At 42.9% G+C, this 1,153,433-nt stretch overlaps 7 protein-coding genes and 2 pseudogenes across 15 annotated transcripts; 3 read left to right on the top strand and 6 right to left on the bottom strand.

Moving 5' to 3' along the window:
- Positions 1-4,393: 4,393 nt before the first annotated feature.
- PCARE (photoreceptor cilium actin regulator) lies at positions 4,394-14,606 on the bottom strand. The gene is made up of 2 exons (XM_053589602.1): positions 10,924-14,606; positions 4,394-5,013 (listed from the first exon to the last, which is right to left on the bottom strand). Exons 1-2 carry the CDS (start codon positions 14,604-14,606, stop codon positions 4,815-4,817), a joined length of 3,882 nt encoding a protein of 1,293 aa, XP_053445577.1. The 3' UTR covers positions 4,394-4,814.
- Positions 14,607-31,879: 17,273 nt separating this feature from the next.
- On the top strand, positions 31,880-111,250 carry CLIP4 (CAP-Gly domain containing linker protein family member 4). Of its 8 annotated transcripts, none has more exons than XM_053588730.1 (16): positions 31,880-32,132; positions 58,496-58,643; positions 67,396-67,535; positions 68,297-68,390; positions 69,496-69,657; positions 71,449-71,567; positions 75,608-75,844; positions 79,990-80,125; positions 82,637-82,780; positions 86,563-86,652; positions 87,697-87,840; positions 90,510-90,644; positions 94,057-94,180; positions 97,528-97,592; positions 104,030-104,102; positions 110,893-111,250. In XM_053588730.1, exons 2-16 carry the CDS (start codon positions 58,511-58,513, stop codon positions 111,212-111,214), a joined length of 2,118 nt encoding a protein of 705 aa, XP_053444705.1. In that variant the 5' UTR covers positions 31,880-32,132; positions 58,496-58,510; the 3' UTR covers positions 111,215-111,250. The 8 variants fall into 8 exon arrangements, with proteins under 8 accessions (XP_053444705.1, XP_053444702.1, XP_053444706.1 ...); XM_053588727.1 differs by lacking the exon at positions 31,880-32,132 and adding an exon at positions 45,841-46,062; XM_053588731.1 differs by lacking the exon at positions 31,880-32,132 and adding an exon at positions 46,234-46,309.
- A 10,724-nt stretch (positions 111,251-121,974) lies between these two features.
- Positions 121,975-161,620, bottom strand: LOC128584640 (ALK tyrosine kinase receptor). The gene is made up of 13 exons (XM_053589709.1): positions 161,523-161,620; positions 160,854-161,006; positions 159,566-159,670; positions 157,369-157,555; positions 156,753-156,843; positions 156,582-156,646; positions 154,543-154,672; positions 147,292-147,389; positions 145,027-145,119; positions 142,639-142,740; positions 127,252-127,386; positions 126,494-126,584; positions 121,975-123,117 (listed from the first exon to the last, which is right to left on the bottom strand). The coding sequence occupies exons 1-13, from the start codon at positions 161,587-161,589 to the stop codon at positions 122,401-122,403; spliced, it is 2,034 nt and encodes a 677-aa protein (XP_053445684.1). The 5' UTR covers positions 161,590-161,620; the 3' UTR covers positions 121,975-122,400.
- A 998-nt stretch (positions 161,621-162,618) lies between these two features.
- On the bottom strand, positions 162,619-217,659 carry LOC128584279 (ALK tyrosine kinase receptor-like). The gene is made up of 9 exons (XM_053589322.1): positions 217,494-217,659; positions 200,528-200,622; positions 200,247-200,375; positions 181,679-181,841; positions 172,561-172,711; positions 166,595-166,726; positions 165,859-166,003; positions 162,836-162,938; positions 162,619-162,679 (listed from the first exon to the last, which is right to left on the bottom strand). The coding sequence occupies exons 1-9, from the start codon at positions 217,655-217,657 to the stop codon at positions 162,619-162,621; spliced, it is 1,143 nt and encodes a 380-aa protein (XP_053445297.1). The 5' UTR covers positions 217,658-217,659.
- Positions 217,660-232,278: 14,619 nt separating this feature from the next.
- On the bottom strand, positions 232,279-868,072 carry LOC128584280 (ALK tyrosine kinase receptor-like). The gene is made up of 9 exons (XM_053589323.1): positions 867,407-868,072; positions 638,884-639,009; positions 619,039-619,203; positions 458,592-458,793; positions 297,651-297,778; positions 242,349-242,480; positions 237,733-237,864; positions 235,786-235,881; positions 232,279-232,373 (listed from the first exon to the last, which is right to left on the bottom strand). The coding sequence occupies exons 1-9, from the start codon at positions 868,059-868,061 to the stop codon at positions 232,279-232,281; spliced, it is 1,731 nt and encodes a 576-aa protein (XP_053445298.1). The 5' UTR covers positions 868,062-868,072.
- On the bottom strand, positions 308,409-310,398 carry LOC128583350 (ATP-binding cassette sub-family F member 2-like; annotated as a pseudogene).
- On the bottom strand, positions 468,214-468,426 carry LOC128584641 (60S ribosomal protein L38-like). The gene has a single exon (XM_053589710.1). The coding sequence runs from the start codon at positions 468,424-468,426 to the stop codon at positions 468,214-468,216; it is 213 nt and encodes a 70-aa protein (XP_053445685.1).
- LOC128584642 (small ubiquitin-related modifier 2-like) lies at positions 777,377-777,710 on the top strand (annotated as a pseudogene).
- Positions 868,073-1,099,651: 231,579 nt separating the features above from the next.
- Positions 1,099,652-1,114,218, top strand: YPEL5 (yippee like 5). Of its 2 annotated transcripts, none has more exons than XM_053587607.1 (3): positions 1,099,652-1,099,961; positions 1,110,805-1,110,969; positions 1,113,290-1,114,218. In XM_053587607.1, exons 2-3 carry the CDS (start codon positions 1,110,829-1,110,831, stop codon positions 1,113,512-1,113,514), a joined length of 366 nt encoding a protein of 121 aa, XP_053443582.1. In that variant the 5' UTR covers positions 1,099,652-1,099,961; positions 1,110,805-1,110,828; the 3' UTR covers positions 1,113,515-1,114,218. The 2 variants fall into 2 exon arrangements, with proteins under 2 accessions (XP_053443582.1, XP_053443583.1); XM_053587608.1 differs by having other exon boundaries at positions 1,099,807-1,099,955.
- The last annotated feature ends 39,215 nt before the right edge of the window (positions 1,114,219-1,153,433 follow it).

The raw sequence follows: 1,153,433 nt of genomic DNA on the forward strand, positions 1-1,153,433 counted from the left end.
AATTCTTGCTGAGTTTGACAGCTCTTTTAAACTTTCTCCAAGGATCAGAGTGCAGCTCTGCACTGAGAGGAAGATGATACAGGCTTCTTCATCAGAATCTGAAAGTGCAGAGGTGGCAGAGAGGACCTTAAAAACCAAAATGGCCAATGGCATTGAGCTTGGTTCCCCAGGATGATGCAAAAAGCTGGCTTAGAAAAGACAGGTTTGCTCACATCTTGCAGGTGGTAGGATAAGTCGGCTGGAGTTACTATCACTGCTTTACAGACCAAGGGCCATTGTCCAGAGAAGCCAGGTCACACAGCCAGGAAATGGAGGTGTCAGGGGACACAGGTTCTGGATCCTTATTTCAGTCATCAGGAACATAACAAACTCTGGCTCTCCAGGGTGAATGACACTTTTCCACATCCCTCCTTTCTTTCTCATCTTCCTCCTCCTCTTCTCCTTTTCTTTTTATTTCTTGCTCCAATTTAGGGCTGTCAGGTTTAGAGCTCTCCCTCCAGCCAGTTTGGCTCAGGCACTGGGCTCCAAGGGTGTTTGCATTACAGTGTCCAGCCCCGGCGACTGGCTCGCTCCTCCTCATCTGCCACAGTGGGAAGCCCGGACTTGGAATTCCTGTGGCCTTCACCACTGGGCAATGGAATGGCTATACCAGCTCGCTGTCCCTGCTGCCTGGGCTTGGTGGCAGCTGGGGCCTCTTACTGTATGACGTTTAGGGACCTATGGCTCAGGAGCCTCCTACCGCCGCCCAATGCAGGGTCCACAGACCATCAGTGAAGTTACTTTCTGAAGTCCATAAGCGTAATCAAGTCAGCAGGGTCCAGGGGCCTCCATAAAATTGAATTAGAGTGCCGAGGGAATGAGTGGTTCGCTCCTCTTCTCCTGCCATGCATCTTTAATTACATTTCATAAAAACGTCTGGCTGGATGGATGGGACTTTATTTAAACTTCAGGTAGGCACAGGGAGTAAACGATAGTGCAGTATAACATGTTCTGTTAATAAAGGCTCAGAACACATTTACTTTATGGCAGTTCAACTGAATCTTTGATGTGGGGCTACTTAAAAATATATTGCCTTTGAAAAGATTTCCTTTGAAAGATGGAGCGAGCGCTTAGCAGCCTGTGAGCCGTCAACCAGATGATCAATTGACAAACATGTCAGCACTTATAATTCACTGTACTGGCTCCCCGGATACATGCAAAACACTGGTTTATTTTAGGAAAAAGAATATAGTTTTCAAAATCTCTTTCATTCATGTTGTAGGGTTTATGAGGTAAGTCTTGTCAGACATAAACTCTCCACAGTGAAAAGAAAAGTCTTTTGGGTAGCCTGCAGGGCCTACCAACATGGACTATTTTAGGTTCTGAACTGGGTGTACGATGTGAGGAAGGAAAATAGATACTGCTTACAGTAAACGAAGGCCCAGGCCGCGGAGGGAGGTTGTATTTTATCTCGAAGATTGTATTTATACTTTGCAAAAAGCTATCACTGTCCTGCCAGAATATTATATCTTCTCTTTTTTCTCCGTGAATTCTTTTTGATATGGAACCAGAAAATTGTGGTTTTCCCCTGGGGCAGAACTGTTTGCTATGTCCATGATGTGTTGGGCTCCGTACCTCCCCCCTGCACAGCTCTGCGGGCCTCGCTGGGTATGAAGGATGAAGGCTGAACCCTCCAGAAAGGAGCTGGCCCAAGTAGGAATATGGTTATGATGCACACTCCTTAAATCGATCTGTAGTGAACTCTTCCTTGACCATTCACCCAGTATTCCTCCTTGCTTCCTAACTGTCTGAAGAGAAAGTGCCAAGTTGCGAGTCCTTGATGAATTGGGTGTATTAGCTCAATAAAACAAAAACATCAACTAAGAGAAACGGTCCTCACTTCTCCCTTGAGCAGAGGAAGTAGATTTGGCTAGACAAGCATAATTCTCAGGTGGGTGGAGTTGGCCTTCCCTTCCTGGTCACCAGCAATGTGCTAAGGCAGAGCCAGAGATGTGGGTTTATAGAAAGACCTGGTCTCTAGGAGGTGTAAAACTGAGCTGATGCCACAAAACTGGTTCATTGTGGTGCATTTGACTTCTTTAGTACAAAGTCTAATTCACATGTAATTTGAGCTAAGTCTGCTGGTGGTTTTGGTAGCCAAAAAACACATCTTTGGCTTACCTGCTCCTGTGCCAACTCAGCACTGCTTCACCTTTGACCTCACCAGCCCCCACTCCCAGCCCCTTGGCCTTGGCAACTCTTCTTCATCTGCCCCAGTGGGAAGCTTGGACTTGGAATTCCTATGGCCCTCACCATTGGTGAATTTAATGGCTATACCAGCTCACTGTCCCTGCTGCCTGGGCCTGGTTGGCAGCTGGGGCCTCTCACTATATTACATGTGGGGACCTATGGCTGGAGCCTAGCCCGGTCCTGGCACATGCAAGTGCTCAGTGACTAAGGAGCATCACAGGTGGCAGGAACCCTGGAGCCCCAACCCCCCTCTGCTCCCTCCGATGCAGGCAGGGTGCTTGCTGCCGCTCACCAGTCTAGCTTGGGGGAGAGGGCAACCTCCAGTCCCAGAGAGCCTTCTGCTGTGTGCGCATGGAGGGCGGCAGTAGCTCCTTCCAGACCTTTACTTGCATTCTCTGTAATGCTGACCCCCTCTGTGTGTCATCGACAGCCTGGCTCCTAGCTGCCCCCTCTAGCTTGCATTGCCACTGTGGGCACTCGGCTTCTAGCTCCACCCTTGGCTGGGCCATGATTTCTGATATGAGGCCCTTTAGGGAGAGGTCTGAGCTGGTAGCCCAGCCCTACATCCGCTCTCTGCGGGTCTGGGTCCACTTTCTATTCTGGTTCCAGTAACCAGGCTCTGTTGTTCCTGTGACTACACCTCACACGGAACTCGAGTTCCACCTACTGTGTGTCCCTGTCCAGGCTCCCTGCAGCTTGAGTTCAGCCTTGTTTCTCCAGACCTCTGGGAACCCAGCCTCTAAACTCTAGCCCAGGGCAGGGTCCACTCTCTAAACCAGTCCTGCCTGAAGCCACTTCCCCGTGGGCTGGGTCTACCACAACATGGGCTTCCTGCTCACTCGGCCCTGCACCTGGCTTACTCAGGGCTCATCTGCTGGTGACCCAGGCTGCCTGCTGAGCCCTGTAGGTAGAATGCCCAGATCTCTGCCCAGAAAGTTTCCTGAATCTGGTTCATTCTCACACACTTAACTCAGCCCCTGCCCCGCCTGAGTAGCTGGACTTCCTGCCATTGCCAGCAGCCCAGGTGGTTCCTGAGTGTCCACCAGCAGTGGGTGTGGCTCGGCCCCAGAACTGCCCAGCCTGGCTGTTGTCTGAGAACTGCTCTGAGACAAGGGCAGAGACACCAGCAAGCGTGAGCACATCGCGGGGCGTGTGCAGACGTTTCCCAAGAGTGGTGGGTGTGGCACCTCTTGGTAGTATAGTCAGCGTTCTTTGGGTGCCTCTGAATAACACTGGGAAGGTTGAGGTGGGATTCATTTACTCCAAGTCACAACCTCTCTCTGAGACAGGCAGCAGAACTCCCTAGGACCCAGTTTAACAAGTTTTAGAGCCCACGATCTATCTCAACAAGAAAGGATTTGAGGTCTATAATTTTCCCAAACTTAAAAAGTCAGCTTTGCAACAGATCTAGAGATTTGTCCCTTGGCTGGACCCTGTGCGTGAGAATTCTTATCTTTTGACAACTCACTGAATCAGCATTAAATCACCCAATCACTTCAAAATCTCATCTAAATAGAAAGCACACCACAGCCTTCCAAGACCTGCATATCTAGCTCATTGGCGAAAGCAGGTTTTGGCATTAATGACCCTTCCTTACTAGAATTTCCACTCCAGCACAGGTTCTGCAGATGACCTGGGAATAACACTGGCCAAGAATCCTCCACGGGGGGATTGGCATTTGAGTGTGTGTGCCCCACCCACGGGTTGTGGAGAATAGGCCTTCTTGTTAGGGAGGCTTGGTTGTACCCACTCAGCCAGGAAGCATGTGGAAGTGAGGGACGGAGACAGCATTTGCTGTGTACTTAGGCCAGAGGTAGCATGGTTGCCACCGTGAGTCCACAGCTTCAAGTTTATAACACTTGAATGGCACTCCCAAGGGAGAAGAGGACAGAGGGTGGATGAGACAGTATGTTTTAATCCCACCTAAGTCTTCTCATCTTGGAAACAATTAGCTTCTAAACAAGACTCTTAATGGGGCCTTCAGGGTTGTGCCACTAGATAAATCTTAAAAAGCAAAATTTTCCAAACATTCATATGACCATATATACTTTAGGCAGGTGGGGTGATGGGATAATCTTGAGAGAGAAATGCAACAAAAAGAGCAGAGATTCTAGTGCCAGACACATCTGTACAAAATTTTTTTCTATTTTCTTCTTAGCTGTATGATCTCAGGCAAGACACTTGGGGATCCGCCTCCCCACATCTTTGGTTTTCACATTTGCAAAACTGGAGAATGCTGTCTACTTCATTGTGAGGCTTGAATGACTTCATGGAGTTAACCCAGGTAAAACTCCTGGCTATCAGGCATGCAATAATACCCCCCCTCCCAAATTAAGGCCAGCCCTTGAAGGATTGGAGTATCATTGTGGGGTCTAAAGTTCTGTTTAACCTTTGAACCCCAAGGCAAAGCAGGATCTGGGACTGAAAATTTAGCAGACTCGCTGGGTAGTGCACCTCCAGGGCTATCCAGGACACCTCAGTAGTAGTTTGGTTTGCCCATCATCTGTGGGGCAGGCTGGATACCTGGCTGTCACTCTTTGCCTGTGGCATGACTGATGTCAGTGTGATTCTGCTGGCCAGTCCCGTCAGGCCACCTCCTTCTGCTGGGGCTGTGCTTCTGGCTGGGATTTCTCCTGGGCGTGGCCTCCTCGGGGCTCCCGTTGCATTCCATGGCCCAGCACGCAGAGCTCTGGGGGAGGTGCACGCCTGCTGCTGCCCTGCAGTTCTGGGGCACAGGGGTTGCTCCAAGGCTCTGTGTCCTTCCCGAGGCTCTCCTCACTGCTACTGCCAAGAGAAAGGACAAGGGCACATCAAACACTGCCTCTCTGCTGTCCCTTCTGGCCTCTCCATGCTCCTTCTCTCCATCTCCCCGCTCCCACACACAGCTGGTCACCCTCGGTGCCAAGCCTCTGCCTCTCTGTGTCAGGTTTGTCTGTGTGGGGTTCCTGGCTGGTGCCTGCCTGTGGGCACCGTGAGAGCTCAGGACAGGCTGAGTCCTGACCTTTCCCCTGATGCCCTGCTGCTTTGAACAGAGCAACTCCTTCAGGAGCTCTGTGAGGCTGGGCCTTTACTTTGTTTTTATTTTTAAAGCACTTTTTGTTTAATAAAGGGCTAGGCTTAGCTACTTGAATTAACAATAACAACAAAAGGGAAAAAGCTTTGAGCAGCTGCCTTTTCTGGAATAGAGTAAAATGGGGACTTCTGACCCAGCCCAGGCCAGGCATTCATCTAGAAGAGAGCGTCCCAGCTGCTGAGAGACAGCCAAGAGGGGATTTGAATGGGGAGTGCCCTGCCTGAGCCTCAGCCTGCCTGAGCCCTGTTGGGAGTGTGGAATGGAGGGGGTCACAGCACAGAGCAGGCCTAGGCCAGCAGGGGCCAGCTCAGAAAGTCACACTGGCTATGGGCAGGGAGCCTGGGGGTACTGGTGGAGGGTGGAGTCTGGCTGCCTGAGTTCAAGTCCTGGCTCTTCTGCTTGCTAGCTGTGTCCCCCGTAACATGTTAGTTAGCCCCTCTGAGTCTCCGTTTCCTTCTTTATGAAAAGGAAATAATAATAGTTCCCATCTCATTGGGCACTCATGGGATGGGATATTCCCAACTCAATATTGGATGAACGTGTATAACTCTTGGCATGCTGACCAGCACAGGTAAGCACTCAGTGAACAGTAGCTGTCACTACCGTGCAGCACTATAGAATTAATAGGAAATCACTCTGGGAAAGGACTCCAGGGACCACCCTATCACACTATGGTGGGCTCTGGAGGCTCAGAGAGCGGCCAAGATGGGACCCCAGGCCCCCCACATGCACAGACCACCAGAAGGCCCTTCCCTCTGCCCATGAACTTTATTACATGGTATGTTCAGTGCTGTGTAGTCAAGTTGATGTGGGATGCCAACCAGTGGAGGACAAGTTTGTGGGATGTGGGATGCCAACCAGTGGAGGACAAGTTTGTGTTTGGTTCTGAACAAGACCAAGGTGCTGGGAGTGGGGGAGAGGACAGGTGGGGCAGGTGCTAGGGCAGGCCAGGAGGAGCCCCCTCACTGTGCCTCAGAGCAGTTTCATCGTGTCAGCCTCTGACCCCATCACAGCTCCCTGTAGGCGTTCAGCGGGCCCAGTGGGTCACAGTTCCCACCTCCTTTCTTCTCCCTGAGTCCCTCCTGAAGCAGGGGTCTCATGTACAGGATGCCTTTCACCCACCAACCGACCTTTGGCCTCTTCCTGGCAGGAAAGGAAGGGGGCCACGCTCAGAGGCAAGGCTGTGGCACACAGCTCTGCGGAGGCTGACACTGTGGCCTGGCACACCATTTGCTCTAGAACTATATCTTCCCTAACTCCAGACAGGATCCATATGTGCGTGAGGCCTGGGCTAAGGGCTTGCTTTCTTGGTTGTTAACACAGGGCTGTGGGTCTGCCTCTTCCCAGAACTGCTGGGGAGGCAGGCTGGCCCCCCCTTCCCCACTGCCCTGCTGGTCACTGAGTGGCCTGACCTGGAAGGCTGAGTGGAGGCTGCAGAGCTCCTGCCCAGGCAGTCAAGGCCAGGCAAAGAAAGTGCTGCATTTAGGGGAGAAAGACCCTTCTTGAGTGCATACAGGTCCCCGACATCCTGAGACCCAGAGACTGGCACCTTCACTAGTGGAGTCAACATATAAATAACAGCTGAAGCTTGGTCACTGAGCTTCCTGGGCAAGCCTCCAGGGACTGTTCCCAACCCCCAGGGCCCCAAGATAGGGAGCATATAAACATCATCCTTTTTTCTAAAAAAGAGGGCTCATGCCTAGCACAGGGTGACTGGCAGGGTGTTCAGGCTGAGGGTAGCCTGTTTACCCTGCAAGCTGCATCCACAGCAAGATGTGTGGTGTGCCTGTGTCCCCGCAAGTCCCTGCTTGGGGAAATAGCCTGTTCTGGGCTGTCCTTGGCTCCCTGGCAGTGGCCTGTTGCACTATCTTGTGAAAATCATGCCCAGACCTTGCCCTTCGTCGTTCCTTGCCCTTTATGGAGCAGCAAAGGCTTGGTGTCCTTAGAGCAGGCACACTTCTGCTCCCTTGTGCAAACTTTGCACCTGGGGTGTGTGTGTGAAGCTGGGGAATGAGCATTCCCCATCATGTGCTCACAGTTTGTAATGGCTTAGAGGTCTGTGGTCATAGTAAGAGGCAGGGGAGTGGAGGCATAGTAAGAGGCAAATCATTATGGGACCTTCCACATGACCTTGGGAAGGCTTCTGCTTAAGTATCCTCCTCTCTCTTTTAAGCCACAAGTACCTCCTCCCATCCTGCCCCAAGTACTGAGATTCAGGATATAAAACAACCTTTTAGGCTGCCCTGTTCCAGGGAGAAGCCTGAGAGAAGGGCATTATTTTCTTCTTGAACAATTTTATGTTACTTTATTATTGCTCCTGCTGTTTTAAAACGTTAGTGTTTTTAATTAATGCCATTTTATCGTCCTTGTTCTCTCAAGCTCCTCTCCTGAAGGGCACAGTTTTAGAAATCTAATAACTGAATAAGTGGTTAGAGTGAGGAATAATGTATTAACATTTATAGAGGTTCTTAGATGAAAACCACTGTGCTGTAGGAAGCTCATTTTAGATTTAAGAAAAGAGGAACGTTACATTAAGATTCTTGCAAAATAATCAATATTTCATTTCTTTCAAGCCGTGGGGGAAGTTTATCTAACTATAATAATGCACAACTTTCCTGAGATAATATCTTTATTTAAAATTGACTGCTAACATAGCGAGACCTTCTCTCCACAAAAAAAATACAAAAATTAGCCAGGTGTGGTGGTGTGTGCTTTTAGTCCCAGCTGCTTGGAAGGCTGAGGTGGGAGGATTGCTTGATCCCAGGAGTTTGAAGTTGCAGTGAGCTATGATCAGGCCACTGTACTGTAGCCCAAGCGATACTGCAAGACCATGTCTCAAAAATAAGATAAAATAAATTAACAAAAAATTGACTGTTGAAAACTCTGTAAAAAATTACCATGTGTACCTGGCAAAATTACCATGATGCATATTGAAGTTTGTAATATGCATCGTTCTGGCAGAATTTAACCGGTGATTTACACAATTGTGGGCAATACAAAGATGGGGGGACTGGTGGTGACTGTCTGATCTGATATTAAGACACATTGACAACTACAAAAATCAGTAGTAAACAATCTGAACAAGAAACCAAGAAAGTAATCCCATTTACAATAGCTACAAATAAAATGAAATACTGAAGAAGAAATCTAACCAAAGAGGTGAAAAATCTCTATAATGAAATCTATAAAACATTGATGAAAGGAGTTGAAAAAGACACAAAAAGATGGGAACATAGTCCATGCTCGTGGATCAGAAGAATCAATATTGTTAAAATGTCCATACTATCCAAGGCAATCTACCGATTCAATGCGATCCCCATCAAAATACCAATGACATTCTTCAGAAAAATAGAAAAAGTAATCCCCAAATTTATATGGAACCACAAAAGACTGAGAATAGTCAAAGCCACCCTGAGCAAAAAGAACAAAACTGGAGGAATCACATTACCCGACTGCAACTTATATTACAGAGTTGTAGTAACCAAAGCGGTTCAGTCCTGACATAAACATAAACACATAGACCAGTGGAACAGCTAGAGAGCCCCCAATAAATCCACATATCTATCATGAAATTATCTTTGACAAAGGTGCCAAGAACATAGAGTGGTAAAAGGGAAGGGTCTTCAATAAATGTTGCTAGGAAAACTGGATATCCATATGTAAAGGATTGAAACTAGACTTTTATCTCCTGCTATATACAAAAGTTAAATCAAAATGGATTAAAGACTTAAATCTAAGACCTGAAACTATGAAACTACTGAAAGAAAACGTTGAAGAAATGCTTTAGGACATTTGTCTGGATAAGGATTTCTTGAGTAATATCAAAAGCATAGGAAACCAAAACAAAATTGGACAATTGGGATCTCACTAAGCTAAATACCTTCTGCACAGGAAAGGAAACAATCAACAAAGTGAAGACATGACCCACAGAACGGGAGAAAATATTTGCAAACTGCCTGTCTGACAAGGGATAAATAGCTAGAACAGATTAGGAGTTCCCACCAACGCGACAGAAAAAGCTCAGATAATTCGATTAAACAATAGGCAAAGGATCTGAATAGGCATTTTTCAAAAGAAGACATACAAATGGCCAACCAGTCTCTGAAAAAATGCTCAACATGATTAGTCGTCAAAGAAATGCAAATCAAAACTGTAATGAGATGCCAGTTCATCCCAGTTAAAATGGCTTTTATCAAAAAGACAGGCCATAATGAATGCTGGCGAGGATGTGGAGAAAGGTTAACCCTTGTACCTTGTTGGTGGAAATCTAAATTAGTGCAATAACTGTGGAGAGCAGTATGGAGGCTCCTCAAAAAATCGAAAAATATTGATCTAGCAATCACACTGCTGGGAGTATAACTAAAGGATGGGCATTCAGGATGTGGAAAAGATATCTGCACTCATCTGTGTTATTGCAGCCATACTCATGATAGCCAAGATATGGAATCAAACTAAGTGTCCACTGGTGGATGAATGGATGAGGAAACTGTGGGACACATACACAATGGAATATTACACATGTACAGCTACCAAAAAAGAATGAAACCTTATCATTTGAAACAACATGGATGGAACTGGAGAACATTATGTTAAATAAGACAAACACTGAAAGACAAATCTTGCATATTCTCACTCATATGTGGGAACTAAATATTAAAAACAAATAGATCTCATGGAGACAGATAGTCCAATGATGATTCCTGGAGGCTGGGAAGGGTAGCAGTGGTGGTGGTGGTGGGGAGGGGATGGAGAGGGGGATGGTTAATGGGTGCAAAAATGTAGTTAGATAGAACAAATAATATGTGACAGGACAAGAAAGTGACCATAATCAACAATAAATCTGGGTATACTTTATAAAAAATAAAAGAGTAGAATGTTCCTAATACAAAGAAATGAGAAATGCATGGGGTAATGGACGCCCTGAGTACCCTGACTTGTTTAATTTCCATTGGATGCTTGTATTAAAATGACACATGTACCCTGTAAAGGTATACAACTGTTATGTACCCATAATACAGAAAAATAAAAAAATTAAAAAATCTAGATAATTAACATAAAAAGACGCGTCAATAAGAGTTCTTCTCCCATAGGCCTCAGATTTACCCACCAGGCCACAATTCCAGAAGAGGCCTGTTTCCCTGTGTATTCATTTTTATTTGGGTTCTCAACAAGTTTTGAGTGTTTGAAAGGGGCCCTGGGAGCACACAGTTTGAGAACCTTCCACCTGGGTGCTGGTCCACTGTAGTGAACCACAAACAACAGAAGCCAGGCTGCTGGTCCCAGACAGGGCGACAGCCGGCCAACCACATGGGGCAAGTTGGTCCATCTCAGTTTCCCCAGCTGTAAAATAGGGAGCGGGTGGAGTTGCACCGACTTGATTGTTTTGGGCTTTATTTCTAATACAGCAGAGCCTCTTTTCAATTAAAACCTTCCCCAGAAACCCAAAGCGTGAGGTAGCAGGTAGAGCACTCTGACTCAGGTGGGAGGGGGCTGGAGCCCCCCACACCTCTCTGTCCCCCCTGCCTCTTCTCTTACAGCAGAGTTTGAGCCCTAAGGGCCACTTGCTTTGCTTGTCCCTATGCCAAGCGATAAAAGGGCAGTGGCCCCCGGATACTTCTTACCTGCTTTGGCTGAGCTGGGAGTCACAAGAAGCATTAGTAGAGCTGGAGGCAGGCAGTGGCGGTCTGGGACCCGGCCGACGGTCAGAAGCTGTCCTCCTGACGAAGGGCAGAGGGTTCAGGGCACACAGAGCCACTCTCCTCTGTGAATTCACCCTCAGCCTAGGCCCTGAGCTGCTCCTCCAGCATCCTGCTGGGCTCCTGAGAGGGCCTCCAGCCTCTGGTGGGGTCAGCGGCTGGGCTGTTGAGAGTGGCAATTTAGCTTCAAACAGAGAGGAGGCTGCTGGGCAGAATATGGAACATGTATTCCCAGAAACTTGGGCAGTGTCAGCTTGACTGTCTTCAGAGTCTCTTGTTTCCTTGTGCCCCTGAGACAGGGACACTGGGGATGACGGGGTGGGAAGAGAGGAAGGGGAGCTTGCTTCTGGGCACTGGGTGGCAGGGCTGGCGGCCTTGTGCTGGCGTTGTGGGGAAGCTCGCTTCTTCCCTGCTGGAGGGCTTAGCACCCTGGGGCTCACTGGCAGGCTGGGGGCTCCAGGGCTGAGTGGGGGGCTAGGGGACCCCTGCACAGTGGGGGGACTAGGTTGGGCAGCAGGTCTGTGAGAGGAGGGCAGGCTCGGGGGTGTCTTGTCTGCTGGAGGCACCCAGTGTGCCCTTGTGGGAGAGGCCTTCCTGGCCGTCGGGGAGCTTCTCTCTCGGCTCTGCCTTGGGGCCTCTGGAGAACGCAGCCCTTGTGTTGGTCTGGCCAGGCTGGGATCTGAGGTCCTGTTCTGCCAAGATGTGTGGCTGGAGTGGTGCCAGGGCACTGCCCTCCTGGGCTGCTGGTCGAGGCTTGGGGCCTTCTCCACTTGTCCCTGGCCCTGAGTGCTGCCCTCCACCTCTGGGTTTTGGCTGGTGGCTGGTGGGTGGCTCGGGTCCAAGGCAGGCTTTCTGGGATCTGAGCTGCTCTTGCTGATTGCTGGCCCTATGCTGCAGGACCTGGAGGGGCTGGCAGTGCCCTTGCTGGGCAGCAAGTCCACAGGGCTCATGGAGGCTCTCAGCTTTGGAGAAGCCCATGTTCTCCTCCTGGCAGTGCCCGCTCCCCCCAGCCCTGGTACTGGGGTCCCTTCAGGGGAGCTCTCTGCTGACTTACTGCTCTCTGGGGACTCCAGAGATGTGAATGATTTGTCCATCATAACTTCCAGAGGTGGTGGAGGGAGGTGCTCTGGGTCCCCCTCCATTTTACAGGTGATGTCTGCACTCTTGGGTGCTTCTGCTGTAAGCACGGGGGGAAAGATAGGTGCTAAGGGCCTCCAGCCCGTGCCCACTCTGGGAGGTTCTCTGCCAAGTGCTGGGGAAATCTGGGGCTTAGGATACAGAGGGGCAAGCCCCCTGTAAATAGGAAATCTGGGTGGCATGATGGGGACCCCCCACCTCCTAGGGCAGGGGCTTGACCCAGAGTTCTTGGAATCCCCCAGTGTCCTCACACTCTCAGTGGGACTGAAAGTTTCAATAAGTTTCTTGACTGATGTTCTTGTGGGACAGCCCCTGTCTGGGACCCTGGGAGCCTCGAAGTCCTCATCTGATTGGGTGGCATTGGGAAGTTTCTCAGCTTTCCCCGGCCAAGGCTGTTCACCTTCAGGGTGAGGATTACATTTCTGCAAAATGCTTTTGTCCTGACTGGGCAAAATGCTGAAGTTCTTGGTGAGAGATGCCCTGAGCTTGCTAGTGGTGCTGCTTGGCCCGACCTTAGAGCTGTTGGGCCACAGAGCTCTGGGCTGCAGCGTCTGCTCCCGGCTCCGCCCCTGCCCTTTGGCACCCAGGGCATAAAATGCCTCTAGCCTCTGACTCAGGTCCCTCTGGACACTCCTAAGCTCCTGGAGGGTGGGGTCCTCTACCTGTCTCTGAATACAGGACTCGGACTGGGACCTCTTCTGCTTTTCAGGGGCCCGCCTGCCACCACTGACTGTGTTAGGCCTTAGAGGGACTACTGGCCTTCCCTCCTCCTCCTCAGCCCAGTCTTGGTGTGAAGAGGGCACAGGAACAAACTTGATCCTTTCACTGATGGCTTCCTTCATCTTCAGAATCATTTCCCGGGCCTGGGGGCTCTTAAGCCTCCTGGGGCGGGACTGAAGTGGGCTTTCCCGGTCAGCAGGTGAAGACTGTGGCCTGGAATGTGGCCCTTTTTGCTGCCACGCACACAGATTCAGACCGCTAATTTCGTCGTCCTCCTCCTCGGAGCTGCTGTCTTCAGCTTCACTAAGGGATGCAGCATGCATCAACCTGGAGCTTGTAGAAAGATGTGCTTTTGCAGGCACCCCAGTCCTGGAGGAATCACTCAGAGTGCTTTTACCTGGCTCCGGAGGCCCAGGGGTGACATTCCCTGGGGCTGGGTGGGAGGGGCTTGGGCCCCTTGCTTCCCCCTGTGCTGCTGGCTGCACCTTTGCCAGAGGAGGCCTTGAGAGTGGGCAGTCCTGGGGCCTGTCTGAACCCAACCAGGACGGACCATGCTGCCAGGCCTGTCCTGATGGCTTGGTCTCCACAGAGGGGGGAGTCACTGGCTTCCATTCTGCAGGCTCTGGCACACAGTCCCAGCTGTTTTGCTTGGCTAGCTTGTCCACGGACTGCAGGGACTCATTGTCAGCACCAATGCCACTGTCTTCAGAGCACAAGGGTGGACCCTGCACCCCAGGGTCACTGTGGCTGCTTGCCAGGCTCTCTAGCTGCCCAAGAGCCCTCAGGAGGCGTTCGTCCACACTCCTCTTCAAGCTCAGCTTGTTTTCCAAGTGGCTTGCAGCGGAGTGGAGGTAGCTGCTGGAGCCCTCCAGGCAGTTGCCAGTGAGCGCTGCCACCGTGCCATTGAGCACTTGCAGCTTGCCGACTGTGTACTGCAGCAGCTGTTGCAGGAGGTCTGGCTGCTCCCAGGGCTCTCCTTTCCTCGAAGGCCAAGCCAGATCCTCCCTCACCTCCTGGAGCAGTACTTCTCCATTCTTGGAGATTTCTCCCAGCAGCTGGCTGACCTCCTCAGAGCACAGCAGCAGGAAGCTGACCATGGGCTGCAGCAGCTCCCGTGTCTGGGTGGCCTGACGCATGATGCACAGAATTGCTTCATATTTGGAGAGGCTGGAGTGTAGATAGGCATAAGCACGCTGGTGGGCCTGTACCAGGGGCTCAGGGAAATCCACTTTGCCTTCAGACTCCAAAGCTGGGAGGGGGGTTTGGCAGCAATGGCACTGTTTGCCCGATCTGTGGCATTCTGGCTTCCTTTCCCATTTGGAAGTCTCCTCTCTCTCTTCCCCAGAACAGGCTGCCCCCTGGGAGTGGTGGGAGCCCCGTGTCTTCAATGGAACACCCTTAGCCGCGCGGCTGTGTGATTTGTTCAGCTGGGAGGGAGAGGTTTTGTTTTCTGGGCTCCTTCCTTCCACATCTTTCCTTTTGCACGAAGCGGGATCTCCCATGAGCTGACAAAGGCCTTTAGCCTTGGTCTGGCTCCTCCTGGAACCTGGGTGCTCCCCTGTTGGCTCCCGTCCCTGGTGCATGGAAACCTCAGTGTCATAGCAGGAGGAGTTTTTAACTAGCAAAGGGATGGAACCTCTTTCACTGGCCCCCTGCCGTCCAGGCAGAATTGCCTTGGGCTTTTTCAAAAACTGCATGCCACTCTTTGCAACGCTGTTTACAATGTCACTGTGTGACGGTGTACACCCCATGACTTCAGCCTGCAGTCAACTTCCACCCCCGACCTTCACAATTTTCAAGAGAATTATATTTGAAATAGGAACAAAAGGCAATCTTACTAGTCCATCCAGGCAGGTTTCAGACCAGAATCCTTCGAAGCCCATGGTCCTGCGTCCTGCACTAGGCCCCGGCTTGCCCTTCCTGGGCCCTGCTGTGAAGAGGGTGTAGTATTGGTCGTCCTGTTGTCATCTAAGTTTTGAACTCTCTGCAGTTAGTGAGCAGCGGGATGATTCTGAGGGCCTCAGTCTTGTGGATTATAGGCTGCGTTTCACTCGTGTCCTGACAGATGTGGATGGCAAGCAGAGCTTAAGCCTATTAGGTTAATCATGCCCCAGCCAGTCAGCACTCGCAGTGTGTTCTAATATAGAAGTTCTCAGCATTTACTATCTTGGGAAGCGGATTATTTTTGCACGTGCTTATGCTTTTAATTCTGTTCAGACGCCTGCCATATGAAACCTACAGAAATGAGCCATAATTGCGAAAGGCTCTGGCAGAGACGCATGTGTCGAGGAGAAGCGCGCGCTTGCTGATTACAGACCCTGGGAGAGAAGCGACCTTCACGGTTTAATAAGGGCAAACTGGCTGAGTGTGCTCCAATCTGCTGTTATCCAGAAGACCCCCAAACACACAGTAGACAGACATTGAAGGAGTGCATTGTTGTCTGTGCGGCTTATAAAACGCCCCCCCAACTTGACTCTAGTGATGGAGACTCTGAATAAGCCGGTGAATGAAGAAGGCAGGTCACTTTCCTTTGCACTAGAAAATGGAGTTATACAGCAGGCAAGCCATCTTCTCTGGCTTTGGGGGAGGGGAGAAGGGAGAAGCAGAAAAAGTCACTGCCCTTTAGAGCCAAAGGCCAGTCACGATGGCCCACAGGGACGCGGGTAGGCAATACTCTTGTGGGAAGTGGCTTTTTAGTAAACCTTTTTTTATAAGAAAACAAGCTAACACTGGGCTGTGGAGAGCCATTTGATCATTAAGAAGAGAATTCAAGGGGAAAAGGCATGTTTTTCTTCCATCTCTCCACTTAAGCTGAGCATGCCTATGGCCAAGGGCAGCAGCCCCCCACTTTCAAACTGCTTTCATTTTAAGATTAATGTGAGGATACCAACAACTTGGTTACAATGTTTGCATTTGTTAGGTAGAATCCCTCTTGTAGTGTGTCCCCCACCTGAAAGGTGTGTCATATACATTGTGTCCAGTAAGTGGGAGCACACCACCCCCCTCCTTCCTGCCCCCTCCCCTGGCCTGAATTGAAGTGAGTTTTACTCTTATGTGTGTGTGTATTAGATCGTCTACTGGGTTCACTTTAGCATTGAGTATGGTGGACACTTGCTTTTCCATTCTTGTGATACTTTACTAAGAAGAATGTGTTTCAACTCCACCCAGGTTAACATACACACACAAAAAGATGGAGTCAAACTGCTTTTAAACTTTACTTTCTGTCGGTGAAGTCTAGCAAGAGCTTGGGGGAGAAAGACTTAAATCCCAACCCTGTCTCCTTTTAGTTGGGGGAACTTATGAAAGGTTTTTATCTTCCGTGAACAGAGCTCAGCACTGAAATGGAGACAATGATACTGGCTTCATGGAGCTGTTATGGGAATGAAGTCAATAAATGCTTGGCAAGTGCTCGATCTAGTGCCTGACGGAGTAGGTACTAAAAAAAAAAAAAAAAAAAAGAAAAAGAAAAGAAAATAGAGTTCCTTACCCTTTGCCCTGAAGCTAGGCCACCTACAATAATAAAAGTCCTAAGAAAACTCACTGGCTATTAAGGACCAGGCTCCAGTCCTTTCCTGAATGATCTGGAGATAACTTGGAGCCCCCGACCCTGCTGTGCTCGGCACACTGCCGCCTCAGGACTCTGCTAAGGCCTCGTTGTGTTGTTTCTCTGCAGTACACAATGATTCCCACTGTCTGGAGGAGGAAGGGCGGGGCTGGGGGGGTGGGGGAGGGGAGACTTTTATTTAACCATTTCCTATTTTTTTTTTTGTAGAGACAGAGTCTCACTGTACCGCCCTCGGGTAGAGTGCCGTGGCGTCACACGGCTCACAGCAACCTCTAACTCTTGGGCTTACGGGATTCTCTTGCCTCAGCCTCCCGACCATTTCCTATTTTTGGACGTCTAGATTGTTGCCAATTTTGAATTTTCCAAATAGAAAAAAATATTGCTTGGAGCACATCTGAACATCTCCTGAAGTTGCTGAGTTTGGCATTGATATTCTGGCTTTACAGTCTTTGTTTTCTCTTACTAAGCCCTGTACAAAGCATGAAAATAACACTGTGGGTATCAGGAGGTCTCAGGAACAGAAAGGACTTAGGTCAGCATCCTGTGCTAGCTGGAGACTGGCCACTGGAGCTGGGTGCAGAGCCTCATGCCTATTACAGTCCAGTGCCCCAGAGTGCATCGTTAATGAAGTTTGCTGGTTATGTTTATTTGAAGCAGAACTCAGGGGAAACATGAAGCTGAATTAGTGCCTGGGGTGACCTGCACTGGGCATCAAGATGTCTCATTTGTCACAGTGGCTGGCTGGCCCGTAAACAAGGGCATCGTGTGGGGAGACTCTTCTTTCCCCTTTGAGTCTTCATTTAACAGCATCTCATTCTGAAAGACGCTTTATGTAAATGCTTCTCCTCTCAGGATTTGGGTCCCTGCTTGACTCATTTTGTGAAAAACTTTGATCTCAGTGGCTAAAATTATTCCCAAACCAATGATCAAAATCAAAGTATTTGCTTGGAGGATCTGATGTCAGATAGCTCTGTACTTTGTAGACTGCTTTCCTTGATTATTCCAAATAATTTAGGAAGCTCTTTACTCCCTGTCATTCATTTTTCATTAAGACCAACTTTTGTTTTTTTCCCCTTTTTAAGTTGGGGGTGCTTCAAATGCAAAAGAAAAGAAAAAAAAATTATTTTCTATGGGAATGTAAAAAATGGCACAACTACTTTAGGAAACTGACACTTAAACAGGTACACTATGACCTGTCAATTTCACTCCTAAGAATTTACCCAAGAATATTGAATGCAGAGGTTTGCAAAGAGACTGGTATAAGAATATTTATGGTAGCTTTATTCATAATAGCCTCAAATTGTAAACAATCTAAATGTTTATCAATAGGAAAATAGATACATTTTATGTAATTGTACAATGGACTATTATCCAGAAATAAGAGGAAAGAATTTTATAACAGCATGGATAAATTTGAAAATTATTCTGATGAATGAAAGAAGGCAGGTATTATACGTGTATGAAGTTTAAGAACAGGAAAAATTAATCCATAGTTATAGAACTCAGAAAAATTGTTGTTTCTGGGAAGAGCTATTGACTGGTTATGGACATGAAAGAATTTCTTAGGGTACTGGAAATTTTCTACATCTTGACCTGGGTGGTGGTTATATGAAATTCCTTGAGCTGTACAATTAAGCTGTACATTTTATGTATGTTAAACATGCACGTACATCTCTTACTAAAGTTCACTATTCTATGCTTTGTGTTATGCTTAAAAGAATCCTAGCTGTAATGCTCTTGGTCTTAGGAGTGTCTCTGTATTAGTTGTTTATTGTTGCATCAAAAACTACCCCCAAATTTAGCAGCTTACAATAATAAACATTCTCTCTTGACCTCTGGTCAAGAATTTCAGAGCAACTCAAAAAAGGGTCTCTCATTAGGTTGCACTCAACGTGTCAGCCAGGGTTGCTGTCATCTGAAGGCTTGACTGGGGTTGAATGATTTTACCAAGGGCAGCTCATCCACGTGACTGTGGACAGAAAGCCTCAATTCCCGCTGGATGTCGGCAGGAGGCCTCAGTTACTCTTCGTGTGGACCTCTCTTGCTTACGTGTCCTTACAACATGGCAACTGGCATCCCCCAGAGTGGGCGATCTGAGAGAAAGCAAGGAGGAAGCTACTGTGCCTAAATTTCAGAAGTCACCTTTACTTTTTCCACATTCTATTCTTTAGAAGCCAGTTTCTAAGGGAAGTCCAAACCCAAGGAGAGAAAAATTAGGCTCTATCTTCAAAAGGTCGCTAAAATAAACAAACAAATAAATAGATTGGGGCATATTGAAGCTCAAATTATGATATACAAACCCAAATTGTGTATAGCAAACATTAGTTTATAAGGTACTAGTCCTTGCCTTTTAGCATGTTAGATACGTTTCATGGTTCTGAACTACTTGATTGGCAACTACTTCTAATGTGGCATCAATTTTGAGCCAAGAATTTAAACAATCTGAGAAATGTCTTCTCTCTCAATTCTTTCAGCATCACAGGTAGACTCTCCTGAACTTTAAAAACTGAGAAAAAGTTTCTACTAGTCAAGGCCTAGCCTACATAGGTCCTTCAGATCTAAAGGAATGCTCTTTGTGACATGATTCCCTGGTCCAGATGTGGGATGAACTGGTAATAGCAAGAAAACCAAGGAACTACTATGGTGAGCTGGTAGGGAAAGGGAGTTGATGTTCATGTGCCAGGCACTAATGTTAAACATGTCACACATCTTTTCAGAAGTTGGCTTTCCCTGCGTTGCTTTGGAGAATCATCAGCCATCATTCATGAAAAATTGATCTAGCTATTGCTACATACCTTAGAGCAGTGGTTTTCAACCTTCCTAATGCCATGCCCCTTTAATACAGTCCCTCATGTTGTGGTGACCCCCAACCATAAAATTATTTTCGTTGCTAATAGCAACAGTTTCTACTGTCTCAGAGCAACTCAAAAAAGGGTCTCTAATGAGGCTGCACTCAAAGTGTCAGCCAGGGTTGCTGTCATTTGAAGGCTTGACTGGGGTTGGATGATTTAGGGTAGCTCACCCATGTGACTGTGGATAGAAAGTCTCAATTCCTGTTGGATGTCTGCAGGAGGCCTCAATTACTCTCTGTGTGGACCTCTCTTGCTTGAGTGTCCTTACAACACTAGTTGTAGCTTCATTGCTAGTAGCAATGAAAATAATTTTATGGTTGGGGGGCACCACAACATGAGGAACTGTATTAAAGGGTCATGGCATTAGGAAGATTGAGAACCACTGTCTTAGAGTGATCCATCCAGAGCTTTTCATGTGATTAGCAATTCTATCAGAAACCAACAGGTGACATTTAGGTGTCTGCTGTAAGTGGCTTCTAATTTGGCAATCATATTAAAAAATACCTGATTGTTTTTATTGATGCTTAGCATGCAGGCTGTGTGAATTAGTCATCACATGGGCACCCTGTATTTTGAGGTTGACTACTTAACACTTTGAGGTAAATTTCATGTATCTATCTATGTAGCTTATATTTGGAATCGAAGTATCATAAACATATTAATATCTCAAATTTGGAAAAAGTTCATGTATTTTTTTTTTGCAAGATAGTAAGAGATTTATTAAAATAGATTCAAATCTACCTATAACTTAGGTATTATTTTCAGGACAGGATAACTGTTACAATAGCCCCCTAATTTCAGTGACTTAACACAGAAAGAGTTATTATTCCTCACACAATGCCAATGTAGAAGTTCCTAGTTGGGGTACTCTCTTCCAAGTGGTGACTCAGGGATCCAAGCCCTTTCATTTTGAAGCATCAACATCTTCAACACATGACCTCTAAGGCAGAAAGGGGAGAGAGTAGAGAGAAGGCAGACTGTTTGCCCAGTTGGCAATCATCATTTCTGCTTGTATTCTAATGGCTAGGACTTGTCACATGATCCTACTTAGATGCAAAAGAAACAGGAAATGCAATCCAGACAGATGTTTTCCAGCAGTATCCCTATACTATAAAAGGGGAGTCCCAATTCTGGGAGTCAAGTAGCCTTCTCTGCAACACTCATGTTTCTAGATGAGTTTCAAGTTAACTTTTTCAAGTTAAGATAATTTGCTCAAGAAATACCAGGGTTTTGAATCTTGGTCCCTCTGATTCCCAAAGTCTGTGCTATTCCTACTATTTTTCCTTCTTGATAAGATACCTGTTTCAAGCTTCACTTGGAGTTGGACGTTTAACCGTACTGTGCTTTTCAGTGATGTGCACAGATTCTGGCCTTGTCATGAGAAGGGCCATAAGAATCCATGAGAAGCAATTACAGATTTGCTCTGCAGCCCAGAGAAGTCCTCCAGGTTGTCATTCCAAACCTTCTTTGCCTCTGAATAGTCCTTTTGGATTGATGACTTGGTTGAATGATCATGGGGTTCAATTTTGTCCCTGGATGGGAAATTTCAGATACACTTAGCTCTAATTCTAGATCCACAGGAAGTCCCAAGCTCTGCCACCTCTGACCTCGGCTTGGGCTTCTGGGTCTCTGGCCCTCAGCCGGCCCACCTCCAGGACTCTGCCTTGCCAGAGTGATGGTGGGGCCAGAGAATCGGACATGTAATGTGATTTCATATTGACTATGGATCAAAATTTCTATTATAATAAAACAGGGAATGTATTTCTATCTCCAGGGATATTTTAAAGTAAGAGAGATTGATTTCAGCAAAAAGTTTTGCATTTCATAAAAATGGTTGAATTTCACAAGCATTATTGTTTTTACTTTTGCTTATTCCTTTCCACTTTTCTTCTATGCATACTGTGTTATCTGTTGTACATAGTTGCTAGTCATAATGTATATACCATGGTATTATTCTTGTTCACTTCACACATTATAAACATTTTCTATGTTAAATTGTTTCACAGCACTTAAGAAGAAAAGCACAATGTGTATAATCAAGTCAACAACTTCTAACTTCAACAGGAAGATTAATAGCAAAGAGTTTATAGGGATAAATTGAAGGATGAGGAATGAATTTGCTAACTCTTCTTCCCCAGGCTTTTCTCCCAGGGAGAAGTTGTCATTCACAGAAATGTGTAACCCAGAGGCACGGGGGTGGGAGGGATGAAGATGGGGGAAATCAAATGTATAGGACTCATTTGAGAAGCCAATGTCTGTGGCACAGACAAACAATTTGAAAGAGGTCAAACTAGGACTTAAACCTCTGGCTGACTCCAAGGCTCTAGCTCTTTCTGCTATGACAACTTCAAAATGAGGGGGTAGAAATACCTTTTTTTTTTGAGACAGAGTCTCATTCTGCTGCCCATGCTAGAGTGCCCTGAGATAGCTCACAGCAGCCTCATACTCCTGGGTTCAAGTGATCCCCTTCCTCAGTGTCCTGAGTACGGGGGGCCACAACACCCAGCTCGTTTTTTCTATTTTTAGTAGAGATGGGGGTCTTGTTCTTGCTCAGGCTGTTCTGTATCACCTGAGCTCAAGCAATCCTCCTGCCTCAGCCTCCTAAACTGCTAGGATTATAAGTGTGAGCCATCATACCTGGCCTAGACATCTGGGGTAGAAATATCTTCAATGATTTTCAAATTCTAAGGAGTCTTAGGTAGGGCAATGGCCAATGACCCCCACTTTTATCTGTTTACTATATTGGGCTTTCTGTGAAATGCATTGTAAGACATTTAGCAGGGATCTATCACAGCCTAGAGCATGCCTGACTCAGAGCTTTTAGTCACTGCACCATTTAATAGGTGGTTCCCAAGGTCCTTCCTCCCTCCAACACACTCATAGTCAAGAATGTAGTTCTTCAGTGGTTTGACACTGATAGGAAACATGGAATTGCTCCTTCAGAGCAATAATGTAAAAGCGTGATTTCCTAAGGTCTGATTTCCATTCTTAACTCACTAGTGAGTATTAGAGGAGCTCAAATCTAAAACTTTGTTACGAACATAGAATTCTTTTTTCCCTTCCTTATTGGTCCAGATTTATTGTTCTGGTTTCAGTGAAATAATCTAGATGCTAATCAGATTAAACAATACCTTTGTGCTCATCCAATTTTCTTACTGCAGTTTTCCATCAGATTATTAAAACTTAAAAGTTTTTGCTGTTTTTTCTTAACGTAATAACAATTCATGTACTAGGAAAGTCAGACCATTTTTAAAAAGTAAAATGTGAATAATCTTATTGACTCAGAGATGATGATGATGATGGTGTTTGCATTTATTGAGTGGGCCAGGTTCTGTTATAAATACCTTCTGTATCTTGTCTAATTGTGAAACTAAGCACCCACAGATGACATTTAGCATCATTAGACAAGATCCCAAACCAGGAAGAGAGGAAAGGGCAAACCAGAAACTAAATGAAGTTTAGTTTTTCTAGCACCTGGTTGCTGAGGTGGTTGTAAGGAAGACTCTGATCTAGAAAGTTCCTGACTCTATTGGTTGAATGGAGTCTCTTTCTTCCTTCCTGCTCTGTGTTTTACTCCACAAACCTGAGACATATCCCTAGACCTTTGTCCCTACACCCCCCACCCCCCCAGGTGTCTCTCACACATAACAGAAAATTGTCACATCCCTTTGGAACTTAGCTCCAGTGTGAGGATAGAAGGAGCGTGGGAAGGAGCACTGGCTTGGAGTAAGAATGTGGAGCCCAGGGGAGGGACTGATTGAGAATTCTTGCTTAACTTGTTAGATCACTGCTCAGCGGCATGTTATCAGAAGGACCTATGGAAAAACTGTGTCAATGTCTATATACACTGTGGGATGGTTTGCTAATTCCCTGTAGGGAAATAACAGAAAATTCTAATTTCTTGAATTTGAACCAATGTACCCTGGGCTTTGGAAAATGATGGCTCCTAGTTGTACAAACTTCTCGAAATAGACTCTTCATTCCTGTATCGAATGAGTTTCACAATTTCCCAGGGTTAACCATGCAATAAGAGAGAAGCTAGCTAAGGGTCTTTCTTTGACAACTCAGTGCATTTTCCCCTAGATTTAGCTACTATGACTTTTTCTGAGAGTTCCACAAAGATGCCCTTGGATGGAAGGCTGGATAGCAGACTCATTTGTCCTTCACGTATATCCCTAGAACGATTTACCTGTGCTGAATGCGGGGTGGGACGTCAACATCCACTGACATAGTCCTCATTGCTGAGAAACTTCATTCGTGCTTGCTCACAACTATTTTGAATACATCCCATTTATAGATTTAGAATTACCAAGACAAAAATACCCCCTCCCAATCCTCAACAAGTATTTATAAGAGTGTTTAAGGGAGATAAATTACCCAAAACTGACTCTGAAGAATATCCTTGGGAAGTGATTATCAAAATACTTTGACCTTATGAGAGGAGCATGCGTGTGGACTGGACTAATTTCCTTTTGGCATTTATTCAGAGCACAAAGTTGATCTCTGATTTACAACATTTTAAATGGACGACTAATAGGCATACCAAGAATGAACAAGCCTCTGACCTGTTGTATATCAAATGACTTTTTGTTTGCTGTTCTGATATTAAATGAAAATAAATAGAAGGGGACCAATATTGAGAACTCATTGAAACCATGTTTAAAAATATTTGTATGAGCCTTTTAATTTTTTTTAATTGGCAGCATTAGTGAGGGTAATGGACGTGCGTATTAAAGTAAAGTTTGGTGAGTTTGTATACACACATACACACACGTACGCATACGCACCTCCATGAAACCATCACCACAATCAAGACAATAAATGCATCTACCACCCCCAACGTTCCCTCATGCCGCGTTTTAGTTCCTGCCTGCTACCTCCTCTCATCCAACCTCTAATTTTGTTGATCTCCTTTCTGTCCTATCAGCTAGTTTTTATTGTCTAGAATATTATATAGATGAAATCATACAGTATTTAGTTTTTTGGTATAGCTTCTTTCCCTGAACACACGTATACCAAGAGTCTTTCATGTTGTCATATGTATTAATAATTCACACCTTTGTATAGCTGAGCAGTATTTCCACATAGCACTTTTGATTAATAGTCTGAAACTTCTCTTAAGACAGTATGCCCAACTCTGAGCCAAGCTAAAATGAAGCACTCGGCTTACCTCTAGTGCAGACTAGCAACTTTGAAATCCTGCACTGTGGATATGAGAGTTAGATGTAAACATTGTTTTCTTTACTTTTGCTTATATGATGCTATGTAGAACTTTAGCAATAATGGATAGAATTACAAATATCATCTTTACTTTCAAAATTAGCCAAAGGGAGACATAAAATCTGAGCTAATCTCAAATATCATAATAAAAATATACATTTTTACAAGATCTTACTTAATTCAATTTGTGTGTTTTGAATTGAAAAGATTAGTCATCGAAATTTTGTTTCTTTTTCTAATAAAAATAGCGTTCAACATCTTTTTTAGATAATTTGGTGTAGAAACTTCACAAATGCAAGGAATGGAAGATTGGGTCGTTTAACACAAGTAAACAAATTTAGGAAATTTCTGAGAGAATCAGTACTAATAGAGAGAGGATGAGTTAGTGAGTATGATTTAGATATTATCTTTTAGGAATAGCATTTTAAATTATAGCAGGAATATGTTGAAACAGAAACTTGTATATGAATGTTCACAGCAGCACTGTTCCCAGTAGAGATGGAAACAGATTCATCAACTGAAAAACAGATAATAGAATTTGGTAATTTATACAATGGAATATTAGTCAGCATAAAAAGGAATCAAGTAGTGATATGTGCTACAACATGGATGAGCCCTGAAAACATTATACTGTGCACAGGGAGCTAGACGCAACAGTCATATATTGTATGATTTCACTGGTATAAAATATCTAGAATGGGCAAATCTGTGGACAGAAAGCAAGTGGGTGGTTATTAGGGACTGGGTGAAAGGAAAATTGGAGTGATGGGTACAGGGCTTCCTTTTGTGGTGATGAAAATATTCTGAAACTAGGTAGTGATGATGGTTGTTCACCATTGTGAGTATATTAAATAAATGCCACAGAATCGTATATTTTAAAATGGTTAAAATGATAAATTTTATGTGATGTGTACCTTTCCACAATGAAAAAGAATAGGCCATGCAAAAATTTAGAAGACATGGGCGGGGCGCAGTGGCTCCTGCCTGTAATCCTAGCACTCTGGGAGGCCAAGGCAGGTGGATCACTTGAGCTCAGGAATTCAAGACCAGTCTGAACAAGAGTGAGACCCATCTATACTAAAAATAGGAAAACTAGCCAGGAGTTGTGGCAGGCACCTATAGTCCCAGCTACTTGGGAGGCTGAGGCAGGAGGACTGCTTCAGCCCAAGAGTTTGAGGTTGTTGTGAGCTATGATGCCATGGCACTCTACTGAGGGTGACAGAGTAAAACTGGGTCTCTCAAAAAAAAAAAAAAAGTTTGGAAGACACAGATTAGCTCAAAGGAAAACAAAATGAATTTTTTTTTGTCTCAATAAAGACAGAATCTTGCTGTATCTATCATCTGTAACCTAGTTTTTTGCTTAATACAAGATATATCTTATATATTGATAATTCATATCATTGGATATTCTGCATGGCATTTATTTTTTTTTGGCATTTTGAATGGTTATAATATTTCACTGAATTGAGAAAAAGTTTCTTTGGCCAGACTGTTTATTAAACATTTAGGTTATATCTATTATAAATAGTACTGAAATAGGTAAATCCTTACCTACATTTGTGATTATTTTCTCAGGACAGATTCTGGGATGTGGAATTGCTTAGCTAAATAACATAAATATTATTAAAAAATTGACTTTATTTTTCAAAACAGTTCTACATTTACAAAAAAACATTGAGCATTGGCTTCCCTTATACTTCCCCCTCCCTAGTTCCCCTATTATTAATATCTCACATTCTATGATACATTGGTTATAATTAATGCAACAATATCGACACACAATTTTTAACTGAAGTCCCTCCTTTACTCAGATTACCTTAGTTTTTACCTAATGTCCTTTTTTTTGTTCTTGGATCTTGTCCGGGCTACCCTATCACATTTAGCTGTTATGTCTCCGAGGGCTCCCCTTGGATGTAACAGCTTGTTAGAGCCCCTTTTGTTGACGACCTTGACGCTGCTGAGGAGTCCTGGTCAGAATCCTATAGAATGCCCCTCAGTGGGAATATGTCTGATGTTTTTCTCATGACTGGTTTGGGGTCATGGGCTTTTGGGAGGAAGATGACAGAGTTGAAATGCCATTTTTATCACATCATGTCCTGGGCACATACTGTCAACCTGATTGATGACTTGGGGTTGACCTTGATCACCAGGCTATAGCATCTGCCAGGGTGCTCTAGAGTGAAGTTACTCCCCATGCCCCTTTCCACACTGCAATATTTGGAAGCAAGTCAGGGTGTGAGCCACACATAAGGAGTGGGGAGTTATACTCACATACTTCCCTTCAATAAAAGCATTTTTAAGACTTGCTACAGACTATGACATTGCTCTTCAGAAAGATTACACCAGTTTACACTTCCCAGCAGCAGTCTGAAAAGGTATCTATTTTATTAACGTCCAAGCCTGCTGGAATTGTACATTATCCTTCAGAACAATCTTTGCTTATTTGAAAGAGGAAAAATGGCGTTTTATTTAAATTTGCATACACTGTTTCATTAGTGACTTTGTATGTTTAAAAAATACATAGGTTCTATCATCCATTTGCATATTTTCTTTCAGGGATTATCCCTGTATATCCCTTTGTTCATTTAAAAAATTAGGATGTTTATTAATTTTCAGGACATTAACATTTTGTCTGGTCACACGTGTTACTAGTACTTTTTTACATTTTTTCTTTTGCCTTTCTAATCTGTTTATGATATTGTGGTTTAGGGTTTTTGTTGCCATCAGTTTTCCCATTATACTTTCTATCTTTGCTGTCATATTTAGAAAGACTGACTTTGTATTTTGCAAAATACCCTGATAAATTTTTATTTATTTAATGAAGGTATAATTGACAAATAAAAATGGTGTGTATTTATGGTGAACAATGTGATATTTTGATACATGCAGACATTGTGGAATCATTTACAAGCCAGTTAGCATATCCATTACTTCACATTCTTACCGTTTTTTTTGTGGTGAGAACTTGAAGATCTAATCTACCGTCAGCAGTTTTAAAGTATACAAATCATTACTGTTTATGGCTGTCTTCCCTCTCTGACTTCACATCTTTGTCCCTCTGTGTTGGTCTGTGTCCTGTTTCCCTCTTCATGTAAGGACACCAGTGCCATTGATTTAGGGCCCACCCCCAATAAGCTCATTTAACTTTCTTTCTTTTCTTTTCTTTTTTTTTGAGACAGAGTCTCACTATGTCACCCTGGGTAGAGTGCCGTGGCGTCACAGCTCACAGCAACTTCAAACTCCTGGGCTCAAGCTATTCTCTCCCAAGTAGCTGGACTACAGACACCCACCAAAACGCCCTGCTATTTTTTGGTTGCAGTTGTTGTTTGGCAGGCCCAGGCTGGATTCTAACTCGCCAGCTCTGGTATATGTGGCTGGTGCCCTAGCCGCTGAGCTACAGGTGCTGAGCCTCATTTAACTTTAAAGACTCTGTGTCCAAATACAGACACAGTCTGAAGTACTGAGGGTTAGGACTTCCACACGTGGATCTTGTGATGATATAACACAGGCCGTAATGCCATTCTTTGGTAGTTTACATAGCCAAACGAGCAGGTGGGGGTGAGAAGGAGGCTCTTGGGGTGCCAAAAATGATGCATTTCAAGTAGCTACTTCCCCAAAATGTTTTGAGAACAACCTCTTTTACAATTTTCCTATGAGCCAATTTCAGTCATGAGATAAAATTAGTGGAATTACTGTTGGTTGTAACTCTCAAGGTAACACGGTGAGCAGAACTAAGCCGACCGCCCTGCGGCAGAATGGATGTAGAAATGTCGCCGGACTTCAGATGTCCTCATTGTACCTTGGGTACCTTTCCTCGTGGCCATGGGAGCCAATGTTTTGCGGAGAAGCTGCTGGATGAGAAACACAAAGCAAAGTCAGTAAAGTCAAAGGCAGCATGTAGGTGTGACAGGAGCTGTCCCCAGAGAAGGGGAGGGAGCTGACAGAAGAGCCGGGGATGGGGCGGATGTGAAAGCCGTGGGGTCAGTGGGTGAGTGGGCGGGGCTGTCTGTGCTCGACTTCTGACCTCAAGGCCTCATGTGAAGGGCCTGAGGAGAAGGGGTGCTTGTAGCATCCCTCCTGGCCATATCCTGACTTTGGGGAGAGAGCAAGCCAGTAAGCCTTGGGGAGAAATGTTTCGTGTCATCTTGGTGTGGCAGAGTAGGCAGAGTCTCCTGACACAAAAGGATTGGGGCCTGCTGCCCTCATCTCCCACAGATCTGTGGCACAGGAGGGCATCCGTGATGTCCTGACGGCTTCTGTGTGCGGTACAATGTGGTGGAGAAAGAGAGCATCAGTGGGTCCACCCAGGGGAGGCATGAGAGTCAGGTGAGGGTCTCTGGGTGGAGAGAACTAATGATAACCCCCTGCGGCCCATGGACCACCCAGATCCCCTTGCACAGAAGCACCTGACCTCTGCAATGCCCAGAGCCAGACAGGACAAATTAAGACCAAAAAATGGACTCCTTAAAGCCTTGGAAGCTTTAATTCAATTCTAGGGAAGGGGGGTGGAACAAGGCAGAGAGTTTTAAACTAAATTGTGACTGAATTATAAATCTGAATTGACTAAGGAATGACCAAACTTGAATGCGTTTATCTGAAAGTGACTGGATTAAATTTTCTCTGCTTTGAGGCAGAATGGAGGCTCAAGGCAGAAATTACACTCAATTATAAAAGAATAGAGAAAATTACGTTTTTGCACACTCAAGTCAGTGACTGTGAAATTTGGAGTGGCTCCAATAATTACAGGCAGTCAAGTGTCAGTACAATCTCAAGAACAGACTGAGGGATCATTATGTGCTGTTCTTCCAAGTTATTACCTGATCTGACGCTGTAGCTCAAAAGGTCAACACAGTGCCTCGTCATCAGAAACCATGATGAAACCTGTTCAAATTGCAGTTCGAAATGTTCTCTTGATAGCAGAAAGCAGAGCCAAGGCTTGTGAAGTGGAAAAAGTAATTTTTCAGAGTTCTGAGGAGGCCTAGCCCAGATTATAACCCTATGACCAAAAGGGGGAAAACACGAAACTACAGGTTGTGCTGGGCATCTTCTGCCTGCCCCCTGCAGACCCACTCTGCAGACCCTCCCAGGCTCCTCCATGTCCTCGAGGATGGCATCGCTGGGGCTCCTCCACTCTCTGACTCCAGGGGAAGGGAGTCAGAAAGCTGGGGTATAGAGTCCCCCGGGCTCTCTGCCAGTTCCCCAGGGGATGGGTGCAGCCCTCTCTGGAAGACCACAGCTCCCATCAGACAACTTTTCTCACTCAGCTACTCTCTCTGGCCACCCCCCTCCCCAAATCACTCTCTCTCTTTGCTTTCAGGCTGGGCTAATAACATGCTGTGAATGCTGCCCAGGAGCGTTGCCTTTCCCTTGGGGGTCTCCTTAAAACTTTACCCACATCCTTGAAAATCATGCCTTTGTGCAACTCTTCCCTAATTACCTACTGAATCTGCTGTGGGGTTCTCGGCTGATGCCTTGGGATAGCTACAGAAAGTTATGTGGTATCTACTTGGACACGGGGAGGTGGATCCTGCTGACATATTTTTGTTGCACAGCCGAGTCAGAAGCCCCAGGTGAGACAGACTCACGACTCCTCTTGCCACGCTTGCTTGTTCTAGGACAAGTCCCGGGTCTCGTGCATGACTCCGGATGCATTTCGAGATCTTGCATCTCTTTTCATTACAAACGTAGCTATTGCTACAGATATTAAAAAAAAAAATCAATAGAAAATTCTGGACACTAAGAGGTTGGTTATTCTTTTTAGAGAGAGTAGTAAACATTTCTAGGTTAAGGATGTCTCTTAGGTAGGCAAGGGAGAAAGTACTTTTACAGGCAGCTGTGTTTTTTCAATAGAAACTGTGTTCTCCTTTGCTCCTAGTCAATGGTTTCCTGCTTGAAGAAAATTCCAGAAGCCCTGAGGCCTCCCTCACTGTGACATGCTGAACAGATCAATGCCTCCTCCATTTCTTCAGTGTTTCTTACGCTGTAACCCACCACTTTTCATATTTAAACAGATGCATGATTCTGATAACAGGAGTTTTCTTTTTCTTTTTGGAAGGAGCAGCTTCCTCCTAGACATAACAGTAATAGTTGGGTGAAAAAGCCTTGCAATTTATTAAGAGCTGGGATCGTGTACCCTGTTATGTGTATCAAACTCATTTTTACAGTATAAAGGGTCAAAAAGTGCCACCACTAAAATGAATGAAGTTAGACTTTGTCTTTCCCAAAGACTGGGACAAACTGAGAAGCTCTGAGCCTGGCATTGGACTGTGGTTCTTTCCTTGAGCTCAAAGTGATGGCTGATCTGTTTGCAGAAGAGAAACCCCAAAAGACTCAGCCATTTGTTACTGCCCTGCTCGTTCTGTTCCTAAGAGTGCATCAGTTTGAAGGGTACAACTTCAAAACACACTGGGCCCACGTGTCTCTAACTAGTCAAAAAAACCCCAGCAGCCCAATGTGAGGTGGTATGGCAATTTGGGCAAAGAGAGGAATGGTTCTGCCCTCTGAAGCTGGTAGCCACTGTCAGGTCTGGCCTCTTGGGGGACTGTTGTACTGGTTCTTTGGCTCTTTTCTTGGCTGTATCACAAGCAGGTGGTTGCAATGGAGTGATTAGAGATAGGAAGCAATCCACACTTATGGCTTTTATTGCAGAAAAGAAGGAAGCTATACAAAGCAAAAGTACGTTGCAGAGAGAGGAACGGTCAGTCTCCGTGAGTGGAGAAAGACGTTAAGGACTCCCAGGTGGTTTCCTTTTATTGGCCTGGTCCAGGAGAGGATTTACAGGTGTGGGGATGTTACCAGTCCCCACCCGTGATTGTTCCCCGGTTTCTGCACCCCTAGGAACTGCCTCCTGGCCTGTATCTGCCACCTGCAGGTTTGGTCCCTGCCTCACACAACCACTCACAAAGGAGCTTGGACAGCTGCAGCCTCCTCAGTTCTTACATTCTGGACTCCATGACCTGACGTTTATGTCTCACAGATTCCATGACATGAATGAAGCTTGCGTCTTAGAGAGATACCCAATTCTGGAAACAGTCTTTCCTTAGCCCATCGGAAGAAGTTGGACAAAGCTTCAGGATAACCTACATGGAAGGAGACCACGACTGGGATACAGGGTGACCAACGTACCTAGGAACATGACGGTGACTTTGAGAGAGTCTCTTCAAATTTCCTGGACTAAAACAAACACACAAACAGAACCCCCCAAACTCCGGGGGCTGCTTCTTCACTGTGAAGGGAGGGTCCGGGCCCCATTCAAGGCCCTTCTCCCTCTGCTGTTGCTGCTGGCAGCCTAAGAGGCAGGTCCAGTGTTATAATTAATAGGCTCTGGCCCTTTATGTCTGGTCTCCATAGCACCCCAGGCAGTGTCATTGTTATGTGTCTGTTGCCTGGAGGGACGCTGGCTGATGTCCTCAGAGGAGGACTCCAACCACCCAAAGGACGCAAGCCAAAGCCTGCCACCACCACCCTGGCTTTCTGTAATTGGATCGGCATACAGGCCCCAGGGAGCCCATTATGAAAACAACTATTTCCATACCCTCCCAACCAACAGACTAAACAATTTGCACTCTTGCTGAGGAGACCCGTGAGGGGTGGAAAAATATTTTTCTGGGTGACAGCGAGAAGACAGTCACATGATTTGGGTAAGTCTTGCTATACCATGAATCTCCTCTCTACCCAGCCCTCTGATGAAATTTATTTCTAAGGCAGAAATGAGTATCTTGAACAAAGAATAATATTATTTTAGACAAATGAACACAGGTTTCAGTATTTGGACATATACTGTGAAGCAATTTAGACATATTTTACAAAAATGCAATCTTTTGTATAAAATGGCATGCTAAAAAAGTCTGTTTAGTGCTATAAACTTGGGGTATTAAAAATGTTCCATAATCCACTCTTCCCCTACCTTTTTGCAGTCAATGAACAGGTACTGATACATTATTATTAACAGAAGCCCATCGTTCACCTTAGGGTTCATTCTTTGTGTTGTGTATTACATGGGTTTTGACAAATGTGTAATGACACCGTTACAGTGTCATACAGAATAGTTACACTGTCCTAAAAATCCTCTGTGCTCCCGTGTTCATTCTTCCTGCCCTCTTCCCCGGTCCCCGGCCACCACTGATCATTTTACCATCTCTATAAGTTTGCCTTTTCCAGAATGTCATACAGTTGGAATCATATAGTATATAGGCTTTAAAAATATGCACTCTAAGTTCCTCCGTATCTTTTTGTGGCGTGATAGCTCATTGCTGTTCATTGCTAAATAATATTCCACTGTTTATCCATTCACTGATCAAAAAATGTCTTGGTTGTTTCCAATTTTTGATAATTATGAATAAAGTTACTACAAACATTCATGTGCAGGAGCTTGTGTGGACCTAAGTTTTCATATCACTTGGGTAAATGCTTACGAGTGCGTTTGTTGGACCCTGTGGTAAGACTATGTTTAGCTTTATAAGAAACCGTCCAACTGTGTTCCACAGTGAACGTACCGTTCTGTGTTCCTGCTGGTCCACATCCTCAGCAGCCTTCCGTGTGGTCAGCATTTAGCATTTTAGCCATTCTAATAAGTGTGTAGTGGCATTTCATTGTTGTTTTAGTTTGTGATTCCCTAGTGATAGATGATGTTTAGCATCTTTTCAGGTGTTTATTAGCTTTGTGTTTATCATCTTTGGTGTTCAGACATTTTTGCCTATTAGAAACATTGGGTTGTCTTATTGTTACATTTTAATAGTTCTTTACGTATTTTGGATCACAGTCCTTTACTGCTAGGTGGGTGTTTTGCCACGTTTTTTTCCCAGTCTGTAGCTTACCTTTTCATCATCTTAACAGGGTCTTTCACAGAGTAGAAGTTTCAAATTTTAATGAAGTCCAGCTTGTCAATTTCATCTTTCATGAGTTTTACACCATTGGTGTTGTAACTAAAAAGTCATCAGCAAACCCCAAATTACCTAGATTTTCTCCTATGTTCTCTTCTAGGAGTTTTATAGTTTTGAACTTCATATTTATGTTTATGATCCATTTTGAGTTAATTTTTGTAAAAGGTATAAGATCTGTGTTTGGATTTACTTTTTTGCATGAGGTAGTCCACTTGGTCCAGCACCGTTTGTTAAAAGACTATCCTTTTTCTTTTTCCTATTAAATTGTCTGGGCTCCTTTGTCAAAGACCAGTTGGCTGTATTTGTGTGGGTATATTTCTGGACTCTCTCTTCTAATTTTTTGACTTCTTTGTCTATTCTTTTTGCCAATTCCACGGTCTTGATTCCTGTAGATTTATCGTAAATCTTTAAGCCTGTAGGATCAATCTTCTGAGTTTATTCTTCTTTAATATTGTATTGGTTATTCTGGGTCTTTTGCTTTTCCATATACACTTCAAAATCAGTTTGTCAGCAGCCACAAAATAATTTGCTGGAATTTTTATTGGGATTGCACTGGATTTACAGATCATCTTGGGAAGAGCTGACATCTTAACAATACTGAGTCTTTCTATCCACAAACACAAGGTATGTCTTCATTTAGATTTCCTTTCATTTCTTTCGTCGGAATTTTGTAGTATTCCTCCTATAGATCTTGTACACATTTTGTTAGATTTACACATAACTCTTTCTCTTTTTTTGGTGCTGATGTAAATGATGTTGTGTTTTAATTTCAAATTCCAATTGTTCATCGCTGATATATAGGAAAACAATAGACTTTGTATACCAGTCCAGTTTTTAAATGCCTTCTTTGTCTTTTTCCTCTCTTTGTTTTCTTCTGTCTCTTGAAAGAGAGGAACTTAGCATTTAGAGAAAGATATTAAACTAAACATTTTTTAAGTTCAGAGACTTTACTTGTAGGTTCATAGAAAATTGAGCAGATAGTGGAGAATCCCTATAGGCCCCCTCAGTTTCTCCTACTATTCATGTCTTGCAGTAATGTGATGCATTTGTTGCAAATTCGGAATTTAAACTTGAGCAAGCAGGTATCGAATGCTTATAGGCATACACAAGAAATGTTTCTAGCACTCATGGAGTTTTCAGTCTTACTGGGAAGAAAAGACAAAGTTCTTTCATATGAGCCACTAACAGAAAACTGTACAATTGGGTTTTAAAATGTGTCCTGCTCAGCAATGGGGAGAAATCAGTGTAGTTTATAGTTGTTAGGGTGCTATTCACAGAGTGAGAGGTAGGACAGCCCTGGAAGGCTTTGGGGTTTGGAGAGGTGTGGGTGGGTCACAGGCAAGGTCTGGCAGAAGGAAGGGCATGTGCAGGGTTAGAGGGGCCAGCGTGGTAAAAGGAGGGTCTCTATGGCGTCACACTGTGCAGAGGTGGGAAGTGACCTTGAAAAGCAAGCAGGACGGGCCCCGAATGGTGTGTGAGCAATCAGAACTTGACCAGGTGTTTGGAGTTGAATTCCCAAGCAGATCCTTTTAGGACAGTTGGTTTTTGGCTTCACATCTACGTCTGTCTCCAGGCAGGTATTCTGCACTATTTGCTTCTTTGAGTCAAAACTAAAGGCTCATGCCAGGGAATGTTTCTGAAGAGAAGCACTGCCTTTCTGGGAAAAAGTTACCAAATGGGGCCATGGCTTCTTCATTTTCCGCAAGACTAGAGTTTCGTGTGTACACATCAGGAAGAAAAATAACCAGCTTAGGAGGTCATAAATAGCAACAGAGCCCCCACTGGGAAGTTGCCCTGCATTCTTGAGGCCCCCTGGCCTGGGTTGAACTCTCTCTCTTTGAAGAGATTAGTCATTTCTGGTGGGCAGGAGAACCCTATGGGGTCTCTCCGAAGGGAGGAAAACAAGGAGGGAGCTGAACAAATCCTGTTGCTTTAATCTCTTCTCTCTACTAGGGGCAGAGCAAGGAGGGCATTAAATGCCCGATTTTTTTTTTTTCCTTGATCTTAGTTAACTTGTCTCAAGAGGCCCCTCTAGATTCACACATATTTGCTTATTCAGGTCATCAATAATGAGACTGCAGGGCCCCAAGAAAGTTTTGTTAGTGAAAGGACATGTTCATATTCACAGCTTTGGGTCACATCTTCCCCACAAACCTCACTACCCTTCATCCCCTTCCCTACACATCCATCCCACTCTTGTCCCTCAGTCCCACTCTAGCTCAAGGGCCTGTCGACTGCAAGGGCAGCCACAAACTTCATCTCTCTGGCTGGAGACCTTCTCAGAGTGATGGCTCCAAACATGGGGGCATCTCAGATCCATTCTTTTCCCTTGAAAAGTCCCATTCATTTTTCCTCCAACACATCTTTTCCTTTTGACTCCAACCCTACCCTGCCTCCCAGCGCCCTGGCACCTTACCTCTAACTCCCCCAGATGATCTGCATCAAGTCTGGACTCCAGCCTGGATCTTGAGGTGTCCCTCTCAGAACTCGCAAGCCTGTCCCGTGCATTGCTTCTCCTTCTGGCTCACTGTTGCTCATGTTTACCCCTCTGCCTGGCATATTTTCTTCCCTCCTCCTCTAAAGAACACTGTATGTTCTGCCCTCTCTATGTGGGGTTGCCATTTTGAGCAAATGGAAATATTGGCTAATAGGTTAAATTTTAATTTTAGATGGACAACAATTTTTTTGAAAAAATTTGGGACATACCTACTGAAAATTACTTGTTTATATGAAATTTAAACTTAATTGGGCAAACTATATTTTATCTGTCAATGGTACATCAATGCAGCCTTTTTTGTAATGATCTAATTTTCTCTGATCTCTTTTTAGTCCCTACAACACCTATTTTAGTGTTTAGTTCAGCGTTAATCTTGTGCTATTTTGTACTTATTAATTCTCCATCCAGTATTAACAGTTATTGAGCAATTATTCAGTATCAGGCACTGTGCTAAGTTCCTTTCATATAACAGCTCATCAAATTTTTATGAGGAACATGATAAAGTAAGTGCTATAATAGATACCCATGTTATAAATGAGGAAGCCAATTCTTTGACAGTTTATTTGTTTAAGGTCACAAAGCTAATTAAGAACTTGAATTTTGATCTGTCTGTAGGGTGACCCACCTGTTTCAGTTTTCCTGGCATGTTTTGTTTTTAAAACTGGGAGTCCTCCATTCCAGGAAGCCCCTCAGTCCCGGGCAAAGCCGATATGTCTGACTTTAAAACCTGGGATTCAATCTTACTTCTTAGATTAAGGCCCTAAGAACAGGGACATATCTAATGGTATTTACTGATACTAAGAAATATGTACACTTAGTGATTGGCAAGTGGAGAGTGGGAGTTGCCCTCACAGACCACACCGTTTTTCTTGTGCCTGTTTAGATGATAGAAACTGAGGACTCTATAGACCAGTGTCTTTGGTCAGATGCAGCTGAGACCTATGCAGGGCCAGCGGCCTTTGCAATAGAGGCACAATGTTTTCACGTTACTGGATATGGCTTGCAAAGATGCTGACCTATTGCTACCAGCAATAATGCCTCTAAACTGCTGACGATGCAGCTCCCTAGTAGGTGTGTGTTGTCTCACTTGACAAGCTGAACCTTGAGAGACTCCCTACTGTGAAGTCTGAGTCAGGGTGAGGCTGGAGAAACAGAAGCCAGGGTGCTAGGAAGAGCAGGGTACCTAGGGTGGGCAGCCCCCTCAGAAGGGGTGTGGCTGTTGTTCTTTGCTGGGACTGTGCTGTTGTCTAATGGGCACATATCCAAAAGAGTATATCTTCCTACATTATTATGTGATAACCAAGTGGTTAAAATGATGATTGTGGGCGTCATTGTGATGCTGAACATGTTTAATGAGGTGTGATGGGAAAGGCAGAAACAATAGATTTCCATCCCCCAAGGGCGTCTGTATAACTTGTCCTAACTTCATTTTGAATGCATGTAGTTATCGAACGCACATTAAATATAAAAACTAAGTGGTTTGTGGTGAAGTCATTTATAAAAATCGTTCGCTATTTAAAAACAACCTATCTAAGATGAATTGATAAAGGCTAAGCTCTCAAGGCAATTTTGTTTTCAGCTGCTAAATTTCACTTCAAAATGCTTGAATTTTTAAATATGGTTTCATTGTTCTTTATTTTTTCTTTATTAAGAGCACGAGGAGAGGCAGGAGTGTTCATGTTGGACAGAGCTAGTGGGTTGCTCAAGCTTTCCCTCTGTAGGAACTCTTGCAGACTCTTCCTCATCCTCACAGGAGAGCCTCTCAGCCTTAGTGTGACATCCGAGCATCCCTCGTCTAGCTCCCGCCTTTCTAGCCCGTCTCCTACCGGTGTCTTACCCAGCTCTGCTCCAGCTACACTGCAATGGGCTGTTTGTATTCCCCAACATTTGTTTGTTGGAACCTAATCCCCAATGTGGGGGTCTTAGAGGTGGGGCCTTTGGGATTAGTGCCTTTAGGAAAGAACCCAGAGAATTCCCTTTCGCTTTTCCCCATATGAGGCCACAACAAGAAAGGACTGTCTATGAACAAGGAACAAGGCCCTCACCAGACACTGAATCTGCCAGCACCTTGATCTTGGCCTTTTGAGAATCTGGAACTGTGAGAAATAAATTTCTGTTGTAAGTCACTCAGGCTCTGGTGTTCTGTGGGAGTAGCCTGAATGGGCTAAGAAATAGGCTTTTCCACGTGTATTACCATCTGCTAAATACACTTTGAGCTTTTCTGCCTTCAAGCCTTTTAAATTTTAAAGTATTATGGTTAAGAGTTTTTTTTTGTAGAGACAGAGTCTCACTGTACTGCCCTTGGTAGAGTGCCGTGGCGTCACATGGCTCACAGCAACCTCTAACTCTTGGGCTTAAGCGATCCTCTTGCCTCAGCCTCCCAAGCAGCTGGGACTATAGGCGCGCGCCACAACGCCCGGCTATTTTTCTGTTGCAGTTTGGCCGGGGCTGGGTTTGAACCCGCCACCCTCGGCATATGGGGCCAGCGCCCTACTCACTGAGCCACAGGCGCCGCCCAAGAGTTTAATCCTTAGATCTAGACTGCCTGGGTTCAAAATCTGGTTCTGCTATTACTGTGTGATCTTGGGCAAGCTGCTTAACTGCTCAGTGACTTAATTTCTCCACCTGGAAAAGTGAAACTAAAATGACATTTATCTTATAGGAGTCAAGAACGAGAGTAATTGGAACAATGCACAGCATATACTAAAGGCTCAGTAAATGCTAGCTCTGTGTTTACATAGCTAGATCTATTATCCTCCCCACATGGTCAAAATATGCCTTTTCCTTGAAGGTCTTCCTGACCACCCCATCCTGCAATGGGCTCCCCATTTGGGGCAATCCTGAGTACCAGCGCTGTGTCTTTGGCAGGGGATTGGTTTTCTTCTCACATCCTTGTGACTTCTGATCACAGCAATTTTTTGAGTGCTCACTTAGAGTCAGGCTTGTGCTCTGTATACAACACTTGGAGGCCAGTATCCTTCATCTCACTTTACAGAGAAGCAGACTGAGGCTCAGGAAGGGTAACTGACTTGCTAGTGTATAGGTAGAGCCAGAGAGGGGCGATTCTGGGGCTCCCATCCAGGTTGCCCATGATTGCAACTGTGACACTCTCCCTATTTTACTGGAAAACAGGGAGTGAGTCTTACAGGGCTCCAGCAACTTCCTGAGGATTTGATGGACCAGTGTGCAAACGGTTGCCTATCAAAGTGCCCTTCAGTGCTTCATAGTTGTGATTATCTTGGTGACGTTAAAGATACTGCATAATATATTTTGATGGGCTTTGACAAGATAGACTATAATTTATTCCTTTTTGTGTTGAACTCCTTGTGAATCTAGAAAAGCAATTCCCATTTATTTTTACCTTATGTGTCCCCTGCTGTTTCAAATATGGTTGGATGAGGAACGTCAGAAGCTATCTTATTATCAAGGCTGCTTTTTTCACAAAGGGGACTTTCTCATGACTCAGTACCAGCTAATTGGTCTGTCAAAGGCATTCTTTGATTAGGTGAGTCACTTGATTCATTGTTGACAAAGTGCCAGCTGCCTTCTACCCACTCTGTGCCAGCTCCTGCGGGTCTGACATTTTTTTCCACCCCTAATCAAGATGTTATTAAAGCTGCAGACATTGTATAGCCAAGTGGCATGAAACTTGGATTCATTCTGTCATCAGCTGCTGAAAGACAACTCAGTGGAGCTTTAGTGATATATGAGTGCGTCACATCTTTGAGTGATTTCTAAATTCCATGGGTATAATAGTCTTGTCTTTACTGAGATGAAATCATTTTTTCTAAGGTGGGGTCTTGCTGCCCCTCTAGCCTTGTTGCCCAGGCTAGAGTACAGTGGCTGGTTACAGGCATGGGCATAGCCTCTAACTCCTATTGATTCTGCCTCAGCCTCTCCAGGAGCTGGGACTATAGGTGTGTGCCATGACGTCTGGTTCTGAGAATGAAATCTTAAAGAACTTGGCCTATGTAATCAACAAACATTTTATCAGTGAATTTGTAATATGTGCCAGATAAGGTTCTATGTACTTGGAATATGGCAGTGGTAGACTAAAATTCCTGCCCTCTTCAAGCTTCTTTTTGTATTGTGGAAAATATACAAATTTTGCAGAAGAAGAAAGAATCATATACAGCATTTCCCCTTTATCTATAGAGGATATGTTCTAAGACCCCTACTGGATGCCTGAACCTATATATACTATTTTTTTTTTTAAATGCAAGCATACTTATGATAAAGTGTAATTTATAAATTAGGCACAGTAAGAGACTAACAACAATATCTGGTAATAAAATAGACCAATTATAACCATCACCATGACAGTTCAATGGTCAGTCTGATCACCACGTTGACTAAGCGACTCACAGGCAGGGAGAATGTACAGCACGGAGCCTCGGAAAAAAGGGAGATTGACATCCTGGCTGGGACCCAGCATGACAGCTAGAGACTTCATCACAATACTTAGATTAATGTGCAATTTAAAACTGATGAAGTATTTATTTCTGGAATTTTCCATTTACTATTTTTAGACCAAGGTTGGTAGTGGGTGATAGAAATTACAGAAAGTGAAACTGAGGATGGGGGAGGCACTATTGATCATTCAGCTTTAAAAATGATCAATATTTTAGCATTCTTTTTTCATCTATCTCCCCACCACACATATTTTTAAGAAAGCACTTTAAAGCGAATCCCAGACATCAAATATTTTTCAGACATACCACAGCATGAATCTCTGACAAGAATTTTTTTTTTTTTTTGTAGAGACAGAGTTTCACTTTATGGCCCTCGGTAGAGTGCCGTGGCGTCACACAGCTCACAGCAACCTCCAACTCCTGGGCTTAGGCGATTCTCCTGCCTCAGCCTCCCGAGTAGCTGGGACTACAGGCGCCCGCCACAACCCCCGGCTATTTTTTTTTTTTTGTTGCAGTTTGGCCGGGGCTGGGTTTGAACCCACCACCCTCGGTATATGGGGCCGGCGCCCTACTCACTGAGCCACAGGCGCCACCCAAGAATTTTTAATAAAAACATAATCATAATGTCATTCTCCTAATAAAATTAATAAAAAATTCTTGATACCATTTAATATCCAGCCAAAGGTAAATTTCCCCTAAGAATATTTTCGCATTTGTTTGAAGCCAGATCCAAACAGGGTTTCTGCACAAACACAAATGTTTGTTGACCTCACGTCTCTTTTGATCTGTCACAGTTCCCCCCATCTATTTTTTGGTTGTTGAAATTGGGTTACCTGTTCTGTGGGAGTTTCCATCTTTTGGATTTGGCTGATTGCAGCTTTGTCGTGCTTTTTTATGAACTTTTTTATGTCTTACATTTTCTATAACATGATGTTTATATCTAGAGAGGCTTGGTCAGAGTCATTTTCAATTGTGGAGGGGTGGATTATTGAACTAACCTCCCTATGGAGACTGGCTTGATGCTGTTTTTTTGTGTGCCAGAGTTTCCTGGAGGTGTCCTGGTGGGCAAAATTTGGGTGGCAAGTGTAAAAAAAACTTAGTTCTTGTGCCAGAGTGGCATTTTGATTATGATGTCATGGAATATTCCCTTTGTTCCTCCTTAAAAGTGGTTGTGTCACGTGGTATCTGGGTGTGGCCCCTCTTGGAGGCCTAGGGAGCAGTGCCTTCAAACATGCTGGGTTTGAAAAATTTGTTAGTGTCTTCTTAGGGAGTAAGGCTAACAAAAGAAAGAGTAAACTTACAGGATAGCATAAATCTAAATTAGACCAATTGGGTGAGACTATCTGAAGGGTCTTGAGGGTTTGTTTTGCAAAATATATCCAGGTGGTTTGAATGTGCACCAGGAATTGAGGACCAAAGATTCAGATACTAAGGCTTGAATGGAATGTGCCACCAGGAATTGAGGACCAAAGATTCAGATACTAAGGCTTGAATGGTTCAGCTGAACATTGTGGTCCATTTCAGCAGGTGGAAGAAGAGGAGATAGGTCCAAGGGGGCAAGTCCAAGTTGAAACAGTAGGAAGTCAGAAGTTCCTGGGGCCTCCAGCAGCTCTTGGTTATAAGGATTCCCATAGTACTGACGTGTATCCTCAATTAAGGATGTCTTACACTTTTTAAAGAATGAGGACAGGTATTTCGGTTTAGAATACCCAGAAATATGAGAGAAAGAAAGGAATAAACACAAGAGGAGCATTTCTACTTATGACACGGTGAATGTTACGGGGAAGGGTTCCCTTCTGAAGGTTTCATAGTTGAGGTAGGCTGTACACTGTAGAGCGGATGTTTAGGCGGTCAGATATATGTCTGGAGTGCAGGGCTGGAGATAGGACTTTGTGAATCATGAATATAAAGATGATATTTAAAGCAATAGAATGGATAAGAACACCTCGTGAATGAGAGACTGACTTCCTGGAGGCTCCCTGAAGAAGCTGTTTATGGAACTCCTGTAAGGGTTTCTCTGAAGTATACATAGGAGGTTTCTGAGTCTTAAAACAACCTGATCATTTCTTTCACTAAATGCTACCAGATTGCTCTACATACAGAATGAATTTACCTGCTCAAATTTCCATCAGCAGTGCACGAGGATTCCCATTTCCCCGTATGTTTGTCAATATTTGGGATAATCTTTCTTTTTTTAAAATTTCAGATTAATATGAGGGTACATACGACTAGGTTACAATGTTTGCATTTGTTAGATAAAGTCCCTGCTGAACCTGTGTCTTGCACCCAGGAGGAAGTAGGCCACATGCTCTCACGTTGTGCCTATTAGGTGGGAGCACTCCAATCCCCTTCCCTCCTCTCTCTTCCTCCCAACTTGAATTGAGGTTTTCTCTGGTGTAGGCATGTATTAGATCATCTCCTGGCTTCATCCTAGTATTGATATATTGGATATTTCCTTTTCCATTCTTGTGATACTTTGCTAAGAACAATGTGTTTCAATTCCATCCAGGTTAAAACAAAAGATGTAAAGTCTCCATCTTTTTTGTGGCTGAATAGTATTCCATGAACCATTAACCACAGTTCATTAATCCATTCATGGGTTGATGGGCACTTAGGGATTACCTTTCTGATTTCTGCCACACTGATGGATAAAGCAGTGGTTGGGGCTCCCTCTCAAGAGCTGATTGAGCACACTTCTTCCCACTTCTTGTTCAGTCAACTCACACAGGTAGCTTGAAATCAGGGGTGGAATATTTGTACCATGGAAGTTGGCAAACACTAAAAATTCAGACTTTTCCTTCCCTAGAGAACTGGATTTAAAACACACACCAGCACTCTAGCGGCTACGGGTGGTACTGCACTGTTTATATTTCCATCTCCGATTACCAGTGAGGGGCGGGGCTTCTCTTCCATCCTAGCTTGCCCTTCTGTTTTCCCTTCTGTGAACTGCCTAGTCCTATGCTTTTCTCATTTTTATATTGGCTTTCAAAATATTTCATATTGGCTTCTTTGTGTTGGTTTGCAAAAAAATCCTTGTAAATTTTAGACATTAATCCCCAGTTGCTTTTGAACCTACCATGCATCTTTTTTCAATTTGCCAGCTGTCTGTTAACTTTCTTTTTTTTTTTTTTGTAGAGACAGAGTCTCACTTTATCACCCTCGGTAGAGTGCCGTGGCATCACACAGCTCACAGCAACCTCTAACTCTTGGACTTAGGCGATTCTCTTGCCTCAGCCTCCCGAGCAGCTGGGACTACAGGCGCCCGCCACAACGCCCGGCTATTTTTTTTTTTGTTGCAGTTTGGCCGGGGCTGGGCTTGAACCCACCACCCTCGGCATATGGGGCCGGCGCCCTACTCACTGAGCCACAGGCGCCGCCCCTTAACTTTCTCTTCAATTAAGAATACCTAGAAAAATTTTAACTGGGACACGGTCAAATCCCCGACTCTTTTGCTTCAAGGCTTTTGCTTTTGCAGTTTTGTTTTATGAAATAAATTCCTACCCCACATTCATAGAGATAGTCCCCTACATCTTCTGTCTTTTTTTTTTTTTTAATTGTTGGGGATTCATTGAGGGTACAATAGACCAGGTTACATCTTCTATCTTCATGTGCAGGCCATTCATTTATCTAGAGTTCACCTTTGCATGTGGTGGACACAGGACACTCAATGTTATTTTTTCCTCAGAAACTAAGCCAGTTTCCCCAAAGCCAGCTTCTTAAGAATTTATATTTTTTTCTCATTGATTTGTGGTACTACCATTAGGTAAATTTACACATCAGCTGCTTCTGAGTTCTGCATTCTGTTTCATTGCTCTGCTTGGTCCTATACCAGCACCACACTATTTTTAATGACTATATGGTAACCACATAATATATGGCAGGGCAAGTCTACTGTTTGAAATGTTATTTTTCCTTATATGTTTTGTATGTTCAATGAGGTCCCTAAAAATTTAGTTTCTGCTGGAATTTTGGTTGGTATAACATTGACTTTGGAGGTTGACATTTTTACAATGTGAAGTCACCTATTCATGGCATATCTCTTCATTTATTCAGTCTTCTTTTATGTTTTTCGGTAGAGTTTTAAAATTTTCTCCATAAAATTCTTACAAGTTGTTAGGTTAATTCCTGGATACTATGCTTTAGAGTTTATTAAACTTTATCACTATTGTGAATGGTCTCTTATAGTCTCTTGTATTTCCTACTGGCTGACTGTTGATGTAGACAAAACTATTGATTTTTAGAAATTGATCTTGTACTTGGCAACTTTGCGGAACTACTATTACTTCTAAGAGTCTGTTGATTCTGTTGAGTTTTCTGTGCTGATGATCATATCCTCTGTTAAGGGCTCTGCCCAGTGGTCTAATCTTTTGCATGTAACCACTTCTGCTAGTTGAACTCCAATCTGATGCCCCAATTCTGACAGCTGGGTGTCTTTCATGGTCTTAAGGCCTTTGTCGCTTTCTACACCCACAATGTGAAAACAACATATGTAGGTAATGCAAAAAAGTGGGTCAACATAGGCATTCAGATCAGAAAGACGTAGGTTTGAATCTTATTTCTGCCCCTGGGTACCCGTGGTAAGTTACTGCCTCCTGGAGTCTGTTTCTTCATTTGTAAAGTGAAAACGAGTATGATTCGCTAAGTAAACTGCCTTATGGCAGTCAGTTGGTAATGCCCTTCTCCATATGGTAATGTTGACCACAGTTGCATGGTCACCTCCTGGCACTCGTGTTGACTGCCACATCATTCAGGAGCCTTGTGTCTTCAGATGTAATTGAATCTCAACAGCCACAGCTGGTCCATGTTTCCATGTGTCTCCCCACCCCAATGGATAGTTCCAGTTCCAAATTCTGGGCCTGTATCATTGTCTGGTCTCTGTCTCGTATGCCACATGTGGTTTTCCAGGAAGCGTGACTTCAGTGCGTGCTTACATTCTTGAGGATGGTCTAGTAGGGAGTAATTTCACTTTTTAAAACAAAGGCAACTAGGTGACTATGAGACTATCTTGCTCTCGCTGATGGCTTGGTAGTCGTGGGAATTTGTATATGTACTGCGTGGTGTTTGGGTGTAGCAGAAAAAGCCAGTGGTCCGGCTGGTTCTAACAGAGACCTTTGTTATAGCTAAGAACAACTCAGCTAGCCACACCTTGTCACTTAATAAGAGTAATATCTCAGAGGGATAATTTGAGTCAGCAATAAAAGTGAGCTGTATACCTGTGGAAACCTCACTAATAGTTCCTTCTGTTACCCTTAGATCTTTACAAGTGTTTGTGATTTAATGACAACAGACCTCATTTACAGGTGCTTAAAGCCAACCTAGGGCAAACTGCATTCCTTCTTTTAACCAGTTAAGGAGGTAGGCAGGTCAGACTAGAAGAGATTGTGATAAAAGCTGGGGAAGGGAGGTGGAGTCCTCATGGGGAGGAGGAAGCATCCAAATCACATATTATCCCTGAGAAGGCACAAAGGTGCTGAGCCTGCAGGGACAGAGAAACTGGCAGCTGACCAGGGACGTGGGATGGCCATGGTATTTAAATATTGCATAAATATCGTGGGCTTTAGTTGACAATGTGCCCCACCGGATCCAAAAATGTGATGTGACGGCTGCACACAACTATTTCTGTATTTCGAGCTTTGTTAACACAAGCATAGGATGTAGAAAAGAGGTGGCAGTCTCTCCTCTCTGCACTTGACAGCCACCCATTCATTCCTGAGAATCACACTTACACAAGAGCTCTAGAGAAGCTGGAATGTGTCCTAAAGAGTCCCCCCAAAGGCTGGTGAGTCATATTGTACTGTGTCATTTAAGAAGCAGCCTCGAGGGACAAACGTGCGTGTCCTGGATACCTTAAATTGGAGTCATACTTGGTCTGAGAGTCCCCAGGGCAGAAACAGAATCCCATAAGGAGGAGATGCAGGGAGTGGGATTTTAGCTCCACTGGTAGAATGAAATTTTCCAAAGGCTGTCAAAGATAAAATGGCTGCCTTTGAAGTTGGTGAATTTCTTACTACAGGTTTAAACTACAGGTGAGTTTATTACAACGGTCGCTTGGTGGCAGGACGTTGTAAGGAGGATTCAAGCACCTGGAATGGGGTCTTTTTCTAGTTCCTAGAATCACAGATTCTTTGCTCCTGCAGGTGCTGGCAGACATTCACTCAACGTGTTCCTGCCGGCGCCGCGAGAGGTGAGCACGGAGTCCACTGCAGCGGCCCGTGCAGGCCTCAGAGTTGCTCCGTGGTGTGACACCACTGACTCCGGGCTCCAATACCTCGGTCCTGTTCTCACCAAGAGAACTCATCAAGTGTCAGGTGACAGAGAGCCAGGATGTCAGAGTTCACGTCTGCTAGTGTCCTAGTTTCACCATGTTCCGCTGTTGGATTCTTGGGAGATGGAGAGGGGGAAAGAAGAGATGGGGGAGGAGGGAGCCAAGTTGTAGGGGAGGAGAACTGGACAGCTCACTCCTCCTCTCTGCTTTTGCTGACACTTTTGGTTGCGCAATTGCTGAACTGGGGGATAGCACTGTCAAAGCCTTCGCGACAGGACTTGCACTCAGGTAGTTGACTTTAGGATCTGTACTCTGGGCCATGCACGGCCAGACAGGAGGAGCTAGTCCGGCATGCTAGACGGAGCAGACTGGGCCAGCCACGGCCAGTCCACGGTTTTGACGAGGTGGGTACGCCCAGCCTGTCAGGGGCTGTGCAGGTGGTCCTCAACCATTGCCCGGGGCCAGGAGGGCTTTCCCTGAGAACCGGCCTCGCCTCGGCTGCGAAGGGGATGTCCTCGCGGCGCCTTCGCGCTGCAGTACCCGAGAAGCGCCCTCCGACTGGGCTCGGGTCCAGGCCGCCGCGGCTCCGGGCGCAGGCGCGCGCTCCTCGTCCCCCGCCTCGTCCCCGACTCCCCGGCGCGTGCGCGGGGCCGAGGCCGAGGCCTGCGCGCAACCCGGGCTCCTGCACTGCGCGCGCGCACCGACCTCGCGTGGGGCCCGGCTCCGGTGCGCGCGGCGCGGAAGCGGCAGGCGGGAGGGGCCCCGGCCAGGTCGGCGGCGGCGCGGCGGCGAGAGGCTCCGCTGCTGCCCTCGGAGACAGCGCCAGCTGGGGAGCGCGCCGCTCGGCCTTTTCCGCCCGGAGAGGACCGGAGGAGGCAGGTGGGGCGGGGGCGCGCGGGTCCCCCGGGCCCGGCGGCGGTGTTGGGGCCTAAGGGACAGTTGGCGGTTCGGGAGGGCCGCGCGGAGGCGCCGGGGGCTCTGGAATCCCCCGGGTGCTGGTGTCGCCAGCCGCGGGGAGGCCTCCCGAGAGCGGCACGGCCCCCACGGTGGGGATGTGGCTCCCCGGTTTCCGTTGCTGACGGACGGTCTGACTTTTGGATGAGATGCCACGAGGTGTGCGGGACCGGCAGGACGCGGCGGCAGAGCTGCTTCCGCTGCAGGTGCCCTGGGGTCCCGCCCGCCCGCGATGCTGCGCTGCGCGCTGCGCCCTGGCGGTGGTGGTTTCTCTGCCACCTGCCTCTTCACCTTTCTCATTAAGTCTCCCCTAGTTTGTTACTTTGTTGAGAAACCTCTTCCCAGTGGGTGTTCGACGCTAAACCAAATGACCGTCCTTCCTGTCCTTTGCTACCCCGAGACTCCCTGATTCTGTATTATCCACGTGGGAAGGGAAGTTGAGCACCTGAATGGAGACCAGTCCGAAACAGTGCCGGGTTAGGATCAGGTCCGTGGGCTTGTAATCTAGCGTTCTTTGAATGACAGTCAGGTGGTTCACTTCTGCTGGACACTAATGACAGTCAGGTGGTTCACTTCTGCTGGACACTGTGTAGGCCACATGGATTCGAACGCTGTTGACACAGTGTTTTCACTTGTATTTTACGGGATAACAACTTACTGTATGTTCCAAGGTAGGCTGGGTCTTCACAATTTAAAGTAAACCATGTACATGGCAGAAGATCAGCGGGGCGGGACACGTAGCAACTGTAGAGGGAAAGCAGAGAGTTGAAAATGACAGAACTCCAACTTTTTACATTTTCGTGTTCCAGAACCGTCTTATTTTGCTATCGTAAATATGATGCATTTTTAAAATGCTTCCATTTGATATGGGCCACCTGGACGGTAAGACTGAATCTGGAAATGCATAGAATGTGTTTATTTCTATTTTGTAGGATATTTAGCACACGGTTTACTATTTGTAGGATTTATTTCAGACATTTTGGATTTACTGGATACAATATTAACCAGCAATGCCTTTAAAAAAGTGGTATTTTGTATGTTGTCTTTTTATTGTAACAACTTGTAACAACTCCAGGTTGAAACATGTTTGAAACTAGTGGTCTTTAGGTTATAAAATCAGCTCCACTCTTTCACTCTGTATAAATCTTCAAACATCTGGCTTTGTTCCCTTGTTAATTATCTTTAATTAACTGTGCTGCTTATGGGCTTACTGTAGTGTGTTAGCTTTTGTTTCTTGTTTCACACATCTGTATGTTATTATCTGGAGAATGAGCTGTGCAGTTCTCCTTTAGTGCTATTCAGTAGAATTTTCTGAGACTGGAGAAGTGTTTGTTTTGCATTGTACAACCTGGTAGCACTAGCCACTTACAGCTTTTGAGAGCTTGAGTGGGGCTGGAGCAAGGGAAGAACTGATTTTGGTTTTTTTTTTTTGAGACAGAGTCTTACTCAGTTGCCCAGGCTAGAGTGCAATGGTGTTAGCCTAGTTCACAGCAACCTCACACTCCTGGGTTCAAGTGATCCTTCTTCAGCCTCCTAAGTAGGCTACAGGCCTACAGGCACTCTCCCTGTCACCGGGCTAATTTTTCTATTTTTAGTAGAGCTGGGTCTTGCTGTTGCTCAGGCTGGTCTTGAACTCCTGAGCTCCAGTGATGTTCCTGTCTTGGCCTCCCACAGTGCTAGAATTACAGGTTTGAGTCATGGTGCCTGGGCTAAGAATTGCATTTTTAATTTAGTCACATGCAGCTAATAGCTCCCTGGTCAGACATCACAGCTTTATATAATTAGTCCCCAAGAGGCCTTCAATGACCCTCTTGAGTCTGTATAGGACCCTGCTCTCCTTAGTAAAGGCACTTATTACTATTGTACAATAGTTGTGACTTGCTTCTAGAAATCCACCCCTAGGCTGCACTCTAATGAGGGCAAAGGCATATCTGATTTCTCTCTCTCTCTCTCTGTGTTTTGTTTTGCCTTTGCTATGCACAGCTTAGGATTTAGTAAGTAACATTCAATATTTGTTGGATGCATAAATGAACTTCTTGAGGGCAGTTATCTTTTTATATCCTCTCTAGGGCCTCCCACTAAGTGTCCAATACAGTAAATACCTATTTAGTGATTGAACAGATGTTATATAGGTAGCAAATTAAAAGATCATTGGAGATACACTTTAAATGCTTATTTGGTTATGTTACTTCATTTGGAATATAAAAATGAGACTCATGACAGAGCACTACAGGAAGAATGAAAGTGTGTCATGATTCCAGCTAATGTGGACACAGCTTGGGTCTCCTAGCTGTGCTCTTAGGGTCTCAGCTGCTGCTCTTGAATCCTATCTCAGATAAATCCAAAGGGTTCTTTAGGCCTCAGTGAAGCTCTGAACCACTCTGAAGACATCAGCGAACAGCCCCCCTTACTGCTTCTCTGTGTTAAGGCAAGGACAAGAGATCCTTGAAAAACCATGAGATACAGAAGCCATGTTCCAACACACTTTTGCTCAGAGCTAACTTTGGGGTGGTAGAGTAGGATGGAATTTCTATTTAAATCAAAGTTTGGGGAATTTGATTTCAGCTGTTGTTAAGTATCATGGGCATCTGTTCTGTACATAATTAGGACTGACTTTTTAGGTTAGGGTTACTTTATATAATCAGTTATCACCTGTTAGACACAGTAGGATTTGGAATAAAAGTTTTTACTCAACTCAGACAATACCTCTACATTTGATCAAGATTCTTAGTGTCATTGGTTTTCATATCTAGAAATTGCTTTTAAGGAATGATTCTGAGACCGTATGTAAATTTGTAGAGGTGTATGGTTTTCTTTGGTGGGATAAATGATAGAATATTTGATTTTTCATGAAGGAAAGGAAATGGGAGAAGAGAAAAATGCAGTGAAGACTCAAAATGCAGCGTTCACTACGTTGATGGGGTGGTGTGCTAGCTTCTCTGGACTTGAAGTATAATAACGAAGTTGGTTACATCTTGTTGTGTGAATGATCTTTCCACCTTGGGTCTAGGATTTGAATGTTTGTTAAATATGTGTAAGACACTGTTCTAGCTCCTGTGGGAAATGGTAGTTGGGTAAGATACAGTTTTTAATCTTTAACTCTTGATAGTGTATGAGGAAATCAAAGATGCTCTGGGGATCACTTAAAAAAATTTTTTTTTAACCTACCCTTTAGGTGTAGGGTTAGCCCCCCCGACCCAAAGGGAGGTCACTTTGTGGTTCCCTTATTTTTTTTATTGTTAAATCATAGCTGTGTACATTAGTGCAATCAAGGGGTACACTGTGCAGGTTTCATATACAATCTGAAACATTCCCATCAAACTGTTCAACGCAGCCTTCATGGTATTTTCCTAGTTATTGTATGTAGACATTTGTATTCTGCCTTTAGTAAGTTTCGCCTGTACCCATTCCAAGATGCACCGTAGGTGTGCACCACCCATCACCCTCCCTCTACCCGAGCCTCCCCACTCCCTTTCCCTTCCTTGGCCCCCTCCCCATAGTTTTGTGCCATAGTTGGGCTATAGCATTCATGTGAAAGCCACAATTTAGCTTCATAGTAGGGCTGAGTACATTGGATACTTTTTCTTCCATTCCTGAGATACTTTGCTAAGAAGAATATGTTCCAGCTCCATCTATGTAAACATGAAAGAGGTAAAATCTCCATCTTTCTTTAAGGCTGCGTAATATTCCATGGTATACATGTACCACAATTTGCTAGTCCATTGTGGGTCTATGGGCACTTGGGCTTCTTCCATGACTTAGCAATTATGAATTGGGCTGCAATAAACATTCTGGTACAGATGTCTTTGTTATATTGTGACTTTTGGTCTTCTGGGTATAAACCTAGTAAAGGAATTATAGGATCGAATGGCAGGTCTATTTTTAGGTCTCTAAGTATTCTCCAAACATCCTTCCAGAAGGAACGTATTAGTGTGCATTCCCACCAGCAGTGTAGAAGTGTGCCCTTTCCCCCACATCCATGCCAACATCACTGGTTTTGGAATTTTGTTATGTGGGCTACTCTTACTGGGGTTAGGTGATATCTCAAAGTAATTTTGATTTGCATTTCTCTGATGATTAAGGATGATGAGCTTTTTTTCATGTGTTTGTAGATCGTGTGTCTGTCTTCTTTAGAGAAGTTTCTCTTCAAGTCCCTTGCCCAACCTGAGATGGGATCACGTGTTCTTTTCTTGCTAATACATTTGAGTTCTATGTGGATTCTGGTTATTAGACCTTTATTGGAGGTATAACCTGCAAATATTTTCTCCCATTCTGAGGGCTGTCTGCTTGCTTTACTTACTATGTTCTTGGCTGTGCAGAAGCTTTTTAGTTTTGATACTGCTTCAATTGCCTGGGGAGTCCTCCTCATAAAATATGGCTGATTTCTTCTAGAGTTTTCCCTGCACTTTCTTCAAGTATTTTTATAGTTTCATGTCTTAAGTTTAAATCTTTTATCCAGTGAGAGTCTATCTTAGTTAATGGTGAAAGGTGTGGGTCCAGTTTCAATCTTCTACAGGTTGCCAGCCAGTTTACCTAGCACCATTTGTTAAATAGGGAATCTTTTCCCCACTGAATGTTTTTAATTGGCTTGTCAAAGATCAAATAATGGTAAGTAGCTGGATTCATCTCTTGGTTTTCTATTCTGTTCCAGACATCTACTTCTCTGTTTTTGTGCTAATGCCATGCTGTTTTGATCACTATCGATTTATAGTACAGACTCAGGTCTGGTAGCGTGATTCCTCCTGCTCTGTTTTTATTGCTGAGTAATGTTTTGGCTATTCGAAGTTTTTTCTGATTCCATATAAAATGAAGTATTATTTTCTCAAGATCTTTAAAATATGACAATGGAGCTTTAATAGGAATTGCATTAAAATTATATATTGCTTTGGGTAGTATAGACATTTTAACAATGTTGATTCTTCCCAGCCATGAGCATGGTATGTTTTTCCGTTTGTTAACATCTTCAGCTATTTCTTTTCTTAAAGTTTCATAGTTCTCTTTGTAGAGATCTTTCACGTCCTTTGTTAGGTATACTCCCAAATATTTCATCTTCTTTGGCACTACTGTGCTAAAGGAATAGAGTCCTTGACTGTTTGTTCGGCTTGGTTATTGTTGGTATATATAAAGGCTACAGATTTATGGGTGTTGATTTTGTAGCCTGAGACATTGCTGTATTCCTTGATCCCTTCTAAAAGTTTTGTAGTAGAATCCCTGGTGTTTTCCAGATATACAATCATGTCATCTGCAAAGAATGAAAGTTTGATCTCTTCTGACCCTATGTGGATACCCTTGATCGCCTTTTCTTCCCTAATTGCAATGGCTAAAACTTCCATTACAATGTTAAAGAGCAATGGAGACAATGGGCAACCTTGCCTGGTTCCTGATCTAAGTGGAAATGATTTCAGTTTAACTCCATTGAATATGATAGTGGCTGTGGGTTTGCTGTAGATGGCCTCTATCAGTTTAAGAAATGTCCCTTCTATACCAATTTTCTTAAGTGTTCTGATCATGAAGCGATGCTGGATATTATCAAAAGCTTTTTCTGCATCAATTGAAAGAATCATATGGTCCTTATTTTTTAGTTTATGTGCTGAATTACATTTATAGATTTACATAGATTGAACCAGCCTTGAGACCCTGGGATAAATCCCACTTGGTCATGGTGTATAATTTTTTTGATGTATTGTTGGATTCTGTTTGTTAAGATATTATTGAGTATTTTAGCATCAATATTCATTAGTGATATTAGTCTATAATTTTCTTTTCTTGTTGGGTCTTTCCCTGGTTTGGGGATCAAGATGATGTTTGCTTCGTAGAATGTGTTGGGTTATATTCCTTCTTTTTCTATATTTTGGAAGAGGTTTGGTAATATAGGTACTAGTTCTTCTTCAAAGGTTTGGTAGAATTCTGACGTGAAGCCATCTGGTCCCGGGCTTTTCTTTTTAGGGAGGTTTTGTATGGTTGATGCTATTTCAGAACTTGATATTGGCCTGTTCAACATTTCCACTTGATTCTGGTTAAGTCTTGGAAGGTGACATACTTCCAAGAATTGGTCAATTTCCTTCAGATTCTCATATTTCTGAGAATAAAGTTTCTTGTAATATTCATTAAGGATTTTTTGAATTTCTGAGGAGTCAGTTGTTATTTTGTCTTTGTTGTTTCTGATTGATGAGATTAGAGATTTTACTCTTTTTTTCCTGGTTAGGTTAGCCAAAGGTTTATCTATTTTATTGAGCTTTTCAAAAAACCAACTTTTTGGTTTATTGATCTGTTGTATAATTCTTTTGTTTTCAATTTCATTTAATTCTGCTCTAATTTTGGTTATTTCTTTTCTTCTACTGGGTTTGGGGTTGGAATGTTCTTCCTTTTCCAGTTGCTTGAGATGTCCTATGAAGTTGTTAACTTTCCCTCTTTCCGTTCTCTTGAGGAAGGCTTGCAGTGCTATAAATTTCCCTCTTAGGAAATTTGCGGTATCTCAGAGGTTCTGATAATTCGTGTCTTCATTGTTGTTTTGTTCCCAAAATTTGGCAATTTCCTTCTTAATCTCATCTCTGACCCAGCTATCATTCAGCATAAGGATATTTAACTTCCATGTTTTTGTATAAGTATGCAGATCCCTGTTGTTACTGAGTTCAAATTTTATTCCATTGTGGTCCAAGAAGATGCAAGGAATAATTTCTGTTCCTTTAAATTTACTGAGGTTAGACTTGTGAGCTAAGATGTGATCGATTTGGAGTATGTTCCGTGGGCTGATGAGAAGTATGTGTATTCAGTTTTTTTGGGATGAAATGTTCTGTAGATGTCTGCTAAATCCAAATGTTAGGTGGCTAGGTTTAAATCTAAAATTTGTTTGCTCAGCTTCTTATTGGAGGATCGATCCAATACTGCCAAAGGAGTGTTGAAATCTCTGACTATAATGGAGCTGGAGGAAATCGAGTTGTTCATGTCTGTTAGTGTTTCTCTTATAAATTGAGGTGCATTCTGCTTGGGTGCATAAGTATTAATAATTGAAATCTCATCATATTGAGTATTACCCTTAACAAATATGAAGTGAACTTTTTTTTTTTATTAAATCATAGCTGTGTATGAAGTGACCATTCTTATCCTTCCTTACTTTTGTTGGTTTAAAGCCTATTGTGTCTGAAAATAGAATTGCAACACCTGCTTTTTCCTGATTACCATTTGCCTGAAATATGGATGACCATCCTTTCACCCTGAGTCTATATTTATCTTTTAAGGTAAGATGTGACTCTTGTGTGCAGCAAATATCTGGCCTGAATTTTTGTATCTGGTCAGCTAACCAGTGCCTCTTTAGAGGACAGTTTAAGCCATTCACATTAATGGAGAATATTGATAAGTCTGGTAGAATTTTGGGTATCGAGTTTTTCGAACGTCCAGTGCACATTATTAATCCTTTCACCACTGTGGAAGTTGGAGTTTGATCAAAAGTTTCTGAGTGAGTTTACTTTTGTGGTAGAGGATTGGGCTGGTCATTATGGAGGATAGGTCTGAGAATATCCAGAAGAGCTGGTTTGGTTATGGAAAATTTCTTCAACATATGAATGTCATTAAATTTAATTTCTCCATCATAAATGAAACTCAGTTTAGCTGGATACAGGATCCAGGGTTGAAAGTTATTTTGCTTTAGGAGATTAAAAGTCGATGACCATCCTCTTCTGGCTTGAAAGGTTTCAGCAGAGAGATCTGCAGTCATTCTAATGTTCTTCCCTTTGTAGGTAATGGATTTCTTACGTCTGGCTGCTTTCAGAATTTTCTCCTTCATATTAACTTTAATGAAGTTAATTATGATATGCCTGGTGTATGTCTTATTTGGATTGAGTCGTGCTGGGGTTCTGAAACTGTCTGCTATCTGAATTTCAGAATCTCTTGGCATGTCTGGAAAATTCTCTTTCATAATTTTATGGAGAAAGGCCTTTGTGCCTTGTGAGGCCACTTCATCACTTTCAGGGATTCCAATGAGACAGATATTAGCCTTCTTCGAATTATGCCAGAGCTCTCTGAGAGAATGATACCTTTTTGTTCTCCATTTCTCTTCCTCTTTGACAGTTTGGGAGAGTTCAAAGGCTTTGTCTTCAATGTCAGAAATCCTTTCTTCTGGTTGCTCCACTCTGTTACTGAGAGATTCTACTGCATATTTCTGATCTTTGAGGGCTGCAAATTCTTGTTTCAGTGTGTCAAAATCTTTGGTGGTTTTGTCTTTAAATTTGTTAAATTATTGAGACAACTTTTGAATTTCTCATTCCGGCTTTTGAATTGCTCCTCAAATTTTTAATTCCAAATTTTCCTCCATTCTATTAATCTTGTTTGCAATCCAAATTCTGAATTCGATTTCTAACATCTCAGCCAGCTGTTTATGAATGGGATCTTCAGTTACATCTGCCATATCTTTCTTTGGGTGGGTGGGGGTTGATCTATTCTGGTTATTCACGTTACCAGAGTTTTTCCGCTGATTCCGCCCCATATTGTTTTACACCATTTCATTTTTCCCCTGGAGCTTTGTCCAGGACCCATACAGTGCTATGGCCTGAGAAACTGGGGACCTGTTTGGTGTGGTGGGGCTAAGTGGTTCTGTCTTGTTTTCAGCTGGTCTCTGTCTGACCCTAGTGAAATAGTTACTCTGGGTTGAAGTCTCAGCTGTGGAGAAATACCAGCAATTAAGTCACCTCGCCCCCCCACCCCCCGAGGCAACAATTGGAAAAGGAAAATCAAACCTTCCTACAACCGCACACCCAGGGCACCACTTGAATAGTCTTCAGGCGATTGTCTCAGTTCAAAAGGTCCAAATCAATTGTCTCACTCAGCACCTGTCTCAGGTGGGAGAGTTTAAAAGGTTTCTGGCAACTGGATCGCAGGGGTCTGGTGACAACTCAGATATCCACTGTGTGGTTCCTTTTAATTGACTCAGAAAGATAGCCATTTTATCACTTTGCTGAAGAATTAACATTATAAAAACCATCTGAATCCCAGAGTGTGATGTTAGTCTGATTAGCTTTCCTAAAACAGCTTTAATGATGCCATTCCCTTAAAAAAAAAAAAATAGTAGTTACCCAGTGCCCATGGAATTAAGTGGCTTGGTCTTTTAAGAACTCAGCAGTAGCCAGAACCAACCATTACGTCTTCACCTGTATTTTCCTAGCTGTACCCGAACTTTCAGCCTGCTGTTCCTTTAACATGCTCCCCTTTGAAATTTCTACCTCAGTCTCTGCCTGTCCATCTTTCAGGGTGATACCTTCATCACTCATGTGATACCTTCATCACTGCAGCCTTGATGATTTTTAGAGTGTTCCATAGCAAATGTTCCTGGTACTTAGGTTGGGGAACATATTCCATTTTGTGTCATTATTTATAGTTATTAGTGATATTTTATTCACCCTGGTAGATTATTAGCTACTTCACAAGCATGGATCATCTGTTTCTCTGAAACATCTAGAATAGTACCTTTTATATAGTGGCTTCTTAATAGACAATTTTAAAGTTTTATTTATGTTCCTTAATGTAAAAAGATGCCTCAAACCCTTTGTAGAATATTTACCCAAGTTTACTACCAAGAAAGTACAGGCCAGCAAGTAGAAATCCTGGATTAGGGAGGAACTACAGTGTAGAAGGAGGGCTGTCTTTGTGGTATGCTGAACTGTTGGGAATTGATAGTATTTGAGGAAGATTATCACCAGCTCCTTGACCTTGTCATTTTACTATGTGTGTGGCAATGTTAATGTCAAAATGATTCAAATATTGGGTGGCAAGTAATTTTAGCATCCAAGAAAATTTGAATGCCTGTAGGATAGAAACAACTGGAGTAGATTATTTAATGTGTAAGTCATGTCACTATAAATGTAAACTTTTTGAGAAAAAAGAAAACATCCCACTCTTTATCAATTACATGAATATTTAGAAAATATACGTATCAAGTTAAAAAGAAATCAGTTTGGAAAAGTGACTTTATTTCTCGGAGTGGGGCAGTGACGGTAAAGACAAGTTAGATATAGAATTGGTTAACCCAGTATAAACAGAGCACACATTGAGTACCATCTAACAGAGCATTATCTACTACTAAGTTAAGCTGTAAATTAATGACTAGTTTTTACTTCATTATTCCTGCTGCAGTAGTCTAAAATCATTTTATCTGGTTTTATAATATGATTTTCTGCTTATATATAAAACAGAGGGTTTCAATCTCAGATTTTAAAGATCTGATGCAAAAGAAATTGGAAGGTTTTTAGCTTCACAGTTCAGTTTTACTTAGCAAGCATTTTCTGTGCTTTCTACATAATTTCTGAGCTGTAGGCTGGGGGGGTGTAGCACAAGTCTAATTTAGAGCAAATTTATTCTAAACACATTTTCTAGGAAAAAGAGGTCATAAAAGCCGCATGGTTTAAAAGGCACGGCCTTTCATCTGCAGCTAGGATAAAATAGACCCTTGCAGATTGTTAAGTGTACAATCTCAGTAAGCTCTTAAATTTGTAAGAGTAACGCAGTTAATTTTTGTTAAGTTTTCTTGGATATCAGAAAATAATAGAAACATTTTCAGCTGGATTATTTTCATATGAACTCATGGCATGAGTTGTTGGATGACAAATGATGTAAACTGTGTCAGCATTGTGCCAAGTTGAAGATCCCCGTACAAGGGATAACCGGCCATGAGGAAGAGGACATCACCCATTTAGATTAGGTCATCTATTATTGGGAAGTAAATGTTTAAACTTAATGTTTTATTCCTCCTGAGTTTTGTCTAGAAAGATTACATGTGCTACTTATGGTAAGAGGCAGTGTAAAGCATGTTTTCTTTTTAAAAACACCAGTTTGCTAAAAGGATTTTTTTTTTTCCTTTTGCAAACGAGATCCTTGAAGGTTAAAGTTGAAAATGTCAGTAGTTTGGACATTAAAGAACATTAATATTTTTTGTGATCGAGACAATGGTTCTAAGTTGCATACACATATAACATAGAAGCACCTTTTCTCTTTCTGACTCCAGGTGGCTTTCTAGAAGATGACCGTAGAGGACCTGCCAGATTTTCCAGTAGAAGGAAATCCTTTGTTTGGAAGATACCCATTTTTATTTTCAGGTTCTGATACCCCTGTTATCTTTTCCATTTCTGCAGCTCCAATGCCTTCAGACTGTGGTACGTTAAGTAGCTGTACTGATTTTCTATGAACGGGCAACTTAACTTCTGTATCACGCCCTTTTTTCACTCACAAGTTTTCCTAAAATTATTTTTTATGGTCTTTATAAATTTGCTGAAGTTTTCCTTTTTCAGAAATACAATTGCTTATTGCTTTTTCTGCTTCTTAAGCTAAATGCTTTATTTCTGCTGTCAGCATTTTTATTATGTTAAAAATGTTCATTTTAAGAACCATGATGGATTTAGAGGATTTTAATTTTAGAATGCAGGTTAGGTATCTGGCATGCTTCTGCTATCCAAGTATTTATTTTGGTTAAATATATTGATTTGCTAAAAAAGTCATGTACTTAGGGGAAGAGACCCTTCCCTGGAATGTGGAATGAGATTAGTGAATATTTAAATTGGTCCATTTAAATCTTCTGTATAAAATGGTAATTTAAAAGCATTCTACTTTTCATCTGTTTAGACTTATTTCCCCCGATAGTTGATAAGTGAATAAAAGGAAACCAGGAGGAAATTTGAGAGGATGTTACATTTCCAATTTGAAGTTTTCCAAGTAAAATATTTTCACTATTTTAGGTTGTCTTTGGAGGTAGAGATAATATAGTTTTTAAATATTAGTAGATAAAGTTATTAGATTGGATATGACTAAAAAGAGAAATTCCTATTCTAGTACGGTAATTCCTCATCTTCAAGTATCCCCCCTTTTTTTGTATTCAGATCCTATAGCAGTCATCAGAAGTATTACATAAAATCTGTACCTTGATCCTAGGAGTTATTTGCAGCTTTCATAAAAATAGACTGGGTTTATTTTCAGATGTAACAAAATCAGTGATGCAGGGGAAGCCTTGAACTAAACACACGGTCCCTTGCTTGCTACACTTGTCTCATTCTTTCTTGAATTATAATTGTCTTTTTTTCCTTCCTAGACCTTGGCTCTTTGAGATGGAGTAGCAATCATTTTTTTTTTTTTTTTGGTCTCATAAGGGTGAATATAGTCATTTGTTGGTAATAGTTGCTCAATGTCTGTTGAATAAATACATTGAATGAAAGGTGATATTGGAGATTGATTCCTTTGTGTAAGTGAAATTAAACACCTGTCTTCCTCTGTGGACCTGTATCAGCTTTGCCTACTCTTTTCAGAGTCTCTGATGGATACACCATTCAGCTTCTTGCGTATGTTCAATCATGGGAAACTAATGGGATAGTCAATTTATTGCTAAAAAGCTTTAGTTGTGGTAAAATTATTAACTCAAAATTTGTCTTTCTGAAGCTTTAGCCAACTGATACTAGTTTGATATGTGGAAGGAAGCCTTCAAATATTTCAAGATAAATTGAACATTTTAAATTAATCTCCACTTCTTTAGACTATACATTTTTGACCCTTCACCAGCTAATATTGATTCAACAAACATATATTTATTCAACAAACATTGATTGAGCAACTGTTAGTAACAAATGACTATATTAGCCTGGAAGAGAAAAGAAAAAAAGATTGCTACTGTATCACAATAAGTTACGATCTAGGAAAGGCTTTCTGGACCTTTGCATCCTAGGTGTTTTCTTAGTGTGCCGTGATTGGTCTCCTCGTAAAAAATGGCACCATAATGGCATTTATTAAGCAAGTATTTACTGAGAGCCTCTTGTGTGCCAGGTGCTGTCCTGGATGCTGGGCTATCATGATGACCAAGACAGACCTTCCCATAGGGAGGACAAACAAACTGAAGGGCAGACAAAACAAAAACAGGTTACAGTGAATTCAGTGGAGACTGGCAGGGCAGTCATCTGGAGAATCATGAGAAGAGCCTGGGAAGAAGTGTTCTAGGAGGAAAAACAAACCATCAAAGGCAGAGTTGGGGGGAAACCTTGATCCGTCCTAAGAATTAATGGGAGGGCTTAGTGGGGAGACACAAAGTGAATGAGGGAAAGAACGGGAGGAGGTGAAGCTGGAGAGCAAGGCAGGGGCCAGATCACATAGGGTCACTGAGGCTTTGAGATTGAAACCGAAACCCAGAACCAGACCAATCCACACAGAGCAGCGGCAGGCAACTCAGTGTGGACTCTCGAGGTGGTTACCCCTGTAAGACTGTCTACTGTCGTCGCTCAAAGATTTTTGGACTCCTTTCCTTTGAAATGGCTTCAGTGTCAGTTCACACAAAACACAATTACATGTATTATAAATACCATAGTATTTTATTATTACTTTTGCTCAGATGAATCATCTGTTAAATTTAAATAATCACTTAAAAATCTTATTTACCTGTGTATTGCCATTTCTAGTGTTCGTCATTCCATTACGAAGACCCAGATTTTCATGGGACGCCATTTTCCTTCTGCCTAAAGGACTTCCTGTCTCATTTTCCTGTCTCATTACTCATTTCTTACTCATTCACTCATTCATTACTTACTCTCTTCCTGTCTCATTCTGCTGTTTTATGTCTGAAAATGTCTTTATTTCACCTTCTTTTTTTGAAAAATGTTATTTGCTGAGTTTAGAATTTTGGGGTGGGTAATTTTCTTTCCGTCCCATGAAGATGTTGCCTTACCCTCCTCCCACTTACATTGTTTCTGGTGAGGAGTTGGCTGTCATTTTTGTTTTTCTGTATCTGATGTGTCTTCTTTCCTTCCGGGGTACTGTTAAGATTTACCTCTTTATTATTGGTTTTGAGCAATTTCACTGTGATCAACTTAGATATAATTTTCTATAGGTTCTTGGGGTGATCTGTGGTTTTTAGTTTTCATCAAGTTTGGGAAATCATTTCAGATATTTTTTCTGTTCCTCCCCCTTTCCAGAGATTCCAGGTAACGTGTATGTCAGACCACTTGAAGTTGAAGTTGTCCTACGGCTCACTGATGCTTTTTTCCATGTTTTACAAACTCTTCTTTCTGTGCTTCATTTTGAATAGTTTCTATTGCTGTTTTCAAATTCATTCATCTTTTCTTCTGTAGTGTCTAATTAATTAGCTGCCGATCTCATCCAGTGCACATTCCATTTTATTCAGATGGTGTTTTCATCTTTAAAGTCTGATTTGGGTATTTTTGATGTCCATGTCTCTAATCAACCTTTGAACATTTGGAATATAATTATAATGACTGCCTTAATGTCCTTTTTATTAATTATAATATGTGTATCAGCTCTAGGTCTGTTTTAATGTGTTGTTCTCCTGGTTATGAGTCATGTGCCTCTTTCTGGTATGGCTGGTAATATTTAATTGGATTATAGACATTGTGAATTTTACCTTGTTGGGTGCTGGATATTCTTGCATTTATGTAAACATTCTTGAAGTTTGTTCTGGGATACAGAAACATGGAACTTTGATCTTTTGAGGTCTTTATCAATTTAATTCAATGCCCTGTAATTTTTATTCTGCTTCATTTTGAGCTAGCAGCCTCCCAGATCTATCAGTTTTTTCCATTAGAGTTGTGACAATTCTTACCCAGTCCAATGGTCTGATCTTAAAGTAATCAGAAATCTGTACGTGTCAGCATCTTTTCTGTAAATCTTCTTATAATTTTATATCATAGCTGCTTATAAAAGCTTTCAGGAAAACCATCAGAGTAAAATAACAACTTTCTAAAGATGACAAATGACTTAAAATGGCCATAGTTAAAGATATGATGACAGTTCATTATGATGCAATTGACAAGGAAATTTGGTTATTTCTGTGGCAACATTTCAGGATAATAACTGGAATTATGACTGATAACATACTGGAACATATTAGATTTTTAGGAACTCTATATAATAATTACTGAAACATTTATGCTGATAATATTCATACAGAAATAAAGAAGGTTCAGCATCACCTTTGATGATGCTTCCCATGCAATTTAACATATTCAATTTTCTTGATTAGTTTCACTTTTATTGGACAATGTTTCCCACACAAGTAGCATAATTAGTTTAACATCTCTGATGTTAATCTGGGGTTAGTCTGAGGTCAGGAAGACTTCATCCAGAATTCGATTTGGGGGAAGTTTGTCAAAACTCTTGAAAGATTAAATATGTTTGCTTAAATAGGATCAGAGGTTATTTAGCTATCCATTTTACCAAAGTGACAATCAGAGATTTCAAAGGCAAATTACAGAAAGCCATATAGTTTTTAAAAAGACCAAAAAAAACCTTGGCTCTTTAATAGAGAAGTGTAGGTAATCAAAGGCCTGGCAAAGACAACATGAAATACAGGTATAGCATGCACATTTGGGAATATTGGAAGTTATCTTGACAAAATACAGAATCTTTACTTCCTATGCAGACCACTCAAAAGTTATAGAAAAACCTTTAACAGTCACCCATCAAAAGCAGACCAAAAACTCACAGAAAAATTTGTCATTTTAACACAAAGGAGCTCAAATGCCAGTTTTGCATCACTTTGATATTACTGATAATAAATTCATTCAACTTTAACTAGCTTAACCATGCAAAATTCTCTCTCCCTCTCCCTTTTAGCAACTTTAGCCATTTAGCTTTTGTCCTTTATTTTTTTTTTCTCAGCAAAAAAAAAAACTACATCTTCATACCTCATACTTTATCTTGACTATGATACTAGCATTCTGTAGACTGGCAAATCTATTGATACACTGTAATTTCTAGAAGCATGTTTCTGTATAGAATAGTATTTCAGTGTAGGATAGGACATGTTTACTAACAAATCCAAATATCTTTTGTTCCTTTGTCCAAAAGTAGATAAACTGATGTTTAGCAATTAATGTTTTAGTATTTATCTTATATTAAATTTATCTTATGGACTTACATCAATTTAATTCCCTTGTTTTTAGCAACCATGCTTGGATTGATTACTCATGAAAATTTCATGAGACATTAAATAGCTAATGATCACCTTATTATTATTATTATTTTTTTTTTGCTCAGGAATTTTGTAATAGAGATAGCATGAGCTATTTATTTGTAATTCAGTTGTTTTTAACATGAACTCATTTGACTTAGTCTCTAGGCAGAATGAAAGTTGTATGTCTGTATTATATTTAATGCTGACAACTTTTAAAAAACTAAACCAACAATATGTTTTTGTTTATAAATATTGTTCAAGTCACAGGAACTTGAAAAGCATTTGGTTTAGTTCCTATTTTTGTAAATTTTAGGAATAGTTAATTTACATAACTTGCTTTTACTTATGTCTATCGAACATACTTAAATGTACATAAATATACAAATGTAGAGATCTGATAGCTTTTATTTCAAAGTTTTAGCTGTGTTTCAAGTACAGTAATACAGAGCTTACTAGTTAATGAAAGAGGATGGATCCAAATTGTGCCTCTGGCATATGAAACAAGTCAAGGTTACCTACCTGCCAGATGGCCAAAGCTTTTCACTAAAGATTTTCCATTTGCATGCTGTAAGGACTCTTTTAGAGAAGGTAATTTTGAATCATTTTTGTTTTTAGAAGCTTCTGCATGCAAATCAAGAATACATTCCATTGTCTCTGAGAGGTTTAGGATCCTCTTCAAGGTCACTCCATAAAGTCAGAGTGAAGATTCCCCAAAGTGGTCACTGCAGTTCCAAATTATCCTTTGTAGAAGCCACAAAATCCTGACCCACAGTTGGTTTTGGACCATGTGGAACCCTTCTTTGATTAGATTCTTTAAGAGGTCTTAACTATAGTGGGGTCCAATTTTTAACAGCTATTCTGAAACAGAGGGAATCCCATGTTTATCTCCCACCCCACTTTAAACAGTATAGGGTTACCTAGTGAGAATCTTCAACAAAGGTTGCTCAACAAAATTGGAGAGCTCAACACACTGGAAATGGAGCTTGGATACCAAAGATAACACCAGAGGTTGGGCGAGAAAGCATTGAGGACAGTGGGCTCTGTGGGTACCAAGACCTGGTTACTCACTGGCCTCAGGGCTCATCAGGGGTCTTCTGATCCCACTTCTGACACCAAAACATCAAAAATCAGAAAGTTTTTCTTGATATAAATATTTTATTGTGTGAGGAGCAATAAAACTGCAAACAAGGAGACCTGAAGACCAAAAGTAGTAAGAAACTTGTCTTTTTTTTTTTTATAGTCCTATCCTTCATTTGTTTTTTTCCTTTTTTTTTGTTAATTGTTGGGGATTCATTGAGGGTACAAAGATCCAGGTTACACTAATTGCATTGGTCAAGCAAAGTCCCTCTTGTAAATGTGTTCCTCCCCCAAGAGGTATGCCAAACACCATGACCCTCCACCCTCCCTCCTCCTCTCTCTCTCCTCCCTCATTCCCCCACCCCATGTACTAGCATCAGTTGTCTTCATATCAAAATTGAGTACATTGGATTCTTGCTTCTCCATTCTTGTGATGCTTTACTAAGGAGAATGTGTTCCACCTCCATCCAAGTTAGTACAAAAGATGTATAGTCTCCATCTTTTTTAGTGGCTGAATAGTATTCCATGGTGTACATATACCACAGCTTGTTAATCCATTCCTGGATTAGTGGGCATTTAGGCTGTTTCCACATTTTGGCAATAGTAAATTGAGCTGCCTTAAACAGTCTAGTGCTAATGTCCTTATGATAAAAGGATTTTTTTTCTTCTGGGTAGATGCCCAGTAATGGGATTGTAGGATCAAATAGGAGGTCTAGTTTGAGTTTTTTGAGGATTCTGCATACTTCCTTCCAAAAAAGTTGTGTTAGTTTATAGTTCCATCAGCAGTGTAAAAGTGTTTCCTTCTCTCCACATCTACGCCAACATCTACAGCTTTGAGACTTTGTGATGTGGGCCATTCTCACTGGGGTTAGGTGATGTCTAAGGGTGGTTTTGATTTGCATTTCTCTAAAAATTAGGGATGATGAGCATTTTTTCATATGTTAGGCATTTGTCTTCTTTAGAGAAGGTTCTATTCATCTTTCTTGCTCATTGATATGAGGGATTGTTGGCTCTTTTCATGATGCTTAGTTTTGAGTTCTCTGTAGATCCTAGTTATCAATCTCTTGTCTGATTCATAATATGCAAATATCTTTTCCCATTCTGATGACTATTTGCTTTGGTTGTTGTCTCCTTAGCTGTACAAAAGCTATTCAGTTTAATTAAGTCCCATTTGTTTATTTTTGCTGCTGTTGCAATTGCCACCGAAGTCTACTTCATAAAGTCTTTCCCCAGGTCAATACCTTCAAGTATTGACCTACTTTCTTCAAGGATTTTTATTGTTTCATGTCTTAGATTTAGATCTTTTATCCATCTTGAATCAATTTGGTTTCCTCGTATGAGTGGCAAAAGGTGTGGGTCCAGTTTCAGTCTTTTACACGTGGTTATCCAGTTTTCTCAGAACCACTTACTGAATAGGGATTCTTTCCCCCAGAGTATGTTCTTGTTTGGTTTTCAAAGATCAGGTGGCTATAAGATGTTAGCTTCATCTCATGGTTTTCTATTTGGTTCCAGGTGTCTGTGTCTCTATTTTTGTGCCAATACCATGCTGTCTTACAAATGAGATCATGGTAATGTTTATATAGCGTGAACCAGGAAGATCATGTAGTTTAATTATTAGGTGCATTTTTTTTTTTTGGTCTACTTTCTCCCTCCAGTTTAGTCCTTGTGATTTTCTCCTACTGGATTGCTGTTCTACTTTTGCACATACCCTCGGTTCTGTGCCTCTCCTTTCATGTTTTAGTTATATTGATTCTAAAAGTAAGAATTGTGTATATATAATATAATTTTGGAAAATATGTAAAAATGCAAAGAAGAAAATTAAAAAATAATGTTCCACTACTAGTATACGCTATTATAGTCTGCTTGATAGTGAGTAATGATAGCAGGTAGTATAGTAGAAGAAAGACAACTTTGGAGACAGACTTGGTTGTCTATCCAGATTTGTCACTTATTAGCTGTGTGATTTTTGAGCTAAAGTCTATTTATTGATTCTGAGCTTTTGTTTCCTCATATGCAACATGAGAGTGATACTTCCCAAGTAAGGTGCTTGTGAGGATTTTGTAAGGTGTTAGTTAAATTATAAAAGCTTGGCAAAAGTTAATTCTCTAATATTTACCTTATTGGACACTTTTGCTTTTTAAAAATTCCCTACTTTTTTGATTGTTCAAGACAGTAGAATCTGATTTTTTTTTCCTTTTGAAATGTTTTTTTTTCCCCCTACACAAACCCATTATCTTTTATCCTCTAGTTATGGAATGATACTAAGTTTTCTCTAAATCTAAGGAAAGAAAGAATTTTTAGGAAAGATTTAGATCATGTGTTCAATTTTATTTAGGATTCCATATTTTTACAAAGACATGGGTAAAAAGTGGTGTTTACTTACTATATAGGAAAATATAGGAAAAAATATAGGAAAAAATTAGGAAAATACAGAGAGGTAAGGAGGATCATTTAAAATTAATAAGTATTTAGTACACTTAATATTTTGTCATATTCTTTTTATGTACATTTTAATTATAGATGTGAATCTGCTGTTCATAACATTTGTGTGTTGAATGGCAAAAATATTGACAAAATTTGACAAATGTTCTGTGCCTTACGAATAATAGTTGAAAAATTTAGGGTTTGAGATCTGTATAACTCTCGTTTGGTTTCTTCTGAAATAAAATGTGGTGTAATACATGGCATTATTATGTTACAACACGTGCCTCATACTTTTTGATGATTCTGACTTTGGTTTTGAGCATTGCTCAGGATGAGCCTACCTTTACCAGCATCTAAAGATATTTGTATCGTTTGAACCTTGGCCTTATTGTTTATTATTTGCAACTCATTTATTTGAAACTTTTAACAAATTTAATTTATACCTTTTTTATTTAAAACAGAATTTTCTTTCTTTGATCCCAATGATGCATCATGCCAGGAAATTCTGTTTGATCCAAAAACTTCGGTCTCAGAATTATTTGCCATTTTAAGACAGTGGGTTCCTCAGGTCCAGCAAAACATTGACCTTATTGGAAATGAGGTAAGTAATTCTTGAATTTTAAGTTTTGCATCATTAGTATTGTTAATAGTGTAGTTTTCTTTTTCCATCCGTATATAAGGATGATGATGAAGGATAAATCCTTTAGGTTCTGATATTTATTTTTATTTGTATTCCCAGGTTCTGCATGGGGCAGTGAATTGGTGGTATACTTTCTCCTTCATGTTTTTTTACACCTGGAGATCTGACAGTATAGACTCTTGGTGGGAGCAGGGAGAGGCATTTTCTTCTTTTACAAATTAAGTCTGCAAATTTTTATGCATTTCATGATTTTTTTTTTTTTTCATTTCATGATTTGATTATCCTCACGGTCTATCTGCACTTGTGGGTAGTTTGGTAAAGATCTAGGCTTACATATAATTTTTTTTTAATTTTTGATTTTTTGAGGGAGGATACCTTGACCAACATATCGTCATGTTGTAGGAAGAAAGTGCTTATCTGTTTTTCAAATATCATTACACCTATTAGGAAGAAAATTCTGCTCGTGTTTGAGAGGAACACATTCGGAGTGCCAGATTACTTTGGAATAATCTTGAAGAAGTTTTTCTAGTTTGATAATGAGTTCCAATTTCATTATTGTTGAGTACAGGTTTAACATTTCCTCTCAAGGGAAGGCAGTTCTATACCTTCTGCTGAGAACTAATTTAGATAAGATAGACTAAGTTGACTCCCGAGCTTTGGGTTCAAAGTAATTGTTATTTCAGAAGTTTGGTTGTTAACCATATTTTTCTTGGCTTCTTTAGATTCTTGGGAGAGGTTGCAACGTGAATGATAGAGATGGATTAACAGACATGACCCTGTTACACTACACCTGCAAGTCTGGAGCCCACGGTATTGGTAAGTATGTGGTAAATCTCTTAATTGCTTAGATCATCTATTATACGTATGCTTCTTCTTATATAATCAATGTTTATGGTGATTGAAGTCCCTAGCTGCTGATAATATTGCCTGAAGATGTGAGGATTCAGTTAGGTCTTTCCAAAACCCTCGTTCCCTTTTCTCTGGGTTGTGTTATACCCTCTTGGTCCCTCTTAACTTTCCTGGAATAGGCTTCATGTCTGATTGCTTAGTAGGTAAGAGAGACTGATAAACACCCTAAAATCTTTCTGAAGGTTTGCAGTGAGGTCAGTCTTCCAGGTATCCTAAACCCCATAGATCCCATTCTTTTGGCTTCTTTAAGGTCTATTCCTATAAACATAAAATATTTACGTATTTTCCAAAATTGTTTTTATCTTGTGCTTTGCAGTTTTATAAACCTGACTCTCGTTTAACTACAGGTTGTGATCAGCTCTCCCTGTTTCAATAGGCTGATACAGTGTTTCTTAAACTATTGATGGTGAAAGACTTTCCCCACCCTTTTTTTTTTTTTTTTTTTGGCAATCATGGGCTAATAATTTTGTAAAATAAAATAAAAATGAACTTGTAATACAAGAATGAAATAAATACATAAAACATAAGCCCAAATATTTTTCAGAAGGCATGGAGTTACATTTCAATTAATATAATCAGGAGGAAAAAAGGGGGAGAATGTTACAGAGAGTATAAACAGATTATAGTTTGGGACAGGGTTGGGCCCACAGAATTCACTTGGAGTAACACTGATGTGGTACATTGTATATATTGGTGGCTTCATGGTATTTCATTATATGGATGTCTCCATTTATTGAATTGATCTCTCATTATTGTACTTCAGGTTATTTTGGAATTATATTCATAATAAACAGTACACTGATGAACATCTTTACAGATAAGTGTTTATCTGTATCCCTGAGTATGATTGTTTTATTAGAATAAATTCCTGAAAGTGAAAAGTTTGAAGTATAAGTGTATAGTTAGTATGTTTTTCGTTTTGGCTTTTAGAATGAGGTGGTATGTAGCCATCCATTGGAATTCAATATTTTTACTGAAAGTAAATAATTAAGATTTTTTTTTTTTTTTTTAGGTGATATTGAGACCGCTGTAAAATTTGCAACACAACTTATTGATCTGGGAGCAGATGTTAGTTTGCGGAGTCGCTGGACAAATATGAATGCTTTGCATTATGCTGCTTATTTTGATGTCCCAGAACTTATAAGAGTAATATTGAAAACATCAAAACCAAAAGGCAAGTATTATAAGATCACCATTAGATGTTATTAATTGAACACTTTAGTGGCATAAAAATTATAATTCAAGGAGATTTGTCCTAATAATCTATCTTATTTCATATGGCCTATTACTCCCATTTTTTTTTAGATGGTTTAAACTTTGTTTATTGAAGGTTAATTACTCTTCTTTCAAAAAAAGTCATTATATAAAAAGATACAAAATATAGAAATGTTCCCAGGGTTTTTACATGTTTAAAGGTTCTCCACTGTAACATGGATTTTATGTGTAATTAATTCTACATGCTTTCTGATGCATTGTCTTGTTACAGTATCCAGAAATAGAGCAATAAAGTCTTCTGCAGTAGGCATTGAAATAATTAAGACTTTATTTTAGATGGCTTTTGGTTCTGAAATTCTTTGATTCAACTTAAAGGATAATATTTCAGGGTTTTTTTTATTCCTGTCTTGATGGTGATATCCTAAAATTGAAGATCAGAATGTCTAATTCACAGTTGTGGTATTTTAACTTTTTCCCTGGTCCTTCTTTTTTGGGGGTCATTTTTTTTTTTGGAGAAAAATATGAGAGCAAGTGAATAGTATTACCTTAAATTAAAGCGAGCGTATGCTGTTTTCCCCATTGTAGAAGACATGTTTTAGAAATTCAATAGGTAAATTTCTCAGAATGTTCATTTCTAACTTCTGATGTGTATAATTGTCTATTTTCTCTTTAATATTATAACTTTTCACTTTCTGAATGATATTGAGAAGAAAACTTCCGTCAAGAATACTGTCTTTTTCTAATTTAAGAGAGTTTGGCCTAAGCATGTTTGGATTATTTGAAGTTATTGGTAGGGTGTGTGGAGGAGGGTAGGATTTGCAGAGCCAGAGGAAATCAAGCCTTTGAAAATATTCAAAATGGGATTGCTAAATCTGGAGGATTTCCTGTTTTTTAAGTATAATGAAACGATTTATTTAAAGTTACTAAAATGTCCTTAGAATTGGAAGATTCCTTTTCTTATTATGAAACCCAAATTCATTTGTTAATGGAATATGACGAATTCATATTCATGTAAGTATTTGCATGTTTAAGTAGATTTTAACTGATTTAAAAATTTTGCATTGTTTTACCTACCAGAGGTTAGCAGTCTTCTTCTGTATAAGGGCTACCAGATGGTACATGTTTTAGACTTTTGGGGCCCTATTATCTCTGTTGACACTACAGTGGTAGCATGTAAATGAATGAGTCTGCCTGTGTTCCAATAAAACTTTTATAAAAACAGATAGTGGGTTGGATTTGCCCCTGGGTCGTAGTTTGCTTATCCCTTACCTCAACCCTACTACTGTGCCTTACCATGGTTGTCATGGCAAATATTTAATGAGAGATTATGGTGAGCTAGTTACTTTTACAAATATGTATCATTGCCACTAATTGTTTAAAAATATGGTATAGTTTGTTTTAGTTGGTAAACCCAGGGTAATATCACTTCATTTTGTGATGGATTTTATTGTACTAAGAAAATAAATTATTTTAACTAGATTTTATTCTGTTGGTCTTCATGGTGGGTTGATTTAGGTCTTAGAAATGCTGACAAGTGATGGACAAATGCTGACATCCATTTTGTGATGGATTTTATTGTACTAAGAAAATAAATTATTTTAACTAGATTTTGTTCTATTGGTCTTTATGGTGGGTTGATTTAGGTCTTAGAAATGCTGACAAGTCCCTTCCTTCCCCTAAAAAACCTGTTTCCTTTTAAGTTATAATAGCTAAATTTAAAATTTTAATTAATACATTTGTTTAATTGCAGATGTGGATGCCACTTGTAGTGACTTTAATTTTGGAACAGCTCTGCATATTGCAGCCTACAACTTGTGTGCAGGTTCGGTGAAATGCCTGTTGGAACAGGGAGCTAATCCTGCCTTTAGGGTAAGAGGTTAAATTAAAAGTGAAAAGTACTCAAATAATTTAAAAGTCTCATATTATCTTCCAGTAGAGCATTGACTCTGTATACCGTTATTAGTAGAACTCTTATATGAGCAAGGGATTTATATTTCTGTGTCACCTATAAAGACCAGTGATGATAATCTTAAATAAATTTAAGACGTAACACTGAGTTTCAATCCTCTTACATTGATAAGTTTTACAAAACTTACTTACGTTCAGGAAAGTAATCCTCCTTAAAGTGTCATAATCTTTGAATTTAAGTATCTTTCATTTAGGCTTTTGATCTATTTATGAAAAGTTATTACTTAAATATCAATGCATATATTTTTTATATTAAATCATATATTAAATTTCTCTGAAAATAAAATTCATTCCACAAAGTTAGAACAAATGCACATTGAAGAATGGAGTAAATCTTTTAAAATAAGTGTTTGAAGGAAAAGTGTGTTTTTTCATTGTAATAATGTCACACAGTATACAATTTCATAATCTTCAAATCCTTTGGTATTTTATTGTTTTCTCAGTTTTCATTTCCCTTACAGTATAATAATAACGATGGCTTGCTCTGGGAGGGCTTCTTAATGGGTCTGTACCTTCCCTTGAAGGGTTGGGCCTGGGCTGAGCGTGCAGCATTTGAAAATGCCCCCGTCTTGCTCCGTCTTTTCTATCCTCCCTCTCCTCCCAACTTCTTTGCCATTTTTCTTTCTGTTTAGCCTAGTTGATTAGTCTCCAACTGTTAATTTTCTCCCTACATCCTATCCTTTCGACCAGCATTTATTGACCACTGGTAGAATGCAACAATAAAGTCGATAAAGTTCTGTCCTCACAAGAAATATTATCTAGGGAGGCAAAGCCAGCCGTCGCTTGTACTGTTTGTGCTAAGTTCAGTGCGACACCTTGGAGCAGGGGATGGCACAGAGTGCCTGGGTACCTCTTTGGGGAGGGGCCTCTCCCAAAGGCTTCAGAGAGGGGACGTCTAGATGGAGTGTTTAAACACAGGCAGGAATTCACCACCTCCTACAGAGAGGTGAGAAAAGCCTTTTAGGCAGAGAGCATAGCATGCAGGAAGGCTAGGAGATGGTGATTCAGTCTGGCCCGTGAAGAGAACACATGTTTGCTTTTGCTAATAGAACTGTGGGCAAAGCTCTGTAAGTGAGGACAATGTTTTGCATTCAGTTAGATGCCATGGGGTGTGTCATTGAGCTAAATTACCAATTCAGGCCAGAAAATTAATAGATTGCCATATTTTGAAAGTTACTTGAAAAGCAGCCACCATAGGTTCGGCAGTGGCCATACTTGGACAGCTACCACACAGGGGAAGATGGAATTCTCTGGGTAATTATGAATGAGCCTCTTATGTCAGGAGGGTACCATCACTGGTCTTTTATTATCTATACTACTATTTAGTTTTCTAGGTTTTTTTGGTTTGCTTGTTTTTGGTGCTGTGACCCAGATTTGAACTGATATTTAGTTCTCTTCACAGAAGTTTTGATTGTTAAATTTTACGGGAATTACTGGAAGTATATGACTAGCCATAAAAACTGAGGACATAACAGAAGTCCAAAGTAAAATATTGATTGTAAATACACTTTACAATTTATCAATCCAGGTGTTTTTTTTTTATTTATTCTTTTTATTAAATCATAGCTGTGTTCATTAATGCGATCATGGAGCACCATACACTGGTTTTATAAACGATTTGACATATTTTCATCACACTGGTTAAAATAGCCTTCCTGGCATTTTCTTAGTTATTGTGTTAAGACATTTATATTCTACATTTACTAAGTTTCACATGTACCCTTGTAAGATGCACCTCAGGTGTAATCCCACCAATCACCCTCCCTCCGCCCATCCTCCCCCCTCCATCCCCTCCCTCTCCCCTTTCCCCCTATTCTTAGGTTATAACTGGGTTATAGCTTTCATATGAAAGCCATACATTAGTTTCATAGTAGGGCTGAGTACATTGGATACTTTTTCTTCCATTCTTCATATACTTTACTAAGAAGAATATGTTCCAGCTCCATCCATGTAAACATGAAAGAGGTGAAGTCTCCATCTTTCTTTAAGGCTGCATAATATTCCATGGTGTACATATACCACAATTTATTAATCCATTTGTGGATCACTGGGCACTTGGGCTTTTTCCATGACTTAGCAGTTATGAATTAGGCTGCAATAAACATTCTGGTACAAATATATTTATTATAATGTGATTTTTGGTCTTCTGGGTATATACCTAGTACAGGGATTATAGGATTAAATGGCAGATCCATTTTTAGATCTCTAAGTGTTCTCAAAACATCTTTACAAAAGGAATGTATTAATTTGCATTCCCACCAGCAGTGTAGAAGTGTACCCTTTTCTCCACATCCACACCAACATCTCTGGTCTTGGGATTTTGTGATATGGGCTAATCTTACTGGAGTTAGATGATATCTCAAAGTAGTTTTGATTTGCATTTCTCTGATGATTAAAGATGATGAGCATTTTTTCGTATGTCTGTAGGCCGTGCACCTGTCTTCTTCAGAGAAGTTTCTCTTCAAGTCCTTTGCCCATCCTGCGATGGGATCACTTGTTCTTTTCTTGCTTATACGTTTGAGTTCTCTGTGGATTCTGGTTATTAAACCTTTGTCGGAGACATAACCTGCAATCCAGGTGGTTTTTATAAAAAATTTTTTTCCTAGGAGTACACATTAGTCCAATACTGCATCTTTATTATATTTTGCATTTTTTCTTGAAATCTGGTATTAAAAGAGTCTGTGACCATCCCATAAATCTGATAACATGTCTTCCTACCACATTTTTACTTCAGACCAAACTGACTTGAATCTAAAACAAAAAATGTGAGGCAGTTGCCCACTCAGTGTGTTCCAGAAGCCGCCTTCTTTTATCCATGTGGGTCACTTGAAGATTATCAGCAGTGTACAAGGAAAAGGAAAAATGTTTCTCAGCTAACAGAAGACTCCTCAGTTGGCATATTAAAAGATTATGATCTGGACTCTTTCTTGGTCTAAGGTTTTTGGTTGGGGAGCATAAGAAGACATAATTTATATGATAGGGCTTCACATATATAAACACCATGCAAGTGACAGTGAGATTATAAGTGGCCATTTATAATTACAGGATAAATCCCAGGATAGTCTTGTTTTTATAGTGAGAACAGAGCTCTTTTCTTCATTATCATCCCGGAAACTGTAGTTTCTATTTATTTTCTTTTTTTTTTTTTTTTTTTTGTGGTTTTTGGCCGGGTCTGGGTCTGAACCCGCCACCTCCGGCATATGGGACCAGCGCCCCACTCCTTGAGCCACAGGCGCCTTTTTAGGAGATGAGATCTCATTCTGCTGGCCAGGCCAGTGTACAGTGGCACGGTCTTATCCCATTGCAGCCTTGGACTCCTGGGCTTCAGCTATCTTCCTACTCAGCCTCCTGAGTACAGGCATGCTACCACATTGGGCTACATAGTTTCTTTGTCTAAAGTCTTGAGTTCCCATGAGTGGGCAGGAGAGATTACAGTGCCAGCGTGGCGACAATGGAACAGTTGGGTGTGGGATTGGAAGGCCAGTCAGTCCTGTGACTTCTGTTGAACAGACTTTCTTCTCTATACCAGGTGTTCTCCCCTGGGGAGTGCTCCTGGTCAGTGAGGCCTTCCCTCATGAGCCTATATAAGGAGCTCCCCCTGCAGCCACCTCTGTCCCTGCTTTCTCTTCCCTTTCCCCACCTTTTCCTCCCACTCTCCAGGCCAATTTTTTATATTTGTTATTTATTATACCATATAATTGTTTTATTTTTTTAAGGTTTGTATCTGCCACCAGAGTGTGAGCTCTTTGAGAGCAGGGCATTTTAGTCTTCACCGTGGTGTCTTCACCTAGGATGGTGCCTGGCCTGCTGTAGGAAGTAGTTTTTGAATAAATACACCATGAATGAATTTAGTTTCAAATTCCTCCAACGAAAATTTTATGCGACTGTCTGGTGCTGTAAGTATATAAGAGTTGGAAATTTTCTCTCGCATTTGTTTGTAGAATGACAAAGGGCAGATCCCTGCTGATGTCGTCCCAGACCCAGTAGATATGCCGTTGGAAATGGCTGACGCCGCGGCAACTGCCAAGGAAATCAAGCAGATGCTACTAGATGCCGCACCTCTGTCCTGCAGCAGCTCAAAGGCCATGCTTGCAAACTGTGAGCACGTGACTGGCAAGGCGATGCTGACGTCTCTCGGCCTGAAGTTGGGGGATCGTGTTGTGATCGCAGGACAGAAGGTATAGTTAGTAACTGCAATCTGTAAAGCTGTGTCCGAGGTGCTTGTGGTGGTGTCCTGCGTTCAGGGTGCATGCAGTATGGTCAGAGTTTTGTAAAAAAGGTTTGACACATAGGTGAAAGATACTTAATAGAAAATGTGAAACTTAGATGCAAAGTTACTAGAAGGTCTGATTTAAGAATAATAAAGACCTTTAATTTGAGTAAAAACGAGTGTGGTGGAACCTTTGAGTGGGTTTTGAGTTGTGAGCTGAGAAATGGTCTAGCCTGGAGGATCCTCCTCACGGCCCCCCGCCATTCTCAGCAAGTGATTTTCCCTCTGCTGCTACTCCTCAGGAGTGGTGAATGGGAGACCCCGCCGTTCATGGGGGTTTTTGTCTTTGAGACCGCATGATAGGGAAACCCTATGTAAACTGGTAGCGTATTTATGTGGAAAGAGGTCTGCTTCCACTCCTGCCATCCCACTGAAAATTCTCCAGACACCTCTTTTTCTCTAAGCTTCAGTTGCTACTTAGCAGCCACTTGTTACCGTTTTCTTTTGTTGCCGTCGTCTTTTTTTTTGATATCTTATATAGAAGGTGTTTTTTTTTTCCTTCCTGTTCTTAATGTTGAAATTAATGGGGAGCTTGGTATGGAGAATGGAGCAGAGGATCCTGCTTGTATACTGAATTCCCAGTGTGGTTACATCTCAGTACTTGGGTGGTCTTCTGGGGAGGGTGATGCAAGTTTCTGAGAAACCGCTGGAATTTAGAGGTTTAATTTATTGAGGAACTTGCTTCAAAACAGAAACAAAGCTGCAAAGTATCATGTTAAGAATGGCATTTACCAACTTGCAACAGAATGCATTTATAGCATATTGGTTAGTTTTTCATTGTCTTGTCTGCGGAGCTAAAATATCAAGAAATTATGATGCATATCTTTTTTAAACTTAGGGTTAGAAAGTATTTGAACCTAATAAAGACATGATAGTCCTTATTGTGTCTGAGAATGGACTTAAGAGTTCTGTTGTTTTATTTTACTTTTAATTTTGGAGAACTTTAAATTATATAAAAGTAGAAGTACATATAATGAATATACTTACATTAATCAACTAGGTTTGATTTTATCAATTTATGGCCAGTCTTGGTCTGCTTACGTTTTCTCTCGGTCTATTGCTTGTCTTTTCATTATCTTAAGAGTATCATTCAAAGAGCCAAAGTTTTGAATGGGGTCTTTGAAATTGATGAAGTCCACTGTGGATTATGTGTTCAGTACCATATCTAAGAAATAATCTATGTTCATCCAGAAGTTTATACTTCAGGTTTTATATTTAGTTTTATACAGCATAGATTGAGTTTTTTCTTTCCTTTTTTTTTTTTTTTGGCTTATGGTTATAGATTTGTTCCAGCATCAGTTTTTGAAAAGACTATTCTTTCCCTACTGAGTTGCCCTTGTACCTTTCTGATAATTGGCTGTATATATGGGCACATTTCTCTATTACACTCTGCTCCTTTGATCTAAAAGATGTTCTCCAATATTGTCATGATTATTATTGGTTTTATAGTGAGTCTTGCAATCAGATAATGTTAGGCCTTCAATTTTTTTTCCCCCCAAAATTGTTTTGACCATTCTAGTTCCCATCCCTTTCTATGCACATTTTAGAATCACCTTTTTTTTTTTTTTTATTACAAGTCCTTCTGGGATTTGATTAGAGTTGAATTTATAGATCAGGGTTAAGGAGGTTCAACATCTTAAAAATACCAAGTCTTTACATTCACAAGCAGTGTATCTGTTTATAGAGGTCTTGGGTTTATTTCATTAGGGATTTGTAGTTTTCAGTATGTGGATATTGTACTTTTTGTTAGGTTTTATGCCTATGTTTTTTGTGATTTTTGGCACTGTTGTCATTGGTAGTGTTTTTAAAAAATTTTAGACAATTTTCCAATTGCTAGTGTATAGAAATGAAGCTTTTTAAAAATATTGACTACGTATTCTGTAAGCTTGCTAAATTTATTGGTTCTACTGGCCTTTTTATTTTGTGGATTCTTTGGGATATGCTATGCAAACAATCATCTTGTCTGTGAGGAGAGTAAGTTTTTGTTCTGTCTTTCCAATAGATACATTTCATTTATTTTTCTTCTCTATTTTGTTGCCTAAGACCTTCAGTAGAACAATGATAGGAGTGAAAGATCAGGTAATGTCTTTGCCTTAGTCCCAATTTTAGGGGGAAGGCACTCAGAGTTTTCATCATTAAGTATGGTCATCGTTAGCTGTAGATTTTGTGTAGATCCCCTCTGTCAAGTTGAGAAAGTTCCTATCCCTAATTTTCTGAGAGTTTTTAAAAAAGTTATTGTTATAATGAAAGGATGTTAAAATTTTCTGAAGGCTTTTTCTCCATTGGTTGAAATAACCAGTCTTCCCCCCAGCCTTAATCTGTTGATATGATGAATTACAATGATTGATGCTCAAATGTTGAACTGGTCTTACATTCCCGTGATAAGCCTCACTTGGTCATGATGTGTTATCCTTTCTGTTCATTGCAGGATTTGATGGTTTTCATTCTGTGGAAGATCCTTGTGTTTGTGTTCTTGATAGATATTGGTCTACACAGTTTTCTTTTTTTTTTTTTGTAGAGACAGAGTCTCACTTTATGGCCCTCGGTAGAGTGCCGTGGCCTCACACAGCTCACAGCAACCTCCAACTCCTGGGCTTAAGTGATTCTGTTACCTCAACCTCCCAAGTAGCTGGGACCACAGGTGCCTGCCACAACGCCCGGCTATTTTTTGGTTGCAGTTTGGCCCGGGCCGGGTCTGAACCCGCCACCCTCGGTATATGGGGCCGGTGCCCTACCGACTGAGCCACAGGCGCCGCCCTACACAGTTTTCTTATAATGTCTTTGATTGACTTTGGTGGCAAGTTAATGCTGCCTTTGTAAAATGAGTTAGGAATTGATCTTTCCACTTTTTTATTCTAGAGGAGTTTATATAGAATTAATGTTTTTTTTTTTTTTTTTCCTGAATTTATTTGGTAGAATTCACTAGTGGGGCCATCTAGTTTTGGGGTTTTTGTTTTGTTTTTTTCTTTTCTTTTTTAGGTTTTTAACTACAAATTCAATTTAGGTATGAGCTTTGGCAGTTTTTGTCTTTCAAAGAATTGGAGCATTTCATCCCATTTGTCAACTTTACAGGCAGAGACTTGTTCATAGTATCTTCTTACTATCTTTTAAAATGACTCAGGGTCTCTAATAATGTCTATTTTTCTTTTGTGATGTTTGTAATTTGTCTTCCCTCTCTCCCCTCTTGTTCTCCAGCTAGAAGTTTATTAATCTTTATCCTTCCAAAAAACCTGTTCTCAGTTTCATTGATTTTCTCTATTGTTTTAATGTTCACAATTTTTTGGAAGGCAGCCATGCTCACCGTTATACCAAACACCACTCAACACAATTTCTTAATTATTTCTTTTATTTTACTTCATTTTCCAGTTTCTTAAAGTGGAAATTTAGATCATTGATTTAAGACCTTTTTAAATATAAATTTCATGCTATGACTGTTCTACAAGTTTTGATATATTATCATTTTCACTTAGTTCAAATTATTTTCTAATTTCCCTTAAGACTTTCCCCCTTTCATCTATGGGTTATTTAACAGTATATTGTTTAATTTCCAAATACTTGGCAATCTCCATATACTTTTATGTTAGTGATTTCTGCTTTAATTCCATTATGGTCTGAGAACATATTTTGTATGATTCTTTGGCAGAGTGTTTGATAAGTATCAGGTAGGTCAACTTGTTTGATAGCTGGTTTTAAACTGATTTTCTACCTACTTGATTTTTTACCTATTTGATTACTAAGGGAGGTACATTGAAGTCTCCCAGCTCTAATGTAGATTTGTCTATTTCTCTTTTCCATTGTATTGTTTTTTACTTCATGTATTGTGGACCTCAGCTTTTGGGTGCATACACATTTAGGATTCCTAGGTCTTCTTGGTGAACTGACTCTTTTATTATTATTGAATGTCCCTTTTTATCTTTGGTAATGTCCCTTATCTAAAGTTTACTTACAGAGACTGAATTTTTAAAAATTTCCACGATAAAGGAAATTTGTAAGAGTAGACTCATGGAATTATTAGTAATACTAAGAATTTATTTTGATTTATATTTTCCTTAGGTTGGGACGTTAAGATTTTGTGGAACAACTGAATTTGCAAATGGGCAGTGGGCTGGCATTGAATTGGATGAACCAGAAGGAAAAAACAATGGAAGTGTTGGAAAAGTCCAGTATTTTAAATGTGCCCCCAAATATGGTAAGGTTGATATTATTTAACCTAGTAGGAATTAATTAAAAATAAGCTTTACTCTTTTACAGTCTTTACAGAAAACTTTTCTCCTGGTTACTGAGGTAATAAGTGAGGGCTGTGTGGATTTGGGGAGGACTTTTTAAAGACAGGAAATAGTTATGGCCTGTTTACACTGATGGGAATCATACAAGAAAGGGAGAAATTGATTATGGAAGAGAGAAAGAAGACAATTACAGGAAGAATGTTCTTAAGTTAAGAGGGAAATGGGAGTCAGTATAAGGATTAGTACAATGGTATTAGATCAGACACAGAGCAGAGAGGTAGTGGGAAGGTGAGGTAATTGCATTATTTTTTCAGAAAATAGGAAGTGAGGTCGTTAGTGGATCTTAGAAGAGGGCAGGATGGTTGGCGATTTGAGGAGAGAGAAGGTATGAAGTAGTCCTCTATGAGAGCAAGAGTCTGAGTAGTGAGGGAAACATAGCAGACAGCCTGGCGGTGCTGGGGACGGACCGAGATGTGTGGTCCTGGACTCGGAGCGAGACCAGGGTACACAGGTGCTGTCAGGTGTCCGTCTTCAGTCTGTTCAACTGGTTGGGGACAGGCACTGAGTAAGTCAAGAGTTTGGGTTAGATTTTTTTCTGGAACATACTGGAGAAGGAACGAGGCAAAGGAATTGAGGATGTATGCAAGGGAGTGATCAGAGCAGAGGACTGCGGAGTCTCAGCTAGTTAGGGAGGAAGGGGAGGACAAGAGGTGGAAGAGGGGCGGGGAGAAAGTGGTAGGGATTTGCAGTTCCTGAGGAGGTGGAGGAGCTGAATGTGGGGGCTGGAGCAGGGACTTGGTGTGGCAGGAGACCACAGGTGCTCCGGTGGGAATTCTGGAGTAGCGAGGAGGTCCCCATCAGCCTGCTGAGCTGAGCAGGGATGGAGGGGAAGCACTTACACAGAGCTGGCATCCAGGGTGTGAGGCGGCTGTCCGGGTAGGCGGTGAAGTCGCGCTGAGTGCAGATGGGAGGCACAGGAGGAGTGAAGGAGGCACAGGCAGGGAGCCAGCTAGCAGCAGACTTGTTCACTGAATGAGCCAGTAGCAGAGTAGCAGGGACTCCAACCTAGTAGGTGGCTTCCAAAAGGGGAGGTGGTGCGTAGAGCAGTCTGGTGCTGTATGTTCAGACAGCCTGGCTCTCTCTCACTCTGCTTCTCTCTCCCTCCTCTCTCAGAATTAAATGTTCTGAAAATGCCTGTGATGGCAAAAACAAACAAAAGGACCACTTCACCCTCTGGCAGCTAGTGTTAGGGGGTGGCGTGGGGCACACGGCAGCCACTGCCGGAGAGTGCTCCAGGGAAGCGGCATCTTCAGGACAGAGCCAGCTTTCAGCTCCCAGAGAAAGGCAGAGAGGCACTCAGACAGAGCAGGGGTGGGACTGATGTGAGACCATGCGTTTCCAAGGCCATGCTACAAAGGTTTGGGGAGGGTTGGGTTATTGGGTCAGGCTAGTGGATTCAGGGGAACAGTTTACAGGAGTCTTGGCGTCTGGTAGTGACTGGGATTGTCTTGACGGTCATTTGGGGAAGTGTTTTGCCTTGCAGTTCGTCTCTTGGGTGGATTTTAGCCAGGGGACAGTGATGATGGTGATGATATAGCGTGATGCTCTCATCAGTGAAGTATGAGCTGTGCGCTGGCCTTGATCCTTGCCCTGCACAGCTCCCTGAAATCCTCCCTGTGGTGGCTGAGGGAAGGCCTCTGTGATTGGGGAAATACAGAGTCTGCAGGTCATGAAGAACTTGACTCTAACGTCTGGGCATACTTATTTATACTGACTGTTTTATGGCCTGAATGAACTCCTTCTGAATGGAGCTTTCTACGCCCGGCTGCTGTAGATCATTGTCTCCGCCGCTGCACACCATCCCTCCCCAGTGCACTGCGTTGTTTCTGACCTGCAAGGACTGAGGCCTCAACTTTTAGGGGAGATTCTGTTTTACAGTCAGAAAGATTTGTTATGCCCCTACTATGTGTAAGGTGCTGTATTTAGGTACAGTGAGGGAAGGCAGGGTTGAGTAATGTTTGAATTTTGTCTTTAAAAGGTGCATAGTCTGTGGCAGAGATAAGACATAGATGGGAAAACTATAACGTGGGAGAAACTTAAGTTCCAGAGGAGGTAACAGGTGACACAGAAAAATAAGATTTCATATCTCAGTTTTACTTGCCGATGGCTCAGAAATAATACACAACTACTATTACCTTTACTCGTTTCTCTTTTCCCCCAAATTTCTCTTGATACCTGATTGGACATCTTTTACGTGGTTCTTAAATTACTGGCGTGTTGTCAGTCTTGGCAGCTTCACTGTGAGCTCTTTGAGGGAAAGTACTTTTGTCTAATTTTTTTTTTTCTCCCTTTCACTGCAAGACATGTAGGCACCAAAAAAGAACTTCAAATTTTTTGTTATTAAGACGTTTCCTTGCCTCTTTGAGATGCTTTTAATTGTTTAACACTAACTAAAATTCTACATTCTTCTTCAGGTATTTTTGCACCTCTTTCAAAGATAAGTAAAGCAAAAGACCGAAGAAAGAATGTAGTGCATACTCCTTCTACAAAAGCTGCCGCACCTCTCCTTAGATCCCAGAAAATTGATGTAGCTCGTGTAACGTCAAAAGTAAATACTGGTAGGTCAAACGGAAAGTTAGCTGCCTTCTTCGGCATTTTCACTTTATTTGTGAAATTTCTAATGTTTACGTTGCTAGCAAGCTGTGGAACTTGGATTTAATAAAACCTGCATCTTATGTGTTTTTATTTATTTATTTTTGACTTTCATTTTTTTTTTTTTTTAATTAAATCATAGCTGTGTCCCTTAGTGCAACCAAGGGCTACAATGTGCTGGTTTCATACGCAATCTGAAACATTTTCATCAAACTGTTTACTATAGCCTTCATGGCATTTTCTCAGTTATTGTATGAAGACATTTGTATTCTGCATTTAGTTAAGTTTTGCCTGTACCCATTCTAAGATGCACCGTAGGTGTAAACTACTCTGAGATATCACCTAACTCCAGTAAGATTAACCCACATAACAAAATCCCAAAACCAGAGATGCTGGCGTGGATGTAGAGAAAAGGGCACACTTCTACACGGCTGGTGGGAATGCAAACTAATACGTTCCTTCTGGAAGGATGTTTGGAGAACACTTAGAGGTCTAAAAATAGACCTGCCATTCGATCCTATAATTCCTCTACTAGGTTTATACCCAGAAGACCAAAACTCACAATATAACAAAGACATGTGTACCAGAATGTTTATTGCAGCTCAGTTCATAATTGCTAAATCTATGTGTCTTTAAACCTTAGTCCTGATTAATGATTTCTGCTCCTCACAAGGGAATTTCAGATTCGTGCCCACCTCTTCTTTCCTATTATCTCTGTCTTCATCACCCCATCATCTGATCTCAAAGCTAGCGTTTATACCTCCTTCAAATCTTTTATGAAACACAACCAGCTTTATGTTCCTTATTCAAGGGTGTTCACGGACTTCTTTATTAGAGAAAGTCCTGACTCTTTGAACCTGGTGGCCAGAGTCCTCTTTCTGTATTTGATGTGGGCTCATAATGCTCCCACTGTGGACTGTGGTTTGTTAGCTCTCTTCCCTGTCTTTCCCCTACTTTTCCCTCACTGCTCCCTTCATAGCCCGTCGCGTGCTCTTTATCTGGGTACAGTAACTTCTGTGTTTTGGGGGCCTCACCCTTCTTCCCCTCCTCATGCAGATTCTGGGTCTCCATGAGAACGTCCCTGATGAATCCAGCTCTCTTTACTTTGTAGGTGCTTTTTTATCCATTGCACAGTTGTTCATTGTTATCTTGGGTTTTGTCTTGTGATTGCTTTATAATGCAGATCTTTTATTCTTTCAGCAAAACTTTTAAGTTTTAAATGGACCGTGAGAGTAGTTTGTAATTTTGTATTCACATGAGTACTTGTTAGTTCATCAATAGCTGAAGCAGGAGGGTTTCTACCAGGATGAAAAGATTTCGTCCAAGAATTTGGCTGGCTTTTCTGTTCTGTTCCGTTGGGCTATTTGAATACCCTGTGTCCATGCTGCACCCCCTAATTATTACAGTTTTAAGAAGTAAATCTTGATATCCAGTAGAGGAAAGCTTCCTACCTTCTTCTTGGTGATTGTCTTATCTATTTCGGGCCTTTATAAATCATACTTCCATATAAATTTAAAATGAGCTCTTAAGTTTATTTAAAAAAAAATCTGTTGCGATATTACGTGGCGTTTCATTTAAACCTTAAATCAATTTGGAAAGAACTGACATCTTTATAATAGTCTGTATTTTATGAGCTTAGAATATCTTTCTGTTTGATTAGGTACTTAAAATATATCCTAATAAGATTGGATAATATTTTCCATAGGTATTTTATACTTGTTTCATTAGATCTATTCCTACTTCATACTTTTTGATGCTGTTGTAGATGGTTTGCCTTTAAGCTAAAACTCAGAAGTACACCATGGGTGTAACAGGAAGCTCCAAGAGCAGCCCCCTCTGTCTCTAGTCTAGGGAGCAGAACAGGGGTCTCCTGTTAGACAGGTCATGGAAGAAATCCCCTGTTTTCTTTCTTGCTTGCTTCCCCCCCTCGGTTCTCTCCCCCTCCAGACCTCAGCAGTCTTTCACCTCAGACACTTAGGACCCCAAGGAAGGAAACCCTCATCTCTGACCAGAGGAACCGTGGTCCCAAGAACCACAGATGGAATCCCCCTTGGTTTTTCTCATTTTCTCACTGTGTTGCCCTAGAGGTGGAATCATTCTGAGGAGATTGTGTGATACAGCAGGGAAACTAAAGCCTAGGAATTCTACTCTGAATACCAGGAAGGGTTTTTTTGAGCCTAGAGTGTTAGGGAGCTAACACTGGAGAGGGGTTCTAAAAAGTGACCTCAGAAGGCTGGATGTAAATTCCTAGGCCTGCTCCAAGTTATGCACGTCTGGATCTGACCAGCAGCCTTGGTCTCCTTGGCAGATCACTGCTCAGGTCCCAGACTGACTCCTGGGTAGCAGGACGTGTGAGATGGATCTGAGCAGCCCTGCCAAGGTGGTGGGAATGAACTGACCTTCGGGTCACAGTGCACAGAAGGTGGGCAAGAACTTCCAGCCTGAACCTACATGGGTGTCAACAAACAACAAGCAAAACAGTCAATATGCTCCCTCTGACTTAAACAAGACCCAGAATACCATAGTCAAAATGTATAGGTTACAATCCAGAATTATTCAAAATATGAAAAATCAGGAAAATCTCCACATCTTGCAAGGAAAAAGATAAGCATGGCAGCTGTAAGATAACACAGATGTTACAGTGAACACATAAAGACTTTAAAGACTACATTATAACCATGTTCCAGGAATTAAGGGTGAAGACTCTTGAAACAAATGAAAGAAAGTTTCAACAGAGAAGTAGAATATATGAAAAAGAACCAAATGATACACACGTGTGTATACACACACACATTAGTACAAGTAAAACTTTGGTAATCAGAGACTGGTGAATTGCATCAACGTCAGTGCCCTGGCTGGGATGTTTTACTGTGCTTTTGTAGGATGTTACCTTTCGAGGAAGCTGGGCAAAGTGCACAAGGGATCTCCTTGTATTGTCTTTTTATAACTTTATAAGAATCTCTAGTTATCTCAATAAAATAAAAAGATCCCAATGGATATTTTAGAACAGAGGAATAACTGAAAAATAAGAAATCCACTCTGCAGGTTCCTTCATCAAATCTAACCCAGCCCTTCCAGTTCCTGCAGGGCTAGCTCAGACTCTCAGACCTGGACTTTTGTAATAAATTCTGATGGGTCCTTGCTTCCGGCCTCTCTTCCTTCGGTTTCCTTCTTGCTGTCAGGAGAATGTTATTTAACTCAAGCTCTGCTCATACCAGTCCTCTTTTCAAAGCTCAGCAGAGGCTTGTCCTTTACAGTAGAGTTCCAGGTCCTTAAGCCAGGCGCTGCTGCCCACTGAGGTTTTATGGAGACCTGTCTAGTCCTACTTCTCCTACATCCCAGAAGTGCTCTGCTCCCACCAAGCTACTCAACCATTCCCTGTACCTTTCTTTAGGATTTTCTTTTTGTCCAACCAGAGTTCCAACCTTCAGTTCTTCCTGACCACACCGCCAGTATTCTCTGGAGGGAATTTGACCTAATCTTCAATCCCTAGTGGATTATTATCTAGGCTAAAAATATATTTTAGTGATATTTTGGGAAATTGGTATTTCAAGATGGGTTGGGAATTAATTCTTTCTTTTTTCTTTAAATAATGAAATATCGGTCTCTGCTGTCTATGAATTTATCATCCAACATGTTTTCACAAGTGGATATGATTTAGATAATAAGGGATACATACACTTTAAAAATATATAGTTTTAATTGTTAATCAGAATTCTTGCTGAAAGTGTTTATTTCTGTGTCTCAGGATTAGTGACATCAAAAAAAGATAGTGCTTCTGAATCAACACTTTCATTGCCTCCTGGTGAAGAATTGAAATCTGCAACAGAGAAAGATGGTAATATAATTTATAACTTCTGTTTCTCAAATTTTAATTTCTTTCTTTTCTTTTCTTTTTTCGTTTCTTGGAGTCAGAATCTCAGTCGCCCTAGGGTTGAGTGGCGTGGCATCACAGCTCACAGCAACCTCAAACTCTTGGGCTCACACGATCCTCTTGCCCCAGCCTTCTGAGCGGCTAGGACTACAGGTGCCCACCACACCTGGCTTGTTTTTCTGTTTTTTAGTAGAGATGGGGGTCTCACTTTGCTTTGGCTAGTTTTGAGCCCCTGAGCTCGGGCAATCCACCTGCCTCGGCCTCCCAGAGTGCTAGGATTACAGGAATGAGCCACTGTGCCTGGCCTTGAATTTTAATTTCTAATAGAACTTAAAAATAATACAGTAGAAAAACAGTATATTGGGGGGTTAAGTTTTAAAGTTGATAAAAATTACCCTTGAAAATCCATTAAGCAACGCATAATGCAACATATACTTTTTTGTGTATAAAATTCTATACTGTGATTCTTACGTCGTAAACAAGAGAACTGCTGGACTGGATTAAAAGGGAACAAAGGGAAATGCCATAAAACAAATGGCATAAAACAGAAATGTCGCAAGTTTCCTTTCGCTACCGAATCATTAGGTGAACACAGCATATGCATGCCTGCTAACCTTCTGGATTAACTCCAGACTTAATGTGAAACCTTTGTTACCTTAAGACATACTAATAGCAGTTTTTGTTTTTTTATGTAAATCAGCTGGGACTCTATTATGTCATCTGAGGCGAGAGGTGAATGATAATGATGGTTAGGGTGACACTTGCTCTATAAGATAAGATTGTGGTCTTAAAGTGTGAATCCTTAAAATACTACCGCTTGTGGTAGGAAATCTTTTATGTATAAACTACCACGTATTTGGATGCACTAAGACATTTAATTTGAGGCTGGATAATATGTACCTGAGGATGCTGCATGGAGAGTCTCAGAAAGATCTGCAGGGAGAGCTTCCTGCTGGCTTGCTCCTGGTGACCACACTTTGACATGTTCTTCTCCGTTCCCCGTTGCAGTTACCCTGCTCGGATCTGTCAGCACCTCCTCTTCTCTGTCTTCCCTGGAACACAAACACAGCAACGCCAAGAAACCGAATGCAAGCGGCAATAGCAAGAAGACAGTGAGCAAAAGCTCTTCTCTGTCACCCAGAGCCAGTGCTGGTATCTATGGCTTTTTCAACCAGGCTTTCTTGGTGTTTTTAATCTTGGTTTGTTTGTAAGTAGATTTGCTCTTTTTACATGTGTAGAAGGAACCCTTTACTTCAGTCAGATTGAACTGCTTTACGCTCTGTCCTGTCTCTCCCTGAGGTCTCTTCCTTTTGCTCCCAGTGTTTATAGATACAAGACTTTGCGTTTATGTTCATTCCATGTAGTCTCAGTCATCGTGTCCCCTCTGAATTGGGTTTCTTGCACCTTGCGTATTAGCTTTTTTCCCACATGCTTCTGTGTCCCCTTTATATTTAAAAAGCACATCCTCTGGGGAGGCGCCTGTGGCTCAAAGGAGTAGGGCACTGGCGCCAGGTGCCGGAGGTGGCGGGTTCAAACCCAGCCCCAGCCAAAAAAAAAAAAAAAAGCACATCCTCCGTTTTGATTCAAGTGATTGTTTAAAACCACGTAGAAGGTCAGAGGGTCCCCTACTGGAGGACAGGGCCTGCCTGTTGTGAGACGGCTTTAACTAACGGTGGGCCCTGAATAATGCCATTCGGTTTACGTTTCTTCAGTTAGGTGTAAGGATTCGTAGAATTCTTTGTCAGATTTCTTTTTGAAATCAACAGAGATTATGTCTATTGCAGTTCAGTTCACATATTGACCTATTTGGTCAACTTGTCCAGAAAAAAATTGAAGCTATCTTGGCATACATGGTTCTTAATGAGCATCATAATAATTACTAGATTCTTTTTTCTAATACTTCCAAAACTTGTACAGAGCTAATATTTTATTATAGAAAATGTTCATGACAGGATTTTTCCCTTTTGAAATACTTTCTTTACTGGATAGCAAAAACCCCCCAAATCCTCAACAGTAACATTGACATGATAAACATTAAAGTTTGGGCCCTCAAATTGGGAAACGTGGAAGTTCTGCTGACGTAATTATTCTCTGAATACCCCCACCCCATCCCAACCAACTTTCCTTTACGGTGTGAGGAGCAGAGGTGAAATCTTGGCCTCATTCACATGTCAAGGTCCCTTTCATTTGGCATTTGCACTTTTGACATGGACTTCATTTTAAAATTTATATGTGGGTATGGAATTACCTTTCATACCAAGTAGTTCTACTGTGCCTGTACATTTACCTTTTTTTAAAAAAAAAATAAATTTGAGAGTTATGTAGGCTTAAACAATAGTGAAGATGGAGAGTTTTTAGCGTGAGAAAGAGGAGCTTTCTCACGGGGGAGGGGACAGAGAATGGGAGATACCCAGAGAAGCAGAGAAAGCCTCATGGGGAACCCCAGGGGCATCTCCTACATGAGTAGCTATTTCGCTTTTCCTGCAGATTTGCATTTGAGGGAGATGTGGACTGCAGAGAACGGACAGTAGGAAAGTTAGGTTGAAGAATAAGAGGACGAAGAGGAGGCAGAAAGGATTTGGGGGGTGGTAAAGGCGAAGGGCAAGTCTGCTGTGGGCCTCAGCCTCACTGCATCCCATGGCTGAACTTACCGTCTGTGGTCTGTTGTCTGCAGGCAACCTGGGGGCAGGCCTGATACTGCAGGTCTGGGGGTCTGGGTTTTCATGGGGGTGTGCCACTTACTGGCTGTGGACCCTGTGCCCTCGTTAATCCCTGAGTTTGTTATTTATTGTTAAAATTGTTGCGAAAAGCACTTTGTAAACTATAGGATATTGGCCATTATGAGGGCCTAGGGCTCCCTGGTGTAGCGCTGTATGCAGACCCTCCTTTTCCATGGGTTTATATCCTTTCTTTTGTCAGCATATTTTTTGTTTCCACTTTGTTTCACAGTATGACTTATCCTCCATCCCACGCACTAGGGTTCCCTAAGCTTTCCTGGACTTCCAGCTGTTCACATCTCCGTTTATGCACTGATGGAGTCTCAAGGGCCCACCTTTTCTCTTTCAGCTGTTGTATTTGAATAGCTCTCTAAACAGTATTTCTCTAGGACTTTTTATGTTTAATAGCGGGCATTTCAGTGTTTACTTCTTAATCAAGTTGAGAGGGGAGGGGTTTTGTTCTTACTAAGGAAATCCATTTGGGGTAATTGGAACATCAGAGCAATTTTACGTTTAGATTACGTTCCTTTTTGTATTACAGTGAATATGGGTAAACTACTATACTTCTAGCATTTTACTGGAATAGGAGTTGGCACACTATGACCCATGGGCCAGATCTGACCTGCCACCTATTTTTCTAAAATCTTATTAGAACACATCCATGCAATATTTTTCTACATACTGTTTATATTTGCTTGCATGCTACACCAGCGGAGTTGAATAGTTGCGACAGAGATGGTACGGCTTGCAAAGGCTAAAATATTTATTATCTAGCTCTTTACAGGCACAGTTTGCTGACCCCTGTTCTCATAGAGAGTGCACCATGCAGTCCCGGTAGAGTTGCTACTGCACTAAGAATCAGGTGTCCTGAATCAGGTGTCCCATGGCAATAATCTCCTCAGGAAAACCTTTCCTTTGGGTAGTTTGACCTCACTATATGTAGACGACATATAATGAAAAGCATTAAATTTCGAAATCTCCAGCTAGCTAGACTAGTTAGAGTCCATAATGAACTTTTGGCTAATGTGCTTTTTGCGTTCCCCCCCTTCGTTTTCTCTTCTCTTTCTTGCCTTGCTCCTTTCTGCACATCAACCACTTTAACAGGTTTGAATTCCTCAGCACCATCTGTAGCAAATAATACCCGTTGTGAAGGAGAACTCCAGCTTGGAGACCGGGTGTTGGTGGTAGGCCAGAGAATTGGTACTATTAAGTTCTTTGGGACAACAAACTTTGCTCCAGGTAACTCATCTGTGTATTGTTTGCTCCATTTGAATTCTTTAGAATATAAAATTTTTTAAATTTTACATGTAAATAAAATCTAACTACAGAGAATTCTTCAGTAGTTCTTTTAGCTGGTAGTTGCAGCACAGAAAATGTAAAGAATGATCAAAACTCAGCCTGTTTTTTCACTATGTTGGCTATTATCTGTCTATAAATTTTCCTTGTCAACTTTATTTTAAATTGCCTAATGTTAAAATTAACTGTAACTCTCTAATTTTACTAAATCTCACTGATTGCCAAGTGTGCTTACAGGAAAAACATATTAGGATCACAGTTTTGCTAAGGATAATCTTTAAAATGTGCAGTTAGTAAATTAATGGTACAGCTTTTATCAGAGTGAAGAGCAGGCAAAAGGGCTCAGTGGAAACTGAGAAAGCTTTTTGAAACCCTGGAACGTTAAAAAGATATGTTTGTATATTTATATATTCATTCCAATCTATACTTAATATTGTGATTCCAAAAGTAAAGATTAGTTTCTTTTGCATTCTCAGTGATCGTAATTTTAAATAGAAGCCAGTTGAGTGAAACCATGTTTTTATGTTTTAAATAGCAATATGCTATTTTAACACAGGGTGGCATTGCAGCATTTTAGGAAAAGGTTATCTAGTACATTGATTAAAAAAAAAAAGTTTGTAGCATTCTGTCAAGAACACTGAGAGTCTGCAGTTTTGTCCTGTTCGTATGCTAACAAGTTAGCTTGCCATGGTTTCACAGATTCTGTGGGAGGCATGAGTGCTGAGTGAGACCCCAGGGACGTTAGTCCTCACAGCAATAGCAGTGGTCCGAGTATGAGCGTTTTCGTGAACTTTCCTTGAGTCCTGATTCCCATCAGCTGAAAAAGAAAGGGCTGGGTGACACCTGCATGCCTGGTGGTTTATGTTCAGGAGAGGAACTCTGGGCTTAAAGAATGCGAACCTTTGTAATGAACTCACTGTCCAGCATGGCTTCCTTTTGCCTTGGAGGGAGACTGTCTGTGGTCCAAGGCTGTTCCCTACACAGACATCCATGAAAAGATAGTCTGGAACAAAGACAGTCACTGCTTCTGCCTCTAAGACATGGAGAAACTTGAGAGAGCTGTAGAGATCTGAAATAGACATCTATTTCGTTAATACCCGTTTTAATTGTAAGCCAATTAAGGAGTTTGAGATGGGTTATATGTCTTATAATCCATGACCCTCTTAGGTCTCCTGGTAGTAATTGAGATTAGTTGGGATGCACTTAATGTAATTCTCAAATAAAAACTTAAGAATCTCACAGGTAGATTACTTTTTTTGCAATTACTCTATAATCAGAGAGTTCCCTTTTTTCTGATTATATTAAATTCGGTTAGAGTGGTTTGATTCTTTGAATATAATTCATCATTTTAGGTTGACTTTTAATTTATAGCATTTAGCAATTGTAGTGTTTAGCAATTTAGGAAGTAATAAGCAAACAGAAAACTCGGGAGCTTGGAGTTAAAGTTGTTCTGTCTTGTAAGGAAGTGGTGGCACGTATTTCTTTTGATATTAGAGTTTACTTCAGTCATTTCTATGGAACAGTGGTATTTTCTAGATCATGGAGATCTAGACCTGGGAGAGGTGATGTTTAGCCTCTTCAGCATTTTTATCTGTGCCACCTTGGAAGGAAAATTAACATTTAAATAGGACAATAGCCATCCCACACAACTGCCAACGTGCAGTCACTGGTTACCGTTCATCCTAATGTATTTCTGTTGTATGTTACGCATTTTTAAGAGTCCTATGGTAAACGTGGAGCAATTACATGGTAAATTAAAATGAGAAAATGCAAAAATTATATAGGAAAACATCAAAGACAGGAAGTGAAACTTGAAAAATTATAGCTGTGGCACTCAGAGGAATAAAAATGGCAACCAGACTAACCTGGGTTAGGACATTCAGAGACTTAGTGACCCGTTTTCAGACCATTGGCCTGGCTTACCTGTAGGTTTGCAGGCATTCTTTGCATTGCATAGTAGAACTAAGTGAAGAGAGCAAATACAGTTACTGCTGAACTCTTCTTTTAAACCACAAATGAATGGACTATTAGATACTTTATACTGGTCTCAAGGCATCCTCAGTTTGATTACCCCCTTTTTAGGAGTGTGTGTCCATTTACATTATATTGAGTTGGACCACAATAAAAGCGACCTTGCTACTTTAATTTTAGAGTCTCTAGAAAAGGAAATCCCATCATTTTCATCAGAGTAGGTCTTTTTTAATACTAAAAGTCCTCTTTAAAATTCTTATTAGTTGGCTCGGCACCTGTAGCACAGTGGTTACTGTGCCAGCCACGTACACTAAGGCTGGTGGGTTAGCAACGATGACAACTGCAACAACAAAAAAATAGCCGGGCGCCTGTAGTCCCAGCTACTTGGGAGGCTGAGGCAAGAGAATCGCTTAAGCCCAAGAGTTGGAGGTTGCTGTGAGCTGTGACACCACAGCACTCAACTGAAGGAGACATAGACTCTGTCTCAAAAAAAAAAAAAGAAAAAATTCGTATTAGTTAATCTAAGCCTTCTTGTTTAAGCATAAAAAATGATTTTTCTTTTTTATCTTGGGGAGAAAAAACAAAGCAGAGGCCAGGTGTGGTGGCTTATGCCTATAATCCTAGCTTTCTGGGAGGCTGAAATGGGTAGATTGCCTGAGCTCACAGGTTCAAGACCAGCCTGAGCAAGAGCAAGACCCCCGTCTCTAGAAAATAGCCAAGCATTGTGGCAGGTGCCTATATTCCCAGCTACTTGGGAGGCTGAAGCAAGAGAATGGCTTGAGCCGAAGAGTTAGAGGTTGCTGTGAGCTACGATGCCACGATACTCTCTACCCAGGGTGACAAAGTGAGACTCTGTCTCAAAAAAAAAAAAAAAAAGCAGAGTCATTATGATGGCTAAGGGTATTTTCTATATAGTTTTTTCCCTCTAATTATCTGATAACTGTTTGTGCTATCCTCATATTGGGAGAATAAAATAAAAATATTGTACCTTCATTTTATGATTTATACATTTTGCTATTATGTTGCATTTCTCTCACTGAAACACACTATGTTACTGAGTCAAGGATGGACAGTTTCTTATTCCTTGCAGCTTTTAGATATGTTTAGTCATACATTGCATAATAGCTAGTTGTCCCATATATGCTTTTGTATTTTATTTTCCTCAATGTACTACTCTGCAGTTGTGCTTGTAAAAGAGTTTTCCTGTTAATTTTCAAATTTTATTTTCTAATTTCATCATTTCAAAGCTTAAGGATTATGATGATTTTTCCATCATTTTGGTCATTTGCGAAAATGTTACATTATCTAGACATTGGGTTTATATAGTAGCATGACGATTTTGCATAATGTGCAAAGCTTTTAAAATACAATGTTCATGTTCTAGGATATTGGTATGGTATAGAGCTTGAAAAACCCCATGGCAAGAATGATGGTTCGGTTGGAGGCGTGCAGTATTTTAGTTGCTCTCCAAGATATGGAATATTCGCTCCCCCATCCAGGGTGCAAAGGTGAGAAAATGGAATTTATGTTTACTCACAAGAACTTCTTATAATTTGCAGTGGTTCATAGAGACCCTGATTTTTTTTTTTTTTTTTATTAAAGACATGCCCTGTCTGTAGCTTACATTGACTTTCAACGGGTTAACCAGCCACCTTCTTCAGAGAGAAGGCTCATGGAAAGCTAAATTTGCTTTGCTGAGGATTTGCAATTTTGAAAACCTCCTTTATTCCTCATTTGCAAACCCTATGAGTATGTGTAGGCTATTAGAAGTGGCATTTGCAGCTAAGAACAGTGAGAGCAGCAAGCTTAATCTGTCATGCAAACAAAAGTAAAAATGCTCTCTGATTGCTTCAGTCACATCCTAACTACATTAAATTTCCTGCCAGCAGGCACCCCATTCATCCTCTTACAAACCTAATGGAACCAAAATGGCTTTTTCCTCTGATTTCTTTTAGTTTTCAAAAATAGATAGGCAGTAGATCTTTGGGGGAAGTGAAGCTTCAAGGATTTTTATGTAATATACCTCCTCATTGCTTCTTGAGATAGTACACTTTCATATCGCCTTATCTGGTTTTAAAAAATAACTTGAGCAGAAACAAGTCCTTATGAAATTCCAGGTGCCATTAGGTGAAATGGCTTCGGGTATGTGCTGAAAGAAGTGGCTTGGTTTGCTTTTCAGTGGATGGGAAGTGGGATACTAACCTTTACTTAAGAGATAACATGTAATCATTTTCATGAGACTAGGACTGCGAGTGCAGTCTGGGAACCTCCTGTCGCCGTCCCTTATAGCTGAACTGTTGTGACTCCCTCCTGGCCAAAATGAGGTTTTATATCCATTTATTCCTTGGTTTATTTTCTACTTTGAAAAAAATCACGTCTTTTTATTCATTTCCTTCTTTAATGTGCTTGATGTATTTTTTTCTTATTTATGGATAGTATAGCATTTAACAAACAGAGCTCTGTAGCATACAAAGTATCTTCACTTAAACATTGTTTCAACTGATCTCAGTAAGTGTTTCATCAAGTAAGCTGCAAAGGAACAACTACCATTAGTAAGTGGTAGGCTCTGTGCGTGTACTGGAAATTCATATCCCATTAATTCCCCCAGATCTAGTGAGCTGAAAGTTATTGGATGATTCCCATTTTACAGTGAAGAAAGAAGTTTCAAGAGTAACTTTCAATAAGTAACTTAGCTAAAGTCATATGGCTGGTTAATGGGGGAGCCGGACTCCGCCCACGTGTGTTATTTTGTTGTTAGTGTTTTTTCCTAAGCCATTGCTTTTAGACAGATTGCTCTTTCTTGTAGTCATTTTATAGACGAAGATACAGAGGGAAAAGCTGTGTGTAGTGTTCCTTTGCGTCGAGCACTGTTTTCAGGGCTCTCCACGTCGTAGCCCCTTTACTCTCTGCAGCAACCCTGTGGTCATCTCTCTCCACAGATGTGGAAAGTGAGACGCAGGGAGGTGAAGTGCCCTGTGCTCCCAGGTAGTCTAGTACCAGAGAGTGTGCTCGTCACTGTAACCCTATGGTGGTTAGGAGAGCCCCAGCGACGCTTTCCAGGACACATATCCCATAATGACAGATTTGGGAGTGGAATCCGTGCTGAGTCACCAGTCCCTGTGTTCTCACACTACTTTGGGCGTATCTTCATCAGCACATTGCCACAGTCTCTTAGAAGTTTTGTCTCCGAGTCACAAGGACTGGAGTTCTTCTTTTCACATTTGGTTACACAGAAGCACCATGCTGAAATGTTGATGAAATGTGATTTCTAGTTCAGTGCTTTTTAATGCTGTAACAGCCTTTTCTCCTCCTTTATATTGTGAAGCCACTGTTCCTTCCCCGGTTTCATTTTTTTCCTCACTTTGTTCATGTATTTTGCTCACCTTCTATTTCGGTTATCTTTAAGATGGTGCATTGAAAAGCAGCCCCCTCTTCTTTAGAGGAAGAGGGCTCATTGAAGGAGCTGCTGTCTTGATCCAGCTGTTTTCCTGCCATCTTCTGTTTCATTCATCATCATCAAATACTATTAAGTATCTTTTAGCACTTGTGCTGTGCTAGGCATTCTGTAAGCAAATAAAACAGACATGGTCTCTGATTTTGAGGAGTCTCTCGTCTAAACCAGCTTTGGAGCTCTTTAAAGATACTGCTCATCTTCGAGGTGGGAAGTATTTTAAACTGGGGACTGCCTGAGGACAGTCTGACTCAGGTGGTGCCTGCTAGCCCAAAATCTTTGCACCTGTTATTTTCTCTGTTTGGATGGCTTTGAGACCCTCACCTGCTATATCACCCACCTGTCACTTAGTTAAGACTTTTTTTCTTAGTATATAAACTTTAAGAAAACCGACTGCCCAAGTGATCTTCACTAGCATTTCCTTAGTTCTTACCACTTTTACTAATGAACTGATTAGTTTTAGACTTAAGTGCCTCTCAGCTACCTGTCACCAATTCATTCAAGCATCTGTTATGTTTGTCACATTATGTATGCTCATCAGTCTCTCATAGCTTGTTCTGTGTTGTGTATTAATTAAAAACGATGCATGTGAGTTGCAGGATACAATTGCAGATATCACAACAGTTGCAGGATTGTTTGATGGTAATAAAACATGCTGGAGAAAATGATCGACAAATGGCAAGACCTGCAGATTTAGGTCAGTCGACAGTTGAAAGAAAATGAGGCTGTCAGGATAGGACTTTTTTTTTTTTTTTGGTTTTTTGGCCGGGGCTAGGTTTGAACCTGCCACCTCTGGCATATGGGACCGGCGCCCTACTCCTTGAGCCACAGGCGCCACCCAGGGTAGGACTTTTAAAATAAAGAATGATTTAAATATCAGTCAATGATGAGAAACCCACTGGGAAAGTGACCTTTATGATTGTGCTTAGAGTCAAATAAAAAGAAGCCTTACAGTTTTGTTAGAAAAATCCACATACACAAACTCAACCAATATCTCTTTTCTTTTAGTTTAAGAATTTGTAATTTTTTTTTTTGCAGTTTTAACCTAACATTTGTTAAGTTTAATATAAAAAACTTATTTTCCTATGTTTTAGTTTTAACTTAGAAGATAATGTTCCAAAGGCATAGAGTCAGGTCCATAGTTTAAGTGAATTCACTTTAAGCTGGCCTTTTCCATCCTAATTATCCTTGGATACTGAGGACCCCTTCTATTTCATTATTGCCTCTTTCCCATGAATATTGAGATTCAAGCTCGTTCTTATCTCATAATGGGTGCTCAGTAAATTTAGTTAAATAAATAAGATAACAGGTAACAATTTGTTTGAGAGCCTTACTTAAGAGCCAGTTTTAAATCTGGAGATGAGCTACTTCTAATGAGGTGTACTTTGTTTCTTTTATTCATAGATTAACAGATTCCCTGGATACTCTTTCAGAAATTTCTTCAAATAAACAGAATCACTCTTATCCGGGTAAGATTACACAGTTTTGTGTTACTAATAATTATTTCCTTTCTTTTTCCTTTAGTGACAGTTTTTATTGTGAAGTAGATATGTAAATAAAAGTGTAGATAAAATGTATTTGTATAGTTTACGTAAACGTAGAGTAAACGTGTGTTGCCCACCCCGTAGCTGAAGATGATCACCTGTACTGTAGGGCCCCTGTCCACCCCACACCCTCATCCAACTCCTCCATATCCTTAGGCATATGGGTCTTGAGTTTTATGTTAATTATTCCCTTGATTTTGTTTATATTTTAAAAATCCATTTATAGATATGTCAATAACTAATATATGTTTAGTTCTGATTGTTGTTTTCTACTTTGTTATTTAGCATTCCATTGAAATATATCATTCACTGTATAATTGACAGTCCTTTGGGTTATATCCTGTTTTTGATATTATAAACTATGCTGTTCTGCACATGTGCAGAAGCTTCTCTAGGACTGTCAGATGTAGGGTACGCATATTCTCAACCTTCTTAGGTAATGCTAAACTATCTTGCCCACCCCCCCGGAGTGGGTCAGCATCTTGGTTCCTCCTCACCTCCCTAACACTAGTCTTGTTTGATTTAGAAATCTGTGCCCGTCTGATGGGTTTAAATGGTGTCACATTATGGTTGTAAATTGCATTTTCTAGGTTATAAATGAGGTTGAGTCTGTTTTCATGTTTATGGGCCATACACATTTCTTTTTTCATGAAGTGTCTATTTAAAGTCTTTTGCTCATTTTTTTCTTAAGTATTTTTGTCTTTCTCTTGTTAATTTGTAGGCTACTTTATGTATTGGAGGTACTAATATTTTTTCAGGTTTCTGTGTTGCAAATATCTTGCCCAGGTTTTGACTTGTTTTTTATCTTTTTATTTGTTTACATGTATTTTTATATCTTTAGATGAGCAGAAGTCTTTATTTTTGTGTAGTCAAAATAGTAAACCATATTATGGCTTGACTTTTTTTGTCTTAAATTTTTTCCTCATCAAGGCATTTTCCTAGCTTGTTATTTCCTAAAAGGTTTATTTACATTTTTTATTTCACATTTTTCAGTTTACCTGGAATTTATTTTGTATATAATTAGTATCGAATTTCATTCTTCCTCCATATGGATAAGCATCTATCAAGAGTGATCTGTATGATACCAGTCCTTAAATACCTGCTGAGGTTAATTTTATGACCTATGAGTTTTCACCATTCTAATAGGTATGCTGTTTCAACGTGAAATTCCCTAATATTTTAATTTGGAATTCCCTAAAGATGTAGATATTGTATTAGTTTGCTGGGGAGGCCATAACAGAGTACCACTGACGGGCTAGTTGAAACAACATTAATTTATTTTCTCACAATTCTGGAGGCTAGAAGTTTGAGATCCAAGTGCTGGCAGGCTTGGTTTCTTCTAAGGCTTGTGTCCTTGGCTTATGGATGGCCATGTTTGGTGTCTTCACATGGCCTTTTCCACGTGTGTGTGTGTCCCAGGATCTTCTTACCGAAGTACTAGTCATATTGGATTAGAGCCACCCGGGTGACCTCGTTTTGCCTCTTTAAAGCGCTGCCTCCAGATATGATTACATTCTGGGGTACTAGGGACTTAGGACTTTAACATAAGCATTCTGAGGGCACAGAATTCCCTCGGATGTTGAGTATCTTGTCATATGTTTATTTGGCATGCTTTTTTGTATTTTCAAAATTGTACATACTTCATGGGTGCCTGAGATATTTTGATACATATGTACAGTGTGTAATGATAAAAGTCAGTGTTATTGGGATATCCGTCCTTTCGAGCACTTTCTTTGTGTTGGGATTATTATAATTCTTCTAGCCATTTTGAAATATACAATAAATTATTAACTATAATTTCCCTACTGTACTATTAGCATGAATACTAGAACTTATTTCTTCTGTCTCAGTGTATTTTTGTCCCCATTAACCAACCTCTTTTCACATCCTCCTCCCGCTGCCCCACTCTGCGCCTCTGTTAACTACCACTCTACTCTCCACCTCCCTGAGATCCACTTTTTTAGCTCCCGTGTATGAGTGAGAACATGCAATATTTATCTTTCTGTGCCTGGCTTATTTCACTTAATGTAATGACTTCTGGTTCCATCTGGTTGCTGTAAATAACAAGATTTCATTCTGTTTTTATGGGTAAATAGTATTCCATTGTGCCTACATACACCATATGTTCTTGACCTTCATCTGTTGATGGACACTAGTTTGATGCCATGTTTTGGCTCCCGTGAATAGTGCTGCGGTAAACATGGGAGTACAGATAGATCTCTTTAATACACTGATTTCCTTTCATTTGGTTATATACACAACAGTGGGATTATTGGATCATATGGTAGTTCTATTTTTAGTTTTTTGAGGAATTGCCATACTTTTTTCCATAATGGCTGTACTATTTTATATTCCTGCCAACAAAGTACAGCAATGTCCCATCCACAGTGTACTATATCTTCTTCATTGAGATGCCTGTTCACGTCTTTTGGTCATCTTTAAATTGCTTGTTGTTTTCTTACTGTTGAGTTATTTGTATACACGTATTTAGAATACCAGATGTGTATCAGATATATTTTACAAATATTTTTTTCTCAGTATGTGGCTTATCTTTTCATTCTGTGAACACTGTCTTTCACAGAGCTGGAGTTTTTTGTTTTTTGTTTTTTGTTTGCAGTTTTTGGCCAGTTTGAACCCACCACCTCCAGCATATGGGGCCGGCACCCTACCCCTTTGAGCCACAGGTGCCTCCTGAGCTGGAGTTTTTAATTTTAATGAAATCTAAAGTTATCACTTTTTTTCTTTCATAATTTTTGCTTAAAAAGTTATGACCAAACCCAAGATCACGCTGGTTTTTCTCCTATGTTATCTTCTAGGAGTTTTATAGTTTTGTCTCTTATATTTGGGTCTATAATCCATTTTGAGTTAATTCGAAAGGTGTTAAGGTCTATACGCAGACTTTTGTTTTGCATGTGAATGTCTGTTTCGGTAGTATTTCCTGGAAACACCATCCACTGAATTGTCTTTGCTCATTTGTCAAAGACCATCTGACTATATTTGCATGTCTATTTCTGGACTCTGTGTTTTATTCCCTTGATTTATTTGTCTAATCTTTTGCCCATGCTACACTGTTAAGATCACTGTAGCTTTACAGTCATTCTTCCAGTTGCATCAGCCAGTCCTCTGATTTTGATATTCTCCTTTTATGTTGTATTGCTTATTCTGGGCCTTTGCTTGTTCATATAAACTCAACAATCAGTACCAACAAAATAACTCGGTAGGATTTCATTGAATGTATGTATCAAGTTGCAAAGAACAGACATCTTAGTATTGAGTCTTTTAAATTTATGGACATAAAATATCTCTCTACTTATTTTTATCTTCTTTGATTTCTTTCAGCTTTTTATAGTTTTCCTCATATAGACTTTGTACATGTTTTGTTAATTTATACCTGTATATTTAATTTTTTGACATTAATGTAAATGGTATTGCTTTTATAATAATTCCTTTTACCTTATATCAGCTTTCTTTTGGTTAAGTATTTACCTAAAGTATTTTTCTCTACCCCTCATTGATTTGTAGCCTTTCTGTGTCCCTATGCTTTTAGAATATTTTCTACCTAGAACATAATTAGTTTTACTTTTTAAAAAATATTGTCTGATAGTCTGTGTTTTTTTAACCCATTTGCATTTATTGTAATGACTGATTTATCACCAATATTTATGCCATATTACTTTATTTCTATTCAGAATTTTTTTTTTGCATTTAAATATTTTTTCTTTCTTGACTTTATTCTGGTTATATTCCTACATTGCCCTATGCTTGTTTTAAATATTTTACTTAAAAGTAGAGGGGATAAATGAACTCCATAAACTCTAGGAATATGCTTCCTATTAATTACCATAGACAATTTAACATACATACTTAGCAGAGTCTAAAGTTTACCATTTTTACCCTTTCCCAAGTAATAGAAAATCCTTAGAAACTGAGTTGTCCAGTTTCTATTTTATTTCCTCTGTAAATTTGTCATTATTATAATGGTTTTATATAATGTTTAATTTCCTCCCATTTTACCAGTATCTTTACTAATCCTCAGTATCTCTACTGGGGATCATTTTGTTTTCACCTCACATATATTCCTTACAATTTCTTTTAGAAAGTATCGATTGGAGGCTCAGTGCCTCATGTATGTGGCTGGCGCCTCAGTTCTAAGGCGCCAGCCACATACACCTGAGCTGGTGGGTTCGAGTCCAGCCCAGGCCTGCCAATCAACAATGATGGCTGCAACCAAAAAAAAAAAAAAAAAAAATAGCCGGGCATTGTGGCAGGCACCCGTAGTCCTCCAGCTACTTGGGAGGCAGAGGTAGGAGAATTGCTTGAGCCCAGGAATTGAAGGTTGCTGTGAGCTGCTCTACCTAGGGCGACAGCTTGAGGCTCTGTCTCAAAAAAAAAAAAAAAAAAAGAAAGTGTCTATTGGTAGCCAACTCTGTCAGTTTTTGTCTTTTCTAATCATAGTTTATTGGTACAGAATTTTCGGTTGAAAGGAATTTTCTCCCTGGGCATTTGGCAATATCATTCTGCTGTTTTCTGCCTTCTGTCATTGAGGAGAGGTCAGCCAGTCTAACTAATCCATATTGTTATAGGGGATTTACCTTTACCTTTTCTCCTTGGATGCTTTTGAAGATGTTTCTTCATATTGTGCTGTTTCACTATGCCATGTCCAGCTGGAGATTTCTTTTTGTTTATTCTGTTTGGTATCATGGATCTTTCTGGATCTGGGAACTGGTGTCTTTGATCAGTTCTGTAAAACAAAAATTCATGGTATTTCACAATTTTTCTCCTCTGTTCTCTTGATCGTCTCCTGCTGAGCCTCTGTGTGGTGGTGTTTTGGACTTCCTCACTCTTTTAAGTGCCTCTCTCCTATTTTTCACAGCTCACACTCTGGACTGTATTCTGGATCTCTTTAGACCTGTCTTTCTATTTCCCGATTCTCTCTTTGGTTGCTTAATCTAGACAAAGTGATTTTAATTATACAAATTTCCTTTTTTTTTTATTTTGAAAATCTACTTGATTGTTACCTACCATAGCTTATTCTTCCCCATATTTTCAAGTTTTTCTTCTTTGTCTTTAAACATTTAAAATTTTATTATCTGTCATTTCATGTTAAATAATTGAGCATCTAAAGTGAATTTTGTGAGTCTGATTCTGCCATCTGTTTCTGTTGAGCCTGACTTGTGCTGCCTTCTTCCCTTGTGAATTTTATAACTTGTTATTGTAAGATGCTTGTTTGACTCAGAATTTTATAGATGAGCGCTTTATGAGGCCCAGGTTGACACCTATTGACTTCTGGCAGTTGCCTGGAGGCACTGCTAACTGGTGACTAATTTATATTCGTTGCAGTTTTTTTTATATTACACAGATAACATGGATTTGACTCTTGGTCATAAATTCTGAGGGGAGAGAATTTTGCCATCTGACTGTTAAGCCACTTCCCTTTGTCTTCATCTGAACGGTGTTTCATTCTGTTTCTCTTTTCACCTTGCACTGAGAGTGCACTGTCGGGGACCCTCCCTGTACCCACGAGTCTGTGGTGGGGATCCCTGGTTGGCTGGCCCTGGCTTTACTTCCTTCCTCGTCTCCTTGGTCTCCTGGACAGCCAGCAAGATGGAGGCCCACGCTTTCCAAATTCAGTGGAAACTGGTGGTATCAGATGGTAGATTACTTTGGTGCTTGGTGACCTCTAAAGGTTTCTCTTTTTTGTTTTTTAGCATCTTTGAAATTGTGCCTTTTGTGTCAGCTCAATAGTATTTTTTAAAAGTTCTAGTTGTTTTAAATCAGAGTTGTTTCAATCAAGAGATTCATTCAGCACATCTGGTCTGCCGTAACCGCCAGAACCGGAAATCTTACTCCTTTTAAAAACCATCTTTCAGAAATTTTACCTTTTGTGAAGTCTTCTTGTTTTCATTCTGTTATCTGGATATGCCAACGGTCGTAGGCTCTCACGTTTACTGTTGTTCAGTGTTTTATAAACGGGGTATCTTTAATGACAGTGTGTTAAAACCATTTCATGCTTTTCATTTTTCAAGTGATTATCAAGATGATAACATTTGTTAGTAAAGCTTATCAGCTTTATCAACGTTTGGTTCAGTTTTATTTTATTTTCAAGAAATCTTATAATAAAAACCTCCAAAAAGTAATACCATGCTCTTAATTTATTCCTACATTTGCATACTTTGTTCTGAAAGGTAAAGGTAAAAATTTGTCAAGAAATCTCAGCCGCGGTTATATCCTGCTTTCTTTTGGTAAAGAAACACTTGATACAATAGAACATCTATAGAAGAAATGGCGAACGATAAATGTTCATCAGGACTAAAAATTTGTTGAGTTATCTTTCCTCTTCTAACCTTAACTTTTGTATTCAGGCTTCAGGAGAAGTTTCAGCACAACTTCCGCATCTTCCCAAAAAGAGATTAACAGAAGAAATGCTTTTGCCAAGTGAGTATTAAGAAGATTTAGAAAAACACCTTTCAAGATGAACATGATGGGATTCTGTGAAGGAAGAAAAATGAAATTCGTATCTTTTATAATACATTGCCTGGTAGAATTTTAACACTTGGGAGAGAAGGTGTGATGAGTGGATTGAGAAGAGCTCTTCCTCCCTCCTTTGCAAGCTCGATTAAAAATGTCACCAGTGACTAAAAATAGTACACCGCATTTATTTTTCTCTCCAGAGGCTAGTGTTGCTAATAAAAGTTGGAGGACTTTATATTTTGTGTTTTCATTGAGTAGGGTGGATTCATGTTAAACTCTGTTACCTTAAACTATCTGAGATTGGGTTTAATATAATAGTATCAGCAATACATGAAAGAAATGTAAGGTCCATTTGCATAAAGGAATCTTACAATTATTTTTAAAAGTGCTCCCATTCCCTCTTATAGACTGTATTGCTCAAAAAGCTTTGTATCTTTGTAGAGGGAATTACCCTTTGTTTTTTTTTTCCCCCATTTATTTTTACCTCTCCTAGACCATCTTCACTGCCCCTAATAGTTTTGTGAAACTTTTTGAAATTTTTTTTACTTTTAGAGGAATATAAGGCTCTTTTAGATTGATTGTATTGAGAGTTTTTTTTTTTTTTAATACTGCCAGTCAATCTAGCCAGAACACCCTGGGGTAAAAAAGCATAGCTGAGTAGGAGCAGGGAACTGCATATATTTGCTTTTAAGTAGCAGGTGGGTAGAAGCTGCTAGAAATTAGAGCCCAAGGGCGAGTATTTGCTGTCCAGCTGAGCATGGGCAGGTAATCTAGTCTGGCATGAAACTGTAAGAAGGCTTCAGCAAGCTCTGAAATTTCCCGTGAGAACCCCGGCTTTTCCCCAGGGACTGCTGCAGGAGTATCCAACTGCGGCCCGTGGCTGGCTATTAATGCTTATCTGTGGTGGAAGATATTATGAACATTATGCACGGATGTTTTTTGGTTCATCAGTGTGTTTATGTGTAGCCCAAGACCATGCTTAGGTAATGTTCACAGCCAGCCTCAGGCAGTGAATGGATGGATACGAGTCGGGTAGGGTTCTTTTTTTTTTTTCCTCCTCAAAACCATCACCAAGTTTGAGAATTTTGAAATTGATCTCCTCCAGTGAGTAGCTGAAAGAGTTTAAGGGCAGTCACTTTATACCCCAGTACATTGAAGATATTCAGGGGTTCTTAGGTAGAATGGCAGATATTGCTAAGGAGAAACTACCAGAATATAGAGGATTCTGAAGAGGGAGAGAGATCAAAATCAGTGTCAAGACTCCGGTGAGTGGAAGCATATGATTCAGAGAAACAGGAAGGAGAAGAAAAATCTGAACCGTGGGAATCCCACAGCAGGTGTGGGGATGTGGAAGATGGTCTGTTGGCTGGAGGAGGAAACGTCAGCACTTACTTATTTTTTTTTCCATGAAAATAAAAAAGTTAAGCTTTACTGATATTTATACTATACTAATGTAAGATTGACACTGGCACCTTTTTCTTTTTAAAAACAATAAATAAATATATTTTATTGAGGACATATAATTGATTTTTAACATTATACATTTATATGTGACCAAAATATTTGGTGATCACTATTCTCAGGAACAAAAGAAAGACTTTGAGGTGCCTGGCAGGTGCTAGGATACCTGTCCCTGTTCTTAGGGGCAGCGATGGGGCACTGACTGGGTGAACCCCCTCTGCTGTGGGGACAGAATTGACCCTGTGCTGTGCTGTCGCTAATCTGGAAGCATGGTGTATCCTGAAGACTGTGTGTTGAGCAAGTGAGTTTCTTGAGCTTTACCAAACACTGTACCTACCATTTTCTGACTTATTTATATGGAGATAAATGATACTTCCAGAAGAAACATGGAAAACATAGTCAAAGATGATGAAAATTCCTGGGGAGATGAAAGACCTGGGGGCAAAGGTCATGTTTGCCCATGTGAATGAAAGAGAAGTAGGGATAGGGTAGGAACACCCACCATATCATTTTTGGGACAGGACAGGAGTCTTCTAGATAAGTGTTGACTTGGTAGCAATTAATGCATTTCATTCACGGGGGAAAAAAGCCAGAATGGGGGCTTGAAGCAGTTCTCCGTGTCATCTGAATTCTATGAAAGTCCAATGCCAAGAATGGGAGCAGTTCAATGAGCTTGAGATTTTTAACAGGCACTGCAAAGGCCTGATGGGCGTAAGGCGCCCGTGCTCTCTCACACTGTGCGCATCCGGCTGTGAGCTACCTCTCATCCCCACGTTACCACCTTCCTTCAGGTCCTCTCACGAGCATCTCTGCTGATCCAAATAGTGAATTTACTGTGTAAACATTGGAAAAGCTTTCAAAGCCTTAGTTGCGTCCCGTCTGTAGATGGAGGCCATTGGCACGCTCTGGTCAGTCTAAATTTGAATGCCTTGAGGCAGAACCCACGTAATCCAGTTTGCCACAGGCTCCCTCTTTTCACATCAGATGTTGCATTTTCTGCCTGTCTCTGAGTCCCTGACTCAGGGTGAGGTCCAGAAACTATGCACAGCACAGGTGGCTTCTCCTGATGTACTCCCATGGTAGCACTGTCACGAGGCCCTGCCCTTCTCTAAACTCTGTGCTTTTCAAAAACGTACATAGCATAGCAGGTATATTTTGTTCACACTACAACCTCTGCTTTCCCTCTCTGTCTGCTTTTCTCTCCAGTTAGCTCAAGTGTCACTTCCCCGCCGCGGTGTCTTCCCTGACACCTTGGGAGAGGAGAGATTTCTTCCCTCCGTTGTGCCCATTCTGCACCTTGCACTGCCCTCTTATAGTATTTACAGCACTTTACTGATTACTGTGTACAGATTCTGAGGACCCAGCCCTTGCCTGCTGTCTCATAGGTGGCCGCGAGATGTTTTGAATGAGTAAAGGTCGTTTTCGAGCACGCCGTGGTTCCGCAGTTCTCAGTGTTCTGTGCTTTCGAGCTTTGATGTAACTTGAACCAAGTTAATCTCTCTTACTAGCAAGTGTTTATCCAAACCATTAATTTCTGGCTTAGATGTTGAATTCATTTATTATTACCTCCTCCTTTCTTTAAAAACCGTTTTGATTGTGAAATGTTGATTGTGCAATATTTAAAAAATTAAGAAAAACTAAGCACAGGTAAAGATCATCTGTAATTTTGTTACCTAGATGCCATTACTGCTGTTAGCAGTTTGGTGTCTGCTTTTGGCATGTGACCCGTACGTCTGAATTTTTACACAAAGTTGGACCAATCGTATTCTATCATGCCCTTTCGGAAGCTTTTCCTCTTACTGTGTCACGTGTATCTTCCCCCATTCTTTAATAGCTTTCCTCAGCATGACTTTCATGATGTTTTTAAAGACTACTAGGATATGGAAACATTTTTATGGCACAATAATAAATGAAAAAAGCCATAATTTAGTAATAGATGCCGCACTTTTAAACATGTATCTGGCTTTCCCCCTCCCTTACTCTTTGCCCCCAAGTCCTCCCCATCTCTCTACATTTGTGAGATCAGATAAATATCCAGCTTTGTTTTCTTCAGTTGTTTTTTTCTTCCCCCCAATGTATATGTTAGCTCTTTAATCCATTTGGAACTTTTTTGATAAATTATTTTCTCTCAAACAGATTTTTACAACATCACTAATTCTGCATTCACTCCTTTCCCATTGCTTTGAAGTTTTACTTTTTATCACATATAAAATAATATTTGTATTTTTCATTTTTCCTAAACTTTTAATGACATCTCTGGGTCATTTAAAAGTAAATTCTTGGCCAGGCGTGGTGGCTCACACCTATAATCCTAGTGCTCTATCTAGGAAGCCAAAGGGGGTGGATTGCTTGAGCGCAGAAGTTTGAGACCAGTCTGAGCAAGAGCATCTCTACTGAAAAATAGAAAATAAGGCTGGGCACAGTGGCTCATGCCTGTAATCCTAGCACTTGGGAGGCTGAGGCAGGTGGATTGCCTAAGCTAACAGGTTTGAGACCAGCCTGAGCCAGAGTGAGACCTCGTCTCTAAAATATAGCTGGACATTGTGGTGGGCGCCTGTGGTCCCAGCTACTTAGGAGGCTGAGGCAAGAGGATCACTTGAGCCAGGAGTTTGAGGTTGCTGTGAGCTATGATGCCATGTCACCCTACCGAGGGTGACAAAGTAAGACTCTGTCTCAATAAATAAATAATATAAAAAATAGAAAATAGAAAAAGTGAGGCAAGAGTATTGGTCGGGCCCAGGAGTTTGAGATTGCTGTGAGCTATGATGCCATAGTATTCTACAACAGAATAAAACTCTCTCTCAAAAAACATAAAATAAATAAATAAAAAAGTAAATTCTTGTGCCAGAGCCACATTGTTTTAAGTATTGTAACTTTATAATTTACGATAATGGTAGTGCTTTTATTTTTTAGCCTTTTCTTTATTACTGATGCCCATCATGGGTGTGATTGAGAGCTTGGTCTTTGTGATTGGACAGCCTTGGGTCTGAGCGTTGTCTCTGCTCTTTCCATCTCTCTGACCTCGGGCACATAGCTTTATTTTTGTGAGCCTCAGATTCCTCTTCTGTTATAAGAAGGTCATAATCCCTCCTTCACTGATTTGGGTGGGGTTGAGTGACAAAACGTGTGTGAAGTGTTAGGCACATAATAAGTGCTCAGGAAATGATAGATATTGTCATTATTTATATGAAAATCACAGTAGTTTTGTCAGGTTGCAGAAAATATCCATTGGGGTAAATTTGAGAATTTGTATACCTATATTCCTGTCTAGGAACAGAGCTCTTTCATTATTTTGCATGTTCTTCAGTAAATATTTATAGTTTTTCTTATAAGTATTACATATTTCTTTGTGAAATGTATTGCATTTGTGCCTCTGACCTGTAAATAATTATTTAAAAACATTTTTTATTTGGAACTCTATCTCTGGCTCGGCACCTGTAGCACAATGTTTACAGCTGGCAGGTTCGAACCTCCTCCTGGCCAGCTAAACAACAATGACAAATGCAACAAAAAATAGCCAGGCATTGTGGTGGGCACCTATAGTCCCAGCTGCTTGGAAGGCTGAGGCAAGAGAATCGCTTAAGCCCAAGAGTTTGAGGTTGCTGTGAGTTGTGATGGCACAGCACTCTACCGAGGGTGACATAGGAAGACTCTGTCTCAAGAAAAAGAAAAAAAAGAACTCTATCACTTTGCAAATGTGGATTAGAATAAATTTCTGGGTCTCAGTTTTCCTATCCATGAAATTAGAGTCCTCTCTTTTTCTTATAGGGTGGTTAGTAGGAGCAAATGGGACATGTGTGTATATTAAAAATACAGAAAGTAAAATGTAAAATAAGTAGGCCTAAGATTCTGTTCATAGTAAGACTGCACGCAGTTTTGGTAACACGTTGAAGGGTTCCTTTGGCAGAGAGGTGGCATGGGATGGAGGGTGGAAGACTCCACCTAGCATTGGTCATTTCTGGATAGCCTTTATGGAAGGTCTGAGGACAAGAAGATGCTGGTATTGTTTCTACTGTGGGTGGATAGCAGGGTGAGATCCTTCCAGTTGGCAGTGGAAGGATCTGTGACAGCTCTGTGACAGGCCTGAGGCTTTGGACGAGTTTATTGGTGAGTCTCAAGCTGTTTTATCATGATGTCAGGTTGGTGGTAGGAGCTAGGAGGTGTCTCTTGCACATTACAAGTAATTATATGTTGTAGGGAAAAGGAAAGGAATTCTGCTCAAGGCAATGCAGACTCTTACATGTTAGTGGCGGGGAAGGTGCTAAATTTTTTAAGTGTAACTCGAGTTCATACATAGGAGACATATATATTATATGTATTTGTATATATATATATATAAAATACACTCACATGCGTATATATACATGCACACACACACATATAAATCTATTTTCCAAAGTTGCGGATTGACAATTTTTTAAATTTGCTTTCCCTTGGAGAAATATTTTAAAAATAAACATTTTAATTTACCACAGCAAAATACCAGCTTCTTTTCTTTTTACCTCATTTGATAACACTGATAGCAAATAGGTATATGTTTTCTGATTACTATTAATATTTTACTGAAAGCATATATATTTATGTATATATATTACAATATTTATTTATATATATTCATAAATTGCAAGCAAAATCTTAAATCCAGATTAGGTATAGTATTAAAATAACCAAAACCTTTTTTAATGTTAAAAGTACAATTGACTCTTCAACAACACAGGGGTTAAAAGTGCCAACCCTCCACCCCCATACAGTCAAAACTCCACATGTAACTTTTGATTCCCCCAAACTTAACTACTAATAGCCTGTTGACTGTAAGTCTTACTGGTAATTTGGACAGCTAATTAACACATATATTGTATGTTAAATGTATTACATACTGTTTGATTGTAACACTGTAAGCTAGAGAAAAGAAAACGTTAATTAAGAAAATCATAAGAGAAAATTTACCATTCATTAAACGGAAGTGGATCACATGAAGTCTTCATCCTCATCTTCGTTTTGAGGAGGTTGAGGAGGAAAAGGAAGAGGAGAAATTGGCCTTGTTGTCCCAGGGGTGGCAGATACAGAAGAAAATCCACAGATAAGTGGCCCTGTACAGTTCAAACCTGTATTAAGGGTGAACTATATTTTCTGATAACTGCTGTTTAAAATTAAAAAAAAAAGTTGTGACCATGAAGTATTTTCTTATGGGAATTAAAATAATGAATTCTGCATTTAGCAGGGGGAATGAATATAATAAATTGCATTATGTGGCTTTCACACTGAAGAGTTTTTCTCCTTCCCTCCTGAACAGATCGAAAGCTGCTTTGCGTCGCAGCTGGAGCAGCACTCCCACGGCAGGTGGCTCTGAAGGGGGCGTGAGGCTGCACGAGGGGTCCCAGGTCCTGCTCACGAGCTCTAATGAGATGGGTACTGTTAGGTATGTGGGCCCCACTGACTTTGCCTCAGGTATCTGGCTTGGACTTGAGCTCCGAAGCGCCAAGGGGAGAAATGATGGAGCAGTGGGTGATAAACGCTATTTCACCTGCAAGCCAAACCACGGAGTGTTAGTTAGACCAAGCAGGGTGACCTACCGGGGAATTAATGGGTCAAAGCTTGTGGATGAGAATTGCTGAGTTGAACTCCTAAAATACTGAATAAGCTCAAATATACACACACATACACATGAGGTTTTAATAAAGAGTCCATGGCAAATGGTTTACCTAGCCATTATTTAAATTTTAAAAATAAAGTTATCTTGATAAAAACCATTGCAACAGTTCAGAAAGAGTCCCTTAAAAAGCCACAAGTATGAACTCTGTGGAATCATAATTCTTTTAAAACAATTTCAAAATAAATACTTTAATTTTTTTGGCCGGGGCTGGGTCTGAACCCTCCACCTCCGGCATATGGGGCTGGCGCCCTACTCCTTTGAGCCACAGGCACCGCCCATAAATACTTTTTAAAGCTTTAAGTCCCAAGAGAATTCTGGGGCTCAGGAAAAAATGTGCCATTAGGTGACCAACGGATGCATTACTTAACTTGCTATGTTTCATTTTTGCTCATAATACTGGATTTTTCTTAGTGCCATAATTGTGATGGTTTTCACTAGCTTTGGTTAACATACAATGTTCACATGACCTTCTCTGTCAAGCAGTTTTGGAGGTTTTCTTTCTGTGCTTTGTAACTAATAAGTACAATGAGAATACACGTAGTGTGTTTTTTATATTTTTTGGTAATTTTTTTGCCTGTTTAGAAACACCTCATCTAACGGACACGTTAGAACTTTAGAGCCAGGAGGGGTCTCGGTGCCTCTCAAGCGCTGCCTGTCTCCTGTTGCCAATAGTGAAAGGGAAGTCTGTCTCACCCAGGCTCACTAACTGGTTGGTGAACACAGCTCTGTAGGAGCACGTGGGTCTACTGAGTTATGGCTGAGTGTTCTTTCCTCTGTATCAAGTGTGTAATCTCTGATTTTTCTTCTGCTGCTCCATGATTAAGGTTTATGAATTGAAGTCATAATTAGAATTTTTGCACAAAGTTATTTAACTTCCTTATTGGATATATTTGTGACACACGTGAAGCACTTTTAAGACATGATGCACTTTTTTTATTTGTGGAGAATTTGCCATCCTTTCCTCTTGCAATATGAAACATGTTTTGAAAAATGTATTTAACAGAAGAAAGCAGATTAAGGTTTGTCAGGAAGGATATATTTGTTATTCATTTAAATGTTTATGATTTCTGGATTTTTCTGTCTTGTTACTCATCAGACTGGTGTGTTTGCTGTGTTTGCTGTTTTTCCATTTCCATTTGTTGCAGAGTCCAGCCTGTTATACAGCTCTAGGATCACATCATGTTTTCATTTTCCTTCCTGAGCACATGTTAAACTAAGCTTCAGATTAGAGTTATGTAATAATGTAAAATGTCTGTATTGTGGATGTGTATTGAAGTCTTGTCCAGTATGTGTAAAGATTTATCTTTTATTGTAAATATTTAGACTTTAAACTACCACAGAAATATTGGAGCAGACATAAAAAAAAAAAAAGAAATATTGGAGCAGTTTGCTTTATAAGATTAAAAGTATCCTTCGGACTGGAGCTCGTTTTGTGCTTAGAAATAATATGTTGAACTATTTTGCAATATACTATTTTAAATCTAAATTCTGTCACTTTGCTGCCTTTTAAAAATAGTGTGGGTGTTTCAAATATCGCTAGAGCTATTTTCCTAAAATACATTTGCAAAATAAGGCTGCTATATATTATTTTTATTGATTGAAGAAAATAAATGTACTGCAATTCAAAAGTAAACTTATTTTATTATACAGATTATTTGGTTAGAACTCTATTTATACTTTAACCTTACAGAAATCCATTATTGCACCAAACTTGGATATCCATAATTTGTCCTGTTAAATATAGAACACTGTAAGTTAGAAACAAGAGTGCCCATACTGAATTTATTTTTGAAGTCAAAGAACCAATTGTTCTCTTCGTATTTAGGATTATTTGATCCATATAATGTGTATGTTTATGTATACTATGGACATACAAATGAAGTGTTTTTGTTTTGCTTATTAAATGCCATTTAAAGTTCACTTTTTGAGCATTAATAAAAAGGGAATCTGTTTGTTTTTGGAATGATATCTTGTCTTTTACCCCATCTGCGACTCTCCTTTTCTTGGTAACCCAGGGTACATATGCTTTGGATTTTTTCCCCCTCATAGTAATAATAGCTTGGATTTGTCCTATCCCTAGAAAAAGTCTTAAAAATGTATCATAAGTTTTATCCAACAAGTAAAGTTGTGCGTTTAGACACACTCCTACTAGTATTCTTTTGATGAATAGAGTCATTTAAGAAAAGAATGTGAAGTGGGGCGTGGTGGCTCATACCTGTACTCCTAGCACCCTGGGAGGCTGAAGCCAGTGGATTGCCTGAGCTCAGGAGTTTGAGACCAGCCTGAGCAAAAGGAGACCTTGTCTCTACTAAAAATAGAAAAGAGAAAAAAAAAATAACAACAAACAAAACTAGCTGGTCATCGTGGTGGGCACCTATAGTCCCAGCTACTCTGGAGGCTGAGGCAAGAGTATGTCTTGAGCCCAGGAGTTTGAGGTTGTTGTGAGCGGTGATGACACCACTGCACTCTACCCAGGGCACAGAGTGAGACCCTGTCTGGAAAAAGAAAAGAATGTATTTCTCCGGTTCCAAATCACTTAGCTTTCTCTTTAAAAGTTTTTTCATTTTCTTATTTAGGGTAGGATGGAACTCTTTAGATTAAAAAAAAAAAATACAAAATATTACCTACCTTTTACTAAAAGACTTTGTTTTTATATTGTGGGCAATTTGGGGGGGATATTTTAAATTGTGAAAAATGTTCAGATGCAGGTTTTTATTGAATATGAGTGGTGACATTGTAATCTTGGTATGGGTCCCTGGCACCCTCCTCCCAGAGCTTCTACCCCTTCCTCTCTGGTGTTTTATTTTCTCTAGCCTTTGGTCATGCTACGTTTTTGCTTAGTGTTTCTCTCTGTCACCAGATTGAGGGGTGGGTTTCTGACTGCATATCCCCAACTCCTAAATAATACTTGGCACCTAGTACATGTTGGTTGAGTGAATGAGGCCATAAAAGCCACAGGTTATTGAAACATAGATACTATCTAGCTAGCTTAGGGTAGGTGGCCTTGAGAGAACAGAACAGGTCAAGTCCACTAGATAGGGAAAGGAGGAGGAGGAGGACTGGAATGCCGGACCCCATCTTCCCCTTGATGGGTGATGGGGAAGAGTTAAGGTGTCAAGGGGCACAGGATTCGGGCACTCGGGGAAGGTATGATGGGGCCAAAGTTCCCTTTCTGTGTTGCCTGGGGCTAACTTTGAATGCCTGTTTTTAATATGATGACAATTTGGAGAACATGGTAATTTGTGTTGTCTAATATAGTGAGAATATACTGGATCCTACCCAGGTGACTATTTTTATTTCAGAGTTTTATTAAGGCTATTTATTTAGAATGTGTAATAATATTATTTAAACTGTGTTGACCAATGGCTAGAAACCTAATGTGCTAAAAATCAATCTTAACTAAGAAATAGATCTAGTAGTTTTAACTGGATATTCACTGGATATTTGTTATTTAAATGATTGAGTCAGAGACATATAATATGTACCGTGTATGGTAAGCCACACCACACTGTAAGCAAATAGAATTTTTAATTTTTCTTCATGCTCTTTGCTTTACTATACTTGTTTATAATACAATACAATAGCTAATACAAAATTCGTGATAATTTTTAATAATTGCTTAGTAATACCCCTAGGTACATGGGCCCATAGTGTCACATAAGCTGTTGGATATACAGCAGATTTCCTAATGATCCTTGTAAAAAGGGTGAACAGAGTACAATGTCTTTGCTTAGGCAAAAAGATTTTATCTACCAAGATTTTTGCTAATGCTCTTTTTTACAGGATGAAAAAAGAAGTATAAATAGGGTGGACAAGCACCTGTTACTGACAGGAACACAGTTTTACCATGTATGGTAGAAATGAAACTTTCTGGTTTACAGCTCTAAGAACAGCTTGAGGGGAAGGGGAATCTTCTGTTCTCTTGTTAGAATGTCCTCCAAGGAATAGATTTTCGTATTATGAATCAGCAGCAATTTCACATTGATTATATCTTTCAGACAGAGAAATGCGGTGGTCATGGTGGGCTGAGGAGGCAGCAGGGTGAAGATATTTCAGGTGTTTAAACCGAGGCTGTTAGCTTAGACTATAACCTGTTCCCAGGGATCACTGGGGCCCATTTTAAACATGCTCATAAATCTGGTATAAGTTCAGCTCTAAAATCCTAATGAACCCCAACATGTGAGTTTATGCTGCTGTATTTACACATGCGCGCGCGCACACAGATCTCTTTGTCAGGAGGCGTTTGGTCTCAGGATTGGATAGTCAGAGTTTTTTTTCAATTGATTAAATAAGATGAAATAGGGAGTTTCAGAGATCTGTACCCTGTACTGGACCTAAATTGTAGGCATTTCTAAAGCATAGGAGTATCCAAATGCTGTGTCTTCCTTGACCTGTGTCAATCGTACAGAGGTTCTTCCAATTCCAGCCTTAATAGCGCCCTTTACTTGAAGTAGGCTTCGGCAAATTACTGAAGATTGAACTAATTACTACTTTTCACATATCAAATCAAATTAGGCTGACATGAAATGAATCATGTTAAAATTATACGTATAGCTATAAGCCGTTTAAAAAAACTTTTTTTTCCTCTCATCAGCTTACAACTCAGTCAACAGCGGTAATGACTTTGGCTGCCCCGACAGCCTCTTGTTCTGAAGGACAGGTGTTTCTGTCTAATGTCTTTGGAAAAATATCCTAAAATGGATTTTTAAATGAATTTCAGCAGTCATAAAATGTCTCACCTTGATGGTAGGGAAAGTGGATTTTGCATTATAGACATCACAGAGCATCACAGAAGAGTAAAGAAATGACAGTCACCTTCGCTGAACATGCTAATAAAAATGGGTTACTAGTAAGAATTCCAATAGATTATAGATATCAGTTTAAAATAGTATGATTTTTTTCAAATGGTCTTTTCTCTTTCTTGAAAGGAATAGAGCCTAGGGAATTAAGAAATAGCATGAGCTGCTTGAGGCCTCAGTTCACACTCCCTGGTGGGTGACAGAGGAAAATCCAGTGTAACGTAAAAGTCTTAACACAGTAATCAAGTAAATGAGGCGAAAGCTATATTAATTAGTTTGATGTAAGCACTCCAAATTGTATAAAATATCAACACATCGTACCCCACATATGCATAAATGTGTTCATGATCTATGTGTGTGTGACTTCATTAAAAACAGAATCCAGTATAATGCTCAGCTTTTGCTTCTTATCCTTTATAGAATATTACCAGCTGCTTCCTGGTACATACATGAGGAAAAATAATTTCTGCCTTCAGAATTTATTTCTCCTGAGAACTCTGAAATACTATATGAATAGTAAGTACTTTGAGAATAATGCAAAAAATATTTAAATCGTTTTTTTTTTTTTCTCTCGACCATTAGATGCAGTAAAATGTAGGCAGTTAGCCTATGGGCTTCCCAGTTTTGTCTTAGAGGGATGTTTGAATTGGCTGTCTTTTTGGATTTCCTGTTTCCAGATATACTATAAAGCTTTATTATTCACAGCATGTTTCCAAAAATTGCCATCTGATGGCAGTGGGGAACTCTGTAAACCTGAAGAGAGGGATTCTGCCTGTCTCCTATGGTAATTGGGAGAGAAGACTCCTGTTCTTCAGGAATTCCCTGCCCTAAGGGCACTTGGGTGCGCTCGTGGAGGAATGCCCGCGTCCACGGACACCTGGTCCCCAGTGTAAACACCCGGCTCACTCCGGGCTTCGCTACCTCATTAGGGAACGGGCACTGAAATGTACAAACGGACCACCGGCGGCAGGCACATCAGAGACACCGCCACATACGGGGTGTGGTAATAGATAACTTTTATGATTTGACTTTGCTAAACAAGGCTGCGATTACAGCAAATGAGAGAGAAGTAAGTGGTGTGACGCTGAAGGCACGGAGGTCATTCAACAGACCTGGCTCTCCCGGTCCTGTTGGCTTCGCTTTGTTCAGGAAGCCACCTCGACAGGATAAACCTCGTTTTGCTATGGTAAGGATTTTGTGATTTGTTAAGGGGATCTTTGAATAAACAGAGGACTGATAACTAAATGTTCCGGTCTACTTATGTATAAAGATGACATACACTTGGTCTCAGAGTTGAGGTCACGCGCGCCCACACACACCCCCCGTCATGTTGCACTCATTATGGGCTGGGTGTTGGGACTTACCTCACACAGGTGAAGTTTTACAGAATCACACGCTCCAGGGGTGGAAGGGGCCTTTGAGACAAACCTTTATTTGTTTCAATGACAAGATGCGAGTTTCAGGCACTGGAGTCACTTAGTGATGACTACAGTCTGGTCACTTAGTAATTGCAGTCTGGTCCGAGGTCTCTTCCCTCCTGCGCACTCCACTTGCTGTTTATCATCCAAGATGATATAATCATCTGAAATTTTATTAATCACATGCTATCCATCTGTACCCTCTCTTAAGACGTAGATATTCTAGGGAGAATTGCTACCCTATTTGCTAAGGCTTAGCTAAGTGAGTGAGTTTAGTAAGACTGCTGTCAACTGGCATCAGCTGAAATGAGCCATTAGTGATGGAGGGGTGTGGTGGGGGTGATTGCTCACAAGAAGGCAGCAGGCCTTAGGAGATTGTGTGGGGGAGCCCGGGGACATGTTGAGAAGGGGGATGTGAGAAATGGGTGTACAAAGGCATTAACATCTAGCTTTGGTATTTGCAGTTTTTCTGAGGTTAGACTGGTAATGCCGTCTTTACCTGTAAGGATAACATACTTTACACTCACCGAAGGCTGAAGACAGGAGGTGGTGGCTGTAGTTTGTGGTTGTAGTTCATGTAACCCCCCCAATTGTTCATAAGAGTCTGTTCTTACCAAGCTTTTCGTATGTTCTAGAGTTGTTAAGCTAGATCTAAAAACAGCCTTGTGCTTGCGTAGAACATTAAAAATTAAATGCACCTACTCAGGATACTAAATGAAAATAGATTTTTTTTTTTTTTTTGAGACAGAGTCTCACTTTGTTGCCCTTGGTAGAGTGCCATGGCATCACAGCTCACAGCAACTTCAAGCTCTTGAGCTCAGGTGATCCTCTTGCCTCAGTTTTTCTATTTTTAGTAGAGATGAGGTCTTGCTTTTGCTCAGGCTGGTCTCAAACTCCTGAGCTCAAGCAATCCACCCTTTTCGGCCTCCCAGAGTGCTGGGATTATAGGTGTGAGCCATGGTGCCCGGCTGAAAATAGATTCTTAATAGAAGCCTTACTTGTTTTTTCTCGGTAATTCTTTTCATTTTAGGGCATTGTGTTGAGGATTATAGAATGCTGGTTTTGTTTTGTACATTCACACAGGATGCCATCTGCTGTGGTGAAATTTGCAAAGTCCATATGTGTGTTCTTTAGGGACCCATTTGAACATCATTAGCTAAAGACAGATTGACAACATACTTCATACAATTTTACGAATTTTAACCCGGGAAGTCTGTTATTTAGAGTAGTTTGAATTCGTTTGCATCTTAGTTTTAGGTTTGCCACCCTATATGAATTTTAATCCTGCTACTGCAAGTGAAAATCTATTGAAATAGCCTGATGACTAGGATTTCAGAGTGGTGTGCCTGTGAACTTGGATGCAAAGGCCCCACAGTATAAAGTTAATCTGCAGTTACATAATGTTTAACAGCTACGGGGCTTGTCAAGTACTATATGGAGATGCCAAAATGTTTTAAAAAGAGACCTACTCAAATTGATCAAATGGCTTCTTTTTTGTGATGTTTGTTTTTAAAACTTGGAACTTAGTTCTAAGTGTGGGAGAGCATCTCGGAGGGCTTGGTTCTGGTAAGGTTCTCGCTCCCATCATTAAAATTACAGTTGGAGGAGTAAGTTCTGGTGTTCTGTTGCCCAGGAGGGTGACTGTAGTTAACAGTATTGTATATTTCAAAATAGCTAAAAGAGAATATTTTGAATACACTACCCTGATTTAATTTTTACACAATGCGTGCATATATGGGAACATCACACTGAACCCTATAGATATGGGCAGTTATGATGTGTCAATAAAAACAGAACAACAGCAAAAAATAATTGGCAGATAAAGTACAACATGATACATATGGAAGGACCAAGAGAGGGGGACGTGGGTGTGTATGAGAACTAGCTCTGCGTGGGAGGGCAGGACGTGTGGACTCTGCCTCACACCCGGAATGTCTGTGCACTTGGGGACGGCTGAGGAGTAAGGGGGTGCTGGTGCCTTCACTCAGTTTATGACCTCCCTGAGTGGTGGCGAGGAAGGGAAGTTACTATTCTTTTACACAGATGGTACCAGAAACATTTTAAGAAACGAGAAAATGGTATTAAATTTGTAATACTCAAGTCATGTTGGACTTCTGCAGTTATAAGAGGTGCTCGGCGTGATTTGTATTCACCTTTGTTGTCAGCATATATTATTACTATTTTAATACAGTTTTTCCCTTTTTTAAAACACGTATACATTTTTTGTTACGCTCTGTATAAGGAGACAGGGAGGTACCAACAGTCCAGATAACCCAAGAGGAGAGAGTTAGGACTCAGATCCTGGCTGGTGGAAGAGGACCCAGTCTTTGAACTACTGAGTAGAGAATACTCTTGGAAAAATGTTTATTACTGCTATTTTGAATTGCTATAATTTTGAGGTAACACATGTTAACAAACTGGTCATTTCTTTGCCAGTTTCCCAATGGAAGAGTTCGGAAAGAGTGGGCTTCTTTATAGGCATGGAATATAAATAATTATACCAGCTATGGTTTAATTAACATGGCTTCTGCAGACTTTAATTTGTGCTTTTTCATGTTCTAGGTGGAACTTTCTATCATAGTTAATAAATGTATTCAAGTCCACAATGTCTGTGTGATTTGCTGTAACCATACGCTAGAGTGATGTTCAAGGGGACCGTAGTCCAGATTCATATTTCCATACCTCACAGTTACACCAAGTTAAATGAAACATCTTGAGGTCATCACATCTCAGTGGAGTTGTTTATTAGTTTATCCATGTGTACAGGCTTTTAAGACTTGACTATTTACATGAAAATTGATACCAATAAAGACAATTAGAGAAAATCGATAAATCAATCTCAGTGTTAGAAAGGCACAACCTGAAAATGTAATGGATTTGTAGTTTTTAAGAATAGAAAGGAATGAGATGTCCCCTACCCCCATTTATAACAATTACGAGTTGGCTAATTAAGCACATAGCTCACTCGCTGCTTAATTGGTTACTGGTTTTACAAATAGAAAATGAAATTGTTTTTCTCAGCTGTTGACAGCGCCTCTGTCATCCTTTAGGAGAGTGTTTCCCAAGATGAGATTCTTTTAGCCCCTTCTGGTGGTGAGTTTGAATGATATTTGTATGATTAGACTACTTTTGTGCCTGGCATGAACCACAACTTTACTGATATAGTCATTTAGAGATGAGTTAATTGATATTTCATCTTTGTCGATGTCTGTGAAAATATTTTTCGCAGTTAAGCAGATAAGGAAAAGTAGTCCCCAGAGTATCCATTCTTCTACAGATGTACAACACTACCAACTCTAGGTCAAGGCCACTGCCTTTGGAACAATGAACAGCCGTCTAATATTGGTTTAGAGCGTCATGGCTTTGCCACATTCAGAGTGATACTTTTGATGTAGGTAAAACTCGAGAAGGCGGGGGAAAAGGCATAAATAGATATACATGTATATGTATGTATAAGGCTAGATATAAATACACAGAGTCTGGGAATGTTTAGAAAGTATCAGGTAATAAAATTTGCTTTCCTCTCAAAGAGATGCTTTGGCACGGTTGCCACCAGGAAAAAGACTGGGCATGGGAGTAGAGGAGAAGCAGGAAGAAAGAATGGAGTGAAAACGGACATTATTGCATAAGTGTGTAAAACTTAACAGATTCTCAATTCATTTTCATGGAAATGAATTTCATCTGTGGAAACCAAGTTCAAAACTCCCACTGTGACATGTCAGTGTCAACCTCAACTCTCCAACTGTTCCTTAATTCCTTTCCTCATTGCCACCCAGAGAAAAACATTCATTGTTTTAATGTACACTTGATGTCTGTACAAATGCTATTCAGCACACTTGTGTTCCCAGCATACGGACCAGACGATTAAGGGAGAGAAAAGTAGGCTAGCAGTGGAAGGAAAGATGGGGCATTAGGGCCCCTCCTTAGCCCTGCGGGAGGGCCTCTTTCCCCTAAGAGCCAGTCCATTGCTTCAGGGAGAAACTTCAATCTGGTAGACGTCACCAATAGAACTACAGAAGGTTTTGGTCTGTGATGTAGTGACACCTTTGCCCACAGATGGACATGTCCCTACGCTTCCATGTATCATGGCTGCTTAACATTTCTGTTTTTAAATGATCAGAGTTTAATTAGCGGAAAGCCTTAAAATAAGTAATTTAAATTTTGAATTTTAAATCCAGTAGGAAACCTCACACTCAGTTTTTCACTTTTCGTAGGAGGATTTTCTTAAGGCATGAGGTATATCAGTTGGATGTTTGAATCTCCACATCTATACTGGTATTTTTATTATACTCAGAGCACTTGGAATGTATGCATTTCATTTAGATGAATATATACACATTTTTTTTCTCTATACTACTGGAACTATTCACAACTTTTATTTTTTTTTAACCATCAGTGATGAATCAGCACTATTAAAAGCATCTAACCATCATCTACAGCGACATTTCAGTTCGTTGTCTACGATTTATTTTTTTCGAGTAAAGAATGTCTTTCCCCATGCTGAATCATTACGGGTAACTCCTTTATTTTTGTTCCCTCTCCCCTCCAATGAATGGCTCATGTCCACATCAACAAGGCCAGGAAACATCTATGACTCCCAACTATGAAACGCAGAAGCAGCTAATTTTGACTACATTGAAGCAGAGCACACACAATTTGAAAGCAGCTTAAGGAAGTATACAACAGCCATGCATAAAAACCTTCTGCAACCACATCTGGGCCTCATTCATCTTTCGTTTTTTATGATATTTTCTCTTTTTGAAAGAATAGGATGAATCCATGCTCAAAACCTTTCTAAAGCATTTTGAAAATACAGCTTGTCCTGTGGCACTTCAACACAAGTTGGCACAAGATGAAAAATGACATTTGGTCTCTGATTTGCCAGGGAGCCCATCCTCTCGCTCCTCCTGGAGAGTGAGCGCGCCACGCACTCAGGGCCCGGGCTGGGCCACACTCTTCTTGCTTTTCAGAATGGCGTCCTCGTAGTGACCAGTTCCAGGGGCAGTGGTGGCCTCCAACGGTAAGCCTTGTTGCTGGTAGCCGTAGTTGACATTCCCACAGGGGAAGTGACGGAGCCTGAACAGCGGCACGTCCTTCATGCTGGCGGTCAGCGCCGATGGCTCCAGGAGCAGAGAGGCCGAGGCCCCGGGGAGCCGACCAGGCGCGACACTGGGCGGGACCGCACAGCTGCCCTCGCGCCCCAGGTTTCCCCTCTCATGTGGCTCCTTCTTTGCCAGAGGGTTGTTCTTTTTGGCAGGTTTCTCTGTAAACCAGGAGCCGTAAGTTGGGTTCCACAAGCTGGTGGGTTTGTTTCTGGATCCGTGCACCTTGTGCAGCTCCGAGGGCGGGTTGGGCTGGCAGAAGGCCATGTTGACGCACCCCCCGTCCGCGGCCGGCGCCCCGGCCCCCCGCGCGGACACCTCTGCGGCCGGGGGTCTCCTCCCAGCTTTGCCGGAGGCAGCGGCGGGCGGAGGCGGCGGCGCGGCTGGACCTGGACGGCGCTCCGCGTCCCCGCGCTTGGCCTGCTGCGGGGAGACCAGCAGAGGAGGGATCCCCGCGGGGTCCTGGGGCCGCGTGGGCACTTTCTCCTCCTCTTCTATGAGTGGACCGTACTCCACCGGCAAAGCCGTGTTGATCACGTCTGGGTCCTACGGCAGGAGAAATGAAGCGATTAAAGACTCTGGATCACAGAGGGAAAACTGGCATTTTGAAATGAACGATCTGCCATTTATATTTCCTCCTTTGCTGGCAAAGTAATAAATTTCTCTTCTTCTCAAAAACCACTTGTTCTCGTTTTCCTTTTTTGTTGTTGTTGTTTTTCCTGATAAGCCCTTGAGAACAAGTACTGAACTTTTGGAAACAGATTTTGGGGTCCCCGAGTGGGCTCGTGGGCCTCCCAGTGGAATAGCATCTGGGGAGCAGCGGCCAGAGCCCGGAGGCTGCCCTGGAAGGAGCGGCTGCTTTTCGGGGGTGACAGAGTATGGGCTGGTCCCAGCAGCTGCCGGGGCATAGTTCAGCTCCAGGGAACTCCCATCTCTGTCGCCATGAAGAGGACGAAGCTCTCTGAAACCTGAACCGAGTTGAGGAAAAGGAAATGAGTTTGGAAAGGGTCAGGACACCAGACCATTTTTGATGCAGTTCCTGGGGTGCACACCGAGACTGGGATTCCACCCATATGGGGGGGGGGTTCAGACCTTCCCATTGGTTTTGTTTTGAGGCACCTTTTTGGTTGGAAGTCTCAAGGTTGAATGGAACTCGGGAACCTGGTCTGAATTTGGAGCTCACTTGCCCTTCCTTCCTGGACTAGGAGGACCAGGCCACTGTTTGGGGGGAGTTTACCTTCCAGCCCTGTAGGGCTTTGGGGCACACAGTCTGAGGTGCCATTTGGGATGGGATTTGTCCTCTTTGGATTCCCATCTGTTTGATAGGCCCTGACATTTTGTGTTGAGAATTCTCTGCGTTATTTGTGTGTGTTATCTGTGGGTTCTGCTCCAGCATAGAAAAGTTCCATCTTAAAATCCCTTGGGAAGAATTCTGTCTGAATGGTCAACTTAACAGCTTCCAACCTATGTCTAAGGAGAAGGGTTTTATTGTAATCCAAATATGTGCTGGATGGTGAAGAAAAGTCGCTGTTAAAGGAAACCCTGAAGTGCGACTTGAACTTGGAGACTATCCTGAGGCTAGAGTTCCAGAGTAACATCTATTGAAATCGGGGGAAAAAAACAAAACAAAACAAAACTTTGGATCATAGGTAAAAAATGTTGAATCTGGAAGATACTTTAGAGATGATCTCATCTATGTTTTACAGATGAGGAAACCGTTCAATATTTATTGAGAATATATTTACTTACAGGCCCTGGGGCACAAAAAAATGAATGGGAGTCATCCTTGGAGGACAAGCCCTGGGCTGGCAGTGTGCAGGTGCAGGGAAGGGTGCTGGGAAGCACCATTGCCTGTGATGGGAGTGGGATCAGGAGAGGCTTTGCAAAGGAGACTTTAGGCCAAATTTTACAGATTACTGGATTTTTAAAAAAACCTGAAAATTATCTTTTTTTATTATTCCAATCTATTCCCAATAAAATCTTTCCAACATAAAAAAAAAAAGTTGATGTGTTTGACTTTAGGTGTTTGGTGGGGGGGAAGGCACTTGTTGGCTTGTGGGGTTTATCTGCTGTTCTCCTCCTAGCTGCCTCCCGTTTCCATCATATTCGGTGACCCTTGATGAGAACCTTTCTGTGTTAAATCATCACATGTGCAGATCTCACCATGCAGAGGTTCTTTAGTTGGGATGTGAGGGGCCTTTTGTGCTACCCAGAAAATGCTGAAGTGCTACAAGGAAAGCCATTTATGGAAACAACTGCACCAGACCTTTTTTTTTTTTTTTGTAGTTATCAATTGTATGCATACAAAAGCAGAAGCAGTTGCCAGAGGTTTAAGAAAAATTAAAGAAGAAAACGTAAATTTGGTGAAATTTAATTCATTAATATTTTATGCAAATTGGGGAAACCTCTATTACTTGAGATTAGCATAAAAGCACATTAGTATTCATCAGTAAAAGTGTTTAAAAATAAAAAATAACTACCTTCTGACTTCTAAAAATTCTTCACTTCCCTCCCTATTTGTTATTAATTTCTGTAATGAGTCATTTAAAATATGCTGTGTGAAACTGCCCATTTTAAAGAGGAATATTATATACTTAGGGAAAAGTACTCTACAGAAGTACTATAAATATATACATATTTAAGTTGATGTTTTCCATTCACATTACAACATAATAACCTAAAATGTCATTAAACAAAATTCTCTTAAAGAAACCCCAACAACTTGATGAGTGAATCTGCCTAAAGTGCCACTTCTATCTATCTTAGCTGAAAGGCTTATGAGGATGGAATAGCAGGACCAGGAAATGCCTGTAGTTTGGGAACTCTGTTTATCTTTTGTCACCGTTAAGAGGAAGGCATTTAAAGAGGCAGTGGGTCATTGCTTGAATCTTGTAAAATATTCTCAGAATGAGCTACCCTGGCAGAACAAGAGGCGAGAGAGAGGGAAAGAAAGCAGAGAAGAGAAGAGAGGAGGTGACCTGAAAGAACAGAGTCCCTGAGCAGGGAGCTGGTGGTGCAGGTGGAAAGGCCAGCCTGGAGGAGGAAGAGGAACGAGGGGGAAGGTGATGAGAATGGCTGTAGGTGCAGCAAAGTTGGTATCAGGGACAGGGAGGAAGCTGAGGGCATTCTCACTTTCTACAAGGTAGAAGGTATAGTCATCTGAAAATCAGGGAAAGAAGTAACAATTTAGTCATTATTGTAGGAAATGGGAGAGGGCTCTGTGTAGGGATCCACAGGATTGCTGAAAAATGATGTCATCTGTCAAATGGGGATATTTTATGTTCCTCTATAGGGATAAAATGGAATACAATAAAGTGCTTCGTGTAGTGTAAATGCTACACAAATGCTATGGATGACGTTAGAACATCTCCAGATTACTTTGAATCTTCATTCTCTTAATCTCCCTAAGCACATAATTTAACAATTATATGTTGCTCATTATCTCACAGGTGGTTATTTCTCCAGCCAAGCTATAAAATATTTGAGAGCCAATGTGTTCCATACTTCTCTGAGGGTTTAATTTTGTTTAAGAGAACATTAGGAGCCCATTAGGGACTTGGTCAATACTTGTGAATGGAATTGATTCCCTGATACGACTGAAATCTAGCATTGCGTCACGTGTTGGTGAAGAACATGGATGTTATTAGTATTTATTTTAAAAGATGGAAAAACTAAGACATCAGTCCTTCCATTTTATAGATATCAAATAAATAATAATAATTATTAAAAATAATAAAAATAAATAATAGCATTTATTTTAAAAGATGGAAAACTAAGACATCAGTCCTTCCATTTTATAGATAATTAATATTAATTCTTATAACTATTATTTTCTGAATGGTTTAATTTATCTCATATTTGACATTTTTAAGGCTTTTCCATATAGAATATATGTTGGGCAAGGGGAGAAAAATATGTGTACCTGGGTACAGTATTCAATTCTCTCCAAAATTATGGCAAAATTGGGTCTGTCTTCAGGCTGATGTTGCCAGCACTGAGTCATTATCCTGTATCTAAAATAATAAGCACATTAATTAAAACCAAGAGAAGCACAGGATGAAAAATACATTTCTCCCAGCATTTTTCTAAATGGGGCCAGAGTTGGCACAAATACAAAATCTCTGAGGGTGGCACCTCATCTAGGTCCAGTGTGTTTGGTGTATGCTGCCCCCTTCTGATGGACCAAGGGATAGCCCCTGGGTACCAACACTCCCTGACACATACATCCTGGAGTTCCAAATTCAAGCCACTTCTGGGACAGAATATTCTGATTCTGCTTCCCATATACTTTGCTTGTGGGAAGGAGATGAGGGAAGCCACACAGAGAAGAAGAAAGCCCAGGAAATCTTTAAAGGAGACTCAGACATATGGTGTGGGGCAGCAGGGGTTGAGTCTGGGACACAGATTCCTCGGAGGGGCTTGAAAGCTATGGACCTGGTGAGTCCCTGGCCTTGATCTTGACAGTGTATTTCTTTGTCTGTGTTGGTATTATTGCTTTTGAAGGGCTGGAAGACCGACCTATCTCGCTGAAGTCACAGATACATCTCCTATCTTGGGGTACACTGAATGAGGACAACCATCTACTCTCTCATCTTAAAGAAGCATATGTGTCTCCAGATAATTTTTGGAAAGAAAAACTGTGCTTAGTAACCACTAGAAATGTTCCTAAAAGAGTCATACACAGGCCCAGGGCAGTTCTTAGGTGGGTCCATCCGTCCTCCACTGGTGACGAACTCCAGAACTTCCTGGTTGCTTTTGCTAGGGTATGGCATATATCCAAGGGAAAATATTTCCCATAGCAGCACTCCAAAGGACCTGGGCACAGGACAGAAGACAGGGACATGGATATGGACACACACTCACAGATGCACACATAGATGTAAAATTTTAATCTTTTTTTCATTATAACTTTTTCCATGATATTCTTAAGATACAGAAAGATAAAAAGAGAAAGAATCACATGTGGTGCTCCATTAAAAGACAACCACTGTTATTTTTTGTTTCAGTCAAGTATCTGTGCTTAGATTTTTTTTACTTAGTTGCAATTATATTCAATGTGTAATTTTGAACCTTCATATTTTTGCACATTTCATTATAAACATTTTCCATGCTAATACAATTTATAAATAGAATTTGAAAAGGCTATATAAAACATTCCATTGAGTAGTGATGCCATAATTTGTCTTATCATTTCCACATTGATTTCAATTTTCAAAATATTTAAAATACTATGAACATCTCTATGCAGTTTTAAAAGGAGAATTTTCTCAGGATAAGTCATCTGAATTACTAGATGAGGATACTCTAGTACAATGTAGGATAATTCTAGTAAAATAACTAGATCAAAAGAATATGAACCTTGAAAAATTATCAATATATATTGTTGATTTGATTTCCAACATGTTCCTCTGATCATCTTGCAACATTGTGCAAGAGTACAGTACACACCCTCACCAGCACTGAGTATTCTTATTAATAATGACAACTTTTGCTGATTTTAAGGCAAAACGGTGGAATATTCTAAATTATGATTATTGACTTGAATTACGTTTATGTTTATTGACATTCAAAATGGTTCAATGTTTTCCTAAGTATTTATTTATTAATTCACTTCATTTTTCCCTCTTCTGAATAATCTATCTTGTGCCCATTTTGATCCACTGGGACAAATTGTTTTGATATTTATCAATTTTCTTTTTGATTTGTAGATATTCTTTATGGAAAGAGATGTTAACCTTTTTATCAAAAATTAGAATACTTCTGTTAGTTGCTATCTAATTTTATTTTTTAGCACGCCACAAGTTTTAATTTTTTTAATTTTTTTAACTTTTTTATTTTGTTATTATTAAATCACAGCTGTGTACATTAATGCAATCATGGGGCAGCATACACTGGTTTTATAGACCGTTTGACACATTTTCATCACACTGGTTAACATAGCCTTCCTGGCATTTTCTTAGTTATTGTGCTAAGACATCCATACTTTACATTTACTAAGTTTCACATGTACCCTTGTAAGATGCACTGTAGGTGTAATCCCACCAATCACCTTCCCTCCACCCACCCCTTCACCCCCTTCCTCCTATTCTTAGGTTAGAACTGGGTTATAGCTTTCATATGAAAGCCATACATTAGTTTCATAGTAGGGCTGAGTACATTGGATACTTTTTCTTCCATTCTTCAGATACTTTACTAAGAAGAATATGTTCTAGCTCCATCCATGTAAACATGAAAGAGGTAAAGTTTCCATCTTTCTTTAAGGCTGCATAATATTCCATGATGTACATATACCACAATTTATTAATCCATTCGTGGATCGATGGGCACTTGGGCTTTTTCCATGACTTAGCAATTATGAATTGGGCTGCAATAAACATTCTGGTACAAATATCTTTGTTATGATGTGATTTTTGGTCTTCTGGGTATATACCTAGTAAAGGAATTATAGGATTGAATGGCAGATCTATTTTTAGATCTCTAAGTGTTCTCCAAACATCTTTCCAAAAGGAATGTATTAATTTGCATTCCCACCAGCAGTGTAGAAGTGTTCCCTTTTCTCCACATCCACGCTAACATCTCTGGTCTTGGGATTTTGTGATATGGGCTAATCTTACTGGAGTTAGATGATATCTCAAAATAGTTTTGATGTGCATTTCTCTGATGATTAAGGATGATGAGCATTTTTTCATATGTCTGTAGGTCGTGTGCCTGTCTTCTTCAGAGAAGTTTCTCTTCAAGTCCCTTGCCCAGCCTGCGATGGGATCACTTGTTCTTTTCTTGCTTATACGTTTGAGTTCTCTGTGGATTCTGGTCATTAAACCTTTGTCGGAGATATAACCTGCAAATATCTTCTCCCATTCTGAGGGCTGTTTGCTTGCTTTACTTACTATGTTCTTGGCTGTGCAGAAGCTTTTTAGTTTAATCAGGTCCCAGTAGTGTATTTTTGAAGCTGCTTCAATTGCCCAGGGGGTCCTCCTCACAAAATACTCGTCCAGATTGATTTTTTCAAGGGTGTTCCCTGCACTCTCTTCTAGTATTTTTATAGTTTCATGTTTTAAGTTTAAATCTTTAATCCAGTGAGATTCTATCTTAGTTAATGGTGAAAGGTGTGGGTCAAGTTTCAGTTTTCTACAGGTTGCCAGCCAGTTCACCCAGCACCCTTGGTTAAATAGGGAATTTTTTCCCCACTGAATGTTTTTAATTGGCTTGTCAAAGATCAAATAACGGTAAGTAGCTGGATTCATCTCTTGGTTCTCTATTCTGTTCCAGACATCTACTTCTCTGTGTTTGTGCCAGTACCATGCTGTTTTGATCACTATAGATTTATAGTATAGTCTGAGGTCTGGTAGTGTGATTCCTCCTGCTTTGTTTTTATTTCTGAGTAATGTCTTGGCTATTCGAGGTTTTTTTCTGATTCCATATAAAATGAAGTATTATTTTTTCAAGATCTTTAAAGTATGATAGTGGAGCTTTACTAGGGATTGCATTAAAATTGTATATTGCTTTGGGTAGTATGGACATTTTAACAATGTTGATTCTTCCCAGCCATGAGCACGGTATGTTTTTCCATTTGTTAACATTTTCAGCTATTTCTTTTCTTAGAGTTTCATAGTTCTCTTTATAGAGATCTTTCACGTCTTTTGTTAGATAAACTCCCAAATATTTCATCTTCTTTGGCACTACTGTGAATGGAATAGAGTCCTTAACTGTTTTTTCAATTTGTCTATTGTTGGTATATATAAAGGCTACCGTTTATGAATGTTGATTTTGTAACCTGAGATGCTGCTGTATTCCTTGATCACATCTAAGAGTTTTATAGTAGAATCCCTGGTGTTTTCCAGATAGACAATCATATCATCTGCAAAGAGGGAAAGTTTGATCTCTTCTGACCCTATATGGATACCCTTGATCGCCTTTTCTTCCCTAATTGCGATGGCTAAAACTTCCATTACAATGTTAAAGAGGAGTGGAGACAATGGGCAGCCTTGTTTGGTTCCTGATCTGAGTGGAAATTATTTCAATTTGACTCCATTCAATACAATATTGGCTGTGGGTTTGCTGTAGATGGCCTCTATCAGTTTATGAAATGTCCCTTGTATACCAATTTTCTTAGGTGTTCTGATCATGAAGGGATGCTGGATATTATCAAGAACTTTTTCTGCATCAATTGAGAGAATCATATGGTCTTTGTTTTTTAATTTGTTTATGTGCTGAATTATACTTATAGATTTATGTATATTGAACCAGCCTTGAGACCCTGGGATAAAACCAACTTGGTCATGATGTATAACTTGTTTGATGTGTTGCTGGATTCTGTTTGTTAGGATCTTGTTGAATATTTTTGCATCTATATCCATTAGTGATATTGGCCTATAATTTTCTTTCCTTGTTGGGTCTTTTCCTGGTTTGGGGATCAGGGTGATGTTTGCTTCATAGAACATGTTGGGTAGTCTTCCTTCTTTTTCTACATTTTGGAATGGGTTGAGCCATATAGGTACTAGTTCCTCTTTAAAGGTTTGGTAGAATTCTGATATGAAGCCATCTGGTCCCGGGCTTTTCTTTTTAGGGAGATTTTGTATGGTTGATGCTATTTCAGAACTTGATATAGGCGTGTTCAACATTTCACTTGATTCTGGCTAAGACTTGGAAGGTGACGTGCTTCCAAGTATTGGTCAATTTCCTTCAGATTTTCATATTTCTGAAAATAAAGTTTTGTGTAATATTCATTAAGGATTTTTTGAATTTCTGAGGAGTCTGTTGTTATTTCGTCTTTGTCGTTTCTGACTGATGAGATTAGAGATTTTACTCTTTTTTTTCCTGATTAGGTTAGCCAAAGGTTTATCTATTTTATTGACCTTTTCAAAATACCAACTTTTTGATTAATTGATCTGTTGTATAATTCTTTTGTTTTCAATTTCATTTAATTCTGCTCTAATTTTGGTTATTTCTTTTCTTCTACTGGGTTTGGGGTTGGAAAGTTCTTCCTTTTCCAGTTGCTTGAGATGTCCCATTAAGTTGTTCACTTCCCCTCTTTCCATTCTCTTGAGGAAGGCTTGCAGTGCTATAAATTTCCCTGTTAGGACTGCCTTTGTGGTATCCCAGAGGTTCTGATCATTCATGTCTTCATTGTCATTTTGTTCCCAAAATTTGGCAATTTCCTTCTTAGTCTCATGTCTGACACAGCTATCATTCAGCATAAGGTGATTTAACTTCCATGTTTTTGTATGAGTATGCAAATTCCTGTTGTTACTGAGTTCAACTTTTATTCCATGGTGGTCCGAGAAGATGCAAGGAATAAGTTCTATTCCTTTAAATTTACTGAGGTTAGACTTGTGACCTAAGATGTGATCGATTTTGGAGTATGTTCTGTGGGCTGATGAGAAGTATGTGTATTCAGTTTTGTTGGGATGAAATTTCTGTAGATGTCTGCTAAATCCAAATGTCAGATGGCTAGTTTTAAATCTAAAATTTCTTTGGTCAGCTTCTTATTGGAGGATCTATCCAACATTGCAAAGGAATGTTGAAATCTCTGACTATTATGGAGCTGGAGGAAATCAAGTTGCTCATGTCTGTTAGTTTCTCTTATAAATTGAGGTGCATTCTGGTTGGGTGCATAAATATTAATAATTGAAATCTCATCATATTGAGTATTACCCTTAACAAATATGAAGTGACCATTCTTGTCCTTCCTTACTTTTGTTGGTTTAAAGCCTATTGTATCTGCAAATAGAATTGCAACACCTGCTTTTTTCTGATTACCATTTGCCTGAAATATGGACGACCATCCTTTCACCCTGAGTCTATATTTATCTTTTAAGTTAAGATGTGACTCTTTTATGCAGCAAATATCTGGTCTCAGTTTTTGTATCTGGTCAGCTAACCTGTGCCTCTTTAGAGGACAGTTTAAGCCACTCACATTAATGGAGAATATTGGGAAATCTGGTAAAATTTTGGGTATCAAGTTTTTTGAAAGTCCAGTGGACATTTTTAAGTCTTTTGCCACTGTGGAAGTTGGAGTTTGATCAAAAGTTTCTAAGTGAGTTTACTTTTGTGGTAGAGGATTGGGCTGGTCATTATGGAGGATAGGTCTGAGAATATCCTGAAGAGCTGGTTTGGTTATGGCAAATTTCTTCTACATATGAATGTCATTAAAGTATTTAATTTCTCCATCATAAATAAAACTCAGTTTAGCTGCATGCAGGATCTGGGGTTGAAAGTTATTTTGCTTTAGGAGATTAAAAGTCGATGACCACCCTCTTCTGGCTTGAAAAGTTTCAGCAGAGAGATCTGCAGTCACTCTAATGTTCTTCCCTTTGTAGGTAATGGATTTCTTATGTCTGGCTGCTTTCAGAATTTTCTCCTTCATATTAACTTTAATGAAGTTAATTATGATATGCCTGCAGGATGTCTTATTTGAATTGGGTCATGCTGGGGTTCTGAAACTATCTGCTCTCTGAATTTCAGAATCTCTTTGCATGTCTGGAAAATTCTCTTTCATAATTTCATGGAGAAGAGTCTCTGTGCCTTGCGAGGCCACTTCATCCCTTTCAGGGATTCCAAGGAGGCAGATATTAGCCTTCTTCGAATTATCCCAGAGCTCTCTGAGAGAATAATTCAATTATGCTCTTCATTTCTCTTCCCCTTTGAGAGTTTGGGAGTGTTCAAAAGCTTTATCTTCAATGTCAGAAATCCTTTCTTCTGCTTGCTCCACTCTGTTACTGAGGGATTCTACTATAATTTTCCGATCTTTGAGGCTGCAAATTCTTGCTTCATTGCATCAAAATCTTTGGTGGTTTTGTATTTAAATTCGTTAAATTCTTGAGACAACTTTTGAATTTCTCCTCGAATTTCTAATTCTGACTTTTGAATTGCTCCTAAAATTTCTAATTCTAAAATTTTCCTCCATTCTATTAACCTTGTTTGCAATCCAAATTCTGAATTCGATTTCTGATATCTTGGCCAGCTGTTTATGAAGGGGATCTTCAGTTAAATCTGCCACATCTTTCCTTGGGGGTGGTGATCTATTCTGGTTATTCATGTTACCAGAGTTTTTCCACTGATTCTGCCCCATGATTTTTTTACACCATTTGATTTTTCCCCTAGAGCTTTGTCGAGGACCCGTACAGTGCTATGGCCTGAGAAACTAGGGACCTGTTTGGTGTGGTGGGGGCTAAGTGGTTCTGTCTTGTTTTCAGCTGGTCTCTGTCCGACCCCAGTGAAATAGTTACTCTGGGTTGAAGTCTCAGCTGTGGAGAAATACTAGCAATTAAGTCACCCTTCCCCCCACAGGCAACAATTGAAAAAGGAAAATCAAACCTTCCTACAACCACACACCAAGGGTACCACTTGAATAGTCCTTGGGTGATTGGCTTAGTTCAAAAGGTTCAAATCAATTGTCTCAGTCAGCACCTGTCTCAGGTGGGAGAGTTTAAAAGGTCTCTGGCAACTGGATCGCAGGGGACTGATGACAGCTCAGATATGACTTGCTCCGTTGCTCCGTGAAGTCAGGAGGACCCACCCAGCAAATAGATTAGTCTGTGAAGGTTGATGCCTCCTTCCCCACCTTGCACCTCTGTCACACCCAGTCACTGATTGCCCCGCAGGGCTGTGACCCAGGTGCCTCTAGTGAACTGATACTCCGGGGGTTTGCACCTGCCTGAATCACAAGGAAATCTGTATCTGCTCAGCCAGGCCACTGTGCTCTGCCTCTATCCAGCAGGGGGAGGTGAGGTCTGACAACCTCGGCCACTTGATGGAGGCTGGGGGGTGTTCACTCAGTTCCAGCCCAGCCCCTGATTGATGTTACTGACAGAACAGAATAGAACAACTTTGCGGGAATTTGTTTCTGTCCCTGCTAAATTACCGCTGAAGAGAAGCTGTTTTGAGCCTGTGCCTCAGGCCCTGTCTTTGCTCCTGCAGGTTTGTATTCAGTTAGTTGTCAGTTCTAACCTCCTGCCTTCCTTTGTCTGTAGGCTGATGATCCTGCGAGGGTCAGGTGCATTTTAGCCTCAGTAAAGCCGTCCTCTGAGTCAGCCCCGCCCTGGGAAATTCCCAGCTTTCCTGGGAAATTCCCGGGACTTTATCTAGTCCCCGAACTCCACCCAGGCCGGTACCACCTCAGGCAAACCCTTTACTCACAGGGCCTGCGTTTTGGTCCCAGATCTGTTCTGCGGTGGTTGCCACCCAAGTAGATGCCTGGCCTCCTCTGGTTGCCCAGGGAGACAGGGGGTGTGGCTTTGGAATATCTGGGATTGAGCCCTATTGTTGCCAAAAACGGTTGCTGCTCTGTGCCTCAGGGCACCGCCGCTCCGGTGTGGTTCCCTCTAAGCCGACTGTCCTCTCCTCACTCCTGTGCTGCAGAATCAGCACTGACCAGCTGCAGTCTAGGCCCTGTCAATGCCCCTTGAGAAATCACCCAAGAATCTGGACTCCTGGCAGACAGGCCTCCAGACCTCAGAGTGAGAGTGGAGGGGAGTACTGGGAGCTCAAAATTGCAGGTAGAAAATATGTACAGTTTTATGCCTGGCAGGAGAACGCTGTGGCACCCTAGTAGGGGAGGTAGGTCCAGTTTTTAGAGGGTCTCTCCTGTGGAGTATAGTGGGAGGACCTTTGAACTCTGCTCGTTTGTTTGTGGGACACTCCGAGCCGTTCTCATGGAGGAGGGAACTCCCATCTGCTTGGTGATGGATTTTGTACCTTTTGTTTGTATCCTTGGGGTCGCAGTTCGCCTCAGCGGGGTTGATGTGCATTCTTCAACCTTCTCTTTTGGTGCAGCTCTAATCCACCAGGTTACTTGCTAAATTTCTATCCTTTAACTCTCCTACTGGACAGGAGCCTCTGTGGAAAGCTGGCTTCAGTCAGCCATCTTGTCTCTGCCCTCCACAAGTTTTTATTTTTAAGTAGTCAGATCTATTTTTTTTTTTTTTTTGAGACAGAGTTTCATTTTGTTGCCCTTGGTAGAGTGCTGTGGCATCACAGCTCACAGCATTTTCAAACTCTTGGGCTTACGTGATTCTCTTGCCTCAGCCTCCCAAGTAGTTGGGATTACAGGCGCCTGCCACAGTGCCCAGCTATTTTTTGGTTGTAGTTGTCATTGTCATTTGTCAGGCTTGGGCTGGGTTCAAACCTGCCAGCTCTGGTGCATGTGGCTGGTGCCCCAGCCACTGAGCCATAGACACTGAGCCCAGGCAGATCTATTTTTTAAAAAATTTTGTTATTTCCTCCATTTATTTTATAGTGTACAATCCTTCCCTTTATCAAAGATTAGATATATATTGCTGTTTCTTCTAGTTGTGTTTTTTATTTTCTCAAATCCAGTTAGAATTTAACTTGGTATATGGTATGAGGTAAGAATCTAAATTGATTTGTTTTTCTGAACCACTACTCTTTCCTATTCAGAAAATAATTCTCCCTTTATCTATTGACTTGTGATTACAGCCAGAAACTGTTTCAGGGCTGTCTATTCATCTGTCTGTTTGCCAGTTGCATTGATATAATTCTGTTTTACTTTTTTTGCATTGGTTTTACTATCTGATAGGGAAGTTTTCTCTTATTTCTCTCTGTTTAAAAATGTTTAATTTCTCATTTGTAATTTGTTTTAAATGAACTTTAAGATGATTTTTTATCATTTTCCAAAATAATCTTCTTTGATAGTTTGATTAAATTTTAAGCCCTTAATTTAATTATTAGCTTTTTGATAAGAAAAATCCTATCTTTGTCTTAGTATCTGGTTGTATTAACAGTTTTCTGATGTTAATAAATATTTACCACAAAAATTGTAGAGAACTATAGCTCCTCCATATTCTAAGAGACATGAAGTACTTTTATTGTCATCATCTTGGTGAAATTTCAAAGCCTTTGTAAAAAGAATGGGCAAGGATATTTTCCATACTTTTCAGGTGAGAAGGTTGAAGCAGAGGTTATTATACAACTAACCTGAGACAGACTAGAACATGTTATTAGATCTCTTGATTCTACTACCTACAAGTTGCCTGGCACATATATTTTTCCTCTCTGGTGGTCATTCTGCCCTCCAGGGCAAAACAAAACAGTCAAACAATCAGGAAACTGGTAGCAAGACCAGCATTACAGCTGAATGTTTTCTGCTTGTCAATAGATAAATATACATCATATATCCTTTGAGAGAACTAGAATGTAGATTGCAAGTGACCACTTATTTACTTAGTTTAGCGTTACAGGAACAAGAAGTAATATTGGTTATAGAACTATGATAATTCCAAGTAAGTAGAGTTGTCATATTTGCAAATAACAATACATGACATCCAATTACATTTGAATTCTAGGTAAATAACAAATGCTTTTTTAAGTGAAGGGTATCCCAAATATTGTATGGGCCATACTTAAACTAAAAATCTATTTGCTATACATATGAAATTCAGCTTTAAGTGGCCATTTGAATTTAATCTAGAAACTCTACAGATAAGGAAAATCCATATGTTGCATGCTAGATGGTTATTTAATCACCCATAAGCCTGCCCTCAATAGGAACAAGGCACAAAGCTTTACATCAATGCATTCAAGAGTAAATACAAATGAATACTAAAAAAAGGCACTCTTTCTCTCTAGGTATTAGACTTGCTCTGTTTGAAATTATAGCAATAGCACAAGTTATTACTGATTAAACTATTTTAAATATTTGAATCAATGATGAAAACACTTTTAAGATCATGAACTGTGCTGTATCCATCTTTAAAAGCTAAGTTTTAATTTCCTTTAATTATAACCTGAAGGTAGGAGATTGTCTCTAGGCATAGTAGAGGGTGATGGTAGGGTGTGATCTTAGGAAAAATGGGAGCCAGAAATTACTGTACTATCCTTAAATGACCAGCCAGCAGGTTGGTTCCATGGTCTTTGGCAATTCCCTGAGGTTCAGGTTCACGTATTGGATGCCCACTCATCATCACCACTGGCCTGTTTTAACAGGCAGCTCAAACTTAACATTGTCCAGGCAGACCTCTCTCTGCATCCAAACCATCTCCTTTTCTTTTTTTCAGCTCAGTGGCACCTCCACTCCCCCATTTGCTCAAGCCCCCAATTTGGGAGTCTCCTTTGATTCTACCTTCTCGCACACCTGCCCACGCCCTCCCCAGCCAGCAGCCAGCGGTCCTGTGACTCTGCTTTCCGGGTAGACCTTGACTCTGACCACTTTGCTTGCCTCTGCTGCCACCGCCAAGCCACGCCCCTCTCACCTTCACTTACCCACCTTTAGTCTATTTCTATCAGCAGCCAGAGGATTTTAATAAAACAAAGATCACATCATCTGCCTGCTTCGCATCCTTCCCTGGCACCCACTGTGTTAGCACAAAATCCACATTCCCTCATGTGAGTCCTAAGGCCCTCCTCGCCCTCACCAGGCCAGATGCTTCCACCCCAACCACCACTGGCTCCCTCAGCTCGGGCCTGAAGACTTGTTTTCACTCCTCACCAATCCTCAACAAGCCAGGCTTGTTCCAGTCTCAGGCTCTATGTGCCCAGATCCTCCCATGCTGTGCTGGTCTTTCAAGTATTGGAGTCACCTCCTCCAGGGAGCCTTCCCCCACTACCTTTGCTGGAACAGCTTCTGCTTCAGCTTTGGTGTCTTGGCACTTATCAGTAATCTGAAGTCACATAATTGATTTGCTTAAGCACCTTGTTTCTGAAACAGTCTAAACATGGAGTAAAAGTAATCGTAATAGATATCCATATGTGTCTGAGTGTTAATATTTTGTCTTTTGTGTGTGTCAGTTCTCCCTTTCTTTTTGAAGAAATAAAACATAGACCGGTAAGTCCCTCCCAGCCCTCCTTCCTCTCTCCCTCCCCTCCACTGAAGTTGGAATGGATCCTTCCCTGTATGTTATCACACTTTAAAGCAATGTGTAAAAGCACAAACAATAAAGACTTTATATTACAGACTCATTTTTTGTTTTGTAAAATTATACATAAATGATATCCTACTCCTTTTTGCAGCTTGCTTCCCCCCCACTAAACATTGTTTTGAGATTTATCCATGTTGATTTCTGTAGCTTTTCCTTGACCCTGCTGAATGGGTTTCCTACACATAAGTTTATTTTTCCACTGTTTGTTTTTCCATCCCCTACTTGAGGGATAGTTAGGTTGTTTTTGCTTTTTCTGTGCTATAAACAATGTTGCTGATGAACATCCTTGCCCAAGTCTATTTGTGGTAACCTCTCTTTAATGTAGACACTTAAAATAGAATTTTGGGTCACACAATATGCACGCATTCAGGGCAATCACTTAATTACTTAAAGTATTCTGTCTCTGGATAGGTAGGGTGCTGGTGCTCTCACTTTGGTGCACATCAGAATCATCTGGCTGGCTTGTTAAATTAAAGCACAGACTGCTGGGCCCAACCGCGAGCGTTTCTGTTTCATTAGGCCTGGAGGTGGGGGCTGAGAATTTGCCTTTCCACCCAGTTCCCAGGCGGATGCTGCTCATCTATGGACCACACTTGGAGAACCCCCGGGCTAGGTAAGCCAAATCTTGCTGGCTTGCAAACAACAAAGACTCCTTATCCAACAAGAGTCAGAAAGGGGTTGTGAGCCGCTGTGGCTGTGCTGTCTTATAACATTATCTCAACGTCAGGCTTTTAGAACGTGGAGAATGTTCATTCATTGTCTTCCTGTGTTTCCTATCCCGCTGATAAGATATTTGATGCCTTTTGGATTCTCTGTTTTTTGGCCACTTTTCTTTCACTTTTAATTATTATATTTTTTCCTTTGGGAGCTTCCATAATCCTTATCACCATTGCTCTGAAATCTCATGATGATATGCTCTGGTGGGGCTCTTTTTATCCATGGTGCTTGGCACTTGGGGATTGCTTCTTTCTGGAAATTTACCTCCTGTCCTGGGAAGTCCTGAGTTATTTCTTTGATCTTTCTGGTAATCCTATTTTGTTAGCTATTTGCATCTATTGGTCCGATCCTCTTAATTTTCTTATCTTTTCTTTGTATGTATCCCATCTCTCTATAGTTATTTTACTATCTAGAATTATTTAGCTCCATATTCCAAACTTTGTTATGTTTACAGTTCTGTTATATTTTTGTAGAAAATAAACGATATATTTTTAGAACAGTTCAAAGTTTGAAGACATTGTAAATAGAGTGAGTTCCCCATTACATGGGAACATTAGTATGATACATTTGTTACAATGAATGAACCATGATTAAGGCATTTTTGACTAAAACTCATACTCTAGTCAGATTTCCTTAGTTTTTACTGAATCTCCTTTTTCTCTTCCAGAATTATGTTATGTTTAGTTGTCATGTTTCCTTAGCTCCCTTTAGTGGTGAGCCTTTAGTGGAAACTTTTCAGACATTCCTTGTTCTTTATGACTTTGACAGGTTTGAGGGGTACTGGTCAGAGATTTTTTTTCCTTTCTTTTTTTTTTTTTTTTTGAGACAGAGCCTCAAGCTGTTGCCCTGGGTAGAGTGCAGTGGTGTCACAGCTCACAGCAACCTCCAACTCCTAGGCTTAAATGATTCTCTTGCCTCAGCCTCCCAAGTAGCTGGGACTACAGGCGCCCGCCACAGCGCCCAGCTATTTTTTTGGTTGTGGTTGTCATTGTTATTTGGCAGGCCCCAGACTGGATTCGAACCTGCCAGCTCTGGTGTATGTGGCTGGCACCTTAGCCACTTGAGCTTCAGGTGCCGAGCCCTGGTCAGAGATTTTATAAAACATCCCTCAACTGGGATTTGTCTGGGCTTTTTTCATGATTAGATGGGGTCATGAGGCTTGAGGAGGAAGAGCACAGAGGTCAAGTGCCATTTTCATCACACCAGACCAAGGGTGCACACTGTCAGCATGACTTAGCCCTGTTGACATTGACCTCTCCTGGCTGAGGCTGTGAGGTCTCCCCACTGTGAGGTTTCTCTTTCCCTCTCCCTCTGCCCCTGGGCCCTTTGGAAGGGTGATGCTACCTGTAGCCCACATGGGCTTCAAGTATCCTTAGTGTTACTATCATATTTCTGTTTCCGTGAGTATTTCCCTCTGTTTTTAAGTAACCTTTTATGCTCTGTTTATGGTTGCAGTATGTTTTCTTATCTTCCTGAGGATATGATAGTTTTTAAAAAAAGTTTTCTTCAGTTTTCTACATTTTTCTTCTCCCAATTCCTTTTTAAAAGTTCGTTTTCCTCAGATTAGAATCTTTCCTCACATGTTGATTCTTGGCTGTCTGTCCATATTTTAATTCCGGGACATGAAGAATTAAGAAGCTGTTGGAAAGTTCTTTTTTTGAGACAAGAATCTCATTTTGTTGCCCTCGGTAGAGTGCCATGGTGTCATAGCTCCCAGCAACTTCAAACTCTTGGGCTCAAGTGATGCTCCTGCCTCAGCCTCCCAAGTAGCTGGGACTACAGGTGCCTGCCACCATGCCTGAGTTTTTCTGTTTTTTTATTTATTTTTTTATTGTTGGGGATTCATTGAGGGTACATTAAACCAGGTTTCACTGATTGCACTTGTTAGGCAAAGTCCCTCTTGCAATTGTGTCTTGCCCCCAAAGAGTTTTTCTGTTTTTAGTAGAGATGGGGTCTTGCTTTTGTTCAGGGTGGTCTCAAACTCCTGAGCTCCAGCGATCCACCCACCTTGACCTATCACACTGGTAGGATTACAAGTGTAAGTCAGTGCACCTGGTCCACTGGAAAGTTCTAGGTGAGTAACGCTCATTAGCTGCTGGGCACCTGCTTGGCTGTTTCACTGGGCATGTTAGTCTTCAGGGACTGCTGTGAAAAATCACCACACAGTTGGTGGCTTAAAGCCATGCCAGTTCATTCTCTCGCAGTCCTGAAAGTCGGACACTGAGAGCTGATAGCACTGGGCAGAAGTCAGGGAGTCAGCAGGGCTGTGCTGCCTCTGGGCCTGGGGGCAGGGTCTGTGTCTGGCTACGTCCACTTGCTGGTGGCTGCTGCAGCTCCTTGACCTGGGGCTGCCATCATCCTGTCTCTGCTGCTGGCCACACTGTCTCCTCCTCTTCTGTGTGGTGGCATTTAAGGATCACCCAGATAATCCAGGATGACTATGCCACCCTCAGACCCTCTGCAAAACCCTTTCTTCTAGTAAGGTAACAATTCCAGGGTTCTGGGATTAGTCCCCGACACTTTGGGTGGGCATTACCCCGCCTGCTGTACTAGGTGGCCCCATTGTTTGTGCTGTTTCTGGAGTTTTCTCTTTGCTCTGCCTGGCTGCCATGTGCTTGGTGCTGAGGGGACAAAGGCTGCCATATACCCTCACATGTGCAGGCTTTGAAGAAAATATTCCTGTTGATGGTAGAGCACCTCACCCGTGGTGAGATCTGAGGCCCCAAGACAGAGAGAGACCAGTGGAATCTCTCCAGAGAGGGAACTTGAATCTTGTGTTGGTGTAGAAGATGGTCAGCAAGCCTCAAGGGGTGGGAGGCAGCTTCTTAAATGGACCTCTCTCATTTTCCTGTTTGCTGCACCCTTACTCTGCATTCCTGGGCCTTTTTGGGGCTCTCAGGCAGAGGGAACCAGTCCGCTTCTGGACCCAAACTGTTGATTTAGAGAATGACTTTCTAGTCTCTTCAGTAAGGCACCACCAGTCCCTGAACTTTCAGTTTACAAAATGTCATCATTGTCGTCTTTGTAGGGTTTAATGTGATTAAAGAGCCTCCCTTTATTCATGTGTGTGCGTGCGTGTGTGTGTGTGTGTGTGTGTGTGTGCGCGCGTGCTTTGCAAGGGAGCATAAATTCAATCTGCCATTTAAAATTACACATGGCTCTCAGCATGTGATCCCCCAGCCAGCAATGTCAACATCACTTGGAAACTTGTTAGCAATGCAGATTCTCAGCCCAATCCCAGACCTTCTGAATTGTGAAGTCCCAGGGTGCAGTCTAGTAATCTGCATTTCATCAAGCCCTTCTGAGGATTCCAATATACACCAAGTTGCAAGAACCACTGTCCTGGGATGTATTAATTCTTCTCTTCCTCCCTACTAACCCAGGGTCTCTGTGCTGAGATTATGGAATCACTTGAGCCCAGAGCACTGCCTTTAGGCCACAGTCACCCCTGGTGGAGGGTAGCAGAAAGACTCACCAGGTGTCTGTTTTAGAAGTGAATATTCCTTCCATGAAGGCCTCTGGGGGCATCCACTTCACTGGCAGCATTGCACAGCCCCCCTTCCGGTAGTAGCTCGCTCTGTGGGGAACAAGAAGAAAACCCATCTTGGATCCAAAGATAGCACTAGGTGACAACTCTGCCGGTGAACTTGCCGGTGAACTTGAGAAAGTGGCAACAATATAGTCTACCCATTAAAGGATTGAAATTAAGGAGGGGTTCTCCGTGGTTCAGGAGGAGAGCAATGGTGCGCAGATCATTTAGTTAAGAATTGTGGTGTCTGGGCGGCGCCTGTGGCTCAAAGGGTTAGGGCACTGGCCTCATATGCCAGAGGTGATGGGTTCAAACCCAGCCCCGAATAAAAAAAAAAAAAAAAAAGAAGAATTGTGGTGTCATTTAATAGGAGACTAAATAGCCCACAAGAGCATGGAAGAAAAGATCTATGCAATGATGAGGATACCTGCTAGCAGATGTTTAGATTTCCCTGTTGGGCTTTGTTTATTATAACTCACAAGGAATAACATTACCCCATCCTATAAGCACAGAGTGTTTCTGATGATCTTCAGTAACGCAAGATCTACAATGGCAGAGCTAAGAGCAGGGCTTGTGTCATATTCCTTCTAGATCCTTTGTGGCATTCACATGGCGTTTAGTTCAATATAGCCCTGCAATGAATAATCTAGACAGCTGTCTAGAAGCTGCCTCCCATCACATACCTGGACAAAAGAACCAGAGAGCTGGGAGCTAAGTTGGCTTAAAAGGTAGGTGAATTAATTTATTAGTTTTTATTAGTAATGTCATTGATGCAACTCACTAAAAAAACCAATAAATTAACTCATCTACCTTTTAAACCAGTCGCATGCCCAGCCTGGTGTGCTCCTGCCTGGGTGTGTAATGGGAGGCAGCTTCCTGCCAGCTGCTTACATTAATTACTTCAACAAACATGTGCTGAAGGTTTAGTATGTATCAAGTACTCTGCCATGTGCTTGCTGAGGACATAAATAAGGCATGGTCTCTCTCCCAAGGATACTGGTTAGTGAGAAAAATGGATATATATGCAATTGCAGTAAGAGCAACACATATAATAATGCAGGGATAGTCATGGACCAAGCAGCACATGTAGAGAACTGAGGCATTGTCCTCCAGGTAGGGGTCCGGTGCAGGGAAGCTGGGGGGGCTGAGTGGCCACAAAGCTCTCCCGGAAGAACAGTCCCAACCCACACAGTTGTGCAGTTAGGTTGGGAACTGTGGGAATGTGGTAACTTAAGGTGGCTGAAGCCTAGAGTAGGGGGCTGTTAGAACTGAAGCCTGTTGGAAGTGAAGGCAGTTAACAAGAGAGCTGGTTGGGTCCGGCTGCGGTGTTTATATTTGGAACAGGAGGTAGTCCTGGGGGATTCTGAGAAAGGAGGGGAAGGAGTGCTGAGACTCCAGGGAGCAGAGACGGGAAAGTGGAACCTGCTCTCACTGATGGACAGCAGTGTGGCGGGTGGCTCCAGAGAGGGCTGTGCTAACTCAGCCTTCCACACGCTGCTCCCCCTGCTGATGGGATGCTGACCCTCGGGAGAGGGAGAGTTACCAGTTCCCACCAAGGCCTTCAGGACTGTCTGGATCAATCGCCTTTATTTTCCAAAGAGTTAAAGCTCTGGATAACATCCCTCCTCACTCTACCTGTGAGTTAGGGAAGGGGTATTTAGTGACTGGTTCAGCTTGTGTAGCAAGTCAGTGTTGTTAATAATTAGGGGGAAAAAAGGATTCAGGAGTTGGGAAGAGTGAGCTAAAGTTCGATAATAGTAGTACTAGTTTTTAAAATTGAAAAAAATTATTACTTTTTAAATGTAGCATTGAGAATATGACAGGGTAAAATAAAATGAAGCTGAGCTAAGTACCTGAAAGTTCTGAACTACACTTCCAGTCTCCTGGTAGGAGTGAAACAACCATAAGCTGGGCCCAGCACCCTGTTAGTTGTGGGTGCTGGTGTCTGGGGTGACAGGTGCTATGGCCACCTAGAATTCCTGAGTATTGGGAAGAGGGATTGAGGAAGTTAAATAAAATTCACTTTAAAGTTTTTTCCTTGTCAAGTATCTGAGTTATTCTGTGTCTCAAAACATGGCAGGATTAGAGAGTTGGAACCAGGAAGACAACCTAAGCAAGAACTTGGTGGCAATTATCAGGCAGCCTGATTCTAGATTTAGAACTTCAGGTGTGGGCACTCATCACAGTTTCCCACATACTGAAAAGGAGATTCATGAACTCTGGGGTGGCGAGTTGACAAGGTACCAGAAGGTGTTGGAAGGTACAAGCAGCTGCATCCCATTGTTGGTAGTGAGGTGTGAGCGGGAGGACACAGGCCTGCCAGTCTTTCCTCACCTGTAGATATCTCGGGCCATTCCAAAGTCTCCAATCTTGGCCACTCTTCCAGGGCCAGGACAGGTCAAGAGGCAGTTCCTGGCAGCAATGTCCCTGGGAAGAAAAAAAATGGATATTGTTAATGCCATTGACCTGAACCAGAAGGTTTAAGTTGAATTTTTAGGGGTGGTGGGAAATGGCTCCATAAAACCATAAAGTCAGAACACACATGACATCAAAAAGAAGAAAAATAGTTGGATATACAGCCATTAATTCTCAAGAGAAATATGGCAAAGTAGACCTGGAACAATATTTATGGCTCCAGAAAGGTTTTTATGCTGATAGTACGGAATGATTGTTTTAAAAAGTGATCTTGAATTTAAGGGCAAGAAAGTAAATATAATATCATAGAACACACAAAGAGTTGATAAAATGACACCTCATTTTTGAAGCGACAATAAACTATGTCCCAAGGAAAGAGATTTAATAAAAAAGTGGGAGCCCGTGGATCTGATGAAGGAGTTGCACTCTGAATTCAGGAACTGCATGTGTGTGGAATCCTGTGAACACGAGGACAGACATGGTGGGGTCGGGGCAGAGAGCATTAAAGGTGATTCTGTCGTGGGTGTGCACCATAGGCGTCTGAGAAGATTCAAAGTATGCCAGAGGACAAGCTTTGATTGAGATGGAGAATTTCTGCCAGATGTTTCCTTTTGTGTAAAACAGATCGTCTGAAACATTCTTCATTTGGTCTTCAACAATTTAATTTCTTAAAAAAGATAAAAGATCAACAGACTGTTACTCTGGGAGCTAATTCTGACCTTTGGTACTATGTACAGATAAGGAAGTGACAGGACCCTTGAGAGACTGCCATCCTGTTGTCACCTGTAACAACAGAACACTGACTACAGTCATAACGTACTGTGACTCTAGCAAAGCAGATTTCAGAAGCTCAGAGGAAAGGTGGATATGATCCCTCAGTCAGAGAGTCTGTGTGCTGCGGCGATCAGCATGAGGTGGAGACAAAAAGCAGAAAAGATCTCAATGAAAAGTGAAGTCCAGAGGTGTCCAGACTTCAAGGACATGGACCAAAGATGGGACGCTGGCTCTCACCACGGATGATAAGAGCACAACCTTGTCTCAGCTGAGCAATGGCAAGGCTCAGAGGCGAGATTTATGGGAAGTTCTGGGTCCAGTGAAAAGGACAAGAATAGGAATGACCCAGTCTTTGAAGCTGGACCCAACTCCTCTTTTGCTTCTTTATTTCTATCAAGCAGGGTGATCCACAAGTTGGAAGTTTAGAATCAAGAGGATGAACTGAAAAGCAATAAGCTATTGAGAGAGACTTTATTGTGGGGACTTGGGCAAGTGCACTTCCTAGTCTTTGGTTTCCCGTTTTCAGTGGGGAGAAAGCAGAGCTTGTTACATACATACTTTCCTATTTCTAAGCTCAGTCAGCATCTCTAATCTTCTGCTTTGTGCTTACATATCCCAAATATATTATGAATATGCCTCAAACTCTTTGAAGACGTGGGTTAATAAATCACTGTGAGTTCACCAGGTCATTATTTACTAACCTAGAAGCCAATCAGTACAGAAGGGCTTTGCAAAGAGCCTAACAATCTGTTTTGCTTTTCGGATTTCAGAATCAAGCTGTCAGCTGAGAAAGTCACCAACACTCACCAGGAAAGAAATGTGTGACCTGTGACGTTTGCAGTATCGAGTGTGGACAGTCCAAACAGCATTGACACATAAGGGTTATTATAGTCAAAGAAATGAAGTAAAGCTCTAAAGAAAATAGTCATTACACCTTCACTTCGGAGTATTTTAGAAAATATTAACATAATCAACAACATTTATTGTGCTCCCACTCTATGCCAGGGACTCAAGTGTGAATAAAACTGAGTCCTTGCCTTCTGGTTACGTATTGACAAAAATGTAATTCTTTTAACTTCCCTGAAGGAGCCCAATTTTCTAGATGGAGGGGGACCTTAAAGTGATAATAGGACTTGAAAATTCAACATACAGGCAGGAGACCTCACAGGAGGTTAAGAGTAATTTACAGCCCTCCAGTACTGGCCTGGGTATTTTACAACATCCATTTTACCAATGTGGCCAGTGAAGCCCGGATCGAGCACGTTACCACCTCAAAAACAAACAGAGCTGAGTGATTCCAACGGACTCTGGAGAGAGACTTGGTATTCCACTCTGAAGGGGGAAGGTGGGGCCTTGAGATGTGCAGGAAGCACACAGATGGCAGGGGAAGGCTAGGTCTCTCTGACTCACCGGTGGATGAAGTGGTTTTCCTCTAAATACTGACAGCCGCAGGCAATGTCCCGAGCCACGTGCAGAAGGTCCAGCATGGCCAGGGAGGAGGGCTGACTCTGTGGGGAGACAGAAGTGTCTATTGAGCAGAAGCTCACGGTGGGGGGTGGGGGGGAAGATCGGAAACACTGGCTTCAAGTGCTCTCAAGGGGTCTCAGCCCAATTGTGCATTAGAAACACCTGAAGCCCGGGACCGACCCCCCCCGCCCCAGACCAGGATTCCTCTGGGTGGGTGCAGCATTCGTAAGGTCGGGCTTCCCAGGGTAGAGCGGATGTGCAGCCAGAGCCTGGAACCCACGAGGGGCGGATGTCCTTTCCTCTTAACTTACTCTGCACCACATCCTACCCCAATTTTCAACATGAGACTACCCCATACTATAAACAAGCCTGTGAGGAAATCAAGGGGGAAAATGTTCAAATTTTTCCAAAAATGTTTCTTAATTTTTAAAATATTTCTTCAAGAAGCACTAAAGTGGATTGAGAAAGAAAAGCTCTGGGAATGGGGAATGTTGGGAAATTAAGAGCCATCTCAGGCTTTTCTGCGAGAAGTCTCTTTCGTGCAAAAGGAGATGTCGCTGCCAGCTCTGGGGCACATCCTGTCTTGGCTTCTTGGACCGTGAAGCCTTTTATGAAGGTGACATCCCAGCTTGGCCCCTCTTTAATTCCAAAGTCCCTGAGTGTGCAGCAGCTCATCCGCGTGCAGTGTCCTTGTCACTGTGGTGGTGTTCCGTGTTCATTTCAGTGTCCCCAAGTCAAGTCTGCAGTCCCAGAGTCAGAGATCTCACTTTCCCACGGAGTCCAGTGCCATGCTGGGCACAGTCTGGGTGTTCAGTGAGTACTGGGTGGGTTGATTATAGCTCAGGGCTACAATTTACCTAGAGGGGCAAGATTCTGATACCTTCCCAAGAAAGCACAGTGGGCAGCCAATCCCCTCCTGGGCTGGGGCCGATCGTTTAGACCTGAAGACAGGTGTGTAGGCTGTTGACTCTTGAGCTCATGGGCAAAGTCCCTACAAGAAACCCATGCTCTTGGGTTTTGCTCTTCCTTCTGAGAAACTCAGACCCTTTACCCTGTCTCATTGTATCCTCAAGGGCAGAGAGAAGCCTGGGCTATTTAGTCCTGAAGGGCCCACAGGGGGGTCCCCCAGCCTGCAATGTAGCCAGGGTCTGGGGGGAGGCTTAGCCTGCTAGGGTTGTCTCTGCTATGCATCTGGGTCTCCCAGAACTCCTTGGAGCAATGGGTGTGGGTCTCGAGGAGGCAGAGGGGAACCTTGCTTCTCAGGGCTGTGCTCCAGATCTGGGGGAGACAGTGGAGTGTGAAGTACCCTGTCAATGCCTTATGATTAGTAGAGCAAGGCTGCGCACATGATCCGCGATGGTGCAGCAGGCTGTAAGGTGGCTGGGGAAAAGGGGATATCCACATGAAAGAGGACATGGCTGAGTGTGTAGAGAGGTTAAGTGACTCCCCACAGTTCACACAGCTATTAAGGGTAGAGCCTAAGCTGCCCAGACCTGAGCTTTAAGGATCTGAGTTGGGGATGTGTGTGTGGCAGGATTCAAGGAGTTAAAATTGAGTGTGTTAGGAGAGGGTGCCTGGGGTGGGCGGTGGACACATGAACACAGAGCCCAGTGCTCCTGTGGATGCTGGCAATGGCACGTGGGGATGGAGACAGCATACTTCACCATGAGTCCAGTGGGCTTCACCCTGCTTGTCCCTCCCTGGCCATGTGACCTGGGCTAATGGCTCAGCCTCTCTCTTAGCCAGTTTCATCTGTGGAAGTGGTGTGATGCCGTCGGCTGCACTGGCTTGTTAGGAGGACCCACACAAAGGGGCCCAGAGGAAAGGCTTCCCAAAGGCACCTGCTAGTCTCCATAGGGTCATGGCCTGGGAGACCCCCACGGCCCCTGTGTTTGATTTCTCCAGAGGCCTTGCTAGGGTCCAAAGTGGGAGAGACAGCCCCATCTCCTGGGAGAAAGAAGAGCTGTGTTTCTGAGGAAAATACTCATCCATTTTGCTATTGTATTAGAAATATTTTTTCTCTCTTCAGGAAAATGCTTTCTGTTTCTACCCAAGGAGGGCCGGGTCCAGACGGTGGTAGATGGAGCCTTGAGGAAGATTATCTTCCTGCCAGGCTCTTTGTGTCTTATAAGGCCCAGCACTCGGGATGTGAGGACTATGGGTGTCTCACTGCCCAGGAGCCTGGAGCTACATGGTGTGTGTGTGTGTGTGTGTGTGGTGTGTGTGTGATGTGTGTGGTATGTATATGTGTGTATATGTGTGTGTGGTGCATGTGTGATGTGTGTTGTGTGTGTTGTGTGTATGTGTGTGATGTGATGTGTGATGTGTGTGTGTGGTATGTGTGTGATGTGTGTGTTTGTGATGTGTGTGTGTGTGATTGATGTGTGATGTGTGTGTTTGTGATGTGTGTGGTATGTGTGTGATGTGATGTGTGTGTTGTATGTTTGTGTCTGGTGTGTGTGGTGCATGTTGTGTGTGTGTGGTGTGTGTGTGTTGTGTGTGGTATGTGTGTGATGTGATGTGTGTGTGGTGTGTGTTGTGTGTTTGGGTCTGGTGTGTGTGTTGCATGTTGTGTGTATGTGTGTGGTGCATGTGTGATGTGTGTATGTGTGTGATGCGACGTGTGTGGTATGTGTGTGATGTGTGTGTGTGTGTTGTGTGTTGTGTGTGATGTGATGTGTGATGTGTGTGTTTGTGATGTGTGTGGTATGTGTGTGATGTGATGTGTGTGTTGTATGTTTGTGTCTGGTGTGTGTGGTGCATGTTGTGTGTGTGTGGTGTGTGTGTGTTGTGTGTGGTATGTGTGTGATGTGATATGTGTGTGTTGTGTGTTGTGTGTTTGGGTCTGGTGTGTGTGGTGCATGTTGTGTGTATGTGTGTGGTGCATGTGTGATGTGTGTGTGTTGTGTGTATGTGTGTGATGCGACGTGTGTGGTATGTGTGTGATGTGTGTGTGTTGTGTGTTGTGTGTGATGTGATGTGTGATGTGTGTGTTTGTGATGTGTGTGGTACGTGTGTGATATGATGTGTGTGTTGTGTGTTTATGTCTGGTGTGTGTGGTGCATGTTGTGTGTGTGTGTGTGGTGTGTGATGTGGGGTGTGTGCGTGGGTGGAAGGAGGTGTGGACGGTTGTGGTGAAATGGACAGTGTACCCAGTGACATTGTATCCATCCCGGGCAGAGATGGAGAGGGAATGGAGTTTTCATCCCTGACCTGCCACTGGATGGCACTTTCCTGGCAACCAGGCATTTTTCATACAGTCGTGGTTATGAGCATGTGCTGAGGGTTTGCGGGATGCAACTGACAGGTCAGACCGGCGTGGAAATCCCTGGGCCAAGTAGCTCTCTCCCTGCCCGCGTGCTCCCAGTCTCTCTGCGCGCCGGTGTGGGCTGAGGGGCAGCCCGCAGTGGCGCTGCAAGTTGTTTGAGCCCAGAGTTCCTGGGCACTGATGTTCCTTTCAGGGACACTGTTAGGCCAGTATTCCACTTTTACAGGTGAGGAAACATAAATGACTTTGTTCTCATAACTTCTGAGGAGCTATTCCTAAAGAATATATACTGAAAAAAAAGATAATAATATCAATAGCTCTCCTTTTCTTAACCTTTTGACAGCGAACAACGCCTATAGGTGTTCAAACAAGATGCTTGGCTGGTGCCAAGGACACCTGTAGGCATGTTTCATTTCTGAGTGCTCCGCAGTCAAAGGGGTAAGTAGCTGGAAGAAAGGACAGGAATTGTTCTACCACATGAAAACAGAATAGGATATGTGTTAATATTGATGCATGCACCGGTGAGAAGGAGGGATGTAAGGAAAAAGCACAGAATGCAGATAGAGAACAAAATATAAAAAAGCAGCAAAAACCCACTTTGAAAAGAAGTGAATGTTTAGAAGTGAATGCTTCTGGGCATCATATTTCTTGCACCTTCAGCTGTTCCTTTGCACCGGATGCCCCCTTTTGCTTTTGGAGCCACACTGCTATTATAAAAGTCACAGCCAAAGATGCAAACCTGATCATGAATCCAAATCAGAGGTTCTCACCCCTGAGGACCTCTAGGATCCAGAATGCCACCTGTACATCCAACATCTTCTATAGAACCATTAGCTGGAGGGATTACGGTGTCCCAACTAGTCATAGACACTATTGTGATTAAAGCCCTACCAGAGGGCCTCAAACTGCGGCCCGCGGGCCACATGAGGCGGTGTGATTGTATTTCTTCCCGTTTTGTTTTTTCACTTCAAAATAAGATATGTGCAGTGTGCATAGGAATTTGTTCATAGTTTTTTTTTTTAAACTATAGTCTGGCCCTCCAACGGTCTGAGGGACAGTGAATTGGCCCCCTGTTTAAAAAGTTGGAGGACGCCTGCTATACCTGTATAGATTACTGACTTCCTCATGGCTCTTGGCATTACTGACTGAATCAATGGATACTAGAGACAGGGATCACCTACACTTGGCATGTAGTAAGCCCTCCATAAACATATGCTGAATAAACATTGGGTCTGCAAAATTTTTTCAACATTAAAATGGGACCTTTGTTTTTGAAGAGGTGGGGGTCCTGGATCAAGTAATGTTTTCATCTGTACCTGTTTGTGTGACAGACATGGCTTCCAGGGGCGCCCTCCTGTCCCTGCATTGACTTCATGTCTGTGCACTTGTAACCTGAGGCAGAGCCCTTTGTACCACCTCTGAGAGGGTTTGATGCTGATGTGAGGCCTGGGGAACGGCGGGGCCTCCGGCTGGTGGGAAGGGAGGACAGATGCCTTGCCTGATGGTGCACCCCCAGTCTAGTGCCTGTACACGGTAGGTCATCAGGGGACCCCTGAAAATCTCAGGGGGATTGGAACCTGTGACTCAGGTGGAATTGAGACATTTGACCTGGAGGCATCTGGGCCCGCTCCCTCTTTAGTGTACCTATTTTTCCCTCCCTGGTGTCCCTTGGTGAATTCTTTCTTTATTCTATGTAGGATTTGATGGTCTTAGTCTCCTCTGTCCACTTGAAATCACATCTTTCTCACAGTTTACCAAATCCTCATCTTACTAAGATGAATTTTGTGGCCCTGAGAATTCATGCGGGAAGCCCAGCACATCCTCTAATCCCCCCAGGGAGACTGTTGGCACAAACACACCAGTATGGGGTTGCTCTGGAGGGCCACAGTTGGTGCTGGGCATCTCAGAAAGGACGTCCCAGCTCGGCTGGAATGGGTGGAGTGTGGGGAGCTGAGAAGCATCATGGGGCGGCTACCTGGATGACGGTCAGGAAGCCTTGGTGCCTGGTTGGCAGGGAGAGCCATGCCAAGGAAAAGCACGGTCAACAATTGGAAGGGCGTATTTGGTGGGCGGAATCCTGAGCCTGAGAAGTGGCTCTCCTGAGGGCAGGTGCCCTCCCTGTTGTGGGTGCTCCTTGGGCAGCGCCTGCTGGCAGAGATCAGAACTGCTCTGACCCTCCTGAGGACGGTGCCCTGGTGGTGGGAGGTAATAAGAAATACAACCATTTCCTTGCGTGCTTTGTTCCTTGCACTGATGTTTAAATCATCTTTCATCATCAAAGGGAGGAGAGGCCCTGCTCCTTCCTCCTACCCTTCCCACCTGTAAAGTCTTTGAACTTTCCAAGTGATGGGTTTCCAGGCTTCCTTTGTGGGAGGCTCTGTCCTCTGCACACACAGTACTTTCTTCCTTAAGTGTCAGGAAGAGCCAGTGGGAAAACCAGAGCCATACCTCTTTCCAAAGTGTGATGCCATGTGTGCGCTGTTTGACCTCTACCAGCAGCGCTGCTAAGAATCTCAGGGCACAAGGTCTAAAGACTCTGCCCTCCTGAGGGACGGTGGTGGTGGGCAAACCAGTGAAGCTGATGCCTGGCTCCTGGCAGAGACACTTGGAGACCAGGCGGTATTGGCTCTCAAGGACCCAACCACCTCCACACTTCACAGCTTCCCAGAGAGGACCACTGAGCAAATAGTGGGCTGGAGAGGGCACTAAGTCAGTAGGCCTGAGTGCTGTCCTCTAGAACTGGCTCTTCCATTTACTTGCCAAGTGGCATGACCTTTCTGGACTACAGTTTTCTCAGCCATAGAATGGGGGTGGGGGGGCGTGAGATCTGCCCTGTCTGCTTCATAGGGTGGTACTGAGCAATGTGAGCTCTGGGGAGGGTGATATGTGGAGTGAGGGTTCGGATGAGATGGCGTTAGTCTCCCCCCCACCTCCTTGCAGGTGTGCACAGGCACACACTCATCTTTTCAAAGGGTAAGACAGGATTCTTCTTAGATGTCAAATGGGTCAGCCAGGGCCTTGTAGAAACAATATGAGGGCTCATAAGGCAAAGGTATTTTACATTGACCTGACTAAGGGTGGAGATTGGATCAGCCGTGACCTTTCTGGGTTTCTGCCCCCACTCCAAGTCCCTGTGGGTGGTGTGATCAGGCTGGGCTTTCTGTAGCAAGTGGCAGCGAGTCTCTCTCTGCTTTCCCGGAGGCAGGAAGGTGCCACCGCTGTCACGTGTAAATCTCTTCCCTGTGGCCCCGAGGTCCCCGGCAGTCCAGCAGCTCCTGGAGAAAGCCTGGATCCTAAATCTGGGTCCTGCATAGCCGTAGATCCAGTCCTGAGCAGCACCAGCTGGACTGCAGAGGCAGGCAGGGGTTGCCCAGCAGCTGCTTTATGATGCAGAACCACCTTTGAGATCTGTTTCTCTCACTTGTGCAGATTCTGAGGTTAAGGGGGTGACTGCCCTAAACCATATAGCCAAGCAGGGGATGGAACTCAGGCTTCCTGGGTCCAGCCTAGCTTTCTTCACCCAGGCTTTATACCCCAACCAGAACATGTGGGCAGCACCTTTCCTAATATTTCAGCATTTTACTTTTATAAAGGTCAGAATGCCCAGGTGCTACTGTCCCTGTTTAAGACACGAGGATAATGGGTTCAGAGTAAGTGGCTGAGGAGCGACCTGCTCCAGGTCAGTTTGCTGAGTTAGCAACACAGCTGGTTGCAACACAGAGCAGATTGCATGGACCTTGCACAAGCTCTTTGGGGCTGGGGCTCAGCTGTCATCTACCCTGTCCATTCTGTCCCAGTCAGTCCGCTATAGCCAAGCCCTAGGGCCGCCTCCCTTGGTCCTGCTGAGAATGCTGCTCCCCAGGCTGCCCGGTCTTGCTCCTTCCTTCCCTAGGCACAACCTCTGGGGCAAAGACTGTCCCACTCACCGGGCGCGGGCGGGTCTCTCGCAGGAAGGACTTGAGGTCTCCGCCCGCCATGAGCTCAAGCAGGATGAACCGGGGCAGGGCCTGCAGGCTCACCCCGATGCAGCGCACGATGTTCTGGTGATTGAATTTGCTGCGGAGCAGAGGAGGATGCAACCAAGTTAACAGAGCTGAGTCTGGGCAAATCTTAAGAGGGGGAAGCAGGATACAAAGTTACATTTTCAGCAGCCACAACCTGTAAATGCACTCTGTAAATGCCATTCTGTAAGTAGGTGTGCGGGTCCCAGGAGGACTCTGTGCAGAATTTCCCTGCCAAGCAGGTGGAAGAACCTGGCACAGGCGCTGGGGTGGGAGAGTGCGTGTGGGGACAGGAGAGACATGGACACATGGACTGGGCAACAGAATTCAGGGCTGAGCACTCCAGGAAGGCCTCGGGAGGGACAGCGTAAGCCATGCTGGTGACAGTGTGTGGGAAAGAGCCAGGAGGACAGGTGGCTTCATGGTTCCTGCAGTCTCCTGTGGATTCCCCAGGGGAGGGAGTAAGTTGGGGCAAGAGGCCCTGAGATTTGGGTTTTATTGTTAACGTGATCCCATTAGGGTCCACAGGGCAGCAGGCCAGGAAACTCCAGGTGTGCGTGCACACACACACACACACACACACACAGGTGCGCGCGCGAGTTAATAATTAGTTGTTATCCAGTAGTGAGATTGAGTGACTTGAGTTTTCTTCTATAAAATCTCACACTTGCCAAGTCTTATTTAATTATCATGTATTACCTGTATAATCAGAAAATGAACATTTTTAATTTTTTAATTTTTATTTTTTTGAGACAGGGTCTGCTCTGTCACCCAGGCTGGAGTACAGTGGTGTGATTGTAGCTCACTGCAACCTCAGATGATTGTAGCTCACTGCAACCTCAGATTCCTGGGCTGAGTGGTCCCTCTGCCTCAGCCTCCTGAGCAGGTAGGACTACAGATATGTGCTGTCATTCCCAGCTAATTAATTTTTGTTTTGTTTTGTGGAGATGGGGGTCTTGCTATATATTTATTACATAGGCTGCTTTCAAACTCTTGACCTCAAGTAATCCTCCCACCTATATTTTAAAATGGATTCAGCTTGTTAATTTAAATATTGAAGTTTTTAATATTTAAAATATTATCCGGATTTTAAATTTCCGGATTTTTTATTTCCGCCAGTCCTAGCTTGCAGATCTAGTGGGGACTGCAAATTTAAAAATCCGGAAATTTAAAATCCCTCCCAAACTGTTGGGATTATAGGCAAGAGCCACTGTTCTCAGTCAATAAACGTTATTTTTAAAGCAATGCATTGACCCCACCATACATTCTCCTGTGGCTTTAGACCCCACAGGCAGGTCACTCGTGCCTATTCCACCAAGAGGACACTCTAGGCTGCCCCCACCTGTCAGCCTGTCAGGATGCGCAGAGACTTCCTAAGGCAACCAGGGGCCATGACCTCCCTCGATCCCCTACCCAGATCTCAAGGTCAGACAACTGCCCCTCCTTAAGAGGATCTGCTGTCAGAGCAGATGCCCTCAGGAGCCTCAGGCTCTGAGTTTCCCACTTCAATCCAGACACACAAGTTAAAGGGTGCAGGCCAGCTGAGACTCAGCCCTGCCAACATGGACCCAGGGATGGGTGGCCTCACATGGGGGGTGCAGTCCCCACTAGATCTGCAAGCTAGGACTGGCGGAAACCAGCATGCTCTATTTCTTAAGAAAACTGTCAAAAACTAGCATGCTTAACTTTTTAAGCAAAAGTGAGGGGACCAGAACTGATGAATGACCACAGGGACATTGTCGTAGGCAGTGACACAGTAGAATTATCACAAGGGTTTTTTTCTGAGACAACGGTCATGAATTATTCCTCTCTGGTAAAAGTGTCAAGAGTGTTCAGGAGCCTCCTATGGGGGAGGCAGGGACATGCAGGGGCCAGTGCCATTTTCCTTGGAGACATCTGTCTGTTAGAGAAGTTGTCTCCCTGTCGGTTGTGGCGGTGGGGTGTGTGTGTCCCTGTGGCTTTACCTGATGATCAGGGCTTCCATGAGGAAATCCAGCTCGTCCTGTTCTGAGCACACCTCTGGCAGTGTCTGGGCACAGAAGGGGAGAGTGGGGAGGGAGGAAGGCTGTGAGCTGAGAGCTGCAGCCCACAGGGGCCGCAGGCCCAGGTCAGGCTTAGAGGGAGCTGCCTCCTACCTTTACAGCCACTTGCAGGGGGCTTGGGTCATTGGGCATTCCAGATACCTGGCCTTCATACACCTCTCCAAATGCGCCATGGCCCAGACCCCTGTGCAAAGAAGAAAAGACGGGCAGAGTGAAACAGGCCACTGTAAAGAGGCCACCTGTGCCCCTGAGCCAGGGGTCACATTTGGTGGACAAAGACAAGAGGCAGGAGTAACAGCCTTTGTCTGCTTTGCAATGCAATCCCCGGCCTCCATGCTTTGTCTGAAAACTGGTAAGAGAGGTTTCAACCAGGGATTTATGACAATGGTCAAATGTTTATTCATTCAATCGACAGCTATTGACTATGATATGTGTCAGGGACACAGAGGTGTGCCCCGGGAGGCGCCCACTCCTTGCGGAGGGACAGAGCACTGGCAGACACTTGCTGTGGGGTGTTGGTGGTGAGTGATGAGGGATGCCAGGCTGCCCTGGGTGCTCAGAGGAGGGTACTTTGCCCCTCCTGAAGGGAGTGGGCTGGATGGCTTGAGGGGGGACCCCCTATTGGATTTTTTGGAGAGCTCTGGTTCTTGGTGTTTTCCTTGCTTTGTGTAAACTCCATGGACATCTAGGACAGTAGCAAGGCCCTCACCGAAGGAGAGCGATGTTTTTCCGTGGCACCTCCTTGAGGTCACTGATGGACGAGGTCTTGCCGGCGAAGCAGTAGTTGGGGTTGTAGTCGGTCATGATGGTCGATGTGCGTAGCTTGCTCAGCTTGTACTCAGGGCTCTGTAGCTCCATCTGCATGGCCTGCAGCTCCTGGTGCTTCCGGCGGTACACTGCACACAGGTGGGCAGCTGCGCTGTGGCTGGACCATGTGGTCTGGCCCTAGAAGGCCAGCATAGACCACCTCCACCCGGAAGCCTCCCTGGATCCCCATTCTCCATCTCCTCCCCTGAGCTCTAAACCTTTCCATTGTACTTAGTAACACTAGCCCATGAGTATAGATGTGAAAGTGTATTTTTAATTGAAATATCATTTAAAGTGAACCTAAAGCTTAAGATTATAAAAGGAAAAGATTTCATTGTATCAAAAAGGGCAGTCACGTTAGTTTGAGGCCTTCCAGAATCAGACTCAAGATGGGATTAGACATGCCAGGATTTTATTAGTGGAATTCTTGGGAGAGAAAATGTGGAGGGAGCCAGGAGAGGCTGGGGAACCATCAAACTGTGTCATAGGCCTGACCCTCTGTGAAGGAAGGAGGGAGGGAAGGTTGGGTAGCAGCTCCCTAGATGCCATGCAGCCTAGGGAAGGCTCTGCAGCACCCTTGGGAAGTTCTGAGCTAAAGTTGGCCAATTCCTCTCAGAGGAGCCCCATGTCTCCCAGGAACCAGCCTGTCTTAGTATTTCTGCAATGCTCAGTCACTGAGTACGGCAGCCTCAATACAAATGCAGCAATGAGGTCCTGGTTGATCATTTTCTGTGGTTGGAGAACTGCCAAATAGGAGAAAAATCTCTAAGTTGGTATCTCAGGACTTGTGTCAGTGATGCTGACCGGGTCGCCTGACCACTTGGGACCTCAGTTTCCTTCTCTGTAGATGGGCGTGGTAACCCCTGTCCTGATTCCCTAAGCCCTCTTTCCCCACCTGCCAGGGTTGTCATAATGAAATGAGTTCACCAACATAAAATGGTTTTGAAAAATCTTGAAGCGCTTTACCAGTGTGGGTCACCATTCTCAAGTTACTCCTTCACGGGAGGATGTCTGTAAGGCCAGCTTCATGGGAGGCCAAGGAAATTGCCATTTGTGAGTCAGGTGTAGTGGCGCAAGCCTGTAGTCCCAGCTACTTGGGAGGCTGAGGCAAAAGGATTGCTCAAGCCCAAGAGTTTGAGGTTGCTGTGAGCTAGGATACCATGGCACTCTACCCAGGGGAACAGAGTGAGACTCTGTCTCAAAAAAAAAAAAAAAAAAATTTGCCTTTTGGGTGGGTGCTGTGTGAAGCCTTGTCACTTCTGGATGGTGCAAGTAAGTCAGCCACTGTCCTCCCCCTCCCCCCTCTGTGAAATGTGTCAGCCTGATGATCACAAGGTTACTTGGACATTTAATAAACTGAGATGTGTAAATTGCCAGGCATGTAGTAAGCACGAAACAAGCGTTTGCGCCTACAGTCCTGTTCATGGTAAGGATGTCATGTACAGGGACACACACATGCTGCCCTCTCCTGCCACCTGCGGGTCCCCCCTCCTCTACCAGCGCTGGCCTGCAAGGGCTCCAAGGGGACCTGCCCTTTCCCCTTTTCTTGCCACTGCCCATCCGTTCTGGGCATCTAAAGGGCCAGCAATAGGAGCAAGGCTGGACTATGCCGAGCCCTTTGTAACCTGTGGGTCAAGTCACTTTGGCTCACGGGCTGAATGGAAACACCCAGAAACCAGCTTTTCATCCTCTCTGCCTAGAAAAGGGACATCTGGAGAAGATGGGGACTTGAGCATTGCATAGGGAGTGAACCAGGAGCTGTGCCCACAAACCCGCATGAGGGCGGGTGTGAAGTCTGAAGGCAGGTGTGAGCTTTAGCCACTGTGTTGACTACTGCAGAGTCCTTCCCATCCTCAGCAGCCAGGAAAACACAAGGGGCCGAAGTCCAGAATTGGGGCTTCCTCTAGGGGACAGCAGCTGCTTTGCTGGGGGGAGGGTTGGGAGTTTCTATCTGGCTGTGTCCCACCCTAATCACCACCCCACCCAATTCCAGGGACCCTTAGGACAGAGCGACAACTTGGTATCCACAGCACAGCCTGAGACACTCCTCAGACCGGCCTTCTTGCCCTGTGGGAGCCCCGGGGGTCTGGTGTACTCACCGATCATGATGCCGGAGAAGGCAAGGACCAGGGCAGCCACAAGGGCAGAGGTCACGACGGAGAGGACCAGGGAGAGCGGCAGGTGGGGCTCTGGGGTAGGTGACACTGGAAGACAGGTCCCCACGGGCACTGACAACCACGCAGCTTCTCTTCTGAGCTGGCCCTAGTCAGAAATAACCTCCCCAGCTGGGACAAAAGCCTGCTGTTCCTTCCTCTCTCGGGGCGCTTTGTCATCCCTGCCTTTTCAGGGGACCATGGGCAGGACACAGACTCATCCAAGTTTTACAGGCTTTCAACAGCAGCTTTTGGGTGGAGGGAGGGAAGGTTTAACAGGGTTGAATACACAATTCTGGGTGTTAGTCCCGAATGTCAACTGTCCTCCTCTAGGGAGAAGGTGGGAAAGCAGACACAAAGAGATTTGGGGCCTCACATGGTTCAGCACTTGGTATCGCTGGACAGGGGTGTGTGACACCTTTTACCCCCTCTGAGGCTGCTGCTTCCCTGTGGCCCAGGGCACTGTGCCCGGAGCATGCAGGGACGGTGTCCTGGGCCTGTGGGCAGGTCCACACAGAAGCACTGTGTTGGGTACTGGACACTACATTTCTTTTTTTGTAGAGACAGAGTCTCACTTTATGGCCCTCGGTAGAGTGCCGTGGCCTCACACAGCTCACAGCAACCTTCAACTCCTGGGCTTAAGCGATTCTCTTGCCTCAGCCTCCCGAGTAGCTGGGACTATAGGCGCCCGCCACAACACCCGGCTATGGACACTACATTTCAAAAGGGCCCTGACAACTGGGACACATGCAGAAGAGGGACAGTGGGGTGGGGAGGACAAACAAAATGTATCTTGTGTGAACCGCTCAGAACAAACGGGGGTTATTTCACGTGAGAAAATGTAAAGGAGGAGGGAGGCACCGTCTGCAAACTGCACTTCAAAGGCTGTCATGAACAAGGGCACCTACGAGAGGAAAGGGACAGAGCGCCCTGCGGGCAGTGAGGTCCCTGTCACCGATGGTGTTCAAGTGGACATGGGATGGCCTCTTGGTGGGGATGCCAGAGGGCTCCTGCCCTGGGTTAGAGACAGGACAGGGGGAATTTTCAGGCCCCTTCAGGAGCTGTGGCCCACCATCCATACACTAGTGGTCAGAGCATCTGTGCTGTGGCAGGTGGGAGAGGGACAGGAAGTTTACAAAAAACTTGAATCCAAGGTGTCGTGGAACCCCAGAAACCAGCTGTAGCCATGGGCCAAAGCTCAGGCTCTGGGCCGTCCCTGCCCCCATCCCCTTACCAATGCAGGAGACACCGTCTTCAGCTAACACCGTCCCATGGTCACAGAAGCAGATGACCTTGTGGCTCTCGGGGTCCATGTGACATTCGTCTACCTCACAGTGACTGCAGTTTAGGTAATGCTTAATGTTCACTTCCCCGTGGCCCTCCATCACTGTTGACAAGGAGGGAGGGTAAGTCTGGGGTGGAGCCTGTGAAGACCGCCTTGCACCTCGTTCTCAGCCTAGTGGGGCCCGGCAGAATGACTGTGCTCTCTCTCCAGCTGGTGCCTATGGTTTCTCTGGTTCTTGTTCCTAGGTCCCACTGCCACTGGAGCCTCTGGTGAGGAGCCTGGACAGAGGATGTGGGGTGCCCACCGAGGTCTGCATTTTGTGTGTACCTTGGAGAGTACACACAAAATGTACCCTTGAGTGACCCTTCAGTTGGCTGGTTCAGGCATGCCAGCTATGACTGTGCCATTTTCTAGGACGAGCCTTCTTGGCAGTCAGTATCCCACCTCCATGTCAGTATTAAACCACATGAACTGACTTACGGAAAACTGGGTGAGGTAAGCCATTGGAAGACCTGCCCACAAGGGACCCATAATTATGCCTTTGTATTCTGGACAGGTGTGAGCAGCCCTGAGGTTTTAGCTTAAGGAGGTTTGTTCTGCTACCTGGCAGAGGAGTACCTTTCAAAGCCGGGGTGTACAAGATGCCCAGTGGACTGATGAAGGAAACCCCATCCTCCCCGTCCATTTCAGGGTCATTGTTGGAGGCTGCGTTGCCGCCTGTGGCAAACCAGAGAGCAGTTTAACACAGAGAAGTGGGTGCCAACATCTCAACACACATGCGCATCAGCGGGGCGTGCAGCTCTGGCCAAAGCCAGGGGGTCACTAGGGGCCTTGGGTTGGGCATTGGAGAGGGAAGGGAGGCTCAGGGCACAGTAGCTACACTTGGGGCTTGGTATGTGGACACTTTCCCCCCCGACCTGGTCCAGACCAACTCCTAGGCGGGGGAGTCTTTGTCATTCTGCTAGGCCCCACTAGGAAAGCAGTCAATGTGAGTGAGAGTCCAGAAAGTTCTGGTCTCCCCAAGCTGGGATACACCCTTGGTGCCTCTTCTAGGACCTGTCAGGACAGTAGCACTGAGGAGCTGGCCCATCCCATGGGGTGAGAGTTGGGGCTTTGGAGATGAGCCCCTGTGCCCTGAGGCTCCTGTCCCTCCTTTCACCTGGGGCTGAATGATCGCTGGGCTCCCTGCCTCGGGCTCCTCCTCCCACCCAGGACTTGGGAAGGATGAGCGTGTGGTTAACCCAAGCATCTGACACACAGCGTTAAAGCAAAACACAGACACGAACATCACAGCAGGGCATGCAGTGTCCTAGTCTGGGGGGCGGGGGATTCCTCTCCCAGCCTCTCAGCATCAGAAGGCTCTTCTGATTGTGCTCAGAGGCCCAGAGGAAGCAGCTGGGGGCAGTTCCCAGCAGCATGGGAAGTGGAGGGCTGGGGCCGGGAGTGGGGTGTGGAGCTCGTGAAACCACAAACTGGTCCCTTCAGGAGCTGGCTTGGCCAGGCCATCCAGAGGGAGGCTGGGGGAGACCGGCCTCTGAGGGTGCCATGCCAGCGAGTCTCTATGGGTGGCTCAGAGAATGGTCTGGAAAGCCCAAGCCTCTTTGGCATGGGCTTTGAGGGACATCAAGAGTCCTATGGGCTCTTGATGCTGCTTCTAAGGGAGCCTCGAGGCAGGATGCTGGCTCAAAAGCCAACACCCTGCCTCTGGCTGGTCTCAGTGGGGAGGGAAGCGTGCAGTCACAGTCCACACAGGGTCAGGGGAGGGCAGGGGCTGGCTGGGAAGGGGCAGGAAAGTGGGGTGCCTAGGACTAAGGGGGAGGGAGCGACACCTTGAACACGAATCATCTTTACCTATGTATCCTCCGCCTCCTCCACCGGAGGAGCACCCCCCGCCACCCCCTCCGAAACCCCCTCTGGTCTCCCACCCCCACTTCTTCATGGCCTGGGGGCAGGAATGTCCTCCGGTGGCACCCTCCAGCAAAGATTTTCCAGCCCAGAGCAAGGAAGTGTTATCATTCCAGCCACCTCCACCACCTGTGGGGGAGATGAGGAAGGGGTGTGTGAGGACCTGGCAGGGTGAGCTTTGTGCTTTGACAGAGGAGGCAGGACCTGGGGCTGTGAGGGATGCTCTCGTCAGCCCTAGCTCCTGGGGACCATCTGCAGTGGGGTCTAGGGGCTTCAGAGTCCACAGCTGGAGATCAGGAGTGGGCCATTTGCCCAGCTACAGCCCCGTGGGTCCGGGTGACAGCATGGCCATCCCTGCTTCCTGCCCAACTTCTCCGGCTCCAAAGCAGAGCTTGGGCTTGGTTAGGGACAGGGTGGGGCAAGGTGGTGGACAAACAGCATCCCAACTCAACTCCTTCCTCTGTCTTCCCTCTGTGCTGGCCAACCCCCAAGTTACAGGCTCAGAATGGAGAAGTGCGGGGCCTTCATTTCATGAATTGCTTCTCACCCTAACAAGAACTGGGACTCACCAGCCTTTGTGCAGTCAACCCCCCTGCAGAAGCCACTGTGCTGAGGTTTCTTTGGGGAATCCTGGACTAGACACAGAGCCCGGGGGGGAGTTATGGTTCGCTGTCTGTGAATACTGGGCAAGCGCTTCTCCATTCTGAGCCCGTAACTTGGGGATAATAAAGCCCACCTGGTGGAGTTTGATGCGCGGGTCAGAGGAGATAGTGAGTGTGTGAAATGCTCCACAAACTGCCAAATGTGGGGACTGTTAGGGGCTTGAGAGGCAGAACATGCATGTCCAGATGGCTTCATGGCTCAGCCTGTGTGGGGCTGCTCCAGGGCCGGGGCTGAGGCCCGAGGTTAGGAGCAGGAGCCCTGAGAGAGGGGCAGGTGCCACCCTGGCAAAAAAGGCAGCTTAGGTGCTGTGCTTCCCAGTGACGGGGCTGCTATAACTCTGGGGACATCTACAGACGTTGAACGTGGCAACAGGCTGACCACAATTCATCTTTCCTGCTGGTCTTCAAGATCTCAACACGTCCTCCCACCCCAAACGACTCCACACGCTGACATTTCAGCAGCATCTACAGCCATCCCTCAGCGTCCATGGGGATCGGCTCCAGGACCGAGGACACCAAACCATGGAGAAAAAATGGTGTAGAATTTGCATATAGCCTCTGCAAGCCCCCCAATGTGCTTCGTCATCTTGGCAATGCCGTGTAAATAGCTGTTATACTGTATTGTTCAGGAAAAAATAACGGGGGAAAAAGTCGGTTCATGTCCCATACTGATAAAACTGTCCATTATTTTTTTCCCCTAATAGTTTTGATCCTTGGTTGTTTGAACTCACAGGTGGGGCTCCACTGACACAGAGGACTCCGGGAGACCCTGTCCAGCACAGCATAGAGACCAGTTAGAAGGAGCAGAAACAGCAGCCTGTGGGGTTGCCAGAACCATAAAGGTTAATGGCCTGGAAGGGTTTCTAGAAGAACTTGTGGCCTGGGAGGGGCAAGAGAGGGTCCTGTAGGTGGAGAAAGCCAGATTTCAAAAATGAAGCTGAGGTCAGAAACTGGCTTGGGTCTAGAACAGGGCCAAGCGGAGCTGTGTTGAGGCCCTCAGGCAGGTTGTGGGGACTTTGTCAGCTGTGGAACCGCAGGGCTGGGGTGTTGTACTCAATTTCACATGACCGGCCTCCCATCTGCTGCCAGACAGGGGTGTGGGCCTGATGAGGCTGTACATGTCCCATAGCAGAGGGAAAAGTCCCCTGCACTGTGTTAGGGACCTGATATATTCCCTGGTGCTGGGCAGGACTGGGAGCAGAGTAAATGCAAAATAAAAAATTCAGGCTAAGAATAGCCCTGCTCTCACCCTATTCAGCCCCTAGCTGAGAAGCTTTCTGAATCCCACCAGCATCTTGGAGCCTTCAAGTAAATGTGTGGAGAACAATGGACATCAAAATCCAAATTAATCCAAAGTGCTTAAAGAAAGTAGATTGAGTCCCAGCTATGTGTTGAAAAGCATTCACCAGACCTCTGTGAGCCCCTCTTGTGTGAAACAGGAACGGCATCTGCCTGGGGGCCCTTACTGAGAGTACCAAGTGCTTCTTGGTTTGTTAGTTGCAGGGTGAATATTGGGGTAATGCGCGGTGGGCCTGATGACTATTTCTACCTGTTTATCTCTAGCTGTCTCTGTTGAAGAGAAAGGTTGAGCATTTGTTTTAATTAATTTCAAATTGTAAACGCCTTCAAAGGAGGATCTTTTTGTGTAGGGAAAAGGAATTGCGTTTGCTCCTTTAGAGATGGCTGACTTTATTTATTTATTTATATATATATTTTTAATTTTGTTTTTCAAATTTTTTTCTTTTATTTTTTAAATGAAATAATAACAGTGTACGTTAATGCATTTAAGGCATCCAGTGTACTCAGTACTATTATGAGACGGCTGACTTTAGAGGAATCCGAGAATTCACGTCTGCCCACATCTGTCCCGCTGCTGTGCTGCTGGCTCTTGCTAGCCCGGGATGACGACAGCCCCATTATGGAGATTCAAGGAGGCGTCCCAGCAAGTGTATGTGCGGGGCTGGCAGCCTTGGGCCTAGGGATGTGCACCACAGAGGCCTGGGGACCCTGACTGCACCTAGATTCCTTTTGTCAGCTCACACCCTAAGTGGGGGCCCCATCTCCCCCTGGAGGAAGGAGGTGCCCCAGGGGGAGGCTCTAGTAATTGCATTTTGGGAAAACCCTGGAGGGTCAGCTGGCCTACCCAAGGCTGCTCCCTGCTGCATTTTCTCAGTGATCAACCAATCCCAGGTGGACAGGGTGACCTGCAGGCCTCTAGGGTGCTGCCTGCCCTCTCTCCCTTGATGGTGGCATCAATATCCAGGGCTCCCAGCACATTGGGTACCAGTGACAAACACACTGTCAAGTGAATATTGGCAATGGGTCAAGCTGAAGCCCACCCCACCCCTTGGAGGTGTTCTGAGAAGGGCAGGGCTTGGGTGCCTTACCTGCGGCTCCGGAGTTGCCATTGAGCCCGAGAACGGAGGAGTTATTCTCTAGTCTTTCTGGGTGGAATGTGTCTGTCTTGGCCCCGTAGGCCCTGCCACCGCCCCCAGCTGCAATGATCAAGGGCACGGGCACGCCATCCTTCATCTGGCAGGGCAGACATTCGGAAACTGAGAAAGCGAGCCACAATTCTAACCCCAGAGACTCCAAGCCCTGGTTTAAATGTCTGAACCTCACCCAGCATTTGCTGGGCATTGGGGTGACCTGGTGACCTCTTCGTGGTCTAAGGTGTCTTGAGGGCTCTGGACTCATGGTACAATGACCATCAGCTCCTCACCCACTCCTGTATAAGCCAAGTTTCAATTAGGGAGGCAAAGCCACTGGCCCTGACCCCTGCAAGTTCCAGATTGAGCTCTCAGCCCCATTGTCCCCATGGGAGGACCTAGCAGGAGGCCTTTGCTATTAGTTTCTGGCCTGGCTGCAATGATGTCAGGAGAGTTCACCTCAGCACAGATAGCTGGTCCGGGAGGGCACAGTGGGGCCCTCTGGAACTCTAAAGTGGGTGACAAAGGTGAAAATTGGGCTGGTGAGTCAGCAAGAGCTGAGCCTGCCCTCCCTTGGGCAGACAGGTTCCATACCACTCTGGGCCTCAATTTGCTCATCTTTACATGGGAAATCAGAGCAGCCCAGAGGTTTCTAGCCCAGGATTGCACAGAAATCACTGCCCTTGGGACTTACCTTAAACACGTAGGTGGCTCCGCCCCCACCGCCGCCACCTCCTGCCCACTCATGCACGCTCCTGTTCACGCGGATTTCTGCCTCTATCACGTTGTTCTCGCCAACGCAGACTTTCTGGATTAACTGATTTGTCTGTAGAAATAAAAAGCTCACTAGGTCTGTGTCCAAACCAAGGTTCTCCACTTCCCAACAGACTCTATGCTTCAAGAGAGACTCTGTCTTTCAAAAAACTTATAGTTGAGTCGGGAAGGTGAAAAATATTTACAAATAACTGTCCCTCTGGGCAGTCTCAGGGAAGGACCACAAGGATAGCTCAGATACAAAAATGCTCTAAGAAGATGGGGGAGAGAAAGGGAGCCTTTATTGCTGAATGGTGATCAGGGAAGGCTGCCCGCAGGACGTAGCTTTTAGTAGGGCCTTGAAGGATGAGAAAACTTTTTGGCACAGAGAGTAGGGGGAAGTTAGGTCATTCCAGGTGGAGAGAGCAGCATTACCCAGGGGTAAATAGTTATTGGAGTTTGGGGAAAAGCCCAAGCATCTCTTTGGCTCAGAGAAGTTTTAGGACAGAGAGATTGTCCAGGAGGACCTGTTCGAATCCTGTAGACTCTGAAGATAGGATGACAAAGGTCATATGTAGTGAGATCGGGCTGGAGGTCCTGTAAATTAGGGCAGGTAGAGGGACCGAAACTGAGCGGTCAGATCGTGGCTGGAGGTAAACACAGGAGACGCTGAGGGGGCTTGAGAAGTTGCGGTTCTGAGGCATCAGGGGAAGAGAAAAAAGCAACAGTAAGCCAGACCCAGATTTTATTCCTAGTTCCTCTTTGGGAAAATCAGTTCTCTGGTTTGGACATTTTGTTCTGTCTTTCTTCCCAATTAATGACCCAGTTCTTGCCTCTAGAAAGCCTGTCACAATCCTGACTAGAGCTCTTGTCTGTCATGTAGGACAGGGAGTGAACTCTGCAGTTGGGCAGTCTGGGCTCAGAGCCCACCTGGGCGACTGTGGCGGAGGCACTTGGTGGGGAGCAGGAATGGTCGCCCGCTGTGCTACTTCCTTAGGGGAGCGCAAGCAAGTGTGGTAGTGTGTCACACATGTTAGGGACTGAAGGAATGGCTGCTGTTATTATTTGATTTAGATTCACTTCTACTCCTGGTGGGGGCTCCCCTGAGAGCCCCTGGGATTGTGCGGGAAATTTCTGTAACACACAAGCCCGGAATTGCAGAATAAAAAGGGCAATGCTTAAAAAATAGCCACCCCTGCTTGGCAGCCACCATGACACATATAGATGAATCCTCCAAACATCAGCCTGACCTCAGAGGAAAATGACTTTTCTTTCCTTTAATAGAAAAAAAGCCAATAAACCATCACATTTCCATTGAATGCTGCTGGGTAATCAGCCAGTGGACACGGCAATTCATCGTGAGCTACTCCGTAGGCTAAAGCACTCAGGGGTGCCAGCAACGAGTACTAGAGAAATTTCCAGATAAATAGTGGAGATGCAGTTTGTTGTATGGCATTTTGGATTTAATGACGGAAATAATTTGATACATTTTAGAGTGAATTTAGTGTGAGTAGAAGGCTCTGAGTTGCTATTGTGTAAGCTAATATTTCTTGTGTGTGTGCAGTGCTGTCCTGGGCTGCGGGAGACTCTGCTAAGTGTCACCCTGGCCAGGCATGAGCTACAAGGGCACACTGGGGCCAGGGTCAGGGGAGGAAGTGTGGACTGGCAGCTGGGCAGAGGACATGACAGCAGGCCCAGTCTGGGTTCTCGATGGCTCTGCGATGTTGGGAGAGGCACCTCCCCTCCCTAGACTTGCCTCCTTGTCTGTAAATCAAAGGGCTGCCCAGTCTGAGCCAGTGGTGCTAAGAAGGTCCAGCCCGCAGATTCTGCTCCCTTTCCTCCTTCCCTCTGGTGGGCAGCAGTGGGATCTCTAACCCTGGGGATGTTCTCTTCCCTGAACAGAACCTGGAGATGGCCAGGGTGGGGAGGAGGGGGGCGGGGCTTGAAGACGGCCTTTTCTGTAACTAGAGCCTGGACCCACACCCATCCCCTGCAGCCTTCTTTGGGGGCAGGTGGTGTCTTCTTTTCATCGGTGGGGGTGAGGACTAGCCCAGTCTCAGTTTGCACCTTGTCGGAGCCAGCGGCACTGTTTGGCAGAATTGCTGCACTTGGCTTCCAGGACTCCGTACCCTCCGGAGTCCCCTCCTGCCTCCCTGGGGCGTCTCTCCTTCAGCCCTTTCTGCTGACTTCTTTCTCTTTTCCTGACCTCTAAATGACTGGGCCCTTGGACCTCTCATGCAGGGGTGGGGAACCTGCGGCCTTCTGATTTCAGGATTGTTCTTTTTTAAGCACCAAAAGAAGTAAGAGAAGCTTCATTGTTCTCTGCTGTACCCCTTTTCATAAAATAATTTGTTTTGTAAAATTTGGATTCAATCAAAAGGCTGCACTCAAGGTTCCAGAGACATATGGCCCAAAGGCCATAGGTTCCCCAGCCCTGCTCAGAGCCAATCTCATCCTGTCTCAATTTTATGCTAATTTTTCACCTATTTATATCTCTACCCTGGACTTCTCCCCTGAATCCTGGCAGTATATTTCCTGCTCTCCTGTCTCCATTTGGCCGTCTACCAGGCCTCAACAACTCAGTGTGTCTGACACTGAACTCTGGATCCTGCCCCAAATCTGCTTTCTCTGCAGCATCCCCTAGCTCAGGTGATAGCTGCTCTTTTCTTCCAAGGGATCAGGTGCAATTTTCAGACTCATCCTTGACTCTTTTCTTTTTCCCAATTTCTCACCTGATCTGGCAGGAAATTCCTTTAGAATTTTCCTTCAAAGTATGCCCAGAATTCAACTACTTCCACCATTCCCATGGTGACCAACCTGGTCTGAGCCCCCGTCCAGCCCTCTTACCTCTGACCTCATCTCTCACTGACCTTCCCTGTCACTCCCTCTGCTCCTTCCAGGCTGTTCCTTGAGTGTATGAGGAAGGAGAATGAACCAGAGTGAGAATGGTGGGGAGCGAGGGAACAAGACACACAAGGGATGTACGCAAGGGATAAAGATGGGATCAGGAGAGCCAGAACAGCTAAGACTGCAGCCAACACTCAACTGTGGGTCTGGCTTTATTTATATAGTGTCTCAAACAAGGTTGCTTAATGATGTAAATCTTAAATGGAGCAAAGATTAACTTTAGGGAGAAAAAGCTGTGTGCTTGCTGGCATGATAAAAAGGAAAGCATGCAGGGGCTATGTGACTTTTGGCAGAGGAGAAGTGCTGGGGGTCGTTCCCTGAATGTCTGCCCAGGCTGGGGGTGTGTGGGGGCCCTGCCACCTCACAGCCTGTACTCCACAGTATGGGCACACGCCCACCTCAGGGGCTTGGCCTTTGGGGGGGGTCACTGTTTTCCCCTTCTCCCTCTTGAGTCTAAGTTCCTTGAGAGCAAAAAACTTTCTTTTGTTCACTGCTATATCCCAAGTTCCTGTAATAGTGACCAGCGATAGTAAGTACTCAATAAATATTTGTTGAACAAATTTGAAGAGATTGAGAGAGGTCTGGGTTGTGGACTGGCCCTTCACATTTGTCTTGCAGGCAATGATGGTGGGACTTAACATTTAGAGCAGTGAAGACCAGTGATTTTGCTCCCTAGGGGCACTTGGAAATATCTGAAGGCATTTTGATTGTCATCACTTTTGGTATGCCACTGGCATGAAGTAGGCAGAGGACACGGATACTGCTAAACACTCCACAAGACACAGGACAGCCCCCTACTCCAGCCCCAAGCACAAACAATTATCTGTTCTGAAAAGCCAGTAATGGCACTGTCGAGGAATCCTGATTTAGACTCAGGCCACCAAGTGAGGTCTGGAAGGAACAGGAGAAGCAAAGGCTGAGGGGTGTGTGTGTGTGTGTGTTGGTCGGGGAGCGGGTTTCTGGCAGCCAGAGCCCATTCCAGGTACCAGGAGCCGGGTGTGGCCGGGCACCTCTGAAGACTGACTTCCTCTGCAGACATGCAGCTGAATCAGCAAAGCTGCCAAATCCTGCAGTTTAATTCTTAAGAGTCCATTTCATTCTCTTGAGGCTCATCTCTAGACACAACTTTTTTTTCTGCCTAGGGAGAAGTGGAAATGAAAGGAGGCAAACTGAAAACAATCTTTCTTTTTCTCTTTCCTAATGATGCCCCGTGGAGCTTGGTTGGAAGACCAATGACTTTCCCTGCAAGCTCATGCTATGCCCAGCCCGACCAGCAGAGGGGGCTGCGCACCGTCCCTGGCTGAGAAACCCCTCCTCCTGCCAGTTGGGAATTCCGGCCCATCCCTGAAGTTTGAGACCAAGTCGGTTGATTAATAAAAATGATAAAGTGCAGCAACTCTAAGGAACAAGTAGATTACAATTGAATTAAAAAAAAGACGCGGTCCCGTGAAAAGACATAACTGATTACAATCCAATCAAGTAAAAGTCCCTTGTAGAAGTCAATGCAATCTTTCTGCTTAGATGAAAGAATTACATTAGCACTCAATAAATTCCTGTGAAAATTACAGCCGCCTGTAATTTAATGACTTAATATATTATATCAGCGGAAAGTTCTGACTATAGTTGCTAAATAAAAGTTGGAGTGGAGACGTTTCTCACGTAAGAGGTTGCATTTGCTCACTTGTCCTGTTGCTTCGACTTTGCTCAGTACGAGTGGGCCGTGTTACTTGCTCCCTCAGCTCCCGACCCAGGGCCTGGCTCGTAGGAGTGCTGACTTTATTTTGCCAAATTGAACTGCTTCCTTGGTAGCCCCTCTTCCCACATCTGTCCAGGCTGCCGTGGAGCAATTTTGTGGAGAAGGAGCCCTGGTCCTGGGTGTGAGAACACAGCTCCCATCCTTGGCCTGGGACCCTGCTCTGAGCAGCAGCCAAGCTTCAGGCGAGGGTGGGCTATGGCCCACTAGGAGACGGCCGCCCTGCAGGGTGCTGAGTTCCTGCTGGGACAGCCAGCATTGCCTGGCCCTGCCTGGCCCCAACGCAGGCAAGAAGCAAAGGACTAACTCTTCACTGTCTCACTGTCCAGATCACGCTGGGCTTTCTCAGCTCCTACTGTGGGACTTTTCCCTCTTTGGCAGTGGACCCTCCTGTGGGGTCAGAAACAGAATGACAGGCTGTTGTTGGGGCTGTAGAAGCTTGTCCAGTGATGGGGCTATCGGTGGAAAAAGGGAAAAGGCCGTAGGAACCAAGGCTTGAGCAAGTGTAGGATAGCCAAAACACGAGCCCAGAGTCTCTGCTCTGGGTTGCCTTGTGAGTGGCTTTGAATTCTTTGATCTCTGTTTTCTTTATCTGTAAAATGGGGGAAGGGAGTACGTGGTTGTCTAGTTCTGAGTCTATGCTTTGAATATATGTATATATATATATTGAAACTAATATATATATTTTAGTTTCAATCCCCCAAATAATAAATAATATATAAATACATTCTTTTTGTAACAGTTTTAGACATTATTGATAAAGCACCGCCTCCCCAGACATAACCCATATCTTTTAGAACTTTTTCCATACATTTGTATATGTGCACACACACACTGATATATAAAGCTATAAGTCTGTGATTTTTCAGCTGAACAAGAAATGTTTACCCTGGGATATTCCTGCTTCTAAGGACAGCAGCACTCTGCCCAGAATGATCAGGAAGTGGTCTGCAGCTCACTCTTCTGTTGAGAAGAGTAATTATTCACCCATTCAAATAAGACCCAGTTGTTGGTTTTAAGGGTCATTCATGAAAACCACAGCTCAGCCTTGGTCCTTGTGGGAACGTGAAACCCTACTAGCCACCATCACCTGCTTTCTTAAGCACACAAATGACCCTGAAAAAGGAGGGGCATTCTCAGGGAGAACAAGGCCTGTCCAGAAGAAGGTATTGGGTATTGGTGCCTCCAAGAAGCCTCTACTGGGCCTCGAGGAATGTGGATGAGAAATCCCCGCTCTGGGCACTTACACTGGGACAGGCGTCCTCCCCTTGCTGCCCAACCAGGATGTACAGCGTGTCATCCTTCTCCAGGTTGAAGAGGCCCAGCACAGACACACCATGGGACCGCATCATGGTGTTCTTCCCGCCTTTCCCGCCAGCGGCACCGTAGCCAGAGATGCTGCAAAGAGAGAGAAAAAGCACGTTGTCTCCTGCCACCAGCCAAGACTGAACCTTCCCTGCCAACCCAGCAGCTCCCAGTGGGCCAGGCACATCACCGTCATGGTGGGAGGCCAGCAGGGTGTTCCTCTTCCCGCTGTTGGGAGAGGGCGGTCAAGTTTAGAGAGACACAGGGAGTCGCCTCTGTCACAGAGCTAGGAAGGTGAGGACAGTGGGGAATGCTAGAGAGAAAGAGAGGGAAGGGGAGGAGGGGTGAGATGGGGGCGAGCAAGCGAGACAGTGTTAATGACTAATGTGCTAGGGTGACGGTTTCCCGAGCACCTGGGATTACCCCATTATGGCTTTCTCTCCTCATCCCAGGTTAAAGAACTCATGTGACCTCAGACAAGTAACTTCACTTTCCTGTTCCACATCTGTCCAGTGGGGATCACAAGAGAACTTGCCTCCCAGCCCACACATGTCATGACGAGTAAAGGAAGGAGACATGTAATCTTAGCCCGTGGTTGGCCTATAAGGAGCGCTCAGTAAGAATCATTATCATTAGTGATGACAGTAGCAGTCATGGGCGTGGTACAAAGTTTGAAAGTCTCCCCACAGGGTCTAGACACAAGGAGTTTCCTCCTGGAATGACTGAGGAGAGCAGTGTCTATGAGCACAGACTGTTTATTCCTGTCCCACAGCAACAAAGTGTGTGCCAACAACAAACAACCCATCGTGATGAAAATAAAAACAGAGCGTGGGGTGTGAGATCCCTTCTGCCGCCTCTTAGGTTGTTTCCATGAAGTCGAGCATGGATGGGGAAAAAAAGAACTCTCTTCTGAACCGTAGCAGAAGAGTGGTATATCTTGAAGACAGCGCACCAGCTAACAAATGCCTCCCCAGAGACCGCCGGGGGAGGTAACTAGGGAGGATTGCCAAGTTCCCATTCAGGTCCACAGTCCTCTGCGAAAAACTAAGAAGAGAAGCAAGGACATTGTGTCCCTGTGCACACAGCCTCTTCTCTGCCTACCGTTCTAGGAGTGCCCCACGTTCTGAGCAGGAGAGGGGCCCAGGGCTGTCTCCAGGGGCGAAGGTCAGGCTGTTTGCTAACGTGGTAGGTGAGGGACTGAGGTCTCTGTGGAATCTGCAGATGCAGAATTTGGGGCCCATGCTTGGGCACTGAAGGGAGCTCGTGGGGTGTCAGGAATGGCCTGAGGTTGTGTGCACCAGGGACAGCTCTGGGGCCTTGAAGGTCTCAAAAAGAAACTGGGAAGACAGTCTTCCTTATAAAGAGAAGTCCCATCGTAGAGTGGCCAAGTTGGGGAGACAAAGTGTAGGGCTCTGGGGTCCCTGATCAGGTCCCCCGTTTCCTGCCCATGTGCCTTCTGGGAGTCCCAAGCCCCTTCCCTAGTGAGAGAAGAATCATGCCTTCTTTTCCAAACCACATAGTAGTTCAGCAAAAGGAGAAGATGGGTCCAAGCCCTGAGCAAGCAGCAATCTCAGCACAAAGTAAAGGTCTCAGGTGCTCAGGGCTGCAGCAGGTGGTTGTGGGTTGTGGGGGGTGGTTGTCTACTCTGACAAGTAGAAAGAGGCAGGAGAAAGAGTCAGGGCTTGCGTGATACCTCTGACTGCAGCAGGTGGCAGGGCAGGAAGCCGGGGCCTGCCACCTGCTGGGTAGGGACCTAGGGGCTGATTGCCCAGCATCCTCCAGTGTGCCAGGCAAGATGTGTGTCACATACATACGGCATCCCCAATGGCCATAAACAGCAGGTGAATCTTATTGGACAGACGGGAAAACTGAGGCGCAGAGGGATTAAATAGCTCCTCTCAGGCCACATAGCTGGTCAGTGGTGGACTCTGGCCCAAACCCACACACTCCCCCTTGTGGAGGCTATTTCCCGTCCGACGTGCTTCTGGAACACAGCAAGGGTGGTCTGAGAAGCTGTGGGGTCTCCTGCTGCCTTTGGATCCTCAGCTAAGCATTCCCTTCCGATCTCCTAGAGATAGGCAAGGTGGAAGAGATAACTAAAAGGCCAAGAAAAGGAAGGCGAGAGGAAGTAGAATCATTTAGCTCAGAGAATGGAAGCCCAGTTAGGGCAGTGGGGTGGTGGCTTCCAGAGACTCTGCAGTCTGGGTACAGCAATGCAGATGGGTCCCAACTCTGTCCTGCTCACTGCTGCAGGTTTCTGGGGCTTGGTCAGGCTGCATGAAAGAGTCATTTCAACCTGAAGATGTGATTTGCTCAGCAAACTCCTGCCCGAGGTGAAATCCTGGTCCTGCCCACTCCTGCTGTGGCTGAGAGGTAAACTTCACTCTGCTCGGTCCTTTTGACCTCATTTGCATGGCCATTTGCATCAATCTGCATGCATTATGAATCATTCTGAACTCTTCCATGTGTTCAGATTTAGTCAAATTGTTGTATTTTAGAAATTATTTGTTCCTGCCCCGTTTTTCCCCCCCTAAGCCTTCTTTGCTGTTTCTCCTACCCGCCCTGCCAGTCACATCTGTGTCCTGACCTACTTGTTGGTGGTGGTTGAGAAGGAAAGTGGCCTGAGTTCTGAGTCCTAGACTGGTTCTCGTCCTTGCTCTGCTGGTTGTGTGACCCGAGGCAACTTGGTCACCTTCTCAGAGCATCAGCTTTCACTACTGAGGAAGAAAAGGACAACAAGGACCCCTGCCCTCCTGGGCATAAAAGTGGTTTGAAAAGCTTGCAAACTGATGTGAAGCACAAGATAGGCCTCTGGGCTGGGTCAGCTCGACAGAGTCCACAGTGGACAGAAGAGCCTGGAGCCAGGTGTCAGCAGGTGGCTTGTGTTCTCCTTGGTGGTGGCCTGTGCCCCACATTTCCAACCTGGAGAAAGGCTAGCTTAAAGTTGTGGGGACAGGCAGCTGCCTGCCTGGACTAATTGTGGGGGTCCCAGGATAGACCGGCTCCCTTGTCAGCCCCCACGATGAGAGCTTTGCTTCTTTTGAAGTTTTCAGCTGCTACTGTAAGGCTGATCTCCTTGAGGGGGGGATGTGCCACAATAGAAAAAGCAAGGGCTTGAGTGCAGACAGGCCTGGACCAAATCCCGAACTCTGCCCCTCAGAGGTAGGTAGGACCAGGGCGAGGCTGGTGAGGTGCCTCCTTCCCAGGGGCTGAGCCTGCACCCAGGTGGCCCCGAGATCTGGTGCCTCTTCCAGTCCTTTGCCCAAGGTGCTGGGCTTGCCTCTGCTTGGCCACTAGCTGTGTGACCTCGGGTAGGTTACTTATCCTCTCTGAGCCCAGTTTCCTCATCTATAAAAAGGAGAACAAAACACCTACCTTGAAAGGTTGTCTGAGAATTAAATGAGATAATTCTTATCACGGACCTAATTCGGTGCCAGAGCGTAGCTGGTGAGTGACAAACGGTAGCTGATGGCGGGGTGCACCCCTGCGGGTGAGCCTGTCCTCTTCTTTCCCAGGGGTGACTTCTGGGAGTCAGGAGGAGGCAAGCAAATGAGAATAAGGACCAGATAGGTAGACAAGAGGGTAGCCAAGGGGACCAGCTTTGGCCAGCACCCACCTCTGCACAGATCCACCCTGGATCCTGTGAATCACATCACACAGACTCGTGTCAATAATAACCTCAGACTCAGTCTCTGAAGCTTTCCCTGGATCCCTTGTCAACAATTTATTTTTGATAGTTGACAAACGACGAGAAATTAATATACCTGCCACTCAAGTGGGGAAAATGACTCACAGTGATCCAATTTACTGGAAATTACAAGATACTGCTCTCGACAAGTTGATGCTGTAATTTTTTTGTTTTTCCTCATCTAAATCCATGTCCCCTGGTCAGAATGGATGTTTATTGAGTTTGTGTTTTGTATTATTGACTGTGAGCTATTGTTACCTGGTATAATTGAGTGGAGAACTTTTTCTAAATAAAGAATTAGCAGCAAATCAAGTGGCCACCTGCTGGAACCTGAAATGAGCGCCCAGCTGGTGTACAGCACATTGGCTGTGTCCACAGCCACCTGGGAGGGGACACTGCAGGGGAGTGGACCCTACTTGGAGAAGCAGAAGCTCCTCATTTCTCTCCTGTGTTGCCCCCCCGAGAGCAGGAGAACTGTGCTCTGCTCTGGGCTCTGCCTAACTCCCAGTGGGACCCTGGGCAAGTCCCTTCCTGTCTCTACTGGTTCTGTTTCCTCATCTGTGAATTCAGGATGGCAAGGACAACCCTGACCATCCGACAGGGTCATTGTGAGAACACGTGAGATGCATTAGTGTGGACAGGGCTTGGTCAGTAGGAAATTTCTGATCTGGCGTATAATGGTATTATAAGCCAGAGGGCTGACACCCCTGGGGTCAGTGATGAAGGGCCTAATTACTTAGGCACGTGCCCCTTGGTGGGGTAGTCTCAGGTTTCATTCCTGTTGCACCAGTGAGCAGCTTCACTGTCCACTTCTTCCCTCTGCACCTTCCTGACCTGGGCAGCACCTCTGAGCTGGAAGGGACCTCAGGTACCTCTCTACACACCCTCCCTCTGCAGATAGAGCCTCTGGAGAGAAGGGAAGATAACTTTTAAGGTCACAGCAGGCACCACCATGACTTTGTATTGGTGGCAAAAGTTGGATCCACACTTGGTTCTTTCTTCAGCCCATCCATCTTTGCCTGGTGTCTCCACCTCTGACTTTCCCTGCTCTGTGCCCTTCACAGCAAGCGCTGTCTGCATGGTTGCTTTGGCAATTAATCATGCCTCTGACGTCTCTCCCAGTATTGACTGAACTTGATTGGCATTGTGCACTGTATTGAATTTATCTGCCTTGTGATCTTTCCAGAGACTGTGAGGCTGCAGAGTCTCAGTCCCCTCTACCAGTCCTGCAGCATCTACTCAGTGTCTGCCACAGACTAGGGCTCTCTGATTCAGCGCTCGGCACACAGTTGGGCCCCATGGCTCAGTGCCTGGCACGGAGTAGGGCTCTCTGATTCAGCACTCGGCACACAGTCGGGCCCCATGGCTCAGTGCCTGGCACGGAGTAGGGCTCTCTGATTCAGCGCTCAGCACACAGCAGGGCCCCAGGGTTCAGTGCCCGGCATACAGTAGGGGCGCTGTGGCTGTTTGTGGGTTGAGTTGAATGATGGTGTCACCCGGCTTCACATGCTGGTCCCTGGGGCCAGGTGGGGAAATGAGTGTCTTTGATGCAGACCATCAGGAACAGCTGTGGCCCAGGTCAGCTGGTTCCAGTGGGGATCCAGGGCCTTTTGTATATTATGTCTGAAGAGCAAGCGAGCCATGGGAGAACTACCACCAGGAGCTGTGGGCCATGTTTGTCAAATGTTTTCATACATGGTCTCGGTGTGGCGGAGCAGGTGTGGGGAGGCTGCGGGCTGGGAAGGAGGTTTAGCCCCAGAGAGGTGCAGGGAGAGAGAGGGATGAAGAGGTGAGGTGACACGGTCCATTCGAGAAGCCTGTCACAGGTACTCTCGCTAAGGCCTCCCCCAGTGCTTGGGGCTGGGCTCTGTCCCTGTCTGCCTCTGTTTTATAACTCTGAGGATGTCTCTCATCCCCTCCATTCCTGAGGGGATGTCCCATCCCTCAGCATGACTCTCACAATCTGTGCTCTTCTCTTGGCATGACAGTGGCTTCGCACCTTCCCTCCACTCCAGCCACCCCACTCTCATTATGGTCACTCAGAGCACAGCCCCCAAAGCCCCTTGTCAGGTTCCTGTCACCTCACCTTTCCTTTTCAGCCAGGTGCTATAGAAGAGCCACTGCATCTCACTGCCTGGCTGCCTCAGCCCCCAGCCGGGGTGCTAAGGTTGTCACAGGTCACACTGGCCCCACCTCCCACCTACCTCCTGCCAGCCCCTCCCTTCCCCTCCGTCCATCTTCCTCCTGCCCTGGGTGAGCCCTTTCCACTCTGGCCTGGGTGACGGGATAGCCTGCCTCTCTCCCACTCTCACGCTGTCAGCAGAGTGAGCTGGAGACATTTGGGGTGATGCTCCAGTTCCCAGCCCTCGGCCCCCACAGGCTGGCCGGGACTTGAGCAGCACCGACTTCCTGTGCCTACAGCAGGCACTGCATGGCTGCTCCCTCCTCCATGCAGGCCCTCTTGGCTTCTCTGTAGATGACTCTTGTCACCTTCAGACTGAGCCCAGGTGCCTGTCTCCTGGTGGATGTGGCTCATGACTCAGGCTGGTGCAGGGCCCTTCTGGCAGCAGCACCTGCGTCAGCCTCCACATCAGCCTCCATGCCACAGCCTCCACTGGCTGCAGCCCCCCTGGGGCAGGAGTCGGGTACTAATCTCCTTATACCCTTGGTGTCAGGCACAGCATCCTAAGAGGTGCTTAACATGTTTCCTTGAGATTTGCAAAGCGGGAGGGCACAAGTCCAGACACCAAGACACACGGATTCAGACATAGTGACTGTGTCATCCCACACTGTTTTGACAGACGGAAGTGGCAAATCAAGGACAGGGCAAGCTGGGGATGGAGGGAGAGATGAGGTCAGAGCGGACCAGAGCCCCAAACCAGCCACTGTCTTCTCCTTCCTGGCAGTAGGGGAAGGAGGGCAGGGTGGGAGATGGCCCAGGACGAACGGCCAGTTCAGAGTGGGGGTGCTTTCAACTTTACACGTCCTCGAGGAGGCCCAGGCAATGATGGTCCCACCTTGGCTTAAAGTAGGTGCCCCAATAGTGTTATTCCCCTCTTCCTTTCACCTCCCTGACCAGCAGGCAGAGAGGTCAGTAGGAGCGTCTGAGACCCAGGGCTCAGGCAGCGGCCATATGCGCTGGCAGGCAGGCGCATGGCCTCAGGCAGGTGCTCCACCTTCTGTTTCCAAACACCTTTTTTCATGTCTTCCATCATGTCCCCTGTTTTTCTCACCAGATAAACTATACTTAATAAGTAATAATAATTAGTATGGAGAAAAAGTCTCCCAGAAAAAGGAAGACTTGGTTTTGATTCTTCCATTCTGATATGTCCTATCTTGGGCCAAATCAAAATGTCCCTTCTACTAATTTGGACATTTCAAAAATGTCCTGCTTCAATAGAAAAATGGTTCCTTCTGCATACTTCTAATGAGGAACTTGCTGGGCAGTGCTGGGGCCACGAGCTAGTCTCAATATTTCAAAGAGATCAGTGGAAACAGCTCTCTGATTTGGGCTGGGAGTCTATCAATGCGATGTGGCAATACTGTGGTGTTTCACGCAGATCGGAAACTTGACTAGACTTAGATAGGGTTGTGATTAATAATAAATGGGAAAATGAATGAATTATTATTTAATAAGTGTAGTTCTTCTGGCAGGCCCAGTCTTTAAAAACAGAAAAAAAGTCCTTGGAGAAAGAAAAGTCATCTGCCTGCGGGACAGATCTGTTCTTGGAAATCCTGCCTGGCTGCTGCCCGCAGCCTGATGGTGCCATTGCTGCAGCTGATTCTCTGCCCACGGGCCAGGGAGCACCTGCCACTTGCAGACATCATGCTGGGCACTTGCATGCTAACTCACAACCAGCTGAGTTGGTGTTGACAACTCCTTGCCTCTCACTGATGGGGAAAGAGAGTCTCGAGTGATTATTAGGAACCACCTGTGTGAATTGGCTGGTAGGTCTGATCCAAGAGGAACCTCCTCCTCCCAGCGAAGCATCTCCTGTTTGTCCCCCTCTGTGGCCAGACTGGCTTTGCAGTTTCCATGGGCAGGAGCAGGACCATGGGCTCTACTGGGGGCTTACCATGGGGGTCCCTGCACACCTCACAGCTCCTCTGCTTCCTTCTTGGTTTTTGTATGTGGGATGGGCTCAGCAGGAAGCAGAGGTCTGGCTTGCTCTGTGTAGAGAGCCCAGAGGTGGCTGGATATTGAAGGGACACTTCCTGGTGGTGTACAGGCCCTGGGGCCACTAATTTGATTACAGCCAAACCTTGTTAGAGCTTTCCTGCCTCCAGTGCTGTTTAAAAAGCACTTAGGACTCTCCTCAACACATCTACCCCAAGAGCCCAGGGATGAGGCTACCACAGGATACATTAAACTCACCAGGGGAAACAGGCAACCTGAGAAGCCCTTTCCTTCCCGGGAGCTGAGGATGTGACGGATGTCGGGGGCTGTGGAGCTCAATTCCTACCCACGTCCAGCCTTGGGGGCATTTGCAGCATCAGTACTGCCAGGGCTCCGGTGTGGGCACCTGCACCGGGGCAGCCCTCAGCAGCCTCGAGTTGGTGGCTGCTTCTGCCTGGTGTGACCATGGGGAGGCTCGTGACTCTCTGAGTCCCAGGGTCCTCATTTGTAAAATGAGGCCTTGCCTGGTCATGGATAGAGCTCTTGTGAGGGTCTGATCAAAGGCAGTTGTTCCAAAAGACTAATGTCGACATTACTTGTGAACTTGTTAGAAATGACAGTTCCTGGACTACACTTGAGCCGCACAGAATCAGACACTTCTGATCAGGCGATCCTGAGTGGGGTCTTGCCCTCTGGGTTTTAACCAGTCCTTCAGTCTGCCCCCTTAGCTTCACTTAGTGCCATGGCCTTGAAGTGGCCAAGTGGAGTCAGGCCTGCCCCCAGCCTGGCCTTGCTCCAGTGGATATTGGGGGGTTGGGGATGAATGTTCCAGAACAACTCGCTCTTCTTTCCAACAGGGAAACGAGGCTCAAAAAAAGACCATAAGCCTTCCTGTGTGTCATACTTCTGTTTCCCAAACATTTTATATGTTCTGTCTCATTGGAAGAGCATCAAGTAACATTCAAAGTACAGTGCATCATAATTATCATTATTAATAATTGTTCTGGGGCTACTTCATGCATGCATAGCATCTCCATGAACACCCTATGAACTAGAGAACAAGAGATACACATTCCTTGGTTGCTGTATTTTACTATCCCAAATCTCCCCATCTCTAGCCCTTGTACCCCACCATGGGCTGAAGTCTATGGCCTTTAATCCTGGGGTACCCGCAGGCATGCACCCACAGGCAGGGCTCCAGTCCTCTTCAGGAGGGTGGGGTGTGCCCCCCGGCCTCCCCCTCCTCCATACGCACCTGTAGGTGTCGGTGGCTGGCACTTTCCAGATCTGGATGCCCTTCAGTGGGCCCTCGCTCCCCACCACCACACTCAGGTTGGAGTTCTGATAGGCGTTGTTGCACTGGGCCTGGGTGGGGCCATAGGGCCCACTGGCACCGCACGTGGTGAACAGCCAGTGAACTGTGGCACAGAGGAGATGCAGTCACTCATTCAGCCGGTCCCTCCCTCCTCCAGAAGCCTCCTGGGGCTGCCTCTGGGATGTCTGCCCCATGGCCCCAAACCTACGTTTCAAGATGGCAATGAGGTCAGGGCTAGAAATGCCAGTCAGTCATTCAAACTGCAAGCTTCTGTTGAAAGCCTACTAGATCCTAGACCCTGGGTCAGATACTAGGGTAGAGACAAAGCTGAGGCAGATAGGGCCCCAGCCTTACAAGAGACCAAAAGAGAAGCAGCCAAACACAATACAGGGCATTAGGAGAGTTCCAAGGAGAGGGAGAGGGCCCCTTCCAGTTGGGACAGGCTTGGGGAGTCTCTTACTGCGTCTAGCATAGTGCTGGGCAAACAATAAGTGCTCAGTCAGTGCTATTGGGACTGCATCTAACGTACTCTCCTTTGGCATCTGCATCTGGGAACCTCTTAGCTCAGAGAAGACAGAAGGAGTGAATTGGATGCAGAGTCAGCCCTATGACCCCACCTGGTCCAGGGCCCAAGACACATTCCTCTCCTTTCCCTAGTCTCTCACCTACTTCCTGGGGCTCTGTGTCCTCACCCAGTGTTCTTAGGTGACCTTCTGGGGGTCTGAGTCACGGGAGCGCTCAGCACAGACCCTTCCCCACCCCTTCCTGTCTGTGAACCATTTCCTTCCAATTTTTCTCTCTTTGAGCCAGGCCAGACCTTAGGGAGTTCTCAGATCTCACACTGGCCAGAATTCTAACATTTTTACAACCTGTTAAAACTTTAAAGGACGTGTTCTTGATAAATGAATTTTACTTAAAATACGCAAATCTCATAAGACTGCAGAAATTCTTTTTCTTTAAAGAGAGACTGAGTTGAATTCTATAGAAGATGATGGAAAAATTAATTTGGTTGTACATAGTTTTTGTTCACTAAAACATTAAAGTGAAAAAAATTTTAAAGACTTTGAACTAATTCAGTGATGTAAATGTGAAAGTTTAGTTTGAGTTGCCAAGATAAACAGTAGCTGGAGATTACACTGGGCAGGCTGGACAACCTGCCCACTGGGCCAGTTGTGGTGGGTTTTGGTCACACTGCCCTGCCCTGAGGTTGGGAGACGGAAGTACCAGTTGGGGCTTTACTACATGATCTGCTCAATGCTGAGTGCTTAGCACTTTTCTGGGGCTTCTTTTTATTTTTTTTCCAAATAAAGATGTTGATTTCTATTTGGTTTCTGATGGGTCATTTCAAGGACTGGAAGGTAATAACAATGGCCTATTGTTGGTCTTCTGATGTGTTTGTATTATTAAGGGTGTGGACACGTTCACGCAAAGGACTCTGAAGAAGGCATTTTTAAGCAGAGCTTGGTTGGTGTCTTGGCTTTTACTTCCTCCAGTGCCCAAAATATACAGGGTGGCCATAGAGTTCGTGTGTAATTTAGCTACACTATTTAAGTTGCACATGAACTTTATGGGCCCCCTGTATATGTGGACTGTGCCCGAGGGGTGATGTTGAAAGAACATGGGCTTTGGTTTTAAGTATTTCAAATTGTGTATAAAACCAGCACACTATACCCCATAAATGCATTATTGTACACAGCTATGATTTAATAATAAAAAAATAAAAAAAAAGAAGATACTAAAATTACCAACAGACATAAAAAAATAAAATAAAATTTCTAAAAAAAAAAACGAAAATATGGGCTTTGGAGTCAGCAAAAACAGCTGGGTTTGGGGGCAGCCTCATCTCTGATCCACTGGGGCACTTTGATCTAGTTTCTCTGCCTGTGAGAGAGGCTGGGCTGGCACGTTAAAGGAAGCAAGGCAGTGTGAAAGTTCAGTGTAAAGCCCTCGACTCTAAAGGTTAGGGTGCATCTGAGACTCCTGTCTGTAGTCAAGGCTGGTGCTCACCCAGACAGCAGGGTGACAGCTGGGCATGTGGCGGGGGTAAGAGTGGGGGTGGGATTTTGATTTCTGTGACTGTGGATTCTGCATCAGCAGCACCTGGGAATTTAAACTCAGTGGGTTGGAGATGAGGATGTGGGCAGCAGGAAAAGCTCAGGAAGGGAGTTGGAAAGCCTAGTCCTCTCCAGCCTGTTCTGCAGACCCAATCTGTGCCTATAGCAAGAGCCTGGGGGTGGGGCGGCCTCATCAATTGGAGGCAGAAGCATGGTGGATGGTTTAGTCAGCTCAACAATGGAAATGAAAGAATCCCTCTCTGTCCATATATATGTATGTACATAATTTATGTGGATATATATTTTTTCCTTAAGAGCAGTGGTTCTCAACCTGTGGATTGTGACCCCTTTGTAACAATGAAAATACATCCTGCATATCAGATATTTACATTATATTTACGATTCATAACAGTAGCAAAATTACAGTTATGAAGTAGCAATGAAAATAATTTTATGGTTGGGGGTCACCACACATGAGGAATTGTATTAAGGGTCACGGCATTAGGAGGCATTAGGAAGGTTGAGAACCACTGCTCAAGAGTGTGCTGGGGAAGAGAGCTGAAGACATGGGCTTGGCACCCTACTGGGGGCCTCCCCTTCAGTGGAGCCCAATTCTAACTTCAGCCTAGGTTAACATTGTCCTGAAGGTTCTGAAATGTTCCCAAGATGTTGGGCTATCACCATTATTAACCTAAAAATTGAGACCAGTTAACATTTTTTTTCCATATCCGTGCTTTCTTTTCTCTTATCCTTCCTTGTCACAGTTGTGCTTTAACTACACTGTTTGGGCAGATGGTCGTTATGACGACCCTCTCTCCTGTTTAACCCTTCCTAAGTCATAAGTCTGTACGTATTTATGTTTCTTGTTCATATCAGTCCTATCTTGACATCTCTCTCATCACTTTTGTTGTCTAGCACTTGTTTTAAGGTAAATTACTTAAAACAATGAAAGAGCTCATAAGAGAAGAATTCCTTGAATTCATGGATGCCAATAATATATTTTTCCTTAGAATATGGTAAATAATCTACTCCATTTTCTTCTGATATAAAGTGTTGCTGTCAAAACGGACATTAATATTCTAATATTCCTTCTTAATAAATCACTTGCTGCTTTGGTTAGGTGCTCAAAGTATTTTTTTCTTTTTCTTTGAAGTCCAGCAATTTTACCAGAATTAGCTTTGCACTGCTTCGTTCTGAGTCAGCATCCTTAGCTATTCAGTGTATTTAAAGAGTAGTTTCTATAAGGATATTTCCCTTGAGTTGCAGCTTGAGCGTTTTGCTTGGTTCCCATTCTTCGGTTTTCGTCTTCAGATACTCCTATTATTATTCTTCAGATACTCCTATTATTTCATCTTCAGCTCTCCCTTGCCTCTCTTTGATGTAGGTCATCTTTTTGATTTTTAAAAATGTTCTCTTTTTGGGCAGCACCTGTGGCTCAAAGGAGTAGGGTGCCGGCTACATATACTGGAGGTGCTGGGTTCAAACCCAGCCCTGGCCAAAAAAAAAAAAAAACACACACACACACACACACAAATTCCTCTTTTCACCTCTATTCTTGCAAGGTATTAACTGTTGTGTTTATTAACTCTTTGTTTCTTTTAGTCTAATCTTCCTTTCTGAAAATATTTTTTCTTTTATTTTAAATTCTTTTCTGAGTTCTACCACTGAACTTTTGAGCTCTGCTTATACTGGCTTACATTATTACATCACGTACATTGTGGTCTCTGCTCATTTGGAAACAGAAGGTAACAATTACGACCTGTCCTGTAGGCTCATCTTCAGGCATGCTTTCATTCTTTTCAGGGGCGTTATTCTGCCCTTCGTGCCCTTTATTTTAATTGTAATTTTGTATGGGGTTTGAACTTGACACTCTTCTATTACGCATTTCTATAAGAAATTAGTTTTCCTGAATTTTTAGGGTGCGGGAGTTTTTAAACTTCACAGGGGTCCCTCAACTTTTTTCTTTTCCCTGTAGTGTTAAAAAATATTGCAGTTTGCTTTCTGAGGTTTCTGGCTCTATTTCTTTCTTTTTAGCTGGACATTCATTCATTCATCCACTCATTTATAGACTCTATTACCCCTTCCCTACTCAGCACTGATTTCACTGCCACAAGTTTCTTCTCAGTGGGGACCCTTTCCGGAAAGAAGCCTTGGTGGGCGTGTTGGTCCACCCTTCAGAGATGGCCAAGGGCCGCAGGCACTCACACACTGCTGGGTGGGCAGAGCCTCTTCGGGTTTCAGCAGTGTTCTCAGATTGGCTTTCTATAATTTCCAGGGTGCTCTGTTGGCTACTTTGGAGTTCTGTTCTCAGGCTCGTAAGGCAGCCTGTCCTTTCTCTGTGCAGGTGTTGAGACTACACAGGTCTCCTGGCTGCTGACCCTCTGTCTTCACTCGCTCATGTTGGGATGTGAAGGGAAGGCCTTATCGTCACATTTTGTTGTAAATGTTGTCCATGGGTTTTCAGTTTTGACATATGGCTTTTTTGTTTCTTATGCAGGGATTCAGCAATGACTAAAAAAAAAAATCTATGCTGTTACTACAATCACTGCCATCTTCCCAGAATCCTTGAAAAAAATTGTAATGTAGGAATAATTGGAGCTCATTTGCTATGGTTAGCTCCTTTTTACCGTCTGGTCAGAGCCCTCACCTACATTCTTATTCTCGTAACTGCAGGGTTTTCAGGTTATACCTCAGGGACCTTTCCCATGACCATGGCCAAGAACCTGCCATTACATCATGTCCTGCCTGTTTTTGATATAGCTCTCTAAGTATAATTTAACCTTTTCCTGATAGTGCTTCCCAGACTTAGTGAGTTGTTTGGGGCTACTTGACCCTTCATGAAATGGCCCCAGGTATGCATATTTCACTCTGGCTCCCTTCTCTCTCTGCCGTGTCTCTCTCTATGCTTAGGACTGCAGCTCGACCTCTACGCCTGGCCTTAGTTTGTGTCCAGTGCCAGGTGAGAGGTTTGAGTGGCCCTGCCCCTCTCTCTGTCAGGCTGAAGGGCAGTCAGCTGAAGGGAGCCTTAATGACACCGTTTTGGAATATATTTATATTTTGGGTGGTTCTGTTTGGTGGATGGTGGGAGGTGCTGGAAATCTAACCACAGACCAAAGGATGTTACTATATTCTGAATGAACAGTGTTGGGAATAGTTAGGCCTTCCGTTAACATGTATTTAATTAGTACATCTATGTAGCACCTTCACCCTCCCCTAAGCTTAGCTGCTTATAATTTTCATAGGGAAGGAGGAAAAATTGTTACTTTTACATCATAAGATATGTGATCACGCAGAAAAGTTAATCAACTAGTCAGTGATTACGGAGTAAGCCTGAGGCTAAGTGAGGAGGGGCACAGGGCCTGGGCTCTTTCTATAAGATAAACTTTTCAGTTGCCGAATTTTCCATGTTGTTCTTCTACTTTGTTTCTCGGACTGAATTAATTTGCATGCATGTGTATGCGTGTACACACGATCGGCCATGCGCATACAGGCACCACATGCTTGCACACACACCTGTGCATGCGTCTCTGTGTGCACACACACACACACACACATGCACAGACAGGTTTTCATTCAGGCCAAGCTTCTGGTTATTTCTCTCTGATGATGAGAAGTAATGACGACAGTTATAACATCGCCCCTGCCTTTTACCCAATGCGTTCACACACGTGATCTCCTTTATACTTTTTCATCTTTGTTCCCTTTGCTGCACACACAGTTCCTCTAGGCAGGCGACTAATGATGCTGGAGTGTTCCAGGAACAAAGACCAGAGGCCCGTGTCCCTTCCTACAGGGAGGTTTCTCGGTGAGGAACCTCCGAGTGAGCTAGCTCCCATCCATGGGGCAGCAAGGGAGGACCGCTGAGATAAAAGCTGCTTTCAGGACTGAATTACCCTAAACAGTTCTGACATCCAGAAATCTGCAGGAGGTTTTAATGGCTCCTGCGATGGCTGCTGTGCTGAGTCCTCTGCCACCCCCTGTTCCCCAAGGGAAAGTCAGCAACACGTGGGAGAAGAGAAAGGTCACAGGGCAAACACTATCCTGAAAGCAGAGCTGTAAAAATTAAGTTAAGGGAGGCCTTGGGGCTAATTTGGTTATTTCCAAGTTGGTTTCAGGCCAGAGTTATGCTAATAAAGTATTTGATATTGAGACGGGTGCTGTGGACTCTCACTCATCTGTGGGCTACATTTAATGAACTTAGGTTTGAGGCTCAAGTTGGGAGAGGTGGTGTTTCAAATGCAAGATCTGCCATGCTCAGGTCTGAAGAGTCCTGGGCTTCTGCCCTGTCTGCTGTTGTCTGCAGACCTGGAGAAGATTTGATCTAGTATGTCAACATAGGAGTTATGTTATTAGGATTCACTACCTCTGGTTAGAAGGTCCACTGGCCTCTAAGAGAGAGGAAAAAGGTGGGAAGCCATAGCCCCTCGGTGCTTTATTCTCAGTGATCCTGGCTTAGTGTTTGTTCTAACTCATGATGAGCTACAACAACACAATAATCCTTACAAGACCCTCGAGATTGTAATAGCTCTGACAGATGGGCAGGCGGAGGTGCAGGTTGCCCAACAGGCCAGGGATTTGGAGCTTGAAGGAGGTTCCAAATGCTGAGTCTGGATCTCAGACCCTCCAGAATGAATTGGGGAACTGAGATTCATGAGAGGGTGGACAATCTAATGTCAAGGGCAGAAGGGAAAGCAGTAGGAACCATTAGGATTAAATGGTGGATCAAGAAGAGAAAGCAAAGCATGGAAGACTAGGGGGCTAGAGAAAAGAGAACGGATGTTCTCTTACTCTTGCCTGCAATGCAGTCATGGCAGCTGGAGACACAGCAGCCATTTTGTAACCTGAGAGAAAAAGGCCAACAAGAGTTCAGAGCTCTTGACATTATTAGGCATGGAACTAAGGGAAGTACTCACTGTTAGGGCCACTGAGTTAACATCAGCAGTCATCTGTGAAATAACTTTTGTTATGTGACTGGACTGCTCACAGGCCTACTTCAACCTGGGACCTACTTCCACTTGAATGGAGACTCCTATAATTGAACTCTCCCACCTACCTGCAATGAAAATATTATTGACCAGAGAATCCTGTTGCTCTCCCTGAAATAGCAAATGACACCTTGGAGGGGGCCAGGTTTCCAACACTTCCTCAGACCCTGCACATGGCCGGCCTTCAGCCTGCTGTCTTTGGTGGAGAGCCAGGTACCTGAGTCATGCCCTCGGCTCATTCTGCTCTGCCAAACTGTGCTCCCCTTTCTCCACCCACTCTGCTGCGTCTCAGCACACTCATGGTCAAGGCCTTTAGAGCTTATGAGTGCTGTGGTTGTGTTGTGGAGGGCCTTGAAGGCTTCCCAGGTCATAGCAGCCTAGAGTACAAAGTAGGATCCATAGATTAGTACCCAGTGTGTTTTCCTGGTTGTGCTCTGAGGCTCACCTACGGGAACTTGAACTTTCCTCCCCTGATACCCTATCTGCCACTGTCTCTCCAGCTCCCTAATTGGCTTCCTATTTGTCATAGCACATCACTCTGAAACTAAGCTGTCTGTGCAATGGTTTGTTTTCTGCTCCCCTACGAGGTGCCAGCTCTGTGAGAGCAGGGCTTCCTCTGCTTCAATCGCTGCTGTATGTCCAGGCCCTAAAACAAAGTTCCAAAGCTTGTTGAGATCACGAAAATAATTGAGGCTCCAGAATCTTCTGGTCACATAGAAGGAGGAATGTAGTTAAGAAGCCTTTTGTTAAATGAAGACAAATCTGTGCTTAAATGAGATTTCCATTATAGTTTTAGGAGACAGAGAATAGAGGGTGTCCCAAAGGGCACCGTACATAGGGAAAATGGAAAATTGTAGCTAAATTACCTTTATTTACAAAATATTCATTACAAAATTTTACAAAGGGGTGGCCAACATGTAAAGAGTGTTTTGTAAATAAAGGTGCATTTGCTTACAATTTCCCATTTTCCCTATGTATGGCAACTTTAGGGGCTTCTTTTGGGACACTCTGTAAAGAGAAAAGACTAGGCCAGGTACCAGCCACCAAACCACTGGAGTGGCTGTGGGGAGGGGGAGTCATGCATGCGAGGGAACATATGTGGCACTTTGGGCCCTCAGGAGCTCCTGCTTTGCTGTGAGTGCTCTACGCCAGTGAACTGGGGTCCTGTGGCTACAAACGCTGCTTTTTTTTTTTTTTTTTTAGCTGGCCGGGGCCAGGTTGGAACCCCCCACCTTCGGTATATGGGGCCGGCGCCCTATCCACTGAGCCACAGGCACCGCCCATGCGGCTACAAATGCATGTTTGCCAAAAGGGCTTTTGTCTTTTACCTGGTATTGGAAGACATAGGCCCCTGGGGGCTGGTGCACACACTTACCTCCTCACTTGAGCACACAACAGCTCACACTCACACTTGGACACTCATACACATGGGTGAATGGTGGGAGTCTTGTGTTCTACTCCTTAGCAGTGTGGATATTCTACTAACCCTGTGGCTTATTGGATCCTAGAGGGTCACTAAACTGAGGGCCTCAGTTCCTAACTGGCTAGAGGTCAGTTCCTCTACACCATGGCAGCTGGCTTTTTTCAAAGCCAGCAAGGAAAGAAAGAAAGAAAGAGAGAGAGTGAAAGAGACTGTCTTCTAGAAAGACAGAAGTTACAATCTTATGACTGATGTGTGTGATCAACTTGTAGACTGAATGAGCTAGTAAGTAGGACCAACATCAGGAAGTCAGCTGAGGGGAAAGAAATAGTCTTCTTTCCCAGGGAGCTATTCTGAGGCCCAGGGAGATTTCCTGATTCCAAGTTAGGCTGCTGGAGAACTCAAAGCTCACCCCTATTTTCCTCACTTGTTAATATTAATAGTTACTTACTAAAAAATAACAATTAGATGAATAAAATTTTCTCTCCCCTCATGATGAAGTCACTGTCAATGTGCACTATAAAAACAAATCAGGTATCCCCAATTCTATCACTTGGGATAAGTTTGAAAAAATTTTCTTTCAGAAGGTTCTGGAGCCTCAATTATTTTCGTGATCTCAACAAGCTTTGAAACATGGATTTTTAGAAGGCCAGAAACTGGAATTTGCTTGGAACTTTTGCAAAACTTTTGAGGAACATATACTCAGATGCATATTTATGTGTGAAGCTCATAGGGTTTTGTGTGTACACAAAAGAGTGCACAGCTCATCAGAGGAAGTGAGCTGTAAATGCATCTAGTGTATGTAGAAGGCAACTTACAAGCAGTGAGTGAATGGCCCAACCTTTTTGATTATATATTTGACTATGTTACTTATAACATCACAACGACCTTTTATGTTAGTACATTGTTTTTCTATCTTTCAAAGCCTCGTAGGAATGACCTCATTTGTTCACCCTGGTAGCCAGCTGTGAGAAGGCTCCTACTTCATGGATGAGGACACTGGGGCCCAGAATATGTGCATCTCCTGAAGTCATGCAGTTAGACTTGGTCTCTAGCATTCTTTGCCAATCCACTTATCATCTTGCTATTCATGTTTCTGTGGAATACTGATAGGCTTGAGATCAACTCTAGGAATTCTGCCCATCAGAATCCTGCTGGTGGTGGGGTGATCTCTGGCAGGCAGAGGCCACTGCAGGTGGGCTCTAGGACCGCCCAGTGATCTCTACCTCCTGACAATCACACCTTGTGCAATGCTCTCTGAGTGTAGGCAGAGATTGTGAGCTGCTTCTAACCAACCGGATATAGCACAGAGGATGGGATGTCTTTTTCATCTTTGTGTTACAAGATTGCAATTTCTGTCTTTCTAAAAGATAGTCTCTCTACTTCTCTTTCTTTCTCTCTTTCCTCACTGGCTTTGCAAAAAGCAAGCTGCCAGTTAGGAACTGAGGCCCTCAGTTTAGTGACCCTTTAGGAACTGCCAACAACCATGTGAGCTTGGCAGTGAACCCTTCCCCAACTGAGCTTTCAGATGAGACCCCAGCCCTGACTGATACCCGGCCTGCAATTGCCTGAGTGACCAGGAGGTGGAGGATTCAGCTGAGCTTTGCCAGGTTTTCTGACCTTGCAGAAGCAGATAGAACAATGTGTGTTATTTTAAGTTACTCTGTTTATGGTCATTTGTTACGAAGCAATAAATAACTATCCAGCCACCCCAAAGCCTCTGCTCTGCTACTAGAACTTTCTTTGACCTCATTATCTTTTGTATAAGTGTCCAGCAGTGAGGGCAGTGAGCAGCTGGGCTGAGTTTGGCCCTGTGCCCTCTCTCCTCCCTGACTCAGTGATAGCCAAGGCAGTTCCACCTCTTATTTCTTTTCCTCTTTGTGGGGAAAAGGCAAGCAGGAAAGACCCACTTCGTGATCAAGAGTCAGTATTTTAACCTTTTAAACTTTTTCATCCTAGATCCTCTGTCCAGCTCTGGGTCTGGATGAATTAAAAAAGACAAAACAAAACATTTCTTTGTCCGAGACCACTGAAGCTTTGCTGCAACAAGCAGAGAGGTGAATAGGCTCTGAGAAGACGCAAGATTGTTTTACAGGCAGAAGCAGCAAGTCTGGGAGAAAATGATAAAAATGTGGTCTTCCCAAACCTCAAGTGCTTAATGTACTTGCACTGATGGAGGGGCTTTTGTGTTCTTCTAGTCTCCGAGCTAAATGATCTTAATCAAGGCACGTTGACCCCAGAGTTTCTGGATCATTTATCGTCTCCCACTTACGTAACCTTTCCCTGAAACAAATGGGAGAAAACGACATATTTTCCCAGGCTGGCCCTGAGAGAGAAAGGCAGTGGTTCCTGTCTGCTGCTCAGAAGAGTGACGGCATCTACTTCACGCTCCGTGTTTGCTGTAATTCCAGCCACTGCCCACTATTAGACTGGAGGTTCATGAGGCATTTCTGAGTCCACCAGCCCAGGCTGGTGCTGTGCTGTTTCTCCAGGGAGGCCTAGGGCTCGGGAATTCTGCCGTAACATCATTGATACCTTGTTATCTCACGGAATGCTGCATTTCTTTTCAAAAAATGATGGACAATTCAGAATAATTTGCAAAGCACCATCTAGGGCAGGATGAAACGAGAACACCTGGCCTGATTCTAGATGTGCCAGAGTTGGAAGTCTCCCTCGTGCTGGGGTAACGGTGGCCTCGTACTGAGCTCATGTGGACCAAGCCCTGGGGGATGTGTTTGTCAAGAGCAGCAGTTTGGCTGGTTCACAGCTGCAGGCCCCAAGGCACCCAGCAAAGGGTTTGACACAGAGTCAGCACCTAATAACATGCTTGTGAAATCAAACTATGTGAGTCTTTATTCCCTAGGATTGGGATTCAAGAAAAGCAACGATGTTGCCTGCCTTGAACACTGAGTTGAATCTCCTGAGTGGAAAGAGAAGAGCCAAGGTGCGTGCAGCAGGAGCCTCGGTCTCGGTGCTGGCCGGCAACCACCCACACTCGGCACAATTCTTAACAGAATTGGTTAAAGTGGGGAAGGCTTTAGAGAGAGCCGGCTTGACTAGGAACTCTGGCTCTGCGTTTGATGGGTGGGGCAATTCACGTAACATTTCTGACCCTCCGTTTCCTCAGTTCTAAAATGGAAAGGTGACAATGGCTTATGCAGCCCACTGAGTGTCAGGCACCTCTCTAAGCTCCTGACATGTATTAACACATATGATCCTTACATCAAACCTGTGAGATATAAGTAGGAGTGACCTAGACACAATTTTTGATGCGAGGAATGAAGGCACAGACAGGGGAAGGGAGGTACAGAGCTGGAATTTGGACACAGGTGGTCTGTGCTCTTAAACAAGATGCCACACTTCTTCCTCATAGCAACATCTACCTGCAGGGTGTTAGTAAGAAGTAAATGACAGAGACACTGAATGTGCTTAGGGACGAATGGGAGGAGTCAGAACATATTATGGGAGGCCCTGTGGCTTGTGGGCTTATGGGCACTCTGCCTTCAGCCCAGCCTTTGGTCACCGGGTCCCTGGGGGAGTGACATGTCTCCCTTGGTGTCAGCCACCTCTTGGGGATATTGACAGGCTCTTTAGCCTGCAGTGTCTCTTCCTCAGCAGAGACTGATTGATGTCAGGAATGAGGGTCATGGAGCGTGAGTTAGATCCATGCCACCTCTCTTCCTGGAACGCAGCATGCTTGCTCCCAGGGAAGGGAGGCACACCCAGATGACAGTGACATTCTAAGCAGGAGGGTGTGAAGCTGCTGCAGTGACTAGGAACCACAGGCCTCATTAAGGCTGGCATGTCATATGTCATCACTAGTGTGCCTGCCAGAAATAGGTGGTAACCTAAAATTAGTAACGTAAGAGAGAACCCATAGCAGGTGGTGAACCAGCCGGGCGGTCAAGCAGAGAAATATCCAGTGCCTGATGGGCTCCTAGGGTTGGATTTGTGGCCCCAGGCCTGGCACACCTTAGAGAATTGTCCCCTCCCTGCACAGGTAAATGGTCCTAACAGAAGCACCTTCCAAATGCACAGTGAAGGCACACAGAGGGCTGCCAGCAAGCCACAATTGTCATTTTTCTCACGCATGAGTGGGTACATTGCCTGCCTGGGGCACTGTCTTGAATGTTAGTAAAAGGTGCAGATGCCCTGTTTAAGCAAAACTAACATACAAAACAGGATTTTCCATAACAGAAAGAAACTTCTAGAAGACCTGTTCAATTGTGGGGCCATTGAAGGTGTATCAGAGCTTTGCCTTCCAAATATTTATCCGGCTTAGAAATTTTACTTTCTATGTGACTTTTAACAAACATGTTGTTTAGCTTTTTATAAAAGTTGTATGATTTAGGGCAGATTAATCAACCTCTCTGGACCTGAAATACTTCATTTACAAGAGGGGATAATGTAGCATCAACCAATGGGGTGACATGTGTGGACGAGCTCAACGCGGACAGGCACAGCAATGAGCAGGGTGGAGTGGCTGTTACTGCTGTGTGAAGAGGTGACACCAGTGCACAGGGCCTGTGCTGTCTGAACAATGGAACCTTAAAAGATGCCATGTGGCTCTGAGCCTGCCTTGTTGCCTTCCCAGGGCCCAAGCTCCTCATCTGTAACGAGGAGGGCAGGCTGCAGTGCCGGGCTCCTAAACTTTGTTAGTTAATCAGACTTTCCTTGAGGGCTTATTAAAAATGTGGATTCTGATCCCCGCCCCCATTCCCAGACATACAGATTCCACAGGTGTGCAGGGGCCCAGGAATCTGCACTTTTAACAAGCCGCACTGGACGGCGACTAAGATGCAGACAGTGTAAGGAAGGAACCCTGGGCCGGATCTAGTTCCTCCACCCGCTGGCGTGCTCACTGCTGCACTGGCTGAGTCTCTAGTTGTGCCCATACCTGGGCATTTCTGGGGAAAGCTGTGACACAATTAGCCCAAGAGTCTAACCTGAGGACATCCCTCCGGCCCGCCCTGACTCGTCTCCTGACCTCTCACATCTTAGGAAATTGGCATTTAGCGGGGATCTATGGCTAAAGAAAGGTCTGTCATCCTCCCTATGCTCCACCTGGCATAAGATTATCTGTAAGGCCATCATGGAAGATGCCAGGATTTCTTGGAATTGGATTAGAACATGTTATTCACTTAGGATCTGAGTGAATCCAAAGGCCAGGGCCCTGTACTACTGGAGTACTTGGCTGGGCCTGCTGGGACTGAGTGTAGCAGGCTCCAAGGAAAACAAAGACCCCCATCTCGAAGGGTTCTAAGGGAAGGGGCCGGGCCTGCCTTCCAACAATGCCGTCATCCCCAGAAGGGTGTGCTTGGAATATAATGGCTCTAGTTACAAATTCTATTAACTCTAATAGTTGTTCTGTGGTGAATGGATAATGCATTTAGCAGAAATAGACCCAATCAATTTATATGAAACTCATAAAACTTTCTCATTGGAGTTGGCATCTGTTCTTGAATCTCAGGAGCATATGTGGAAATGGACAGGCGGTCACCCTCACTTCTGGGCACATTAGCAGTGCTGCAGGTTAATTGGAGAAATGGGCCAGATAAAGCAAGGGCTCCCTTGTGACATGGCAATTCTGGACTCCCTTGGACTCCTGGAACTGGGAGTGGGAAGGGACTTAGACACTGTCTATTTCAAGCCTTGACTTTTTAAAAACAGTGGTTTCTCTGCCCTTGTCTGTGTCCGCACGAGCCCCTCTCACGATTGTTGTTACTGAAGGGTTCACTGACATGCCCAGGAGGGAAAGCCATGCAGAGGTGGAGGGTCCTCAGCCCACAGCTTGCTAGTGTAGACCAGCCTGGTCCCGTGGTGTTCTGACTCCCAGCGTGGTGCTCTTTTCAATACTCTGTGTATTTTTAATTTCTTTGTCCCCCTTTGGCATGAGATATACACTCTGAAAATGGTAGACCAAAATGTCCCCAAACTACCTGGAGACAAGGTCATGGTTTGATGCCACGGCTCCACAGTCAGGACTGTGGGATTATGTCTGAAGTTTGAGCTAATTCTTATGTTAGCTGAGCTGATCTCCTGCAGCCCTCCCTACACTGCACAGAGGGGTAAGGAAGCTGGGACAGGTCACTGGCTCTGGGGGCCTGTTGTCCTCAACCTGAGCTGTGTAGGGAAAGAGCTTGTACCACTGCACTGCTAATATTTGTCACCCAAGAGGGAGACAAAGGTGGAGAGAGAGAGAGAATGAGAGGAAGGGAGAGAGAGTGGGGAACCTGGCTCTGCAGCCCTGTGATCGCATTACACTGACCATTTTGTTAGTGTAATTGTAGCACAAAACTGACAAATGTAATTTCCCTGAACTTAATACTGGCCCCATTTTCTCTTTCTAGCTTTTTCATCTGATTAGCATGACCTGAGTCTTCTGAGAATGCCGCGTGAAGCACCTGGCTGTGCTCACCCCTGCTTGCATCGGTGGCTCAGCTCTGCTCCGTGTGCTGGGAGGTGAGGAAACCCCTAGGCCTAGGGAGTCAGGTCAAGTCCCTCATTTGTGGGCAGAGGCTGCCTTGGGGATGTGAGGAACATTTAGGGATGCTCAGAAGCTTTGTGAGTAACTATTTTCAAAAGACCCCATTGGGCTTCTGTGTTTCCAGGAGTTGCTCTAATTCCTGCCAGGAGGGGAGTGGAAATGCCACCAGCCCCCTTGTTCCAGCAGAAACTGACAGCGCTGAACTTTGGAAAGAAAATCTTATTATCTCGTCTCCTGGGTTCTTTGTCAAAGGGCTGGGAGCTGATCTGTTTACGGTCCATGCGGGGGCGTCTGTCTGGCTCTCTCATCGCTATTCTTTTCTGTTTTCAGACCTGGGAGTAGCTGAGTTGGGTGTAGGAAGGTAGACGTCAGGTTGTCATCTGGCCCCGCACCCTGCCTGCCTGCCTGCCATAGGACTCTTAAATTCTCCTACACCGTTTCCTTATCCCTAACTTGGTAACAACAGCATCTGTCTCCAGGTGTGGGGTGAGGACCAGCTGTGGACACGTCCTGGCCTGGGGTCAGGTGTGCTCACCTTTCCTTTCCCTCCCCGCCCTGGCCTGGCCCTCCCCTTCCCCACGGGCCTCCCAGGTAGAAGCTCTGAGTGTAGGTTTGCAGACATTCCCTGCTGCTCGCAGGCCACTCTCCTCCCTGGACCAGAAGCTCCCAAACAACGAGTCCAGGGTCAGTCTCGTCCCTGTTGTAGGCGCGCACAGTGCTAGGCGTGGAGGAGCCAGGCTGTTATCTCTGAGTGGCTGTGGCCCTACCCGAGGGCCTTCGTGAGTCTGCCTGGACCTTGCCTTCTCCCAGAGCCCTCCTCTGCCTTCTCTGGCTGCAGGCTCTTGCTCTGCCATCATCATTGCTCAGTTGTGACCTCCCTGTCTAGGCTGGGAACTCTTTGAGCTCCCGACCTGGGTTGTGCTTACAGCTCTGACGGCAGGACCAGCCCCAGAGGAAGGGTGTAGGGGAAAGCTGGGGCCAGGGCTCAAGATGTGGCCTGTTCTCCCCAACCAGGAGGCTGAGTCCAGGCAGCTCAATGGACATTGTTCTGTGGATGGTGGGGAAAGACGGTCTTGCCTCTAGTAAATCTCCCCAAAGAAAGCAGAGACATCCCCCCACATGCTCATAGAGATCTGTGGCCAGGTGAGACTGGAAGATCTAAGCCTTGAGGGGGAGAGAAGCCTCCCGCTGCTGGAGCACAGCAGGGATGGTTATGGGACTGGATGCAGCAGGGGGTCTCAGGAAGGCAGTGGCTCTTTATTTGGTGTCCTGAAGCCTTCTCAAGAAGCCTCGGGTATATGATGTGGCTCCTATGATGGTCTAAGGATGTATTTAGAGTTTTCAGTTGGAGCCACTCCAGAAGAGAGACGGAACGCTGACTTATAGCTACCGCCCAAGTCCTGCTCTGAGGCTGGGCTCAGAGAGGAGGGGTAAAGTCACCAGCGGGGGAGGCTTGAGTCCCAGCTGCTGTCCTCTCCAGCCTCTCAGGCAGCCCCTCGCTTCTAATTTTATTTGGAGGTGGTGGGGGAGTCACTGCTGCTTTTGAGCCACTGCATGATTTCATTAGTCTGACTGGCCACCGGGCAGGCCCTTATCGATTAGCCTTTTAGGGATAGTGGGAGTTATGTGGCAATAAACCCAGGAGTCGCACAGGATAGATGGCTGTTTCCTAAATGCTGGCTGCAGAGGAGCTGGCTGCCGACATCTGAGATCTGAGCCCGAACACCCAGCTGCCCACTGTTCAGTAGATGATTCTGGAGTCCTGGCTATGTTATCAGTGCTGGTGGGTAGTCTGGGCAGGTGGCTGTGGCTATGTTTACTTAGCGCACTAGAAGGGGAAGTCTGGCCTCTTTCCTGAATTTTTAAACTTCCTGAATTCATTTCAGGGAGGTCATAGTTGACCCAGAGCCAAGGAGTGAGTGGGGTGAATAACTGGGCTTAGGTGGCAGGGAGGTGCATGAACAGATGAGTAGGAAGCTGTGCCCTTCAGGGTAGACACTGTCATGAGCCATGAGGCTGAGTGGGAGCTAGGGAGAGCTGCAAGTTAGTAGGCCAAGCTCCCCTCTGTGCGGGGAAAGTGGAAAGATGTTTGGGGAGTCTAATTAAAGGTAAGAAGAGGAGAGAGCAGGGGGGTTGGCAGCTGGATTAGATCAACACAGGAATCAAGAAAGGCTGAGAGTTATTCCTGGGGAAGCTTTTCAGGGGACAGAAAGGAAAAAATTTCTTTGAAGACAAAGCAAAACTAACATCTAGTTAATAAGTCAATAACTGATGAATTTAGTGGCAGAAGTATAAACCTGTTTTTCTTGTACTTTGTATTAAATAAGGATTTCACATTATAAATAGAAATTAGAGATTCATCATTGGTATGTATATATATATATATATATATACACATATATAATATTATTATTATTATTTTTGAGACAGAGTCTCACTCTGTTGCTCCACGCTGTACTGCCATGACATCAGCCTAGCTCACACTAACCTCAAACTCCTGGGCTCAAACCATCCTCCTACCTCAGCCTCCCAAGTTAACTAGTACTACAGGAAACTGCCACAATGACTGGCTAATTTTTTTTCTATTTTTTAAGTAGAGATAGGGTCTTATTCTTGCTCAGGCTGGTCTTGAATTCCTAAGCTCAATGAATCTACCTGCCTCGCCTCCCAGAGTGCTGGGTTTACAGGCATGAGCCACCACTCCTGGCCAGTTGTTTGGACATAGACATATCTTTTAAAGGAAAATGAGTACAGGTAGACAGCGTGTGAACACCTGGTTCTCCAGGCTGCTGCGTCAGAAGATTCCTCACGTGCCTAGGTACCAGAGTCTGTTTGGGGAAACTCCTTGTCTTACTGGTGTGGGGTCTGGAAAGCCTTACTAAAGCTTCTCCGGGCCCAGGCTTGATAACCACCAGGAGCATACTGGGTTTGGAGATTGATCCTGAGAGATTCTCCATGACATGGAGAGTGGCTGGGGAGCTGCACCTATGGTTTCCAGGCAGGGGCTGCAGACACCTGCTTTGAAGTTGCAAGAACCCCATGAGAAGTCTCAGCCTGAGGACCGCTGAACAGAACGGCTTTTGAGGGGATTCGAGCTCTGGGGGAACTATGTTAAACCCAGAGTTTTTAAGGATTTACCCAAGATGGGGTAGCCTGCCACTGGGCAATAGATAACCTTGACCTTGGGCCCAACAGTCTTTAGGAGGAAGAGAAATCCAATGGTCAGGCTTGCTCTGTTCAGGGCATGGGCAGTGGTTCCAAGGAACTGAGTGGAGGAAGGAATACCAGCTTGGTTTTCCCATTTGGGTGGGCCCTGAGTATTCCCCAGGCCTAGAGGAAACTTGTTCCTTTGTACAAACTTCCAGGGGCTTCCTTTGCCCAGGCAATACAAGAACCAGCTTCCTTTTGGAGCCCCACAGTCAGATTGTAGGTGGTGTTTTTTTTACAGGTTCCAATTTTAGTCTTTAGACACGCATCCCCACCCCAGATCATAGCACGGATCTTTCTTCTGCCTTTTGCAACAAGACACTGCTTTGCTCAAATTTGTGGGCGGAACACTTACCTGTAGGGTCGAAGATGGGGGTCTGTCTGGGTGCATGTTCCCAGGGTGTGGGCTCCTTGTTTGGGTTTCTCTCAAACAGATTTCTTGATTTGGGTACTGCATCCTGTGGCACCTTGTCCTCCCCACTGACTGGAATAGAGAAGCCCCATGAGCTGAGTTAGGTGAGGCTCATTTCTAGAGTGAGAAATGAATCACACCGGGAAAGGTGGGAGAGACGGGAGTAGGCTAGGGAGTTTGGCAGGGTTGGAGGGGGACAGAGCGCTGGGGCAGGTGGAACTCACTGGTGAGGTAGCAGTCCAGGCTGATGGAGATATTGTCGAAAGCCACAGTGGCTCTGGATCCTTGCCCCCACCATGCGACCACCTGCAGCCAGAACCTGCACACAGCAAGAGGAATGTGTGTGAGGGACAGATGGGCATGGTGGTGTCTTAGGATTTGGTATCCAGCACCCACGTGTTGATCCCCTGGCTCAGTATGTCAGCTCTCCTAATTCTAGAGCAGAGCAAGTGGACAGCTGTCAACTTCTCTCCTACCTCTGTGATCCACAGTGCCTCCCTTTCGAAGTTTTGCTCCATAATGTAATGGCTGACACTTGGCCCCTAAGTCCAGGGTGCAGTTTGGGGTCTGGGACCAGGATTTTCTGACTACCGGAGAATACTTTTGATTTCTGGATGGCCAGGGTCTTTGGAAATGAGTAGCCTTCATATTCAGCTGGGGCGCCTCCAGTGGGGCTAAAGTATTTATGAAAATACTGAAATGTTTCTGTACCAACCAGGGTCCCCTGAGTGCTCCCCACTGCCTGTTGCTTCCGGCAATCTGGCTCCTTCCCTGCTGCCCCCGAGCTTCCCAATTACCAGCAACAAAAGGGTTAAGCCCTTGGTTAGGCACAGCTGGGTCTTGTCCAGCATCACTTGAAGTTGCCTAACTGGTTTTGAAATATAAAGTGATTTGATTATAACCCCAAGGAGTGTTTGTAACCAACACAGAGGGGTCATAAAGTATCCATTGAAATATTGTTTCTTTCTGGCTCCTTCATGGCCTTGGAGGGCCAGGTTCTTGGACTGTGGCCAGAGAAAGCTTCACAATAAGATAAACAGAAAAATAGCCTTGATTTGTTTGTTTTTTGGGAAATCATCTCCCTGGAAGGCTATCAGTCAACCAGCCCTTTCCTGTTGTAAAGTGAGAGTTTCTTAAGAAACTTCAAAACCTTTCCCACCTTCCTGAAAATCAATCTTCTGAAGACGAAATGCCCGAATCTGCTATATATAGGCACGGACAGGCCAAATTCCTCACGACGGGGTCTATGTGCCAGCAAGGAGGGCTGATGGTTGGGTGTGGAAGGAGAAGTGCCCAGTGAGAACCCCCACATTGTTTTCTGAGATGCTTGGGCAGCCTGAGGATGCCCTGCCCTTGGCCCCTGGGACTATGCCTGTGGGAGGCACCTCTCATTCAACCTTGATATGCACGTATCTGCATTTCCTCCAGGTTTTGGGCCCTACCTTAGGCCTGTGGGGGATTCTAAGAGCAATCAGACAGGAACGCTGCATTCCAGATGCCTCCTATACAGGGGAGAGAGGAGGCATGTGCCCGTTAGTGTAGAATAAGGTGGGCAGAGGTCAATGCCACGTGAAGGTGCAGGAAATGTGCAACGGAGGCTCAAAGGAAGGAGAAAGTCCACCAGGCTGGAGAGACTGGGAGGCCTTCATAGAGGAGGTGGTATTTAAGTTGGTTTGCAAGTCAAGGAAGAACTCAAAGATTTGGGCATGGGGTGGGGGAGGAGAAGAGGTCTGGAGCAGAGGAGCCGGTGGAAGGGGACATCGGTAGGATAGGCCTGTCTTGCTTGGGCGAGAGGGGCAGGGATGGGGGTAAAGATGATGAGGACATTCAGAGGCCAAAGAGTTTCATTGAAAATGGGAACCATTCCAAGTTTCTAGCAAGACAGTGGCAAAATCAAAGACCTCTTTGAGGATAATTATGATAGGATTAGTAAGCAGGGTGTGGGCCATGAGAGGAAGCAGGAGAAGGGCTGGGGAGATGATGTGAGAGGCTCTTCTGCACTCATGCCTCACGTGACTTCACCAGGTTTCTTTCTTCAGGAGCCTTGGCAAAGCTGCAGCCATAATTTCTCTGCAGAGGACACAGTTCGTAGATGAGTTCCTGGCTTGAGCCAGGTAGCCCTGGATAAAGCCCAGGCCTGGAGTTCCCAACTGAAAACTAGGGCTCTAATTCTGCTCCCTCATTAAAGCAGAGGCAATGTTTGGAAAATGCTGCTTCCAGGTGGCAAGAAAATAGGCTCTTAGAATAGAAGGCATCTTGTTCCTTGGTGAAGCATTAGGAAGGCACAGCGGCTGCACCGCAGGGGTCAGGGTTCCCAGCCTACCTTTCTCCACCCAGGCCATCATCCCCTAATCTGTCATTTGCAGGCCAAGGGGCCAGGCCTGGCCCTGATTTTGATGCCTGAGGAGTGTGAGCAAGCAAATAGCATGCATGTGCCCGAGAGGCGAGGGAAACAGACCCCCTGCTGTCCCCTAAATGTGTCCTTCCAGAGAAGCTGCACTCTCTGTACTTCCTTCCTTATTATGAGAGATCAAAGCTGTGAAGTTCTCTAACAGCCACTGGGCCTCTTAGCATGGATGGGATGATGCAAGCAGGGCTGGAATGGCTTCTAAATAGAAGAGTTTCTAAAGTGCTCTGCAAGGCGATGGCAGTGGCAGCTGCCGTATAAAGAGTTCGATTGACACTGGGAATTGCGCATATTTTGAGTCAGGAACACTCATAACAATCAGGAAGACTCGATCAGATGGCGACATGAAAACATGCTATGCTGCCTCTGTCACATCCCCACGGGCCACACTGCCAAACTCTCCCCAGGGCTCCAGACTCTGGAGGCTGTAGGACGGGAACAGGTGGGCCATGGCAGGGTGCAGGGGCAGTCTGGGGAGGAGGAGGGAGGGTGTTACAGGAATAATCTCTGTGGGTGCTGGTCAAGAGACAGGTAGGTGCCAGGGCCACCTGGATTCAGGCTTCTCTACTATGGATGGCACCTGGCCCTGAGTCTTTTCCTGACCTTGAGGTGAAAAGGAGGTGCTCCTGGCTCCATTCACCCTCTCCCTGGTAGAGATGGGCAAGACTTCCTTAAGTCTCTCAGAGCCTTTCTGGTCTAACCACTCCTTCCTGTGGAAGGCCCCCAAGGTACAAGTCATCTGTGGCCTCAGGTTCGGAGTTCTACCTCTTACCTGGCATGAACCCAGTGGCCACTCTGGGTCTGAGGGAACGTTCTGGCATGTGCCAAGCAAACATTGTGAGTCGAGAAGGCAAGGCTCCTGAAACCTTACTCTGCCAAGACTTCAGGGGCCAGGTGGGTCTCATGAACACACAGGTTATTCCATTGCCTTTGTCTCAAAGCCCCCATCCTGGTAGGGAAAGGATGCTGAGTCCTAAGGCCAGGAGAGCCTTCCCCTGCCTCTCTGTGGGCAGCCTGGTCAAAGAGAAGGAAGCGCCGGCTGCCCGGGGTCCCCCCACTCTCTCACCAGTCTGTACATGAAGAACACGGCAGGGGAGCCTCCCTCTCCTGCCCTTAGTAGGAGAGATTTTACGCCCTGCCCACTAACACTTCATACCTGCCCCGCTTTCTGTTTCTCTAAAGAAGACACTTTTGATTGCAGAGTTGTTGTTGCCTTTTCTCCTTTTTTCCAGCTGGTAGAGTCTGGAGCTTGTTGTTAAGACACACTTGGCTAGAGCTCTTGGTTGGAGGCTGGCTTTGCATAGAGAACACGTCCACCCTGATTCGTCTTGTTCAGCTCTACAGAGCGGCCTTTTGAAACTTGGCCCGGTCAAGATCTGGGAGGTGGCCATTTGGGCCGTGGGCCAGCTTTAGAGGGGCAGCACTGGAGTTGGGTGCCTCCCAGACTCCCGGGAAGATCTCTGCCTAGGAAAAGTGAACGCCACGCACGTGCGGCTAGGAAAATGCACGCTCTCACTCGGGCCGCAGACTGTTAATGGGCAGTGACTGTAACGCCTTATTTGCTGTCCTGCCAGCCTCGGGGATTGACAAACCTAATTAAGTTCACTTAATGGTTTTAAGTAGCTGACAAAAAGGTGTGCATCTGAACGTGGACTGAGGGAATAGCCACCCTTCGGAGGGAGAGAGCGGGGAAGAGTGGCTTGACTGGGTAAAGGCATCTGCCGTCTGGGCACCTGTCTCCGATTCCTCCTCGGCCGGGTAGTGGGCTCGGGAGGAGGGAGTGTTCTGCATCCCTTTTGCAGCTGGGGCTTGTCCAGGCTCCGGCTGCTTAGGAGAGAGCTGGCAGACACTGCCAAGGAAAAATACTTTCTCCAATTTCTCACTGAATAGTTGCTTTGCTTGGCAAAAGTCTCCTAAAATGGACTGTCAGAAAGCGTGGGTGGCGGTATGCATGTCTATTGGAATAATGTATGAGATAGCCCTGCCATGTCTGTCTTATTAGCTAAAGGAACTGACTTCTTTCCTGGGTGAAGTCGAGGGGCTGATGGATCGCCTGGGATTCCTGGGACCAGCCCTGGCCATATCAACCCCAACCAGGGCCAGGTCTGGCTCTAGGAATCTTTGGTCCCTACACAGTCAAGTGGGGACATTCAAGGCCGGATTTGGGGGTTGGTAGCATCCCTCCCACTTGGTCCCACTATCAAAAGTAATTGATCACCTCCTGACTTGGTTTCCCATCTGGGCAAAACGATGCCAGGAACCCTGGGAAAAAGCCAATAATCCAGCTTCCAGGGCTGCCATGGGCCCTAAAGTTCTTTCACAATGAATCAGGCTTGGTAAGGGAGCCTTTCTGGAAAGTAAGAGGGAACACAGACTTTCAAACAGGACGAGCAAGCACTCAGAATCACTCCGACCTCAATTCGAGGCTTCCGGGTACCGGCTTTCTGTGTTTGCTTTCAGGGGCTGAGAAGAAAGCATGTTGGCTCCCTCGCGTGTGCTGGCAAGTCACCAGCTGGAAAGGCCTGCTGCAGGGGGTTCCACTGCACCAGATGGAGGTCCATCTCTGGCAAGCTCCTGTCTTGCTTGCTTTCTCTCCCTCTGTGTCTCATGGACTGAGCCGGGCTGGGCCCCGGGCTTGGAGGGGAAAGGTACAGGGAGGGTCTTGCTTCCCAGAGCCCTGTCCCAGCAGGGGAGGTGCTGACTCTGGGCTGGAATGTGCTGAGTGTGTGTGTAGCGGGGAGGGGGGGGGTAGGTGGGAGGCAGACAGATAGAGAAAGAAGGGCGAGGAGGAGGGTAGGGGAGAGAGCAGGGACCTCTTGGGAACATGATTTGACTTGCCTGGTCACATCCAGAGACAGCAGCACAGGCAAGGTGAGAGCTCAGGCCTCTTGATTCTCACTTTTCCAGCTGTTCCTTTCAGAACCATCTGACTTCTTTATCTCATTTAGTCCCGTACCTGCTCCACATTTGTCCCAACAAATTCCTTGGGACAACTGGGGATGTGGAGAGCTGTCTGGAACTGGGAAGCCCCCTTCCCTTCACAGAGTCTGGGATATCTGCTCCTTTATCTCAGAACACGTGGACATTTCCTCTGCCCTCTGTCACCATGCACTGTGGCCTGGAGGGCTGAGATGACAACAGAGAGGGTAGCACTTCCATCGGTGAGAAGAACACAGAGGAGTGTGGTTCCTACCTCCCTTCTCCCTCGCAAGGAACACCTTAATGAGAAGGAATTAGCAGTGTGCTTGGTGGGGGCTGAGTTTTAAAGTAGGGTGAAAATGGGGCTATGGACTTGGCAGGACCCCAAGAGAGTCACTGAGGTGCCATCTTGGTTTAAAGAAATCGGTGTAACATGAATATTTCCACAGTGGAAGCCTTCCGTTAGCAAGAGAGAGTCTAATTTATTGTCCCTGTTTTATACTTTTATTACAAACCTGTGCTTTCTCAGCACTGATACAGATTATATATATCCCTCGCTGCCCTCGGGTAAAGAGTATTGGAGCGCCTACTGGGAGTCTGACTGACACTTGTGCCTGTGGCTAGGAGGATGGAGATGTGTAAGGCGTGCACCTTGCTCTTGAACATTTTGAACAGCCATGTAATTCCTATTATTTACTGGCCGGGGGGTTGTTGAAGTCCCCGTAACTTGTGTAGACTCTACACAAGTTGGAAGAACATTGCATTCAGGCAGCAAGAGAGAAGTTAAAAAAGACTTAGAAGAACTGAACATCTTGGAGAATGGTCAGGCTATGGACAGAAGTATCGCTTTGGAGTGGGGGGTGGGGGCCAGCAAGGCAGCTGGAAACCCAGATGTGGGACTGAGGTGGGCACACAGATGTGTGTGAGGTCTGTGTGGGGTCAGGGGTGGGAGTCATGAGCATTGATGAGGTTCCTGGGGCAGCATAGGTAAAATTGGATTCTCCCTTGTTTCAAATACCAGAAACCTAATTATCCCCTAAATTCCAGACTTTGTAACTAGGGAGAGGAGGGCTGGGAACACAGGGCTACATTTTTGGAGGCATTTAAAAGGTTAGGAAAAACATACGCATCTGTTGACTTGTAAGCCAAGCTGTGGACATTATCAAGAAAGCCTTGAGCAGGTCCAGCTATCCTGTTACTTGAAAGAGGTTCACTTCATGCCATTTTGAGAGACTGCCTCTTGAACCAGGCTCACGGGCTAGATCTGTCTCACTGCTTTGCACTCCTGATTGTGGAAACTTAGCAATCAAAAGCAACAACTTGTCCCACACATCACAGGAAATCAGTGTTAGAAATAGGGTTTAAAGCTCAGTATTGCTAATCTACTCCTTGCTTCAATGATCTGAGATATTTTCTGAGAAAGAAACGGGCCAAATCCTTCCAGAGTTATGAATGTTTGATTTGTATATATCAATGCCTGGTTGCACACTGCATGCTGAGCCACTGGTCCTATCTCTCTCCCTCTTCTTGAAGGGTGGGTGCTGCTCAGTACAGCTAGGAAAATGCAGTCTCATTCAGGTAACAGACTGTTAATGGGCAGTGAACATAATGCCTTGTTTGCCATCCTGGCAGTCTTAGAAATTGACACCTATGGTGCATCTTAGAATGGGTAGAGGTGAAACTTACTAAATGCAGAATACAAATGTCTACATACAATAACTAAGAAAATGCCATGACGGCTACGTTGAACAGTTTGATGAGAATATTTCAGATTGTATATGAAAACCAGCACATTGTACCCTTGATTGCACTAATGTACACAGCTATGATTTAACAATAAAAAAAGAAAGAAAGAAATTGACAGACCTAATACATTTCACCTAATGATTTTAAGTAGGTCAAGGCCACTTAAGTTGGCCCCTGGTTACCCTGTGCCAACAGCCATTGGAAGGCAGCAGAGGAAGGGGCTCTCTCCTAGTTGACACAACCTAGTTGCCCACTCTCGAATCCACAGAAAACAGCTGCCACTTGCCTTGATGGTCTTCTCTGACATGCCAGTGTCTTCTCCATTTCCATACAATCTAAATCCCTCCCCCCGCCCCCCAGGGGCCAGCTTACAGTAAGCCTGTTTTCTCCATGATGGGTCCCTGACTGCTCAGGTACCTGCGGTTGTTGCCCGACCTGAACGCTGGCCAGGGTCTGTTGGACCCTGCACATTACTGGTGTGGCGCCTTTTGCCTCTCAGAGCAGGTGTTTTCTGTCCTCACCAGCATGCAGGTCCTGCCATCCAACAAGGGGCTGGTACAACATCCCTTCCCACCCTCTGTGCTCAGCGAGGGCTTAATACACAGCATATGTTTGCTGACAACATGATAGTCACTTCCTGATTCCCTATTCTTCCCCCGGAGACCCAGATCTGCCATTTTATGCCAGAGACTTCCAAAAGGAGTTGCACATTAAAGTTACCTGGGGAACTTAAAAAAAAAATACAGATTCCTGGTTCCAATATGTGACCAGGATCATGATCTCTGTCTATAAAATCTAGGACTCTGAAAATGAAAGTGTTTTCTAGATAATCATTATGTTTGTCCAAGTTTATAAACCTTTGTCCAACGCTGTCCGACTAGTTTAAAGCCTCTCAAAAGTATCTTTTTTTCTCTTCTCTCTTCCTTCCTTCCCTTCCTTTCCTTCTGTTTAGTCTTTCTTTCTCTCTCTTTCTTTCTTTCTTTCTTTTTCTTTCTTTCTTTCTCTCTCTCTCTCTCTCTCTCTCTTTCTTTCTTTCTTTCTTTCTTTCTTTCTTTCTTTCTTTCTTTCTTTCTTTCTTTCTTTCATTTTGGGTTTTAGAAAGGAACGTTTCATCTGGAAGGATTTCTTCTGTAAAATGAGACTTCACTGCATTGTAAAATTTGGGGAATGAAACATTTATACCTTAGAATAGATCTGGAATTCATTTTGGTCTTGAATTATGCGACTTTGTTGAGAAGAAGCCTGATCAATGAACACTCAGAATAGTTGAATGAGAAAGTGCTATTCTCATGTGACACTCTTACAGACCCCCAGAGATGAGAGCTGTATTCTCTGGATTATTCCTTGACACATCATATCATTTTTCCCCTTGATGGCACTTCTCTCATTTGGGCACACAGCTAGACTTCATTCCCCAGCATTCTTTGCGGCAGGTGTGGCCATATGGCAGGGTTCTAGCCTGTGGAAAGGGAGAAGTAATGACTCATAGAATCTTCCTGTTTGAGATCTCCTAAGCACTTTGCCCACGGGCTGGCTGAACACAAAGGATTCCAAGGCCAGAGAATAGGGCAGACCACACAGGGTGGAAGTGGCTTGCATCCCTAACTGACCAGAAGGAAGGCCTCCTACCAACCGGCATACTCTGTTTTTATTTCATAGGAGCTGGAAATGGCCTCAAGAACTGGAGGTCCACTGTTACTCTAGGTAGCATCATCCCCCCTTATACAGCACATAGTGCATGCCTGAGCTCTCAGGTGTGTTCAATGCACCTAGTTAAGTTGATAACTGACCCATTGGTGAGGGTCAGAGTCATGGGTAAACATCACCCTCATCAGTTGGCTGCAGGACCCTGCAGGACTCTTCCCTGACAGATACGGCTTCCTTCCCCCTGCACACCCCTGTGAGTATAGTCTCTGGGATGAAAGGTGAATCTCAGCAAGGCAGGGTGTATTAAGGATGGTGGTCCAGTGCTCTGGGAGGAAGAAGCAGTTTTCCTGTGCTAGTGTCTATATACACAGGCTTCAAGCTCACTGACTCCCGGGTTTCTGTGCTGCTTTGGAGGCCTGGATCCTCATTTCACCTCTTGTTTTCTACCTGACAGCCTCCCTGATGAGGTCTTCAGGTGGCCCAGGACCAGGCTTTGTAATCAAAGTTCTCTCACACCAGCTGCCGATGGTGATAACACCCACTGCCTGCTGTCACTGAGATTCATAGAAGATTATTTTTGACCCTGACAGTACGATACTTGAAAGAGGGTGGGACTTTGAGCTAGAAAATTGTGCCGGAAATCCTGACTGTTCTGCTTCCTAATTGCATGCTCTGGGAAAAATACTCAACTACTCTGAGCCACAGTTTCTCGCCAACAAACTGAGGACACTACAGTCTGACTTAGGATGATGAGGATAATGGGCATGTATGCTTCGCTCGATGAGGATGTAATCCTTCTTCTCCTGTCCTCAGCCACAGCTCCAGGAGTCCCAGAGCACAGGCTCAAGGAAGAGCCACAGCCCTGCCAACATCCCCTCAGCCTTGCAGGCTGCCAGGGAAGCCAGGGATCTGCTGCCACCAGCCTGGTGAGAAGGCAGGGAGAAGAAAGTCAAGGGTGCACATGAAGGGTTTTGAGCCCTCTGGGGGGAAAGACCCAGTGGTTTAGTCAACATAATTTACCCTGCTTGACCTAAAATTACCCCTGAGACCACCATTTTCTCCAGTTCAAAAAATAGCCCCAGACTAAGGTCAGTAAGCACGACCAAGTCCCTGGCCCTGCAGCTCTGGGAAGGGACGCCTGTGCTGCCACAGCCCTTAGCAGTGGAGAACGCCTTTTGTCTTCTTCACCCTGTGCAGAAGGGCTGGGTTTTGCCTGAATTTATGGACTCAGGGCAGTCTGACAACTTTTGGAGGGTAGTTCAGATGTTCTTTTCCCCACTCCTCACCTCCAAATTTGGAGCCTGCATGCTACTCTGGTGGCAGTCATTGCTCTCTGCTGGGTTGGCGCGGCACGTCTGGCAGAGGATGACCCAACACTGGCAACCAGAGGGGTGCCCGCTGAGTGAGGGGCCCCAACAGCTGTGGTTTTCTTCCTGAGGCTCTTTCCCCCCAGGACTCATGATCTGTCATGTCACTATCTTGTCTCCCTGCTGGCCTTCGTGATGGGATGGCGTCCCTCAAGACCAGGGGCTGCATTTCTTGTCTAGGTGAGTACATCACCCGGGCCCCAACAGGGCAGTGAGTGTTGGTTGGTAAATGCCTGGGCAATTTTAAAGAATCTTCACAAGACCCTGGTGAAGTGGAAGGAAGGGAAGGAGGGCCACTCCAGAGGAGCCTCTACGTTTAATGGCAAGTTCATGAACATCTGAGGGTCTCAGTTCTCTCTTTTGAAAATGAGGGATAATGTCTGCCCCAGCTGTCCCCAGTGTGGGACTGAGTGGGCACCTGAGGTAGTGAAGGGGCAAAGCACTGTGGAGGGGGCACTGGGCTACCATGGGTGGGGGTACTGGGCCACCATGGGAGGGGAGACTTGGGCAGAGAGAGAGGGGCACAGGAGCAGAGTCTGTCCAGTCAGCACAGCCTGTCCAGCCGAGGCACAGCAGGCACCGGAGGTAGGGTTGGCCGGGACTGACACTTGCTCCTCCTCAAAGGCATTCCCCCTACCTGGGGAAGGATGGCTAGAGGCAAAGCAATTAGAAATGGAAACTTTCCATGGCGGAGAAGACAGGCTGGAGGGGAGGAATGGATCTAGACATGGGACCTGTTCTTGCCTGTGCTTACCTGGGGATGGAGAAGGGCTCTATACAGCATAGTGCATGACAGAGTAGTGACTTGAAACCCCACATGGGGAGGGGGCACAGTGACCTTGAAGGACAAAGGGAGATTCCAGCAGGTGGAGTGAGACAAGGAACAGGCAGGCAGGGTAGGGTGGGGAGGGCCCTTCAGCAAGGGAGGTAGTGGTGAGAAGTAAGATGATGGATTTTAGGGGGTGAATGAGCAACAGGGGGGAAAAGTACACTAAATGGAAATGAGTAGGAGATGTGAACTAAAAATAATCCCGACCCTAGATATTTTGAGTAACAATGGCTACCATTTCTCAAGATTTCTACCACATACCAAGCTCTGTGCATCATTTCCTCAGGCAGTACCTGGGAAGCAGATGAGCCTAAGGATCAAGGGAAAATGATTTAACCTCATTAGCCCTCAGATTCCTCATATAAGAAAGGGGATTAATTATAGTATCTATCCCGAGGGGCTGTTTTTAAGGATGAAGGGAGACAATGCATGTCAAATACTTGTTACAATGACTGGGCTCGCATTAAGCTCTCAACGAATGCTTGCTCTAATCATCGTCATTTCAAAGTCTGTCTTCAGTGGCTCTATGAGGAAGCCAGAATTCAGTTTACAAAAGGATGGATGAAACACAACCTTTTCCTGGGGTGATTCTAGCCCTGCAAAGTCTTGCCAGAAATCTCTGGATTTCCACTCACTGGTATTTACCACTTCTCTGCAGAGGTAAGAATAAGAATATCCCCTTATGCCTTTCTCATCACAGAAAGTTGCTACACACAGGGAGAGTCTTGTTATTGATAGCACCCTGGATAAAATGGAGGTAATTCTGTAGATGATAGAAATTGAACAAGAAAAAAAAAATCGTAGCTCTCTCGAGTTTCTGGTCTAAATACATGAAGACATAATTCTTAGTTGAACCCATCGCATTTGAAAGATGCATTGTGAAACACAGCGCTGATCGTTTAGGACAAAGGATGTAAAAGGAGCAGAAAATCTAAATATCTCCAGAGGGAACATTTTTTCTTGTTAGGCTATGTATACAGTGCATGGCTAAAAGCCTTTCTAATGATAGTGCTGGGGAATGGAGCCTACACAGGTGCGATAAGTTATGTGCTGGTACTTTATATTTGACTGTACAATTGCAGTGATTTGTGGGACACGATTTGATCCATGGTGCTTCCAAATCCATCTCACAATGAGTCGAACTTAGTACCTGCTTCTGCTCGGTAAGCACGTCAAAGCTTAGGAGGGTGTGGAAACGTTGGGTTTAATTTAATAAGAAATGTGATTATACGGAGGAAAACTAGAGGTATGTCTCTGCAAAAGATTGACAATTAGAATAGGGGGAGAGAACTTCCACTTTGAGAAGAGCTAGGATTAATCCTAGCAGAAAAGGAGTGGCCATTGAATAGGGGAGGTGTTGAAGTGAGCAGAGAGAAGGAAGAAAAATAGTGATATGAGGGGGATGTAAAGTAGTGAGATAACTTTTAAGCACACACCAAGCCAATACTTGAATTTGTGCTATCCTTCAAAATTACCTTTAGAGCATTTATCTGTATTCCAGGAGATGCTCAGCGCTGCTCTTTATAATATGGTTGTACAGTTAACATAATTTCATCGTGATGGCAGACTATTGCATTAATTCTATTACTTTGCATGTTTGTAAATGGACAGAAGGAATATCACTCCATGGATCAACACCTCCCCGTGGCAAGCCTTCGTATGCCTCCGGCATATTCGCTGAGCCTCCACAGGACTACTGCAGTAGGTGCAATCTGCCCAGAGATCTTTTCTTCCAAGAACTCAGCTTTCTCTCAATTCACAAGGACCAGGGCACACAATGAAGATAAAAGTCTTTCTTATAAAGCTATTCCGACAGGACAGTGACCAGAGACAAAGAAAGCACAGGTACCGGGCAAGTCCCTCAAGAGAATTCCTTGTCACAAGAGCAACAAATGTTTTGGTTTATCTGATGGGACACAGGTGTTGCTTTGATAGACAGAACATTTCACAGTAGTATTTATTATAAAGTGATCTGATCAGTTTTGTTAGACACAGGTTGAACAGAGGAAGCATGTTGGATGGATCCCAATAAGTGGAATTCTCAGCTCATTCAGCTGGAATTTAGAAATACAATCGATTTCCCTCATTCTGTCAATGCATATATATCGAGCACATTATATGCTAGGTGGGGTACTAGAGGTTCAGGAAGCAGTGATGAAAGGCAGACATAATCCATGCCTTGTTAGAATGTGCATTCAGAGAGTAAAAAACAGTAAAGGGTGGCAAGTTATTATAGGTATGTTTCGAGAACCACAAGACTATATTGTAGGCACGTAAATAGTTTAGGAATCTGGGGAGAATTTTTTTAAAAAGTGAAGGAAGAGTGGTATTTAGAGAGATGGAGAGTAAAGCAAGAGCATCACAGGTGGAGAGAATGGAAGGCACAGAAGCCTGGGGGTAAGAATGTAACATGGTGCAGCTGAGTGAAAAGAAGTTCAGTGTGGTTATCGGTAGAGTGAGACAGGGAGATGGGGGGGGGGTGTGTGCTAGTGGAGTTAGAGTTGAGAAGATCACATATGGGCCTAAGTAAAGGTCTCATTAAGGAGGTTGGAAGGCAGTCCAAAAATCACAGGAAGCCATGGAAGGATTTCCAAAACAGGAAAACGGTTAGTTCTATGTTTAAACACTTTATTTATGTAAAGCTCAGGAGTTCTGACTGGTGTCTAGAGCCCTGAAACTCTTTAGGGCTAACCTCCAAGCTTTCATAAAACTGCCTTAAAAATGTTGCGATGTGTGGAGGTTGGGGAATCTGGGAGCAGAGGCGATTTGGGACAATATAGAGAATAAAGTTCCTGCCACCTTCAAGGACCAGTGCTGGTGGGCTGTCCACGAGGCAGGTGCCTAAGTAGGCTCCTGAAATGTGGGCAGGTAGGGCCAGGTGCTAATGTCCACCTCAGGGGTGGGAGGAAGGGAGTTGTTTTTTCTTTGTCTTTTAATCCTTTTGTTTTTCTCTTTCTCTTAATTATTTTCTTCCTCTACCTTCTCATTTCTCCCATTTTCATATCTGGCAACCTGGGCAGCTATCGCTAAACTCACTCTGAAGGAAGAGGGAAGAAGGTCTTTCTTGCCCCCTTCTCCACGAGAGACTTCTTTGTATGAGAAGTCAACAGAGCACTGATGACAGCAAATTCATGAGAAGCCCACCTTTGTCTTAGGGCTGTTTAAGCCTGGCTATTGTTGCTAAATTGGCCATGCCAGACTCTTCTGAGGCATTAGGTGGGAAGATACTGTCATAATGTTATCATTGTTATTAGTCTTAGCATTTAGTGTGGGCCAGGCAGTTCACCAAGGGGTTGGATTCCCCAAACCTAAGAGGAGACTGACTTATCTCTGTTTTATAGAACATAACTTTACTTGGAAGATCAGTGGTTGTGATTTGTGCTATTTATTTAATAAATTATTATTAAAGGCTGGGCATAGTGGCTCATGTCTGTAATTCTAGCACTCTGGGAGGCTAAGGTTGTGGAATACTTGAGCTCAGGAGTTAAAGACCAGCCTGAGCAAGAGTGAGACCCCATCTCTACTAAAAAAATAGAAAAAGTAGCCAGGCATTGTGGCAGGCAACTGTAGTCCCAGCTACTTGGGAGGCTGAGGCAAGAAGATCACTTGAGCTCAAGAGTTTGAGGTTGCTGTGAGCTATGATACCAAGGCACTCTACCTAGGGAAGTCATTCGTGGAGAAGGGGCAGGAAATACCTTCTTCCCTCTTCATTCAGAGTGAGTTTAGCTATAGCTGCCCAGGTTGCCAGAGTGAGACTGTCTCAAAAATAATTATTACTAAGGCTACGTAACTGAGGGACTGGATATAGAAGATATGGGAGATAAAATCTATTAATACCTACTATGCATAGATTCTTTCAATAGTCATTATATTTAGTCTCATAACAGTCCTGTGAATTTGTACTGTTGTTATCCTCCTTTTACAGGTGAGGATGCTGAGGATCAGAAAGGTTAGGTAATTGGCTGAGGATACACAACAATAAGTGGCTGGGTCAGTTTTTAAACTTAGGATTATCTGATTTCTAAAGCCTGTACTCTCTCATCCAAAGTGCTTCTTTAGTTTTACGGGCCAGTCATATCTATAATCTATTGAATAGTTTGGTTTTAGCAAGTGAAAACCTCTGTGTCCCATGTTCCTGCAGTTCCTGTTGCCCTGGGTCTTGAGGCTTCTTGCATTGTCTCTAGCTGTGGGGGTGGGGGCGGGGAGCTTCCAGCATTAGAGCATCTCAGTGGCGTGAGGGATCCCTGTGAATGGAAGCACTCTTGTTCTCTGTAATTGCACACTCGTTAGGTCATGAGGCATTATCAAACCAGGCAGGCTTTTGTTTGCATCCCCACTAGACAGTTTGGTTTCAGTATCAATATTGGAAATGTCAGTCTGACAAACAGCTTTTAACAGGGAGGATGAAGGCCAAGAACAAAGTCTCTTTCAAATGAAACTCTAGAGGATGAGTGTGCACAGAGTCAACATTTTACTTGCTGAAAATTCCCCTGGAGTGGCTATGGATTGGATTTAGGAGAATTCCCCCTCTTAAAACCACACAAATTGATTTTATTCTCCCAGGAGGGTGGGCTCTTGCATCACCCTCATGTTTTCCAGCCCCAGCACGCAACCCCCACAATTCCAAAAGACTGGTTTATGGTGGGCAGTGCCTGCCCACACTTCCCCCTTTCCATATTTTAATTAAATCCATTTGTCTTGGGATCACTGAGACTTGAAATTCACAGGGGCTTTGATCTTTAACCCACACGCATCTGAAGGACTGGGGAGCTGGAGCTCAGACTGAGGGCAATGCCTTCTTCCTTTGGCAGCACAGATCGAGTTATGAGATCTTAGACATAGAATGCTATGTGAGGTTCGGGTGAAGAATTTGAAACCCTGTTTTGCACTCACAAAGTTGCATGCCAACTGGCATCATGCTCCACCTTGCTTTGAACTTTTTGCTCTCACTTTTGAAGATGGATCCATAGGATGGTAATTTGAATATGTTTTAGGAGACTGATGAAGAGGCTGCTTTGGATTGTAGGGTATTATGTCTAGCCCATAAAAGATCCCCCCTTTTATCTGTCCCCCCTTTTTAGTCTGGGACAAATCAGCACCAACTATGGAGGGTTCGGGATGATACAGCAGCGTCACAGAAGTGCTGCTGTGCCCGGGCCACCTCCATCCTGGCTGTGCTTGCTGCAGGCTGACTGCAGGTGGCAGAGTGGTGCCATCCTGGGAAGAGAAGTGCGGTTCCTGCTCCGTTTCAGAGCTACATGGAATTAACCATGATCTAGTCCAACCCTCTCAGCTTGAAGGTGAGGAAACTGAGGCCCAGAGAAGTGAAGGATCTTGTTCAAGGTCACAGTGACAGGATCCAAATGGGAACCAGGACCCATGGCCGAGGCACTCCTCTGCCATCTGCCTTCATCAACCTGCCTTTGGGACCTGACTCGATGGAGCACTGGACTCAGAACTGGGCTTGACTCTGATTTTAACCGGCTGGCCCTTCCCCTCTTTCATTCTTAGTTTCTCCCCCTTGTAAAAGATCAGAAGTAGGAAGCCATGATTAGTCCTATCCTACCAACCTCATAGGTTTTGTTGTTAATACAGAAAAAATAAAATCATAAATGGGAAATTTTTTTTTTTTTTTTTTAGAGACAGAGTCTTACTTTGTCGCCCTTGGTAGAGTGCTGTGGCATCACAGCTCACAGCTACCTCCAGCTCTTGGGCTTAGGCAACTCTCTTGCCTCAGCCTCCCAAGTAGCCGGGACTACAGGTGCCCACCACAACACCCAGCTATTTTTTGTTGCAGTTTGGCCAGGGCCAGGTTCGAACCCGCCACCCTCGGTATGTGGGGCCGGTGCCCTACTCACTGAGCCACAGGTGCCACCCTCAAATGGGAAATTCAGGCAAAAATCCATCACATAAGAGAAAATGCTACTTATATATAAAGGCTGACTATTATTTGAGAGTAATGTGAGTTGTTAAATTCTTTCTACAAATACTGGAGGCAGCCAGTCAGGCCAGACCAGAGACGTGGGAGATGAGTGTCTCTTAGCACTTTTGTCCCCTGGAGAATCTTGTGCCCCTGGTAACCTGTGGACTCTGTGTGTGTGTGTGTGTGTGTGTGTGTGCGCACACACAAGCATTCATATTGTGTGTGCACATTTGTGTGTGACCTCATCTGCAAGTGTGTCTTGTGTAGAGGTTGGTGGCTGGGGGGAAGACACGGCCCCTTCTACGCTTTGTCAGATAGAGGGAAAGGGGCTGGAGAGGATGTAGAGGCCCACCTGTCAGACACGTCCAGAAGGGGCAACACCGTCCACTGCCACAGGCTCAAGCCTTCGTTGGTGGCAACATGCCAAACTGTCCTGCTTTGTTCCTTCCCTGTTTTGTTCTCCACCAGCACCAAGGACACGTTTCCCCTCAAGACTCCACGGATAAGCCAGGACATCCGGAGCTGTGAGGGAGAGAAGAGCCAGAGAACGAGGTGTTACAGTTAAAAGGAGACGTGAGGTCCCGTTTCCAGAATTCTCAACTGAAGCCTAAAGGATTTTGCTGGAGACTCAGCTGACATCAGCCTAGCAAGAAGAGCTGGATGTCCCCTGGTTATCTCCCAAGGAGGCTTTTAATAGAGTTCAAGGATATGGGTAGGGACAACTGATGGACAGTTTTGGAGCCCTGTCTGGGTTGATGTTATCCTAAATTTCACAGGATTCTACCCTTGAAGTGATATCCAGATCCATGGGGTCTTAATGGAACTTCCTAAAGAGCAGCCAAAGATTCTTTACTCTGTGACCTTGGGCAAGTGATTTTTTTTTTTGACTCAGTTTCGTTTAGTGATTCAGGAATCATAGACTTCTATTCCTTCCCTAACGACTCTCATAATCTTATTTGAATGGTGTCATTTCACACGTCAGCTAACTGGAGCCCCTGTAATTTGATGGCAGTGAACATTGGTTGGCAAGGGCCACAGAAAAATCTGCATATCAAAATCTTTTAGTACGGTTGTCTTTTGGGATGAGGATGCCCACTTTGCTACAATTGTATGTTTTCATTGTTTTTATTAAAAGTTTCTATGTCATTGCTCCCTAGACATTTAAAAGGGACTTGTAGCTAATAATTTCTCTAAGGAAGTTCAAGAGCAGTCTTGTTCAGAGGTAATACAGACTATGAACAGGGTCTCTGGTCTTGGGGTTTGAGATGATAGACGTGGTATATTTGATAGAAACATCCACAAACTTAAAACCTGGGACAACTACATCCTATTACTGCCCCACGTATTCCTGTTCAGAGCTTGTAATAAAAAATGGCTGTTGCAGAAAAAAGGTAAAATTTGCATCAGATGTGCTACCCCCTTTTCTCTGATTCTCCTTGTTTGAATATCTGCTTGTCGGTAAGTTACCCTTCCATTGTCTCCCAGCCCCTGACTCATGGCTGCCTCACAATTTAGTTAACAAGGTTAAGTACCACGAGCTACGGCAGCCAGACTTCCTACCCTGTGGCACACAAACCCTTCACTAGCAAGGACACCCCTGGGCATTGTGTCTGATTTAATTCCGAGACCCTGGGCCTACAGGGCCTGTCTACAACTGAAGCCTCTTCACTAACACCTTTCCCATTTCGCCCTATCTGGTATACCAAATACATAGCTCCACTGAGAACTTCCAGAATAATTGAGTGAATCTGTTAATTTTTATCTGGCCCCAGTGGGTTTTCTTGTGCCATCGGGATGCCATGATTGGAAGTTCCAACCCTCCCCCTGCTAAAACTCATGCAGTTCTCCACCCAAGCCACAGCTTGCCCAGTTGGGACTGTGCTCGACACCTGGTTTCTCTCCTCTTGCTCCTTGACTGCCAATATTGCTGATTTCTACTCCTGTGAATTCAGACTGGTGAAGCTCAATGCCCTGTGTGGTTAGTGGTCCTTATTCATCCTCTGTTGATTTCCACACACATATAGCACAGGGAGCATTTCAAACTTTCCTTCAAACACTGATACTCTCACCTCTGAGTCCCCAGCTCTCTGTTCCCGCCTTACTGAGAAAGACCTGCCAGGTCAGGTCCGGTCCCCCTCAGCGCTCCTTCTCTCTTTTGTGGACCTATATTGCTCCCTCTTCCTTCCCCATCTCAGAGGAAGCTGCGTCCTTCACTGTTTTCTGTGCTCGCCCATTTAGTCCCCGTGTCCTTGCTCTTGCAAATTCCTGCCCTCTGTTCTCCAGCACCTCAGAATCTCTCTATATACCGGCTCCTCCTTTGTCTACAATTCAGGTCAAGATTCACCCATTCTGGAAAATATCCTGGATTTGATGGCTCCTCCTGCTCCCTCCAGCTCGCAGCCCTGTCTGGACTTCCATTCAGATGTTCACATTTGGACAGCGGGGAGGTGCCTGCCGCTTTGAGTTCCACGCTGTCTGTTCTGTCTGAACTCTTTCAAGCTGCCTCCTACCTCATTTCCTCATCACTCTAACAAAATAGAGCAAACATGTCCTTTATAAAGTACTCTTCAAACTCTTTCCGGAGTCTCCTGAGTGCCTCTCCCTCTCCACTTTTCTCCGTCCTGAGTCCTGCTGTATATCTCTGTCAGATTTTCCTATTTATCACGGCCATCTGCGACTCAGGACTCAGCAACCTTCAGGGGTTTCTCATTCTCTATCCAAAAAAAAATAAAAGGAAACAAGGCATTCTCATTCTTCTGTAACCTATAGAAATCAACATTTTAGTTATTCAATGAATATTTATCAAGTACCTATGCTGAGCCGCATGCATCTCTATTCTAGAATGGTCTAAGACATCTGGAATTAGAGACATCTGGATTCAAAATGAGTTCTTGTCACTTTAGTCAACTTATTTATTCATTTTGAAGCTTGGTTTCCTATTCCAGAATGGGAATCGTTTTATCTACCTTATGGGGTTATAGTGACCATTAACTGAGAAAATAAATAATGCAACAAAATGTTACACGGGCACTTCTGCTGAGGCAGAAGACTCCACATTTTAATGGGAAATGTGGGAGTACAAGGGGGCAGGACTTTCAACAGAGGGGATAAAAATGGGTCACATAATTCATAAATTCTCACCCATATTTTAGATTTAAAAAAAGTTGGTAGATGACTATGAGGAGAGAGTTTTCGGAACATGCTTTTGGCATATCATGAGGTCTACTTCTGCTAAGAAGGAGGGTGGGGGGAAGGGTAGTTCTTTATTCATCGCCAGTCAAGAGAGAGAGGTTTTATGATGCCACATTGAGTCCTTGATACTTAGCCCCTGAAGTTTGGGAGCACAGTGGGTCAGTGTCTGTCTCTGTCTGGAATATTTGGAGTTTGGACTAGGGGCTGCTTAGCTGCTATGATGGCAGAGCCAGGAGAGGGGGCAAAATGCACGGCCCACATTCCTAGTGTTTGTGGGGCAAAAATGCATGAATGTTGCACATGGGTGAGGAGAGCTGTGTGTAAGGCAGGTAATTAGACCACAGCATGGAGAAGATGCTGGTGTCTCGAGATGTCCAAGGATCGAGGAAGGAGGAGGTGACCAACTATAACAGAGGTGCACATGCCCCGGTTAAGGCATGAGATTCCTAGCCCTTGTGGAGGGCTGAGGAGAAAGGGAGATCTCCAAAGGAACCACGAAAGTGGCCCGTGTGAGCAATAGTAATCCTCAAACATTTGTTACATCCAGATCACCTACAGTCCCAGTCCTGTAAGAACTTTCTTGTTCACTTACCCTCCTCTCTCTCCCGGTGCTTCCAACCCCGAGGGGTCAGAGGTCAGCAGGATGAGAGGAGAGGAGCAGAGGCTGGGTAGGGAACAAGAGGGGTCATTGACCATCCTCCCCCTGATTTCAGGCTTTCCATCTGCAGTTGGGCCAGGTGTGATGGGGACAGAGGAGGGAAGAAACCCCTGACTTTAAAGCAAGATTCAAGCTTTGACTGGATGGGCAGGTTGATTACTAAACATGCCTGTGTTTTGTATTTTGAAGTGACTTCTGAAGTATGTGCTTAACCTTCAAGTGACAGATAAGTAGTCAGCTTGCCAGCACCTTCACCCAGCAACCCACACATGGGAGCCCAACAAACATAGGTTCCCAGACTGTCCTGCACCAATCTAGTTGCTAGATTCCCCATTGATTGGTGGGAGCCAATGAATGGGGAGTGGCTGAAACCTGGACGGTTTAGAACATAGCCAGGTGGCTGGGGAGTGGAAGGTCCTTTCCCCTCCCTGAACCCAACTCCCGAATGTGGGAGAGCACAAAGGAGCTTCACAAGGCCTTGCATTTTTCTGCTTCTGTGCTTTTTTATCCTTCAGCTTCCTCTACCTGCTTTTTCTTTATGCCCACTTAAGAAAAATGAAAACGTTTTCTTTGTTCAGGAAGTCTTTTCTTATCGCCCATCTCAGAAATGACCTCCTCCTCCTCTGAAATCTTCTAACTAAGGCTATGGAGACCACCATGGGCCCTATCCTCTTGCCCTCCATCCCCTGTGGGTGTCAAGTTTCTTCCAGGCAGAGACTGTCTTATTCATCTCAAGTTCACAGCAGCTGTCAAGGGAGGGCGCATGGTGGGAGCCAATCAACATCAGGATGAATAAAAATGTGTACACATGTCTGTAGATACTCCCCTCTCAGGGACAATAAGTCAACTTTCTATCCTGTGATGCTCTTTTGTGCTCCCTCATACTCAGGAATTGGGTTCCAGGGAAGGGGAACCCAACTTCCCAGCCTCTTGGCTATGTTCTAAACTGCCCAGTTCTCAGCTGCTCTCCAGAACTTTTCAGTTTGAAGCAGAATCTGCAAGGGGCACGGCTATGTCAGTAGGCTACAGTCCTGTCACGTCCATGCTGGGACCCTGGGCTACCTGGCTGCTGAGTGCTTTCTCCATTCTCCTGTATTATATTTTGAGTTAAGCAGGCTAAGCAAAAGAGAGAGAACTGGGCTGGCCACCAAGGCACAGTGCCAAGGCTGTGGCATGTTAGCCTCCCCAGGAGGTCCTCCAGGATCTTTCTCAGTATCTGTCCTCCAAGGAGATTATCATCTATTTACTCACCAACAGTTACTGCCCTTACTCTGTGTTGCAAATTACTCACATTTTCTCTACCCCCTGGAGAACAGCATCTAGTCAGGAAGTTAGAATTTAAATGAATAATCACAAGTGTGTAGCAAAGGGTGAAACAACTGTAGCCATGTAACAGCCAAGATATAGGACACAGTCAAAGGAAGACACTGGATGCCACACAATGAAGACCTAGGTCAGCACAGCCACTTGACCCAACTGTTCAGAGCTATGGGTAAGTATGAGAATTAGAAAAATTACTTTCGGGCGGCCCCTGTGGCTCAGTAGGTAAGGCGCCGGCCCCATATACCGAGGGTGGCGGGTTCAAACCCGGCCCCGGCTGAACTGCAACCAAAAAAAAGCTGGGTGTTGTGCCGGGCGCCTGTAGTCCCAGCTACTCGGAGGCTGAGGCAAGAGAATCGCTTAAGCCCAGGAGTTGGAGGTTGCTGTGAGCTGTGTGAGGCCACGGCACTCTACCGAGGGCCATAAACAGAGACTCTGTCTCTACAAAAAAAAAAAAAAAAAATTACTTTCCTTCTATCTCATCATGGTACCACCTATGTTTAGAGCAGGAAACTTGTATCTACAGCCACAACTCAAGCCAAGGGATGCACTGAGTGTCAACAATGTCTCTTTCTGGGCACAGGTGCAAAAAGCTTGGAATAAGATTGTGAACTGGCGGCCAGTGAAAGGCTAGCAAAATGTGGATGTTTTGATCATTTATTTACTTTTTTTCATCCCCTGAGTGTTCAGTAAGGTTCTGCATCCAGGAAGATACTCTTCTTCCTCAAGACACAAGCTGTCTTGTGCACAACAGAGCCCATGCCTTTCCCTTGGCCCACTCCTCACTGTGCCTATATCCCTAGTTTACGTCCAGGTTTGCCTCTGAGAGTCGGCGGTTTGCTAATCAGAGTATGATTAACCTCTGATAATGGTTCACCAGTATTAACGATAATCTGAGACTGGTTCATCAGTATTAATACGAACTTGCTAGAAATTTAGACTCTCTGGCCTGACCCCAGACCTCCGGAATCAGGATCTGTGTGAGAGAGCAACTCTGGGGCCTGCCCCTGTGCTCCCCCACTACCTTTCCAGAAAGCCAACATTCATCATCCAGGGACCTGCCAAACCATCCTTGGTTCCTTGTCTATTGACTCCGGCTTAACTTGGAGTTTGTGTTCCATGGCTGAGTGTGTTATTAACTGTGTGACCTCATAGCAGCCAGTTACCTCCTCTGAGCCCCTATTTTGTCACAGGAAAATTTGTGACAATAACCACACCTTCCCTACCTGCCTTAAAGCTGGTTATAAAGTATGAGGTAAAGAGCGTGGAAGCGGAGCCCATGTGATGTTGGGAATGGTGTGGAGGAAACAGTGGGTTTTGGCCTGTGCAAATTAGAAGCACCTGGAAAGCTTTCTAAACTACTGACGTCTGGGCTCCACCCCAGCAATTCTTACTTAAGTATCCTTGGGTAGGTCATGGCATTAGCAGGTTTTAAAATCTCTCCAGGTGATTCTAAAATGCAGCCTGGGTGAAGACCACTGGGGAGCTGGGGCTACTTAGTGTCTGGTGCTCACAGTGAGAGGTCCATTTTCATTTTGGACTTTGAGTAAGCGGCAATTCTTAATAACTAAAAAAATGGCTTGAACTGTGCCTACCACCATCAAGGTGTAGAGGGAGTGATTTTCTTGTGGGGGAAGTCACAACCCTCATCCCATCACCTCCAGGCAAAGGCCAAGAACAACTTCCAGAGTGAGAGACTCCTGGGCCAACGATGAGCAGGAGTGACCTTGGGATGTAAGTAGGACCAGAACTACCCTGTTGGACTTGCAAGGTTCTTACCAGTTTCTTAATTACAAGAACGGGAGGACTGATGTCAGTTCCTTCTGAGTATCCTTTATTCATTACTGTGTCTACGTGTATAGCACTCACTGTTGGGGCTCCTAGAGCAGATTACAAGCTCAGTCCCTCTTAAAGATTTCCATTTCCCTTACATGACTCACTATGAAAGTTTTGAGACAGACTGTGTTATGGTCTATTATTTCATTTCCAAGAAACACAGTTGACAGGTTCCTTTCTGATTCACCTATGCAAGTTTCAACTTGCTCAGCTTACTGGTGTTGCTGGGAGGGCTTCATTTGTTTCATGATTTTTGTGTATCTTGAAATTTTCATAATGACCCATCTAAGGTCTAGTACCTGGATCAGTTCTAGGTGCTAGGGTGACCAGCCCACTGACATCTTACGTAAATGCCCAGCTGGATCTTCACAGTCAAGCTTCTGGCACCCAAAGTGGAGAAAAAAATGCTCTTGAAATTCAATCTTAAGACTTATTTCTATCTAGCTGGCCTACAGGATATGAAATCATTTTGTTATTTATTTATTTATTTATTTATTTATTTAGAGACAGAGTCTCACTATGTTGCCATTGGTAGAGTGCTATGGCATCACAGCTCACAGCAACCTCAAACTCTTGGGCTTAAGTGATTCTCTTGCCTCAGCCTGACTACAGATGCCTGCCACAATGCCCAGCTATTTTTTGGTTGCAGTTGTCGTTGTTGTTTAGCAGGTCCAGGCCAGGCCCAAACCTGCCAGCTTATGTGTGTGTGGCCGGTGCCCTAGTCACTGAGCCGTGGGCGCTGAGCCTAATTGATTATTTATTGAATGCTATAAAGCTGCACCAGGCACTCATACATATGAGTCCACAAATTTGCCACCATGTGCTTACATTGGCTGTACTGTACAAACAGCTAGGTAACATTTCATAACCTTGGTATATCAGTGTTTCACAGCCGTGTTCATGTCAACATGTGGCAGTGACTTACTGAGTAGTGTTTATTATTGTTGTATGTTTTTGTGTGCTGTCGCAAGAATGTTGGAGCTTGAATTAGAGCGATGAACAAACATTAAATTTCTTGTTAAACTTGTTGAGAGTGGAAGTGAAATCAGGGACATGTTAGTCCAAGTTTATGGGGATAATGCCATGAGAAAAATAGCAGTGTACGATTGGATTAAATGTTTTTCTGAGGGGAGAGAAAGTGTCACTAATAGAGAGAGGTCAGCATGACTAGTAACAAGTAGAACTGAAGAAAACATTGCAGAAATTTGTTGAATTGTGCCTCAAAATCATTGGTCGACTATGAGAAGTATAGCAGACCAAGTAAGCATTGTTAGAAAAATAGGAAAATTTTAACTGAAAATCTTGGCATGAGAAAGGTGTGGCTCTTGCATCATGACACTGCACCAGCTCACACAGCACTGTCTGTGAAAGAGTTTTTACTCAGTAAACAAATAAAGTATCGGAACACCCTCCCCACTCACCTTATCAGGCCCCAGTGACTTTTTCTTTATCAAAAGATAAAATATTACAAGGAAGACAGTTTGATGACATTCAGAACAGTAAGGGTAATATAATGACAGCTCTGATGGCCATTCCAGAAAAAGAGTTCCAAAACTGCTTGGAAGGGTGGACTAGGTGCTGGTGTCAGTGCCTCGCTTCCCAGGGGAGAACTTCAACGGTGACTGTAGTGATATTCAGCAATGAGGTCTGGAGCATTTTTTCTAGGATGAGTTTGTGAACTTAATTTTCAGACTTTGTAAGCTGTCTCATTTTATACACACAGCACCCCATCATGTAGGTATTATTATACCCATTTTTCAGATGTAGAATCTGAGGTTTAGCGAGGTTAAATCAGTCACCCCTGGGACCCAAGCCCATACATGGTCGGCCTGAAATCTGCACTTATGCACTATGCTCGATGCTCTTTCTATCGTACCTGTGGAAATATATTATGATAATCCTTAAAGTTTGGGGTACACACTATGAAGATCTTCTAGGCCCTTGATGCTCAAAGTACGGTGCGTGAACCAGCAGTGTTGCCATCCCCCAGACGCTTGTTAGTGATGCAGGCTCTCAGGCCCCACACCAGCTCTCCAGAATCAATTCATATTTTGACGAGATCTCATTTTAGAAATACTTTCACATTGGAGGAATTGGGGAGATAGCGGATTATAAACTATTTACAAACGTTGTTTCTGCCAGGCAGTGAACATGTTTGTGTGAGTATGTGTGTATTCACATAAATATAGGCAATCTTATAGAAATCCTAAATTATATTTATGGGAAATAATGCTTGTTGGTGCCCATAACGATAGAATTTTTGATCCCTGTAGAAACCTCTTAGTAAATATAAGTTATAAATGGTAGCTTTTGACTAACAAACTCTTTTATATGCAGACAGAAAACGAGACAAGTGAAAAGAGACAACCCCAGCAACCGCCACCAGCAATTATATCTCTGGTTCCAGCCGGCCCTCTCACCAAGGCCTTTTTTCCCGGCCTCTCAGTGGGGCCTGATAGACTTTCCAATTATGTGGTACCAGTGTTTGTCATCTTATTAATTAAAGTCCTGTATGTAAAGCAGGAACAGCAGTGTGGCTGGCCTTAACACTATTATTTCTGTCACGGCCATTCCTCCTCCAGAGGTAATCAGGGCAATTTTATGTCGGGAATATGCTATTGCATACCTTGCGGCTGCTTCAGAACAATCCCCTCAACTAATACAAAAAAAAAAAAAAAAAAAATACCATGATAGAATTTAGGCTGAAGTGGGACCAAAAAGACTCAGTGGTATCAAATAACGTCCTTTCTGCATCCAACGGCCCCAATGTAGGAAATGCCTTGAGAGTCTGTTAGTAGAGGCAAAACTGAGGATGGATGGTCTAGACCGGTGTTTTCCAAACTTTTTTATCTCAATATATATTTGAATCTATGGTTAACTTAAGCGGCACACTTAAATATGTTGATTAAAAAAAAAGAGTAAGAAAATTAATATACTTTGTGCTTTTGAACTTCTTTCAAAAATAATTTCATTTATGATCTTTAAAAATTTTCTCTGCACACTTGAGGTCCTCTCATGGCACCCCTGTTGAAAATCACTGCTCTAGTGTATAATTCAGTTCAGCAGAAGGAGACATGTTTTAAAAGAGAAGTTCAAAGATGAAGTTGCTTGGAGGGTGAGGGGGCCCTTCCTTGGTACTCCCTACACTGTAGTCAGCAGAGACTGAGATTGGACTTGTCATTAGGGACAACCAAGTGAGCTCTACATGCAGACTAAAGCTCCTCCCCCATTGAAGGGCTGTGATTCTGGGCTTAAACTTTTCATTTTAATAAGGGTCCCCTGGTTTCAAAGTGGTATCCTATTAACTTTAGCTGATCATATTGACTCACTGGAAAATCTAGTGTTTTTTGCTCACCATCTTCTAATTCACCTGGAAAAAACGAACGCCAACTCTCTATCTAAAAATAGCCTAATGAAAAATCAACCCAACACAGCAAGAAGCTGGCCAGATGCAGATTTTTGATAACAAAAAAATAAAATGTGATGCTGGCAAGTCTTTGCAATTATGGAAGCTTAAGACATGCTGGATTCCTGGTGGTGTAGGAGACTTCAAAGACTGGGAGTTTTCCTGAAAGCACCATCTCTTGTCTCTTTCTGAGGGATTGCACTGAAGCTAGGGAACACCAGTCAAGGACGTCCATGCGCCCCCTTTCTAAAAGCATGGCAAGACAACATGAAGGTCATAAATAAAAATAATGACTCTGGGATGCCTGGCTGGTCAAGGTTATGGGGTTACAAGTATTTCTTTCCCCTTCTTTAGTCTTTTCTTTCTTTTCCAGATTTTTAACAATGAACATCTTGCCTTTTAATAACTAGATCACAAACAATGAAATTCATTTAGGGTATGTAGCTATTAAAAGCATGTTTATGAGTAATAATATTGATATAGAAAAATATAACATTAAGTAAAGAAAGACGGTACAAAGTGTTTGTCTGATGATACCAAATTTGAATAAGCCCTTTATGTATAGTGAAGCTCAAATCTACATCTATCTGTTGGGAAATAAATGTACCAATATCTTTGTGGGGGGGATAGGACATGAGGCAATTTCAATTTTCTTATTCATACTTGGCTATATTTTCCTAAAATTCTACAATGAATATATAGTACTTTTATAATCAGAAAAAACAGTATATAATATATTAAAAAAAGATAAGTGAGAGGGCCAGGTGCAGTGGCTCACCTGGGAACCTGAGGTGGGTGGATCACCTGAGTTCAGGAGTTTGAGATCAGCCTGAGCAAGAGTGAGACCCCATCTCTAGTAGAAGTAGAAAAACTAGTAGGTGTTGTGGCAGGTGCCTGTTGACCCAGCTACTTGGGAGGCTGAGGCAAGAGGATCGTTTGAACCTAAGAGTTTGAGGTTGCTGTGAGCTATGAGGCTATGGCACTCAACTCCAGGGTGACAGAGAGAGAGATTTTGTCTCAAAAAAAACAGGTATTGATGGAGGATTCTGATGTGTTTCCATTCCTTTCAGGGAGGATTATGTCCTCTCATCTGGCCTGTGGGCTTTGTGGGGTGGGAGCAGGTGTTGGTGGGAGCTGCTGAGGGAGAAGGGGGTCAACTGCTGTGGACAGAGCCTGAGAATCAGAATCAGGAGTGTTCCCAGAGCCTTGGTGTTTTCATCTGTAAAATGGAACAAATAGTACTTTCTTTAGAGATTGATTGCCTGGCTTTAATAGGATTATGGGAGCCCAGAATGTAGCTTAGCAAAAACATTTGATAAATATTAGTTCTCTTCTCCTGTATTGGAAAGCGCAGGCAGGGCACACCACGTTAGAGATAAACAGCGCACAAAACCCAGACAGAATGAAAAATGCTATATTAAAAATTTCCATCTGGCTTTTTATCTTCCAGGTTTCCTAGAGAATTATCTTTCCAGCCTTACCGGAAGAAAAAAGTGAGGCGTTCTTGAATTATATCATAGTCGTGTGATCTTGGATAAACAGCTTCCCCTGTGCCTCAGTTTCTCTGTGTGTGTGTGTGAGAAGTATCTTTATAATCCCACTGCTGGGGCCAGGATGGACTATGCGCGGAAGCCCCCACAACCGTCCTGGATGCCATGAGAAAGAGAATGGGTATGAGGCACAGGGGTGTCTGCAGAGGCCCAGAGTCCCCAGGGAGACGCTGCTCCCCACTGGGTGTTCCCCTGCACAGGTGTGTTGTAACGCTCACCACTGGAGCCATGAGGGTCTGTGATGCACATATGGCTTAAGAATGGGACCCAAGTCTGTGCCAAGTGCCCAGCAAGATCTTATTCACACCTTTGAGTCTCAACTATAATTTTCCGTATGCCTCGGTTTCATCAGGCAGCGAGAGAGGTATTCATTTTGTATGGCTCAAAGCTATTAAATGAATTATGTCCGATTGCAGTTACAATTGCTGTTGATTACTGTGGCCCATTAGCATGTACCCTGGCAGAGCCAACCATGTCCCAATAAGGGGTGACAGAATGCGGGGCTCCAGTGGCTTCCTGGCCCTACATGCTGAAGTAAAAGCTATTTTGAGGCAGAAATCTCAGGAGGACCTCACTTGTGGGATCCTTGTAACTCAATGAGGGGCCTTGTTCGCTCATATGCTGGGCTAGGGTTATGCTGACAGTTGAGGGGCTGTGTGAATTAATTAATTAATTAATGGTGAGATGGGTTGATGGGGCACATCCTGCTGGTGCTAATGCTAGCACTGTGTAGGATAACGCCGTGTATAATAGCTCTTGACCCCCTGCCCACACGTTGCTGACAGAGATGAGAAATAAGACGCACCATGTCTGAATTTAGGTAGCACCAACTTCCTCGTGACTGAGTAAGGTAAGATGAGGGATGATAATAAAAATAATTGCTATTGTTCATAAAGTAGCATAGAGACTACAAAGAGTTTTCACTTTTTTATCTGAGCCTGGTAACAGCCTCATGCAGCAAGTCAACCAGGTATTTTTATCCCTAATTAGGGGAAGTGACTTGCTGGAGATCATATGGCTCATAAGTGGAGCAGAGCTGAGGTTTACACTCGGGTGATCTAACTCAAGTCCAGTGACCTTAGAGTGTTTACAGATTTGGCTTTGGAGTTAGACAAACCTGGCTTGAATGGTGGCTCTGCAGGGTGAACTTGGGCAAGTCACTTAAGCTCCCTAAGCCCTGGTTTCTGCATCAATCAATGGGGTAACAAATCCTCCCAGTGTGTTTTGATAACGAGATAATGCAGGTGGAATGCTTAGCCCTGTGCTGGCCTTATGCTAGGGGATCGATATTTTAAAAATATGCCCTTAGTTGGCTTTATAGGTACTAAGGGTCCCTTATTGCAGCCTCAGATTAAGGGAAGGGTTTTTTCCCCCTAAGGTGCAAAAAGCTAGAGTGTTTGAGGACTCTGATTAAGAATATTGGCTTGCTTTTTAATGGACTGCAGCTGAGTGATTCATCACTGACCTGAAAGTTTTCTTAGCTTTTCTATTGAATAAACACCCCGAAAAGCCCCTAGATTCCTGCGGTCTGTCTCCGATGTGCCCACACAGCCTCTTGGAATAGCTTTTCCCTGATTTGCTAAAGTAAGTTGACCACGTGGGGCCAACATGATGAACTGACGCCACTGGGGCCCTGGTGTGAGTAGCAGTATCCCTGACACCCAGGAGTGAGACCCAGCAATTAGTCCCAATCTAAGGAGTGCCTAAGTGAAGAGACTATTCAGCTATAAAATGGGGTGGCATTCTCTTCCTGCCTCCGGAGAGGAGGAGTCCACGCTGCTGGGGTGCAGAGGACTCTGAGTTAGGCGAGAATGATGTCAGTATAATGCTTTTGAGGCTCATATCAACTCCCCCTTCACTGAGAAGCTTCTGTCTGTTCCCAGCAGAGCTGTGTGATAGGAAGGGCATGGAACTTTGAGTCCTAAGGCCTATGCCCACTCTTAGTTTATGTCATTAGCTGTGGGTCTGTGGTGCATTTCTCTCCTGCCCTGCTGAGAGGGCTACTCTCATCTCCCGCCAGCCCTGCACACCCTTCCCCTGTCTCCAGGGAGGAAGCCCAGACCACCTGCTCCTCCCTCTCAGCCCCTGCCTTGTTCAAGTTTGGGGGTGGGGAGGCAGATATAGGAGGAACTTGTGTTTTTCAAGCTATCTTATTATTATTCCCTTCACCCTCCTTTTCTCATCTTTCATAAGGGATTTTATCACTTAAAAACACAGCAGTCAGGGGTGGCGCCTGTGGCTCAAAGAAGTAGGGCACCGGCCCCATACACTGGAGGTGGCGAGTTCAAACCCAGCCCCCGCCAAAAACTGCAAAAACAAAAACAAAAAAACAAAAAACTGCACAGCAGTCAGAAACATTCCTCTCTCCCATCTTGAAAGGCCTATTTGTCTGCTGGTGTGGTTCGGGGCAAGCTTAAGTAAGCCTGATTAACACTCTGACGTTGTTGCTTCTGTGCCACACTGAGAGGGGGGAGGGAAAGGATGGGCCCTGTTTCCAGGGATGGCCAAAACATCCTGAAAACCTTACATAATCAGCCAGAGAGCAGTCTACTAAACGATTCTCCGGCCTCTAATCTTTAGGCTGGCCCACCATTAGGGACACTGTCTTGGTGGGGCTTTGAGTAGGGCACAATGGCTGGACTGCCGAGGCAGTTCTGGGGGCCAGTCTCCTCTCCCACATCCCTTTGGGCCACATTTGCTGGCTCTAATCCAGCGTGGGGTAGACCACCTGGCCCCCAAAGACACGGGGGTCTGCTGCTTCCCTTCTGCCCTATCTCAGCAGTCCACAACAGCTAATCAAAGTCAATTCTTTTTATCACTAGGGCCAACATTGGAGGGAAGGTCCCGCTGTGTCCCAGGGTCCCAGGGTGTGTGTTGTGCTCATGTGAGTCAGTACATACAGGTGGGTTGGGAGAGGCAGCCGAGCTCTAGCCAGGTAAAAAAACCCACTGGCCAGGAACTGGCCACCACAAATGACGGGGGGTCCTCTGCATTCTTGTAGCTCAAGAATGGAAAACTGGTTTCACATTTTGGAGGGAAGAGAAAATGAGGAAAGCCCAGTACTCTCCATCCCTGGTCATGTTCTGGCCTGAGAACGTGGTTTAAATTATTCTAGTCACTGGCAGGCTATTCAAATAAAATAGAATTTCAAACCACACGGGGCTTGTTGAGACATTCAGGCTGCTCGGATGTGCGAGAGGCAGGGGGAGGGCGGGATGGCCGCCACTCTGCTGTGCTCTTTATTACCAGCAGCCGCAATGCCAGACACATCTAGGGTGTGTCAAAGCCAAGGCGATGAGAGCAGGTCTGACAGCCAGCCAGCATGTGAGAGCCACCACGAGGCTCCCCTCTCTGGTGATGACTTTAATTATTTGAACTGGAGTTCAGCAAAATACAAATACAAATAAAACAAAATAAAATAGAAATGTATTGTAAGTGGCTCCCCAGTTTCCAGCAGAGAAGAGCTTGTGGCAGAGAGGAGAACCAGAAGAAAACCAACCCTGCGTGGCTCTCTCCTGTTCGTTGTTGCGTTTGTGGCTGGGTTAGGCAGAGGGCTTTAAATATATGCCCCATGTGCAACTGTGCAGAGACAGAAGAGGTGGCCCTGCAGCCGTGGTGGCCAGGGAGAACCTGCAGCGGTGGCTTCAGGAATCTGGAGGGAGGAGGTGGGAGCCGGCAGGCTTCTGGAATGTCCTAGAAGTTGGGGTGGCACAAAGGTGTGCCCTGGCTATGGCTCCATGGTGGGAGGGGGTCTGACCTGGTTCCACATGCTCTTTCAGCCCCTTCGATCTGGCCTCTTCTCTCTCCACCCCCATCCATCATTTCTAACCCCTTCTCTGACTCATCTTTCTAAACAGCAAGTTATGACATGTTATTTGGGGGCACAGATAGCAGAGGAAAGCTCTCTGCATGGGCGAATAATCAGCAAAGCACACATTTGGCCAATAGCTCTCAAGCTTCAGTGCTGCAAATCCCCGGGGATGAGGTTGAAAGTACAGAGCCCCAGGCTGCACTTAGGGATGCCAGTCAGTAGGTCCAGGGTGGGGCCCAAGGACCTGCATTTGTTGCATTTGCCAAGTGAGTGAAGTTGGAGAAACAGAGCTACCAGTTCACTCAATTCAGAGATCATGAAGGAACTTCTCTGACAATGACACTGATTCTCCTATTGGAATCCATTAATGATTGCGGGGTTTCCTACGAAGCATTTTAAGATATTCTGCAATTTCTCTAACTCCCTGAAGACCAGGACTGAGCTAAGTATAGAGAAGGTGGTCGGCATTGTCCCCAGAGCTCAGCTTGGCTGGATCCCTGTCCCTGAGCAGTTCACACTCAGAGACCTTCACCCACAGGTCCACCTGGTGTCACCTTGCTGCACCAGGGGCCCCTGAAGGTTTGGTGGAGTTTGAAAGCCCCAGGTTAACTTCACACAACTTCCAGAGCAATGCAATATCTGTTTCTCAGCAATTGGGGTTCAGCCGACCTGAGACGAGGAAATCAACTTTCTGCCTTCTGCATTTAGGATTTGAATAAAATAAATGATGGGGCTTACAAACCTGGAAAAATGCACATTTCTATTTTGGGTATTTGTTTTTCTGCTGAAAACGTTTCTCCCAACATTGGGAATTCAAAGACCCATCAGCATTCGATGAATGGTTTGAAAACCTGAATGCGAAATAATGTGAATGTGAATATAAATATACAGAATGTGGCTGTGGCTGGACTTACTCCCTTCCCTTCATCACGACTGCAGAGCCAAGTTCCGGAAAAAGGCAGGGAATAGCAGAAATAGCCCAGAGCAAAATTGACTGGAGGAAAAATAAAACAGGCCAGTAAAACAAAATACCTGTTTAAGCTATCGATCAACTCTAAGGTTATCAGAGAAATGATGAAATATTAGAATAATATCAGTTTTACCTTGACATTTCTTTTTCTGAAATTTGGCTCATATTAAATCCAGTGAAGAATGAATTTAAATGCCACATGCTAAAGGGTCCTCCTGTTCTCTTAGGTGGAGGCCAACCCTCTGTCCTCATCTAGGTTCTCTCTTAAGAGGCTTTCCTTCATAGGTAAGGAAAGGTGCTGCTCTAAGGCACCTGAGAAATAGCAGCAGTGACTGCGTAATTCCACCCTGGGCATCAGACAGCATGGTCTCTCAAACACAATTTGATTTAATTAATGTATTTATTTGTGCCCAGACTGCTTCTAAAAAGGATTTAAGGTGGCTCACGGAGATATACAAAATCAGATAAGAAAATATGAACTAGAAGAGAGTAAGATGGGGCAAATGCCACCGGATAAAATCAAATTGGGCGGGGCTGCTACTGAGCACACATCACTAAGTCCTATTTTCTTACCAGATGGAACCTCAGTTTTAATTTAACCATTCCTCTGATTAAAAAATTACTTATCTTATGCCATTCTTCCTTGTTTTATGTCTGCGAGTATTTATCTTACGAGAAACCTGAAGGGCTTGAATTTGCCTGTGTCCCTTAGCCTGGGATGCTGTCATCTGGACTTATGCTGGCCAATCCTCCCTGCGATTCCTGCCAGCCAAAGGAGGCGGAATGAATCTGGTCAGTTTCACAGTGTCCACACCTTGACAGGGAACACGTTGCTCAGTGGGTGCAAAGCTATTCTTAAAACTAAGCCAGTTAGGAAATTGTCCTGTGAGTTTCCAGAAGGAGAGACCTGGCCAGATCTAAACTATGTTGATTTTCTACTAAGTGCACAGTGCTGATGCAGGAGCTGTGCGGAGTGCAGAAGGCACAAGGCCTGGCCTGGTCTCTGGGAGTTTGGAGTCTGGTTTTTAGCTAAGGTCCTTTTCCTCTTCCCCCTCTTTCCTTCTGAATGTTTGCACATGTGTCTATCTATTGCAGTGCTTACTTATTTTTGCCAGATGCTCTTCTAAGCCCTCTACATATATTGCCTATTTATTCTTCACTCCTTTGGGGCAAGCACTTAGAGTGTCCATTTTCCAGGTGAGGAAACTGAAGCTCTGAGAGATAATTAACTGTTGGAACAAATTGTACAGCCAGTCAGTGGCGCAACCTGGCTCAGACTTGGGTGGTTGACTCCAAAGTCTGTGAGTTTAATCTTTGTACCATAATGATGTCTTAAGCACATTTCTTGGCCTCTAGACAACATGACTGTATGCTAAGGAATGTGGAGCCAGGCCCTCCATCCTCCCCACTAACGAGATAACAGCTTTAGGAACCATTTGGGTAAGTGGCTTTGGAGGTACCACACTAATGTCACTGTAATGCCATTTATGTCTTGGTGAAATTTATATAAATCAAATTTTTGATTCTCAATAGTATTTGAAATGTAAGAGCTTAATATTTTTAAAAAGGAATCTGCAGAGAGTCTTTTGTAAATTCTTGTTACTGTGCCCTATTAGGCCATGGGAAAGCTTTCTTGGATTTGCTTAAATAAGGATCCTCCTGCAAGTAGCTCAGTGCAGCCAACTGCGGGGGTTGGGGGTATCGTGGTCTGCAGGTGGGACTTTACCACATTGATGGACATGCTCTGTCTAGAAGATGGCAGAGATGGCCCTTGTGTCCTCTCCCCAGGGGAACACCAGCCCAGCCTCACAGGATGCTTCCTTAGTCTGTTTGGGTTCATCTGGAGATGATGGGAGGTGGGACAAGTCAGACAATTAGAGGAACATGGGGACTTGCCTCACATGGAGAGTTCTTCATCGGTGCGGGAAATGTGGCACTAGTCACTGTGGCGCTTTCAGCCGCGGGGACTTCAGTGGTGCTGAGCAACAGGGCATGGCCTGGGGAGAGGAAAAGAGTCATGAATGCACCAGCATCAGGAATGGAGGGTCTGAGGAGGGTTAATGGGCTGGGCACAGCTCGTGTATAGACCAGCCAGATATTTGAGGACACTGGCTTCTGGCCTATAGTGAATAAGAAAGCCTACTTGTCATCATCAGTAAAATCTGGCTCATGTGAAAAGTTATTACTCCAAACTGTGTGTGAGGTTCCGGGACAGACATCTAGGCTGCTACATCCCTGACCTTCCAAGATCACGAGCTTCAGCCTGAAGCACACTCATGTCCATGCATGGCCTTCTGATGGTTTCTGTGACCTCTCCCTTCCTCTTCTGCATTCAGAGCCCAGGTCATCCTGTGCCCCATGCCCTGCCTGGGGAGACTCACTTCTTGTGTTTGCTAAGTGCTGCTCTGCCTGAACACTTGGGAGGACAGGAGGCTTCACCCCATGTGGTGGCAGGAAGAAGAATCGTAAACCTTTAGGAACTGAGGAAGGTTTTGTACACGGCCAATGCTATGGACACAGGTACCAGTGTGAAGCTCACGACGCTTTAGCGGCCCACAGAACACTAAGCATGATTTTAGTCATTCCTCTCCTCCTAACTCTCTTAGTAAAGTCTGCTATTGATTTACTGTTGAGTCACAAATTCAGGTGAGTCCAGAGCCGAGTAGCAAGGACAGGCTGGAGATCTTAGCCAGCATGAGGAAGACTCAGGAAGCTGGGCTTACGTGACTGGGGACAGAAAAGCTCCCATGGGGGTGAGTGGGTCAAATATCTGAAGGGCTACCTTGGGGGCAAAAGGGGTGGTTCAGCCTATGGGTCCCCAGGAGACAAAAATGACCAATGAGTAGAACTTCAGGGGCAGCGGCACTTGTCTCTGGGGGGGGGGAAAACTTTGCAGTAGTTTCAAGCTGGTAAATGATGCTCGGGCTGCAATCGGGGGCAGTGAGAGCCCTGCCACTAGAGGTGTCCGGCCAGGGCTTATGGGAACTGAAGGGGGAATTAGCAACTGAGAGCAGAGATCATGTCTAGCTTTGAGCTTCACCTCTCTGCTCTCCCTAGGACAGGGCGCTCAGGATGATGCTGCAAACTGTGGAGGCCCCGAGGAGATGTTGGGGCCCCCAGGCCCTCCACACCTGGTGAGGGGCCCCTGCAGAAGTCTCTGTGGCTGCGGTGACTCAGCCTTTATGCTAGTGGGGCCGCTGTGAGAGTGTCCTGGCCCTCAGCCAACCTGCTGAGATGCAGCTGGCTCTGGAGACCGAGCGCAGAGCTGCGGGATCCTCCTTGGTCGGAGGAGGATTTTGTCTTCTCTCACACTTGTTATTCTTGTTTCTAAAAATAACCCATAGGATACGTGATCTTTTCTTGGACAGAGAGGGATTTAAGTATAAGGGTCTCTAGGCAAATGCAGGGGAGGAAAGAAGGAGAGAGACCTTCTCAGCCACTAGCTCTGTCCTGCAGAGAGGTGGGCACCAGGGTGCAGCCCAGGGCTGGGCTGTGGCTGGCCTTGCAGACCCTCTTCTGTCCCACACCCTGCCCCAGCTGGTGTCTTTGGGTCTGCAGGCAGCTTCCTAAGGTGTGGGTGGTCGTATCTTGGGTATGTGGAGGCCCTTTGCTCCTACGGGGCTGTCAAGGGGGTGGGTTCCAGCCAGGGGAAGATAGGCATTGCCAGCTCAAGTCAGGGGTTGGGGTGGAGGTGTGGGGAGGCTGAGGAGGCCGTAGGGGATCATAGGGGATGAACCAGATGGGGCCAGAGTTCAAATGGCCCAAGCCTCCCCAGGTCCCAGGTCTCTTGTCAGTCTGCTCAGACATTGGCTGGGCACCAGGTAGAAGAGAGGAGAAGGTGGTAGTACCTCGGTGTTCCTGGAACAGTGCATCCTCTAGGGTCCTGACCTGCCACTGGGGAGTGGGGGGCGAGAGTGTGCCTTGGGTCCAGCCACAGAAGCCTTCCTCAAAGTTGCAATAAAAACCAGCAGGGAGTTTACCTGTGGAGAGAGCACAGGGGCACAGTCATTTCCAGGACTGCTAGAGGCAAAATATGCCAACGTCAAGTCCAATTAGCCCAGCACGACCAAGTTATTTAATATCTTCATTAGTAACAGCTCCCTGGCTGGAATGCTTGATGTCTAATGACATGAAGGGAAGCTCCGAGCCCTCACTTGCACATATGCTGCTTTATGATCTTCTGATCTTCAGAAAATAAAATAGTAATAACAACGTTTCCACAGCCTGGGTATTGTTAGCCCAGTTTTGCATTTGACAAAGCAGAGGCTCAGCAATGTTAAGTGAGCAGACCAAGGTCACACAGCTGACAGATAACCCACGTGGACTCAGACTCAGATCATGTGCTTCTAATTTCAGATCTCTTTATATTGTCCACTGTGAGTGCGGTCCCAGGAGAAGCCTGTGTGTAACTCACTAGAATACGTTTCCAATGGAGGACGCAATGACAAGAGTTACACAGTGATGAAAGTGTGGTGATGGTGGTTGTGCTGCTGGGGGTTGGTTGTATTGCTCACGTCACCCCTGTCTGCAGAGACACATGCTGCTCAAACCTCTTTATTCCCCAACCCCCTTGCAGTTGAGGGAAGCCATATGATACACTCTAGCTAATGAAATGTGAGGGGAAGTGATATGTGTCTCATCTGGCCGGAGGCTGTGAAAGCCCTGGGGCAAATCTGCAGTCTCTTTCTCTGCTGCAGTGACCAAGGAGAATTCTTGTTCCTGAGGGTGCTGCTATGTTGATGGAGGAGACTCTGCCAGCCTGGGTCCCTGCGTGATCCTGTGTAGCGAGTTTCTGCCAAATCCCACCCCTCATTGGACAGGTGCTGTACATGTCATCTTAAGCCACTGAAATGTCTTACTCCAGCATAACCTGGCTTATCCTGATCAAATGGTTCCGCTCACTGGGGTCTCTTTATATCATCTCAGGCTCAGCAAAAGGGGCCTGTAATCCTTTCCCCTCCCCTCCATCAGACTGATCACAGGTCCCACTGAGGAGGCCTTTCTAGACTGTGTATTTCCCCACTGCCCGCAGGAGGAGAAGAGGGCTGGAGAGAGCTCACTTTCTCCATCTGGCTCTGACAATGGCTCCAGGCAAGGCTCTCAGCTTCGAGGGACTAGTGGGCCATTCCAGGCCATTCCAATAGCACCGACAGCCCCAGACTTGGCTGTGGAGAAGCCTGTGTCTCCTGTAGGAGGAAAGGCGCTTTCTACTGCATTCTACACCCTTCCTCTCTCAGCCTTCTTGGCTGACAATGAGGGCCCCAACGCTTCCTGGCTGTGACAGCACCTTCGTGAATTATTACTCATTTCCCCCTCGATTCTCTGTGCATTTCACACGGAGGCAGAATTATAAATTAAAACAGGCTGTCACTGACTTTGAGCATCTCTTCCCATTTATACCCCCCTGAAGAAATCCCTTTCCCTTAAGCCTCACATGTTCCTCTGATTAAAACTCCCAAAGCCAAGAAGAATTTTCTGTTTTATTCTTTATGCTCCCCTCAAGGGATCCCACATTCACTTCTTCTGCAGAAATCAACTGGTGGCTGGAAGTGACCTTCTCATGGAGTGCCCTTCACAAGTGAGCTTTAAAAACCAGAGCCCACTGTGGAGGATCCCAGGAGGCTTGGGCTGCAGGATGAAGGAGGAGGCAGGGCTGCCCTGGTGCTGCCAGCAGGTCATTCTCCTCACTCTTCCAGGAGATGGGGATGTGGAGAGAACGGAGCCTGATTGGTGGTGTTGGAACCACAACTGCACAGGAATCTGGACATGAGGGTTCTAGTTCTGGCCTCAGCACTCCCCACTGTGTGACCTTGGACAAATCATTTCCTTCCTTAGAGCCTCAGATCCCTCATCTCTAAAATGGGGGCAATGTTAGTATCTATCTCACCGGATTGGTTTGAGGATAAAATAAGGTGGAGAGTACTCTGCTTACAGAGCATGAAAGTACTCTGTAAACAGCTAGAATGGTGCAGATATAAAGTGGCGGTACTATTATTAATGCTCATTATTCACACCTGACTGACTTAGGGGAAGCAACTCATCACATGGGCTGAAACAGCCAGCAGGTCCCTGGCTGCCTCTCTGGAAATGCCTCCAGGGGCCGCTCGTGTGCTAACTGTGCCTCTGCCTTCCATGTGGACAGGAACAAGGAAAGCCATTGGCATTCTCCATCTCTGGGAGATGTTTGAGCTTGGCATAGGATCCAAGGTGAGCTGAAATTGGAACCCCATTTCTTTTTGGCTAATTGAATAAAGGGAGAGGAGCCAGGCAAAATGGCAAGATGGCAATTTATGTGACAATGAAAACTTTGAAGGGAGGAAGAGGCGCTGGGAGGATTTCCATTGCTATAAACTCATCAGGGCAGTATGCTTAGAAGGAAGCCACTCTCAAGGAGGCTGGTAGAATTAGGGTTAGGGGTCAGCCGAATTTGGAAAATTACTGCTAAGGCCAGTTGCCGAGCAAAAGATTGACCCATGGGGTTGGGTCTAATGGTGTCCACTCATCCTTTGATCATGCTCTTCTCTTCTCATTTGTCCCAAGTACCTGCTCAGCACTTAGCATATTGCCGAACAAAGGGTTCTGTCCTCTAACCCTTTGCCACTCAAATGGTGGTCCAGGAACCAGCTGTATCCACATCACTTGTGAAACTGTTAGCAGTATGATGTCTCAGGCCCACCCCAGCCTACTGAGTCAGAATCTGCATTTTAAACAAGCCCTCCTGGTGGTTCTCCAGCATTTGAGAAGCACTACCCTAACCAGCCCCCTTTTTGGCCTGTAGCCAGTTATTTCATTGGCTGGACGGCCAGATCGGGCTGTGTGCGGGTCAATCAATCCTGCAACATTCAGCAATTATGACACCTGATTCCACTCTAAGAGAGACAAATTGGTAGAGTCATAGAGATGTGACCTCGCAGCAGCTATGGGAGCTGCCAAGTATAAAGTCCGGGCCAAATGACTTCTTTTCCTTCTTGTGTGACAACTCTGTTAACAGTTTTGATAAATATGTGTTATACATTTTTTTGAACATATAGAGTCATGGGGAAAAGTGCTAGAAGAAATACATCAAAATATTATGGTTATCTCTGAATGTCTGAGAGGGAGGATTACGAGCAATAGTATTTTCTCTTGTGCACTTTTCTAGATTTTCCAAGTATTTTACAACCAGCATGTTTATTTTATAATAAAAAAAAACTTTAAAAACAACTGGGCTTGCCTGGTAGGAAAAGCATCCCCACAAAATAGATGAGGTGATCAAGTCTGTGGAGGGGTAGCGATCTGCCTGCAGTTCCCAGGGAGTTGTTGCCCCATGGAGAGTGAAGTGGGGACACTCAGCCCCTTTCTGAGGGGCACATGCCACTGAGGCCATTGGTCAGGACACACAGGGAACTCAGAAGACCCCCCCTCAATACATTATTGCATCGGTGGTGTCTTGCTTGGATTTGGCAGTGTTTAACTGGAAATGTAGAGGTGTCTGTGTCCGAGAGGGGAAGGAGAGTGGCCTGCTGGGGTCTGGTTTGGAGGAGGGGTGTCATGATTGGTAGAAAAGGGCAGAGGGATGCTGCCTCTACCTCAGGCCCTCCACTTAGTCCACCTGGAGGAGTTAAGGGTTGCCGAGAGATTAGTAGGGTTGCACAGGGGCATCTGATACTCTACAGGCAACCCGAGAGCATGCAGGAGACGCCTTCTAGGGAAGGTGTGGGGAGTTGGGGCTGGCCCTTTGGTGGGACGAGTTGACTAAATACAACCTAATTTTTCTCTCCAAATTTCAGTCATGGCAGGTGGTCAACTACCCTGGCCCGAGATGAGTGGTCCTGATAAGAGTTTTTAAGACCTGGACATCCCCAGCAGAGCTTCATTGTGAACACCTGCTCAGAGAAAACATTACAGGTTCCCAACTACCTGGGAAAGACAAGTGCAGTCGAGAACACTTCCCTGTGACATTGATGTTGGTTCTGGAAACCATCCGCATGAAGACAACAACAACATTAATAACAGGGCTGCTATTTGCTGAGCATTTATTATGTACTAGGAGGGGCTCTGGACATTCAGGGTCAGCTGGCATCATGTTACAGATGAAGAAACCAAGAATCAGAGAGGGAGGCCAGTGATCTTACCCCCACCCCACCCCCAAACATGGGAGCAGGGCCCTGGTCCCCCTGACTTTTCCTGGCTTTTTCATCTTGTGAGGGGGGTGGGCTGTAGCTAGGTTTAGGGCTTAACATAACCAAGTGCTGGAAACTTATTAAAAAATGAGCTTGGTCTGTAGTGGTTCTGAGTGTGGCTCTGAAGGCAGGCCACAAATCCTAGCTCAGCCTCTTACAGACCCTGTGCTTTGTCATGAGAGCAGTCACATGTGTCACTGAATGTCAGGAAGGAAGCTCACCTGTCTGGGGAGATGGGGGCAGGAGGGGGGCTGTGGGCATGAGCTGGGCAAGGAGGGGTGGAGGTGGCCCCATCTACTCACGGCATAGCTGGCCCTCGTCTTCTCCCTGGGCACAGTCCTTGTGGAAGTCACAGGCCTGCCCAAGCTGGAGGACTGTCCCGTTCCAACAAGTGAAGGAGCTTTGCAGGGCCATCTTGGAGCCTGGGGTTGTTCCTGGTGAACACACAGACACACGAAGGTCAGTTTGGGTCCAGGCACCATCTTGGTGGTAGCTAGTGCTAATCAGTGCCCCGCTCCATCCCACCCACCTCAGTGCTCAGCTGCGAGGGGAAAAGATGAACAAGGATGCACTGGGCTGTGTTTCCCAGCCTCTTGGAGCCCCACAGAGGGGTGAGCTTTTTCGAATCAGCTTCTGCTGATTCTGATGTAGAACTGTCTAGGGTAGGTGATCTCTAATATCTGAAATTCCATGGCTTGCTGGTTCACTGGCCTGCTCCCCATAGCATTGACATCAAGTCCAGAGTGATCACTTCTGGAATTCCTCTGTCTATCTAGCACTCCTGCCTATGAGGAAGGTAGGCAGTTCTTTACAGGGCCCATTTCCTAATTGGGGACACTGAGGTCAGAGAGGTTTAATGACTTGTTTGAGATCACACAGCTGGTATGTGGGATTCAGACCCAGCCTGCCAGGCTGTAAAATTGCTCTTTCCATCTCATGGAAGGTGATGGTGGAGGTGGCCTTCTCTTTCATAGAAGAGGTTCAGTTTGTCAAATGATAGCAGATAACCACCTGGCATTGTCTGACTGGCCCCCAGCCTAGCTGGGCATACTCTGCAACTCCTAGGCATTGGGAAAGTGGCTCCCTTCCTTCCAGGGTATCCTATCTGAACCCTCGAAACTGCTCTTCAAAGTCCCCTGTGATCTGGTGCGAATTGCCTGTTCTATCTCATCTCTCTTTGCCTCTCCCCAGGACCTGTGAGGACTCCTCAGGGGAGACACGTAATGTCATGGTCATGTGATAGTACACCCCATGCCCAGCTGCTGGAAACCCTGGTGACTGCCCAAGTCCAGCTCCCATACTATGCCTGTGACAGTCTTCACAGCTTCCTCCAGCACTCATTTGGCCTTGGTTCCATGAAACCTGCCTCCAGAACATGTGTGCCACATTCTCAACTTCTCCATCACATCGTTTGAGCCCCTCCTGCCCTGGCCAGTGCCTGGCCCCAAGGGACTCGTGATCATCCAAAGCCCAGCATAATAAGTTTAGACCAACATCTCAGTTGTTTAACTTGTTTTGTGACTAGGCCTTTGTGGTTTTCTGAACTAGTCACCTGTACCCCTTTCTTCCTCACAGAAAGAAAAGCATCAACTCCATCTGTCCCTGTGCCTCAAGACATCCCAAGGCCGCATTTCCCCCAAATAACTTAAAGGTTGAAAACTCACCCTTTCCCCCCTCTCCCACCCCCAATTCTAAATACAGATGACCCTTGAACAATGCAGGCTTGCATTTCATGGGTCCACTTACAAGTAGGTATTTTTTAACTGAAGGCTGAGAACAGCATTGGCAGGCTGAGGGGTCCGTGTACACAGAAGGGTGACCTTTCGTATGTGTGGGGTCTGCAGGATGGACTATGGGACATGAGTATTCACAGATTTTGGTAAACCCTGTGGGGCAGGGTCTGGAAGCCCATATACATCAAGAGACTGAGACAAAAACAGGATCAAAATACTAACAGAATGGCAGAAAGAGATACAACACTCATTTCGAGAGGCAAAAGCTCAAATTCATTTGCACCCTTAATTCTGGGTGTTAATTCTCCACTTTCACTCATGTATTCTTTTTTTTTTATTGTTGGGGATTCATTGAGGGTACACAAATATCAGGTTACACTAATTGCATTTGTCAAGCAAAGTCCCTCTTATAAATGTGTCACTCCCCCAAGAGGTGTGCCAAACACTGTGACCCCCCCACTCCCTCTCTCCTTCCCTCTCTCTGCTCTGCGTTCCCCCACCCCCCATCATGTACTAGGTCATCAATTGTCCTCATATCAAAATTGAGTACATTGGATTTTTGCTTCTCCACTCTTGTGATCCTTACTAAGAAGAACATGTTCTACCTCCATCCAAGTTAGTACAAAAGATGTATGGTCTCCATCTTTTTGAGTGGCTGAATAATATTCCATGATATATATCTACCACAGCTTGTGGATATATATCATTCCTGGATTGGTGGGCATTTAGGTGGTTTCCACATTTTGGAGATTATAAATTGAGCTGTGATAAATAGTCTAGTGCAAGTGTCCTTATGGTAAAAGGATTTTTTTTTTTCTTCTGGGTAGATGCCCAATAATAGGATAGCAGGATCAAATAGCAGGTCTAGTTTGAGGATTTTCCATACTTCCTTTCAAAAAGGTTGTATTTGTTTATAGTCCCACCAGCAGTGTAAAAGTGTTCCCTTCTCTCCACATCCATTTATGTGTTCTTGAAAACTGGGAGGTAAATTCTGGCAAAGTGGTGCTGGTCCAGCAAAGATGGCCTATCCCCAATAGTGCAGAGCGGAGGAGATGCTCTTGCCTGGGGCACTTATTTTGGGGTGCCTTGAAGGGGTTGGGGTGAGGTGTGGTGGCTTCAGGGTATGTCCCTGAGACCAAGAGCACATCAGGAGCTGCATCTGCCTGCTCACTACACTTGTAACGGGCAGGACGGAGAGCTCTGTCATTTCTACTCAGGAGGCGGAAATGGGGAAGCGCAGCAACATTGCTCATCCTCTTTGCCTCTCTTTCAGGGCACAGGGAGTTAGAATAATCAGAGGAATTCTTTGTATTTGCTTGATGATTGCCTTTTTATTTTTCTTCTTATGTCTTATCATAAGAGATTCTTAAATACACATAGGCCCTTAGTACCATCACCCCCAGCCCTGCCACAAAAAAAAAAATAAATAAAAAAAAAGCAAACTCAACCTACAAAACAAATCTAAGCTATGTGGTGTTTTATTCACACCTTATGTCCCATGGTGCGTCTTCATGAACACCAGAGTGTTACACCAATTACTTGTCACTCCCCAAATAGATCTTACAGCTTCTTTTACTTTCCTTCATTCTAAAAATATAAGTCAATTGTCTAAAGTTCAAAACCCGGGTAAAAAGAAACAAAAATAACTCCCCAAACCCCATCACCCAGAGGCTACCATTTTTAACATCTTAGGAGATTTCTTTTTAGTTTAGTTTTTTTCTGCCTACACTTTAAAAGTGTGTGTAGTTGTATCATGTGAACACAAAATTTCAAATAATTAAGGTTGTATCACAAGCTTTTCCAAGGGCTTTAAAATTATCCATAAAATACTTTTTAATGGCTACAATACTGTGTGCTATGTCCCATCATTTATTTAAACATTATTCAATGATTGGATTGCTGTTCCTTTTTATAATAACACTTTGAAGAATATCTTTGAGCATAAACCTTTGCCTGCATTTCAGATTATTTTCCTAGGATAGATTCCCAGAAGTGGAATTACGGAATACAAAGGTATAAACATTTTAAAGGCTCCTGATACATATTGCCAAATTGCTTTCTGGAAGTTAATCCAATTTATGCTCTTCACCAGCTGTGTTCACACATGCATGCCCCTCACACTACATCCTGGCTGACCCTAAGGATTATCATCATTTTTATTTTTAACTAAAGGTATCTCCCTGGTATTTTATATTGGATTTATTTGATAGTCAGAGAGGTTGATTTTTTTTTTTAATGTTATCAACTTTTATTTTTTCAGCTTTGGTTTTAGGGAATTTCCCACTTCCTCATGCCAATGTATCTATCAGTTTCTTTGTGTTTTCATATTGAGTTATATGAACTCATTAATAAGGATGTGAAACTGTTTATTACATGTTTGATCATTTTACCCAGTATTTTGTGCATATTTTCATTCTCTTTGTAATGTATGTACATAAACATTTTAAAATGTTATGTAACCCAAACATAGGCATATTTTCCTGGGTGATTTCTTCTCTTTTATCGAGGCCTAAAGAGGTTGCCCCACATGGGATCAGCTGGTAACATGCAGGTTAACCTTTGGAAGTTGGGTTGCCCTCTCCTCTGGGAGTGCCACCCACCAACTCCTCACCTTTCAGCCCTGGGTATCTAGATCTCACCACCTCATCTGGGCCATTTTCAGGGATTCTCCCCCTTCATGCTGATCCTTTCACTTACACACATTACCTCTTGAATTTAATGTGTCAGACATGCCTGTCTTTCTCACCGGCTGTAAGTGGATTGAAGTAAGTGACTTGCACTGCAAATGTCTGTCTTACCTTCAAGAGCCTACAACAATGCCTGATGTATAGACCTCCCCACCACATCTCAATATTTGGGAATTGAATTGATCCTGTGTATTATCTGAGGAAGGTATCATCATGCCTATTTTATAGTTGAGAATTCCAAGGCTCCGCGTGGTTACAAAGCTTGCTGAGGGGTTGGTGGGAACCCACAGTTTTGGACCCCCTGGTTCTCTATCCTTTGTGCTGTGTCTGTCTGTTAGGATCATCCAAGAGGCAAGAGTCCTCAGGAGTGGGCCTGGTGGGTATGGAAGGGCAAGAAGTTGGCATCCCTGCCCTTCATCTAGGAACCTCGATAAAGGAGGGGGTTCAGGAGTGGGGGCAGTACTGCTTCCACTCTGGATTCCCAGGATTTTGCCGCCCCAGACTTCTCTGACGCATAGCCCAGAGAGGCTGGCCTTTCAGCACTGCTTCCACCAGCTCCTCCCACCTCCTCCCCAGCTGGAGACTTCCAGGCTCCCTGGCACAGCCTCCTCTGTCCCGCAGGGCGCTTTGTGCTTACGAGAGATTCAATTAGATGGATGCTGGCACTCTGATCTCCGCTGCCAGCCCAAACTCAGAACTAATGAGGCACAACAAAAAACAACCGCTCTGTCTTCTTAAGTTCTCTTTTTATGGAGCACATAAATTCTAAGGAGGAAAGCGCTGTTGGTGAATGGTTTTAATCGAGGGCCTGAGTTTTTCTAAAGAGCATCCTTTCTGTGGTTATACACAATGATTGTTCTGGCCTATGGAGTGGGGTACCCCGAGGCCCTGGAGGGTCATAGCCTTGTCTCCAGAGCAGTGAAGAAGGGGCAGGGGCTTGACTGGCATAAGAGTCAGCTCCTGTTTCCTGCTGACACTTCGGATACCTTCCTCCCGTGGGTGCTGGTGATTCCTGGTAACCCAGTGTTTTTCAACCATTTTTATCTCACGGCACCCTTGAACCTATAGTTAAACTTCCATGACACAATTAAATTATGTTAATGGAGTGCCTTGAACTCCTTTCAAAAATACTTTAATTAATGATCTTTAAAAATTTTCATGGCACACCTAAGATCCCCTCACGGCACACCAGTTGAAAATCACTGTGTAGCCACTGAAATGCCCAAATGTCCTAATCAAGGAAGGTAAGGGAAGTCTGAGATGAAGCCACTCTGGGAAGAGTTGGAGCTTAGAGATCTCTCATTGGTAAGGCTCTTCTCCGTGGGAATTGACTTACCAGCTTCTGAAACAGTGGTTCCTCCCAGACTAACAATGTAAGTCAGTGGGGGTAGTAAATCGCCATCCTTCCTTGCCTTCGTGTAGCATTTCAACAGCTTATAATGTGTTTTCTTAATCCTTTGTTTGACTCTCATAAAAAACTGGCAGAATAGTGATTATTATTCCCATTCGATTAATCGGAAGACTGAGGATCTAAGAGCCTAAACAATGCACGGAGAGGTACGTCGTAAACACTGCAGCACTACAAAATGTGACCAGTGACTTACTGGGTGCTTTGCCCATGCTCTCATAGCTAGTAAACCACAGGGTAGAGGGCCCAGAACCTGGTCAGATTACCCTAGATTGAGTTCCTCTCCCACAACTCAGATTAAATTTCTTGCCAGGCGCAGGACCCTGACTGCTCCAAGAGTCACTTGGGAAGTGAGAGGTACTGCCTGTGTCCAGACTCCACCTGGACCAATGCAGTCAGTATCTGGGGGAGAGACCCTTGGCACTGGTGGTTTCTAGAAGCTCTAAAGGGCATATGATTGAGTACTGTCCCTAGAGGATGAGAGGTCTCTGGCTGAGATAGCTGTGGGTCCTTCCCTTGTACAGTGTCCCCTGCGATCTGGGGCACTAGGAGGGCTGTCCTATCTCTAGGACCCCCCCCCCCCTTCTGCCTCTGGTGTCCTGACTCTGGGGTTCTGGCAGCAGTTGTTGACAGTGCCATGTTTATGAGGTTGACTGGACACAGTCACTGCCACCTTTACTAACGCTGGTCATTGTGAATGCCGCTCCCCTGAAGTCTCTATCCGCTCGTGTGTCTTCCCTGAGCCTCTCACCCAACCAGCTGCCTCTCATCTTTGGTAATTCCTGCCTCAGTCTCCTGTCATTTGCACCCTGGAATGTCACTCCTGCGATGGCATGCCACATTTATTTGCCCACTTATCTGCTCTCTGGCTGCAGGAGAAATTAGCTCAGCTCTGCATCACAGACATGGGCCCGGTCAGCTTGTGTGAATCCCCGTTTTACACCACGGGTGACTTATTGGGTTTCACTGCTGAGAACAGTCCCTTTCCCCTAATTGTGCATTCCAAACAGAAACCCACAAACACGCCTCTCCTTCGGTTGTGTCTTGGAGATTTGATGCTGCAAAACTTACATTAACTCTCCTAACTCAAATTTCTTTTTTAAACCAATGTCAAATTTGGGGGCACTTAATGAATTTTTAATTAAGGTGATTTATGTGGCATTAAAAAAGAGGCACATCTGTACCAGCTTCCTGGCCATCTCCCACCAGCTTGCTCTTGCCTAACTGATGATACTCGTTAAAGGGGGAGCTCTGAGCGCTCCTCCAGTGAGGAGGGGCCTGCTCTGAGATTAAAGCCCAGGGCAGACAGAGCGTGGAGGGGACTGGTGTCCAGAGGACTCGGGTCAGGCCGGTGTTGGAGCTGGAGTCCAGGGGACTGGGCCAGGCTAAACCGGGAGAATCAGGTGCTCAAGGGTAAGCCAGCCCAGAGACGTGAAAATGGATGGTGACAGGATGAAAATGCAGTCAGGTACATGGGCTAACAGCTGCAGCTCCCTTGCTGACATTAATGGGGGTGTTGGAAGGCCCATGGACTGTGTATATTAAGCCTGGCAGGGACCAGTCCTGCTGAGGGCTTTGGGACTCATAAATTGTAGTGTGGCAACCTCATTAAATAACCAGCTTCATGGGCTCCTACTGAAAATGTTAAATGGTGGGGAGCAGGCCTGGCTCCGGTTGGCCACTGGCAGCTGGGTGAGGAAGTGCCATTCTGGGACTTGGAGGAACTGGCTTGGGGGTCAGCCTTGCCACTAGCCCTCTGAGCCCATGAGTGAGTCCCTTTCTCTCTGGGCCTCAGCTTCCTTGTTTGTACACTCTCTTAGTGGGCCAGCCATTCATGCTCACCAGGGCGGAGGCTATGTGCGTGAGTGGTGTGCCCACAGCCCCCACATAAGAACCATGTGGTAGCCTGACAGCCACACTGCTTCCTGGACCCAACTGCAGCCCTACAGAATATCCAGGAGGGAAGTCCAGAACCAGCAGGTGCCACAAGCTTTTTGGGTGACAACTGAGTACACCTGAGTCCGAGAACCTCTAGGGCTCAAGAAATGCACCTTTAGTTCCTTCTCATGGAAGAATCCCCAGTCCTCCATTGCCACCCACCCCCCGTGATGCTGATTCCCTCCTTGGTCTCAGGTCCTCAGAGCTCCATCCACACCCGGATTCCATTTCTGTGTTTATTCCAGTAGGCCCAAGGTCCTACTTTGCTCAGTTTGCATTGATGAGACAAAACACAAACTGAGCAAAGGTTTAGAGAAAGTACTAGTAGGTCAAACCCTTCTTCTACTAGTGTGGTGAACACTGACACACTTTACAGTTTCACCTTCTGGAAGTTGGGGATGCTATTGAACAGGGGCTTGGGGGATCAGATAAAATCATGCATATGTCAAACAATATGTGGATTCTTTGAGGACTTTGGGAGAATTGGCCATGAAGGGTGAGTGGAAAGGGCCAACATGGGGTCCCTTGATCTTGGGACAGACAGAACCTCTGGGCATCCCTCACGCCACATGGTGGAGGTAAAGCTAGACAGGGCCAGGCCCTTTCAGCAAAACAACATTGGGCATGAGCCCAAGAGTAATTTCTGACACAAGCAATAGCTATTAAACCTAATACCTGCAATGATGGCTTCTCAGCATCATTTGTCTCTGGAGTCACCTCGCCATTGGAGTTGGCTTTCTGAACCTAGTTTCATAAACATTTGCTGGTTTTAATCCCACTGCAGGCTTGGCCTGCTGAGTACAGCACACTCCACAGCTCCACCGTGACCCTTTGCATCTTCAGCTAACCACCCTGACTTGCCTTTTGTTTCAGCTTTTGGGTAACTGGGTTCTGTTGTCTAGAATCCTCTTCTCCCTCTGAACAATGCGTCCTAACTCATTCCACTCTCCACAGTTGCCTGCTCCCTCTTCTGCCAGAAAGACAAACAAGTGTCTCCCTCCAGGGTGCCCTGGAAACATTATGTACCTTTAACTGTGCACTCACCTCATTTTATGGAGTACTGATATCCGCCTTGCCAGCTTCTCCCACTAAATTCTAAATTCCTTGAGGCAGGGAGTCCGTCTCACTTACTTTATCTCCGGAAGAGTGCCTGACACATAGCAAGTGCTAATGAATGTAGTTGAAGGAGTACAAAGTAGATCACTAAGTTTAAGTAGAAGTATGTGTGAGGTGGCATTTCCCAGCATCCTGCTAGGAAATTCTAATTCCTCTGGGTTGCACGGCAGAAATTCCACCCACCTTCCCCTCTGTCCGTTTCAGTCTTGGGTGTATTAAACAGGTATTTTCAGAACTTCTACTCTGCGTCTGGCACCGGGGTGAGAGTAGTGAAGAGAGAGTAACACAAGTGACCTCATTTGTAAGGTGGGTCACCGGTGTCACCCCTGCAGAGGTGATATTTGAGCTGATATTGAAAGATGAGAGAGAATCAGCTATGTAAACAGCTCGTGGAGGAGCAGAAACCACAGGCGGGGGGTGAGGAAAATGCTCATGATTCAGAAGCAGAGCAAAGGCCAGGATGGCTCAAGAGAGTCCCCAGGGACCTGGGGAGTCAGGAGGGCTGCAGAGGGAGGCGGTGGCCCGACCAGGCAGGGCCCTGCAGGCTGGGTCAGGGACATAGATCTTACTTAAGAAGCTTAGATAAAGATTGAAAAGCTTTGCTAAGTCTTTAAAAAGATCCTTCTGAGTGATGTGGGAAGAGTTGCTTGGAGAGGGCAATGGAAGAGGGCCCACCAGCCGGCAGCCTCTGCTGTCACTGGCCACGCAATTTGTGCAGGCAGCTTGGATGAGGCTGGAGATGTGGAGAGGGAGGGAAGAGGGTGGATGTGATTGACGCCACGGAGGTGGACTGGCTGGACTAGCTGATGGCCTGAGGTGAGGGTCGCCTGAATGATGGTACTAGGGCTAGACCAGGACTGCCCACTGACATGCCTGAGCCACTGGGGGCTTATTTCACAGTTTCAATTCCTTGGACAGAGTCGGTCCCCATAGAAATTTACTGAGGACCACAGGGATTCCCGCAGGCCATCTGCAGGAAGGCAGACAGAATGTGTTTCATTTTTGCGATCGAGTTCTCCAAAAGAATTGAACGTTTTCTGATTCCTTTGTAGCCTTCACAGCCTCTTTATTTTGTCACACGATCCCTTTCCTAAGGTTTCCCTATTTGACATTTATCTTCATGGCTTTGCTGAAGAGACCCACCAATAATTTTATGTTTAATATTATAAATGACCTCTGTGTACATTTTGTCATTAATCTCCCTGAAAAGTGGTGACATTTAACCATTTTGCACCATAGCTCCCCACAAAACATGTCATTTTCTCCTCTTGTTTGTTCAGTGAACAAGAAGCGATTCCAGCCGTGCTTTGAAGAATTAATACTAATCATGAACAAATTACAGCTACAGCTGAGACCCCTACAGGGCCCAGGGTTTGGATTATGCACAGAGAAGGCTGTCTGGGATGGGAGTGCAAAGACAAGGAGGGGTCATTCAGCCTGGAGGAATAAAAACAGGAGCACCTGGTCATGGGGAGTGGCCCCTTGAATAGCCTCCAGTTGACAGGTGCATTGGGCCCTTGTGGGGATAGACAGGCGGTCATCCTCTGTCTCCCCTGGATCCCTGGAAGGGTTGGCTATTTGCTAAAGAAACAGGATAGCCACTGGGTGCTGATGCCGACATCAGCCATGATAATAATAACCTCCATCCTCACCCATTTTTTGAGTGCTTACCATGTGTAGTCCTCAGCTGAAGGCTTTCTATACATTATTTCATTCAGATCTTACAGCAACTCTATAAAGTAGTTGTTCTCTCCTTTTACTGAAGAAAACTGGGATCCAAGGATTTGTAAAATCATTCTCAAGATCATAAGGCATTAGCAGGATATCGTGTCTGTCTGACTTAGAATCCCATGCTCTTAATCAATATGTGAGCCCCACCAGAGTGGAAAAGGCCATTTAAAAAGCTCCAGGATAAGCAAGGAGGACAGTGGGCCCTTGGCCCGTGGAGTGCCGAGGAGGGTGTGCACACAGGCGGCGGCAGGGCCCAGGCCAGCACGCTGGCCTCTCGGGAACCCACAGGGAGTGGCGGACTGACGAGTGAGTCCCGGTGGGATTTTTGAGTTGGATTCTTATCTCTCAAAGGACTGGGGAGAATGTTTTTGAGGAATGCTGCACCAGCTAGGTATTAAGATAAGCTCTAGGCACAGGGGAGTAAGAAGGAAGTTACATATACCCTATCAGCATTTGTCCCTGTGGGCTAGGCAAAAACCCCTTCTATAGCAGAGGTTGTTGGGAGTAAACAAGACAATTATGGAAGCATACTTTGTAAACCACCTAGTACTGATAGATGGTTCAGATTTTATTTTTAATATTAACCACCTGAACCCCAAAGAGGCCTGCTCTCTCACCTCCTTATTTTTACTGAAATGTTAGCCTTCTCTTCTTGGCAACTTTATCTAAAATCTCTCCTATTCCCCACCCCATATCACAGACACTCCGTATTCAGGACTACACATGATAAACACTCAAAAAATGGGTGAGGAGGGAGGTCATTATTATCACGGTTGATGTCGGCATCAGTACCCAGTGGCTGTCCTGTTTCTTTAGCAAATAGTCAGCCCTTCCAGGGATCCAGTGGAGACAGGGTGACCTCCTACCTATCCCCAAGAAGGCCCTTGCTGTACTGTTTCTCCTTGCCACTCGCAGTTGGGCAATACACACTTGTTAGTTTCGTGGTTGGCCTTTCTCCCTGACATTTGGGGATTGGGGAGCTTCATGTGTGTTTTCACTGCTGAACTCTCAGTGTCTAGAACAGCGCTGAGCATGTGATGCCTGAGATCTCAATAAATGTTGTGGAAAGAATGAGTGAAAGATGCTCTTTAATAAATAATTTCGGGCAATGGATTCAGAAGAAGGACTTATGCTTTATTTATAATTTAAAATTGGTATTTCAGAGAAAAAGCATTTCACTGAAGAGGACTTCCACATGACCTCAACTCTCATGACTACATGTATACAAAGCTGGGATTTGTTCATATAAAAAGAAAATTATGCAAGAGGCTCTTAGCAGTGAACGCAGTCTTCTCTGTGTCCAAAGGCCCTGCTCAGTAGCGCCAACTCCATTCTGAGTGATGGCTGCATACTCATACCTGCAACAGGGCACTGGCTGGGCAGCTCGTGAATTTACAGCTGTGCCAGCTGCTAAGGGCCATCATGTGTGGAAGAGAGAGAGGTGGCAGATCCACGTCATGTAGTGATAGGCTGGGAAACAGTCGGAAAGTGCTTCCTTTCCAGGCGTAAACCAAGTGGGGGCTGGGAGCAGACCCCAAGCCAGCAGCATGTAGTGATGGGCCCTACTTCCAGCCAGGTACAAGGGTTTCCTTGGAGCAACTGTGAAGAGCTTCAGTGGGATTCAGTCTGATAGGCACAGTCCAGGCCAATCAGAAAAGATCAAGGTCACTTGCTTTGTCTAGGAATCAAGAGCCTCTTAGCATTTTTTAGTTTTTTTAGCATTTTTTAGTTTTTATTTCTTTTCTAAGACTCTCATGCTAAGGTCTAAACTTCTCAGAACCACAAAGTTGGGAGAAACTGAATGAAGAAAGAAAAGTGGATGATTAGGCAGGAAGGATAAATAACAACAGTAACAACGATAATATGTGATATTCATGAGTATCTGCTATGTGGCCCCCGTTTATTACCTTTCACTTGATCCCTTGAGTGAACATGGTTGAGATATACAGGATGCCTGATGTAGGATGGCTGCTACCCCCCAAAATAGAACGTGATGTTGGCGAGGATGTGGGGAAATGGGAACTCTTGTGCACGGTTGATGGGAATGTAAAACGGTACAGCTTTTAGTGATTCCTCAAAACAATTACAACTAGAATTACCATATGATTTAGCAATCCCATGATTGAGCACGTACACAAAAGAATTGAAAGCAGAGTCTTGAAGAGATGTTTGTACCTCCTGTTCATAGCAGCATTACACAATCGGTCAAAGGGGGAAGCAACCCAAGAGTCCATCGGGGGATGAATGGATAGACAAAATGCAGGCTGGACATGCAAAGGGCCACGATTTAGTCTAAAAAAGGAAAGAAATTCTGACATGTGCCCTAACATGGATGAACCTCGAAGGCATTATGCTCAGTGAAATAAGCCAGTCACGAAATGACCAGCATACGATTCCACATATAGGAAGGTAACCAGAGTAGTCAAACTCATAGAGACAGAAAGGAGATGATGGTTGTGGGAGCTGGAGAGAGGGGGGATTGGACAGTTGTCTAAGGGGTAAGGAGTTTCTGCTGGGGAAGATGGGAAGGTTCTCAGAACTGGTTGCTCAGAAGTGTTGAATATACCTAAACACTATTGAACTGTACACTTTGAAGATGGTAAATTTTACATGTATTTACCACAATTAAAAAAGGAAGATGGCTGATTATGCTGGCCTTGAAAATAAACCCTAATTAAGATCGCAGGACAGAAAGAAATCAGTGCAGCCTCCTGAGAAAAGCCTGTCTCTGGGGCTCGGTGGGGGTGCGGGCTCCTCTTCTCCTCTTTCTTCTTCAATTCTGGTGGAATATGGTGGTGTGAGGCATCAGGGAAACCTCAGATCTGACCTGATGCTGCCAGGTGCAGCAGAGCACCCTTGGACCTGGCGTCTGCCTCTCTGAGTCTCGGTCTGCTTATCTGTGAAACGATGGGGCTGGACTGGGTGAGCACTAGGTGCTCTTTCTCCTCATCACGGTGGGTCGGGGTCTTGGCCAATGACAGGGAACGGTGGAGATGAGCTTCCATGTGTAGGAGGAAGGGGCCGCGGGGATAACTGGAAGACACACTGGAAAGCTGATGGGGAGACTCCCACTCGGCTAGACTCTGCTAGGCCCTCGATCAGCTATTAAATATGAAGTACATCACGCAGAAGGCTGCTTTGGGCCCAGCAGGTCCCCAGGCACACGGGGCTCCATTTCCACTTTTATGAGTCTTTCTAAACACGCAGGGATTTCTGCCAGGTACTGTGTGGTAGAGAAGGAAATGCTACTGAACACAGTCTACAATTTCATTTAGAGACGATAGGTGAGAAAACAGACAAGATTTGATGGGACTGTGAGGACCAGTCATGCCCACTGGTGTTGGGCTGACTGGCCAGCCTGCAGGGACACAGACCTATGTGTCCTCTTAGTTCAGGAAGTGTCCAGAGAAGGAAGCGATTTTGTCATAGGATCCCTGGCAGTCTAAGGAAGAGGCATTTTAAATGGTCCTGATGTAAAGTGTTTTGAATTGCATGCTGTCCTGAATTTCCACTGATCTTTTCAATTTATAGAGCAGATGCTAAAGGCTAAGAAAAGAAGATTGGTTTTGGAGACAGATGGACCAAATATGAATCCCGACTCTGCCACTTGGTCTTGTACGAAGTGCTCAATTGCCTACAGCTTCGTATCTATTTCACAAGGTTGTTTCAGGGTTTAGAAAAACTACAGGTAAGCCTCAGTAGCCGGTATAAAGTAGGTGTTCAGTTAATAGTGGGTGATGGAGGAAACCTGGTTCCTAATCTTGAGGCTGTCCTGTGTGTTGGGGTAGATAAATGGCCAAATCGTAATAATATGGTAAGTGCTAAAATGAGCATGTTTTTGGCTGTTTTAAAACTTATCCGCAATTTTTTTTAAAAATTGTTTTGAGAGGATCATTGAGAGATGGGGAATTCTGTCTCTTCCCCTCCAGTCTGGGCAGGCTTGTGACTCCTTAGATTAAGTGTATCATGGAAGTCACCATGAGATCATAAAGGACTATGCAGCTACCACCCTGCTCATGATACATGTAGCCTTGGAGCTTGTAGCATGCATGTAGGTAGTTTGACTACCCCAAAGCTACTATGCTAGAGAGGTCAAGTGTAGACACTCTGGGGACAGTCTCAGCCAAGCCTAGCCCTCCTGCCATCTTTGCCAAGGCAGCAGACATACAAGCAAAGTCATCCTGGTCCTCATACTCTGTTGATCTGCTGGATGAATACCACTGTGTGACCTCTGCCAATGCCATGGGCTACAAAACAATTACCTGCCTGAATTCTTATTCCACAAAATTGTGAAATATGATAAAGAATGGTAGCTGTGTTAAGCTAGTATGCTCTGAAGCTCAGAAGTAGATGAGTGGGACAAATGAGTGACAGGACCAGAGCCAAGGAACATCTAGTAAAGGAAGGCTCAAGGGAGAGATGACACTTGAGTTATGCCTGGAGAAGGGACACCCAAGGAGAAAAGACAAGGGAGCTCCAGGGAAAGTGGCTGGTGCATAGCAAGTCACCTGTGTACCCACAGTGTGAGTTGAGATGAGGGTAGCGATGGGAGAGGAACGGAGCTGGAAAAATAAGCTGAAGCCACTTCACAGAAGCCTTGAATGACATACCCAAGAGTTTGAACGATGGACTTTATGTACATTATCTTACTTGGATGGTAGTTATTTTTTCCATTTTACTGAGGAGGAAACTGGGATCCAGGGATTTATAAAATCATTCCTGAGGTCATAGAGCATTGGCTCTTTTTTTTTTTTGCTATGAACAAAAATTTATTTCTCTCTATACAATTCTTTTCCTTTCTCCCATCTCCCAATACAAAACGCTGCCTAAATCAATATGCAGTGTTTATACATGTATTATCAGCAATACATCTGTATTATTCAAACATTGCTCATAGCCAAGTTTCCTAGTGCAACATGATTACATTTTCCTTCTCACAAGGCTTTTTGTTTTTCCCAGAGTTGATAATCAGTTTGCTCTTGGGTTTGATTTTTTTGCTTCTGGCTTTGCTTAGAGTTCAGTATACCTATCAGGATTTCACCCCCATACTGGCTCTTAACCGGTCTGCTGACTTTGAAGTCTGTGCTCTTAATCAGTATGCTCAACCTACCTGGGTGGAAAAGGCTGTTTAAGAAGCTCCAGGAGTAAATGAGACAGAGAAGTATGGACTGTAAACCCACAGGGGACAAAGAACATCTAAAATACTTACAGAAAGGATAGCCCTCGAGCAGGGGACAGGGCTTGGGCCACATCTTAGAGAGGAGTGACAAAGGGAGGGCGGTGCTGCTGGTGGTCAGAGAGCCATGGCAGGGGTCCAGGAGGCCTGGGTGGGGAGGAGGGGGCTGGTGAGAGGTATTTCAAAGGTGGAATTGTTAGGATGGGGCCACAGGATGATGGAGGGAGAAGTCCATGATGGCACGAGGCTTAAGTAGCTGGGCAGTAGGTACCTCTATCTGGAAAGGCAGGTGAGAGGAGCGGGGAGTTGGACACGCCCACTTATCCCTCTTGCAGGCCTCCAGGGCCTGGCAGGGCAGCTGCGATGGTGTCAGGGAGGCTCAGGAAGCAGGGTGGCATCAAGGAGTTGGGGAGTGCCGGGAGGACTCTGAAGGGGGCTCGGGGAAGCAGCCTGACGGCCCTGAGCTGAGGGAGCGTTCTTAGTACACAGGGCTCCAGAGGCGACAGCACAGAGGGCCTGCGTGCACCTGTACCCACTGCTGCAGAGGAGGGAGGTGTGGAGGAGGAAGAGACCAGGCAACCCAGGGGCTCTGGTCCCTGCTAACATAGTTCCCTCATCATGGGTGGATTCCTCCACTGCTCCCAGCATCCTGCATCCCCCAGCACCCTGCTGCCCCCACACCGGTGGTCTTTGAGGCTCTGGGAGCAGGCCAAAGGCTCTGCAGAGGACTTATGCCATAGTCCTGGCTGCCCAACCCCAGAGGCCTTCCTTAGCCTGCAATCACTGTATCCATTTAGATGTGGGTTTCTTAGTGATCCCTCCCTCACTCCCTCCATTCCCTGCCCCAAGGCCCTGCCTGGCTTCTGTGCAAAGCCTGCACCTCCCAGGAAGGAGTGATCAGTTTAAACAAGACACGTCTCATCTCCCATGACGGTGTGTGGACTCAGCCTCCCTAGCGATGCTTTGTCACATCTGGGGAGAGGCAGGCAGCCGTGTCACTGCTTTGGCCCTGCTTCCTCCCATGGCAAATGTCATGCTGGAGATGACACATAGGTTTCTCCCCCTGAGCCACAGCCCTCCTGTCCACAGCCCTCCTCCTCCCTCTAGACACAGTGAGTAGGGAGAGTGGAAGCTTCGGATTCAGCACACCCAGTTGGATCTCAGTGCAGCCACTTATGAGATGCATGACCTTGAATGTGTTTGACCTTTGAACCTTAGTTTTCCCTCTTGTAAAATGGAGACAATATCTTTCATTTTTTTGCAGGGTAATTCTAAATTAGGAGAGTAACCACAGAGAGGCTGATCCATAACCTTTACCTCTCCAGTCCTCCACCTGGGACTCAGTCTCACAGCTGGGGTGGGGGATGGGGAGGCATGTTCCCTCTGAGCTTGACTGGCAGCCACTGGCCTGCCCTGTCAGCTGAGCTTTTCTGAGAGCTTCCTCTCTCCTCCCCTCAGCACACATTTGCAGCATGCATGTAAATAGTTTGACTGTCTATACTTGACCTCTCTAGCAAAGTAGCTTTGGAGTAGTCAAACAGCATGCCTGTTGTTACATAGCTGTGGGCCTTGACTTCAGAGGACACTGCCTCTGTGCTGGTTTTCCCTCAGGGCTCTCTGTTGAGTGCTTGCCTTGCTAAAAGGGGAGTGGGCAGGTGCCAGGTGGGGAGGACACTGGCTCAGGCCACAGGGTTTAGGCAGCTCTGCAGGCTGCAGTGATAGAGCCTTTGCTTGGCCTCCCTCGATATTGCCAACCTGCTGGCAGAAGCAGCCTCCTTGCCTATTGCAGAGTCCAGGCCAAGGACTGGCACCACCAATGGGGGTAACTGGGAATCATCCAAGTCATTGACAGGGCTAGATCTGCTGGCCTGCGATGTCTTATGTTGAAAGTTGACTGTGCCAAGCAGAGCCCCTCGAGAAGGTGCTTGTGCACAGAACATCTGGGGCTAAGCAGCCTACTAACAATGGTCATGTTGATCATCTAAAACCTCCTGCTGATGGTAGATGGGAGGAGGGTGGGAGTAGGAAGGGGTAGACTTGGTGGGTGGTGAACTGGTTCGGCCCATATGAATTTTACCCAGATTCGCGGGCTGGAGACTTCTGAGAGGACAGCTCTAAACTAAGTCTCAGAGAGGAAACAGAAGTGAGGACCACCAGTGACAACCACAAAGAAGAGCCAGGGGACATGTGTGCCACCGTGCCTGTCAGCATTGTAATAAGTTTTGCCTTAGATCTTCTCAAAAGTCCACTTTACTGATGACAAAGCCATTTCTCTTCAAAAAGAATAAACAAGCTTAAGTCTTTGAAGATAATCGATGAAAAACTTAACTGTTTCTATTTTGTTCAGAAAAGGATTTTAGGTGACTTGCAATTACATAAAATCTAAATAAATGAATAAATAAATCAGAGCGACATTTTGGTCTACATGCTCCGTAAGTTTTCTACAAGGCTAAGGTAATTTTCTTTGTTTCTTCTTAGCAGCCAAAGAAGAAAGGGACACAGACGCCATCATGAGGTTTGACGTGTTCATAGGAAAATGAATGCTTTTCCTGACACTCATCTCCAAGAGAAATTTTTTCATGAATTTCCGTAAGTGCTCTAGTGACAACATCTTCATCTGCTCCTGTACAGTCAATACAAGAGTGTTTTCTTTTTTTACAAGAGTGTTTTCATCTGGTCATTTTTTTGTAGTGCTAATCTGAAACTCACATCAAATGAGGTTAGATTTTTAAAAATTGGCTGCATCAAATTGGCCAAGATTTTAAATAATACTAGTCCTAGCAGAGATGTAGTGAGTTAAGGACTTCCATGTATTGCTGATGAGAATGTGAACTGGTACAAATTTTTAAGAAAAGTTTGGCAATATGTTTTATTTTAAGAAACTTAAAAATTATATTTAGACTTTTAGAAGTTCCAGTTCTCAAAAATGTACTTGAAGACATAGAGTTATCAGATTTTTTTTTTTTTTTTTTGATACAGAGTCTCACTATGTCACCCTGGGTAGAGTGCCATGGCACCACAGCTCACAGCAACCTCAAACTCTTGGGCTTAAGTGATTCTCTTGCCTCAGCCTCCCTAGTAGGTTGCAGTTGTCATTGTTGTTTAGCTGGCCCGGGCTGGGTTTGGACCCGCCAGCCTGGGTGTATGTGGCTGGCGCTGTAACCACTGTTCTATGGGCACCGAGCCAAGTTATCAGGTATTTACATCCCCAAAGACTCATAGCAGATTATAATACTGTGACAATGAAAACAAAGAAATAAGACCAAAGACAGGGGAATGGGAATAAAAGGTGCCCATCTGTATCACACAGAGATGTTTTTGAGGAACTTTTTACTAATGTGAAAAAATTTTCATAATAAATTAACTGAAGAACGCAACCAAATCAAAAATCAACACCTCTCTGTATCTAAGACTATCGGAACAGCATAGCAAACCCCATTTATATACACAGAAAGAAAAACTAGAAGGAATATATCAGTTGGTAACCTAAGTTACCCCTGAGCTGGAGGATTATGAATGCTTTGAATTTTCTTTTTTATACCTTTGTGAATTTATGTGTTCTGTAATGGGCATATATGACTTCTACAGTCAGAAAAAAGGAAGCGAAGTTGCTCTAAAACAAGCACAAGTAAACATAAAAGAGGTAAAGGCTTCATCTTTTTTTAAGGCTGCACAGAAAAAATTAAAAAATAAAAATAAAACAAGCACAAGTGAGTCAACCCTGCTCTCTCCCTTCCTAGGCCAGAGCTTATCTCCTAGGAGCACCGATTCAGTCTGTGTTTCCGTTCACCATACTTTTCAAAGCACTGTCAAGTCCACTGTCTCATTAGTTTCTCATGGTCAATCCAGGGGGCAGACAGGGCCAGGGCTGCATCCATTTTCAGAGGGAAAGAAAAAGATCTATGAGAAGTTACCATGTCAATGGAGTCTCTGCTCTATTTCAAGAATCCACACCTCAGTCACTCCTGACCCCATCCTGAGAGCATCCTGTAGGATCAGGACTATAAAGTGAGGACAGCAGAGGGGATGGGGAGATGGACCCTACCCATAGTCAGGCCACCAAGCTGCTGGCACATTTGGGGACCATTACGTCCCCCAAATGACTATGGGGCTGGGCAAGGCTTCTGTTTGCGGTGTAGACCAGTACTTCTAACAGAGGCACTAATTGCTACTTTGTACTGCATTGAATCTCAGCATCTGCGGTGCACAGGGGTGCATGTGAAACTTAGTAAATGTAGAATATAAATGTCTTAACACAATAACTAAGAAAATGCTAGGAAGGCTATGTTAACCATTGTGATGAAAATGTGTCAAACAGTCTATAAGACCAGTGTATGGTGCCCCATGAACGCATTAATGTACACGGCTATGATTTAATAATAAAAAAGAATCTCAGCATCTGATTTCCATTGATAGCTAAATTAACAAATCAGCTAAATATGGATATTATGTCCCGTCTTATGCCAGATTTAATGTGTTCCAGGCCGAAAGAGGAGTAGCAGAAGCAGAGGAGTTTGGATTTACTGGCTCTGGGGTAAACTGTGAACTACTCACTGTATCCATTTCACTGGCTGAACTAGGAAGCAATTCCTGCGTCCATTTGCCAGAGTCTCTGCACTGCGAGGAGACACATGGAGCAGAGGCAGCTGACTGGCCAGGCAGTCCCCAGAGCTGGCCATTCACTCTGCAACTGCTTCCTGGGTCTGTGTTTCAATCAGTGGGACAATTTCCCTCATAATTTCTTGCCTTAATGGTCAGACTTGGTCTCCATCTGTTTCCCTGAGCGTACTTGTCTTCCTAGAAGCACAGTGATTCAGAATACTAAAGATCTTCATTTGCCCAGCACTTTCTTTTTTTGGAATTCAGCAACATACTTGATTTCATTTATTCCTGGCAATAACTCTATGCCATGTACTGACACTCCCATTTTATGGATGGGAAAACTGGCTCAAGGGCAGGTCAGTGGAAAGGGGTAGAGAAGACTAGAGTTGTGGTCTTCTGAGCACAAGTACGGTTCCTCCTGTAATAGTCTAAGGGTGGGTCTCTGATGCTGCTTGGGGAGAGGGACTGTGACCCCTCCTCTTGGAGTCTTGTCACCTTCCTTTGCTCACAGCCTGGCTTTCCAGGTGGCCCCTTGTGCTGGTGGAGGAGACGCAGCCCAGGCAGTTGCTTTACTCATTTCCAGGAGCACTTAGGAACACTGCTTAGGACCATTAAGATAATCATTAGGTCTAGGTGGGGTAGGTGTATGTGGGCAGGGAGTGATCCCAGCTCAGAGCTGCTGGGGTCAGCCTGCATCTGACTTTGGGCCCTTTCTGGGAGGACAGAGCAAAGATTTAGCTCCAAACTCTAGGTCTTTAAGCAAAGAATTTGTCTCCTTTCACTTCTTTTTAATTAGAGAAGAAATGGATGCATGGTGCTGTCCACTCCTAAGGTGCAGGGGCTACTTGGGCAGGGAAGTGGGAGGTAACTGGTGGGGGCTTTTATCTCCATTGCCTTTCAGACTCCAGCCTGGGGGTGGCTGCTTAGCAAAAGAGCTGCTGCAGAATGTGTGCAGAAAGAGCTATGGATAATCTTTGCACCTGTAACTGGGATTTACTCTAATGGAGTGGTTCCCAAACTTTACCATGCACCAAAGTCATGCTTCTTAAAACCCCCAGAATTTCTGATTCCATAGACCTGAGGTAGAGCCTGATAATTTGCATTTCTAATTATGCAGATTCTGTTGGCCCGGGTCAGCTGTAAGGGCTTTGCTGCAGGGGGCAGTTGTAGGGGCTTGCTATATCTCCTTGAAGCCTTGCCCCTCAATGTGATAGGGTCTGAGGAACTGGTTCTCCAGGACAAGGGGAAATTCGGGGCTCAGAGGTAACATGGTTTGAACCAATTGGGAGCAGGGGTCAAAAACATGAGTTATGGGATTCAGTCCTCATCCCAGTGAGCCTGAGTCATTCTGCCACTCTAAGCCTGACTTGGCACACTCGACCCGGCCAGATGGTCCCTCAGGGTGGTCCATCTGGGTCTGCTTGTGAGAATGAATGAACGGTGCCTGTAAAGTGCTTGCAGCTATCTGGAGAAGGCATCTTCACACAATTATCATAATAATAAATGCTTTCTGTTCATATGATGTGCTGTTGGGGCACTACAGCAACTTGGTTAGGTCCATAGGAAGCAAGGTGAGAAGGTGGCCATGGATCAATATCATTATTCTATGTTTTAAAAACCAAAGTTCAGAGATACCAACCATAAAGCTAGTTGGGCCATTTCAGTTAGCAGATGAGTATTAGGACTAGGGCAAGGCACTGGTTCTTTACAGGACAGCAATATATACTAGTGGCTCATATGGAAAGCATCAGAGCTTATGAAAAATTTTCCCACATGAAATTTAATCTTTGAAATATGGTAGAACTTCCTAGATTATCACCCTCCCTACACTGACCACCTCCTTAAGTTGACCTAATTTATATAAACCGGACATGCACCACATGTGCATATCAGTACAGTGGCCTAGTTCCTTATGTTGACCAGTTTGTCGCAGTCCCTTGGGTGTAGGCCTAGTTCCTTATGTTGAGGTCAACTTAGTTTGTCACAGTCCCTTGGGTGTAGGCCTAGTTCCTTATGTTGACCAGTTTGCTGCAGTCGCTTGGGTGTAGGCCTAATTCCTTATGTTGACCAGTTTGTTGCAGTCCCTTGGGTGTAGGCCTGGTTCCTTATGTTGAGGTCAAACTTATGGTTAACATAAGTTTGTTGCAGTCCCTTGGGTGTAGGCCTAGTTCCTTATGTTAACCAGTGAGTTGCAGTCCCTGGGGTGTAGGCCTAGTTCCTTATGTTGACCAGTTTGTTGCAGTCCCTTGGGTGTAGGCCTAGTTCCTTATGTTGACCAGTTTGTTGCAGTCCCTTGGGTGTAGGCCTATTTCCTTTTGTTGACCAGTTTGTCCCAGTCCCTTGGGCGTAGGCCTAGTTCCTTATGTTGACCAGTTTGTTGCAGTCCCTTGGGTGTAGGCCTAGTTCCTTATGTTGACCAGTTTGTTGCAGTCCCTTGGGTATAGGCCTATTTCCTTTTATTGACCAGTTTGTCCCAGTCCCTTGGGTGTAGGCCTAGTTCCTTATGTTGACCAGTTTGCTGCAGTCCCTTGGGTGTAGGCCTAATTCCTTATGTTGACCAGTTTGTCGCAGTCCCTTGGGTGTAGGCCTAAGTCCTTATGTTGACCAGTTTGTCGCAGTCCCTTGGGTGTAGGCCTAGTTCCTTATGTTGACCAGTTTGTTACAGTCCCTTGAGTGTAGGCCTAGTTCCTTATGCTGAGGTCAAAATTATGGTCAACATAAGTTTGTTGCAGTCCCTTGGGTGTAGGCCTACTTCCTTATGTTGACCAGTTTGTTGCAGTCCCTTGGGTGTAGGCCTAGTTCCTTACGTTGAGGTCAAACTTATGGTCAACATAAGTTTGTTGCAGTCCCTTGGGTGTAGGCCTAATTCCTTATGTTGACCAGTGAGTTGCAGTCCCTTGGGTGTAGGCCGAGTTCCTTATGTTGACCAGTTTGTTGCAGTCCCTTGGGTGTAGGCCTAGTTCCTTATGTTGACCAGTTTGTTGCAGTCCCTTGGGTGTAGGCCTGGTTCCTTATGTAGAGGTCAAACTTATGGTCAACATAAGTTTGTTGCAGTCCCTTGGGTGTAGGCCTGGTTCCTTACGTTGACCAGTTTGTCGCAGTCCCTTGGGTGTAGGCCTGGTTCCTTACGTTGACCAGTTTGTCGCAGTCCCTTGGGTGTAGGCCTAGTTCCTTATGTTGACCAGTTCGTTGCAGTCCCTTGGGTGTAGGCCTAATTCCTTATTTTGACCAGTTAGCTGCAGTCCCTTGGGTGTAGGCCTGGTTCCTTATGTTGACCAGTTAGTTGCAGTCCCTTGGGTGTAGGCCTAGTTCCTTAGGTTGACCAGTTAGTTGCAGTCCCTTGGGTGTAGGCCTCGTTCCTTATGTTGACCAGTTAGTTGCAGTCCCTGGTTGTAGGCCTAGTTCCTTAGGTTGACCAGTTAGTTGCAGTCCCTTGGGTGTAGGCCTGGTTTCTTATGTTGACCAGTTTGTTGCAGTCCCTTGGGTGTAGGCCTAATTCCTTATGCTGAGGTCAAAATTATGGTCAACATAAGTTTGTTGCAGTCCCTTGGGTGTAGGCCTACTTCCTTATGTTGACCAGTTTGTTGCAGTCCCTTGGGTGTAGGCCTAGTTCCTTATGTTGTGGTCAAACTTATGGTCAACATAAGTTTGTTGCAGTCCCTTGGGTGTAGGCCTAATTCCTTATGTTGACCAGTGAGTTGCAGACCCTTGGGTGTAGGCCGAGTTCCTTATGTTGACCAGTTTGTTGCAGTCCCTTGGGTGTAGGCCTACTTCCTTATGTTGACCAGTGTGTTGCAGTCCCTTGTGTGTAGGCCTACTTCCTTATGTTGACCAGTTTGTTGCAGTCCCTTGGGTGTAGGCCTACTTCCTTATGTTGACCAGTTAGCTGCAGTCCCTTGGGTGTAGGCCTACTTCCTTATGTTGACCCATTAGTTGCAGTCCCTGGGTGTAGGCCTAGTTCCTTATGTTGACCAGTTAGTTGCAGTCCCTTGGGTGTAGGCCTGATTCCTTATGTTGACCAGTTTGTTGCAGTCCCTTGGGTGTAGGCCTAGTTCCTTATTGACCAGTTTGTTGCAGTCCCTTGGGTGTAGGCCTAATTCCTTATGTTGACCAGTTTGTTGCAGTCCCTTGGGTGTAGGCCTAGTTCCTTATGTTGACCAGTTTGTTGCAGTCCCTTGAGTGTAGGCCTAATTCCTTATGTAGAGGTCAAACTTATGGTCAACATAAGTTTGTTGCAGTCCCTGGGTGTAGGCCTGGTTCCTTACGTTGACCAGTTTGTCGCAGTCCCTTGGGTGTAGGCCTGGTTCCTTATGTTGACCAGTTCGTCGCAGTCCCTTGGGTGTAGGCCTAATTCCTTATGTTGACCAGTTAGCTGCAGTCCCTTGGGTGTAGGCCTGGTTCCTTATGTTGACCAGTTAGTTACAGTCCCTTGGGTGTAGGCCTAGTTCCTTAGGTTGACCAGTTAGTTGCAGTCCCTTGGGTGTAGGCCTCGTTCCTTATGTTGACCATTTATTTGCAGTCCCTGGGTGTAGGCCTAGTTCCTTAGGTTTACCAGTTAGTTGCAGTCCCTTGGGTGTAGGCCTGGTTTCTTATGTTGACCAGTTAGCTGCAGTCCCTTGGGTGTAGGCCTGGTTCCTTATGTTGACCAGTTAGTTGCAGTCCTTTGGGTGTAGGCCTAGTTCCTTAGGTTGACCAGTTAGTTGCAGTCCCTTGGGTGTAGGCCTAGTTCCTTAGGTTGACCAGTTAGTTGCAGTCCCTTGGGTGTAGGCCTGGTTTCTTATGTTGACCACTGTGTTGCAGTCCCTTGGGTGTAGGCCTACTTCCTTATGTTGACCAGTTTGTTGGAGTCCCTTGGTGTAGGCCTAGTTCCTTATGTTGACCAGTGTGTTGCAGTCCCTTGGTGTAGGCCTAGTTCCTTATGTTGACCAGTGTGTTGCAGTCCCTTGGGTGTAGGCCTACTTCCTTATGTTGACCAGTTTGTTGCAGTCCCTTGGTGTAGGCCTAGTTCCTTATGTTGACCAGTGTGTTGCAGTCCCTTGGGTGTAGGCCTAGTTCCTTAGGTTGACCAGTTAGTTGCAGTCCCTTGGGTGTAGGCCTAGTTCCTTAGGTTGACCAGTTAGTTGCAGTCCCTTGGGTGTAGGCCTGGTTTCTTATGTTGACCACTGTGTTGCAGTCCCTTGGGTGTAGGCCTACTTCCTTATGTTGACCAGTTTGTTGCAGTCCCTTGGTGTAGGCCTAGTTCCTTATGTTGACCAGTGTGTTGCAGTCCCTTGGTGTAGGCCTAGTTCCTTATGTTGACCAGTGTGTTGCAGTCCCTTGGGTGTAGGCCTACTTCCTTATGTTGACCAGTGTGTTGCAGTCCCTTGGGTGTAGGCCTGGTTCCTTATGTTGACCAGTGTGTTGCAGTCTCTTGAGTGGTCCACTTACAGGTTCTACTGTAGTTCTTTGAGGTATGTAGTCGCTAAGAGGTTTGGTTCTTGTCAAATCACAAAGAAGCAATGAGGCAGAACTGAGGGCAGACCCCTGCCCCGCTATTTACAATTCCCATTGTGAGGACACATTCCTAATTCAGTGCTGTGCTATGATAACAGTGTTCATCGAGGACTTCCCATTCACAGGACCCAAATTCAATCAGAAGCCTTCAGTGGCCCTGACTGACTCCTGGCTCCATCACACACCTGGTCTGTAAGCTTAGACAGGTGGTTTATCCTAAGACTCAATTTCTCATCTGTATAAGAGGGTGATAAGAGAACTTTCTTTGCTGGGCCTTTGTGAAGAGCAAAGGAGTTAGTGTTCAACAAGCTCTTCATGGGACACAGAGGAAAGCTTGCTGACCGCTGGCTGCTCTATCCTCAATCTCCTCTCTTGAAATGGGTTGCAGGGCCACCCTCTCTGGGCTTAGAAAAGACATGGAGTTGGCCTTCTATGGGGCTGGCTGGGTCCTAGTTCTTGGGAGGCAGTGGGTCCCCTGGCCGGCAGTGTGGCCTGGCCACTTCATTCTTGACCTCTGTCTGACTGGTGTTCTTGACAACAGGCCACAGTGTAGGTTTTGGCCTCTGCTTCTTTTGTGGCCTCATCAGAGGAAGGTCACTTCAAACTGCTTGTTTGCGATTGCTGCCTCATGGGCTGCGATTCATGGGGCAACACTGGCTTAATAGTCCATTAGGAATCACAGTGGGGAAATCAGAGTGCATTATGCTAAGGCAGTTGGCATGGCATCTGCCAGGTAGGGGGCTGTGCCTGAAGAGAGATGTTCATCTAGACCTAAAACAGCTCCGCCTCCAGGAAGCAGAGTTCCTCCACCCCTGGACTATTTCAAACGCTCCAGTGCAAAAATCGGAGGCAGCCTGTGCCTTGGCTGATGGGCTGTCATTATTTCCAGCTCTTAAGGAGCAGCAAGCAGGTGGCATGGAGGTTGTGCAGAGTGTAGTCAGGTGACAGCTGTGGGAACAGGCTGAATGAGTAGGGGGAGGAAAGAGGCATGGTTCATACATCAACACGGATGCTCCACACTTGAGGAGGAGGAGGGAGCAGTCCAGGGGATTCGGTGAGACTGTGGGAAAGGCTACAAGCTCAACAGGTAGAACTAGCACCTGCAGGGTTCCAGTCACCACGTTTACAGTGGGGGCTGGTCAGGAGACCTGGCTGGGAAGTTCTGGCCAGGAAAGGGAGGTGTCACTGAAACAGCAACCAAGAACCCACAGAGAGTGTTAACAGAGCACTTGCTCAGTAGCAGTGCAAGTCACGTTCTGTCACCGTGTGTCACTTTGTCCTTCCATTAACCCTATGGGTAGGTATTATCATTCTGGTTTAACAAATGAAGAAATCCAGACCCAGAGAGGTTAAGTGACCTGCCCAAGGTTGCAGAGCCAATAAAGTGACTTCTGCTTCATTGCTATCTTCCGAACTGTTTTCTGCAAAAGCACTGGTTATGGGAGCTGTTTTTGGTGCTATGTGAAAAGATGATTTCATGGCAATATGTACACGAAGGTTGCATATTCTGTTTTCCTCTTGGAAAGTCACATTGTTCAGCAAAGCAGAGGCACTGAGAAGTCCTGCACTGGAGAAATTTAGGCAACATTTAAAAATCTAACATTCATTATACACATTTGAAGATAGGATGCTTTTTTTTTTTTTTAACCACAACAGTGTTGGGAAATACTGAGTTACATTATAGATTTTATTTTGAATTAATGCAGGGTTATTAAAGATAGGTGAAAAATACTTTTGTTCTTTTGGGATCTTGTATTTTCCTGGGGGTTAAGGCATATGTGGAAACTGAGGAGAGATGTATGGAACCTTAGAGGGAGGACTGACTTGTTTTCCTCCAAAGCTTCACAAAGGTGATGAAGCTTTGGTTGGACCATGACAGATCAGGAGGATTAACCTGGTAGCAACAGAGGTGAAGGCGTCCCAGGCAAAGGGACTGTCTGTGTCACTGCTGCCTTCCCTGCCCAGAGCCCCCACGTCAGGAGGCCACCTCCAGACCAGGCGACAGCCACTCCAGCCTCAAAGGATTGAGCCAGGGGCAACCAATTAACTAGGCTGGCCACAACCTGTCATTGTGTGGTCTGGCCTGAAGAGATAAGTGGGTGAAATCAGGTTTTCAGCTTGAGAGATCTGATCAAGCACATGGAAAGACTTGACACTTCAAGGGGACAGTCACAGCTGAGAAGTCTTAAAGTAAGGCGGCTGGAGAGGCCAAGGGGGGCCAGGTTGAACTGGGCGAACTCAGTGGGAGGCTGGGGACAGAGGACGAGTGGACACAGAGACCGTGGCAGGTGACTGAGTGATGCTCATCTGAGTGATGCTCAGGTGGGGCTGAGCCACGTGACGAGCAGAATGTCAGCCCTCCGACCCCAGGATATGGGGACCTTGCAGCTCCACATAGCCCTCTGCCCCTCAGCCCTGGCCACCAAGAAGCAGATCCTATCATCACCCCCGAGCTGTGGCATCTGCTGTTTCTTCTTGCAGTTGCCCCAGCATGAGGCGTAGAAAGTGACAACCATCTCAGAGCAGGTAGATGCTGTGCTCTGGGGAGGCCACTGGGCTAGAAGTCAGCCACCTGCATTCCAGTTCCAGTTGTGTGACAATTGGCCACATCACTTCACGTCTGGGCTGTGCTTTTGCCATCACTGCTCAACTGCAGATGATCAAGCTTGAGGGGAAAGGCAAACAGGGCAGCCAACCCTGTGTGGCAGCCCTTTGTAAACAGTCAGGAGCAGCATGGATCAACTACTGTCATTGGTTGTAGACACGTAGGTAAAGAGGAAAGGCGGAGATCCTTAGAAAAGCCCAGAGGGGCCCCTCAATGCCTGGGGGAGGCAAATGGGCCAATGTCCCGCTGATGAGAACCACGTCATCACGGAGGACCTGCCCCATGGAGGACACTGCCTGAGGCCCTCCATGGCCTCTCTGCCCCATGTCACCCCCCAAATGTCTCATGTCTGCCTGGTGGCTCTGGTGAATACATGACAGCAAAAGCACAGAGGACAGAATCTCAGAGTTCAAGAAACTTTTGGAGACCAGATGGCCAACCAATTTGGTACTTCCAGATCTATCTTTAATGTGGTGGCCCCAAGAAGCAAAGACCATGATGGGAGAGAGGCAGAGGAGGCCAGAGGGAGGCACTGTGGACAGCAAGGAGCAGAGCAGCAAGTGGGAAGGGGCAGGGTCCGGGGGCAGTGGATGGGCAGGGCCCTCCTGTTTACCATCCCGGTGGGCTCAGGCTTTCTGGCTATGTCTCTCATTCTCAGGATTCCTGGACTGTGCACTCCCCTCCCTCTGCTGAAAGCACGCCTGGCTTATTCTTCATTTTGCAGATGAGGAATCGGAGGTCCAGAGAGAGAAGAGGCAGAGTTCCCTGATGCTAGTAGCTGACTTGGCCCCCAGGCAGGTGACCTCTGGGTTCCCCCTGGCTCCCTCCCCTGTCTCCATGCCCACTTCCTCCACCAGGCCCTGTCTGTGTCCAGCAGAGCTGCAGGGTTGGCCCTGTGCTGCTCTGAGGGAGGATAATAAGCTTGATGCATTGGTCCTCCCCATCAATCAACCATTAATTTTTTACTTTTTGTGTATTTACATTTACAATTACCTCAATTTTCAGGGAAAAGAGAAAAATGACACAATTAAACAGAAGACTCCTCTCTGGAATTTTCTAGTCTGAGAATACAGAGCCTTCATTGCTTTGCTGTTGGGCACTGTATGAAGCCATCCTTCATCCCTGAGGGCAGAGGGCAGGGAATTGACAAAGTGGTTTCAGAGCTAAAGTCTGCTCCTTTCTGTATACCAGGGAATGGTGTTTTGCCCATTACACACTTGTGTTGAGCTGTAAATGACCCGAAGACAGTGTGCTGAGGTTTCACTACTTTCTGGTGGAGGAGGTCATGGTGGGATGAAGGGCTAAAGGAAAAATATTTACAGAACCAGATGAAATCGGTAACACTGGACCATTCTAAACCCATAAAAATGTCAATTTCATATGATTCAACATAATGCATCCAGACTCTGCTGAATTCTTCATGAACATTCCATAGGGTACACCTTAGTGCTTTCTTTTCTGCTTGATTAGGACATTGACACCCAAAGGTAGGGAGAGAAATGGATGATGCTAGTCACAGGTGAGCCATGACACTGACAAGGAGGAATTTCTGTCCCTTGGCCTTGACACCTCTCACCGACCTTCTTCGTACCTCTTCTATGACCTTCAGTGTTGTCTCATAGACCTGGCCACAAGGTCTTTCAGAATTTTATTTCTGAGTATGTGAGGGGTGATGGAAAGACTGGAGACTTGTTCTAGGAAGGCAGAATATTCCAGAGAGGCCAACCATGGCTGCTCTCTGCACAGTTCTAAAGGAATCTGCATGGTTGGGACCCCTTCCCAGGTGTGAGGGAAGGGCGGCCCCTCACAGGCTGGCTGATGACCCCCAGTGCATGGGGCCTTCCTCGAAAGCCTGCTCTCGGCTAATTAGCTTCTCTTCTTCAGAATTCAGGGTTGAGATAACACTGGTTGGCTGTGAGGGCTGAGCTGAAAGGGGTGGACTTTGGAGCCAAGGTGGCCTTCTTGCGCCATGTTCTAGCTGAGGGTGGAGACAGCACATTAGAGCCTGCAGGAGGCTCATGGTCCAGATAGAAGCTGAAGCACCATGTGCCAGAGACCATGCCTGCTCTTCTTCCTTCCTCCCTGTTACCCTACTTCTAGAGAGAAAGAATTTGTGGTTATACCTGATACGTAAGAGTGAAGGTGAGATGCTCTCACCTCTCTTGAGAAAGGTGAAGAGCACCCATGACTTTCTGGTTCCAGTGGGCAGGCCATGAAGCCCCCCAAAGTGTGATGGGAATGGGTATGACTCATGCCTGAGCAAGGGATTGGCTTGGGGACCTTTAGCAGACTCATGGGGGTTCAGCTGCTTCTCAGAGGAGCAGGACTTAACCTCTTCCCTCTGTATGGAGCCTTCATGGGTAAGATATTTCTTGATCCTGCAATACCTCTGTGAAGAAGGCATGTCCGGCAGCACAATTTCCATATTTTCATATGAGAAACAGTCACATAGCACTGGGCCTAAGACCTGGGTCCCTGTATTTCTAGTCCAGGACTGTTTCTATGTAATCTCTCTGGTTCTCAGGTTACCTTCTACTAGGGTAACTCTTGAGTTCCCAAGCCCAAGTCTCTCAGCTCATCCTGCCCTGTACTACTCCCAAACATCCTCTCTTGCTCTCTTACACACACACACACACACACACACACACACACACACACACCCTTCTTGTCCTTGAAGGCCTCTTTGATGCATACCCTTATGCCACTCTCCCACCCCTCAGCAAGGTGTGTTGCCCAGTGGGTCCTACAGTAATTGAATGGCTGCTCTCAAAGGGAAAGACTCTTAGGTACAGCTGATTCAATCTCATCTAATTAAGAGTTACTGAGCTGTCAGACATGCTGCCTTTTACATTAGGCATTAAAACCTAAAACCCGGAACTCTCCACACTCTTTCCTTCTTGAGTCATACGCAGTCCATTTCTTTATGTTTATTTAACGTTGGGAAGAGCTTACCTCCAAAGTTTGAGCTATGCCGAGTTAGGATAAGCAAGATCAGAGCTGAAATGGACCTTCAAGATTCCCTGGGTCCTATACTAGGCTCCTCAGAGTGGCATGCTGGAGCCAACCATGTGTATCTCTTCCCAATTCTACCTTCAGCGAGCTCACAGGGGTATCTAGTAACCAGCCATCATGGGAGTATTTATACCACAGGAATTGGCAAATGTCAAAATCAAGGCTGCCTTCTGTCCTACTGAGGGCCCTGGGAAATGCCACAGGAGCCTGCAGGGGAGTGTGGGTGGAGGCTGAGGGGGCAAGATAGCGGGCCCCTCAGTCCTGATGCAGCCTGGGCAACCCTCATTTTGTTTGTTCCACAGGTAATAGCTGACCTTTATTGAGGTCAAAACCCTCTGGGCCCTGAACCTAGCCAGGTTCTATGCTGATGCTTTGCAAGTATGAACTCATTTTATCTCCTTAAAATCCAAAAAGTTACCACTTTTATTAGCTGTATCATTAGCTGCCTTTTTGCAGCTGAGGAAAATGAGCCCCAGAGAGGTTAAGTAACTCACCCCAGGTCACACAGCCCGTGAGAGGGGCACCAGGACTTGAATTTAGGCAGTCTGACTCTTAACCCATATTCTTATCCTCTGTTATATTGCTTCTCCATGTCAGACCTAATTTGGAAAAAAATGTCCAGGCAAGCAAATGCTAAAAAATTAAGTAACATTTTCATGAAAATGCTCATTGAGGGACCTGAGCATTCCCTTCTACCCTTTTGCACTTAGCTGCCTCTGGTTCTGAAATTGAGTAGAAGCTACACATTCAGAGTTGGCTCAATCAATAAATAAATGTCTTTCAGCACCTTCAAGCTTATCCTGCTCCCCCTGCTTGATTTTGGGAAGGGAGCCTGAGCAGGCCCCCCTCCTCAGTGGGAAATCACTCAATCACACTGAAAAAGACACCTAAATAAATCAAGTGTGCCCTCTGGGCCCTGAACACAGCAGGACTCTGGTGCAGCTGCTGGGTACTGTTTATTCTGGGCTGCCTTGGCCAGAGGAGGAGATACCTGAGTTTAGTGAAGGTTAAAGAATCCTCCAGGTTTCTGGGTATGGACTGAAAGTAGTTGAAGTCTTTCCTATGTGCCCTGAAATTGTCCTATGTCCACAAAGAGCCCCAAGTTCTACCCGCTGGAGCTTTAATCACACTAAACTACTTACAGGTATGGCTCTCACTTCTGCCCTTAAATATTAGTTATAATCAAAGCCTCTGAGTTTTACATTCTCTGTCTCTGAAATTGGGAGAAGGAGCTACCACATGTGTTATGGTAAGTGGCATGAGATAGCTCATTTGAGTGCTTAGCACAAAGTTTGGTCCCTGACCAGGACTGAGTATGAGTCAATAATAATTAGTCATGACAATGCTGATGTTAGTTAGTTCTGGGCCCCCATCTCCTCCCCGTAGCGGGTGGTTCTCACCGTCCCCTGAACATGGAATACCTTCCACATGTCTCTGTTCCAATTCTTCCCCCTGGCAAGGCCAGGAAGACATCCATGACTCTCCCAGGGAGAAATGGGCTCTCTCTTTTACACGGCACACTATAACATTGCTTCTAACTTTTAGAAAGACCACTTTCATTATGCCTGAAATCTCAGCAGTCTCGGCAAACTTTTATGGCTGATGCCTTTGATATTCAGGGTGATACCACAGCCAGAGGTCAACTCCCATTGTGTCCTTCCAATTATAGGTGAGTGCTGTGGCAAACCCAAGGCCCCAGCCTCACCCTGCCTGGCCTACCCATAGGAATATTTTGTTCCCATGTCAACCCAGTTGGGGTTTTTTCCTGAGGTGCTCTTTCATGTCAGATCTCCCCCTTGCAGAATTTGCAGGTTGACTTAGCAGGGGTTTGGAGGACTTCCTGGAAGGGTAGGAGGAAAGAGTTATTTTCTTGTGTATGATGACCAAGGTGTTTCTCAGAAATGATACCCTCGATTTCTGAGATGTTTGCCGTTACCCCATAGTCTTGGCTCTATTTGGGGTCAAAAGTAAAATCTTAAGTACTGTGATAAACACAGAATCTGCAATATTTAATTTGGTCCACCATTTTACAGATGAGCAAATTGAGGCTACGGCAAGTAAATAACTTGACACGTTTACGTGGCACACAGTGAACACAGCACATGTGGTACACAGCAGAAAGGAGGCGTGAACCCAGAATGTCAGGCTTCGAAGCTGCAGTTCTTAACAAAGGATGAGTTTTTTAGCACCTCATGTGTCTCATGGACAATTCATACAAGGAAACTTGCAATGTGTTCAAGAAAACAGTGACTATACCAAGCTAGGTATTGCTGTTTGGAATAAGCAACGAGGTCCTTGAAAGACATTTTATCTTCTTCACTTGGAAATTTAAATTTTTGAATGATGACTAATAGGACTGATAACATTCTATATTTTTAAATAAATGTTCTGGTATTTGGTGAAAAGTGAAGATGGAGAAAACGTTACGTAACAGTAAAGATGGAGCAAATCTCACATAAATAATTGAGCCTTACACAGAATGTTAGCCATTCAGCCTACTTCTGTCTAAAGCTCTCCATCTTGTTTGTCTCCAAATAAGAACAAAATTCTCACACCTTATGGCCTCCAGGAAACAGTCCGGTTGATAGCAAATTCTCCCAAGGGTTCCAGAACAACAAGCTTTTCAATCCTAAATTTAGTCGATTGTTCACCACTTCAACCCAGATGTAGATTGACTATGCCTGCAGGTACCCACTGTTCAGGACAGCGTCTCACTCACACCTTCATAATAGAAGCCGCTGTCTCAGTGAGGGGCAGGTGTGGACACGCTACCTCCCATTTGCAATCACCTGCTCATTTCTCTGCTTCCACAGCGTCCCCCATGGTGGTACTTAATTTCCTTATACTGAGATGTCGTATCTCCTTCTTTACTGTGTTCTCGGCTCTGTGAGAACCAGCAATTCCCTGTTATGCACACTTGTAGATGATTAATAAATGTTTGGGGGATTAATAAATGGTTCCAGCAGAGGACTTTTTCAATGAAGACATGCACCATTGAGAATATTCTAGGTATATCTGGAGATTGGATGTATGACATTGTACCTATAGCAAACAATACTATATTGTGCGTTTAAAATCTTGTTAAGGAAGTAGAGCTCATGTTGAGTGTTCTTGCCACAATAAAAAACAAATTAAAAAAAGGATAGTCTAGGTATTTTCAGAAGGGTGGTCCAAACCGGAATGAATGTACAAGGATGCTTTCACCTGGCGGGTAGCAGCTGCAAAGGTACCAAGTGGGGCAAGTGTCTTCCCTGGATCAAGTCCAGGTTTGAACTGCAGCCCTTGCAGAGGGGATCATTAGCTGGCCCGGGTCTCCTTGGTACCCCTGGTTTCATACTTCCATCCTCTTTGAGCTACGTGATTTGGCTTTCAGATCGTCCCCCAGACAGAGGAGGGAGCCTGGTGGGGTTGGTGTCCAGGCCCTCTCCGTGAGGAGCTTAGTCAACTAGCTCAGAAATCCTATCCTTCTTCATGGGGTGCTTTCTTGAGACTGGGCCAAGTCATGGTATTTCATTAGGATAATAAAAGGGAGAAAGTCAGAGTCAGAATTTGAAAGTCTTTCCCATAATAAAAGCTGACTAGTAATTTATGGCTGTTCCACCTGAGGGTCACTTTGGGATCAATACATGCTCTAGTTGGACTCCCAGGGACTCAATTCATAAAGGCTCTCAACATGCCATTAGGAGCTGCCTTCCCCAGCTCACCTCCCGGAAGGCGGCCTGTGCCATCCACTTGTTCCCAGACTGATGATCTTGTGAGCAGGTGGTCTGGTTGGGAGGTCTCACTGCCTCTACCACCTCTCTCTGTTTTGAAGATGATCCTACTTGACACGGAGTTTCAGCAGCATGGCCCTTTGGTGGTGCCTATGACTTTGCAGCCTTTGTTTAAATGTCTCCTCATTGCTGTGAGGAAGGGGACTTCCATTTCCATTTCCTTCTTCCATCCAGGGCAGTGAAGTGTCTGGAGTCTGAAAGCCTTGACCAGATTCACAAGCTATGACTTTCAGCTTTCCTGGCCTCATAGGTCTCCACACCCTGGCCTTTCCCTCTCAGGGTGGTCTTCACAGCCATAAGGGAGGTTTCTGGGTTTCAAGCTCCATGTACCTGCGTGGCTCTGTTTGCTGTCTTTCTGGATAACACACTGCTGCGAGTTTGCATGCAGTCCTGTGCTTGCCAGCCGATTGCCTGCCCCCAGGTCTTGCCTCTGAGCAGCCCAAGTGCCCTTGGGGAACAGGAAGTGCAAAGAGAGCGCATTGCCCAGAGCTTCCGGCACAAGGCCCACCCGTCCACAATGGACACTTCCTCTGAAGCCATGCGTTTGCCAGTGACTCCATTTCTCAGTTTTATTTATTGGGCATCTTCCATATGCTTGGCGCTGTGGTAGGTGTGAGGTGCTGTGGGGACACAGACATGATTCATTGACTCTTATCACCAAAGAGCTGCAATCTTGGGGCAGGTCTGACAGGAGCACAAATAACTAGGAATTGCGGTGAAACATTAGTGCCGCGATGGTGGTAAAAATAAAAGCCTGCAGATGTTGAGAGGGGGAGAAGTTATGTCTAGGTTGACGAGATGAATTAATTATGCTTAATTTATGTGCTTTACAGCTGATGTTTGCATGTGAGGTTTGTTCAGAGATGAATGGTAGGAAGCCCATTTGTTGTGGGTTCTCCTAAGCATTGAGCATTTCTCTAAATCCCCCCTTTCCCTTGCCTCCTCCTCCCGCCCCTGGTCTTGGGGCCTGGAAGTGTAAGCTGCCGGGGACTCAGTGAGAGACACACAGCCTTGGAGAAGAATGGCCCTGGCTGAGGGAGGCCCCAGGGCCACGTTGTCAGAAGCCAGGCAGTGAAGTTTCCTGGATCCCCTCGTTGGGGAGGCTCTCTCGGGAGCCCTCGGGCAGCTGATGAATCCACGGGCAGATACCGAGGCTGTCTCAAATCAATACCCCTGACTGGCAAGACAGGTCCCCACGCTATTAGGACTGCTGACAGCTTTCAGATGGGGCATAAACCAATTGTTAAAGACCCCTCCGCATTATTCACCAGGGTGGGAGAATTCATTTTGGTATCCGGGAAAAACAGCCGTTTGGATAATTGCGTTCTGTTTCCCCTCGTCTCTTCTAACGCATTAGTGGGAGATAATATTCCACTCTCTAAGTCCAGAACCATCCCACAGAGCTGCTATTAAGCAGCTGTCACCTTCCTCCTCATAACCGGTTGCGTTCTTCAGCAGGAAGAACGACTCCCTGTGTGTCAGCTGCGTCACTCCTGGCATGTAGGAGGCACCTTGCTGGAGCTGGGGTGATGCATTGCAGGGGAACACTGCACCGGGAGTCAGGGGCTGTGTTCTGGTTCTGACTCAGACATACTGACTTTCCCTGTGTCAGCTTGAGTAAGTCACTTAATCCCGCTGGTGTCTGGGTTTCCTGTTCTGAGCAGTGAGAAGGCTGAGACCGGAGGTCTTTGTGGGATCTGCATGTGGGGTCTCCGTGTCAGCTCTTTTTCAGCAGAGCATGGGCTCTCCGTGACTCCTGCTGTGGGCTGGAAACTCTCAAACCGATTGGCTGTGAGAGCCTTGTATATTGCGGCCTATCCACTGCCACGGAGGAGGCTGGGGCTGGTTCTTCTTTGCTCATCATTGACCTAAGTCCTGGGAAGATTGGTTGCCCCGCCTTTCCTTTGCTTAATTGTTCCTCATAAGCCACATGGGACCTTTGACCCTACTACGAGTAATAAGAAGTGCGGGAGAGACAGGTGGAGGAAGGATGCGCAGGCACAGGAGTCAGGCAGGAAGTGGAGAATGGGCAGGACCTGGGGAAAAACTGAAGATCCTACAGATGGGAGGGGAGAAGGGGGGCTCAGCCTGGATGGGTGGGTGGCAAGGGGGAAAGAATGAAGAGAAGAGCAGGAAAGAGGGACAGACTTGGAGAAGGGGCTATTGCAGGGAGGAGAAAGGGGGCGTGTTTCCCCGGGTTTGTCCCCACAGCCCCCAGGATACTGAAGGTCACTATTGTGGGGCAGATCGTGGGTTGCTAGTCAGAGAAGGAAGGGGGAGGGAGAAGGAGGAAGCGAGGAATTTCTCAAACGTCTCGCACTTCTTTCCACAGCCTCCTGCCCTCCTGGTGTGCAAGGAGTTGGCAGCACATCAGGTGAGGCGGTGTTGAGCCTGTGAGGAGTAGAGAAACTCTCCTTAGAGGGGCATTTCCTCAATCACGAGGAAAGGAGCAGCGCTGCTGGGAGAGGCCTCCTGGAGCTGGGTGTCTCTCTGCCCTTCCAGTCTTCTGTGACTGCCGTATGATCTTTCTTCACGCCGTCACTGTGCTCTCCCATTTCCACGGCACTGTCTCCACACTCACCTCCCCTCATTAGAATCACTTCCTTATGTGTCTGTCTTACCCACTGGGCCGAGCTCTTTAAAGCCATGAAACTTGGTCTAATTGCCTCGTGTTTACATTGCCCAGCACCTCACATGATGCCAGCAAACAATGGGTGCAACCTGCCTCTCCTCCAAGAAACCCCCAAACAACCTTGAATGAAATGTGAGGCGCATGTGATTTCTCTTCCACTCGTTCCCACCTACGTGGCCGCCACCACGACCAACTCCCAACTCAGTATTGCCACCACGTGACTGCCATATTGTGTGGACAAAAGAGAAAGGGGCTTCTCTGAGAGGTCTGACCAACGTCCAGGCCTTGTTGCCTCTCTTCTCTCTCATTTCTCTCCCTTTCCTTCTTTTGCACCTGCCTCTTCTCATCCCCAGGGCTCCTGACTAGGAGAGGGTTAGCCTCAGTTTCCCTCTCATATGGTCATTGAGAACCTTTTTCTAAGAATATGGGGTCTCAGGGATCTCTTCTCTGGCAGAGCCTGGGGCGTGCACCAACGTCAGTGGTCAATGGCTCTGGGAACGTCTCTTCCCTGGGAGCACGGAATTCACATAGGCAGCCTTCTTTCTAGGGGCCTTCATTCGTTTCTTCTAGGCTTTTGCTTGGTTAACAGCAAATTCAGGGCCCTGGCCTTTTCCATGGAGTGGTGCCACTCTGACTCCCACTACCCGGCTGCGGAGAGGTCTGTCTCTTGGCTTGAAGGAGAAGGTGGAAATCATCCGGCTTCATCTCTCACACCCTCATGAAACCTTCACTTCTATCAAGACACATGTTCCAGCTATGTGAGGTTGCGGGATCACTGCTGCCTGTGAAGCTACTGAGCGGGAGTGTGTGGCTGCCTGGGCTGTAGCTGTTTAGCTGGCTTGGCCTGCAGGCAGGCTGCTCAGTCTGTTTCTGAGGGAACTGTATCTTTAAATCCTCATACACAAGTCTCAGTGATGGACTCAGTTTAAAAATCCAAACAAATAACTCTTTAATTCATCATGCCCACCTCTGAAAGCAGGATTCTTGAAAAACCGGTACAATTCGAGTCAACTATTCAGACTTGGTCTTCTCTACAGAAAAGTTATTAAATGAAGTAAGGAACCCAAAGTGCATTCTGTGTGAAAACCTGGGGGGACTATAATACCCCAGCTGAACACAGGGTTGACGCTGGCATGGTGGCGTCCCCTCCCCGCGAGAATTTTCTTTTCCTACCGTTTCAGGAGTGGGATTATGAAACTCTCCAGTGTTCTTGCTGAAATAAACCTAACCCCCTAAAAAAATCACCCGATTTCATAGTCCCTCATGATTACGGGGGAGGCAGATTCAAAATGGGAGAGATCTAGATATTTCTGAGCTAATGTTCTACATTGCATTAGAATCCTTCATGATTACAGATTAATTAAAAGGAGGCTATTCAGACAGGTGTGCCCAAAACAGCCACCACAGCTCTGTGGCAGACATCTTGTGTTTTCAGACCAGGAAGAGAGATGCTCAGCTTGGGAGGGATAATCCCCAGCATGGCCGAGAGGCACTGGCTTTGGTGGCTTCCCTGTCCCCTCCCTGGAGAAGAGGCAGGGCAGTGTGAATTGCTGCGACAACTTCTCCAAGACACAGGTCAGAGGTGGAGCTGGGGAAGGACCAGTAACCAGGTTGCTCACCGGGGGCTTCACATCACTGCTTGGAAGGGCCGAAGGCCCTGGCACACTTGTACTAAGGGGTAAAGGGGTTCTGCTAGAACCCGGCCAGTTCTTTTTGAAGGACACACCATCCTTGAAGAAAGAACCAACTATCATTGTTTACACACTCCCTGGATTTCACAGTCAAGGAAACCGAAGGCCAGCACCGGGGGCCTTGCAAAGTTCTTAGCAAAATGGGTAAGGGAGAGCTGGGCTCAGGGCATTGGTCAGAAGGCCTCCCAAGGCTGGGAGAAGCCACTCTTGTGGAGACTAAAATGTGGAACAGGGAGCAGGTGTGGGTGAAGGAGTGATGCTAAGACATCATCTATTCTCATTAATCCATCCATCCATTCATCCCTCAAACACTCAGCTCTCTTAATGAGCACTTACATTTCAGGCGTTGTGACATTATTCAAGTTGGGAGGACTCATTCTGGTGAATGGAAGCTGGGAGGAGAGAAGGAAACACAGAGCTTCAAGGAAACAAGGAGGAGAATCAGCTCTTTCGGAAGAATCATTCTCTTTCGGAGAATCAGCTCTTTCGGAAACAAGGAGGAGAATCAGCTCTTTCGGAACTGTCTACACGGTTGTTGTAGACAACCGTGTTACATAGGTTGTCTAATCTCATCCCTGTAAGGGTGACATCATACTGATTCCTATCTTACAATGAGAAAAACCAATGCCCAGAGAGGTGGAGTTAGCCAAGTGCTATTTGTGGCTCCAAAACCTTTTCACCGTAGCACACTGTCCTCAGGAAATTTATCATCTCGGTGGGCAGGAACACATTCTCATGTGGGTTGGAGGAACCAAGAGTTGCTAGACTCTCCCCAAAACATAGACTTATACTGAAAACAAAATCAATTTATAAGAGAAGTCACAAGCAGCAGATGATTTTAGGCTAGTTAGTGCCAAGGGTGTGATTTAATGATGATGTCATAGGAAGTGCTCACAAGTGCTCCTGAGGGATGAAATGAGATTTGTGAGGGTCCTTGATAAACAGACGGGACTGGGCAAGTGGAATGGCCATTCCTGGCCGGTTCCTAGGACAGATTATCGATCTGTTTGGGCCCACATGTGGGATTTAGTCAGAGGCCATGATGGAGAAGGCTGAGCAGGCGGACAGGGGCAGAGAAAGAGGGTCCGGTTTCAAGGTTTCTGAACATTATAGATTATAGGGTTCTTATGCAGGAAAAAGATATAAATGCCGCTTTCAAAAACTGACATAACAGAATCCACCTAGATCCCATCTTAAGTAGTCATCTTTTGCCAGGAGAGAATGGTATAAACAAAACGTATTTACAAAGAGTTCTACAAACCTGATCAGGGACTACAATCAATACCCCAAAAGGGTGGGTACCTGATGGGACATCTCGGAACTTAAAATAGTTTGAATTCTTTGTCGTAACTCTGGAAACTCTTCCCAGGCAGTTCTTTCAAAGGGGGCCCTGATCTCTCTCTCGTGATTGTTTAGGTGGCGGCATGGCCGGGCATCTAGGGTCAGAGGATACGATGTCACAGTAATATAGTCATCATTATGAAAATTAGGATTCAAAATGTGGTAACAGTTTGAATGTTTCCCGAGGCTTCTTTTCCCTGAGCTTGGTGGACACAGTCCGTCATCCTCCTCCACTTCTTCTGCCTTCTCTTTCACTACTTTGGGTGGGGGAGGGCAGATATTTGAAAATACAGATTTTTTTAACAGTAAGATGTTGACTTTTTGAGAGAGAAATACACCTTTGCGTTCAAAAAGCTGAGCCTCGAGTTTCTGAACTCAAGAGTTGACAGGCCCCCAAACATAGAGCTCCACAGAGTGAGGCAGAGCAGGTAAGGGTGTGGACTAGACCCACAGGCTGGCAGCAGAGAGCCAGGGAGGGAAGGGCGGAGGAGCGGGGCCCTGCCGGAGGAACAAGGCTGTGCACTCCCCACCTGGGACTTCACCTGCCGGCGCTGTGGGAAGGAGAGAAAGACCAGAAAGATTGAAGACGTGCGTGTCCTGAGTTAGGTTGGGGCTGCCTCTGTGAGACAGGGCTGTCATGTAGGGCAGCAGGAGGTTCCTACGGACAGGGCGGTGGAACCCGGAGCAGTACGGGAATGCTCTGAGCGTTTCAGCGCCTCCCTGAGAGGGGCCTGGTGGTAGCTAATAAGGTGCGGGCCGACGTGTAGAGGTCTGTGGATGGAGCCAGAGCAATCCATGTCCACACAGGCAAGGACTCCATTAGTTACACTCATGGGGCAGGCCCCCAAGCAAAGACCAACAGGGAGAGACCTCTCAGGGAGGCAGGAGTGGATGGCTCTTCCATTCCTAGCATGACACAGAAGCCTCCCCCTTTCCTCTCCTATCCCTAGGAAGAGGAAGGAGCCTGGAAAAAGGTAGAATTCTGAATTGTCTGATTCTCTATCCAAAAGGGAGCAAGAAAACCAAGTATCAGGGTTTACTTTATTTTATTATTATTTTATTAGTTTTTGTTATTGTTGCAGTTTTGGCCAGGGCTGGGTTGGAACCTGCCACCCTCAGTATATGGGACCAGCGCCCTACTCCCTGAGCCACGGGTGCCACCCTCAGAGTTCCCTTTAAATTAGTCAGCTTGAACTTGCCATGGTTGGAAATGGCTTCTTCCAAGAGCTAAGTTAGGTTGAATTTTTTTTTTTTTTTTTGTAGAGACAGAGTCTCACTTTATGGCCCTCGGTAGAGTGCCGTGGCATCACACAGCTCACAGCAACCTCCAGCTCCTGGACTTAAGTGATTCTCTTGCCTCAGCCTCCTGAGTAGCTGGGACTACAGGCGCCCGCCACAGCACCCGGCTATTTTTTTTGTTGCAGTTTGGCCGGGGCTGGGTTTGAACCGGCCACCCTAGGCATATGGGGCCGGCGCCCTACTCACTGAGCCACAGGCGCCGCCCTAGGTTGAATTTTTTATTTTTGCATATAGATTGTAAAAATCACACCCACAATATGCTGTTGAAAATTCTTCCTAATTGCCTGATTGTTCTGTGAAAGCCAGTGGGTCTGGCTTTTCTTCTTCCTGCCAGTGCTCTCTTTTTAAGCACGCCCCTATCCTCCGCTAAGCATGGGCTGGCCTCTTTCTGGAAATCCAAGCTGAGGTATAAGGTTCTACTATGCTTATTACCCCTCTAAGAATTTATCTGGATGTCATGTATTCCATTTATTTCAACTAAGGACTGTTGGCTGAGCATCTGTGCCAGGCTCTGTGCTGGATGGTGAGGATTTGGCATGATGCAACCAGCCTAGTGCAGAACAGACTCATATAGACCTTAACACCATTTTCTAATGTTTCCAAGGTTGATAAGAGGCAGGGAGAGAAGAGGCAATGGCATAGGAGGGAAAAGTTAAGACTTTGCCACTTGGTAGCTCTAGAAGCTGAACTTCTTTGGGCCTCAATCTGCTAATCTGTACAATGAAGGAGAAAGGGAGACAAAAAAATCTTTTTAGGTTCTCTCCAGATGCTACATTATATGACTCTTGTGATTTTTAACTGTGAAAAATTATATAGTCAACCAGAGCCCCAGAAGACAAGAGAAGTGACAGAATACAGTGAATGTGAGTACATTTGCTGTTTGATTCTGTTGTGATTTGCCAGGGCAGTGGCAAAGTCACAGATCACATGAGGGCACAGACACTGTCAGTCCCCTCCCTGGGTAGCCCTGGCAGTGCACAGCACCTAGGGAAGGAGTTTTAGATGGTACATAGTGCAGGGACCTTTTTGTAATTATTATTATTATTATTGCTTTGACAGGGGAGAATCTTGAATTTAAGCTATGCTACAGGGCATGTTTGTTTTTTGCCTATAATTATAAAATTGAATGCCATGTAACATGATTAAATAATACCTGAAATCATCTGAAATAGCGATATATTTGTTTATATTTTCTAGCAATTGATCTCAATTTCCCACTCAGCATTGTATTCAAAGACAGTTTCCCACAGTACACCCTTCTAACTCTGCCCATTCATTCATTCATTCAACACTATACAAAAATTCATGGAGCTTCCATTGTGTGCTGGGCTTTTAGGCCAACATGAAGGAAACAGATATGGAATGAAGGGCTCACCATGGAGCATGAGATAAAAATAACAGAGGCCCAAGTCCGGTAGGCTGTGGCATCTGGATGACCCACCTGGATCACAGGGAGCCCTACCTAAGCTTGCTGGAGCTCTGCAGACTGAACACTGAGCTCCCCCCGTATCACACCAAATGGAGTTGTCTGTGTTGTCTAATGCTGTGTGCTGGAACCAAGGGCTAGGATGGGAATCCTACATCTGACAGAAGAGCCCATCTAATGATGACAGTGTGACTTTCTATGTTTCTTTTTATCTCTGAAAAGCCCTACCCAAGATGGTGGCATCTCGTGTCAGTGGGCTTCTGATAAAGTTGTACCAGGTGATATGATGACATGGAAGTCCCAATAATGACTTTCAAAAATCCAGAAGGGTTGGGTTATTTAAAAAAGTCTCTTGCCTTGGCCCTGGAAGTTGGGTGACAGGAAACAGAGTGTTCTGTTTATTTATCTAGACACATACTAGGTAAGGAAATTCCACTTTCCTTAATCAATGCAAGCTTAGAACCTCCAAGTTCGGCATCAAAGGAAAACTCCATGGGGTGGGGCGTGGTAAGACCTCATACTCTTTTTCTCCTTCTCTTTCTCTTTCTTCCCTCTCTGCGTCCTTGTTTTTCTGATATTTGCCATTTTCTCAGAGAATCCCAGGGATCACTGCTGCTATCATTAATCTGGTCCAAAGGATGACATTTAAACCCTTTAAAACCCTGACAAAAGCCTGGACTAAACTCCTAGAGTACAACTAAGAGAAGCTGAATGTTCACCATGATTTTATTCAGACCAGGAAAAGGCACAGTGAAAAGTCTACAGCTCTCACCACGAGTGTAATAGACCACATGCTCTGCTGACACTGGAAGAGAAGAGTTTTCTCAAGGCCCTCTTTTCTAGCATCCAGTAGCCGCCCATGCAGGGACTGCAGTCCCAGCTCTAATTTAATTTCTTGACTCCCAGAGGAAAGTGCTGGACCTTCTTTTCTCCCTAGAACCTTTGGCTTGTGACTAATACCAGGAAAGATCTCAGGTGTGGGTCAGACCCCAATCTCCAACTACAGACTGTGACCTTGCCCCTGGGGCCCTCTTGAGGATCACCTTGTCCAAATGTCCCACAAACCCCCTCAATGTGTGTGTGTTGTTCTTCTAGTGAGTGATTGACCGGCACTTGGAGACAAAAGGGAAATTGGGGATGGAGGAAGGAGAGAATCAAAGAATCTTTGCCAAGAGCAAGGAGAGAAAGAGAATCAGATTTGACCTGCACACACCTGGCAGCCAGGCCCCAGGGCAGCCAGTCTGACATTTCAGCTGTCTTGTCCACAGGTCCTGGGCCTTGAGCAAGAGCACAGCAGCCCTTACTGATAATTAAGCTGCCCACAGGGATCAGACAGTCAATTTCACGGCCCAGTTTTCTTCCCCTCACCGAAGGAAAGGAATAAAGTTGAGAAGTGAGAATGAGTTAATAGATAAGCAGAAAGGCAAGACATCCAGAGTGTGGGAAGGATATACAGAGTCTGGGGGTGGGGAGTCGTAGGGGAAGGCTGTCCGTGAGATGCCAAAACAAAACAGCTGAGATGGAAAATGATCTGTCTGCATTTATTTATTTATTATCACACAGAATAAATAAATGATATGACTTTGAATGCTGTAGCTGCTTTGTCATTACATTCAGCCACAAAGAAAGGATGGAAAGACCTGGAGAAAAAGGCCACATCAGGGGAAGAATGGCAGAGAACGGGCAGGAGGATGGCCTTTGTGCATTAGTTTACACACACGCAAAGCAGAGGCGGGAGAGAGAGGGCAAGGAAGCACACGTCTGCCTGTGCACTAGGGACGAAGGAAGATCTCGATCCTGAGATGGGAAGATAAGGAGAACAGAGACCATCTCTTCTTGTCACTCTCTGCTTCTGTTCTAATCCATATCATGTAATTCTAGAAGTTTCTCACACCAGTTTTACACACTTATAAGCCCAAGTCTACAGGACAGAGGTGTTGAGTCATTCACATGCTCACCTTGACCCCTGGGGAGTGGGGTGCAGATGGCTTTCTGTCCAGTCCTCCCAGAGACAAACTGGCCCTCTCCAGGGGACAGTTCCGCTATTGTTCTCAGAGAAGGCAGCTCATCTGTTTGCCCTGCCCTGTTAAACTTACAGACAACCTAGGGTGGGAAGAAGACAGGCTGCCGTCCCTACCCTAGACTTGTCTACTCCTGTGGCATCAGGGGCTAATCAGAGCCCTTGTCCAGAGCCAGTCTTTTGATTACATTTAAATTTCACGAATGATCGAAAGATCAGCTTACTGACTGAGCCACAGGCGCCGCCCGGGTTTGCCTGTTTTCAAAACATCACTACATATCTTGCAGGTACAAACATCTGAGTGTGAGAAGCACTGGACGCAGTTTATCCTCACCCACTTGTTGGCCCTTCCCGTTTGCCCACAGCCAGCTGCCGTTAGCCATTCTGCAGGAGGAGCCGGCTCCAGAGCCCTTCTGGTTCCTCCTCCAGGGGATGTCATTAGACTTCACAGATCCCCTGAGTGACACTAAGTCACTGCTGGTACAGTTTTTTTTTTTGATGACTCAGACCAACTGTTTGTACTATGGGCTAGCTAGAGTTGCCAAGGCCATTGGACCAATAATACCATGATGGGGGGAGTTTGATTATTCCACTAGGTGCCAGGACTGTGTCAGGTGGGGCACACACTCTCCTATTTCATCCTCACATGGACCCCGAGGGAGGTACCCGTCTTTATTTCACATGTGGATCATCCAGTAGCCCCCAATGTCTCAGTTCGTATTCAAATCCATGTTTTTCTTCCCTAAATCCTTCCCTCTCTCCCCTGTCCATGCTGCCGGCCTCTTGCTTTTCTTTCTGTTGCATCTTTTTGGTCATTTTACTCCTTGTAACTTCTATTAGAGAATGCAACAGAGGGAGGAAGCAAGGTTGGAATCTTTGAATTTTATTAGCAGCTGTTTCAGGGAGATGGAGAGGGTGTGAGAGAGGTGGCAGATTCAAACTCAGGTCTAAACTGACATTTCTCTTATCACCTCTGGAATTAATTCATCTAGGTCCACGCTGCTTGTGTCCCAACCACAGATCTTAGGGAAAGGCACCAGGGGGGTTTTAGCGACCCAAATAGGAAACACCCTCCCAAGACCCTTGTTCATTACTAGTTTAAATATCAGTCTTATTAATAACTGGGGCTTAATCCTCCACATTCAAAGGGAGTCCCATTACCCCCAAACAATAATTTTTTTTTAATTACCCAGGCAGAGTGGCAATTGCATATTGAACACTGAGGATGATTTAAAGCTAATAAATACTTTTGGAAATTCCTTGAACATTTTAATGAATCAAGAGTTATGAAATATTTATAAGCAGTAACAACACCATTTATTACCATTAATAAAATAAATACATTAGTCAGAGAATGAAATTCATTACTATTTTACTACCAGACATTGATGTCAATGACTGAATATTGCTCCAAATTACTTGTAAAATAGACCAATTATTTTAGTGTGATTAATCTTTTCAATTATTTCTTTTATGTAGTAGTAATTTGAAAGTAATCTTCTTCTGGGAGTACAATGACCTCAGCACACGCATTCCTTATTTATTTATATTTAAGAGCCTTTTGTGGCTGCCCCCATTTCTGGGCAAGTTGCAATGGTCAAATATTTAAAATAGTCACCCAAGCAGGCATGATTGTTTCTAAGAACTTCACAGGACATTTTAAATGGGCTTTATTAGTGATTATGAATAAGCCATTGCAGAGTAAGGCTGTTATCTGCCAACGTCAGCTATGCACAGGTTTTCTTGGTTCCACCTGCTCCTGGCTGGCTGTTTTTCAGAAAGGCAGGGTGACAAGCATGTCAGATGACTTCCTCTGCCCCCAACTCTCCCATGGGACTGAGCAGTATTGCTCCCTTGTGTGGCACCAAGGATGCTGTGAACCCAGTCACAAAGGTAAAAAATGACTTTATCAGTGGTCAAAACATAGATTTGGGGGAATAAGAAGCAGCTTACTTCAGTTGGAATCAGAAAGCAGATCTGGGCTATCAGAGTGTCCACGGGAAATGAGGTAACCTTTCCCTCTGCCCAGTGACTAGAACAAGACCCGGATGGAAAAGCAAGAGGTGGGTGTGAATCTGTAAACGTATCCTGGAATGATCATGCAGAATTATTCAGCTGGGTTCCAGAATGAGCCTAGTCCAGGAACGTTGACCCGAGAGGACATGTATTGTGCCAGGCACTGTGCTAGGGGTTCTGCACACAATATCTGATTTTTTTTTTTTTTTTGAGACAGAGTTTTACTTGGTCACCCTTGATATAGTACCATGGCATCTTAGCTCACAGCAACCTTAAACTCTTGGGTTCAAGTGATTCTCTTGCCTCAGACTCCCAGGTAGCTGGGACTACAAGTGTCCACCACAGTGCCTGGCTACTTTTAGAGACAGGGTCTCCCTTTGGCTCAGGCTGGCCTCAAACCCATGAGCTCAGGCAATCCACCCATCTCAGCCTCCCAAGTGCTAGGATTACAGGAATAACCCACTTCGCCTGACCACAATATCTGTTTTAATTTTTCAACACACCTATAATTATGTATTTACTAATGAGAAAATGAAAACTCAGAGTTAGGAAACCACCAAGCTCAAAAAGGTGGTGAGGGATGAAACTGAGATTCCAAATTCATTCATTCTGTCTTCTCTTTCCTACATTGGAATAAGCAAACGTTTATTGAATGTTTACCACGAAAAATACATCACTCTCAGTTGCTAATTGGGATACAGAGATTAAGAAAAAGAAGACTGTCTTTGATTCTAGGAACTTAGCATCTACTGAGTGACTGATGCACGTAAATAACTCTGGAGAGAAGTAGACTGTTCTAAAATAGAAGTACACAGAAACAAGATTCTGAGTGGAGACTTCTTGGAGAAAACTGTATTTAAGCTGAGAATTGAAAAGATCTGTAGGACTTTGAAAGCTGAAGAGCCCACTGCAGGCGGCACCGAAGGGACAGAAGTCCAGGCTGGGGAGGTGTCTTTGGAGAAATGCGAGCAGACCTTAGTGGCTAGATGAAATTGTAATTTTAATGCTTTTCTTTTGGAAATAGGGAGTTAAGAAGGGGAGTGTTTTGAAAACAGGGTTCACGGTCACCTGGGGTGAAGCACAAGAGGTAAAGGAGGATATAAAGGCTGTGACTGTGATTTCTCCTTGGCTTGCTTCCAAGCAACAGACGCCACCAATGTTCAGTTGATTCAGTTGGTTGAAGTGACCACCGCAGGAAGTGGCGCCTCTCGGTTAGCAGAGCTTGTCTTTCATTACCCCCTTGGCATTAGGTCTTCAATTAACATCACAAAGCTTTGGAGGCATCAGAGGACCCAGTTTGTTTCAATGCATGGAAATTTCTCCAGGAGAAAAGGAGCAGCAGCAAGGGGACAGCTTAGTTCTCAAAAGCTTCAGGCAAGGTAAGGCCCTGAGAGGTGAGGTCGCTGATGGCATCGTTTGCAAGGCCTCCTCAGTCCCTTCTTGGTGAACCCCATGACAAGGTCAATTTCAGGACAACAATTTATTTCTACTTTTGATTAAAAAACAATGTGCAAAATCTGGGGGAGACCTTTTATGTCACTTCTGATTTGAAGAGCTGGCTAGCCTTTGCCAAGGAAGAGAGGGAAAGGTTTTTCTGGTTGCTGCTTCAGTGCTCATTCTGTGGTCTCTCTGAGACAGGGACACTGGAGGACGACAACTCTACGAATGGAGCACCTACCCGCTACCTCTGGCTCAAGTTAAATGTAAGTCAGCCTGCCCACTGGGGAGCAGTCCTGTGAAAGTGGAATAGAGATATCAAAGCCACCACATGAAAATTCAGTCTTAACACGAACAACCTTATATCAGTGTCACTAGCCGTCCAATGTGCCATCCATTGTGCCATCCGAGCACCTCATATCTCGTGTTTGTGCAGTAAATTGTGGCTGAATGGGAGGATGCCTGCGTGGACAGCTGGGTCTGCCACACAGAGAGGGTTCTGCTGGCAGCCCCGAGACAGAACGCCACTGCTCTATGTTTTACATGTACAAGCACAGACTTAGGGTCCTGCTGAGGCGCTGCTTGCTGTTGGAACAGAAAATGCCCAGTTTGGGCCAGGCTGCCAGGAGCCCATGAAGTAATCCTTCATTCTACCCAGCTGGATTTTGGAGCCTACTCCAGACACTGATTGGTTCCACATGGCTGGCCCAGGATCCAAATCTGCTTGTTCAGTGTCTCTCATTTCCTCTTGCCCCCCTTTAGCCTAAGGAGGACATCCTCCCTTGCTTCTCATTGTCTTTGGTGGAGTAGGGGAGGGGGCCAGGCTGGGAGATGCCTTTCTTTCCTTTCTTTCCTTTCTTTCCTTCCTTCCTTCCTTCCTTCCTTCCTTCCTTCCTTCCTTCCTTCCTTCCTTCCTTCCTTCCTTCCTTCCTTCCTTCTTTTTTTTTTTGTTGGCAGCATTTAGATAGCCCCATACCAAGCACTTCCAAGCCAAGACCTACCTGGACAACAACTTGCCTTGTGAACATGGTCCATATTCAGAGTCTAAGGTTTTTAACAAAGACATGCTTAATATAACTATCTTTGGCTTTTACATTTTAAGCAAGTATAGAATGATAAGACCCTAAAACCTGGAGTAAATAATAGAGCTGGAAATTAGACTGTCTCATAGTTGTTAAACCATATTTCATGAAGCTCTGTTGCCCGGGGACGTCAAGGGCTGTGGAGCAGGTAGGTAGGTTGGTAGATTATGGGCCCCTCACCCTCATTTCCTTAGGGCGGCTCTACTCCTGGATGTCTGACTTTGTTTGAACCAAGGGTTTAGCTTCTACAAAATGATTGAAGACCATAGTTCAAACCTCCTCATTCCACCTCCAGGGAGGTTAAGATATGCGCAGCTCCAGCTCTTTGTGGACTTGTGTTCCCAGCTACACAATGGGAATGGGACTGGATTTGATGTCTTGGATGTCTCCCCCTTCCTGAGCTCCAGGAGTTAGTGAGATAACTCCTCCCCGACAAGGTGAGGATTGTGACATCCTCTCTAAAGCGTGGATTGGAGATAATACATGTGAAAGTGTCTGCAGGGTAAGGGACTGAGAATACTTCTTTGGAGAAATCTGTCAGTGAGCTGAGTATGGGTCTGGCTTGGGAAACCTCAGAAGTGGTTCTTGCAGGTTTATGAAAAGAGAAGGGAACTATCGTGGCCTGCAGTAACCTGCATGCAGGCTCTCATGGGAGCCGTCCACGGCTCCTTGTTTATCCTGGGTGAGGTCCTTTGCAATGCTTTATTTTCATATTGACCATTGGGCAGTGGTCCATCTGAACTGCTTTTGGCCAGTCTGGGCAGAGAGAGGGAAATGCTGACTTGCTTTCTTAGAAACCGATTAAGAACTTGACAACCATAGGGAGGAGCCAGAAAGCATAGTGATCAGTGACTTCATGTATCACATTTTAAGCAAAATCTTTGCATCTTTGTTCATCTTCACATAGTGAGAGAGGCATGTAGTTTAAGAACTACGGGTGTTTCCTGGGATCTTTCCCAGCTGTGGCCTCTCATTGGCAGTAGCAAAGTGTGGCATCTAAGAACATGGATTCCTGAACAAGATGGGCTCCATTCCAACACGGGCTGTGTGGCTTTGGGGACATTACTTAGGTCTTTATGCATTGACTTCCCTGTCCACATGATGAGGTGATGATAATGGTAACACACACCTCACAGCATTGTTGTGAGGATTAAATAAGTTAATATGTGCACCGTGCATAGAACAGTGCCTGGTCATGGAAGTGCTTGAAGAGCCTCTGCAGTGCTGTGTGTTTTTATGAACATCTCGGAGGCACACTGATCCTTTTCAAATTCTGTTCTAGAAGATAGTCCTGTGCCCATCTGACATGCATCTTTTTGAGGCATCTCAGAACCCAGGGTCCTGGTGAGTGTCCTGCATAATTCTATTGCTCTGGGTTGTCTGCTAAGGAAAGGTTTAGTGACTGGCACAACGACAGAAGGGTTCTCTGGGAGCCCAGGCATGGGCATCTCTGGAGGCCGGTGTCTCTCTTGTCTGTGCTGAATATACAAACTGATCTTTCAGGAAAGAACCTATTCCAAGCAATTTCTACTCACAGCTACTTTCTTTTGGAAGTAGTATGGTCATAGCTGAGAGCTATAAAATCAAGAGCAGCATTTATCAATTGATTGATTAACCAATCAGCCAACATGTATTTATGCAATATTTTCTATGTGGTTAGCACCGTGCTAACTGTTCCCTGGAGAAATAAAAGAAATATAAGACAAAGTCCCTCAAGTTCAGGTTCGAAAATGACTAAGTGATTATAAAATCGCTGCTAAATTTAGATGCAGAGAGCAAAATCTTCCATGCAGAATTTCTGAAGCTGCAAATGACATTTCCTGGACCCAGGAATGAATGAGGTGGTCCAGCCTAGACTCCATATGTTATTTTTGCATGTGGGAGGCATTAAGAAGTTACCTACGTCTCATGAAAGTGCCACAAGGAAAGAGAATATTGAGGAGATTTGTCCGGCAATGTATGAAGGAGGAGTAATGGTGTCAAAGAGACTGTCTGCTGCCAAAGTTCAGGTTTGCCTTTATGAAGAATATAAGAGGAATAAAGCACATGGCTGAGAAAATGAAGTAGTCAGACAGGTCAATTCAAGAGACAGCAACAGTAGCATCTAGAAAGTGACAGAATACAGCAGTCAGTCTAGAGCTCACAGTTCTGCATTTCAGTGTAGGGATAAGAGGAATAGGAAGAATCAGGTTCTCAGTAGTAAATAAAACCTCAGCGTCTACACATTCCACTATAGCAGTAGGATACAGTGGACAAAAACACTGGCTGTGTGGTCAGATCAACTTGGGATCAAGAATGGCTCTACCTTTCACTAACTGAATGACCTTGGCAAGTTTTGAACTGTCTATAAGATTCAGTTTCCCCCTCTGAAACAGGAAGATAATGGTCCCTGATTTGTAGCACTATTGTAAAGCTTTCAATACCTAAAGGGGGTGACACTTGGCTTTTGTGCGTGATGAGCTCTCCATCTGTGTTAGCTTTCTTTCTGCTATTAGCCTACATCAACTGAACACATATTCAGTGTTACAAATTATGATAGATGTAAGAATTTAGGGAAATCAGCATGACCTCTGTCCTGATGACACTGATAGATAGCCATTGTCTCTTATATGGGAAGAATTGTCCCGCTGCTCCCTGCAAGGGTTCTCCAGATGAGGACTCCTCTCTTCAGTGGCCCAAGGAAGAGCTGTAGAGTTCTACAGTAGTGTGTGTTCTCCTTGTGCTCTGTACAGGCCTAATCATGAGAGGACCAAGTTACTATCCGAAGATAGACTAGGCCTCCCACAGACCTGTCTGCAATCTGGCCAGCATGTCTCCCACCCTGTCCACCCCGTAAGAGCTATCACGTCTCTATTTTATCTCCAATCAAAGCAATGACCCCAGAAAACATAGTCATTTGTCTACATCAAAGAGGCCTCAAGAATTCCTTCCAAATGACCCTTTCCCTTTATGTATGTGAGCGTAGTTTCAGGATGATTCTTGTGCTGCAGCACCAACTGAGATGCACCTGAATTTGGTCTACTATGGGAAGGAAGATTAGAAACTCTAAAGAAGCACTACAATCACTTTGCTATTCACTGTTCTCTGCCTTACACATAGACAGCAATCTCTCCATGTCTGTTGTTGGCCACAGGTGGTCTGAGCCAGAGAAGAAATGCAGAGAACAGCTGCTTACATTATAAAGATCATCTGTTCTTGGATCCGGGCTGTGGAGCCTCTGAAGAAAGGTAGCTGCACCTTGAGAACCTCCCTCAATCTCTGGGCTAAGACACCTTCCCTGGAGAATCAGAAGTAGACTTGTCTTGTGCCTCTTCTAAGAGGGCACCCTGTCAGCAGAAACTTTTTTTGCTCATTAGAGAAAGTTTAGGGAGGTCAACTCTATCGGTTTCATTAGGAATCAGACAATAAACATGTCTCAAGCTCTACAACAGGTTCACTACAAATGTAACACAAGCTACAGAGGAGAAGGAATTACAGGGTAAGGGAGGAAACATCTGTATAAGTGGTTGAGATCCTTGATTTGAACATGTAAAGAATTTTTTTCTGTTTTAGGTCAAGAAATTTTTGCAGGAGTATTTATGCTGAGCCTGATAGCTGCAGTTTTGTAGTCTTTTATTCCCTTTTCCTGATATTGATCAAATGAGAACATTCTAGGAACTGATACTTTCTCCCTGTCACATTCTTGTTACCTCGTTCCATTTCAACAGATGGCCCCTTTTGCATAGTACATAGATCCTTGAGATCTGTGAGGACTGGTAATGTCCAGAGACATTCACAAATCCACAAGTTCATGGGTGCAGACACAATTGTGCAAGCTCCTGGCTTGCTCACAAACCACGTGGTTTTTGTACATTGCTTCATATCACTGGCTAGCCACCTTTTCAACTTGAACTGAGGTTCAATCTATCACATTTTGGGATTTTTCTTTTTCCCACATGTAAACCAGTTTTAACTAAAACAATAACAGTAGGAACAACATCAACAAAAAAAATACATATTGTAAAATTTCTTGCAAGACCAGCAACAAATGAAGAGCCACAGCAGAACAAGGAGCCAGAGATCAGTGGGGCTCCCTGAGTCTCTTTCATGCACTACCTCCATGAGGCACAAGGTTCAAATCCAGGCCTGCATGTGTAATGGAGGATTGTGTGTTATGGGCCTTTGTAGTTCATGAATAGTCTAAATTGAGAATTTAGGTCTGGAGGTTCCCCCAGGCTACTCTTCCTGTCCACATTTCATTTTTGGACCTCTCAAACCACAGATTCCATGGCGCAGGTAGGAGTGCCCACTCCAGTGAGCTTCTGGGCAGAGGTAGGCACAGAAGGAGAGCAGGAACAATGAAAACAACTTATTCCTAAAGTTTCATATAATTCAAGTCCATCTTTTATACCCTTCACATATGGGAAATAATAAAGGGAGTTTATAATTATGACCCCAGGGTTTCTCAAGAATAAAGGAAAGATTAGCCTCATATGTCTATTGATGATTCATGTTGCCTTTCTTACCAGTCAGACTTGAGGCAATGTTTAATGAAACATACATACAAAATATGATCTTGAAAATATGAATAGAAGATTAAAAATTTGCAGTGAGAGAGGGAAATATACTTATAAAAAAACTACACAGATACTATTACTGTCATAGAGTATTGCATTTAGTCCAGAGTTTCCTGGCAGCAAAGGCAAAAAAAGAAATCAACAAATTATTCCTTGGGAGAGATATATCTTCTCCTTTTAATAAAACCTGAAATAAATTCACAACGTGGAACTTACATGAAAGGAATTCAATGACACAGTGGACTATGACCTAATGAGTTCTATAAAACAAACTAAAAATTTCAAATAAAACCATTTCCTATGTTGTCCATTTATGGTCCTATTATTAATAATAGGTTATATAAAGTCATTAAAAATACTTAGTTGTAAATTCTACCTCAGGGGGAAAAAGTAAAATAATAATCATCATTAAATATAAGGGAGGGTAATGATTGAGCCGAGATATTGATGAAACAAAAATGGCAGAATGTTAACTGTTAAAATTGGTTTAAGGGTGTATGAGAGTTCATTGCATTTACTATATACATTTGAAATTTTTCATAATAATTAAAAAAATAGTTGAAAGCATTTTGTAGCCAAGAAAGTTAAGCTAATGTGTTATCTGACAAAGAGTATATTTTATTTAGCTAAGTAGATACAATTTTTTACTGGATTTTGGAAATAGACTACCCAGGCTAGGGAAGACTTGGTATTATTCAGAATTAGTCTCTGAACAGTGCGGACTTTTCTTTGTAAATGTGCACATCTCCAACTAAGCACTGCAGGTTTTTGGCACACCTAAGACAATAAAGTTACCAAGAGAGTGGAGGGGAAAAACAAGACTCAGATACCTTCACTGCAGTTCTTCAGGGCAAAGAAGTTCACCGCAGACAAGCTTTGGTTTCCACTGGAGATGTATTCCAGGGCCACTCGGAATGGATTCTCTGGGCGGCCAATTCTTCCCTGAAGCACTGTCCAACTGGTTACAGCAGAAAGCAGAGGAGAAAAGCATAGAGAAACAGTGATGAGAATCAGGCCTAACCTGCAGAGAGGGCCATGCACCTGCAGTGACTTCAGGGCTCACATTCTTCATGAGGACCAAGAAATGAAACCCTAAGTAGCACGGAAGATGGTGAACCTGATGGCAACACACAAATATCTGTTTGCTTCTTATCCAGCTAACTCAGAGACCCAATTTTGAAATGCGTTCTAGCTACTGACATTTCCTTTGTCATATTTTTTATGGCAATTGAAGGACTTTGGACTATTTCAGTAGGTAGTCTTATAAAGAAGGAATAGATACGCTCAAGAAAACCTGGCAGTAGAGTCAAGGAAAAGTCTACAAAATGTGTATCAGTTTATCCATCATTATCTCTAGGAAGAATGCCTGGTTTTTAGAATTTTATCTGATACCAAATCTCAGAACCCTCAGGTTCACTATATAGTTACTTAAGGGAAGCTAGCAAGAGCTATTTATTTTCTGCAAGAAAATTAAAGTGCACTGAACCATGTATTTTGGGGTAAAAGGTACATAAGATTGACGTGGACTTTGCAAAAAATGCAAACAGGAGTAGACAAAAGCAGGTGAAATGGTGAGCTTGGCATCCATCTATAATCAAGGACTTTGACACTGTCACAGAATAGAGAATGAGCTAAATGAACATTTTTACACCTGCTCATGCTATTAACCTCTTGCAATAACCTCCTGTCACTGATTGGAACATCAAATTTACTTTCCAACATTGATTGAAATATATATATGTATATATACACACACACATACATACATTTTTTGAAAAGTTTGTGTGGAGAATGAAAACTACCTGGATTATGTCGTATCTTCTTTCCTCAAATACCACAATTTTATTGAGGTTTATTTGATGTATAATAAATTACATGTACCAAAAGTATATACAGTAGAACCTCTGTAAATTGACAAGGAATGGTATAACAAACCACTCAACATACGTAGGTGGTCAATGTAAGGAATTAGGCCTACCATACTGATGTGTACATGTGGTACACGTCTGGTGTATGAAAATTAGGTCAACTTAAGGAGGTAGTTAATGTAGGGAGGTGGTCAACTATGGAGATTCTTATGTAATTTGCTGAATTAAAGTCTATAAAGTAGTGGGTTTTGACTTATTTATACACCCACGAAATCATCATAATATTTCAGATATTTTTTTCTTTGAGACAAGGTCTTGCTCTGTTGCCCAGGCTAGAGTGTAGTGGTGTCATCAGAGCTCATTGCAACCTCAAACTCCTGGGTTCAAGCAATTCTCCTACTTCAACCTCCCAAGCAGCTGGATTAGAGGTGTGTGCCACCATGCCTGGCTAATTTTTCTATTTTTTGTAGAAATGGGATTTTGCTCTTGCTCAGGCTGATCTTGAACTCTTGGGCTCAAGCAATCCCCCTGCCTTGGCCTAATGCCAGGATTACAGGTGTGAGCCACCGTGCCCAGCTTCATATTTTCTTATCACTAGGTTCGGCTTAAGTATGGCAGTACAGATGGTAAAGGATTTAGTGAAAAACTAGCTTTTTCTTTAAAAATTTTTTAAAAAACAGAAAAATCATTCAAATCTTCCATGTGTAAAGTGATGCTAACTACAAAAATGTGTTTAAAAATCCAACAAGTCAGAAAAGTTGGTAAAGTAAAAGTCACTCAGAACACCATTGTCCGAGGATAATGATAGTCACCATGTCAGCGAACAACTTGTTAGCTTTAATTTTACATAAATGAGACCAGATTGCATAAGCTGCTCTGTGATTGCCCACTCAATGGTGCATCATGAGAGAATAAACATAGGTTGCATTATCATTTCAATGATTGCATTTTTAATGATTTGTGCATTGCTTCTGAGTTTTTCTCTATCCTGATCATGCTGCAGCTAACTCTGTGTACTTATCTAAATATGGCCTTAGGACAAATTCTTAGAATCAAAGTGCTTGGATGTTCAAAACTCTGAGGTATATTGTTGATTTCCTCATAGGGAATCAGGGGGCTCATGTCTGCACGTGCTTGCTAACAGAGTCCCATCAAATCTTTTCTGTCTTTGCTACCTTTGAGTGATGAGGGCCATGGCTAAAGTGCTTGATGACCTCTTTCAGAGGTGTGTATGTGGATGACAGTTTCATCTCTGTTCCTGGCAGGTATCTGGCCATGCAGTGGGTGTCTGTGGAATGAAGGAGATAGTTTTGTTCTCTACCTATGCTCTCTGTAGTTAGTAGGGATCACTGGGGCCAATTCTTCAGCCATTTAATAAAAGTGTATTGAGTTTCCTCATAATAGGTCCAGTAGAAGGGATTATTGCTATTGTAAAGTTTGTTCTCTGTTACTGCACCCAACAGGATTTCCATTCAAAATACAACCAGTGCAATTGAAGAGAAGGAGCCCTTTTGATTTAAATGTGAGACTGGGAAAGAAACAAGTGTTTGGAAAAGAAGATGTAAACACATAGTTCTTACAGAAAACAAAGGAGCAGAATGTTTCTTGTTCTTCTGAATAAAGGATCTGTTTTTGAGGAAAGAGGGTGGTGAAAGGCACGAGGATTCATATTCTTCCCAAATCATAGCTCTCTGCTCTGAGGAATGGCAGATGTTAATTTGAGGTACACAGTGGCCCTTGACAATGATTTCCATTTCTATATTGGCACTAGCCCTCTGGATAAATGTGTCAAGAGTTTTAGGAATTAGTTTCTGAGTTACCGATGCAATAACTTTTGTCTGAAATTCTCTGGCCTCCCATAGTTTACTGCCGAATCTTTAATAACTTTCAGGGTAGTTGCCCAACATGTATTTTATGTCCAGGGAAGTTGGGACTAGGAAAGGGCAAGCTTATGCCTAGGGTCAGATTTGTTCAAGAGACAGACACAAACTCAGTGAAAAACAGATCTAAGCTCTCTTCTGTCTGCCTCCATTTTCTTTGCTTGCATCCCAGTGATCATGAAACCAGTTCTTTAAGGCCCTACTTTCCTTGCTCTGTCTGGTGGCAACTCTACTTAGGTTTGCAAAGGGAAGGTTGTGTTCTGACCTGGAGCCTCCTAGAAATAGGCGTGCAGCTGTGTCCGTGTGCTGGGGATTTGTGACTGTCTCCGTGCTGGTGCCTCAATCAATCAATTTGATAGTGTGGGGTGTCCATCCGGACTTCAGGAAGCCAGAAGGACTGTATGGACAGCCTGTCACAATCCATTATCTTCCACATGTCTCTCTGGAGCGCTCAAGTTCCAGTCCTGGCTCTATCCCTCATTTGCCTGATGATTTTGAAAGGCACTTCTCTCCTAATGCCAGGGATTTTGGATATTTTCCGATTAATTACATTCTCAACCAGAGAAAATGTCTCCAACTTTATGTGAATTTCTGAACTAAACACTCTGACTGGGTGGTCAGGACATGTGTAACTTGGGGATGCATTGTGAAGAGGGGCCAGGAACTGGGAAAAGAGCAATGCAGAAAGAGAGACTGGAATGAACACATGAGCAGAGGCCGATGTGTGTTCAGAGAACAGGCGGCCCGGTCTGGTAGGAATCTAGGTTTCCCATTGGCCTTGACATGAAGGATGGTGTCTCATCTCCCCATTTCCTTTTTGCCAGGGTGGGGGAGCATCTACAAGTCTCTAGTGCCTTATGCACCATCAATACTCCAAAAGTATTTGTTGAATGAATGGACAAATGCATAAACATTATTTCTGTTAAATCAGATACAATTCTGACATTCTTGGCCAAAATTTATGTGGCAGTGGAGCTGAGTTAATCTAAAAGTTCACATCAATTCATTAATATTATTAATAGCTATTATTCATCCAGGTGGTGACAATGCCTTCCCAGTGAGGAGGAGCCTAAGGACAGGGGAGGGCTGAGGATTTCAGGAAGGACGTAGTGTCACTCCATGGCTCATCACATAGCTGTTTGTCCCCCATTTGCCAAGAACTAATCAGAAGGAATCAGAGAATTACATTACTTGAGACCTGAAGGGTACATGATTTCTCACCCTTGGTTCCTATCTGATGCATAAATGTTCTCTATAATAGAGGTCAGGCTTGAACAAAGTCAATGTGACTATTACTTACAGCAGCAACACCAATAATAATAACATAAACAATATGATTAGCAATAGTTAACATTGATCGTAGGACTAGTATATGCTCTGTTTGGAGCTGAATTTTAAAACCAGGTTAGTATGACTCCATAGTTGTTAAAACACCATCTTACACTGCCATTTAAGCTATTCAAGGTCAGAAACTGTCCTCCTAAGGCTTTGTTTCAATTTCTGGTGAACATAGCTGAGTACCTGAAGCTACAAGACGTGGCCATTCCCCTGTTCTGTAATGGTCATCAGAACCAAGTCAGTGGGAGGTGGTTAAAAACGCCTCGCTGGAACAGCTGAACTCAAGGGTTAGAGCCAGAATGACAGAAACCACAGAAACTGGATAACCCGCCAAGTCCCATCACATAGAACTCAGTCGTGTGACAATTATTATCACGCGTAACCCTGTCAGGGCTCAGGCCACATGGCTGGCATTCCCTTACATGTGCCTTTGTGAAGATTCTCTCTCGACGGGTAGCCAGACAAGGTGTGTGGTGTGAAGACTTGTGAGAAGCAAATTGCTCTTCCAGATCAATACAGGGAGAAAGAAAAAAAAAAAAAAAGGCAATTGCTCCCTCATCTCACCCACAGGAAAAAAACACATAACTTTCAAGTTTTCCTTAAAATATACTTTGTAATAATTCTGCAGCAAATATAAACCATTCAGCACAATTTTTTATCGTTGCCATTAAATCAGCCTGCATTTAAAGCATTTTTATGGAAGATAGCAGGCGGAAAAAATGCCAGATCAATGTAAATTTTTGTGTGAAGTCCTTTGGTGCCTGTTAATTTTCCGTAATAATAATTACATGTGGCATGTGGCACGGGGTCTTTTATCCAAGTAGCCTTGGCTATGTTATTCACTTGCCCTTCAGTGTCCCACAGGTTAAATGAATGTGCTCTGGGGAGGATCAGATCTGGACAGAAATGAAGTTCCAGGCTGGGTAGAAATCTTGGTTCGTCAGGTGCCTGAGGAGAAGAGCTGCCTGAGGGTTTTAGGTTCCCCTTGGTAGTGGAGGAGGGGCTGAGGCAGGGATGGGCTCCCTGGGGTTGCAGCTTGACCTGGTTGAGACCTTAGCATTGTTAGCTAGAAAGCAGGATGAGATTAGTTTCATCAGAGATGTTGTGTGGGTCCTAGGATATGAAAGTTGCCTGGCTTTCCAGGGGTAGGAGGTGAGAAGATGTTCCAAACCGTGTTTCCCTAATTCTTTTCTCATGCTTTGGAACAAAGGAAAAATGAATAGTGTTGGGCTCCTTTTCCTGACCTCTCTTTAGCCTCTTGTAATTTCCCCTCCGTCCCTCCCTCCTCTCTCTTTCTTCTTCTTTCTCTCCCTCTCTCTATCCTGTTCCTTCTTCTCTTTTCCTGTCCTTCCTTAAGAGAAGTATAAAGATGAAGAGCAGATACTTTGGAGCCAAACTTCCTGTTTTATCATTTCAATTCTCTTATCAGCTGTGTGACCTCAGGCCAGCTACCTAACCTAACCTCTCTGTGCCTGAATTTTATCATTACGTAAACTGACTCTTACAGGGGTGTTATGATGATCACATGGGTTAAGAAATGTACAGCACGTGGTTAACACTCAATGAGCACCAGCGGGTGCTGTTATCTTGCCACTGAGTTAGTATTTCTTCCCTCTCCTAAACCCAGTGTGGCTGGACCTCACAAAAAGGCACAACAGGAAACTGACCATGTGACAGGATTGCTGGGGTTTTGGGGAAGAGAATCCCAACCCCAGACATAAACGATGTCAGGACTCCTTTCCTTCCCAGATGAAGATGAAGAAACAAATGAACTAACCCAGACATTCTAAGGGGCACGGTGCCAGGCCCTTGGTGCATACTTCATTTGCATATGTGTGCCTATTTATGTTCTGCTTCATTCCAGAAAGGATTTTTTTTTTTTTTTGGTGGCAAAGAATTTTTATTTCCCTTTCAATTATATCCAACGTGATAACATACAAATTTTCTTAATGGGCCAGGCGCGGTGGATCATGCCTGTAATCCTAGCACTCTGGGAGGCCAAGTAAGGTGAATTGCTTGAGCGCAGGAGTTCAAGACCAGCCTGAGCAAGAGTGAGACCCTGTCTGTACTAAAAAGTAGAAAAACTGAGGCAAGAGGATCTCTTGAGCCCAAGAGCTTGAGGTTGCTGTGAGCTATAACAACACTGCGACACTCTACCCAGGACGACAGAGTAAGATTCTATCCCCCTAAAATTTTTTTTCTTCATAAATTCTCTTTCACAAATCTTACACGGACAATCTATAACATACACAGATCTTTTCTGATTTGTCTTAATTTTGTCTTGAATAACTGTCATTTTATTTTAGGATAAAAATTTACCATACAAAATTCTTTCTCAACATTCTTTTCTTTTTAACCTCCCTTATCAAAAAATACATCTTATATCCTTAACTTTTCTTCATCACTCTCTCTCCTACTTACTGGTTCATTTTTACCTTTTTTCACATCCAGAAAGGATTTGAGAAAGATATTTTACTTTATTTCACTTAGTTTTCACAACAAATACATGAAACAGATATAGTATCCTTATTTTATGGGTGAGAATATTGAGCTTACATAACTCGGTCGTGTAGTAAGTGCTAAGAGGCAGCACCAACCCAAGACTCTTAACCTTTAAAACTCTTATACTTTATACTATATTGCACATAGGTTTAAATTTATGCCAAATGCAAGTAATTATTTCTTTAGAAGAGCTTTATGGCTGGTTAGAGGTGAGTAGTGTTAGAAGAACAACACTTAGGAAAGGGTGCATCCTAGAAGTATTTCGGCCCTTCTCAATGTTCTGTCAAGCTGCCCTATTCCTTTCCTACTCAAGTTCTGTATCCTTACAATCTGTGTTGGAATATGCAGGCTTGAGGGAGGCAGACATCTACCGGGGTCTCTGGGTGAGATTTTTTTTTTTCTTCATTCTATATAGCAGGCCAGGAAGTAGGAGACTGAGAATCCAGCCACTCGGTCATTGGAGGAGGGGTGGGGAAGAGTAGACTGATCGTAGCCACAGGTGTAAGGAAAAATAATAGTAGAAATGTTCTTCACTGGCCTCCATGTGACCAATTTGCTTGCTGGATTAGCATAAGATTTACATTTTACATTCAGTATAAAACCCTATGCCCTCTGAATATTCAAGGCTACTTAGGATTTAAGGTTATTTAATGTTCAAGGTTACTGAGTAGTCAAGGTTACTGGGTGTTGTTTCCTGAGCGTGTAAGGTTACTAAGTGTTCAAGTTCACCGAATACTCAAGGTTACTAAAGTGTTCAAGGTTACTGAGTGGTCAAGGCTACTGAATGTTCAAGGTTACCTACTATTTAAGGTTACTAAGTGTTCAAGCTTGCTTAGCGTTTGAGGTTACTGAGCGTACAACGTTGTTGAATGTTCAAGCTTGCCAAGTGTTCGAGGTTACTGAGTGTTCAAGGTTATTGAGTATTCAAGTTTACTGAATATTCAAAGTTACTGAGTGTTTAGGATTGCCAAATGCTCAAAGTTACTGAGTATTCAAGGTTACTGGGGGTTCAAGGTTGTTTTTTAGTACTCCTGCACCTCTGTTCCCATCATTTGAGTTACCACCCACTGAGATTCAGTTATGTTTGTTCTGGTAGACTCAGAACAAGATGCCCCAAAGTGTGGCACCTTGGCATGCTGAGGACTTTGAAATGAAGGACACTGGAAGGCCTCAGAAGCAAGTTCTCTCTGGCCTTCTCCTCCCCTCCTGTCTTCCGAGTTGCAGAAACCAGAATTCCTCTTCCTCATGATAAGTCACAGAAACTGGAAGCCCCCAAAGCAAGCCATTAAACCCTGGATAGGGCACTTTCCCTCTCCCTTGAAGGCCCTTGTTTCATGGGGTCCTGTTCCCTAACCTGGGGAAAGGAATGCTGCACAGAGTGGCTGAGAACAACCTGAACAGACAGGCCTTGCTGGGTCTCCCCCTCAGTCTGTTACCCTTAAATCAGACTCTTTTGTCCAATGACATTTCTACACAGCTATCCAGTCTTCATCAAACCCAAGAATAAAAAACAGACGTTTCACCCTGGGTCTTCAGATTTTCATTTCTGAAGTCTCCCAGGTCATGTAAAACTTGGGTGAAATAAAATCGCTATGCTTTTCTCTTGTTAACCTGTCTTTTGTGATAGGACTATTGGCCATGACCCTTATAATGGGTCAGGAGAGGGATCATGCCCTTCTGCCCCTGCAGTTCCCAAGCCCATTTATGCCGGCTAATACTCATTAAGTGGATGAAACATGTGGGAGAAATCCAAATACTTTGGAAAGACTAGTAGTGGTGAAGGACTACAAATAATTGCTGTTGAATTAGATATGAATGGGCAGCAAAATTAGAACAGGAAAAAGAAAATCTTAAAAATCCAGAAGACCTTCAGATTATTTCACAAGCATGAAGTGTCATAGATGTGACTTATGTGAAAGACATTGCAGAACTCTAGTCAACAGACCACGCGGGAAGGGAAGGGCTTGGCCCCCTATCGAGAACTGGTGAGCTAGCAAGCACTTAGACCATTACAAGTTAAAATGAACTGTTGAAGGTGATGCCCAAGCAGCTATGGGTCCCAGTCTTATTGCCCAAGACACATTCTTCTTTGCTTTGGTTTATAGAAAGAAACACATAGGAGATTCATTAGCATTTTTACTTCTTTTCCAAGGAAAAGACACTGATTATCCAGGCAAAAAAAAAAAAAAAAATCAAGTGAGAGAAAACTTCTTTAATCAAGAGTGGCAACCCTAAGAATCCTAAATTTCCTCTTGCTGTCTTTTTTGCATTTTGGGTTAGGTCCCATGCAGGTCCCTTCCTGCACATCTGCTGAACCTCCCTCATGAGGGAGCTGCGGGTAGGAACTCTGCTGAATTCTGGGCAAGGGAAGCAGAACAGAGGGAGCTTAGTTGGTGCTGGCTTCCCAGAAATCACTTAGAATTACAGAAGAGACCACAGAGGGGATCCCAGCGGGGCTTCCCACTCCACACGTCTGCCAGACAATCTTTCTGGTGGGGTTGGGGGTGAATTTTCTCTGATTAGAGTGCCAGGTGACTTTCTCCCCCTTTCTTTCTCTAAGGAGGTGAAGGAGGTGTGGATCTATCTCCCCCAGTGGCCAGTGGGAATCTGGAATTTGGTTTCCTAACTCTCTCTCCCTTCCACCAATAATTTTAAGCACCATCTGTTCTTTTCAGATACAATCTTTTCTGTCAAGCCAAATCAATGCAGCGGGTTCTTTCAGTTTAGTTTATTTAGCTTTTAGATACATCATCCTCATGGCGAAGCATGAAGACAACACTGGGCCTGACATGTGGCCATTTCTGTGGGGTCTCTCCTTCAGTCCATCTAGTCCTCTTCCGGCTTGGCTCTCAGTCCTGAGCAGGGCTGGGGTTGGCTCATCCTGGGTCCCCCACCTCAGAGCTGGACTTGTAGGACTTCCCAGGCCTCCACGCTGTCCTCTGTGCCATGTTCACCTGATACCAGCAGCCTTCCTGCCCCCTGGGAGGCAGCCTCAATGCCACTTAACTATTGATTAGGTCAAACACGCAGGCCTCTGAGCCAAGCAAAATGCTGACACCCAAGCTCCGAGGCTCCACTGCAGCCATAAATCCCTGCCAAGTCAAATCCATGCACTGAAACTTTATAGGGTGGGGTGGAACTGGCCATAAACTATGTCTTATAAGCAAATTCTGGGCCTGGGATAAGCAGTCAGCCAGAAAAGCTGCAGGGCCCTAGAGAGGGCAGCAGGGACAGGCCACAGAACAGCATAGCCCCGAGAGGGTCCCCTGTGCATGTGTTGTTCCCATCCTGCTTTTGCACCAATGTGACCATTTTCAGGACTCAGAACACAATGGCCCAAAGATGTGCCTGAGTATGCTGAGGACTTTAAACTGAAGTGGAAGCGAGTTCTCTCTGACCCAATCCTGCCTTCCTATCATGCTCCCCTTTCTTCCTCAAGAAAGGGGAGACTCGGGTGATGAGTGTCAACGTTTGACAGCAAACCCCTGAGAGCTTGGACAGTGGTATGGGACAGATTCTTCCTCACACTCCTCAGGAGGTACCAGTCCTGCTGAAACCTTGATCTTGGACATCCAGCCTCTAAGACTATGAGATGATACGTTTCTGTTATGTATAAGCCCCCAGTATGTGCTACTTTGTGATGGCTGAGGGCACAGACGAATACAGGTGGATAGTTCAAAGCCATCCCTGCTCATGGAGAAATAAACTTCAAAGGTTTTTTTTGGCCGTGGCTTCCTCTTTATTTATTGGATGCTTTATAGATGCCACACAGGTCTAAAGGTTACATATTAAATAATTATTTAAAAACTGACCAGGACTGAGGCTCTGGTTCAGAGCTCCAAACCAGAAGCAAAGGAAATAGGGGCAGTGGTCTTGGGGGGTATTCCTCCAACATTACCAAAACCCAGCAAATGAGAATCCTGACTCCTTCAAGGGCCAAATCCAGGGCATGAGCCCTTGGGCTAACCCTCAGCTGCCTCTGGCTACATCACACTCAGGGTCAGGTAACCAGCAAGGGGCTGGAGGGAACAGCCAGCTGAGTCCAGACGTGGACAAATGTAACTGGAAGAAGGACAGGTGACAGACAATTATTGTCCAGCTGTAGATAACAGAGTACAGCTAAGGAGGTTGAGGGGCAAGGAGAGGCTGGGGGAGCAGTTCTGCAGCAGTGCAGGAGTGTAGTCCAGATCCTTTCCTGAGCAGCTGTCAGTCCCAGAAGGTGCTCCTGACTGGAGTCAGGGCCATTGTGGATCCTCTTGGTGAGCTGGGGCTCCTCATCTACCAGCCTGGACTTGAGGTGATCCTTGTAGGCCAGGCCACTTGTGATTGTCTGCTTCTCACAGACCTGAATTTCCTGTGCGACCTGATGAATGAGTCCGAAGTCATGGCTGACTAGCATCATACCACGTTCAAACTCATTAATAACATCTTCCAGCACATCGATGGTCTCCAGGCAATTAGTCGGCGTATCCAGGAAGAGCATGTGGGGGTTCTGCCAGGCCAGCCAGGCTAGACACACTTGGTCCTTCTGCCCATTGGACAGGTTCTGAATTGGGCTTACCTGCTGTTTTCCGGTGAGACTGTATCACCCAGTGATCTTCCTCATTTCTTCCTTCTCCTGGATCTCTCTGTAGTACTTCATCATCTGCTCCATACAAGAGACGTCTAAGTCCAGCTGCTCTTGTGAATGCTGATGGTGATGCCTATTTTGACTTGAGAGTGTTTTTGGATCATCCATCTGTGGGTAGTAGCTCTCCTGTTAACAGCTTCAGAAGAGTTGAGTTCCTTGCTCTATTTGGTCCTACCAGAGCCAATACCAATGGTCGAAGTCAAATTTCAGATTCCTGTAGATGCAAGGCCCATCCTTTGTATACTTGAAGCTCACATTTTGCACCTTAATGGCAGGTGGAGGGATCTTACCACATATAAAATGACAGTGTCTTGTTGCTCACGACCCTGTCTGTCAATCCTGATGCCATTATTTTCTGGACTAGCTTGGCACTGCCATGACCAAACCTAGCAATGTATTTCTTCATGTGCACAATCCGGGAAGCCTCTTCATCTGGTTTTCCTCCAGCCGTGTCCTCATGCACTGATGGTAATTACCTGTATAATGCTTAGTTTCTTATGCATGTGAATGATGTTGGTACAGACACCATTCAGAAAATCCTGGGAATGGGAGATGAGGACCAGGGTGTGCTTAAAAGGTTTTAGTTCTTCTTCCAACCACCACAGGCATCTAGGTCCAGGTGGTTGGTGGGCATGTGCAGCAGCAGCATAAAGGGCAGAACAAAGAGGCTCTGGCCAGGGCAACTCTCATTCTCCAGCCCCCACCGAAGTCTTTTAGTTTCTTGTGCTGCATGGCAGGTGTGAGACCCAGTCCATTTAGGATCTGCGAGACCCTCATCTCTGCCACATCCAGTTCTTCCTGGCATTCACACAGCTCCATGACCTTCTCACGCTCAGCATCCTCATGAGTGAGCCACTCAGCCTCCCTCTCTAGCATGGCCTGCTCCGTGTTGACTTCCATCACACATTGCAAGGGTATCTTGTCACTAAGGGGCATCTTGCGAGTCAGAAGGTAGACTCAATATACTTAGGGTTGGGTAGTTCACGTTTCCTGATAGCAGAGAGCAGCTTGGACTTGCCAATTCCATTTAAGCCAATGAAACTATAACGATGGCCTGAGTTTAATTTCAGTTTGGTGTCACTGAGCAGTTCTTGACCATGAAAGGTAAGTGAGAGGTTGACAATGTGGACATTGGTGCTGTTGACAGCTTGAGCAGCAAGCACCATCTCCAAGTCCTCTAGCTCCTTGGTCAGCAAATCCACCTCGGAGTCTCTCTGCCATTGGCCCCATTTTTCTCCTCTGCAACCTGTGGTTCTGTCCCTGCATCTTCATTTTCTTCATGTCCCTCTCTGGGCTGCTGTCTAACTTCGGCAGCTTCCTTCTTTTTGGCTGCCTTCTTCTTGGGCAGGTCAGAGGGCATGGTGATGAAGCTGGGGGTAGGCTACTCTGCTTTCAGGGAGCTGGGCCTCACTGTGTGGCCTCTGTCACAACAGAGCTGCTCATTCAAAGTCTTTTTATGGATTAGGGTGAATGGCATCATCTTTCCACGTGACAACCAGCCCTGGACAGACAGCTTGGGTGGGTTGCTGAGAAAACAATTCATTTCTCACAAAGCAACTCCATTTTATTCAGGGCCAGAAATCGCACAGGGCATTTTCCTACACATTCTCCTCCGCCTCCCTCCCGGATGAGCAATGTCACCATACCCCTGCGGGAGGCCCCTCTGCAGAATGATACTAGAAAGTGCTTGCTCATAACAGAGCAATCAAGGCCCATTAGATTCACCCAAGGTAGTGTTCACACCTTTAAGCTATGCTTGAGGAAACTAATAGAATTTGGAATTCTGGTTTGTCCTGTGTCTGCCATATGGGAGCATTCCAGAACACACAAACAGAACTGCAGAAGAGGTGCTGAGATTGTGCCAATGATACGTCCACCTGGGATCCAATTTCTGGGCTGGGACTGCCACCGCCAATTTTCATATGGCTCTCCAGACAGTTCAGAATTGTGACCTGGAACTCTGATGGGACGCTGAGCCCACACAGAGGCAGAGCGGCGCAGAGGAGCCCGAAAGATTTGGGCTGGGGCTGCGGTGGGCAGGATTCCCTGGGAACTGGGCCAGCTTTTCCTCCTTAACATTCAGAATCCTTTGATGCTGTTCTTGGCCCTAAAATCTAGAAGCCACAATTTTCCAGAAAGGGCAGATTCCTACTTTTTGGCTGGTTTAGTCCTTCAGGGATACATTTAATTGATAAGGACTTGGCCAACTACAAAACAGGAATAGCCCCTCTTTCTCCCATGAGATGTATACAAAATGTCTTAATAAAGGGCTTCCTGGATACCCACTGTTTTATAAGTGCCACCATAGTCACTGTTGAGCTCACAATGCAGTTTTGTTAAAAATAAACCAAGCAGAAACCTCCAAAGAGTCCATAAAAACTGGCTCCTGGGGCTGAGGCTGTAAAACCCATTTCTTTGCCCAGGCCTTTTAGTGATAGGTCATGAGAGCTGGTGTCATGGGTTTGGCATGTTTCTTACAGAGCTTAGCAGGGGAGCAGAAGCCCCTTTATCCTTCCTGACTATGGCATGCTCAAAGGTCAGGGGACCCCAGGACTGGGAAGGTGGAACCTGGCATGTGAGCTCCTGCCTCATCCGCTCTGTGGGTGGTTCCAGAGTTGTGCTGACAGCTCAGAGCAGGCTTGGAGACACCATTCAAAACAGCTCTGAGCCTTTGATTCAAGGGATGGTCTTCACTAAGGCGGGGTAACAGACACTAAGGCTCCTAACGGCCATAGAATGAGGTCAGTGTGCCAGGAGCTGCTGCAGATGGATCTGAAAGCTGGAAGCGGGTCTGTGGTCTGTAAGAGTCTCTGGCTTTGGAAACGTGCCCATGTTATCATCTGAGGAGTGATGATAAAAGTCATTATATTGGAATTAGGTAATAGTTACCATGGTGCCTGCCACTCCTGAGATACTAACTCTGTGTCAGATGCTGGGAAGGAATTAGAATTCTGTTTTATTTTCTTTCTTTTTAAGATGGGGTCTCGCTAGGTTGGCTGGACTTGAATTCTGGGGCTCCTGTGATCCTCCCGCCTCAGTCTCCAAAGTAGCTGGGACTACAGCTGCGTGCTGCTGTGCCCAGCCGGAAATTGCTCCTAGTTATCTCATTTAGTCCTCTGAAGGGCTGTAGGAGGGAGAAATTGTTGCCCTCCTTGGACAACTGAGAAAACTGAGATTCTGGGAAGTAAATTATCTTGTTCCACGTTTAGTAAGCAACAGAGCTGAGATTCCTACCCAGATATGTCAAACTCCCGAGTCTACCGCTGGGTGAGTCCCTGGGACAGCCAGGGGAACCTCAGCTTAGCACATTTGCTCCATCTGAGGGGGCTCCATGTCCCCCCCGCCACCACCACCACACACATACACTCAATCCCATCTGATTCTCACAGTCAGCCTGGGTGACAGGCACAAGAATGTCTTATCCTCTTTGTCACACAGACAGTGTGGATGAGGGGTGGAGGGCATGCTCAGAGGACTAGCCGGGAGGTGCCCAAGCTCCATCTGTGATACCTAGGCTGGCACCCTCCTAGCCAGCCCTGGAAGACCCCTGCAGGCAGGAGGTGCCTCTGAGCATGTGGCCTGGTCGCAGGGGCATCTGCCTGGGTGTGTACACACATGGAGCCTTCTCAGTGACGTCCGTCCTGTCCCACAGCCTTCCCTTGGTCGAGAGACGAGAAGGATGTGTATATGTGGGGGAGTTGGGGACAAATCTGAGCTGGGAGTCTCCTTCTTCCCTGGCATTTTCACATGGGTGAAAAATGAATCTTGGCTCTCGTAGGACGGGGATGTTGCATGACTCTCCCCATCTTACACATGAGAGAACAAGCGTGGGAAGCACCAGGAAATACAAGCCTGGGCTTTGGACAGGAAAAGAACACAGACCCTGGGATCTGGGGCCAGTATCTGGTGCCTCCTACTCAACTGAGAACAGGTCACTGGGGACTCTGGCCCTGGTCTATGGTGACTGGGCTCTGCGTATATTTGTGGGTCTGTGCTTGGGGGTGCCCAAGGGGCTGGAGCCCCATGCTTAGGTAGATCATATACCACTGAACCCTCTGGTATCAAGAGTAGCATCGAATGTGAAAGATTCTGTTGCTCATCTTCCTCTGTTATAAAAGTCTCTGGAGGATGCACATGTACTCCTGTCAGTCTGATGATATGTTACTAACATTTAGTATCTTATTTTAAAATAACTAATAAATATCAGAGCTGTGTTAGTAGTACCCAGGGAACCCCTCTGCACACCCTAGCTAGGGTCACTACCCTCTCTTTCTACATGCACCGAGTAACTCCTTTGCTGTACTGGAAGACCCACGCTGCTGAGTGACAATGACCCTTCTTAGTTCTCATTAATGGTTTTTAGTGCAGGTGATCCCTTGTGTTTCTGTGCAGGGTGCTAACGGGGGACCCAGGGGACCTTTCTCACCAAGGCTAAGGAGCCTCATTCCCTCTTGGCGGCCTCTGCCCCAGAACAGGACTTTGATCATCAGTGTATGAGCTCCTGGGTTCTGGTTCTTCCCTTTTTTGTCTGCACCTTCTTTGATGAAGCCCCATTTCCCAGCCCAAGCTCTGCCCCTTACCCAGCCCCTGCCACCCACATTTAAACCTTCTTTAAGGGACTCTGGATACAGAGTTATGCATTTCTCCCATACAAATTGCTGTCACCAGATTGACAGCACTAAAGGACGTACCAGAGATGGCTTCTTTGGCCATTCCCACAGCCAGCATCCTGCGATAGCCCCCTTCCCCACAACCTGTTACTGTGGGGTCTTCAGGGAACAGAGTGACTGCTGCTTTTCTTTCCCACTGCAGCTGTTCCTCTGTCCTCCTTCTGTCCTTGGTGTGGTGGTGGGGAGGGTTTCTTTCCAGTACTCCACACCCTCCTGAGGAAGCACCTGCCTTTCTTTTTCCCAAAGCAGCCTAGGGCTCGCTGGGGCTCAGCTGAAGGCTCCCGACCCTCCCTGGCCCTTCTGCAGACTGGTCCCCTGCATCATGTTCCCATGGAAGGATCCCCAATGTGCATTTGCCTCTTCAGAGAGTTAAACAGCTTTCAAAACAAGCCTGGTGAGAGGCACACATCCTAGACCTCTGGTTTTTGCTTCCTGTTAGGGAGTGGGAGGGCTGGGGTGGATGGGGGCATGATCTGCGAAGTCTCCACGCAAGAGGGGAGACTCCTTGGTGGGACCACATGTCAGACCTGGCTCCTTCAGACCAGGCTCACAGCTGCAGCTCCCGTGCGTGCAGGCCTCTGTGAGGAGGGGACACAGTGAGTGTTCAGACTGCCCAAGTCCTGGAGGCCACAGTGTGGAAATAATTGAAGCCTTTTAACTGAGGCGTGTAAGAGAACGATTAAAAGGGAATTGCAATTATCGAGCCCAGAGGTAAAATTTCAGAACTAGCCCATAAATCCTGGTCTGACATGAAATTTAAAACTCCCCAAAGGTCCTCAATGCCATATTAAAAGGGTTTTAATACTAAGAAGTAGAAATAATGAATGCTAATCAGGGTATTGTTTCTGGGAGCAGGGGCAGCGCTGAGGGCCGGGCTGGCAGGGAAGTGCGGTTGGCGTTTGGTTGTGTTTTACATCTCTTATTTCACAAGAGATCAGGGAAGGGAAGGGAAGGGAAGGGAAGGGACAGAGGGCATGGAGGGAAAGGCAGAGCCATTCCCCAGTGAATTCCAGCCCCAGCTCTGTGGGAAGCTCCAGGCACAAACAGCCCTTGTCTGCTACCCAGCGCTTTGGGCCAGCCTGTGCAGGGAGCGGGGTGGGCTGTGGGGTGGGGATCGCTGCGGGGAAGCCTTCCCACAAGCTTGGCAGGGCAACTTTCCTACAGGCCTGTGCCCTCTCGGTGTCTGTCCTGGTGTGAGCAGACGCTCAGGCACGAATCAGCAGCATGGCCCATAGGAAAAACACTAGATTAGTAGTCTGGAGGTCTCAGCCTACCAGCCCGCCTCTTCACGGGCCCTAGGGTTTGGGGTGAGTCTTTCTTCCTCTTCACTCATAGTTCCTCTATTTTATCAACTTTTTTCACAGGATTGTTGGAAGGATTAAATGGCAGAAAGAATAGAAGAGTACTCTAAAAATACATGTTATAATAGGTTTCTGTTGTCTTGATTTATAGCACTCACTTTCATTGTGGTCATTTTCTTCTGGCTTAAATCTATTCCTTTGACAATTATTGATTAAAAATACAGCAAGTCAACTCCTGAAGTTTCTTTCATCTCCTGGATACTAGGATGGTGGTAAAACCAGGGACTGGTCTGCCCAGTGCAGAGTATCCTGGGGCCAGTTGTCCGTGGGACATGGGCTGTGTGTCTGCAGCCCCTTAGGGTAGTATCTTCCCCCTGCATTGGGTTCACTTGTGATCATTTTGCCTCCTTCCTCCTCCCCACTCCATTATCCTCAATCCTTTCCCCACGAACTGGGATCGAACCAGACTTTCCAGCTCCTATAGGTGGTGGCTCAAAGCAGCAGATAGCCGTGAGCCCGAGTGCAGAAGTGAGGCTCTTCTGCCCCAAATCCTAACTGGCTTGGCTGTCAGAACATAAAGCCAGCCTATCCTCTGTGGTGTTACCTCAGCTTCCCGCCTCGCACTATCAGAACACCAGAATTGCTGTGAAATGAGTTAACGACCGACCTTCCAGCTCCTAGCACTGTGCCTGGAATGTGGAATGTAGCTGAACAAATGTTAGATTCCCACTGTGCCACCACATTAGGCAAGCGTTACAAACTTGGATGAGCCAAGGTCAAGGCTGGGTCCTTTGGCATATTTATTTGAGGTGCCTTCTATGCGTATCTGGATAAAGGTGTTCAATTTGCCACAGACCCACTGGTCAGAATATCAAAGAAAACATTGTCAAATGGGTTACCTGGATCAAGATATTCCGTGCCTCTGTTCCATTCCCCTGACCCACTAAGCTCATGCCCTGCTGAGGAAGGATTTAATCTATGTGAGCTTGTACTGCCTCTTGGTATCATATTCTCATTTAATGATTCCCAAAACACTTCTTTAGCAACTGTTTAGAATATTACTGGGGTTAATGTTTTTAAATTAAATTTTTTTGATTGCACTCCCAAAGGGAACAAAATCCTGAAAATATAGCGCTGAAACCCTTGCATTTAAGTCTAAAAATAAAATTGTTTATAAAAGGAGCTCGAGTCACACTAGCTTAGTGTTTTCTCTTAAAAAGAGAACATATAAATACTCAAATAGAATACTTTGCGGTATGTTTTGGGTTGATATAAAAAATGACTTTAAAAAAATAATTAACAAGACCGTTCCACAGGTGGTGAACCCATTGCATAACCCTGTTACATAAACCCGAGCAGCCAGTGTCCTGGAACTAAGGCAAGAAAGGACTAAGACATGAATTCTACCCTCAAGGAATTTTCAGTTGTAAAATCCGGAGGAGTATGAAATAAAAAGCAAATGAGCTCAAGGCCCGTCTGAGTGATTTTACTGAATTCACCAACAGTTATTGGGTAGAATGTGTGCCAGCCATCACGGTGGGCATGAGATGTGGTTGATGAGACAGTCCCTGCCCTGGAGGAAATTGTATTCAAGGGTTTTCATATTGAGGCCATCTATATTCAGACAATTCGAAGGGAAAGCCCAGCCAAGAATAGGACAGGATTAATTAATTAATTGAGGAAAAAAGAAAACTGAAGAAAGTAGGGACAGGGCAAAGACATTCCAGGTAGAATCATGGTCATCAGCACAGAAGTCCTCCTGCCTGGCTCCAGGGAGGAGGGATGAGAATTTCTTATAGGGGACGAATTTGGGATTCTATCACCTGATTGCTTTAGACTTTTAAAGTTCAAAGGCCCCGGACAAAGAGAAGAGTAATTCAAGTTTAAAGCAAGTAGATAATGTTACAAGTCAGCGAATCGGTTTGAAAATGAGACTTTCTTTTTTGACAATGTCTCTTGCGACTCTGGGGACTTTTCCTCGCTAAGCATCTGCCACCCTACGCAATAATTAGCCAGCAACATATTTTCTTTGTTGTTCATTAAAGATTAATGAGAGGCAGAGCTTAGATGGAGGTTAGATGGAGAAACCCTGATGGGGTCATTTGAACCTTTCATCTCTGTCCCTTTCGGAAACTCCGATGAGCAGCTTTTCAGTACTGGTAGCAGCAGTCTGCCATCACCCTGCAACATGTCTTGGTGGAAACTCAGACGTTTCTGGCACACTGTTTCCCACCAGCAGCTGAAAAGCCCATGTGTGGAAGGAGGCAGAACAGCCGTTTGGAGCTCTGAAGTGGGTTGTGCACGTTTCCTGCTGGGGTGACGGGCGTTTTCAGCAAAGTGTGTCTCTCCAGTTCCTAGGTACCATCAAATAGAAACACCAGGTATCAAAGCACTGCTGTGCAAACACAGCAAGTTCTCGCCAATTTGGAGGCAAGTCCTCCTTTATCTATTTATTTTGTTCTGTTAGATTTTTGCTAGTTCTTCACTCTGCAGACAGACACACTGGGAGAGGCAGAGAGGTGATAAAGGGAAAGTTTACTTAACAAAAGGGATCAAAGGAAAACTAATGGAAGCTTAAATACTTCTAGTTAAAAATAGGCAGCTGAAATAATGAAGACAGGGAAGATAAAGAAGACTCTGGAATAATTAATGCTCTTCAGGAACTTGGGAGGCCCTGGTCCTTTAAGATTAGCTCACACAAATGGATCCAGGTTGATTTAGATCTTGCTACTCAGAATGATGCCTAGGTTGGTCCACTTTCTGCTCCTGTTTCTCTTTCTTTTTTTTTTTTTTATTAAATCATAGCTGTGTACATTAATGCGATCGTGGGGTACCATGCACTGGTTTTATAGACCATTTGACACATTTTCATCACATTGGCATTTTCTTAGTTATTGTGTTAAGACATTTATATTCTACATTTACTAAGTTTCACATGTAGCCTTGTAAGATTTCATTTTCTGAGTCTGTGTTTGGTGCCTTTTAGCATCTTGTACAATGCCATGTGACCCAGAGGAGCTCAAAACCAATAATAAATGATGTTGATGATCCCAATAATCAGAGTCAGAGCTGTGATTGTATTATAAGCAAAGCACTTGAATGATTGCAGAGCCAACAAGACCCGGAGTGACATTTCTCCATCCCCATCACTGATGAGCATGACCTTGGGTTAAGTTAACCTCTACTGCTCCCCAGGGATGCAGTGCAGGGAGGGCTGGGGCATTGTCTATAACAAGGCCAAAGGAAAGCTTCTTTTCTCCAAATCTGCCACCCTGCATGTTTACCGGTCTTCCCTGGGGTCTGTGACTTCCCAAATCCCTCTTCCTCAACTCTCCATTTCCATAGGACTCCTTCAGATTTGATGTGGAACATGACCTAGAAGGCTGTGAACTGAGTTATTCCCACAACGTCAAGTTTTTTTCAATAAATGGGCTCCTCTTAGGCTCAGAGGCCTTAGCCTGGGAACCCCCAGGCCACTGAGCACAAGCTCACCTGTCACCGATGGGTCTTGTGCTCCTTTGCAGAGTGTGCGGCTGAGAGGGCACCCCATTCAGGTGCCCTTCCTAACTCAGTCAGAAAGTTAAAACAGGATTTTCAGGAAGGAACTGCCCTGAATAATGATCTGGGGAAAAGACTTCCTGCTTCCCATCATGACACATTCTGGGTTTGTCTGTGTGTCAGCTGTCCCCACCTCTTAAGTTGCACAGGAAGTCCACGCATATCACTTGCGCCCCATCCTCCATCCTGGGCAGGAAGAACTTTCCCTCACCTTGTCAGCAAACATGTCTAACTGCCTAGAATTCATAACTTTCTGGTCAGAGGCAGCTCTTTATTTTCTTAGCAGAGCACATTTTTTTTCCTGCTAGGTTCAACCATAAATACATCTGTGAATTGAATTTTTCTCTTTTGGGTGAGACGTGTGACATCCGGATGAAGGATTCAGGAGAACTGAGCCTCTAATTCCACCTTTTTGCTATTCACACCTAACATGTCCTGAGCTTTTATTAAGTGGCAGACATTGTGTTAAGTGCTTCATGGCCATTATTTCATTTACCCTTAGCCACAACCACATGAGGTGTGTCTTTTATAACAAGGAAACAGAAATTTAGGAACGTTAGGTGACTTGCTCAAGATCACGTAACTAATAACAGAAGTAGAGTTTGAACTCAGGACCCAGGCCTATCTGCCTTCAATACCACTGCTCTTAACCACTACCTTGTGTGTTCTCCTAATTCACATGGAACCAGGCAAGCCCCTTTGGGTCTCTGACAATGTGTCTGTATGCAAAACAAGGGAGGAAGTCTACGAGTCTGCTGGGTCCCTGCGGCGCTCACATGCTGCAGGTCAGTTCCCTACGTGCCCTTTGATCCTGCAGCCTTTCCTAACACACCTTCCATTCACAGCTTTCCCGGTTTCCTAACACACCTTCCATTCACAGCTTTCCCGGTGCCCTCCCTTCCTCCTGGACCTCTGACGCTTTCCCCTTGTCATGCCACAGTGGCCCAGCTGGCCATCACATCACCTGGCAAACTCCACGTTCTTCTGCCTCTCCTCTGGATGAGCATGGAGCTAGGTGGTAGTGGTGGGGGTAAGCCAAATAAAAGGCCAATTTCTGGACAGAGCAGGGGGCCCTGTGGAAACCAAGCTGGCCCCAAGACCCTTATGACTAGAGGCAGGGAAAGATACCCCAACATGGTCATAGGACACAGAGCAAGCAGGCTGGGGTGGGGCTGGGGACCTGGGAAAAGTCCTGAAGGCATAATTTCCTAGGGAAATTTCTATTTTCTAGCACCTGCCAGGAGCTCAGGATGGCAGGGGACCATGAAGGTCACCAAGCTGGAGACCAGGGTGCGAGCTTGAGGGGCTCGCAAGACACATTGCAGCCACCCTGAACCAACCTGCAAATCCTCGGCCTGTAGTGTGGGTTCCCTGGAGGGATAAGTATATATTATGGGGACTCATAAAGTATCCTTTTCTCTTTTAAAAGGGACTCATGCAATCGTCCGATTTGAGAAATATTACCTAATCCATTATATATGCACTAATGACCTTGAGCAAGCCATTTTGTCTCTCTGGACTGGTTCTTAGAAGAGTGGGGTGGGGTGGGTAGATGAGAATTTTTAGTCCTATGAATTTCAGGCTGAGAAGAGAGGCATTTAGGAGGCAGGCAGCAATCTGAGATTGCTGCCCCAGCTCACGGCCTCAAGGTCACCAGTATGGAATGGTTAGTTAGAAAACCAAATCAAGAAAAGAGCAGGACTTGCTGAGCTTTCTCCGGAATGAAATTCCCTGGGGAAGCAAACACACAAACATCTGTATCTAGAGGCTGATTTATTCCCCTGGCTTCCATATCTCAACCCATGCTTTTCTCTGAAGGAAAAGAAAACAAGGAACTTGTTTTGTTGTCATTTGCATTCTGAAGACAATGGAGATGCCATCTCATCAGTGAACAACAATGTAAGTGAAGGAGAGACACAGATGGGTGGCTTTGATAGCAGGCAGCCCAAAGAGGTAAGCTGTATTTATTCTCATGTCCTTTAAAATGCCACTTGTCCTTTGCCCCAATGTTACTCTCTGGCAAGGGTAAGAGAATAGGCCACCTTTTCCTTTATTCACCCAGTCAGAAGGGGGTATCCTCTAAGGTCATCTTTGACTTTTCTTTTTCTTCTTCTATTTCTGCAGGGAGTGTGTCCATCCTCAGAGTTGTGGAGATGCCTCTCAACTCCCCAGCTGCAGTACCTGTCTGGTGGCTCAACTGGGCCATCAGCACTGCATCTTCTCCTGCTCGGAACTGCTCCCACCTGGATACCCTCCTTTACACGGAGCCCTGTCAATCAATCAGCCCACCCCACTATCCATTATTCAACTTGTTTCCTAAGGGGAGGAAACAGTTCACAATCCCAGAGCTTCTTGGATCTCCTATAATAAGAGAAGATGCCTTTGGACCTCAAGCCTTATTATTGCCAGTATTAGCAGGGTCAGTGGCTCCCTACCAAGCCTCACCTTTGATGACCTGAGGCCATGGCCCAATATTTCTGCCCATTTGTGCTATTCTCTGCTAAGATTCTTGCCTGTGTCCTTGATTCCTAACAGGGTACCTCACCTGCCTGCCTGCTCCATTGGTGACCCCAGACCTATTTTTCTCCTTGAACTTGTGGTTCATTTGTCGGCCTCTCCATCCTATTATCCACTTCTGCCTTCCCTGGATGCCTATGCTCTGTGCGCCATGTTGGCTGCTTATCTCTTCTCTGCTTAAACTTTAAACTGGGTCAAGTTCTTCCACTTTCACTCTTTCTTGAGCCTTTGTCTCAATAATATACATCATTAAACATATCTCCAACCTGCATAATTTGTGGTTTAGGAACACTCAGAGGAGCACAGTACAACCATGTATCACTTACCAATGAGGATATGTTCTGAGACCTGTGTTGTTAGGTGATTTTGTTGTGCAAACATCCTAGAGTGCACATACGCAAATGTAGATGGCATAGCCTACTATGTACCTAGGCCATTGGGACAGCCCATTGCTCCCAGGACACACACCTGTACAGCAGGTTACTGTACTGAATACCGTAGGTAGTTGTAATACATGGTAAATATTCATGTACCTAAACATAGCTAACCATAGAAAAGTTACACCAAAAATATGGTATAAAAGAAAAAATGGTACCACTCTATAGGGCTCTTACCAGGAATGGAGCCCACAGGACTGGAAGCTGCTCTGGGAGAGGCAGTGAGTAGAGGGTGAATGTGAAGGCCTAGGACCCTGTGCTGCACTACTGCAGGCTTTATCAACTCTGTACACTTAGGCTACATTAAATTTATTACAATTTTTCTTTCTTCAATAATAAATTAACATTAGTTTACTATAACTTTTTTACGTTGTAAACTTTTAATTTTTTAAAACGTTTTGACTTTAGTAATAGCACTTAGTTTAAAAGACAAATACACTGTATAGCTATATAAAGATATTTTCATTATCTACTTATTCTAAAGCTTTTTTCTATTTTTAAAAATTTTATTTCTTTTCTTTTACTTTTTAAACTTTTTTTTTTTTAATACTAAGACATACACACATTAGCCTAGGCCTGGATCATCAATATCACTGTCTGCCATCGCTACATCTGTCCCACTTGAAAGTCTGCAGGGGCAGTACCAGGCATGGAACGGTCATCTCCTGTGATAGCAATACCTCCTTCTGGAATCTTTCCTCAAGGGCTGGTCTGAGGCTCTTCCTGAAGAGGTGTTACTCTTTTTAGGTGGTTGTCTTGGTTCGGTGATTGGCTTGGTTTGTTTCTTTTTTTCATTGTAGATTTGCTTATAAGCATATAATGCACCATGAACATTCCTGTCTAATTAATGAAAATCTTTCCGTGTTGGGCTTTGTGTTTTGAGACTTTTTACAGAGCTTGCCGAGGTCTGGAAAAACTTCTGCTACACCCTTCACTATGAATTTCCTTGGAGGTGCTTCCTCTTTTTCTTCTCTTAAGGTTTCTTTTTCTGTTGCCTGTTCTTCAGCTCTGCATTCCTATTCTAGTTCCAGCCACCCATTGGTTACTTCCTCCATGCTGCCCACATCCACACCCAGGTTTAGTTATTGGCCATCTTGACCAGAGGTGTGTTAATTTTTGCAACTCCTCATATTTGGCAAATTCTTGAAAGTCACAGATGAATGTCTGGAGTGCCCTTTTCCCAGGTGCCATCCACACACTCCTTGCTGACACCACCCGAGGCTCGAACAAGGTACTTGATGAGGTCACAGAGGTTGCATTCCTTCCAGAATTGCACCAGTGTCTTCTCAGCATCTGCTTCAGTTCCAGCAATAGCCTGGGCAGAGATCCTCCTCAGCTAGTAGATCTTAAAGCTGCTATAACTTCTTGATCCATTCATTGGATCAAAAAGGTGTTTTTTGGAGGGGAAACATCACTTTGATGTTACTATGAAAATCACCAATAAAAGGAGGATGCGTGGAGCATTATCAACAGCAAACACCATCTTGAAAGGTATGTGATTTTCCAAATGGTACTTCTCCATTGTGAGGGCACAGTGATTCAGGAGGCACCTTAGAAGAGGAGCCGGGCCATCGTGATTTCTTATTACCCCTGTAGTGCCCAGCAGTGTGTGCTTACTGACACGCTTTATGGTCCCAGGGCTCTCACCGTGCAGATCACCAGGGTTTCAATTTATAGCTCGTCTGCCATCCTCTATAGCCTGCACCACTGCCCTCAAGCCAGACCATCACCCTGTCCTTAAAAGCCTTGAAACCTGGGATTGATTTGGCCTTCTTATGGATTAAAATCCTTTCAGGCATCCGTTTCCAGAATAAGGAGGTTTCATTCATATTGAAGATTTGCTCTGGCAAGTAATTTTCCTCCATAATCAGCTTATCTAGAATTTTCAGAAATTCTTCAGCTGTCTCTGCATCAGCACTTACAGACTCACCACTCACTTTCACGTTATGTATGAATAACGATCTTGAATCATTTAAACCACCCAGAGCTAGCAGTAAATTCAACATCGTAGTCAGTTTAGCCTTTTTTTTCAACATCACAAACAAGTTTTTTGCTTTGGCCCTGAGCGTTATGGCAGCGAGAGGAGAACACTTCTGTGTTCGATCCAAGTCATTAGAAGTTTCTCCATATTTGATATAGGACCTTCTCGAATTTGTGTTAGTCTTATACCTTCAAGGAAGCAGGTCTTCTATAGCTCCTGTCACTTTATTCTTATTCCTTGAGCTCAGAGCTATGGTGGAACGGGATATGCCTGCCTAGGGAACAGTAACCATCACTAATTTTCTACCTCTGCAGTCCTGAAATCACTTTTAATTTCATTTCCAGGTCAATCCCTTGACATGGTCTCTTAGTGGCAACATTAGCAGTAGATTTTGTATGCTTAGGGGCCAGGACGAACAAAATAAGAGATTAAATCAAACACAAAAGAAAATGATGCAATCAAGAGACTTCTTGATTTGGAAAACACAAGAAGTATGAGGCCACTGCCGGGGAACATGGCGCACCCATGGCAAACTATTTTTCTTTTTTAAATAAGTAGAGTGCACTCTAATGATAAAAAGCATGGTATAGTAAATACATAGTCATTTGTTATCATTATCATATGTAATTGTATGGACTAGCCTTTTATATGGCTGTCAGTGTAGACGTGTGTACACCAGCATCACTACAACTATGTGGGTAATACATTATGCTGGGACATTAGAGAAGCTACAGCGTTACCAGTCAATAGGAAATTTCAGCTTCATTATAATCTTATGGGACCACATGATAATCTTAGGAGACCACCATCCCAAATGTGATTTGCTGTTGACTCAAACACAGTCATGTGGCATGTGACTGTTCAATACTGGAAGGGCCCCTTACTATCTTCATGTGTTAATCAAGGGGGTTAAATTGGTTGATCTCTAGGATTTCTTACAGTTCTGAAACGCTATATTTTAAACGCTATGATTTAGAAGATCACTTAGCTAAATTCTTTCATTGAGAGATGAGAAACAGACCCAGAAAGATACAGTAACTTGACAGCCCGGGGAGTACACCGGGATTAGAATTTCAGTCTCCTGAGCTCTGACTGTTGTCTCCGGGCTGCCTTGCCTTTGCTGTCCCCCTCTCCCTTCCAGTAGGCTCTAGTTTAATTCTCCTGGCCATCTGTCAGACGGTAGTTTATCTGGAATTAAGAAAGAATATAAGGGACTCTGGCTCTCACGTCATTCTTTGTAACTTGCAGTTTCAAGATGATATTGAGAATGTGCAACCCACTTACGAGAACTAACTATTTTTAAAAGACTTGAGCACATTGATTTTTTGTGTGTGGGAGTGGCACCACTAATTACAAAGAAGTCCTGTCTATTTATTAAAGTGGGCCCTTTCAGACAGTTCCTGCATGCAAACGATCCTTCACCACAATTAGGGTAAATTAGCAAGGTTTTACTGAACTAATGAGACAATGTCTGTGAGACTTGTCTTTATGTTTTCCAGGCTGTTCTGAGACAATAGTCTATAACTGAGATTCTCAAACTGCCATATTCAAGGCAAGCTGCACAAGAAGGGAGGTTTTGAGACTCCCAGTCACTCCAGAGAATGCCACCTGGATGTGTAGCTCCCGGCCCAGGAGCACACACATGTATGAATGGACATATGGGACAAGTGCACACACATACGTCTGTGCTATATGCAAATGCACCCCATGTGTGAATACATACACATAAATTACTATTTCTATTGATACTTAAGCTTCTCCTTCCCTCACTAACAGGTGACCATCCATAATGCCATATGCTGAACCTTGCCTGACTCATGAGAGATAATACAAACCAAACAAAAATAATAGCAGGCACTTTTTATTGCAAAGTTGACTTTTGCTCTATGGTGACAATTATCCTCACAAACTTTCAAAGGAAGTATTATTATCTCCATTTTGTAGAGGAAGACACTGATGCCTAAAGACCCAAGGTGTGTGGCCAGTAGGCTGAGTTGGCATTCAAATTCATTATCTTTCCACAATACTCCCAAACACATTCTTCATCCGTAATCCAGTTTCTTCCACTGAAGCTCTATTTACTTGGTATATTCTCCTCAAGATCTCTTTCTGTCCTTCCAGTAACTCAGATCACTGGTCTCTCCTTGGTTCCCAGCTTAATCCATTCGACCCTTCCGATGTCTGTCCCAGAAGCCCTGCAGGAGATAGTGAGGAAGGAGTCACCTTCAGACTTTGCAGGGCTGCCTCAGTCTATTGGGTGTGGAAGAAGAGTTTCCCCAGTCAGAACGACCGTGTTAAGGACTATGATGGTTATATGTCCACTTGACTGGGCTCAGGGATGCCCTAGATAGCTGGTAATTGTTACTTCTGGGTGTGGCTGTGAGGGTGTTTCAGAAGAGATGAACATTTGAGTCAGCAGACTGAGTAAAGATCGGCTCTCACCAGTGTGGGCAGGAATCTCCCAGTCTGCTGAGTGCCTGATTGGATAAAAAGGTAAAGGAAGAGCAAATTCTCTTGCTTCTTAAAATTGGACATCTGTCTTCTCTTGTTACTGGACACTGGAGTTCCTGGTTCTCAGGTCTCCTTCATTCTGAGACTTATCCCGGCAGCAACTCTCAATCCCACTCTGGCTGTGCTTCTCAGACCTTCGCCACAGCTGAAGTGGGAGTTACGTCATGAGTTCCCCTGGATCTCAGGCCTTAGGACCCCAACTGAGTCCTATATTTTAGGCCTTCTCAGCCTCCATAACCACGTGAACAAATTTCCGCAATAAATCTGCTTTTATGTGTCTATATATATCCTGTTGGTTCTGTTTCTCTGGAGAATCCAAAAACATGTGCCTGAAGGCTGCAGGTCAGGAAGGGTTAGAGGGTCGGATGGGCATGGAGCCATTCCTCTGGGTCTTCTGTGCCAGGTCTCTGAATGCATATATGCAAATCCAACAAGAAGCCAAGGGCTTTAGGTAATGGGATGAGGGAATAATACTCCAACTTGCAGCAGAATCGCCTCTTAACTATTTCTTCAAGTATCTTATTCATGTATTGAAATATGACTAAGTCCCCTTTTAGTCTCTGGAAATATCAGATATGGCACCCAAGGGCGAAGCTTTGAGATCTAGTTTTGAGTTTTCCAGAGTCAGTTTCCTAAGGACTTAGCATGATTCACACAAGATGTGTCTACAAAAAATATCAAGAAAAATGAGAATTTTCAGAGACCATCAGACTTTGGGGATAGGGTCAGGAAGCATCAAAATCTCACTTTGGTGGATGTCGGATACAGCTCAGGCTCCGGATACTACTCCCTGTGGCCCTGTATCTCAATTCCAAGTATGCTACAGGATGCAATGCAGTAGTCAGATACGGGTTCAAATCCTGACTGCACCTACCAATAGCTACCAGAACTTATGCCAACCTCTTGGCTGAACCAAACTTCAACTTCTCTGTTAGGTGGGATTATACTAAAGGCTTCATGATATACCACCATCATTTGCCTCATAGTACACAGTCAATGGATATTTCTGAGAAAAAGAATGAATGAACTTCTATCTTATTGATGTTTGATTAATTTTAAACATTTGGGTAGGTCAGTAAATGTTTTGGCATCATTTCTTTGCTTTGCCGATCAACTTTTGAAACATTTCTCCTTCCTTTCCTCAAAGTTAATGATCCTGTCCTTGGGATAACCCAAGAGCCAAACTTGTACTACAAAGTGATAGTCCTGCAGAAGCTACAAAGAACAAAGGTTCATAGACTGGAAAATTTTCAAATACAAGAGAAATCCTTAGGGTAGAAAGAAGACCTAAAGACCCTTTGTTCTAACCCTGTAGTTTACCAGGTAAAGCATATAACTTGCCCAAGATTACACAGCTAGTTAGTGATACAGTATGCTCATTCCAACGCAAGGCTATATCTACTGATTAAACAACTTCTAACCTGTATTCTGTGATCACTAACTGGACAATTTCCAAAGCAGAATGACATCAGAAAGAGAGACTTTCCCAAGGTTATCCCATGCTTTGTGCTTTAAGTACGTAAGGACTTAGCACTCTAAGTAGCATAGAGTGCTAAGTATGTCTGTCCCTAGTACTACAACATCACATAACAGCATGCTTTAGAAAGTGCACTTACCCTCGTGGCTGAGCTTGTAAATTGTATGCTGCAGGACACAATTGTTACATGGATTTATCCTTCATAAGTATGGTTGTAATTCTATTAGTGAAAATCAACATAAGAGATCTCCTGTTTTCCTTCCCTTACACTATACTTACAACCCAAAAGAAGCTTGCTTTTGCTGGCTGGATTTGATTAGTCATTACAAATTTTGCTTTGAGTAAGCACAGAGAGCTATATTTCCCAGTTCCATGACTTTTAAGGGCTAACTCTACTATTAAAAAATGTTCACTCAGACTAGAAAGCAGTCAACCTCTTGTATGCCTTGGTTGGCTTAGTTCCTGAGGTGTTTCAATACCTACATCTCAGCACTCCTACAGATTCTTGGGGCCAGAAAACCCAGCCCTGAGGTTAAAGTTTATATGCTCTATTCTCTTATTTTTGTAACCAAAGAGTCCAGAGAGACAGAAAAACAGTAACAGATGTTTTCATAATCTTTCTTTTAAAATTATACTACTAAGAGGTCAGTTTCTTTGCTTTGAACAGGATAGGAAAATAGAGAATAAAGGTTAAGGGGAGATAAGTTTATACTTAATAAATTGATTTGTTGATCACTCATTCATTTATATATTTATTTACCATTGAAATACTATTTTAAACAGGTGTATGATACCCAAAGCAGTGAGCTTTGCAGGTTAGAAGGTAGGATAGAAATACAAAAATGTGCACAGTCCCTGCTGTAAATCATTCTGTATGCTAGTGGGAAGACAGCCATGTATTACTCATGTGCTTGTGATAAAAGAGTTCCCAAAGAGGAGTTAACAATATGGCTTCCATGGTCCTGCGCTATGACTTGGGATGATAGGCAGAGATGAGAGGTGAGGGCCTTCCAGGTGGAGGAACAGCATGTGGGAAGGTTGGAGAGTTGGGAAAGCTTGAAGATTGGTTAAAATGTGGAAAGAAGCCACTTTCAGGAGTGGAGAGCTCACCCAGAGGATCAGTGTGGTATAAAGTGAGATAGTTCTTTGTAAAGGACCTTAACTGCTCTATGAAAGAGTTTGGTTTTCATTTGAGAGTCAATGGGAAGTTTATGAAGGTTTATCATCTGGAAAGCTATATAAATAAAGAGGTTTATAGGAAAATGTTTTAGCATTAGCAGTAATGAAGATATTTAGGGTGAGAGAATTGTGGAGAATGGAGACAGATCCAAATTGGGACGCTGCCACAGGCGTGGAGCATTGCAGGAAGAGATTTGAAGCAGTACGCTGACAGTAACCAGGAAGGTGGGAACCATATCTGAAAGGTCTCCCTGGCATCCAAATACACCAGACATTGAATTTCTAAAGAACAGTAAGTTCAGATCTTTTCCATCTTCTGGAACCAGAGATGGGCAGAAGTGAAGATATCATAAATAGAACTTACAGATACCTGAGCCCTTCAGTTGCTGCCCAGGATTGGTCAGAAAAATACCTGAGCGCCCAGAGGCATCAATTCTACCCCGAGAGAGCAGCTCCCAGGTCACTGTCATCTCTATTCAGTGGCTATTATCATTTGAGGAATGCATTCTGGCCCACAGCTGATTTTTCCTTCTAGCCTCCTCCACCTGGGGCTTCTAAAACTCAAGCCTCCTAACGAAGCTGGTTCAAAGGAGGGAAAAATCCTTTTCTGCTTAACATTCAGCAAATGGCACCAGCGAATTTCCGAAGTCAATCATCATGAATGAAGCCATTTAAGAGCGGGGCCCGCGATGCCTCTGTGCGGATGAATAACCAGGCGGAGTGAATCACGGGCAGAGGGGACTGCAGGCGACTTTCTTTCTGCTTTGTCACTCTTTATGACCCTCCTTACAGTCCCAGCGTCCTTCACGGGAGTGTCTTGCTTTGCAGAAAGAAACAGATAATAACCACAGAGAGGAGAAATGCTAGCCCCGCAGCCTGTTATTTTAAAAGTCTGGAGAAATAGAAAGTTAGGCAGACCTTGCTTTTGCTCTGCACAACTCGCCCCATCTACTTTGCAATTACCAAGCCCAGAACTGCAATGAAAGCAGCAGAATCGGGTATGAGGCCTCATTCTGTTCTCATCCCAGAACTCTTGTGAAGAGAAATGGCCCCAGGCTGCTGGTGGCTCCTGATGCCTCTGGTGTCCCCAGTTCAGCCCAGGGTGGCTATGGTAGAATATATTATTGGTTCCATCTGCCCTGGCTTCCTGAAAGGAGATTGGCTCCAATCAGCTCTCTAAGATGATGCTGTCCCTTGCTGGTTCTGGCAGCGGCAGCCCCCTCCATCCACGGGTCCACATAGCAGTGAGAACATCCAGATTGCGTGCAGGCAGGAGGCCACCTTTGTGAGCTGCTTAGCTCCAAGTGCCAATGCGAGACTGCGCCCAGTCAGCAGTGCTGGTGTGGACTTTGTGATAGGGAGGAAAAGAGCGTCTTGGTACTCATTTCAGCTCTACCCCTGAGTCGCTCACACAATGCATATCCATTCATTTGGCATGGGTTGAACACCCATCCTGTGCCAGGAAGCATGCCCTAGATGAGAACATTGAGATGAAAGAGACCTCTGAGGAATCCACTAGTAAAAGAGGTCTTTGGAAAGCCATTTGATTTCTCTGAGCTTATTTCCTTTAAACGTGCAGACATAGGCATTTTGCCTATGGCCCTTTCCCATTCCTGACAGTCTGCACTTGCTGTGATTGGCTTCTGACTCTACTAGAGATAAGCACCACATTAAGGATGTGAATTCCAGTTCACTATTTGGTGTTCAGTCTGGCTGCTTCCTCTATCCCAGAGACCAGACCGTGGGCATCAGGCATGAGAATCCTCCTGCCAGTGCTTGGTAGGCCCCCTGAGTAACTCTATGGATCATAGTCCCAGTGAGTGTAAAGGAGAGCCCTATGTTTGAACCTTCCTGCATGGCCTGTTCTGCAAATCTTAAACTCTACAGACTACCACCCACCCCAATGTCTTGAGGAAGACATTGTCTGCTAGAAATTCTAGAAAAGCAATTAGTTTTTCTTACCTCCAAGAGTGTTTAGGATTAGATTTTGCTTTTTGATTGACTCCATCCTAGATGCCCCCAGACAACTCCATTTTGGTAAAGTCTCTGTAGTGAGCCAAGCTTTACTTGGCTTTGTTCATGAGTGGAGGCCAAGGAACTTGAATCTGGAGACCAAACCAGGTGGTCTCTCAGGAGCCTGTAGATAAAGTAGGTGTGATTTCACTCCCAAAGCCTGAATCACAGAATTAAAAGGCTGAAAAAAAACTTTAATGATAGTCAAGTCCTTTTTAGAAGAACCTAAAGGTTCCCAACAAAACTGAGTGAGATCCGGTTAGATTGCTTGGGTGTCTTGACTTTCTCACTAATAGAAAACACAGTCCCCCTTGCCAGAGGGATGGCCTCAAGGATGACTGATTACAGGTTCCAAATTGATGGGGATCTACTCAATCAGAGAAAACCTCATCTCTAATCCTCTTGGGTCTCTCTAGTCCCAGACTTCTGACATAGATGATAAGGATTGCCTTGGCATTGGTGAGCTGGGTGCTTCCCAGGGTATTAGTGTAACATAATACTCTTTCTCTCCCAGTTTCTCTAAGGATAACTTTCTGAAGAAATACCAATGAAAGCATCACACAGCTCAAGCAGTTTTCATTTAGCTTTTTTTTTTTTAAGACTTGTTACGTATTCTTTATACTAAGCTTATCATATGGAAATAAGAAATGCCGATGACACCTTCTGCCAGCTGTTGTTTCTTTGTGAGTCTTCATCTAAAGAATGGAAGCAATTGGCATGACCTACTGGGTTACTGCTTCTCGAGGGGCCCGAGTCTTACTCTTCTTACAGATATTGGAAATCTTTCATCTTAAAAGCATTTTCAGGAACTGCTTCAGAAGTACTGCCTGGGTCTACAGCCACTCTAGATCTCCATCAGAACTGCACTTGCTATGTTTTTTTTTTTTTTCTTCCTTTGCATCGAATCTCAGTTCAGCCTAAGGGATCCTACATATAAGTGTCACCAGCAATGCTAGGAAAGACAGGCATGGGTGGGGACTGTACCATTTATTGTTTCAGAAAGAGAAATAGAGGACTCATTCATGCCAGAAGAAGGAGAAAAACATTTTTTTTTTTTTTTTACTGTCTTAGCAGAAGGAAAGAATACTGGCAGTCAGTCATGGAATACCTTTGATGTCTTCTAGCTATCATGGAACTAGGTTCATTTATATCTTTCATATGTCATTTCATTTAATTCTATAAGAAAAAGAAAAAGAAGGAGAAGGTGGGGAGGAAAGTGAGACATACTTGAAAGAAACTGTGACTTGTCTGTGAGCCCTTTGTCTAGTTTAAAAGATAAAACTAGAATTTGTACTAGGATTGAAATCCCAAAGTCCTTGCTCTTTCCACCACATTGTAGTAACCTAGTAGACACTAGGGGTCCTTTGGCAACTACTCGCATTGCACGGTAAATCAGTGTCCAGTGGGGGGCTGGTCAGAATGAGTGCCTGGATGGTGTCATACCCCAAGCTGCTGTCCACAGGTGGCCTCATCTTGAATCTTTAAGGAAGCAATTTGCTATTGGTAACAGAATATTCCTTAAGAAATACCTCTTCAATTTTCTCTGCTTCTTTATGATCAAGCTGGTGTTTACTGGGCAAATAATCCAAGCAATAAAACTGCCATAAACTGCAGCAGACCACGGTATTAGAATGTGTATTGTAGAGAAAAAAGGCACAGACAAGAATAATGATATCCCATTTCTCCTACTCAAGAAAGAAAAAGTAAGAATGTGTGAGTGACTCTTTAGGACACTGAGGAAGGCCTTCTTAAGGGGTTTTGGCTTAATTTATATACATGTGGGCATATACACATGCTCATAAGCATTTGACACTCATTTCAGCTTGGTACTCATTTCAGAATGACAGTGAACAAAAGGAACACAAAGAGAAGGAGGATACATTCTCCTTGTAAAATATTAAAACATTTCAGATAAATCTAGCATTTCTTTGACCAGTAGACTCCTTCCTTTCTTTTCCCATTTCTATCCCCAGAGGAGAGCATTATATTAAGTTTGGAATATATCTTTTCAAGCCTTTTCTCATGTGTCCCTCCTTCCACAGAAATATGTATTCATAGAAATTTTCACAAGCAGCATAAATTCATGTGTTACTTGGGTAATGAAAATTTAATTCTAAACAAGAAAGAGGAAGAGAGAAAGAAAAAATGAAACTTTAAAAATAAAGCTCAGTTTTGGAATGAAGCTATTGATTCAACTTTTAGAATGTCCAATAAAACAATGTATTTGTCAAAAATAGACTCAGGTATAATTGTACTGTGAATGGTGTCTCGACTTGAGTTATTTAACAATATAACATTAAATATGATCAACCTAAAATAGCCAAACTGACAAATTATGCAAAAATCAAGTAGCATAAGAGAATACTACTAAAATCTGGCACCAAAATAAACGCAAAATTCTGGACTTTTTCCAAGTTCTAGAGAGCTTAGCACTGTACTTCCTGAACTTAGTGGCTATATAATTCCCATTGATCTAATTTAATGAATTTAAGATTAAGGTTGTGCTTATATATTATGATACTATTCATGCAAAGGAACTAATTAGCAAAGTCAAGGAGGTTGCCATGTAGTTACATTAAGCAGCCCGAAAGCAAAATGCCAGAGTGGGGTGAATGTAGCTGTGTGCTCATATTCTTAGGCTTTTCATCCCTAAGAGTTCAATTATTTGTTCATTTGATTATAATTCTCTTCATTCATTCACCCAGCACGTGTGTCCCAAGCACTAAGCTAGGTGCTGGAGATGCAGTGGCAGCATGATGGAGTGGGAAGACCAGGACTTTAGAGAGAGAGGGTGAAAGAGAAAGAGAGAGAGCATTGGCTTGGGCTCTTGGGCCCAACATTTACTAATGGTAAGATTTCAGGCAAGTCAATTAACCTCTTAGGCCTCCGTTTTCTCACTTGTGGAATAGTGATAATAACCACCTTGCTATTAAGAGGATTAGAAATAAAATTCAGAAAGCACCTAGAATAGTTCCCAGCACAGAGTAAATGTAGGCAGAAATTATTATTTGGACACAGTCCCTATTTTTAAGGAGCTGACTGGAATGGGAGAGAGAAAAGTAAAAACGAACTACAGAGGGATTCCACTTTTGTAATGATAGCATGAGGTGCTCTGCAGACCTGCTCCCTAGTGAAAAAAGCTTCACTGGTTAAGTTCATTTTTAAAAACACAATCACTTAAAGTCTTTGGAAATTTCCTAAGGGAATATAGCAAATAAAAAAAAAAAACATTTTTTTCAAAAAATCTACTAAAATTCATGAAAGAGAGTGAGAATCTATAACATTTTCTCTCTTCTTTCCTTTACTAAATCAATGTGATGGCAACTCCATTTTAGGAAGGTCAAGATCAGAGGGTGCCCTCTTCCCTGAGCTCACTGTCTAGGCTACCGAGGAGGGCTAGGCCATTAGCCTTTCTCATCTTCACCAGCTACATGTGGCAGAAGCTTAATTCTAGGTGAATGTGGCCAAGAGACTGGAAATCCTTTATTCCATCCATAACTCACTCATAGCATGGAGGCTTTCTATCTCAGCCATGGAATGCTGAGAATACTGGGACCCCAATTGCCCCCACCACATCTCATTTGGAGAATGAGTTTCCAACCTAAGAGAGGCAAGTTGAGAAGAAGAAAGGCTACTAACCTTACCAGAACCCTGACCATAAAACAGGGTGCCATTCCAATGGAAGAGAGCCACAATACCCTTCCTCTAGCCTCAGAACTGTGGTTCAGAGGTTTTTCTGAGGAAGACAGGCAGGACATAAGAACAGAGATCTCCAAAATTCTTCCCAAGGGAACTGTATTTATTCGAAACAGAGTGTGGAGAAATTCAGGCCTAAGGATGCTCTCAGAAACAATGGTGATTATGGTAGTAACCAATTGAGAAGAGGTTGGTAGATTCATGAGAGAAAAAAACAAAACAACAGACCAGTTGTTTTGGTAAAGAGAACCATGAAGAGACAGCTAAGAAGAGACTCCCTGGGATAAGAAAAAACTTTAAAAACTGGCCTCAAAAACTACCCCTGCAAAAGGACTCACATTTAATTATCAGACTTTGGAGCCAATATACCCCAGAGCTTTGCCAAAAACAATATAATGGTCAGCTTACAATTAGTGGACATCAACAACTGGATGTGGTGCTATAGAGACAGACATTGAACACAGATGAGAGAAATAAATAATCAAAGAGAACCCAGTAAAAACTGCTGTCATCCTAGGATGACTGCACATGCCCAAGGATGTGCCCTCTGAAAATGACATTTAAGGCTTCCCACCGTGGAGAAAATGACTTCATTAAAACTGGCTGAGACCACTTTCACAGATACTGGAGGTCTTGATTTCAATATATCCTTTAAGAGACACAATTCAACCCATAATATCCACCCACAGACTCATCAAAGTAAAAATGCTTAAAGACAAAGACAAAGCAGCAAGCAGAAAAATGACTACTACTTTCAAAGCAACCTCAATAAGATTAACAGCTGTTTTCTCATTAGAAACAATGGGGGACAGAAGGCAGTGGAATGACATTTTCAAAGCACTGAAAGGAAAGACCTCATCAACCAAGAACCTTACATACAAACTATCTTTTAAAAATGAAGGTTAAATAAAAACATTGTACATGCAACAAACCTGGAGAGATTTGTTGCTAGCAGATCTGCCTTATGAAAAATACTAAAGGAATTCCTTTAGGCTGAAAGCAAGTAACACCAGACAGTTATTCCACACACACATATATATATATACAAATAAAAACACTAGTAAAGGTAACTAGGTAAATATAAAAGATAGTTTAAATGCATATTTCTTCTCCTTCCTTCTTTTAATGGATTTTAAAAAGGAGGTGTATAAAAGAATGTGTATATAATCGCATTATTGAGCCTGTAATATATAGAAATGTAATATATTTGATAATAATAGCATAAAGGATGTGATGGAGGCAGCACAGCTGTATTGGAGTAAGGAAGTAACATAAGAGTCATTTTAATCCACAGAAACAAATTAAGATAAATGGTAAGTAAGAAGGATACTCTAACTAACACTACAAATACATACTTGCTTCTTCCTTTTTTTCTCTCCCAGCTTATTTAAAAGACATAAAATTACATAAAGTAATAATTATAATGATGTTATTGTAAGGCTTGTAATATATATATAGTTGTAATTGTATAACAATAATAGCATTAAAAGAGCAGAATAATAGAGCTAAACCTGTATATAAGAGTAATGTTTTTATACACATATTTCACTGGAATTAAGTTACCATAAATTTGAAGTAGATTCTGGAAAGTTAAGATGTATATGGTAAGCTTTAGAACAACTAAGAAAATAACTTAAAAGAATATAAAGAATGAAATCATCAACTAAATTAAAATGTTGCTTTAGAAAATATTCACTTAAAAAAAGAAAATAGTGAGGGATTTATAAGGACAAAAAAAGACATGAGATATATAGAAAAAAGATAAAATGGCAAATATAAATCCATATATATCAATATAACATTAAATGTGAATGGACTAAATAAGCCAATAAAAAGGTAGAAATTATTGTACTGGGGCTGGGGGACAAAACCAAGATTCACCTATATGCATTTTACAGGAATTATAAATAGAAATTCTTCTTCGTGTATGTGAAATATTTTCCAGAATAAACAATATGCTAGGCCAAAAAACAAGCCCTGATAAATATAAAATAATTGAAATTATACAAATTATTTTTCCTGACCACAAAATTAGAAGTCAAAAGCAGAAAGATATTTGGAAAGCTCATAAACATGTAGAAATTAACACACTTCTAAATACCAGTGGGTTAAAGGAGAAACAGCAAAAAATATTGAAAATACTTTGAGATAAATGAAAATCAAGATACAAGATACCAAAATTTGTGGAAAGCAGCTAAAGCAGTACTTAGAGGGGAATTTGTAGCTTTAAATGTCTATATGTAAAAATGAAGAAGGATCTTAAGTCAATAACCTCACCATCCATCTTAAGACATCAGAAAAAGAAGAATAAACTAAACCTAAACCTAGAAAATGGAAATAACAGAATTAGAGTAGAAAGTAATAAAACAAAGAATAGAAAAACAAAGAAAATCAATGAAATAAAAGTTGCTTCTTTGCAAAGATCAATAAAATTGATAAGCTTTCTGCTATCTTGACCAAAAATAAAAGAGAGAAGACTCAAATCACAAAGATTGAGGATAAAAAAGGGGAAATTACTATCAAAAGTACAAATAGTAAAAGAATTAAATGGCATGCTATTAAAAAATGGTGTCTATAAATTAGATGACAGATGAAATAGACATATTCCTCAATAGGCAGAAACGACTGAAACTGACTCAAGAAGTAAAAAATCCAAATAGGTACATAACAAGTAAAAAGATTAAATCAGTAATTTTAAAACTACTTGCAAAGAAAATCTCAGGCCCAGATATTTTTGCTGGAGAATTCTATCAAACATCTAATGATACCAATTCTTCACAAACTCTTCCAAAAAATAGAAGAGAAGGGAATATTTCCCCACTCATTCTGTGAGGTATTACCCTGATACCCAAACCAGACAAAGCCATCAAAGAAAACTATAGACCAATATCTTTTAAAGATATAGACATAAATATCATCAACAAAATACTAGCAAATTCAAGCCAGCAACATATAAAAAAGGATTATACATCATGACCAAATCTTCATTGCAAGATTGTTTCAAATCCACAAATCTATTAGTATAATACACCATATTAATAGAATATAAAACAAAACCACAGGATCATCTCAGTAGACAAAGAGCATTTGATAAAATCCAATATCCTTTCCTGTTAGAACACTTAATGAACAAGTAATAGCATGGGTCTTCCTCAAGCTAATAAAGAGCATCTATAAAAATCCCCACAGCGAACATCATACTTAATTATGAAAAACCGAATGTTTTCCTCTAAGGTCCAGAATAAGACAAGGATATCCACTCTGACTACATATATTTAGCATTGTACTAGAGGGTCTAGCCAAAGAAATTAAGCAAAACAAACAAACAAACAAACAAACAAAGTCATCCAGATTGAAAGGAAGGATAATTACCTCTTTACAAACAATATAATCTTATGTATAGAAAATTCTAAGGAATTCACTAAAAATCATTATAACTAGTAAGTTGAACAAGATTGCAGAATACAAAAAAATTATGCTAATATACAGGTGGAATGTACAATCCAAAAACAAAGTTAAGCAAACAATCCTATTTATAATAGTATGAGAAAGAATAAAATAGTTAGAAATAAATTTTATGAAATAAGTGCAAAACTTAACACAGATAAGCATGGCTGTGTTCCACTAAAATTTTATTTACAAAACCAGGTGGCTGGTCTGTGAACCACAGTTTGCCAATGCATGCCCCATGCCAACTTTAAAAAACAAACAAAAAATAAAGGTACAACTAATAAGTCAATTCTAGAGATAAAATGAAATCTATAGGCATACCAGACTGTAATAGGTGCTCATTGCCAGAATACAGACAGAATTAATGAATATCACTTAATGGACGAACAAAAAGATGAATGGGGCATACATAGGCCACATATTGTGTATGACTTTTCCCTGTACATAATTTGATTTACGATTCCCCTCAGATTTGCTGACATCGTATATTTCAGGCATCTTGAATGAACTTCAGGAGGAAAACAGCCCAGCCAGCGCAGGGCTGGGACAGTCTGTCTGTCAGCATTTCAAATTGAACGCAGCTGGGCTGAGATGCAACATGAGGTTTAGCTGGCTGCGCTGCAAAGGAGAAGTTTCACTTGTATTTCAGGGATGAGAATAAGAGTTCCTAGAAACATAGTCTCTTCCACAAAAGACGGATTTGGAGATGCTAGACACAAGTAAGTATAATCTATAAGCCAGAAAACAACAGTAAGACCACTGAAAGCAAAGATAAATTGGTTCAGGTGATTTAATCAACTGATTTCTGATATAGGACACAAAGGGACCTAGCAGGTTGGAGAATCAAACCAAATGATAAATATGGGAAGATAACACACTCTCAGGCTGTATCCCTCCAGAGTCATTCATGTGTATTTAAGACTATGTCTGCGTGACATAGAAGACAACTGTGTGCAAGTCAGAACATCCAGGCAAAAGTAAGAGATGGGAGTCAATCCTCTTAACTCCCGTAGCCAGGACTGACTCTGAATTGTAACCAGAATAAAGTCATAAATAAAAATCACTGAAGTGATTTATTTTTTCCATTTTTAATGACTTACTCTAGGCACATGGGGACTGACAAAACAGGTTGGCCAAACCTTTCTTTTTGCTCAGGATTCTGTACAAACTGTCTATTTGCCCCTTGACCAAGTGCAAGTCAAGGTGTGAAGTGTATGTACCATTGCCAAGTGCAAGCAAAGCGGCAACAGTTGTTCAGGGTCATCTGTACCCCTCACGGTGGGTACAAGTAGATTTGGGGTTCCCTGAAGTTCTTGCACTCATTCTTGTGATAGAAGCTGAGTTAATCTGAGAATTCTGAAAGATCTCCCCCAAAAGGTTCTAAATCTTGGGTGTCCAACTTCTTTTTTCTCTGCTGCTCATGGAAGAATAAGAGTTGTCGTGAGCCACACATTAAATACATGAACACTAATGAAAGCTCATTGGCCAAGAAAAGGTCTGTGTATACTTTTTGTGATATATGAAACCACAGATAAGCAAAAAAGTCCTCACAAAATCAGCATGTGGCCCACATGCCACAGGTTGGACACCTGATAGGATTGAAGGCCTTCTAGGTACTAGGTACTTGGGGCACCCAGGTGAATAAGATGTGCATTTGGTCTTTATGAGCTCTTTGGCCAGTAGAGGAAAGAGTGTTCTCTTCTTTTTCCTCTTCTCCCTCCCTTCCCTTCATTTTTAAAGAAAGAGGCTTGTGGAAGGGCATTCTAGAACAAAGGGAGCATTAAGAGACCCCCCCAAATCTCTGAGACTGAGGTACAAGTGGGCTTCTCTCTGATACTTATCTCCTGGGGTTGTCAGAAGACAAGTAACCTCAGAAAGGTATAATTACTAGGTCATTCATTTGATGATTAAACGTGGTCAGTCTCCCTGCTATCCCTGACTCAAGCTGTGGCACTAACTGTGGTGCCAACTGGTTGTGCTCTGTGATTTCATTTTCTCCCCTTGAGAATTTTACTCTACACAATGGATCACCTAATGGTAAATTGTATGGAGCCTTTATGTGACTGCCTGATCTGATCCATTGATTAGTGATTCATCCAGACAGGCCCTTCAGCCTCTGTCCTTTCTCAGTAAAGTGGAGGCAAACCAGCACCAAGTAACAAGCTCAGAAATCTCAGTTCTATTTCCCGCTCTTCTCAGTTCTGGCTACAGTGCCTTGATCATTACCCTGCTCTTGGTTTCCTTATCTAAATCAGGACGGAACAATTAGTCACTAAGATCCTTCCCAGATGTTCCATCTATGATATCACATAATCAACAAAACATCTTCTTTCTAGGACTCTTAGAGAAAGTCCCTAATTATTTGCAAAGTGACCAAGTAATGCTTAACAGTTAGGGGCTGTTCTGACAATAGTGGATACATAGTAAGGACTCAGTATGTCCTATGAGTACTCTTTGACTGACTAAGCAATTGTTTCCTGCCCTTCTGGGGCCTACAGCAGTGCTTGTCAAACTCCACTGTAAATATGAGTGACCACGAAATGCAGGTTCTGATTCAGCCTGTCTGGGATGGGGCTGAAGAGTCTGTATTTCTAGCAAGCTCGCCAGGTAATACTGGTGTTGACTGTACTTTGAGTAGAAGGTTCTAAAGTGTTTTGATGAGGAAAGATGAGACAAGTATTAAGAGGCTTGATAACCTAAGACAATACCAAATTTCAATTAATTTGTGTTCTCTCCAATGGTCATCTCAAGGCCTTGCTCAAAGTGGGTGCCCAGTCAGTGCTTGCTTATTGATTGATGGACTTGACTTTTTTGCTAAAGATTAGGAGAAAATGCATCTCTTTCCCTTTAACCACCAAGTGACTTTCCCTACCTATAATATCACACTGCTGGCAATTAAGACTTTCTGGATCTCTTAAGCCAAGCTTCATGGAATATCTACAAGATATTGTAAAACTCAGTCCTTCTTTGACCTCAACTTCCTAATAGTTGGAATTAGTCGATGATCTTTTGTAAAGTAGAGGCAAAGTATGGAGAAGGAGTGGGCATGGGGTAACTGCTTTATGGAGTTTTAATAAAGAATACTTCCCATATCACTTCTCCACTTGCACCTGTGCACAAACCCCTACTGTGTTGTCCTTAGGTGGAAAGGGACTGCATACTGTTTTTAACTGAATATTTTCAAAAACTCCTAATCTCAATCTTATGTATCTATAGACACACTCCAAGGCATATTTTCCTTTAAAAAGAGGACAATTGGAGCATAACAGCCTAATAAAAATGGGCTGGGGGCTAGGGTAGGATGTTGAAGACAGCTCATTCCTTTTCTGAAAGTTGAGACAGCAGAGTTAGCCCTGAGGTCCACTCCCAACCCTGCTTTGTCTCCTGGGAATATCAGACTCATATTGATTGCTGTCTGATGAATGATTTGCATGGCTAAAATAGAAACATGTTCATCAATCCAAGCCCTAGCATGCCATAATGTGTTACTTCCTGAATATAGTGTGAATTACTTGGTGGCAATACCAGTTGCATCATAAATATTTCAGCTGCCAATGTTTGGGGATTGTTTCTTTGACCTGGCTCTAAATCAGTCAATAAGTAATAACAATGATTTGGTCTTTATTGTTTGTGGAGTGCAGACAATGGACATGATTAAAATTCATAAGATAGGTGTTTTTTTTTTTATCAAAATAACATTTCATCCACAAAAGAAAGACATTGATCAGCCCCCAACATGTATAATAACTACTTGCAATTGAGATTTGCCTTCCAATTCTAGTGGGCATTGCTGAGCTTAGGGTTGAATGATGAGGCAATTGTGCTTTTTCCCGTTAGGTCAGTGGGGAATCCATTTGCAAGGGTAAAGTCAATTTTGGATCACAGATCATTAGAACTGGAAAGAATAATAGAAATTGTCTAGCTCCAAGCTGTCATTTCATAGATAAGGAAAATGAGATCCAGAAAATTGAACTGATTTGCCCAAGGTTGAGCAATTATTTAAAATACCCAGATCTCCTGGCTGTTAGGCCAGTGACATTCAAGAATGTACCTGACCTCTATCAAGCAAAGCCCTTGAGATCTCCCAATTTAGTGGGCCATTACCATTTCTATTAATAGATTTTTTTTTGTCTTTGACCCAAAATGCAGTGAAAAGGAACTAATCAATTAATGGAAATAAATAGAATCTCTACCACCTAACATTCATTCTTTACACAAAATATATAGAGAGCCTACTGTGTACCAGGTACTCAAATGATTAAATCTTCAAGGAATCTTTGAACCCTCATCTTTGCAGAACTTCAAAGTCATTTCTCAACAGAGAGACTTCTAGGAGTCTGCAGTACCACCAAGGCTTGTCCTTCAAGAGTAATGCCTTTTGCTTCTATCGGAGGTGCTTCTGCCAGATGCCATGAACAAGATCACTGAGAACAGCATAACTTCAAGAAGTTTTTGAACATACAAGTGCAGTGCCAGATGCTTTCACATCCATGTTCTCACCTGGTTTTGGCAGCAACACAATGTAGTATTGCCCCTCCTCTGATCATTTTTTGAAAACATGAGAATAAAGAACTTGGAGAAAGTTTTATGAAGTCAATCCAAGGCCACGGTGGCGATAAAAGCTGGAGTGAAGATTTGAATCAAGATAAATTTGACTTCAAAGAAAACATAACATTCCTCTTCTATGCCAATATTATTGAGAAATGGTGTCAAGAGCAGTTAGCTAGACAGTCTGAGCAACTTGGATTCTTGAAGTAGCAATGGTGGAATCTGTTTGGCCATTAAGATTTTGTTCTCCCACTTAACCATGTGATTTTCCACCTTGCTCTTACGTATTTTTTATTTTTCTGTATAAGAAAGGCTAGGCTAAGATTTGATTTTGAGTGTAACTTTGGTCCAAGAAATGAGAGGAAGAAGCAAAGAAGGTTCAAAAAGCATAGCTGGAGAACTTGGCCTAGTAATGCAAGAAAAATGCAAGATACATACATTACAATACCATCAGTAAGACTTGAACTTCTAGAAATCTTAAAGTATTTATTGGTAAAAGTTTTGCCCCATCCTCTGAAGTGAGGAAAGCTCTGGGGGAGGGGGTGTGTGTGACAGAGAGAAGGCAGGAGCCCGTAAGACCAGGTACCCTCTGCTTCCTATGACTTCCAGTTCTCTTTGTCTAGTCCGCAGGAGACTGCTTTTATAATAACATCATCTTTCAGCTGATATGTCAGCATCAAATTATCACCTCCAAATTCCTCTACATTATTTTCATTAGCCCCTTCAGTTAATCTGATTCGACTGAAGCTATTAACTGAAATTCAGCAGAGTTCAAGAGTTCATCTTCTACTGGGCATCCTGAGGTCTTTGAGAACAGCCCCTTTCAGCAGAGGGCAATTTTGCTGCTATCATATTGATGTTTGCTCATCAGCTGATAACTCTCTATTGGACCATCAAGTTTAGCTTCTAATGGCCAAACCTTGTCTGTGATCACAATTCAATTTCCACTCCACATGGTTCCATAACATCTTGGGATTCTTTAAACCTGCTTGATTAGCCACCTTGAGGTAAGTGGCTTAGTCATTTTGAGTTTTATGAAACATCTGTACACAGTGATCATAGACCAGGCAGAGGAGACAATGGCTCTGGTATCCTTCTTCTCAAACCGTTCAGGAAGCACAGATCCCAAGATCTATGCTGACTCGGAATTCAGTGGGAGTGAGAAGGTAGTTAGGCGTGCAAAAATAGTCAAACCCATAACCAGTGCCAGGATTTGACTAGCATGGAACCCTTTAAGGGAATCAAGTGGTATTGTTTTCTCTGCTGACCATTGGCTTCTGCTCCCTATGGTGGCCCTTTATGAAGTGGAAATAACTCAGTCCATTTTAGTTCTCCTGAGCTCTCAGACACTCTTGGGGATGGGCAAACAAACACACGATACACTCTCACAACTTCTTTTCCCCTTAAGTTTCTTTTTCATTTCTCATTTTTCTCCCTCCCTTTTCTTCCTCTTCTCTGACTCCATTTTTGAAAGCCTGTGTATACCCATGGTTCTAGGGAGAATCCGTTGGCTTGAACATATGAGGAAGAAGAAAAGAGCAGCCTCTGACATTCAGAAGCTGGCCTAGCTCCCAGGCAGGCAATGTGATTCTTCTGTTAGACGTGAACACAGAACACCAAGTGCATGCGAGGCTGCTCTAGAGCATGAAAAAAGGAGACAAAGCCAGGCCACTTCTAAATACAGACACAACTACGGTAACTGTGCCACCTATGAAACACCAAACACCTTCGTCTCCCGACCAAAATGAGTTCCTCCTGGCCCTTTACCTATGCCAGCTTTGTCCTCGCTCTAGTCTTCCCTCCCAGTGGAGAAGATTTATTAAGATACCCACACACAAAATTGCCCCCACTTTTGACAGTATTCAATTTAGAGAAAAATTTTTCTTCCCTACACCCTCCCTCAAATCATCCAACCAAAGCCCACATCCTAGTATAGGTTCTTTCTAACACAGTCTCCCCAAGAGTTTATTCTTCCATGTTACAGCTAGTAAGAAATCTGATTTGTTTAACTACGAGTATATTCCTGGTGGTCCTTGGCTAGAGGGGACTTGCAAGAGGCAAAAATAACTCACATTTAAATAGCGACTTATATTTTGAAAAGCTTTTATACTATCTTATTCAATCTTCATGACAACATCAATAAGGAAGTCATGGTATTATTATACCCATTTTTTAGATTAGGAAACTGAGGATCAGTGTGGTTAAATGGATTATAGTAAGTTATCTATTAAGTATTAATTACAATGGGGTTTGAGCCAAGTATTTTGTTTCATATTCAGATTTTTTTCTTTCTTTCTTTCTTTCTTTCTTTCTTTCTTTCTTTCTTTCTTTCTTTCTTTCTTTCTTTCTTTCTTTCTTTCTTTTTTTTTCTTTTGGTGAGGGCTAGTCATAGAAGAAATAAATCCCTTAACTCAGTGGTTCTCAACCTTCCTAATGCTACATCCCTTTAATACAGTTCCTGTGCGTCGCGACCCACAGGATGAGAACTGCTGCTCTTAACTATTTGCTATTCAGTGTTCCACCAACTGGAGATTGCAGGTGAGGAGGGAGTGAAGCTGGTGGTGAGCACCAAGACAGGAAAAACCTGGAATATCTTTCAGTTTTTTTTAAATATTTTCAGGTTTTGTCAATATTTTTGACAAAACAAGTTAGTTTACTATTTTTTAAAGGCACAAGGTTTAAACATTTCAGAATAGAAGGAAAACTTAAGGAAATGTTAATGATGAAATGGAAAGCAAAGAAATTTGCAGTTATTTCCTGCCAAGTAACCTAAGGCTACATTCTCAGATCCCACCCTCACCGATCAGGGGATGTTCAGGTGGAGCTCTGATCCATTCCCCTCTGGATCAAAGAACATGAAGCAAATACCTTGGACTGACATTCTGGCTGTCTTGTTGGGGGCACTGAAGGCAAACCTGTGCTGGGGGCTGTGAAGGTCAGTAGAGTAGGTTACAAGGTCCCATAGCGCTCCCACTGATTCTGGGAGGAGGGAACTATGGACTTACCTTAAATGGAAACTCTTTCCAAGGGTTGCAGGGACCACCCAGCTTTCTGGGGTTTAAGCTATCTCCAGACTAATGCTCCCTCTGGGACTCCAAGCCAGAGTCTGGCTCCTCTCTGGGCCCAGACATGATTGCTGAGAGACCTAAGGAGAGAGGGCTGCAACCGTCTCAGAACTGCTGTTGGCTCCAGGCCATTTCTAAAACCCAACATTTACTCTGGAGTCCTTCGCTGGTCATAGAGGTACACAGGCCTTTAGGGAACTTGAAATCGAACTATGGATCAAGCTTTGGAAAGGCGCAGTCTCCTCTCACATCTGGAACTCATCTGGACCCCAGGGGCTCTAGCACTGAAACAACATGCAGCTTCTTTAAAAGGAACAGGTGACGATTGTCAAGAACTGCCTGAGCTGACAAATTATGGATTATAAAGCTATTTTTAAGTGTACAGCATAAAAGTGGGCATAAATTCCTTCTGCTTACAGCTCTTGTATGGTTATAAAAACAAACAATAATTCAGTAATTAATACAAAGTATGTATAAATGTACAAAACTGTAATATTAACACATCAGTTCAATGTGGTGGAAGGTGCCGTTTGCTGAGACAATATCTCCGCTCACAGGATAATTGGAGAACAGACTGCTCCTACTCAAGTTCTGTTATGGGTTAAATTGTGGCCTCCAAAAGGATATGTGGAAATCCTAACCCCTGGACCCTGTGAATGTGACCATGTAAAGACTCTCTGCAGATGTAATCAAGCAAGTTAAGACAAAGTTATTAGGGTGGGTCCTAATGGAACACGACTGGGGTTCTTATCAAAAAGGGAGGGGAGAGGCACAGGAAGGCAAGGCCCTGTGATGTCACAGGCAGAGAATGAGTGCTGCAGCTGCAGACCAAGAGGAGAGGAAGACTGACAGCCACCAGCAGAAGCCAGCGCCGGTGGAAGGAGGACTGGATCACGTGTCTCAGAGGGAGCAGGGCCCAGCCCCCACCTTGATGTTGGACATCTAGCCCCAAGAACAATGAGGGAATAGGCCATCCTGTTTGTGGTCCATTGTTACAATAGCCCCAGAGAACTAACCCTTATCTTTTCAGGTCGACATGTCCATATTCCATGGGTTCTTCCAGAGTTTTGCTATGCTAACTGCAGACGCTGCTCTTATCAGGGCTCCCTGTGATCACTGGACACATGACATAAACCCTGGCCACGTCCCCCTTCTGTCTTTTTTCGTGTATTATAACAATTAAAGATCCACTCTTTGAAACCAAAGTGACTGAAAACAGCTGCCCAAAGGTAGAGATGAATTTGTCTATCTTCATCTCTATCTTTTAGGTTATCATTAAAATGAAAAGATATCACTGAAATTATCATAGAGAACTCACAGACCCCTGTCCATGGACTCTGATTTGAGGAATAAAACTATCTCGATTCTGTCCATTTTTCATTCCCTCTTGCCTTTCCTGGTTCTCTGAGTCCTGCTTGGTTCTGGACCCTGGCTGGTGACCTGTGGATCAGGGGTCATTCATGGTTTTAGTAGCCAATTTTGGACTTCCCAAAGCAGTGCTGGCACACCCTGCTGGCACACCCTGCTCCCCAAACTCTATGGGCTTGTGTGTGTGAACCTCAGACCCAGCAAGAGCACACCAGATGTGCCTGGGCCCCTGTGCAAAGCAGGGAATCTCCCGGTGTACCTCACTATGGAACTCAAAGATAGAGTGTGATATTAAAACTATTTAGCACCCAATCATTCAGGGTGCCTCAGCGGGAGCCCCACCTCATGCATTTGCCTGCTGAGGCCAGTGCAACTGTCAAGTATGCTGTCTCCCTCGGTAGGGTAGGGCCTATCCTGGCTGGGGATCTGCAGGAATGGGGCAACCATGCAGGAGCCCCTGGGGTCTGACTGGCAGGTTGATGGGTACCAAGGTGCCAGGAAAACTCCCGATCAGTTCTCAGCTGGGCTTCCCGAGTCTGGGGAAGTGAGAAAGTGATAGAGCAATCACAGGGCTTGGAGACCTGGCTGTTTTTCAACTGGTCTGGAAACTTGCCAATGTTTTAATAACCACCTTATGGCAGCCATGGGGTAACAACCACAGGAGGGCCAATTATCTGCTTCCAAGGAGCTTGGAAAGGGGCTGGACATTCCTCAAGACCTGGATTTGGGTACTATGATTGTATCAAGATTAAAGAGTAACAATGTCTTTCCAAATATTGCCAGGAACAGGAAAATCCATCATTCCTCTGTGACTGGCAATGCCCCTCTGCTGTGTCCATCTGGTCCATCGTGAGAAGAGTGAGAAGTTATGGTCATAGAAAAGAAAACAACTTTTAGTTATGTTGTCTCACAGAGGCACAAATCATTTCCAAGCAAGCTTGATTAACACTAATTGAGAAGCAGATGTCCAGCTTCTTCTCTGGAACTCACTGGTTTCATCATTCAAATCTTAGCAGACAGCAGGCTCAAAGGTTCACCAAAGCACACCTCAGATCACTGATGCCAAACCTGCATCCTGCCTACGCCCCACTCTCCTCGGGCAGCCATCGTCTCCCCTTCATTATCACCCTCGTGATAATGCCACTTGACCAGCAAAATGAGTGTCTGCCAGGAGAACATACTGAATCTAAAACATTACAGTACTAGAGCTTGGGGAGTTAATTACACAAATTGCCCATCAACTCCATTGTTACTTTCTTTCCTCTGATAAATTAAAAAAATGTAGAGACTTCTATACATGAATGCAGTCCAGCCAGAAGTTTTCTTATAAATATGGATGGGAATCCTTTGTGATAGCCATTGGCTCTGAGGCCATTCGGGCGGGTGGGAAGTGCCTTGTCTGAGAGCCAGGGGACTGGGTTTCATCCCAGTTTTGCAGCAATGACCTGGTGATCTCCCTTAGCCTCTGAACCTCAGCTTCTTTCCTATAAAAATGGGGACAGCACTTTTTTCCAGGCCTAATCCGTGTTAAGATGAATAAAGTAGTAAAAATGGAAGAACGCTGGACTCTCAAGCACGTGGGAAAGATGTGTGCAGCGTGCCGTTGTACATTCCCGAAAACCTTAGTGTGGCAGGGAAACAGAGCCTGGACTGGGTGCTAGAAGATCTGGGTTTTAGTCCTCACTTCTTTGCCATGAGAACTTGAACTAGTCCCTTAAGTTTCTGGGCTTTAATTTCTTCATCTATAAAAAGATAGTTAACAAATGACTCTATATGTCCCTTCCACGGCATAGACTTCAGATTCTACTTGGACTCTACCAGTGGCTGAGGTTACTTGCCACGTGGTGGCTACAGTGTGACTAGGGTGCAGGTGGTCTGGGGGCACTTTCTGAGTGTCCTGCTCAAAGGATGACTGTGGCATAGGCCTTGAGTGACGCTGCACGTTTGAGGATGCCCTTTCCTAGCACGGTGCATTTCTAACCATCTCTTCTGACACTTCCTGCCTTTCTCCCTGCTCACCTACGCCCCATTTGTCCACTGGCTTTTCCTCCTGTCTCCCTCTCCTCCCCTTCCTGACAGCAGACCTGCTGGGAGCCTGAGCATGGTTCCCCAGAGGGGCTGGGGATGGGCCAGTCTCTCCAACTTTCCAGATCCATGGCTCACTCAGCCTTTCACAGGTTGCATGTGTGTGGATTGAGAATAACCAAAAATAAGAGCTCTTTTGGCAGTGATGAAGGTAAATGATGGTGAATCAGGAAGGAAGCAGTGAAGGAAGTTGGGCCCTATAAACACGGGAAGTTTGTATGCTCCAGGCACCCTCAAACGCACTGATCATCATGCTGTTAATATTATTTCAAGCGTTGCTGGAATGTTTCTTCTGAAGGGCATCCTGAATTTTCTCAGGTGCAATTTTATTCCTCTTTCCTCTGCTACTACCAGGCTGCTCTTGGGAGGCCCAATTTGCAGATGAAGAAACTGAGGCACAAAAGTCCTAGTATGAATTAGCATTGGTTCTACTATTTTCTCAGGTGTTACATAAAATAAACTACAATGAAGTGCCATGCAATTGCCACTGCGATGCTCACTTGGGGTGCCTAACAGTTACTGTGAGGGGCTCTGGGAGGGCAGGGGGAATGGGGGCTCCAGTTATGCCCTGTCTCCTGCCTTTCTTGTTGCTTATCTTGAGGTAGTTGGGGATTGTGGGCAGGAAGGCAAGGACACCTAAAGAATGTGGAATGATGCTGATAGGTGCAGGGCAGGCCCGTGGCCACATCTGGACAAGCCAAAGGTCATCTTGATATGAATGCCCTTCCCAGAAAGGTGGCTCTCGCTGGGCATGTTGACATGTTGGGGTCCTGTGCCAGCCCAAGACCAACTGATTTAGATGCTCTTACAGATGAAGAGATGAGATGGAACAAATGAAGAGTGGCTACCCAGGAGACAACAGAGGACAGGGCGGCCGGGACCAGGGTTGCATTATGACTTTTGGGGTCCCCCAAGGCACTTTTGCCTTCATGAGACCTTTGGTCCAAAAAACATATTAAAAATTGTATTTTACAATTGTATAATATAAAGACAATATTAATAGCATATATTAAACCATGTTATTAAACTCAAAAGTTTATTTTTTTTCTTCTGATTTTATAAGACATTAAAAAGTTTACTTGGGGCTATAAAAGTATTGTGGGCCTGCAGCAGGCCTCTTCTTTCTCATGAGCAAGTGGGCCCTGGAAGGCTCCTCTGCATCCCAGAGGAGCTACAGCGGCTGACGCTTCAGGTTCTGCCCAAGGTGGTCCATGCCGGGCTCACACAAATTCACAGGATCAGCCTTACAGCATGAGTTTGGGAGACACAGATGCATGGCTGCCTTTACAGATGGGAAGACTGTATAACAGAGCGACCAAGGTCAAGTTACTAAGGATGGAGGAGCCAGGGTTTGCACTTCACTCTGGCTCCAAAGCACACAATTTGACCCCTACTCCATGTTGTGTATTCCCCCTTGACCTACTGCCAGACAACATTTCCTCATTCCAGAGCCCTTTTTGTCTGGAACTTGCACTAGAAATACACACACACACACACACACACACATACACACATATACATATATATATCTCTTAACAAAGAAGGAAATTAATAATTAGGCAAGGGTAGACCAGCAATAGTAGGTTACAGGGAGAAAAGTCAAAAAATAAATTATACATGATGCAAAGGAAAAGATCCCACAGAGACGCACACAGGAGAAAAGAAATTACCATCCCCAAAGGATTAATGTTGGAGCAAACTGTAAGCTGCTTATATTTTCACCCCATTATCATAACTTTCAAATAACTGTCTCAAAGTATAAAAATGCAATTACGTAGGACCAGAGCATCACAGGCTAGGTGACACCGTTCCTGAGCCACTGGGGGGTTCTCTCTTACTGCTTCCCTGGGGTGTCTAAAGAGAAGTCGTAGGATTAGCAGTAAATGTGAACATTTCTCCTCTCCAGAGGCAACCTTCGATCAGGTCTCAGAGGATTTCTCAGGTCCAAGAGGCTGGGTTTGGAATTGTTTTAGCCTTGCGCGCAAGCATAACCCTTTACTAGTGTGTAACTGAGCAGCCACTTTACCTCTCCAATCCCACACTAGAAAGTTTTTAACAATTCCCAGAGTTCCCTGTTCTCAGACTTCACTGAGCCTGTTTAACCCTAGACACTCTGAGCTTGGGACACGGGGTCAAAGCTTCTTAAAAGCTGGCCTGTCAACACCAAGATCCCAAAACTGAGCTGCCACACAATGGCGGTAGATTACACTAATTTGTTTTATTTTAGTTGACATACTTGGAATTAAAGCTTTTTGAAAGCACTATGCAAATGTATGTAAATGACTGTATTTCATGCAAAATAATGTGCAAATAGTGTCCCCATGTTGGCATAGAAAAATCTGGTGGCCAAAGGCTGTTTGTAGTCTCACAAGAATCAGGAAGAATATTTTAAACTTCAGTTACTCTTCCAGATGTTTAGAAAATATATGGATATTAGGGAACCTAGACTTTCGTGTGTGGCTTATCAGCTGTGTGCTTATTAATCTCTTTCAGTCTTCATCAGGATATCTGACATCAGTTAAGCAACGTCTTTCATCCATTAATCACTCAAAAATGATGGAGCCAAGGCACCGACTCACTGGAAAAGGAGTAAGGAAAGAACCCTCCCTTAAGGTCTTCCCTGGCCATGAAGTAGCCTATTTATTAAACCACAACTGGGGCCTCAGTCTCCTGGCAATGACTCCTGGGTTGAGCTGTATTCTATTTTGAATTAAGTCCAAATGCCTGATGGAAACATTCAAGAGCCCCCAACAACCTACCCCAACTGACCTTTCTGCCAGAATCTCCCTTCCTCTCCTCATGCTCCTCTGCTCTCCCAACAACCTTGTGTAATACTTAACGTTCTTCCAGACACGGTCTCCCTTCTCCATGCCTCTGACGGTCTTTATATCCCCAACACCAAAGACATTGTGTCCTTGCCTCTGGCCTGGGTGTAGACAAATAGGAATACTGTTGACTTGATCTGCAAAAGCCAGGCAGGCCTTCACTGATTAACCCTATAATTCTACACCCTTACCCATAAATGGGTAAACTGAGGCCTGGAGAAGGGAAGGGACTTGATCAAGGTGATAGAGAAAGACAAAGAACCCAACTTCAGAGTCTTAAAACAAGTAGATCATGGTCATGACTCCCTGAGGAACATGGACCTGGGGAAAAAAAATCAGGCTGACCGGCTTCCTTGGGGTCATTGTAACCAATCAGACTTTTCACTGAACCCCCACCCTGGGTGAAAGCTAATGAGGGGACACTAAAGTTCAAGGACAAAGCCATTCCCTCCAGGGTATTATAAGATACATGCCACCAGGGTGTGCATCCAGCCTTCAGGTTAATAACAATAATAGTGCTGAGAGTAGCTTCTGTGTACTATTTAACTCAAGTCAGGCACTGCACAGCCTTCTTACATTCTTCTGACGAGAGGTTCTCAACTCTGGCTGTGCCCTAAAATCCCCTGATGAGATCTGAAACACATTCAGGCTCAGGTTCCACCCTGACCAATTCCATGGCATTTCAGGGCTGAGGTCTAGACATTGATACTTTTCATATGGCTGGAGGACCCAGGCTGCAGGGAGGAGAGGTGAGCCTCCCTTGCTGTGCCCAGAGACATTCTCTGTGTCCTCTGACCCTGCCACCAAGACATGCTCCATTAGGCTCATTCCTCATGGCACTAGAATAGCTACAACACTGAAGTGCCATTGGGCCACTTCCTCCTTCCTACTCTGGGCTGAAGCAGCGATCCTGGACTCCCGAGGGGCAGCCCTGTTACTTCTCCAGAGTGCATGTGTCATTGTGCATTAGCACAGCCCACCAGGCTTCCTGCAGACATCTCTGTGGCAGATATGGCAGCATCCGGACAGGGACAGTTCACACTAAGCCACCGCAGCATCTGGGTAGGATGGGGACGGAGCCCACACAAAACAGATCTATGATATGTGGTAGTTTTTGTCAGATTGGGAAATTATTTTGAGCAGCCTAGCAAGCAGTGGCCTTAGGAGGGGAAAAAAAATCTTATATATTTGCTATAATGTGGTCCAGGATGATTGCCCCAAATGAATGAAGTAGGCTAGAATTCGTCCTGGCTTGCTGAGCACACATAAAAGGAAAGAGAATGGAGTTAGGCCCCATCCGCCTCTCCACAGTCTGTTTCTATTAGGAGCTGACACAATTCAATAGCACCTTTGGTAAGAAGAGAGTGGCTGGGGAGAGGTGGAGGGGTGTCACCTTGAACTCAGACGGCTGCTTCAAATCTCAAGTTCAATGGTTTAGACTCTCCTGGTAGCTGCTAGCTTTGTTTCTTAACTGGAAACCCACCCACACACATCTTTGGGGCAGAGGATGTTACCACTCTCAACTTTCCTAATCTCTTTGGTGCTTGAATTTGTGTGCTTTTCAGCAAAAGTTTATTGCTTCCTGGAAAGTTGGGGAGAAAGTGATGTTGTTTTTGTTGCCGCTTCACAACTGGTGAGGTAAAAGGGTGAGCAAAAAGTGATGAAGAGCCCAAACTACTTTTTTTTTAAATGACAAAGAAGAGTAACATTTTTTAGTCTTACATTATTGTTTTCTTTATAAATTTAAGGCCAGATGCAACAATTTATGGTTTGTTATTCTTTCCTGTGGCGCTTGCTAAAAAATTTCAAAGCTATAGCATGCCGACTTTTTCTCCTTTTGTATTTTGCTGCCAGCAGACACAGTTTGAATTAAATCTCTAACAAAGAGAGAAGTCTCAGAGCCAGCTTGCATACTGAAGCTGCTGGAAACCTTTGTGATTTTCCAGGGAGCCACAGACAGTGCTGCTTCCATAGACCGCAGACTTAAATATGCCGTAATTTAGGAGGGAGGCTAGTTTGGTTTTGCTGGTAATGTGAGTTCATTTGCAATTCTCTTCTTTTCTTAATAGACTTGAAAATGAATGCTGAAATACCAAAAAGGGCGTGTATGCCTCATGTGTGTGTTAAGCCAGAGGGTGTATACTCTCTCTCCACACTCTGGGGAAGGGAAAACCTGGTCATGCATCATTTTTTACAGCTGCATTTGCACAGGTGGGGAAATAACAGTGTCCTCTTGGAACAGCAGACACAATGATATACGTGTGTGGGGGCATCTATAGAGCACAGTGAATCATGCAGCCTTGCTGTAAGTCAATCCACCGTTCCCACCAAAAGCTCCTTAGGTAAGTGGAGAGGCTGCCTTTGGATTACTCTGGAAGATGAAAAATATCCCCATATATATTCAGACCAATAAAGCAGCCATGCAGGTGAATAAAAACAAATCCTGAAAGCAGAGAGTCTCAAGGTTGGAGGAAACCTTAACGGTGTCGAGAATGGTCACCCTTCGAGCGTCCATGCATGAATCCTCTTTGGAACATCTCTGCATATTCCTGAAGTTTCTGCTTTAAACCCTTTCTCATGGGGATCTCACTGCCTCTTCCAAGGCAGCTGGCTCATCTCCACTTCTCAATGCCCAGACTGTTAAAACAAAAACAAAACCCATCCTTTTTCTCTTGTTAAAAATGGAGGGTGATTGGTGGGATTACACCTGCGGTGTATCTTACAAGGGTACATGTGAAACTTAGTAAATGTAGAATATAATTGTCTTAACACAATAACTAAGAAAATGCCAGGAAGGCTTTGTCAACCAGTGTGTTGAAAATGTGTCAAACTGTGTATAAAACCAGTGTATGGTGCCCCATGATCGCATTAATGTACACAGCTATGATTTAACAATAAAAAAAAAATCACAGCATCCACTGTTGATCCTGCTTTTACCCACATTGCACAAAGGGGATTAGCCATTTCTTTGCATGACAATCTTCTGAGATAGTTGCAGACAGCTGCCATGCCATGTCAGGCAATTCCTGTACTTGTCTATTCCTTTAGAGAACTTGTATTGAGCACCTACTATGTGCCAGAAACCCGGGACCAGGGATATGAGGTGGATATGATGTGGAATCTGCTCTTATATTTCAGAAGGAAACCAGGTACCTAATCAAGTAATCTGAGTTGCCTGTGGTGAGTGAAGGCCTAAGTATGTCCTCTGGGGCTACAGAAATTCATATTTCCTAGTGTGTGGGTGGATGAGAGGGAGCAGAGAAGGCCTCCCAAGGTGGTGGCCTTTATTTTGGACCTTGAGGAGTGTGTATTTCCTATCTTTTCTCAAAGCTGGTTGGCAATTTCATCAGTAGGAGGTTTGCATGTTGTGGTGTCTGCCCAGCCATTGTGTTGGGGTCTCCATTAATATGCAGACACAATTGTTCAGTGTTTCCACTCACAGTCCAGCCCCATCTTGCCTCCCGTGGGCTACAAACTGGGGCAGGGTAGCCCTTGGGAGGGGCCCAGGCCTTGCAGCTATTGGATGTTAGTCCCCCCTATGCCCCCCGCTCAACCCCCCCGCCACCCCCCCGGTCATCTGTCCATAGGAAATGTCTGTGCAGGGGGGCGCTTGTCTCAGAGTCCCACCTGTATTCAGAGGAGAGGATTGCCAAAGGAAATCTTAAAGATCAAGCATTTTGTCTGAAACAGGACATATTTGGAAGATGGGGCCCCATTAAACTGTGAAAACTCCTTGCTTATGTGGAATTAGAGCAAAGGTTCATAATTATCACTCTCCAGACTCCCCAGGTACCTGTGAATTGGGAATGCTGGTCTTGAAGGTCGGTTAATGGAATGGCTGCCTGCTCTTGCCGTCACGCTCAGGCAGGTGGAGAAAAACAAAGAGAAAATGCCCCATGGGAAATGGATGGCAGCAAGTAAAACCCAAAAGGTAAAGGGGAAAATACAGTCACTTTCTCTCTCCCTCTCTCCTTGACAACAGGGCTCCTGTGACCCCAAGGAAAGAATATCAACGTCACCAAACCTTCCTTCTCCTGTGCACCTTCTCTGTGGCCATGAGGAGAAGAACGAAACACATGGGATGCTGGGTTCAGAGTTGTAGGTTCAAAACCACTCAGGGTGCATGTAGGCCCTCTGAGACTCGGCCATCTTTTTTGTGAAATGGTTTTGGTAATAACTCCAATTCAGAGTTATTAGGGTGCTGCTGGTCCTGGTTGGGCTGGAGCCACATTCACTGGGGTGACACAGAGCACGGGGCTGAGCCCTTCAGGGTTCAGGGAGGTAACTCCAATAAGAGCCTTGCCCTCAGAGTTTTTGGTTGTGCAGAGCAGACAGGGCCAAGCAAACCAAATACCAGTATCAGGGGCAAGTGCGCTGAGGGCAGAGTAAGTGCTGGAAATCAGCAGTTGGAGGAGAAAAAGAAAACAGGGATAATTCTTTAAGCCTATTTTAAGTGGATAAAACTTTAAAAAGTAAGTGGAAAAAAACATGTTACAATTTTTTTAATTCATTGAAGTGGGGGAAAAAAGGCGTAATGGGAGAGGAACTTTTCTTTTTAAACATTTACAAGGAGACTGCCTGAAAATAATGAGAAGGGGGATGTGTTACCTTGAGAAAGTTTAAAAAGACAAGGGTCTGGGCAGTGTTCCTCGGGTGTGGTTCCTCAGATGGCTCACTGCCCTGATCATGGCACCTTCTCAAAATCCAGATTCCTGGGCCCTGGCCCTGACATCCTTCAGTCTCCGGGGGTGGAGTCTTGGCCTGTGCTTTGTAATTCAATGCCCAAGGTGATTGTTATGAGTGTTGAAGTGTAGAAAAACCTTGATTTGGGTGAGAACCTTTTTATCAAATAGCTTAATCACATTCTGCAGGTCTGCTGTTTGCTTGCTATAAAGAGTAAGTGGTATATTTTCTAATCTCAAGGTTTATTTTTGCATGTTATATTTCAAGCAGCCTGTCCTCATGTGCTCCAGGATGCTTTTTGGTTTCAGAAACACACACACTGGAGCAGGAACGACCTCATGCCTGCTCTGTTGCAAGTAGGCTTCCCACCTTCTCCCTGCAGTCTATGGCCCCCACTACAGCCCACCCGCTGTGCTGCAGCCTGACCAATCTCTCTGAAGCATAAAGCCATCGAAGTCATCCCGCTCCCCCACTGCCCGTGGGATGAAGAGAGACCCTTTAGCTTGGCTCTAAGGCCCTTCCACACTTTATTGCCCTCCTTCCTGCTAATCTGCCACTCATATTCTCCTACACACACTTCAAACAGCAGCCAGCCCACCCTGCTTGCTATCTTCACCTGTGTTTGCTGTCTCCAAACCTTTAGCTCATACCAAACTTTCCTCAGGCTCAACTTCCTCATCTCAACCCAGAGGCATCTTAGGAGGCTTGAGGACATCTAAGTGCTGTCTCCATAAAGGCTCTTTCCATCTTCTGGTTGTCAATGCTTGTTCCAAAACCTACAGCAAGATTTCTGTGCTGTGCCCGTGGTTCTTAACATGTGCCGTCTGGTACTGTGTTTATTTGCATATATTTGCCTTTTAACCTTGAAGTTCCTGGAGAACAAGGGCTGTATCTCCCTCAACTAACACAATGAATGGCCTCCAGAAGACGCACATAACAGGGATATCCAGTGGAGGTTTCTGCCATGATGGGTTTATTCTATAGCTGTGTCATCCTATATGGGAGTTGCCAGCTTTGAGAGTGACAATTAGGCACTTAAAGTGCAGCTAGTGCATCTGAGGAACTGAATTTAAAAATTTTATTTGATTTCAACCAATCACAATTTAAATTTAAGTAGCAGACATGGCTCCCCTATTGGGGAGCACAGAGGAAGAATATGTTTAGTGAAGGAGGTTGCACTGTGCTCAGAAAACTTCCCTGCGGGAGGCAGGCAGGCTGCATTCCTCCTGGGCCTTCCAACTCAGGGTCAAGTGCCTGGTCAGGGGAATGGCTATGTGACTGTCCCTGAGTGAGGATTCAGCCGTGCAGGCAGCCTAAGGCCTTTAAATTCCTGATCAGTAGTTTAAATTAGGGAATTTAAGAGAGCTCAAAGGCACGAAACTTGTTCCCCCCCTTCTCTTCTCCTTGTGTATGTTATCTGGCCATTTCAGAGGTTCCATTACCCTGCGCTCCTGTTTACCCAAGTGCTGCCCTTCACCCAAGCTTCCTGGGACTTTGAGCTCCCCTTTCTTTTATCTTTAAGTGCTGTGTGTCCTTGCACATTTAGTCTGTTGCTGTACTTATTAAAAGACTCCTGGGAAAACTAAAGGGGGCTGCACTGTCTTGGACTGCCAGCAGGCGTGAAGGACTGTGCACGCCTCCTCTGGCTCTCCAGCTTTTATGCTCTAAGTTTGTGTTAAAGTCTCCTGGCTTTTTCCAGCGGTGTTCCCTTGTCGGTCACTGTTCAGGTTGGGGTCCATGGAAACTCCAACACCTCCCCGCTCTCTACCCGTCTTCAGAGTTCTCCTGGTCCTTCCCCTCTGCTTCTGCCTCCTGTCTCCTGCCCCCTGCCCCCTTATTCACTGTGCACTCTAGCCATGCCTGGCTGATTTCTTTTCCTCAACAGGCCTACCTTATTCTGGCGTCAAGGGTTTGCTCTTATGTGCTTTGCCCAGAGTGCTTTTCTCTATGATCTTACTTAAGCTGTTTTATTTTCTTTTTTGTTATTGTTGTTGTTCAGGTCTCAGCTTAAATGTCATCTCCTAATAGAGGTCTTCCCTGATGTGCCATCCAAAGTAGATCTCCCTTTTTCCACTTGAACCTTCTTACATTTTCTTTATAACACTTTAACTGCTTAAAATTATTTCATTATTTCTTCATCATCTTGCTTCTCCTAATAAAAGGTAAGCCTCCTGGGTAAGGGAGTGCTTCTTGGGTAAGGGCTTTGCTCAAAAACAAAGCATAATGAAATCAGTGGGGGGAAGCATGAGAAAGATCCAGGTATTTGCAGAATCCCAAAGCATTTCCTCATAAGATGCTAATTAATTATAATGGGGGAAAATAGTGTCTTTGTTACAGAAGGAAAAACCATCAGGTGCCACCTCACCAAACACTAACCTCACCAAGTGTACGGATTAACATTACCAGTAGCAAGACATTCCGATCTCAGGCACTCCCTTGATATAAAGCTCCGAGAAGGATATATCCCTTCTGTGGTCTCCTCCCAATAATCTAGGACTGCAGTCCAATCAGGCAAAAATGTTTACCCAAATTAAATAACATTCGAGCAAATGCCTGGATGATTCTTTCCTTTTTTTTTTTTTTTATTTCAGATTAATGTGAGGGTACAAACAATTAGGTTACAATGTTTGCACTGGTCCGGTAGAGTCCCTGTTGCAGCTGTGTCCTACCTGGCTGATTCTTTCCAAAGTGTCAAGGTCATGAAAGACACACAGAGAGTAAAGAACTCTCATAGATGGGAAGAAAGGAAGCAGACATGATAATCAAAGGCCATACAGGAAACTACACTGGCTCCTGAACCAGAGAAAGGAGTGGGAAAACTGGTGAAAATCTAATAAGACCTGTAGGCTAGTTCAGAGAATTGTATCAATGTTCATTTCCTCCTCTCAGTCAATACGCTGTGCTTAGATAAGATGTTGGCATGAGGGGAGTTAGGTGATGGGTTTGTAGGAATTCTCTGCACTATTTTTTGCAACTTTTAAGTCTAAAATTATTTCAAAATAAAACTTTTTTTTCTTTTAAAGATAAGCTTCTTGAGAGCAGGGGCTTATCTGTCTTGTTCTGGAACAGCACCTACCATATAGTAGGTATGACATGAAATAATTATTTGTGAGGGAGAAAGATAAAGAGTGAAGAAAGAAGGATGGAATAAGGGAAAAGAAGAACTGATAAAGGGAAAGAGGAAGAAAAAGTGAATGGGGAGAGAGGGAAGAAGTGATGGAGGAAGCACAGAAAGAAGGACTGTGCAGTTTTGGAAAGACTTGAGGTGTCCCTTGAAAAAAAAAGGAGATGTGGAGCATGGCAGGCCTCAGAGAAAACCCCTCCGAGCAGCTGTGCCACGGACACACAAAGGCAGTGGCAGCTCACTAAGGCAGAGACTGGGGTATTTACCTGTGTGTTGCCACAGTCTAGCACCTGTGACACATTCTAGATGGTGGAATTTGATGTAATTAAAGGAGTTAATAACTTGGATTAAATGCAATGGTGGAATCATAAACACAGGCATTCCTCTCCCAAGAGAATTCTCCAGCTTTTGGTGGGCAGGTTAATAACTTTGGCTGGTAAATGGAACTGTCATAGTCTAAGGGCTGGGTCCTAAGGGCTTGTATAAGTGAGTTTCTGTAGACTGTAAAAATTGGAGCAAGATTAGTTCAGTAAAATATGACCCATCCTGGGATGACCTAAAGGACTGAATTTGTTTTCAACTGCATGATATATAAGATTATATTTGTCCTTTGGTATCCACGGAGGATTGGTTTCAGGACAGCTCATGGACACTAAAATTCTAGGATGCTCATAAAATGGCATAAAACCCACACACATTTCCCCATATACATTAAATCATCTATGGATTGCTTATAATACCTAATGCAATACAGGGTGGCCATCCCATATAAATGCTATGTAAATAGTTGTTATACTGTGTTTTCATTTGTATTACTTTTCATTGTTACATTGTTATTTATTTGTTTTAAGAATAATTTCAGTTCTTGGCTGGTTGCCTTTACAGATGCAGAATCTATATATGTAAAGGGCTGACTAGATGCACTCTGCTGTCCTTCAAATCTAAAGACCCAAGAAAGGCTCAAAATATGGGAATATTTTCTGGCAGAAAGAGTAAAACTTCATTGATGAATATCATTTTAATTCTATATGTTCCCTGTGAATTATGTGACTGGTACCTAGTTATATAGTCCCTTAGTTTTTCACAATAAAAATATCTGATGAGGTTGGGTTCATGTATCTACTTCACAGAGGAGGAAACAGGCTCAGAGAGAGAAAATCACTAGTCCTAATTTACACAGGAGTGAAGAAGTGAAGCCAGAAACTCAAACCCAGCTCTCTCTAATCTCAAGCTCTTGAAAAGGGTCCTGGACACCATCTAATCTAACGGTACAGGTCTTTGCCCTGCGTTTGTGTTGTGAGAGACACTTGCAGGTGAGAGACTGAACATGCTGAGGGAGGGTCCTGGACCTGGTCTCCTTCATCAGTGACCAGCAGGGAGCTGGTGGGAAGTGTGTGGAGAGCCCAGAGGTGTACTTAGCAGACTGGGATCCCGTCTTCAATTATTTCAGCTGTGGGATCATTCAAGGTGCTTCGCTTGGAAGAAACTGTCAAAGATATGGAAGAAACTCCCTTTCCTGTCCTGAAAGGGAGGCAGGGTGGGGTCCTAAGACTGGTCTCCTGTTGGGAGGCTCTTCTTGTCCTGTGTGCCAGGGATGGATGTGCACGTGGTTTAACTAGCTCAAATGCAGGCCCTGGAATTACATCAGTCTCCTAATCCTTTCTTTTTCTTTCTGTTCTCTCACTGCTTCTATTTCACTCTCTTTTTCTCTCTTTCTCACCCTCAGTTTTCAAATAATTGTTTTGTTAGCTCTACAGTCAAGATGATCTAATTGGCTATAGAAGGGAACAAACATAATATCCCTGGAGGGAACCTTAGCCCATATGCAAGATAGAAAAGGTCAAAACTACTTGACAGACTAAGAGAAGTAGGAGAAATGGGAATTTACAGCCTCTACTCATAACTGTAGAAACTGAAGTTCTGAGCTGTGCTCTTGGCCGGGCAATTACGTTGCAGAGGCGGCCTTTGGGTGGCTTTTGGGAAAGAGAGCTGACTCAACTCAGCTCTTCTGTCTTCAGTTTTCCCAAAGGTCCTGCATTCCTAGCATCTTGCTGGTGTGAGGATCCCAGTAATAAGTCTGAGGTCCAAGTTCTCTAGATCAAAACTGAGAGCCTCTTTTGCTTATTGGCAGCCTGATGTTGAATAAGTTACTCATCATTTCTGACATCAGCTTCCTCACCTACAAAACGGGAAAACCACTTTACAAGCACTAGGATGTAAACAACAACAATGCCCAGAAAATACCAAATGTTGGTGGAGGCTGTGGGGAAATTAGAACCCTTGTGCCTTGCTGGTGGTAACATAAAATGATGCAGCAACTGTGGAAAAACAGGTTGGCAATTCCTCAAAGAGTTAAACATGGAATTACCAAGTGGTCCAGCAATTATAGTCCTTCACTTACACTTAGGAGAATTGAAAGCAGGGGCTCAGACAAATATTCATATGCTTGTGTTCATAGCTGCCAAAAGGTCCAAATGGCCCAAGTGTCCATTGACAGATGAATGATTAAACCAGATATATGAGGTAATATTATTCAGCCTTAAAAAGGAAGGAAATTCTGACATATGCTTCCACATGGGTGAACCTTGAAGACATTATGTAAATAATGCTAAGTAAAATAAGCTAGTCACAAAAAGAATAATACTATGTGATTCCAGTGCTGTAAGGGACCTAGAATAGTAAATTCATATAGTCAGATAGTAGAATGGTAGTTGCCAGGGGCTGGAGGGAGGGGGAATGAGAGTGTGTTGCTCAACTGGTACGGCTTTAATTTTGCAAGATGAAAAAATTTGGAGATGGATGGCTGTGATGGTTGTACAACATTGTGAAGGGACTTAATGCCCCTGAACTGTACACTTAAAATGGTTAAAATGGTAGACTTTATGATATGCATATTTTTATACAATAAAAAAATGATGGGACTATTACTTGTGGGGTTATTTTGAGGACAAAATTTGCTGTCATATGCAAAAAATCCAGAAGAATTCCCACCACATACCGGTTTTCTTCTCAACACAGAACATGCAATTCACTCTGAGTTTGTCCTTGCCTTCTAGGCAGGATTGTTTAACTGAAAAGCAGCCAGTTGCATGAAGACAGGGCAGGATAATATTTCTACACTATGATGACCACACTTGAAGAAGGAAGAAATTGATATCAGGTCAGTCTGGGACCCTGCTTTCTTCACATTTGCTTAAAACAATCAGCTTCTCAAAGCAAACTGAGGGATTGCAAACTAAAATGGCCTCTTTGGAAAAAAGAATGGAGAATCCTCAAAGAACTCAAAATAGACCTTCCATTTGATCCCACAATCCCATTAACAGGCATCTATCCAGAAGGAAAAATATCGTTTTGTCATAAGGACATGTGCACTAGATTGTTTATCACAGCTCAATTTACACTTGCCAACAAGTGGAAACAACCCAAGTTCCCATCAACCCATGAATGGATTAATAAACTGTGATATATGTATACTGTGGAATACTATTCAGCCATTAAAAGAGATGGAGACTTTATATCTTTTCTATTAACCTGTATTGAGGTGGAATGCATTCTTCTTAAAGTATCACTTAGAGATCTAAAAATAGACCTGCCATTCAATCCTATAATTCCTCTACTAGGTATATACCCAGAAGACCAAAAATCACATCATAACAAAGATATTTGTACCAGAATGTTTATTGCAGCCCTATTCATAATTGCTAAGTCATGGAAAAAGCCCAAGTGCCCATTGATCCACGAATGGATTAATAAATTGTGGTATATGTACACCATGGAATATTATGCAGCCTTAAATAAAGATGGAGACTTTACCTCTTTCATGTTTACATGGATGGAGCTGGAACATATTCTTCTCAGTAAAGTATCTCAAGAATGGAAGAAAAAGTATCCAATGTACTCAGCCCTACTATGAAGCTAATTTATGGCTTTCATATGAAAGCTATAAGTCAGTTATAACCTAAGAATATGGGGAAGGGAGAGAGGAAGGGGAGGGAGGGGGGAGGATGGATGGAGGGAGGGTGATTGGTGGGATTACACCTGTGGTGCATCTTACAAGGGTACATGTGAAACTCAGTAAATGTAGAATATAAATGTCTTAACACAATAACTAAGAAAATGCCAGGAAGGCTATGTTAACCAGTGTGATGAAAATATGTCAAATGGCATATAAAACCAGTGTATGGTGCTCCATGATTGCATTAATGTACACAGCTATGATTTAATAATAAAAAAAAGATAAAAAAAAAGAATGGAGAAGCAAGAATCCAATGTACTCAATTCTAATATTAAGGCAGTAGATGAGCTAATACAAGGGGGTGGGTAGGGGAATGAGGGAGCAGGGAGGGGGAGGGGGATGGGGGTCATGGTGTATGGGACACAATTATAAGAGGGACTCTAACAAATGCAATCAGTGTAATCTAATTCTTTGTACCCTCAATGAATCCCAAACTATAAAAAAACCAGAGACTTTATATTTTTTGTATTAACCTTGATGGAATTGGAAAACATTCTCTTTAATTAAGAAAGTATCACAATGTATTCAATATTAATATGAAGCCAGTAGACAAACGAATAAATGCCCACACAAGAGAAAAACTCTATTTAATTCAAGTTGAGTGGAGGGGAGAGGGGAGGAGGGACTGGTGTGCTCCCACCTAATGGCACTATGTAAGGGTGTATGTCACACCTCCTGGGTGCAGGACACAACTACAATAGGGACCTCACCTAACAAACACAAACACTGTAACCTAATCATCTGTATCCTCACATTAGTCTGAAATAAAAAATAAAAAGCAAACAGAGTGGAAAGGGAACATGGTAAGTAAATTTCCCTTGAGTTTAAAACAGGAGGAGAAATTACTGAAGCGTGAAGGAAGTGTCCTTCCTCACCTACACAGTCCACTCAGCCAACAAGCAACTAGCTTGAGTCAAGTGTTAGAGCTGGAATCTCACGTCCCTGGCTGAATGGTGTATCTAGGTGGGGAACATCACCCGCCGTCCACCTATGCTCAGGTGACCTTCAGAAACAGGAAGAAGAGGTAAACTAGAGGGGTGTCCTTGGGGTGGGCAGGGTGAGGGTCTGTGGCTGCTGGGAAACGGCCTTTCAGGAAATAATGCCAGAGAATGTCTCTGAAAGGTTGTCTTTTGGACAGCCTGTCTAACAGAGGAAAATAAACTATCTAACAGAGAGTGAGAAAATAAACCCATAGTACACAATTGTCCCTTTGAAGAGAAAATTCACAATACAGCTATCCTTTGTTTAATTAAAACACGGATGGCTTAACTCTTTATCTCAAAGAGTTTTTCTTTTTTTTCCCAAGAGTTGTTTTCTCAGCCTTGAAGAGCCCTGAGTGGATGGTAGGAGTGCAAGCTCCCCTGCTGGACAGATGGCAAGGAGTCTGATAAAATCAGCCTCACAGAGAAAAGAAAATTAAAAAAAAAAAAAAGAATACCTGCAATAGTCTTTCAGTCATTTCTATTATCAGTCTGCTAAAGCAGAGAAAAAAAGAAAAAAGAGCCATTTTTACTCTTTAAAAACTCCGAGCCTCTTTTCCTAGGGGCCTGGCATTTTCACTCCTTCCTTAGGGTGCTCTGGCCACTCCCTCCTTCTTTCTCCCTTTTTCTTTATCTTTCTCTCCCCTTTTTTCTTTCTTGGGAAAATATACTTTGTACCCCTTTCAATCCTAAACTTTGAGAACTCTTTCTTCACACACTGTGAACATCCAGTGAATTTCCACCCTTTTGTTTTTTTTTAAGTTTTTTTTTTTTTTTTATTAAATCATAGTTGTGTACATCAATATGATCATGGGGCACCATACACTTGTTTCATAGAATATTTGACACATTTTCATCTCATTAGTTGACATAGCCCTCCTGGCATTTTCTTAGTTACTTTGCTAAGACATTTATATTCCATAAAGAGAACTATGAAACTCTAAGAAAAGAGATAGCCGAGAATGTTAATAAATGGAAAAACATACCATGCTCATGGCTGGGAATAATTAACATTGTTAAAATGTCCATACTACCCAAAGCAATATATACCTTCAATGCAATCCCTATTAAAGTTCCACTGTCATACTTTAAAGATCTTGAAAAAACAATACTCTGTTTTATATGTTATCAGAAAAAACCTCGAATAGCCAAGACATTACTCAAAAATAAAAACAAAGCAGGAGCAATTATGCTACCAGACCTCAGACTATACTACAAATCGATAGTGATCAAAAGAGCATGGTATTGGCACAAAAACAGAGAAGTAGATGTCTGGAACAGAATACAGCACCCTTTTGGTTTCTCTATGGTTTCTTCCGAATTCAACTGTCAGTGCCGGTGTGGCCTCTGCAAGGCCGGGTTTCCGTCTCAGGGAGAACTCTTCCTGCAGGGGCCCCGGCCAGGCCCTGCGTCCTACTGCTCAGCTGCCTAGGTCTGCTTGTGACTCAGTGTTTTCCTAACTGCTTTCCTCCTTCTCAGATGGTGCCTTCAAACATGATGAATTGAGCTTCTTGGGCTCAAATCACATCTTCAAACCGGTCACATCCGAGCATAAAGAAAAATAGAAGTAAAACAACAGTGATTTGTCAAGAACCCACTGTACTGTGTGTCAGAGACCATCCTGGATGTGTGATATATATTATTTCTTTCACTCCCCACAATAATGCTTTGACTTTGGTATAATTATTCCCATATCATGAATGAGGAAAACAAAGTTAGAGATGTTAGCTACCTTGTCCAAGGTTATAAAAAGAAAATCCTTCACACACTCTTCCCCTGCCCATCCTTACCTTCAGCATCTTGAAGGTACTATCAACCTTTTAGCAAGTTTAGGAGGGTCTCAGGTGTTACCCTCACCAATAGCCTTTGTGAAAGACTAGAGGTATGCTTAGCTAAAAAGAAAAAGGACAACAAATGGAGATTTGTGATGTACTTTATAAACCCATAATCATGTTTATCATGTGGCTTACATAGTGTTTTTACAATGTGTACACACACACACACACACACACACACTTAGTGTTTGTGAGTATATGTTTATTTATATTTGACAATCATTTTAGGTTCAGTTAGGTAACTTGGGACACACAGCCTAGAACAGTCATCTCTCACTTGGTCAATTTGTTTCAAAGTAAACCAGGAAAACATCTGCTCACTCATTCCTAGTTACTTAGTTTTACATGTTGTGTTGTTACATTACATAGAACTTTTTAAGCATTCTGTTAAGAGTCTGTAGTAATTTATCATCTATACCTTCCAACACCCTGGGCTACAGAGAGGCCGCTAATCATTACATCTTAAATTTCCTGTCATTCTTCTGAGGAACGTTATACCTTTACAGATACCACACCAACCCTGAAAATGCCTTCAAAACAGTCCTGGGGCTAAAAATTTCTTATTGACCTACAGAATGCATTGGAAATTTCCTATTGTTCCCTGTGGATTGAATTAGAAGATGTCAGTGGTATTTACCGCAAGCAGACCTGGGCAAAAAGTGGCTTCATTTCACAGGTGATGACTGAACAACTGAACCATAGCAGAAGCCTCCATTAAAATTGAGGTCTCCTGGTGCTGAAGAAAATTGTCAATAATAATAAAAGTTGCCACCATTATTGAGTGTTTAACGGTGTGAGGGGTTGTGCTAAATAGAAGGTACAGTGGCTGGTTAGCAGTGCCTCCCCTTTCTCATGCTCCCAGATACCTACTGCAGGTACATGACTACCCAAGAACACTTCATTCACTGGGTTGTCTCTTGTCATGCAGGGCCATTTTTTTTTTTTTTAATGGGTATAGGAATCACTTGGGAACTGTTTCAAAATAAAAGTTCCTGGGACTCAACTAGAGGTTCACTGTTAGTAGGTCTGCACTTGTATTTCAAATGATCAGTCCTTCTGATGCCGTCTAACATAGGCATCATGGGGTTATACTTCAGTAGTCACTGACTTACTAAATTCAGATTTACCCTTCATTCACTCCTTAAACATTTCACATTTTATGGGGGCAAGACATGACTGCAAGAGGGACTTTACCTAACAATTGCAATCAGTGTAACCTGGCTTATTGTACCCTCAATGAATCCCCAACAATACAAAAAAGAAAAAGAGGTTAACATAATGAAGAATCTCATTTCTATGATGCTTTCACGGTTTGAAAATCACCCTCATCAGCACCCACATTTGAAGTACATAGTGGCCATCTAAACTCCGACAGACAGGTGTGGGGGCAGATGTAGCAGAGAGCAAGGGACACCCCTCTTCTGCTCTTTCTCTCCTGCCAGTAGGACCCTGATTTGTTGAGAGGTTGGGCTGGAGATTCCTCAAAACTTGAGAGCATGAGTCCCTATCCCATCCTCAGGGGAAGATTTATAATTGGTCCAAATTAATTACTTTTGGTAATTGATTGGCTATGGATGAGCGTGTTCTAGCTAATGAGACATAAAAAGAACTGTGCTGGGGAGGATTTCCCTGCCTGAATTAAAAAACAAATTCTGGAAGTAGAGACCTCTGCTTCTTCTTTCTCACTAGAACTTACAAATGAATAATGATCTTGCGACTTGAAAACAACAAGCATAAGAATGAAAGATAACATGCTAAATAAATATGGTGGGACTGAGAGATAAAGAGGTGAGGTCCCCAACAATATTATTGAACTTTAGAAAAAAAATATCAGCAACTGCACAATGCTGAACTTGTTTTTTTTTTTTTTTAGAGACATAGTCTCACTTTATTGCCCTCGGTAGAGTGCTGTGGCATCACAGCTCACAACAATCTCCAACTCCTGGGCTTAGGTGATTCTCCTGCCTCAGCCTCCCGAGTAGCTGGGTCTACAGGTGCCCGCCACAACGCCTGGCTATTTTTTTGTTGCAGTTTGGCCAGGGCTGGGTTTGAACCCTCCACCCTCAGTATATGGGGCTGGCACCCTACCTACTGAGCCACAGGCGCCGCCTAATGCTGAACTTGTTTTTAAGTAAGAAAAATTAATCTCTTTTTGTTTGGGTCACTATAAATTGGACTTTTTCTGTTACCTTCAGCTAAAAGGTATTCCTAACTGATACAGAGGTGTTATAATTATTAAAATCCTTGTTCTGTGGCAAAAAGCCTCAGAGAAGTTAATTGCTCAAAATCTCTCAGCAAGTAAACAGTGAGTTCTTGACTTAAACTCAGATTGACTGAGAGACTCCAAATCCTGAGCCATTCACCCGGCAGCCTCACTCTACGGGGAAGACGTTTTAGTGACTGCCTTGCCAGAGGAGTGAAAGGACTTAGCAAGGGGGGTGGGGTAGGGTCTGGACTTTTTATCTCACTTTAACCCTAAGAATTCTTCCTCATCTATTTTCTAAATTGGGATTTCATGTAAGATATAATTTAAAGAAAGAGTTTTGATGCCTGAAAAAATAGTTTGAAATTAAATAGCCTTATGCTATGTTGTTTTCTTCTTATACGGAGGGCATCATAAATGCAAAGAGCACGATTCTAGATTATTCTCAGCGTGTTTGTTGTCCAGTTGACGAGACCAGGCACACACACATACAGCATGCCTCATTGTAGTGCACCTTGCTTTACTGCACTTCACAGCCATTGGGCTTTTTACAAATTGAAGATAATGTGGCTGCCCCAAATACAGCAAGTCTTTGGGGACTGTTTTTCCAACAGTATGTGCTTAGTTCTTGTCTCTGCGTCACATTATGGTAATTTTCATAATATTTCAAACTTTTTCATTATTATTATATCTGTCATCTGTGATCAGGGATCTTTGATGTCACTATTTTAATTATTTTGGGGGCACCATGACGTGCATCCATACAAGACAGTGAACTTAATCATAAATGTTGTGTGTGTTCTCATGATTCCATTGACTGGCTGTTCCCCCATCTCTCTCTGTCTCTCCACATCACTCTCCACACCTGGGGCCTCCCTGTTCCCTGAGACACAACAATACTGAAATTAGGCCAATTAATACATAACTTAACAAAGGCCTTGAAGCATTCAATGAAAGAAAGAGTAACACATTTCTCCCTTTAAATCAAAAGCTAAAAATGACTTAGATTAATGAGGAAGGCATATTAAAAGCCAAGATAGGCCAAAAGTTAGGTATTTTGTGCCAGATAGTTAGCCAAGTTGTAAATGCAAGTGAAAAGTTCTTGAAGGGAAATTAAAAGGGCTACCTCAGTGAACATGCAAATGATGAGAAAGTGAAACAGCCTTATTTCTGATATGGAGAAAGTTGTAGTGGTCTAGAAGATCAAACTAGTCACAGTATTCTCTAAAAGCAAAACCTAATCCCAAGCCCTAACTCTCTTCAATTCTAGGAAAGCTGAGAGACATGTTAAAGCCACAGAAAAAGGTTGGAAGCCTAGCAGAGGTTTTTTCATGAGATTTAAGAAAAGAAGCCATCTCTATAACATAAAAGTGCAAGGAAAAACATCAAGTGCTAATGTAGAAGCTACAGAAAATTATCCAGAAGATCAAGTTAAGATAGATGATGAAGGTGGTTACATTAAACAACAGATTTTCAACATAGATGAAACAGCTTTCTGTTGGAAGAAGATGCCATCTAGGATTTTCATAGCTAGAGAGGAGAAGTTAAAAATGCCTTGCCTCAAAGCTCCAAAGGCCAAGCTGACTACTGTTAGGGGCTAATGCAGCTGATTAAGCTGCACACACTGCTCATTTACTTTTCTGAACATCCCAAGGCCTTTCAGAATTATGCTAAGCCTATTTGGCCTGTGCTCTATGAATGCAACAACAAAGCCTCGATGACAGTACATCTATCTACAGCATGGTTTATTGAATATTTTTCAGCCCATTGTTGAGACCTACCACTCAGGAAAAAAAGAAAAAAAAAGATGCTTTCAAAATATCACTGCTTCCTGACAACATGCCTGGTCACCCAAGAGCTCTGTTTGAAGAGGTACCAGAGATGATTGCTGTTTTCATGCCTGATAGCACAACATCCATTCTACGGCCCATGGATCAAGAAGCAATTTCAACTTCCAAGTTTTATTATTTAAAAAATAAATTTTGTTAGGCTATAGCTGCCATAAATAGTGATTCCTCTGATGGATCCGGGTGGAGAACATTGAAAATATACTGAAAAATATTCACTATTCTCGATCCCATTAAGAACATTTACAATTCATGAGAGGAGACTGAAAGATTAACATCAACAAGAGTTTGGAAGGAGTGAATCCTGTCCCTCCTGGGTGACTTTGAGAGGTTATGACTTAAGTGGAGGAAGTAACTGCAGATGTGGTAGAAATGGCAAGAGAACTAGTATTACAAGTAAAGCCTGAAAATGTGTCTGAATTGCTTTAACCTCACGATCAAACTGGAACAGATGAGGACTTGTTTCCTGTGGATGGGTGAAAAAAGTGGTTTCTTAAGATGAAGATACTGTGAACATTGCATCTTCACTGTTGAAATAATAAAGGACTTTAATATCACATAAACTTAGTTGATAAAGCAGCAGCAAGGTTTGAGAGGATAGACTCTATGGGTAAAATGCGATCAAACAGATCACATGCTATAAAGAAATCTTTCATGAAAGGAAGTTACTTGATGGGGCAAATTTTATTATTGTCTTATTTTAAGGAATTGCCACTGCCACCACCCCAGCCTTCAGCAACCACCACACCAATCAATCAGCTGCCATCAACATCATACGAGAACCTCCCATCTGAAGGCTCAGATGATCATTAGCATTTTTTAGCAATAAAGTATTTTAAAATTAAGGTATGTACATTGTTTTTTAAAGTCATACGCTGTTATACACTTAAACTACAGTATGATGTGAACATAACTTTTATATGCACTAAGAAACATAAAATTTGTGTGAATATTGTGATATCTGCTTTATTGTGGTGGTCTGGAATCAAACCTGCAATATCTCTGCAGTATGCCTGTACCAAATTGAGAAGCAATTCAAGAGTTAAACTAATGCCTTTTTAAAGCAATGGCTACTTTTTGCTACAATATGTCCTTGGAAACAATATCATAAAGCAAATCATTTTAAAAATATTCCTATTTTACCCAAAGGAATTATGTCATAAAAAAGGGTTGTGCTTCTAACCAAAACTTAGAATCCAATTAATTATAAATATAGCTGATAACAAGGCACCAGAGCAAAATGTAATATCATTTGAAATAATAAAATGATGATCCAACTCCTATAAAATGGGAATAAATATATTGAACATATTATAGCACATTTGGGCTTATGGCACAATCAAATAGTCATATAACATATAAACATAAAAATCTGTACCATAAATCGGACCTAAAACTAACATGATTACAATAAGAAGCCAAAAACATGTAGTGAGTCATTTTATTTGCTTATTTTATACTTTGGATGGATTTTTACAGTATGATTAGATGCCTCCTTGTCTAACACACGTCAAATACCCAAGGAAATTAGTACTTAGGCACTCTCATGGTTTAGATTGACTGGTGCAGCAAACAGAAACATTTCAAATATTTCATCCACTTGAAATACCGTAGAAAATGATGACTGCTGTTCAGAGATCCACAATAGGATGTATGTCATTTTTCATACTGAAAAAATGTTTTAATATGAAAGCCTGCTGTTGCTTTCATTTATTCAAAGCTTTTCAAAGACTTGTACTTTGGCTTATGAAGATTAACTACTACTAAAATTGTTCTTATGTTATCAACAACTAAGAAACTGGAAATCTATATAAAACGATGGGTTTCTGCCATTGAACAACAGACAGCACAAGACTGTGATCCTTGAGGGAAGGGAAACAAATGAGATAATCCTTGTAATTTTTCCAGATTATTGCTTTGAAGCAGTTTCCAGGCTGCAAAACAGAGAGTAAAGCCAAATAGAGCACGTTGACTGTGCCAAGTCGAGGGGAGAAAGAAAGGGAGATGAGAGAGGAGAGGGAGAGGAAGAAATGGAGGGAGAGAGGCAGAGTGGGGAGAAGAGGGAGAAAAAAAGAGTGGGAGGGGCAGAGAGATAGAGGGAGAAGAGGGAGGTTATACAGAGGAGTTCCTTTGAGTCTTTGGCTGAGACTAATTCATGCATCCATGAGGGAAAACTAACCCAGGACAAGGAAAAATAGCACCATAAAGAATAGGCCAAGGCTATGAATGTTTCCCAACAAGCCAGTGTTGATAGCTGTAGTAATTCATGGGCCATTCAGTAGAATCCTCAGCAGAGTCACACTTTAATAATAGTAGGGTTAACTTAGTACCAGAATAAAGACTACTTTGATCCTGACATAGTAAAATGGAAAGCAGTATTTGTAAAGATCAAAGTGATCTAAAAGATACTTAACTGCATCCCAGCACAAAAGTCAACACTCTTTAAGGGAATATAGCAAAATCCAACCTACCAATGTAAAATCACAATGTCTTATATTCAACCAAAAGGTACCAGACATTCAAAGAAAAAGAGAATATGACCTATAATCAAGAGAAAAATAAGTCACTGGAAATAGAGCCATAAGTAACAGAGATAACAGAATTAGTAGACAATAATCTTAAAACAACTTTTATAAACCTTATAAATATGCTTAATGATGTAAAGCATGAGTCAACAAACCTTTTCTGTAGAGAGCTGGAGTAGAAACATGTAAATATTTCAGGCTTTGAAGGTCATTATTTACTCAACTCTTCTGTTGTAGCATGAGAGCAGTCATGATAATATATTGGCAGTGGACATTATTGTGTTCAAATAAAACTTTGTAGTAGCCTCCATAGTTTGTTGACCTCAATGTAAAGAAAGACATAAACATCAAGAGAGAAATGAAAGATTGAAAAAGACCCAAATGGAAATTCCTAAGATGAAAAATATACTGGATGGGACTAAAAGAAGATTAGACAATGAAGAGCAGTGGTTTATAACAAGGGACAATTTTTTAGTAGAAGAAATTTGGTAATGTCTGGACATGATTTTTATGGTTACGAATATGAGAAGGGTGCTATTGGCATCAGTGGGTAGAAAAGAAGGATGCTGCTATGCATCCTATAATTCACAGGACAGATCCCCCAACACAGCATTATCTAGCCCCAAATGTTAATAATGAGAAGGTTAATAAATATTCCTGTAGAGGAAAAGATCAGTAGACTTAAAGACAAAGCACTAGAAACTATCCAAAAATGAAGCTTAGAGAAAAAAAATCTAAAAACTAATTAATGGAACTTCTGTAACAATATCAGTCTAATCTAACATATGTATATAACTGGAGTCCCAGAATTGAGGATATTTGAAGAAACAGTAGCAGAAAGATTTTCAAATTTGTTGATCCAACACACTTAAAAAACTTCAACTTGAAGAAACATAAAGAAAATTACATTAAGAACCATCATAATCCAAATGCTTAAAACTAATGCTTTAAAAAAACCTTTAAAGTATCCAGAGAAAAATGATAAAATTATATAGAGGGGCACAAACACAAGAATGGCAGAAGACTCATTGTCAGAAATCATACAGGCCAGAGAACAATACAGCAATATCTTTAAAGTGCTGAAAGAAAAAAAAAAAGTCAACTTAGAATTCTATATTCAACAAAAGCATCTTTTTAAATGAAGAAAAATAAAGCTTTTTTGGGGGGGGTTTTGTTCAATTTATGGATCCCTTTGGGGAGAATTGACATCTTTTTTTTTTGTTAATATTATTTTTTTCATTTTTTTTAAATTAAATCATAGCTGTATACATTAATGCGATCATGGGGCACCATACACTGGTTTTATAAAAAGTTTGACACATTTTCATCACACTGGTTAACATAGCCTTCCTGGCATTTTCTTAGTTATTGTGTTCAGACATTTATATTCTATATTTACTAAGTTTCACATGTACCCTTGTAAGATGCACCGCAGGTGTAATCCCACCAGTCACTCTCCCTCTGCCCATCCTCCCCACTCCCTCTCCTCCCTTTCCCCTTCCTCATATTCTTAAGTTATAACTGGGTTATAGCTTTCATATGAAAACCATAAATTAGTTTTTTTTTCCCTATAAGAAGTTTTATTTCACCTCTTTTTTGCCTCTTGGATTGCACATAAACGCTGTAGCTGAGAATGGTATTAATATTTGATGACTATCATTTTTTTTTATTGTTGGGGATTCATTGAGGGTACAATAAGCCAGGTTACACTGATTGCAATTGTTAGGTAAAGTCCCTCTTGCAATCATGTCTTGCCCCCATAAAGTGTGACACACACCAAGGCCCCACCCACCTCCCTCCTTCACTCTTTCTGTTCCCCCCCATAACCATAATTGTCATTAATTGTCCTCATATCAAAATTGAATACATAGGATTCATGCTTCTCCATTCTTGTGATGCTTTACTAAGAATAATGTCTTCCACGTCCATCCAGGTTAATATGAAGGATGTAAAGTCTCCATTTTTTTTAATGGCTGCATAGTATTCCATGGTATACATATACCACAGCTTGTTAATCCATTCCTGGGTTGGTGGGCATTTAGGCTGTTTCCACATTTTGGCGATTGTAAATTGAGCTGCAGTAAACAGTCTAGTACAAGTGTCCTTATGATAAAAGGATTTCTTTCCTTCTGGGTAGATGCCCAGTAATGGGATTGCAGGATCAAATGGGAGGTCTAGCTTGAGTGCTTTGAGGTTTCTCCATACTTCCTTTCAGAAAGGTTGTACTAGTTTGCAGTCCCACCAGCAGTGTAAAAGTGTTCCCTTCTCTCCACATCCACGCCAGCATCTGCAGTTTTGAGATTTTGTGATGTGGGCCATTCTCACTGGGGTTAGATGATATCTCAGGGTTGTTTTGATTTGCATTTCTCTAATATATAGAGATGATGAACATTTTTTCATGTGTTTGTTAGCCATTCGTCTGTCGTCTTTAGAGAAAGTTCTATTCATGTCTCTTGCCCATTGATATATGGGATTGTTGGCTTTTTTCATGTGGATTAATTTGAGTTCTCTATAGATCCTAGTTATCAAGCTTTTGTCTGATTGAAAATATGCAAATATCCTTTACCATTGTGTAGGTTGTCTCTTTGCTTTGGTTATTGTCTCCTTAGCTGTACAGAAGCTTTTCAGTTTAATGAAGTCCCATTTGTTTATTTTTGTTGTTGTTGCAATTGCCATGGCAGTCTTCTTCATGAAGTCTTCCCCCAGGCCAATATCTTCCAGTGTTTTTCCTATGCTTTCTTGGAGGATTTTTATTGTTTCATGCCTGAAATTTAAGTCCTTTATCCATCTTGAATCAATTTTTGTGAGTGGGGAAAGGTGTGGGTCCAGTTTCAGTCTTTTACATGTAGACATCCAGTTCTCCCAACACCATTTATTGAATAGGGAGTCTTTCCCCCAAGGTAAGTTCTTGTTTGGTTTATCGAAGATTAGGTGGTTGTAAGATGTTAGTTTCATTTCTTGGTGTTCAATTCGATTCCAAGTGTCTATGTTTCTGTTTTTGTGCCACTACCATGCTGTCTTGACCACTATGGCTTTGTAGTACAGACTAAAATCTGGTATGCTGATGCCCCCAGCTTTATTTTTGTTACTAAGAACTGCCTTAGCTATACGGGGTTTTTTCCGGTTCCATACAAAACGCAGAATCATTTTTTCCAAATCTTGAAAGTACGATGTATGTACTTTGATAGGAATGGCGTTGAATAGGTAGATTGCTTTGGGAAGTATAGACATTTTAACAATGTTGATTCTTCCCATCCATGTGCTTCCATTTGTTAATATCCTCTGCTATTTCCTTTCTGAGGAGTTCGTAGTTTTCTTTATAGAGGTCCTTCACCTCCTTCGTTAGGTATATTCCTAGGTATTTCATTTTCTTTGAAACTATGGTGAAGGGAGTTGTGTCCTTCATTAGCTTCTCATCTTGACTGTTATTGGTGTATACAAAGGCTACTGACTTGTGGACATTGATTTTATATCCTGAAACATTACTGTATTTTTTGATGACTTCTAGGAGTCTTGTGGTTGAGTCTTTGGGGTTCTCTAAGTATAAGATCATGTCATCAGCAAAGAGGGAGAGTTTGACCTCCTCTGCTCCCATTTGGATTCCCTTTATTTCCTTGTCTTGCCTAATTGTATTGGCTAGAACTTCGAGCACTATGTTGAATAGTAAAGGTGACAGAGGACAACCTTGTCTGGTTCCGGTTCTAAGAGGAAAAGCTTTGAGTTTTACTCCATTCAGTAAAATATTGGCTGTGGGTTTGTCATAGATAGCTTCAATCAGTTTTAGAAATGTGCCACCTATGCCTATACTCTTCAGTGTTCTAATTAGAAAAGGATGCTGGATTTTATCAAATGCTTTTTCTGCATCTATTGAAAGGATCATGTGATCTTTATTTTTGCCTCTGTTAATATGGTGGATAACGTTTATGGACTTGCGTATGTTAAACCAGCCTTGCATCCCTGGGATGAAGCCTACTTGATCATGATGAATGACTTTTTTGATGATAATCTGTAATCTATTTGGCTAGGATTTTGTTGAGAATTTTTCCATCTATATTCATGAGTGAGATTGGTCTGAAATTCTCCTTTTTGTTTGGGTCTTTTCCTGGTTTTGGTATCAGGGTGATGTTTGCTTCATAGAATGTGTTGGGGAAGATTCCTTCTTCCTCAATTTTTTGGAATGATTTCTGCAGTACAGGAATAAGCTCTTCCTGGAAGGTTTGATAGAATTCTGGAGTGAAGCCATCTGGACCAGGGCATTTTTTAGTTGGAAGCTTTTTTATTGTTTCTTTGATCTCAGTACTTGAAATTGGTCTGTTCAGGAGGTCTATTTCTTCCTGGCTAAGTCTCGGGAGAGGGTGTGATTCCAAATATTGATCCATTTCCTTCACATTGTCAAATTTCTGGGCATAGAGTTTCTGGTAGTATTCAGAGACGATCTCTTGTATCTCTGTGGGATCAGTTGTTATTTCCCCTTTATTGTTTCTGATTGAGGTTACTAGAGATTTTACTTTTCTATTTCTAGTTAGTCTGGCCAATGGTTTATCTATTTTATTTATTTTTTCAAAAAACCAACTCCTTGTTTCATTAATTTTCTGAATGATTCTTTTGTTTTCAATTTCATTGATCTCTGATTTGATTTTGGATATTTCTTTTCTTCTACTGAGTTTAGGCTTAGATTGTTCTTCTTTTTCCAATTCCAGAAGATCTCTTGTGAGATTGTTGATGTACTCTCTTTCTGTTTTTCAAATGTAGGCATCTAAAGCGATGAATTTTCCTCTCAAAACTGCTTTTGCAGTATCCCACTGGTTTTGGTAGCTTGTGTCTTCATTGTTGTTATGCTCAAGGAAGTTAATGATTTCCTGTTTTATTTCTTCCTGCACCCATCTGTTATTCAACAGAAGATTGTTTAATTTCCATGCCTTTGGGTGGGGTTGAGCATTTTTGTTAGAGTTGAGTTCCACCTTTAGTGCCTTATGGTCTGAGAAGATACAAGGTAAAATTTCAATTCTTTTGATTCTGTTGATATTTGTTTTGTGTCCCAGGATATGATCAATTTTGGAGAATGTTCCATGGGGTGATGAGAAGAATGTATATTCTTTATCTTTGGGGTGGAGTGTTCTATATGCGTCTATCAAGCATAGTTGTTCTAGGGTCTCATTTAAATCTCTTACATCTTTGTTTAATTTCTGTTTAGAGGATCTGTCCAGCTCTGTAAGAGGAGTGTTAAAGTCCCCTGTTATGATGGTATTATCAGATATCATATTGCTCAGACTGAGTAAGGTGTGCTTCAAGAATCTGGGAGCATTTAAATTGGGTGCATAAATATTTAGAATGGAAATGTCTTCTTGTTGTAGTTTTCCCTTGACCAATATAAAGTGACCATCTTTGTCTTTTTTGACTTTAGTTGCTTTAAATCTGCATGTATCTGAAAATAAGATTGCAACTCCTCTTTTCTTTTGAATTCCATTTGCCTGAAAAATTGTCTTCTAACCCTTGACTTGGAGCTTTAATTTGTCTTTTGAAGCCAGGTGTGTTTCTTGCAGACAGCAAATGGATGGCTTGTGTTTTTTAATCCAGTCAGCCAATCTATGTCTCTTCAGTGGGGAATTCAAGCCATTAACATTTATTGAGATAATTGATAAGTGTGGTAGTATTCTATTCGTCTTATTTGGTGAGAGTCTTTTGCTTAGTTTTATCTTTTGCATCAGTGTGGAGGTTAGGTTCTGTCCTTTGATTTCTGAGTTCTTACTTTGCTGCTGATCCATTGTGGTGGTCAGTGTGCAGAACAGGTTGAAGTATTTCCTGTAGAGCTGGTCTTGTTGTGGCGAATTTCCTCAATGTTTGTATATCCATAAATGATTTGATTTCTCTGTCAATTTTTAAGCTTAGCTTAGCAGGGTACAGAATTCTAGGCTGAAAATTGTTCTGTTTAAGTAGATTAAAGGTAGATGACCATTGTCTTCTTGCTTGGAAAGTTTCATTAGAGAAGTCTGCGGTCACTCTGATGGATTTGCCCCTGTAGGTCAACTGGCGCTTACTCCTGGCAGCTTGCAGAATCTTTTCTTTTGTCTTGACTTTGAACAGGTTCATCACAATGTGTCTTGGAGAAGCTCGGTTAGAGTTGAGGTGACCTGGGGTCCGATAGCCCTCTGAAAGCAGTGTGTCAGAATCTTTGGTGATATGTGGGAAATTTTCTTTTATAATATTCTCTAGTATGGCTTCCATTCCTCTGGGGCATTCTTCTTCCCCTTCTGGAATTCCTATAACTCGTATGTTGGAACGCTTCATAAAGTCCCATAATTCTGACAGTGAACGTTCTGCTTTCTCTCTCTTCTTTTCTGCCTCTTTTACTGTCTGAGTTATCTCAAGAACTTTGTCTTCTACCTCTGAAATTCTTTCTTCTGCATGGTCTAACTTGTTGCTGATACTTTCCATTGCATCTTTAAGTTCCCTAATTGACTGTTTCAGTTCCTTCAGCTCTGCTATATCCTTTTTATATTCTTCATATCGTTCATCTCTTATTTGATTCTGTTTTTGGATTTCCTTTTGGTTATTTTCCACTTTATTAGCAATTTCCTTCATTGTTTCCATCATTTCTTTCATTGTTTTCAACATGTGTATTCTAAATTCCCTTTCTGTCATTTCTAACATTTCTTTACAGGTGGAATCATCTGCAGTAGCTACCTCATGGTCCCTTGGTGGGGTTGATCTAGACTGGTTCTTCATGTTGCCTGGAGTTTTCTGCTGGTTCTTCCTCATGAGTGATTTCTTTTATCTGTTTCCTTGCCCTAATTTTCCTTTCACTTCCTCTTGCTCTTTAAGTTCTTGTGCCTGTGGACTAAGGGTTACAGGACCAGAAGGCTGAGAAGTTTGAAGAGCAAAAAAGGGATGAAAGAAAGGAGGACCGAGTGATAAGAAAAAAAAGAAAGATAGAGAAAGGAGAGGGGGTGGGTATAAGGAATATTGACAAAAAGAAGAGAGGCACAGAAAGAGAGAGACAGGGCAATATAGGTGTACAGTAGGGTACTTTGACACAATCTTAAAAAGCCCCACCTTCTGGGGGTGCCCAGTTGGGTCGTTCCCTTGAGGTCAGCAGCTCTTTGCTAACCTGATCAGGCACAGTACCCCACCCCCACCAAGTAGAGAGGAAAGACAAAAATGCTATAAATCAAACCAAAACAAGCAAACAGAAAACTTTATGGGGATAAAATTGGGTGAAAAACCAAATGATAGCGATAGAAACACTAGCAAAAATGAAGTTCTAGTTATTAAAAAAGGCAGCAATGGGAAATTCTAATTAAACTAGAAAAATTGAGAAAGAAAAAGGGATCTGTATGGAAAAGATTGAAATTAAAAAACAAAAGAATATCAACAATGTCAAAATAAAAAAAAAAAACAACCAAACAAAGAAAAAGAAAAAAATACACAACCAAAAACAAAGCAGTTTGTATATGCTATTGAATATTGTCTGGGCAACACGTGGTCTTCTGGGGTATGAGATGTTAATCACAGTTCTGATACGACTGGAGGCTGCTGATTTCTCAAACCCCAGCAGGTAGACACCCTAAATCTCTCTTCAGCCCACTTAAAAGGCACTTTGAACTTGTAAACTTGCTGAGCAGAAGCTTTCCCAGCTTTCTCACTGGAATCACTGCTGAAGTGGCTATCCACTTACCCAGTGTCTCACTCTGCCCCTGAGGGTTAGGGCTGCAAGGCAGCTCAGACCCCACCCTTAGGCTACTTGGTTGCTGGGTTACCAGCTCCCACCCGTTTCTAGCTCTGCGACCCTGAGGCGGAGCTTGCCGGGGCAGATCACTGACAATGGTTCCGTGTGACCTACCGCCAAACACTATTAGCTCCATCTGGCTCAGCGGCTCAGACTGGGGCCCTAGACAACGGCCAAAGTTCTCCGCACTCCTGCTCAGGCCTTCCCCAAGGCAGTTCAACTCAGTACCAAGTCCAAGGACATCAAAACAGTTCACAGGTAAGGCCTTTCTGGTTTGCAGTCTCGCTGCTACTGAACTTACAGTTGTGGGCGGGTTTAGACAGATTGAACACATGCGACCACTTGCCGGTTTTCCACTGTTTTAGTCCTCCTCTTGGGGTCCAGAAGTCTCTCGCTGACTCCCTGTATCCTCATAGGAGTGATGATAGGCAGATCCCACCAGCCAGAGATGCCTGGAGTCCTATCTCCCCAGACTCACGGTGCCCAGATGCAAGGAAGCTGTTACTCGGCCGCCATCTTGCTCCGCCAGTCCATAAATTTGTTTCATAGTAGGGCTGAGTACATTGGATACTTTTTCTTCCATTCGTTTTTTTTTTTTAATTTTTTTTTATTAAATCATAGCAGTGTACATTGATATGATCATGGGGCATCATTCACTAGCTTTACAGACCATTTACCAAGTTTCACATATACCCTTGTAAGATGCACCCCAGTGTAATCCCACCAATCCCCTTCCCTCTACCCACCTCCCCCCTCCCTCCCCTCCCTTTCCCCCTTCTCCCTATTCTTAGGTTGTACCTGGGTTATAGCTTTCATGTGAAAACCCTAAATTAGTTTCATAATAGGGCTGAGTACATTGGGTACTTTTTCTTCCATTCTTGAGATACTTTACTAAGAAGAATATGTTCCAGCTCCATCCATGTAAACATGAAAGAGCTAAAGTCAGCTTTTTTTTTTTAATTAAAAAACAGTGCACATTAATGCAATCATGGGGCACCATGCACTTGTTTTATATACAATTTGAAATATTTTCATCAAACTGGTTAACATAGCCTTCCTGGCATTTTCTTAGTTATTGTGTTAAGACATTTATTTATATTCTACACTTAGTAAATATCACAAGTACCCTTGTAAGATGCACTGTAGGTGTGGTCCCACCAATTACCCTCCCTCCACCCATCATCCCCTCTCCCCTCCCCTCCCTTTCCCCTTTTGCCATATTCTTAGGTTATAATTGGTTATAGCTTTATATGAAAGCTATAAATTAGTTTCATGGTAGGGCTGAGTACATTGGATACTTTTTCTTCCATTCTTGAGCATTTGGTAAGAAGAATATATATATTTTTTTGATAAACGAAATCTTATAAGGACTTTCACATAAGAAAGGGAAGTTCTTCAGGCAGAAGAAAATGATTCAGGATGGAAAACTACATCTACATAAGAGAAGGAAGAATGTAGGGGATGGGAATCATGTTGGTAAATAAAAAGGCCATTTTTAACTCCTTAAAAATATTTGACTCTTTAAAGCAAAATGTAATGACAGTGTACTGTGGAGTTGATAACATACGTAGAATTAAAATGCATGGTAACCCATAGCACAAAAGCTGGCAGTGAGGATTGAAAATTGCTAATTTAAAGATCTTATACTATGCATACAGTAATATTATTTGAAGGTAGATTGTAAGAAGTTTAAGATGAATACTAACACCCCCCTCCAGAACATCCACCAAAATATATAGAAAAGAGAGAGAGCTAGTAAATCATAAGTAGAACTAAAATGGAATCAAACAAAAATACTCAAGTAATCTGAAGCTCTTCATGGTCCCAGGTCTCCTTGATACCGTATCAACAGATTGTTTTCTTCTTATTTAGAAAGCCATGAAAACATTAGTACAGATCTCAGAAAAGAATCTCTCAAACTTCTGTGTTGACAAATTAGTTCCCATCATCTATTATTTCTCTATGTTCAGAGAGTCATAGAAACAACACACACATACACACACAACAACACACATACACACACAACAACACACACAACACACACAACACACACACAACACACACAACACACACATACACACACAACAACACACATACACACACAACAACACACATACACACACAACACACAACACAACACACAACAACACAACACACAACAACACACACACAACATACACACAACACACACAACACAACACACACACAACAACACACACATACACACAACACACAACACACACAACACAACACACACACAACACACACAACACACACACCACACACACAACACACACAACAACACACACAACACACACAACACAACACACACAACACAACACACAACAACACACACACAACACAACACACAACATACAACAACACACACAACGCACACAACACAACACACACACAACAAAACACACATACACACACACGCACATCCCCTCAAGCTTTATCTAGAGAGTGTATTTAAATAAATACTCCCCAAAACATATGGACGATAATTTTCATACACGTATAGATGCTATTGATACTTGGTTCCTCCACTGAAGGCTGGACAGGAACCCTCCATTCTCTAGGCACAGCTATGCTCAGAAATCAAACCCCCATATCAGCACAAACAGGCTGCTCTTTCCTCTGGGCTCTAACAAAGTCATGAACAAAGCACCCTGAAACATTTTGGATGGTTCTACCTTGAGTAGGGAGCACACACCCTAATCCCTTCCCTGGGATAAAAACTGCAAAGACCTAATAATCCTGCCTCAGTGGTGGGACTGCATTCATTTGTTAATATACTTATTAACTTTGGAAATACGTTTTTCCACCTACCAAGTTCTGGCCAAAATGTAATATATACCCTAGACATAGGACCCATGTGAAGACTTTCAACTAGGGTTTTTTCCTTTGTCAGAAGCTCTGGTGCTTTTCACTCCTGTATTCCTTTCTGTCAGATAATATCCTATTTTACCACTGATCTGTGGTCCGTGGGTTCATTCTTCGAATCTCTGAGACCAAGGACCTACTAAAGAAAGAAATTCTAGTCACACTATCATAATATAAATCTATTTTAAAGTATCATTGTTTAAAGCAATTAATGTTTCTGATTAACAACTAACTTCTACCACATGGGAATCAATTTTAAGGAGCTGGGAACCATGAAACCTTTGTAAGGGACCAGAGGGCCTAGACTTCCAGGTTTGAACTCTTCGTTATAAGTAACAAGCAATTGTTGATGGTTTCTCAGTGGGGTGCTATATGACAGCGCAGGAAAAGTAAGATCTAAGAGAACAGAGGTCTTCTCCAGGAGACCACAAGGATACACATGCAGGTCCTCCCCATGGTGACTTGGCTCTTAGGAATTTGTAGACTTACTGGAACCTGGAAACTTCTGCTTCTGTAAAAGCTTATGGTTCTGTAAAAGCCAGTGCCCACTTCTCCAACTTGATTCAAACTGACCAATGAGAGAGGTACCTGTGAGCCAGAACTTTTTGACTGGAAATGAAAAAGAGAAGACCTAGCCATTAGGGGAGTGTGGCCATTTTGAATTTTTCTGTGCTGTCGCTCCACCGGTTGAAATAAAGCCCTTCCTCTATTATTCATGGTGTTTGGGTGCTTGTTCTCTCCGTTGGGTCTCATCTTCCTGCAACATTTCCATAAGGCTTATGTTTGGTGAAAATGAGGTAGAAAAATCTCTAAAGGGTTTGTTCCCAGCCTCATTGACTAAAACTAAATCAAATTATCATAAATGAATCACCCAATTGTTAACTTGGCTGGCAGACAGTTCTCTATTTGGACTATTGAAGGGACCAGACCACATATTTTGATAATTTGTGTTTATACTTGATTGGATAAGCCGTTTGTTATTATGATATTTTTAGTGGACATCTGTAATTGTGTGTGATGTGTGATTAGAATTTTTTTTTTTTGGAGAAATGACACATCTCCACTTAACTTTTTTTCTGGTGGGGCTGTTAATAATTTAATAATTTCACCCCTCCTTTCCTTCCATGTGGGCAATGTCTATTTCCCTCATACACAATAGTTGGTTCAGCATGGAGACATGACCCAAGAAGGGGCAATAATTTCCCTATATGGGGAAGAATATGTGCTGTGGGAGGGAGGGGTGATTTTTTTTCTCTGGGATTATAAGCACGGAGAGCCATTTTGACCCGAGTTCCTGGGGCCACTTTGCTAACAGAAGGAAATTCTTACTGATAATAGAAAAAACAGAAGGTAAGCAGATTGAGGAACAGAGAAAGAGTTCTGATATCAGTAACTGATCAGGTGTTTAATTAATTAAAAACTATTTATCAAGTCCTTACTATATATTTTGTACTATTGTGGGCCTTGGGAATATGGAAGTGAACAAGCCCACAAAACACTTTTATTCTGGGAAATTTTTGAGCCCCTCCATAGGGCAGAATCTGAAGCCTGTCATCAGGCCTTTTAGTTAATTAATCTTCCTTTCCCACTTAGATTAGTTGTTCTTATATTTCTGTCATTTGAAAGAGTCCAGGCATATTCTCTGTTAATTTTTGTTTAAGATGGTATGGGGACAATTTCAAAAGATGATCCTGGTTTAAGACCAGAGCTCATCCTTTTGGGGTTAAAAACACTATCAAATATAGATTAGCACTTTCTTTTTTTTAATTATTAAATCATAGCTGTGTACATTAATGTGATCATGGGGCACCATACACTGGTTTTACAAACAGTTTGACACATTTTCATCACACTGGTTAACATAGCCTTCCTGGCATCTTCTTAGTTATTGTGTTAAGACATTTACTAAGTTTCACATGTATCCTTGTAAGATGCACCGCAGGTGTAATCCCACCATCCTCCTGCCCATCCTCCCCCCTCCCTCCCCTCCCTCTTCCCCATATTCTTAGGTTATAACTGGGTTATAGCTTTCATATGAAAGCCATAAATTAGTTTCATAGTAGGGCTGAGTACTTTGGATACTTTTTCTTCCATTCTTGAGATACTTTACTAAGAAGAATATGTTCCAGCTCCATCCATGTAAACATGAAAGAGGTAAAGTCTCCATCTTTCTTTAAGGCTGCATAATATTAGCACTTTCAAAGTGTGGCTCAGCGATCCTGAGTGTTCCTGAAATCTTTTCAGGGGGTCTCCAAGGTTAAAACTATTTTCATAATAACACTAAAACATCATTTTCCTTCTCTGCACACATTCTTTCATGACTATGTATCACAGAGTTTCCCAGAGGCTACATGACTTCTAATAAGCCAGACATTAGAGAGATTTGCAAAAATGTATAACAATGCCAGTCTTCCCATTAAATTTATTTTAGTTTTGATAAATATGGTTACTTGTAATTAAATTAGGTTATTTATGTCAGTATGTTATATAATGGATTTATTATTATTTGTAAATAAATTAACAGATAAATGTTTTTTAAAATTTCCCAGTTTAATATCTAGCATGATAGAATAAATAGATATAACTCACGTATGCACAAAACTCTTTGGAATTCTCAAGAATTTTTAAGCATGTAGAGAAAACCTGAGACAAAAATTTTGAGAACTGCTGATCTGGACCAGTGCTGATCACTTGAGAAATCAATAGATACATTTTGTGGTGAAAATGAGTCATGGAGACATAGATTAAAGGAATGTCAGCTTCCTGGATTAATAAGCTCAATATAAGTTCATGATTATAATATTTTTCTCTTCTATCCTTCCAAACAAAAGTTCCTAGTTGAAACTTCATTGGCACAAAAGTAACGGCAGCAATTGCTCTGGTATTAATGGTGCAGACCAATCTGTCTTGGAAGTAGCCAGCTGTAAAGAGACTTGAGAGGGTTAAGATGACGCTGTGCAGCTTTCCTAAAGGAAGCCACTTTTATTGGCAAACTGAGTGATGGAGCAGGCACCTAGTCAACAAGATAATGCAAAGATGAGTTTTCAGATCTATCTCACCTCTGGGCCAACCTGAGGAATTAGCCAAATCAGTGGTTGCCAGCCACTCTCTTGGGCCAAATTTCTTAAATTGCACCTAGAGCTCCTAATTTGGCAGTTACTTAGAAGAACCAGAGATGCAAACAGTAATGTCCACAAAGTAAGCAGCAGGTGGTCTTCAGATATTAGTTTTTATTAGTCCAATACTTTGAGAAGTGTCCTTTTGCTTTTATTTTTAGATCTGTATTTCAACATATCCTCTCTCAGAAAGACAAAAATCACTGTCTCTGTTCATCCCCAGCATCTTTTGATAGGCATGCTCCACCTCTGTGGTTATCAAATCCCTTCTCACTCTTTCCCAATTTTGAGCTTCCTTACAGCTCTCTTCATGGTACCATCCTTTTTGTCACTGAGGTCCCCAATCTCAAATGATTGAATTCTCCTTTCCCCCTGAAAATCACCACTCTTCTTCCCCGAGCCCACATTGGTTTTCGACAAGTTGCAGATTCTTGCCAACTCTACCAGTCTTTCATTGAGACTCCACAGCCCTGAATCATCTAATGCTGACTGAATCAAGAGATCTGCCTGCCAAAAGAAAATGAAACTTTTCTGAAGAACATCATCCAGAGCTTCTGAAATTCAATAAAATATTACCAGGAATGATAGGAAACAGAGCCAGATGATCCAAAGCCAAGATAAAAACAAAAACAAACAACAAAAAAAACCCAAACCAAACCTTTATGGCTAGTATTGGAGTATCAAGCACCAACTTTAAAATAATTACATGAAGAATATATTCAAGAAAATAGTTGAAAAATAAAGAATTTCATTGCAAAGTGGAATTTACTTATAAAATAAAATAAAATGAAAATTCTAGAAGTGAAAAACACAATAATCAAAATTAATAACGCAATAGATAGGTTTTGCAATAGATTGGAAATAGCAGAACAGAAAATCAGCAAACTGTAAGGGAGGTCAATAGGAAATAACCAGCTTGAATTTTAGGGAGAAGAAAAAACAGATGAAAAATACACAAAAGAGTCCAAGAGATATGTGAGACACAATGAAAGGGTCTAAAATATACAACGTGTAATATAAAATCGTGGAATGAGTGAAAAAAAAAAGAGAAAAAGACAGAGGCAGCATTTGAGGAAATCTTAGCTGAAAAATTTTCAAAATTGACAAAAGAAATCAAACTTCTTTGTGATTCCCAAATAGAGTAAGTATAAATAAAACTATACCTATTCACATCATAATAAAGCTTCTGAAAATCAACAATAAAAAGAAAATCTTTAAAATGGCCACATTGCCACATTACCTCCAAAGAAGCACCCACACAGCTGACAACAGACTTGAACAGAAGCAACGATGGCCAAAAGAGAACAGAGTAATGCATTTGAAGTGCTGGAAGAAAATGACTGCCAGCCACGAATTGTTTACCCAGCGAAAACATTCTTTGACAATGAAAGTGAAATAAGACATTTCAGACAAAACAGGTGAAAAGATTCTTATTCTTTACTATAAGAAATGTTAAAGCAAGCTGTTGAAGCAAAAGGAGAATTTTCCCAAATGGGAACACAGTAATGCAGGAAGGAATAAAGGGCACCGGAAAGGGGAGATATCTAAATAAATTTTGGCTGATTAACATAATCATTTTGTCTTGATATATGTAAAATATTTATAACAGTAAAATACATGACAACAAAAGAACAAAAGACAGGATGGCAGCAGTAACCTTAGGTTCTTGTCTTGTTCAGGAGTGGCAAGCATACTAATTTAAAATACACTCTAATAATCTCTAGGGTAACCACTAACAGCAAAGCAAAGGAATATATAACTATATTCTTAATTGGATACATAATTAAATAGGATATACAGTTAATAGAATACATAATTGAATACTTTTAATTGTATTACTAGAATACATAATTACATACTTTTCTACAGAATATTCTAGTCCAAGATGGCTTTATCAGTGAATTCTTCCAAATACTTAAAGATGCAGTAAAGCCAATTTTCACACAAACTTTTAGCAAAAAATAGAATAACGAAGATTTTCCATTTTGTTTTATAAGGTTAGCATAACTTTGTTAACAAAATCTGAGATGGCTACAAGAAGGAAAAATTCCAAGTCATTTTCTCTTCATGAACATATATGTTAAAGTCCTAAACCAAGTATTAGCAAATCAATATTTGTTATCTATGAATCAATAATACATCACAAGTTGGGTTTATTCTAGAATATAAGGTTGTTTTAATTCTCAAAATTCAATCACTGTAATTCCACTGCCATAGCAAAAAAGAATAAGCCAGTATACCATGGTCTAGCCAGATATGGAAAAAGCGTTTTTCAGTACACAAGGAGTAGAGATTGTGGCAGAGAGTATTTTCCCCAAATAGCTACAGCTATATTTCTATTCCCTCATGTTCTTCCAGAACTTGCAGAACTCTGGGACTACCTTGTTGGGTAGAATGCAGTGGGAGTGGTGGTGAATGCCTTTCAAGGTTAGACCATAGAAGGTAATACAGTTTCCACTGAGCTCTTGCATTGGGTGCTCAACCGGGGAACCCACTGGTCATGGTGGGAGGCGGGGTGCATGCACCTGTCTGGAGAGGTTGTATGGAGAAGCTGCCAGCCAACTTCTGTGTGAGTAAACAAGCTTTCAGCTAACTCCATCTTCCTAACCACAAGTCTGTCAGCCGGAGGCCCCACCCATTGTGAAGCAGGGACAAGCCTTTCCACTATCTCCTCACGGAATCTGTGATATAGTAAAGGCTGTACTTTGCCATTGATTTGTGGATAATTTGTAAGGTCACCATAGGAAGTGACATAGAAGGAAAACTTCCTCAATATTATAAATGTTTTCTCTGAAAATCCTACAGCTATCAACATACCTAATGATGAAATATTGAATAATGATGCTCACTATCACCACTTATCATACATATTTTACTACTTTTCTTAGCCAATACAATAAGGCAAGAAAAAGAAATAAAAAGACAATATTTGGCAAAGGAAAAAATAAGACTGTCAACTTTGGAAGATAACATGATAGAATCCATAGAATCTATAAGAATCCATAAGAATCTATAAACTTTTAAAATCACTAAGTGAATTTAACACGGTTTGCGAATATATAGCCAATACTGTACACAACAACAATTGTATTTTTAGATACTAGCCATAAAAAAAAAAACCACATAGGAATCATTCTAAATAAACATGCATATTGGCAGGAACACACAGAAAACTAATAAATATTCCTGAGAGAAATGAAAGAATCTTTAAATAAATGGAAGTCTTTAACATGCTAAGGGATTAGAAGACTCACTGCTGTAAAAATGTCAATTCTCCTCAAATTAATCTGTAGGTTCAACATAATCCCAATCAAAATTTTAACAGGTCTGTATATGTGTGTGTACATGTATAAATTCATGAGATGATTCTACAATGCAGATAGAAGTTCAAAGGGCTAAGCATGGCAAAGACAATCTTGAGGAAGAACAAAGTTAGAACACTTATGGTAACAGATAGCATGACATATTACAAAGCTACATTATTCAAAACAGAGAGGTGCTGGAGCAAAGATAGACAAATACATACCTACTTAATAAAGTCCAAAAACAATATAACCACCTGATTTACAACAAAGATGCCATTGTAATACAGTGGGGAAAGGATAATCTTCTTAATACAGGGTGCTGGCTGAATGGGACCTCTCTCTGCAAAAATTAGCCTAGACCACTGTTTCAAGCCATTCACAAAAACCCATTCCAAATGAATTATAGACCTAAGTATGAAAGGAAAAAGCAATAAAGCTAGAAGATAAGATAGAAGAATAGATTTATGACATTGAAGTAAAGATTTTTTTGAACTGGACACAAAAAAGTACTAAGCATGAACAAAAAATTGGTAAGTTGGAGAAGCTTCTCATCAAAAGACAAAAAAATAAAAAGGTATGCCATAGACTGGAAAAAGGTATTTGTAATATTCACCATGCACACATCTTATAAATGACTTTTGTTCAGAACATATCAAGAACTTCCGAGATCAGTAAGAACAATACAAACAATACAACAGCAATAAAAAAATGGCAAAAGATTTGCTTAGGCCCTTCACAAAAGAAATGTCCAACAAGCATTAGAAAACATGCTCAAAATCATTATTCATCATGGAAATGCAAATGAAAATCACAATAAAATACCCCTTCCCACCCATCGGAATGACTAAACATAAACCAACATAAAACTGACACTACCAAGTTGTTGAGACTATGGCAGATATTGTCAACATAGTGCCAGAGGGAATGTAAGTTGGTAGGGTCACTTTGGCAAACTGTTTTGGAATGTTTTCTAAAGCTAACAAGACATACACTTTTATACTTGTAAGTAAATGTCCCAAAGAAATGCATACCTAATGCACCAGAAGACACATACTAGAATAACTTAATTCACTGAGTAAGCTGAGGCCTATTTATACAATGGTATATTATGCAACAATGGAAATTGAATCACTGCTGTGTACAACTACATGGAAATATCTCAGAGATGCAAAATGATACTATTCATATGCGTATTCATATAAAATTATATAAAATTTAAAAACAGGCAAATCAAATCTGGAGTGAAATTAAGTCAAATAGGGATTACTTGTAAGGCTTGTAATGACTTGGGGGACGTAGGGTGGCTTCCCACATGTTGGTGATCTTTCACGTCTTGGTCTGCCTGGTAGTTACATGAATGATTTCATTTTGTGAAAATTCATTCACTGGTGTGTGTTTTTTAGCGCATGAAACGAGTTTAAACAACGAATAAAGGAAAAACCAGCCATGTTGGCTGGGGTTGCTGATGGTGACAGGATGGCTTTCTGATTGCAAGACAGACATGTATGTCTGAGTTTTTCCAAATGCCCAAGTTGTAGGTTCTATTAAAAATCAAGTACAGATTTGTAGTTACCTTGTGTAACTAAGCCTACCGTAATAATATCTGACCATTTTTTGCCTTCGGGAAAAAAATTGTGGATTCAGGAATACATTCCCTTTCACAAGAACTGCGGCGCAGAAACTTACTGCTGAATTCATCTTTTATTCTGTTGGATTTGAGGACATTTAGTTCAGGCTGATTTTCTAGAGTAATAAAAGGGGGAGGAGTTGAGTTGGAGGAGGGGTGACTCATCAGATCCAGCAGAATGAACCAAGGCAGAAGCACTGAACTAATTACCTACTCAAAGAGCTTTGCTGGTTGGTGCCTAGCCACTGTGCCCACGCTGTCAGGGCCCAGGCTCTGATGTCACTTTGAAGAGGGATCTTAGGGGACCCCTTGAAGTTCTGGCAGAAGAAGCTGCCAGCTCCTCCGTCTAGTGCAGAGTCCCCTGCCCTGGTCCTGTGCTCCTCTCTCTCATCTCTCCCCTCACTCATCTCCCTGGAGAGGCTCTGAGCCCTCCAGCCTAATTCCTGGAGCCACACTAGGCCTGGACTCAGGACAAAGGGCTGAGAGTGGAGAAAACACCAGGGGGCAGGTCAGGGGCCCAGCAGCCAGCGTCCCATCTCTGGGATAGCCTCAGGCATTCAGGAGTTCAAAGGAGGTGGCAAAAGAAGATTTCCCTTTACTGAGTGTCTATTCCAAACTCTACGTCATCTTAGGTAGCATTGCTCTCATTTGACTGATGAGAAAATAGGATCTGAGAGTGTAGGGCCTGCCCAAGGCCACATGGTGTGCAGGTGGCAGAGTCTGTTTCTTTCCCCATCTATTCCAGAGTCTCTGCTCTGAGGGGTCCTCCACTCTTCTGTCCACACACTGCTGAGTTCCTGGCTGTCCTGGACAGCACAAGAGGGAGGCAGCTGTCACTATCCTCACTGTCCTCCTTTAGTGAGGGGCTCATCCCTGCTAGCTCATTCTAGACACTGGTGAACCCCTGGGGCCAATCTCCCTTTGGCCCTGGCCTCTGTCAAAGGTGTGGAAAATGTGGCTGGAAATTTAAGACAGCCGAGAGCACAGCTGGCTCCCACTGTGTAAAGAGTGCTGAGGCCCCAGTTAAGGCTCATTCATCTCAAGGAGCTTCATGCTTGGAAGACTCTGAGTGCCTGAAGAAAAATTGTGCAAACTGACATCACAATAAACACAGAAAGCATGTCTATAAAACCACAGACAGCCGCAAATGCCAGCAGCGACACCAAGTCCCTCAACTGCAATGAAGTGAAAGTCTTTGTCCACCTTTCCCTGCAGGGATGCTCCAGTCAGGTGGGTGGGGACAGCCAGGCAGAGAATCTGGGCTGGGGAGCAGCATGGATTGGCCAAGAGATGCCCTAGGAGCAGTTATGATGCTTTGCAAATGACGACACGGGGTCTGAGGCTCAGATCCATGGTGTTAGTTGCCAACTCTGACACTGTTGAGTCACCTCAACTCCCCATGCATGCATTCATTCATGCATCCTCCACCACCCATTCACCCGACATCCCTCCCCATGCATGCATTCATTCATCCATCCTCCACCACACATTCACCTGACATCCCTCCCCATGCATGCATTCATTCATCCATCCTCCATCCACCCATTCACCCAGCATTTATTGAGCACATTCCAGAGCTCCACACAAAGCTCTGAAGAGAAGAAAGACCGGTTTCTGTTCTGGATAATCCATAGTATAGAAGGGGAAGATAGACATCAAATAATCATAATCATTTTTAAACACCAACTTTTTTTCCATTTATAAAGATAATTTTAGAGAAGATGTATTATTGAAAAGAATAGAAAAGGTAGGAATGTGTCAAAAAGGAAATTAGAAGCACCTGTAATCCCATTCTCCAGAGACAACCATTGTACTTAGGGTATATAGTGGAGGCTCCAGGTATTCTGGGTCCGGTGTCACAGGAGAGGTAGGGAGCGGGTAAGAGCATGGAAGACACAGTCATCTAGAGGCCTGGAGGCAAGTGGATGGCAAATGAGACCCTGCACCCTGCAAAGAGCTCAGACCCCTTCCTGGAGCATTTCTTGCTGTGGTGTTACACTGCAGAAAATTGCTGTGAGATGTGTTGCTAGTCATTTGCTACTAATGACCCTTCAGGTATTGCTACCCTGCCTTTTATAGTTGGTGTACCCTGGAGCAGGCTCAACAAGGTCTCTGTGCTCCTTGTGATCACTCCCTTGAGGGCCTGCTCAGAGAGGATGGGAAGAAGCAAAGCAAAACAGGGGTGACGCCCAACCCCAAAGGAGAACGGCCATCCTCCCGTCCCATTCCTCAGGTCCTGTGTAGCTCTGTAAGTCCCGTGAAAGCAGAGTCCACACCTTCCTGTTTGTTATATCCCCAGCTTCTAGCACATTTCATTGATTCATTCATGTATTCGTTAAGTAAGCATCCGTTCAACTCTGTGTGAGTCAATACACTCTACTATGGTGAAGAAACTGCCCTGCCCTCAAGGAATTGATAATCTAGGCAGGGTGAGAGGGGCAGACTTAAGCACATAAACACACCAGTAAATGGTTAGTTATAGATAGTGATAAATGGCCAGGTGCAGTGGCTCACAACTGGAATCCTAGCACTCTGGAAGTCTGAGGCCAGTGGATCACTTGAAGTCAGGAGTTTGAGACCAACCTGAGCAACAACAAGATCCCATCTCTACTAAAAACGAGTCGAGGTGGTGGGTGCCTGTAGTCCCAGCTACTTGGGATAAGGTTGATGTGAGCTAGACTGATACCACACCACACCATTCTAGCCTAGGGCAACAGAGTGAGACTCTGTCTCAAAAAAAAAAAAAAATAGTGACAAATATTCAAAGAACAGTGACAGGGGCTATGCTTGGGAGGGATTAATTAGACTGGGAACAGTAAAGAAATAGCTAAGGAAATTACTTTTCAGTTGATTCCTAAAGGGGCTGGAACATACCCAGCACTAAATAATTCCTTACTGAATGGAAGAAAAATCAAAATCTGCCCATGGCAATGGATGTGTGTCAGGGATGAGACTGATGTGAGAAATGCTGGTGCTGCAGCTATCAGTGCTGGAGAGTTTGCAGTGCGAGAGTGACACAGTCAGGTTTGTGTTATAGAAAGGCAATGGCTACCTCTTCTGGATCTTAGAGTTTCTTTTTTATAATTTCCTGGAACAAGGCTAGATGACTCCTACAAAATCTTCTCCCATTTAGAATCCTTGTCCAGTCATCAGCTCCCTGGCCCTCAGGCCAACTTGGCAGGTGGGCAAAGCCTCCCTTGGCCTCTCTCATCCCTCTCCAACTAGGTCGCCTTGTTCCCACCCCTGCTACTCTTCTTCCAATTGTCCTGGAACAGTCCCAAGAGCCAAATCAACTTTCCTTCACAACTGCCTTCGTAGAGTGAAATCAAGGAAAGACGCCATGTCTGATACGGCTCAGTGTGACATTACTTCCCCTGTTAGCAACAAAAAGCCCTTGGGCCAAATAAATGAATGCTAATAATGAAATTCCAGCCAGACCAAGGTCACCCATGGCTTCCCACTCTTAGGGTTTCTTATGGGCCCTGTACTCTGCCTGTGGCACTAACTGCATGTTGGGAGGTGGGACTCTGCTTGCCATCTAGTGCGCAGAGGGTGCTGCAGGGTCAGGTGTAGATTGGGAACCCCTAGACTAAGGGCTGTGGTGTCCGTGGGAAGAGATGGCCCAAGAGAGAGGGTTGAGCTGAGCAGTGCAGGCTGGGTGAGTTTTGGATGTATGAACAGGAGCAGGGAGAGGCTTCCTGATGCAAAAGGTCTGAGGGGTCATAGAGACTTGAACAACCAGGAGGCCTGGAGATAACACTATTGTCAACACCTGTGGTATCACCTTCTCTCACTCCCCAGAGGTGGCATCAGACAAAAGAGAAAGGTGGTCTGTGTGGTTGAGGACACATTTACTTAAGCTTTCTGAGATTCCACATTATAACATAAACTGCAATACTTAGCTCCCCAGTTGAGGTGAGGATTAAGATTGAGACCATGAACTTGCCTAGCAGAGTCCTTGGCGTGCGTGTATTCAAGCGATGTTGACTTTCTTTTCCTTCCAGCTAAGCAAGTCAGGAAGTCCCTCTCATTAGCTCCACACCATTTAATCAGAGGAATTATATGATTTTTAAGAACCTGGAGTGGGTCTCAGATTTTGAGGGTTGTGGAGTAAAGGGATAAGCTCACCAAGGTTCCATATCTTCCTGCCTGGGACCCGGCAGTTTTGGGACACAGCTGTTTTGAGGGTGACACGTTCCAACCAACTTCCAGTTTCAGGGATGCTGTGATGGCAGGAATAGGGGGGTGTAAAGAGGTAGGTGTGTGTGGGGGGGGGTCTGTGTGGGCAAGGGCAATGAGAAATGTGGTGACTTCTGGTGTGGCTGTGGGACTTAGGGCAAATAGCTTACCTGGCCAGCACCTGACTGGCCATCAGGAAACCTGATTCAGCAATCTGAGTGCAATTTGGAAGCTGAAATCTTGGGTTCTAGCTGGAGATGCTGTGTGCTCACACGGGCAAAGAAAGAGCAGTTTCCAGCTGACAGCATGTGGATTTTAAACAAAAGAGAAAAAGGCTTTTCCCAAGTCTGAGTCCAGTGTAGGCAAGTGGTGGGAAGTGCTGCCCCTCTTGATGCCAGCTTTTCCATCCATGAAAAAGGAAGAGGGCCCCTCACCCGCAGCTCCCCCAAAAGGAAGAGGGCCCCTCACCCACAGCTCCACAGGCCTGCTGCTTTGGGCTCCAGACCCAATAGATAGATAGAAATATGAGTATCAATGTGAATATCAATAATGACAAATATGAATATGAGCACAATCACATGTGAATATAAACCTAAATAAGAATGTCGTCCGTGTATCCCTCCCCTAATCTCTGGGGGAGGACAACTTCAACCCCTGTGTATACATGACTATTACGATCCCGATTCTGTACAAAATGCTTGGCAGCCTCACAACAGCTTTCACATCTGTTGTCTCCCATGAGTGATCCAAGCCCCCTCCTGGACAGGTAGGGCAGGGGCTGCTTTTACTGTGTGTGTGTGGAAACAGAGTCGTGGATGGGAGGGACTCCTGCCTTCTTTCCATGACTCCCTACCCCTGTGTTGAACTTGAGGAGTTTTTTTTTTTGTTTGTTTTTTTCAGTTTTTGGCCAGGGCTGGGTTTGAACCCACCACCTCCGGTATATGGGGTCGGCGCCCCACTCCTTTGAGCCACAGGCGCCACCCACTTGAGGAGATTTTTAAAGTAAAGGGCTTATTCTACACTGAAGGCTCTTACGAACTAGAAATGCATCACCCACATCAGTGACACCACCACGTTATTGTGAATAGATACTCAGAGTGTGTTAACAGTCAACACGGGTCATTCAAAGGTGGGGGTGGCCTGGGACGAGGCTTTACGCAGGACCTAAGCATTTAAGCTGGGTTTGGAAGAGCAGGTAGCATTTGAAATAGGGTAAATGTGGAGGGTGGGAAGACATCTGATTTGTGAATTTGGTTACTAATAAGGCAGATCCCTAGAGAATGATTAATTTTAGAAACACTAGAAAAAAGAAATCAAGTTTCTGGTCTTGCAAAGTATAGAACCCTAGACCAAGGTGAATGCCATCTAAGAAGGCCCTGTTATGACATCTGTGTCTTCATGAGAGTATCCTGACTGGTATGAAAGAAAGGATGGCTTGGCTATGATAAGCCTGGGAGGCCTGATCACATCAGGGAGGAGGGAGTGTGTTAGAGAGAGCTCTAGGGCCCCGGACATCTTCTGTGATGTTCCCAATGAAGGCTCACTTGGCGGAGCTACACTGTCCTGGGGAAAGATCCCACCCCAGTCTTTCTAGGTGAGAAGCTGGAGGGTGCAGTAGGCTCTGAGCCCCAGGCACAGCCCCAGTGTTTCTTGGTACCCAGCTCTGTTGCCAAGATCTAGGAGGCAGCTAACAAGCCGGCCCAGGGGATGCCTGAACACACAGGCCGGAGACTCATTCTTTACCCGCTTGGTGATTTGGGAATTAATTAAATATCCCATCTTACCAAAGCTTTAGGGTGTTTTTGCTCTAGAAAGCTTCTTTTCTCTTAACTAAATTGAGGCTCATAAATGAGAAATACAGTGCATGAAATCTCTGGGTGTCACACCATAAATCTCAGGCATGTGGCTTTGCAAATCTCCTTTAGGATAAATTGTAGCAATAAAGAGTTTGCATTTTCTCCACGTATTGCTGGGTGCAGGGAGTTGAGCCTCCCGCAGTAGTGAGTAATTTGACTGAAGACCATGCGGTCACATAGGAGGACATGAGGCCGCTTGGCTGTATACCCTGGGGGTGGTTGGTCCCCTGTTCTCTGACCACCACCCAGAGGAATGGGTACTCTGTGCTCTGGCAGTAACTTTGGGAGAAGTTAGGAGGATCTGGGACGATCAGGGGGAGGAAAGGATATGTTGTGACCAAGAAAAGGGTGTGGGATTCTTGGAATCTGTTATGGGAGAATCTTTGACCTGAACTATACTAGATACATAATTAAAATTTGTTTATCTTAAGCAGCCCTTCTCATTTCTTTCAACCTATCTCTTAGTATTTTTTATTCATTCAGTTAAATACTAAACAGCAGTTTAAAAAAATGAATGAACTGGATACCTAATGTTGAGTGAGAAATACAAGTTCTAGGAGATATATAGGGTATGATAAAAACAGGAGTATGCATTGACCATGGATACAGACGGATCCAGGAAAAGTGCAAATTTTCTGGAGTAAGTCATTATTTTCAGGAGGATGATGAAGGGAGGGTGAGGCTTTAGATTTGTCTATTAAAATGGAGGGAACCAAAGTAAGTAGGGTAAGATATTAATATCTATTAATTCTAAGTGGTATAGGTGTTCACTATGTTTGTTATATTATTTTCTATCTGTCTATAATATTTCACAACTAAAAGTAAAATATTTTTAAAAGAAAAAAATTACAGTGTCTTTTTTTTGCTATTTGGAGAAGTGTGAAATGAAATCTATTCAGAGTTTGCTGAGTAGTATGGGACTGTTTATCTCTAAACTATATGGTCTCAGGTGATTGTTTATATTTCTTATCTCTGCCTTTTATTGTCCCCTTGCCGCGGGGACATGTTGGCATTTCTTGGTGTTGTCAGTCAACCTTCGCACTTACTGTACGCAGCAGCCGAGAGGGGAGGCCAGTCAGACACAGGAAGGCTGGCTCTCCTCAGCAGTATACTGGGACATGCAAAAGTGGAAATGGAGGAAGCTGAGGGCAGAGCCACCTGGGAACCTGGCTGTGGCATCTGAAGTCAACCTTTCTCAAACTGAAATGTGCCTCTGAATCTCCTAGAGACCTTGAAGATTCTGATCCACAGGTCTTGGTGACTCTGCATTTCTAGGTGATGTCATGGCTGCTGGTCTAGGAACCACGCTTTCGGTAATGAGGTTTTAAAAAAAGGAAAAGAAATGCACCAGGGTCCTGTGAGCCATCCCGCATGTCACGTGAGTGCATTCCTCCAGTGGAGCTCCTGAGTCTATGTGTGAGGACCAGCTGTTGGTGTAGTGAAGGAGAGGCCTGGTTGATCATTCTACAATAGCAGGTGAGGAAGTAGATGGTGGCGGAGGTTCAGTGGTAGCTCACCCATGCCACGAAGCCGGTAATGGCAGATCTGAATTGGCCCTTGGATTCCTGGTCTGTAGTTTAGCACTTTAACTATTTGACCACCTCATCCCTTTCCTCCTAGGGAAACAAACTCAACAGTAAGAATGCACTGAATTGTCCATATCTTTGCCCTTAAGTAATTCCTCTGCAGGCAAATCCAGATTTAAAATAGAAAAGCAATGGGGAAGGGAAGAAAATTACTTTTTAGTCTTTATCATAGAATTCCTGTAAACTGCAAGCTCCCATAGTAGACTTCACATTTAATTCCATTTTACCAAAAATCAATTTATGCATACTATTTTATCAGCACAAACGGCATAAATAAAGGCCTACCTTAACTGATTACTGTGTCTCTGCCAGACTCTGGGTCCATGTCTTTCAGGAACTTTCTAGAATTTTTGACTTTGGCAAAGTTTCTTCTCTAGACTTCAATTTGTTTCACCTAAGAGTGACATTGAACTCATTGTCACTAAGGTCTTTTCAGTTTTAATGGTTTTTGAGTCTAAAGTTTTTTTCTTTGTATACCTTAAATATGGTTTCTGGGACTCCTCTCTCCAGCTGTCATTTTTCTCTTTACATGGTTCACAGCTTTCCTGCTCAGGAAAGTGATAAGTGAAAAGAAGGACTATTGATACAGTGGTTACTTTATATTCAGGGAAGAGGGTCAGCACACTATTTAAAATCTGGCAACAGAATGACTTTCTGTTTGATTTTCAAAGGCTCTTAAGCCTCAGTCCTTCCCATAAAGAAAGAAAGTAATTAATTGTCTCATGTCTACTTTCCTTAAAAGAAAGTATGCAGTCAGTGTGGTGGAACTGTCAGGAAAGCCGATCAGGCCAATTGTGACTGTCCCTTCCTGCTTTGTGACCATAGGTCTCAAATGAAAAAAAACATAAACTGTTAGTATAACCCCCTGGGTAAATTCTGCCCAGACACTTCTCTCCCTTGAGAAGGGCCTGGTTTGAGATCAGTACTGGGAGTGCAAACTGGCAGCTCTCTTTGGGCTTGGAAAGGTATTGCTAAGGGTAAGGTTTCCCAGGCCAGGATGGGTATACTGTGTACCTCATTGATTCTGTGTGCCGTGAGTAAGGGAAGGTCATTCTACCCCTCAGGGCCATGGCCTCTGAAAAAGGAGGTGTTGTCCTGCAAGATTTTCTGGTCACTGGGTCTAGGATTCTGCATATGAGCTGGACTTGGTGTATAGGCATAAATCCCACTTCTTCAAACTGAAGGAGAACTCAGGGACAAAGGTATCTATGCCTACCTTTGAGGGAAGAGGTATCAAATCAGGGTGGGCTAGTAAGGAAGATCAGAGGTCAAAACTAACAGAGAAGCGTGGCAGCTGGTGTCTCCTGGGAAAAGTTGATGCTTTCATCTGGTGGTGTGATATGAAGCCAGGCATCCATGGCCTGGACTGCACGGGGCCTTTGCACAGAAATGAGTGTTAGTGCTGCAATGGAATGAATTATAGGTGTGTTGTACTCCACCTGATGACAGAGCAAAGCAAAGAGAAGCAAAGCAAAAAGAAAAGGTGAAAAACTCGGAGACCTGGTCTTTGGAGAAGAAAGTTCTCCAGTCTTCCATAATGACTACATGAGCTATGCAAATCCACAGTGGGAAGCTCCCCAAGAAAATTTCTGTTTCTACATGAAGGGGCCATGGGAGGGAAGGAGGTACCTGGAGAGTGCCAAGGGCAGCTTGCCTTGGATCCCAGGTTCTCTTCCCCAGGCTTTTCCTGCATAACTGTCCGGCAAGAAGGGTGAATGAGCACCTTAAGCACTAAATAGGAAACCCCGGAGGCGGGGACTTGGGAAAGACTAATGAGAATACACACTTGAAAAAGGAGTTGCAAGAGTAGTTTCTAGTTCCCAGCAAGCTGTACAACTAGATGGGTATCTCCCTCTTTTAGAGTTCTGGTTTCCTTGGGTACAAAAAAAGAGAGAATTTGTGATCTCAATAGTTTTAAATCATATCTGTAAACTAGCATCACTCAAGGACCTTTTGAAAAATAGCCATGTCCAGGCACTACCTCAGACAAATTGAATCAGAATCTCCCGGGGGGTGGGGCACAGTCTTTTTAAAGAAAATTCTACCGTGTTTCCAGGTTTGAGAACCACTCTCACTACTGAAAATGTAGTCCGTGCATCAGCGAGGGCAATTATCTCCTGCCCACCTTAGAGACCTACTGAATACGAACCTGCCATTTTAACAAGATTATCACAGGATTCAAGTGCACACCCAAGTTGGAGAAGCACCAAGACAGCTCATCTCTAAATAACATTTTACTTTTAATTGTGCAATATTTTTAACATATAGAAATGCATAGAGAATAATTTAATTAACACCCATATACCCAAGCTGGTTTCATTAGCTCATTAGTTTTTACTATTTTTGTTTTATAATGTAATGATGGTTATTTTAAGTTAAAACTCCCTGGATCCTGTGCACGTACTTCCTTTATAGATATAGTCATTATCTTGATTTTGGTCTTTCTCCAGCTCATTAATGGTTTTATATTATTATTGCACAGGTAGGTAATAATTTTCTGTTGCTGATCCATTCTTGCATTCCAGGGATAAATCATCATGGGTCACTTTGTATGTGTGCATATATTAGCGCACTACTGGATTTGGGGGCTACTGGTTTATTTGGGATTTATAGTATTAAATGATATTGATCTAAAGGGTTCCTTTATTGTCAGTTTTTGGTGTGGAAAGTATGCTGGCCATATGAAATGAGGTAGGTGGTTTTATTCTTTTTCTATTCTCTGAATTTGTTTGCAAAAGATTGAATTCATCTGTTTCTTGAAGAGTTAGAAAAATTTGCCTATAAAACCATCTGGGTCTTTTCTCTTTTGTGGGCTGTTAGAGGTGGTTCATTATTGATTCTTGATCTTTAATATCTATCAGTTTATTCTGAGTTTGTACTTCTCCTTGAGTTAATGTTGGCGATATAGCTCCTTCTAGAAAATTATACATTTCATCTGAGTTTTCAAATTTATTGACATGAAATCATTTATTCATTGAAAAAACAACTGCTTGGGTGGCACCTGTGGCTCAGTGAGTAGGGCGCCGGCCCCATATACCGAGGGTGGTGGGTTCAAACCCAGCCCCGGCCGAACTGCAACAACAACAAAAAAAAAAAAGAAAAGAAAAGAAAAGAAAAAACAACTGCATCTGTGGTTATTATTTGATTTTCCTTTTTCTCTTTTGTCTCATTTATTAGTTTTCTTCGATGAATCAGCTTTGTAAAGCACTCTCTATTACCTTTTTTAAAAAAATATTTTCTTTAAGTTTAGTTAGGTTTACATTTGCAACTTATTGAATTTAAAAACATAAATATATGTAATTCTATCAATTTGACCTTAAAGTTCACTGTAGCTGCACATTGCAAATTTTGATCAGTGTTTTCATTGCCTCTCCATTCTAAATACCTAGTAAGTGCTACTTCAATTGTCTCTTTAATCCACTAGTTACATAGAAGGGCATTTTTATGTTTCCAAACATATGTTGTTATTGTTTTTAGCTATCTTTTATTACTATTACTACTTTTAATTTAATTGCACTGTGGACAATGAATTGAATTCTCCGGCATCAGACCTGCGAAGTCTGACTCTCTTCAGATATAAAATGTGACCCATTTTTATAATTGTTCCATGTGTCTGGGCACTTACCGAGTTCATAAAAAGATGTTGCATGTTAATTTTGTTATTTGAATCTTCCTTACCCTTATTGATTATTTTTCTGTTTGATCTTCAGATTCTGATAGTGTGGGTTTATCAGCAGTTCTTTATTTTCTGTAGGCTCTTACCTTGCACATAACAAGGCTATATCACTAAGTTCGTGAAAGTTTGCTATTGCTACATCTCCTTGCTAGATTCTTCCTTTATTATTTTTTTGTGCCCCTTATCATAAGTTTTTGCTGTAAAGTTCTAGTTCGATTGATAATAATCATTTCTTTTGGCTTAATGGTACACCTTTTTCCATTTTCTTATTTTCAACCTTTTAGAATGGTTTTGTTTTAGGTATGCTTTTTGCAAGAATAGTGAATTCCATTTATCTTTTAAATTCAGTGTGTAACTTCTCTTTTTAATAGGTGAATTTAGCCAATTTATCTTTTTGTATAATTGCCAATATATTTGGGTTATTTCTATCAACTGGCATTGTAGTTTTTTAAATATTTTACTATTTTTCTTCTTCAATTTCTCCCCCGTCTTTTGTTAATCAATATATTTTCTTTTTTCTTGAAATAAAAGTAGATTTATTTTGTTATATTAAGTTAATATAAATTGTAAATTAATAATAGGTCATTGATGTATGATTCCTATACCTCCTATTATTTTCATTCGTAAGTCTTTATCTGAATTAATTAGACTGCACACTTAATTTTGTATACCCTTTGGTCATGTAATATTACTTTGTATTTGCTATGCTGTTTTCACTGCCATCACCCATAAGGAATACACATAATTCCATCTAGTGAATGTATCATAATTTACTTTTCCTATTCCTAAATATATAGTGATCCATTTTTTAATACAAAAGTTTACCAAAAAATAGTAACTTAAAACAGTTATGCTATTGTATTATGATTCCACAGGTCAAGAATTGATATAAAACACAGCAGGGTTGGATAAAGGAAGATTTGTTAATGGATACAAACACACAGTTAGAAAAAATATTTAAGAATGTCCAATAGCAGAGCAGGGTGACTACAGTTAAAAATAACGGACTGTATATTTTGAAATCACAGAAATGATAAATACTCAAGGTGATGGCTAAGCCTAAGACTTGCTCACCACACATTCTACACATGAACAACGTATCACATGTATTCCATAAACATGTACAAATATTATATGTTAATAAAAATGAATAAATAAATAACAGTGGGACAGGTTATTTCTCTTCTAAATGTATGGGGCTTCCATTGGCATTGTTAACGGAATGGGGGCCAGCTCAGATGTGTGTGAAATCAATATATTTTCTATGTCTCCTGTGTCCTTGGCTGGTTTGGAAATAAACTTATATAAAATACTTAACTTTAATTATTAATAGTTTTGAAAAAAACCTGAATTTAATTTTTGTAGTATTTCTAATATCTCCCCCAAACATAGAATTTAGCAAACTCTAAGTACCTGCTGAATACGAACTCTAGTTTTTTTTCCTGTAGTTTTAGTTTACATTTTTTCTGCACCATACATTATGTCTTATGATTGATGATTAATTGTAGTATTTAAAAGTTTACCAACACATTTTATTTATTTACATACAATTGTTTCTTATATTGCATATCTTCTCACTAGATTTGTTTTAGTATATCCTTTAATATTCTTTGGGTAAGGTCTATAAATTGTAACTCAGCCCTTACAAGTCTGAAAATGTCTTTGTTTTGACTTATGCCTTAAAGATATATTAGATGGCTATAAAATTCTACATGCATGAGTCCTTTCTTTTTATACTGCACAGGAATTATTCTACTATTTATTGGTATTTTTGTTGCTGATAACAAGTTGGATGTCTTTCTGATTATAGATAATCCCCTTTTAAAAACATTCTGTCTTTAAACATTTTTCTCTTTATTATCTTTGATAATCTAAAGTTTTGCTATAGTCTGTCTAGGAGCAGAGATATCTTAATTCTGATACATACTTGGAGTGAACTTTTTATCTAAATAATTCTGCCTTTCCTCAGCTCCGGAAAATTCTCACATTATTTTCCCAAGTATTGAGTCTCCTTCATCTCCTGCAGTCTTTTCTTCTGACATTCTTTTGCATTATGTCTAAGAGCCACTCTGTCTTCTGTGTTTCTAAATCACTTTTTCAAGAATTTAGAAAATCTCTTTTTTCTCTGTCTGCTGCATTCTCAGGTAATCATTAACCCACTAACCTAATCCATTCATTTTCCATTTGAACAATACCATTCCAGCGTTCATTGTACTGTTGAAGCTGATACACTTTAAAATTCATTTTTAATTTATTCCGATTTTATTTTCTATGACTATCTTTTTTATTTCTAATTTTTATAATTGGTTCTTTTCCATGTTGCCTGTTTTCATTTCATTTGAGTCCTCTTTTGTTTCATAACTTCTAGCTCTTTTTAAACGAAAGTTCTCCATCATGTGGCTATTTGAACATATCTCAAATGTATTCATTTAAAAGTTTATTCAGATTGCCATAACATTTCTTTTAATCTGAAGGGAATTCATATTGCAAGGATTAATTTTTGGCTTGCTTTCTTGGTATGGTTTTACGTTTTTGAGTTTTAGGCTTGAAGGCTAGGCTGCTTCTGAGCAATGTCTTCCCTTTCTCCAGCCAGGCTCACTCTTCCTGTCCCTGTCCAGCTGGTTATGTTGCCTTTCTATGCTTGCTCCTGTGTTGCCTTTCTATGCTTGCTCGTTCCTCAAGGTCAGGGCCAGATTCATTCTCTGGGCAGTTTGGCTCAGTTCTGGGTGCCAAGACATCGACTCTAGGCCAGCAGCTCACTAACAATAGGACCTTCAGTGATGTCTTTTGAGGCTCCTTTTATTGTTGGGATTGGGGGGATTTTCTTTCATGTGATCCTGGCCACAAGCATTGAGCCCAGCCCTGGCCTGTCATTTTAGCTGGTCATCCTTAGAACTGCTTTATGCCCAGGGCCGGATTCCTGCCTGTATGGATTGCTTCCCTCCCCAGAACCCAGTTGGTCTGCAGCCTGATCTGCTCATTCCTTTCCATTTCTTCCCTGGATTTGAGAAATGGAGACAAAATGCCTGTATTGTTAGGTCAGTTATGTACTTCACATGTCATCTACCCTTATGATACATCTAGAGCAGAGTAGTACAAAATGCACCATCTTGCTCAAAGTCTAGATTTGCCAGAGAGAGAGAGAGAGAGACAGAGAGAGAGAGAGAGAGAGAGAGAGAGAGAGAAGGAAGGGATGGAAGGAGGGAGGGAAGGAAGGAAAGAAAAGAAAAGAAGAGAAGAGAAAGAAAAAGAAAGCCAGCTCAGGTATAGTCATAGTCATCAGGTTAATAAAGGAGAACCTTGTGTTCTTTGGGGGATAAGGGTCAGTATATACTGTTATCTCTTACTCTTTAAAATACAAGTACCAGAAGGACAGCAACTGTGATTCTCTATCGTTTTATGCATTTCTAGGACCCAGGAGACTTATGAAACGAGTGTTTCGTAAGTGTTACAAAGAAAAGGAAATAAGCTTCTCTGGGTATTTTTGTGAACCTTTCTGATAATGTTCTTAGACTTACATTCAAACATCTACCCCCTGGACCATAACTTTATTGTTGCACATAAAGTCAGCACATTTTTAAGATCAATGACGTCTTGAAGTCAGCTATTAACTGCAAAAGTCGGAGCTGCTTAAGAGAGATATGGGCATGCCCTATTCTGGAACAAAGAAGCAACCCAGAAAAATATTCACTGATGAATATCCTACCAGTAAACTAAAGACAATAGGCAAATACCTTCAAATGGCTTTCCACAGTGTGCTTTGTTTGTCTTTCTCTTTGAATATTATTTATGAGAAATAATTTACTGATATTGTTGTTATCCAAAATTATATACCAAAGAAAATTAAAAGCACTACAGAGGAGGAAATAATGAATAGTAGCATTTAATTAAAATCAAAGTGGGTACAATCAATGCCCGTCTAATACAATAATGAGTTTAATTTATTTTTCATTTAATGAGAATACAAACAAAGCTTAAATCAACTGCCTATGGAATGAAATGACAACAACTTCAAAAATGTAAGTTTTTCTAGAATGGAGCCCTAAAAGAATAACAATGATAGAAGCAATGCCAACTGACTGCTCTGGACCTATTTTCCAAAAAAGAGAGTTGCAGAGAGCAGTTTCCTCTAGTAAGCAGGACTATGCGTTTGGAGCTTCTGGAAGGTAGAATTAATTAAAAAGCAATACTCTAACTTTCTGAACTTTAGAGTCATCAAAAAAGTAGACAAAATTGGATTTCTAAGAACTACCAGTTTGGCATCATAATCTGAAAGGGACTGAAATACACAAGTTACTATGCAGGGAAGCTTGAGCGGATACTTCTGACCAGGTCTGGGATGCACATGGGGCAGCAAGTGAGGGTGGGCAGGGGGAGAGGTGTGCAAGTTCTCCCTTCCACACCCCTAGACAGCTGTCTATGGCCATACAGCCGATGGGATGAGGTCTGCACTGGACACAGAGGTGGGACTGTTTTTCCAAGTCCCAGCTTGGACTTTGTGGAAAGGTGATTGCACCCGATTAGGCTTGAAAGAAGAAAGGGCTCTCTTGAGTTGGTTAATCCATGAAAGTGTGAAGTGATAGACAAGCTGGTATAGAGTAAAGAATGCTAGATTCAAGGTTGGAAATCCCATCTTTGTAGTTTAACCACTCTGGGACCTTGGGCAACTCAGTGGTTTTGCAGCTCCATTTTCTAATCTGAAAAAAGTAGGGTTGTTGGCAGGCATCTTGCCCTACCTCCCTCAATCTTTAAATGATGGGGAGGAAACATTTATTTAACACTGGCTACATAGGAATCACCTTACTAGGTGAGAAACACTATTTCATTTAATTTTATGCCCATTTACTGAACTAATTTTCATTACACTGAGACAGGACCAGGTTCATAGATGGGGCCAGACCTAGAACTCATGGCCTGTGTAGCTCCCCTCCCTAAAGGCTCATGCTGTCCTGCACTTGGTCTTGGAACTCAGTTCATGTTCAAAGGCATAAGGGCCCTGTCTCATTGGAATTATTTTGGTCTTCTCTGATTAGCTCATTTTCTTGGGTTGGTATTATTTATGTGTTGGACTTTTCCATAATAGTTATACACACATGCACGTGTGGGTACACACACACACGCGCAAACACCTCTCCCCCTTCTATCTGCCCTATGATTCCATAGCAGTAGGGATCACCTCACATGTAGTTCTAGGTAACCTCAGAACACTTCTCTGCACAAAGCAGGAGCTATTTATATATGCCTACGTAAATGAACAAATTATTTGCATTCTTCTAGTTTTACAGGCTCTTTTTCAGGCAACTGACAAGTTCCCATTATTTACTCCTTAGAACTCTGTCACCGTGCTCTACCAGGTGCTTCCTTCTTTTTACATAAGTAGTGTTTCATCACACCGTTGTACTCAGCAGAATTCTGGGGTCACTCCCTAACCCCCAAACTGAGACTCAAACACGGATGACTCACCAGCTTTCCTAAACGTCTAATTAATCACAACAGCACTGGAGCAGAACGGCACTGGGGCAGGGTATGCCAAGCAATTCCTCTGGCATGACTGACAGCTCTGGAGCTGCAGAGCTGGCTTAGGTTAGATAATATTGGGAGGAATCCAGGTAGGTTTCATAATTATATTTCATAAATTTCACTGAGGTTGGTTGAAAAAGCAAAGAATGGGGGGCGGGGGAAGATGTCTAGCATCCTTTTCCCTCATAATTGACTCCTGCTCTCTACTTCTCATTTGGCAATGATGATCTTTGGAGAGACCTTCAGATCATTCCATCCCAGTGGAACTCCATACCGCAGTGTATGTTCTAAGAGAGATGAGAGGATTGAAAGTGGGGCTTAGCAGAAAGTGCAGTTAGTTAAGCGCTTTTGATTGCAGCCTGGTGTTCCTCCAGCTGGGAAGGCTGTTGTCTTTGTCTAAGCTTGTTACTTTGGTTTCATGGAGCAAAGGAGAGAGTTATTACTTCATTATCCAACTCAGCACCACCAATCACTGGGGCAGTGAACAGGACCACAGGATGTAAGAAAAAAGAAAATTCTGCCAATGGAGAACCCAAAACTCATCATTGTCAGGGTTTTAAAATACTCCACTTAAAGTAGAATTAGTGATGAACAATTAACTAGAGCAGAACTATGCAAATGAATATGCAAAAGAGATGAAAAGAGACTGTGATTATTTATTTATATGTTTATGTCTCCTGTGGGCTTGTGCATTTCTTAAAATAAGGTCTGTATCTTAGTTTTTTGACTTTCTATTCCGTAGGCTTGGCATGATGACTATCAATTAATCAGTGCTCAATAATTGATTAATCGAGCTCAGTATTGTTCAAGTATAAGCTTTTCCAAATATATTATATTGATCTGATGCTTCCTACTGCTGCCCATAACAAAGCGTGACAACTATGTCATCTGGGGCACAGTAGAGTAGGTCAGAGTGGTCAACACCAGGATGAGACAAGCTGGAACTTGGATCTCAGAAGCTGATCTGGGCTGGGAGCTTTCTCAGGTACAGAGCCCAGAAATAGCCCAGGATCTGGTGCCTGTAGGCCATGGCTGTAACAGAGAGCTGGTCATACAGGTGTTCTTAAGGGAAAGCGGCTCTACAGAATAGAGAACCATGTAAACAAGAAAGCCAACAACAGGCAATGCTCATAAATTCAGGAAGGTGGGAGCTCTTTAGGGAGCAGGGACATGGCTGTTGTACCACACCTGGCTGGGACTCCAAATCCTGAGCATGGGGGCAGGCTCTTGTCTTATAGGGACCAGAGCATTTGTCTTGGATGCATGCACCATGGAATAAAGAAGAAACCTGTTTCATCCCTGGAGACAGGGTCAGCGCTGGCCAGGGAGCAAGTATGGCTTGATGCCAAGTCCCAGAACACTTGGTGCTCCTTAAAATGCCCCTGTCCAGTTAGAATTAGAGCTAAAGTTGGAGAAGGAGCTGAGTCTGTGAGCAGCAGAATCGCACGACTTTGGTCCTGGGCAGAGGATGGGCTAATGCTCAACCTATCCCAGGCATAGTCAAATGATGTGTCAATATGTCATTCAGGATCATTTAGTAGCATTGAAACAATCCGGAAGTGTCTTTGGACCACGGCAATGTGGGAGAGAAAAACATTTAAATAGTTATTATTAATATATTCATATTAATAATCAGGCCAGTTGTTCTCTTATCTAAGTTCATAGACCCCCACAATTCTATCTGGGGTCTTCTAAGGATCCATGGCCTCCAAATTAAAAACTTTGCTATAAATACTTAATAAACAATTATTTTATTTTTTAACAATATCATTCTTACTATGTGCATTTTGTGAATGGGGAGATTGAGGCTCAGAGAACTAAAGAAACATAGCCGATGTCTTATGTAGCTAGAAACATGAGTTCAGGTTTGATGTCCCTGTAGAATTAGGTTTTCTTCAGTGCCTGAAACAGGGCTAGGTCCATACTAGGTGCTCAGGGACTATTTGCTGACTGAATGAATGGGTGAACTGAATTGAATGAAAGTCAGGTCAGCGCTCTTCACACTTTCATGTACCCCATTAAAAGCAGACATTTCTCCTTCTTCGAGCAGGCAGGAGAAGGCATGTTCAGGTCTCTCATCTGCTAGACCCGACAACTTTGTTTTGATGTAAAAGTAATGCTGAATACAGATATCACGAGCAATGTTACTCTTTCACAACTGGAAAACAATTCAGCAAATTGAGCAGAGGAGCATCTCAGCAAGGAACACAAGTCCCTCTGGCTTTGCTTGGAAGCAGTTGAGCTTGTTTATGTAACAGGTTGTTACTTTAACTCAACATGTGTCCTTTTTTAACCAACAAATTAGCTAGTGCCAGCAGGAGGGGAAAGGAAAGCAGATAGTGAGTAAGGGGGCAGAGAATCCAGGTTCAAGGAGAAATACAAAGCCAGGAAAGAAAAACACGGAAGGTCTTCTCTTCCAAGCAAACCAAATGTTTCTCAGAGGCTTTTTGTAGATGCCTAATGGTCTTAACTAACCACAGTTAATTTAATTACATTAAAGGTGAATTGGATGCTGGAAATTCATTTACATAACAGCAATTCTAACGCTTATAAATTGCACAATCAATTAAACCCTTAAGAACAAATGTATAGGCTGGAAAGGAAGTATCTATGTAGTAGAATTAATCAAAAACTAATCATGGGGCAGAGACAAGATGGCTGACTAAAGCCAGCTTTCCACAGAGGCCCCCATCCAGAAGGAGAGATAAAGGACGGAAATTTAGCAAGTAACCTGGTGGACTAGAGACGCACCAAAAGAGAAGGTTGAAGAACGCACATCAACCCCGCTGAGGCGAGCTGTGACCCCAAGGATACAAACAAAAGGTTCAAAATCCATCACCAAGCGGGTGGGAGTCCCCTCCCCCATGAGAATGGCTCCAAGTGCCCCACAAACAAACGAGCAGAGATCAAAGGTCCTCCCACTCCACTCCACAGGAGAGACCCTCTAAAAACTGGACCTACCTCCCCTACTAGGGTGCCACGGTGTTCTCCTGCCAGGCATAAAACTGTGTAAAACTGTATATATTCTCTGCCTGCAACTCTGAGCTCCTAGCACTCCCCTCCACTCTCAATCGGAGGTCTGGAAGCCTGTCCCCTAGGAGTCCAGATTCTTGGGTGATTTCTCGAGGGGTGTGGACAGAGCTTCAGCTGGTCAGTGTTGACTCTATGGCAGGGGAGTGAAGAGAGGACGGTTGGTCGGTGGGCTGAGAGGGAACCAGACTGGAGCAGCAGTGCCCCGAGGCGTAGAGCAGCAGCCGCCTTTTGGCAAAAACATTGCTCACTCTCGGATATTCTGAAGCCACACCCCCTGTCCCTGGGCAACCAGAGGAGGCCAGACATATAGTCAGGTGGCAACCACCACAGAACAGATCTGGGATGGAAACGGAGGGCCCGTGAGTAAAAGGTTTGCCTGAGGTGGTACTGGCCTGGGTGGAGCACAAGGATTAGAAATGCATGCGCAGAGCTAGGAAGTTCCCAGGGCAGGGCTGACCCAGAGGACTGCTTTACTGAGCCTAACACGCACCTGGCCCTCAGGGGATCGTCAGCCTATAGACAAAGGAAGGCAGGAGGCTAGAACTGACAGCTAACCGAATACAAACCTGCAGGAGCAAAGACAGGGCCTGAGGTGCAGGCTCTGGGAACTCAAAACAGCTTCTCTTCTGCAGGGGAATTTAGCAGGGACAGAAACAAATTCCCGCAAAGTTGTTCTGTTCTGTCAGTAACAGCAATCAGGGGTGGGGCTGGAACTGAGTGAACACACCACAGCCTCCATCAAGCGCCCGAGGTTGTCAGGCCTCACCTCTCCCTGCTGGATAGAGGCAGAGAGCAGCAGCCTGACTGAGCAGATATAGATTTCCTTGTGATTCAGGCAGGTACAAACACCTGGAGTATCTGTTCACTTCAGGGAACTGGGTCAGAGCCCTGCTGAACTATCAGTGACTGGGTGTGACAGAGGTGCAAGGTGGGGAAGAAGGCATCAACCTTCACAGACTGATTTATTTGCTGGGTGGGTCCTCCTGACTCCACGGAGCACGAGAAAGCCATATCTGAGTAGTAACCAGACGTCTGCGATCCAGTTGCCAGAGACCTTTTAAACTCTCTCACCTGAGACAGGTGCTAATTGAGACAATTGATTTGGACCTTTTGAATTGAGACAATCACCTGAGGACTATTCAGGTGGTGCCCTGGGTGTGTGGTTGCAGGAAGTTTGATTTTCCTTTTCCAATTGTTGCCTGTTGGGGGCAGGGTGACTTAATTGCTGGTATTTCTCCACAGCTGAGACTTCAACCCAGAGTAACTGTTTCACTAGGGTTGGACAGAGACCAGCTGAAAACAAGACAGAACTGCTTAGCCCCACCACACCACACAGGTCCCCAGTTTCTCAGGCCATAGCACTGTATGAGTCCTCGACAAAGCTCCAAGGGAAAAATCAAACAGTGTAAAACAATCATGGGGCTGAATCAGTGGATAAACTCTGGTAACATGAATAACCAGAGTAGATCCCCCCCCCAAGGAAAGATATGGCAGATGTAACTGCAGATCCCATTCATAAACAGCTGGCTGAGATGTCAGAAATTGAATTCAGAATTTGGATTGCAAACAAGATTAATAGAATAGAGGAAAATTTGGAATTAGAAATTTGAGGAGCAATTCAAAAGTCGGAATTGGGAATTCAAGGAGAAATTCAAAAGTTTTCTCAAGAATTTAACGAATTTAAAGACAAAACTGCCAAAGATTTTGATGCACTGAAGCAAGAATTTGCAACCCTCAAAGATCTGAAAAATACAATAGAATCCCTCAGTAACAGAGTGGAGCAAGCAGAAGAAAGGATTTCTGACATTGAAGACAAAGCCTTTGAACGCTCCCAACCTCTCAAAGAGGAAGAGAAATGGAGAGCAAAAATGGATCATTCTCTCAGAGAGCTCTGGGATAATTTCAAGAAGGCTAATATCTGCCTCATTGGAATCCCTGAAAGTGATGAAGTGGCCTTGCAAGGCACAGAGGCCCTTCTCCATGAAATTATGAAAGAGAATTTTCTAGACATGCCAAGAGATCCTGATATTCAGATAGCAGACAGCTTCAGAACCCCAGCATGACTCAATCCGAATCAGATATCCCCCAGGCATATCATAATTAACTTCACTAAAGTTAATATGAAGGAGAAAATTCTGAAGGCAGCCAGACATAAGAAATCCATTACCTACAAAAGGAAGAATATTAGAATGACTTCAGATCTCTCTGCTGAAACTTTTCAAGCCAGAAGAGGGTGGGCATTGAATTTTAATCTTCTAAAGCAAAATAACTTTCAACCCCGAATCCTGTATTCAGCTAAACTGAGTTTCATTTATGATGGAGAAATTAAATACTTTAATGACATTCATATGTTGAAGAAATTTGCCATAACCAAACCAGCTCTTCAGGATATTCTCAGACCTATCCTCCATAATGACCAGCCCAATCCTCTACCACAAAAGTAAACTCACTCAGAAACTTGTGATCAAACTCCAACTTCCATAGTGGCAAAAAAATTAAAAATGTCCACTGGACTTTCAAAAAACTCAATACCCAAAATTTTACCAGATTTATCAATATTCTCCATTAATGTGAACGGCTTAAACTGTCCTCTAAAGAGGCACAGGTTAGATGACTGGATACAAAAACTCAGGCCAGATATTTGCTGCATACAAGAGTCACATCTTACCTTAAAAGATAAATATAGACTCAGAATGAAAGGATGGTCATCCATATTTCAGGCAAACGGTAATCAGAAAAAAGCAGGTGTTGCAATTCTATTTGCAGATACAATAGGCTTTAAACCAACAAAAGTAAGGAAGGATAAGAATGATCACTTCATATTTGTTAAGGGTAATACTCAATATGATGAGATCTCAATTATTAATATCTATGCACCCAACCAGAATGCACCTCAATTTATAAGAGAAACTGTAACAGACATGAGCAACTTGATTTCCTCCAGCTCCATAATAGTCAGAGATTTCAACACACCTTTGGCAGTGTTGGATTGATGCTCCTATAAGAAGCTGAGCAAAGAAATTTTAGATTTAAACCTAACCATCCAACATTTGGATTTAGCAGACATCTACAGAACATTTTATCCCAACTGAATCAAAACTGAATACACATACTTCTCATCAGCCCACAGAACATACTCCAAAATTGATCACATCTTAGGTCACAAGTCTAACCTCAGTAAATTTAAAGGAATAGAAATTATTCCTTGCATCTTCTCAGACCACCATGGAATAAAAGTTGAATTCAGTAACAACAGGAATCCGCATACTCATACAAAAACATGGAAGTTAAATAACCTTATGCTCAATGATAGCTGGGTCAGAGATGAGATTAAGAAGAAAATGGCCAATTTTTTGGAACAAAATGACAATGAAGACACAAATTATCAGAACCTCTGGGATACCGCAAAGGCAGTCCTAACAGGGAAATTTATAGCATTGCAAACCTTCCTCAAGAGAATGGAAAGAGAGGAAGTTAACAACTCAATGGGACATCTCAAGCAACTGGAAAAGGAAGAACATTCCAACCCCAAACCCAGTAGAAGAAAAGACATAACCAAAATTAGAGCAGAATTAAATGAAATTGAAAACAAAAGAATTATACAACAGGTCAATAAATCAAAAAGTTGATTTTTTGAAAAGGTCAATAAAATAGATAAACCTTTGGCTAACCTAACCAGGAAAAAAAAGAGTAAAATCTCTAATCTCATCAATCAGAAACGACAAAGATGACAGACTCCTCAGAAATTCAAAAAATCCTTAATGAATAAACTTTTTTCTTAGAAATATGAAAATCTGAAGGAAATTGACCAATACTTGTAAGCACGTCACCTTCCAAGACTTAGCCAGAATCAAGTGGAAATGTTGAACAGGCCCATATCAAATTCTGAAATAGCATCAACCATACAAAATCTCCCTAAAAAGAAAAGCCGGGACCAGATGGCTTCACATCAGAATTCTACCAAGCCTTTAAAGAGGAACTAGTACATATATTACTCAATCTGTTCCAAAACATAGAAAAACAAGGAAGACTACCCAACATGTTCTATGAAGCAAACATCACTCTGATCTCCAAACCAGGAAAAGACCCAACAAAAAAAGAAAATTATAGACCAATATCACTAATGAATATAGATGCAAAAATATTCAACAAGATCCTAACAAACAGAATCCAGCAACACATCAAACAAATTATACATCATGAACAAGTGGGTTTTATCCCAGGCTCTCAAGGCTGGTTCAATATACGTAAATCTATAAGTATAATTCAGCACATAAACAAATTAAAAAACAAAGACCATATGATTCTCTCAATTGATGCAGAAAAAGCTTTTGATAATATCCAGCATCCATTCATGATCAGAACACTTAAGAAAATTGGTATAGAAGGAACATTTCTTAAACTGATAGAGGCCATCTACAGCAAACCCACAGCCAATATTGTATTGAATAGAGTGAAATTGAAATCATTTCCACTCAGATCAGGAACCACACAAGGCTGCCCATTGTCTCCACTGCTCTTTAACATTGTAATGGAAGTTTTAGCCACCACAATTAGGGAAGAAAAGGCGATCAAGGGTATCCATACAGGGTCAGAAGAGATCAAACTTTCGCTCTTCACATGATATGATTGTATATATGGAAAACACCAGGGATTCTACTACAAAACTGTTAGAAGTGATCAAGGAATACAGCAGCATCTCAGGTTACAAAATCAACATTCAGAAATCTGTAGCCTTTATATATACCAACAATAGTCAAGCTGAAAAAACAGTTACGGACTCTATTCCATTCACAGTAGTACCAAAGAAGATGAAATATTTGGGAGTTTATCTAACAAAGGACGTGAAAGATATCTATAAAGAGAACTATGAAACTCTAAGAAAAGAAATAGCTGAAAATGTTAACAAATGGAAAAACATACCATGCTCATGGCTGGGAAGAATCAACATTGTTAAAATGTCCATACTACCCAAAGCAATATACAATTTTAATGCAATCCCTATTAAAGCTCCACTGTCATACTTTAAAGACCTTGAAAAAATACTACTTCGTTTCATATGGAATCAGAAAAAACCTCGAATAGCTACAACATTACTCAGAAATAAAAACAAAGCAGGAGGAATCATGCTACCAGACCTCAGACTATACTATAAATCGATAGTCATCAAAACAGCATGGTACTGGCACAAAAACAGAGAAGTAGATGTCTGGAACAGAATAGAGAACCAAGAGATGAATCTAACTACTCACCATTATTTGATCTTTTACAAGCCAATTAAAAACATTCAGTGGGGAAAAGATTCCCTATTTAACAAATGGTGCTGGGTAAACTGGCTGGCAACCTGTAGAAGACTGAAACTGGACTCACACCTTTCACCATTAACTAAGATAGACTCTCACTGGATTAAAGATTTAAACTTAGGACATGAAACTATAAAAATACTAGAAGAGAGTGCAGGGAAAACTCTTGAAAAAAATTGGTCTGGGCAAGTATTTTATGAGGAGGATCCCACGGGCAATTGAAGCAGCTTCAAAAATACACTACTGGGACCTGATCAAACTAAAAAGCTTCTGCACAGCCAAGAACATAGTAAGTAAAGCAAGCAAACAGCCCTCAGAATGGGAGAAGATATTTGCAGGTTATGTCTCTGACAAAGGTTTAATAACCAGAATCCATAGGTAACTCAAATGTATAAGCAAAAAAAGAACAAGTGATCCCATTGCATGCTGGGCAGGGACTTGAAGAGAAACTTCTCTGAAGAAGACAGGCACACGGCCTACAGACATGAAAAAATGCTCATCATCTTTCATCATCAGAGAAATGCAAATCAAAACTACTTTGAGATATCATCTAACTCCAGTAAGATTAGCCCATATCACAAAATCCCAGGACCAGAGATGTTGGCATGGATGTGGAGAAAAGGGAACACTTCTACACTGCTGGTGGGAATGCAAATTAATACATTCCTTTTGGAAAGATGTTTGGAGAAACTTAGAGATCTAAAAATAGATCTGCCATTCAATACTATAATTTCTCTACTAGGCATATACCCAGAAGACCAAAAATCACATCATAACAAAGATATTTGTACCAGAATGTTTATTGCAGCCCAATTCATAATTGCTAAGTCATGTAAAAAGCCCAGGTGCCCATCGATCCACAAATGGATTAATAAATTGTGGTATATGTACACCATGGAATATTATGCAGCCTTAAAGAAAGATGGAGACTTTACCTCTTTCATGTTTACATGGATGGAGCTGGAACATATTCTTCTTAGTAAAGTATCTCAAGAATAGAGGAAAAAAGTATCCAATGTACTCAGCCCTACTATGAAACTAATTTATGGCCTTCACATGAAAGGTATAACCCAGTTATAACCTAAGAATATGGGGAAGGGGGTAAGGGAAGGGAAGGAGGGGGGAGCATGGGCAGAGGGAGGGTGATTGGTGGGATTACACCTGTGGTGTATCTTACAAGGGTATATGTGAAACTTAGTAAATGTAGAATGTAAATGTCTTAACACAATAACTAAGAAAATGCCAGGAAGGCTATGTTAACCAGTGTGATGAAAATGTGTCAAACGTTCTATAAAACCAGTGTATGGTGCCCCATGATTACATTAATGTACACAGCTATGATTTAATAATTAAAAAAAAAAAAGTAGCCAGGTGTTGTGGTGGGCGCCTGTAGTCCCAGCTACTCAGGAGACTGAGGCAAGAGAATCGCCTAAGCCCAGGAGTAGGAGGTTGCTGTGAGCTGTGATGCCATAGCACTCGATTGAGGGCGATAAAGTGAGACTGTCTCTAAAGAATAAATTCAAATAAATACTCAAATAAAAAAAAACTAATCACGAAAAATATCACTGTTGGTCTGGCTCAAAGAATATGCCATTCCAAATTACAGTAATGTAGGGCCCGCATTAGTACTTAATCATTTTAATCAGCAATACTGTATTTAACGTGTTTCTATAACCTCTTCCTTCTGCACCAGAGATTCATTTACCTTTAGGCTGTGTATTCTTGACATCACTGGTTGTCAACTTTGTTGTTATTTTAACAAGCATGGACTTGAGTGTGTTTTCCATGGGAGGCATGGAGCTAGCTACTGCAGATGCATTTAGAAATAGAACAGAGTCATCCCTGCCCTTGATGAGAGAAGAGACAAGTTTGCAAGCTCTTGAAGGTTCAAATCACAGTTGCTTAAAGAGTGAGAGAAAGTCATTAGGAGTGGGAAGAGAATCAAAGCCGGAGGGCAAGACACCACATCAGGTGCTCTGGGCCCTCTTCAGTGCTGGTGCCTGGCTGTTTCTGGCATATCATGGGCACTTAGCCAAGTTTGATGATTGACTTCAGTTTGGTCCAGTAGTTCTGCCTGATAAGAACTACCTCCTGCTGTTTTGTAAAGGTTCTCAAAGACCATTGCTGAGAGCAGATGTAACATCAAAGGCGTGGCTGTGTAAGCTAGGGAGGTAACCCCAGGCTGCCCAGTTAAGCAGGTGCTGAGTGCAGATTAGATATAGGTAAGAATTCTGATTTTAAAAATCAACTTCATAGTGGAAACATTGGCATAGATCCTTGGCCAAATTTAAAAACAGATTTCTAACCAGATGGTTTGAGAGTATTTAGAGAATAAGGCACGGATTATTGAAAAACCACTGTGGGTAAACTCAGAATCAGGCATGCCAACCAATCTCGTTTTCTCTTCTGATAGGCTTGGCACTTGGCAGGTCAAGGAATACAGTAGAGAGCGTGCATCTCATTTCAGCTTCAGATGAAATCTCTCCTGCCGTCCCTTTGAGTAGTAAGATAGAGGCGGATTAGTTGGTAACAGTATTAAGTGGATTTATAGTTACTTGCGGATTAATAGCAAGGAGTACAGATTGATTTCTCTCTGTCCTCTGCCCTGTCCTGTCTAACTTTTTATCCAGCATTGGGATGAGGAGTGAAAGGCTGGCCTGTTGGATTTTCAAAGGGCTTCACCCGGCTAGTTCATGCCTGAGATTTTTGGCATCTCCATTTGCTGTGACAACTCCTGTGTTCTGGGCCCTGGTTTCTCTTTATCCCTGGTCTCCCAACCCAGCCACAGCCAAAGGCGCATACATTACATCAGGGAGTGCCAGAGAAGAGAACATCAGGTGCCCCAGAACAGAAGGAGCTGCCTTGGAAAGACAGTGGGGTTCTCATTAGGATGTTTCTAGGAGGTTCTTGCATTAGTGAGCAGTTGACCTCTAAAGCTTTCCTGCATTCTCTATTATTCTGTGAGGGAGTATCCTTCAGTGAAAAGAATATTAGTTTTCAAACAGGACTGACTTCACTCAACAACTGGGGCAGGTCTCAGTTTCCTTATGTACACAAGAGGAATAATAATTCCTACTTCACAAGATAATGGAAGGATTAAGTGACATGTTCTGTCTAGTGCACCAAACACACAGGTAGGCCCTTAAAAAAGGTTAGGTCCCGCCTGCCTTCCAGCACCCAGGTCTAGGAGACCATGTTGAACACTGGTGAGCTGGCTCCTGAGATACACCATGTAGAGGCCTTGGACCTCAGAGAGTGGCTCAGCCGCTCACAGCAAGACCATCGTTGCCAGGATGAAATGGCCCCAGCGTGGTGAGGGAGCAGGTTCTTTCTTCCCTTCTTCATCCTTGATTCTGACAAAGCCGAGGGGACACAGTGGGGGGGGGAGGGGTGCAGGAAGATGCACTGGTTTCCCCACTAACTGGTCACGGGCCCTTAGGCAGGGTGCTCTGTGACTAAAGAACTGTTCCAGCATCTTCTTATGGGCAATAAGAAGCAGAATCTCCAATGTGATGGTTGGGGAGGGTTAAATGAGATTAGTTATTAGAGGATTTCTGGATCAGAGCCTGGCACCCAGAAGATGTGGAATAAATGGGAGCCTCATTTCTATTATTATTTATAGCAGTAACAGTATCAAGATGATAGTCCCAAGCCTTGAGGTCTTCAGACCTGGTGCTAGTCCGGTCCAGGTCTCTTAAAATGCTTGGATAGAAGTTGTGGGAGAAACCTGGGATGAAAGGTGGACACTAACACTGCAGAGAGCTCAGGCAATCAGAGGGTCAATGGAAGGCCCACTAAGTTTGGGGCTCTGAGATCTTTAGAGACAGCAACCTTTCCCACACTCACAGGGGCTGTGATCATACAGTGAGGCAGTGGGTCTTAGAGGGCTGGTGGGGAAGTGACAGCTGGGCATGGCCATGACTATCCGGATGCCTGGCAGGGCAGACCCCTCTGCAGCTCCAGGTAAGCCCAACCTGGAACATAAAGGGGGTGAGCTGAACTAAGTGCTCCCTCAGGTCCTTCCCAGGCCTAGAGTCCCTGGGCTCTGGGTCTGTCTGGCCTGGAGATGGCATTACAGTGGGACTGTGTGGAGACCTCAATGTCTTTCCTCATAAGGCTGGAGTCAGGACTGAGTCACTGCCTAGAAAATTCCATGCTATTAGGAGAAGCCCAAAGCTCTTTAGAGACGTGTGTGTGTGTGTGTGTGTGTGTGTGTGTGTGTGCACATTGCATGGAGAGTCTCTCAGTTCTCAGTGGGAAGTATTTTCTTTCTTTTATGTATGTATTCATTGAATAAACATATTTTGCTCACCTGCTATAGCAGACTGTGTTTTATGATGTATTTCCCCAAGCTGCTAGCATGTTCTCTCCTCAAAAAAAAAAAAAAAAAATTCTTCTAAAACATCTGCTATAGTTTGGCACCCACAGCACAGTGGTTACGGCGCCAGTCATATACACAGAGGGTGGCGGGTTTGAACCTGGCCTGGGCCAGCTAAACAACAATGACAACTGCAACAAAAAATAGCCAGGCGTTGTGGCGGACGCCTGTAGTCCCAGCTACTTGGGTGGCTGAGGCAAGAGAATCGCCTAAGCCTGGGAGTTGGAGGTTGCTGTGAGCTGTGATGCTACAGCACTCTACTGAGGGTGACATAGTGAGACTCTGTCTCAAAAAAGTAAAAAATTAAAAAAAAAATGAAATAAACATCTAATATTTGGCATCATGAAAGGTGCAGGGTGTTTAATGCACATTAAATTCTCGGAGCTGGGTGGACTCAGGGAGCATGCTAGCTACCCCCTGCCCACCCTCAGCTCTGCTCTCTGCCTTTCTTCTGCCCGCTTTGTGCTGCAGCGGGCTAAGGCTACAGCTTGTGTCCCTGCCCGCTCACTTTCTGACTTCTGGTTGGATTTGGCCAATGGGTAGCATCATAAGAGATCAGAGGAAGGGGGGAGAGTGGTGTTGGGATGTTTATTTGTCTAGTCTCCTTCCTGTGGCATTGTAGTGTGTCCCTGAGCAAAGGACACTGTCCCCTGTAAGAAAGCCTTCTCTACAAAGCTCTTCTCTCTCTGCATTCTGGTCAGCAGGCCTTCCCTCTGCAGGGCTGGACTGGTGATAGCCCATCGTTGCTAGTCCTGGGACACTGCTCTATCCCTGCTGGTTGTTTTGCCCTGCCTAGACCTTTGCAAAGAATCCCCCTTGTCCAAATCACCCCAAATTGTCCAATTTGAACGTGCCATCTCTTTCCTCCCAGGGACGTGAGTCATACAGATCATCTATTCTAACTTCTTCATTTTGACAAAGGAGAAAACTCAGGAAGTGACTTTGCTGAAGTTACACTACTGGACAGAGCCAAGACTCAAACCTAAGAAGCCCTTGATGAATACATAGAAAATTGACCCAGATTTTTCTGTTTTCTTGTGTTCATTCATTTTCTTTTTTTTTCTCAGCCCCTGGAAAAGCCTGTCAGGAGGTTTCACAGTGTAATTAATTATGCTGGCATAGCCAATGACTGGAGCTATGATTTAGAAAGTTGACTGGAGAGGCTGATAAATAATGACATGCACATTTGAGGTTCCGTTAAGAGTATCCAGACCTACCTGAGGAAAAGAGAACAACCTCACATCCTTTTTTAAAAGAGGAAGCTTTATGTAACCCCTACTCTGAGATCCCCCCCCTTCTGCCCCCTCTTTCCCATGTCAGTTCTCTGCTCCGAAATCCACTGTAGCTACACATGTGGGAATCAAGTGAAATAACTTATCTATAGTATTAAGTATTAAGGAGTGTAACGTAATTCATAAAATGCAAAATATTATGGTTATTCAATCTGTAAATATCTGATTGTAGAATAGCATGTGCTTATACATAGCTTTTTTCTCATTGCCTATTTTATCAGATTCAAGTTTGTTAGCCAAAATCTTGAGATCCTGTAAAATCAGCTGTTCATGCTGTCCTGTTCAAAGATGCCACATTTAAGGCATTCACACCATAAAGGCTATAGATCTTTATGTTTTTTTTTTATGACAATTTTCCAGAAGATGGTAGCAGAGCGGCTTGCTCTGTTAAAATTGGTATATTATGACAATTCTACAACAGATGAAAGGAAATTGTCTTGAGCAAGAAATGTCTTTTCCTAACATGACCTTCTCCTAGCTGCACAAAAGAAGCAACTGTATGAGTTTGTGGAAGTTCTTTAACATAATTCTGGTTTTATAATCTAATCCAGGGGGTCCTCAAACTATGGCCCGTGGGCCACATGAGGCGGTGTAATAGTATTTGTTCCCGTTTTGTTTTTTTTACTTCAAAATAAGGTATGTGCAGTGTGCGTAGGAATGTGTTCATAATTTTTTTTTTTTAAAGGATAGTCCGGCCCTACAATGGTCTGAGGGACAGTGAATTGGCCCCTGGTTTAAAAAGTTTGAGGACCTCTGAAATGGCCATGCCTTAGAATAGAGAAGGCATATGTTTACCATGGGTCTGCCCGTGGAAGACCCCAGTAACCATCTGGGCCCCCTTTCTCACTAGGTTGGGTGTCCCCTGCACCATGTGCCAGGCTCTGACTGCTGACCACATGGCTGGCATGCTGGCCGACATCTGTTTGCTATGACTGCTGAACAGAATGGTTATTAAGGATTTCAAAATGGTGAGCCTATGGCACCTAGAATGGGGGGTGGTGGTTGTGTGAGGACATAAAACTTGCACCAGTGCTCTGTGGATGTTCCCATGTCTCTGGATGCCACGACCTCTGTTGGCAGCCCCCGGATCCCTCCTCACAAGCAACCTACACTGTGCCTCAATTCATTGCCCAAACACGAGCAGAGCCCTGGTGCTTGTCCAGGGAGTACCAGGGCTCCCAGGTCCACACATACCACTACTGACCTCGGCTCACCCACCTTTCTCCCTCTTAAACTCCACACAGACCTGTGCTGTTTCCCTCTGCTCATCAGTACTTGATGCCATTTGTAAATCTTTGCAAAACTCCTGATAATTCTTTCGTGTGCCTAGGTCACACATTCCTATCAACAGGGCAGATCCCTGGAAGCCAGACTCTTTTTCTTGCTTTGAGGTTGAATACTCTGTTCACGTGGGATCTCCGCAAACCAAATTGTTTTGGTCATGGAGAGGGCCTTGAAATATAAGGCACGATCATTTGTTATAACTAGTCCCTGGTCACCTTTTTCATCTGAGGCTAAGAAAATGAATATGGTCATAAAATGATTATTGGCCTCCTGGTCTAGAAGGTAAATTTAATTTTTTTCTTTCTTCTTATGTCCAGAAAACAGAAAATTCATTGAGAGCTCCTGATATCGTTATAGCACTATCACTTCTAAGTAATAATAGTATAAGTCAAAATACAATTTCTTGTGTCATTACTATTAACTACTTGAGGATTCATTTCTTCTCCCCGACCCCTCTTTTGACCAAATGCATTTCAGTAAGTGCAGATGGGAATTGAGAGGATGATAAAGAATTATGGGTTTTGGTATTTATTCCATGCTCTCCTAATATTGCAGCTATATTCCTTCCAGATGAGATGGCATTTTGACTGTGGGTATATGATTAATGTCCAAATATGGCTTGAAAAGTGGGAGGAGAGGCATGGAGTTCCATTCCCAACCCCAGCCCAGGTTGGGAAGAGAAGGAGGACAAACTTCATTAATACATCCCAAAGGTAGGGGGTCAGGGACTGACTCCAGTGATGGATTTTTTAGTGTATTTGTTTATTCAGGACAACCGAACATACAAAAAAGAAAACATGAGTGGGATCAGTGCCTGATCCTCCATTGGTATACCACTGTTAAATGCCAGGCTGTTTAGGTACGGAAACACACTTATTGATGTAAATATGCAGAAATAAAAGCAGCATGGTTTTTTTGGCTCAGCGTCTGTAGCTCAGTAGCTAGGGTGCCAGCCACATACTCGGGAGCTGGCAGGTTCAAATCCAGCCTGGGCCTGCCAAACAGCAATGACAACTACAACCAAAAAATAGCCAGGCATTGTGGTGGGCACCTATAGTCCCAGCTACTTCGGAGGCTGAGGAAAGAGAATGGCTTAAGCCCAAGAGTTGGAGGTTGCTGGGAGCCGTGACACCATAGCACTCTACCCAGGGCGACATAGTGGGATTCTGTCTTAAAAAAAAAAACAAAAAACAAAACAAACAAACAAACAAAAAAAAACCCAGCATGATTTTGAACACGACCCTTTTTAGGAAACTGAAGACTGTAGGGTCATGGTATTTGGAGGAGAAAAGGCATTTCCTTGTAGTCCTGGGTTCCTTTTCTGCAAAATGTGAGTATTTGGAATGGTTGATCTTTCTAGCTTTAAAATGTTGCACTCCTGTGACTTTGCGTCCTCAGCCTTTTCACGCCACTATCTCTGACTGTGCTCAACTATATAATGACAATCCAACTCCACATTCCCTCCACTGGTGGGACAAACAGAAGCTCATTAGCAAAAAGTTGAAGTAGCAGAAGGGCCTACTCGATGTGGGGAAATCCCTGAGGCTTTCTGTGTCCTGACCTCCCCATCTATACAACGGGAGTGCGGCTTTGAGAGACCCCTCTTTTGTCACGAGGTTTGAAATCAGGGGCTGAGGGGACCAGAGGGGCCCTCAACCTAGCTGGGCTCCACTTGCCAGGCCACCGTCTTTTGCTCATTCATCTTTGCTCATTTGCTCATTTGTCTGCCCCAAGCAGGGGACTTTTCCTAATTTGCAAGAAGGAGCTGTTTATGCTCAAAGCCACCCTGATTGAGATGAGCGTGGGATGACATTGATATCAGCCAAGGGCTTTGCCTTTTTCCTAATGAGTGTCTATTTGTCCCACCAGCAGAGAGAATGCAGAGTTGGATTGTCATCATATAGTTGAGTACAGTCAGAGATGGTGTAAAAAAGAAAAGATTTTAAGGCTCATTAGTTAAATTTATGAAGCTGGCTGGTGGCAGTTGGACTGAGACCCTTGGTGGCCCAATGACAGTCCTGAACATAGAAACAGGAGTTCTCCATTCCCAAGACATACGCTTGACCCCTGTTTGTGGCATTTGAGAATTCACAACCCAAGTACTGCTCTGGCCTCCTTCTCGGGGGTCTTCTGCTTTCAGGATGAGGGCTGGCTAGTGCTACCAACAACTGGAGTGGGGACATTTTTCTCATCCCACATCTCCCTGACGCCACCCTCTGGGAACCCCTCAAATCCCTCCAGTTTGCCTCTTAATCCAGCTTGTTCATCATAATTACTCATACTAAAGACCCCAGACTCCAGCTCTCCTCCTGTCCTTCCCCACAGTCCCTTCCGTGGAGCTCCAGTTCCCATCCCAGCCCCCATCTTCCCAGCCTCAGGTGTCTCCCCTCCGTGCCCCCGGCTTTCAGCAAGCTCTTTCCCATTGTGTTCTTGCCAGCTGAGCAAACCTTCCCCTTGCTCTCCCCACCCTTCCCAGTGGCTGTTTTTCTTGTTCACAGAGCCCTTGTCCCCACACCGTTACCCTGCTGTCACTACTGAGAACATGTCAGCATCACCCTGGGTCTCACTGTTCCTCTGAGCGTGGATGGTGCCCACTCGGGGCTCGGCACGGCTCTCTCAGTCTCCTCCCTCCCATGCAGCGGTTCTGTGACTGTGGGTTCAGACGCCAAAGTTCCTTGCTGGCCACTTGCTCCTTTCCTTCATCTCTGTCTAGCCCCCCTCTGTTCGGGAAGCGTCTTCTCCCTCACCACGAGCTCCAGTCCCCAGCTGTTCCGCATTCCCCCCGCCCCCACCCCGGCTCCCAGCATCCTGACTTCCTTGCCGTGCAGCCTGGGCCTGGTGGTGGTGTCTGTGGTCTTGCCCTGGGGAAGCGTGTCGCGCTGCCTGTGCTGACTGTCCCACCCTTCCCCGCCTGTACAAGTCTCCCATCCACTGTCTTCCTCCAGGCCACCAGGAGCTGAGCAATGCCACGTCTCAGGTCCACTGGTTTCCTTGCCCACACAGGGCTCGGATCACAGCTGGACCCGAAGCTTTCCTGGTCACCAGTTTGCTCCCTCCCACATTCTCCTCGACACGGGCTCCAAACCCCAACTTTCCTCCAGTGTGTTCTTGTCTTCCCACTCTCTGCACTTGGGCCTGCTCCCTGCTCCTCTGAGGAGACAGAGCTGTCCGCCAGGAGCCCACCTTTTTGCCCATCCACCCTGCCTTTCCCTGCCATCTCCCCCATCTTCTGGTCCTGCCCCCTGATTCACAGGGAGAAGGACGCCCCCAGCTAATCTTTCCCAGTCATTCTAGATCCTCCCAGAACAACTTTCCTTTTCTTTCACCCTTCTGCCCCTTTCTTCTCCTCCCTGGGAATCATCCTTACCATCCTGCTGTCAGTGGTGAGCGTCTCCCCCTCCACTGGCATTAACCCTTTCACACTCATTTCCACGCAGCTGATGCTCTGCCAAGGGTTTCCTGAGACCTCCTACTGCTCAAATCCAGAGGTCTCTGGTCATCCTTCCAGGAAACCCTGTGGCCCTTCTTTTTCACATCCCTCCCTGGTCTTCTCCCCCTGAGCTCTGCCTGCTCTTGCCTGGGCTGCATTCTTGGAGCACAGGCTGGAGGGTCCTCAGCACTGCTCTGGGCCCTCTTCCTCCTCCCCCGGGAGAACACAGGTCCTCCTGACAGCTGGGTCTCCATGGGAAGCTCACTGCCTCTCCCTCCTCAGGCACTCTCTGGCCATCCTCATAGCCTTTTTTCTTTCATGAAGTATTTTTATAGTAAAATATACATAACATTTACTATCCTAACCATTTTAAGCATACAGTTCGGTGCCACTAAGTTTATTCTTATTGTTGTGCAACAATCACTCTCACCCTTCCCCAGAACTTTTTTCATCTTGCAACTCTGAAAATTCAATAAGCAATAACTCCTCATTCCCCCCTTGCCCCAGCCTGAGGCAATCACCATTCTACTTTCTGTCTCTAGGAATTTGACTACTTCAGGTGTCTCTTATAAGAGAAATATACAGTATTTTTACTTTTTTGTGTCTGGTTATTTCACTTAGCGCAAGGCAGTGGTGCTCAACCTTCCTAATGCGGTGGCCCTTTAATATAGTTCCTGTGGGTTGCACCTCACAGGTTGAGAACCGCTGGTGTAATGTCTTCAGGGTTCATCCGCGTTGGAGCATGTATCAGAATTTCCTTCCTTTTCAAGGGTGAATAATGTTTCGTCGTATGTATGTACCACATTTTGTTTATCCATTCAAACCCCAGTGAGCACTATCATTTAACATATTTTTACTGAGCTTCCCTTGGCCATGTAAAAGGCACAGCTACATCCCAGAGGATAAAACTAATATTGTTTCTGCCTGTGTGAAGCTTGCTGTCTGTGTATCACCCTCCTTATTGGCTATGAGCTGTGACTCCCCTAACGTGAGCCCTTCAGGGGTACAGACCATCACTGGGTCCTTTGGTGGCCCCCAGGCCTAACTGCACAGAGCTCTGCACAGAGTTAATGCCTAGTAGAGGGGCGTAGAATGAGTGAATGAATGAACCCAACAAGCACGCCTCAATGGGTCCATTTGACAGATGCATACCTTCTCTTGAAGTCCTTCTCTAGAAGTTTAATCCCCCAGAGAGTATTTATAGTAGAAGCTACCTCCAAACACAGCATGGATCACTCCAGTTTTTATTCCTGAGAGGTTCTTGTTACTCCATAAATCTTGAGCTCCCCCAATGTAAATTGCCACTGAACAAGCAGAATGACAACACGGGCATTCTTTTCATCGAGGACCTGGTATTAAGACAGATTAACTCGGAGGGAACAGCCTGACTGGGTATCTGCCCCATCCCTCATTCTTATTGTGATTAATGAGATGGGGCACATATTTTTCTACTCTGCTTGAAAACATATTGAGTTTATGCCTCATCCTACAATGTTAAATATTGTCTTAGAATTACATTATCTCTTACACAGATGGATGGGCCCAGTGCCGTGTGTACTGCTGACAGTTTTCTTGAAGTGGAACTAGAATTGGTGAGGGAATCATTCAGCCATGATTGCAGCTGGAGAGCATGCAGAGACCTCCAGTAACAGTAGAATAAATAGGTATGCAGTGACTCTCAAAGCAAAGCATTAATGCAAAGATGCACGAGGCTGCAGACCAAGAACCAGGGCAGTAAGATGTACATGTGTCTCTATGGGGGATAACTAACCAGTAAAAATGCCATCTTGAAGAAGTTGAACTCTGCAAGAGATCATGTCTTCAGAGTTGTAATTTGAGTGCCTTAATCCTGAGTAAAGACTTGATAAATACTTTTGAAGTGAATGAATTTATATTTTTCAAACTATTTTTGTATTTACTATTTTATTTTGTTCTGAAACTAACCTTATGAGATATACAAGTAATGCATTATTATTCCCATTTTACAGGTGAATAAACTCAGATACAAGTAGTATTATAAGTCACTCAGGTTACCAGGTAAAGTAAGTGCCCAGACTTTTACTCTCTAACATGAATGAACAAGCAACTGTTAATGGAAAAATACCCAAATTGTGTAAAATATTACTATCAGCAAATAGTAACCTGGTCCATTGCATTTATATCTGGGGACTGGTCTCCCACTTCATTCATTCATCTCTCAACAAATGTTTGTTGAACAATTAATACACTCCAGATTCTAGACTTGGTTATGGGTGAAGGTTAGTGGTGACGGAGAAGGCATCTTTTTTCTCGGGGAAATCAGATCTTACAGAAGATACGGATGTGAAAAGGGATCATTGCAACCAGGTTTCCAAGAGCCAGGATAGAGACATGCAGAAGTGTGGGAGACTTACTTTGTTTGGGGAAGCTGGAAAGAAAGGCTGTGGGGAGGAGGTGATATTTCCATCAGAGGGGTTTCCTAGCGGGACACTAAGCCCTAAGGATCCCAGCGCCGGGGCATGCATAAAGACAGGGGCATAACAGCCTGCACTTACTGGGAAACCTAGGCAGAATGGCTGGGTTGTGGGTGCAGGGGGAGGAGTGACAGAGGGAAGATGGGAGAAGCCGCAGGGCTGGAGTCACAGAGCTTTCAATCAGTGAAACATGTGGAGCACTGACCAGGACGGGGGCTACATGTGATGCTGTTGATCCAGTGCATGGAATGAGATAGATAAGGTTCTTGCCTTCATGGAACTTCCTTATTTTTAATTAAAAAAAAGTTTATTATCTTTATTGCAGCTAAATTTGCAATTACCAAGTTGTGGAAACAACCTAAATGCCCACCAATCCAGGAATGGTTTAACAAGCCATGATCTATGTATACTACGGAGTACTAGTCAGCCACTAAAAAAGATGGTGACTTTACATCTTTAGTATTAACCTGGATGGAGTTGAAACACATTCTTTTTAATAAAGCACCACAAGAATGGAGAAGCAAGGATCCAACATACTCAATTCTGATATAAGGACAATTGATGCTAGTACATGGGGGGCATGGGGGAGCGGAGAGAGGGAAGGAGGAAGGGGGCAGGGGGGTTACAGTGGGTGACACACCTCTTGAGGGCAAGATCCAATTATAAGAGGGACTTTACCTAACAAACGCAAGCAGTGTAACCTGGTTCTTTGTACCCTCAATGATTCTCCAACAATAAAAAAAAAAAAAGTTTATTCCAAATTTAAAAATAGCTTATAATAAAAAGTTCTATTCTTCTGTACCTCTAATCTTACTTCCCAGAGGCAATCACTCTCGTAATTTGTTTCTAGTAATTTTGGCAGTTACTATATATATATATCATTAAATAATAGGCCCCTAATATTATGTCTTCATGTATCAATTATAAATATCTATTTACTACAACAACAAAAATTTAGCTCAAGACACTTATAGCTATTTTTTTCTCCTACTGGCAAACTTTGCACATTTCAATAATACTAGAACTCCTGTGTCCTGTTCCCTCCTTCTCCCTCCCACTGTGTAAGATTTATGATTTACAGACTTAATCCTTACTGTCGCTTCTCTTCCTCCACTTTTCCCTCTGTATGTCTACTGGGCAAAACGTCCAAGCTTTACAGAATATAATTCCAACCCTTTTTCAGTATGTAATACAGGCCCTCTGTGATCTCTAGACTTTGCCTCCATTTTTCATTTCCTGCCATTCTTCACTTCAGCTATAGTCACAGTCATACCAAAGTATACATCAGTTTATGGAATCTTTTATGCTCTTGTCCTTTTGATCATTGCCCCATAGCCTTCCACCACCTGGAATGGGCTCCCCCTGCAATTCACTGGAAAATTACATTTATTTATTTCAGCCTACATGCTACATCAAGAAATCTTTTCTGGTAGATGACACTTATGAAATAAAAAAATATATTATTGACTGCCTGTTATGTTCATGGCATGGTTTAGGTGTTGAGGCTATAGTGGTCCAAGACAGAAGGTCATGTGTTTGCATTCCAGTGACTTAATAAAAAGAACAACTATCATGAATCTACGGTGTGCCAGGATTATACTAAATAACTCACTTATTCCATATACTTCCCCCCTCATTTTGCAGATGAGGTCTTGCTCTGTTATCCATGCTGGAGTAGTGGAGTTCAGTGGCATATGCATAGCTCACTGTGACCTCCAATTCCTGGGCTCAAGAGAGTCTCCCAGCTCAGCCTGCCAAGTTGCATCACTATACCTGGCCAATTTTTAATCCTTTTTTTAGTGATGGGATCTTGCTATGTTGCCCAGGCTTGTCTTGAACTCTTGGCCTCAAGAGATCTTCTCACTTTGGCCTTCCAAAGTACTGAAATGACAGGCATGAACCACTGTGTGCCTGACCATATATGCTATTATACGTATAATCCTCAGAACTTTATGAGCTCCAGAGAAGTGAAATAGCCTTCCATGGCTCACTCCCCATAAGAGGCTGGGCTTACATTAAAACTCAATTTTGTCTCACTTCAAAGCCACTATTCTTAAACTATGCTCTCAGCATTCCCATTACTCCTTATTCACTTCTATTATTGCATTTCTCATAACATTTTGAAATAGTTTGCATCCGAAGTTCCCCAATATGAACTGTGGGAGATAAGAAAAAATTATCTGACTATTTTCTCCAGATGGTCCAGAACTAGCACCATCCTAGATGCACAGGAGAGGTTAACATGTACATTACACACCACAGATGCCTAAGGATTAATTGTCTCTTGAAATCTCAAGTTGAGAATGGCTACTTCCTAAGGGTAGAGACATCTGCCCCTTACTAGGTGCTTGATAACTTTCTCTTGAACCTGTTATTCCAATTTTTGCTATTAATACATATTCAGTCTTTGGATTGAAAAATGAGCTGCTTCCTCTGAAATATGGATACTTTCCTGCATCTCTTATGCTATTTCCCTGTCTATATTATCATATCTCTTTCTGGGATCTCTTGCAGTAGCCTCTCAGCGGAGCCAACAGCATCCTTCTCAACTGCTTCTTCTAGCCTCTGCTCTAGGAGACTCACCTGTATCAGTTTCTGTACTGGTGGCTGCAAAATGAGGAAGCAACAAGGGAAGAGACCTGCTGGATCCCAAGACACAGTCTTTTCTGGCCCATTGGGAGGACAGGGAGATTTCTAGCCTACCATTCCTTGGCCAATTCCCAGGGGAGTCTCTGGACGAAGCATGGTAGTGGTGACCTCACCTTTTGACACATTTTAAGGACAGAATTTGAGATCAGCGTTCCAACCATCATGGTGGGGCTTATCACACCTGTGAGAAAGCACTGTATCCACGCAGTGTGCTGAGCCTAGAACCCTTCACGAGCGTTCATTCTACTGAGGGGATTTAGACAATAAACTAGGAACCAAATACATTAATCATGGCTTGTTAGTAAAAGGAACTAAACAAAGACAAAGACAAGGAAAGACAGAGATCACAGTGTGCATTCCCAAGGTGGTGATTTTTTAGCTGAGCTTTAAATGATGAACAGGGGATGACAATATAGAGTCAAGAAATGGGTGGCTTTCTGCAGCAAGTGCAAAGGCCTGTGGCTGGAACCAATAGATGGGCAGCAGGTCTGGGGAGAAAGGTTATAAGTGAAGGTCAAAGAGGTGGGAAAAGCCAGGTCATACAGGGCTTTAGGCCAAAATTTGATTCTGAGACTGGTGGGAAGCCATTCAAAGGTTTTATAGTGAAGTAGCATACTGGCATAACTTGCTTTGTATTTTTAAAGTTTATACTTTTCATAGAGAATGAATTAGAAGGGAGCAGAAGAGGAAGCAGGAAGGCCAGTTAGGAGGCTATTGCTGTCTCAGGTGAGAGATCAAGGTGGCCTGTGCCAGGATGGTGGAAGAGAGGGGGTAGGAGGGAAAATATCCTTTAGAGGTGGAATTGACTGGGTTTGCTCTCACAGTGGATGTGGGGAGAAGGGTGAAAGGGGAGATGATGTAGAGTCACAGCCTCGGGCAATGCTTGAATGGGAAGAGGAAATGAGAACAGAGTGACAGGGAGAAGCAGGAGGGACCTTGAGGCTGGGCAACGAGGCTGGGCTGTACCCCGTAGCAGATGGGGACCCACTGAATGGTGCCAAGCACGTCACTTGGACAGCTGGGTGGAGGGAGGGGCAACTTTGCCTATAACACAAGGCAGCCAAGTGGCATTAGAGCATCCCCTAAAGACAGCACAGTGAGAGGATGGGGGAAATTCAAATGAAAAAGGGGGGCACATGAATTGAAAAATTATGAAGTAATTTTGGTTCAGTGTGTCAGCTAGCAGCGGCAGCGATTCACAGGGTGAAGGGACATGTATGTGGCTGCAGACATTATCATAAAACTCACACAAACACCTACAGCAATCTCCCAATTAATGAATTCTGGTTGCTACCGCTTTGTGGCCAGCTCTCCCAGAGTCAGGCCTTCCCAAGAGACATCTCTCCCTCACCTGATGACCTCACTCAAGGTGACCATGCCTAGGGCATGGCTGTCTCTCTAGATGGGCAAAGAGGCTCCTTAAGTCTCTGATGGAGACAGTGTTCTGGGAACAATGATTTCTTTTCCTGGCATATAGTTCTCAGATCAGGCATCAAAATTTGGGGCATTGGACTCTTTTTCCAATTCTGCATTCTTTCTGGTTTTCTTCCTATTATTCTGTTAAACAAGTTATAATGAATACCAGCTGCTTTTCCTACTAGAAAAAGCCAAGGAGTGTAGACTATGACCTCTGGTGGGCCGCAGCAGGAGGTGACCAGAGAATGAGATGGACTTGATGAAAGGGAGATCTGGGTGGTCTTAAGTGTAGACATGGTCAGCCCGTCAGGTGCTAATGCAGTGGGCTTTTTAGAAAATATGGGATTTGACTTTCAAAGTTGAGCAGGATTCAGAAGGGACAGATAAGACTAAAAGAATGTTTTGGGTGGGACATTGGGGAAACAGCCTGGCTTACAGCTGTGGAAGCTGCTTACAGTAGGAGGCAGATGTTTTGGTAAGGATGTGGAGAAATTGGACTCCTTGTAAACTGTTCACGGGAATGTAAAGTGATGCAGCCACTGTGGAAAGAGTAATGGCATCTCCTCAAAAAATTAAAAGCAGAATTACCATATGGTCCCACAATTCCACTTCTCAGTTTATATCCAAGAAAACTGGAAAGCAAGGTCTGGAAGAGATCTTTGCCCATGTTCATAGTAGCATTCATTATTCACAATAGCCAAAAGTTGAAAGCAATGCAGGCGTCTCTCACGAGATGAATGTTTAGACCAAAAGTGCTCTATATGTACAAAGGAATATTACTCAACATAAATAAAGGAGGAACCTTCTGACACATGTTCCAGTGTGGATAAACCTTGAGGATATTATTCTAAGCGAAATAAGTCAATCGCAAAAGGATAAATGCCAACTGATTCTGCTTATCTGAGGGCCCTGGAACAGTTAAATTCATGTAGACAGAGAGTTGAATGGTGGCTGCCTGCAGCAGGGGTGGGGGAAATGGGAAATGATTGTGTAATGGATATAGAGTTTCACTCTGAGATGATGAAAACATTTTAGAGAGGGAGGGTGGTGACGGTCTAAAAATAGGCCACAGCAATCTCAACGTAAATGTACTTAACGCTACTGGACTGTGCACTTGAAAGTGGATAAAATGATACATTTTATGTGTATTATTAAAAATTACAATTATAAAAAGAGGCAGAATGCCCCCAAATCAGTGGGGAGCAGGGATTGACTCAATTATCATTTGTGTGGCCTCAGCGCACAGGACAGCACCTTGGGCTCAGGAGGGTGCAGGGTTGGAGGGATGCAGCGTGTCCTGAACCCAGACAAATACAGACAAGCAGGAACTTCTCAGAGCAGGAGCTGGAAAGGAAGGCTGAGCTGGCTGAGTCCCGACTTAAGGACTTTCAAAGTTGAGCAGGATTCAGAGGAGACAGACAAGACTGAAAGAATGTTTGGGGTGGGACATTAGGGAAACAGCATAGCTTACAGCTGTGGAAGCTGCTTACAGTAGGAGGCAGATGTATTGAGAGGGGACCTGTAGGTCTGCTGGCCATTCTACTGCTGATTACAGCCTGATGTTTGGCTGGCTATGTGGATGGGCCCGCAGGCAGAGAATGCATTAATTGGTCAAGGAAGGGATTCATACAAATCATCATATGTTGTATTGAGCATTTAAAAATCCCACTCACGACTTAATAATACTTAATGTCTTCTGTGAGTGTGGTTAACTTGAGTCCTGAGCCTGCCCAGCCCTGAAAAACTGAAAGAAGGTCTGATCTTGGGGAAAGCACTGGGAAACAGCCACCCTGCAGGGCCTGGTTGGCTTTCTTGAGAGAGATATTCCCCCATCACTCATCAGATGTGCAGAGAAAGTACACGCAGTCCCTCTCAGATTGTTCTGGCCTCTAGCCTCAATTAACATCTATGTGTGGACGTGCATTTCCTTTCTAAATCTTGCTACCCAAAGTGGTTTTTTTTTAGAGCAGCAGCAGCAGCAGCAGCAGCAGCAGCAGCAGCAGCAGGGAACTCGTTAGAAATGGAGACTTCCAGCCACATCCCTGACCTCCTGGATCAGAACACACGTTCTACCTGGATCTCCAGGTAATTCTTACGCTCGACAAATGCCTAGAAGCTCTACGTAGGCCATCTCATTCAGTGTGCCCTAAATGTGCCCAGTCATGGGCAGCACTAGGGGGTGCATTGCTCAGGAGATGACCAGGCTCCCCTGAGAGAGATTCTGATGCCCAGGCTCCCTCCTGAGAGCTTCTGATACAACAGATATTTTTACTGTAATGGGAAAAATAAACAGGTTAGAAATGGGATGTGAGTCATGAGTGGAGGTACTCCCATCTGTGGACACAGAGAAGAGGGAGACCCAAGCCCTGCTCTAAAAATATGCTTGTTTCTAGGACAGCAACACATAGACCATTGTGCACATGGCCATGTGTGGAGGCTTCTCTGTGATGGAAGCTTCTAGAGGAAAAGGGAGTTGAATTTTTTGGAATGTTTATAAACAACCCGTAGTAAATTTGGGGTTATTTAACATTTAAATAACAATTCTGGCTTTGACCTCTTCCAACATTATAATTTCAACCTCATCTCTCACCAAAGCATCTTCAACACATCCTTGGTTTCTCCTGATACATTAAATGAAGCTCATTTTTTTAAGATGTAGCTGAGATAGAAAGGTTTAAGGAAAATAGGAGTTTCTTCAGCCATGGGGAAGGCTGTTTTAAGATCAAATTAGGTCAGTGAAAGCTTTCCGTACTCCCCTGTATTCACTCATACAATTCCTCCCAGTCTGTCCTTCTCTCATGCTTCTCAATGAAAATAAAGTCTGAAATCTGAAAGAAATGAGCCTTCTGCCTTCTAGGCAACTATCTCACTCTGGGTCCTCATGAATCTCAGGAATTTTTACCATGAATGAGTCCTCCCCCCTACTTGCTATCCAAATTATAAAGAATCAATGATACACAAATGGGAATCAACATTTCTTAACATGTCTCTCTTCTTTTATTCCAATTTATTTCTAATAGAAGGCCTTTACAACAACTCAAATAACCTTTTAGATACGCTATTTAATATAGACTTTTGGGGCATTAGAGGGCCAGAAGGAACAAAGGTCAGGTGGGGAGAGACATTTTAAAAGAAAGAGGGAGCTTTATTTACAAAGCCACTGAGAGGAAGTTTTTGAATCCAGCAACTGTGATCTGTTTCTGTGATATGTTTTTGGGATTCAACTTTACAATCAGAAGAAGAAAGACCTGGCAGATGCTTTAGTCACCACTCTCTGGCCTAGGATTTTTGGTGGTGTCATGGGTGTATTAGAAGCTGTTAGCACTGAGTCTGGGCCCTGGTGACCAGTGGAAGTGACCACATCCCCTGACATGCTCCTGGTGTCTCTTACAGGGAAGGGGAATAGGTCCCAGCAGAGAGGAAAGGCCGCTGCACTACCAGAAAGGGGATGCTGGCTCTTCTTTCACCCAGGCAATGACAAAAGGGGCTCCTTTAATTAATTCCTTCATGTGCTCTGGCAAGTATGAAATATCCCTAGTCATTGACATTCTTAAAGCCCCCTAAGAGTCCCTGGTGGTCAGGTGGTTGCTATTTTAAAGCAGAAAAATATTAGTTCAAGGAATCAATCAATGGATAAAGTCGTTGACATTCTCAAAGCCCGCTAAGAGTCCCTGGTGGTCAGGTGGTTGCTATTTTAAAGCAGAAAAATATTAGTTCAAAGAAATCAATCAATGACCTAAAATATTAGTTCAATCAATCAATCAATTTAACATCCACAATGTGTTTAGCACTGTAACAGTTGCAGTGTTGCACAAAGAAAGCATAAGACATGGCCCCAAATCTGTAGGAGGCTGTTTCTACAACGCTTATGAATAGGTGTTAGATTTCAGAAATGCCTGAGTTTGGATCTCAGTTCTATTTCTTGATTTTCCTGAACTTTAGTTTTCTTTGCTGTAAATGGAAGTACATAGATTGTTAAAAGAAAGTGTGTTCAATACGTATAATACTTGTAATCTGTTTATAGACAAAGATCAATAACTGGTAGTGAAAGAATGGTCTCTTAGAGAAAATCAGAAACATCTACACAAAATAATTTGTAAACAAAGATAGCACTGGACGTTGATAGATGCAGGAAACAAAGAGCACGGTATAACAGCTTCCAAGCATTATCTGATCAGGTGGGACACTAGAGAGTTATGTTGCAGTTGAGATAGTTTTACAGAATTAAGAACCGATTGAGTTGAAGTCTTCTTGAAAGCCTTCAAGAAATAGGGGATTCATGAATCAGGGGCCCGGGAAAACCAACTCCATCTTGTACAGCTGTCTCTGAGCTGTACAGGTCAGACTGAAGAACAGCTAAGGTGCAAATAAGTGGGCTTGCTTTGATCCTCTGCCTCTCTGTTTGCCATCTTATCTCTCCCATCACCCTTCACATTTAAACTCACTTATTTTTACAGGCACATATCACTTCCTCATCTCCTTTTCACTGATTTTACTCTCAGCTCTTTCATCTTCCCACTCTCTTCTAGGTATTTTTTTAAAAATCAACCTTACAGAGATATATCTGTAATACATATGCAGTATATGCAATAAATCACCTTCATTTAAAGCATACAAGTTGATGAATTTGAATAGCTGTTATGCCAGGAAACCACAACCACACTCAAAAGATAGAAAATTTCCATCATCTCCAAGCCCTTCTCTCCCTTCTAAAAAAGTTCTCTTGCCCATTTGCAGTCAATCCTGCTCTACTCCCCAGGCAACTACTTCCCTACTTTCTGTCATGATAGATTAGTGGATTAGTTTCCATTTTCTAGAATTATATATAAATGGAATCATGCACCATGTGGTCTTTGGGTCTGGCTTCTTTCTCTCAGTATAGTGATTTTGAGATTCATATTGTTGTATAAATAGTTCATTTATTTTTATTGTTGGATAGTGTTCCATAGCATAGATAATTTGATGGGAAATTAAGTCATTTTCAGTTTGGGACTATTTGTGAATAAGGCTGACTATTAATTTTAATGCCCAAGGTTTTGTATGGATATGTGTTTTTATTCTTTTTGTTAAATATCCAGATGAGGAGTGGAATGGCTAGGTTGTATGGCAGGCATACATCTAATTTTTAAAGAAACATCTAAATTGTTTTCCAAAATGGGTATGCCATTTTGTTCTTTTATATCCTTCTCAGCACTTGGTATAGTTAGTCTTTCTGTTTAGTAATTTTAATTTTCCTGATGACTGGTGATGTGGAACATCTTTTCATGTGTTTGATAGTCATTTATCTTCTTTTGCGTAACATCTATTAAAATCTTTAGTCCATTTCTTGATTGGGTGGGTATAAGTTCTTTGTCAGATACGTGTAGAGCAAATGTTTTCTCCCACACCGAGGCTTGGCCTTTCATTTTTAAAATGGAATCTTTTGAAGAGCAAAAGCTTTAAATTTTGATAAATTCATATGATTAACATTTTGTTTTATAGTTTATACTTTTTGTGTGCTAAGAAAACTTTGCTTACCCAAGTTTGCAAAGATTTTCTCTTATGCTTTTCTGTTAGAAATTTTATAGTTTTCAGTTTTATGTTTCCGTCCATGATTCACTGTCAGTTAATTTCCTAGACATTTTAACATACTCTCATGGCTTGAAGACCAAGCCAACATGCCAACAACTCCTAAGTATTTTTCTCTAGCCCAGTACTTTCCTCCAAACTACAGACCCTCATGTCTACCTGCATATTCACTTGGGTATATACGAGTTTCTAAAAACTCCCCATCTCCAAATAGAACTCTTTACTTTCCTCTCTACCATTGTGCCTCCTGCACATTTGTCTGTTTTAGTTAATGGCCCCATCCACCCAATTGGCCAAGCTACAAATACCTCCCTCTCTATCCCACCAGTATTCCATCCCTTGTTAATTCTGCCCACTGTACCTTGTATCTGCAAGTCCCTTCACTTCTGTCTGTACCTCACTCTCTTCCTTTCCCCTGGGGAAAGGTCTGGGGTCTTCATACTCACCCCTACCTCCAATTCACTCACAGTCCTATTCTTAAACTCTACATCAGCTTTGCTTGACTCTGAAGGTAAAGATTGGTATTCTAAATGTTCCTGATCAGTCTTCCACCTGTCCTTCCCCACCCCGCCCCCCACCCAGCTTTCCCTCCAGCTGACCCTCTCTTGTCTTTCAGGCCTCAATGTAAGTTTTTCCTGAGTTCCTCAAAAATACCACACCTCTTTCCCCTTGGGACCTTCATATGTTGTTCCCACACTCAGAAAAGATCTTGCCACTCCTGTGCTTCTTTCAGACTTGGTTGTGAATGTCCTGTCCTCAGGAAAGGCTCCCTTGAGTCCCTGGCTAGGGTCAGGGCCCCTGTGGTAGAAGCTTCTGGAAGCCTGTACTCCTCCATCATTGTGGTAATGACATGATTATATATGTCATTATAATGTAACATTCATCTTCCTCTCTAGAGTGTGAGCTTGATGAGGATAGTGACTGTTTCTGCTTGTTTCTAGATCATTTCCCTGAACATAGCAAAGGGATTCTCATTGAATTAAGTATGTCATGAATGAATGAATGAGTGAGTGAGTGAGTGAATGAAGACAGAAGGGCAATCCTGGTAGTCTGGGACCCTGCTAAGCTGGGTCTTACTCTGTTTGAGTAAGAAATATGTTTGTAGATTTTATTTTTGAATTGAGAATCAATAAATAATTTTCTTTCTCCAATCATGTAAGCATACAACCAATTATAGCAAGACTTACATTGCTGTCATCAAAATCAACCTGTAACCAGCTTTAGAAGCATATGGCAGAATAACTTCAACACAAAAGATGTAATTTTGAATTCTCTGATCACAGCAGCCTCTTGTTTAAAAGACAATTAAGTATAGGCATCTGAAGGCACAGGCGAGAGAGAAAATTTCAATCAGAGAAAGAAATTTTTATAAGCTAATTGGAAAAGAGGGAGATTTTTTCCCTTTCCTTTTGGAACTTTTTGAAATCCTATTCACCTGGCTGAGAAAGGGCAGTCCAACCTGGCTGAGTGGGGCCAAGGAAACATTGGAACTAGAGGGTCACAGGGGTCCTCAAACTATGGCCTGCAGGCCACATGAGGCAGTGTGATTGTATTTGTTCCTGTATCATTTTTTTTTTACTTCAAAATAAGATATGTGCAGTGTGCATAGGAATTTGTTCATAGTTTTGTTGTTGTTGTTGTTGTTGTTGTTTTAACTATAGCCTGGCCCTCCAAACGTCTGAGGGACAGTGAACTAGCCCCCTGTTTGAAAAATTTGAGGATGCCTGGGCTAGAGACTCCAGGGCGGGCCCAGGCCATGGAAGCCGGGGCAGGGCATGTGCACCCAGTCATTCCCACCTTGCCCTGGTCACCTCGCAGTATGCCACGTACACTTCCCCTTAGTGTTCTGCTGCTCAGTTTCACCTGTGAATGGAATAAAGCAACTCCTCTGCTAAGCGCCCCATTGGGGATTCACTAGGTCAGAGTCTTCCTCCCTGGCCCCACACCTGCTGTCAGGGTGAGGGGCTGGGTGGGAAAAAGCTCTTCTGCTTGCAATTGTCCTGCTCTGAGTTTTCCCAAATGGATACCATACATGGTAAGGCTTTGTATAGGATCTTCCCTCCCAGGTCCTAGAGATCTGAGCAGGTCCTAGCAGGTCTGAGTAGATTCTAGTGGTCCTGCTCTGAGTTTTCCCAAATGGATACCATACATGGTAAGGCTTTGTATAGGATCTTCCCTCCCAGGTCCTAGAGATCTGAGCAGGTCCTAGCAGGTCTGAGTAGATTCTAGTGGTCCTGCTCTGAGTTTTCCCAAATGGATACCATACATGGTAAGGCTTTGTATAGGATCTTCCCTCCCAGGTCCTAGAGATCTGAGCAGGTCCTAGCAGGTCTGAGTAGATTCTAGTGGTCCTGCTCTGAGTTTTCCCAAATGGATACCATACATGGTAAGGCTTTGTATAGGATCTTCCCTCCCAGGTCCTAGAGATCTGAGCAGGTCCTAGCAGGTCTGAGTAGATTCTAGTGGTCCTGCTCTGAGTTTTCCCAAATGGATACCATACATGGTAAGGCTTTGTATAGGATCTTCCCTCCCAGGTCCTAGAGATCTGAGCAGGTCCTAGCAGGTCTGAGTAGATTCTAGTGGTCCTGCTCTGAGTTTTCCCAAATGGATACCATACATGGCGAAGCTCTGCATAGGATCCTCCCTCCCAGGTCCTAGTGGAAGCTGAATGAAGAGTGCCCACTGGGTAGGAATGGAAATGCTATTTCAGGCTGGAGATGTAGAGGAGACAGTTTCTTTTCACTGTCCCCTCTCCACCTGGCATGTCACCTGACAGGGCCACCTTGAACTCCCCTGGTGGAGGGGAGGTGGAAAGGAGAGAGAGCCACCTCTTCTTATCTCTTTTGAGGAGGTCACATCATATGGTGCAGTGGTCCTTGTGGGCCCAAATCCCAGCTCTGGTCATTATTGGCTGTGTGGGTGTGGGCAGGTTCAGCCTCTTCTTCTGTAAAATGGGTATGATGTCTCCTTGCAGGACTATTGTTAAGGATTAAAGGAGTAATGATATGTCAAGGCATTTGGAGTAAGTTGGCATATATTTAGTGCCATAAAAGTGGTAGCTGTCATTGGCTGAAAGCAATGAGCTGACCTAGCAGTCGTCTCTGTTTACTCTCTTTGGTCAGCGATCCTGCTCCTTCAGGCCTGCCAGGAACCAACCCATCAGATACCCTTCCCATTATCTACTTCGACTTCCAAATCATCACAACACTACTTTCTGTTTCAATTTGGAAATATTGCTCAGTCACCAAACATGTATTAAATACCTTTCCTGTATGAGGTACTGACTTGGATTTTAGGGACACCACAATGAAAGTATGGTGTATGCTTAGATGAAATTGAGACTCTGGTGTAAAAAATGGACATAAATGTACATCGCTGGTGAGTTTCCATACAACTGGGGCTATTGCATACAGAGAGAAGGGACTTTCAGGGATAGGGATCAAGGCTAATCTCCCCAAGAAGGTGCCACCCTTACAATGCTGATAATTATACATCTCAGAGCTTTGGGATCGGCATTAGACAACCAATGTTTTATTTCTCTTGTGTACCTAATGGATCATTATATCTCTGAACATATATTAGAATAGACTGAATAGATTCAACCAGCTTTTACTGAGGCATTGTGCTAAGAGCTTTCATATACATTAAATCATTTAACCAATTCTCTGTGAGGACATCCAGATTTCTTCAGAAACCAGAGTGCCAAATAGAATAATTTTTTGATGGATGGAGTCCATTACCAGTTTAAGCCATGAGCCCAGGTGATTGAAAAGGCATTAATCAGACTATTGTCCTGGTGTTGCCACTCTCTCCGATTTTTAAACCTTCTGCTACTAATGGCGATATTATCTGACTCTCTTGATGATAAAAGAATTAGCTCATCCAATCACCACGTCATCATCTGGATTGCAGCTTTGCTTTTTCACTAGTTCCAGAAAATGGTTTAATTCTTAAACTAGAGAGTTGGCTGGCATCTTTTACTTCTTTGTCCATGCCTTGTTTTACCTCCAAAGACTTCTGGCCATATGATTTGTACTTAAACCTAGAAGTCATATGTGTGTGTGTGATGGATGATGAGAGAAAAAAAAACCTTTCTTCTCTCACCTGCCTTTGTTCCGCTCTGAGATCACCAATTCAGACTTAGTTTGTCCATCAACTTCTGAAATGTGAGCTCTTACAAGATCTCACCTAGTTCAAGGCCCCACTTGAGAGATGGAGACTACAACAGGGCTTGGGAGAGGCTGCAGGGCTCTCAGCCCCTCTGTGCAGTCCAGCAGCAGGGAATGAGTCAGAATAGTCATGAGCCTGTCTCTCTGGCACTAACCCCAGGCTCGTTTTAAATAACGCATCTAAATGTTAATGCACACTTAAGACAACAGTGTAGCTCATACTCTTCCCAAATTGATTCATTTTGCAGTGGGCCTGATGCAATTTACTAAGTATAAAAATGTCTCTGGCAATCAGGGGAACAAAGGGGCAAAGCTGGCAAGTGACAGGGATGACAAACAAAGCAAGATGATGTGAAGGCTGGGGCCAAAATTGAATTTCTTTTCAAATCAGACATTTTGGGGAATGTCAATGGCAAACAAGAAAGGCCTTCTTTGCCTACAAGACAAATGTGAGAATTCTCCATCAGGAAGAAAAGAGGCAAATTGTCTAAGAAATGGTTTTAGTGACATATGGCACCACCTCCATGATTTTTAATGGTGTCAACTCAGGTGGCTGGGGTTCAAACTGTAGGATGCAGCTGGTGAAGGAGTGAGCCAAGCTTAAGCTGAATCAGTGGGTGAAGGTTGCAGATCACAGAAGAACGGGGCCCCTGACCCCTTTGCTGGTGAGATCCCATCTGAAGAATATGGCTTTGGAAAATATGCTGTAGTGAAAACTAAAATCATTTAGCTGAAAACAGTTAAGAGACATGAAAACTGTCCTCAAAGGGATGACAAACTGCCTTATTAGGAGAAAGTAGGCTTGTGTTACCTGACTCCATAGGACAAATAGAGGATCGACCAGGAGAAGGAAAATAAGGTCAGATAATCAAGTTCGTGAACTTATTCTAGGAAAAAGTGCTACATACCAATTGCTAAACATCACCAGGGTCACCTTCAAAGTACTCCTATTGGCCATCTGGCGACTGTAGTGATATTCAGCAATGAGGTATATAGCACTTTTTCTAGGATGAGTTCACAAACTTAATTATCTGTATCTTGGGAACTCAAATTATTCTATTTGCTCAGATGCCTGAGTATTAGAAACACGGTAAGCACTCAATGCACATTGGCTATCATTGTTTACAAAGCCTTATCTTCACAAAGATCTGGCAAAGCAGGCAGGCAGGTACTACTAGTCCCTTTTCGAGGATGAAACGCCAGAGGCTTTGAATAACTATTAATAACCAAATGCTAGAGATAGTGAATAACTTTTAGAGACATTCCATAACTTTCTAAAGTAGGAGTTGGCGCTGCCTAATAACAGGATGATCTGATCTGTTTTGCAAGATGGTGGATGGCCTGTAGGGTGGAGCAGACAAGTCAAAGGCAGACGAACTTTGAAAGAGGCCCTTGCACTGGTTTGGAGTGGGGAAAAAGGGTTGAATTCAATTACTTTTAAGATTTTTTTGCTTCATGATTCTGTGATTCAAATTGTGCTAGCTGAATTATGCCTTTAACCCATAAATGGTCATGTGCAAATGTGAAACTGGAAAGGCAGCAACAGAAGTTCAAAGGTTAAGGACCATGTACACATGGTAGAACACAGGAGATGGTATTTGAATCTGAACCCTCACTTTGCCAACCACCAAATTTCCCTGCTCACTTTCCACATACAATGAATCCACTGCCACCAGTTCCCCAAATACTGAAGACCATCCTAAAGTTAGACAAGGCGGCAGAGGGTTAGTCAAGAAATTGGATAAACAAAGCAAGGATTTTCAGAAATGGAAGTCATCTGGATCTATTGAGAGGCTGAGCCAATGGATAGAGGAGGCTCCCTGGGGAAGGCAAACAGCCCACTGAGAAGAAGGCTGGAGAGCTGCAGTTGGGGGAGTGTCTCCGAGGCCTGTGGGTAAACATCCAATGGCGTGCCCATTAGAATTTCACATAGTCAGGGAGGAATTTAAGTACTGAGAGAGAAAAACAGAATCCTAGAGGGAATGTTTAACGAACGGTCGGAAAGAAGGCAATTGTAATTCATCATACATTGTTGAAAAGATGAAAAACTCAATGGGAGTCAATGTGATTAAGCGGTGAAAATTATGACAAGTGAACTAAGGGGAGGCAGGAATTGGAAAATACCACGTAGAAGTCTTGAGTGGAAGAACACAAAATATACAGGAAATAACCCAGAAAATTGGCAGAATTAAAAGGATCACAGAGGGGCGATCAGAGAGTGTGGGTTAACAGAGGCCAGCATGTGCTCAGTAATGTGAGATGGTTAGGGCCACAAATGGGGATGACACAGGCTGGGGACAGTCTTTCTGTCTGAGCTGGGGTAGAAGGAAGTCAGTTGGTGTGTATAGAATTTTGGTCAAGAGCTCTGTATAATAGATAAATTATTTGTTTAAGACCATGTTTCAAATTTTCAAAGGGTTTTTGGTCCAAGTAGGGAATTTGTTCATTTAATAAATATTTCTTGAATACATACTATGAGTCAAGTACCATGCTAGGTATTAGACAGAAAATGACAGATGATGGCCATCCCTACTCTCAGGGAGCCTAACTGGTGAGAGCAACACGTCCAGGAGAAATGTGGTCTGTTGCTGTGAGAATGCTCATAGGGAGGCAGGGCAGGTGCAGACACTGGTATAAAGGGTGGTGTGATCAGCTCTGCTCCGAGTGGGTCTGGGTATCAGGAAAGGCCTTGTGGAAGAGGAGCTAAGACAATCCTTCTAGGAGAAGCAGAAGGCTTATTCTTGATTGTCAGTGAGGTGGGGAGAGGCAGGAGGGCATGAAATAGCTTTTCCCATTTGGAGCAACTGCAGGGAGTTGGATCTGAATGAACTGCAGGTCCAAGAAGGGGTAAACTGAGCTCAAGAGCAGTGAGGCTGGATCAGGGGCTCTGAATGCCCTGCTAATGAGGGACTCGGATTAGATCCTGGGCTTGACAGGGATCCTCTGAAGGACATGAAGCAGAAGATTAGCAGCCTGCAACAGCTGCCTGTCAGTTCTATCATCAAGGTCTAGTTTGCTCCAGTTGTGGGCTTCCTAATGCCCAGGAAGAGCCACTGAGGACATCATTCTCAAGGACTTCAGGGAACATTCCACAGAATTAACCATAATCACAGAATAGCAATGAGGCTGGGCCTTGTTTGTCATACTCCTCCTGGGGAACTAAGGTTTGGGTCTAGCAGCAGGGCTGAGCTGAAGCAGCACAGCCCGCAGCTCCGTCCTCAGTCTGCCATTGTGCACCTGCTATCTGAGCTAAAGTGCCCTGCTGGGGGAGAGGGCCCCAGATCCTCAGGGAACCTGGTGCCCATGGGCAAATGGTCTGGAGAAATAGCCCTCAGCCCCTGGGCTCAGCCTGCTCTCAGCGGCCCTCGCTACACACCCACTCTTTTCTTCTTTTCTCACCACCAGGTGACTTGCCTGGTGTCAGGGAGAACACCAGTAATTTGGAAGCAGTAGAAACCCTCCCTCACTGCGCTAGGTGATGTAAGATTCTCTCAAGAGGAGACATTGCACCAAACCCGCCTGTAGACCGCAAAGCCTTTCAAATTTGAAATCCCAGGGCTGCAGTAGCTCTGAACTAAGGCTCTGAACCATGAGCGAATGCATTTATGAACAAGCAAGGCGTTCAGCTGGGCATCTGTGTGGGATACATAAACAAAGCAGGAAAGGAGAACTCAGAAGCAGGCAGGTTGTGAGAAGCAGAGGGTTATGATGAGGCTGCTGCGAGCATGAGCGGGAGCCGGTTGCTGAGCAGAGCGTGAGCCGGTTGCTGAGCAGATCATGAGATTCCCTCTCACCTGTGGCCTAGACGTTCTCCCTGCAACTCCAAGAGCTGGTGTCCCCATCCCGATTCTGCCTCTTCACTGCAGCCACATGTGGTTTCTTTTCTTTTTTTATTAATATTAAATCATAGCTGTGTACATTAATGCGATCATGGGGCACCATACATTGGTTTTATAAACAATGAGACATTTTCATCACACTGGATAACATAGCCTTCCTGGCATTTTCTTAGTTATTGTGTTAAAACATTTATAATCTACATTTACTAAGTTTCACATGTACCCTCGTAAGATGCACCGCAGGTGTAATCCCACCAATCACCCTCCCTTCGCCCATCCTCTCCTCTCCCTCCCCTCCCTCTCCCCATTCCCCATATTCTTAGGTTCTAGCTGGGTTATACCTTTCATATGAAAGCCAAAAATTAGTTTTATAGTAGGGCTGAGTACATTGGATACTTTTTCTGTGGTTTCTGAAGGTGAAGGAGACCAGCTTGGGCTGGAGCTTTAGGAGATGGGACGGCAGAGGCCAGGTTTCGGGAAGGACTCTCAGGACCTTCTGCAGTGCGGACACAGTTCTCCCGGCAGCCCGCTGTCCAGAATGGGCCTTGGGATTTTGCCCTTTATTCTGAATGGGAAGGACAGTATGTACATCATAGAAAATATACTGCTGTTCATTTATTAAGAATAATAATAACAATAATAAATAAATAGTAATTTATTCTTATCTGCTGGTACAGAGGCCCAGGGAACAGTGGTTAGGAGCACAGACTGTGCAGCTGAGCCGGCTGGGCTCAGATCCAGTCTGCTCCCTACGAGCTGTGTGACCCTGGGCACATTACTTGACGTTGCTGGGCCTCTGCTTCTGCACCAGGAAGGAGACAATCCTATTGTCCCCCCTCGCTGAAGGATGGTGGCTGTCATATGAAACGAGAAGATGCGTGCAGAGCACTTGGAACAATGCCTGGCCTTGGGGAGCAGCAACAGGGACTCTTCCTCTCTCTCCTTCTCCTCCTTTCTATTAATTATTAATAATATTACACAGAGTAAGGGGAGAGAAGGGAAGGAGGTGAGTTCCTTCCCTGGATGCCAGGTCCTAGCCAGACAGCAGCCTCATCCTTATGTCCACCCTGAGGAGTCAATGGGTCCCTATGTGACAGTGGGGAGACCCAGGCCAGTGACTGTGTGGCCAGTGCTGAGCAGGAGACCCTAAAGGCTTCTCAGAGGAGGAGATCTGCAACTGGTGCTGTCGGATGTGTGAAGGTCTCTATGGGGAGAAGGGGTTAAGGGGCATCCATGAGGAACAGCCCACCTCGGCTAATCCTCTTCCAAAGTGGGGAGGGAACAATAGGTGATGCCTAGAGCCCAGGCCTGGACTCTGGAGCCCACGGCGCTGGGTGGAAGTGACTATGCACGTGGGCCATCTGTGGGCACTTGGAGTCCTTGCTGGGGGAAGATCCTGCCCCAGAGAAAGAGACAGTGAGGAGGGTGCCTGGGCCCAGGGAGGTCTTTTGAGCATTTGTGGCAGGACATTTGCTACAAGAAGTGTTGGGACAGCAGGGCCTGTGGTTTGCTGTGTGGAGGCTGCCTTTGTGAGAAGGCCATGAGTGTTGTGGCCACACAAACCGGTAGTCACATAGATACATGTGAGGGTGTGAGCACTCCGAGGGGATGATAGGGTACAGGGAAGTGAGGATGGGACAAATCCAGAGGATCACATGGCCACAGCTCCTTACCTGTGAGGCTGGACAATTAAGTTCAAGAATTCATTCTAGAAAAAGTGCTGCCTATTTCCTTGCTGAATATCACTATGGTCATCTTTGAAGTACTCCCCTTGAGAAGCTAGTCACTGACGCCAGCCCCTAGTCCATACTTCAAAGCAACTCTGTCACTCTTTTTCTGGAGTGCCCATCAGAGCTGCCATCATATAAGGTCTGACAATTAAGTTCATGAACTCGTCCTAGAAAAAGTACTACATACCTAATATCACTATGGCCATCTTTGAAGTACTCCCCTTGGCCATCTGGTAATATATATAGCACTTTTTCTAGGGTGAGTTTGTGAACTTAGTTGTTTGACCTAGCATGTCCTTAGGCTGTCTTTTGCAGACTCATGCTCTCTGGAATGTCTTTTTCTCATTGTCCACCTGACCAAGCCTCCTCCCCTGCAAAGCCAGCTCAAGTTTTCTTCTCAGGCCACCTTGCTGGATGGCCACCAGCAGGTTCTGATGCACCTGGGACCCACTATACCTTTTCCCTATAACATATCACTGTCTATTGTTCAATTCTAAGTCTTGTTTGAACCCCTTGAAAGCAGGATGAGCCAGCAGAGTCCAACCCGTGCTGGGGACCAAATAAGACTCATAAACATTTGTTAGAATGCAGAAGTGAATGAATGAATTTCTTGACACCAGTGGTCTATCACCTAAATCCCTCCACCTGTTTTTACTCTCTCCCTCTCCACTGGGAAATACTGAGGCTCCACAAACACTTCTGAGAAGAGAAGTGACTGTTTCTATGCATTTTGACTTCTCTTTGTATACAACATATATTTTTCATTATGGGATTAGCCAAGATGTCATTCTGACAAGCCATGGGGTTACAGGTATTCACAATTCTCTCATCTTCTGGGTGTTCAGGGGTTCAATCCATCAAACACTCAGGGCAGGGTGGGAAGACGAAAGCAACCTGCTCAGAAGAGCCCTACTACATGACTTCAGCTGTCAAATCTCGAAGGTCAAAACTGGCAGAAGCTGATGGTCTTTTTCTTTTTTCTTTTTTATGCCCATCAATGAAAGCAATCGTTAGTAAAAGTTGTACCTGCCAGGAAAGGAATTGTCCTTTGTACTTAGTGGCAACCTTCACAGTTGAGGTGCACTTTGACAACTCCTTCCTCAGCTGGGGGGAGGATTATACATCTATCCCTGGGTGTGGGTGGAGGGCAGGGAGAAAAGGCTTTTCCATTTCCATCAATTGGAGACTCTTTTGTGATCTCAGACTGGGCTTTAAGTTTCACACCTAGGGTTAAGGCTTAAGAAGAGTTGTGTCATAGAACTGTTTTAAATTGATCTAACACAGAACACCTGCTATGTGCTGGGACTGTGCCAACTGTTACTTCAGGGTTTGTGGCCCACAGTTAGAGAACCAAATGTTAGGGGACTCCTCTTGAGAAGGGCTTTCCCCAACTGGACAAGGACAGCTCTTTCTTTTCTCAGAACCAGGCATGACACCAGGATTCAACTGTTTCTTAGGGAAACAACATGAGACAAGAAATAAACCTAGAAAATCTGTGTTTGCCTGAACCTCTGTCTGAGATTCAGTTTACTCATCTATAAAAGGAGGAGAATAATATGTATGGCACAGATTGTAGGAAAGATGAAGTGAGTTGATGAGTGTTAAGGTACCGGGTAAACTGAATGAGCATTATACAGATATTTACCGTGAATACTAACAATGTGGTATCTGGCTCCCGAGAACAGAAAGGAGGACTTAGACTTTGTTGTTAACCTGGGATCTAGATGAGTGTCAATATGTGACATTCTCAAATACAAATAGGGTGGATGGGTAGATGGGTGGGTGGGTGGATGGATGGATGGGTGGATGTATGGATGGGTGGGTGGTTGGGTGGATGGATTCATGGGTGGGTGGATGGATGGGTAAATGGATGGGCAGATGGATGTGTGGGTGGGTGGGTGGATGTATGATGGATGGGTGGATGGGTGGGTGATTGGAGGGATGAATGGATGGGTGGATGGATAGGTGGATAGATGGGTGGGTGGATAGATGTGTGGGTGGATGGATGGGTGAGTGGATGGATTGGATGGATATATGGATGGGTGGGTGGATGGGTGGATGGATGGATGTGTGGATGGATGTAGTGGGTGGGTGGATGGATAGATGGATGGGTGGATGGATGAATGGGTGGATGGGTGGGTGGATGAATGGGTGGGTGGGTAGATGGATGAGTGGATGGTTTGATGGATGGATGGATAGGTGAGTGGATGGACGGATGGGTGGATGGATGGATGGGTGGATGGGTGGATGGATGAATGGATGGATGGATGGATGGATGGATGGATGGGTGGGTGGATGGATGGATGTGTGGGTGGGTAGATGGATTGATGAGTAGGTGGATGGATGGGTGGGTGGGTTGATGGATTTATGGATGGATGAGTGGGTGGATGGATGGATGGACAGGTGGATAAGTGGATAGATGGATGGATGAAAGAATGTGATAGAAATTCCTTCTGACTCTAAAAGGTTTGGCTTCTCTATAGACCATTCTGATTCTTCTCAGTCCCCTGTGGCTTTGAAAGCCATGCTCCTTCTGGGGAGAGAATAACATATATGTAAAGAATATACCCATTTGTGGAGACGAGTCATGGCCTTGGCTACCCACCAGCTATCCAAGCTTAGAGGCTGCACTGACCTCCATCAGTACACACAAGTCCATCTCATGTCTTTAACTCTTTTCATCTTTTTCCTTAGGGCTCAGTAAATGATTATATTATATAAAGCTACCTGCTTATGTGATCAATCAACACAAGCTGAGATGTTAGCCTTCTTAATTTCTGATATACAGCAGAATCAATGTGGAGCTTTCTAAAGGTACAAATGTTATGCCCTACAGCAGGATGAATAAAAGCAGAATGGCTCAGGATAGCACTCAGTTGTGTGAATTATGTTAGTTGTGTGGTTCTGATAGGTACCACCGAAGCTTGAGACCTCCCATGCCAATAGCTGAAAGTCCAGTTCTTCCAGACAGGACTAGAAGTTTAGTAGTGGCTTCCATATTACTAGTCAAAGGGGTGAGGAATGTGGTACATGCAGGCACAGTGAGTGGAATTGGTGCTTTGCTGTTTATTTTGTTTTGTTTTTTCTTTTTCTGATACCAAACCCAGGAAAGAATCAACTGGCGCTTTGGAGTCCAGCTGAGAGGACATATGTGGTCCTGCTGAGAATGAGGTCTTCTCAGGCCCCCTCCTCCACAATCTTTGGTGGCCTGGCAGAGAGGTGGCCCTAGGCCCTTTAGAAGGACAGCAGGGAGGTGGGAGAAAGGGCATATGAGGTATTGGAATCTGCTCTGCATATTTTCTTTCTTTCTTTTTTTTTTTTTGTAGAGACAGAGTCTCACTGTACTGCCCTCCGGTAGAGTGCCGTGGCGTCACACGGCTCACAGCAACCTCTAACTCTTGGGCTTACACGATTCTCTTGCCTCAGCCTCCCGAGCAGCTGGGACTACAGGCGCCCGCCACAACGCCCGGCTATTTTTTGGTTGCAGTTTGGCCGGGGCTGGGCTTGAACCCGCCACCCTCGGCATATGGGGCCGGCACCCTACTCACTGAGCCACAGGCGCCGCCCTCGCATATTTTCTAATTAAAACACTGGACGGCCCCATGACTACACATTTATTACCATTTTACATAGCTGAGGCTCATAGAGATTCAGAGACTCACCCGAGCTCCTGCTGTGTGTGTGTGGAGTTACCTCCAAGAGCACTTAGACCCCAGGACTCATGGCTTCGCTGTACTTGGAGAACTATGAGCTACACAATTATTCCCACACCAAGGTATCCAGGAAATAATACCCCTGACAAGCCTAGGTGTAACTTTTAAGGCTTTTAAAAATTATCTTTAAAATCTTTGAATGACTCTCTCTTTTTAGTGTAAATCACCTAGACATTAAAGCCCTTATTGTACATTTATTAGTGTGTTATTCAGACCAAGGGGAAAAAGAGAGGAGCTGACACTTTGAATGACTTTGAAAGTGAGAAAAAGCTAGGCCTGAAATTAAATCATTGTGACACTGCCACTCGAGGGCATCAATTTCAATAAATGATCACCTTTTTTTTATTCCAGATCCCTGTTTATCATGCAGGCAGGATTTGAGGAGAACTTTTGGCTGTGGAGGCTGAAAGCCACAGGCTCTGATTTCCCAAGCTGGCAAGACTTACCACATTGCCTTGGGCTGACTGAAGTTGTACCTAGCACAGCCTGGGAAAAGCAATCAGGTTTCATTTCAGAAGCAAATGCCTCATGGCCCGTCTTTCCTCATGGCCTCTACCCTGAGACCCTCTCTCTAGTCTGTTTACCAGAATATCCAAGGCTCTGTACATTAGCAGTAAGAAGTGTCTGTGGGCCGCTAAGGAATGCAGGGTGCTCTTTGCCAGACGAGGGGGCTGCTGGCATTGCAGGGACAGCAGAGGGGAGCAGTGGGCAGCCACAGTCTCCACTGCAGAAGGAAGGCAGCTGAGACTGAAAAAGGCTGCCGTGTTCTTAACTGTGCTGCCAGTGAGCGGTGGCATCAGGACTAGAACTGCACCTCCTGACGGCCACAAATCAATATCTCTTTGAGTTAAATTACTCCGGCTCATCTCCTATTAAGATTGTTACTGGTTTTAAAGTGGGGATCTTTGGTCAGAACTGCCTGCCCTAAATGAGTGTGGCAGCTGAGTGGACACAAGCTTTTCTCCACCAGGGGAGAGTTAGTTGCCGATTTTAACCTGGGGGCAGTGGGCTGGAAGATACACAGGAGGGAGCACAGGAGGGCCCTGGAGAGCCACTGTGGAGGTGAGCCCTGGCTTTGCCCCGAGCCTGCAGTTTCACCTTGATCACATCACATCACACCACATCACATCACATTACCCCTCCAGGCTTCAACCTTCCCATCAGGAAATTGATGGGGTGGGGGAGGTGGGAGGTGGAGGGAGAGAAGTATTTCAGGGTATAGGGGTTAAGGGCCTACAGAATAGTGAGGCTCTCTGCCAAGGGGAATTTAATTCTCCATCACCGTCTGGAATGAGGCTTGTTTGCACTTTGAAATGCCCCTGACAACTTATCCTGGCTCAACCCTGAGTATCACGAAATCCTTTGGATATAAAATATCTTTTCAAGTATGAGCAATTCAGATGATTGGCAACTTCTATCCCCTCAAGGCCCAATTCTTCCCTCCACACACTGTGGAGTTCTGGTCACACATAATAAAGTCCCCAGATACCTGGGGCTGAAACAGAAAGCAGTGTGGTTGTGGGGAAACAAGATTCAGGGCAGACCTCTGGAGCAGGAGAGTTTCCCCTAAGACCAAAATGCCACCAACTCTTAAGCCGAGAGGGCCCTGATTTCACCAAGCCCATTGCTGCTGGATAGCTCTTTCTGAAAGGCAGGAGAATGGCAGTGCCGTGCAGTGGGTGGGTCCTGACCTTGACCTTGTCATCCTCAGCTGTGCTGTCTTTGGCACCTATTACATAAGAGGCACTCAATCCAGGGTTGTTAAGTGAATGCACCAGTATGAACTTAAAAGGATCTAAATTTATTAAGTAGCCTCTACTATCAGGCACAATGAGAGCCATCTTCCTTATGTCATTTCTCGATTCATCAGATTAATAGGTATTATAATCATTCAGGCTGTGGGGACTTTGAGGCCACTAATTTCTAGCTAAGGTGTCCCATACCTTTTTGATACTATGGCTAGCTGGGCCAGGCTGTTTGAGCCCTGCTTTCTCAGCTTCGTTTCTTCCATGGTCATTCTGGCTGGGCAGATGAGCTCATCTGACGATCCCTTGAGAGACCCCTGCCGAAGCCAGGCTGCCTGGCAGACGCAGCGCTCACGCTCTGTGATTCGCTAGATCTCACACACTCTGCTGCTTTCCAGGCGACCTGGAAGGGAGCAGCTGCTGTGATTCCCCAAGTGCCTTCCCCCTGCCTCCCAGTGCTTCTGAGCAGGCGGCTGCTCCTGAGAGGCGGCTCGACAGCCGCACCGCGTGCTCACGACTCAGATTCTGGGGGGCCCAGTGGTGTCTGACTTGTCATTCCTCAGCCCACTCCTCTGAGTCAGGCTCTCCCCAGCCACCTTTATTATTACAACTTCCTGCCTTGTTAGTACAAACAACAAATGTTGTTTTTCAAACAGAGGTCCCCAAACCACCATCTTCTGTTATGGGAACGTGCCAGCCTAGCTTGTCATCATCACAGCATCACCGGATGTCACCGGGCCCCCGGCTGCTCTGAGCACCACGCTACTGAGGTCGTCTCTGACATGAGAGGGAGTGAGCTTTCTACGAGACAAGCTGCTGAATGCCTCAAAGCCAAAGATTCTCGACATTGCAGAGAGCAGACACATCGCAATCCTCTGTGGTCCCAAACTCTGAGCAGAACAAAGCTGATTAGGATATTAAACAACAGCCCCTGTGTTTGCATTCTACTCAGTGCACCAAACCCTTCTGTCCTTACTGCATGGACCTCGCCCGCAGAGTGTGGGTGTTTTACAGACAGGAAACTGAGGCTTGAGGGGGGATAGGACTTGCCTGAAGCCAGAGAGCCTGTTTATGGAACTTCCTTAGTAGAGCGCCTAGCTGTTTGTGTGCCTGGCACCTCCATGGTCCTAACAAATAGGAAACACTCCAAGGATGCTCGTGGATGGTGAGCTGGGACTTAAATTCAGGGCTTCCAATTCCTGGTGGAGAGATTGTTCTGCTGCCTACCATGGCCTCGCTGAGCTCTCACGGCAGGGGATGGAAGCAGTCTGAAGTCAGGCTGGGGGCTCAGACCCTCCCGCTTTGTCTGCCTGTGAGCTCGTGCAGGCTGGACGGCCTCACCGAGGCTCCTCATCCATAAAATGGGAGACAGTAACAATAAGCTCTTACACTGTGTTGCTGTGAGTATTCAGAAAGATGCCTGTGAAGCGCACAGGCGTGACTGACCAGGTCTAGAAGAGCTAACTGAAGGTGGGCAGGGGTTATTGTCACCCACAGGTAGGGACTGGGCCTTACATACCTTTGTAACTCAGGACCTAATATAGTGAGTGGCCCAGATGCATAAATGGAGGACTCAAGATGCCCACCTACCAAAAATGGAAGCCAAGATGTGACTTGGAGTAAGTCCCTTCCCCTCCTGGGCCTCTGTTCCTATACCTGTGAATTGAGGAGGCTGAATGAGGTAAATCCCATAACTCTTCCCAGCTCTAAAATGTTGCGTGTAATTCAGTGGTATTGGATGGGGGTGATTTTGCCTCTCAGAGGACATTTGGCTAACATCTGGCGACATTTTTGATTGTTACAACTGGGGGAGGGGCCGTTGGCGTGTATGTGGGCAGAGGCCTGGGGTGCTGAGACAATGCACAGGACAGCCCCCACCAAGAACTGTTCTGTCCAAAATGTCAATGGTGCTGAGGCTGAGAAACTAGCTCTATGCAAATACTCCTGCACTCAAATTTGCCAGGCAGGTGCCTTGAGTCTCACATCTCGCCAAGGCACCCAGGGCAGCAGTCCCTCCGTGGAGGATGGTTGGGGGTTGGGGACAGTCTACTGATTGACCTTTCTACCCTCCCCACACTCATCTCCGTGGAGGGGGGAGTCGGGCTCAGGCATCTTTAAATTTGGAATCACTCCTGCTCATCACTAAACTCCTCCACGGCTCTGCCAGGGCTGGGGGAGGTGCTGTCCAAGATGAACAATGTTTGGGCCTAAGACAGATGGAGGGGTAGTGTCTGGCAAAGTCATCAGTCACCATATTTGCCCGGCTTAATGTCTCTCCCTCTGGAGGGCAGAGCAATGCCTCTGGTGAAGGAAGAGACACCTTGGGAAGAGAGTGCATTGGCCAGCAGGGTAGACCTTGATGCCTGGGGCCATGGCAGCTTTGGGGGAGAAGTTCATGGCCTGCCCACACCTCCTTGTTCTCACCACCTATGGAGGGGAGATTGCCCTTGATGGTGCCAAAGTCACATGACCTTGGGCTTATTTATCTTGAGTGACCAAAGATAAATGGTCACTCAAGGTGCAAAACCCTGTGCACAGCCCTGAGGAGACACTTCCTTTCTGGCCATGCTGCTTAGGAGTACAGGGTAGACCTGGAATCTGGCGTCCAGAAAATAGGCACCACCAGGCAGGTGGTGCTGAACCTTTCATCCCACATTCACAGAGAGTCCTAGCCTGTGCTCCTGTCCTAGCCTGAGCTCCTCCTGTGGGGAGCTCTCCAGCTCTACTTCCCCCCGGGACATCAATGGTTCCTCCCCACCAGCACTGCAGGGGATCAGTGGGTCACCTGAGGGCTCAGCAGTCCCGAGCAGCACCCCCTGGTTTCTGCCATGCTGGTGGGAAAGGAACATCAAGAGCATTAAGTCAGAATAAGCAACTCCTCGTGAGGTTGTGCAAATGTCTATAGGAGTCACCACAGACCCACCCCCAGAAGAGAGGCCTTCTCATCTGAGCTCCTTGCTGGGAAGGGAGGTTGCACTGGAGGGCAGCTTGGTGCCAGGGAACAGCTCATCCCAAACAGCGGGCAGCCCAGACACCCAACACTCCTGATATCTCCTGGTGAACAGAGCAGGAGGCGCTGGGTGTCTGGAACCCTCCCAGCCAGGCCAAATTGGCATTCAGAGGTGAGAAGAGGCAATATGAGTTTAGGAATGGGGCAAGCATTCTGCCTGATGCCAAGATATTATTCTTGCTGGGTTTGCAGAGGCTTGTGGTTCTTTTATTAAATACAGGTACATTAGTAGCAGGGTGTGGGGAGGAAACTTTCGAGATATCACCAAGAAAGTCATCTAGCCTTCCTGGAAAATTAACAGGCAGGCTCTCCCTCTGTGCACTATGGACATGGAAGTTGGGGAACAGCCACCGTTCAGGTGGGACCCTCTGCAAAGGTCTTCTTAGAGATAGCTAAGTCTAAGCATAGCCAGACAACTGGAAGAATTCTCTAAACACGTCATGAAGAAGGATCCCTCACCCTTGTTGATGATATAATCAGATCTGGGGCCCTGCAAAGCCAGGGTCGTAAGATCCTATCTATGCTTATAGAATGAGAAAAGGCAGGCACAGGAATGCCCCAGTTCAAGTTTGCTTTGCAATGTTACTATTCGTAGAGTACGTGAGTATATCTAGAAAGCTTAGGAGATCTTGCTTCATGTACCATGGAAGTTCTAGAACAAAGCTCTGTTCCCGGGTCTGCTGAGCTGACTTTGGTGTAGCATCCCTGACTAATTCCACTCTGGGGTCCCATACTTTCTCATAAGGCCAGCTTAGGTGGCCAAAGTATTTGGTCCTTTCCCTTCCTGCCCAAGTTCTGCTGGTAAAACCTAGTTTCCAGCACATTAAATTACTTTAATGTTGGCCTTTTAACATTCCCTGGAGCTGTTGTCTTCTTGGCTGTGTCTGAACTTTGGGGGATGAATACTTTTAACATCCACTCATTAAGTGCCCACTCTGACAGTTGGTCCTCCGGCCTCTGGAAGGACGACTAGCTGGGGTGGGCAGGGGCACCCACAGATCAATACTCAAGACACTACCTAGGCAGTATTAGCAGTAATGGCTCAATCTGGACCTACCCATTAAAAAGGACAATTGTGAATTTGAAGTAGATGTCACAGACTCTGGAAATTTGCAGTCAAAAGTCAAATCACATCTTACAAAATCAATTCTGGACATGGGAGAGAACTTACCCGTGCTTCCCTGGAGTGGGCACCAGGAGGATCTCTCTTCCGGCCTCGTTGTGGGGCAGTAGCTGGGCAACGTACCTCCCCGAGGGCTGCAGGTGCCTGTGCACCGAGACGGCCAGGGTGCAGCGCTCGCTGCTGCTCCGCATCCAGGGGCTCAGGATGGTGTGCTTGGAGTCTGCTGAGGTGTTGAGGAGGAGGAAGGAGCCTGGAAATAGAGAGGGAAAGTAAACCTGCAGATGTGCCCAGGTAGGAGTCCCAGTGGCAGCTCTGAGGCCAGATTTAGAAACTCACAGCCTCAAAGTCAGAGACGTCATCCTCACCTCTGCTCACACCCAGCCCTCTTCCTCCTCTCTTGGGTTTTCTTTCTTTCTTTTTTTTTATTGTTGGGGATTCATTGGGGGTACAATAAGCCAGGTTACACTGATTGCATTTGTTAGGTAAAGTCCCTCTTGCAATCATGTCTTGCCCCCAGAAGGTGTGGCACACACCAAGGCCCCACCCCTCTCCCTTCTTCCCTCTCTCTGCTCCCCCCCATGACCTTAATTGTCATTAATTGTCCTCATATCAAAATTGTTTTCTTTCTAAGTAGCATGGCTTAATGCAGGTAAAGACTGGGGACAGGGATAGTCAGACTCATGTCCTAACCTCAGTTCCTTGCTTCCTAGCTCTGTGTCCTTGTGCCTCAGCCTTTTCATATGTAAAACAGGACTAGAAACAACTATTTCAAGATGCTCCTGCTCCCCTGCTTACTAGTTGGGTGATCTTGGGCAAAGAATTAACTTTCCTAGGTTCCAGTTTTCTCCTTCATAAATGTGGGTGAGAAGGGTTGGCTGAACTCAATAATTTGAGCCATTCTAGCTGTTGAGTCTATGAGTCATGTGCATTTGCAATGGTGTCCACAGAGCAAATCCTCAACCCCTCCCTCTGCTGTGCTGTGCTCGTGGGGAAGTTTTGCTCCAGGGTCAGCCAGTTCCAATGACAGTAGCACAGGCCAGTGATCTACAAGAGACCAACATTCATGGGGATTACTGTCAGCATAAAAGCACAGCACCATTTTATTGTTCCAGGCATTTCCTCCGAAGCATTAATCTCACTTGCTGCACTTCTGCACGGAGGTTTTGTACTATTAGCTGCTGCCTCTTTTGCAGTGGAAACTTATTCCAAAAAATCCGGACTTCCCTGATGGGGGCCAGCTAATGACTTCTTCAGCTACCGCTGGCAGTTCAAAGGTTTTCTTCCATAGACAACCCAAGTAACCAAATAGGGAAATGAACTAGCAGCAAAGAATGAAGCTGGTGAAAGAGGGGGTTACTGCCAGAAGCAAAGCATTTTTCAAGAAGAAGATATTGTGCCAGGAATAATTGGAGATTTGCAATATTCTCCAAATAGGGAAAAGGGACTTCTGGTTAAAATCAGCATGGGGGAAGCACAAGACTGTTTCAGCATGGCATATGGCCTGTGAAAAGTACTTTACAACCCTTAGTAAATAACCTATGTTACTCACCTATTTTATAGTGAGGAAAAATGATCCTATCAGTGAGAAATAGGAAAGGAATTAGAACCAAAGACTTACAGTTGGGAAGCCTTACGTCTAGTACACTCTGCTCGGCCTTCCTGGAGACACAGATGCAGAGTCATTTGTCCAAAGACTCCAGGTCTGAACTTTGGGAAATGAGCATCTTTAATACCCGTAAACTGAACATAGTAGTTTTGACCTATCAAGACACTCCAGGTCTACCAGGGGTGAAGAGAGGGCTGCAAGATCAGACCTCTATAATCAAAAGTAAAGGTTATAAAGTCAGCTAATGCACTTTGGGAAGCCCCAGTAAAGAGAAAGTAGGTTCAGGTGGAAGAGTCATAAAGAATAGCCGTTGATTTAGGTCTTAAAGTTAGAGAAAAAGCAAAGATATTGACAGAACAACTGCAAAAATTGAGAGGAAGAGAGGCGAAGACATGAAAGTACAAAAAATTGGCTACAGAGTGGGACACATGGAGATAAGGTTGGAAAAAGGAATTCCAGGATGATAGGGGGTAGGAGCAGACCATAAAGACCGTTGCATTCTTGGCTGAAGATTTCCAGCTTTATTTTGTGGCTAAGAAGGAGCCAGATATTTTGAGCAGGACAGTGACACCATCAGAGTGGTGCTTTAGGAAGATTTATGAGGTATGGGGAGGGGGAGTGGGATCAAATTGACCTTACCTCATCCTACTCTACCAATCCACACTAGGGCAAGGAGGTGGCTAAATGCAAGTTCAAGGTGCTTGTTATGTCACTCTTGTAAGCAAAGGCAATGTGTCCCAGGTGGACTGGGATTTCTAGTACTAGGTTGGGGTGTATCTGGTCAGGACAGACAAGGATCCTAGAAATATCTCTGGGTCTTCTGGCCTCTAAAAGGACCACTAGCCAGGGTGGCAGAGGGAGCTACAGATTAGTATCTGAGATATTATCCAAGGAATATAGGCAGTAATGGCTCAATTTGGACCTACCCATTAAAGGACAGTTATGCATTTTAAGTAGATGTCATAGACTCTGAAAATTGGCAGCCCAAAGTCAAACTACCTTGCTCTGGGGCAGGGTCTTGCCCTAGACTCGGGGAGTGTGGTCTAGGTTAGGATGAAACTAATCCCATATGCTGTGATAATTTTACATAAGACAGCAGCCTTGGTCTGAGACCTTTCTCTGATGTTTTCAAGTAGGTAGAATGTTGGGTAGAAACCATGATTTTTTCCAGCGACCGAAGGGAAGAAAGTGGGCATAGTGAAGGAAGAGTCCCCCACCTTCTCTGAAAGAGGGCATCTGGGCACTTACGCCTACACACAGACCCTCAGAAATCAAGCCGGTGTTGGGGCCAAGGACTCTTCCCGTGTCACGGCTCCTCCACCCTGGGTGTGGCAAGACATGGAAATTCTATCCACGTAATTCAGCACCTCAATAATGAGACTCTTTCAGAACTGACTGGAAGATAGATTATTTTCCTAGTTCTAATATGTGAGATGATGTTTATATGGATTTTCTTTTCTGCCACCAGACTGTCAATAAGACACTGAGCTTAAAGTATTTTCTCTCTCAATGAAACTCTATAGTTGAGAGCTATCTCTTCATCGGCAGCCTTCTTCCACTAGAAAAAGGGAAACAAATACATCTCATAAGCTCCTTGGGATATTGTCAGTATAAATCTTTTAAAGTCAGTAAGAATTTATCTCTCCTCTCCCTCTTTTCTGTTTCCTGTTTATTTTGCTCAGGATAGCTTGGGGCGAGGCAGAGGCTCCCAGGGCCCTTTCTCATTAAGAAGGATGGCCCAGCGGCACACGGGCCTTCACCCAGAGTGGCCACGGGTCGGTGGAGAAGCAGATCAAAGAGCCCTGCTCATGTGGTGCCAGCATCAAGCCTCTGCTGTCGTTGCATCGGGTAGATATGTTCAATGGTTAAAGATGAAATGGTTATTATTTTTACCTCTGCTCACCAGTATAGACCCGTGCTGCTCTCATCTCAGCCAGCAAAGCTCAAACTCCAGGCCAGAAACCAAGGGTTAGGAACCTACAGCTCAGACAGACTCTTCCGTATGTGACCAGTTATAGCACAGGCCTTAGACAAATGATTTCAACTCTTTAACTCTTAGTTCACTCAAATTTAATCAGGGCATAGCCCACCTCTACAGCCATAGTGAAGGTTAAATCAGCATCACGTGGGCAGTTCCGTGGCAGCGCTTAGCGGGCATGTAATAAATGCTCCTGCTTTGAGGGGCATCTTAGTCTGGAATTACTTTGATCTAGCACTAAACTTGGAATCAGAAGGACTGAATCTGAGCCCTAGCTCGGCTGCTACCAAGCTTCCTTTGTTTATCAAATGAAAGGATTGGATAGAGTCTCTAAGGATTCTTATAGCTCCGAACTGTCAGTAATTCTTTTTGCCTGCCTAGAATATTATTAATCTGAAGGAGCCATGTCAAGTTTCCAAGCCTCCAAGTCCTGAACTCTTCTCCTAATTCATCTCTCTGAGCGTTATACATCAACAGTTTCAATCAATTGACCAAATACTCTGTACTCTTTCCCACTAAAAAGCAAACTGTGATTTCCTGCCCTGCCTTTCTCTCTCCCAGTTTGCACAGTTACATCCCTAGGAAGGGTCCCTGGTCTTTGTTTCTGTAGATGCTACTGCTATGAGGCTGGTACCACTTGTACATATCTGGTATAGGACACAAAGCTTGCCACACTGCAGGCACTCAACGATCCTTAAAATCAAAATAATACACACATGTGGCAAGGAATCAAATAGCACAGAGCAGCTCATAATAATTAAAAAAAAAAACTATCCGTAAACTTTACCCACCCACCCTCACCCTGAGCCAATCCCCCTCCACACCGGGAGGCACATTTTTAAGGATTTCTAATTTTTTTCGGTGGCAGCTTTGTTCTAAATATTATGATCATAGCGTTATTTCTGGGTGCCACAACTCTAGACTTTTTACATTGATGGTACAATATGAAAAATGATACCAACCCTCTTCCAGTTCTTAATATTTTTATCTTGAGGTTTTTAAAAAAAAATGATTGTTTTTTTATTGCCACCTTTTTAACTTTACATGATGCATTTATTACTGGAGAGCATTGCTTTGTCTTCTCACCGTGGTGCGAGGCTATTAGTCTTCCTGACTTTCCTCATCCTTTTCTTCTTCCCAAACCATCCTCCCAAACCAGCTGTACTTTGCTTTACCTTGTCAGGTTTGAATAAGAATGATTAAGTCTTTTGTGTTTTGTTTCCAGTTTCATGCTAAGTGTTGAAAACCAATAAACAGACCTTTTATACTGATAGCTATATATTTTCTCAATGTAACACGTAGGGTTATATTTGTAATATTCTCTATAGATCCAATAATACATCCTGCTCTAAGGAGAATTTCCGGAATCAGGAACACATGAATTCTATTTCTCAACCCCTCTCTCCTATCTTTATTCTTTCACTTCGCCTTTTTGCATTGTCACTTGTGAAAATCGTGGCACAATTAAATTTTTCTCGCATTTGAATTCAGATTTTCTCACGTATTTGTTTTTCCCGAAATATTGATTTTTTTCTTGTATTTATTGTATATCTGCCCTCTTTACCATACCACTAATACTTCTATAGGCTCCTTGAAAAATCAGTCCCTTTTTCTTTTCTTTTTTTTTGGGGGAAGGGGGACAGAGTCTCACTATGTCACTCTCAGTAGAGTGCTGTAGCGTCACAGCTCACAGCAACCTCAAACTCTGGGGCTTAAGTGATTCTCTTGCCTCAGCCTCCCAAGTAGCTGGGACTACAGGCGTCTGCCACAAAACCTGGCTACTTTTTTCTTTTCAGTTGTCATTGTTGTGTAGCAGTCCTGGGCCAAGTTTGAACCCCACCAGCTTGGGTGTACATGGCCAGTGCTGTAACCACTGTGCTATGGCGTCAAGCCCAGTCCCCTTTTCTTGAGGACACTGACTTCCTCTTTTCATTTGTACCAGTTGCTTTCTGCTTCTCCTGTACACTGATTACTCTAGAATTCCTTCTCATTGGTATTTTCAGGGTCATCCCACCATCCTCAGAAACCTTTCTCAAGGAGAACTTTCTTTATGACTCCTTGAATATCTGGAATATTTTTATTTCATCATTATGTTTGGCTAATGACTTTTCTGGCTTGGAAATTTTGCCTCAGAAATTTGAAGGCCTAGCTTCAGTGTTTCCTGGCATCAGTGTTACTGAGGAGAAGTCTGATGTTGGTTTCATTTGTAATTTCTTCATATTACAGTTGATCTGGTTTTTTCCCCTTTGGAAGCTTTTAGGATCTTTCTTTTAACTCTAAAATTCTGACATTTTAATACAGTGTATGTAGGTATGGGTCTATTTAAAACTCCATCTGTGGCATTTTGCAACACATCTAGGTATGGATCTCTCCTCAGGCTGCTGGTTATTTACATGTTATTCATTCATATCTTTGATCAGCCCCTTTCATTTACATAGGAGAAACCATGGCACTGACAGGAACTATGTGTTCCCAGACAGTGCTTATTCTTTGGGGCAGAATTTGCCTGGTGGCGAGGGGCAGGGGCAGGGGCTGGCCATTTTGCAGGGGCCAGTCATTTTGCAGGGGCCCATTCCCCAACACCCACAGAAAAAGCATGCCACTCTGAGTATCAACAGCCTGTAAGCAGCCTCGAATCTTTCATTCCACTAAATCTTTCATTCCACTTGAATTTTTAGAGAAAAACTCCCCCATTTTCTCCCCTCTAGTTAAGCATCCTATTGTCTTTTGCCCTGGGAAAAATGGGATTGATATGGGGTGGGGCCACCTGGGTTAACCACAGAGAGATCCTTATTCTTTCTCCCGACTCTCAGCTTTCCTTCCAGGAGATCCCTTGCCTGTGCTCTAGCACACGGGCTCCCTCCTGCATTGGAGCCCCTACTGCACAGCCCGGGCTGTGGCCACTTTATTTCTTCCACCAACAGCTTCTGAGCCATCGCCATACTCTCAGAACCACTTGTGCCTCCCCTCCCACTCTGATATTCTGCATTTCTTCCTCTGTAGACATTCCTGTGTTTGACACAACTTTAGTGGGATCTCACTTCCGAGACAAGGAGATAACTGTGTGCTCCAGGCACCCTTCTGAGCCAGAGGCCCCTTAATCATCCACTTTGAGTGAGAACCCAAGTAAATAGAGGCATGGATGGATGGATGGCTCTCCATCTCAATCGATCAAACATAATCCTGGCATCACTGGCTAATTGGCTATGGTGCAATGAACTAGCAAATCATTTTTATAAGCTATAATCATTCAGTTGATCATGATATCACTCACGCAAGGTAGGAACAAAAGAAAAGCAGAGATTTAATGGGCTGGAGTCCGGGTAGAAGTGGTGCAACATGATGTCTGTGAGCCTCACCCAGATACAGCATCAGCGAGGAATTTTGTACCATCAGAGAAACCTCTCTGCCAGATCCCTGAATATCTTTCCGCAGAGCACCAGCCCCACAGGTGTTCATAGGTATCACGAGAAACCTCTGGCAACAAATGAGTTTGAGGACTACTGGGTGCAACAAAACCAAGCAGGCTTTTTCACTGAAGGACTTCTTAGAACCTTAACAGGACGATAAGAGTTGTAACACTTAAGGGTAGAATATAAAATGAAACATTTCCCAAACTCCTTTGTGCATAGAACCCTTTTGTCATTGGATATAAAGTTCCAAGGAACATGCTTTGGAAACCCTCCTTAAACCTATTTCTGCCGCAGAGACTATTTGCAGAAAGTAAGAAAGGAAAAGTCATGGAAAAAAAAAAAATAAAGCAGAGGGAAAATAAGGTATCTGTCCATAACCATTTACATCTATATCTGCAGCTGTACCATGTGTATATCTGTATCTCCCCCTAAATCTTCTCTGTTGACTTTCACACCATCCTCTCATCAAGACCTAAGCTCCCTGTGGCAGGTTCATGCTTCTGGAAAGCCTCCTCTGAGTGACTGCACTGTCTGTCTACCTGAGGAGACTTACAAATGCTACATTCCATATCTGACTTTGAGAATGTCAGAGCTAGAAATAAACATGGCTGTCACGTAGTTCAATAGCTTCTTGTATAGGAGAGAAAACCAAGAAGCAAAGAAGTTCAAGACTTGCCCAAGGTTACACAGCATATTAGGGGTGGATCTGGGATTAAAGTATCTGCCTGTCCACGATAGGAATCTACAGAGGTGTGTCAGTCAAAGGGCCAGTGGTTTGGCTTCCAGTTGCCTCTAAATGTCACTTTCCTTTCTCTGCACTCTCATAACTCTGAACATCAGGCCAGCAGCTGGTCTGGAACTCTTCTTACTGTCCTCAGAGGTCACAGATTAAGGCCTGGGCAGGTGGGACCCAGCCAGATGGGTCCTGTTTTGAAATCACTCCTGGGGCCTGGGATGGCCCCACAATGGCTGAGGAATATTTGAGCCTCTCCTCTGTCCATTGAGTCTTAGGGATCTGCCAAAGCAAACTGGAACCGCTGAAAGAGTCCCCTTATTTTTTATTTAAAAAATTCAAATTCTACTATCCTATGCAGCCTCAGCTCCTGTTTTAGGTTATAGAACAGAATTTTGAAATTTAGAGGAAGGAATGTGTGGGATTGTTCTCATTAGCATGCTTTGCAGAATAGTGGGATAGAAGACGTATAGAACTTCAAAGAGGTAGGGGTGCCCAGCCTTTTTTCTTCTCTACAATACATTGGAAGAAGAGGGTTGTCTTGGGCCACACGTTACAAATACAAACACTAATGGAAGCTGCTTGGCAAAAAAACAAACAAACAAAAAAAAATAGAAAGAAAGAAAAAAATGTCTGTGTATGTGCATACTTTTTGTGATATCTGACACCACAGAATAAGCAAAAAAAGTTCTCATGAAATCATCACGCAGCCTACTTCTGCAGGTTGGACAGACCTGAAAAGACTCTTGGAAATCATGTGGTCTGATTCTTTCATCTTGCAGGTGAGAAAACCCAGCTCAGCCTGGCTTCCGTATCAGGCGGCTGAGCTGTGTGGGGACCCAGTCCCTGAGGTTTTGTTCTGTTTCCCTCTCTCTTGAAGCCACATATTTAGAATTAGTTCTATTACCCTCCACCATCGAGGTTTAAATGTATTGGCTTTCTGTACCTTCCTCTGGAAGCACTTTAAAGAGAAATGGTACTAGTTTATGAGATTGAATTATTAGAAAATCAAGTATGTTCATTAAAGAAGGGAAGGGCAGTGGAGTGCGTTGATTTTTCTGGATATTACTATAAATCTTCACATATTGAGTTCAGTTGTAGCCTAGAAGTAACACATGTGCACATCTAGTGAACCTCTGTAAACCAAAAATACAAAATTACTTATCAGGTCCAAGTTAATTGAGGCAAAATTTCCCTAAAAATAAGATCTATTTGTGTGTATGTATAGCAAAACATGTGTATTTGTGTATATACATGTATGTATCAAAAGAAGAATACACATTCATACACACACCTGCATGTATGAATATATATGTCTATGTTGTTTAGAGCTCTGACTTGTTAAAAGGAATAAACCTTTTCTAGAAGAGACCCAGAGGTGTTTTTTTTCTTTTTTAAACCAACAGATTTCATTAGGAGACAGGGGAAAAGCCAATAATCTCTACATACTGTGTGTCTGTCCTGGAGGGTCAGTAGAAAAAAGATAATAAAAGGCAGAGCAAATAAATAGGAGAAAACAGAAGCTAAAGTGCTGAGAAACATTTTTTTTTTCCCTAAGAGCTCATTTTGGTAATCCTCGAGGAAAATAGAAAAGCACATGATCTGACAGGAAGGAGAAAGGGGAACCAGATGAAAATGAAACAATTGATTTAATTCAGTGAGAAATGGGAGGCAGGAGAGATGAAAGCATCTGCTGGAGGAGGAGGCGGGAAGGGCTGGAGCCCCAGGCCGAGCCGCTTTCAGTGGGACACAACCCAGCAGAGACAGAGAAGCACACAGTCAAGTTCTCCCTTTTCCATGTCGGTTCTTAGCTCTAGTAATAGGATCAGATTGGTCAAGTTTTGCTTTAAGACCCAGATGTCAGGGTATAAAAATCTTTCAGGTTATTTTTTTTTTAATCTTTTAAAAAAATTAATGCAAATCAAATAAGCATATCTGGTTCATTTCAGCTCCTTCACTGTCAACCCAGGGGGCAGAGGCTGCTTTGGTTTCTCAGCCTTCTCTTTGTCTGTGGTGAACAAGGTATAAAGGGATCTGTGGCACCGAACTTTAAACTTTACCCTATCCTTATTTTTCTTGATCTTGACAGACTTGGCATCCTTTCGCCTGGCTGTGAACAGAAAGTCCTTGATTTCCTCACTTTTCCAAGGCATGGTGACAAGGCACGTAGGAGGAAACACAGACCCCACACAGCAAGCTGCAAGAAGGGGGCAGGAAGGAAAAGCACTTCCGTGTTACTTTTTAACCTTTTGCTAAGTGGTAATAGGTTTTATTGCTTTTTCTATGCATTTCATTGATTTTTTTTTTTTTTTTTTTTTTTTTGGCCGGGGCTAGGTTTGAACCCGCCACCTCCGGCATATGGTACCAACGCCCTACTCCTTGAGCCACAGGCGCCGCCATTTCATTGATTTTTTTAAAATTAAATATTTTAAAAAGCAAGTTTTTGTCCATTTCCTTGAATAAATCTCTCAGACTCATGGAGTTCTGATGTTCACATATGGTGGCTTCCAAATACTCTGCTCCTGGAAAGAAGGTGAACCATGAGTAAACGCTAATCTCCAACCCGTGCAGCCAGGAAGCAGGAGCAGGCTGGATCTGCACTGCTGGGCACCACTTGCATGCAGGGTTGGGGGAGCTGCATGGAGCACCCCGAGACCATCCCACCAATTCCTCTTCATTTTTCAGAAGAGGCACTATGCATGCAGGATAATAAGGTATCTGGTTAAGAAGATGTCCAGCCTGAGCTTGCAAAGGTCCTGGAATGATCTGGGCTACTTCTAAGTGGTCCTTCTATTTCTTGCCTACCCTGGCCTCCACTCCTGCTTCATGACAGCAGCCAGGGCCATCTTCCTAAACATAATTAAGTTCAGCATTTCCTTGTTTTAAACTCTTCAACTGCTTCCCACTAACCATATTTTAAAATCCAAATTCTTTACTATAACATACAAGAAAGACATTAACTGTAGCAGATTTCCAAAGTTGGCTTTCTCCACTCTCTTGACCAACTTCTTTCTCTTGCCTTCTTTTGTTGAGACTGGAAGTTTTAAAAACAACTTGATTCCACCAGCTTTCCTTGGAGATAGGAGGAGCCATCTGCCAGAGCTCTGGCTGGTGAATTGTAAGCAGAATTGTGCTCATGGGCTTGGCAAATTCAGAAAATAAAAATACAGCACACCCAGTTTTAAGCAAATGTCACATAAATAATGAGTATTTTAAGTAAAAATATATCTCAAATATTGCATGGGCTATGCTCATATTAAAAAACTGTTGTTCATCTGAAACTCACATTTAACTGGGTATCTTGTGTTTTATCTGGCAACCCTATGTACTGGGGGAAATTTCCCTTCTGCTTCTTTTTTCTTCTTCTTGTCTGTAATATGGACATAATGTTTGGAGGTGTGGCAGCTGTTTTGTGACCATGAATTGAGGAGAATGTGGAATAGAAAAAAATATGTGCTAAGAAATACACATAATGTTCTTAGTAAAGTATCTCAGGAATGGAAAAAAAAATCCAATGTATTCGGTACTACTGCGAAACCAATTTATAATCACTCACACTTGCATATGAAAAATGAAAAACAACTATAGCCTAGGACGAATGAGGGAAGGGGAGAGAAGGGGAAGGAGAGGGGTGGGTTGACAGAGGGAGGGTTAGTAGGGGGAACACACCTATGGAGCACATTGCAAGTACAAGTTGGATCTATCAGGTGTAGAACACAAATGTCTTAATGCTTTAATTGGGTAAATGAGGTGAAGGCTATGTTGATTAGGAGGATGTAAGCACTATAGTTTGTACAAATAATCAACACATCAAATCCCAAAATGGCATAAATGTATTTATGATCTATGTATAAATGGCTTAATTTAAAAAAAAGAAATACACATAATGGAGTTGTTGGATATAACATGGTATTGCAGAAGATATCTACACTAGTGCTAAACTGCCCATCTAAGGTCCATATCTGGCTAAGTCACTGCGGAGAGGAGTTCTGTTGTTTTGCCCCTGATGTCCTGTGAGGGCAGGGATCTTATCCGTCTTGAATAGGCTGACTAGTACCTAACACAAAGCCAGCTACAGGGTTCCTTCAATAAACATTTGCTGAACAAACTTAAACAAGATACCGTTTAAGAAAAAAGCAAGTAATTAGCATATTTTCTTGTTCTTATATAAAATAGTGTTATTATTTAAATTGAGAAGGATATTTTTCCCTTTTGAACTAACTGGTAGCTATGGAAGGGTTATTGTTTGCAACATGAAACAAATCAATTTTTAAAATGCCTGGCAGTTTGGACTCTTAAGATTAGTGTTTTTCAAATTGTGGTTTGTAACCCATTAGTGGGCCATGAAATCAATTTAGTGGGTCGTGACCAGCATTAAATAAGAAGGAGGAGAAGGAGGAGACCAGTAGGAAGAAGAGGTAAAATGAAATTCTAAAACATCCTCATTGTAACTCTCCTTTGGGAAATAATAATGGCTTCTGATCTATATTTACGCGTGCATGTACACACATACATACACACAAACACACACACAGAGGTTTATGTGTCCTGTGTTGTGATGTAAAATGTATTTCTTACTGTGAATTACAGTAAAAACTAAACCAAACAAACAATAACAATAACAACAACAAAACACATAGAAATCCAGGCTGAAGATGAATATAGCTCATTTCAGATGTTTATATATGGAAATTACAATGGCCCAGTTCTGGTCCCTGAGACACCTCTCTTAGTCAGGTGACTTTGGGAGAAAAAGCAAAATTTGGACAGCATTTTGTGATTTATAAAACTCTCTTATACAAACAATATTACAAGGACCCCATGAAATTGATGCTGCCCCCAGTTGTAGCTATGTCTCTAATAATGGCAGCCACCAGCCACATGTAGCCAGTGAGTATTTGAAATGTGGCTGATGCCACCGAGAAACTCAATTAGTTATTTTATTTAATTTTAATTAACTTAAATTTTAAAAACTGACACTTGCTTGACTTAATTATCGGAAAAATACATTTGGAACAACTTGGATATGTGAGTCTAAGTTTTCAACTATATACAATTTTTTTTTTTTTTTTTTTTTTTTTTGCGACAAAGCCTCAAGCTGTCACCCTGGGTAGAATGCCGTGGCATCACAGCTCACACCAACCTCCAACTCCTGGGCTCAAGCAATTCTCCTGGTTCCACCTCCCAAGTAGCTGGGATTACAGGAGCCCACCACAACACCCAGCTATTTTTTGTTGCAGCCATCATTGTTGTTTGGTGGGTCTGGGCTGGATTCAAACCCGCCAGCTCAGGTGTATGTGGCTGGCACCTTAGCTGCTTGAGTCACAGGCGCCGAGCCAGCTATGTACAAATTTTATAAAATATAGATGAGATATTTCAGATGAAACTTTAGCTTCCAAATTGAAATATCCAGAGGGGCGGAGACAAGATGGCTGACTGAAGCCAGCTTTCCACAGAGGCTCCCATCCAGAAGGAGAGTTAAAGGACAGAAATTTAGCAAGTAACCTGGTGGATTAGAGCTGCACCAAGAGAGAAGGTTGAAGAACACACATCAACCCCACTGAGGCGAGCTGCGACCCCAAGGATACAAACAAAAGGTACAAATCCATCACCAAGCGGACAGGAGTCACCTCCCCCATGAGAATGGCTCAGAGTGCCCCACAAACAAATGAGCAGAGATCAAAGTTCCTCCCACTACACTCCACAGGAGAGACTCTCTAAAAACTGGACCTACCTCCCCTACTAGGGTGTCATGGCATTCTCCTGCCAGGCATAAAACAGTATAAAATGGTATATATTCTCTACCTGCAATTCTGAGCTCTGAGCACTCCCCTCCATTCAGCTGAGAGGGAACCATGCCAGAGCAGCGGTGCCCTGAGGCGCAGAGCAGCAGCTGCTTTTGGCAACAATAGGGTTCACTCTTGGATATTCCAAAGTCACACCCCCTGTCTCTCCTCCGAAGTCACACCCCCTATCTCTCTGGGCAAACAGAGGAGGCTGGGCATCTTCTCAGGTGACAACCACCATGGAACAGATCTGGGATGGAAAATCAGGCCCCATGAGTAAAGGGTTTGCCTGAGGCGGTACCGGCCTGGGTGGAACGCAGGGACTAGTAAATGCACACGCAGAGCTGGGAGATTCCCAGGGTGGGGCTGACCCAGAAGACCGCTTTACTGAGCCTAAGATGCACCCGGCCCTCAGGGGATCATCAGCCTATAAACAAAGGAAGGCAGGAGGCTGGAACTGACAGCTAAAGGTGCTGTGAATACAAACCTGCAGGAGCAAAGACAGGGCCTGAGACGCAGGTTCTGTGAACTCTAAACAGCTTCTCTTCTGCTGGGGAATTTAGCAGGGACAGAAACAAATTCCCACAAAGTTGTTCTGTTCTGTCAGTAACATCAATCAGGGGCAGGGCTGGAACGGAGTGAACACCACGCAGCCTTCATCAAGTGCCCAAGGTTGTCAGGCTGCATCTCCCCCTGCTGGATAGAGGCAGAGAGCAGCGGCCTGGCTGAGCAGACATAGATTTCCTTGTGATTCAGGTAGTTGCAAACCCCTGGAGTACCTGCTCATTGGAGGCAACTGGGTCACAGCCCCGCAGGGTTATCAGTGACTGGGTGTGACAGAGGTGCAAGGTGGGGAAGGAGGCATCAACCTTCCCAGACTAACCTATTTGCTGGATGGATCCTCCTGACTTCATGGAGCAACGGAGCAAGTCATATTGCAGTTGTCACCAAACCCCTGCGATCTAGTTGCCAGAGACCTTTTAAACTGTCCTACCTGAGACAGGTGCTGACTGAGACAATTGATTTGAATCTTTTGAACTGAGCCAATCACCCAAGGACTACCCAAGTGGTGCCCTGCGTGTGTGGTTGTAGGAAGGTTTGACTTTCCTTTTCCAATTGTTTCCTGTGGGGGGGTGGGGTGACTTAATTGCTGGTATCTCTCCACAGCTGAGACTTCAACCCAGAGTAACTGTTTCACTAGGGTCGGACAGAGACCAGCTGAAAACAAGACAGAACCACTTAGCCCCACCACACCACACAGGTCCCCAGTTTCTCAGGTGATAGCACTGTATGGGTCCTCAACAAAGCTCCAGGGGAAAATTCAAATGGTGTAAAATAATCATGGGGCAGAATCAGTGGAAAAACTCTAGTAATATGAATAACCAGAATAGATCAAACCCCCAAGAAAAGACATGGCAGATGTAACCGAAGATCCCATTCATAAACAGCTGGCCGAGATGTCAGAAATCGATGTCAGAAATTGAGATGCCAGAATTTGGATGGCAAACAAGATTAATAGAATGGAGGAAAATTTGGAATTAAAATTCGAGGAGCAATTCAAATGTCAGAAATTTGAGGAGAAATTAAAAAGTTGTGCCAAGAATTCAACGAATTTAAAGACAAAACCACCAAAGATTTTGACACACTGAAGCAAGAATTTGCAGCCCTCAAAGATCTGAAAAATATAGTAGAATCCCTCAATGGAACAAACAGAAGAAAGGATTTCCGACATTGATAACAAAGCTGTTGAACATTCACAAACACTCAAAGAGGAAGAGAAATGGAGAGCAAAAATGGATCATTCTCTCAGAGAGCTCTGGGATAATTCGGAGAAGGCTAATATCTGCCTCACTGGAATCCCTGAATGTAATGTAGTGGCTTCGCAAGGCACAGAGGCCCTTTTCCATGAAATTATAAAAGAGATTTTTCCAGACATGACAAGAGATTCTGAAATTCAGATAGCAGACAATTTCAGAACCCCAGCACAACTCAACCCGAATAAGACATCCCCCAGTCATATCATAATTAACTTTACCAAAGTTAATATGAAGGAGAAAATTCTGAAAGTAGCCAGACGTAAGAAATCCATTACCTACAAAGGGAAGACTATTAGAATAACCGCAGATCTCTCTGCTGAAACTTTTCAAGCCAGAAAAGGGTGGTCATTGACTTTTAATCTCCTAAAGCAAAATAACTTTCAACTCCAGATCCTGTATCCAGCTAAAATGAGTTTCATTTATGATGGAGAAATTAAATACTTTAATGACATTCATATGTTGAAGAAATTTGCCATAACCAAACCAGCTCTTCAGGATATTCTCAGACCTATCATTCAAAATGACCAACCCAATCCTCTACCACAAAAGTAAACTCACTCAGAAACTTGTGATCAAACTCCAACTTCCACAATGGCGAAAAGATTAACAATGTCCACTGGACTTTCGAAAAACTCGATACCCCAAATTTTACCAGACTTATGAGTATTCTCCATTAATGTGAATGGCTTAAAATGTCCTCTAAAGAGGCACAGGTTGGCTGACTGGATACAAAAACGCAGGCCAGATATTTGCTGCATACAAGAATCACATCTTACCTTAAAAGATAAATATAGACTCAGGGTGAAAGGATGATCATCCATATTTCAGGTAAATGGCAATCAGAAAAAAGCAGAAGTTGCAATTCCATTTGCAGACACAATAGGCTTTCAACCAACAAAAGTAAGGAAGGATAAGAATGGTCACTTCATATTTGTTAATGGTAATACTCAATATGATGAGATTTCAATTATTAATATTTATGCACCCAAGCAGAATGCACCTCAATTTATAAGAAAAACTCTACAGACATGAGCAACTTGATTTCCTCCAGTTCCATAATAGTCAGAGATTTCAACACTCTTTTGGCATTGTTGGATATATCCCAGTAAGAAGCTGAGTAAAGAAATTTTAGATTTAAACCTAACCATTCAACATTTGGATTTAGCAGACATCTACAGAACATTTCATCCCACCAAAACTGAATACACATACTTCTCATCAGCCCACGGAACACACTCCAAAATCGATCACATCTTCAGTCACAAGTCTAACTTTAGTAAATTTAAAGGAGTAGAAATTATTCCTTGCATCTTCTCGAACCAGCATGGAATAAAAGTTAAACTCAGTAACAACAGGAATATGCATACTCATAGAAAAACATGGAAGTTAAATAACCTTATGCTGAATGATAGCTGGGTCAGAGATGAGATTAAGAAGGAAATTGCCAAATTTTGGGAATTTTGGGTCAGAAGAGATCAAACTTTCACTCTTCGCAGATGATATGATTGTATATCTGGAAAACACCAGGGATTCTACTACAAAACTCTTAGAATTGATCAAAGAATACAGCAGTGTCTCAGGTTACAAAATCAACATTCATAAATCGGTAGCCTTTATATATACCAACAATAGTCTAGCTGAAAAAACAGTTAAGAACTCTATTCCATTCACAGTAGTGCCAAAGAAGATGAAATATTTGGGAGTTTACCTAACAAAGGACGCGAAAGATATAAAGAGAACTATGAAACTCTAAGAAAAGAAATAGCTGAAAATGTTAACAAATGGAAAAACATACCATGCTCATGGCTGGGAAGAATTAACATTGTTAAAATTTCCATACTACCCAAAGCAATATATAATTTTAATGCAATCCCTATTAAAGTTCCACTGTCATACTTTAAAGATCTTGAAAAAATACTACTTCATTTTATATAAAATGAGAAAAAAACCTCAAATAGCCAAGACATTACTCAGAAATAAAAACAAGGCAGGAGGAATCACGCTACCGGACCTCTCTATATATAATAATATAATATAAATTGATAGTGATCAAAACAGCATGGTACTGGCACAAAAACAGAGAGGTAGATGTATGGAACAGAATAGAGAACCAAGAGATGAACCCAGCTACTTACCATTATTTGATCTTTGACAAGTCCATCAAAAACATTCAATGGGGAAAAGATTCCCTATTTAATAAATGGTGCTAGGAGAACTGGCTGGCAACCTGTAGAAGACTGAAACTGGACCCACACCTTTCACCATTAACTAAGATAGACTTCCACTGGATTAAAGATTTAAACTTAAGACATGAAACTATAAAAATACTAGAAGAGAATGGAGGGAAAACCCTTGAAGAAATCTGTCTGGGCGAGTATTTTATGCAGAGGACCCCCTGGGCAATTGAAGCAGCTTCAAAATACACTACTGGGACCTGATCAAACTAAAAAGCTTCTGCACAGCCAAGGACCCAGTAAGTAAACCAAGCAAACAGCCCTCAGAATGGAAGAAGTTATTTGCGGGTTATGTCTCTGACAAAGTTTAATAACCAGAATCCACAGAGAACTCAAACGTAAAAGCAAGAAAAGAACAAGTGATCCCATCGCAGGCTGGGCAAGGGACTTGAAGAGAAACTTCTCTGAAGAAGACAGGCACACGGCCTACAGACATATGAAAAAATGCTCATCATCCTTAATCATCAGAGAAATGCAAATCAAAACTACTTTGAGATATCATCTAACTCCAGTAAGATTAGCCCACATCACAAAATCCCAGGACCAGAGATGTTGGCATGGATGGGGAGAAAATAGAACACTTCTACACTGCTGGTGGGAATGCAAATTAATACATTCCTTTTGGAAAGATGTTTGGAGAACACTTAGAGATCTAAAAATAGATCTGCCATTCAATCCTATAATTCCTCTACGAGGCATATACCCAGAAGACCAAAAATCACATTATAACAAAGATATTTGTACTAGAATGTTTATTGCAGCCCAATTCATAATTGCTAAGTCATGGAAAAAGCCCAGGTGCCCATCGATCCACAAATGGATTAATAAATTGTGGTATATGTACACCATGGAATATTATGCAGCCTTAAAGAAAGATGGAGACTTTACCTCTTTCATGTTTACATGGATGGAGCTGGAACATATTCTTCTTAGTAAAGTATCTCAAGAATGGATGAAAAAGTATCCAATGTACTCAGCCATACTATGAAACTAATGTATATGAAAGCTATAACCCAATTACAACCTAAGAATATGGGGAAGGGGAAGAGGGAGGAGAGGGAGAGGGGAGGATGGGCAGAGGGAGGGTGATTGGTGGGATTACACCTGCGGTGCATCTTACAAGGGTACATGTGAAACTTAGTAAATGTAGAATATAAATGTCTTAACACAATAACTAAGAAAATGCCAGGAAGGCTATGTTAACCAATGTGATGAAAATGTGTCAAACGGTCTATAAAACCAGTGTATGGTGCCCCATGATCTCATTAATGTACACAGCTATGATTTAATAAAAAAAATTGAAATACCCATTAAAATACATATGGGATTTCAAAGCATTAGTACAGAAAAGTAATATTTGTAATGTTTCGTGAATATATTTTATATTAAATACATGTGCAAATGAGAATATTGGATTTATTGGGTTAAATAAAATACATTATTGAAATTAAATTTACTTGTTTCTTCTTATTTCTTATAATGTGGTTTCTGAAACATCCACAAAGACATTTGGTTCAAATGCTATTTCCTTTAGACAGTACTGCTAGTAGCTGTTGTGCCCTGGGTCACTAGATAAGTAAGTGTGTCAAGCACTACTTTAATAACCCGTGGCTCTTTCTGCTTAACTACAAGCCTCCAAGGCTTCACTGTTTTTATCTTTAAAAACAGAGAGTAAACTAGAGGGTGATGATGTCTACTATTTTATGAGTGCCTACTATGTCCAGACCACAAAGTTAACAGTTTAAAATTTGGAATAACCCTGTAAAGTAGTTATAAGATTATTATACCCACTTTTTAGATTAAAAAACTGAGGCTCAGTAATAGTCATTAACTTTCCTGTCCAAGTTAGGGAAGACTGAGGGGCCCAGGCCCCAGAAGGTCCACAAGAAGATAACTAGATAGTTAGGGCTGTTCCTTGGACTTCAGCCCTTACAAAAGGGACGGGGCTCTGTTTGGGAGGTAGCAGGTAGCTGTTATCTCTACAATCTCATTAGATTCATTTCCTTTGGGAAATAAGACAGCCTGATCATATTGCTAATTCCAACACCTTATGGCAGAAATCTCTAACCTCCACAGTCCTTGAATATCTAGATAAGTCTCAAGAAAGCAACTTTGCATCTGAAAAACTTTCAACCAGAAAATTGAAATTTGAACTTCATTACTAGGGGAACTTATTTAAAGATTTACTTGCAAAGTGAGACTAAATTTTAATATTAGCCTTCAAATTTAGCGGCAAATCATACTTTTCCAGAGAAATTATTTTTCTTTTGTTATATTGTTTATACTCATTAGACACAATTTAGAAAAGAAATGGTAAGAGGAAAAATGTATTTATAGTCCTGCTACTCAAACATTCTATTTTGTTTCCATTTTTGTTTTTCTACACGCATAGAATTTTTTAAAAAATTATGATTCCATTAAATATACTTTTTTATGGTCTCAAGGGTATATGTGAAACTTAGTAAATGTGGAATGTAAATGTCTTAGCACAATAACTAAGAAAATGCCAGGAAGGCTATGTTAATCAGTGTGATGAAAATGTGTCAAATGGTCTATGAAACTAGTGTATGGTGCCCCATGATCACATTAATGTACACAGCTATGATTTAATAAAAAAAATAAATTAATTAAAAAAATAAATAAATATACTTTTTTTTACTTGGTCTTTCACTTAACATTATATCATAAGCATTTTCTATGTTTTTATATAGGATTTGCAAGCATGTTTATAAATACTCAAATACCATCCAACAACTGGACATCACATTTAGTCTATTTCTTTAGCTTAGAAAATTTCGTTGTTTCTAATTTTTTGCTATTGTTGATAACATTTCCCTCCTGCTTCTGCGAATATTACATTCATTTGATACATGTCCACCAACCTATATCCAAAACCTTAAACTGTATATATTCGTTGATACAACAATCTTGTCTAGGGATTTGCTTTAAAGAAAAAGATTTATTTACAAAGACTTGTTTGCAAAGTCTTTCACCATTACTTATGTGAGTAAATATTTAGAAATGGTAAATGTTCAACAGAGAAGATTAGTTAAGCAAAGTGTGGTGTAATCACACAAGAAAGTACTTCATAGAGCCATTAAAAATATTGTCTGGAAGAATAGGTGAGGATTATTAAATATTAACAGCAATGGCTTTTTTGTTGAGTATGAGGCACTGTGCTCATACATATTTGGGTGTAATTTAATCTTTTAACAACCTATGTGTTTGATATTATTATTATCTCTTTCTCTTAGATGAGGAAACAAGTTTAGAGGGTTAGGTGACTCTCAAGACCACACAGCTGGTCATTGAATAAGCAATGAAATCAAGGCATAAACCCTGGTGGTCTGTCTCCAGGGCCTACATCTTTAACCACCACGCTGCACGAAGACCTGGGATGTTCACAATGTATCGTTAGATACAAAAGGCAGTTACCAAACAGCATGGATGGTGTGACCTCAGTTTAGCAAGATGTAAGAAACACATGCATATGTGTATGGAAAATGAAAACATTGAGAAGATTCACCAAAATGTTAAATGGATAACTCTGGGTGGTAGAATAGTTTTCTTGATACTATTTTGAATTTTCCAAAACACCTTCCTGTCTCTATGCATTTGGCTGTTTTACATACTTCATAAAAATGGAATCGTACAGACAGAAAGCAGAATAGAGGTTACCAGGGGCTGAGGGAGGGGATTAATGGGGAATTCTTGTTTAATAGCTATACAGTTTTGGTTTGAGAAAGTGAAAACATTTTAGAATTGGACCATGGTGATAGTTGTACAACACTGTGGATATACTTCATGCTATAAACCCCCCTCTTGAAGCAGAGAGCAGCCCTCACGAGACCTTAGCAGTGCCTTGATCTTGGACTTTGAAGCCTCTAGAATTATGAGAAATTAATTTCTATTCATAAATTACCTGATCCCAGGTGTTTTTATTTATTTCAGATTAATATGAGGGTGCAAATGACTAGGTTATATGGTTTGCATTTGTTAGGTAAGGTCCCTGAAGTGGTTGTGTTTTGCACCCAGGAGGTGTGCCATATTCCCTTACCTTGTACCCATTAGGTGAGAGCACACTGATGTCCCTCCCTCCTCTGTTCACCCCTCCCCTTCCTTTTCCCCTCCTCCCCCCCACCCCTTTAGGCATTTTATTGTAGCAGCAAAATGGATTAAGACACCGCCCAAATCCTTCGGGCTAAGCTATGGTCTTATTCCTGCATTTGCCGTGTTGCTTCTGACATTTACCTCGTAATAATGGAGTTACCCGTGCCTGTGTCCCTCAGGAAACAGCTTCATCACTTGAAAGCAGGGGTGGGCTCTTGTCATTTGCATACATTCAATGCCTAGCACAGAGAAGGATCTCAATATTGCTTAACAGAACTGAACTCTTGATTTACATTAACTCACTGCTTACCAACCAGGCTTTATGTTTTGTCTATCAGTAATGCATGGCAGTGCCTGTTTGACTGCAGTGCTGTCTGAGCCAGTGCAGACAATGGGAATTATATTTGGGAACTGGGAATTATATTTGTTGCTTCAATTTGCATGTCTTTAATTACTAGTGAGGTTGAGTCATTTCCCCATATGTTCTTTAATTAGTTGTTCCTCCTCTTTTGTGAATTGTCTGTTCATTTCTTTTGTGCAATTATCTGTTGGTAGCTTAGTGTTTTTCTCAATGATTTGTGAAAATTTCTTAAAACCAGGCTATTAACCCTTTATCTATTATATTTGCTAAAAGAAATCATTCCTATTCTTTACCATTTAATTTTGTTTTTAATGTAAAGAGTTTGAACACTTTCATGCTATCAAATCTTACACATAAAGTTTACCAATTTGCCTTTTTATATTTATGAACTTGAGGGCTCTATAATGGCTTTTCATTGTATTATTTTCCTCATGTGCAATAACATGTGATAAGAATAATCACTTTAAAGGCAAGTCCTTGTTTTATGGATCTTTGGCTAGAAATTTTAAGCATAATTATATTCATAGAAATCATTAAGTAGGGAAAAAAAAAAAAGGAAAGGAAAGAACAACAGAAATCCTAAATGAAGTCACTGAATCTCTGTTGTAAATTAAGCCTTCCTTAGGACTCTCTTAGCTATTAAAACTAGGGAGAAAAAAAAGCCCTAAATTTCAAGGAAGATCTAAATTATGAAGCAATAGAAGGAAGTTTAGGATAGACCTTGAAAACTGTCAGCCCTTCAGAGCATGTTGATTGTTCATAGATGGGTTTTTATCTGACCCAAATCTTTTTTTTTTTTATGGTCATAGATCATATGCATAAATGGTCATAGATGGTCATAGATCATGAATACATTTATGCATATGTGGGGTACAATGTGTTGATTTTTGTATACAATCTGACGTGCTTACATTAAACCAATCAACATAGCTTTTGCCTCATTTACTTGATTATTGTGTTAAGACATTTATGTTTTACACTTGACAGATTTGACTTGTACCTTTGCAATATGCTCCATAGGTGTGGCCCCGCCTTTTACCTTCCCTCTATCAAACCTCCCCCCTCCTCTCCCTTTCCTTTCCATTTCTCCCCTTCATCCTGGGCTATAGTTGTGTTCCACCTGTCATAAGAAAGTATGAGTAAATATAAGTTGGTTTCATAGAAGTACTGAGAATATTGGATACTTTTCCCTCCATTCTTGAGATGCTTTACTCAGGAGAATACGTTCTAGGTCCTTCCATGTAAACATAAAAAAGGTAAAGTCATCATCTTTTTTAAGGCTGCATAGTATTCCATGGTATACATACATAATCTTGATCAGAATTGACTTTTGTTTTTTATTTTTTTCAGATCAATATGATGGTACAAATGATTAGGTTACATTGTTTGCATTTCTAAGGTAAACTTCAAGTTGTAGTTAGGCCTTTATCCAGGGGATAGGCTGTATACCCTTACCCTGTGTCATGAGAGCTTACCAATCCTCCTCCCTCTCCTCTTTCCCCTCCTCACTTGAATATACTTGTGATTTTCTCTAGTGTGGGTGTGTAGTTGTTTTTCTATTGGTTTCATATTAGTATTGAGTACACTGGACACTTGCTTTTCCATTTTTGTGATACTTTACCAAGAATAATGTTCTTCAACTCCATCCAGGTAGATACAAAAGATGTAAAGTCTCCATCTTTTTATGGCTAATTTGTATTCTATGGTATACATATACCACTGTTTATTAATCCCATGAGTTGACGGGCACTTGGTTTGCTTAAGCATCTTGGGAATTACAAATTGAGCTTCAATAAACCTTCCAGTGCAAAATGTCCTTGTAATAAAATGATTTTTTTTTCTTCTGGGTAGATACTTGATAATAGAATTGTGGGATCAAATGGAAGGTCTACTTTTAGCTCTACATTTCTTTCCATAGAAGCTATACTAGTTTTCAGTCCCATCAGCAGTGTAAAAGTGTTCGCTTTTCTCCATATCCACACCAGCACTTGCAGTTATGGGATTTTGAGATGTGGGCTATTGTCACTGGGGTTAGGTGATATCTCAGGGTGGTTTTGGTTTGCATTTCTCTGGTGTTCAGGGATGTTGAGCATTTTTTCATGTGTTTGTTGGACATTAATCTGTCTTCTTCAGAGAGGTTTCTGTTCATGTCGCTTACCCACCTATAAATGGGATTGTTTGCTCTTTTCTTGATTAATTTCTCTGTAGATTCTAGTATCGGTACTTTGTCCGATTCATAGCCTGCAAATGTCTTCTCTCATTCTGAAGATTGTCTGTTTGCTTTAGTTGTTGTACCCTTGGTTGTGCAAAAGGTTTTAGCTTGACCATGTCCTATTTATTTATTTTTGGTGATGCTGCATTGCAAAGGGAATCTTCTTCATAAATTCTTTTCCCAGGCCAATTTTGTCAAAAGTTTTTCCCACACTTTCTTCTAGGATTTTTATTGTTTTGTGTCTTAAATTTAAATGTTTTATCCAGTGGGACTTGGTTTTTATCAATGGTGACAGCTGTGGGTCCAGTTTTATATTTCTACATGTGACTAACCAGTTCTCCAAGCACCATTTATTAAATAGAAATTCTTTTCCTCCGTACTTGGAAAACCCCAGGAGCTCAACCACAAGGCTCCTGGAAGTGCTCAAGGAATACAGTAACGTTTTGGGATACAAAAATCAATATCCACAAATCAGAAGCCTTCAAATATTTCAATAACAGTCAAGCTGAGAATCAAATTAAATACACAATACCCTTCACAGTAGCTTCAAAGAAAATGAAATGACTGGAAATACACCTAAGAAAGGTTGTGAAGGATCTCTATAAAGAGAACTAGGAAACCCTGAGAAAAGAAATAGCAGAAGATGTTAACAAAGGGAAGAACATACCATGCTTGTGGCTGGGAAGAATCAACATCGTTATAATGTCCATTCTACTCAAAGCAATCAACAAATTTAATGCAATCCTTATAAAAGCACCAATTTCATACTTTGAAGAACTTAAAAAATAGTATTTTGTTTTGTGTGGAATCAGAAAAAAAAAACACAAATAACCAAATCAATTAAAAAAAAAAAGAGAGAGAACAAATCTGGAGATATCATGTTACCCAGACTTACCCAGGTTATACTACAAGACTACAGTGATCAAAACAGAATGGTACTGGCACAAAAATAGAGATATAGATCTGTGGAATAGAATAGAGAACTTAGAGATGAATCTAGCCACATATTGCCATCTGATCATTGATAAACCAAAGAAAAGCATTGACTTTTAAATTTGGATTAATCTTCAATGCTTAAAAGTTAGAACACAACAATCACCTGGACATCTGGATGATATCTGGGTGGGATGGGGGAAAGATCTGGGAACCCTGTTTTGTTTTTTTGTGTGTGGCAATGCTTGGCTGGCTTTGATCATTTAAGCATCTGCTCTAAGTGGGTAAACTTAGATGGCTATGTCCCTCCAGTTTCTCACAGTCCCTAAATTCCCTAGTACCCTGTTACTGATGATGAGGGTCAGTAGTCATTTTTCATCTTAGCTTTGCCCCACTTTACTCAATTACTTTACCTACTGTGGTGGACATTGAGTTTTGGTTGGGGATACCCAGCCAGGCTGCTATAATCTGCTGGATAATCTCACCAATCATGGGGCTATGGGGATTACATTTAAATTTAGTTCTTCTAAACTAGGAGCAATAGATCTGTATTTGACCTGTCCATATAGGTGAAAATTGCTGTTCACTCTCCACCCCATCCTTGCTTTGGATATAATGAATATGGAATATAATTTATATTGACTTCAATTCTGAAATTCTATAACTAAAGCCTAGCCAAAGGAGCAGGTGGCAAAATGACCCCTATTGCAGGAGCTGAAAGATACAGCAGGTACCATGTATTTTACATCCTACTGGCTACAGGCAATGATGGTAAATAAATAGGAGGATGCTCCAAATTTCTTTGAAAAGTAGGATGCTTTGAGTGGCAAATGTCAGAAGTGGCAAAAGTCCAAAGATTGTTCAGTGGTTTAGAACTAAAGAAAAATAAAAAGGCAATTGTTAACTATTTCTGACTACAATTTAGAAAAAAAAAATGATGGTGAGAAAAAAGAAAACATGTTTCAGGCTGCTATAGATATAATCTTGTAAAGCAAGAAGCTACCTGAAATGCCAGGCTAAAAGATCCCAACATAGGAGAGGCTGAATTTGGCATCTTAGGTAGCTGTACCTCCAACTGAGCTGTATCCCCATCTGAGATGGTCAAAATGGGCCCTGAGCAGAACTTATCACCAACACTTTGTACCTGTGGTGGTGCAACTGGTACCCAGCATGGCCTACCTGGGAGATACTGCAGCCTAGGTAGTTACTGTCCTAGTGCTCTAGATGCTGGGCATGTGTGTCAAATACTGGCTCTACTATTAATTGCTGTGTGATTTGGCTGTAGGATAAGGGATAGAGCTTCTCTATAGCACCTCTGAGATAGGGACAGTGAGAGGACCCTGTTACAGAACTGTAGGGAAGGTTCATAGAGGAAACCCATGTCAAAGTGCGTAGCTCTGGCATTAGCAAGGACTCAGTAACTGTTCACTTTCATTATCTTTGTCATCATAATCATTACTATGGCAAACAAGACTGTCCTAGAGAATTGTGTTACTGTCAAGAGAACTTTCAATGATGAGTGATACAAGAAATGCAGAGCAACCAGTCCTCAAGGTCATAGTCTCTAGAAAGGAACCTGAATGGTGACAGGTAAGGCAAGGGAAACAGAAAGGAGGACACTGCGGTTTCATAGACTTGCTCTAATTTAAATATCAAGAAGTCTTTCATTAGGTAGCTAAGGATTCTTAGCCTAGAGGACCCCTTTTCCAGGGCTTCAGAAGTTATTATGAAGAAATTTTAAATTTGACTAGGGATTTTAGTGGGGCCTATGAGAACTATCTAGGTCTCACTTAAACTGGGAAGTGACATTCAATTGGAAGTGACATTCAACTTAGGGGTTTTTGATTAATATTCTACCTGTACAGGTATATATTGATGACATTTCCTAGATTTCTCCATGTTTATTACTAGGCCTCAAGGGACATGAGGTAGCCTCTATTTGGAGTTTATAAGCTTCCACTGCTTAGTCTATGTCATAAGCTATAAATATCTCTCCTCTAGACAATTTGTAGTAAATTGCATTTATATATTTTGATTTCTTTCTCTTTTCAATACTAACCAGTTAAATAAAACATTTTACTGAAATTCTTTGGTTTTATTACCTCTTTTCTATAATGTTTCATAAAGCATATGGTCTAGTTCCATGGATAGAAACATTTGTTACATAAAGATGTAATAAAGTTATATATTTTGTTCTCCCAGTGCTGAATAGGTCTTAAGTGGGTACATGTTCAGTGATGGATTGCTGATTAAAAAAAAAAAAACAAACAAATGCAACAATATTTCTTGTTTTTTTGAAGAAAAGGAAAGAGAAGTTTATTAATTTTGCTGGCAAATGAGGAGGCTGTCAGACTCCTGTCTCAAAAATACCAGCATCCCCCTTCTGAACAAAAGCACAGAACTTTGAAAGGTTCTGATTAATCTCCTAATCTCATTTATGGCTAAGACAATCTTGAGGCCTCTGGCTAGATTCATTCCATCTTCAACTAAGATAATCTTGTGACCTCTACTCAGATGAATACCATCATTTAAGGGACTATCACCCCCAAACTGAAACCTTTCCTCTAAATTCTGTTCCTATGAAGCCCAGAGCATGTCATCAAAAACAGCACATTTGGAAAAACTATGACAAACTGAAAGTACTCGATTCTCAGGACAGAAATAGTCATGAAAAATGTAGGTATTTCCTGCCCACTGAGGACTTCGACACACTCTTGGAGAACTATTTCTGGCATCATTTCAGATCCTCAGGGTTCAGAGCTTGGAGTTCACCAATTTCAGGCTGTAGGGCTTTTAGCAAGAGATGTGAAATCACTCACCAGACTAAGAATGAGTTGGAAAGGTAGGTGCAGGTGGGCATGAGACAAAACTCCAAACCAAGGGTTCCCAGGTGGATTTATTCTACTTCATCTGAAACATTCATGAATAGGTCAAGAAATAGATTTTAAACACCTCCTAAATATAGTATTATATTGAGTGAAGAAAGGGATGTTTATAAAGGTGTGCATATATATCCTCATTGTCTTTAGAAAACATATTATATGGTGGAAAGGCAGGTCATAGCTGTCAAATAATAATAATGATGATGACGATGATGACGGAGGCTGGGATTTTAGGTTATAGGTTAAGGGTGCACATTTATATGTGTCCAGTCTCCCACCCCTTCTCTTCTGAACTGATCCCAGGGGTCTGAACTTGTACTCACGTGCTCTTCTGAAGCCTTGACAAAGGGATCCTCTAGGCCAAGAATCCTTAGCCCCTTTAAACTCATTAAAGGTCAGCCAAGCGTGTCTACCCTATGCCCCTTACTTGGCTCTTTTTATTTCAAAAACTCTTCTGGGTGCTGGAAAAGACTGACATCATCTAAATTTGGCCTGAAAAGTTCTTCCCTTTTTTCTGGAATCATTAAACACTGCATGATCGTTGCTAATCAAGAACTTATCATTTCTTCATTTTCAAACATTATTTGTTTGTGGCATATGCTATCATGCTTGAGATCTCCCACAAAATCAGAGCACCTTAGACCTAGGAAGGACTCTTAGAACTGGAAATGTCTTATTCCAAGTTGACACAGTCCTGCCCATCTCAGGGTTATTCCTGAGTTCAATAACTTCTCTGCTTCTCCCAGGAGCTTTTTGGACTCTTAGTTCTGCCTATACTATGAAGCCCAAACTCTTTAGTTTGGCACAATATTGTCTTTACATCTCCTGGCCCTACAGGTTTGCTCTGTGACTCACGTCCCTCAACCCCCAAGACTAGTCTAGCTGACGGTGCCATTCTTCTAAAGGCCACCAAGTCTTTCTACACAACGTGCTCTCTGCCTTCCTTTCTTCCTGCCCAGAAATCTCCTATTATCCTATGAGGCGCATTCCAGGGTCACCTCCCCTGGGATGACATTTCCAACTTCCTAAAGCAAATTTGGTCTTTTTCTCCTTTCCTAGAGCCGTAAATTTGTGTATAATATTTTCTAAAAAGTAGTGCATCATTATCACTGTGTACCTATGTTTCCAGCTAGTCCATGTTCTCACCAAGGATAGGGATGACAATTTATTCATTCAGTACTCATTTGTTAATTTTCTGCAATATTTTTCTATTCCTGACACATAGTAGATGCCTATCAGTAACTCCTGAATTGAATTGAAAAGGAATGTAGGCTTAGAAACGTGAAATAATCTATCAATTGCTATACTAGGTCAAATGGACAGTTTCCTGCCTGTAAACACTACCACACACATGCCCAGGTGGGCAGGCGAACTTTCTAGCCAATATGTGTCCAGTACCCAACACACCTTAAAGGGTTCAGACAGGTCTGCCCAGATGTGAAGGAAAAGAGAGTTCCTGAAAAGTTGGATACACTTCAGTGCTTGCTCCCTAACATGGTTTAGATAGCCCCCCACTGAACAACCACTTTTTTGGAATCTGTGTGTTGAAGGAGACTCATCTTATGGCTCAGGGCTCTTGCTCGGTAGGTGATTTTGGAGATTTAAGGTTACATCCAAGGCTGTTTGTTAAAATTTTAGAGAGCCAAGTGGTCAAACACCTTGGGATCATGGATAACTGTGTAGGAAGGATGAACTAGGTAGGAGAAACATCTCCAAACGCCTGGCCAATACATGCTCACTGGCTGAATGGTGTATTGCTGACAAATAATGGAGACCCCCAGAGTTATGACACAATTTTTAATATGGTCAGCTTTCTTATCTTTGTTGTCTCTCCACTTTTTTAATATTTGCCATCAACAGTTAATGAGGTTCTATATCTTCATTTGAGGGGTATATTTCTGTTAATTTATCACCTTTGCTCCCTTGAGAAATGTGTTTCAGGGAGACATGGATGAATTATTATAAAGCATATTTATTTAGCATAATCTAATTATTGCCACATTCAGTAAAGGCAAATGAATAAATCATAAATGAAGAGTAATGATGGTGGGGTTGTTGTTCGCGTGTTCCTAGTGTGTGTGTGTTAGTTGGTAAAACACATTCTCTTGACATGGCTTGGGATTCCAGGTAGGATATTTGGGCAGAGACACTTTGACCTGCTTTGTCCAATATAGTAGCCCCAACCTACATGTGGCTATCCAACATTTGACATATGCTTGTCCAAATTGAGATATGTTAGAAGTGTATTATGTACACCGGATTCAGAAGACTTGGTTTACTTTGAAAAATATAAAATGTCTCATTAGTATTACTATTTTTTGAAATGGGGTCTTACTATGTTGCCCAGGCTAGACTCTTGAGCTCAAGGGATCTTCCCATCTCATCTGGGACTATAGGCATGTGCCACCAAACCCAGCTAGATATCTCATCATATGAAAGTAGTTTTGAAGTTTCTTAAAATGTTAAGCATGTAGTTAACATACACCTAACAATCCTATTTCTAGGTAGCTACCCAAGAGCAGTGAAAACATATGTCTAGCTGGGCATAGTGGCTCATGTCTATAATTCCAACACTTTGGGAAGCTGGGGCAGGAAGATTACTTGAAGCAAGGAGCTCAAGACCAGCCTGGGCAACATAGTGAGACCTCCCTTCTACACAAAATTAAAAAGTATTATTGGGCATGGTGGTGTACACTTGTAGTCCCACATATTGGCAAGGCTGAGGCAGGAGATCACTTGAGCCCTAGAGCTCAAGGTTACAATGAGTTATGTCCACACAAAGATTTGTACATGAATGTACATAGCATCTATTAGCATGTAATAGCTAAAGAGTGCAAATAGCTCAAATGTACATTAGCTGGTGAGTGGATAAACAGAATATGGCATATCTACATAATGGAATATTATTCAGCAATAAAAAAGAACAAAGGATTGATATAAGCTACAGGAATGACTGTTGAAAACATTATGGCAGGCGAGAATTCTACCACTGAACCACCAATGCTTGATAGTCAAAAACAATATGCTAAATCAGCGGTTCTCAACCTGTGGGTCGCGACTCCTTTGGAGTCGAATGACCCTTTCACAGGGGTCACCTAAGACCATCCCGCATATTAGATATTTACATTGTGATTCATAATGGTAGCAAAATTACAGTTATAAAATATCAGTGAAAATAATTCTATGGTTAGGGGTCACCACAACATGAGGAACTGAGTGTCACTGACTTCTACAAAGGCTTGTTAAAGGGTCGCGGCATTAGGAAGGTTGAGAACTGTTGTGCTGAATGAAAGAAGCTAGGCACACAAGACCATGTATTCTTTTATTATCTTTATAACTATAGAGAGAGGAAATCAAATTGGGGTTACCTGAGGCTGAGATGGGAACTGAGAATCACTGCACAGAGGCTGATGGCTTCTTTTTAGGTTTGTGGAACATTTTAAAAATCAGATTGTGGTGATGGTTGCACAACGCTATAAATTTACTAAAAATCATTGAATTTGTACCTAAAAGTAAATTTATGGTAGATATTATACTCAATATGTCATAAATATGTGATAAACGTAAATGTGATTTCAGTGTAATAATTATTACTACATTGTATTATATCTTCATTAATATGTATCAATTCTTAGTGTAATTTTAGTGTAATAACTTCTTACATTATTTACATGCTGAAATGATAGAATTTTGGGCATGTTGGGTTAAGTAAAATTTATTATTAACATTAATTTTACCTACTTACTTTTACTTTTTTAATGTGGCTGCTAGAAAATTTCAAATTAAGTGTGCAGCTCATATTTCTGTTGGGCAGCAAAGCTTTAGATAAAGATCCTGCAAGAGCAGCTAAACAATCTCCACACTCCATTCCCTTTCAGAGATTGTTCTCCCCTTCTTTTGGCTGACACAACCAGCCCTGATTGAGAACCAAGTACTTGCATCATCCAAAAGGCTCTACCAGAGGGGGAAATTGCACAGATCCTTAGGCCCTCGGTATCCAATAGTACCCGGGAGACTGGAAGAGGCACGGGAGCATAAACAGAACCAAGGTCAATGTCAGCAGCACATCCATCACCATGTTCATCACACACCCAAATGTCCACACACCCTTCATGGTTCTCATACCAGTGTGCTGTGCAAGAATAATATAAGAATGGAAGCCACTGAAACCGTCTAGGAGGATCTAAACTTAAATTCTAGTAATTTATTGAAACAAAAACTAAATTCTGTTTTACATACTAATGCAGCACGTTCAGTGCCTACATTTTAGTCTCCTGGAGGGGAGGAGTAGGGTTATTATCATATCTTCTCCTTATCTGAGGGAGGGGAGAGGATGTCTTCTAAAGTGTATGGATACCACTCCCAGATATTTTGATCTGACAGTCTAGGGTGGGGTCTAAGTAATGATGTTTTGAAAGGTTTTCAGACTGGATCTGCTGAGTGTCACTGACTTCTACAAGGGCTTCATAATGGACTTTGGGCTGAAAGAAAGAGGAGGAGGACAAGATGGGCAAAGGGGAGTCACAGAATCCTATCTGCCAAGCAGACTTCACTCCTCCTGACCAGAGTGGAAATCGCCTCTGCTCCCCCTGGCGGCCGGCATCTGCTGGACAGCACAGGTGGATGCTGCATGTGGCTTATGACAGAGCTTCTCCATGTTGGATGAGCCGGAATTATTAGATATGTCTTTCCCAGTCCAAACCTGGAGCTCTTAAGTCCACTCATGGGTCCTCATCCTGCCATCTGCTCAAGACCAAATCAGTTTGCCAAGACCTCTCTACTGTCTCTGTTCAGCACTCTGCAGCCCCGATTCCTTGTGCACAGTGTCCAGGTCTGCCACCCTCCCTCGGCTCTAGCATGTCAATTTCCCCTTTAAAATGGGAAGCCTCCAAATGCTCACCCTCCAGATGGTCTCTGCCCAAGGCCAATACAGCAGGACAATTACATTCCTTGATAAGACCATTACACTCCTAGTAACGTAACCACCACATTGCACTGGCTCAATAGCAGAACAATCGGAAAGAGGAGGGGGAAGAAGGAAAAAAAAAAAAAGAGAAAACTAGATTTCTGAAATTTCTCATCTGTAAACTTTTAACGTCTGAGTGTGGCATTTCACAAAATACTCATCCAAGTGAATGTCGACCCAATTTACTAGAATGAAGAGATTGTCAGCAGAGAGAGGAATTCTCATTATTTTAACTTATTTCTTAACTATTAGCCTTTTATCGAGTGCTCTAGTGACCAGAGTTTGGGACATTGGCAAAATGGCAATACCCAACAAAGAGCTTAACAGATTTGAAAGGATTGGGTCTGTCCAGGGTAGGGCATGTCCTAAGTGGGAGTTGGCTTGCTTCCCAAGGTAAGCTAGGATCAAATGCAAGGCCATTTACATTCAAAGGCCATTTACATTCCAGGCTGGGAATTAAAGCTGTGCATTACATGGCTTTGCTCACACAAACACGGCCTCCCACAGAGCAGTGGCCACGCTGGACTCCTTTCTCCTGGCCCAGGGCCCAGATTATGGCAGAATGTATTTGCTTTTTAGCCAGCTTAATTATCCACATCTCTCTTCACAGACAATTCATTTCAGATTCAACTTCTGTATATTGAATACTCATTATCTGTACTAGATACCTGGGTGGGGTGCCTTCAGATATGGTTTATTATGTATATGTTTTCGATTTGTTGCAATGGTAACATGGATCGCAGAATGGAAAGGAAATGCCCACTGTGATTCAGAAAAGATCAGTGGGCTCCCAGGGGGTAGAGGGTCCTGGTGGGGACTGGAAGAGAATCAGCCAAGTACCAGAAAAACATAGGAATATTGGTTTGTTCTGTCTAATCTTAAGGATATTAATATAAAAGAACTCTTTTCAAAGCCTCCTACACCCCTTTCCATAGTGAAATTGCTCGCGGGCCCTGGACTTCCCCCAAATCAGCACAATTCTATAGACAGACATGCTAGAGATTGCAAAAGATATCGGGACAGGGAGGGACATTAATGAACTTGTGACATACAAACCAATAGCCTCTCTCCTATGTGGGGGCTAGCTTTCCCCCACTCCCTCGAAACCTCCCCCCACACAAACATATACAGAGAATAATGACCCCATGAACAGAACATTCCATGTTGGACTCTCAAAGGTTGATGTCAAGGGGTGACAGGCCCTTTCTTTTACCGATCTATCTTAACTATCAAAATGAAAATGAAATCAAATCAGTGGAAGAGCAGACACTGTCACATGGGTCTTCCGAGAGTGTCCAACCCTGTGCCCGGTGTGGAGGCTCCCCCTGCATAACTCCCCCTGTAGCAAGGGGACAGACTCTCTTGCTAGCTCTTTTGAGAGCCTGTGGTAAAATACTGTGTCCTAAATTTCCTGTAACTACTGTGGTCACTGTGAGAAGCTGTCGCACTCTGGGCTGCTCATTCTGCGCTCCCAGCTACTTCTCTGCTTCATTTCCCTCTTAAGAAAGAAACAAAAACAATAAAAAGCTCCCATAATTGCAGAGTCTTGGAAAGGCAAGGAGCCACTGAAGTTGTTAGGAGTGGGGGACCTGAACTCTCAGGAAGGGAGACAGCATCTCCAGGGAGTCAGAGACAGGCTGGGCCTCTCCTGTCATCTTTGAGTTGTTGCTTTAATTTTTAGTGTGTTTGTGTGGCCATCACTTGGTTCCTCCATGGTTAATTTCCAGGGTTTGATCTGAGAGGCCCCCTGTACTTTCTTGCTTTATTGCAGAGACACCATGAAAGAAACTACTGCCTGCTGGGGGCAGAATGGGCACTTTGGGTTACTCCTCTCTTAAGGCTCTGACTACAGGAAAATGACAGGTTAGGTCTTGTGAGTATGGTGGTCAGAAGGTTGCTCAGAAAAAGACACAGTGCACTGTGATCGACTGAACAAAACTAACCCCATAACAATTTTTCCAGCAACCTAATGGGGGAGGGCAGCCGTGATGGACCATGGAGGCCACCAGGATGCTTGCCGGCACAGGGCTGCTGCTCGGCCTTGACCTTCTTTCCTTCTTAGGTTAAAACTGTGTTTCCCAAATTGTTCTGCCATGGGAATCACCTGGGTGCTTAAAAAACTGCTGAAGCCTGTGTCCTACCCCCACAGTGATGATAAATTGACTTGAGTGGGACCTGGGCTTTTACATTGTTTTTTTAAATCTCTAGGAAATTCTAATATACACACAGGGTTGGGAACCACTGGGTGAGCTGTTGGAGAGCATTGTTTCTAGAAGAATTCCAGGAAGGGCATAGTCTGATGGTTAGATTGGTTCCAAACTCTGACCTCAGCACCTGACCAGTGGGCTCCAGCAAATGTCAGTGACCTGCCGGCAGAGGTTTTAGTGTGATCCAAGCCAGGAAACAGTTTTATTCTCACAAGTATAAGTAACATTTCTACAAGGGCTCTCTGCCTGTATAACGTGCATAGGAAGAGCCCTTGGAAGCACTTTGCCTTCTTCCCTGAAGGACAGGACTTTGTCCACCCGCAGGTCCCTTCATGGATCTTTCTGGAGAGGCAGAGCTAATCTCTCACTGGAACACCAAGCTTGTAAGTAGGGGTGCTAGAATAGCCTTGGAGAGTAACAACACAGCCCAGTGACTGGAAGATGTTTTCGGAAAGAAGCAGAAAATAACAGCAGAACAACTACAGCTCCTGTTTCCTGATCCCTTCCTCTGCCAGCCACAGAGCTGGATCCGGGACTACAATCAAGGCACGATTGTAGGTGACAATGTGAACAACATTCTCTGGGGTCATGCATTGCCGTGGCCCCTCCCTACTCTGACCACCTCCTTATGTTGACCTAATTTTCATAGACCATACATGCACATCTACATATCAGTACAGCAGGCCTAGTTCCTTACGTTGATCACCTCTGTATGTTGACCAGTTTTTACAGTCCCTTGGGTGGTCAGCTTGCAGAGGTTCTACTGTGTTCTCATTTAACCCTTGCATAAATTCTAGGAGAGAAGATTATCATGACACTTTTTTCAGATGACAAAACTAAAACAAAGAAGACCCCAGTCCGAGGACATAAGGAGCCCAAATGGTGGAGCTGAGATTTGAACCTGGGTTTTCTAGCAGGTAGCTTCCTACTGGTGAGCATGAAGGACAAAGAAGGGTGAGAGACAGGTTAGCATGTACCCCAAGACCTCGCTCAGGGTTTTAATGAGCCTAAGGGAAGCTCACAGCTAGTGAGGGAAGGCTGGCAAGATGGAAAGGGAACAACGGGGCGCTAGAAAGCAGATGTCAAGCAAGTGGGTCATAGAAAGGCAATATTGGGTAGTCACTGAGCCGGTGACAACAGAGCCCAAACAAACCAGAAGAGCCCTGGGGACCTGCTTTTCAGACTGACTCCGCAGTGGAGAACCCCAAGTTCTCCTAATGGCAAGTGGCCACATTTCCTTGGGCATCGCTTAAAATGTGGAAAAACAGGAGACAAGACAAAGGCAGCCAGCCTCACCTCCCCGAGCACAGCTGCGCGGCAGCAATTCAGTGGCATCTTGCAAGAGTGACAGATTGTTATTCTCAACATCAACTCTGCTTACTCCTAAAAGGACTTTATTACCTCTCGCATAGGTGTTCGATACTGGTGAGATTAAATGACAGCGGTTTAGAATGGGCGGAAGGAGAAAAGAAGAGGAAGGAAAATGGTGTAGGCGGATGGGGGGACTCCTATCAGCACTCCAAGCTTTGCAGGGCTGCAGCCCTCGGCTTCTATTGCCTTCAGTGACTAGCGAGTCTGGTTACGGGGTGTCTCTGGGAAGCTACCGTGTGTGTGCAGCTGAGCTTGAGTGAGAGACCAGCTTGAGCTACAAGCTCACAGGGAGGAGAGCCAGGCCAGGAAACCAGGCAACATCAGCAGCCAGAGCTCCACAGCCAGGGCCACCCTGCCTGGATCACTTTACGAGAGGTACGGCTTTCTCCTACATGATGAGGACAGCCACTCACCATAGCTGTATCCTAACCAGTGGTTAAGAAGGTCCAAAAAATTTGGCCACATTGTGCTTGGTCTGAGCAACTGAGGTTTATACATGGTTTGGTAGAGCTTCAGTGAAGGGCTGCGAACTTGCTTGTATTTAAGATGCCAACAACATTAGTAAAATTAACTTGCTATATCCCTAGTACAAGAAATAAGAGGCTCTTGGTATAACTGACTTGGGTCTATGAGGAACTTTGATGATATTTGGGGGTAGGGCATCTCAAATACACTCACAAGTTGGTAAGAAGCAAAACTCTTGAGAGTCCAAGGAACTAATGTGAAAATATGGGAAACCAAGATGTTACATGCACTGCTGGTAGGAACACAAATTGGTTAAAGATTTCTGGAGGAAAATTTGGCTAAAACCTTAGCCTCAGCAACTCAAAATGTAAAATTTACCTAATAAAAATGATTACAGAGGTGGATAAGAATTTACTATCCATATTATAAAAAAGATTGATTATAATGGTTAAAAGAATAGAAACAGCTTTAAAAGGAGAATAGTTAAGTGAAGTTGTTCATGCCTAAATGGGAATAGAAGATAAAAAATAGAATTACAATATGATATATAAACTATGTATGTAAATATATGCAAAGAGGAAAAAAGATTGAAAGGATATGCACCAAAATGTGAAATGCAGAAATCTTTAAGTCACAAACAACTTTCTGCTTATCTTTACTTTTCTTATTTTTTATGATCAATATGTTCATTTTATTAAACTAAATTATATAAGTATTTTTTTTTAGATTTAAGGAACGGTGTGGGGGGTACTTTATGTAAATGAAGAAGCCTCAGGACAGGAGAGGTCTTTAAGAAAATCAAGTAACAGAGACCAGATAAGCCATTGGATATATGTATAGGATCTGTATTCTCACAGCACTGAGGACTGGACAGACACTCAGTTCGTCCCTGCTGACAGATACCAAAGGCTCTGAGAGGCAGTGGCATCATATCCCAGGCCTCAGAAGTACCGGCCTTTGCAAGAGTCAATACTCAGGGCCTACTGACATTTTCTAACTCCTTCTAGCCACTCATATGTGGGTAGGGGCCAAGTTCTTGTTCTTCTCCATATGCCCATGACTGTCCTGTGTTTGGCACATAGTGGGTACTCAAGTACCTCCCTTGAACCCATGCAGCTGTTTCTAGCTGGAGTGATATCTGGACGACCCTTACACCAAAGCACACCTTCAGACAGAAGTTCGTTCCACATCACACAATACCATGATCTTACTGCTCCACTGGAAAAGCTTTCAAAAACTTCGTATGTTTCCTCCTTATGCTGTATCAGCGCACAGGCTCACCGAAACCCTTCCCAGGGCGAGTCTAGCCACGTTTCTACTTTCCAAGCGAAGTGGAAAAGAAGAAGCAATTACCTGGAGAGTTCAGGTACCATGTCAGCTCTCCTCTGAACCCCCTTTCTAGTCGAAATCCCATCCCATTTCCAAGAAAGCATTTTCCTGATTCCTTCTGATACATTTTCTCAATTCCTAGTTTAGGTTCTGAGAAGGCTCAGCCTATTCATGTTAAATACTAGGCTTGGGGATGCGTGCACCTCGTGCCGTGTCTTGGAGGAATATTTTACCATGAAAAATGGGTTTTAATAACAGAATGTTGAGAAAGATGACACAGAGATGATTTACCAACGTATATACTGTGACATGTTAAATTGCAGACAGTTTGGGCGAGACTCCGAGTCTTAAATGAAACAGCCAATATCCGTACCAGTGCACAGCCAAAGTAACCACAGAAAAACAAAAACACAGGAACATGTACATGTCACTGGGAGCAGCGAGGCCCTGCCTCCTCAGAAACGGCTCTGCAGCAGGCGGGGCTCTGCCTGGCTGCGGAGCACTGAACTGAAAAAGTGGTTAATTAATGAAAAACTTAAAATTCAGCAATGAAATTACCTTTCGCAGTGACTGACAAAGGCACTATAAATAATTCAATCTCCCGCACAGTTGATTGAACAGAGTGCCTTTCTTCTTTTGTCAACAGTGTAGGGACATTTTTTTTTTTCCATTGCCACATTCTGTAGCGGCTACAACAAGTGTCACTGCCTACGTCTAGCCAGGGAAATGACAGGGGGCAGAGAGAATCTAATTGAGAACTGGCTTTGGTCAGGAATTCCAAATGTCTAGCGTGTTTTCAGGAGGGTGACTGGGTGTGCAGGGACAGCAGGCTTTTCGGAGGCAGTAAAAGAGTGTAAAGGAACTAACCTGAACTTGAGGGAAGCTCTTCTGTGCCTCATAACATGAGCACGTGTTGCCACTGCTTTCTCAGTGGGGCTAAATAGGAAAAACAATCGCTGGGCAGTGGTGTGGGCACATCATGGGCAATGATGACTCTTCAAACTGACCCCCGAGTGCAGTGCACTCTCCAAGGCTATGCTGGGTTTCTCCAATTCTTACCCTGCCTAGGGGGGACATGAGTCTTTCTTCCCAGGCCCTAGCCTGAGCTCTCTGCAGTACCCCTCTTTCCACCTAGAGGCTAAGTTCCCAGTAGTCTTCCAAACGCATCCTCCTCCCACCCCCAGCGAGCATTCTGGACACTGACTGTTGATTTGAACCTACACATGCTTTAAACTACTTGAATTGCTTCCAAAGTGTGATGCTCTTCATGTCTCCTGCCTCGACACATTTTGCACGTTTCTTTCTTCTCATTCACCTTCAGAGAATGGCCTTGGAAATCAAATAGCCTGGCTTTCTGTAACCATAGCAGCAGCAGTAGCAGGGGTAAACACCTAGTAACCTTACCAGAGCCATTCCAGGTCCATAGGCAAAGTCACTCAGCCCCCATCTCCATCACTTCATAATTGAATTATTTAGGGAATCACTTAGCCTTACTTACTGGGCCTCAGTTTCCTTGTCTGTGAGGTGGGATGGGTACCAACGTGTGCCTGATAGGTTGCGGGTAATAACAAATGAGAAAAGTACCCAGTATGTAATGTGACGCCCAGCACTTAATCAATGTGACTTTCTTTTCTTTTTCTTCTGCCAAAGTAGGTCCAGAGACGGTGTCTCCTTTTACTGATGAGGACATGGAGGCACAAGAAAGCTGACAGGGTCTCTTAGCTATCACTCAATCAAGGGCCACAAAGGGCTAGGGAGGTGGGCAGCGCCAGTTCTATCACAGAAGGCTAGCTCAGTGAGTGGACCTGGAGTCCTGCCCTGCCCAGGCTCTGTGCGAGGGACGCAAAGGAGTAAGTATCCTAGTAGGCTAAGAATTGACCCCAGCCCCAAAGGAATCTCTTGCTTAATTGGGGAGTAGCCTAACACTGACGAAACAATTAGCAAATCTCCTGAACAGCAGAGCCTCTGGGTAGAGTTTGTCTTTCATTCCTAAGGGAGGCTACTTAGGATTATTTATTTCTCATTAGACTCTCTAGGGCATGCTAAGAGCCTCACAATTAAACTCCTTATATCAAGGAAACAACTATTAAAACTGAGGATTCTAATGGATTTCTAAAAAGAGAGGGAAGGTACATAATGAGGGGTGATCAATTCTCAAGATATTATAGAGATACAAAACCTGGAAGATGGTAGTTTAGACAAAGATGTGATAAATGCATACGTGGTCATCTATGCATATAAAATTGCCATTATTTTTAGGACCTCTTCTCCGAGGGAGCTTAGCAAGTTCTCCCAGGTAGGACTGACAGTGCTCAAGAATGTAAAAATGTGGGAGTGTTGTGTGGGAAGAGGGGCACATCAGACAGGAAGTGTTTACAGACTCACTGGGTTGTAAGAGATTGTAAGGGTCTCTGGGTCCAAACTACAGGGGCTCAAACTGAGATGGAAACTGTCTCAGCAGGACAGGCTCCGAGGCTAAGCCCTTGGAGGAAATCGCTCTCAGAACTTGGTAAGACTCCAGCTGTCTGGTCAGGATCCTCAGAAGCTCTGATGGGCAGAGCTTATCTCTTTTGGATCGTTTTTTCTGTCTCTCAACAGCAAGAGCTGGCTGGTCACGAGTGACTTTGACAAGAACAGTGTTCCCTGGCAGAGGGCGTCCCTGTGCAGAGAGCAGATGGTGAACATTCTCTCCAGTGAGGACACATCAGCAAAGAAAAACTTTTATTTACCTGATCGCAAGGAAGACTATCACACCGTCCTCTCAGCAGCCTTTTAAACTAGAATCAGGAAACACAAAATCCTATCAAAGAGCTATAACAAAATAATAAAATCTTCTGTTTACATTACAGATAATTACAGAGCAGAGACTCAGGAGGAGAAGAAGGAGAAATGGAGGGGGGGAAAGGCAGTTGGAGAAGAGAAAAATAGAAATAAGGGAACACAGAAAGAGCCAGAAGGCCTGGGGTAGGGGGAGCACCTTACCATATGAGCCCTGCCCTGTTTTAAGACAGACTGAAATGGGGGTAGTTCTGTAGAGGGATTTACCCGGCCACCCAGGGGAGTCAGAAACACTCACTCACCCAGGGACCCACACAGAGGGGCTCAGCCACACACCTGGTCTGTGAATGAGAATCCCTGCAAACACAATACCCAGCTGGAAAAAAAAACAAAAACAAAAAACAAGGAGCTGGCCTTTACTTGCCTGAGGGTAAAAAGGCTAAGAACAGATGTTTCTAACATAGCCTCACCCTGGCTTTCACTGGAGATGGCTTTCAGCTTTATATCCTGCAAAGTGGGCACAGTCACTTCACGTTTTAAAGAAAAGCAAGCCTGTGTTCAGAGTGTTGTTTCCAAACTGTGGTACTGTAGTTAGATGATCTCAGCTGACATCACTTATCGCCACTTTGGGTTTGGGCAGCCCTAAGTATACATGGGGAATCTCTGTTCTGGGAAATTGTCCTGTGAGGCACATTTGTGCAGAAGTTATGAGCTCTTTATGGAGAACCTAGGATTGTAGGCCATTCAGAAAGGTGGCTGCCTACCATTCAAATGGAAAGTTTTAGGCCTCAGGGTTGAACCTGAACTTCTTGGCAGGGCACACAAGGGCCCCAGGGGAGCTGGGTGCTCCCTCACAGGAGGACCACCCTGAATCCCAGCACACATCTCACAGGTGGCCATACTGACAGCACAGCTCCAGGCACACCTGGCCCCTTCAGGCCCCTGAGACTTTACACATGCCCTGCGTGGTGGCTGCTGTGCTCTTCCTGACCTTGTCTACCAGGCAAATCCATACCGTCCTTGGCATCTGTCTGGGTGCCTGTTATTCTCTCATAGCGCCCTAATTTCCTCTCCATAGCTCTTCACACAGTGTAATGCAATAATGATTAATGTCTGTGAACCCCTCTCCATAGTGATCTCTCCCAGGCAAGGACTCTGCCTTATCTTAGGCTCCCATCCCAGTGCCTCTCAAAACACGGGAGTTGAACATATGAATGAAAACCCGCTCACGTCTTCCTCTCAAGGCAGTGCCCCTGACACAGCCTGCTCCTCCCCTTCCCAGTGCACTCTTCACATAGTCCTGGACCACAGGCTTGTGCTGGCCCAGGCATCTCTGTGCAAGTGTTCTGCAGTGTCTCTCTGGGGCACCAGGCCCCCAAGACAACACTGTCCCCATCAGGTTCCGGCTTTCAAACTTGTCATCTTGTCTCTCTTTGGCTCCAAAGCAGTTTTTATTAAGGAGACCCATAAATGCCTGGCTTCTCTTTCTGATGAAGACTTTGTACATCTCCTTCCCACTCTTTCTTCATTTACATGTAAAGCAAGAGTGTGGCTCCCTGAGGACAGGGCTGAGTCTGCCTTCTAGAACGCCCCTTAGGGCACCCAACCTTGTCATAAACACCTGATGGCTCATTACCTGTTGCCTGATAAAAATTTCTTTTTTTTTTTTTATTAAATCATAGCTGTGCACATTGATACATTCATGGGGCATCATTCACTAGCTTCACAGACCGCTTACCAAGTGATAAAATTTCATAGTATAATCGAGTCGCCTATTTGTCAGACATTGGTTCAACAATTATTTCCCAAACACCTACTCTATGCTGGTGCCAATTCGGACAAGAGGTCTGCAAACCATGGCCCCAGGGGCCAAATTTAGTCCAACACCTGTTTTCATGCAGTCCACCTGTAAGAATGTCTTGTGTTTATGTTTTACATTTTTAAATGGTCAAAAAAAGGGCTATTTCGTGGTGACCTGCAACAATTATCTGAAATTCAAATTTCAGTGTCCATCAATAAAATTGTATTGGAACACAGTCACGCCCATGCAAAATAACCACGGGGGGTCAAGTGGTTGCGACAGAGAGTGTGTGGCCCCCGAAAGTAAAGTATTTCCTGTCTGCCCTTTACAGAAACAGCCAACACCTGATCTAGGACAAGAGCATGACACAGTCTCAGCTCTCAGGACTGAACTTAGAAGGAAGAGACAGGCAAAGTGCAAAGAAAGAGTGATGACCGCTCTGGGGACAAACGGAAGAAAAGAAGAAGGGAATACATGCTGGGCACGGAAGGGAGATAAGAAAAGATGTTAAGTCCGAGCCGGCATTGGAGCCGGGACCTGAAGGATGGAGAGAGAGAGGTGGGGATACAAGGGTGGAAGGATCCCAGGCAGTGGAAACACCAAGTACAAAGATCACGGGGAGGAGAGTCCTTGCCAGAACCTTCCACCTGAAAGAGTTCCTTACAGGACTCACTGATGCCCGATGCTGCCGCAGAGCAAGGGAGCCCTGCTGTGTCCTCTCGTACTCACAGGGAGTGTGGTGCTGCGGGTGAACCTGTGCTCAGATCCCAGCTCTGCAAGAAGATCTGTTCTTGCCATTCCCAGTCCCCTGGGCCTCGGCCTCCTTACTGCTAAACAGGGCCATGGCGTCCCTTTCTGTCCCCCTCCCAGGACGGTGTGTGACATGATGAATATGAAGTTTCTTTCTAAACTAATGCAAAGGGGTTAAGTGCCATCCCTCAGGCCTCTCCCTGCTGCCTCTGCTGCTGGTATCTGCTTTTGATTTTAGGCCCCCCTGGGTTGGCTACCATTTATCTTGAATTTTCTGGAACAGCCTTGATCTCCTACGTGCAGTCCTGCTGGCCCTATAAACCATTGAAATGTCCTGCAAAGTCTCATATTTCCGCTTCCAAACTACCTGTCCCTGACTGTTTCTCACACAAAGTGCCTCTTGGCAGGGCCTTGTTAACCAAGATTTGGTGAGAAAGCCTGACCTCTGGACGTGTGGGCAAGAGGGGGGGAAGTTCCCCAGAATAGCTTTAAGGAAGGGCTTTAAGGAAGGGCTTCTTGCAGGTGGGGGCTTCTACCTTCCGCTGCTGAGGAGGGTAGGTGGCCCTGGATCCTTCTCCCAGCTCCTGCTCAGGTGCTCAGGAGCTTCATACAGACCTGCATTTTCTGCTATGGAAAATGGGATGGGACACGGATCCACACACCCCCTTTCTGAAAGGGATGAAAGTGAGCTTGCTGAATTGCCCTTTGATGCCTGGGAGATGCCTGCCAGAAAAGTACATGTGAAACCAGGTATTGCATTATTAATATCCATTCTTGGTGACTTCAGAGAACTCAGGCGGGCACAACCAGTAGCATCCCAGCTGCAAACACAATCCGGCTTCCTGCTGCACCCATCTGAGAGCATCTCTAAGCCAAACTCCATTTCTGAATGCTTGAACTTTGTGTTGATGAACTTTGATTCACAAAGTGGCCACTCTAGGTGAAAATTTGCACAGAACTCAATTAAACCACGTTGATTGGGATTGGTTATAAGAGCAAAAGGGGGACATGGAAATCCATTAGAGGACACCTGTAATGCAAAAATAACCCTTAAGAAAACTGCCAAATGAATAGCTCTTTCTTCTTCCAAGATTCCATCAATACTGCCTTCTACAGACCCCTACTTTCTGGCAAGCTGTGAATGTTTTCACCAGGTTTTATCAGTCTCATTCTCCTTAGTTATCTAAGTTGTGGCTGAGGCATGAGAGCAATTGATAGGCTCCCTGTCCCCTCCTGCAACCCCCACCCCCCATCCCTGGCTCTCCTAAAGGATCGCTGTAGCTCTGTGACATTTTAATTTGCTAGAATGAGACAGAATATAAGCAGGAAGGCTCAGGTCTGTGCATTTATCTTGCTTGGGGGAAATTAGTGCTGGGTCTGGAGCACACCCACTGTATACACCAATGAAAAAATACAATTCAATTTGTGTTGGCAGCTTTAGGAGAGCAGGGCAACCATTTGTTAAGTGCAGGGTAATTCAGAGCCTGTTTTTGCAGAGAGGCAGTGCTGAATTCCCAAGCTGGCAATTCTGCCAACAGATAAGTGAGTTCCCCGCCCTCTGGAAAGTTTCTGGGCAGAAGATTGGTCTCCTGCAGTGCTGTGGGCCCAGGACGGTGGATGTTTTGGTTGGCCCATCTTCAGGGATCGCCAAACCCACCAGCAGCTGTGAGTCCGGGGCTTGACATCAAGGGCATGGCTGCACTGCTCCTGAAAGGCACACTCTGAGGACCAGTGATGCAGGCAAAGGTTTTTGTTTGACAGCATGCTGTGCACCTCCGAAGCCTCTCTGCCAAGATGTGCTTGTGTCTGCTCCTGCCCACTGCCGAAGAGGAAATGAGGAGGAACCTGCCAGAGCCTGCAGCAGTGGGGTGTAGAGTGAGGGCCTGAGGCTGACCAGGTTCACTGCTGTAGGCTGGTTGAAGTGAAACAGCAGTACATTTGTGAGAAATGAATGAAACAGAGGGAGATGATGTGCCAAACTGTGCATCCCCCACGTAATCACAAAACATTAAGAAATAATCCAGTTTGCAAGTGTGTTTGCCTCAAACTCTGCTGCCCTTAAGCTCTCAGAAACCAGGAGTAGAACCCCAGGGCACTCTTTCCTGCTTCCTCTAGGGACACCCCGTGGCCCTAGTTGGGGCGGGGCCCGACCTTCCCCTCCCTTAGCTTCCTCCCCAACAGTGTGCACACCCCCCTCCCTGGCTAGCTCGGCAGCCCCCTCAGCAGTCAGTGCCAGCTGGAGCCAGCAGGTGTTCTGCTGACATTTGTTCTTCCCTGTTCTATCCTTTGCCTGCTTGTCCTCTGCCCTCACTGATGTCACCTGCTGATGGAAGATGTCCCTGACAGCCCATGCCAGTGGGGCCTCTGGAGGACTTCTCAGCCGCCCTTCTCGGGAGCCTCAGGTGTCATCCTTGTCCTTGCAGAGGTGGCAGTGGGAAGTTTGTAAAATAAACTCTGGGGTGGGGGGGGTTCAGCTCCTGGGCCTGCCCTTTATTCTCTTTAAGTCATGTTACCACTCTGAGCCTCAGTTTCTTCCTTTGGAACTAAAGATATGTACTTGAGATGAGCCTAAAGCAGGTGATATTTGTAACGGCCTCCCGTGCCCTGTGCGAGCACCCAGCAGTTACTTAATAAACTGCACTTCCTTCCCTTCCTTAGGTATGATGAAAGGCAAGAAGAAATATAGTGAGCAATCGTAGGAATGTGTCTAATTGCTTTAAATAACGTAGTTAATAACCATGGAGGTGAGGGAGTGGTAGGGCTGACCGAGTCCACGCAGAGGACGTTTGGGGCTATGATGATAAAGGAGAAGAGGGTCCGGTCCTTGGGGTGCCCCGGGTGTCACTGCCTCTCACAGGCCCACCCTTGGAGCATGTGCGATCTCCCAAGTGCTGCAAATAACAAATCCTGTGCCGGTGAATCTCTGCTCCAGTTCTCCCATAAATTGACCGATGCTAAGTCCTTTCTGGCAACCTGAATGGACAGTGAAACCCAATTCCCAAGACACCTATGACCTCTCTTCTTACAGGATAGTGTCTTCCATCCTTGAAGCCAGATGTTTCTTGGATCAGAGGAGAGGAGGGGAGGAAAAAAAGAGAGAGAGAAATGGAGACGGGGACACTGGGCAGGCTCAGGATAACACCTTCTTGCTGCATTGGGCTCTATCCCCTCAGCCAAGAGGAGCAAACGTGAACCTTGATCTCAAGTAGCTCAGGGAGGGGTTGCAGGGACTCATGCTCCGTATTTACCTGGTTTTTGTTCAGACACCTGAGTATAAGCTAGTACCAGAATTATAAAATGTTGATGCTAAAAGGATCTTTGAGACTGCTCTTTCCAGCATTTTCCTAACCATGCTCTGTGGAGTTCTGAGCTTGAGGGGGAGTCTCATGCCCCATTGTGGGGGTGGGGGATCGCATGTGAAGGCACCCCTTGGCATCCCTCCTTTCCTTCAAGCAGAATCATCCTGCTCTGTCTCTTTCTTTGTCTGCTGGGGCGTGTGGTCAAGGAAGGATTAAAAAAACTGCCGCAAAAGCCACAGAGATGGTTGATTTCATGTCCGTGGTTGATTTTGAACTATGGCCAGAAAATTAAAGAGCTTTGCCCAAGTTCACGCAGCTGGTTAGCACAGATACCAGGCTGGAACCGCATCTGTTCTCTGTGTCCAGCTCTTCTCCCTGGCTGCCCAGGCTGAGTACTGTCTCTGTGCTTTCTGCTGGGGATGCCAGGAAGCCTGGGTAGGGGCTGCTGAATGGGGCAGGACAGAGAGCCAGCCTAGCAATGTTATCAAGAGAATGCAGAGCATTGAGGAAGCAGTTGCTATCTGCACCTCAGTGTTTGGGGGAGCACTTGGTTTACCAGGCTCTTCCTTCAGCATGTCCAAGTGACCCTGGGGAAGGAGTTGGAGAATCCACAGGGCACCAAGCAGCACCAGCGAGCCCGAAGCCTGGGACTGCAGTCCTGGTGCCGCAGCCAATCTGCCGTGTGACCTTGGGCAAGTGACTTTGCCTTTGGATGGGTCACTCCTAAATTCCTTTCTAAATTCTAGGCTCTTTCTGAACTTAAAAAATGACCTCATCCTTGAGCTAAGAGTTGTATTTTGGATCAAGTTGCCATGAAAAATAGTATCTATTCTTCCTTAGTACCCCACAAACTTCAAGTGTCTTGAGGATCTCCATGGCTTATTTAATTTGAACTTCAACAAGGTGAAATTCTTGTACACATGGGAGTGACATGGTAGAAAATAGCTAGACTTTGACGATTGCACGCATTGTATGTATAAAGAGAAATCCCCAACAGCTTCCGGCTATGTCCTCAGCAATGTCCCCTGTACGCTTTGCTGATATTTTGCTCTTTTCCTCTGCCTGGAAACTAGCTCAGAGTATATGAACCAATGGAGGCTTTTCCAGGAGCACCCACTGTGTGCCAGACTTAGAAACAGCGGCTCCAAGGGGTGGGAGGGCCAGCATGGAGGGAAACTGAAGGCAGCTCCTCGTGCCTTGGGTACTGGGTATGTAGAGGAAAGGTTAACAGACCCCTCAGTGAAGACTTCGGTCTTGACCAAGCTAGGCACATGGATATAAGGCTCCCAAAGAGGGCATAATTCTAGAGGCCACAGCTGGAAGTTCTTCACCCACTAGAACCCAGACTCCTTATAAGAAAAAGCTATGATTCACTCTGAGGCTTCAGCACCATATTAAATTACTTGTCCATTTTACGTGATTTATGTTGGGATGGGGCTGAGAGGTCCCTGCATTGCTTTTTCCTCCTCCACCCACTCACCCCAGTTTCAAGCACCACCCAAACAGCCACAGAATTTACAACACAGAAATTGGCTCTGAGACCTAGCGAGGTGGCATGTTCTTTCTGCCAGGGGGTTTTGCTACTGTGTCAGTTTTATGCATATGTCCAGATGATTCTTATATTAAGCCACAGGAAAAAAAAATAAAAGAAGAACCAATTTGTTTTTTATTAAAGTCCAACTGCTGCCCTGCCGGTCAAACCCATTTATCTCAGCGAGCGTGGATTGCTCATGTCAACCCGGGATGACCATGCGCTACCTCGATAACAGCCTGCTGATTATCCCAGCATCGGAAAAGCTGCCTTTTATAAATTACATTGCCGCTAATGAAGCCCAGATGCACTCGCTTCGGTGCCCTCCTTTGCTCTCCCTCCCTCTGCCACGCACAGGAGCCAAACCGCAAGGCCAGCACTAGCATCTGAATGTCCTCACACCCAAAGCCTGGGATTTCAGGCCCAGCTACAGTGCAAGTCTCAGGGTTACATAACCCCCTCTGATCTAATATGCTGTCTCCCAGCTCAATTGAGAGTCAGATTAGAGCTCAGTTATTACAATCAATGCAGAAAACCCAGATAGCGGGCAACACTTTAATTTGGGATAATAAGGAAGATGAACACCATGTGGTGGCGATCGTGGAGGTGCAAGGGCTGTGCTTTTTAAATTACGCTAAACAGATGTGGAGGGGAAAGTTGCCATCCATATGACAGTTTAGTTCAGCTTGAACAGAAACAGGCCCTGATGTGGTTTGGGGCTATTTATGTGGGGAGTCAAGGAGGCAGAACAGCCAGCTCACGCCACAGGCTCCACGGTGGTCAGCTCTGTTGGGTTTTGCCGAGCAATGGCTCATATGCTCTTCCTGTCATAGTGTCCTCCCATCTCAGGCAGAGAGGAAGAAGTATCAAGGGCCAGGATGCAGGGATGAGTCAGTGTTCAGGAACATATGGTGCCTCTTTCCCCAAGGTCAGGGTCTTCCACACACCTCCAAAGCCATACCATGTGGTTCTGCCAAGAATGGCATTGAGCAAAGTCAGTGGAGAGAAACAGCTCCAAGGGAGGCTGTGCCATCCACACCAGCTCTACTCACTACTCTCTGCCATCCAGGCCTTGGATGCAGAAGGCTGGGAGGGTGAAGTATGGCCCAGGGCTCCTTGAGGTCTAGGCTTCTGGACCAAGCTAGAGAACTGGAAGTTGTTTGCACCAAGACCCGGAGCTCCTGGAGATGATGGCACCGCAGATGACCAGAACATGAGGGTGCAGTGAGAGACCCCAGTCCTCTGGACCTCTGAAGCAGGAAGATTTTAAAAATCTCTTTATGCTTTCTTGTAACTTCTGTCTTTCTTTCTTTTTAGATTGGAACAAAATACTGAGAAGACCAGGCATTTGCCTCTGCCAAGTTCTTGCTCAGCAGTGGCTTAAATGTCCATTTTACCTCTTCTCTTCATCTGAGGCAGAAAGATGTGCAAAGGCTATGTGTAAGGAAGAGAGGGCAAGGGTGAGTGTGGGCTGCAGAACAGAGGTCACAGCCCTCCTGTGTGCTGACCTGAGTTGAGCATTCACTCAGTGATCATTTACTGGGCCTGGACTGTGCAAGGCATAAAACTACTGCTGTGAAGACATAGATTTATCTCCCACTTAGGGCTGGTCCTCAGGTTATTTGGTCTACAACAAAGAGGAGAAGTTCTGCATAGATAGAGCCACATTTGGAGGAGAGAATAGGATGTGTGCCCCAGAGTGCTCACGAGTGACAGAAGTAGACACTTTACAGGAACAATAGAGGGAAGTGGCCTTCCTGCTGAGGCAGTCACAGAGAAGGAAGATGCTTGAGCAGGACCTGGAAACTCCATCCCAAATCCTGGAGGACTGGGCATCACACATCCTATGTGTGTTTCTTTCTAAATTCAGAATGGATTCTGTTTTAGTAATAGGGCCTGGGAGGGAGTTTGAGGCAGGAGTTCATGGAACCAGTTTGATAAACAGGACTTAAAATTGGTTCCTTAGAACTGGGTTGGGCCTCATATTGCACGGGTGCCATGGATGTGACAATCTGACAGACTGTTGAGACACCCTGTCCTGAAACATTCTCTCCTGTCTTGTACCTGCTGGGCTTTTGCAGGGCACGTGCAGATCAAAGTGACATTATGATGCTACCTCATTTTATTAGTTTCTCCTCCCCAAAACATTTTACCTGCACAGTAATTCTAAGGAACACGATTCTTCAAAGTCTGACATCAAGAAGGCCTTGTTTCATAGACAGAGATAGTCAGAGCAGAAGACGCAAGATACAGACAGAGACAGACCGAATCAGAGAGAATTAGAATGTTTTCCAATGTCGTCTTCACACAGGGCGAGAACAAAAAGTCAGAACTTACCCCCAGTACTTTCAATCCAGAGGAAGTTTCCTTTCCACGGCACTTTGCTTCTGCTATTGTTCCCACAATATCATTAGAAAACGAAACATTTGCATCATGCTTTATAATTTGCAAAGCATTTCAAGCCTTACAATTGTTGGTGATTCTGTCACTGTTAATTAATCTCTGTGTAATAGTGTGTGTAGAGGTGGAGAAGCTACATCACACAGACATGGGGGTTTCTCTCTCTTAATTCAAGCAAGGTTCTCTGGGGCAACACTTCCTGGCTAGACCCAAGTCTAGCCCTCCACAGAACACACATCAGACACAGCTTGACTCTAGTTTTAACCCCTCTTGATCTTGGTTCTAGATTTTAACACCAAGATAACCATGCTCCACCTGTACCCCTCATCTTCTTGTTCCAATTACCACGAGAAACCTGGTTCCCCCCTCTCTAAAATAACTTTTTTTTTTATTGTTGGGGATTCATTGAGGGTACAATAAGCCAGGTTACACTGATTGCATTTGTTAGTAAAGTCCCTCTTGCAATCATGTCTTGCCCCCAGAAGGTGTGGCACACACCAAGGCCCCACCCCTCTCTCTCCTTCTCTCTCTCTGCTTTTAGGAAAGTCCCCTATGTAAAAAGCCTCTCTCCCTTGTGTCTGCCATTTATCCCATATCAGGCAGTCACAACCACCTGAGGAACCAAATAAAAGAAAACATGGGATGTCCACAGGGTAAGTAGCTGGCATGTGCCTCTGGGGCACTGACCAGCCTTCAGTGGAAATCTCATTATCTGCTGAAATTTGTCTACTAAATAAATGAGACGACCTATTTATTTATCATGTAAATTTAATTAGAGGCCTGATTTATTTACTCTGTGTCTATCCACAGTCACTACTTTCTGCAGCTTGGCATTCTGGACATTCTAGCCAAGGCATAAAACAATAAAAATTAGCTGCTATCTTTCTTGGATCTTGGCCCTGAAGCATCCAGGAGCAGAATGTGAAAGGCAAGGGCCAAATGGGGTGGGGTGAGAGATGTGGGAGTTCAAGAGAGAGCCACCTCCCCCCCGAAAACTCAGCATGCTAAAAAATATCACCAGGTTTGAGTAAGGCCTTTATAAAAAGGAGTTCCTAGGAAACACCCTTGGGTCAAATTTCACGCAAGGGCGAGGACACAGGGACTCCCAGCAATAGTCATTCCATCACATGGAGCTTCCTTTTTGATTATTTAAGTGATGTTCCCTAAATTTAAAGGCAATGGATGTTCCTTGAGAATTTTTTCAAAATCCGAGAAAAGTGAATGGCAGGTACATTTGGATTTTAACGGAAATTTTGTGAAGAAGGTAGTCTAACAAATCTGGGTAGGCCTGTATTAGACACAGGTTGATTTGGTAACGTGCACGTGACTCTTAGAGAGCCACACAGGTGTCTTCACAACCATGTGACCATGGAAACCCTTCTTTGCTTCATGGAGAAACTCAGTGACCCAGGACACGAAGAACTCATTCTAGAATGCTGGTTTAGCTGCCTGAGATTCTAGCCCTGGATGCAGCCGGGGGTCAGAATGCTTTCCAGATCTTTACCTTAGTATGTCCACATTAGCTGTACTCAACAGTCACGTCACCAGTGAGTTTCAATCTCTCTTTAAGGGTCTATATAAAACATTTCTCTCTGGTTACAGGTTCAGACCACACCTGAATTGATTCTACTTCAGCTATTCTTGTGAATTTTTTAACTCAAAGCTTTTCATACTTCATGGCTGCTGCTTAGACGCCTGCAGCCAAATGTGTGGCTTCCTTTATTAGGTAAATGATACTGCATGGCCAGGTTCCTGTATTAAAAACACTCTGAGGTCCATAGTAACGTTCTTACCCCTGTTTTCTCCTTCCTCTTAATTAGTTTTAATTTATTTTATCTTGCCCAGTTATTCACATTTTAAACCCTAAATTCTTTGTAGAATAAAGCCAAGTGTGAATGTATCACTAAAAGTCAAATGCTTATTTTAGATGACGATGCAAAGAATAAAGTAAAAGTCAGCTGTAATCCCAACATGTACAGAAAACCACACATCATTAATATTTCGATGTATACTCTTTCAGTAACTTCTGTAAGATTGAAATCATACTGTCTCTATATATGTCTATCTTGATTTCTCCATATAATATCATGAGCATTTTTTTATGATACTATTTCCTATATTTAACACTTTTCTTGTTTGGGGACTTTTGGCATGTTTTCAGGGCTTTGTTTTGTTTTTTTCTTAATGTATTAAAAATATTTCTAGATCTTTCTTTTGTTCAAGTTCCTAATTGTTATCCTAGGATTGATACTTAAGAGAATTTAGAGTTTAAAGGACATAAATATTTGTAATGCTATTGATGAGTAATATACAACTGCTTTTCAGAAGTGTTACTTCCACCTACATCCTTGCTGGTAGCAGAAGCAACTTGTCTATTTCATCACAAACTCAGTGGCATCACTGTGCTATTGTTGTTAAAGAGCTTTGTTGATTTCGTAGTTTAAAATGTTTTTTTTTTAGTTTACATTTTTTATTGCTAGCAATCTCATCCTTGCCCATTCCTTGATTCATATTTTTATATATTTTTCTTTGAGTTACTGCTTCATATTAGTTGCCCATTTTTCTTTTGGGATTCTTAGTGCTTTCCTTTTTTATTCATGTGAGGCTTTTTATACATATCTAATACCTCGCCTGTTTTTCTATGTATTTATGGGAAATATATGTTTCCATTTTATTATAATTTTGTCATTACAGGATTTTAATTCTTTTGCAATCCTCTCAACATATTTGTTCATTTAATTCTTATCACTTGAAGATGAAATAATGATCCACCTTCATTTTCTTTTAGGTTTAAAAAACTCTTTGATCTTTTAAATTTAACCATGTTTAGCTAACATCCGAAATTAATCTTGGTATAGTTTGGGCTTTTGTTGAAGGCTCAAGGCGTATGCCCAGGACAATACATTATTCTTCTCCAAGATCTTCTGAGCTAGTGGTTTTGTTATCTAACCTGGGAAATAGAACACGTTTAGCATTCATGTAGGCTGGCCTTTCTGGAAAGAGTAAAGCAGGTAACAACTTACCCAGTGTGACTGGAAGGGAATCAGGAAGACCTGCCCCTCTTTAAAATACTCACAGCATTTTAGCATCGAGGAACAGGGTCCAGATTTCACTTTTATACATGTATCCAGATCATAACAAATAAACAAAAAACTAAAAAGTTTTACTTCAGAAGTAAAGTCCTTGAGTCAGTCCCAGAATTAGGGGTGATTACTTTGCAAGACTTTTAGCTGAAAGTTGCAAACTTAATGGAACAAAATCCAGAAAAGAGGAGCATTGGGATGGGTGATCCATGAACCTCATTACCGCATTATCTGCCCCATGACCCAGGGGAGCCTGAATCCAGGCTTCCCTCCTCACCTCAGAGTTAGCCTAGCGCCTGTATTTTTAAGGTGGTCAGTCAGGAGATACCCCAGGAGGAAAATAATATGTTTCTTGTGTATTCAGAGGATGGGCAGGATAGTTCCATATTTCAGACCTGGGCCCTGGACTTTGGGTGCAGTGGATCTGTGACCCCTGGCTGCTGCTTGATGAGCGTTACAACTGCCTCTCATAACTGGCAAAGGTTGTGAGCCTTGTTTTTTTTGCAGTTTTTGGCCAGAGCCAGGTTTGAATCCGTCGCCTCTGGTATGTGGGGCCGATGCCCTATTCCTTTGAGCCACAGGCGCGGCCCATTGTGAGCCTCTTTTTAAGTGCGACTCAAAGCATTAATTTCAGAAAGGAGTATAAAGCTCAAGGTGATATGGCCCTTGCTCCTCTGAGACACCACTTCTCCTTCCACCCCCTAAGGAGTCAGGTTTTTTTTCTTGCCCCTGAAATGAACTAGTTGGAAGATCTAAAAGTCCCAACCCCCAAAAACCTCTTCCCTTTTTGATTCAGCCACAAGCTAATGTGTCAACTCACTGGCCTGGGGCACATCATACTTAGCATTTTGCTCTTGGGTGTTCCAGAAAATGCACAGCTGTCAGCAGCTTTGCCTCTTTCTTTGACTTCTTTCAATCTTGATCTGCTGTACAAATAACTACAGCCTGGATGATGGGCATACTTTTAGTAAATTTCAAAAACAAATAAAAGTGAGAGATTGTGTTTATGTTGTATTCAATATTCTTTTATGTGATAAAAATAAAAATTAAACAGTGTAGCTTATCTCTCTAAAGGAAAGAATGTATAGGGATATTAAACTATTGATTAAACAGTGTGGTCCTGGGATGGGGCACCGGGTGGACCTGTGGAGCAGAGCTCTACCGCAGTTGAGGAGACCTTGACTCTCTGAATCCAGGCCGCCTCTCATTCCTGGACCAAGAGATGCCTCTTCGAGTCCAGGCAGCCAAGAGGATAAATCCATCAGAGTTTGGGCCTACAGAATCTTCTATACCTTTCTAGACAAATCTACTTTGCTGACCCTGAGGATTTTAGACGAGATTGGGTGTGTTCAGGGTGGTACGGCTGTAAACGACACTGAGGATTTTAACCAGGGTGAGTGTGTGTCCCAGCTTTTCTGGGACTATCTTGGTTTATGCCTGTTTTATTCTTACCAAGGTCTTAGTTCAGGCAACAAGCTACACAAATACCATGGTTATTAAAAGAGAGAAAAGAAAAAGAAAGATGAGAAAGAAATTAAGTTTCTCTTTTTCTCTCTAGTGTGAGAATTGAGGTGAGTCAAATACTATTCCAGAGGTTGACAAACATTTTCTGTAAAGGACCAGATAGTAAATATTTTGGGCTTTGTTGTAACTACTCAACTCTGCCAGTATAGAGAAAGTAGCCAATGATGATGATGTGAACATGAGCTTGGCTGCTTCCCAACTAAATCTTATTTATGGACATAGCAATTTGAATTTCATAGCATGTTCATGTGTCACAAAACAGTGTTCTTCTTTTGATTGCTTTTCAACCATTTAAAATGTAAAAACCATTCTTAACTCACGGGCCAGATTAAGCCTGTGGGTTGTGGCTGCTCTGGGGCTGTTCAATCCCAGTAGGAACATATTGGGTCCTGGGGGACAAGTCCCTCATTGCTCTCCAGGGACCCACTGGATCTGCTCTTTCCACATACATCTTGTATGTGGAACTATCATCATCATCAACATTTACATTTATATAGCCTGAACACACACATGAGGTCTGAGACCTCTGGAGGTGGAAGAAATCTTATCATCTCCTCAGTGTTCAGCCACTGAGAGGGTGATGATAGGTGAGATGTATCATAAGGAATTTGCTACCAATAATAAACTACCAAAGCTTGTGAGCAATTTATGACTGTTTATAAGTTAGAGCAGATCTGATGCTGTCACTATAACAATGCATTTGCTTTTTTCACTTGCATTTGCTTTTTTCAGGCAGGAGAAGGGGTTAGCTACAAGATAACTGACAGGTGAGGGTCACAGGTGGGACAAACTGCCATGAATGTACCAGAGCTGGGTGGTGGGAGGAGGTGGGGGAACCTCTGACCTAGGCCTACCTCACAGAGAAAGATCTTCCCAATAGCCTTTCAAGGAAGAGCTCAGGAAAAGTGCGGTGGTCTTGAGTTTGCACTCAAGGAAACCAAAGGCAGAGAGACGAAGTAGCTTGCTCAATGTCACACAGCCTGTCAACGGTAGAGCTGGAACCACAATGCAGGTCTTCTGGGTACTCACATTTGTGAGTTTTGCTATGATACACAGCTTTTAGTGTCACATGTCTCAAGGAAACTTTAACAACTCATAGCCTATGGTCTTCAGACTGTGACTATGATAACAATATCCCCAAGTAGAGGCAAACTCTACCATCATTGTATAAAGTTGAGGCTTTCTTGTTCAAGATAGCAGCATGAGAAGTTTCATTCTCCCCATTTTATGGATGAGTAACTGTATGTTCAGGATACTTTTACCTAGATCAAAAGAGTGTAATAAATATTTAGAGAAGGGGCATAAAGTGCTTTGTTGTAAGTCAGAATCAGCTGCCAGGGAGAGCACATCCCCAGGCCGGGTGGTAGCTCTTTGGCAGAATGAAAGGTAAACAGTGAAGCGTCTTCCAGCATGCTTGTCAAATTGTTGCTCTAAAAGGGCTTGGAGGGGGTCATTGTGTCTAACTCTGTGTGTGCCCAGGAATAAGACATCATTGATCATATTATGGGAAAGTCACTCTGGAACACTGTCCACCCACAGCCAAAACTAGTTTGTCAGGCTTGTCATCAAAAGAACTTCTTCATCAGTCAGCACTTGCATACGTCCCCGGGGCAATGGTTACTGATGCACATAATTATGGCTGAGAAGCACTTTAAGAAGAACAAATATATTCTTAATCATCAAACTATTTAATTCTTCTGAACATAGTGCTATGGGTAGTTTTATTATATTTTAATTCATTGAAAATGGTTCACTAATTTGTACTGCATTAATTAGTCTACAGTGGGCTGCCCAAATCGTGCTTGGTTCTGAGGTTTGTTTTCATTTGGCCACTTTTTAAAGGTTAAGTATTTTTACTTCCACACTCATGTTCACGCTCAGCTGATAAAGAGTTTTGCTTGACCAAACTCTAGCCAGGCTCATGAACCTTTTATTAGGCCCATCTGTGCACTTCCTTGTAAAGCATAGTTTTAGCAAGAACTACTAAGTCAGTTTAGCAACGCCCACTCCCTACCCCAGATATCTGATCAGGGTCCTCATTCTCTTCCATTCTCTTCCCCCCCACTCCATGATGTCTGATCACCCTCGCTTCTTTTCAGCAAGAATTCTCTTAGGTTGGTTTAGCCAGAATCCCTCTCATACTTGATGTTTCCCCTTAGTAATTTTCCATCCATTGATCCTCACCATGCTCCTTGGCTATAAATTCCCACTTGCTCATGCTGTGTTGGGAGTTGATCCCCATCTCTCCCCCTCCCTGCAAAATTGCATTGGGGGTGTCCCTACACCTATCATAGCTGTCCTGAAAGTGTTTGTGTTTTAACAAGAGTCATTGAATAATATATTTTTTTCTGTAGTACAGTAACCCCCATATTAAAACAAAGCCCCAATTTCATTTATCATGCCCCTCAGAGTTCTGCCTTCTGACAACACTAAATTTTTCACTACTTGTTATGAGAAAGAAGTTCAAAGATTTAAAGCTGCTCTTAAACTTGGGATCTCAAGACTACTCGGCTTAGCAAAGGATCCAGGCAGCCACAGGCAGGACGGCAAACAAAGGAAAGCAGAAAAAGGGACTCAGAGAATCGGGCAGAGCAGGAGGTGGGCAGTGGGAACGGCCATCCAGTGCACCTCGGAGCCCTGAAACATTAATGCTGTTGGCTGCAAAGAAGGAGGAATGTAAAATACCACGGGCGCCCAGGTGAAGGCTGGGCTCTGCCGGAATTCAAAGAGACAAAAATAAACACAGAGCTCAAAAGCAGCACCTTGGAGACTGTCTTGAATTTTTCTTACTAAAGGTCAGAGAGTCAAAGGAGGCGAGAACAGAGAGCAGGGCAGACAGAGAGATGAAAGGAGGGGAGGGAGAGGGCCTGGTAAGAGAAGGAATAAAAAAATGAATGTTTCTTCAAAACTAACCATTTCATAGAACCTTAGTTATGCTGTCTTCCCTGAGTGGTGCTCGCTCATGCTCGCTGTCATCAGACCTAAAACAAACCTGCAGGGCCATCCCCAGCGTTTTTCAGTCCCTGAGCTCATCCTGGGTTTTACTCTTTCACCTGTCTTTCTCATGGCTTCTCCTTGGTCCTTTCTGGGTTAAGATCTCCTTCTGCCGGTCTTTTTAAGATGGCCGTCTATCTCAAGTGTAAAGTCAAAGATATAACCCTGAGGGCTAGAGGTTCCCACTAGAAAGCCAACTCCCCTGAATCCCAGCAGACAGGGTCTAGGCAGGGCCCCGGGGAGTAGGGTCAGAGAGGGAGAGACCAAGAACCTGAATTTCCAGCAGGGGAGGCTCCTCAGAAGGTCCCAGAACACTCTCCTGCTCCCTCCCATCTCTTCCTGAACCTTGCATCCCTCCTAATAACCACTCCTGGTTTCTATAATGCAGCCAGGTTCACCGCACCCAGGCTCAGCCACATCGCCCTGTCTCTTTGCTGCCTTGAACAGTGGGTTGGGAAACCCTGTAAGCTCCCTCCTTCACTTGGGTCAGGCCTGACCCAACCCCACAGGCCCTCTCTGTCCCTTACCCTTCCTGGTAAAACAGGCTGCGTGGAGTAGAAAGTGTCCCTCTCCACTGATGTCTCAGGGCTGATCCCCAGCATGAGGTTGGTGGGAGGAGGGAGTAAAAGAGTGTTCATTCCCCCGCTGTCCCTGGGAACAGGGGTGGCTGGAGGCTACAAGCTCTTCCTTTCCTCACTTCATAGCTCATTTAGCTGTCGTTGGCCAGATAAGTTGAGCAATTTACAGAGCAGAAGGAATAAGCCTCACTCCCAAGGGAAGGCTTGGACAGTGTCCTCCCAAAAGGTGTGTACTAGTCCTAACTCCTGGTACCTGCTAGTGTGACCTTACTTTGCAGATGTAATTAAGATGGACCCTAAATCCGAAGACTTGTATTCTTCTACAAGATAGGCGAGGAGTCTGGAGACACAGAGATGCAAGGAAGGAAGTCACACGAAGAAGGGGGCAGAGGTTGAAGTTATGCGATAAGCCAAGAGACTCCAGGGACCACCAGGAGCTGGAGAGGCAAGGATGGATTCTCCCCTGGGGTCTCGGGAGGGAGCGTGGCTCTGCTCCCAAGAAGAAAATGTCATAAATTCGATTTTGGACTTCTGGTCTCTGGAACTGTGAGAGAATATATTTCAGTTGTTTTCTGTTTTTACCAGTTTGTGCTAATTTGTTGTGGCAGGCCTGGGAAACTAGCACATGGCCCCAGGCAAATGCTACCAATAACAGAATATTTTCTGTTGACACATATAGGTCAGAGAGGTATGAATGGGTCCTCACAAGTTAGGGCAAATTAGTCTGCAGGTCATGTTGTCCCAATGTGTGCTTGGCATGTGAAGGAAGGGCTTTGGATGAAGCCAAAGGTAATTTTGATCTGTTCAGGGTCAGTTAGGTATTTTGTGGGAACAAAGGATGAGGACATCAGAGGAGGCCCAGAAGGGAGATGATTGGAGATGATTTTGAATATCTATCAAGAATGTTGTAAGTATCTATTGCCTATAGATGAGCTGGAAAGTAGAGAGATAGAGCCAGTCTTCACCAGATCATTGCCTGCCACCACCTTAGAGATGACCCTTCTCCTCCATTGTCTGCCTCTTACCTTCCACCACAAAGCTGGCTTCCAGAAAGCACGCAAGGACCTATGGAGGTTCCTAACTTTGACAAAGCAGAAAATCACCTTTGCCTTAGAGGGAAGTCCAAGGTTATGTACTTTGGAAGAAAATTAGGCCATCAAACTATGACATTCTTAAATTCAAAGAAAATCATAACATGATGAAAGAAAGATGTCACTTTGCATATAAGGGATGTGACAATCCTGGTGGTGGTCAAATGTAGAAATCAAACACCCATAAAGTATAGCGGAACTCTCTACTTTTTATTTCCTCTGATCCGCTGTGTGACCATGGCAAGCCCTGACATTCTCAGGACAAACTTCTCTGTGGGCAGTGTCCTGCTGGCGTTGGTAGTATCAGCACTTACTGCTGCTTATGACATCTTCTGGAATTTTGAAAGTAGGTTGATAAAGGCAGCCATTAATAAAATGAACATATACAAACTTACTATTAAATCTGTGATTCTCACTGGAAGTGATTTTGCACCTCAGGACCTCAGGGGACATTTGACAATATCTAGAGAGGATTTTGTGGTTAGATGCTATTGGTATGTAGAGGATAGAAACCAGGAACACTGCTCAACATCCTGCAATGACAGGGCAGACTCCCACAGCAAAGGATGATCCAGCCCCAAATGTCAACAGTACCAAAGTTGAGAACTTCTGAATTAATCACATTAAAAACCAAAGGTAAATAAATAGCTCAAAACTCATCACTTTCTAGCTATTGACTAATATCTAGGTTTTTGAAGTTATATATTTATTTGCATATTATATCTGTAGGGTGTAAATACTATAGAATTGTGAAAATTGCATATCTTTTCCCAACTTCACATTCAGAAAAATCATGTCAGTAGTTTAAAGTCAGCCATGTGGGGAATATTTACACTATGGAAATAGGCAAACACTCTGGATAAGATCCTCCACACTTTTGGAAAGTTAGTTGTTAAACGTGCACTGGCACGCCACTGGAGATATGGGCATAGTGTGTCTTTGGGGGTGGGTGGGATTTCCTCTTTCTCTTTTTACTTCCCTCAAAAGAATGGAGTGAAGCTAAGCCATCTATTTTTCTAAGCAAAAACAGTGGAGGAGGTGAAAGGAGGATGAAAAAGTGAAGTCCCTGATAAAAATGCAAAAGGAAAGAACAAAAGGAATAGGATATGTACAAGAAATAATTTTAAATGGAAAGGAAGTCATGCACCTAAACCTTTTTACACTATTAAAATATTAGAATGAAAAGTGAAAATTAATTCTTCACCTCTGGGTAGTGGCTACTTCATCGGGATTTGCTTATCTCATTAGAATTTGAGATTATTCTGTGATGCAGTAACAGACTTAAAAAGGCTCTCTCAGTAAGAAAGCATGGGGATAGGGAACAGAAAGGAACACAGAGAGAAAACAAAACATTCTCAATTAAAGGAAGAATTTTGTAAATTTAAAAACGAGGTAAGCAAACGAAACAAGTCTGATGGGACAGAGTGGTGGCTTGCAAGGTGAGGCACAGGTAAGTTTTCGAAAGCTAAGAGAATTCTGGGACTGAAGAAAGAAAGTGAGAGCACCCTGGACATTGGCCTAAATGAACTGTGCTGCAGAAGCTGCAGGGGGGCTTGACAATGGGAAAATGTATTTGAGAGTTGTGAGTACAGGAGAGTGTCCACTTAGACACCAGGAGCCCAGACCTCATTCCCCAAGAGCAAGAGGTGGGAGGGAAAATGTATCGATGTGCCTTTCTGTTGTTGGTTTTTCACTAATGGCCAAATCAGCCTCAGTTCAAGGAGTTATGTTCAACAAAAAACTGGAAAGAATACTCTAAAATATTAACAGCAAAATCAGGGCATCACTACTAGCTGGGTTTCTCAGTCCATTTGGGCTGTGATAACAAAATACCTTAGACTGGGGAATGTGTAAGCAAAACAAATGTAGTGCTCACCCCTCTGGTGGCTGGGACATACCTCTGACATCAAGGGGGCAGAAGATTAGGTGTCTGGAGAGGGGCTGTTCCTCACAGATGCCGCCTTCTAAGTGTCCTCACATGCTGGAAGGGGTAAGATTAGGGCACTAAACCTGTCTCATGATTTCCTCACTGCCCCAAAGGCCCCAGCTCTTAGTATTATCACATTGAGTTATTAGTCTCCAACATATGAATTTTGAGGGGACACCAATACTAGACTATAGCAGTAAGATTATAAATCATTTTTATTTTCTTCTTTTTATGGTCCTGTATTTCCAAATTGTTATACCTTGAACAGGGGATAATTTATAAATAGAAAAAATGGTTATTTCTAAAAAGGGAAGTAAATATATATTGAAGGATCTATATCATTCAGGTTGCAGTGTAATCTAAAATGGTTGGCCTAAAAAACAGCACTAAGCTGCCCTTATTATAGGCTGGGCTTTTTCCCTATTGAATCATTATTCTGCCTATTGATACATCAGATGTCTAGCAAACTATGATTGACTTACATCTTTCTGATTTTAATACCTTAAAGGCTGAGCAATTTTGACTAGCGATTCTCAGACTTTGCCTCAATTTTTAACTCTATTTTTATACCCCTTCATATTTGGATATTCATTTTATTTAAAAAATTTCAGAATTATTACAGTTTTACCTCTGTCATTTCTGAAATTTGATTTTACTATACTGTCTGAAACCAACCATGCTCCTGATATAACAATGCCTATACTTTGCCTAAGTTAATAAAAATGATTTGAGTTTATTTACGTAATAGATGCATATTTAATGTTTTCCAGATACCAGACTCCATTTTAGACCCTGTGCACACAATAGTGAACAACATTTATGCCTTATATAGCCCTATGTCAGGGACATGCATTTCCAGCAAAATTCCCAGAATTAGGATTATAGCTTCCAGTAAGGACTGGAGTACCAAATCCTTTAATAATATATCTCATTTCATAGTAGTGGAAACTGAGGTCAAATACATTAGTGACTTAGCTAATTAATGGAATAATTAAAAATAGAACCTCTATATTTTTAGCTTCTACTGTGCCCCCAAGAAGATAAATATTTTTAAAAACTAGACCTCATTTCAACATTGTCTCGTCTGTTGATAATTATCGATGCTTTCTTTTAGCTGGCTTCTGTGATTATTGTTAATCTTTATCCAATTGATCCCTCTGTAATATTTGACTGTGGAATAATTTTGGGTGATTTATTGGAGATAACACTAGCTTTAGGTTTGAATTCCAGCTGCATTTGTGTAAATCGCCTAATGCAGAGTTAGCTCCCCTCTTGTTTTCTGTCGCACACTATTGTCACTGTCCCCTCGGCTCAGCTCTCCTGCAGTTGGACCTTGGTGTTAGATTCTTCTTTCCCTAATCCCAACATAGGCCCTGGGCACTTCTCCCTATATTTCCACTGATGGTTTCCATTGTTCTCTCTCTTGAAAATGACTCTGGGGTCCACAGCTTAAGTCCCAATGTCTTTCTTCCCCCGTACCTTATATTTTTAAGTAGGATGCAGTCATCCTAAATGTTTTGTTGTCAACTTCACTCAACATGACCAAAACAGAGTATCATCGCTTCCCCTTAAACATCTTTTCTTACCTAACATGTTCTCGGTAGAGGAAGTGCTGTGGCAGAGACTGGGAGGCAAGATAAAGACATCTAAAGAAATGAGAGAAATTGAGAATGGCTGAAGGAGGGGGTGCAGGGAGAGGGGAAAGTGGAAGCTGGAGCTGAGCAGGACCAGATTCTGAGGGCCTTGGGTCATGTTAAGGCTGAATAGCTTGATTGCATAACCCAGCATGGAGCCTTAACAGAAGAGGCCTGGCTGTAGGCAAAATAGCCTTTAAGGAGAAAGACTGTAGAAGAACATTGGCAAGGTGGCAAGGACCCGTGGCCCTTGAGAATTCCAAGGTATGCTGGGGCAGGTCGTGACTCCTAATGAGGTGCAGTGAACACACGTGGGGACACGTCCAGAAACACTGCGGACTGCACAAGACTACATATCTACCCTGTGTTAGAGGAAGTTGAATCTCATGAAGTGGTTCATGAGGTCTTTCACCATCACACTTGGTGGAAGAGTCCAAAGGGGCCATGTCTGGCACTGAATACTTGCCCAGAGGGACCATTCTAACCTAGGCCACTAGGTCTGAGTTTGTGTAATCATGGGCCAGTCAACAGTTATATCTCTTCACCTCTCCCACTTCAAAATGAACACAAAAATACCACTCATTCTCCAAGAGTAGAAATAAGATACACTCAGTGAAATTCCTTAAGGCAACAAGATAGTACCTGGGAAATAAGAGATTATTATTTATTGAGACAAGCCTGAGCAGGAGTGAGACCGGTTTCTGCTAAAAAACTAACCAGGCATTGTGGTGGGCACCTGTACTCCTAGCTACTTGGGAGGCTGAAGCAAGAGGACCGCTTACACCCAAGAGTTTGATGTTGCTGTTGCTGTGAGCTATGGTACCATGACACTCTGGCCTGGCAACAGAGTGAGACCCTGTTTCAAAAAGAAAAGGAGAGAGAGAGAGAGAGAGAGAGAGAGAGAGAGAGAGAGAGAGAGAGAGAGAGAGAATGAATTATTTAAAGTTAGTTGAAAGAGATTGGAAGGAAAGGGACAGTCTTTTGGAAATCTAGTCCCCCATCTGGCAGTGACAAGAGGAGTGGACAGCAAGCTCGGCCAGCTTCACAAATCAAGCTTCACTTAAGTAGCTACTGTCAACAGAGTGATGAGAGAGAGGAGATTTAGTGCTCTTCCTTGGAGCCATCATATCTGTTGTGCTTCAAACCATGTGAAAGATGATAAATCAAGTAAGAATATAAACCTATGCTCCTAATTTGGTGCCGAGTCATTCCATCTGACATGGCGCTGTCAGAAATTCCTCCACAAAACCAGGTGCCCTTTTCTTAAAATCACATAACCAATTGGGTAATAATACATTTATTAATTCCTAACATGAAAGGTGACTCACACGGATTTTGCATTAGGGGAAAAAAAAATTCTGACAGCCCAGAGGTCTCAACTATTCTGGTGATCTAATGAGTAATTCTGTCCATTAAGGGAAGATGTGGCTTCCTGATTAACGTAGAACCTTAGCAGTGTTTTTAATAAAAGTCATAATAAAGCACTGCTGCTAGGCTGGAGTCATGTTTAATTAAAACCTTGAAGGCTCCCAGAGCACTGCCTTTTCTCTTTACCAAGGGAGGAGATACAGAGGGCTCTGGCCCTAGGTGTGGGCTACAGCCAGTGCCTGCCAAATGTCATTGGCTACTGTGCCTGGGCTCTGCGTGAATGTTGACATCCATTTTATCTCCTTACTTGATAGGGGAGAAAACAGAGGTTCAGAGAGTATTTTTAAAAAAGAGAACACTAGTGTTTGGGAATTAGTTTAATAGGACCCAGTATAGAAAACTAGGGGTGACACTAAGGCACTGTATGATCCTAAAGCATGATGTTCTTAACACTTTTTATTAGGGGCACCATGAAAGCTCATGGTTTCACCATCTTGTAAGGAGGACGGGAGCAGTAATGGGTTGAGAGAGCAAAGTACACTTGGCTCTGGTTTTCCAATGACAGAACACTCAGTAAAAATGCTGGGCTATAAAGCTACATATAATCAGATTCCAATTATGGAATATCTAATATATATGTACACTGAAAAAAGACTAAAAAGACATGCTACAAATTACTAATAGTTATTAAGGGCCTCTGGATGAGCGGGATATGGACGATTTTTGCTTTCTCATTTTATACGTTTGTGTATTTGATGAATATTCTGCAATGGGCATGACTTGATTGTATTACTGAGAAAAATAAATATCATAAACATAGAATTTATATTATAAAAATAAATGTTTTAAATCACAAGGCACCTTAAGCCATCTCTTTAATTCCCTATTACAAAATACATAGATGCTTAAGACTACCTATAAAAGGATGCATAAAAAAATCACAGACCAAAAAGTATTTTTTGCCTCTACTTTGAAATAACGATGCCCAGGCACTTAAGCTGTATGGTGTGGAACCCTGTAAAAAGATATAGCTGTGTCATCAATAGATAAGTTACCCTCAGAGGTAGCTTAGGAAACAGTGGCTGGCTTTAAAATGACTACAAAGCAAACCTGACAATAAAATTCACTTAAATATCTGACTCTGCAAAAAAAAAAAAAATACTACACTCTGTCCTAAAGGAGTGCTATGTAATTGAAAGGCCCATGGTGTAACAAGAACATCCTAAGAATAAAGGACAATCCCAGATGTGATAAAATAAAAATGTAAGCTGTTAAGTACTTTTTAATGTTTCAAAGTCAATGAGGGACTAACTTCCAGGAGTAGAATGGTGACTCTCTTACGTGATAACATGTTTTTAAGCTGAAAAACCACTTAGTGGGGGACGTGGAGTCATAATTAAGGGAGGCCAGAGAATGGAACTATGAAGTACCAAGGGGACTTTTAAGGGAAGCTGTTGGATGAGCTAGAGGAAAAGAATGTGACCAGGACTTTGTCTCCACAGGGCCTGCAGTAAAATGCATGTTTTAAAGGACCTGCTAGACCAGAAGGGAAGAATTTGAACTTGAAATTTAGTGTACTGTTCAAGATAGAAAATTGAGCATAAGCTTATACTTCACTTTTCCACATTAGACTCAGGAAAAGGTAGAAAAATATCTTAGTGCAATGAGAGTTAACAAATACATATCCACATGCAAAAGCAAGAAAGAGACATCTCACAAGAGCAAAGTGTGAATTTTTAATCTTATTTTATTTAGTTCTTTTTTTGTGAGACAGAGTTGCCCTCGGTAGAATGCCATGGTGTCACAGCTCACAGCAACCTCAAACTCTTGGGCTTAAGCAGTTCTCTTGCCTCACCCTCCCAGGTAGCTAGGACGACAGGCACCTGCCATAACCCCTGGCTATTTTTTTATTGTTGTCGTAGTTGTCATTGTTGCTTAGCTAGCCTTGGCTGGGCTTGAACCAGCCAGCCTCGGTGCATGTGGCCAGTGCCATAACCACTGTACTATGGTGCCGAGCCAAAATGTGGATTTTTTAAACACCCCCCCAAAAATGCAAAGAAGGAAAGGAACCCACAATAGGCAATAGGGCCAATGCTTTTTGCCTACAGTAAGGCCGAGACCACCCTCATTCACAACTCACAAGTGTTGGAGAACTGAGCGGTGTTGTCCCCTGACCCTGCTATCTTCCCAAGGATGGGAATGATATTGAGCTGCTTGCCTGTGTCTAGGTATGGAAAGTGCTATCCACATGACACCAGAGCTCATACCAGTGAGGATGGTGCTCAGAACCACAACCCCCATGCAGGAGTGGGCCAAACCAGTGGGAAGCTTCTCCCCAAGCCTCAGAGGGGAGTTTTCCTGGGATACCACCCAGAACACTCAGAGGCAAAGCTTCTGGTGGAACATGAGCTTGTAAACCAAAAATTCCAAAGCCAGTGGGAGAGTAACACCCTGAAAGGCAGACAACAAACAACTCACTTGGGGAAATAGATAAAACAACCTTACATTTTCTTTTTTAGAAGTATCTTTAAGAATCTCAGATTGTTAAAGGAGATAACATGTATAGAAAAGAATAGATGATTATGGAATAGAAAGAGGTGGTTACCAAAAAGAAAACACTTAGAAAATTTGAATACGAAGGATGCAAAAGTAGAAGGTGGTAATGACTAGTTTACGTAGGAAACAAAATGCTGAGGTTAAAGAAGCTCCTGGAATTGGATGAGAAGCAGATAAGAGAAATGGACTTTGAGTGTGCTGGGAGGTGGATGGGCAAAGCATCCAGACAGTGACCATGGCACCTGCACACAGCTGAGGGCTGCCCGTTGTATAGTGTCAGCTGCACAGTAGGGGTGGCCGTGAGAGCTCAGATGATTTAGGACAGGTTAAATATTCTGAGAGCTGGAGGTAGGATTATACAATTCAAAGAGAGGGCCTGTGGTCATTTTGAGAGCTAGAGTAGTAAATAAACTATAAGACAGAAATAAATAGAGCAGAAGATGGTAGTGGGGAGGGTGTTTGGAAGGAACCCAGGCTATATTTCTGGAAAAAGGGAGCTTAGCTTAGAGGACTAAAGAAAGGTCTTATGAGATGTCTCTGCTGGGGCTTAACAGCAAATTTCTTAACAGCCAAGCCCAGAGGGCCATCTGACGAGGTGGGAAGGAGAGGGCTGCTTGGGTCAACAAATATAATATATCGGGTTAAAGGTTTCCAAATTGGGTTTGTAATCTATTTTATAATTCCTTTCTGGAACTCAAATTTGCTGTAAAAATAGCTCATAATACCAGAATTGCATTTGCACACAGCTCTGCCTGTATGCAGAAACATTTTCTCTCTGTGATATGTCTTCCAAAAGCAGTTTTACACTTACCAATCCAGAGCTTGGCAAATGGCCTCTGTGGGCAATATGAAAAAATTGGGGTGAACAGAGAGTAGGGCCCTGACATTGAAGCAAGTGCCTGAGACTGGTTCTAAGCACTTTAAAAATATTAATGAACTACTTATGACTTTGGGCACCAGTTCTAGCCCCACCCTTACTTAATGACTTGATCTGGGTGCCTCAATTTCCCCATGTGTCATAGGGGATTATGAGGTTTTCTCTGCCTATCTATGAGCATATTAGGGTCCTCTTGAGTATCAACTGCAAGGACATGAATGAAAGACTTTTGTTACTGTGGTGTGACCCTGGGAGCAGCTGGAGTGTCACCAGGGGAAGCAGGTGCACCCCACAGCCGGGATTCTCATGACATCATTCATCTCACTGAGGATGTCCAGAGGGACTGTGTTAGCTGCTCAGAGAGGACAGGGCAGAATCATGGTGCTCAGTCAGCTCCTCTGTGAGGAAAGCTACGGGAAGTGATCCCCAAAGAAGTAAAAAGCAAGCAGCAAAGTCACGAGAGTGGGTTCAGAGTCTGCCCAGAGGAGTGGTCTGGGTTTGGTTGGAGCAGATGTCAGCAGAGGGCTCAGATCCTCATCTGCGTCCGTGCGTGGTCCAGATGCCCCTTCCCAGACTCAGAGGCTGAAGCTCACTGGCTCATTGGGATTGAGCTGAGGTAGAAGCTCTGAAAGACGCATGTGCAGGCTGAGGTCACTTGCAGGTGCGTGGAGGTGGACAGGAACTCTGCCAGCCCAGTGCCCTGGGGATGTGAGCACTTCAGGGCAGGAGGCAGATTTATTGCGCCTTTAAAGGGCTAACATCCAGTTCATGTCACTGATTGCCTGTGGTGCCTCTGAGGCAAATGAAGGCCAAGCAGCCTCAAATCCTATATTTTTGTTTTTTCCTGATATTTTGCTAGCAGGCTGGGGTTTGTCAATTTCCTGGAAATGGCTGGACTCACCCTGATTCTTGTTGCAGAGAGCTTGGCTGGTCATTGCTATGGTCCATTTGCCTCAAAGAGGCCCCAGCCCTCACTTCGGATCTAACACAAACGGGCCTGGGCAAAGAGACTCTGGTCCTAGAATCATGGAGGGCCAGGCCTGGGGAGGCCCACACATCGAGTCCAGTGAGCTTTTCACGGATCCCTATTCTGAATGGATCCTTAATAGACAAGACAGATCTGAGCAGGGCTGATCTGGTTAAAGAAGCTTGGGTTCTTGCCAGGTCACCTTCCCAGAGACTCCTGATGTATAAATTCTTCATTTTTCTTTTTTTTTATTGTTAAATCATAGCTGTGTATATTAATGCGATCATGGGGCATCATACACTGGTTTTATAGACCATTTGACACATTTTCATCACACTGGTTAACATAGCCTTCCTGGCATTTTCTTAGTTATTGTGTTAAGACATTTATATTCTACATTTACTAAGTTTCACATGTGCCCTTGTAAGATGCACCGCAGGCGTAGTCCCACCAATCACCCTCCCTCCTCCCTCCCATCCCTCCCCCCTTCCTCCTAGTCTTAGGTTATAACTGGTTATAGCTTTCATGTGAAAGCCGTAAATTAGTTTCATAGTAGGGCTGAGTACATTGGATACTTTTTCTTCCATTCTTGAGATACTTTACTAAGAAGAATATGTTCCAGCTCCATCCATGTAAACATGAAAGAGGTAAAGTCTCCATCTTTCTTTAAGGCTGCATCATATTTTAAGGTTAAGTGATGTGCCGGGCATCACATGACAAGGGTGGTGGCAGAATTGGATCTGGGACCCAGGGTGTCCTACTTGCCCTTCCCTTACTCCCAAGCGAGAAGCCACACTGATAAGGATCAAGTTAAAGAGTCCTCTCCCTCTGCAAAAATACATGTGGACACCAAGGAAGGTAGAGGGATCCATCCTTTCCTGTGGCTGGACAATAGCGGCTGCCACATTTGGAGGCACCACGTGGTTTCTCTGAAAGCACCCCGGTGACAAAGGATACAAACTGTCACTTGGATTATCAGTTTTTGCTTATGATTCCCCTTTGCCCGGGATACTTCCTCTATTGTCCACTCTTTCCTGGCTAAATCCTGAAATCTCTGCTCCCTTTTAATTCACTGAAGCTCCAATTTAAGTGACATTTCCTTGTTATAATTCCTAATCACACCCTTATTTTCCTTCCTATGCAATTAGTGATTACATGAAAAACTCTTCAAATTATTTGTTTAATACCCATTTCTCCCACTAGTAAATGCCATGAGGCCAAGACCACATCCTTTGTTGTCACTCAGGACCTATCACAGGGTTGGTCAACTGCAGCCTGGGGACGAAATCTGGCTTGCTGCCTCTTTTTATATGACTCAACAACTGGGATTCTTTTATTTATATATATATATATATTTATTTATTTTTATTTTGTAAATTATTGGAAAAGATATTTCATGACATGGGAAAATTACACAGTTTCCAAATTTCAGTGGACATAAATAAAATTTCATTGGGTCACAGCCATGCTCATTCATTTATATACTGTCGGTGGCACTTTTGTGTTACAGCGGCAGAGCTAGTAGTTACAACAGAGAAAAACAGCAGAGAAGGGCCAGGCTGAAGTTCATGCGTATGTCAGGGATTAAACTCAGATCTTTAAAACTCCTGCAGGGTTTTTACTTATTGAATTTCTCCAAACTGCAACAAGGACTGAAAAACTCACGGCCCAGAACCTAACCCGACCTCCTCTGCAGTTTTTCTGGGTATCTGTGATAGGTAAATATCCTAAGAACCCGGGATAAAAGGTGCTTTGTGAAAAGCCACTTTGAATACCCCCCGAGAAAAGGCACTTGAAGGGATAAAAGCATTTCTGCTGAAAAGAGGCCTGATGTGTCCTGTTGTGCTGAAGCTTGGTCTGGTTTCCATTCTATTACAAAATGCAACAAGCCCAGGAGTTTCATGTTCTGATGCTACATTTCTCTGCTTTCACATCTTGCTTTTGTTCCTCTTCACAACTATGACAGGAGGACAAAGCTATAGGCCTGTGCAGACAATTGTCCCTGGATTAGAGTGCCTTGCTTCAGCTTGCCCTGCTCCAACCAGAGCTATACTAAGGTGGCAACAATGGTATTGATTCAAACGTCTGGAAAGTCTATAAATTCTCCCCTCTATTATTGCCATTGGACTTCTCCAACACGTGTCAATCCAACCAATACAAATAGGTGATGTTTAATGACAACTAGGCTACGGAAGTAAGTAGTTAAGATATTATGGAGAAATGGGGAAACAATTATCTACAGTCCAAAGGAAACTAGGCTTGAGTCAATAGCTTCAATCTCAAATATAGTCAGGATTGGAAAGAGCCTTAAAGGTTGTACCACTAGAGCAGTGCCTGTGACTCAGTGGGTAGGGTGCTGGCCCCATATACTGAGGGTGGCAGGTTCAAATCCAGCCCCGATCAGCTAAAACAGCAGTGGCAACTGCAACAAAAAATAGCTGGCCATTGTGGTGGGTGCCTATAGTCCCAGCTACTCGGGAGACTGAGGCAAGAGAATCACTTAAGCCCAAGAGTTAGAGTTTGCTGTGAGCTGTGATACACAGCACTCTACCAAGGGTGACAGAGTAAGACTCTGTCTCAAAACAAAACAAAAAAAAAGGTTTCCCACTGTTATGGACTGTTTGTGTCTTTTTTCAAAATTCATAGGTTAAGGCCCCTTATGATGGCATTTGGAAATGGGCCTTTAGAAGGTAATTAGGTTTAAAGGATATCATGAGGGTGGGGTCCTTATGATGGAATCATCATCCTTACAAGAAGACGAAGAAAGACCAAAGCTCTGTCTCTCCTCTGGGAGGACATAATGAGAAGGCAGCCTTCTCCCCAAGCCAGGAAGAGAGACCTCAGCAGAACCTGACCATGAGGGCACCCTGATTGGAATGTCCCAGCCTCTAGAACTGTGATAAGTGTCTGTTGTTTCATCTGCCTAGTGTATGGTACTTCCTTACAGCAGCCTAAACTAAATGCCAGCCTATCAGCACACTTGAATTTTGACTGTCCCTTCCATAGACTCTGCTTGAATGATCACAGATGCTGTCTTGCTACCCCTCCAACAAAATACAAGTCACTCTTGATAGTCAGCTAAAATTTGCCTTCGGTAAGTCTAACCTAATGATCTTAGTTCCATTCCATGGGTCCCTTTCATTAAACAGCTGCACAACTATCCCACCTGTCCCCAACTCCCATCCCCATTGCAACCTCCCAACAACCTCACCAATCTTCTTACAGACTCAAGAAGCTGATATTCTTTAGCCATTCTTCATACACTAAAGCTTTCAACAAAAAAAATGAGCAGCCATCAGGGTAGGCATGTACTTCACTTACTTTCCTTGGCTCCCTTGCAGAAACGAGGAAACAAGGAGATACAAGTAGGTATGTGGGCTATTGCATAAGCCACAAAATCTTGATCATGAAGAGTTGCTTTCATCTTGGACCCAAACAGTTGTCTTGCAGAAATGGTACAGGGAGTAGATCCCTCTGGTATCAGTCAGAACAGGCAGAGCTTCAGAAAGGAGATGAGATCTATGGGCCTTCCTGCTAAACATCAAAGCTTCTAAATGTATTAAGGGTTCTCCTAAGTGAAAGATAGAGAAATAATAGCCCCCTGCCACAGAGACCAGGTATCTATGCAGGAGAATGAGCTCATCCTTCAAGGCAGATTATCTGGTTCAAGGGTTGGCAAACTACTATGATTCTCAGGCCAAATCTAGCCTGCTTCCTGTTTTTGTAAATAAAGTTTTATTGAAACGAAACTATGCCTATATGTTTATCTCTAGTCTATGGCTGCCTTGGGGCTACAATAGCAGAGTCCAGTAGTTGCAACAGAAATCATGGCCCACAAAGCCTAAGATATTTACTATCTAGCCCTTTACTGAGAAGTCTGCTGACCCCTGATCTACTTCACTCTTTCTTGTGTTGTGCACCTTGAATCACTAGTCCACAAATTTGTTAGGGGAATTTCTTCACATTAGATGTCCCTCTTGGAAATCCACAGTCCTCCCCCACCTTCTAAAGCCTTGGAGAAGTCCTGCCACACACACAGCTGCTTTCCTCTGTGTAACTCAGCATTCTTCAAACTCCCCTGACCCCATCAACATTCCACGGAGCACAGGGAGCACGCTCAGTGAAACACCAGTCTTGTTGCTTATTACTGTTCTTTGAATTGATTTTCTATCTACTTTTTTCTAAGTCTGTAGACAGGCTTTGCTTAGATTTTCTAATCTGGTGCCAGTTTTGCTGATGACATCTGAGGCAGGGGCTGTGGTTTCCCCTGAGGCCCAGAGTGGCAGAGGGGAGCCATGCCTTTCTCCCTGAGGAGGTGATAACAACCCCCAGGGAGAAGGGGATTCTTCCTCCAGTGATATTTTCCCACTTCACTGGATCATCCTTATGAGCATAGAAATAGAACATGTTTAATCGTAGAGAAGACACAAAACCCTCCCATGTACTCCTTTCCCATCCAGCTACCTGCCATCCATTTCTCCACTAACATTTTCACTAGTTGTCTCTACTCATTTTCTCCAATCCCCACTTCCCATCTTCTCTTAAGCCCACTCTAGTCAAGCTTTATCCCCCATCACTTCCATGAAACAGTTCTCTTTTAGCTGACTAAATCCAATGGTCAAGGTTCAGCTCAAAATATGTGTATTACTCTACATAGGTAATGACCTTTCTCTCCCAAATACCTCCTGCTTTGGCCAGCAGGACCCCACTCTCTCTTAGCCTTCCTCCTACCTTTTCCTCATCTATTTGCACAGGTCCTCCTCACCTCACTGACCTCTGATTGTTGGGTGTCTCAAAGCCCTGCTAGAATGATTTTCTCTACCTTCCCATTCTCTGGTGATATTACCCTGACACACAGCTTTAAATGCCAAGTCCTTGCTGACAGCTCCCACATTTCTATCTCCATCCTTTGTCTGGAATATTCTTTCCCCAGAAATCCACCTGACTTATGTCTTTCAGGTTTCTGCTAAAATAGCACCTTATCAGTGAGGTCCTCCTTGATCACTCTCTATAACAGAGACCACTCTATCATATGTATGAATAACAGCCACCTCTTGCCCCTGCCTCCTAGTCCTGTCTTGCCACGCTTCCTTTTCTCCCAGCACTTATTAGCATCTGATGTGCACACTTCTGCTTAGTTATCTGTTAGTCGTCTGCCTCCCTCTCTAGAACACATGCTTCATGGAGGAGGGGAATCTTTGGCTCTTAGCTATAATTGGGGCTTAGAACTCTGTAAGACACCTGGTAGGCACTCAGCAAATGATTTTAGGATGGACAGAGGTGTGAATTGTGTGACATAGGCTTCTAAGGCTCATCATGATTTTATAGTAGGGGAGATAAAGTTAGGCCTTTTGGTCCCAGATCACATGGTTTGATAGTGGCACAGCTAAGGTCATTTATTGAGTCTGTACTAAGTGCCAGGCATTGTGATGGACAGTGTAGATATAGGTTCTGTTTCTGCTCTACTGGACTTTACCAGTGAAGACTGACTTTGAATGGACCACGGCAACCTGCTCCTTGACTGCCAGTCCAGTCCTTTTCCATGTGTCACTGTTACTACCATCATAAGGACCCAAGGGGCCAAGAGCCATCGTTCCCTTTGGAGACATAAATCTTAGAGGTCCTCTGTAGTAGAAAATGGATCTACCCCTCAGGTTTAGAGCTGCTCCCTCAGCTGTCTGAGGGCTGACTGCTTGGGTGCAAGGGAGGTTTGTGAGGCAGCCCCAAATCTACCAGCCTGCTCTCCCTCTCACAGTTGCATTTCCAGTTCCTAGTGCCTGGTCACTTGGTCGACTCTCACTCATGCATGATCCAAAGCATTCAAAGCATTGCAAGCCTGCCCCTCCATGTTGAGATGATTCCACTATGCGGTGGCCATGGGGATCAGGAGGGATTCTGTGACACCATCTCCTCCTGGTGGCCCACAGAAGAGAAATATTAAGAGCTACTATTTGGAGGTCTTCACTCACTCATCTACACATTCAAAGTAAATAACAGTTTAGAACCCCAAATTTTAGTTTTGGATGGGATCTCAAATGTCATATTGTCCCACCATGTTGCAGCAATGTGATGATCCCTGAAACATCTGTGACAGTGTGTCACCATCACATGAGCCCCTTCTCAACAGAACATATTTCCTCTCATACAACTTTCCTCAGGTTGAGCCCAAATAAGTCTCTTAAGCCTCCACACATTGGCCCTGATTTTGCCCTTGACACCTATTCCACGTAAATCTCATCATTTGCTTACCTGTCTGATCCTCAAGTAGACCTGTGAACACAGACTAGAGTGTTTAGTCCACTCATGTTGGGCCTAAACACCAGCATAACTTTGTTGGCTATTAAAGCTGATACAGATTAGTAAATCCTTGCTATTTATTCACAGAGGACAACAGGAGTATAAATGCCATTGTCAGGACACGGATGGGGAAACTGAGGCATTGGATGGCCAGTGCCTTGCTGTTGGCTCAGAGGACAGTGATTCTGGGCTGCTTGTCCTTTGCTCTGACTCGGATTCCTTAACATACTGTGCCCTCCAGAGAAAACTATTATAATAACGCCTCCAAGCTCATTAGAATTCCTATTATTGAGAAAGATGTACTTTCATTTAAAGGGTTTCATTCTTCTTAGCTGAGTTCTACTTTCTGCTCTCCCCTCATTCAAATCCCATGTTTATTATTTCTGCTCCACTGCTGGCCTGATAAAGCTAAAATTCCGTTCACACCAGCCAGCAAACTCGATTCCAGGCAGCCACAGACAGGAGCACTCAGTCTGTTGGAGATGAAGGTTTCTCTTCAGTTTGGCCAGCAAGCTGGATTTAAACTGACAAGATCATAGCTCCACAAAAATAAGATCTATTAATTGTTCCATGAAGGAAAAGGTCATTGGGCAAATGTTACCCTGTATGTCGTTTTATAGGTAAAGCCTGGGCATCAGCATTGAATCATTTCTCTGTAACTAGATTCTGCCTCTCAACAATAATTTAAAAAAGGACACTGGATAGAATCACACTCTAGTTCTGCTTGTGGATTTTGTTACTTGAATACATTTCTTTTTTACTTAATTCAGTCTGGAGTTGCTGACGCTGTACTTCCTCTAGGACCCCACTGAAAAATTTATTGGAAGTGCCTGGGATCATTAATAGATTCTTCCAGATGCCCTTTAGAGCCTCTTTCTCAGGCTTTAGCCCCTAAGGTGGAACACAAGTTTCTTTAATGTGACCTGGGTCATTAACATGGACAGAATGTGGGAGAGGGGCAGGCACAGGCACAGGAATAGTCCTATTAGACCACATCCATTCCCCTGGCCGTCTCCAGGGATGGGTGTGCTGCAGGGAACAGCCACAGAGAATGCCAGGGTCAGAGTGATGGGTATGGAGGGGCAGACATGGAAATGTGCAGAGGGAAAGAGGGCTACAGACAAGAGTTGTCTTCAGTTTTCCTTAAGGTGTGTGGGCAAAACTGACAAGGCTTTCCCCCTCCTTAGGCTGAGTATCTTCAATGTGCCCACTAAAAGCAAACATGTTCATAAACAGGGCTTCACTGCATCCTTACTACAACCCTATGAAATAGATGGAGTTTTCCTCTTCTTGTCTGTTTGCTGTTAGTAATTAGATTAAATGGTTCTGTTGACCATCCGAACTTACCTTGAGGAAGGTGGAGGTTGGGTAAATAAATCAACAACATAAATAGGTTCTTTCTCTACAAAGCCAGGATCTCCTATGGGAGAAGATCCAGACAGGGTGACTTGGTCAAGATCACATGGCCCAAAAGTGGCAAAATTGGGACTTGATACTAGGTTGGGCACCAAAAGGCATTCTCCCCTCCCTTTTCCTCTTCTGAACCCTACCTCTTCCCCTAACTCCCTTCCCTTCCCCTCTCTGTCCCCTTCCCCACTGTTTTCCATATTAACAACCTGTTCAATGCCTTTGTACTTACAAGATAACTTTGCTGGTGGGAATGCAAGCTAGTACATTCCTTTTGGAAGGAAGTTTGGAGAACGCTCAGGGATCTAAATGTAGACCTGCCGTTTGATCCTGCAATTCCTCTTCTAGGTGTATATCCAAAAGACCAAAATCATTTGGCAACAAAGATATCTGCACCAGATTTTTCATTGCAGCTCAATTCATAATTGCCAAGTCATGGAAGAAGCCCAAGTGCCCATCGACCCATGAATGGATTAATAAAGTATGGTATATGTATACCATGGAATACTATGCAGCAGTAAAAAAATGGAGACTTTACCTCCTTTATGTTTACAGGGATGGAGCTGGAAAATATTCTTCTTAGTAAAGTATCTCAGGAATGGAAAAAAAATCCAATGTACTCAGTACATAGTACAACTATGAAACCAATTTATAATCACTCATACTTTCATATGAAAGATGAATCACAACTATAGCCCAGGATGAAAGAGGGAAGGGGGGGGGAGGGGAAGGAAGGGGGGTAGGTTAATAGAGGGAGAGTTAATAGTGGGACCACACCTATGGTGCATATTACAAATACAAGGTGTAGAACACAAATGTCTTAGCACTGTAATTGGGTAAATAAGGTGAAGGCTATGTTAATTAGTCGGATGTAATCACTCCAATTTGCACAAATCATCAACAGATTGAATCCCACAATGGCATAAATGTATTCATGATCTATGTACAAATGACTTAATAAAAATAAATAAATAAAGATAACTTTGCAGTCACCATCTCAGTAGTAATGCTAAAAGCATCTCTGATTTAAAAAATGAAAAAAATGATAAAAATTAAGGCTTTTAAATATAACTTACATATCTCCACTTCACTTTTAGCTGTGTCTTTTTTTTTTTAATATCTTTATCTGGATGATCATTCAAGTCCTTGGCAAGCTGCATTTTATTCTGCTTCCTGAGTCTCCTTTTTCCCTGGCAGTTGTTTCTATATCTCAGGGTTCCATACAGAAGACAGATGTAGAAGCTGTTCTTCAAACAGGGATAATTTCTCTCTGGTTCCCAAGTGATCATGAGATCAACTAGCACGGAGCCAGCTGAAGAGGAACCAGAGGAGACGTCTCACTTGCGGTCTTTCTCCAGGCACGCTTCTTGGGTTCCCCGAACACCTATCTGAACTTCTCTTACTTTTTACTCAATCCCAATCCCTGGTGGAGCGCCTCCTATTGAGTCTGTGATGGCCACAATTTCCGGGTAGTTTAGCTCACGAAGCGGGTGAAGGGAATGGGAATGGGGGCTGCGCGATGTGTATTAAATTTAGATGTTAATGTTAGTGAGGAGCTGAGCCTGGAACACGGCAGCCAAGCCCACCCCGCAGGGAGGCCGCTTTGCTGTCTTCTCACCCGTTTTCCTTCAGTATCTTTGGAGTTTCAGATTCCCATCCTACATACCTTCCTCAGACCAACTCCAGATCAGTTTGGGGAGAAAGGAATCAAAACAAGCTCACCTCCAATGGGAGGTCTGAGTACGTGTCTAAAGGTACAATATCAAACATAAACTTCATCAGAAAGGAAAGATGTTGAGAACAAAGTCACGAATTCTAGCCCTCATCGACATTTCAATCCCCAAATGAATTGTTCACCCGTAAGCATTCTGCTACGACTGTGGTCATCAGTAGCTTTCTGTAAATGAACCTAAAAAACTTTATGAACCCAAATTATTTTCTGAATGCCTGAGCCACCAGGAAGCCTGGAGCTAAATTTAGTGCTCAACTGCAATAATAATTTTATCCCAGATGCCTGGCATTTCTCAGTCTCTTCTCCTTTTAATTAGTTTTGGCTCCCTTTCCATTTTTAATTGTCCAGGTTTATTTGAGATTTAACATAATGAACCACCTCAATCCCTTTTGCATTTCTCTTCAGGAAATAAATTTAGCTAACACTTTCAGATGTTGGTGCTTCCTTTCAGGGCATAAGCTCTTCTTTTAAAAAACTAGCTTTGGAAATAGGAGTGTAAATGGAAACACGGTTCGTTGACTTGAGCACTGCCTTTCCTTGTCATGGACAGCTGCTGACAAGTGATCTTTATCCAGGGCACAGGGCACGCAGATGCAAGCCCCTTACACATCTGTATCTTTCCCACCAAGAACATAAAACCTTGCTCTCCATGGAATGGAAATCTTAAACAGTAGGCAGAGTGCTGATGAGTTCAGTGTTTTTTCCACAATGAATAAACAGCATTTTATAGCATAAAATGAATTTGCACTGTCCAAGCAAAATGGCTTCACATACTGCCAAATGCGATTACTGAGATTGATTCACTCCTGCCTGGTGGTAAACTGGTTACTCAGCTTTGCAGATTCTGCAGGACTTGCTTTCCCTCTGGCTAAGTGGAGACAGATCCACTTCTAGCAAGGCAGGAGAGAGAGGAGAACTCTAAGGGACTGATGGGCAAGATAGAAGCCCGTGTTTCCTGCTTAACTCAATCCTCTTGCTTCCAACTAGCACTGGTCTTGCCCAGGCAGCCGGCTAGGACAGGAGGTTCACAGGGGATGTTGGGCCCAGAAAGGCGAGGAGGAGTAGAGGTTTGCTTCCCTCTGCCCTTCCTCAGGCTCCTTCCCTGGCTTTTGGGTGCTTAGGCACCTATTGGCCTAGGCCGCTTGCCTCCCAAACCCTCCATATCACCCCCTGCAGCAGGTTCCAGGGGGCACTGGCCTCAGTGGGACCTAGTTTCCAATCCAGATTCTACATTCTTTTACCTCTTGGAAGCTCAGTCTGCTCAACACGGAGAATAACCCCCACCTCAGCACTAAATCTTTAGGCTGTTTCTCCAGTAAAGACTCCCTTGGTGTTAATTCTATTCCCCTTTTCTTGCTTTTCTTCAAGATTCCCCTTTCTGTAGATGGACAGGAATTCTCTCCTTGATCAAATGTTAGTCAAGCTCAGGCCCATCCTTGGGTATGGCCTCTAAGAGTCCAATTTGAGCAAGAATCTTACCAAGCTGATTGATTCAGAATCCCCCACTCCTTCAACACCCCGAGGCAATGTCTAATAATCTCTGTCTTCAGCAAGACTCCTGTTGAGTTGGTTTAGCCTGAATCCCCCTACTCTGGTTGTTCTATCCATGGACAACCTCCCCTTCCCTTTGTCCTTGGCTATAAATTCCCACTCTTCCTTGTTGTATCCTGACTTGAGTTCAATCTCTCTCCCATGCTGCAACCCCCCCGTTGCCATTGAATGGCAACTTCTTGAATGACTTCTTGAACGAAGTCTGTCTTACAGTTCTTTAACAAAACTAATGGGTAACTTTTTCTAACCCAACCCAGTGTGTCTGTGGTTTTGCTTGTGATTTTTAGGAATGCTGTTCCCTGTTCCGTTCCTTTCTCCTTGGTTAAATAGTATTTATTCTTCAAGACATAAATACACTTGGTTTGTGAAATTTTTACAGGACAACCAGCCACAGCAACTCCTGTTCTGAGGCAAAGCTCTACCTTTCTTTAATTTTTGACTTTGGGAACATTGTTTAACTTGTCTACATCTGAGTTCCCTCTTCAAAAAATGAGGATGGTAATAATAAATACTTCACTAAATTGTTGTACTAATGCATTTATTCTGCCAATTAGATATTGTGTCTGGCTCACAGTAAGTTCTCAATACATTTCGCATATTGTTATCAGAGATCTGACATTTTATAATTGATTGCTATAGTTAACCCTACTATGCACCCTGTCATCTCCCATCAAGACCAGGAGGCTCCTTAACAGCAGTGACAGGGTCTTATTCATCTTTGCCCTTTTCTTCCAGTTTCATATCACCATGGCACACAGTAGGTACTCAGCACATGTGCTCACACTGATAGGTCTCATAAAGGGCTGCTGGCTGCTATTGGTTGGTGCTAAAGGACTAGGTGCCTTGGTGCAAGGAAGCTTATTATTATTATTGCAGTTTTTGGCCGGGGCTGGGTTTGAACCCACCACCTCCGGCATATGGGGCCGGCACCCTGCTCTGTTGAGTCACAGGCACCACCCAAGGCAGCTTATTTTAATGGAGCTTCAAATGGTGCTTGAACTGCTGAGAACACCACCTGCATTTCACCTCAAGAAGTCAAATTAGCAGTATAGGTACTGAGGGGGATGAGGCAGACACCTTTGCATCCTCAGAACTTTCCCATTTAGTGTTTGGCCACATCTTCCTGGTAGAGGCCAGGGTCTGGGCTCCACCTAAATGACTTCTCAAGAACATTTATTAAGCCTGGGATGACGATGCCCAGAGCCTCCCTGGTGGGGCTGACATCTCTGCAGTGAACTCCCTGGAATTGCAGACAAGCATGTTCCATCAAAAGACAGAGTGAGGGCAGAGCTCTCTGCGCATTAGGAAGGATTTGGGAGGGGAGAAAGCTCCTGCTTGGAATTCCTGGGAGGTTTGGGGAAGGAGCCGGCATGTGAGCTGGAATTTGAAGGTGGGCAGGATTTCTTTAGTGGTAGTTCCACTACCACTGCAGGGGAGATGAGCAGCCTGGGGAGGTGAAGAGTGAAGAGGGGAGAGGAAAGGGTGGGGCCACCAGACATTTTTGCTTAGGTTTCTACCTGGGAATTCAGGTTTTGAACTTGTGTAGAGCTCACAATGTTAAGAGGGATAATGATTTAAAATTCAAGAATAAAGGCTTTGACACCTGTAGCTCAGTGAGTAGGGTGCCAGCCACATACACCGAGGCTGGCGGGTTCAAGTCTGGACAGGGCCTCCTAAATAACAATGACAGCTGCAACCAAAAAATAGCCAGGCATTGTGGTGGGCATCTGTAGTCCCAGCTACTTGAGAGGCTGAAGAGAGGCAATCACTTAAGCCCAGGAGTTGGAGGTTGCTGTGAGCACAGCACTCTACCAAGGGTGACATAGTGAGACTCTGTCTCAAAAAAAAAAACAAACAAACAAAAAAATCAAGAATGAAATGGTCTGAAGAAGCTATGAGGAAACTGGGCCATGTGGTGTTGACCTTCTAGACATATAAGTGTCTTCTCTTTTTACAAACACCTCTGAGGGAAGGAGAAGTCCACACGTGGTGTCAGGAAGAGCCTTGGGCTTGGGGATCAGAGGGCCCTGAAGTCAAACCCAAGTGTAACCTCTGGCTATTGTCCCTAGGCAAGGGACAAACCTCAGCTTCCTCTTTCATCCCATTGAAATAAGTCTTCCTGCTTCACCAGACACGCAATGACTGCATTTTGCAGGGCACAGCCCAGCCCCTGGCACCTGGTGGGCACTCAGCACTGACCTGGAGGGACTCTCAGGCTCCTCCGAGCCCACGTCCTGATTTTGGTACTGTCCTGTGTTTGGCTTGCCCCATGCTGTTCCCTGTTCAGTTCCTTTCTACTTGGTTAAATAGTATTTACTCTTCAAGACATAAATCCACTTAGTTTGTAAAATTTTCTCAGGACAACCAGCCACCGCAAGTGGCAAGAGTTTTGGCAAGTGTCATGCTGAGTCAGTTATGTAAGAACCCCCTATCCTAGACCCATTCATTGTGCTCTGTGGAGATAAATCCCCACTTGTCCTTGCCGTGTTTGGAATTGAGTCCCATCTCTCTCCCCTCCTGAAATTCCCATCTACAACAGTCCTGAATAAAGTCTTCCTCACTATTTTAACAAGTGTCAGAATAACTTCTCTTTAACAGAACATGCCATTGTCTTTCTTCTCTCCTAGGGATTAAAAGAGGGTGGGGTATGTCTAATTAGTCCCTGGTTGAAAGGCAGCACACCCACAGCTGTGGCTATCTTCAACTCTTCCAGCATCTCAGTTGGGCTGGGAGCCTACCCTGCTGCAGTCACCCCAGGCAGGTGCAGTGGGGTCAAATGTGAGGAGAAGGGGGTACAGGGTCTGCCTGAGCATGTTCTCCAACACCTCCCTCCCGGTCAGTATGTGGAGCTGCCCTGGAGGGCCGAGCAGGCCTTTAGAGCTGCTCTTAGCTTCTGCTCAACATTCAGCCCAGTTCCGAGCAATCAAACCAAGCTTTGTTCAGGGAAAAGGCCTCATTTTAGGATCAAAGGTCAACCTCAAAATGCAATTCAGAAGCAATTACAATCCTGTTTTAAGTACCACAGTTGAGGTTCAAAGCCCAACTTTTTTTTCGTTTCCTGAAACAACTGACCTTTGCTCTGTGACAAACAAGGCTGAGTCCCAGAGGACTATAATAGAATTTTAATTTAAAATCTAAGACTCGGTGCTCCTTTCAAGTTGTCATTAGTTTGTCACACTGCTTTGTTGACAAATTAAAGTTAGTGGGCAGGAGATCTGTCATCTTCTTTCACCTCCATTTCAAATTGCTCTGTCCCTGAACCCACTGGCCCTCACTCCAGGGGGGAGAATGCTCCCTCTGCTCGCCCTCCCCAGGATTCTAAGATGCTTCCCCTGGCTCTCAGTTCCCCTCCCTGTCACCTGCCATCTCCCCATGCAGAGCTGCCGGTGTCATGGACTGAGTGGCTGCTACCCCTGATGTGCAAGATGATTAAAACATAAAATCTTTAACAATAGTGATGCATTTATCAGAATGCATATTAAGAAAAATTATATAACTAGCATGTGAAACCCATGATTTTGTGGATATTATTGGTTTAAATGAGGCTAAACATTTAAGTTTGGCTAATTGACTTACAACAATACCCAGTAACTGATCACAGCGCTGCTGTGTGCTTTGTAAGCAGTGGACAGCTGTTGCGACACAGTAGAGAGCCCGGCCGGCCAACAGCCAGCAGTCCTCCCTTTGTTCCTCACTCCTGTGTGGCCTTGGGAAGTGCTTAAACCCCTCTAGGACTCCCAGGTGTCATCTGTGCTCTCACATGATTTCACAGTGTGGAAATAAACATCCTCCTAAAACTCGTTCCTTGAGGTGCTAAGTCTGCAAGTCCTGCTTCTCCTGGTGCTGTTCCCCCCTTTTCTGGGCATGCCAGTTTGGAGGGTGTTGCTTTCTTCATCCCTTTGCTCGATGATGACTCCACAACAATGTCCTCTTAATGTCACCAGTGACTTCTCAAAGAACAAGCAGGGCTGCTAGTGCTCAGCTCTAGAGCATCACGACTGACATGGCCTCATGGTCAGGGCTGGGAGCCTGGCCCTGATGGACAGACAGTGTGCTCTGTCCCAGAAAATGGCTTCTGAGGTTCCAGCCTCTCTTTAATAAAGAGGCTTTCAGAACCTGCCTCCATCCACTCAAGCTGAAGACCCTGCGGGCTGTCAAACAATGTGTAACAAGGGTTCCTGCGCTGCTGCCACTGTCACTCAGCCCAGCTGCTGCTTTCTGAATATGGGAAGGAGGGGGAAGCAGCTCCTGGTGCACTATGGGTTGTATCAAGTACCAGTACCCACAGGTGGGGCCGCCAACTCCAGTAGCCAGGAGGGACTTTGTGGGGAGTGAGGCCAGCAGCGTCTGGGTTGCTCCTTGGCTCTCCTGTGGCTTCCTGAAAGGGCCAGTGACTTCCTTTACTCACGCCTTAATCCTTCCTCTGCTAAAAGGCAATACTTAAAATTTGGAAAGGCTTTCTACTAGTTTGCTAGGTCTGCTGTAAGGAAATATCACTCAGCCAGTGGTCTAAGTAACAAAAACGTGTTGTCTGATAGTCCTGGAGACCAGATGTCCAAAGTCAAAATACTGGCAAGTTGGCTCCTTCTGGGGGCTGGGAAAGAAGGAACCCTCCCAGCCCCTCTCCTTGGTTTGCAGACAGCCACCTTTACACTCATGTAGCATTCTCTATGCTGCGCGCTGGTGCCCGCAATCCCCCTTTTTATGATAATACCAGTCATGTTAGATCAGAGGCCCCCTGTCCCATGTCTTAATTAGCTGCATTGGCAATAACCCTATTTCCAAATAAGAATACATTCTGAGGGACCTGAAGTTACAAATTGCAGTGGTGGGGACACAAGTGAACCCATGGCTGAACAGGAGTCGAGGCACCTGGATCACCAGATTCTAGACCTGCCTTGGCCACTGAGCCTCCCATGTGGCATTGAATACACAGCCCCATTGTCCAGGCCCCAGACCTCTCTTGACCTCCTCAGCTTGAAAGTGAGGGTAGAAGGTCTCCCAGGCCCCTTTCAGCTCTACCAGCCAAAGGCTTCGGCATCTAGTGCAAACTGATCCAAATGTTAGCAAAGCGTTTAAAACTTCTTACATGGAAGATACAGTATAAACACTAAGAAATAATAACCCCCAAGCCTCAGCGGAAAGAGTGCATACAAATTTAAAGTGGTTTTCAAACATTATTTCATTAATCTTTACAAATCCCCCGTGAAGCAGTATTATTAAAGAGCAAACCGACAATTGCTCTATAATCTGGTCAAGTAAAAGAACAATATCTCAGACAAGATAATAGCAGACTTATTTGCCTCCAGGGAGGGCTGGATATGCACAGGGCGAGCTAGTAGGAAACAAATAGGAAATTTCATCTCAGGTGGCTTTGACATAGGGGGTGGAAATGAGGCTCTGGCTGCCATCCTGGGACTTTCCACGGGCAGGAGGGGAGATTTACGAGCAGACTTTCCAGAGCGCATGCATCATTCATGGCTCCTAATTTCTCATGCATAAATGTTTGAGCTGATATTTAAGATCTAGGAAATCTGCTGAGAAGGAATTACAATGTTTTTCTGAGGTGAGAAAAAAAAAAAAGGCACTATCCAAGATTGATTTCTTTTTCCTACTGAGAAGATAGAAAAGATATATTTTTTATACCAGGGCTAAAAAGGTAGATAGATGTGCTTGAGATTATGGAAATGTGGCCCCTTCCCTGAAGCCCTCACCCTCCCAGCCATTGGCCATTGTCCTGACTCTGGACAGCTTTTAGGGACAGCTGATGATGAGACAGTCTATCCCAGGACTCGAATCCCACACTCCACCTAGAAGACAAGATGAGGGAGAAGATCCCAGAGCTGAATCTGGCTCTGGGAGTGGAATAAAAGGTCATATCCGGATCTGGACTTGTAAAAAGATTCTTCACTATGTTGGACTATGGACGTGGCCAGAAGGCACTGCTTGACACCCTGATCTTAAATATCTCTTTCCCTCGCTGGCCTGCTGACCTCAAATTCCACTGTTGGAGACTATAATATGGCTTACAAGAACATCTGCCTCTATGTAATTACCTCTAACATCCAAGTGCTTCCAAAGAGGTAAGGGATGGCTCTCCTAATCAATCCTTAGCATCCTCATATGAATGCGTTTTTCCCAAGTCTTCTCCATGGCATTAGGAGGTTATTTAGAGAGGGATGGTGTAAGGCAGGGGTAAAAGCAACAAGTAGGGGAACAAAAAAGGGGCAAAGTGGGGGAGTTGGAAGACCATTTTTGCATATCTCACTGCCCCGCTAGATGAGCTGCAATGTAGGCTAACCTCCTTTGGAAGCACCCCTGCTCCTCCTCTGTAGTTCACTGGGTTTGGGGAAGCATCCATGCTGCTAAATGACTTTAATATTTAACATTGTGACCCAGTTGGTAAATCCGATTGTATGCAGTCAGAAACTCTCGCAGGGTTCTGTTGAGGTTACTCGTATTAGTTACAGGAAGCAACCAACAAGCAAATAAAAAGCAGCCTTTAAAGACCATGACTTTAAAAGGCCACAGCTGCTCTGCATGCCCCAGGCCCAGCCTCATTTCTCAGTGCACCTTCAAACATATTACACCCAGTTCCTTGGAGTTCCCCACTCCAGCTAGGTAGTTAAAGCTTCCATGGCACACTTAAATTATATTGATGAAAAAAAAAATAATAAGTAATAAAAAGAATATGCTTACTGTGCTTTGAACTTTTTTTTGTTTTTTTCAGACGGAGTCTCACTTTGTTGCCCTCAGTAGAGTCCTGTTGCATCATAGCTCACAGCAACCTCAAAATTCTGGGCTCAAATGATCCTCTTGCCTCAGCCTCCCAAGTAACTGAGACTATAGGGGCCCCCCACAATGCCCGGCTATTTTTAGAGACAGGGTCTTGCTCTAACTCAGGCAGGTCTTGAACTCCTGAGCTCAGGCTATCCACCTAACTCGACCTCCCAGAGTGCTACCCTGTTTTCCTGAAAATAAGACAGTGTCTTATTTTAAGGTGTGCTCTCAAAGATGCGCTAGGTCTTATTTTCAGGGGACGTCTTATCTTTCCTGTAAGTAGGTCTTATTTTCGGAGGAAGTCTTATTTTCGGGGAAACGGGGTAGGATTATAGGCATGAGCCACCACACCTGGGCTTGTGCTTTGAACTTTTTTCAAAAATAATTTAATTAATGATATTTTAAAAATTTCACAGCACACCTACCATCCTCTCATGGCACACCAGTTGAAAATCACTGCTCTAAAGTGGGTGGAACCGACGGCCTCCACCTCAGCATCCCTGGCACTGAGGGGTGCTGAACAATGTTTGCTGCCTGTGAATGAACCATTTCCTTTTTAACCTGTTTAACTTGCCAATAAAAAAAAGCTATAGAACTCAGTTCTGGTGAGCGTGAATTGAAGCATTTATCTTTTACTTTATCTTGGAAATATAAATTGATATAAGGCTCTGGGAAAGCCATTTGGCAAGATGTGTTATGAGCAATAGCAACTTGGTAAACTTTGACCCTGGCACTCTCTTCTTCTGGGAATCTGTCCTCAGGAAATAATGCAAACTGTGAAAAAATGACCTCCATGATGGTATTTATGGCAGTGATGGCAGTGTTATTTAAAATAAAAATGCCTAGAATCAACTTAAGTGCCCAATAATAGCCGGATGGTTCAATTATAATCTGATGCAAAGTTTGGCAACCATTAAACATTATGATTATAAAAACTACATTAAATGTAGAAAAGAATTACAATAAAACATTTAATGAAAATGATACAAATGCATTTATATGATGATTACCATTAGGTAAAATAAAAATGGTAGCTAACACATATTTATGGTGGCTCACTTTAATACCTTACATATATTCTTATCACAATTCTTTGTGGTAGGTAAATACTATTAATATTTTCATCTTATCTATGATGGGAGCAGAAGCACAGAGAGGTTAAGTATCTTGCCCTGAAACACACAGCTAGTAAGTGACAGGACCTGAATTTAGACACAAGATGATCTATGTTCAGATAATGTTCTCTTAACCACGATGATATAAAATTCATCTAGAGATGGAATAAAATCAAATGCATGAATTTTTTATGGTTGTGAAAAAAGTTTACATTTTTCTGAATTAAAATTTTCTATAATGGGCTTATGCTACCTTTACAGCAGAACAATATCTTTAATAAAACTTTTTTAAATGTAATCATAATGTAGAAACCTTCCTTCAAATGTCTACTTGCAAAGCATGTTTACAACAGTTGTTGGCTTAAAGATTCTGAACTGTCTTGAATGAAAATGTTTAAATACTTTCTCTGGTGCACACAGAGACACATAAAGCTAAATTGTATTTGTGGGCAGTGCCTGTGGCTCAAGGAGTAGGGCACCGGTCCCAAATGCCAGAGGTGGCAGGTTCAAACCTAGCCCCGGCCAAAAACCAAAAAATAAATAAATAAATAAATAAATTGTATTTGTACTAAATTTATTCTCCTTTCCAATGAAGTGTATTCACTGTAACGTGTAGTGTAACATATAGGATTTGATATTTATACCCTCGCAAGAGTCTTCCTCAGAAAGAAGAAAGACATCAATTCACTAGTGGGAACAGAATCCTTTGTCAAACTGCAGGTCCTGCTTTTCAGTTTACCTCCTCTGATCACAGCAGAGTGGGAGGGCTGAATGGAAGAGTGTGTGAAAGGAAGAGGGAAATACCCCCCCACCCCCACCACCATAGTTCTTCCTCATTCAAACGCCAGGCCCCCTCTGGCTGGTTGTAGGAGCCTCAATTCAAATCCCTGGGTGGAGCTGAGTAAGGGGACCAGTGTGATGCCTGTTTGGGGGGCAGAAGGAAGGACACCCTTAAGTTTCTGCCAACTTAATCTGCTTTGAGTTCTTTTATGAAAGCAAAACCACCCAGCCAGTCTTCCTTGAGCTCTCACACAGAGATGTGTCCATGTTGCAAAGGGAGGTTTAACATCTGGAGATGAGTGAGAGAGAGTCTGTGGGGGATGAGAGGACACCCCTGGGAGGGCATCTTAGGCAGAGACAGGGAAGCTCGGTCCAACAGAGCAGGATGAGGAGAAGCCACATCCACCCAGCGCAGCCACAGTGAAGCCAAAACTTCAGAGGAATTTTTCTGTTTGGTCTCTGTCCTCACTCCAAGGCACTACAAGTAAGGATGTTCATTCAAGTGGCATTTACAGGGAAGGTGTTCACCTCGAGTAGCGTCTGGTGGTAGGTGAGGGGGTTGCCTCAGCTCAAAAAGCTGCCACGCTAGTTAAGGAGATAAGATTAACACCCAGGGAAAACGTAAAGGATGGTCTTGAACTGTGTACGATTCGTATTTCCCAGTGTGAGTGGTGTAGATGTGAGGAGTGCTGGGCCCGTGTGGGAGGGCAGTCAAGGGGGCATTGATACTCACAGGTGGCCGCGGGGTATGTACAGACACGAGGACACACATCTGTAGGTATTCATTATATGCTGGGCGCTGCACTAAGCGATTTCACTAGTTTATGTTATTTCATCCTCACCAACAATGCTCTATTTATTTTATTGATTTTACAAATTAATGATTAAAGGTTATCTAGCCAAAAAAGAGGTTGTAGTTCAACTTCCACATTAATTCTGTTTGACTTTAAAACCGTAAGTAGGAGGAGAGAAGACTATACACACGTGGTGTGTAGGTAGGTATGTACGTGTTTTCCCAAAAGCTTTCCATGGGTTTGAATCAAACAATATGTCACTATTGACAAAGCTCTTCCCCTCCAGGTGTTTAACTGGATATTTCTCAATAGTCCTGAAAAGTACAATTATAATTACTTCAATTTCATGGGTCAACTGACCACTGAGGAGTGAGACAAATAATCAGCTAGTAAGTGCTATGGTCGTGTGTCACTTAGGATGGGACAGGTTCTGAGAAACGCGTTGTAAGGCACTGGGGGACATCACAGTACCACAAACCTGGATGGCACAGCCCACTACACACCCAGGCTGCATGGTAAGGCCTGTTGGTCCCAGGACACACCTGTGTGGCATGTGGGTCTACTGAATCCTGGAGGCAGTTGTAACACAATGGTAAGCACTGGTGTATCTAAACAGAACTAAGAAATGTGGAATGTAAAGGTCTTAACAAAATAACTAAGAAAATGCTACCAAAGCTATGTTAACTAGTGTGATGAAAATGTGTCAAATGATCTATGAACCAAGTATATGGTGCCCCATGATTATACTAATGTACACAGCTATGATTTAATAAAAATAAATAAATAAATAAAAATTAAAAAAAAACAGAACTAAGCATAGAAAAGGTACAGTAAAATATCCATATAAAAGATAAAAAATGCACACCTGTAGAGAGCAGTTACGGTGAATGGAACTTACAGGACTGGAAGTTGCTCTGGTGAGTCAGTGAGTGAGTGAGGGAAGGCCCAGCACGTTACCGTCCACTACTATAGGCTTTGTAAACACTGGACACGGCAGCTACACCAGAGGTCACAACAAATTTCCTTTCTTCTGTAATAAATTCATCTTAGCGTACTCTAATCTTTTACTTTATATGCCTTTTATTTTTTTTTACTTTTGACTCTGATAATAATACTTAGCCAAAAACACATTAGATAGCTGTACAAAAATATTTTCTTTCTTTCTATCCTTATTCTATAAGTTTTGATGTTCTTTTTTAATTTTTAATTTTTTTTTTCTTTTAAAACCTAAGACATAAATGCACAGGTTAGCCTGAGCCTACACAGGTCAGGATCATCAGTATTACCGTCTTCACCTCCACACGCTGTCCCACTGGAAGATCCTCAGAGCAATAACAGGCACAGAGCTGTCATTCTTTCTGTCAAACAGAAAAACCATTCTGTTTTTCTTCCAGAAAAAACAAGGCCTTTTTCTGGAAGACCCCCTGAAGTACCTGCCTAAGAACATTCTGCAGTTAACTTTTTTTTTAATAAGTAGAAGAATTACACTTTGAAATAATGATAAAGATTACAGTATAGTAATACACCAAGCAGTGGTGTAGTTATTTATTATCAAGTACTGTATGCAATTAAACGTTCTATACTCCTACACGACTGGAGCATGGCAGGTTTGTTTACACCAGCATCACCACACACATGGGACTGAAGCAGTGATTTGCAACAGTGTGCCATGAGGGTATCTTAGGTGTGCTGCAAAAATTTTTAAAGAACTTTAATTAAATTATTTTCGAAAGAAATTCCAAGCACGGTAAGCATATTCCTTTTTATACTCTTTTTGTCAATCAACTTAATGCAAGTGTGCTGTTGAAGTTTAACTATAGGTTCAAGGGTGCTGTGAGATTAAAAAAAAGTTTGAAAAACACACTGGATTAAAGCATTGTGCTGCTAAATTACAATGTCTACCTATAAATTCTGACAGGAATTTTCAGCTACATTATAAGCTGATGGGACTACTGTTGTGTATGTGATCTGCCGCTGACTGAAATGTGGTTATGGGGTGCATGGCTGCAAATGCATAAACCCACTTTTTCTGACTGTTAATCTCAGGCTCTCTCCCTCGCTCACTCATCCAGCAAGGTTCCTGTCACAGGTGAAGGTGGGATAGGCTCTGGAGACACCAAAAGGAAGCTGATTCCTCCTTGCTTAAGTCTTATGTGCCTTCATCAAGAGGGCGGAGGGTGTTGGGTGGGCAGGCACTGGGGACTTTATCCTCCATCTAGGGAGCTGGGATAAGGTTGAGGAGGGCTTCAAAGATCCCTGAAGCTGAAACTTAACACATGGGTTTTCCAAGAGGTCAAGATGGACCTAGACATTTCCAGCTGAGGAGACATTGCATTCAAAGGCAAAGACGCCAGAAGCCAGAAGCCACACGGGGCTCTAAGAACAGCTGCTGGTGTGTGCTAGGGACTGAGGGATTGTTTCCCCCAAAATTCAAATGCTGAAGCCCTACCCCTCAATGGATGGCGTTTGGACATTGGTAGACACAGGCCTCCATTTCTGCAGGGACAATGGGTGGAGCTCCAAAGGGGCAGCAGAGGCCTGCAGTGAAGAGAGTGCTTCTGCTATTCCTTCCCCAGCTGCCAAAATCCTGCACCCAGAGCTCTTTAAAACCATCTAAAATCGACCCACTGTAGTTATTAGACCTGCTTCCAGGAGTCTGGCTGAAGTTTCCAGGGAATTAGGGTTAGATGAGATCATGAGGGTGGAGCGTCCATAATGGGATTAGTGCCCTTAATAAGCAGAAGAGAGCACAGCTTGTATTCTCTCTCTCTGCCACATGAAGACACACCGAGAGGTTGGTCATCTGCAAGCCAGGAAAAAAGCTCTCTCCAGGAATCAATGTGCCAGCCCTTGATCTTGGACTTCCCAGCCTCCAGAACTGTGAGAAGTAAATGTCCACTGTTTGAGCCACAAGTCTATTGTATTTTTCCATGCAGCCTGAGCAGATCAGGGCAGTATGCTTTCTGCACTCTACATGGCTGCCTTCTAGGTAGACACAGGCCTCCATCTCTAGAGATAATGGGTGGAGCTCCAAAGAGGCAGCAGAGGCTTGCAGTGAAGAGAGGGCTTCTCCTATTCCTTCCCTAGCTGCCAAACATCCTGCACCTGGGGCTCCTCCAAACCACCTGAAATCCACCCACTGTAGTTATTAGACCTGCTTCCAGGAGCCTAGATGAAGTTTCCAAAAGAGAAAGATGCCAGTGTCAGGTAATCCTGCCCATCATCCCCTTACACCAGGTGCCCCCGTGGCTCTGAAGCCTGGCTTACTGACGCCAAGAAGCTCTGCTCTCTAGAAGGCAGAAAGCAGCCCATTCCAGGCCACCATGTTTCTGTTTTGTAAAAGACTTCTCTCTTGTCCAACTATAAAAGAAAATCCTCCTCTGTTCTTCAAGCCCAGCTGCCCTCTCACCACGCAGCACCCAGCGAGGACAACACAACCGTTTTGTGTATTCAAAAGTCAGAGCATTTGTCTGCTCGCCACTCCCTCCCCCTGCACACACGGCTCCCTGTTGATGCTGCAAATTTCTGCATTAGATGGCTGGTAGCCCATTTCCACTCCCTAATTTAGCAGATGAAGATGATTACTGTATTTATGTTGTGTGAACAGCAGCAGGCCAGGGAGCTGCTGATCCGTCCAACTTAAGTCTCATTTCCCACACACATGTCTCTGCCTGTTTCATTGCTAAGATGCCGACAGCAGCGAAGAGGCATGAAGGGGTGTGAGTCACATCTTGTTTGTTACCACAAGAAGTCCCGGGACCTTTGGAAGGGGAGAAGGGGGTGGAGTGATGGACACTTCAAGTTGTATGAATCAAATATGAATTGAACTGTAATCTGGGCTTTAAGTAGACAGCTGCATAATAAGTGTTAAACAATTCATCTTTCTGTCAGGCAGTGGAAAGTAATTTATTCATTACCATTTAAGCAAGAAGAGATCTTGCAGTTTTTAAAGAGAGAAAACTTGAGTGCATTTTGTTTTCAATGGTACCGCAAAGGGCCCAAGTTGAAACAAAGTACTGAAAAGGGAAAAGGAGTGAGGGAAGCTTTGGGGTATTAAACCTTGATTTGTCTGGGGAAATATCATTAATTCCTTTTCAGCATCCAGGTGAGAAAGCAATTGGACTTAGTTCAAGAATTCTTTAGATGAAGAATTGGTAAATTCAGCAAAGCTTGATCTTACGCTATACATCTCAAGCAATCTCCAAACAGCTATGTGTAAAGTTAAAAACTATGTCTTAAGCTACATTTTTTTTTCTTTGACTTCCATTATCTCTTTCCTAGAGACCCTAAAATACAATAAAAGCACCATTTAGGCCTCTTATGATTCACTGCAAGCATTTTACCTTTGTCAACATGCAATTTATAAGCATTAAATCCTCCCACAAAACCACAAGTAAAATTTACAAATTTTCGATATCATCTTAGCACATTCAGGATGAATCACATGTCTTCTCTATCAAAACATGTGATATAGCTAATTTTCACTTTACTACATTTTTTCTTGACTTCATGGGACTTAAGCGTATAAGCAGCCATAGTAACCAGGAGAATATTTCAGGATTTCAGCCAAACTTATGAGCTGGAGGCACCATATGGTGGAGTTTTCTTGGACAGAATTTAGTTGTACCACTTCACAAGTATTATACTATACTCCTTTGTTACTGCATAGTAATTACTTACTATGATGTGTTATAAAGAGGCTGCTATACAGTTTTGTTTTAAAACTTAGTACAGCTCTGTTTAAAATGCTTGAGTCAGAAAATACATCTGGCCACTTTAATAACTAAAACCAAATCTTTGGCAAAGGTCATATTCCCAACTGTTTGCTAAAATAGTCCCTGTGTCATCCTAAGCAATTCAAGGCAAATCACTTTTGAACTTACTAAGTTTTGAGAGGAAAACTATTCAAAACCAGAAAACTCTTAAAAAACAAGACCACAATAGAATATTTACATGATACAGATTTAGCATTTTCAAGACTGAGTTTTCGCCACAGAAAATGGAGCATGACCCCAAACTGAGAATGATGCCATGTGTGGGACCAAGTCATTCTTTCTAATGTGGAGAAGATGCATGGAAAATGTAAGGAACCAAAACAAAAATGAATGGAGCCCGAGACTGCCATGGAAGTGTTCAGGAACCAAAGATGTGCTCTTTCCACGACAAGCTGCAAGTTATTATTTGGAGAGGGCAAGTAATAGTTAGCTTTAAAAAAAAATCACACATAGTTATGTGGGTGCAAAAGCAATGCAGTCAGCTCTAGACCTGGACCCCACAGGAGAATCTCCTCCCTCCCTCATGAATCTGGGGTTTAAGAAGCCCCCACACTCAGCCAACCTACAGGACTATTGCCTATTAACTATGGTTAAAATGATTCATCATAATGAATATTTATACCTTTATTGTATTTTCCAGAGTAACTGGACATAAAAGCTTGAAGTTATAAAGACAGACTGGCGCAAATGGAAAACCATTTTCTAACCAAAGGTGTTTCTTGAAACAGACATATATGTTAGTGACCAGACAATAGCTTACAACAAGCATTGGATTGGTTTGAATCTTTCTTGAAATGAAATATACAATTTTCCTACATAGTCATCATTGGGGTTTTCTTTTAGGATTTTTTTTTTAAAGCTAATCTTTGTGGGAGAATCTTAAATAGAATAAGACAAAATTGCTCTCTTAATTCTTTCTGTGACGCCAAACAGATTCTAAGAAATCATAAACCAGAGCATTCGCTGTCTGCTTATTAACTGCTGTCTGTCTTTCAATCCAGTAACGGTAATACTGCCTAATCTTACCGAGTTGTCAGGCACTACGCTAAGCCCTTCACGTCCTGGATCTCCGTTAATCCTAATAACAACCCTCTGAGGTTATTACTCCCATTTTACAGGTTGAGGCAATGAGTCACACTGGGGGCAGGTGATAGACAGGATTTGGATACAGATTTTCCTGACTCCCCGTCCATGGTTTTAATCATTAAGCCAAATGAAAGGAAGCCGGCACCACAGGGGGACACTTTTAGAGCCCTAGACCTGTATGAAGATGAGCATATTCTAGAGGCAACAGTCTACCCACAAGCACTTCCCATTTTGCTCCCCACCAGTGCCCATAAAAATGCTTTAATAATAAGTACTAACACTGTATTTTCTTTTTAGGTATTCCATGTCAGTTGCTTTCTTTGGGCACCACAAATGCAGAGTCTGGATAGAATTTGTTTGAATGTTAATAGCCACATGTGCCTAAAAGTCTGGGGGACAGGCACGGGAAAGGGTGAAGCAGAAGGACATTTGGCTGGAGAACAACAGTTGCGGATGAAAAGGGAGGACCGAGTTGTGCAAAGTGGATTGTGGCCATTTCTGCTCTTCCGTTTTCTGCCAAAACCACTGAGGAGAAAACAAAAGTTTCTACTTCTTGCAAAAACAGAGGAGAGTAAAGAAATAGCTGAAAGGGGACCTTAGGATTCTCTGGTATAAATAGAGACATCACAGATAAGAGTTTGATTTTACTGATAGTGGTGGGTTCAAACCCAGCCCCGGCCAAACTGAAACAAACAAACAAACAAAAATAGCCGGGCCTTGCGGCAGGCGCCTGTAGTCCCAGCTACTCGGGAGGCTGAGGCAAGAGAATCGCCTAAACCCAGGAGTTGGAGGTTGCTGTGAGCCATGATGCTATGGCACTCTACCAAGGGTGATAAAATGAGACTCTGTCTCTTAAAAAAAAAAAAAAAGAATTTGATTTTATGTTTTCTTCAGGTGATAGAAAAGCTAATTACAGGGTCTCTAATTTTAAGCACCAAGAAATTATTAATACCTGGTAGCCTAGGGGCTTTTGATACCCAAACTACTATAAACAAAAAGAAGAGTATGTTCAGGTTTTATTGAAAGCACTGAAGGAAATGAGGGGTAGAATCAAAGTTGGCAATTATTAATACCTAAGTGTACTAGGTATTTATAATTTTGATATAATTTTTAAAATATTACTCTCAAGGGTATCATTAAATATGTTATACAAGTCCTCAGTTATTAGTAATCCTCATAGATGAATGCTTTGCTATGTTAATAGAGTTGTATTTTTTCACAGGGAATATATACTCAAGTTATTGCAGCCTGTATTTCGAAATTTGGTTATCTATGTTTTTGAGGAACTTTGGCATTTACACTGCATAACTCTTAGTCTTGACACTTACTGATATGTTTTTTCTTGTGGGTAAGACTTATAAGCCCCAGAAACGCATTGGGCATCGTTAATCAAGGTCTGTGATTAATCCCTCTACAGACAGATGTATTTAGGAATGATTTGTACAACACGTGGTGTTCCACATTCTTCACGAGAGATAAGGATCTAGAAATGTCCATGTGCGTGACATTGAAGTAAGAAAGCCAATTCACAGGTCTGTAGATAAAATGCCTAAGGTGAAACTTTACCAGCTGAGTATGCACAAACTCAACAAAAATCCAAGTGAATAACGAACTCTTACAGTCACATGTGGAACTTTTAGATTAAGGAAAGATTAATTCATTTATTAGGTCATAGATGTTGCTCATTGAGATTCATCTGTGACAATTCCTCACTAATATGTTACTGAACAAGTCATGATTTTGGGCCCTGGGCTGTGTCTCTTGACGTGGGTGATGCAGATTAATCACAACTTTGACAAATCAAAGGAAAACTAGATTTTATCATCACATCACATAGGAGCTGTAAGCCATTTCTAAATTCAAAACAGTTCCCATCAATTAAGGGAATCTTTCTGATGTGGAGGGTGCCCCACTTCTGACTTGCTGATACCTGTGGGTCTGTGTACCTGTGGGTCTGTGAGCACAAAAATGGGCTCTACGTCCAAGTCCCATCCAGGGGCTGACGTGCGTTCCCACAACAGTTGGGCAGGGCTGTTGACAAAGGACAGGAATAAGGTTAGAAATCTCAGCCCTACCAATTACTAGCTATGGGATCATAGCAAATGAGTTAACCTCTCTAAATTTCCTTTCCTTTTTTCTTTTTTAAAACATGTAGCACTGAGAAAATAGGACCTGCTCTGTGCCATTCTAAGGACTGTTTGTATATCACATGAAAATGGATATGAAGGTTTTCAGAAAGCTGTAAATCAGATATGCACTGGGCTTCACAGTTAACCTGCCTTGAGAATCAAGATTAGGTTTTGTAATAAGCCCCCTCAGTGCCCTGCACCATGTAGCCCCATCCCTTGTCCCCTGCCTCATTTTCCTCCCTATTTAGCCATATCCCCTTTGGTCCAGTAACATGAATCAAGTCATCATTTTCTCCCATGTGACAACTATGCAGAGCATGTTATTAGGTTTCACATGCATATCTGATGAGGTATCATTTGGTCACTGTAATCCTTGTAGGCTTGGAGGCAGAGAGTATACTTGTCCCTGAGTAATAGTGAAGAGTGAAAATAAATGAATTGCATAAATTCAACACAAATAGTAACTGGTAGAGACAGCATGTGGGTCCAGATCCATCTCTTAGGGCCATCTCATGTAGAAGGTTTCTGCACATCTCTCTGGATTAGGGGGTAACCCTCGAGGGCTGAATACTCCCTCATTGCCTCCATGCTGTCTGGGGCAGAGCTTTAGACAAAGTATAAATAAATAAAATTGAGCGATACCTAACTATACCTGTGAGAGCTGAGAGAGAGTCAGGTTTTCTTCTAAAGGTACAGGGACTCATGGGAGTGCAGGTGCTATGGCCTGAATTGTGTCCCTCCCTCTCCCGTCTATGTTCATATGTTGAAGCCCTAACTCCCAATGTGATTGTATCGGGAGATGGGGCTTTAGGAGATAATTAAGGTGAAGTTTGGTAATTTAGGAGGTAAAAAAAGTTAAATTTAGGAGATAGGTTATAGTAAATAAGGTTAAATTAAGGTTAAATAAATAACGTTAAAAATTTATGGGTGGGGCCCTAATCTGACAGGATTGGCGGCCTTACAAGAAGAGGAAGAGAAAAATCTTCTTTTCCCTTTATCATGTGAGGGTATAGGAAGAAGGCAGCTGTCTGTAAACCAGGAAGAGAGCCCTCTCCAGAAATTGTCCATGATCTTGAACTTCCAGAAGCTTCTATTGTTAAGCCACCTTGGCCCTGATTTTTATGGCAGCACAAGCAGACTCATGTATTGGGGTATTGTGGACTAAGTCTGGCACTCCTCGGGGGTTTAATGACTTGCTTCCTTGTTGCTGATAATATTTGCTTTATCCATGTTATAATGACAGCACGGCACAAATCACCTTTAGAACATTCTGAAGAGGCTCTACTCCTGGTATGTGCTCAGGAAGGTGTGGGACAGCTCTACCCACATCAACTATTACTCACAGATCCATAGAGAAATCTTAAGGAAATTTAAAAATACATTGTACTAGATGAAAACGAAAATACAATGTATCAAAATTTGTGGAACACAGCTAAGGCACTGCTGAAGGGGAAATTTATAGCACCAAATGCTTACATTAGCAAAGAATAAAAGTCTCGAATTGATAACTTATCTTCCCAAATCCAGAAACTAGAAAAAAGCAACATAAACCTACAGCAAGCAAAAAAGAGAAAAAGACAAAAAGACAAAAGACATAGTAAATACAAGAAACCTATGAAATTGAAAACAGAAAAATAATAGCATACTTCAATTTAAAAAGAGCTGTTTCTTTGAGAAGATCAATAAAATTAACAAACCTCTTGTAAGAATCACAAAGGGAAAAAATGGGAAGATGAAAATCAGCATTGTGAGAAAGAAAACAAGGAAACGAGGGATACTACAGGGCCTTCCAACATCAGAAAGATAATAAGGGAATATTACAAACAATTCTATACGTATAAATTTAACAAAGTAGATAAAATGAGCTAATTCCTTGAAAAACACATACTACCACAATTCACCCAATAGAAAATAATTTGAACATCCCTATAACTATTAAGAAAATTAAATTTGCCATTTAAAAACTCCCCATAAAGAAATCTCCAGCCCCAGATGGTTTTGTTGGAGAACTCCACCAAACATTTAAAGAATTGACAATTCTATACAATCTCTTCCAGAAATAAAAAAAGTATACTTTCCAATTTTTTTTTTAAGGTAAGTTTTCACTATATTGTCCAGGCTGGAGTGCGATGCCTATTCACAGGTGTGATCGTGGTGACTGCGGCCTTGAACTCCTGGGCTCTGGAAATCTTCCTGCCTCAGCTGCTTGCATCACCCTGCCAGCTTCCAATATATTTTATGAAGCTCATATTACTCTGATATCAAAACCAGACAGACAGTATAGAACAAAAACAAAACTACAGATCAATATCCCTCCTGAATGTAGATATGAACATGCTTAATAAAATATTGTCAAGTAGAATTCAGCAATATATAAACAGAATTATATAACATGATCAACTGGGTTTTATTTCTGGGATGCAAGGCCAGTTCAATATTTAAAAAATCAATAAATATAATGCAATATATTGATAAAGAAGAAAGATCACATAAACATATCAATTGATGAAGAAAAAGCAATAGATAAATTCAATACCCATTCATGATAAAATTCTCAGAAAGGCAGGTAGACATATTCCTGAACTTGATAAAGGAAATCTAGAAATAAAACCCTGTAGCTAACATCATACTTAATAATAAGAGACTGACTGCTTTATCCCTAAGATTAAAAGCAAGATGTCCACTCTAACCACTCTAACTATTCAATATAGTATTGGAAATCAGGGCAATAAGGCAAAATTAAACAAATAAATAAAAATAAATAAAAAGTGTATGTCTAAAAAAAAGAAATAGGGCGGTGCAGAGTGGCTCAGTGGGTAGGGCGCCGGCCCCATATACCAAGGGTGGAAAGTTTGAACCCGGCCCTCGCCAGCTAAAACAGCAGTGACAACTGCAACAAAAAATAGCTGGGCATTGTGGTGGGCGCCTGTAGTCCCCGCTACTCAGGAGGATGAGGCAAGAGAATCGCTTGGGCCCAAGAGTTGGAGGTTGCAGTGAGCTGTGATGCCACAGCACTCTAGCGAGGGCAACAGAATGAGACTCTGTCTCCAAAATAAAAAAAAAAAAAGAAATAAAATGTCCCTATTTTCAGATGGCATAGTTGTCTGGACAGAAATACCTCAAAATCAATAAAAAAACTTTTATAATAAGTAAATTCAGCAAGGTTGCAGGGTACAATACCTATACACAAAAATAAACTGTATTTCTGTATACTAGCAATGAACATATTCATTGCATTAAAATTAAAAATACAAGGCCAGGTATGGTGGCTCACACCTGTAATCTTAGCACTCTGGGAGGTGAAGGCAGGTGGATTGCTTGCGCCTAAGAGTTCAAGACCAGCTTGAGCAAGAGCGAGACCCCATCTCTAAAAATACCCAGGCATTGTGGTGGACACCTGTAGTCCCAGCTACTCGGGAGGCTGAGGCAAGAGAATCACTTGAGCCCAAGAGTAGTTTGAGGTTGCTGTGAGCTACGATGCCATGGCACTCTACCAAGTGTGACAAAATGAGACTGTTTAAAAAAAAAAAAAATATATATATATATATGCACACACACATATATATAATACCATTTTTAATTACTTAAAAAATAAATAAACACTTAAGTAAATATCTAGCAAAACCTGTTGGGGATTTGTATGTTGAAAACTATAAAACACAGATGAAAGAAATAAAAGAAGATTTTTAAAATGGAGTTCATGGATTGGAATATCACTACAGTAAAGTTGTCAGTTTCCCCAAAACGGATATATAGGTTTGTAACAGGATGAATATAACCACTCAAAGATATTAGGTCCCAATCCCTGAAATCTGTAAATGTTCCCTTTATTTTTGTTTTTTATTTTATTTTATTTTATTTTTTTATTAAATCATAGCTGTGTACATTATGTTCCCTTTATTTTTGAAAGGGAGTCTTGGCAGATGTGATTAAATTAAGGACCTTGCTAAGGGGAGATGATTCTAGATTTTCCAGATGTCCTTATGAGAGAGAATTTTCTCAACGTTTACACACATGCTGAGAATGTGCTGTAAAGACAGAGAAGAGATTGGAACGATGTGGCCAAGAAATGCCAGCAGCTACCAGAAGCTGGAAGAAGCAAGGAAAGGATCCTCCCCTGGAGTGTCCTGAGGCGGGATTCGGATTTCTGGCACCTAGAATACTGAGAGACTACATTCTGTCCTTTTAAGCCACAGAGTTTGTGGTAATTTGCTACAGCAGCCACAGAAACTAACACAAGGTTTAGCTAAATTTCTATCAAAATCTCAGGGAAAATAGTAGTCAAGACAGCATCATGGTACTGGCACAAAAATAGAGACATAGACATTTGGAATCGAACAGAAAACTAGGAAATGAAACCAACATCTTACAACCACCTAATCTTCGATAAACTAAACAAGAACATACCTTGGGGGAAAGACTCCCTATTCAATAAATGGTGTTGGGAGAACTGGATATCCACATGTAAGAGACTGAAACTGGACCCACACCTTTCCCCACTCAAAAACAAAAATTGATTCAAGATGGATAGAGGACTTAAATTTGAGGCATGAAACAATAATAATCCTCAAAGAAAGCATAGGAAAAACACTGGAAGATATCAACCTGGGGAAAGACTTCATGAAGAAGACTGCCATGGCAATTGCAACAACAACAAAAATAAACAAATGGGACTTAATGAAACTGAAAAGCTTCTGTACAGCTAAGGAGACAACAACCAAAACAAACAGACAACCTACACAATGGGAAAGGATATTTGCATATTTCAAATCAGACAAAAGCTTGATAACTAGGATCTATAGAGAACTCAGATTAATCCACATGAAAAAAGCCAACAATCCTATATATCAATGGGCAAGAGACATGAATAGAACCTTCTCTAAAGATGACAGACAAATGGCTAACAAACATATGAAAAAATGCTCATCATCTCTAATTATTAGAGAAAGGCAAATCAAAACCACCCTGAGATACCATCCAACCCCAGCGAGAATGGCCCACATCACAAAATCTCAAAACTGCAGATGCTGGCGTGGATGTGGAGAGAAGGGAGCACTTTTACACTGCTGGTGGGACTGCAAACTAGTACAACCTTTCTGGAAGGAAATATGGAGGAAGGAAACCTCAAAGCACTCAAGCTAGACCTCCCATTTGATCCTGCAATCCCATTACTGGGCATCTACCTAGAAGGAAAAAAAATTCTTTTATTATAAGGACACGTGCACTAGACTGTTTATTGCAGCTCAATTTACAATCGCCAAAATGTGGAAACAGCCTAAATGCCCACCAACCCAGGAATGGATTAACAAGCTGTGGTATATGTATACCATGGAATACTATTCAGCCATTAAAAAAATGGAGACTTTACAGCCTTTGTATTAACCTGGATGGAAGTGGAAGACATTATTCTTAGTAAAGCATCACAAGAATGGAGAAGCATGAATCCTATGCGCTCAAGTTTGATATGAGGACAATTAATGACAATTAATGACACGGTGAGGGTGGGGGAAGGGGAGAGCAGAGAGAGAAAGAAGGAGGGAGGGGTGGGGAAAGGAAGAGCAGAGAGAGGGAAGGAGGGAGGGGGGTGGGGTCTTGGTGTGTGCCACACCTTTTGGAGGCAAGACACGATTGTAAGAGGGACTTTACCTAACAAATGCAATCAGTGCAACCTGGTTTCTTGTACCCTCAATGAATCCCCAACAATAAATTTTAAAAATAAATGTGAAGACTACCATAATTAGGTTAGTGTTGTGGCAGGCATTCCATAGTGACTCATTTTCTTTGTAAGACAGGACCTGCATCATAGGGATTGTACTCTTATTTTGTACAAAATGTTAAATAATTGGGAAGAAATATTAAATGAAAAATTTTTGTTTCTTTTGCAAAGTGAAAAAATAAATCTCAGGGAAAATTTGGAGATACAGACAAAATTCTTCTCAAATACACACATATGAGAGAGAGAGAGAACAGAAAGAGGAAATAAAATAGCTAAAGCTAAAACACTTTAGGGAAGAAGAAAGGAATAAAATGGGAACAATCATTCTACTTGATTTCAAGATACCATATAGCAATGATGATGGAGACTGTGTGGTGGTGGGCGGACACACCCATAGATCAATAGAACAGACCCACTCAAATATGCCCACGTTCCTGATAAAAGTGCCAAAACAATTCAAAGGAGCAGGGATAGCTTTTATAATAAATGGTCTTAGAGCAATTGGGTGGGGGAAATGAGTAAAAGAAGGATTCTGACATTTCTGCCATAGGTCTTTCACCTAATATAAAAATTAACTCAGAATGAATCCTGGACTTAAATTCAAGATATAAAACTACAACATTCTTAGGAAAACATAGGAGAAATTTGGGGAAAGTATGGCAAGGTAAAGACTTCTTAGACAACATCAAAAGAACTATCCATGAAAGAAATTGGATTTCATCAATGATCTTTTTCTCTCTCTTTTTTTTTTTTGAGACAGGGTCTTACTATGTCTCCCTGGGTAGAATGCTGTGGTGTCACAGCTCACAGCAACCTCAAACTCTTGGGCTTAAGTGATTCTCTGGCCTCAGCCTCCCAAACAGCTGGGACTACAGGCGCCCACCACAACACCTGGCTATTTTTTGTTGTCATTGTCATTGTTGGTTAGCAGGCCCAGGCCAAGCTTGAACCTGCCATCCTCAGTGTATGTGGCTGGTGCTGCAACCACTGTGCAACCAGCCAAAAAAATACCCTTTTTTTTTATTTTATTTTTTTTTGTAGAGACAGGGTCTCACTTTATGGCCCTCAGTAGAGTGCCGTGGCCTCACATAGCTCACAGAAACCTCCAACTCCCGGGCTTAAGCGATTCTTTTGCCTCAGCCTCCCGAGTAGCTGGGACTACAGGCACCCGCCACAACGCCCGGCTATTTTTTTTTTGGTTGCTGTTTGGCCGGGGCCCGGGTTTGAACCCGTCACCCTTGGTAAAAAATACCCTTTTAAAAGCATGAAAAAATATAACAATATATTGGCAAAGCACATTTCTGAGAAAAGATTAGTATATATAAAGAACCCAAACTCAACAATTAAAAAAATTTAATTAGATGGCAGATAAGCATGTGAAAGATGTTAAACATGATTAACTATTAGGGAAATGCAGGTTAAATTCATATGGAGATACAACCTCACACCTACTAGAAGGACTGAAATAAAACGTGACAACACCAAGTAGTGGGAAGGATTTAGAGAAACTACATTTTCCTGCATTGCTGGTGGGAATCTGAAATAGTACGGCCCTTCTGGGAAATGGTTTGGCAGCTTTTTTTCTAAAACTAAACATGCAATTAACACAGGACTTGGCAAATTGCACTCCTGGGAAGTTGTCCAGAGAAATGAAGGTGTATTCACACAAAAACCTGTACATGGATGTTCAGAGAAGTTCTATTCAGAATAGCCCCAAACTGGGTGAACAGTTAAACTGCAGTACATCTATACCATGGAAAACTACCCAGCCACAAAAGGAATACAGCGTTGCTACGTGAGAAAACTTAGATGAATTTCCAGGAATTTATGGTGGGTGAAAAAAGGCAAATCCCAAAATTTACGGTATGATTTTATTTTATAGCATTCCCGAAATTATAAAATTATAGATGCGGGGAAAATACGAGTTCGTTCCAGAGATTAAGGAAGGATAACAGGGCAGGGAAGTGTGAATATAAAAAGGAAATGGGAAGGATCTTGATGGTGCTGGAAGTGTTCTTCATCTTTATCCATGTCAATGTCCTAGTTATGATATTACACTTCAGTTTTTCAAAATGTTACCATTGATAGAAACTGGGTAAAAGAAAAATAAAATCTACTTTAGAACTTCATGCGTACATATAAATGATCTCAAAATGAAAAGTTTATTTAAAATATTTATAGTTACTACTAAAACATAAGCTGGGAATTGTGAAAGCCTCACAAATCCAGTATAGAATTTTGAAATAAACTTGGAAAGAAAAGATCAATGACCATGTCAATCAAGTAAGTGTAGAGACCTCGTGTTCAAGTCAGAGCTGGGTAGAGGTCTGGGAAACCCATTCTTCTTTATTGGCTCCATAACAGGTGCCTTAGAGTTGACACTTAGAGGGCTATGCTGACTGTTTTCTGGCATCTCAACAAGATGGCAGGTGGGCGCAGGGAGCTGGGGCAGCAGACCAGAGGGAAGCGCCAAGTCTCAGCTTTCTCGCCTGCGATGCAGAGACATAATAATGTCTACCATGCCGGGTTATTGTGAAGGTGAAATGAGATCCTGCCCCCAAAGGACCCAGAACCTGACAGCACCTCAATATGTAGCAATGTTGACCAATATCGACACTCAGTGATTAACACTCCTACCCAGAAGGACACTCTGGATCGGGTGGAGATAAGGTTGTCGAGAGCAGGATATCAAGTGTCAGGGAACTTGTTTGTGACAATGGGGACAGGGATGCGGATGATGGCTGGGGCAGGGGCTGGGTCCTTGCCAGGGTATCCGCCCTTCTCTTTCTGCCTGCCTCTGAGTCCTCCCTAGCTTCGCAGGTGACTGCTCTCGGTTTTATCCACTGAGCATCTGTCAGTTTCGTGCCCTGCCAATTTCCCTGCTCTCATGAGGTCTGCAGTGGGCTGTAGAGGATTAGCCTCGTTGGGCGGGGGAATCCTTTCATTAGCTAGTGACCTCGGGCAAGTCTTTCTCCCTGAGCCACATATTTTTTTATACGAGGTGTGTGTGTGTGTGTGTGTGTGTGTGTGTGTATTACCCATATAAAAATGCAGGCAATAAGCCTACCACACAGGGTGGTTCCAGGAGTTAACCCAGCTCGTGAGAGGGATATCCATGGCCTCTGGTGTGCACTACACGCTTGCTCCTGCTTGCCTTTGAAAGAAATACTAGCTTCTTAAAGCAGATGGGGTTTCCATGCGGATACAAGGTGAATTAGAAAGTAGCTGAGATTAAAGTCTTGCCTACAGAAACACTCTAATTCTGACTTTATTGTAGAACACCTCATGCCAAAGGAAATCCAGTCTTAACCCAAATTTCAGAGCTGTTTACAAGGCTCACTCTATTCATTACTCCCAGAAGGGGATTCAGAACGTGAACAGAGGACAGAGTTGCTCATCTTCTGAGTCACTGGAGGATACCTTCATCAAGAGATCAGAAACGAAACCACCTCAGTAGGCTGTTCTAGAGGGTCCCTCTCCTAGGAACCCTGCCATGTCCCTGCACAGCTGAGCAACACCTTTACTAGAAGGGCTCTCTGTTCATCACTGCTGCGAGTGCCACCTGCAGAAAGAGACCTTCTGCACTTTGAAGAGAATGTATTTCAGAGCCTTATACATTTCTTTCATGTATCTCTTGCTGTATGCCACTAAGTATTTCAGGAAGCTTGCAAGGATTTGTGTTCTAAAATAGAAAGCTATAAATAATTTAATAAATCAGGACCATAGAGAATATCTTTAGAGTGGAAAATCAAGATCAGAGAAAAGTAAAAAACAGCCTGATTAAAAAATGGGCAAATGATATGAACAGAAGTTTTTCAAAAGAAGGTAAACAAATAGCCAAAAGATACACACAAAATGCTCACCATCACTAATCATCAGGAAAATGCAAATTAAAACCACAATGAGCTATCATCTTACCCCTGTCACAACGACTATTAGTACAAAATTAAAAAATAACAGTTGCTGCTATGGATGCAGAGAGAATGGAATGCTTATATACTGTTGGTGGAACTTCAAATTAGTACAACTTCTATGGAAAACAGTATAGAGATTCCTCAAAGAAATAAATGTAGCTGTACCATTTAACCCAAAAATACCAATACTGGGTATCTACCCAAAGACAAAGAAGTCATCTTATCAAATAGACACCTGTACTTGAATGTTTAACACAGCACACTTCACAAGTATAAAGGTGTGGAGTCAACCTGTGTGCCCATCAATTCATGAGTAAATTAAGAAAATGTGTTATGTGTGCACCATGAAGTACTTACTACTCAACCACAAAAAGGAATGAAATAATTACTTTTGCAGAAACTTGAATGGAAGTGGACATCATTATACTAATGATGAATGGAATAAACACACACACACACACACACACACTACATGTTCTAATTAGGAGCTAAATGATGGGCATACACGGCTCCAAGAGATAGAAAGGGCATTGGATACCAGGGAAAGGGGAGGGATGGAGAGGGTGAGGCATAAAAACTCACCTATCAGGAAGAATGAACATTATTCTGGTGACAAGCTCATTAAAAGCCCTGACAAGGTATCCATGTAACAAAAACATTTGTTCAGCCTTAACTTTGAAAAAAAAAGAATTCAATAAGGAAAGGGATCAAAAGCATTTTCCAAATCTTATTTGGACAGAAATAAGTGCACACATTAATTTTTTTTAAAATAAATATGTAAATAAAAACCATGTAATTTAAGAAAAAAAAAAGATCAGAGAAAAGTTACAATGCCAGGTATGCAAGCCACAGGCTTCTATGGTGACAAAGGTTGAGCAGATGATGTGACTCTGAGTTTCCTGGCAGCCAAAGGGAAGAGAGAAAAATGTGACACCAAATTCAGTGAACACAAGGAAAATACTCACTTGCTTTCCAGGGAAGCAAAACTCCTCCTGCTAATCTGCAAGAGGTTTCTTTTGTGTGTCTTTACATAGGGAACAAGGAGTGCTGTAGTGAGCAACCTCTCCAACAATCTCCCGTGGAAGTTCAGGTCTGGGGTTTGTACAGTTTCATCCATGTATTATCCCTAAAAAACACTGTCCTGGCACTTTCAGGGAACCAGATCTGATATGTTGGACTTTGATCTTCAATTTAGAAATAAAATATATTTTAATCACTTAAAGCTTTTTAAAAATATTGTAGAAGGGTAGGGAGAGAAAGCTCATCACCTGATTCTGAATTAGATGGGGGTGGGGGGTGGGGCAGAGGCTCTAGATCCTTCTTTATCCCTGTGATTCTATATGGTAAGACAAACATCTGGCAGATCCTCAAACATTCATCCCTCCAACAAATAACTATTAAGCATCCCCTATGTGCCAGGTGTGTGCTCAAGAATAGGAAATTAGTTTTGAAAGGACATCTATGTCCTTTTGGGCTTATCACTGGTAGAGAAAGAAAATATTAGTGAAGTAATCACCAGAATAGATGCTGTTACCCATGTCTATGACGTTAAGTCCCAGGTATTATGGAAGGATCAAGGTGGGGCGTTGAATTAGGCTGGCGGTCAGGAAAGCCAACCTGAGAAATAGACATTTCAGCGGAGATCTGAAGGATGATGAGGAAGCAACTGGGGAAAGTCTTATAAATAGGAGGAAGAGCATGTACGAAGCCCCCAGGTGAAAGAGGTGTTAGAACATTCCAGAAACAGGAGACGTTAGAACATTCCAGAATCTGAGAGCAGTATGGTGAGCAGGGGAGGATTGATGGCTGTAGATTGGGGCTATGGAAGGAAGCAGTGCACTTCATTTAAGAGCCTGGGAAGCTTTGCCAAGGATTTGTATTTGATCCTAAAATAAATAGGCACACATTGGCAGGTTTTAAGCAAAGAAATTACAATGCCAGCTCACAGGTCTGAGATCACTAGCTGCAAAGTGAGAAGGAGGATGGGAGGAAAACAAGAGTAGAGTTGGGGAAACCACAGTCTTCCTAGGATTATGTTATCTTGGGGGTAAGAGTCTTAACTAGAGATGACGACCACGTTAGATGATGCTAAAAACCAACCTAATGGTCTACAAGTTAAGCACTACAAGTACAGTACATGGTGAATCACATCTGCTGACTGCAGTAACACCTGGGAAAGGCAGGGGCCCTGAAGCAGGCACTAATAACAATGCAAAGTCAGTCATGCTTTTATTGTTCAATTACAATGAGTCCACTCATCTTGGTAATAATAATAATGATGTGTTTGAATAACACAATTGCTTAATAGCCATTCCTTACCACCACCATCACCCCTACCATTAGGACAAAACTGAAATAATTTGGAGTATTTATCATTCTAAAAGAGCCATTAAAAATTTGATTTTCTCTTCTAATAGCTTTTTACATATAGGATCTAGTTATTTCTGTGGCTTCAAAGGGGACACTTCATTTAGGGTGGCAAAATCTATAGGAGTTATTCCTTCAGGAATATATAATCTTCAAGGTCTCCCTTCAGTGACTGGACCCACTCTTGGTCAAGAAGATCCCTAAAACTGAGTTGCTAGCCATGAGAAAGGAGATCAGACACATGTCATCACGTTCCTCTCACTTTCTTAGTGATGACATTTGTGATTTATTAATAGGCCTAAGGCTGTGCAATACACACCTTGACATAACAAACCACTAGGGTCTGGGCAAGGATCAGGCAGTTTGTCTCTGATTAACAGACCTTTCTTTATCTTAGCATTTCTTTTCCCTCATTTCTGGTTTATTAGAGCCTAACTCTTTCAGCGAAAGAATCTTCAAACCCACCTGTAACCCGTGGCCTCCCTTCCAGATGTCCCACCCTTTCAGGCCAAACCAATGTATGCCCTCCATGTATTGATTTATGACTTTACCTGTAATCCCAGTCTCCCTAAAATGTATAAAACCAAGCTGTAACCCTACCGCCGCCAGTTCACTTGCTAAAGGCTCCTTGGGTGTGGCTCTGGGTCATGGACCGCAAATTTGGCTCAGAGTAAACCTCCCTAAATGATTTTATAGAGTATGAATTCATTTCTGAAAACAAGATCAACAGAATCCTTCTCCCTAGAATTCCAGTAGTCTGTTGGCCTCAGTTTGGCCATCTCTAGTGGGGATCACACTCATTTGTGGTTCCTAAACCCAGGTGTACATCAGAAAGAGCTAGAAAACTTCTTAAAAACTGTGGACCCCCATCCATGACTCCATGGGTGGGGAGCCTGGGAATCATTCTAAGGTGCTCCCAGTGATCCTAATGATCATTTGCGACTGTGAACCACTGGCTTGGATGAGTTCTCCGGTTCCTTCTGTCTTCAAAAGTCTAACGCTCTGCTATTCAGTGCTGTACACCTGGGAGCTTGTGAGGCATACAAATCTCAGTCCCTCCCCCAGACCTGCTGCAACAGCATCTACTTTCACAACAAGAGTCCCTGGAGATTTGAATGCACATTAAAACTTGAGAATCTCTAGGTTAGGACTCTACTTTAACATGTGCACTTCATTTCTTATAGTTCAGGAAAACTTGGCAGCTGGGGAAGAAACCAACTTTCTAGCAGTTGTACAGTAACTCAGCGGCTGAGCCTCGAATGCAATTCAGTTGTCCTTTATCAGCAAGGACACAATGCCTCTCTCACAGCCATAAATAAGCTCAGAGAAAAGAAGCCGAATCAGCAAAGGTAAATCAAGTCCTGAATTGTGCTGGCTCATGCTTATTGGGAGACAAAAAAGGAAGCACTAAAACCTTGTGCATATTTCTTTAAAATGTATAAATAGTAGATAATCAGAAGTTGACTTCAAATCTGGGTCTGCATAAATTTCTTCTCTGGTATTGTATATCCTCCTCCCTTTCAACTTCCTTTTCACTGGGTCCTTCTCATCCTGGGCCGCCTTCTGCAGTTTCCCTTCTGTCTCGCACTTGAATCTCACCCTTTCAGCCCTTCTTTAGAAAAGAATAAGGCAAAACAAAATAAGCAATAGCAAAAACCTGTTGTCCTTTCTTCCCTTAGTACCTTATCTCTCTCTCTACTTACATTTAAACTCAATTTGCCCACTGTCTTTAGGAATTTTTTCAGTGACATCCATTTAGTCATTCATTCAACTAATATTTATTAAGCACTTACTTAATTTGATATGCCAAGTATTATACTAGGTGAGATGAAATTCAACTTGTTCTTTTCCTCTGGGAGTTGATAGTTTTGAGAGATTTTGACTTCAGGAATGATAACAACTAATAGAAAGTGACAAGGGAAGATTTAAAAAAGACAAAGAGATAAAATCATGTGGGGTGGAAGGCAAAGGAGAAGATCTACACAGTATAGATTTCCTGGGGATTATAGTGGCTTGAAATATGCATTGAAATGTGAAAATGATATGGGTAGGTGTTCAAGTTTCCTGGGCAGGCACTGGAAAGAAAGAGAACCCAGCATCCCCAGCAAAGAGAACAGCACTTGCCAAGGCAAAGTGGCTACCATATTATAATACGTGTCGATCTCTGAATACAGCAAAGTTGACCTGAGTGGCTCCTGCACAAAGTTAAAATACTTAAAAAAAAAAATGATTGTGAAGGGTTTTAAAATTTTAGGCAAAGCCACTTGAATTTTATTCTATAAACAAGGGGAGTCAACAACATCTTTCTCAACAGAGGTGTGACACAACCAACAGGAAGCTTGGTAAGGAGAATCTCAGATACTGAAAACTCAGAGGAAGGGCATCTCCAGGGTGTGGTGGAGTACAGTGAGGACTTGAAGTAAGAGTGGGCAGAGAGGAGGGCGGGGAGGGCACCAGTGGTGTCACAGTGATAAGAGATGCATCTGGCATCTGACCAGATAGCAGTTCACCAAGGATTTGCAAAGAAGAGAAAGATGTAAAAATAATCATAAAAGTTTGCATCTGGATGTCTGCAAGTATGACGGTACTAATTAGAGAACCAAGAAAGCCATTTTGAATTAAGGCAATACATTCAGTTTGAGCGTGTTCAAACTGAGATGCCAGCAGGAATTCAGGAAGGACTGTCCAACAGGCAATTGGGTACATGCAATTGGGAACTGAAAGAGATTCAAGCAGTGATTTGGGGATCAGAGGTAAGCATGGAGGCCAGGGGATTAAGAGGAGAGACAGGAGAGGAGAAGAAGGAAGAAGTCACACAGGGTATTGGGTGTTCTAAAATCAGTATAACAGAGCAGAAGATTTCTTATCTATCTACACCTCCCCACCACCAACCCATCAATCCTTCACAAAGGCTTTCTCTGCCTCTCTATCAAACCTCCCCATTCAGACAGGCCTGTTAATTCTCATCCTTCAGAGAGAACTTAAAGGTGCCACTGAAGCATTGGGAAGAATACTCAGCTATGACTGGGAGACTCAGATTCTAGTCTTGGATAATCCTGTTTCTTAGGCCTTGAGTTTGCATCCAATACAGAGGAGAGGCGTAGACCCAAAGTTCCAGAGTCTAACTCTGAGTCTTCCCACTCTGGCATGGAGGGGACAGTGACAACCATAGGACGTCACCCCAGGAGGCTATACTTTCTCCTTTCCAATGCCAAATTGCCAGTCATTTCACACCTGTATCCCTAGATTGTCTTGTCTGCTGCTTCAACTAAGATAATTTCGTTTCTAATGGCTTCTTCTTTTTTTTCCATATCAAATTATAAAGTTGGGCTGTAGTTGGCATAGGTTCCCATCCTTGGTTGGCTCTTATCTATTTCCTCTCATTTTCTGCCATGATTAGCAAAAGTACCACCTCGAAGCTAAGTAATACAATTTTAAACTTTTATACATTTACATAGAACTATTTTCAGAAATAAATATCCAAGTAAAGTTATCCTTTTAAATGATCTGAAATTCGTGCAATAGTCAAAAACTTCCTTTAGTTGAAGGAAACTCCAATGTCTTTATCTCCCTCATTTGATTTGGTGCTGAAGTCCTGGCTTTGTTCAGGACAATGTAGACTTCTTGGGGGAAAACCTCCCTTCTCCATGCTGTCATCCATAACTGTGGCTCTGTCTTACAGCTAAGATCCTCTTCTCTGAGCTGGATCAGGAAAATCAGGTTGGGGAGGGGAGCAAAAGGGGGCACTCTAGTCATAAAAATCTAGCAGTTTCCTGATATCTTTTTTTTATATATTTATTTTTATTAAACCATAGCTGTGTACATTAGTATGATCGTGGGGCACCATACACTTGGTTCATAGATCGTTTGACACATTTTCATCACATTAGTTAACATAACTTTTGTAGCATTTTCTTAGTTATTTTAGTCTTTTTCTTAGAGCTTCTTCCAGCTTTCTCTGTGGTTTAAGAATCACAGAAAGATTATAGTCATGCCTGTGTATCTTTGCAACACTAGAATAAATCCTATATTTCTTTTGAAATGAAAGATTTTCCCCCCATTCTCCCAGGGAAGCGGGACCTTCTGCATGTATGTAAGAATCCAATGTCTAGCCCATTATGTTTGCTGATCCTTTAGAGAAGTGTATACCCTTAGCAATCAGATACGCTCACCGACTCCAATACAAATGGAAGACCTTAAAAAAAAAAAGGCTCAACCTCTACTAGAGAAAATTTTCTAAAGGTGCTTATTCAAAATGTAGATTTTAAAAACAATTCTTGTGTAAATAATTCCTTAAATAGAAATTTAAAGTGGTTTCAGAAAATCAAGATTAATTCTTATGGCCCTGAGTCACTTGGTTCATTTCCCCAGGAATATCTAGTAAATATTCAGTGTGTCTGGAGTTCATTGGTGTTGAATACAAGGACTCCAGGCCAAGCCCCAGGGGTTCATTCTCCATGGGGTCCTGCAGATCCCTCAGTCCCAGAAGCCCTGGAAACATCCCCAAACTGAGATTGCATGGAAAGACTCAGGTCCAATTTGGGTGAGCAGTGAACTAAAAAAAAAAGCCCTTAGTTAGTTTTTGCTCTTTTGCTCAATTTTTGTAATATTTTTGCAACCACCAGGTGGTAGTAGGTAAGTACATCCATGGAAAAAGGTGGAGTTATCAAAGTGCGAAGGCTCAGTTTCAAGAAATTACCAAAACAACCTCTATTTAATGAGTCTGAAAAATCTTAATTCAATGAAATAAATATTACACATGGAACAAAAACAAAAATGCAAATATAAATGAAGTGTTTTTCCTTATGGGAAAAGTCAGAATGTGTATGTGGTTGTGTTCAGTTGTCTTAATACAAACTACAGATTAATGTGGCTTTTTCCACGTACGACACAATGGTCAGCTTGCTCTCTGTCTTGCATTTTCACACACATTTTTCTTACTCCGAGGAAAGAGAAGCCCCACATGCAAGTTTTAAATTTCATACTTTTATGGTATCAGTTTCATGAAAAGAATAAAACATGCTCACCATACAATCAGTGATATAATGGACACTGGCAGCTCAAAAGGAGGGAAGGAGGAGAGAAGACGGGAGGAGATGGTGGCTGAAAAATTATCTATGGGTTACAAAGTGCATTATTTGGGTGATGGGTACAAAAGTCCAGACTTCACCACTCTATGATAGATACGCATACTGGAATTCAACTTATACCCCCTAATGCTATCAAAATTTTAAAAAGCTGGGGGGGATATAAAAAGTAAAGACAGAAATGATTAATGCCAAGTTCAGTGGGAGAGGCCAAGTCATATCCCCATTCAGTGGGATATGACCAAGGAGGGGCCCAGGCATTCATAATGCAGGGCAAAGCAGCAAGCTCATGTTCATTCATCATGTTAGTCTTTCTAACTTTTTGCATATCTAATATTTCATAGGATTCAAAAAATCAATCTGATAAGCGAAATTAGAATTCTCTCACTGAAAAAAAAAAAAAAAGAAAGAGAAGAATTTTAGAGCTCTGAGTTTTCCTCACTTATAAATGAAGAAATTGACACCAGATAAGTTGCATGATTTATCCAGAGTCACCCAGTGAGTCAGAGGAATGGACCAGGGCCCGGGAATTCTGATCCAGCCAGGCTTTGTCTCTACCCGCTGCCACAGTTGCTTCTATCCAGGAGCCTGTTGCTCAACCCAGTGGTCAACTCTCAGCCTCAGATACTCATCCTTGATGGTCAACAGCTTCTATCCATGACTGATTGCTCCCACCCCACACTTCCTTCAGTTGACTTCCAGGACAAAGGACACTCCTGCCTCCTCTCCTACCTCACCATCTTCTCTTTAATATCCTTTGCTCATCTCCCCAACTTGTTAGTGTTGGAGCTCCCTGGTTTCCAATTTTCTACGTCAGAATACAAATCATAAATCCACCTGCACGAACTTGATTTACCCATACTCATTCCTAACCCCAGCCAATTGCAACTCCATCCTTCCAGGCAGAAACCATTGGAGTCATTCTTGTTTCTTCTCTTTCTCTTGCCTTCCACATCTGAGTTATTGGCTCTACCTCAAAAATACACCTCACATCTGACCACTTCTTACCATCTTCCCTGCCAGCATTAGGTTACCTTTTTTTCTTGCCTAGATTCTTGCAAATGCCTTCTGCACATCTACATGCCTCAGCCTTGTGCAATAGTATAGTCTCAACACAACAGCTAAAGGGATCCTTTAGGTCAGAGCATGTCACACTTTACTTCATACCTGTTAACGTTTTCCTTTTCTCTAAGAGCATAAGCCCAAGTTCTTATTATGGTTTGCAAGACCCTTCCAGCCTGCCTCTGGAACCTCCTGGACCTCACCTCCCACCACTCTCCTCCTGGCTTACTTAGCTGTTGCCACACTGGCCTCCTTGATATTCCTGGAATAGTCTAGGTATTCTCCTGTGCTAGCTACTCCCTTTGCTGGATGCTCTTTCCGAAGATGACAGCATGGCTCATTCTCTGCCTCCTTCAAGTCTTTGTTCAAAGGCCTTCTCACACAAGGCCTTACTGACCACCCTTTCAAAAACTGCACCCAACCACTCCCACCTTTTCTTGCTTTACTGTTCTTTGTAGCACTTCCTTCCTTCCAACATGTTGTATATTTTAATTATTTATATTTTCTGTTTCTACAAGCATACAGGTGTCGCGAAAGAAGGGGTTGATGTTGGTCATGCTCCTAATGGGTCTGCAGCGTGTACAGCAGTTCCTTGTACTGTTGGATTAGATAAACATGTATTTAGTAATCAGTTGTGGTATGAATGAGTGGATAAATGAATGAATGGCTCCAAGTCCGGTTTCCTTGTATGTGGCTCCTCTTCCAGTTTCACACTCTTCTGGGTATGGAAAATCAGTTTTTGAAACCACTGCTCCCAATAATGTAACTAACCTTGGAGAATTTGATGTGGCAATGAACTTCTGTGATCATGTCTGTATTGGGGCATAGAAGTCTTATTTTTATTTCTTCGTTAAGTACTGTACTTAACAGTTCAGATAAGCTGCCACCAGGCAGAAATGTGATCAGGAGCTCTGAGTCTGTCCTGCGTCTCTTCCTGACCCTCCACACTGCCCCAGGCCAGGCCCTCATAATCTCTTGCTAGGTTACTTGCAGCTGCTTTTCAGTTGGTTTCTTGTACTCAATCTTCCTCTCCTAATTTTCACCTACCAGCTATCTCAGTAGTCTGCGATCTTTTTAGAGGCCATCCTTTTTAATCACAGACACAGCATCACTATTTGAAGGTCTTTTTCTTACCCCCACCTTAAGATAGCCTCTGAAGAAACCTCTAGGACCCAAGAAACTGTAGAGCACTGTTCATATTTACTCCCCTGCTCAATCCAGGACACAAACTAGACTTGGATGCACCTCCTCACATAAACCATCAGTGGCTCCCTATTGGCCAGAGAAGTGTTTCTTATACCTTGGCCATCCATATACCACCTTTGTGACCTTTTCTTTATTGTTGCCCCAATTGTGTGCCTCCTCTACTATTAATCATTTGATGTTTTTCTTAAAATCAACTCACTTTTATAAACTTAGATTTATTATAGTTTAGTGAATTTAAATCACTATTCTCACTACCTTAAGCTAAAAACCAATGTGTCATTCATTATGAATGGATGAGAACATTAAATTATACATACAACCATCCAAATGACAAAGGTGGCCGTGTGTAAGCAGGCACCACACCACAGGGACAGTGTCCTGGAAGTGGAAGCTCCAGCTCCTTTGCCCCACTGTTCAACACCTCCCAGGAACAGGGAACTTCCTACAGTTCTCCCCAGGCTGTTCAGCACCTCTGGGACTTTGCTCCTGCAATTCCCTTTGCCTGAAATGCCCATAGAATTAAAATTTAGTTTTAAGTTTTCTAATTTTTTATTAAATAATTTAAAAAGTCAATTGTGCTCTAGGTGTATGATAGAAAACAGCTGACCCTGCCTCCTAATCCTGCCCGTCCCTTCCCCAAAGCATATACTTTCAATTTGTTTGTTATTTACAAGCAGTGAAATACATATAACATAAAATGTACTGTTTTAGTCAGTGTTAAGTGTACAGTTCAGTGGCATTAAGTACATTCACATTGTTGTGTAACCATCACCACCATCTATCTTCACAATGTTTTCCATCTTCCAAAAATCAAACTCTATACTCCTTAATGACTAACTCCCTACTCCCTCAGTCCCCAGGCACTGGCAGCCACCATGCTGCTTTCTGTCTGTTTGAATTTGATGACTCTGGGCACCTCATAAAAGGAATTATATGGTATTTATCCTTTTGTGACTGCTGATTTCACTGAGTGTAATGATCTCAGGCTTCATTTATGAGTAGCATGTAACACTCAATTCACTCCAGGACTTTCTTTTCCCATTCTGATAGGACATCTCTTTTCCTCTCTCCTGAAATGGACCCTCTGTCTCCTGGCTCCCATGTTTTCCTATTTCTTATTTTATTACCTCATTTTGATGTGGCACATCTTCTAACATCTTTTTAAGAAAGGGTGCACAAGAGGCAAAATGTTTGAGACTTTGCATGGGTAAAGGTATCTTTATTTTAATACCACATTTGACGATAGTTTGGCTAGGTATGGAATTCATTGTAGGCTGGAAATGATTTTTCTTTGGGATTTGGAACATATATAAAAATTCATAAATTGAATTTTATATGTATCCCAGTATTGCAGATGTTAAGGCAGATGCTTTTCTGATTTTCTATTATTTGTGTAATAGAGCTATTATGTGAGCTACAGTTTTCCCTGTGTAACATGTATGATCTTTCCTTACTTTTTATTCTAAAATTTTGCAACTATGTGCTATTGTATATAGTTTTTATACTCTGACATTAAATTGGACTGACACTTCCTGAGGTGATAATTTCTGTGTATGTGTGTGTGCACGCACGCGCATGTGTTTAAAACGTATTCTTGGTCTTTGTATTGACTCTTAGACACCTGCCATAGCTCTTTGGTTTAACTTGCTTTTCAGTTTTGGTTACAGTCTTTTCTTTTTAAATTGCTATATCAAATGTCTGGTGATCTTTGTCCTTTCTTATTTAAGATGGGGAGATATTCAAAGCTGATTGGCATCTCTGTGGGCATGGAGGGGGCTGTAGTCTTGTAAGCTTCATCAGAAGGTAACTGGGCTTGGAACTAACTCATGGAGTTACCAGATACCATGTCAGTACCAGATCTTTCTCTTGGTCTCTCAGGTCTCCTCAAGAAATAACCTTCTTTTCCTCCTGAGTAGGGGGGGCATAAGTCTAACTACCGTTCTGTAGCCTGGGAGATGAAAGCCTCTTTATTAAAAGGACTTGTTCTGTAAAATTTGGATTCAGTCAAAAGGCCACGCTCTAGGACCCAGAAGGCCATATGTTCCCCACCCCTGGAAGGAAATCCCATTTTTCCTGATGCAGACTCTTCCTCAGTCTCAGAGGGGTTAGTACAGTGGACATCCACGTCCTCACGTCTGCTTGTTTTCTGAATTCCGTCCTTATATGCCACTTCAGGTCCCTCTGCTCTCCACTTTTACCTTACAACCCCTACATATGGCTTCCCCATGGCCTATTTTCCTCCTTTACTACCCCCCCAGCTCAGATATGTTATCCCTGATATTTTTTCATGAACTTATAATTGTTATATTTCACATAAGAAACAAAGTATATGCATAGACCCCTAAATCTCTGCAGGGGACTGAGACCCTTTAGGAATGAAACTCCACATCCTTAGAGCCACAGGAAGGGGAGGGAGAAGAGCAAGTGCCTAATCCATGCCTCCCAGGGTTTTAGACCCCGAATTTACCAAGTAACAAGACACCGAAGAGGAGTATCAGGGCAGATTTTAGACTGAAGCAAGCCTTCAGTTATTACATTCATAATAGACGCTCTATTGATAGTCCTCAAGGTGAAATGAACACATGGGGAGGGGAGCAGCTGTGTGGTTTCTCATAACTAGGAGTAAGATTTAGGGGTCACTGGATGTCTTGCTGCCCATCAACAACTGACTTCCTATAACTTTATGATGATGTGCTGCCTCCCCTCTATCAGGGCCTTTAGTTTCCAACCTAATCTTATTTGGCACGATTCTCTAAGACACACCAAATACAGTTTTCAGTTCTGCGTATTCTGGTATCTGGATATGTCTGACTCACTTAAGGGCTTTCATCCAGTGACAATAACCATACCCGATGAGGTCTCCACATTAACAGAGCTTTAATGTTGTCTACCCCCTCGGGCTCTTTGGGTGATGATTCAACCAAAGGAAAAATGGGAAGTGAGAGTTTGCACCCCCTCCCCTTCTGACTCCAGTGCATTGCAATAGGCTACTTTGAATGTGCTTGGCAACAATTAGCTCTTGAAGTTGCAACAGCTGCACAATGCTGATGCTCTCCAGATGCAGCAAACGAATTAAATCATGCGATAATTCAATTGGAAAATTGGGTGTAATTATGGAGAATGCAGAGTCTGCTAGTTGCCTCATGGTGACTTGGAGTTCTTGAAACTACAGTGATGTGGGCTATTGAGGAACTGATATGGGTGTTTGCAGACATCTCAGCCCCCTTGCTGACACTGATGGCATTACCTAACTCTGTACTCAGTTAAGAGATTGCTGAGTGCCACCAAAACATCTCCTTTGTCACTTCAACGCTTTTCACCCTTTCTGACCCAGTAGTGGCTGTGCTTTTGATTATCTGCTGGTTAAGAATATGTACAACAAGCAAAGGCTAACATCCATAAGGACTGGCAATTCAAGTACTAATCAAACCAGCTCAGGTAAGAGAACCATGAATCATTATACCTAAAACATTCCATTTTAGCTAGGAAACACACACACACCTATATTTGCATGCCAATCCTTGGACGTAAGGCTATGTCCAAGGTGTGTCCTTTGTGTTTTTTCTCTTTCTCACATTAAACATTGATGTAAGAGGGAATAATACCTTAAAAAGATTTGCAGAGCATTTCTAATAGCATCTTCTTAGAGATATTTATGCTTTTCCTGCCAAACTTTTGTAGCCATTTCATTCCCAATTTAAGGGCCTCTGTGCACAGCTGAGCTGTTATGCCCTGCACTACTGGGGAAGCCACAATGCACAAGGCAGGCCTCAGAGCTGTGCAGGGACAACCTGCGAGCTGTCCTTGGTGGCCCTGCCTCATTCAGAAGCAACTTCTGTTTTAGTGGCTTGCCTTTATTGACTCTTTCCAAAGCATTCAATTGAACTTTCATAGAAAGAATGGCTTTGTCTTGCACTGCAACTAAATTTTGTAATAACCATAAATATTTTTTAGAACAAATACAATGGGCTCTTGGGAAGCTAGCATCTTAACAGATAGCTGTAGAAGTGTACACACATGCCAGGGAATAGCCAGGTAGCCTCGAATGAGCAGTCGGCCATGGGCATCCCTCAAGATACTTGACGGAGGGAAAGAACGTAGTGGGTTGGTACACATAAAGGAAGGTTAATTAAAAGAGTTTCTGCTCTCCTGTGAATTTAGCGATGCTCTTAAATGAATTTGTATTTTATTCTTCATGATTAGATCTATATATTTTTTAAATAGCACCTAGAGGATGTCAGATATTTTATCTTTTTAGTTCACAGATCAATTTTGGGATTCCTTATCATAACTCCCAGGCATCATAATCTTCAGGTTAGAAACCCCTGGTTTAGGGTCTCCTGCCTATAATCAAGTAAAAAAAAAGATTGAGGTTGGTTAATAAAATAGTAAGAAGTTCTCTTTGTGATAATGTGATTTAAGATTAAAAGGAAGAATGGTGAAGGTGTCCACTGAGAGCTACCCTTTTCCATAATGAAAATTTCTTGATGGGATATTACCAAGTATATATTTGGGAGAGAGGCTGAAGGTTAGGTTGATTACTAATTACTAATTAAATCAATCATGCCTATGTAATGAAGTCTCCATAAAAACCCAAAGGGACTGGGTTTGGAGAGCTTCTCTGGAGGGTAGGGCACCCAGGGAGGGCATGGAAAGTGCACACCTTTCCCACATGCCTTGCCCTATGCATCTTTTCATCTGTATTCTTTTTAGTATCCTTTATAATAAACTAGTAAGTGTAATTTTCCTCAAGTTGTGTGAGCTGCTCCAGCAAATTAATAAAACCCAAAGAGGGGGTTGTGGGAACCCCAACTTGAAGCTGGTCATGCATAAGTTTCAGAGGCCCAGACTTGCAATTGATGGGGAGAGGGTGGCAGTCTTGGGAACGGAACCCTCATCTGCGGAATCAGACCCTATCTCCAGGTAAATAGTGTCCAAACTGAATTAGGGGCCACCCAGTTGGTGTCTGGTGCAGAATTGCCTGCTTGCTTGGTGGAGGGGATTCACACGTTTGGTCACCTGAGTCTTCTGTATTGATTTTTGGTGTTAGAGCCAAGGAAAAATAGTTCATGTTTTTTCCCCACTCTCACCTGGACAGTTTGAAAACCACAAGAAACTTTGATGCTGAAGAGGAAGAAAGCCACCATTTATCCATCTGGAACTTTCTCAAATTCCTCCTCCTTTGGCTCTTCCTTTGAGTCCATATTTTATTTTGACCAGGCCAGGAAACAGTAGCTTCTTTAGACTTGAGAAGCACCTCATTGAGAAATAGTGACTTAGGATCAGGTAGGGTACCATTCAAATCACAACTCTGCCTCTTGCTTACCTAAGTTAACTTAACTTGAACATTAATTTCTTTGTCTGTAGAAGGATCATGGAGATAGGTACTCCACAGAGTTATTGCATAGATTAAGTACCCCAACATATCCCAAAGGACCAGACATACTGAGTGCTTAACAAATGTTAGGTAGGAGCAAAGGATGACCAAAGTTTTATCAGAAGGTAAATGAATTGGGGAATATGTATGGTGTAAGAGATAGAAGTTACAAAATAGAGTGATAAAGAATATTAAGAAGAGTAGCAAAAATAATACCCAGAATTTGATACTTAGAAAGTGAATTTATACATGTTGAATCACTAGGAAATTTCAACAGTCCTATGATACAGGAAGGGCACTAATATTCATTTGTCAGATGAGGAAGTGATGCCCTAGAGACGAAAAGAGTTGGTCAAGATAATACAGCAAAGTTGGGACTAGACACAAGACCTTCTTATTCTCAGCCAAATGCTTTGCTCACAAGTCTGTATGGTATTTAGTTTTCTATCTTGATCACATTATCTTGGGGACTCTGTGATGGATCCCATGTTCTAGATGACCTACTTTTGTTCTGGGAGAAATTGCATAAGCAATCAGTGCTCCAAGAAGCTGCTTTGGCTCTTACATGCCTAGCTCATCCTAGCCTACTAGCACGGCTTCCAAACCATCAACAACAAAAAAACAAGACTAGAGAGTATCTGTGGAAAAGAAAGTTTGAGTCATAATGCTTGTGGGCAAGAGAACACTAAATATGAAAATTGCAACTGGAGATCAGCCATTGAAGTTAGGACCCAGAGGAAAGTGATGTTATGGGTCCTGAGTCATTTTATTAGTGGAAAGAAACTTACAGGAAGTTATGTGTTTTGCAGATGAAAATTTTAAAGGTATAATGTAACTCTTCAAGCATATTAAAGATGTTATTTCCATATTCTTCTTTAGTAATCAATCATGCCATAGCAAATTAAGAGTTCTTATTTTTAGCCCTATTAGCTACACAATGATAATGGAAATTGATTACAGTCACATTCCACTCCTTAAGACACTGTCAGTAAATGAACTGAAATGTCCCAGAATCAATACATTTAAAAAATATACCAAAGGTTGGGGGGGGCTCTCATCAATTACTCTGACATTTTTTAATAAAGAAAAGATGATAAACTGGCTGCTTCTGTCATTCCCAGCTTACTGCAGGCCAAGAAAACAAGTTCTTTTGCTCCACCAACTAGAACTAGAGTCATCTTCAAAAAACTGAACAGCCATGTACTGCTGAAAACTGGATATTGGTTTCTAGGGATAGAAATCAGAGAAATGTCTAGTGTAAAACCCAAGGAGAATAAGCCATGTTTGTCTCTGATTTATCAAACTTCAAGGTCTAAGAAAGTTCTCTGTATTTAAGAAGACTCTCTGTATTAAACTTAGGATGTTGGAATATTGCATATAGGCTGGTCACTGAATGTGGTGACATTAATAAACTAGAGATTTTGAGACCTGAGAACTGTACTTAATCAATGGTTTTGTGCCCCTTATGATTTTGAAAAGGTATCAAGATGTCTAGTAAGATAATAAATGATAATATAACAGCTCTCCATGGCAGCTTTCCTTTTTTTTTTATTGTTGGGGAATCATTGGGGGTACAAAGAACCAAGTTACACTGCTTGCATTTTTTTAGGTAAAGTCCCTCTTAAAATTGTGTCCTGTCCCCAAGAGGTGTGTCATACACTGTGGCCCTCCAACCTCCTCCTTCTTTCCCTGTCTCTGCTCACCCATTTTTCTTCCCCCCCACCATGAACTAACATCAATTGTCCTCATATCAAAATTGAGTATGTTGGATTCTTGCTTTTCCATTCTTTTGATGCTTTACTAAGGAGAATGTATTTCAACTCCATCTAACTTAATACAAAAGATGTAAAGTCACCATCTTTTTTAGTGGCTAAATAGTATTCCATGGTATACATATACCAACAGCTTGTTAATCCATTACTGGATTGGTGGGCATTTAGGTTGTTTCCACAGTTTGGCAATTGTAAATTAAGCTGCAATTAACAGTCTAGTGCAAATGTATTTATGATACAATGATTTTTTTTTTTTCTTCTGGGTAGATGCCCACGAATGGGATTGTAGGATCAAATGGGAGGTGTAATTTGAGTTCTTTGAGGATTCTCCATACTTCCTTCCAAAAAGGTTGTATTAGTTTGCAATCCCACCAACAATGTAAAAGTGTTCCCTTCTCTCCACATCCACGCCAGCATCTGCAGCTTTGAGACTTTGTGATGTGGCTATCTAAGGGTGGTTTTGATTTGCATTTCTCTGATAATTAGGGATGATGATCATTTCTTCATATGTTTGTTAGTATGGAAGTTTTTCTAAACCAGTTTCTCAGGTACTAGAAGAGATACTGAAGAGAATATCTCAGGAGATTCCACACTAACACTGAGTTCTCACTAACAGCGGATTCCATGAAGAACTCAAGTCTTCCCTCAGATTATTCTGAGCTGAATCCAGGGAGGCCTGGAAAGGCTCACTAAGGACCACAGAGGCCAAGAAAGCAGTGCTCTGCGTCTTAGGCTGATGCTTTCTGGACCACCCTCACCTTGGAGCAGTAAAGTCTCAGCTCATTTCAGAGATCAGATTCCTAAAAAGATAATCTCACAAATGTGTATTGCTTTCAAACAATTATAAAACTTATATCCATTTTTGATAGAAAACAATTCAAAATAAAACAGAGAGATTCATTTCTCTTTTCTGAAAGCTCTAGTTTTAAGCAAGTTGGGGAAAAACAGGCTAAATTTCAAGTTTCTTAATCTTTCTTGCATTTCTGTACTGATTAACATATAGTCATATGCTTGCCAGGGACATGGTCAGAGGGGCTGGACCTCTGTGCTGCTAAATTCTATATTCCATAACCACAAGCAACTGCCTCTAAGAATATAGAATTCTGTGGGAGGGTCAAAAGCATATGCATATTTACAAATTTAAATACATAGAGGAGACACAGCAGAAATTTTCATGGTGATAAAAAACTTTTTTCCTTGATTGTGTTTATCAAAATGCATGGGAATATAAACTCTGAAGGGTACATTTTTAAAATGTACATTTGTACATTAACTACTTTGTCAAACCCAATCTACACATGCACACATATAAAGTCCTTAAAGACAAAAGATTATGATGAAATTCAGTTTTCATTGTCTCACTGGAATAGGGATTTGTTGGATGATATGTAAGATCGCTTCTAACTCTAATGTTATATGAGTATTTTTAAACCATCCTATCTAAAGCACTTTAAATTTCTGTCCTGTAGGGTGTTAATGACTGAGGCTATAAGCATGTATTTAAAATTGGCTAACGTATATAGAATATTTGTCTCTTCCTGTGAGCAAGAGAACATATTGAAAGGAAACATTAATATCTCAATTCCTTGCTAATGTAATAGTACTAGCTAATATTTATTACACAGTTACTGTGTGCTGGGTTTTTCTATGTGACATGCGTACATTAATGTATTTAATATAACAACCCTAGGAAATTGAAACTATTATTATCTCAATTTTACACATGAGGAATCTGAAACACAAAGAGGTTGGGTGGCCTGTTGGCAGTCAAACAGCAAGTGGGTAGTAAATCCAAGCCTTAAAGCCAGGCAGTCTGGGTCTGCACTCTTTGTGGGGAGGCTCAGATTCCAATGGCCGGGGATCCATACCATATGTCCTTTGCACAGAGGCAGATCTGACATTTTTAAGCCCACAAAGTCCCCATCACAGGCTTAATTGTTTTGGATCCTCATCCTCTATCCCGCCAATCCATCCCTTTTTGCCCAAAATAAAACTGATCAGAGAACAAATCTTGGAAACTTTTTCCTATTTATATAAAGAACATGGTGTCTCCTGGGTCTGCCTTCTCACTTCCTCCTCCTCACAAAGCACTCACACAAAGTATTTACCAAGAGCAGGACATCAGTTCTGGTAAGTTTCTAGCCTGAAGCAGGATGTGTGAAGTTCAAGGAGGATGACCCAGCTGGGTGGATCCATTGTAATCCAGTGTCCCTGTCTTGCCACCCACTTATTGGTGGCTTTAAGATAATCAGTTGGACCCAAGAGTCTTAAAGAAGCAACAAGGCTAAGGTGGACACCAGTGAGGAGGGAAGTGACACTGGGACTGCAGAGATGAGGTTGGAAAACAAGGGGCTGAGAGGCAGCTGCGGTGGGTTAGAAAGAGCCCCTGACTGGGGAGTCTGAAGTCCTGGTCATGACACTAGTTGTGCCTTTCAATAGAAGCAGGACTCTGCATGTGCTACTCTGATCCTGACCTCATCTGTAAGGTGTTGATAGCACCGCAGGGTTGTTGTGAAGACTAAAGATTCGTCTTTGAAACTGGTGTGCCCATGCAAAGCACCCTGCAAACTTGGATTGAAATGGCAGAGCCCCAACCAGAGGTGTGTGGGCACAGAAGCTAGGGGAGTTGGGATTGTGGAGTGGCCATGATTATTTTCTTTTCTAACCCAAAATGCCCAGGTTAACAAACACAAAGTAACTCTGCTGTCAAGAAAAAAAAAAAAAGTGAATAGGCATGTTTGAAAGTCACTTCTGAAAGAGACCTTGAAGGAAGGGATGGAGAATGTTGGGGGTAGAGAGAAACTCCTCCCAGCAAGACAATGAAAGATGACAAGTTAGATCTCGGTGGCTGAGGAAGAGACAATGATTTGTTGTCTGACTCTCCAGCCATGAAGGCACTGTAACTAATGAGGTTATTCTGCTTACAAAGGAAGCATTCAGCCCCCCTAATGAAAAACTCTTTGGCAACTGGCGTTAGGGAAAGAAAAAACAAACCAGCAGCTTATTATTAGTTCCGTAGCAAGTTAATTAATTTTTGCCAGTCACTTCAGGTCACTTGCTGGACTGAGCCTCTGTCTCGCTCAGCTGAACAGCTGGTGGGATGGCGGGCGTCTCTGTGGGCCATGTATGTGTCTTGTTCTGGGACTAGGAGGTGCCGCCAATTACAAGGCTGAAAAAAAAGTGAGTTGCTGGGGTTGTTCCTGCTCTTCTCGCCACTATCCACTCAAGCCACTTCAAAGGATTGTAACTCCATGGGAAACAAAGGTAATGAAAATACTTAATGTGAGGTTATGCCTGCTGCTGTGGATCACTCAAATGAAAAGCATCATGGCGTGCTGCAATGAATACTATTGGCATAAATCTTAGCCAGGCTATAGGGCAACCTCTCCCACTGACTAACTTGGAGCCTGGGTAAGGCTGCTCAGCCTCTCTGGGCTTCTGAGTTCACCTCAACTGCCTGCCTGTGTGGAAGGAGGCTCATTTGGTATCTCTTCCAGCATCTTGCAGAAATGTTGAATATTTGCCAGATACTATGGATCGACCTTTTCAGAAAGATGGCATAAAAGTCTTTAGTCATAGAGTCCTGGTATAGCTCTCGTACAGAGATGGTAGAGCAAGTGCTAAAAAAAAAAAAAGTGCTCAAATTAAACACCCACAAAGAGTTGACCTGGCCACAAAAAATACTAGCTTTTTTTTTTAAGACACGTATAATATGCAAGTAGGATGAGTGCCATTTTATTTAGCGTGCTTACTAATGCTAGTATATTTACTTTTGAGGGTGGATTAAGTGATACAAATTTTCTTAATTATGTGTGAGGCATAATGTATAATACACATATATAATATTTATTTACACACTCAGTCCCAGAACAGACCAAGATAAAGAAGCTCATAAACCACACTGAAGCATGGGGCCATATATTTAACCCCCCTCTTGAGCCACTTTAAGCTATTGTTTGGCTGCTGTGGTTTTTAAATATCTCATATTTTATTCAAAATTATTAAGTTTTCAGCAAAAAGTTAAAAAAATCAGACTGGGAAAGGGCTCATTTTCTCAACCCAACCCAGGTATCTCACTGGGCTTTCAGAATCACTCTCGAATAAGAGACGAGGAAGTTAAAGCCCTAGTTTTAATGCTTAGCCAGTGCTCTTGAGTTGTGGGCTTCCTCTCTGTTCCTCTGGCCTCTCCCACTGTCAAGCCTGCTGCTGAGAGATAAAAGGAGTGATTGGGATCCTCTAACTCTATTCAGGCAAAAGAATTAGTGACTGACAGGGAGATTGCCATTCCTCTGGGAACAATGCTACTTAATGAAATAAATGTTCCATTGCTAGACAGCATTTCAGATCCTGTGGCAAATCAGTAGGTAAGACTCCCAGGAAGGCAGGAGCATACCACACCTGGAAGTGGGCTCCTCTGTCTTGGAAAGGGAGGCTGGGGAGATGGGATTGGGACTCCACGTGAGCCTTTTGCTAGGACTTAGCACCGCTGAGAATCTGGACTTGTCCTAAAATCTGGTGAGCAGCACCCTTGAGGAAGGTGAGACATTCTAAGCACATGTTTTACACCAGGCACTGACATTCAGAGAGGTGAAATGGATCATCCAGGCTCTCAGGGCTGAGGCCGGACCCAGATATTAAACTAAGGAAACAAACAGCTGCACCAGCCTCCCACATAGATCAACCCATCTTCATGGGGGAACCAGGCATTTCTGAAGACGCACTCCAACTCACTTCATTGCCTTAGTCCATGTGGTGTTGCTATAACAGGATACCACAGACTGTGTAATTTGTAAGGGAAAGAGATTGATTAGCTCATGATTTGGAGGCTGGGAAGTCTAAGATCAGGGGGCTGCAACTGGTGAGGGTCTTCTTGCTGCATGGTAACATGATGGAAGGTGTCACATGGCAAGAAAGGATGAGAGAGATTGAGACAGAGAGAGAAATGAAAGGCCACACTCCTGAGATAACTCACTGGCTCCCATGACAGTGGTGTTAATCACCTCTTAGAAGACCCACCCCGACACCGTCGCAATGACAATTAGATTCCAACCTGAGTTTTGAAGGTGGATTTGTACCAGTTTTTAAGAATTTATGTACCATCAGATTGGAGGTTAAGGAAAAAAAATAATTAATGTAAGTATATATTTTTTGTGTATTTATTTTGAAATCTTGGTTTCCATAAAAGAATATAAGCAATTTCATCAGTCTCTCAGAGGTGTCCCTGAGTTGCTCACCTGCCTAGACGTTTTCCTTGGGCTATTTGTAGTGCCCTGAACTTTCTGTTCTTTTCTACTTTCTCGTTTGGTCTCATCTTTCCTCCCCTAATTCTGTGCTTTCTAGTCCTAATTATATAGCCCTTTCCTATATATCCTGTTTTTCTATGTTATTAGTTAAAATCTGTCTGTTGAAAAGACTGGCACCTAACTTTCAGTACATAAAGTAAAACAGCCCTTTAGTGTATACAATTTTGAGAGGAAGCTTCATTCTTTGAAAATAAGTCACTGATGTACTGTGAAAGATGGAGGCATTGAGAGTCTGCCCAGAGTGGTTCCTCCAGGGCCTGAGGCCCAGCTGGGGCTCTGCACCCACAGACTCCCAAACATGCTTGCTGACTGGCTCTGTGATTAATCCCCTTCCAGGTGATTAAGAAAACACAAGACAAGCTGAATAAGGAAGAGTTTGTGGTGTGAACTGACCAAGAACACAAATCAAAGAGCATTTTAAAGCCTGAGGCATTTGTGACCAATTTGCTCAGAGGAGTTGGGAACAAATAGCCCAAGAAAAATGTCTAGGCAGGTGGGCAACTCACACTGGGCTCAGCCATCCTCTCTGGAAGTCATCTGTGGAGGCAGGGCCAGCTGCTGGATGTCATCAACTCTGCAACCCTCAGGCCAATGCTGAGTACTGTACCCTCTTTCCTTTCCAATGGAAGAGAGTGGTGGAGATGGGGCACATGAGGAAGGAAGGAGAAAGACTCAGAGGAGGAAGTTAGGGCAGATGGGGGTAAAGAAAATGGGGAGAAGACTGGGAGAAGAAAAAGAGGAGAAAGAGAGAGAAAGGGTCAAGGGAAAGGGGAGAAGGAGGGCATCAGGGATGGTGAGCGGAGTGGGTGGAAGCCAGTGGATGGGCAGGAGCCAGGCAAGGCTGGAACTCTCTTTCTTGTTAGGATTGTACACAGCTGTGATCTGCTCTTACCTCCTTGGGACCTTTTCAGTTTCCATTGTCTTCCCTATTAGTGTCTCTTCCTAATATGATTACACAACCCTCCTATGCCCAACCTTGAAGTACTGCATGGAATTAAACTATGCATTGTCTTCATGGAAACAGTGATTTCCACCCTTCCTTTCCTTTGGTTGACTTCTCCCATACTGGACATCGCCCTGGGCAGTCAACGTGCCCACTGCTCCCTGCTCTTTTCTGGCTTTTTGCAACAGTCATGGAAACACATCCATGTTTACTGAGTGTTAAACATTCTTCTAGGATTCTATATACATTGACTCATTTAAATCTCATCACAACCCTATGACAAGGTATTATTATTCTTATTTTATAGATGATGAAGCAAGATTCAGAGAAGTCAAGTATCTCAACTAAAGTCACACAGCTAGAGGAAGGGGAGGCAGGTGAGTCTGACTGTACTTTCTCTAATGCATCATGCTAACCTTCCTACTCTTTTTTTCCTTTTTCTTTTTTTTATTGTTAAATCATAGCTGTGTACATTAGTGCAATCGCCTGTACCCATTTTAAGATGCACCATAGATGTGGCCCCACCCATTACCCTCCCTCCACCAAAACCTCCTCCCTCCCTTCCCCTTCCTTGGCCCTTTCCCCATAGTCTTGTGCTATAGTTGGGTTATAGTCTTCATGTGAAAGCTATAATTTAGCTTCATAGTAGGGCTGAGTACGTTGGATACTTTTTCTTCCATTCCTGAGATATTTTGCTAAGAAGAATATGTTCCAGCTCCATCCATGTAAACATGAAAGAGGTAAAGTCTCCATCTTTCTTTAAGGCTGCGTAGTATTCCATGGTACACATGTACCACAATTTGCTAGTCCATTCGTGGGTCGATGGGCACTTGGACTTCTTCCATGACTTAGCAATTATGAATTGGGTTGCAATAAACATTCTGGTACAGATGTCTTTGTTATATTGTGACTTTTGGTCTTCTGGGTATAAACCTAGTAAAGGAATTATAGGATCCAATGGCAGGTCTATTTTTAGGTCTCTAAGTATTCTCCAAATATCTTTCCAGAAGGAACGTATTAGTGGGCATTCCCACCAGCAGTGTAGAAGTGTGCCCTTTCCTCCACATCCACGCCAACATTTCTGGTTTTGGGATTTTGTTATGTGGGCTACTCTTACTGGGGTTAGGTGATATCTCAGAGTAGTTTCGATTTGCATTTCTCCGATGATTAAGGATGATGAGCTTTTTTTCATGTGTTTGTAGATTTTGCATTGGTCTTCTTTAGAGAAGTTTCTCTTCAAGTCCCTTGCCCACCCTGAGATGGGATCACTTGTTCTTTTCTTGTTAATACGTTTGAGTTCTCTGTGGATTCTGGTTATTAGACCTTTATTGGAGGTATAACCTGCAAATATTTTCTCTCCCATTCTGAGGGCTGTCTGCTTGCTTTACTCACTATGTTCTTGGCTGTGCAGAAGCTTTTCAGTTTGATCAGGTCCCAGTAGTGTATTTTTGATACTGCTTCAATTGCCTGGGGAGTCCTCCTCATAAAATATTCACCCAGGCTGATTCCTTCAAGAGTTTTCCCTGCACTTTCTTCAAGTATTTTTATAGTTTCATGTCTTAAGTTTAAATCTTTTATCCAGTGAGAGTCTATCTTAGTTAATGGTGAAAGGTGTGGGTCCAGTTTCAATCTTCTACAGGTTGCCAGCCAGTTTACCCAGCACCATTTGTTAAATAGGGAATCTTTTCCCCACTGAATGTTTTTAATTGGTGTGTCAAAGATCAAATAAGTAAGTAGCTGGACCCATCTCTTAGTTCTCTATTCTGTTCTAGACATCTACTTCTCTGCTTTTGTGCCAGTACCATGCTGTTTTGATCACTATGGATTTATAGTACAGTCTCAGGTCTGGTAGCGTGATTCCTCCTGCTTTGTTTTTATTGCTCAGTAATGTTTTGACTATTCGAGGTTTTTTTCTGATTCCATATAAAACGAAGTATTGTTTTTTCAAGATCTTTAAAGTATGACAATGGAGCTTTAATAGGAATTGCATTAAAATTATATATTGCTTTGGGCAGTATGGACATCTTAACAATGTTGATTCTTCCCAGCCATGAGCATGGTATGTTTTTCCATCTGTTAACATCTTTGGCTATTTCTTTTCTTAGAGTTTCATAGTTCTCTTTGTAGAGATCTTTCACATCCTTTGTTAGGTATACTCCCAAATATTTCATCTTCTTTGGCACTACTGTGAAAGGAATAGAGTCCTTGACTGTTTGTTCAGCTTGGTTATTGTTGGTATGTATAAAGGCTACAGATTTATGGGTGTTGATTTTGTAGCCTGAGACATTGCTATATTCCTTGATCACTTCTAAAAGTTTTGTAGTAGAATCCCTAGTGTTTTCCAGATATACGATCATATCATCTGTGAAGAGTGAAAGTTTGATCTCTTCTGGCCCAATGTGGATACCCTTGATCGCCTTTTCTTCCCTAATTGCAATGGCTAAAACTTCCATTACAATGTTAAAGAGTAATGGAGACAATGGGCAACCTTGCCTGGTTCCTGATCTAAGTGGAAATGATTTCAATTTAACTCCATTCAATACGATATTGGCTGTGGGTTTGCTGTAGATGGCCTCTATTAGTTTAAGAAATGTCCCTTCTATACCAATTTTCTTTAGTGCTCTGATCATGAAGGATGCTGGATATTATCAAAAGCTTTTTCTGCATCAGTTGAAAGAATCATATGGTCTTTATTTTTAAGTTTGTTTATGTGTTGAATTACATTTATAGATTTACGTATATTGAACCAGCCTTGAGACCCTGGGATAAATCCGACTTGGTCATGGTGTATAATTTTTTTGATGTGTTGTTGGATTCTGTTTGTTAGGATCTTATTGAATATTTTAGCATCTATATTCATTAGTGATATTGGTCTATAATTTTCTTTTCTTGTTGGGTCTTTCCCTGGTTTGGGGATCAAGGTGATGTTTGCTTCGTAGAATGTGCTGGGTAATATTCCTTCTTTTTCTATATTTTGGAAGAGGTTTAGTAGTATAGGTACTAGTTCTTCTTTAAATGTTTGGTAGAATTCTAACGTAAAGCCATCTGGTCCTGGGCTTTTCTTTTTAGGGAGATTTTGTATAGTTGATGCTATTTCGGAACTTGATATAGGCCTGTTCAACATTTCCACTTCGTTCTGGCTAAGTCTTGGTAGGTGGTGTGCTTCCAGGTATTGGTTGATTTCTTTCAGATTTTCATATTTGTGAGAGTAGAGTTTCTTGTAGTATTTGTTAAGGATTTTTTGAATTTCTGAGGGGTCTGTTTTTATTTCATCATTACCATTTCTGATTGATGAAATTAGAGATTTTACTCTTTTTTTTCCTGGTTAGGTTGGCCAAAGGTTTATCTATTTTATTGATCTTTTCAAAAAACCAGCTTTTGGATTTATTGATCTGTTGTATCATTCTTTTGTTTTCAATTTCATTTAATTCTGCTCTGATTTTGGTTATTTCTTTTCTTCTGCTGTGTTTGGGGTTGAAGTGTTCTTCTTTCTCCAGTTGCTTGAGATGTCCCATTGAGTTGTTAACTTTCTCTCTTTCCGTTTTCTTGAGGAAGGCTTGCAGTGCTATAAATTTCCCTCTTAGGACTGCCTTTGCAGTATCCCAGAGGTTCTGGTAATTCGTGTCTTGATTGTTGTTTTGTTCCAAAAATATGGTGATTTCCTTCTTAATCTCGTCTATAACCCATGTATCCTTCAGCATAAGGTTGTTTAGCTTCCATGTTTTTGTATGGGTATGCAGGTTCCTGTTGTTTCTATCCTTTGAGTTAGGGACTGGCCAATAGGCCAGAGAATCAGATGAAAGAGACATTGTACTTTTGCACTGATCCTGTGATTTGTCATAACCCCAGGGTCCACCATACTGTCTGGCTCCTTGCATTTGCATTGAATGAATAAATGTCTCCACTTCTATAATTGGGATAAGAATAGTTTATGGTAATATTAGGAGGACACATGAGTATGAAATAACTTAGACAAGAGAACTTTAACAAGAGAAATAATAACTATTTGGGTCTTACAGGCACTGTTCTAAGGCCTGTTGTATATTTATCAGTTAATCCTAACAATAATTCCATAAGGGAGGATTGCTTATTTGCATTGCACAGATGAGAAATAAAGTAACTTCCCAAAGGTCATACAGTGAATAAATACCGAACCAAGACTTGAACTTAAACTGTGTGATTCCACAATTCTTGTAACCACTCTATACTTCATTTATATACTTACTAAAATGGTAAGATATACTTACTTACAATCTGTCTCATTTAGTATCTACATTGCAGTAAATTGAGGCCAATGTAAGTAATAGCCTTGTCTGTAGAACACTCTCATACATAGGTCACTATGAAAGTTTTGAGACAGACTGTGTTATGATCCATTATTTCACTTCTAAGAAATATGGTAGACAGCATCCTTTCTGGTTCACCTGTGCAAGTTTCAACTTTGCTTGGCTTATCAGTACTTACTGGGAGGGCTTCATTTGTTTATGTTGATGTGGATTTTACGTTTCTTGAGTTTTGTGTATCTCAAAACTTTCATAATGACCCAAATATTTACCAGGTATAATACTGTGTCTTTTATCAGTATCTTTTCAATACCTATATAATCCAAAAGTCATCTAGGGCCTACTTCCCTGCCCTTTGAGATCCACAGAAGATGAGCATGACCCTCCAATTCTGTACTTCATGTATCTCTAAAATTGTCCTTAAGATTTCCAAAATTCCCAGGTGTTTATGGCTGTTTCTGATATCACATTTGTAAATTATCTCATTTGGACCAATTTCATGTATATTTCATAATAAGTTGACACAAAAGTAAAATTTGGCCCCTTTTTGAGCTCTACCTAAAAGTCTACTTATTAAAAGCAATTTGGGTATTTACTATCAGATTTGTGATTGGAGAGATACAACAATAAATTTAGAGAAAGAGTTTACATCAGACAACTATAAACCAACTCAAAATGAACATTAGGCATGCCAGCTCTTAGAGTAACAACACACCTCTGGTAAGAAACTATCAAGGATGATTTCACAGGTCTCTCTCCCCTCTCCTTTATTTCAGGAACTATCCTCTCATTATTCACATGCAGAAATGTGGACATCCATGACTTCAAACCCGCCATTTCCCTCCCCAAGCAACTGGTTTGGAGATTATTTTTCTTCCCAAGAGGAATTTGGATGTTTATTTTTATAATGGAGACTTTAACCCTTGGAACATGTTTGTATTTTATCACTCTGATGAAACAAGTATCATATATTTCATTGCAATATATTTCTCTTCAGACCTAGAAGAGGGTTCAGTAGCTAGGAGACAGTGCTCAAGTATTATTTAATGGTTGACAAGAAATCAGAGACCAAGTCACCTGTTGACTCATAGCTAGGTTTGGCTCTTAGGCTAGTACTCTCCACTGAACACACTTTCTAAACAACATGGACTTCTCATAAGCCTATGTTTTCTTAAAAGGCAATTCATAAATCAGAACGGACTAAACTGTGAGCCTAATTTCTCTATTGAAACTCATGTTCATCTTCCCAAGCAACCATAAAACATAATTCCAAAATGATCTAGGCATTATGCCTTGGGGACATTGAAAAAGATGTAAGTAAAAATGTCTTGATTACGCTGACAAAAAATTCTTTCACAAGCCACATTCTTATTAATCACTTCGGGTGAGTCAATGTAAACATAATCAGTCAAAGCTTTAAAAGAAGAGATTGAAAGAAAATTCTTGGTCTGAATTGCTGTCCTGCCCTTTCTCGTTCCTATGGTCCTCTTCCTGTCCACCGTCCTCCTTTCTTTCACCATTTTTACCCCAGAGAACCAGTGATGGCATCTGTGGGACCCTGGAACAATTCATCTCTGTTGAGTTTAACCTCATGCGGACAATTTCAAGAGGACTGGATTGTATTTTGGGTGACTCACAGTTGTACCGTGTGTCTAAAACAAAGTGAATGTCTTCTCACAACAGGCAGTGAATCAAACAATATCTTCAACTAGTTTCCATCATGTTTTGTTAGATGTTTAAAAGAAAACACAGGACAAGATCTAATTTTGGACACCGAAGTTGTGAAAGTTCAGACTGTTCCACGTAATAATGCAGAAAAATCTTAGCTAATAGGTCTAGTTTACAATATAATATGTTAAAGATCAGGATATTTATAATGTTTCTCTTTAGTGTTTGCCTATATGTCAGTAGGAAAATAAGGAAACATTTAGCTTCATGCTGAAACTACCCTGAGGGGGACTTAGAAAAGCCTTTCTTCACTGTGTTGAAACATAACAAAAGGAGAGGAGGAAAAAAGAGGAAGGCAATATCTCTAGGGACTCCGTTGGTTTCCTGGTCCCTTATTTACTTCTTTCTGATTAGTAGAGCTTTCCTAGTTCTTCCCCAGGTAAAACCTCCTGAAATATTTCTCCCTCAGATGTCACTGCTCCTATTGCCAATGTCTCTGAGGCCCAGGAGGGATGGCCGCAGAGTCAACCTACTAAAACCTTACTTCTACAAGCAAAGGTAGCAATGATGAGAATGGCCTTCCAACCATGGGTCAGAGGCTTGATCTGCACAAGCCAGCTCTAGAAACGTTTTATGGGTTTATGAAAAACCAAACTCTCTTCAGAGCTCCATTTCTTACATAATGGCATTACTGAATATCCAGTTGTCCAAACTATACCATTCATTTAATATTGATTCTCTTTTCTTCAGCTTCTAAAGCAGATCTCAGACTCACAGCCTTTTTTCTAACCCCACTTCTATGTGGTGGTGGGTTTGAGTATTTACATGTCTCTTGAGTAGCCTCTTCCTTGGCCTTCTATTGGCCACTCTTGGCCTTCTATTGGCCACTCCTTCCTCATCTTCCGTGTCCATCACTATCAGAGTAGTCTTGGTAATATGAGATCTGGCTAAGTTGCCACTCTGTTTACGATTGTCCTGCGATTGCCCACAGAAGTCTGAATTCCCTAACAAGACTTTTAATGGCCTCTTCCCAAGCTGATTCTAAACCAGTCTTTCCATTTTCATGTCCCACCTTATTTCACCCCAGCTTGCCCCAAGTGGTCAGTGGCAGCATAAGGGCTTCTGACTATTGACCCTTTACTCTGTGCTCAACATAGTGCTATGTTCTGTATATTTAACAGAGAATCTTCTACACCATCCTTACAATGGCACTTAGGGTTGACATGACTATTGCTAGTCTTCCGGAGGTTTAGAACCTGTCCAAAGCTGCCCACTAGTCTCTATCCTCTGGCTAGAGTGCCCGTTCCTGTCCAGTCCTATATAAAACTCTATCCCTTCTTTAACCACCAAGTCAGGTGTCACTTCCTTTTGGAAGTTTGCCTCAGCAAGCCCTAAATATCCCAGAGCCCCCTTCTCCCCATCTAGTGTTACTCTAAGCCTCCTCTGCCATTTTCATAGACTGTTGTTTAAACTTGATTAAACATTGATCACTGCAGGTTCAATGTGTCTGTCTGCTAAACCATGACCTGTCTTTTATGTCACTATGGGCCTGTCACTAAATGCTTGATTATACCACTAAGTGCTGGGCTCCAAAGTGCTGGTAGCTCCCAGGTATTAAGCTTGAGAGAGTGTCTATGCCGCAGAGATAAGGGCAGGGTAATGAGAAGAGGTAGGGCTCTTGGCTAAGGTCATTATACCCACCTCATCACTCAGATTGAAATTAATTCCAGGCCCACTTGATATTATCTGCACCAACAGTGCTATCCCTGGGACCCAGAACAAGGCTAAGCCTGGGACTGGAAGCTACATAGACTTGCTAGCTTTCAAAGGACTTTTTTTTTCTTCATTAAAGTACACAGATAAGATATGCTATGAATTTCACTCACATAAGAGCTGTCTTCTCTTTTTCCTGAGAAGTAATGAAATAATTAGATAGAACTGCCCCCCTGACCTGAAACTCTCTGCCCCTCAGCCCCCCACTCTGATATGTGACCATTCCTCATTCCTTCTGCTGTCCTGCCACCATGCTGAAGTTCACGCAACAGCGCTCATCTCTAGACCGTTTTCAATTAATTTCCTGAGTAAAATTTCATGAGACACTATCAAACCTTTTGCTAAAATCAAGATATATTACATCTACTCTATTCCCTTAGTCTACTAATCAAAAAAGCAATCAACTTTGTCTGGCATGATTTGTTCTTTTAAAACCCATAATGCTTATTGCTCATAATTCCATTATCCTAGATAGTATTTTTTTCTCTTAATATTTGTTCCACTATATTAACATGGATTGAATTACTAGATGGTCATTTCTAGGATCCCATTTTATTCCCACACAGCTTTGAAAATTTGCTGCCTAATTTGAAACTATCAACAAAATGGCATTTTTTTTACTCTGTTGAATTGTAGAACAAGAAAGGGGCTTCCAGAAATCACCTGGTCAATGCCCCTGTTTCTTCTCAAGGCTCTTACTGCCTTGCTGAACCATTCCAGACCACTATCCATCATTCAATGCCTCTTTGGATAATTGAATCAATGATTCATGCATTACCTTATGCTTCTAAAGAACTTCTGCATTTCTCACTGAGGTGCATTCTAAATGAGGTTGTGAGTTCTGACCCTGAGTGTGCCATTTACAAGCTGTGTGACTTTAAACAATTCATCTTATTTCTTTTTGCTAATGGGAAGTACATGGACATTTTTAGATAAAAATATTTTGAAATATACCTTTCTTTAGTTTTTAATTATAAAAGAAATAGGAAAAAGTGCCTAATGATACAAAAATCTATTCTCCTCCTCGTCCCCTAACCAAAATTCTACTCTCCAGAAGTAACTGGCAATAGTGGTTTGATACATAGCTTCCAGGACACGTTCTATACCTAAGTAACATAACACAAACCAAAGAAAGGCTGTAATATGCATGTTATTTTATAACCTACACTTTTTACTTGACTATATATGATGTCTGACCATTAAGTTCACAAACTTATCCTAAAAGATGTTCTCCATACCTCATTGCTGAATATCACTACAGTCACCTTTGAAGTACTCTCCTTGGAAAGCTATGCACCAACGCCAGCGCACGGTCCACCCTTCAAAGTACTTTTTTGGGGATGAGTTCACAAACTTAATTATCAGACCTTAAATCACAGCTCTGATGGTCATTCCAGAAAAAGAGTTTCAAAATTGCTTTTGAAGGATAGACTAGATGCTGACATCAGGCATAGCTTCCCAAGGGAAGGACTTTGAAGGTGACCATAGTGATATTCAGCAATGAGGTGTGTAGCACTTTTTCTAGATGAGTTCATGACCTTAATTATCTGACTTCATGTGTATCTTTCCATGTTAGCACATGTAATATTTAACTACAATTTATTCATATTATGTATTACTTTTATAATTCAATTTGTTATAGATAAATCTAGTTCATTTGGCTGGTCCTCTATTGATGGACGTTTAGAGAAGACTCTAATTTTTCTCTATTCCAAATAAAAAAAATGAACTATAATAGTCTCTAGCCAGTGTTTTTTAATCTTTGTTTTTTATCTTACAGCACTCTTGAACCTATAGTTGAACTTTTGAGGCACACTTAAATTATGTTGATTTAAAAAATAGTAAAAAAATACTCTTCATGGAACTTCTTTTGAAAATAATTTAATTCATGATCTTTAAAATTTTTGTGGAACACCTAAGATCCTCTTGTGGCACACTGGTGTACCATGACACACCATTTGAAAATCACTGGTCTAGACAATGAAAATCAAGTGTGAGTGAGAACTGCGAGGCCCTGAGAGTTACCCGCTAAAACAAGCAGCCTCTCCCTCTTCTCCGTCAACGCCCCCTACAAGCAGAGCTTGATGGGACAGGAACCTGTAGGAGGCCCCTCATCTCTCATCACTTTGAGGGGTGGGATGGCTCAGGGGAGCATCTTTTATTCACTCAGCGTCAGGTTTACCTGGGAAAGTTTCTAAATCCTCCTTGTTTACTACAAGCTATAGTCTGAACCATGCTTCTGCTTTATGCCCTGCGTGTCCTTGGACAATTCTTCACCCCCTCTGCAGCTCAGTTTATAAAATAGTGATGACCTTTCTGAGCATAACGATCTCTGCCATTTACTGAGTATTTACTATATATGTCAAACCTTGTGCCAATGTGAGCATTAATGCATTATCATGTTTCATCACACAAAATCGCTTTAAGTGGTATGAATTTTATTTTTAATTGGATTTTTAATCTTATTGAGTTGTAAGCGTTATTTATATATTCTGGATACAATTCTTTTACATGATATATGATTGGCAAATGTTTTCTCCATTCTTGGGGCTTGTCTTTTCATTTTCTTAATGGTGTCTTTTGAATTTTGGTAAATTACAATTTATCAATTCATGATTATGACTTTTGTGTCATATATAAAAAACTATTTTCCTAACCCAATGTCGCAGAGGTTTTCTTTCCCACCCTTCTAGACACTATAAAGTTTTACTCTTACATTTGGGTCAATGATTCGTGTTGAATTACTTTTTTGTGTATGTATGGTATGAAGTCAGGGTCTAATTTTATTTTATTTTATTTTTTGTATATAGATATCTAATTCTCCCAGCATCATTTCTTGAAAAGACTACCTTTTCAAGATAGTCCATTGACTTGTCTAGGCACCCTTGTCAAAAATCAGTTGATCATAAATCAAGGATTTGTTTCTGAACCTTCAATTCTATTCCATTGATACACATACACACATACATATCTCCTTGTCTTAATGTCTTACTGTCTTTATCACTTTGGTCTTATAGTAAGTTTTGTAATCTGGTTGTATAAATCATCCAAATTTGTTCTTTAAAAAAATGATGTGTCTATTTCATGCTCTTTGCATTTCCATATAAATTTTAGGCTACAGAAAAGTCTGTCAAACGGACTATGAAACTAGTGTATGGTGCCCCATGATCACATTAATGTACACAGCTATGATTTAATAAAAAAAAAAAAAAAAAGAAAAGTCTGCTGAAATTTTGGTAGAGATTATATTGAATTTATAGATCAATTTTGGAAGAAATGCCATCTTGAAACTATTGATTTTTCGTTGCATGAAAATGTCATGTCTTTCTTTTTATTTAGATTATCCTTAATTTCTTTCATCAACGATTCTATAATTTTCCATGTACAAAGCTTTTACTACCTTTTGTTTAAATTATTTTCTAGTTTCTTCTTTTTGAATTTTTTTTTCATGGTTTTTTGCTGAGGCTGGGTTTGAACCCACCACCTCCAGCATATGGGACACGCACCTTACCCCTTTGAGCCACAGACACCACCCAGTTTCTTCTTTTTGATAATCTTCTCAATGGAATTGTTTTCTTAATTCCATTTTTGAGATTTTTTTTCTGTTAGAACATAGGAATGCAATTGATTTTTGCACACTGATTTTGTATCTGTGACTCCGCTTTATTCGTTTATTTGTTATATTGATTTTTGTATTTTTGGTGAATTTTTTTGAGATTTTCTACATAAAGGATCATGTTACTACTGAGTAGAGAATACCTGTATCTTATTTTATCATTTTTATTCTGTACATCTTCAATTTTTTTTTCTTACCTCCTCCCTTCTCTTGTGCTGTCTAGGTTTGATGTTGAATAGAAATGATGAAAACAGATAGCCTTGCCTTATTCTTCACCTTGAGGAAAGATTTTAGTCTTTCTTCATTAAGTATGCTGTTAGGTCTGGGTTTTTCACTGATGTTTTCTATCAGGTTGGGAAAGTTCCCTTCTGTTCATAGTAGATAGATTTTATCATAATGTGAGATTTAATCACATTGGATTTGATCAAAGGCCTTTTCTGTGTCTACTGAGATAATCATATGGCTTTATGTTCTTTAACCTATTGATATGATGTATTATATCTATTGTTATTTGGATGCTAAACCAACCTTGCATTCCTAGATAAATTACACTTGGATATAGTGTACATATATCATCCTTTTCATATGTTACTAAATTTGATTTCCTAATATATTGTTAAGGATTTTTGCATCTATGTTCACAGAGGATATTGGTTAGTTGTTTTGTTTTCTTGTGATTTCTTTTTTTAGTTTTAGTACCACAGGAATAATGAAGGGCCTCATAGAATGAGTTGGGAAGTATTCATTTCTCTATTTCTGAAAGAATATATCAAGAATTGGCAATATTTATTTATTAAATATTTGGTAGAATTCACCAATGAAGATATCCGGGTATGGGTTTTTCTTTGGGGGAAAATTTTAAATTACTAATTCAAGTTCTTTACTTATTATTGGTCTATTCAGATTTTTCTATTTCTTTTTGAATTGGTTTTGATAATTTGTGTATTTCTAGGAATTTTTCCATTTTATCTAAGTTATCAAATGTATTGGCAAAAACGTATTTATAAATTGCCTTATAGACTTTTAATTTATTTGGAGTCAATAGTTATGCTCCCTCTATTCATTCCTGACTTGGTAATTTATGTCTTTGTTTTTTTCTTGGTTAGTCTAGCAAAAGGTTTGCCAATTTTGTTGATATTTTCAAAGAACCAATTTTTGGTTTTTTTGATTCTATTTTTGTTTTCTATTTAATTGATGTCTACTCTAATTTTTATTTCCTTTCATCTGTATTCTTTGAGTTTCTTTTTTTTTTTTTTTTTGAGACAGAGTCTCAAGCTGTCACCCTGGGTAGAGTGCTGCGGCATCATAGCTTATAGCAACCTCCAACTCAGGCTTAAGAGATCCTCCTGCCCCAGTTTTTCTATTTTTTTTTTTTTATTATAGATGGGGTGTCACTTTTGCTCAGGTTGGTCTCAAGCTCATGAGCTCAGACAATTCACTTGCCTTGGCCTCCCAGAGAGCTAGGATTAATTTTTCTAGTTTCTTAAGGTAGAAATTTAGATTATAGATTTGAGAATTTTATTTTAATATAGCAAACAAAACTACACATTTCTTCTTGAGCATTATTTAATTTCATCCACAATTTTTATGTGTTTTGTTTCACTCAGTTAAAATATTTTCTAATTTTCCATATAATTTTTTTATTGATGCACAAATTATTTAAAACTTTGTTATTTCCTAATATTTGGGGATTTCTCTGATGTTTTGTTGTCAATGTCTAATTTATTCCATTATAGTTGAAAATATACATTGTATGGTGTCAATCTTTGTAAATTTATTAATTCTTATTTTATGGTCTAGCATATGACTTATACCAGAGAAACTTTTATGTGAACTTGAAAGGATTATGGTCTGTAGTCACTGGGTGAGGGGGTCTGTGACTGTTGATTAGATTGAGTTGGTTGATACTATTGTTCAAGTCTTCTATATCATTTTCTGCCTGGATGCTCTACCCGTTATTGAGAGTGGGCTTTAAATTCTCTAAATATAATTGTTGAATTGTCTATTTCTTCTATAAATCTTAACAGTTTTTCCTCATGTCTTGAGTCTCTGTTGATAGATGTGTGTACATTTATAATTGTTACAGTGTCCTTGTGAATTGACTCTTTTTGTCAGTATTAAATAGCCATTATTTTTTGAGAAATATTTCTTTCCTTGATTTTATCTAATATTAATGCAGTCACTTCAGTTTTCTTATGGTAAAGTATTTGCATGATATCTCTTTTTCTATTCTTTTACTTTCAATCTCTTTATGTCTTTGAGATTAAGATGTGCCTCTTGTAGAAAACTTATATAGTCAGATCATGATTTTCTCTTTAGTGTGACAATCTATGGTTTCCTGTCTTTTTTGTTCCTTTGTATTTTTGTTCCGGACTTCTTGACTGACACATATTTTTCAGTGTACCATTTGAAATTTGACTTTGTTTCCTTTTTTTTTTTGCAGTTTTTGGCCAGGTCTGGGTTTGAACCCACCACCTCCGGCATATGGAGCCAGCGCCCTACCCCTTTGAGCCACAGACACTGCACCTGACTTTGTTTTCTTTTTTACAGTTTGGGGTTATTTACTTAGTGATTGCTCTAGGAATTAAAACATGCATCTTTACTCATCAAGGTCTACTTCAGATCAATACTCACCTAATTCAGTAAAATGTAGAAACTTTCTCCCAATATAGAATCTATTCTCTTACCCATCTTTTGTGCTATTATCATCTTATGTACATATGCTATCGACTGAATATTTTAGTGTTATAATTTTGGATTTATATAATCTTATGTCTTTTAAAGATTGTAAGAGAAGAAACGGCAAAAAGGATGTTTGAGTCTTTTATATTAGCCCACATATTTACCATTTCTGGTACACGTCATTTCTTTCCTTGGATCCATGCTACCTCCTGGTATTATTCATTACAGCTTAAAGGACTTCCCTTAGAATTTATCGTAAAGTTGGTCTTCTAGAAACAAATTCTCTCAATACTTCTTTATCTGGCAATTACTTTTATTTATTTATTTATTTATTTTTTGAGACAGAGTCTTACTATATCACCCTCAGTAGAGTGCTGTGGTGTCACAGCTAACAGCAACCTCCAACTCTTGGGCTTAAGTAATTCTCTTGCCTCAATCTCCCAAGTAGCTGGGACTACAGAAGCCCACCACAATTCCTGGCTTCTTTTTTTTTCTTTTAGAGACGAGGTCTCAATCTGGCTCAGGCTGGTCTCAAACTCCTGAACTCAGGCAATGTACCTGCCTTGGCCTCTCATACTGCTAGGATTACAGGCATGAGCCACCGTGCCCAGCCTTGGGAATTACTTGTTTTTGTTTTCAATTTAAAGGGTAATTTTACTGGACACAGAAATCTTGTTTTTTTTTTTTTTTTAAAACCAATTCTTTGGAATATGTAATTTTACTGCCTTTTAGTCTTTATTATTTCAAATGAGAAGTCAGCCATTAATTAACCATATTGATGGTCCTCCATAAGAAGTTATTTTTCTCTTGCTGCTTCAAGATTTTGTCTTTGGCATTCAACACTTTAATGAGATACATATATATATAGTATGGGTCTCTTTATATTTATTCTAGCTGGGGTTTTCTGAGCCTCCTGAAAGTGTAAATTGATTTTTTTGGTCAAAGTTGTAAAGTTTTAGGTCATCATTGCTTCAAAAATATTTTATTCCCTTTTCTCTCATTAGGGACTTTCATTATATGCACAGTATTGTAATGTTTGATGTTGTTCCAGAGGTCTCTTAAACTTGAGTATTTTCTTTTCTAATTTTTTACATTGAAAAATCTATATTGGTCTATCTTTACATTCCTGATTCTTTCTTCTGACTTTTAAAATCTGCCGTTGAGCCCCTATATGAATTATTTTAGCTACTCTACTTTTTATAACATATGACTTTCCATTTTGTTATTGTAAAAAAAAGTTTATTCGGTGAAGTTCTCAATTTTTTAGTTATTGTTGATCATTGTTGTCATACTTTCCCTTACTTCTTTAAACTATTTTTTGGTTGTTTTTATTCCTTGAATATATTTACAATAGGTGCTTTTGTGGCTTTGTTTTCTAATCTAATATCTGAGTACACTGAGAGAGAGTTTCTATTGGCCTTTTTTTAAATTTGCCTTTCTTCAGTTTGAGTCACATTTTTTTCTTTGCATGTATACTAATTTTAGTTGTAAACTAAAAATTTTAGACAATAAGCTGTAACACATCTGGATTCTGATCTCCACCTGCCTACCCCACCTCCTGAAGATGGTTGTAGGTCGTTTCCTATTGTTTCTGTTTTGTTTTCTCTGTTTAGTTTGTTTAGTAACTTGAATGATGTATCTTTGAAATCTGTGCTCCTTGTAGTGTGTGGTTGGTGGTGTCTCTGATGGTTCTTTTTCAGGTGATGTTTTTACAGGTAAGCCTTGTTTTGTACAGGCAATCCATGTGTTGCCAGTAACCTGCAAATGTTTCTAGCAGTGATTTTTCAACCAGTGTGCCATGGCACACTGATATGCCATGAGAGGATCTTAGATGTACCACAAACATTTTTAAAGATCATTAATTATATTATTTTCAGAAGAATTATAAAACACAGTAAGTATATATTCTTTTTACTCTTTTTTAAAATCAACATAATTTAAGTGTACTGTGGAAATTTAACTATGGGTTCCAATGTACCATGAGATAAAAAAGGTATTGCGGGTTGCTGCTTGTGCTACTTCTGGGGGAAAGAGCATTGATAATTAGCCTTCCTACAGACACTCAATGTTAAATCTCTCAGAAACATAGGATCCTTCAGGATCCTATTTTTACTCCATCTGGGTACCTGGCTTCCTTCTGAGGGAACACTGGGTTTCCATCTTGTCTTTGACATCAGCACAGAACACAACAGATTCAGTTTAGTTAAAAAACTATATTTTGTCTACCCCATGAAGAATTTTAACTATTTCCTCATTTAAAAAGGCTTCTGGAATTTTCTTAACTCTCTTATCAATTTAGGCAGCTAAGCATGTTTCTCTAGCAAGCAATGTTTTCTTAAATATATCGCTATATGTGTGTCACACAGAAAGCCAACAGGTATCTGAAGTAGTTTCTATTAGTAGGGCAAGCCCAGTTAGCTTGTATGCCTCCCAATTCTGATGGTCCTGCCAATTCTGCTTTAAGAGTTAAAGATGTGAAATATCTCAAGAATGGAAGAAAAAGATATCCAATGTACTCAGCCCTACTATGAAACTAAATTATGGCTTTCATTGGAAAGCTATAACCTAAGAATATGGGGAAGGGGGCGAGGGAGGGGAGGGAGGGGGAGGTTGGGCAGAGGGAGGGTGATTGGTGGGATTACACCTGCGGTGCATCTTACAAGGGTACATGTGAAACTTAGTGAATGCAGAATATGATTGTCTTAACACGATAACTAAGAAAATGCCAGGAAGGCTATGTTAACCAGTGTGATGAAAATGTGTCGAACTGTTTATAAAACCAGTGCATGGTGCCCCATGATCACATTAATGTACACAGCTATGATCTAATACTAATAAAAAAAAAGAGTTATAGATGTGAAGACCACTTTAGGCTTTTGAGGGGAAAGAAGTTGAGGAGGGAAGAGACACAGAGGACATGGTAATAGGAGGGAAAAGCAACAGACAGCACCAGTGAAGGAAAGGAATGAAGCGCCTTTACGAGGGCTGACGGTCATGGGTGACCTCTGGAAGACCGCTGGCCCAAAAGAATTGAGACCCTTGCCTTCTCTCATCCTCATTTCAAAAACATTGATTATTTTGATGGCTATATATATATATATATATATATATTTTCTCCATGTACAGTAAAGGCTTCAAATAGGGTATAATTAGTGTTAAGGGCTTGGATGTAGGAGGGATGCCAGTGGCTCTACCGAAGTCACTCACACTGGACTCCCGAGTCTACACTGCCATAGGGTAGGTACCTCAACACATATCATGTCAATAAATGAGGAAAAAAGTTCTTAGTAGCAGCAGAATATTCAGTCAAAGGAATTATCCTTTATATACATATTATAAATATAATAAGATAAATACAATAATACCCTATATTTGTGTAGCCATTTGAGTAGGATTAAACAGGGGCCTCCTAAGCATTGTTGTGAAAGTGAATTTAATATCTATCTACTTTTAGTGTCAGGGCACTCACTGCATAATCAGAAGACTATTCTCATTTTAGTCACCCTGAAATAATTCCTTATGACCAGCAAACTATTTCAAATAGTTCTTCCACTGCTTCAGGTGCAGACAATGCTGATCACAATCGAGAGAAGAAAGTCGCCAAAGACAACACAAGGGCTGGCGAAGGTCCTCCTGAGAGAGGACGGAGGAGCTGCCACACTGTGTATGTGGCTGCTTTTATTAACGAGAAAGCCTGGCACCTCGCCTATTGCCAAATGGTAACAGTTTCCATAAAAGCCACCTAGGAAAGACTCGGTATCAGACAAATGTGCTTTGATTAGCATGACGAGCAATCAGCACTGGGCATGCTAAAGCAAGAAGTAGAAAGAAAGTCGATTATAATGCATGAGATAAAAATAGCCCAGAGTACAGCCCAGGTTAAAGGTTCTCAGCCATCCCTTGGGAAGAGCTGGACACAGGGACCTGAACCCTCTGTACACTATACAGCTGCTGCTGTGTCAGCTGAGCGCTCTGTCATGCTTAGCAATTCATTGTCATGTCCCAAATCCCTGAGCTTCACAACAGCCCTAGTTTTGTTATATGGCTACTTGGGCCACATTAGCCTCCTGATTTGCAGGGTCAAGATTCTTAAATCAAGACAGAGCCGCACTGTTGGCTTCAGGCTGCCGTGCTCGGGTGACGGCTGCCGGATGGCCTACGTGTTACTCTACTATGCCATTTTTCTGTTTTCGGAACAGTCTCTTGTGCACTGTTTCCATTGATTTTTATAACAAGTCAGGAAAGGGAGCCACAGAGGTAAAAGGACCCCGAGATCTCTCTTCAACTTACATTGAACCCGTTTTTCTCCATCTTCAATGAGGAAAGATTATCTTTTCACTCTAAGTAGAATGATACTGTAGTTATCCCTATTCAAGAGAATTTTATTTTATTCTTCTTTGCAAGGTACTGGCTTTCCTTCAAAGCTCTTCAGGCATAAATTCAGAGTGATTCAGGGCTGTTTTAAAATAGGGCCCATATTTCTTTAGGATGTGTCTTACCTGAATTATTTGATATATAGAAATCAGTGAGGCCACAAAATCTAGATAATATTAATAAAACTTTCTTAATAAGAAGAAATAAGAAAATAAAAAGACACCTCCACATATTTGTACAGATTATCTAGTCCCAGCCAGTCAATTCACCAATTAAGAAACTGAGGCCTGGGGTTACATGTCAGCCGGTAGTTGATCCACCGCCCCACTCTCTGCACTCAGCCCTTCCCATTTCTGAAAGAGCAGGGCAGGTGAGAACAGCTTAGCTGGTTGTAGTAACCTGATTCCTCCATCTCACACAGATTGTACACCACGTGGCCTGGATGGATGACAAGCTCTGGGCTGTGGCTGCCTTACGCAGTACCTGTCACCCTGGCCATCTGCAACAAAGTCACAGGTGACGGTGGGCTTCTCGAGACTGCTCTGGGGACTGTGTCCTTCTAGACACCCAATGGGTATAACTTGGTTGTGTCACAGAACAGAGTGAGGCACCCCAGCATCACTGGCATGTGGGTGATGCCCTGAATTTCTGAACGTACTGCCAGACATCTGATGAGGGAGAGCTTTCCAGAGGAGTAGGCCTGGGAATGCTGCATTTTAGGGCGAATTTGGTCTAACAGCAAGAACATGAGATTCAGAGTTCAAAAACTGGAATCTAAGAGCCGACTCTGCCGTACCCTGGCTTTGGAGGTTGGAGAACTTACTCAATCTCTCTAAGCTTCTAACTTTCAGCAAAGAAATATTTAATGAACACCTATGGTAACTGGGTCTTGGCTAGGCTCCAGGAACATGGCAGTGAATAAGGAAGATCAGGAAGACCTAGCTTCCTCCCTTTGAAGCTTACTAATTAGCTTTAGTGTGGCACCTGTAAGTTAGGGACGCTGACAACATCCATCTTGCTGTGAGTGGGGACACAGGGCTCGCTCTAGAGCCAGCTGGTAGCTTGCCCCAGGCCCCGTATGTGGTTTTACAGCCTCCTCCTGCCACTCCAGACAAGAGCCCTGGACAGCTCTCCCAGCTTCCTTCAGTCACCTTCCTCCATGCCAGGGGAAATTGTCTCACCCCAGCTCTACCATTTCCAGCTTTCTCTGGGCCTTCCCTGGGGTGCTCTCTGTTCTTACCTCACCAAAACCAAACTCCAAACGCCCCTGCTTATTTCCAGCCTCAGCTCCTACTTCAGATGGGTATTTCTGTTCCATTTTTGGTTCACAAAGATGTCTATTCTCTTCTTAGTGGAGGGGACAAGAACTCACAGACACCTTCTACAATAACTAAAATCAGTTTGTCTTTAAGGCCCAGTCAGGCCTCTGGACCCTGCCATTCCCAGAACGGTGCCCATATTAAGCCCTGGCCCTGGCACCAAGAGCATGTCACTTTTCTTCCTAAGTGGCTCAAGACCAGCTGTGTTAGTTTCCCATTGCTACCTCATGGCTTAACACAATACAAATTTAATATTTTACAGTTCCGAGGGTCAGAAATACAGAACAGGTTACTGGGTGGGGATATATTCCCTCTGGCGGAGATTCTGGGGAGAATCCATGTTCTTTTCCTTTCCAGCTCCTGAGGCCACTTGCATCTGTCGTGGCCCCTCCCTCCTTCATCAAAGCCAGCAGGGCAGCATCCTTCCCTCTCTGTCCCTCTGCACTCTCCTTCTCTGACTCAAGCCCTCCCTCTGTCCTCCATTAGGACACCTAGGGACTTCACTGGGCCAGCCCAAACCATCCAGAAAAATCCCATCTGCAAAGTCCCTTTTGCCGTGTAAGGAAACACCTTCACAGGCTCTGGGGAGTGGGACATCTTGTGGGGTAGTCACTTTGCCAGTCACACTCATCTTTAGCACTGTGCTGTGATCTCCGCTCAGGCTCCACGGCCTCTGGGAGCTACCTGGTAAGTGTAGCTGCTGTCAGGCCGGGGATTCCTCTTTCTTCCCTCCGAATGCCACAGGGGTTTCCAGAGGCAAAGTCCCATCTTGGTGCTGTGGGTGGCACCAAAGGGTGACCTGGGTCACAGGGCAGTTCGGATTCCAGCAACCACAGCCAAACCTTGGGGAATGGGTGTCTCTCTCCCTAGGTGGGGGAGAGGGGTGTTTCTGGGCCCCCTGGGTTTGATGCCAGGTGTTGGCTGTCATTTGCCAACTCCCTGTCCTACAGCAGAGCAAGAAACGGACTTAATGACCATCTAGACGCAGGGGTCCTCAAACTGCGGCCCGCGGGCCACATGAGGCGGTGTGATTGTATTTGTTCCCATTTTGTTTTTTTACTTCAAAAATAAGGAATGTGCAGTGTGCACAGGAATTTGTTCATAGTTTTTCTTTAAACTATAGTCCAGCCCTCCAACGGTCTGAGGATAGTGAACTGGCCCCCTGTTTAAAAAGTTCGAGGACGCCTGAGTTAAGGCCTTTACCTTACAGGACAAGCCCAAGACCTAGAGAGGCACATCGATGCCCCCCGCCCCCTCCCCGGGACCAGAGCCAGGCCCTGCTCCCCAAGCTCTTGCATGTGCTCAACATCCCACTGCCCCATGCATGGGGCAGTAAGGTTCGGTTTAGGAGGGTAGCAAGCTCACCAGGCATCTACAACCTACTCCTTCCCAGGGAGGGGTGAACTTTAGGAGGCAGAGGAGGCAACACCCTGGGGGAGGTCTCTCCTGATGGGAGGGAGCGATACTTCACTGGAAACCTCCTTCCCCTGTCAAGCACACAGGTCATTATGCCAAGCCCCTCTCAGAGCCCAGGTTCCTGCCGCCAGGTTGGTACCAGGTTTGCATCAGGAGAAAAGACTCACAAATCACAGCTTGCTGATATGAATGCCCAAGGCTCAGGCTCTAAGGCCCAGGGATCTCATCGGTTGGGAGAGAAGTGATAAGTTTCTGCCAACAGAACCAGAGAATGAACCTGACCTTGCTTGGTGAGTTCTAGAAGGTGGTCAGGGATGAGAGGCCACGCATCCATACAGTGACCTTAGTGTGATTTAGAGGAGTCATGCTCAGGAGAAGGAAGGTGTGAATGCCCAGAGCCTGCGGTGGTTCTGCAGGGCGAAGACTGGATTAGAGTAGATGTGCTCCTGCCCCTCCTACTTAGGGGCTGCCCTTGGTCTCTAGACATATTCCTGATCCTACAGTGCATTTGTGTGCCACAATTACCCCTTCCCACTCCTGGAGTTAAGACAGGCAGATATCCCTTGGGGGTGCGGGATGCTCTGGGTGGTGGTACCCTATGCAGACAGCTAGGAGAACCACCTCCTGGACCATCTGCTTGCCTGCTGCGCCCCAGCCAGTGTTTCTTGTTTCTTTTTATTAAATCATAGATGTGTACATTAATGTGATCATGGGGCACCGTACACTGGTTTTATAGACCGTTTGAGATATTTTCATCACACTGGTTAACACAGCCTTCCTGGTTCTGGTTGAGCTTTTTGATTGTTGTCATGGCATAAAACAGTTAACAATTCTTTTCCCCCAAAGTCTAAGATAATTCAATAGAATGCAGTTTCAAATGAGAATTTTTGATTCTTTTGTATTAAAAAGTAACAACATGTTTTATCTTATTACAAAAGTAATGCATGTTTATGGACTCAAATTTGGAAAAATGGCAAAAGCATAGAAGAAAATGAAAATCACTGATAATTTAGTCATCTAGAAATAACTTCTATGTTTCTTTACAGACTTCTTTATGTACATAGATGGTTTTTTGTTTCATAGCAATTTCAATTACACACACGGTTTAATTGAATTTTTTTAAACCTAATAATAGGCCTTGAATACTCCTCCATATTATTAAATATTTTTACGCAGCATAAGTATAATGGTGGCATAATATTTTAGGTATACTATTAACATATTTTAGTTATTTAACTAATTCCTTATTTGGGGGCATTGATATTATTTCTAGTTTTTCACTATTATAAACATTATCAAAATACAATCATTTTTTAGATAAGCCAGCAGGAAATTTTTGGTTGCAACCTTGTACCTTAGGTAAGTCAGCTGAAATGGAAATAAGAATTTCTATGAAGATACTTTTTGACTTTTGAGAGTTAGTATTGTTAATAGAACTCAGCTGAAAAGTTCTTTCTTTCCTCTCTTAACCATGTATTAATGTATTAATAGATCATGAGAAAAGAAGATAAAGGTCTCTGAAATGTAAGAGGGGATATAGGCCTTCTTGGTGAAGGAGTACCTGCAAGCAAGCACAGGTTATGGAAAGTGGGTGGACAGGGAGACACCTGTCCCAAGAAGTTCCTTAAGGGACTAGAAAAGGGTCAGAGACATTAATAACCCTGGGGCCAAGGTGAGATGACGTAGCAAACCAGAAATTCTGAGTCCATTTATGGAAGGCAGACATCCTTCAGGAGCCTTCAATGTATGGCTAAAATATATTTATTTTTATCTCAAAAAGGAAGAAAGAAATTTAAGCTTTACTAATAAACAGTGTTATACAGTTAGATACACACACACGCCTATAATTGGTGAATATAGAATAGTAGGAGCCCAGGATCAAAAATATTTTACATATGGGACATACACTAAAATAAAGTCTAGAAACCATAGCCTTAAAGTGGGAACTTGGCCACAGATAGAGCTGCAAGGGAAGGAGCCTGGGGGACCCAGAGCCTGGCCTGTGGGGACTTGGCATGGGCAGTCTAAGTTTGGATCATCTAGTTTGGAACAAGTGAAAAGAACAAAACAATGTTCTGCGTGCGCACACACACATACACACCAGGCACTCCAATTTCATTTTCCTTCTATTCTAGTTTGCTTCCCTCTTCTGACTTCTCCCTTAGCATCAACATCCTTGTAAAAGCAGAGGTCTTTTCTAAAGGCTGCTCCTACAGACAAAGTGAAGTGTGCAATTATTGACTCCCATTAACCAGGTGACCTGACGGGTGAACCCTGAGCCCTGTGGGCTGTAAATATGGAATTTGAAGCCTGCACTAGCACATTTCACTCTGCAAAGGTGCAGGGCAGGGATGAGCTTGGTACTTTCTGAATAAAGCTCTCCAGTAGTTCTCTAGCCCTGAGTCCCCACTTTTCCATCTTACTGACAGCCTGTCCTCAACCATGAGGCTACCTCCTCCCCCTTGTCATCTATAGAGCTTGCTGGCCAGAAAGAGTTGCAAACCCCTTCACCTACAGGTTCCAGAGGTCCCAGCCAATCAGAGAATGAAGCCTGAGGCAGAAATGGGAGCCTACTGCTGAACTTCACTGGATGAAGGGCGAAGTTCTTGGCTGTCCTTTATCACTCCAGTTGCCTATCAACACCCCCACTGGTCAGAGGTGAGACTTAGGGCCAACTCAGCCACTTAGCTGCAGCCTTTGGTGATGGTGGGTGCAAAGGGAGCTGTATTTAAGAGAACTTTCCCATCAGGCCTGCACCTGCAGCTCAAAAGGCAGCCCAGGTTCTTGCTACTCCTGGTATGAAATCCACTTGAGAGAGGTTCAGGTTCTCTTTTAAGAATATTTCACAGCTCTGGAGCTGGGGAGGAATACGAGGAATGATGGTATGAATAGGGAGTCCACCAAACCTGTCTGATCAGACTTTATGGGAAGGGTGGGAATTCACAGCACCCAGGTACAGGGGATCCACATACCAACCCAGAAACAAGGGGGAGAAAACCAAGGTGGAGTGGATTGACTAGAAGCCAAAAGATAAGCCCAAATCCCAACCCCTGGTATTGTGAAGATGCCTTATTTGAAAATAGGGTATTTTCAGATGATGTTAAGTATGCTGACATCATGGTAGATGTAAGGTGGGCCTTAAATCCAATAGATGTGTCCCTATCAGAGGCAGATTTGAGACAGACTTGTGAGGAGAAGGCCACATGCTTAAGGGGGGGGAGACTGGAGCACTGTATCTACAAGCCAAGGCCTCCAAGGACCATCAGCAACCTCCAGAAGCCGGAGAGGCCTGGGAGGGATTCTCCTTCAGAGCCTCCAGAAGGCACCAGCCCTGCTGACACTTTGATTACATACTTTTGGTTTCTAAAACTAGCGGAGAATAAATTCCTATTGTTTTAAGTCACCCAATTTGTAAGAATTTGTTAATGAAGCCACAGGAAAGTAACACACAGGACACAACAAGAGTAGATCAGAAGTCCGAATGAGCCCATTCCTGAGTAGCCGAGACTACAGATGCCCACCACAATGCCATGCTAACTTTTCTATTTTCGTAGAGTCTCACTCTTACTCAGGCTGGTCTTGAACTGAGCTCAAGCAATCCTCCTGCCTCAGTTTCCCAGAATGCTAGAATTACAGGTGTGAGCTATCTCGTGCCTGGCCATCATCCTTTTGAAAACTAAGCCATCTTTATGAATGGAACAATCATAGGAGCAAGGCTCCATCCAGGCTCTCCGCCAAAAGCAAACAAAACAAAGCAAAACCGTGAGAACTGAAGCACTGGAAGGACGTAAGGCCCCTCACGGCAGAGCCCACCCCACCCCTTCCTGTGTACGCATAGAGTGAGGGGCTGGGGCAGGGGCTCTGGGATAAGTTTTCGAAGGGTTCATGCTAAAGAGCAAAATCTTGTCTTGTTGGAGAAGAACATGTTCCCTTGACTGCATTCCAAAATGCCAGAAGTTGTAGATCTCAAACAAGCCCCTGACACTTCTTAAAAAGTCACCAAATACCTCAAGCTGATGGTTGCTCAAGATTTTATTAATTTATAATATTGTGTTCCATCAAAATGATCACTGTTTATTATCTTGCTGCGCTGAATCGTATCTGCCTTATTACCCTCAGCTACAGAGGCCGTAAATTAAAATCATCCGGCATTTATACTCTTACAGCTCATTCTCTATGATTGGTATTATCTTGCTGCCTTCTTCCAACCCTTCTATTTCCTTTAAAAGAAACATTGCAATTGAGCCCAAATACCATCTGACCAATAAATGCTGAATTGGAAAACCAAACCAGAACAGCAACTACACTACCCCAAAGGCAACCTTATAACTCTTCGTCATCACTGCCAGCATCCTTTCTGCCAAAATGACAGAGAAACTGAGACTCTGAAGGGGGGGAGGGAGGGAGGGTGATTGGTGGGACTACACCTACGGTGCATCTTACAAGGGTACATGTGAAACTTAGTAAATGTAGATTATAAATGTCTTAACACAATAACTACGAAAATGCCAGGAAGGCTAAGTTAAAAAAATAAAATAAAAAAAAATAAAGATCTGGGAGTTGGGATTGTAAGGTGGGTTCTTGCTCTACCACTGGGAAGCACGGGCAGGTCATTTTCTCCTTCTGTACCTTCATCTCTTTTCTTGAAGTTCAAGGGACATTATTACATCAGCCTGCTTCATGAGGAACAACCTTTCTTTGGGGAACAAGTAGTGATATAATAAATTGACTCGAAAAGCAATGAGAGAGATTCATTGATGAAAGTTCCAAACACCTGCTGGTGTCATCATAAAGGTGGGGAGTCCCTGCAATGCCTGGGAAGCTGGTCCTATTGTGTCTGTGACTTATCAATGTCATGTGAGTATAGATATTTGACCCTCCATTTGACCCTCTAAAAATAAGAACAAGTTTCCTTTTTTTTTTTTTTTTTTTGTGGTTTTTGGCCGAGCGTGGGTTTGAACCCACCACCTCCAACATATGGGACTGGCGCCCTATCCCTTTGAGCCACAGGCGTCGCCCAAGAACAAGTTTCCAACAGTGGTAAGACTCCCCCCAGTTATGTTTGGATGTGTTTGTTCATAAAAGAGCTTAGTAAAAGAGTCTAGTGTGTTCACAGTGGCTTTTGCTGTGGTTGGTCACACCATCACCCTTAGTAATGCTATCTACTACCTATTGGTAAGAGTGATGACTTTCAGAGAGATGAAAGGTGACAATATTTACTTAAAACTTGGATATCGCAGTCTTTTCTGATTCATCTAAAGGGAATAGGTTTTCGTTCAATGCATGTATTGACTCCTGGCTCCGAGTTTCACAAACACATAAAGGTATTGCTGTTTCCACCCTGAGTTCTGCTAAGGAACACTAAGAACTGAATGTTTATTTTTTTCCTTCCTTGCCATCTCTCCCTCTTCTTGTTTTCTTAAGCACTCAATGTAACAAGCAGGAGCCAGAGATCACAAGGTAAATAATGAAGGAGAAGAGACAGGTCAGAGAGCAGAACGCACAATTTATTGGTACCATTTTAAAATTTTGTTTAAAGCATCAAATTTCAGAGTTATAATGTCTGACTTTGCAGGGTTGGTGGAATTCACAAAGAAAATTGCCACTTGTCCCCTCTCTTTATCTCACTGAACTGTAATCAAAATTCTATCTCTAGCATATAAATTAAAAAATAAATCTCCCTTGACCAAAAATGCATGTTTCTAGAGCAGGGGTCCTCAAACTTTTTAAACAGGGGACAGTTCACTATCGCTCAGACTGTTGGAGGGCTGGGCTATAGTTATAAAAAAAAAAAAACAACTATAGGGTGGAGCCTGTGGCTCAGTGAGTAGGGTGCCAGTCCCATATACCGAGGGTGGCAAGTTCAAACCCAACCCTGGCCAAACTGCAACAACAAAAAAATAAAAATAATAAAAATAAATAAATAAATAAACTTAAAAAGAAAAAACTATGAACAAATTCCTACGCACACTGCACATATCTTCTTTTGAAGTAAAAAAACAAAACAGGAACAAATACAATCACACTGCTGCCTGTGGCCCACGAGCCGTAGTTTGAGGACCCCTGTTCTAGAGGTTGGGTATTAGAATCTAGAGATACCCCTGGGGGTGGCTACATGGGAGTAAATCTGAAAGAGGTCCATGTCAATAGTACAGCAAGCCTAACTATGCCTCAGAATTGCCTGAGAAACTTATAAAAAATAAACCAAACAGTTTCCGTAGAAGTTGAAGCTGCAATAGATACACTTTGTTTTATTCACTGGATGGACAAAAATGGTAAAGTCTGACAATACCAGGTGCTGATGAGGGCATAAAACCATGGGGAGGAATACTAATAGGGCGTCAGTGGGAATATAAATTGGTGCAACCACTTTGGAAAATAGACTGGCATGACCTAATGAGAGGAAGAGACACTGACCCTATGACCCAACAATCCCACTCGTGCATGCTCGAGACTTAGAAACTCTTGGACATGTGTACCAAGAAAGAGACCCAAAAATGCTTACTATAATGTTGGTGGTGATAGCAAGAACCTAGAAGCAACGCAAATGTTCGATGACAGTAGAAGAGATCAACTACAGCATTTTCATGCAGTCGATTCCACGTAGTACCCAAAACAAATGAATCCAAATGGACAAAAGAGCATAATTCCATGTATATAAAAGCTTGCAAACACACACATAAGTTGTTTGGGGGCTATCTTCACAGGTGGCAAGGCCATAAAGAAGAATAAATGAAGGACTGACTCAAAATACAGAGGAGTGGTTACCTGGAGAGGTAGGAAAACCTTGTGATCTAGGTGGGGGCAGAGGAGGCTGTAAAAGGACTTAGACCATTCAAATTCTTAAGCTCAGGGGTGGAAACGAGCTTTCTCTTTTAAGCAGGTGTTGGCTCACGCTAATGTATGCATATATGTCGTACCTGTATTTTTGCTCATGCTAGCTTTTGTAATACAACTTTAAAATATACAGATTCCCAGGCTTCATCTCAGATGTACTGAATCAGAATCTCAGGCTGTGGGGTGTCGGTAGTACTTTTGGTAAGTTCTCCAGAAGATTCTGATGCGCTATCAGGTTAAGAGGCACTCACCTACACACATAATACATATTGGTATCTGGGTGAAAGGTGCTTAAAATATAAATCAAGGTCAAGAAATCTCAAGAGAGTCATAAAAACAGAAAAGGGCAGCCCAGGAGAGGGTATATAGATAGCTCACTGTTCTGTAGTGACCAGGGAGAGGCAGGTGTGCAAACCTGAGAGCAGAAGTTGTTGTACCACTTCTACCCTCCCCCACCAGCCTTCCTGAGCCCTGTCCCTTCTAGACTCCCTACTAGTATGAGCCTGAGATCATCATCCCCAAGAATGTGGCCACAAATTAGAAAAGACTAATAATATGCTTTACCCATCCAAGAGCATGCATGCTGTTTGAGTATATAGACCTGGTCATACTTCTATAATCCATCCCAATACTTATTTAACTATTTTTAGAGAAGTATAGCTGCAGACTCTGGCCCTTCCTTTGCTACAAAGACAGAAACGTGATGTGGTGAAAAGTATGTCCTGGTCCAGGACTCAGGTATCTAGATGGGGACCCACATAGACAGGCTGTGTGATCTTGGGCCACTTTCCCTCTCTAACTCCTAGTTCCCTCATGTTCCCTGGCTCCCTCATAACTCTGAGATCTAATGAAATAGTAAAGTTGGAAGTGCTTTGCAAACTGAAAACACTACCCTGCCTTTCTGGTAAGTCCATTGCCATTACAGTTATCACTGCTTCCTAAAAACCAGAAACATAGGCAGGCAGTCCTGGGTCAGTTGCGTTTTTTGGGTCCAAGAAATTGGGAGCCCTAAGGTTTGGCTCAGAAAGACCCTCAACTCCATGAGGGCTTAGTGTCTCCATCTGTCTCTCTTAAAAACTCTGTGAATGTTTAATACCCACTCACTACTTACTCAAAGCCTACCTTTTCCAGGTCCTGATAATTAGGAAAAGGATATTCACCAACAGCGCAGGACTGCTGGAAACACCATTCGAAGCAAGCACGTAGTCTGAATATTCATGAATGGCTTTGAAACCAACATTTAACCCACTTCTGCAATACTTTCCAAATTCGGAATGCCAGATTTAGCAAATAAAAATGTAGGACACTCAATTACATTTGAATTTTTTAGTATAATTGGAATAGTTTTTAGTATAAGTGTGTTCCAACAACATTGCATGGAATGTTGTTAGAACAAAAAATCATTTGTTGTTTATCTGAAATTAAAATTTAACAGGGTATCTTCTATTTTATCTGACAACCTCCTTTCAAATGGACAAAGGGATCAGCACTTTCTCCTTCATCTTACATTGGCAAATCTGCATGGAAGAGAGTTATGAAATCCTATTTCTATTACTTAAGAGTAAAGGTTGGGGCTGATCTTAAAACTGGGCTTGCATCCTTCCCTTCCTGGGCATGGCCCAAGAAGCAATGTACAGGTGCAGATATCAAAAGCAAGTTTCAAAGGAAATAGGGCAGAAAAGGGCTGAGGAAGTCTCATCATTTGAAATCGAAGTAAGCATTCTGGCCTGGTCCTGGCCCATCCAAGACACTTCCGGACGCCTCTACCCTTACCTCTGGGCATCTCCTTAGAGCGCTCTGCCGCAGGTCCATCCAGCAAGTCCATCTGGGAGGCCTCCTCAGAAGGGACGCGGCGCCAGGACCAGCTCTGGTTTCCAAGGTCATGCAGTGGAGGGGAATATTCCAGCTCACAGGGGGAGTCAAAGCTGCACTCCAGACCTGCAACAGCAGCTCAGTGTCAGTGGAATAAACGGAGTCCCAGACACGGCCTTCCAGCCCACCAGCCCTCTGCCCTTGGAGGTCAGCCTTCATTTTATCCACAGCCTCCACCCTGTCCAGAGAGGCCACATTTCAATTCCATAGGCAGTGGAGCTATGTTGGTGAAAAGGCAACAAGAGAAGAAAATGTGTCCTTTCTGTGGTTCACATTATGGGAAGTATCCTCCGAGAAGATAGTTTTAAAATAATAGTAAGAAAAAAAGTTCACAGGTTGGATGTGAAGGAGCCCTGTGGCTGGCCAGGTTATCTGGAGACAGAGAGAGGGCCTGAGGCTGAGCGGACAGAGCCGGCCTGAGCAACTCAACAGACTGAATCCAACCTGACTCTGGCATTTCCCGACTGGGTGACCCCAGGTGGGAGAATTAACCTTTCTGGTCTTAAATTTCCCCACCTGCACATTGGGATGATAATTACCTCTCAAGTTTGCTGTACGTACTGATGGTAAAATGTATTATCTATAAAAATGAGTCTGGTCCACATTTGGTGCTCAGGGACAATCCTTACCAGGCCCTGTCCTATCTGCCTGAGAAGGGAAAGGCCAGTGAGAAGTCCGGTTTTGTTCCCAGTCCCGCTTCACCTGCCCTATTATCTGCCCTTCAGCCTCCCCTGTGGAGAAGACCGAATCTGGGGTTGTGAAACTGAGTTTATTCTCTTTCAGGGAGGAACTAGGGAGGTGAGGAGAAAACAGGGAGCCCTGAGGGGGCCAGGGCCTGGGGCATTTATGGTCTTTGAGTGGGCTTCTGGAGGAGGATCAATCTTGTGCCCCCATGTCATGCTATGTCGTCCCCACTTTCAGGGCCCACAGGCCACACAGCTTCTCTTTTCCCTTCTTTACTCATTGTCTGCTTCCCAAAGTGCCTGAAGTACTTCACTCCTGGTGCTCTCAAAACTCCTGTTAGATTAACTGAAGATGTCCCAAAATGCAAATCATTCAGGCCATCTTTTACTTTACCCTCTCTTCCCGGGACCTGAGAGAGGAGACCAGGTGGTAGACACTGGACAGGTAATATGGGGGGTTTGGTTTGGGTCCAGACGTGGCCAGCTGCTTCTCCTGTGTGGACTTTGGTTTCCTCATCTCTTAAAGAAGAAATTTCTAGATTAGATGATTCCAGAAACAAGCACCTGGGGAGACCTGGGCTCCACTCCAGCTCTGCCACTGAATTGCTGGTGACTTTTGAATAAGTTACACAACCTCTCTGGGCCTCGAGTTTCCCAAACACAAAATCTTAGCCAGATGATTTTTAAAGTTTCTTCCTGGTTTGGCTTTTGTAAGGTTCTGAAGTCCTCGCTCTCAGAAGGGCTGCAGCTTATTGGAATAATCAAGCTTTGCAGTGGCGCTAGTGGGCACTCCGTCACAGCTAGCATTTACATATTTGAACAGCTGCTTCTGGGGCTACTACAGCCTTTATTTCCGAGACAAGTCTAGGGTGGGGATTTCAGAATGCAGTGGGGAAGATGCCAATGCAGGCAGCCAGTCACTGGATTGTCTTTTAATGGGTGTGCACACCCACGGGCAGCTGGTCCTGCCCAGGAATGAGAGTAACATAATTCCCATTGAACTATTTAAGTCTAGGAGAGAAGGAAAAAAAAAATCCTCTGATTATACTTCTATTAAATATCTTTCTGCTTCTTAGCTGGATGAGATTTGTGTCCCCCAGCTGTTGTCCAGGAGTTCCGTTGTTCTAGTCCTAAGGTTAATATCACTCGCCCTTTTGTGATTTAGACAGGTCACTTGTACAACGGCAAGCTAAGAAGGGTAGATCTCACCTTGTGGGAGTTGACATGTCACTTGCTGCCAACATATTTTAATAGTCTTAAAGATTTTCTGTTTGCTTCTGGGTGCTGAGCTGTTAATCTGGAGTTGGTGTTGGGGACTCACAGGCTGCCTTAATCTTCAAAATGGGCTTAAAGGCACCTGGTTTTGATAGCATCTTCTAAGTAGAAAATTGGTCCAGCCTTAGAAGTAAAGGCCCAGCCATTGAACATGGCTCTTCTGGGAAGGGTCAGAAAGACTGATCCACATCAGGGAGTGGTCATGTCAGAAGAAGGGAGACAAAGCCACCAGCCACCTCCATCCCATGGGAACAGTTATCAGTGCCTTTGCCAAAGCTTCAACTTCGGGTGTCATCCCCGACCTTGGATTTTTCCTGCAATTAAGGATGTCCTGTTTGTTGCCTGAGACAGAGATGTGGTGTGCTAACTCAGACATTGCCTGGAAAATGTGCCCCACGTGCACACTAGACAGACAGACAAATAGGAAACGCGATCTCAGCACCAAGCATCAATTCTGGGATCTTTGAACTCTGGAGAGTCATAACTGGCTGTGTTTGGGCCAGATCCTGCCACGAGAAACAGGTTATGCAAATGCCCTGATTATCAAATGAGTTCATTTTAAGATTCTTGCTGCAAGGCAGTCTCCTTTTAACTGTCAAAGCTGTACTCTCTGACTTCCACGAGGAATGGAGTTAACATTGCTGCTCATTTTGGGTACAGTTGAACAGGGCTTTTTAATAATACATTCTGATCTAATTTCTCATAAAATATGGAGACACAGGTTTTTCTCTCCTAAGCTAGCCCCAGTGCGTTTAGGACCATCATACCTGGGACTTGTCTTCCCTAATAATGCCAGGTTGAATTTCATTTTCCTTGAGCCCTTTCTGAGGTTCTAGACCTAGTGTGCTTTTAAAATTTCTCAGCTTAACCTTCTTCTGACCCTCTGTAATGTAATTTACAGAGTCTAATTTACAGGCTTAAAGCAATTGGGGCTTCAGACTGAAGCCACCTGAAAGTAGAGGCAGGTCCATACCCAAAAGGAGGGGCGGGAAGCCAAGGACTGCCATGGGTGCTTTCCTTGTCTTCTTTTTGTTGTTGTTTTTTGACATTTTTTAAAACTCAGATTAATAGGAGGGTAGACATGATTGGGTTACATTGTGTTTCTAAGGTAAAGTTGAAGTTAAGCACTTCATCCAGGAGGTGTGCTGAACACCATCCCTCTTTTCCTCCTCTCCCTCCCCCATTTGAATGTACATGTGTTTTTCTCTCATATGGGCATGTAGTTGTTTTTCTATTGGTTTCATATTAGGATTGAGTACATTGAATACTTGCATTTCCGTTCTTGTGATACTTCCCTAAGAAGAGAGTGTTACAACTCCATCCAGATAAATACAAAAGATGTATGGTCTGGGTGTTTTCCTTATATCACTGTATTTAATCAACTTTGAGAAGTGGTTGATCTTGTCTTCTCTCTACAGGGGAAAAAACTGAAGCTCAGAAAGTTAAGTTTACTTGTCCAAAGATCAAAGGACTACCCTGAGGCAAAACCAGAGTGTTACCCAGGGGTAGCTAATGATGAGGAGCTAGTGTTTCTCATCACTCCTCCGCAGCTTCAGAATCTCAATTCAGGGCAAAGATTAAATTAAATAATATATGAGAAACCTACAAAGTGCTCTATTTCTGTTGTTCTTAGACCCAAAGTCTACAAACTTTACATATCTGAAAAGGCTTCTCCACTATCCTTAGGGGACAGAGCTATATTTTCTCAGTATCAGACCCATTTTGCAAAGTGGCCATGACCTTCAGAAGGATACAGAGATTTCAACCTTACTGTATGTACCTTTTTGGGACCAGGAGAATCTGACCATTGAAAAACAGCAATTACTGGGCGGTGCCTGTGCCTCAATGAGTAGGGCACCCAGCCCATATACCTACCGAGGGTGGCGGGTTCGAACACAGCCCTGGCCAAACTGTAACAAAAAAATAGCTGGGCACTGTGGCGGGCACCTCTAGTCCCAGCTACTCGTGAGGCTGAGGCAAGAGAATCACCTAAGCCCAAGAGCTGGAGGTTGCTGTAAGCTGTGATGCCATGGTACTCTACCGAAGGCGTCAAAGTGAGACTCTGTCTCAAGAGAAAAAAAAAAAAAGAGAAAGAAAAAGAAAAGAAAAGCAGCAAGTACTTTAAAAAAGACACACATTTTCTAGAATCTGCTGATCACACACTAGAAATCACTGCTACCCACTTTCTTGTCTCTTCCATCATGCAAGAAAGGTAAGGTAATGGAGTCGCCTGGGAATGGTTTGCCTGCTGAGATGAGTGTCAAGTGCTGTGAAGAGAAAGGCTCTGGCAGAGAAGTGGGGAGGTTCCAGGCTTGGTCCTGCACACTGCAGCTAGGGGACCTCAGCAGATACTACCCTTGTCTGTGTCTTTTTTGCACCTGAAAGATGAGAGAAATGGAGCATTCACCCTCCACAGTGCCCTGCATTTCCGGAGGGCAGTGATTCCATGGGGCTCAGCCTGGGCTGCCACAACCAGACCTCCAGATCACTGGTCACTTTCACTCTGCCTGTTTCCACTGGGCAGCTGCTGCCCAAACAGGAGCTTGTTGCCATCCTCGGGGGCCAGATTCCCTATGGAAGGAGGCTGAGCACATATCACATCCAATGGAGACTCAACTTACCTCCAGATCCTCAAAGAATTAAGAAGAAAAGTGCGTGCAAGTTTTGTAGAAGACTACTCCAGGTTGAGTGAGTAAGAGTGTGTGCATTTTTGTATTGTATGTATTTTGTTCAGTGTGTGTATTTATTTGTATCAGTTGGTACCTATATCTTGAAACCTCCTGGGGTAGGAATAACATTTCAAAAACTGAATTCATTAATAGTTACCTTAAAGACATTGTTTTAGTATGAAGCACATTACGGTAGCTGATCAGAAGACCTCTGCAGTGACCCTGTCCAAAGAGATACCCCATCACCCTTAAGAAAACTTGTTTGTATAGGAGTCCACAGTGACTGCCCTCTTTGGACACTCTAAAGCCAAGAGTAGAAATCCAGCTACTAGGAATGCATGTGACTACTAAACAGTCATGCTAGGCCTGTACCTGGGAAGTATGGGCTACTCAGGAAGAGATGGGGGCCTTTTACCCAGCACCCACTGTGAGCTCAGATGCTTGAGGAGATTGCACTGAAGTTCCAGGGACTCTCCATAACACCAGTGAAGGGTAACAGAGAGACTTGGCACACTTTGGACACTAGGGGGGCTTAAATATCCAACAATCTTCCTTTGTGTCTAGACTGATCTCAGGTTTCCCCCAAATCCCTTGGATCAAGGCCCTTTGTGCTTCCTTAATCCTAACCCTGTTAGCTCAGAGACCTCCCACTAGTTTCCTAAATCACCTGTGTCATTTACAAGGAAAGGGATCAGAGGCACCCCTATTTTTCAAGAAGGCCCCTCCAAGGTTGTCCAGTTTCTACGGGACCATGGGTGGCAGGGACTTAAGCAACCGCCCTGTAGAGCACCTAGTGATGTCTGCCCTGGAGCAGGTCCACTGAACACCTAGTGATGTCTGCCCTGGGGCAGGCCACCTGAGCACCTAGTGATGTCTACCCTGGGGCAGGCCACCTGAGCGCCTAGTGATGTCTACCCTGGGGCAGGCCACCTGAGCGCCTAGTGATGTCTACCCTGGGGCAGGCCACCTGAGCGCCTAGTGATGTCTACCCTGGGGCAGGCCACCTGAGCGCCTAGTGATGTCTACCCTGGGGCAGGCCACCTGAGCGCCTAGTGATGTCTACCCTGGGGCAGGCCACCTGAGCGCCTAGTGATGTCTACCCTGGGGCAGGCCACCTGAGCACCTAGTGATGTCTTCCCTGGGGCAGGCCACCTGAGCACCTAGTGATGTCTACCCTGGAGCAGGTCCACTGAACACCTAGTGATGTCTGCCCTGGGGCAGGCCACTTGAGCACCTAGTGATGTCTACCCTGGGGCAGGCCAACTGAGCGCCTAGTGATGTCTACCCTGGGGCAGGCCACCTGAGCACCTAGTGATGTCTGCCCCAGCTTTGTGAGCACGGGGCTAAAACGTCATGAGTAAGAGAAGAATGACACATCTACTGACCCCATGACACTTCATCCTGTTTCATTTTATCTTCTATTACAAGTGTTTTGGAGGTCAAGCTGGCAGGGGAGGGAGGGTGTCTGTTGTATGTTCTTGTCTCTGGCAGCTCTGGGTGTCATGTTAACAGAAGCGTCCTGACCTGAGGGGAAGGCCTCTGTGAAGGCCCATGGGAAATGCATTCCTAACTGAAAGCACTTGCAGTGGACTTGCTGGGGGCAGACTCCACATCAGGCACCTTACACCCCTGCTGTACTTAACTCCTTGGATGCAGGCAGGATTCTTATCCCCATTCAACAGGTGAATACATTGGAACTCAAAGACCTGAAGTCACATCTGCTGTTAATCAGATAGGAAGTGACTGGGTGGCTTTTCACGGATGCTTCCTTCTTGCCGCTCCTTAGGCCTTGATTTCAGTATTTCACACGCGGGGGTTTCAGGACGGAAAAGATGGCAGAAACAGCCCTCTCTGCCTCACCCACTTTTGAGCCATAGGCAGGGATAGTTGTCAAGTGAGACAGGAAAGGGTCTGGGCCCAGAGAGGGACAGGCAGGGCAGGAGCCAGAGCATCTCAGCTGCCATTGAAGGTCAGATGACATCTTTATAAAGGCAGGCCCCAAGCAAGGACTGAGCAGAGGGTGTATCACCAAGATCCCAGTCTGAATCCCAGTGGGTAGGCAGCTCTGGAGGCCAGGCTGCACAGCAGGGCCTGAGGCTCAGAGTTCCTATCTGCGTTTCCTGATGTCTTCCAGAATGTGTGCTGTGTGTCTTGGGTCAGACTGAGATCCCAGTTTAAGAAACTGGAGCTGGGGAGGGCAAGGTTTCTATGGCCATTGGGTTGTGTCTGTTGTTTAGGGGGACCCATAAAAGAGTTCATGCAACTAGATACTGGATTGTGAGATCTGCATCTGAAAACAAAATTGCCAAGCTTGCCACAAGTTTAAAATCTGCCAACCTGATTGCAGTTTTATCTATTATTTTCCTGCTAAAAATGCTTTTCCTATTTCTAGCTGTCTCAACCTGCTGTCTAACAACTGGGCTGTAGACAGCCTGACACTGTGCCTGTTTTTACCAGTTGAACACTGTCTGTGGCCCTTTCCAGCCCTATGATCTTTTCCTATATGTCTGTGCCCAAATATGATTCATCAAGTGACCTTAACATTATCATCATGTTTGAGATTTGACTCCAATTCTGCCACCTGTCAGCTGTGTGACATGGGATGCTCCCTTACTCTAAGCCTTCTCTTAGAATCACCGAAATGGTTCAAGGTAACAATGCATGTGTTTGGAATGGAGAGATTTCCAAAGCACTTTGATTCAGAACTTGGCTAGATAGCTATGCCCTTTTTGAGCACAGCTTTCTATTTATCCTAAGAAACAGTATTTATTTCAGGTATTCCAACTATTGGTCTGAAGGAGGTGATGGCAGATGACCATTTTAGTATTTTGTTGTACCATGGTGACAGGTGACACTGGTGTTACCCTCAGATGACATTTATGGAGAAGCTGTTAGAATGTTAAGTGATGTTTGAAATCAATCATTTCTCCCCTTAGATAGGTACAACAACCAAGATCCGGGCAAGGGAAAAGACTGACCCAGGGCTGTGTCACTGGTCAGAGAGTCCTTCACTCAGTGCGGAAGACATTTCTCCTGGTGTTAGAGGCCCCTCTGAATACCATGAATACCATACCATATGTGTCATAAATATGATGCCAATTCTCTTACAGTTGGCCTTTAGAAGCATCTGTATGTGATGCTACAGCCCAGTAAATAAAGTCCCGGAAATCAGCATTCTCAGAACACCAACAGCCCTTAAGGATTGTACCCAGCTCCTAGGAACCACTGGGGCAGCCACGAACCCTGATGAGTAAGCCAGGGTCTCTTTTTTTCCAGGGATTCATCAGAACTTTCCAATTATAGACCTCCAGAGTCATGAGGGACATTGGAGACCATGTGAGATGAAGAAGCTGAGATCGGAGAATGACGAGGCTCACCAAGGTTGCATGGAGGGAGGGGTTCTCACCAAGGTTACAGAACTGGCATGAAAATCCTGTTCCTAATTCTGTGATTATTATTGTTATTATCCAAGCTGTAGGCAATAAGCAGACAAAACAACACCTTAAACAATTAGAAAAATTCTCAAAAATCTATACTGCTTTTTATGGAAGAATTTGGCAAAATCAGGTATCTCCCAGTGAACAGATAGCTCAACTCATTCCCAAGAAGGCTTTTTGCGTTCTCTCCTCCTATATTTACTCTTCTGCCAACAAACTGCTTCCTGATGGTTGCTGGAAATTTCCTGATGGTGAGCATGTCTGTTCATAGGCCATAATCCACAGTGAGAACAGGGTGAGGGAAAGCATTAACCAGAAGCAGAGGGGAAACATCGCTAGAGAATTCTTGGAAAGCCTCCCAGCACTGGTCCAATTAGCCTTGTGCTTTGAGGCAATTCATTTCACTACTTGAGTCTTGGTTTTCTCACATATAAACCAGAGAGAATTATAACACTAACGGTGCTGATATAAATAATAAAAATAGTAATATCTGCTGTGATGATGAAATAAGGTAATAAACATGGCTGTGCTTTCTTAACTCTGAGACACTGTGTTGATAGATGTTCCTGATACCCTGGAGCTGTGATGTGTACACATGGCTCTGTCTCCCTGTGCTTCGGATGTACCACCAAGAACCTAGAGGTGAACTGAATGGACTTGATCTTGGAGGATCCAGAGAAATTCATATATACTTTTCCCCTTACCCTCATGGGAGTTGCAGGGGGTCCTGGGGGGGGATCCAAGGCATTGCAGGGAATATTAAAAACACAGATCCTGTGTGCAGTCAGGTTGCCCGAGTTGCAAGTTAGGGTGTGCCACCACTAGTTGCATAGCTCAGGGAAAATTATTTAACCTCCCTGCCTCACTGTTTTTCATCCATGAAACAGGGAAACCTCATGGGATTGTGGGGATGAAATACGACAGTGGACATTGAGCACCCAGTGTTGTGACTCGCACAAAGACTGCCCTTCTTTAAGAATGGCTGTCATCGTCCTTACTCTGGAAGTTGCTCCAGCGATCAGCAATGGCAGAGGGGACATACGAGGGGACGTGTCCAGCACTAAATGGACAATGCTTTGACTGTGTCAAACCTTGTTGCAGCCAGAGGGTGAAAGGAAAAGGGATGAGTGAGAGACATTTGCTCCTCACTCATCTTTCCCTTGTGGTTTTCTGGCCAAGTTTCCCTTTAAAAAACTTCAAGTGAGATGACCTGAGTGCTAGCCCAGGCTCTGTGGTATAATTTCACACAAGTTGTTTAACCTTTCCAGACCTCAGTGTCCTCATCTGAAAAATGAAGTGGTGGGACGAAGTGATCCTCGAGTCTCTTCCATCTCTACCGTGCAAAGACTAATTGCCCTTTTGGGCAAATGGCCCAAACAAGCTCTCTAATTTAACTCTAGCCAGCTGGTCAGCAGGAACCTAGGCCTGACTTCCGGCCCAGGCTTGGGTGATGAGGGACGGCTGCTCCCCTTGCCGGATTAACTCCTAAAGGAGCCCTTAGCCCTCCAGTTACCTTTGCTATTAACCCACCAGCTACTATCAAAATCTGGTCACTTACTTCATAGCTCTATGTATCAAACCTGGCCCCTGCTTGACCCTTCCCGTGACCACTATTCATCTGTCATGGGGCGCCAGGATATGCACTCACTTCCTTCCCACTAGCCTTCCCTGGAATGCACCTGGGAACCAATCACCCAATTGGAGACATCTGTTTTACTCACTTACCACCAAGCTGCAGTGACGGGCCAAGTCTCCTTTAGTCAATCAATTACATAAACACAGCCTCAGAGCGTGGTGTGTGCACACATGCACACCATGTTGGGAGACAGGCACAGGAAGCTTAATTCTTATCTTTCTTATCTGTGGCCATTACTATTACTATATTTCATATAGATAAGTTGGACTCTGCTCTTAATCCCCCCCCCCAAAAAATACAAAATTAAAGTTGCAGACATTCTGAAGTTAACTAGCCTGGCTTCTTCATTGTATAGATGGGGAAATCAGGAGGGTGAAGTGATGTGGCCAAGGTGGGATTTGGAGGAATAAGAGATCTGAGACCAACTCTTCCCCAGATTGGACTTCCAATTCAGTTCCTTGCTTGCAACTTCTAGAAAACATTCATGCAGAATGTGTGTGTGTGTGCACACGTACGTGCGCATTGGGGGGAGTCTCCAGCAGAATAAAGCAGGATCCAGAGGATATGGTGAAAACCCCAGAATGTGTGTGTGTGTTGAGGAGAGAATGAAGCAGGATCCAGAGGGCATGGCGAAAACCCCAGAATGTGTATGTGGGTGTGCACATGTGCTTGTATGTGTGTGCATGTACGCATATGTGTGTGTGTGCGTGTGTGTGTGTGTGTGTGTGTGTGTTGGGGGGAATCTCCAGCAGAAAGAAGCGGGATCTAGAAGGCATTGTGAAAACCCCAGAAGTCTGTACCATTGCTCAGTATAACATCTGTCTAAATGTAACCGTGCCTGAAACCAGAAGGTTGGAGAAGAGCTCTGAGCAACGTGGTGTCCATGACAAAAGGAGGAGCCTGACAGTCAGGGAAGACCTCAGAATATGCAACTGGCCCTCTCTGAAGAGAAGGAATCTGCTGTGTGTTGGAGGCGAACATGGGATTTCATTTCCCCCGTTCTCAAACTTCCCCTAGTGTGGACCCTGTGGCCCTCCAGGACTCCCAGTCCACTGTTGGGGGGTTGATCTTGCCCATACCTAACTCTTAACGTAGGTAGATGCTAGAGTGGCCCTAGGGAGACAAAACAAGGGAGCCTCTTTTTGCCTGGGGGACCAGAGGATCACAGAAGAAGCAACTTGTAGACCACATCTTGAAGGATGAAAGGATTTTGACAGACGGTAAAAGTTTAGCTAGGAAGTCTGTTGAGAATAGAGGAGGGAATAAAGTTATTCTGGGCAGGCAGGGAACTAATATTGCTTAGCTAAGGAGAGCTGCATAAATTTTGAAGCTGGACTGCATGAGATTAAATCCCAGGTCAGATAAAAGCATGGTTAAAGGTAAAATGCTTCCATACCTCCAAGGACAAACTAGAGACTTAAAACAGTTTTTAGCAAGAACTTTCTAGCTAACAGAGCGATGCCACCAAAACCCAGGCTATTGGCCTCTCCATGTGCTCTGGACGCAGGCAAATCTGTCCTCATAGTCTTCATAATAATGCTGTCAATTAACAACCATAATCATTCCCTGTTTTAAGGATGACAGACAAAGAGCATGGGTAGTGGCTGAAGGTAAGAAAACTCACAAGAATCAGAGCTGGGAATGACATCCACATCTCGGCTCCCAAGCGTAGGCCCCTCAGCCCACTGTTCTGTGTTTTGCTTTCAGGTCAAGGCTGGAGACCTTTAGCTTGGATGTTATAGAGATTTAAATACCCAATGTGGAGGGGAACTAAAGATGGGTTTCCAAATCCAGTCCTACAATCCAGTGACACCAAAATCTCAATTTTAAGATGCTGCTTTCCAGGTGACCATGAGGCAACTAGACTGAGGTTGGCTGTGGGTCCATCCACACAGGGAAGGCATTGCTCCCACACTGAAGGGCCTTTGGGATGGCACAAATCTGACCCAAGGTACTCAAGTGATGGGACTGACAAGTGAGGGAATGCTTTGCAAATCTAGTGAGAAAAAAAATGAACCTTGTCCTAACCTCTGCCAGGCAGGTGGCCTAGGTCTGAATCTCTACTTTACCACTAGTGCTGGGGAGAATCATTGACCTCTCTAGGCCTCAGTTTCCTCTTCCTAGACATGAGACTATTTGACCAGACTACTATCAGCCCTGACAGCTCAGAATTTCTAAGAATTTCATACAGACCAAATTATTCTAGTCATCTACTCAGATAGGCTGGCTAAAGTCCTGTTAATCCGAGGTCTCTTCCAATGCGAAGGCTTGCATCTTTGGTTGCTCTCAACAAAAAATTCCATTTTCAGAGGATTTCCTCATTTTTTCCCCACTCTTGATCAGTTATTTTCCTGAATATGTTTTGGACACACGTCTTTCTGGGTTAGTTAGAAATGCTCTGTATACATTATCTGAGATGTCCCAAAGCTGTCAAAATGGAAATTCCTCCGCTCACTCCAGTCTGTGAAATGCCTTTTTAGGTTAAGAAGAGAAAATAAGCCTTCCCAAAGTAGATCAAATCATAGCTTTGAACCCTCAACCAAAGTAAGTCCAGCCCAGAGACTGTCCTCCTCTTAGACACATTTCTTCCTTGAAACCAATTAATAACAGCATCAAAAATGAGAGGGCTTGTGAAAATGTCCTTAGCCTTTGCTAAAGCAGAGAACTTCACAGGCTGGAAAGCTCTGGGCTGGGAATTCAGAGACTCAAGTTTGCTCCTTGTTTGCCCCTGGATGATTGAGCAGGTACTGTGATCTCCTCTGATGAGAAAATGCTGGGATGCAAAAGGGAATAAGATATCAATTCCTCAACCTCTGAATGTGTATAGTCTGGAAGAGTGATGACATAGGACTGCAAAAAACTAAGACACAAGGAAAGGTGTGACATCAGAGGTGCAAAGTGCTGTGGAGACATCAAACTTCCTCCCAGAGAATATGGAGGTAAGTGAGGCCCACCACCTGCCTGCTGCCTTAATGTGGGGTTACACTGTGATCACCAGTTTCTAGCCTGGAATGCTTGCTAAGTGGTATCCTACAAGAAACACTACTAAATCTAAGAACTAAAAATAAAGTAAAATAAAATAATACATCTGAGAGGTATGCCTGGTTTTTGCTAAAACTGAGAAAACCCCTCTATTTGACATTGAGATTTCATGAAGCCCAGAGAGAATTCTCTCCCCAGGCCTCACTGGGTTTGGGGGGCACCACAGTCAGGTACAGAACAGTCATACGCGTGGTTAAGAAGCACCTTTGGACAGATGTTGGGCCCCCTCAGACCTACGATAAAAGTGAACCAGGCTAAAATCTGTGAGGGGCAAATTGCACATTGTAGATACGCCTGAGATGAGAGATGAGTGACTCTGTTGTAGAGAGACAAAAGTGTCATTTAACAGGAAAATCTGCGCCTTTCTAGAGAAAGCAGGCGGGCTTTAGGAAGACCGCTGCAAAGGAAGGGAAACCAAACTGAATGGGGGCAAATGGAAAGAGAAAGGAGGACCTGAGGGGAAAGGAGGATGAGGCCACGGAAGGCACTTGCCAGGGGGAGGAAAGCCTCTTCCAGTTACTGTTCTGCCGCCTCGCAAGGCGGCCTTGACACTGCTGACCCGCTCAGCTATTCCCTGGGCTTCTGTGGCCACATCCCTTCTGGGGTGTCTCTCCCCTCTCTGTTTTTCAGACTCCGTTTCCTCTTCTTACCTCTTAAATGCAACATCCTGGATTGCCCCTGGGTTTTCAACCTCCAATCACCACTTTCAACCTCAATTTCTCAAGCTGCTGCTTCTCCCGCCCAAGTCAATACCCGGATTTACAGTCATCCGCACCTGGGTGCCCTGAAGGCATTTCCAGCTTAACTTCTTCAACAGGAATCTTACCTCCTTCACCCCTTCCTCTCCCAGCCGCCTCTCCTGGCCAAATGCTCCTCTAGTTTCATCAATGGCAGCTCCACCCACTCAGTCGCTCACACCAGAGTCTCTGGAGCAGGCGGCCAGGTGCTCGCTCAATCTAGAATCCCTTCCACACTCCCTTCCTGCTCTTCCTCTTCCAGCCCAAGTGTCACCTGCAGGGGCCACGCACAAACCCTGAACAAACCCAGAATCACTGTTTCTCTAGCCTCACCCCTGCTGCTGCCGGGTCCCCTGCACCTGTGTCACAGAGCTTGGCCTCTTCCTGACAGGCTTTGGCACTTGCACCCCCTGTCCAGAACACCCTTCTCATGGACCTCAGGGTGCCCTGGAGTCCAAGGACAGGCTCGGCTGTCTCATCTTCAGAACATCTGCCCTCCTGAGTCCTCCGCAGAGCTGCTGGCCCTCCTCTGGGTTGCCGGGCACGCTGAGCACACCTGTGCCGCTGCAGCTGTGACAGTGCCTCCAGAGCTGCCTGAGGGAAGGGAATGTGTCCTAGGAGTCCTCATCCCTGAGGCATGTCTCAAGACAAACAAGCACAATGGAGAAGGGATGGATGTACTTTCTCTCCAGGGTGGAGGCAGGGGAGGGACTAGGCAGAGAGGAAGCAGGGGGCCCTGGGAGAGGGAGAGGGAGGTGGGGGGCTGCAACCAGGGCAGCAGGAGGAAGGACCCTAGGGAAGGACCCTCTCCACTTCTGCCCGTTCCTTCCTGTCTTCCCACGTGCGTCTCTTTCTGTCTCTCCCTCTCTTTCCCTAGGCCAGGGTCTTGCCCTCTCTGTCTGTGACGATTGTTTTAAGTGGGTCTCATTAGACTTGCTTTTCTCACCTTTGGGCCCGTAGTTTGGTTATTCTCTTAGTATCTTTTATTCTGACCTTTTTTCTTTCAGCCTTTCCTTCCTTCCCAGCTACCAACACAGAGACAAACTATTTAAATCTATTAAATGGCTCTATGTGTGTCTTCATTTGAATAGTGTATGACGAAGAGGAGCATTTTGAACCTGTATCTCTTTATCAACTGCTTTTTAGTGTCTTTCTGTGGACAGAGTCCATTGGCTCCCAGCAGGTCCTGGCCCTCGGGGTGACCAGTGGTCCCTGAGTCTCAGTCTTGTGTGACTGCAGCATTGCTGTCCCCTTTGAGACTAGGCCTTTGTGGTGAAGGCATCCAGAGGTCCTTTGCTTACTCTGCTGTAGATAAAAATACAGGGACACAAATAAGGAAAGAACTTGACCTGGCCTGTCAGGGGCAGAGGAGTTGGTGAGGAAGTTTTCCAGCCTAACGATGGTCCACAGGGGAGCTGGGAGCTGCTTAGCACGGACGCCAGGCTCTGAGGGCTGGAATGGCTGAGCATGACCAGCACGTTAAATATGTAATTTCAGAAATGTGATCAAGCTGACTTCCTGCCAGAGCTAAGGAGCAAATCCCACGTGGGGCCGTGTTTTCCATTTTTGATTCTGTGTTAGGCTGACTTTTATTTTTTTGAGAAAGAAAGATAATTTACTCTGTCTTTACAATCAAAGAAATTGATACATTAACAGCATGGGTGGTGGCAGCAGCAGCAGCAGCAGCAGGGAAAGTAATTTAAAAAATCTAATTTTTCTTTCTAAAAGCACCCACCCCTAAATTGGCCAGGTCTCCGCAGACTGGGAAACACACAAAGTTTGAATAGAACTTTTATTCAAAGCCCAACAATGGCTTTGCTGTGCTTGGAAGCTTGGAGGAACACTGTCTTCCAGGAGTCTGTGTTCCGTACACAGGGGCTGCAGAGATGAGGGTTTGTGCGAGTTTCTCAGGGCAGCCATGACAAAGCCTCACAAACTGGATGGCTTCAAATAACAGAAACTTATTCTCTCTCAGCTCTAGAGGCCAGAAGTTCAAAACCAAGGAGTTGGCAGGGCCGTGCGCCCTCTGAAGCTCTAGGAGAATCTGTTCCCTCTCTTCCCAGCTTCCAGCGTCACCAGCCGTCCTTGGCATTCCCTGCCTTGTAGACGCACCCCTCTGCCTCTGACTCCACTGTCCTGTGGGATTTTCCCTGTGTCTGTGTCTCTGTTTTCTATTCTTATGAGGACACCAGTTAAATTGGATTACTGCCCATTCTAACCGAGGACAGCTTCGTTTTTCTTTGATTATATCTATAAAGACACTAATTCCAAAAAGGTACATTCACAGGTACTGCTGGGTTAGGACTTTAACACATCTTTTTGGGAGACACTAGGGTACCCACAACAAGGACCATAGTCTGGGGTGTGGAGAAGGAGGGAGAGAAGACAAGGCCATCTACAGGGACCAGGGGCCTGTGGCCCTGCTTAGGAGGAGCTGGACGACCTGGCCTGTCTGGGGTCATCTCAGTTGGGCCATAAGTCTTGGTCCCCTAGATGCCCAAGGTCTTCAGTATTATATTCATCATTCAGCTCAAACAACAGGTTGTCCAGGAAGTGAGAGTGCCCTCCAGGGACAGGGGCTCAGCTTTGAAATAACTTCCTGACGTGATAGAAAGAACACCAGACTTGGAGTCCAGAAGTCTGGGGTCACTCTTTTCTAATGCTCACCTGCCCCATGAATTGAAAGCACACTTGTGAATTCCTTTGACCTTCAATTTGCATTTCTGTAAAAATGAAATAGAAAGTAATTTCTATCTCCTGCAATTTTAAATGCAAAAAATGGGTATGAAAGAGTTTTGCAAAGGTCCCATTGTTGTTTACATTTAAAGAAATGAAAATTTCCTTTCTCTTACTTAATATGGGGCTGAAATCTTTGGTCATCCTGTTTAAAATGCTGATCTGATTCTCCCTACACTCAGAGTGGGCAAATATGAATTAAAGTTGCAAGACACCATCTGTCTCTGTGGCTCTAGAACTCAAGGTGATCAAAACTCCCTTTCCAAACTCCCGGTGGCCTCAGTCTCTCAGCATCTGGTGCTACGATGGGAAAGATTTTTATCTGGTTAGGTAGTTAAAGCCTAATATTTTAGACAAGTGAATAAATAAGTCTAAAGGCACTGGTGCTGGTGATAAAAGGGGAAAAATGTCTTTCTTTAAATGTCCTTTCTCATTCAAAGCCTTGGGGGAGGAACATGCAGCTCTTTGTTCACTGATGATAAAATTACTGGGCTCCTGTCATTCAAGACAGAGGCCAGAAAGAACTGGAATCAGTACCAAATGCCACTGAAGAGAGTATATTTTACACAACATAAAAGGCCCCAACGTAAATTAGAAGAAATATGGGGAGCCTTCAAAAAGATAGGTCAAACTTTTTCCTGAAGCAGATAATTACAGGCTAGGGGTGAGTAAATCTTATTAGCCTCTCTGTATTCCACCTCTACTCATAAAACACTGGTAGGAAGAAGCCACACTCAGTTCAGGACTGAACAGCTTGCCTGAAAGAGGACCAGCTGGCCTCTGTCCATCACGATGACTGTGGCCGAGAGTTGTTGATGTCCACTCTCAGGGCCCCCTGCCAACACCCCACCCCCACCCCCACCACAGGATGCAGGAGAGATAGCCAGTTGAGCCTCGAGTTCCAGGCCACCCCCCCTACCCCCCAGAATGGAGGAGAGATAGCCAGTCAAATCCGGACTTGCTGACAGAGACTTAGTGCCATCTCGCTGTCTAAAGAACTATCCCTTCAGGCGGCAATTTTCCAGTCAAATTTCTCTGCCCAAGTTTGAGGCCTTAAAATTAATGAAGTTGTTAACATTTCTTAAAATGTCTTTCACGGCAGTTGAAAGGTATGGATTTATCACCCATGAGCCTGCTAGCCTCTTTGGTTCATAGACCTATGGGCTGAGTCACTCCCCCCGTAACAAACATACTGACACTGACCAGGGCCAGACTCTTGGCCTCAACTCTCCCTTCAGCTTGTTCTGCAGTGGGTCTCAGGACAAGGTCTCAAGGTCTGTGCTCCAAGGCCAGCCCGCAGGAATGGTTTCCCATGGCTGTGGGCATCACTGCCTCCAGCAGGATTTCTCTGGCTTGTGAACCTTGAGAGGGCAGGGCCAAGCCCTACTTGTCTTTGTATTTGCATCACCTCCAGCATCTGGCACACAGAGGTGGTGATGGCAGTGGGATCTTCATAAATGTCAGCCAAATTAAATATGGCAGGAGGATGAAAAAGCGCTGAAATTACCAGAATGCTCAGCCAAGGCACCTATCAAGAATGGGCTCTTTCCTCCCCCGTGATCAATGCGGCTGACTTTAGTGCCCTCACCCAGCATTTGGGCAATGACTGGCTAATGGTTTGGGTCCTCTACTCTGTTAAGAAGGGTTTCTAGGCCACAAGGAGATGTGGCACGAGATCTTGGAGAACATCCACACCTATTCCATTGCCCCAAGGTGGCAAGCCAGCCCACTCCTGTTTTATAGGTGAGGAGGATGAGGCTGAGAGAGATCAGGTGGGTTCATCAGGGCCAAGCAGTTGGTGGGAGGCAGCTATAATATGCCCCAGTGGTTTTCCTCTTTCAACTCGCAACCTCTTCCACGGAACAAATACTATGTCTGCTGTCCTCTGTGGCATGCAAGAGACAGACTTGCCTTCTTTGGACATGCTGTATTTCATAAAAGTTGTTCTCCTATGGAGATACTGAATGACTTTGAGAGCAAACTCCGAAATGTTATCTGAAGACCTGTCGGATTGCAAATCTGGTTACGAAGAATTAACAATGTAAAGGACCAGATTTCAATTATTTATAAATACTTGCCCTTATCATAAGATGGCACTCGGTGTCAGGCTTAAATAAAATCAAGAAGTAATTCTTATCTGGAATCTTCTGAGGACCACCAATCTTTCTCTCTCACTGGGGATACTTGGTAGTAACAGGAAACATCCCAGCACAGAATAGCATTCTAAACTATCCTAGCAGGGTTTGATGCATTTATTTTTTTTAAGCTTGAGATTAAAGGTATAGTTAATATGAAGCAAGAGTGTTGCAGATGGGAGACGGCAGGCTTTGGACTGAGAGCTTTTCTGAAGTGTGTGGACTGTCTCTGCTAGGTACATTTTAAATAGCTCAGGCCCAAGGGCAGAGACGAAGTAGCAAGAATAAGTAAATATGCCCAGAAGGGAATCTAGAACTCAGCGCTGCACTGGGTTCATAAATACTTAATTGAATGAGGCCTGATGAATGAGTTTCCTCTCTGGAGGCCTTCTGTGTTCATTCATCATAAATAAGTCTTTATGAATGTCTTCTCTGTGATGGATATAGTGGAGAGCAAAGCTTAGTGCCTGCCCTCACGGGGTTCGCCCCGGAGGAGTTCAAGAAAAAGAAAAACGTTCACCCAGAAATGCATCACCTCTCCTCCAAAACTATTCTTTCTACTTCAGAATCTCAGCTGCTCTGAGCTATTAGGATGAGCACTGAGGGAAAGGAACCTTACACCATGCAAAGATGGCCTCCTGAGGGCTCCTAGGACAGGTCTCCGGCTGAATAGGTGGCCCCCTGGGAGAAAAAGTGAACTAGGGAAGAATGCTGATTTTATATCTAGAGAAGCCACTCTGTATGATCTTAATAAGCTCAGTTTCTCCATCTGTAAAACTGGAATTGGATCTGTTCTCTTTACCTCTGAGGCTGTTGCAGAAACAAATGAGCTGAAATAGTAACAAAGGACATGTTTAGGAAACTGTAAGGAGTCAGCCACAGGTAAGGGGTCCTGGAAGACCTGTGACCTTCATAATAATAATCGCCTCTTAAGAGATCATGATCAGTAGAAATTCTGTGGGTTAGAACCCTACATCCATCAAGCTGCAGATGAGATCAATGCATAACATCTACTGATTGGTGAGGACATGGTGGGAGTACCATGCACCATAAAGGCCGAAGGGAAGGGATTTGGCAGCAACAAAGCCATTGGCATCCACGAGGATACATAATGCAGCTAGAATGGGCTTGCTGGAATGGTCTGGTGGGGTCAGGCTCTGTTGGGAGACAGAGGGCACAGAAAGACTTATTTTGCACATAGAGGGGCTGAGGTTTCCCTGGGGTACTTTGAGCCACCCAATGAAACTCAAGGAGTCCTTAATTATGAGATGGTGATGGTGAAGCACAAAGAACTATCAAAAATATATTTACCTTTGTGTCCTCTTAATATTTTGAAATAAAAAATAAATTTTTGACCAGTTCTAACAACAATATAACATATCATTTATATGCTTACCATATCGACTGCGATGAGACAGAAAAGGGAAGGAATCTTTCATTATCCAGGTCAGATTCCATGCAAAGTGGTCAGGGGGAAGAGAAGGCATGTTTGTTGGTGACTCCATATTGCCACGACCTAAACCTGAAAAACAAAGACGAGAACACTGATGGTATGCTTAGCTTGTGTCTTGGAAGCTGGTACTCAATGTCATAAAGAAAGTGCATAAGGGACTTCCATGACATCCATTGAAAAGATGAGGACAAAAAGTGTTGTGCCACTAGTAGTTTGAGTTGACCTCAGAACCTTGATGCAGATTTTCTACCACAGGCAGTCAGATCTAGAAGTCGGAAAGCTGCAGCCAAGGCCATGCTTAGGGTCCGTGGGAGAGTAACTAGCAGCCAGGTGGCTTAAAGTCTTGGTCTACTAGCTCTACCCAAAGTCTATCCTTCCTATAAGATTGGTGCAACTTCACAAAGAACTCCAGCTCATCTTGTCCCAGTAATCCTGCATCTCTACTTCATGTTCAGACTTATAACACTGTCTAATGTTCATTGGGGTTATTGCCTTATCAATGAGAGGGTTGAAATTGCACTCAGAAGTTATAAGGTCTTAACAATCACTTTATTTTCAGGGTAGGGGAGGAAGAGAAGTGACTGGGGTTTTCCCACAGTCAAGAGACTAAGGTGTCAAAAGGATTATGATATCTGATGAGAGTGGGAGAAGGGTTGAGAGAAAAGCAGCGGAGCCATATTATTGCTTTCCTTAGCAATCCCTCAAGTGGGTTCTGCGTGCGAAAAGTCATTACAATATATCTACAAATCAAATGAGTGCACGCTACATGCGCTCACACAGCGCTGCCCAGAAAATCCCCAGCTCAATCAGTATTTGCTAATATTCTATGGCAGGCAAAGCTTTTCTGTTAGAGGAGGAAGGATTTGAGAATTACGGCTGTTTAGTAGACAGATGTGTAGTGAGACTGAGGGCAAGGAGGAAAGGAAGGAAACTGGAATTTCTTCTGCAGCTTCCCTGGCACAGCCACAATGCTGGGCTCTTGGGCCTCCCTGATGTCACATGATATGCACAGTGGCTCTCTGACACGGCAATTATCGTCTCCTGTGGATGATAACAGGGTGGTGCATCCACCTTTATGGATGCAACAAGTAAGGCTCAGTGGGGCAAGTGAGGAACTCGGGAGCGGAGCCCAGGTCTGCCAAGTACCAAAGGCTCTGCTCTACCCTCCTGAGTGGGCTGGTCTGCTCCTCTCGCAGAGACTGTTAAGCCGTTTGGATGACAGTGTGAAGAGGCAGAGGCAGAAAAGGCAGCAGGGCAGCAGAAGCACTTTGCCAGCTGTCCGCTCTGTGCCGGCTTCCACATCACCCCGCACCACCTCCTCCGGGTCCCAGTCGCGGCCTCTAACTCCCTTTCAGGATCAATTCTACTTCACACACTTAAGGACATCTCTGGCCTGGGTGTGGGCCTTGGTTTCCAGACCCTGCTGTGGGTTTGCCTACAAGTGCTGTCCTTGGGTAACTCTGGCCCCAGGACCTTGTGCCCTGAGACTGGAACAGGAGTGGGCATGCTGTGGTCCCCTTCCTAAGAGTAAACTCTTACCTCTGCCTTCCATAGATCTGACTCGGAAGTGCCGGCTCCCAGGTATCTAAAAAAGAGTTTGGCTTTTCTCCCACATTTACTCTACAGAGCTCAGAACTGGATTACTTGGTGCCAGTGACATCGTCCTGCAGCAGTTCTTCCAAATGGCTGAGAGGAAGCACACTGGAGGGGCCAGGGCTGTGCGGGAAGCCACCTCAGAGAGGAGAAGCCACCTCAGAGAGGAGAAGCCACCTCAGAGAGGAGAAGCCACTTCAGAGAGGAGAAGCCACCTCAGAGAGGAGAAGCCACCTCAGAGAGGAGAAGCCGTCTCAGAGAGGAGAAGCCACTTCAGAGAGGAGAAACCACCTCAGAGAGGAGAAGCCACCTCAGAAGACCTTCACGTCAGTGCTATTTTGCAGTTAGAAATTGGGGCTCAGACAGGTGAACTCAAAGCTACATAGGTCTACTTTGGGCTGGGTTAAATTTATTAGACTTTTGAACAATTAATACCATGTGTATTGAGCACATACAGACCAGGCATTGTGCTGCATGCTTCAAATGTGTTACAATCCTTTTGGGAATAAGTATTATTTGTCCTCAGTTTGTGGCTGAGGTAAACAAGGCCATTAGAGGTTAGCTGTCTTGCCTGTGGCCACACAGCCTGCAGAAGGCAGGAGATAAGAGACTCATCGATGAGATCAGCCTGATGCTAAAGCCCAGGCTTGGTCCACCACCTGACCTGGGCCCCCACCACCTGGTGCAGAGTGGTCCTCGGCTCTGCAGTGGCTGAGGTCAGAGGTCACCAGGAAGCTCCAGCACAGGGCAGCACTGTCAGGGTCTGGGGAGACTCTAATAATCGGCCCCCTGCAGTGGACTCCCATGTACATAAAAATTGGCACCTCTACCTCTGAATCATCAGCTGAGATCAAATTTTAAGTAATTTTGAAGTGACAGGGAGACTAAGACTAGGCTATATTTCCTTCCTTCCAATTGATGTCATTTTTCTGAACCATTCAGGTTGGGAATGACATTAACTTCTTCCTGAATGTGAAGAACCTGGTGGGGTTGGACTTCAGGAATCACTTTGGAGTCTATAAGTGGGCATAGAATGGCAGATGACTTTATATGGACAAGGTCCAGCTATATTATATTCCAGGATAAAAATCATGTCTGAAAGTGTCTGAAAGAAAACGCTCAGAGGACTGAGTCATGACCTAGAAAGTGACACAGACCTTGATGTGGGCCATCCCTAAAGGCACACACTGGAAGCATTTTATATCCCCAAATGCCAATAAACTGCGGGCACCCTCACGGCTGAATACTGGAAAGAATGCAGGAAGTTTTTTTCCTGAACTTACAGGAACTCTTAGAATTTCTGCCAGCAGCTGGGCTTGCAGCGTCCCCCATTTGCCCTCCAGAGGAGGGTGACAGAGTAATTAGTTGGGTGAGGCTGTGGGAGCTAATGGAGGGTCAGAAGAAAGGATGGACTCTCCAACCAAAAAAAAATGAAGACCAAGAAAAACGTAGCCCACACGAAAGAAGCTGTTTGCCAAAATCAAAAGCCCTGGGACAGAGGGAGTCCTAGTCAAAATCCATAGAAGATCCTTCAATTTAGAATACAAGGAAGAAGCGCTTTTGCATTTAACAAGGGCAGGGTCAAGACGCTATTTGTTCCCTTCACACTCCTTACCCCTGCCGGTCTGGGGGAGGGGGTTTTCCAGCAGAGAGAGAAACCATGACATCAGAAGCAATTCACTGAAGCCAGAGAGAGCCAGGACATTGGGTGCTCCACTTGGAAAACGTGAGGACCCAGAGTAGATTCAGCGGTGAAGGTGTGAACTAGGATCTACTGGCTCAAATGCAGAAAATGTGGGACCCTAGGGATGAAAAGTGGAAGGGAAGGAGGGGGAAATAAGTAGCCAGACCAGTGATGGCCGGAGGAGATGCACCTGAGCCATGGGCATCACTGTTTGGCTATCGATAAGATCGTTTTGCTTTGTTTTTCTGGTGATTTCCTGAATCCTTTCTAGGCACCACTGGGTGTCAAAGCAGAACAAATCCCTCAAGCTCCTGATGCTCCTGTGTTCCCCGTGTACCAACGCCTTCCCCTCTCTCTGCTTCACGCTTGCCCTGGGGCAGTTGGTGTGGTCATGAGAGCAGAGGAGGGGTGCACACATCCATGTCGACGCGTCTCACCAGAGATTCACGACCAGAAACCTCCAGGCCCTTGGGACTGCCCAGGAGTCCTGCTGCATTCCCTGACCTACTCAAATGATCTTCCCTCTTCCCAGCATGGCTATTTCATACTTTCTCCAAACTCTTCAAACTTCCAGTTCCCCTCATTCCTCCACATTCTCAGTGAACACCTTTATTGCTTTTTTCACAAAGAGAAGCCATTTGCCCACTACACATGTCAGCGTCTTCTCTCCTGTTAAAAGGATAAACTGTCCACAGTCTAAAGGGGCACCAGCCTCTGCACTTGTGTGCTGGTCTCATCCCTTCTGGGGAATCTGCTGCTACAGTTGCCTCCTCTCTTCCCGCATCAACCATTTTTCCCTCTCTGCTGAATCAATGGCAGAGACACCATCTCGAAATAAAAAATACAAGACTCCCTCGCCTCCTCACTCTTCTTCAGCCTCTGACCCCTTACTTTCCTTCACAGCTGAGTCTCTTAGAGGATTTGTCCCTGCTCCCGTCTCCACTTTCTTTCTCCCATTTTCTCTTAAATCCAGTAACATGGAAAGAGCCTCCACTAGTCACCAGCCATCCCCAGCCGCAAATAGGAACCTGCAATAGACAAGGTGTGGCCCTACTGGCCCTCTCACAGCATTCGTCCCTGTGATCACTCGCTGCTTCTTGAATTCCACGTGTCTTGGTCACCACTTCAGTGGCAAGTCCTCCTTTCTTTGCCAGATTTTCCCCATTTTCCAAACGGTACAGGAGGAATATTCCCTCCTTTCCAGGGGCACTTGCCTAGGAAATGTAGCTTAACACTGTATTTGGTTCCTCATAGTGGCTATAATCAGCTGATGATGATCAGTGACCAAGAATTTCCAGGGACCCAGGACACCAGGCCCTTCCTGCCCCTGACTGAAGACTCTTCACTGACCATGGAAGGAGGGAACTTCTTGTAACCAGGCTCACACAGACCTGTGAAATCATCCTCTTTTATCCAAAGTACTGATTTCCAATTCTGAATAAGCAGGACCATGATATGTCCCTCTTCCTATGACTTTAAAAACTCTGACTTTTCTTTCTTGGAGAAATTCACTGAAAAATAACCCAGTGCCATGTAAATAAGGTCAGCTTAATGAAAAAAAAAAATTCCATGAGATCTTTATTACTTGACAATTGTTAAAAGTTGAAGAACTTGGACTTTTTCTCTTCTCCATATCAATTCCTAAAGTGATCTCATCCAGTTTTACAGCTTTTATTATCTTCTGTGTATCAAAATGAATGCTACCAAATTTCTATCTCCAGCCCAAACTCTCCCCTGAATAACAGAATATACATCCAAATGCCTGTTCGAAGACTCCCTGCCATTGTCTGATAAGCATCTCAGACTTAACATGGGCACAACAAACCCAGGATACATTTTTCCTAAGCTCCAGATTCCCCATTTCAAAAAGGGATACCAATACTCACCTGGTTGCTTGGGCCAAAAACCAAGGAAGAATCTTTGGCTTCTTACTTTTTCTCATAACCCTTATTAATTTCTTTTTTATTCCCGATTAATATGAGGGCACAGATGATTAGGTTACATTGTTTGCCTTTGTTAGGCAAAGTTCAAGTTGTAGCTGAGCCCTTCACCCAGGGGATGTGCTGTTATGTCCCACATTGTGCCCATCAGGTGAGAGCTAACCCATCACCCTGCCTCTTCCCCTCTCTCCATTTCATCAGCAAATTTTAATGGATCTGCCTGAATTTCCCTGCTCCTCTTTCTCCTGCCCACCTCACATACCAGCAGGCCAGCTTTCAGCAGTTAGCTCTGAAATACCCTTAAATGTCTTGTGATGGCCTAGCCCTTAAAGGCCCCACCTGCTTCGGCCGCTGGTTCTCTCTCCATACCTCACTGCAGTCATTTTTCCCCTGTTCTTGGATCTCAGTCCCACAGAGCTCCTTGCTGTTCCCTGCACTCGCCAAGCATGCTCCCACCTCAGGGCCTTTGCACTGGCAGTTCCCTCAGCCTAGAAATTTCTTCCCCCTCAGAGGCATGTGCTTAGTCCCTCGCTCCACCCAGGTCTCTACCCAAATATTACCTCCTCAGAAAGATCATCCCTGATCATCCTGTTGAAATAGGGCTCATTGTAAACCATGTCCCACCCAGCGCCCTGTGCTATTTCTTACACATAAATGCGCACTGTGTGGGCTCATCTGTTTATTGTGGGCCTCCTGATCTAGTCACTGCTATGTCCCCATGCCTGGAACATAGTGGGCACTCAGTAAATATTTTTCAAATAAATGAAACCAGAGCTCTGGAGAAAGTTATTTGCTCTGGCTCTTACTAGTGTTAATTTCAGGCCAATCATAAACTATATGAAACCTCAATTCTCTAAAAGTGATGTTAAGAATAAGAATCTTTGAAGCATTTTTGAAGAATCTTCAAAAACCTTAGGGTTTTGTAAGGACTAGAAGAGACAATGTATGCGTAATATGCTGTAAATATCAGTTATATCATTCTTCAGGTTTTATGCTTCTGTTTGTTTTACAATCCAAAATGAATGGGAGTCTTGGTCCTGTTCCTATATCAGAGGCATCATGTGTCAACAAGTACAATGCCCAGAGATCAAAAGTGTACCCAAACAGCTGCTTCTCTATTATTCACTCGTTAATTATTGACTTTGCCAACTGTATACAATCTCAACTGCTCAAATTTCAGCCAGTTGGCAATGTCTCTATTTCCGAACTTTATTTTTACATGTTTCGCTCTGTGGCTATTTATTCCTAAGCCAATATGTATAACGTAGTGAATGTATAATACTTGGGTCACTATAAATAATAAAGAGCTATGCATGTGAAATGGTTATTTACACGAGCGCCCTGGGCTCACCAGCAAGCCTGTTTTTACAAACCTCCATCAATAAAACGTAACAAATGCTTCTATTCCAAACACTCCTTGGACCAGTTCCTACCTTGCCTGTACATGTTTCACTTATTTATTTGCCTTCCAACAGTAAAACAATCAGTGACAGCCTGCTAGTTTTTTTCCTGTTTATTTGAAAACACACTTAATAATGCTTTCTTTCACAATGATTTTGTGTCACACAAAACGAAGCTTAACTTGGCCAAATAAATAGTGGTCCGGATGTCAAACAGGGGTTAGTGAGCACAGCGTCTTTTGGGGATTGGCAGCCCAAGGGAAATAGATTGAGTATTCACCGGACTGAACCTGCAGCTGTGTAGCCAAAGAAACAGCCTCAGTGAAGTCACCTGTCTGCTCAACTTAATGGTAACGGTGACAGTAGAGTTGTAATAGGTTGTTCATTTAGTATTAAAAACAGAAATGCAATTTCAGAGGAAGGAGAAAGGAGAATTTGCAGGTGCCTTGTTTGTCCAAAACACGCAGACTCTTCAGACCTTCAGCAGGCTTGGAAAATGAGAGGGTTGAGCTAGCTGTTCTCTATGGTTCCCTGTGGCTCCTGCCTACTTGGTGCTCCATAGCCCGCTTTCACATTTTCTTCCAGCTGGCTCATTCAGAGAGGAGCTGTTAGTGTCAGGGGAGGAATTTGAATGGAATTAAACAGCCCTCACTCCGTCTCACCTTTCTCTTAAGCCCCATCTCTTCCTGCCAGGGATGTTTGTGCTCATTCTTGGTAACTCAAATTCAGAAGAAAAAAAATGACTCCCCCATAATATTCTTTTATACTGTTGAAAGTTGTAATTTCAATACCTGCTTCTTGCCTCTCCCCAAACCCCAAAGGCCTGGTGAATAACTACTGAGTTCATTCACTGGTGAACCACATCCGTCAGCCAACGGAAGCAGGCACCCTCCCCTAGAAACAGCACCGAGGGGTGCTGATGGTGGTACAAAGGGAATTGTTATAGGGTCCTGGCCTTCCTGCTTGGGGAGTTGGTTACTGCCGGGTATCCTAGAGACACCCCCAAAAGGGAATCACAAAAGAGATTGTCCCAGAAATAGGTGAGCACATCAATTGGAAGCCCCAGTGCTTTGACCACTGTTGGCTTTTTCAGTCATATGTCCCTCTCAGCATCCCTTCTTTCACATTCCTTGGTCTCCAAACTTTTGCCCAAGCTAATCTAGCCTAGAATGTCCTCCCCCACCCTTACTTTTCTAAATCTTACCCTTTCTTAAAGGGCCAACCCAAATCCCTCCTCCCCAAATTTCCCATTTTCCCTGGGTTGGAGCCTGCTTTAAGCAGTTGAACTGAGATTCAGCTATGACAAAACAAAATTTGCACAGGGTCCCCCACCTGTTTAACCATTTCTGGCCCAGGGCCACCTTGGACTGTGCATTGAGGCCATTCACCCAACATATTGTTCCTGGGTCAACTGGGTAAACTAAAATAAAGTATTCAGGCTCCCCCTCCCAGTGGCTGACTGACTGGATCCCCCTTTTAGCCAAGGGGATCCCCTAAAACTGAGTCACTAGTCATCATGCCCCCCTGCCTCCTTAGAGATATCCTTTGTGACTCATTGATAGGCCTCAGGAGGTCCTCAATCTACACAACAAACCACTTGAGTCTGGGCATTTGTCCTGTAGTTTGTCTCTGATTAACAGACCCTTAACTCAGCATTCCTTTTTGCTGCCTCCTGATCTATTACACGGAGCCTAACTCTTTCAGCCAATTATCAACTAAACAATCTTTAAACCCACCTATAACTTGTGGACCCCCATTTTGAGATGTTCCCCCTGTTTTGAGTGAAACCAATGTATGTTTTCCATGTATTGATTTATGATCTTACCTATAAATCTCTGTCTCCTTAAAAGGTATAAAGCCAATTATATTGCCATCACCCTGAGTCCACTTGCTCAAGGATTCTTGGTCACGGTCCTCAAATTTGGCTCAGAATAAACCTCTTTAAATTAACTTATAGAGTAATCTACAAGTAGATTAATTTCACTCAGAAATCCTAAACTTTAGGCCCATTGTTTGTGTAGAAATAATGTTTTGCTCACAGATTTAGGACAAACATAGGAAAAGCATTTCATGGAGGCTGTTTAGTCTCATGAGGGGCATATTTCTTACGGATGGGGACAGGTGCAGGGCTGGTCAGGGGCATAGACCTATTTTATCAGTTGAGATACCCCATTTGTCCCGGCATTAGTGACCTTATAATTTGTGACCAAAGTCAGATAATGAAGGTGATGTAACATTTGATGCCACCCCTTCAGAATTTGTCTCTCTCCTGTGTAGTCCCAAATCACATTTTGACCTCTGTAGAGATGTCTTCAGTGTCCCAAGCAAGCCAATCTTGAGCAGCCTGTGAGCACTGCAAGTCTCCCCTTGTCCTTGAATCCCTGTCCCAGTGCTCAGTCACTGGTCCTACCTTCCCAGCCAGGGTGGACTCAGTGGCTTCCTATGGCTATGGGGGACTAATTGGCATTTTTCATAACTACAGGAGCAATGGACAGAGTATCACTCTCCAGGTGGCCTGATTCTTAATATCCCACCCTCACAAGGCCTAGGTGCTGCCATTCACAGGGCAATGTGACTATCTTCTCTGGGTCCAGTTCTGTGGCTGGCTTGTACTCTACTCTTTAGGAAATTTATTCCCCTGTGATCATAAGTCTATTTTCTCCCCCCAAAACATGTTGACTAGAATAATAATCAAAAGAAAGGCTTTGAACTGCCACTAGGCCTTTCATCTTGTGATCTCAGAGAGCTTTACCAGGCACTAAATAATTAATGGACTGAAAGTGACACAAAGTTGCAAAGATGGGCTAGCCTGGAAAACCAAGTACATCAAAAAAAGGCATTTTTCTTGGGGAGCCAAGAGCCCTCATACGGATAATCACCCACCAGTGGGCCCAGCAGTCCCTGGGCATGTAGGCTGCAAACTATCCAAGAACTGGCTTTTCCCTTGACCTGATGTTTCAAGTGGAGATGCAACAGTTACTAGGGTGACCCCTGAGATCACCCCCGGGAGGGTGCAGGCTGCTTTCATAGGAAGAGGTGGGGAGCTCCAGTGTGGAAGAGCACTGATTGCTTATACATCCACCAGGACTTAGGGGCTCTCTTTCAGAGACATCCACCGTCGTGATCCTTACAACAACCCCGAGTCGACCTCTGCTATAGACGGAAAGACTGAGGCTCTGAAAACACGACTGCCCTACCCAAGGTCACATAGCCACTGAGGGTCAGGTAGGACACACAGCCACACAGCCTTATGTGCAGACCAGCTGGGAATGCCACTGCCAAACACAGACCCCTTGGAGGTGATGTTGATTCCCCTGGAGAACAGGAGCATCAAATTAAACACAGAAGAAAGAAGTTGACCAGATCACAGATGCCTGTAGCCTTCTCCTAACCAAGGCCAACAGATCCCATCGGGTCAACCAGGAAGGTGACCTAGAGACACACACCTGCAGTCAGGGTGACTGGCTCCCAGGGCCTCGGGCACAGCCAGTGTTATTTCTATAGCACCATCATCTGAGCCCTTGACCTAGGGCCTTGGTTTATCCATGGGAAGGATGCTTAGTGTGAGGGATAAATAGGGACAGACACTTTCTACTAACCTCCAGACCTTTCGGTTCCTCTTTTTCCACTTGTTACCCCTCTAATTTCAGGAGAAAGGGTCTATCCTCTAAGAAGCCACAAGTCTAAATGCCACATCGCTTAGCACAAAGCCCTCTCCCTCCGGCTGGTCTCATTTCCAGGGGCAGACTGGTGCACTAGAGACAGACCCAGGGCGATGTTACAGTGATGTTCCTGCCTGACCTTGGGTAAGCTGCTTAGCCTTTCTAAAGCTTTGTTTCTCTGCATGTAAAACAGAACTGATCATACTTTCCCAGCCAAATTTGAGGATGCTCAAAGAATTAATGAGACAGTATATACAAAGCCCTCAGGCTCTTTTGAAGAAAGGAACATTAGAAATCCTTGTGCTCTTACTAAGGGACACTGTCACAATGATATATCCTAAAACATTCTTCATCTGTATTACTAAAATAAACTCAGCTGGTATCAAAATAGAGGAGCCATCAGCATGATTTGCTTTGCCCAACTCTAGAACTGTATCACCTTATACCTTCCACTCATCTTGCAGCATGAACAGGGCGGTCACTGCCACCCCTGTTCCCCAAGCAGAGATGCCTAGGGAGAGTTGGGAGGGGCCGTGAGGACTATGTCTTCCTGTCACATAGATGAGGAAACAGAGACACAGGAAGGGACAAAGCTTTACCCAAGGGCATCTTGTTATTGAGAAATCATGAGATCCAATCTTCTGTTCCCCCGTTCTGTGTCTCACCCAACCACGGAAGAAGGGAGGAAAGGAAAAGAAACTGGGAGACTTACTTTTGCTCTTCAAACCTTCAAATCACTGCTCAGCACAATACTCGGGTGAAATAAACAAAACTAAGGAAGCAACTGGTACTTCAAGCGTGCATATTCCGCATGCCTGGCCCCACACCGTGTGCTGCACAACCACTGTCCTATGTAAGTCCCACAATTTTCTGAATGGGAGATTGTTACTCCCAGTTTCCAGTGAGGAAACTGAGGGTCGGAGAGGTTGAGAGACTTGCCCAAGGTCCTGGGATGGCACTGAATAAACTCATTCAATCAGTGACCACTCACTGAGCATCTCCTATGGGCCGGCTCTGCCCTTGGCATGTGGGGTGCATCAGTGAGCAGAATCAAACCCTGCTCTTTTAGGGCCTCCAGGCTCAGAGCTTAGAGTGTGGTGGGCAGAAGAGAGCAGTCCAAACATCTTCTCGGCTCCTTGCAACTTCTCCATGCTGGTATGCCTTGTGAAGGGGAGCTGTGCGGCCCTACCGGAATGTGTAATGGGGATGTAATGTCATCCTGAAGACCTGAGAAGCTGATGCCTGAGCTAAGGCCCTGAGGTGGGCCAGTAGAGTCAACCAGTTAAAGGCAGTGGGGTAGGGTGGGAGGCCAGAGAGGACAGGGGTTATTCAAACACAAGTCTCTCAGTCCAGAGGACCTGCTCCTTATTTTCCAACAAGAAAGATGAGATGTGACTGGGGAACCACAGTGACACTGTCCAGCACAGGACCCCTTGGAGGTCACACTGCCTGCATTGGAGGACAGGGTTGTCGACGTAAACACAACAGAAAGAGATTGAGCAGATTATGATGGCTGCATCCTTCCCCTAACAGGGAACAACAGATACCTGCAGGTCAACCAGAAAGACCACCTAGAGCTGCCAGCTAGCTGGCTCTACCTGGGGCAGGACGGACCTGACTTGCCAGCTGCCCCCCTGCCCTTCCTCTGCTGCTCAGTCTGTTGGCCCAGCCTCCTACAGAGAAGGGACCTGGAATCCAGCCAACAGGCCTAGCCTTCCCTTTGCTCTGAAACCTGAATTCCCTTCTGGAAAACGGAAGGTTGACATTGCACCAGGAGCTACTTCTGCAGCCACCTGGGTGCCACCTATAACCCTGGACTTACACTCCCCTTCCATGGCCCAGGCCAGCATGGTCAGAGTCTGTCTTTCACCAGGAGCTTTTACTTAGCTTTACGGGTTAGGTGAAGAGAGGGAAGGAGGAAGGGGCCGCAGGGAGAGAGAGAACAGAAAGGGGAGGGAAGAGAAGGGAGTGACGTGAGGAGGCTCCCATTAAGGAACAGAGGCGAAATAAAGAAGACAGGAAAAGTGGAGGGGGAAAAAATCATCTGATATTTTTCACTATCTGGAAGTTACCAAAAGGAAGTTATTCAAAGCACCACTGTAAAAAAGCCATCAAACACCTTGGTTAAAACATGAAAGTCACACTGCCACCATACAGATGAGCACCCTGGAATTAGCTGCCAGAGCAACATCTAAAAAGAGGAAATTCAATGGCCCACATTGCTGCCTCCTCCCCTCCCAGCGGCTCCAGCCCCCTCCACTGCCTGGCTCCAAAGGCAGAGGCAGTAATTTGGAGCCAGGGAGTGTGAAGGAATGTTGAAGCTGTTATTTGCCTTCATGCAGCACATCTTGAGTGCATCTTTTAGAATGTAATTTAAAATACACTTTCGGTTTTACTATAGAACATCTGAAAAAATCAAGAAGGCCTAAAGAAGAAAATAAATACCGTGATACCTCCAGCATCCAGAGAACCCAGTGTTAACATTTCACGGCATATTGGTTTATGACTTGGTCTTCACTCACTTAACAAGATAGCCCTGGGCTGGGAAGCCTGTTTGGGAGAAGGGCAGCTGGGCGTTCCTCTGGATCATGAGATCTGTCCACAAGTCAGGGAGAAAGTGTCCTTCTTTGGAGCCCCCAGGGGAAGGGGCCCACATTGGGCAGCTCACACCCTGGTGCAAGATGCCACAACCGTGGCAACTCGGGATCTCTCGGCACTAGGCAAAGACTTGCTATTAAACGCAGCCCAGGCTCAGAGAGAAAAGGGCAAGCCCATGGGGACTGGGAAGTGCTGGGATGTGAATTCGGGATAGCTTGGGAGGAGGAGCTATGCTGCGATGTGTGTCCTCAGTACAAGTGGCGGGGGGAGCCCCTCTGTTTTGTAGGGGTCTGGAGAAGGCGGAAGAAGGCAAGACATAGAAAGCGTGTTGTGTCAGCGCTTAAACCAAATGGTAGGGGCGGTGCATTGATTTTACGACTCCGTCTCACTCTCCAAAGGACAGCCAATGAAAGTAAACCAGAGACAGAGTTTCTGGGGCCAGGGACATACCCCACAAATGCATGGCAGCTCTTACAGCTCCTTCACTTAAGCCCTTGATCATCATAGAGTCTTAATAAGAAAAAAACAATCCCAACTTATAGAAAAGGAAAATAAATACCAGAGAGGTGTCAGTGCTTTCCAACCTTTTTCATATCCACAGAAAATGACCCCATCTGTATGGCCTACTGGAGTATACAGAAGGGGCTGCCTGCAGAGGCGACGGGCTCAAGGGCTTCAGCCACTCCTGGTCTGGCCCAGTCTCCCAGGGTGCTGATGGGCTTGGGGGGGGGGGATCGGTGTCTCCATATACCTGTGGGCCATCCCCAGCACAGTTGGGCCATGGCCCAGTACTGAGGAAGGAAGCTTTGGACTAAGAGATTTCGCCACGGTCACACAGGAAAAAGTCACAGAGTGTTCCATCTCACTGCCTCTTGGCCTGAGGACATTCCTAAACGGCAATGGAGATGTTAGCCGCAGAAGGCTCCTGGGCTTCCTCTGAGCACAGAGTCAGGAAGACGTAGTTTTGCCCACAATACCATGTCATCACCCACACAAAACAGGGGACAGGGCGTGAATAATGGCCTTGAAGTTGGATCTTGGGGGAGGGGCTTGGAAAGTTCTCTAAAAACATTTATAGGTGCTGAGCTGCTTCACCAAAGAAAATGCATAAAACCTGGCTCCTTTCTTTCCTTCAGGAAATTTGGAAAATAATCTCACAGTGTGGTTATTGGATGGCCAAAAAGTAATGATTACAAATGAGTGAGTTAACTCCTGTGCATAGCCTCATCTGTCATCATACGAGCATCTTCTCAGAAGTCCCATCAGGATTAGGGCTCACTGTGACTGATGACACTGGCCAACCACAATGGCTCAGGTCTCTCCCTCTCCCCTTCAATCATGATGGCAGGAGGAGTCTTCTAAGGTTTAAACATAAACTCAGAGAAATTGCTTTTGGCAATGACTGCAGGAGTAGCTCTCACAATAATGGAGTCTCTTTCTGCAAGTGGGTCTTTATCTCCCCAAGACTTCCTGGGTCTCAGGGGCACTGGAGATTCTGGGCAGCACCAGAACATGATGGCTGCGGGCAACAGGTATAACAGACATGAACCCTCTGGGCTGCTGGATAAAAGAGTGCATTCCATAGGGGTGGGTCCCACACCAGCAGCATCTACACAACATTACAGCTCTGATGGAAAATATTTTTTCAAATCCTCTAGTATCTCCAAATACAAATGAAATATTTCCATTTTAATAAGTATACTCTCTATCTAGCCTACGAGAAGCAGTCAGGGCTAAGCATTAGTCCTATCTGGAGCAGGTAAATGTAACATGAGCTAATTGGATACTATTAGTTCTACCCATGCGATCGCCTATCAAGACCACTCCTGATTTCTGGGGAGGTTCTGTCAGTGACTGTGATGGTGTTGGTGTCATAGGAAGCTGAAGTCAATTCCCCACCAATTTCTCACGCTTAGCAGGAGGCAAGGAGAAAAGGCCTTCCTGTGCCTTGGGTCTTACACACCAGGTAAACTCTTGGAACTTGTGCAGGGTGCATCCAGAGACTCCTAGAATCCTCACATCCAGAGACTCCTAGAATCCTCACATCCGTGAATTCTGCTACAGCATATCATTACCTCCATAAAATGCTTTGCCACAAGAGGCAGAAAACAACAATTCACTCACTGTCTAAGTGACTTGAAACCATCCTCGGCCTAATAGCATACGTTTTTCAAATTCTTATCTCAGCAAAATGACAATTTGTTACATATCGAGTAATTTGGAGTCACCAATAGCAGAAACCACAGCCATTAAATCTGCCATTACTGAGAAGTGGCTGAAAGAGGAACAAAAACTAGATACAAAAGTGACTTTTCTACCTAAACTTAGGTAGGAAGTGGGCAGGGAAGGCAGGAACTATGAGCATATACTCCAGACATTCCAGCCACAGCCCCCTCGCGCTGTCAACACTTGTAGACTGGCGCTGTTTTCCTGCCCAAGGTCAGTACCAATTATATCTGTACAAGGTGAAAAGATTTGAAGAAGGCATGTTCAATGGGTTGTCAATTGTTGGGAGATGCTGTGGACCAAATATGTGTGTCCCCAAATATGTGTGTCCCCATTCTTTTGTTGTAAACTAATCCCTGATGTGATAGTATTATAAGGTAAGACCTTTGAGAGTTGGGGCTTTTAGCAGAGTTCCTATGAACGGGATTAGAGCCCTTTTAAAGGAGACCTAAAAGAACCTCTCACCCCTTGCCATGTGAGGACACAGCAAGATGGCAGCACCCGTGAACCAGCAGGTGGGTCCTCACCAGTTGCCAAATCTGCTGGCACCTCGGTCGCCTCCAGAGCTGTAAGCAATACATTTCTGTTATTCGTAAGCCACCCACTCTATGGTATGCTTTTATAACTACCTGAAAGACTATGACAGGAAGACCCCAACGATTAAAGACATTATGTTCCTGACCTTTGAGAATGAATGTAAGTGGGGCAAGTAAGAGACCAAAAGAGAGAAGCCCAGGAATGGGAAGCAGCCTGCCAGGGGCCGAGGGCGGGAGGAGCCTAGGAAGAGAGTAGGAAGAAATCCCCTTGCAGAGCAAACGGGAGAGTATGACATCAAAGAAAAAGATGTCACCTACCCATACTCCCCAGAAGTCATTCAGGATGTACCCACCCCATCAGCAGGAGGTCTGGTCTCACCTGGCCAAATGAAATGGCAGCCAGGGCCTCTCCAGCTTTGAAATGTCATGGTTGATAGAGATCTGTAACAAGACATGTGCGATTTATAAAAGGGGCTGCAAATTAGATTAAGGGAAAAGAAGGAAGATGAGGAAACCCAGGTGGTATGGTCTTAGAGTCAAGATCATGGGCTGCCTGGCTGGGTGCCATGGCTCACATCTGAATCCTAGAACTCTGGGAGGCCACGGCAGGTGGATTGCCTGAGCTCAGGAGTTTGAGACTAGCCTGAGCAAGAGCAAGAAAGAACATAGGCTTGTGGGGCCTTGGTATGGGCCACACCTTTTGGGGGCAAGACATGATTGCAAGAAGGACTTTACCTAACAAATGCAATCTGTGTAACCTAGTTTATTGTACCCTCAATGAATCCCCAACAATAAAAAAAATAAAGAACATATGCTTTGCAGGCAACAGATAAAGATTTTCCATCCAGACAGAGGTGGAGAGGGCTGTTTTTCAGGGCTGTGTAGGTTTGTAGGCAATGATGGAAGGGGTAGGAGGGACTGTGTTGGAAAAGATGACAATGGGAGCTTGGGCCTGCTGAGCCCGTGGTCTGCAGATCCTGGAAGACCACTGGCCAATATCAGAGAAGCCTGAATTTGGGAGTTGCTGTAATGCTACAAAGGCTGGAAAACACCAGCTAGATCGTCAGGCTGGGAGCCAGTGAAAGCATCCAAGTTAGGGAGCCCATGAGGGGACCTGGGGATTAAGCAAGGGGAGCAGGCATAGATCCAACACTGGGTCCAGGATTCAGCCTCTTTCTAACCAGGTGCCCAAGAGTCGTTGACTTGGTAATGGAGCAATCTGTGGCCTGCCTGCTCAAGGCTGCTCAACCATGTTCAAGTCCCCGAAAAAGTGCTACAGATAATCTCTATCCCTGTCTGCTCTGAGCAATCATGGAGATTTTAAGTTGTACCAGAGAGAGAAAATTGGCTAATGTTGTCAGACTTTTTTTAACAGGAAAAGAACATGGAATTTAGGGACCACAGACCTGTAAGTTTAACAATGTTCTTTGGCAAACTTCTGAAATGGATAATTAACCCGATGGCGCGAAAGCCTTTAGAAACAGAAAATAACTATGGGGGGACAAAATAGTTCAGTAGGAATGAGACATGGTCAGACTCAGGGTAGTATCTTTACTATCCAAAAAGTAACCTCTTCCCCCACCCTACTGGAAAAAAAAAAGAAGAAGATCAAAACAAAGACTTTTGTAAAGTAAATAGATCCTGATCTCTTCCTTTCTCTCTGAAATACTTACCAACATACAGAAATACAAATAGCTAATAAATATTTGACAAAGGTTCAATTCCAAGAGTAGACAAAGGAAAGCAAATTAAAACACTGATATACAACTTTTCACTTATTGAATTAGAAAATATTTAAAAATAAGTTTAAATTAAATTTAGCCTGGCATGGTGGCTCATGCCTGTAATCCCAGAACTCTGGGGGGCTGAGGCAGGTGGATTGCTTGAGCTCAGGAGTTCTAGACCATCCTGAGCAAGAGTGAGACCTTGTCTCTATTAAAAATAGAAAGAAAAACTAGCTGGGTTTTATAACAGGTGCCTTTAGTCCCAGCTACTTGGGAGGCTAAAGTAAGAGGATCGCTTGAGCCCCAGAGTTTGAGGTGTGGTGAGCTCTGATGATGCCACAGCACTCTACCCAGGGCAATAATAGAATGAGGCTCTTTCTCAAAAAAAATTTTTTTTAATTTAAATTAAATATAAAACGCTTTAAAATTAATTATGCTCAGCATGGTAAGAACAATGAGATAGATAATTTTACCCATTCCTGGTATGAGTATAAATTATAAATTGAATGTTTTTGTTTTTTGAGACAGAGTCTTACTTTGCCACCCTAGGTAGAGTGCTGTGGCACCACAGCTCACAGCAACCTCAGACTCCTGGGGTAGAGGATGATATAGGAGAAAGCTGAAGAAATTATTTCCCTATTTAAAATAACAGCACTGCATTATTCTGTAGATAAGGGATAGATTTGCAAGATATAGACTCCGAGAATGTTTATACCTTTGACTTTGTTTTTCTCCTACAAACATATTCTACAGTTTTAAAAGCATTCATCAACAATTACAGTGTTCAGTGATTTTTTTTTTTTATCATAGTGAATGTTATCTCAATTGAAAACAACTTAAATATTTAGCAATGGGTAGAAAAATTTAGAAAAAAGTAATAGTAATAATAATGACGATAACTTTATTGCTTGCTCATTTTGTACCAGGTGTTGATTTAAGTTTTACGTGAATTATCCTATGTATTTCTTGAGAAAATCTTGTAGCTATTCATTGTGATTATCCTAATTTTGCACAAAAGGAAACTAAGACACAGCAAAGTTAAGTAACTTGCTCAAGATCACAAACCAACCCACAGCAGCATGAGGATTACAGCCTACATAGTCCCATGCCAGAGCTTTCACTATTAACGATCAAACTCAATGTATTTAATTCATTTTTATGATGGAATAATATGGAGCCATTAGAGATAATGTTTTCAAAGAGTTTTTAATAACATAGGGAAATATTTACATTATATGCTTGGAAAATGGCCTATAGAGTAGGATCTCAGCTATGTAAAAAATATACAAAGAAAATGCCTGGAAGGAAATACACCAATTAACAGTAATTGCCTTTGAATGGTCTGGCTATGAGTCATTTATTTTCTTCTTTATACTTTTCTGAATTTTTCTAAAATAGTCATGTGTCATTTTTTTTTAAATCCAGAGTGGAAAAAAAGTAAGTCATGTTCATGCCAAATTACCCTTATTTCCATTTTGACAGGGCATTTTAAAACTTGACAAAGTAACTTATATGTTAGCACGTTAAGAAATGGAAACAAGGGGCGGCACCTGTGGCTCAAAGGAGTAGGGCGCTGGCTCCATATGCCGGAGGTGGCGGGTTCAAACCCAGTCCCGGCCAAACTGCAAAAAAAAAGAAATGGAAACAAAAGAACAAACTTAACCAGCAAAAATGCTTCAGATTATTTATTAATGGAACAGTGCTTCCTGTATTAAGTAAATAAAAGAGAACCAAGATGAAGGCTTATGCACTCCTGAATTTCTACTCTCTTTGCCCCCGTATCTAGCAGAGTGCCTGCCTACGTAGTAATGACTTTTGGCAAATAGTTATAGAATGAGTGACTTTACCTTGCTCAATATTTTTTTTTAAATCATTGACAGGACATAGAAGAAATAGTTATTGAATTTGTAGCACCATCTGATGCCACATAATAAAGAAGTTTTAAATTATCTAAGCCAACTATAGGATGAAATTTAATAGTCCTTACAGTTCTTCTGGATAGATACCAATAATGGGATTACAGGATGAAATGGAAGGTCTACTTTTAGATCTTTAAGGATTCTCCACACTTCTCTCCAAAGAGGCTGTATTAGTTTGTAATCCCACCAGCAGTATAAAAGTGTTACCTTCTCTCCACATTCATGCCAGCATCTGGTGTTTTGGGATTTTGTGATGTGGGCTAATCTTGCTGGGGTTAGGTGGTATCTTAGAGTGATTTTGGTTTTCATTTCTCTGATGATTAAAGACCATGAGCATTTTTTCATATGTTTGCACAAAAATCATTTTCCCACAAAAAAATTTGCACCAGAATGTTTACTGTGGCTCAAATCATAATTACCAAGTCATGGAACCAAATTAAGTGCCATGAATGGATTGACAAACTGCATATGTAGACCATGGAATACTATTCAGCCATTAAAAAGATGGAGACTTTATATCTTTTACATTTACCTAGATGGAGTTGAAATACATTCTTCTTAGTAAACTATTGCAAGAATGAAAAAATAAATATCCAATGTACTCCACAGTAAAATGAAACCAATACATAAATAATTACATGCTCGCATGACAGTAAAACACAAATATAGGCTAGTGTGGAGGCAGGGGAAAGGCAGGAGGGGGTGGGGAGAGGATGATTGGCAGAAGGAGGGAGGGCATGAGGCAGGATCTCACCTAACGGGCACGTTGTGAGGGTAGATAACATACACCCTGGGGTGGGGGGGCTCTTTTACAACGGAAACTTTGCCCTGTGAGAACAATGCAACCTAAGAATGTGTATCCTCATATTAATTTGCAATCAAAAAATACTCCTTAAAGTTTCCCAAGTTTAGTACTTATGTCTGTACTACCCTGTTTCCCCCAAAATAAGACATCCTCCAAAAATAAGACCTACTTACAGGAAAGATAAGATGTCCTCTGAAAATAAGACCTAGCACATCTTTGGGAGCACACCTTAAAATAAGACACTGTCTTATTTTCGGGGAAACAGGGTAGAAGTCCCAAACTGTTTTTAATCCACTGAATTGCTGATTTTGATTCTAGAAACATCCGAGGGAAATAATTGAGAATGTGTACAAAGATCCAGTCATGTTCCTCTCAGTACTTGAACTGGTTTTGTAACAGTCGATAATAGGTGGAATACACTATGAGTGTGCAAAAGAGAATGTTATCCAGGCAAAAGATATTATAGAAATGTATCTATTAATACAGAGGTATTTTTATAATATGTTAAGTAAAAAAGGCAGGTTATAAGACAACATAAACAATGTGATCCCAATGTGGTTAAAATACATAGGTGATAGCTAAAGATAAATGCATGGTATACAGAGCAGGAGGCTGTACATTAAAACGTTAGGGGTAGATATTTTTGCCTGGTGCAATTATGGGTAGCTTAGTATATTTGTATTTTTTCATTTTGCGATGAATGTGAATTACTTTTGCAAAACAAATGTTAAAGTAGTTATTGCAGTTTCCATGCAACTACAGTATGTGTTTGGGGGGCATTGCACTGGTACTTATTTTACAACATTTCACGTAAAAAACAAAAAGAGTCTGGACATACGATTGCCCCAAGCTCTATCTATAGTTAGCAATGAAGCATGGCAGCTAAAAAGATTTTAATTTCAATCTTATGTGAAACTACTAGAAACAAAACCTCTAGACCAGGGGGGATCCTCAAACTGCGGCCCGCAGGCCACAGGAGGCGGTGTGATTGTATTTGTTCCCGTTTTGTTTTTTTACTTCAAAATAAGATATGTGCAGTGTGCATAGGAATTTGTTCATAGTTTTTTTTTTAAAACTATAGTTCGGCCCTTCAACGGTCTGAGGGACAGTGACCTGGCCCCCTGTTTAAAAAGTTTGAGGACGCCTGCTCTAGACTGTGGGCAGCAGTGAGTCCTCTGGGCTCCGTGGTGGGCAAAGCACAGTGACAATATTGCTTTCAGTTCTTGCATTGTTGTAGGCAAAGAACTGACAAAGCAGGGAGTCCAGAGCACGGCAAGCAGGTGGTAGAGGCATTTGCCCTGAACATGGTTTGCCCAGAAAGGAGAGTCTACGGGGAGGCATCATCTCCACCAGCCGTCCTGACTCGGTGTCTATTTTCTTTTACACAATCCTCCCTGAGTATCTGCTACAAGGAAACATTCTGGGATGGTGCCCCAGAACAATAGAGTACACCTGTGTGGAGGGTGGAGCATGGTATGAGTTGGAGTTGACGTTAGACTTGGAAGGAAGAAAAAAGTTGCAATGAGAATAACCGAACTGAGGTGAGAGGAAAAAAGACAAGCACAAGAGGGAAAAGGGGCAGAAACACAAGCCTGGGGTGGGGGGAGAGAGCCTTGAAACTCAGATTCTGGCACAGGAGGTGTTGAAAAGGAGAAATGTCATCAGGAACTACGTGTTGCTCCTAGTTGCACAAACTGAGCGTCACACCCAGGAGGCTCTGGCCTTCATGCAGCTTGAAGTCTGTGTCAGTAGAAAGAGAATAACCAGATGGACTCTGTTGAAAAGTAAATGACATATTACAAATGTGCATGCTTTTTTTTTTTTTTGCAGAAGAATCACGCTCATATTGCTCATATTGTATGTATAATTACTTTTTATCATAAAAATAGCCTTCTTGATAGCATAATTTAGCTTATGAGCCCATCAGGAAGATTCTATAACAGACGCAGCCATCTTCTGCTTTGTGTCACTCCACAACTATAGTGCAGTGATTAATGCAGCTCATGAATCAATCCTTGCTCCTATTTTTAGGATCAAGAGAAACCTGAAGCATGTTTTCAATATGCTGGACCTTAGGGCTTTTCAAGGCGGGAAAAGGGGTGTCGAACAAAGAACTGAAATTTCAAACAGACATTATAGAAGGGAAACTCATTTACCCCCCAAGAGCACTAAAGCCAATGAAGACTGGCCTCAACTTAAAACTAAAGCCTGCTAGGAACACCAGCAGCCACTTGCCTTCCCTGGTGATTTGAAGCTTTATGCTTACAGTTCTCTGAGACCAGGATGAAACCTTAGTCAGAACACACAAGGATATTCGCTATTGATAACCTGAATCCAAAGATGTGAGCAAACCCACAATTTCTATGACATAAGCTTTCAAGAATGTACAGAAAACAATGAAAGTTACATGCTTTGCTAAGTTTAATAAAACTGGATTCATATTTCCATCTTCACACTTAATAGATGTATGATTGAGGCAAGTTAGTTAACGTATGTGAACCTCATTTTTCTCGCCTGTTACCGAATTTAATGGGGAGGGAGATTTTGCCTTAGTTTGTTAAAACATTTTATGAGATGCGTTTTATAAATGCCAACCACATGTCAATGATTGTTTTAATGAGGATTCACCACCCCTCGATTAGAAAGAAATAATTGAAGACAAGCATGGATTTTGGCTCTATAGCCAGTGATTCAAACCATGGTAGTAAGAAAAACTCTCTCATATGTTCCAGGAACTAAGGATGCAACGAAGAATATAGATAACATGCCAATGACACCTTCTAGTACATATGGTACATGTAATGAAAATTTTTTTTAAGGATATAAAAGTATAGACTTTATTTTATCTTAGAAAGAGAGAAGGGAACAGCGAGAGAAGAAAAGAGAACAGAGAGCAGGGAAAGGGATGGCATCCCAAAGAAACAGAGAAAGCTCACCTGTAATGAAGCTTTCAAAAACGCGTTTGTCATGTCACTTTTATCATTTTTATTGCATTCAATTCAACAAACATTGACTGCCTGCACCTCACACATGCATTTTCTAGTAGAACATCAGAGAACTATTGTGTTATGGTATGGGGTCAGAGGCCAATGCTTCAAGTCTCCCGTCTAACATTGAAAAGCATTCTGTCCCCAGCTATGCAATTTACCCGACCACTGGGTTTCACACTGGTGCCAAGAAGTTTTATTGGCTTCATGAATTAACAAAAAATCATGTTTTTCATACAGCAGGAGAGCAAATATTTATTCAATGAAAAAAGGAAGGGAGGGAAGACAGGCAAACTGAGGGGAGAGTCAGTCACACAGATAAACAGAGTCAAAGAGGCACAAGGACAGTCAGACAGAGAGACACTCTTCCAGAAAGACACTGTAATTTATCCTCGGGTTCTCTTATTTTCTGACATGACAATTCTTACCTACTTCACAGGACTATTAAAATGAGTAGTGAACAGTGTCGATATCAAGAGTTAAAACAGACAAATCGTACTAACGTGAGTATATTTGATTTTTAACACATCCAGACATGGAATATTATTCAGTGTTGAAAAAGAAGTGAGCTATCAGGCCGTGTGAAAAGACACAGAGGAAACTTACAATGCATGTTACTAAGTGAAAAGCATCAATCCGAAAGGACTACAAACTGTGTGTTCCAAACTCTCAGACTTTTTAGAAAAGGGGAAACTGGAAACTGTAAAAAAGATCAGTGGTTCCCAGGGGTTAGGGGTAGGAAATAGGGGGCACATAGAGGGTTTGGAGGGTGATGAAACTGCTCTGTGTGATGCTGGAATGGTGGGTGAGTGTCATACGTTTGTCCAAATTTGTAGACTTTACAACCCCAAGAGTGAATGCTGATGTAAACTATGGACTCTGGGTGATAGTGATGTGTCCATGTAGATTTGTGGATTGCTACACTTGTCCCACACTGGTGCGGGATACTGATAATTGGAGAGGCTCTCATGTGTGGGGCAAGGGATGTATGAGAAACCTCTGTATTTCTGCTTGATTTTGTTTGAACCTAAAACTAATCCAAAAAGTGAAGTCTATTATAATAAAAATAAAATAAAATAATTTCTATAATCTGCATATTAAAGGTCATTAATCTTTACCAAAAAAAATCTGAAAAAGCAGTCAGATCCATTCTCAGATTTTAAGTTAAGCTTCTTGCTGTTAAAACTAACCAGTTCCCATCTCCCCCAGTGATGATCACTTAGTGGGAAGCTGAGAGTGACCACACTCACCTGCTCTCCTAGAAGCAGAGAAACATTCACGAGGGTTCTTCTAAGACAAAAACCCTCTTTGGCCTTTGTTCTTTGACAGAGTCTCTGGGACTAGCTGAGGGTGCCACATAGTTTTTCAAGGAGGCTTCATGCTGTAGCAACACTGGGACCCTATTGGGTAAGTCCCAGCAGTTACACCACTGGGGGACAAATGGGGTTTGGAGAAGGAGCTGGGAGGGGAGCAGCAGGGAAAGAAAATTATTCACCAAGGTGCTGGGCTTGAGGAGGGCTCAGTCACCCATGAAAACAATTTAAATATTTCAGGAACAAAACCTGAGATCTGATTCCCATATCAATGAGCATGTTGGCCTTCTTCATGACCACAACTTAACTGCCAATGGGGAACAGAGACAAGCTTTACCCTTGACGGGGTCTTTGCTTCCATTCAGCCCCACTGCAGGCAGGGCCTACACGACTGTGGGTGCACGGGGCAGGGAGGTTCACTTTTCCCAGGGCCCTTTTGCTGGAGTGTGAATGCAGGGCCAGGTCCATGATGTAGGAGGCCATCTTCAACTCCAGGCTGGCATTGCTGATAACAGACACCCACAGGGCAAGCACTGGAACTTTCCTTAGTGAGTAAGGGCTAATGGCAAAAACCCCTCCTTTGATCACACTTGCGACCGAGGGCCTGAGTTTACAGGCTGCTTCACTTGGACTGAGACCTGAGCTGGCGGTGGGGCCAGTGATGGACAGTACTGCCTCTGTTGTAGGCTGTGAGCAAATTGCTCCATGGCTGGGGTCTCCATCCCTGCATTTGTAACAGGAATGGGCTAGGCTAATTGATGGCCAACTGCTCGTGGCTCTGACTTCACCTTCAGACTTTCTATTTGTGTGTTAGACCCTCCGCCCAACCAGAGTTTCAACACTAGACGTTAACCTATCAGTCCAGTGATCTAACCAACAACCACAGCTCAAGGCCAAGGAATCCCTGGCAGGAGGCCTCCAGCAGGTCACACCTGACCTGTTCTCCTATTCCAGCCAGATGAGCAAGGATACCATTGGCTGCCATCTCAACTGGGACTGCAACTCTAAGAGCTTATTCTCTCTCTTCCCTCTGCTCTAAGACTGATAGAACAGGCCAGAGAAAAAGTCTCCCCTACACACAGCTATAGCCCCTACCCAGGGGGCACCTGTAAAGTCTAGCCCATGAACAGGGCCTGGGCATCCTTCACCAAAGGTCTCATAACCACAAATGCCTTTGGCTCTTTGGCAGTATCTCAGCCAACTATCACAATAATGGCCAAGCTCCAGGCAAGAGAAGGAGAGAAAACCCAATATCCCAGGGACATAATTCAATCTCAGCAGCTTTAAGTAGACCAAGAAGAACAAGTTGTGTTCTTGCTGCACTCTTGGTATTAACTTCTGACACTGAGCTCCGTGATTTGCCTATCTGTGGGTGGGGAGTGAAAAAACAAATAATCCATTTTTCCATATTGATATTCCATAAGCCGCTGAGATCTCTAAAGCCTGTAAATCTTACATTGTTTTCTTTCCAAAGCTTGCCCAGAGGTTTCCTGTAATTAGTATTTCCTTTGTTTCTTTTGGAGGTGTGATGTTCAACTTTGGAAACCTGGTTTCAGAGCTTGCAGGCTGGCCTTTGCTCATCAGAGAAGTCTAGCCCACCATAGCTGGCTACAAACACAAGACAGAGCGGGACTCACCTTGGGGATTTGAAGTTAAAGAATAGAGGGAGGAGGCGATAGACTTCAAAAGAAAAGCCAACTCCCTTCAGCAAAGGAGGGGAATGAGAACAAGGATTCACGCCATAGCCCAGATCACTTTCCCTTTGTCAGTAGTGAGCCCCTAAGGACCAATTCCTGTTTGACTTGGAGCCTGTGGTTTTGACAAAGTCCCTGAACATGACCTCTAAATTGATTTTAAATCCCTCTTCAGATGAAATGAAATGATAAAACACACAGCATCTTTCAGAGACCATCTGCCAAAAACCACCCAACAGATGGGGGCTTAAAATTCTGTTAGTCTGAGGCCTGCCAGTCTTTGTTTAAACTTTAAGAGAGCTGCAGGTATTAAATGGGACCCCAGGATGGAAGCCTTCTTCAGGGTACAAGTCCGGATGGGGACTCCATGAGAATTACTAGACAACAGGATCAGGATGGGCCTATGAGGCTCCGACAAAGCCCAGTTATGATTCACGTGGAGGTCCCAAGATATGCAAAACCTCTTTCTCAAATCCAAATAGCTTAGACTATGTTTTCTTTCATTGGAAATTTACAAAGAAGGTTCTCAGAGAACCTTGGATTTCTATACAACTGCATGAAAAATTTAGGCTCATGATTCACAATACCTAAAACTTGCAACTTTTCCTATTTTCATATTAGTTTCCCACATGACCTGGGACCAGCAGAAGCCTAAGAGATTGTCTAATACAAAGATGCTCCACAGAAGGGAACGGGGGGCCCAGAGGAGGAGCTACTTGCTCAAAACTTTGTAGGATGTTGGTGGAAGAAATAAGATCCTGTTTTGGTGCAGTGTCCTTCCTGATATCTCTGCTATTCTGGGTCCAAAGTGATGGCAGAAACGTTATGTTGGCAGTGGGTTGGACCAAGACAGGGAAGTGTGCCATTCCAGTTATCTGTTGCTCTGTAGCAAAACACCTCCAGCACTTAGGGTTTAAAACAATGACTTTTCTATTTATTTTGCTCAAAAGTCTGCAGTTTGTGGAGGACTTGGCAGGGGAAGTCCATCTCTACTCCTCTCAGGGTCATCTGGGGCAATCAAAGGCTGGGACCTATAATCATCTGAGGCTCACTCACTCCCATATCTATCTGGTGGGTGATGCTGGCTCTTGGCTGGGACCTCACCTAGGGCTGTAGCTGGAACACATATAAGTAGCCTTTCCCCATGGGCTCAAGGCATCTTCACAACATGGTATCTGGGCTCCAAGAGGGGGCATACCAAGAGAGAGAGACATATGGAAGCTGTGTTACCATTTCCACTGAATGACCTCAGAGTCATTCAGTGTCACTTCCACTGCATTCTGTTAGTTAGGTGTGAGTCACCCAGGCAGGCCCATATTTAAGGAGAAGGGATCTAGATTCTATTTGGGGCTGGAGAGGGTGTCCATGAATTTGTGGATATGTTGTAAAGCCACCACATGAGCCAAAGATGTCTTTGTCTTCTATATGGGGTAGAAAATGAGGGCTAAGTTTCCAGTTTTAACAATGCCGTAGGAAAGCGTGCTTTATTCTGTGCTGACCATAGATTCGGCACACATTGAATGTTTTGTATGTGTTATCTTATTCCAGTTTTGATCCTGATGACAACAGAAGCCATTCATTTTATAGATGAGGAAACTGAGATTTAGAGATCAGGGTTTTGTTTTGTTGCCTAAGTTCACTCAACTTGAAAGTAGCAGAGGCAGGTCCCATCCCAGCTCTGGACTGAGGTCCCGGTCTCTTCTCATGAACTATACTTCCTCAGCAGTGGGCAGAAACTGTATCCCTAGAGGTACAACATTCTGGAAAATGCCTAAGCTCTAGAGAATTAGGATATGAGCAAACCCACTTCCATATGTACTAGGAAAACCCTCTTTCCCTGTTGCTGGCAAGGCTACTTTCCATACAGATGAGCAGAAAGCTGGGACTCCATCGGGATGGAGTAGTTCTGGTGAAACCGTGCCGACCTCTGTGCTAAAGGAGGGATCAGTGGTTCTTTGCCTGGAAGGATCTTTTTCAGGCCCTTCTCCATGAAGTGTGTCCCCTCAACCATGTGTTTTTTGTCTGATTCCTGCCATGATGCCTGGCAGGGAATTGACGCTAAATAAATATTTGTTAGATGAACAAATGACAAAAGGAAGGAATGATCCTAGACTGTGAAAATCTTGACAGCAATAGAGCTTCTACTTTTGGGCTCGGACTGCTGGGACCCCAGGTCTACACCCTCAAGCTCCTCTATGGAAGAATGAGGCAGAATAACAGTGATCTTAACAAAGTACTCACTGTGAGTCAGACATCCACTGTATGATTGTTATCTCAAGCCTCACAGGGACGTTGTGACATTATTAGAATTATTCCCACTTTATAGATGAGGAAGCTGAGGCTCAGAGAAGTTATGTAACACAATCTCAGCTAACACTGCTAGAAAGAAGCAAAGGGAAGATTCCCACTGAGATCTGCTGGACGTCCCAGCCTGCCCTGAGCTGTTAGGCAATGCTGCCAACTATGGGTTTCCTTGAAGGTTTGATCACAAAACATTAAAAAGCAGCTGGTGATCAATTTTAAATAATTAATTTTTGTGGAAAAGGGGGATTGCTTACTTCAATCTCTGACAACCCATTATCAATGCAAGGCAGTGTTTGGGCCAGGTCCAGGTATGTTGGTGACGGGTACTCAAATTACAGGACTAGCATTTATTAACCCCTTGAATTGGCTTCATTTGAACTCTTTAAGTAAGAGGGTGACTTGATCTAAATGATTCTCAGCTCTCGGTTTTCTACCAGACTTAGGGTTTGACACAACCCTTGGCACCTGTGCCACCTGCTGCGTCCTCTAGTTCTGGGTTGCGATGTGCTTAGGTAACTTGGAAGCAGGCTGCTGAGAAGCCTGGTACTTTCTGGGTTTCTCCACAACTCTAGGTCTTTAACCCAGCTTAAGAGAAAAAGTTCCAGTAATTTTTCCCAGTTGCTAGCTTTGAAATGTCTATTGTACTCTGAGACTTTCCTATTTTCTATCAGTCCATCGGCTTGAACCATATTTCCAGTGTCTTCTCACCTGACAGAGAAAACTAGAATCTAGCTTGCATTTATTTGCAAGCCCTTATATTTATGTCTATGCAGATACATAATGGAATAATAATATGCTGAAAGAAACCAGTCCCTGAAATAAATCTCATGCTGTCCTACATTTCTCACAGAATCGCAGGGTTGGAAGGTACTTTAAGAAGGAACTAACATCGACAGCTGGTTAGTCCTTTGTCTTTTTCCCCACCAGTCCCAAGTAAGTGTGTGTGTGTTGGGGGAGAGGCTCTGTATGTCATACATAGGTTGTGCTGACTGACAGCAAAGTCCTTTTCATTTAGATCTTCAACTTGACCTCCCTTAAACTATCCTTTAAGAAACTAGAAGGAAAATAGTCCATTGCTTCTCCTCTAATCATGCTTCATTCACAAAAATATGTTCCAACTAGTCTGAAATTTTACAAACTTATCTTTGGAAATAGGTGCTCTTAAGAAAGATTGTTTTCATAATAAAACCTAAAAACAAATTTCAGAAACTATTATCTATAAATAGTAGATTTTAAACAATAATTATTGAATAAGTTAATGAGTTTACTTGCACCAATAGAAACAGAGGTTTCCATATATTCTTTATAATACTATTGGGTTACCATCAGGATATACCAGATTTGCAGTGAGAGGAGGAGTCTCTCTTGGACCCCAGAGTGAGGGCTGATGTTTCTATGAGATCAGAAGAAGTGTCATCTTATGTTTCCCATCCTCTCAATGTCCGGCACAGAGTCTAGCTCAATGCAAATGCTCAATAGAGCAGATACTTCAAAGAATTTCTTGCAATAGAAAGAGCCCTAGAGACCATTCTGTGCAATCATTTTCCTCCGTAATATTACAAAAAGACAAACAAACTAGTAGTAGTGTTCAGAGGTTATCTGGGGCTGACCTCTAGGGCAGCGGTTCTCAACCTGTGGGTTGCGACCCCTTTGTAACAATGAAAGTACATCGGACAGTAGGAAGGTTGAAAACACTGCTCTAGGGCTTCCTAGAAGACTGTATTTGAATGTCCTCCTCGACACCTGCTCATTCGCTATTGATGTCTGAAGTTTCTCTGATAGAAGACTATGGTCTGTCATAGCACACATTGTCAGGGTTCCCTCCTAAAGTGGTAAGACCTAAAGAAAAGACAAATTACCCTCAACTCACACTAAGGTATAAAGCACACTTGGAAAACCTTTCTGGAAAGCTACATAAAACTAACTACAGTAGAACCTCCATAATAGACCACCTCCCTACATCAACCACCTCCTTAAATTGACCTAATTTTCATGGACTAGACATGCACCACATGTACATATCAGCACAGTAGGCCTAGTTCCTTATGTTGACCATCTCCATATGTTGAACAGTTTGTTTCAGCTTCTTGGGTGGTCAACTTCCAGAGGTTCTACTGTATAAACAACAACAAAAAAATGAATCATGTGAATCTTAAATCTCCACTTCTCTGGGCTAGATGATAAGTATAAATGGGTGAGATTGTCTACCTATCTCCTCTGGGAAAACAAAAATCTGTTAGAAGGGCATTCTAGTGGATTTCCTTTCTTCAAGAGAGTGCAAGACTCACAATAAGAGCTTCACATGGTGCCTTTGCTTTGATCTGATACTCATCAGGTACAGACCAGCTTGCCAGTGCTTTGCAAAGACATCTATTATCTTGCTAATTATACCTGAGCAAGCACCAGGATGTCTGAGTCAGGACCCATGGGACACTGGTACCTTGATCTACCCTAGAATGACACTTTCCACTCAAAGATGTGTTGATTAAACTATGAATCAGCAGCCCACACATAGCAGGTGCTCCAAGCTTATGGTCCAAGGAAAATGCTTCTCAGATGTTAATGTGTATATGAATCACGTGGGGATCATTCTGGAGATGCTGATTCTGATTAAGTGTCTGGGGTGGAGTCTGAGATTTTACATTTCTAACAAGCTCCCAGGAGATAAACACACCATTGGTTCAAGGACCATACTTAAAAGAGCAGGTCATTCCTAAATTTTAGTGGGTGTAAGAGGCCCCTGGGAAGCATGTTGAACTACTACAATCCCAAATCACCAACCTCAAGCATTTGTTTGGATCCAGCAAATTTGAAATGAGGACATAGTGCCTGAATATTTAAAGAGCACCCCCCAGTAATTTAGCAGAAGACATTTAGAGGACAACACTTTAAGAGATATTGACATAGAAGGTCTTGTTGGAGGTGTGTCCTCTGGCCTACTATGGGAGTAAAGCACTCACATGTGGTAACCTCCTGTCCATAATAGTCTGAGGCACTGTGGAAATCACCTAGCTTAACGTGCTGGGTCCCACCCACAGAGTTTCTGACTTGAAGAATTTGCATTACAAGTCAGCTTCCAGGTGATTCTGACCTTGCTAATTTGGAGGCCAGGCTTTAAGAACTCCTGGCCTAGGTACAAGGAAATCTTTTTGCAATCACCAGAGGAGCTTTTCAGCTTACCTTTATTATGATATGTTTGGAGGGTGCCAGCCCATGTCTTGTAAGTACCTACTACGAGAAGAAATACTCCAAAGGAAAGGCCCCTTAATCCAGAAGAGATAATAGAGTTAAATAAATATTCTCAGGGTCCCAGAAGACAAAAGACATGTGGGATAGACCAAGGAGGCCCAGGGGTCCCAGATAGCAAAGTCCTCAGACCCAAATGCAAGGAAAAACCCAACAGTTGCTATGAGGGAAGGAAGCTGCTACAGGGGGTGGTGGGACCCATTCTTCTCAGTTCCCAGAGAAAAGGAGGTCATGGCTTCCTCCAGCACCCACGGCACCTCCAACCTGGTGAGCCCAATCATTTGTTAGTCCCCATGAGTTTAGCAGAACAGCTTTTCTAATGGAAACTACTGTTTGTTGAGATCTTCCCCAGTTTCTGCAAGTTAGGGAGAGAGAAATGAGTCCCTTTGCTTAGGGTAGGAACACACTCTACCTGGCTCTGCAGCACTCAGAAGTGAGCTCCCTTTCCACTAAAACACTTCCAGATGCTTGCAAACAGGTCCATGTCAATATCTCAAGGGTAGCTTTAGCCAGAAAGAAAGAAGTCTGCCTGCCAGGAAGGAACAGCCTAGAAGAGTGTTTCAGGGAAGAGGCAGCAGGCAGAGAACAGCTGCCCCAGACAGCACATCAACTGAGGGCAGGGGCATCGTCAAGATGCACAGTTGCTGGTTGCTTAGCAGTGGGGATGGTTCTGAGAAATGTGTCCTTAGGCGATTTAGATCTTATGTAAACATCATAGAATGAACTTACACAGACCGGGATGGCACAGCCTACTACACACCTAGGCTATGTATTACGACATGTTACGACACCAGGTACTGCAGGCAGCTGCAACATAGGGTGCGGTCACAAAACAGGGTAAAAAGTACAACATGGCACACCAGTACAGGGCACTTACCCTGAATGGAGCTTGTAGGACTGCAAGTTGCCCTGTGTGAGTCAGTGAGTGAGTGGAGAGTGAACGTGAAGGCCCAGGATACAACTACATGCTACCATTGACTTGAAAAACACGGTACCTAGGCTCTACTAAATGTGTTAAAAAACAAGTAATTGCACTATGATACTATGGCAGCTAAGACATGGTGAGGCAATAGGAAATTTTCAGCTCCTTTATAATCTTATAGGACTGTGGATGTCTGTATGTCTGGTCATTGACTGAAATGTTACATGGTGCTTGGCTGTAGTTTTATTCAGGTTGGTCCACTCCTGTGGGCTTGACAGTGGAAAAGGCATTGAGTTGAATGCTCAATGAGTGCCAGCGTCTCAGCTTCTTTCATTCCTAAGTAATGATCACACAGCTGGCTCTTCTTGCCTCCTGCTGCTCTGAGTTAATGAATAGCACCAGATGACTGGACTCTGAGGCAGCCTAGGATTCTAATTCTGAGGCTCACACCCATTTAAGGCCCCAATCTACCAAACTCTGAAGAAAGTTCTGAGGCAGTGACCACCTTCCAGGAGGTGACATGTTGCCAGGCAAGACAGAAGCAAAGTAAGTGTCTACTGTATCCTTATGTTCTGGAATTTGGGGGACACTTTCCAGCTCCAAAATTCTGTCCTCTTGTTCAACAAGCACTCATCTTTGGTGATGAATACATGTATGAACCCTGGAAATACTATTAATGATAACTGTAAAATAACAATGAAGATCATTCTAGCTAACATTTTTGAGACTCAAGTGGCATTGGTTGTTATCCCATTTTAGAAATAAAGAAATGGAGGCTCAGGAAGCTGAGGTAATGGCCCAAAGCTGATACCTGGTGACTACCTGTCATCAAAGACCTTACCTGTCCTCTATACAGACAGTCTTCAACTTGCAATGATGTTCTGACTTTACATGCATTCTGTAGAAACCATACTTTGACTCTTAAAATTCTTGCCTTTATTTTTATTGTCACTAATATAAAATTATTTTTATTATTATAAATAGACTTTGTGTTAGATGGTTTTGCCCAGCTATAGGCTATTGTGATTGTTCTGAGTACGTGTAAGTTAGGTTGGGCTAAGCTATGATGTTTGATAGGGTAGCTGTATTCCGTTCATATTTGACTTAACACTCTTTTCAGCTGATGATGGGTTTATCATGATGCCATCCCAGAGTAAGTCTAGGAGCTTCTGTGCCCTGTTGCTTCTCTCCTCATAGACTGACATTGTAGAATAGCCTGAAAGTAGGAAGAAGGAAAAACCATCTTGTCCTCTGAGCCAGCCCTACCAACACTGCTTTTCCAAGGAGGCCAGGGGCTCAACTGAGGCTGAGACATCCAAAACGCAGGATGGGAGCTTTGCTGGAGGGGTGCCTGCCCTTGAGCTGGGTATCCGCCAGAGCCCGCAGATAGGCCTCCTGTCAAAGGCACTATATGCTATATACACGTCCAGCTGCTAGGCGACCTTGAGTGGGGCTGCACCTGCCCCAACCCTCATGCTCAGACCCAGCCAGGGTCAAGTGTCTGTCTCCTTTGCAGAGCCCTCCTATTTCCTCCCTCTCTATCCTACTGACTGTCTGCAGAGGCAGAAAGGCCTTTGAAGCTAACACATTTCTGCCTATGGCTAAGGGAGGAGAAAACAGGTGGGGAACTTCAGAAAGCGCAGTAAGATAGAAATCCCTCCAATGTTCCCAGCACTGAAGCATTAAAATAAAATCATTTCACCATTATTTGCCTGGATCGAGAAAGTGAAGTCATTTTAGGAACTGCCTTAATCTTAAAAAATAACAAGTGTGATTTGATCCATGCAAGGAACCAGAGTACTTGAAGATTTCTCCGCCTGAGGCTGTCAAAGACCCGAGGGGAAGTTACGGGGGAGGCAGGACCACTGTGAGCTTTTGCAGAAGTGGCAGGAGCCGGCTAAGTTAAGATCAATGATTTCCTTGATTGCCTGGCTTCCCCCTCTCGTAAGCCGGTCTCCGTCTCAATTTCTATTCCTATCGGCCAGAAAAATAAAGATTGTTTACAGAGCTGAAATAACACCTGCTTGGTTTATCTTATTTTAGAAACAATAAAAGCTAGGGAGTTGGAGGGATTAAGGAGGAAAAAAATCAATTGTGTTCTTTCATGTTGGAAACATTAAAAAATAAGTCACTCTGCTACCTGCTCTAAGGCCCAATTTGGTTCTCCATTACCCAGGGCAATTTCCAATTTCATCCTGCAACTTCCCAAGGTTCAAACTCAACTGAACCATAACTAGGTGCCCTTGAAAGACACCAAGAAACTTTTTTTGGTCGGTTTTTGACAATCCCAAGCCATGAATCAGATGCTAAACATGCTGAAAGAAATGGAAACATTTGCTTTGGCATTGACACCGAAACAACAGTCAGCAGTCTGACTCTGGCTGAATCTCTTCAAATGTTTTCAATGTGTTTTACATCTTGTTATTTTATAGCATCTTTGTAAGATAACAAGGCATACCTCCCCCCATTATACAGATTGTGGGTGTTGAAATAAAATAACCCCTCCCCCAAAGAACAAAAATAAACTGGCGCCCAAATTGGCCCAAACCCACAAGGATAAGAAATGGTTGGGCTGGTTTGAAATCCAAGTTTTCTTAACATAGTGCTGGTTCTACTCGGCCATGCATCTTTGCAGGATGCTGCCAGCTTGAATACATGTATGACTGGGCTCATCAGATAAGACAGCTGGGTCCTCAAATGCAGGCCATCCCAGGGTGACCATAAGCAAGCTCTGTATGATGCAAAATATGGTATCCTTCCTTCCCTGGCTACATCTCCCCACAGAAGATTTGGAGGAAGATTGGAGGAAGACAGGGCAGTTTGGAGGGTGACCCATCACACAATCCCCTGCCCACCCTCACTGACTTAGGCATCATACCAGCCACTGCCTGACTCAGTTTTTTCAGCTACATTGAGAGAATGCCAAATATTCTAAAGCAGTGTTCCAAACCTGTTTGAGAACGAAAGATCTCTTTATAGGCTAAAAATTTTTGCCAGCCTATGCACGTTGGTAGTTATACCTTAGCAGCCAACTGATATTATTATTTATCAATAGGAAAAAAAATTTGAATGAGTTTTTAATTTCTCTAACCACCACAGGTTCCAAATCTATTTGACAAAAAGTAGTATAGAAGTGTGCAGGATCGGCCAGGCGCAGTGGCTCACGCCTGTAATCCTGGCACTCTGGGTGGCCAAGGCGGGTGGATTGCCTAAACTCAGGAGTTCGAGACCAGCCTGAGCAAGAGCAAGACCCCATCTCTAAAAAGTAGCTGGGCACTGTGGGGGGTGCCTGTAGTCCCAGCTACTTGGGTGGCTGAGGCAAGAGAATCCCTTGAGCCCAAGAGTTTAAAGTTGCTGTGAGCTAAGACTCCACAGCTCTCTACCAAGGGTGACTAAGTGAGACTCTATCTAAAAAACAACAACAACAAAAAGGGTGCAGGATGAATAGTCTGTCCATCTCAAGAGAAGCCAGGAGCCAGCATGGGTCTGCAGGTGAGAAACACCTTCTGGAAGACTCTAGGCCCAGAACCAGCAAGAAGCATGTATGGGGTGAGACAATTAAGTTCTCAGATTCATCCTAGAAGGAGTGCTACTTACATACCTCACCTTCCAAGTACTCCCCTTGGGAAGCTATGCACTGAGGCCAGCATCTGGTCCATCCTTCAAATTTTAGAACTCTTTTTCTGGAATGGCCATTAGAACTGTCATCATATGAGGTCTGACAACTAAGTTCGTGAACTTGTCCTAGGAAAAGGTGCTACATGCCTCATTGTAGAATATCATTATGGTCACCAGATGGTCTCAGGGAGTGCTTCAAAGGTGACTGTAGTGATATTCAGCAATGAGGTATGTAGGTAGCACTTTTTTCCAGGATGAGTTCAAGAACTTAAACAGGTGATTTTGAACTTGGTTGCCTACAATGAAATGCTTGTGAAGTTTTTCCTCCAGTAGCTTCTCTAAGAGCACTAACTTGGGAGGAAGAGATGGGGGTTGGGGGTCAGTGGGGGTCAGTGAGGAGCCCTCTGGCTGTTTTTCCTGATGAAGTGACATCCCCACCCCCATCTTGCAGTTGATAAAGTTGAGACATAGCAAGGTTAACCATCCACCCAGCTATGTAAGTGGCAGGGAGCTGGGATTTGGACCCAGGCAGTCTGATCCAGAGCTCATATTCTCGCTGTACCACCCTTTCATGTCTCAGTGGTAAGGTATCCAAATAAAGTAGAGGATGTCTAGTTTCATTTGAGTTGCAAATAAATCAGCAAGTAGTTTCTTAGTATAAGTGTACCCCTAATATTTTGTAGACATTCTGTTTTTGCAGTTGTCACTGGTGGGTTTGCATGCGTGTGCGTGTGTGAACTCTGTCAATACCACCTGTAAGCTGTAATAACCTCTGGGTTTTTTTCTGACTGTGATGGGGATCCTTTACAGCAGAGGTCAGGAAACTTATTTTTTCTATAAAGGGCCAGACGGTAAATATTTTAGACTTTGCAAGTCACATACAGTCTCTGTCATATCCTTCTTATTTGTTTTTGTTTGCTATTGTTTGTTTTCAAACAACCTTTTGAAAATCTAAAAATCATTCTTAGCTCACAGGCCATGCTGGGTGCAGTATCTGACCTCTGATCTAAGGGTTCTAAGTACTAGACAGACATATCTCACTGAGGTCTTGATTCTTCGCACCCAGGGGAACTATCACACGGTCCTAAGAGATGGTATTCACACCTTGCCCACACACTCTTACCTGGGGAGCTTGTAGGGGTTGGCTGTGATTTAGCTCCAACATCAGCTAGAGGAATAGCTGCCTGCTGGCCTGAGTTGGGACCTCCTTGAGCATTAAGTTTCAGCCATGGCTCCTGACTGACAAGGAACTGGGTAAGCTTTTTCTGGCGACCAGGCTTGGCCTAGTCGTGTTTGGAAGATGATTAGACTGCAGGGTTTCCATGCCCATGGGATGTGTCAGAGTTGGATAGGATTTGGGCCTTGTGGACCAATCCCCTTGGGCTCTATTCTGCCTCCTGTCCTCTGGCCATTGAATCCAGCCCCTGGCCTCCTCCTCGCCTCCCTCCTCCCTCTCTGGCTTTGCTCTGGGCTTATTCATTATCTGTCTCCATGGGTGACCTCCTTCCTGGCCTTTTCTTGCTCCTTTCTCCCCTTCTTCTCTTTCTAATTAAAAAGGCTTCAGCCAAAATGAATTCCTTCCTGTGTCAGGCCTTGAAGTTCCATTGTCTGGACATTTCAGATTTGCCTTGAACAGTGTCTCAGGTGAAGCCCACTTCCTTTTGTTCTCACCATGCCCTACCACAGCCCCCTTCACAGGCAGGGATCTCTCGCTGCCTCTTTGTGTTTGGGGCATGCTGTCTTACTATCTGACTTTTCCATGGATTACAGACTAAGTCTTGCTCTTTTTTTTTTTTTTTTTTTGCCATCTACAATCCACAGTTCACCTTGCACACAATGAAGGCACAGAATTTTTTGTGCAATGGAGTTCCTTCATTTCCCATCCCTTTCCTCCCTGGGTGTAAGCTGTCTCCTCCTGCTTGCTAGGCTTACCTCTTTTCTGAAGTTAACCAATTTGAATGCAAGCCTGCAAAATTCTGCTAGATTGTCACACAGGACCTTTTTCTTCATTATTGTACCTTCTGATTCCTTGAAAATATTCATCATCCTTTTCCTTACTTAGGTTTTCTGTCTGCCTTTCCATTTAGCCAATTTAGTGGGTGATTGAGCTAACTGTATGGTGCCTGGCATACAGGAAATGGTAAGTAATAATAATATAGCTAGGCAATACTATTGACTGAGACCTCTGCAGGGTACTTAGAAAATTCTAGAGAAATCAAAGATCCCTGGGCGTGCACATACATGCACAGGAGTGGGGTGAAGGGAGATGACTGTCATTTTGATTTAGCCTTCTAAGGATAGGATACACTGCAGGAATCTTCCCCATGACATGTTCTCTGAGGAGTTTCAAATGTCTGGCTTGGACCATTCTTGCTGTTTTAAATCAGAAACACTCTTTGGATTTTGGACAGGTTTCAAAATCATCACAAGAGAGCTGTCCATGATTTCTCTCTTTCTTTTTGTCTATAATTCAGTCCTTTGGGTCACATGATCTTGCAGAATCTGTACCTGGAGAAACCCAGCAGTGATAGGCACCATGATGAACAGATCTGAGTGTTTATTTAACAACAATGCAGATTAATAAGTCACTGCTTCCAAAGTCAAAAGCCATTGTCACATTAATTCATTTGTGCATGCAAGATGTCCGCTGCTCCTAAGGGTGCAAATAATAGCTTTGCCAATATGAAAGCAAAACATAATTACTCAACAATAAACACACTGTGCCCTGGTAACAGCTGTTATCAACAGCACTTCTGAAGCCAAAACAAAGGTTGGAATTGTATTATGGGATTTTTTTTAACCCCCTGTCTATCATTCTCGTGGAGGTAAAGTTGGTTTTTGTTTGTTTGTTTCTCTCATGGCAAGTGTGACTAAGCTGAGTATTTGACTCAACCTATATCTGCCTCTTGTTTGCAGTCCAGGCAAGATACTTAGCTGCATTTTGTGTAGCCAGCAGGAAGATCAATTCTAAAGGAGAGTAACTCAGAAGGTCATTGGGACAGTTCTGTTCATTGAACTTACGGGGATTTTAATTTCCCCCCTTGATATTAGAGAGCTGGCATTGGTAATTGCTTTACTCAGGTTGTGGATTTCGTGTTGGCTTTTTGGAGAGGGAGAAGCCCCATGGCAGTGGCTGACTGGTGTTTATGCTGAGCATCTTGTCTGACACTGTAATGGCAGGAAGGAAAGTGATGGTAAATACAGGTCATCTGGAGACTTTCCCAAATGTGTATTTAAGTGGTCACAAGGATGCCAGCATAGAGAAGGAAGAATACTCGGTAGACAGAATCTCCTACCCACTCCACATCCCCACTGCCTCTACACACACACCCTCCTCTCCTCATGCTCAGCCTATCTGTAGAGTCTGTCAGGCTGGTGTGGTAGGACTTCTGGTGCCAAAACTTAGTATCTGGGTGACTTCAGGCAAAAAACTTCACCCTGTAAGCTTCAGTTTCTTCTCTTGTTAATATGGGGATAATCAGGGTACCTAGATCCTTACTGGGTGAAATGAAGTGAGAAAACACATGTAGAAGTCCTGGATACTACACTGAGTACGTACAAAGTGCTTGCTAAGGACAAATACTATCATTATTATTGGCTGAGCTCCTCTAGTGCAGAACCTCACCAAGATCCACCCTTTCCACGATGTCTCAAGTGCATTTCAACATTAAAATGGACTCAATAGACTTCATAACACCCCAGTCTTTGCTACTAGCCTGACTGATGACCTGGTCTAGGTGAGTGCCAGCAGATTCGTCAGTTATCCTGTTTGACTGGAAGGGACCTCTCCTGCCATGGGCATTATACACATTCCTGTTGGAATCACTGCTAAGTTTTGGTTGGAATGGAGACCTCGGGATCCATCCATGCAGAGAACTTTGCAGACAATTCCAACCTACAGGACCAGGTGAGTTGTCCTCACACCTTCATGTGACCTGCCTCCATCCCAGAACTCTGAAAGAACTTTTGGCTGTTTCTGTACCTATACCCATCCAGTGCCTTGTGCCATCTCCTCAAACCTCCACCCCTTCTGCCCCAAGGAATGAAATAGCAGGCCACAGGATTCCCAGGAGGCTCTCATGAGTCATCCCTGCAGTTCTGTTCATGCCTTCCAGGGGACAAGGGCCCACCTTCCCAGAAAGAACACAGCTCCCTCTTACAAACTATGTTATAGCCCTGCAGAATCCAGCAACTATGGGGCTAGTGTGAGCTTAAGGACCCCCTACCCACTCATAGAGAAGGATTTAGGGAGCAGACACAGCCCTTCATTGCTATAGAACCAAAAGGCTCCCAGGATGATGAATCCTAATTTGTAAATTTGGGAGGTAGCACACTAGAGAGAAAGTTAATAGACATTAAAGGCAAACAGATACAAGCCAAGGTGCCACTTTGCAATGTGGGGCATGTCCCTTGACCTCTGGAGCCTTGGCTCTCCTATGTCCAATGGGGGAAATAAGGCAATGAATGTGGCTCTGGCCAGAGAAGGATTAGCCCTCCTGAGGATCAGCCCTCTTTCTGCCGGGCTGCACCTTGAGGGCAGATTACCTGGTGTTTGTAGAGTTATACTTTTCCCAGAGATGGAAATTTGTTAAAAGCACAATTGAAGAGCCAACACCAGCACTCAAAGCAAAATAGACTGGAAAGAATTTTCAGTGGCATTTAAGCAAAGGAAGCAGGGCTGCTTTCCCCTTCTGCTATCTGCTGGGAACTCGGTGGGGAGTCCCTCAGTGTCCACCCATTAAAGAGGCTGCTTGTCCTCTGCAGGTAGACGGCCCCCTCTGTGAACTGGCTTGTCCTCTGTGGAAGAGAGTCACCCTCCCAGACAAAGGCAGCCTTCTGGATGGGGTGAGAAATCTCTCCCCTCGGGTTCCAGTAATGAGTCCTAAAGTTTAGAAGGACTTTAAGCAGGAGGCAAAGAGAATACAATGTATATTTAGTATCTAATTTAGATGGTTCATTTAAAAATCAGAAAGCATTCACCTCTACTCAAAAATGGCCCATTCTAGGTTAAATTCTTAATTATTCTGGAAAATGCAAATGAGAAGCTATAAATATAGAGTAGGGGAATAATCACGGTCTGCACAGTGTAAATTCAAGTCAATCGGTAAAGGGGGAAGGAAAATTATTTGCCTTTGACATTAAATCCAGCTGTTCTTTAAAGTTGGTTTTCCCCAGCCGGGGATTTGGCATACGCTATGACTAAACTGTCTCCAAAACCTTCTGAGTTTAGACAATACTTAATCTGAACATCTAATAGTTCATTCTTCTCTAACACCACTGAACACTTCCATTAAACCAAAGTTGTTATTACTATCAACATTATGAGGACTGTCAGAGGAAGCCCATTGTTCAAACAAATTGACCTCACCACAATTGACCTTCACATTGCTCAACTGTTTGACAGTCAATTATCTCATGATCTCCTTTCAAATGGGCCTCATTGCTGAAATAACTAATCCATTACGGAGGGAAGGTTATTTTAATAGCTGAGCAGAGGGTTGCTTTTCGTAGTCGCCCTGTGAGTATATATCGTGGAACAACTTGTAGCCCTGGGTTTTATATGACAAGAGAAAAGCATTATGCCAGATCCATGTTTCAGGGGAGGAAAAAAAATGATAATGAAGGATCAGTAGGACTCAGTTATGGCTGAGATGATGTTAGCAGACCTTGGAGAGGCACACATTTGTGCCTCTGAACTGGGGAATAAAAGAAGAAGCTCCTATGAGAGAGATTTGAGCAACTAGCTGAGGATGTCACAGCCACACAAGAGACTGGGGGAGACTCCAAGTCCATTTCTAGTTCCAAGAATCTGTGACAGTGCCTTTTGAAAAGAATGGGCTCCAGAGTCAGATGGCCTAGGTATGGTCTTGCATTGCCACTTTCTAGCTGTATGACATAGCCTGATTTCTGTATTTGTATAATGGAAATAATGATATCCATCATACGAGGTTCCTTTGAGGATTAGACATCGCACAAGGTGCAGCCCCATGGCAGTTACCCAATGATGTTGTGACAATCACCCTAAATGCCATTACTCTCCTTCTAGTCACTTGAGAGTTAGCTTTCTTGCCAGAGATGCAAACTCAGAGCATCTTTCTGCTTGGATGGAGATCCTGACATTGAGTGCCATAAGAATAAGGATTTCCTCAGGCCATCAATGAGGCCTAATAAAATAGGAGAGTTAATAAAAATAACGAGGACTTCATAAATCAGGAAATTAAGTGTTTCCCCATTAAACCGGGCTCAGCCCCCACGTTTACGGGCTGCTGGAGACCGGCTGCTCCTGGAGGAGCTCACGGCACCTTTGCTGCAGGGAAACCAGTTGGCCTCGCCTGATAGGTCACAGATTGTAGAACAAGGGTTAAGGGTACTTCCCTGCTGGCCTTTTCATATTGGCTTTGAAGGGATTGTTCCATACTTATTTATGATTTGTCTCAGCCTCATGAGATCCCTGAAACCTTAGCTCATGTCCCCTAAATCTGGAACTCTGAAAGGGATTCTTGGCCCCTGTTTACACACAACATCCTTCAGGGCTCAGCATCCACTTTCAGGGATCCCCACAACTTCCTCTTAAAGCAGCTGATTTATTCTGCCCTCGCAGCCCCCTTGGGAGGTGGAGATCACTAATCAATGGGAGACAGGTGAGAGTACAGAGGCCCAAAGATGTCCTGTGCCCTCCTGTGGTCCCCCAGAATCAGAACACAGATGTCCCTCAACCCTAATCCAGCATTTCCAGTGAAATCCCTGTCTGTTGTCACCTACATTATGTTCAGGACTATGTTCATTGCAAGTGCCCATGGGGCAGGCGGAGGCTAAGCACAGTGCTCCCAGGGACTGGGGCAGGGGAGTCCAGCCAGAGAGAAGCCTGGGGGTAGCTGTAGGGGGCCTGGATGCCAGAGAAGCCACTGGCATGCTGGAGCGTGCGGCTTCAGGCTCCTGAGAGCCCACTGTGCTTATCTCGTCCCAGCCCCAAGATCACTGACCACACTTGTGGCCTGAAACTGGCCACAGTAAGATTATTTATACCATGAATACCAGTGGATGTTGTAAATCGAGTAACTTATTCTCCAAATGTGTAGAAGCATGTCACTGAGGAACATCTTTTATTCATTTGCTCATCGAACACCCCGCAGCACAGGACTCTGGGCCAAGCACTGTGCAAGTCACTACACATGAAAATGAATAATGGATCTCTCCTGCCGACATCTTTTGTTCTGTCTGGGGCTTAATCTCCCCCAGTAGGCTGGGCAGGGTCCTCCAGAAACAAGATATTCAAGTCCCACCATTTGGCTTCCTGTCATCAGCTTCAAGAATAAAGAGGTTGCAAGAGGATTATAAAGTCTGGTTAGAATGAAAGTCAGCACACTGTATTCAAACCCACAGGTGTTTCATTATCATGAAATCTGTTTCTGGTTGTCCTTTGTAGATACATGAAAGTAGTGACCACATCTCCACTCTCCGCATATTTCTCACCTGAAAATGACTGAAAGTGTCTGAAGTTTACAGAGTGGCAGCCCCAGGGTGGGGAACCTATGGCCTTCTGAATCCCTGAGTGTGGCCTTTTGCTGAGTCCAATTTTACAGAATAAATTCTTTCTTTTTCTTTTTCTAAATTAAAACAAAAACTACCTTAGTAATGCATGTCAATTTTTAAAACTTGTAAAATACAGATAAACCAAGAAATCACCTCTTATCTCACCACCCAGTGGCACACAGATCCTTTGCTCAATATTTACATTTCCACAGTGAGGTGCTGGGTGCTGAGTGATGTTTAACAAATGGTTCTTGGTTAAGAAAAAAAGTCCTGAATTTAAATGCTTCCACTTGGCTGATTTCAAGCTACCAACATGATGTCACTGAACATGGACTTGGAAAGAGATGCTAAGAAATTGGTTCTTGGGAACTCATATGAGCTGGCTGCAATTCATCACTGTAAAATACACTTATAATTTAAAATGAAATGTGGAAATGCTACATAATCCACTCTGTAAAATCTTTTCATGCCAATGAATATATATCACTAATATCATTTTAAATAGCTGTATAATATTTCATTGTATCAATGCATAGTTACTCAACAGAATCCATATAAACTCTTACTGATTTTTGCTAGTATGAACAATTTTGTGATGAACATATTTGCAGCTAAATCTGTGTACACAAAGCAATGGCTCCAATTCAGAAGCTTGGTTCTGCTTTCTCCTTTAAACACCTGGGATGGATCTCCTTGGGCCATCCAGAAATCCCAGCTTCTTCACAGGGTGATCATTGCTCTTTGGGCCTCCCAAAGTGTCTCTGTACCCCCACCAGGAATCACTCTGTATTCTCTATACAGACTATGACTCACATATTTGAACATCGCCTCCTGATCTCTGAAACCGCCTTCTCTTCCCTTCCACATCCTGCTCACTCTTCAAGACATACTTTGTCTTCAAGAAAAGGCAGTGAGAGCTTTTTCTGCCAGTCTTGCACCTGAGCAAATGCCTGTGATCTAAATCTACATGGTTTGGTCTATTCAGCAGCACCTTGAGCCCTTGGGGACATGATAGGAATTGAGCCTTTCTCATCTTTCTCCTTAGAGCAACTAGTATCAGGCCTGGAGCAGAGCAGAAGCTTGATAAATGACTGTTGAATACAACCCTTTATATATTTTTCTACCTGGCATTCTCTGCAGCATTTACTTACTAATGAGAAACATGGGACTGACCCTGATGGAACTGGAACCCATAACCAGGTGAAAAGGAGGGGATCTGTACTTCCAGCTTCTGCGCCTGGCTCCTAATGTCCCCAGAGCCTACCTTCCAGAAGGTTCCCCGAGAAGCGCTTGAATACTCTGACCTTATGGTCTCCACCCATGCTCTCCCTGAGCAAGGGTGATCCAACCCAAAGAGAGCAGAATTGATTTTGCTAACTCCAAAGACTCGTCTGGCAATAATGACGTGAGTGTAGTCTAGTTTAGGCAATGTGCTACCTGTGTTAATAACTGTGACATTAAATATGGCCTACTACAGGACAGGCACTGTGATCAGGAGTATCTATTTTAATCTCACTTTTTATTTGACTCTCGTGACCTATTTACTAGCGCAACCACTACTGTGGAGACCCGGAAGTAAGATCAAGCTTAAAGAGGTCAAGTAATTCAATCAAGGCCACACAACTTCTAAACTGTTCCACCTCCCGTAACCTTGGTGAAATTTACTTTGACTCTTTAAAGATATAGTGGGGACAGATGTCAGGAAATGAGGGCTCAGCAGGGTATATGACATGATCAAAGCTCAAGAGCTAGAAAAGGAGATCAGCCTTCCCAGTTTGCCCCCATGGTTGTGATTTTACAATGGAATGTCCAATATCCCAGGCAAACCAGAATGTCTGGTCACCCTTGGAAGGAATAGGACCCAGGCCCTCTAACTGCTGGTATTGTGCTGTGTTCTACCGTAAATCTGGTTTCTTTCCTCATGGAGGACCTAATGGAAGACAAAGTCATTAGGATGTGTATATTCATTTTCCTGGGCCCTTAGTAAAAACATGCATCTTGGAATCTGTTTATAGCATCAATCACTCAGGCTCTGTTGAAGACACAGACCCCAGTTGGACATGTTCTTTCTAGTACACTCCAGTGATGAAATGCCTAGGCACTCCCCTTCCTCCTTCCCCTGCTCAGCACACCTGGCCTATTGCCACTCATCTGTGTAATGTGCCTAGTGCCATCTGGCCCTGCATCTCATGTCCTGTCAACAGGGATGTCAAACAGACAAGATGAAGGGACATAACTCCAAGGAACACTGTTTGTGTCCTGGCCACAGTCTGGGGGAAGTCACGATGATTACTCATTAGGTAGCTACAAGGAGAGAAAAATTACTTGTTACTGTCTGGCTGTCAGTTGGTGCCTGAAGCAGTCTTTTGCTCTTTCTTGTTTCAGTGGGTCTTCTGGGGAAGAATCTCGAACTTGGAATTAAGGCAGATATAGGCTGGAGTATCCTAAGAGGGTTCAAGTGAATTTTCATGGCTTAGAGATCTGGTAACAGCTGTGCCATGTCTGTGGTTCTGCTAGCAGCTGGCGTGTCTGTCCTCTTTGAGAAATGGCAAAGGGAAGAATGGACAGATGCAGTGAGCAGAGCTGGAGCTCTAAAGAGCCTGATCTTCACTCCAGTATCGAAGCCAGCCTTCAGATTCCAAGTAAGTGGGGGCCTAATAAATGATCATGGAGCAACTTCAGGAAGAGCATGGCTTTGTGAGAAATAAACCTCTCCACGTCCTGTTCAGGAAATCTACTTAGTGTACTTTCTTAGTACAAAGCAAGAAGATATTGCAAAGAAAGATGAATAGCATTGATTACATTACAAAACCTACTAATTTCTGTATGATAGAAGATACCAAAACACAAGTGAAAAAGGTGAACGCATGGAAAGACACAACCCAAGGTCAGTTACACTGTTACATAGAGTTCTTAATAATCAAATAAAAGTGATAAACCTCCTCAAAACATTAAAATAGGCAAAATTTAACAAAACAATAGTAATAAATACTAATGGTTACCTGATGTCTGCAAAGTACAGGGGGATTAGGTTAACCAAATGCCAATGTTATTAAGCAATATATGCATATGTGTATTTATATAAAATCTGTATAACAGAATGTCTACAGGTGGTGGGATTATCAGCAACTTTAAGACTTTTCTGTATACTTTTCTTTACTTCTCAAATCTCCCACACGGAACTGGTATTACTTTTATAATCAGAAAACATAATAGTACTATTATGAAACCAATTTATAATCACTCACCCTTTCACAAGAAAGATAAACCACAACTATAGCCCAAGATGATGGAGGGAAGAGGAGGGGGATGGGAAGGAAGGGGGGAAATTTGATGGAAGGAGGATAAAATGTGGGACCTTTCCTATGGTTCATATGGCAAGGGCACATGTCAAATCTATTAAGTATAGAGTATAAATGTCTTAACACAATACTTAAGTAAATGAGGTGAAGGTTATTAACTAGTTTGATGTAAGCATTCCTAATTATATATAAAATCAGCACATTGTACCTCATAAAGGCATCAGTGTATACATGATTTATGTGTTTATGACTTAATAAAAAGAAAATCTAGCCTGAAAAGGTAAAAAAAGAAAAGAAAACATAAAAGAAGTCAAAGAAGCATCCGGGCAGGAGCTGACATGCCTCCTCGCCAGCCCTTCCTTCCTCCCTCTTCCCACCAGGACGCAGAGTGGGATGGCTCTTTGTTTCTAAGCTGCCTCTCACCTGCTTCTATACCTTTTTTATGATAAGGAAGTAATTCCTAATTAGAGCCATCACTTCTTTCTTATGGGTATTGAGATGCCAACAGGCAGAAGTAGGTTCTCTGTGCAAAGGGAGGGAGGAAAACAGCACCTAGCCAGAAGTCCCTTGAGGGCAGGCACCGGGAACACAGGCATCTGAGTCTCAGTACCCAGCCCCATGCTGGGCTGGGCTTCTGCACTGACCTCAGCATAGGCACCCTTCAGCACATAGCAATATTTCCCATTAAGTGCTGTGGACTATTAAGTCTATGGGACACATCTCTTCCTTTAGAAGAGAGATCAGGCAGATTTACAACAAACTATAATGCAGAAGGAGGTGCCATGAAATGAATGTGTGTTGAGATGCTATGGGAGGAGGGGAAGGGGGTATTAATGTGCAAGGACAAAGAAAATAAGAAATCCGACAACAACAGCAGTGGTTGGAACCCGAGAAGCAGATGGAGGACTAGCCCGATTAGCTGATTCATCTAACACAGTGGTTCTCAACCTGTGGGTTGCAACCCACAGGAACTGTATTAAAGGGTCACGGCATTAGGAAGGTTGAGAATCACTGATCTAACAGGTGTCAAAAGCTGCTCCCTTCCCACCCAGCAGTGTGGAGGCCAGCAGCAGCCCTGCTTTCCCAGCAGAACCCTGAAAGGGATTAGGAATCAACTGCGCAACTTCTGGGCCAATGAGAGGGCAGGGGAACTTGGTCAAAATTCATTAAAAAAGCAGTAGAATCCACAAGTCCCCTCCCCATTCTGCAGCAAGAGACTAGAGGTTTGTTTACTCTGGAGTGGGAGAAAAGGAGACTCGGGGACAGAAGGCACAGTCAGAGGAAGAGGACAGAGCCGTGAACACAGGGAGAAAAATTGAGTATTCATACCCTAAATGCTGAGCTCTCCAAACTCCTTCCTTATTGGGTTTCTAGAAATGGGGCCACCAGGACTGTATACAACCAAGCAGGAGACGGGGTGATTTCCAGAGGGGATTTGAACAGCTCTAGAGGGAAGACCTAAAGAGACAGATGTCACATTTCTCTAGCAAAATATCTTGACCACATCCCATGGTAAATAAAGCCCACAGAAGATGACTCTGCCAGCCCCACCAGCAAGCTCAGGGCTTCCGAGGAGCATTAGTGCCCTTCTCTCACTAAGAGCAGAAACTAGAGCTCACAGACATCTGAGGAAGAGCTCCGGCATGAAAGTTGGCAATCGAATCAAACAAACAGGATAAAAGCAACCTCACAGGAATCCTGCAAGGAAAACATTTTATATTCAGAGTGTATTTAATATCCTGAGAGATATAAAGAAGATAGATTGCATTTAAGAAAACAAGAACTGGTTAATATAAAAAAGAACATTAAGATAGCAAAACGAGACTGGTGAAATTAAAACTGTTATAGTAGAAATGGAAGAAGTCAATGGAGGGTTATAAGACAGAAAATGGGACAGGAAAGGAAAGCAAAAACCCAGTCCAAGATGCCCAATGTGCAAATAGTAAGAGTTCCAAAAAGTGCATCAATTTCTCTCTCTCTCTTTCTCTCTCTCTCTCTCTCACACACACACACACACACACACACAAAGAGGAAAGAAAATTAACACTAAGATAACTCAAGGAAATGTCTCCAAACTAAAATACTTAAATCTTCAGATTAAAGGGGTCCACACTGAACCTCAAACCATGGCACAGTGTCACTCAATTGTAGAAGACAGAGGACAGAGGCACAAACAAGCTTCTAGACAGAGAAAAATAATTTTCACAGATGGGAATTAGACGGCTTTGAATTTTAGCAATGCCAGAAGCCAGAAAACAATAGAGTGATTATGCCTTCCAAATTCTCAACCTAGAATTCTATACCCAGAGAAACTATCAATCAAATATGAAGGAAAAATAAAGGGTCTGTCCAATAAACTAGGCATCAGATATTTTATCTCCCCTGTACTCTTTCTGAGGCAGCTGCCTGAAGCTATTTTCCTTCAGTGTCTGTGAAACACTGGAAGAGAGAAGTCTACAAGGGAACTAGACAGATGGAGTTCTTTAAGATGAGGCAGAAGGGAGTGTCAGGTTGCCAGAGGCTAACCCTCCCAGACCTGACCAGGCAGAGAATGCCAGCAGAGATTTGTTTAAGATGAGATTCCTGGGACAGCAGAGGTATCTGAGATGTGGTGGTGGGGTGAAATTTAGACAATTGGCAGAGTTTGAGTTTGAAATGGTTCAGATGAAATCAAGCTAATATGAAAGGATATAATGCAATCTAAATGTAAATATAAACCAAACAAAAACAAAAACAAAAAGAAACCTCTGGGGAAAATAAAAGATTGTGTATGAAAGGAAACATAAAGGCTTAGCCATGAATATCATTTGCATTGCCATGTAACATAAACACTGAATATTGATTTAAACAAAATTAAAATGTAACTCTACTGGAAGAGCAGAGGGAAAGGAGAGGCACGTCTTAACACATATTAGGGAGCTGGGAGGTGTGGGGTGGGAGTAAGATGCAGTATGGAAGAGCCAATTCCTCACTTTATGGGAAGTCAATAGTGTTTCATTCCCCAAATCAAGAAATAGCAATCAAAGCACATTATTTAGAGAGATGGAGCTATAGTCCCCCGCCCCCCAATCAGCTAAAAGAATTAAAGGCGGTGTCTCGAATGTAAAGGAATGGAGGGTAAGGACTGAGGACTGTTGTTCTCTATAGTGAATCTTGTATACTATTTGCCCTTTTAAATGATGGGCATGTATAAAATTTGAAAAAATGCTAGAACTTCAAAAAAGAGTGAATTTCAATTCTTTGAATGCCCCTGCTTCTCATAGATCATGACAGTATCTCCCTATCTGTTATCTTGCTCAAAGCAGAGACTGGCTTAACCTGCAAACTGAGGGCTTCCAGTTAGAAGTAGAAAGAAAAAGTTCTTTTTTCCCGGAGGTCTAAGAAAATGGGGCTCACGGCATGATGCGCTGGAGTTCCCATGTATATTACTGTTGTTTCACTTTTGTTTTGCCTGTGAATGTAAACAACAATATCAACCAACATTGATCCTGGAACTATACTCATTTGTTAATTACAAACATATGTTGGATGTAAATAAATATGCTGGCAAAATCAACAAAAGCATTCTGTTAGAATCAGTTGGAATTTTCAAAACAAAGAATATTTTATTATTTGTAAATCGTGCACTACACATCTTTTCTATCAGTAAAATGCACTGTAAAGGTACGCTCCCCTCCCCTTACATTTTCCTTTTCAGAGAGGTAGTTGTTAAACATTTATCAGCTGCCATTGTACCTAAAGTGATTGCTAAGGAACAAGGAATAAAGGATTCTGTGTAGACTTAGAGAATTAGCTAAAATAATCCCTCAGGGGCCCAGAGTTGTTGGACATGACCTCTATATGTTCCTCTTTCTAGGAAGCTGCTGCTCTTGGGGCAGGTCTCAGCTTTTACTTTATCAATGAGCAAAGGGCACTGGCATTATTAACCAGTTGAGGGAGTAGATAATAATGACTTTCTTTAGTATAAAGTTAAGAATTACTGACAATTGGCAGGCATTATTTTTCAGTGAAATACAAGTAAAACCTCCATCCATTGGGAAAGATGATAGAAATGACAACTGAAATATTTATTGCATTTGGCACTATAGGCATCTTTGGCTGAAATTCTTTTTCATAAATGTCTATACAAAATTCCATTCTTTTTAAAAAGCATTATTGAGGTGGAGCAAGATGGCGGCCGAGTAACAGCTTCCTTGTATCTGGCCACCGTGAGTCTGGGGAGATAGGACTCCAGGCATCTCTGGCTGGTGGGATCTGCCTATCATCACCCCAGTGAGGATACAGCGAGTCAGCGAGAGACTTCTGGACCCCAAGAGGAGGACTAAAACAGTGGAAAAATGGCAAGTGATCGCGTGTGTTCAATCTGTCTAAACCCGCCCGCAACTGTAAGTTCAGCAGCAGCAAGACTGCAAACCAGAAAGGCCTTACCTGTGAACTGTTTTGGTGTCTTTGGACTTGGCACTAGTTGAACTGCCTTGGGGAGAACCTGAGTGGGAGTGCGGAGAACTTTGGCTGTTGTCTAGGGCCCCAGTCTGAGCCGCTGATCCAGACGGAGCTAATAGTGTTTGGCTGTGGGTCATAGGGAGCCATTGTGAGCCATCTGCCCGGGCAAGCTCCGCCCTCAGGGTCTCAGAGCTAGAATCGGGTGGGAGCTGGTAACCCAGCGACCGAGTAGCCTAAGGGTGGAGTCTGAGCTGCCTTGCAGCCCTAACCCTCAGGGGCAGAGTGAGACCGGTTTTGGCACACTGGGTAAGTGGATAGCCACTTCAGCAGTGATTCCAGTGACAAGCACTTGCCTGGGAAAGCTTCTGCTCAGCAAGTTTACAAGTTCAAAGTGCCTTTTAAGTGGGCTGAAGAGAGATGTAGGGTGTCTACCTGCTGGGGTTTGAGAAATCAGCAGCCTCCAGTCGTATCAGAACTGTGATTAACATCTCATACCCCAGAAGACCACGTGTTGCCCAGACAATATTCAATAACTTACACATACTGCTTTGTTTCTGGTTGTGTTTTTTTTTTGTTTTTTTTGTTTTGTTTTGTTTTTTCTTGGTTTGGTTGGTTCTTTTTTTGTTTATTTTGATGCTGTTGATGTTGTTTTGTTTTTTAATTTCAACCTTTTCCGTATAGATCCTTTTTCTTTCTCAATTTTTCCAGTTTAATTGTAATTTCCCATTGCTGCCTTTTTCAATAACTAGAACGTCATTTTTGCTAGTGTTTCTACTGCTATTATTTGGTTTTTCACCCAATTTTATCACATAAAGTTTTCTGTTTCCTTGTTTTGGTTTGATTTATAGCATTTTTGTCTTTTCTCTCTACTTGGTGGAGGTGGGGTACTGTGTCTGATCAGGTTAGCAAAGAGTTGCTGACCTCAAGGGAACCACCCAACTGGGCACCCCCAGAAGGTGGGTTTTTTTTAAGGTTGTGTAAAAGTACCCTACTGTACACCTATATTGCTCTGTCTCCCTCTATCTGTGCCTCTCTTCTTTTTGTCAATATTCCTTTTACCCACCCCCTCTCCTTTCTCTACTTTTCTTTTTTTTTTCTTATCACTCAGTCCTCCTTTCTTTCATCCCTTTTTTGCTCTTCATCCTTCTCACCCTTCTGGTCCTGTAACCCTTAGTCCACAGGCACAAGAACTTAAAGAGGAAGTGAAAGGAAAATTAGGGCAAGGAAACAGATAAAAGAAATCACTCATGAGGAAGAATCAGCAGAAAACTCCAGGCAACATGAAGAACCAGTCCAGAACAACCCCGCCAAGGGACCATGAGGTAGCTACTGCAGATGACTACACCTATAAAGAAATGTTAGGAATGACAGAAAGGGAATTTAGAATACACATATTAAAAACAATGAAAGAAATGATTGAAACAATGAAGGAAACTGCTAATAAAGTGGAAAATAACCAAAAGGAAATCCAAAAACAGAATCAAATAAGAGATGAACAATATGAAGAATATAAAAAGGATACAGCAGAGCTGAAGGAACTGAAACAGTCAATTAGGGAACTTAAAGATGCAATGGAAAGTATCAGCAACAGGTTAGACCATGCAGAAGAAAGAATTTCAGAGGTAGAAGACAAAGTTCTTGAGATAACTCAGATAGTAAAAGAGGCAGAAAAGAAGAGAGAGAAAGCAGAATGTTCACTGTCAGAATTATGGGACTTTATGAAGCGTTCCAACATACGAGTTATAGGAACCCCAGAAGGGGAAGAAAAATGCCCCAGAGGAATGGAATCCATACTAGAGAATATTATAAAAGAAAATTTCCCAAATATCACCAAAGATTCTGACACACTGCTTTCAGAGGGATATCGGACCCCAGGTCGCCTCAACTCTAACCGAGTTTCTCCAAGACACATTGTGATGAACCTCTCCAAAGTCAAGACAAAAGAAAAGATTCTGCAAGCTGCCAGGAGTAAGAGCCAGTTGACCTACAGGGGCAAATCCATCAGAGTGACCACAGACTTCTCTAATGAAACTTTCCAAGCAAGAAGACAATGGTCATCTACTTTTAATCTACTTAAACAGAACAATTTCCAGCCCAGAATTCTGTACACTGCTAAGCTAAGCTTCAAAATTGACGGAGAAATCAAATCATTTACGGATATACAAACATTGAGGAAATTCGTCACAACAAGACCAGCTCTACAGGAAATACTTCAACCTGTTCTGCACACTGACCACCACAATGGATCAGCAGCAAAGTAAGAACTCAGAAATTAAAGGACAGAACTTAACCTCCACACCGATGCAAAAGATAAAACTAAGCAATGGACTCTCACAAAATAAGACAAATAGAATACTACCACACTTATCAATTATCACAATAAATGTTAATAGCTTGAATTCCCCAATGAAGAGACATAGATTGGCTGACTGGATTAAAAAACACAAGCCATCCATGTGCTGTCTGCAAGAAACACACCTGGCTTCAAAAGACAAATTAAAGCTCCAAGTCAAGGGTTTGAAGACAATTTTTCAGGCAAATGGAATTCAGAAGAAAAGAGGAGTTGCAATCTTATTTTCAGATACATGTGGATTTAAAGCAACTAAAAAAGACAAAGATGGTCACTTTATATTGGTCAAGGGAAAACTACAACAAGAAGACATTTCAATTCTAAATATTTATGCACCCTATTTAAATGCTCCCAGATTCTTGAAACAGACCTTACTCACTCTGAGCAATATGATATCTGATAATACCATAATAACAGGGGACCTTAACACTCCTCTTACAGAGCTGGACAGATCCTCTAAACAGAAATTAAACAAAGATATCAGAGATTTAAATGAGACCCTAGAAAAACTGTGCTTGATAGACGCATATAGAACACTCCACCCCAAAGACAAAGAATATACATTCTTCTCATCACCCCATAGAACATTCTCCAAAATTGATCATATCCTGGGACACAAAACAAATATCAACAGAATCAAAAGAATTGAAATTTTACCTTGTATCTTCTCAGACCATAAGGCACTAAAGGTGGAACTCAACTCTAACAAAAATGCTCGACCCCACCTAAAGGCACGGAAATTAAACAATCTTCTGTTGAATAACAGATGGGTGCAGGAAGAAATAAAACAGGAAATCATTAACTTCCTTGAGCATAACAACAATGAAGACACAAGCTACCAAAACCTGTGGGATACTGCAAAAGCAGTTTTGAGAGGAAAATTCATCACTTTAGATGCCTACATTCAAAAAACAGAAAGAGAGCGCATCGACAATCTCACAAGAGATCTTATGGAATTGGAAAAAGAAGAACAATCTAAGCCTAAACTCAGTAGAAGATAAGAAATCTCCAAAATCAAATCAGAGATCACTGAAATTGAAAACAAAAGAATCACTCAGAAAATTAATGAAACAAGAAGTTGGTTTTTTGAAAAAATAAATAAAATAGATAAACCATTGGCCAGACTAACGAGAAATAGAAAAGTAAAATCTCTAGTAACCTCAATCAGAAATGATAAAGGGGAAATAACAACTGATCCCACAGAGATACAAGAGATCATCTCTGAATACTACCAGAACCTCTATGCCCAGAAATTTGACAATGTGAAGGAAATGGATCAATATTTGGAATCACACCCTCTCCCTAGACTCAGCCAGGAAGAAATAGAGCTCCTGAACAGACCAATTTCAAGCACTGAGATCAAAGAAACAATAAAAAATCTTTCAACCAAAAAATGCCCTGGTCCAGATGGCTTCACTCCAGAATTCTATCAAACCTTCAAGGAAGAGCTTATTCCTGTACTGCAGAAATTATTCCAAAAAATTGAGGAAGAAGGAATCTTCCCCAATTCTATGAAGCAAATATCACCCTGATACCAAAACCAGGAAAAGACCCAAACAAAAAGGAGAATTTCAGACCAACCTCACTCATGAATATAGATGCAAAAATTCTCAAAAAAATCCTAGCCAATAGATTACAGCATATCATCAAAAAAGTCATTCATCATGATAAAGTAGGCTTCATCCCAGGGATGCAAGGCTGGTTTAACATACGCAAGTCCATAAACGTTATCCACCATGTTAACAGAGGCAAAAATAAAGATCACATGATCCTCTCAATAGATGCAGAAAAAGCATTTGATAAAATCCAGCATCCTTTTCGAATTAGAACACTGAAGAGTATAGGCATAGGTGGCACATTTCTAAAACTGATTGAAGCTATCTATGACAAACCCACAGCTAATATTTTACTGAATTGAGTAAAACTGAAAGCTTTTCCTCTTAGAACTGGAACCAGACAAGGTTGTCCTCTGCACCTTTACTATTCAACGTAGTGCTGGAAGTTCTAGCCAATACAATTAGGCAAGACAAGGAAATAAAGGGAATCCAAATGGGAGCAGAGGAGGTCAAACTCTCCCTCTTTGCTGACAACATGAACTTAGAGAACCCCAAAGACTCAACTACGAGATTCCTAGAAGTCATCAAAAAATACAGTAATGTTTCAGGATATAAAATCAATGTCCACAAGTCAGTAGCCTTTGTATACACCAATAACAGGCAAGATGAGAAGCTAATTAAGGACACAACTCCCTTCGCCATAGTTTCAAAGAAAATGAAATACCTAGGAATATACCTAACGAAGGAGGTGAAGGACCTCTATAAAGAAAACTATGAACTCCTCAGAAAGGAAATAGCAGAGGATATTAACAAATGGAAGAACATATCATGCTCATGGATGGGAAGAATCCACATTATTAAAATGTCTATACTTCCCAAAACAATCTACCTATTCAATGCCATTCCTATCAAAATACCAACATTGTACTTTTGAGATTTGGAAAAAATGATTCTGCGTTTTGTATGGAACCGGAAATAAACCCCTGTAGCTAAGGCACTTCTTAGTAATAAAAATAAAGCTGGGGGCATCAGCATACCAGATTTTAGTCTGTACTACAAAGCCATAGTGGTCAAGACAGCATGGTACTGGCACAAAAACAGAGACATAGACACTTGGAATCGAATTGAACACCAAGAAATGAAACTAACATCTTACAACCACCTAATCTTTGATAAACCAAACAAGAACATACCTTGGGGGAAAGACTCCCTATTCAATAAATGGTGTTGGGAGAACTGGATGTCTACATGTAAAAGACTGAAACTGGACCCACACCTTTCCCCACTCACAAAAATTGATTCAAGATGGATAAAGGACTAAATTTAGGGCAGGAAACAATAAAAATCCTCAAAGAAAGCATAGGAAAAACACTGGAAGATATTGGCCTGGGGAAAGACTTCATGAAGAAGACTGCCATGGCAATTGCAACAACAACAAAAATAAACAAATGGGACTTCATTAAACTGAAAAGCTTCTGTACAGCTAAGGAGACAATAACCAAAGCAAAGAGACAACCTACACAATGGGAAATGATATTTGCATATTTTCAATCAGACAAAAGCTTGATAACTAGGATCTATAGAGAACTCAAATTAATCCACATGAAAAAAGCCAACAATCCCATATATCAATGGGCAAGAGACATGAATAGAACTTTCTCTAAAGATGACAGATGAATGGCTAACAAACACATGAAAAAATGTTCATCATCTCTATATATTAGAGAATTGCAAATCAAAACAACCCTGAGATATCATCTAACCCCAGCGAGAATAGCCCACATCACAAAATCTCAAAACTGCAGATGCTGGCGTGGATGTGGAGAGAAGGGAACACTTTTACACTGCTGGTGGGACTGCAAACTAGTACAACCTTTCTGGAAGGAAGTATGGAGAAACCTCAAAGCACTCAAGCTAGACCTCCCATTTGATCCTGCAATCCATGACTGGACATCTACCCAGAAGGAAAAAAATCCTTTTATCATAAGGACACTTGTACTAGACTGTTTATTGCAGCTCAATTTACAATCGCCAAAATGTGGAAACAGCCTAAATGCCCACCAACCCAGGAATGTATTAACAAGCTGTGGTATATGTATACCGTGGAATACTATTCAGCCATTAAAAAAATGGAGACTTTACATCCTTCGTATTAACCTGGATGGAAGTGGAAGACATTATTCTTAGTAAAGCATCACCAGAATGGAGAAGCATGAATCCTATGTACTCAATTTTGATATGAGGACAATTAATGACAATTAAGGTTATGGGGCGGGGAGGAAAAGCAGAAAGAGGGACAGAGGGAGGGGGGTGGGGCCTTGGTGTGTGTCACACTTTATGGGGCAAGACATGATTGCAAGAGGGACTTTACCTAACAAATGCAATCCGTGTAAGGTTTCTTATACCCTCAATGAATCCCCAACAATTAAAAAAAAAAAGACTTGGCTGTGCATGATGACTCGTGGCTATAATTCTAGCACTTTGGGAGGCTAAGGTGGGAAGATTGCTTGAAATCAGGAGTTCAAGGACAGCTTGACAACATAGAGAGAGCCTGTCTCTGCAAAAGAAAAATAGAAAAATGTGCACAGGGTGGTGGTACATACACCTGTAATCGTAGCTACTCAGGTGACTCAGGCAGAGGACTGCTTGAGCCCGTGAGTTTGAGGGTGCAGTGAGCCATAATGATGCCACTGCACTCTTGCCTGGGCAACAGAGCAAGACCCTCTCTCTCAAAAAAAAAAAAAAAAAACTTTAAAAGAGAAAAGAGATTAATATAGGATCATGAGGGGAACAAACAAAAGGAATAAAGAAAAGGATCTCTGAAGATGTCTTTCCTGTGAAGACTTCTTTTAAGAGAAGGCCTCAGAACTGAGATGGCACCAGACCTAAAAATATCTTGAGAGAAACATACTTTGGTAGGATAATATTCAACTGAGAGCTAGTCCCATTGTGGAAAACATCTAGAAGATATAAATTAGGCAAATGCTGGCATCAGGGCCATTGGAGGCAAGGCACAGTGGTGGCCAAGGCAACGACCCTCTGGTTACTGCCACTTCCTGAAATGGCCCAGGTAACATTGATATCATACTATCTTTGGAGCTATTTACAAACAGGATGCTTGATTAGTGTTCATTAAAATTTGCTCAGATGACTGTCAGCTCCTGCTCTCCCCCCTGGTGCTTTGAAACTCCCTGACTGACATCTTTCTGACTGAGAGGAGTGCTCAGCTCCGAGGCAACTTAATCTAAATCCCTCCCAGACATCTGCAGACACACACTCTAAACAGACAAGAACCAACTGTGTGGCTGAAGGTTTTTGATTGTCTTTTTCTATGGCTCCTATTCACCCACTTAATAACCATTCTGGGGGCCTGGAACTTTGATTTTATATTGCTATCCTACATTGCAGCTTACTAAACGGTCTTACTTATAGTCCCTATTTTTTTTTTTTTTTTTTGCAGTTTTTGTCTGAGGCTGTGTTTGAACTCGCCACCTCCAGCATATGGGGCTGGCGCCTTACTCCTTTGAGCCACAGGCGCCGCCCTTTACAGTCCCTATTTTGAGTGTCTCACTAACCTCATGGCAAGAGCAGAGCTGGTAGAATGCCCATTTTCCTGAGGAGAAACCAGGATTCCCAAAAGTTAATGCCTTGAGCAAGGTCCCAGGGCAGAGTCCAACCTGGGGCTCATTTAGATGTTTTGGCTTCCAGCCCAGTGCTCTTCCCAAAAAGTGCTGACATTTGGACTCTGAGGTGGGCTTAAGAGGTAAAAATAGAATGCTGTGCATCTGGGAAATTTCTTCCTGTAGAACGCAAAAGACGCCACTCTGTAGACCAGATAAGGATGGAAACAGAAGACCATAATTAGTTTCTGTTGTGTACATATGGCTGCTCTTTGCAAATGGATGACGTACTCGCACTCCCAAGCAAAACCAGAAGCTGAAACAAATATCACTGTAGAGTTGCCAAAGAAGATGATTTCCAAATTCTGACTTGAGGATGCGTTAATTTAAGTTTATAGCATTGATTATTCTATAATTAAAAGAAGGGATTATTTTTTTCTGGATATAATTAACCAAAATGCTCATGTCAAACAGACACATAGATTCTCCAGGAGAGAAAAGATGGAGACAAGAAAGCTAGGTTGAAGATTCATAATAAGGGCGGAAAAAAAACAGTGATTTCTTATTTTAATCATTGGAAGTGCCAACAAGCACAAGGCCACCTTTGGCTGATTAAGAGATAAACCAAAATACAGTGTGATGCTTGGCAGAAGGTTATTAAAGGAGTCATGAGTTAGACAGGAATTTGGACAAAAGGGCCTTTAAAATCCCTTCCAATTCGCAGGTCTTGATTACCTTTAAGCAAACCATTCTCTAACTTGGGAGTATGGGTCAAATTTTATTGAAACTCACAATTTCAGTTACAAAGACTCTTGACCTAAAGGAAAGTGACAGTCTTGTTATTTTGGTAACCAAAGGAATTGGAGATAGCCATGCCACCAGGAAAGAAAAAAAAAAAGAACACTTCCTGGGTAACTGCATCCATTTGATGGAGGTCTGGCATGTTACACTTCCTCCTCATGGTCAGAAACCAGCTCCCGCATGTGGGATGAGTAATCTCCCTCCTCCTGCAAAATAACAAACCAGAGCAAAGATAAACAGAGGGAACAGCTCTTTTTCTTCATACTGTTCATACTATGGTTAGTAAAGAGCTTGCACTCTTCTGAACGCACTGCTTTGGGTTCTAATCCCTGCTTGCCCACTTACTAGCTGTGTGACCTTGGCAAAGTTATTTAATCTGTAAAATGGGGATCACAATATACCAGCCCATAGCCTATTGTGAGGATTATGTGAACTAATATAAGTGCTTAGCACAGTGGTTGGCAGCGAATATTAGGAACGAACAGGTGCTATGGTTTCAAGTGTTAGTGAGAAAGTGTTGGGCTGAAGAAGAACCACAGAGATTATGGCAAGAAAAGTCTTGGCATCGTGGGGTGTTTTACAAATTCTTGATCATTTTGAATAAGTCACATAACATAACCCAGGAAACTCCCAGGTCTTCCCTAAGGCAGTGATGGAGAGAGACATTTTCTAATGGCCATTTTTGAAGCAGCGAACCATGTTATTGATGGTACTACAAATCTTTCAATTACGAAGACGCGTGTTGATCACCTCTTGTGCCGGGCCCAGCACAAAGTTTAATTTCACTCCTTGAAGAAGCAGGACACACATAGCTACAACTAAACTTTAAAAATGTCATAGAACTTTGGGAAAGAGAGCTTCCTGCGTATACGGCTCTGTGATGATTAAGCTGGCCTTTGAAGCCTGGCTGAAAAGGATGTTCATAGAGAGTTGTTTGAAGGCAGCAATGATTCTTAACCCCTTCCTTACCCCTTCCCAATCTCAACCTTGACTCAATGTGGAGCAAGAAAGTGCCTCTGGGAAAAGAAGCTTCTTCTCAGCTATCTACTCCGATCTCCTGTACAACCTTGGTCAGAGCCCCAACTTGTCCCTCAGGCCCCTAGCAAAGGAGGAGCAAAATGCTGGTGGTTAAATGAATAGGTGGCTTGTCGCCAATCGGATTTGAGTCTGTTCTTCACCAGCTCCCATAGAGTAAGACGTGAATAAACTCACAGCAGGTCCTAGTTTGTGTCAAGTCCTGGAAGCCAACACTATTTTACTATTTTCATGATTCCTTCAAGGCACCAGCCATGCAGAGGTGAAGCCAGAACTATCTGTAACGAGAAGCACCTCTCCAGGAGGAACCCGGAAGCTACTGGTCTGTAACCGGGAGGGGACCATGCAGTGAGGGTCCCCCTCAGACATCACAGTGGGAAGGCAGGTAGGCGCTTAGGGCTAGCGGCACAGGGGCTCAGGAGCAGCACTTGCTGTTTTAAAGCAAGGATCAAGTATTCAGCCAGGAGAAAATTAGAATCCCGTTAGATTTCTTTGTACCTATTTTACAATTTACTGTTATTTTTAATTCTATGGCAGGAGTAGGAAATTGGGCATATGGTAAACTTCCTAGAGGTCACCAGCCTGGAAGTAGGCACATGAGGTCAGTAGCAACTGGTTTGTGGAGAAGGCGAGGAGAAGAAGCGATGTCAAAGGTGAAGTTTGGGTACATTCAGACCTGTCTTTCCCCTCTCTAGCCACCCACCTGCTCTTTTGCTTACTGCTAAGCGCCTAGGTCTTCTGCTGCCCAGAAACCCCAGAGTGGATATTACTGCAGCATTTTCCTGCTATCTGGCTTCATTTCCCTTCCCCACATGGGCTTTTTCTCAGAACACATACTTCTCAGAAGGACAATTATTAGGAGAATAGCTCATAAGAGAAAGGAGGGGCTCACTGAATCTTTACTCTAGCATCCTACAGATCACCTGAGGACGTTGTGAAAAGGCAGACTGGTTTAGGTCAGGGTCAGAGAGGCTGCATCCGCCAAGACAGATGATGCCAGTGTCTCTGGTCCTCAGGCCACACCACAAGGAGCCAGTGACTATAGACTCTTCTAGCTCTGACTATGCCTGGGCTGTGTGCTCACTCCAGAACCATCTCAGCCAGAAGTCCCCAAAGCAACAGACTCAGGGGCCATTCCCACAGTCCTTTGTGTCAGGTGACAGAGCTGATCACCTCAAGGTAAATCAGATCCTGTTGGTTGCTGTGACTTAACCTTCTTCAGCATCACCCTGGAGTCCTGTGTGAGCATCGAACACTGAAGACACTCTCAAACAAGTAAAGAACACCTTATGTGATTGGACCAGGCTCCCAGGAAAGGCCACTGTCACAGAGTTACCTTCGGCTCAAATGCCAGACTTGGCGAAGATGACTTCTCACAGAGCAAGACCTGGCTAGCCGAAGGTGGCGGCACTGTGAGTGTTACTGGACAGCTCAGATTGGCTGCCATCATGCACGTGTGTGCACACGTGGGTGTATGTGTGTATGCGTGAGCATGTGCACGTGAGCACGCAGCGGGCACAAAGTGGGGACCCTGATGCTTTCCCTATGGAACAGCTGCCATCTCCTTAGCACCCCCCTCTCTAGGGCAGCTGAAAGGTAATTCAACCACCTTTCAGGCAACACTAAAGCTCTGTCCATCAAAAATTGATCAAACCTGACTGGGGAATAGAATCCACTCTTGCGAGGGAAGGGGAGGGGTGGTATGATTGAGCAGAGGGAAGGGCAGGGGTGGTATGATGTGAGCACCCCACTTATCACCTCCATGCTTCCTGAGAGAGCATGGCAGGAAGATAACCCTGTGGTGGTTTGACTAGACTCCCATGAAGGACCTAGTCAAGATAATTTGCTCCTGGTGCATGTTAGCAAGCCCTAGCCAGAAGCTCTCTGTGCCCTGAGTCCTCCAACATCCCAACCCAGCTAAACTGCTATTACAGTGGGGGCAGGCCAGCTTCTTTGGTTATAAGTAATCCATGCAGATAAAAGGGGTGAAGCCAGAACTATCTGTTCCAAGGCCTTGAGAGGGCTCTAAAAATACTGCTTCATGAGGGATTAAGTGAGGTCTCCTGACACCCAATTTAAGGTGAGGCTCCCCCTCCACCAGCGACACATCCCCGTTAGTGCCTCTGCAGTTTCCTCAGAGGACGCTCAGAGCAGCCACTGGACGTCAGCTTCTGCGAAAGAAGCTCCCAGAGGAAGCCAGGCCCTGCTTCTGCAGATAATACATCATGTGCTAAATCACTCACGAAAGTGCCACGCAGTTGGTAGAATAAAGAAGGTTTAATTGCCAAATATTGGGCTTTAAAAACCAATCAAGTGTAGAAGGTAACTTTAATTAGAGAGAAGAATCAGATAAACAGAGTGTGAAAAGCTTATTGCTTGAAAAGCCTGTATCTCACTGTGCCTTCTCTCCAAGGACATGGAGTAAAAACAGAGATTAGACCTCCGCTGGCCACTTTGGGACAATTATAGACAAGGAGAACAATTATATTATTTCTCTCAAACCCGGAAATCATTTTGCATTTATGGGGCTTTAGGACAAGAGTCTTCAATCTCAGGAATGCTGAGAAACGAGGAACCAGCATCATTTCAGGCCAACCGTCCCAGCCGCAAAGACAATGAGTTCGACTCCTGATGGCCCCATGCACACTCGAAACAGACTAAAGATTATCAATCAACCTGCAGTCAATACCGTCCATACACCTCATTCCTCTTGAAAAGAAAAAGAATTTTTTTTTGACACATGCCATGGCCATTTTCAATGCGGGCATCTTAGCCACCCCCAGGTCTTGGTGCCTGCCTCCTCTGCCAGGCATGGAGCTCTGTCCACGAAGCTGGGATGGCGAGTGACAGAGTCTCACTTCATTATTGAAGGCACGAAGGGGATGGATTCACCCGGACGAGCACACTGTCAAGCCCGAAGACCTTCACCTACTGGAACAGCTTTGAACTATGCAGCTCGGGCCTCCCACTCACTAGAGTATTTTTAGAACTGAGCATAGAACAAGAACTGAACTTTTCAAACAGGGAGCAAAGGCAAAATCTTTAGGGCTGGATTTCAAAGGGCAAAAGACCTTTTATTTTAAAAGACTATTGATCAGACCTACCTGTTCTATGACATGTTCCTGTCTAATGGAGTCAGGAACACGCAGGAGAAACGGGTGGGGAAAGCTGACCTCCAGGCACCCTCCACTGACATTGGCTGGCTGCATTAGCACAGTCCCTGGTACATCCTGGGAACGGACACCACAAGGAAGAGCTAAGGAAGATGACGCTGGTGTATGGGGCTCCACGTGCACCCAGCATCTTTTCAGTTGATACAGTCTGCCCTTGCCACCATATGGAAGATAAAGCTCTAATTTTAAAACTCAGTCCCTCACCTCTTCCGAAAAATGTCCTTTGGTGACTTTCGCGGTGCTTAAGTATAGTTTGAAGAACAGGCCAGGTAGGAACTGATCAAAAACATGTCAAGGCAGTTCAAGTGTCATCTTCAGACAGGACACAGCTGCCTTGAGCCTCATTCCTCTCTCTCACTCATCCTTATAACAAGCATTTTCTGTGCACTTACTATGTGTCCGGCAGCTGCTAGGAATAAATGGCGCAAGGAGGACTCGGACATTACCCCTGGGGAGCCAAGGAGTAGTGAGAAAGAAACTTACCCAGAAACATTTAAAACACACCCACTTACTTTCCAGCCTGAGCATGAATGTGACCCAGCACCTGCCAGGGCAGTGGAGGCAGCAGCTGCTTGTTCAGGAGAAACAGTGTTTGTTTTCCATCTCACCCTCGGGGTGGGGCAGTCCCCTCAAGAACTGTACTTGGTACTTAAGCTTTTGCACAAACACCTGCATTCCAGAGACAAGCAGAACCACTCTCAGGACCCTCCCACACTGGCTGACGGCTGGAGCATACAGCTTCCCACCCTTCTGTGGGCCTTGCATATCAAAAACCGGGCCCCCCATATCTGGGGAGAGAGCATATGCCTGCCATGACACAGTTGATGTGCCAGGCACACTTTTTTAGAAACAGATCACATCTGCCAAGTGACATCAAATCATTACAATGTGTAAAGCAAACAAATAATTTATGTCACCCATATAAAAATGGCACTGTGTACCTACTCTGATGGATGGTGAGATGAGCTATATGGAGGTTTTCCCCTCTTTTAGCCCCAAATCTGTGACCCAAAGGTCATAAGCCCTAAAATACAAGTTCTTATTGAGTTTGACATTCCCAAATCCCCTGTTTTGCAAAAGGAAAAGCTGAGCGAACTAGGAGAAAAATTTCTCTAGCCAGGTTTTCCATGTGCACATTCCTCTGTCTCCCACCAACCTGTTACCCTACAGATAGTGGGCTTCCCAGGAGCTTGCGGATTTTTGAATTTCCCACAGTGAGTTTCTTCTTGACTGGAAGCATTGGATCCACAATGTGGGTCTACCAATGGCCTAGGCCTGGAGTAGAGTAGATGTCTAAAGAAACACCAGCAATGAAGTGTAGCAGGATTAGCAGTTGGAGATGTGCTTGTAATCCCATCAATCTCCTCTTCCCTAGTGACCCTCACTCTTCCTCATTTCATTGCCTCAGGGGAGGGGGACAACAGTCAAAAAGCAAATAAAAGTTGTTGTATTCTAAGAGCCAGAGCTTTTGCTTTGCAAGAGTCTGGGCTTTGCAACAGACCAGGAGAGCTAAAGGGAGATAACTCACCAGTCAGGGAGTCAGGGAGCCAGAGGGGAAGGGCAAGGCCTGTGGGTTCTCAAGGAACCCCGTGCCCTCTGGAGCCAGGTGTGAGATTCTCCATGAGACTCAGTCCAACTTCCTGCCTGTGGTCCCCAAGCTGGTCTGGAGGAGTACAGTGTGCCCTCCTCTGCTGCCCCAGCCTTCCCACCCACAGCACCCTGTTACTGCTGCTCCTTTCTGCACCCCCCCCCCACTTCAGCAGAATCCCCTCTGGCCTCAGAGCAGCTCTGTACCTGGAGCCCTTCCCATCCTTCATCAGTCTTCCAGGAAGAGAGCCCAATCACAGTCACCTCTAGGAAGCTGACTGAAAACCAGGGTCTGATTTCCCATCAGCCATCACCGCACTGGTGACCTACCCAGAAGTGAAAAGCTCCAAATGCCATTGTCCCCCCCATCCTCTTCCCCTAGCCTTCTGTATGCCTTTGCCTCCCACCTCACCTTTCAGCACAGACAAATGAGCCTTCTCGACACTCTCCCAGCCCACGTTCCCAGGCCCCTTTCCTGACTGCCCTCTGACCACCTTCTAGAAGGATTTCCTGTTGTGTGAGTCATTCTGCTGTTCATTAGTGTTACTCAAAACAGCGTTCTCTAAAATAAATCTTACCTGTGATGGTGGAGGCATTGGACTTCATTTCTAGGCCAATTCAAAGAAAGCTGAGCCAGTGCAAGGCATTTTGTCATTATACAAGGACAGTGACTCAAAGACACCAGGTACATTAGAAGCTTTCCATTTGGCCTGACCTTTTCTTCTCTGGGATGTGTTTTTCTTTTATCAGAATCATAATCAATAGTTCTTCTCTCCTTTGTGATGGATCATATCAGTCACAACTATGCTAAATTGTCACCTGACATTTACTCTGGTTGCTGTACTCCTGGATGGAACACAATTTTCTCTTCCTCTCTAATGTCTGGAATATTGAAAGAGCCAAAGCAACAGTGTTCAATTATGCGTCAAGTCACAGTTTTGCTGTAAGATTAAGAAAAGGGAACACATCTGCAGCTGGCTCCCAGCTCACCGCAGACCAATAAAAAGCAAACTCACTAAGTGTCAACCTGCCTTGTAACAAAAGCCCGTTCATTATTGAGAAATCAGACACACATAAAAATTAGATCAAAGGCCCACTACTGTCCATTCATAATGCACTACCCCTGCTGAGCAACTGTAATTTTTTTTTACTACAAAAAAAAAAAAATTTAAATACCCTAGTCCAGTCTGACAATAGAGAATTTTATGAGAAATCTTATCTGAGCTTTGCTGCCCCAGGAGATGAGCTGGTTTAACTATTTTATCAAAGAGCTTTGAGATATAAAATTCTCCTGCAGGGTTAGAAAGGAAAGAGGAAAACACTGCCCTGTAGGGAGACTGAGAACTGTAACATTCCTGTCCTCACCAGGCTCCCTGGGGAGAGATGTCCCTCGTATGGTCACCCTTGGGGACTGAGCACCAGCAGGGACCAGGCATCATTCATCCCAGTTCTCTGGGATTCCACCACCTGGCAGCCTCCTGTAAGATGTCACTTTCCTTGGGCTTTGGTTGTCTCATCTCACACCCAGGAGCTGGATCTGAGAATCTCGAAAGACTATTTTAGCTTTGAAATATTGTAAATTTTACATGGAACAGAGAGCAGGAATTCTATAATATTAGATGTGAAAGAAACAATGTGAGAAAGAAAGAGAGAGAGAAGGTGGGGAGAGCTAGGAGAGAGAGGGAGAAGTGAGGGAGAGATAGGAGAGGGGGGGAAGGGTGGAGAGATAGGAGAGAGAGGGGGAAGGGGGAGAGCTAGGAGAGAGAGGGAGAAGTGAGGGAGAGATAGGAGAGAGGGAGAAGGGGGGAGAGATAGGAGAGAGGGGGAAGGGGGGAGAGATAGGAAAGAGAGGGAGGGGGAGAGAAAGGAGAGAGAGGGAAAAGCAGGGAGAGATAGGAGAGAGAGGGAAATGGGGGAGAGATAGGAGAGAGAGGGAAATGGGGGAGAGATAGGAGAGAGAGGGAGAAGGGGGAGAGATAGGAGAGGGGGGAAGGGGGAGAGATAGGAGAGAGAGGGAGGGGGAGAGAAAGGAGAGAGAGGGAAAAGCAGGGAGAGATAGGAGAGAGAGGGAAATGGGGGAGAGATAGGAGAGAGAGGGAGAAGGGGGAGAGATAGGAGAGAGCGGGAAGGGGGGAGAGATAGGAGAGAGAGGGGGAAGGGGGTAGAGATAAGAGAGAGAGGGGGAAGGGGGGAGAGGTAGGAGAGAGAGGGGGAAGGGGGAGAGATAGGAGAGAGAGGGAGATGGGGGAGAGATAAGAGAGAGAGGGGGAAGGGGGAGATAGGAGAGAGAGGGAGGGGGGATATAGGAGAGAGGGGGGAGAGATAGGAGAGAGGGGGTGAGATATAGGAGAGAGAGGGAAAAGCAGGGAGAGATAGGAGAGAGGGGGGAAAGGGGGAGAGATAGGAGAGAGAGGGAGAAGGGGGAGAGATAGGAGAGAGGGGGAAGGGGGGAGATAGGAGAGAGAGGGGGAAGGGCGGAGAGATCGGAGAGAGAGGGAGAAGGGGGAGAGATAGGAGAGAGAGGGGGAAAGGGGGAGAGATAGGAAAGAGGGGAGGAGAGATAGGAGAGAGAGGGAATAGCGGGGAGAAATAGGAGAGAGAGGGGGAGGGGGAGAGGTAGGAGAGAGAAGGAGATGGGGGAGAGATAGGAGAGAGAGGGAAAGCTCCCAAGTCCATTTGAAAGATGACTAGATTTACAAAATTCCCATTTATCCATAACCTTACATTGACAGGAGAGTTCTACAGCCTTGGGTTCATGTGACTTGGAAAAATGTGTTAAACAAGAAGCACAGCATTCAAATTTGCACCGGCTGCAAAGCTAAATTTCAGAAAGGAAGCAGATGTTGGCAGAAGTAAACCCTGCAGTGGGAAATGAAGTTACTAAGAGCTCACGTTATGAATGGCCAGTGGTGGCCTCAGCCTTGCTCCCCTGAGCACCTTGCCTCTGAGCTCTGACCACTCCTACCTTCCAACCGCAATCTCAGAGGCATAAGAGAGAGTCAAAAGACCATCAGCCACCTGGGGGGAAATGTTGTGTTTTTTCTGAGACAGAGTCTCACTATGTCACCCTCAGTAGAGTACTGTGGCATCACAACTCACAGCAACCTCAACTCTTAGGCTTAAGTGATTCTGTTGCCTCTGCCCCCCAAGTAGTGGGACTCCAGGCACCTGACACAATGCCTGGCTATTTTTTGGTTGCAGTAATCATTGTTGTTTAGTAGGCCCAGGCCGGCTTGAACCCACCAGCTCTGTGTACGTAGCCAACGCCTACTCACTGAGCTATGGGCACTGCCAAGGGGGGAAATGTTTTAAGTTGTTAGATTTTTTTTTTAACCCTGTTTGCAAGACTGAAACTAAATCTTTCTCACTCACAGCTCCTGGATAAAGTGGCTTTTAAAAGTCACTTGCCATTGTCGTTTTCAGTTGTGCCTTCACTCACACACACAATGAAAATAAAATGAGCCTGAGAATGACTGATGTTCCTCTTTTTAATGATGAATGGCAGGGATTTTTGTGTCCCTTGGGGGAGTTTTATCACTTTCCTTTTCTTTGTCTAGGTTAGTTTCCCCCTCTTTCCCATCCAATCTTGTCTTTCTTTCCCTGACATTTTCTGAAATGGAGCCCTAGGACAAGCTCTCCTCCCAGCTCTAGCCATTAGTCATGAGCCAACGCCACTGGCAGTTTCCAACAATATGAAAATGGAAACCACCTTATTCCACTTAACTAAGGCATCAGCACAGCCATCAGGGAGTCTCTGTAGAGGACAATCCAAAGGCAAGTTGCACCTGAACTGGGAACTTTTCCTGGACAGGAAATGGCGTCCACCATAATGATCGGGGTTTTAAACCAGAGTGCATGTTAAGAGATGGTTTTAGAGGGGTGGTATAGGGATGGCCATGTGGCCATTCCTTCAGTTAACATTTATAAAGCACTAAGTGTGTATGGAACTGGGCTAGGCAATGAGAGTGCAAGGTGAAAAATACATAGGCCAAGACTGGATAAGGTCAGAGTCTCAGTGGTGGGAGCCCAAATTCCAAGTGAAAAATACATATCAATTACAAGTTTTCTTCTATTCCCTCTGCTTATTGCCTTTGCACAGACAAATGCTCTGAGAATTTCTCTGAAAGCTTTCAAAAGCAGATGGAAGCCCACCCAACAGAAAGGTCTCCAGAAGTCCAGTTTCCTACCTGTTCTCTATCAGCTTTGATCTATCATTTGTAGGCAAAGCATGTTGACACCACGTGGTGCTTCATTAACCTCTTACAGAACATACGTACTGCTCTATGTGCCTACTATGTCCTAGGCTCAGTTTGGGTGCTGAGTGAGGGATACAAAAAGGAACTCATCAGGGGGCTTCATTTCTGAATTCACTTAATATTTTCCCAAGAGTGAGCTCTCATTAACAGAGGGCAACCCAAGGCCCGTGTTTGTTGCTTTGTACTTACATTTATACCCTTGTGGCAAAACGCTCATTGGGCCCACACCGCGCACACCATAGATGTGGAAGAGGACAATGCACGGGTGTAATCTCAAGAGCTCAAGGCATATGAAGTGGTCCATAGGACGTGTGCACACAAAAGGGACTCAGGTACAGAGGATAGTTCTGGAAGGCTTTACAAGGGGAGAAGACATCTGGGGTGAGTTTCCAAAGATGAGTCAGCCAAGAAGAGAATGAGAAAAGAACACTCCACAGAGGAGTGCAAGTGTGTGGAAATAGGAGTTGTGAGAGAGAAGGGTGGGCTCAGGAAGGGGCAACATTTAAGTGGCCCTCTGAGGAAAAGGCCGAAGTGATGCCCAAAATATGGATCCAATGACCAGCCACGCCCCCACCAAAGAAGAATCAAAACCACCAATGATCCTTCTTTGTACTCCTCTGTAAACAAGAATTCCACTAAAGTGAGATTAGAATCAAGGCCTTTATTGAAAGTATCCGCACAGGAAAATATTGTCTAGGTGTGGCATGCAAGCAGTCATGGAAATGGAAAGACTCCGTCATGGGCTGCAGACACCAAGGATTTCTATGAAGGCAATAAAATTTCTTGAAAGGCAAGCAGTGATTACAATAGATAAGAGACCTGTATTGTAGCCCCTGTCTGGTCTTTAGCCTGTCACCTTTCTTTAAGGACAAAAACCAGATCCATCTTAGCTCATCCAACCATCCTCTGGCCGTGAAATATCTGGTTAGATTATGTAGCCTATGATAACCTGCTGAGTGCCTTGCCCCATGGGTCACAGCCTGGCCATGCAGCCTCAGCACCTATCATGACAGATTTCTAGGATGTCATGGGAGGGAGGCAGGCAGGCAGGCAGATAGAAAGAGAAGGTTCCAGTGGAAAAATTAACACAGATTTCTTGTCAGAGAAGGAAGGAGTTTGTCTAGCTGCAAAAACTAGACAGATCTAGATAGACACCTCCAACAGCCTGCCATGGGGAGCAGGGGCATCAATCACTTCCTTAATGGCTTATGTGATGCAGAAGCAGGACTCCTGGGCCTGAGGAACTTAAAAGCTGTCCAGGGACTCAGGGAGGGAAGGAACTGGACAGCTGCTGAGTGAGAGATAAGGGAAGGTTTACAGGCAACTCTACCAGACTGAGTTACTGGTAACATAGCAAAGATCCTCAGAGGACCTCAGTAAGACAGGCCTATAGCTGGGGGACATGTGTGATCTCAGGTTCCAGGGTAAGGGGCTTTAGCTTAGGACCTAGAAGACAGAGGAATGGGAGCCAAGACGTTCATTATATCAAGGCCTCGTATCAAGCCTAAAAAATAACCACACTTTCTTATTCAGACAGAACTTTATAAGGTTATTTATTTTTCCAGTTTCCCCACCACCACATTCTACGTTGCCACTTTTTTTTCCTTGAAGGTGTAAGAGTCAGGGGCTGCTTGTTTCTTCCACCCTCAACTTTAACCAAGTTTTGCAAATGGCCAAGTCTAAGAATTTTGTCCTTACAGACACACTCTGTGTGTGTGTGTTTGCATTTGCACGTGTGCACAAATGCATGTCTTTATGGTGTGAGTCCAGGCCATTGCAACATCCCAAGGTAATATAAGCATCATAATTGCTACCATTTAGTGAGTGCCTCCTAGGGGCACTGTGATGAACTCTTGAATGTCTAATCCTTACAATGCCAAAGGATATTATTTCTAGTATTATTTTACAGGGCTGAAGCTAAGAATCTCCAATGCTCCCTAGCATTGAGTTTATGATATAAAATAAATGTCTTCACACCTCCCTGTAGAAGGCAAGGTCTAGAAGAGTAATGACCACACTTAGCCAACCAGGCAGGCTATTCTATCTGGAATGGCTGAGTCAGCCAACCAACTGATTTGACTGATTTTGCCCAGTGAGCTGACTAGTTGATTGACTGCTTGCCAGAATCACACAGTTACTTCAATACTGTGTTGCCATAGCTTTACAACGTGCCTCTACTGGTGAAATGAAGTGAAAAGCTAAAAAATTGCCACAATTATTTCCTGTGTGAAAGATGTCAGCCTGGATTAAGATCTCAAGAACTTCTGCCATAAACCAAAGTGTATGGTGGAGAATGACTGAGCAAAACCATGGGCAGATCCCTGGACTGGCCTTCTCCTTTCATGTCCACCTTTGTCCAGCTAAATCTCAACCACAGCTCTTCATTAGAAATGCCTAAGGAACCTTTGAAACCATGAATGTGGGGAGATCCCAGAGACTGGTTAAATTGATTTGGGGTGGAATGTGAACAGTGGTATTTTTTTTAAGTTTCCCAGCTGATAAAAACACAGCCATGGAGAACCTTGGGGTTTAGCAACAAGGCCCCTTTAGGCCTCTGTTTCCTGTTTATTTAATGAAGATGTCAGACCAGGTGATATTTAGGGCCCTGTACTGCTCTAAGAGTTCATGTTAATCCTGATCCCATCCCCACATGGCGGCAGCTCTGAAAAAACAACTTTCTCTTTGCATAACTCAATTCCCGAATGCTGCCAAGACAGCTGACCTACCACAGAGGGTTGGCGTGTGGGTTAATGAGATCATATTTGCAGCTAAAGAATGATTACAGGGATGTTAATGTCATGTTTTAAGGAAGAGTAAACCACAGTACACAATCCTGCATCTGCCATAATTAGACTATCTTGTCAGGATAGAGAGTGGAGAGCAGATTAAAGCCAAGCTACTCACGTTAAGATGAGATACCAGGTTAGGTGTCCAAGAGCCATGTCCATGCAGTTACAGTTGATGTAGACTGGGCTCACAAAGTGTTAATCTGTGTAAAAGCCTCTCATCTTCAAGCACACAAGACTGTTGTTGTCCAAGTCTTTGTAGAACTATGTCCACATTACAAGGGAAAAAGATGAATCTTGTGGCTCTTTTCCAGGGGTAAGCAAGCATTAGTGGGACCATATCTCTAAAATTTACTATTTATGCTATTTCTGACACATTTACATGAGAATTGGAGAAATAATCTCCTTTCCTTAAGATCCTATACATCAGGCCTCCCCATGCACAGCCTATGGGGACTAGTGTGATGGTAGATGCTCTGGAGCCCAAGAGACCTGAATTCATATCTGTGTCTACCTTTTACAGCCTCTGTGACATTTGGGAAAGCTTCTTCCTTTCTTCTCCCTTATTTTTCTTCTATTAGATAGCATGTGAAAAACACCAAAAAAATGCCTACCATAACTCAGTGAAGAGTTAGCTTTCTATCTCTGTCCCATACAGAGCTGATGTTAGCAGACGTGAAGACTTGATATGAGATATTTCGAGGCAAAGTCACGACTGCCGAGATGATGCTGAAGGCTTCTGGTCAGCCTTTCACTAGTTTTTCCATGGCCCATCTGTAATCTCTTCCATCCATCCATCCCTTGACTTACATTCAACTAATTTGTGTGTTCTGTTTAATATGAGCCCAGATATAGTCTTTGTCATTAACGATCAACTAATAATTAAAATTGTAGAAAATTTGAAAGATTACATTTCCGGCTTCTCTCCAAATAATGCTCAGGGTGATTCAAATGCACCAAGTGATCTGAAGATTAATATTTAATGTTTTCCATAGATGTTTAGAAATCAGCAACTCAGGGCAGCACCTGTGGCTCAGTGAGTAGGGCACCAGCCCCATATGCTGAGGGTGGTGGGTTCAAACTCAGCTCCGGCCAAACTGCAACAAAAAAATAGCTGGGCGTTGTTGTGGGCGCCTGTAGTCCCAGCTGCTCGGGAGGCTGAGGCAAGAGAATCGCGTAAGCGCAAGAGTTAGAGGTTACTGTGAGCTGTGTGATGCCACGGCACTCTACCGAGGGCAGTAAAGTAAGACTCTGTCTCTACAAAAAAAAAAAAGAAATCAGCAACTCTGATCACAACATGAATTATGAAACAAAATTTGAACCTTGAAGAACATTGGGTTCATGTGTGGGTTTAAACAATTCCAATCAAAGTATTTTTTAGAACTTGAAAAATGATTCTAAAATTCCTTTGTTATAACTAGTTAAAAATAGTATTAGCCTTTTTGATAAAAAAAAAAATGAATGGAGGAATGGGAAAATGGGGGATTCTCTTACCATATATTCAAGTATTTTATAAAGCTTTAATTCTTAAAATGTGTGGTGCTGATACAAAAATAGATCAGTGGAACTGAATGGAGATTCCAGTAACAGACTCAGGTCATATGCAAATTTAAAATATGATAAATGGAGCATTTCAGTTTCATAGGGAGTGTAGGACTAGTAACTAGTTTACTCTTAGGGCCACTGGTTAACTATTTGAAATCTTAAAAATCATCTACTACAATAAAAAGTAGATAAAATAAAATAAGTGGAAAAGAGATAACACACAACAAAACTCAACAGAAATCCAAACATTATGTTTCACACATTTCTAACTAAGAGAGAATACTTTAAGATAAAAATCAATACAAATGATTTAAAAAAAAAAGGGGGGGGGAGAGAAATGACCATTTGAAATACTTTAAAGATATTGTGGGTTGTTTTCAGACCACTGCAATAAAGCAAGTATTGCATAAGCAAGTTACATGAAATTTTGGATACCAGTGGATAAAAAAGTTATGCTTATCCTTTATACAGCGCTATAATCTACTGAGGATGCAATAACATCATCTGAAAAGTGTACATATTTTAATTAAAAAATACTTTCTGACTAAAAAATGCTAATAAACATCTGAGCCACAATCTTTTTGTTGATGGAGGGTCTTGCCTCCACGCTGATGGCTGCTGGGTGGTGGTTGCTGACGGTTGAGGTAGCTGTGATCCTTTCTAAAATATAACAACAATAAAGTTTGTTACATAGATGGACTCTTCCTTTTTCAGTAGTATTTGATGCTGATTGACAGCATTTTACCCACAATAGAACTTTCAAAATTTGAGTCAGTCTCCCCAAACCTGGATGCTGCTTTAACAACTAAGATTATGTAATATTTTAAATCCTTGTCATTTCACAAAATATCACCAGGTGTAGATTCCATTTCAAGCAAACAAAAACAAAAACAACAACAACAAAAAACCACTTTCCTTGATCATTCACAAGAAGCAACTCTTCATCCATTCATGTTTTATTATGAGATTGCAGCAATTCAGTCACATCTTTAGTCTCCACTTCTAATTCTAGTTTTCTTGTTATTTCCACCACACCTGCAGTTATTTCCTCCCCTGAAGTCTTGAACTCCTCACAATCATCTGTCTTCCAAACTTATATTAATGTTGATATTTTTACCTCCTCCCATGCTTCACAAATGTTTCTAAGGGGATCTAGAATGGTGAATTTTCTTTTTCCAGATCCATTAGAGGAATCACTTTCTTTGACAGTTATAGTCTTATAAATGTATTTATTAAATATTAAGACTTAAAAGTTGAAATTACTCCTTGATCCGTGGGATACAGAATGAATGTTGTGTTAACAAGCATGAAAACAACACTAACTTCTTTGTACACCCCCATCAGAGCTCTTTAGTAGACAGGTGCATTGACAATGAGAATAAATATTTTGAAAGGAATTATTTCTCTGAGCAGTAGGTCTCAACAGTGGGCTTAAAATATTTGGTAAACCATACTGCAAGAGATATGTTGTCACCCAGTCATTATTGTTGCATTTATAGAGCACAGGCCAAGCAGATTTAGTATAATTTTTAGATTTTCAGAATGGTAAATGAGCATTAGCTTCAACTTAAAATCATTAGCTGCCTTAGTACCTACTAAGAGAGTCAGTCGGCCTTTGAAACTTGAAAGCTAGGCATCAACTTCTCTCTAGCTATTAAAGTCCTGAATAGAGTCTTCTTCCAATGAAAGCCTATTTCATCTAGGCTTGAAAATCTGTTGTTTAGTGTACTCATCTTCATGGGAGATCTTAGCTAGATCTTCTGGATCACTTGCTGTGGCTTCTACGTTAGCACTTGCTGCTTCACCTTGCACTTTTCTGTTATGAGATGACTTTCCTTAGACCTCATGAGCCAATTTCTACTGGCTTCATGCTTTTCTTCTGAAGTTTCCTCACCTCTGTCAGTCTTCATAGAATTAAAGAAAGTTAGGGCCTGGCTGGCTTGATCTCCTACCAGATCGCTAAAACTCTCTGTAGTTTAGTAATAAAGCTATTTTGCTTTCTTATCATTTATGTGTTCACTTGCATAATATTTTAAATTTCCTTCAAGAACTTTTCCTTTGCATTCACACATGGTTAACTATTCGATATAAAGGGCCTAACTTCTGCCTATCTCAGCTTTTGACATGCTTTTCTCACTAAACTTAATTATTTCTAGTTTTGACATAAGAGATATGTGAACCTAAGAATATGGGGAATGGGGAGAGGGAGGGGAGGGAGGGGGGCAGGTGGGGAGAGGGAGGGTGATTGGTGGGATTACACCTGTGGTGCATCTTACAAGGGTACATGTGAAACTTAGTAAATGTAGAATATAATTGTCTTAACACAATAACTAAGAAAATGCCAAGAAGGCTATATTAACCAGTGTGATGAAAATGTGTCAAACTGTTTATAAAACCAATGTATGGTGCCCCATGATTGCATTAATGTACACATCTATGATTTAATATTAATAAAAAAAGAGAGAGATGTGACCCTTTCTTTCACTTAAACACTTAGAGGCCACTGTAGGATTATTAATTGGCCTAATTTCAATATTGTTGTATCTCAGGGAGTAAGGAGGCCTGAGCAGAGGGTGAGAAATGGGAGAATAGCCAGTTGGTGGCAGTCAGTCAGAACACACACAAGACTTAGAGATTAAGTTCAATTATATAGGTGTGACTTGTGGTATCCCAAAACAATTACAATGTAACATCAATGATTACCGATCACAGATCACCACAAAAGATATCATAATAATAATTATGAGAAAGCTTGATATATTGTGAAAATTACCAAAATGTGACCCAGAGACATGAAGTAAGCACATGCTGCTGGAAAAATGGTACTGACAGACTTACTCAACACAGGATTGCCACAAACTTTCAATATGTAAAAAACACGTAGCGTCTATGAAGCAAAAAAAGCAAAGCATAATACATTGAAGTACACCTAATTAAAACTGCATACAAATACTGTAAAAAATTTTCAAATTGGAAAAAACTTACAACAGACATAGTAGACAGAGGGTTACTCCTGAGATCATCTAAAAAGTTTAGACAAACACTAATACAAGTAGGTGAAAAGTCTGTAGACATTAACAAAAAATTCACACACATGTGCACACACACACACACACAAATAGCTAACAAATATGAAAAGTTCAAACTGGCTAGTAAGAATTGCAATTTTAAAATAAGATGGCACTTTTTCCTTACCTATCAAATGAAAAAATATTTTTAAAGAAATATTCAGCTCTGGCAAGTGTTCAGTGAGATAAGAATTCTTATACACCACTAGTGAGAGTATAAATTGTTCTGGAAGAGCATTTTTAAAGACTTTCTGAAGGCGAATATAGATATCCTTTAAAATATGCCTACCTTTTAACCCAGTAATTTAAGTCATTGAAATCTATCCAAAGAAAATGATCTGGTATAGAGGCTTTTTACATTAAAATATTTATTGCTACTATATTTATAGGAAAAACAAAATAGAAGAAATGATAAAGTAAATCATGTCACATCCAGAAGATAAGTTATTGTGTATTCTCTAACAAAGGGGATTATTAAGAGCTCATGTAATGTTAAGTTAAAATTTCATCTTAAAAATTTTATATGGGATCTATTCTCAACTCTATGTTTTAAATTCACAAAGTAAAGGCTGATTGAAAACATTAACTTAATAGTGGTTGTCTTTATTTGGTAGAATTATTTTCTTGTTGTTATTCAGTTATTTTAAAAATAATTAATTTTGATAATTAAAATAGCAAACTGTTATAAAAGGAATTTAGCTGCATATTTCAATTATTATTTTGCAACAGGAGAAAGATGGAATAAGATTGACAATTGTCTTCGAACTCAGTCACCCTTTCCTTCTGCCCTTATTTTCCCTCCTAATCTCTATGAGGCACATGGGTCTTGAAGGAGAAATAAAAGAATCATTAATAGACCTGAATTTTCTCTTTTATCCTGGCAGGCAAATGAAAAGACTTCTTTCAAACAGGAGACCTAAGGTATTCTAGGAGAAAAATAGATAAATAGATAAATGCTTAACAAAGGCTTTCCTTGCTGAGAAAATGCTCCCAGAACCACCAGCGGTTTTGTAATAAGACGTCCAGTCTCCGTGGCCATCTTCTTAATAAGGCAGAAGCACATTTACTGTAGCCCAGTGGGTGTCGATCAGCAAAAGTTACAAAAAAATACAGTATGGATTTCCTCCAAATGTTAGCAGCCAATTTCACTCTGGGAGGTAAAATTACTGGACCTGATAAGCCAATATTAAAAGACCAAAAAAACTCCTTAAATATTTCAAAGACCAATTTGAGCCATCAGAGCTGCATCTGAACAAATGGAAAGATGGCAATCTGAAAATTATAATAAGAATGAATTGATTTTGTACCTGTTTTCTAGTTTCATTGTGATCGCTGACAGCAGAATGGGTTCATTTATGTCATTTTCTCCTAAGCCTCATGGAATATTTTCTTTCGGGTCCTGAGATGTGAGCAGAAAGCGCAGATGGCCCCATCTGCTTCAAGCCAGCAGAGACTACAAATGACTTTGGAGTTGTTTAAACTTGTATCTTTTCTCAAAGCAACCTGACTATTCAGCAGCTGTTCATTTCAAGGCTTCATTTCAAGATGCAAAACTGGACTACCTTAAAAGAAGATCTGGTTGAGGGGAACACAGTGCGTGGAAATGGGTGGTAGTGCTGCTGGGGACTGGGCTACTTTTTTTTTTTTTAATGTGGAAGAATCAGTGCAAATAAAATCCTATTTGTTTGATTTTTGGAGAGGCACACAAGGCCATGATGTCCACAACTTGCTATCAATAGGTTCAATGACAAAAACAATAACTATATATACATACACACACACACATTCATATATCAAGACATATGTTTTTATTATATATGTATATATAGAGAGAAAATGTGGCAAAATGTTAAGAACTAGAAAATCTAACAGAAGTGTATGTAGTTGATAATACTGTTCTAACATCATTTCTTTATGTTTTAATTATTCTTAAAAAGATTTCCAAAATAAATTTGCAACTACTTGTACATGCTTCTTTGAACTGTTTTATCTCCACGTATATTCCAACCAGTTTAGGTGACCCTATTTCTCCAGCACACCCTCTGCTTTCCCACTTCCTTGCCTTTGCTCATGCATATTTCCTCCTTCAAAAATGCTCCCTCCCTACTCCCATTTATGGGTCTTTGAAAGCTTCTTTTCCTCAAATGCTTTTCCTTGAAGTATCCTCTACTCTGTTCCTCTATCCCCAATTATACATGATTTCTTGCCTTTGACTCTCTGAGATCCAGGCTAAGAGCTCAGAGCACCCTGTCCTTCCCCCTCCAAACCCCTTACTCTTCCTGCTGCCATTCTCTGCTCCCTGTCTCTCTCCCTGAAGGCAGAGACCATGTCTGTTGGTTAGAAAAAAATGACCAAGCATCACTTTGAGAAACTTAGTGTCCTACTCTGAGCAAGAGGGAGACCCCTTCTCTACTAGAAATAGAAAAATTAGTCAGGCCTGGGGGTGCTTGCCTGCTGTCCCAGCCTTGGGAGGCTGAGGCAGGAGGGTCGCTTAAACCCAGGAGTTTGAGGTTGCTGTGAACTAGGCTGACACCACAGCACTCTAGCCTGGAGCAACAGAATGAGACTGTCTAGGGGGGAAAAAAAAAAGGAAAAAAAAAGCATAATGTTTTTGTTTTTGGTGCATGAGAGAATAATGGACAAGAAAGCAAAAGTAATAGAGAAATGCATTTAAAAATCATTTCTCCAAGTGAGAACGAGACATGCCATTGTACTGTCATCAACACGCCACATGTGGCTGATCAAGGAATGCAAAAGTGGAGCTGAAAAGACACAGTGACAGCCACGGTGGCCGGGCCTGCATTACCCACCTTCATTTATCTGTTTGGTGCTGTCATGATCAGCATTTTCCCTGTGCCAGGCACTGTGCAGGATTGGGGTTCAGAATAGGAGAAAGCTCTGCCTCCAATTAGAGGAGGTGAATCTGTGAATCACTGTGGAGCCTTCAGCACTCTAAGAAGGAGGGTGCCCAGAATGAGGCCAGCCACACTGCTTGGAGGTAGGAGGGAGGGATGGAGACGGATAAGAAATGGAGGGAGGGGGTCTAGGGGGATGACAGCGGGCTGAGCACTCGTGCTGGCAGAATGAGCCTCTCTGGACCTAAGGTAGGTCCCGCCTCCAACATGCCATACAATGGAAAGGCCCCAGATTACTCAGTCCTTAGCCTGCTTGTGGGCGCAGAAACAAACAAAGCCTTGCATGCATCTTCGACATTCCCAGCATTTCCTGAACTCTTCACTGGTTTTATTTATTTCAAAGACAATCTAAGGTGATGACATTAAAAAAAAGGAGTAGTCTAGGACTATACAGGGGATAAGTTGTTATGGGGACAGAGACAGACAACTTCTAATAAACCTCTATAGCCCACCCCGCAAATATCACTAGGATCAGGGCCCTCAGGAACTCGCAGGAGAAGTGCTAGCAACAGGGAGATCTCTGAGCGAGGCATTCAGGCTTCCTACATACTGGACCTAACAGAAGCCTCTTCGCTTTGAGACCCAGGGAGAGCCCATCCACCTGGCCACCAAGGAATAAAGCCCAAGTGCCCATGGATCCACGAATGGATTAATAAATTGTGGTATATGTACACCATGGAATATTATGCAGCCTTAAAAAAAGATGGAGACTTTACCTCTTTCATGTTTACATGGATGGAGCTGGAACATATTCTTCTTAGTAAAGTGTCTCAAGAATGGAAGAAAAAGTACCCAATGTACTCACCCTTATTATGAAACTAATGTAGGACCTTCACATGAAAGCTATAACCCAGTTACAACCTAAGAATAGGGAGAAGGGGGAAAGGGAGGGGAGGGAGGGGGGAGGGAGGTAAGGGAGGGGGATTAATGGGATTACACCTGAATGTGGAATGTAAAGGTTTTAGCAAAATAACTTAGAAAATGCTACAAAAGCTATGTTAACTAGTGTGATGAAAATGTGTCAAACAATCTATGAACCAAGTGTATGGTGCCCCATGATCATACTAATGTACACAGCTATGATTTAATAAAAATAAAAATAAAAAATTAAAAAAAAGAATACGGGCAGAAAGGAAACATTCTCCCCAAGGCTTGTTGACCTGCAGGTCGGAAAGGCAGATTGGGGACCTGGAATGATCTATGGTGTAGTCATTTTGCATGTGTGCGACAGAGCAGGGCCTCGCCCCGGAGCACACCCAGGCCCCTCTCTCTCATCCAAAGGTAGGCCCTAAAAGAGCACAAAGCCTTCTTTTTCCCCAAGGAGAAACAGGATTTAAGGCAGCTCCCCCAAGCACCTCTTGGCAAGAAAGAAACAACCTTCAACCCAGGGAGACCACGGTGCCCCTCCCCGGCCTGGCTGATGGCAGCAGAGAGTAAAAAACTATGTCTGATAACAAGCAGATGCTGCGAGAAATGCCTTCCTCCTGCAGTAAGTGAAGAAAACAAGAGACATGGGAAACAATAACCCATTAACTTTCCCAATTTGCAGTTCCCCTTCATTGCACCTAATTTGGAAAATGTGTAGAATTTTTTAAGCTCAATGACTAGTCATCTATCGCTCAGTCCCAGAGACTGTTTTTGTTACCAAAAAAAAAAAAAAAAAAGAGTATTCTAGTTGCTACCTATCCTGAGCAATGCTTCAGTTTTTTCATTTACTCTCCATGATTTAAATTCAGCTCTGAGACACATGGGTTTTGCCTTGTGCACTGCGTCTGCGGTTGGTGACTCACCCCCGCCTTCAAGGATCAGAGGAACCGCACCACCATTTCAGGAGAAACTGGCCTCCATCCCTCCCTTTTGCTGTCTTTCCTTGCCTTCACTTTTTTCACTTTTGGTTTTCCTTCCTGCATCCCTGCCTGACTTCTTTCATTCTCCAGGATGGAAGAAATACACCTTTCCCTTTGCTCATAGTATCCAGACCATTAAAGTTAAAAGGGCCCCTAGAAATCGTCCAGTAACCATCATTTCATATTGAGAATTCAAGGCTGAGAAATCAAAGCCTGGACCCACAGCTGTTTATTGAAGAGTCAGCTTTGGACTCCTAAAGGTCACTTGACTGCTGGGTCAGTGTTCTTTCTCTCCCAGCACTGCTGTGCCATGGCAGGCCGGATCAGTTTGGGAAATGATGAAGTAAAGAGCCTCTTAACCTCCAGGTGTGGAGGGGCATGAATACTAATGGTAACAACAATAGACTCCAAATCAAAACCTATCTCTAGTTCTGTAAGGTAAACTATGCCATCATAGAAAATAGTTTTGTTCAAATGTTGACTCCATTTAAATGTCAAAATAAAACAAAACAAAATCTCTCAAACCTAATTAAGATTAAATATGTTTGGCATAGTCACCTAAAAACCCACATACCTCCCAAAATAGTCACCCACGTAAGCTCAGTGAAGTGTGGAGACTGAATAGGAAGATAAGAAAGCTTAGCAGTTGATTGCACTGGGCAACCTCCATGGTCTTGCCCATGGAGAGAGAGAGAGAGGAAAATCTTCCACAGCCAAATCATATTCAGGGCCTAATTATCAAGTTGGTAAATTATTCAGGGTTTTTGCATTTCCCATCTCCCTCTGCCAATAAGATTTTAGATCATTTGTTCTAGTTCCTTGCACCTCCACTGGAAAGGGGGAAACAATGCAACTAATTTGTTTAGTTACCATTTGAGGTTTTTAGCAACAATGAGAAGGAGGAGTGGTAAGCTAAAAAGAAAGTCCAAGTCATACTTTAGACACTTCCAGCCATTTCCACTACACTGACCCCCAAACCATTCATTCTGGCTTAAAAACAATTTCTCTGTTTCCTGTAAATGTGCCAATAACCTAAATGGAGTTTTAAAAATATAAGACAACTTTCAAAACATAGTTACAATGTATTCAAAGGAATTCTTTCTTAATTATCTAAATGGTTTGAACTGCTGAGCAAGTAAGGAATTGCTTTTATTAAATGCCAGATCTTTTTTTAAAGCAACCTCAGGGAGATACTCTCAGTGAGTTGTGTCTATGCCAGCAATACAAAGTGGCAATTTGGGCCACAGTCCACGAGGTTCAGACCAGAGAAATCTGCCATTGCGGTGACTCTATAGGCATGAGTTTCTGAACAAGTTAGCTCATTAGGCAGCGGATTGAGGCAAGGAACGAGCAAGAAGAGATGAAGCTCCCTTAAACTGTTATTGAAAAGCTGAATACAGTCAAGCAAACCCTTTTTGCTTGCATTCAACTGGCTGTTTAATAATAATTAAATGACCAGCAACTGGTTATTAACTTCGTAAAACAGTAATTGTTGTTTGTGTGGGTCCACTGTCACATTTGGATTATTCTTCCTAGTCAAAGCGTGGAAAATTGAATAGAGGAATTTAAGCATGTCTGCCTCTGTTTAGAGAGAAAAATAACACTGTCAGGGTGCAGGTCTTCACCTTCTTAACCATTAATTCAGATTGCTGTGTGTTTGATCAGATGCCATCAGGGGAAATTGTCTTTTTATCCTACTAAGAGAAATAAATTGCACCAGGGTTGATTCATTCATGTAGAATAAACATTGTTTGGGGTTGACTAAATAGTGAAATGTAGACTTAAGAAGGAAGGCAGATAAATAATGGGATGCCAAGCTTGAAGGTTGGAGGTGGGGGGAGTTCAACCCACCAGGTGCGGCTATGATTCAGGAAGTCACATGTCCTCCATTTCCCCCAGATGTGTGTACGGGCTCAGCCTCAGTGTCCCCTTCAAGAGGCATTTTCAGGGAACAAACAACTCAGACTGAGAAGAAATTAACCTTCCCCAAGCAACAGTGGTAAATAGATAAGTAAGCTGGGAGACATAATATATGTGTGTTTAGTTTTAGAAACCAAGTAAGAAAGACCAAGTCAATTGTTTTTCAAGACAATTAGACAATACTCAGAGGCAAATCAGAAAAACTCAATCTTTTTTTTTTCTTCTCATATGGCATTGCACAACATAAAAGCCTGCCTATCTGTGAAGCCAACAGAACGTTTTCAGAACAGTAATCACATCCTCCAAGAGCTAACTACTGAATTTCCAAATGCATTTCTAGGTGAAAACTAAAGGTTAGGGTTAGCTGCTATCCCCACAGACAGGTGGGGTTCAAGGGTTTCCGGGACAGTCAGCTGTGTCCTCTTGATGCCATCTCATTCCACCTGGGCCTAATGAGACCCCTGAGAATGGGGGTGGGCCTGGATGACAGGGATGATTGTCAGGATGAACGGGTCCCTGAAGCCTAACGTGTGACCAGTGTTGTTTAGGTCGCAAAGGCCTGTCATGCCCTAAGCTGACAGGGAACTCATGACCAGCACAGGCAAAGCAGCAAGGCCAGGAGACTGCTGCATCCAGCAGATGTGACCACACAGGACAGAGAGGCCATCAGCTGGGCTAACTTACTTGGCTGGAGGCTGGTGGGGCCTGGCTTCCACTCTGTCCCTGCCGCCTTCCACTGTGTGAAGGAATCCCAGTGCGGGGCCTAAGGTGCTGACCTACCAAATGATAATGATGGTAGTACCCACTTCCCCAGCCTCACATAGTGACTGCAGGGGGCAGCTGACGGAACAGCCAAGGAGCCCTCACACATGCAGAGGGCTACGGACAGGAACCCTGCAAGAGCAGGCACCAACCTCTGGGAGCACTAATATATATATATTTCAGGTTAATATGAAGGTACATATGAATAGGTTACATTGTTTGCAGTTGTAAGGTAAAATCCCAGCTGCAGCTATGACCTTCACCCAGAACGTGTACCATTTACATTGTACCTGTTAGGTGGGAGCTTACTGAACCTCCTCCCCACCCTTCTTGAATTTAATTGAGCTTTTCTGTCATATGTGCACATTGCTGTTAATCTACAAGTTTCCACTTAGTATTGAGCACATGGGATGCTTGATTTTCCATTCTAGTGATGCTTTACTTAAAGTATTCTCCAAATCCATCCAATTTGTAATAAAAGATATACAATCTCCTTATCATTCCTACCCACTACTGATATGGGTCAGGTGGCCAGTTTTTCCACCTCTCTGTCCCCGTCTCTCCATCTCTGTTCCACTCCCCCATGTGAATACCATGTGAACACCGTTTTGCCAGGCTAGGCAACCAGAGACACCTGTTTACAGAGCCCAGAATACAAGCAGATTAGCACACATGTGTGAGTGGGAGGGGAAATGAAGGGGTGTCTGTGTGTATCTGTGTGCTCTGACAATGTGAGCAAACTAAAGATGAGTCTGGTTAACCCCAGGTCTCAATAGATGAGTAACTTGTAGCAGCTTTCAAATATCCAGATGTTTAAACAAAAATTTCAACACATGGCTCCACTTTCTCATAGTTCTAGCTGTGATACTGTATGGAAAGGCCTGAATGGTTGGAGGGGGGAGTGTCAAGGTCAAGCTAGAGAGCATTGAAAGAAAAGGTTTAAGGTACACAGTGGGCATATAGGTGCACTGTGTTTGTTGGGGTGGGGTGGGGAGTGGTGAGGCTTCTAAATAGCACTGGAGCAAGACTACAGTGTTTCTCGTTGGAAGGAAAGGGTATTGAAGGATAACAAAAGAGGAAAGAAATAGCTTAGGAAAGAGGAGCTGAGCTAAGGAGCTTAGGGATACCTCCCAAATGGAAGAAGCTGCAGCATCCACTGTTAAATAATTAGAGTTTGGAGGGAAGGAGCTGCTGGTGGGAACAGACATGTACAAAGGGAACTGCAGATTGCACAGGGATTGGCAAATTTGGGCTGAACTGAGGTCCTCAATGAAGCTTTCCTGCTCATGTCCTCACCTGGCAAGATGACCTACCTGAGCAATGTGATACCCCTAGACAGTGTCCAGAACCCTGGGGACGGTGGAAAAAGAAAGGATTTAAAGCCTCTCAGGGGAGTGTTGAAGCAGCGGTGACACCACAAGGAAGTCATATGGGGAAATGGCTGATTAATTACAACTCTCCCCACTGCACAGAGACTATCCAGGCCTGGACAGGGGGTCATTTCTGGGCGGCTAAAAGACACAGGAAGAAAACCAAAGGAGTTGCAAAAGAAGGTCTCAAGGAATAAGAATAAGCAGGGACCTTGGAGGAAAAGACCACTGGCCTGTGTCAGACAGTTGTCAGGGAAAGCATAAATGTGTGTGCACATCACACACACACACACACACACACACACACACACACACACCCTTCATTAGAGAGATCTCAGACAATCCAACCACCTAAAGTACTTTCGAACGTCGCTTGGGAGTGATCCTTAGCAAGGATCACAATCTGTGCAGACTGAAGATGACAATTAAAACTTTAATTTTCTTAAACCCCCCAAAATAGTGCTTTGGGTCTTTATGGCAAGTTGTCAAATGCTACAAAGAGCTTGTCTTTTCTAGTTCTCCCTTGGAAACCTAGAAATATCTGTCATGCTTGCCCCAGTGGCTACAAGAGTCATTTAATAAGAAACAAGGGGGGAGATGAATCTCTCCCCAGACTCTCACTGAGGGAAGCCAGGGGAGGTGGATAAGCAGGGCAGTGTGAGTCTTGTGCTACTGATTCTGCATCTGTCTCACATCATTACTCATCAGAATGGTGGTAACCCTCAGGAAGAGAGTGAGGAGGCATCCACTGAGGGGACAGCACTGTGCTCCAAGGTCCAAAAGCAGCGAGGGAAGCTGGGTGGAGGGATTCCTGGGCTTGCTCCTTGGCCTGCCTCTAGGCCTCAGTAATTTGCTGAGTATAAGCACCAGTGGTTTGGGCGGCTGCTGTGGCTCAAAGGAGTAGGGTGCTACCCCCACATACCAGAGGTGGCAGAGGTGGCAGGTTCAAACCCAGCCCTGGCCAAAAACTGCAAAATAAATAAATAAATAAATAAAAGTACCAGTGGTTTTTAATTAGCACCTAGAAGTTTCTTGAAGGTGTAAAATGTTAAACGGGAGGTTCAAATAAATAGCAGCTTAATACAGGCCAGTAAGAGAGTACTAGAAGTGAAAATGGAAATATAAATGGTTAATTAGAGGATCGTTAGGGATAACAGGTGGAACTAATAAAAATTGGGAGTTAAAAGGGAACTAAAGATTCCCAGTAGTTTTCCCCAAAGTCCAGAAGTCATACCATTGTTGCAAATGGTCTGGGGAATGGTACCCACATGCAAGTGTGGATTATTAAGTAACATTAAATCACATTGTGAGAAAGTTATTCCTGTTGCAACTCTAACTCCTTATGTATCTCAAAGAGAAAGTCTCGACTGGGTGCTCCTATGTCTTTAGAACTTCTCTGACACTCGTCAGGCTCCCTTTGGAACAAAGGCCCAGCAAGCTTCAGGCATACATAATATGATTTGCCCAGTGCATCTTGTAAGAATTCAATTTCTTTGCTTGATTTTCATTTTATCTATTCATTCAAGTATTTTCTATACTTCCTTATTGTAACAACATAAGGTTTATTCTTTTAAAATAAACTTATTACAGTTAAAAATTAGTCCATTTGAAAAAAATTAAGTACATGTTACGCATACCGGATATGGACAATGAAGGTGGTACAGACATGGCTGATGGAGAAGGAGGATGTGGGGCCCAGAGCGGGAAATGACTTGCCTGCAGTGGCACACTTGGCTGGTGTCTCTTATGAAGGAGGAGAGGGATACAAAGCAGTCTCACCCAAGAAGCATGGGGCACTCAGAGACGTCCCACGACTTCTCTGAAGCTCTGGATGCCAAGAGCCTCCGTGAGAGTCAGTACCCCCCTTTTAGGCCAAGAGCCCTAAAACCAAGAGTCAACTGACCCCTGCTGGGGTATGTCACATGGAAGTGATAGAATTAGTCAGTTTGCTTCATTTTCTTCTTTTTTTCCCATCAGTTATCCCTAGGAGAGTGAGCTCAGACCCAGGATACCTGTCAGATGGAAAAACAGACAAGCCATTACCCTCCACCAGCTGGTCCATTCTCCAGACCCCTGCAGCCCCGAATGCTGCCCCATAGGAGGCAGTGGCTACGCAGAGTGGTGTAAGTCGGGGTTACTGGGCCTCCAGAGGGCTGGATTGCTGCCTCTCCACATGGCAGCTCAGCATGACCAGAATACAAAGTGGACAGCCAAAGTCCACCCTTGCGCTGCCTGCCACGCGTCACCTCCATATGCAATTGCTTCTTGATGGATGCAGCAAACACAACTTTATATGTCTGCCACAGCCCCAGTGACCTTTCAGATCTCTGAGTTAAAGGGACCATTATTCATCTTTATGTACAGCTTTCTATGACTGGCCTGCATGATAAAGCCTGAGACACTTTGATGAAGTAAATAATTTAGCCCCATCCGTAATCACCTGCCATTCCCAAATCCCAATGCCTTTCCAGGAATCACAAACCAGTGAAATAATGAGTCTCTTATTGATGACACCAGGTCAGTATAAACTCTGTGCAGAATCTAAACTGTATCCAAGAGCATATGAATTTTAAAGAAGAAAAATATGGATGAGGAACATTTTCTTATACAAGGCTCTGTATACAGAAGCCTATCGCACAAGTACATTTCCATCTTAAAATAATGAATACTATTTATTGGACACCTACTATGTGCCACCTGCTGTGCTAGGACCTTTCATGCATTGTTTCATTTAATCCTTCAAATAGCCTGGCCAGGAGGCTGTTCAGATCTCCATTATAATGAGAGTTGAAAATCAGTTAAGTGTCTTTCTGAATGTTACCTTAATGGCAAGTAGCAAGACACAAAGCCATTTTATTTTATTTTATTTTATTTTATTATTAAATCATAGCTATGTACATTAATGTCATCATGGGGCTCCATACACTGGTTTTATGGACAGTTTGACACATTTTCATCACACTGGTTAACATAGCCTTCCTGGCATTTTCTTAGTTACTGTGTTAAGACGTTTATATTCTACATTTACTAAGTTTCACATGTACCCTTGTAAGATGCACCGCAGGTGTAATCCCACCAAACACCCTCCCTCCGCCCATCCTTCCCCTTCCCTCACCTCCCTCTCCCCCTTCCCCCTATTCTTAGGTTATAACTGGGTTATAGCTTTCATATGAAATTAGTTTCATGGTAGGGCTGAGTACATTGTATCCAGTGTACACAAAGCCATTTTTAAATTTTGTGGAAGCAAGGGAGGGTAGCGGAGAACAAATGACTACATGGCAGGGTTGGATGCGAATGATAGTTGGTGTGATCCTCCCCCGCTCATCTCGCAGGACGGCACGACTGCTCCCTCAGAGAGGAAGCTTGGGTCAGGAGAGACATGGACTGCTTCTTCTTGACGTGTTTGCCTTGTGCCCTGCTTCCTAAAAGCCAGGAGAAGAACACCAGGAGAAGGAGATTTGGAGTAGGATACTTGAAAGAGTCGTGAGGTACCAATGACACCTGCTGTCCATGGGCGAAGTCTAGACCGAGACTCCAGCTGCAGTCGGAGCATAGGCTCATGTCTCACCATGCCTTCTGCTGGCCTGTCTTCTTGAACTCAAATGATTAATCCCAGACAAGTACATGAGGCAAGGAAATTCCAAACAGCAACCAGGTATTGGCCAGCTGGTTTATGAGAGCCACAGAGTAGCTGCTAGGTGGTCCAGCCTCAAGGAGAAAGAGCTTGCCTATCTGCGACCCGTGTATGCTTCATGCTCTTGTGTTTGCCCATGGCTTTGGAATCCTGCCAAGTCACAGACTTGAAGCTTGACAAGTCCCTGGATTTCCTACTCTGACTTCTCATGACAATTGAGTCTCGTGAATATACGTGGATTCAAAAGGTGCCACAAAGAAGAGGACTGATGGTGTCAGGAGGGTGGTGTCTGGGGTAAAATTTTCTCCTTTGCAATTTAATTGAGGTGTCATCATTAAAAAATAATGGTCATGTAGTCACATTGCCAAATGTTGTCCAGGACATAAGGACTGAGGTAAGACTACTGTCATTTCTGTTGGGTATGACTTGTGCTAGGAACCTGGGAGAACAATGGGAAGAGGTCAGGGGTCAGAAACTCAGGCTCTCCTGCCAGCTACAACAGTCACTGGGCTGACAATCTTGTGCAAGTCACCGAACTTTCTGAGCTATGCTTTCCTGTGCCTGTAAAATGGCAACCACAGTGCCTGCCCTAACTATTGGGCCCCATATTAAGGATCTGCTAGGGACTTATTTGTGTCCCCCCAAAATTCATAGGATGAAGCCCTAACCCCCAATGTAGGGAGGTAATAAAGGTTAAATGAGGTTCTCAGGGTAGCGTCATAGGACTGGTATCCTCACAAAATGAGGAAGAGACATCAGACAGCTCTCTCTGTTCACTCACAGGGGAAATGCCATTGAAGGGGACACAGTTAGAAGGTGGCCGGCTGCAGGCCAGGGAGAGAGGCCTCCCCAGAAACCACCCCTGATAGTACCTTGATCTTAGAGACATCTCGTCTCCAGAAGTGAGAATTAATAAATTCCAGTGAACTCATCTGGTCTGTGGTATTTTGTTATGGCAGCCCAAGCAGACTCCTACAGAGCCCAAAGAGATGAGGACTGAGCATTCATCTGGTGCTGGGGTCTGAGGCCAGCAGCAAGGGAGCAAGGGGCAGGGGAAGAGGGAAAGTGGCCCATGCTGACCCCTTCTTTGGAGGTGAAGAGCAGTAGGCCAGGAGACAGAAGCTGGGAGGATGTGGGGAGGGCGAGCAAGGTGCCGCCCACACAGTTACAAGGGGTATGATGACCAACCCAGAGGACATGTAAAAATAGTATTTACATTGGGCCAACACGAGATTGAGCCATTTCTCAAAAAAAAGGATCAGACCACACTTAATAGTCCTTCTAAATTGGGAGTTGTCAGATTCCAAAGCCATGTACGAACAGGGTTTTCAAGTCCCCTGGCACATCACTCACTGCCATGGTGTGAGATGGGTCTGTTTGCTCTCCACAGGAAATAACACGTATCCTGTTGTCTTAACACGAGCTGTTTTCATGCCAAAGACAAGAATCTAAAGCACAAAACTACTAATACTTATAGCTGAACTGACCCAACAAAGGGGTTGAGGGTCAGTTCAGGTTGAGTTGCAGGGTCTGTAATCTCTGCCTCTCCATTCCTGGTTCTGCTTTGGATCTGAAGGTCACGCTATTGGTGACTCTCTCCTCCTCCCTCCAGGCTGCATGTATCATTGCATAAATGGAGTCCAGAACAAGGTGCTGGGAAAAGATTGGGTTTGAATTCCAGCTTGGCCACTAACAAGCTGTGTGACCCTTGGCAAGTCGCTCAACATTCATCCTCTGATTTTCAGTTTTCTTGCCTTCTTTGTGAGGTGGACTGAACTCAGGGTCCTGTGCATATAAAGCCATCCCTGTTTCCACCCCTCCACACCCCTGGCTCTCATCCCACCAACCTCAGACACAGACTCGCAACATAGGGCAGCTTCCATCAGCACACTGAATTTTGCACAAGGAACAGAATCTACCCATCTTCCCCAGTGCTAGGTGATGTTTACTGCCCTTCCAGTGCATATGTCCCCAGAAGCTGTGATGCTGATTTGGCCAAGTTAAGGCACAAATCCAGTAAAGGCGTGGAAAAGATAAAGGGTGCAAGGGGAAGGGAAACTGAAGAGGAAAACACAAGTATGAAGGATGCCAGGGTAAATCTCTGCTTAAAAGGCAGTAATTCAGGTCCTGCTTGCCTCCTGTGCCTACCGAGTGTCCCTGGGGAGGATGTGGGCTCCTGAAGGACGGAGATGTACGAGACCCCGGAGGCTCCAGGCTCCCACAGCCCAGCCGTCTTCCCTCACATATCTCACATGCTGGGCCCACTGCAGCAGCACCAGCAAAGCCAAGGGCACACAGTCTAAGCCTGCAGGGGTTGGGGTGAGAGCAGTGATGGGACGGGGGTAAGAGAAGAGGTAGACGCTCATCTGTGTGGCGTAAATATCCCACTGTTGTCAGTTTCTAACTCCAACGAAAAGTCCATCCACAGAGTTAGAAAGAGGTGCACACACTTGGCTCTCAGGGGCACGTGGGAGCTGACTCCAGCTCACCCAGGGGAGGGAAACACAGGCTGCCCCTGACGATGGAGTATCATCTACAAGCCACTTCCCCTCCGGATTTTCCACTATTATTTCATGTCTGTAAATGACGGGGTTCAGGGTATATTCCTACTGCCTTCTACCCAGCACACATGAGGTTGTGGTATCACCAAAGTGGTGCTTGGCACAATGAGATGCAAAAACTCCCTGATCGGACCGATGATGTCACACAGAAGGGACAGGGCCACCTGCTGGGCAACCTCACCCTCCAGGTCCTTCACACAGCCCACGCTCCAGGATGCTTTCCTCCCAACATACCTCCTGTCTGACTTTTATACCTTCAACACATGCTGTGTGTTAGGACTGAGCTAGACACAGGGGCTACACATACACACACCTGCGAAAACACACAATCTAGCAGCTGAGACAGACATAAATATCACCATGCAACAAGTGCACAGTGGAGCCGGTCTTCTTCTAGGTTCTGTCACTTTTTCAGTGAATATTTATAAAGCATCTGTCCTATGCTGGTCATCTGACAATCTTTTTGCCAAGCTACCATAAACCAGGTTCTCTGTTAAGTGTGGTGATGGTACAATAAAGGAGGAATCCACTCTTCCTTGGGGGATCAGAACTGACTTCTGAAGGAGCTGATTTACTGGGCAGGCAATGAAGGGTCAGCAGACAAGAGGAGCGGGGCATCCCAGCAGAGAGGACAAGTGCAGTCCCTGGGTGGGAAGAAACACGGGCTGTGTGCAGAGAAGGCCAGGGAGGAGAAGGCAGGTGAGACCCGCCTCTGGCCTGGAGGAGCACACAGTCTGCTGCGAGAGAGACTGACGTTCAATGCAGACAGCCTGCATGAGAAAATGCTGTTCAAGTTCACATGCACATGTGCATCTTGCCAGAGGGCTCCTTGCAGGTTCTACATAGGGCACAAAGATGGGGCCACCCTGGTCCTGACCTGAAGACATGTGCAGTCCTGCCAAGGAAACAGGACTTCAATAGGACACACATGAAGGAAGCATAAGGCTCCTTTAAGAGCCAGAGATAAAGTTCAAGGGATTTCAGATCTGAAGGTATTAGTTCTGGATGAAGACATCATCAGGAAAAACTTCATGGAGGAGGTGAGGGAGGGGTGAGGAACATCCCTGTGCATCCAGCTGATTCCAGCTGAGTCTAGCCCATGGGCATCCTCCTCCAGCCGGCATCTCCTGGGCACCTGGTAAGGGTCCACACTGTGCTGGACCTTGAAGGAGACATGGAATTGTCCCTTCCAGGCTCCCCACCCTGATTTAGAGAAAGATGTCAATCATCCATTTCACTCTGGGCAGTGCGCTCCTGAGAAGGGTACAGTAGAGATGTCACAGGTACCTCTGGACAGGAAGGAAGGAAGCGTAGGAGGAATTAGGGGCAGATGGAGGAGGAGGAAGAGGGAACACAGGCTGAGAAAATAACCATGGCGAGGCCTCTGGGTTGCACACATATTCTCATTATGGGAGGCAGTGTCTCCTCCAAGACAGTCTACTAAATTCATTACTTAGATGAAAAAAGAGGCACAAAAATAAATCCCTTAGAACTTACATGGATATGGGTGTATGTTTCCTCAAAAGATGAGGAGCTGTTGCTGTTGCATGAATAATGTTGCATCGTAGTAACGCCAGCTTGTGACCTAGACCCCACCCTGAACTCTCTATGGCACCCACCCCTGCCAGCCCGAAGCATCTCATCTGACCATCTAGGCATGCTCTTCCTGGGGAACTCCTGTATCCGTGATCGCGTGGCAAATGGCTGTTATACCGTCTGTGCCATAAGCAGCTTCCTGAGAAAGCTCCTTCTATAATTCATGTCCAGAACTAATAGAAATTTACTGAATTGAATTCTATTAAGTCTGCAGCTGTCATGGCTGAAAGAAACTTAAGGAGGGAAAGAAAGAATAAGCTAATGTTTCAATAATATTGGGGAGGCTCTCTTTAAACCTCTCTCCAGAAGCCTTGTATTTCCCACAGTGGTACATGAAGGGGCTCCTTCCTAGGGGACAGGAGCATAGATTCTGGTCTGTGAAGTAAGGAAATAACAACGGCTCACACTTCAGCATGTGTCATGCTGCTCTGAGCACTCTCCCTATGTTAACAACCCTAGGAGGAAGGTGTATGTTGTCATCCCATTTTACAGATGAGTCACTGAGGCCCACTGCCTCTCCTGTATCACACTGTACTGTGAGTGGCGGAGCTGGGAGTCCAATCCAGGTAGTCCCTGGAGCTCTCCCAGATGCCCTGGAGGGGAGTAAACCATCTCCATTCTCTGACCCTGACCCTCACCTCTGCTTAGGGGTCAGACACATCTAAGCCCAAACCTCAGGTCTGCTTTATTAGCTGTATGAACTTGAGCAAGTGATTTAACTCCTCTGAGCCCCAGATTCCTACTCTGTGAAGTGAGACTGACACCACACGGCAGGATTTCCATGAAGATCACATGCCACATCCAACTAGGAAGCTGGAATACAGGGACTGCCACCCGCAGTCATGGTGAGCTGTGCTTCTGAATCACAGAATGTTGGGTCTTAGAGACTCTCTAAGCCAGTCTGGAAGGAATGAATGAAGTTCGGTCTGACCTCAGTGTAACATCTAGTTCCTGGTACGTTGCAGGCTCTTAGTGGAGAACCACACATAGCTAGAGTGTTTGGGAAGGTGTATCTGGAACCTCAGATATTCCTAGCACCTCAGTCTAAACTAGGTTTTAATCACACTTCTATCACTTCAGAATTGTGTGACATTAGATAAGTTATTGCGGCTTCCTCAGCCTTTGCTTTCCTCCCTGTCACATGGGGATAATGTGCAGCCAACTTTCAGGGTTGTGAGCACTTGAAAAAGACTTAGCTCAGTACCTAGAATTTCTTCATAGTGTCATTACTAGTGTCATTAGAAATAAAGGGGGCAGGACTGTTTGATAAAGTCTTTGACCCTGTGATCCCTGGAAATGCATCACATGTTTATTTAGATAAAGGTGTCAGTCATCCACTTCAGTCTGGAAAGTGGTGTAAGTTGCTTGGGCTTAAAGTTAGTTTTATTTAAAATCTTGTTGCAACCCCAAAGATGAAGGAGGCCCTGGGTCTTAGTTGCCTGGGCCCTTCTCTTTTCCTCTGGCCCCTTTCCGAGGGAGGACAGACTCTTGCTTAGAACACTTTGGCTTTTAGGTTATAGAAAAAGCTCTCTCTGGGATGTGCAGCAGAGGCCACTCGGGGTTGCCTGGAATCAGGTGCTTTAATGAATAATATTAAGGCAGTAGTGACATCATTAATTCATGAAATAAGGATGTAATTAGAGATCCGGGAAACAGGGAAGGGAGTGGGTTAGTCAGACGCCTCCTTCTGCCTCCTGTTTGTGTCTTCTCTGACTTTTGCTTCCTAATATGATCCTGAAACATTCTGTCCCAAGACTGAGCCTCCAGGGCCTCCAAACACACTCTTCCCCCCAGCTTTGTGTTTCAACACACAAACATTGAGTTACCAGCCTGTTCTCAAAGCATCTCTGAGAATTAGAAAAGAGGCAAATAGCTTCCATCACTTTTCCCAGGGAAGAAAGGGAAACACAGACTGGAAGAAAGTGGCTTAGGGCCACATGGCCATGACATCGGAGATCAGCCCCTATCTTCTCAGATAATATTCAATAAGATCCTAGCAAACAGAATCCAGCAACATACCAAATGAATTATACACCCTGACCAAGTGGGTTTTATCCCAGGATCTCAAGGTTGGTTCAATATACATAAATCTATAAATATAATACATCACATAAACAAACTAAGAAACAAAGACCATATGATTCTCTCAATTGATGCAGAAAAAGCTTTTGACAATATCCAGCATTCTTTCATGATCAGAACACTAAAGAAAATAGGTAAAGAAGAGATTTTTTTAAAACTAATAGAGGCCATTTACAGCAAACCCACAGCCAATATCATATTTAATGGAATAAAATTGAAAGCATTTCCACTCAGATCAGGAACCAGGCAAGGTTGTCCATTGTCTCCACTGCTCTTTAACATTGTAATGGAAGTCTTAGCCATCTCAATCAGGAATGAGAAGGTGATCAAGGGTATACAAATAGGGTCAGAGGAGATCAAACTTTCACTCTTTGCAGATGACACATGATTTTATACCTGGAAAACCCCAGGGACTCAACTACAAAACTCTTAGAAGCGATCAAGGAATACAGCAGCATCTCAGGATATAAAATCAATACTCACAAATCAGGAGCTTTTTTATATATCAATAATAGTCAAGCTGAAAAAACAGTCAAGGACTCTATTTCCTTTACAGTTATGCCAAAGAAGATGAAGTATTTGGGAATTTACCTAATAAAGGATGTGAAAGATCTCTATAAAGAGAATTATGAAACTCTGAGAAAAGAAATAGCTGAAGATGTTAACGAATGGAAAAACATACCATGCTCATGGCTGGGAAGAATCAACATTGTTAAAATGTCCATATTACCCAAAGCAATTTACAAATTTAATGCAATCCTTATCAAAGCACCACCGTCATACTTTAAAGATCTGAAAAAAAAAATACTCATTTTATATGGAACAAGAAGAAACTTCAAATAGCCAAAACATTACTCAGAAATAAAAACAAATGAGGAGGAATCATGCTACCTGACTTCAAACTATACTATAAATCTACAGTGATCAATCAGTATGGTACTGGCACAAAAATAGAGAGGTAGATGTATGGAACAGAATTGAGAACTAAAAGATGAACCCAGACACTTATTGTCATTTGATCTTTGATAAGCCCATCAAAAATATAAATTATGGGTAAGATTCCCTATTTAACAAATGGTGCTGGGAGAACTGGCTGGTGACTTGTAGAAGACTGAAACTGGACCCTCACCTTTCATCATAAACAAAAATTGACTCTCACTGGATAAAAGATTTAAACTTAAGACTTGAAACTATGAAGATTCTTGGAGAGAGTGCAAGAGAAACACTTGAAGAAATTGGCCCGGGAGAATACTTTATGAGGAGGACCCCCACAGGCAATTGAAGCAACACCAAGAATACATTACTGGGATCTGATCAAACTAAAAAGCTTCTGCACAGCCAAGAACACAGTAAGTAAAACAAGCAGACAGCCCTCAGAATTGGAGAGGATATTTGCAGGTTATACTACTGACAAAGGTTTGAAAACCAGAATCCACAGAGAACTCAAACTTATTAATAAGACAAGAATAAGTAATCCCATTTCATTGTAGGCAAGGGACGTGAACACAAGAAGATAGGCTCATGGCCTACAGACACATGAAAAAATGCTCATCATCTTTAATCATCAGAGAAATGCAAACCAAAACCACTTTGAGATATCATCTAACTCCCATAAGAGTGCTCACATAATAAAATCCCAAAACTATAGATGTTGGCGTGGATGTGGAGAAAAGGGAACACTTCTGTACTGCTGGTGGGAGTGCAAGCTAATACGTCCCTTTTGGAAAGAAGTATGGAGAATACTCAGGGATCTAAAAGTAGACCTGCCATTTGATTCTGTAATTCCTCTACTATTCGTATATCCAAAAGACCAAAAATCACTTTATAACAAAGATATTTGCACCAGATTGTTCATTGCAGCTCAATTCATAATAGCCAAGTTATGGAAGCAGCCCAAGTGCCCATTGCCCCATGGATGGATTAATAAACTGTGGTATATGTACACCATGGAATGTTATGCAGCCTTAAAAAAAGATGGGGACTTTACCTCTTTTATGTTTACATGGATGGAGCTGGAACATATCCCATCTTCTTGGATAGGATCAGGACAGACCCTACCTCCTTGGAGGTCCAGACCACTCCTTGGAGGCAGCAGTTTAGAACTGTAACTAATTTCTTCAACAAGTATATATTGTGAACCTGCTGTGGTTACTGTAGATTCTTTGAGAAGATACATAAATCCTAGAATATAGCCTAGGAAATGAGGCAAATGACATTAAACATTAAGTAACAGATTCATTCATTCAGGCAAACAGGAGTAACTGGGACATTTGCAGACAGAGGTTCCCCTCTATGGTGTTGGATGGTTCTGAAGGTACATGTCAAATCTATGAAGAGTAGAGTATAAATGTCTTAACACAATAATTAAGTAAGTGCAGTGAAGGCTATGTTAACCAGTTTGACATAAGTATTCCAAATTGTATATAAAATCAAAAACAGATTAATGTATACAGTTATGATTTAATAAAAAAATTTTTTAAAAAGACTCTTCCTTTCTCTAAACCTGTTTGTTCTTCTCTAGAGGAGATAAAAATAATCCCTGCCACTTGGCATTGTTGCATCAAGGAAATAGTAAAAATCACATATGAAAAGCACTCTGTAAACAATGACCTCCTAATCTCATGTGGCCCATTGTTGTCGTGAATGCCACTGTGCACAAAGCAACATGCTCAGCAGGGAGGGATGCAAGATGCATCAAGAAAGGTGACTCTAAAAGTGATTACTAATTATACCCTAATAAAAAGCCTTCATCAGAGAGCAGGTATCAGAGGAAAGATGTTGTCAGCAGCAGCTCTGAGCTGCAAAGAGGGAGGCTGCCAAGTGTTGGAAGGGAAAGCCTGGCTGCAAGGTCGGTCCCCTAGGTTTGTGGCCGGCTCTGCACCACCTGGCTCTGCGACCTTGAGCCATTGGCTGGGCTTCTCTGTGCTTCTAACTTCTCATCTGTAAAATTAGGGGGTTGGATTTAATTATCTGCACAGCTCCTCCCAGCTTGACAGACTATGATGTATAGTCTGCGAGGGTCTGGGCCTTGAAAGCTGAATCGGATTTCAACAGAGGAATGGGAGCTCATGAATAAAGGCACAGAGGCAGAGGCAGGAATATGCAAGAGAGAGAGAGAGAGAGAGAGTAATAAAAAGAGCTGACATTTATCGAGTGCCTACTTTGGGCCCTGTTTTAAGTGCTTTATCTGTATTAACTCATTACAGCCTCACAGCACCCTATGAGGGAGAACAATGATGACCCCTCTTTTACAGGGGACAAGATGGAGGCATGTGGAGGCTAAGTATTGACTTGCTCAAGGTCACACAGCTCGGTCAGGAGCAGGGCTTGGTGGGATTTTAGCCCAGGCAGTAAGATTTCAGAGCCTGCACACTCAACACCCAACCACAATACAACACTGCCCCTCATCACTCTACTCTGGGGTCAATCAGGTGGGAGTTCAAAGTTTATGTAAAAGGGGAGGTGAGGTGTGTCATGGTAAGAGGGATGGCTCACATTCCAATCTTAACCCCTTTGGTGATTTCTCTGCTATAACCTGAGAGAGAGCTCAGCTTTTCTGGATCTCAGGTTTAACTAGAACAAACCACAAATCACGCTGCGTGGGTCTGGTAGGGGACAAGCTAAGAGATGAAGGAGCAACATGACTACATGGAGGTATCTAGCCTATTGGTCTCTGCCACTCTGAGCCTCCAGGCTGCACCATAGTTTTCTGTCCCTTATTTGTCCAGCCAACCACTCTCTTCTGTAGGAGGGGACTACCAGGCTGGACAGATTGAAACTTTCATACTGGGGAGTCAGGACAGAAAGGGTGCTTAGAGGTCATCAGCCCAAACACTTCTCCATTAACATGTACTGACTTGGAAACAGAAGCCCAGGAAATGTACACCACTTCCCTAAGGACTCATTTCATTCACACCAAGCATTTCCTCCATGTTGTTTCAGCCATCCAGGTGTAGGCTGAGCTAAACAAATACAGGTGAAACAAAAGCAATGAAGAGGAAAGACTCCCCAGATGGGGAGATGGAGGGAATTCTGGAGACTCAGAGCTAGAGAACTTGACCTAGGCCAGGGGACTAGAGGATGCTTCTGCAGAAGTTGTTTGAGCTAAACTCTTAGTGGCTGGATTATCTAATTAGAGAAAAAGCAACAAATGAAACCAAAAACCAACCGCTCCTGGCCAGTCCTCCTTATCCTTTATGTTGGAATATTAATGGTATATTTCCTCCTGCCATCAGCGTTTCTCCACAGAGAACAAAGTGCATTAGAGATACCCTCTTGACTCGCCAAACTCTGCTGTGCACGAGGCAGGGAGTCAGACTTATTATTCCTTTTATTATCTCTTATTATTATTTGCCTCCATTTTCCCAGGGTTTTGAATTTATAAAACTGACAGGAGTTTTGATGTGACCTGGATTATACAAACACCTGCGTGGATGTCGCTGCTGTTTTCTCTCTCTAAAGAAATGACTGCGAGTGTGTGTGTGTTTGAACCAATTTGGTCATTATACCATTTGAGTTTTTCCCTTTCCTGTGGCCTATTTTTAGATTTCTTCTTCCATTTGCCGAGCTCTATTAAAATAAGGTTTTCATTTTAATCACGCTCTCTGGGCAGGCCAAATTTAGGCATAATGAAAACAAAAAGTGTTATGCAAAATGAGACGTTAGAGGAAGCCCGGCTCGGCACGTGCCCCGCATGCCCAAAGCACGCTGGCCGGGAGCAGCGCGCAGGTTTCCACACCGGCCCAGCTCCGCAGCCCCACTGCTCAGGGCCTGCGGTTCTCCCCAAAGCAACACAGCCCATTAGTGCTCCAAGACTATTCCATTGTGTAAGTAAGGCTGCACCGAGCTTCTTTGGCCCAGTGTCGCCAGCAGTTTGGCAGCAGATACAGAGGGTTTGGTAGTACCTGACCCAGCAGGTGGTAGCCCTGGACACAGTTTCTGAGAAAGGAAATGACACCTGACAGCTTCCAGTCTGGTGGAATGTGGGGGCATGGGGGACAAAGACGTTCTTATTAGTACCTCAAGTGAGTCAGAACGTCTAAGGGTGAAACACCAGCAGGGGGAAGTTTGCTTTTTCCTTCCCAGCCCCTCCTCCGCTCCATCACCACCCGGGATGGAGAGCTGCTACCTCTGGGAAAAGAAATATGGGGGAAAGGAAAGGCAACTTGTCACTGAAAGTAGAGTCCCTGCCTCCCCCACCCCACCCCAAATCTGGATCATCAGGGAACCTATGGAAAAGCACCCACTCACTGAATCACATCTGCATTTTTAACAGGTTCCCCCAGATGCCAGGAGATTCATATGCACATTGCAAAATGTTTTATTCTCAATTTTTTCATCTATGGCCACATATAAAGCCACTGAAACTTACACCTAAGAACACAGATTCTACAGTCAGTGCTGCTGGGGTGAGAACTTGGCTCTGCTGCAGATTTGACGTTGGCTCTTTGTGGCTCAGTCTCCTCATCTACGGAGTGAATTGCAGCACTCACCTCACAGGACACTTGTGTGAAGGAAGATGGTTAATGTTGCTTGAAACAGCGCCTGGCTCACTTTACATGTTCTCTGCGTGTTACTAAGTGTCTCCATAATAGGGAGGATTGGGTGAAGCCCTAACTCCTACTCCCCGAGGCATTTTCACTCCTGATTGTATATCTCATTGTGCATAAGAAATTTTATTGCTATAAAAAGCTATTTACCAAATTGTCTTACCAATTGAATGGGGGGGGGGGGAAGAAACTATGGCAAGGAAATAAGAAAGGATCAAAACAAATAAAGTCAGAACATTTGTATGTGGGGTTTGGTGGGGGGGGTTGTTTCTGTTTTTGCTTGTCATTCACTTTTGCTCTTGTTGCTAAAAGGACTTTGTTCTGAAAGCTTTAGCTCCTGTGCTAGACTCCCCCTGGTCAGCAGCCAGCAGGCCAGGGAAAGATGTTACTAGATGTGACTGCTTGCCTTACACCATCCACACTCCCCAGTCCATGACCCTGTATTAGTAGACCAGAATCGAAAGGTATCTTTCTGGAAGTCAGGCCCAGTGCAGGGAAGCAACAGGCATGTCCGGTGCCCATATTCACTTGGCATGAGAGTAAAAAACATCTGTCCCCCCAAGACTGTGGTGCCTTGGATAACAGACTGTAATAGTTTTCAAATACGTCCATAAATTCCCTGATTCTCCTCTCTTGAAGAGATGAAGCTTGCTTTGTCTATGAAAGCGAGCAGGACTTAGTGACTATGTTTTAAGAAATCAAATAGAATGGCAGTGACAGTATGTGACTTGCAGGACAAGGCTGTAGAAGGTACTACAGCTTTCCTCCTTGTTCCCTCTCTGATCACCTGCTCAAAGGGAAACCAGCTAACATGTCATGATCTCCGTCAAGAAGTCTATGGAGAGCCCCATGGAGCGAGGAACTGAGGCCATGTCAGTGAGCCATCATGGGAGCAGATACTCCAGCTCCAGTCAAGCCCTCAGATGACCATAGCCCTGACGAACAGTCTGACCACCACCTCAGGAAGGATCTTGAACCAGAACCACCTGGCTAAGCTGCTCCTGGCTGTCTGACCTACTGACATTTTATTGGGTCTTCCAAATGTCACATACATAGGGAAAATGGAAAATTGTAGCTAAATGAACTTTTATTTACAAAATATTCATTATAAAATGTTACAGACATTGAAGAGAATATTTCCAAATATTTTGTAAAATTTGGTAATGAACACTTGCATCATTACATTATACATTACAATTAATGTATAATAAAAGTTGCTATAGTTGTAAACTACTAAGTTTGGGGAAAATTTGTTATGCAGGAGTAGATAACTAATACATGGGTCTTGTAAACATCTAACAGATGTCTTCTGAAAGCCTGAGCACTGTGGAGAAATGAATGAAGACAGGGATCCAGATGAAAAAGCAGGTCCCATACCACAGGAGAAGATGAGGACTCCTGAAATCCTTCTCTTCTTAGTACTCTCACAGGACACAGACTTTGGAGCCTGCAAGTGCTGGGTTTGACCCTAACTTTTCCATTGACTGGTTTGGGGATGAGCCCGTAAACACACTTCCTCTCAGAAGAACAGAAGTGATACGACATTGGAGAGCTGACACAGCACTTGCCAGATGGCATTCAGAGGGTTGGAGCTGCTACTCCTAACATGCTCTCCTCTTCCAGTCCCTCATTCTCAGGGCTCTCCTAGCCTTTCACATCAGCACACTTTCTTTGGGGACACATGGAGTTCTTAGGGGGAGGGGTGGGAGGAGTGAGACTGGGAGGAGACAGAGAGGGGGACAGCACGTCTGTACTTCCTAGACTCTGCTGGGGAGGACAGGCATCTGACTGAAGGCTCCATCAGAGGGTTAGATCCAGAGTGCCGCTAAAGCATACACCATTGTGTCACTTGGGAAGCTGCCACCATGTGGGGACCCCCTTCTATTCTTTTTTGTTTGTGTGTTTGTCACCCCCGGTAGAGTGGTGTGGCATCACAGTTCACAGCAACCTCCAGCTCTTGGGCTTAGCTGATTCTCTTGCCTCAGCCTCCCGAATAGTTGGGACTACAGGCACCCGCCATAATGCCCAGGTATTTTTTTGTTGCAGTTTGGCCAGGGCCAGGTTTGAACCCACCACCCTTATATATGGGGCCGGCGCCCTACTCATTAAGTCACAGGCACCGCTCCTCTTCTATTCTTTTGCCCACCATTGCCAGTGTAAGAGGAAAAAGATAGGAAAAGGGCAGGTGCCCACATCCCTGTCCACCCCCTTCCACCCTCAGCATGAAGGTGTCCAGGGTGGTAGTCCTCTGAGTCACAGAGGAGGCCTTTTCTCTCCCAGAGTCAAGTTTAGTTTTACCCTCCTTTCCCTCTCCTCAAGTCTACCTCTTGGGAAGTGTCTATGGACACAGGCACTAATCTTCATAAATTCTCCTGCATAGAGGATCAAATTAAGAGCATCTGAATTCAAGGCCCAAGAGGCTCTCACCTGCCAGTGAGTAGATCTGACCCCTGAGACTCAACCCTGCTGCACTGAGACATCCGAGACCAACCCTCCCAAATGAGGACCAAGGCAGCGTCACCCACAGCCCTGTCTGTCCTCTCCTGACGAAGTACATCTGGAGGGGTCTGGGCTGCTCAATGACTCCAGACCGCTCGGCTCCTGACGTCTTCCTGGCTTTAATTGGAAGACCTCTGGAATGCATTTCACAAATTGAATTGTCCCAGCCTCCCTCTGCTGTTCCCATTCCTCAGGCCTGGGAAGAAGAGAAGGGAAACTCAATCTCCTGCCTGCCTACCATGATTAAGTGGGAAATCAATCTTGTCTGAATTGCCCTTCCCACTGTCGCCTTCCTGGGGATAAGCACAAATGGGGGGGGGGGGCACCTGGGGGTTAAAGAACCGCTCTGAGGTGGCTACCCCACACATTGCTCGCACACTCCTTATGGCCTGGAAGGAAGTAAATGCTTTTCAGGAAGCTTCCTCAAGGCCCTGTTTGTTAGTTTCTAAACCCGAATTCAGGCCTTCTTCTGCAGAAAGGGACAATAATGCTGCCTGCAATTTACATAGCCCAAAGGATGTTATGCACATTTCTCTAGCAATCAGCTCCCAGGCCTCCATGGCTCCTGAGGAAGCTGAGTGGAGAGCCAAAGCGCAGAGCAGAGAAGGTTTCAAAGCCTCCTGCCCACACCCCATGGGAGAAGCTGGAATTCAGCAGCCTTGGCTCCCAACCTGGTGGGTCTTGGACCACTACAGCTCTCAGGGCCAGGCTAGAGAACTAAATACAGGGTAATGAGGCAGATGAGAGACAAAGGAAGAACCAGCTCTCGGCTGGGAGGAGGGCAGGGGAAACATGAAGCTTGTGTGGCCGACTCTGAATTCTGCCCATTTGCTGGGGGCCTTGTCAAGTGCAGTCAGAAATCAGGTGCTTGTTAGTGCTTGGTTGGCCTCACTCCAGCAGGCAGTGGCTATAGCTATGTGCCCAATGCCCAGCCTTGCTCTCTAGGCCTTGGGTTGTTTGTAAAAATTGACGTGGAGCACATCCCTCTGCCTCTCTGAGCCTCAGTGAGATTCTTCACTTATAAAATGACAAAAAGATTCCGTTTCTATAATTCTGAGAGTCAACAAACATGACATCTGTGGGGATGTAGCAAGGGATGGAGGAGACTTCTTGGACTAGGCATTGAAAGAGCTGGATTCTAATCCTAGTCCAGTAGCCAGATGGGTGAAGTTGGGTGAGTCACTTGACTTCCCAGAGTCTGGTTTCCTCACCTATAAAATAAAGCTGTTGTGTTCCCTGCAAGGTCACTCCGCATTCTGGCCTCTGGGTCTGAATTCAGTGATTCTGTGTAGAAGGAGCTGTGCTGGAAAGAAGCTGTTCCAGGCCCTGGTGCTCTGTCTGGCTCCGCCTCCTCATCTGTTCATCCGCATCATCACATGTGTGTTGAGTGCCTACTATGTAGCGAGGTGCTCTGTTAGGCACTGGGACACAGCAACAAGCAAGATGGACATAGTTTGGTCTATGTCCTGGTAACTTACAGTCGAGGAGAGACAGAGAAGTAAATAAATACAATGAAGTGTGGGTAAAGACCCAGAAGAATGAGAGACCTGGACATGTTCACAGAAGAGACCACGATGCGCAAGGCAGAGAAGGCTGGCAGCTGAAGTTGGACAGCAAGCAGGAGGCAGATCTAAAGGGCTTGACGTACCAGCTTAAGGATGATGTTTCCTAAAGGAATTCTAGAGAATCTCTGAGTGATTTTATGCATAGTTGTAATGCAATTAGATTTTTGTCTTGAAAAGATCATTTTGTGTAAAAAATTAAAAACCACTATTGTATAGCAGGGATTGGACAGCTGAAGGTAAAGTAAACCAGCCAGGAAGCCAGTGAAGTGGTCCAAGTAGGGGGTGATATAAACTTGGACTTGGATGGAGATAGGAAAACCTAGATATCTCTGGGAAATATTGAGAAGTTAGAATCAAAAGAACGAAAAGAGCAACTGGATGTCCAGGTAGGGTGGAGTTTAGAAGACAGCGATGACAGGAAAATGCTACGGGGGGCATGGAACCATGACTGAGGGTACCTGGTGACCTGTGGCTTGGTCTTGCGATTCGGTGAGTGCTACCCCAACAAGAGAAGTTTTCCCTACACAACTGCTCTCAGGGGCCCGTTCAGGTGAGAGCACAGGCAACTTCCCTGTACTGTGGGGTCCCCACCTCCCTACTAGCAGCTCTGTCAAGGCCTACAATTCTGTAGAAAGGACAGACAGACCATAGTTCTGAAATCCCTGTAAAGCCAGCCTCTCCATCTGGGGAAGTAGAAATCCAACAGCAAGACCCCAAACTACTAGAGAAAAAGAAAGAGCACCTGTGATTTTATGACTTTTGTATATGTAATAAATTAAGCAGAAACAGGAAATGTGCATGTAGATGGTAGCATTGGGGCTTGATCTATCATGGGCTTTGATGTGTCACCAACAAAATTCTCCAGTGAGAATCATCAAAATATTCAGAATTACTACAGACAGCCTCTTCAGTTGATAAAAAAAAGACAATCTTAGGTTTTTATCAGTCTCTCTCTCACTCTCTCTTTCTCTTTATGTGTCAGGGTTTAGCGTTCACATCCTCAGTCAGTCTAAGACAAGCCTCATGCAATATTAAAATGTTTATGCAATCTTTTCTGTGCATGAATCAGTAGCAAATGTTCATAGTGTGCAAGGAATGAGGAGAGTAATGTTCTTATACTTCCCAGGAGAAAGTCCAACATCAGAGCACTGCCTGCCTTGCTGTCCATGATTAATCGGAGCAATAAATCAGATTCCACTCTCCCTGGCTATCTACCACCCAGCCTTGGGAACCCCCATTCCAGCTGAGTACTAAAAGAGGGCATCATTTGGTTTCTTTGCTATAAGGAACAAAAATTGGTTGGGCACTCAGAATGTTTTTATCTAAAGCTCATGGCTGCAATCATACAGGCACGGGCCACACTAGTATTAGTCAGACATCAAACTTTACACCCATTTGAGGGAGTATGTGATGGTGCAGCACTTCGGAAAGGTTTGCCTCCTGCTGCTGCACCCTTACAGGAGATTGCTTTCCTAACATATGAACCCAAATCCAAGTGTTACAGACCAACAGAGCAATCAGTTTCAATCCAGTCTCTGTCAACCAATGACCATAAGATACTTGATGGAGAAATATTGCCAGAGGAAAAAGAGAGTTAGAGACAAGTAATGGTCTGGGAACAACACACTGTTCAGAGTCACCTCTGGATACAGAGCTTTCTAAGCCCAGAAAAATTAGACCATCAGAGGTAGAGGGGAAGGCCTTAAAGATTGTTTCAGATGTGCGAACTTGAGGTCTGGAGAGACTAGGGAATTTGTTCAAGATCCTCATTTTGGAGTCCACATTCCAATGCAATACCCCATTGACCTTCAAAGAAGTGAAACCTTTTCAACAAGAGATACATTGGATTTCTGTGGCTCAGTGTCATGATATGCTGTTTTTTAAATGAACAGGTCTTCTCTGCTCATCACCTGCTACCTAATGATGAGTTATTGGCAGCGTTTATATAGAGAGATGCCTTCTGTTCATTATTTCTCCCACATAGTCCGATCTGCTTAGTGAACTCTGTTGACCAAGGGTAGGGTCAGGGATTTAACTGATGGGCTCAAATGCTATATGAAGTTGATTTGTTACTGTTACTGGTTCCACAGCCCCAAACACTTCTTACTACAGGCTTTGCGAGGGCACCTGCAGCAAAGGATGAAAATAGTTAAATGAACACAGCCTTTTAGACCTGAGCTTATAGATTCTGCTGTCCCTTCCTCCCAAGGCCAGGGAGCAGAGCAGGAAGTAGTCCAGGTGGTTATTTGTAAGAGTAGACAAGGAAAATACCCCTTGGTCTCAGGCTTACTGGACGGTGCCTAAGATTACTACCACATAAGTTTGTATGCTTTAGGTTTAACACATGAGACTTTTAGAGGACCAATTATTTAGAATCACACTATAAGTCTGCATTAGTGTGAAAGAGGTGGGTCCACTGCTAGGATCATTCCCACCTACAAGAAGTACATTATTCATCAGATTAATTCTCAGTGAACAGCAAACCTATACTAATATTACTGAGTTCTGGTGTTAGAAAAATCCCAGGGAACCATTCAGACTGCCCCAGATTCCCTGAAGCTGATTGTCCCAAGCAATGGGTGAGTGCTTCTACTCCTCAGCCTGGCATGGCCCTAATGTATGAGACTTTCTTCCTACCAGACTTTGGTTTCTCTTTTCAGTAGCTATATCTCAGCAAATGCTCTGGGCTGATGGGAATACAGAAGCTGTTAGGCTCTGGGCGAAGATTTGAGATTTCCATTAAGTTGATGCCATAATTTGCTATCTTTCTCTCAAGCTTTTGCTTTCTAGTCTGGGCATCCTTCATCACTCCCTTGGCAAACCAAAGTGGCATGGAGCCACTGGCTGCCGAGAAGTTTAACGTTGACTTGGCTAATGTTGACGTGTAGCCTATCACCCCCTTAACTCAAAATATAGTGGATGTTTTAGTGGGGCTGTTGGCTGTAAATGATTATTTTTAATCATTTCTTTTAACTCTGTGAATAAATAGATGCTTTGTCCTTCACAAAGACACCAATAGCAAAGAATTCTCTCTCTCCCCTTTCAACTGAATTAATTGTTGCAGGGGAAAAACTATTCTCAATCTTCAGAAAGTAGGGCTGTTGCTAAGGCAGTCTAGAAGAAAAATCACTGGTCAATTTTCAGGATCTGGGCATAGCTCAATATTCTCACTGGCAGTCGTCACCTTCCTAGCCCTCAGATGTAGGAAGACCCCACTGGGGAAGCAGGGGGGGAAGTCAATGAGACTTCAAGTAGGATGAGCCCTGTTGATGCAAGGTCTTCTCTATCACATCCCAGGCCTCCCAAGACCTTTGTTATTCTAGAGCTCCAACAGCTGAGACTGTCAGCATCACTTGGGAGCTCATTGGAAACGTAGAGTCTCAGGCCTTGCCCTGACCTCTTGAATCAGACTCTGTGTTTTAACTGGATCCCCACGTGATCCATATGCATTTTAAGTTTTGAGAAGCGTGCTTTAGATCGTCTTTCTCCTATGTCCTCAGGCACGATGACACAAGGAGGCTGAGCTCCTGATCAGCTCCTCTCCTGTTCTTACTGTTTGTGTAGAACACACACTTGCTGTGTCCCATCCTGACCTGGCCCCAACACTGTTGACTCAAGTCAGTCTATATAGTTTGCTTCTTATTCTACCACTATTCTAATTTATAGCTATTATGACTCAAGCCCCTGAATATAATGCCTTCTCAAGGCTCAATACCTAAGAGTTAGCCTTGAGAGTTGATAAAATCACTTAACTTGTCTAGGCTATAGTTTCTCCAGATGCTAAATGACGATATATGTATGTGTCACTCTCTATGGGACATACATGCCAGGAGGACAAATGAGGTCATTCATATTTAATAGCACTCATTATTATACAGTGAGTGCAACACATTATTTGTGAGCATCTGTCTGGGTTAATGGCCGATATTTCCTGAATAGGCTAACCATTTTCACCACATGCATAATCCTGAGAATGTTAGAGAAGTTGGGGCTTTACACAGTGCTCTCCAACTGAGTAAGGTCTTATTATTCAAAGATCTCAGCACACTTAACAAGCCTTATGAACATCTAAAAAGAGGAAAAGATGAGTCTTTGCCATGACAGTGGAAGATGAGGTCCCCTGTCCCCATTGTCATCTTAATGGATCAAGAACAAAAAAGGGACAGAATACACCCTACTCAGAATCCTGAAGAGACTGGATTGGAATTCAGGATGTTCAGAGACCAATTCCACAGGACTTTGGACCAACAATCAACAGCTAATGAGCCCAAGATGGGTTATCTTTGGGCTGCGGGAGGTCTGCGATGTGCACATGAGAGTGGGCACCTGTGCACACTGGGGCTATGCAGATGCCCTGGCTGTCTTGTCATGGCTCCTCACACTATATTTGAGGGTATTTTGCCTAGAGAGCTAAAGTCTCCAAGTGCAGCTACCTGGAGCCAATAAGGAAGCCAGCACCCTTGCCTCTCCAGCACATCAGGCCAGCCACAGACCACTGAACCTGCTTCCTAATATTGACCCATCCACTCATACAAATATCCAGCCTACAAATACTTACAGAGCACCTACTATGCGCCAGGCTCTGAATGAGGCAGCACCCACTGTCACGAATCTCATAGTCTAGTGGACATGAATCAAATAAGCATAGACATTAACATGAACAGTCAGGCTAATTGATTTTGCAGGATTAAACTGTGCATTCTGGCTGGAGAAAATGAAGGCCAGTTTTGAGAAACATGCTTTAGATCTTTAGTCAGGAAATGAGGAGAGGCTCGCTCTGAGACAATAGCAGTTGAACTGAGCCCTGAGGATATGTAGAAGTTGGTGAAGACGGGTGGGGAGAGCACATCCAGAGAGGCAGGGGTTGGGGAGGGAGAAAGGGCCAAGAGAAGATTAGTGTGGGAAGGTGAGCAGCTCGGAGAGCACTTGAGGCGGAGAAGTAGAGTCACACTCAGAGGCAGAGGGGGCTGATAGAGGACAAGTCCTTGGCCTTCCAACCACTTAGAGCCCTTCTGCCCAGAGGTCCAGATGAACACCAGGCTGCTGTTCTCCTTTCCTCCTCTCCTCTGCTAGAATCTGGCAGAAAGAATGATGAAAAGGCAGCTCTGCCCCACATCCTTATATCTCTCTGTGTTCCTCCTCCACCCCCCACACACCCATGTGAGGACCAAGTTCACATTAACAAGGCGGCAGCCTCCAAGTTTGGCCCTGAACCTGGAAGACACTAAACAAAGAAAGGAAGCCTGGCTGTCTTCATGTCATCAGGTCCGCCTTTGGACATGATGATCTCTTATGCTCTACAATGTGAATTTTCATGGTCTGGAATGAAAAATGCAGTTATTTATTTTCCTCATCCTGACCTCTCTAAAAGAGACAGAAGTTAAAGGTTTCAAAAGGATCCAATAGCAAGCATATTTCCATCACAGAATAACAGCTGCCTCTGATAGAGCAGGTGGCAGGTACCAGGTGCTCTGTAGGTATTCTCCATGTATTGTTTCACTTGACCTTCATAATAATACTGCATTTATGGCCATTTCAGCCCCATTTTACAAATGAGAAAACTGAGTCTCAAAGATGTAGAATGTAGTTAATATGACACAGTTGGTAAGTGGTGGATTCAGAATTATAGCCCAGAGCTACCCTGTAACTCCTTGAATAGTCAGCATCTCCTTTTCCTGAAAAATTACAAACACAAATTGCAACCTCCAGATCTAGACAGTTTTGATGCCATTGTCCTTGGAAGCTTAATTGCATGATTACTCAAGACCCCTTATAGACTTTGTCATTAACAATATCAACTGCACTCCCTAGCCTAGCCCAGCCCTTATTTTCTCAAGCCAGAATGCACAGTTTAATCCTGCAAAATAAATAGGACACAGGATTGGGTAGATAAAAATGGGGATGTGTATATTAAAGCACTTTGTAAACTGAAAAGGGCTATACAGGTGTTTAATACATTATTAAAATCATCCCAAGATATACCTCAGGCTTGTGAGATGACAAAACACTAGTGAAATTAGGAAATGTGTCCTGAAAAGCCACACATCTGGTAGGTCAAAACCAGTGACCTCTTGGCCCATGCCATGTGGGGACAATGTGAGAAGAATGCTCCTGTCTGCCTGGAAGTTCTCATCACAATGTATGTTTACTGTCTACCTAGGTACACACCCAATTAGTGAAAAAGTAAAAAATTCAGCTGAGTTAGCCAGGTTTTGTGGGCTTGACACAATTCCAGATAGCCAGTCTCATCAATTTTCTCAACCGATTTGACAGGTTATTTTGGTAAGTGGGTTGACAGAGCTGGAGGCAGAAAATTCTAGGGGAAAAATGAACTCTTCACAATTAGGGCAATGCTAGCCTATGGAAACTAGATAAAGTGGGAGTGGACAATGAAGACTTCCCCAAGCTCACAGTGGAGTTTGTTTAGATGTCAGATATGATGCCAATAAAACAGATATTCTATCAGATTGAAAATCAAGGTGAAGAACTGAGATTGCAACAAAATATTTCCTCCAGAAATGGCAACAAATAAAAGAGGTGTGAGTATAGAGAGGGAAGATTAAAAAAACAGGAGGGGAAAAAAATAAGGGGTGTTATTCTGTATTCCCTAATTGGCAATTGGTTCCAAACACTTTACTGAAGCTTCTTGAGAAGTCTTTGCACATTACTCACACCAGAACACACAAAGACCAGGGTTTTCCTGATCTGCCTACTAATAGTACCATCAATTGACACCAAAGAAACACACACCTTTGCTTCCAACTGAGACAGGCAAAATTCCATTTTCTTTATTTTCAAGAGAGCACAAAGGCAGTGTAACTTATTCAGCTCTCTTGGTAGAGAAAACTGCCCCCATTAGACAAGCTCCCCAAAGCCTTGCAACCTAACCCAAATAAGGAGACAACCGTCACTCACGCTGGGTGGAGAAGTGGGATAAAACAAGTGGGAACCACAAAATAAGCAATGTGACCCCTGTCTTTCTACCTGGCAAAAGGGTCTGAGTACCCTGCAGGCAGCTAGCAAATAATAAATAAGAGTTAAAGGCAAATTCTGAAGCTCTTTTTTACTCTAAGTTGATGCAGAAGCAGATAAAGTAGAAGCAAATGGAAAAGTTAGGGATAAAAATGCAGTGACCATACTACAGACTTTACACTGACAGCCCTCACATGATATAAGGGAGAAAAGGCCTTTGTATCCAAGAGTGCTGTGACCACCAGCATTACGGTGCATTTGTTCAGTGCCATTCCTGTAAGAGATGAAGAATTATGGGTCTTCCTACCATACAAAGAGAAGGCACAGACCATTTTTTCCCTCTCTTTTGAACCCAGTCATGTGTCCTGCTGATACTTCATCCAGATCCACTTGTGTCACCTTCTGCACAACTCTTCCCTCCCCAACCCAGTCTGTGTGTGGACATAAGAAAGTGCAACTCTCTGGCCTTGAGTTGGGACAACACTAAGGTGCAGCTTACATTCCCAAGCTCCCCTGCAAGATCAGCCTGCTGCAGACCCTCTGAGGAAATTTTGCCTGAGATCACACCTTAACATAGCTTCTCCTGCCCTGTCCTGCTTCCTGTACCCCCTTAGCAGTATTCCCTGGGAGCACTTCCTTAAAAAGTCATGTGTATACTAATTCTCATCTCAGGGGCCGCCTCTGGGGGACCAACCTAAGACAATCAACTTTTATCAAATTATTCATATTGTTCAGATAGGCTAAGTTATTCATGAAAACATACAACCTATAAAATCTCAGTGGTTTGAAACAATGGAGGACTACTTCTTCTTCCTACTATGTGTCCATTAAAAGTGGAGGGTGAAGTCTCTGTTGACCTTGGTCACTCAGAGAATCAGGCTAAAAGTCACCCACCATCTTGAACACTGCCATTCACCATGAACAGATGAAAAGAGAGCTTGGAATGCTCATGCCAGCACTAAGTGTTCAGCTAGAATTAACACAGACCACTTCTGCTCATAACTCCCTGGCCAGAACAAGTTTCATGGCCCCATATGACTGGAAAAGGGTCCTGCCCAACTATAAGGAAGTATAATACTACCTCAGGCCTAGAATAGGGAAGGACCTCATTAATGACCCCTACAAAATACCAGAGTTTTCGACCCTGATATCCATTGCTTCTCTATGAAATATGGCTTGGTTTTCATGAACGTTAACTTACCCCTATAATCTGTCTCCAGATACTTTCTACTGCAGACTATGTGGTTGGTTGGAGAAACCAAGAGCTCAAAAATATGGCTTTACAATGGGTTTATAATGTGGAGATTCCAGGTGGTGCTGTGGTTAATGCTATGCTTTCTCCGTACGGAAAATAACCTAATAAAGCTACTTTATCTTTCCCTTTGGTCAAGATAAAATAACTGGTGCAGAGCCATATGTCCTAATGTAAACATTTCTAAAACAGGAAAAACACATGTGAAATAATTGTTTTTAGATACTAGACAGCAGGCAGCAAAAGACTGTGATCCCTGAGAAAAGGGAAATGGTTGCGGTGAGCAGAGGAATTGACCCAGGTTTCTGTCTGAGGCACTTGTTGAACTGTGGCACAAGAGGAAACCAAAACATAGCTTTGCTGAGCCCAGGGGTGAGACATGGAGCTTCAGAGCTACTGAGCTGCCTGGAATTTGTGGGCTATGGCACCAGAAAGGAGAAAGCTGTGCAAAGTAGGAGATACACAAATCTGTGCAAAAGTCCCCTTTTGTATTTGACTGAATACTACACTTCACACATAAAGGACAAGACTTCACAAAGCCAGGAAAATAACATGTGCCAGAGAAAGGAACATTATCAGAAGATAACTGCTCTCATATCTACTAGAGGTTGTATCCCAATCTACCAGAGATGGCCCAGGACTGTGAGACATTAGCGCTCTTACGAACCACAGTGGGGGAATCCTTAGTAATTCCACTAATACCCCCAAAAGTCCATTCTGAGAAGTAGGCCTAACCTGGCTCTAGATTAAAGGCTACTTCACACCTATGGAGCATATTGCAAGGGTACAAGTCAAATCTATCAAGTATTGAACACAAATGTCTTAACACTGTGATTAAGTAAATGAGGTGAAACCTATGTTAATTACTAGGATGTAAGCACTCCAATTTGTACAAATAATCAACACATTAAATCCCACAAAGGCATAAATGTGTTCAAGCTCTATGTATATATGACTTAATAAAAAAATAAAGGCTACTTCAAACCATTCCTTAAAAAGCTTAAAAACAAGCTTCAAAACAATTAAAATAATTCACAAGTAAATTAATTGGCCTCTAGGAAAAAATTCAACAAGCTATTAAGGAAGACAAGAAAGTCCAGGTAGTCATTAATGCAGTACCAATAATGTGTAGTATGCAAGAGAAAATTCCAGACAGACAAAGAAGCAAGAAAATATGAACCATTACCAGAAGAAAAGTCAATTAATAGAAGCAAACTAGAAGTAATAGAGAAGAATGAATTCGGAGTCATTAAAAATATATGCAAATATTTAAAAGAAAATATGAATTTAATGGGGAAACAAAGAAGGGATCAGAATAGAGAAATGACAAGTAAAAAAATTTTTAAAGAATTAAACTGCAATTTAGAACATTGAAACATAATGTCTAAAAAGAAAAGTTCACTAGATGGGCTTAACAACAGAAGACACTATAGAAGAACAGATGAGTGAACTGGGAGAGCTGGCTACAGGCGCCATACAAATGAAAGAGCAAAAACAGGCTGAAAAGAAAAAAAGAGAAAGTCACAATATTTTATTGAAAAATACTAAGCAGGGTGGTGCCTGTGGCTCAGTGGGTAAGGCGCCGGCCCCATATACCAAGGATGGAGGGTTCAAACCTGGCCCCGGCCAAACTGCAACAAAAATATAGCTGGGCGTTGTGGCAGGTGCCTGTAGTCCCAGCTACTTGGGAGGCGGAGGCAAGAGAGTTGCCTAGGAACCAGGAGTTGGAGGTTGCTGTGAGCTGTGTGATGCCATGGCACTCTAACAAGGACGATAAAGTGAGATGCTGTCTCTACAAAAAAAGAAAGAAAGAAAAGAAAAGAAAAATACTAAGTAGTGAAACATGCATGTAATTGGCCTAACAGAAAGAGAAAAAAGATTCATTTAGAAAAAAATATTTGAAGAAATCATATTGAATTTTTTTCCAAATTTGATGAAAAGTACAAATCTAGAGATCTAAGAAGCTCAATGAAGGCTAAGAATGATAAATACAAAGAAAGACAGCTATACCAGGGCACATCAAGATGAAATTGTTTAAAACTTATGATAGAGAGATAAAAGACTTGTATAAGAATGTTCATAGCAACTTTGTTCTAACAGCTATAAATTAGAAATAACCCAGATGTGCAGCCACAGGAGAATGTATGAATAACTGATGGAGCAATCATACGATAGGATACCACGTGTACACAGCAGTAAAAAGGTACAAACTGCTGATATACACAACAACCATGTATGGATCTCTCAGATATCGGGCTGAGAATGAAAGACAGACAGACACAAAACAGTACACACTGTACCCTTCCACTTCTGTGAAGTTCTAGGATGGACAAAATGAAATGATAGTAAAAGTAACACAGTGGTTCTCCCTGCAGAGGGGATTACTAGCAAGGGGCATAAGGATCATTCCGTGGTAATGGAAATATTGTATATCTTAGAGGGAAGAAGATTATACAGGTGCATGGTCAAAACTCATCTAACTGTACACAAAAATATATCATGATGTATTTCATGATGTATGAATTACTTTTTTTGGGTGGGGGGGAGACAGTCTTGCTTTGTCATTCTTGGTAGAGTGCCATGGCAACACAGCTCACAGCAACCTCAAACTCTTGGGCTCAAGCGATTTTCTTGCTTCAGCCTCCCCAGGAACTGGGACTACAGGCGCCCACCACAACATGGCTATTTTTAGAGATGAGGTCTCACTCTAACTCAGGTTTGTCTCCAACCCGTGTAAATTACTATTCAATAAAAAATATTTTAAACATTATTTAAAAACACAACCTAACACCTGTGTATGATACACTTACTTTTTAAGCAGACACTGGTATCACTTTCACCACACCAAGTAACTTTCCTATAGACCTGCTGATGCCTAGAATACCACTGATACCTTTCTATTACTTTACCATGAAGTTCTAGACCTGGTAAACTGCAAAGGGCTCTTAAATTAGGTCACGTTGAAAACCAACTCTACCTTAGTATAAATTAGTTTATCAGCTTCTCTTTCTAAGGATGTGTCTTTGAAGAGACGGCTGGGTCAAAAACCACAGAGGTCACAGGAGCTAGTTTTTCTTGTGTGTTTTAATTTTTCTTCAATAAACAAAGTATTACTTACATAATAAGAAAAATGAATGAATGTTTTAAATACATAGTGATCCCAGATGACCAGGCAGAGTGAGAGGATCCAGGGAGATGGAAAACTGATGGAAGGACAAGTAGCTAAGAATTCCAGAACACAAATTTCATCATCTTCAAAACTCACATAACTGCCTTCCAATTCAGACCAGCAAAGCATTAGGATAATTGAGGCAATTTCCTACACAGAGAGACATGGCAAGATGTCTTTATGGAAATTTCAAAGTCAGAATGAATACATTAAGTAGATCACAACACGAGCTTTTTGTTCAAGGCACAATGGTTGTCTAACCATTCCCGGTGCTTGCCACGTTCTCTCCTGCTTCCCTCCTTTGCTGACACCCTTTCCTCTGTGTTCTGTTCCTGTGTTCCTTTCCCTTATCTTTACCATTAGAAAATCCTCTCATCCTGACGTGGTCCAAAGGTTCTTCCCCACAAAGCCTTTGGTGAGGGCTCCCTCCTCTGAACTTCTGTGGGTCTTGGTGTCTCTCCTGATAAATGTATTATGACCTGCTATTATGTCCCTCTACAATGATGATAATGATACAATAATTGTGAATTGACTACATGCTACTCACTGCGCTAGACATATTACACACAATAGCTCATTTAATCTTTACAGCCCCTCTTTAAGGTAGGTGGCATTACCACAAGGACTAGAAGAGGAAACTGAAGTTTAGAGAGGCCAAATAACTTGCTGAAGACAAAGCTGGTTTAGTTAGCGAATCTGGGCTTAGAGCCTAAGGCTGTCTGACTCCATAGCTTTTATTTGTAACCGCTATGTTAGACTGCCTCCTTGATAAATGTGTCTCGTGTATCCTAAAACAAACAAAACCAGAAGGCTATCTCTTTCTTTTATATCACTTACTTTGTGACAGGCAGAGTGTTCAGCATTCCTTGAGGGGAGGGATAATGTTTTGTACATCTTTGTAATGCCTCCTGCATTTAACATGGTGTCTGGCAAATAGGTCCAAGTCAACAAATGCTTGACGAGATGAACAGATAGATAATCCCACTAGCTCTTTCTCCAGCTCCAAAATTTGTATTCCTAGAACTTCAAGCAAACAAAATGAAAGACTAAAGATGAAACTCAGGTCCTAATTCAAACATAGTCTCCATTTTGGCTAAAGTTCACCTGGTTTTGCTTAGTTAGTCTCTTGAATTCCCTTCTGTTCTAAAACTGCAAATACAGCTCTTTTCTCTCCGTGCCTCAGAAATACTGCCGTATATCTTTTCTAATTTATTTTCTGTTAAAAGATTACAAAGAAATACTAAGGGTACACTATAGCTTATATGAGATCTTAAGTTGTGGCTCAGTCGGTAGGGCGCCGGCCCCATATGCCGAGGGTGGCGGGTTCAAACCCGGCCCCGGCCAAACTGCAACCAAAAAATAGCCGGGCATTGTGGCAGGCACCTGTAGTCCCAGCTACTCGGGAGGCTGAGGAAAGAGAATCGCTTAAGCCCAGGAGTTGGAGGTTGCTGTGAGCTGTGTGAGGCCACGGCACTCTACCGAGGGCCATAAAGTGAGACTGTCTCTACAAAAAAAAAAAAAGAAAGAAAGAAAGAAAGAATTCAGGAGGCGCCTGTGGCTCAAAGTAAGGCTCCGGCCCCATATGCCGGAGGTGGCGGCTTCAAACCCAGCCCCGGCCAAAAACTGTAAAAATAAATAAATAAATAAGTAAACACCATTATTTAAAAAAAAAGAAAGAAAGAAAAGAAGGAAAGAAAGAATTCAAGACATTTGTGCATACTATGTCACCAGAATTTGGATCATTAAGTTATGGCATCTGTTAATAACTGAACAATTATGTGTCACATTGTAATGGGCAAAGCACTTCCTAAAGCATTATCTTACCTGACCTTCATACTTTAGAGCAGGGAAAGCAATTTGAATTATCCCAATTTTACAGATAAAAAAACTGAGACTCAGAGATGAAGTGATTTCTCAGTAAATAAAATCAAGATTTCAATCTAAGTCTTTTACCCACAGATACTATTATCTTTCAACCACAGTATATTGTCTGAACTCACTGGTCATCAAAGATTGCGCTCACTGCTCCAAATTTTACTAAGTGCATCATAGAACCTTTTTCACTAGGCCTTTCCTGGGAGATAAGATTAACCCTCTTCCTTTTGAGTAAGCCATCTTTTGCCAGATTTTTCCTAAGTACAGTTGCTGCCAGTTATAATAAAAGAAGTTTATACTTTAAAAAGTCTTAGAAAGCCAGATTCCCATCGCCCCGGATCATCCCATCATTTTTTAAATATAGACAAAACCATGCCTAGAGATATTAAGCAACTTTGTCCAAAATAACATAGTGAACACAATCAAGGCTTTAACATATGCATCATAGAAGTGTTTTGTAAAGATCTCTCGGCTAATTCCAGATTACGTCAGGTCAAGACACCGGTTTATATTCAGAAGGGACCTTAAAGTTAATCTAACCCAAGCTTCCTCCAATGCAGCAACTTCTATTGCATTCATGGCCCCGTTCTTCTGCTTGCACCTTTGGCACATAAACGCAGTCTTATCTGTTTGTTAGCTAACTGCAATGATCACTGCCATTGCCCTTGAGCCTCTTGGTGGTGACTGCCACCTAATTCTGCTCGGTGTTCTCGGGAGCCCTCTATTGGTTATCTGGGTAATAGCAGGCAGCCCAGTGGTGGGGGAGATGGGGGGTGCTGTGCACCAGGAGTCATGGGGTGTGTGGAACAACACAGCCTCATGGCCTCTGAAACTCTGGGGAGCGAAGGGATCTGTGTGCCAAATCCAAACAGGCGGAAACAGTGTTGAAATCAGCTTCCAAAAATACCCACTTAAACTACTTTTTATTCAAAAACAAAACTCTCTGCCCCAAGCAAGGGCTAGTCTGACCTTTCTTCAGGAAATACTAAGCCACTAACTGTCCCTTCACCCTTATCCCAATTTTGACCTTCCTCCTGCCTTGCTCTTACCCAGCCATAGACAGACGGGTGGCGCGTAGGCTGTGCAGGCCCCACTCCTCCTGAAGACTTTCCCCTCATTTCCCTCTCCCTCTCCTTCCTTTCCTCTCTCTCTTCATTCTAACTAATTTTCATCAGAAGCTAGAAAGACAACTCTGAATTATAACCTGCCCTAAGGATTGTATAATGTGATAGGTAAAATATGACAGATAAATTTATGAGTATCTTAAAAAGAAAAAATATTAAGAACCCTTAGTGAAGTTCTAGCTAGATCCTTATGGTTGCAATGAACAGAGATTCAGCTGAGTCACCTCAGTAAAAGAGACTTGGATTTGGAGAATCCTCCTGAGTATAGGAGCCATAGAGCCCCACTATCACACCTCGGGGGGAGCGGGGATCCTCAGGGCACCCCCCCCCCAATTCCAGGCCTGACCAGGGCACACAGCTATAGCTACATCCCATATGTCTGTTCTTTTTCCCATTTGACAATGAACTTTCTCACCCAATGCCCCACACAGTTCTCATTCCACTGTCCACGGACAGACTCTCAAGCTCCTGGTGTAGCTGTGGTTAAGGGGCAGTGGGGACTCTGCACATTTCCCACAGCAACAAGGCAGCAGCTGATCACCACCATCCTCAGGCCCGCCCCCCTCACCGTCCCACCTCCTCCCCCCCACACACCTTGGTCACACACTGCACCTGCACCACACGGGGAAGGAAGCCAGGAGGAAGTACTGAGCAGGCATTTCTATCAGAGTGGCTTTGCCAGTGCCAGCTTTGGACTGCATGGTTTCAACAAGAGTGGTGTGCTCTGAGGTCCCAGGCCATGCAAATATCCCTCTAACACCTACTTCCATCCAAACCCCTCAATTGCAGGGCAAGGGTGTTCCCTCTAGGGAACCATGGGCTAGAAGGCCTTGAATATTTGGGTGTCAGGATGCTAAGAGGAAACAGACTTTTGAGCAAATGTTCTAGCATTAAGGACAGAGGAAATGAGAAAGGGGAAGGTCTCTAGCATCTCGCCTTGTGAGGAGAGGTTGTCCCCACAGTGTGAAGTCCCTAAGATATACAGCTAGACCATACCTCACAGTGGGGTAAGTAGGCGAGTGCGATCGGGGCTAGAGACTCGAGTGATACTGATGTTTCAAGGCTGTGATGACAGAGAGGAGGCAGTGGCAGTGGGGGAGGGGAAGGGCTCATTGGCTAGAAGGGGGCTGGCTGTGCAGCCATCCCCACCACCATGTAGATTTGGTCAACTATGAATCAGAATCATTGGTAGGGACATTTTGCTCTGCTGTACAACCACTTTTACCCACCAGGCACACACATACTCCCTTACACAGTTTCCTCCAAGAGTTCGTGTGTATGCTCAGATTCTCAACTTAACTTGTGAGGGTACCTATGCAACTTCTGGAAGAAAGGAGGGAAGGAGAAAGGAGAGAAGGCTGGCAGGAAGGACATGTAAACAGGGCTAAGTGGACTGCTGCTGATAGGTATGGTTGCCATATACTCCTACAGCTGGGGGGCAGAGTGAAGTTCAAGTTCTGCCTGAAGTATTAATTGAAGGGAATTTATATATAGTAGAGCTTTGCAAAGACTAAAGTGGTCATTGATTTACTTAGAGGACAAAACCACTCATAACTTGTCAGCATAATGGACATCAGCAATAAATTGTCACTTATCAAAACCAGAAGCCAACAAAATAGACTCTCTGGGACCATAGAATGGGTTGTTTTAATATACAGGGAGCACTATCCTCTCATGCTACGCCATTACCACTGAGTATCCACTTTGTGCTCACACATTGCTAGACACCAAACAGGCAGCCCCTACCCTCAGCCACACTTTAATCAGTTAATCTCACAAATAGAGGTAAACTTCAATTGGGACATATATTTTTGAAATAAATGTCCACAGTGCTATGATAATATAGGATGGATAAACTGACATACAGGACTTGGTAAAGAATATAGGATAATGTTATATAAGACGCGGTAAAGGAGGTGAAGGAAATTGTCTTGAGGAACTAAACCCTGAACTGCTGTCTGAAGATAAAGAGTTATCCAAGTTATAAAAGAAGAAAGACGTTTTAGGGAATAGAAATAGCACATGCCAAGGCCCTGTGCACAGCAGAAGCTGGTGAGGACAAGCCCCTTAGAGGGCCACAGCCTGGCCTGGCTAGCAGCAAACAGGAGCAGAGAGATTGAGGATGGAGCAGGGGCCAGTGGGAGTGGGCACAGATCATGTAAGGCCTCAAGTACCTTTAGGGAATGTCTTCCCTTATCCTAAGAGCAAAGGGAATCAATGAAAGGGACTTAAGTAGGAATTCAAGGAAAGGTTATTAACTATTTACACGAGGGATACCAGCGATTTTGTAAAAGGGCTTGCAAACCTCTGATGAAAGGTTACTGGAATCTCTTTCTGTGCTTTCTCTCAGGGCTCAGGTCCACAGTCATCATCAGATTCCCAAAGGGGTCCACAGTCCTCCAAAAGTTAGAACCATTGTCCCGGTTCTCTTTCAAGAGGGGACTGGATGACTTCCCACTCGAGTCCCTTCCCATCTCTAAGACTCAGGAACCTAAGTCCAATCATTTCCAAGTGATTGACAAACTAAGATTCCCTGTCACCAGCAGGGACATTACAGCCCAAAGTCAGAAGATACATGTTTGATGTTGCTGGAAGCAGAGCACCCCAGCCCACCCAGCTCACACATGCTGCCTCTCCTGAGGACAGATGCCCCACAGGCTGCAGGTGCTGACTCTTTGGGGGGATCTACACTGGGAGTTCACAGGTGTCGGGTCAGGCCCAAGAGCGTTGTCAGGCCCATGGCTATGTCTAGTGGGTGTGGGGTGGGGGGGTTATTCATGCTCATCTCTCTCCAGGCGCTCCCGCGTCCTGCTGGCAAAGTGAAAATAGAGGGAGTGGATCCGAGCCAGCGAAGGCACAGTAGACTCTGGATGATGTGAGCTCCCGAGGGGACTATCTACATGAGCCATCGTGGGTACAGGCACTAAGTCACTGATGCTGCTGGTCCCTTGGCCGCAGACCCTAACTTTTTCTTCACAGTAATTCCCAAAGGGTGTTCCCCGGTGCTGCAATTCTGGGGGATGTTATAGGAGTTCTCAGAATAAATAAGGTTCTGCAGTTAAGCAAACTTGGGATGCCTTAGGTTACCAAAGGTGAAACAGCTATTTCTGCTGCAAGACTTTGCAACATTTAATGGCATTTTTTTAACCCAGAAAATAAAATCTAAGTTTCTAATTTCCCCACATGTTTTGGAGGACTTGCCCAGAAACCTCTGGTTTAGAAGCAACTCCTGGCATTGGTGCTCTCTGACAGAATTTGAGAAATGCTTTTCTCTAAAGTATCCTTAAAAGATTTCAGTGCCCCGATTCATGCCAGGGCTCTCTTTAGCACAATGTATAACTTTATTTCCCATCCAAAGTTCATATTGAATCCTGATCCCTGAAGGAAGACTACTCTAATGGCTTGGTCTATATTCAGTGCTTACAGGCTGGGCCATACAGTTGGCCCATGATTATAAGAGATCTGATTTCTAGCTTGGGAATGTGATGTTATGATTGACGTGGTCTCAGATCCTACCTGGAACTGGCCTCCTGAGGCCCATCACCCTGGACTCCCATCTGTGGGCTGATTCATGCCGCTGGCCCTTTGCACTTGTCCTCACCCTATGCCATGAACAGTCCTCACCTGATGACTCTTTATTCCCAGCCACAGCACTCAACAGCATCCCTCCCCAAATCATTTCCTGTCTCATCACACTGCTTATTTTTTTCACAATAATTTTTATCAGCGGGAAAAACTACCTTGTTCATTTATTCACATGCTTAATTTATTATCTGTCTTCCCCTCTCAAATATATACTTCATGAGAAAAAGGCTTGTCTAGAGGTTCTTCACTTAAGATCTGGGAAATAGTGGGCAAATGTAAACGTTTGTTGAATGAATAAATGAATGCTCTCAAAGAGCTGTTGCTTATAACTTTCGTATCATAAAAAGTAGGGGAGTCCACTTGACAGCACAGACTATTGATGTGTGTACCTAGACCCTCTCCTCAATGCCCTTAGGCATTAAACATTGTTCAACACTGCAAGAAAGGGATACCATCCTCCTCTGGAGACTAACAAAAATCTGGTGATCTCTTTTTTGGGTATTGCTAAGAATTATTCCTATTATTGTATTAGCCCCCACTTACTAAGCATTTACTGTGTGCCAGGAACTGTAGGAAGCTCTTTACATATGTAATGCCATTTTATCCTCACAACAATTCCATGAGATAGATTCTATTATTATTCCCATTCTATAGAAAAGAAAACAAAGCTCAGAAAAGTTAGGCGTTTTGCCCAGCACTTATAAGCTGATCTGCCCGACTCCAGAACTAGACTCCTGCTGAGCTGTCAAATTTGTACATACACACAAAGAGGAGGGGTGTTAAAATGGTCCTACCATGATTGCCATTACCTCAGCATGGAAACATGGACGTAGGCCCAAGTGGTTCCCCCCAGCAAAGCCCCAGGAAAGAATCTCACTGCAGGTTGGAAGGGTTTAGGAATCACCAAGAGAAACTCCCACCTTCCCTCTGCACAGCTCAATATTCCGTATGGATAGGTGGCCCCCCCTTCCAGAGGTGGACATATGAGCTGCTCATGATACAGCTGGCAAAATACTACTGGAAAGCTGGGGAAGGATGTAGAAGAGGATGTGGGATGTGTTGACCCAGGAACTCTGGACATCAGCTCCTATGTCCCCCAGAGCTGGAACTTCCCAAAGCCCACGAAGTTGAACAAATGCTCCAGAAACAGTGAGGTTCTAGGAAACCAACAGGGGATTTTAATTAAAAGCAACTTGCCGATCAGGTATATACCTAATGTTATAATTACCTGGTGATGACAGCGCCGTGAAGTACAGGCGAGCAGGAAGTACTGACCAAGCAATTTTAAAAGGTTGGTCTAATGGTCTTCATTTTTCACTAAAGCCTAAATTGAGTTTGTGCTTTCAGGGAATAATGAAAAAGACAGAAAGGTGAACATGACAATCTAGTTCCAAGTGCCCCAGGTTGAAAAAAAAATAACAATAAAAAGTGATTTTTTCCTCTGAAGCCAATGAATGGCATTCATTTATTCATTTATCAAACTTTACAGAATAATGTTCTATGCCAGACACTGTGCTTAATGATAGAAATATGGAGGGAAGATGGAAGGAGGAGGAAGGAGGTGGAGGAGGGGAGAGGAAGAAGAGGAAAAGAAGGGCAGGGAGGAGAAGTAGAGAAGGGGAAACAGTTTTGCCTTTGATGAGCTCATTCCACTAGGCTGCTGGCTCCAAAAACAAAAAGCAAACAAACAGAACAAATAGGCTCAGCTCAGGCCAACTGGATTTAAACCCCTCCATAAGTGGCAAGGATTTCCATATCTCTAAGAAGTGTCCTCCTGGCTGCTGGCGAGATGGGGTATGCAGCTGGTAGGGTCCCTGGGGGGCCAGGGCCAGGGACCACAAGGGCCTTAGTGCCTCTGCGAGGGAGCCGAGGAAGGATTTTCTTCCCAACCACTGGAGCAGTACAGTGGGACTACAACGGTAAAGTCAGTGCCAAAGGCACAAGTTGCATAGACTCAGAAGTATCCTTGAAAATCCTTAAGCAGCCTACGTGCCTCATGTGGACCATCTTGCTCAGAAAGTTTGAGACCACAGTGCTCGACATGAAGGGAGGGAGGAGCATGTGCACGCAGATTTGGGCTTTGAAGCATACCATCTTCAAGGTAATTATCAAACTGCTGGTAGGGAAAGGAGATGAGTAAAGAATTCTGAGTGTGTCTGCCAGCCTGCGGGGCTTTCAGCATAGTGTTTTAATACCTACCCTCTAAAACCTTAATAAATGCTGATGGATTCGTGTGTTGTTGAGAGGGCCAGGCTGGGGAGTGGAGTTTGTGCTCCAGTCTGCGGGAAGGGAGGGGTTCCCAGCAATCCTGGAATGGGCACCAGGAGGGTGAGGTGGGGGCTGAGTGGCTCTGAGCAGCCAGATGAGGGCTCAAGCCTGTGTTCTGGGAGCAATGGACAGAAGCTGACGTAGGAGAGTGACTGGGGAGGGAAATTGAGCTCCTCTGACACGGACAAGTCAGAGCCACAGAGATGCTATAGTGTGAAGTATCTCTTCAGCCCAGCAGCACGTGGTGGGCTGACCTGTGCAGTCTGCTCCTAAGAGTGTGTGTTCCCAGCACAACAGCAAGCACCTCTCATCTCCCCAGACTCCCACCTGCTCTGGACAACCTCTCTTGTTTTCTAGCCTTCTCAGCCCCACACCACCAGGACACACTGGAGCTGGTTCTATCTCACAGGCCCCGCCTGCCTACTCTTCCACACCCATCCACACATCACCTCTGTGAAGGGCCCCCATCCACTAGGCCCCCATCCTCTAAAAAGCGAGGATTCCCCACCAGCTGGCCTTCAGAATGCCTGCCTGCCTGCCCACCTTCCACGGGCTACACTCATTTGATACAACTTATGCTGTGGGCAGAGTGTGGATTCAAGCCCACATTGGCTTTGAATGTACCCCCGTCTGTGTGAACCTGGGCTGTCACTCAAGGCAGCTGTGCCTCTGCTTCCCCATCTGTGTATTAGGTAAAGGGGGTGGAACTGAGGGCTGGAACAATCATGGGGGCAAGAGGTGGGACGCATCCAGCAGGCACCTGGCTGGGCCAAGTGTTTTCCAGAAGATACTTCAGAGAAGGTTATAGCTCACTGTATTCTCGGGGCCCACCTGGCACATCATAGATTCACAGGCAACCTGCACACTTTATTTTATTAGAAACTCACTCATTCAAGAAACATTTACCAAGTCTCTACACCAAGTCATTTATAAAAATGAACAAGACACATTTCCTGTCCTTCACAGGCTGCAGAGAGCAATCTACCTTGCCAGTTTTGCGGGTGCCGAGCTGTCAGCACCTTGCAGCCTGTGCAGTGATGTCCCTTAGCCTAGATTCTGAGGAAAAGGAAGGAGAGGGGAAGGAGAAGAGTGGAAAGGAGAGGGGGAAGGGGAGAAGGAAGGCTGGAAGAGGAAGGGCCTCCTCCTCATTCCCTCCAGTCTGTTCATTTTTTTATCCAGTATTTCTTTGCCAAACACATGTATCACAGAGTAGAAAAGTTTTAGATGAAATGAAATGAGTGACAATAAGGGAAAGCTGAGCAAACTGAAAGAAAGACCAGATCAAAGGTTACAATGCAATCAAATGATAGCCCCAAACTGGAAACTACCTGAATGCCCATCAACAGTAAAACTGATAAGTAAACTGTAGTATATTTGTACTATGGAATGCTCTACAGTTATGGGGATAAACCGCCTACAACTACAGGCAGTGGACTGGATATAATGTTGGGAAGAATGAAATGAAAGCGCCCGCAAAGTGCAAAAAGCAGCAAGTTAGGGGTCAAGCCAGTGATTGCCTTCCCTTCGGGAGGAAAGGGCAGACACAGGGGACTTCTGGGTGCTGGAAATGTCCTGTTTCCTGATCATGGTGTCAGTAACACAGTTGTGTTCATTTGGGAAAATTCTTTGTGCTGTGCACTTAGGATCTGTGAAGTTTTTTTTACCATTGTTACACTTCAATAAACGTTTAAAAACAAGTACAAAGCAGTCGACTGTTAGGGATGCCTGAGAGCCTGGGAAAGACCCTAGACACAGAATTCTCAGTGGCAATTGCAGAAAAAAAGTCCCCAGTACCCTGCTTAGGGCCTCTTAGCAGTGCCCTTGACCACTACCACAAGGATGGCCACCTCTGGAGGTAGGAACGTCTGGGGCCTACACCATCAGCCTAGGGACCTTCCTCTCTTAAGCCTGGTTGCATAATCTGGTCTCAACTGCACCTTCCAGCAGAATTTCTAGTATGTCCCAAAGTGAACTGTTGACCTTAGCAAGTCTGTTCCCTGGGGTACAGAGAAATCCCTTGCTAATCTCTGCCCCTGTGCTTTCTCCCAGATAAGCTCCTCCTCTGGGAGGCCCTCCTTGGCTGCCCCATATCTTCTTTCCCCACAGCCAGCTCAGCACTCTGGAGGTTAATGTGAGAGCGCCTGGCCCCCTTCACAGGTGCTGGGGTGTGAGCCTCATGCTGTCCTCACACCCAGCTTCTCAGGCCTCAAAAGAAGGAGCCCTATCTTTTCCTGCATCCTTTGTTGTGCCTAGTACAGTGCCAAACACATAATTAGTGTTTAATATGTATTCGTGCATTGGCCCAATAGTTTTACATTGTGCCTTTTTTAAATTAGAGTGTAAACTATATTAAGACACTTAACTGCCATTATTGGATTGTAAGAAAATGTTTTAAAATTACAATACCGTGTTATTGACCAGAAAAATCTTTTCTCTGCTCCAGACCCTTTAATGGCTTCTGAATTGACCTGAGCATAAACTGGAAACTCCTTCCCCCAGTCTACAGGCCCCCACACTGGCTTCTTCACGTCTCTTCCTTCTACACTTTCCCCTCCTTGGCTCCTACCGTATTGGACAATGTCAAGTTCTCCAAAGGATCAAGCTCTCTCCCCTACCAGGACTTTCCTCCAGAATAGTATTCTTGACTCCACATGTCTCTCCTTTTTGTCTGGCTATGTTCTGATTATTTTTCATTTTTATTAAAGTCATGTTCTCAGGAAGTGCTTTCCCAAATGCCTCAACCAATAGTTCTCACACTTGAGCATGCCCCAGCAGCCCCTAGAGGTTTTCTGGCTCAGTAAGGTGGGGTCTGGGGGCCTGCATTTCTGTCCAGTTCCTGGGTGCAGGTAGTCCTGGGACCATACTGTAAGAACTGGCCAGTCTAGACCAAGGGGCTGCCCTACTTATCTTCTTTACCAGACTGTCTTCCATGAGAAGAGGAGATGTGGCTGAATGAGTGAAGGCAAATGCCTCCTATTTCTTGAGCACTTCAGTGTTACCAAAGAACCTTCACATTGCTAATCTTGTTTGCTCCTTTAAAAAAATCTCTGGGAGAGGGCAGGGCACAGATTGCTTCTCTCTACAGATCACCGGCTGAGATGTGGAATGTTCAAGGGACTTTCTGTGAAAAGTCAGCAGACAGTAAGGACTAGAATGAGAAAGAGAACCTGCATCTTCTTACGTTGCATCCCAAGAGAACTCTCTTTAGACTGCTCTGTTCCTGGCCATATCTGCCTGCAGGGGAAGATAGAGAACAAAATGGAAACTCTAACTGATTTTTCTCTTCTATCCCCTTAGGGGCTGCACAGAAATAAGAAACACATCCCCTGAGGGGGCATTTATCCCATGGCCCGTGGCACAAAGTTCGTTTCCTTGGAAGAGGGTGTGCTAAGGCGGGTATGATAGCAGAGGACCAATAAATACAAAACTTCTTTCTTTTCATGCTCGACAGCCTTCCCACAGGTGACAATGGACACCAGACGACAGAGTTAGTGTCCAGAGGCTGTGAGCCTGCTCTTCTATGATGATGTCTATATGGCCCTCCCCACATAGCCCACACAGCTCAGCCCTTTTAGACTCAAAGGCCAGGCTGGCAGCCCCACTCACCATCAATCACCAAGGTGGCCACACCAGCCAGCTCTACAAATATGACACTGGTTGCTGATACTGATGCACTCAGAGACAAGGGGAAGTCCTCTCCACACCATGGGACAGATCCATCAAAGCCCAGCTGCACAGCAGCCTGCCTAGTAGAGAATTCCAATAGTTCTAGAACCTTCCTCCACAAACATCTCCCCGTCCTAGGTCAGTTGCAACTTCAGATGGCACAAAACCTAATGGTTATGTTTGGTGACTGCTATGGACCAAATGTTTGGTCCCCCAACCCCAAATTCATTTGTTGTTGCCTAAGTCCCCAATGTGATAGTATCTGGATGTGGAGCCTTTGGGAGGTAATTAGGTTGTGAGGGTGATGTGCTCATAAATGGGATTAGTGCCCTTAGAAATGGTTGAAGACACCAGAGCTTGCTCTCTCACTCACTCTCTGCTCTTCACCATGTGAGGACACAGCAAGAAGACAGCCACCTACTAACCAGAAAGCAGGCCTTACCAGGCCTTGGGTCTTCTGGCAACTTTATCTTGGATTCCTTAGTTTCTAGAACTGTGAGAAGTAAATGTTTGCTGCTTATGACACCCGGTCTATGGGGTTCTGTTTTAGCAGCTCAAACTTTCTAAGATAAGGGCTATAACTGAAGAACAAGACAGAAAACTCATAAAGTAGTGGCTGCTGTTATTATTATTAAATGGCAAAAGAAAGCAGTCTTCACTGATTCGGTTGATAACTTTCTGATTTACATCTACAATCCCAGCTTCTCCAAAGCCTGTTTAATTTTTCCATGTGGACAGTTCATAAGCATCTCAAATCCATCCTGTCCAGAACTAAACTTTTCAATTCTCTCCACAACCAGTCTTTCCCCATTTAGTAAATGACCCCTTGATTTTTCCTATTACTTCAACCAAATATCCAGCTGTTGGCCTTAATCCTTTACCTTCTCTCACCTGGATACACAGTCTGTCAACAAGTGCTGTTGATGTAGACTCCAAACAATATCCCTGACCCGCCCTTACCTTGCTCTCATACTTCTACCACTGGTCCCCCCTGTCATTCACCTGGACTTCTGTGGCAGTCTCTCAACCAGCTTCCTTCCCAGCCTCCACCTCAGCCCTCCTCCCACCACAGTCAGATCATGTCATCTGCCCACTCAAAGCTCTTGGAAGACTTCCCATAGAACTTGCAATAAAATCCAACCTCAGTCCACTGAACCCTCACCTGGCTCCCATGTCCCCCCTCCTCCTCAGGCTCCTTCAGCCCTCTCCTCTCTGGGCTAATCTTTCAATCAGACTCACCAAGCACCTCCCCACCTCCCAGGCTGGCATCTACTATTCCCGAATGTTCTTTCTTAGCCCCCTCAACATAGATAGCAGTGATTTTCAACCAGTGTGCCATGAGAGGATCTTAGGTGTGCCAAGAAAATTTTTAAAGATCATTAATTATTTCTGAAAGAAGTTCAAAGCATAGTAAGCATATTTTTTCTTTATGGCTGTTTTTTTGGTCAACATAATTTAAATGTGCCACAGAAGTTTAACTATAGGTTCAAGTGTGCCATGAGATAAGAAAAGGTTGAAACTACTTCTCTATAGGATGAATCCTTCCTAATCTTCATTGATGGGTGAAATGTACCTGCTCAAAGAGGCCTTCCCCATCCACACTATCTATAGCTGCAGGAAGTCCCCAACTACTGGGCCACAGACCTGTATTAGTCCATGGCCTGTTAGGAACTGGGCAGCACAGACGGAGGTGAGCAGCGGGCAAATGAATGAAGCTTCACCCTATTTACAGTCACTTCCCATGGCTCACATCACTGCCGGAGCTCCGCCTTCTGTCAGATCAGTAGTGGTATCAGATTCCCATAGGCCCTCGAACCCTGCTGTAAACAGCTCATATGAGGGATCTTGGTTATGCACTCCTTATGAGAATTGAATTCCTGATGATCTGAGGTGGAGATGTAATGTGCTTAAATCATCCCCAAACCACTCCCCTTTCCCCTATTTGTGGGAAAATCGTCTCTCATGAAACCATTCCCTGGTGAAAGGCTGGGGACCGCTGATCTACAGTAACACTCCCTGTATTCTCTTTAGTTCATATATTTTTGTATTTTTTTATTAAATCATAGCTGTGTACAATAATGCAATCATGAAGTACAATATGCTGGTTTTATATACAGTTTGAAATCTTTTCATCAAACTGGTTAACATAGCCTTCATGGCATTTTCTTAATTATTGTCTTCAGACTTTTATATTCTACATTTAGTAAATTTCACCTGTACCCTTCTAAGTTCATAGTTTTTGTGGGCTGATATAATTTATTTAGCCAATCATCCACTATTGAGCATTTAGGATGTTTCCCACTTTAGATTAACAATCTTGGGGCTAAACATCCTTGCAATTAAATCCGCATCTCATAACTATTTCCTTAGAATAAATCCCTATGTTTGTGTTTTATTTTTCTTAATTTTTTTTTTGCCCATCAAAATTTTATTCTTCTGTTTTCACCATTTCAGTTTTTTTTAATTAAGTCAAATACACATAGATCGTGAATACATTCATGCATATGTGGGGTACAATGTGCTGTTTTTTTCTTTTATATACAATCTGACATGGTTAGATCAAACCAATCAACATACCTTTCACCTCATTTACTTGATTATTATTTTTTTTTGCTACTTCATCTAATTATCTATTTATTTTTTTAATTTATTTATTTTTATTGTTAAATCATAGCTGTGTACATTAGTGCAATCAAGGGGTACAATGTGCGGGTTTCATATACAATCTGAAATATTCTCATCAAACTGTTCAACGTAGCCTTCATGGCATGTTCTTAGTTACTATATGTAGGCATTTGTATTCTGCCTTTAGTAAGTTTCGCAACATCTATGTCCTACACTTGACATATTTGACTTGTACCCTTGTCCTATGCTCCATGGGGGTGGTCCTGCCTCTGTCAAACCTTCCCCCTCCCCTCCGTTTTTATTCCACACATACTTATACAGCACTTCCTCTGTACTCAACCATATTCTAAATGCTTCTCTCATGTTAACTCATAGCCACGTGTGCCCTTTCTTTTGTAGTTAAATACACTAGCTTATTTATTACGTACACATTTATGCATTTTATTGTGGTAAGAACACTTAACATGAGACCTATTCTCTCTTTTTTTGTCTTGAGATCTATCCTTTTGACAAATTTTTAAGTGCACAATACAAAATTGTATCCCTGGGTTTTGGGGGGAAGTTTCTATCTTCTCCATTAGACTATGAGTTCCATGAGGGCAGGTTCAATGTCCATCTTTGTTTTCACTGGAAACAGTATAATCCATAGTAATCCTGGTACACAGCACAGGCCTAGCACACAGAGATAGTCAATAAATATTTATTGAATGAACCAGTAATGGAGAAGGTACCTTTGGCATTTCACATTCATTATCTCATTTAATCTTCACAGACTCCCTATGACAGTATCATTAGTATTGCCTTTTTATAGTTGAATACACCAAGGCTCCTAGGTTAAGACACTTACATCCGAGTCAGTGTGAATCTTGGGCCCATGCTATTCCTACTGCACAGGGTTGCCGCCCAGATGCACAAGTGGCCCATCCCTTTTTGCAGTGTCATGCTTATTTCTTGGGAAGGACACAGGACAAGTTAGCCCTTTCCTCCTTCTACCAAGAGATCATTTTCCACACCCCTGAGGATGGGGAAATGTGAAGCTGATTAATAGGTCTGCACATAACCTTTTATTAATTGGCCAATATTCAAGGATTAGACCCTTGAACTTTAGGAAAAATCAATAGAAGAGCTCCTAAAATTAATTAATAGGAATAAACACACTGACAAAATTCTCCGTGCCTCCCTTAAAGAAGTGAAGACAAAAATGTGTAAGTCCTGGTTCTTGTTTTAGAGCCACAAGGTCAGAGAGGATTGGACAGACCTTGCCTATTTTGTCTTAGTAAAACCTTGGCCTTTGGGTTCTGAGAACAATCATAACCAAAGCTAGCCTCTGTGTAGTCTTCCCATTTCTTAAATTATTTAGTTATTTATTTCCCTGTAATTTGCTATGTATACAGAATCATCAAATTTTAAAATCACAAAGTACCCTAAAGATCATGTTTTGTTTCTTTAATGTGTGACCTCATTAATTCAGATGACATTAATTTAAAATTCATGATAATTACATAAACAAAGAGTGAGCAGTACTATGATGCTTTCCAGTTGAAATATGCATATTCTCTGTAGTGCTTCTTAATAAGCATGTGAGGTGACTGCCTGATTAATGGCTTGAGGTTCTCGGAGGGAGGAAAGAGAAAGACAGAAGACATAGAGTGATGGGTTGGGCCTCATAGCTCTAGTTTCAGGAAAACCTGGGGCTGAATTTTGGCTCTACTGCTTTCCAGGTATGTGGCCTTAGGTGCCTTAACCAAGCCCTGGCTCTCTTCATTTGTAAAGTGAAAAATAACAATAGCATACTTATCATAGAGTCATCGTGGGGAATAAAAATGAATATTGCATGGAAAGTGCTCAATGTGGTATATAATACATAGCAAGTGTTCAATAAAATTCCTAGAGCTGCCAAAAGTAATGTCAGGCAGCACAGTGAGAGCATCCATGATACCAAGGAGGTTACACACACGACTTCACTTGCTTCTTACCTCAAGGAAGGTAGGTTTTACATGTGAGGAAACTAAGTCTCAGCTTGTTAGTAATTTGCTTGTGGTCATGCCTTAGGAGGTATAGAAATGGATTTTCGAACTCAGATCAAGGAAACTCCAAGGGGCTTTCACCACATCCTACCTCTTCTGAGACACATAATGGAGTGGGTATAGTGGTGGTAATCCCTGTCTGCCTTCCATGTGCCCTAAATGCTGAAGGAATGAATGTGTGACACTCAGGAGACAGGGTTTCAATTAGTGGAGAAACATCAAAGGTGGAGGAGATAAGAAGTAAGAAATGGACCCTTTGTCCCTCCAGAGGGCAAACTCACCCTAGGAAAGAATCTCTAAAAGGTGAAGTTACTGATTTAGGTGGGGTGACCGCACAGTCTTTCCTACCTCCAGGATTCTGTAATGAGTTATGCAAGATTTCTCAGTCTTATTGCTCAGCCAAACCTTCTTAGTTGTCTATATATAACTGTGTGCATTTGGCGCAGACAGTGGAGGTGGAATTCAGCAAATCCAGGACTCTGACCCACAGGTGGGAAACACCCAGAAGGGGTGAATGTACATGTCTATGGAATTAGAACTGGACTTGGGTTCCCTTACTTTGTTTATAAATAACATGGAGTTATTTATAAAGTGTGCAGTATACTTTCAGATTTTACAGATGAGATTAAGGTTTTTGAATAACACATTAGCAAATTGATAGGAGGAAACCTAAAGTTCCCTGGAGATGATGTGAAAGGATCAAGAAAGGCCATAGAGGAGTTTTCCTGCAACTTACAGGACTCAGAGATCTGAATTCTCAATAAAGACCCAGGTAATTCACTGAAAGTCTTTCCCAGATTAGATTCCAAAGACATTCATCTAATGTTTTCTATGGTTAAAAATACCGAAAAGCAAAAGAAGAATAAGGAGAAGAAAAAAAGGGAAAACAAAAACTAAATAGATGACCCTATTCTGACTGTGCCAAATAATAGTGCAGTCAACCTTGGCTGAGGCTGAGTATGGTTTGGACCCCATGGGCTTTAGAAAGCAAAAATGCACAGGTGAGGGACCCAGGCAAAATAGTTTAAACATCCAAGAGCACTGAGGCTGGACTACAATTATTGGGATTCTACAGCCCACAGGCAAGAGCACCGAGAGTGGTATGACTGATGTCTGCAAAATCATGCATGTAAGAGTAAGGAAGAAGCTGGAGAAGCTGATTCTAGAATATAAGTGGAAACACACTCTCATTAAGTGAACAAAAATCTCATGAAATCTATTACTCTCAAGAGGCAGAACTAGCTGAAAGAATAAATGGTTCAGTTTAACATATAGAACTCCAAGTAGAACTAGAAGGGCTAACTTCTTTTTATTAAACTTTTTATCTTGAGGTAAGTGTGGATTCACATGCAGTTGTAAGAAATAGTATGGAGAAGTCCTGTGGTGTCCCTTTCATACAGTTTCCCCTCCATGAGGACATCTTTATACCTACAGCACAATAGCATAACCAGGATATTGACATTGATACAATCCAACAACCTTACTCGAATTTCCCTAGTTTTCCTTGTACATGCATGTACATACATGTGTGTGTGGTGTGTGTGTAGTATGTACACTCAGTTTTATGCCATTTCATCCCATGAGTCAGTTTCTCTATCCATCACCACAGTCAAGATTCAGAACATTTCCATCACCACAAGGACCCCTTATATCACCCTTTTGTAACCACACCCACATCCTTTCCACCCCCGTCCCTATTACCCAATAACCACAAATCTTCTCTAACTCTATAATTTTGTCATTTTAATAATGTTATATAATGGAATCATAGGCACTCGAATATTATTTAAATAACATCACACAATTATGGATGAGGAACAGCCCTTGAGGTGATAATTGAGATACAAAAGTTGAACTACCCCCTCTTGTAAGCTGTCTTTTGTGCTTTAACAGTGAACTACATGAAAAACAGGTCTGATGTACTTGAACTTTCTGGCAGTCTCAGGAAACATCCACTTCGTCTTATTTAACAACTTGTGTGGGTGGATGGGACAGGATACAATAGAAGGTCTGAGGCTAGGAATTGGATTTCTCCCCCTGGAGGGGGCATGTCTTAGGAATAGGACCCCCTGTAGATTATGGGAGTATCAAAAAGATACAGTGTCTGAAAGGCACTGTTTAGGCGCTGACTGTTAGGAAAGTGGTCAGGTATGGAATGGGAAATTGAACAGGCCTGAAAGAAAGGCCTTAGGGATAAAGCTGTCCTCTGCTTTTACTCAGGAGCCAGACCCATGCACAGTGATGCATGTAAAGGAGACCATAAAAGGCTGAAATTGTTGAAAACAAATCATGCACAAGAATTTTAAAAATCACTTTGACTTCGACCATATGTATTTAAATATTCCACAGATGGTTAAAAAAAAATCAAGTGATCTGGGGCAGGCAAGAAGGCTGGTGAGGAGGCCACAGCAAAAACACAAGTGAAAAGAGAGAACCCGAGTTATGGTAATGAGAGAGAAAGATGCTCACTTGTGAAAAAATAAATAGAAGAGACTCAAGAGTAATTGTAACGGGAGGAGAAGGAGAAGAGATGTCACTCATGTACCCCAACCTGAGTGAACAAAACATGCAGAGGGAGGAGATGATATGGTCATGCTGATATTGAGTTACTGGGACTTCTTATAGGAGGAAACGACCACAGGAAAGTCAAGAGATGTTGTATGAAGCTTGGAAGAGGTGAGCGTTTGACATATGGATTGATAATCATGCTCCTAGTTGAAGTCATAGTAGATTTCTGAAGGAAAGAGAGCTCTCTAAAGAGAGCTTTGGAGTTCTCAAAGAATGGGAAAAATAAGAGAAGTTAGTCAAGAATATAGATATGAGCCAAAAGAAGGGGAGGAAGGTTGAAACAAGAATCAGAATGTCAATGACCTGTGAGAGAGAAAAAAATTAAGTGATACGGAGTATATTGCTCAAAATAGCTAAGGAGAAAAAAGATACAGAGCCTAGGCTCTTCAAATAGTGCTTTGTAATCTATGAGCTAAAGCATATCCCAAAGGAAGAAACTCTTTTTTTTTTTTAAGTCCAGGTCTTGCTCTGTCACCCCAACTAGAGTGCAGTGACATCATCATAGCTCACAGCAACCTCAAACTCAAGCAATCCTCCTGCCTCAGCTTCCCAAGTAGGTAAGACTACAGGTATATACCTCCATGCCCAGATAATTTTTCTGTTTTTTTTTTTTTTTTCCTTTGGAGAGATGGGATCTCACTATGTTGTTGAGGCTGATCTCAAATTCCTAGCCTCAAGAGATCCTCATGCCTCAGCAACCCAAAGTGCTGGGATTGAGTCATTACAGGCATGAGTCACTGTGACTCATCAAGAAAGTCTTAATGATGGAACTTCTGGTAGGTTCACAGGTTTAGGGCTATTAGTTTGTTTAAGAAAGGACAATTTTAGTGGCATCTCCAAGTATCACCACATGGCACCTGTCTATGCTAGCTTTTGTTACAAACTCCCTTGCTTAACCATGAGGCTGGGCAACATCTACAAGTTCTATAGCTACCTGAGGAACAGTTAAAGTAGGGGAGAATAAAACAGAAAAGAAATCAGGAAAACAAGGATAATATAACATCAATAATTATCAAGATTTCTTGGATCTTCCAGGTAGAAAATCAATAATAAAACCCTGGACTTGAACTATACGTTAGACAACACAGACCTAACAGAGACAAAACATTCTATCCAATAACAGCATAATATATGTTCTTCTCAAACCCAGTGGCACATCCTCCAGGATAGAAAGTATATTGTGCCAGAAAGCCTTAAATTTTTTTTTAAAGATTTAAATCATATTAAGTATCTTTCCTGACTACAATGGTATGAAACTAGAAGTCAATAATAGGAGGAATTTCAGAAAATTTACTAATATGTAGAAATTAGACAACGTACTTTTTTTTTTTTTTTTTTTTTTTATTTTGGCCAGGGCTAGGTTTGAACCCGCCACCTCTGGCACATGGGACCGGCACCCTACTCCTTGAGCCACAGGTGCCGCCCCAGACAACATACTTTTGAATGACTAAGTCAAAAGACATCAAAAAGTATTATATTGAGACAAAAAAAATTTAAACACAGCTTATCAAAACTTCTGAGATACAGAAAAAGTATTTCTAAAAGGGAAGTTTATTGCAATAAACATGTACTTTAAAAAAGAAGATCTCAAATAAGAAACCTAATATTAGACATCAAGGAAATAAAAAAAGAATAAACTAAGCTCAAAATGAGTGGAAGGAAGGAAATAGCAAATATCAGAGCAAAAATGAATGAAATCAAGACTAGAAACATGCTTGTTCAGTGTGGACCTGGTACCTCTTTTGTGAAGCAGCAGCTGAGGAAACTTGGGTGCTCACCATGGCAGATGAAAAGCCTAAGGAAGAAGTCAGACTGAGAACAAAGATCACATAAATTTAAAAGTGGCGGGACAGGATGGTTCTGTGATGCAGTTTAAGATTAAGAGGCATATACCACTAAGTAAACTAATGAAAGCCTATAGTGAACGACAGGGTTTGTCAATGAGGCAGGTCAGATTCTGACTTGATGGGAGGCCAATCAATGAAACAGACAGGCCTGCACAGTTGGAAATGGAGGATGAAGATACAATTGATGTGTTCCAACAGCAGACAGGAGGTGTCTACTAAAAAGGGAACCTGCTACTTTACTCCAGAACTCTGTTATTATAGACCAAGATGACATTCCCAATTAGAAAACTGCAATATGGTTCCACCACATCCTGACTACTACAGTGTAGTTTTCTCTATTCTTTTCATTTTCCCCTTCCCTATTCCTTTATGGTACATAAAGTAACTGGTATATGTGCACAAGCATATTGCATTTTTTTTAAACTAAATGGCCAATGATATGTTTTGATTGACATCAGGTGGAAATGGGTTGGAGAAAAATATTGGTTCTGTGAAAATACCCACTTTTCTGCACTAGTGACACGCTCATCTGCTCTTATCTTTATATTCCAGTAAGTTATTTTGCTCTCACTGTTTTAACAAAATAACAACAACATGAAAAACCTTGCATACCTTGTTCAATTGGAGAATTTTAATGTTTTCATTTATCATTGTAAAACCAATGACAATTTTATAACTTTTTTGTACATAGCTGTTACATGTAGGGCAATCTGTCTTTAAGTAGGGATAAATTACTCTAAGGAAAAAAAAAGAATTCTAGATAGTTTTCCTTTTAAGTCAAGCATCTTGTTGTTTAAATAAACTTCTTGTTTAAAAAAAAAAGACTAGAAAAACATAGTCAAGATCAATGAAACTAAGAATTGTTGTCTTAAGAATGAACAAAATGAAAAAATCATTAGGTAGACTAAGAAAAAAGAGAGAAGTCTTAAATAAATAAAATCAGAAATGAAAGAGGAGACATTACAATTGATACCATAGAAATACTAAGGATCATAAGATGGTACTATGAACAACTATACACCGACAAATTGGATAACCTAGAAGAGACGGGTAAATTCTTAGAAATAAACAACCTACCAAGACTGAATTATTAAAAAAAAAATAGAAAATCTCAACAGACTAATAATGAGTAAAGATAATGAATCAATAATCAAAAATCTGCCATCAAAGAAAAGCTCACGACCAACTCATGGTTGAATTTGACCAAACATTTAAAGAAGAACTAATATCAGTCCTTCTCAAATTCTTCCAAAAAATTGAAGAGGAAGAAAGACTTCCATACTCACACTATGAAGACAGAATTATGCTGATAAAAAAGCAAGACAAAGACACTATGAGAAAAAAAAAATTACAGGCCAATGTTCTTGATGAAGATTGTTCTTGATGAAGAACAATCTTCAACAAAATATAGGAAAACTAAATTCAGCAGCACATTAAAAGTATTACTTATCATGATCAAGTGGGATTTACCCCTTGGATGCAAGAATGGTTCAATATAAACAAATCAATAAGTGCAATACGTCACATTGACAGAATGAAGGACAAAAACCATATGATCATACCAATAGATGCAGAAAAATACTTGAAAAGATGCAACATTCTTTAATTATAAAATCTCTTAATAAATTAGGTATAAAGGTAATGTCCCACAACACAATAAAAGCCATATATAACAAGCCCACAACTAATATTATACTTGTGAAAAGCTGAAAGTCTTTCTTTTAAGATTAGGAACAAGGCAAGGATAACCACTATCATCACTTCTATTCAACATAGTACTGTACATCCTAGAGCAATTAAAGAAAAATGAGAGAGTAGACATAGAGATAAAGGTAGAGACAGAGATAGAGGTAGATGGGGGAGAGGGAGAGAGAAGGCATTCAAATAAAAAAAAAAGAAGGTAAGTTGACACTGGTGGCAGATGGCATGATCATACATATAGAAAACGCTAAAACTCCCAATAAATTCTTAGAAATAAAAAAATCAATAAAGTTGCAGAATACAAAAATCAGTAGTGTTTTGATACATTAATGAACTATCTGAAAAATATGTTTTAATCCCACTTGTAATAATATAAAAATCAAAATACTTAGTAATAAATTTAACAAATAAGTGAAAGAATTTTACATAGAAAACTATAAAATATTGATGAAAAATTGAAGCTAACACAAATGGAAAAATATCCTGCATTCATAGATTGGAAAAACGAGTATTATTAAAATGTCTATGCTACTAAAAACAATCTGCAGATTCGATGTAATTCCTATCAAAATACAGGGATGGAGGGAGGGGGGTGGGGCCTTGGTGTGTGTCACACTTTATGGGGGCAAGACATGATTGCAAGAGGGACTTTACCTAACAATTACAATCAGTGTAACCTGGCTTATTGTACCCTCAATGAATCCCCAACAATAAAAAAAAAAAAAAATTGCTCACCTTTAAAAAAAAAAAAAAAAAATTCCAAAGACATTTTTTCACAGAAATAAGAAAAGCAGTTCTAAAATTCATGTAGAACTACAAATGATCCAAAGTGACCAAAGCAATTTTGAGCAAAAAGAACAAAGCTGGAGGATCACACTACCTGATCTCATACTATAAAGCTATAGTAACCAAAATAGCATGATACTGGCCCAAACACAGACATATAGACTAATGGAACAGAAAGAGTACAGAAATAAATCCATGCACTTCCAGTCAACATATAAAATTTCAGTTAGACAAGTACATGCAATGGGGAAAAAGGACAACCTTTTTAATAAATGGCATTGGGAAAATTGGGTGTCCACATGCAGAAGAATAAAATTAGAACTTTATCTCGCGCTGAGGTACAAAAATCAACTAAAAATGAATTAAAGACTTAAAAGCAAGACCTGAAGCTATAAAACTACAGACAAAATCTTAGGAGAAAAGCTTTTTGACATTCATCTGGGCAAGAATGTCTTGAATATGATCCCAAAAGCACGGGGAAAACAAACAAAAAGACACAATACAATGGCATCAAATTAAAATGCTTCTGCACAATTAACAGAGGCAAAAATAAAGATCACATGATCCTCTCAATAGATGCAGAAAAAGCATTTGATAAAATCCAGCATCCTTTTCGAATTAGAACACTGAAGAGTATAGGCATAGGTGGCACATTTCTAAAACTGATTGAAGCTATCTATGACAAACCCACAGCTAATATTTTACTGAATTGAGTAAAACTGAAAGCTTTTCCTCTTAGAACTGGAACCAGACAAGGTTGTCCTCTGTCACCTTTACTATTCAACATAGTGCTGGAAGTTCTAGCCAATACAATTAGGCAAGACAAGGAAATCAAGGGAATCCAAATGGGAGCAGAGGAGGTCAAACTCTCCCTCTTTGCTGACGACATGATCTTATACTTAGAGAACCCCAAAGACTCAACCACAAGACTCCTAGAAGTCATCAAAAAATACAGTAATGTTTCAGGATATAAAATCAATGTCCACAAGTCAGTAGCCTTTCTATACACCAATAACAGTCAAGATGAGAAGCTAATTAAGGACACAACTCCCTTCACCATAGTCTCAAAGAAAATCAAATACCTAGGAATATACCTAACGAAGGAGGTGAAGGACCTGTATAAACAAAACTATGAAATCCTCAGAAAGGAAATAGCAGAGGATATTAACAAATGGAAGAACTTACCATGCTCATGGATGGGAAAAATCAACATTGTTAAAATGTCCATACTTCCCAAAGCAATCTACCTATTCAATGCCATTCCTATCAAAATACCAACATCATACTTTCAAGATTTGGAAAAAATGATTCTGCGTTTTGTATGGAACTGGAAAAAACCCCGTATAGCTAAGGCAGTTCTCTGTAATAAAAATAAAGCTGGGGGCATCAGCATACCAGATTTTAGTCTGTACTACAAAGCCATAGTGCTCAAGACAGCATGGTACTGGCACAAAAACAGAGACATAGACACTTGGAATCGAATGGAAAACCAAGAAATGAAACTAACATCTTACAACCACCTAATCTTTGATAAACCAAACAAGAACATACCTTGGGGGAAAGACTCCCTATTCAATAAATGGTGTTGGGAGAACTGGATGTCTACATGTAAAAGACTGAAACTGGACCCACACCTTTCCCCACTCACAAAAATTGATTCAAGATGGATAAAGGACTTAAACTTAAGGCATGAAACAATAAAAACCCTCCAAGAAAGCATAGGAAAAACACTGGAAGATATTGGCCTGGGGAAAGACTTCATGAAGAAGACTGCCATGGCAATTGCAACAACAACAAAAATAAACAAATGGGACTTCATTAAACTAAAAAGCTTCTGTACAGCTAAGGAGACAATAACCAAAGCAAAGAGACAACCTACACAATGGGAAAGGATATTTGCATATTTTCAATCAGACAAAAGCTTGATAACCAGGATCTATAGAGAACTCAAATTAATCCACATGAAAAAAGCCAACAATCCCTTATATCAATGGGCAAGAGACATGAATAGAACTTTCTCTAAAGACGACAGACGAATGGCTAACAAACACATGAAAAAATGTTCATCATCTCTATATATTAGAGAAATGCAAATCAAAACAACCCTGAGATATCATCTAACCCCAGTGAGAATGGCCCACATCACAAAATCTCAAAACTGCAGATGCTGGCGTGGATGTGGAGAGAAGGGAACACTTTTACACTGCTGGTGGCACTGCAAACTAGTACAACCTTTCTGGAAGGAAGTATGGAGAATCCTCAAAGCACTCAAGCTAGACCTCCCATTTGATCCTGCAATCCCATTACTGGGCATTTACCCAGAAGGAAAGAAATCCTTTTATCATAAGGACACTTGTACTAGACTGTTTATTGCAGCTCAATTTACAATCGCCAAAATGTGGAAACAGCCTAAATGCCCACCAACCGAGGAATGGATTAACAAGCTGTGGTATATGTATACCATGGAATACTATTCAGCCATTAAAAAAAATGGAGACTTTACATCCTTCGTATTAACCTGGATGGACGTGGAAGATATTATTCTTAGTAAAGCATCACAAGAATGGAGAAGCATGAATCCTATGTACTCAATTTTGATATGAGGACAATTAATGACAATTATGGTTATGGGGGGGGAAACAGAAAGAGGGAAGGAGGGAGGTGGGTGGGGCCTTGGTGTGTGTCACACTTTATGGGGGCAAGACATGATTGCAAGAGGGACTTTACCTAACAATTGCAATCAGTGTAACCTGGCTTATTGTACCCTCAATGAATCCCCAACAATAAAAAAAAAAAAAAAAAGAAAAAAAAAATGCTTCTGCACAGCAAAGGAAACAATCAAAACAGTGAAGAGATATCACAAGGATAATAAAAAAATTCTTGCAAACCATACATATGACAAAGGGTTAATATTAATATCAAAGATATATAAAGAACTCAAACAACAGCAAAAAAATAAAAATAAAATTTTAAAATAGGAAAAGGATCTGAAGAGACATTTCTCAAAAGAAGACATACAAGGGAAAATATTCCATGAAAAATGCTCATCATCCTTAATCATCAGAGAAATGCAAAGCAAAACTACTTTGAGATATCATCTAACTCCAGTAAGATTAGCCCATATCATAAAATCTCAAGACCTGAAATGTTGCGGTGGATGTGGAGAAAAGGGAACACTTCTACATTGCTGGTGGGAATGCAAATTAATACATTCCTTTTGGAAAGATGTTTTGAGGACACTTAGAGATCTAAAAATAGACCTGCCATTCAATCCTATAATTCCTCTACTAGGTATATACCAAGAAGACCAAATATCACATTATAACAAAGATATTTGTACCAGAATGTTTATTGCAGCCCAATTCATAATTGCTAAGTCGTGGAAAAAGCCCAAGTGCCCATCGATTCACGAATGGATTAATAAATTGTGGTATATGTACACCATGGAACATTATGCAGCCTTAAAGAAAGATGGAGACTTTACCTCTTTCATGTTTACATGGATGGAGCTGGAACATATTCTTCTTCATAAAGTATCTCAAGAATGGAAGAAAAAGTATCCAATGTACTCAGCCCTACTATGAAACTAATTTATGGTTTTCATATGAAAGCTATAACCCAATTATAACCTAAGAATATGAGGAAAGGGGAGAGGGAGGGGAGGGATAGAGGAGGTTGGGTGGAGGGATGGTGATTGATGGGACTACACCTATGGTGTATCTTACAAGGGTACATGTGAAACTTGGTAAATGTAGAATATAAATGTCTTAACATAAAAACTAAGAAAACGCCAGGAAGGCTATGTTAACCAATGTGATGAAAATATGCAAAATGGTCTATAAAACCAGTGTATGGTGCCCCATGATCGCATTAATGTACACAGCTATGACTTAATAATAAAATAAAATTAAAAAAATACTTTTCTTAGTAAAGTATCTCAAGAATGGGAAAAAAAAGTATCCAATGTACTCAGTATTACTGTGAAACCAATTTAAATCACTCACACTTGCATATGAAAAATGAAACACAACTTTAGCCTAGGAAGAAGGAGGGAATGGGAGGGAGAGGGGAGCAGAGGGGGTGGGAGGATTAGTAGGAGATAGTAGGGGGACCACACCTATGGAGCACATTGCAAGTACAAGATGGATCTATCATGTGTAGAACACAAATGTCCTAATGCTATAATTGGGTAAATGAGGTGAAAGATATATTGATTAGTATGATGCAAGCACTCCAATTTGTACAAATAATCAACACATTGAAAATGGCATAAATGCATTTATGATCTATGTACAAAAGACTTAAAAAAATAAGAAGAAAAATAAAGACATACAAATGCCCAACAGTCATATGAAAAATATGCTCAAATTCACTAATCATCACAGAAATACAAGTTAAAAACACATTGAAATATCACCTCATATCTATTAGGGTGGCTATTTTCAAAAAGACATGAGATAACAAGTGTTGATTAAGTTATGGAGAAAAAGGAACCCTGTACGCTATTGGTAAGAAAATAAATTAGTGCAATCATTATGGAATCCAGTCTGGAGAGTCTTGAAAAAATTAAAAATTGATCTACCATATGACCCAGCAATCCCATTTCTGGGAATATATCCAAGGGAAATGAAATCACTATGGACTCCCATAGTCAGTGCATCATTGCAGCATTAATTACAATAGCCAAGATACAGAGTCAACCTAAGTATCCTTCAATGAATGAATGAATGGATAAAGAAAACATGATATATACACATACAATGGAATAACATTTATCCTTAAAAGAGAAAGAAATCTTGTTATCTGAAACAATATGGATAAACCTGGGGGTATTACACTAAGTACCATAAGCCAAGCACAGAAAGACAAATACTGCTTGATCTCAGTTGTATTTGGAATTTGTAAAAGCTGAATTCGGACAAGCAGGGAGTAGTATGATGGTAATCAGGGTCTGGGGAGAGACAGAGGAGTATTAAGGTGATGCTGGTCAAAAGATAGAAAATTTCAGTTAGACAAGAGGATGATTTCAAAAGATCAATGTTCAGCATTATAACTATAGTTAATAATATTCTGTATACTCTAAAATTTCAAATGTTCTCACCACAGAAAAGATAAGTATGCAGGAAATAGTAGATATGTTAATAGTTTGACTTATCCATTCCACAATATACACATGTATCAAAACATCAGGCTGTAGGTGATAACATCAGGGTGAGGTGATATCTCAGGGTGGTTTTGATTTGCATTTCTCTGATTAGAGACAATGAGCACTTTTTCATATGTTCATTAGCCATTCATCTGTCTTCCTTAGAGAAGGATCTATTCATATCTCTTCCCCAGTGATATATGGCATTGTTGGATCTTTTGTTATTGTTGTTGTTAATTAATTTGAGTTCTCTATACCTCCTAGTTATCAAGATTTAACTGATTCATAATATGCAAATATTTTTTCCCATTCTGGAGGTTGCCTGTTTGGTTGTTGTTTCCTTAGCTGTACAGAAGCTTTTCAGTTTAATTAAGTCCCATTTGTTCATTTTTGTTGTTATTGCAATTGCCATGGAAGTCTTCTTCATAAAATCTTTCCACAGGCCAATATCTTCAAGTGTTTTCCCCACACTCTGTTTGAGGATTTTTATTGTTTCATGCCTTAGATTTAAATCTTTTATCCATCCTGAATCAATTTTTGTAAGTGGCAAGAGGTACAGGTTCAGTTTCAGTCTTTTACATGTGGTTCTCCAGTTCTCCCAACACCATTTATTGAGTAGGGATTCTTTTCCCCAGTGCATGTTCTTATTTGGCTGTAAGATGTTTGTTTTATCTCATGGTTTTCTATTTGGTTCCGAATGTCAAAGTCTCCATTTTAGTGCCAATACCATACTGTTTTCATCACTATGGCCTTGTAGTATAGCCAAAAATCTGGTAGGGTGATACCCTTGACTTTGTTTTTATTACTAAGAATTGCCTTGGCTATATGGTTTTTTTCTGGTTCCATACAAAATGAAGAATCATTTTTTTTCCAAATCATGAAAATATGATGATGGTATTTTAATGGGGATTGCACTGAATCTGCAGATTGCTCTGGGAAGTATAGACATTTTGACAATGTTGATTCTTCATAGCCATGAGCATGGTAAATTCTTCTGTTTGTTAATTGCTTCTGCTATTTCTTTTCTTAGGGTTTCATAATTTTCTTTGTAGAGGTCCTTCACCTCTTTTGTTATGTATATTCTTAGGCATTTCCTTTTTCTGTCTTTAATTTATTTATTTTTAATTTATTTATTTTATTTAGTTTTTTAATTAAATCATAGCTGTGCACATTAATGCGATCATGGGGCACCATATACTGGTTTTAGAGACCGTTTGACACATTTTCATCACATTGATTAATGTAGCCTTCTTGGCATTTTCTTAGTTATTGTGTTAAGACATTTATATTGTACATTTACTAAGTTTAGCATGTACCCTTGTAAGATGCACCGCAGGTGTAATCCCACCAATCAGCCTCCCTCCCTTCCCTCCCTCTCTCCCTTCCCCATATTCTAAGGTTATTCTGGGTTATAGCTTTCATATGAAGCCATACATTAGTTTCACAGAAGGGCTGAGTATATTGGATCCTTTTTCTTCCATTCTTGAGATACTTTACTAAGAAGAATATGTTCCAGCTCCATCCATGTAAACATGAAAGAGGTAAAGTCTTCATCTTTCTTTAAGGCTGCATAATAGTCCATGGTGTACATATACTACAATTTATTAATCCATTCGTGGAACTATGGGCACTTGGGCTTTTTCCATGACTTAGCAATTATGAATTGGGCTGCAATAAACTTTCTGGTACAAATATCTTTGTTATAATGTGATTTTTGGTCTTCAGGGTATATACCTAGTAGAGGAATTATAGGATTGAATGGCAGATCTATATTTAGATCTCTAAGTGTTCTTCAAACATCTTTCCAAAAGGAATATATTAATTTGCATTCCCACCAGCAGTGTAGAAGTGTTCCCTTTTCTCCACATCCATGCCAACATCTCTGGTCCTGGGATTTTGTGATATGGGCTAATCTTACTGGAGTTAGATGATATCACAAAGTAGTTTTGATTTGCATTTCTCTGATGATTAAAGATGATGAGCATTTTTTCATATGTCTGTAGGCCGCATGCCTGTCTTCTTCAGAGAAGTTTCTCTTCAAGTCCCTCGCCCACCCTGAGATGGGATCACTTGTTCTTTTCTTGCTTATATGTTTGTGTTCTCTGTGGATTCTGGTTATTAAACCATTGTTGGGGACATAACCTGCAAATATCTTCTCCCATTCTGAGGGTTGTTTGCTTGCTTTACTTACTGTGTTCTTGGCTGTGCAGAAGCTTTTTAGTTTGTATTTTTTTAGTGTATTTTTGAAGCTGCTTCAATAGCCGGGGGCCTCCAAATAAAATACTCACCCAGACCGATTTCTTCAATGGTTTTCCCTGCACTCTCTTCTAGTATTTTTATAGTTTCATGTCTTAAGTTTAAATCTTTAATCCAGTGAGAGTCTTAGTTAATGGTGAAAGGTATGGGTCAAGTTTTAGTCTTCTACAGGTTGCCAGCCAGTTCACCCAGCACCATTTGTTAAATAGGGAATCTTTTCCCTACTGAATGTTTTTAATTGGCCTGTCAAAGATCAAATAATGATAACTAGCTGGGTTCATCTCTTGGTTCTCTATTCTGTTCCCTACATCTACTTCTCTGTTTTTGTGCCAGTACCATGCTGTTTTGATCACTATCGATTTACAGTATAGTCTGAAGTCCGGTAGCATGATTCCTCCTGCTTTGTTTTTATTTCTGAGTAATGTCTTGGCTATTTGAGGTTTTTTCTGATTCCGTATAAAATGAAGTATTATTTTTTCAAGATCTTTAAAGTATGACAGTGGAGCTTTAATAGGGATTGCATTAAAATTGTATATTGCTTTGGGTAATATGGAGATTTTAACAATGTTGATTTCTTCCAGCCATGAGCATGGTATGTTTTTTCATTTGTTAACATTTTCAGCTATTTCTTTTCTTAGAGTTTCATAGTTCTCTTTATAGAGATCTTTCACATCCATTGTTAGATAAATTCCCAAATATTTCATCTTGTTTGGCACTACTGTGAATGAAATAGTGTCCTTAACTGCTTTTTCAGCTTGACTATTATTGGTATATATAAAGGTTACCAATTTATGAATGTTGATTTTATAAACTGAGATGTTGCCATATTCCTTGATCACTTCTAAGAATTTTGTAGTAGAATCCCTGGTGTTTTCCAGATATACGATCATATCATCTGTGAAGAGTGAAGGTTTGATCTCTTCTGACACTATATAGATACCCTTGATTGCCTTTTCTTCCCTAACAGTGATGTCTAAAACTTCCAATACAATGTTAAAGAGCAGTGGAGACAATGGGCAGCCTTGTCTGGTTCCTGATCTGAGTGGAAATGATTTCAATTTAACTCCATTCAATACGATATTGGCTGTGGGTTTGCTTAGATGGCCTCTATCAGTTTAAGAAATGTCCTTCTATACCAATTTTCTTAAGTGTTCTGATCATAAAGTGATGCTGGATATTATCAAAAGATTTTTCTGCATCAATTGAGAGAATCATATGGTCTTTGTTGTTTAATTTGTTTATGTGCTAAATTATATTTATAGATTTATGTATATTGAACCAGCCTTGAGACCCTGGGATAAAACCCTCTTGGTCATGATGTATAATTTATTTGATATATTGGTATATTCTATTTGTTAGGATCTTGTTGAATATTTTTGCATCTATATTCATTCGTGATATTGGTCTATAATTTTCTTTTCTTGTTGTGTCTTTTCCTGGTTTGGGGGTCAGGGTGATGTTTGCTTCATAGAACGTGTAGGATAGTGTTCCTTCTTTTTTTATATTTTGGAACAGGTTGAGTAACATAGGTATTAGTTCCTCTTTAAAGGTTGGTAGAATTCTGACATGAAGCCATCTGGTCCTGGGATTTTCTTTTTAGGGAGATTTCGTATGGTTGATGCTATTTCAGAACTTGATATAGGCCTGTTCAACATTTCCACTTGATTCTGGCTAATTCTTGGAAGGTGACTTGCTTCCAAGTATTGGTCAATTTCCTCCAGATTTTCATATTTCTGAAAATAAAGTTTCGTGTAATATTCATTAAGGATTTTTTGAATTTCTGCGTAGTCTGTTGTTATTTCAGCTTTGGCATTTCTGATTGATGAGATTAGAGATTTTACTCTTTTTTTCCTGATTAGGTTGGCCAAAGGTTTATCTATTTTATTGACCTTTTAAAAAAACCAAATTCTTGATTTATTGATGTGTTGTATAATTCTTTTGTTTTCAATTTCATTTAATTCTGCTCTAATTTTGGTTATTTCTTTTCTTCTGCTGGGTTTGGGGTTGGAATGTTCTTCCTTTTCCGGTTGCTTGAGATGTCCCATTAAGTTGTTAACTGCTTCTCTTTCCGTTCTCTTGAGGAAGGCTTGCAGTGCTATAAATTTCCCTCTTAGGACTGCCTTTGGGGTATCCCACAGGTTCTGATAATTTGTGTCTTCCTTGTAATTTTGTTTCAAAAATTTGGCAATTTCCTTCTTAATCTCATCTCTGACCCAGCTATCATTCAGCATAAGGTTATTTAACTTCTATGTTTTTGTATGAGTATGCAGATTCCTGTTGTTACTGAGTTCAACTTTTATTCCATGGTGGTCCGAGAAGATGCAAGGAATAATTTCTATTCCTTTAAATTTACTGAGGTTAGACTTGTGACCTAAGATGTGATTGATTTTGGAGTATGTTCCGTGGGCTGATGAGAAGAATGTGTATTCAGTTTTGTTGGGATGAGATATTCTGTAGGTGTCTGCTAAATACAAATGTTGGATGATTAGGTTTAAATTTAAAATTTCATTGCTCTGCTTCTTTTTGGAGGATCTATCCACCACTGCCAAAGGAGTGTTGAAATCTCAGACTATTATGGAGCTAGAGGAAATCAAGTTCCTTATGTCTGTTAGAGTTTCTCTTATAAGTTGAGTTGCATTCTGGTTGGGTGCATAGATATTAATAATTGAAATCTCATCATATTGAGTATTACCCTTAACAAATATGAAGTAACCATTCTTATCCTTCCTTACTTTTGTTGGTTTAAAGCCTATTGTATCTGCAAATAGAATGCAACACCTACTTTTTTCTCATTACCATTTGCCTAAAGTATGGACGACCATCCTTTCACCCTGAGTCTATATTTATCTTTTAAGGTAAGATGTGATTCTTGTATGTAGCAAATATCTGGCCTGAGTTTTTGTATCCAGTCAGCCAACCTATGCCTCTTTAGAGGACAGTTTAATCTGTTCGCATTAAAGGAGAATATTGATAAGTCTGGTAAAATTTTGAGTATCATGGTTTTTGAAAGTCCAGTGAACATTTTTAATCATTTTGCCATGGTGGAAGTTGGAGTTTGATCAAAAGTTTCTGATTGAGTTTACTTTTGTGGTAGAGGATTGGGCTGGTCATTATGGATGATAGGTCTGAGAATATCCTGAAGAGCTGGTTTGGTTATGGCAAATTTCTTCAACATGTGAATGTCATCAAAGCATTTAATTTCTCCATCATAAATGAAACTCAGTTTAGCTGGATACAGGATCTGGTTGTTATAGGAGATTAAAGACCACCCTCTTCTGGCTTGAAAATTTTCAGCAGAGAGCTCTGCAGTCATTCTAATATTCTTCCCTTTCTAGGTACTAGTTTTCTTTCATCTAGCTGCTTTCAGAATTTTCTCCTTCATATTGATTTTAGTGAAGCTAATTATGATGTGCCTGGGAGATGTCTTATTTGGGTTGAGTTGTGCTGGGGTTCTGAAACTGTCTGTTGTCTGAAGTTCAGAATCTCTTGGAAAATTCTCTTTCATAATTTCATGGAGAAGGGCCTCTGTGCCTTGCAAGGCCACTTCATCACTTTCAGGAATTCCAATGAGGCAGATATTAACCTTCTTCGAATTATCCCAGAGCTCTCTGAGAGAATGATCCATTTTTGCTCTCCATTTCTCTTCCTCTCTTAGAGTTTGGGAGCATTCAAAAGCTTTGTCTTCAATGTCAGAAATCCTTTCTTCTGCTTGCTCCACTCTGTTATTGAGGGATTCTACTGAATTTTTCAGATCTTTGAGGGCTGCAAATTCTTGCTTCAGTGTGTCAAAATATTTGGTGGTTTTGTCTTTAAATTCGTTGAATTCTTGGCACAACTTTTGAATTTCTCCTCAAATTTCTGACATTTGAATTGCTCCTCGAATTTTAATTCCAATTTTCCTCCATTCTATTAATCTTGTTTGCCATCCAAAATCTAAATTCGATTTCTGACATCTCGGCCAGCTATTTATGAATGGGATCTTCAGTTACATCTGCCATATCTTTCCTTCGGGGGTTGATCTATTCTGGTTATTCATATTACTAGAGTTTTTCCACTGATTCTGTGCCATGATTATTTTACACCATTTGAATTTTCCCCTTGAGCTCTGTCAAGGACCTATACAGTGCTATGGCCTGAGAAGCTGGGGACCTGTTTGGTGTGGTGGGGCTAAGTGGTTCTGTCTTGTTTTCAGTTGGTCTCTGTCTGACCCTAGTGAAACAGTTACTCTGGGTTGAAGTCTCAGCTGTGGAGAGATACCAGCAATTAAGTCACCCCACCCCCCACAGGAAACAATTGGAAAAGGAAAGTCAAATCTTCCTACAACCACACACGCAGGGCACCACTTGGATAGTCCTTGGGTGATTGGCTCAGTTCAAAAGATTCAAATCAATTGTCTCCGTCAGCACCTGTCTCAGGTAGGACAGTTTAAGAGGTCTCTGGCAGCTAGATCACAGGGGTTTGGTGACAACTGCAATATGACTTGCTCCATTGCTCCGTGAAGTCAGGAGGATCCATCCAGCAAATAGGTTAGTCTGGGAAGGTTGATGCCTCCTTCCCCACCTTGCAGCTCTGTCGCACCCAGTCACTGATAACCCTGTGGGGCTGTGACCCAGTTGCCTCCAATGAGCAGATACTCCAGGGGGTTGCAACTACCTGAATCACATGGAAGTCTATGTCTGCTCAGCCAGGCCGCTGCTCTCTGCCTCTATCCAGCAGGGGGAGATGCAGCCTGACAACCTTGGGCACTTGATGGAGGCTGCGTGGTGTTCACTCCGTTCCAGCCCTGCCCCTGATTGATGTTACTGACAGAAGAGAACAACTTTGTGGGAATTTGTTTCTGTCCCTGCTAAATTCCCTTGCAGAAGAGAAGCTGTTTAGAGTTCACAGAACCTGCATCTCAGGCCCTGTCTTTGCTCCTGCAGGTTTGTATTCGCGTCACCTTTAGCTGTCAGTTCTAGCCTCCTGCCTTCCTTTGTCTATAGGCTGATGATCCCCTGAGGGCCAGGTACATCTTAGGCTCAGTAAAGCGGTCTTCTGGGTCAGCCCCGCCATGGGAATCTCCGGGCTCTGTGTGTGTGTTTTCTAGTCCCCGGGCTCCACCCAGGCCGGTATGCCTCAGGCAAACCCTTTACTCACAGATCCTGAGTTTCTGTCCCAGATCTGTTCCGCGGTGGTTGCCACCTGAGAAGATGCCCGGCCTCCTCTGGTTGCCCAGAGAGACAGGGGGTGTGACTTTGGAATATTGGGAGTGAGCCCTATTGTTGCCAAAAACAGCTGCTGCTCTGTGCCTTGGGGCACCGCCGCTCCAGCATGGTTTCCTCTCAGCTGACTGTCCTCTCCTCACTCCCGTGCTGCAGAATCAGCACTGACCAGCTGCAGTCCAGGCCCTGTCCACACCCCTCGAGAAGTCATCCAAGAATCTGGACTCCCTTGGGGACAGGCCTCCAGACCTCAGAGTGAGAGTGGAGGGGAGTGCTGGGAGCTCATAATTGCAGGTAGAGAATATATACTGTTTTATACAGTTTTATGCCTGGCAGGAGAATGCCATGGCACCCTAGTAGGGGAGGTAGGTCCAGTTTTTAGAGGGTCTCTCCTGTGGACTGTAGTGGGAGGACCTTTGAACTCTGCTCATTTGTTTGTGGGACACTCTGTACCATTCTCATGGGGGACGAGACTCCTGTCCACTCGGTGATGGATTTTGTACCTTTTCTTTGTATCCTTGGGGTCGCAGCTCGCCTCAGCGGGGTTGATATGCATTCTTCAACCTTCTCTCTTGGTGCAGCTCTAATCCACCAGGTTACTTGCTAAATTTCTGTCCTTTAACTCTCCTTCTAGAATGGAGCCTCTGTGGATAGCTGGCTTTAGTCAGCCATCTTGTCTCCCTTTTCTCCTTTTTTTTTTTTTTTTTTTTTTTTGAAGCTACTGTGAAGGGAATTATGTCCTTGATTAGCTTCTCATCTTGGCTGTTCTTGGCATATACAAAGGCTTCTGATTTGTGGATATTGTTTTTATGTCCTGAGACATTGCTCTGTTTGTTTGTTTTTTTATCACTTCCAAGAGTCTTATGGTTGAGTCTTGGGGTTCTCTATGTACAAGATCATATCATCATGAATTGGGCTGCAATAAACATTCTGGTACAAATATCTTTGTTATGTTGTGATTTTTGGTCTTCTGGGTATATGCCCAGCAGAGGGATTACAGGATTGAATGGCAGATCTATTTTTAGATCTCTGAGTGTTCTCCATATATCTTTCCAAAAGGAATGTATTAATTTGCATTCCCACCAGCAGTGCAGAAGTGTTCCCTTTTCTCCGCATCCACGCCAACATCTCTGGTCTTGAGATTTTTGATATAGGCTAGTCTCATTGGAGTTAGATGATATCTCAAAGTAGTTTTGATTTGCATTTCTCTGATGATTAAAGATGATGAGCATTTTTTCATATGTCTGAAGGCCGTGCGCCTGTCTTCTTCAGAGAAGTTTCTCTTCAAATCCCTTGCGTTTATTGCAGCCCAATTCATAATAGCTAAGTCATGGAAAAAGCCCAAGTGCCCATCGATCCACGAATGGATTAATAAATTGTGGTATATGTATACCATGGAATACTATGCAGCCTTAAAGAAAGATGGAGACTTTACCTCTTTCATGTTTACATGGATGGAGCTGGAACATATTCTTCTTAGTAAAGTATCCCAAGAATGGAAGAAAAAATACCCAATGTACACAGCCCTACTATGAAACTAATTTGGGACTCTCACATGAAAACTATAACCCAGCTACAACTTAACAATAGGGGGAAGTGGGAAAGGGGGGGGTGGGTAGAGGGAGGGGAATCGGAGGGATCACACCTGTGGTGCATATTACAGGGGTATTTGCGAAACTTGGTAAATGTAGAATGTAAATGTTTTGGCACAGTAACTGAGATAACGCCGGAAAGGCTATGTTAACCACTGTGATAAAAATGTGTCAAATGGCTTATGAAGTGAGTGTATGATGCCCCATAATCATATCATTGTATACAGTTATGATTTAATAAAAAAAAAAAAAAGATCATATCATCAGTAAAGAGCAAGAAGAGTTTGACCTCCTCTGCCCCCATTTGGATGCACTTTATTTCTTTATCTTGCCTGATTGTATTGGCTGCAAATTCTAGCACTATTTTGAATACAGTGACAATAGAAGGCAATCTTGTCTGATTCCAGTTCTAAGTGGAAAAGTTTTTAGTTTTACTCTATTCAGTATAAAACGTTAGCTGTGGGGCTGTTGTAGATGGCTTTTATCAGATTAAGAAATGTGCTACCTATGCCTAAATTCTTAAGTCTTCTAATTAGAAAAGGATGCTGAATTTTATTGAATGCTTTTTCTGCAACTATTGAGAGGATCATATGGTCTTTGTTTTGCTTCTATTAATATGAGTTATGTTTATGGACTTGCATATGTTAAACAAGCCTTGCATCCCTGGGATTAAACTTACTTGATTGTAATGAATGATATTTTTAATGTGTAGCTGTAATCTATTGCCTAGGATTTTATTGAGAATTTTTACATCTATATTCATTAGTGAAATTGGTGTGAAATTCTTTTTAGTTGGGTCTTTTCCTGGTTTTGATATCAGGATGATGTTTGCTTCACATAACATGGTGGGGAAGATTCCTTCCTTCTTAATTCTTTGGAATTATTTCTGCAGTATGGATGTAAGCTCTTCTTTGAGGGTTTGATAGAATTCTGGTATGAAGCCATCTGAACCAGAGCATTTTTTTGTTGGGAGATTTTTTTATTGTTTCTTTGGGATCAGTTCTTGAAATCAGTCTGTTTAAGAGATCTATTTCTTCTTAATTAAGTCTAGGGAGAGGATGTGATTACTGGTATTTATCCATTTCTTTCATATTCTCAAATTTCTGGGTATAGAGTTTCTTTTAGTACTCAAAGATGATATCTTATATCTCTGTGGCATCTGTTATTATTTCCCCTTTATTATTTCTGATTGAGCTTATTACATATTTTACTTTTCTGTTTTTAGTTAATCTGGCCAAAGGTTTATTGACTTTATTTATGTTTTGAAAAAGTAATTTTTTGCTTCATTAATTTTCTAAATGATTCTTTTATTTTCAACCTTATTCATCTCTGATTTAATTTTGGTTATTTCTTTTCTTCTGGGTTTGGGATTGGATTGTTCTTCTTTTTCCAATTCCATAAGATGGTTCATAAGTTTTTTCATGTGTTCTCTTTCTGTTTTTCAATTGTAGGCATCTAATGTGATAGATTTCCCTCTTAAGACTACTTTTGCTGAGTTCCATAGGTTTTAGTAACTTGTGTCTTCATTGATGTTATGTTTGAGGAATTTAATGATTTCCCCTTTTATCTCTTCCTGAACCAAACTATCATTCAGCATAAGGTTGTTTAATTTGCAAGTCTTTGTGTAGGGACGAATGTTTTTGTTGGAGTTGAGTTCCACTTTTGTTGCCTTGTGGTCTGAGAAGATACAAGGTGTAATTTCTATTCTTTTAATTTTGCTAAGGTTTGATTTGTATCCTAGGATATGGTCTATTTTGGAGTATGTACCATGGGCTGATGAGAAAAATGTATATTGTTTAGGTTTGGGTTGGTGTGTTCTGTATATGTCTATTAATCCCATTTGTTCCAGGGTCACATTTAAGTCCTTTGTATCTTTGTTTAGTTTCTCTTTAGAGGATCTGTCCAGTTCTGTCAGAGGGTTGTTAAAGTCCCCGACTATTATGGTGTTATGGGATATCATATCACTCAGACCCATCAAGGTCTGTTTCATAAACCTGGGAGCATTTAAGTTGGGTGCATAAATATTTAAAATTGAAATATCTTCTTGATCTATTGTTCCTTTGACCAAAATAAAGTATCCATCTTTGTCTTTCTTGACTTTAGTTGCTTTATATCCCCTTGTATATGAAAATAAGATTGCAACCCCTCCTTTCTTCTGATTTCCATTTGTTTGAAATGCTGTTTTATATCCCTTAATCCTGAGTGGTGATTTGTCCTTCAAGGCTAGGTGTATCTCCTGGATACAGCATATGGATAGCTTATGCTTTTTTATCCAATCAGCAAGCCTGTGCCTCTTCAGTGGTGAATTCAGTTCATTGACACTTATTAAGAGAATAGTAAAGTGTGGTGGAGTTCTATTCATCTTATTTTATAAATGCCTATTGTGTAGGTTTATCCTTTGCACCATTGTGGAAGCTAAGTTTTGACCTTTAGCTACTGGGTGTTTACTTTCCTGGTGGTCCATTGTGGTGGTCAGTGTTGAGAACTGGTCTAAGTATTTCCTGCTGAGCTGGTATTGTTGTTGTGAATTTCCTCAGTGCTTATATATCCATAAAAGATTTGATTTAACTATCAATTTTGAAGCTTAGTTTAGCAGGATACAGAATTCATGGCTGAAAATTGTTTTGCTTAAGAATGTTGAAGGTCAGTGACTATGCTCTTCTGGCTTGGAAAGTGTGAGTTGAATAGTCTGCTGTCATCCTAATGGCTCTGCCTCTGCAGGTCAGTTGGCACCTACTCCCAGCTGCTTGCAGAGTTTTTTTCTTTCATCTTGAATTTGGACAGGTTCATTACAATGTGTGTTGGAGAGGTTCTGAGTTGAGATAACCCAGGGTTTAATATCCATCTGAAAAGAGTATGTTTGGGTCTTTAGTAAAACTTGGTAAGTTTTAATTTATAGTAGTCTCCAGTAGGGCTTCTATTCCTTGGGAACAATCTTATTCCCCTTCAGGAATCCCTATTATTCATATGTTTGAATGCTTTGTGGGGTCTCATAGTTCTCTAAGCACCTGTTCTGCTTTCTCTCTCTTCCTTTCTGCCTCTTTAACTACCTGGATTAACTTTAAAACTTTACCCTCTAGCTCTGAGGTTCTTTATTCTCCATGTTCTAACCTATTTTTGGTACTTTCTACTGCCTCTTTCCATTCCATGATTGTCTTCTTCATTTCCTTAAGCTGTGCCCTATCCTTTCTATATTCTATATACCTCTCATCTAACTTTTGGTTCTGTCTTTCCATTTTCTTATCCATTCCTTTTATTGTCTTTATCATCCATATTTTAAATTCTCTTCCTGCCAAATACATTAATTCTTTATAGGTGGAGTCTTCTGCAGTAGCTGCCTTATGGTCCCTTGGGGGAGTTGCTCTGGTTTAGTTTTCATATTGCCTGAATTTTTCTGTTGGCTCCTCCTCATGTGTTCTTTATTCTTGTTCACCTCCTTGTCTTCCTTTATCCTTCTCAGTGCTATAAATTAACTTGTCTCAGAGCTTAGGTCTTGAAGTGGCCTCAGCCTGAGCAAAGCCAAACTCTTCCTTGTGTCCAGAAAACCAGAAGTACTTGTTCCTTATGACAATATGATGTAATATGTCGCCAGGATACCAGGTGATGCTGTGGAATTTTTAGGAGACAGAGAGCACAGCCAGCAACTTCTATGGTCCTTATTCCTAACTAAGTTGCCTTCAGTGATCTCCTGATTGTCCCCTCAGCATTCAGACCCTGCCAGGTTGGGATTTTAAAGCTCACAAGAATCCTTCAGGGGCAAGCCTCACACTGCTCCCTCACTTCAGTTCCCATGGGCTGTAGGAGTCCCTCAGCCTGTCCCAAGAGTGGAGTTCTGATCCTGGCAGGCAGAATTAAGATGCCCGTGCTTTAGGTCCCTGCTAAGACCTTCTCATGACCTTCCCACAGTGGCAGCTCCCTGGCCACTGTGACCTTCTCAGTATGGTGGCCTTGTCAGCCACCAAACCTATGGCAAATCCACTCCAGAGAGCATTCAAATATGGTTTCTGTGTACTGTTTGAGTTCACCCACTCTTCCAAGCTTTCCACTCAATGTGAAGCTTTCCCCAACAGCTGAAAACTCCAGAAAGGCTTCCTCCAGTCCTGGACCTCCATGGGGGGCCAGCTGATACCAGCAGGTTGCAATTCCTGCCTAATTCATCAGATTTCCACTGCTCTGGATCATACACTGTATCCAACTCACCACCTCCTCACTGTGCTCCCTGAGCTACAACTCTGGGTAAGGTCCCCATCCCAGGTATGGCTGGGTTCTCTCTTTATCCCTAGTCATTCTAGGGGAGCTCAGCTGAATGATCCTTCTAGTCTGCCATCCTGCTCCAAAGGATATACTTCAATTTTGATGCCTGCTATGAGGCAGGGGATCTTCCAAGCACACACTATTGGCACACACTATTTTGCATGACTATATAGTCATGCAAAAGAGCTACTTAGATAGGCCCTATGGAGCACAGTTGATTGGCAGTCCAGCAGCTACCCTCTGATTCTGCCACTGGGTCACAGCAAGGCCACAACCTCCCCAGGTAGTCCCAAGCTAGTGACAGGACACACAGTAGCACCAGCACAAGGCCATTCTTATCAGTTGTGGGATATTTCCAACAGGCAGCTCTGGCTCAAGGATTCCCCTTAGGCTTGACCACGTCTTTGTTGAAAAGCCTTCTTTCTTTTCCTCCTTCATTAGTCAGACTTGTTTCTAGGTCTCAAGACTGTCCAGACTTTTCTGGCTTCTTCTTCAAGGCATTTCTCCTAATAATCCTGTTTTACATCTAATCTTGTCTTGACATCTACTTCTCAGAGGACTTGGACTAATGTAATGCTTCATCCCATTTTATAATTAGGATAACCCAAATTAAGTACTATTGTCCCCCTTTTCCAGACAAGAAAACTGAGGCACAGAGTGGTTACCTGCTTGCCCAAGTTTATCCAGCTAGTATACACGTACAGAAGCATATCTGGGATTCAACCCAGGTCTGTCTGACTCCAGAGTCTATAATCCTACTTGTCCCTGCCTCCCACTATCCACACATACATAGTTTCTTAATTTGCCACCTTGCAGTCATATTTCCTCACTCTTCCTTTTCCCACACCATTTCTAATGTATGGACTGCTCTTCTCTTGAAGGGTTAGCTCCTTTTTTCCTGGGGGTCATGGATGAGGAGGACTTCCTGGCCTTCCTAAGTAGATCCTTTTCTGGTTTTCTCTACCTCTGTCCCTGGTTTATTTCCTTCATAACCCTCACTTCAATATACAATTATTTTTTACTTTTCTGCTTAGTAGTTTTACCTCTTTCTATCCATAGAATACATGTCTTATGATACCAAAAACCATGTCTTTCTCTTTTATAATTGTACTGATAATTCCAAGTATAGGTGCCTGGCACACAGTTGATAAACACTTGTTGAATAAATGAATGGATGGATGAGTAAGTGAATGTATTTGCATGGTGTTTTCCACATATATTGTCTCATTTAATGATGGAGAAAGAGGATACAAAGGGGGGGAAAAGAAAAGGGTTAAGTCTATGAGATAAGGAAAAAAGATCACTCCCCATATGTCTCAAACAACCTCCTATCTCAGGGTGTCTCTAAAGTTGGGAAGAGTCTGCAGTCTGCAAATACTGTCCTATCTTGGGAGGACTGGAAATGTTTTTCCTAGCAGAGATGTATACAGAATTAGCAGTTGGACTTGTGAGTCACATCATAATGACAAACACCTATCAACCTCTTCCCTGAAGGGCACTGAAGATCAAACAGGGATGATATCCATCAATGGTATAAGAGATGTCAGCCAAGTCCACTCAGCTACACTCTGGTCTGATGTTACTGAGTTCAGTATGTTTGCCCCTGTCATCCCAAGGTAGAACTCTGCTGCCAATAGTTAAATTAGCAGAACAAGTGACTGGGATACTTCTGATTCAATGATGTCTTCCCAACATTGACATGACCTCCTTGCCACACCAAGGTGACCCACTTCAGGAATGTGCACTCCATAGCACTGCTATATATATAGCACCCCACTCCCACAGAGCCTCTAACCAGAGCTGGCTCAAGGTACTGTGCTTATAGTTAGGGTTGAGGGTGGCCAGGAGAAAAAGGAAGAAACAGATTCTTTCTTGGGAGGGAGAGAGACCCTTTCTGGCAGAACTATGGCAATTTTTCATGTAGCTTTTTCAAGAGGAAATCCAGCTGCTTGCCAGGCCAAGTTCCAGTTTCACTGAGCTCAAACTTTTAGATTAGCTCCTAATTCATCCTGAAAGCAACTGGATCCAACAACAAATCCAGGTCTACCTCTATCTGATCTCAGGTAATACTAGCATCATTAGACCTCAATTGGAAAATTCTCATTATCTCAGATCCTATAGACAGCTTAACTTATGTGATGATATCATCAACATCATCATTATTGTCACCACCATGGTTATTTTCATCATTCAATAACCCCTTATATGTTTTATAAACTCTAAACCCTTAGAGTTTATAAAACATCTTCAGATACATGGTCTTATTTAATTCTGACAATTTCCCCACTTTCCACAAAATAAATATACTATTTAGGACTTTTTGTCACAGTAATGAGAAACTCAATTCATATAAACACCAACCAGAATGAAGAGTTCGCTGAGACACAGGACATCTTACAGAACCCAAGAATAGGCCAAAATCTGAGCACCTGGTGCACACCACAGCATGGGCCTTTCTTTTGTTCCCACCTCTTTGCCAATCAGCTTTGTTTCTCACATGTGATTAGCTTCCTCTACCCCTTAACAGCTCCTGAGTTTTATGTGTAACAATCTGCACATCCAGACAGTTGGGATTCATGTTCTTCTTCTATCACTTACTATATAACTCAGTCCTGTCCCCAAATTCCAGGGTGAAAAAACATTGGCCCATCTTTGCTCAGATATCCATCCTTAGATCACTGGACCATGACCACAGGGATGTGGGGTAGGGATCGTGGCAGACAGAGAGCTTGGCTGACAAAGTCTTTCTAGTGGGGGAAACTGAAAGTTGAAAAGAGAAATTTACTTAAATAATGTGTGAAATCACCCAACATTCTGCCTGGCACATAGTTAATGCTCCAAAATACAGTAGAACCTCTGTAAGTTCCACCCAAGGAACTGTAATGAACTGGTCAACATACAGAGGTGGTCAACATAAGGAACTAGGGCTATTGTATAGATATGTACATACATATGGTGCATGTCCAGTTTATGAAAATTAGGTCAGCTTAAAGAGGTAGTCAATGTAAGGAGGTAGTCAACTGTGGAGGTTCTGCTTGTTTTTCGACTTTCCAAAGCATATTACCAGTAAGACACAAATTAGTACTTAAAACTAGGTCTCCCTGATGCCCAAGATCTTTTCCCCCCACTTCCTGAGGGTCTCTAGGGGCAGGGACCGGTCTATTTAGCACTGTCTCTTCAGTATTTAGCCCAGTGCTTGGTAGGAAGCTGGCTTGTTAATGCTTTGTTTTACAAAACTCAACTATAATTATCTCCACTGTTTTTAAAACCATAGCAGCTTCCGTGACTTTCTCCATAGGACAGAAAAAGACAAGAGCATGGAGATCACAAAGAAAAACTGCAGACTGACCCCAACCAGCCCAGAGGCCACAGAGGGGCTTATCCAGCCTCTCAGGAAGCAGAATGAGATCATCTCGTCCCAGGAGACAGGCTTTTCCTCCGGCGCATCATCTCTCATCGGCAGCACAGCTCTGGGGACAGAACTCCCTCCCACTGACCCTGGTAACTAGAGTGAAAGGAAGGGCAGTGTAATTACACAGCAGCATCAGACAATGCAACAGAAGATGCACTGTGGGCCAGGGCAGAGGGAGCAGGCAGTGTTGCTGCCTTTCCCAGCTAGGTGCCGGCTCAGTGTGTGGCAAGCACAAAGCTCTCACAGTCCACAAGGAGTTGGCAGATTTAGCAGACCCTGTCTAAGGACCAAAACTACATGTGAGCACAAGAATTTTTAATTTCTATGGTAATAAGGAGATTAAACTCCAGGTCTATTTACAGGCATAATTTATGAGCTCTGTCAGCCCCAGGCTGATTACTGTGATATACAGATTTACCAGAAATTGGCAACAACTAGAGAGACCCTACAAGTGGAAGAATTAAAGTTAAAGATGAAAAGAACTTCATGATTAAAGGGGTTGAGAGATACTGAAACATAGAGAGTTTAAAAGAAAAAGATTCTTAAAGACCTATTAAAAACGAGCCATGTGGAGTACGATTCACCTGTTGGAAACTCCAAACTTTTCCCTCAGCTATGTGGGCAAGACAAGTGCACCAAGAGCCCCAATACAGCTCCTTGGGGCTGTCGGTTCCTGCTCTTGCTAATCTGTGGTTCACAGACAGTGGTGTGCACCAGAATCCCTAGGGCTCCTGGCAAAACTGCATTCCCAGTCCTTTTCTCCACTTAGTTTTTATCTTTTGCCCAAGATACATACACTGGTTCAATATTTAAAGGGCAAAATTTATTATCTGGCTGGCACTGCATGGCAGCTTCCAGGGCAGTAAAGGATTAATACATTTACATAAAGAAAGGCTCCAGTCCCCTCCAGATTCCACAAGACACTCCATACCTAATAGCAGAATGCAAGATTTAAGAAGAACCTTCCAGAATAAAAAGGTCCCATCTTATCAAAGCTCAGGTGGAACTAAAACGAGCATGTCAACGAAGGCAAAATAGAGTTATTTTCTATGTCCCCATATCCCCTCAAGGACGTTTAGTCCTTAAAACCAAAAAAATAAATAAAATTAAGAAACTGTCAAACTATTCTCCAGAGCAAAGGTAGTGGGAGCAGAAGAATCATGAGCAAAATAGTCATTTGCTCAGTATGTAACTTCTGTATTAAAAATAGTCAGGATGGTATTTCTGGAAGGTAATTTGATCAAATTACAAGGTTCGCTGGTCCCAAAGAGATATTCGGCCATTTTGTTGCGATGTTCATGCTATTCAACTGATTCATGAATTGCAATAAGGCTTCTCTGTCCCTGACAACTTGAGGACTTACAATTGCCTCATAACTTGGGATGTGTTTTCAATTCCCTTTGGGGGAAAACTGAAACAGAAAGAAACTGAACCACAAAGTAACACAGTCACTGCCTCAGGAAGGAACTGAGGTGTTTAGATGAAGATTCCTGGCCTCCGAGTAAGGGCATCCTCACCCTAGAGGCTACTCTTTGTGGTCTTGGACAAGCTCTTTCTCTACCTGGTCCTTTATTTTTCTTATATGAAATGGGTGGCCCCATACTGGATCTTCCTGCCTCCCAGGCTGCTGTGAGGATCAAGTCTTGAGTGAGGGAGTTGTGTAGCCAAATGATATAGCCATAGTTGGTGAAGACAGCAGCAGTGGGTGGCTCCCCAGACAAAGATGCCCTCACTTATGCCAATAGATAAAGGACAAAAGACCCAGGCCCTGCACAGTCAAGTGGAGAACAAGCTGGTAGGAGCAGGTTTTGTGTCCTGGGAAGCTTGGAGCCTGGAGAGTGAGGAGAGTACTCCCCACTTTGACTGGAGCAGAGCTAGTAAAGAGAGTGGTGAGCCATTAAATAGAGTGGAAAGACTAGAGTGTTGGCTAACAAAGGATCCCCTAGAAGAGAGATGCTCAGGGGAAAGAAGGGGGCCAGGGGCCCTGCCTTTCATTCATCCATTTTTTCACTCAATAATGTTCAGCACACACCACATACCACTGTTCTAGGCATGTGGGAGACATCTATGAACATAATGGACAAAAATTCTGCCTAGAAGAAATAGTTAATATATAATAACATAATAAATTAGTCAACTATATTGCATGTCAGATGATAGTAAGTGTTGTTGAAGAAAAATAAAACAAGGGAGGGTGGTAGAGAGTTCCAGAGTGTGGGTAAGATCAAATTTAAATAGAGTGGTCAGGAAAGACCTCACTGAGCAGATGGCTTTGGATGAAGATCTGAAGTGAGTGAGGCAGTGAGCCATGTGGACTTCCTGAGGGAAGAGAACATCGAGCAGGATAAATAATCTAAGCCTCATGCTGTAGCCTAGCTTGCCGAAGTTTCTTACTCTGACAAATTGTACCTTCATCCAAAGATGGCCACAACAATATCTCCCATGCCACGTGACTTTTTTATAATGTGACTTTGACACTGCTTCCATTAAGAGGTAACGTCAGTGTTTCCTCACCTTGAAGCTGGGCAAACTATGGCTATGGCCAAAGTGATTCTACATAACTGCTGAAGCTAAGCCATGAAAGGTAGTAAACCTTCTGCTTGGTTCTCTGGGGATACTCACTCTTGGAATCCAGCCACCATGTTGTAAGGATGTGCAAGTAAACCACACAGAGTTCCCCCATTTAGGTATTCTGGGGGATAACCCCAGCTGAGGTTTCAGCTGACAGTCATTACTGATCAGTAGACAGGGGAGTAAACAAACTTTCAGATGATTCCCGCCCCCAGCCATTGTCACGCCCAGGCTTGAGTCTTCCCAGCTGATGCCTTGAACATTTTAAAGCAGAAATAACACATCCTCACTGTGCCCTTTCCAAATTCCTGACCCATATAATCCATGTGAAAAATAAAACGGTTGTCTTATATCTCTAAGTGCAACTGGTTTGTCATGCAGCCACATAACAAGAGATAATTGGAACATCCATATTAAATTGTAGTACCCTATTCCAGTGAATAATAAAATGTTACCTTAATTTGCATGTTCCTTGTGAGTATATTCCTTCTCTAGGCTCCTCACAGGGAGAAGAGGTAGTTAGGCTGAGATAAGATTAATGTGTTTTTGTGTCCCTTGACTTAAAAACAACCTAATTGTCTCAATATTACTCCTAACAGAGAGTAGCCACAAAAAAGAACAAATAGCCTCAAAATAAGCTTTAATAAAAATTAAAGGAAGCATCACAAATCAGTAAAGAGGGAAAGAATTATTTAAAACCTGACACTGGAACCAGTGTTTAACTAGTTAGAAGAAAATCAATTTAGATCCTGCACTTAAATAAATTCAATATGAATCAAAGTATCTAATGAAAAAAAATCAAATAATAAGATGAAAATACAGGTAAAGATGTGTTTTATTTCTTGCAGGAAAAGGCTTTCCGATTTTAAACGCAAAGAAATTACGAAAAAATATTGACAGATTGAATTACATGGCAAAAATTTAGAAACAATAGTAAAAGATAATGAGCAAAAAACAGTATCTGCAACAAAGATTATAAAAAGACAACAATATGAAAAGGCAAATATACAAAACAAAAACATTAAGATCCTAATTCATTAATGGACAAAGAACACAAATAGGAAAGTTCTAAACAAAAAATCCAGATGAATTGTGAAAAAATTTAAATTAAAATAATAAGGTAATAATTATCTTCATCTTCAATAGAAAATGATAATAATGATGTATTGTAAGTTGAAGAGTACTATACATTGCTGGTAGAAATATATGTTTTTTGAAACTTTGGTGAGTTAGGTTGGGAATACTCATAATAACAAGGAAAACAAAAGAAAAAAACTTCAGAATAATTTATGGTAAATTACCACCATTAGAAAAATAGGTAAGCAGGGTGGCACCTGTGGCTCAAGAAGTAGGGCGCCAGTCCCACATGCTAGAGGTGGCGGGTTCAAACCCAGCCCCAGCCAAAAAACCACAAAAAAAAAAAAAAAAAATAGGTAAGCAAATTATGATACCTCTACTTCAGAAAATACTATGTATTTATTAAATTCACATTTGCAAAGTTTTTAATGATGTGGAAATACAATCAAATTTTCAATAAATAAAAACATTAAAAAATATGTATATTTCTACAAAGAAAAAAGTCTAAGATGTACCTCAAACTAATAGTGCTGATTATCTCTTTAGGATTACTGGTGAATTTCCTGATAATACTTTACTGATTTCTGTTTTGGTAGACTTTTTTTAGGAAATAAAGAAATCAGGGCAAGACTGATTAAGATCAGGGTCCCAAATTCCCTGTAGAAGAAATTAAGTGTTGTAAGCCCCTGGGTGAACAGCATTTGCCCAGAAACCTCAAGGTCATGCAGGCATAGGACATAGGGAACTCAGCTAAACTTGGGAGGAATGTGAACCAGGTGAGAGGGATCCCGGACTGTTTACACATCAGCCCTCAGTTTATGTTTGAGTGTTTTTTTATATTCCTTTTTTGGTCCCCCTTTTGGGCAGACAGATCTGGTTAGTCAACACACATGAACCTTTGGTGTAGACCCTATTGGCTTTAGGAAAATTGAGAGATCCCAAGGGTTATAGGAGAGAAAGGAGTGAGATCTCCAGTGAGATTCAGCTTATAACCAATGTCCAGGGAGAGCATCTTCTGGCCTAAAGAAAGTTTGTGTCTAATACAATTCATATTAGGCTACCCTGGATTATTTCAAGGGTAAGAAGAATAGTGCCCAAGCCATAATATACCCATGAGACCATCTTGCACTCACTCCTTAAATGCTGCTGGATGGAATATGCTGGACAGGCTTTATGGGATCAACAACTACATTTCCTATATAGTCCTTCTTACCCACCCAGTTACCCATAAACAGGAGGCCAAGGCTTGTCATTGGCTGGACATGTGGCAGTGGGGAGCTTAGGCCCACTGGATACAAGCAATATAAAAAGGGAATAAACAAATCAGGGCAGGTCCAACATCTAAAAGTATCCAAACCTCTGATTCTAGAGTCTACTCTCAACCAATGGCTCCAGTTCTGCCTCTAACCATAAGAAGCATGCAAGACAGGTGGAGAATGAAGATATACTTAAAAAGAGGCTTCAGACGCCCTATAGGGGCTGCTACTAATATGGCACAGGTTGAGGAACAATGGCCAACTGTCCGCCTCCTCAAAGACCTTAAACATCAGCTCTACTTTTTTTAGATAGGAGAAAAACTAAAGTCCAAAGAGGGACAGTGACCTATCTAAGGTCATACAGTTGATTCACAGCAAAGTATTGATCTAGGTCAATAGGGTGTCCAAACTGTGGCTTGTGGCCACATGTTGATTTTATCAGGACTTTTTTTCTTACCTGTGATGTTGAATATCATAAAAGGTATACATGGATCTTTTTATTTGGCTAATCAGTTTTTGTTAGTGTTTATGTATTTAATGTGTGGTCCAAGATGATGATTCTTCTTCCAGTGCGCAGCAGAGAAAAACATGGTGGACGCTCCTACGACTTAGGCCAATTCTGATAAAAGCCTGACATTAACTTTGAAAAGCAATCACACATTGAGAGCAATGCTAGTATCTGCCTCACTGGGCTGGAGAGAAGCCACCCTTGTCTGATAGAAAGTGGACCTAGTAGCATGCCCTCCTGGCCAAATGAACCAGGGTCTACCCTGGGGAGGCCCCAGACGGCAGCGATGGAGGGGAGCCAGCTGCGGCTGGAGCGAGGTCATCGCTGAAGAGCCCCGAGCCAGGCAAGGAGCGCTTGGGATTCCAGTTCTTAGAACAGAAGTACAGCTATTGCCACTGTTAAGGACTGTAATATCCCATGGGAGAGTGTGTACACGTGGTGTGTACAGGGCACCAACAAGGTTTACTTCAAACCGTTTTGCAGAACTTGCCAGAAGTCTTATAACCCTTACGGAGTGGAGGATATCACCTGTCAAAATTGTAAACAAACTAGATGTTCCTGCCCCGTAAAACTTCGCCATGTGGACCCCAAACGGCCCCACCGTCAAGATTTGTGTAGGAGACGCAAAGGCAAACGCCTGTCCTGTGACGGCACGTTCAGCTTCAAATACATCATTTAAACAAATGTGAAAAAAGTCCTCAGTGTGTGCCAAGGGAGCAGATGAGTGAGTGAGCTTTCTCTTCTCTCTTCCACCTCCTTCAAAATACTTCATGAAAGGTGGTGTATTTTGAAAAAGCCAAGTAAAGATATTGCAAAACAAACAAACAAAAAAAATTGCCCCCTAACCCTCGGATTGGGTGTGGCTGAGTAGTTGGGTGCTACAGATCTCATGGCATGCTGCACACACGGATCCTCAGACCCACACTTCAGGAAACCTCACACTCTATACCCATCTCTCTTTTTGATTAAGCTCTAGATGATTTCGAAAAGGAGAACCCAGAATATTTGAAAGATGATGGGATTGACTAGACTGGTCTCTGAAATATCCTTAATTCAGAAATACCGAGGGCCTTGGAAGTCCAAAGAATTTAAAACAGAGCTGGGTAGGGGATGCAGCTGACCAGCAGAGAGTGTGACAGTAAGGTCATCCTGCAATTTTTCCAGGCCTCAATTTCTTCATCAGGTGGGCAGACAAAACAGGTAGAAAAACTAGATACTGATGTTCCTTGACTTACGATGGGTTGTGTCCCCATAAACCCATAATAAGTTGAAAATACTGTAAGTTAAAAATGCATTTAGTAAAATTGTCATCATGACTTAGCCAGGCCTACCTTAACCATCCTCAGAACACTTACATTGGCCTACAGTTGGGCCAAACACTTGGCAACACAGTACGCCGTAGACGCAGAACACTGATGGTTTACCTTCCTGATCTCGTGGCCAATGGGAGCCATGGCTTGTTGTTGTTGTCCAGCATCACAAGAGTGTCATACAGCATATCCCTAGCCTGGAGAAAATTTCAAAATTCAGAATTTAAAGGATGGCTTCTACTTAATTAGTATCACTTTAGCACCTTCTTAAAGTTTAAAAATTTTAAGTTGAACCACCATAAGGCGGGGACTATCTGTAATCACTAAGGTCTCTTATATGTTGCTTTAAATTTCTCTTTCATTTCCACTATAGATTTGCTCAAAAGAAGCTCTCCTCATTTTCAAATTGGCCAAAGGAATATGTATGGACAAATCCCCTTGTCCCACTGCCTGATGATTTGTATATTCAGAAGCCCTGTTGGTGTGACTGGAACATTTGCCAGTCAAAACCTAAGTGGCTTAAGAGACTCAGAGCTTCTCTCCTTGGAAGAAGCCCCAGGGATTCCCAAAGGCTTCTTCCAAAGTGGCTTAGACTGTGTGGGCTGCTCAGTTTGCTGTATCCCCATCCACATCACCTCCAGGAATCGGGGATGGTGGAAGTGTCTACCCAGTGGCTCTGGCCACTGACTGAAGTTACATAAGAGTGACAGCCAGGGGGCGGCGCCTGTGGCTCAGTGAGTAGGGCGCCGGCCCCATATACCGAGGGTGGTGGGTTCAAACCCGGCCCCGGCTAAACTGCAATCAAAAAATAGCCGGGCGTTGTGGCGGGTGCCTGTAGTCCCAGCTACTCGGGAGGCTGAGGCAGAAGAATCGCTTAAGCCCAGGAGTTGGAGGTTGCTGTGAGCTGTCTGAGGCCACGGCACTCTACCGAGGGCAATAAAGTGAAACTCTGTCTCTACGAAAAAAAAAAAAAAGAGTGACAGCCAGGTGCCATAGGCTCCCATTTCAGACAAGCCAGAGATCCAAGTATCGTCTCTCATGATTAATGATAAGAAGTTGAGAGTCTAATGGCTTGATTTCAGATGCCTCTTGTCCACAGTACTACCAAATACTATAGCCCATATCCAGAGCTAGCATGACATGTGTAGGGGGTGGTGGCAGTGGCCGGAGGGAGACATGTGGTTGGTAGGATCCAGAGATCTTCTGGAGCCAGGTCAGTACATGCCAAGGGAGCAACTGAAGCGGAGGTGGGGCTGGAATACTGGCACTTGGCAGGTGCAGACACTGGGAACGGGAACCTGGTGGTGATGGAGAGGCGGTAATAAGGACTGTGCTTGTGATTTGCTCTAGGTCAGAGGCAGGAGGTGTAAAGGGCAAACTAAAATGCTAGAAATCTGCCCAGAGATGGAATCCAGAAGGTGCCTAAAGCCAAAATTGGGGAAGAGAATTCAGGTCTGGAGTGAAATCAGTGTCTTATGGGAAGCAGGACCTGAAGACCCGGTATCTCACTGTGGCCTCCTTGGGGCAAAGCCTGGGCCTGTGGAATTGAGATGACATGGAAATGCCTCAGAAGGTCCATGGCAAGTCATTACCCAGGACAAAAGTGATACGAAATCACCTCCTCTTGGGGCCTCAATGTCCCACTGGGGCCTTTAATGAGTTTCACTTTATTGCCCTCGGTAGAGCGCCGTGGCCTCAGACAGCTCACAGCAACCTCCAACTCCTGGGCTTAAGCGATTCTTCTGCCTCAGCCTCCCGAGTAGCTGGGACTACAGGCACCCACCACCCAGCAAACTGATGGCCTCTGGACAATCAAGCAGGTTCCCTGGGAGTCATGGGAGCCTGGTTCATACCAGGAGTGCTTCCTTTCAGCGAGACCCAAATTTTACAGTAGGAGGAATATTAGCTCCATAAAAAGCTGTCATTACAATGACATCCCCAACCCAAAGTAGAAATTGCTCCACCATCAAATTATTCACCAAATCTAGTATTGTAAAGGAATGATGGACAACTCTCTTGCCCCAGCACCCAGGGATTTGCACACACAGAAACACTTGTTGGTGTGATTACTTTTGTAGCTCCAAAAGGTTGTGAGATTAATTCCTTCTCTGGTTCCCATCCCACCCCCACCACCTGAGACCAAGCAATGCTTGATAACTATCCATTTATACCCAGTACAAAAATGTTCTGTTGGTGCGACCAAGGCTGACATACTTGAAATAAACCTTGGCAATGACAAGCTGAACCCAAAGGGAGCTAAGTGAAATATCAAATACAGCAGGTCAGACATGTCCTCCCTCTTCAGAAGAACTCAGACAATGTGAAAATTCAGACATTGTAAGTCAGAGACATTACTGAAGTAGCTACCTAAAGCCGTTAGCACACCATGGACAGGACCTCCCAGGCCACGTGCATCCAGAGGAAATACTACTAATGTTGCTCAAGTGCTCCTTGGGGATTTTGTCCTCACGTTATCAATATCATTTCTCAATGGGCCAAGAAGAGAGAAGGGGAGCAGGCAGGAGACGAGTGAGGGCTAAGGTGGAAACAACCCAAATATCCACCAGGGGATGAATGAATGAACAAAATGTGCTCTATGCTTCAAGGGAATGTGTCATTCAGCCTTTGAAAAAGCAAAATTCTGATATACACTACAACAGTCTTGGAAGCCTGCTAAGTGAAATACACTCGACACTAAGGGCAAACATTGTACAATCCTCTTATGTGAGGTGCCTAAATAGGCACATTCCCAGAGGCAGCACGCAGGACAGATCCACCAGGAGCTGGGGGAGAGGAGAGGACAGTTACTGTTTAATGGAAACAGAGTCTCTGTCTGGAGGCTGGACAAGTTCTAGAAGTGGATAGTAGTTATGGTGGCACAACATGTAAAGGTACTTAATGTCATTGAATTGTACTCTAAAACTGGTGAAAATGCTAAACTTTATTAGGTGCATTGTACCACAATACAAAATAACTTTAAATAAGCACAAAGATCATTTGTAAATGTTACCTGCTGAAATCTCACCTAAAAACAACTGAATCAGCATCTCTTGGACATGGCCCATGTGTCTTTTAGTATCTGACCTACCACCCAGGCGTTCATCCGCCCATTCTGGCCTTTCCTCCTGAGTAAATCAGTAAATATTTTAAGTGCCTTTCTTGCATGTTTTATATAGTATGCTAAAAGCTGGAAGTGAACATCTGAGGATCAGAAGTTAGCTATTTGATCAGGTCCACAGCTTAAAAAGTAGATGGAGTGATTCATAAAAGTCCACAAATTCTTTAATATGTCTTCAGTCAAAAGATAGAATCTAATTCACTTCCCCTTGTGTGGGCTGGGCTTGCTCTCTCTTCCTTGAATCATCCACTGGTGGGGAGGGGGCTGGGAGAACTGAGTGCCATGCTGTGAGAACCAGGTCTCCCTTTAGTCCCTGGTCCTGGTCCTGGTGACGACCCTTCAGCAGCCCTGTAGAGAGGCCCCTGTGGTAAGAAAGCAAGGCCCACGTGGGTGAGAGCCGTTGTGAAGGGTGATCCTCCAGCCTTGGCCCACAGCGTGACAACAAGAAAGAGAGACCCTGAGTCCCAGCAGAGCAAATCCTGGATCCTGGACACTGAGAGACTCTGTTTGTCATTTTAAACTGCTGGACAATTTTGGGATAGTTTGATATGCAACAAGACCTGTACCAAACAGTGGGGTTGAACTAGATTCTCAGAATTGAAAGGAGCCTTAAAGGCCCTCAGATCTAACCACCCAGCTTTCTTTCCCAGTGCCTGCTCCATTCTTGACTTCAGCTTTTCCTCTTGGCCTTTGTCTGTGATTCTAGGTCATTCATTCAGCAAATATTTACTGAGCACTTATTATTTGCCAGATACAAATGCTCTGAGGGTTAAAATGACCAAAGACACCACACCTGAGTCTGATGTACCTTGTTACAGTGCTTGTTAGGGCAGGGGACTGTGGGGACTCAGAAGCAGTGGGGCAGCGCCCCTCTCCTCATCTTAGGGATATGGAGAAGAGTCAGAATGTCTTCCCAGCAGCGAGGATCCACAGCTGAAAACTGGAAATGAATGACGGAGACAGGCAAGGACCTTCCTGGTAGAGGGGACTCCATTGCCTGGCTGAGGAACTGTCGTCAGCTCAATGCACGGGCAAGGGATGTGACTGCTGACGGGAGGGCATTGACGGTCAGTGGGAGGCACCTGGGCACCATTCCACTGACAAGAGTGGCCTCAGAAGTGTTGGAGGTTTTCAGGTTTTGATTTTACCAAGTGCGCTCTGCTCCAGGGTGGAGGACTGGCAAGGCAGGGCAGATGTGAAGACAAGGGATGCAGTGAGAAACTGCTCCTACAACCAGACAAGAGAGAAGACAGAACCAAGCCAGTGACAGAGTAAATGCAGAGAAGGAGATGGATTGAAGAAAATAGTTCAATAATATTTGGGAGTGAGGGAGAAGAGGTGAGGCTGATTCCCAGGTTCCTGACCTTGGAGACCATGAGAGGAGGCTGCAAAATGTAATTGCACGTGTCAGATGAGGCCTGACTACACACCTACCCTCCCCAGCTTCCCTTCTGTGTGGGTTCCAAACTCCCAGGCCCATGGGACATTGAGCTGAAGGGCATCAAGTTCATCTGGTCAACCCACCCATCTTAATGGCTGCACAGGCTGGTTACCAGTATCTTGCAGGATCAGCTTTTGACCTGTGTCAATGTGATGCTATCCCCAACCCGGGAACCACAGAGGAGACTCCTCATTCACCTCTGTCAGGATGAGCTGTTGGAAGCTGCTCTTCTTCCTCTTCACACCAGACAGGAGCTCCCTCAGCAGGACCCAGCCTAGCCCATCTCCTCTGGGGGAGCCACAGAGCTCCAGGCGCGAGCTCAGTTCTTCCAGATGCTGCCCCAGCCCTCCCGACCCTGGGTTGCTTTGCTTTCCCTGTGCTCACCCTGGACTTGGGTCCTGCCTGGCAATGCGTGTTTGGTGAGATTATGATCTTCTGTCTACCCTGCCCCGCTGGCTTCACAGCCTGGATGGCCTACTTCACCTTTCTGATCCTCAGTTTTCTCATACAAAAAGTGGGGATGACAATAGTTCCAAGATCGTAATATTGCTGCCAGAATTAAAGGAGATAGTGCAGAAAATGCTTAGAGGAACATGTGGTACATACTGTCTTTTATTAAATGCTAGCGGTGGTGATGATGACAATGGTGATGACGATAATGATGGTGGTGATGGCGATGAAGATCCCGTTTCCCTTCAGAACTCTCATTGGCGATCCACCCACTTCTGCCTTGAACCAATTCTCAGGCCCTGTCCCACATCGAGCTTTTTCTTTCCTATCCTTCCATCTTTCTCAGCTTTCTTCCTCCTTGCTTCTCCTTAAAATAGCTAACCTCGGGCAGCACCTGTGGCTCAAAGGAGTAAGGCGCCGGCCCCATATGCCGGAGGTGGTAGGTTCAAACCCAGCCCTGGCCAAAAACTGCAAAAAAAAAAATAGCTAACCTCCCAGCACTCAGTCAAAATCAGAGTCTCCGAGCTAAAAGAGAGCTCAGAGTTAATGCAGTCTAGCACATGTATGTCCTACACGAGTGAACTGAGGGTCAGTGAAGATACCTGTGTGGTATCATATTTATATATCAGAAATATGCATAAGAAACACATATATATATATATTAAGCTAACATGGGAGGTTGGTCTGGGCCAAAACTCATCCCCACCTCAGACCCTTTGTATGTGCTGTTCCCTCCGCCTGCAACCTCTTCCTCCAGATGTCTTCACAGCTCTCAGGTCATGCCCATTCTTACTTTCTAACATCAGCTTATCCCAGAGGCCTTCTCCGCCTACCCTGTACAAATGAGCACCACTGCCCCTGGTGGGGACTCTGTCCCTTCCTAGGCTTCATTTTCCCAACCAAGTGACTAATCTGTGTTTTTTTGCCTTATTGTCTGCTCTCCCCTCTAGAATACGAACACCATGACAGCAGGGACTTTTTCTGTTTTTGCTGCTGTAGTCCTACTGCCTAGAATAATGCCCACCACACAGTAGGCATTAAATAAGCATTTGTTTGCTCCCACATTTATTCATTCATTCATTCAGTAGGTAAGTCAGTCTTTTGTTTATTGAATGAATTCATGAGGCCTCTGTCTATTGATTATTTAATTGGTTCAGAATTTCAGACTGTCACAGAAGATTGTGGGAGAGAATCCCACTTCCACACTCCTCCATGCAGCTCTGCTCTGTTTGTCTGTAGTTTATGAATCAAGCCTCAGACCAGGAGAGCAGTTACCTCTGGGATCCCAGGGGAGAATCCAGAAAGTGGCTGTTCCCACACAAAGGCTACTGAACGGCTCCCAGTGAAACAGATGCAAAGGAAGACTGTCTTCCCTCTGGCCATCACAGGGACTCTGGCCTCCTTCCCAGACACGGAAGAGAGATAGGACCTCCATCAGAGGGTGGTGGACCCACCTGTTTACTACCATCTGTAGGGGGCATTATCCCATCCACCCCAACTTGGGAGGCAAGCTGAGTAGAGCATTGTTTAGTAAGAATAGCTTTTCCACTATTGTACAGAATAAAAAGCTGTCTCTTTCATTTTGTTGGATTACAGGATGAATCAAGTACATAGCTTTTTGTTTACCAAGAAACCACCTGTTTACCATTTGTAAAGAGACTTGATTGCCTCCAAGAAATGTTAGTGTGAAGCTGCAGTATTTCCCACTGAGGAAGGGCAGGAGGCACAGAAATCAGAGAAAAAGGATAAAGAAGAAAGTTATGGGCCTTTAGGAAATTAGAAAGAATTGAAGGTTGAAGAAAATAATGGGAGCTATTATAAACCAAGCCTTGTATTAAGCACACTGCCCACTCCATCTGTTAACCTCACAACAGTCCTATCATCATTCTCATTTTACAGATTGAGAAACTGAGGCTCAGAGGTCACAGACTTGCCTGAGCTCTAATACCTGGTAAACTATAAACTCCAAATCTAATGGGAAGCCTACATTTTGTTCTTTAACCATTATCTTATCAAATATGAGCTGAACTGTCCTGCTGGGACGATTTCTAATACAACTTCCCCCAGCTCAGACCTGGATGTTATCAGTGGGAGCAGGTCACTGCCAGGGCTTAGGAATTTTCAGTTGGCCCTGGAGAATAAACAAGCTGCCAATCATTGTGATGAATGAATTTCCTTCTCCTGGGATTAGGGAGCAAGGAGAGCTTAAAAGTGTAAGAGTTCAGCCAGTATAGCAGAGGACTGCAAGGGGAACATTACAGCTGGCAGGTGTGTGGGGTACATAGTGACCAAGTCTAAGAGAAAAATATCATCAGGAGACAACATTGGCTGGGAGTCCAGAGGTGAGGATGTGAGGCTGGTAGATGGAGCAAGGAGGGAGTACAGGGCAGAGAGCTGCACAGAGCATGGTGGGCTGGTTAGATAAGGCCCAGAGAGAAGCCAAGGGGTTTGCAGGGACAAGTTCCCCCAGGGAAGGCAATTCTATCCAGTATCCTCTGACTACAGAGCCACAAGGCCCTCTGAACTCAGCGAGCCGGGGCACAGAGCCCTCCCCGGTGTGGTACCAGGGGCTACTGTCCACATGTAGTGCGAGCCTATGTGAGACATGGGCCACACAGACCCGACCCAAAGCACAAGAATCCCTTCTCCAGGCAATTCTGGATGCTGAGAGAAGCTGCCTAGAAAACTTTCAAGGGGTTCTCAGTCTGCGGCTCATGGGCCACATGAGGCGGTGTGATTGTTTTTTTTTTTTACTTCAAAATAAGATATGTGCAGTGTGCATAGGAATTTGTTCATAGTTTTGCTTTTTTTTTTTTTAAACTGTAGTCCAGCCCTCCAACGGTCTGAGGGACAGTGAACTGGCCCCTGTTTAAAAAGTTTGAGGACGCCTGCTAGACAAAGCAGATGAAAGAAATCCTGTCATTATTAACCAGTGCTTCTCAAAGTACTGGTGGCTGATGAGGTGAGGTGTGTGCACCTGAGCCTACAGCAACACATTGCTGCGTGGAAAGGTCTCACAATGGAAAAGACATCAAATAACTTGTGGGCTCAGTGAAGGCAACAACTTTCATCCTTTTGCAAGCTCTTCATCTCATCAATAACTATCTATGAGTGTCTGTGAACTGGCAACTTGTTTCAACCTGTTCTGCTCCAACTCTGAGGGCATTAGGCCCCTCCCAAACCAATCCCTGAATTTCACTTGTGTCCTGGAGGGTTGACAGCCTGGGAAAGTCGGCAGAGGTCAGGGAGTGCCTGGAGAGCCCACCTCCTAGGCAACGGTACATCAGCTTGACTCAAAGGATGAGGTGGCTTCATCTAGCCTGTTTCTCCCAAAAGCAACCAAGTTATTCTTCCTTGGAATCAAGAAAGACATTCTCACTTATGAAACAGAATAGGAAGGAAGATTTCCAGGCCCAAGTTTTTCTTCTAGGGAAAAAATTGCTCTTCCCTGTGATGAGAAGCAGTCAGTAAGTTTCCCGTAAATCTGGTAACTAACAAGGCTGAAACTTGGGCTGCATCTGTCAAAGAGAAGAAAGGCCGCCTGAATTATTTCAAAGGGATGAAGTATTACTTCATAGTCATCTGATGCTAATCCAACTCTTTACCACCTGAGATGATTTCCTCCAACTGCCAATGTCCCGTGGCAGATTTAAAGCAGATCCAAAAAACCCCAACCTGGAGATTCCTTCTGTTAATGTCTGCTGCCTTGTCAGAAAAGAGATCAGGGAAATGCCATCTTATCTACAGACCCATCCTTGGAGAGATGTCTGCCTCATTAATGACAAGACCACTTTGTCATTTCCCAGAGAAAATCTCCCCCTGGCTGCATTGGGAGGCAGCCCCCTCTGTACTTTGCTTGGTGCCTTTGCTGCCTGTCAGCTTCTGTCTTGATGGGGTCCATGGTCATTTCGTAGTTAGCTGTGAATTAGAAAGAATCAGCTAGGAGGGCTGGTGTCCCCTGGGGCAGTAGGTGATGATCTGAGCTCAGAAGGAAGCAGAATCTTAGGGTTTGTCAGAGCCCTCCACTGACTTGCTTTAGTAACCTTGGGGCAGTGGTTCTTAAACATAACGGGTGATGGATCCTGCTAAAAGCTGATAAAACCATGGACCTCCACAGTTTAAAAGCCATTGACTTAGTGGCTCTCTCCCACCCCTAGACCTCTCTAGGTTCCTACTTTATAGGTCCCTGGGGTCTAAGGATAGACAGAATTGAATGTTCAGCCTAAGCAGGCGTATTATAAGAGCATATGTCTGGAAGGGAGGAGGAGATCTGGGTTTTAATCCTCCAACATCTAGTAACTTGAGTGTGGGAAAGATACATTTCCTTTAGTACTCCCACCTTAAAAATGAGGGTGATGCAATAATCAAAATCTGGAATCCGTTCTAGTGCCCATCAACCGATGAACGGATAACGAAAATGTGGCATATACATACATCTACACAATGGAATTATTATTCAGATATAAAAAGAATGAAATCCCATCATTTGCAACAACATGGATAGAACTGGCAGCCAATATGTTAAATGAAATAAGACAGGCACAGAAAGACAAAGATCACATGTTATAACTCATGCGAAACATAAGTGGATCATGAAAATACAGGGTAAATTTGCGACTACCAGAAGCCAAGTAAAGTGGAGGTGAGGCAGGGGTGAAGAGATAAAGGGAAAAAAGAATATAAATGTATTTATTCCCACTGAACTGTACACTTAAAAATGTTAAAGACAGTAAATTATATAGGTATATTTTACCTCAACTAAAAATTTACTTTGAGAAAAAATGAGGGTGAGGAACTACGTTTAAGGAACCCTAAGGGTTCCATGGAGCTAGCATGGTGCTATAGTCATGGGCAAGATGGAGGCTGGGCGCAGGGTTTTGTGACCTTTTTCTTACTCCTCCTCTTCAATTAGAGCAGTTCTCTTGGCCTTAAAAAGTTGGAAAGTATCCAGATTGGAAGATCTCTAAATTTGCTTCTAGAGCTAATTCTCTAGTATTCTGGGTCTGGCCAGGACACCTAAGGATGGGTAGCCCAGTTAAGGGGCCTCATGGTGCTGTGTGTACCTGTACTCTTGTGTCTACCTCAAGAGAACGTAAGTCCATCTTCAACCTTGTAGCCTCTGGAACCACTAGCTCCTGCCAGATGCACCTGCAAGTGTGTGGAACACAGAGAGCCCTTGCCAGAGAAGGTGTGCAGGCTGCTTTGCTCTCCCTTGCAATCTCTCCAGTTCCAGAGAGCTGAGCCCTGCAAAGTTCCAGGGGCACCAAGTGAATGCCGAGAGAAGCAGCAGGCTGCTCCCGACCCATTCAGTGTCGAGCTGTGTTACTGGCATTGTTCTGCTAACTTGCTAAATAGCTATAATTAAAACCAGGCTATTATCATTAATTATGATCTTCCCTCTTCTGATTGGCAGGTTGGTGCTTTTCCCAAGTTTCAAAGAACAGCATTTCTGTGTTTTACAGGAAGCAAGGAAGATAGATGGGGCTGAATTGTTCTGACTTTGGAGCAAAGGGCACAGGGGCATTGTCAGGCATGGCAAACTTTTGTGTTCATGGGGCAGGCTCCCCTGCCAGCTCATCAGACACAACAGGCTGCTGGCCACGTCCCTGCCTCCTCCATGGACTGTTATACTCCTCACAAAGTAACAGGATGGGACTGGGAAGGGAGATGGGATTCCACAGGCAAGAATGAGGCAAAAGTTCTACCCAATGTTTTAGGAGCCAGCTGAAACATCACCTCCTCCATGAAACTTTCCCAGTCCTCACCCTCCCCATCATCTTCACCTTCTCTAAGTCAAAATGAATTACCCTCTTGCCATTATTTTCATTTTGCATACGCCTCCACTTCCCCTGGGCTTAAACCTCAAATTATTTATAATTTCCTACTCCCATCAAATTGGAAGGAGAAACAACTAGAACGTCCCCAATCCAGTAAGTCATAGGCGTCTAGGAGCGGGGCATGACCTTTTCTTTTTGCTGCACCTCCTTGGCTGATCCTCTGCTCATTTGGCAGCTTGGTGAAGACCTACAGCCACACAGCACCTCCACTCAATGTGTCCATCTGCAAAAGGGGACTCCGTTTGATGTTGTCTAAATAAACTTAAGTATCTCTGAGTTGGTCATGAACTGGGAAAGGGTGTGCAGGCCTCTACAAGTGAGAGCTTTGGTGTTCCCTCAGTGCAAACCTTTGCTTGAGGCAGAACAAGTTCCAGAACTATGAATGTGAGACATGAAAGAGAACAAAAACAGACAAGATGACAGAAGTAACAAATGGCCAAGGAGGTGCAGCAAAAAGAAACAGATCATTTTTTGAAAATTAGAAACAAAAAATAATATATAACCAAAACATAATGTCTCAACATGAACTGTTACACTGGTTTAAATGAAAACTTTGTTTATAAAAACTGGACAAAAATCAAAAAGGCTTCACTTCCCCTGTGGACCAGACATGAGGAGTCTAGTTTACATTTCCCTAATACTAGATAGAGTTGCCAGATCAGATAAATAACATTTTTTTAGTACATGTGCATCCCAAATATTATAAACATGGGACATGTTCATCTGAAATTCAAACTTGACTGTGCCTCTTGTATTTTTATTTGCTAAATATGACAACTCTACCTAATGCCCACGTTTTTCCGCGGTCATCAATGGAAGAACAAGTAAGCTTAAAGTAGATATTGATAGAGAGTTTTTTCAGGAAAGAAGGAAGAAGTCAACAGAATGATTGATCATCAACCTGGCCTGTACTAACTCCACCCACTAAGGTCTGCCTGCCATTCCCTAACCTGGTCTGTTTCTTACTCATTAACTCTTAATCTCATTTCTGTTCAGTGAACTCCTACTTTACCTTCTCTAGAAAACTTTACATGACATTCACAGACTCCCCCTCCTCTGGCCTCTGCTCTGTGACATATATTAGGGGATGGAGGAGAATTCCTGAGGGTGGGTGCTATGACTGCTCTACTTCTGTATGTCCCCTGTAGCGCCCAGAATTGCCCAGGATCACATCAGGCACAGAAGGGCACTAAGTAGAAGATGCTGAATTGAAACATGTTTTCGGGCAGTGCCTGTGGTTCAGTGAGTAGGGTGCCGGCCCCATATACTGAGGGTGGCAGGTCCCCACCCGGCCTGGGCCAAATTGCAACACAAAAATAGCCGGTTGGGGTGGGTGCCTGTAGTCCCAGCTACTTGGGAGGCTGAGGCTGGAGGTTGCTGTGAGCTGTGATGCTATGGCACTCCACTGAGGGCAATAAAGTGAGACTGTCTCTAAAAAAAAAAAAAAAAAAAAAAAAAGGAAAAAGGAAAAGGAACATGCTTTTCTCCCAAGAGATGAATTCAGAGAGGTCAAGTAACTCAAACTTAATTGGGTAAAAACTAGGCTTAGACCTACTCCTTGAAGAATAAGATGGAATTTTCTGTTAGATCAATTGCCTGTGGCTCAAGGAGTAGGGCGCCGGCCCCATATACCAAGGGTGGCGGGTTCAAACCCAGCACTGGACAAAAAAAAAAAGATCAAATACTATAAATAGAGTTGACCCTTCAACAACATGAGTTTCAACTGCACGGGTCCACTTATACATGTAATTTTTGCTATACAAATAGATTGGAAAATTTGAGGTAGATTCATAACAATTTGAAAAAATCTGTAGACAAACTATGTAGCCTAGAAATTTTGAAAGAAAAAATTTAAGAAAAAGTAAGGTATGCCATGAATCACAAAATATATGTAGATAATTAGTCTATTTCTATAGATAACTAGTCTATATTTTATCATTTACTACCATAAAATACGCATAAATCTATTACAAAAAGTTAAAATTTATTTACACACACAGAGATAATCCATGGTGCCATCTATAGTTGAGAGAAATGTCAATAAATGTTAAGATGCAGTATTAAATTGTAACTACATAAAATTAACTACTGTAATAGTTTTGTTGTTATTGCAGAGAGCTCAAGTGTTGTGAATATCTGCTTAAAACGCTGTGTGTCGCTAATCATCTCTGCATGAACAGTTCATCTCTCCAGTAAATTGTGAATCACAGTAAAATGTGATCTCTCTTGGTTCTCACATATTTTTTCATTAGGTTTAGTACAATATTGTAAACCTTGAATAACATCATGGGACCCATAAGAAGTGCCACTAGTGATGCTGGAAGTATTCCTAAGAAGCAGAGAAAAGTCATGGTATTATAAGACAATGAATTGTTTGATATATACCATAGATTGAGGTCTGTAGATGCAGTTTTCCCACCATTTAAGATAAATTAATTCAGTAAAAGAACCAGTGTAAAAAAAGAAAAAAAAAAAGGAAAGGAAATTCATGAAGCCATGGCTGTAGCTATACCTGCAGGCACAAAACCCTTGTACTTTTTGCAAAATACATTTTTATCCAGTATTAAAAACACAGCTTGCACATATTGCAAGAACAACACACCTTATAGACTCTGACATAGTTTGAGAAATAGCAAGATCATTATCTAACAACTTAAAGAAAAAGGAAGGTAAAAGATCTAAAGCTAGGAGACTTAATGCCAGCAAAGGATGGTTTGATAATTTTAGAAAGAGGTTTGGTTTTAAAAATGTCAGATAATAGGAGAAACAGTTTCTGCCAACTAAAAGGCAAAAGACAAGTTTCCAGACACCATTAAGAAAATCATTGGAGAGAAAAAAGATATCTGCCTGTGAACAGGTTTTCAATGCAGCCAGAAGTTCCTTTCCCCATTTCTGGAGGAAAATGCCACAAAGGACATTTAATAGAAAGGAACAGAAGCAAGCGTCAGATTCAAGGTAGCAGGGATAAGCTAATTCTATTGTTTTGTGAAAATGAACTTAGATTTATAATCAGAACTACCCTTCCTTATCTATAAAGCTGCTAACCCGTAAGTCTTGAATAAAAAAGATAAAAACAAGCTGCCGTCTTTGGGTTGTACAAGAAGGCCAGGACAATGACAACCCTTTTTCTGGATTGATTCCATCTATGTTCTGCCTCTGAAGCCAGGCAGTACCTTGTTAATAAAAGACTGCTTTTTCAAGTTCTTTTGATATTGGACAATGTCCCTAGCCACCCAGAGACCTGAGTTTAATACCAAAGGTGTTGAAATGGTCTGCTGGCCCCTAAACACAATGTGTGTAACTCAGCTTCTAGACCAGGGTATCAAAAGGGCCTTTAAGGTTCATCAAACAGTGTACTATATGGGAAGATGGTCAATGCCATAGCAGAGACCCCACACAGAGACAACATGAAGTCTGTAAGGACTACACCATCATTGTTACAGAAAAAAGCCATGAAAACCATCAAGCCTGAGATGATAAATTCCTAGTGGAGAAAATAGTGTACAAATGTTGCACATGAGTTCATAGGATTTATGACACAGCAAAAAGGGTGGGGTGTGTAGGGCTTCAAGATTAAGATTTTGCAGAAATTCAAGAGATACTAGATCCCACACCAGAAGAACTAATGGAATATAACTTGTTGGAGATGAGTTCTTCCAGACCAGCACCAGAAGATGAAAAAGAAGAGAAGAAGAAGCCGTGCCCGAAAGCAAGTTGATGTTAAATAATCCAGCAGAGGGTTCCCATCATCCAAGACCAATTTTGACTTCTTTTACAACATGGAGACTTCTATGACATGGGCACTGATGTGAAAGCAAATGCTCGAAGAAGGATTTGTGCCCTACACAAACATTTTTAGAGAAATAAGAAAAGCAAAAACATCAGACACAAATTACGATACATTCCTGTAAAGTTGCACAAAGCATGCCTGCTTCTTCTGCCTCCCTTCCAGCTCCCCACCCTTCTGCTCCTGCCACCTCGAGACAGCAAGACCAACCCTGCTTCCTCCACTTCTCCAGCCCACTCAACGTGGAGTTGACAAGGATGAAGACCTTTATGGTGATCTACTTCCACGTAATGAATAGTGAATACATGTATATTTTCTCTTCTTTATGATTTTTTAAAAAAAACATTTTCTTTTCCCTAATGTACGTCCCTGTAAGAATAAATATAACATGCATAATATGTGTAACTAGAGTGTTTATGTCATCAACAAAGATTCTGGTCAATAGCAGGATGTTAGTAGTTAAGTTCTGGGAGAGTCAAGTGTTATACATGGAATTTTGACTGTGCAAGGGGTCAGCTGTGCATTTCAGCCATTGCCTAAGAACAACAAATTGCGTACATGCAGTACGCTGGTCCTGCACCGCCCTAGTTGCCTATCTCTTGATCTTTGTTGACCTTCTATCAGAGACTACATATAATAAGAGATGTGGCTAAAAAATTCAGGCCAATGATATCAGCCTTGCCTATTTCCTCTCAGTAAGAAAAAGAAGGGTGAAAGAGAGTCCTTAGCTAATAGAACCCCGTCTGATCTGTGGGCAAATGCATCTCAGGCTGGGCATCAAAACCTGGGGGAAAGAGGCATTCAAGGCAGACACACGTGCACTTAACCTTCAATTAGTCCACCCTGGACAAGTTACATAACTACTTTTGGCATCAGTTCTATCTTTACAAAATGGGAATAATTATACATAACTCAAAAGGTTGTTGTGAAGGTTAGCTATTTTATAATACAATATAGCACTTAGCTCAACACCTGGCAGGGTGGACATTTATTCAATGTCAATTTTCAAATTAGAATCAAAAGCTTCCCCATGATTTATACAGTAAAGGTGAGAAGAGGAAGAGGGAATGAGGAATATTCCACTTGAAATCAGTAGCATCTTAACTCACTCTAGCATTTTGACTGGTCTGTAAATACTTCTTTCAATGCCTCCCTGAATCACATTTTTATTCGGCATACAGTTCACCTGTTATCCATCCCAGGTATCTTTCTGCCTAACAAACTACCCCCCAAATTTAGTGGCTTAAAGCAACAACCATTTGATTATATCTCATGCATTTTGCGGTTCTAAAGTTTAGGCAGGAATTAGCAAGGCGATTCTTCTGTTCCATGTGGCATCAATTTGAGTTAATTCTTGGTGCTCAACTTGGAGTTTTGCTGGTTTGGAGGGTCCAAAGTGACTTTACTCCTATGTCTGGCAATATGGCAAGGATAACTAGATGTCTGGGCTTATCTAGGATTGTGGACCAAAGTGCCTTTGTAGCTATGTCATAACACTCAGACACCTTATGTGGTAGCTGGCTTTCTCCAGAGTGAACATACCTAGAAAACCAAGAGAAATCTGTATGACATTTTCTGTCTTATGCTCAGAAGTCACTCAGGATCAATTTTTTCATATAACATTGTTCAAAACAGTCACAAGCCTGCCAAGATCCAATGAGATTAGACATAGAACACAATGAAAAGAGTATCAAATAATTTGGGCTCATATTTTTAAACTGCTACCCTAGGAATCTTATCAAAGTGTCTATTCTGATTCAGTAGATCTGGAGTTGGGCCTGGAATTCTGCATTTTTTACAGATTCCCAAGTGATACTGATATTACCATATTAAAAATCACACTTTGAGTAGGAAAGGTTCTGACAAACTCATCATGTTACATCTTCCATTGCACCAAAATCCCATCTGTTTACTGTTTCTGTTGTCTCATTCCCTAGTAGCTTCATTTGATTTAAAACTCAACCAGTCAATCTTTTCTTGTGTTTACTAGAAGAACAGCTATGTTAAAGAACATTTATTTCAAAATAAAGAAATATCTTTTGTGCTTAGATTTTATAAGGGAGCCTAAAATGACTAACAGGAAAACCTTTGGCAAATGAGAATGTCAGGGCAGTTAATCATAAAACCTTCCGGGTACCTTGTTCTCTACCATCTGGAGGAGAAAGTGTGTTCAAAAAGGTGATTGTAAGAAAAAGACTTACTGTTGGTTTCTCACCTCTTTGAGACGCACACAATATCTGTGACTCAGCTAGTTGGTAAATAGTAAATATTGATGTCTTTGTTTGTGGCAATGTAATTTACCCAATTACCATGGCTATTCCTAGGTGTGGAAGACTGGGCCTAGAGACATTGAGCATATGGTCTAGTCAATTATTTTTTGGAACCCATGTATTAAGCTAATAATTAATGTTAATACAAATTTATTTAAATTTACTGAAATGTACTTCCTTATTTAAGGAATGATACATTTCAAAGCAGGATTTGAGGAAATGTAATCCTCTAGATACAGTATGATAGCATCTAGATTAATTCTCAGCTATGATAAATTATTGCCTTCATAGGACCTATTGTCTTTAAAGGGACTTTTCCATTTGTTCCACAAAAATGAGTGCAGGTTTGCCATGTGATAGAACTTCCAGGGGCTGAGATACTCTGGCTACTGAACCAACTTCAGAACTCAGAGGAACAAGGGCATCAGTGGCCTTGAAATACAAGCTGCAACATACCCAAGGGAAATCTGTAATTATTTTCAGTATACCTAATTGGCTTTGGAGTGCTGTAATCTCACAGAAGTCAAATTGGACACATGTACATGAATTCCTATTCATTTCCCAAAAAGAACTTCTTCTTGGAGTATCCACAATTTTTGCATATTTTACACCTTCATTCAAAAATCACATGATAAATACAACACACCAATTTCTAAGATGGTTTCTTCTCAACCAGAGAAATTCACTACAACATCTAGTACACCATTTCCTTCCGACTCCCGGGGAACTCACAGTTGGTATAAAAGTGGGATTTGTGAACCGTTTGTTTCAGAAAATTTTGTCAAGGGAAGTGCTAAGGGGAATCCCCATGTTAAAACCAAAGAAAGTGAGCAGCTGTGATCAAATCAAAAATGAGAGCTTCCCTGGCTCCAAACACAGCTTGAAAACCACTGAGTGGAAGTTAATTCAAACCAAAAGGTGACTTTAAATAGAGAGGTAGTCTGTCAGCTTCCTTCTTAAAAAGTTCTCTCGCTTTACTTCATTAACATTTTACAGCATATATGAATAGAAGGAGATGTTTTCAGAGCTATGGAAGGGAGAAAAAGAAAAGAGGATTGGAGAAGGGGAGGGAGTGGAAAGGAGGAAAGAAAAGAGAAAAGGAGAAGAGAGGAGAGGATAAAGAAGAAAAGGAGAGAAGAGAAAAAAGAAAAGGAAAAGAAAGAGTGAAAGAAACATATATATACATATATATGTAGAAACTACGTATATACATTATGTAAAAATATATAGAAACTATATATGTGTATACATGCACACACATATATGTGTGTGTTTTCTGCGTGTGTGTGTGTGTGCGCAGTCCACTAAACAGGGATTTCTAGGTCATTCTCAGCTGAACACAGAGCACCTATAAGTGGGAGAGAAACAAGCTCTGCCTGTCTTAACCAGTCCCTTGCTTTGACAGCAGACACCACACCCCATGCCACTTTGCCCTGTGGTCTAGCTGTTTTGTGTAAGTATGCCTTTTCCTACCCCGAACACACTGCACGTCACCAGAGTAAAGGGGACCATACCTTGGTAACCCCTTCAGTACTATGCCTGACCTCCACAGCGCCACAACATGAAAAAGTGGAGTCCCCCGATGCCTCGGTACAAATCTGGATTTCTAAGCACTGGGTTTTCCAACAGTGAGTCTGAAATTCTCTTTTGTTCTCTCTGCTATGAAGAAGCTACAGCTCTGATAGTCTTTGCCCTGTAACCTGGCATCCATTTTCTTTTCAGGCAGAACCTCTCTTTAAGAGGGAAAGTGACAGTTTTGTGCCCATTTCCTTCTAAGCAGAACTGACAATTCTGTGCATTTGAATATTACATAGTTTACCAAGAATGTTCACATATATCTTTCCTCAAACCCCCTCAGAATCTCTGAGGGGAGGACAGGGTAGTATTCCAAGTCCTGCTTCACATATGTGACTAATCCTAAGTCACAGAGTCCATAAACTGTGAGCCCAGCCTCTGAACCAAGGTCTCACAGTAACTGCGTATTTCCTTACCTCGATTCTGTGTTATTGGAGACAAGTCTTGGAAGGAAATCCCTAACTCTTAGCTCAGTGCACATCTCACAAAAATATAACAAAAGAGGAACAGAATACAATGGAAATTTCAGTGAAAAAGATCTAAGTTTGAATCTTGTATCTGGTGTTCTTGGCTGTGCAAGTTTGAGTTCATTTCTCTAAAACTCAGTGTTCTCATCAATAAAATGGGGAGGTTAATATTTCCTTTGAGGGGGGTTTGTAAAGATTAAGAGAGACAACATAAATGAAAGCACATACTTTGGGGAAAACATAATGGTTGCTCTATAAATATTTATCAAATTGGAATAAAGGAAGAAGAGGGGCCTCCTTGACCTAAAACATCTTTTTCCATATGACCTGTCAAATCGTGGTATTTGAAAGTCCTTCCTTTGGGAGTAAAAACTCATCTCCTTCAAGAATGTAAGCAATGACCAGACTTGCACACTTTAAGGACACTTTGCAGTTCTTGCAAAGAGGTGTGGGTAGGAGAAACAAGCCCCCCAAGGCAGCAAGAGACCTGGAGAAGATGCTGGCTGACAGCTGCCCATTTATAGTAACGTGGTAATGCAATGCATCTTAAATGAGCACAGTATTGACACTAACACTCACCTACATTAGCAAGTTTCAGACCATGTACTGCACACGTGCCTTCTCTACACTCAGCAAATCATCATGGTCATAGACCACAGGAACTGGAAATGGCCTTAGAGATCATTCTACATATCTCATTTAAGAATGACAAATCTGAGGCTCATAAAGAAGAACATTTTATGGTTCTGGGGAGAACCGTAAGATCTATAAGAAAATGCTGATTTCTAATGCTGCTTGAAAAACACATTAACATTTACATCCAACTGCTTTGGGAGACAATGACTCACCGTCAACTCACACCTTCCCAGAACCGTGTGCTAGCCAAGGCTGAGAGCTGACGGGGCTGGTGAAGCATGAGGGACTGATGTCACAGGTGGAGGCTCAGATGCAGCAAGACTGGAGGGAACAATGATGGGCAGGGCACAGCTCTTTTGACTTCCAGCCTCTCTCTACACAATGCCAGAGTCAAGAGCACGATTCTACAATGCTCATTCTCTAAACACACACCTATGGCTTTAATAGATAGTGGCTTGATTAAATTAAACCAATCTCTTTCTGACCTAGTCAAATGGCCTTCTTTCTCCACACAGCCATGCTCCTAAGCATAGCCCATGAGGTAGATAATATTACTGTCTCATGAATGGATATACTTCCTGTCCAACTGATATTGGCCTTGGACTCAATTTCCTTTGCCAGTTGGAATGTGTGCAGAAGGGGCAATGTGCCAGTTTCAAGCAAAGGCTCTCAGAGTGCTCTTGCACTAGTTTCCTCTGAAATGAGAATATGGAGCTCAGATAGGAGACGCCCATCTGTCCTGAATTCCAGACGAGAAGATGCATGGAGCAGATCTGAACCTACTGACAGCCCTGGAGCAGAACAGTGCAGCCATCTCCCAGCACCAATGACCAACATGAATGAATAAGAAAGAAAGTCGATGCAACGCAGCAAGAATTTGAGGTTACTTATGCAGTAAGTGAAAACTGTCCCCCATCTCTTCATTGTTGGGCTGTGACTCCTTAGTGAAGAATTAATCCCATTCTCCCTGCTAATAACTGCTTCCGATCACTCACTGTCCATTAGAACCTGCACTAAGTGCTTCATAATCATTAGCTCATTTGATCTTCACAAGGAGCAAATACTGAGCTGTTACTGCCCCCACTTTACAAATGAGAAAACCGAGGCAGAGAAAACCTGAAAGCTGAGAGCTGAAGGGATTGGTCACATGGCTGGCAAGTAGCAGACCTGGGACTTGAACCCACCACCATCCACGCCAGAGCCCAGGCTCCCCCCGCATTGCAGGCTGCCTCTCTGGATGCTGAGGCAGTCAGAACACATCCTGCCTCCTGCTCTAGTACACACACTGCTTCCCAACACAATATAGTCTTTTTTCCTTTAAAATAGGCTCTTGGTAGGGGAGTGGAGGGAAATTGACTTGTGGATCCTCAGAATGATCTAAGCACCCACAAGTCCATTTTTAAAGTGTGTTGAATTTAGAGCCTTTTCAAGGTTGCCTCCGTCAATTCCACCATGCCCAGAGCCCAGAGACCCATCTTGATAAAGTCCTCCAGGCCATCTCCCACCAGGACACAGCAGCACCTGGTGATGGCTGTAACAGTTCTCTCCTGTGATTTATAGACCCATCTATCCTGGGCCATTCTTGATGTGCCGTCATCACCCCTGCTGCCTGACAGCTTTAGGGATTCTTCTCAGGCCATAATTTCTGAACATTTCTATCCCTCCCCTCCCCTGGCCCTGGAATTTCAGCTACTTTCCATTCAGAAAAAGATTGCTCCATTTATTCTCAGCTTCATGGTCCTTTTTACATTTATTTGCTGCTCAGACGCCTTCCTGATCAGGCATTTAAAGATAAGCCCATCTGCTCCCAACAAGTGACCTAGCTTCTTTGTCCCACTGCCGAGTCCCTCCCTTGCCAATCCGTATCATTTTATGTTTGCAAGCTTCTAATTCATTCCATTATTCTTTTCCTCTTATCAAATGAGATAATGCATATGGAAGGGCCTGGGTAACTATAAAGAGGTATATAAATATTAGGATTTTTGTCATTATTGTTGTAATAACTAACAACCTCCCAAGTTCAATTCAATATGCTGAAAAGTTAACTCTTACTTCTGGGAAGGTTCCAGGATCTGTTCCCAGCTTCAAATAAACCAAACACCAAGATTTAAGCTCTTCAGGTCTGAATTCTTGGGTAAATGATATTGCCTATAAGCAGACTGCTTCCCAGGCATCCAGGTGACTTGGTTACACATGTAATCTGTTTCCATGATGTCTTTAAGAACAGGAATTAGTTTGTTTAAATGAATGGAACTTATTAAATTTTAAGAACAGTGGCTCAAGAAGTTGCTTACATGGGGAAAAGCATCATGGACAATCTCTTCTGGACTAGTGTGAAGATAAAATTAAATAATTCTGCAAAAACTTTTAGTGCTAGGCACACAATCGTCAACTGGTGTAAGTGTGTGACTAATACTATTCATAAAGAAATGGAAGGCTAGAAGTCCTTGCAAATTGTTTAAACGCTCATAAACTTTCAAGATGAAGGGGATGCCAAGGGTCCAAACCCTTTTCATACAGCAAAAGATCAAAAATAGTCCAGAGAGAGTTCAGTTGTCCAGGTCTACAAACTCTGAGAGCAGGGGCATGTCATTGCCATCACAGGGCCCACCTCATGGGGGCACTCGGTGGACATTTGTCGTGGTTGTGGATGGTACCAAGGAACCCAGGGAGGCAGAGTGGTGAGTGTTTGTGATTCTGCAAACCCTGAGCTCTAGCTCCACCGCTGAGTGGAGAGAATTCTGGGCAAGTGACTGAACCTCTATGAAATGGGGAAAATGATAGTACCTCCTCCTACGGCTGCTGGGAGGGTTATATGAGAAATGAATGTCAAGCCTGACTTTTGTAGGGGACAAAACACCTCCTAATGCCATCAGTAACATAGGGAGGAGGATCAGGGGAATCAAAGTATCAATAGCTTACCTAAGACAACCTAGTTAATTAGTGGGAGACCAGCAAGAACCCAAGCACTATGACTTCGAGTCCAAATACCTTCTACTGCAGAAAAATGGAATTTTCAAAAATGAGGATGATATCATGTTATTGATGCTTCATTCTTACTCCCAATGCAATATATTCTTTGACTCTGGACTCTCTTTAAATTCTCAACCATTTTGCTTTCTTATGAAAAGGAAGATAAAGGAAAACATCAATATCTTTGAGAATAGTATGCTTCAAATGAATACACACACACAGACACCACATACACATACTCCTCTTAAAATGCATTTTAGGGGTCAGTATTTCCTATAGGGAGATGTAGCATCTACTCAACAATCAACAGGAACGTTAAAACCCCAACCTTCCTATCAGTGATAAAATGTCAGTATCTTTTTTTTTTTTTTTTTTTTTGTAGAGACAGAGTCTCACTTTATGGCCCTCGGTAGAGTGCCATGGCATCACACAGCTCATAGCAACCTCCAACTCCTGGGCTTAAGTGATTCTCTTGCCTCAGCCTCCCGAGTAGCTGGGACTACAGGTGCCTGCCACAACGCCCAGCTGTTTTTTGGTTACATTTCAGCCGGGGCCGGGTTAGAACCCGCCACCCTCGGTATATGGGTCTGGCGCCTTACCGACTGAGCCACAGGCGCCGCCCAAAATGTCAGTATCTTAAGTCATGTGCAGATTCCTTTCTGAAGACTTAATTTCATGGTGGCATCATTATCCAGAATATCTTTTTGAATCAGGTCTTAAAACTTAATGTGCCTTTTATGCCCAGAGATAAGGCAGGATTGTGGTTTGGCAAGTTCCAGTGGCACACACGAGGGCCGCTGGTTGATCTGAATTCTCTGGGATGATATAAAACCTTCATTAGCTCTGGAAGTTATTACTTGGGGTGTCTTCTCCTCTGCATTCTGCACTGTGGTGGCATGACAAGCCAGGCAGGCAGACCACACTGGAGTGAATTGGGATTCCATTAGAACATCCTTTTTCATTCTGAAAGATACTGAGAGTGAACAAGGGTCAAAAGACAAAGCTTTTCTTTAAAGGAGAATGGGGTGTGGGTTTAAAGTGGTAAGACTGATAGGCATGGCAGAGATGAGAACTGAGATTGGAGGCAGGAAGCTGCAGCTCCACGGCCCCCTGCTCTATGGCTGTGAGCCGTGTCTGCCCGGTAATGATGCCTTCAGAGCCCTGTGGCATGGCCTGTTAAACAACGTGGAAAAGAATTCATGGTCTTTGGAAATGAGCATTGCATGATTGGCTATAATTTATTTTATTCCTTCTTGACAATATGTTAATTTGAGCAGTCCTTCCAGTGGCTGAATTCAAGAAGACCCTAACCATCTCAAGTCAACAGTTATTTGTAAGACCATCTGGTCAACCATCACCTCACTGGCTGGTTACTGACTCTCTAAGACATTACTTTGGGCCAATGTGCTTTTGAAAGGAGGACCACAGGAGTGAGTACATATCACTCCAGTATTCTCAGTGGCTCAGGGTAAAGAAAGAGGCCTTCTATGCATTTCCCACCTATTGTGTTTGGTGCCAGACAGTTTTGGCACAGATCTCTCCATCCTGAAGTAAGGGATACTTACTCAGTGTCCCCATAGGGCCCATAAACTATTCTCTGCAATGGGAAGGGTGGTAGTGGGGGTTATAGGGAAACAAATCACCAGAGAAACCGCAAGACAGAATATGGGGCCATGAGTTGTTTGGGAGCACAAAGCTCTCTCTCGGAGCCACAGAGCTGGGTGGTAGAGGTAATGTGTCTTAGAGCAGAGGACATTTGAGTGGAGATGTGAGGTACGAGGATAATTCCAGGAAGAAAGGCCATCTTGACAAAAGCACAGAGCAGTGAGAGTGAACTGTGTGCTGTTAGAGACTGAGTTGTCTTGCCCCCAAATTTATCTATTGAAGCCCTAATGCCCAATGTGACTATATTTGGAGATAAGGCCTTTAAAGAGATGTTATAATTAAGGTTAATGAGGTCATAAGGGTAGGCCCTAATCTAATGTGAGTAGGGTCCTTACGAGAGGAGGAATGGACACAAGAAAAGACCTCACGAGAACACTGTGAGAAAGGAGCCCTCTTCAATAGGGCTGAGGCTAGGAGAAACCAACCCTGTGCACCTTGATCTTGGACTTTCAGCCTCAAGAACTGTAAGAAAATAAATTTCTCTTCCTTAAGTCCTCCCCACCCCCAGTCTGTGGTATTTTATTATTTCTGCCATAGTCAAATAATACATGTGTTTTTCATGGAGCACCATTATGTACCTTCAAATGATAAAAATTAATTGCAAGCAGATACTCACCATATGATCATTGTTACATTATCCAAGCAGATTTCTGTAAGTATTACGTAAATACATGGAAAATATTTGGAAGAACACACACCAAATTCTTAATACTGGTTCCTCTAGAGAAGGAAGAAAGAGCCTCAGTTGTTGTTTTAGACAAAGGGAAACTTAGATACAGATAAATATAGATAAAAATAGAGATCTACAGCCTACCTTTAAAAAGCTAGAAGAGTACTCTTCACATATCACTCGTATAAATAAAACTTAAGTTTTAAAATTGACCACAAGGCGGAAGTGAATGGTGCATTTTTTTCTGTGTCCTTGGAATACAAGGGCATCACAGTGGGAGGTGCTGGGAGGACCCCTGGCAGGAGGCTTCCCACCAGGGTTTCTCTGGCAGCTCCAGCTTCACCAGTCTGCAGCAGTATCCCCCTGTGAGGCGCACCATGTTCAAGCTTCAAGACTTTCCCTCTCATTCACTTATCACGGGATTTGGTGATTAAATCCCACCTCCCCCTACCCACAGCTTTTTATAATTGTGTAGCTCAAGCCTCTTCCCTTCTGCCTTCACTTTCTCCCAAGGAGAAGCCCTAACCCTTCCAAGGATTCACTCATGCTCTGTGCCTTCCTTCCCTAGGTAGAGTGAGGGCTCTTCTCTTGGCCCCTGTAACCTTTCCTGGGCAGCAACAGCAGCAGCAGCCACACGGGAGCAAGGAGAACAGCAGGCAGACCCAAAGGCAAAATTTTGAGTTCATAGTGAACAAGAAATAAATATGAGATTGAAGACTGGAAGAAGGAAAGATAAGACTAGGGGAAGGAGAAGGTGGAGAAGGAAGAAGGGAGAGTGGTAAGAGAGGATAGCAGAAGCCCAGCACCTCCGACCCACCTGCCTGGCAGTGCCCATCCCCTCCTGCCATGAGGGGCAGAACAGGCCAGTGCTTTTGATGAGCCCATTTGGAAATCTTCTTCTAGGTTTTAGATTTAAAAACACAGAAAAAGGCCACATTCCTAATCAAAAATAGAAGCAAGGGTTTCTTTGAAACTGATCAAATGCAATTAAGGCAGAGTATCCAACTCCTATCCCTTTGATTAACCTTTATCTGAAAAGAAATGATTGGTGATTAAGAATTAGATGAAGTGACTAATTATATCAGGAATCTGCCTTCGAAGAAATCTCTTTCAGCACCAGAGAAAAAGTGATAAAAACAATCATGGCTGTAATGGTGCCTTTTAAGGAGAATAATTAACCTGTAATAACAGTTTTGGCCTCAACTTAAGCCTTGTAAAATAATCCTTTTTCATTAACTTCAAGTTCAATTAACATCAATAATGAGCGCTCGCTGAGGAGTAACCACAGCATCAAGCTGCCTGATGGCTGAGCCCATGGTGGCTCACTATCCACTGAAAAGCCATCAGCCTCTGGTGTGGGGGAGCTCAATGTCCCCCAAATGATAAGCGTTGGAAGTGCCCACTACAGGGCAAGGAAGGCTTTGCCCTTCTGAAAGAGAGACTTTCAGGTGACACTGAAGTTTCCAGTGAGGAAGAAGAGGAACAGGTGAAGAAAGGGCAAGTGGAAGAGAAAGAACAGCCACCACCGCCACCAGTGGTCTACAGTCTACAGGTTTGAGGATCATCTACAACAAACAGTGTAACAACCCAGCAGGGGTTCCCCTTTCCTTCTACTACAGAGCCTCCACTTGGTTACTGGCTTCTGTGTACTCTGAGGACACTGTCCTGGGCTGGGAGATGACAGCTGAATAGTTTAAGCCAATAGTTTTCCAGGTGTGGTCCCCTGGGCACTTGTTAGAACTGCAATTCTCAGGCCCTACCCCCAAACCTGCTGAATCAGAAACTCTGAGCCCTCCCAGTGATTCTGGGGTACACTCGAGTTTGAGATTGGACTAAGTGAACGGCTGTGTTATTTCAGTCTAGTGATTGATTTCAACATGGCCACATGAGGCAGCCCTAGCAAACAGGACACAAGGGAAATCCACTGGGGGCCTTTGGAAATGTTTTTCTTTTTTTATAAAAATAACATAGGACAAACACTCGCCCCTTTTCTGCCTCTGTAAGCAGTTGTGTCTGAAGGTACCTAAAGCTTCTATAGGTACCTATAACCCTGGTGGAAGTACCTGAGAAGGCAGAGTGGAAAGACAGAAGGGAACTGGGGCCTTGAATTAGCCATGGGTGGCTCATTAGCCTACCTAGAACTACATGGACTGTCCCCCTTCTTATTCATTTATTTCTTTGAGAGCTAGAGTCTCACTGTCTCACCCAAGCTGAAGTGCAAAGGCACTATCACAGCTCACTGCACCCTCAAACTCCTGGGCATAAGTGATCTTTCCACCGTAGCCTTCCAAATACCTGGTCTACAGGTATGTGCCACTATGCCCCACTCATTTTATGATTTTTGAATTCTCACTCTTACTGAAAGCTTTCTTATTGAAATATCACATCCCTCATTGTTTAGCTCTTTTTAGCAGGCCTTTGTTACTTGTAGACAAAAGCATTCTAGCTGAGACAGATGAGGATGAACACGATCATAGTACTAACAGCATCTAGGGTATACTCACCATGTGCCAAGTGCTGCACTGGCTGCTTCAACTACATCTCTCAGTTAAGCTTCATAATACAGCCTTCCCTCCTCATTGACCTAAAATCCTCACTATTAACATTTCTCTGAAAGGCTGAGCTGACCTGAGAGCCTTTTAAGGAGAGACTCCAGTCTCCCTATCTTGCCCAGATGAATGGGCCTTGGAAAGTCCTGATAGATCTGCTCTGAGGGTAGACAGACTCACCCATCCATTTGGGCATCAGATTTCAGAGGAGGAGAAAGAGATAAGGGGAGGAGAGAATCTGCATCGGGTGCCACCTGAGTACTGTCCATGGAAATGGGCTACCTAACAAGGAGCCCTAGGCACACATGGGTTGTAGACAAGGCCATGACCATGCACCAAACCAGGGCCCGTGGCTAAGGCCACACATCCAGCTGTCCTTGCCTTTTATACTTACAGTGTCTAAGAAGGGTGCTGCCAGCTCCTCTGTCTTCCTCATTCCTTTTTTCCTGGGCCTATGGGTCATGAGTAGGTGAAACTTAAACATGCTTTATTTTCTTTTAATTTTAAGAAAATTTCAATGTAGTTACATAAAAATAAGGTTTTCAAACACCCACTGTAGAACCTGGCACATAGCAGGCACTTTATTCAACATCTACCTCCAGCCAAAATGAAAATCAGAAGCTGTGTCTGCATGCCCTTTACTGGCCCTCACAGAACGTCGGTGTCAAGGGCACTGACAAATGAAGCATTTGATGCTTGATGGGTCACCCCTCTGCCATTCTTTGCCATCCACCTCAGGAGAGATAAGTGGAAGAAGAAAAGAGGGTGCCCACCATGAGAAGGAGAGAATGAAAAAAGGAAGGAAGGACCAGGAGAATGGAAACCAGTGAGGAAGAGACAGGTGAACTGCTGATTTCCATCCTATTCCGCATCCCTCTAGAAAATTACTATCATGTAACTTTCTAAAAAAACAAGCTGTCCCTCCTTATAGGATGAGAAGGAAGTCCAAGTCTGGAACAAGGAGAGGACCTCAGAAACCTAAGATCAAATCCCAGTTCAGCCACTCACTAGTCACATGACCTGGGCAAGTCACTTACCCCGTCAGAGCCAGACAAAACCACGGACCTTCTGCAGCTGCAAAGTTTAAATGACAATGTCAAGGGCCTGGCGTATAATACATGCTCAGTAAATGTCAATGTTATGTGTCTTTTTTCTCCCACTTCCCTCCCCAGTATCTATCACCTTGTCTCAGGTCAAGTCTAAGACCATGCCAGGTAATGCTGGAGCACGTCTAAGCAAATCACTTTCAACATTTTCTCTTTGAAGAGGAGGAAAAAGAGGATTAAACTAAAGAAAATTCAACTTCTGAGCATTGCACCTGCTGTTTCCACTAACTCAGTTCAAACTACAAAGTAAAGCTTCATGCCAGAAAGGGAGTCCCAGTTTCAAGTCCATCCACCAGGTCTGAAAACCCTACTTCATCTGATCGCATTATCAGCCAAGCAGCTCATCCCTTGTTGAGAATCAGAGCTTTACTTAAGAAAAGCTGCAAATCAAACAACGGGGCTGTCTGGGGAACTAAGAATTTAGCTCTTTAAACATTTCTTCCTATAAATATAAATGGTTGTTTTTCTCTAGAGAAAGCGTCTATCTCTCTGATCTATGAGGGTTTGGAAAGGGGGCCAAAAGGATCCTCATATCTTCTGGTGAACATTCTTGTAATCCCTTCACTGACAATCTTCTGATCTGGCAGAAACAGAGATAATTGTGTCCCTCAGTTTATGAAGAATTAGGGGAAGGGGGCATGAATCAAAGGGAAGAACAGAGCACAAAATTCACCAGGGAGGAGGAAAAGGAGAATTAATTTTAATACAGTTGCATAATCCATAATTCAGCAAGCTTCTCGTTTCTCTTATCTTCTAAAAAACATGAAATTAAATTCTAAGTAAAGTGAATAATTTATGAGAAATCTCTCACTGATGGCTCCCAAATCCCCATGCCTGGTCCTGACTTCCTACACGAGTGCCAGTCCCATGCTTCCAATGGTCTACCGGATGCGGCTGCTTGGAGTCATGCTATCATCTCAGCCCACTGTGTGCAAATGGAATTCAGCTCTTCCTCCTAAAATATCTTTTCTTCCTCAATTCTTCTTTCCTATCAAATGACCCTATATTATTCTAATCTTGTAGGCAAAAAGTTCTGGAAGAAGTTAGATTCTCTTGTTGTGCCTCTGACAGTGAGATCTGTGGTCTTCTCAAAGTCATCCTTTTCTCCATACCCTACTAAATCTACTTCATTGCAAATCTCCCCCCTCTCTTCCCCTAGATTCCTGACTCTGGTCTCCAAGTACCAATCCAGACTGCACACAGTTACCAGTCTCATCTTTGTAGATTGCCATTCACGTCAGGCTGTGATGGCTGCCTCCTCCTTGCTGTGAGAAGCCTGAACCTCCCCTTGCTTCATCTTGCATGGATCTGGCTGTGTTTATGCACACAAAATCTCTTCTTCTAACACAGAGGGCCCAGCAGAGCACAGGGCTCATTTTAGGTGCTCTAGGAAGATCAGTTGATATAATCAAACTAGGGGGGGCTCTGGATCCTGCTCTGTGCTCCCCACCTGCAATGCCATGCTTCTTTTGTCCTGACTATCCAAACTCTGCTCATCCTCCAGGGCCCATCCAGCCTTAGTGCCATCAGGAAGCTTGCCGCTCACCACTCCTACTCACTGTTCTTTCCCCTAAGACACTTATCTCTCAAGCTCACACCATCTTGCATTATTTTATATTAACTAGCTGGTGTGCTGCTTATAGTGCTTTTGATTTTACATTGCACTCACCGTACTATGCAAGTAATCTTACAGGCTGCCCTCAACTCTGTGGAATTTGTATCATCCCTGCACTTCCCTAGGATCCAAAGAATTTAAATGAAGACTATGAAACTAATTGAAGGTGGGGGTAAGTCTTGAATCCCCAAATTCTGACTCCAAATCCCATGTTTTTGGTCTTCCTTATTAGACTTCAAGTTCTTTAAAGTCAGGGAGTACGTTTTATAACCATCGTCTTCTACCCTCTGTATAAACCTCTGAACACATAGGAGATCTCAATGATTATCTGCTGAATGGAGAATTAAAGTTAAGGAAAGAGTCAACTGAGCCATTAAGAAGTGGGCAAGTGAATTTCTAAGACATACACTGGGTTCACTGGGATACAAGTTATCAAAGATGAAAAGGACATGCAAGGACATGCTCACATAGCCCTTTCCATGACCATATTTAAATCCCTTATTCATTCTTTATGCTTTCATTGATTCGGCAAGATTTACGGAGAACCTCCTATGTCCCTAATACTATCAATGAGTCAAGCACTCCTTTGTCCCTCAGTTCCAACTCTAACATAAACCCTACCCAAATGAGGAAAAGGAAATGCAGTTTTTATGTAGGTATGTATGTACTTACCTATCAGTCGATCTATCTATGGATCAACTGACTGCCTCTCTTCACACAATTGGTGTCTGAGCAGAGGTCAGGATTAGAACTGAAGACCATAGCCCAGCAGCTTTGGTGAGTTTACTACATATCCAGAAAAGCACCACAATAACTTGGATTTTCTTTTGGGATAACAATGAAAATAAATTTCTTTAATCTTAACATAGCTTCTAAAGTATATTAGAGGTAAATACCTCTTATTATAATCTGGTATTTATCAATTTTATAAGAATCAGGAAATGTTTTCATTTCTTATACTCCTGTGAAATTCTAATTGGCCATTGCAACTGTTTATGGAAATTATATCTTCCCAGTTATGCCTCAGCATCGGCCCAGGAAATAGGTGAGAATCACCAAATTTTAACATGAAAAGGGGAGAGATTAGAACTGACTTACTTGCTAGTGCAGAAGCAAAGACTCAGCAAGTTGAGGTGATTTGACCAGATTCAAACTAGATAACTTGACACATTAGAAAATGAAAACTTTATCCCCCAACTCCTGATCGGAGCTCACTCCCCTGCTTCCACTGCTTCAACTCATATCATAGTTTTTGAGATTTCATAGTTAATTTTTTTGATTGTTGGGGAATCATCGAGGGTACAAAGAATCAGGTTATACAGCTTGCACTTGGTAGGTAAAGTCCCTCTTTCATAGTTAATTATTGAAATAAGGGTTTTCTCTTGCTATGAAACCAAAATCATATGATGAATATCTTGAGTTTAAAAATATTGTTTATGATTTAATAACAATCCTTCCACATTAAAAATGAATAGACAAATAAAGACTGATTCTATATGGGACCCTTAGGTAATGCACAATGGGGCAGGGCTAGTTTTCAGACAACATTAACTCTTAGAGCAAAAGAGCTGCACTAGTGCCCAGTATCTAAAGATTTCTCTTGGGACCCTCGTTTATTTAATTATATTTCCCACAAGATAAACTCTAATGGTGAGGATAGTTAGATCTCAGCAAAGATGATACAGAAAGGAAGTCACAAAAAAACAATGAGAAGAACCCTTTATTAATACTAATAATAAGATAATAATAAAATTGAAGATAATGGATAATATCCACAAGACAGGTGCTATACTAAACTCTTTTTTAAAAATTATCTCATTTACTCCTCAAAAGAACCCTACAATGCAAGTGCTATAATTATCTCTATTTTACAGACGAGAATGCCAAGAGCAGAAAAATTAAGTTATTTTCTTACAAGCTTAAGAATTTATAACTAGGAACTTCTAGAGCTGGGTACCAAACCCAAAACTAACTCCAGATTCTGTTTTCTTATACAGTGCAATTCTGTCTCCTTTCAGAAGCATATGGGTTAACTAATGTTCACAGTTCTCTAAAACAAAACAACATAGAACAAACACCCCACCTTTCAGAGCTTGCTTCTGATGATGACTGAGTGTGAGGTTGAGTAGAGAATTATACTCTGGCTGGGGAGTTACACTTTCCATCAGGATTTGCACAGGATTCCCCCTCCTTCTGTTTTAACAATAAGCGTCATGAGCAGAAAGGCGACAAATGATACAAGTAAACATACACACGGCACATACTCTGTCTCTAGCAAAGGAGAGGACGTAGGGATTGTGGGCATTCCTCCAGATGCCACCACTGCACGCCACTCAGCCATGAAAAATGCAAACACAATTTTGTACTTCGTAGTAATTTCTGGATGTTATCAAATATTTTCATTATCCATCAAGGATCATTTACCACTTCCATTCTGTTTTCTGAAATGTAAACATCATCATTGGCGATGGTTCCTTACAAGTGCTTCTGATTCCCATAGGTCAGACTCTTCACGCAAATTAGACGTAACTCTAAACTATGTTTCTTGCCTAAATATTTAAGCACATAAATAAACTCTAACCATCCTGGCTGTCATTATAAGCTATTTGACATTTATTGTTCTGAAGAGAAGGAAGGTCAGATATATCAAATCTGCATCTGTGCTTCATGACTTGTTTCTTCAACCAGATTCTTCCAAACTATGATATTGAGATTAATAGAAAGAAGGAAAGAAGGAAGAAAGGAAGGAAGGAAAGAAGAGAGGGAGGAAGGGAAGGAAAGAGGATGGAAGGAAGGAAGAAAGAAGAAACAGAGGGAGGGAGAGAGGATAGAAGGGAGGAAGAAAGGATGAAGGGAGAGAGAACTCTTCCCTTGTGGCCCTTTTCTCACCTTAGCAGCCCACAGTAAAGCACTTATATTCAGTAAACCTTTGTGCTTTCCCCTTTGGCTGCATTTGTCAAGCAGATGTGTGGGTGCAGAGGCTGGAGCATGAAGGGAAAAGGCAGGAAGCGTGGAATGGAAGGGGATGCGTGGCTTCGCGCGCTATCAAGTATGACCTTTGGCCATACTTCACAGAACAGATTGAGACCAGCATCTGGCCCCACTCCTGGGCTCTCTGCCTTTCATCTCAGCACGGCCCTCCACACATTTGTCATCTGGTCTTAGAGAAGGAAGCTGTTTTCCTTCTCTCCCATCCCCACTGCCTGTGGCTTTGCCCATTCCTACATCTAAGCTGCAGTAACACAAGGTTTCCCAGTTCAAGAGCCTTGCTGTGCTCAGAGAGTCAGATCACATCAGCAGAGACTTGTCCTCATTTGGAGCCACATCTTAAGGGGAGAGGGCATTGGGAGAAAAGGAGAGGGCACAGGGGCACTACAAAACCACAGCAGGTCGCTTAAGCCCAGGAGTTGGAGGTTGCTGTGAGCTGTGTGAGGCCACGGCACTCTACCGAGGGCCAGAAAGTGAGACTCTGTCTCTACAAAAAAAAGAAAAAAAAAAAAAAACCACGGCAGGTAAGGATGTGACAAAGACAGCGAGAGACATTTGTTTCTTTTGCAGCACTTATCATCATTTCTTCTTACATATTTACTTGTCAGTTTCACATTTAATATACTTCCCTCGCATTCTGTAAACCCCAGGAGAGCAAAGCCCAAGCCTGCTTTTTCACTGCTGTCAGTGTTTGGGGTAACGATGGTGCTCAATAATTACTAGTCCTTGTTGAATTAACTAGTTTTTTTTTTTTTCTTTTTAAAGAAAGAAAGAAAGAGGATGAGGAAGAAAAGAGAAAGGAGACAAAAGAAAATATCCAGGGTACGTGGGACATTGACTTTGAACACTGAAGGACCCTCACGTTGGAGTGAGGACAATGAATAGTTGACGGGAGGATTGCAGTCACAGGTAAAAGCATCACAGGTGTGCAGCCAAGCAGGCTGACTTTAAACACCAGACCCTTCACATGCTGGATGTGTGACCTGGGCCATGTTACTCAATCTCTCTGAACCTCAGTTTCTTTATCTGTAAAATGGAGATGATACTAGAATCTTGCAATTACCATCTTCTAGTGAGGATTAAATAAAGTAATCTGTAGCAAACTGTGCAATGGCAGCTGTTTTCATTAATACTAAAGTTAACAGAAGAGTGGAATGCAGTCACTATTAAATAGTCTCCCAATGGATTTGTCCAGCAAGGACAGGGAAGCCTTGTAAAATAGTGATCCTCATATCTCCAGAAATATTTTTTAATGAGATGGAAATAAATCTATTTTAAGAGATTCTGGAAGCAGAGCGAGGCCTGGATGGAACGGCACCCAAGGCTGGTAGGGCAGTCTGCAATGCCGAGATTGAACTATTTCGCTACGCAATTATTCTCACACTTTGTGAAATTTCCTTTCTCGTTAGCTTTTTTCTCTCCTTACTTTCGACATTAAGAAGTTTCATCTGTACATGAAACATTTTCTTCATGCTGCTGAATGCTACCACATCAGTGATACTTTGTTCTTTCTCTTCTTCCTTTCACAGATAGACCACTGAAATGACTCTATGAACACATTTTGCTTCTATTTCTCCAGCACTCTCTCTAAACTTCCTTCCGGTGATGCCTGCTTTCCCCAAGGCAGCTCACGGAATTGCTCTTGGGCCAATACGAAGGCCTTCCTGCTTCATCTTGGAGACATCTGCCCTTCTGAGCTTCCAAGGCACCAGTGATTCAGAGGTTTCTCTTCCTTCATGAAAGAAAGTTCTTTCTGGTGACATCATTGACCCATTCCACTGTCTGATCATGAACTGTCCTAAATCTAAGGTGCAAATACCCTGCCTGTCTCCTTCCTCATCTGTTTTCAAGAATTAAACAACCAGGTCCCTGCAAATAACTCCCACATTGCCATCTTCAGCCTTGATCGCTTATCCATTCCCACATCCATCCATGTTTTCATGTGCTTCCCAGACAACCTCTTCAGAGGGATGCCACACTAGGCTATGTCACACCAACCCCTCTCCCTGCACACCAGATCTCTTCCTGACTGTCTTCTTCTTTTTTTTTTTTTTGTTGTAGAGACAGAGTCTCACTTTACTGCCCTCAGTAGAGTGCCGTGGCGTCACACGGCTCACAGCAACCTCCAGCTCTTGGGTTTATGTGATTCTCTTGCCTCAGCCTCCCGAGCAGCTGGGACCACAACACCCAGCTATTTTTCTTGTTGTTGCAGTTTGGCCGGGGCTGGGTTTGAACCCACCACCCTTGGCATATGGGGCCGGCGCCCTACTCACTGAGCCACAGGCGCCGCCCCCTGACTGTCTTCTTTCTCAGTAATAACACAAGTCTTCAAGGTCCCAAGTCAGAACCTTCAACTTTTGACTCCCTCCTCTTTGTTCCTTTATGTGGGCATCTCTTGGCCCACCTCTGATCCCTGCCCCCCTGAGGTGGTGCAACAGCCCCTCAGGGCTCCAGTCTAACACTTTCTGTCTCTACAGTGCAGGTCTGAGACTCACTACCTGAATAATCTGCTGTAAACATGTAGTCAACATGCATTTCCACAACTCAAGACCTAAATACTTTCTGCTTTTCTAATACTATAGAATTGAATCTAAATTCCAAACTCAAAAAGCCAGGCAGATCTCTGATGCATAGTATGTGATCCAGCACCCATCCCAGAACACCCAATATACTTAGACCTCCCTGCTTTGGCTAGTCCTACTTTCTCTCTCACACACACACACACACACACACACACTGCACGCATGAATATAGTGTGTCTGTGTCTCTTTCTCCTTTCTCTTTTCTCTCCTTTTTCTCCCCTGACTCTCTTTAACTAATTGTTCTTCATCTGTGGATTGTTTTGTGCTATTGTCTCAACTTAGAGGGCCCTTTGCCCTTCTCTTTTCTAAGTAAAATGCTGTCCTCCTTCCCAGACTCTATTCTCAAATCACCTCCTGGAAGTGTTATTTTTTTAACTCACTTTTATCTCAATCCCAAAAAGAAATCATCATTTTCAGAAGATATCCTTTGACCTGATTCCTGCCAAAAGGCAATAAGATTACTGTTTCTAAAATTCCAGAGCTATCATCTCTTCTCATCAACCCATGAGTGGATTAATAAATTGTGGTATATGTACACCATGGAATACTATGCAGCCTTAAAAAAAGATGGAGACTTTACCTCTTGTATGTTTACATGGAGGGACCTGGAACATATTCTCCTCAGTAAAGTATCTTAAGAATGGAAGAAAAAGTATCCAATGTACTCAGTACTTCTATGAAACCAATTTATATATACTCACACTTTCTTATGAAAGATAGATCACAACTATAGCCCAGGATGAAAGAGAGAAATGGAGTGGGAAGGGAGGGGTGGGGAGAGACTTGATAGAGGGAGGGTAAATGGTGGGACCATACTTATGGAACATGTTGCAAGGGTACAAGTTAAATCTATCAAATATAGAACACAAATGTCTTGACACAATAATAAAGTAAATGAGGCGAAAGTTGTATTAATTAGTTGTGTAAGTACTCCAAATTGTATTAAAAAATCAACACATTGTGCCCCACATATGCATAAATGTATTCATGATCTATGTGTATATGACTTAAAAAACGGGGTGGAATTCACTCCTCCTATTAGGTAGTAACAAGTGGAGCCCATCAGTCTTTAAGGGAATCATTTTGGAGATCTGAAGGTACAGAATGAAACAGTCCTGAATCACCCCAGCAGGAACTGACCTCTCCAACCTTCTACAGAACCACTATAACTACTCTCACCATTTGTTTAGTATTTGAATACTGTTTTTTATTGGAGTTATTTATTAGCATGCTTTGTCTTCCCTTTCTCCCCAACTAGTTTGTGAACTTCCTGAAAGGAAAAGATGATACTTCACTCAACTTGGTAAGTGCTCAGTTAAAAAAACAAACAAACATAAAACTAGTAAGTATGCATTTCCTCAGGCAAAAATTGAAACATATATACATAAAAAGGATTCCCTTGTCTAAATTATCCTTGGTGAACACCTCCCATATAGATCTACATGGCGTCTCAGGATACAGGCCACTATGACCAAGATCTCAAAGCTCATCATATAGGCTCCCAGCAATGATGGAGGAACGAGCACTGGACAAGCCTCTCTACCATTAATATCTATAAAACTGGACAAAATATTTTAAAGAACTGTTTTTAGCCATTGAAGAATCAGCAGCACAGGACTGTAATACTTGAGAGAATAAAAATAAATGTGGTGGGCCCTAGCACTGCCCTTATCTTCTCCCTAGAAGCAATTACCAAAACCTGACATAAGAAAGAGAAACCCACATACAGCACGGTGACCTTACGGGCCTGAGGTAATGGAGATTGAAGTTTGAGAAGGCTCACGCAGCTTGAATTGCCAGGGAGCAAGAGAAGAAGCAGGGAAAATGAGAAAGAGAGAGAGAAAGGAGAAAGAAAGAATTCTCTTTAATCCTATATAGGGGTCACCTGGAATCTTTGGCAAACTATAACGTGGTGCAATCATAGGGTGAGAGACCACAAGACTGAGCAAATAACAGCCACCAGGGAAAAAGAATCTGTATTAGTAAATTATAAGCCGAACAATTTCTATACCTCACACAGACTTGGGATATGTTTAAGTGTTTAAAAACCAGGGTGGAGAGACCTCATTGAATACCTGAGGCATTTGGTAGAGACTCCAGAAAGGCCAAACCTTAAGACTAGGTTAAATTAACCACAAAGTAAAGGCTTCTCTGAACTCACTCTAAAAAAATTTGATAAGAATCCTTTGAAGTTTCAAATTGATGGACAATTAACTGTTAAACAAAATTCAAAATGCTTTAAAGGAAGACAACAAAATCCACACACTCAACAATGTAACATTTATAATGTGCAACATCCAATACAAATTCCTAGATATGCAAAGAAGCAAGAAAATGAGACCTATAACCAAGAGAAAAACTAATGAATATAAACAGACATAGAAATGACAGAAATAACATAATTAGCAAAAAGAAACTTTAAAATAGCTATTAAAATTATGTTCAAGAACTTAGAGGACAACAGAAGAATAATAAAAAGAGAAGTAAAAAAATGGAAGTAGAAATTCTAGAGCTGAAAAAATAAATAATATCTAAAGTAAAAATTTCTGGCAACCCCCATAGCTCAGTGGGTAGGGTGCTGGCCACATACACTGAGGCTGGTGGGTTTGAACACAGCCCAGGCCAGCTAAAACAACAATGACAACTGCAACAACAACAACAAAAACAAAAACAGCTAGGAGTTGTGGCAGATGCCTGTAGTCCCAGCTACTTGGGAGGCTTAAGCAAGAGAATCACTTAAGCCCAAGAGTTTGAGGTTGTGGGAGCTATGATGCCACGGCACTCTACCCAGGGTGATAGCTTGAGACTCTGTCTCTGAATAAATAAATAAATAAAATGAAGTAAAAATTTCTTTGATGAGCTGGTTTACCAGATTATATACTACAGAAGAAAAGAGGATCAATTTTAATATAAGCAATAAAAACTATCCAGACTGAAGTAAAGACAGAAGGATAAAAAAATGAATAAATCCTTAATAAAATATAGGAATATTAAATAGTATAATACAATCATAACTGAATTTCCAGAAGGAAGCAAAAAAAATTAATTGTCAAAGGTATATATACATAAATAGAACCAAGAGTCTAGCAACAAATCCCAAGGAAGAAAAACGCACACAAAAATAAACACACCAAGTCACATGATTAATAAAATTTCTAAAATCCCATCACAAAGAGGAAATTCTAAAGAAGCCAGGGGGTTGGGAGAGACATTACACAAAAAACAAGTAAAGATTTAGCAATTATGAATTGGGCTGCAATAAACATTCTGGTACAAATATCTTTGTTATAATGTAACTTTTGGTCTTCTGGGTAAATACCTAGGAAAGGAACTGTAGGATCAAATGGCAGGTCTATTTTTAGATCCCTAAGTATTCTCCAAACATCTTTCCAAAAGGAACATATTAGTTTGCATTCCCACCAGCAGTGTAGAAGTGTTCCGTTTTCTCCACATCCATGCCAACATCTCTGGTTTGGGGATTTTGTGATATGGGCTAATCTTACTGGAGTTAGATGATATCTCAAAGTAGTTTTGATTTGCATTTCTCTGATGATTAAGGATGATGAGTATTTTTTCATATGTCTGTAGGCCATGCACCTGTCTTCTTCAGAGAAGTTTCTCCTCAAGTCCCTTGCCCACCCTGAGATAGGATTACTTGTTCTTTTCTTGCTAATACATTTGAGTTCTCTGTAGATTCTGGTTATTAAACCTTTGTCAGAGACATAACCTGCAAATATATTCTCCCATTCTGAGGGCTGTCTGCTTGCTTTACTTACTGTGTTCTTGGCTGTGCAGAAGCTTTTTAGTTTGATCAGGTCCCGTAGTGTATTTTTGATGCTGCTTCAATTGCCTAGGGGTCCTCCTCATAAAATATTCACCTAGGCCAATTTCTTGAACACATTGCAAGTACAAGTTGGATCTATCATGTGTAGAACACAAATATCCTAATGCTATAATTGGGTAAATGAGGTGAAAGCTATGTTGATTAGTATGATGTAAGCACTCCAATTTGTACAAAGAATCAACACATTGAAAATGGCATAAATGTATTTCTGATCTAGGTACAAAAGACTTAATAAAAAAAATTAAAAAAAATAGTTTTCCCTGCACTCTCTTCTAGTATTTTTATAGTTTCATGTCTTAAGTTTAAATCTTTGATCCAGTGAGAGTCTATCTTAGTTAATGGTGAAAGGTGTGGGTCTAGTTTCAGTTTTCTACAGGTTGCCAGCCAGTTCACCCAGCACCATTTGTTAAATAGGGAATCTTTCCCCTCTGAATGTTTTTAATTGGCTTGTCAGAGATCAAATAATGGTAAGTAGCTGGGTTCATCTCTTGGTTCTCTATTCTGTTCCATACATCTACCTCTCTGTTTTTGTGCCAGTACCATGCTGTTTGATCACTATCTATTTATAGTATAGTCTGAGGTCTGCTAGTGTGATTCCTCCTGCTTTGTTTTTATTTCTGAGTGATGTCTTGGCTATGTGCCCATTGATCCACAAATGGATTAATAAATTATGGTATATGTACACCATGGAATATTAGAAAGAAAGAAAGATGGAGAAAGAAAGATGGAGACTTTACCTCTTTCATGTTTACATGGATGGAGCTGGAACATATTCTTCTTAGCAAAGTATCTCAAGAATGGGAGAAAAGGTATCCAATGTATTCAGCCCTACTATGAAACTAATTTATAGCTTTCATATGAAAGGTATATCCAAATTATAGTCTAAGAATATGGAGAAAAGAAAAAGGGAAGGAAGGGGAGCGGGGAGGATGGGTGAAGGGAGGGAAATTGGTGGGACCACACCTACGGTGCATCTTACAAGGTACATGTGAAACTTACTAAATGTATAATATAAATGTCTTAACACAATAACTAAGAAAATGCTAGGAAGGCTATGTTAACCAGTGTGATGAAAATATTTCAAATTGTATATAAAACCAGTGCATGGTACCTCATGATTATATTAATGTACACAGCTATGATTTAATAAAAAAAGTAAAGAGAAGAAATGATGCAAACCATGTAACAATGAAATATTATCATTAAAGTAATATCAACTTAATATTGATATCCAAATATATCCAATAAAATTATATCCAATAAAAATCTTTATTCAGAAATGAAAGCCAAATAATGTCATTTGCAGGAAACAGAAGCCAAGTGAATTTAAACACAGAAGAATAGCAAGCACGCTAAATATTAAAGGCTGCAGGAAAAATACTATAGATGAAAACTCTGAGTTAGCAAAAGAATGAGGACCTTCCAATGTAGCTGAAATGGTGTAAATCCACCAAATGAGGTAAATCCACCAAATGCTATTTGTCCTGCTGTTTACAACCAAAATCACAGGACAAAACATGAAAAACAACTACTAGGGACTTTGGAAAAGTAAATAAAACAAGAATATTAAGGAAGAGAGTCAAGGTCTAAAAAAGCAATCCACACGGAGGTAAGTTTCTGCTTGTACCTCTTTATTCTTATATTCATGAACCAAATGCAGGCACCCAGAAAAGCTGTGGGGGTGACTCTAAGAACAGCTAACACGTCCAGAAAAATCTACCCAGGGCAAAAGCTTGAGGCTCTGTCTCTTTCCCCAAAAGGCCAGGGAAAAAGCCTTGTGATTCCTTGAGTGTGGAGGGAAGTCTCCATTTCTTTGTTTTTATTGTTTTTTACCTCCCCCCCTCACCCTCTTATATCATGGTGCTCTCAGAAATCCTGCTAGAAACTTCATCTTTCAGGCTGGAGGAATAGGAAAGAGCTCCTTCAGGCTAAAGAACATGGAGGGAGTCTCTCTTTTTTCTCTTTATCATCTCCCTCCTTTGTCCAAGAGCAAAACTCTAGCTATAGGAAGCAATGGGCAGTAGGACAAGTAGGTAAAACTGAGTTTAAAGAGAGTCCTAAAGAGAAGAGAATATACTAATTTTCTAAAGGAATTGGGCCAGGGTTGCAGCTCACCTCTGAGTGGCACTTGCGTGGACACTCAAAGTAGCCGATCAAAGGCTTTGAAAACAAAGCTAAGGTTTAAACCAAGTCTCACACCAAACAATATAATATTCAAAATTTGCAGGATACAACCTAAAATTACTCAGCATACACGGAACTCCAAAAATGTAACCAATTTTTAAGGGAAAGGTTGATCAACAGACGATCCAGATGTTGGAATTATCAGATAAAGATGTTAAAGAAGCTATTGTAACTACGTTCAAGGAAGTAGAAGTAAACACTATGGAAAAGGGACAGAAAATGAATAGATATTATGCTTAAAAAAGGAAAATTTAAACTAAAAAATATAATATCTAAAGTAAATAATTATAGCAAAATATAGGTAACTAAGGAAAAAGTCAATAAATTTGAGCATAGATTAATAGAAATTGTCCAATCTTCAGAACAAAGAGAAAAAAATTAAAAAAAAATTAGCAGAGCCTCAAAAGTATGTGAGATCTAATAGGGGTATAACTAGAGTCTCAGAGAAGTTAATAAAGACATTGATGCAGAAAAAAATGAGAAATAATGGCTCAAAAATCTCAAATTTGATGAAAGACGTAAATTTACAGATTCAAGAATCTAAGAAAAAAAAAAAGAAATACTCTGTAAACAGCATAAAGTCAAATAAAACCATGCACAGATCTATTATAATCAACTTCCAAAAACAAAAAGTAGAGAAAAAATCTTGAAAAGCTACATGTAGTAGCAACAATTTAATGGCAGACTGCTCCTCAGAAACTATGAAGACAGAGGAAGAATATACTCAAAATGTGGAAAGAAAAGAATTGTCGATCCAGAATTCTATACCTACTAAAAATAACAAAGACATCTGTACCAGAATGTTTATTGTAGCCCAATTCATAATGGCTAAGTCATGGAAGAAGCCCAAGTGCCCATCGACCCACGAATGGACTAGCAAATTGTGGTACATGTATACCATGGAATATTATGTAGCCTTAAAGAAAGATGGAGACTTTACCTCTTTCATGTTTACATGGATGGAGCTGGAACATATTCTTCTTAGCAAAGTATCTCAGGAATGGAAGAAAAAGTATCCAATGTACTCAGCTCTACCATGAAGCTAAATTATAGCTTTCACATGAAGGCTATAACCCAACTATAGCACAAGAATATGGGGAAAGGGCCAAGGGAGGGGAAGAGAGGGGGGAGGTTAGGGTGGAGAGAGGATGGGGCCACACCTACGGTGCATCTTAGAATGGGTACAGGCGAAACTTATAAATGCAAGGCAGAATACAAATGCCTACATACAGTAACTAAGAAAATGCCATGAAGGCTACGTTGAACAGTTTGATGAGAATATTTCAGATTGTATATGAAACCAGCACATTGTACCCCTTGATTGCACTAATGTACACAGCTATGATTTAACAATAAAAATAAATAAATTAATAAAAAAATTAAAAAAAGAAAAAGAATTTAAAGATAAAAAAAAAATGAAGGGCAAATAAGGACATTCTCAGGTAAAGAAGAACAAAGAGAATTTGTTGCCAGCAGTCCTGTTGTAAAAGAAATGCAACAGAGAATTCTTCAGGCTGAAGAAAAATAATAAAATAGGGAAAATTGGAACTTCAAGAAAGAAGAAAGACCAAGAGAAATGACATGTATCTAGGTAAATATAAAACACAGTTTTTCTTTAAGTTATTTAACATATGTGTAATTGCTAAAAGCAAAAAAGAACTGTAAAAACTATCTAGCAGGGTTTTTAATTATGTGGCTGTAACATATGACTACTATACCAAAGTGAGAAGGAAGATAAAGGAAACTGTACGGTTGTAAGTCTTTTATATTTTACTTAAAGTTCTAAAATATCAACTCTAGGTAGAATGTAAAAGATCTCATACACACGCTCGGTGCCCCTAGCACAGTGCTTACGGTGTCAGCCACATACACTAAACTTGGCAGGTTCAAACCCAGCCTGAGCCACCTAAAACAACGATGGCAACTGCAACAAAAAATAGCTGGGCATTGTTGCAGGTGCTTGTAGTCCCAGCTACTTGGTAGGGTGAGGCAAGAGAATCGCTTAAGCCCAAGAGTTTGAGGTTGCTCTGAGCTGTAATACCACTATACTCTACCAAGGGTGACATACTGGGACTCTGTCGCAAAAAAAAAAAAAAAAAAATTCATAGACACACATACACAAAATGTCTGACAATTAAGCTCACAAACTCCTATTAGAAGAAGTATTACATACCTCATTGCTGAAGATCAATAATTACAGTCACCTTTGAGATAATCCCCTTGGGAAGTTCTGCACTGATACCAGGGCCTAGTCCACCCTTTGAAACAATTTTGGGACTTTTTCTGGTGTTGCCATCAGAGCTGTCATCGTATGGCACACGAAAACATGCAACAACAATAATGAACACCACTCATCAAGACACTGCCACACTTCAACACAAACACTGATATACCAAGGTTTTGAAATCTTACCAAATTTATACAGTGTTGCCAACGTAAGTACATGGTTGCAAGTTTGTGGACTTAACTGTCAAACCTGTACAACAATAGCTCTGATGTTCATTCCAGAAAAAGAGTTCCAAAATTTCTTTAAAGCACGCACCAGGCACTGGTATTGGTGCCTGGCTTCCCACAGGAGCACCTTGAAGGTCACCATAGTGATGTTCAGCAATGAGGTATGTAGCAGTTTTTCTAGGATGAGTTCACAAACATAATTGTCCTACCTTGTATATACAATAATAGATTTTCAAAATACATGAAGCAAAACTCTTAGAATCAAAGAAGAGGCCAGTTATGGTGGTTCATGCCTGTAATCTCAGCACTCTGAGAAGCCGAGGCAGTGGATTGCTTGAGCTCAGGAGTTCAAAACCAGCATGAGCAAGAGCAAGAGTTTCTTCTATAATATTTTCTCTCTCTCTTTTTTAACTGACCTAACTATAAGATCAAAGATTTTTTTAAATCATATATTTATTTAACAGCTTATTTTCTTAAGTATGCTTTAAAGTGAAAGTAGGAATCTTTGGTTTTATAAAAAATTATTTGATGTATAAAGCAAAATTATCTATCATGACACGTAAATTACATTGTTCCTGGTTGTTCTTTTTACCTCTATGGGTAAAAGGCTCACTTGTAAAAGGCTTTCCTTCCCTGTTCCAGAAGTTTGTGAAGCATCCATTCTAGGCACCAAGGAGAAAGATATAATCAAGAGCTGAGGAAAGAAACTAACACTTGTTGAACACTGATTATGCATCAAGATCTACTGTATACCTCACCCCATTCTATTCTCACAATAACCCTAGAAGTTGGGTATTATTTTTCTTATTTCACAAATTAACAAACTGAAGTTCAGAGAGAAGAAAATAAACAGCGTTTGGCCAGTAAAGAATAGAGCATAGTTTCTATCTCAGATCTGTGACTTATTCTTTCCATTATTTGGAACAGACTCTTTTAACTTTGAATTCCCACAAATCCAACTGGTTGGTGGGAAAACAAAGAGGAAAATGAACATATAGGTGATGCTATTTTTGCACATCAGAATACAACAGAGCAAGATGGAAGAGAAAAATACTATTATACAAAACAACATTAATGAATCTTGCCAAAATCACATTCTTTAAAAAAAAAAAAAAGCCATACAAAAAGGAGTACATATGGTGTTATTCCATATGCATGAAGCTCAAGATCAAAACTAACTGCTGACATGTATCAGAAGGATTACTGTGGGTGGGGTGTGGATACAGACTAGAAAAAGACGGGAGAAAACTTTCTAGAGTAAATGTTGGCAAATGCTGGAAATGTTCCATATCTTTACCTGGATGGTGATTATATGAATGCTACATATGTAAATTATTAGCACGCCATACATAAGATTAATATTCTTAATGTACTTTATTGTATTTGTCATCCTCAATTAAAAAAATCATTTTATGTTCTTAAAATGAAGGTTTCTGTGTCCAACTATCATAGATTCATTACCAGGTAAGTCTAGAATTTGAAAAGATGATCTTAATACAAAGACACTTTGAGAAAGCCTTAGGAGTGGACACAGAACCATTTTTCAGGAATTCTAGGATATTACCTGAACCCCAAGGCCTGACTCAGCATATGGGACCTCATACTGCTGCTTCTAATTCCAAGGGTTAGTTGAAACAAGGAATGGGTAAAGATGAATATCAGCACTTTTTATTATCTTGTACATTCATTTTTTTCTACTCCCTTATACATTTATTTTTAAATCATCCAAACTGGAGCTTTTCATAGGCAACCTCACACAGTGCTCACAATGACTTCATGAGATAGTTGAGACAAGGTCTGTATTATGTGTTCAGGAACAAAGACCCAGAGGCCCAGCAAGTTTAGAGTTGCACAAGATTTTGAAGCCAACAAAAGGCAAATACCATTATAGAATTCAAGTCTTGTAGCTCCTACTCTAGTGTTCTCTTTACCGCAAAATGCAATTACTTTAATTACCTGTGCTGAGAATGTAGAAAGGATCTATGAAGTTTTCTCCATGGCCACCCTCATGAACCCATATTCCAATGAAAACTAAATAAAGATAAATAAGAAGAAAAGGATAAAATCAATGGTTTAAATTGTCCTTTGGCTAGTTGCCTAACTTCTTTAAGCCTACCTAGATTTCCTTAGTTCTCTGAGCTCATGCTTTATTGTGCATCTTCACTTTAGCTTATTTCTTCCTCTAAGGAATTCCGACTGCCCACCTCTCCATGAACCTGTAGTTACTTAGAAAGGTAAAGTGCAAGTAACAAAGACTCTTAATTAGCCAAGAGGTATCTGCTCCCAGGGAGCTAATCTACTGCCTTGTTGTAGGACTTCCATTTTCTGGAGTATGTGTAATACTATATATTACACCATCAGTGAATTTGATAGAATTTCCATGGGAGTGAATCAAAGCTCAGAATAGCCAGCCAAAGAATTCATCATAAAATTCACTGAAAAAAAAAAAATTACTCTGAAAAATATAGCTACCCAAAGATACTGGAGGATATCTTCTACTGCCTCTCCTACCTCACCCCTAGGCCAGTTCTATTTTAACTAACACCCACTCCCCATCTTGACCTATATGGAAAGAGCGCAGGTCATCACAAGGTTAAGAAACATTGGCCACACTCTAATCCAGAAGGCAACACGATGTCTCTATGAGAGATATTCAAAAGACTCCTTGATAGGGTGGAGAGCAAGATGGTGGCCGAGTAACAGCTTCCTTGCATCTGGGCACCGTGAGTCTGGGGAGATAAGACTCCAGGCATCTCTGGCGGGTGGGATCTGCCTATAATCATCCCTTTGAGGATACAGGGAGTCAGCGAGAGACTTCTGGACCCCAAGAGGAGGACAAAAACAGTAGAAAACTGTCAAGTAATCGCATGTGTTCAATCGGTCTAATCCCGCCAGCAGCTGAAAGTGCAGTAGCACCAAGACTGCAAACTGGAAAGGCTTTAACTGTGAAATGTTTTGGTGTTTTTGGACTTGGCACTCAGTTGAACTGCCTTGGGGAGAGCTTGAGCAGGAATGCGGAGAACTTTGGGTATTGTCTGGGACCCCAGACTGAGCCACTGAGCCAGACGGAAGGAGCTAATAGTGTTTCGCTGTGGGTCGCAGGGAGCCATTGTGAGAGAACTGCCCCAACAAGGTCCGCCCTAGGGGTTGCAGAGCAAGGATCGGGTGGGACCTAGTAACCTAGTGACTGAGCAGCCTAAAGGCAGGGTCTAAGCCGCCTTACAGCCCTTACCCTCAGGGGTAGAGTGAGACTGGTTTAGGCACACTGGGTAAGTGGATAGCCACGTCACCAGTGATTCCAGCAACAAGCACTTTCCCGGGAAAGCTTCTGCTTAGCAAGTTTAGAAATTTAAAGTGCCTTTTAAGAGGGCTGAAGAGAGAGTTAGGATGTCTACCCTGTGGGGTTTGAGAAATCAGTGGAGGCCTCCAGTCGTATCAGCATTGTAATTAACATCTCATACCACAGAAGACCATCTGTTGCCAAGAAAATATTCAACAAGATATATATACTGGTTTGTTTCTGTTTGTTTGTTTTGTTTGTTTTTTGTTTATTTTGATGTTGTTGTTGTTCTTTTGTTTTTTAATTTCAACCTTTTCCATACACATTTTTTTCTTTTCTTTCTCCAGTTTTCTAGCATAAATACAATTTCCCATTGCTGCCTTTTTCAATAACTAGAACTTCATTTTTGCTAGTGTTTCTACCCCTATTATTTCATTTTTCACCCAATTTTATCCCGTAAAGTTTTCTGTTTGCTTGTTTTGGTTTGATTTACAGCATTTTTGGGTTTCCTCTCTACTTGGTGGAGGCAGGGTACTGTGTCTGATCAGGTTATCAAAGAGTTGCTGACCTCAAGGGAACCACCCAACCGGGCACCCCCAGAGGTTGGGGTTTTTTTAAGGTGTGTCAAAGTACCCTACTGTACACCTATATTGCTCTGTCTCCCTCTTTCTGTGCCTGTCTTCTTTTTGTCAATATTCCTTTTTACCCACCCCCTCTCCTTGCTCTATTTTCTTTTTGTTCTTTCCTCCTTTCTTTCATCCCTTCTTGCTTTTCAACCTTCTCATCCTTCTGGTCCTGTACCAAAAGGACTCATTGAAACCTTTGTCCACAGGCATGGGAACTTAAAGAGCAAGAGGAAGTGAAAGGAAAATTAGGGCAAGGAAACAGACAAAAGAAATCACTCATGAGGAAGAATCAGCAGAAAACTCCAGGCAACATGAAGAACCAGTCCAGAACAACACCTCCAAGGGACCATGAGGTAGCTACTGCAGAAGATTCCACCAATAAAGGAACATTAGGAATGACAGAAAGGGAATTTAGAATACACATGATGAAAACAATGAAGGAAATGATGGAAACAATGAGGGAAACTGCTAATAAAGTGGAAAATAACCAAAAGGAAATCCAAAAACAGAATCAAATAAGAGACGAATGATATGAAGAATATAGAAAGGATATAGCAGAGCTGAAGGAACTGAAACAGTCAATTAGGGAACTTAAAGATGCAATGGAAAGTATCAGCAACAGGTTAGACCATGTAGAAGAAAGAATTTCAGAGGTAGAAGACAAAGTTCTTGAGATAACTCAGATAGTAAAAGAGGCAGAAAAGAAGAGAGAGAAAGCAGAATGTTCACTGTTAGAATTATGGGACCTTATGAAGTGTTCCAACATATGAGTTATAGGAATCCCAGAAGGGGAAGCCATACTAGAGAATATTATGAAAGAAAATTTCCCAAATATCACCAAAGATTCTGACACACTGCGGGTGGAACTCAACTCTAACAAAAACGTTCGACCCCACACAAAGACATGGAAATTAAACAATCTTCTGTTGAATAACAAACGGGTGCAGGAAGAAATAAAACAGGAAATTATTAACTTCCTTGAGCATAACAACAATGAAGACACAAGCTACCAAAACCTGTGGGATACTGCAAAAGCAGTTTTGAGAGGAAAATTTATCACTTTAGATGCCTACATTTGAAAAACAGAAAGAGAGTGAATCAACAAACTCACAAGCCATCTTATGAAGTTGGAAAAAAAAGAATAATCTAAGCCTAAACCCAGTAGAAGAAAAGAAATATCCAAAATCAAATAAGAGATCAATGAAATTGAAAACAAAAGAATCATTCAGAAAATTAATGAAACAAGAAGTTGGTTTTTTGAAAAAATAAATAAAATAGATAAACCATTGGCCAGACTAACGAGGAATAGAAAAGGAAAATCTCTAGTAACCTCAATCAGAAATGATAAAGGGGAAATAACAACTGATCCCACAGAGATACAAGAGATCATCTCTGAATACTACCAGAAACTCTATGCCCAGAAATTTGACAATGTGAAGGAAATGGATAAATATTTGGAATCACACCCTCTCCTTAGACTTAGCCAGGAAGAAATAGAGCTCCTGAACAGACCACTTTCAAGCACTGAGATTAAAGAAACAATAAAAAGTCTTCCAACCAAAAAATGCCCTGGTCCAAATGGCTTCACACCAGAATTCTATCAAACCTTAAAGGAAGAGCTTATTCCTGTACTGCAGAAATTATTCCAAAAAAAAAATAAGGAAGAAGGAATCTTCCCCAACACATTCTATGAAGCAAACATCACCCTGATACCAAAACCAGGAAAAGACCCAAACAAAAAGGAGAATTTCAGATGAATCTCATTCATGAATATAGATGCAAAAATTCTCAACAAAATCCTAGCCAATAGATTATAGCTTATCATCAAAAAAGTCATACATCATGATCAAGTAGGTTTCATCCCAGGGATGCAAGGCTGGTTTAACATACGCAAGTCCATAAACGTTAGCCACCATATTAACAGAGGCAAAAATAAAGATATGATCCTCTCAATAGATGCAGAAAAAGCATTTGATAAAATCCAGCATCCTTTTCTAATTAGAACACTGAAGAGTATAGGCATAGGTGGCACATTTCTAAAACCGATTGAAGCTATCTATGACAAACCCACAGCTAATATTTTACTGAATGTAGTAAAACTGAAAGCTTTTCCTCTTAAAACTGGAACCAGACAAGTTTGTCCTCTGTCACCTTTACTATTCAACATAGTGCTAGAAGTTCTAGCCAATACAATTAGGCAAGACAAGGAAATAAAGGGAATCCAAATGGGAGCAGAGGAGGTCAAACTCTCTCTCTTTGCTGACGACATGATCTTATACTTAGAGAATCCCAAAGACTCAACCACAAGACTCCTAGAAGTCATCAAAAAATATAGTAATGTTTCAGGATATAAAATCAATGTCCACAAGTCAGTAGCCTTTGTATACACCAATAACAGTGAAGATGAGAAGCTAATTAAGGACACAACTCCCTTCACCATAGTTTCAAAGAAAATGAAATACCTAGGAGTATACCTAATGAAGGAGGTGAAGGACCTCTATCAAGAAAACTACGAGATCCTCAGAAACGAAATAGCAGAGGATTTTAACAAATGGAAGAACACACCATGCTCATGGATGGGCAGAATCAACATTGTTAAAATGTGTATACTTCCCAAAGCAATCTACATTTTCAATGCCATTCCTATCAAAATACCAACATCATACTTTCAAGATTTGGAAAAAATGATTCTGCGTTTTGTATGGAACCAGAAAAAAACCCGTATAGCTAAGGCAGTTCTTAGTGATAAAAATAAAGCTGGGGGTATCAGTATACCAGATTTTAGTCTGTACTACAAAGCCACAGTGGTCAAGACAGCATGGTACTGGCACAAAAATAGAGACATAGACACTTGGAATCTAATAGAAAACCAAGAAATGAAACTAACATCTTACAACCACCTAATCTTCGATAAACTAAACAAGAACATACCTTGGGGGAAAGACTCCCTATTCAATAAATGGTGTTGGGAGAACTGGATATCCACATATAAAAGACTGAAACTGGACCCACACCTTTCCCCACTCACAAAAATTGATTCAAGATGGATAAAGGACTTAAATTTAAGGCAGGAAACAATAAAAATCCTCAAAGAAAGCATAGGAAAAACACTGGAAGATATTGGCCTGGGGAAAGACTTCATGAAGAAGATTGCCATGGCAATTGCAACAACAACAAAAATAAACAAATGGTACTTCATTAAACTGAAAAGCTTCTGTACAGCCAAGGAGACAACAACCAAAGCAAAGAGACAACTTACACAATGGGAAAGGATATTTGCATATTTTGAATCAGACAAAAGCTTGATAACTAGGATCTATAGAGAACTCAAATTAATCCACATGAGAAAACCCAACAATCCCATATATCAGTGGGCAAGAGACATGAATAGAACCTTCTCTAAAGATGACAGATGAATGGCTAACATATGAAAAAATGTTCATCATCTCTATATATTAGAGAAATGCAAATCAAAACAACCCTGAGATACCATCTAACCCCAGTGAGAATGGCCCACATCACAAAATCTCAAAACTGCAGATGCTGGCGTGGATGTGGAGAGAAGGGAACACTTTTACATTGCTGGTGGGACTGCAAACTAGTACAACCTTTCTGGAAGGAAGTATGGAGAAACCTCAAAGCACTCAAGCTAGACCTCCCATTCGATCCTGCAATCCCATTACTGGGCATCTACCCAGAAGGAAAAAAATCCTTTTATCATAAGGACACTTGTACTAGACTGTTTATTGCAGCTCAATTTACAATCGCCAAAATGTGGAAAGAGCCTAAATGCCCACCAACCCAGGAATGGATTAACAAGCTGTGGTATATGTATACCATGGAATACTATTCAGCTATTAAAAAAATGGAGAGTTTACATCCTTCGTATTAACCTGGATGGAAGTAGATGACACTATTCTTAGTAAAGCATCACAAGAATGGAGAAGCATGAATCCTATGTACTCCATTTTGATATGAGGACAATTAATGACAATTAAGGTCATGGGGGGGAGGAAAAGCAGAGAGAGGGAAGGAGGGAGAGGGGTGGGGCCTTGGTGTGTGTCACACCTTCTGGGGGCAAGACATGATTGCAAGAGGGACTTTACCTAACAAATGCAACCAGTGTAACCTGGCTTATTGTACCGTCAATGAATCCCCAACAATAAAAAAAAAAAAAAAAGACTCCTTGATACTTTATTGTTAACCCTCTCCCAGGGACTCCTAGAACTCCAACAGCCCTACCAACATGCCCTATTCTTTATCTACCTCCATGCAGAGATGATGTTCATGAGCATCTTTTGGAAGTAATGGCTCATCCATGGCTCATAAAAACCACCACCTACAAAAGGTTCTGTCAGTGCTTAGCCTCTTTTAGATTGGTAGACTTTCCTGAGGCAGACCCTGGGTTACATGTTTGTATGGAATCTTAAAGGTTTAACTGTTCTTTTTTTTTTTGCAGTTTTTGGCTGGGGCTGGGTTTAAACCCGCCACATCCAGCATATGGGGCAAGCACCCTACTCCTTTGAGCCACAGGCACCACCCCCGGTTTAACTGTTCTTAATGGGCTCAGGACCATTAACTAGTTGTTACTTTATATCTTTACCCATGTCCTTCACTTAACAATGAGCAGTGAGTCTGGAAATGTAAGGAAGGGCACAGCTCTAGCTAATTATAACAAAGGAGTTATCAGAGGCCAGTAGTCTAGTACTTCTCTGGGCATGGAGGGGCTTACAATGGACAGATTACTCTTAGTTAAGGAAGATCAACCATGTGAAAGGTACTCTTCTGTAAAATCTGTCTTGTTCTTCTCAGTATTAGTTTTCATACACTCAAAGTTAAGGATTGGTTTCTTTCTGTGGAATAAAAAGAATTGGATGTGAATATGCTGGCTGAATCTTTGAACTGCATCTAAGGCCAAAATATCTACTAAAACAAAATAAAATAAAATAAAAATGAGATAAATACCACACCTAATCCTCCTTCTCATCTAAATTTCTAGGAAAGACAAGCCTTCCACAGTGAGACAGTAGAAACTACCACCTTTATCACTCCTCATTTCCCATAGATCCCACCTTTCAACTCTTGGGAGTAAGAAGCTAATTGCCTAGTGAACTCATAGTATCACAACTGCTGATGCCAGCCTCGTCATATATGTCCACACATTAGAATTGCGCACCTCCAGATGGAACCACTCAAATAGACTAAAATGTGTATGGAACCCTCAGAGTTGTAGAATGTACAACCTGTATGACCAGAAGCTAGAGAGTTGCTAATGCTAGAAGAAGACCATAGCAGTTCATGTTGATGGAGTTCTTTATTATGCTCCATCATTGGGTTAAGGATTTGCACGTGCCATATAATTTAGTCTCCATGACAATGCCTTGAACCATTACCATCTCTATTTAGGAAAACTTAGAAACCTATTACTATCCTCATTTTTATAATGATGAAAATGGACCTCAAAGATTTTAAGGAACTTTTGCAAGTCAGGTTATTGCCCGCCAAATATTTGTTGCATGGCCTTCTAACGAGGACAATGTAAATCTTTCCATCTGCTGACCTGTGTTGGTTATTCATAATGACTACCTTCAGATGATTCCTTTGGTATAAAAAGCACTGATTTGAAGAAAAGAAGAACTGAGGCTCTAATCAATATCTAGCACAGAATCTAGTACTTCATAACTTCGCAACACAGTGTGAATATGTGTTGACTGGTATTCCTTTATTATAGTTAGCTAGAGTTAGCCCTTTATTATAGTTAGCTAGAGTTAGCCCTTTATTATAGTTAGCTAGAGTTAGCCCTTTATTATAGTTAGCTAGAGTTAGCCCTTTATTATAGCTAGCTAGAGTTAGCCCTTCCTTATATTTTCAGACTCTCCACTCATTGCCAAGTGAAGGACATGGGTAGAGATGTACAGTAACAACTAGTTAATGGTCCTGAACCCATTAAGAACAGTTAAACCTTTTGTAGGTGGTGGTTTTTATGAGTCAGAGCTGAGCCATTGCTTCCATTCCCACTTTGTACTCATATGACCTTAAAAAAGTGTTACCAAACATCTGGATTCCAATTACTTCATTTATAAAAGGAAGCAAATACTTGATCTGCCTACTGTAGGCTTGATAAAAATAAGAAATCTGAATGTGCTTATACATTTTTAAGTCCCTTACCTCATCAATAATGACTACGAAGGAAGACAAAATTTCCTTTATCTCTATGATGAGTCTATTGAGCAGTGAACCTGCGAATGCAGAGCACTGAGGCTTCTGATGACTCTCACTTTCTTCTCCTACCTGCAGGCAAATCCCTCCTGACCTTCAGCAGACCAACTTCTTTCTGAAAATATCCATTTTTACTAATGATCAAGCTTTCCTCCCACACCCCACACAAAAACTCTTCATGGGTGTCCTTTCTCTTTGTAAATTTTTGAAATGTTAAATTGGATGTGGATGAACTTCCTCTTTTGAACAGACAATATTCTCAACATTTCCAAGGGTTTTTAAGTAGCTGGAAGGGGTCTACTAAATCTAGAACCAATCTTATCCTCTCAAGACCCAGGTCACTTCCTGTCCTGCCAATGACTCAGTGCCACACACACCCCCATAGATGTGTCTTGGATATATAATTCTATGGCGAGTTTGCCTCCCCCCATGGACATACACATCACACCTCAGAGAAATACCAGTTAATCTTGCAGTAGGGAAGAATGAATCAAATCATTTAAAAATATATTTTTTCATTAATGATTGTCAAGTAAGTGCTTCCCACCAACTTCAGAGATACACATGCAATTCTTTTCTTTTCCTCTGGAAATACCAATCCCCAAATGATCTCAGAATTTAGATACCCCAAAATCCTGACTCCAGCTGCCATTCCCTATCCCAGTTCTCTGGCCTGTTGTGGCTTCTCAACATCTAAAAATATAAAACTGTTTAATTATGAATGCTGGGGCTTGTCTGACCCACATCTCACCTGACTCCCTGCTCCCTCAGAATTCCATTCCACAGTCAGAAGAATATCAATTTCAGAAAACAAGGCTTCCCTGATATCCAACTCAAAGTTTCCTTCTGCAAGTCTCATCCAATTATTTCCATGGGCCACACTAAGTAACTCCTTTCCTTCACTGCCACTTTCTTTTTTCAGAGATTGTAGATTGTTGCCATGGCTTTCCCTTCATCGCCATTTAGCCCAGCAGTATATATTTAATTCCTTTCATCTTTCATCATAAATCAGTCCCTTCAACTGTTAAATCAGCTCTCTACTCTTCTCTGGACTAGTTCCAATTTTCCCAATTCACCTACAATAACTAATATCCCTTCTGGGAGCTTCAATTTCCTCTCTATCTTCCTTTGCTCTCTCTACCCTCTCCAGAAATGAAATGGGAAGGGACTTACATATATATGAGGTCAAGGGTCATGTATAGTGCATTGCATACACCCACTCCAAATTGCTGTGAAGTCCCACGTCACTATTTCCTTTCCTGGAGGAGGAGGGGGTGCTTACAGGGAAACAGGCCTCCTATCCCATAAGTCATCATCCTTTAGACTTCTGCCTAGGCAATGGCAGTAGGTCTTCAAATACTTACAAACCAAGACACAAACGGGAGCTGTGTGCAATGTGTTAGCTTCAAGGCAGAGGCCTTTTCAGTGACTTGCACTATTTCAGGATAGTCCATTACAATTAATATAGCCCAGCAACTATCTCCCCACATCTTCTCCATAAATGGGTGCTATGGAGAACTGCCTCAGACTTTAAAACACTGATCCCTTGTATGAATTCACAGAAACCCACAAAGAAAAAGCATTTTCATGTAATGTATTATAAGGCCTCTCAGATAGCCCGAACCACAAGGAATGCAGAGATCTGGCTTTGTCCTACTGGTACTTTTCCATTTTCATTATACCATATCCCTAGTTATGGTCCTGCTTAGGTTTGAGAAGCTATCTTCAGCCTGAGACAAATGGGCTGCTCCAGGACCCTCGCCACAAGAGGTGAAAGAACAACTATTCTTTTTTCCCCTACCGAAAAATGACCCCATTGGCATGATTGTATACCTCCAGACCAGACCACCAGTCACTTGGGCAGAAGCAGGAAGAAATAAGCTGAGCCGGGCCTACTTTCTCTTTGTATAATTGAAGATCCCATGTCACAGAAGAGTTAAATGCCTTTCCTATAAATCAGAGCCTATATGAAAATAATTAACTATTTCTCTAAACATGATAAATAGAAAAATCAATCTAGTGGCAGAACCCAAGCTTAAATTTTCACAAAGAAAATGAAGAGAACCACAATGATATATGTTGCTCCAAGTGCAGAATACAGCAGGGTGTGTCCACTCCCTGGGGAGGTCTGCAGTGGAGACAGTACCTGAAGCAGGCTGGGGAGGTAATGCCAGAGGCGAGCCTTGCATGGCTGGCTGCCTAACTGCAGACAGAATACAAGTGTCCTCAGAGAGAGGAGAGACCAGGTCGTTCCAAGTGTGAACACCACAAGGCCTGAAGTGCTTTTCAATAGGCTGTCTGTCTCTCTGGAGGTCAAGGGGAGCTCATCCAGTTACACTTAATGTCTTATTTGATCCCATCAATAATCATTTGATCCCAATCCTGCTGAAAAATGCTTGGCCAAAATTTCTGGCCTTTTAATGGCAGAATCCTGGCTCCTTCTGAAACCAGCATTACTAGATATGTCAAATGATGCATAAGGGCTTAGTCTAGCAGCCAAATGGACTGAGCTGGTGAGGGAGGACTTGGGATGCTCACAGTGCTTTCCCACGGCCAGTAGCAGAGCAGCCCTTAGAGCACACCCCTTTCTATATAACCCCCTCCCCCTACTCATTAGCTTCAATTCCTTTTCCAAAGCTTGACTAGAGTATTTCTTCAAATGCAGTAAGTATGTGACTCTTCAGAGACACCTACTGAGAGCTTCATGCAACCTGCCTATTTATAGTAGACAGGCTTGGAGCTGTAGAAAAAACTCTTTTTGCCTGACACCTGACATCTGACAACATCAGATGTAGACCGCTGGGTTCTATGATCATTCGACAAGAGGAGATGGGGAAGCTCCAGAAATGTTCATAGACATGAAACTGGAAGAAAATATGCATTTTCAGAGAAGTCATTGTCCTGTCTATTAAAAAACATTAGGCACTAAAACAGAATGTTGCATGTATAAACCACAGAAGCCAAGATATTAAAGCCCAGCTGTTCTTTGCAAAAGTATCACTGATGGGGCAACAGTATCCATTTCCCATCTTAGTTCACTGGAGGCACTATCAAACTCCTCAGTGTCTCTTACTATGGACTATATAAATTCCAGCATTGAATGTCATTTTAGATGCCAATGTCACTAGTGCTAGTGCGGACATTTGCATCCACACTCTGTTTTCCTTGGGGAGAACATTCTACTATGTTTTTTGTGCAGTGACTGGTTAACCTCAGCTTTGGAATATCCCTACTACATGAGAATATTGGGTTGTGGGGGACTGTGCGCGTGCATGTGAGTTGGGACAAGAATAGGAGATACTTGTAGCTCTACGATGGGCCCTTTTCAATGCTTTCCATCCAATTAATACTAGCCATTAGTAACCAGTGGAGCATAAGAACTTCATTTATTTCTGATAATAAGAATGATAGAGAAGAAGCTGGGTTTGCTCAATGGAATTAGTATAAGCTTTTTAAAAGCCTGATTTCTTTTTTGTGCTTTTCTCATTCATTTACATTATACATTTTACTCACAAATCTTTCCCCAGTTGTCTTACAAGAGAAACATCTATTCAAAACCACCTGGTTTTCCAGTCAAAAGATACTCTGAGAAGAGTTAGAAGTAAGTGCCTGTACACACACACACATACACTCAGTGAATATGGGAAAAAATAAGGGAGTAAATGAGATAGAAACCTCCTTTTTAGGAATCTCTAGCAGAGATATCTGCAGTGAAACAAGCCTGCCAGAGACTATCATCACGAGCTGCTGCTGCAGGCATTCAGGCTAAGAATTAGAGGGGAAAGGAGGATGGGGGCAGGTGAAGAAATGCAAGGAAATCAACTATTGTTTCCCCCTGGCCTTATGGTGATGCCTCCAAAACAAGACTGTCTTAACTACATCCCTCCCTTCTTTGCTCCCTCCTGTCTCCAGCTCCTTAATTCCTGTGGCACTCTCCCAACCACATTTAAGAGGGGGAATGAGGGTCTGAGCGTGCATAGCAGACGGGGTGGGGATGGCGTGATGAATTATTAAAGAAGGTGCAATCCTGGGCAAGCCAACATTTGGCTGGGGGACAGTTGGGTGGGATTGGACAGTATAAGGAGAAATTCCGTATTCCCTAAGAAAGTGTACATTCCCTAAATCTACGGTGGCCAGGAAGAGAAATAAGGGACAGAGACGTAGAATAATACTTTTGAGGTCTAGTACTAAGCTTGGAACTTAGAAGCAAAAAGGGCATTTCAACGGCCCCAGGGCCGAGGACAAAGAGTACCCAATTTTGCCTCACAGCGTGTATAATAAGTTCCCAGACAAGACATTCCGCTAACAGCAGGAAACTTTCTCCCAACTTGGTTCCTAGAGAAGGAAGGTCCTTGGGAAGTGACTACATTCAGGGAGAAAATAAAGAACTATGGTGTTAACTCAGGAAGGAGGTTTGCGGAAGAAGGAAAGAGGGTTAAGAAGCAGAAGCTGAAGTTTTAGAAAGTGGGATGGGGGTAGAGGTGATTTAATAATTACTGTAGATCTACGTGACTAAAAAGCTCAAATCAGGACACGCTCAGGCGGGTGCTGCTCACCGGTCCCAAAGATCTGGAAGAGAAGGCGGGGCTGGGAGGCGCGGATCGCCGCGGACAGCCTTCCCTCTCTGCCCCCTTCCGACGCCTTCTTCTCCGGCATGAGGCGGATTCTCAGCCGTCCTTCTCCGTGGTGAATCCACCAGCTGAATAGCTCGCTGAGGTTGAACTGGAGCAGTCCCACAACTGCCTCCTCTGGGCGTCCGACGCAACCCTCTAGGATCGACTCCTCTCCCAGCTCCAGCACCAGCTGCTTGGCGCGCCGAAGCTTGCGCACCGAGCCGCCCTTCAGCACCCTGGACAGCGTCCGGGCCGCCTCCGGAGCGGGAGAGACTCCTAGCGGAGGCCCCAGCAGTCTGAGCAGCGGGGCGCAGTCGAGAGCCAGGGAGCCCCTCGCCTCCGGTCTGCCCGCCCTTAGCTCCGAGGGCGCTGACGGCAGCAGCAGGTCCCGGGCATAGACGCGGAAGAGCGAAGGCACCACGAAGTCCACCGCCAGACTCTTCCTCTGCAGGCGCGAGTAGCTCAGCGGCTCCCGGGGCTGCAGCGGGGGCCCCACCGCCGGTGAGCCCGCGCTCTGGCCGGTCCCAGTCCCGGAGCCCAAGGCTGCCATTGAAAGCAGCAGCGGCAGCAGCAGCCACAGAAGCCCGATGGTTCCCATCCCGTCACACAAGGCTGTTTACACCAGTCTGCCGACTCTCCCCAGCCCACCCTCACCCTTCGCTTTCGCCCAAGTGGGAAGAGGGTTCAAGCAGTCCTTGGTCCTGAACAGCTCCTTCCACTGTATCCCTGGAGAATTGTGCATGCACGCGATAATCCTGCTTTCTCCCAACTGCGAGGAGGCAAACAGGGATCTGAATGGAACAGAGCCGGAAGCTCACGGGCGAGTCAGGACACCCGGTATCACGCCGGGTTCCACAGCTGGGACCCTGTGCCTAGCGCTCACCGCCCCAGGTGCCGCGCCGCTCCTTGCGTTTGGGGAACGAGGAACTACTGTGGTTGAAGGGAGGTGGCAACTGGGTACGATCCTCTCCGGCCCCGCGGCGGGAGCTGGGGTGGCTCCCCTCTCCGGGCAGGCTCCAATCCTCCGCAACTTTCCGGGCTGAGAATGGTGCCTGCGAGCTACTGCCTGCTGTCCTGGCTGCCTCCTGTGCTCTTCTCAGCTTCTCTCTCCTGGTCTGAGCAGGAATCGAGGGCTGGGGCTGCTGTCTCGTGCACCCTCCAGCGACCCCGCGCTGCGAGGAGTCTGCGGTCTGCACTAGCCCCTCAACTTCAGGGCGTGAATCCGAGCCCCGGCGCTGCAGCGCGGTGACTCCGGCAGCCGCCTCCGCGCAAGTTTACAGCGTCCTTGCTGTCGCACGCGTCTTGGCTCCTCTGAGTTCACTAGCACTAGAGCGGCCCCGGCGGCAGCAGTGGAGTGAAAGCATTCAGGGCAGGGTCGCCCGAAATCCTACTGCCTCCTCCTCACCCTTCGGCAGTACCCGCAGCTTTGGGTGGTCAGCCAAAGGGCACCTGGAAGATGCCTCAGTTCTCCGTGACCCTCCGGACAGCGGTGGCGGACAGTGCCAGCTGCTAACGCCGCTGCAGACCCCAGAGCCACTGGATTGCATCTGCCTGGGCGCCCGCCACTTGCAGCTGGCGGAGCCGCGAGCTCGCGCCGGGAGGGGGCGGGGCCGCTGCGGGGGCGGGGCTCGCACGCCAACTCCGCGCGGCTGCCCGACCCACGCAGGCCCGCCCCGCCTCGTCCCGCCCCACTTGCGCCCGCCAACCAATAGCACAGCGAGGTCGACTCCTATGCAAATCTTTAGAGGCCTCGGCATTCATTGAGAAAAGCAGAGAGCCCTCCCTGCCCGCCCTCAGTCCCTCTTCCTCCCGTCTTCCTTCCCTTCTTCTAGATTGCCTGCCCTATTTCTCTGCTGTGTGAACAGAAGCTTGTTTTGAACAAATAGAAGAACTAGAAGAGGCCTTTGCAATCAAGCGCTCTCCATAATTATGCATTTTATAGATTAAATGGGTTCGATTTCGGAAAAACAGATTTTGGAACAAAACTGGAGGCGAGGAGAAAGCAGAGGAGGCGGGGGCAGCCACAGGACATTGCCAGGTCCAAGGACAGCTTGTATGGGGGGTCCTGAGGTAATCTTCTCTGACCCTCCCACTATTTGAACGTGTTCCTGGAAGCCTGGTGCCCTCCCGCCCCAACCCACACAGGAGAAGTTGTGTGAGGGGGCGCCTTGGCCTGGCAGAGTTGTTCTTCAGCTGCAACAAATACATTTCTGACCTGTCAGTCACCCCATTTTCTCAGAATGGTGTCTGAACTTGTGCCGCCTCCTCTAGTCCCTGCATGGTTAATATTTTTAATTCTACTTTAATGAGGAAGCAGGGTTACTGAGAATGGAACTGAGTTGCCTGGATGACACAGTCCCCTGTGACCACCCCAAGCTCTTACTCACTTGAACCACTACAAAGTGTTACCCATCCATGAATAACAGGCAACCAGGTGGGGACCCTATGGTCTTGGGGCCACCTGTGGCCTTCTGGATCCTTAAGTGAGGCTTTTGACTGAATCTGAATTTTACAGAATAAATCCTTTAGGATCCAGGTCACAGGTGGCCCCAAGGCTGTAGTTTCCCCACCCCTCTTAGGCACTTAGAAGGAAGGAATAAGGATGGGACTCTTGTTCACCGCCTTGAGAGTGAAGGTGCTTCAATCACCTGTGAAGCAAAAGCTATATCTCTCACTTTTATTCCTGTCTTGCCTAAACTGCCAACGCAGAGATCAGATAGTGTCTGTGTTTATAACAAGTGGTTCACTAGACCCACTGACAAAACTACAATCTTTGCTTTAGACAAATCCCTCAGTTCCTTCTCAAAGGTTTACTATCTGTCGAGGCTTAGAATAAGGTAAGATTCTCTCTTGAGGAGCTCACAGACTGGCAGTGGCAGAGCAGTTGCCTTATAGGATCAGAGAACGGTGTCCAGGTGGATTTTCCTCAGGGAGCTCCTGAGGGCTGCAGTAACTTGCCTACTGCTCCACAGGAGGTGGCAGCCAAGTGAAGCCTCTGTTCTCCCGAGGGCTGGACTCTTTCCAGCATGTGGCATCGCCTTGGGAAAGTGGAAGACCCAGTAAGAGAGGAATATTGATTCTCAAAATGACTTGCTTCTGGCTCTATATTTGGCAATTCACTTAATTTGACAAGCATCTGGCCTCTCCCTAGAACTCAGACAAGGTAGACTGACTTTACAGATTTTAGGGCAAAGAATTATCTCACTCAAGGAGAAGAAGAGATGTTTCTACCTCAGTGGAAGAAGGGAGAAAATGAAAAGAGAGAGAGAGAGGAAGATGTATGGAGGCTAATACTTTCCTCGTATGTACACATGTAAGTTTGGGTTTTCATAAAGTTCTGCTGGATTGAACACTGGTAGGATAATATTTTTCTATGTGAAATATGAAAAAGACTAAAATTCCAGCCCTTCCATCCCTATTTTCCTAATTCTTGTCCAAAGGCAAATTTGCCAGTAACTATGAATCGGCTGTTGCAATCCATAGCCGCTAGGGGGCTGCAGAGACTTTAAACTTCAGAGGAGACGCCTGAATTTTACCTTCTTCACCATAATGTCCCTCACCCATTGCCTTTGCACCCCAGGGACACAAGGGTCCCAGTTAATGCTCATGCTTTTGTCAGTTCTCTCAAACTTTTCCCAAGAAAGAATAAGTGGCTTTGCCTATATATTAGATCACACTAAATCTCAAAACTGTTCCCTTTTTTAAGATAATTTTTGAAGAGGGACAGGAATGAATATTAATAGTCTCTTGGGCATTATTCCTATGCATCCATCGGTGTGTGTGTGTGTGTGTGTATGTGTGTGTGCAAGTATCACATCACACAGTGGCCTTTCGGGGAAAAGTATATATTTGTTATTTCCATTACAGAGATAAAACAGCTAAGGCTCAGAGAGGCTTAAGAATTTGCTCACAAACAGCAAGTAAATGACAGAGTTGGAGTTCAAACCAGTGCCTCTTTTTATCTACAATTCACACATCCCACTGGGACAAATTAGGCCTCTTCCTCATGGCACAACTCTAATTGTGCCTCTGCTATCCTATATTGTCACTAATAAGAAGGTGAGATGGGAATGTGGAGGTAAGAGCCAGTGGAGGAAGTCGAGACAGAATAAAGCGTGTGGGCACTGATAGCCAACACATCTTGTGACTTTGGACCAAACTATTTCAAAATAATTTTTGTGCATTATCATGTTTAGGATTCACAGTGACACTATGTGGAGAAGTAACAATGTCTGTTACAGGAAGGTTGACTTCCCAACAAGGCTACACGGGTAATAAGATTTGTTACGAACCTGGATATCTCACCATGAAGTCTATGCTCTTCAACCCAGGGTCCCTCAAGAGGGAAAATGGGGTGGGATGGAATGGACTGAAGGGAACAAAGGTATACAGAGAAAGAAGCTGGAAGCCTAGAGAGGGGGGAGGCAATCAGGTAAGGTGGGCTGCTCTGGGTCACCTTGCAGATGACATGGGCCAGTGGGCTGGGGGAGGAGGAAAGTGATTAGACCATGGAGGATTAAACCAAGGAGGACAATGAGACCACCGAGACCCTGCTCTGGAAATTCACAATTTCTGGAAAAGGAGAAGTGGACAACTCAGTAAAGGAAGGGTATGGTCTTTAAGAAACAAGCCTGAATCTTGTGTGAGATTCTTCAAGTGGCCAAAAGTCCTCACTTAAGACTGGGAATCAGAGATGGCAGATATTAGAAGATTATGAACTTCCAGAGGATCAGCAAGAGACCTGGGAACTAATAGTGGACAGAAGAGCAAAATCAAACAAAGATTTCTTTAAAAATATGTCTCTGCCTCTGGACAGACCTGAGCTCTGAGTCTACAGCCTGCACCTGCAGACCAGTCTGTACAACACACTAATCACAATGCTAAGAGGAGAGCGGTAAAGTCATTAAATAGTGATTTATTCGGAATGTATTAAGCACCTACTATGTGCCTTGCTCTGTGTGATGTGCCAGGGAGAAAGACCATGGTGGAGGTTCCTATTATCATTGGCCTTAATAAAATCAAATGAAAAAACCCAGAATACAAAACTGAATCTGTGCTATACTACAATTAAGTAAAATTATAAATATAAAAAATGGAGGAAAACATCAAAAAATAGACTTATTGAAGTGGCAAATTTATGGGTGATTTTTTTCCTTTTTTTCCATTACAAGTGATTTTAGTAGTTTTGTATAATAAAATAAAATTTGACTCCCATAAAGAAAGTATATTAGTCCAGGTAGCTAGGTTACCGTGTAATAACAACCAACTCCCTGCCCCTAAATCTAAGTAACTTAGAAGCGATGCAATATCCTCTTGGCGCAACCTGTGTCCATTTCCGGTGAGTAGAGGGCTCTTATCATCATAGTTACTTAGGGATCCAGGCTGACAAAGCAGCCACTCTTATGAATTGGAGAGTCTTGCACCAGCAAGTAAATATTCCAGTCTGAAAAGAGAAGAGGTCACTTCCACTCCTGTATTGGTCCCATCATATCTTGAGAGAGTTGCGGGGGGAGAGTCAGAAATATCTAGCGAACAGCCTTTTTGACTCCCAAAGAAGAGGGAGACCTGCAAGTGTTACACCAGCTGACTTAGACTAGGAAGGGTCCAGAAGACTGCAATTACCAATAGAAAAAGATCTTAATTCCTCAGGGATCCTCAGGGAAGCTGGGGAGCCCAACCACCCTTAGCACAGCCCCGCCATCGCAGCCTTCCAGTCAGTGCCTACCTCATCCTGCAATGAGCACGTGGTCACTGTTCAACCTAAGAGGTGGCACAGACCCAGAAAAAGCCTTTCCCAAACATGAAAGAGTGGCGGCTCTCACCTGGAAACTACGAACAAGTGCACATGTACAGAAGGGAGGGGAGTGACCAGAGAGAGCAGAGCAAACTGTTCCTACCACTGTGCATCTCACAGCAATCCCTGTGTTTGCAGAGGCACAGTACAGTGGGGAGGAAGGCGGGAGATATTACTAGCACTGGTCTTATCACCTGCAGCTATCCTAATGAGCTTCTGCCTTTCTGAATATCCTTTTTGGCTAAAGAAGAAAAAAGAAAAACTTACCGGCACCATCAATAGAGCCTTCTTGAAAAACCTTTTAAAGGGCTCCAATCCAATGTGCAGTATCTTTTCCATTTAGTTCTCTACCACTTTCAGCCAGGACAGGTTAGTGCCCTGGCCTGTGGCTTCTAGTGGCATTGAGAAGGCTCTAGTGTCTCAGAGCTTGGTCATGTCTGCAGGATAGATCAGATCCACTGTAGGCAAGTCAATCTCTGAGCAATAGATCACATCCCATTGACTTCCTCCAGTTGTCTTAATGACCAGACAGAAGAAATTTCCCAACAGCCAGTCCTATCTGATCTATCACTTCGTGGTCATGCATGGACATCTATCCCTGCCTTCTTTTCTTTCTTTCTTTATTTATTTTTCTTGTTAAATCATAGCCGTGTACATTAGTGCAATCAAGGGGTACAATGTGCTGGTTTCATATACAATCTGAAATATTCTTATCAAACTGTTCAACGTACCCTTCATGGCATTTTCTTAGTTACTGTATGTAGACATTTGTATTCTGCCTTTAGTAAGTTTCGCCTGTACCCATCCTAAGATGCACCGTAGGTGTGGCCCCACCCATTACCCTCCCTCTACCCTAACCTCCCCCCTCCCTTCCCCTTTTCTCCATAGTCTTGTGCTATACTTGGGTTATAGCCTTCATGTGAAAACTATAAATTAGCTTCATAGTAGGGCTGAGTACATTGGACACTTTTTCTTCCATTCCTGAGATATTTTGCTAAGAAGAATATGTTCCAGCTCCATCCATGTAAACATGAAAGAGGTAAAGTCTCCATCTTTCTTTAAGGCTGCATAATATTCCATGGTATATGTGTACCACAATTTGCTAGTCCATCTGTGGGTCGATGGGCACTTGGGCTTCTTCCATGACTTAGCAATTATGAATTAGGCTGCAATAAACATTCTGGTATAGATGTCTTTGTTATATTGTGATTTTTGGTCTTCTGGGTATAAACCTAGTAACGGAATTATAGGATCGAATGGCAGGTCTATTTTTAGGTCCCTAAGTATTCTCCAAACATCCTTCCAGAAGGAACGTATTAGTGTGCATTCCCACCAGCAGTGTAGAAGTGTGCCCTTTTCTCCACATCCACGCCAACATCTCTGGTTTGGGGATTTTATTATGTGGGCTGCTCTTACTGGGGTTAGGTGATATCTCAAAGTAGTTTTGATTTGCATTTCTCTGATGATTAAGGATGATGAACTTTTTTTCATGTGTTTGTAGATCATGCATCTATCTTCTTTAGAGAAGTTTCTTTTCAAGTCCCTTGCCCACCCTGAGATGGGATCACTTGTTCTTTTCTTGCTAATGTGTTTGAGTTCTTTGTGGATTCTAGTTATTAAACCTTTATCGGAGGTATGACCTGCAAATATTTTCTCCCATTCTGAGGGCTGTCTGCTTGCTTTACTTACTATGTTCTTGGCTGTGCAGAAGCTTTTTAGTTTGATCAGGTCCCAGTAGTGTATTTTTGATACTGCTTCAATTGCCTGGGGAGTCCTCCTCATAAAATATTCACCCTGGCCGATTCCTTCAAGAGGTTTCCCTGCACTTTCTTCAAGTATTTTTATAGTTTCATGTCTTAAGTTTAAATCTTTGATCCAGTGAGTGTCTATCTTAGTTAATGGTGAAAGGTGTGGGTCCAGTTTCAGTCTTTTACAGATCGCCAGCCAGTTCACCCAGCACCATTTGTTAAATAGGGAACCTTTTCCCCACTGAACGTTTTTAATTGGCTTGTCAAAGATCAAATAATGATAAGTAGCTGGATTCATCTCTTGGTTCTTTATTCTGTTCCAAACATCTACTTCTCTGTTTTTGTGCCAATACCATGCTGTTCTGATCACTATCGATTTATATAGTACAGTCTGAGTTCTGCTAGTGTGATTCCTCCTGCTGTGTTTTTATTGCTGAGTAATATTTTGGCTATTCGAGGTTTTTTCTGATTCCATATAAAATGAAGTATTATTTTTTCAAGATCTTTAAAATCTGACAATGGAGCTTTAATAGGAATCGCATTAAAATTATATATTGCTTTGTGTAGTATAGACATTTTAACAATGTTGATTCTTCCCAGCCATGAGCATGGTATGTTTTTCCATTTGTTAACATCTTCAGTTATTTCTTTTCTTAAAGTTTCATAGTTCTCTTTGTAGAGATCTTTCACGTCCTTTGTTAGGTATACTCCCAAATATTTCATATTCTTTGGCACTACTGTGAAAGGAATAGAGTCCTTGACTGTTTTTTCGGCTTGGTTATTGTTGGTATATATAAAGGCTACAGATTTATGGGTCTTGATTTTGTAGCCTGAGACGTTGCTGTATTCCTTGATCACTTCCAAAAGTTTTGTAGTAGAATCCTCAGTGTTTTCCAGATATACCCTGCCTTCTTTTCTTATCCAGACCCTGGAATGACTGAACCCAGCTTAGACTAATACCTACCCTGGTTCAGAGACCAATCTTGGTTCTACTTATGAGCAATTAGGATTAGGCAGCTCAACGTTAACTCACTCTCCTGTTAATCCCTCTCTCACTTTGAATCCTATTTTTAATAAATGGAATGAATCCTATTTTGTCTTGCCACTGTGACCAAGCCATAGCTTCTCCCAAATTTCTTAAAGGGCTGTTTCTTAGCCTCCTCTAGACAGTGCCCTTCCCTTCCCAGTCTGCCATCCACTGACTGGCTTCCCCAAGGTCAATCCCTTCTTTTCTTTCTCTTCCCCTTCTTTGTATTAGGCCCACCACCAAGGGGACATCCTAAGTGACCAGGGATACAGCCCACCATAACAGATGGTTAGATCAGAGGTGAACACCTGAGCCCAGGCAAGCCCATCCCCAGGTGAGACTGAACCAATCAGCTTTTCTCTCTAAAATTCGAACTAGGAAGTCGACAGACATTGTGGAGCTGACATTTGAGTCACGTTAATAATGGAGCACCAAAATACTCCCTTTCCTGACAACTGATGATTTACATCAGATCTACCATCTTATTAGATACCACCTCACATTTTGAGCAAATTTGGGATGGACTTTGCTCCTGAAAAAATGACCAGACAAGCTTGTTCTTTCCCCTCTCTGGTCCTTCCTGGCATTGATGACCAGAATAGGCCCTACCTAAACACTTATTCTAAGTCCAGTGGGTATTGGGCCCCCAGCACCTGTCTCCTAGTCCATACCACTATGACAGGACCCCAGAGTCCTCTGCTGTCCTTTCTTGCTGATTATGAACAGATTGTCCAGGGGGATTGGACCAGTATTGGGGAATCCTAGGTTCACAGTGACCATATTTTCAAAGCCACCAATCTGGACAAGCAGTGTGATATGACTTCAGAGTACAGCACATTTCCACATATGAGAAAATTTAGCAGAAGTGGCTTGGACACTGTAATGTCAGTATTTCGTAAGTATTTCAAAGCTTTATAGGAGATAAAGTTATATCATCATTGATCCAAATCTTACCAGGATAGAACATTATGAACCAGTAACCAATACTTGAGTCCCTGGCCCATGGGAAAACGGTCCTGCAAAAAGGAAGAACCATCTAGACCAGCAGTTCTCAACCTTCCTACTGCTCCTAATGCCACGACCCTTTAATACAGTTCCTCATGTTGTGGTGACCTCCAACCATAAAATTATTTTTATTGCTACTTCATAACTGTAATTTTGCTACTGTTATGAATCGTAATGTAAATATCTGATATGCAGGATGTATTTTCATTGTTACAAAGGGGTCATGACCCACTGGTTGAGAACCACTGATCTAGAATCAGGAGGGAAAAGCCCTCTCTGTCACTCTTTCCCCTTCCCAAGTCCCAGCCCTGCCCAATGGCTTGATATGGTGCAGATAGCCAGTCCCTACCCTGCAAAGCAAACCCTCAAACCTTCCACCAGTCAAGGATGTCTGGCCCTAGGATAACAGCCAAGCTCTGGAGCCTTACTCTTTACTTTGAAAAGTAATGTCCACTCATGTTAACCAGCATCCAAAATAGCCTTATGTTTGCACCCCTGTGCATTGCCTTTCCACATTGGCTAGGGTTAACCAATGTCACCAAATGATGTATGAAAATAAGAGCATATGAGTTCTGAGTTTGGTCACAAAAGACATTGTGGCTCTCTTGGAAGCCAGCTGCCATGTTCTAAGGATACTCAAGAGGCCCTGTAGAGGAGTCCAAGTGACAAGGACTAAAGGACTCCTGGCCATCCTTCACTTGCCAGCCATGTGAATAAGCCACCTTGGAAGTGGATGCTCCAGCCTCAGTCAAGCCTTCAGATTCCTATAGCCTCAACTTGCATCTTGACTGTAACTTTGTGAAAGATCCTGATCCACAACCGCATAGCAATGTTGAGTCCTTAACTCACATAACCTGTGAGATAATAAATGTTTACTGTTACTTTAGGTGGCTAAGTTTTGGATTAATTTGCTTCACAGCAATAGCTAGTGAATATACCACCTCTTCCAATTCAGCAGGTTCCCTTTTGCCTGCTTTCCCAGCAAAGCCATGCCTTTGCAGGCCAAACAGCCACAGTTGGTGCCACCCCACCCAAACAACCACCAAGATAGGACCCAGCACCACAGGCTACAGCCAGGATACTTCTGCAGAAACATTTCACCATTCCATTAGCACCTGCAGCAGAAGCTACGTATTTCCTTATAACCCTGGGAAAAAAATCCTTCAATTTATTTTTCTTCTATAGCACTTTCTTTCTGATTATCAGAGTGATATATACTAATTGTAGAAAATTTGGAAAACCCAGGGATACATTTTCAACAAAGTTTAAATAACTCACATTCTCACTGCCCAAAATGAATGACTCAAAATTTTGTTATATTTCCTCCCTGTATTGTTTTAAATTAGTATAATTTGGTTCATGCAAAGTTATATCCTGTGCTATTTTTTCAACTTAACATTATATTGCGAGCATTTTCCCATATCACCAAACATTATAGGGATTTATGATTTTTAATGGCTGCATAGAATTACAATGTATAGATGTACCATAATTTGTTTAACCAATCTCTATTTTCGGACATGGGGTTTTTTTTTCCAAGTCTTTGCTGTTATAAATAATTCTGCAACAAATATTCATGCACATCAATCTTTGTGCATGACTCTGATTAATTCTATAGCCCATAAATCTCAGTTTGCATTTCAATTCATTTTTTTGATTCCTGTTTCTTTTTTTAAAAAATGTAATCACTAACACATGCATAGAATTGAAAAGTCACAAAGGTTATAAAGCAAAAAGTACAACTTCTCCCCACCAGCATCCACGTTAATTTCTCCGGAGGCAATAATTGTTACCCATTCTGGGTTATTCTTGCAGAATTCTTCTATGCATGTATAACCACATAGGGTGGCTTATGAACCCTTGGGGTCCTCAAGACCCTTTCAGGGAGTCCATAGGTCAAAACTACATTTGTAATGATACCAATCATTATTTATTTTCTTTATTTTTATTCTCTCAGAGGGGTACAGTAGAGTTTTCTAGAACCCACGTAAAGTGTGATGACATAATCACTTTGATAGCTAATAGAATGTGTGTGTGTATTCTTAGGTTTTCTAGCAATTTCTAAGATAATCTCTTTAGGGTCTTCAATAATTTTTGAGAGTATAAAACCTTCCTGAGACCAAAACATTTGAGATCTGCTGCCATAGATCATCAAACATGCCACATACATAAAATTGATTACATGCTATATATATTCTATAGATTTTTTATATATCTTTGAAATTATAATTTTATTAATATCATTTAATTTATTTCAGCATCTCTAAAACAACCATTTTTTTTTTTTTTTAAATGGCTGTATTTTATGGTTATTCCACAAGCTCTCATTGATGGAATTTAAGTTTTGTTTTAAAAACTTCTTTACTGTTGTTATCACTGTTATATAACAATATATGTTGCACAGAATAACCTTGTATGCTCTTCATTTTGTACAAATGCAAGTATATTTCTGATAAAATTCTTAGTAGTGGCTTGTTCAAAGAGTATGCACATTTAAAAATAGGAACTTCCAAATTGTTTTCCATAGGGAATATATCCGTTTTTATACCCACATAAATGAGAGTGATAATTTCCTCACATTTTTACCATCATAGTGTGTTATCAGATTTTTGATCACTAAAATCTGATAGTTAATAATATGGAAACCTATTGTACTCTAATTTCATTTCTTTGTCTTATTTTAAACAGATTTTGTATCTTCTTTTATGGAAAGTGTCTGCACATGTACTTCGCCCATTGTCTTTTGATTTATTGATTTTTTTATTATTGATTAGTAGGATTTCTTTATATATTAAGGAAAGCATCACATTTTTCTTTTGCCTTTTGATTATTTTATCTTTCCATGCTGAATAAATTTTGCAATTATCAAATTAATTTCTTTTATGGCTTTTGGGTTATATCTAAGGTTACACACATACGCACACACAGAATAGTTTTACATTTACCCTATATATTTTTCTATTATTTCTATGGATTTTCATTTTAAATCTTTTTGATCCATCTGAAACTAGATTAGAATCCAACTTTATTGTTTATTTTCTTTCTATATGAGGCTATCAAAACACTATTTCATAAAAAGTCATTTTCCCACTGATAAGAAATGCCATCTTTATCATAATTTTTTCATGTGTTTATATCTTTTCCTGGTTCTTCTATGCTGTTACATGGATCCATCTGTAATCTCCTCTCCAGTTATGTACCATTTATAATATTACAGCTTTATAATAGGTAGAACACTGTCCTCCCCTCCCTATGGTCTGTCCTCTTCAACATTTACCTATATATCCTTGTTCCTTTATTTTGCCATATGAATTTTTGGAACTGGCTCAACTAATTAAAAAAAAAAACAATCCTGTGGCTTTATTTGAGATCACCTAAAATTTACAAATTAACACAGGGCAATCTGCCAACTTTACAATGTTGAGTCTTTCTGTCCAAGAGCACAGAAGGTCTTTTTTACAATGTTCTTAAGGAGCATTTGATAATTTCTTCATGTAAGTCTTACATATTTCTTGTAAAGTTTATTTCTATTATTTCTTTTGCTATTGTATTGGGTTTTTTAAAAAATATGTTTTCTGACTGGTTATTGCTACTATGTATTAATTAGCCATTTATTGCCCTATATTCATTTTGTGTCCAGTTTTCTTACTGAATTGTAAGTATTGCTCCCTTATTGCTGTAACAGTTTTTTAGTTGATCTTCTTGGATTTTCCAAGTATATAACTATATTGCCTACAAAGAATGATTTACTTCTTTCTTCCTGAGTTTTATACCTCTTTTTTTCCCTCTTTACTAACATTCTAGCTTCTCCAAAATGAGTCAAATCATAGTGAGGGCAGACCAGTGTCTTGTGTTCTTGATGTTATAAAAATGATTCTAATAGCTCACAATTAGGCCTAATGCTGGAATTTGCCTTGAGAAATACACCTTTTTAGGCTTGGTAGCTCACATACCACATATGCATAGAGCAGCTGTGGGCTGCTGGGGCCCAGCCACATGTACCAGAGCTTGTGGGTTTGAATCCTCCTGGCCTGCCAAACAACAATGACAACTGCAACCAGAAAATAACCAGGCGTTGTTGTGGAGGGCCTGTACTCCAAGCTACCTGGGAGGCTGAGGCAGAAGAATTGCTTGGGCCCAAGAGTTTGAGGTTGCTGCGAGCTGTGACACCATGGCACTCTACTGGAGGCAACAGCTTGAGACTCTATCTCAAAAAAAAATAAAAAAAAGAAAGAAAAGAAATATACCTTTTTATTGAATTACACTCTTTTGTTTCTTAATTGCATGTTTCCATCACAAATTCAGATCCCCCAATCACTGAGGCTCTTATGCTGTACCTGCCATCAACTTGTGATAATTACATATATCTCAAAATGGAGGAATGAGTCTGTTATCTAGAATTAGGTGGTAAACTCTGGTCTGAGAATAAAGACAAAGTATTTTTAAATGTTTTCTTCTAAAAGGGATTACCAAAAAGAAAGCACTACATTAATTTCAGTTTAGGGCTGCTGAGTGAGAAGTAACTATTGGGGCTGACTAGTGTTCAAGGAACATTCAAGGAGAGGAAACAGTTCCTGCAAGGTCTTCAAGCCCAAATGTCTTTTTTTTTCTTTTGAGACAGAGTCTCACTCTGTTGCCCAGGCTAAAGTGCTGTGTTGTCAGCCTAGCTCATAGCAACCTTAAACTCCTAGGTTCAAGCAATTCTTCTGTCTCAGCTTCCTGAGTAGCTAAGACTACAGGTGCCAGCCACAACACTCAGCTAGTTTCTTCTATTTTTTAGTAGAGATGGGGTCTCGCTTTTGCTTAGACTGGTTTTAAACTACTGAACTAAAGCAAACCTCCCACCTTGGCCTCTCAGAGTGCTGGGACTACAGGAGTGAGCCACATTGCTTGGCCAAATCCAAACCTATGCATACACCATGGCTTTATCTGATCCCTCTTGATCTCCTAAGCCCTCCTAAGTCTTTGTCTATTTCTGACTCACAAAGTATAGTTGAGGCCTGGTCTCAAAATCATTTCAGACACACTCTATTCTCACCCACAGCAGCTAAAGCTATCCCTGTGGAGGCTATAAAACCATACTTCACAGCTTCCCAATAAACAAAATAGCCAGGAATATTTGCTTAAAACTTTAGGGTCCTGGGCTCCCCGCCACCTGCTGATGCCTGTGCCCTCTGTCACTTGGGTAGCATGGCCGCACACTTCCATTGGTGCTATAGAAACGGTAAGGGACCTAGAGGTCTGACCCTTCCTCCTTTACTCTTTGGGTCCAGGTTAAATCATCAGGTTGTCCCTAGAACTATTTGAGTATTTTGTGACCACCCTAAAAAGTGACAAACACTATTTCTAAACTACCTTAGTTCAGAATCTCCAAGGATGCCCATGTATTTATGAGAAGGTAGAGACATATCCAAACCATCCCTGGGTAGACTCTAGTAGATACTTTGAAGGAAGTGGATAAGATGAGTCTGTAAAACCTAGATCTAGCAAGGGAAACTTGTAACCTTGTTTGGGGAAATCAAACAAGGTTACTGGGATGGACCACGAAACCTTCTGACAACAAGCTCTTTCTAGCCCTAATGAGCTTGTACCTAAGGCTGGCTCTGTACCCCCAAGTCCATGGGATAACCCTACTTCTAATTCCACAGTGTCTCAGAAGCCCGTTCCTGGTCCTGAGCCACGGCTAACAGGAGGCACTGTGGTATCTGCTGCAGCCCTGGTGACACTGGCCACTGGCCTGCTAACTCCCACTTTTTGGAGAAGGTCGGTTGCCCCATAGCCATCTCTGCCAAGCTTCTGCTCCCTCCTCTCCTTCACAGCCTGAGGATGCTGAGCAGGTCTCACCTGCATACTCACCTGAGCTATGGCCACAGGTAAGGGCAAGCAGCCCTGAAGGTGAACAGCCATGTTTGCAACCGCCTGCTGCTCCCATGCACAATCAGAGGCACTTTGGAAAGTGGTCTGAGAACACTGAGGATGTTCACAGGCAGCCTCCTGTGGCTGGTGTCAAGGGTGGTGTGAAGAGGCAGAACTGCTGAACTGCTTTTAAATTGGTCTTTAAATAAAACAGCAAAGCGGCTCAGCCCATTATGGAGCCCTCACTTGTAAGCTGTCCCACTGACATGCTTCCCAGGGTGCTCAGGGACACGGCTAATGAACCTCCAGCTCTGCCACCTGTTACTTCCCCGCAAGTCACACCACATCAAGGTGAGTTTGCAGAGAAACGAAAGCTCTCCTGGTCCATCGAGGGTACCCATCTGGTGAGTTTAGCGTCTATCTCCAGCAGCACGACATAATAAAGGAGGCTCCTTGGAGGAAAGCAAAGCATTTTTCCAGTCTGTCTCTCAGCCTTCTTCATAGATTTTCAAAGCCAGGTGAAGGCAAGAGGTCTCCCTTTCAGAGAACACTATAGCGTTTCATCACTTTCATACTCACTCAGAACCACAGGCTACTTAGTAACAATGAAAGCTGAGTTGGCCAGGTTCTCAAGTTTTGGAATTCAAAATTAAAGTCACCCACTATTAGAGTTTGCAGAGGCATCTAATTCAGTATCTACTGCAAAGTGAAGACAACTTCTCAGCCTGGCTGCACCTCCCAGCTGTAGCACCTTATGGGTAGCTGTGTTCCAGAACTCAGAGGGCTCAGTTCCTTAGCTCTGGAGCTTCAGAGCTACTATGAGTCACACTCGCAATGCAAATAATACTTCATGTGGTTCCTTACTAGAGCAAGTTTACGACAACTATTGTGAGCTGTTTCTAAGTCCTGATACTTTTGCTTTTTGTAAAATATAATTTCTGTTCATTGAGCTTCATTATTATCAATTTAGATTATTATCAATTGTTCTGTTAACCCCGTGGTGCATAGTCATCTATAGTTTCATCAACAGTATTTTGGAGCCTATAATTTTCCAGTAATTCAACTTAAATATGAATCATCTATATCCCTGTACTAATTTGATTTTGTAAGGACACTTAATTTATGTGCTAGCTATGAACTTGTGCCATTTGGATAACTTGAACCTTCCATCAAAGAAAGTACAATAAAATCACAGGGTTGTTTTTAAGATCACAGGGCATTCTTTCAACATATATAGGCTCTATTCATTCTCTTCTTTTCCAATGCAAATTATGTACAATATTTATAGCAGCAAATTTAACTCAATTTAGTGATTTTGTTCAATTCTTTCTTATCCCTATCAAGTTCTATCAATCACTGAAAGAGGGATCTGGTGGGCCAAGGAGTCTTCTGTCTCACCCAAATGGATATTTAAATGTCTGAAAACATTTAAGGACTGTGGCAGTTGAGAGGGGCACTGATAGGGACACAGAACTGGGGGTCAGGCCTCCCACCATGTTATTTAAGCACAGCAGCTTTCCTCCAATCTGGTACACTCTGAGTTTCTGTGTTTGCAGAAAAAAAATCCTCCTACCAAAAAGCATTGAAATCTCTGCACTAAACTTCACTTTTCCAGTTATTCAAATGCCATAACTCTTTAAAACAATGCTGAAAAAAATCCAGTATCCTGTTAGTTGTGAAAGTTGATTAATTTTAAGAAAAAGGTTAGGTCAGGCACGGTCGCTGACACCTGTAATTCTTGCACTCTGGAAAGCTGAGGCAGGATGCTCACTTCAGCTGGGGAATCTGAGACCAGCCTGAACAAGAGTGAGACCCCATTTCTACTAAAAATAGAAAAATTAGCACACTGGCAGGGGCTTGTAGTCTTAGCTACTCAGGAGGCCAAGGTAGGAGGTTGCTGTGAGCTAGATTGCTGCCACAGCACTCTAGCCTGGGGTGACAGAGTAAGACTTTCAAAAAATAAATAAATAAATAAGAAAAGGGACAAAGAGATGAATAGCCAAAACAAAGAAAAAAAAAAAAGGTGAAACTTTACACAGAAAAACAGTAAGGTTTAATTCAGCTGAATTTAAACTAGCAAAGCACTCACCTGGGTGGATGTTGGGAGGGAATGGAACCGGAATAATGATGAGTGAGATAAAATCCTAAACTTTCTGCTCCAAGAAAACAAAAACAAATGTTCAAAACTGACTAGGATACAGAAAAGAGAGATGCAAGTGGCATTGACTGAGAGGGTGGGTATTCAAGGAGAGGAGATCACTTTGATTATGAGGGACCTAAAGAAGATGCTTCTCCCCCAGCCCTGAGTTGACATGACTTATTTAGTCATTGGGCTGAAATTGACCTTTGGCGAGGTGCTAGGCAAGGCCAAGGAAAGCAACAAGAGCCAGAGATTCATTTGTTCCTTTGACATTAAGGAAAGTGATCCAGAATGATGCTTCTCAAACTTGATGGTGCATACAAGCCACCTGGGGAGAGAGGTGCTTGTTACAAACCAAATTCTGATTCATCAGGTCTGGGCAGGATTAAACCCGAGAGCTTGCATTTCTAACCAGCTCCCAGGTGATTCCAATACTGCTGGTCAGCTACCATGAGTAGCGCCGATCTCATAAATGCATGCCACACTCGGGTGTTTGCAATACATTATAAAGCATTAACTCCTGTAACAAATACTGCTCTTAGCCTACCTGGTATCGAGTCTCCTTTTGTTTTACAATGAGAGTCCTAGTTTTGTTTGGCAGGGCAATATACTCAGTTCCATTTGACAGGGCAGTATCCATTGTAGTTGGGATAGAGGTAGAGTGACATATTGTGGCAAAAGAAGCATAAACAGACCTTCTTAGAGAAGGCTTCCTGTCGAAAGAGGCTAAATCTCTGCCAGAGAAGAAATTGGCCTTTGTCTTGGCTTTTTGGCATTATCCTCCTTCCCCTGCCTGAAATGTGGACTAACACCTGGAGGGCAGCAGCTCTCTTGCTAGGATCTTGAAAACCACACTCAAGGTGGTGGAGTTGGAAGCAGCAGCCTGGAGCCTTCATGCCTTGTGGATTGCATCTAGCTTCAATTTTGCTGTTACCTGATGTCCCAGCTTGGGTATTTCCAGAAGCAGCCCTGGGACAAGAATTTAACAGAAAGGACTTTATCTGGGAGGTTCTTCTAGGAAACCTCAGAGGAGGGATGGGACAGAGGAGGGGAGGGGAGGAAGCCAATAACGGTGTGTCATCAAGCCAGTTACCACAGAGAAAGACTGGAGCTTAGTCCCTGAGGAAGCCTGAGAGTCTATGTAGAACACACATCAGAATTATCCAACAGAGCAGGGAGGGACAGCGTATGTATCCACTAAATTCCATCTGCCCCTGAGGGAGGGCAGTGCCTCTGTAGGGCATTAATTCTTCAGCACAGTCCGGCTTGCTCCGCACTCTGGCCAAGTATGCTCTCCCTCTGCCAAAGGCCCTAGGACTGAGATGGGGGGTGTTTGAAGTAGAGAGAAAAACCTTACAGACAGGCATGAGTGGGACTAACAGCATCTGCTGCACCTGAGAAAATGCAATCCAAACTCAGCTACCCCAAACACCATTCTAGCTAATGACCACCCTAGAAGTATCTTGATCTGAAAAGCACCCCATCACACAAACACAGAGGGCCATACTTAACATTGTGTCCATAATGGCAGATCCAAGACAATATCTTTAGAGGCAGAAAGCTTTCTCTAGCAAACTTCAAAATATACTGGATAAGCAACCACCCACTCTGCTGATGGGAGCAGCCAGCAGGCCTCTTCACAATGTGGGGATTCTGATATAACACCCAGAGCTTATAAATATGTTACTTATTTTCTTAGTTCTTGGGTAAATCAAAGAGACTTTCAATGAGTTCAGGAAAAGCATTCTCTAGGTAGAGAAAACTCCCATCCTTCTGAATGATTAACATCCTTATGAATGACCTAGAAGATGAAATAAGAAGAAAGTTACTACTCACAAGGGCACACGGTGTGAAGCTGAGACAAGGTAGAATGTGAAGAAAGATTAAAAGAATGAGTTTCATAAAGTTCTTGAATGTGGAAAAATGAGGAGAGGGAGCACTAAGATCATCTTTTATTTTTGTCTAAGCCCTTTGGCTGACCTTGGGAGTAAAAGCAGAGAGGGGAAGGATCCAAGTCTCAGATTCCTTCCCACTGCCCATTCCCCTGCTCTGCACAAAGCTGGGGTACAGGGTTGGCTGCAGGCAACATGGACTGGAATTTCAAAGGCAGTAATTTTCAAGAAAAACTCAACAGAAAAAGCAGCCATCACTGAAGGGCAGATAACAGCAAACCTTCCTTACCAGACCCAGGAGTGAGCTGTGGGGAAGCAGGGCCAGAGTCCCATTAAGGAAAAAAAAAAGTAAGTCCAAGGTCATGAAGGGAAAGGTAAGCCTCTTTCTTTTTAAAGGATTTTTTGGGAACTTTTCATGGTCTTAAATACGTCCAAATCAGGTTTCAACAAAGCAAAGGGCATGCAATCAAGCAAATGCTTTTAGCTAGGTAAGAGTAAACAGTCTGATTTTTGTGTGCGTTGTAAAAATGGAATGATGGGATGGTTCTTTGCCAGTTCCCCACGCAGTCACCCAGAAGGGATCTTCAGCTTACATATTTTATAGGCCTGTCCCTTCACCTTTTTGAATCTCAATTATCTTATCTTTAACATAAGAAATAGCTATTCTTCCCAGATCTGCGGTTGTTGCCAAAGTCAAAACAGAAAGGGTATCAGAGATAAGCAAGGAATTATAAATTAGAAGTAAAAGTAAAATATTATAATTACTAACATTTCCATTGGCCCCTAAGCGTGTTGGGATTTGTTGTTTATACGGTATTATAATTTATGCATTCACGTGACCTTGGATAATACAAGGTGGCTCTGAGGATACAATGAGATTGGATGTACACAGGCTTAGTGCAGGTCCTAGGATATAATATATGCTCTGTATATTCTGGCCATTGTTATCACCACCACCATCATTTTATCATCATATGTGGCCAATTTTAAATTATAAATGCTGCTAAATCAGTGAATGTTCTCTTCCTTTAGTTTGTGAGCATTTGCTGCTTCTGTTCCCTTTTTGAGCCAGTCTCTAAACCACCAAACAGCATTAGAAAATTGAGTAGTAAGCCTTTCTCTGATACCCCAGAAGGCTTTTCTTTTCCAAATGCTGAATAAAGAGTGAATATGAGATTACTTTGAAAGGTAAACAACATTCCCTACCTATCATCATTCCTTTTGCTTAATTTTCACCTTTGTTGACAGTCAGAACTCACCTGAGTGTTGTCACTGCCAAGCCGGGGGCGGCGGATGGTGGTGGTGGAATGTAGATCCTGAACATTTTCAACCAAACAGTCGCTGGGCAGATTTTCCATCAGCCCTGAAGCCAAAGGTAATTTAGCTGCCTGTGGACAAATCAGGTGCATCTCATCTGCTTCTTTTCCAAAGACTCATAGCACCATAGGACATGAATGTTGGAAAAGCCCTTAGCAATCTAGTCAATGCTTTTATTTTACAATGGGAAAACTGGAGCACAGAAGAATAAAGGACTTGCCCAGAACACATAGATAATTAGAGGTGGGGACACAACCAGAACCCATGTCTTCCTAACTCTCAACCCAGAATTCTCTCCACTACCCACTGCCACTGTTTCCCCGGGTCAGCTGGGACTGTCAGAGCCTTGGCAGGGGGTGGGGGAAAAGCAGCCCATGCAGGTGAGAGAAGCCAGGAGCAGCTGGAAATTAGCTGGCTGGAGTGAAGAGGAAACAAATATGGAAACGGGCCCCAGAACAGATAGACACAGGCATGAGACAAGGCAGGACTGGAGCAAGCATGCCCAGGGGAAGGCAAAACAGATGGGAGCCCAAACCCAACTAGCGGCACGTCTGGCCAGCTGCCCAGTGGCAATTTCCAGAGAGGCAGGCTCACAGGGCTCACTGTGTTACAGGTTATTCCAGAAGACCATTCCTGGCCTGGAGCCACCAGGGCTAAGGGCTGGATCTATCATTCTGAGCCATAAAGGGTTGGCTTTGGTTTCTGTTATTTTGGTGGTGATGGTTCAAAGCTCACCATTCTAAAGGGTTTCATCTGATGAAAGCTTAGGTGAAAAGTAGAAACTACGTGCTGGAAGTGAGAGCTTCCAAAAATTTGAGTATAATATCCAGAAAAAATAGAGCAGGAATTTACCCTCAAGCCCTAAAATTGAGAACATTCCCTGGGAACTGGGTTTCCTCAAGAGCTGATGCTAAGGGAAATGAAAGAAATAGGTCCTTAATGAAATACATTTCCATTTGTTTGTCCCATGATTTACATGTGCTTAAAAAAAAAAGTAATTTTAAAAATCAAACGCTTTTCTTCCAGGCCAAATCTATAGATTGCATGGAAGGCCAAGTTCCTACTGCTATGGTCTGGATGTTTTTTGTAGCCCCCAAATTCTTATGTTAAAATCTGAACCCCCATGGTAATATGGAGGCAGGAGCCAGGGCCTTTAGAAAGTGATTAAGTCATAAGGTCAGGGCCTTCGTGAATGGATTAGTGCCCTTATGAAAGAGACCCCATCGATCCTGTTGGCCTCTTCCTCTAGGCACGTTTACAGTGAAAAGATGGCTGTCTATGAACCAGGAAGCAGACTCTCACCAGACCTTGAATCTGCCAGAGACTTGACCTTACATTTCCCAGCACCCAGATCTGTAAGGAGTAAATTGCTGCTGTTTATAAGCCACCCAGTCTATCGTATTCTGTTATAGCAACTCAAGTGGACTAAGATGCCTATCTACTCATATTCCTTAAGAATAACAATAGCTGGGCGGCACCTGTGGCTCAAGGAGTAGGGCGCCCGTCCCATATGCCGGAGGTGGTGGGTTCAAACCTAGCCCCGGCCAAAAAAAAAAAAAAAAAAAAAAGAATAACAATAGCCTATTTTTGTGATGATAAAGAGGATATTGGGGTGGGGAGGGGAAGCTCTATCCAATCACAGGAAGGCAAGAAACAGCACGTCTTGATTGGAGAGTAGCAAGGATGACTGGAGAATGAGGCACGTGTCAGGAGCAGCAGGAAAAGGTGAGAAGGCTGGCAGGGAAGGCTGGCAGGGGTAGATCTTGGGAAATTCAGCACACTAGATGGGTATTTCCAACTGTATCCCAAGAGATCTTCACAATGACTCTCTGAAGTGTAACCTGAACCTCTTGATTCACAGATTCAGCTCTTGAGAATCCCCTTCTCATAGAAATGCATGCATAACCCCAAATCAATTCGTGCATTGCTTCTGCCGTCATTCCCAGGCGCATGCGGATGAGAACTGCTTGTGCTCATTCCCAGCTGAGGGAGGACAGTGATGCTCTGCCTCTTTGTTTCAGCTCTCCTGCTGTAAACCAGCACCATTTTTTTGTGGTCAACTTAGTGCCCCATTTCCCACAGTTCTGTGCTTTCTGCTCAAGATTCCACTGTTTAAAATAGTTTCCGTGTGTTGTGCTGAGGTGCTGCAAGGCAGAAAGGTGTGATGTTCATTACAATGAAAATACATGTGTTAGATACGCTTTATTCAGACATTATTTGTAGTGCTGTTGGCTGTGAGTTCAATGTTAATGAGTCAACAATATATATTAAATAAGAGATCTATGAACAGAAACACACATAAAACAAGGTTGCATATCGATAGGAGGATTAAACCATTATGACCAAAAGCTCACAGGAACCTAGCCCTGTATTTCCTCTAGGAGCAATGGTTCAGTAGTCACTAATTCAGGGTTTGATATGATTATATAGGACATAACAACCATGAATAATGACAATCAACTGTCCTTGAACTAGCCTCACTTTATTTTACTTTTAAATCTACATTTCACAAACAGGGACCCTAAGTCTCATAAGGCTAAGACTTGCCCAAGACTATAACTACTAAGTACAGAGCTACGACTTGAACACAAGTGGTCTGATTCCTATCACATCTCTACTTCAAAATGCACGAGATGCTAAAATAGAAATACTTCATGTCTCTTAGGTGAGATATTAGAACTATAGTTGCCCACACGATAAGACTGAAAGGTAATTTTGTGTAGATCTGTTAGGATGCCTTGGCGGGCTCTTTACGAGAGGGAATAGCTGGTTAAAGACCTAGAATCCTGTCAGACTCCAGGTGGGCTGGGCTTTCCAAGGACTCAATTTGTCAGTGGCGTGGATCAGGATCCAAAGCAGCCTCTGGCAAAGCCCAGGGCCTTAACATGACAGCTGTGCCCGGCAGCCAGGGAAGATAGCAGCAGCCTGGGTGTGTGTGTGCTTAATATTCCTGCTGGCAGCCCTGGCCTGCCTTCTGCTTCTGAGTCCTGCTATGTTTTTGAGGAGGGCTGAATGGATTATAAAGAAAAATCCAAAAAGAGTATGCTGTGTGGGGGAAACAAACCTTGAAGAGGAGGCTTCAGGGTCAAGAATGAGCTGCAGCTTTCTAGCCAGGAGTGCTCTGTGTGAAGACTGGATGCCTGCTCTGCACTTGCTGCTGTCCATGAAAATGTCAGCACACCCAGTGATGAGGGTGCCTGTGTGCGTGCATGAGTGTTGGGCAAAGAGAGTAAGGAGGGAACAGACAACAGAAGGAAGAAGAAAGACACTTTCCCACCCAATATGTTGATAACTGACCATCTCCATGAAATTCCCTTCAAATCTGCCAAAAGTGTAAGAACAGAAAATCCTTCCCCTCATTGTACCTCCAGATAAAGAGGAATCAAAGTGGAAAAGTGACCATGAAGATGTGGCAGCCCCAGGCTAATTGTGGAGTTTGCCTTACAAGTCCCTGCTGTTTCTTCCAAGGTCTTCTGTCCCTCCCAATCCCGCGGTGACCCCTGGCTCTCTCCCTGTGTCTGTGCTTTGAAAGGGTCCCCTCTTAAATCTACATTTAAAAATCTACAGGTGGGGACACACACCTTAGCACTATTGAGAAGCCTCTCAAGTTCCTCTTGCCATGGTACTCTTTTCTATGGTAGTGCTGATGGGAGGGGATGCTTACCACTTACTCCCAATGGTCACCCACCCTGCAGGTGCTCCTCTAATGCAGGAGTCTGCAAACTAGGGCCCGAGGGACAAATCTGACCTCCCGCCTGCTCTTGCCAATGATTCCTAATTGGCACACAACCATGCTGTCTATGTCTTGTCTGTGGCTGCTTCCACACCACATGACAGAGTTGAGCAACTGTGACAAGGACTAAATGGCACATAAAGCCTAGAATATCTACTATCTGTCCCTTCTCAGAAAAGTTTCCCATCCTCTGCTTTAATGGAAGGGATGAGTTTTTTACATTGCCCTGAAATACAAAATCTGTCCTGCCCCACCCTGCAGAGTGTCACAGGAGGCTCTGTCCTCCTCCATCAGACCCTTCCACACTCTCCTCCATCAGACAACCCTTTGGTTTTGGTTATGTGTAATCAACCACTGTGGCCTGTTTTGGTTGTCTTTTCCCCAAGATGGAAACCCTTGCCTTGTTAGTTTCTCTACTTGCATTTCAGAAGAGGACCCATGTCCATACATGCTTCACTGCACTCTGCCCTCTGAGGAAGCTATATATTTCTTATGTCCACTCCTGCTCCCTCCCCTACTTCCACCCCAGAGATCTTTGGTTTCCTAAACCAAAGTACTTAAACATAGAGGGCTACACATACCTTGCATTTATTCACCAGTTTCCTGCATGAAGAGCCTGTCTGAGACTTGCTTTCCCTGTTAATCAATTTATCACCCCTGGACATCTGGGCAGGGTAGTAAGTAAAGGTAGACAAGAAGGGGAAAAAGTCTCAACTCACTTTGGCTGGATATTAAAATTGATGGTGGTCGTAGCCAAAAAAGAGCTTACAGACCTTTTCCTTTATCTGAAAGATGAGTAGGCAGAGACCTAGAGAATTTGTGGAACTTGCCCAAGTTCACAAAACCAAGCAGTGTTGGGATTTGGACCTGAACGCCGTAGTCCTGACTCCAGGGTCACTCTTTCCACTGTTGTTTTCTCTCCATCTGGCTACTTCCCTTAGATCCAAGTAAAAATGTTTTGAGAGTCTTAATGAACATAAACAGGGAGGGGATTAGATCTTTTCTTCCCTTGGCCATATTATTCTATACTCAAGAATTCCCCTTCCTCCAACCTCCCCACTCTACTCTTAAGACTCCACAGTCAAGCCCAGGATGTTCAGAAAAAATGATCAACATTTATATAATTGATAGAATTTATTAGGCATGTATTGCATACCAAGCACTCTGACAGCTGCTTCCACACTGATCATCTCATTTAATCCTTATGATTCCTTGATAGATACTTAGTGCTATTATTATCCCCATTGTCTGAACCTATTTTAAAATAGGGATTTAAAAAGGCATTGAGTGGCCTTTGGAAGGAAGATCCCACACCAGATCGGCTGACTCCATAGCTGGAGTCCTCAGCCTCACACTCTCCTGCCTCATTGATTGCAACTTCACAGGAGCTGACCTACAGCCCCGCAGAGGGAAGGCCCTCACAGAGGTGGACGTCAGTCTGGAGGCTTTTACTTGGCTGTCATCTCCTAATTCCCTTCTCCCACTTTCACACTCAGTTGGGTAATTATTTCTCTTGCTCCATCAGTAAAGACCTGAAAAGGAGCCACTAAAATTCTGCTTTTCCACTTTCTGTTTCGCCTCTGCTTTTTCTCTTTGCCCACTTTTTTCTCTTCCTTTAATGGCTTAGACCTGCCATTAAAGGAAGAGTCCCCACAGGTATTGACAACTCAGACAGCCTGTGCAGGAATAAGAGTTTGCTCCCCCTTGGGTTCCTATTCTGTTAAAGGTGCGATGAATGCCATAGTTCCTACCTCCTTCAGCAGGCATCTGGCCCTGTCCTGCAGAAAAGGACAAACTTGGACCCTGAATTCAATTCTGCTCATATTGGACCATTTATGCGGCTCACTACAAGTGATGTCCGGATATATAGCAAAAGGATACAGTCCCTGCCTTCTGAAGTTTACCACCTAGGGGAAAAGAAAAACACACACAGAGATGTGTGTTTGAACAGGTTTGAAGAGGTAATTTCAGAACAATGTCGTATGTAAGGCAAACCCAGAAGCCCAGCCTAGTGAGGTCAAAGAAAGTTAAATGCTCTAGCTGAATATTTTAGAATCTATAAACCAAAAATAAGAGGAGAAAGGGTGTGGCTTCATGCAGAAATTCTAGCAAGCAAGAACCCTGGTGGGTTCATGTAGAAATTCTAGTAAGCGAGGGTGGCCATCAAGGATCGAGGAATCTCTTAAATCTACTCATGGGTTCAGACAAAGAGTCCTTTACTTGTATGAGAGCCACTGCCAGCTCTGGCTCCATCTGTGTTTTGTGCCCTTTAAATGTTATCTCATTCAATCTTTACAGCCAACTGCTAGACAGATAGCATTAGCTCCATTACATAAATCATCGAGGCTTAGAGAAGTTGCGTTCCTTGCCCAATTTCGCGCAGATAGGAGGTAATAGAGGTGGAGATTGAAAAGTGATTGTTCTGATTTGCAGGCCTGTGCTATTAACCTCTACATACATTTCTGCCCCACTGGAGCAGCGTTGGGAGCTTCTAGCCTGGGACACACCCACCCACTTTTTGCTCAGAGAATCTGTAAGAGGTAGGGTTGGCCATCGAATGTGATCTACTCAGGAGGGTCACATGAATGCTCAGGGCAAATTATCAGAAAGCACATAGGCAGCTGTGCCCTTGCAGCAGTGTCCTTCCCCCAGAGATGTGCTCTCTGTTCAGTGGCATTGCTGGAAAGGAATGTGGTGCCCAAGGCAATGCCACATGTATGTATTCTGTCACTCTCTGCCTTTTGAAAGGCCAGCATCTTCACAGGGTCCCCTAGGCTGACATTTGAGAGTGTGTCTCTCTTCCTGCTTTGCTAGGCCCCTGATTTATGACTTGTTGGGCTGTCTCATGTGCTGGGACACTTGCAGCGACAGGTGCTCTGCAGTCCCTCGGGCCTTCCAGAGCCCCTCCTCCTAATACATCTCTCTCCATTTTCCTCTGTCCTAGAGCCAGGCTGAGCTCCAGATTAGCTCCCGCCTGGAAGGTGTCAACTGCTTTTGATAATTACATCATCAATGCCCAATATTTTACTTCTTCTTCCAGGCTCCTTGTGGAACCTAAGTATCCAGGACTTTAAAAACAAAAACAAAACCACCACAGTCAGCAGGCTTGTGGTAATTGAACAAAGCCCTGAAGCCAGAGCTGATGCGAAGCCCAGGTCCAAAGCAAGGCAGGGTGAGCTGCAGGTTGGGGCCTGCATCTGCACCTCCCCTTGGACCCAGCAGCTGGGGGCGGCCGAGTCAGTCTGTTTCCAGGTGCGAGATGGAAAAAACAGGCCTTTTTAGAACAGAAGCCAGCTGCGAGGCTAAAAGCACCTTAGGAGGCCAATTTGCAGAGAGTGTGTTTTTTGCCTAAAGGGCCCTAGGGTGTTAGTTATGATCAAGACAATATTTTTTAACCAAACCCCACATTTTATTCCCTCTAATCTTATGTCAGAGCAGGGTTAAACACTAGAAGAGAAGTCAGGTCAGGTCAGGTCAGGTCCAACACTCAGAGAGCAGGAGGTTTAAAGCCAGAGAGCCAGATGGAATGATGTCTCTGGCACTTGCTGGCTATGTGACCCTGGGCAAAACCCACATCTCCATGAGCCTGTTTCCTACAGGATGAGCAAAGTTGTGCTACACAGACCCTGGAGACCTTGCCCTGAGAATCAGCAGAGATGCTGAGTGCAGAAAGTTCACCTATCCGTCCTCCGCTTGTGTGCAGACTTCATCCTTTATGCCTCTGCTCCTCTTTTTCTTTCAGAGAACTATCAGAACCCAACATTCATTGTATTGTGAGTATTATTTTATAAATTCTTTTTTTCTACTTGATTTAGAACACATTAAGAAGAAAAGTGTGTCTTATCTTTCTTTGTATATCTAACGCTTAGCAAATGTGCAAAAAGAAAATAGAAGTTTGTTAAATGAATTCATACATCCATGTACTTGGTGGAATAAATAACAGCTAGAAAGAAACTCCCATGTGTATGTAATTGAAATCTTTTCCTCCACTGGTCTCTCTCCTTTTTTCAACTTTCCATCTTTTCACTTATGATTCAGCAAATGCTTATTGAATAGTTCTTCTGTGCACCCTACCCATTCAGGCACTGTGAAGACAGTATGGTCCCCATGCTCTGTTAACCTTGTAGGAGTCACATACAGGGCTGAAAGTCAAGCCGGCGTGGGGGTGGGGGTAGCATGGCCTGTGTTCAAAGTACTCTGGATTTAGGGGAAGGAGAGATCTCTGGAGTTGTGGCGGCAGCTTCATGGAATACACGGCCTTTGAGTGGGGATGTTGGATTTATTCTGTAGCCTGAACCCTAAAATTCACCCACATTACTCCCAAGCAGTGGGAGGTTAATGATAAGAATGCAGGAAAGAATATAGAAAAATGGCCTTAACCATCAGCTAGGCCTCACTATAACTAGAATAACATTCTAATGACACATCAAGCCACAGAGAGTCAGTCTGGAGCTAGACAAAGCTAGTGGGCCACTTGGGGCCCAAGACACTGCCAGCAACTACCTTGTCTTGTTTAGTTTCTGGTCAACACCCCACATGCATGTGGCTCAGCTTGCCTCTGCACTTGGCTGTCTCTGTAAGTAGCTGATTCTGCTCACCCTCTCAGCTGCCTGCTAACCACCCAATAGAGAGTAGTGGCTTCAATTTACTCACTACCAGCCCAAGTAGGTGAAATGAGGCAAGGCCTCATCATAGGCTGCTGTCTGTATGGGTTGGTTTTCCTTGGGTCATGGCCAAGCTTTACCCAATTACCTGGGATGGGATGGGGGAAGGAAGCGCATGGTATGTGTGAAGGAGTTGCTGATGACCATAGCCCTCAGCAGGGCTCAGAGCAGAGGCTCTACTGGAAGGAGGACATTGATAGGCCATGTACTTGGAATGGCCTGCCAGTCTAACCTTGAAGCTCCAGTGTGATTTTTATTGGAAGAGACAAGGGTGAGATATGGGAAAAGGAACAGACATTCCAGTGGCAAGAACAGGATGGACGTGGGGATAGCCATGGTCAGGGAATAATCATCCTTCTAGATTACATGATCTTGGCTTGGCTTCAAGAAAGCCAGGGATGTGGGGAAGTTCCAGAAAAGCAAGATGCTTTCTCAAATGATAAATATTGACCTTTGGTGAAAGGAGAATCACTAACCCAGGAACAAGTAGGTTTATACCTCTGAAAGTCAAACAGAATGTATTAGTAGTGCGCTGAGAAAAGTTTGTAGAACTGATTTACCCCTAAATTTAAAATAAGGATGAATGCCACCTGCCTAGGACAGCACAAAGCAATGCTTCCTGGAGGCAGAGAACTTGACCAAAGAGCTCTGGTAACAAAACTGTCAGTAACCAAAACTTATTCCCAAGGTCGGTGACAGAGGCACGTAATTCCTCACAAGACCTCATTCACCATCCAACAGAACTGGAGGGGTCCGTTAACAGAAAGGAAAGTTCAGGTGGTGCCTGTGGCTCAAAGGAGTAGCTGCTGGCCCCCTATACCAGAGGTGGAGGGTTCAAACCTAGCCCCAGCCAAAAACTGCCAAAAAGAAAGAAAGAAAAGAAAAGACAGTTCAACAAAGGGATAAGAAAATTGTTTAGCAAGTATTGACTGACAATGCATAAAACTGCAGCTCAAAATACCAGGGGAGTTGGCTACAGAAAGGAAGGAGTCAGGTCTGGAGTCAGGTCCATAGAGCTCTAGAGGGGGCAAGAGCAATGGAAGCTGGAGTCAGAATGGAACAGAGATTAGAGACAGGTTTATAGAATAAGCTACCTCCACCGTAAACAGAATACTGGGTGCTGGCCATTTGTCCCATGAAAAAAATATTTTAAACAAAGTCTCTTTGTGGCTTGGCACCTGTAGCACACTGGTTACAGCACCAGCCACATACACCAAAGGTGGTGGGTTCAAGCCTGGCCTGGGCCAGCTAAGCAACAATGACACCAAGGCAACAAAAAATAGCCGGGCATTGTGGCAGGCACCTGTAGTCCCAGCTACTTGGGAGGCTGAGGCAAGAGAATCACTTGAGTCTAAGAGTTTGAGGTTGCTGTGAGCTGTGACACCACATCACTCTACCGAGGGTGGCACAGTGAGACTCTATCTCAAAAAAAAAAAAAAGTCTCTTTGTCCAATGAATTAAACTATCTGGGGGAGATGCAAGTCTTTACTGTGGAAGTTCATATCACATGTGGGCATTTTGTCCCCCAAGACAAAGGCTTCCATCCCCACAACATAAGCAAAACTGTCAAGAAGCCCAGCCAAGTACAGAGAATTCCCAGCCAACCTTTCCTCATACACAGTCAGAAAAATGGACAAACAAAACCTGCAGTATCATGAAGAAACATTAAGAGAAAATGGCCCTAGTGGAATTCAAGAAAATACTGCACCAATAAAATGAGTCAGGATGCCATTTTTTAAATATCAGGAAACAATAAAGATCTCTTGAGAATTAAAAAAGATAACTTTTCCAAAGTAAAATTTAAAAAATAGAATTATAAGATGATAAAGTCAAGGACTACTTTTAGAATGTAGAACAAAAAGACAAAGAGATGCAAAATATAAGAGAAGAGACACATGGTAAATTCAGAAAGTCTACATTTTAGTGAGAGGGTTCCTAAAGGAGAAAGTGGAGTGTTGAGGAGAATGAAAGAGACTGGTTCATCCCAGACATGGAACCACCACACCTAAATAGAGACAACAAAACTATCCAGAGGGAGAAAAAAGGCTACCTACTAAAGGAAAAAGTTCGAGTTGATAGCATTACCCACACTGGATGCCAAACTACAACAGAAGAATATCTCAAAGGCGGAGAGAATAAAAACTTAAGCTAGAATTTTATAATTAATTGTGAAAGAAGAAAATGGAAGTATTTTAATACAGACTAAGCATAAGAAAGTATATATGCCACATACCCTCTTTTAAAAATTATGTCAGAACCTGAGGATATCCAGACCACAAATATATTTCTCCCTCAGCCACTGCACCTTTGCCGCTGCTGGTCTGCAGCTCTGGTAGTCACAGAGTTGGGGAGGTGACTCTCCAAAATTAAACCCCAGCAGGATTGCTCATTAATGCTGATGTTGGGTGGGAGGTGTCTCCACTTGGGTTTGTGAATCACTTTGCAACAAAGATATTTGCACCAGATTATTCATTGCAGCTCAATTCGTAATAGCCAAGTCATGGAAGAAGCCCAAGTGCCCACTGACCCATGAATGGATTAACAAATTGTGGTATATGTACACCATGGAATACTATGCAGCCTTAAAAAAGGTAAAGACTTTACCTCTTTTATGTTTCCATGGAGGGACCTGGAACATATTCTCCTGAGTAAAGTATCTCAAGAATAGAGGAAAAAGTATCCAATGTACTCAGTACTTCTATGAAACCAACTTATATTTACTCACACTTTCTTATGACAGATAGAACACAACTATAGCCCAGGATGAAGGAGAGAAATGGAGTGGGGGAGGAGGTGGAGGTTTGATAGAGGGAGGGTAAATGGCGGGACCACACCTATGGAGTAAGGGTACAAGTCAAATCTATCAAGTGTAGAATGTAAATGTCTTAACACAATAATCAAGTAAATGAGGTGAAAGCTATATTAATTAGTTTGATGTAAGCACGTCAAATTGTATAAAAAAAAACAACACATTGTACCCCACATATGCATAAATGTATTCATGATCTATGTGTATATGACTTAATAAAAAAAATAAAAATTATTTCAGGATGTGTACCAACAAAATAAAGTTGGAAATAAAGAAAGAAGAAAATATCAGATCCGGGAAACAACAAATGCAATCCAGGAAATAAAAAAGAAAGTCTTAGAAAGATAGCTGTGGAACCAGCCTAGCAACCAGTGAAAAGTGGATCAGGAAGACTGAGACCTTGGAGAAAGAAGGCTCTAAGAAAGAAAAAAAACAGGAATGGGAGGAAGAGCTGCAGAAGGGACACCGTAGGGCTGAGGGTTCAAAAACACATTAGGAATGACAAGAGCATGAAAAGCATGAGGGTTAATAAAAGAAGGCTCTCTGATACTCCAAGGAAAACAAAAAGCTCTCAAGAAACTCAGGGTCTAAATATAAAGCAGCTGGTTCAACACAGAGCAAGAGATCACTGTCCTTGAAGAAAACATGAAATGGATTCTGAATACCAGAGAGACCGAGCCGCAAAAAGAATAAAGCGACAATGCGTGTGTTTCTTCCCTTATCAGAAAATGTAAAGCAATCTGTAATTTCATGATGGGGTTGAGGGAGGACAAATACAAAGAAGGCAAAATCCAAATATAAAATCTGCAAAAAATATGACATGGTTTTGAGCAATTGATGGAATGTAAAAGAGAATGATCTATTTGAAAGTTTTCTTTGAGTTGTATGAGAGTAAAGACATTGCAAACATGGAGAAGGAAAGGTAACTGGAGCACAGTTATTAATTGGCTCTGCAATAAACAGCACATCTTCATAATAATGGAAGCTCTTTCTGTTGGTTTCTACCCCTGGCATCAATTTAGAGTCAAAGCAAAAGAAACTGAATTATAATGCTGAAGTGTACTGTAGATACTCTCTAGCAATGTAGTTCAGCTCACCAAAGCTTAGAGGTGGAGGAAGAGGAATACTGGGAGGAACGAGATCGTCATGATCACATTCTACAAAGGGGGGAGTCCCAAGGTATGGACTTCACTTGCTATCAGTTACTGAGACTTAAGTTCAATATTGAAAATTTCAAAACTGCGGAAAGTGGAAATGGTGGCATCTTTACAGAAGAAAGGAGAGGTGAGGATGAGTGTATAAATAAGCTAACTCCTCATGCATCACAGGAGTCATCCATTCAATGGACACAGCTCTGCTCCAGGGTTTTATAAACATCTGGCAAAAGCCAGACTAAGACCAAGGAGGGCTCACAGGGCTGCACAGGCCTGAGATTGAGGAGGGGACCACAGGGAGCGGGAACTAGGGGGAAGGTGCGGTTCCTTATAAACCATGTCTATATGTAAGTTTTCTTTTTCATTTTGCAAGAAAAATGATCATTGCCAAAAGGGTTAATAAAAATCTTAAAATCCAGAGCCCATAAGAAGTGTGGCGCATCCCTGAGTTTTGACTAAAGAGCAATCTAATTCATACATAATACAATGCAGGCCTCAACAGAGCGCTGCATGCTATTCTTGGCCATATTGTATTTAATGTCACCAAATTTCTTTTTTCTGTCTTTCTCTCTTTGAAGTAAATTTTTTCTGAACCTTTGAGAGTAGGTTTATAGGTGTTTGTTATAGAATATAGAATTATCAGATTCAAAAATGTTAACATTAACATATTTTTATCTAACTAGAGAGTATTTTCTAATTTTATCAATTGTCTCAAGAATATCCTTTCCAGTTATTTTCTTTTCCACATAAAAGAATCCACCCCAGGATCACATCGTACATTTAGGTTTCTGTTTCTTTAGTCCTTTTTAATATAAAGCAGTTCCTTGGTCTTGAAGATTACAGGTCAATTATTTTGCAGAATTTTATAAAAATATGTTTTATAGAAGTTCTCTCACTTTGGGTTTGTTTGATGTGCCCTCATGATTAGCTTTGTGTTATCCATTTTGGGGTGTATAGTTACTGAGCTATCTTTGGCTTCACTGACTTCTGCTATCACAAATCTATTATTTAAAATTATTTTATTTTTTAATCCCAGAAATTCCATTTGGTTCTTTTTGTACTTTCCTTTTTTCTCTTGAGATTTACTATTTGTTGAGTCTTTGCCACCATATATCACTTTAATTCGTTGAACATACATATTTATAACAGTCGTTTTAAGTCTTTTTTTATTATTATAATAGCTGTGTACATTAATGCGATCATGGGGCACCATACACTGGTTTAATAGACCATTTGACACATTTTCATCACACTGGTTAACGTAGCCTTCCTGGCATTTTCTTAGTTATCGTGTTAAGACATTTATATTCTACATTTACTAAGATTCACATGTACCCTTGTAAGATGCACTGCAGGTGTAATCCCACCAATCACCCACCCTCCGCCCATCCTCTCCCCTTCCTTCCATCCCTCTCCCCCTTCTGCATATTCTTAGGTTATAACTGGGTTATAGCTTTCATGTGAAAGCCATAAATTAGTTTCATAGTAGGGCTGAGTACATTGGATACTTTTTCTTCCATTCTTGAGATACTTTACTAAGAAGAATATTTTCCAGCTCCATCCATGTAAACATGAAAGAGGTAAAGTCTCCATCTTTCGTTCAGGCTGCATAATATTCCATGGTGTACATATACCACAATTTATTAATCCATTCGTGGATCGATGGGCACTTGGGCTTTTTCCATGACTTAACAATTATGAATTGGGCTGCAATAAACATTCTGGTACAAATACCTTTGTTATAATGTGATTTTTGGTCTTCTGGGTATATGCCTCCTAGAGGAATTATAGGATTGAATGGCAGATCTATTTTTAGATCTCTAAGTGTTCTCCAAACATCTTTCCAAAAAGAATGTATTAATTTGCATTCCCACCAGCAGTGTAGAAGTGTTCCCTTTTCTCCCCATCCATGCCAACATCTCTGGTCCTGGGATTTTGTGATATGTGCTAATCTTACTGGAGTTAGATGATATCTCAAAGTAGTTTTGATTTGCATTTCTCTGATGATTAAGGATGATGAGCATTTTTTCATATTTCTGTAGGCCATGTGCCTGTGTTCTTCAGAGAAGTTTCTCTTCAAGCCCCTTGCCCAGCCTGCAATGGGATCCCTTGTTCTTTTCTTGCTTATACTTTTGAGTTCTCTGTGGATTCTGGTTATTAAACCTTTCACGGCAACATAACCTGCAAATACCTTCTCCCATTCTGAGGGCTGTCTGCTTGCTGTACTTACTGTGTTCTTGGCTGTGCAAAAGCTTTTTAGTTTGATCAGGTGCCAGTAGTGTATTTTTGAACCTGCTTCAATTGCCTGGGGGGTCCTCCTCATAAAATACTCGCCCAGACCGATTTCTTCAAGGGTTTTCCCTGCACTCTCTTCTAGTATTTTTATAGTTTCATGTCTTAAGTTTAAATCTTTTATCCAGTGAGAGTCTATCTTAGTTAATGGTGAAAGGTGTGGGTCCAGTTTCAGTCTTCTACAGGTTGCCAGCCAGTTCACCCAGCACCATTTGTTAAATAGGGAATCTTTTCCCTACTGAATGTTTTTAATTGGCTTGTCAAAGATCAAATAACGGTAAGTAGCAGAATTCATCTCTTGGTTCTCTATTCTGTTCCAAACACCTACTTCTCTGTTTTTGTGCCAGTACCATGCTGTTTTGATCACTATCAATTTGTAGTATAGTCTGAGGTCTGGTAGTGTGATTCCTCCTGCTTTGTTTTTATTTCTGAGTAATGTCTTGAATATTCGAGGTATTTTCTGATTCCATATAAAATGAAGTATTATTTTTTTAAGATCTTTAAAGTATGACAGTGGAGCCTTAATCGGGATTGCATTAAAATTGTATATTGCTTTGGGTAGTATGGACATTTTAACAATGTTAATTCTTCCCAGTCATGAGCATGGTTATGTTTTTCCATTTGTTAACATTTTCAGCTATTTCTTTTCTTAGAGTTTCATAGTTCTCTTTATAGAGATCTTTCATATCCTTTGTTAGATAAACTCCCAAATATTTCATCTTCTTTGGCACTACTGTGAATGGAATAGAGTCCTTAAATGTTTTTTCAGCTTGACTATTATAAAGGCTACCGTTTATGAATGTTGATTTTGTAACGTGAGATGCTGCTATATTCCTTGATCACTTCTAAGAGTTTTGTAGTAGAATCCATGGTGTTTTCCAGATATACAATCATATCATCTGCGAAGAGCAAAAGTTTGATCTCTTCTGACCCTATATGGATAACCTTGATCGCCTTTTCTTCCCTAATTGCGATGGCTAAAACTTCCATTACAATGTTAAAGAGCAGTGGAGACAATGGGCAGCCTTGTCTGGTTCCTGATCTGAGTGGAAATGATTTCAATTTAACTCCATTCAATACCATATTGGCTATCCGTTTACTGTAGATGGCCTCTATCAGTTTAAGAAATGTCCCTTCTATAGCAATTTTCTTAAGTGTTCTCATCATGAAGGGAGGCTGGATATTATGAAAAGCTTTTTCTGCATCAATTGAGAGAATCATATGGTCTTTGTTTTTTAATTTGTTTATGTGCTGAATTATACTTATAGATTTAGGTATATTTAACCAGCCTTGAGACCCTAGGATAAAACCGACTTGGTCATGATGTATAATTTGTTTGATGTGTTGCTGGATTCTGTTTGGTAGGATCTTTTTCAATATATTTGCTTTTATATTCACTAGTGATATTGGTCTATAATTTTCTTTTCTCATTGAGTCTTTTCCTATTTTTGGGATCAGGGTGATGTTTACCTCATACAATGTGTTGGGTAGTCTTCCTTCTTTTTCTACATTTTGGAACAGGTTGAGTAATATAGGTACTAGTTCCTCTTTAAAGGTTTGGTAGAATTCTGACGTGAAGCCATGTGGTCCCAGTCTTTTCTTTTTAGGGCGATTTTGTATGGTTGATGCTATTTCCGAACTTGATATTGGCCTGTTCAACATTTCCACTTGATTCTGGCTAAGTCTTGGAAGGTGACGTGCTTCCAAGTATTGATCAATTTCCTTCAGATTTTCATATTTCTGAGAATAAAGTTTCCTGTAATATTCATGAACGATTTTTTGAATTTCTGAGGAGTGTGTTGTTTTTTCGTCTAGGTCATTTCTGATTGATAAGACTAGAGATTTTACTCTTTTTTTCCTGGTTAGGTTAGCCAAAGATTTATCTATTTTATTGACCTTTTCAAAAAACCAACTTTTTGATTTATTTATCTGTTGTCTAATTCTTTTGTTTTCAATATCACTTAATCCTGCTCTAATTTTTGTTATTTCTTTTCTTCTACTGGGTTTGGGGTTCGAATGTTCTTCCTTTTCCTGTTGCTTGAGATGTCCCATTAAGTTGTTTACTTCCTCTCTTTCCGTTCTCTTGAGGAAGGCTTGCAGTGCAATAAATTTCCCTCTTAGGACTGCCTTAGCAGTATCCCAGAGGTTCTGATAATTCATGTCTTCAATGTCGTTTTGTTCCCAAAATTTGGCAATTTCCTTCTTAATCTCATCTCTGACCCAGCTATCATTCAGCATAAGGTTATTTAACTTCCATGTTTTTGTATGAGTATGCAGATTCCTGTTGTTACTGAATTCAACTTTTATTCCATGGTGGTCCAAGAAGATACAAGTAATAATTTCTATTCCTTTAAATTTACTGAGGTTAGACTTGTGACCTAAGATGTGATCAATTTTGGAGTATGTTCCATGGGCTGATGAGAAGTATGTGTATTCAATTTTGTTGGGATGAAATGTTCTGTAGATGTCTGCTAAATCCGAATGTTGGATGGTTAGGTTGAAATCTAAAATTTCTTTGCTCAGCTTCTTTTTTTTTTAGTCTTTCTTTGCTTCAAAGGGATTTTTTCTTTTTTATTGTAGCTGTGTACATCAATGCAATCATGGGGTACAATGTGCTAGTTTTATGTACAATTTGAAATATTTTCTTTTTTTTTCCTTTTTTTTATTTTTTATTTTTGGGGATTCATTGAGGGTACAATAAGCCAGGTTACACTGATTGCAATTGTTAGGTAAAGTCCCTCTTGCAATCATGTCTTGCCCCCATAAAGTGTGACACACACCAAGGCCCCACCCCCCTCCCTCCGTCCCTCTTTCTGCTTCCCCCCCATAACCTTAATTGTCATTAATTGTCCTCATATCAAAATTGAGTACATAGGATTCATGCTTCTCCATTCTTGTGATGCTTTACTAAGAATAATGTCTTCCACGTCCATCCAGGTTAATATGAAGGATGTAAAGTCTCCATTTTTTTTAATGGCTGAATAGTATTCCATGGTATACATATACCACAGCTTGTTAATCCATTCCTGGGTTGGTGGGCATTTAGGCTCTTTCCACATTTTGGCGATTGTAAATTGAGCTGCAATAAACAGTCTAGTACAAGTGTCCTTATGATAAAAGGATTTTTTTCCTTCTGGGTAGATGCCCAGTAATGGAATTGAAGGATCAAATGGGAGGTCTAGGTTGAGTGCTTTGAGGTTTCTCCATACTTCCTTCCAGAAGGGTTGTACTAGTTTGCAGTCCCACCAGCAGTGTAAAAGTGTTCCCTCCTCTCCACATCCACGCCAGCATCTGCAGTTTTGAGATTTTGTGATGTGGGCCATTCTCACTGGGGTTAGATGATATCTCAGGGTTGTTTTGATTTGCATTTCTCTAATATATAGAGATGGTGAACATTTTTTCATGTGTTTGTTAGCCATTTGTCTGTCATCTTTAGAGAAAATTCTATTTATGTCTCTTGCCCATTGATATATGGGATTGTTGGCTTTTTTCATGTGGATTAATTTGAGTTCTCTATAGATCCTAGTTGTCAAGCTTTAGTCTGATTGAAAATATGCAAATATCCTTTCCTATTGTGTAGGTTGTCTCTTTGCTTATTGTCTCCTTAGCTGTACAGAAGCTTTTCAGTTTAATGAAGTCCCATTTGTTTACTTTTGTTGTTGTGCAATTGTCATGGCAGTCTTCTTCATGAAGTCTTTCCCTAGGCCAATATCTTCCAGTGTTTTTCCTATGCTTTCTTTGAGGATTTTTATTGTTTCATGCCTTAAATTTAAGTCCTTTATCCATTTTGCTCAGCTTCTTATTGGAGGATCTATCCAACATTGCCAAAGGAGTGTTGAAATCTCCGACTATTATGGAGCTGGAGGAAATCAATTTGCTCATGTCTGTTAGAGTTTCTCTTATAAATTGAGGTGCATTCTGGTTGGGTGCATAAATATTAATAATTGAAATCTCATCACATTGAGTATTACTCTTAACAAATATGAAGTGACCATACTTATCCTTCCTTACTTTTGTTGATTTAAAGCCTATTGTGTCTGCAACACCTGCTTTTTTCTGATTACCATTTTTCTGAAATATGGACAACCATCCTTTTATCCTGAGTCTGTATCTATCTTTTAAGGTAAGAAGTGACTCTTGTATGCAGCAAATATCTGGCCTGTGTTTTTGTATCCAGTCAGCTAACCTGTGCCTCTTTAGAGGACAGTTTAAGCTGTTCACATTAATGGAGAATATTCATAAGTTTGGTAAAATATTGGGTATCATGATTTTTGAAAGTCCAGTGGAAATTTTTAATCCTTTCGCCACTGTGGAAGTTGGAGTTTGATCAAAAGTGTCTGAGTGAGTTTACTTTTGTGGTAGAGGATTGGGCTGGTCATTATGGAGGATAGGTCTGAGAATATCTTGAAGAGCTTGTTTGGTTATGGCAAATTTCTTCAACATGTATTAAAGTATTTCATTTCTTCATCATAAATGAAACACAGTTTAGCTGGATACAGGATCCAGTGTTGAAAGTTATTTTGCTTTAGGAGATTAAAAGTTGATGACCACCATCTTCTGGCTTGAAAAGTTTCAGCAGAGAGATCTGTAGTCATTCTAATATTCTTCCCTTTGTAGGTAATGGATTTCTTACATCTGGCTGCTTTCAGAATTTTCTCCTTTATATTAACTTTAGTGAAGTTAATTGTAATATGCCTGGGGGATTTCTTATTCAGATTGAGTCATGCTAGGGTTCTGAAACTGTCTGCTATCTGAATTTCAGAATCTCTTGGCTTGTCGGAAAAATTATCTTTCATAATTTTATGAACAAGGGCCTCTGTACCTTGCAAGGCCGCTTCATCACTTTCAGGGATTCCAATGAGGCAGCTATTAGCCTTCTTTGAATTATCCCAGAGCTCTCTGAGAGAATGTTCTATTTTTGCTCTCCATTTCTCTTCCTCTTTGAGAGTTTGGGAGCATTCAGAAGCTTTGTCTTCAATGTCAGAAATTTTTTCTTCTGCTTGCTCCACTCTGTTACTGAGGGATTCTACTGTATTTTTCAGATCTTTGAGGGCTGCAAATTCTTGCTTCAGTGCATCAAAATCTTTGGTGGTTTTGTCTTTAAATTCATTAAATTCTTGAGACAACTTTTGAATTTCTCCTCAAATTTCTAATTCCGATTTGAATTGCTCCTGGAATTTCTAATTCCAAATTTTTCTCCATTCTATTAATCTTGTTTGCAATCCAAATTCAGAATTTGATTTCTGACATCTCGGCCAGCTGTTTATGAATGGGATCTTCAGTTACATCTGCCATATCTTTCCTTGGGAGGGTTGATTTATTCTTGTTATTCATGTTACCAGAGTTTTTCCACTGATTCCACCCCATGATTATTTTACACCATTTGATTTTTCCCCTGGAGCTTTGTTGAGGGCCCATACAGTGTTATAGCCTGGGAAACTGGGGACCTGTTTGGTGTGGTGGGGCTAAGTGATTCTGTCTTGTTTTTAGCTGGTCTCTGTAGGACCCTAGTGAAACAGTTACTCTGGGTTGAAGTCTCAGCTGTGGAGAAATACCAGCAATTAAGTCACCCTGCCCCCAACTGGCAACAATTGGAAAAGGAAAATCAAACCTTCCTACAACCACACACCCAGGACACCACTTGAATAGTCCTCGGGTGATTGGCTCAGCTCAAAAGGTCCAAATCAATTGTCTCAGTCAGCACCTGTCTCAGGTGGGAGAGTTTAAAAGGTCTCTGGCAACTGGATCGCAGGGGACTGGTGACAGCTCATATATCACTTGCTCCATTGCTCCGTGAAGTCAGGAGGACCCACCCAGCAAATAGATTAGTCTGGGAAGTTTGATGCCTCCTTCCCCACCTTGCACCTCTGTCACACCCAGTCACTGATAGCCCCACAGGGCTGTGACCTAGTTGCTTGTAGTGAACAGAGACTCTAGGGGTTTGCACCTGCCTGAATCAGAAGGAAATCTATATCTGCTCAGCCAGGCTGCTGCACTCAGCCTCTATCCAGCAGTGGGAGGTGAGGCCTGACAACCTTGGGTGCTTGATGGAGGCTGGGGGGTGTTCACTCAGTTCCAGCCCCGCCCCTGATTGATTTTACTGACAGAACAGAACAGAACAGAACAGAACAACTTTGCGGGAATTTGTTTCTGTTCCTGCTAAATTCCCCTGTAGAAGAGAAGCTGTTTTGAGTTCCTAGAGCCTGTACCTCAGGCCCTGTCTTTGCTCCTGCGGGTTTGTATTTGGTTAGCTGTCAGTTCTAGCCTCCTGCCTTCCTTTGTCTATAGGCTGATGATCCCGAGGGCCAGGTGTGTCTTAGGCTCAATAAAGCGGTCCTCTGGGTCAGCCCTGCCCTGGGAATTTCCCAGGTCTGTGCATGCGTTTTCTAGTCCCCACGCTCCACCCAGGTTGGTACCACCTCAGGCAAACCCTTTAGTCATGGGACCTGCGTTTCCATCCCAGATCTGTTCAGCGGTGGTTGCCACCTGAGAAGATGCCTGGCCTCCTCTGGTTGCCCAGGGAGACAGGGGGTATGGCTTCGGAATATCCGGGAGTGAGCCCTGTTGTTGCCAAAAACGGCTGCTGCTCTGCGCCTGAGGGCACCGCTGCTCTGGTGTGGTTCCCTCTCAGCGTACCATTCTCTCCTCACTCCCGTGCCGCAGAATCAGCACTGACCAGCTGCAGTCTAGGCCCTGTCCACACCCCTCCAGAAATCACCTAAGATTCTGGACTCCTGGGGGACAGGCCTCCAGACCTCAGAGTGAGAGTGGAAGGGAGTGCTGGGAGCTCAGAATTGCAGGTAGAGAGTATCTACAGTTTTATACAGTTTTATGCCTGGCAGGAGAATGCCGTGGCACCCTAGTAGTGGAGGTAGGTCCAGCTTTTAGAGAGTCTCTCCCGTGGAGTGTAGTGGTAGGATCTTTGAACTCTGCTCGTTTGTTTGTGGGCACTCTGAGATGTTCTCATCGGGAAGGGGACTGCCATCCACTTGGTGATGGATTGTGTACCTTTTGTTTGTATCTTTGGGGTCACAGCTTGCCTCAGCAGGGTTGATGTGCATTCTTCAACCTTCTCTCCTGGTACAGCTCTAATCCACCAGGTTACTTGCTAAATTTCTGTCCTTTAACTCTCCTTCTGGATGGGAGTCTCTTTGGAAAGCTGGTTTCAGTCAGCCATCTTGTCTCTACCCCCTGTTTTAAGTCTTTATTTGCTAAAATCAATACTCTGGGCCAACAAAGAATTCATTTTATATTGACTTTTTTTTTCCCGAGTATGAGTCACACTTTCTTATTTTCCTGCATGTCTCATAATTTTTGTTAAAAATTTGACATTTTAGATAATATAATTATGACAACTTCGGATTCTAATCTTTTTTCCTAAGAGTATTATTTTGTTGTTGCTTTGTTTGGTTTATTTATTTATTTATTTAGTTAGTTAGTTAGCTAGCTAGCTAGCTAGCTTGTTGTAGCAAGAAAGATAAGTTAATTTGTCTGGACTTAAGTTGTAGAACCTCTCTGCCCCATAGTATGTAGCCACCAATGTCTCTGCTTACTTGTTTTATTCTTACCTTTTCTTTTTTAAACTTGGTTTTCTGGGGATTATATAGCTTATATATCCAGTGCTTAACTGGAGGTTGTTCTCAAATCCCTTTGTTCCTTAAGACTTTCATTCTCTCTTCTGCTGATTTATCTGTACAGGTTGGGAAAAGTTCACAGTTCATCATTCTTGACTTCCTCTTTCCACTGGAGCCTCTTGATTCTCCCCTGAGCCTGCCCAGAATGGTCACTCAGAGATTGGGGGGATACTTTTCCAGCCCTTCTAAGACTCTAAGTTTTATGATTTCCCTGTTACGTATCTGAAGGATCCACCATTTGCTCCAATTTGTCCTGGAACTACAACCTTGGATTACCAGAATTACAGTTTTCCCTGTTCCTTTTCTGCTAACTTTGCTACTTTGGCTGACAACACCCTGGAGTTTTTTCCCTCTTCCCCATATTGAGTCCACTGCTCTAGGCAGCAAAGCCACTGTTTCTTCCTGATCAATTCTGCAAGGATGAAATGACAATTCTTGCCAACAGATATGTAACAGGAGTGGGGTAGGATTTTTAGGAGGGTGGGAAGAAAGAATGAGAGCCCCTACAAAAAGTAGTTTGCAGACTCTAATGTTCTTATCCAAAGCTTTAGCAGTTTTTCATAAATAAATATTTCTTAATTTTTTGTCAGCCTTTGGTTGATTTCCAAATTCCTAAAATGATGTTCATCTAATTTTATACTTACTTGGTAGGTAAAAAATATGCCAACTTATTGATGCCTCCATGGTAGAAGTTCCACTTTCCCTTGGATATACTATTTAGGGTTTGTATACAGCAATTTTATCATTTACTTTATGGCAATCGATTGCCTTACCTAATTTATTAAACTATTTTTCCCCAGTGACTTTTATAATATACTAAATTTCTACATGTAATTGGTTTGTTTCTGAACTTTCTATCTTATTCCATTAGTTTATTGATTTGTGTATCTACCATACAGTTTTAATTATAGAGATTCTGCAGTGTGTTTGACTATCATCTAAGACCTGTCTTTCTGTTCACCCCCCTCTTGCCACCTATACACACATAGCTTCTTCTTTTCACTGTTTCATGTGTATTTCTCCATATGAACTTTCATTATCATGTTGTCATCATTATCATCTACAACAACAAAAAGTATGGTATCATTGTTACTGGGATTACACGAAATTTATAAATTAACCGACATATTGACAATATTGAAATATTCCATCCAAGAAAAAGGAATGTGTTCCCACTTGTTCAAGTCTATGTCACTCAGATGTGTTTCAGGTTTTCTTCATATAGGTGTCCCATACTTCTTTTAAAGTTTATTCCAAAATATACTATCTTTTGGTTGTTGTTGTCTTTCTCAACAATATTTATAATTCTAACAGCATTGACCTTCAGCCTCAAACTGGAACAGTTTGACAAAGTATCGTGTTTGTAAGCAACATTGAGAATGTTATTAGAACATTTTTCTATCTCCAGTGGTTTGTATTACTTAGGTATACATATATAGCTATCAAAGGCAAGTGAAACATGCTTGCTTAAAGTTTGATCATAAGCTACTTGCTTTCAGTGAATGGAGGCATTTGACACAGAAAGACCCTCAGCTTCAAATCAGATCTCAGGGATGGTGGAATAAAAAGAACACAGATATTAGTGTCTGGTAAACCTAGATTCAAATCCTGACTCTTCGGCTTCTTTAGCATATGACTTGACTAAGCCATAACCTCTCTGAGCCATGGTTTCTTCTCCTGTAAAGGGGAGATGATGACACCTACTTCTAATGGATGTTGTAAAGATGAAGTGACATGACTTATGTAAAATGAGCAGCTGACAAAGGCATCACCACCACCCCTCTCCCTTCTCAGAATGTAATCGCTGATTCTTAGACTCTGAGATTTTACTCTTAGGCATTTCAGAGTCTGTTGTTTATCCTCACAGCTGTATCTGCTGGATATCTTATGGAAGTCTTATCAATAAATTGGTGGGAGAAGGATTGATGGGTAAACAGTAAAGCACAGTGTGTTTTTTATTCTTTAAGATAAAAAACTATGAAAAGGTAGAATGTGCTTACATTTCAGGCTTCTTGGTAAGCATCTAAGCACACTTTAGGATTATTTCATGGGCAATGAAATTCAGACTCTAAGGCTCATAATCTCCACTCCCTTTTCAAGCTCTACAATTTAGGGGAAAGGAAAAAAATCCCATCAAATTGCCAACAGCGTTTCAAGGGCTCCTTCAGCCCCAGGATTTATTTGCAGCTCACCATGCACTCACTGTCTCATCCTGCAGCCTCTGCTCTATCTCAGCTCCATTTTCTCTTGGTAAAGCTGAACTAATCACCCTTAATGCCAAGTATGGTACTTTGAGATCCTAAGATGAAAGATTTGTGCTCAGAAAGACCGAGTTAGGGACTGCTTCATGGTATATGTCTCAAACGCTCCTTCAGCACTGAACAGCTCTGAAATCCTGTTCCCTTTGAAAGTAAATGTGCCAAGTAGAGAGCTGCAGGTATATTGTCTTTAAGGACACCAAATGTCCTATTTTCAGAAAACAGCCTGTTTGTTTCTAAGGCAGCCCTGGCTAGCTGCTCTGGATTTTCTGAACCATACAAAAACTCCCAGAGCAGCTGGGAGATGCAGGTACTCCCAGTTCCTCCAGATTCCACACCTGGAGTGAGAACATTCTGGTCCATTCTTTGAGGGGCTGGGGAGGTGCTCCCTACTTTGCTGCTATACCAGCTGCCCCTCCCCTGCCCCATTCACCTTTAACCCCACAACCTTCTATCTGGCAGCCCCAGGAGGGTGGTTCCTGTCAATGGAAGCTTTCATGTCCTCTTTTGGGCAGTGGAATCCTCTTTTCATATTTAGTTTTCTCCTGAAATCAGACCATGTAACAAACAGAAGTAAAGCAGCCCTAGACAGGGATGGGGGTGAAGCTGCAAGACCCTGCTGAGTCATCCTGAAACCCCTCCACCATCAGGCACTCATATGTCAGGACCACGTCATATTCCCAGAGCTCTGGGTCTTTTTGTGATGTAATCTGAAACTAATGAGAGGAATAAAAGAACATATTAACTCAATAAATGAGGCTATAAAAGAAAAAAAAATGAGACTGTAGCACCAGATGACATTCCTAACCAAAACTAAATGGTGAAAAACTTTGAAGACCAGCCCATGAGCTCGTAAGTCAGGACACTTAGCAAACACCATCCTCTGACCTTAATTCAAAGTGTGACCTTGGAAGGGTTAAGTAAGTTCTCTGTGTTTTAGGTAAGGCTTAATGATACTGACCCCTGCCCTTAGATCTTTCCAAGCAGTCACTGGCAAAGATCTTTTCTTCCTCTAATAATATTTTTTAAAAAAATAGGAACTGATGACAAAATGTCTTTGCTGCAGAAAGCTCATATTTTACAATATTTTGTGTGAGCCAAAATGTAATTCCAATTATAACTATATTTGAAATAATTATTTACTCCTGTATTATCATTCTCCTTTATTAAAATCTAAACTCACAATGGATTAAGGCTTCTGTATTTTATAATTTTGTATATAATGCATTTATTCCCACTGCATTGCAATATAGTCCCACTAAAACTTGTTCAAGGTAAGTTTGACATTTTTAGGGCACTATTTTTAAGTGGTATCTCTGTGCAAATTACACTAGCACATCCAAATTAAATTGTTTTTACTTTAATGCACAGTGTCAAACAGATAAACACCTAATTTATATTCTTGGGAATAGAGAGAATGGTATTAAAAATAACATAATACCATGTGTAAAATCTGAAATTCAGGAAAAATTTGGAATTTACCTTGGGGTTTTGCCTCATAAAACATTTTCATCTTAAAGCTGGTCGTGAGGCTTGATTAAAAAAAAAGAGAAAAGAAAAATAGGTCAGCCCATTACACACAGAAAGGCAGAAGATGGAAGAGACGAGGAAAGAAAATCAGCCCATCTTCAAGCTCTCCTTCTTGCTTAGCCTGGTATTTTCCACTTAAGTGTCCCCTCTTTCCTTTCAGCTGGTGACTCTGTTAATTGCACTATTCATTTCATGACTGTTTACAACACACAAAACACTTCCACTCCCATCTTGTTGCATTTCATCTTTACAATAATCCCAGGATATACAGGGAGCAGCCCTGTTTCTACACACTCTCCAGAGGAGGAAACGAGCTCTGTGGAGCTAACTGGCCACCCTGGCTGAATGGGGCTCCAGGGCTCTTCCTGCTCCCCTGTCCAGTGTGCCCAGCACTGATGTCACAGGTGCCCATATCTGGGCCCAGGGTCCTTCACGCCTTTCTGTGGACCTTCCCAGGAGCAGAGGAGACCTGTGAGGGAGCAGAAAGAGCGCAGACGGCAGCCATCAGACCTCAGCTTTGGTTCTAGTCGGCTGTGCCTGCCTCACTCAGCAACCTGAGACACTTGGCTCATCCTGCCCCAGTCCTGTACCTCAGGTGTTCTAGGGAACTCAACAAGCATGGTGCGGACTTTGGGACTGCTTCATGGTGTATGTCTCTGAACCCTTCCTTCAGCAATGAACAGCTCTAAAATCCCACTCGCTTTGAAAATAAATATGCCAAGTGAGGAGCTAGCGGTATATTTCCTTCTGGGAGGCAACTGCCCTATGCTCACCCCACAGAGCCTGTTAGGGAGGGGACAGCCGAGATTTAGGAGTGAGTCATTGGGTGGGGGGTACAAAGCCCACAGCTACCAGCTGTAGTCTTTAGTCCCTGCCCTGGTCTGGGGCTGCTCCCATCCCCATACACCTAGGACTGAGTCCCCTGTCCTCTGGGCTCATTAAATGTGTATCTGGCTAAAGCTTCAAACTGGGATTAGGCAGGACCTGGCTTGAGAAATCTGCAATGCTAATCAGAGGCAGGCCTGGGGCTGACCCTGGGCCTCAGCCTCAGGCAGTTCTGGTTAGGAAGCCAGAGGGGCTGTGGGGGTGTGGGGAGGAAACCCACACTTAGACGTGTCTCTGAGCACTTTACTGCCACAGGGCTGTCTGAGTCCATGGGACACTCCAGGTCGGAGAGGCAGCTGCCATGAGGTCCCCTGCATTGTCTTAGTGGCTCTCAGGGAGCAAGTCCAGAGACGCAGGAGACATCACATCTAGGCCTGGCTAGAGAGCTATGTTGCAGGCAGAGTTGCTGGTCAGCCCCAGGAGCTCTCATCTCTGCAAGATTCCCCTTGTCTTCTGAAGTGTTGTGGGAAGGTAGAGCTGGTGTTGATTGGCATTAGCCACTAAGCTGCCACTCTGTTGGCGTGCAGGATTTTGTTTAATTTTCACAATGGTTGTGTGAGGCAGGAGCATTGAGGAAACTGAGGCTCAGCCCTGCAGAGTGACAAAGCCTGTAAGTGGCAGCGAAGCTGTAAGAGGGCTGGTGTCTGACTGCGAAGCCCACACTCCTCCCCAACCTGAGCTCTGAGCTGCCCCCCAGGCATGAAGAGGCTGGGCTAAGGGACCTCCTGGGAGGCTCATTTAAAAATAAAGGCAAAAAAAAAAAAAATCCTTCTTTTGAGCACCTACTCTGTGCTAGACATTTTGTATTCATTACCTCATAACCTTGTCATTGCTGGGCAGTAAATTCACTTATCTCCAGTTTACAGATCAGAAAACTGAGACTTGGGGATGGTAAATGACTTGCTTGTGTGATAGAACTGGGCTCCCAGCCCAGGCATGTCGGACTCTGTGCCCACGTTCTCCTACCAGGCTGGCCTGAGTGTATTATCTGCAATTCTCATTTCACTTCAGGGGCTCCTAGAGTTTCCTGGAAAAACCATTACAAAGAGAGCGAAGCTCTGGGAAAGCCGCAGGACCAAGGGGAAAGGAGTCATGAGTTCAGGCTGGGCAGTGAGATTTCAGAGAAGTTTCTAGAAATCCCTAAAGCCTACAAGTTACTGACCCACCTTTTGAGAATCTCATTTTCATTAACCCAGTGTGCCTGAGACGTAAAGTCACATAGTTTTTAAAAGTCCTGCTGGAAACAACAGCAGGAGTGAGGAGAAATTTGCTCAGATTCTCCTAATTCTCTGTGTGGCTTCAGGCAAGTCAAAGGCCCGCCCAGGCCTCAGTCTCCTCTTGCAGCCCCTCCCACCTCTGTTCTCTGACCACAGTCAAGCCTGCCCCGGCCCGTGAGAGTGGCTCCCAGAGAAAGTGTCTGGATATTGTCATGGTGGAGCATATCACAGATAGTCTGTTAATGACATTAGATATGCCGAAGCAGAGACCATGCAAGTGACATCACTCTCTCTCATGATGAATGAGCAGCAGAGAAAGGGGTGGCACGAACACTAGCGTTAGGAATGGCCCTGGCAGGTGCCAATTACTGGTAACCCATTGTGGGTGTAGGGGAGGGGTCAGACAATTGCACGACTAAAGCACTGGGAGCTCCCTACCGAGGGAGTTCCACTTTTGCTGGGTCTTGAAGGACAAGGTGTTTTCCAGGGAAGAAGGGCCATCAAGACAGAGGACACATCAGACACAGGTGGTCTTCACTACTCTGTCCAGCCCCAGATTGAGTGGGCCTCTCCTATTGCGGCCTCGGAGTCTGTGCTACCCTTACTAGGTTCACAATCTGCAATGAGATAGGGCCGGCTGCCTCCAGCCTCCTGATAACCAGGGAGGATGAATTCTGAGGCTGCAGTTTCTAGAGACTGCTGGGAACTGAGGCTGTTCTTCCTTCAGCAATTCTTTCCAGAGTCCAAGACCTGTCCTGCTATGCCTTGTTCCCTGCCCAGACCTGCCCAGCTGTGCTCAACCTCGCCCTCGCAACCCTGCCCAGTCCTGCCCTGGCCTGCCCAGTCCTGATGGGTCCTGCCTTGTTTTGGTGACTTCTGCCCCATACAGGCATCTTTGCCCAGTCCTGTCCTGCCTTGTTCTGCCTAGGGCTGTCCAGTCCTGCCCTGCTCTGCTTTGCCAAGCCAAGTCCTGCTAATCTAGTTTCTGTTCTGCTCCATCCTGCCCAGGCTGGGCAGTGAGATTTCAGGGAAGTTTCTAGAAATCCCTAAATCCTGGATGTTACTGATCCACCTTTTGAGAATCTTGGTTTCAGCGCCATCAACCCAGAGTGCCTGAGATACCAAGTCATATGGTTTTTATTTTTATTTATTTTTTTTTTTGAGACAGAGTCTCAAGCTGTCACCCTGGGTAGAGTGCTGTGGCGTCACAGCTCACAGCAACCTCAAACTCTTGGGCTTAAGTGATTCTCTTTCCTCAGCTCCCAAGTAGCTGGGACTACAGGCACCAGCCACAAAGCCCAGCTATTATTTTTGTTGTTGTTGCAATTGTCATTGTTGTTTTAGCTGGCCCGGGCTGGGATTGAACCCACCAGCCTCGTTGTCCAGCATTCTACCCACTGAACTACAGGCATCATCCAAGTCACATAGTTTTTAAAAGTCCTCCTAGAAACAACACAAACCAACAGTGAGAAAAAATTTGCTTAGATTCTCCTCCTAATTCTCTGTGTGGCTTCAGGCAGGTCAATGACCCCCTCAGGCCTCAGTCTCCTCTCCAAGTCCCTTCCACCTCTCCTCCTAGCCCTGTCTGTCCACCCCAGCCTAATCCCAGCCTGATCTACCCTGCCTTGAATGTCAGCCCTGTGCCCTGCCTTGCCTTACCATGGTCTGGTTGAGGACCCTCCTCCCTGTCTCCAAGGACTCAAAGGAAGCCTCCTTTCTCTAGGACATTCTACCCCCTCTCCAAGGTTATATTTGGGGATACTTTAAGAAATAGCTCAATGAAACTGACTCCTGCATCTACAATATTATAAGAAAATTGTCAAGGTCATTGTGACTATATGGGTTTTCTTTATGGAAATCCTTGGGAGATGTTTCTCCCTGGACTCAATAACAGGAATTGCGCTTCTTTCAATCAATGAATTGTTTTTACTGCAGGGCATGGTGACATGGTGATAGCTCTCACTGCAGGGTCTTGCAAGAAAGCCAGGACCCAAACAAATGAGCCATCTTGACAAGTGCAAAGGTTTTCACAGTGTGTATTTTTGCATTAACCTTTTTCCTTCTTACAAGGATAAACTTTTTTCTCTTTCTTCCTTTCTTTTTTTTTTTTCTTTTGTCTCATGGTTAATTTATTTTTGCTTATAAACTGGCCTAAATTTCTCTTTGAAGGAAGTTAGGCACAAATAATGAGGCACATTTATTAAACTCACACTCGTGACAGTGTTGTACAGATGCACTACTCACTTACACATCTGGACCAGGCTGTGAAAAAGCTCCCCCAGTGCTTGTGGCATTCTATTCCTCACTCAGTCTCTGTGGAGGAGGCCGGGCCTCCAGGCAGGGGGAAGCCTTCACTGCCCAGAGACTGACTGTGCCCTTGCAGGAGAACCACTTTACATGTGCTTACCTTTCTTTGGGAATTTAAGAAAATCAGCTTTCATAAAAAGATCATAAAAGATGAGACTATCGACAGCATTAGGTTTCATGGAGTCATTATTGTCAGATAATTAATTATCTCAAGGCAGAGAGAAGGAGCTGAGGGGGCACAAGATTAAAAAAACATAAAGTGCACATCACGTTACCTGCAATGGACAAAAGGTGCACCTCAATGTCATCTTCATCATCATCATCCAAAGACTGGGATTCATGGGGTCACGTTGATGGGGAGAGTCTGGTCATACCTGTACCAGGGGGAGAGAAGGAGATTTTTTTTTTTTTGACAGAGCCTCAAGCTATCACCCTGGGTAGAGTGCCCGTGGCATCACAGCTCACAGCAACCTCCAACTCCTGGGCTTAGGCGATTCTCCTGCCTCAGCCTCCCGAGTAGCTGGGACTACAGGCGCCCGCCACAACGCCCGGCTATTTTTTGGTTGTAGTTGTCATTGTTTGGCAGGGCCAGGCCAGATTCGAACCCACCAGCTCTGGTGTGTGTGGCTAGAGCCTTCGCTGCTTGAGCTACAGGCTCTGAGCCAGTGATTTTTATTTTTTAACCCTCCAAGACCTCATATTCTGGGAGGGGAAAGAAGTCAAAAAGAGAAAATATAGTAGCATGTTTTCCGTGCTGAGCATCTAATTGCTGATAGAGAGCCACAGGAAAGGCCTTCCATTGAGGAAGTTTTAGGAGCTGCCTCTAGTGCCAAGAAAGAGAAGACACACAGACACAGCGGTGAGGGGCCCTTATGCTGAGAGCATCAGGGAGCCCAGGGTAGGACGGGGGCAGAAGAGCAGAAAGGAACTGATGGACGCCAACCAACCAGAGACGAAATAGGGAGTGACATCATGCGTGCATTTAATCTACTAATTCGCCTATTGGAGAGTGGGGGGGAGCGTGCAGGCTCAACTCCTCCTCCATCAGCCAGAAGCCATGGCGCTGTGATTCCTTCACTGGGTCTCAGCTCCCCTGTGCCTCTCAGGGTGTGAGCACTGCACAGCTGGATTCTGCAGGTCTCAGTGTGTGCATCCTTTGTGACATGCAGCGTGGACCCCAAATCAAGTCTTTGTGTCTTCACACAACCACATATATTGTATTTTATGGAGTTTTCAAGGGTCACTGTGACTCTGTATAATTTCCCACCTTTTCCATGTCAGATTTTTGAGCCCCACACCTGAGTAAGATGCAACTCAATAAAAATGCCTAACAGGAGCTTGATATAATTTTGATGAGTGAATAAGTGGCTAGCCAAAGAGAAGAGAGAGACAGGAAGAAGCCTCAGCTTGGGAACTGGAAGAATAGCAGAGGCCCAGCGTTGTAGCTGGTTTTGCAGAAATGTCAGCAGGTGTCACTCTTTGTGGCCTTCATGTCACTTTCTCAGCTGAAGTTCCTCTTTTTTCCACCTGAACTACTTCCCCTTGTCCTTCAGGATCCAGCCCAAACCTCATATCACTTGATAAGCCCTTTCAGAACCTGAGGGGAGAGGCAGTTACTGGGTTCCCTTTGGAAATTGTAGGTGCTAAAATTGTTCTATTTTACAACGTCTTGGCAGGTGCTTTGTGGTCATGATTGCAGTATGTTTAGCCTCTCACATTAAGAGCCACGTTACAATTTTGCTTATTATTAATTTCCCCAACTGGTTCCTGGAACAGAATGTAAATTGAATTATGTTTGCTAAAGACAAGCTGAGATTGGTAAGACACCCATCATGGTAGACTAAATTACTGGTCCTAATTTTTCTCTACCACTACTCCTGGCGCCCTTGCACCACGGCCTCGGGGAAGGGAGAGTGTACATCTCCGACACGTGATTTGATCTTGTCCAGCAGTTTCCAAAGTGTGGAATGCCAACATCTGAAAGAGGGCGGTGGGGGTTCCTGAAATACTTCTAGGGAGGCTGTGTATGTTCATAATAACACTAAGACATCTGTTCTTTTCACTGACTTGACATTTTCACTGTGCAGAAGCAACTTTGGGTAAAACCGCTGGCACCTTAGCCAGAACCAAGGCTGTGCCACCAATCTATATCAGAAGTCACTGCATTCTTTACCAACAGTCACTCTCGGTAAAGGAAAATGCCAGGTTCTCTACAAATTTCCGTGTTGAAACATAAGCAGGACTAATTTTATCAAATCTTGATCTCTGAGTAAACATCTTTTTGCTTATTGTGTGGGGCAGTAACACTTGTGCTGCCCACCCAGGAGCTGTGGGCTTTACAAGGAAAGGCACTGGTGTCATGGGTTCCAGCTGCCCTATTTTGTGCATTAAAGAATGACTAACAAACTAAGGTTATTCAGATTTGTGTGCTTGACAGACACTGTCAAAAACAGATCGCCACTTCTTGGAAAAAAAACTATACAATCTTTGTAGCCAGTGATAGGATTTGAGCTTTCAAACCCAAATTAGAATTTTGCAAAGCATATTGTATGTATCAGTGTCTTAAAGAGTCTGACTCCCTTTTTGATGTTTGACAGGCTGCACCTGTCTTCCTCTGTGCCGCACCAGGCAGCTGATGAGAAAGCCCAGGTGTTCGCTCCCTGGGTACCAGCAGAGACGTTCAGCCCACACAAAAACCCTGGCCATGCACAGCAACGCTCATTTTCCATCTGTCCCCAAGCCCCAGTAAAAACCACTTGCTCTCTGCTTCACTCAAGTCACCTTGAGTGTCTGCCCTGCTTTCTCCACAAAGTCTCAATATATAATAAGGAATTTGTTACTAACTTCTTGGTGTGTGTGTGACCTCGGTCTTGACATCCTTGCCAATTAGGGGGAGGGATTGATCCAGTCCCTTGTGGGCTCCCACAGACAATAGGTACTGTGAGTAGGAGCCGAGGCCGTGCCCACTACGACCCAGGGTCTTTCTTCTCTTGCCATCAGCCTGCTAACCACTCTGCTGCCTGTTGGCAAGAGTGGAAGTGGAGCCATGGCTGGCTGGCCAGTAAGCTCTTCCAGCCGTGCTAGTTTGTGCTGCATTTGCCAAGTCCTACTGAGATTCTGTTATAGATTTAACTGCCCTAAATCAGAAGCTTCAATAACTGGCATTTAGGGACATGAGTCCCCAAATAGGATTGGTACCCTCCTTAGAGTTGCCCTGGGTAGTGTGCTGTGGCCCAGATGCAGCCACATGTTTCAAATCGAATCTGTCTTGATTCCAGCATAAGCCAAGACGGACTCTGGGCTCAGGGAACCGGTGCCCTCAGACTGTTATTTGTGTCAACAACTGGGTGTTGACACTGACTTACAGAGTACTAAGGAAAAAACTGATACCCTGTGAAATGTTGGGCCCACTCGGCAGTCACCAGGGTAAGGGAGAACAGCTAACATGTACTACATTGAGGTACAAGCCCAAAGGGCCCCTGGCTCAGCAGGACTCCATGATGCTTAAAGCACCTGTGCTGGTGTTACTGCTTTGCTTCTGCCTCAAGAAAAGACCCTGTGTCCTCAGCGTCACAGAGGAGGAAATCCTGCTGCGCCAGGGCTCAGACTAATGAAAAGTGGACCACGTTATTTTACATCAGTTACCTCAAAGGGGCCTAAGGAAACTATGCATTTATTGGAACACTGAAAAAGTGATCACAAAGACTCTATCCAGCATGCCCATCAGCATGCTGAGTTCCGGCCCCACCAGGAGCAGAGACCCCAAAGGCTTCCAAACAGGGGAAATGGTGGGGTGGGGATGTGCAGGGGTCAAATTCCTTACTCTGATCAAACATATGGACTGGGATTCGCTGGATACAGAAGCTTGGCTCGGCACCCGTAGCACAGTGGTTATAGTGCCAACCACATGCACCAAGTGTGGCATGTTTGGACTGGATGCAGGCCAGCTAAACAACTGCAACAACAACAACAAAAATAGCCAGGCATTGTGGCGGGTGCCTGTAGTTCCACCTACTTGGGAGGCTGAGGCAAGAGAATCGCTTAAGCCCAAGAGTTTGTTGTTGCTGTGAGCTGTAATGCTAGATCACTCTACTGAGGGCAACATAGTGAGACAAGGAAGGAAGGATGGAAGGAAGGGAGGAAGGAGGGAAGGAGCGAAGGAAGGGAGGGAGGGAGGGAGGGAGGAAGGGAGGAAGGAAGGAAGGAAGGAAGGAAGGAAGGAAGGAAGGAAGGAATACGACAGGGAAAGGTCTTCGTGAAACATTTCTTATAACTACTCAAAAAACTTTTATTCAGAAAGAAGCAGAAATGGAAACAGTGGTCTATGATTTGAGTTGATTGAAAATTTACCAAACAAATGTATTCAACAGGATTAGGGAGCCAATTGCCTTTTGTACCTCTGTAACACTAGTTGGGAATTAACTTTAACCTCTATTGAGATGAACCAATTGGCTGGCATATTTTGTAATACCAAAATTAATAACTTATTTTGGAGAAGCATTTAATCTATGGAAATGGGCCCATAAAGCATCTCCTCTGCAGCACTGGAGAGCTCATCTTCCCATCATTCCTTTCCCTGGGTATTCATGACACAGGAACTAGCCCATCCCACTGCCCCCACTGCAAATGCTCACACCTTCATTAGTTAGAAACCCAGGGAGGAAGGACAACAGCTACTGAGAAAAATTAGTGCAGTGTAATAGGTTTATTATTATTTTGCTAAGAAATTCAATGAACCCGAAGCCCTTACTAATACCAAGCAGGGCCCTTTGATGCTGATAAAGGCAACTATGTTTAAGAAGGGCACTCTCAAATTATCAGGCAGTCTTACATCCCCTTATTAGCCAAGTTGCAACTATTAAGGAGGCATTTGACAGCCTAGAGTTATTAGTCGCCCATGAAAATCTAAGTCAATGTTTGCCAATCAATGAAATAATCAAGAGAATAAGAATCATAAAAGAGGCAGTGGTCTTTGGAAGGGACCTCCAGGCAATTGACTTCCACAAACCAAGATTTCATTAAAATATGTGGTAATAGAGACTCTAAAATCGGGGTTTCCCAAGTCATTTAATTTTGAATATTGAACAAACCCTCACAGAGTTTCAAGCTTTATTATAGCAGCCTATGGGGAAGCTACAGCTTCCAATGCCTGGCCACATCCGACATACAGCAAAGTGGGTCCTGCCTATCCTTGCCACTTTGGGGGCCCATCATCCACTATTCTGATTTTAGACAATGTCAACCACCACTAGCCTGCTAGGGACTCAGCATCTCCCAAGGGCATCAGCTACCACTTGGGAACAATTGCCCCTATACCTTTATGGAAGCTCGCTGGTCTCCTTAAAATTGACACCTTCATGGCCTTAATCCATACTGGGCTCAAGTTATAGCTAAACCTGGGATCCCATGAAATTTAGAATGTAAGGTATCCTTACATTAAATTAAGTCTTCGATACTTACAGTTGTTTTCATAAATTGAAGCCCCATAGACCTTATCCATACCCCCCTTCCACCTGGCTAAAATAGTTAATATAGCCCAACATACTTCGAAGCAAAGCTTACAAGAATTAAGAAGCATCATATAAGACCTACAGAAGGAAGGGTCATTGTCTCTACTGTCACCCTCTTTAATAGCCCAGTGGGACAGTGTTCAAACCCAAGAGTGGTTTACTATGACCTTAATGTCATAGTGTCCTCAGCAAGGTCACCATACCTAAAGCCATTGGCATTCCTGACCATCCCAACCAGGAAGTATTTGTTTTACATTTGGCTGATATGTCCTCTTCAGTGCTTGTTTTGGCAGCCTTTTGGCCACAGTTTGACCTCACCTTTGAAGGAACACGATATACTTTCACTTCCCCCCATGGGGTGTTTCAGCGGCCCTGCCATCACACTCTTTGCAGGCGAGAGCTTAATCAATCTCCAGGAACACGGTGTGACATCACAGTGATGTCATCCTCCTTCAAGGATATTTAAAGGATACTCTCACATAGAAGACAAACATTTGTCACAAAACTTTTCCAGCTGGGACTCAGCCATCGTACCCTGTAGATTCAAGATTCCACTTCTTTAGTAAAATTTATGGGCGTTATTTGGTCAAGCAAGGAGTGATCCATACCCAATTAAAACAAGAATCAACATTTCATCTTATTGGCACCTGCTACTTTAAAGCAGGCTCAACACTTACTGATTCTATTTGGGTTTGGAGGACAACATAGTCCTCACTTAAAAATTTTACTTAAGCCCATTTATGCTGTTTTTCACAAATCAGCCTACTTTGAATGGGGCCTCCTGCAACAAAAGGCTCTAAAATCTGTCCAGATACAACAGGAAATCTCATTAATTCCCCCCACACACACATACACACACACAAGAGGCATTAACAACCTCCTCTCAAGCCTCCTGAAGTCTCTGGACCAGCTGTGATAACCAAAAATTGCCATGGGCTTTGGGACATGAAACTCATCAGCCCCATACTCCACACTAGCAACAACTCTGGCTGCATATTGAGGTCCTCTGGAGATGGGTGGGAGCTCTCACAGGTCTTGAGTCCAGGCTTTACTTGGCTTTACCAGACCCATCTCACTTAGCTGCTATCATGCCTTGGCCCATAGAGGCAGCACCACAGGGTCAGCATGGCAACATAGATTTCCTTATTAGAAATGGAAATGGTACCTTCAGGACAGAGCCACACCTGGGCCTCTGGCATCTCCTGCCTACAGGAAGACATGGTTTCTCCACCCCCAGTCTTCTGCCAGATGCAATGGTACCAGAGGAGATCACTCTTACCCCAGAGCCGTTGGCTGCCAAGAGCCCCTTGGTACCAACTGAGAAATTAGAAAAGAGGAATCTGGATGCTTCGTGGATGGTGGTGGCACAATCACACATGACAGCACCCACTGGAGAGCTGACATTTTCCATTTCCTAAATAGGACATCCCTAACACCCAGGGTAGGACTCCAGGGCAGCACAACTGGCCAAATCTCCAGTAGTCATCTCAGCCCTGGAGGATGCCCTGGCCAACAGCCAGTCCCATTTGCCTATTTTTTTTTTTTTTTTTTTTTACATAATATAGGACCATTGCTAATGATTGGTTCTCTGGTATAATCAACTGCAACAACAATTCCTTACCTAAGACTTTTACCCTTTGGGAGAAATTCCTTGCCTCAGAGACTGAAATAAGAATCAAGATCACACATGTCTCTGTAACTGTTAAAATCACAGTACAAGCCATCACCAAAACACTCATGGCCTTCAGTGTTCCAGACATTATTGACTGGACAAATTTTAACTTTTTAAGATCCATAATGCTGTCCCATAACCATGCTTTCCATATACTAATTCATTTACTCTTTAATTATCCATTGAACACTTTGTACAAACCTGGCACTGGATTAGATTCTGGGAACACAACAATGGCTAAGGCAGACATGGCCTTTGCCTGCCTGGAGCCCATATTATTAACTAAGCATAAAAATATATAAATATTTTGCTGTAGGAGATATGGTCAGAAAACATCTGAAATGAGGATGAAGGTTTCTCCTGAGAGTGGGGACAAGAATAATGAGGCATCTGGGAACTTGTCATCCAAGATTCTGTGTGAGAGTGTCAGTCACATTTCTCCTAAGGAAGAGAATTCTGAGGGGAAACATGACAGCTGCCATGTTATGGGAGGTGTGAGCTTCTCCCTTGATATTCCAGAGGCAAGAGTAAGGAGTCAGGGGAGGTGACAGGAAAGCAGAATTTATTTCAATTTTGAAGAAATAATTTCCCAACCATTGGAAATTTTTAGCAATGGAATGAACTCCTTCTGGGATGCCAAGTTCCCCCACAAGATAGTAAGATCCCAGTGAACAAGGGTGATCAAATAGGAACAGGTTATGGGGCAGTTACAACACCAGAAAATTTCAGCAGTGTGATGTGACAAAAGTTTAAAAATTTCTTACTCACAGTTCACATGCAGTGAGGGGCAGCAGGGGTCTCTGCTCACTGTGGTCATGCAGCCAGCTGGACGATGGCTACCTGAGCATCCATGATCACCCACAAAAATGGAGAAGGGAAAGTTCTCTTCAAGATTCTGTTCATAAATCTGACTCTTCCTCCTTATATCTCATTGGGGAGAGCGCGTCACACAACACAACTACTCCCAAGGATTGTGCTCAGAAAGCAGAACACGAGGAAATATGTGAAGAACATATTGTAATGACAATCACAAACCAATCTTTCTCATACTCATCCTACTTTGCAGGATGATTGAAAGGATAAAATCATACACATGGACATTCTTCATGAAGTGCTATGGAAGTGACTGGATGCTGGGAAGCTCTGCATTGCGTTCATTGCTCCCTCCTTAGTACCTAGCACCCTGCCTGGAAGATACAGTAATGTCAATAATATTTACTAAAAGACTACCTGAATTAACAAGCATTTTTAGTTGATCTGATTCCGTACTGGGGAAATTTGAGTCTAGATGTACTTCGGAAAAGGTGGCTCATCCACTATCATTATTAAGATGTTGCAAAACAGACCAGGCTCCTGTGTGTAGATGAAACAGAAATTAAATGATCTCCAAAGTCCTTTTTTAGCAACTACAAAAAGATGCTAACTGCACAGTGTTTCCCTGGAGACATAAAAATCCAATGATTGCCCTGAAATAAGGGCCCAGGTTTCATGGTGTGTAAAAAAGTTTTTATTCTTTCTAATAAACCCCTCTCCTACCCACTCTTTATGGCTTTATTTTATTACCTTCATGGCATGACACCCTTTCTGAACTTTCTCTAAAGTGTCCCCTTCTGGAACAGTAGCAGGATGAACAAGGCACATTGTTTTGCTCTCCCTGGTAGCTCGGTGTCAACAGAGCGCTGGTCACAGAGTAGCTGTCCAGTGTTTGTGGAATGGGTGCTGGTTAGCACCGTAACAAATGAGAAACTGAGAGCTTAAAAAAGCCAAATAAAAAACCAGGGCGTCTAATATAGAGAAGCATACAGTATAAAAACTTACCCATGGAAGTCCAGCCTCCTGGACTGTGAATCCGAGCCTCCAATCTGCAAACACCAAAAAATGTCCCGAGAAAGGAAGCTGTACTCCAAAGCATGGCCATTTCACCTGCCAAAGGGGAGAAGAAACTTCACTGGTAAACACAACCCCTTTGGGGAAAGAACCTTGGCTCTTACAAAAACAATTTTCTGCCGAGGTGGCATTTTTCGCAACACATTATGCAAAATCCAGTTGGAGAAGATGCTGAGGACTGTTATTTTCTAATTTGATTCTGCCATTTCCAGTAATGGAAAGCTGTACTCCAGCCATCCATCTTAATAAGTGACAGATGCATTTCATTAAAACTTCCTTAAATAATTTTTTTCTCGTGGTTTTAGCAGGAGGGAAACACAAGAAAGAGTGCTGTTTTGTGCTCTCTTGCATGTCAACATTTTGAGAGCCATTAAACAAAGCAAGAGCTCTTCTTAGGTTGAGAATTCAGTGGTCAACTGACGCCAGCCCAAGAGTGTTTCTTAAATGCAGTTCCTCATTGGACAAAGGCATGAAAGCCTGTTAGACTCTGTGTTAGTGAATGAGTAATAGCAGTGATTATGCATGATTTGACAATTCGCATTGCACTGTCCATCTGAAACACATTGCAAAATGGAGATGGGTAATTCTGGAAATAGACTCTTCAACTTTTTTAACTCTCTGCAAGTAAATAAGTATATACAAATCTAGTAAAGTGAAAAACACATTACACTGGATCCAGGAAATTTTAATTTTAGTCTTGTTTCTATGGCTTTGGAGAGCTGTGACCTTGGCTGAGTCAATGACTTAATTGACTCTCTGTGTATCTTCATCCCCTCCTTTGTGTGGCAAAGATATAATACTTATCAAAGCAACCTCATAGGATGATTGTGAAGATTAAATTAGACAATAAAGAGAAAAAAACCTTCTAAACCAGTGGTTCTCAACCTTCCTAATGCTGCAATGTATTTTCATTGTTAAAAAGGGGTCACGACCCACAGGTTGAGAACCACTGTTCTAAACTGTTAAAAACAACTTCATTAAAAATATTTTCTTTCTTTGATTTTCCCCACTCCCACGTTTCCAGTACCTAGACAGGAGTCCTCAAACTTTTTAAACAGGGGGCCAGTTCACTGTCCCTCAGACCATTGGAGGGCCGGACTATAGTTAAAAAAAAAAATTATGAACAAATTCCTTCCCCCTATTCTTAGGTTGTAACTGGGTTATAGCTTTCATGTGAAAACCCTAAATTAGTTTCATAGTAGGGCTGAGTACATTGGGTACTTTTTCTTCCATTCTTGAGATACTTTACTAAGAAGAATATGTTCCAGCTCCATCCATGTAAACATGAAAGAGGTAAAGTCTCCATCTTTCTTTAAGGCTGCATAATATTCCATGGTGTACAGGGGGAAGGGGGAAAGGGAGGGGAGGGAGGGGGGAGGTGGGTAGAGGGAAGGGGATTGGTGGGATTACACCAGCAGTGCATCTTACAAGGGTATATGTGAAACTTAGTAAACGGTCTGTGAAGCTAGTGAATGATGCCCCATGATCATATCAATGTACATAGCTATGATTTAATAAAAAAAAATTAAAAAAATAAATAAAAACATGACGTTTGAGGGAAAAAAAATTCCTATGCATACTGCACATATCTTATTTTGAAGTAAAAAAACAAAACGGGAACAAATACAATCACACGGCCTCATGTGGCCCGCAGGCTGCAATTTGAGAACCCCTGGCCTAGAACAATACTTGGCATACAGGAGGCACTCAGGTATTTTTGGATTTATGAGTGTGATGCTTAGTTTTATGTGTTGATTTGACTGAGCCACAGGATACCCAGATATTTGGTCCTATGTGATTTGGGGTGTGTCTGTGAGAGTGTGTCTGAATAAGATTAACATTTTATTCAATAAACTGAGTAGAGCAAATTTCCCTTCCTAGCATGGGCAGACTCCATCCAATCAAAAGTCTGAGTAAAAGGGAACTATGCCTGCCTGACGGTTCATCTGGGACATTGGTCCTCACCTGCCCTCAGGCTGGATCTCAGTCCATCATCTCTGCTGGTCTTTGGGCCTTCAGACTCAGACTGGAACTTACACCATTAGCTCTGCTTGCCAACTATAGATCTTGGGACTTCTCAGCCTCCATAATTGTGCGAGCCAATTCCTAATAATGATTATCTTTAGAGAGACAGATAAAAGATAGATTTCCATTTATCCTATTAGTCCTGTGTCTCTGGAGAACCCCAATTAATACAGTGAGTAGAATACAGCACAACAAAACGGGAAGTGTTATTAATAGCAAGCCACTTGATTTGCCTCCATCACCTAAGGCAAGCAGACACAAAGAACTTTAAGTTGAGACTAAGTAAGAGAAATGTGATAAGCAAGTCCAGGTATAACTAAGGACATGTCATTTTATAGCTGAAATCCAAGGCAGGAAGCTTCGAAGTTGTGCCATTGATATCAGTACCATTGTGCTGCTCTCCCCTGACCTTTCATTATATACTTAGCAGTGGCATGAATTATCTCATTTAATCCTCACAAGCCTATTATTATCTTCACTATTCTCAAGTGAGAAATACACAGTCTCAGGAAATTCAGATAATTCCCGCAGTGTCACAGCTGATGAAGGAGTGGTGGAACCCGATGGAAATTCCTAACCCCCAAGCCACACCCTCCCAGTGTGCTGCTCTGATGGTAGAATTAGGGCTCCATCTCTTGGCATGATGTTGAGCTGGTGAGTACTAATAAATCCAAATCAAATGGACTTCCACGGGGGATGTATTGATCCACAACAGAAAAACACAGTGCAGAGAGGTCTCCAGTGTGATTTGATCCAGGCTCCTGTTCTATTCTCTGGCTTTGTCCTTATCCAGATGAGACTTCATGTCTGACTGGTTTCCCTCACAGAAGCCCAGTGAGTTTACGATGAAACACAGCATTCACTCCATCTTTCAGAGGGATGAGAAAAAAATGAGCCTTCTCTTCTCCAAAACTTTGTACACACAGATGAACTTCACTCTGATTTAGACCAACCTGAGAGAATCATAGTGGCCAGGGTGTGGCCATGGACTGATCAGCTTAGGCCCAGTTTGTCCTTCAGCCGCAGAAGAGAACCCAGGCAAGGAATATGAGTTTGTGCTAATAGGCCTAGGATGTGGCACTCTCCACTTCAGCTGTATCACATAGAAATAAACTCAGGGTGCTGTTATAAGCAGAGCAAAGACAGGAGTGGATGCTGGGTGAGCAGATAGTAGATGTCCACTGTGACATCCAACCCGCTATCCCCCTCACCATGACCACCAATGTGGTAGGACTTTCCCGAGTGGGAAAAAAATAGCCTGTACTTTCTCAGTCCTCTGAGCCAGCTGTGGCCTGATCAGTCAACACCCCCGCCACCACCAAATCACTTGATAGTCAACAAGTGTGCAATAAGCACCTGACTCTGTGCAAGCACCAGAGGACTGACACCCAGAGACAAATAAGATATGACATTTGTCCTCAGAGGACCTACAGTCTGCTACAACTGGAAATTGACCCCAAAGATTGGAAGAAAAGAGGAGGAAACAGTTGGGAAGAGAACTGGTGTGCATGCGGTGGGCAGCTGGAATCTTGTTGGCCTAAACAAGACAGACCCTCCCAATCTTTTCTTCTGCAAGGGAATTAACCCAAAGCATTTAACCTTCCTCCAGTGCTCATTTGGTCATTCTCACTGCCTTCCTATGGGCCAACACCTAATTCCTCAGCCCTCTGCTCAGACGTGGAGGCCCATGGCATGTGCAGTGTTCTGAGGGTCTCCTGATCTGTACTGAGTCTAATCCCACCCCCATTTCCCCTCAATGCATCTCACATTCATTCATGCTTGGCTTGCTTATCCATATCCTTTCATCACAGACACCAGGGAGGGGCTGTGTTTAAATACTCTTCTTTGTGGCCTATCTTGAGCAGAGCTGCTATTCAATACAAGTCTATTAACAATGGTAACTATGCTGATAAAAGATTTTAATCCTCGGAGCTATTAATCAAATAGTTTTTAGCCAATTGTAGATTCACTTTATCTTGAAGTATTTATAGTTCTTGATCATTGGCAGGCTTTCTGGTTGCTTATTTTCTATTCACGGATACAGTGAGCTTGGAGGTTGAGCGTCTTTTCTTTCTCCATCATTCTATAGATTTTTCTGTCCTGAAAGCTCATATACCTACCAGTTCTCATGAGAAATCACTTGATAGTCAACAAATGATTAGGAAGGGGTAGGCTTGACTACTCACATTTTGGATGGAAATGGATGGAAAAAAGAAAACAGTGCATAGAAATAGGGTGCATTTTACCCAGGGTAACAGAGGAAGAACTAAGCCCTCAATTTCAGACACCAGGTATGCCTCATGCCTCAGCCTCAGTGTCATCTCACAACAGGGGAACGGGGAGCTGGGGACACTGCAGGCAAAGAGATGAGAAGGAGCAGTTGTTTACTGAGCACTTGCCAGGTCACATACTTTGTCACAAGTTTTCACGTGAACCCTTTATTTCTCACAGTGGTCTTTGAAAGATAGTTATCATTTCTCACTATTCAGAAATGTAATAAAAGAAAAGTTATAGGAGTAAAAATGGTCTAACTAACTTGTCTAGAACTAATAACTTATAAAGCTGAGCTTTAAGCCCAAGTCTCTACTCTGTCTCCCAGGGTCAATAAACCCTTGAACTTGAAGATACTTAGGAAATGTCATCTGCAGACTGATGGAAAGGAGCTGCCTTTGCAGCTAGACTCCTCCACCTTGTCATGATGCTCTCTGCACTGATCTGATGGGGGTAATGAGGGTGGCTAGAGAAGTTGACTGGGGTTTAATCCTATCTCTGTCACTAACTGGATGAGCGACCTTGAACAGTCCCATTTTTCCACATATATCCATAAATATTTTTAAATAAATAGAAGAATGGTTTAATGATTGACTGTTCAACTGAGGGGGTGGTTGGTGACTTTGGCTCTCTCTATCCCTGACAACACTAAAAGACTCTGGAGGGTTTGATCATGAATTTGAGAGTGAATTCAAACTTTATCAGCTCTTGCCAGGCCCAATGCACTGGTATGAAAGCATAGAATTCAGAGCATCTGCATGCAGGGGAGGAAAGTGACATCGAAACTCACCCAGCTGCTCTGCACTGGCTTTCCTTGGCTGGTCCCTGAAAATGCATTAAAATATGAAGCTTCAGTTGAAGAAGAGGCTGGAATTGAAATCATAAGATATAGCGAGGATAATAGAAACTCCATAGCCCATAAAAGGCAGAAAGAAAATACATTAGCATTAGATTTGAACGCATAGTGGAAATTCACTGGCCTCGGAAGAGGCCAAAGGTAACTTAACTGACAAGTGTGTGAGAAAGATGTGTTGGGATTGGAAACTGAAGACAGAGCTCAAGGGTAGCCCTAGAGTGATGGGGTGGGAGGGGGCACTTCAGAGAATTCATTCATCCTCCTTAGAACCTTTTTCTCCTGTGTGTGAAATGCAGTTAATAGACCCATCCCCCTATTTCACAAAGTTCCTCTGAGAGTTAACTGAGATAAACCAGGACAATAAGGACAGGTTCCGCACCACAGGTGGATTTTAGATTGCGCTGCCTGTCAATTTAAATTTCTTTCTCTCCATGGCATGTGGATAGGCTTACTTTGCACAGCTGGGGGAAGGGGCAGTCAGTAAACATGTATTAAAAATCTAATACACATACATGCCAAGTTCATAGAGGGGTGCAAAGGTCTGTAAAACAAGTTCTCAACCACCTTAAGGAATGGAAATACCTATGTCCCCTCTCATCCTAAGAGGAAAGCTAGTTTAGAACTTTGAGAGGCACAATAATGGTCCCCAAGGATGTCCACATCCTAATCCCCATAACCTGTGCATATGGAAGGTTATAAGGAAAAGGAGATTTAAGGTTGCAGGTGGAATTAAGGGTGCTAACCAGCCAGTCTTGAGATGAGGGACTATCCTGGAATGAGTGTGTGGGCCAAAGGTAATCATGTGGGTCCTTCCGAGTGGAAGCGGGAGGCAGAAGAGAAGGCAGTGTGAGAAAGACATGGCCCAGTGGTGCTGGCTTTGAAGATGGAAGAACGGAGCTGAGAGTGGGAAATTGGACAGTCTTAGGACACTTAGAAAAAAGGCCAGAAAGTGGGTTCCCCTCAGAGCCTCCAGAAGGAAGAAAGCCTTGCTGATACTTTGATTTTAGCCCAGTGAGAGCCATTTCAGACTGAAGACCTTCAGAACTTTAGATAATAAATCGGTGGTGATTTAAACCAGTAAGTTTTTAATAATTTGCTACCCCAGTCCTAGGAACCTAAGATAAGAATTCACTTTTGGTGGGCGGCGCCTGTGGCTCAGTGAGTAGGGCGCCGGCCCCATATGCCGAGGGTGGTGGGTTCAAGCCCAGCCCCGGCCAAACTGCAACAAAAAAATAGCCGGGCATTGTGGCAGGTACCTGTGGTCCCAGCTGCTCAGGAGGCTGAGGCAAGAGAATCACATAAGCCCAAGAGCTGGAGGTTGCTGTGAGCCGTGTGACGCCACGGCACTCTACCCGAGGGCGGTACAGTGAGACTCTGTCTCTACAAAAAAAAAAAAGAATTCACTTTTGGTTTGTTGTGTTTTGTTTTCAGTTTGGAGGGACTGTCCTTCTGTATACCTTCTACTTCTTTGCAAGTCAACCTCTTTTCCTTTCTAAATGCTTTTGTCTCTGAGTCTTCCTTGAAAGACAACACATAAGAATTAATTCTCTACCAGCGAAATGTTAGCCAGAATAGAAGATGTATGTTCTAGTTATCAATTGCAGTTAAAATATATGGTCCGGTCATTTATTACAAATTGTCCACCATTTAGTGAGACAAACCAAGTATTTATTATGCTCTTGGAGTCTCTGCATCAGGAATTCAGACAGAATTCCTGGGGGTGTCCTGAAAACTGCGGGCTGGAATTATCTGCAGGTTCTTACACGCAAGCGTCTAGCAGTTGATGCTATCTGTGGGCTGGTACATTCGCTGGGCTATAAGTTGGAACACTGTTGCATGGTCTCCCCACATGACTGGGACTTCCTTACAATAGGATGACTTTTCTAGAATGTCATATAGTTGGAATCATATAATATGTAGCTTTCTTAGACTGGCTTCTTGCCCTAAGCAATATGCATTTAAGCCTCTTCCATGTCTTTTAATAGCTTAATAGCTCATTTCTGCTTATCACCAAATATACAATTTGTTTATTCATTCATCTTTTGAAGAAGACCTTGGGTGCTTCAAGGTTTTGGCAATTATGAATAAATATGCTAAAAAAATTTGCATGCAGGTTTTCATGTAGACTTAGTTTTCAGTCTGTTTGGGTGAATACCTAGAAGCATGATTGCCAAATCAGGTAGTAGAACTATGATTAGCCCTCTAAGAAACCCCAGCTGGCTGTATCATTTTGCATTTCCATGAGCAGTGAATGAGAGTTCCTATTGCTCAACATCCTTGCCAGCATTTGGTTTTATCAGGTTTTTTGTTTTTATTTTGGCCATTCTGATAGGTGTATGGTATCTCATTGTAATGTTTAAATATGTCACAGTCCTTAAGAATATGTGATGTTGAGTATCTTTTTTTTTTCATATTGCCCTATGTACATCTTCTTCTCAGGGAGGTATTTATTCAGCTATTTTTCCCATTTTTATTGTTTTTTTTCTTTTATTGTTGAGTTTTAAGAGTTCTTTGTATGTTTTGTATACAGGTTCATATCATATATGTGCTTTGCAAATATTTTCTGTATTCACTTAGACCTCTCTGGGCCCCGTTGGTGGAACCTAGACCTGAGGCCAAGCCCTGTTTTATAAGGAGCACAGCTTGGGAGTAGCTGTCACATGCATAATCAGTCCACTTTCTTTTAGTGGCCTCATCGAGTGGGATGCAGCCCTTTCCAATCCCTGGAAGTCTGTTTTCTGTTCTAAGATCTGTGTGCCTCAGCTGGAAAGAACTGCCACTCAAATCACCCACATGTCCCACATGTTATGACCTCTGGAAAATAGTGGGTCCTTCATACTGGGGACTCTGCTGTTATCAGTCTCTCTGGCAACTCTAACCTAAAAAGAGGTTTAATTTATTTTTTGGAAATCAAATCAAAGATACGACCTTGAAGTTCTTCTGTGCATCTAGCCTTTCTTTGCACTTCATTGGGAATTTCAGAGAAATTACTAATGTCAGTGTAATCTAACAAGGCTACACTTATATTCTCTTCCTTCCAAGCATTGGGAAATCTACCCTGCATCAATAGAGAGGTTTAAAACATCCTACAGTACTCTTTCAAGATCAGTTTCATCACTAACACATAATGGTCCCCAAATCAGCTGTGACTTCTGAGAGTTCATGCTCATCTCTACCCACCAGTGTTCTAGTAGGAAAACAGCCATTGCCTCAGAAGCAATTGGTTCTCCTGCTAGGGCAATAATCAATCATGTGCTATAGGGATGTTCTGCACTGGGATTCTTAGCGGTCCTAGATGACGTCCTCATGTGTAGCTGGGATGAATTTTATTTCACAACATGGAACATAAGAAATTTCACATTACTTTTCTCTCCTAAAATAAAATGTAATCTTTTCTGATCCCCCATCCCACTGGGCTAGTAGCAAATTTAATTTTAGTCACCACTGGGGCACCCTTTCTTCACTCAGGGTTGACAAAGTTCCTATAAACCTGATATAGTGTGCCATTCATAAACGGCTCTCTGGTCCAAGGTCCATCGCTAATGTGGCCATTGTCCAAGCACACAAAATCTCACAAAGGTAAGCAACAGCTCTGCCCTGGGCTCCTGGCCAAAGCTCAGTGTCCAGAGCCCCACAACCAGCCTCCTAGACGACCCATGTAGTTATTCTCTGCTAAGATCCTGCCATCTTCTTGCAGTGCCTTTAGGGGCCACTCTCCAATAAACGTGGACCTTTGTTTTCCCTCTCGGTTTTCGGAGATGTTCTAAAAACCTCTTCTATGATAACTTCAACATCTTGAGCTTCTTATATCCCGAGCACTTTTCTCCACCTCTACCTCTTTCCCTGTTATTCAGCACATATCTGCATATAGTAGACTTTGGCAAAACTACAGGCAGGAAAGCCTTTGTCTTCTGGAGAGCTGGGAACTGCTGCTTCCTGCAGAAGCTCCTGGGCAGACAACAGAGACTTAAAAGATTTAAAAATGCTAAATGCATAGCACCAAGAAAAAAAAAAAACAATTGTTATCTCAGTTTATTATAGTGCCACAATTAAATTAGTTAAATCATATGATAGAATCTCTTCTCTAAGAGTTCTGATCACCTGTAACTCCCAAAGCACATCCAGAAAGGCCCTATAGCTACCTGCAAGTTGAATCATCACATCTTCCTCTGCCTACCAGCAGGTTGCCTTTGGTCTGTCCCTGGAACTCTCTATTCTTGTGAGTTTCTTAAGGGCTTGAGTTTTTCTGGATCAATCAGGTTCCAAGGGGAAACAGATGGCACACTGAAACTAAATAATACGAAGAGGGTTTAGTTACAAAGGGACTCATTACAAAGGTATGGGAAGGATGCAGGAAACCTCTAGGAATAGTGTGGGAATCCAGAGCTAGCAGAGACCCCCAGAGATGGGAGAGAGTCAGGTTAATGAATTCCAGAAGGAAGGAGTAGGGTAGAGTCCAATACTAGACCAAGACAACCACAGGTAGGAAGCCGTGGAATGCTGATTTCCTGGCCCCAGTCTCCTCCCTTCAACTGGACTTTCCATCTGCAAAACCCATGAGGTCTGGATCAGATGTCCCTTCTTTGCACAGTCCAGCAATATGCCTTGCCCTTCCTGATAACACTCATTACATGTCTGCATGCCTGAATCCTCAGCCATTTCATTGGCACCACTAGGACAGGACGGTGCCTGTCTTGTTCCCTGCTGGATCTCCAGCACCTGGTACATTAAGCAGGTGCTTAATATATATTGGCTGAGTTAATAAATGTGATGTAAGCTGGGGCCTGGAGGTCCCTGTGGCATAACCAGACACCCCTCCTCTGTGTAATAGAGGAGAAAAGTATCACAATGGTCCATTTGGCCATGACACTCACGCTATGGACCCCAAAGAATCTGGGGAAAAGATCAAATGCTATAGAACACGACCTGAATTTCCTGCCTATTTCTGAAAAGGAAATACCCTCCTATGTTGTTTTGCAGATTAATCTGCTAGTTTGGGGAAACAGCACGCCATCTTTAGGGGAGAGGCAACCATTCTTCCCATTGGTTCGTCCGCATTTATGGGCATCTGGTTTGGGGCTATTGCTGTGCATGCACTCAGATTCTCAGGGAGGCTTTTAGCCATTTGGAAAGCACAATAAACTCCCCTCCATTCCCATCTGCACAAACCCATGCTGTAGTCATCCCCCTCCATAAGCCATTCCTGCCATCATGAGATCTCCCCTCCCTGGGGCTGGAAAAAATGAGCACATCAACCCTGAGCACGCTTCAGGGGGCTCTGTGACCTTACATTCCTCCCCGTGACCTTTCTCATGTTGCTCTTTGCATGGACAACTCCAGCCATTACATTAGCAGCACACAATTACACCTTCAAGGTAGATTCAAGTTCAGGCTCTGCCAGGACATAAATACCTTAATCAGGTGACGGCCATGCAAAACCTCTGAGTGGTGTAAATCAGGGCTCTGATAGATTTCAAAGCCATGCTGGCAGGTCTATGCCCCAGCACAAAGAAAGAAGAAAGGGAGGAAGGGAGGGAAGCAGAAAGGGGGGAGGGAGGAGGGAGCAAGGAAAAAAGGAAGCAAGAACCCTTCTGTGATAATGCTGGTATGGTATGGAGCCCAACATTTCTGAGGTAATTTCTAACATTGTTATCTAACACTTGTACCCTTATTCCTCTGCCACTTGAAATCCCCATTGGCACACCCAGGGCTCAGCAGCACTACCCAGGTGACAGAACACACCTTGGCTCTAGGTTTTCCTTGCCTCTAAAGTACCCTCCAAATTCCTCTTAGCCCAGGGTGGGGTTTCTACTACACAGACTCCTAAATTCCATCATTAATATTCCAGAGGAATATTAATCTCCTGTGCAGAAGCAGAGTGGATGGGAGGATCACTATTCAGCCTCTGCCACCAGCCAGGAAAGGGGACTCCAGTGCTGGTGCTCTGGCTGTGAAGTGATAAAAGGACCTTATCATCCCTGAACCTGCTCACTGATCTCCAATAGCATTTGGCCCTGGCCTATATTGATCACAGAAAAGAAATATTCAAGTGCTCTGTTCCATCATGTGGGATTACAACTAATGCTACATCCTGAGAAAAATGGTGAGAGATAGAATTCAGAGTTAGAAGTCAAAATAAAAGGAAATAACAAGTAACAGATCTGCAGGGATGTGGTCAGCCTGGCTTGGCCTCTGTGGACTGCCATTCTGTGGGCAAACACTCACCTGTCTTAAAGGTATAGCTATCTGAAGTGATGCCCACATTCCCAGGCCTGGCTATTCCCATCCCAACAGCCCCACCATCTCCCAATAGCTTCAGCGTGACTGTTCCCACATTGATGGGAATGGGATAAGAAATCATTTTTATCCAGCTTGCCCAGGGAGTGGAAGGAGCCCAGTGCTGCACTAACAGAAATACAAGGTTAGCCACATATGTCATTTGAAATTTTCTAGCATTTATGTTAAAAAATGTAAAGACAAATAAAATTATTTTTGTAATATATTTTATTTAACCTGATATGTCCAAAAGATCATAATTTCGACATGGATGCAACAGGCAGACTTCTGCTATTTTACATTCTTTTTTCATAGCAAGGGCTTTGGAATCCTGTACTGGTTCCCAAGGCCCAGACGTGGCTGGGTCTTGGTTGTGATGTTATTTGATGAGAGCCGCAGCTAGAGGCTTACAGATTTGTTACTTGGCCTGCAGATCAATCTCTCACCCAGTCTTAACAAAAAGTAATCAGATGCCCACACTTAAAAATTGAGTGATTTTACATCAAGAATCTTACTTCACAGCTTTTCCTGATGGATCAGAGATTTGAGAAAAACTGGTCCCACAATTCTGCAAGTCCACACATTGCCAGAGCAATGTTCTCATCGACCTCCCATAGGGAACTTGCTTTCTGGAATCCAACCTCACCACAGCCTATGACAGCCAGGAAGGAGTCCGCTGCCAGTTCTTTATTTAGAGACAAAAGATTAAATATGTTTTGCTCCTACATGTATACCAGGTGAGGAAATCGAGACTGATGAAGTGGACCACATGCTTTCTGTATCTTACCTGCCGGCCTCACTGTGACCCGGCCTGGCCTGGCCTCTGTGGACATTTGAGTTTGTGATCCTGTGCTTATTCTGTGCCCACAACCCACCACCCACCGTGGAGAAAACAGATCCAAATCCTTTTGCTATCTTAGTTCCTCCATTTGCTTGAAAGATCTCTTTCTCTCTCCTCTAAATGCACTAACCGTTCCTTCTAGAAATGAATCTATGTCTCAAACTCTGTGGTGCTGTGTTCAAGCCCTTGGAAAAGAGACAAAGAGGAAATTGAGCCCAAGTTGCAATTGCTCTTCCCTTTATCCAAACCATAAAGAAGGAAGGGACTATGGCCCTTACAGACAGGAGAAGGGAGTATTTGAACAGAAAACATAGAAGCACCATGATTTCTGGGCCCTTCCTGTATCTTATTTTCCTGGCAAACCTCAGATTCTATGGATATCACTTGAGGGTAGAGGTGACTTTCCCTCTTTCATGAGTCACAGTCCTCCTCCTCATTCCCAGCCCTCTGTACCTAGGTCAGGCACCTGGGACTGTATCCGTCCTACTTAATCTCACTTACCTCCTTGTCTCTTTCCCTCTACTAACGTTAGTTCCTTGAGAGCAGGGTCCAGGGCTTATTTATCTTGTTTATCTTTGCAACCCTAGCACCTGACACAGATTCACTCTGTGAACACAGAGAATAAAAACAGAAATGAGTGGTAGAGAACAAACACAACAAACTCTCGGCTGGCCAGCCCCAAAATAGCAAACTTACTATATTTTTTTGTTAGTGCATGGGCAAATAAAAATCTTTCTAAGCCCCAGTTTTCTCATCCATGAAGTAAGAACAATGATTCCTATCCCTTAGGGTTAATGTGAAGACACTTAGAGCACCTCAGCCCAACTCATGATGTAGAGTAGGGATTCAAGGAAAGTGAGCTTACCTTTCCCTGGGGCTGGAGCAGAGAGAGGAAAAAAGAGGTGGCAGGAACTGGGCTTAGTTGAATATCAGTCTTCATCTGGCCACTTCATTTTTATTGTCAGCAAGAATAGAAGTCTATTAAGTTGCTAATATCAAGGCTGTTCTGACCCTCAGTTTAATTTTATTCTGGCCAAAGCGGTAAATAGCAAGAGATGTCCTCCCAATCTGGGCCTTGATTTAGAAGGGCCCCCCAGTTGAAAAGAGAAACCAGATGTATTCCAAGAGTACAGGATGAGAGTATTATTTCCTCCCACCTCTGGTCAGCTATCTTGTTTCCTTGGCTTCCTTTCTTGATTGATATTAATTAGGTTGCTTATCTTTCCTGCTCCATTTCACTAGATGTATCTTATCTCTCTAGATATATGTTTCTCTCATCTCCTTCACTGTCTTATCTTTAAGTGACTCTCTCTCCCTCTTTCTGTCCAAAACCTTCTTTTTTCTCTGGTTTTCTTTATTATTTTTCTCTCTCTTATTCAGTTTTTCTCTTATCTGACCATTATATATAAATAAATGTATACTTTAAATTTACTTTTATGCATTTCTTATATGTGATACATTTTAAAGTGGAATGCTTTATTTTTTCTCTCTTCTGGAAAATACATTGATTAAAAAAATCCCATCAAATTGGTTTTTGATATATTTCCCTTGGTTGATTATTTTCAGCATGCCAGTGTCTCTTGGTAATAATAATTGAAATAACAATAGCAAGCGTTTGTAGGCACCTACTACATGCCAAATGCCATTCAAAGCATGTATGTGTTTCTCCTCTGAGCCAGACAACAACCCTATGGGGCAAATCAGGTACTATTATTACCCCATTTCACAGAAGAGAAAGCCAGAATGTCTGAAGGCATGAACCATCAGAACTTTCCCCCTTTGTCTGAGAACTGCTCCTTTTCACCTGAGCCCCTCAGCTGTTCAGAGATTGAGCAAACCCAACCCCCAGCTATAGCTGATTTGAACAGAGGCCACCTGAACAGACTGTGGTGCCAGATCCACTCCTCCCAGGATCACACCCATTTCTTTGTGCGGTGGGACTTGCACTGGATAAACATGCAAGCTGAGAGGTGGCCACACACCAGCCAGTGGACCAGGGAAGGAAAGAGAGTAGATATGCAGAAAAAGAGAAGAATAGAGGAGAGGAGAGGGGGATGGAGACAGCGGGGAGCAGCTTCCCTATGGCACCTACACCTGGTGACTCAGTGTTTCCTTGTCCTGGGGCTCCATGGCACAAGCATGTTCCTGTGTCATTACAGTGAGTCCCCTTCTGTTTAACTTCCTCAAAGTGGGTTCTGTGACTAGTGACCAGAGTCCTTCCTAACATACATGTTATGTGAGGAGCCTTGTGTGCTCCCTTTGCAAGCCCTAAAACTGGCTGACAGGCGGTTTGTCTCTGAACTACGCACACTTGTCTCCTAAGGCTCCTTCTCAATGCCACCCTTTTCTGTACACATCTAGAGCCCACATCCACACTCTAAACTAGAGCTGTCCCATGCTTGATGACTTTCTTTGTAGAACTTTCTTGGTCCAGCCCCTTTGGACAGAAGGGGAAGCCAAAGTGGAGTGGAGAAAGATGATGTGCTAGTATGAAAAACTGTATGTCACTCTTTTGAGACATATACAAGAGAAAAGAAGAGGGAGACAGAATAATACCTAGAAGGAGATACAGGATAACAGAAGGTTGCCTCTTGAGCATGGAAGATATTTCAAGATGACAGGTGTAGCCACCACTGTGCACATGGCAATCCCCATTTAGAAGCCTGGGAGCCTGACTTCAATATCCATACAAGGAAAATGCACAGGCTTAGACAATGTACTCAACTTCCTGGCTGAATTTTAAAAGTGTTCCCCAAAATGCACAGCCCTACAGAAATAACTGGAATACTTTCCAGATATTTAAGGAAATACCTGCCAATCATTATCTGGGCAATATGCTAACCAAACAGAAATTTCAATGATCACACATAACAAAGAATACTCCTCTGAAAGAATTGCTCAGAAACTCAGGAAATAAACAACAACAATAACAAAAAGCAACAACAAAAACTTTAGGGAGGGAAGAAAATCTGATTCCTAGAGTTTCTACATTATATTATTTAAAATGCCAGTTTTCAACATAAATTACAAAACATGCAAAGAAACAAGAAAGTATGGCAAATATACAGAAAGAAAAGCAGGTGGCAGAAATTGTCCTTGAGGAAGTTCAAACACTGTGCTTATTAGGCATAAGCTTTAAATACGCTATTTAAAATATGTTTAAATAACTAAAGTATAAAAATGATGTCATACCATCCTACTTTCAAGTCTTGGAAAAAATGATTCTACATTTTATATAAAACCAGAAAAAATACTGCATAACTAAGGTAGTTCTTAGTAAAAAAAACAAAACCAGGGGTATCACTATACCAGATTTCAGGCTGTATTACAAAGCCATAGTGGTCAAGACAGCATGGGACTGGCATAAAAATAGAGACAGACATTCGGAATCGAATAGAAAACCAGGAAATGAAACCAACAACTTATAGCCACCTATAATAAACCAAACAAGAGCATCCACTGGGGGAAAGACTCCCTATTCAATAAATGGTGCCGGGAGAACTGGATATCCACGTGTAAAAGACTGAAACTAGACCCACACCTTTCTCCACTCACAAAAATTAATTCAAGATGGATAAAGGACTTAAATTTAAGGCATGAAACAATAAAAATCATCAAAGAAAGCATAGGAAAAACACTGGAAGATAACAGCCTGGGGAAAGACTTCATGAGGAAGACTGCCGTGGCAAAAGCAACAACTGCAATAACAAACAAATGGGATTATTTAAACGAAAAGCTTCTGTACAGTCAAGGAGACAACCAAAGCAAATAGACAACCTACCCTATGGGAAAGGATATTTGCATATTTTGAATCAGACAAACCCCTAATAACCAAGATCTATACAGAACTTCAATTAATTCACAAGAAAAAAAACCAACAATCCCATACAGCAATGGGGAAGAGAGATGAACAGAATCTTCTCCAAAGATGACAGACGAATGGCCAGCAAACATATGAAAAAATGCTCACCATCCCTAATTATTAGAGAAGTGCAAATTAAAACCATTCTGAGATATCATCTAACCCCAGCAAGAATGGCCTATATCACAAAATCTCAAAACTGCAGATGCTGGCACCATTGTGGAGAGAAAGGAACACTTTTACACTGCTGGTGGGACTGCAAACTAATACAACCTTTTTGGAAGGAAGCATGGAGAAACCTCAAAGAACTCAACCTAGACCTCCTGTTTGATCCTGCAATCCCATTACTGGGCATCTATCCAGGAAAAAAAAAAAACTTTTATTATAAAGACTTGTACTAGGCTGTTTATCACAGCCCAATTTATAATTTCTAAAATGTGTAGCCTGGCGTTATGGCGGGAACCTGTAATCCCAGCTGCTTGGGAGGCTGAGGCAAGAGAAGCATGTAAGCCCAAGAGCTGGAGGTTGCTGTGAGCCGTGTGATGCCACGGCACTCTACCAAGGGTGGTAAAAGTGAGACTCTGTCTCTACAAAAAAAAAAAAATATATATATATATATCTACAATTTCTAAAACGTGGAAACAACCTAAATGTCCTTCAACCCAGGAATGGATTGGTAAGCTGTGGTATATGTATACCATGGAATATTATTCAGTTATAAAAAAAATGGAGATTTTGCAGCATTTGTACTAACCTGGATGGAGGTGCAACACATTATTCTTAGTGAAGCACCACAGGAATGGAGAGGCATGAATCCTATGTATTCAACTTTGATATGAGGACAATTAATGACAATTAATGACACACTGGGCATGGGAGAAGGAGGGAGTTAGTGAGGTAAAGAAGGAAAAAAAAGACAAGAAAAGAAAATAGTGACTAATTCTCACCTATATTGCATGTAATTTTGACCAAAGTATATTACTTAAACATTAATTTTTAATTCAACTTGTTAATATGTTGTCTTGGATATGCCATCCTCATTTATAATTGAAATATGTTTGTAATTTCCCCTTTATAAGAATATATTCTCTCCGATTTTAATATCAGGTGTATCCAGATCAAGTAGAATGATTTTGAAGTAGTTCTTCTTTTTCTATTGTCTATAAGATTTGGCATGATCTGTTCTTTGAAATTATCTTTTACTTTTATTTATAAATATTAGTTACCTATTTTTTGAGACTTCAAAAAAATAATAAGATGAAGTTAACTGATGACTCAATACTGAATCTCAGAGTCAAAGCATTCTATAATAGACATACTCTTATTTGACAATGTGAATGTTACTTTCTTTGCGTTATTATTATTATTGCTTAATATTTTGATGCAGCAATTCTCTGATTTATTTTCTGAATGTATTTATGTTTGTTCATTCTTTACGAGGTTTTTGTTTCTAGTCCTTATCTTAAACACTGTTATTGTTATTAAATTTTAAGCCTCTTTAATTTTGTGAAGGCAAAAATGGAAACCTAATAAACACATGTGTATGTAAAAATAAAAAAAAAGGAAAAAAAATAAAAAAAATTATGTCATACCAAAGAGAATATCAATAGAGAGAAAAATTAAAAAGGACTACATAGCATATTTGGAGCAGAAAAGTATAATATCTAAAATAAAAATATTTCCTGGAAGGACCCAACAATAAATTTGAACAGGTGGAAGAAGAACCAGTGAACTTTAAAATAGTTCACTGAACTAACAATGAACTTAACTGAAGAATCAGTGAACAAAACTGAGAGAATTTGTTACTAGAAGACCTGCCTGAAATGCTAAAGGGAGACTTTAAACTGAAAAGACACTAGAATGTTAACTCAAATACACATAACAAACTAAAGGAAACTGCATAGGTAAGTATGACAAGAAACAAAAATGTGTTTTATTTGCAATGCCTTTTTCCCTCCTATCTGAGAGACAACTGCATAACATAATAACTATGTAATCCGTGTTGATGAGCATATAATATATAAAGATGTAATTTTTATGACAATAACATTCTAAAGAGGAGGTAGAGAATGGAGCTATATAGAAGCAATGTTTTTATATACTATTTTTGTTTTTGTTTTTTATATATTATTGAAAGTAAGTTGGTATTAATCTGAACTCAACTGTTATAAATCAAGAGTTTAATTATATACCCCAGGCTGACCACTAAGAAAATAACTCAAAAAATACAGTAATAGAAATGACAAAGGAATTAAAATGATATATTAGACAAGATCTATTTAATAAAGAAGATAGTAATAGAGGAATGTAAGAAAAAAATGACATAACATATAATAGCAAAATGGCAGGTATTAATCCTACCTTATCAGTAATTATATTAAATATAAACAGAGTAATTAAATAAGTGTCTCAATTTCAGCAAATGTATTTTAAAAATTATATATTATCTTCAGGTGACAAACAGTTTAGATTCAAAGACACAAATAGTTTAAGAAAAAGGGTCAAAAGGGCGGCGCCTGTGGCTCAGTCGGTAAGGCGCTGGCCCCATATACCGAGGGTAGTGGGTTCAAACCGGCCCCGGCTGAACTGCAACCAAAAAATAGCTGGGCGTTGTGGCAGGCGCCTGTAGTCCCAGCTACTCGGGAGGCTGAGGCAAAAGAATTGCTTAAGCCCAGGAGTTGGAGGTTGCTGTGAGCTGTGTGATGGCCATGGCACTCTACCGAGGGCCATAAAGTGAGACTCTGTCTCTACAAAAAAAAAAGAGAGAAAGGGTCAAAACACACACACACACACACACACACACACACACACACACCATATAAACAATAGCCAAAAGAGAGCTTGAGTGGCTAAACCAATGTTAGACAAATAGACTTTAGGACAAAAATTTTTAGTAGAGACAAAGAATGATATTTTCTAATAATAAAATGGTCAATCCATCAAGAAGATGTAATAATTACAAAAATATATGCACCTAACAACAAAGTTTTAAAATACATAAAACAAAAACTGACAGAATTGGAGGGAGAAATAGATAATAAAAAAATGATAGTTTGAGAATTCCATACCCTACTTTCAATAATAAACACAATTGGACCAAAGATTGATGAGGAAACAGACTATTGAATAACACTATAAACAAGTTAGAGACATCTATAGAACACGTCACTCAATGACAGCAGAATTTTTCTCAAATGCACATGGAACATTCTGTAAGACAGACCATATGTTAGGTCATAAAAAAATCATAGGTAAATACGAATGACTGATATCGTACAATGTGTATTCTTTGATGACGTGGAAAAAATTTAGAAAATAATTAAAGAATTCATGGAAATTTAAAACACATTCCTAAATGACCAGTGAATCAAAGATAAACCATAGGGAAATTGGTAAATGTCTCAGATAAATGAAAACAAAAACAAAACATACCAAAACTTACATGAGACTAAAGCAACATTTAGAGAAAAAAATTACAGCTTTAAACATCTATACTAAAATTTAAAAAAATCTCAAGTCAGTAATTTAATCTTTCACCTTCAGAAACTGAAAACAGAAGAGCGAATTAATCCCCAAGCAAATTAGTAGGAAGGAAATAACAAAGATTAGAGCAGAAACAAATGAAATAGAAAAATAATAGAGTAAATTCAAAAACTAAGCTGGTTCTTTGAAAATATCAATACAATTTACAAACCTTTAGCCAAACTGACCAAGAAAAAAGGAGAGAGGAGAAAGGGGTCACAGTGTATAGCACACCTCTTGAGGGGCAGCACACAATTATAGGAGGGACTTTATCTAATAAATGCAATCAGTGGCCTAATTTTTTGTACCCTCATGAATCCCAAACAATTAAAAAAAATAATAAATTTAAAAAAGAACAAGGAAATTGAAAAAAACCTCAACATTTGGTTAGTATTTACATTTCTCTAAATGACTTACAATTTGTTTTTACATTATGTTTATTTGAATAAGAATCCAATATAATCTATATGTTACAGTCTTAAAAAAAGAAAAAAGAGAGAAGATTCAAATTACTAAAAGTAGGGATGAAAGAGGGAATAGAGGGTGGCACCTGTGGCTCAAAGAGTAGGGCGCCAGCCCCATATGCCGGAGGTGGTGGGTTCAAACCCAGCCCGGCCATAAACTGCAATTAAAAAAAAAAAGTTAATCCCACCAATCACCCTCCCTCTGTCCACCTCCCCCCTCCCTCCCCTCCCTCTCCCCCTTCCCCCTATTCTTAGGTTGTAACTGGGTTATAGCTTTCATGTGAAAGCCATAAATTAGTTTCATAGTGGGGCTAAGTACATTGGATACTTTTGCTTCTTCTTGCAATACTTTACTAAGAAGAATATGTTCCAGCTCCATCCATGTAATTGCATTAATGTACACAGCTATGATTTAATAATACTAAATAAAAAAAGAAAAAAAAAAGTTAAAAATGGGTGGCACCTGTGGCTCAAAGGGGTAGGGCGCTAGTCCCATATGCCAGAAGTGGCAGGTTCAAACCTAGCCCCAGCCAAAAACTGCAAAAAAAAAAAAAAAAAAAGAAAGAAAGAAAGAGGGAATATAACTATCAACTATAAATAAATAAAAAATATTTATAAGGAAATATTATGAAAAATTATTTATCAACAAATAAGGTAATCTAGAAGAAATGGACAAATTCCTAGAAACATACAATCTACTAAAACTGACTTGAGAAGAAACAAAATCTAAATAGACCTAGTACATGTAACAAAAGTTGAATTACTAATAAAAATAATATTCCTACAAAGAAAAGCCTAGGACCAGTTAGCTTCTATGATAAGTTCTATCAATGATGTAGAGATGAAATAATAACAATTCTTCACAAACTCTTCTAAAAAGTAGGAAAAAAGGGAATACATCCCAATTTATTCTATGAAGCCTTGTATTACCATGATAACAAAACTAGGCAAAGATAATACAATAAAACTATAGACCAATATCACTTATGAATATAGACATAAGAATCTTCCGTAAATTACTAGCAAGTCAAATCCAGCATTAAAAAAAGAAGTATATACCACAAACAAGTAGAACTTATCTCAGGATGCAAAATAGTACACACTACATATGTATATTAGTGTAATAAATAATATTAATATAATAAAGGATAACAACCACAGAATTCTCTCAAGAGATGCAGAAAAAGGACTTGACAAAATCCAACATTTTTTCATGATAAAATCATTCAGCAAACTAGGAGTAGAAGGGAATTGCCTCAGCCTGATGAAGAACATCTGTAAAAAAACCCACAGCTAAGATCATATGTAATAAATTATCGGTGAACTTAATGGGAAAGGCTGATGACTCTACCCTTGATATCAAGAATGAGTCAAAGATGTTCCCCTTGCCACTTGTATTCAACATTGTACTAGATGTTATAGCCTGAGAAATTAGGTGAGAAAAAAAAAGGCATGAAAGTTGAAGAAAAACTCTATTTACAGATGATAAAACCAAATGTTTTTAAAATCCTAAGAAATACACACACACACATACACACACAAAATTATAACTAATAAACAAGGTTCAGCTAGGTTTCAGGATATAAAAACAATATACAAAAGCCAGTTGTATTTCTACATATTAGAAATAAACAACCTAAAAATAAAATCAAAGCAATATGGTTTACAATATCAAAAATAATGAGACGCTAAGGAATAAATTTAACAAAAAAAAGTAAGCCTTAGACAATAAAATCTTAAGATGTTGTTGAAAGAAAAAAATTAAACCTAAATACATGGAAAAACATCTTGAAAGACTTATTAATATGTCAATACTTCCCAAATTGATAATACAGATTCAACAAATTCCCTATCAAAATCCCAGCTGAGTTTTTGGTTCTTGTTTGTTTGTTTTTGCAGAAATTGACAAGGTGATTCTAAAATTCACATGGCTATGTAGGGATCCCCAAATAGCTCAAACAATCTTGATAAAACACAAAGCTGGAGAATTCACTTTCCAATTTGAAAACTTAATACAAATCAAGATATTGAAGCACTGGAACAAGAAGAGACACATACATACATCAATGGAATAGGACTGAGACTCCAGAAATAAACCTTCACATTTGTAAATCAATTAATTGATTTTTGATGAGTGGGCCAAGAGAAATCAATGAGGAAAGAATTGTCTTTTCAGCACATTATATTGAGACAGTTGAACATCCACATGCAAAAGAAAGAAGTTGCACTATTTCATCACATCTTACACAATAATTAAGATGAATAAAAAACTAAGGGCAGCGCCTGTGGCTCAATAGAGTAGGGCACTGGCCCCATGTACCGGAGGTGGCAGGTTCAAACCCAGCCCCGGCCAAAAACTTAAAAAAACAAACAAAAAAAAAGATGAATAAAAAACTTAAATGTAAAGGCCAAAACTATAAAAATCTTAGCATAAAATGCAGATATAAATCTTTGTGACCTTAAATTAGATAATAGTTTATTTGCTATAACACCAAAGTAAAAACAAAGAAAAAATAGATAAATAAAATTATGTCAAAATTATAATATTTTTGCATCTAAGGAATCTATTCTGTCATTTGCAGCAACATAGATGGAACTGAAGCCCGTTATGTCAAGTGGCATAAGCCAAACACACAAATATAACAAGTTGTCATTCATAATTATGAACTAAAAGAGGATCTCATGAAGATAAAGAGTAGAATGGTGGTTATCAGAGACCATGGCGGGGGTGGCTGGGATGAAGAACAAAAAGAACGTAAATAAGATAACTCCTGGGTAAGTGGACAGTACCAAAAAAAAAAAACAAAAAACAGTTATCCAATATTACTTTTTCAACTTCCTCAACTTCCCAACCTCTTTCCCCAGGATCACCACCATTATCTTCTACTTGTGTGAAACTGAAGCCATACTGTGTGTTCTTCCTAATAATTTCCAACTATTAAAACCCATATCCATCTCATTATGAGAACATGAGGTGGTCTCCTACTTTCCAAGGCTATTCTGGCCCTGGTGCACTTGACCAAACTCTCCAGGTTCCAGGATCATGTTCCATCCCTAATCTTTCCCATTTTATACCTGTAGCTTCCCCCTTTCTGATGGCTCCTTCTTTCCTGTCATCCTAAAAATATGCTCCAGTGGCTCAATCCTGAAGTGAAAATCCTCCTTGTTACTAGGTCCATTTGTATTTACCATCCGTTTTATCCTCTCTCTTCTCAAAGAGTGGCCATAGTTATTCTGCCACCTTCTCTCACTCACTCTGACTCCCACTCCCACCCTTCCTATCACTAATAACTTTCTCTCGAATGCAATAGTTTGGGGTATACTCTGCTGCATGTGACACTGATGATCTCTCCCTCCCTCTTGAAGCTCTATTCCCCTGACTTCTAAGACACCACACTCTCTGGTCCTTCCTTCTCCTGTCTTTCAGCTGTTCCTTCCCGGGCTTGTTTCCCCAACACATTCAGTATTGATGTACCAAGGTTCTTCTTGATTGCTCTGTTCTTTAAGCCCCAATTTTCTCCTTAGATCACCTCCTGGTTTTAAGTGTCTGCTGATGGTTCCTAAATGTCTCCCTCTAGCCTAGAGCTCTTGATCAAAGCACAGATTCATACATCCAGCTGCTTGCTATGTGTGTCTGTCTGGTCCTCCCCCAAGTGCATTAAATTCAGCATGTCTGAAATAAAACTTGTCATCTTCAGTTGGCCATCTCCCTTCACTAGTCACACAAGCCAAAGGACCACACCTGACCCTTCCCCTCCTCACCTTCATACCCAAGCACCAGTTACCACAAATGGTACTTGCAGAATATGTCTTTAATCTGCATTTGTCCCTCCAAACTTAATTAGGTCTCTCATCAGCATTAGTCTCCTTTCCTCTAAGGGCATCTTTCTCAAAATTCCTTGTCAGACAGATGCGCCATGACCTTTCAAACACTTTCCTGCTTTAGAAATGCAAATCAAAACTACTTTGAGATATCACCTAACCCCAGTAAGAGTAGCCCACATAACAAAATCCCAAAAACACAGATGTTGGTATGGATGTGGAGAAAAGGGCACACTTCTGGGCGGTGCCTCTGGCTCAAGGAGTAGGGCGCTGGTCCCACATCCCGGAGGTGGCGGGTTCAAACCTAGCCCCAGCCAAAAAACAAAAAATAAATAAAATAAAAATAATTATTTGTTTGTTAAAAAAAAAAAAAGAAACAAAAGGGCACACTTCTACACTGCTGGTGGGAATGCACACTAATATGTTCCTTCTGGAAGGATGTTTGGAGAATACTTCGAGACCTAAAAATAGATCCTATAATTCCTTTACTAGGTTTTTACCCAGAAGACCAAAAATCACAATATAACAAAGACATCTGTACCAGAATGTTTATTGCAGCCTAATTCATAATTGCTAAGTCATGGAAGAAGCCCAAGTGCCCATTGACCCACAAATGGACTAATAAATAGTGGTACATGTATACTATGGAATATTATGCAGCCTTAAAGAAAGATGGAGACCATGGACGGCGCCTGTGGCTCAGTGGGTAGGGCGCTGGCCCCATATGCCGAGGGTGGTGGGTTCAAACCCAGCCCTGGCCAAACTGCAACAAAAAAATAGCCAGGCATTGTGGCGGGCGCCTGTAGTCCCAGCTACTTGGGAGGCTGAGTCAAGAGAATTGCCTAAGCCCAAGTATTTAGAGGTTGCTGTGAGCTGTGTGACGCCACGGCACTCTACTGAGGAAGATAAGGTGAGACTCTGTCTCTACAAAAAAAAAAAAAAAAAGAAAGATGGAGACTTTAGCTCTTTCATGTTTACATGGATGGAGCTGGAACATATCTTTCTTAGCAAAGTATCTCAGGAATGGAAGAAAAAGTATCCAATGTACTTAGCCCTACTATAAAGCTAAATTATAGCTTTCACATGAAGGCTATAACCCAACTATAGCACATGAGGAAAGGGCCAAGGAAGGGGAAAGGAGGGGGGAGGTTAGGGTGAAGAGAGGGTGGGGCCACACCTACGGTGCATCTTAGTATGGGTACAGGCAAAACTTACTAAAGGCAGAATACAAATGTCTTCATACAATAACTAAGAAAATGCCATGAAGGCTATGTTGAACAGTTTGATGAGAATATTTCAGATTATATATGAAACCAGCACATTGTACCCCTTGATTGCACTAATGTACACAGCTATGATTTAACAATAAAAATAAATGAATTAATTAATTAAAAAAAAAAAACTTTCCTGCTTTGTACATTTCCAGGGTGAAAGTCAAGACCCAAGAGAAGTCTAAAGCTTTCCTTGGCTAAAAGGACTCCTCCCAGCATCCTGACTCTTCCTTCCTGCACTTTCACTAGTCAGACAATGAGATTCTGCATTTTCCTCCCAGAAACTTGGACCTGCTGATAGTTTCCCCTCTGCTCCACGACCTTTAACTAGTGCTCCCAGACATGTGCACACATGCATCACTCTCTGTGTTGTATAGGAAAATAGCAAGCATGTCTCCTTCCTGCTCCGCAATTTCCTGGATCATTCCTGCTCACCCTTAAAATACCCTCTCAGGGCTTCCTTTCTCAAGGTGGAAGGCCCTTCCAGATCCTCTCCACTGGATTCACTCACAGATGAATTAAGGGTTTCCACTTTATGCTCTTGTGCATACATCACTCATTATGTTTACTATACTGTACTTTAATAATCAGTGTCTCTCCTATGAGTTTGCAAGCACCCTGAGGGAAGACCCCATGTCTTGTTCATCAAAACTCCCTGCACAGGGCCTGACACAAGGAGGCACCCAATCAATGGTGTGCAGACTGCAGGAATGAACACAACCCTAACTAGTGATTCAACTACGTAAATCCTTGAATGAACTAAACAAGCAAATTAAAGAAATTCATGTATTGCAGTCATGGGAATGTCCAAGTAAGCTTCAGGCCCAGCTCGATCCAGATGCTCAGAAATACCACCAGGGAGCTATTTATGACTATCTTGAGGATCAGAAAGACTTTTTTCCCCTCAATATTTGATCAAGAGTTCTGATGCTGGGCCAAATTGACTTGCTCTTGCCAGAATCAATCACCAAGGCTCTGGGTTGTGTGCATACTTCTGGCACAAGGAGCTGAGGTCAGTCTCAGCCAAATACCACACTGACAAGAATAGGGGATGGGTGGCTAACAAAAGGAAAATAGAGATTTTTCTCAGCAGAAGAGGTTTAATGAAGGCTGGACAGGCAGAAACAATATTCATCTACCATAGGGTCTTTTAGACTTTCTACATTTTAATTTGTTCTCCTCTTATTGCCTCAATTAGCTCTTTGGTGCTTTAGGACAATATTTGTCCTTCATTTGTCATTGCCTACAGATTCCTGTAAGCTGCCTCATGCATGGTAACCACCCATTGCCTGACTGATGGACAGGTCACCACAGACAGTACCAGCATCGTCTGGCCAGGTCTAATAGCACACGCCAAGGCAAGCATCACAGAGCAGGTGGAGGCTCTCACTGGGAAACATGTTTTGCAGAGAGCTATTTATTTGGATAATGGCTTCAGTATTTTCAGATTTCAAATGTAAATCAAATATTTATTGGTGATAGGTGGCAAGGAGAAAAAGTATATTTGGGGCAAATGTTCTTGTTTTCTAGCTCATCTGTCATTAAAATAGCCAAATTCCAATCCCATGTAACTTAAGAGACCCAAGCAAGAATAATCATATTATATAATAATTCCTCACACTTACATAGCAGTGCTTTAGCCTTTACAAAGTCTCCTCATATGTTATTCATTTTGCCTTTAGTCTCACACCTGTACGAGGTAAGATGTTCAATTCTCATTTTATGGTAAGGAGTATGAGACTCCAGATGTCAAGTGATTTGTCTCTGGGTATTCTAATCCCTATGGCAAAGCAGGGATTAGAAACCACACAGCCTGATGCCAACACCATAGCTCTCTCCAGATGCCTTTCTGCTCCCTCACCCCCTTTTCTCACCAGCACCCCTAAAACACAGAAATATTTCATGCATGTCTGACCTTTATGAGTTCTCCAGCATCAGCTTACTTGAAATCTTTTCATGTCACTTGCCCTTTCACAAACATCATCTCATTTTATTTTGAGGGCAACCCATTATTCCAGTCAGTGCTTCCATATCAAGAATGTGACTGTTCTTTGAGTAGAGAGAAGAGCCAGAAGTAGAATGTATTGTTTGGCCAGTTACTGTTTTCCCCCAAAATATTTCACTGTGTCCAGCTCCCCCTCAGAGATCCAGACAAAGGCCAAGTCCTGACGATTTTCTGTCCCTTAGTCAAATGCACAGCACGATGGTCACAGAAATGTTCCTCCTTGGGCGTCCTCTCAACATGGATCTGTTCTTTCATCTCAGGTTAAGTCCTCGGCCATCACTCTCACAGATAATTGTCTATTTGGACAACCCAAATCCCTGATTATTTCACATTTTCTTTGGTCTTGATGCATCCCACCTCCCACCCCTGTTTCACGTGTGCATCTGACCTCTGTGAGTTCTTCAGTGTCAGCTGAAAGCTCTTTTTCTTGATTCGCAAAAGAGTCCTTTTACATGTCAAGTGTCTCATTTGAAGATTCATTTAACCTACCAGAGAATTTGATTGGAGCTCTTTGCTGCTAATAATGTCCAATCACTGCCCACGGTCACGAGATCAAGCATTTCTCTTTACTGCAGCAGTGGGCCCAGGCGAACTTGCTGGCCTTGGGTGTAGTTTGGCATTGAGATCAGCTGGCGTGCTGCAGACTCTGCCATGACTGCTCCCAACTCAACATGTGACAAGGGAGGTCATTACCCTTACTTCATATCACATCTCATATGATGTAGTAGCTTTTATATTACAAATTGCTAGGGTTGAAAAGGGCCAATAATAATCTGACCTTTCCTATCTTTAGATGAAGAAACTAAGATCTTCTTGAAATATTTGCTAGGAAATTAGGCAGACAGGTAAAAGCAAGACCTCTGAGATAACAGAAAGGGTCCTTCTTTCTTAGGTTCTCTTGGAAAATAATATTAGGTACACCTTGGCCTATTTTGATCTCTAAGTTCCCCTAACTCACACCTCCTCACACTAATTTACCAGTGGAATAATCCACCTTCACAAGATACACATTCAGTGATGATCACTACATTTTAAAGTGATAGAAAGAGCTCAAGGCCCGACCCATGAAATCTAGGTTCTAATTCTGGATCAGCCACACTTGACCTTGGCAAAACCGGAAAGCCCTTTATCTCCAGTCCTCCCAGGATTGCTGTGGTGACAGAGGGGTTTGTGTGAGCAGGTGGAAAACCCCATTGCCTTGGCCACCACCACTTCTGGAGCCCTGCTGTAGACTGGACAGGAAGACACTATGCCTGAGAGTTTGTTTGAACCTAAGGTAAAGTGACTTAAAAAAAACAAAAATGGGTAAGAGCAGGCAGCCTCAAACTGCGGCCCGCAGGCCACATGAAGCGGTGTGAATTGTATTTGTTCCCGTTTTGTTTTTTACTTCAAAATAAGACATATGCAGTGTGCATAGGAATTTGTTCATATATTTTTTTTAAACTATAGTCCGGCCCTCCAATGGTCTGAGGGACAGTGAATTTGCCCCCTATTTAAAAAGTTTGAGGATGCCTGGGTAAGAGGGATTTTATCTAACAAATGCAATCACTGTAACCTGGTTTCTTATACCTCAATGAATCCCCAACAATAAAAAAAATAAATAAAGACAAAATGAAATTAAGAAGAGTAACTGCTAGTGGGCATGTTCTCTTTTTCTTTTCCGAAATGTTCGAAAATTTATTGTGATGATTGCACAATTCTGTTAATACAACAAAAATAATAAAGTGAATCCAGCACTTCAAAAAAAAAAAAATGGTCCAGGGCCTTTGATCTTCTTTCTCTCTAAAGCAGTGATTCTCAACCCGTATGCCGCAGCACACTGGTGTGTCGTGAGATCTTAAGTGTCCGGTGAAAATTTTTAAAGATTATTAAATTATTTTCAAAAGAAATTCAAACAGTAAGCACATCCTTTTTTTCCCCCCACTCTTTTCTTTTGGTCAACATACTTTAAGTGTGCTGCAAAAGTTCAACTATAGGTTCAAGAATGCCATGAGATAAAAAAGGTTGAAAAACACTGCCCTAGAGCAATAAGCCTGGGAAGTATGGAGAATGGACAAACGGCAACTGGCCACGTGCTTACTCCGAACTGGGTATTTTTGTGAAATGTGTGTAAGTGTGTGTGCGTGTGAGAACAGGAATAAAGTTCACATAGAGGGATCTCCTGGGGACATCAGAGCGCTCAGAGTGGCCAAGCCCACCCTGGAGCTGTCCCTCAAAGGTCCTCCTCCCCTCCCTTTATGCCATTAGGGAGGGAGCCCCCAGTTTGAGGTGTAGTAAAAAGAGTGGATTCTGGGGTAAGACCACCCCCTGTGACAGAGGGTGTGAGTTTTAATTTTTAAAAAGGCAGAGGTTTTATGTGTGGAGTAATAGAAGTAGTCTCTCAGAAAGAGGGGAGAGAAGGGACTTCAGGCTCCGGGAGTGAAGCTAGGTAGACCCAAGAGAGACCTCTGTGGGTTTAATTATTTGGTAGGTGTTTTTCCCCTTGGACTGTTATTTTTTTTTTTCCTCCAGCTCTGGAATTATCCTCAGTGGCGACCTGGACCCTCATGCTGTCTGAGGTGGGGTGGGGATTGAAGAGACAGGGCAACATGGAGATGTGTAGCCGTCCCCTCTCACTGGGCCAACCAGGCTTTCGGTCTCACTCTGTGGCATGGCAGCCCCGAGTTCCAGGCAGGGACAGCAGCAAGGTGAGCGGTCTAGTTTTAGGGCTGGTAGGGAACAGGCACTCCCATCACAGAAGTGGCTGCAACGGGCAATTTGGTGGTTATTAATCAAACCATCTCTTTCTCTAAAGACACTGGGAAAGTGATGTTTGAAGGGGTAGAAGCTGACATAGGTGACAGGTATGCGACAGTGTTCTCTGAGTGACTAGGCCCAGAGTGTTAAGAGGAGTGATGATCAGAGTCGCAAAGCTTTCCCTCCTGTGGCTCTTCCTCCCTCAGGCCTCCTGTGGTGCAATCTAATTATCAGGGAGCAGTCACCTGCTCCCTGTCCCCACCCACAGTCCCTGCCCCCCTGTAGTTCCATGATGCTCTCCTGGTCCCCAGCAGGATGGAGGAAACTCAGCCTGATGTGACAATGTAAGTTACTGCCCAAATTTTGCCTGCCTGGTCACTGGACACGGCTGGAGGACTTCTGGGCACTCAGCTCTTTCCATCTCAGGTGACCTTGCTATTTCCCACTGCCTGGAACAACAGCTCACGTCAATTACCAGACAATAGCTCCAATTCCTTGGCTTCCCAGCGAGACAAGGCCCACTTGGGAGGAGTAAACTGTCTGCTCATCTAAGACAATCACCACGCTCCCTCTTGATTAAGCTCTTTAAAAGCCAAGCTGCTATTCCCAAGAGCAGAAAGCCCCTCCTTAAGCGTGATCCAAGTTGTCTCCAGTGCCTTTCTGTCCCATCTGCAGCTTGACAAGCCACTGCAGTGCCAGAGCAGCCATCCTGGGCCAGTTTCCCCTCCTGCACCTGTATGGTGGTTCCTGAGATTTAGCTGAGGTACAGAGATGAGGCAAGGGCTGTCACCCCTAGACCACAACAAGTGAGGTATGTCCTCATCTTTCACAGGGAGTCAATGGATGATGTCTGGAGTTCAGACACCAACAAATGGCAACACCCACATTATTTAGAGGTATGGAAATAAGCTCCAACAGAATTAAAATCAGAGATCTCAAGGGTGGGTGACTTCAGGGGCTGCTATCTGGGAGGAGAAGAGGTGGTAGGTTGCTGTTTTCATTTTGTGCACTTGCATGTCATTCAATTTTTGATCATGTATATTTATTTTTCAAGCTGACTTAAACAGAAAGAAAAATAAAGGAAATACAAGAGAGTTGAAACACAATGAGAAAAATGATCAAAGTATCATCATGTGTGAATTATAGATTCAGAGAGTCTACACACTGGAAAAAAAATAAATTTTAAAAGCCCCTCTTCCAGTTTGCTCTCAGCCCCCTATTTATTTACATATGGGAAAAGCAGGCTCAGAAGAGGAGAAAGTACTTGCCTGAGGTCCTCAGGGGATCATTTCTTATAATAATCTTATTTCAACAATGCAGTCCTGCAACAGCATTTGATGCAGAGAGGTAGCACAGAAAGGTCAAAGACCAAAATCTTCCTTCCTCTTCCAGTGTGCCCTGAAGTCCACATGGGTCAGATTAGCAGAACTAATTGCCACTCTGACAGTCTGTGTAGTTGCAGGCTGGGAGCTGAGCGGTGGGCTGTTTCTAAGGGGAGTCTGGGCTGTAGAGGCTGGGCCCACTGACTGGTAAGGAGAAAAGTACAGAGGAGGCTTTGTGTGTGGAGTTAAAAGCACTAGGTTCTGCAGAATTCTGGTTCTGTGATCCTGGGGAAGTTTTTTTAATATCTCAGTTCCAGATCTCCTGGTCCGTTAAGTGTGAACAAAGAATAGTACCTGCCTCGTGGAGTGTTGTAGGAATAAATAAGTTAATACACATTAATCACTTGGAATAGGGCATGGCGTGTGGTTAAGTGTCATTTAAGCGTTAAAATTCCAATCCTGCCACCCCAAACCCCCAAAACTTAAGATTTTAAGAAATGCATGTAAACATAAAGATTTGGGGTGTATCTCAAGCTATGAAGCACACTGGGGAAAAAAGTAAATAGAAGTCTTGTTATAAGCTAAGATTCCACAGGCTATCCTGACATCCCCTGGGAAGACAGAGCAAGGCCTACATGGGAAGCTGATGGGCCACTATGCCAGGAAATCAGGAAGACTGTCACACTGGGCAGTGCACCAGGAGGTTGTCTCACCCGCCATGCTGAGAAACAACTGATACTATCAACTGAGAGGCTATGCAGCCATCTAGAAAGAAATCAGCATGTCCCAGGATCACAGACAACAATCTTATTATGGAAAATGAATGCAGAAGCAAGAATTATTAAATGTCAGGTGAGGTGAACCTAAAAGATAACTCTCCAACAAAGGAAAAAACTTCCATGTGAGAAAAAATAGTCATAGAAAAAATGTAAAATACCTTTCAAAATTATAGTTATAGTCCTCTTATACATCCTTCTTAGTAAAGTATCACAAGAATGGAAAAATAAATATCCAGTGTACTCCATACTAATAAGAAACCAATATATAAACAATTACATGCTCCTATGAACAACTAAACACAATGTAGCCTAGTATATAGGTAGAGAGAGGGGAGAGGAGGGAGGGGAGAGGGGGAGAGAAGAGGAGGGAGGACAATGGGCAGAAGGAGGGAGGGCATGGGGCGGATCTCACCTGATGAGCACACAGTGAGGGTGTATAACACGCCCCTGGGTGAGGGGTTCTTTTACAACTGGAACTTTACCCTGGAAGTGAGAACAGTGTAACGTAAAAATGTGTACCCTCACATGAATTTGAAATTAAAAAAAAAAAACTTAGAAAAATACAAAATGTTACCAGTAATACTTTTAAATGAATAATTCCTTTAAAGAACCAATTGGAGAATTTGGGGAGAAAAAATGTCAGTTTGAAATTGACATGTTTACTAGCAGAGTAGTATAGCTGAAGAGAAAATTGGGCAAGTGGAGTAACTATAACAATTATTCAGAATTCAGCCCAGAAGATAAAGAAAATATAAAGTATGGTAGATGAAGCGTGATAAACAGTAGAGTATCTTAATACTTATTATACAAGATTCCTATTAATTATAAATCAATTAATAAATTACTTCTTAATTACAGGGGGGGATAACAACTTTTACCATGGATAAACATGAGAGACACCGCTGTGGTCTGCATATGGTTTGCTTGTCCCCACCAATTCTCATTCTGAAACTTTACCCCAGTGTGGCAGTGTTGGGAAGTAGGACCTAGGGGAAGGTGTTTGGGTCATGGGAGCAGATCGCTTATGAATAGATTAATGTCCTCCCTCAGAGTGTGTTCTCACGCTATCAGACCTCAGGGAGCTGGTTGCTTAAAAGAGAAGCCTGCACGTTGCCACACTACTCTCTCTCACCACGCAATCTCTGCACACACAGGCTTCATTTCAGCTTCCTCCACGAGTGGAAACAGCCTGAGGTCCTCACCAAAATGAGACTCAGACTGCAAATGCCCAATCTGGAACTTTCTAGTTATAAGAATCATGAGCCAGATAAACCTTTTTTTCCTTTATAAATTTCCCAGCCTCCGGTGTTCCTTTATAGTAATTGTTAAACAGACTAAGACAAGATGCCATGCTAAGCCATGACCAAAGTCAGCATCATCAGCCTTAAGACGAGTCAACACCATGTCCCTCCCCACTGTGTGTGTTCTAGGAATGGCAAAAACCACTACTGTGGTATTCTTTCAAAGGGGCTTAAATTGCATTCAAGAAAAATCATCAGGTAAATCTAAATTAAGAGACACTCAAATAACTGACATGATTTTTGAAAAGTCTCAATATCATGAAAGATATAAAATAGGTTCAAGGAGCTTTCAAATTAAAGGCATCAGAAGGACATCCCAGTTCGATGTGGAATCTCAGTTTTCTGCACCAGAAAAAGGCCATTAGTGGAAAAACTGATGAAATTCAAATAAGCTGAATAGATTACTTAATAGTATCATATTGGTGTTAATTTCTTGGATGTGATCATTATATTACAGTTATGCACAATGTTAGCATTTAGAGAACGTGTGATAAAGGGTATGTTAAAATTATATGCACTATGTTTTTGCAACTTTTCAGTACATTTGAAATTACATTACAATAAAAATGGTTTTTAAAATCATTTAAAAATGATTACTAATGCCTAATACAGAGTAAGCATTCAATACAGGCAGTCCTCAGCTTATGACTGACCCACATGACAGTGTTCTATACTTACAAACATGTTCCCAAGGCTGTTTTGATAATATATAATTAAATAATTAAATTAATAATTTAGGAACTAGTTTCTTCCACAGATGTAAACAAACCCACGTGGCTAAGCAGTTTGTCGGGACAGCATCTTTAACCCCAGTGGCTAGTCTCACGGGTAGAGAGGCAGGTGATAGAAAAACAAGAACACAAAGTATCAGAAGGTCTAGAGCCAAGAAAAGTTTGTGACAGATGAATTAGCTGAATTCTTTTGTCTCCTGGAAGTGGGATTTGTTAACCTTGAGGAGCAAAAGCCTAACATTGAGCAGTTTATAAAGATTGGCCAGGCAGTTAGTGAGAACAGCAGCTGATATAAGGTGACTTATAAAAAAAAAACAAAACAAAAAGAAAGAAAGAAAACAAAAAAGAAAAAGGCTATGCAAACAACCCCAGATACATTTTGCAGGTATCTAGACTTCCATGGTAAGCTCCCCTCCTCCAGCAACAGAATCAAATCCTGATTCGCCAGCACCCACTTCAACTTCTCCAGCACCATCTCCATCATCATCATCATCATCATCCAATAGATGTTGGCCTCCCTCTCGCCTCAGAAACGCCCCTTTCTGGCTTGGCACCCATATACAGTTGTTACAGCACCTGCCACATACACCGAGGCTGGGGGGTTTGAATCCAGCCCGAGCCAGCTAAAACTATGAAAACTGCAACAAAAAATAGCCAGGCGTTGTGGCAGGCGCCTGTAGTCCCAGCTTCTGGGAGGCTGAGGCAAGAGAATCTCTTAAGCCCAAGAGTTTGAGGTTGCTGTGTGCTGTGACACCACGGCACTCTACCAAGGGCAACATAGTGAGACTATCTCAAAAAAAAAAAAAAAAAATGCCCCTTTCAACAGGCCAGCATTGATGCAATGTGAATGTTAACCTTTAATATTCTTTTATGGAATTTCTCCTATCTCCTATCTAAGCTTCTTGTATGAGTGTTTTTATGTTTTGTTTGTTTAAATTAAAATAAAAGAGCACAATAGTTTCTATAACTTATTGTAGGATTTGAACACAGACAGTAGAACTCTAGTGTTTGTGCTCTTAACCAGACATCTATTCTGCCTCCCAAGATAATTAGTCCTGAAATAAAACACAGCACTGAAAAATTAATGAATGGCAGCTACGCATAAAAACGCAGATAATCTCCGAAACATAATGTCGGATGCAGGAGAGAATTTCTTTGCAGGCAAATACTAGTGAGCTATTTATTTACAAAAAGTTTCTAAAATTATAAAACTGAATAAAGTTTAAGGATACAAACTTGGTAAAGAATGATTTCATTTATTCAGATATTTAAAAATAAAGCTTAAAAACTTATATTGCTTACATTTTAAAACAATTTAAAAATGTATGAAAAAATAAAATATAAAGAAGGTGAGGAGTCTGGGAAGGCCGAGATGGGAGGAATTTTTGTGCTCAGAGGTTCCAGAGTGAGACCCCAATCTGTACTAAAAATAGAAAAACTAGCCGAATCATGGCCGGTGCCTGTCGGCCCAGCTTCTTGAGAGGCTGAGGCAAGCGGATAATTTGAGCCCAAGAGTTTGAGGCTGCTGTGAGCTATGACACCACAGCATTCTACCCAGGGTGGCAAAGTGAGACTCTGTTTCAAAAAAAAAAAAACGGTACGTAGCAAAACCAAAAAAAGAAAAGGAATGACAAACACAAACCATTGGAGAACACTTGAGTGAATGAAAAGGAAAAAAAAAAGACAGTTGCAAAGACAACTTCCAAGGTAACACAATAATCCTTTTTTTACACTGGATTTTGGGAACGTGTGTGCTCACTATATTTTTATTTAGCACCTTATACATATTTTATAAATATTACTTTGTAGGTACTCAATAATTAATAAGAAAAGATTAAATAAGGCTTATAAAGAAAGAAATAGTAAGGAAAGAAATCAGAAAAGTGTATTATTAAATCTAAATAAGTATCGATTGTTTAAAAAAAGGTTCTTAAAAATTGGAGCTGAAAATTTCACTCAATAGCAACATGGGGTTTGGGTAATGGAAAAACAGAAAAGGAATGCTTTGTCATTATGTACAGGGAAAGAATATAAATACTAATTGATGTGAGACTTCATTAGAAAAATATTCATGTATTATTCAAAATGGAAGAAAGATCCAGAAAAAAAAAATCAACATAAACTATGTAACTTTCTAACCAATGGAGGAAAAGTTTCAAAAATAAAGTGTCAGTATATATATGTAATTAAAAATGATGGACACAAACATCCAGAAGAAAACACCAAAAGAATTGGAAATGACGAACCCAGGGAAGTGAGAAGTAGGAGAGAGATGGTTGGGAAAAGCTATTTTAATTAAAAGCCTTATAGACTATTTTCCTTTTCAGCAAATGTATAACTTCTATAAAAATTAAAATGAAAAACATGATTATCTCTAAAGTTGCTTGAAAAGTATTTGACATAATAACTATTTGCTATTTTTAAAACTTTTAGCAAGTTTGAAATAGAAACTAAAATCTTTAATTTCGTGCAGACACCTAACCAATATTGTGCAAGACAAGAGTGTTCACCATCACTAATATTATTCAACATTGTGTGAGAATTCTAATATGTGCCCCCAAAAAGAAAAATATATATAAGAAAAAGAAATAGGCTTCTTAATCAAGGGGAGGCGGAGCAAGATGGCAGCCGAGTAACAGCTTTCTTGCATCTGGGCACCGTGAGTCTGGGGAGATAGAACTCCAGACATCTCTGGCTGGTGGGATCTGCCTATCATCACCCCTGCGCAGATACAGGGAGTCAGCGAGAGTCTTCTGGACCCCAAGAGGAGGAATAAAACAGTGGAAAACCGGCAAGTGGTCGCGTGTGTTCAATCGGTCTAAACCCGCCCACAACTTCCACAGGCACGAGAACTTAAAGAGCAAGAGGAAGTGAAAGGAAAATTAGGGCAAGGAAACAGATAAAAGAAACCACTCATGAGGAAGAATCAGCAGAAAACTCCAGGCAACATGAAGAACCAGTCCAGAAAAACCCCGCCAAGGGACCATGAGGTAGCTACTGCAGATGATTCCACCTATGAAGAAATGTTAGGAATGACAGAAAGGGAATTTAGAATACACATGTTGAAAACAATGAAAGAAATGATGGAAACAATGAAGGAAACTGCTAATAAAGTGGAAAATAACCAAAAGGAAATCCAAAAACAGAATCAAATAAGAGATGAACGATATGAAGAATATAAAAAGGATATAACAGAGCTGAAGGAACTGAAACAGTCAATTAGGGAACTTAAAGATGCAATGGAAAGTATCAGCAACAGGTTAGACCATGCAGAAGAAAGAATTTCAGAGGTAGAAGACAAAGTTTTTGAGATAACTCAGACAGTAAAAGAGGCAGAAAAGAAGAGAGAGAAAGCAGAACGTTCCCTGTCAGAATTATGGGACTTTATGAAGCGTTCCAACATATGAGTTATAGGAATTCCAGAAGGGGAAGAAGAATGCCCCAGAGGAATGGAAGCCATACTAGAGAATATTATAAAAGAAAATTTCCCAAACATCACCAAAGATTCTGACATACTGCTTTCAGAGGGATATCGGACCCCGGGTCGCCTCAACTCTAACCGAGCTTCTCCAAGACACATTGTGATGAACCTGTCCAAAGTCAAGACAAAAGAAAAGATTCTGCAAGCTGCCAGGAGTAAGCGCCAGTTGACCTACAGGGGCAAATCCATCAGAGTGACCGCAGACTTCTCTAATGAAACTTTCCAAGCAAGAAGACAATGGTCATCTACCTTTAATCTACTTAAACAGAACAATTTCCAGCCCAGAATTCTGCACCCTGCTAAGCTAAGCTTAAAACTTGACGGAGAAATCAAATCACTTACGGATGTAGAAACATTGAGGAAATTCACCACAACAAGACCAGCTCTACAGGAAATACTTCAACCTGTTCTGCACACTGACCACCTTGGATCAGCAGCAAAGTAAGAACTCAGAAATCAAAGGACAGAACCTAACCTCCACACTGATGCAAAAGATAAAACTAAGCAATGGACTCTCACAAAATAAGACGAATAGAATACTACCACACTTATCAATTTCTCAATAAATGTTAATGGCTTGAATTCCCCACTGAAGAGACATAGACTGGCTGACGGGATTAAAAAACACAAGCCATCTATTTGTTGTCTTCAAGAAACACACCTGGCTTCAAAAGACAAATTAAAGCTCCGAGCCAAGGGTTGGAAGACAATTTTTCAGGCAAATGGAATTCAGAAGAAAAGAGGAGTTGCAATCTTATTTTCAGATACATGTGGATTTAAAGCAACTAAAGTCAAAAAAGACAAAGATGGTCACTTTATATTGGTCAAGGGAAAAATACAACAAGAAGACATTTCAATTCTAAATATCTATGCACCCAATTTAAATGCTCCCAGATTCTTGAAACAGACCTTACTCAGTCTGAGCAATATGACATCTGATAATACCATAATAACAAGGGACTTTAACACTCCTCTTACAGAGCTGGACAGATCCTCTAAACAGAAATTAAACAAAGATATAAGAGATTTAAATGAGACCCTAGAACAACTGTGCTTGACAGACGCATATAGAACACTCCACCCCAAAGATAAAGAATATACATTTTTCTCATCACCCCATAGAACATTCTCCAAAATTGATCGTATCCTGGGACACAAAACAAATCTCAACAGAATCAAAAGAATTGAAATTTTACCTTGTATCTTCTCAGACCATAAGGCACTAAAGGTGGAACTCAACTCTAACAAAAATGCTCGACCCCACCCAAAGACATGGAAATTAAACAATCTTCTGTTGAATAACAGATGGGTGCAGGAAGAAATAAAACAGGAAATCATTAACTTCCTTGAGCATAACAACAATGAAGACACAAGCTACCAAAACCTGTGGGATACTGCAAAAGCAGTTTTGAGAGGAAAATTCATCGCTTTAGATGCCTACATTCGAAAAACAGAAAGAGAGCACATCAACAATCTCACAAGAGATCTTATGGAATTGGAAAAAGAAGAACAATCTAAGCCTAAACTCAGTAGAAGAAAAGAAATCTCCAAAATCAAATCAGAGATCACTGAAATTGAAAACAAAAGAATCATTCAGAAAATGAATGAAACAAGGAGTTGGTTTTCTGAAAAAATAAATAAAATAGATAAACCATTGGCCAGACTAACGAGGAATAGAAAAGTAAAATCTCTAGTAACTTCGATCAGAAATGATAAAGGGGAAATAACAACTGATCCCACAGAGATATAAGAGATCATCTCTGAATACTACCAGAAACTCTATGCCCAGAAATTTGACAATGCGAAGGAAATGGATAAATATTTGGAATCACACCCTCTCCCTAGACTCAGCCAGGAAGAGATAGACCTCCTGAACAGACCAATTTCAAGCACTGAGATCAAAGAAACAATAAAAAAATCTTCCAACCAAAAAATTCCCTGGTCCAGATGGCTTCACACCAGAATTCTATCAAACCTTCAAGGAAGAGCTTATTCCTGTACTGCAGAAATTATTCCAAAAAATTGAGGAAGAAGGAATCTTCCCCAACACATTCTATGAAGCAAACATCACCCTGATACCAAAACCAGGAAAAGACCCAAACAAAAAGGAGAATTTCAGACCAATCTCACTCATGAATATAGATGCGAAAATTCTCAACAAAATCCTAGCCAATAGATTATAGGTTATCATCAAAAAAGTCATTCATCATGATCAAGTAGGCTTCATCCCAGGGATGCAAGGCTGGTTTAACATACGCAAGTCCATAAACGTTATCCACCATATTAACAGAGGCAAAAATAAAGATCACATGATCCTCTCAATAGATGCAGAAAAAGCATTTGATAAAATCCAGCATCCTTTTCTAACTAGAACACTGAAGAGTATAGGCATAGGTGGCACATTTCTAAAACTGATTGAAGCTATCTATGACAAACCCACAGCCAATATTTTACTGAATGGAGTAAAACTGAAAGCTTTTCCTCTTAGAACTGGAACCAGACAAGGTTGTCCTCTGTCAACTTTACTATTCAACGTAGTGCTGGAAGTTCCAGCCAATACAATTAGGCAAGACAAGGAAATAAAGGGAATCCAAATGGGAGCAGAGGAGGTCAAACTCTCCCTCTTTGCTGACGACATGATCTTATACTTAGAGAACCCCAAAGACTCAACCACAAGACTCCTAGAAGTCATCAAAAAATACAGTAATGTTTCAGGATATAAAATCAATGTCCACAAGTCAGTAGCCTTTGTATACACCAATGACAGTCAAGATGAGAAGCTAATTAAGGACACAACTCCCTTCACAATAGTTTCAAAGAAAATGAAATACCTAGGAATATACCTAACGAAGGGGGTGAAGGACCTATATAAAGAAAACTATGAAATCCTCAGAAAGGAAATAGCAGAGGATATTAACAAATGGAAGAACATACCATGCTCATGGATGGGAAGAATCAACATTGTTAAAATGTCTATACTTCCCAAAGCAATCTACCTATTCAATGCCATTCCTATCAAAATACCAACATCGTACTTTCAAGATTTGGAAAAAATGATTCTGTGTTTTGTATGGAACCGGAAAAAACCCCGGATAGCTAAGGCAGTTCTTAGTAACAAAAATAAAGCTGGGGGCATCAGCATACCAGATTTTAGTCTGTACTACGAAGCCATAGTGGTCAAGACAGCATGGTACGGGCACAAAAACAGAGACATAGACACTTGGAATCGAATTGAAAACCCAGAAATGAAACTAACATCTTACAACCACCTAATCTTCGATAAACCAAAGAAGAACATACCTTGGCGGAAAGACTCCCTATTCAATAAATGGTGTTGGGAGAACTGGATGTCTACATGTAAAAGACTGAAACTGGACCCACACCTTTCCCCACTCACAAAAATTGATTCAAGATGGATAAAGGACTTAAATTTAAGGCATGAAACAATAAAAATCCTCCAAGAAAGCATGGGAAAAACAGTGGAAGATATTGGCCTGGGGAAAGACTTCATGAAGAAGACTGCCATGGCAATTGCAACAACAACAAAAATAAACAAATGGGACTTCATTAAACTGAAAAGCTTCTGTACAGCTAAGGAGACAATAACCAAAGCAAAGAGACAACCTACACAATGGGAAAGGATATTTGCATATTTTCAATCAGACAAAAGCTTGATAACTAGGATCTATAGAGAACTCAAATTAATCCACATGAAAAAAGCCAATAATCCCATATATCAATGGGCAAGAGACATGAATATAACTTTCTCTAAAGATGACAGACGAATGGCTAACAAACACATGAAAAAATGTTCATCATCTCTATATATTAGAGAAATGCAAATCAAAACAACCCTGAGATATCATCTAACCCCAGTGAGAATGGCCCACATCTCAAAATCTCAAAACTGCAGATGCTGGCGTGGATGTGGAGAGAAGGGAACACTTTTACACTGCTGGTGGGACTGCAAACTAGTACAACCTTTCTGGAAGGAAGTATGGAGAAACTTCAAAGCGCTCAACCTAGACCTCTCATTTGATCCTGCAATCCCATTACTGGGCATCTACCCAGAAGGAAAAAAATCCTTTTATCATAAGGACTCTTGTACTAGACTGTTTATTGCAGCTCAATTTACAATCGCCAAAATGTGGAAACAGCCTAAATGCCCACCAACCCAAGAATGGATTAACAAGCTGTGGTATATGTATACCATGGAATACTATTCAGCCATTAAAAAAAAATGGAGACTTTACATCCTTCGTATTAACCTGGATGGAAGTGGAAGACATTATTCTTAGTAAAGCATCCCAAGAATGGAGAAGCATGAATCCTATGTACTCAATTTTGATATGAGGACAATTAATGACAATTAAGGTTATGGGGGGGGGAAGCAGAAAGAGGGATGGAGGGAGAGGGGTGGGGCCCCACTTTATGGGGGCAAGACATGATTGCAAGAGGGACTTTACCTAAGAATTGCAATCAGTGTAACCTGGCTTATTGTACCCTCAATGAATCCCCAACAATAAAAAAAAATAAAAAAGAAAAAGAAATAGAAGTTACACAAAAAGTAGAAAGGAAATAAAATTGTTATGACCCACTGATGAGATCACCTACCTAGAAAACTAAAGGAAAACAATAGGGCTGTTCCTTCTCTAAGGTTTGAAAGAGCAAAAAGAGAGAGATGGAGAGCAAGCCAGTGCCAGGATCCAGAAAAAAGGAGTTGGGGAATGGGGGAGACCTTGAGAAGACCTGTGACATTCAGTAGAGAGAGGGACATAGTCAGCCCAAAGCAACCCTGCAGGCAAAGCTAGGGAAATAAACAGCCCATCCTCATCCTCCTCCTTCCCCCTGGAGTTCCCCCCTCTGCCCCAGTCCAAGAGCTAGAGCATGGCTCTAGCTCACAGCAGAGCTAGGGCAGGATGGAGAAGCATAGAGAATGGATCTGGAGAGGCAGATAGAACCTATAAGAGAGAACTGTAAGAAAGAGGTCAATGGAACACATGGAGTTAGAAACAGACCTTTGTATAAACGGGAATTTGATAAATGACAGGGGTGCGATTTCACACAAGAGGAGGAAAAATGGATTACTCAAACGAGATTAGAGTCGCAGGCTCTCTACTTGGGGAGGGGGAATAGATACCTATCTCATACTCAAAAAGGTGACATCCAGATGGAATTAGTACCTCAGTGTAAACAGAAAGTTATAGAAGAAGTAGAAGACAATACAATATTGTGATGTCCTTGGGGTAAGAATGCCAACATCGAAAATTATAAAGATAGATAAATCTAACTTTTCCAAATGCTGAAAATATAGTATTTAAACAATTCCAAGAAGCTGAAAGGATTTTCAAATACTAACAAAGAACCAGTATTCAGAATATACAAAGAACTAGAAATCTTTAAGGAAAAGACAAACAAGGGCAGCGCCTGTGGCTCAGTGAGTAGGGCACCAGCCCCATATCTGAGGGTGGTGGGTTTGAGATGGTTTGCAAAGATGGGGTGACTGACTCCTACGTCACCACTGTCAGGGACAGTGATGAGGCTGATTGGGAACTGCCAGTGGCAGCTCCAGACAAACTGCAACAAAAAACAGCCGGGCATTGTGGTGGGCGCCTGTAGTCCCAACTACTTGGGAGGCTGAGGCAAGAGAATCGCCTAAGCCCAAGAGCTGGAGGTTGCTGTGAGCTGTGACGCCATGGCAGTCTATTGAGGGTGACAAAGACGATCTATAAAAAAAAGAAAAAGAAAATGACAAACGATCCAATAAGAAAACAGTCTGCAGATATGGACAGTTCATGGATTTACAAATGAGGAATAAAGAGAAAATGGTGTTTCCCTAATGGACAGGATAACATATATTTGAATGATGCTATTTTCACTCATCAGAGGATACAAATATTATTATAAGATCACGTGATGGCAGAACATGAGGAAACAAGTTCTCTCTTGCACTGCTGGTGGGAGTAAACTCAGAACCAAAGGACAAATTGGTGGTGAAGACGAACAGAATTTAGAACCAGTGGTTACTTCTGGAGATCATGTTAGCACTTGGGGTGGAAGTTGGTAGGCCTTTAGCTCTATCTTTGCTATGTTCTTTATTAAGAAAAATAAAAGTATATTACTGTGTTATTCACATTACACTGTGATGATATTTCCTCACAGAGTTGTTCTTGGCCCGCTGACATTCTCACTCCACATTCTCCCCCAAAACATATTATCCACTCTAGACTTATTGGCAACCCACGCTGCTGGCACCTAAGTCTATATTTTCAGCTTGGCTGGTGTTTGAGCAATTCAAAGATTTCCCAACCAAGGTCTCTGAAATTCACTGGGCTCTTACCTCCCAGTTAGGACAAAGTTGCTCTAGTCCAACAATCTGATTCCAGGGAGCAGGGAGGGAGGAGTCAAGAGAAACTGATGGCACCTGTATACATTGAGCATCCCTAATCCAAAAATCCAAAATTTGAAATGTTCCAAAATCTGAAATATGTTGAGCACCAGTAGGACACCACAATTGGAAAATTCCACACCTGACCCCATGTGATAGGTCTCTGTCAAAACACAGGACCAAAACCCACAGCATATCTTGTCATGGCATAAATGGCTGTGATACTTTCCCTGTTAAATACTTACCGGTGGATAAGTGTAAGAAAATGGTTGCTATTTGGTCACATACAAATTCAGAGTCAGGAATGATGGTGATTACAAACAACCACAATTGTCCACAGGGACGCCTGAGACTGTGACACCTTCGTTTTCTGATGGTCAAGTGTACACACACCTTGTTTCATGAATAAAATTATTTAAAATATTGCATAAAATTACCTTCATCCTATGTCTATAAGATATATATGAAATATAAATGAATTTTCTGTTAACGCTTAGATCCCATCCCCAAGATATTCTTTATGTACATGAAAATATCCTCAAATTCAAAACAATGTGAAATCTGCAACACTTCTGGTGCCAAACATTTCAGGTAAGAAATATGTGACACATAATATAAAAACAAAACTTATCCTAAATTCCCCGGCAGACTTCAGCCCGTCTCTCAGTGTCCAGAGGAGTGTCAGATGGCTGCCCTTAGCTGCAAGGGAAGCTGGAAAATGTAGCTTTTCTCTGGGCACATTGCTGTTGTTAGGTGAAACATCACAGCCTTCCTCGGGCCCCTGCAACTACACATGGCCAAGACAGACTCCTCATCTGCCTCCCTGGAGCTGCTCCTCTGCTGAGCTCTCTCCATCTACGCCACCACAGTTCCCAATCAGCCTCATCACTGTCCCTGACAGTGGTGACACAGGAGTCAGTCACTCCATCTTTGTAAACCATCCCACACTTGCCCACTTGCCCCCTGTTACCTGGACTCATGCCAGCCTTCCCTGTGGTCTTCCTCCCCCTCACCTTATCTGGGTCATCAACCAGACTGATCTTTCTAAAAGATCTAAAAGACTGATCTTCCTAAAACTTTTTTTCTTATGACCAAGTATAAGTTTCCCGTCACGGCTCACAAGGCTTTTCATGAGGTGGCCCTTAACCGTCCCCCAGACTGTGCCTGCTGCCTTTCTGCCACCTTCTTCAGCCATCCTGAACTTTTTTCCTCCAGTGACCAATAATTTCTCTGGAAGTTGACAATGCTTACAGGTCTTTTCCTTCCACCTGGAATACTCCCCACCCACTCTACTGTGTCTAATTAGTATTTCTATCATCTTTAGGGCTCAACTCAGAAATCCTTTCCTCCAGAGACTCTTGCCTAATTCTCCTTTCCTATGAGGAGATGATAATATTATTAGTCAGCTTTGCTGTAATAACAACTGCAAAATCTCAGTGGCTTATAAGAACCAGCTCTTAGGGTTTTTTCCCTTATTAACATGTCAGCAGCTACAGCTCAGCTCTTCTTCCTGTGTGTTCACTTAGGACCCAGGCTAAGGGGGTAGCCCTGATGGAAGGCATGACATTCTAGTGGTGGGAACACAGGAGGCTCTTAAAACTCCTGCTCAGACAGGGTAAACATTCTATCCTCTCACATCCTACTGCCCAAAGCATATCGTCTGGCCATATCTATTACCTGTGGGCTGGGGCTGTATCATCTGCCGAGGGGAAAATACTGTGAACCACATGGCAGTGGGAGAGGATGAAACATCCTCTTACTGGGAAAGGAGAAGGAAATAGTTGAGGCTAATTATACAATTTACTGCAATGATAATGATGAGAGTGATAATAGTTATTTCTTGAGTATTAACTATATGCCAGGCTTCCTGCTAAATGCATTAATGAAATTTTTCATTGTATCCTTGCAACAACGGTAGTGTTACTGCCCCATTTTACAGAGGAGAAAACCAAGGTGAAACGAGTTGGGGAAGCTTGCTGATGGTCACACAATAAGCAGTAAAGGCCTGATTTAAAACCAATTCCACTTCTATTTGATTGGAATCCACACTTTAAATCACTAACCTTTGGTTCTTCTGTCACTCCCTACTCATGCCAAGCTTAGTCTTTACCACAGAATTGTAAACTCCTGGGTAGTTCAGGTGTGAGCACATGGTAAGCACAGTAACTGGCCCAGAGAAGGATTCAGTTATGGTTTGCAGAGTGAATAAATCAACTGCTACACCCCCATCTCCTATTTTTCAGTTTGCTAACTTCTACTCAAAGTGGCAGTTTCTGTTTAGGTGTTACACCCTTCCAGAAGCTTCCTCCGACCACTCAGGCTGAGTTAGGACTCCTGGACTTCTACATAGAGCTATTCTTTTACCTACCATAATGAACTGTAAGGATCTTCAAGCTCTCAGAGCAGGGCCCAGAACTTCATACGCCAGAAACCTTTCTCTTTCTCTGCTCCTCTCCTTCCTTCTAGCCCTGGTTGGTAGCGGGCTAGAGCCCACAGCCCAAGACAGGGGCAAGACATCAGGGTGGAGGCATCCAGTAATTTCAGGCTGAAAGGTCAAAGACAAACCAAAGAGAACAGAGCAATGACTCATGGGATTCCTACTTGCAGTATGAGGGTCAAGGAAGGGCCTTCTGAGATGCCGATTCTGATGCTAAGAAGTCAGGAAGAGGAGGAGCTTTAAAAAGGGTGGCCAGGGAGGCAGGCAGAGAACCAGGAGGCTGTAGAACCACAGACTCAGGCTGTAAGTACAAATGGCAAAGAAGGCTTACCGTTTCTACCCTTGATAGCTGGAATAGAAAAGGTTCTGAATCAATGTTAGTTTTCTTTCCTCTGGAACCCATAGATGTTTAAATGTTGACGAAATTATTGTACAAATTCAGCACACTCCAGCCAGGAACTTTGTGGCCTGGGGCACAACAAGCTTTGTCCCACCTTGGCAGGTGCCATTCCCCTGTCTGGAAGGCTGCTCTTTCTCTGGCTCCTTCCCATTCTTCAGGTTTCAGCCTAAACATCATTAAAAATATAACAAAAGAATGGTTCTCTACTTGTGAGATTTTAAGTATTAGCCCACACACAGGACGTTTTCTGGAAGGGAGAACAGTTATGAGGAAATTACATCCTATGCAGAGCCTTAACTACCTTATTTATAAGGAAAATGTTTGTTGCTAGGAGAATCCTTAGAAATCATCTAGTGCCCTGCCTTATGCAGTAAGGCCATCCTGGTGACATCAGTAATGAGCAGCACAGGGCAAAGTCACTCAGGTGCTCATAATATGCAGGGTGGGGCCCACTCCTGCTCTAACAAGCCCTCCATGTGATTCTAACTCTAGTTTGAGAACCACTGTATTATAAGAGGCTTGTGGCCTGTTAGTCCATCCCCAGCTAATTGGTAATATAATAAGCGAGTCAAGCCTGGCAAGTCTTAGTGGCTAGTGGAAAGACAACAAAGGGAGACATACTGGGTTTATCCCAGGGCCTTTGGGGATACCCTGGAGGTAACACAGCCAGGGATCCTCCCTTGGTGGTGTCATAGCCCCTGGGTTATAATCTCTTATGAAACATTCTCCATCTCACCAATGCTGTTATCCTGGGAATGATGGCCAAATAGAAATACATTAAATTGTAAATCAGCTCCCCAACATGGGCCGAGAGAAGCCCTGGAAGAATTCATTAAAGTGTAATGGCACCTGCCCTGTCACTGCCACACACCTCGCTCAAGTAAGGCCACGGCATACAGATCACTTGCCTCCAATACGGCCACTCTGTAATGAGCTCCTCCAGGGTTAGCTCCTAGTGGAGAGTAGGAAAGAGCGAGGCAGCTACTTAGAGCAAAATGTTTCTAAGAGTGTAAGGATGCTGGGCTGGAAGGCTTGTCCTACCTGCACCAAATTCACTACATGGCCATGGGCAAACCATTTCCTGTCCTGGCCCCATTTCCTCATCTCGCAGACTTTATAGAGTACATAAAAGCCACCCGAAAAGGCAACTAACCATCTCTGTGTTCCCAGGACTGAGGAACAAATACCTAAATACCTCTCCGCAGACCAGCGACTTTAGACATACCTGAGAAGCTTGTTAAAAAGTACTGATTCTGCCCAGGTGCTGGAGCTCACACCCATAGTCCTCGTGCTCTGGGAGGCTGAGGCAGGTGGATCGCCTGAGCTCAGTAGTTGGAGACCAGCCTGAGCAAGAGCAAAACCTTGTCTCTACCCAAAACAGAAAAACTAACTGGGCACAGTGATGGGTGCCTGTAGTCCCAGCTACTCGGGAGGCTGGGGGCTTAAGAACCACTAAACGAGATCACATCAAAGGTGCCTGGCAATTTGGACATTCTACTACATTTTAAGTGTCTGTGTCCATTTCCACTTACTAAAAGCTCCCCAAAAGTTACATGCATAACACCCGAATAGTTTTTCCTGTGCTTAGATCAGTCATGCCTGGCATTAGGCATTTCCACTTTGCCTTGAGCAATGCAGCTGTTGGAGGAAGCACATGGTGTCCTGAGAGACTGGTGTGCACATCGGAGCGAGAGAATGCACGCTTACTCACACATGCAGCTCTCATGTGCCCCAGGGGAGACCCATGCCTGCGTCAAGGAGCTCCAGGGAGCTGCGAGGACATGAGCTGGTTACTGGGGCCTCCTCAGGGATTTGGTGATGAGTGTGCCCTGGTCTGTATAGTCATGCCAGTGAAGACAGATGTGGGCAGAGAAGTCCCAGCAAGTGCCTTCTGTACCTAGGATTTTGCAGGACCACCCCAGCCCTACAGAAGTGACATCCCAGAACCCCCATCCCCATGGCTGCAGCTGAGGCTGCCTGCTCTGGAGGGATCAAGTGCTGCCACCTGCTGGCTGCATCTCAGATGGATCTGGAATCTCAAACCAGGAATTCTGGGGAGTTTGGCCTAGAAAGACCCCAGAGCTTATCCAGCCTCTTCTCCCTTGTGCAGAAGAGGAAACTAAGTTCCTTAGATGTTGGCAGTTTCCCTCATATCCCACTGTGTGAGAGACTCAGTCAAGCCCACCCAGCATGCACTCTTTCTCTAATGCCTCACTGGTTTCCTGCATCTTTAAGCCAAACTGCTATGACCCAGTAATCTTGGCCAGCAAAGGAGGAGGGGTTTGTGGTAGGATCCTAGCAAGGAGAAAGGCTTGGTTGCTGTCAGTGCTGTGCCCACTTCCCTCCTCCATGTGTGACCCTCCTTTGGAGAGATGAACAGAGATCCTGGCCAGGAAAAAGCAATTGCCACTTTGCAGTGGAGAGAAACCAGTATACACCTTCAGACAATAATCTCCAAAGCAAGCAAGCATTATGTGGAAAAGGGTCCCAACTTCATGATGCTAAACCATCCGCAAATGCATTGTCTTTGTTGCTATTGTTCTTTAAAAGCTGTTTGGCACCATCAGAGGAAGCAGAAACCTAGAGAGATGGGGTAGACATAGCAGAGCCGTTTACAGTATGAAGGCTTGGGGGCAGGGAAATAAAAAGAGGAAAAGAATGTAAAGAGAGAAAAGGAAAAAACAAAAGGAGAATAGAGAGAAGAACGTAAAAGATGGACAGATGAAGCCCCCGGGTGCCAACCAGGGCCAAAGACTGCTAACCCTTGTCTCAATAATTCTCATGCTCTGGAAGAACTCTTGTAGACATCAGCTAGGCAAAGAATTCATGAAGAAGACCCCAAAGACAATCACAGCAATAATAAAAATTAACAAATGGGGCCTGATTAAATTAAAAAACTTCTGCACAGCCAAGGACATAATCAATAAAGCGAATAGACAACCTACAGAAAGGAAGAAAACATTTGCATTCTATACCTCTAAAAAAGGGCTGAGAATCAGAATCTATAAAGAACTCAAGCAAATCAGCAAGAATGAGTCAAACAATCCCATAAAAAAGTAGGCAAAAGACATGAACAGAAGCTTCTCAAAAGTAGACTAATGGGCCAAGAAACATGAAAAAATGCTCAATGTCTCTAATCATCAGAGAAATGCAAATCGAAACCACAATGAGATATCACCTAACTCCAGTGAGAATGGCTTTTATCAAAAAATCTCAAAACTATAGATGCGGCTGTGGACAGTGGAAGACCTATACTTTGTTAATGGTACTGCAAACTAGGACAGCCTCTATGGAAAGCAGAAAGAAGATTCCTCAAAGAACTAAAAGTATGTCTACCATTTGACCCAGCAAGCCCACTCCTGGGTGTTTACCCAAAGGACAAAAAGTTATTTTATCAAAAAGACACATGCGGCTCAGCACCCGTAGCACAGTGGTTATGGCGCCAGCCACATACACCAAGGCTGGCAGGTTGGCACCCAGCCCAGGCCAACTAAACAACAATGACAACTGCAACCAACAAATAGCCAAACATTGTGGCAGGTGCCTGTGATCTCAGCTGCTTGGGAGGCTGAGGCAAGAGAATCGCTTAAGCCAGAGAGTTGGAGGTTCCTGCAAGCTGTGACACCACAGCACTCTACTGAGGGCGACATAGTGAGACTCTGTCTCAAAAAAAAAAAAAAAAAAGACACATGCACTCAAATGTTTACTACAGCACAATTTACAACTGCAAAGATGTGAAATCAGTGCAAGTGCCCATCAGTTCATGAGTGGATTAATAAAATGTGGTATGGCGGGTTCAAACCCAGCCCCGGCCAAACTGCAACAAAAAAATAGCTGGGCATTGTGGTAGGCACCTGTAGTCTCAGCTACTTGGGAGGCTCAGGCAAGAGAGTCACCTAAGCCCAAGAGCTGGAGGTTGCTGTGAGCTGTGACACCACAGCATTCTACTGAGGGTGACAAAGTAAGACTCTATCTCTAAAAAATATAAATAAAATAAAATGTGGTATATGTAGACCACAGAGTACTATTCAGCTGTAAAATAATGGTGAATTAATACCTTTTGCAACAACCTGGATGGAACTGGAGACCATTATTCTAAGTGAAGGATCACAAGAATGGGAAAATAAACACCACATATAGTCACTATTAAACTGAAACTAATCAATCAATACCCATGTGCACAGCTGGTAGTAAAACTCAAGGGAAAGCAGATAGGTGGGAGAGTCTGGAAGGGGATGGGTAAATTCACACCTAATGGCTGCAATGCCCACTAACCAGGGGCTAAGCACACTTAAAACTTGGACTCAAACTGTACAAAAGCAATTCATGTAACCAGAACATTTATAACCTCACAATATTCTGAAAGTAAAAAATAAAAGAAGTGTCACTCGTTAATACATTCATCACACGTTTGGGGTGCCTGTTCTTCCCAAGGCAATGTACCTATCCCCAGAATGAACACAGCAGGGAATCACTTACCCCTGATTTCAAAGAACACCCTAATTTAAAAGGGGTTACTGAATGCATGAGGTAAGGCTTGCAAAACAGAAACCCTACAAGCATCTACAATATGAAGTCAAAGGTCATGGATGTTATGATAAGAAAGACACAGACAGTACTGTGTAGCCCACAGGTGGAAGAAGGGGGTGTCATCTCACCGGGGCTTTAAATCATGGCTAGGATGGGGGTATACAAAGATGAAGCGTATGGCATTTGGGAAAGGAAAGAAAGAAAAGGCACGAACTAAAGAAGGAAGAAATATGGGCGTGGGGAAGACAGCAGTATTATGTGGCTGAAATGCAGGTGCGAGAAGAGAAGTGCAGGCACTAGGTGGAACAGGCAGGTGGGGCGAGCCAGGAGCAGGAAGGAGAAGCAAACTCGAATGCCTACCCCGAAGGCAAGAGTCCCTGCAGACTCCTAAACAAGACAGGGGCACGGTCAGAGCAATTCTAAGGAAAACCGAGTTGGCTGCAAGGAAAAAAGAAACTCAGCATGAACCCTGTGATGGAGGAAGCAGAGGGCAAGAGTTCACAGGAAGAGGAGTCCCCTGTCTACCGGGATTTTATTTTGCAATTTGACTTAAAGCACTGAACAATATGTCCCAGCGTTCACATTGCTGGGATTATATCCGCTGGTTTTCACTTCCTGCGCACTCACGGCCAGACTGTCTCCTCTATGAGCTGCCCTGGAGGACAATAACAGCATCCTCTGCTTCCTACTGGCCTCCATCCCGTTCTGCCGTCCGAATGATGTGCGCGGCTTTGCTCCTCGGTGGATGAGGCTTGAGTTTCTGATTGAAACTCACAAAATCAAAAGCAGCTGTGCTGAAGCTGCTGGGGGCCAGTGCTCACTACAGAGCAGAGACTCCCTTGTTCAGCCCACACAAGGACACACTGGACTTCAACTATGTCCCTTGCAGTGCTGCTAACACTTGTGCTCATTGTGAACAATGAGCACAAGTCACAAATGCTCAGAATGTACCCAGAGGTGAGGAAGGAGCCTCACCATCCTTGCTGGTGGGGGTTCCTCCCATCACAATGGATTCATCAAACTAACTTGCCAGCTCTTTAAACTTTAATTTTAAATGACTAGGTCCCTTTGCTCACAGCCAGATAATCAAATACAGTATATTGAAAGCATGTTTCAGTCTTTTCTGGGTTGTTGTTTTTTCTTTTTCAATTTTGAATAAATACGAGTTCTTTCCAGAGCAGTTTTTTATTTCCTTTGCTTCACAGCCTGATTAATGATAGACTCAGCTCCTCAAAAAGCTAAGGGAAGGAGGAAAATAAATGTGAAGGCCCAGCCACTTAAGTTCTCCTCTAGCCTTCCTAGAGAGGTTGGACACTGCGCCCCATTCCTGGGTGCGGCCTGGCCTGGACGCCATGGGCAGTGAGGGATGCCCCTGATTCTGGGGCTGAGCTCATTATTCTTTTCAGTTGGGGCTAAACACTGAAAAACCAGTGGAAGTCACCAGGATTCTGCAAACCTCTGACCGTTCATTTTGAATTTCTACCCTTCAATGGTCCAAACAGTGATAGATTTAGAAGCAGAAGGCCTAGATTGGAAACCTGGTTCTACTCTTTACCACAAGTGGACTGTAGCCAAGTCACTTCCCACTCAGAATGTCAATGTCCTCTTCTTTTTTTCTTTTTATTAATGTCCCCTTCTTTTAAGAAAGGGTTACTTACAGTCTCTTGAAAGTGTTAAAGCAGGCAAAAATGCAGCATGAAGGCTAACACAAGGAACCCACTTCCTGCTTAACCGTGGAGAGACTGTTAGTAAAGGGCTTTGAAGTCCTTATAAAGGGTCCTTAAGCACAGCAGGGAGCTTTGGAAACACCATGAGATTTGGGGCCAAACATGTCATTTCAGGTCCCGTCCTTGTGTTAACTTAAGCAACTCATGCCAGGCCTCAGCTCCTCAAACATAAAACGGGGGTGGCGATGGCCACTTCAAAGTGTTTAGAAGGAGCTGGCACCAAACTCCCTTTTAGGAAGAGACTCCTCTGCAGGAAGCCCTCCCTCAGAGGCTCTCCTGAGTTAGGGACCGACTGTAGGGCAGGAGTAGGGCTGGAACCCAGAACTCAGGAAAGGGGATGAGACTTCTCTGCATGAGACAAAAGGAATTTCTGAAGGAGAAGTGGAGAAAGGCATGAGGGACAGGGGACTGGGGACAGCAGGGATGTGGTCCAGGCTGTGATGGGGAAGAAGCGACCTCTTCACCCGACAGCACTATGCCTCAAGTCTGCAGCAAAATTACTAAGCTAATAAAACATCCTGGTCTAAGCGAAGTGTGTGGGTGGGTGATGAGGCTGCATCCTCCATCACAGCTAAGAACCATGAGAGTGAGAGTCTGCAAGAATCTGCAGAGACCGCGAAGACAGGCTCAGCCCTTCCTCCGGCTTTGGAGGCCCCAGGTGACATCTGTGTGGTGTTATTATACTCTCACTACAATAACAAAGCAACACAACAAATTAGGAATGTTTCACTCAGTTGAAATTCCAAAGAACAGGCTTAAACTAATCGGAATCTTGATAGATCTTCATTCCATTCCATACCATTTCCTGGTGAACATAGCGTGTCTGGGAGACCTGCCCTGGACCTGGTAGAATCAGGAACCCGGTTTTCATTCTCAGTGTATTAACATTTGTGTGGGGAAGGATGAGGAGCATCTGTTTCTGGGTCTCCACCGGTAAAGAGGACAGAGCTTGCACAGTGTGTGTGTGTGTGTGTGTGGCGGGGAGTTGGGGGGGGGGCGGGTATTTGAAGAGGAAGCAGAACTAGCAATTTCCCTGGCAGGTTAGTTTTATGCTGCACCTGTTCCACGGGCCTCCTCACTTCTGCCTCAGTGACATTTTGCATATTTTACCCACAGTGCCTTGCGATGGTTTAGCTTTCAATAGGTGGCTTTTTGGCAGTTCTCCTAACCTAATTAGGTATCTGCCTTAGCCAAGGAAACACCACGTTTTTTTTTTTTTTTTTCTGGCGAGTTACCTGCCCAGGATCAGGAGCACATCAGCACATCCGAGTCCAGTGCTTATGGTGGACTTCACTTACGCTGCTGGATGAGGATAGCGCCAATCTTTCATCTCTGCCTCCTGTCTATAGTCTATTCCACTTCATTTGGAGAACATTATCCATGGTATTGCCTGGCAAATTATTTATACATTGGGTTACAGTGGTAAACTGGTAAGCAGATGGGGTTTTAGATTTTCCATGCTGTTTCAAAGAAAAATGAACAAGGATTAGGAGACACCCAAAATCCCTCATCCGTCACTGCTGGCTGACAGGTGCTGGGCTTCAGCCCTCCACTGTGCACAGCCCCTGCCTTCCTCTCTCTTATTCTGCTACAAAAGAGAGATGTGTATCAACAGCTCCTCTGATGTCAGTGATACCCAGATGTGAGGCGTGCTCCTCTTCCTGCGCAGGCCACATGTTCTGGCCTCTCCTGGTTTTCCTTACTGTGCCCAACATTGACATTAATTTATAAGCCCTAGTCCTGGCTTCCCTTTGCTTTTTGCCTCACGTCCCTAATCCAGGCTTCACCTTCAAAGCTTCTTAGCACTCTGCTCTGACAGACCCAAATTCCCTCATTTCCATCAGGGTCTGTCTGTAGCAGGTTGCTAATTAACTTCTGGCTCTCCAAGTTACAGAGCTCATTTGCTGACTCACAAGAGACAACCAAAGGAAGTCCTTCATTAGCATTCCTGAGCTGCTCATTAGCCACTGGGAGAATCACATTATCCAAACTGTCAAACCCACCCAACTACAGGAAGGAGAAATGACTCTACTTGAATTAATGGCACATCACCGCATGCACTGGGCACACTGGGCACTTCCTAAAGGCTCAGCACTTTTAGAGGTGGGCATCAAATTTGTATGAGACAAAAGTTTGTCCCCAGGGAAACGGAGCAAGACCTAAAAGCAAATAAAATAGAGTACACATGAGGAATAGAAAACATCAAGCCCAACTTAGTTTGTTCCAAAAAGGAAGGTTGTTTTAACATTTTGAAAATCTGTCAATGCAATTTGCCTGTTTAAAAGAAAAGAATGTTAAGACCCAAATATTATCAGTTTAATAAATGAGAAAAAAAAATCCTCCGATGAAATTTAACACCAATTTATAATTCAAAAGCCAACAAGTAGTATCATCTGATAAAGGATAACTACTAAAAATCCTACAGCAAACATTACATTTAACAGTATTATAAATTGTTGAAAGCTTTTCCTCTGGGATTGGGAGCAAACTGAGGATGATCACTAGTCTCATTTTCTCATTATTGAGTAAATTAGAAAACCACATGGAAAAAGTTGACCCCTATCTCACACCATACACAAAAATCTATTCCAGGTGGATTGTAGATCTAAACATGAAAAGTAAAACAATAACGTTTCTAAGCAATAACAAAGGAGAATGAATCATAGTAGTAGGCAAAGATTTCTTAGACAGAACACAAATAGTAATAGCCACAATAAAAAGAATTGATCTAGGCTCAGTGCCATAGCACAGTGATTACGGTGCCAACCACATACACCGAGTATGGCTGGTTCAAACCCAGCCTGGGCCAGCTAAACAACGACAACTGCAACAAAAAATACCCAGGTGTCATGGTGGGCACCTGTAGTCCCAGCTATGTGGGAGGCGAGGCAAGAGAATCGCTTAAGCCCAAAAGTTTGAGGTTGCTGTGAGCTGTGATGCCACGGCACTCTACCCAGGGGGACATAGTGAGACTCTGTCTCAAAAAAAAAAAAAAAAAAAGATCTACATTAAAATTAGAAACTGCTGCATTTCAAAGCACAACCTTGGTGGAGAAAAAGGCATTATATGTAACTGGAAAAAAAAAAAAAGGCTTATCCAGACCATATAAATAACTTTTGCAAATCAATTATACAGACAACTCAATTAAAAAATGCAACAAAAGGCTTGAATAGGCATTTCACAAAAGAGATATCCAAATGGCCAATAAACATATAAAACTTTCTGAAACTCATTAGAGACCAAGCAAATGTATATAAAAACACAATATGATACCACTGTACTTCTTCCCCATTGGTTAAAACTTGAAGAGACTACACAAGGTGTTGGCGAGGAGGAAGGGCACCTGGACCTCTCCTTATTGCTGGAGAGGTGTCAGCCAGTATAACCATTTAAAGGAAATGACAATATCTACCCAAGTTGAATATACCCATGTCGTAGGAACAACCAATTCCACTGCTCTATATATGCCCAATGGAACTCCCTACATAAGAGATCAGACAATTGAGTTCATGAACCCATTGTAGAAAAAGAACTACATACCTCATTGCTGAATATCACTATGGTCACCTTCCAAGTGCTCCCTTGGGAAGCTGTGCACCAACACCAGCGTCCTTCAAAGCAATTTTGGACACTTTCACTGATATGGCCATCAGAGCTGTTGTGGTACTCAGTCTGACAATTAAGTTTATGAATTTATCTTAGAAAAAGTGGTTTGACAAAATATGCCCATGCTGGCCATTCATTCATGCTCCCCAAGGCAAAGGAACAAGGTGAGAAGGGACCAGGGCCTGCTACTTCCACCAGCAGGGTCCCCATTCATGCCAAAGGCAAAAAGACCATGGGGCCTGGAGCTGTGTCAGGTGTTTCTGGAAATCCCTCAGACACTGATGGAGCAATTAGTGCTAAAATCAGGACAGCTGGGAGGAAGCTCAGCCAGGAGGAAGGTCAGCCTTAGGGCTGGTGTTAACATGGAAGTGAAGGGAGGCGTCAGCTCTGGGGACCCAAGAGCTAAATGCTTGGCAAGAGAAGCCACCTCCGACAGGCAAAGAGAGACTCCCTTAACCAGATGGGAGTAAATTGATAACGGTAATTGTCATCCTCACAGTACTTTGCGGTTCTCAAAGTGTGTTCCAATATAATCTAATACACTTTAACATTTTATTCCATTTCCTGAGCCATCTTGCAGAGTTGGCAGAGACTATGGGTTTTTTTTTCCTTTTTCCTCATAATAAGAGTAATAAACACTTATGAAATTTAGAAAATAAACAGAAAAACCTACCTGTAGATTATTGTATTTAACATTTTTAATAGTATTTCATACAAACTACTTTTGTTGGTTTTTTTCCTCTTTACTAAGTTGTAATCATACTAAGTATACAAATTTACGTAGCAAAGTCTATAATACCCATTCTAATGATAAGTAATCTGAGACTGAAAGAAGTTAAATAACTTGTCCAAAGACACAGGTCTACTGAGTGAAAAAACTGGGTCTAGAATCAAAAAAATTAATACTCTGTTCTGTGTTTTGATGAATTTGAGAAACAAGTAGACCCTCACTTCTTTGTCATCCTCCCACCTCTGGCAAGTCATTCACTGTTTCATCTGTCCTTCCTGCCAGGAAAGGAAGAGAAAACACAAATTCTCAACCAAAAAAGAGCCACGGGGGAGCCACGGGGAAGCTAGGATTAGGAGCCTGCAGGTGGAGTGAGAGAAGTCACAGCTGGCTGGACACCCGATTGGTCAGAGGCCTGGCTGAAAATACAAGGTAAAGAAAGCAAGCTTAGTGAAGGGAGTGTTTATGAAAGTGTGAAAAGAGATAATGATACAGGTCCCCAACTCAGGGCTGGACAGGAACCCCCATTTTCTAGGCCTGAGCAAACTCAACCACATTCCCTGAGCCCAAGCAGCATCCCACCTAAGCCACCACTCTCAAAGCAGAGAATACACCCTTGAACAAAACAAAACCACAGCCCTACACAGGGCAGTTTTAAAATTGACTTCTGCCCTCAGGCCCCTGGTGCCAAATGGTTGTGACATTTCCTCTCCCCAAACCCCACTGCCTGAAGGGTAAGAAAAGCTGCACATAACCCCCTAGGCAGAAGGCCCACGTATGCTAGCCCTGGAGAACCCCCCTTCTGTACAATGAAGACTCTTTTTTTTCTCCCCTTATCTATCAGGAAAATCTGTCCTTTCATTTATTTGCAGTGGTCCATGGATTCATTCTTTGAATCTCAGAGATCAAGGACTCAGCAGAGAAAGAGTCTGGCGACACTAAGAAATCTCCTCAAAAAATGATAAAGCACCCTGGGTCTTAAAACAATGGAGTTGGAACCTGCAAACTTCAGGGGCCACAAGGGAAGAACTTAGTCTCCCCAAACCACCACTGGTGGGGAAGGAGCTAGAAATAACCTCCTCAACCTTTCTCTCCTGCTGTAGGCAACTCTCAGGAACTGAAATTGACCCGAAGCCAGAGGGCAAGGGAGCCAATAAAGCCATAAGGTCCCTCCTAGGACAGGGTCGGAGGGGCAGGGAGAGGGGAGATGCTCAGGGTGAGATTTCCTGTTTCCTCATCTCTGGAGGAGCCAAGCGGGGCTGTCCCTGACTTAGAATGACACGAGGAAATTCAAACCATCAGGTGGGTCTACAGTAGACAAGGGCAGAGCACACACAGTGTACAGGCCAGGTCCAGCTCAAGGCCCGCTTTTATAAAGTGTCACAAGAACCCGGCCGCGCTGGTGTGTTTATGTGCTGCCTACGTGGTGGCTGTCCTGCTATCACAGCCTGGGTGAGCAGCTGTGACAGAGGTTGTATGGCCTGCCTAGCCTAAAGTGTTTACTAGCTGACCCTTTACAGCTACAGTAACATTCATCCTATGAGTATTTATGGAATGCTCATTACATGCCAGATGCTATTTCAGACATAGGGGATATTCACAGCAATGATCAAAATAAATAAAAAATTCTACCCTTGTGAAGCTTATGAGGAAAGAGAGATACTAAATAAAATAAATAATAAAATTATATAGAATCTAAAAATTGATGAATGCTATAAAAAAAAAAAAAAGGTGAATGAGGGGGACAGGATGTGCCGAGATGGTTAGAGTCTTTACGCTTTATCTCAGTCACCTCACTGAGCCCCAACATACTGCAATAAAGTAATGTTCTCCCCACTTCTCACATGAAAAGAAAAAATGAGATTCACAAACTGGGTCAAGACCACATCAGCGATGTTGCTGGGATTTGAACTCATGTCTATCTGCTCCAAAGCCTTTGTACCACCACACCTATGCCACCTCTTGAAAAGGAGGGTACAGGCTCAGAAAAGGAAAGCAACTTCCATTAGGTTTTCTGTTTTGAGACCAAGAGATCCTGGGGGTTAGTTACTTTCATCCTCCTGAGGGGGACTTGCTCAAGCTCACACTGTGAATTCCTAGCCAAGCAAGACTAAGAGCCCAGATCTTCTGGAGCCAAACCCACACATTTCATCTACAGTAATCAAACAAAATGTTTAGTCAAGAATGTTCTAAGGAGTTGATCAGAGTTGAGAAAAGTGAAAGACAAATATGAAACAGACCCATAGAAAGCAAAGGAGCCTCTCTCATACCATAAATGGGTTGCTTAGAAATGTAATTAAGCAAGCAAACATACAGTGGCAACATTACTAAACATCCACTTCCCCAAAGACACAGTGAGGATTCTAACAATAGCGTAGCTATCAGCTTGCCCAGGACATACATTTCCAAATATTTGTAAACAATTGTTCTTCCACCTTCCACAGGCCAGCTTACAATCACCTTGACACACAGGAGGTACGTCTGGAATACAGAGAAGAGGAGTGATTATCTAGGGATGTATAACAACAAAAGAAATTTTTTGGTCTCAAATGTCCATTTCAAAATGGCAGCAGTGCCAGCTCTCAGATGGTGTGGTCTAGGGAGCTCGAAGTAGGAAGCCCGGGGTCATAAAGAGCCTGTCATTGATTTTCCCTCCAGTTAATGAAGTCCCTAGGCTAATGGAGCTATTAAATTTCAGTGCCAAGTATTAGTACCTTTTGCTTGTTGTAGTGTTTCAACAGCCCCCAGTGAGGATGAATCACAGGAAGAGTTGGAGAGCTGAATGTGGCCCTAGAGCTGGGAAGTCATGTTCCTGGATATCACCTGGCATACCCATCAGCCAAGCAGCTGGGTCCTTGGAACAAATACATGCCACCAGCATCATCCCATCTGGCACCATCATTTCAGCCATGGCTGCGTGGTCCTTGCCCTCAAAGCCAGGACACATCAAGGTTGCTCTTTGGGCAAATGAAGAAAGAGAAGATGTCAGGAAACATGTGCAGCCATAAAATATATGTCCCTGCAGCTCCTCTGTGAATATTCTAATCCAAAGAGGAGAGACAGAAACATAAATGAGAACATTGAAAAATGAAAAAGCTGACAGAAAAGAAAAGAAAATTATAGACCAATATCACCAATGAATATAGATGCAAAAATATTCAACAAGATCCTAACAAACAGAATCCAGCAACACATCAAACAAATTATACATCATAACCAAGTGGGTTTTATCCCAGGGTCTCAAGGCTGGTTCAATATACATAAATCTATAAATATAATCCAGCACATAAACAAATTAAAAAACAAAGACCATATGATTCTCTCAATCAATGCAGAAAAAGCTTTTGATAATATCCAGCATCCCTTCATGATCAGAACACTTAAGAAAATCGGTATAGAAGGGACATTTCGTAAACTGACAGAGACCATCTACAGCAAACCCACAGCCAATATCATATTGGATGGAGTTAAATTGGAATCATTTCCACTCAGATCAGGAACTAGACAAGGCTGCCCATTGTCTCCATTGCTTTTTAACATTGTAGTGCAAGTTTTAGCCACCGCAATTAGGGAAGAAAAGGCGATCAAGTGTATCCATATAGGGTCAGAAGAGATCAAACTTTCGCTCTTCGCAGATGATATGATTGTATATCTGGAAAACACTAGGGACTCTACTACAAAACTCTTAGAAGTGATCAAGGAATACTGCAGCGTCTCAGGTTACAAAATCAACATTCATAAATCAGTAGCCTTTATATATACCAACAATAGTCAAGTTGAAAAAACAGTTAAGGACTCTATCCCGTTTACAGTAGTGCCAAAGAAGATGAAATATTTGGGAATTTCTCTAACAAAGGACGTGAAAGATCTCTATAAAGAGAACTATGAAACTCTAAGAAAAGAAATAGCTGAAAATATTAACAAATGGAAAAACATACCATGCTCATGGCTGGGAAGAATCAACATTGTTAAAATGTCCATACTACCCAAAGCAATATATAATTTCAATGCAATCCCTATTAAAGCTCCACTGTTATACTTTAAAGATCTTGAAAAAACAATACTTCGTTTTATATGGAATCAGAAAAAACCTCGAATAGCCAAGACATTACTCAGAAATAAAAACAAAGCAGGAGGAATTACGCTACCAGACCTCAGACTATACTACAAATTGATAGTGATCAAAACAGCATGGTATTGGCACAAAAACAGAGAAGTAGATGTCTGGAACAGAATAGAGAACCAAGACATGAACCCAGCTACTTACCGTTATTTAATCTTTGACAAGCCAATTAAAAACATTCAGTGGGGAAAAGATTCCCTATTTAACAAATGGTGCTGGGTGAACTGGCCGGCAACCTGTAGAAGACTGAAACTGGACCCACACCTTTCACCATTAACTAAGATAGACTCTCACTGGATTAAAGATTTAAACTTAAGACATGAAACTATAAAGATACTAGAGGAGAGTGCAGGGAAAACCCTTGAAGAAATCAGTCTGGGCGAGTATTTTATGAGGAGCACCCCCTAGGCAATTGAAGCAGCTTCAAAGATACACTACTGCAACCTGATCAAACTAAAAAGCTTCTGCACAGCCAAGAACACAGTAAGTAAAGCAAGCAAACAGCCCTCAGAATGGGAGAAGATATTTGCAGGTTATGTCTCCAACAAAGGTTTAATAACCAGAATCCACAGAGAACTCAAACGTATAAGCAAGAAAAGAACAAGTGATCCCATCGCAGCCTGGGCAAGGGATTTGAAGAGAAACTTCTCTGAAGAAGACAGGCGTGCGGCCTTCAGACATATGAAAAAATGCTCATCATCTTTAATCATCAGAGAAATGCAAATCAAAACTACTTTGAGATACTATCTAACTCCACTGAGACTAGCCTATATCACAAAATCCCAAGACCAGAGATGTTGGCGTGGATGTGGAGAAAAGGGAACACTTTTGCACTGCTGGTGGGAATGCAAATTAATACATTCCTTTTGGAAAGAGATATGGAGAACACTTAGAGATCTAAAAATAGATCTGCCATTCAATCCTGTAATCCCTCTACTGGGCATATACCCAGAAAACCAAAAATCACATCATAACAAAGATATTTGTACCAGAATGTTTATTGCAGCCCAATTCATAATTGCTAAGTCATGGAAGAAGCCCAAGTGCCCATCGATCCACGAATGGATTAATAAATTGTGGTAAATGCACACCATGGAATATTATGCAGCCTTAAAGAAAGATGGAGACTTTACCTCTTTCATGTTTACATGGATGGAGCTGGAACATATTCTTCTTAGTAAAGTATCTCAAGAATGGAAGAAAAAGTACCCAATGTACTCAGCCCTACTATGAAACTAATTTAGGGTTTTCACATGAAAGCTATAACCCAGTTACAACCTAAGAATAGGGGGAAGGGGGAAAGGGAGGGGAGGGAGGGAGGAGGGGGGTAGAGGGAAGGGGATTGGTGGGATTACACCAGCGGTGCATCTTACAAGGGTATATGTGAAACTTGGTAAACGGTCTGTGAAGCTAGTGAATGATGCCCCATGATTATATCAATATACACAGCTATGATTTAATAAAAAAAAAGAAAGAAAAATGAAAGAGCTGAATTAAAGATTAAGAAACAAAGGAAATAAAACAGATAGTCTTTGGGTAATGGGGTTCACAGAAATTTGTATAATGTGGCGTATCTGGCCAGGGAAGAGGCAGTTTCCTAAATGAGCTGCACCTCTTCAGACTATATCACTTGGCACTTGTAGCAGTAGTCACCATAGTATAATTTATAAAGACACTATCCCATCTTCTTCAAGACACTGCCCTCCCCACAGGCCAAGAGTGGACAACTGATCCCAGGTGCCTCAATTTCTCACCTGAATGTGCAGCAGAATGAAGTAGGAATAATAAGAGACTGAGTTAGCTGTTCACAAGAAGCATGCTGAGGCTGGTCAGATGCAGAGGCTCTACCACTGGAAGTCACCCTGGGCCCTGGGCACACAGGTGTAGAAATAGAAGCCCCTGAAGAGCTGGGTAAATAACCTGGCTCACCCTGGGGCCAGGGCAAGAAGAAGCTGATAGTAATAGTTCCTCAGAACCCAGAGCCAGGTTCCATTATTAGAAGCTCCCCTAAAACTTGTTTGAGCAAGTTTCTCTTCCTTGAAATTGAACTGTTCTGGACTAAAGACTATTTTTGTTTGTTTGTTTTTTGTTTTGTTTGTTTTTTTATTTTTATTATTAAATCATAGCTGTGTACATTAATGCGATCATGGGGCACCATACACTGGTTTTATAGACCATTTGACACATTTTCATCACACTGGTTAACATAGCCTTCCTGGCATTTTCTTAGTTATTGTGTTAAGACATTTATATTCTACATTTACTAAGTTTCACATGTACCCTTGTAAGATACACTGCAGGTGTAATCCCACCAAACACCCTCCCTCCGCCCCACTCCCCCCTCCTTCCCCTCCCTTTCCCTCTTCCCCCAATTCTTAGGTTATAACTGGGTTATAGCTTTCATGTGAAAGCCATAAATTAGTTTCATAGTAGGGCTGAGTACATTGGATACTTTTTCTCCCATTATTGAGATACTTTACTAGAAGAATATGTTCCAGCTCCATCTATGTAAACATGAAAGAGGTCAAGTCTCCATCTTTCTTTAAGGCTGCATAATATTCCATGGTGTACATATACCACAATTTATTAATCCATTCATGGATCTGTGGGCACTTGGGCTTTTTCCATGACTTAGCAATTATGAATTGGGCTGCAATAAACATTCTGGTACAAATATCTTTGTTAGAATGTGATTTTTGGTCTTCTGGGTATATACCTAGTAGAGGAATTATAGGATTGAATGGCAGATCTATTTTTAGATCTCTAAGTGTTCTCCAAACATCTTTCCAAAAGGAATGTATAAATTTGTATTCCCACCAGCAGTGTAGAAGTGTTCCCTTTTCTCCACATCCACGCCAATATCTGTGGTCTTGGGATTTTGTGATATCGGCTAATCTTAGTGGAGTTAGATGATATCTCAAAGTAGTTTTGATTTGCATTCCTCTGATGATTAAAGATAATGAGCATTTTTTCATATATCTATAGGCCGCACGCCTGTCTTCTTCAGAGAAGTTTCTCTTCAAGTCCCTTGCCCAGCCTGCGATGGGATCACTTGTTCTTTTCTTGCTTATACGTTTGAGTTCTCTGTGGATTCTGGTTATTAAACCTTTGTTGGAGACATAACCTGCAAATATCTTCTCCCATTCTGAGGGCTGTTTGCTTGCTTTACTTACAGTGTTCTTGTCTGTGCAGAAGCTTTTTAGTTTGATCAGGTCCCAGTAGTCTATCTTTGAAGCTGCTTCAATTGCCCAGGGGGGTCCTCCTCATAAAATACTCGCCCAGACCGATTTCTTCAAGGGTTTTCCCTGCACTCTCTTCTAGTATTTTTATTGTTTCATCTCTTAAGTTTAAATCTTTAATCCAGTGAGAGTCTATCTTAGTTAATGGTGAAAGGTGTGGGTCCAGTTTCAGTCTTCTACGGGTTGCCAGCCAGTTCACCCAGCACCATTTGTTAAATAGGGAATCATTTCCCCACTGAATGTTTTTAATTGGCTTGTCAAAGATCAAATAACAGTAAGTAGCAGAATTCATCTCTTGGTTCTCTATTCTGTTCCAGACATCTACTTCTCTGTTTTTGTGCCAGTACCATGCTGTTTTGATCACTATCGATTTATAGTATAATCTGAGGTCTGGTAGCGTGATTCCTCCTGCTTTGTTCTTATTTCTGAGTAATGTCTGGGATATTGGAGGTTTTTTATGATTCCATATAAAATGAAGTATTATTTTTTCAAGATCTTTAAAGTGTAACAGTGGAGCTTTAATAGGGATTACATTGAAATTGTATATTGCTTTGGCTAGTATGGCCATTTTAACAATGTTGACTCTTCCCAGACATGAGCATGGTATGTTTTTCCATTTCAGCTAACATTTTCAGCTATTTCTTTTCTTAGAGTTTCATAGTTCTCTTTATAGAGATCTCTCACATCCTTTGTTAGATAAACTCCCAAATATTTCATCTTCTTTAGCACTACTGTAAATGGAATAGAGTCCTTAACTGTTTTTTCAGCTTGACTATTTTTGGTATATATATAGGCTACCAATTTATGAATGTTGATTTTGTAACCTGAGACGCTGCTGTATTCCTTGATCACTTCTAAGAGTTTTGTAGTAGATTTCCTGGGGTTCTCCAGATATACAATCATATCACCTGCAAAGAGTGAAACTTTGATCTCTTCTGACCCTATATGGATACCCTTGATCACCTTTTCTTCCCTAATTGTGATGGCTAAAACTTCTATTACAATGTTAAAGAGCAGAGGGGACAATGGGCAACCTTGTCTGGTTCCTGATCTGAGTGGAAATGATTCCAATTTAACTCCATTCAATACGATATTGGCTGTGGGTTTGTTGTACATGGCCTCTATCAGTTTAAGAAATGTCCCTTCTATACCAATTTTCTTAAGTGTTCTGATCATGAAGGGATGCTGGATATTATCAAAAGCATTTTCTGCATCAATTGAGAGAATCATTTGGTCTTTGTTTTTTAATTTTTTTTATGTGCTGAATTATACTTATAGATTTATGTATATTGAACCAGCCTTGAGACACTGGGATAAAACCGACTTGGTCATGATGTATAATTTGTTTGATGTGTTGCTGGATTCTGTCTGTTAGGTTCTTGTTGAATATTTTTGCATCTATATTCATTAGTGATATTGATAGTCTATAATTTTCTTTTCTCATTGGGTCTTCTCCTGGTTTGGGGATCAGAGTGATGTTTGCGTCATAGAACGTGTTGGATAGTCTTGCTTCTTTTTCTATATTTTGGAACACTTTGAGTAATATAGGTGCTAGTTCCTCTTTAAAGGTTTGGTAGAATTCTGATGTGAAGCCATCTGGTCCCGGGCTTTTCTTTTTAGGGAGATTTTGTATGGTTGATGCTATTTCACAACTTGATATTGGCCTGTTCAACATTTCCACTTGATTCTGGCTAAGTCTTGGAAGGTGACGTGCTTACAAGTATTGGTCAATTTCCTTCATATTTTCATATTTCTGAGAAAGTTTCTTGTAATATTCATTAAGGATTTTTTGAATTTCTGAGGAGTCTGTTGTTATTTTGTCTTTGTCATTGCTGATTGATGAAATTAGAGGTTTTATTCCTTTTTTCCAGGTTAGGTTAACCAAAGATTTATCTATTTTATTGACCTTTTCAAAAAACCAACTTTTTGATTTATTGATGTGTTTTATAATTCTTTTGTTTTCAATTTCATTTAATTCTGCTCTAATTTTGGTTAATTCTTTTCTTCTACTGGGTTTGGGGTTGTAATGTTCTTCCTTTTCCAGTTGCTTGAGATGTCCCATTAAGTTGTTAACTTCTTCTCTTTCCGTTCTTTGAAGAAGGCTTGCAGTGCTATAAATTTCCCTCTTAGAACTACCTTAGCAGTATCCCAGAGGTTCTGATAATTCGTGTCTTCATTGTCATTTTGTTCCAAAAATTTGGCAATTTCCTTCTTAATCTCATCTCTGACCCAGCTATCATTCAACATAAGGTTATTTAACTTCTATGTTTTTGTATGAGTATGCAGATTCCTGTTGTTACTGAGTTCAACTTTTATTCCATGGTGGTCCAAGAAGATGCAAGGAATAATTTTTATTCCTTTAAATTTACTGAGGTTAGACTTGTGACCTAAGATGTGATCGATTTTGGAGTATGTTCCATGGGCTAATGAGAAGTATGTGTATTCAGTTTTGTTGGGATGAAATGTTCTGTAGATGTCTACTCAATCAAAATGTTGGATGGTTAGGTTTAAATGTAAAATTTCTTTGGTCAGCTTCTTATTGGAGGATCTATCCAACACTGCCAAAGGAGTGTTGAAATCTCCAACTATTATGGAACTGGAGGAAATCAAGTTGCTCATGTCTGTTAGAGTTTCTCTGATAAATTGAGGTGCATTCTGGTTGAGTGCATAGATATTAATAATTGAAATCTCGAAGGAAAAGCAGAGAGAGGGAAGGAGGGAGGGGGGTGGGGCCTTGGTGTGTGCCACACCTTCTGGGGGCAAGACATGTTTGCAAGAGGGACTTTACCTAACAAATGCAACCAGTGTAACCTGGCTTATTGTACCCTCAATGAATCGCCAACAATAAAAAATAAAAAATAATAATAATTGAAATCTCACCATATTGAGTATTATCCTTAACAAATATGAAGTGACCATTCTTATCCTTCCTTACTTTTGTTAGTTCAAAGCCTGTTGTGTCTAAAAATAGAATTGCAACATCTGCTGTTTTCTGATTACTATTTGCCTGAAATATGGATGACCATCCTTTCACACTGAGTCTGTATTTCTCTTTTAAGGTAAGATGTGACTCTTGTATGCAGCAAATATTTGGCCTAAGTTTTTGAATCCAGTCAACTAACCGGTGCCTCTTTAGAGGACAGGTTAAGCCATTCACATTAATGGAGAATATTGATAAGTCTGGTAAAATTTTGGGTATCGAATTTTTCAAAAGTCCAGTGGACATTTTTAATTCTTTTGGCACTGTGGAAGTTGGAGTTTGATCACAAGTTTCTGAGTGAGTTTACTTTTGTGGTAGAGGATTGGGCTGGTCATTACGGAGGATAGGTCTGAGAATATCCTGAAGAGCTGGTTTGGTTATGGCAAATTTCTTCAATATATGAATGTCATTAAAGTATTTAATTTCTGCATCATAAATGAAACTCAGTTTAGCTGGATACAGGATCCAGGGTTGAAAGTTATTTTGCTTTAGGAGATTAAAAGTCGATGACCACCTCTTTTGGCTTGAAAAGTTTCAGCAGAGAAATCTTCAGTCATTCTAATATTCTTCCCTTTGTAGGTAATGGATTTCTTATGTCTGGTTGCTTTCAGAATTTTCTCCTTCATATTCACTTTAGTGAAGTTAATTATGATATGCCTGGGGGATGTCTTATTTGGATTGAGTTGTGCTGGGGTTCTGAAACTGTCTGCTATCTGAATTTCAGAATCGCTTGGCATATCTGGAAAATTCTCTTTCATAATTTCATGGAGAAGGGCCTCTGTGCATTGCGAGGCCACTTCATCACTTTCAGGAATTCCAATGAGGCAGATATTAACCTTCTTCAAATTATCCCAGAGCTTTCTGAGAGAATGATCCATTTTTGCACTCCATTTCTCTTCCTCTTTGAGAGTTTGGGAGCATTCAAAGGCTTTGTCTTCAATGTCAGAAATCCTTTCTTCTGCTTGCTCCACTCTGTTACTGAGAAATTCTACTGTTTTTCAGATCTTTGAGGGCTGCAAATTCTTGCTTCAGTGCATCAAAATCTTTGGTGGTTTTGTCTTTAAATTTGTTAAATTCTTGAGACAACTTTTGAATTTCTCCTCGAATTTCTAATTCAGACTTTTGAATTGCTCCTTGAATTTCTAATTCCAAATTTTCCTCCATTCTATTAATCTTGTTTCCAATCCAAATTCTGAATTCGATTTCTGACATCTCGACCAGCTGTTTATGAATGGGATCTTCAGTTACATCTGCCATATCTTTCCTTGGGGGGTGGGGGGAGTTTATCTATTCTGGTTATTCATGTTACCAGAGTTTTTCTGCTGATTCCACCCCATGATTGTTTTACACTGTTTGACTTTTGCCCTGGAGCTTTGTCGAGGACCCGTACAGTGCTATGGCCTGAAAAACCGGGGACCTCTTTGGTGTGTTGGGGCTAAGTGGTACTGTCTTGTTTTCAACTGATCTCTGTCCGACCCTAGTGAAACAGTTACTCTGGGTTGAAGTCTCAGCTGTGGAGAAATACCAGCAATTATGTCACCCTGCCTCCCCACAGGCAACAATTGGAAAAGGAAAATCAAACCTTCCTACAACCACACATCCAGGGCACCACTTGAATAGTCCTTGGGCGATTGGCTCAGTTCAAAAAGTCCAAATCAATTGTCTCAGTCAGCACCTGTCTCAGGTGGGAAAGTTTAAAAGATCTCTGGCAACTGGATCACAGGGTTCTGGTGACTACTCAGATATGGCTTGCTCCAGTGCTCCGTGGAGTCAGGGGTACCCACCCAGCAAATAGATCAGTCTGGGAAGGTTGATGCGTCCTTCCCCACCTTGCACCTCTGTCACACCCAGTCACTGATAGCCCCGCAGGGCTGTGACCCAGTTGCCTATAGTGAACAGATTCTCCAGAGGTTTGCACCTGCCTGAATCACAAGGAAATCTATTTCTGCTCAGCCAGGCTGCTGCGCTCTGCCTCTATCTAGCAGGGGAAGTGAGGCCTGAGAATCTCATGTGCTTGATGGAGGCTGGGGGGTGTTCACTCAGTTCCAGACCCCCCCCCAATTGATGTTACTGACAGAACAGAATAGAACAACTTTGCAGGAATTTGTTTCTGTCCCTGCTAATTCCCCTGCAGAAGAGAAGTTGTTTTGAGTTCCCAGAGCCTGTGCCCCAGGCCCTATCTTTGCTCCTGCCAGGTTTGTATTCAGTTAGCTGTCAGGTCTAGCCACCTGTTTTCCTTTGTATATAGGCTGACGATTACATGAGGGCTGGGTGCATCTTAGGTACAGTAAAGTGGTCCTCTGGGTCGGCCCCGCCCTGGGAACTTCCTGGCTCTGTGCGTGTGTTTCTATTCCTCACGCTCCACCTAGGCCGGTACCGCCTCAGGCAAACCCTTTACTCATGGGGCCTGCATTTCTGTCCCAGATCTGTTCCATGGTGGTTGCCACCTGAGTAGATGCCCAGCCTCCTCTGGTTGCCCAGAGAGACAGGGGATGTGGCTTTGGAATATCTGGGAGTGAGCCCTATTGTTGCCAAAGACAGCTACTGCTTTGCGCCTTGGGGCACTGCCCCTCTGGTGTGGTTCCCTTTCAGCGGACTGTCCTCTCCTCACTCCTGTGCCGCAGGGTCAGCACTGACCAGCTGCAGTCTAGGCCCTGTCCACACCCCTTGAGAATTCACCCAAGAATCTGGACTCCTGCGGGACAGGCCTCCAGACCTCAGAGTGAGAGTGGAGGGGAGTTCTGGGAGCTCAGAGTTACAGGTAGAGAACATATACAGTTTTATGCCTGGCAAGAGAATGCCATGGCACCCTAGTAAGGGAGGTAGGTCCAGTTTTTAGAGGGTCTGTCCTGTGGACTGTAGTGAGAGGAACTTTGAACTCTGCTTGTTTGTTTGTGGGGCACTCTGAGCCGTTCTCATGGGGGAGGGGACACCCGTCTGCTTGGTGATGGATTTTGTACCTTTTGTTTGTATCCTTGGGGTCACAGCTCGCCTCAGCGGGGTTGATGTGCATTCTTCAACCTTCTCTCTTGGTGCAGCTCTAATCCACCAGGTTACTTGCTAAATTTCTGTCCTTTAACTCTCCTTCTGGATGGGAGCCTCTGTGGCAAGCTGGCTCCAGTCAGCCATCTTGTCTTTGCCCTGACTAAAGACTTTTGTCCTCTGCTATCCTTTATAGAGTTTTACTGATGAGGCGAAGAGATTGGCTTCTTTATAGGGAGAAAAGTAAAAAAAGACATGTGGCAGAAGAAATACTGTCCTGCAGTTGATAACTCTGAGGTTGTGGTTCTGTCTGAACTGTTTCACAGAGTGACCTTGGGTGAGTCATGACCACTCTCTTGGCATTGATTTCCTCATGAATAAAAGGATCACTGATTCCCAGCCTGAATTCTACAAACACATCCTAGAAGCCATGTAGGTAATAATAGGGTTTTATAATATCACATAGCACCAGCTATCTAATAAAAAGTCTGTATTTTTTGCACCAAATGTAACCAGAGGCCAGTCCCTCCTTCCAGGGCACAGTTCTGCGTGGCTTCCCCACGTGCCACTTCTGCTCACCTGGCTGCTTTCCTGGTCAGACTGGGGGAAGGAGGGCCTGTATCTAATGCACACCATGTGAACGATGAAAACACTCTGCTAGGTCAGGACCCAGGAGAGAGAGAGGTGAATGTCAAAACTATTGCATCTTGGAGTTGGAAGTGACCTCAAGGGTCATCTGAGATATTCACATTCAGTGAATATATAGGCTGGTGACATTTGTTCACCTCCACAGGCTTCAATCCCTTCATTTGTCAAATGAAAGGCTCAGTCTCATTTCAGCTGTATGTTTTACTTTTCTATTGCTATGTAACAAATTGCTATGAATTGAGAAGCTTAAAACAAGATCTATAGTCCTGCAGGTCCGGATACCAGGCTGCTGGGTTCTTTGCCCAGGACATCACCAGGCTGAAATCCAGGTATCACCCAGAGACAATTCTGTTTATAAAAGGGCTCATGTGATTAGGTTAAGCCCACCAGATAATCTTCGCTCTTAAGTGAACTAATTAGTAATGTTAATTCCATCTGAAAATGCCATTGACACAAGATGACATAATCACAAGAGTTACACCAGAGAGGTTGTGGAGGCTTGGGATTCTGGTTGACCCATTTTATCAGGGTTACTATTCCAATAATTCCTTCTTCTCCTCTCTCCATTTTGATTATCTAAAGGTGAGGATTCCAGCTTCCCTTATGTCATTGGCCTTCACATCATAATATCAGCGTGTTTTAAGCATCAGTGGAGTTATTTGTTAAATAAGCATAAAATATCATTACTTAATGATAAAGAAGAATACCTCTAAATTTTGTAAAATTTGAATAAAGAATAAATATCTCTGAATTTTATGAAAAATACTCTACTATCTTACTGAGCCCCTGAACAACAATGACAACAGTAAGAAATCCTCTCAAGATTTTAGATTTACATTTGTCAAAGTATTTTCTGTAGAACACTAATCCTTCCAGACTTTCTTTAGCAAAGGGGCTCCACAGTCAAATAATTTCTTAAAATGCTACATCACATTTCTTCAACCACTAACCCCTCTGCTCCCTGGTAACTTACAATGACAATTATATATTGAAGCATGTGAGAAACTCTGCAGTTAAACAAAGATACTTCGCTGCAAATTCCTTTTTTTTTTTTTAATCTCTTCAAACCTTTCACAACTAGATCATAAACACCACGAGAACACAGATTTTTGTTTGATTTCTTACTGTTAAGTCCAGTGCTTACAATAGAGCTGGGTGTAGAGTAGCTGTTCAATAAATGGTTATTGAGAAACTAATGAACCAGTGCCCCAGTAAACACATTGTAGAAACTGCTGATCCAGAATCATACATATGAGCTAGTCTAGACAACAAAGGTTGGTCTGGTGCCAAGATGGGAGCAAACAGTGACTTGAACTCCATTAATTTTTTTTTTTTTCTCATTGAGATTGACTTTCAAATCAGCAAATCAAACAGTACAGAAAAACTCACAAAAACCAAGAGCACAAGTGGGTTAGTGCCCCTCTCCAGGGATACTCCAAGTACCTGGGTTCCACAGTCATCCTGGTCAGGACCTTCCACAGTCATGGAAGCAAACTCAACCTGTGCTTAGCAAACTCACATTTACCTGTATAGTGTAAACTCCTTATCCACACTTGCCAACTAGGGTTCCTAAAACTCCGGGCTTATTCCTTTGAGTGAAGAACTAGATCTCTATAATAAAGACTTTAAAAATACAAACACATTGGGCCAGACACACAGTGGCTCATGCCTGTAATCTCAGCAGTTAAGAAAGCAAGGAAGGAGGATCTCTCAAGACCAGGAGTTTGAGACCAGCTTGAGAAACATAGAGAAACTCTTTCTACAAAAACTTAAAAAATTATCTGAGCATGATTTCTTGTGCCTGTAGTCTCAACTACTCACTACTTGGGAGGGTAAGACTGGAGGTTCACTGAAGCCCAGGAATTTGAGCTTGCTGGGAGCTATGATGCACCACTGCACTCTAGCCCAGTCAACACAATGAGACATTATCTCAAGAAACAAAAACTAAAAGCCCATCAACCCATGAATGGGTAAACAAATTGTGGTATATGTATACCATGGAATACTACGTAGCTATAAACAAGAAGGGAGACTTTACATCTTTTATGTTTACCTGGATGGAGCTGGAACATGTTCTTCTTAGTAAAGTATCTCAAGAATGAAAAAGAAAAAGTATCCAATGAACACAATACTATTATGAAATCAATATATAAACATACATTCATTCAAATGATAAAATACAAAGATAGTCCAGAAAGAAAGAGGAGAGAGAAGGGAGAGGGGAGGGGAGGGCTAGTGGAGGGAGGGTATTTGGCAGGTTCTTACCTAATGTACACAATGCAAGGGTACATTTCAAAACAACTAAGAATATATTACAAATGTCTTACTACAAAAATAAATAAGGTAATGGTTATGTTAATTGGTTTGATTTAAGCATTCCACATTGTATATCAAATCATCATATTGTAACCCATAAATGTATACAGTTATGATTTAATAAAAATTAAGTAAAACAAAAAACAAAACCAAAATGCAAACACTTTAGAAACAACATATTAAGCTGTCATCAGTTATTAGTGGAATTTTTAAAAATATTCTCTTATAAGACTTAGATGAATTAAGAGGACAAAAGGAAGCAGGATTCTGGAAGAAGAGTGGTTTGCAAACTTTCAGGTTCTTAAAACCTCTACCTGAAGTTTATTAAAAATTAAAGCCCCATCCCTGAGATTCAGCAGGTTTGGACGAGAAACCCAGGAATGATTTTATCAGCCTGCTTTGGAAAGACTCTTCAATCAGAATTCATCTTTTGGCACCTATAGTTCAGCGGTTAGGGCGCCAGCCACATACACTGAGGCAGGCCAGTTTGAACCCAGCCCAGGCTTCCTAAACAACAATGACAACTGCAACAACAACAAAGAAAAATAACTGGGTGTTGTGGCGGGCACCTGGAGTCCCGGCTACTTGGGAGTCTGAGGCAAGAGAATCACTTAAGCCTAAGAGTATGAGGTTGCTGTGAGCTGTGACACCAGGGCACTCCACTGAGGATGACATAGTGAGACTCTGTCTCAAAAAAAAAAAAAAAAGAAGTATTTTCTGAGTCCAATTTAAGTGCCTACCAAGGCCCATTGGCCTGAGCCCAAACACTTATGCTTTGTACTTACCCAGTACAAATTTATTAGGCAACTTCTAGTTACGTACCTTACTCTGCCATTGAAAATCTTATGGATCATAAGAAATGGAGGGTTTTGGCCTAAATTTACTTTTGACATTGTCCCCAGGTAATGATGCCAAAACAATAAAATACCCGTGTTTTAATTTTTCTTTGTCATTATGATGATTTGACAATTTAAAAATAAACCAATTCTCTTTTTCTGCTTCTTATACTCCATCAAAACATTTTCTGGTAACCAGACAGAACAATTTTGGTGGATAAAATCCATTATGAGTTCAGACAATAAAACTGGATCTTTGAAAAAGATAATTCAGAGACAGCTATTGCCCTAACAGTGCTGCTCTCCTGTCTTGCTTTGGTGACTGCTTTCACTCATGCATTATTTCTTCGCTTTCAAATGACAACAGAAGTAAATAAACTACTAAATTCAATATATAGGCAGTGAATTTTCTTCAACACTATTTCTTACTTTTAAAAAGTAGAGATTGGTTAGAACAGTGGTTTGATTGATGGTCCCCAAAAAGATACGTGTACATTCTAACCCTGGGAACCCGTGCCTGTGACATTATTTAGAAAAAGGGTCTTTGCAGATATAAATTAAGGATTTCAGGATAAGATCATCCAGTAATAAATGCATAGGCCCCAAGACCAATTACAAGTGTTTAGAGAACAGACACGGGGAGAAGAGGAAACAGCACATGAAGTTGGAGGCACAGATTGGTGTTAATGCAGCCACAACCTGCAAAATGCAGAGAGCCATCAGATGCTATGAGAAGCAAGGAGTTTCCCCTAGAGCCTTTGAAGAATGTGGCCCTGCTGACTCCTTGATTTCAGGCTTTTGGAGTTCAAAACTGTGAGCCAATGAATTTCTGTTGTTCTAGGTCAGTTTGTGGTCATTTGTTATACTGGCCCTAGGAAATTAACATGGTTAGAATTCTTTTACTTCCTTCTTGTGACATTTACTTTTTTTAAATTATCACAGACATATACATTTATTTAAGAAAATTTAGAAAATAAGCAAATAAAAATTTTTAAATTCCCATTTTTCAACACTCAGACAACCATTTCAGCATTTCATATATTCTTTTATATTTTCCTACATGTAAATATAGACATAGAAAATATGATTGACATATAATGTAAATTATACATAACTATAATCCTTAGGTATAATTTATATATTTGACATTTAATAACATGTTTACATCTCATATATAAGAAAGATTACTAATACAATTAATCATAAAAGCAACATTTTTGCTTTTTAGATTATTTCTATTTATTAAAATTCTTCTACAGCATGGTAGAAGAATTTAATGGCTGCATGTTATTCTGCTGTATAAATTTACAGTAGTTTATTTAATAAAATTTCTCTGTGACATACAGGTTAATGTTGCCTTAGGATAAAATCCTGGAAATGTAAATACTTGGTTTAAAGTTATGCCTTTGGTTGCTTTGACTTCTATCTAATATTTTGCTCTCTTTAATTCTGGCTGCAAAGGTCACAACTGTCATGAAGGTGTACGTGTGTGAGTGTGTGTGAGAAAGACAGGAGATACGGGCAGTGCCTGTGGCTCAAAGGAGTAGGCACCGGCCCCATATACCGGAGGTGGCAGGTTCATGCCCACCCCAGCCCAAAACTGCAAAAAATAAAACAAACAAACAAAAAAGACAAGAGATACAGGAGATAAAAAGTGAAAGAAAATGAGAAAGACTGAAAGAGATCAAGACAAAAAATTATTTCTCAAAAGTGTTAATCCAACTCCTATTTTATTCCAGCTCTTCCTCGTACAGAACATAAAAAGTTTACTCTTTCCATTGTTGAGCTCTGGTTCCCCAGAAGCTACTCTAAAAATAATTATCAACCACAGCAGAGCCAAAAGATTAGCATTCAATAAGGAACATTCCCATTCTTATCACTCATTCTCCAGCAGTTTAAGATATGGCTATTTGTAGAAACAGAAGGGAACATCTCACTTCATCAGTGCATTGTGTGTGTGTGTGAGAGAGAGAGAGAGAGAACGCATGGGAGGTATTATGGATCGTACAAAAATGCAAGTACATAAGCATGTAAAATTTTGCTGAAAAGAATCCTTGCTGAAATTTTCAGACACTTTTTTGTAACATAAACTAGGATATCTCTTAAATGTTTCTTAAAATAATCAAGGTAGATCTGGATTTAAGTTTCTACCCCACTTTACTGCAATACCACCTGGAAAACAACTTCATCTAAGGGTTCACATGGAAAAGTATAAAATGTCCTATAAATTAAACTCAAAAATTCATGCCACCACATACTGCTGCTATGTACCATGAAGGAGGGAAAGGAATGAAAACTAAATACTTCCCAAGAGTCCTGGAAAAAGAAACAGCTTTTTGGCTTAAGCAAGTAGCTTTCTGCAGTAATTTTTTAAGTATTTTATTAAAGTATAAATTACATACAATTCATTCAAAGTATATAGTTTGAAAGGTTCCCTTGTACCTATCCATAAAGTTCAAAATGATCCCTAGCACTGGGGAATGAGGCAGCCACTGGTCTATTTTCTGCAACCAAACTTTTTGCCTTTTTCATAACTTCATCTAGATATGAAGTTATGAAATAATGTCTTTTGTGTGGCTTCTTCCGTTTGCCATCCATGTTGTTGTAAGTATCAGTAGTTGATTCCTTTTTATCGCTGAGTAGTATTCTATAACATGGCTACTCCACATTTTTTGACCCGTCATCAGTTGGTTGACATTTGTTACATATTTCATTGATTTCTTTTCTCCACTTTGTTCTTTCCTTGCTTGTACTTTCCTTGGGTTTAATTTGCCGTTCATTTTCTAGTTTCTCAGACCATTGATTTTAGACCTTTCTGATTTTCCGGTGGAAGCATTTAAAGCTATTCATTTCCCTCTAAGCATTACTTTAGCTGCATTTTTACAACTTTTGGTACATTTTCATTTTTCTTTCTGTTTAGGATGCAAATTTCCCATGTAACATCTCCTTTCACTTGCAGATGATTTAGAAGTGTGTTGTTAAAATTTCCACATATTTGGGATTTTTTTCAACTTGCCTCTGTGGTGATTTCTAATTTAACTTCACTGTGATTTAGTGATTTTAATTTCTCAGTAGAAAAATTCATTGTATGAAAATCAAGAATAGCTTTATTATATAAAAGGGGGGAAAGGAAAAATTCTAGCAAGAATAATCAGTTCTTCCAGGACCACATATTGAAAAGACAATCCTTCTACCACTGAATTATCTTGATACCTCTATCAGAAATTGGTTAACTCTATGAGGGATATCGGTTCAGGCTCCTCAGTTCTGGGCCCATGATCTACCGGTCTATCATTCTGCTAGGACCGTACTGACTTGATTCCTGTCATAACTTTATAGCAGTGATTTTAAGCTGTTCAGTAGTGACCATTACCCAGCCCAAGTGTCACTTTTTGGATTAAGCTGTCTTCAAACATCTCAGGTGAAATTACACCCTTGGTGTCTCAGCTTTGTTCTGAGGCTTTGGCCCTGCATTTTGTGTGGTGGCACAAACCCACATGGACTAACAGGGGTTCAGATCATGGCCTTGAACCCTACTCTTGGTTTTTAGTCCATTAGTGTAGCTGATATTACCATCTGGAATGTCTTTTACTCCTGGATCCAAGGTATTTGCAACAGATAAAGGCAAAAGTGTTTCTAATGCCTTACTGGAAGCTCTAACTTTACTTTTGTCACAACTTTTGGGATATCTAGTCAGCCGTTCTATAGTTAGAAGGTAGCGTCCAGAAGATGTCATCATATAAAATATTCTTTTTTCATTTTAGGAATCTAGCCAATTTTATCATTTTTTGTTCTAGTTGAGTAAAACTCATTTTTTAATACCCTGAAAGCCATTTTCAACTGGCATAAGATAACATAAAAAAAAAATTCTTCCTCAGAACATTGAGGAATTCAAAATGAGAATAAAATAATGGAAATTTCTATCCTAACCACAATCTTATACCCTAGTACAGGTGTAATGTTTGAGCAATAACAACTGCAAATGATTTAAGTTTCCTGAGGTTCCCTTGTTTTTCTCAAGAGTAGTTGAATTTAAATACATGCATATCTATGTATGTATCTAAAAATGTATAGCATAAAAATAAAATTCCCTCGCTTCCCTCTACCTAAATTCCCGTTTCCCAGAGGAAACTGCTAATTAGAATTTGGTTGTATTGATTATTATTTTGCTACTGATAAGTCATGAATGGGATTTTCCAGGTAGATGGAATCCTGGCATTTATGTCTGATTCCATCTGAAACCTCACTAAAATGATAGCAAAGGAAATAAGCCCACAGAGATAACATGGAATCCACACAGATTTTTAAAGATGGAAAACAAGCCAGCAAGTGCCTTTCGATCCTAACCTGGATTTCAGATCTATCCGCTTTACCTGCTTGGGTAGAAGAAGGGAGTTCCAAGAAGCAAGATAATTCATAATGCACAATCTCGGGTGCTGAAGGGTTAGTATCTTCTGAAGGTGGCTAAAACCAGGACGACTGGGTGAAATTCAGCATATGGGATAGTCACACACTCAGGCCCTTTTTCCTAATTCATAGCCACCAGGGACCACCCTGTCCCTACCCCAGAGAAGGCCAGAGGGTTGCCTTTCTGGAAAGGCATCTGGAAAGCTACTTAGAGGCTATGAACCAGGGGCATTGGGTCTAACTGAGGGGTCAGTGGGTAGCACCCAAAGAAAGCAAGGGAATTAAGGGAAAGGTGGAACATTGGTAAAGTTTTCTCCTTCCTGTCCTGGACTTCCAGATTTACATCATCTCCTCTTCCAAGTAAGGAATCAGAAGACTCCATTCTGGGAAATGGACCAGCCCAGCAGAAAGAACCTATAGACTCAGATATGAGGAACTCCTGGCAAGGGGCTGAGACCTGTCTGTCCTGGGCACTCTGCAGGTAGCCTGTTGACAAGGCTGTGTCCCAGACTCTGTGCTGCCAATCAGCTTCCTAAAACCTCACTCCAGAGACTCTAAAGCAGGGGTCCTCAAACTTTTTAAACAGGGGGCCAGTTCACTGTCCTTCAGACCGTTGGAGGGCCGGACTATAGTTTAAAAAAAAAAATATGAACAAATTCCTATGCACACTGCACATGTCTTATTTTGAAGTAAAAAAACAAAACAGGAACTAATACAATCACACCGCCTCATTTGGCTCGCAGGCCGTAGTTTGAGGATCCCTGGGATGAGCCAAGAATCACCAGTCATAAGGAAATGGAAGTCAATAGCTAATATTGACTTGAAAGCCCACTCAAGAGCAGTAAATTCCATGTTATTAGAAACAGAAGGTAATTAAAAAAGAATTAGAGAGTCAAAAGTCTCTATCCCTGGTGAATGAACTCTAAGTTGAATGGGGTGAGTAAGGACCTACAGTTTTTCAACATAACTTTGTGGTATTTGGTTTCTTAAATCAAACAAAAAACCTAGTGCCTTCATAAAAATGTAGTCTTAATTTTTTTTTCCAGATAAAGTCTCACTCTATGCCCTGAGTAGATACCATGGCGTCATAGCTCACAGCAACCTCAAACTCTTGGGCTCAAGTCATTCCCTTGTTTCAACCTCCTGAGTAGCTGGGACTACAGGCACCTGCCATAACACCTGGCTAGTTCTTCTATTGTTAGTCGAGATAGGATCTCACTCTTGCTCAGGCTGGTCTCAAACTCTTGAGCTCAAGCAATCCACCTGCCTCAGCCTTCTACAATGCTAGGACTATAGGCATGAGCCACTGCACCAGGCCTGTTTGATATTTTTTTAACAGACATTTATATCTTACCTCACCTTAGGCAATGCTTTTCCTCTACTTTGGGAAGACATCTTCACGTGATTGACCAGATTCGTGTGTCTGTTCCATTCTCTGTCCATCTATGGATCATTTGGACAGTTCTCAAGCTCATGACATCACAAAGAAGCCCACTTAAACCAGGAGGTTGCACCCTGTTGCAGTCATACATGACTATCTGTTGCAACCTCCCCTCTAGGGATTTGTTTTATTAGTTGACAAAGCAGATGCTCTGGCTGCGCGTTGTCGCCAGTAGGACCCAATTGCCACTCATCAAGTGGGCACAGTGCACACAGCCTGTGCCAAAGTCTCATGTGTGCATTACACTTAAGCCTTGTAACAACTCTAGAAAGCAGTTGTTATTATTACCTCCATTTTATAGCTAACGAAACCCAGCCTTAGAGAGGTTGAGTAGCTCACCCCAGATCATAGCCAGTTTAGTCAGACTTTGACATCTACACTGCTATCCCCTGCCCTATTCTGCTTCTCATGCATTTGAAAGCAAAAGTGCTCTGCAGTGTATGGGGCTCCTGGCTCAGTGCCGCCGCACAACACTGGTTAAGGAGCAAAGGCAATGATGCCCTCCCCATGCAGCACCCATCTGTCCATAAGTGCTGCAAGATGAAACATCTTTGTTTTTCCTTTGCCCCACCTCTACTTCTCACTCAGTAAGACTGAGAGGAGAATCACTCAAGAAGAGTCTTTTGGGAAAATAAGATGGTCTGGTTTCATCATTTAAAAATGTCTTCTAAGGTTGCGTTTAAGGTTATGCAGTGGTGTGTCCAAGAGCAGGAGGCTGCTGGGAGAGCCTGGACAAGGTGCTTACTGACTGACATGCAGGTGATATCCTATCTGCAAATGATGGGAGACAGAGGGGCAGGAATTTCAGTCCCTGGAATATTTGATTTCTTGAGGAGTTCAAGGTGACAGTTATGGTGTCATAAGACTGTCTAGCAAAACATCTGAGTGGAGGGCATGGATGGTGTTCCTGGCACACTCACCCCATAGTCCTCTTACTCACAGCCACAAGACAGTCCTTACATACCACTACATGCTCTGTTCGGCTTGTAGCCTTTGAAAGAAAACTTTATGTTGACAGCATTTGTAAATCATGTTTTGTTTTTCTCCTCTAGAATAATTTGCACCACAGAAATTCTTCCATATATCAAAGTTGGTCTCATAATTTTGCTCAGAGGAGAGAGGCAGGGAAGAAGACTGTAGCTCAGTTCAAACCCATTCAAACCAGAGCACAGATAAACATTGCAATGGTGTGCTCCTGGCTTAGGGGTCAAGAACTTTCTGTTCCTTCAAGCTTTACCTTCTTTCTTTCTTTTTTTTTTTTTGTAGAGACAGAGTCTCACTTTATGGCCCTTGGCAGGGTGCCGTGGCCTCACACAGCTCACAGCAACCTCCAACTCCTGGGCTTATGCGATTCTCTTGCCTCAGCCTCCCGAGTAGCTGGGACTACAGGCGCCCGCCACAACGCCCGGCTATTTTTTGGTTGCAGTTCAGCCGGGGCCGGGTTTGAACCCGCCACCCTCGGTATATGGGGCCGGCGCCTTACTGACTGAGCCACAGGCGCCGCCCGCTTTACCTTATTTCTAAAGTGTAGATGATTTTGCTTTAAGCATCAGATTCTTACATGAAAAATATGCTAATACAGCTGAGTGATAGCTTAACATCCTGAATTTTGATAATACCAACACCTTGGCTGTGACTGCACATTATGCCTAATGTTAGCTAACTGATTATTTCATAGCAACCCTGGGAAGGCAGAAGTGAGGCCTGACTGTAAACCTGCATTGTCCTATAGATGGTCAGGTCTATTATCTAACCTCTTTTGATAGTGGCTCTTCGAGGGGAGGGAAAGGAGATATTAAGGGACATCTATTGAACTGTAGGGATGGGAAGTGAGATTATGTCATGAAAGGCCAATGGGATTCACCTTTCCCTCTCTGGCCTCTTAGACCTGGAAGTTGCCAAGCAAAGCAGGCACTTGAATGGCCAGACTCCACTCAGATGCAGAACAGGGCCTGACACACCTCTGTACTCCCCTCCAGCTGCTTTGCAATCACGTGAGCAAGACAGGATTCTACAAAACACACGTCCAAGCTCAAGAATGAAGGCTTTTCCCTCTGAAAACCTCCAAAGTTCTGCCTCGTCTTAGACTTAAATTCTGGACTAATCACAGTGCACTGTTATCCCTGTTGGGGGTTGAGGGGGTAGGACATGGGTTACATATAAATTAATTATGAAGAGCATGCAAACATTTCACATGTAACATCCTCTACACGGTCCCCCCAGTTTGTTATCATTTGTTTAAACCAGCACACACACACACTTTCCAATGTTCCTGAGGGATGTTTTCCTAAAGCAGTTCCTGTCATAACCAGCAAACGGTAACATCTAACAGGGATTCCAGCAGGACAGAAATCTCTACACCCGTCTGCCTTTCCTGGAAGCCCCATGAGGCCTGTCCTTCCTGCTGCTTCCTAGCTTCATGCTCACCCCATGCCCTGTATATCTCCCAGGCCACGATCTCACTCAATGTTGCTACCATAATTCCAACAGATGCTACATCCTTATACCCTATGCCCCTAAACCTTCAAACAATAGCACCACCAATGCCACCACCCGACTGGGACTGTAGCCACCTGGCACCATCCCATGCCGATCTCAGCCAGTTATTCAACATGGGGTCAAAGCATCTGCAGTACTGTCTGCCCACAATTATTTTATCCCTCACTCCCTACACTTCCCTTCTCTTGCTTCCACACAGCTACTGTGGACAACTCCACCACCACCCCAAGACCTCTTCCCGGCTGGTCAATTGAACTACACACTGACAGTCAAGCTTCCACATGTATCACAGTGTTAAACTAAACTGCCTGAGGATGCCTGAGGATGCCTCCACACACATGTCTTTACTTAAAGAACTGTAGCTGAGCATGGTAGCTCACACCTATATTCCTAGCTTTCTAGGAGAATGAGGTGGGAGGATTGCTTGAACTCAAGAGTTCCAGACCTACCTGAGCAAAAGCGAGACCATCACTAAAAAAAAAATAGAAAATTAGCTGGGTGTGGTGGCACACACCAGCTACTCAGGAGGTTAAGGCAGAAAGATCACGTGAGCTCAAGAGTTTGAGAGTGCTGTGAGCTATGACACCACCACACTCTAGCTGAGGCATAGCAAGACTCCGCCTCAAAAAATTAAATAAATAATTAATTAAATATAATATAAAAAATAAAATAACCACCATCTATTCAATTGCAAAATAACAAATCACACTGTAGAATGATTTCAGCAATCAAAGCTAAGCATAGATAAGCATGATTAGATGAATAATAAGTCCACTGACTAAAGTTCATTAACAAAAATCACCTGCAACCTAACTGACTATGTGAACTACTAGCTGGAAGCCTAACTCAGAGCACACCCTTGTAACACAGCTGAGTCTCAGCCAATCCAGCAGCTCAGCTCCAGGCAAGTGCCTGCGGCCAGCTGACACAAATAAGGCAGAAACGCTGAGCTGGGGCCAATGAAGCAGACTCTGTAGCTCACTTCCAGTTTCTGTCCATAACCACTGCCTGGCCACATCACAGCCCGGAGTTCTTAGAACCTGCTCCAGTTCTGAATGCTGCCAGATTCGCGAACCATTTTTTGCTCAATTAAGCTCTGCTGTATGTAATTTGTCTAAGGTTTTTCCTTTTAACAGTAGTTTACCTAGGATGGGGTTTGTTAACACAGTTCCACTGTTGACTCGGCTTTCAGTCCAAGATTCTCAGGACAGGCTACACATTAGAAACACCTGGAGAGCTTCATAAACCTACTGACGCTTGGACCTGATGCCCAGAGATGCTGATTTAATTGGTAGGGCCAGAGCATTGCTAAGCTTTGTAAGTGATTCTATGTGCACCCAGGGCTGAGAACCTTTATGTCCCTACCTCTATGGGAGGCATGCTTACCACTGAGGATACATCAAACACATAGGAGTTAACAGAACACTGACTCCACTTAATGGAATACATGTGTAACATTATAACATTTATCTATGACTAAAGAACTGCCTTCCCGGTGATCACAGTCTGAGCATCCAGGAGATGGAAAGCCACATATTTCTTCCTTCAACACTAGTTCTGGGGTCTCTGAGAACACCATTCCCAGAACTCTGAGGGCTAAGCAGCTATCACTAGAAATCTATTCACATAGTTTTGGACCACATGAGATAAGAAATGGTCCACAGACCAACAACGTAACGGGTTGTCTTCCTTCCATTCCTGATGATGAAGCGCTCCTTCCTGGCCAATGTGCATCTTTCTCTTACATTTAAGGATTGTCATCTATGTAGGTCACTATGAAAGTTTTGAGATTGACCATGTTATGGTACATTCTTTCACTTCTTAGAAACCCAGTGGACAGCGTATTTTCTGATTCACCTGTGAACATTTCAACTTGCTCAGTTTCTCAGTGTTGCTGGGATGGCTTCATTTTTTTCCTGTGAGGATTTTACATTGCTTGATTTTTGTCTATCTCAAGAATTTCATAATGACACACATACCACCCAACAGAGAGTATCATATGGGGTTATCATATGGGGTACAGTCAGAAGTAAACTTGTTGCACCTCTGTTGCCTGGTTTTGACTATCTTTCCTAATCAACCTATTCTGATCATGTTGGTCCCCTCAATAAAACCTTGGCTACATCATGAATCCAGGCCCCCAAGCAGACTCCTCAATTAGATCTATCTTCACTCTCAGGGAGCCAGAATGTGGAGGGACGCCTAGGCCCTGAAGTCCTAGGTTATACTCCTCTGTCTTAATTCCAGCTCCAACACTTCCGGGCTGTGTAAATTGGAGGTAGTCATGATAACCTAATTCATAGAGTTCTTTTGAGGATTAAATGAGGTCATGCATATAAAGCTACTTAGCACAGAGTTATGGTAAGTAATTAATGTTTTCTAATAATGCACACAAAAGTTTTCACTTTGCATAACTTTAAAAATCATTTAGGGGAATAAAAGGCAGAGAGGGCCATGGGAAGATATCCTAAATCATGATATTCAGTGTTAATTTGGAGGTGGCATGGGGAAAGTCTATGAGGAAGAAAATAAGTGGGGGGGAGGGGAATGATTTTCTCATCTGTGTTCAACACACCTCCCTCCTGAATAGTGAGGAGCACTCTTTCTCCTGGATTCAACAGAAACCAACTCTTTCCATTTTCTCTCCTGATGAAAGATCAGGGACCAGGGAGGAAAGGAATATTCTGAATCAGACAATTACTAAAAAATTTAAGCTAAGAGAACAGCCTTTGCAGTCTCCCACCATGACCTCCAGGGTGCTGGTGAAGACCATGCTCTCCAGAACCTCTGGCTGTTGAGATTTCAGTTGCTGACTTTCCAATGCCCAAGGCCATATAAGAAAAAGAAAAAAAAAAAAGCACAAGTTGACTTTGCCCATTAGATAGTAGATTGAAGTCACTTTACTGCTCCACCGGGGCAGAATTTCCTGAGCATTTATGTGTCCGGGCAGCAAAGTCAGGCTGCCATGGTTCCAAATCGACTACTCAAACCTCCTGATGTCCTTAACTTGACTCTTAGCTGAACAACACTTGGAGAAGAGTAATTCTCGCTCACCTTTGGTAAATAAAAAGAAGAAAAATCAATAAAATAATTTCCAATCTGTTCCTTACAACTGGATGCCCCACTGATCAGAATGAGTCAGGAACAAACGCATTAGCTCTGAGAGAAAACAGCTCTTAGAAATAAAATTGGATCTAGTTGGCTGAACAATCATTATGCTTGAAATTCTCTGTGCCATATTTGCCAGTCAATAGAGCACATGGGGATGTAGACCACAGGGACGGTGCCTTTCATCTGGCACCAGCTTCCGGACTGCATCTATAATTGCTGTCGAGATCATCAAACTATCCAGTGACTTCAGGGAAAAGCTTAATTCTCACCAAAACGAAGCAGCAACTAATTTGTAACAAAACAATAGAGTTTCCCTTGGGATCCAACTCTTCATTTTAGCTGCTCAAATTGGAAATACAGTAGAACCTCTGTAAGTTGACCACTCCAGGGACTGTAACAAACCAGACAACATACAAAGATGGTCAACATAAGGAACGAGGCCGACTGTGCTAATATATACTTGTGCTACAGGTCAATTAAGGAAGTGGTCAACTATGGAGGTTCAACTGTACTGTCTTTTACTAAAGATTTGAATCAAAGGATTGGCCTATAAGCTCCTATCTTGTCTCACTCTGTTCAACCAAGTCTTTGACGTGTAGCCCCCACACAGTCCCTCAGCCAGCGCTGACCATATAAGGGCATATCAGAAGTCCAATCATGCTCAGCAGATAGGGTCTAGATCAGAGTTTGGAGGGACGCCTGGACCCTTTGTGTCCTATTCAAGAATTACACTATTACTCATCTGACCATAAGAACGCCATTTCTGGAGACCCTGTTATGGTGTCCAACCTACAGGACAGAGAACCCCTGGAATTTTGATAGGCTGCCCTCCTCGGGAATCTGTGCTCTGCCTAGGCAGCTCCAGGAGCGCAGGGCTGGATTCTTCCCTGCTGCACTTGCCACCCTCACCATCACTCCTGCCTGAATTAGGAGAAATGTTTGGGTTTGGGTTTTGTATTCGCTCTATGCCAAAAAACAACCTCAGATTAAGTGTTTGAATTATCAACTGTATGGCCTTGGGCAAGTCAGCAAATTCTACATGAACGCGGTTAAACTGTAAGGGAGGCAGGCAGTATCGACATAACATTAGCTTCTCTCTCCTCAGCACATCAGTTTACCAACTGTCAGCATCATGCTGACATCTTAAGTTGACATAGTGTAGTCTACATGGCTGGTGCCCAGCCCAAATCCTCATTTTTAGGACAAGTACCCAGCCCCCGGGGACATGAGTGTGGCTGGCAATAGCTATAGCTGCCCCATCTTAGAAGAACTGCTCTCAGCCCACTCTCCACTAGCCTGGGCAGTCCACAGACAATGGATGGTTGACATGAGATACAAAGGGTTGTCCCACTTCTTCAAGGGGGAGCCACCTGTGTGGTGCCATTTCTACTCCAGAGCACCCCATAGAATCAGAGCACCAGGCAAAAGCTTGGTCCAGCTAAGATCACACCCTTGCATTTTTCCTCTGCTTCCCCTATTTTCTTTCTTTCCTGTTTCCCCCATTTTCTTTCCCAGGACAGTACAATAAATAACCTGCATTCTCCTCCCCAAACCCTAGTTCTGGCTCTGCTTATAAGGAACCACACAGGGCAACCAGGATGTCATTTGGAGAATGGACTGAAGTGCTAAAGAATGAGGGCAGGAAAACAAGTGGGGAGGCTGCTGCAACCATCCAGTTAAGGACTGTTGGGTCTTCCCCACCCTACTCGGAAATTCTATGGCTCTCTAAGCAGGGTGCTGCCAGTGGTAGCAACACACTCATTAAATCTGCTCCATATGTTGGAACGGACATAGGTCAAATTGGCACCGGGAGTTGTTTATTCCACCGAGGTTTGGTGTCAGAGAAATAACAAACATAGCGAAAACAGAAGCGTTTGATTTACCTGGCAACCAGACTGTAAAAATAGATCATCTCCCAGTTCTTCCATTGAACTTAAAATTCCACTGGGGATTCAAACCAGGTCCCTTGACTTAGTATGCTGTTGATGATGCAGAGATATCCAGGGACAATCTGCAGCTCTGAGCCACCCTCCCTTTGTCTCCAGAAGTTTCCACTGGACTCAGCGTGTGTTACAGAATGTGAATTAAACATAACTGGAAGGTAAGCCTACTTCAGGACAGAGACATCAAGAGGCAGCCCAAACAACATTGGCTTTGGGTCTTTCTATAATTTCAGTCAACATGGAAGTTCACGCCTTGTCTTTGACAACGGTAAATGCACATCAGTGTTTCTAAGTGGAGTCTATAGAAATATCTTCATGAATTTGAAATGCTCTGTAAGAATTTTTTTCTTTTTTAAAGGTTTTTATGATAACCTTTAAAACAATTAGTATGTGTATTCTGTTATGTCACATACGGCCACTGATAACTGAATACTGCTGTAAGATTTCAATGTTAGTGTTATCATTCAGTGTCGACCATATTGACACTAAGTGATTACTCAGAACCACAAGTGGGAACTTTTAATGAAGACTCGTTCAAGCTGGAAGTTTGTAGTCTGTGCATTTCAACAGTCTATGAATTTCCAAATTTGAGAAACTGAACAACAGGTTTGGTTCCAAGGCTGATCAATACCTACAAATTCCAACTCCCAACACGACGGCAGGTGGCCAAAGTTAGGAGCTGGTGTTCTGACTGCCCTGCTACCCGTCACAGAGCAGAGGAGGACATCTAAGCACCAGGAGTAAAGGCAAGCTTGTGAAAAGTCAGATGACACCAACTATTCCCATCCCAGAGCTGTCATGGCTTATTATGTTGCTGTTACTGTTGTTTATTTTTAATTAAAAATCATACAAATTATTAAAGCAGTGACTGTGAGATTGTTCCAACTTGAAGATGGGGTTTATTTTCATTTCTGGCTCTTCAGAACATAGCTTCTAGGCTCTTGGGAGATGTTTACTAAACATCTGACAAATGAATAACTATGCACCAAGCCAGAGGTGGTCCCTCAAGGAGTTTATAGTTTATAGACTGATAGAAAAATGCACAGATTACAGGCGACTATTTGATTGATCACAAAACAAGTCTGTGCATTTATAGGGGCTACAACTAAAAAGAACAGAACAAAATTGATTACCATCAAAGCCAGGACAGTGATTACTTATGAAAGAGGGAAGGGGATTGAGACCAGGGGACATGAAGATCTTCTGGGATCAATGATAATGTTTCTATTGCTTAATCTGGATGACAGTTACTTGAGTGTTTATTTTCAAACTGGTAGATACCCTATGCATTTATGTTTCAGCAAAAACAATAACAAAGATCAATGAAACACTATGCTCTCTAAAGAAATATAAACCAATGTGACCACTATTACATAAGAAAAAGAGTACTAGCCAGAGCCCAAATGGCTAGTTTGAACCCCAGGTTTGTAACTCATTAGCTGAGTAACCTTGGTAAATTCTGTAGCCTCGCTGAGCCTCAGTTTTTCTATTTGTAAAACAGGGATATCACAAGCTTCACAAGGTATTGTGATTCTGAAATCAAGTAATACAAGTGAAAGTGACTCACTGCTATGTAGAGTGGAAAGTGTTATAAAAAAGTAAACTTGATTAATATTACCTGGGATTGTTATTGCAACCAAGACATTGTGTCTGAAAGTACACGTACTTGGGACCCACGTGCTGCTGAAATCAGCTCATCAGGTCTGTGTCTCGTGGAGCACATGCAACTTCCACATTCTCGCTGCTCCCAGGCCCCCCTGTCCTGGACCTCCACTCTCAACATAGACCCTGAGCTCCTGCCACACTGCACCCTTGCACTTCCTTCTGATGTGCACCGGGCATTCTCTGAGTCTGCTTCTTCTGTCTTTACTCCCCCAGCTCACCCTCTAGCTTATTACTCATTCATTCATGTAGCAAATATTTATTGAGTCTCTATCACATAGAGACTGTTCTAGGCCCTGAGTATAAGTCCCTGCCTCCTGGTGCTTATGTTCTAGTGATGCTAACTCATACTCTCCTCGTGGTGCTCAACTCCAGAGCACCACATGATCTAGGATAATTTCACAAATGTTCCCTCCTTTCTCTCCCACAACCACCTGCCACCACCAATCCCCACTGAGACAGTGAGTGTCCCTCCTTGTCCTCAGAGGGTCCTGTGCACTCAGATCCTGGTCTGTCTGCCATTCATGCAGATGATCAGCTTTCCAGTAAGACTACTCTATCTTCCACCCACACATGCAGAGAAGCACCCAGAGCAATCATAATAGCTAGCGTGCACTGAGTGCTTCAAGGGGACTGGCTCAGTTCTAAGCACTTTAACATAACAACACATTCAATTCTCACAAAAACCATGCGAGGTGACCATTACTATTGGTCCAGTTTGAAGATAAGGAAACCAGGCACAAGTAGTTACAGTGACTTACACAAGGCCCCAGAGCTTTTGAGGGCAGAGCCTAATGTGAGAACAAGCACCCCACTCCCAGTCTCTACCCTCCACCCCTCACAGTCCAGAAACACTGGAGGTTTAGGGGTAGAAGAAAGGCAAGAAGTGGGAAAGGAGCAGACCTATCTACTTGGTGAACAACAGGATAAGGAGACCTTGGAGTTGGGGTGAGCCTGAAAGAAGAAGGAAGAGTTTTCCATCTAGATTCCAACATCTAGTTCTGTTTCCTTTATTCCTCCCCTTCTTAAACTTCAGCCCCCGAGGATTAGCCAATCAATTAGAATGCGCTTTAATTAATGGCATTGTTCCTGCTCCTCTGTGTTCATTCAAGCCCCAAAAGACAACCTCATAAATGAAGTGGGGGACTGGGGACTTGGGGACCTCAGTCTCCTTCCTGTCAGTCAGCCCTGGATCCTGGGGCATGGAACATTCTGGGAAGCAATGTGGAGACAGGCTTTCAAGGCTGCTTGAGCCCAGAGATCACCTGGTCCAGCAGCAGCAGACTCAAATGCCCTTGGGGGACAGCACTGAAGAGAGAGAGCAGCATTGAGGTGCGGAGCAGCATACAAAGGATTCAAGCAGAACAGACACAGGCCGGCACTTTGCTTTTCATAATATGGTGTAGAACTCATGGTTACACCCGGCGGATAAAACCCCTATCTACTTCCTCCTCCAACCCTAGGAAAATGGCAGTCGGAAATATTCTAAGTGCGAATCTACAGGACAAAGAGGAGAGAGAAGATGACAGCAGACTTGGGATATCTGCCAGGCTTCTGAAGAGGGAAGTGACAGCTAACATTGAGTGGAGGAAGCTGAAAACTAAGCATGAAAAAATAGAAATCATCAAGAAGCAAACCATTTTGTACCTCAGAACCAAAGAAAAGCTCTGAACTTGGAGGAAGCAAGTAACCTCAGTGGCTGGAAAGGATAGGGCTTAAAAATGGGAGGACTAAAAGCCCCAACTTCAAGTGACCAAGTGACTACACCTCCCTACCTTGAGAGGAGACTAGAGGTTTTGTCATGGGTGTAATAGAACCAGACTTACCAGGAAACGGGGGACCTTATGGAGACGTTTTACCTGTCTTTCTTTAAAGTTATTCTTAATATTTGATGCTTTGACATTATTATAAATGGTATTGTTTTTAAAATACCATTTTTTAATTGTTGGTTGCTATCGATCACTAACCCTGTATCCTATTACCTTATCCAATTTACCTAATAATTTGAAACCTCTATCTATAAAAGAACAAGTTGTATTTTTCCTTTTTTTTTTTTTTTTGCCTTTTTTCTCATGTCCCTTGCTAGAATTTCCAGTACAATGGAATTGATGTTAGCAGCATCACTTCTCCTTTCTGATCTTATAGGGAAAACTTTTAAAATTTCGCCATTAATTATATTTACTATAGATTTTTATTTATTATTTATTTATTTTTACAAATTTCCATTATCAGAATAAGAGTTTCCTTTTAATCCTAGTTAAATAAGAGGCTTATTCTTTATCATGAACAAGTGTTGAACTTTTTCAAATGTTTTATACTGATCATATGCTTTTTCTCCATTACTGTGTTAATTTGGTAGATTGCATTGGCCAATTTTTTAATTCTAAACACACCTTGATTCCCTATATAAATCCAAGTTAGTCATAATATATCATGCTTTCTATATATTGCTGTATCAATTTGCTAATATGTGGTTGGGATCATTATTCAGGGAGAGATTTATTTGGAATTTTTCTTTCTTATGGTGGTTCTCAGTAGGTTTAGGCACATTATGAACATCTCTGAGATTCTAGTTCCTTTTTTTTGAAAAATGAAGACAACTTAACCATCAATGTACAGGCTTATTAAGAATATTAAATGAGAAAACATATCTGAAGTCATTTAGCACATATCCTGGCACATAGTAGGTACTCAACAAATATTTATCAAAAAGATGAGAATGGATTCCACATCTAATCAAGTACAATGTGTATACAGAACAATCTAAAGAATAATTTAATGGAAGTAATAAAGGCTGCCTTTCTAAGCTCAGTAAGTAGGATTTGGAACGTGCTATCTAATTGGTAAAGCTCCAGGGGATTTCAGAACTTCTGATCTAGAGCCCAATGAAGGCAAACTCTGGGCCAGGAAGGACAGGAGAGAGGGGCTAAGACCCCCACCATACCCATTCTTTCACTCCCCAGTGAAAATTTCTAAGTCCACCATGTGTACAAGTGGACTGGTAAGAAGCAGCCTGCTCTGGCAACCAGGAGACTGTCCTTTATCAGGTCTGTGACCTTACATCAATCACCTGACCTTTCTGGGCTATAGTTTCCTCATCAGACAAAAAAGAAATAATAAAAAAATCATTTTACCATAAGCATATTTGCATTTGAATATTTATAGCAGCTCAATTCACAATAGCAAAGACATGGAACGACACAAGCGCCCATTAACCCACGGTGGATTAATAAACTGTGATAAACTGTGGCATATATGTGTACTATGGAATACTATTCAGCCTTACAAAATATGGTGACTTTGCATCTTTTGTATTTACCTGAATAGATCTGAAGAACATTCTTCTAAGTAAAGCATCTCAGGAATGGAAAACCGAGCATCTCATGTATGCAAACTGATCTGAAAATAATAGATCAACAACTACAGATCCATATGAGAGAAAAATACAGTTACAATCAAGAATAGGGAAAGGAGGAAGAGGGAATCAGTAAGTTCCCACCCAGTGGGTACAATGTAGGGGCATATGGCACACCTGAGTGAGGGACTCAACTACAACTCAGACTTTGGACTTTACCTTACACATGCAAATAATGTAACCTAATTATATGTACCCTCATATTAACCTGAAGTTTTAAAAAAGCAATAATAATCCCCATCCCGCCTATTTCATACAGTTAACATGAGTGAAATGGAAGGCTTTTAAAAAGTTAAAACCAGCTACCTGCAAATATCAGATATTATCACTACATTATTATTACCAACAATATCCTAAGTGCTTCCTATTGATTATATCAGTTAATATTTAAATAAGCCTCCAAGATAGGAACAGATGTAAGGTACAGTTTGATTAAGCAAATTGCCCAAGGTCCAACAGGTAGTGAGTTGTGCTGCCAGGATTTGAATCTAGACACCCTGTGCTCTTAACCTCTAGGATATATAGACTAAGAAAAATGTTGGGTTTTCCACTCACAACAAACACTTTCATATTTTATATTGTGATAAAATTGCTATGTGTGGTATCGAGTCAACATCATTTAATATAAGAACATGTATTGAAGAGAGAAAAGGAGAACATCTCTTTTTATGACTACCCTTTTTCTCTTTTGAGAATCATTTATTTTCTCTTTCATTAAAACAATAAAAGCACCATCGCAGGAAATGTTTTATCCCATAAAGCTCTAGCTAATTCAAAGTTTCCCTGGCCAACTGCCTCAGCAGTGCAACTGGAAGACATTAAGACTTTAGGGAACTCACAGTTCTCCTGTTAATCTAATATGGAATGGTTTGAACATTTCATCGACTCAAAGATTGCTCTCCAACCCACACTAGCTTCCGCCTCTGGACTTTCTTTGTCAGATCTCTACTGTCTCACTGTAGAGTCTGCAAATAGCCACAGGCCCTCTCAGGCATGTCATTTCCAAACACATTTGAGGTCGGCAGCTCCGCCAAAGGTCTCACCTTAGAGACAGAAACTTTAACAGGAAGAGGACCAGCCCTGTGGCAGGAATCTAAGACTCTGATTCCTCCTTAGTTAAATGGGACTCATCATATCAAGTCCACCTACTTCCTTGCATTAGTGTGCAGATATAATAAGACAAAGCTTGAGAAAGTACCCCTGCAGGGCACTGTTCACAGGAAGGAACAATAAGCGTGATCCATCTTGTGTGTGATGCTACGAACACACACTGTCTGGGGCTCAGGAGTTTCCATCCCTCTCATGCAGAGATCTAAGAATGTGTGCTTTTCTCATTTATGTTGAATTTGCCATCACTTGGGATTTCCTTCCCTCTTGGCCCTCCCTCACCTAAAATCCTTTTTATCTTTTTGGTTCAAAAACAGAAAAGCTGTTCTCCTCCCCTCATCAGACACATTCACTGTTGGAGCCAGAGCACCCCATGTTTGAACTTGACCTCCCACACTTCATTCTCCTTCCTGGGTTCTCCACTATGGTTCCCACCTAACCTTTCTCGTCTTCACAATAAGTAGACTCCTCATGAGCCAGGTCAGGAGAAACCAGGTATATCTGTTTTCCATACCAGGTCTCCCTGGCCCTCACCTTGCCTCTGGCAGCTTCAGAGTTCTCCTTCCAGCCTCTCTCAATCACTTAGAGGACACTGCTGATTGCATGACCTTGTGCCAGGAACAAGGACACACAGTCAAACAAGACACCAACTCCTCAAGGAACCAAGAGTCTAGCGGGAGGGACAGATCACAAACTCAACACATAGGAGGCCTGTCAATTAAGTTTGGGAACTCACCCTAAAAATTATGCTACAGACCTCATTGCTAAGTATCGCTACAGCACCACATGGCTGAGGGCAGTACCTCAAAGGGGACCATATAGTGATATTAACTTGTCACACCTCATATGACAACAGCTCTAATGGCCATTCCAGGAAAAGGGCTCCAAAATTAAAAGGGTGAGCTAGGCACTGAGATTGGTACATAGCTTCCCAAGGGGAGTACTTCGAAGGTGATGGTATTGATATTCAGCAATGAGGTGTGTGGCACTTTTTCTGGGATGAATTTGAAAACTTAATTGTTTTATAGATTCCTACAATCAGACAGGAATGATGCTGAATGCTGCGATGGAGGGACAGCAAACCCAGTTGGGGCTGTGGCTGGGGAAGGCGGTGCAGAGGAGGAGTCACCTGGGTGGGCTCTTAAAGGATGAGTAGGAGTTAGCTAGAGGCAGGAGGAGGAAAATCATATCCCAGGCCTTGGACAGCATGTGCATAAAAGCGTGAGTGAGGGCGATGCCTGTGGCGCAGTGGGTAGGGTCCCGGCCCCATACACCGAGGGTGGCAGGTTTGAACCTGGCCCCAGGCAAACCACAATAAAAAAAAATATCCAGGCATTCTGGCGGGCACCTGTAGTCCCAGCTACTCAGGAGGCTGAGGCAAGAGAATCATTTAAGCCCAGAAGTTGGAGGCTGCTGTGAGCTGTGATGCCACGGCACTCTACCAAGGGTGATAAAGTGAGACTCTGTCTCTAAAAAAAAAAACGTGAGTGAGCATGGCCCAGGAAGAAAAAAAACACAAGTAATAGCAGAGTACCGGCTCCATTTGGAGAAGTTTCAGGAAATAAGATAGAGATATTCAGGTAGAAATAAATCAAATCATCCAGGGTGTCATTTGCTAAGCTAAGAAGCCACAATGAACCATCAAAGCAGGGAGCGTGGGAGGATCAGATCTGTGCTTTCCGAGGTCCCAGTGGTGGCTGTGAGAAGGGCTGACTGAAGAAGTCCTGGCTGGAGGCAGGAACACCACATGGTGGGAGAGGCAAGAAGTGCAGAGAACCTCAATTAAGGCAGCAACCTTGAGAACGAAGAGAAGGGCAGACGAGGAAGAAGCTCCACGGTTGGGGGGAGCGGAGCGTGAATGAGAGGAAGGGGCCTTGTAGGTGAGGCCCAGCTTTCTGGCTTTGATAAGGCAAACAGAGCTGCTGCCACACGAGGAGCCTGGAGCAAAAGATGAGATTGTTTCTGAACATGTCCAAAGCAGTGATTAGGCCAAGTGAACAAGTCAAGCCCACGGGTGATACACCATGGGAGTCTATTTTCTGAAAGTTCTAGAAAAGACAAAACAACATAGTGACAGAAAGCAGATCAGTGATTGCCAGGGGCAAAGGGTGGGGGAGGGGAACTGCAAAGGGTCAGGAGGAAACTTTTTAAGGTGAGAGAGTAAGACATGAAACAGGAAATTGACAGAGTGGAATGGGGGCATTTTTCTAAGGCCAACATCTTGATTGGGGTGGCAGTTGCATGACTATATACAATCACCAAAATTCAAGAAGATACACAGCTAAAAATGAATGACTTACTATATGTAAATATCTCAACAAAGCTACTTTTCAAAGCAGTGGCTTTCAGGACAATAAGTGGAGAAGGCAACACACAGAGGTCTGAATGTAACTTAGAATTTAAAACTGATAGTGAACAGATCATATAGGGTAGAAGGACAGGAGCCAAGGACGGCAGCCCAGAAAACAGTGACACCGAAGGAGAAAGACCGTGGGGGAAACCAGGGAACCAGCAAATAACGTCAGGAGAAAATAGTGAGCAAAAGTTCACTGAGCATTTTCAAAAGAGTAAAACCTTTATGGAAAACAGTATGGAGATTCTTCAAAGAACTAAAAGTAGCCCTCCTATTCAATCCAGCAATCTCACTACTGAGTACCCACCCAAGGGAAAAGATGTCTTCCTATCGAAGAAGAAACCCGCACTCGAATGTTTACTGCAGCACAATTCACAATTGCAAAGATGCAGAACCAACATAAGTGCCCATCGATTCACAAGTAGACCAATAAATGTGGCATATGTATACCACAGAGCACTACTCAGCCATAAAAAAGGATGAGTTAATGCCTTTTCTAACAATTTGGATATGATACATAACTTAGGCCTTATCACAAGATTGGAAAATAGAACACCACATGTACTCATTATTAAATTGGAACTAACTAATAAGCACTCATCTGCACAGGGGGGAGGAAAACTCAGTGGAAATCAAGTGGGGAGGAAGGGAGGGTTGAAAACCTACTTGATAGGTATATTGAACACCATTTAGGTGATGGGCACACTTATAGCCATGACTCAAGCATTGCAAAAATGATACATGTAACCAAAAACATTTGTACCCAGTTAATATTTTGAAATTAAAAACAAAAGGCCAGGTTCAATGGCTTTCACCTGTAATCCTAGCACTCTGGGAGGCCAAGGTAGGTGGATTGTCTGAGCTCAGGAGTTCGAGACCAGCCTGAGCCAGAGCGAGACCTCATCTCTAAAAGAAAAAGAAGCCAGGTGTTGTGGCGGGCGCCTATAGTCCCAGCTACTTGGGAGGCTGAGGCAAGAGAATTGCCCAAGAGTTTGAGGTTGCTGTGAGCTATGATGCCATAGCACTCTAACAAGGACAACACAGTAAGACTCTGTCTCAAAAAATAAATAAATAAATAAATAAATAACTAGGTCACCCAGAGGTGGTCATTTTAAAACATTTTTTAGCAGCCAAAAACTTGGGGAGGTAGGTGGTAGGGGACTTGACCAATCTTAAATTGCTCACTTCCAGAAAATTTGTGACTTTTGGTTAGGAAGTTCAATTTGTGCACATTTTGACCATAGATAATGCTATTCTGGTCACAGTTACATGAAAGTTAAAATAATTTAGAATTGCACAGGCACCCTCTACCTGAAAGCAACGCCTGGATGGTTGCTGGGTGATGACTCCACGTGTTGCTGCCAGGAATTCTAAAGTCACAGGGGACACCTACTGGAAATTGAGACTGGCCATGTTCATTGCTGAGAAGCAAGGCTGACGTAAGAAAATTTACTGGGTGGGAGAAAGTACATTATTTTGAAGCCAAGAGTGACACCCAGTGGTCACAGAGAGCACCCCAGGCTCTCAGCTCCCCCTGTTTGTGCAGGGCACAGTACAGAAGCTGACTTCCTGGCATTACCCAGCCAGGCTTGTCCTGGGCCTTCCTAGGTCAGGAGGACATGTCAGGCTGAGAAGGAGAGATAGGAGCCCTGAATGAATTAGCTAAGCCTGTGAAACAGCACCCTGTCTGTCCTTCCCATGGCAAAGCCGCAAAAAGAGAGCTTAGGTATCCCTAAATTTAGCACATCTGCACTTACCACTTCACTTATCAAGTGAGGCTGGCACAGCGAGTGGGCACAGCCCTGTTTTTTTTTTTTTTTGTTTTTTTTTTATTGTTGGGGATTCACTGAGGGTACAATAAGCCAGGTTACACTGATTGCAATTGTTAGGTAAAGTCCCTCTTGCAATCATGTCTTGCCCCCATAAAGTGTGACACACACCAAGGCCCCACCCCCCTCCCTCCATCCCTCTTTCTGCTTTCCCCCTCATAACCTTAATTGTCATTAATTGTCCTCATATCAAAATTGAGTACATAGGATTCATGCTTCTCCATTCTTGTGATGCTTTACTAAGAATAATGTCTTCCACTTCCATCCAGGTTAATACAAAGGATGTAAAGTATGGAGAAACCTCAAAGCACTCAAGCTAGACCTCCCATTTGATCCTGCAATCCCATTACTGGGCATCTACCCAGAAGGAAAAAAATCCTTTTATCATAAGGACACTTGTACTAGATTGTTTATTGCAGCTCAATTTACAATCGCCAAAATGTGGAAACAGCCTAAATGCCCACCAACCCAGGAATGGATTAACAAGCTGTGGTATATGTATACCATGGAATACTATTCAGCCATTAAAAAAAATGGAGACTTTACATCCTTCGTATTAACCTGGATGGACGTGGAAGACATTATTCTTAGTAAAGCATCACAAGAATGGAGAAGCATGAATCCTATGTACTCAATTTTGATATAAGGACAATTAATGACAATTATGGTTATGGGTGGGGAAACAGAAAGAGGGAAGGAGGGAGGGGGTGGGGCCTTGGTGTGTGTCACACTTTATGGGGGCAAGACATGATTGCAAGAGGGACTTTACCTAACAATTGCAATCAGTGTAACCTGGCTTATTGTACCCTCAATGAATCCCCAACAATAAAAAAAAAAAAAAAAATGGAGACTTCACAGCCCTGTTTTATGGAAAGAAGACTAAGATGCAGAGAGGTTATAGAGTATTTACCAACGAACTCAAGTCACCTCGTCCTGAGCCAAGGGGTCATTCCATAATGCTACATCTCCAGGGCTTTGCCAGGATGCTTAGGGAAGGGGGTGGGCATCTAAAGTCCCATGTTGGGGGCCCCAAAATAAGACTCAGCCTCCAAGAGATGCCGAAGTTGTTCAGTAAGCAAATATTTAAGTGTCCACAATGTGTCAGGTATTACATGTACAAAAACAAAAGACAGTCCTTGTCCCTTAAAGAAGTCTTTACTCTTTCCCTGGAGGCAGGCAAGTGTGATGTGATGGGAGGGCTTAGGACAGGCCAGCAGGTGCAGCAGGAGCACAGCTTCCCAGAGGAGGACTGAGGACTGATGAGGACACAACTTCACACTCGGCTGGAGGCCTCGGCCGTGGCCGTGACAGCTCAAGACAGCAGTGTAAAAACACTTCTACACTCTTCCAAAAAGAATGGAAAACAGAGAAGAAAATTCACCTTTATAGAAACTAGGAAACAACCAAAGCCCTAAAGCGTGGCTGATGGGGAGCAACTGCCACCTGAGCCAAGACAAGGGTGGACCAGAGAATGACCAAGCGCCTCTCCAGCCTGTGGGCAGTGCACAGTTCTACAGAAGTTGGTGCACGTGCCCACGGGAAACTGTGAACTTGGCAGTGAAGAAGGAGTATCTCAGCACCTCGGGCCCACCAAGAGGCAGGGGTAGCAGGAAGCAGGCCGAACAGGAAATCATTACAAAAAACTAGGCATCTGCTACACCCGCTAGCAAACAGCTCTGCCACTTCTGATCAAAAATAAGAGGAAAGAAGTAAATGCTAAAACACTAAAGCAGAGGTCCTCAAACTTTTTAAACAGGGGGCCATGTCACTGTCCCTCAGACCGTTGGAGGACCGGACTATAGTTTAAAAAAAAAACTATGAACAAATTCCTATGCACACTGGACATATCTTATTTTGAAGTAAAAAAACAAAACGGGAACAAATACAATCACACTGCCTAATGTGGCCCATGGGCTGTAGTTTGAGGACCCTTGCACTAAATGTTGTAAAAAAAAAAAATAGGAAAAGGAAAGAAAAACCTGTGACCATACAGGATCTTATGCTGAGTAAGCAGCTCACTGCTCACTCTGAAAATAGGAACACAGAATGGAGAAAGCATGACGCAGAGACAGACTCTGTGGAATACAGAGCACAGCTCACGAAAAGTATCTTGAAGACTTGTACTTCTGGCAAAAAGGCGACCAGATATTGCCAGGGAGAGTGGTGAGGGAGAGGAACTCAGGCTATAAATATCTACAAGTACAAGGCAGGCATAATAGGCATGCTTTTCAATGCATAGCTAAGCTCCTAAGATAGCACGGAATTCCACCAGGTCTGGAAGTGAGGAGGGGACTGGAAGGAGAACCAGGAGTGAGCTTGGGTGACCCTGTATTAGCAGCCTGGGGGGTTCTGTCCGGTTCCTAGAAGCCTTCCTGTAACAGTCCATGGAAGATAAAGGGGAATGGGAGACCTAGGTGGAGGCAGGAGGTGAGACCTCTGAATGATTTCGGTTCCCTGGGGAGCTACTCCCTGAAGAGTGGGGATGGGAAGGAATTGTGAATGTGAGGCTGACTAGGGAACATGCCTGTCTCAGGCCACAGCTTGAAGTTAATAAAAACAAAAGGCCCCCTGAAAATGTATCAACACAAGCCTTCTCCCACCACAGAGGGTTCAAAACTACACTATTTCTATGCAGGGAACCACAGAGGAAAAGTTAATCTCAAGTGCCTCTCAGTCAAAATCACCCTGAGTACCTGGCACAAGCAAATGCAACTCACTCAGACGCCACAGAGCTCCCAAAGTCAGCAAGATAGAATCAAGTCAAATAGAGGCGGCACCTGTGGCTCAAGGAGTAGGGCACCAGTCCCATATGCCGGAGGTGGTGGGTTCAAACCTAGCCCCGGCCAAAAACCAAAAAAAAAAAAAAAAACACTAAAAACACAAGAAAATAAGTAGCAGGAAAAGATGATCAGAAAAGCAAAGGCTTAGACCCCAAGTGACTCAGATATTAAAATTATCAGGAAGAAAATGCAAAATAAGTAAAAACAGAAGAGGATGTACATCCACCAAAAGGCTTGTCTAAGAAGGTTCATGGCAGCTTGATTCATAAGGGCTAACACCTGGGACTAACTCACAGGTCCATCCTCTTAGAGAATGGATAAACAAACTCTGGCATACTAATTCAATGAAATATTACTCAGTAATAAAAAGGGAACAAATTAAAGGAATGAATTACAATGTAGATGAATCTCAAAAACACTATGTTGAGCAAAAGAAGGCAGATACAGAAGCCACGTGCATACTGCATGATTCTATTTATATAAAGTTCAGAAATAGACAAAACTAATCTTTGGGTAATAAAAATCAGAACATCTGAGGGAGAGGAAGAAAATTAACTGGAAAGATACAGGGGAAACTTGCTGGAACTACAGCAATAGGTTATACCTTGATTAGATAGGGACTTCACAGGCACAACTGTCAAAATTCATCAGACTGAACCATTAAGATTTGTGTATCTTATTGTATAATGATCAGCTCTTGATAAAATGCACCCACATTAACGAAGTAGAAAATGGAAATTATGTCCCATTTTATGATCATATAAAAAATATCAAGAACATATGGAAAAGATCCAGAAAGAAAGTCTAGAAATAAAAAATATCATAAATGAATTCAAAAGCTGAATAGGTCCTGCTTCGAGCTATGGCTTATGTAAAACCAAGTCTTCTACTGAGAACATCTAAAAAAGGAAAAGAACATATTTGTTATTTTAAAAGATGTTTGCAAACATCAAAGAGGTACTAAAACCTTGAACCTAGACCTCCGAGAGAGGGAAGTATAGAGATGTGAGTCCAATTCAACTATGCTTTTCCTCTAAAGGGATTTGCAGAAAGTGGCCAGCTCAGAGTATGGGAAATTGGGAAGAAAATTACAACCAAGATGCCGAGAGCTTGAGCAAAGACTCCTTCAGTAGGCTTAAGGGCTCAGGAGATACAAATTGGAGTTGAGGACCCTGTGAGGTGTTCCCGTGTTTGTCGGTGAGTTCCCAACAAGGCTAGCTCTGAGGAGTAGGAGAGATAGCCCCTACAGAGACCAAAACTGGTGTCAAATCAACTGAATTTTGAAATGATTAAATCTCCGTCTGGCACAATCACCTGACTGTGGCAAAAGGTTGTCACCATTGGAGGAATATACACCTACAGCTTCAGGTTACCTTTACAATTCACCAGAGTGTCTCTCGGCCAATCAGAAACCAGGCCAGGGCTCCAGAGGGCACCAAGACAGGTGGAAGTACAGTGGCCACCCCCAACGCCTGCTCTGACTCTCCAAGCACTGTGTGTCCAACATTACGGATGCCTGGGAGAGGCTCCATCATGAACGGAAACGTGAAAGGAAAATTACAGTTCACGGCAGAAAAGGGAACAGGAAGTGCATCAGGCATCCTTCCTAGTAGATTCAAGAAAAGAAAAACATGGAAAACCTCTCATTTGGTTTTGCGACAATGTATACAAAAAATGCAGATGGCAAGGTCAGCCTCACAGACCCAGAAAGGGCCATTGCAGGAAAGAAAGGGGCCCCATTGGAAAGAGACTTGTTGGGGGGCACGGTGGCTCACACCGGACACTGTGGGAGGCTAAGGCAGGTGGATTGCTTGAGCTCAGGAGTTCAAGACCAGCCTGAGCAAGACCAAGACCCATTTCTTAAAAAGAAAAAGAAAGAAAGAAGACTTGTCTTTTTATAGGGAAAACATTTAAAATTTACTCTTTTAGTAATTTTGAAATAGTCAATTTATTGTTACTTACCATAATCACCATTCCATGCAAGATATCACTAAAGCTTATTCCTCCCATCAATCTGACACTTCGTAACCTTTGATCAAAATCTCTCCTGCCCTTTTCCACTCCACTTCCCCAACCTCTAATAACCACCATTCTTCTTTCTATTTCTATGAGTTGGACTTTTTCAGGCTGCACATTTAAGTGAGATTTGTCTTGCTCTGCCTGGCTTATTTTCTTTTCCAGGTTCATCAAAATATCACATTGTACCCATAAATATATACAGTTATTTGTCAATTGAAAATAAAAAATAAAGTTAAAAAATACTCACTTACAAACTTACTACTGTTTGCCAGGGATAATTTTCCATCCAGACCATAACAATGTAAATTTGAAGCATAATTATTTCACACAACAGCTACCCTACAGGGGCAGTGTGTCTGCCCATCTTGGAAGAGGATAAGAATTGGAGTTCAGCAATCACAACTAAACATATCATACTGGGAATGCAGACGTTTCTAAACGAACCAAATATATAAGATTAAAATTGCCTGGGAATTTGAGAATGTACTGCCAAAATAGAATATGAAAAAAAAAATTTGAGCACAGACCAAAAATTTTGTTCCCTTCTACATATGAATCAATGGCATCTTAAAAAGGAATAGATGCTTTCAGTAAAAAAAACTTGCTCAGAAAATGTTTGCAAAATCTAACTTTACTATCTACTACTACTATTAACCCAGAGGAAGACTTGTGTTTGTGCCATGTCTCCATTTTTGTGGTTTGTATACAGTTCTAAATTTGCTCAATCACCCCCTTAATTTTCTCATGTATGGTCTCTTCCTTGAGTCATTTCTATTTTGGGTTATTAGGTAAAACTTCCTTTTATTTAACAGTAATGTTAGTATTTCAACTGCCAAGAAATCATGTATTTTCAGACCACATGCTCTAAATGCTCTGTTACTTGGTTCCCTTTGCTCTCTGTTATTCTGGCTACTAGACTAAGTCTTCTAGCTTGGTGATGCTGTGGCTGGGATGCTGTAACCATATCTCTGACATACCAGCTGGCTTCTTCTTAGGCTCTGCCAAAAAGAAGTGCTACAGGCAGAGTGCAAAGATGGAGGAAGGAGAAGGGACTTTCAATGGTTGGCTTCCTGTCTGCTTCCTGTTCCTGTGAGCATCACCTAGCCACACTTCTTCACATAGGCAGCAACCGTTCTTACCATGGCAGCAGCTGAATTCAGTGTAGTTTTTCAGCCGTCACAGAGCAAGCCTCATTACACACCCTCAGAGAGACTGGAACCAGCCAGTTCAGCTACATCCCCAGCAATGCAGAGACTGAACTTCTGAGCTCAAAGACACTGGCCTGGAGGGGAAGTATCCTCTTCCCCAAAAATCTAAACTTCAGCTTCATGCAGCTCCTCCTCCAAGCTTGCAAAGGTTTGGTAATTCTAATATCTTAAGGACAGTGTCTGCACTTGCTACCTTTCTAACATGTGACATTTCTGTTTTGTTTGTTTGCTTTCAGAAATCTAGTTAACAAATGTATACCTCAATAACAATTCCTCATATAAAATTAACTCCATCAAAATAACTAGTATATCTCTTCAATCAATTAGATCATCTTTGATCTCTTCACTGTTTCGTAGCCTACATCATACGACGACTCCTGGATGTATTGTGATAGTTTTAAATCTAATTATTTCATTTGTTGGTGCTATTTTAAATGCTACTTTAAAAATGAGGTGAAGGATTGGAGGGCTCATTATCATTAACATGATGGGATTCAATACCATCAAAAATGAAATCTTAGTAGGCTTTTTACATCAAAATTGATAAGCTGATTTTAAAACTTACATAGAAAAGCAAAGTGGATCAAATTAGCCAAAACAATTTTTTGGGACCCATACTACCTGATTTCAAAGCTTAATATAAAGCTGTAGTAATCATGACAATGTGATATTAACAAAAATATAAACATATAGATCAGAAGAACAGAATAGAGAGACATAACAGACTCTCCCAACTATGATCAATTGATTATTCAAAAAGGATGTCAAGGCAATCTCATGGAGAAAAGATAGCCACTCCAACACTTGCCTATAGAGCAGTTAGACATCCATATACAAAAATAAACAAATAAAATTTGACCCATGTCTTACGCCAGCTACATTTTCAAGTAAATAAATACTAAGAGTATTTATCATCAACTCTCTTAACTAAAGAAACCTCTAAAAAATATTTCAAGAAGAAGAAACTATGTTGCAAAAAAGGAAAAGTGAGAAAAGAAACTGGTAAACATGTGGGTATATCTACACAAATATTACCAGGGTAAAACAATAGTAATAATATCTACTATGTTAGGCTTAAAAATGATGAAAAAGAGGGGCAGAGACGAGATGACTGACTGAAGCCAGTTTTTCACAGAGGCTCCCATCCAGAAGGAGAGTTAAAGGACAGAAATTTAGCAAGTAACCTGGTGGATTAGAGCTGCACCAAGAGAGAAGGTTGAAGAACACACATCAAGCCCGCTGAGGTGAGCTGCGACCCCAAGGATACAAACAAAAGGTACAAAATCCATCACCAAGTGAATGGGAATCCTCTCCTCAGAGTGCCCCACAAACAAACGAGCAGAGTTCAAAGGTCCTACCACTACATTCCATGGGAGTCTCCCTCTAAAAACTGGAACTACCTCCCCTACTAGGGTGCCACAACGTTCTCCTGCCAGGCATAAAACTGTATAAAACTGTATATATCCTCTACCTGTAATTCTGAGCTCCCAGCACTCCCCTCCACTCTCACTCTGAGGTCTGGAGGCCTGTCCCCCAGGAGCTCAGATTCTTGGGTGAATTCTCAAGGGGTGTGGACAAGGCCTAGACTGCAGTGCTGATTCGGCGGCACTGGAATGAGGAGAGGATGGTCAGCTGAGAGGGAACCACACTGGAGCAGCGGTGCCCTGAGGTGCAGAGCAGCAGCCGTTTTTGGCAACAATAGGGCTCACTCTTGGATATTCCAAAGCCACACCCTCTGTCTCCCTGGGCAACCAGAGGAAGCCAGGCATCTTCTCAGGTGGCAACCAACGTGGAACAGATCTGGAACGGAAATGGAGGCCCCATGAGTAAAGGGTTTGCCTGAGGTGGTACCGGCCTGGGTGGAGCTCGAGGACTAGAAAATGTATGCGCAGACTCGGGAAATTCCCAGGATGGGGCTGACCAGAGGACCGCTTTACTGAGCCTAAGACACACCTGGCCCTCAGGGGATCATCAGTCGATAGACAAAGGAAGGCAGGAGGCTAGAACTGACAGATAACTGAATGCAAACCTGCAGGAGCAAAGACAGGGCCTGAGGCGCAGTCTCTGGGAACTTAAAACAGCTTCCATTCTGCAGGGGAACTTAGCAGGGACAGAAACAAATTCACGCAAAGTTGTTCTGTTCTGTTCTGTTGGTAACATCAATCAGGGGTGGGGCTTGAACTGAGTGAACAACCCCCCAGCCTCTATCAAGCGCCCAAGGTTGTCAGGCCTCACCTCCCCCTGCTGGATAGAGGCAGAGCGCAGTGGCCTGGCTGAGCAGATATAGATTTCCTTGTGATTCAGGCAGGCACAAACCCCTGGAGTATCTGTTCACTACAGGCAACTGGGTCACAGCCCTGCACGGCTATCAGTGACTGGGTATGACAGAGAGGTGCAAGGTGGGAAAGGAGGCATCAACCTTCCCAGACTGATCTATTTGCTTGGTGAGTACTCCTGACTTCACGGAGCACCAGAGAAAGTCATATCCGAGTTGTCACCAGACCCCTGTGATCCAGTTGCCACAGACCATTTAAACTCTCCCACCTGAGACAGGTGCTGACTGAGAAAACTGATTTGGACCTTTTGAACTGAGCCCATCACCCGAGGACTATTCAAGTGGTGCCCTGGGTGTGTGGTTGTAGGAAGGTTTGATTTTCCCTTTCCAATTGTTGCCTGTGGGGGGCAGGGTGACTTAATTGCTGGTATTTCTCCACAGCTGAGACTTCAACCCAGAGTAACTATTTCACTAGGGTCGGACAGAGATCAGCTGAAAACAAGACAGAACCACTTAGCCCCACCACACCAAACAGGTCCCCAGTTTCTCAGGCCATAGCACTGTACGGGTCCTTGACAAAGCTCCAGGGGAAAAATCAAATGGTGTAAAATAATCATTTTCATGTTACCACAGCAGAAAAACTGTGGTAATATGAATAACCAGAATAGATCAACCTCCCCCAAGGAAAGATATGGCAGATATAACTGAAGATCCCATTCATAAACAGCTGCCTGAGATGTCAGAAATCAAATCCAGAATTAGGATTGCAAACAAGATTAATAGAAGGGAGGAAAATTTGGAATTAGAAATTCGAGGAGCAATTCAAAAGTCGGAGTTAGTAATTCAAGGAGAAATTCAAAGGTTGTCTCAAGAATTTAACGAATTTAAAAACAAAACCACCAAAGATTTTGACGCACTGAAGCAAGAATTTGCAACCCTCAAAGATGTGAAAAATACAGTAGAATTTCTCAGTAACAGAGTGGAGCAAGCAGAAGAAAGAATTTCTGACATTGAAGACAAAGCTTTTGAATACTCCCAAACTCTCAAAGAGGAAAAGAAATGGAGTGCAAAAACAAATCATTCTCTCAGAGAGCCTGGGGATAATTCAAAGAAGGCTATATCTGCCTCATTGGAATCCCTGAAAGTGATGAAGTGGCCTCGCAATGCACATAGCCCCTTCTCCATGAAATTATGAAAGAGAATTTCCAGACATGCAAAGAGATTCTGAAATTCAGATAGCAGACAGTTTCAGAACCCCAGCACGACTCAATCCCAATAAGACATCCCCCAGGCATATCATAATTAACTTCACTAAAGTGAATATGAAGGAGAAAATTCTGAAAGCAGCCCGACATAAGAAATCCATTACCTACAAAGGGAAGAATATTAGAATGACTGCAGATCTCTCTGCTGAAACTTTTCAAGCCAAAAGAGGGTGGTCATCGACTTTTAATCTCCTAAAGCAAAATAACTTTCAACCCCAGATCCTGTATTCAGCTAAACTGAGTTTCATTTATGATGGAGAAATTAAATACTTTAATGACATTCACATGTTGAAGAAATTTGCCATAACCAAACCAGCTCTTCAGGATATACTCAGACCTATCTTCCATAACGACCAGCCCAATCCTCTACCACAAAAGTAAACTCACTCAGAAACTTTTGATCCAAACTCCAACTTCCACGGTGGCGAAAGGATTAAAAATGCCCACTGGACTTTCGAAAAACTCGACATCCAAAATTTTACCAGACTTATCAATATACACCGTTAATGTGAATGGCTTAACCTGTCCTCTGAAGAGGCACAGATTAGCTGACTGGATACAAACACAGGCCAGATATTTGGTGCATACAAGAGTCACATCTTACCTTAAAAGATAAATATAGACTCAGGGTGAAAGGATGGTTATCCATATTTCAGGCAAATGGTAATCAGAAAAATGCAGGTGTTGCTATTCTATTTGCAGATACAATAGGCTTTAAACCAACAAAAGTAAGGGAGGATAAGAATGGTCACTTCATATTTGTTAAGGGTACTACTCAAGATGATGAGATTTCAACTATTAATATTTATGCACCCAACCAGAATGCACCTCAATTTATAAGAGAAACTCTAACAGACATGAGCAACTTGATTTCCTCCAGCTCCAGAATAGTCAGAAATTTCATCACTCCTTTTGCAGTGTTGGATAGATCCTCCAATAAGAAGATGAGCAAAGAAATTTTAGATTTAAACCTAACCATCCAACATTTGGATTTAGCAGACATCTACAGAACATTTCATCCCAACAAAACTAAATACATATACCTCTCATCAGCCCCCGGAACATACTCCAAAATTGATCACATCTTAGGTCACAAGTCTAACCTCAGTAAATTTAACGGAATAGAAATTATTCCTTGCCTCTTCTCAGACCACCATGTAATAAAAGTTGAACTCAGTAACAATAGGAATCTGCATACTCATACAAAAACATGGAAGTTAAATAACCTTAAGCTGAATGATGGTGGGTCAGAGATGAGATTAAGAAGGAAATTGCCAAATTTTTGGAACAAAACAACAATGAAGACACGAATTATCAGAACCTCTGGGATACCGCAAAGGCAGTCCTAAAAGGGAAATTTATAGCACTGCAAGACTTCCTCAAGAGAACAGAAAGAGAGGAAGAAAGAGAGGAAGATGTCCAAGAGAAAGCTTGGACATCTCAAGCAACTGGAAAAGGAAGAACATTCCAACCCCAAACCCAGTAGAAGAAAAGAAATAACCAAAATTAGAGCAAAATTAAATGAAATTGAAAACAAAAGAATTACACAACAGATTAATAAACCAAAAAGTTGGTTTTTTGAAAAGGTCAATAAAATAGACAAACCTTTGGCTAACCTAACCAGGAAAAAAAAGAGTAAAATCTCTAATCTCATTAATCAGAAACAACAAAGACAAAATAACAACAGACTCCTTAGAAATTCAAAAAATCCTTAATGAATGTTACAAGAAACTTTACTCTCAGAAATATGAAAATCTGAAGGAAATTGACCAATATTTGCACGTCACCTTCCAAAACTTAGCCAGAATCAAGTGGAAATCTTGAACACGTCAATATCAAGTTCCGAAATAGCATCAACCATACAAAATCTCCCTAAAAAGAAAAGCCTGGGACCAGATGGTTTCACGTCAGAATTCTACCAAACCTTTAAAGAGGAACTAGTACCTATATTACTCAACCTGTTCCAAAATGTGGAAAAAGAAGGAAGACTACCCAACACATTCTATGAAGCAAACATCACCCTGATCCCCAAACCAGGAAAAGACCCAACAAGAAAAAAAATTGTAGACCAATATCACTAATGACTATAGATGCAAAAAAACTCAACAAGATTCTAACAAACAGAATCCAACAACACATCAAACAAATTATACATCATGACCAAGTCGGTTTTATCCCAGCATCTCAAGGCTGGTTCAATATCCATAAATCTGTAAGTATCATTCAGCACATAAACAAATTAAAAAACAAAGACCATAATATTCTCTCAATTGATACAGAAAATGCTTTTGATAATATCCAGCATCCCTTCATGATCAGAACACTTAAGAAAATTGGTAGAGAAGGGACATTTCTTAAACTGATAGAAGCCATTTACAGCAAACCCACAGCCAATATCATATTGAATGGACTTAAATTGAAATCATTTCCACTCAGATCAGGAACCAGACAAGGCTGCCCATTGTCTCCACTGCTCTTTAACATTGTAATGTAAGTTTTAGTGTCCGCAATTAGGGAAGAAAAGGTGATCAAGGTTATCCATATAGGGTCAGAAGAGATCAAACTTTCGCTCTTCACAGATGATATGAGTGTATATCTGGAAAACCCCAGGGATTCTACTACAAAACTCTTAGAAGTGATCAAGGAATACAGCAGCATCTCAGGTTACAAAATCAACATTCATAAATCAGTAGCCTTTATATATACCAACAATAGTCAAGCTGAAAAAACAGTTAAGGACTCTGTTCCATTCACAGTAGTGCCAAAGAAGATGAAATATTTGAGAGTTTATCTAACAAAGGATGTGAAAGGTCTCTATAAAGAGAACTATGAAACTCTAAGAAAAGAAATAGCTGAAAATGTTAACAAATGGAAAAACATACCATGCTCATGTCTGGGAAGAGTCAACATTGTTAAAATGTCCATACTACCCAAAGCAATATACAATTTTAATGCAATCCCTATTAAAGCTCCACTGTCATACTTTAACAATCTTGAAAAAATAATACTTTGTTTTATATGGAATCAGAAAAACCTCGAATAGCCAAGATATTACTCAGAAATAAAAACAAAGCAGGAGGAATCACGCTACCAGACCTCACACTATACTACAAATCGATAGTGATCAAAACAGCATGGTACTGGCACAAAAACAGAGAAGTAGATGTCTGGAACAGAATAGAGAACCAAGAGATGAATCCAGCTACTTACCGTTATTTGATCTTTGACAAGCCAATTAAAAACATTCAGTGGGGAAAAGATTCCCTATTTAACAAATGGTGCTGGGTGAACTGGCTGGCAACCTGTAGAAGACTGAAACTGGACCCACACCTTTCACCATTAACTAAGATAGACTCTCACTGGATTAAAGAGTCAAACTTAAGACATGAAACTATAAAAATACTAGAAGTTAGTGCAGGGAAAACCCTTGAAGAAATCGGTCTGGGCAAGTATTTTATGAGGAGGACCCCCCCCCAGGCAATTGAAGCAGCTTCAAAAATACACTACTGGGACCTAATCAAACTGAAAAGCTTCTGCACAGCCAAGAACATAGTAAGTAAAGCAAGCAGACAGCCCTCAGAATGGGAGAAGATATTTGCAGGTTATGTCTCTGACAAAGGTTTAATAATCAGAATCCATAGAGAACTCAAACGTATAAGCAAGAAAAGAACAAGTGATACCATCTCAGGCTGAGCAAGGGACTTGAAGAGAAACTTCTCTGAAGAAGATAGGCACACGGCCTACAGACATATGAAAAAATGCTCATCATCCTTAATCATCAGAGAAATGCAAATCAAAACTACTTTGAGATATCATCTAACTCCAGTAAGATTAGCCCGTATCACAAAATCCCAGACCAGAGATGTTGGCGTGGATGTGGAGAAAAGGGAACACTTCTACACTGCTGGTGGGAATGCAAATTAATACATTCCTTTTGGAAAGATGTTTGGAGAACACTTAGAGATCTAAAAATAGATCTGCCATTCAATCCTACAATTCCTCTACCAGGTATATACCCAGAAGACCAAAAATCACATTCTAACAAAGATATTTGTACCAGAATGTTTATTGCAGCCCAATTCATAATTGCTAAGTCATGGAAAAAGCCCAAATGCCCACAGATCCATGAATGGATTAATAAATTGTGGTATATGTACACCATGGAATATTATGCAACCTTAAAGAAAGATGGAGACTTTACCTCTTTCATGTTTACATGGATGGAGCTGGAACACATTCTGGTTAGTAAAGTATCTCAAGAATGGAAGAAAAAGTATCCAATGCACTCAGCCCTACTATGAAACTAATTTATGGCTTTCACATGAAAGCTATAACCCAGTTATAACCTAAGTATATGGGGAAGGGGGCGAGGGAGGGAAGGGAGGAGGAAGGGTGGAGGGAGGGTGATTGGTGGGATTACACCTGCGGTGCATCTTACAAGGGTACATGTGAAACTTAGTAAATGTAGAATATAAATGTCTTAACACAATAACTAAGAAAATGCCAGGAAGGCTATATTAACCAGAGTGATAAAAATGTGTCAAAGGGTCTATAAAACCAGTGTATGGTACCCCATGATCATATTAATGTACACAGCTATGATTTAATAAGAAAACAATAAATAACTAAATAAATAAAAATAATAATAAAATAAAAATGATGAAAATACTAAATCAAATGTCTAGGAAGGAAAAAAGCAATTGAACTTAAGGTAAAATATCTTCATATTTTTCAGAAGAATGATAAAAAAAGGTTCAATAATTTTAAATTATACACATTTCCTAAAATAGTAAGAGAAACTTTTAAAAATGAAACAATTAAAAATAAAAAATGAATTGTACAACTTCTAAAATAGTATAGACAAATAGAATTATACAAAGAATAAGTGAATACTAAGCTAGATAAGAAAAGAAGTGGAAAAAGCACTGAAAATGTGAGCAAATAGAAAACCCAAAGTGATAAATAAATATAATCTACAATATATAATGTACAGGGTGGCCATCAAGTTGGTTTGTGATTTAAAATAATGTACAATTTAAAATTGCACATGAACTTTATGGCCACCCCGTGTAATATATAGTACTGGTCATAAAGTGAGGATAGGAAAAATCCTTTCAAGGAGTTTTGTCATCAAGGACTCAGGCATGAGGCAGTACCTGTGAGCATCACCTAGCAACGGAGCAGGACAATTGGGGTCAAAGGAGAATTTTTTAAGTTGCAAGCTTGTATATTAACAGGAATGAGCCAGTTGAGAACAAATGATGAGGGAGGAGAGTTGCAGAGATGATGCCTCTGAGTGGAGGTGAAGAAGGGGGACAGGATGTCAGAGCTGGCCTACAGTAGGAGGCTGAGAACCAAGCTGCAGCAGCAGGAAGTGTGGCCGGGCCTGCGTAAGGAAGCAGACCCGGCAGAAGGGGAGACCCTGGGTGCTGTGGAAGTGCTCTGCTGGTTGTTTCAATTGTGTGATAGAAATAAGAAGCAAGGTCTTTAACTAGTGTGAGAGTGGAGGAGGTCATGTTGCAGGTTAGAATAGGAAGCTTAAGAAAAAGGAAAAAGAGGCTGGGCACAGTGGTGCAGACCTGTAGTCCCAGCTATTCAGGAGGCTAGGATGGGAGGATCACTCCAGCCCAGGAGTTGGAGGCTACAGTGAGCTATGATGATGCCACTGCACCACTGTAGCCTGAGCAACCAACGAAGACTCTGTCCCAATAGAAAGAAAGAAAAAAAAAAAAAGGAAAGAAGTGAGGGAGGGAAGAGGGAAGGGGGAAAAAGAGGAAGGGAGAGAAGGAAAGAAAAATTATTACCTATAAAGGTGGGGAAGAGTGAACGGACTGTGAACATATGATAGGATCACAGAGCAGAAGCAATGGTTCCATTGAAGTTTGTAGTAATGAATTTCCAGCAAGAACAATCAGCACAATTTTGTGCATTTTTCTAGCCAGTACAGCTCTATAAATACAAGCAGAGAGAGACAGAGAATTGTATTTTACCAAGGCTTAGAGAACACTGCAAAGGAAAAGAGGAATGAAATGTTTGAGAGTATATGCCAGAGAGGGAGGATGAGTCAGGAAGTCATGAGGTTGGAGAAGGATGTGAGGCAGGGAGAGGCATTAATAAAGAGGGATCTATGAACTTGGGGTGACAAGAGGTTGAAGGAGTGTCAGAACTGGGGTACTGTAGAAACTGAGCTGGCTTGGCTCAGCGCCCATAGCACAGCAATTACAGCGTCAGCCACATTCACTGAGGCTGGCAGTTTTGAACTCAGCCTGGCCAACAATGACAACAATGACAATTGCAACAAAAAATAGCCAGGTGTTGTGGCAAGTGCCTGTAGCCCCAGCTCTTTGGGAGGCTGAGGCAAGAGAATTGCGTAAGCCCAAGAGTTTGAGGTTCCTGTGAGCTGTGATGCCACGGCACTCTACCCAGGGCGACATAGTGAGACTCTGTATTAAGAAAAAAAAAAATGAGCTGGCAAATTAGGACACAGAGTAGAAGTCTCAAAACTGAAATTCAGGAAGATTTATAGTTATTGATCTGGACTAAGTATAGGGTCTGGGCATGACTGAGGTTAAGGAAAGAGTAAAAAGTTAGTAATGAAAGGAAATTAAAGAACATATTACTGAATAAGCCTTGGTTTAAAAAGAATAGAGACTTCCATTTCTAGAAAACGTGGAGTAACGTAGACTGAATTTATCCTCCTACTTTTAACAATGAAAACCAGATGAAATAAATGAAAACAATAGTTTCAAGATAGTGCCATCAGAAAATAAAGGACAGTGATCCCTGAGACAGGGTAAAAGAGATGCCCCAGCTTACTACCTTGGAGGAATTTCCAGGCAGACACCAAAGAGAGGGGGATCCAGGCAGTGACCAGAAGATTCCTTCCTCTGAGGAGACAAAACTCAAGAATTTTGGCAAAACAAAGCAGCCAGAGTTTACAGGACAGAATCCTGGAAAAGAGACAGATACATGGAAATCAACTTGTTGAATCTTCAAGGAGTCCCCCATAATTCAGCAGAACTTGGTCAGTGCTTCATGCAAGGGACTATCTACCCAAGGCTAGGGAGAGAATCCCCTGGAAGGATTAGAAGGAACGGTCCCCAGTGCTCACATAAGGCCAGGAATAGTGCCTCTTCCCACCATCCAGATCAGAAAACCTTAAAATACACAGGGTCTGGGGTAGAGTATTCAGGAGCATAATTAGTCCTATGTTAAACACAGCTCCGATACCCCCTAACAAATCTCACTCCTGGTTGTAGAAGGACTGACCAGCTTCTTGGCCAAAGTAGACACCTCCCTCTGAGGACAGAGCCTGAGCAGAAGCTGCTTTTATTTCTGTTCTGCCCTTTTATCCAAGCTCAAGGCACTTCCTACAAGAGACATTCTCAACTCCATTCCTTCAAAGTACAATGCAGAGACAACTGAATACCAGAGCAAAACATATTTTGTTTGCAATAAGGTATTGTGCAAGAAAGTATCACTTTTAGAACTCCTGGGAATCCAGGACAAAGAGAAAAAGATGTATTCTTTTTGTAGCTCAAATTATTACAGGCAGCTAACAATTTCAATTCTATAAGGGCTCAGATCCTTTTGACAAAATGCAGATGTCTCTACCTGATCTCAGGATGTAAAGTTTTTAAGGTGGTCCTGTAATTCCTGATTTCTCTCTCAAATTGCAAGGTTTTAAGAAATGCAAATCTTTCCTTCCTCCAAGGCACAGGTATATATGCCAAATTAAACAGGCCTAGACTATGCTAAGGACAGTAAAGACAGTTTCACTTTTTCAAAATCAAAGACTCATGGACAGTCAACAACTTTAAAGGGGAAAAAAGAGTATAACAGATGCTGTCGATACCTTGCACCTTGGCAACTTGACCTCTATACATCAAAGACTATAAATGTTTGCACAAACCTTGCCAATACTTGGTCTACATACCAAAGACTGTGAACACATGTGACTCTCTGACTGGGGTCTCCCTGATCCCAGGGCCATGTTCATCTCTCCAGGAAAAGCCAGAAGCATCTAAAGGGCCAACCCCAGAAGTAGCTCTCAACCAGTAGTGATGGGAACTGGTGCCAAATGCCCCACTTCCTCACCCCTTGATAGTAATAACTGCAGTGTGTGTATACTGTCTCCCAGAATCCCCCAGCAGGGTTGAGCTCAGCTTGCCTGCAGGGGTAGCCGGCTAATTCTGTGCTCCCTTCCTCACTCCTCTATGAGTTTTCCCAAGATCACTTCCCTAATAACATACTTGAATTCAGGGCAGCGCCTGTGGCTCAAAGGAGTAGGACATTGGCCCCATATACCAGGGGCAGAGGGTTCAAATCCAGCCCTGGCCAAAAAAAAAAAAAAAAAACTTGAATTCATATTCTTGTCTTAGGGTCTGCTTCTGGGGAAATAAAAACTAAGATACCAGGTGCATTTCAGAAGCCTATGAGCACAGATACTCAAACCAGAAGGGCTCTCAGAGACCATTTAGTCCACCTCCAACATTTTACAGATAAAGGAACTGTGGTCCCACGTTAGTGGCAGAGTCAATGCCCACCATGAAAACTGAAAGCATCACTGACAGTAAGAAGCTGCTGAAAATGTATAAGAATCAGCAGAAGAAGTGAAAAGCTCAGGAGCTGCTGGGGTTAAGTAATTGGCTAAGATTAATTGTGTTTGTGTTGGAGTGTGTATAAAAAGATGTAGGTAATTTTGTAATTATAGTCTCGGTAAATATAGTTGGTGAATTACAGAAGAACCTCCATAGTTGGCCACCTCCTTAAGTTGACCTAATTGGACATTTACCACACGTAACTATCAGTACAGTAGGCCTAGTTCCTTATGTCAACCACCTCTGTATGTTGACCAGGTTGTTACAGTCCCTTGGGTGGTCGACTTACAGAGCTTTTCAACTGTAGTCATTTTCCTTTTTATGATTTCAATCCATTTTTTTTTTCTTGAGACAGTCTCTGTCACCCTTGATAGAATGCTGTGGCATCACAGCTCACAGCAACCTCACACTCTCTTGGGCTTAAGCAATTCTCTTGCCTCAGCCTCCCAAGTATCTGGGACTACAGGTGCCTGCCACAATGCTGGGCTATTTTTTGTTGCAGTTGTCATTGTTGCTTAGCTGGCCTGGGCTGGATTTGAACCTGCCAGACTCAGTGTACGTGCTGGCACCGTAACCACTGTTCCACGGTCACCAAGCCATTCAATCCACTTCTGTACCAAAGTATTAGCTTCAGAAAGTCTCTGCTCACACATAAAGAGAGAAATGAAAAAGAGTGGCTAGCTGATTTGCAGGACTGCTGAGCACTGCGGAAAGGCTGCTCAAACATGGTAGAAGGGAACTTGGCAAAGAAACAGAAGGGGCTCGCTCATAGCCACCTTTCTCCCAGCCAGGCTGCTCATCCCCCCGGCTGGAATGGATGTGGATTGGATGTGGATTGTACCATCTTCCTGTTAACACAGCCAGCAAGAGGAGCTCTTTGTCACCATCCACCTGAACTATGTATATTTCACAATGCAAACCCACAGCAGATCAGAAAGCTGTTAGTCTACACAAAGTGCGAGGGGAGCACTGGCTCCCGCACCAGATGAATCTAGTTTGAGATCCCAGCTGGCCATAGCAGCAAGTCACCTAACCTCACTGAGCTGTTGTTTTCCCATCTGGAAAATGGGATAATATCTGACCTGCCCACTTCACAGAGCTGTCGTGATGACTGCAAGTTCTAGGAAAGAAGAGGGTGTCTGTCACCTTCCTCATTTGAACTCCCATACCTTGCACAATGTCAGGCTCATAGGAAACTCCATACATCTTGATGACTAAATGATAATCCAAATGATGGATGCAACAAACTTTTTAACTAGAAGGTATCACCCAGATGTTAAAGATCATCTGTGTTGTTGTTGTTGTTGTTGTCTGACTCCTCTCCCTCCAGGCTTCAGCGATCCCCCTGGAACCAGCTCATCCCTCAATCCAAAAGTTACCCCCAGGCCTCCCCAGGCAGTGGAAGGTCACTAAATATACAGTCAACCAATCCATAGTCATCCTCCCAGTATCTTGTGTTACCCCCCAGGGCCACCCCTCGCACAGAAGCCTCCCTCCAGGAGGCCCCAGGGATATCCCACAGGCCTGATCCCAGGAAAGCCCTCCACAGTCAGACACATCTCCCTGAGCACCTCATCCTTCTTGGCTTCCCCGCTCAGCCCAGCTCCTCAGTATCCCCATCTTCCCACTTCAGCCCAGTATGCAAATCTCTTTAGGTAGCCCCTGCTTCACCCTCCCAGAAGATGGTGGGGGAAGAACTAGAACCTGGTGGGCAGCAGACACGTAATTCACCCCTTCATCTTCACCTTTAGCCGACTCTAAACTGATGTCAGGTGTAATGAGAGTGAGCCAGGATTAACTCAATAGCGTATGCGCTGTCCTTGGTAACACTAACGAAAATGTGTGACCTGGGGTGGGGGAGGGAGAACAAAAAGTAAAAGGAAGAACTGAGGACAGCGCCTGCGGCTCAAAGGAGTAGGGCGCCGGCCCCATATGCCGGAGCTGGCAGGTTCAAACCCAGCCCCGGCCAGAAACTGCAAACAAAAAGGAAGAACTAGCTCAAATCTGACTTGCCACTTACACTACTTATCAGCTGTATGTTCCTTAATATCCTTAAGCTTCCATTCCACCACTATAACGTGAAGATATGCTACCCTTTGCACAGAATGTTGGGAAAGCTAAAGGAAAACACTTAAGTGCTTAAGTGCCTGCTCCTTTGTACTTCCCCGGCTCAGTCTATTTAGTTGCACCTGTGACCCCCCCCCACATAGAAGCCCTCCCTCAATGCATCACACATGCCCCTTCCTTCATCACTGAAGGAAGGAAATTAGCATCTCTTGGGCATTTTCTCCATACATGGCTCTTCTTAGAACCATCTCAGGGTCATGCCCTCTCCCATAGAGACTCAGAGATGTCAGGTGACTTTCTAAATGTCACACAGCTCCTCTGAGGCTTAGCTGACTAATTCTCTAGAATCCCAAAGACTACTTTGCATGCTTCCCTTCGCACTCTCCTTCAAAAGGAGGCATATGAATCACAAACTGGTTAAAATGACTATGCAACATCAAGAAAACAAATTCATCCATCATCCAGAAAGGGCAGTTTACTCAGGGCAACTGTCCTTGAGTTTCCTCCTCTTGTCTGCATTTCCCACTCATTCCACAAGGTGGCAACATCTGAAGTTAAGCATAAAGGAACCCTTTGTTTACCAGAGATCTCTGAAGCTACTGGGGAGAACAAGCATGAATATCCCAACAGGAGAGCTTCCTTCCACTCCTTTTGCCTTCTGAAGACAAAGGGGTTCACTCTCAGAGACTTATCTGACCCTTTGTTCCTACGAGCAACATCAGAAAAGCAACAAGAAACAAAAAAGAATAAAAATGGAATGCGAAGAAAAAGGAAAAAAGAAGAAAGATAAAAGATAAGGACAAATAATAAGAAACAGGGCCAGGGTTAATAACAAAAGGAAGCAGGGAAGAAAGAGAAAAGTATTATCTGAGCTTGAGGACCCTACATTTCTAACATTGATAGGTCCAACGCTCAGGTCAGGGCAGGTGGGAAAACAGGGCCAGAGGCCCGCAGCAGAGCTATCATTTGAGCTGAACTACCTTTCAGTTTCTGGACACCCCTGGGGCACTAAATCCATAATTAACTCCACCAGACTCCAGGATCAAAGACTTATAGATTGCTAGAGTTTAAAAGGACCCTAGGACTACAACTTCCAGAGAGATGGAGTAGATATATTTTTCCATGTTTCTCCTGCTAAGTATAGCTAAATACCCTATGCATTAAAATAAATATGATGATGTCAAAAGTTGAAAAGAAGGCAAACAGATTGGGAACCTCAAAACCCAAGGAATGACATGATATTGAGTTCTCTGAGTTTCCTTTTTTGCCTTAAGACTGATTACTGTAGGGCGGCGCCTGTGGCTCAGTGAGTAGGGCGCCGGCCTCATATGCCGAGGGTGGCGGGTTCAAACCCAGCCCCGGCCAAACTGCAACAAAAAAATAGCCGGGCGTTGTGGCAGGCGCCTGTAGTCCCAGCTGCTCGGGAGGCTGAGGCAAGAGAATCGCGTAAGCCCAAGAGTTAGAGGTTGCTGTGAGCCTTGTGACGCCACGGCACTCTACCAAGGGCGGTACAGTGAGACTCTGTCTCTACAAAACAAACAAACAAAAAAAAAAACAAAAAGACTGATTACTGAAGAAAGTGGCAACCTGGAAACTCCAACAAGTGTAGACAACCCCACAAAAAAAATCCCCAAATATGGGCAGCACCTATGGCTCAAAGGAGTAGGGTACCGGCCTCATAGGCCACAGATGGTGGGTTCAAACCCAGCCCTGGCCCCGGCCCCAGCCAAAAACTGCAAAAAAAAAAAAATCCCCAAGTAAAGCCTATTCTTTTGTCAAAGAACCAGGAAAAAGACATAAAACTTTTAGACAATAACCACTCAACCTCAATCAAATATCACAGAAGTTACAGCCCCACCCCCACTCTCACCAGCAAAGGCCAAATGTAGGGCCTGGATTTCCACTTGGCCAGGCTGTAACAAGGCATTCCCCACCTGTCCTTCCTCCCTCCACTCCCAACTGGTGTGGTGTCAGGAAAGGCCAAGTGGGAGCTAGGATATTTGTTCTTGCTGAGCAGTAACAAGCACCCCTCCCAACGTGGAGTGGTCAGTGGGGACCGCATGGGGACCTCAGGCTCCTACCCTGACTAGGTGGTAACAAGTTATCCCTTCTCTTCCATGATGGGGTGCCAGAGAATCAGAGGATGCCTCATAAAGAGCCAAGACTTAACCCCACTCAGTAATAATGAGGCCAACCCCTGCTTCCATGGGTCTGTCACTTTCCAGCAGTGACAAGAAATCTCTCTTCCCATAGGTATCCATTGAGGCCAGGAACAGAACCTGAACATCTATCCCCATCTGGCAATAACAAGACAATGACCCTCTTTCCTTCACCAAAGCAGAAGTTCTTATAAAACTCAAGGCTTAAATAAAATCTTGAGTCTGATAACTTAATTCCTAAAATATCCTAATTTCAATCAAAAATTTATTCATCATACCAAGAACCAGGAAGAGCTCAATTTGAATGAGAAAAGACAATCCACAGACACTATCACCAACATGGCACAGACATGCAACCAAGATTTTAAAGCAGCCATTATAAAAATGCTTCCACAAGCAATTATAAACAGACTTGAAACAAATCAAAAAAATGTAAAGCCACAGCAAAGATACGGAAGACAGAAAGAAGACCAAATAGAAATGTAAGAGCTGAAAATATAATAATGAAAATTTTAAAGGAAATGAATAGAACCAACAGCAGAGGAAAAAAACAATCAGTAAACTTAAATATGGAACAAAAAAATTACCCAATGTAAATGACAGAGAGAAATAGATTGAAATAAAAAAAAAAAAAAAGGGCTGGGCATGGTGGCTCATGCCTGTAATCCCAGCATCCTGGGACGCCAAGGTGGGTGGATTGCCTGTGCTCTGGAGTTGGAGACCAGCCTGAACAAGAGCAAGACTCTGTCTCTAAAAATAGCTGGGTGGGGTGGCGCCTGTGGCTCAGTGAGTAGGGTGCTGGCCCCATATACTGAGGATGGCGGGTTCAAACCCGGTCCTGGTCAAACTGCAACAACAACAACAAAAATAGCCGGGTGTTGTGGCAGATGCCTGTAGTCCCAGCTACTTGGGAAGCTAAGGGAAGAGAATCGCCCAAGCCCAAGAGCTGGAGGTTCCTGTGAGCTGTGATGCCATGGCTCTCTACCAAGGGCAACGAAATACGACTATCTCAAATAGCACTCTACTGAAGGTGACAAAGTGAGACTCTATCTCTAAAAAGTAAAAAATAAAAAAATAAAAATAGCCAGGCATTGTGGTGGGCACCTGTAGTCCCAGCTACTTGGGAGGCTGAGGTAAGAGAATCCCATGAACCCAAGAATTTAAGGTTGCTGTGAGCTATAATGCCATGGCACTCTACCAAGGGCAACAAAATAAGACTGTCTCAAACAAACAAACAAACAAAAAAGCCTAAGGGAAATATAGAATTATAAATAAAGAAATTTTTCTAACATTTATTTCATCGGAGTTTCAGGAAAAAGGAAAGAGGAACGGGACTGAAAAAAAAAATACTCAAAAAGAAAAAAAAAACAACTGAAAGTTTCCCAAATCTAGCAAAAGATATAACTTACAAACTCAAGAAGTTTTACCAACTTTAAATAGGATAACTTTAAATCCACACCAAGACATGTTGTGAAACTTGTGAAAACTAAAGACTAGGAAAAAAAATCTTAAATAACAGAAGAGAGAAATGACACCTATAGGGGAAAAACAATTCAAATGATAATCAATTTCACAAAAGTAACCAAGAGGCCAGAAGGAAAAACATTACAGCATTTTTCAAGCTCTGAAAGAACTGTCAACTCAGAATTCATCAATTCTAATCTGGAGAAAATATCCTTTAGGAAGGAAGAAGAAATCAAGACATTTGCAGAGGAAAGAAAACTAAGGGGATTCATCGCTAGCAGGCCTACACCAAAATAACAGCTAAAGGAAGTTCTTTTTTATTTTTATTGTTTTTTAAAGGAAGTTCTTTACACAAAGAGAAAAAACGTTCTTTTAAAAAAGGAATTTGGAACATCAGGAGGGAAGAAAGAACACAAAGAGCAAAGCTAGTGGTAAATGCAACAGACTTTCCTTCTCCTCTTGAGTTGTCTAAGCTATGTTGAATGAAGCAAAAAGTATCTGTCTGATGTGGTTCTAAGTGTATATACCCTGTTTCCCCGAAAATAAGACCTACTTACAGGAAAGATAAGACGTCCCCTGAAAATAAGACCTAGCGCGTCTGAAAGATAAGACGTCCCCTGAAAATAAGACCTAGCGCATCTTTGGGAGCACACCTTAAAATAAGACACCGTCTTATTTTCGGGGAAACAGGGTAGAAAAAAAGTTAAGACAATTATCTCATAAAAAGGAGAAACTAAAGGAACATAAAGAAGATTAAAGTTTCTGTACTTCACTTGAACTGCTAAAATGTTGGCAACAAAAGCAATGATAAATTTTTGTATATAATAGCTAGAGCAACCCCTATACATGCTAACAAAGACATACAGAGAAAACAAAATAAAATTCTAAAAGATGTTTAGGAAAACTACAGGAAGGGAGAAAAATTTAAATCAATCCATAAAAAAAACAGGGAACAAAATGAAAACAAAAAAATACAATGGCAGATTTAAGCTCTATCGTCTTAATAATTACACTAAGTGTAAATGATACCAATTAGAAGATAGATTCCTAACACAAAGAAATTACAAAGGTTTGAGGTAATAGATACCCTAATTTCCCTGATTCGATGACTGCACATTATATGCCTCTACCAAAACATCACATGTACCCCACAAACACATGTAACTGTTAGGTAAGCATGTAGCATAAAAAGACAAAGCCCAGGGAGATGTTGGTCAAAGGGTACAAAGTTGTAGTTAGACTGAAGACATAAATAATAATTTGATTAATAGGTTAATTAGCTGTGTCAATCATCCCATCTGATACATATACCACAACATCACTTTGTACCCCAAATTGTATGCAATTATAACTTGTCCAAAAAAAAAGAGTGAGATCTACAGAGTGATTAAACACATGACTCAACAGTATGTTGTCACCAGGAGCTTACCTTAAACATAATGATATAGGCAGTTTGAAAGTAAAAAGGTAAAAAAAAAGATAATTAGCCGTCCCTTGGTACTTGTGGAGGATTAGTTTCAAGATTCCCTGAGTATAGTAAAGCACTTCGATGCTCAAGTTCCTGACATAAAATAGCACAGTATTTGCATATAATCTAAGCACCTCCTCCTGTACATTAAATCATCTCTAGATTACCTATAATACCTAATACAATGTAGAATGTCATATAAATACTTGTATTTTAAAATTAGTTATCATTTTATTGTGTTGTGTTATTTAGTTGTGTTATTTTGATTTTTTTCCTCAGATATTTTCAATCCACAACTGATTGGATGTGCAGATATGGACCCAGTGAATAGGAAGGGCTGTCTGTACCATGAAAATATTAACCCCTCAAATGCATGGTTGGCTGTACTTTAATATTATCCAATAAAGTAAACTTCAGAGCAAAAACTACCAAGTACAGAGAGAGAGGGACATTACATCATGATAAAGGGTGATCCAGCAAAAAGATACAGCAGTTCTAATGGTGTCCACACCAAACAACAGAGCTGCAAACTATGGGAAGCAAAAACCAACGGAATTGAAAAGACAAATACACAATGCACAATTATAATTGTAATGCTCAACATCTCTGTCTCAACAATGGATAGAATAAGACAGAAAATCCACAAGGGTATAGAAGAACTCAACAACAACCAACAGAGTCAAACTGACACTCGGAGAACACTCCATCCAACAATAGCAGAATATATATTCCTTTCAAGTGACTATAACAAATTTAAAAGAATTGAAATTATACAAACCACAACAGAATCTTCCACAAAGGGAGGATTTGCTAATACACACTAGATACTCCTTATCCAAAATGTTTGGGACCAGGAATGTTTTGAACTTCAAATTTTTTTAGATTTGGGGATCATTGCATTATCCTTACTGGTTGAACATCCCTAATTTGATGATCCCAAATCTGAAATGCTCCAGTGAGGATTTCCTGAGCAAGACCTTTGAGCATCATGTTGGGGCTCAAAAAGTTTCAGGTTTTGGAGCATTTGGGATTTGGGATTTTTGGATGAGGATGCTCATTTAGCACTCTGTACTAAAAATTTTCAAGTTTATTAAACAACCCTTCCTTCTTAAAGGAAGTCTATCAGGTGTACCAAGCATTAAGCTTCGCACTCACCTTTCTTTCTCCGCTTTGAGGTGGGGGCTGAACATCTACGCTGCCCTTAGGCTTTGGCAGTGGAGGACCCTGGAGGGCCTCTTCAAGGCCAGAGGGAGGAAAGGGGACTTGCTTTTTCCTGGCAGCTTCCTGTTTCTTTGAGCTGCTTTACCCCAGCAGCAGCAGTTGCTTGCAATAGCAGCGGCCGAATCCAGTTTACAGTTTCTCCAACACTTGGGGAGCTAGCCTTACAATGTAGCTTCAGAGACACCAGCACCAACCGTCGGCACTCCCACCTCAGAGGTGTGGGTCCCTGGTCCCCGGGACTCCTCCTCTGAGCTCAGGGACACCAACACCAGTTGAGCAGTGCCCCTTCCTCTAAGCTGCCAACCTCCCCATTTGTAGCCTAGACCCAGGAGTGACAAGGGCCGCCTGCAGTTGCTGCCTCTATGCTCCCTTAGTGTTGCCTTGTCAGTTCTTTAACTGCACTGAAATTCACTTCATTTAATTTATATTGAATGTCCTCTCTTAAATGAACTGGCCTGGTTTCTGCCTCCTGACAGACATGTAAGTCCCACACTGGACCAGCCCTGAGATCGGCTCCCCTTATAGCTGCTTTCCCCACCTGAGACCATTTTCCAAGTGTGATTGTCACTAATGTAACTGAGCTCACACACCTTTGAGACAGGAGATGGCAGTGATCTCAGAGCAGTCAGTTCTCGCAAGCTCACCTGAGCACAGAGGCAGCAGTCAAGAACTTGCTCAGATGCCCTGCGCAGGACTCTGCCTGACCTGCCTCCCAAGCTTGCAACTGTTGGCTTCTTTCTCCTGGGCTCCTTTGCTGGCTCCTGCTGCCCAAGCCTGACCCTTCCCCCACCACGATCTGCCCTGCCTTTCTGCTGCTAACCCTGGTTTCCCTTTCAGTTCACCTTCCTTGGCAGAGTGTGCAAGGCATGTATGTCAATTATTCAATAGTGTATATAATATTGTCTGTTTTTATATCCGTGTCTACTAGAGTTAGATGTCAGTATTGTTTACCAGTATTTCTAGCCCTCCTCTTTCTTGGCACACATACCTTGCTGCCCTTTCATACAACTAATTTTGGTCAGTAAAATGTGAATGAAAATGCTGTATGTCATTTCTAAGTGGAAGCATTACAGAATTGGGGAATAACTTTCCATGCCCCACTTCCCTTGCTGCTAGCAACGAGCAATGCCCCAGAAGGTCAAGCCTCCATCCTCCTTGTCCCTCAGTGAGATGACATGGGACAGAAGCTTCCATCAACCTTCTTAAGCAAGTAGCATAAACAAGAAATAAGCCTTTGTTCCAAACCACTAGATTTCTGGCTTTATTTTGTCCCCTCAGCACAACACAGAGTGCCCTCACTGCTGTCAGACTGGCTTGCATATCAGTAAGTAATGGAGGGTACAATGTTTCTGGTTACATTCATTGGTAACTGGTAATTAGGGGATGGTGGTTGAACTGTGCTTTCATATGATGGCCCTGCTGGCAGAGCGTATGGCACCTCTGAGAAAACCATGCTCCTCTGGGAAGTGAAATAATGCCCCTGGAGGCTTGGGGAAGTCTACAGAGGCTTCTCAGAACTTGGAGTGATCAGCTTCCCATTTGAAAGTTAACGTATAAACCAACACCTAATAGGAGCAGAGATAAGCAGTCACCTTAAGAGACAGAATGACTCCTAAACAGAAAAGCTCGTGCTGCCATTTACTTTATAACTTATCTAAGGTGCTTTGAGAAGGGAGTGCAGAAAGGAGAACACAGAGAGGAGCGTCACAGAGGCAAACTCGCTCAGCTGTGTTCATCAAATACCTGCTATAGATGCTGAAGATACAGAGGGTGACAGCCAGGGCCTGTCAACAACCAGAAAAGAAGACAGCCACTTATCAAGTTTAGCCTAAAGCAGCCTCCATACATATATGTATTGGGGGGGTATGACAATTTTATATTAAACTCCCAGGGTTTATATTTTTTTAATTTCCTTTTACTGAAATATAAACTTTCTCTGAATCAGCAATGCTAATATATGAAAAATGAGAGGAGGGATGAATCTTCTGCAAATATCTTAAGCCATGCATGTGTGTTTCTAGCCATTAAAAATGTAAATACACGTTGATAACTGGGTTTTTCTGGAAGGGGAAGTAGTGAGTCCCGCTTTCATTGGCTCCTGTTTCTCATAGGAGCTGCTCGTGGCGCCACCTGCTGGCAAGACAGCATAGCTGTTTCTTTCACTTCAGTTTCAAACGTGGCGTTAGGAATAGGAACCCAACTGCGTGTATGTGCTATGCCCTGGCCGATCAAGAAAACCTGCTCTTTGACACAGCTATTCACTCCACTCTTATTTCAAGTTGTGCCAACAGGGTTCTTGCACAGAGTGAACTATAATCTAACTGGATGTGTCATCAGACCATAATCCACTTGTGTATCAATCAGAGTTACAACCCATCACAGGGGCCAACTGTTCAAGCTGTGTTCACGTAAGGCAAACGTTGAACTGTAATGATCTGTTTCTGTACCTCACTTCCGCTTTCTGTACATCACTTATCTTTTTCTGTCCATACATGGATCCGACTTTGTGGCAGCCCCCCTAGTAATCTGAACCTACTCTGCTCCTGGGGGCTGCCTGATTTTTGAATTGTTCTCTCTCAGTTAAACTGTGCTAAACTTAATTTGTCTCAAGTTTTCCTTAAGCGAGCAACTGTAACGAACAGAATGTCCACCTTACTGTAGAAACATCTGGTATGCTGGAAGCTGGAAAATGACAGGAGTTGAGCAGGATGGGCTCGGGATGAGGCACAAAGTGTCAGTCATTCAAGAGACCTGCTGGACAGCGTTGGGCCTGCAGCTGACCACCCGGTATTGCAAACTTAAAAAAATGTGTGAAGAGGGAAGATTTCTCGTTACGTGTTCTTACCACAATAAAAATATAAATACAAAAAAGAAGAGCATTCTAAGCAGAGAGGCCAATGTGTTCATTCTGAGACTAAACATGACCGGGCCAAAAAAGGGCAAGTCGGGGAATTTAGCGTGACCAGAGTGAACGCCGTGTGGGGAAAGAAGCCGGAGGACTGAGGACTAGAGGGTAAAGGAGAGGACAGTCCTAAGCATGATTCCCAGGTGCTGTGGTTGAATTTGATCCCCAATGTGCCGGTGTTGGGAGGTGAGGCCTAGAGGGAGGTGTTGGGTCTGGGGGCAGATTGCTTAGGAGTGGTTTTCACAGTCGAGTTCCCCACTGGCAAGACTGGATCAGTCCTTCAAGAGTGGTTCTTATAATGCCACTTCGAGAGGCCCCTCAAGTTTTCTTTCTTCACACACATCCCATTCCCCTTTAACCCTCTCTGTCATGTTATGTCACACATGTGCCCCCAGCTGAGCAGATGCTGGTGCCCTGCTTCTTGCACTGCCCAGCCAGCAGAGCCTCGAGAAAAATTAACATCTTTTAATTCACCCAGCCTCGAGTATTCTGCTCTCACAACGCTAAACAGACTAAGACGCCAGGTTTCTGTCTGGAGTGACGAGGTGGATGGTGAGGCCAATTGCTGAACTGGAGAACCCAGGAGGAGAAGCAGGTTTGGGTCACAGCTCAAGAGAGAGGGCTGAGCCCATTCAAGCACTGCTTGGCTTCTGTAACAAAATACCCAAGACTGGGATGCTTCAACTGCAGTTTGTTTTCTCACAATTCTACAGGCTGGAAGTCCAAGATCAGAGGGCCCCCACGGACGGGCTCTGGGGAGAGTTCTCACCCTGGCTTGTGGATGGCCACTTTCCTGCTGTGTCCTCATGTGATGTGCGAGAGGGGGAGATCAGCCTCTTTTAATAAAACCACAGCCCTGTAAGATTAGGACCCCACCCTTATGGAATTATTTAACCACAATTACCTCCTAAAACTCTATCTTCAGATACAGTCACATTGGGGATAGGGCTTTAACATATAAATGTGGGAGGGGGGACAATTCAGCCCATAGCAGTGGTGGAATGGGTGGGAGGCTTATCTCAGCCTAATGTCATTAAGCATTCAAATGAGCTGGCTGGCTCTCTGTGTCTGCAACCCATGCTCTCTGAACCACCTTCTGATCATCTCACTTCCTGTGGCCATTAAGGAAGAAAGTACTTAGTCTGTTTGGAGCACATTAAATATTGTGGCCTAATCAGCTCAAGTCTGAAAACCTCTGGTGCAAAGGAAGACCACAGTTTTGGACCTGCAAAATTGAGCACCACATTCTGGTTTTCCACACGTACATGAAACTTCATGAGGTTTTCTAATGGTCAGCAGCCTCACGCAGGGAATGTTCCTCTGCACTGACAGTCTCCATTGCACCTGGCTCAGTTAGAAGGCAGAAACATCGGCTTCCCTTATGCGGGCAAAGTAACAGAGGGAACAAAGAAATGGCTTTGAGGCAGACTACTACAGCCCATGGGGATGAGACCCACGTTAGACCCACTGACATCAATTAAACTTCCACAAAGCTGTTAGATATTATTAGTGTTCTCCAATCTCTAGCAGTTTGCCAAACACTGATCCAGGAAGAGAATGGCACACCAGGGCTTGGGGGCAGAGTAAGATGTACAGGGGAGAAACAGGTTATTAATCCTTAATCCTTTTTTTTTGTTGTTGTTCTATAAAAAGGAACAACCCTCCTGGGAAAGGTGATAGGTCAAGATTGAAGTTAAAATAAACCTGGAACCTTCACAAAGGCAAATACTAAAAATGATTATTATTTGGTATTAAAGGCCTTGCATAGCCAAGTGCCAGCCGGCCCCAAAAAGGGACCCAGCAAAGCCTCTAGAGAGGACATTTCGCCGTCTGGCTGCTGTTGGAATAATATTTCTCAGAGAACATTTTTATCACGAGCTCTCGTGCCCTCATCTCCTGTAGTCCCTCACAGTTTCCAAGGCCAAGTCCAATTCCCACTTGCCTTCTCTGCGACTTTCCTCCTCCACAGGACAGGTCTGTGGCTCTCCTGGGCCCCCGGCTTCCTCACCACCCCAGGCTGCGCTTCCCCCTTTTAGCTCCAGCTTAATTTTACATCCCGTGCAAATCCTTTCTTGGCTTCACAACTAGATGATCATTTACCTTTCCCTTCATTAAAGAACTATCTAGAGAGACTAAATTTCTGAACCCCATATTGGAACATGTGGATATAGAGTTTTATGCTGTTGACAGATGTGTAAGACAGTCTGGGAAATGTTGCTCATGTGCTCATAAATTAGTCTTTGGAGGATATTTTGATAGTGTGTGGGGCCAGGAAACGAAATTTTAAAATAGTGATTGCACAGGGCGTCCAGGACGTGGGTCTATGTCTTTCGTTTGGCTTTCAGCATGGGCTACATACAGTTATTACATTCTATCTCTTTTCCAAAACTAAACTTTAATTACCTTAAGGACAGAAATTATGTCAATGCCTCAATAGACTCCCAACACCTGGGCAGAACACAGCAAATGCTGTTGAACAAATAAATGGTTACAATGGAGCAATTTCAAATCCCTAATCTCTATGGGAAAACAAGTCCCAGGCAATGTCACCATCATCCATCATCCTTATCCACTCGCACACCTGGGATGTGGCTCAGATGAGTGACACAGAGAATGAGGCAGGGTCAGAAGCTGACCATTAGGATTCTGCGTTCTTTGCACTGGTCTAACCCAGTGGTTCTTAACCTTTCTAATGCCACGATGTATTTTCATTGTTACAAAGGGGTCGCGACGCACAGGTTGAAAAACGCTGGTCTAACCACGCACAGGTTGAAAAACGCTGGTCTAACCAATACTTTAGAGAGAGTAAAAAAGTCGGGCCTCACTATAATGGAGAGCAAGTGTCTGAAAATTTAACATGCATAAAAACCACCTGGAAAGCTTGTTAAGCGACAGACTCCAGGGCCCAGCTCCACAAGTAAGTTGGGATTGAGACCAGAAATTTGCTTTACTCACAATCTCCTGCAGAGCATATTCTAAGAAAAAAAAATTATTAAACTGCATGAAAGTGGTGATAGAAACCCAAATCAAACTATCTTACGCATGCAAGTGGATCTGTTGGGAGAAAACTGGGAAAGGGCTCAGTGTCAGCAGAAAAGCTGGAGAAGCAAGTAAGGATGTGGGGACCTCAGGCCTGGAACTTGGGGACTCGCTCATCACTGGAATTCTTTCTTTCCTCACTTTCATTTCTGCTGTCCCTGTTTGGCATTGTTCTCCCCCACTACTAACAAGTGCTCTTCATATAAAGAGGATATGGCTAGTGGAAATGCCAAGCCTTATTACCGAGTTCCCTGTTTCTGTTACTTATTGCTGAATCGCAAATCACCCCAAACTTAGTGGTTTGATGCAACCACAGTAATTTGTCTTGTGCATGCACCTATATTTAGGCAGAGCTCAGAGTGGCTGTGTCATCTGTAGTCTGTGTGCATCGCTGTGGGTGCAAAGGCCAGAGGGGAGCTCTGGGGGAATCCTCACCTACTTATCTGTGGCGCGACGCTGGCTGGGGAGCCTTCAGCTGCAGGTGCAGACAGACCACCTACCCATATCCTCTCCGGGGAGCTGCCTGGGCCTCCTCACAGCATGGTGGCAAGCATCCCAAGAGAACCCAGTGTCAACCAAATCATCTTTCATTACCTTGCCTCGGCTGTCACAGAGCATTATCTCCACCCTAGGGCCAGATGCAAGAACAGGAAAAACTAACCCCACCTCTTGTAGAAATGAAAAACGCGCATCACTTAAGGAATATGAAGTGACTGATGGGCAGGTAGCATCTACCAGGGATATGCTGGACAAGGGATGATTCACGATTCACATCTCAGATGGGAGGGAGTAAGACCGCATGAGTTTTCATCGCACTATTCCCCTGGAAACTTCTGAATTGTTTCTGGAATTTTCTTAATTTCATTATAAGTGTGTGTGTAGGGGGGATATGTGTATAGGTTTTGGGGGGTTTTTGTTGTTTTTTTTTTTTGAAACACAGTCTCACTCTGTTGCCAAGGGTAGAGTGTTATGGCATCATAGCTCACAGTAACCTCAAACTCCTGACCTTAAGCAATCCTCTGGCCTCAGCCTCCTGCATAGCTGGGACCACAGGCGCCCACCACAATGCCCAGCTATTTTTATTTTTTTTTAAGATTCTTTTTTATTTTTTTATTTTATTCTATTTTATTTTAGGGGGACAGAATCTTACTTTGTTGCCCTCAGTAGAATGCCATGGCATCATAGCTCACAACAACCTCAAACTCTTGGGCTTAAGCGATTCTCTTGCCTCAGCCTTCCAAGTAGCTGGGACTACAGGTGCCCACCACAATGGCTGGCTATTTTTAGAAATGAGATCTTACTCTGGCTCAGGCTGGTCTTGAACCTATGAGCTCAGGCAATCCAACCGCCATGGCCTCTCAGAGTGCTAGGATTACAGGCATGAACCACTGTGCCCAGCTGAGACCAGCTATTTTTAGAGATGGGGTCTCGCTCCAGCTCAGGCTGGTCTCGAACTTCTGAGCTCAAGCAATCTACTCACCTCGGCCTCCCAAAGTGCTAGGATTACAGACGTGAGCCACCGGGTCCAGCCTATATATATCTTTTTAGAGATAGGATCTCACTCTGTCACCTAGGCTGGAATGCAGTGGTGCAATCATAGCTCACTGAAGCCTGGAACTCCTAGGCTCAAATGATGCTCTTTCCTCAGCCTTCCGAGTGGCTGGGACTACAGGCACACGCCACCATACCCAGTTCTTCCACTTCATACTTTTCAATTGAGGAAAGCAAAATCTTAAATAAGGAGGGACTGCGGCATCTCATCTAGTCCCCCCAACCATGACCCTATAAGCCGAGTACTATCTTGAGGGGATGGAGACTCAGAGGTGCTTAAGTGACCCATTCAGTATTACATGTCTTGGAACTGTTGCAGGCAATTCTGAGCCTGTGCAAGTCAAAGTCCCCGCCATTACCCAGAAAAACTTAGGACTCCCACGTTCATGTGCCACAGTGTCATGGTATTGTGAGACATACCACCACAGAAGCGCCACTGGCTGGTGGTAAAGTGCTTCACATGGTGAAATGCTCTAAAACTATCGGCTAGGAGGGGCACGATGGCTCAAACCTATAATCCCCGCACTCAGAAAGGCTGAGGCTGGTGGATTACCTGAGTTTAGGAGTAGGAGACCAGCCCAAGCTAGAGTGAGACCCCGCCTCTATAAATAGCCAGGGGTTGTGGTGTAGTAGTCCCAGCTACTTGGGAGGCTGAGGCAAGAGGATCACTTGAGCCCAAGAATTTGAGGTGGCTGTGAGCTATGATGCCGTGGCACTCTGCCCAGGGTGACAGGGTGAGACTCTGTTTCAAAAAAACAAAAGAAAACCTTGGCTGTTATTACTATTTGTCTTTCTATTTTAAAACACCTGATGATAACAAAAAAAAAAAAGAAAGAAAGAAAACACCTGATGGTATTCATCTTATTTCTTTCTCATAACAACCCTACGCAGTGGGCAGAACTCTATCATTACAGAGGTTGTAGGGAAAGAAACTCAAACGCAGAGCAGTTAATCGACCCAGATTATCTTTCTTCCAGCTCAAGACTTCTGCCCCTCTGCCACTTGGCACCACCCAGGTCACATTTTTATCCAGTCTAGAATATTCCTACCAGCCCTGCATTACAGGGCTGGCCTCATGCGTACCCCAAAAGACTCCCACTCCCAGGGCCAATGCAGGCGTGAAGACCTTCCTCCAGACACAGATCTAAGAAAAAGCAGACGTGCCTCTTCAGGCATCACATTCCCGCTCTCTGAAAGACAGAGAGCTCCTGGGCAGTGAGCTGTCGCCCTGCACTCTGCACCTCCAGGGCAGGTCTCCACTCCAGAGGCCTCTTCTGACCTGCTCCTCTGGGTGCCCAGGATGAGGGATCCAGGTCAGGGAAGGTGTGACTTCTGGCTGGGCTCTCCCTGGCCTTCATCATCCTACAGGATCGGCTCTAGAGGAAGGCTGAGGTTAGACTGCTCTCTGAGCCTCTGAAATTGGCCAGTGGTCTTCACACTTGTATTTTTTTTTTTTTTTTGAGACAGTCTCTCTTCATCACCTGGGCTAGAGTGCCATAGTCTCAGCCTAGTTCACAACAACCTCAAACTTCCTGGGTTCAAGTGATCCTCCTTTCTCAGCCTCTTGAGTAGCTGGGACTACAGGGACCCACCACAAAATCCAACTAATTTTTCTATTTTTAATAAAAACAGGGTCTCACTCTTGCTCAGGCTGGTCTCAAACTCCTGAACTGAAGCAATTCCCCCTCCTTGGCCTCCCAGAGTGCTAGGATTACAGGCATAAGCCACTGCACTCAGCCCACACTTGTATTTTTAATAAAGAATTTTTTTCAATTTTCCCAGAGCCCATAATAAAAGAAAAAAAAAAGTATAGTTTCTTTAGGCATTTTAAGTATTTGAGATACTGAATAAACTGCATGATTTTTAAGAAAACCCTGGGGTAAGTTTATGGACGACAAAGACTTGCCAACAGTTTGAAAAACTCCTGGACCATTGGGCCAGTGAGAGCCTGGCCAGCCCCACCACCCTTTGGGTTAGCAATACAGCTTGTAAAGGAGGATGTGTAAGTCCTTAACTCAAAGTTTCAAAAGTGCTGGGGGGGGTCACATCCAATGTTAGTAGTTACTGGAATTTTAGTGGGGGGGGGCACAATGCTTAAAAAGAAAACCTGATATTCTCTGACACTACTTTCTCCATGAAATACCTCACTGCTTCACTCACAAAGCCCTTAAAATGTGAATCCATGTCAATGCCCCACTCCAAGACGATCCTGTTCTTCCTTCCCACCTGCCCCCTGCTCCCTCCTGCCAGCGCCAGTGCCAGCGTTCTCTTCTCAAAATATAAATTTAGCTTCTCAGGGAGGATGAGCAAGGCTGGTGGCAACTGTGTTCTCTGCAGGTGGCATGAGTCACTCGGCCTTGGGAGGGGCCTCTGCTCAAGGCTTGTCAGCATCTTCAGCCCTCAGCTGGGCCTGGCTTAGTATACCTGCGGGAATGGCCCTGGTCTTGACATACTCACTCACCCAGAGAGCAAAAGCTGTCATTAAAATCTCCCAGAAGATGCTCCCTGCATTTGGCTCGTCTAGCTCCACTTAGCTTTTCTTTCTCCTTTATGTAATGGATTCACACCAGACATGTTATTCAGATGAGCGGGAGGAAGCAGACCCACTTGTGATGAAATAGCATGTCTTTAGTTCAGCGCCAAGTTCTAAACGCTTAAGGGATTTTACACCAAATCTGGTATGTTTCCTTTTTACAACTTGCCACTTCACATGATCTGCTTACTCCAATCTGTCCCATAAACATATACAGGATGTCCATAAAGTTCATGTGCTATTAATTTTTTTTTTTTTTTTTTTTTAACTGGCTTGGTGCCTACAGCTCATCGGCTAGGGCGCCAGCCACGGACACCAGAACCGGCAGGTTTGAATTCAGCTCGGGCCTGCCAAACAATGACAACTACAACCAAAAAATAGCCGGGTGTTGTGGTAGACGCCTGTAGTTCCAGCTACTTGGGAGGCTGAGGCAACAGAATCGCTTAAGCCCAAGAGTTTGAGGTTGCTGCGAGCTGTGATGCCACCCTTTCTACCCAGGGCGACAGCTTGAGACTCTGTCAAAAAATAATTTTAAAAAACTAATTGCACAGGAACTTTATATTTCACTTCTCTCTGGCCCCAGTCTTCCCAGATGACTAGGCACTTCCAGAAGGCTAGTTGAATTATTTTTGCATTTTTTCAAAACAGGGGGCTAACACCACCATCTAGTGTCCAATCTGGGAAGTGCAGGCATGAAACAAGTCAACTGCAAACAATTATAAATACATTGCACCTGACCTGACAATTTTAGAGAACAGTGGTGCACAGTGCACAATCAGATAGGTTTGTATGCAAACTTCAAACAGTTAAAGAAATAGTGTTTAGGTGGATGGGGAAAACATTTCTTTACCCTCTCCTAGCGTAGAGTGACCAACCATCCTGTTTACCTGGGCCTGAGGAGGTTACCTAGGACAGTGGACTTTCACTCCTAAAATCAGGAAAGTCCCAGGTGAAGTCTTCCAACTTGATCACTCTACATATAGATACAAAATGACTCTAGGAGCTTAAGTTATAAGGAATAAAATACCCTGGGCTTCTGGTTGAGGAAAGAAGCCTCATAACTTTAAAAAGAGAATTCTGCTTCTCTAGAAGAGACTAGGTTTCATTGTTATCAGAGGGAGGAAGCCTCAGTCAGGAAGCAGAAAGATTACTTGGGGCACTAGTCAAAAATGTCTTGATCGGGCGGCGCCTGTGGCTCAGTGAGTAGGGCGCCAGCCCCATATGCCGAGGGTGGCGGGTTCAAACCCAGCCCCGGCCAAACTGCAACCAAAAAATAGCCGGGCGTTGTGGCGGGCGCCTGTAGTCCCAGCTGCTCGGGAGGCTGAGGCAAGAGAATCGCGTAAGCCCAAGAGTTAAGAGGTTGCTGTGAGCCGTGTGACACCACGGCACTCTACCCGAGGGTGGTACAGTGAGACTCTGTCTCTACAAAAAAAAAAAAAAAAAAAAGTCTTGATCAAGAAACCAGGGGATTCTCTGGCAGCCTCCAGCCTGAGGAATCTCAGTTGAAATTGACTCCTACTGCAATGAAGCAGGTCCCATATCTTGTCTCACAGGCTTGGCCTTTAAATCTCTGATATTGGCCACAGTACCTTGAGTGAAGGCATTTTGGCTATACTCAAGAAGTGAAGTATGGCTTCGCTACCCATGTGGGAATAGCCCAGGTGCAGGTGAACTTTGGAGTTGCAGCTTTGCCATGAGCTGTGTGGCACTGAGCAAGTGGCTTAACTATTCCGAAGCTGGTTTTTGTGTAGAATGATGACCTAAACACATAAATCCCCGTAAGGCCAGTGCCTAGCATTTGACTAGCTCCAGGGAAACCTTGTCTATGGCTGACCAAGCAACCCAGAAGCACTCCTTAGCCCTAAAGTCAGTGTCCTGGAGCTTCTTCCTTTTCCTCAATGAGCCGCAGGCCCACATGGAGCCTTCTTTCTACTTACAATTCCCACCCCCTATTTACTTCTTGCTTTTCTTCCCCACCTAGCACTGGTTGCTCACCCTGTCCCTCACCCCCAGGGCTGGATATTATAATATCCAGAGTGGAGATTATAATAGCAGTTGCTTTGTGCAATTCATGAGCTAAACCATGTAAAGAGCCATGGCAGGCCTTGGCACAAGGTCAGAGCTTGAGAATTTTCCTGCAGTTGTGTGTTCTCCATCTTCATTTCTCACCCATAGGTCTTGTTCTTTTTTTTTTTTTTTTTTTAATTTGGCCGGGGCTGGGTTTGAACCCGCCACCTCCGGCATATGGGACCGGCGCCCTACCCGCTGAGCCACAGGCACTGCCCCCATAGGTCTTGTTCTTTTCAACCATTATTATGGTCTAGGAAACAAAAGTTCAAGAGATCTCCCAAATTTCACCCTAAAATCTAAGCAGTGCCGAAAAGCTTCAAAGGCCTTGCTGGTTCACTTGTTCATCTGTTCAACAAAGACTTATGGCCCTTAATGCCAGACACTGTGTGAGGTAGAAAGGATACCTGAGAACACAACTACTTTCGGAGGCTTATAGCCGTCAAGGAAGGGGGATATTAAATGCAAATTATAAGGATGTAACAAGACACAGGACTTGGAGGGCTGAGGGAGGGAACATGAAACAGAAGAACCTACCTCCCAGGGATATTTAAGCTGAGACGTGAAGGATGAGGGTGGGAATGCGCTCTCCTGCCTAAGAGGAGGTAAGGGGAAAGGTGCAGAGAATTCCCAAGTTCAGAGAAGAGGTAACGATGGTCAATGCCTGGGACTAAGACAGGCTGAAAGACAGAGCAAGAGAACCAAATCAGTGAGGAGTGGTAGGAAGAGGGAAGACAAGAGCTAGATCTTGCAAGACCTGAAAGTTGCCAAAAGGACATGGGACCTCCTTTAAGGGCAACAAGATGCCCAGATGAGGTTGAAGCTTGTGAGTACAGATCAAATTAGAATGTGGAAAGCTCCTTCTTTTAGCCCTAAGGGTGAAATTGAGCAACATAATCTGCCCTTTCCTTACCTGCACAGTGGCTCACACCTATAATCCTACCACTCTGGGAGGCTAAGGCAGGTGGATTGCTTGAGCTCAGCCTGAGCTAAAGCCAGCCCCTATCTCTACTAAAAATAGAAAAACTAGCCAGTGCCTATAGTTCCAGGTACTGCTACTCGGGTGGCTGAGGCAACGGGACCTCTGGAGCCCAGGTGTTTGAGGTTGCTGTGAGCTATGATATCATTGCTCTCTACCCAGAATAATAGAGTGAGACTCTGCCTAAAAAAAAAAAAAAAAGGAAGGAAGGAAAGAAGGAAAGGAAGTAGGGAGGGAAAAAAGAAAAAAATTAGAAATGTTACAGATTTATATATATAATATATATAAAAAGACTCCTTTCTTTTCACAAAATTCTTCAGAGAAGGTGCAGTTAAGATGGAGCCCCAGGTGTGAAATATGGGCTGCTCAGATGGCTAAATCTTATCCCAAAAGACTTCCATACTAGGACCCCAGATCTCAGAGTATCACATAACACATATCTTCCCAGCAAGTCACCGCTGGGCAAGGGAGAGGAATACAGAGTGGCTTCCCCCAGGCCCCACGTGGTGGGAGTGGTGGGAGCTAGCAGAAAGTTGGCTGCAGCCTGCGTAGGCTTTCTTTTTCTTTTTACAACTAATATTAGTGCTAGTTTTTATACTTGGTTCACAAATCCAGCTTATCTAACCCCTATGCATTTCTTAAATCCCTACCGTATACATCACATAGTTGATCTATTGTGATTGAACAAAAATGACCTCAGTGCTTTTGGGCATGGGTATATGGATAGATTGGGGGTGTGGGGAAGTTAAATATAAAACAGTGACCTCATTATAGCCTTCATAGAGCTTATAATCTTGTGAGGAAAAGAAAAAAGGAATTCAGTGGGGGAAAAAAGGACAGTAAAAACCTCTGTACTTCTTGGTTAGGTAACTGAGACTGGGAACCCTGGGATCCATTTGCCCAAGATTGAGAAGGAGTCAGTGCCAGGGCTGGAACCCATAGGGCCATGCTGATTGTGGCTCACATGAAGGCTCCTGGGACCACATTCCTGCTCTGTGAGAAGCTGAAAGTTAGTCATGGACTGAATTCCTAGCCATGGTCCATACAAGAGTCTCTATTCTAGTCAACAAAACCTTCCTTTGGTTCCTCAAATAAGCCAAGTCATTCCCCCAGCCTCAAGATGTTCCAACTTCTCAATGGTCACTGGTTTCTTCCTTTAGGTACTACGTCTATACCACCTCCTCAGAAGGGGCTTGCCAAAACCCTTCCTGAAATGACCCCACAACTGCACACCCACATGTCTCTCTCCCTCAGCACGGAGCTGCCCATCTTCATTGTTCTCTACCATGAAGTGGATTTATAAACAAATCCACTTCCAATAGACACGGCAAGTATTATTTGCAAGATAATTAGATTTAAATGTGGTATAGGTGAGATAAGACCAGGTCGAGCAGTCATAACACCCACAGAATTTCTTTCTGCAATAAGTCCTTGGGGTCTGGGATTCAAAGAATGAACCTACAGATCATAGATCAGTGGTAAGATAGGATGTATTGGATAGAAAGGAATACCGGAAGAATAAAAAACACCATAGCTTCTGGCAGAGGGAAATATACAAGTAGGAAGTCTCCAGTGGGTCTTTTGTCTGGGGATATAAGGTCTTGAGAATTACATTTGGCCAGGACTTGTAGGGGAGTGAACCCTTCATCCCGCAGGATGCTCTGTGTCATGGGTCACAGCTTTGCCACACTTACCTTTGTGTGTGTGTATGTGTGTGTGTGTGTGTGTGTGTGTGGCCAGGGCTGGGTTTGAACCTGCCACATCCAGCATATGGGGCCAGTGCCCTACTCCGCTGAGCCACAGGCACCACCCACACACTTACCTTTTCAATGTTGATGAGTGTATTAACAAATGAATGCAGTTCCTCTAGGTCTGGGCAAAACACTGGGTCCATTTCAGAAGAGACCTGGCTTACAAGAAATTGCCCAGGCCTAGGAAACAGGGGGTCCCTCCCTATCCAGCCCTGAATGGGGGAACCCTGTATCAATTGGCATAAATTTAATTCCTAAATGGACTTTTTTCCTAGCTATGGTGGTCAGTGTACTGAAAATTCTGAATCTCAAACTGAATTGGTACTAGTATGAAAAAGAAACCAAGAGATTCCTGACACATTAATGCTGGGAGGATCAAACTGAAGAGCACATATTGAATCCTTTGAAAACTATAAAGTACAAATAAATATACTATAACTTTACGGAGGGACTTACTACAATATTTATGTAAGTTTTTGTTTTTTGTTTCTTTTTTTAGACAGAGTCTCAAGCTGTTGCCCTGGGCATCATAACTCACAGCAACCTCCAACTTTTCGGCTCAAGCAATGCTCTTGCCTCAGTTTTTCTATTTTTAGTAAAGACGGGGGTCTCGCTCTTGCTCAGACTGGTCTCGAACCTGTGAGCTCAGGCAATCCACCCACCTCAGCCTCCCAAGTGCAGGGATTACAGGCGTGAGCCACCGCACCCAGCTTTATATAAGTATTTTTTTTTGGCAGATTTATCATAGACTTTGACTTAGGAAAACTGATTTGTAATTAATTTTTCAGAAACTCAGCTAATGTTTTTACACTGGATTGAATCATTTCTACAAATGAGGGCAGAATATACAAATTGTGTCTATTCTTAGACTCTGTTGTTCTCCTCTCACACTTGCCCGCTGACAGCTGGCTTTGCTTTTGAACAAATTTTGTTGTCTGCTTTCTTTTCAAAGGGGATCTTTCCTATTTATATATGTAATATATGTTCTTGCAAAATTTTTAGAAAATGCTGAAAAGTATTTTCAAAATCACCTGTAACCTTAATAGTCTAAAGGTGACAAAAGTAAATATTTTGAAATATTTTCTTCCAAATTCTTTTCTAAAGCTGAAATTGCATGTGACAGTCTCATTTTGTACAGAGGGTAAAGGAAATGTGTTCCATTGCTACCTAATAATGGCTCTGGTAAGCTGGCTGAGGCCTGAACAGGACCCATGATACTATGGGCACAGCAGTCTGGTCTGACTCTTCTTCTTAGCCTGGAGACTCTGAAAAAGTTATTTAACCTCTCTGAGCCTCAGTTTTTTCATCCGCAAAATGAGAAATAATAATTCCTATCATATACAGTGGTTGTTAGCATGCAATAAAATAAATTCACTGAAACTCAGTGATGCCCCATAAATTACAAACATGTTACATAGTTTTAGTACCTTTAATGATAATGTCTTTCAAGATGGCAGCTTAGTCTTGAATGAAGAAGAATTTATTTAAATTGAAACAAAGTTGGCTGAAGCCACACACAGGAGAATGAACAAGGAAGAATTCTGCACTCATTGGTAGAATCTAGTCCGTGGAACCAGGGAGAACTTCCCATGTCTAAGGCTTCCTTATTCCTTGAGAACAGCATCAAGTACAATCAATGGGGAACCAACAGCTCCCTGGTCTGGCCACAACTGAAGGACAGTGATCAGAGCACTCTGTCACTAGGCCATTCCACAAAGGGAAGTGTGGCAAAGCTGTGACCTATGACACAGAGCATCCTGCAGGATGAAGGGTTCACTCCCCTAGCTGCTGGAGTGTTGCAGGGAGGCCACTCTCAGCTGTCGCCCCTCTCAGGATGACCTCAGTAAAGAAAGCTGCCTTACCAAAGGTCGCACAGGGTAACCCATACCCTGTGACTGGTGATACGGACATAAAAAAGGCCTGCACCTCTCTTTTCAATTTGGGAAAGCTCTGAAAGCTCATCTTATCTTCAGAACTCCCTGGAGGTCCATCGGAGCTTCCATGGAGCCCTGGCACCTCCATCTACACAATCCTGCTCCCTTTCACAGGTGTTGATTCCCAAAGTGCTCCCTAGTGAGCCTCCCATGTGCTGACTCCGTCTCTGAGTCTGCTTCCAGAAAAATCTAGCCTGTGACAGGAGCTGCACCTGCTCCCCCTCCTTGCTTCTACTGGTGCAGACACTGCACAGGGCCTGAGGGGCTTCTCGTGGAAACAAAGAACTGAGCTGACGTTAGATTTTATTCTTGCCTTTTGCTGTTTTTTATCAATGTCACAAAAGGATTTCTGCTTCCAGGAAGATGAAGTATGCATATATTTCCCATTTTTCCTGCTAAATACAACTAAACTGAAATTGCATGTGACAGTCTCATCTTGTACACAACATAAATGTGCTGCATCATTTATGTGCTACATATATTTATGTGCTACATCACTTTTGTGCTACATATACTTGTGTATTATAATATTATTTATATGCTACATATACCAATATTATACATAACACAAGAAAAGAACACTCTGAATGTAGAGAAAAGGAAGACAGGCTAGGGACCTCAGGATACAAAAAATGACACAGTGGTGAGTTCCTTGAGTTTTCATTTTGCCTCATATATCCCAGGCTTGGAGCTAAAGGAGCATTGACACATAAATGGCAACAGGAACACACAAAAACATCCCCAACAAGAAGACATAGCAGTTCCAAATGTGTATGCATCAGACAATAGACCTAAAATATGTGAAGCAAAACTGACAGAATTGAAAAGAGAAACAGAAATCCAATTCTAATTGGAGACATAAATATCCCTCTCTCAAAAATGGATACAGAAATAAGACAAAATCAGGACAGATACAGAAGAATTCAAAATCATCAATAACAGAATCTAACTGATATTTAGAGAGCTCTCCATCCAGCCACAGCAGAAAACGCATTTATTTCAAGTGCTATGGAACACAGCAAGACAGACCATATCCTGGGTCACTCAAAAAATATAAAAGAATTGAAATCAGATGATCACAGTGGAATTAGACTAGAAATCAATAATAGAAAGAAGATCTCCAAGCATTTGGAAACTAAACAATACACTTGAAAATATTTCATGAGCCAAGAGAAGGTCTCAACAAGAATTTTAAAAATACACTGAACTGGGCTGGGCATGGTGGCTCACACCTATAATCCTAGAACTCTGGGAGGCCGAGGCAGGTAGATTGCCTGAGATCACAGGTTCCACAATAATCTGAGCAAGAGTGAGACCCCATCTTAAAACCATGGCCGGTCTTTGTGGCAGGCGCCTGTCGTCCCAGCTATTGGGAGGCTGAGGCAACAGAATCACTGGAGCCCAAGAGTTTGAGGTTGCTGTGAGCTGTAACACCATGACATTCTACCAAGGGTGACAGAGTAAGACTCTGTCTCAAAAAAAAAAAAAAATACACTGAACTGAAAGAAAATGAAAAAATAACATATCAAAAGTTATGAAATACAACTAGAGCATTTCTGAAAGAAAAATTAATAGCAATAAATATTTATATTAGAAAAAAAGTCTGATATCAATAATCTAGCTCCCAACTCAAGAAACTTGAAAAAGAAGAGACAAAAAGAAACACCAAAACACATAGAAAGAATAATAGAATAAAGATAAAAGCAGAATTCAATAAAATTGAAAACAAACAAACAAAAAAAAAACCAAAAGTTAATGAATCAGAAAGCTCATGCCTTGAAAAGATCAATAAAATTGACAGATTTCTAGCAGGACTAATAAAGGAAAAAGAGAAGATACAAGTATCAAGAATGAAATAGAAAATACCACTACAGACCATGCATATATCAAAAAGATAATAAGGAATACAATGAACAATTTTACATACATATTGATAACTTAGATGAAAAGGATTAATTCTTAAAAAAATACAAACTACCAGCTCGGTACCCATACCACAGTGGTTAGGGCGCCAGCCACATATACCAAGGATGGCAGGTTCAAACCCAGCCCAGGCCAACTAAACAACGACAACTGCAACAACAACAACAAAAATAGCCAGGCATTGTGGTGGGTGCCTGTAGTCCCAGCTATTTGGGAGGCTGAGGCAAGAGAATCACTTAAGCCCAAGAGTTTGAGGTTTCTGTGAGCTGTGACACCTTGGCACTCTACCAAGGGTGACAGAGTAAGACTCTGTCTCAAAAAAAAAAAAAAAATAGAAACTACCACAACTCACCTCATTTAAAATACATAATTTGGCGGCGCCTATAGCTCAGTGGGTAGGGCAGCAGTCACAAACACCAAGGCTCGCAGGTTTGAGCCCAACCTGGGCCTGCTAAACAATAGTGACAACTGTAACAAAAAAGTAACTGGGTGATGTGGTGGGCACCTGTAGTCCCAGCATGCTCAGGAGGTGGAGGCAAGAGAATCACTTAAGCCCAAGAGTTTGAGGTTGCTGTGAGCTGTGATGCCACAGTGCTCTACTGAGTGTGACATAGCGAGATTCTGTCTCAAAAAATAAAAAATAAAGAAGAAAATACATAATTTGAAGAATCCTAGGACTACTAAGGAAACATTAACTCCACAAAAAGAAATCTCCAAGTCTCAGACAGCTTCACTGGAGAAGTCCATGAAAATTTTAAAGAATCAACACCGATTCTACTCAATCATTTTCAAAAAATAGAAGTTGAAGAAACACTTTCCAAACCCTTTTATGGAGCTAGTATACCCTAACACTGAGCCAAAAGATGACAGTACAAAAAAAGAAAACTACAGACCAATGTCCCTCCTGGATATATTGATAGATGCAAAATCATTACAAAATATTAGCAAAAAGAACTCAGCAAAATATGAAAAGAATTATACACCGTGACCAAGTAAGGTTTGTTCCAGGGGTGCAATTGATCAGTATTCACAGATCAATTAATATAATCATTATAATTAACAGGCTAAAAAAGAAAAATCACATGCTTGTATAAACAAATGTAGAAAAAACATTTGACAAAATTCAACACCCATTCAGGATAAGTAACTATCAGGAAACTAAAAATAGAGAACTTCCTCCATGTGATAAACAGTACTTATAAAAACAAGAAACCAACCAACAAAGAAACAAAAAAATATATAAACTTTATACGTAATGGTGAAAGACTGAATATTTCCTCCCTAAATTCGAGAATAAAATAAGGATTTTCACTCTCACCATGCTTATTCTGTATAGTTCCAGGAGTTCTAGCCAGAGCAACAGGGCAAGAAAAGGAAATAAAAGGCCTACATATTACAAAAGAAGAAATAGCAGGGCGTTGTGGCGGGCGCCAGTAGTCCCAGCTACTTGGGAGGCTGAGGCAAGAGAATCACTTAAGCCCAGGAGTTGGAGGTTGCTGTGAGCTGTGTGAGGCCATGGCACTCTACCAAGGTCCATAAAGTGAGACTCTGTCTCTACAAAAAAAAAAAAAAAAAGAAAGAAAAGAAGACATAAAATTGTCCCCATTGACAGATAAGATGATCGTCTACATAGAAAATCCCAAGGCAGCTAAAAAATAAAATAAAATAAAATAAAAACCCTTAAACTAATACAGGAATTTAACAAGGTCACAGGATAGAAGATCATACACAAAACTCAATCTTATTTCTATATACTAACCAAAAACATGTGGAAATTAAAATTTAAAATACAATACTATTTACAATCACTCAAAAAATGAAACACTCAGGTATAAATCTAGCAAAATATATACATGACTAGTATGCTGGAACTACAAAATACTAATGCCGGAAAACTAAGAAGATCTAAATAAATAGAGTCATACCAGGTTTGTGGATTAGAAAACTCAATGTCCTAAAGATGTCAATACTCGGCCAGGTACAGTAGCTCACACCTGTAATCCTAGCACTCTGGGAGGCCTAGGAGGGTGAATTGCCTGAGCTCAGGAGTTAGAGACCAGCCTGAGCAAGAGTGAGACCTCATTTCTACTAAAAATAGAAAAACTAGCCAGGCATTATGGTGCATAACTGTAGTCCCAGCTACTTGGAAGGCTGAAGCAGGAGGATCCCTTGAGCCCAAGAGTTTGAGGTTGCTGTGAAAAAGAAAAAGACATCAATATCAATGTCAATATTCTGTACAGGCTTAATGCAATTCCCATCACAACTGCAGCAAAATTTTTGTACATACAGACAAGATCATTCTAAAATTTACATTTTAGGCAAAGGAACAGGAATAGCTAAAACAATTTTGAAAAAGAAGTGTAATGTGAGATGTCCATTACCTGATCTCAAGGCTTACTATGTAGCTGCAATAATTAAGACTGTGTGGTGCTGAGAGATGGACAGACGCATCACCAACGTAACAAGAAAGAGAACACAGAAATACCCCCCAGACAAGTATGACCGACTGATGTTTAACAAGGGCACAGAAGGCATTTCACGGAGAGAAGACAGCTCTGAATAATTGGTAGTGGGGCATGTGGACACTCATGGGTAAAAAAAGCAACCTCAACCAAGTCTTACACCTTATGCAAAATTTATCTCAAAAGGGATCACTGACTTAAATATAAACTATAAAACTAGAAAAGTTTTAGAAAAAAATTAACAGAAAATCTTGGCATCTAGGGCTAGACAAAGAGTTCTTAGACTTGACAGCAAAAATATGACCTATAGAAAGAAAAACTGATCCTGGGAGGCCTAAGTGGGTGGGTGGATCGCCTCAGCTCCGGAGTTCAAGACCAGCCTGAGCAAGAGTGTGACCCCATCTGTATTAAAAATAGAAAAACTAGCAGGACATTGTAGTGGGAGCCTATGGTCCCAGCTACTCAGGAGGCCAAGGCAAGAGGACTAGTTCTCTTGAATCCAAAAGTTTGAGGTTGCTGTGAGCTAGGCTGACACCATGACACCCTACCCAGGGCAACAGGGTGAGACTTTGGCTAAAAAAAAAAAAATTGCTCAATTGGACTTCATCAAAATTAAAAACTTTTGTTCTGCAAAAGACCCTGTTAAGAGGATGAAAAGATAAAATATTGACATTGAAAAAATATCTACAAACTACTTATCCAACAAAAGACTAGTACCTAGAATATGTAAGGAACCTCAAAACTCAACAGTGTTTTTTAAAAAGAAACAATAGGCATAGCACAAAAAGACATGTCAGAGAGGAAAATATGCAGATGGAAAATAAACACGAAAAGAGGCTCATGAGAGCAAGATGGTGGCTGATTAACAGCTTCCCTGCAACTGGCACCATGAGTCTGGGGAAATAAGACTCCAGGCATCTCTGGATGGTGGGATCTGCCTATAATCATCCCTTTGAGGATACAGGGTGTCAGTGAGAGACTTCTGGACCCCAAGAGGAAGACAAAAACAGTGGAAAACTGGCAAGTGGTTGCATGTATTCGATCTGTCTAATCCCGCCAGCAGCTGTAAGTACAGCAGCAGTGAGACTGCAAACTGGAAAGGCCTTACCTATGATCTGTTTTGGTGTTTTTGGACTTGGCACTCAGTTGAACTGCCTTGGGGAGAGCTTCAGCAGGAGTGCAGAGAACTTTGGGCGTTGTCTGGGGCCCCAGACTGAGCCTGACGGAGCTAATAGTGTTCAGCTGTGGGCCACAGGGAGCCATTGTGAAAGAACTGCCCCAGCAAGCTCCGCCCTCAGGGTTGCAGAGCAAGGATTGGGTGGGAGCTAGTAACCTAGTGACTGAGCAGCCTAAAGGCAGGGACTGAGCTGCCTTACAGCCTTAACCTTCAGGGGCAGAGTGAGACCGGTTTTGGCACACTGGGTAAGTGGATAGCCACTTCAGTAGTGACCCCAGTGACAAGCACTTTCCTGGGAAAGCTTCTGCTTAGCCAAGTTTAGAAGTTTAAAGTGCCTTCTAAGAGGGCTAAAGAGAGATTTAGGGTCTCCACCCTATGAAGTTTGAGAAATCAATGGAGGCCTCCTGTCGTATCAGCATTGTGATTAACATTTCATAACCTAGAAGACCACCTGTTGTCCAGACAATATTCAACAAGATATATATATACTGCTTTCTTTTTGGTTGTTTTTTGTTTATTTTGTTGTTGTTGTTGTTTTGTTTTTTAATTTCAAGCTTTACCATACAGATTTTTTCTTTTCTTTCTCCATTTTTCTACTTTAAATACAATTTCCCATTGCTGCCTTTTTCAATAATTAGAACATCATTTTTGCTAGTGTTTCTACCCCTATTATTTGGTTTTTCACCCAATTTTATCCTGTAAAGTTTCCTGTTTGCTTGTTTTGCTTTGATTTATAGCATTTTTATCTTTCCTCCACACTTGGTGGAGGTAGGGGACTGTGTCCAATCACGTTAGCAAAGAGCTGCTGGCCTCAAGGGAACCATCCAACACAGCACCCCCAGAGGTTGATTTTTTTTTAAGGTTGTGTCAAAGTACCCTACTGTACACCTATATTGCTCTGTCTCCGTCTTTCTGTGCCTCTCTTCTTTTTGTCAATATTCCCTTTTACCCATCCCCTCTCCTTTCTTTATTTTCTTTTCTTTCTTTCTTTTTCTTTCTTTTATCCCTTCTTGTTCTTCAACCTTCTCTTCCTTCTGGTCCTGTACCTAAAGAACTCCTCAAACCTTAGTCCACAGGCATGGGAACATAAAGAGTAAGAGGAAATGAAAGGAAAATTAGGGCAAGGAAACAGATAAAAGAAATAATTCATGAGGAAGAATCGCAGAAAACTCCTGGCAACATGAAGAATTAGTCCAGAGCAACCCCTCCAAGGGACCATGAGGTAGCTAAGCAAAGGATTCCGCCTACAAAGAAATGTTAGGAATGACAGAAAGAGAATTTAGAATACACATGATGAAAACAATGAAGGAAATGATGGAAACAATGAAGGAAACTGCTACTAAAGTAGAAAATAACCAAAAGCAAATCCAAAAACAGAATCAAATAAGACATGAACGATATAAAGAATATAGAAAGGATATAGCAGAGCTAAAGGAACTGAAGCAGTCAATTAGGGAACTTAAAGATGCAATAGAAAGTATCAACAACAGGTCAGACCATGCAGAAAAAAAAGAATTTTGGAGGTAGAAGACAAAGTTCTTGAGATAACTCAGATAGTTAAAGAGGCAGAAAAGAAGAGAGAGGAAGCAGAACGTTCACTGTCAGAATTATGGGACTTTATGAAGCGTTCCAACATACGAGTTATAGGAATCTCAGAAGAGGAAGAAGAATGCCCCAGAGGAATGGAAGCCATACCAGAGAATATTGTAAATGAAAATTTCCCAAATATCACCAAAGATTCTGACACACTGCTTTCAGAAGGATATCAGACCCCAGGTCACCTCAACTCTAACTGAGCTTCTCCAAGACACATTGTGATGAACCTGTCAAAGTCAAGACAAAAGAAAAGATTCTTCAAGCTGCCAGGAGTAAGTGCCAGTTGACCTACAGGGGCAAATCCATCAGAGTGACTGCAGACTTCTCTAATGAAACTTTCCAAGCAAGAAGACAATGGTCATCTACCTTTAATCTACTTAAACAGAACAAGTTCCAGCCCAGAATTCTATACCCTGCTAAGCTAAGCTTTAAAATTGAGGAAGAAATCAAATCATTTATGGATATACAAACAATGAGGAAATTTGCCACAAGACCAGCTCTACAGGAAATACTTCAACGTGTTCTACACACTGACTATCACAATGGATCAGCAGCAAAGTAAGGACTCAGCAATCAAAGGACAGAACCTAACTTCCACGCTAATGCAAAAGATAAAACTAAGTGATGGATTCTCATAAAATAAGATGAATAGAATGCTACCACACTTACCAATTATCTCAATAAATGTTAATGGCTTGAATTCCCCACTGAAGAGACATAGATTGGCTGACTGGATTAAAAAACAAAAGCCATCAGGTGGTGCCTGTGGCTCAAGGAGTAGGGCGCCAGTCCCATATGCCAGAGGTGGTGGGTTCCAACCCAGACCCGGCCAAAAACCACAAAAAAAAAAAAAAAAAAAAAAAATTGTAAAAAACACAAGCCATCCATTTGCTGTCTGCAAGAAACACACCTGGCTTCAAAAGACAAATTAAAACTCCGAGTCAAGGGATGGAAGACTATTTTTCAGGCAAATGGAATTCAGAAGAAAAGAGGAGTTGCAATCTTATTTTCAGATACATGTGGATTTAAAGCAACTAAATTCAAAAAAGACAAAGATGGTCACTTTATATTGGTCAAGAGAAAAATACAAGAAGACGTTTCAATTCTAAATATTTATGCACCCAGTTTAAATGCTCCCAGATTCTTGAAACAGACATTACTCGGTCTGAGCAATATGATATCCGATAATACCATAATAACAGGGGACTTTAACACTCCTCTTATAGAGCTGAACAGATCCTCTAAACACAAATTAAACAATGATATAAGAGATTTAAACGAGACCCTAGAACAACTGTGCTTGATAGACGCATATAGAACACTCCATCGCAAAGATAAAGAATATACATTCTTCTCATCACCCCATGGAGCATTTTCCAAAATTGGTCATATCCTGGGACACAAAACAAATATCAACAGAATCAAAAGAATTGAAATTTTACCTTGCATCTTCTCAGACCATAAGGCACTAAAGGTGGAACTCAACTCTAACAAAAAGGTTCAACCCCTCACAAAGGCATGGAAATTGAACAACGTTCTGTTGAATAACAGATGGGTGCAGGAAGAAATAAAACAGAAAATTATTAACTTCCTGGAGCATAACAACAATGAAGACACAAGCTACCAAAACCTGTGGGATACTGCAAAAGCAGTTTTGAGAGGAAAATTCATCACTTTAGATGCCTACATTCAAAAAACAGAAAGAGAGTACATCAACAAACTCACAAGCCATCTTACGGAGTTGGAAAAAGAAGAACAATCGAAGCCTAAACCCAGTAGAAGAAAAGAAATATCCAAAATCAAATCAGAGATCAATGAAATTGAAAACAAAAGAATCATTCAGAAAATTAATGAAACAAGGAGTTGGTTTTTTGAAAAAATTAACAAAATAGATAAACCATTGGCCAGACTAACGAGAAATAGAAAAGTAAAATCTCTAGTAACCTCAATCAGAAGTGATAAAAGGGAAATAACAACTGATCCCACAGAGATACAAGAGAGCATCTCTGAATACTACCAGAAACTCTATGTACAGAAATTTGACAATGGGAAGGAAATGGATAAATATTTGGAATCACACCCTCTCCCTAGACTTAGCCACGAAGAAATAGAGCTCCTGAACAGACCACTTTCAAGCACTGAGATTAAAGAAACAATAAAAAAGCTTCCAACCAAAAAATGTCCTGGTCTAGACGGCTTCACACCAGAATTCTATCAAAGCTTCAAGGAAGAGCTTATTCCTGTACTGCAGAAATTATTCCAAAAAATTGAGGAGGAAGGAGTCTTCCCCAACATGTTATGAAGCAAACATCACCCTGATACCCAAACCAGGAAAAGACCCAACCAAAAAGGAGAATTTCAGACCAATCTCACTCATGAATATAGATGGAAAAATTCTCAACAAAATTCTAGCCAATAGATTACAGCTTATCATCAAAGAAGTCATACATCATGATCAAGTAGGTTTCATCCCAGGGATGCAAGGCTTGTTTAATATATGTAAGTCCATAAACATTATCCACTGTATTAACAGAGGCAAAAATAAAGATCACATGATCCTCTCAATAGATGCAGAAAAAGCATTTGATAAGATCCAGCATCCTTTTCTAATTAGAACACTGAAGAGTATAGGCATAGGTGGCACATTTCTAAATTTCTTTGACTGAAGCTATCTATGTTAAACCCACAGCTAATATTTTACTGAATGGAGTAAAACTGAAAGCTTTTCCTCTTACAACTGGAACCAGACAAGGTTGTCCTCTGTCACCTTTACTATTCAATATAGTGCTGGAAGTTCTAGCCAATACAATTAGGCAAGACAAGGAAATAAAGGGAATCCAAATGGGAGCAGAGGAGGTCAAACTCTCCCTCTTTGCTGATGACATGATCTTATACTTAGAGAATCCCAAAGACTCAACCACAAGACTCCCAGAAGTCATCAAAAAAAAAGTAATGTTTCAGGATATAAAATCAATGTCCACAAGTCAGTAGCCTTTGTATACACCAATAACAGTGAAGATGAGAAGCTAATTAAGGACACAACTCCCTTCACCATAGTTTCAAAGAAAATGAAATACCTAGGAATATACCTAACAAAGGAGGTGAAGGACCTCTATAAAGAAAATTATGAAATCCTCAGAAAGGAAATAGCTGAGGATATTAACAAATGGAAGAACATACCATGCTCATGGATGGGAAGAATCAACATTGTTAAAATGTCTATACTTCCCAAAGCAATCTACCTATTCAATGCCATTCCTATTAAAATACCAACATCGTACTTTCAAGATTTGGAAAAAATGATTCTGCATTTTGTACGGAACCAGAAGAAAACCCGTATACCTAAGGCAGTTCTTAGTAACAACAAAGCTGGGGGCATCACCATACCAGATTTTAGGCTGTACTGAAAGCCACAGTGGTCAAGACAGCATGGTACTGGCACAAAAATAGAGACATAGACACTTGGAATCAAATAGAAAACCAGGAAGTGAAACTAGCATCTTACAACCACCTGATCTTCCATAAACCAAACAAGAACATAACCTTGGGGGAAAGACTCCCTATTCAATAAATGGTGTTGGGAGAACTGGATATCCACATGTAAAAGACTGAAACTGGACCCACACCTTTCCCTACTCACAAAAATTGATTTAAGATGGATAAAGGACTTAAATTTAAGGCATGAAACAATAAAAATCCTCAAAGAAAGCATGGGAAAAACAATGTAAGATATTGGCCTGGGAAAAGACTTCATGAAGAAGACTGCCATGGCAATTGCAACAACAAAAATAAACAAATGGAACTTCATTAAACTGAAAAGCTTCTGTACAGCTAAGGAGACAACAACCAAAGCAAAGAGACAACCTACACTATGGGAAAGGATATTTGCATATTTTCAATCAGACAAAAGCTTGATAACTAGGATCTATAGAGAACTCAAATTAATCCACATAAAAAAAGCCAACAATCCCATGTATCAATGAGCAAGAGACATGAATAGAACCTTCTCTAAAGAAGACAGACGAATGAATAACAAACACATGAAAAAATGTTCATCATCCCTATATATTAGAGAAATGCAAATCAAAACCGCCCTGAGATACCATCTAACCCCAGCGAGAATGGCCCAGATCACAAAATCTCAAAACTGCAGATGCTGGTGTGGATGTGGCGAGAAGGGAACGCTTTTACACTGCCGGTGGGACTGCAAATTAGTACAACCTTTTTGGAAGGAAGTATGGAGAAACCTCAAAGCACTCAAGCTAGAGCTCCCATTTGATCCTGCAATCCCATTACTGGGCATCTACCCAGAAGGCAAAAAACCCTTTTATCATAAGGACACTTGTACTAGACTGTTTATTGCAGCTCAATTTACAATCGCCAAAATGTGGAAACAGCCTAAATGTCCACCAACCCAGGAATGGATTAACAAGCTGTGGTATATGTATACCATGGAATACTATTCAGCCATTAAAAAAAAAATGGAGAGTTTACATCCTTCGTATTAACCTGGATAGAAGTGGAAGACATTATTCTTAGTAAAGCATCACAAGAATGGAGAAGCATGAATCCTATGTACTCAATTTTGATATGAGGATAATTAATGACAATTAAGGTCATGATGGGGGTGGGGGAAGGGGAGAGCAGAGAGAGAAAGAAGGAGGGAGGGGTGGGGAAAGGAAGAGCAGAGAGAGGAAAGGAGGGAGGGGGTGGGTTCTTGGTGTGTGCCACACCTTTGGGGAGCAAGACACGATTGCAAGATGAATTTTACCTAACAAATGTAATCAGTATAACCTGGCTTATTGTACCCTCAATGAATCCCCAACAATAAAAAAAAAAAAAGAAAAGAGGCACAAGAATGTTCAATATCATTAACTATTAAGGAATTTGAGTTAAAACAACCAGATGTTACTAAATACCTCTCAGAATGTCTAAAATTAAAAACAAACAAACAATAATACCAAATGCTGGTGAAGATTCAGAGAAGCTAGATCTTTCATTCATAGTGAGAATATAAAATGGTAAAATCACTCTGGAAAATAGTTTGGCAGTTTATTTAAAAACTACAGATGTAGGCAGGCCTGGTGGCTCATGCCAGTAATCCTAGCACTCCAGGAGGCCAACGCAGGTGGATCCCCTGAGCTCAGAAGTTCAAGCCCAGGCTAAGCAAGAGTGAGACCCTATCTCTACTAAAAAAAACAAAAGTAACTAGCCAGCTGGGTATTGTGGCTGGTGCCTGTAGTCCCAGCTACTAGGGAGGCTAAAGCCAGAGGATAGCTTGAGCCCAATAGTTTGAGGTTACTATTAAGCTATGACAACAGGGCACTCTAGCCTGGAGCAACAGAGTAAGACTCTGTCTCAAAAAATCAATAGATAGATAGATGAATAAATAAATAAATAAATACACATGCAATTTCCACGGGACCCAAAATTGCACTCCTGGACACACAACCCAGAGAGATGAAAATATATTCACACAAAAACCTGCACATGAATATTTAAAGCAATTTTATTCATAAGAGCCCAAAAGCAGAATCAACACAGATGACCAGCAATGCTTTACATATTCTGTGATCTAGCCATACCATGGAATACCACTGAGCAATAAAAAGAACAGAAAAAGGTACATGGACAGCCTGCATGACTCTCCGGAGAATTATACTGAGTGTAAAAAAAAAAAAAAACCCTCCCCCAAAGAACTAATCCCCAAAAGGTTAGACACAGCATGATTTTATTTACATATTCTTGAAAGATACAATTATAGAAATGGAGAACAGACTTGGTGCCTATAGCTCAAGAGGCTAGGGCACCGAGCCACATACACCAGAGCTGGCAGGTTTGAATCCAGCCTGGGCCTGCCGAACAACAATGACAAATGCAACCAAAAAAAAAAAAAAAAGAGCCTGGCATTGTGGTGAGCCTGTAGTCCCAGCTACTTGGGAGGCTGAAGCAAGAGCATCACTTAAGCCCAAGAGTTTGAGGTTGCTGTGAGCTGTGATGCTACAGCATTCTACCCTGAGCTGTGATAGCACAGCACTCTACCCAGGGTGACAGCTTGAGACTCTGTCTCAAAAAAAAGAAAGAAAGAAAGAAATGGAAAACAGATCACTGGTTGCCAGGCATGAAGGAAGAGGGGAGAGGTGAGAGGGAAGTAGGTGTGGATTAAAATTAAGGCCTGATGGGTGGCCGCCTGTGGCTCAAGGAGTAGGGTGCCAGTCCCATATGCCGGAGGTGGCGGGTTCAAACCCAGCCCCGGCCAAAAAAAGTTAAGGCCTGAGGCATGTTTGTGGTTGTGGAAATGTTCTGTCTCTTAACTCTATTAATGTTCATATCCTGGTTGTGATTTTTAAGATTAAGTTTTTTAAAAATTTTTAAGGTTAAGATTTTTAAGATTTTAAGTTTAATCTTCACAAAATGTTACCAGGGTCATATATATTTGTTGGAAAAAATTAAACATCCGTAAAATATACAAAATTAAAAGTTCCTTGTAAAATTCCTGGACGCTGCCGATTCTCATTGTCCTTCTTGCATACGCACACCTGCACACACACATTGCCTCTAGACAAACACTATGAAGGGTTTGGTACATATTGCTCAGATTCTTTGCGTAACCTAAAATATCTATCTATCTATGTACATATACATATATGATTTGCATTTTTAAACCAAAAATGGAATTATACTAAACATAGTTCAGCAACTTGCTTTTCTTATTCAATGTATTTTCGGCATTTTTCTATATTAGTATTTCGTTTCTATCAATGGCTACCCAGTATTCTACTGAATGAGTATGCTATAATTTATCATTTCTCATAATGAAGGAAATGTATTTTTTTCTTTCAACATCATGAATATTGCTGGAAACAACTATTAGTTTATTTGTGTTAATGTATTTCTAGTATCATTTCCTAGAAGTAGAAATTATTACACCAAAAAGTTTTGCCTGTTTTAAAATGTATAGAGTTTGCCTTTCTCACTCCATAAATATTATGCCAATTTATACTGTCACTAACAAAGTATGAGACTGTTTGCTCACACCCCCAACACAGATACTAGGTTTTAAAAATTCCTCTAGTGTCATGTTTGTGACAATAGTGGAACTGTGGAGAAAATGGTGTCCTAAGACATAGGAGTTTAGTTCCAACACTACATGCAAGGGTAAGATGCCCACACAGGGGTAGGGTTGAAGAAAAAGAGAGGTAGAGGCAGAGAGACGGAGACACAGATGGATGGATGAACAAATGTATGGATGGATAGATACGTGTGGATGATGGATACATAGAGAGCTATGGAATCACACTTAGTTCAGCTGAACATTTTTAGAACAAGCACATGACTTTAAACATCCTGAAGGCAAGTGCCACGAATATATTGGATGACTTCTGTAGTGGGAAAAATACTTTCACATGTATTTTCACCCCCTGAGCAGGGGTTTTCTAGGAGGGCCTTCAAAGCATGGTGTAGTTCTAAGGAGCAGCCCGGAGGGTAACTTGGCCAGAGCCTGAGGCACCTGCAGTGGAGGGGATCGGGAAGAAAAGGTCCACAGTGCAGGGAGCAGCAGAGGGAAGTTGGGTACAGGAAGCAGGAACTAGACGTGGTGACCTCAGACCTCCAGCCCAGAGAACTGCTGCAGAAAGCATGGCTTCCAGTGGCCGCAGCTTTGGTCCTGGTTGCTGCACCTCACCTGCGCATGCAGTAGGTGCTGCAGCCGGGCCATTTCTGCCTGACATGGGACTCCTCTCACAGGCTTGGGGACGCCCCATGTCTGACTTCGCTGCCTCTTTCTTTCCATGGATATCAGGTCTACATTGCAGTCTGATGGCTCTTCAGCCCATTTCACATGTACCCCACAAACCCTGCTCTCCTTCACAGGGAGAAGCTTCCCTCTGTTTCAGCTCCGGCATTTCTAGTCCCATCTTGGCATCAGCTTCTTCGGGATCTGATCTGACACAGACAGAAACGGCAGAGTGCCACCTTGCTCCATTACGCTTTGCTACCATCCTACTACAACTCCTGGGATCTCAACAATTAATCGCTTTCTCTGGCAGAGCCTTGGGTTCCTCATCGGTAACAACACAGGCACGGACTACAAAATCTCTGGGCCCCTTCAGTTCTATGGCTCCACAAACTGAATGTGTTAAGACTTCAACTTTGAGAATGTGGTTTTTACTGTCAAAGAGAAAGGAGAATTTTCTTTGAATTTATTAACCAATAAATGATGATATATCTTTCCTGTGAATAGCCTGTTATTAATCCCTGAGTGTGGGGGCTTATGGCAGCCAGGAGAACAGGGACAGAATGGATGAGGAAGACCCTAAGAACTTGGGGTGCAGGTGGGAGACCAGCACAGACACGTGCAGAGATCACAATCTTACTTGAAATAACTTCTTTTTTTAAAAAAACTACAGACATACTTTTAAAACTGAAACTACAGTATGGTCTTTGCATTTCCAAAACTTTCTCTATTGTACACAAATCTCTACTGTACAAATCTGTATTTGTATACATTTTATCTTTTGAATTTTGAAAATTATAAAAGAAATAGAAACCTATTCTAAAAAAAAAACCTTTTCTTTGGAAGATCCTGAAGTTTATGGAGATAAAGTGCACACTCCACTTGACCTGTCTCCCTCCGGTCAACTGCAAGGATACACTTGCATATGAACATACAACCACCTACTTGGTATCTTTCTTTGTATTTCAAATAAGCAGCTTGAATTTTAACAAATCCAAAATAGGAGTCCTGACTCTCACCCTACAGCTGCTCCCCAAAGCCATTCCCCAGTGTTTTCCTCTCACTAAAGGTCCCCACATTCATCACTTTGCTCAGGCTAACATCTGTGAGTGAACCTTGACCCCTCTCTTTCCCTCACATCCCACATCTGACATGTCAGTATGTCTCGTGGAGCGGGACGTCTTATTTCAGACTCTGCCCTTCTTGTTGTGCCTATGGCGATGGCCCTAGAGTAAGCCCCACCTGCTCTCATCTACATCACCGAATTCACTTTTGAACCTATCTCTAGACTTCTAAGAGTAGCCAGAGAAATTGTTCTAAGATGCAATATGAAAATGAGGTTTGAACTACTGCACTGCGTTTCTGTTTCACTTAGAATGAAGCCCTCCCCTCAGGGGCTCCGCATGACCCAGAGTCAGCCCCACTTCCCAGCCTCTTCTTCACTGCCCATGCTCTAGGCTCACTAGCCTTCCAAGGCCACATGAGCTGCTTCCACCCCGGGACCTCCAGTTTCCTGTCCCCTCCGTCTCAGACACCCTTCTCCACATTCTGACACCATGCTCCTTTTCAAACGCCCCTTCCTCCCCTCCTACACTTCTTCAAATAGCCACCCCACCTGACCTCTGTGGCTAGTTCTGTTCAAGGCACTCACAGTACTCTGCTAGTGTTTAATGATTTACTTGTTGAATTTCTCTCTATAGGGGAAGGGACTTTGGCTTACCTGGCACAGCATCCCCAGCTTCAAAAGCAGTGCTTACAACACAGTAAGTGTTCAGTAAATACTTATTGACTGAAAACGTGAAAATATCCATATGTCTACAGGATTTTTTAACTAATGGCTTCACTTTTCTATTACATAATCACTACCTCACAAGACAGCATACTACATCTGCATTATAACACATCAAACCATTTCCCTACTGGTTGACATTTAGCTCATTTCCTTTTTTTTTTTTTTTTGGCATTACAAACAGTGCTTTAATAAGTTACCTTTTATATATATTCTTGCACCCTTGGATAAATGTTTTCTTAGACTAGCTCCAAGAAGTGGAACTTATTGGTTTAGAGCTCTTACTTGCCTTTAAAGAGATAACGGTGCACTAGGAGAATTAGCATAGACATCTTAATTCAGAAGATCTGAGTTTGGATTCCACCTTGTCTGTGAACTGACTCTGTGACATTTGGAGTCTGAGTCTCAGTGTCCGGACTGGCAAAACTTCACATATTTACACATCCATAGGAGATGATGGGTGTATAAATGTCTTGCAGAATGTAGTTCTGTAGAAAAGGAAAAATTAATCGAATTGTATGACATTTCAGTTAAGAGCGTGGGCTCTGGAGCCACCCTACTGAGTGCTAATATTAGGCACCACTGTTTACTGTATGCCATCGGCAAATGGCTCAACATTTCCATGCCTCAGTTTTTTCACCTGAAATAAAACAGGGACACTAACAGTATCTATCCCATATAGTTGTTATGAGGATGACATAAATCAGTATGGTTAAATACTTAGTGTACTGAGTTGCGCATAGTAAATATAATGCTATATAGTTGTTATCGTAATTGTTATTATGATGCTGCTGTTGTGATTTGAGAGCATAAAGCTTACTTCAGGAAGAACAGAACTACCTATTTTTTATTTATTGATACATTTTTTGCTTAAAAAATATCCTCATGTCTTTATAAATTATAAAAAATTCTCTCTGACCATTTCCTTCACTTTCTCTAAGCTTTCTCACTCTATTAAATTTGTCTTCCTTTTCAACTTGCTTACAAGGAATGCAGAGAATACCACATATATATCTACTCCATATTCAGGACATGTCACTCAAAAACTACATTAAAAAAAGAAAACCCTTGAGCGGCACCTGTGGCTCAGTGAGTAGGGCGCCGGCCCCATATACCAAAGGTGGCAGGTTCAAACCCGGCCCCAGCCAAACAGCAACAAAAAAATAGCTGGGTGTCGTGGTGGGCACCTATAGTCCCAGCTGCTCGGGAGGCTGAGGAATTAGAATTGGAATTGGAGGTTGCTGTGAGCTGTGATGCCACAGTACTCTACTGAGGGCGACAGAGTGAGACTCTGTCTTAAGAAAACAAACAAAAAAAACCCTCACATTTCTCAATGATTTCTAGGAATTAAGTACAATGGCATAATGCTGCTCTGACAAAATGGGAAAAAAGACAGATGAAGAAAAAGCTTCCAGTGTATTATATACCATTTACCATCACCAAAAGCCATTGGCTATTATTTACAGTGTGTTTATCATGAAATTCAAACAGCAAGTCCAGGAAAAGACAAAGCCCAGCCCTGCTTTCATCCTTTCCACTGAGCCAAGCTGCACTGGTGGAACAGGGCTGTTACAATGATACAGTTCACCTTCTTTGCTTGGTAGACATCAGATGACATGAAGCTTCCCAGGAACACAGGACACGATGGCCTTGGCTCTGGGGGAAGAGAATTCCATAAACAAGCATTGGTCTGGGATTCCATCCACTGTGTGGTCATTATCTTTGAATCTTCAAATACTGTACTTCCGTACTTTTCACTTGTGCTTTACCTGTCTCCTACAAGAAGCCATTCATTTGCTCATTCTCCAAAGCCTTTTTTGGAGACAAAGAACACATTCCACAGAAGCCAAGAATGTGCTAAGCATGAGCCACTTCCTAGCTTACTGAACCTTTGTCAAAACCAAGGGCTTGCTGTGAAACCCATGACATGAAATCTTGCCAGATCAAAGCTTATTCAGATGTGACAGGTTAGAATTCGTAATTACAGTAAGGATGGAAAGACTTCTTGATAGAACTCCTAAGTCAATCAGTCCTGTCACGAGTATAGTTAATAGACTTATATAATTGACGTTCAATAAAGATTTGCATATGGTATTCCCTTTCCAAGAGTGAGGCTTCTGATCCTGAAAACTTGGGTCTTAGAAAACTTGAAATTGAGGATCTCAAGACTTTAAAGCCTTTTTAGGTATTAAAGCAAAAGTTACCTGTAATTAAAGAAATGTATTGTCCTGCTAAATTGCTTAGATTGGCTCTTATGACCTGTCCACTACCTGTGCTCCGCCTGGGTTTCCAGCAGCATCTCTGGCTGCTGTCCTCCGTGGATGCTATGCTGTGAGACAGAGTTTCTCAGTCTTCCCGTCATTCCCAAGCTTGCTTACACTTCCTGTTCCAGAGCCTTTCCTCAAGGGCAGATTAATCATCAAGGAATGTTTACAAGGATGCTGGAAAGCATCCCAGGAATATCTTCAGCAATAATGATGATATAGCTCTGTCTGCAAAAATAGAACCTGCCTTCTTTTGGAATGCCATTTCCTCAACTCCAGTTCCGTGGCACTGGGAGTCTTGAGAGCTGCCCATCACAAGAACCCACACACCTAGCTGTGATGACTGGTCCCTGTGCCAGGCAAGCCAAACAGAATCAATCCTTCACAAGGACTCTCCCAACTGGAGCTTACAGGGAAAAGACTTTCCTGTCAGGAAGCCATAAGGAGATAAGCATGCAGTTGCTTAAGGCCAAGGCATGAAGTGCAAGGGGTCAACTTCCAGAGAGAAGTGGAGATGGAGGCAACCAGTCTTACCTGTTTCTAAGTTCCCTAAGGCCAGATTAAACCAACCTTCCTGTTCTTTGGTGATAATGGACCAATAAATTTCCTTCTTATAATTCAACTACTTCAAGCTGGATTTCTGCTACTTACATCCTACTAGTGCTGAGTGATACTGGTAGTTTTGCAGAAGATGCAAATTCTTCACATATTTTTTTTTTTTTTAATCAGTCCTCTATAAAAGCTGAGGACAATGGCTCAGGGCCCCTAGTTCAGTGAGTAGGGAGCTAGCCACATACACCAAGGCTGGTGGGATGGAGCTCGGCCCAGTCCTGCTAAACAATGACAACTGCAACCAAAAAATTAGCCGAGTGTTGTGGCAGGCACCTGCAGTCCCAGCTACTTGGGAGGCTGAGGCAAAAGAATCTCTTAAGCCCAAGAGTTTGAGGTTGCTGTGAGCTATGACATCACAGCACTCTATCAAGGATGACATAGTGAGACTCTGTCTCAAAAAAAAAAGGCTGAGGACAAATTAAGTTTTAAAATGTTTGTGGCAATAATACCATTATCGGTTTTTTAATTGCTAAAGGTAAATGTATGCACTGTAAAATGTTTATGAAAGTTAGGACGTGTATAAAATGAATATTTCAGATATCTGCACATATGTAAATACATAGAATAAATCTTATTATTAATATTTTGCCAGACTACGTATATGATCCCACAGCTTGCATTTTCCGCTACTTTGAACATTATGATATAACAGTTCATATAAGGTGCTTTGTGGATTCCCTCCCCCCACAATCTCCTTGGTTCAAGTAATACTCCAGCCTCAGCCTCCAGAGTCACTGGGATTACATGCATGAATCATCACACCTGGCTAATTATCTTATTTTTTTTCAGACAGGGGTCTAGAAATATTGTCCAGGCTGGCCTCAAATTCCCAGCCTCAAGCAATCCTCCTGTCTCTGACTCCTGAGCCCTGGGATTGTAGGCGTGAACTACAGAGTCTGGTTCTTTGTGGTGTTTTAAATATTTATGTTCAAAGTTCATCTTCATAATGAACATCACTGGTAATAGTGATAACCAAAAGTGTGTATACATTCTAAGATCCCCTGTGGATACCTAAGACCATGAGTAGCACTGAACTCTATGTACCCTATGTTTTTTCCTACACAGTAATAGGCAGTTAGTATGTATATTGTGGAAACTCTGGACAAAGGAATGATTCACATCCTATGCTGGAGAGGGCAGAATAGTGCCAGATTTCATCACATTATTCAGAACAGCATGCAATTTAAAACTTATAAAGCATTTATCTCTGAAATTCTCCATTTAATATGTTTGCATCATGAAAAGTGAAACTGCTGGAGGGTACTATTGTAATCTACTGACAGAACTCTGTTCAGAGCTCAGAGACCTTTGCTATTAACCATTTTAGTGCAGACAAGTATTGAAAGAAATTGAAGAACTCTTTTAATTTCCATTATATAAATCATGTCAACTTTTGGCAGTATTGTAAGAATTCTCTCCATCCAGGGTTGAACCACAGAAGAGAGCTATCAGGCATTTGCCTGACTTTCTGCAAGTGACTTGAACATTCTGTAATGTTCATGGTACAGAGAAAACAGGAAAACCTGCTCACCTTGCACTCAGGTGCAAGAGTCATGGAAAAAAAGAGTCAGGACCAAAAGTCATGGAAAAAAACAAGAACTAACACAACAGCAACTTTTACTGAGCACTTATTAGTAGTCAGGGATATCACCTAAGCACTTAAAATGGGTGTCATTATCTAGTGCTCACAAGAACCAGAGTTAGTACTATTTCTAGTAGTTGTATGAAGCTCTTACCCATGGTCAAACAGCAAGGAAGTGGCAATGCTGGGGTTTGACCTTGGGCTTAATAACTAAAAGCTAAGCCTTTCACCACCCTTTTATTCTACTCTCTAATTGGCCCACCTACCTGGGGATACTTGTCTCTCCTTACCTCAAGACTCAGATTTTGAAATATTACTAAACTTTTTATTGTTGGGAAAGTTTATGGAAATTTTACTATAGCTTTTTTTGTTTTCGATGTAATTATCGGGGGGGGGTTATTAAAATATCCTCTTGGTTGATGGAAACTGAGGCAAATAAGGGTTAAGGGATTGTTAATTGAGGTTACGTTCTTCAATCACTTAATATTTCCTTGAGTTACACTAATGGAAATAAGATAATTCGAATACAGGTATGTGTGTTAAAATAAACTTGTTTTAAAAATCACTAAGTAATGAGTAATAAAACAATATATAACACGATTTTAGGGAAATTGAGTGATGAGTTAGTTTCCTATCACTGCTCTAACAAAATACCACAAATTTAGTGGGTTAAAACAATGCAAATTTAGGTTGGGCACAGTGGCTCATGCCTGTGATCTTAGCACTCTGGGAGGCCAAGGCAGGTGGAATGCTTGCACTTAGGAGTTGGAGAGCAGCCTGAGCCAGAGAGAGACCCTGTCTCTAAAAACATCCAGGCATTGTGGCAGGAGCCTGTAGTCCCAGCTACTAGGGAGGCTGAGGCAAGAGGATCACTTGAGCCCAAAAGTTGGAGGTTGCTATGAGCTATGACGCCACCATGGCACTCTGCCAAGGGTGACCAAGTGACACTCTGTCTCGGAAAAAGAAAAACAAAAACAACAACCCAAATTTATTATCTTATAGTTCTGGAAGTCACAAGTCCAAAATGGGTTTTATGAGGTTAAAATTCAGCTGAAGCGGCAGAATTGTGTTCCTTCTGGAAGATACAGGGGAGAAACAGTTTCTTCAACTTCTTCAGCTTCTAGTGGCCGCCTCCATCCCAGGCTCAGAGGCCCACATCACTGGACATCTGCTTTCATGCTCACATCTCCTCCTCTCTCGTGCTCCCTCATTTGTTTGTTAAAAATCTAGTTTGTTGAAGTGTGGTAAAATACACATACACCATTGCAATCCTTTTTTTTTTTTTTTTTTAATTTTTTGAGACAGATCCTCAAGCTGTCACCCTGGGTGAAGTACCGTGACATAGCAGTTCACAGCAACCTCAAACTCCTGGGCTCAAGTGATTCTCCTGCCTCCGCCTCCCAGGTAGCTGGGACCAAAGGCGCCCGCCATAACACCCGGCTATCTTTTGGTTGCAGCCGTCATTGTCGTTTGGCAGGCTCGGGCTGGATTCGAACCCACCAGCTCAGGTGTATGTGGCTGGCGCCTTAGCCACGTGAGCCACAGGCACCAAGCTTGCAATCCTTTTTAAGTGTACAGTTTAGTAGTGTTAGGTATATTCACGTTGTGCAACAGATTTCCAGAACGTTTTCATCTTGTAAAACTGATACTCTATGCCCACTAAACAATAATTCCTCATTTCCCTCTCCCTTCTATACTTGGGCAACCACCATTCTAACTTTATTTTTCTATGAATTTGACTACCTTAGATACCTAATATAAGTGGAATCTTACAGTATTTTTCTTTTTGTGACAGGCTTAATTCACTTAGCAAAATGTCTTCAGGGTTCATTCATGCTGTAATGTGTCAGAACTTTCATTACATTCCATTGATGGATATACCACATTTTGTTTATCTACGCGTCTATAGATGGGTATGAGTTGCTTTTACCTTTTGGTTATTGTGAATAATGCTGCTATAAACATAGGTGTGCAAAGAGCTTTTTGAGACACTGCTTTCAATTCTTTTGGATCATATGGTAATTCTATATTTGAGTTTCTGAGAAACCATCTTACTGTTTTTCACAGTAATTGCACTATTTTACATTTTCACCAACAATGCATGAGCGTTCCAATTTCTCACATTCTTGCCAACACTTGCTATTTTCTGTTTTCTTTTGTAATAGCCATTCTGATTAGTGTAAATTGATATCTCATTGTGGTTTTGATTTGCATTTCCCAATGATTAGAGATATTGAGCATCTTTTCATATACTTTTGTCTCTTTCTCTGACACCAACCCTTTTACCTCCTTGTTACGAGAATTCTTACAATTACACTGGGCTCACCTTGATAATCCAAGATAACTTCCTGACCTCAAGATCCTTAATTTAATCACATCTGGAAATTCCTTTTTGCCATGTAAGATTATATATATATATATATATATATATAAGATCTAGAGATCAGGGTATAGTCATACTTGGGAGTATTATTATTCTGTCCTCTACAGATTAGTACTCTGTTGCCAAAGACAAGAAAATAAACAGTTTGAAGAACAAATGCTTGGTTGATGATTTCAAACACTGTACAGTATCTGTGCATCTAAAAAGATTTGGCTGGCTTGGTGCCCATAGCACAGTGGTTACAGCACCAGCCACATACACCAAAGTTGGCGGGTTCGAACTCAGGTCAGGCCAGCTAAACAACGACAACTGCAACAGCAACAAAAAAAACAGCCAGGCATTGTGGTGGGCGCCTGTAGTCCCAGCTACTTGGGAGGCTGAGGCAAGAGAATTACGAGCCCAAGAGTTTGAGGTTGCTATGAGCTATAATGCCACGGCACTCTACCGAGGGTGATATAATGAGACTCTGTCTCAAAAAAAAAAAAAAGATTTGGCTGAAATTTGTGATAGTATCCTTTGATACAGCTTTTAGTAAAGTAGCAGGGCCACATCCAAAGTAAGTTACTAACATTCTATGTTAACTATTAACTTGTGATTATAGTTACATGTATTTATTTTTCCCTATTACATACCTAATGTTCACAACCGCCTCCCCCCCATTCATATACTGAAGCCTAATTGTTTTTTTTTTTATTTTTTGAGATAGAGTCTCACTGTGTCATCCTTGGTACAGTGCCATGGTATCACAGCTTACAGCAACCTCAAACTCCTGGGCTCAAGTGATTCTCTTGCCTCAGCCTCCAAAGCAGCTGGGACTACAGGCACCCACCACAACACCCAGCTATTTTTTGGTTGTAGTTGTCATTGTTTGGTAGGTCTGGCCTGGGTTTGAACCTGCCAGCTCTGGTGTATGTGGCTGGCACCCTAGCCACTGAGCTACACTTGCTGAGCCTGAAGCCTAATTCTTAGTGTGATTTTTATTAGGAGGTGGGGCCATTACATGGTAATTAGGTATGAGGATGGAACCCTCAAAAATGGAATTAGTGCCTTTATATGAAGAAACATGAGTGAAATGATCTCTCAGTCATGTAACAGAGAAAATGGCCTAAAGAAAAGCTGAAAACGTTTTCTATCTTTTCAAAACTCCCATATCAGTTTTGAGAACTAAAACCTACATCCCTGCCTCAGAGCAGTGGTTGGGAAGGACAGGGGAATGCCTTTTATTCTTTGTGCCAAAAGAGATGGAAAGAATCCAGGCAGAGGTCAGGAGATTGTCTTCACTGAAGATGGGATTAATCAGAACCATCCCCTTAAAATCTCTGTACTTCTACTCAGAAGCAGAATGTTGGTACTTTGAGATAGGAGTAAAATGAATATGATGTCAAAATAAAGGAAGGGAAAAGAAAATATGATGCTGCCATTGGGACCGACTTCCAAGAGGTACTGGGGTCTTAAGTGAGGTGCTGAATGTGAGGACAGATTACTTGTATCATATGTAGGGTCCAAATGAGAGAGATGATATACACTTGCAGCAGTTGAAAGGGTCTGGGAGACTGCGGTCCATAAACAGACACAGAGGGAAGTGATGGTCGTAGGCCTAAAGAAATGTTGGTCTCTGCTATGGAGAGAAGGTATGGGTTACATTTAGGGTAGACAGAGCTTGACGACCCAGAGTGTTCTCTGGGAATAGCTGTCTAGACTTTGGAAAGAGACTATCTTTTACCCAACATATGAGGTAGTTCATTTCCTTTAGTCTTTAATCTGACTCTAAATCATAAAGCATGACTGCCTTAAGAGAGTAAGTCAGGGAGGTGGAGGCTCAAGTATTTCTGGGCTTGAGGAGCAAGGAGACTCAGCAGGCTGTGGGTAGCAAGCAGAGGTAACCAGAGACTTCCAGCTTACTGTGCACAAAGCTTCCCCTTGAAAGGTAGCCCCACCTCTATAGGACTAGCTCCAGTCCTTCAAAGCAGAAGAAGGAAAATCAGAGCAAAGGAGAGGGACCCAGAAATACCATCAAAAGAACATTCTGGGGCTGGGTGCGGTGGTTCACACCTATAATCCCAGCACTCTGGGAGGCCAAGGCAGATGGACTGGTTGAACTCAGGAGTTTGAGACCAGCCTAATAAGAACGAGACTCCTAACTCTGAAAAAAAAAAAAAAAAAATTGCAGGATGTTGTGGTGGGAGCCTATAGTCCCGGCTACTTGGAAGGCTGAGGCAAGAGGATCACCTGAGCCCAAGAGTTTGAGGTTGCTATGAGCTATGTCACCAGGGCACTCTACTGAGGGCTACAAAGTGAGACTCCTTCTCAAAAAGTAAATAAATAAAAAGTAAAATAAAATAAATAAAAAGGACATTTTGAAAGTTTGACTCAGGGTTTGTAGTTATTAAATGGAATCATCTATTGGGAACATAGCAGACAATTTCAGACAGAAAGTACAGTTAGTAACCATAATAAAGTATATTGGTATACTCTTGTTTTTTATTTTATATACTCGGAGTATGTCAGAGTTAGGATATGTCAAATGGCAAAGGAATTGTTATCTCAGAAATGCAAAGCTGGTTTATTGTTGGAGATGGGTTACTGTAATAACATCATATAAAGGAATAGCATGAGGGGAAAAACATGGTCTTCTCCATGGATACTGAAAAGGTATCTGATAAAAGTTCATATCCATTATTTATTTTTAAAAAGAAATTTTGCCAACTAACAATAACTTCTAGGAATTTGTTTGATAGAACTAGTCACACTTGTATTCAGGCACCTGTGGCTCAGTGAGTAGGGCGCCGGCCCCATATGCCGAAGGTGGCAGGTTCAAACCCAGCCCTGGCCAAACTGCAACAAAAAAATAGCCGGGTGTTGTGGCCGGCGCCTGTAGTCCCAGCTGCTCGGGAGGCTGAGGCAACAGAATCGAGTAAGCCCAAGAGTTAGAGATTGCTGTGAGCTGTGACGCCATGGCACTCTACCCAAGGGCGGTACAGTGAGACTCTGTCTCTACAAAAAAAAAAAAATACATAAACAGGGATTTTTCAAAGAAATAAAAGGCAAAATGACAAGAGAACAGGCAGCAAATGATCATTTGCAGCCAAAAAAAATTTTTTTTTCCACAAAATTCAGGAAAATAAATGACAAAATCGTTATCTTGCTTACAAAACAAAAAATAACTACTTGAAGTTCTATAACATGGGAAGCTCCCATTTACGGTGACCCCCTGTATTAGTGTGCTAAGGCTACCACAATAAAATACCACAGATTGGGTGGCTTAAACAGAAATGTATTTTCCCACAGTTACAGAGGCTAGGAGTCCAAGATCAGTGTTGAAGAGTGTAATCACTTCTCTTCTGAGGCCTCTCTCCTTGGCTTGTAGTTGGCTGCCTTCCCTATGTGTTCTCACATGGTCTTTTCTCTGTGTGCCACCATCCCTGGTATCTCTGTGTGACCTAATTTCTTCTTTGCATAAGAACACCAGTTAGATTGGATTAGGGCACACCCTAACAGCGTAATACATAATCACCATTTAAAGTCCCTATCTCCAAGCCAGGTACAGTGTGACTCACACCTGTAATCCTAGCACTCTGGGAGGCAAAGGCCGGTGGATCGCCTGAGCTCAGGATTTCAAGACCAGCCTGAAAAAGAGCAAGACTATCTCTACAAATAGAAAAACTAGCTGAGCAATGTGTTGGGCACCTGTAACCCCAGCTACTCGGGAAGTTGAGACAAGAGGATCACTTGAGCCCAAGAGTTTGAGGTTGCTGTGAGCTCTCAAACCACAGCACTCTAGCCTGGAGCAATAGAGTAAGTTAAAAATAAAGTCCCTACCTCTAAATACAGTCACATTCTGACTGGGGTTGGGATTTCGATATATGAATTGGGGGAGGGTGTACTCAATATAGCACATAACACCCCCAGAAAATATGCAATACCCAGATATAATCCTACAATGCCTTATGAACAAACTAGACAGAGGCATCTATACCATAAAATTTTACTGAAAGATGTGAATGAAAACTTGAAAAATGGAAAATGCACCATGTTCTTAGTGATCTTAGTAGTATAAAGTTTCAGTAAATTATCTATTCCAAATTATTTTATTGTATAACACAGTTCTAACCTAAAACTCAACAAGTTTCAAACCTCTCTTTTTTAATTTCTCTTCTGTATTTGTTATATGATCTTTAATTGTATACTTTTCATAGCTAATGAAAAGTATACAATTCAGCTCAGACTCATTGTCTTTCATCCCAAATCAACTCTCCCAACTGCTCAATATCAGGCAATGGGAAATCTTCACTCTCTGGCTTATCTTTAAAAAGTATGTCCTTAGTCCACCCATAAAGAGTCAGCCCTATGCAGCCACTCTTGTTAAAGTTAAATCTGCACCTTTAATTACATTCTTTTGTGCCCTTATTTTATACATGGCTATCATTTTATGTTTTGTTTTTTTTGAGACAGAGTCTCAAGCTGTCGCCCTGGGTAGGGTGCTGTGGCATCACTGCTCACAGCAACCTCAAACTCTTGGACTTAAGCTATTCTCTTGCCTCAGCCTCCCAAGCAGCTGGGACTACAGGCACCTGCCACAACACCTGGCTATTTTTTGGTTGCAGTTGTCATTATTGCTTAGTAGGACCCAGCCAAGTTTGAAACCACCACCTTAGGTGTATGTGGCTGGTGCCCTGCTGACTGAGCTACAAGCGCCGCCAATTTTTTTTTTTTTTTTTTTTTTGGTAAAGATAGGGTCTCACTATGTTACCCAGGAGTCTTGAACTCCTGCCCTCAAGCAATCCTTCTGCCTCAGCCTCCCCAAAATATTGGGGATTATAAGTGTGAGCTAACACACCCCCTCTCATACTTGGATTTTAACTCTGCACATAATCATTATCCAGAGTAATCTTTCTAAAATAAAATTTCACCATTATTTTCCAAGTTTACAAATATTGTAGTCAATAACTCTATGGGGTGACCTTTGACAAGTTACTCACTGTGCCTCAGTTTACTCATAAAATAGGGATAACAGTACTTAACTAAGGGTTGTGAAAATTAAAGGGGTTAATAATTTTAAGGCATTTAGAACAGGAAGCACTTTATATTACTTGTTAAATGAATAAATACTGTCCCTGTTGTTTTACTTGGAACTTAAAAGTATTCACTCCCGTGAGTTTAAGCATTTTATTCTTTTTGAATGGTTGTATTCAGAAATAGTTGATGAATATTTCATGATGAATACAGTGTTGATTACAGCAGTATTTTTAGTTCTAAAAGACTGAATGCAAACTGTTATCAGTAGAACATTTGTTTAATAAAAGATGGTGGATTCAAACTATGGAAAACCATAAAGATAAATTTGTAGATAAAAGAGACATTTAACATAAAACTATGGCCATAACATATTGAGTGAAAAAAAAAAAGCCAGTTAAAGGACAAGAGGTACAATATGCACATTCATTCTTGGGAGGAGAGGTGGATATAGACGAAGCCCGTTAGCAGATGGAAGTCATTTTTTTTTTTTTTTTTCTTGCAATTTTTGGCCGGGCTGGGTTTGAACCCGCCACCTCCGGCATATGGGGCCAGCGCCCTACCCCTTTGAGTCACAGGCGCCGCCCCAGATGGCAGTCTTTTTATGAAGTGAGGCAGTATGACCTGCATACAATAAACGTGTTACTTTTGTAATTAATACTAACTAAAACAAAGAGATAACTTACTTATCAAAAGATAACTAGTCCTCCTGGTGATAACTACCACCCTGGTTCTTGGGAAAAAGAAAAGAAACCATAACTAGTCCTTGACTTTGAGGGTCATACGAACTTTATTTGAACTGAATGTAAACACTGATGGATCGGACAATCAGTGCCCATACCGGGGGTGGCGGGTTCAAGCCCAGCCCTGGCCAAAACTGGAAAAAAAAAAAAGAAAGAATAAAAAAACACTGCAAGAAAAAAAAACCACTGGGAGTCAAGCGCTGGGATTTGCTTCAGAACCTCTATCCCACCAAAAATGGCTTTAAACACTTTGCAAATTGACTTCAAATGTTAATTTATATTGTAATCTAAGAAAAAGGCATCATCGAGTTTCTTGCTTTATCCTGAAAGCCAAAAAAAGTACCTGAAAAATTCGATGAAATGAGAAGCAAAACCTTCCCATGAGGGTGAGGATTAAGGGAACAGCTACCCTGTTTACAAATTTCAGATTCTCTGAGGTAGAAAATCTCCATGTATAAGACTGAATTTCCTCATCTTTTTTGAGAATCATTCCACTAGGAAAAAACTCAAGTAGTTGTAAATAAAGTCAGGCACAGTTAAAAAATCCTTTCCCCTGGATGTTTTCCAGGACTTCCTCTATGTTCACAAGGGAAGGGTTAGGGTTTTGAAAGTAAGAGTGACAAGTGGCTCCAAGAAATGATTTACATGGTGCATTTTAACTCCCTACGTACCTGCTTTGGTCTAGAAAACAGCCTGTTATTTTCATTCGTCATCACTGGGCCTCACTGGTATCAGAAAGCTAGGCCCTGGTCTCCACCTGGTGACGCTAAGGACGCTCGAATGCTACCAGCTGCTGCAATTAACTAGGCGGAGCCGTCTCCTTTAAGAAGTTGACTCACGTGGACGCTGTGTTGTGTGCTCTCAGCTGGGAGGGGGAGGTGAATCCTAGGCCTCGCCCCATTGGCAGCCTAGGGAGAGGGAGTAGAGTTAGCCTCTCTGATTGGCTGTACAAGTGCAAGATGTTAGGTCAGGGGCGGGGCGAGATGCAGAGAGCAGGTCTTGGGTCTGCGGCTTCTAGGAGGGGTGGGCCGAAAAGCAAAAGGGAACTGCAGTGGGGGAGGGTGAGCCAGAGAAGGGGCGGGGCTCAGCGGAAGGGGCAGGGTGCCGAGGAGAGAGGCGGGGCCTAGAAATGAAGGGCGTTCCGGGCCAACCGGGAGCGCCGACTCCTAGAGGGCGGAGCCACAGCGGATGATTGACGCTGAGGCCCAAGCAAGGAGAGGCGGGGCCAAGGCCTGGGCCTGACTAAACCTGGAGACTCGGGTGGCTGAGGGGCTTCTACCTAGCTGAGGAGCGAAGAGCCGCTGGCGGCCGCAGATCTCACCGCAGGTCAGGGTGAGTGCTGCGGGGGAACTGGGGATCAGAACCGGTGGAGGCAGAGGAGCCGGTGCGGACTGGGCAGCTTCGAAGCAGTCAGGGATCGGGCCAGGGCTGGGGGCCCAGGCAGGAAGTGACTTATCCCCGTTGCGCTCCTCGCGGGGACCCGGCGCGACCGCCCCCGGCCCCTCTGGGCGGGCCTCAGCGCCAGGACTGCGGGTCGACGGGCCGGGCTGTTGCTCTTTGTGAGGCCTGGCGCGGCGACCGCCGTCGGCCCGCCCCCGCCGCGCAGCCGGGCGACGGGCGCGACAGCAACAGCCGCGACCCTCAGCGCGGCGTCCCTGCCGACCCCGCCTCGCGGTCTCGGGCCGCGCTCCCACCCCCCGCCACTCCGTGCAGGCCTGCGGCGCCCCTTCCGCGGGCCATTCGACCCGCGACACCCCCAGAGCCGCGCCTGCTGCCCCGCCCCCACCGGGCCGCCGTCCCCGCCGCAGTGTCGGGGGCGCGCAGGGCTCCGCGCCGCCGGGCTCCTCTGCCACCGCCTCGAAGTCAAGTCGGAACTTGGCCGAGTTGTGTGGGCCACGGTGACGCCACGGCGTGACGGGTCTCGGAAAGAGCCCCACGCCCTGCCCGTGAGGCACTGCCCACGGGCGGGGGCGGGGTTCTCCCTTGCCCCCACTGAACGCCCACCACCCGTGCCCTCCTGTCCGGATGATCCCTGGGCGGAGGGCTCGGGTGACTGTGGAGCAGCCTGCGGGTCTGCGGAGCCGGGAGCCCGCGCCCGCTCAGCTGTTTCCTGCGGGTGTTTGTTGTGCCGGGGGAGGCCCCGCCGCAGCCGCGCTCGGCCGCCCCGCCCCTGGCGATTGGCCGGCAGGCGTCACGTGGTCGCGATCAGCTGGGCGCGCCGCGCGGGCGGCGGGGGCGCTGTGGGCTGCGGGCTGAGTCCACCGGGCGCCCGGGGTCTCCCGGGCAGCCCAGCTGTCACCCCCCGCGGGCCGCGTCCTGCCTGGTGCTCGTGGGTGGAAGGCTAGGTGTGCTCTTGGAACCCCTTTGTTTACAGTCTTAGGCAGGTAGGTAGGACACAAGAATATTTAGATCAGCCGGAGTGGGAAGCAGAATACTACAAAGATCTGTTTAATCCCATCATCGACCAATCTGCTTTCAAGGAAGCGTCTAGAAAGGTGTACAGCTCATTTATTTTTAAACTTTTTCTGTTTACAGAGGAAGATTTTTATTCCGGGTCTCCTTGACAGATGGAAAACCTGAAGTAACCTCAGGCCAACCTGTGTTTTTGGAAATTTAATAGACTTAGGGGTGAAGAAAGAAATGACGGGTAATAGGGTATTAACTCGGCATAGCCACATACACAGCATTGCAGCTGCAGTCCGACAAAGAGGAACCAAAAGCAAGCAGGGTTTCCAGAGTACATATTTGTGCCAGATGTGAAGCGCCTTGGGTGGATTTTTTCCTGCCCTGAAAAGTTTATTGCATATTTCTACGGGTTAGGTAAGGAAATTGCACAGAACTTAGTCTTTTCTCAATTTAGTAAAAGTCTTGGACAAATGAAATTGAGTAATAATACAAAGTTAAATATTAGTTATAAAGTGAGTGTCATAGAAGTTAAAAAATGGGGTGGTGAGAAATGAGTAAGAGTAAAGTAGGAAACATTTTGAACTGGATTGATATTGATTAGACATAGAAAATGAGGCTTTGGGTTGTTGTTAGGCTGATGAGGGCTTAGGAGGAAAAAACAGCCCTAAGGCAAGAAGGTGACATTTGTAGAATTTGGAACAAAAACTATTTTCCACTTCTCAATTTTTTTTTTTTTTTTTTTTTTTTTTTTTTTTGGTGTGTTCTGAAACACGGGGTAGAATTACTCTTTGGAAGGAGCTGTTTACCTTTCTACACCCTTATCCAGCCCAGTGTCCAATACAATCCTTTTTTTTTTTAAGTTTATCTGTAGCAACCATCTTATCTCTAAAAAGGGAGCAGTGATGAAATGTGTTCAAGTAAATTATTTAACTCTATGTAGGGAAACTAAATTGGAGTTTAACAGTAACTTTTTAAAACAAGGTTAGTAAATATAAATGGCTTCTAAAATGTTATCTGGTTGCATCTCTGAAGACGTCTCTGGGCTTGTTAATTGTCTTTTCTATCCTCTAGGTAGCAAAAAAGAATAGATTAAAAAACAATAAAAAATGAAAGGAAATAGGGACAAAAATTAAGTGTAAAGAGAAGAAATTAGCTACTACCTACAAAAAACAATCCATGAGACATGAACATAGTCCTGAGTATATTTGTGCCCAGAATATCTTTGTAGGTTTAATAGTGCCTAGATGTCTATAAAAATCAGTATCAATTTTCCTGGTAATCCTGTGTAGCAGTGTCAGTGTAGTGTAGGAACTGAACTTCACTTAGCTAGACATGAGCTTGCTACTTCAGACCTGAATCAGGGAGAGGTTAAATTATACTTCTGTTCCTCCAGTTAGAGGCTTGCATAACAACAAAGAGATCATGAATTTGTCTTGCCAAGAGGTTTTGGGGGAGATTACCAACTCTGCCCTGACTCAGGGCTTCCTGAGTAACATGACTGACTAGTCTTATTTTCTGGTGATTAAATTGTAGAAATATAGGAAACTTGGAAATCGTTTAACAAAACAAATAAGTCATTTGTGGGGGAGGTGAGGACAAAAACGTGCTAAAAATTTTGCTCAAACGAAGACCTTATTCGGCAACCAGGAGATTGTTTGACACAGCAGCATAAACTAGCAGCTATTGCAAGAGTTCTGAAACCTTGGCTTGGCAAATAGTTTGCACAAAAATAGGAAAATTCGTTTCGTGGATTACAGTTATTTTCCCGTCTAGGTTTTTAGTATTAATTGCATTTAGTCACATGTCAGTACAAAAAGAGTTGATAAAATTACATTAGCATTAAACTTTTATTGTAGTAATCAAACCGGCACTGTTATTTGGGATTTGAGCCTTTGTTTTGGAGAGGGAAGAGACTAAAAACCAGATGTACCAGCAGGCTTCTCATTTTAGCAGTATTTTATTGCAAAACAAAACCTCCTGTAGAAGGGACAGATTCCATTAACCCTTTGTAGTTGTTTTCCCCTCACTAAGGCCTGTGAGATGCAAATAGATACCCATTGTTCTCCTCCAGGTTATTTTTAGGACTGAGCAAAGGTGCCTCCTTTGGTTAATTTCACTTGCCAGCCTTGAAACCAAACTGGATTATAATAGGAGGGCAAGTACCTATTTGAGGATCAAGAACTGTGACACTAAGAATTTGAGATGCTTTAGAAGATGTTTAACTTTCCTCTTGCTTGTAATTTCTGTCAGCTGGTCTCTTAGCTTTGTCATAATTAATAGGAGCCTTGCTTTTTTCATCTGTAACACTGGGAATTTAAGGTGGGAAATGTTGATAAAAATAATCTGATTTCATTGATCTTTATTTAGTCAGTGTACCAGGCACTGTACTGTTCTCGGGATACGGTATTTCCATTTAATTCTTACAATTCAAGAGATAGATATTGCTGTTCACCCTTTGACAGATGAAGAAGCAAAGGATAACTTACCTAAAGTTTACAGAGCTAATTAAACTGTGAGCTAAGATTTGAACCTGGGGAGCCTTACTCTATAATAGAGTTCAGATGTCTGCTGCACAGTTAAAGCTTCCTGGGGGTGAAGGGAGAAGGAGCTAGCAGCTGGATGTATATTATCTATTTTTATAATCTTTTTTTATGGTTGATCTTCAACATGCTGAACTAGTTACAGAAAGTTAAGAATTTTAGTTAGAAAATCCGTGAAGAAAACGGGAGTGGAATTAAACTGATCTTGCAAATACTTCTATTGTTCATTACGTACAAATGCCAAGTTTCCACTTTTTTCTGAGAAAGACTGCTTCCTAAATAAAACGCTCTTTATCTGTCCATATGTTTTTAAGCAGGACATACTTTTTCGTTTTCTGTAATGATCCAGATACAAAATACTACAAACTTTACAAGCCACAAAGTTTCCATAGCAACTATTCCAACTCCACCATTATAGTGAGAAATCAAATATAAGCAAGTGGGTGTGGCTGTGTTTAAAACAAAACTTTATTGATGGACGCTGGAATTTAAATTTCATAAATATTGTGTCACAAAATATTTCTCCCACCTCCAACCATTTAAAAGTTTAAAACTTGACTCACTACCTGTATGTAGCTCAAGTGGCTAAGGTTCCAGCCACATACACCAGAGCTGGTGGGTTCAAATCCAGCCCGGGCTTGCCAAACAACAATGACAACTACAACCAAAAAATAGCCAGGCATTGTGGCAGGCACCTGTGGTCCCAGCTACTTAGGAGGCTGAGGCAAGAGAATGGCTTAAAACCCAGGAGTTAGAAGTTGCTGTGAGCAGTGATGCCACAGCACTCTACCCAGAGCAACAGCTTGAATCTCTGTCTCAAAAAAAAAAAAAAAAAGTTTAAAACTCATTCTTGGCTGTGGACAGTACAAAAACACGGTGAGCTGGATTTGGCCCAGAGGCTTGAGTTTGCTAACCTCACCCCGCTTTTAAGGAAAATATTTAACAATTGCAAGATACCTTATTTCATTTGTTAGTGTATGTGTACATATAAAAGAAACCAATAGCCTTTTTAGAAAATTGTTTTACTTGCCTGGAAATAAACTAGGAAATTACATAGCTCATGTCCAATTTTTAAAATAAAGCACCTTGAGAGACTTTGTCGCTCAGAGATTTCCAAAAGAAAAAAAATTGGGGGCGGCGTCTGTAGTTCATTCTGTAGGGCACTGGCCCCATATACTGAGGGTGGTGGGTTCCAATCCCGCCCCTGCCAAACTGCAACAACAAAAAAAATTGGCGACGACTATAGTTCAGATACTCCAGATACTCGGGAGGCTGAGGCAAGAATTGCCTAAGCCCAGGAGTCGGAGGTTGCTGTGAGCTGTGACGCAATGGCACTCCAAGGGCGATAAAGTGAGACTCTGTCTCTTAAAAAAAAAAATCTTTTTTTGGTTATAGATTCTGTAAGTTAAATTATGTAGAAAGGTAGAGGTTGTAAAATGTGATTGCTTCCTCAGGTTCTACTGGTAAAATAGAAATTGGAAGTTATAGGTAGCTAAATGTGCTATTTTTTGGAAGGAGAAGAAATTGAAAATAATTACCAAACTATGATCTGTGAATCATCTGTGAATTTCACTGATAATGTTCATTCCAGCTCCTCACTGTTTCAGATAACTTCAAATAAACTGAGGGCTCCAGTTAACCAACTTTGATACCTATTTCAACCTTTTTAGGATTTTATAACATGTTACTACTGAAAACTCCTACCAGAGAGTCCTTATTTGTAAGATTATTTGGGAAGTGTTACTTACAAAGATTAAGAATATTAAGTGAAGGGCTTTACTTGAAATGTTTAAAAGGAAGGGAGCATCTTAAATATAACTTAAGTTTTAATTGATGAGTTTGACACTAATTCAGCAATAAACTTGAACTTCAATACTGTCAGATACCAAAGCTTGTATTTTGTTACTAAGGGACACAGTAACATGCCCCCAGAATCAACACAGAGAACATTAGCCATCTGTGAAAGCAGCTTCCTCTAAGGATGTTTTAGAAATAAATGGCTGAAGAGATCTGGGACTCCTTTAGCAAGGAGATTAGCATAACATGGGAAATGTTTTGAGTATGAAAGCAATCAAGACAGAGGGCAGATCAGTGGTTGCCAGTGTCTGAAGGCAGGAGAAGGTAAGGGCTGCTGACTAGTTCTGTGGGAATTTTTAGGGTGTGATAGAAGCCTCTTAAAGCCAATTTGTGGTTAAGGTGGCCAATTTTTTTTTTTTTTTTTTTTTTTTGTAGAGACAGAGTCTCACTGTACCGCCTTTGGGTAGAGTGCCGTGGCGTCACACAGCTCACAGCAACCTCCAACTCTTGGGCCCACGCGATTCTCTTGCCCCAGCCTCCAGAGCAGCTGGGACTACAGGCGCCCGCCACAACGCCCGGCTATTTTTCTGTTGTAGTTTGGCCGGGGCTGGGTCCGAACCCGCCACCCTCGGCATATGGGGCCGGCGCCCTACTCACTGAGCCACAGGCGCCACCCAAGGTGGCTAATTTTTTTTTTCCTTTTGAGACAGAGCCTCAAGCTGTCGCCCTGGGTAAAGTGCTTTGGCATCACAGCTCAGAGTAGAGTGCTGTGGCATCACAGCTCACAGCAACCTCCAACTCCTGGGCTCAAGCCATTTTCCTCCCTCTGCCTCCCAAGTAGCCGGGACTATAGGTGCCCACCACTACCCCGGTTGTTTTTTGGTTGCAGCCGTCATTGTTTGGTGGGCCTGGGCTGGATTCGAACCCACCAGCTTAGGTGAATGTGGCTGGCGCCTTAGCCGCTTGAGTCACAGGTGTCGAGCCAATGATGGTGACTTTTTATAAATTTATTAGGTGTTATTTATTTGTACATTTACAGTAGGTAAATTTTATCATATATAAATTATCTCTTTAGCTCTTTTTTTTTAAAATCAGCTATTTTCTATTCTGTCAGGAAAAAAGTCTCAAGTTTATTGAGGAGCATTCTCTTAAGCTTTCAGAAAGTGGTGTATGAAGCACTTGCCCTTGGCCATGTTTTTGTAGCACTGTCTATTTAGCATAAGTGTACTGGCACCTGTGAATGTATATTACATTCAATAATACTCCGTGATCATGAAAGGCTCATCTAGATGTCCTAAGCATTAAGACAATGAGGAGGAGGAAGGAAAGATTTCCAAATTGATTTTTGAGGTATTTTCTGTTTTCCAAGGTGGTTTTTTTTTTTTTTTTTAGAAGTCGCCAGGGTTTCCAGTTTAGGAGAGTTTATGGTTGGAATTACCACCAACAGAGTAGGGAACTTGAGGGAGAAAGATAGATTCTGGCAGCCCTCTGTTCGAGTGAAAAGAACTGAAGCAAGATTTAGTTCAAAATTAAATGTGGCATATAAATACCAAGTGCAATGTCCCATACAGGGTAGACGCTACATAGTTAACAGGCCTTACGCAGAGTTTAATATATTATCCAGGTCCAGAGAAGCCTGACTCAGGTGTTAGTCTTAGCTTTTTAATGACCTTCCTCCTTAATATTGAAGTGGCTATCTAGTTCATTCAGGCTGCTGTAACAGCATACCGTAGGCTGAGTGGCTTATAAACAACAAATTTCTCACAATTCTGGAGACTGGGAAATCCGAAATGGAGCACTGGCAGTTCAGTGTCTGTTGATGGCACCTTCTAGCTACATCCTCATGTGGTAGAAAGGGGCAAGGCAGCTGAGACTTTCATAAGGATGATAATCCTGTTCTTAAGGGGCCTGCCCTTGTGACCTATTCCGCCATTAACACTCTCACATTGGTGATTAGATTTCAACATAGGAATTTGAGGAGTGCATAAACATTCTGTTGAGTTTCTTTTTTTTTTTCTGTTGAGTTTCTAACTCCCAAAAGGTAAGGCTTATTGTCTGGAGTCTAATGAGTTCACAGAGGTTCTTTTCTATTTTTTTTTTTTTTTTTTTTTTTTTTGAGACAGTCTCAACTCTGTTACCCTGGGTAGAGTGCTGTGGCAACCTTATCTGGGCTCAAGCGATCCTCCTGCATCAGCGTCCAAAGTACCTGGGACTACAAGTTCCTGCCACAACACCGGGCTAGTTTTTTTATGTTTAATAGAGACGGGGTCTTGCTTTTGCTCAGGCTGATCTTGAACTTCTGAGCTCAAGCGATCCACCTGTGTCAGCTTCCCAGCCTGGGAAGATAACTAGTGTGAGCCACCTCGCCCAGCTGGTCTTTCTATTTCATTAAGGCCCTTGACAGTAGATGATGCTTTGCTTATTTATGTTACATTCTATGGCATTCTAACTTACCTTTTTTGGCAAACAAAAACTACATTTTAAAGTTTTACATATGTAGTGCTCTATAAATGGCAACCACAACTAGGAATAGTGTAACATAAGGTTCTGCCTAGATATTTTTGGTCTTAGTAATGAATCATATCATTGAATCCAGTAAAAATACTGAGTAAAAAATAGATTGAATTGGAAGCAGGGGGGAAAAAGGCATGTTAAATCTGTTTACCCCCAGTAGGAAATGGTCACAGCTACATTGTAATTTTAAGCCAAAGATAGAGTGATGTAGACAGAGGGTATAAGGAGAGGTCACTTTGAAATTCAGTACATTTTCCACAATAGCTTTGTATCTACCAAGGTCAGTTCAGGAACAGCTAGTTATTTCTGCTTTTTGGTTGAAATAAATTACAATGTGAATGTTTTATTTACAAGTCTTAAAGAAAATTGGCTTTAAAATAATGTATCCCAGAATCCCAACTGGAGGCTATAAGTGACTGTGCAAATACTGGTCCTTGGAAGAAGGACTGTGTTGAGGACTATGCCTTAATAACTCAGACTCTTAAAACATTTCTGTTGATCCTGTCTGTTAATGGCTAGAACCAGCTGCTCATGGGTTTGTTGAATGCTTTATCTGTATTTGGTCATAAATGCAAATGTTGTATAAGGACAAAACAGGTAATATAATTGTATGAAACAGAGTTGAGTCGGAGCAAATGAAATGGCCTTGGGTGTTGCAGCTCAGCTGTAATCAGCTGTTGGCTATAGGGGAGTACTTGCCTGTGTTGCCAGGTCCTCTCTATTGTTAAAAAGAAGCCCCAAATACAGACTCTTTAATTAAAATTAAAAACTCTTTGAAACCCAAGTGAAACATGTCCACATGTCTTTTTTTTTTTTTTTTCAGGGAAGGGTTTTTTATCTGTTTGGTTCACTGCTATATTCCTAGGCTACCAAATGAATTCAGCCTGCAGGCCTCGGATTCACAACTTCTGATTTGTAGCAATCGTCTGGGAAAAGCAGTGCTATCCTAAAGACTGAAAGAATGGTTATTATTACTTTATGCTGTCATTTTACAGAAAGGTTGTCAGGAAGTTAAATATCTTATTGTAAGTCTATTAGTCCAGGGTTTATTCATGGTGACTTTTGTTAATGCTCTGGTTTTCCTTTTACTAACTGCATATTGTAGTTCACTATGTTTTTTTATTCCTTGTTCCCATATCATAATGTATGAGGGAAGTCATAAAGATTGTTGCGATAATGACATTTCTGATGGCATTAGGACTGCCTAATGCCTGGGAAGTTCACAGATGTAAAAAAAAAAAAAGGAATGGAACTTCCTTTTTAATTTGTAATGGAATTCCCCCAATCTTAAATGATAGTACATTCTTTTTTTTTTTTTTTTTTTGTTTTTGTTTTTGTTTTTGGCTGGGGCTGGGTTTGAACCCTCCACCTCCGGCATATGGGACCGGCGCCCTACTCCTTGAGCCACAGGCGCCGCCCAGTACATTCTTATTATAAACATGCATACTGGATTTTTTTTCATAGTTTGAATTATATTAGCTCTATATGACATTTAAAACGGGTAACACAAAATATTAACACAGGAGCTGATAACTATGTTCAGGAATAAATTTTTTGTTAAATGAAAGCTATGGTGCATTCATAGCTGTATTCACTTCTTTAGAAATATAGTTTAGGAGAATTAGTTGCAGTGCATTTAAGGAATTATGTGTAGTAACTCACCTACCTTTTGAAATACTGAAGTGTGGGGGCGGCACCTGTGGCTCAGTGAGTAGGGCGCCGGCCCCATACGCCGAGGGTGGCAGGTTCAAACCCAGCCCCGGCCAAACTGCAACAAAAAAATAGCTGGGCGTTGTGGCGGGCGCCTGTAGTCCCAGCTGCTTGGGAAGCTGAGGCAAGAGAATCGCGTAAGCCCAAGAGTTAGAGGTTGCTGTGAGCCGTGTGACGCCACGGCACTCTACCTGAGGGTGGTATAGTGAGACTCTGTCTCTACAAAAAAAAAAAGAAAAAAGAAATACTGAAGTGTGATTTTCCTAGTTTCAGAAGTTTGTCCCAAAGCTGTATTTTTAGATTTCAGCAGTTCTGTGATTTTATTGAGTCAGTAAGATTTCTTAAAGCTAAACAAGTTATCTATGGAAAGCCCCTCTTCCCCTTATTCTCTGCTCTCACTGCATTAGCCTTGTACCAGGCCTAGACCATCTTCAGAGGAGACTCAGTGTGGGGTGATAGAATAATTTGCCTTTGAGTTGGGGGAACTGCATTCCCACCGACTTTTCTGTATTTAACAGCTGTATAACCTTTGACCATTTAACCATTGGACTTGATTTGGTTGATCTATGAAGTAGAGGTGGTAACAACCTCACAGAGTTACTGTGATGATGTTGAAATACAAGCACCTTGTACAGTACTCCCTGGACATAGACTCAGACTTACTAAAGTTAGTGCCACCTCCTATACAGTTGTTAGGTGCACCAGGGAAGCACAGGCCCAGTTACCTCATGCTCTCAAACAATACTTCTTCTGTTTATTTTCTAATTGCCTCTATTTCTACTCTTATCTATCATCCCACTCATACCCTACACGTCTTTTCTCAAATTACAAATGCTCAGAATGTGTACTTAACACTTAGGCTAAACCTTTCTGTCTTCACCTCTCTGCCAGTGCTTTATAATACCATTCATGTTCTGAAATTACATTTTCCATTCTATTTCCAATCGAAAGAGAAGTGATGCCATTCCTTGGCCTTCCCTAAACATGTTTACTTCCTTGGCTCACTGCTTCTAAAACGTAGTTGGGTAGGGTATTCCTGTTCATTCAGTGCGTGAACTCAAGAGTCAGCAGCTGTTGTTCAGAGTCCGCAGCTTCATGAATGCCAAGCACTACATCAGAAATTATATAAATTTCTATAATATCCCTTCAATAGGTGTTAAAAAATTGTGTTTTATTATAATACATTATTATTTTCCATTTGCTCCTAGGTTTTTAGAACTTCAGTTATAAAAATGGGCAGGATTTTCCTTGATCATATTGGTGGTACCCGACTGTTTTCTTGTGCAAACTGTGATACGATCCTGACCAACCGCTCAGAACTCATCTCCACTCGGTTCACAGGTGCCACTGGCAGAGCGTTTCTTTTTAACAAGGTTGGTGAAAAAATGTTTCATTCCTAAATTTAAGTGAATATATTTGACAGAACACTATAAGACCCTCTCAGACCTTAGAGAAATCAGGAAGTCAGAATGAGAACTGAAATCTTTAGATAAGTGATTGCCTACTAGCTTGTCTTTGAGACCTCAGGAAGGTATTACTAGAATGTGATTTTTAATCTTCAAAGGTTAAAGAACATGTTGTCAGAAGCATAGCCTCCACTGACTCAGAAAATGTTCAGTGTAAGAATTTTATAGTGACTTCAGCGCAGACAATGGAAGGAGTCAAGACAACCGCCTCCCTTCCCTGCACATCAGTAATGTATCCATACAGGATGATAGCTGCATTAAGCTACTATAACTTCATGGTAAAAGAGTCATCTAACCAATTTGTCTTGCTCTAATTCAGGTTTACCGATTCTTTTTAAATTTTTGTTTATTTTTACTGAGCACTCATCAGTCATCACAAATCCTTTTGATTATGGTTTGGCTATTACACTTTTGCCAGCAGGAGGAGCATTTTCTGAGTTGCAAGTATACCCAGTCTGCCTGGCTTTCTAGTATCTGCCTTGCTTTGAAATGGGTCGATGAGGGCCGGGAGTGGTAGCTCACGGCCTATAATCCCTATAATCAGGAGGCCAAGATGGGTGGATTGCCTGAGCTCACAGGTTCGAGACCAGCCTGAGCAAGAGCAAGACCCCATCTCAAAAAAATAGCCAGGCGTTGTGGCCAGTGCTTGTAGTCCCAGCTACTGGGGAGACTGAGGCAAGAGAATTGCTTAAGACCAAGAATTTGAGGTTGCTGTGATCTGTGATGCCACAGCACTCTACCAAGGACAACAAAGTGAGAAACTATCTCCAAAAAAATAAAAAGAAATGGGTTGATGGTACTGTGCCTCCTGGAGTTCAATACATGATATGATAGCAAAGTTGAATTGCCAAATCGCTAAGCTAGGGAATAGTGCCAAACTTGGCACTGTTCTTACCTAGAAGGTCAGATAAACTTCTCTAGTAGACTCCTCTGTTTCAAGTAGAAACAAGCTTTTTCTCTCAGAGAATTGCTAGTATATTCTCCTTGACCTTTATTTAGGTAAAGTGCAGGGATTGTCAAACTATAGCAAGCCAGCTGCCTGTTTTTGTGAATATGTGAGTCATTATGAAAGTTTTTTTTTTTTTTTTGTTTAGAGACAGAGTCTCACTTTATGGCCCTCGGTAGAGTGCCATGGCATCATACAGCTCACAGCAACCTCCAACTCCTGTGCCCAAGTGATTCTTCTGCCTTAGCCTCCCGAGTAGCTGGGACTACAGGCACCGCCACAACGCCCAGCTATTTTTTGGTTGCAGTTCAGCCGGGGCTGGGTTTGAACCTGCCACCCTCTGTATATGGGGCCGGCGCCTTACCGACTGAGCCACAGGTGCCTCCCCGAAAGTTTTAAGATATACAAAAATAAACATAAAATCCACAAATGAAGCCCTCAGCAACACTGATAAGCTGAGCAAGTTTAAACTTGCATTGGTGAATCAGGACACTGTCAGCTTTGTTTCTTGGAAGTGAAATAATGGACCATAACAGTCTATCTCAAAACTTTTGTAGTGACCCCTGTAAAATTCAGTGGAACACAGCCATGTTATTCATTAACATATTGTCTCTGGCTGCTTTCATGCTACAACACTACAGTTAAATAATTGCAACAAAGACCATATAGTCTTCAAAGCCAAAAGTATTTACTATCAATCTCTTTATAGAAAAGTAAAATGTGTAGAGGATTGTTGGGTATTCAGAATCATTAGAAATTCTTTATAGATTATCTTAGGACTCACTTTGTTCGATGTCTTTGAACTCACAAACTATGCATTACAGTGTATTGTCTGTAGTAGGCTTAGTCTATCCCAGTCTGTACATAAAATGTATTTTCAGGAACAAATTGACAAACTCTTTTAGGGAATACATGTGGTGTGCTAGGTTCTTTTATGTTGACTGTCAGATCAATGAATAGTGAACGGTAACAGTTAAACCTAAACCTGCATTTCACGACTCTCATTTCAGTACTTTTTCTTTACTACAACACAGTAATGTACATAGTGTGAGTTGGGCTGTAGTATAGCACTGCATGATTGCATTAACTCTCCAGTACAGTGCAATTTTCAGATGTTTGTCCCAGAAACTTCTAGAAATAGCTCTTGGGAAAGATATTATAGGCTTGACTAATAACTTTACTGCCTCCTTTTCTGAGTTGCTGTTAACTGTATCAACCATAATATTGTATATTTATTTAGCAAATAACTTATGTGCAATTTTCTTTTTACGTATTTCTTAGGTAGTTAACCTGCAATACAGTGAAGTTCAAGATCGGGTCATGCTCACTGGCCGCCACATGGTTCGAGATGTGAGCTGCAAAAACTGCAATAGCAAACTGGGATGGATCTATGAGTTTGCCACTGAAGACAGTCAGCGTTATAAGGAAGGCCGTGTGATCCTGGAACGTGCTCTAGTTCGAGAGAGTGAGGGCTTTGAGGAGCATGTACCATCTGATAACTCTTGAAGAAAAAGAGAGAAATCCATCTTTTCCCAGGTCTCCTTCACTGAAAACAAAAATCTACTTACATACACTGTCACCTTAGCATCAGAGTCGGATTCATGAACTGCGGAACAAGAGGTTGTGAGAATATAAGATGGAACCTTTCTTTCTTTTTTTTTTTTTTTTAATTTTGTATTTTCCATCCAGCAGCAGTGTGTAGAGAGAATATTATGCAGATGCCGTTAATTTTTTTCCCTATGTTTACATCTTGAAGCAGAAGAGTCTGCAGCTATGTGGTGGGCTATGTAAGGAAAAATATCTGGGCTATTAGAGTGAAAAAGTGTGTTTTATGTAAATTTTGAAAGGAAAATATGTCAAAAGCATGGTTTTTAAACTTGGGCTTCATTTTAAAACTTTTTTTTTTAAACCAGTTATTTCACTTGATTTGCTGGCTTCAGAGAAGAGATCCGAACCTGTGCCCAGCGCTAAAGGCTCAGTGTTAGCATGGCTTGTGCTGGCCGGCGTGCCATATTCTTGTTGGAGATGAACCGTAGCACCAGAGCCCATTCTTCCCTTGTCAGTCTTGACCCAAAGATGTCACCATTCCTAGTTATTTGTCACCACATAATTGGTGTTGATTGGAAACTTTTCTGAAATGGGCAGAATTGCTTGGTTGTCTTTTTTCCATGTAACTTAAGCATAGTAATATAAATAAAGTAATAGTTGGATGTTTTTGGTCTTGTCTTGTTTTCAAAAATACCTTAGAAAAAGCAGAGTCTCTTATAAGCAGTTTTCATGGTAGTTATGTGTTTCTTTTCATCTCTTAAGCTAAATTGACTATATAATATTCTTTGTTTTAATGAAAGCAGATTATTTAAACCCACAGTATTGCATTTTGAAAACAGATAAACAGAATAGTCTGTGCATCCATGCAGAAAGCATTTAATCTGCATCTGTTTTAAGGAGGGGGAGTTGAAGCAGCTTATCTAAAAATACTGCTTTACAAAGCCTTTCAGCCTTTTCCCCTCAGTTTTGCATTTTTGACAAATAACGTAGAGCCAAATAGTTTCATCAAACAAACAGATTTCTGAAAGTTCAGCTATTGAAAATCAGAAGTGTACTTGATACCCTAAACTGGAAAGGGATCAAATTTGACTCAGAATGCTGTTAGCCTCAAATTTATGACACTATGAAGTAATAAAATAATTATTTCTTTATCCAAACTACTTCTATATATTCTAGTATGTGCATCTTTGCTTCTGGTGGAATAAATGACAGTAATTATTTAAATGAAAGAGAATGCATTGCTTGCTCAATTTCTAGGTCTTTTGTCTAGAAAAGAAATTTGTCTTAAGTTGAATTGCTAATCTTTTTTATCCTTGATAGTAGAAGTGACTTCTGAATGCAGTTAAGTTCCTCCTATTTGCCTTTGAGCTCTTGGTTAGAGACATTTTATCTGATGAGGTAGATATAATATATTACATTTGAAATAAGTGGACTTAAATTCTTCCCTATCCTCCTTCCACCACAGACTAAATTTATTTCATTTCCACAGCGGCCTTTGACTATATGCAGATTCCTAGTAGCATACCTATCAACAGCACTTTGTGCAATGTTGTCACAATAAAGTGTATTTAGTCTTGCGTTGGTGCAATAATGCTACTTATTTTCCGCTGATCTTATCTAGTGATCGTCTTAGTTTTCATTATCTCTATACACACTTACTGATACCTTTGAGTGGTGGTAGCTTTCTTCACTTGGCAGTGATAATGACATTTTGACTTCCTTAACTCCCTAATTTATGTGTGAAGACACTGAATTTACTGATGCTGATTTCTTTGAGATCACTTTGCCCTAGACACAACTGTAGTTAAGGATATATGCACAAATAAGTGTCATTGGGAGGTTAACTTTTAAGTGATTAGTAGACACAGTAATGAACTAGCCCTTTTAAAAGCTATTTAATTTGGCAGCACATGTAGGTCAGTGGGTAGGGCGCTGGCCACATACACCCAGGCTGGTGGTTTTGAACCTAGGCTGAGCCAGCTAAAACAATGACAACTACAACAATAGAAAAAAGCCAGGCGTTGTGGCGGGCCTTCTGTAGTCCCAGCTACTTGGGAGGCTGAGACAAGAGAATCACTTAAGCCCAAGAGTTTGAGGTTGCTGTGAGCTGTGATGCCAGGGCACTCTACCTAGGGGGACAGCTTGGGATTCTGTCTCAACAAAAAAAGAAAAGCTATTTAATTTGAAAAAAATCAATATTGTAAGACCTTTCAGATTGGATTTATAGAGACATGCAGGATAATATTCTGGGTTAAAAATGTTAGTCATTATGTAATGATTTGTTACAGTTGGGATTGGAAGGAAAAAACATCAGTACCATCTGTTTCCTTAATTTACCTATTTATAGGTAATTTTTGGTGGTACAGAATTGAGAAACACCAATTGGAAAGTATTTAGAGTTTTGCTTATGGTTCATTTCCAAAAGTTATATAAAAATATCTTAATTTATCTGTTCTTTGTTTGAGACAGAGTCTCACTCTGTTACCCTGATGGTTGAGTGCCGTGGCATCACCTTAGCACACAGCAACCTCAAACTCCTAGACTCAGGTGATCCTCTTTGCCTCAGCCTCCTGAGTAGCTGCAACTGCAGGTGCTGGCCACTCGCCTGGCTAATTTATCTATTTTTAGAGATGGGGTTTTGCTCAGACTGCTCTTGGATTCCTGAGCTCCTGCGATCTACCCTCCCTGGCCTGCCAGAGTGCTAGGATTACAGGCATGAGCCACTACACCAGGCCAAAAAAAATTCTCCATTTAAACAGATACTAATTGCTTATCTTTTTAACTTCCTCCTAATAGCTGTATAAAAGTGCTCTTCTAGGTAAAGTGTTAATTGGAAATAAAGCAAGAATAAACTAAACTCATGTTAGACTGGCACTTTGCACTGATAGCTATTGTAGGAATAAAACAAAGCGAAGCATAGACATTAGGGTGGATACTCATCCCTAAGTTGGATGTTAATTCTAAAACATTTGGCTTCATTCCCAAATTGAAACCCCTGTAGTAAAAGATAAGATATCCATTCCAAAGCACTGTTAAGGGTTGTGATCTTGGACATCACTTTATATAGTTAGCTTGTTCAAGTCATCTATAACATGAACACCTGGGAGAGTTAAACATGTGAATTGTATTCATATTCCTTCCCCAAGCTCTGAACGGGTCTCTGAGATGAAGCAAAAAAAAATTCACTTTTTTTTTCTTTTTTTTTTATCAAACTCCAAAAGTAGTAACAGGTCTTATTCTAATGTGACAATTACTATGCAAAGGTTTATTCAGAATCGAGAGTTGTGGTATGTTACCACTTGGCTAAAAGCACATACTTGTCACAAGAGGCTTATAAGCTAAGAAATATGGAGAAACAGGGAAAAAATTTGTCTTTCTACCTATGGCAATTTACCATTTATTAATGGTGAATCTTAAAATAGATAAATACAGCATGTAATCTGGCTTTTAAAGAGTCTCCAGAAAAGGCATCTAGCTTCCAGAAAAATTACCAGGTATAAAATCTAAAGGCCTGCCTTCAAAGCTGACTCTGGCTATATGACTTTGGCAAGATGCTTAACCTCTAAACCCTAGTTCTCTTAAGTATGAATTATAAAAACAAGCCCTGTCTTCAGTGATTGATATTGTGAAATATAGACCATAAAAACCTGTTGATAAGTATTATACAAATGTATGGAATACTCTTGTCCGTAATCTCGAACCCTTCACAATTTAACCTAATTTTGTTCTAAATTATAGAATGACTTGAATGTTTTCAGATTTTTAAAAATTCTTCCTAGATTTGTATTGCCAAACCTTTTTAGCAAATTAGGGTTTGAAATCTGCAGTTTATCAAATGTTATTTTGCAAATCAGGTGTGGTGGTACATATCTGTAGTCTCGGCTACTCGTGAAGCTGATACAGGAAAATTGCTAGGAGTTCAAGATCCATTTCCAGAAAATTTTTAAAAGTTAAAAAAAAAAAAAAATAAGATGTTCTGTCTCACACTTACAGTACCAGGCACTTAGGAGGCTGAGGTGGGAAAATTACTATAAGGCCAGGAATTTGAGACCAGCCTGGGTGATACAGTGAGACCCCATTTTAAAAGAAAGTTATCCCACCAATGGCAGATCTATTTTTACACCTGCGGTGCATCTTACAAGGGTATATGTGAAACTTAGTAAATGTAGAATGTAAATGTCTTAACACAATAACTAAGAAAATGCCAGGAAGGCTATGTTAACCAGTGTGATGAAAATGTGTCAAACGGTCTATAAAACCAGTGTATGGTGCCCCATGATCGCATTAATGTACACAGCTATGATTTAATAATAAAAAAAAATTTAAAAAGAGAAAAAGTTATCACCTTGACCTTTCACTATAAGGAATCTTTCACCCTCTGCTGTAAGAGGCCTTTTACATAGCTTTCAAAAACCTTCAAAGCTCCTGTTTTTCTCTGACCGTGGGGCAGAAGGAAGAAAGGTAAAAGGTTCATTGAACTTCTTCCAGGACTTAGCAATTATGAATTGGGCTGCAATAAACATTCTGGTACAAGTATCTTTGTTAATGTGATTTTTGGTCTTCTGGATATATACCTAGTAGAGGAATTGTAGGATCCAATGGCAGGTCTATTTTTAGATCTCTAAGTGTTCTCCAAACATATTTCCAAAAGGAACATATTAGTTTGCATTCCCACCAGCGGTGTAGAAGTGTTCTCCTTTCTCCACATCCACGCCAACATCTCTGGTTTTGGGATTTTGTGATGTGGGCTAATCTTACTAGAGTTAGATGGAGCTGGAACATTTTCTTCTTAGCAAAGTATCTCAAGAATGGAAGAAAAAGTATCCAATGTAATCAGCCCTACTATGAAACCAAGTTAGCCCAAGAAGGAGGGGAGAGGGAAAGGAGGGGGGAGGATGGGTGGAGGGAGGGTAATTGGTGGGACCACACCTATGGTGCATCTTACAAGGGTACATGTGAAATTTACTAGGTGTAGAATATAAATGTCTTAACACATTAACTAAGAAAATGCCGTGAAGGCTGTGTTAACCAGTTTGAAACCAGCACATTGTACCCCATGATGGCTTTAATGTACACACCTATGATTTAATAAAAAAAAAAAAAAAAGTTCATTGAGGACAACCTCAATGGTAAATAAAAAGCCACCATTTTTTCCTCTAAGGTAACTTTTTAGAAGAATCTGGAAGAATTTCCACGGATAATAGCTATCTAGTTACTTTTTTCAAACCCAGTTTTCTTTATCCTGTGTTTGTCTCAATGGATTTGATATACTGCCATAATGATGATCCAGTTTTTAAAGGATCCTAAGGTGGTAATTTAGAGAGATGGTTTATATATCAAGTCATCTAATCTTCTGAGTTTTCCTAAAGATGAACAAGCTATGTCTTGTCCTTGGATTTAAAGCAAAATACAAAGCCAAATTCCATCTAGTAATTTGAAAATTAAAAAAAACAGGGCGGCACCTGTGGCTCAAAGGAGTAGGGTGCTGGCCCCATATGCTGGAGGTGGTGGGTTCAAGCCCAGCCCTGGCCAAAGACTGCAAAAAGAAAAAAAAAAAAAAACAGTATCCAGAGCAAATTCGTAAGCTCATCTTTGCAAAAGGTACTGTTTGTGTCCCTGAGGACCAACCAGCAAGGTTTTCAGGGACTTGTGCAGTTTGAGAAATTCCACTGGTGTGCCCCTGAGTCAGGAGGTTAGCTTTAGCTGTTCCTGAGAATTTCACTCCTCTCCATAGAGTGAGCTGTCAGCATCTGGCCACCACCTTCTCAGCTAACTCCCTCTACCCATATCCTTCCTACAAAATACCAGGCAAAGCAGAAACATTACTGTGAACTCATGAAAATTCCATGCGTGTTCTCTGTCCCAAGGTATGCCATCTCCCTTCGCTTACGTGCCAAGTCAATTGGAAGGAGCTCAGAAGCATTTCTGAAATCTGCCAACATGCCAAAAAGGAATAAAAAGTATTTCGTTTCCTTTCTAAGTGAGTCTTAAGGTCCTGTGTTACAGTAGGCTCTTTAGAACAACAGAAAGTGCATTTCAAAGATAGGGAGAGAGCATTTTAGGAACTTGTCAGAGTATACAAATGATGAAATTTACTTTGAAGAAAAAATGTTCTAATAATGTAAAATCAGCTGGAAACTAAGGTATCAGAAAAGTACCAGTAGATGGCATGAATATGCAAGAAATTCCATTCTTACCTGCCAAGCTGACCTGTCTTGGAAAAGTGCAACCTTGGTTCAGCCTGTTCTTGTTGCTGTTTGTTAGTCCCTAACCATAGAGAACAGATGCCACCATGAAGGACTATTTCACACAAATGGCAGGAGTCATGAGAGTCAAATAAAACATGTGGAAAAAACGTTTTAAAAACTATCAATCTCTATACAAATGTATCCCAGTTTGTGATAAAAACTTTTTCTGCCATATTTTAGTATCCAAAGCTTTAGCTTACACAACTTCAAAACATATTTGTTATCAAAAACTATTTTTTTAATATTGGCCTTTTAATAATGGCAACCTGGGGTCACAAAGGATTGAGCATCAGAGTATGACTTTGAAGTTAGCCTCTTAAAGGCTCATTTCCTCAGCTTTAAAATAGGGAAAATAATCTCTAGACTAGAAAAAATGAACACTGTAAGACCTGTGGCAACCTAAAAATGGAATATATTCCTATAACATGAATGAGGTTCAACAAGTTACTTTAACTGGTAGCTGGGCTCCAGCTGCACGAAGTATTTGTGCATTCATTTATCCAGTCAGGGGTATTTGGGTGCCTGTTACCTGTGCCAGGCAGTAGGCTTATAGCAACACTTGAGGCCTGTGTCCCAGCAGCCACATGAAAGGTGTTTGCAAAACCTCCAATAAAAGTACTGAATGCCTCCCTGCTTCAGGAAATGAAAGGTAACGCTGCATACGATTGTGAAGCAGAATAAAAGGTCTTCCTTCTAGCCACTGATTGATTTCTAAATTAGAAAAAGGAATTATTTCAGATTAAATAAAAGTGCATCTATTCCATGTGCAAGAGATTCTAAAATTGGATTAACCATTTGTTCTAAAACAAGCTTCGTCTCTCTCCCTTCCAGAAGCAAATATAAATCATTGATTCAGGGCATATGCAGTAGGAACTCAGACTGACCTCTGACAGCTAGACCAAGTAGAGGACTTCATAGCGGTGAGAGACGAGGAGTCTAGACCCAGAGCTGCCTTTGCACAAGGAACTTTCTAGGTAAAGGGTTAAGCTGTAACACAGAGAGAAAGAAAGGGAAAATTGAAAGAATAGTACATTCATTAGATTTTATCTGATTGGTTATTTCAAACTCATGCCTCTGAGTACTGGACAGGACAGAAGCGAGCCGACGGCGCAACAGCCAGGCACAGTGATTACTGAGTGAGTGGGGGTTGAGAATGTATCACATAAAGATGGTCTAAGAAACTGCAAATCTGGCTAGACACAGGTGATTCTCTGGGCCTCAAGGGCTCCGGTTTTTATCCCCCATCCAGTCTCACCTGTCCTTTCAAATATTTGAAAACTGAGGCCAGGAGGGGTGAAGTGACTAGGCTGAGTTTTTGTAAGGAGCAGAGAGGACTTCCGGGTAAGCTGTTTCCCCACAGCAAAAAGCACGACAGAGTATTGGACTATCTTACAGACCGGTTACCATGTTCCAGCCAATTTTATGAGGCACACTGGTGAAGAACATGAGCTCTGCAGCCAGGGTGCCTGAAACGCAGCTTGATAACTATGCCTTTGGGCAAGTTTCTTAATTTTTCTGTGCCTCAGGTCCCTCTTCTCTAAAACGGGTCTGTTATAGGATTATCATGAGGGGAAGATGAGTTAACAGCTATAAAGTACTTAGACCAGTGAATGGTCCACAAATATTATGACACCCATTTACAGGTGTGAGGGCAAAGTCACACAGCTTTACTTAAAGGTCAAGCCTATGTGTGCACACACATAGGTGGTACAGAACTCCTTTTATTTTTTTACTTATTTAATTAATTAATTTATTTTTTTGAGGCAGAATTTCACTTTGTTTCCTTGGTAGAGTGCCATGTCATCATAGCTCACAGCATTTTCAAACTCTTGGGCTCAAGAGATTCTCTTGCCTCAGCCTCCCCAGTAACTGGGACTACAGGTGCTGGTCACAACGCCCCGCTATTTTTAGAGACAGGGTTTTGCTCTTGCTCAGGCTGGTCTTGAACCTGTGAGCTCAGGCAATCCACCCGCCTCGGCCTCCCAGAGTGCTAGGATTATAGGTGTCAGCCTCTGCACCCAGCCTCAGACCTCCCTTTTAGATGCCTAGTGTCACAGCTTGACCACCTAAGCCCTATATCTGCAGTGACAAGTCCTGGGAAGGGAAACAAAAGGCAGGACTGGAGCAGAAGGTGCGTGTTTTTCTACTTTTTTTATAAGAGAAGAGTAAGCTTCTAGAAAAGCAAGCATGAGGATAAGTCAAATTTACATACACACACGTATCTCAAACTTTTACATTGCTGGCTTCACTCTCAGAGTTTCCCATTCAGCGGGTCCAGAGTAGGGTCTGAGATGCTGATGGTGCTGGTCCAGGGATCATGCTTTGAGAAGCATCAATGCACATTTTTATCTAATCCTCAAAATAATTGTGTGGGTTTGGCATCCTCTCTTTTTTATAGCGGAGAAAACCAAGGTCAGAGAATATGGCTGACTCACTCAATATCAGACTGTTTGTAAGGAGTGGAATTGGTCTTGAGTCAAGTTGGTCTGATGCTGAAGCCGGTGCTTTTCCTACCTCACCACATGGCATGAAGCATGAGCATTTCTTCTCACGGGCCAGATGAAAAGGATGGTTGGGAGCTCTCTCATGGGCAGGAGTATGCAAGGGAGAACATGCCGAGGAGACTTCCCTAGGGAAGGGATGGCCTTCCCACCAGTTTCTAATATATCTTCCTCCCAGTTCACCAACCATCTTATCTTCTCTACACACATAGCTGCGATGTGCGACCCTGTAGCAGTCTTAACACTGCCTTCATCTGCTTCCTGCTCCCTACAAGACCCCATCTGCCTCTACAGGCTCATTCCCAAAAAGCTTCAGTCACACAGGTCCTCACCCATTCCTGAGTGACATGCTCTCTCCAACTTACCTGCCTGAATTCAGTTTTTTATCTAGCTGGGCTGTCCACCCACTTCTTTGCCTTCTTGTCCCGAAGTCTTAGCTCCTCCAAACACCCACCCCTCATCCCCACTGGTGTGGGTCATGTGTACCTCCTGTCCCTTCCCAAGAATACCCTGTCTTATTTCTTTCATCACACTTGCATACTCTAGTGCATAATTATTTACGTCTCTTTATCCTTCTAGATGAGATTTCTAGTCTCAACCAACTTTTATCTCTAAGTCCTCAACAGCTACTACAAAATCTGGTACAGAATGGAACAGTGGTTACAAAATTCATCTGCACATTAGAATCACCTAGGGATCTTCTATTCCAATGCCCAGGCCACTCCAGACCAATTAAGTCACAATCTTTAAAGGGGAGAGGGCATCAGTAGTTTTCAAATCACCCCAGGTGATTCCAATGTGCAGAATTCCAATGTGCAGATTCCAATGTCCAAGTTTAGGAAGCACCGAAGTAGAGTTTCAATATATGCAGGCTGAGTTTTATAGATGGTTGGTTGAGTGGACAGTTAGAGATGGATGGATAGATGGATGATCAGGATGAAGGTTGAAATGGAGAGAGAAGGAAAAATGTATTCAATAAGAACTGACAGCATAAGAAAAAGCCTGGAGGTGATGGGATTCACAGGAGCTGGTGGAAGATGAAACTAAGAAGATAGTGCAGGGAAAGACGTGAACTGCCGTGCTCAGGAATTCGAGTTTTATGCTGTTTGGAGATGGAAGCTACTGAATGGTTATAAGTACAGGAGTGAAATGATAAATATATTTTTTAGAAAGCCAGTTGGCAACAGCAAGAAGGGAAGGACTGCAGGCGGGATAACGATTTTTTCTGCAGCACCCTCCTGCTGGAGCCTGACCCCTGGAGGCTGGTCACCTTTCAGGAGCAGCTGCACAATAAGGCTGGACTGGGAAGGACTGGAGGCCACGGGGATTTGGGTGGGGGCTCCTCTTCACCAGCTACCAACAAAACGAGGACTCAAACTCAGGTCTTTCTGCCTCCAGGGTGCAGACCTCTTTATACTGACTTCAAATTATCAGGTCCTCAGATGGTTTCTCACTCTATATCATCAGGTGAAAAGGAAGACTTGATTGACAAATTTAAACACAAGGGCAAACAAGCATTAATTCAAATGGCTGCTAATAATCAAGCTAACCCTGCCAATACACCAATTCCGTCTGGGAACCAAACTGCAAAGAGAACCACAGTGGTGAAGCCACTAGCCGTGCTTTCCACTTTTCTCTTCTACTTAGCCATCTGTTCTCTGATACTCTAGCAGTTAGCCCTTGGGTCTCCCTGTGTTATCCAGGAGGCTGTCTACTTTGCTGCACCCCTCATTTTACCTAAAACGATGTTTTCTTCTGGCCAGATACATGCTGGGGTACCTTTTCTTGTCTCCATTCCCCTGACCAGTGACCTAGATGGAGAAGGGAACTGGAGGGGCGTGTGAGCTGGAATCTGCAAAGACCTCAAACCACCCACTGGGGCTCTGGCTTACCAGCCTGGTGGGCACTCTTGTCACATGTGGAGAAGGTCCCAACCATGCACTGGGGGGGTCTTACCAGACCCCATGAACCAGCTCTGTTTTTTCTTTTGTCCTTTCTTTTTCCCTCTTTCCTCATCTCACAACTTTTCTTTTTCTCTTCTCCTTTTTTCCTGCTCTTTTTCTCCTCTCTTTTTCCTTTCCCTGCAAGCATCCTTTTATGCCTATGACCACTTCTCTCGCATTTGTCTACCTGTCACCTATCTGACCCAGGGCTGTTGCCTACAAACTTTGCTCCACCTGGAGGGCCTGGCCAAGGAGGAGACAGGTCCTGAGCTTCCCAAGCTGCACTCCTGTGGAATCACCAGAAAGGGAGGGGGGCTTCTAATATGCACAAGGGCACTGTATGGGCTGGCTCCCTGGTTCTTCCATGTTCTCTTCTGTGTCTCTCTCCTCTGTTCTGCAGCAATGTGGTGGGGTGGACAGAGCATGGGCTCTGCAGTCAGGCTCTGGCTCTGCCATTTTCTGATCCTGTAACCGTGACCATGGTGTTTGGCCTCCCTGAGCTTTAGTTTCCTCCTCTGTACACAGCTTCTTGGTTAGCTCTGACGCCTGGGGGTAGCAGTCAGGCAGTGTGAACACAGAGCACAGCCTTAAGAGCTTACGTGCTGACTCAACCTCTAACTGGCTGTGTGACCTCAGTACCCAGACTCTCTAAACCCCTAATTTCCTACCCTCTTCAATGAGGAGGTAATTAGACCAAGCTTATAGGGTTGTTGTGAAGAAAAAGGAAGTAACTCAGACAAATAACTTTGCACCTGGACACACAGTGAACATGGCATGATTGCTGATTGTAGTTATGATTGCTGTTATTATTTGCATGCCATTTGGTGTCTAGTAGGTGTTTGCTGTACAGCCTCTGGGGTGGCTGCAGCCCTGGCCAGCATGTGGGGGCAACCCAGAGCCTGAACTGGCCAGCCACACTTTCTGAGTCCATTGGGGTTTCTATAACAAAATACTATAAACTGGTGACTTATAAACAACAAACATTTGTTTCTCACCTTTCTGGAGGCTGGGAAATACAAGGTCAAGGCACAGTCAGATTTGGTGTATGGCGAGGGCCTCCTTCCTTTCAGATAGTAGCTTCTTGCTGTGTCCTCACAGGGTAGAAGGGAAGAAATCTGGTCTTTTCAGCTGTGTGTAAGGGCACTGATCCCATACGGTGTAAGTGAAGTCACCTCTCGAAGGCCCCACCTCCTAACACTTGTCGCCTTGGGGATTATTCCTTTCAACAAAGGAATTTGGGGAGAACAAAAACATTCAGACCACAGCACATACCCAACTCCTAACTCATATAAACTGTGCATAATAATAAATTCTTTTTTTTTTTTTTGAGACAGTCTCACTATGTTGCCCTTGGTAGAGTGCCGTGGCATCACAGTTCACAGCAACCTCCAACTCTTGGGGTCAAGTGATTCTCTTGCCTCAGCCTCCCAAGTAGCTGGGACTACAGGCACCTGCCACAAGGCCTGGCTATTTTTTGTTGCAGTTGTCATTGTTTAGCTGGCCCAGGTCAGGTTCCAACCTGCAAGCCTCAGTGTATGTGGTTGGTGCCATAACCACTGTGCTACGGGCACCAAGCCAATAAATTTTTAGTGTTTTTAAACTCTCAATATTTAATGAATACACTGCTTTTTAAAAAACTGTCCTTTCTCTCTTCCAAGTGAGAAAAAACAGATTGGTTTCTTTTGCAAATCCATGCAGTCTAGCATATGATCAGCAGGGGGAGCCCTTGGACCACCAGCCTGTGCCAGCGGTTTCCTTAGGAAAACAGTGAGAAATGCCAGACCAGAGAGGCCAGCCTCCTCAGGCCCCTGCTCCATGGGCCAGCTGATGGTGGCCCTGGGGGAACACCCAGCCCTAAGAACCAGCTCAGAGTAGGCTCCTGCCTCTGCAGCCAGGAAGCCCGGGGAATGTCTCCAAGTCCTGCTTCATGGACTTTAAAGCAAGTTTCTGGGCAGGCTTGATCACAACTCCCCTTGGCCGGAGGAGTGCCTATTCTTGGACTTGAGCACCCGAAGCAGGGGGCAGGGTGCTGTGGCCATGTGGCACGGTCTGGGGAAGAGCTTCTATATCTCTTCCCAGTGACTCATCTGCCCTGGGCCCCTGGGCCCCCTCCCCGTCAGTAACCACGCTGTGGTTGCCTCATGGCCAGAATGTGAGGGTGTCCTGCCACAATGGGCAGTGGACCCCTCCATCTCATGAGGACTGAGGCTTTGTGACCCCTCTTCAGACTCTGACATCATCCTCCCACACACACTTGTAGATCCAGGCCCCACCTCAAGGAGCAAGGGTCTGTCAGTTGGGTGTGCCCCAACCTTACAAGCTCTGCACAGCCAGGGAGCACACCTGAGGCCCCAGCAGCCAGCCTGAGGAAGGCCACAGTGAGCTGGAGACAGACCTGTGGAGAGAGCAGGGCCCTAGTTTCTTCCAGGAGGTAGAGAGGTGAGCAGGACCACTGAGTCCACCTCCCTCCTCGCCTTCTGTGTTCTCCTCTCCTCAGCGCCTCAGACCGAGGGTATCGAAGGTCTGCTAGGGCCTTCTGCTCCATCTTCCTGGCCCAAGAAAGGCAATACCTGGTGGGGAGGGAGGAAAGGGTTGGACGCATCCTGGGTGCTCCCCACTGCTCCTTATTGGTGTTGGAGGGCTGGAGGTAGGAGGTCATTAGCAGAGGTGGGAGGGCAAAGCCCCTGCCCACAGTACAGGCAGGAGCCAGGACCACCCTGCAGGGCACTTGTGGGGATGCAGAGCAGGCATGCTTTTTCTCTTGATGTGTTGTGTTTAAGCATTTACACATTATAATACGTACAAATAAGTAACATTATAAATTACTTTTTATTTTTCTGTATATTGCAGGGCCTTTTGTAATTCTTCAAAATTATGTATATAGATAGAGTTTAATAATTGTAGATTTCAGCATTGTAAAGAGACACCATTTTATGATAGGGGCATTGGGTCTGATTGCAGGAACTGTAGCCCCGGAGGCATTGGTTCCTGCCCCACCTCACCCCTTGGCAATGCAACTCTACAATGGGAACTTCCTTCTTAGGCCACAAAATGATATTGTGGTTGTCCTTATGTAGCTCCAGTTGGAAAAGGTACAGATGGTGTTTTAACCTTTAATCATCTACCCAACCTAAGCCTGTCCTGGTGCCAGCCCTGTGGTAAGGCCACTGTGATAACAATTCCTTATAATGTGTTTGCTCTGCCTACTTCTTTCATCTCTGGTTCTAAGGGCAGTCCTTCAAAGTAGGTGCCTTCACTCCATAGGTGAAATAACTACAGTTCAGAGAGGTTACGTGACTTGCCCCAGTTAGCCCAGCTGGCAATGGAAGAGATCATTGCCTCGTATCCCTGCTGCTTCTAAGAACAAGCCTGTCCCCTTTGAGAGCAAGCCTAATCCCATAGTTACTGTTGCAAATATCCCAAAGCTGATCTTTTCCATGTCTTGCTCTGGGACATTTCATCCTACCCCTGATCCCAGTTCTAGGAGTGAGGCAAAGTCCCTTGTTTGGGAAGATCTGTGAAAGGTGACAAGCTCTATCTGCCCAGCCAGTGGCTTTCCCTCTCCAGACATGCCACATTGTTATTGTAGAATAGTGTACATTTTAGTATTTGGTGTGAGTTCCTTTTGTTTTCAGAATTTTCCTGTCACGTAGCAGATGCTCAGTACATATTTTTATAAATGAATGTTTCTAGATGGCATGATAAAACTAGGTAAGAGAATGTTGGCTATCCATTCAACAAGTGCTGCTGGAGCGTGGTGACATGTAAGGCGAGGCTGAAGGGCGTGGTGGCTCGATAGTCGATGGGTTTATACACAATGCCTGTCTTCATTTCCCATTTTCCAGGGGCACAGAATGAAGTGGAAATTCAGGCCTGCCAGCTGGAGGAGGTGTCTGGGAACAATTCTAAGTCATTATTCAGGCAGAAAAGCATAGCCATGTGCAAGGTGGAAAGTGTTCTACAACCACTGAGAATTTGGGGTGTTCCCTTTTGTTCCAGGGAAAATAGTGGGGAGCTACCAGTCAAAGCAGTAAGCTTTGGGAAGTGGACACTTGCACATTTTTAGAAAAAAATAATCTCAGAAGGAATTTTCTGGAATATCTGTGCAAGATGGACAGACACCTCCATCCCAGGCACACGCACTTCTCTGATCCCTAGTCTAGTCAGGGACGCTCTACCTGAACAAAGAAAATCAGCAGAGGCTCCGTTCGCCCATGATGAAGAGGATCCCTAAATAAACATGTTCAGAAAACCACCACAGCCCTCCTCTACACGAACAGTCTCTGGTCAGAAATGTCTTTGCCTCCTTACAAAGAAACACCCCCACCCCAGCAGATCCAAATAGCTTCACCTGCTTCTCAGCAGTCACAAAATTGATTTTCTGTTCCCTCCTGACTCCCTCTGGACAGTGGAACTCAGTTATCAAGCCTCACTTCCTGTTCTCCTGGTAACCCTATTTTGTGAAATTTGAATTAGGAGTTTAATTCAATGTAGTGCCAAGCCCAATGAGATTAGTTTTACGATTTCAAGAACCTTTGCTAGGAAACGGAATCCCACGTTCTCTATTTCTCTTTCAAAAATTGAAATACAACTAAACAGGAGGGGATGTGGAGGGAAACATCTGCCTGAGGGCCAATACCCTCTCCTGGGTTCTGTGCCCTCCTCTGCTATGAACATCTTCAGGCCTACATAGCTAAGAACGTGTTTTGTGAAGCTTGACCTGCACCTGTCTTTGAAAAATAAGCGTTCCTTAGATTTCGTTTTCATGCAGTATAAAAGTAAGGTGGCACGCTTAGTCCAAACACTGGTAGCTGACACTCATCAGGCACCTCCCACATGGGACACAGTTTCCATGAGGCATTTAATGTCAGCTTCACCCTCTGCTGTCTTTGAAGACGTTGTACAGGGACCCAGGCTCGGAAGGGCCCTATGTTTGCTTTCATGCTCTGATGTTGTCTTGAAATTCTTTTTTTTTTTTTCTTCTTCTTTGTCGCTCTCGGTAGAGTGCTGTGGCGTCACAGCTCACAGCAACCTCCAGCTCATGGGCTTAAGCGATTCTCTTGCCTCAGCCTCCTGAGTAGCTGGAACTACAGGCACCTGCCACAATGCCTGGCTATTTTTTTGTTGCAGTTTGTCTAGGGCTGTGTTCGAACCCGCCACCCTTGGTATATGGGGCCAGCACCCTACTCACTGAGCCACAGGCGCCGCCCTATCTTGAAATTCTTAAAGCTTTTTGAGTAAGGGACCCTGAATTTTACTTTACACTGCAGCCTACAAATTATATCATCAGTTTTATCTGTGCCATGACCCCCCACTTCTTTTGGTAGGTATTGTTGATCTCATTTTTAAAATTGGAAACTGATGATCAGAGGAGGTTTAACATATTGAAAAGGGCAGCTCTGACCTTTGAAGCTAGGACCCTGCTCTGAACTTCAGATCCATGCTCTGTTGGCTGAGGGATGCTGCCCTTCTGGCGTAGCCCGTCTCTCTGATGAGGGTATTATTTCGGGACATTCTAGGTGAAAGCTCATTAGCAAGTGGCTTTTTCCTTAATCATCAAGATAATTACTTTAGCTCTCTAAACAGCTCCGCGTGTGCAGTATTTATTTTCTGACGAAATGTTTTTCAGCAAAAAGTAACAGATCTTGTCTTTGAAACCTAGGCAATCTTTTATCCTCATACACTTTTAAAATGGCATTAGGGATGTCGACATGAAGAACATCTGATGTATAACAAAATTATAATTCTAAGATGTAGTGATTTAATAATTAAAGCAATATCCATGAAATATAAATACAAGGTATTCATAAATAAATTAAATTGGATTGTGCTATTAAGAGCCAATTATCATGTAAGATATCTCTGATGGCTGAAATAATAAGAGAACAAAATATTAATTTTAACATTCTCTATAGACCATGAGCATAAATTGCTGCAATGGTCTAATCGGTTATGGAATTTTATTGAGGTTTAAGACGGCCCTTAAACCGTCTTCATCGTGTGCTAGAAATGAGTTGTCTTGATTGATTTTAGTTATAATTCCATTATATGTTTACAAGATGGAAGAAGGTGGGGTGCCCAGAACTGAGACGTCTATTGTACGGATGAAATAATAGTAATAATTAAGATGGTGGCAGCATGATTGAGAAGTTGAGATAAACCTAGATTTGAATCCCAGTTTCACGATTTTCCAGCTGTGTGACTTTGAGCAATTTACTTAACGTCTCCAATGTCCTCATCTAGAAGGAAAAGTTATGATAAGAAATAAATTAGATGAGGCATCAAGCACGTAGCAAAGAGAATTGCACTTAGCAAGCATAAAATAAATGTTAGTTCTTGTGATTTCTGCTGCCCTGATGGGGGAACGTGAAGGACTTGGGAAGACAGTGCTTTTCTAGCTCTGATGTTATGCATCAGCTTTGACCTTAAGCGCCATAACATTTTCTTCTGGACCAACTTGAGAAAGTATTGGGAGGCCGGGCACAGTGGTTCAAGCCTGTAATCCTAGCACTTCTATGAGACCAAGGTGGGTTTCTTGAGCTTAGGAGTTCAAGACCAGCCTGAGCAAGAGCAAGACTGGTCTCTACTAAAAACAGAAAAATTAGCTAGGTGTTGTGGCATATAGCTGACGTCCCAGCTACTCAAGAGGCTGAGGCAAGAGGATTGCTTGAGCCCAAGAGTTTGAGGTTGCTGTGAGCAATGACGTCACGACACTCTACCCAGGGTGAGAAAGTGAGACTCTCTCTCATTAAAAAAAAAAGAAAAGAAAGAAATTATTGGGATACGCTCAGTGGTGTTAAATGTTTAACATCCATGTCTGGGTAGCAGGTTGAGTCAGAGAGTCCTGAGTTTAGGGTTTAGGTAGCATCTGCTGATTTCTTTTTTTTTTGTAGAGACAGAGTCTCACTGTACCGCCCTCGGGTAGAGTGCCATGGCATCACACAGCTCACAGCAACCTCTAACTCTTGGATTTACACGATTCTCTTGCCTCAGCCTCCAGAGCAGCTGGGACTACAAGTGTGCGTCACAACGCCCGGCTATTTTTCTGTTGCAGTTTGGCCGGGGCTGGGTTTGAACCCGCCACCCTCGGTATATGGGGCTGGCGCCCTACTCACTGAGCCACAGGCGCCACCCAGCATCTGCTTATTTCTGTAATGTGAATACTTTTACCATGACTGATTTTTTTTTTTGAGACAGAGTCTCACTATGTCACCCTCGGTAGAGTGCCGGAGTGTTACAGCTCACAGCAACCTCTAACTCTTGGGCTTAAGTGATTCTCTTGCTTCAGCTTCCCAAGTAGCTGGGACTATAGGCACCTGCCACAACGCCTGGCTATTTTTTTGTTGTTGCAGTTGTCGTTGTTTAGCAGGCCGGGGCTGGGTTCAAACCCACCAGCCTCGGTGCATGTGCTTGGCGCCTTAACCACTGTGCCACAAGTGCTGAACCACCATGATTAATTTCAAACTACCAAAGTGATGTTACTCAATGTGAAGATGGGAAGAGATGTGCACACTCACCTCTCGTGAGCTCTCACGGGTCCCACTGGAACTTTTCAACTAAGAACAGAGTGACGGATTGGTTCTCTTTCTGGCTCTGCTGCTGTGTAGTTGCATGACTCTGAGCAATTCACACCTTCCTTAGGCCTCAGCTTCTTCATGTATGAAATGAGATGGTAACACCTACCTGATGGCTCAGAGGGCTGCCATGCCAGGTAGGTATGGCTATCTCATGAAATGAAGTTAGTTGGTAGTGCTGCGGTTCTTACTACCACTACGATTACCAAGGGGGATTGGTCTGACTTTTAAAGTCCCAAGATGCATCATTCCTTTGTCTTTTGATCTGCTATTTAGCTGGGCCCTGGAGCTCCTGATTTAGTTATCCCATTCTTTTTTTTTTCTTCTCTGTGACCATTTAGCTGAATGATTATCTGCAACAATTAACAGTAAGCCAAATTAGTTAATATCTTTCAAGCCATAGGAAAAAAAGCCTGGGTTCTGCTGTTGGAGGCTTGATGTTTAAGCAGTGGGGGAGCTTGGGAAGCCATCCAGGCAGATGTCCCACCTCCCCTGGAGGACAGGAACAAGGCCTCCCTATCCTTTAGGCTGTTCCAGTGGCCCAGTCACTCTCTTTTCCCCTCCGAGGTGTATGTCCTTAGTCCTCCAACAATCACAAAGCTCTTCTCCGTCTCTCTGTTTCTCTGTGTACCATCGACTGCTATCTGCTCAATAGTGTGAAGGACAAAGTGGGAGGAGCACAGGCCGCACTGCCCGGGTTCGGGCCCCAGCACCACCAGCAGGTTCTTACTTTGGATTAGTTATATAATCTTGCTATGCCACCATTTCTTCTTCTGTGGAATGGGGATAAAGCTCCTGCCTCCAAGGGTTGTTATGGGATGGAAAGAGTTGGAACATGTGAAGTGTAATTTAGAGGCATGTCTAGCAAATGACAACAGTAATTGTCCACAGCTGCCCTCTACTTCCAATCCTCCCTGTGGTTTCCCTGTCAAGTCCAGGCTCTGATAAGGTCTGTTTGTCACTGTCCAATGTAGTATTTTCCTCCTGGAGGAAGAATTCTCATAGGCTCTGGCTTACATTTGCATAAATGTGGCTTCCTTTGGCTACTTAGCAGCTGTCCCAAGATATGGCATGGCGCTTCATGGGTGTGGAGCCATGGGAGCCCGTCTTCATGAGAGGAGGGCTGTGGTCACGCAGACACCTCCATCTCTTGGCTTCTCTCCTTTCAGCCAGCAGTTTCTTCTGAACATCTGCAATGAGGTAACAGCAAACCAGAAGCATAGCCGAGGAGCAGTGTTCCATGGCTGCGGAGAGGAGGGTTCTGGGGATGACAATCAGAGGCAGATACCGGAAAGGGTTACTTTTTTATTAGTGGGTGTTTTTATTGGTTTGCCCTTCATTGTCCTTAGATTAAAAATACCTTTCTTTTTTTTGAGACAGAGAGCCTCAAGCTGTTGCCCTGGGTAGAGTGCTATGGTATCACAGCTCAGGGTAGAGTGCTGTGGCATCACAGCTCACAGCAACCTCCAACTCCTGGGCTCAAGTGATTCCCCTGCCTCTGCCTCCCAAGTAGCTGGGACTACAGGCGCCCGCCACAACGCCTGGCTATTTTTCGGTTGCAGCCGTCATTGTTGTTTGGCGGGCCCAGGCTGGATTCGAACATGCTAGCTCAAATGTATATGGCTAGCACCTTAGCTACTTGAGCTATAGGCACTGAGCCTAAAAATCCCTTTCTTAAAGGGCTTGCTGACTGCCTGCCTTTTCCCTCCCTAGCCCCCTGTATGGGCTCCTAACAGAGAAACAGCCTCTGGGGAGGGATTCTAACAAATCTCAGACTGGGGCATAATAATCTCTCAAGGCCAGAAAGGCTTGGTAAGAAACAGGCAGCTTCTCCATTTTTTTCATAGGAAAAGCATTCACAAGTGTGTTTCTGAGCTTCAGCTGCTCATTTCGTAGCAATAATAATTGCCTTAATGTTCTTGAATAGGGGATTAGTTAAACAAATTATGGTACATCCATGGTACATGATGCAGCCATTAAATTAAATGAAGTAGAACAATACACCGTATTTCATTAATCCTTATGCCAATGTACATCGGTACCATGTGGGTGGCTTTGGAGTTAAAGGGCAGTGCCCAGTCTCATCCTGAATTAGAATCAGAGCCCTGGATGTGAGCCAGAATTGCATTTCCATCCTGGCTGGCGGAAAGGGGAGAGAGATGACCTGGCATGAACAAGTTTCCTGGAACACCACTGGAAAGCCAAGGGGACATTGGAGAGATGAGGCTGAGGCTAGAATTACAATTTCTGGGAGACAGCACGCTTCAGAACTGGATGTTCCAAGTGGAGGATTATTATGAGTCACTAAATTGAGGAAGTGTCTAAGACTCCCTGGTGGGATCAGAGTCAGCTGTCAGGCTGGTTCAAGGCTGGCAACCTGCGTTCTACCGGTCACTGCCTGGGGGGATTTAGCTGCTGCTCTGGGACTGAACATCTTGGAAACGCGGAAATTAGAAGGATTAGCAGGGAGCTTGTGCTGGGGAGCAGAGGAGTTTGGGAAGGGGTTAAACTAGAGTGTGGTCATGGAAATAGCACAGGGATGGACAAACACGGAAGGAGGAATGCTGCTGTCCATCTGAGCATCTGCAAGACCCCACCCAAAGGAGGGATGGGTCCCCCAGCCAGACAGGAGGGCGTTGCTGGGAGGGTCACCCTGGTCCTCTGAAATGAGCATGTGGCAATGTTGACAGCAGCTGGGGCTGCTGAGCTGGATTCATAACCTTACAGCAGGGACGTGCAGAACACTACTGTCTCCTGCAACTGGTGCAGGAAGCTTTCTGCCTGGGACCCAGGAACAAGGCTTGGAGACCCACACACGCCCTCACTGAATTCCTGTTACAGTGGCGTCTTGGTCTATTCATGCTGCTGTAAAAAAAAAAAAATACCATAATCTCGGGGGCTTATACACAATAGGAATTTATTTCTCACAGTTCTGGAAGCTGGGAAGTCTGAGAACAGGATGCTAGCACAGCCCGGTTCTGGTGAGGGCTTTCCTTTGGGCTGTGGGTGGTGCCTTCTTACTGTGTCCCTAGCAAGGTGGCAGAGATGAGAGGCCCCTGTCTGGCTGCTTTTATAAGGGCACTAATCCCATATACAGGGCTCTGCCCTCATGACCTAATTATCTCCCCAGAGACCCCACCTCCTAATACCAGCGCTTTGGGCATTAGGATTTCAATGTATCAGATGGGGAAGGGCAGCATCCATTCAGGCCACAGTAAACAGTATGCAGCCAGAGATGAATCACAGGGTGTGGGCCTTCTTTTTTTTTTTTTTTAAAGAGATAGAGTCTCACTCTGTTGCCCAGGTTGAAGTGCAGTAGTGTGATTATGGTTCACTGAACACCTGGGCTCAGGTGACCCTCCTTTTTAGGACCTAACCTTGGAAGTCACATAGTATCACCTCTGCCTTATTATATTTGTTAGAAATAAGTCACTAAGCCCTTGTCCATACAAAAGGGAAGAGAAATAGATTCCATATTTTGAAGCGAGAAGCGTCAAAGAATCTGTGGCCCTATCTTATTTTATTGATTCTCATTTTTATTTATTTTAGAGGCAGGTCTCCCTCTGTCATCCAAGCATGATCATAGCTCATGGTACCCTTGAACACCTGGGCATAGGCCTTCTGAGTAGCTGGGACTACAGGTGCACACTACCACACCCAAATAATTTCTAAGATTAATTTATTTTGTAGAGACAGAGTCTCCCTATGTTGCTGAGGCTGGTCTCAAACTCCTTGCCTCAAGTGATCCTCTCACCTTAGACTCCCAGAGTACTTAATTACAAGCATGAGCCTTCCATGCCTGGCCCATTTTAAAACCACCATAAGCCTCATAGTTATGTGGATTTTTTTTTATTTTTATTAAACCATAGCTGTGTACATTAGTATGATCGTGGGGCACCATACACTTGGTTCATAGATCGTTTGACACATTTTCATCACATTAGTCAACATAGCTTTTGTAGCATTTTCTTAGTTATTTTGCTAAGACCTTTACATTCCACATTTACTAGGATTCACATATCACATTTTCTTTTCCTCCCCGAAACTAAGGTGTTGAAGCTTAAAGTGCATAAGGATTGAAAGACATCCATAAAAAAGAGTTTTGCTCACCTGAGGCCATTCCTTCCCCAGCTTGGGTAGGTCAAGAGGTGGCAAGGACTCATTCAGGCTGTAGCCAGAAGTCTCCAGAGAGTTCCCAGAGAGGAATTAAACATGGTCTGAAGAAGATCATGATGTAAGGAAAGGAGGTTTTCGCCTGTTGATAGCAGGTGTCATTAGACATTGGACATCCTGTCTGGGAAGGTACATTTGAACAATTCGCCAAAGGAGAGCAAGACTGGACCTATTAGCATGGAATCTCTCTAATGTCATGAATTTGACTCTGGACTCAGGAATAAACTAGCTATTTAGATTATACGGACCTTAATGCTCAGCCTCTTCATGGTTTCCTCACCCATAAAACGTGACTGGCGGTGGCGCGTCCGTGCGCAAGTCATCTTCACGTAGGTTGCTGCCACCCTGTCACCCCCTTGCCCAGCCCTATCTCCTAAAGAAGGTGTGGGCTCTGCCTATTCCCTGCCTTCCTCTTTCAGAAGCTCTGAGGGGTCCCACCTTGCTAAGACAGTTTCTAGAGCTTTCCGCATGTGGGAAGAGAAAAGAAGCAAGAGAAAGAGAAGAGGAACCAGGCCTGACTCTGAGGAAGAAGTTTTTCAGGGAGTGTTGAAGGTTGACATGTACGTCAGCTCAAGTGTGCAGCCAAGTGGATTCAGGTGTGAGCCAAGTGCAAGCAGGATTTTCTAAGACCAACACTTTCTGGAGGTCAAAAAATACAGTGACAAACTTGAGCTTTTTAAAATCAATTTTTGATTGTTACAGATGTTCACACTGCTCAGAGCCTGGACCGTGGGCAGACAGTTTTATATGGATGAATATTTTTAACTAAAACTAAGGCCCAGTACTGTTAGGTACTTAAGAACAGGCATGCTTCCATTTGTGTATTAAGGTCAGTTTTCTTTGAGTTGAGAAGAGACTTATTTTTCATGTTGTACTCTTTGGTTCACATAACACATACCACTAGACACATATTTCATGGTTTCCTCACCCATCTAGACACATACCACTTCCTGAATCTTTATAATATAATGTTTTTTAAAAAATAGCCATTTATTAAATACCCATTAAATAGCTGTGTTAGGAATTTTATTTGCATTGTAACTGATCCTCACAATTTTCCAACATTGATTTTATAATCTCCCTATTATGTAGATAGGCTTGAAAGATGGAGTGAGTATTTTCATCAGGTTCTCCAGAGAACAGAATTAACAGGAGACAGAGAGAGATTTATTTTAAGGAATCAATTCATAGGATCCTGGAGCTGGAAAGTCCAGAATATCCAGGGCAGGCTGCAGATTGGAAATTTTGGGAAAAGCTGATGTAGCAGTCTTGGTTCTGAATTTAGCAGGGCAGCAGGCTGGAAATTTGGGCAGGTTTCTATCTTGCAGTCTTGACGAGAATTACTTCTTTTTTCTGGAAGCCTAAGTCTTTGCTTTATCTAAGGCTTTTGAATGATTGGATGATTCTGATTATGGAGGGTAATCTGTGTGACTCACAGCCTACCCATTGTAAATGTTAGCCACATCTGGAAAACACCTTCATAGCAATGTCTACACTGTTGGTGAAACAAACACCAGACCCCGCAGCCTAGTCAGTTTGACACACAACATAATCATCAATGTGAGTTGGCCAAAATTTCACAGCTAATAAACCATAAGCCTGGATTGCAACCCACATTTCTCTAGGGCCAAGGGCCAAAAGCGAGTGAGCAAACTGCAGGCCATGGAGGACACAGTGGCTGGCTGTCTTGGGTGGGGCTGAGAAAGCAGAGTGTAAAGCGGCAGCCAGGGAGACAGTTGCTGGCCCAGACAGCAGCCCTCCTAAGCTTCTTGGCGGAGTTCTGATGCCAACTAACTGGGAGACATTGGAAGTCACTTCTTTCTGGGTCAGCTTTGTTAGGTTTTATTCTCCTTTGAAGGAAAGGATTAGTGTTTAAGGCCTCTTCAAGCCATGCATGCTAAGATACAGTACCGCTAAATGGAAATACGAATTAACCATATACCCACCAGAATGGCTAAACTACAAAAGATTGAAAATATCAAGTGTTGACAAGGATGTGGAGCAAGTGGAACTCTCATAAATTGGCAGTAGAAGTGCATATTGGTACAGCTACTTGGAAATTCACCTGAAAGTACTATGAGAACTAAACACAGTCCTACCCTATCACCCTCCAATGCCATTCCTGAGTAGAACAGACCCACGAGGAAGGAGTACGTTAGTCCTCAAAAGATGCATATGAGAATATGCCACTTCATTCACATTTGTTTATACCTAAAAACTGCGAACAACCCAATGTTTATCAGGATAAATTTTGGAGAACAACATGGTGAATCTCATCTATTGTTGAATTGAAAGGAAACCTGACCCCAAATATAAGATTCCATTGATGCAAAGTTTAAGAACAGGTGAACTTTTTCAAAAATCATAAATCAAGTTGGCAGTATTAAAAAAAAAAAGAACAGGCAAACTTTTGTAGGGTGATGGAAGTCAGAATGGTGGTCACTGTAAAGGGTATGGACTGAGAGTGGGCACCAAGAGTCTTCTGGGGTGGTGAGAATGCTCTTTATCTTGAACATGGTGGTGATTACACAAATACATGCAAAAATTTATCAAGATTTCTGTATTTTACTGTATAAATGGTATAACTCAATAAAAAGGCCCCTAAACATATATTATTGAATAAAAAGCTAAGTAATTGTTTCATAAATGCAAGAAGGTAGCTTTCATAGGAGTCAGGACACTGCTGTCTTTGAGAAGAAGGGAAGGGGTGTACTTAGGAAAGGGCCCCCGGGGAGGCAGGCAGGCAATACTCCGTTTCTTGACCTAGAGATGGTTGTATGATCATCACTTATAGTAATCCACTAAACTCCTCATGGCATTTTTTTTATGTACATCTATGTGATCAGGGGGACATTTGGGTCAATGACGGACCACATACACGATGATGGTCTCATAAGATGATAATACTGTATTTACTGTACCTTTTCTATGTTTAGATGAGGTGAGATGCACAAATACTGACCATTGTGTTACAGTTGCCTACAGTATTCATTCCTGTCACACGCCATATGGGTGTGTAGCCTGGGAGCAGTGGGCTGTGTCACATAGCCGAGGTGTGCAATAGGCTGTACTTCCGAGGTTGGTGTTTGTGTAAGTGCATTCTGCCTTGTTCCCACAATGATAACTGCACTTTTATGTACGTGTGCTGTGCTTTACAATGTAAAAAGTTGTGTTTTTTTTTTTTTTAGATAGAAATAAAAAAGATAGGTGCCACCCTAGGTAGAGTGCCATGGCGTCATAGCTCATAGCAACCTCAAACTTTTGGGGTCAAAGCGATTCTCTTGCCTCGGCATCCCTGGTAGCTGGGACCACATGTACTCGCCACAATGCCTGGCTATTTTTTTTTTTTTAAGAGATGGGGTCTCACTCTTGCTCAGGCTGGTTTCAAACTCCTGAGCTCAGATAATCCACCTGCCTCAGCCTCCCAGAGTGCTAGGATTACAGGTGTGAGCCACCGCACACCAGCCTACATCGTAAAAAGTTTTAAAAACAGTCAAACAAAAGGCCAGGTGTGGTGGCTCACACCTCTAATCCTAGCACTTTGGGAGGCTGAGGCAGGTGGATTGTCTGAGCTCAGGAGTTTGAGACCAGCCTGAGCAAGAGTGAGACCCCATTTCTAAAAATAACTGGGGATTGTGGTGAGTGCCTTATAGTCCCAGCTACTCAGGAGACTGAGGCAAGAGGATCACTTGAGCCCAGGAGTTTGAGGTTGTTGTGAGCTATGATGCCACAGCACTCTACCAAGGGTGACAAAGTGAGACTCTATCTCAAAAAAACAACGAAAAAAACCCAATCAAACAAGAAACTTAGAATTAGTTGCTCTCTCAATGGCACCAATGATTTGAGGCCCTGGGCAGGCCCCCAGGTGGAGTGGCTGTAGCTCAGAGGAATAGCTGCCAGGCCAGGTACGGCCACCAGCTCTGCTGCCTCTCTCTGCAAGGAAGTGGAAATTGTCCCTCCCTGTCCTGCTCACTTCAGGGCTCCTAATCAAGAGGAGGAACATGTTATTGTAGAAGGCTCCTTGCATTCTGCTCAAGAAACAGCATATTCTCTCTGTGTCTGATGTGTTGATTAGATTTCAGACAGGATTGGTGGGGTTAATACCGTTAAGTAAAAAGTCATCTCCTTTGGAAACAGCCCAGAAAGTCTGGATTTCATTTTTAAAAGCCTCAGATCCCATTAAGATGAAATATTGAGAACCCTGTGGATATAGATTCAATGGGAGAAAGAAATCAGAACTCCAAGTACAAGGAGGCTTGTGTGAATACCTGGTGGGGGAGGGGAAGGTTGTAAAATGAGGACAAGAAATGTTCTTTGGCAGGTGGCGCCTGTGGCTCAATGGGTAGGGTGCTGGCCCCATATACCGAGGGTGGTGGGTTCAAACCCAGCCCCGGCCAAACTGCAACAACAACAAAAAATAGCTGGGCGTTGTGGCGGGCGCCTGTAGTCCCAGCTACTTGGGAGGCTGAGGCAAGAGAATCGCCTAAGCCCAGGAGTTGGAGGTTGCTGTGAGTTGTGTGATGCCATGGCACTCTACCGAGGATGATGAAGTAAGACTCTGTTTCTACAAAAAATAAATAAATAAATAGAAAGAAAGAAAGAAATGTTCTTTGGCAACAGGCTCACAGGATCCTCAGCCACAGTCTTCGTCAAGAGCAAGTTGATCAATAAATCAAACAGGGCCCATCTGCTTGCTGAATAAATTACAGGACATCCACACCAGGAAATAGTATGTATCCTTTTAAAAGAACAAATCAGTTTCACCAATGGACTTGGATGGATTTGCACCAGGTATTATTGGTTGAGAAAAGCAAGACGATTTAGCTTTTAAATTGTCTATGATATGATCCTATTTGTATAAAACCCATGTGTGTACATGAGTACTTAGTACGTGTGTCTGTGCCTGTATATAAATCTATGTTTATGGAGAAAAATGTGTATACACCAGGTTGTTAACTACCCAGCAGAGTTTTGGGTGGTGGTGGGTGCTGAAGAGGGCAGAGGAGAGAGGAAATGTGGAACCAGACCAAAGAAAACAAGAAAAGACGGCCAGCAGGAATGATAGGATCATGTTCATGTGTTTAAGTAAAAATGAATAAGCGGGTGAGGAAACTAACTACACATTGCATTACTGCTGTCTCTAGCCCTATCTCAGACACCCTAAGAACAGAGGGCTGCTTTGTTCACTGGAAGCTTTGGGAGAACCAGGCAAACGCATGCAGCACCCAGGGAGCAAGTCTACAGAATTTGGCATTCCAATTGCCTGTCCCCTGAGTCCTCACCACTCTGTTATGCTGTTTATTTAACCAGCCCTTCTTTAGCTCACACGTGGTGACAAGCATGACCACTACCCCTAAGGAGTCTAGTAGTGGAAAGAGCAACGTAATTACAGATGAATTCATAGACATGCTGAGTAAATACTTAGTGAATGGAGCTAAAATAGCTGTGGTTTGGACACAGAGAAGTGCCCTCTGAGATTTTGTGTTTATAATCTTTGTAGCCCGTGAGAACAGCCTCTAAAGCTGGAAAGGGACCTTGTCACCTGTCGTGTCTATCTTCTGTATACTACATATGTGGACACGGAGACCTTGAGAGAAGAAATGAGATTAGTCACTTCTACTGCCTAGCAGAGCTGGGGCCATAGCTCACCGCCAAGAACCAGTCTCTTTTCTGTTCACTGTATAATAAAGTCTTTGAGCAAAACTGAGAACAAATAATGAGAGTGAAGCAATTGACATTTTACTTATTTATTTATTGAGACAGACTCTCACTATGTCACCCTCGGTAGAGTGCTGTGGTGTCACAGCTCACAGCAGCCTCATACTCTTGGGCTTGAGTGATTCTCTTGCCTCAGCCTCCCGACTAGCTGGGACTACAGGCCTTACCACAATGTCGGGCTATTTTTTATTGCAGTTGTCATTGTTGTTTAGCTGGCCTGGGCCAGGTTCTAACCCACTAGCCTTGAGTACATGTAGCTGGTGCTGTAACCACTGTGCTATGGGCACCAAGCCATGACATTTTAGTCATCTTTTATCCAAGGCATTAAATATGATGGGTGAAAACTGGTGCTGTGGGTTAAATTGTCTCCCTTAAAAAGGTATATTTAAGCCTCAACCCCTGGAACCTGTGACAGTGGCCATATGTGATCAAGTTAAGGTGAGGTCAGACTGGATAAGCCTGGTGTCTTTACCAGAAGAGGGAAATTTGGACACAGACAGACACACAGGGGAGAAGTCCATGTGAAGATGGGGGCAGAGACTGAGTGATGTATCTAAGGAGCACCAAAGATTGTCAGCAACCACCAGAAGCTACATGAGAAAAGGAAGGAATTCTCTCTAGAGCCTTTGGAAGAAGATGGCCCTGTCGACACTTTGATTTGGGGCTTCTAGCCTCCAGAACAGAGAGGGAAAAGCCACCCAGTTTGTGGGACATCGTACTTGGCTTGAGTTTGTTAGCTGCCAGATAGATGATCTTGAGCAAGTCCATGCATTTCTTTGATCCTCACATTCATTATCTGGAGAGGGATGATGGCAGCACCTTGCCTGCTGTGGAGATGAAACAAAGTAACTCGTGTACGGGACGTGCCTCCTAACCCCTCTGCTGAGCTCTGTGAAAGGAAAGGAGCCAGGCATGGGTAGGTGAAAACAGTGGACAGTGGTTCCCTCTTTCTCTGGATATTATGGTCGTGTGGAGCAAGCTGGACAATCCTTCGTCTTCTTAGCTGACATTAACCTACCGTAATGGTTGGCGTTATAGAGAAATGATACTATTGGCTGATGTTTTTTCTGTCCTGACATTCATAAAATATTAATATCTAGGAAGTGATGCTCCAGAAAATTGGTATGGGGGCTACTTTGAGACAAAAGATCTAGGTTCTTGCTCGACTCCCATAGCTCAGTGGATACAGCGCTAGCCATATACATCAGAGCTGGTGGGTTCGAGCCCAGCCTGGGCCTGCTAAACAATGGCAACTGCAAACAAAAAAATAGCCAGGCATTGTGGTGGGTGCCTGTAGTCCCAGCTACTTGGGAGGCTGAAGCAAGAGAATCACTTAAGCCCAAGAGTTTGAGGTTACTGTGAGCTGTGACACTACCACGCTCTACCCAGGGTGACATAATAAGACTTTTGGTTCAAAAAAAAAAAAAAAGAACGGCGCCTGTGGCTCAGTGAGTAGGGCGCCGGCCCCATATACCGAGGGTGGCAGGTTCAAACCCAGCCCCAGCCAAACTGCAACAAAAAAATAGCTGGGCGTTGTGGTGGGTGCCTGTAGTCCCAGCCGCTCGGGAGGCTGAGGCAAGAGAATCAGCTAAGCCCAAAAGCTGGAGGTTGCTGTGAGCCGTGTGACACTACAACACTCTACCAAGGGCGACAAAGTTAGACTCTTGTCTCTACAAAAAAAAAAAATCCAGGTTCTATTCCTGACTTGCACACTTACTCTGTGACTTTGGAACTTGCATCTCAATAGGAATAACAACTTCTGTCTCATAAAGCACTGATAAAAATAGCCCTGGAGTAGGGCGGCACCTGTGGCTCAGTGAGTAGGGTGCTGGCCCCATATACCGAGGGTAGTGGGTTCAAACCTGGCTCTGGCCAAACCGCAACAACAAAAAAATAGCCAGGCCTTGTTGGGGGTGCCTGTAGTCCCAGCTACTCGGGAGGCTGAGGCAAGAGAATCAGCTAAGCCCAAGAGCTGGAGGTTGCGATGAGCTGTGGCACCAGGGCACTCTACCGAGGGTGACAAAGTGAGACTCTGTCTCTAAAAATAAATAAATAAATAAAAAGCCCTGGAGTAATGGAGCAAAATTACCAAAACACAAACCAAGTCAGCTATAGATAGATAGAGATACAAATTTGGATTTAGTTTCTGGAGTAGGGGAAAAATGAAATTCTCTCCTTCCTACGTATACCCATTAAACCTTTTATAAATAGTTACTAGATAGCCGGGCGTCGTGGCGGGTGCCTGTAGTTCCAGCTGCTCGGGAGGCTGAGGCAGGAGAATCGCGTGAGCCCAAGAACTGGAGGTTGCTGTGAGTCCTGTGATGTCATGGCACTCTACTGAAGGCGGTAAAGTGAGCCTCTGTCTCTACAAAAAAAATAAAAATAAAAAATAGTTACTAGAATCTGAGGACTAGAATCTGAGAATACAAAAATGAGTAAGATGCAGTCCCCTGTCCCCACTCCTGGCAATCAAGTGAGGAAAGCAGTGTTGTAAAGGGCTACGAGCACAGTCAGAAGCCACGACCCTCACAGCAAGACTAGGAGGTTTCTGAAGCTGGAGCCGGAAGAAAGGCCAGGGAAAGCCCCTCAGAGGAGGGATTCCTGCTCATCTTTCCATTGCTAGCTGTAAAAAGGGATTCTGGTTGCAGGACTTCAAAAAAAAAAGTATCACAAGTCATGGAATCCAATTTATTTCACAGTATGTAAAAAAAAATTTTATCTCCTTCTTTACCCTGTACCAACTTAAAAACAAGATGCCTCAAAAACTTACATCCACACAGAAACCTGCATATGGGTGTTTATAGCAGCGTTATTTATAATTGCTAAAAATCTGAAGCAACCAAGGTATCCTTCAGTAGATGAAGGGATAAGTACAGACAATGGAATATTATTCAGAACTAAAAAGACCTGAGCAATCAAGCCAGGGCAAGGCGTGGAGAAACCTTATGTGCATATTAGTAAGTGAAAGAATCCAATCTGAAAAACCTACACATGGTACGATCTCAACCACGTTATATTCTGGGAAGGGCAAAACTGTGGACACAGTAAACAGATCAGTGGTTGCCAGGGGCTTGAAGGGATGTAGGAAGGGATGAAGGGGTAGATCATAGCGGATTCCTAGGGCCGCGAGACTATTCTGTATGGCACTCTAATTGTGGACACGTGTTAATATATGTCCATAGAATGTGCAACACCAAGAATGAAGCCTAATCTAAACTATGTGGGCTTTGGATGATAATGATACATCAGTGGAGGTTCAAAGGTACCCCCTGGTGGAGAATGTGGTAATGGTAATGATGTTGTGTATATACAGGGGCTGGGAGAGTACAAGAACTCTCTCTACTTTCCACTCGATTTTGCTGTGAACCTAAAACTGCTCTAAAAATAAGCTCTAAGAGAGAGACAGTATAGAGCGCCTAGGGGCTGCCTTTGTCATCCTTCCCTTTCCGAAGTTTGAAACCTTGTCCACTGGGTTCTTGTGCGTATGCCCCTGAAGGAGCTCAGGAAATTTCACCCCGAATTATGACTCCCTGCTATAACTAATGTTTTGAATTGAAGGCTCTTAGAGATTGACAGGCCTTTGGAAGAGGCTTGCTCTCTATCTGCATAAACCAGAAGAAAGGTGCACCTCCCTTTCTTTCCCCATTATCTCAATATATTGCAGGAAAGAAGATCACCACTGCAACCAGACCCATCCCAAATCATTTTAGGTATGTTACCTGTCTCTCAAGTTGATTTAATTGGCTAAGAGTCATTTACAAGTCAACTTATTTCTCTTATCATTCATCTGACACACCCCAGATCATCCCAGCTGACTCCCCAGATGTGAGTGCGTCTGGGTAGGAAAAGCCAAGCTCAGCCCAGACCAGAAGGACTTCTCAATTGAGCCCGGACTCAGGAACTGAAGAAATTGTTGTTTTCAGTCACTAGATTTCTAGGGCGATTTGTTCTAACAGCAAAACCAGATACAGAAGGAGACGATACAGCTGTATTTGCAAGTCTGTTGATACCCTGAGCTCTCAGCTCCCCATTCACAGTAGTTTACGCAAACCAGTGGCATCACCTAGGACCCTTCATGATAGGTTCTGGCTGGATGGAGTTTAAGAGCGCCTTTGATATACACGGACTTCTATCTCCTACAAATATATATTTTTAATTCTTACAAGAAAACATGGGAAACATAGGAAAGATTAAACAAGGAAACAAATAAATTAAACCATAATTAAATGATCCACAGATAGGTATTATTAACATTTACGGTTTTTTCGTTTACATATTTTCCTATCATCTATATGTTATACATAACATGCAATATTATAAATTTTATTTATGTTATCTGTGTAAATGCATACAGTATTATATATGTATATATTATTATATATGTGTATGGGATGATGTAATATATACATATATCTATGCACATATATTATTATAGTTTCACAGTTGTAATTAGTTTGTGTAGTTCTCAGTCCTACTTTTTCTCTTAAGATGATTCTTATATATTCCCAGTCATTAAAATTCTTGGAAAACATCTCTTCTAATGGGTATAATTGTCCATCCTAAAGATATATCATAATTTATTAAACCATCCTTCTGTTGTTGAACATTTATGCTATTTCTAAATTTTTGCTATCCTAAGTGGCGATGTCATGAACACCTGTATACATCTTTGCACAATCCCCAAATCTGTCCTCAGGAAGACGAAATTAAAGAGCTTTAAATATTTATCCCCCAAAGAAACCATAACTCACACGTCTAGGAGAAAATACCTAAAGAAAGAAAATGTTTATTTTTACTCCTGACATTTAACTTTGTTTGACTGGTACTGGGTCAGAAATTAATAGTTGTTCAACAACACCCAGTTCTGCTTCTGCAAGAAAGCATCAGCCCAGGTGTTCATTTCCAGGGTCTGGGAGACCTGAGCCGAGGGCCCCTCGCTACTAAATTGCCCAGATCCTCTTGGCCACTCCTGATGTGTGTTGTCCTGGCCTTAGAGAGGAGACACAGGCTGGAGAGCACACCTCGCGGCAGAACCCAGGGACCATTCTGACCTGGCTTTCTCTTTCTGGGGGGTTTACATCCCTCCAGGCTGGGCATGCTGCCAGGGGCTGAGGAACCAGTGTTCCCGAGACTGGTACATCTGATTTTTGCTCTTGGCTGGAGTTCAGAGCAGGGAAAGCAGACTGCATCTGGGCCAAGGTGAGCCTGTCTCCTTGGAGGTCTTCTGGATAAATGGAGGAGAAGGGCACACAGACCTGAGAGCCAAGCATGGTGGTGAAGTATTGCCCTCGGATGTGGGGAGCGATGGCCGCCAATTGGCTCAGGCGCACTGCTGGAGGTTCCTGTGAATCCCTGCAGCTTGGCCCTAGCCTGAGGATGGCCAGTCTACCAAGGTCCAAAACTAACGGTCCAAAACTTTCATGACATACAACTCAGTGCCAAGGCCAGTTTCTTTATTTTAAAAGGAAGAAGAAAGAACACTGGTATCCACTGGGGATTTGCTGTGTGCCAGGCACTTTACAATAAAGAGAAGCTTATTAATAATTCGTTTTTAAAAACAAGCAAACCAAGGCCATGAGAAACAAAGGGCCTTGCCTCGGGAGGGTTATGGGCTAATGAATTAAAGAACTGGGACTAGAATTGGGTGCTTTCAATCCCTGGATGCAGGGGCAGGTACAGTGGGGAAGAGATCACAGACCTTGGGTTCCCTCCAAGCTCTGCCTCTTGCTAATTCTCTGAACGTGGGGTTGGTTCTCTTCTCCTCAGAGCTGCAGCCTCCTTGTCTGTAAAATGGGGAACTACCTACCTTGCAGTGTTCCTGTTAGGAGCAGCAGAAAAAAAGCTTGCAAAGGACCTGGTCCCCAGCCGGGTCCACAGGACGGGCTCACTGGAACCAGTTGCAGTGTCCACCTCTTTTGTTTCTATCGCCTCTTCCAGGAGTCCTGAGGGGGAAATCCATCCGGGCCTGGGACACAAGTTTCTGTCTCTGGAACTAACCCCCACGTTCAGTGCCCATCACTACAATCAATCATGCTGGCTGCTTGATTCCTCTACAACACCTTGGTTTTTCCCTCTAAGAAACAACTTGACTAGAAACCCAGCAAGAAGGCCCAGAACTCTAAATTATTCATGCATCCCAGATAGACCCTGTCCCCAGACAGAGGAAGGAAAAGGCCCTGGCTCAGAGCTGCAGGCCAGGGGAGGAAACTGGAGTGCTACCTGTACAAAGTGTTTCACATCAGGTGATATTTCAACCTGCTCCTTCAGTGAGCAAAAGGCTCTCTGTGCCCCACTCCACTGGTCTCAGGCCTTTCGGCACATACCTTAGTTTTCCCTGCGGGGTGGGGTGGGAGGGTGTGGTGGCTGAGCACCCCGCCTCCCAGTGCCAGTTCCCTTTTAAAGCTCTGGACCGAGCCCAGCCACCTCAAATGGGATCACAGAGGACCAGCCAAGCAGCCTAGAGCCGCTTCCCAGCCTGCCTGGGAAACATTTCATTTTCTATTTGCAGAATCACAGATGTTGACTTTTGATCTCTTCCTTTCTCCCCTGGGGCCTCCAATCAGCGATGACAGCTATTTCATTTCTTTTTTCTTTTTCCTATAAAGAGAAAAGGTCAGGAGGGTTCAGAAAGGTCTTGGAAATATTGAAAGAGTTACAGACTGGCTATAGGGGTGAGAAGGAGAAGAAGGAGCCTCTCCTCGTCAAGCTCCTGACAATCCTCAGAGGTGGCAGGGGTGGGTGCTCCAGGAAGGCAGTGTTTCTAACCATTCGTGTGTTTGTAAATCATCCCGGGATCTTGTTACAGTACAGACTCAGATTCAGTAGGTGGAATGAGTTCCCACCTCCATGCCGGCTTGGAGGAACAGGTGTGGGTTCTTCCTCACCCCATCCTGAGACACATGAGGTAAGCTGCCCTGACATCTACATGAAGCTGGGTCTTTGTAGATAAGATGCAGGCCCGGCAAGCTTCTCTCGCAGACACTTTAATCTGATTAAAACTCACATAGATTTTTTTTTCAGGTTAATGTGTTGGTACAAACAACTCCCTTACAATGTTTGCATTTGTTAGGTAAAGTCCCTCTTGTAGTTGTGTCCCACAGCCAAGCAGTGTGCCACACCCCCTTACATTGTGCCCATACACATAGACTTTTGTTCCCCACTCTTGATCCATTTAAACAGAAAGACTTCCAGATGTAATAGAGTTCCAAAGAAGGTATCACAAAAGTACTCTTGGGAGAGAGGGGGAATTGGGAGGGGTGGCGGGTTTCCTTGTGTTCCTGTCTAATCCACGTTGTGTACCCTCTGGAGGAAGGGAGAGAAAATGCAATGAAGGGGTCACTTGGGTAGATCCCCCCTCCCTCACCCCATTTCATCTTCTTTGGCTTATTTGTCTTTCTTCATAGGACATTCAGTTCAACCATTATGATATGACACTGAAATTCTTGCCATTCCACAAATGGGCTACCTTCTGAATAACCAGTGGAAATTACCTTTTCCCTTCTATAGCTCCCAGCCACTTTTTTGAAAATCTGGAGTTCTATATATTTTGTGCGTGTGGGCTCAACTAAAAGAAAATTCATTATGTGATAACTCGCACATGATACAATGGATACATATTGGGCATTAGAAAGTCATTTCAGTTTTTGAAAAGGATTCACTGCAGCATGCCCTCAAGGAATGAGCTCTTTCTGGGGCATTTAACCACGAAAAACTGACTATTAAAGTTTCTGATTTAATTGGTTTAGAGAGAGACTAGGGCACTAATATATGTTTTTAAAAGCTCCCAAGATGATTCTAATGGACACTCACATTTGAGAACCACTAGACTAAATGATGTCAAGTTTCCAGCTTTAAACTATTCAGATGCCTTGCTGTTCATTTAAATTCAGCACGCATTTCTGAGCGCCTATCACATGCCAGGCACTACGTGAGGCTTCAGAGATATGAGTAGATCACGTGTGGCTCTTGCCTTCAAGGTACACATAGTCTAGCAGGGGAGATTTATTTGAAAAGCAGAATTAATTTTACCTAGAGGTCCCACAAATAGTGGAACAGGGATATGTCGCCTCAATACATAAGAAATAAAGAGAGGAGGGAAAGGGAGACCTCCCCAGGTGACCCCCATCATGGCATTTCCTCTTCCTAATGTGGGATTGCAAAACCTGCCCTACAAGTGAAGGCTAAGTGCCAGATGATTTTCAGTAGCTCCTCTGCCAAAATTGCCAGGTAACTATAGCGTGCCTCTTTCTCCCTCTCCAGTCGCCTCTCCAGAGGGCCTGTGTGCCCTTCCTCCCAGATGCCCTCAGTCCTTTCCCTTCCCAGGTTACTGCCCTGAGTTACCTCTGGCCAGTCTTAATTCTGACCTCCGTGCTGCAGGTGTCAGCTGGGATACTGAGAGTCACCCTGAGCAGGAATGGCCACAAAAGACGCATGGGCACAGCTGCATGGTATGACAGGCACCTATTCGACCAGAGGAAACTTCCAAGTGGGAGAATTCGTGAATGAAATATTTTAATAAATGCAAAGCCAGGCAGCCCCCAATCTAAATCAACCCACTGGAAAGTAAAGTCGATGGATTTTGACAAAAATAGCATATGCCCAAACCTGCCCCATGACCTCACTCAAGGCCTCAGCAGGTGTGACCGAGGGCTGTCCTCTCCCATGAAGGAGCGAGAGCTTGCTCCCAGGCAGACCCAGCCAAAGAGGGAATAGGCTGCTTTCCAAGATGGTCAGATTCCCACCTGAAACCTTTTGTGAGATTTCAGGGCAGGAGTCTTCAAGCACGAGATAGAGCAGGGGTCCTCAAACTGCGGCCCGCGGGCCACATGAGGCGGTGTGATTGTATTTCTTCCCGTTTTGTTTTTTTACTTCAAAATAAGATATGTGCAGTGTGCATAGGAATTTGTTCATAGTTTTTTGTTTTTTTTTTAAACTATAGTCCGGCCCTCCAACGGTCTGAGGGACAGTGAATTGGCCCCCTGTTTAAAAATTTTGAGGATGCCTGAGATAGAGTGTTGCCCACTTTTAATGTACCTTATAAGGCACCTCTTAAAACTACTTTGTGGCCCGCATTTAACTACCTTCCAGTTCCTCCACTTTTTAAAGTATTTGAGCTGAACTCAGGAGATCTGCAAGTGGAGGATTAGTGACATTCCAGCAAAGCCATGAGTATCAGCAGATATTCACGGGAGCTTTCCTTGGTTCCCAGTTCTATGACACTCACTAAGACGTCCTATCCTTCTATACTTTGCAAAATTATTGTAGCCATTTTACAAATAAGAAGCTGAGGCTTGCTCACTCGTAGTTCAAATCCTGGCTTTCCCAATTCCCCATGTCTGTCTGTATAACCTCGGGCATGTTTCTTAGTCTGCTCGAGGCCCATTGTTCTCATCTCTACACTAGTAATGGTACTTTGTGCTATACTGGTCTCTTACGGGGGTTGCATGTAAATGAGCCGATATGTGCAGTGCCTAGCAAATATTAACGAACCATTTTCTAAAAGCAATTGTTAGTTATTATGAGTCCCTATGCCTGTTTTTTTCTGGTTTGTGTAGTTTTGTTTCAATTCTCTGTAATTATATATGTGTGTTATATATTGTACGTGTGTGTATGTGTATGTATGTTATATTTTGGAGCTGTTAAAGGAAAAATGCAGAATAAATAAAATCTTAATAAAGAAGAAAAAAGAAGCTGAGGCTTGAAGAAGCTGAAAGAATCGTCTATTATCCCGCAAAAGACTCCTGACTTTTGAATAAAGCTCAAGTCTCCTGACTTTTAGTCTGATGTTCATAGCATGATATCATGATTTTTATTCTGTTCAGACACACTAAGAGATTAAAAACATCCTCAGAATACTTATCTTCAAGAAAGAAATGATCTCAGAGAAGAAACGGATGTGGTGGCATTTAAGGGCTGGATTAGCTATGGGGCAATGCCCATGAGTCACCAGAAGGGGGCAGAAGCCCACCATCCTTTTCCTTGAGAGCAAACTCAAGGCAAGAGCAGAAAGCAGCCGGTGTAGACTGCTGGGGAGGAGGTGAGGGCAGGGTGTATCTGAAGAAGAGGCTTCCCCAGGGCCCAGAAGCAGCGAAAGACACTGGACCATGCACAGGATTGAACACAAGCAATCCAAGACCCCTCAGTCTGGTGGTGTTAGTCTGTGACCACTTTACCTCTTCACCCCTGCTTCTGCATCCACGAAAAGAAGATAACACCTGCTCTCAGGAGTGTGAAAACAATCAGGGTAAGTACCCTTTGCAGACTCTAAAGTGCATGCAGGTTGGTTGAGGTGAGTTTGAAGGCATCTCCCTCTAGCGTCTCTCACTAACAGGAGGTGCTGGGTAGGGCAGAGAGGGATTGGAAAGTCACTTCCCCCATGTGGTGGGGTCGCCTGGACCTCAGGACAGCCATCCCAAGTAGCATGCTTCAGATGGGCTTTTCTTTCCCTGAAACTGTGTGTCCTCAGAGGAGAGCCCTGACCCTCCTGGGCAGCAGCTGAGACTTGGAGCTCAGTGATATGACCCTCTCAGCACCAGGGACCGGTGGGCAGAGCCCCTGCCCAGCCAGGCAGTTGGTTCAGAACTGGACATGCTGCCAAGACCCCCTACCATAGCTGCACCTCCCCAACCCTGCACTCATCATAGTAACTGACATCTTACTGTTCGTCCCAGGACACAAATTTTGTTCATCAGGCCCACAATCCTGAGAAGCAGGTAGACTAGATACTGCCTTAAACCCACCCACCCCCATTTTTTAAGATAAAGAAACTCAACAAGCTTGGCTGATATGCCCAAAGTTACACAATGGTTGAGAAAACAAAACAAAACTCAGAACCTGGTCTTAGGACCCTAAAGATACCACCTTGCATTAATGTTTCCACAAGCAGAGACCTTCTCTCGTTCCATCTGCACTCCCTTCTGCTCAATTTCTGGTATTCAGATATAATTCTCATCCTTACTTCATGATATATTATCATTGTTAAGCAAAGGTAAAAACCCTGTGCAAAGACCTTGCTTTTATTTCATTTTCCTATCATGCCCAATTTATATTCCCACTCCCCCACCCTGCTTCTTGCCCCCCAAAGGGGTACCCTCTCCAATGTATTTTTTGTTTTTGGAATACATGTACATCCTTGAAACACAGAGGATTTTTCTGTTGGTAGATGTTCTATATTTATGATAATGATTTGTGCTATAAATCTCCTATCTCTTATTTTCTCCCTCAAGTACTTTGTTGTTTTTAATCATGGTAAAAAAAAAAAAGTATGTAACATGAATTTTTACCATCTTAACTGGAAGGGTATACCAGGAGTTATTCAATGGGTATAAAATTTCAGTCATGCAAGATGAAAATGTTCCAGACATCTGTTTTACAACAATGTGCATATACATAGTTAACTCTCCTGTAATGAACACTTAAAACGGGTTAACACGGTACATCCACATAATGTCTTCACAACATTAAGACTTTCAATATGAACATGAGATGTCTTCTCTAATTTCTTTTAACACTGTTTTATAGTTTTCAGTGTACTTCCTTGGTTAAATTCATTCTGAAGTGTTTTATTGTTTTTGATGCTATCGCAAATGGAATTTTTTTTAATTTCCATTTTGGATTGTTCACCATTAGTGAATAAAAATGTAACTGATTTTATGTATTGATTTTTGTATCCTGCAGTTTTGCTGAATGTTTATTACTTCTAACAGGTGTGTATGTGTGAA

This window comes from Nycticebus coucang, chromosome 4 (assembly GCF_027406575.1).
Source record: "Nycticebus coucang isolate mNycCou1 chromosome 4, mNycCou1.pri, whole genome shotgun sequence".
NCBI lineage: Eukaryota > Metazoa > Chordata > Mammalia > Primates > Lorisidae > Nycticebus > Nycticebus coucang.

What these genes read in the sequence shown, in the direction of transcription:
- PCARE (XM_053589602.1), bottom strand. Translation starts at nt 14,606, where the DNA reads ATGGGGTGTACACCGTCACACAGTGACATTGTAAACAGCGTTGCAAAG. An exon ending in TCCCAGCTCAGCCAAAGCAG is followed by an intron (nt 5,014 to 10,923) that starts GTAAGAAGTATC and finishes TTCTCTTGGCAG; the next exon opens with TAGCAGTGAGGAGAGCCTCG.
- CLIP4 (XM_053588730.1), top strand. Translation starts at nt 58,511, where the DNA reads ATGACCGTAGAGGACCTGCCAGATTTTCCAGTAGAAGGAAATCCTTTG. An exon ending in TTGACCTTATTGGAAATGAG is followed by an intron (nt 67,536 to 68,296) that starts GTAAGTAATTCT and finishes TGGCTTCTTTAG; the next exon opens with ATTCTTGGGAGAGGTTGCAA. An exon ending in GTCTGGAGCCCACGGTATTG is followed by an intron (nt 68,391 to 69,495) that starts GTAAGTATGTGG and finishes TTTTTTTTTTAG; the next exon opens with GTGATATTGAGACCGCTGTA.
- LOC128584640 (XM_053589709.1), bottom strand. Translation starts at nt 161,589, where the DNA reads ATGGACGGGGAGGATGGGGTTTCCTTCATCAGTCCACTGGGCATCTTG. An exon ending in AGACGGTGTCTCCTGCATTG is followed by an intron (nt 159,671 to 160,853) that starts GTAAGGGGATGG and finishes CCTGTCTTCCAG; the next exon opens with TGTCACCTACCCCAGAGCCC. An exon ending in CCCTGCAAGTGGCTGTAAAG is followed by an intron (nt 156,647 to 156,752) that starts GTAGGAGGCAGC and finishes TTCTGTGCCCAG; the next exon opens with ACACTGCCAGAGGTGTGCTC.
- LOC128584279 (XM_053589322.1), bottom strand. Translation starts at nt 217,657, where the DNA reads ATGTCCTGGCTTATCCGTGGAGTCTTGAGGGGAAACGTGTCCTTGGTG. An exon ending in GGGAGGACGCCTGTCCCAGT is followed by an intron (nt 166,727 to 172,560) that starts GTAAGTGCCCAG and finishes TTATTTCTACAG; the next exon opens with ACAAATCAGTTAATCCAGAA. An exon ending in TGGCAACTCCGGAGCCGCAG is followed by an intron (nt 162,939 to 165,858) that starts GTAAGGCACCCA and finishes TCTCCCCCACAG; the next exon opens with GTGGTGGAGGTGGCTGGAAT.
- LOC128584641 (XM_053589710.1), bottom strand. Translation starts at nt 468,426, where the DNA reads ATGCCTTGGAAAAGTGAGGAAATCAAGGACTTTCTGTTCACAGCCAGG.
- LOC128584280 (XM_053589323.1), bottom strand. Translation starts at nt 868,061, where the DNA reads ATGGGAACCATCGGGCTTCTGTGGCTGCTGCTGCCGCTGCTGCTTTCA. An exon ending in CCCACTCCAGGGAAGCACGG is followed by an intron (nt 297,779 to 458,591) that starts GTAAGTTCTCTC and finishes TGCTGTAACCAG; the next exon opens with TTGGACAGTGCTTCAGGGAA. An exon ending in ACTGTTCCAGGAACACCGAG is followed by an intron (nt 235,882 to 237,732) that starts GTACTACCACCT and finishes TCCTCTCCCCAG; the next exon opens with GCCATGCCCTGTTGCTCAGC.
- YPEL5 (XM_053587607.1), top strand. Translation starts at nt 1,110,829, where the DNA reads ATGGGCAGGATTTTCCTTGATCATATTGGTGGTACCCGACTGTTTTCT. An exon ending in GAGCGTTTCTTTTTAACAAG is followed by an intron (nt 1,110,970 to 1,113,289) that starts GTTGGTGAAAAA and finishes CGTATTTCTTAG; the next exon opens with GTAGTTAACCTGCAATACAG.